At 37.1% G+C, this 841209-nt stretch overlaps 40 protein-coding genes across 82 annotated transcripts; 26 read left to right on the forward strand and 14 right to left on the reverse strand.

Moving 5' to 3' along the window:
- Positions 1-9416: 9416 nt before the first annotated feature.
- LOC117156897 (uncharacterized) lies at positions 9417-13751 on the reverse strand. 5 transcript variants are annotated; one of them, XM_076617988.1, is made up of 7 exons: positions 12906-13751; positions 11918-12546; positions 11677-11825; positions 11394-11601; positions 11130-11321; positions 10913-11042; positions 9417-10841 (listed from the first exon to the last, which is right to left on the reverse strand). In XM_076617988.1, exons 1-7 carry the CDS (start codon positions 13075-13077, stop codon positions 9913-9915), a joined length of 2409 nt encoding a protein of 802 aa, XP_076474103.1. In that variant the 5' UTR covers positions 13078-13751; the 3' UTR covers positions 9417-9912. The 5 variants fall into 5 exon arrangements, with proteins under 5 accessions (XP_076474103.1, XP_076474102.1, XP_033190265.2 ...); XM_076617987.1 differs by having other exon boundaries at positions 10913-11045; positions 12906-13736; XM_033334374.2 differs by having other exon boundaries at positions 10913-11045; positions 11918-12587; positions 12906-13032.
- Positions 13752-13880: 129 nt separating this feature from the next.
- On the forward strand, positions 13881-19156 carry pins (G-protein-signaling modulator pins). The gene is made up of 8 exons (XM_033334377.2): positions 13881-14260; positions 14837-15202; positions 15271-15413; positions 15484-15723; positions 15799-16270; positions 16349-16566; positions 16641-16785; positions 16861-19156. The coding sequence occupies exons 1-8, from the start codon at positions 14216-14218 to the stop codon at positions 17062-17064; spliced, it is 1833 nt and encodes a 610-aa protein (XP_033190268.1). The 5' UTR covers positions 13881-14215; the 3' UTR covers positions 17065-19156.
- Positions 19157-22106: 2950 nt separating this feature from the next.
- Positions 22107-25490, forward strand: LOC117156730 (androglobin). Its single transcript, XM_033334023.2, has 2 exons — positions 22107-24518; positions 24801-25490. The coding sequence occupies exons 1-2, from the start codon at positions 22107-22109 to the stop codon at positions 25437-25439; spliced, it is 3051 nt and encodes a 1016-aa protein (XP_033189914.2). The 3' UTR covers positions 25440-25490.
- Positions 25491-31498: 6008 nt separating this feature from the next.
- LOC117156727 (fibrillin-2) lies at positions 31499-62368 on the forward strand. The gene is made up of 42 exons (XM_033334019.2): positions 31499-31938; positions 34054-34642; positions 45465-45547; positions 46109-46216; positions 46369-46503; positions 46593-46695; positions 46772-46956; positions 47556-47804; positions 48053-48208; positions 48370-48654; positions 48924-49046; positions 49137-49385; positions 49465-49584; positions 49665-49880; positions 50208-50407; positions 50512-50692; positions 51042-51347; positions 51506-51847; positions 52108-52233; positions 52349-52682; positions 52912-53078; positions 53153-53481; positions 53865-54291; positions 54517-54870; positions 54953-55066; positions 55142-55300; positions 55457-55671; positions 55921-56278; positions 56351-56496; positions 56601-56709; positions 56782-57066; positions 57250-57675; positions 57902-58150; positions 58219-58422; positions 58505-58630; positions 58825-59064; positions 59132-59304; positions 59688-59882; positions 59958-60062; positions 60277-60429; positions 60517-60720; positions 60956-62368. The coding sequence occupies exons 2-42, from the start codon at positions 34488-34490 to the stop codon at positions 61175-61177; spliced, it is 8616 nt and encodes a 2871-aa protein (XP_033189910.2). The 5' UTR covers positions 31499-31938; positions 34054-34487; the 3' UTR covers positions 61178-62368.
- Positions 62369-62752: 384 nt separating this feature from the next.
- LOC117156731 (galactose mutarotase) lies at positions 62753-65408 on the reverse strand. Its single transcript, XM_076617653.1, is given in 7 exon segments — positions 62753-63027; positions 63065-63203; positions 63636-63877; positions 64445-64618; positions 64683-64876; positions 64974-65104; positions 65311-65408. Coding segments are annotated over 7 exon segments (1236 nt in total). The 3' UTR covers positions 62753-62769.
- A 7903-nt stretch (positions 65409-73311) lies between these two features.
- Positions 73312-75936, forward strand: LOC117156729 (uncharacterized). The gene has a single exon (XM_033334022.2). The coding sequence runs from the start codon at positions 73578-73580 to the stop codon at positions 74514-74516; it is 939 nt and encodes a 312-aa protein (XP_033189913.1). The 5' UTR covers positions 73312-73577; the 3' UTR covers positions 74517-75936.
- A 34682-nt stretch (positions 75937-110618) lies between these two features.
- On the reverse strand, positions 110619-111179 carry LOC117156919 (uncharacterized). The gene has a single exon (XM_033334435.2). It carries the CDS (start codon positions 111177-111179, stop codon positions 110619-110621), a length of 561 nt encoding a protein of 186 aa, XP_033190326.2.
- Positions 111180-183757: 72578 nt separating this feature from the next.
- On the forward strand, positions 183758-219258 carry LOC117156728 (uncharacterized). 2 transcript variants are annotated; one of them, XR_013058212.1, is made up of 6 exons: positions 183758-184180; positions 187937-188202; positions 203096-203290; positions 210764-210921; positions 215792-216426; positions 216584-219258. XR_013058212.1 is itself a non-coding variant. In XM_033334021.2 (5 exons), the coding sequence occupies exons 1-5, from the start codon at positions 184176-184178 to the stop codon at positions 216335-216337; spliced, it is 1170 nt and encodes a 389-aa protein (XP_033189912.1). In that variant the 5' UTR covers positions 183758-184175; the 3' UTR covers positions 216338-219258. The 2 variants fall into 2 exon arrangements, 1 of the variants encoding a protein (XP_033189912.1); XM_033334021.2 differs by having other exon boundaries at positions 215792-219258.
- An 84603-nt stretch (positions 219259-303861) lies between these two features.
- On the forward strand, positions 303862-314133 carry LOC117156835 (uncharacterized). Its single transcript, XM_033334216.2, has 2 exons — positions 303862-304730; positions 311433-314133. Exons 1-2 carry the CDS (start codon positions 304528-304530, stop codon positions 312208-312210), a joined length of 981 nt encoding a protein of 326 aa, XP_033190107.1. The 5' UTR covers positions 303862-304527; the 3' UTR covers positions 312211-314133.
- A 16809-nt stretch (positions 314134-330942) lies between these two features.
- Pex1 (peroxisomal biogenesis factor 1) lies at positions 330943-340401 on the reverse strand. Of its 2 annotated transcripts, XM_033333972.2 has the most exons (15): positions 340265-340401; positions 338399-338614; positions 338215-338329; positions 336936-337914; positions 336402-336616; positions 335624-335780; positions 335394-335556; positions 334916-335075; positions 334173-334489; positions 334017-334081; positions 333789-333848; positions 333524-333710; positions 333149-333322; positions 331538-331650; positions 330943-331206 (listed from the first exon to the last, which is right to left on the reverse strand). In XM_033333972.2, the coding sequence occupies exons 1-15, from the start codon at positions 340355-340357 to the stop codon at positions 331134-331136; spliced, it is 3087 nt and encodes a 1028-aa protein (XP_033189863.2). In that variant the 5' UTR covers positions 340358-340401; the 3' UTR covers positions 330943-331133. The 2 variants fall into 2 exon arrangements, with proteins under 2 accessions (XP_033189863.2, XP_076474326.1); XM_076618211.1 differs by lacking the exons at positions 330943-331206; positions 331538-331650 and having other exon boundaries at positions 333161-333322; positions 333520-333710.
- On the forward strand, positions 340316-344667 carry CycB3 (cyclin B3). Its single transcript, XM_033333975.2, has 8 exons — positions 340316-340455; positions 341021-341239; positions 341937-342195; positions 342285-342623; positions 342711-343160; positions 343643-343798; positions 343868-344175; positions 344278-344667. The coding sequence occupies exons 3-8, from the start codon at positions 341974-341976 to the stop codon at positions 344327-344329; spliced, it is 1527 nt and encodes a 508-aa protein (XP_033189866.1). The 5' UTR covers positions 340316-340455; positions 341021-341239; positions 341937-341973; the 3' UTR covers positions 344330-344667.
- An 18-nt stretch (positions 344668-344685) lies between these two features.
- Rubicon (run domain Beclin-1-interacting and cysteine-rich domain-containing protein rubicon) lies at positions 344686-351278 on the reverse strand. Of its 3 annotated transcripts, XM_033333973.2 has the most exons (9): positions 350861-351274; positions 350506-350711; positions 350000-350151; positions 349715-349898; positions 348010-349607; positions 347753-347935; positions 347494-347676; positions 347266-347419; positions 344749-347168 (listed from the first exon to the last, which is right to left on the reverse strand). In XM_033333973.2, the coding sequence occupies exons 2-9, from the start codon at positions 350683-350685 to the stop codon at positions 346971-346973; spliced, it is 2832 nt and encodes a 943-aa protein (XP_033189864.1). In that variant the 5' UTR covers positions 350686-350711; positions 350861-351274; the 3' UTR covers positions 344749-346970. The 3 variants fall into 3 exon arrangements, with proteins under 3 accessions (XP_076474327.1, XP_033189864.1, XP_033189865.1); XM_076618212.1 differs by lacking the exon at positions 350861-351274 and having other exon boundaries at positions 344686-347168; positions 350000-350120; positions 350506-350631; XM_033333974.2 differs by having other exon boundaries at positions 347073-347186; positions 350506-351278.
- A 125-nt stretch (positions 351279-351403) lies between these two features.
- Positions 351404-360905, reverse strand: TfIIS (RNA polymerase II elongation factor). 6 transcript variants are annotated; one of them, XM_076618219.1, is made up of 5 exons: positions 360396-360901; positions 355114-355284; positions 352777-352954; positions 352323-352678; positions 351404-352246 (listed from the first exon to the last, which is right to left on the reverse strand). In XM_076618219.1, exons 3-5 carry the CDS (start codon positions 352868-352870, stop codon positions 351911-351913), a joined length of 786 nt encoding a protein of 261 aa, XP_076474334.1. In that variant the 5' UTR covers positions 352871-352954; positions 355114-355284; positions 360396-360901; the 3' UTR covers positions 351404-351910. The 6 variants fall into 6 exon arrangements, with proteins under 6 accessions (XP_076474334.1, XP_076474333.1, XP_076474332.1 ...); XM_076618218.1 differs by lacking the exon at positions 360396-360901 and adding an exon at positions 359396-359497; XM_076618217.1 differs by lacking the exon at positions 355114-355284 and having other exon boundaries at positions 360396-360905.
- LOC117156710 (putative odorant receptor 71a) lies at positions 358037-360073 on the forward strand. The gene is made up of 6 exons (XM_076618220.1): positions 358037-358418; positions 359055-359156; positions 359243-359333; positions 359407-359543; positions 359623-359755; positions 359835-360073. The coding sequence occupies exons 1-6, from the start codon at positions 358132-358134 to the stop codon at positions 359886-359888; spliced, it is 804 nt and encodes a 267-aa protein (XP_076474335.1). The 5' UTR covers positions 358037-358131; the 3' UTR covers positions 359889-360073.
- Positions 360906-360997: 92 nt separating the features above from the next.
- LOC117156707 (uncharacterized) lies at positions 360998-369975 on the forward strand. The gene is made up of 18 exons (XM_033333977.2): positions 360998-362902; positions 363015-363184; positions 363319-363444; positions 363512-363629; positions 363738-363999; positions 364217-364318; positions 364432-364522; positions 364596-364732; positions 364812-364944; positions 365035-365086; positions 367459-367619; positions 367753-367878; positions 367960-368077; positions 368187-368451; positions 368859-368975; positions 369065-369155; positions 369232-369368; positions 369717-369975. Coding segments are annotated over exons 1-18 (2358 nt in total). The 5' UTR covers positions 360998-362901; the 3' UTR covers positions 369868-369975.
- Positions 369976-370264: 289 nt separating this feature from the next.
- On the reverse strand, positions 370265-377642 carry LOC143302627 (uncharacterized). Of its 2 annotated transcripts, XM_076618224.1 has the most exons (6): positions 377552-377642; positions 376869-376962; positions 376481-376590; positions 370954-371047; positions 370566-370675; positions 370265-370339 (listed from the first exon to the last, which is right to left on the reverse strand). In XM_076618224.1, the coding sequence occupies exons 1-6, from the start codon at positions 377596-377598 to the stop codon at positions 370300-370302; spliced, it is 495 nt and encodes a 164-aa protein (XP_076474339.1). In that variant the 5' UTR covers positions 377599-377642; the 3' UTR covers positions 370265-370299. The 2 variants fall into 2 exon arrangements, with proteins under 2 accessions (XP_076474339.1, XP_076474338.1); XM_076618223.1 differs by having other exon boundaries at positions 370265-370675.
- Positions 372764-376485, forward strand: LOC117156709 (uncharacterized). 2 transcript variants are annotated; one of them, XM_076618214.1, is made up of 9 exons: positions 372764-372929; positions 373369-373532; positions 373667-373792; positions 373874-373991; positions 374101-374365; positions 374783-374899; positions 374989-375079; positions 375164-375300; positions 375630-376485. In XM_076618214.1, the coding sequence occupies exons 1-9, from the start codon at positions 372779-372781 to the stop codon at positions 375778-375780; spliced, it is 1320 nt and encodes a 439-aa protein (XP_076474329.1). In that variant the 5' UTR covers positions 372764-372778; the 3' UTR covers positions 375781-376485. The 2 variants fall into 2 exon arrangements, with proteins under 2 accessions (XP_076474329.1, XP_076474330.1); XM_076618215.1 differs by lacking the exon at positions 372764-372929 and adding an exon at positions 373139-373200.
- Positions 377643-380420: 2778 nt separating the features above from the next.
- On the forward strand, positions 380421-381372 carry LOC143302628 (uncharacterized). Its single transcript, XM_076618225.1, has 3 exons — positions 380421-380785; positions 380867-380984; positions 381096-381372. The coding sequence occupies exons 1-3, from the start codon at positions 380705-380707 to the stop codon at positions 381362-381364; spliced, it is 468 nt and encodes a 155-aa protein (XP_076474340.1). The 5' UTR covers positions 380421-380704; the 3' UTR covers positions 381365-381372.
- Positions 381373-381719: 347 nt separating this feature from the next.
- Positions 381720-383015, forward strand: LOC143302626 (uncharacterized). Its single transcript, XM_076618222.1, has 4 exons — positions 381720-381922; positions 382012-382102; positions 382179-382315; positions 382656-383015. The coding sequence occupies exons 1-4, from the start codon at positions 381720-381722 to the stop codon at positions 382804-382806; spliced, it is 582 nt and encodes a 193-aa protein (XP_076474337.1). The 3' UTR covers positions 382807-383015.
- Positions 383016-385083: 2068 nt separating this feature from the next.
- LOC117156922 (uncharacterized) lies at positions 385084-388960 on the forward strand. The gene is made up of 8 exons (XM_033334438.2): positions 385084-385181; positions 385260-385377; positions 385500-385764; positions 385895-386011; positions 386081-386171; positions 386251-386387; positions 386469-386601; positions 387757-388960. Exons 1-8 carry the CDS (start codon positions 385092-385094, stop codon positions 387808-387810), a joined length of 1005 nt encoding a protein of 334 aa, XP_033190329.2. The 5' UTR covers positions 385084-385091; the 3' UTR covers positions 387811-388960.
- Positions 388959-391369, forward strand: LOC117156923 (odorant receptor 82a-like; the record flags this gene model as incomplete). Its single annotated transcript, XM_076617811.1, has 9 exons — positions 388959-389147; positions 389281-389406; positions 389476-389593; positions 389717-389981; positions 390107-390223; positions 390323-390413; positions 390495-390631; positions 390710-390842; positions 391175-391369. Coding segments are annotated over 9 exons (1230 nt in total), but the record flags the coding sequence as incomplete, so codon positions are not given.
- Positions 391370-392804: 1435 nt separating this feature from the next.
- Positions 392805-394037, forward strand: LOC143302571 (uncharacterized). The gene is made up of 5 exons (XM_076617812.1): positions 392805-392855; positions 392989-393114; positions 393186-393303; positions 393427-393691; positions 393815-394037. Exons 1-5 carry the CDS (start codon positions 392805-392807, stop codon positions 393990-393992), a joined length of 738 nt encoding a protein of 245 aa, XP_076473927.1. The 3' UTR covers positions 393993-394037.
- Positions 394038-394061: 24 nt separating this feature from the next.
- Positions 394062-399378, forward strand: LOC117156925 (uncharacterized). The gene is made up of 11 exons (XM_076617813.1): positions 394062-394091; positions 394167-394303; positions 394385-394517; positions 397015-397170; positions 397501-397618; positions 397746-398010; positions 398136-398252; positions 398352-398442; positions 398524-398660; positions 398734-398866; positions 399197-399378. Exons 1-11 carry the CDS (start codon positions 394062-394064, stop codon positions 399248-399250), a joined length of 1371 nt encoding a protein of 456 aa, XP_076473928.1. The 3' UTR covers positions 399251-399378.
- Positions 399379-400556: 1178 nt separating this feature from the next.
- Positions 400557-402866, forward strand: LOC117156926 (uncharacterized). The gene is made up of 9 exons (XM_076618216.1): positions 400557-400699; positions 400770-400862; positions 400933-401050; positions 401175-401439; positions 401563-401679; positions 401749-401839; positions 401919-402055; positions 402133-402265; positions 402574-402866. The coding sequence occupies exons 1-9, from the start codon at positions 400673-400675 to the stop codon at positions 402625-402627; spliced, it is 1035 nt and encodes a 344-aa protein (XP_076474331.1). The 5' UTR covers positions 400557-400672; the 3' UTR covers positions 402628-402866.
- Positions 402867-403471: 605 nt separating this feature from the next.
- Positions 403472-406845, forward strand: LOC117156927 (uncharacterized). Its single transcript, XM_076617814.1, has 10 exons — positions 403472-403478; positions 403785-403969; positions 404104-404229; positions 404306-404423; positions 404507-404771; positions 404926-405036; positions 405301-405391; positions 405457-405593; positions 406526-406658; positions 406725-406845. Exons 1-10 carry the CDS (start codon positions 403472-403474, stop codon positions 406773-406775), a joined length of 1224 nt encoding a protein of 407 aa, XP_076473929.1. The 3' UTR covers positions 406776-406845.
- Positions 406846-407497: 652 nt separating this feature from the next.
- On the forward strand, positions 407498-411134 carry LOC117156928 (uncharacterized). The gene is made up of 10 exons (XM_033334443.2): positions 407498-407513; positions 409001-409170; positions 409344-409469; positions 409552-409669; positions 409774-410038; positions 410244-410360; positions 410450-410540; positions 410617-410753; positions 410834-410966; positions 411043-411134. Exons 1-10 carry the CDS (start codon positions 407498-407500, stop codon positions 411094-411096), a joined length of 1227 nt encoding a protein of 408 aa, XP_033190334.2. The 3' UTR covers positions 411097-411134.
- On the reverse strand, positions 411043-418931 carry mus81 (mus81 structure-specific endonuclease subunit). 4 transcript variants are annotated; one of them, XM_076618213.1, is made up of 9 exons: positions 418033-418929; positions 417847-417952; positions 417638-417758; positions 417127-417552; positions 416841-417057; positions 416551-416763; positions 416346-416459; positions 416138-416276; positions 411043-411148 (listed from the first exon to the last, which is right to left on the reverse strand). In XM_076618213.1, exons 1-9 carry the CDS (start codon positions 418396-418398, stop codon positions 411123-411125), a joined length of 1728 nt encoding a protein of 575 aa, XP_076474328.1. In that variant the 5' UTR covers positions 418399-418929; the 3' UTR covers positions 411043-411122. The 4 variants fall into 4 exon arrangements, with proteins under 4 accessions (XP_076474328.1, XP_033189984.1, XP_033189981.1 ...); XM_033334093.2 differs by lacking the exon at positions 411043-411148 and adding an exon at positions 411786-415819; XM_033334090.2 differs by lacking the exon at positions 411043-411148 and having other exon boundaries at positions 415934-416276; positions 418033-418928.
- Positions 413562-415805, forward strand: LOC117156766 (odorant receptor 13a-like). 2 transcript variants are annotated; one of them, XM_033334096.2, is made up of 9 exons: positions 413562-413676; positions 413808-413933; positions 413994-414111; positions 414201-414465; positions 414588-414704; positions 414805-414895; positions 415104-415240; positions 415308-415440; positions 415524-415805. In XM_033334096.2, exons 1-9 carry the CDS (start codon positions 413644-413646, stop codon positions 415575-415577), a joined length of 1074 nt encoding a protein of 357 aa, XP_033189987.1. In that variant the 5' UTR covers positions 413562-413643; the 3' UTR covers positions 415578-415805. The 2 variants fall into 2 exon arrangements, with proteins under 2 accessions (XP_033189987.1, XP_033189989.1); XM_033334098.2 differs by having other exon boundaries at positions 414201-414354.
- Positions 418932-419358: 427 nt separating the features above from the next.
- On the forward strand, positions 419359-423110 carry Shc (SHC-adaptor protein). 4 transcript variants are annotated; one of them, XM_033334183.2, is made up of 11 exons: positions 419359-419612; positions 420002-420129; positions 420222-420292; positions 420410-420470; positions 420538-420711; positions 420808-420971; positions 421058-421296; positions 421375-421524; positions 421589-421716; positions 421781-421891; positions 421970-423110. In XM_033334183.2, the coding sequence occupies exons 2-11, from the start codon at positions 420031-420033 to the stop codon at positions 422102-422104; spliced, it is 1332 nt and encodes a 443-aa protein (XP_033190074.1). In that variant the 5' UTR covers positions 419359-419612; positions 420002-420030; the 3' UTR covers positions 422105-423110. The 4 variants fall into 4 exon arrangements, with proteins under 4 accessions (XP_033190074.1, XP_033190076.1, XP_033190075.1 ...); XM_033334185.2 differs by having other exon boundaries at positions 420022-420129; XM_033334184.2 differs by lacking the exon at positions 419359-419612 and adding an exon at positions 419621-419825.
- A 1977-nt stretch (positions 423111-425087) lies between these two features.
- Positions 425088-426654, forward strand: FRG1 (FSHD region gene 1). Its single transcript, XM_033334324.2, has 5 exons — positions 425088-425408; positions 425498-425574; positions 425647-425939; positions 426125-426324; positions 426401-426654. The coding sequence occupies exons 1-5, from the start codon at positions 425350-425352 to the stop codon at positions 426546-426548; spliced, it is 777 nt and encodes a 258-aa protein (XP_033190215.1). The 5' UTR covers positions 425088-425349; the 3' UTR covers positions 426549-426654.
- Positions 426655-427678: 1024 nt separating this feature from the next.
- Positions 427679-463077, reverse strand: unc-104 (kinesin family member unc-104). Of its 11 annotated transcripts, none has more exons than XM_076618061.1 (29): positions 462779-463077; positions 448424-448597; positions 447051-447133; positions 446601-446679; positions 445615-445960; positions 445178-445433; positions 444548-444705; positions 444092-444231; positions 443482-443520; positions 441490-441624; positions 440875-441321; positions 440279-440481; positions 440080-440197; positions 439195-439346; positions 438436-438614; positions 437821-437958; positions 436562-436699; positions 436104-436222; positions 435096-435465; positions 434917-435007; positions 434673-434788; positions 433985-434525; positions 433652-433841; positions 433067-433314; positions 432676-432941; positions 431765-432005; positions 431547-431683; positions 431369-431470; positions 427679-431186 (listed from the first exon to the last, which is right to left on the reverse strand). In XM_076618061.1, exons 2-29 carry the CDS (start codon positions 448521-448523, stop codon positions 431087-431089), a joined length of 5232 nt encoding a protein of 1743 aa, XP_076474176.1. In that variant the 5' UTR covers positions 448524-448597; positions 462779-463077; the 3' UTR covers positions 427679-431086. The 11 variants fall into 11 exon arrangements, with proteins under 11 accessions (XP_076474176.1, XP_076474172.1, XP_076474174.1 ...); XM_076618057.1 differs by having other exon boundaries at positions 439195-439367; XM_076618059.1 differs by having other exon boundaries at positions 435096-435462; positions 439195-439367; positions 462779-463076.
- Positions 463078-463311: 234 nt separating this feature from the next.
- Positions 463312-465263, reverse strand: Sod2 (superoxide dismutase 2). Its single transcript, XM_033334325.2, has 3 exons — positions 465073-465263; positions 463904-464193; positions 463312-463824 (listed from the first exon to the last, which is right to left on the reverse strand). Exons 1-3 carry the CDS (start codon positions 465108-465110, stop codon positions 463496-463498), a joined length of 657 nt encoding a protein of 218 aa, XP_033190216.1. The 5' UTR covers positions 465111-465263; the 3' UTR covers positions 463312-463495.
- A 340-nt stretch (positions 465264-465603) lies between these two features.
- On the reverse strand, positions 465604-471261 carry fl(2)d (Pre-mRNA-splicing regulator female-lethal(2)D). 2 transcript variants are annotated; one of them, XM_033334320.2, is made up of 6 exons: positions 471243-471261; positions 470402-470762; positions 468079-468203; positions 467804-467982; positions 467563-467717; positions 465604-467481 (listed from the first exon to the last, which is right to left on the reverse strand). In XM_033334320.2, the coding sequence occupies exons 2-6, from the start codon at positions 470631-470633 to the stop codon at positions 466763-466765; spliced, it is 1410 nt and encodes a 469-aa protein (XP_033190211.1). In that variant the 5' UTR covers positions 470634-470762; positions 471243-471261; the 3' UTR covers positions 465604-466762. The 2 variants fall into 2 exon arrangements, with proteins under 2 accessions (XP_033190211.1, XP_033190212.1); XM_033334321.2 differs by lacking the exon at positions 471243-471261 and adding an exon at positions 469031-470094 and having other exon boundaries at positions 470402-470416.
- A 3092-nt stretch (positions 471262-474353) lies between these two features.
- On the reverse strand, positions 474354-475419 carry LOC117156878 (uncharacterized). The gene has a single exon (XM_076618070.1). It carries the CDS (start codon positions 475417-475419, stop codon positions 474976-474978), a length of 444 nt encoding a protein of 147 aa, XP_076474185.1. The 3' UTR covers positions 474354-474975.
- On the reverse strand, positions 475248-484512 carry LOC117156759 (uncharacterized). Of its 3 annotated transcripts, XM_076618068.1 has the most exons (10): positions 484139-484511; positions 483838-483925; positions 483590-483759; positions 483153-483494; positions 479349-483090; positions 478756-479072; positions 478546-478575; positions 478113-478415; positions 477736-477787; positions 475248-475369 (listed from the first exon to the last, which is right to left on the reverse strand). In XM_076618068.1, the coding sequence occupies exons 1-9, from the start codon at positions 484223-484225 to the stop codon at positions 477764-477766; spliced, it is 5103 nt and encodes a 1700-aa protein (XP_076474183.1). In that variant the 5' UTR covers positions 484226-484511; the 3' UTR covers positions 475248-475369; positions 477736-477763. The 3 variants fall into 3 exon arrangements, with proteins under 3 accessions (XP_076474183.1, XP_033189965.2, XP_033189966.2); XM_033334074.2 differs by lacking the exon at positions 475248-475369 and having other exon boundaries at positions 477227-477787; XM_033334075.2 differs by lacking the exons at positions 475248-475369; positions 478546-478575 and having other exon boundaries at positions 477227-477787; positions 484139-484512.
- On the forward strand, positions 475370-477225 carry LOC117156875 (transmembrane protein 177). 2 transcript variants are annotated; one of them, XM_033334322.2, is made up of 3 exons: positions 475370-475505; positions 476170-476297; positions 476365-477225. In XM_033334322.2, exons 2-3 carry the CDS (start codon positions 476194-476196, stop codon positions 477161-477163), a joined length of 903 nt encoding a protein of 300 aa, XP_033190213.1. In that variant the 5' UTR covers positions 475370-475505; positions 476170-476193; the 3' UTR covers positions 477164-477225. The 2 variants fall into 2 exon arrangements, with proteins under 2 accessions (XP_033190213.1, XP_033190214.1); XM_033334323.2 differs by lacking the exon at positions 475370-475505 and adding an exon at positions 475797-475862.
- Positions 484513-484910: 398 nt separating the features above from the next.
- Positions 484911-488458, forward strand: Prp40 (pre-mRNA processing factor 40). The gene is made up of 8 exons (XM_033334179.2): positions 484911-485068; positions 485390-485618; positions 485699-486092; positions 486193-486630; positions 486710-487178; positions 487251-487886; positions 487953-488099; positions 488186-488458. Exons 1-8 carry the CDS (start codon positions 485066-485068, stop codon positions 488381-488383), a joined length of 2514 nt encoding a protein of 837 aa, XP_033190070.1. The 5' UTR covers positions 484911-485065; the 3' UTR covers positions 488384-488458.
- A 1288-nt stretch (positions 488459-489746) lies between these two features.
- P5CDh1 (delta-1-Pyrroline-5-carboxylate dehydrogenase 1) lies at positions 489747-660908 on the forward strand. Of its 5 annotated transcripts, XR_013058305.1 has the most exons (9): positions 489747-489982; positions 491769-491982; positions 492075-492509; positions 492638-493048; positions 493112-493290; positions 493365-493553; positions 493619-493855; positions 571703-571958; positions 659862-660908. XR_013058305.1 is itself a non-coding variant. In XM_033334277.2 (8 exons), exons 1-7 carry the CDS (start codon positions 489939-489941, stop codon positions 493851-493853), a joined length of 1707 nt encoding a protein of 568 aa, XP_033190168.1. In that variant the 5' UTR covers positions 489747-489938; the 3' UTR covers positions 493854-493855; positions 547599-548511. The 5 variants fall into 5 exon arrangements, 4 of the variants coding, with proteins under 4 accessions (XP_033190168.1, XP_076474449.1, XP_033190167.1 ...); XM_033334277.2 differs by lacking the exons at positions 571703-571958; positions 659862-660908 and adding an exon at positions 547599-548511; XM_076618334.1 differs by lacking the exons at positions 571703-571958; positions 659862-660908 and adding an exon at positions 535418-536144.
- On the forward strand, positions 501772-507228 carry LOC117156867 (uncharacterized). Its single transcript, XM_033334285.2, has 2 exons — positions 501772-501846; positions 502406-507228. Exons 1-2 carry the CDS (start codon positions 501772-501774, stop codon positions 503201-503203), a joined length of 873 nt encoding a protein of 290 aa, XP_033190176.2. The 3' UTR covers positions 503204-507228.
- Positions 601529-827824, reverse strand: CARPA (Carbonic anhydrase-related protein A). Of its 3 annotated transcripts, none has more exons than XM_033334284.2 (10): positions 826724-827824; positions 705851-705898; positions 674931-675067; positions 654393-654584; positions 629435-629530; positions 623348-623414; positions 606414-606568; positions 605166-605291; positions 604318-604366; positions 601529-604214 (listed from the first exon to the last, which is right to left on the reverse strand). In XM_033334284.2, exons 1-10 carry the CDS (start codon positions 826776-826778, stop codon positions 604165-604167), a joined length of 975 nt encoding a protein of 324 aa, XP_033190175.1. In that variant the 5' UTR covers positions 826779-827824; the 3' UTR covers positions 601529-604164. The 3 variants fall into 3 exon arrangements, with proteins under 3 accessions (XP_033190175.1, XP_033190174.1, XP_033190173.1); XM_033334283.2 differs by having other exon boundaries at positions 601529-604232; XM_033334282.2 differs by lacking the exon at positions 604318-604366.
- Positions 827825-841209: the final 13385 nt, after the last annotated feature.

Consider the following 841209-nt stretch of genomic DNA (forward strand, 5'->3'; position numbering starts at 1 on the left):
ACACAAAGAAATCCTCTGATTCTTCGTTCAAATAGGAGTTCACATTTATAAAAGATTCAATCGATAACAATTCGTTTAATCGTTCATTGAGTAAGATTTCGTTTAAATAAATAGACTTCACGTAAACGAAATTCCATTGTACCTTATCCACAAAGCACGCTTCCGTTTCCGAGAACATCATACTAACATTTTAATCAAAAGAGTACATATGCTTTTTTTTATTCCGGAAATGAATAAAGTCAAACAAATGCAATTGTTATTATCATATGCAATATTAATACGAAATTCGTATCGGGTGAAATTTCGTTCATTTCGAAAGGTGAATGAGAATTCTTTACTTAGCTTCCATTTCTTTAGTTGTATTCATAACGGTATGAATTCCATAAAAATCCACCATCTATACATAATTGTATAATCCACCATCACGTATAACACACAATCCTTTACACATCCAGGATATTCGATTAAATTACCACTTCCTGTTTGAGTGAGGATTTCAGTCAGTCCGGAAAGACAGACGCCCTTCCTCGCCGTGTATGCATTGTGTGCGACCGTGAAAACTGTTGCCGGTTCTGAGCGGAAGTTAACGCGGACACGAGTCGGTCGACCTTATCGCGGTTAATTCGTCGAGGGTGGCCGATGTTCCGGTCGCGTGACGTTCGATCGTTCCCGAGCAAGTCTGCGAATGCGATCACACCGATATCTCTCGATACGGAAACATACCGGACGCGTTACGTTGCCGCTGGCAATTCAAGTTAATTACTTTAATTGATACTAAACGTTGACGTTAACTACGTGATCGGGGGAAGGGAAAACGAGAGTACGTTAACGAGCTGCGTCGACGGAAGTAATCGTGTCACGCGACGCGACGATTAATTTCTTCGACGCGATCACGTATATATACATGTTATATACATACACATATATATACATATATATTATACACATACGCACGCACACGGACACACATACATGAAAAACAATATAACATACGAGGACATCGTTATACAATGAACGAATACACGAATAATATACATACAAAGAGAAACAGATACCTATTATTGATAACATATTATGATATTCGATGGATTGTTTCGTAATATATTATTAATTTTCGGCGCGGTAATGACGCGTTGTTAAGTTGTCCATGCATTCGACGTGCAGAGATTCGTTCTATCCGACGTGATCAATCCCGATGTTGTTCAGACCTCAGTGAAACGAACATACAGCGACGACGTTATACACGTAGCGAGGATAAAGTGGAGAAAAACGAGGTGAGAGAGCGAAAGGAAAGAAGATAGTAACGATAAGATTGTACGATCAACACGCAGGGAAAAATTAGAGGAACTGCGAAGATCGAGATTTTTGGGGGCAGACGGGATGGAAAATCTCGAAGGAGAAGGAAACGACGAAGAAGAGATGCAAAGAGCGGATCGATTGGATGAAAGGGAAAAGGGTCACGTAGCTCTCTAGACAGTTACTTCAAGTTGAAGAAAAAAAACGCGCACATATTCATTCACACATATATATACACTCGTGAAAGAACAAAAGCTAGTTCCTTAATCAACGATGGAAGAAAAGAAGGCTTATTCTCTGCCCTCAGAAATAGTCGAGCGTTCATTCCCGCGATAAATGTTGGGACCTGGTTTGTCTTGTCCTTCATTGTTTCATTTCGAAAGCGTTGTTTCGCGGCCACTACGAAACGCGAAACGGGACCAAAGAAAAAAAAGACACAATTGTCACAAAACGTTCTCATTCCCCTTCTATCTTCTATCCTCTTCTCTGGCTGCCTCCATTTAATCTCTCTCTGTCTCTCTAACTTCTACGATTCTCTCTTCTTAGCCAATTCTCTGTTATCCATTATAAAAGTATACCCCTCTATCTGTCTCTTACCTCCATATCTCTCCCTTTCTCCTAATTCCGCGCCCCCCCCCCATCTCTCTCTCTCTTTCTTTCTCTATATTTCTCTGTCGCGGCTCAACGTACTGGACACGACAACTCCACACGATATTTTTATATAGATTTCTTAAAAGTGCATTATAGTGCCAGGAAGACCACGCCAAGTTAACAAAATAATAAAAAAAAAAGTAAAATAAAAAAAACACACACGTAACGTGCAGTCTCAATATTGATTCATTAGGCGATAGGAGATTGATTCTATAAGTATTATAATGTATAAATTACGGGCTCTCGTGTAGCTGAATGATCGTCGAAGTGATCGACGAAGCGGCGCATTGGTCATGAGGGACACGATCGAGGCGGCTTCATACAAAAAGAGAAAAAAGGGGAATGAAAATTGAAACCGTTAAAAAAATCAACGTATGCTTAATTATAGCGATTTATATCGCGATTTTACGAAGCACGGAAGTGATCAGAATTTTATTCGACCAAAACGTACACGCCAACCGTTTGTACGACGTTCAGAATTTTCGAGTGTTCCAGGCTGCGTCGTTCGCTAATAACCGAAAACAAGATTATCGACGAATAAAATTAGACTGACGAGCGCAACATCGTTGCTTTGAATCGTAAACTAGTCTCCCACGTAGACAGCGAGCAGCTAGGATCAAGGGAACTTGTCGTTTCCGGTCAACGATCGAGATAAGTTGAAGATTCCGCGTGAGATTTCCGCTGACGAAGGTGAGAAACATCGATGGAAAGATTTATGACTGGATCGTTTTGAAAGAAACGGTATTCTTTAAATGCAAAGTTAAACAACGGCAACGATCGTTTTTTAAAAGACAGCTGATAACAGAATAACAGGAAATACAAGAGAGGAAAATAAGCTACTTGTTGCTTCGTTCACATTGCAGACGTTGATATCGTTTCGAAAAATAAGTTGCGCCCTTTATCGACGAATAAAACAGTGAATATCGATTACAGAATCCTTCCACGATTTTATTTCAACGAGAAAATACTCTAAAAATCGACCTAACTTCCGAAATAATAACATCATCGAGTTAGCAGAAGGTTAATAAAAGGAGAACAGAGAGGAAAACGAAAGGAAAATTATGGAAATGAATTCCTTGCCAGAAGCATGTAAACATATCTTCACAGGAAAGGTTTGTTTTCGCAGGAGGATGAACGGAAATGGAGGGAAAAGGGGAATCGACTCAATGTGATAACCCGTGAAAAGGACCTTAACCGGCGATCTATATATATATATATTGCCCGAGTGAAATTGTTTCATTGATAACTCTTCCTCACACGTTCATACACACAAATAATTATATCGCGTGTGCATATGGGACGAAGCGCCTTTGTCCACTCGAAATATTTTCGTTATTTTGAACAATGCTGACATAAATATTTCCAACGACTCTATCAAATAAGTACGCAAAGATTGAAAGAATCTAGTCTTTGTTTCGCTCTAAACGAACAAATTTTTAATCACTACCAAATATACTTTTTATTAAGGTTAATTACAGAGTAACTAATTAATTATATATTATAATTAATTATATAGAGTAATTAACGACTATTCGATCGTGTTGGTCAGAATAACAGAAATATTTTCAAAAGACAAAGCTCCTACCCCGTCGCAGATATGCCGAGATTGATTTGTATGTTTATACCTGTACATATGTGTATACTATATTATGTAATATACACGATATTATAGTATATAGTGTATATATATATATATATCGAAACATGTATTATGGCCTTTGTTTCAAGCAGAGTTTATATACGTATGTTTAAGGAAGCAAAGGAGGACGCTTTTGTGTTCAGGGGCACAAGTTCCGACATACACGCACTTACGATCGCCATACTTCTGCGCCCGTCGAGTGTTTCGTGAATGTTTAAATGTTGTACTTTACATGTGTACATATGTATTTTGTACGTTCGATGAGCTCGAGACTACTGGGCGCAAAGCGTGGACGAACACCCTGCTGTCGAAAATAAGGGTGGTCTCCCCTTGTTGCGCGACGCACGGCGGTGTACTATGTTGATGTTAATTCGTTCGAGGTCTAAATTTATGGTCGTCGATAGTGAGAATAATGCAAACGCTAGTCCCACAAACGGAATGTTATAAATATTAGATATTTCTATATATTAAATAATTATTTATATCTAATATAGAATATCTTCTTTAAAAAAAAAAAAATTGTACCTAATCTCTTGCACCGATCGATATCTAAATAAAATTTTGTAGACTCCTCTTCGCAGAAGATTATCTAAAGAAGATAAATCTAATTCTTTTACGTTAAACTCCAATCTCAATTTCGATGTTTATTCGTATGAATGTAGATCTACTCTGTCAAAATTTTAGAATTCAAGAGGAAATTTTCAAATTCGTTGGATATGAATGAACAAACTTTCCAAGGTATGTAAACGTTTGTGTTATTCGAACCGATCGACGTAGCGCTTCGTTTTCTGTATTACCATAAAGATATAAAGATAAAGTATCCGATTCATGTCTAAGTGGATGCGATATGGGAAAAGAACAAGAACGTTGCATAAGAGCATCTTTTGTCCTTGTCTAATCAGGCATGCATAATGACGCTACTCGTTGATCGGTATTATAACTTACATGTTTACTGTACGAATGTGCATACGTTATTAGATAAGGACACGAGAGACCCTTATGCAGCGTTCACTTTCTACTCCTATATCGCTTTCTCAGCTCGCTCATGCACTCTGTTTTCATATCTCTATGCGTGTTACGGAACATGCGATTGTGTCAAGTTTAAAACGCTGCGCACCGTGTTACACAGCGGCACAATGAAGCGCGTTCTTGTGTTTCTCGAGAAGCATGAAAGCGACGTGCTACGCAATATGCACGGGGGCCGCGTAACTGCCGCCTTCATTCCATGAATCGTTCGTGCCACCGGTCGTCAGTGCTGTCAGTCATGAGAATGCGTCGTAATTCGAAAAAAAGAAGGTAGAATGAGAAAGAAGAAAAATATAACAGAAGATTATGTTGCAATGAGCGAAGAAAAAACGCGCACACGAACACCAGAAACTAGATAAAACACGCGAATCGCGCTGTGGACGAAAGTAGAATAAACGAACGAACGGTCGAGCGTAACGTGAAACGTAGGCTAAATCGGACTATCTTTGTACATAAACGTAGTTGAACAGAGACACGTTGTTTCCACGTTGATCCTCGTATACTTTCTTCCTTCCTGTTGCGATTAATTAGCGAATTTTTGGATCGACGGGCTGACACAGCGATTATGCGATACTTGAAGAAGTAAGAGGAGAAAAACGAAGAAAGAAGTTTTTAAAAAAACTTGTATAGGATCGTAGAGGGATAGTAAGACGTAAAAGATACTTAACACGCGAAAGAGAGTAAAATAACGCGGACGATCGCTTTGAAATGGCGAACGGTTGCGATTGATCATCTTCGGGCGCGGTTAATCGATGATGATTCGTACGAAAGGTGAATGAAAAAAGTAACGAAAATAAAGAAAACGGGGAAAAAGAGGGAAACGATGGATGGCGAAAAAATATCGAAAAGAATATCGGAGAAAACCGGCTTCTCCGAGCGATTTATACAAAAATTACCACGTTATTACTACATATTGGTCATTTATTATTGTTATTATTATTACGGATCATTACTATGATTATTACGGATTATGATGATTATTATGATGAATAACGGTAGTGTTTAAACGGTTTTAACTCTCAAATACTTTATTAAGATCTTTACCAATAATTAACTAGCGGGCTGTCGCCGTCTAACTGTTACGTAAAATGACCAAAAAATTACTAAGTAATGTACTATCTATTAATCTATATAGGGTGATTTAGCGACCACGAGTTAAGGGGAAACAGTCTTTTTTAATGAGCTCTCTCTATCTCCCAATTTCTCCATTTTTCTTACTATTTATCATTGACAGGAGACACACAAGATGAAGCAAGGTAGAATCGCTTGTTGTTATTTCTCGAAATTGTTATTATCGTTCTTAACACGTCATCGCGCTCATTTATCATATAATCATCGTGTCGTCGAGTCTTTATACGAATGAATTCAGTCTGGTTGCATCTGTGCCTGATACATGGTCGACTCATACTACTGAAAATTACGTTTCAGTACTTGTCTCGTCATGATTGATAAATGAGTCGTATGGAAGTAGTTTTATTTAGTCTAAACGATCAACGTTGATCATCGTTAAGCTCTAACAAATGAACATTATTAATAGATGGAGCGTTGAACGAGTGGTGCATTGAAAGAGGTTTATACTATCGCTCAATTGCTTACAACGAATCGATTTTATGAACTAGCTTCACAATAACTTTGTCACTTGTAATCAATTTCAGTCATTTCATTCTATCATCTGTGACTTTATTCAATATTTCTTTACTTACTTTCGTTTTTAACGTAAAACAAAAACAATGGAAGGGTCATTGTGGCTCTCCTAGTCGTTTTGCATTATAAAGATATCAAATAAAATAAAGTTGAAAAATTGTTAATAGAAAGAATATAATACAAAGCGAAGTGAACAAAGTTTAATATATTTGGAAACTTTCTACTTTTTTCCAAGCAAATAATATTAGTATTGCCAGGAAGTTTCGCTTGCTACGTACAACTTATCGAACCATGTTGCATAATTTAGAATATTCTTTGGCGTACCTCGTTATTCACGTCTTCAGAAACATCTAAAGTAACTTCGTTCCACAACAGCTGGATCGATGATTTAATAACGACTAGTCAGCGTACAACATTTTTGTTCACGATACGATTCGATTACTTTCATCTACATAAATCCATCGCGAGTGCCGTTGACATTGCAATTGATTACGTAAGTCCAGAGAGTTTTGTTCGCAGACAACCTGCACGGAACATGGAAATCGTTGAAACAAATCGTCGAAAGGGTCTCAGTTTCTGGCGACAGTTGCAAATTCAATCAGATGGAAAACACATAAAGCTACTTTGTAAGATTCTACTTGCTAGTGAACTATTCGTGGAATAGTGTATGTAGCTGCAACGCGTACAAATTTCACGATATAATATCGAATGAAAATCTGCAAAGTTTTTCACGTACTTTGGAAAGAATTTTATAAAACTCCAACAACTATTTAGAGAAACTAAAATAATGATACTTAAACATTCTTTTCTCTTTTTTACAGATATTGTAAAAAGCATAAAAACGCTGTAATTTATTAAAAAAAAAAAATTCAACTTAAGAATAGACAAATTTATATACGAAATTTTTCATGGCACAAATAAGAATTTGTTCATCCAATCTTCCTCGATCATCCTTTTCATGTTCGATAGCACGTGAAGAGATATCGTACATCGCTTTTACGGTTTCCGGTCTCATGAATGAGGAGGAGCTTTTCAAAGTAGAACTCCTATCGTGTACAGGCTGCATCTTCTGTGTGTCCTTTCAGTGTGACAGCCCATCGAAAGAGGTCTAGATTACGAACGAGTAACCCACAGGGTGCCACGTTAGCACTTGTACATTGCTGAACGATTACTGGCGATGAAAAAGCACATGATGCTTGCTCAACTGCGAAAAAATTGTAAATCTTTGGGTCGTTCATTTCCCAAACGTTCAGTGTATCCACTGAATTTAGAGGAACTGAGAGAAATCTATATTTCTTGCTAATTTTCTATCGAAAACCGTTCACAAAATACCGTTGTTACTTGAACTATCGATTGTAAAAAAGAAAAAACGAAAAAAAGCGAACAATCGGCAGGAGAATAAAAAGTGAAACTAGATAGAAACTTTTTAGAAGAGAAAATAAATTAGCGACGATACTTGAAAGGGCCAGTGAATTTTTAGCCAAATATAATTATAATATCGAGTTTATCGAGTGAATGAGAATCGATTAAAAATTAAACAAACAACCGCACCACCTGTACGTTGGACAGAAATCTAGGCTTTCGTTTCGAACTTTGTTTTTTCCACGTTCAATTGCCCTATTGTGTTTCATAGGATTCTTTATACCTAGTACCATGATTGATCGTGAATAAACTTTAGAAGCTTTACCATTGGAAAATGGACGATTCACATATAGAATGTAAACACCGTGGTGAATGGAACCATGATTGAACAAAAAAATATGGTACCTCTGTATTCCATAGGCGTGAAGCGTACGATGACGCAAAGTTAATTTCGATAAATATTGGATTGGTGATTCGAGGACTAATTAGAATCCTGTAGAATTTTGTTCACTAGAATCGAAACATTTTAATTCAATTTTGCAGTGATTAATGGTAAATGTATTTATGTGATAATATTTAAGTAAAAAAGATTTACCTTGCAATTTTATGATTGGACTGCGAAATTGGATACTCATTCGATTTATTACTGTTCACTGTTTTTATTTTTATATGACTCGATTATTCTTCTGTTAATTGCTAAATGTATTGTATATTTATAACTTCATGTACAATTCTAGCAAGCTCGTTTCCCTGATCACCGATCCAATGAACACGGATGATAGCGTTCGTTTTACAAAGGGAATCGTAAGCAAGAATAAAGATAGGAAGAAGGAATTTATAATTTTATCTAATCGAAGGAAATTTGCAATGTGATCTTGTTAATGCGAGAGTGAACGAACGCTATCGTCGTGCAACGAATAAATTTAAAAAAGAAAAAAACAATTCCCACGCAACGAATCTTGAAAGTAGTCAATATCTAATCAATTCCGAAGATACCGTAGCGGTAGACGATTTAAGAAAACAAGAAAAAAAAAGCGGAAAAAATGAGAAACCAGTGTAAAAAGAGTAATGCCAATAACGTTGAATGAGTAAAGAAAGGAAAGAGACAAGGCATAACACGCTTGTAAAGTGAACGATATTCGAGCGAATGATGAAGAATCTTTCATAAGATTGAATATCATTGTCGAGCATCGATTGTAAAACTAAAAAGGAAAAATAAAGCAAACCGGTGTTATTATTCCGAAACATACGAGTGGCGATGCAAGGTGTATATATATATATGTATTATATATATACATACATATTATTATATAATTAAATATAGCGATGAGAAGACAAACAAACAAAAAATGTAGCACATATTTTTAAAGAGAAAAAGATGAAGAAATGAACAAAAACCGTGTTTTGAGAAAGCGATACGTCGAGCGGATACGCACGTGCGGTGCTAATCACGGCACTAATAAGTTAGAGAATGAAAGAAAATAAAACCGATGAATTTCGATGATCTTTGTTAATCATAGGCGATTTAATTAATATCAAGCGAAGCACCAGTCGATAAATCTCTAATCGTAGCGTGTATCTCCGAAGAACGCTGCTAAGAAAAAAAAAATGATCTTCGATCCTTTACGAAAGGATAGGAGTATAATGACTAACAATGTTTATGAACCAATGCATTTTCATGCCGAAAAACAAATAAAATTTGCAAGTCGAATTTCAATGTCTTTTACTTTGATGCACCCTGTATCTTTTCCGAAAAGAAACTAAAGAGATGAAGTCTGGTTTACGTAACAATAAAGAGTATTCCAAAATGTACATATATTTGGATCAATAAACAATTTACCAAAATAGACATCAATGTACTACTACACTTGGGATGGTTCAACAGATATTTAATACGTCGATGTCACAGGTTTATTTTCAATCTTGAGATAAAAATGCATATTTTAGCAATCTTTGTCATTCATGATATATGTACAATACACATTCAAAATTCAAACATCCATAGGATTAGAACGTTAACAATACTTTGCACGTACATATATAAGTGATGCACTTAAATATCGTCTCTCGTATATATTGCTATATATATGGAATCCTTTAAAACTAGGAAGAGCTAGCACATGAATAAAAATATATATCCTCTTTTGTCAAAGAAATACTATAAACTTGAATATACACAATTAGGATTACGCACTCACGGATTTCTTACAGATTTTGTACAAAGAGTTAGCTATACGCTTTTCTTACGCTGGAGCATCGAAGACACAATGTGGAAGAATGGTCTTCGATTCTTGTCAATCAGAAGTTATATTTTCCAAATGAAAGGTTTGTGGCGCTCCTTTATTTGCAGTTTCTTGCTCCATTATATTTGTCGATTGAACAGTGTCCATTTTATTGCTCACAGCTTCTGCCCCTTTTGACCAAGAACAGCTTCTTCTGCCAGGTGATTTAGGCATAGACCAGGTACTACTACGCGATCTTCTTTTAGGCGACGTACTACGAGATTTAGCTCTTGTAATTTTCACCTTCGATACTGATCTTTCTCGCCTGCGCCTATAAGGATGTTTACTGTTGTTTCGAGAATTAGAGTGACTCTTCGAACGAGATTTTTTCTTAGATCTCGATCGTCGCGATCGAGACCTCATTCTAGTGTCGGATTTCGATCTTGATCTCGATCTTCCTCGTCGCCTTTTCGAACGGGATCTACTTCTGCTTTGTCTTCTACTACGAGATCTCGATCCAGACCTCAATTTTGATTGTGAACGTGATTTCGACCTCGATTTGCCGCGTGATATAGATCTCGATTTCGAGCAAGACCTCGATCTTGATCTTGATCTTGACCTCGATCGTGACTTTGACCTCGATCTAGACCTCGATCTCGATATTGATCTAGATCTCGATCTAGATCTGCTGAACGATCTTTTACGACTACGTGACCGTGAGCTTCTGTAGTCGAAAGAATGATAGTCCTGGCCTACTAAATGAGCAAAGTATTTGTAGTACTGTTCGTTATACAGATGAGGATTAAATGTATGTAACGTATGAGGATTTCCAGCATTACGCCATGAAAATCCCCTACCCCGTCCTCGTGGAAAACGACCACCTCTGGATATACCTCTCGGTAAACTGGGGTAAATCACAGGCAGGGGCGCATCATAATACCATGGTTGTGGGAAACGTGGATAAAGGGTGGGATAAGAAAGAGGTTCTAAAGTTGACGGTGCTGAAAGAAAAAATACAATTAATTAGTATTTTTGGTGACACATATTGATTATTGTTATTATTCGTGTTTACCTGTTGACGATGATGGATATGTAACATTTTGATTCAGAACACTTTTTAATTTTTTTGTTTGCTCTTCTGCGCCTGATTCCTCGCTTAGGCTTGCAGAATTTTCAGAATCCTTACCACCCTTCTTCCGTTTCTTCTGAAAAAAATTAGATTGCTCAATATAAAAATTAAAAAAAAGAAAGGAAGAAAACGATAGAAATATAAAAAATACATTTGTTACCTTTTTCTTTTTTTCTTTCTTAGATTTTCTCTTCTTTGATTTTTTTACTTTCTTATCTTTCTTTTCATCCTTAGAATCTTCTTCTGAACTCAATATTTCAATGGTACCAGCTACTTTATTACTTCTCTTGTCTTCCCTTTTTGCATCGTTTGAGAATTCATCTATTTTAATCTCATTGTTTTCTACTTTTATCTTAATATGGAAAATTAATTTTAGTCAATTTTATTCTTACCAAGATATAATGACAATTTCACAGAATTTTACCTTTATTCTATCAAATAATTCATCTAACAAACGAATGCTTTCAAGTTGCCTTTGTGCTTTTATTAATTTTTGGCCTTCTCTGGCAATCTTCATGGACACCTTATCCTCTTCCTTCTTTCGAAATATAGTTATAGCTTTACGTTTTCGTTTCTCTTCCCGTTTTTTCCGTCTATTTTCTTTAGCTACTGCATCAGCTTCTTCTTTCTTCCTAGAGGAGATAATGTACGAAATGTTACATGATGTTTTATTTACAGTTGTCACTATAAATATTACTGCTAATTACTTTAGTTCTTCTCGACGTTTTTCTTCAGCTTCTTCTTTCCTACGAAGTCGTTCTGCTGCTAATGTATCCTGGGCTATAAGACGTTTTCTTTCAAATTCTCTATGTGCAACAGAACTATCGCTCATGTGTTTTGTTTTATCAAAAGTAATCTATATAAAATAACAAATATAAAAAACGACTTTTTTATTTTATAATTACAGTTGATGCAACTTATGTATGTATGCCTACATTGCAAACGCACCTTAATAGAGGCTGTAAATGCTTTTTCTTCTTCTTTTTTAAGAAGTTTCATACCACGCAATGCATCCATAGCTCTAACAAAATCCATATATTCAATATATTGAATATACGCATCAAAAAATATGCCATCTTCATAACTAAACTTATTTATATTTGTGCCAAGACGCATTCTAGACCTATAAGGATCAGCAGCAGGTACATCTATTCTTCTAAGTACTCCCCATTTCTTGAAGATCTTATTGATCAAGGATTCACTGGGCATAGTTGCACCATCTTCAGTGAACCATTTAACAGGTAAGCCTGTTATGTGTATAGTATCAGGCCTTTCTCCAGGTTTTAGTTCATTCATATGCTTGGCATCTCTAAAATAAGAATTCCAACTATGCCTCGTTGGAAAATCATCCTTTGTTTCTGCTGCACGGACTTTTAGCACATTGGGGAATCCAGACAAGTTCAAACGCTGGGAATCCAATCTTGCAAGCACACGCTGTAGTCTGCATCTGTCTTGCAAATCTCCTTCCAATCTGATAAATTCCAATGTACTCTTGGCTACTTTCAGAGATGCAAACTGGTCCGGTAATATAAGGGCACGGATCTTCTCCATTACTTCCCATGTTGATATTGTCTTTCCTATTTATATCGCAGTTAATTTTCTGTAAAAACCTACTATGCTAAAAATATTACATATAATTATAAATATACATAGAATTTGAAACAATAAAGTTGTTTCCTGTCACAAAATTTCAACATAGTTAATCGGTGCGTTTATTAAATTCATTTTATAAACCTAGAAGAATCATGATTAAAATATGCACAAATATGTTTTTAATAACATAAATAGTGATTGACATGAATAAAAAGTCATTTGATAAAGTTCTCAGTAATAAGAAATGACAAACATAAGTTTAAACGAAAACGTAAATGTGATCTTTCTCAATAAGTAAAAATGCAGATGAAGATAAAATACATATCATTCATGACCGTTTTACCTGCTACTTTTAGTTGAGGAAGATTAACAGAAACATTTATCTTTGCGACTGGTTTTAAGTAAAGCGCGCGTTGCGTATACAGAGGCACGATATCACTAAGATCCCTACAGCTTCGAAATTGGTTAACAACCTCAGTACTGGAATTTTCACCTACTTTCTTACCATCGCTCATTATTAATATAACGAATACTTTCTATACGGTAGAAGAACGCGATATAAAGTTACGGAATACAAGAGGAAAAGCTACAATTATTGTTAAATATCTATCTTACGACAAAGTAAACCCAGTGAGATGAAAACTATTCAGTAGAGAGGTTGTGTATCCATTCGAAATTAATAACTCTTCCTCAGACCCAAAAAGATTCTCCTCCTTCACTTCACCGTTTAATATCGTTCCGTTCACCGCGCGACTCGACTCACTTCTCACAGATTTACTTCTCCGTTTACCGACTTAAACATCATTCAAAAAAAACAGAATCATATATGAACTCCATGTTCTGTCAAACTCTACCGATCGAACACTGTAAATACGAAGAGAACTTCAGAATATCAAAGATGAGTAGCATGAACGAGAAGATGTACACATGAGACACATCGTGTGCGATTACACATTTGCGGTTGAGTCCAAAATCGGTGTATATATTGTGAATTGGTGTAGGCCTGTTGTGCCCTCTAGCGTGGATATCTTATATTATAATAGGTTAAATTCTAGAGCCGCATATTCAATTGTATAGTATTTCAATTGTACGTAGCCGAGACAACAAACTATATATGCTAAGTTCCAACTAAAGAGAGCAGATCCCTAATTTTCTTGTACATATTAATGTCAATTAAACTCAGCACTTGGCCGCATGGTGCAGCACCGTAATGTACTGTGAAACAACTAGAACTATGGGTGTGAGTAATCTCTGATACCATGTGTTGCATCTTAGAGAATTTTGTTTTGTTACCAAATGGAACGCGATTGGACGTTGCACCAGGGACATAGATCCAGCGCCATTTGTTTGGACGCTCAATTTTCGGTCAGTTGCATTTGGAAACTGCGGCGAGTGGTTACGGGGTTGGAGGGAAAAGTGATGCGCGTTTTACTCGCGAGAAGCACGCGAATGTGATTATTGCAAAGAAATAATAAAATCGCAGTATCAAAAACAGCAATAGCACGATGCGTGAGAAATTGTGCACGTCGAATTACTGTCGTAACCCGAATAATCGCTTACCGCGTACGTAAGACTCGCTGTTATTTACGGTCGTGGAACTTCAAGGATCGATTGTTAATTTACAAGGGGAGAACGAAAACGAAAGGGAGCACAATGTCTCTGAGTGCGAGTGCGGAAAATTTAACATCAGAAGGGCAAGTAAGTGAACCATACTAATTAATACGCTTTTACATGAATCGCGTGACTCATACTGGTCTATCATCTCGTTACTGTGCACGATTAATTCGCTTTTATTCGTTTCACTTTTTACTATTTATTAGCAGCATATAATTTCTTGAAGCTTTCTACAAACAACAAAAAATATATCACGCCAAAAATAAAGAAGTGGTGGATATTATGTATAAGTACTTACTCAAGTTGTCATATATACCTATCAATTAATGAATTAATTATCTTTACGATTATGCAAACATTCTATGAATTTATTATCCGTCTTAAATAACTAATAAGAATAAATTTAAGCTTTCAGTATAAATACTCTATCTCTAATCAATTTATTGCAATTGCATGATCAGCCACTCCCATGATCATTCCAATATTCTTTCCTTTCTTTTCTACTTTTCTTTTTTCACATTGTAATTATGCATTAGAAATTATGTTATTATCCTTCCTGCTAAATTGACATATGTTTCTAATATATTTGAAGTAATGAAAACATAAATTGGAGGAATGATAAACAAGTATATGATGGATGAAATTTTTTACATTTGACAGAATAGTGAAAGGTGGAATATGTGCCTTGAATTGGCGCTTGAGGGTGAACGTCTGTGTAAGGCTGGAGATTGTAAATCTGGGGTAGCATTCTTTCAAGCTGCAATTCAAGCTGGTACAGATGACTTAAGGATCTTAAGTGCAATTTACAGCCAATTAGGAAATGCTTATTTTTACCTTGGAGACTATGTGAAAGCAATGCAATATCATAAATTGGATTTGACATTAGCACGTAACATGGGAGACAAATTAGGAGAAGCAAAGTCTAGTGGAAACTTGGGAAATACATTGAAAGTCATGGGAAAGTTTGATGAGGCTATGATTTGTTGCAAGAGACACTTGGAAATTTCAAGAGAAATTGGAGACAAGGTGTGTATATGATAAAAAAATCATATTTGGTTCCTATTAGTTATTAAAAACAATAATTTCTTACATAGCTAAGCGAAGGAAGAGCTTTATACAATTTGGGGAATGTCTATCATGCTAAAGGTAAACAGGCGGGTAGAGTAGGTCATCAAGATCCTGGGGAATTTTCTGAGGATGTCAGACAATGTTTACAACAAGCTGTACACTATTATGAGTAAGAAAATTGAAGCTCTTAAGCTGGAATATAGACTTATACACATAAATCATATAAATTCCTTTTATAGAGAAAACTTAGAATTAATGAAGGAATTGGAAGATTCTGCTGCTCAAGGTAGAGCTTGTGGAAATTTAGGAAATACATTTTATCTTCTTGGCGATTTTCAACAAGCAATTTATTATCACAATGAAAGATTAAAGATTGCCAGAGAATTCGGTGATAAAGCTGCTGAGAGGAGGGCAAACAGTAATCTAGGAAATTCACATATATTTCTTGGTGAATTTGAGAAAGCTGCACAACATTATAAGTATGTATTTAGATTACATTTTCTCTTCAAAGCAATAAATCAATATGTAGATAAACATTAATTATTCTACTCTAGGAGAACTCTCGTCCTTGCACAAGAGTTAGGAGATAGAGAAGTAGAAGCACAGGCATGCTATTCCCTAGGAAATACGTATACTCTATTGCGAGATTATCCAACTGCAATAGAATACCATTTGTGGCACCTTGAAATAGCACAACAGCTTAAAGATCGTGTAGGTGAAGGCCGTGCCTGCTGGTCTTTGGGAAACGCATATGCTGCAATGGGTAACCATGAAAAAGCACTACATTATGCCAATCTACATCTAACCATTTCCAAAGAATTGGAAGATCCAATGGGACAAGCTACTGCACAAATGAATGTCGATGATTTACAAAAGATTCTGGGTTTGGAAAAAGGGCAGCAAGAGAACAATAAAGAAAATATTGCACAAAAACTATCGACCAATACTGGTGCAAATGTTAATATATCTTCACCATGTAGATATAGGCTTAGACGACAAAGCATGGATAATCTCGATCTCATTAAGGTAATTTGATTATTTAATATAATTTTATTTTACAATATTGAGTTGGAGATTTCTAACGAAATTATCATTTTTATTTAGCTCACACCGGACGCAAAACTAAAAGAGCAAGCTGAATCTCAAATAGATAAAAGTAATAACACAACACCACAACTTACTCAAAAAGAAGAAGATAGTTTCTTTGATCTTCTATCTCGTTTTCAATCCGGTAGAATGGATGATCAACGTTGTGCATTGAATATAAATCGCAATCCGAAGTTTAGAACGATAACACCTGAGGTTTGCGAGTCGGAAGATAAGTACGTCTCTTTTGCAAAAATCATTATTTTATTTACTAATAGTATGTATTAAAATACATTGATTTTATTTTCAGGGATGGAGAAGATTTACTAGAACTGATTGCTGGAATGCAAAGTAAAAGAATGGATGAGCAACGAGTGACGCTGCCTTACTTACCTGGCCTAAACAGTAATCAAGATTCCGACGATTCCTTTATCGAGATGTTGGTTAGGTGCCAGGTACATATCACACACTCATGTACTTTTTTTCTATTAAACTCGTCAGATCAAATGTTAAATAAATTGCGTATATAGGGTTCGCGTTTAGAAGATCAGCGGAGCCCTTTACCAGCAGCATCAACGGTGCACGATGCTGAAGAGGAACACAACCAAAGATCTAATGGGACTACTCAAGCAGGGTCGACAGTGCCTGAGGAGGATCTTTTCGCTTTAATACAAAGACTTCAGGCCGGACGAATGGAAGATCAAAGAGCCTCTGGTCCTGGCAAAACCTGTTAAAGCATTAATATATATAATTGTGGGAAATCTCATGGTAATGAACCTGCTTGAAATTCTACGATTCGTTCCACGCAATTTCTCGTTGTCTTCTTTTATGATTTACGAAACAATCAATGCTTAATTTATGGATTCCGCTCATAGCCTATGAAATCATTGTACAAGTATGATTCAGACTTTAGGAAACTGCAAGGTACTATTATACCGTCCACTGACATTGGTTCTTCACTTTATACGTAGAACAACGTAACGATACCGTATTGTTACGATCATAGCATACTGATTTTGCTAAGCTGAAAAGACTTTTTTTAGCTGCTTGAGTATCCATAGTATGGTGCCAAATTCTGTATATACGAACCTATGTTGTTCGTGTAACCAATCAGGAAATGTTGCACGACATTAAATAGAAAATAACTTTGTATTAATATTTTTGAGATGCAAGAGTATTTGTTTTTTAGCTGCGATTAGAAAGTGACTAAATAATTCACGATAAAAAAATTAAATTGATAACATTATAAACACTGCCAGGTTGAGTGTTTGAGTCATGCATTTCTTCAAAGAACTTAAAATGTTAGTCATGAGCACGGAACGATGAAGATTTATCAATCCTGGCATTATTTTTTCCATATTCAGTATTGTATAATTAGATATCAATTATTTTCGTGAATTGCGAGGTACTACGTGATAAAATTGGTGCCAAAAAGAATTGATCTGTTGGAATCTGAATATATAGTATAAAAAAGAAAGAAGAAATTGTTGGTCTTCGTTGTTTGTCTATTTTTCTGTATTCACTGTTTTCCCTATTATATATTGATAAATGCATGTGAATTAATCGAAGTTTGTAACACGTATAATTATAATAATTTATAACCAATGTTACCACTTCTATTAATTATATGATGTTGTAACCAGCTTCCGTCTTTCATCTATACTCTGCACATTCCAATTAGATGGAGTGTTAATGGTGTATCTGTGGATAGACTGGATCGACCATGATCATCTTTAATTCCAATAGTACCTAACTACAAAACTCTATATGGATATTCCATCTTAAAACTTTCAAACAGACTTAATTATGCATAAGAGAATTCAATTTATAAGGATTCTCAAACTTACAATTTGATACGATCCACTGTATCATCCTGATCTCGTTGTGTTCTAAGAACTTTGAAAAGACAAATACTTGGATAATACATTTATTAAAAGAGGAACGTATTGAACATTCCATTAAATATTCCATATTATATTTATAACCTTTAAAGATATCTTACCGATAAATAACCTAATGTAAATCCTACGCGTTGTTTGTTTCTGGATATGCGGTAGGAAGATTATTAGAAATAAAACGCTTCAAGGATCTAGAGGAGAAAACAAGGAGAAGATTGGAACAATGCCTTAATAAGTTTATGTAATTCTATCGACCTACTATGCGTGTATGTGTACTTTGAGGCTAAACCGTTTCATGCCTACTTATTATACATGTGTACTAAAATCTAAACTTAACTATGAAAGCGAATATAAAATTAAGCCGAGCCTGGTCAAGCGACTATAAAACTATGTTCGAGTATTGTTGGAGAAGAAAATTATTAGTGTCATGTAAAAGGAAGGACGAGAACTAATTGTAATTCCTGTATGTATGAATTATAGTATTATTTTTCTTGTTGTTAAGAAAATTGTGTAACTATATGAACTTGAAACGAAAAGTGAGTTAAAGAACAAAAAAAAAAAAGAAAAAAAGAAGAAATTCGTTTTAATGGTGTAAACGTACAAGCTCATCGTTCATAACTGTTATCATTGAAAGAATCGAAGTAACTATTGATTCGTTATTGAGTTTATATAATAACGAAAGATCAGTAATACTATTTTTTTGCAGATGTTACATTTGTAGTACATTCAATATTTTTAATACATTTAGTTTCTTAAGGTTCGCGATGGCATCATAGCGGACTAGGTACTAATGAGATAATATAGTTTCTTTAAATTGTACTATTTTTTTATGGAGTCTGTCTTTGACGTAGATTTACATCTCACTCTCATATAGTTATGTATAATATAGAGATTCAATAAATATATATATATATACTTTTTCCACAAATTTGAATATTTAATTATTGTTTGTTCTCAATGAACATTTTTATTTTTCACATAAGGACGATCGTCTTTTACTAAAAGAAAGATGTTTCAAATATGTCTGTAATGTCCAAAAAGCCTTCAGAATCTGTATTTGAAGCTTCTTCCACAGATGATTCAACGTTGTGGCCAGAATGGTCCGATGCAGCGTTAAACAAGGAAAATTGGGCTCATCCCAAAAGTAATTAATAAGAAAAATTGTTCTTTCATAATTTTGTTCATTGCAATTTTATACTGATTCTAGATGGACCGGATGGTTTGTTTCTCGACACACAGCTCGTTCAATTACCCCCATCTTTAGTACCTCGTAAGTGGATAAGAGCAAAGAATTTAGACAATCTAAATGTATGTACGCTCCCTTAAAAAATTAATTTCTATTCATGTGATTGTCTAAAAAATCAACTTTACTTAACTTATTTATAATTGTATAACTTGAATTTAGGGACAACTGACAGTATTTGTCGCTAATTCAAAGAGTCCAGACTATATCGCGAATAACAAACACTTATTACACAGTCAGGTAATCTATATTAATTCAGATATGCCCGCACTTTCTAACAAAATCTTTCAAAGTATTATCATTTTCATCCCTATTTGCGGTTTGAATTGGATGCATGCTAGAATATTTCCAAAAATAACGTATTTTAATTTATCGGATTGATCAGCTTGGTTTCTGAGCGACTTCGAAATATTAAACAACAGGAAAGAAAAAATTACTAATTAAAAAGTAAAGTGTCCATTCAGAAAGAGTCGCAAAGCGATCCACGATTGTTCGGGATCGCGTCACAATTGATCGGAGCGTACACACCGATCAAGAAGCAACCTGCTCGCAATTGAACGTGGTTCAATGAAGGGACGACTTTCAGTTCGCACGGTGGTTCATTTCCGCGCTAATAAATCTCCAGTACTGCGGTCGAGATGGATTGGAAATTAGTAGCGAGAGCAGCAATTTTATTTGGAATGGTCGGTACCAATCTTGGCAGGGCTGGATGAATGTGTATTCGATGAACAAGGCCGGCAAGGGTGTGCTACATCGGCCCGTTATAAATCCAAACGGTATACTCTCAACATTTTATTAATCATCCATTTCTTTATTTCATTTTTTTACATCAGACGCAAATTATCCGCGATGCGTTGCGATTTAATTAAATCGATCATCGGGAATGTTGCTCGTTCCTTACCTCTCCAAATAAATTAGAACACTCCAGCGTCTACTATTACCATTTTATCGTCATTAACGAGACAGCTTGTTGGCTTTCTAACGCGTGATGTTCGTTAATGCGTATATCCTGAGTCTGAGTAAAGAAGATCTAGAGATCTCTTATTATATATTATATTTTGATACGCTTAGAGATTTCTTGAAACCTAATTTCTTAGATTCGCGAATTCGATACCTTGTGCGTTTCGAAGGGGTTTTTTAATTTCTTAGGATTTAGTGTCCCATTCCATGAAAATTATATTTTTCCTTCGTGAAGAAACTTTATTCCTGTGTATAAAGATTTTTGAAAAATTTCTATTACGTCGAAGGCAAATACGTCGTAAGATTATATTTCTTGGGAGCTTGGCGCCGGATTCTCGTGGATGATATGATACCAGTGAATGAAGAGAAAGTACCACTTTTACCTCGAACTACTAATAATTTTGAATTATGGCCCATGCTTCTTTCAAAGGCCCTATTGAAATTGTGCTCTTTGACCTGGACAGACTATTACGAGATCGTAGATTTCCATCCTGTCACGTGTTTAACAGGTAATGTAATAACTAAACTATTTAATTTATGCATCTATGGTATATTTGGTACTATGGTATATTTATGCACTTATGGAAAATTTAAAAGTGCAGAAATATTCAAAATATGTAAGAAACATGTAAAATATCTATTTAATTAGAGACATAAAAGTATATTTCTCTTCCTCTACTATATATTGTTTCTCTTCAATTAAATGCAGGATGGGTTTGTTTGCGATTAGAAGTGGAGTATCTCTCACCCCAAGATAAATGGGACTTTTTGAGACAGTACGCAGACCATTTCGAATGGGAAGCGGAAGTTACGGAGCAGGAAAGTCAGGGTTAGTCGCGTGTCTCCTGTATTTATCATTCTTACAATCCGTATATAGTTTTAACGCTTTGTAAATAGAAGCTTCGAGGTCTAAGAAAAGTAAAGAGGAGAGAAAGTCTAGGGAAACGACGAGGACGAAAAAATCCAAGGATACGAATCTTACGAGAAGATCCACCAACACTGCTGATACGAAAAAGTCCAAGAAAACCGATCGATCGAGAAAATCGAAAAATAATCAGAAGCTCAGCGCTTTGATTAAGCCACAACCAGTTACTCTGTTTCTCGGTTTGAAAGACATGAACGAAGTATCTTCAGAAATTGTGCCGGAAATAGCACCATGTTGGGGCCATTTTATTTATGTAGCTCAGTCACGCAATATTCCTTTGGATCCCAAAGATGTATGTTAAATAATTTTTGGAACTTAGTACGGCGAATATTGTGTACACGATCGTGAGTGAAATTTTATCCCATTTGAATTTTATTTTAATATTATCGTGCTGTGTAATATTGTAGCAATGTTATAATTCGTAACCACTGAAAATAATGATTTCTCTAAAAATGATTACTTTTTATGATTGAATAACAATAAGACATTCTTTTCCGTTTGTTTAACTGTATTAATTTTTTAATTTAAACCAGATATATTGCGGTAAACTTTCGCCCATGATAGGATATCGAAATAAATGAAAAAAATAAATGATATAAATAATAGGTGAAGCCTCCGTTAGCAAGATGGAAATTTTATCGTTGGTTAAAATGGGCGATCAACGAAGGAATAATCGATCCAGTTGAATATTTTGTACCGATTCGATCCCTGAAAATAGTCAGCCCTTTGAGGAAATGCGAGGATAGCGTGATGAACAAATACATTACGACAACTACAGAGAAAGATCTTCAAGATGAAACTGTCAATGATAAGTCGAAAACAGACGAAACAAGTCAGAAAGATAGGGCTCGTGAAATGTCGAAGGAGGAGAAGAAAATTTCGCCAGATTTTTCAGAGGACATCAGCTTCTGGGCAGATTTTAACAAAATGGAACCCTACGTGAAAGACGTACATTTTTTCTATAAACTAGATTACTTTCAATACAGTATGAAACTGTCAGATCGATTTGCACCGAAACAACCAAACGATGAAAAATCTGAAACTAAAAAAGAGAGTAAGAAAGGTAGCAGGAGAAGTTCACCGTCTAAAACAACGTTCAAAAACTCTGAATTCATCGACACTTATAGTTGGCCTCAAAAAATGTCAAAAACCAGAAACGAGCCGCTATATGTCTTCACCGATTCGTTGGAAGAGAAATTCTTTCTCATCGACTTTGCAACGTTCCAAGTTTCCATCGAAATTGTCGAAGACGCCGACGATGAAACTTCAATTCCCAGAACCAAATTAAAGGGAAATAAAGATTGTCTAAGTATAGAAGAGCATTGTTGGTTTCGTAAGCCAGAAAAATCCATCTTCTTCGTCTCCGTTTTAACTGCTGGAACAAAATCAACCGTGATGGAAATAGATCGAGGGAGACACCTTTTACGAGTTTACTGTCACTCAGAATCCAATTGCCTTATATCTATCTCATCGGATACGGTTTTCCACGTGGGGGACAGGCGAAGGATGTATCAACTAATGTGCACAGAATCTGAAACGGTCGATCAGATGGCGAGGCACATCAGCAACTCCGTCTGTAGCGTCTATCAAGCGTTTGGCACTGAAAGATACTCGGAAGCCTTGAAGATTTACTACAAAAGCTACTTGCCACCGGTTGAAGATCGAGAGATGAGGGACAAGTTGTTCTATAATCAGATACACGACTACTTTATCGAGGAACAAGTACAATTAATTAGAAAAATCATGCCTGAAGACGAGGTTCCAGGTGTTTTACGAGCTCTGAGAATATTTTTTCTGAATCATACTGTTGGCTTAGAATGCTTCAAAAACGCAACGATCGTGTTGAAGAACTTGCTGAACAAGACGAGAAGCTTGATTGAGAATAGAAGATACGCTAGTCAGCATCCCACGGAAAAAATTATTGTACAAAATAAGGCTGCAGCTGTTATTCAAGCGTTTTTCAAAACGATTACCATTAGGAGATATTTGAAAATACATAATCCTCGTCACGAACAGCATAATCAAGTTTTACAGAATCTATTGAAAGTTGCAGAATTGTATAATTATAATAAGCGAGAATCCTTAGCTAATCAGGTACTGAGGAATATATTAAAGCATCATGATAAATTACGTGACATTTACTATTGTTCTAAAGACTTCGAGTACACCTTGCAAGCGCAAGAATTGAAAGGGACGGTGACAAATATCACGCCAAACCAATGGCTCCCTATTATAAGACTCGTGGTGAATCCTCAACCCTCAGAGACAGTGTTTGCCAGTATAGATTTATTTGTTAACCTACCAAAGTATAGTGTACGCATGTTTAAAAATGAGACAGGTGAAGAAATACAACGAGTGGTAAACAATGTGGTTCCAACTCGGTACCAGCATACGAAACTAGGTTACACTATCTTCTGCTATGGTTGGAGCGAAGATCAAACGTTGAAAGAGTTACCTTGGTCCTTAAATATAATTACAATGAAAGGACAACCTGTGTTTTATTTTCTAATTGACGAAGTATCGTTTCTCACGATTAACATGCCTCCTATATTAACTATAGAAGAATTGTCCAACAGTTATATTCCTAATTCGAGAAATTATATTTCCAAGTGGATCGTTCGAGTGGTGAAACCTAGTTTGGTCTCGTTTAGATTAAGAGTATCGTATGAGAAAGTAAGAATGAGATTGAGAGTCATCGATGAGGAAGGTCAAGTGTTGTCGCAAATAAAAGGTACTTGTGTAGTTATTTTGCCGATGGTGTATTTGGAATTTCGAAGAAGTTCTACTGAAATTACACTTGAAAGGGATAATTCTGATAACATCGATGAAGAGAATTCTGGCGAAGAGAAAGTTGATAGCAACGAAAGTAGAAGTAAGGATGATGTGATAGCTCACACGATTTATCACGTAGAAGCGTCAGTGCTTGGAAACAGCTGGCCATTGACTGATACAGAATGGAGTCTTGTGTCAGAATTTAAAGTGAAACCGACAGGCTCTGTTATTAAAAAGAAACTACCACCTTTTTCGAATACAGGAAGACTGTCAAAGAGTGAGTCGTTAAGGTCGAGGAGAGTTTCGAAGCAGTCTGTTGAAAGTGTTCCGGCTGTCGAGTCGCCTTATTGGATTCTTCAAGTAGTTACTGATTCTGGAAGCGGATTAAAGGTATATACCATACTTACACAACGTTTTAAGATTTTACAAACATTTCATATATGTAGCCACTGTTTATCTTTATTGCATATGTTTTAAATCAGATAATAGTTCTTCAAGATTTATAGCTTAACTTCAAATTAAATAATAATTCCTAAACACTTTAATAACTTTCTAATGATTTTTCAAAACTTAAGTTCTCCTATGTGTGCTAAATTTATGAGAATGTATATGTGTATTTATAATATGGTTACATTATAAATCATCTATGACGATTATATTTCCGATCAATAGATATCCCAAGATAGGACGAAGGAAAGGGAGATAGCGAGGATGAAGGAAGCCTGGGCGAAAGAGAATCCTGACAGCTTGCAGCGTGGTAGAGAACTCCGTGAAGCTTTCATAAAGAAACACGAGATCAAGTCGAAATGCTCAGCGGATTCGTTCGAAAAGAAACCTTCGAGTCATTCCGAGAAATCGTTGACGAAAAGGGAGAGCCATCGTTTGTCGCACATCGAGACATCCAGGATTTCAATGGCTCATTTGGAGAAGAGGACGTTGAAGCCACCTCCGTCCCTTCGTAGACTTCCACCCTTGGATTTGACTATCTACGAGGTCAAAGAGGACGAGGAGGACGAAGCATGGGTAAAGATGGAGTCGGATGAAGAAATGATGCGAAATATTCGTATAATGAATATCTTGTACGCTCAGGAAGACTACGCGTATTTTCTCGAAGATCTGAACAAGCTATATAAAAGACAGAAGTACCAATACGAAACATTGTATGGAAGATATATAGATGCATTTTTTGATAGAAGAGGAATGTTGGAAGACGTGTACGAAGCTCGAAAAGGATATATAGCTAGTACGAAGCCTGTAGCTGCTTCGAGCACCAAGTCTACTAAGAGAAGCAAGAAATCTAAGAAAACTTAGACCAATTAATTTTAGAATAATTTACATTAATTTTAATTCAGTAATTTACTATCACAAGTAAATATTTGGTTAATGTAGTTATGCTAGATTAAATAGTCAGAACAAATCGTGTTGTATTTAATAAGAAGATGAGAATAGGAAGAAGACACTTCACCAGTGTGAACCTGTTATTTACTATACTTGAAATAATCTTCCAAATTTCTAGCTCTCTTCTCATTACATAGTCAAATTACTTGAATTCCAGTAAATGAATTAACCCGAACAAGATTTAAGATGTTTAAACGCTATTTATGTTAAGTTGCATCCTTTAAGTTCTGCCTCTTAAAAACTTAAGAAATACACACGAAGGCCAATATACCTTAGCATTTACATATTCACGACACCCGGTTCACAAGAAAAGTATCTTTAATTGCTGCATGAACCTTGCGCTTACTAATCGTTGTAACCGCCAGCGTCATGTATATTCCGGTGCAGCGACATTCCTGGCGCCGCGGATTCCACCAGCTTCGAGTCCTCCTCGAAGCGAATAATCTGCGTATTACGTTCTAAACGATAACGATCGATGATTCAGCGGGACCCTTTAAACAGCCACGATTTTTCATCGCCACTTATCTAGATCGGTGGTCGGTCAGGGACACATTAAACGATACCTACTCACGGTAGGTGGAAGCGATACAGTGAATTTGCAAAATCGGTCATAGATTAAAGATTACAGCTTTTGATGACCGTAACAAGCAATTAGAAACGTAATGGGGTTTATAAGGATCTAGAACTTCGTTCAAGGCTGCACGGTATCAACTCGCAAGAAATATAACAAAGTAGAGTTATTTGAGTCACGTAAGCTTCAACATCTTAAAGTTCGGTTTTGAACAGAGTAATCAAATCTAAATAATTCTATGGTAACCTTATTTCAGTCAACGAGATGGTATTATATACATATGAAGAGTTTGCAGAAGATCCTGCCATACGATTATTCGTACCACTTTTTTGTTTTTTGTAATATTTTTATGCTGGATGTAAAGCGCATGACATTTTCTCATTCTTTCTTTATTATATTCGAGACTAATGGTGTCTCATAACATACAACGACTTTGATTATTTCGTATAAAAATTGAATTTTCAGATATTGAAGCTTAGGTGACTCGAATAACTCTACCTTTCTATGTATACCAGATAGGATTCAAAATGTTTCAGATCTCATCGCTACTTAATACGGTGGAGAACGTGCGACATAGGTGGAACTCGAAAAGAAGTCGATGTTTGCATACTGGCGACCGGTAGCCTGCGGTGCATCGCGAAGAGATGACCGTCGACGGGGCACCTTTTAATGACGTGCTCCCCGCTCGCCTCTGGAAAAGAAAAGCACGCTGATCCGTTCCGTTCATTTTTCATCCAGGACCAGTCCCCGTCGTCTAGCAAGATTATTACAAAACTGCGCGGGGAAGAGGTCTAGGTTAAGCGCAAGAACAGGTACAGCGTCAGCGAGCAACGTGCAGAGCTGTTTTATCCTCCGTGTGCTTAATGTGTAGTTCCTTCCTTTTCTATATTTATTTTTTATCCTTTACTATTTTTTTTTTTTTTATGTCATAGCCAGTTGCTTTCGTTTGATCGATTTGTTTTTATTGAAGAAATTGATTGAAAGGAGATATAATGAAGAGGTAAGTTGGAAGTGTTCTGCATGGTTGTATGTAGAGCAGGTTTTTATTGGTAATATAGTAAAAAGGTGGTGGATGATGAATATGTGTATATAGGTTTATTTCTTGTTGACTTGTACTGGTTTATCTAACAAGATAAAGTTTAGATATATGAGCTATCTTCGCTCAGTTAACGCTAGTGGAATTATCGAATCTGTTAAAATAACAAGTTTTACATCTTTTGCTTTTGCAATTACTAAAACTTGAAATATTTGCAGTGCGGTGCAGGGAAAACGAAGATAATCATTTGATTCATTATCGAGAGAAAATGGGTTACACTATACCAATTAACGCTAGAAATATTAAACTGATCAAAGTGACAAGTTTTTCTACTATTTATTCCTATAACGAGATGTTGAGTATCACTAGATAATACTCAATGACGGAGTCAATGAAGAATTTCTATAAATACCGACAATACTAAGAGCACAATCTAATTAATTGAAGTAGTCAAGTGATATGCACTTCACAGTATCACGCGTAGAATTCCATTTAAACTTCGATTATAATTCTATTAAGATATCACTTGAGAAATATCAAACGATTCATTAAACTCGGCTCATTGACGGAATACGGCACTTAAGCTACAAAGTTTCATTGAAACATTTACAAAACACGCTGTACGTTGCTGCAACATGCGCGTTGATTACAGGTGCATCCACGTTGCAGACTATCCGCTGGTGTTCAACATTCGAAGGCAGCAGTGCATCGCCTCGTCGGCAATCCTGTGATCAGTGTCGATCGTGTTTGTTGCTCGATCTCGCGTGTCGCCGAACAAATTAACGATCATGGTGGTACAGTGGCTTCTGCAAACTACGGACGCCGATTCACCTGGCAAATATCCAACTCACGTGCGTACTATAGCTTACATCGCAGCTCTGATGAGATAAGATCGAGATTTATGAACACGAGTTTGATAATTTTAGTTTGTACGTGGATCGACCTAATAACAATATTGGCGAATAATTAACGACATTTATGATTTAATAAAAATATTGGCGTGTAACCATTGCCTGTGATTTAATAGAAATAGCATTGAAGATAAATTTGAGAGATAGAAATCGATTTTCTCAAGGAAGAATTCAAAGAATTCAATTGAATTTTTCGAAAGTGTACTTATACTTTCTATACGGCAAGGACGAAGAGGAGGTAGAGTTTAGTCGTGGATTATTCCACGTCATCGTGACTTTTAGTTCAGAATCTACTTGTCATTCGCGACCATCGCCAGAGCTTTCATGAATTCCTTCCTTGTCCGAGAATTCCTCATGTGGTGTCTTTAACTCGTAAAGAAATCGTAGTCATTCTAACTTGATTCTACCTTGCGAAGAATTTGTTTCGTATATATCGATTGCTATTAAAAAAACAAAAGGCTTCTATTGTAATTGGAAAGATATTCTCACAAAGATACAAATATGATAATTCCAAAGTGGAAATACGAAATCACAGATATCAATAATAATTCTTCCATTTTATTTACAAGCATAATGAACTATCGACAACGATTCAAAGAGCGTATAGCAGGATTAAAAGTATTCTTGTCAGTGAATTGCAATTTCAATTTCCTTTTTCACGAAGCTATTAGGACGTTTCCGCTCATAAAACGGAGTATGGTGACGTTAGTTTAACGCTTTCGCGATAAACGAAGCCGCCTTACAATCAGTAAAACTTCCCCGTGTGCGTACGATCGTTCGTTTCTCGTTTTATAGCTGTTAAACGGGCCACTGGCTAGTTAGAAAAGAAAAAGAAAAGGCAAGAGAATGAACACGGCCGTCGTTAATCATCGTTGATCTGGCTGGAGAGTCGCGATTCGCATTAGGGACGGTCGACAATTTTCACCGTCGTCACTCAAAATCGTGGCCGCCGATCGGAAAATCGCGTTTTACGAGCCGTTGTTATCGGGAATATCTCGCTGGTAGAAGCCGCAAAGGCTCGCCCTGCGTGTTACGCGTCCCCGTTAGCTCTCTGTACCATTTCTCGCCTATTCATTTCCTCACGAACGCGCAGACTACCTTCAACTTTTTACACATTTACAATTTAGGATGGAACATAAAGTTGCGCGATTTTCACTTTGTACTGAATTATACGTAAGTCGTAACATTTGTCCATTGGTACTGTGTTGCGCGTCAATCCACAACTCTTTCTTATCTATTGAAATAGACAAAATTTTATGTCAGATCTTACAACGCACGTTTAACAAAAACTTTGTGAAACCTTTTGAACGGAAAGTATATACTTCTAGCTTTTGCTTCCACAAATTTTATCGGGTTTAATATTTATTAAAATTTAATCAATATATTATTACATTCTTTTTTCCTTTTTTTTCTTTTCTTTTAATACGATTAAAATTGAGAATTTGACGTCTTAAGTAGCTTAAAATCGTAAGTTCGTAATAGAATAATGTTGCAATGACGAAAATAAGGAAGTTATGTTTCATGCGTGAAGTTAACTTTTAACCTCGATGTCAAGGAAACTCGGTGGTTCTGCATCTCATTGTTATTATCGCCACCCGCATATAATTCCATTCGAATGAGGTTACGTAATGACAATAAAAAGGACGGCTGTAAGAACGATGATGTCAGGAAGATTAGATTTTTTTGTGTGCTGTAGATTAGTTGATAAAAGAATACATTGATAGTTATGTATTGGATTTTTCATTGCATTGCAAGCGATAAATCGTCCTGTAATAAAAATAGCTATTTGACGTGCCCTATTTTATTCTTTTTGTCTTCGTTCGAATATCGCACATGACTCGTCAGCTAACAATGGATGTTTTTAATCGAAGTGGCCGGAAGTGATGGCTTCTTAACACGCTTATTAGTTCAGAACGCAGAGGCCAATGTCGTTGGTATTTCTCAATCGTAGCTCGAGCTTTGCCTGATAACGTCTACACTTTGTTGCGAAAGTTCTATTAATTAGAACGTTTCGAACCTTCAATATCCATAATCTTCATTAATGCTCATTATATCTTTAAAATGAGATTTTATCTGTATCGATAAAATTAGAAAATAAAATCTTCGTTTAAAAATAAAACGAAGAAAACTTCAAAACTTGTAAAACTTTCTACTATTCTAAAACTTCATCTACATCTAATCTTCCTATTTTTATTTTCTTCAGAAATTTAATTTTAAAATATTTCTTCGAAAACATTGTTCACTACATATAGCTCAAATATCTACGAAATTTTCTCCAGTTCGAAGATCCTCCTAACTTCTTCTTTCTTCATTTCCCTAAGAAATCTAATTATACTACTTTCGCAAAAGTATTAAAACGAAAGGAATATCTGAACTTCGTGTTTTAAGATCTTCTTAGCGGCACCTATAGCTTGCCTTCTACAATTTTACTTCCTTCGGTCCCCCTGAGAATCCAATTATGAAACACTGTCACACGTTGCCTCAAAAAAAAAGACAGTCAAAGAAACGTTTAACTTCTGAAGATCTTGCTACCCTGTTCTCGAACCTTCCTTCAAATTTTCCCTCTCTCTATCCCACACAAAATCCAATTGACACACGATATCCATGTAAGTTCGTCATTCCATCCGAGCCCAAAATAAAAATCGCCCCGTCTCTACGTAATCTTCTCTAGTAGAAAATAGAAAGCAATGGCGAAAGGAAGACACGAATAATCGTCGTATTCTGAAGATAACTTACCTACGTTGTTTTGCCTAATGCGTATGAATTGAAACATCGGATTTCGATTAAATTGCACGACCTTTTTGAACGTATTCAATTTCTATTCATTCTATATTATTATTATATATTCCTATATATTATAATATATATTACATATTATTATACATTCTATATATTATTATATCCTATAATTTAACGACCGTGTAAATTCGAATTTTTAAAAATTATGAAGTGCGGCGTTTTTTCTTTGCAATCACAGGTATAAGTAAACACATAGCTGACCTTAAGTATACCATCTACATGGTAAGTGTTTCAATACTTTCGCAAACCTCTGTCTTATAACATAAAATATTAAGTGAAATATAATTTGATATAGAATTTTCGAATAAATGCAATGAGTAGTAGATGTTCTAATATAATACACATATTTACATCTCAGATATCGATGTACACGCATTTCTCAAACATTTCCCAGTATATTCGGAGTCGCTTCACGCGTGTCATGGTGTAGCACACATTCGTGAACGTGTTGACAGGGACGAGAAAGAAAAAGACGGGGTGGGACTATCGGTGGTTCTCTTCTTGGTGTTTTCTCCCGGCCGTCAGCTGGACGTGGCCGCGAGCAGGGCGAGGAGGGAAAGGACGCTCGTGGAGGGAACGAGAGACGAGAAGACGAGGGAAGAGAGCCTCTTCTCTCCGGATGAGCCCTCTCTCGGTACGGCTCGTTCACAATCTGCTGCTCCAGTCTCGCGTCGAGTCCCGTCGCCGCATCTTTTCGGGGCTCCTTTCCTTCGTTGCTCCTCTTCGGCTTCCCATTCGCGGAAACGACGTTCAACATCAACGTGAAGTGCAATCCAACTTTTTTTTCTTACTATTTCTCTTATTCTTTGTTAACAAATTTATATCTATCGAAGAATACGTATAAATTCGTGTAATTGGCCAACGATAACTATCTTTCTTTCACCCGATCAGTCTGGCACTCGAATTACTCGATTAAGGAAATTCTTAGGGGGGTGAGCTTAAAATTGTCGGGGCGAATGCTGGAGAATTGGTGATTGGATATTATCCGAGGAATTATACGAAGCAGATGGTTGAGACTAAGCTCGAAGCCTGAGAGTGAATTTGTTGGAGGATCGGTTGCTCGTGGTGGAGTAATGTTGATGATTTCGTTGACAGGTATGGCGCGAAGTTGAGACTAATTTCGAGAGTAATAAAGTTGTTAGGAAGGTACGTTTATTGTTGTTGGAAGTTTCTTGCATCCATTTCGTGACATTGCTCGTTTCGTACACGATCCAGTTTATCATTATCTTTTGGATTAGTAGTTGAGAACGTAAGATACTTTGAAGCTGCTAGGTCTGAAGCCATTAAGCATGTTAATTTAAGCGTGTTAATTCCGCCGAGAGGTTCGTGAGGATGTTCTTTGATATTCTGATAGTCTTCTATGGAGAAGTTGATCTTCGGTGAAATTTTTCACAGAAAATAATTGTTCCATTACTGTTAGCTAATTCATTAAATATCGATTGGAAGCTCTTTCTTACCTTATGCAAACACGGTGATTAACCAAAGAAGAAAACGAATCACAGGATAGATAGTTTATTTCGTTTATTTAAGCTTGTACTCTTAACTTTACGCAACTAACTTTTCACTGAAAACTTGTAAAATAGACCATCTTCTTAGCTCGTGCAAACACAACGATCAATCACTAAAGATCCACAACACAAAGTGAATCGTTCGTTTCGTTTATTCCATAAATATAGTGACTAATTGCTAGAGAATTCGTCGAAAAAAAAGGTTACCGATATTGACTTGTTATTCCGTTTTCCTCGGGCAAGTAAACGATTAATAGACGCATTTATCAATCCGCTTGCCCCGTTCTCGACATAATAGAACGTGCGAACCAGACTGATCTCTTTTTATGCGAGTTTTGCACGAGCATACCAGGCTTTATGGAACTTTAATGATAGCCTCTGCTCGGTCCGCTTTTACGTTATGATAACGAGTGAAAGCGGGAGTGTGTATCTCGCTACGGCGAATTTCCGAGGAACGTGGCGTCGACTCGAATCGCCTGTTTCCCTTTTTTCCACCAGGAATAGGGTCCTTCCTGGCTAGAACGAGATCTCGATTAATAAATGGACGCTGTAAGCGTGGAATTCCAGCTGGAAATTCTGTAGTTTCCTTTTAAAGATAGGTATAAAGATGATAAATTGTACGACATTCTAAAGTATAATCTTTCTAATGTACGTCTAATGCATAAGAGATTGGTTTCCTAAGAAACGCATAGCTTGAAAAGTTCAAACGGTTATTGGAATGAAAAATAATCAGTATGGATAAATAATTTGCTAGCGGGATTCATTTTTGTTAGCAAAAATTGTAGGACAAATAGTTTAACTTTTTCCGCTTTAAACCTTTCTAGACTCATACATACAATACGTATGGAAGTAATTTTTAGAGATTATTGTTAGATTGCTAGAATTAGACAGTGGACAGTTTATACAATTTGAAAAATTACGGTTAACCTATTTTTGTCAGATTTGGATGAATTATATCGTCTGTGTCGTCATATTGCTATTTCTCTGAATGAAAAATTCATCCCAAATGAGTTAAATTATGTTTAGTTGCGTTCGTTTCTAGAATATTGAATGACCTGAAAATGAATTTCGTAGTTCCAGCTCCGTTTTCACGAAGGAACAGCTATTGTGAATATTTATATCAAAAGATAGTTCCATCTATCTCATCGTACTAATTTGGTGCTTCCGGAAAGGCGTCATAGTCAGCGCGGAATCGCGACAATTATCGCACATTGTCTCCTCGCTTGGTTTACGTGGTGAGGTTTTCGCTGTTCTCGCGAGATCGAAAACGAAACATAATTTCCACGAGTGTGACTAGTTTCCTTCTCCCCGTTAATCTGGGTATCGTTATGATTCTTCCGGAAATATCGTTGCAAACTAATTTTATTTCCTCATTTTTGGCAGGACTATTCGCACTATCCGATTCTTCCGGGAAGGTGTCTATATCTTTGAAAAGAAAAATACGAAAATTCATTCGATGTATTAACTTCAAATAGATGGGAAATTACCTAATTTTGAAAAACGATAAAGCGATATATTTTCACAATGCAAGCGACTTCCAACAAACAATAATTCCTTCGCTTCTAAACTTTGCTTAATGGTTAAGTAACCGCGGCATTAAACTTGTCAAATACAATCGTCGAAAACTGAGACGAGCTAGAATTCACTTGCATTAATTTTCTAAACTTTCGATGTTATTGATATCCCATAATAAATTCCACAGATTTTCAGGAAGAATCTGAAAGAAAATTGCGCGCAGGAGACTTGTTTTCTACCCCAAAGATTCCCGACGAATCGAATCAGAAAATCTCCCCTCTGGAACGGAGACGCGTCTATTACAGAATTCCAAGCGCGTCAGATTACCCAGCATCCAGTCGATCGGGAACCATGATCGTGGAACCGATCGTGGTGTCGATCGCGAGCCAGCGTTGAAATCGTTCGAGCCCTCCAGTGAGAGAGAGAGAGAGAGAGAGAGAGGGAGAGAGGGAGAGAGACAAACAGACAGATAGACAGACAGACAGACAGACAGATAGACAGACAGAGGAGAGAGACTTCATTTCCGCGTGTGATCGTCGATTGATCATGAGACGAGCATACGAATAACACGCAAGACGGATCGTTGAACAGTTTTCTCGTTTCGACGAGACGTGAGAATCGATGACGCCACCCGCCAAAATGCCGAACGTGGCGTTGATCCTTGCTACCTGGTTACTGCTGATCGTTCCTCGAGATGTGTCGAGCACGGGACAACGATACACCACCAGCCCGACCCAAGATCTGGATAACACTTTGCAATCGGTGCCGCCTGTCGGGTGAGTATCCAGTTATAGAGCATCCCTAAAACCATGAAACGCGAACCGGCCAATCTGCGGGCATCGCGATCCGAGATATCGCGCTCGCGAACGATCGATCACAATCGCGGGGCACAGTAATTTTCGTGAAGTGTCTGAGGTGTGATCACTAAGGATATGCCGCGTGTATCTTGAAATTTTGGGGTAGATAATCGAGAAATATTTTTATGGTTTGTTGGCTCCTTTTTTTATTTATTGGTTTGTTCTAGAGCGGAGGGAAGAGAATTCTTGTTGAAACTGTTTATTCGTTTTATTCATATTCACGAAATTTTTTCGCGCAGATGTGACCATGCGATAGACAATATTTACGTAGATTCATTTTATCTTCTGGATGAATCCAATAAAATTGTAGATGAAAATGTAATTGGGAATTGCAGTCAAAAGTATCGTAATTATCGAAGTAATAAGGAGGGTTCATGACCGAATTCTCAGGCGGCAAGTGATAGACGTTTGACACGTCCCCGAGTTCCAAAGATGACAATGCCAGTGATAAGACTCTTCTTCAGCTCGTTTCTATTTTTACTTGCCGTGGACCAGGAACATAATGAAATAGCTTCGGCAAGGAACTGTACGTTCTAGTTTCTTTTTTCATTCGAATTACGTAATATCGCGCGTCTTCGGGCCAGCATAATGTTTATCACGTTTCCCCTGTTTCTTTTTATTCGCATCGAGGACACGATATAGAAACATTTTAAACATTCCTCTGTGAAAAAAAATGTAGTTCCTCCACATTCGTCTTAAGCATCATATAATAAATTTTTCGCCAATAAATATATTTCGTAAATTTGCATAATAGCAATATCGCGAAAATGATTCGTAATGATTTTGTTAAATTAGAAACTTCACCCCGAGATCAAGGAAAGTGCAAAGATCACTCAGTTGGTGCCAAAGAGACCGATTGAAAGAAACCTAGCAAACGATAAAAGACCATTGCGGCTCGTTATCAATCATAAACGCTCGATCTTGATGCAATCTCAAAATATAATGTGGCAAACATGCAATTGTGCAACTAAACACTTGTGACACCGCTATTGTCCTTGGAATTAATTGCTTCAAGCAGAACAGTTGAACAAAAATTTGACTCTAGCAACGATGAAGATTCGCAATCTAAAATTTATGGTAAAAATCGAAAGGAAATATTACATCAACTGAAACTTAACTGTAATAGAAACCTATTTACGATAAAAATGATAAAAAAAAAACAAAATACTTGACAAAGCAATTAAATAAAAGATACGAAATTGAAATTAATATAAACCAATTTACACCTCAAATCCGATTATACGTCGAGAAAATTTGTCACTTCTGATTTCGTGCTTTCAATTTTCGAATAGAAAGTTAAAGCGAATCAGCCAGTCTATTAGAACGACGACAAATGCTGTATCAAACATAAACGATCAGGGCATAAAATTTACTTTTAGCTGTAAGTTCCAGGGTTAACTCGAAGTCACTTTCATTTCTAAACGACTTCACGCGACCCACGATTATAAAATACGGAATAACGATCGCGACGTAGCGGATCGACCAGGTTTCCTGGATTAACCGGTGAAAAGCCTGACTAATTACACACGACGAATTAAGCTTGTCTACTCGAAGGTCGTGTTCAGCGAGAAGCTGAAGTTAAATCGCCGCGTGACGAAACTCGGTGCAAGACGTATTCTCAGGCGGATCCGTGAAAAGCGTTTCCGGCTTGAAACACTCTATGGTCAATTAGGCCTAATGGATGGATAATAATGGTCCATCATCCGTTTGGATTCGCTTGGAATTGACGCGGAACGCGGGAAATCGCGCGAACGCATGAAACCTTGCCTTCTGATAGTGCGAGCAAGAGGCGAGGGAAAAAACGGAGAGGAAAAATGGGGATTAAACTGCGAATGCGTAATGTAATGCGTAGATAACCCAATTAGAAGAGTTATCGCAAGCGGTTCGTCGCGACGCGTCGCTATGCCCAGAACGAGATTCTGGATCTGACAAAATCTGCGATTTCGCAAAATCGCTTGATATACATTGGCTCATGAAAGTGCTCGAACGCTTACCTCAGAAAACTTTTATGTCCACATTGTACGTGTTATGTAAAATATTTTAAAACCATTAGTGACGAACTAAACTGAATGTTTTTGATGAAAGAGGCAATTTGCTTGTGAAAGATGCCCGGTTGATATATTTCGATACGATACCAAGGTGTATAATTTTTATTAGAAATATCTTTATAGACATGACGCGAAGAAATGGAATCTAAGTAAAGGTTTGTTACGTCTAAATAATATAGCAAGTACTTTTCACATTTGTAGGCATTTTCTACATCATATACTCGTACATTTTAAGTTGCATTTAAGTTTCCTCTCATCTGATGATCATATTTTTACGTAAATAAAATTCAAGATTGACTTTGACAAAATCACATACGTATTTTCATCAAGCAAGAAAACAAAGAAACATCTCAATCGTTTTGACAGATTCGATACTTCTAGTGTTAACCAATCTTATTTTGCTTCCACAAAGAAGCAAGAAGAACAGCCGTCAACCGCGATTCTTGCACGTTCTTGAAAAATGGAACGTCTTCCTGATTCCTCGATACACGATTCTATCTAGAAGAAACGAGAGGCACGAAAAAACGAAGGTATTGATCGGTGATCGGAATGCTGGCGCAAATAGATAGAGAAAAAGAGAGAGAGAGAGAGAGAAAGAGAGAGCCTGTGACGGTTTATTATACAAAAGCTTCCAACTGACGGTATTAGCCAGGCCCCTGCGGAAAAGTATTGGACATTAGCGAGGGTATCGTATAGCTGGCAGCAGAGGAACTAGTTTGTTACGGTAAAAGATTCTTGGCAGCTCATTGCACGCGATAGTGGCACCGCACAGGATCTTTGCCGCGGCGCCGCAGCCGGTGGATCTCGAATGCGAGAAATAAGTAAAATCGGAATAACCAGCGAGTCTCGTGATTTCACTTAATACGGGACATTAGCCGAGGCGATAACGTCAATTCAATCGGTGGTTTTACGGACGAGGTTGTTGCCATTCACAGCCGCGAAAAAGTTCCTCTAATTGTCACCGTTTGAATTTCCCGACCATTTAATTCCTTACGGAAATAAGTATCAACGTTATTTAAGATAATCGAAGAACTTTCTGAAAAACGACTTACAGATCTATGATAAATATTGGATTGCACATTCGTTCTGTTCTTATATCGATTACATAAACAGAGAAATTTAGACAAATATATGGTACATGTATCTTAAAAATGTTACGATTCAAAATTATTCAGAACGATAAATGGACGAAATTTTATAGGAAGAAAACGAAACGGTTTAAATATTCGAAATACGTATTTAATCTCATAATCGATCGCAAGAAGGTTTATAGTATCATGGAATTAATTATTGAATTTTAAAATTGCTTATCATGTTCTTTGTCTGTGATTTTCACGTGATTACTACCCACAGATAAGGCAAGGCAAGAAACACAGACCTAATGATCGGTCATAAAACATCCTCCACGTCGAATTATTCGACTGAATTTGTCGGGCAAATTCGCGTCTATCAGCGTTGATCGCACGATGATCGACCCTGAGAGGGAAGGCCACCGAAAATCGAGCGAATCGGTTAGCTTAGGCGGCAGAGCGTCACGCTCGAGCAACTTTTTCATTAATAAACACGTATTAGCCGGTATCTTGTCACGGCCAATTAGAAGCATGTTTCACGTGACTCCACCTAACCATTGACGTTCAACTGCGCGATTAATACCGTCACATCAATTATCATTCCTCGTATGAAACATTTCTCGAGCACTCGATTAAGGCGTAAGAAGAAACAGGAATCGCCGATAGGATAACATTCAATATACTTTCGATTTTGATTCTCGTTTTACCTGTTTATCGATCGATTCTTCGTCGAAACGTACGAATTCCTAATAATCTATCCTCTTTTAGAAAACAGTAGAATGAATTGTTTTTCGATACGATGTGATACGTGGCACATGTTTAGTTATATATTTTATATTGTCATATTAATCACAAGACATATGAGAATTGTAAATTTCTGTGTAAATATGAGTAGCAGCACTACTACACTAGAACCTCGATTATCAGGGCACCAATTAATGGAACAATCAATTATTAGAACATGAATTAATGGGAATAGATAATAATAATAAATTATAAATAAGTATATAGCACAAAATAAATGACGCATTTGCATATGAAAACGAAGTTACGAGATTATAAGAACAATGCCATTGTCGGAACAATGTATGTCACGACTAGATTATCAAAGTTCTATTGTATTTGAAAATAGCAACTATGATTCTAGCCTCGTAGAAAAATCACGATGAGAATACAGAAGAGGCTGCCTAGTTGGAAGCATCCGTAATCAGTCAAGCTAGATAGATAACTCGTGCCCTACAATCGATGAACTTTGTTATTTATCGGTTGTTCTTCAAACGCGATGATAACAATGTTCTAGAGCGAATTAATAAAGCAGGCCGAGTTACACGTAACGTTTCGACAAACTGTTTAACCTCTTTGGTATGGCACTCATCCGCTGTGTAGTGTCACTTAACGGCCGCGAACAAGAACGATTGCGTATATCTATTATTAACTTTAGTCGATGATCGGTCGTGGCCATGCATTTGGTGATTGTCGACTATACACGACACTCGTACCCAGTAGGTTAAAGGTTGACCCGAATGCCGCCTCTTTTAATCTGCGTTCAATGGATTCGAAGACGATGCTCGACAGTTAATGGGTTGCTTGTGAGTGTATGACATTCGTAATTGGAATTGGACATCGCGAATTCGGGTACGAATAATGAACCACGTTGAATTTGGACACGTTTATGTTTTGTGAAACACAGATTATGTTTTGTTTCTTATACTTTTGTACGATAGAATGGCTGATGAAAATATTTGAACTTTGAACACTTACCATAAAACACTGTAATGTGTTTGTTGCGTGCGTTATAAAGGACATTTTGCAATTTCATTAACACTTTAATGGGACGTGATTGTCATGATCGTATTGATAACATTTGAGACCAGTCTGAGGTATTTGTTACGGCGATCAAAAGATGAATGCTGACTGATTTTAAGGACGTATAGAAACATTCGAGTGTTTCAAGAGGCCATGTTTCACTGTGCTCTGGTTTTTTCATGTAACAGACGCTTTATCGATAGCGCTGATACAAACGCTAGTTTTTGTTGCTGCAGTAATTAATTAACAGGAAAGAATGTCGAACGAGTGGAAAACAGATAAAAATATTATTCTTTCTATAAATAGAAATTCGTGAACAAATTTTTAACGATCTTCAAAGTGGGACGTTATGATAGTTCTGTTTGACAAAAGTTGTTTGAATTATTTGGAGAAAAACGAAGGAATGTGTGCGTGTGTTTGGAAATGAAATTAGCTAAAGCAAGAAGAAAACGATTCAACGGGTGGCTCACTTTCTTATCGCCTCTCTGCCCACTACGTGGACAACCTTCCTCAGTGACAGATTCATTACTTCATCTCTTTAACATCATTTCCTGTACAATCCTCAGAGAATATAACTACCGATTACTCTTGTCGCACTAAATAAGTATCTTGAATATAAAAAGTTCGTTAGACATTTATCCATTTGCAAAAATGGATGGTAATTGAAATCTGTGAATGAATGTTATTTTGAAATACTCGATATCGTGTAGTATTATGTAAGCCTTCTAAAAAAAGATGTTTACACACGAAAAGATGTAACACGAAAGTGATCCGAACTTTTGTGTGAGATCACGCATTCCCAGATATCGTACTATTTACATGCTTTTAGCTTTAATCTCTTAGAGTTAAGACGGACGAATGCATTTATTAAAGCCAAAAATCATATCTGATTAATTACTAGAGTATTTATTATTATTTCTTTCTCCTATTAGGGATTTTTCTGGTAAATATCTTTTTATAATAAGATTCATTGTATTCTTTGGATCCGTATCTTTGAATTAAAGAAACACTAAATAAACGCACATATATTTATGTATGTACGTGTATGTCAGTATAAAGATATCTTTTAAGACATCTTCTTTTTACTTGAGGAATTTCCCATTGAATAATCTATTCATAGTGATGCCTATTGTAACATTCGGGATAGTCCTTGAATTAAACAAGAATTAAATAAACCTATGCATACGTACGTATTAGTATTCCCCAAGAGATTAATTATCAATTGCTAGGATATCTCTTTTTTTATTGAGAATTTTCCCAGTGAATATCTTCTCGTAATAATGTCTATTGTATCTTTTGGAATTATTCTTGAATTAATGGAAAACCAAGTGTACACGTGTGTACTTTGTATCAATATCTGATTATCAAGTATTCAAGGATATTTCATTTTTTATTCAAGAGCTTCCCAGTGAATCTATCTATACCAATATTCATTTTATCTTATAGAAGTTTAATACTTTAGTATAAAACTGATTCTTTAGTATAAAAATTACAAGAAAAATATCATTTAATATTAGTCACCATTAATGAACTCTCAACTATCTTTAAGTTCATTCATCTTTTGCACGCACGCATCGATTCAGTAAGATTGGCGCGTCTGACTTTGTAATTATTAATGAAACTTCTCACGAAACAAGTGTCGTTGACTGTTATTCTCACGCCGTATTGGCTTTATTCATCGCGAAGCAACTTTCGAACTGACATCATATCTATCGGTCCATCACGGTTTTATCTGACCGAATTGCGATTTCTCCGAATCCAAGTTACGTCCGACCCCATTCTCCGAACCGATCCTAATTGGCGAACAATTCTCGTCGACGGCGATTTTAACTAAAACGTGTCGGTATGCAACGAAGAGATGCCACTTTTCCTCCCTCCACGGTTCCTCTTTCACTTCCTCCCTCGTGCGTTACGTAAAGGTCCACTTAAGATCCAGCTAATCCAGCCAGCCTAACCGTGAATAATTATGTAAGTGATGATCCCATTAGGCGTGAAATAGGTCCTATCCTATTTTCGGCCAAGTCCTGACGTTCACGGTCTGTCAGAAAAGCCGGTCATCCCTCGTTGTCCTTTTTAAATTCGAAGAATTTGAGGTTTTTAAGTGCTTATAGAGCTATAGTAGCTAATATTTCTCGAGGGTAAAAGGATTGTTTCTATATATTCTTACAAGCCTGGAAAATTCGAAAGAAATGGAAGCACTTTTTATAATGACGAACGTAGGAAATTGGACGGATGAATGATGATCACACTTATCGATTATCTATATGTATATTGGTAATTAGAAAATGAAAATTTTGAAATCCAGCTTTGGTAGTTCTAGCGCTGAGCAAGTATCGCTGTAAATATGATTCTATCGCTGTTTATGAAATAACTGCCTGCAATTTCATTTGCGTAATATTAATGTTAATGGCCATTAAAAATCTTTGCAAATTTTTCAAACTCCTCGCCGAGTTCTAAGCGTAATATAAGCATTTCCATAACTTGTATTGCAACATTCTCTCGCTAAATTGCCATATCTTTTATCGAAAGAAGTGTCAATTGCGGCAATTAACAAGCGGTCACCGATTCTTCGTCGAAGGAACTCCTTAATCCCCTTCGTAATTATCAGTGGCAGAGGATAATAAGCGGCACGATAAATTTCTATCATAACCCGTTGATATTATCCCCGTTGGTTTCGTAATACAGACTGGCCTCAATAGGCTCCTTTAATCTCTCGATGTAGTTTTAAGAGATCGTAAATAATGCTCGATGTTTGCCCTACCTAATTCTCCGTCCACGCGTTTTTACTCCAGCCTCCTATATCCATTTTTATTTCTTCTATCTTAGGACGCGTGTATGTGTGTGAACGAAGCACGACCTTAAACGCAACGCAGTCGCGTTTTGATCGCTTTAATTTTAATGGACTATAATCCATCATCTGGAGAGTCATTCCAGCGGCCGTTTCAGATCCATTAAGCGCACTTTCCAATTGAACTTTTAAGCCCACACCCACCGCTGAAGCTGTTTAGACACGCATCAGGGTTTGTGCAGTTAGTTTATTGGATTATTGCGCGAGCACGCGAACGCGCGCGCTTCGTTACCGCCAACCATTTTGCGAATTAAAGCGATGCCATGGACAACGTTGGAGGTTACGTTGCAACGGGCGCAACATTTTTCCTCCTGGTTTTATTTCTGTGCTCTCTTTGTTTCGTTGATTGGAATGATTGAATGCACTTGTGCCTCGACGAAATGATCGGTATTTTCGAAGCGATTGATCGAAGGTCTACGCTTTCAGCTGTTTCCATTTAAAGATTATAGGAAAATTTACTAAAATTTTATGGCCGTTGATTTGATTAATTTAGAAATTCTCTACAAGATAAAATTGCAATACACGTGTAATACATAATATTCGTATCTTATAATTTGAATGTTATTTCATAAACTATTAATAATAATTGATATATTTATGTCAGTTGATATAAACTACATTTAACCAAATATAGCTCAAAATCATTATGAAACTACCCAGGGAGAGACTTCTTACTTTATCCTTTTCTCATCAACGAAATTTATAGTTAAACGAATATCGAAACGATAAATCATCCAGGTAACTGGATCCTGAGTATCGTGAAAAGAGAAAATCACGAAAGGTGTGGTTATCGCGAGACCGACAATGATTAATTTTTATCGCGTGATTTAATTGGAAAATTACAGTTTACCAGAACTCGTTGGTTCGTTGAGAATTACGCGATGGATGTGAAAATTACTGTCGTGAGAATGTTTCAGCCAATCTGTATGCAGATCAGCGACCCCTTCCGAAATCTCTTCATTATCTCGCGAATCAAGCGTGTCGATCGTCGCGTACAATTACCTGTGAAGTGTAATATTTAACAGCTGCCCCTAATGATACCCTTCCTTAACGAATTACTGACTGAGATAAATGATCCTAGTTTTTCTGCGGATTTCGTGAATTTTTCAAATCTGTTATTTTAAATCCTTGATAAGTTGTTAATGCTAGATACATAGTCAATGTTATTATTAGATCTCAAATGATCACTTTTTTATGGCAAATTCAAGAGAGCAGGAACGTGCAACATTTTGTATGAAAACGCCTTCAAAGAATTACTATTCCTCTTTCACTATTCAAGTCATACATAATTGATTCCTCATTTTCATTACTTTCATAAGAAGTTTCTAAAAGGATTCCGGAGGCTTTCGAAAATTATCGGAACAATTATGCACAGTAGTATATATAACAAAACAATCTCCAAAATTATCTTCTTTTTTTCACCGCTACAAACGGATAAAAATTATCCCAGCTTCCATTATTTCCATGCGAAGTACATAAAAGCTGCGCGTGCTCACGCATAGAATCACTCGAACGATTGTTATAATAATGTAGATGATGTAATATATTCATATAATAGGGAAATATCAAACAACCTGAAATATCCCCCCTTTCTCGCCGCTAAAATCGTACAAAAATTATTCTTCACTTTCATTTCGTTACTTTTATACGAAGTAGGTATCTAAAACGGGTCCATTGAAAAAACGAAAATTTCGCCTTGATATCCACGATTCCGGCGATAAAGCGTCGAAACGGGGTCGCGTGACGCTATCAGAAGGCGGAAACGGAATTTTTGCAGGAAACGCGCGAGCTCGCTGACGAAGGAACAAACTCCGGTGAACACGTTGTCGTGGCACGCGTTCGGCTTGCAAGCGACGTCACGGAAAAGAAAAAAATGGGAAGAGAACGCGGTGTGCCACCTCGGAACAAGGCGGCCATTCACATCGAGCCGCCTGTAATTAACGTCAGCTGCTATAGGCGGCCTTTGAGTACTTCCACTTACGCGCCTCGGCGCCGCGGCTCACTTCGCGTCGGCGTATTTACACGCCTGTAAACACGACCCCCTTTTTTTGTCCTTTTTCCATATTTCCATAGGCTAGCTGGTTCGCGGTTTTATTCAATCGTGACGACAGCTTCGATCCATGAGATCATCTTGAGCTCAGACGTAAAGAACCAAGAGGAGGGGGTTCAAAGAGGTTCGAAGTCCGTTTATTGGCAGCCGTGAGATTGATTATTCGAACGTGTCGAGGGTTAATGATTAGTCGACGATTCTGCAGCTATTTTACGGGTTCAAAGGTGGAAAGCGGGATAATACCCCCCTTAATTTCACTTTGTCTCTCGCTTGTTTATTAGAGCTTTGGATAAATTTTGTTTCTGAATGAGAATTGATAAACATTCATCTACAGGCAAGCGATGCAACATCGTTACAATTGCATAGTGATGACGGTGTATACTTAGACAGATTTATATTGTCAGTGATGCAATGTACACGAGTGTTCGATCTTGCTACCGAAAATATGAGACTACTAAATAAATCATGCAACGTCACTCTTAGCGTATCACAAAATCACTATGACCGTTTATATAATAAAATATCTACCATAGTATCTACGAGTTAATCCTTGATTGGATAATTAAGTTGCCGCTGACAATTTAAATTATTTAATAATTTTAATACGCTAACAAATTATCTGCTATTTAATAATGTAACGAGTTACTTAATTTTTAAGTATTTCAACTCCGTTTGTGTATTCTGTATTTTCTGTGATAAACACCATCGGTGGAAATGAACATGTGAAATACGAAATATAGAGTTAAGATATAATAATCTAAAATTATGTAATTTAAATCACATCTAATTCAAACCGTTGTAATCGCCTACAATTCAATGATATCAACTGAGAGTAACGAAGAGAAAAGAATCTTCCCAGAGTAGCTATTACCAGCCAGCTTTCACCACCCATTACACTTATGCTCGTTTAATTTTCCAGGCCGAACGTGTGCAGGTCAAGATACAAGAATTACTGTTGCCCCGGTTGGTCAAAGAAGCCTGAGACCGGCCTCTGCGTAATTCGTAAGTACGGAGACCGTAGCTCGTATCTGGAATCGAGGCTCGATCATAATCGAATCTCTACGTCCCGTAATTGGACGTGATCTCACGAGCTCGAGTACATTCAATTTTAGCGTTCATTATCGAAACCGCCAAGCTGAAAGGAGCATCGCGATCATCGAGAGGCGCGCATTCGCGACGAATAATTGCATCCATTGCGCAACCGGCAAATGAGTGTTCATGCGACACGACCGATCGACTTCTCCAACGAAATTACTTTAATGGCCTGTTACACGCTTCCTGTTGATCGCATTGTCTCCACAATGCTTCTATATAGCATGGTTGCGCGCGAATGCGGTCGCGATACCGATCTCGAGTTCAAATTTCAAATGGCTTCGTGTCTTGTAATGAAATATGTGACTTTCCTCTTTCGATAAAGATTTCTTTCGTATTACGGCAATGTAAAATATTATATAATTTCTCTTAAATAATTTGTGTTTGAAAATCTGAAATTTACTAATGAAATAATATCTCTTGATTTATGAAATATGGAGCATGGAAAGAAAAATATCGATATCTTTTTAGCTATATGCGTTAGACGATGCGGCCCACTGGGCAGATGCATCAGGCCGAATATTTGCTTGTGCGATGGTGGCACAGTATCTTCGTCTTGCAGCAGCAGTCAAACCAAAGGTGAGAGAATATTTCTTTGGAATTTTAGAAAAACTAAAATGTTCACAGCGACAAATAGGCAGCTGCAATATTTAAATTGTATTTATTAAAAGTGAACGAAAGCTACTTATATTGTAATTTTCTAAAAATAATCCATGTGTCTACTCTCGTAGTTACTACACACGAAACTGGCAACGCGTTAGATAGGGGTGAATCTGGAAGATGCAGGGTGCATTGTATAAATGGCAACTGCGTGGATGGCAAATGTCAATGTCGTAATGGATATCAAGGCGAATTTTGTAACGAACGTGAGTCATCGAAACTTATCGTTTCGCCTAATTCCTTACAATAATTTATGCTAGACACAATTCGTGATTTTATCGTCTATTTAAAATAGCAATTTGTCGAGAGCCATGCTTGAACCAAGGAAGATGTATTGGTCCAGATCGTTGTGCATGTATCTACGGTTATACCGGTAGACGATGTGAAACAGATTATAGGTATGCGACTATTTAAGGCCCTCATATTTCGATTGGTTCGAGAGCAGTGATTTCGTTAATCTTCCTTTCCCTTTAGAACTGGACCGTGTTATACGAAAGTGAAAAATGGACAGTGTTTGGCAAATCTGCAGGGTGTCGTTTGCACGCGACAGTTGTGCTGCGCCACCGTGGGCAAGGGCTGGGGTCACCCTTGCGAAAGGTGTCCCGCCCGACTCGACTGCGAGCTGGGTCACTTGAAGACTAACCAAGGCCAGTGTGTTGGTGAGTGATTACTGGATTGCAATTTTGACAATTTATGGAGTTTTATATTTTCATAAACACGAAGAAAGAATGATAAATAAATACGAAGAATTCTATGTTATAAGGAGTATTTCGCTTTTTTCGGTTATACTTATACGTATGCTTCATTTTTGTATTATGTTATTCTGAAAGTTTCTTTCGTTTTATAAGGAAATAATAGATGCACAACATTTTTTGTATTATATTATTTTATTGAATTACGTATGATCCATTTTGTAGTAATGGAACAAATTTTGTAGCAACAGAACAAAATGGATCATACGTAATTCAATAAATAATATAAAACAATGTCGTGCATCTATTATTTCCTTATAAAACGAAAGGAACTTTTGGAACAATCTAATATATTAACATGTAATTGACACAAATGAGTCGAATGATTACAATTATGATATTGATGGAATTTATTTAGAATTAAAGTTATCGAATTGTTCTTGTGATAATTTTTCGTTTCGAACAATTCGAAGATAGTACTTGATTTTATATATATAAAATTTCAACTTGTGGTGTCTGTAAATTTAAGATTCGTTGAGGTTTAATTTTATATCATCATTGATTAGATATCAATGAATGTGAGGCGATACCAGGCTTATGCGAGGGTGGCAAGTGCGTGAACACACCGGGTTCATTTACCTGCGAGTGTCCCGATGGTCAGGCCAGAGATCCCGAGACCAACTCTTGCAAAGATAGAGACGAATGTCAAGAAGAAGGAATCTGCGCAGATGGACGATGCATAAACACGAACGGTGGCTATTATTGCCTTTGTAATCCAGGATTTATCCAGAGCCAAGACCGAAGATTCTGTATCGGTGAGAACTATAAGCGATTGCAAACGAATTACAAACAACTTACTTGTGCATTCATGAAAATCATCATAGAAAATTAATCGATGAGAATCAATCATGAATATCTTCGTACGATCTATAACCAGGCTATTTTTATATATCTATACCTTTCATAAAAATACGAAAACTTTTGTGAATGACCGTATGTATTGAACAAAATTATCGACAAAAATGATTCGCCAATAACGATATCGCCATTGACAAAATCATAGATGGAAGACAAGGTCTGTGTTACACGTCCGTGAACAGAAACGGGCAATGCAAGAATCGGCTTTCAATGAGGCTGAGCAAGAAGGATTGTTGCTGCGGCAAGAACATGGGACGTGGCTGGGGTGACGAGTGCTACATCTGTCCGAATCACGGAAGTGGTATGTAGAACGGCAAAAATGCTAAACGATACGAAAATAGCAGGCTTACGACAAATAATGAACGTTCAAGTGGAACGAACGAAAATAAAGTCACCCAGAAAGCGCAGATAATGCTGATAGTAATGGCGAGTAACGGGATCCGTGTTATTACTCAATTATAGACGATTACAACAGGCTTTGCTTGCAACAACTGCAGCCGATCATCGCGATAAACGAGTGCGCGCTGAGACCGGACATTTGCGGAAACGGGAAGTGTATAGACACAAAGGACGGATACGAGTGCGCCTGTTATCCTGGATTCACGAAGAAGGCTGGCAGATGCGAGGACGTTGACGAGTGTCTGTTGGGATATTGCCAAGGTGGTACTTGTCAGAATTACGAAGGAAGCTTCACGTGTGAGTGCCCGCCGGGATTCGTCGTTTCTGGTGAAGGCAGATATTGCACGGGTAAGAAATTCGAAGAAAACAAATAAGAAAAAGAGAGGAAAATTATAAATAAAAAATAGATTAAAAAGATAGTATCGTCTGTGTCTATAGGTAGCTGATACTTTATAAAATTTATGTAAATTTGTGGAATATCATCAGAAACACATATTTCGATGGCCTTAACATCTTGATATCGAACAAATACGCTTAAAGTTAATCAAAATCAGATGTCTCCAGAAAACCAATTATCTCGTATTGAATGAATTTTTGTTTGACTTCTTTTTCTATAGATCACGATGAATGTCAGGACACCGGAATGTGCAATAATGGGCATTGCATCAACATGAACGGATCTTTCAAATGCAAGTGCAACGATGGTTACACTTTATCTCCTACAAAAAATACTTGCATCGGTAAACACAGTTTATTTTCCCTTTCCTATATGGAATTAATAATTCATGATTTTCTTAGATTTAATTAACCAATCAATCGTACATTTGCAGATATCAACGAATGTGCCGACAATCCAAGAATTTGTTTAAACGGTCGATGTGAAAACACACCAGGATCGTATCATTGTATTTGTCAATCTGGATTTACAGCCTCTCGAGATAATACGTTCTGCGTAGACATGGATGAGTGTTCAACAAGTGGAATGTGTGAGAATGGAAAATGCGTGAATATGGAGGGATCCTTCAAATGTGTCTGCGATTCTGGCTTCCGAATTGGACCGGACCAGAGTCACTGCATCGGTGTGTATTCCTATTTCTTCGTAAATGAAATTTTTTCCAACTCTGATATTGGAAAAGTAAAGATTTTATCGTTGACTAGACATCGACGAATGCTTGAGTGGCCCGTGCCAAAATGGTCGCTGCACCAATACTCCTGGTAGCTTCCGATGTGAGTGTTATTCTGGATTGAATCTGGGACCAGATGGAAGATCTTGTTTAGGTTAGTCTTGATTTATTTTCTATTTTTTAATTAAAAAAGGTTTCGGCTAATTTACATGGAAATATTCTAATTAATATCAGATACGAGGAGAGACCTATGCTATTCCCAGTACAGAGACGGACAATGCTCGAATCCTACATCGACAGCAGTAACAAAATCAAGTTGCTGCTGTTGTACTGTAATACTAGGACAACCTATGGGCTGGGGAAGCACATGTCAACCCTGTCCACTCCCGGGTACCAGCGAATTTGACGCTTTGTGTCCACATGGCGCAGGAATGACTTACAATGGAGATGGTAATTACCGAAATTAATAAGAAAAACATTCTTCTTGTACTTACGGAAAATTTTTTTGTTAAAATACAAATAACTATAAAGCATAGAAATAAAAATGTATATCTGCAGAAGTATATAAACTGACAAAAGTAAATTACTAGTTACAATATTTAGCAGAAGAGATAAATTCCTATTTAGGTTCAATTCTTCATATTTATAAGAATATCAAATTACATAAATACTAATTATAGATAGAACGTAGACAGCATTGAGATATATCTTCTAAATTAATAGCAATAATTTAATAAATTATGATTAGTCAACCTACTCTCTTGTCCCTTAAAATAGATATCAACGAGTGCGCACAGAATCCGAATATCTGTGTGAACGGTGGCTGCGAGAATCTTATGGGAACCTATCGTTGCATCTGCGACAGTGGCTACGAGGTAGATGCTACAGGAAAAGTTTGCAGCGATATAAACGAATGTGAATTGGAGGAGTCATTGTGCAGTGGTGGTCAATGTCGAAACATCCCTGGGAGCTTCCAGGCAAGTAAATACTCGCGTGTTAAACCAATCTTTGATTAGGTGTAACGATTCGTCGGAAGATACGCTCTGACCAATTGAAACATTTAAGCATGATATTCGAACAGTGTGTTTGCCCGACTGGCACGAGATTCAACACGGGCAACCATATGTGTGAGGACATCGACGAGTGCGAGGAACTTGGACCAGATGTTTGTTTGAACGGAATCTGTGTAAATGTTCCGGGTTCCTACGAGTGCGAGTGTTCTCCTGGATACATTCTGGATCACACTGGCCACATTTGCATGGGTATAATATTTAACATATATATTAAATAATTAGCAAAAAATTGAAAGTATGGAAACTTATGAGTGGATTGATATGTCTATGAGATTTTATGTTTTCATAAGGATAATTGAAGAAGTAAACTCTAAGTAGAGATTTTTTATTTACATTTAGTACTGAAAGGAGTGAAATGGTATTATGCAAAAGTGATACAATATATCGAAACTAAGAGACTGATTGAACTTTAGAAAATACTTTGCAGCCTCTTTGTAAATCAGATTAGATATCTGTTTATTATTATTTCCTTTCAATAAATTTCAATTGAATTTTTGAGAAAATAAAAGAACGAAAATACAATTAAAATTCCTCTCAGACAACAGGAGAGGTTCCTGCTGGACCAAGATGATAGATGGTCGATGCGAGTACAATTTGCCCAGACTGGCACTGAAATCTGAGTGCTGCTGCTCGGTGGGTGTAGCCTGGGGAAGCCCGTGCGAACTCTGCGACCGTTCAATCTGCGAATGTTCTAAGGGTTACGCGAAATTCGGCGGGAAAGACTGCGTGGACGTAAACGAATGCGAATTAAACAGTGGTATCTGCAAAGGTGGAGGCACGTGCGTGAACACCGATGGATCTTATCGTTGCGAATGCCCTCCTGGTTTAACTTTAGATGCAACGCGTGAGTTCTAAAAAATAAAATTGAAAGAAATATTCTTGTCTTCTTACTTAGATATGAAAAAATGTACGTTTTCTAACATAATATTTATTTTCTATTGATATATTTATTTTTTTTAATATATTTTTCTACCAGTAACCGTTGATCTATTTTTCGTACAGATATCACTTGCATAGACACGAGGCAAGAGACTTGTTATTTGGACTATCGCCATGGACAGTGCACAAATGCGATAGAAGGACAATTTTCTAAGAGTCTGTGTTGCTGTTCTGTGGGTCGTGCATGGGGTAGCGAAAGATGCGAATCCTGTCCAAAACCAGGCACCCACGCGCATCAAGAACTATGCCCAAGAGGAGACGGTTTTACAGACAAACAGGACATCAACGAATGTATCGAGTTTCCTGGAATGTGTCTAAACGGAAGATGCAAGAACACGGTTGGCAGTTTCAGTTGCAAGTGTAACCAAGGTTTTGCATTGGACGAACATGGAATTAAATGTAACGGTGAGTTAGATATTTATACACTGCTGAAGATATCACACTGCTGAAAATGATACTATATTTGTTCATTCGTGTGTTTGGAGTTTACTAACTTTCAATCGTGTTACAGAGTTATAATGTATATTATCTTCGTTGAAAATTTAGATTACCGAGTGTTTAAGGCGTTTATCTAAATTTAATTATTGTTTGACTTCTTATATTAACGTTAAATAAAATTGTATAAAAATGTATTGTATAATGTTTGAATCTCGTTACTTGTACAGACATCGATGAATGCGAGATCATGCATGGAGTGTGCGGAAACGGGACCTGCAGAAATACGCCTGGCAATTTTCAATGTGATTGCAATCCTGGATATCGCAGCAGCGATATAATGAAAATTTGCATGGGTATGTAACGTGAAATTAATCTCTTAACACTCTCGTACTAAGAAGATTTAATTTCTCAAACCAAGTGTTCAAAATACGACTCATCGTATTGATCCACAAACATGACGAATTTCAGATATAAACGAATGCGAGGAGATACCAGGACTGTGTCGAGGAGGAACCTGCATCAACACCGAGGGCAGCTTCAAATGTCAATGCCCGCCTGGTCACGAGTTGAGTCCTGACAAGCAGTCCTGCAAGGATATCGACGAGTGCTCGAGAACCAGTGGGATCTGTTCGAACGGCGTTTGCGAGAACATGATGGGCACTTATCAGTGCATATGCGACGATGGTTATCAGCAAACTGGATTGAAGTCTCACTGCGAAGACATAAATGAATGCGCTACCAACAACGGTGGCTGCGAGGACATCTGCCTGAACATGCCTGGAAGCTTTTCTTGTTCTTGCAGGTGAATTTTCTTTAATCAGAAATTTCTATCGTTATGGAAATGAGAATTGGTTAAGATAAGATTTTAATTCTTGCGATTGTAAATATAATTCTCTTATAATAGAAATAATATGGCGGATTAAAAAATGGGTGAAATTAGGAATGAAGTTAAAATTCTAAAAATTAATTTAGACATCTAAACGAATATAAGCATATTCTAATACATAGTAAATCATCTTTCATTTAAACAGCACTGGATTCGCGTTGAATCTCGATGGTCGATCGTGCGTGGACATCGACGAATGTAAAGAAAACCCGCGAATCTGTAACGGAGGAAAATGCACTAATATAGCTGGCGGCTACATATGTACTTGCACCGATGGATTAATTCCTGGCAAGGATAGTGCCTCTTGCATTGGTAAGTGTAGTCTTGAGATTAATCAACTTTCAAAATCTCCAACATTTAATTACCCAGATGTTATAACTGTTCAGATGTCGACGAGTGTACCACGCGGCCAAACATTTGTGGCTATGGTGAATGTTACAATACCATTGGTTCTTACAATTGTCGATGCGAAGAAGGATATTCGGTGAAGCCAGACCAAGGTCCAGGATGCACCGACGATGACGAATGTCTCTTAAACGCGTATTCCTGTAGCGAATTCGCGGAATGTCAGAACACACAAGGTTCATATGAGTGCACGTGTCATGAAGGTTTTGTAGGGAATGGAGTTGAATGCAGAGATATCAATGAGTGTCTAACGAATAACGGGGGATGCGATTCTAATGCGCAGTGTATAAATACCGAGGGATCCTTTAAGGTAAGCATTATATAAATCAAATAAAATACAGTGAAATAATATTTATCTATTAATATTATTATTATAACTAATAATAATATTATATTAACTAATAATATTAACTAATGATATTAACTAATAATAATGATATAGAATTTTATCAATTCTTCACACATATATGATTTTTTATTTAAATAATATAAGTTCAAGAATTGGATCAGTCAGTAGCAATTCATTTAATCAAGCAATACGTAACATTTTCAATAAATAGAGTTCAAGCAAATAGAATTCTCGTATTCAATATTATACGTACATGTTCGAAACAATTAGAAGATCGCTATTATAATCAATTTTATTGCATAAGCAAATAAAAGAAATTAGAAAATGATTCCTAATTGTTTTAGTGCGTCTGTGACGCTGGCTTTAGAGGCGATGGCTATGCCTGCAAGGACATCGACGAATGCGCCAATGACAATACTCTCTGTGAAAATGGACACTGTCTCAATTACCCTGGATCATTTCGATGTGAATGTGAAATGGGCTTCATGCATCCTGACGAAAATAACGAGCAAACTTGTGTGGATATAAACGAGTGCGAGATGTTCAGTAATCTCTGTGTATTTGGGCGGTGTGAGAATATATTCGGTATGTTCCGCTGCGAGTGCAACGAAGGCTACAAGTTGGATGGTTCAGGTGGAAATTGTACAGATATCGATGAATGTGAGAATCCACAGTCATGTCAGTATGGCACGTGCATAAATACTCAGGGGAAATATATTTGCAAGTGTCCGCCTTATTACGAGTTAGTCGAAGCTGGAAACGCCTGTGTAGGTAAGTGACTCTTTTTACATTGATTTTTCTAAGAATTAATTTCTTAAATCAGTGCATTCAGTGCAGTAAAAGAAATGGAAATAAGTGGAAATTCTGGTGATGGAAACTGATATTCGTATAAAATTTATCCATTTGTACTAATTGTAATATTTTACAATATTTAAAGAAAGAATCATTTTTCATTTAATATTAATATAATATTTAATAAACAATTTAATATTACAGATAGACGAAAATCGATGTGTTTCACCGGCTTCGAACACGGTACCGGAAAACCGCAGTGCATCTTCGACGTAGCTTCTTCAGTTACCAAAGCGACCTGTTGCTGCAGTATTGGCAACGCTTGGGGAAATCGCTGCGAGGAGTGTCCTCGCGCTGGAACCAAAGAATTCGAGGAATTATGTCCCGGTGGTTCCGGGTACAGACCCAATCAGGAGACTGTCATTTTAGAGGACATCAACGAATGCGAGGAACACGAGAATATTTGTCAGAATGGTCATTGTACTAATACTTTTGGTAGCTTTATGTGCTCCTGCAACGAGGGCTTTATTTTGGATGACACTAAAACCAGTTGTATAGGTATCATTGAATTTAATTATTTTAATTATTAAGTACTTTGGATCTGAAGAAACTCATGGCTTAATTATTCGCATCTGTATAGACATAGATGAATGTGCTTTGCATCCACAAATATGCGGAGTAGGTCGCTGCATCAACGATCAAGGAAAATATCATTGCGAATGTCCAGAAGGATATATGGCAATGCCAGGAGGAAGTAAGCAAATATCATTCGTGTTATTATATGCGTAACAAAGTTTCCGACATTTAATAAACTTGAATGTTTTCCCAGAGGAATGTGTCGATATGCGAAAGGAATCGTGTTACCTAAATTACGAGGATGGTCAATGTTTCAATTCCATGATGCAACCACAAACGAAAATGTTGTGCTGTTGTTCCATGGGAGCTGCTTGGGGAAGTCCTTGTGAGAAATGTCCAGCTGATAGAACTCGTAAGATCCGAGAAACTTTTTAATAAGATACCCATTATAGAGATTAATAAAATACCGATGTTCTGCTTTTTTAATCTCTGTCACTTCTTGCTTAATAATAATTGTCATATTAATACGAATTAACCTCTAATTATTAAGATTAAATGTATCGTTTAGGAGAGCACGACATTCTATGTGGCATGGTACCAGGTCAAATAATGAATCCCATAACGAATCATACGGAAGAAATCGACGAGTGCGCCCTTATGCCAACAATGTGCACTCACGGTCGTTGCATGAATACTCCTGGCAGTTTTGAGTGCCAGTGTGATCGAGGATACGTGTATGATCAGGATTCGCATCAGTGCATCGATGAAAACGAATGTTTGCAGGTAAAACAACGTAACATAATCTTTCAAATAATTTTCGACCTATAAGTACTATTGCCTTAAATGTAAAAGGTTAGCAATCAAGTGATAACAAAAATTCAATTATATCTTTATTATTATATTATATAACATATATCACATTTTAGTTATACGTATATTTTTCAGTGTTGATTTCTTTCGTTGGATGGCTATTTTTATTTAGGTATATTTCTCAAAATATTTTTATTCAATTATTTTATTTTTTCATTCAAGATTCCAAATCCTTGCAGTGGCAACGCGCAATGTATAAACAAGCAAGGTTACTTCGAATGCGTTTGCCCAGCAGGATACAAACTAGGCCTCAGCCAACGAGACTGTGTGGACATCGACGAGTGCTACGAACGACCCGGAATTTGCAACAATGGTGCATGTAACAACTTGCAAGGTAGCTTCCAGTGCGTCTGCCGTCTTGGTTTCGCATTAACGAGAGATAGAGATAACTGCGTGGACATCGACGAGTGTCAACGCAATCCGAATATTTGCAACAATGGAACTTGCGTAAATACACTTGGATCGTACAAATGCATCTGCTATCAAGGATTCAAGCTAAGCCCTAATAATGATTGCGCTGGTAAATTCTATTTTATCCACAAAATTCTTCTGCTTTTATTTCACGAATAAAATGTCTAAACTTTTTGAACAGACATCGACGAGTGTCGAATAATGCCATTCCTATGTCGCAATGGAAGATGTCGAAATACAATTGGCGCTTTCAACTGTGAATGTGCTGATGGCTATGTGTTGGCCCAAGATGGTCAGCACTGTAGAGACATCGACGAGTGTCACGAAGTAAGTTGTTCGTAGGAACAAAACTTTTCACGATTCTAACTAATCCAATACCGTAACTGACTGAAATCTTGTCGAAAATATCACAAAACGAATAATTGCATCAGATTCCTGGACTCTGTCCGTCACCAGGAAAATGTCAGAACTTGATGGGATCGTACATATGCAACTGCCCTCCGGGTTACGAGTTGGATCACACGAGAAAGAAGTGCGTCGGTGAGTAAAATATTCAACAGACTACGTAACGTGATTTGAATATTTCAATTATAATTGAAATTTATATATCAGATGTGGACGAATGCGAGGAGACGCAAGGAATTTGTGAAAACGGTCGCTGCATTAATACAGAAGGAGGAGTGATCTGTGAATGTCCTGTTGGATACAAACTAAGCGACAAACCAAATTCGATGCGGTGCATCGATGTCAGAGAAGAACTCTGTTACGATCGGTATATAAGACACGGTGCACGATGTTCTTCTCCTCGAACAGGCGCCATGACGAAAAAACATTGTTGCTGCACTATGGGAAAAGCGTGGGGGAAATACTGCGAAGAGTGTCCTCCAGAAGACAGCGGTAAGTACTTCTTCTATTATAAATAATTTTTAAGAATAACAATAAGTAGAAAATACCTCAAAATCTTAATAAACGGTGATAAAAATCATTGATTAAACAATAGAACTAAATACATAGGACGATACTATATCTACGATAGATAATTTAGTCTAATTAAATTTTTGTGTACATTTTTTTATACAGAGGAATTCAAAAGGCTATGTCCGGAGGGACCAGGCAGAGATGACACAGGGATCGACTTGAACGAGTGTCTGTTCATGCCAGACGCCTGTGTCGGTGGCGAGTGTATCAACACTGATGGTTCCTTCCGGTGTGAGTGTCCCTCTGGATACGTATTAGATGCAAGTGGCAGGCGTTGCATTGATAATAACGAATGCTTGTCCCAACAAAATATCTGTGGCAATGGAACGTGCACGAATATTGACGGTGGTTTCGAGTGTTCCTGTAACGAAGGATTCACTCCTGGAGTAAATCAAGTTTGCGAAGATGTGAACGAGTGTCTGGAAATCGGCAACCAGTGCGCGTTCCGGTGTCACAATGCGCCTGGTTCTTTCAGATGCATTTGTCCTTATGGTTACACTTTGGCTCCCGATGGACGACATTGTATAGGTATGAACATTTAAAACATTTTGTGGAATATAAAGCTTGTTTTTCTCTTTGCATTATACATTTTCTCGCACGCATCTTATTTTCATTTCATTGATACTTATACTTTACTCGCGCCTAAGTATGTAGTTATAGTGTTAAAAAATAATGCGAGAAACATTGTCACTGGTTTTCTGAGATTTCTGACAATTAAATCACCGGATTAAACGCTGTACAATTATCTTTTCAGACGTGGACGAGTGCGCAACACCAGCGAACAGTTGCAAATATCAATGCAAGAATCTTATTGGTTCCTTTATGTGCATCTGTCCACCTGGATATCAACAAATCGGTATGGCTGACGAGTGTAAGGATATCGACGAATGTGCGATTAATTCAGGCCTATGTCGAAATGGTCGATGCGTCAATCTAGAGGCTAGTTATCAATGTCTCTGCTATGATGGCTTTGAACAGAGTCCCGATGGAAAATCTTGCATAGGTATTAAAAATTAAAAAAAGGAAACAAGTATCAAACTACTCGATATTAAGTTCCAACATTGTTTTCAGATCGCAGAATAGGTTATTGTTTCTTGCAAACGATCGCTGGCAGATGCACCACAAGAGCTTCCGACGTAAAGACAGTGACAAAAGCAGACTGTTGTTGCACAATGGGCGCAGCTTGGGGCCCGTATTGTGAGATTTGTCCATCCAAAGATTCTGACAATTATAACGAACTCTGTTTGGACAAAGGTTTTTCAATAGACGGTCAAGGTACTTGAATTTTCCTTCAAGTGGAACAATTTTCAATTATAACTCAACTTATATATAATCCGAAAACGAAAATTTCTTTCAGATATCGATGAATGTAAAACGATTCCTGACTTGTGCAGAAACGGGTTGTGTATCAATACGCTTGGTTCTTATAGATGTGTATGTAATAAGGGTTACAAGGCTGATAAATCTGGAACCCAATGCGTTGGTAGGTATTCGTTAGATTAATGGTAATTAGAAATTTGAAAATACAAAAATTCACAGATTGCACATAGCGTTCAATAGGATATACAAAGATATAAGATTCCTTCAAATACATCCAATGACATTACGATATACTCATATTATCATCAACAATTATCTATCAATAAAATTGACTTCACGAAATATGTCCAATTCCAGACATAAACGAGTGCGAGCTAACGCCAAGGCCATGCAAATATAATTGCCAGAACACGGAAGGAAGTTTCATCTGTTCCTGTCCTGCCGGTTTCATCTTAAATCCTGATGGCGTCAGTTGTAGAGATCTGGACGAATGTGCGACTGGAAATCATCTGTGCCAACAGAATTGTATCAACACTCAAGGCAGTTACACTTGTGGCTGCCAGGAAGGTTATACGCAAGATGGAGATGCTTGTCATGGTTCGTAGAAAGTTAAACAACTTTTAATCCAGCTTTATCGGAAATTACGTAATTCGATATCTTTTAGATATAAACGAGTGCGAGCAGGCTGGAACTTGTCCGAAACCGGGTACTTGTGTCAATACTCTTGGCAGTTTCCGTTGTATTTGTCCGAGAGGATTCAAGCTCGATCAATCTGGACGAATCTGCGTGGATCAGAACGAGTGCGCTGACGATACCACGTGCGAACACGGTTGCCAGGTAAACGAAATAGAAAAATGATTCTTACTCGTCGTTTGAATATCTAAATACCTACGATAGTCTTCGCTTAAATTCTAATTCTAAGTAACGAGACTGCATCATTTAAATTTAACACCGCTGCACTTTTGTATTTTTCTGGTATCGAAAAATATCTGAAATTTGAGAAAAATACGATGGAATTTTTATTGATACATATGACTACTCGAAAGATATTTCTTAGAATATTAAGAACCTTTTTATTTGTTAAAATTAAAGCAAGATTGAAATGTAAAAATTCCAAGATCATAGTAAGATTACACAATTCTGTTGGAATTTTATGGAGTATTATATACTATATGTTTACTGGGATTAGCAAATTTTTAATTACTTGATTACACTCGTAGAACTTTATGGGAAGCTACCGTTGCGGATGTCCCGAAGGATTCGTTCAACATCTTTACTATAATCAGTGTATTGACGAAAACGAATGCAACACATCTCCATGTGGGGACAACACTTGCATCAACACGATTGGTAGCTATAAATGTGGCTGTCCGGATGGTTACCAGTTCGATAGTAGTTTGCAAATATGTGTTCAGGTAAGTGTCTGTGTTCAGGAACAATCACAATTTGAAGTACTATGGATGTTAAAGAAGAGATGCTGGTGGGTTTAGGTTAGCGCCGGGTGCATCGGAAGTCCTTGCGCCTTTGGATGCACTCCCAATGGAGCTAACGGTTTCATATGTGGATGTCCCACTGGATATCAACGAATTGGACAGGTTCGTTTTATTTAAACAAAAATAGATTATACAAAAGAAGAATTTCGCATTTGTAAAATAATGTAGTTGTAATATTTAAACTACGTATTTTAAATTTCAATATTTGAATTTTGCATCTTTAACCTCGTAATCTAATTTTAATACACGGATTTTGCATTTTTTAATTGAAACTTCAATTTTATTTGAATTTGGCATCTTTCATTTCGACGACCAGGGTCATTGTCTGTCGACGATAAACCCACTATCGCAAGGACATTACGGCGAGGATATTAGCAACGCGCCCACCTTCGTGATAAATCCAGATCCTTATCACATACCACCTGCGGATGATAAAACTATATCGACAGAAGGTTGCTTCTCTTGCAAGGTATCTCAAAGCTCGATCTTAAAACTGAATCATTTTACTTCGATCAAACGAACAGGTGAAAAGAGTCGATCGCTGTTTTTCAAACAGGTCAATGGCAAAGGAAGACACAGAAGAGACTCACGATCGAAATCGATGGACCAAGAATTGAGTTCACGAAGAAACGAAATTATAAAGAGGCGGTTCGCCAGATCAGCGAAAAGGCACCATCATGGCGAGGAACATGTTCTTAAAATCAGTCTGAGGCAGACCCGGCACCGAATGAGAATCATTAAATTGCAGCCGGCTGTCAAGGTTCGTTCAAAATTTTTGTATCGTCGATTTGTTAGAAGAGTGACAAAATTGGGAAAAGCGTATTTTTCGAGAAACCGATTTCAAACAAGAAACTTCATGATCTTTCATTTCGCGAAAATGTATTTTCAACAGAAATACTTTTAAGAATTCTAATTTCTATCAACGTTAACTTCAAAAGTAATTATTTCTAAAATTATTCCTCTTGCAATTTATAATTTTCTGTATCTATTTGCAGGACGAAGACATGGAATACACGATAGTTAAAGGAAACAACGACAACCACTTTGAGATAGTGAACGAGCACGGGATATCGGCTCTTCACTTCCGCAATCGATTAAAGGAACCTGGTCAATTCCGATTGGTAATCCATGGACGTCCACGAAACGGCATCAGCGAGGAGAACGAGGTCTGGGAAAGGCCTCTGACCTTTAGAGTACACTTAATAGTAACCGAGTAATTCTTAGGGAAACGTTGCTCGATGTTTCGGTTCTTTTAGTCAATTTTTACGTTGCCACTCAGAATACCGAAACGGAAGCTAATCCGAGCGGGAACGAGAGATTGCCGGGCTGAGTATTATACAGGCACGATTCCATTCTCGAATTAGACGCTTTGAAATTTGTGTTCATTTGCAGCCTGACTCGCGTCGTCTCACTGCCAAATAATTATTCTTATTCTTTCTTTTTACGTTGCTATGTAAAATGATTCTTTAACACTGCCTCTGCTTTTACGTATTTTCGTTCATTTTTATTTTTTACGATAGATATGTTGTTTTTTTTTTAAACATTTGATATTTAACGATTGAAATAATCGAGTAAATAATCGAGAATGCAAATGTTTTGTAGAAAAATATTAAAAGGAATAGGTTAATGTTAAAAATACACATGGAAACACGAAACTGCCCTCAGAATCTCTGCCGTATGTTTTAACTGCCCGCAGTAACATGTTACACGTAGAAATAACACTCTAGGGATGTACAAAACGGAAATGAATTTTTCTATTAAACCTAAGTAAATGAAAAAGATGTATACATATACAGACATAGCTTTATATATTTATAAACGTTTATAGTCTACTAGCAGGTAACAAAACGAATTAGCGCGAACTGATGTAGAAATCGTAGATTAAATTAACCCTAGCATCGGCAATTCTTTTGATAAACTTTTTATTTTCTAGCGAAAATACCCGAAAATCGCTCTGAATTCATTCGATCATTCGATATTTTTACGTCAAAACTTATGCAAAAATTTTAAATAGCAAAAATTCACAGCATTTTGATTGTCTACATATAGGGTTAATCGAGATTATCAACACACAAATAACGAGATCGGTAATTTTATACCAAAATTGTAGATGGTTCTCGATAAATGTCTATATTTCTCTCATACAGTTGCACAAAGTGCCTTCAGGACAATTAAAAGAGAATTATATAAGGAAGGTAATGTTAATCGACCCGATAATATGTACAATTTAATTAATAGCGATCACTGTGTAACCTTAATTGTGTCATTAAGGCGAACACACTCGATCGTTCTTACGATAAATATGTGAATAATTTTCTGAGACTATGACGGATAATTTTGTACAATCGGCGCGGACAAGAAGATTATTCCAGCCGAGATGGTTCACAAATATATGTATTATAAATCTACGTTCTTTTTACTAATATTCATTGATCTACCCTTTAATTTATTCAAGACCAAATAATGAAATAATTGATCAAAGTTGCGCAAACGCAACATTATCGATACATGTAGATAAATTAACTCACTGTATGTATTTGGATTTAAAGAAAAACTCCTATAATTCGGATAAAAATACCACCACCGTGGTATAAATATTTCAATTTCTATAAATTAAAATTATTAAATTGTAGGAGATAGGCGGAGCAAGAAATAGTGATTCAGAAAAATATTAAGCAAAACATTGTTTCACAAGCACAATGTTAAAACAAAATTTTGACAATATATATAAACCGAAAGAAAGTTGCAAATGAGATGTTGCGTAAAGACGATGTTGTCATGAGTTGGTTCATAGTTCATTAGTAAATATTCAAGTGGGCATATCTAAATTTTCTGACAATAAACCAAACTTATATGTTACATCGTGTGTGTAAACCTGGCCAGGATAAAGTATGCAAGGAGGAAAATTGCTTATATTGACCGCATCGGGGTAGTTTTGTGGTGACAAAATGAACCCACCGTGCCTCTGATATCGTACACCATCCTTCCCCCAAATTTCTTTTTGTTGCTCTTTTATTTTCGGCTCCTGTAATGATGATGTTCAATATTCCATAGATTTATGATGATTTTGATTATGAACATTCAAAAGTAAGTTATCTAACATTATCCGTGCAATCGCAGTAATCCTCAAAATCAGGTGGATAATTACAATCAGGATCTGGCAAATCGTTTCCGGTGGAAAATTGCAGTCCTGGATGATTCGAATATACTTCTAAAGTTCTTCCTGAACCAGGGTGAATTATTCTTTGAGAAAAAAAGAGGAAAAAGGGGGTTACATTAATGGAAAGTAACCGAGAGTTAATATAAAGCATCTGTATTATCAAACGTCTGCAAATTTCAAATGTCTATATTTCTATCATACGGTTATATGACTTTAGTACACTTTGGGGTAGTTTTATATTACGGCTGTGTAATAACGTTGACACGTGAAAAAGCTATAAATTCGTATATCGTGAATAAAGTATTCTATTGATTTATAATTATAGATTTATAATTATACCTGAAATAATATTATAGGACAATGGTAATAGTATTAAACTATGAAGTAGCTACATAGTATAATAAAATTAAAAAAAAAAAAAACAGGTAAATCGCTATAAAAAGAAATTGATCGTAAAACTAAGGGTAAAGTTTACTCTGCGATTGTGTATGTAAGTTGACTGTTTCTACACTTACCTAGCGTGAAATCGGTAAGACCAACTGCTGGGACTATTTATGCAGAGATTTTGATTGTAACCACCCCCTGGTACGATGTAAAGCCGCCTCTTGGTTAACTGAGTCGGTAAACGTAGGTCGAACACTGTACGATCAACTGGATATATAGCATCTGTCGGCAAATTGTTCCTAATATCCGCAGGTGTCCAGCTATCTGCGTTCAACGAAATTAGATGTTTCTTCAATTCGCGTGAACCAGCAGCCTGTAGCAAAAACAGAAAGAAATAATTTGATTAACAATTGTCCTTTGATAACTGTGATTTTATTTTTTACTATATATATCGGGTCGCTGCAGAAAGTCCGTTCCAATTTCTAAGAAATTTGGTTGACATGAAAGATCATACTGAAATGTTTTCCGTCGTAAAACGTGACAACTTCTGGAAGGATGGAATATCCAATTTGCGTGAAAGGTGGAGAAAAGGTGTGGAACAAAATACCACCTATATAATTCGATAAATTATCGAATCGAAATGTAAATCGGAACGAACTTTCAAATGAACGAATCATTTTTACTTTCAAACCAAATTCAGAGAAGCTTTCTGGAAAAAGGGATTCAATAAATAAAATAGTGACTTAAACATGCAGAACATACATTCAGCTCTTACATATTTACCATATACACCTATAGATCCATTTTGTAAAAAAGTTCTTCAATTATAATAAAGCATGAAATTAAAACCATGCTACATAAGCAGAAAATAGGATAATGTTGTATAAATAGAATTGAACGAGTTGAAGAGCATAGTAGGTAATGTTAATATCAACTTTACATGACCAGCGAGATTCATCAAACAATTAGAAGCAATGTTAACAGGAGTTGGTTGCGTAGCAGTAGCACGAATATTCATAAGAAGTTGATTATCGTCGGTCCAAGAATATTTAATCTGCGTTAACATATCTCCTGGGTATCCTTCGTATTTTGCTGGACTTACGTGAGACATAACCTGTTGCATTAAATAGATAGGAATAAAAACTGATAACTGAAAGGATAATTATGAAAATATTCACCACATGCTTCTTCATTATGCAAGAATTCCAATTAACATTATCAAATCCAACGAAGCCACCGTTAAAATGGTCAAAGCCATTTTCATCATTCGCAGATAAACAGTAAATCTTGTTTTCAATCCTCATTTTGGCACAAGAAATGCGATTCACCACTCGTCCGATTATACTTCCTATGTACCTGTTCTTCAAATAACCTGATTATATTTTTCACGAATGAATTCTCGAAAACGATAATCAAATTGTTTGTTCATTTTTGACACTTAAAGAATTTTTGACGAATTTTTCTTTTACCCTCCATATCGTCGAATCCTAAAACAACATCACCTAAAATTCCTGATTGATTTGGAACTTTAATAGCTTGAATACCAGCGCCCCAAGATATCAACTGCACCGATGCTTTGTGTTTGTTCGTCATTGTGTATCTGACGGAGCAAATAATGGAAGAATAAAGTAGGGAAACAGGAAATATCGAATGCACTGCCGGAAATAAGGTTTCATATTAGAACGTTTGCTGTCTAGAAAGAAATATTCAGTAGAAATTTTCATTTTTTAATTATCTTATACTTTCGTGAACCATAGTACAACGAGCATAAAAGTCCTCATGGCCGGCAGCATATGTGTGATTTACCTTCTAACAATTTCGAATGGTTTATTATATTTATTACGATCTGGCCTGGGAACGAGCCCAAAACCATCTTCCTCGATAAATGTTTCCGCTACGGACATGATGCAATGTGAACACGAATTTACTCTCTTTTCCGAACGATTTAATCCTCAACGGACAATTTAGCCCGCTTGCATCTCCACTTTTTCAATTTCCCGGTTAAAAAGCCATTCAGCCGACCTGTTTTCACGGACAATTTTGACCGTCGATCATTCAACGAGGTTACGAAACCGAAATACCTGTTCGAAAGAGCAGCAACTTCGCGTCGAGAAAGAGGAAGAAGAAAGCGAGTGTCACTCGTACACAATGATGCATCAAAGAAAAGAATCCACGATTTATTCTTACACGAAGACATTTTCCGAAAGGAAATTCCTTGCTCCGAGAAATGCATTTTCAAACATTTAGACGGCGTGTCAGAAACGAAGAGTTCGTGAATTCATCAGCGTCGACACCCTCTTTCCGCGATTCTTATAGCTCCTCGCCGGAACTCCTCAAAGGGAAGTGTTTTCTCGAAAGCGCTCCGAGAAGAAACGAGGCGTGTGTATACGCGAACACCGCACAAAGTGTCATCAGTTCCACAAAAGAATTCGCGATTTTCAGGTGGAATACGAAGAAGAGACAGACAGATAGAAGGCGGAGAGAGGAAGAGAGAGGGAAAAAGGGAGAGAGAGAGAGAGAATCAGAAAGCGACAAACTACGAGCAAAACCCATTACGCGAAATCAGGGTATTATCGTGGTTGCAAGCGAGCGACACAAATCCGACAAGCGCGTCTCGTTTTAACGCTTCGTCACCGCTCTGACGAGTCATCCATCCCTCCGGTTGTCACGAAGGACCGAACGCGTAAGCGTTACGGGGGTGGGAGGGAGACACAGAGTGTCGAGAGCGGAAAGGCCCCGAGGTGTCGCAGAGAAACAGGGCGCAGGGACGTGAAAAATGGAAGAAGGAAAATGGAGAGCCGCGAAGGCATTCGCATCCCCGAGGAAAGCGCGGATTCTTTCTCGGTGCAGCAGCCGACTGATCAGTCTCAATTCCCGCGAAGCGTTTCGAGGCTGCGGGAACACTCGGTGGAAATAATTACATTAATGGCGTCGGGCCTGGAGAAAGCTGTTGGATACATCGGCAGATGCCCACCCCTCTTGGCGTTTGGCTCTTCCTCGAGAAACAGAAAGCAGAAACTCGCCTCCTTCTCCAAGCCCCCTCCCCTCTCGTGCTAGTTTCAATGGCGAAACATGGAACTGACGGAATAATGCTCCACCCACGGGCTAAGGTATACCAACGGTATATAAAGATATATAAGGTATAGGAGTGTACCTTCTACCCTTCTGCTCTCCTCTTGCACTACCTCGCGCCCCCGTTCACCCTCCTTCTAGCCACGCACTCCCTCACTTTCTTCTTGACAATGCATAATGCCATTCTGCCGCGGTAACGGCAACAATGAACGCGCACGTCCTGCTGGAAAGTAATTATCTTAATGTCGACGAGCCCAGCGCCAACGAATGGAGTACACTCGCAAGCGAACGCTTGCCTTGTGTGAGGAATCTCTTGGCTTGGTTACTCCGCTTGCTTTTGCCCTCCCACCGTGTCACTCCCTTTCCTTTTGCCTTCCATACTTCCTTCCTTCCTTCCTTCCTTCCTTCCTTTTCACCTTCCTCTTCCTACCTTACCCATTCGCCCGCCTTGTCTCGTTGTTTCACTCTTGGATGCGGATTGTGCGCGGCACAATATCGATGCCGTGAACCGTTCCCGCGATATCGTGACAAATCGCATCGCAACACGCGCCGGAATTGTCTCGCCGCTTGATGAATACGCTTTGGAAGCAACCGGGACGCATTACCGGGTTCGTTGGTTCCGGTAAGATGGACTTCGACGTCGTTCAACCCCTTTGAACCGCGGGGTAAGATGTTGGATCATTTACTTCGTTTCATGCATCTCCTACGTGTATATATACGGGATTTCTTTCGCGATTTTCCTGCTTATTTTATTCCTTCTCCTCTTTGACAATAGGCAGCAATTTAATAGGGAAAGTTTACTATGGTGAGGTAGAGTTATTTAAGTCACCTAAGCTTCGACACTTTACAATTCAATCTTGAACTTTGGTTCAAAAATAACGAATAAGAATGAGAAAAGTACTTTTAGATTCGGTAAGAAAAAATATGAAAAACAAGGAAACGATTCGAGTAAGTGATAAAATAAACGACATTAATATTAGTTAATACTCGAACAAATTTTCCTTTTGATAAATAGAAGTTACATCCAAATAGGTAACTATTGCCATCGAGTTGTCAAGTACACGATATACTTGCCTATTTATCGTAGCAGTATCGTACCATGCAAATTACTTAGTTCGTCGCAAATATCTCCTTCTGATTCAAATAATCCCATTTTACCTTATCGTATACCTAATCGTACGAACAATACGAGCTATACAGAGTAAACGTTATATATCGAGATGAATATTCAGTAACCGAAAAACGAGCGGAAGAAATTTATAAATCGGTATACTCGAGATACTTAAGAGCGGGCCGATAAATCGATCGTATTAAAATTGTGACGGAGATCGGGGCTCTGCGAGGTACGCGACAGCGTAGTTCGTAATTCCATTGGTGTGCCTGCAGGCGAGAGATCCTTTGTAATCGACACGAGGGAGAGGAGTGAGGGCCAGAGAAAAGGGAGAAGGGAACGAAAGGATAAAGGAGGAAAGAGAAAGAAAGAAGAAAAAAAAGTGCGTTTTACCGTGACCAGCCGGATCGTATTATTCCCTTCTCTCTTCCAATCTCAATTAGTCATTACGTCTCACGGCGTGGCATAGCTTCGATGCCCTCCTCGAATCTCCCCCAACGTCCGCGGCTGGTTTCTCTGCATTAATTGCGTCTACGTCGGTCTACGCCACCCCCTTGGTTCTCCATTCGTTGCCCCCTCACTCCTATTTTCTTGGCTGGTGCCAGGGGCTGTTTCGACAAGGATTAGTGTCGACGCCACGAACCGCATAATTCGCCCCTCTCCACGAGGAAAATCAGATCTGCGGCCGACTAACACGAGAATCGCTCCCTCCAAGACGTTATTTACGTAGTAAAATCCGCTGTCGCTTTGGCGATATATAATGATTCCCAGTCTAGCGTTATGCCCGATAATTGATCGTTACGAGCCGTTTGTGCGTGAGGCTTCCTCGGAGCAGCTACGAGGCGTCACCGTTAATTTCCATACAGGTTGGACGCGATCGAATCGCATATTTGTGAGCGAAAGGTACAATCATACGGCGCCGACTGGATACGATATGTATTTACTAATCTTCGATATGAACAACCGACGCTAAAACTTATTACGAATAAAAGTTGCTTTTATCAAATGAAAATCAGATTGTACCGTTAGTGGTACTCGATGTTATAAAGTAAGAGGTTAAATTGACTCAGACTTCGATAGAATCATTATCACCTCTTCAAAAATATCTAACTATAACCCGGTATACGCAATAACATACCCAATGTTAAAACGTTACGATGTTACAAACAACTATCAGAGTGAATCAACGACAAATCATACACTAATAAAAACGATTCTCGAAAAGCTTCACATCTTATACGAAGAACCACCCTGTAGATCGCACGTGTGTTCGCTACTGCTCATGCACGCGGTGGGCTTCAGCCGATCGCCAGTTACTCGAACGCGTTCTCGGGGAGTGCCCCAATCCCGATGCACGGTAACGGTGCGCCCACTTCACCCTCGCCATCCAAGCCGTCCAACAACCCCCTCACCCACCCACAAAACCGGAGAGGCAGTCGCTAATTACGCAACGCGTTCGAGCGTGTACGTCGGGGTGGCGACGTAGCACCGTCATGGGCCCGTGTATCCCTCGTCCTCGCCCCGTCTCCACCTTCCTTTCTTCCGTCCTACCCCTCTCTCCGTATGCCAACCCCTCTTCCTCTGTCTTGTTCCCTCTTACAAGCCGCTTTCTGGTACTTTTACGATTGCCTATAATCACCCAAAGTACGCTGCGATTACGTTCCCGTTCTGCCCCACCTGTTTCCAGGACCAACCCCTCTTTACCATCCCTTAGCCATCCTCCGCCACCCTTCGGATCCCCCTTCACGGTGACGAGGTTGCTTCTAACAGCTTGGCCGAGTCGAGCAGTCGACTTAATTTGCAGGATCAACGTTGAAACGTCGCGCGGATAATTCAGCGCATCCGAATTACATGCTCGGCGTCCTGTCTAGATAGGATGAGCACCTGCGGATTTAACGGAGGCGGAGAACGATTACTAATTAGCCGGGATTTCGCTACCTCAGTGAGAACTACCCCCGCTCAATGCACGTGATCTCCGGAAGGATGGAGGTTTGTAGACGTTTCTATTCGATTTGCGACTAGAAGAGCATTCTTTGAATGGGAATAGTGATGCTTAATACGTTAGCGGATTGTAGTAAATGTGTACTACAGATAGTGGAGTCAATTGCTTGTTCAGCCGTTTTTAATGTAAGATTTAATTGCTTACAAGTTGAAAAATAAGTCTCAATTGATATGTATTAAACTAACACGTAGAACTTGCAAAGTCCTACTTTATGGTTCTGAGTATGGAAGGAGAAAGTTTGTCAAAGTTGAGTCAGGGTTGCTCGATCGTTTCATAGTAAGCTAATTTCATTACTTCCCATCATATTCACATTGATTTCACACATCCGACCAATTATTCTAACCATAATTAATCGATCATTCGACTTCGAACTTATGCTACATATAGCGAATAACTTAAGCGAATAACTTAATCAAAGATGAAATCAATATAATTGTTTTGGTTTCCCCACAGTGGGTGCTCCAGTAACACAATCAAATCGCGGTTATAGGTAGACCAAACGGGGTAAAAGAGAAGAATAGATGAGTAGATGGAAGAAAGAGTAGGAAAGAGAAATATATCAGTAGCGAGGCGAAATTCATTCGCGAGCTTGCACTCTCGAAATCGTAATCTCTGGTGAGACAAAAGCCAGGGATTGTTCGGGTCCTGCGATTCTCGCGGCGCTACCATTCAGATCGACCTTGGCAATAGGGTACAGAAAGATTAACGCGCAGTCCCCAGACGGATCTTAGACTCATTCGAAATTCACAGCACCCGAAGAAACGAAGAGCCTCTGCTTATCTAACTGAAAAATAGTGGAAAAGAGACAGAGAAGAAGGAAGACGAGAGAGAGGAAAGTGGTGTGGGCTGCGAAAAGATTTTGTTCCTAATGGCAATCATTAAACGAGGACAACGGGTTTTCATACGTGCACGCCTAAAGATATGCAGCTTCCTCGAATGGTTGAAGGTGGATGACGTAAAGCGATGAAAAGAGTGGGTGACGCGGTTGGGGTGTATTGGGTGGATGAAGAAGAGGGAGGAGGCTATACTTAAATTACCTAGGAAGCATCGCTGGCATTCATACGTGGGATAAGCATTGTCATCCCGGGGGATTGTCTCATAGACACCTCACTGGCACATGCTTTATGTCGTAGAGGGTAGCGGAGAACCGGTGCAGAGGGTGGTGGTTCGGTGAGACAGGGGCCACGAGGTGGAGAAAGAGGAGGATAAGCGGGGGGTGGCAGTCGAACCTTTATTAGGTAGATAACCGAGATGCGAGCTGCGTTATATAGATGCCCATCCACGCTGAGCTGCCTCGTTTTATTCACTTCAATGCTTAATGGAATTGAATTCTTGTAAGCGCTCTCAGCCCCTCCGCTAGTCACCTCGTTCGCCCACCGCCCAACCCGTTGCACCCCTCGGGGGCGGCGGTGGAGGGAATCGAAGGGACAGGCAGAGGCGGAGGACATGAGATAATTGGTATTTTGTCTCGCCAAATCCTTTGTATCTCGAGTTTTAATTGACTTCGAGATTTTTCAATACCAATTTGCACCTAACTGCATAGAGAAAGATAGGACGTGTATTGGTAGCCTGGCCGACTTGTGTGAGTCCACGGGGGACCGTGCACGTATTTCCCAGAATCCGGACCGACGGAATGGCGACCATCCGCCGACGGATTTTTTTCCTCCCCCGGAAGAGTCCGGCTCCTCTCTTTTCCTCGCTCTCCTTCCTCTTTTTTTTGCGCTATAATCGCTTCCTCCCTCTGTTTACCGTTCTCTTATTGGCGCTACGTCATCCTCCCGTTCCACGTCGCTTCGGCGAGCGCCATCGACGATTTTTTTAAATAGCAGCAGATTTTGATAGCAGTTTTATTCGGCAGATTCTCGCTATTATACGACCAGACAATAGATACGCAGCAATATTCTCTACGGTCGTACGAATAAATTCCGAAAACTCTTTAAAATAATATTCCCTGGAAAACATTCCTAGAAACTTCTCCGCAGATACGAAATTATATACCGAGAAAAATTGTCCTGTTCGATCTCATTGTTATAACTGGAATAACTCTTGAAGTAATAATCGTTAAGTCGATACGATACTGCTCGGTCGACCGCCACTTCGTTCCAAAATGCCGGAGGAAGCTTAATCGATTATTTGAAAATCGAAGTAAGGAGACACCGCAGCGAGGCGTACGCGCCTCCGCGACACAAAAGCACAAACGACTAATGCAGTTCACCGATAGAGAGAGACGGAAAGGATGGAAAGGAGAGAGGGGGGGAGAGCACAGGAGCTTTTATTCGTTCGCATTGCTGAATGTCCTTTGGGAGCGGAGGGCGCGGTGAGTCGAGATTGGGAAAGGGGCACCGCTCGCTCCTTTCGCCGCTGTTGCTTTCCATTCTAATCCAAGTGCCTGTCGTCGAGAGATTTTTTTCATTGTTCCTCAGATTTCCCACAGGAAAGGAACCGGCAGATTTCTGCCTTTCATTGTTTCTGCGGGGCGAAAGAAGGACACCAACATACGAATTCTGATTAATTACTCGACAAAACGACGACCCTGAATTAGTCGCCTGGCAAAGAAACGACGCTGATCATTCGTCTTCGCAATTGTGTTAGACTATTGGCCTCGTAACGCGATTAATTTCATTAGATAGGATGAAAGAGAAGTAATAACGTTTATGACTGTTGATTAACGAAAATAATTAGCATCATGGATATTTCGTCATTGAAAAATATAGAACAGGAAGGATTTTTAATACCCGCTGCGCAAAATGAAAATTTAAAAAATAGTTTGTGTATGTATCTCCAGAAGAGTAAAAATAATTCTGCTAAAAATCCTCGCTCAAAAAATAAAAAGGTCGGTACCTCCTTGTTACTCCGCTAGACATTACCTGCGAACCAGCCATAAGTAAAGCACAAAAATTAAAATTTCAAATAATGAAACAAATGAAATGAAAATGCCAACGTAACAAGATTCCAGACTCTAATCACGAGAATCATATAAATGCCGGTCGAGATTCGCTTCTTTCGAGGTCAGACGGAGGAGAATGCACGATGATCGAAGCGAAAGACCTAATCCACTCGAAAGTGCTCGAGCTCGTTGACCAAGAATACTCCATGTCGTCGTCGTGGTGGGCCGGCAGGGATGAACGGGGGTGGGAATAAGCATAACCAATTATCGCGCGATATCGCGTCGCCGTTGGCGTGCAAAGCAGTACACGAACAGAGGTAGTCAATAACGGGCAGCCTATACGCTATTTGTACTTCATCGTATCGAGGTAATCGATAATAATAATTGCAGCTCGCGGTCTCCGAGGCAGCAGCAGCCCTCCTCGGTTCAGCTACGGCTCAGAGGGGTTGCTGCTGTTCCTCGTTTGGTGTGTCGGTGTCGTTTACTAGGGAGAAAGGGTAGAACACGTACGTGTGCACCGAAGCAACTTCGACGAATAGCGTGAAGAGGGTCGGTTCGTGGGCGCGGCGTACGACGCTCTGCGTCGGTTCCGCCCTCGAAATCCAGGTGGACAGAGAAACATCTATCAGAGAAAAGAGAGAGAAACAGAGAGGAAGAATGGATTCCCCCAGCAGGTCACAAACCGGTCGCTCGTCAGTCGACGTTCAGTCGACATTGGCAGTCGAGACGCGCACGTTCAACTGTTTAGTTCGTTTACCTACGCCTAGGAGGTTTGTCCTTTCCGTTCTTCGTGTATTTCTTTTCTTCTTGCCAGTTGTATACAGTGTCTTCAAACTTACGAGAAACAACAGAAAATTCCGTTAGTGGTTTGGTGTGTAAACAAAGACCGTCAGTGAGTTTGATGAATATCGCAACTGTGTGAAGTTAAAGAGACATTCGAAAGGTTCGATTCGAGTTGGCAACACATCGATCTATTACATTTATAATAACGGCGGTTGACTATGATAAGCTCTCACCAACAGCATCCCAGCTATGGGTTCCTCCCCGGCATGGACCTCCATTCCATCCATCGTGTGAGCCAGGATATGAACCAGCAGACACCAACCCTGCAGGAGCAACATATCAAGAGGCCTATGAACGCGTTTATGGTATGGTCTCGGATTCAAAGAAAAAAGATCGCATTAGATAACCCTAAGATGCATAATTCAGAAATATCTAAACGACTTGGTGCGGAATGGAAGCTTCTCTCTGATACGGAAAAACGACCCTTCATCGACGAGGCAAAACGCCTGCGTGCCGTGCATATGAAGCAACATCCGGACTACAAATACCGTCCACGAAGAAAACCAAAGATTCCAGTAGCCATCGGCAATGGTAAAGCAGTGTCAATAAATTCAGGTGCTTTCGCCAATTTTCCGCTACCTCCATACTTTGCTGCACCTGCCACATCAGTCTCTCATCACCATCCACATCCTCTCGATTATCCGCCCTTGCCGCCCTACTTTGGGTCGGCCTTCGACCCCGTCCACTTGAGCAAGCTGGTAGCTGGTAGTGGGACAGGATCACCATCGACGAACGCGGCAGCAGATGCGGCCAACAATAACGCAGCTTCTGCGGCAGCAGTAGTCAGTAGCTTCTACACGGGATTCTATTCCACACCTACGTCAGGAGCTAAGCCGTATCCGACGACGGCGTCTCATCTGGGACCACTATTTCCAACTGGGCACCACAGCGTATCTGCGTCTACGCCTCACCCACCTTTAATGTTCCAATCTTCGGCGGCAACTGATCCTGGAAGCATTGCAACAACAACCAGCAGTCCTGGAAGTAGTCCGGGATCTACTCCTATACCATCGTCCCATCAGCATGCCCCTACATCGGTTACACCTACCACGTTGGATATGGAACAACTACGTCGACCAGTCCCCGTGATATATTAAACCCATCGATTTAAACAAAAAGGAAGATTAGAAGGGACGGAAAACTTGCATACATTCCAGGAGCAAGAAGATATTAACGAATGAAAATGAATAAAAATTGGAAAGACAAAAAAAAGCAGAAAAACAGATGAAACACAAAATTTGAGATTCGTTCGCGATCAATTATGATGTAACTCTAGCAGAATAGGTAGGATCGTGCAAATTTAGTTTTTCAAAATCGTATATCGTGATCACATTCAGTTCATATCATATTTCTGATCTCCCGCGCGGAAACACGGCGTAATATACTTATATCGGCAGCGCTCGAGAGCTGAAACACGAGATACATACGAGAAACATCGATGAACTGAACACACACAAGGGGACACAACCGTGGGAATCTTTTTACCGATTACGAATTAGTTTACTGATCGTAGGTGGAAGGGGGAACGGAGGCGTGATTTTCAAGGTCGATCGATTCGGGGGTCGGGAAAGGCTTGTTGGCAACCACGCGGATAATTGAATTAGCATATTAATGCGATGGAACAAAAGAGCCGTTTAGGCTCGGGATTCGTTTTACTTTATTGAATGTGCTTCATTGTATACTCAAATTTTACATGAATAGACGGTGTCCTCTCGTAAGATGAACTGTATTGTTTTCAAATAATGTTTTTTAATTGCAGATATGCCTTTTACGGTCATCAATACCAAAAGAGATCTTGACCTGCGTGAATGATATCGAGAAAATGCTTTCAAACACCCGCGGCGCGGCGCTCTTGAAATCACTTCTGGCGTACCACCTTTCTCCGAGCTCTAGGCCTTACGATCTATTGTTCTACTCCTTTGATTTCGAACAGGCACCGACTTATCTACGTCGATGGAAATGGCTTGGTCCGTCCACGCTTTACGCCCCACTACTCGTTCTTGACTCTCGAGCGTTACCATATATCGTTTTAATATATCGTTTCTACGATTGTAAATAGCCCGTAAAATACACGAATCGCGTAGGTTAAGTGTACGAGCCGTTTTCGCTTATGGTTTTTAGAAATTAGATATTTTGTAAAACAGCGCGTCCTGTGTATCCGTCAGATCTTATTTTGCTCAATAACTACTCATTCGCATTCGGCTAAGCAAGTAGACAGATTGAAACTTTTTACTCAAAATTCCAAAAAACTCTTCTGTATAAACGTGTACAAGTAAGAACTGTATGAAAAAAACAGGTAATGACTAACGTAGAGCGAGATCTACGGACAGCGGGCTCGTTTTAAGCAAACGATCGTATCATCTACCTTGAAGACCTAAAACGACGAATTCGTGAAAAGCAAACGATATTCCTATTCTGTTATGGGGTTTAACTTATATTAGTTAATATTAGAAGAATTATATATTATGTTATATTATATATTTACCATTACCCCCGGAAATGGTGTTTCCAACGACAAACGAGGAAAAATTCTTGGATTTTAAGTATTCTTATTGTGCTATTAGCATATATAATCATATCTGGACGATAATTACTTTTAACGAATTAATCAAACAATTTTTTCGTAAAAGTACGTACAGGTACGACAGTAAGGATATGTATTGTCTTCGAGTCGTTTCTTGTTAGTTGTTCGCAGCATCATTTTATTAGATTCATCTTGAAAGCATTTTGACTATGGTCCAAATGTAGATGGACCAATCGTTAACTGTGATTTTATTGAGAGTTTTCACGTATACTTGTATTTCTAACGGGTACTTATGACAAATCCACGCGTATGTGTTTTTTCGTAGTTTTAAGTAGTTGATATTTGTGTACCACTTGTTCTGACTAAAGCACGCACACGTAAGATATTGTTGTATCGTAATTAAAGTTATTTAAAGGGGGGAAATGAGAGAGATTGTGTCTGAAAAATACATTCGTGTATTATAATAAATTTTTATCCCTTAATCTTTATCTTCATTCTTTTACTCCTAGATTTGTTTATGTATGGAATATATGTATAATACTAGCTATATGTCTAATGTTGCGTACACACGTTTTAATATTGTAGTGTATAAGTGCGAGAGCGAAAACCAAAATTGTCGACGTGATCGATAAGAGTGTATATATGTACATATATAAGTTCGTCCATCATACGTGTATACATGTGTTAAGTCCAGGTACAATTTGTGTTTCGTTATAAATAAATTGTTATTATTTGTCCGAAGCACGGCTGTGTAAAATACATTTAATGTGAATGATGTTCGTTGAGCGATCGATCGAAATTCACACGAGCTGGTTTCATTTTTAACAGTGATTTATCGAACAGAGAGAATTTTATCATCGACAACGATCAACGACGGGGGTCGATGAAAAAAAGGAACAAAGTCTTTTATCATATATGTGGTTTTATTTATTATTACTTAGACATCAAAGTAATAAATGACTCTATGAATTTCAGTAATCAACTTCTTTCTGTTATTTCTACCTTCAATCTGAGCTGCTATCAAACGAGTCGTATTACGATTGAATTAAACAAAAGAATATCCTCAAGCAGAATTAAAATTCTTATGAAGAAAAAAATTTCAAGAAACTCGAGAATGACACGAATATTTTCAATTGTTTGAAAATTAGAAGTAAAATGCATTGGAATCAATCGAAAAAATCGGGTGCACCAGTGATTGTCCCTAAAAACTCATTTCAACCCCAACCACTGTCAAAGCATTAAAATGGATATTTGATCGAAAAGATTCGAGGTCGTCGAACAGATCGATCGAGTGTGTCAGGTATCGTACGGATCCAAAGCGATTTGGAATCAAGATCGAAATCCTTGGAACGAAGGTTTCGCACAGCGCAACGCCGCGCCAGCTGCGGGACAATGGCGAGAGTCGTCGAACAAAATTCGTAACCTCGAATTTCCTTGCGACATTGAAGAGGCTGGAGCGGCTATTCAAAGCCACCAGCTAGCCTTAGGGAAAAGAGAATGAAAATATAAAAGCGGGAAGAAAGCAGAGAGACGTCAGGTTCTCGTCAAACGGCACCTCTCGTCGTACTCCCTTTCCTATACACCTATACTTATTACATACACGTATGCATATATATATAATATATATAAAATTTTTTCTCTCTGCTCGTTCGGTCGGTGCATTGAAAAGTTTCGCCCCGATTCGGTCGAAGGTGGCCACCCTTTGCTTTTATGGGACACAAGTAGGAAAGAGGAAGAAGGAGAATCGGTCGGTTTTCGTCTTCAGTGTCGCCCCAATGGGCATTGCGTTTCGGTATAACTACCCTCTGTTTAGAGGTCAATTGTATTGGCACGGGGATCTTTTTACTTCTTTCACCCTAAGAAACCCCGCTGGCTCTGTTGGCCCGTTTCCTCAGTAGGGTGCGTACTTTCCTCTCTCCTTTTCTTTCTTTTTCTCTACGGGTTGATCCTGTGTGTACATTATATATACTCTTATGCGTTCTCGCGTATCGATAACGGGGCGCAAGTTCCTTTTTCCCTGCTACTTGCAGCCAAACTTCTTGACCACCCTTTAGTCACAGCTCGCATTTCAAACTTTTTATTCGATACTGTTAATGTGTTTTCCGCACCACGAGAAATTTGAACGACAGCTTTCGTCGTTGATTTTAGGGGTTGTTATTATTGTTAATTCAATTTTTTCGAATGCTTAATGACGTGAAACAGTTATTATAGAAATTATGAATGCGAGAGTATGAAAGGGACTAGTGGCACCTTTTGCGAAATAAACTGTAATTAAATTTTAAAAACAGCTTTTTATAATTTCAACTCTTCTGATATAAAGGGCGTACAGTGGCAAGCGCATAAATAGGGAAATGAAGAAAATTCAACTAAACCAAGTGAAGTAAATTCAACTAATTACGTATTATGAAAAATGTTCTTCCTATACTTCTTTTCCTATAGGATCTTTAAACATTTTTTTAAAGTTTCTTATAGTTTGAAGCACTATAAGTATAGAATGGCCTAATTATACTCCTGGATAAATAACATCAAAAAATTTGGAGTCAATCAGTACGACGTTTGACAGACTCATATTTTTCTCGTATTACACAAAAACTGTTTATGTATATCCGTACGTATCTATATCATATTCCTCAAAATTTGAATACTCTTCACGATCATGATAATGAAAACACAAATACACAGACCATATTGAAAAAATAAATAGAGCGAGAATTACGGCGAAATAATCCCGAGAGGTCACAGTTGCAGCGGAACTTCAACCCTCGTCGACCGACATCCGTTGCGAGACCCACTCGGTGCCGAAAAAGTCAAAAGAAGAAACTGACACAGCCTGGAGACTCTACTCACCGCGAAACAAAGGTGTCAACGATCGAGAGAGTAGGGTGAAAAGAGGTTGAAAAGAAAAGCATTATCGGATCCAAAGTGGGCCGGTCAGGCCTCTTTAACGAGATCATTGTCGGCGCTGACTGCTAGGCAAAAGTGTTTCAACGTACAAGCACTCAACTCCTATGCCATTGTTTTCGTCGAACGAATTGAAACAATGTCCACTTTGAATCGAGAACTCTGTCCTACGGATAATATAATGCGCCTAACTGTTTTCGCAATGCCTGGACCCGAGGTGCTCGACGTCGCTGTCATAAATGAAAAAGTGGCATCCTCGAGGATCGAACAGCGTCGAAGAAAAGGCCCCTTCACCGAGAGGGGGTGGAATGAGGAGAATTCGTTTCCTCTTGACTCGGTTGCATTATTAAAGCGTCGTTCTTTGTGCCACCTTGTCGATCCATCTTGAAAGCGCTCGATAATGTTCCTGGACATTTGGCCCGAATGCAAAACAGTAAAATCGTATTCGAAGCATCGTTGGGATCCACTAGAATCACTGATGGCAACATATGCCACGAGTTATCACGGTAACTCATATAATTTAGTTGAAAAATAGAAAGAAAGATTGTAACGAATCGAACTGATTCTGGCTTCGTACAGCGTGAATGATTAGTTAATTAAATATAATTGAAACGATACCGAGGTGGATACGCAATCCGTTCGGGTTATATACAAAAGCAAGAACGTTTGTAGGGAAAACCGGAAGCCTTTCTGATGCTAGCTGAGGCTGATTGAAAAAGACGATGCCACGTGCTTGCTCTTTCCGCCACCCCTTTTTCACCGCTAATGGATGTATTCAACCTTTCGCAGTGCGCGATAGAACGGAGCAATATTGTGTGACGACTCGATAATCGTAGCAGAGGGAATTTGCAATGTTCGTCGGTAGATTTCTTGCAAAAAGAATAATATTAATTGACCTGACTTCCTGAATAGCGAAGGACACAAATAATTTAAAGTAAAAAGTTGGCCATCGAAAGTGTGAAGAGCGTGTCGCATCAGATGTCTCTTCGAATAAAGTTTTGAAAGCTCCTTCTTTCCATTCAGAACAAAATTCCCACCGAAGGAACAAGAACTTCCGAACTAAATAATTAAGAAAACCACTTAGGTGGCCCTCTGTGACGACCCTGATAAAGGGTTGGACATTTATCAAGCAGCAGACCGTTTTGCCATCGACGCGATTGTCTCGCGGCGCGTTCCAACGGAGTCGTCGAATACCGCGCGGAAAGTCTTTCGCTGAACGAGTTTTTGGCCGAGGTCGCCACGAAAAACAAGCCTTTCCCATTTCGAACAATGCCCAGCGCCTTATTCGCGCGTGAATTTCACCCGCTGAACTTCTTCCTCGCCACTGTTCGCCAGCTACGACAATTATTTTCGTGCGCCGTGTCACTCGAAACGACAATCGAATTTGCTCCGTGGCAAGAAGTTTTCTCCAGTGAAAAGTCAGAAGGGGACAAACACAGAATAATATCGGGGCAGATTTCTTCCTTCGAAGAATCGCTTCCACCAGCGAAAAACGCGCGAAACACAATCTGAAGAATCGCTTGGATAAACGCAGGTGAATTGCATTCAGTTTGTGTCAATGCAATGCAAGACGCCATTCTTATCGAGGCAACGTTCCAGCGGAACCCCGGCCACAAATCCGCGGAAAAACGGTAACACTCAGAGGCCTGAGACGCGGGAACAATCGTCGAAATTCACCGAGACGTTTCCACCCCAGTTTTTATGGTGCATACAAAATCCCGGGAACAAACGATTAAAGACTTTTTCGTGCTTTTACTCCATAGAAACGAAAATACTATTGTATCGTTTCGATATTTTCACGCTCATTCGTAACATGCCAACATTGCACCAAGGAAATCTCCAAGGTAACAACAGAAACTTCTTATTATAACTTTTTAACAATTAAGAAGAAAACCATTATGGAAGAATAGGAGAAAAAGCGAACATATTTAAATGTATATACTACCGTGGAAAGGTATTCGGACATTTTACTTTTGACGTAACGTATTCTATGTATTTTATGTATTTTAATTTTATGTATTTTATATTCTATGTATTTTAAAGTTAAAGATAAAATACATTTCAAACTAATCGTTTCTCCAAAATAATTCAAAATATATTTAGTTTTATAGAAAGTAAAGAAGTACATCTAAAAGATATATAGATAGCCTCACTTAAAAAAATACCGACGAGCTTAAAAGCTCGAAAAAAAAAAAAAATAGTGAAATTTAAAAAGAAGAAAATTACGGTTCGTAATGTTCCGAACCACTTAAGATTGTTCTGATATGATTTCCTGTAACTGTAACTGTAAGAAACTATGATATCAAAGTATCCAAAATAAACGAAATTTCCATTATTATAACCAATATAACATCATTTCGAATAACGAATGATATCCTCGAAGGAACGCACAATTAAAAAACATAATACTCGACATGCTGTATACAGTTGTAACACAATGAGACCACCATAATAAACGTGCCCCCGCTTGATCGCAGCGGCTTCGTCAAGATTTCGCGAGCGTTTACGCGGCACAGAACGATGTTTTTTCCTTCCTCACTAATTTCTTTCCAGCGCAGGGGAACCCGCCGACATTCGTCCCTCGCCCGGCAATCCGCTTTTCCCTGCACGAGGGCCCTCGTACGACCATTTACGGGATATCTGCCGCGTATCAAGGAGGGCCTTTCAGAGCGGGATGTCGCAACGAGGTTGCTGCACGAAAGTCGGGCGATGCAATGGTCGCATCAAGTGCGCCGGATGAATGCACGCCATTCCTACTGCGTTTCCTCCCGACAATCAAACGCAGGATGATAATTTTCAGCGGTGTGTACCGCGATGCATGCGAACGAGCCAGCGGCCAGAACGAGACCGACGCACGAGCCGATTCGAGAGGAAGACGAAGATGCTTCGGGGGGTGAATGAGGGTCGCGCGATTGCGGAGAGAAAAAAGAGGAAGGATGGGGAGGAGAACGGAGGAATGGCACTCTCTCTCTGTGGACACTCGCGGCTCTTGCTCTTTCGGGAAACGCATCATCCCTTGACCCTCGACCGCGGGGGCAGAGAAAGGAGGTCGTGAATGTAAACCTTTTAATGGCCTGTGCGCCGGGACCCTTTTGAGAATCCCATTTTTTTGAGATGAATAACTCGCGACTGAAGCCGCCGGTTACGCATATCCACGTATGTGTCGCGGGTACAGTATAAGAGTTCGACGATAAGGATGATAGTACGAGAGAATGTAAATTGTATCGCCTTTGAGTTTGAATGGAACATTCTCTGTTTGATATGGATGGAAGATATGTATATTTATCATCAAACGCAGTTGTTATTTAGAAGAAGTTTTAAAGCATGGTTCTTTATCGATCACGAGATAATTTTGAAAAAATACAGAAAATACGCAAGGAGTGTGTTATGAAATTTAATATAGATTCGATAGTCGAATGCAATTAATGCGAGACGTATTATGGAAAACGAACGTTCAGCTCGTGAAAGCGGCACCATCGACGAACACCACTGTGCCGAATCGCCCTTTACTCGTATAAAGCTTTGGAAAAACATTCGAGGGTTCGCGCATAAATGTTTCTTTCAGCATTATCGGTGCTCAGTGAAGGAAGGGGAGAGCCGGGAGAGCTTGGTTTCTCGGCACTTGAAAAATATCGTCGCGAGTCAAGATTCTGCCCGGGCTTTGGCATAATATGACCGAGGTTTTCGAGTGGGCCGTGGATTCTTGCCCTCTTTCTCGCTCCTCTTTTCACCCCCCCCCCCTGCCCGACTCCTACCGCCCCTCACCCTCCTCCTCCTTCTTTTCTGATTCCTTCCTCTTTTTCGAACGCCATTATGCCTCGTTCTTACGTTTCGCGATGTCGAGTGCGTGCAGGCATTGACCTTTGGCCCCCACGAATGAAAACGCGAGGGGGTCCTTTTTCTCCTCTCGAGTGGGTCATACTCTATAGAGAGGCACCGTGTTCCATCGCTGTTGATACCACGCTTTTGTCAGTACATCGAACTTTTTTTCCAACGCTAAAAGGAGCCCATGAATTGCGGGGAAACGTTTTCGAACCGGTTTCACGGCGGTTCGCTATTTTGTATCACGATTGCCGAATATAAACTAAATACACCCGCGCTTGGAGGTAAGGTTGCCACAACTTACTTTCGTTAATGAGTCGCTAGTACGAGCTATTTTCGTTTTTGCGTCTTTGATTGATATTCAATAATAATCGAAAATTGTATGTTTAACATTGCAATTATCAAACCAGTTACGATCATTGGTATCGGATTTAGTATTTTTGCAATTACTAAAAACATACAAGTATTCTTGATAATATTGACTTTTAATTTCATTGAAATGAAAACATGTTTACATTTACTTACTCAGTTTCGTTATACTGGTTTAATTCTAATTAATTATGTACAATATCTTTGGATGTATATTACAAATCGATAGTACTAATGTTAACCACCTTAAGGGAGCATGCACATTACATATTACATATTAAAAATAGGATAGTATGATCTAGTAATACGTACGTTCATTTCTAGGCAATACACTCTCCCTGCTACAATTTCTTGTTAGTAAATCGCAGATTTTTCTTTTTGTGGTGCTTCAGCATTTCTGTACATAAAAACATAAATAAATAACGCATACATTTACATGAAATAATATGATCTTATTCATTACACTATATTTTATACAAAGAATGAAACAAAAAATTATCAAAGTTGAGATTTTCAGATCTTCTTTTCATACAGAATATTGTAACTCCTCACAATCATTACACGTAGCGCCATTAGAAGTCGAATAACACATCGATGTATATATAGCAGTATGGTTTATGTAACCTCAATTCTGATAATTACGTAATTCCAATATAAAAATCTCAAATCTATCTTATTTAAAAAAGAAACACTGTTTCGAAATTCAATGACGTGTCGGTGACATAAAATTAACTGAAAAGTATTCGAATAGACGCAAAACTGATGTAATCACGACGCTTGTATTGTGATTGTTTCGTATCGTGGTGCTATAACCATTCGTCGCTATTCCTTCTTATGGTCTCGAGTGATTCAGACGTAAACATTACAGTGCGGTTTACAGTGTAAAGTTCGTGAAATATTATACGTATCTAGATATATATATTTATATATATTCTATCGTTATAAATATTATACGCGTAACGGTTAAAAATCATACGAAGTTTTCTCTGCTTATTTTCAACCAAAAGGTTAACTACGCGGATCGTTCGCCATAGAATAATAAGTCAAAATTAACATTAACCTGTCACAGCCAAGCAATCTCTAGCCGTCATTCAGCACCCACAAGCCTTCTTTGTCATACAATCTTCACACGTTTTAATGTTCATACAACCGGACAATTAATCACTCACGTAACAACAATCTAAAATCTAAACGAAAACACCTGCTCGAGAGAGCGCGAATGGACGCTCGTGCAACTTCACTGCGGTCGATTCGCTCGTTCGATACTCTCGTTCGATTCGTTAACAAGAAGAAGCATCGCGGTGTTGTTTCCGCCAAGCGCTCAGAGCGATTCGCGAAAGTCATTAGTCTGGTGAAAGCGAACACGGAAAGAGTGTTACTTCTCTAACGCGAGAGCGGGTGACAATAATGATTAGAAGTGGCTCTCACGGCGGCAGCCTCTCTCTCTCGAACAATAACGACGGGACGCCAGTGAATAAAGAGGGAACCCCTATGCTTGCAGCACCGATTTATCCATTGCGGTTAAAATCAACGTTCCGCCTCCGAGATTGCGGGAGGGCAATGGACACGTACGGGTAAGTACTATTACACGCATATAATCGTACGTGTATTCTTTCGCACCCGGCGGCATTGTTGCGTGCAACATAACCACCGAAGCTACGCAAACCTACATTTATTTAGCAGCTGCTAGTTCAAAATGCGTCACAATAATAATGTCGCCTGGTGAGAAGGCACGAACTTTACTATAACTCTTTTGTGGTTTTCGAAACGACAGAGCACGAACGACTTTTGAACGAGTATTCTTTTCTTAAGTTAATATGTGAATGTAATAGAATAATTCGTTGTAAATTCGAGGCATATGAAAGATTGAAATCGATGCAACATGCTGACATTTTCGCTCGGGCGGGGGGGGGGGGGAGTAATCTCTGTTGTACAAATATGGCGTACCACTTGAAGATATTAAAACAATTCGTTTTAAATTTGAGATATAGGGAAAATTGAAATCAATGCAATCTTTTTGTTCCCCTTTATAGTTTTTGAAGCGAAACGAAATAACCTAAATAAGCACCGCATGATTTGAAAATATTTGAATGATTTCTTAGATAAATCGTTTCTAGACACGATAATATGAGAATGCATCAATTTAATATATGTATAATGAAATGACAGAATATGCAGAATTAAAGTCGACTTAATTCGTAGTTTTCGAGTTACTTCCATTACGTACTCTCATTTCTATTGACTGTATTTAGACACGATTTAGTAACTCAAATACTCATATTGAGTAGTAAGAATAGGTATTACAAAGTATGTATCGTCATTGTAACAATGTACAATCTCAAAAATGGGAGTTCCTTTTATCCTCTCGAATGACTCAAAGTGTAAAACCAACGCCATACCTTACGTGCACGACCTACAACCAAATGCTCTCTAACTCCCCTCGATTCCAAATTATATAATTTAAATTATTGTTTAACGTCGATCAACCGTTAAAAAAAATTCTCGAAACAAAGAATCCAATCAACGGTTGTATATAGGAAAACGGCGTTCCGAAAATTCGAAGTGGGGAAAGTGGTCGAGCGACGACGCGATTATTAATGGCGCCACGATAGGCGATTAATAAAGCCGGCGGGGGAAAAAAAAGTATTAGGCTGGGAGGAAAAGCGATGGCGAACGGCGGGAAAAACGGCCGGTGTATTTGGCGACTAGTTGTCCATAAGCCTACACAATTTACAATAGCATTGTCCGCGGTCGGCCAGGGCCAGCGATGATTTATCGAAAATCGTCATTCTGCTCTGGCGAAAATTCCTGACCCCCACTGGTGGGGATGGCTAACAATGAGTTGCTTGTCAACGTCGGACAAATTAATCGAATCAGTGCGCGGATTTACTGCCGTCTACCCCCTGCCCGTACCCCCTCCCCTCTTCACCCCTTGCGTACGTTCTACCGTGCCCCTTCCCTCCCTCTAACCGCCAAAAAAATGTATATGACAGTGTGTCTCCTCGCTCGTTTGAATGCGAATAAATGGCGCTGTATGATGACGATGGGTATGGTGGTTACGCTGAATGGCTTCGACTAGAATGAGAGTGAGAGAGAAAGAGCGAAGTATACAGGGATGAGAGGCAGAGGGTAGAGGCAAAGAGAAGGAGGGAAACAGGCGGAGAACGTAAAAGCGTATGTTTTGTCTCCGATTGTGCGGCGATGATTGATGATGCGGTTAATGGTATTTTATTAGAGACACTTTGGAGGGTCAATAGACAACGGGCCGGATGAATAATAACTCTGTTACGGCGTTACTTATTAGGATTACTCGACGACGTTGTTTCTCCCGGTGCGATCATTAGGATGCTCGAGCCACGTCTCGGTCTGCGTCTTTATTTGTTGCTGGATCGGATGGATATTGTTCGTTGTCCCGTCCCGTATGAATAATTAACGCGTGTTCCGAGTCGTCGTTGAGTTTACGGTATCGCGGATGTGAGAAAGTTTGCTGTTCTATGGTGATGGTTCGAATTAGTGAATGGAGAATGGTCTATCTTAGATTTAATGGAAATGTAGAAGATATCCAACGAAAGAAATTTCGTTTATATTTACGTCATTCTTGATGAAATGTATCCATCGATAACGATTCTTATTTTGTTTCGACTAAATTACCAAAAGTATTTATCTAAGATCAAGGGAAAAGTCAACTAATCGTCCATAAAGTATAGTTAAGATTATGATTTGCAGCGATGCGGCCTTTAATATAATGTCCATTTACGGCTGTTTGGCTTATTACAAGCGCGTGCGGTTTATTGGCCATTTCTTCTGAAATGATCGGATTAGTTTGTGCGATTCTCCCCTCGGATTAGCTGGCGAAGAAAGAATGGCACGAATTCTCATAAAATTGTCCGCTTTTATTATTATATTGATAACGTTTCAGCTAACATTTTCTTTAACATGAAAACGAAAAAGGAAATTCTATTTGAATTTTATTTTATCATTAAGTTACATCATTTTTAGTTACAAGGAACATATTCTAATGAGACAAAATGGAAGGTAAATTTAAGCATTGATTATACCTAACAGCTTAAAAAAATCTCCTACATAGTTGAAATGATAGCCTTGATTGTTATGACAAAGTTGGTTTTCTTCCACGATTAATTTTCATTAGATTCTGTAGGCGTGATGAGCTAATAAAAAAAAATATTCATTATCAAGTGAATTACAGCAACTGTATCGAATGAGAATCGATACACATCGGAAAAATCATTTTTCGAGTTCCCTGCTACATGTAGTTACTTCACAACACCGAGGAACAGGTAGAAAAGCTTGAAGCGAAGACAGTAAAATCACCACCAGGGTTTCCCCGATGTTTGCATTGCCATGTGACTGTTATCTGCGAATAATCTCATTACTCGAGGAATTGTTATACGATCTGACAATCCATCGTCATATAATCCTCGAGTTAGTAAAGTTCTGTGAGAGCAAACAATGTCAGTACCGTTCCTTTTTCCTAGCTTGTCAGTGAGATTGAAAAAACGACAAGAATCGTTAAACATTGCTCAAGGTCGGAAGTAATAACTCGTCTGTCACTAAATTGTTCTTAGCTCTTGACATTACAAAGGCTGAAATGGTCGTTCATCAAAGGGAGTCGTTTCTAAAAACCTGTGCCACTGTGAGAAAGTTTCAGAAAATTTATAGCGCTGTCAATGTCTTTCGTTCGATTTTTTATAGATATAAAAAAAAATTCCGTAGGCGTTAAAAAAGAGTAAAAAGTAGAGAAAGGAAGATCGAACAGATAGATAACAAATCTGTGAAGTTCACACGTTATATTTAAAAAATTATACGCAGATATTTAAAACTCATTAACTATTTTATTAGAAGAAGTTAGAACAAGCCATCGATAAAAATATTAGGAGATAAAAGTCACAGCGTAGGCCGTAATTAACGAGGAAGACGGTGCTTTCATTGCAAAGATCTTGCTTCTCATAATTACAAGAAATAAATTTATCAAAGAGGAATCATTAAAACGCGAATTTCTCCCAACCGCCCAACCTCTCGTCTCTTTTCCAACTGTGGCCACCATCGTGACGCTATACAACGGAGACTTTATTTCTCGTAATTACCCCTCCCTTACTGCCCTGAACTCTGACGTATCGCGAATTTTAATCAACGAATTATTCAGCATCCCGGTGGTAACCGATCAAACGTGTCTGCTTCCTGTACAATAAGGACTCCTTGGCTGGAGTCAAATTATTAACGCCCTTGCTCGCGATCGAACGAAACTAAATCGTACGAGATAAATCGTGAAGGGGGACGGGGAAAAAAAATTAAAAAAACGTGCATCACGTATGCACGCATGCGGTTGCGTAATTTGAGGGAAAAAGGGAGTAGGAAAAGGTAATCGGATGCTTTAAAGTATCAGATAGGGTAACAGATAATCAACTATCAGAGGCTTCCGAGCATGAAAGGACCACTCGAATCGCGTCGAGGGAATGATATCGGCAATATTTCAACCGGTGCCACTAATTAGAAAGAGGTCAGTAATTAATGCTAATTGGACGTCGTAATTATCTGCGGATTGTACACGCCGGGTTCGTCTGCCGCAATGGCGGCTTCCACGTTTTATTTCGCGCCGTGGGTACGACTTTCTGCGACAAAGTCGACGTTTGATCCGTGGTTTCAAAGCGGAGGGAGGCGAGAAAGGGCGACGAGGAAAAAACGACTGAGAAGAGAAGGAAAGAGAGAAAACAAGGAAAAGAGAGAGAGAGAGAGAGAGAGAAAGATGAAAAGAGAACGACAAAAAAATGGCAAAAGCTAACGCGAAATAATGAACGATATCGTTCGGCTAATATGGCGGTCGCGCGTCGGCTCGGAAAATCGCTGCTTTCTACCCTCTCCCGAATTGGCTTTGACGCGCGAATTAATTTAATTAGCTGATTCTGACGACGATTTTCCGACGTTCGTTCCTCGCGTTAATATTTATTTTATGTCCGTTAGTGTTGTTCCCAACTTCAATTTTCTTTTTCCTCATTTTTTATGGTTTTAGTAAGAGTCATGTTACGATAAATGTAGTTTGCGGTAAATCAACGAGAATGGTTCTCAATTTTCCTGTTCAATTGTTACGTATTAATAGATCGACGTTTCGAAAATGAAGATATATTCGCATTCAGTCCCGCATTCTACACTTTTGATACAATAATAGAGATAATCACAGGACCACATATTGCAATAATTATCGTATGCCATTATCTACGGTTTTTTCATCATCGGTATTTCCGTCATTGTCAGGATGTTTGACGTTTTCATTATATCGAGCAACGTTGATACTAATATGCATAATACCCAATATTTGTAAAACAATGCTATTAATACTTGCAACAATTAATCTATACTCTCGGAATGTATGTCTTATTGTAGTGTCTTTCGTATGTTATTTGTTTCGAATTAATTGGATATTATACTGCTCCAAATAATATAATAATATAATAATTCTGATGAGAGAAATAAAATAAACGGCGAAGATTAGGGATTCATAAGAGAAAACACATATTGCATTGAAATAATTATCGAAATAGATACAATGCTGTGTTAGCTGTCTTGTTCTTTCGTTTGTGGCGGATGAAAAGAAAGTTTTGCATTTCGTCCCGGGACTACCGGTGGACTCGTCAGTAAGGCTATGCCCGGTAGTCCCTGCCTTAGACGCAAAGGGAGTCTCGCTAGGTGCGGTATTTGTATCAATCGCTCGTATATTCGACCGCTAGCGAGTTAGACAGACTCGTTGTCGTCGTAGCCCTCTAGTGTTGGCGGTTGGTACCAGCGGATCGTCCGGGAGATGTTGCGCCGCGTTGATGCCTCGACCTGTCGGCGTCCTATTGATACCGATCCGTCACACGTTATTTGAATAAAAATATTCTGTGTTATTATTTTTATTAAAAATATTTCTATATTCGTATTATTTTCTTCGTCCCATAAAGAACTGTAACAAATTGCTATTATTCTATCTATACACAAAGTGTAGGCATTGTCTATTTTTATTCTGTTTCTTCATACTTCTCTTAATAATATTTAAGGTACATATATAATCCATCGTTCCATCGTTTATGTCAAAAAATAAAAAAGAAGAAAAGGGGAAAAAAATTCAACTTTCAATTGGTAGTTAAAGATGGAATTGTTACGGGTCATCAAAATTCTTTCGAACTGTTTCATTGACATGGTGCTAAGTGTAAATGCAGGTATCTGGCTCTATTTGTTTGTCTAGGCGTTCACCAGTTAGACTGGCATTGTTTGCGCACGCACACGCACACCCTATGGAAAAACTGTTGGCTCAGATGGTGTGTATTTTTTTATTAAAACTGGCACCACAAAGTTTCCTGACAGATGACAAATGTTATCCTCTGCTACCGTTTCTTCGAAAGCAGTTTGTACTTTCTACCAGGAACGAGAGGACACAATGTTAACGAGATAAGTGCTTGATAATCAACGTTAACCAATAAAATTTGCACTTTCGATTTACGTCGATTTAATCTTTTGTCAATTTGAGAATCGTAAATTTTTCCTAAGAAAAGCAATTATATTATTTTAACCCTTTTGGGATGTAACTGTCTAAAACTATGGTTACAACGGATTCGTGTTCTATTCTGACGAATGAGATATTGGAGGGGTGAAATGCATGCGATGTAGCTAAGAATTTGTATACCATAAAATCTCGATTATCAATGTACAGATTAAGCGATCGATTATGGAAACGAAAACTAATGAAAAATGTTGGAATGAGATGCAAGAAATTATTACAGTTTTATTTAAAAACTTTTGTACTTGTCTAATGTTATATAATATTCATGAAGTTCAAGAAACGAATGATCTTCTCTCATATGCAAACAAAGCATTAAACGTTTTATCGTGAGCAAGTTGATTTTACTCTATTTGCCTTGACAGTGGTTGACTTGTTGAATGATACGCTCCTAGCATGTTTGCTTTTATTCGCAATCGAATTCGCCACGCGTATTATATGGTAACATAGTATTAAATTTCGACAACAATCCGTGAGATTAATTTGTTCGACTATATTAAGAAAAGCATAGTTGGCCATTGTACCGGGGAAATAGAGTAACTTCAGAGGGAAATCACGAGGCGTATCGTCGGCAGATTACGGAAACAAACGTTCCAGGGTATTATCCGAGTATAATGGCCCGTATGACATATGTACGGTGTGTAACTGTTTATGACTTTGGACCTCCGTGTGCTACGGGATTTATAAATCTAAATACTCTTGGATACAAGCTCAATCTCATAAACATTTCTGTCATTCAGTTGGAACATAAGTCATTAAAACCAAAGTGACTCTCTCTCTCTCTCTTTAAGAAAAAAATATTAACTGTGGTATCCGCGATTCAAAATACAACGTTTTAATTCTATATAATTGAATTAACTAACTAATTGAATAGAGTACCATATATGATGGTAACCATATAGTTTTCTAAGAATTTTACTATTTCATCTAAATTCTAAGAATTTAAAGTTTTAAAATATGTACTATAGATAAATAAATAACATCGCGAAAAGAACATCTGAACATTCGTTTCTGTATAACAGTATGTGGAAAAATGTGTCTTTAATTTGTATTTATAAAACCACTGTTATAAATAGCCTAAGAAATACCACAATATTATATTTCTACTTATTCATCGACACAACAAATATGTACATACATATTTTTCAATAAACACAGACTAAAATCTAACGAACGAACGGAATTACTTGTATCGCGATGATATCTATGGACCATTTTAATATTGACATAATACTTATACCGATGCTATTATATTTTATTCCTTAAGCTCGTCAACCGAATGCATGCTTGCGTGAATCATACTGTACCTCGAATGCAAATCGATTTATAACAAATAAAATAACTTATTCTATGGTAACGATCGATACTTTACTCCCGAGACTGGTTGCTCGGCGCTTATCACCGGGCAACGAGATATTACATCCTTACTCGAATGACGAAACGAACAGTCCGCAAAACCTAATGGAACCTGTGTAATTCCAAGCCAGCCGTTTGCCAAAGCGATAAAGCCAAGCCGATGAGGACGCAACCGGGAATGGATAAGCAATCTTCTTAGCTGTCGTTTTGAACAGCCATGACTGTCAGTCTGGCCCACGCTCGGTTGCCTCGTAAAGTATTAACGGACAATGCGTGACTGATTTCCGTGGCGTACTCTTTGTCAGAGACACAAGCCTCATTAAGTCTTTAACAAACCGGCCTGGTAAACTTTTCGCGTGAATCGAGCCGCTTTATATCGCTCGCTAATAGACGATCACTCATCTTTCGTAACAGCGACCTTATCATCCAGCGTGTAATTACGGGAAACATTGTTGCGAGTTTCTCTATCGATCGGTATCTTCGACGAAAAGTAGGTACATAGTTACGAGTACATAGTAGTACACAGTACAAGTTATGATTGATCGAACGATGCTTGTTAATTCTGTGTCTATGTTTCGTTCGAATCGAGTTGAAAGTTTCAAAATTACACAGTTTGTTTCTTAGATTAGGAGCGTTAAAAACTTAAATTCGTGTTGAAGTCTAACTGTTTTCATTGTTCTGAATTTTATGAACACTATATTTAGAGGTCGTTCACTAAATTAAACGAATGCATATAATACCTTTACGTAATTGGGCAAATTTAAGAATGAAAATTCAAAATGGACAATAACCTGCTGTTTTAGGTTCGATTATTAAATAATTCTTCATATCAAATAATTCTACTCATTGATTAATAAAAATTCGAAGTCAATCAAGCATAGGCCCTTTCTGTACGAGCGCCAAAACTCGAAGGCGTCCCCTTTGTCTTCGAGCAAACACAAGACAGGAGCTCTTCGCATCCGCCGATCGCTAAGTGGAAGAATCATCGCGGCAAAAAGAAACCTTCTACGCTGCCGGTCAAGACGTTCTAATAGTCATTATCATTTACAAACATCACGGTGTGGCTGGTCCAATAGCACAGAATACGCCACTTGTTTGCATAGGTTGCAAGTGTAGAGGCTCTTCCAATGGTTAGTGCTTTGTAAACCTATCCTAGCTAACTAGGCCTGTGTGTACCTAGCGAGTGTTCCTTCAGTGTTGAGAGAGGAACTCGCGTATATTGCGAGTGTTTATTGATTCCTGGCACCTTCCGTTGGTTTTGGTGACAAACACTGTCGATCGTCGATGATCGTTTCGAAAGAAGAAAACTACTAAGGAATCTAAGAAGAAGTTAAGCTTCTTTTCCTATTTTTGTATGGTAGCTGTTTAAGATGAACCAGTGAAACTGCTTCTAGGGACTCAACGTACGATGTATTAATTTTTATTCGGTAGCGTACTATTGAAGAGCGTATCGTAACTAAAGAGAGGACGAAATTCTTCGAATTTTTCTATCTATCCGGTTTTTCATGGAGGGGATTCGATGTTTGGTAGTCGGACACACCAGATTCTCAACTCGGTGTCGCTTCGCCGTCGGTATGTGACGAATTTTACACGTTGGTGTGAATTACATTAGAACGAATGACATTTCCCTTCTCGTGGCCACTAAAGGACATTTTTCGGGTAGCGAAAAGAGTAAGCTTGTCGATTCTCCGCGATTGAATCGACTGTCGCCTCATTGACCATGCTAAAACCAAATTATATCTGTGTGAAAACGTACTTAAGTTTATTGCCAGCTTTATTTTCTTTTACACATTCATTTATTTTAACAAACCAATCCAGTCTATTCTATTGCCAGAGAAGCTACTGCTATTGCGATTTTCCTTTATAATTTCTTTGAAGTGAAATACATCCTTCAGAAACGATTTAATAGTTGTATTTAGAAGAATGAAACTAAACGTAGTACAATTCTTCTTAAGACAAATTTCTAAGGAAATAGTAATTAAATAATAACAAATAAATAAAAATAAATAATTTATCCCCGGACTATTTACTAGTCTCTAACATACAAATCAGATAGGAAATGACTTTTTATTCTAATTCGAGCAATTATATTGAAACCAATAAATATTGTAAGACCATGATAAATATATATTTCGTTTGATTAGCATATCATTAATTTATACATTTTATCACCTGTTTACGTTATACCTGGCTTAAAAATTCTAAAGTTCTCGCAACTTGACAAAACCGTAAAATCTATCGTATGTATCGATCGTTTACGAAAATTCATCGTCTTCAGATGCTGTTTACATTTTTCCAATTCCACCAGAAACCACTGAACGATAGAAATCACAGTGGGCGAGCGCGTCCACCGAAATTGAAACGGACTGACTCAAAGAACTTGGAACGATCGCGTTGGCAAAAAAGAAAAGGGGAAACGAGACAGGGAATCGCGGTTTAGGACGTAAACCACGAACGTCTTCTTCGCCATAGGCGGATCAATAGACCCTTAATATGAAATTTCGCGCGGACGTGCGGCAACTAATCCCCACCCTTTTTCCCATCTTCTGGTCGCCCTCGTCCAGCTTCCTCTCTTTCTTCGATGTTTTATTTTCTTTGTCTCTCCTGCTGGCCGGCGCGGAGAGGCCTGAAATATTCGCGAATGCATAAAGACGTGAAATATGGCCGCATGAATCAGCTGGTCTTCCTGCGGAGTGAACGGGTCCACAGGAGGGTTTGACAATATCCTCGCGGCGGCATTCTGCGCGGATTAGCGCCTCCAGGTTTTATGGGCCATTTTGTTTATGCACAGACAGGGCAAGGTTGCCCTTCCATACACCGGCGATGCGGACGCGTGTGTGCTCGTGTCGGTGCGCGCGACCGTCTTTGTGCGGCCACGCACGACACCGAGCTGAATTCTTTTGGAATTGGATAGGTTCGATACTATGTTTGCCACGAGGTGATTTGCCTCGCCGCTTCGGCTCGATGACTTTCGCCTCTACGTTGTTTGAGAGATATTTCTACTCAGGAGTGGAAACTGAGAGTCTCTGCGAGGAAATTATGTATCTAGGATATGACGCATTGTTCGTAATGACAATTCGTTCTTTTAGAGAGAGACTTGTGAGATTTAACACGGATGCCTGACTAGTGCAAGTTTCTCTTTCAATATCTGCAATGAAATTTTTAGTTTAGTTTAGTTTCATTTAGATTTCACGACGAGCGCGAGTGGTTTATGATATTTTTAGATCTTTGACGAAAGCTTTGTAATTCGATTTGTTAAACGAAAATTTAACGCGATTTAAATAATTCTCAAACAATTATCAAGTATCGAATCAGTTACCAGTCTCACTGTATTCATTTTTACATATGTTAATTCTTTATAAACGGTACTTTTTTAAAATTATATATTGTATTGAATTGCAATTCTCCCATTCGAATTTAAAATTTCTCGGTATATTTCATTTTTATCTGAACAACATAAGATTTCTTTACTCAGTTTATCTTCACACAAGTGTCTTAAAATTAGATATTCTTACGTAAGCTTTCTCACTTTTTCATCGAATGCTCGTTGCATTCGATTTAACACACGTCAATTCCACGCACAAATATTACTATTATTACTAATAATTTTTCTGAATTAAATATTCCAAAGTAACCTTACTATCTGGTCTTAAAATTACTCCAAATATGCTACCATTGTTGAAACACAGATACGTATCAAGACAACGTTTATTCATTGTGTCGAATCTTACACATGTTCAGCATGTTCAGAATAATTAGAAACCGATCGCACTCCAGCTCGTTGAACAGGGCATTGTATCGCTGTCGAGGAAAAAACCATCGTTCGCTGGACCCCTCCTGTTGGATTTCCAGTCGATTGAATCGCGCTGTCTTATCCCGTCGTTAGGAATCAGCGGGAAATCGCGGGGGGTGCGTTGTCGTGAGTTTACAAAGGGGGGCATGTGTCGCACGGTGCATCCGTACCATTGTGCACAATTCGGAACGATTAGGAGCCACTAAACAGTCCTGGCTGATCCACTCAGTTCGAGACGAGTCGTTCGTTTAGGATCGGGAACACCTCTGGCTAATCCCACGAGCGTGGATGCAGCAGGATAAATGAAAGAGACAGAACGGGCAGGCGAACCAAATGAATAGATCGCCCGATAGATTAAACCTTTGTTTGTCGGAGTTAAAAGGAGCCGAGCAGCTCAAGAATCTTTTTATTGTTGTATCGAGGAATGATTTTTTGTTTGCGCGCACCCATGTGCCTCAAGTATATCATCGTGGAAATGTTAAAAGTGCATGGTCATTTTTAAATTGTTGTTTAGGCTGGGAATATAAATTTCGAGAAATTAAAATAAAAAAGGAACTGATGAGATGCTATAGCTATCCTGATGATCGCATCGGTATACTTCTTTTATATGATTTATAGTATATTTCTTTCGCCATTTATTTTATTCTTTCCATTTCAATTGCTTTCTTTCGAATTCTCTCAACGTTTGTTAAACTGCAATATTTTTCACTAAGAAATAAAATATAGAGAATGAAAAAGTAGATCTGAAATCTTCTAAAAAGAATCTGAAACAGACAGAAATTTCCCGCGGACGAAAAAATTAAACAGAAACAAATAGAAAATACAGCAGGAGGGAAAGAGAAAATGAGTGATACGGAGCCAGATAGGAAACTCGTGTATACGCGCGTAGATGCGTGGCTCAACGCAATGGCGCAGGACTTCGGTGTTAGTAGGTGTACACAATCTGCGAATAATGGACGCCGAATGCGGAACAATGAAGTATACAAGCGACGTCACAATGCAGGGATCAGCGAAACAACGAGCGGTCTCACTACGGATTACAGGCAGATGCGCTTCAGTCCGCGCCAAATCCGCGCTCTGCCTACTGCACGCGATCATCCTCGTGTTTTCTCCTCTCGTTCTATCCCTTCGACACGAGGCGCTCGTGAACCGCAGTTACCGTCGGCGATTTCCGGTCTCGTTTCAGAACTTCTCCATTAATCCTCAAAACTAAATTTTTCTCTTGCCATTAAATACATTTTTCCATTGTGTTAATCTTCTTGTTGTTGTACTCTTGGAATTGTAACCATCTTTTATATACAGATGTAAGCAATTTTTATTTAGTAAAAAAATATATACAAAATATATAAATACCTTATATAATTAATTATAGCATCTACGTATGTCTTTAGTTAAACATCACTTGTTAGAGGATTAATTATATTATATATTACTACTAATTTTTTTCGTTCTGCGTCAATCGGTTTTCTGTGAAAGTCCACAAAAACGGAACTTTTATTATCTGGCATTCTGAACGACACTTACTTGATGTATTGATTCGCTTTTTGTTATTTAAGATATGGATTAGTCACTAGAGGCAATATTTCTATTATTTATTTTCTTTCTGTTTTATTTACTTTTTATGAAAGTCCAGGAAAATGAAAGATTTTAATTATTTTCAAACAACTTCTATTTCATCCTTTGTAGTTAACGCTAATTGTCTTTCTTCCGTGTTAATCTTTTATAAAAATTCAGCAGAATGTCTATTTCACGAGCACCTCCCATACTCATAGCAGGTGATCCTCTCGAGCAAACACATTTCTTTCAGCTTCCCCAAAACCAACCTATCTCTCAGAAAAATCGTAACAATTCGGAACTCATGTTCCTGAAATTTTTTTTCCTCGTCTAGGGATCGCGTTACCAATCATGGTGGCGCACAACAGCGGGACAATGGGTATCCTTCAAATCGGATATAATGTCGAATAAGACGGGCCGACGGCAAACAGCAACCGGACGAAACCGTGCCGAATACTGTAAATACAGCGGGTGGGCGTTATTCCCACTGTATCGAGAGGCGACAATGGGGGACAAACTGCATGCTTGTTCGGTCGGTAATACCTCGTTGGGTCGCCGAACAGACCCACTCCCATTGTCGATGCATCACGAGCGTATATACCCATAGACTTGCGCGCCCGTACATTTCGAGTAGATACACGCGAACAATGGCATTAATCCATGATTGTTGCTGGTGTGGATATTACCGGGCGGAGACCGAGGGCTGGCTCGTTCGTGCTGGTAATGGTGGTAGCACTGGCCAACGTTGGTACTGCTTGCCGACGCTGATTCCGTAGGGAGTACTGGCCACCCGCGATTCCCGATCATATTCTCCTCTACCCCTGTGTCTCTTATTTTTCCTATAGAATCATATATACATATACTTGTACCTTGCACCGAAAACTATTTGCCAACATTTTTACTTCAGAACGTTTCCCTCGTTTTTCCTATTCGAAGGGTGAAAACATTTTGACAAACCATTCGGTTTTCGACAAACCATTCATTCACGTAGCGAGTCTCCTGAGGAAAGGAAATAGATTTCGAAGGAAGACGCGTAAGAACAGGTGCGTTCACGTGTTCAGAAACATTGTTCGTGAATAGTGCTCGCAAAATATTCGCAAACATTTTACGTCCATTTTATGGGATACCACTATGAACTATAAGATACATCCTTAGTGGTATTCGCGAACAGTTTACGAATAGTCGTTCGTTTGTTATCTGTTTGCATATTGTTCGCGAATATGTGCGTGAAACATTGTTCTCGAGCATCTACGGCATCATGGATGAAGAAAATATATTTGTCGTTGTCGGTAAGATGTCTGATAGCTGTTCGTCCACTTAACGTTCACGGTGTTCTTCGATTCTCGCGTTAGAAACGTGTGCGTTTGTAAATGAACCATTTGCGAGGACACACCTCACGATAAATCAGGACAATTCGACTAAGCTAAGGTGGATTCGAACAAAGTGAAATTAAATAGCACTTGGTTAGAACGAAAAGCAGTGCGAATAGAGGGAAGGTACATTTGTACCGGGGGCATAATGACGAGCGTCGGGGATGTCGATTTCAGGCTGTGCGGATCGAATGACTGTACCGCGCAATTTCCCGCGGCTGCTGGCACAGGCAGCCGGATTGTGATCGCCCGTTGAGCAAGAGAGAAACAGGAGAAAAATGCGAGAGTCATCGATAGAATCGGCAGACTGGCGCAGCGATATCGTGCGCTGCTCTCGCATAGGAACAGTGAAAAGAGGACAGATATCATCGTTTCCATAAAAATCCCCAGACGTAGCGGTGACACGTAGGAAATTAAGAGATAGGATTTTAAATTGGAAAAATACAGTGGACGGAGAATGAGGGCCTAGGATACAGCAGAGGGGGTGGTAGAGATAGTAACGAAAAGGGAGAGAATGTACCAGGGTGAGGACGGATGGGTGGTCGGACACAAGCGGGTGGAATTGATGGGTGGGGGCAGTCTCTGTGGTAATTAACGGTTTAAATTGGATCTCAGTTGGCGGCTTATTGCCGATTGTCGGGGCCGAAGACGACGTAGAACAAAATTGAGAACAAAATTGCGCCGGGAGTGGAGAGGACCGATTGTACGCGAGAACGATAGAGACGGATAAGTGGTGGTACGTTATGTCGAAAATAGAGAGGAGAACAGGGGAAAGAGACGCTGCGAGATGGAGCGTACGTGGAAGAGCGTAAGAGGAGCCGAGCCGATGGAAGAGGTAAGGGAGGCGTTACTGTGTCCAGGGAGAGCTCATTGTCGAACTGTCTTGAGGGCTGTCTTTGTGGACAGGACCAACAAAGAACTTCATTTAAAGAGAAAAAGACGGGGCAATGCGACTACGTCGTACGTTAACAGTCGAGAATATCGATTCTATCGATAAACTTCGCGGGAATTTCAGAAAACAATTTTTACAACGCGGCGCTTAGAAACTCGCGACAACCATGATTCTTGGACATCATAGTGGTGACTCGTGAATCTTGATGTAAATCCTTTGTCCAACCATAGCCGACGATAATTTAATCGGCAAGGCGAAGTCATTCTTACGTTGCATAAACTTACCTGTGCGACTCTCTCCTTAAAAATGTCGTAATCTTATAGTTAGACAGGTATATCTGCGTGACGATCGATTGTACTTGAACGTTTCGGAAACACGAAACGTTAAAAAATTGACGCGACACAAAGAGGAAACTTTTCCAACGTTGAAACGTAAAACATTCTTTTTCAAAGGTACAAGATGACCACCCACGACCGCGTTAAACGTCCGAAAAGAGCCTGAATGACCGTACTCCTTGCAAACACGAGACAACGGTTTTCTAATTACCAGTTTATCGGGAGCAGTTCGATAGAACCTCCATTGCTTCCATTCCACCCTACCCGAACTCTATCCTCCACCAGGCCTATTCTGTTCTTTCTTCCTTTTGCTCTCCGGGCCACAGTCGACTCCGGTTCCGAGTCCGTTTCGTTCGAGCTTCCGCCAACTCTGGTTTGCGACGATGACGGTGGCGAATACCACCTAGAAGGGGTCGTGGCTGTACGAGAGGCGGAGACAGGGGACGAAGAAGAGGCGAGGGGACGAAAGCGGGATCGGAGGCCGGGCTCTATAGGATGGATGGGTCACAATTAAACTCAATCCTATACAAGTTGTTTTTCTTTTGATTCGCCTCGCTCTCCCTCACATGACAATTCCAATTTAACCCGGACAAGCCTCTGGCCTCTCCTCTCTCGAATCTCGATCTCTCCACTGTCCTACCGACGGTCTTTTCTCTCTTACCAACGAAACAACAACGGCAACAACAACAACAGGAGGGGAACAAACGGGAGAAGAGAGAGGAGGGCCGAGGGAGGGCTCGGAGGAAGAGGAGAAATGGACTTTTCGACATTTCAATCAGACATGACCGTCGTTCGTACTCCAACCGAACCTGATACCACCCCTGGTCCAGAAGCGGCCGCGGAGTAGTTTGGGATGGGTTTCGGTCCGGTCCGGCTCTCTCGGTTTCAGCCAATTCGTCGGCTCTCTCGAATTCAATGCATGTTTTAATGAAACACTGCTGGCCCGCTGCCCATTGTCAGCTGCATTGTTGCCTAGATGACTGGTCGATCGAAGGCCTCCAAGCTTTTGTAATGCCACCACCCTGTTCCGACTCTTCCACCCTCTTCCTCTCACTGGCCGGCCACCGGCTCGTTTCGAATCTCCGGCATCGTCATCCACGTGCGCCGGATGCGCGGCGAAGGGGCGGCCGAGGCCTATATCAGCATGTTGGAGAACGTCCAAAACAACGTCCAAGAACCAGCGTTCGCTTCTTTCAACGGTGTACACCGGGAGTCGGCTACGCTCACCCCCTCTTTCTGTACCTCGCGTACCTCTCGGCCAGAGAGGCTGCCTCGTTTCACCCGACAAAAGAAACGAGAGCGTTCGTCCTACTCCTCGTTATTCCTGTCGATAGTTTCAGTTTCGAATTTATCGCGACCTAAGCCCAGGCTCGTGGCTTCCGCTCGTGTACGCGTCGATTGTTCCCTGAAATCACTGTGGGGTCGTCCATGGACCAATGACTGAACCGGGGCTTGAACCTGTTCCCAGTTTTGGTATACCCCTTGCTGTCTGTCTTTTGATAATTTACATCACTTCGATGCAAACTTACCGGACATGCACATTTCTCCAGCGTTCTTTCTGTTTTTGATTACGAACCATTGAAATTCTACGTCGACGTAACGAAATCCGTCAATCAGCACCCTTCGGTCGCTTTCGACCGAGTCAAACGGACGGATGTCGCATCGCTGTCCCCTCCGACCCAGAATCGAACAATATACACGCGAGATTCGCGAAACCGCGATAATTCGAGAACCTGATCGTGCCATACAATCAGCCAAGTATTTTCAGAAAAATCATCGGCAAATTTTGATCCAGTGTCTCTTCTCCCTTCTTCGCACGCTTTTCTCTTTCCAGCTGGTATTCATGGAACGAACAGAGAATCCGGGAATATCGTGGTACATTTAATTACCCCGGTTTGTCCGCACGTATCCAGCCGTCGTGTCGGATTGTCCGCCGCTTTTTTCCCTCCCTCCTCCCTGCTGCAACCCGATAGAATAGTCGACGCTGAATGCCTTCGTGCGCGGATTGACGACGATAAGATACGTGGCTTTTCAGCCGTGCACGGTTAGCAGCATTCACGTATAGCGGCCGCGACTTTTTTCCGTTTATGAACGCTGCAGCCGTCGCGGCGGCACACCAACGGACAGAGGGGTGGTTAGACGGCAGTCATTGTATGGCATTATCGGCTTCGGCCCTCTCTCCTTCGGTGTGTACAGGACAGGAGAACCATCACGAAAGGGATGCACGCCGCGCGCGGAAAAAGAGGGTGGACGGCCAAGCGGTTGTTTCACCGTCGCTCTGACGTCGGCTACGTCGGTGGTGGCTCGTGTTCTTTTCTGCCGGGGAATTTGTATTCATTGTCCACCGGACACCCGTGTACTACGTGGCATAATAAAAATTCCTGCTACTGGAGTTCGATCCGAGCGGAGAAATATTCTTGCGGCTCACGTGCCTCGCGAAATCGCGCTTGTCGTTGAGATTATTCTCTGCTGTCGCTTCGACGTTTTCCTTCTGTTAGCTCGATGTACCTACATATACGCTTGTTCGTAAGAATTTAGGTGAGACGCTTTCTGGCATCCTGTAAGATGTGTTAATTTGTTTAAATTATCAAGCGAATGATTAATCCATGACCTTGTATTCTTGCAAGATAATACTGTAATTATAAACTGCAATTATAAACATACTGTAATTTATAAAATCTAGTTGTACTCGTAAGAGATACAAGAGGAACGTAATGGATTAAAAGTGTGAACATGTTTTATAATTTGGTCAAACATTTTCAGTTCCTACATCGGGCACCTTTCTATTCGATGTGAGTCACATTTCAAACTGTACAGTTTTGGATTTTAACTGTCGTAATAATGGTATAGGAACACTAAATTTACGCTTAGAATTTATATCAGAAAGGTTAATTTTTATTTGATAAACTATTTCAAAGGTGTTCATCGATACACACTCGCACGCGTCTCACTTTTTTCCATACCAGACTGTTAACCCCTTAACCTACGATTTACGTTCGAGAATTTTGGACCGAAAACGTAAACAAGCTATTATGCCCGTAATATTTACGTTTAGTCTGTTCATTTACTACGGGCTGTGCCCGTAGTTGTAGGTTAAAGGATTAACCAACTGAACAGTTTACATTGCTTTGTTTTCAAGACACGGCACACACACATACTTCCACACACTCATATTCACATACATGTATCACTACTACGCTATCAATCTAGTCTAGCACATAAATTATACATATCTCAATACAAAGAAATTGAGTTTTTTTTTTAGTCGTAAAAGTCAATTACCTCAATTCACTCGTTTACGATAGGAAATTTACATTGCCGAAACAGTAGATAAAGTTGTATACTTTTCTTTGGGTAATTGGACCTTTGGCCTAAACCGTCGTATAACACCATTATTGTATGACTACAATACAAAAATACTTGACAAGTTACTTCTATGGTCTTAAGTAATATTAATAGGCGTAAATTCGCCAACTGACTTTGTGTAATAAACTTCGTATTAATGTTCCAACAGGCTTTGTAAATATAATTAGGAGCTTTCTTCGGTCCTTCACAGCTTATCTTGTATATACATACAATATATACATAGACATAGAATATATATACAATATATAAGTAAATTCCTAACAACAAAATTGTTTAGATTAAGAGTAAATATTTCCCATTCAGGATAACGAACTCATGATTTACAAGGATAATCTAACAATGTCACATATTGTTTTCAATGTGTTCTATGGACACATGATAAACTAATGAAACATGAAGCGCGATAATGATCTAAAATCAAACATAGTATTTAACTATTTCAAATATTTCACAGCAACGTCTCGAAAAATTCCTATTCCCAAAATCTGTCGTATTTTGTCGTACCCCAAAGATACACATTTCTGAATCACTAAGCTTCTATATTCGCCTGATCTGCATTATGCACGCTCATGGTCATCCCAAGGATGTTTAGGGTGTACCCAAACTAAAGTGGAATTCCTAAGAGTTCGATCATTTCCGGCGAGAATGGTTTTCCACGAGAGAAGGCAAGAATTATCCTCCCGTTCGATGCACGTTCCACGATAGTTCGTGGAACAAGGGAGTGAGGTGGAGTTAGAGGAGAAAGAAAAGGTCACCGGTGGATGGATGCTGTCTCGAGGCTCCAGCGAAGTGTCCGCTTACAATGGCGAAACGAGTCCTAGGTCCCGTGAAGGGATAAAGGGACATTATCCCCGGCAATAAAGAAGGTCCAGAAAAGGAGAGTACGCGAGTTGTGCGAAGCCATGTTTTTCATCCATTGTCACCAAATATAATGCCGCGCAGTCTCGGTGGCGGAATCTCTGCCAGGTGCTCTGCTGCTGCCCCTTTCCACTTTTTTCCTCTTCTCTCCTCTCGTCTTCACGTCCTCTTTGTTCTTTTTTCGTTGAAGCAGCAGAGACAGCAATACAGAACGCTATCGTGGCCGATGTCCACTCGCTGCGGGCGTCGAAAACTCCGCTCTGTCGGTATTCGTAATGCATTGTTACGAAGCGACAAACAAACGACCGAGAAAAGACCTAAGCTAACAGATCAATGCGAGGATGTTCTTTGAAGCGGTTCGCAACGGGCCGGTTTAAAAGGGAAACTGAAACTTTCTTACCGAGTCGTTCGAGGGTAGATTTAGAACTAACTGGTGTCTTCAAGCCGGTTAATTGATCGTTTTACTATACACGTTTTCATTTAAACCAGAAGATTTAAATATCTACCGGCAAATAGATTCCAAGTAGAAAGGATCATGGTGTAAATTGCTATTTATAAACGTGCAGACGTTAAAGTTGAAAAGAATCAGGATTTATATTCAAAGGTACGTGTACCAAGTAACGATCCAGGAATAATAAGCATCCCCGTCTTAAAGGCACAAAATAATCTCAACCGTGGTCCACGGAATTGTCCTTCAAACGCAATGGTAGAGCCGTGGCTCACAAAAACGAGAAGCGCCGCGACGCGCATCTTTTCTCGTTCTTTCTTCCCTCCGGCGTTTTTCTCACCCTCTAAACGACAGACGTATATACGGTTTGGCCTCTAATTAAGTAAATGCCTGGCAGCTTGCATACGCTGCGGTGAAGAGACAATGTTTCGCAGTTTCGCGCCACTCCCTCGCCGATGTGGTTGCTCTCGCACCCTACGGTGAGAGACACGTCACGCACACACGCCCGCAGTCATCGTCGTCTTTCTCTCTCTCTCTCTCTCTTTCCCTTTCTCCCCCACTCACTCTGCTGCCTATCTTTCTTCGTTATCTCGTTCCTTATTCGACTCTCAGATACGGATCCTCTCCCTTCTCAGTTTTGCGAAGCGTCGTTCTCACCCCCGGGAGCCCAGTTTTCCCTGTTCCATCAGCGCGGGTAGCTCGCTTTAATTAAATGCTTTCAACAGGGCGATTTTAGAGCCCAGCGAGCTGCACGAGGCGAACGAGTGAAAGCTGCGTAAGAATTGCAAGGTGTCAACCTAGAAAGAGAGTTTGAAGCCCAGTGTGCGAGGCATACAAGCCGGAAAAGAACGAAAAGAAACGAACCGCGCCGACGCTCGCAGAGACACAAGGGACGAGTTGCAGGAAGAGAGAGAGAGCGAGACAGAGAGAGAAAGAGAGAAGATTCATGGAAAAAGATCACAGAGAGAACGCGGATTCCTGACGCGTCTGCCTTTTTTCACCTTCTTTTCCCGTGCTAACCCCTTCCTTTTTATCTTCACGCCTCCGACTCGCTAGTCGACTCTTTTCCGTCACTTCAAGCGGCTGCCTCTGTTTTAAGACGTCAAAAAGCAGGCGAGAACCGTGTAACTCTAATTGTACGCGATCTGCCACTTTGTCGCCTGCCTCCACTACGAGCGACCACCCTCGTCCTTTCTTTTACCAACGCCTAGCGAACTCTGTCTTCTTCCTGCTGCGAAACTATCTCGCTTGGCACTATAATACCCGGTCCTGCTTCGTGGAGAAACCACCCTTGCGCATTTAGGCGTGATTATTAATCGGGTAGAATTCGTGGCTCGGCTTAATTATGGTGAGAAGTCGGTCGACTATGAATGGTCCTTTGCCTATGAAATGGTTATTGTAATACAGAAATGTTACCGCTTTATCAGATAGTTCTCTTCTGATGGAAATTTTGTGTTGTTTGATTTGGAATTATTATATAGTTGGAATTACTTATTGGGCTATGGATGTTTATACAGATTCATGTCTTCATGGACAATACTACAGACAAATATATTTCTATAGATAATACAACAGCGAGAATTGTATATTTTTTATTATTATATATGTATATTTGCATTTCCAAGTTCATTCTTATAACTCTTTACATATTAACACTTATCATAAATGTGTAAACACGCGCCATCTGGTTATTAATATTTGAGATGACTTGGGAGAGTGAAAGTTTTTCTTACCTCTTGTGCAAAATACAGGATGCTCTTGTAAAGATACTGGTTGTGGGCAGCTTCCTATTCGTTCTTCCAGCCACTAATGACTAATTTTCGCTCATCCAGAAATCGCCTTAACGCATTAAAAACCTTTTCTCTCTGGATGACCGAAAGCAGAATAAGCCCCTCGTGACTTCCAACGCAATCCAATCATCGAGCCCCGCTTTTAATTCGCCTGCTAAAAACGAAGGGTCGCTAATTTCTCTAATTTGATTGCGGTGGCCGACCCTCGAGCTTGACGCGCGTTGATACGCGAGCGCGTTATCAAGGGCCGTGATTTTCGCGATTTGAAACGCGCGAACCCTCTTCTGGCGCGGATTTTTAAATTCCGCCTGGCGTACGTGCGCCGTCGCGTAATCGTGACACCCGGCAACAAAAAAGGAAGGAAAAGAATTGGTGTGCTGGTCGTGCGCGCATGGAGAAGAGTTGAAAACAGGAGCGCCAGACTTCAAAGGGTTCAACGCCAATTACCATGGAGGGAGAAAGAGAGTGGCAGGTCGGAATTTCGCGGCGAACCCTTCTTCGACGAGCCATAAAACCGTTTCGCGCGACCAAAAGGAAGCCTTGACGCGAGCCAGCATTCGCGTTTACTCGCGCGAACGCCTGCGCTTGCGCGATGCGACTTATTAACTTGTTAAACGGTCCTCGTTCTCTCCTGGATCGTTTGTTTCCTGAGAAACACGCTGTACGTAGGAGCGGGTAAATGAATTTTGAAAATACACGAATTTCCTGGTTCCTGTGTTATGGATGGGTACTTTCGTTTTGATGTATTTGTGTATGTATAAACTTATTTGTATGAACTAAAATTATTAGAAATCTATTGGGAAATATACAGGGTGGTTGGTAACTGGTGGTACAAGCGGAAAGGGGGTGATTCTACGCGAAAAAAGAAGTCGAAAATATAGAATAAAAATTTTTCGTTTGAGGCTTTGTTTTCGAGAAAATCGACTTTGAATTTTCGCTCGGTACGCGTGCACTCTATCACGTCTCGTTATAACGGATCTCACTGTAGATCGTTGTCTCGATAGAAAAATAAAAAAAAAATTAAAAAAAAAATTTTTATTCTATATTTTCGACTTCTTTTTTCGCGTAGAATCCCTTTGTACTACCAGTTACTAACCACCCTGTATAATACAGCTTTTAGTGGAGCCTATCTATTCTTGTTGAAGAATAAGTTTCCATTGATTATCTATTGGTTTATTAGTTCATGTATTGATTCTATCTAATCCAATAGGTTCTACTTGAAGAACTGTTCCTTAAAGTGTACATCAATATCACCAATTTACGACTTATATTATGGGTGTTTCTCCCAGGAAACTCCGCAATTAAAATTAAAGTACCGATAATACATCTTTAATGTCTTGAATCAATCAATATAATTAGTTCTCTCAGGTCCGCGTATCACTATCTTCTTTCCCTTGTGAAACGTGTGCACTACCTCCATTAAGCGTGTAGAAATTCATCGCGTCACAGCAATCTTTGATGACTGGGTCTCTGCGACCCTTGGTACCGCGGCGTGCACTGATGTTAGAAAGGGCGTGCGTTCACAAGCCAGTCACGAGAGGTTTGCGCGTATGTGAGTTCGTAGCCACCGTTCACCGCCATAATTCGTCGTTATCGCTGAGGAACAAAGTGACGGGTTGTTCTACAGGGCGGAAGTGGCGGTCCTTTCTCTGAATGGCCTTCTGCTGCTTCTCGCCCTTTTACCTTTATTTTTTTTTTCTTTCCCTCCTCTACCTTCCTTCTTCTCTGGGGATTACGCGCAGTCAGACCAATTGGAGCGTAGGCGACGCTAATTGGCATTGAAAAAAGGTGGTGACGATAGCTAAGTACCCGACCAAGGGACGACCCTCTGTAAATACCTGGCCGTTTAACGCTCATGTTCACGCCCACCAACCCTTCGTGCCCTGCTCGCGCGCACTTTCTTCTTCTTCGTGAAGAGAGCGGCTGCTACCGGGTTTCTGAAGGTTTGCATCGACGATCCGCGCGAGTCAGTATGGACCTCAAAGCACGACAGCAGCGAGAAAGTCTCGCGCACAAAACTAGCGAGTAATTAATTAAAACGACCCGGTGGAAGAAGGGCTGCAGTTTCCCGTGCCACGTGAGGTTGACTGCACCAACAGACGCGTTACGCATCGACCGTCACTCGTCGTCCAGTTCAAAGACTTCTGACAAGAAAAATCGTAAATGGGAGGGAAAGATGTGTTTTCCATCTTTAGACACTTAGAGTTTTATAAGATTCACGTGCAATGATCATCTTTCCTGATAACATTTACTTTTAGATATCCATTTCTATATTTCTCTTGACAATTTTTTTATTTTCTAATGAAAATATTCTTTCGATATTTTTTCACTGAATTTATTACTACATTATGGTTGTCTAGATAAGCGTTAAAATGATTAGAAACAACCTTTAATTCTCTATCAATGAAGTATTGCGAATATTTTGAGTAACCGTTCCATCGTCCCCTGGATAAATAATTATACTAGCCAAGTCTAAAATTTAGTTAATTTCAATCATTGTATCTTGTTCGCGATGTGTTATTTTTGAAAACGTAAAATTAGACCAAAGGTATAACGAACTCATTTTATTCGCGCGTCTTTTGTCTCTCGAGATTTTAACAGGAAAATTAAAATATAATTCCATCGTGATGTACAAATAATTACCACGGAAATACGGAGGGGTTCTGAGCGCCGTCAAAGGAATATAAACACCGTGAACGCGAGGGTTGTTTTGTTGCGTGCCGCAATTGCCTACCGGTCTTACGCGAGAGAAACGGTCGAAGCTCTTGGGTCCTTCGTCTGTTACACCCGAACAACGGACCGTAGCGAAAACACGCGGAATTTCTACAACGCCTCAACTAATACCCTCTTTAAGCTCGAGTGGTATAAAACGCTGTAATTAGCGCGAATCAACGGTGACCGGGTTGGAAGGCCTGTCTTTTTATCTCGGCACCCACACCCCTGTATCCTTTCTTCTTCTCGTTCTTTCTCACTGCCTATCCAATCTTTCTTTTTAGTCAGGATTTATACGCATTACCGAGCCATTCGTATTTAATCAGCAAATCTTCCTCCCAAATTTTGTTCTCACTCCTTTCGGCAAAATTTAGGTGTTTATTTAACGTGTTCTCTACTAATCTGATCACTCTTCGTAATATTAGGTTGTGAAATATGTATCTGAACTCGTCCTGTTCTTTATATATTACATCTTATATATATTAACCTTTTCACAACGGGCAACTTCGCCGTGGCACATCCGTTGACCGAGCCGCCGCGCGAAAACAGTGCAAATGTTCTCATTGTTTTCTCCAGCTAATTCCTCGGCTAAACAAAATATGAATTCCTTTCTGGATATTTTCGATCTGGTGCGCTCTTTATATAATATCCACGTGTTTAACGAATCCAAATCGCTGACAAATCCAAAATATTGAAAAAAACTTGAAGGGGCCATCGGAAACTCCCTGCTTTCACACTATATTTGCGTGCCATTTGGTCAACGACGTCCACACCAAACTTTGTTTTATTGTAAAAAGCAATGGTTTCTGGAACACGTTTATAACTATCTTCTATTCGGTGCTTAGGAGGAGGACTTTTACGTTAGGCTTACTTTCATACACAGTAAGCGTGCAGTTTTCTTTATAAGCGTACAGATTTATATTGTGGCGGATCGGTATCAACAGGACGCCGACAGGTCGAGGCATCAACGCGGCGTAACACCTCCCGGACGATCCGCTGGTACCAATCGCCAACACTAAAGGGCTACGACGACAACGAGTCTGTCTAACTCACTAGCGGTCGAATATACGAGCGATTGATACAAATACCGCACCTAGCGAGACTCCCTCTACGTCTAAGGCAGGGACTACCCAGCATAGCCTTACTGACGAGTCCACCGGTAGTCCCGAGACTAAACGCAAAACTCTCTTTTCATCCGCCACAATATAAATTTGAAGAAAACAAAGTCATCTTGTCCTTTTTTCCCCTGAGCATAGAGTTTCATCTTTCCCCACATGAGGGAAATCATCCAAAATATATTTTGTTTGGACGTCAACTGCAAACCAAAACTTAATGCTAAATTTATGAAGCTTATTCGGCATATATTGCGTAAACCTGCATCGGGCTTTCGTTGGAAATAATTGTTCATCTATTGAGATATTTTCATATGACTTATAACAAGCCTGGCTATTACTTATGAATCTGTTCTATATTTCGGATATCAGCGCAAATTTATCTGTTTTTAATCTTTCGGAGGCTTTCAATGATCTCGCTTCATATGCGCTTCATATAGAATTCTTAGAAAACTACGTAACTCATCAACTGTGATTGTCCGTCTTTTTTCAAAGCTCCATACGTCTCGGTTTCAGTGTAATCTTTTATGTGTTCCATTATGTGTCTGTCAATTATCAATTCGAAAGCACTAGTTACACAACCCGACATAATATTTCTCTTAGCATAGCCAGTAAGCCCTGCGATATCCTTGAATATCATAAGAGCGGGCGTCCTACCCCTAGATCCGCCTGCTTTTAGTTTTATCCACTGTATCCCGTCAATTGCAATTTCAATTTCACCCGTTACATTTTGGGATGTGCCTGGAATACTCGTCCTTTCGTCCTCGAAGTTAGAACTAGAAAAAATACGCATCCTTTTCTTGTTATGGCACACTTTCAAGAAGTTTTCCTCTTCACTATCCGAATGTCCTTCCGTCTCTCCACTTTCAGTGTATTCAGAACTTTCACTATCAACTTCGCTTTGGCCTAATTCATAGCGATTTTCTTCGAAGGTATCCTCAGAACAATCTCCATTGATGTCGACAATTATGTTCAATATCTTATTATATCTCCTGGATTTACTCATAATTGCTAAACGTGAAGCCTAATATTGTTCCTTTCAGACTTAATTTGAATAAATCGATTTTTTAAAGAAAAATGCGTATTTTCGTATACCCGTCAATTTGACGGGTGCTCGTAGAAATAGATATATACGAAACGCCCGTAAACCTAGTGATAATAATATGATATAATATAATATAATTGTACGATACTAATAGCTTTTAATAATAATATTGTGTGTGGTATTTTTCGAGACATGGTGTTATACATAGGTCAGTATCGCAAATCTAGCACTGGTATCGCGATTCGCAATCGATTATAATTGACAACACACTTTGGATTTTTAATCATTTTTTTGCGTGCGATAATGACGTTTCGTGTCAACATATTCTTCATTGTGAAAAGAGGACAACATATACATTTCCCTCTTGTTACACCATTTTATTGTTAATAAAAGGCTTAAGGATGTACAATACTCGTTCTATGTAGAATAGGTGGCATCTTACGCAGAGCGACTGTAGTCGCCCGCAGTAGCGAAAGGTTATACTATATTCTATTTTTAGAATATTTTCAACTTTCCAGAACCTTCTATATCGTCCGTATTGAATTAGAAATTTCAGGTAAACTTTAGATTACCTAATCAGTCGTCACAATGGAAATACCTAACGGTACCTAATTATTGGCAAGAACATTTCACGAGACAAAACTTTAATAGTTAATAAAAGTTTGATCCTAAAGCAAGAAGCCAACGATAAGTCAAGAAGTCAACGAATGAAAATGCGTCCGCTTCACACATGAAAAGCGGATTTGCACGAATGTTTATTCCTGAATGTGACGGAGAAAAGATGCTTAGGTACAGGAGAGTTAAAACCAGGGACTAGGTGTTTACGACGGTTAAGAAATTGTTTACTACTTGAAAATCGTCCAGATTTACCATTTCGTTTTACAACGCAAGCAAGTAAAACGAAATAGCCTCATAACCGATGCAATATTTTCATTTTAATTACGGGAACGATGGTAAATGTTCGACTTTTTGTCTTCACATAGTTGTCCCATGGTCGTCACCACCATAAATTTACAAGACATCTTATCGCTTTTTCTGCTTCCTGCCACAGTTGTACACTAATAGTTGTCCTTTCTCCTTTGCTTTGTTCTTCGCGTTAACAGGTTGTATTTCGTGTTGACAGACCATCGATGAATGACAAGGGACATTTTATTTCTCTTTCTCCGACTTAGTTAAACTGTAAAGAGATATTTTTGTAAGTAATAGCATAGGACGATTCAACTATTATGTAGGAAACCTTAGTTACAGATACTTATAAATAACGGTATAATGGAATTATATTATATTGAGAGGTAATGGATTAAATTGTTTGTTCTCTGATTATCTTGTATTAGGGTATCTCCTTCATTTATTTTATTCAAAATTTATAGTTTAATTTTTGTTACGGGTGTGCGCTATATACGTTAGTACATCGAAATTTTGATATATTTAATACTTTTATATATTTAATACTATTTTATATATTTAATACTTCGAAATTTTTATGTTTATCCGAAAATACCTTTATATTTATGTTCATAATGCTTAGATCATTTATTATAAATATTGAAATGTCTTAAGAATGACATATCAATAATACGTCTATTGACATAACACCTTCGTTCAATGGTCTAATAAAAGATAAACAATATAAGGAATATTTCCATAAAAACTTAAGCAAACAACTCATCGGTAATAACTCGAAGATTAAAAATTCATTCAAATGCCCTTAGAATTTTTTCCATTCTTCAAAAACGCGTGTAACTCGCAGATTATTATCCATGACATGAATCGCGTAATCCTGGCTCTTTTATAGCGAACAGTAGCGAACGAATAGAACGACTTAACGGATAAAAGCGATAGGTTCTTCGGTCATCTGGCGGCGAAGCGTTTTCTTTCATCGTTGGAAGACGTTTCCCGAGACAGGCGGTGATACGACTCACGTTAAGATCCATAGGGCACACATCCGGGTATTTGTAGCACGCTGGTGTGCAACATGTAGGCACTTAGATCGTTCCTTTGTCCACCATTGTACGGACCAAACATACGTTTCTTCGAATGTCCATTGTCGCCGCCCATGCCCCCGGTTGGTTATGGACACTTTTCCACGCAGTCATTGTCAAGGCGACTCGTATAGCGGTGGGTGTGCTTTTTAACGGCAGATTTTTGACCCTCGCCCACCCCCTTCTCTTTCGTTTCTCGCCGGCGCTCGAGTTTTGTCTCGGGTGTCGTTGAAACTGATGATATTCCGCATCTTTTGTTGAACGTGTCGACCTGGCAGGTACATGCTCGGTGTCGTCGTTTCCAGACGCATCAACGTGCATGCTGCTCCTTTTTACCATTTTCTTTCGTCGACACTACCGCGAATCGTAAATAGAACTCCTTTGTGTTCGATTTTTACAAGGGAAACTATACTTCCTCGACACAATTGCTGCTTAAGCGTCTTAGATACTCTATACTGTTCTAATTACTAAACCATATAAGGAAATTCGGACGAAGTGTACAAATTATTAGGAACTTTTCGAAAGCTTTATCTTCGCATGAATATACATTATACGATTCGCACAGGGAAATAAGCGTTAAATTATATTTCAAAGTATCATTTACCTGTAAGTTCGCCCTCCGCTTGAAAGATGTAAATTTGCGTGCAGCTTTCGGCTCGTAAATTTCCAGTCGCGTCGTGTTGCACGCGAAGGTTCGCGCCATGCCGATCTTCCGTCCAGCAAGTCTGTGATCCGATGGAATTGTCGAGCGGTCGCGAGTCCCATTAATCACCCTCTTCCGGAATTCGAAACGGCGCAATTTCAAGATTGATGGAACGTCTAACTCTTGAGCGCCGCCCAGTATCGAAAGAGCCAGGCCGCCATTGTGCGTGTAACGGTCGCGTAAAAAAGTCAAAAGAAATTTTCCCTATTTCATATTACCAGCTTTCTTTCTCTCCTATTCGTTCTCTCTTACTCTCGCAGCATCGCGGAGGGGGAGCCGTGAACGAATTGTTTACAACGACGTCAGGTCCTACTCAGGCCGTATTGCTTTCCGTGGGATTGAAGTGCTCGTAAAACAAACCCCCCTTGAAATTAGAGCAGTCCTTGCGGCTCCATAGAGGCGCACACGTACGCGCGTACACGTTCTGCGTGCCCTTCCTCGCGCTCGATACAATGTCTCCCCTCCTCCCCCTCCCCCTCCCCGCCGCCATCCGTGAAACTAACACTGTGCATTACCATCACAATGGCTAGATTAAAAAAGAAGAGGAGTGGATACGCACCCCTGATCCCTTCTAGGGGTAAAACGACGTGTCTGACACGTATGGGCGAACGATGGAAACAGAACGTTTTCAGAAGCGGTCGAACCTTTCAGCAGGGTGCACCGTGCCAATCCTTTCCTCTTTCAGGTGAACTGATTGCGCGCGTAATTCGCCCTTGTTACTAGCTACAACGCTACGAGAACGCTTATCTGTCTTCCTTCGTTTCTCTCGGTACTGCATCGATAGACTTTTGTAAGGAGTATCGATTGATAGCCCTTTGATTAGCTCGAGTCCTTTAAAATACAATCCGGTTAATATATTTGCTTTCGGTTATGGATTCTTTACCCGACGGATCGAGGAATTGGAGAGAAATGTTAATAATTCTAGATGGATGTATAAAAGTTGGTAATTGACACGATACTTTAGATAGAGTACATTAATCCAGTCTACATTGATCATTTTCATGGTTGCAACGTAGGTAAAGGTAATGTTAACCTTTCTTTAGAAGTAGTTTAACAAAGGATAATTTTTTTTAATTCAGGAAAATTCAATCATGCGTTTCTTAGTTATTAGTATGTACGTTATTTAAACTCTGCTGCAAGGATTTCTATTTCTTAGACTCTGCTTCAATTGTAAAATTTGTACTGTGCAGTCACTTTATGACCTGTTGCTACCCTAACGTGTCTGGTATTTAGGGATTGGACCATCTCCTTCCTTGGAATAGCATTTGTTTTTGTTGAGGTTATTCGATGTGTAAACAGAGAAAACACGTGGATAAATTGTAAGGCAGAAAATATATTTAAATAGAAGTGTAATAAGTAAGAATACAATTTGAGCTTGTCCAGGTCCGCACGCCAGCTGTGTTACCCAATAACTGAAAACCCCGAAGCCAACGTCGCCTGTCTACTGTTTATGGCCTGACTTCGTCGCAGTCTTTTGTCTACGAGCTGTCAATGGCTTCAATGCTTGAGAAAACTAAAAAGACCAGATGTAGAGTTTTCTTAGAGGTGGTAACCACTTCAACAGTTTTGCCAAGTATACTCGCCTATTCCTGGTTTCTTGCAAACTGTCCTCAAGTTTTAACGCCACTCGATTGCAGTTAAGTTGTGCTTCGTGACAGTTGAGTGAAACATATTTCTTTTAGAACGATATAATAGCCTTATTATATCCTGTGAAATATCTTTCCAAATACTTACTAACTTACCTCGTAAGTGCTCATCCGAATACGGGCGACGCGGCAGTCAACGTATTAAGAATACGATGTCAACCAGCTAAGCTACCTTTGTACAGAGTGGCAAACAAGTGGAAACCGATATGTTGGATTGGGCATCTTAATCCCCTGATGGAAATTCAGTTGAGAATGTATGGTCCGTAATCTAGTTTATCTTATTCGAGAAATATAGAGCTATATCGCTAATGGTGAAGATCGGTAATATTTATTGTTAGATGTATTTGTAGCGGCGCAGGAGTCAAAGGACCACGCGAATCGAGAGCGATTTATGTTGTTGTTTTGCCTCGAGACACAGCCTTACGTAACACGCTTAATATGCTTCAGTAGAACATGATTAAGTAAACGTTTCTTGTATCGCCTATCTCTGACATTTTACGAATTGTCGTTAAGATTTGTGGCGGCACTCGACAGTAAGCATAGTTACGCCTTACGGTTAGCGCCTTAGGTTACGAACGTTCGGGAACTCGGGTTCAAATCCCGGCGACTGTAGTCTGATCTTTCTTCCAAAAATGAGAAGAAAAGCAGCAGTACCCCAGCAGCGACATCTACACCAGCAGCAGAACCCATCCTCTACACCAGCAGGTAGCATTATCACCACAACAATCACAATTGCTATCTCCACCTCAGATTCGATTGGACTCGGTTGCATTAAGTTGCACTTTGAGACAGCCGGGTAAAAGTTCGCGTGAGCGATCTCTCGAACTGCTACATTCGTATAGATACGATGTTTCGTTTAACGAGATTTCGTTCAGATTGAACAAATTAAATTAAAATTATAAACTTGCTCCAAACAAATTTTTTATTGTCTCGAATCGTTGAACTATAAGTAGATAATCGAATGATAGGAGTAACCATTTTGGTCAATAGTAAAAATACGTGTGCATTATTTTTAAGAGCATGTCATAGAATGTAGCTTGAATATATTATGTCCACAAATCGGATCTAACCTCTTCCACTAGCCGCTTTTCCAACCACGAACAATAAAGAATAGACATGATAATTTGAAGTAAAAGAATTTGTTCGACGAATCTTCAATCTTTTATCCCCTCGAAAATACTCTGAAACTAATTCCAAGTGCAATTCGACGAATTCTGAGGTCGAGGAAGGAAACATGGTTCGATCAATTTGTTCAGAAATGTTGTGACTGCCCGGGACCGTTTTATTTAGGGGAAACGACGAGAGAGAAACGCTTGAATGCCGGGCAGGTTGACCCCACAGTCAACAGTTAACGATTTTCAATGGCGATTGGATGTCAGCATCACTCTCCGCCAATCAGAGAGTGATGCTGACATCCGGACAAACGGACAATGGGAAAGCGCTAAATGCTCACGGTGCGCGTTCAATCCGGTGAATACGAGCGGCGTCTATTGGGGGTTCCACCCCGCTATTACAGTCAATGACGGAACATACGAAACACTATTCATCCGTCGCGTTTGTTCCTTACACAGATCGTGTAAGTATAGTGTAGCCCGGCTGGATGGAGCTCACGGTTTTGCCATGGGGATGCGAATGACGCCTGTCTATGAACTGGAGTAATATTTAATAGCTAAAATAAATATCGATAACAATGCAATGGAGAAAAATAAAAATCGACGAACCTTAAGCTTCGTCTTCTAGTTTTCATCACTACTCAACGTAGTGAGACGTTAAATGTAAATCTCGTCTGAGAAATTCTATTGCGGATTTATTATATCTACATCAATGATTAAAACAAAGAAATTTACACATTCTCCGATGTCCTCATAGTAAAATTATTAATAAAACTATCTGATCTTTCTCTCATAAAAAATTCATTAGAAAATTAAACGAACAGAACGTCCATCAGAAGTTTAATTACCAAAATCAGAGAATTCAAGCGTTCTCAAAAACGTTGTGAATCTCGTTTCCAGTTGTCGCAAAGCTGGCGCTAGGTCCTTCAAGTGAAATCTCCCGGAAATCCCCAAGCAGAGGCAGGAAAGGATTCCTGGGAGATCGCGGTCGCCGCTCGAAATTGTCGTGGTCCTGGGCCAGGGAATCAGCACTGCGTGAAATTCAATTATGTCATTCATTGCTCCTGCTGGCTTTCGTTTCCCCGTCCGTGACCCTAAAAAACCCTCGATGATCCCCATCCATCGGTTCGTCGGATCATCCGCAGATGCGTAACACACGAATGCTCTCGCGTCGACGTCCTTGCGGTTCATCGTCGATCGTTTCACGAACGCGTATCACCTTTCAAAAGGTCACCACGATCACTGTCTCCCCGAATTAGTCCAATCTTCCCTCCGTTCCGCTTCTGCTCACCCATTCTACGACGTTTCGAGTGTCTCTGTTCGCTTCGTCGTAGTTGCCTCCTACCACTAACACGATCGTTTGATTCGAGAAGAGGCGATCCTTGCACGCGCCGCTGCGTCGTGGCGACGTCAAAGAACCCGGTGTACCGTCTGTCTCTTCTTTAGAGAATTTGTTTGATTCCTTAGACCTTAGGCAGAAGGAGCATCCTCGTACGCGACGTTTAATTGACCGATTTTACGGATTATTTCGTCGATGGTGAAGTTAAAAGGTAATGGGATGACTACCGGTTCGATTTGAGTTGGTATTGTGGAGAAGCGTGTGTTGAGAATGGCAGCCTGATTTGGAATAGTTCTTGAATTGAGGGATAGTTTTCTAGTTAGTATTTAAGATTTTATAGGGAAAACTCGTTGTTACAGCGATATAAAAATGGAAAGGTAAGGTATCGAAGTTACGTCTATGATTTGAAGTTTTGCTTAAAAATGTACAATTTATGATTTGCAGCTTTAGGTACACACATACTCTGATGAAGATTGAAAGGTGATAAGATAGCTGCTAGTTCGATTTCTGTCGGAATTCTAGACAAACATGTCGTGGAGAATGGCAGAATTCTGACTTCCATTCTTAGCTATAGATTCTGGTGGATAGAGGAATGATAATACGATGAACGTTTGAATCTTGTCAGAGGAAATTCATTGATAGAACAAAGCGAATGAAAGGAACATCGAGGCTATGTTTATGATTTGAAGTTTTAATTAAAGATACAGTATTACAGTATTCAATGTACGATATTCCCTTGGGTAGTGTATTTGACTTTTTCTAAAACGGTTTACTTGGTGGATTAAGCGTGAACGACAAGGAGGGAAGTCATTGGTAAAACTCTTCGAAAGAGCGAATGGATTGGCAATTAGTCGAAGTGAGTTTGTTTTCCCACGCAATCAGAGACCACGAGGAAGTGTTACTCGTAACGGTACACCATTGATCGCAACAGTATCTGTGAATGGATGACTATTGTGTCATGAATGGACGATAGTTCCGCTTGGGAAGTAGGTGGGTCTGGCCTTGGCGGGTCTGTTGTTCGGTCGTGCGACAGATTCGCACGCTATAATTTGTCACCCTGCTCAACTACCTGATTCTTTCTAAAAGTTCAGTACAATCGACGTCAGTTCCCTCCTAATAACAGTAATTTTCTTGAAACTGATCCAGTCGTGTTAATTAGTAACGTTTTAACATATCCCGTTACGTTTCATTTCGATTATAAATCGTGTTGAAAAGTGTAATTTATCATTATAATGCGCGCATAAGTAGGTATATCTGTACTTTGCCTTTCATGTACTGGTATAATAAAATTAAGAAATTAGTAAAAAGTGGAGTTGATCAGCGTAGTTCCGAGACGTTCGTCTTATGCCACGTTTGTACACGTTGTACACATTAAGTGATTAAAAGGATTCTTACATTATTTAGCTTTTGATCAAAGTAGTTTGCTCCATCGATTCTTGCTATTTGTCGCGTTAAAAACACAGATTTTCAATTTTCTACTCGATCGTAAAAGAGTAACGAACGAAGAAATGTTACGTAACAAGGACGTATCAAGCAACGTCCCCGAAATCAAAACGGTTCTCCAGCGGTCCTTTTCCCCGTGTACGGGGCGTGACGCGATAGACGTCGGCGTCCCGAAATTATGGGGCCATTATCGATACCCTTCCCCGTTACTGCCAGCCTTTTCCTTCCACTTCCCTTTCGATGTAAGGCGCTGCGTGCAGCACCGCGGCGAAGGGTAATTATTCCCTGAGCCGCGACAACCAAGGAAACACATGTTCCGCCGGTGCGAAACCCACCACCACGTGGACCGGCGATATAATAAATCCGGACCCTCGTTGTAACGCAATTTCGTCTCATTGTGCCCGCGTGGCCCGGTTATGAAACTCAATTCTCATTGTGAATTTCGGTTCCGCCGCAGACCCCCTCGTTTTTGGCCTTTCGAGTTTCCAAAGGTAACCCATTGGCTTCGCTGGAACGTAGGAAAAAGGAACGCCAAAGGAAAGAGGGAAAAGAGAAAAAAAAGCAAAGAAGAACCAGAAGGGAAAAGAGGGATGAAACCAGTTTCTCGGTGGTATCTCTGGTAGGAGCGCCCTGGCTTCTCTATCGTAATCTCCATCCCTCTCGAGCTTATCGTTTTCACCCTTTAGCCTGTCTCTCTCGTTTTCTCAGGGAGAACGCATCACTTTGTTTCGGTGAATATAACGTGGAGCACCGCAACTTCGGACCCCAACGACAGGGCTTCTGGCCATGAATATTCCTCGGTTGCAGAGCACGAGGACATCTCGGGGTGACCAGGGACAGAGGGCTATGAATGTCATTCGCAAACGTTAATCGACGAAATACAAAACCCATTAGACGCCACCGAGGCCCGACCACGGTTTAAGTGAAGCTCACGCCCATGTCATTTTCGCTATTGTCCAGGTTGCACAATTAGAGGCGACTTGACTTCACGCTTTCCACTGATTGGTACCCATTGTCGGAGACAGAGGATCGTAGCCTGAACAACCTGGATGATCGTCGATCTTGCGATAAAGTCACCACAATGTATTTCCGTGTCTTTTTTGCTTTCTTCTCTTAGGGGCAACTCGCTCTCTTTAATTCTGTGGCTAGTTTTTATGTTTATGCAAAAATTAAATATCATTCACGATTCTATGGTTACTGTAAATGGAATTTTATTCGTAGATTCTTTTAGCGCACAATGGCTTGTCACTCAACCAGTTATTTAAAGTTAGAATTGATATATAATCTTACCACCTCTCTACTTGTTAATATCTAAAAATAGGAATTAATTTCTATTTTTTTAATATGCCGTAGAATCAAACAAAGCCACGTTGATCGATAAAGGTAGTATTTCTACTAAATAGGACATAATTCCCGTTGAATTTATATTTAATGTTTCCATATTTAATATTACTCTACTAGTAAGTATTACTCAAACGTGAATAGATGGACTCCTTGCTACTCCTGTAACAATTCTCCCCACCTCTCCGATTATATCAACTGACATATCCTACCATATGTCATGATGTACATGACACGCCAGCAATTGATCTAACCACGCTACAAATTTAATAAAATCTTAAATCGCTACGAATTAATATTACTTTCATAATTCCACGTCGTTTGCGGCATTACGTAATCACATGGTGTAGGGGAAGTGGCAGCATGTCATATTGTCTGCCGACACCTCGGAGACGGTTCAACAAAACGGTCTCGCGCGCCGTGAAACTTTTATTCCGGCGAAATGGATGATGGCCGTGGAGCTTCGCACCGGGTGGCTCGCCCCTGTACCGCTGCTGCTGCTGCTGCTGTTCGCCGCTGAAAAGATCCTATCTAACACGAGGTGGGCGTATGATGCTTCCCGACAGAACAGGCTCTATCTCCCTAAGAGAGGAAGAAAGAGAAAGGTGCACGGAAGGAGCTTTTACCGAATACAAATATGTATATGCCACCTGTGTGAAATAAGGGCTTCGAGAGGCCCCTCTTCGAGAGCTAGATCAAGGAACGAATGGTGTCTCCGAGTTGAGCAATAGATACGACGTAAAACTCGTTTGAAATAGTAGGTATTCTCTTGTTGCTGCATGCTAGGTTCACAGTTTCGTGATTTGTCGAGAAGACGGAGGCGGCTAGGTAGTTTGAAACGTTTATAATTTACAATAATATTCAACATTCTGCCTTTATACCGATCTTCCTCGCTTGCTTTAAGGAACTAGATTTCCAAGCGTTTGTTCTGTTTAAATTATCTATTTAAGCGGTTCTATATCACATTTACGAAGGAAAGATGGATTACAGAAAAAAATAGATATTAAAGGAATTACACAGAATCTGGACAATGATAATGACACAAATATATGTAAATATAGTTGCTAAAAGGATCGTACAAATTCCGAATTTGCGACATTTATCTTCGTATCTTTTATCCATCCTTTTCTGCATCTACTTTTGCTGAAAAAGGTCAAGGAAGAGGCTGGCAAAGATTTTAAAGCACATTTAAATCAACATCGGGACATTCTTACGTCTTCCAACGCGAGATAGTTAAATGACGCGAAGGTATATACGCAAACGTTTGATTTCCTCGTCCAGTGAGGCGCTTCCTCGGCTAAAACGAAGGTGTGTCCTTGGCGGTGAATCGCTCACCACCGGTCATTTTAGCATTTTAAAAGCATTCCAGAGGCTGTTGATTTTTTCGCGAGCCGTTCTTCGATCGGTCGATGGAAATCTAGTGGCGCGGTCCCAACGCGAGCCCCTTATCCTACGATCTCGAGAGATGTCTAAAGTGCAACTCTCGCGCCTACTATTTCGACGATGAAACAGATTTAATAATAAAAGGGGACGTGGGGCGATCGATTTCGCGCCCACACTCGATGATCTGCCGCTCGATGAAAGTCCCTTCGATGCACCACAATTCCATCCTTCTGTCATTTTTATTTTTCTCTTCTCCCCCTGTAAGGAAGACCGCACGGAAAATGGCTGGCGCGTAATGTTAAAATAAATTCTGCCAAAAATCATGTCTGATTTCCATACAAAGAGTTCTGTGATCCTTTATGACCGGGACTTGTATTTTCTCGTTAGATCCTGCACGCTGTTTCTGATATTGAAATTGTTTATGGTTTGATGCCGTGTCGCTAAACAGTTTGCGGTTGTGTTCTTTATATTTTTACTGAATTTCTACTTGCCAAGCTGAAGAATTCATCCCTTGCGAGATGTTTGATTTTTCTTGCGATTAGAAAGACACGGTCGACACGGAAAACGAGAACACGGCGATAATTAATTCCTTTATCAATTTTTATATATCCCTCGATACACATAACTATCTACTATTCTCCATCAAACCCTTTCTACGGTATCATTGCATTGGGAAAGAATTCGATTTAAAATTTTTACCGTGCACGATCATTCTTCCTTCCTCGATATGTCAAAAATTTCCACCGAAAAGCTCGAGATCAATCGCCCGTAATCAAAGCACCGTGTAGCCGCGACATTTTTAAAGATCGACCCATAAAGAAAATACTGGTCTCTGGTGCTATTTAATTTGCAAATTTCACCGGGGACGCGGCAATAATTAATCCCTTTCCCTTTCACCCGCGCCCGTGTGCTCGTGCACAGCTTTTCCCTTTATTATTGCGCGCTGAAAGTACGACGAGTAGAGCGCGGCTCGAGCCGGCATTCGTGTGCACGTGTGCGCACCTGAAATGCATCTAACTAGACGCGTTGCACCGTGGTGCATACAAGAAGGAGGGGTGCACCTACTTGTTCCGCGGCGGCGGTGCATGAGGTACACGCTCTCTCGCGGTATAATATATAATGAACATATCAGATGGCCGCCAGCGATGTCTGGGATTACATATTTGGATCCTATGTTAATGCCGAGTCGCGCTGCTATACATCACGGTGCTGTTATTGTGATTCAAAGATTGAATGGTTAAGGTACGAAGCCACGATTCTACGAGGCAACGCTACACGGCCAAGCAGTACGAGAGAGACGGAGAGAGAGAGTGAGTGAGAGAGAGAGAGAGAGACAGAACAGAAGGGCAAAGGGAGGAGGCGAGAGAAAGGGAGAGAATGAGGGAACGGATCGATGCGCTCTCGCACTTGGAGATAATATTGCAAAATGCAGCCGCAGGATGCGACATCACGTCGGGATGAACCGATAGAATCGCGAGCCGATAGCCGACGTTTGAGATCGGGAATTTTCTAAAATTTCGTTTTGCTCCCCACCGTGTCGGAAATCAGTGCATCTACTCGGATCAAATCGGTCGCGAGCTCGCATCTATACAGTCAGATAGAAATTGAAGGGAAATTTATCTTTACTATCCGTGTAATATAAGGTAGCAACGATGGTATTGAGGTCTGTTCGTCCGACGATGGATCAGATGGTTGGTACATACTGTATCACTTGATTGCTTTCGACGTGGGGCTTGTGTTTTTACGGTCTGATAATAGAAGTCCATTGGTATTTAACTTCCTAGCCGAGTCATCAGAATCTTCTACGATCATGGAATTACAAAACTGATGAAGACAAATTAATTCTGGTTAGATCAGTTAGATATAATGAAATATAATTCAGAAATGAAATAGCGTAACATGTACGATCTTGTCTACCTAGATGAACAGGTTTAAAGAAATAGCAATGGTACCAAAACCGTGATCTTCTAAGTAACAAAAAAACAGGCAACATGATCTCGTTGGACGACCTAATGTCTATCAAACTTTCGATTTCATCTTGACTAATGGAACATTCGAGTCTTGATTTCAATCTGAACTCTACCAACGATCAACCCAGGCTTTTATGTACCCGTACTCGAATGCCTGAATAAAGATACTCGTCTCAAATAATAATCGGAAAGAAAATCGTAGCACAGAGATACGCTCATTTGTTACACCTTACTGATGGTCCACGAAGAATCTCTGCCGCGAAAACTGGTTACCATACCTGTGTAACTGTCTTCAGGCCTGTCGAGGCTTCTTTCGATTATTCTCTTCGTCGTGCATATACACGCGAACGCTGACATTTCTCGTGTGCGAGCATATATCAATCGTGTTTGACAAGAAAGGAGAAGCACACACCGTCACGAACGATGCGTTCACGTTCTAATGTTCATTAATTGTCCGTGCAGACAACGTAATTATTTTGTCAATCACCCACGAGGAAAAATGATGATCGGGACTCTGTGTCAATTGTCTTCTCGTTATTCTCGCTTGCACAACGGCCACGCCGACCCAGTGGTAGTCCTCGATCACCGTTCTTTATATTCGCACGGCTTATTAGTCGGGTCACGCGGGGTCGTATCCATCAAACACCATCAGCTTCTATTGTTTCGTTTCACCTGTGAAACGCGATAGACTTCATTCATTTTTTTTCCGTGCAATCCTCGTCACGCGTTCCTGTATAGACGACTGGTTCGTGCTTCGTCCTGCTCGATGAAGTTTTCATTAGAAATAGTTTCAAGTATATTAATTGATAACTTGGATCTGATTGTTTGGTAAAATTTGTTATCCTAAGCTATGGTATTCCTATGATTTTTTGAGGTAAATACTTTTCTAACTACTTGCATAATACTGTCCTTATAACAGTATGCTGAATATGCTTTGTGCGTGAATTTATTTGGACTCGACGTTAAACGAAGCTTGCTTTCATTTCACGAAGACAATGGTTGATTTATCTGCACCTGTGATATCTAATCCTGCTTTTCGTTTGTTAGACTTTATTTTTTATTGTAATCTGTAGTACTTGTACGACTGTCTACGATGATTATTTCTTACGCCACTTCATAATACCGTCCTCGTCCTTTCGCTGTACTCATCTCGATCACTCCTCCCGTTAACGTTAGTCTTCCAAATATAATCGCAAGTAATCCACGAGTTATCCAAATAAAAATCAATTCCTTCCAGAAAAACAGTGTCTATTCACTCAGAGAGAAGCTTCGATAATAATATACAGACGATGTACAACGCGAGACGCGCGGTCAAGCACCATCAACATGTTCATTCGGCGAAAATAAAATTAATGATCCTCTCGTCAGTCTTTGAGCAAGAGGAGGCGAAGGGACGAAAACTCTCGACTGGTCAATTCCGCGGCGGGGAATCGGTGGCGTATCCCGGCAGCCGATTTTTCGTAGCCACGTCGAAAAAGAGAATTCAATTACTCGTCGAATCGGTTGGTCGTAACAGAAATGACGTGCCATTCGGCACAAAGGCTCACCTGCCAAGGTGCATAATACTGGAACAATCCCGTGGGCGTCCGGCCGAGTAATGCTCGCTGCCGTTGTTGTTGTTGCTCTTTTTTCTCGTTTCTTCCTCGGAGGCTGGCCGCCGGTCGCTTTTCTTTTTCTCGGCTCGGCCGCAGCTCGCTCGGCCCACCCGTGGCGAGTCGATCACCGTGTAGCTCGTTCGCCCGACGATTTCGTTGCATTTCTAAGCGACTTCGTTGCCCCAGCCCCGGGACAACCACGCTTTCCATCGCGAGTAATCGCCTCGCGAACCAGCACGAGCTAGCGTAAAGGTGGTAAGGTTGGATCGATGGTTTAGCAACCCGCCGAGAGGTTTTCTATAACAGATCTCTAGTTTCCTGGTTCCTTTTAATTTAACATTCCTATAGATCTCTAGGATGTGAAAAGATTTTTTCGTTATTTGGTTCCAGTTTATTTGATATCGATTAGTTTCCTAGTTCCCTAAGCCTTCTCACTCATTCAATTCTGGCTCTGTAATTTAGCGATTTCATTATCTCTGAGATCTACGATTTAACTTGATAACTTCACGATTAGCTTAACTTCTCGTTCTAGGTCTTTCTGGACTCATCGTCATAATTGGTATTTTTATCTTTTCTCACTGAGCCCAAAGTAGTATAGTTTCTCATTCTTTCGTCATTCCATTAAAGACTAACATGCTGTACAAAGCACAAGATTTAATTTGAAGCTTAGGTGACTCATATATATAACTCTACTTTACTATATTGCAGCAGTTGAATTTTCTTATTCATAGTTTATCGAACATGCTAAATAGAAGCAAAGAAAATTACACAGGCGGGTAAGTAGCCAGCCGATCTGCATCCGTAGCACGCAAACGATTAACATTTAACGAATATATCTTTTCGAGGCCCCCGCATCCAACACTGGCCAGACAATGGCAACGAAATGTCGGACAAAAGGCGTCGGCGGACAATACAGTCCGGTCGACGGTGAATCGATGTAATTTCGAACGTATCGGCAGGAAGTGACTGCGCGCAAATCATTCCGAAAACAAAAATATAGTCCGCGTTCTACACGCAGCCAGTGCCAGAAGAAAAAACAGCCGGTGCTTCTGGCTTCTCTTTTAATTCACACATTGTGGGCCACGTTTGCCCATTACAAAGACGTTCCCACGAGCGGCCAATGAGTTGGCAGATATAACAAAAACATTGGCTCCGACACTATGCTCCTTTCGTTCTTTCCTTTCTTTAATCTCGGCCTTCACCGAATACTCTCGGCCTCCGAATTTACGCTTATTGATGTCGGTAGCGTTGTTGCTTTTCTAGCTTTAGAAAGCGAAATAACCGCGTTGCCTCGATATCGAATAGAATCAACGAGTTGAAATGGTAAATGATGTAAGTGGCCGAAGCGGAGATTTCCAACAGGAAAGAAAGGTATTTCGTTAATTTCGATACTTTCGTCATTTATCATAATTTGAACGCTATAGACTTTGAATGTGTATCAGTTTTACAGATTTTCACATTTTTAATAGATTCTCCAGAATAATAAATACTCGTGATTACGTTATTTTATTACAGTATACCGCGTTAAATTTACATTCATAAAATTCTACTAATCGTTTTTTATTTTCTATTTTTCTTTTTCTTCACTTATATCGTTTATCATTTCAACTTCGTAATTCGCATGATCCAATCTTTTACAATGTTTCTAGACATTTTTTTTATTATATATTTGATGGATTATTCTGCAATTGCTATTAAATGTTTCAACACAGGATAAGAGAAGATAACGAATTCATTCTTGAATCTTTTAGTTTGAATACTTAAGATTGATTTCGTTCGATATCGTTGATTGAAAAACGATGCGGAAGGAAGCGATTATTCACCTTTAGTAGAACTGTGCCGGCAACAGGGACGTCCGGTAATCGATTTCAATCGAAAACGCTGCAACGACGCGGTTTTGTCTCTAGTGTCCCGTGAACAATCGCACGGCCTCGACCCACCTCATCCGTTCGGTTTTATTAGGTGTGGAATTCCGCGAGCACGAGCCACAACGAACCGTTCCCTCGCCGATCTTCACAATTTCTACGTTTACCAGAATCAACTGCATCGTTTAACCAATCTAGAATCATTACGATGCTTTACATACTACGTATACTTATTCTTATATCGCGTAATACAGTTAAAAGAATAGAAACGATGAATTATATACATTTAACTTTATTTAAGATATCTTGGATTTTAATTAATCATGGTTTTAACTAGTCTGTTCAATTATTTTCTTAAACCATTCAATGTAATTTTATAATTTTTATAATTTTAATACTAGCACTACTAGTGCAATTATGCCACAGAGAAAGTATATTATCTACACTTTCAACAAACACTAACTTGATCTCTAGTTACGAATACACATTTCTTGGGCGAGTTTCTTTTTTACTCGGTAAATTGTAACACAATTTAATTTACGCGCACAAAGAATATATTTTCCTAGAAGTTTAAAAAGTAACAAGCGTACACAGTAACTTATTCGGCGATGTTGAAAGGCGCCAGTGTTGTATGAGATAAGGATAAAAATACATTACGTTGTGCTAATCATCATATTTTTTCTTTTATACCGGCAAATTTTATTTACGCGATTTTCATTCACGTAAAACGAATCCACGTGGAAACTCCGCGTAAATTAAGTGGCGGTTGTACACTGTTCCTGATAAAAAGGCAAAATCCTAATTAATCACATTTGCCTTTTCTACTCACTGAATCCACAAATAAAAAGTCGATCGCGCAACAAGCGATTCGTACGATCAAAAACGTCACCTGCACACCGATCACATCATATGTCGTGGCAAAGTATCGCGCCCTTTCACTTTTGTCCGCTTCCAAAATGCTACATAATCTCGGCCATTGGTGGGAGTCAAAATAACGTTTTCAAACCGCGGTCACGTTTTTAAGCCGAGTCGACCACCGGTCGAATAGAATGAAAGATAGCCGCGCGCCTACTATTCTGGGAAAGCCGAGGAATTCGGCCCGTTCCGAGAATCTTTATGGGACCCCATACCGTAGGGCCCATGGGGCGCTAGCATTGTTCGATGGTGCCAAACAGTCTGGTCAGGCGGACTTTCGCCGCGTGTGCACCGGCTCGCCTCCGCTCCTGCATCGTTTCCAGCCTCACGGTGAATGATTTCACCGTTTCCGGAATTTTAAATTGACCGTATTATTTCGTTATTTATGGAGATTAACGCTTGGTCACTTTTATCATTTTTACATGGGAATGTATTGTTCGAGAACGCGGGTAATTTATTTTTTTTAGACGTAGGAGTGAGGAATATGGTTATATATTCTCGTCGAAATCAGAAAGCTGTGATTTACGGACCCCGCTCCTACTAAAATTAAATGGCGAAGACTTCTTCGAGATTGCGAAGGTTGAAAGCGAAATTTCGCGTTCTTCTGAATTTCTATCAATATTATCAAATTCTATTAAAATATAATAGTTAAGAAACGCAAGTGGCTATCAAATATTAAAAGGAGATATTAATCCTGATAATCAACTTAATTTTCAACGACGATCCATTTTCATTGTAAAATCATCATCGTTGAAACTTTCTAAAATCGCTATAATATTCTAAAGTAATTCGATTTACGATCTTCTTTGTTTTTTATTATAAAAATGTTTGCCAAAGTAGATTGCCAAAATAACCATAACTCGCTAAAAGAATTTAATTTCCAATTTTTTCAATTCATGCTTTATAATTTTCCAAAGTGATCGTAATTCTTCAAAATAAGTTTCCGAGTTTCTCAATTTATCGATGACATTGCGTTCGTCGTCGAGCAATTCCTATGCTCCGAATCTTCGAATTTCAACTTTCAACACTAGAGGTTCCGTCTTTACGAAGCTCATGCACGTGTTTCCTCGAGGAAATAGCTCGCTCTCTTTTCTTCGGCGAGTGTTTCCTATCACGTGTGTGCGTGGGTATCGTGAATCACGTGTCACAGTCGATCTCGAATCCATTCGTCGTTTCTAACAATAGCACGATGCTAGTTGATGTTCACTACATAAACGGTGACTGGTCTCTTCGAAGAACGCTAATATGACTCGGTTTCATCGTCGTTTGCTATTCTTCGTTGCACGGTGTCTTCGTTCAAAACGGGCTGCTCGTAAATTTCGATGGAAACCCAGAAGAATGGGGGAGGCTTCCAAGAAGCGCAATTTCGTATAAACACCCGTTATTTACGAGCAATCTTCTTATATTTCTTTCTTCTCGCACGTCGCATCGAAGACACGCTGGATGGAAAGGTGGACTGAAAGACCGGCTAATTTGCGTCCCATCTTCTCACGTTTGTGGTCTCGTTAGATTGAACTGCGGTTATGGAAAGTTGGACAATTTTCACACGTGGAACGCTGTTTAAAGGTAAAACTAAAATTTGATTTATGATATTATCAGAGACGCAAAATGAAACGACACTGTATGATAAAACTATAGAATTGGAGAAATCTTTAATCGTATAAATGTTCTAACGATTGCTTTGCTTTGAATATTTTATACTTACATTACTGCACATTAATTTTAATAAATACACAAACATTCGCGATGTAAGTGTATTATATGGCCGACAAGTATTTGAAAAACTGTTATTTAAAAATTCGTCTTCCATTTAGTACAGTTGAAATATTATAATTAATATGAGAAGTAAGGGTTGGAGGAACAATCTACGAGTTGTAAAATATTGCTAATTCAATTCATATTAAATCATTCTTTATTCTAATATCGTACTACGTATCTAGTCACAAGATGCAGCAGAAATATTCCTTCTCATTGTCGCGTACTTTCGCCATTGTTTCTTGAACGTGACCAACAGCCCCATAACACGAACGTCGAAACAGAAAAGGTCGATCGACTTGGGATTAAAACCGGGCACAGAAAAATGTTATTAAGATCTTGATCTGAGACGCGAATAGAGTAGAACAAACTCGACTCCTCGTACAATGGCCGAGTTCCTCGGAGAGCCAGGACCGTACAAATGGACAAAGCTGTTCTCGATTTCTATTAACCGAGCCGGAGCGCCTGCTACCACTCGACTTCTCGATCTTACGTTCCTCCTCTCTCCCTCCTCCTCGCCGAATAATGAAATAACGTGCAATATGCTCGATTTCACAGAGCCTTCTCGCGAGTCATTAACGTATTCGGCGCCCTTCTATTTAAATGATATAACAATACCCTTATTTACCGGGACAATGGAGCATACACGTGAAATTTGGCCAGTGAGAAAGGAATAAAGGAAAAGAGCTTCAACGATACTGATCTTTTCGCAGACCTCTTTCATTTTATTCTCACTGCCATAGTAATCAGTGACGAAAGAATCGTAAGAAATAGGTGGTATGATTCGTGGTTTGATAAAATCGTTCTTGAAATTATTCGCTCGTTATTGGAACCCGGTCGACGAATAGAAGCGACGATAAAGCCATTGTAGCTTCACTAGCATCGACTCTACCAGTGTCGGATGAAAGCCTGCTAATTGCATAATGTAGGTCTCGCGAACAAAGTTCACTTTGTACCTTTCAACACCTCAAAACGCTGACTCCTTGACAATCAATATTTCTAAATCTGTGAACAAAACTCATCTCACGGATCTTGTTAACGTTAGACCAACTTCGGTTTCGAAGGAAGGAGACAGGATGCAGATTAATTATTTACCACGAAATTCTATTAACAATTTTGCGTATTTGTAGTATCTATTATATAAAACTTATAACTCACTTTTATATATTGGAAGCTTCGATTTTATGGCTCATCGTTGAACTGCTGACGATGATAAAAATTGATTTCAACGAAGTGACGCGAATACCTACGTAACGCGCATGACCCTAGCTGTGCCTAGATCGGTTGGTCATCCTACTTAAGCTTTTGTCAAAAATCGTAAACTTTAGTTACTCGGATTTTACAGTCTCGTTATGTATGTGCACATCGTTTCCATCTGTTATACGTGTATTGTACGCGTTATATATGTAAAGGGGTTTAATCAACTTGCTTCCAACCAACCAACAACCGCCCCCTCGTGTCGGAGCTCACGAAGCTACGTACAACGAAAGGAATAAAAAAAGATCGTAGATGGAACAGCGAGTCTTATCGGGAATCGAAGCGATCGAGCCGAGGATAATTCGCACGGCTGAACAAAAGCTCGCGATATTCGAGCGTGGCATAGGTGAGCGTAATTATATCCTTTGAAATCGGGTACAATGGATCCGGGGGCAGTCATTGAAAGTCGAGTACCTGTGCCTCTTGTGAAGTTCCACCGGTGCGGCCGCTTCTGTGTAAGGCGGCTTCAGGCCAGCCAGCCAGGAAAATAGAGACAGAACGAAACAGACGGGGGTGAAAAAGGGGGTAAGAGAGGGCGCGTTTAATGCGTAATTAAATTCTGTTCGACACGGGTTCGCGTAGAATCGAGGATCTTCGTTTTGTTTCCTTCGCGATCGCGGCGTATCGTCGCGCGCGTGTACGCGCCAAGTGTTACTTCTCGTTTTTTGGCGAATGATCGCCGGCTCTTTGGTGAAAAATAGACGGAACAGGGGATGGAACGTAGATCGATCCGGCATCAAGTGAAGTTTTCACGAGCGAACGACCATTCTCGCCTGTCTTCGCTCCGATCGTTCGAGTTTTAATTAAAAGCGTGACTTCAAAATTTTTAATTAACATCACGGCAAGAAACGCGCCCCTGTAGAATCAGATTTTTATAGACGTTTATTTGGCAAGTCGAAAATTGCTTTACCTTCGCGCCAGAATGGCGATGCAAATTGTTGGACTGATTCTTGTGATTAATTAAATTCTACTCGCGCATTACTGTGGTAGTTTATGGTTAAAGGATAATTTTATAGTATCGTCGAGATAGGCAGTTTTTAAAGATAAAAATTCGAGATCAAATATGGTAGATACTTATAATAAATCTTAAAGTTAAGATAAATAATCTGTGGAAGACACAATGTTTATGTTGAAATAATATTAGGTGATATTTATTAAACAAAATTACAGAACCAAATGTATTTAAAATATAAGTGATTGTTGACAGTTGGCTAGTTACTCTCAAATTGACTGTACGTAGTGACCCATGGTCCCTTAAAAGATTTTCAACCCCACTCTCTATACAGTAGTGAGTATGACCTGTGTAAGTGTCCTGTTCAAATGCCTGTGTAGGTGTCTGTATAAGATTAATATCGTTGTATTCCAACAAACATTCGTCGTTCCAGTTAATTAAAGAATATTATCTCGATATAACATACCGTATAATTTGGTAGCTTCTGCGTATATCATCGTTTTAATGCACCTTGTTGCGATGAAAAAATTGGTTTGCAAAATAGTCAACGATGGAAAGTCTACAACGAGCACTATTCTATGTTCCATGCAAATTCCGACGGAGAAGAAAACACAAGAAAACGATCAATCGCGGTAATACCGGCAGCAAGATAGCTCAGAATGCCCTCGAAAATTACCTAACAAGGTTCCACGTCTCGTTGCTTACTTAAGATACACAGGCTGCAGTTTACATCCGTCATGTTTGTGAACATCCTGTTTACAGGAGCTCCTCCATACGGATCGTATACGTTCTTTTGTTGCGAATAAATTATTATTTGCCCTGAATATTCCGCAGAAAGGAAAGGGAGAAGACAGCCACAGATAGGCAGGGACCTAGAATACCTTACACAGTAATGTTTGCGTGCATTCTTTACGCTCAATTGAGCGGGCATAAGTTTTCGAGAGAGCCACCGCTCTGCAACACACAGGATGAATCCGATGGAACAAGGGATGGAATATCTGTACGAGGCGAGGCCAACATCTGTCGGCCCTCACAAATCATTCCACTGTCCTTTACAGATCGCAAACTAGGCACGAGCATGGGGTGACCGCCGATTATTTTCAACTAAAAACTCGTCGGATCGGTCAAGCAGGCCTCGTGATCGTGTCCCTCGACACAGAGACAGTTCTTCTCTCTTTCATCATTCGCTCTCTGTATCTCTTTGTCTCCTCGCGTGTGACCGGTAGGCACGCCGGCCATTAAGTTCGCAAAGTGAGCGCCGTAATAAACGAGGATTCTTTTAATAGGAGTATAAGTGTCGGCTCGAGGGCGCGAACGAGTTCTGTGAAGAAGACTCTACCACAGGACGAGTTCAACCACCGGGAAATCTGGTAGTAATGAATTTCCAAACAGACTACGGTGTCTACGGTGGTCGTTATACACTGTGTTTCGTAGCTACAAAACCACCCTAAAATGTTTCATTCTTATACAAGTAGGAGGTAAACGATACAACACGACAACACGATATTCAAACATGACATATCTCGTTCCTCATGCACATTCTTTTACATCGACCACAACGTGATAAATATTGGGAAGTTCTGGATAGTTTCATAGGTAAGAAACGAAGAGTATAATGACGTTGTTTAGGCTGGCTGGCTGAGTAAAGAGACCCATCCAGCTTTCTTAGAAACGAAGATATCCTGAGTAAACAGCTCGGCCGATTGGCTATGAGGCAGCTTGTCTTCGTGCTTAGAAGTCTTCGACGATTTTTGCGACTAGAGGAAAAGTGATCCATCGTCGGAGTGTGGCAATTTTGTCAGGACGTGAGAGAAGAGATTTTACTTTCTTATAAATATTACTTTGTTATAAATTTGTCACTCCATTCGCATCATATATTTGATATTATGTAATATGTAAAATGTTAAACAACGTAGAGCAAATACAACGAATCGATATCCTAGTCACTTATGGTGGACGGTATACATTCGTAGAAGCTAATATCGTTCTAAAATGATTCACAAACAAAACTGATAAATCAGAGACATTCGTATTCATCGAAACACCTCGCTCTATAATACCAATAATATACCATCCTTTGAGATAACATCGATATAAAATATGAAAAGATAATATCTTGAGAGATAGGATCAGGTATACACGATGGACCGGGTGCTGGATCATTCGAATTCCCAAAGTCCCAGCGCCGCTTCTCGACGCTAGAACCTGTCGTCCCCTTGGAGGCAATAGATTCGAGCAGAAGGTCAACATAATCCTCGTACAAATCTGAAGGCTTGTCAAGGGGTTGTTCGTTGAACGTTCGTAGAAGAACGCGAATGGATAGGGTAGTAGCGTGGAAAGAGAAAAAATAAACTAGAATCGCGGGAAGATGAGCGCAAGGGAAAATAGAGTGAGGTAAAATATAGAGGTGAAAGGAGGGAGAGGAATTGAAGAGGACCATCGTCCAGGCGATGCTGATAAACAACGTCCGTGGTTTAAAGAGAACCTGATCCGGACAGCGGTCGTTCATTGTCCTGGCGCGGGCTGCACGATGTATTTGGACAGTCAGTTGTTAACGGCAATGAAATCCGCCATTGTGGCACCATTCGCCAGGGACAATTGCCCATTATGGCAGTGACTACCTTCCGTGCTTCGTGTACCATAATTACATTACGCGAGTTGCGCCACTGGCCCCTGTGTGTTAACCTATTGTTGCCACGGATGCGTTCATGGGTGTGCCGCCAGTTTCGATCCCGTGTCTTCGTTGGCTTAATCGATAGGCGGCAGTGGATACATATATGCGTCTCTTTCCACGGAATGCCGAAGATTCGAGATGCTCCATTAAATTTAGGTTAAGTTGAAATGTCGAGAGAAATTTCCTTGGGTTGGGTTTCTTCCTGAGAAATTTAGCGAGGACTGTTTCGAAAGTTGGGTTCTGTTTGTACAATAGCTTTTACTGCGGCAATTTATGCCGAACGTGATACTAAAAGGAAGACAATTTTTTTTAATTTGGGTTCTTTTTACGAGTGAAAGTTTGTACGTCGAAAGTTAGGTAGTAGGATACTCGGTTTAGTATGGTATTACATAATATTCGTTGAAAAGTACTACTTCCTGAAAATTCCTCCAGATATTTCCCTAGTGAAAGTTAATAGTATTAAAATTAATTCCTAAAACAACAAGCCTGAAACAATGCACACAGAAGCTCCTAACAGAACGTCGTTAATAATTAACAGATTTAAGAGAAAAGCTAGTCAACAAATATTAAACAAACAGGGGCATAACGTTCTGCATGAAAGGGTTAATGCTTTTTGTTCCGATTAATTCCCTGGAGACGAGAATCAAGGGAAATCGACACTTTCACTCTGTGAAAGAGGAGAATATCGAAAATGATGGCCAGGATGAAAAACTTGAATAGTCTACGCCTATGTAAAATGCTGGTGCCAGTCTGTCTGGTCGAGACAGCCTCCCACTCTTCTCGAAAACGCTTTCCGCTCGAAGCAAAGGAAACGTAACGAAGGCCATTTTAAAAATTCCTGGCACCCCGTCGAGAACGACTCCACCCCCAACACGTCTCAGAGACCCCCTTTATTCCCGCCATTTCCCACCGCTCCGACACCTCGACCAGAACTATCAATGAACACTAGGTTTTTATTTTTCTATTCCTCCTGCATTCCGAAAGGATTGCTTCGATCGCTATCTACGATCTGTTTGAAAACACTTCCTCTAATAGCCTGTAAAACACTTCTTATAATATTTGGTTTCAGAAATATTTTCTATATTTGTTATATTTTCTTATATTTTTATTTATTACATTGTATTACACGAAAGCTACAAACCTTTTCACGCTCGTGCAGTTTCATCCTCTTCGTAATTAAAAAAAATTTTAGCAATTATTTACTATACATATTTATTATAGCATAATTGTTTCAGCTTTAATTACCCTCACTATTGATATTTTTGTTCGAAGATATTTGTTTGAAAATGTATGTTAGGATATGAATTTACATATTTATTATAGCATAATTGTTTTAGCTTTAATTACCCTCATTATTGGTATTTCATTCTACCAAATGTCCAAATCGGACAAATTGTGAATGTAAACAACTAAATAAAAAAAAAAAATTATTGGTATTTTTGTTTGAAGATATTTGTTTGAAAATGTATGTTAGGATTTGAATGTATTTGTAGGAGTAAAAAAATATAAAATAAAGTTCGTTCTTTGGGATTCGTAGATTTTAGATGATGTAGAATGTAGAGTTTGACAATGTTTCGGAAAATAAGAGAATTCATTGAGAAACTCTTCACGGAAGACGAAATCCAGGAACAGGAAAATCAGGAAGAGTGGTCCGCAAGTTTCCCACAAACGGTGCGTCGTTTGTGAGAAACGCCGCTGGTAACCGTACTTCCTATGCCATTCGTAGGTTTTTCCTTTGTATGACCGTGTGGACAATGGACCAACATTTTCAGTATTCGCAACGCTGAATCGGCCATTGTTCAACGTGGACAGGTCAACGTGAGTCCGGAACAGCTAGAAACTCTCCTGTGGCAACTCGAAAGCAACTGGACCTGATCCATCTTCTCAATGGAAACTTATTATACGGAATTTGTCTTAAAAGTAATACTAAAGTAATGAAAAGTATAACTAGAAATACTAAACATTCATAGAAAATTATATTAGACTGTCACATGTGAAATTCTCGATTCTATTGTAGCAATTTTCTACATATTTTTTTCGAAAAATATTCTTTTCACTGTATGTTATTTCAAAGCATTTTAGAATTCTCTCTCTCTCTCTCTCTCTCTCTCTCTCTCTCTCTCTCTCTCTTTCATATATAATTTTAACTCTTTAATAGAATTATAGAGACTCGAACATTTCATATATTACAACCTATTGTTTAAATAACAATGTATATCATATTTCATAACATCCCTAAAAATTTAAATTTCAATTCCCCATTTTATAGGAACATGCTTCCCGTCTCAAACATTCACAGTTATGATAATGTGGCTACAAAAGATGCTGTCATCCATTCTTCCATTTGTAGATAGTGGACGTTGGTGAAATAAAAAATTATGTCATTTGAAATCTCAATTTCAAACGTTAATGATTGTAACAGCGCAGTCACAAAAGATGTGTTCGTCTACTTTTCGAGGTACTATAACCACAACCCCCGGACAAACGTTTAAGCCCAACGCATATGTGTCCCCATAAAGTCAAGGGGGTAAGTGCACGCAGCATACGTTCTTATTCACGGTTCGACCGGGCGATTCGCGGTCGGCCAGTTTTCGAAGGGTCCGCAAATTGTTGGTTAGGGCTGAAAGCCAATCGAGGGAGGAGAGAACGAAGTCTCTGGGCGAACCGCGATAAGTGACATTAGTCCGTGATCGTTCGACCAGCGACGAACACGCTGTTTCACCCCTCGTCAGGTCCAGACCGAAAACTTGAAGTATCGATCGTATTTGCTAGTTAAAATACAAAATTCAAATATTTTATAGATGTACCTTATAATGGTCATCGGTAATAATGCCTTCGTGTATAAATTTTAAGATGAAAACTTTCTATTTGTTGTGTCCCACGTGGAGGATTATATTGCACAAAATCCTTGTACACGTCCACTTTGTTGACAGTAGATAAAAAAGGAAATAATCATAAATCTTTCACAAATACAAGGTTTAAAGTGAAACTTCTTGCCTCTATGGCTCCTAAATATCAGCTAGTTCCGTTAAAGAATACCTGGTACCCTACTTAAGACGTACTGTACCTTCAAGAATAAATATAATAAACAATACTGAAGGATTATTGTCGTTTCCCTTTGTCGAGGCGCAAGAGCCACGTGCTATGAAGATTCTGTGTTCTTTATTTCGTTTCAGCATAGCGATTATAAACACGAAGAAACAATGTAATAAGAGTACACGAGTCAGGGTCGAGGTCTTCTACGGCAATTGCCGATAAACAATTCGTGCCTCGTGGGAGGTATACGGGACTCGAACCCACCGCAACGCCTCTTTCGAAAGCTAGTTTCGACAAACACCCTTTTGCTCGCGTTCTGTCTCTCTTTTCGTCCTCGCTGTTTCCATCCTGAGCCACGGTTTACGTATGCTGCCAGCGGGGAGTCCCCCAAGGACATCAGCTCCTGCTCCTTCGGCCAACAAGGAACCGCAACGATCGTAGTAAACTCGCCAAGCAACAAACGAAACTACGATTCCTCCTGTTACCTCCTCTATACTCGTCGTAGAATGTTTCTGACACCCTTCCCCTGCTCTCCGCGTATGTACACGTGTGTACGAACATAGTTTCGAGAGATGATAAGTTACTCATGGATGATGAAGGGAACGAGTTCGGACCACGAGGTACTTGAGCCTGACTCTAGGAGAGTAGACTGAACCGAATACTAGTTAGGTGGTAGTTTTGTCGAGTGCTGCAAAGGGAAGTTTATTAATCTTTGCGAGGAAAGAAAAAGAGGAGGAATTGTTGAACTCTATTCTGTGACAATGCAAAGTTTCGAGACTTGCTTTTGGTTGTGTAACTTTTTATCTATTTCTCCATTTAGGGATAGTACACGTTCATAAAACAGAAAATTGCGTCGTCTAAATAATAAACTATATCGTTGCCATAAATTTCAATTTCATTTTATATTTTGTAGCTTTAAATCTTCCACGAATGGTGTGGTTATTTCTTGGAAAGTGACTAAAAGTAATGCAAAAGTTCAATCTGAAAAGTATCATAAAAAGAATGCGTGCATATTTCGGTTAATTCTCTGACGAAAGAAAAGTATAACTGTAAGAGAAGAAAGTTAGATTTCTGCAATAGAACCCTGCAAGAAGCTACAACAACCTGTACCATTTTTTCCCTTTCCAATCACAGTTTGATCTCGCTTGCAAGTTTGTCAACCAAGAAGAAAACAAAGAAGAAGAGAAACGAACAGGTGGCCTTAATCGGCTTACCCTTATCCTTCGGATAAAAGGATCGTTTAAAAAGTTATTACATCCGTAGATCGCAGGACATGTTTGCATAAAAGCAGGGACATTAACCGAGTTTGTGGAATTCACGGATGTGAGGGCAATTTTGATGCGAGGCGGTGCTTCAACTAGCCTTTCTTCAGGAATTCTAGCAACCAGCCGTTCCACCAATTACTTCATAATGTCGACACTGGAACAGGAAGAATTTGCAAGGAAAAAATGCACGCGCACTTCGCGAGGTAGCAGTACCACGCCCCTATTTTTCCCGCACCCGCCACGAATACGAAGAACGATCCGCTTCCTCCGTTTCGTGCTCGTTCGAGTTTCAAGTTTTTTGACGTTTCGACACCTGCCTTCCAGTTGTACCGGAAAGACGCGTGAAATGCTGTTTCTTCTATCCTAGTAAGGATTGGAGTGGATAAAGGACGCGTTTTGTCCGTGGAATATTCGAATTCTTAAGAAGCCACACACGATCGATTTCACAAATCGAAAAGAAAAGAAAAATAACGATTAGACTATGTTCTATTGTTTTCTTTTTTCGTCATTCTTGCATAAAAGAACGAGCAAAACGAAATTGCTAAAGTATCTTGATCGATCACTGAATTCTATTATCCAATTACGATCAAGCTACACGCACCTTTAGGACGCGTCATGGACGCGTGATCCGACCTAAACGCGTATCAAACGCATTTCACTCCGCGGAGCTGCTTTATTTATATTAAGTCGTCCATTGTGAGCGTCGCTTTCATTGAATAAATGCCATTGAATCGTAATCTTGGTAGCGGGCGATACGGAATGGAAATAGAAGGAGGATCGTTCCTAAGCCTCGTGTGGAGCTGTCGGGCAGACAATGCGATCTACGCACAAATCGATCGCCACGGATGAAAGATACATCGATCCCCGGCCGATCTGTCCTTTTCCATTCTCTCAATGGGCCTCCTAGCATAGCTCAAAGGTCGAAAATAAAAGACTGTCGCGGAACACTTTGAAAAGAAGCGCCGCCACATAAATGTATTATATATTTATGCCACGTCCCCGTGGATACCTGGCATTGTGCCTTGACTGTTTCTAACCTTCTCCCTTTATTCCCTTTCTCTCTCTCTTTCTCTCTCTCTCTCTCTCTCTCTCTACCTTCTCTCTGAACGATCTCCACCATTCCTGACACCCTGTCGCCCCTTTTGTTTCGTGGATGATTTCACTCGTGTGGGACACCTTCGTAAGATAAGCCAGACAATGGCTGGTTTCTCGTCTAAGGAAGACAGTATCGCGATCTCATCTCATCCGATCGGAAAGCCCAGAAAGAAATCTCCACGACGCGTTCGTCGCGCTCTAGTCTCTTATTTTTTAGGATTATTCTAACCCAATGAACGTTGAGATCGCTAGCGCGACGATCTAACGTTTCGCGGTGATTTTCAAGCCGATCGAAAGTCTCGGGTACTTTGCAGCTGGATCATGTTTCAATTTCTAGAATTCTTATATGAAATTTCAATTAACAATTTTTTTTTAACAAAGTCTATATTCGGAGCCCTTGCAAATTTGCCCTCCTCCCCAAAGACAGTTAGGTGAGAATTTTTTACCCTAGTCATATAGAATTCTAATTTTCAAATCTTCGCGAGGTCTACAATTTAATTTCCACACCATGTATAGAAAATTCTAATTTCCAGAGGCTGAAAATGGGGTATAAGGGTTATATAGCTACGTATGTATTTAAAATCAATCCGTCTCAAATTCAATGACCGTACTCGAAATCTCGCGCAACCACTTGCACATCCCATAAAGTACACCCATTTACGCTCGAACGGAAGAAGCTCCACCATCCAGAAGATACGTGGCTCTCGAGTTCGTTATTAGCTGGTCCCTGGGCCGTTAATCCTTTCGAGCGTCCTACGCTCGCCTAGCAACGCTTTCACGCTCGAGCCGCCGCGCGAGAGTTTCCGAACGGTGCAAACGCTCGAACGACGAAGAAGCGTCCGTGGCGCAACGTGAAGAGGACACATCCTCGATGTAACAATCTGTATATGAATACGCCATTTTTTGCCGTCGATACATGATACTTTCTTGAATCAGAAGGGCTTCGTAAAAAAAGAGAAGATGAAGAGGAAGAGGCGAGATCGAGGCCAGTGGACCATAGATCCCACGAGAGTGGCAACGCTTGGAAACCAAAGGAGGGCCGCTTGCAACCGCGTATACTTCCTTTTGAAACTGATTGGAATGGAAAAGGACACGGACGAAGGGTTGTTTGGCTCGTTACCAGACTCGGGGAAGGGGTTGGATGTACCCTTCCTACGATCAAAGCCAGATAACATCTACCCGATACATTGTACCGGCTCATCAGCTACCTACGGCGCTTCCATCGCGCCTTCCGATCCTCCTATTTGTGAATCAAACTAGTCCATGAACCTATTAAATATTATACTTCTTCCAGAAGTATAATAAGTAGAGTTATAAGTTGTAAGGAAAGTAGTTATTTAGGTCAGTTAAGCTTCACCGTCTTACAACTCCATCTTAAAGTTTGCACCGAATGATTAAATTTGTTGTGTTTTATGAGGCATTGTTATTTTGTAATGTAATAACGAAAGAACAGGAAAATATCGTGCACTTTAGGATCCAACAAAAAAAAAAAAAAAATATGAAAAACGACCAAACTTTTCAAACGATCCTGTGCAACTGTAGCTCGTAACACCAAATATAAACTAACAAATGTAGCTCGTATAAACATTGTTCACAATCGAATGTAGCGAATTAACTCGGCTGAGATAATCCTATCATATCCTAGTGGAAGATATTTCGTCCTGACCACCGTGAGAATTTCGACGTCTAAGATGAAGATAATACCTAATGGCTTCTATGATCTTTGATCGTAGATAGATTTAGGGTACTCGGATGTTGAGTCTTTATCTTGTCAGATTTATGCCTTCTTGCACTTTTTTTGTAATTTTATACTTTTGTATATGAGTTATTGTTAGATCGCCCTAATATTCTTTTAAAAGATCTATATAATATGTATCACCCTAATATTCTTTTAAAAGATTTATGTAATATATATCGCCCTAATATTCTTCTAAGAACGAAAGATGCAAATTTGCTACTCGAGATAGTCCTCGAGTGTATCAAAAAACTCATCGAGTGCTTCAAGTACCTGAAGAGACCCGAGGGGTCACTATAACCGTGATTCACAATCCGGCAACTGACCCCGAGGATCCACTTGGATCTAGATACATCGGAAAAAAGGAGAAAAGGAGACGGAAGAATAGGAAGATCAGGTTAGATTTTAATTACAAATCCGGCTACAAAGAGACCAGCGTTTTTTGCCGGACACCGGAGAAAAGCTAGGATTCTTCAGGAGGATAGTTCGCAAGAATATCGCGACTATCGAAGCGTGGTTCCTTCTAGACCAGGAGCCAGATGGCGATCTACGATGGGGCTCACTTTAGGCTTCGCTCACGCGTGATCTTTCGATGTATATACATATCACGAATCTTCTTTTCTTTTTTCATCCCCCGGGATCATCGAAGTAGACTGGTCCATAGACAAGCGGAGGATCAGAAAGGTAGCTTCCCGCTCTCACCCTTCCACGTTATGTTTCCAAAACATCTAATATCTCGCGCTCGAGCGGCTCGCTTGAATACCAAAGATACGGTTCCACTCGCTTTTCTTCTTCTCGGGAGCCGTATAATCGGCGCATCCCTCTTGCAACGATACAGTTTACTTCTTTTCTCTCTCCGTCTTTCTTCGTCCTCTTTCTTCGAGTCTCGATTTAGGATTACGGTTAGGTTCGCGGATGTTACGCGTGCATGCGACTCAAGGCCCATCGGCGAGGCCGATTGGCAGGCGTGAAGAATTCCATACAATGCTACCCCGAAAAATACTGTCGATCGGCTCGCGTCCATAATGGACGACAAACGAGATCCTGCTGAATCAGCCATTAAGCCGCGGCGAATGCGCGGACCCGATTTTTACTGCGCCATTTATGGCCCTGGTCGGCAATTTTTGAAACGTACGCCACGTCCGCCAAATGAAGATGAAAATAGAGTTCCCTCTTGGCCCTCTAAGCTCTGAAACGGTCTGACCCTCGTCCCCATGCGGCTCTCTTCTCTCGTTATTCGCCGACAGACTCTACAGAACTGAATAAAGATCTTCGACCCAAGGAGCGCTCGATGCGAATTGATATTGCCAATAGTTCTCGCGTTGGCTGATTAAAAATCGTTAGTTCGGATTTGGTTCCACTTTTTTACGCTTTACGATGTGTTTAATCCTTTACACTATGAACATTTTTATCATACAATGTTGAAACTTTATGAAATTATAACTCCTCCTTCGACAAAGAATAATAGATATCTGTAAATTAATACACAATAAGATTTTTCATTTTCTCGCTCTTTCTTATCGATGAAATCAGCGCAAGAAATAATTATACCAAATCACAGATTGGTCTGAAATTAATACGATGCGATATACCTTGATTCAAATAATCAAACTCTATCAATTTAACACCCGAGACCTCGGTAACCCTTCCAAGAAACCGTCGAAAATCCCGCCAAGCGAAAACCCTCAACGAGTCTCGAATCCACTTAGCTGGTCGCCTAATCCCGCGTTCCACTTGTTCGCCCACCATGATCCCAGGCCCAAATACGAATCAATCGCTACCGTTTTGCTTTCGTTACACTCCTCCTCTTTCTCTCATCCGCTATTCACGTCGTATATGACAGAGAAGAGAACGTAAGAAAAAATAATAATATAAAGATACAAAGAGTAAAAAGACACATTCCGAAGGAGGACCACGGTCGAGCAGGAGGGCGTAAAACACACGCGCGTTCCTACGTGCACCGGTCACAGGGCTGTGCATTCCGATGTCCGAAGTAATATGCAGTTGGACGGGTTCCCGCGTTGGCTTTTCTATTTTTACACCGGCACGCAGACCGTCGACGCTCGTCGAGGTAGGTGCCTCCACTCTCACCTCTCTTCACGATGGGTGTATATGGGTGTCCACGGACACGTGAACGCCCAGAGATGGTCACGGCTGGACCGTGTTTCGAGGCAGACAGCCTGGTGCCTGCGTTCCCCTGCTGGGCCACGGCCACGGAGGGCTGGCCGAGCTCTCGCGGCCCTTCCAACCCTCTGGCTCCCATGCAACCTTGTGTACCGAGTTGTACGCACTGTCGAGCTTGATATCGAGATTGTTTAACCAGCTGGAAAACTCAATTTGGAAAATCCTTGATGAATCCTCGCGATAAGATTCGTTGCCTCACCTTTTTCTTCCTTTTTGATTGAGCAGAAGCGATACAGGTATTAAGAGGAGGGTAGCAGGAATATTCTTTTGTTAATTTATAGAGAAGGTTCTTAGTGGAACTTTTGATTAATACGTGAAGTAGGTGTAGTTAAAATAAATGTTGCGGTTAACAGAAAGATGGATGCATACTTGTGTCAAAAATTTGAATCGGATGGATATTGTGCAATAATGATTCAGATAGTAGACAATTTTCAAGCAAAGCTTGAATCGATTAATGTAAGAATCAATATAGGTGTTGAAAATTTATAGAGAAATTATGAAATTTGTGAAAAAGAATATATAACGACTATTGTGATATGATAATGCAGCAAAAGATTTTTAAATAAATATTACGATAAACTAGTAACACAACGTACAAGGAAACTCTAGCTGATTAATATAAATGTTGAAAGAATTTAAAAAATTTAATATAAATGCTGTAGATATATGCATGGGAAGCATTAAGGTAAATGCTACAATGAATTAAAGGGATAGTATACTCAAAACTTGGGTCTCGTTTCCTGTATATACTACAGTCAACTTGTTCGCATCTATGGTGGGTTAAACCATACAATTCCGACAGTTCGACAGAGGAATCAGTGAGCTACCGGTCACTCTGTTGTTGCTCGTCCCTCTTGATGCCATTATAATAACAGTGTTCCACCCTCGACGGCCGAGAATGGTAAAAGAAAACGATAAAGCGGGACTCGATGTCCTGCGCCAGACTACGTAAACATTCCCTTTCTTCGATCGAACATATACGAAGAATCAGAGGAAAAAGGTATTGAGGTAAGAATGTAACGAGCAGGATCATCGAAGTGGTCGAACCAACTCGTGCAAGCATTTTAAGAAGTCAACAAATGGACAGAAAAATATTTTGTGTCTCCTCTCTCCCTTTTAGTATAAACGTCCTGTGTAACGAGGAAACACACGTGCAGAAACACAGCGGTCTACTTCGTTTATTTATACATATTTTTTTAAATATATAATATCGAATATCCTATTCAGAGAAACATGAATATCGCGAAACAGCATTATCGACTTAATTCGCTCCAATCTAATTCCTTCTCCATAGATAGATAACGTAGCGAAACCAGTACACAGAAACTCCTATCGAACAATATTCCTATACACAGGAACGGGCGTGTAATGCTTTCTGAATGGACTTAAAGATAAGCACCGGCCATTGTGGAATTAATACAAAATAATATCAAAGTACAGCAGCTCGTGAAAGTATTTGGACACCTGTAGACAATTTTATCTATTGCGTGTGTTATATAAAGAATTTTTAATGCACTATAATAACAATTGATCGATATGATTACATTGGTAAAATTTGAAATCAATCCGGAAATGTTGAAATATTGAAATTATATTTTTATAGAGGTATTTATTGCAAACTTATATTTAGTAAACAATTAGTTTGCAGTATCAACAACAATCTTAAGCAGATGATAAAAGTTATATATGATCCTATTGAATATTTATGCTCTTTGATATGATCACGATATGATCACGTGACAGTCAAGCGTCATTAGACGTTACAATGAAATTTCAAAACGTTCCGTACAACGCTCATAATATATTTATGAAAAGCGTCAAATGGTACAAACGTCTAAATACTTTTGTGAGCCACTGTACACAAATAAAGTACAAAAATAACTAATCTATCAACTTCTTCAGAAGCACGACACACAAAGACAAACGATATTTCTCTATTTCCAAAGAAATTCATACGATCACCCCTTTCGCGCGGGGGAATCGTTGAAAAGAGACAACAAAGCTCGAAACTCGCACTTTCGAGTGGCACAATGCGTTTCAAACAGATGCTAGCACGGTTTAATTATCGAATCACGCGGTTAGTATCTTGAAGCATTCCCCTCAGGACCAAAGGTCAGGTACGCGTCCGGCCTCTCTTCACCACGGAAAAGGATCATAGACAATGATAACCGTTCCGATGGCCGGCTATAACGTGCATCCGTATAATAATACGTTAACCGTTAAGCCGACTGTCCTCTCAATTCCGGGGTCTGTGTGGTCCGCCATTGAGTCTTAACTCTTTGATGCATCGTGCGCGCATATTCATTCGCTCTCGCTTCGCACAATACCCATAGTGTCCATACACGGCATTGTATGACCCGTGCGCCGAGCGTTAAACTCTCTGACACACACGTACACAATCGTACAGTACCTACATACACACTTAGAGAAAAGCGTACTGATACGTTTATAGAGAAAGAAAAGTAAAGAGAGACAGAGATACGTGTAAGGGTCTTCGTGCCTTTAGAATGCTTCGAATAATTCATTCTGATTGACTCGGGCTCGTCCGTAAGGGGCCAAAGTTTGTTTAATTTTTTAGGAAATCGGTTTTCTGTGGATGAGGATGGTATGAAAAGCTGGAAGCACGGTTGGATTTAGTGACAAATGCGTATTTCTTTATTCCTTTTGGCATTCTTAATAATAGATATATTTCACTAGAGAAGCAAGTAATCACGTATGCTTCTCTGATGAATAGATATACTTTTTTGGATAATTTATTTTCTTGTTTCGAATATATGAAAAATATCTTCTTATAATATTTCAACAAATATTATTTCCCTCCGTTGATAGGATTAGAGATTTAAAAACTAGTTCTACATTCACCATGAAAATTCATCCCGAAACAATTCTGTCAAATATACCAAATACACTTTGCTCTTTTCTTCATATAAATTGACGAAGAATGGTGGGCGACGACTCGACCAAAGGAATCGTAACAGTTTCCGAGGATGCAATTTCACGATGATTGAAAGGCGTTCGGAGACACGTAATAAGCGGCACTATCGATAATGAAATCCCAGCTAGACGGTCGTCGACACTATTCCGTCGACATTATTCCATTCCGCGTAACGTGAATTAACGAGACGTCATTGTCGCCTAGCATTTTCTCGGTCGACGATGAAAAATGAGATGCGTCTTCGGCCACTGAGAGCAACGTAGCTGCTTTCCGAGGCCGACGACGGACCACCGGACATGATTTTCCGGATATTAATGATGCGAGGTTCCGGGCCATCGAGCACCAGCGACGCTCCTGCAAATCGTTCACCCTCCTCGTACATTGCTGTTTCCAATTTGCTGGAACTTAGCCGGATAATGACATGTTTCCACCAGTCATTTCCGTTACGGTTGCCGCGTCTCGTGCTTCGTCGACGATGTTCTTTGTACCTCGTTTTTTCCGCCACATTGATGAAACGTTAGTTGAAAGAGAAAATAGAAAATTTACATGGGGGGATGCTTGTAAGATATTCGTTTAATAGATTCTTTCCTTTTTATTCGAAGATGTGCGAGATGTTTATGCAGCTGGTGATGATTATTGGTTTTGGTGATCGTTCGAAAAATTGGAAAATTAGTTCTTTTTTAATTTTTCGTATTAAAGTCGATTTTAAAGCTACCTAAGTCAATCTTAGCTACTTGTCATTGTGACAGTATACTGAAATTTAAATTCACTTTAAAATCTGTTACAGGTACAATCTGTCTTTGATGAATTCATACCAGGTGTTGATATCGCGTCGACGGCTCAAAGGTAATTTACTTCAAACGATTTTAACTTTAGTCTTAGTCTTTAGTCTTTATTCTATTAAAATGATTAATTAACCTAAATTGAAACTTTAATTTATATTTATTATCGTTGCTATGAGCACTAGTCTTGGTATAATTTTTTTCCGTTGAGAAGGAAAAATGAAATTTCGTATTTACCGCAAAATTATAGCTCCTTTAAAAATTCTTCTACGTCGTTAACACGTTCGGAAATATGTCTTCGCGTGTTGTCTTTATTATCCACTTTCCATTTCCCTGAGAATTGATTTGTTAGACTAGACGTAAAAGCTATCTTATCTCCAAAGACTTCCAGCAGACAGCGCCGTATTAGACCCTTATCTCCTTCGTTAGCTGAAAGCATTTTACAACATGTTTTCAACGTTTTACGACCGAATCGATATTCGAAATTAGTCGCTTCCGTCGATTCACAGAAACCATAAAATCTCCGCCGATTAAATCTCATTTTAGACACGTTAGTTATATTATCAATCCCATTCAGCTGCCTACATTCCATCTCATCCCACAACACCATAAAATTCTCTTTTAAACCTAATAGTAAGAACCCTTTTCATCAGATTAATCATCTTACTACTAAAATGAAATAAAGCGAGAATATTTCTGACGTTGATACAACAACCAGTGATATTTACATAAAAAACAATGAAATATATTATTGCTATGTTTTCTAATAGATGATTTATATTTATAGCCTGGTGATTCTATTATATAAAAGAGTATGTACTACACTATATTGCCAAGACACGTGTTGCTAAATACGAATTTATCGTCAATTTGCACACTTTGACAATGCTATATATCGTTACTCTAGAATCTATCAAAATATCCAAATGTCTATGGACGGTGTGAATTGTTGTACACAACAATGGCCACCTGTTCCAACACGAACCTCCACTTCCTTTTTCCTCCATTCATTGTGAAAGATCAATGCTCGCGAACCAACAAATAATATCACCTTCACTCGTATAATCCTCACTTTACACGTTCGGTTAACCAAGTCGGCAACCGACTTCTTCACCAGGTTGTATCGATGCCGTGGAGTCTTTCGCGAGCACTTGGCCCTGAATAGCAGTTACAGGGAAACAATGTCCTCCGGAGTACGATTACGAAGGGGTTGCGCGATCTTCCCTTCCGAACGAGTAATTTTTCTCTATGGCATAGCACGAGGTGGATCTTAGTCCTGGCGAAAAGCGTACGAAAGAAAACGAGATTCGTAGAGTGAGGGTAACAGGATGGGAGAGGGGGGGGGACTTAAAACTTCAAACCGGACACCGGTGGATGTGTTTCGGACAACACGTATACGGTTTGGCGCGTTCTGAAAGCCGGCGCGTCGCAGCCTCGCGTCCCTTCGCGATTTCACCCCGATTCTAATGCAAATCGGGGTCAGTTATGGCGATACCCCGAAGTCCCCATTGAAATAACATTAATCTAGTGTGGCAGCGAACGCGCCGCACGGTTGCCACGTTCGATTATGCCTGGATCTAGCTACCTTCTCTTCTCGTTGCCTTCAGACGAAAGTCTTCGTCAATGGATCGAACCCCTCTCTTTCTCTGTGTATTTTTTTACTTCTTTTTCTTTCTTCCTCTCCTCCGACGTCATTGTCACTCGGGTGCGAGCCCCTAGCATACATTATTTCTTCCGTTCTTCCGTCGCGGAAAATGGACCGACGTTAGACTTTGTTTTTTTTTCCTTTTTTTCTTTTTTCTTTCTTAGATAGCAGAGGGTTCGAGAAGAGGGAGAATGCTCGATGAGAAGTTTAGAGATGCCTCTGACGAGTTCTAGTCTCTTGACGTTCAATGGGGCCTTGCATAGTGAATGACAGGTTTGTGGAGTTATGAAGTTACGTTCAGTGGTGGTAGGAGGTGGGATCGTGCATAGAATCGTGGAGCGATTCTTCTGTCGCCGTGGTGTTCACCGTTTTATGCAGACTTGTGTTTTCATTTTGCATAGTTCTTTCATCTTGTCGTAGTCTGTGATTCTAATATCGTATTACATGTGAAGAAGGATCCATAATAAGCCAGAAACTGATGAAATTAGTAATAACCAACGTTATCGATAAGAACCTACGTTATGTTTCTTCCGCCAAACCTGACAGCTTCCACGTTTTGATACTTTTCCATTCTTATCGCGTCTTTTTCGCAACGCTGCGTGTTTTCAAAAACAGGCGCGTGCAAATGCAACTCGTACGTATCGGACCTCAACCACGTGCTTACTTCCCGCGCGTTCAATAGACGCAATACGTTGAAAGACGATCACCGAATTCGCGGCGCCGCGTTGTCAGGCGCACGCGCGCGCACGTCGAAACACTAACGCGGCAAAAACGGCTAAGTGGAATTTATTGCGGTCTCGACAGGTCGCGGCACTGCCAGTGTTATGTTATGCACGGCCGGACACGTGTAACGTGTATGCGTGTGGTGCAGGTATGTGTCCACGCGCATCCCATACAGACACACGTGGGCGTCGGACGCGGCTTCGTGTTCCCGTGTGATTTACACGGTTTCCGTCGTAACTCTTAGCGGACCATAAAACCGAATTAATCGTTCGAAAACGGCCCGCGGCTACGAGGGCCTCCCGCGAATAAAATCGACCCGAGTGCGCACCATCGTCGTACAATTCCTTTCCACCTTCTTTCGTTCGCTCGTTCGCAATTCCCGCTTCACATCGTGTTCGATCTCCTTTTTCCTCTGCCGTCCACCTCTCCCCCCCTGTCGTCTTCCATCCACGCGAGAATATTTATGCGGGCCCCGTTCACCTTTCCCTCCACGACGTCTCTCATTTTCTGCCTTTTCTCGCGGGTGAATAGCGCGAACGGTTCATTTCTCCGGCTGCGTTCGCTTTTTCTTCCTATTCCTTCCCTTCCCTTCTTGCTCGCTCGAGAACGTGGAGCCACGCACAGAAAAGAATACATTATCGCTCGTGTCGCGTTTTAACGTTCGCCAGGATTCCTTCTGTCAGCCCATTCGAGCAAGATCGAGTTAACGAAGCGGGTTTTCTTCGTCGTTTCCAACGACCGAGCTGATTTTGTTTGATCGAAACACTAAAGGGGTTGCGGAATGAAAAAAGAAAGAATAACGTGTATCGAGAAGGGTTAGCTAAGCTGAAAGTTTCACACGGATCGGGAAAAAAGGGGTAACGATTTCTTCACCTGCTCCTGGTCTTCGAGTGACCGTTGTTAAGGGGCTTTTCTGCGTGGAAACGAAGGGGTCCCGCGCATGGATCGCGATTCCAAAGGGCTGACGCCACGTCGAACCCTTTAACCCTCGCGAGAATACACGCGTGCGGCCGACCTTCGGCTGGATTTCGTTTCGAAGGAAATTTGGGAAAAGCTTCTGTTAAACGACAGATGCATACGGGGATTATTGTCGAAACCCGGTTAACGGATACCGAGTTTTTTTTTAGCTACGACGTTCGCGTCGTTCTTTTCGTTGGGTTATAGTTGTATATGTGTTTGAATTCTATGCTAACGGTCGCGCTTTCTTGGCTGAATGATATATCGAAGAATGATCGGAATTTAGATCGAAATAAAAGTCTCTTGAAATTTCACGCAACGCGGTTTCAAAATAAAATCGTTCGTGTATTATAGTTTGATAATTCGAAAATATAACTCACAAAGTAATAAATAACTGAGTGAATCAGAATCAATCTAACCTTCGCCGTTCAAGTTTTGAATTAGATGAAAGGAATCCTAGGAGAATCATCGACCTAAAACATACAACTACGATCGGATGCCTCGAGTTCTCCGGAAGTGAAGACGTGAGAAGTTCGCCACGTTTTCCTCGCGTTCCAAGGCGTATAATACCAGTCACCTTCAACGAAGTCTGGTGTTCTTTCTCAGCCTCTACACGGCCGTAAACCCTCGAACGCGTCGAAAGTTGAAAGTGAAATAGTTTAGTGGCGCGCGAGCCAAAGGGCCCTGACAAAGCAACGTTCCTCTATATTCTATCGGGTGTCCCGGCGAAAAAGCGAGATCACCGACGTGCTGGCTCGTAAACTATGCGCCGGGGTCCCCATTGAAAGCAGTCGAGCCGTGATATTTCAGGCCCACGACGCTCGTCCGCGCGCGTATGTCCCGCGTACGATTCGTATTATGCAAAACAGACGCGGAACGTATCGTCTGTTGCGAATCGCTCACGTCTCCGAGCTCATGCTCGGCTATTTATCCATGTGGTCGCTCGAAACACATATATTCTCCGTCTAATTGCCGTGGCGTTGGTACCGCCGGCTTTCCTTTCTCCTCGGCCGCTTCGGTTCACCGGGAAAATGTAACGCAGGTAGAAATCGTTGCGTGAACTTTATGGTAGACACGTTTGAAAGATCCTCGGCGAAGAAGCGAGAAGAAGCGAGTTGCGTGTGAGTTTAACCGGTAGTGTAAGAATACGTGTTAGACGCGGAAGACGAAAATTCTAAAATAGAATTCAAAAGTCATCGTTTCATACTTTGCTTAAATAAAACACTGCGAAATTTCATTGTAGGAATAACTGTATCTCGCAATTATAACAGATTACGTTGTAACATGTACATCATGTTATATTAACCAAGATTTATCTACATCCGAATCTGTGTAGATCTTAACCTCTTGTTTCCTGATTTTCTTAACGGATACTCAACCAAGTATTTATAACCTATTCACATTCATAATTATAGTCATAAATGTATTATAAAAGAACGAAATAAAAATGAAGCTTTCCGTGATACAATTAGTCAAATTTGTGACTAAGCAACTTTATATGCTCACCGCTACATCTACATATATCAATTTCAAGCTACTTCCTCCGCATCAATTCGGCAAAAAAGAAAATCTGCCTGAACGCGACTCAAACTATTCCATACATCCCCCGATTCGGTTCGCGGAATCGTGCGTACGCACAGTCGCCGAAAAAAATAAGTTATCTGGTCGGAGAGAGCTAGCTCGCGACGGAATAATGGAGCAGCACCCTCGAATCGCGCGGGGCACTACCCGGCCCCTTTGATAAGGAGTACAATCGGGGATTCCATTAGAAGGTATTGGGTACACGGGGAAAAAGATAGAGACAGGGTGCGGGGGTGGGAAATGGAGGAGCGAGAGGAACGATAGAGAGTCCGGAGTATCGGTGAATTCGGACACGGGCTATCCATTACGAATCCACCAACAGAATTCCGTCCTATCAATCTTTGCAAACGCCATGCTCACCCTTGCTGCTCGTCTTTTTCTATCCGCTGCAACCACCCACTCTATCTGCCCTATTCCCTCTCTAGCAGTGGCTATCTATAGGTATTGAGTATTCGTCGGATGTTCGATGTCCGAAGGCACGAATCAGTCCGTTAATGCATACCATCGACGGCCAAGTGCCACTACGAAATTAATAGTCATCCACGTACGCCTTCTTTCTCACGTTTTTCAATCGCCACCCCCTTCGGGTTTCCAGATGCCACGAAAAAATAACGTCCGTGGTCGAAATGGACCGGTGTGATGTAAGCAGAGGGTGGTGGTGGAAGCTTTTCTTTGGAAATCGAACGCTGTATGGGGAACAGTCACTTTGCATCACGATGCTTGATTCGAGGGTGATAACGAATCGCGCTGGCGCGCTCGTGTTGCCCTGCCAAGTTCGGCCAGGGGTGGCTTGGTAGTGGATGTTTCACTGGACGACGATCTTTTAATAATTTTACGTGCGACGTAGTGAAATCTTTGCTAGTGAAGATTTACAACGATGATCTTTACCGTGTGGATAATATCCGTGAGCATAGGATGGGGAAATTAATAGTCATCCCTATCACCATTTTCGTCGTTGCGAGTCTTGTAACGAATTAGATACGTTGGTCGACTAGTGGGAAAGTATCATGTGAATGGAGATTCCGTGGAATGCGAGGAAAATAGAGATGAGATTGCATAATACGTTGGTGGGCCAATATCGAGTTCTACGTCCCAATGGACAAGACTTGTCGAGATCAACGATGAAATTACATTGATTCCTAGATAACCCACAAACCCATAAATAGATAGGCCACCTACCAAATCATACAGATATTCCAATATTCCTCTGAAAGCTTCTTCGATTCCATTGGATCTTGTTACCAAGTACGTATGTCAAACATTTCTCAAAATAATAAGCATGTAAAATAAAAAAAAAAACATCCGCAAGAATATTTTCAAATATGTACGAAGGACACGAAATTTCGGTGCATCGATTGTCAACGTAGCGACGAATCGTTCGAGACATTCGGTTGGTTTGAAACGAGTAAGAGATCGCATCAACCCTCTCATCGGTGGGAGGAGGGTGAGGTAGACGTAGACGGGCAATAAGGACAGAGACATAAGCTCGCTTGGGTGGGCACACGAGGCGGAGTAAAGGGTGGGAAGTAGAAATGGGTTGAAACTTTTGCGAGGAATAGGAAAGATATTCAGGGAGCCGCGGTCTAATTATGAGTTCGTGGGATAAAGCTGGCATTATAAGGGAGCGTTCGTGCAGCAGGCATTCGACGTCAGCGCGAAGCTATACGAGGCTGGGTGTGAAAGAGAGCGAGACAGAGCTTGAAACAGACGCGAAGCTTTTGCCTGATGCCGCGCATAGAAACCGGCAGACTTGGAATTTCTGCGTATCCAGTCGTATGGATAGACGGGATGCAGGCACGCTCGGATGGATGGTTAGGAAGAGGCGTCGAATATATACGCGGCATTGTATCAGCATATATGAGCGGTTAGGCGCGTTTCTGGCTGTCAGAGAGGCAGCCAGATAGAGGGTGGGCGGTGGTGGGCGGAAAAGAAAAGGTAGCAACGCGCACAAAACCAAAATGTTATTCGTAATATTCATCAGGCAGCCGGCTGCATAGGTGCGAGTATAATACGCCGCGTATATACGTCGTTGCAGCGTTAATACGATAATGCCGGTAATACCCGTATATATCGTAATTATAGCGAAGTCTCCAAGCCGCTATAGGTCGTTCAAACCGTCGAATACCAACCCCGTTCCTTTCTTCGCTCTTCTTCGTTACTCCTCTGTGTCTCTCCCTTCTCTGGCCCCTTTTTCTTTCGTACGTCTCTTTCCCTCTCTATCTTTTTCATTCGTTTCCTTTCTCCATCGGTTGCTTCGTTGCACGTTTGTTCGCTTCTTTCTCGCCCGGTTCACGACTATGCCCTCGCAGCCGCGATCCGACGATACGCTTTGGCTCGCGCGGAACGCGCGTCATCTCTGACGCCACGCCAGACAAAAGCCACAGACTCGCTTGCCGACATAACACCTCTGTCTTCCTCTCGCCAGGTTCCCTGTGTTCCGACCGCGACTAACGAGAGCAGGGGCGGAGAAAGGCACACGACACCACTGACAGACCAATAGAAACGTTAGATTCGTTTCAATATTTCCTTTGTCCTTTCATTCCGCACCCCTTTCCTTTTCTTCCTTCGTTTGCCGTCTCTCTTTCTTTATTTTGTCCTACCGCGCGTACCACGAAAGAGAAAGAGAGGTTTTCTCTTCTGATTTCTCGCGAATTCTTTCGCAACTCTTTTCCCGCCACCTTTACCTTTCTTTTCCTTTTTACCTCGCTGTAGCTGCACCACTGGCTTGTATGCTAATTTTTCTCGCGTCGAAAGGGCGGTTCGAAGAAGATCCACGCTTCCCTCATTGACGATTTGCGATTATTTATAATAAACGACTGCTTTCACCGCGGCTGTCTGTTGACGATTTTGCCACGGGTTTCATCGTAATTACGGACAATCTCTTTCGCGACGCTTCTGACGCTTGTTTTTTATCACCGCTGAATTTGCGGTGAAAACCGATTCGTGGGTTTTACTCGCTCGTCCTGAATTCACGACACTGTCGCGGAATTAAAGCTACGACCAGAGAAAGGGGTTGCTCTGTGACATGGTGCGGTTGACGCCAACGTTGCAAGGATTCGTGGAATCTTTTTGATCAGTGGCTGGTTTTCGAGGACAAAGGGGCTTTCGCTGATCCAGACCGAAATTTTACAAATATTATTGTTCGCTCTAGGTAGAAATTTACGTATTTATTATACAATTATTTCTCTATAGAGTCTAAAATATGTTTTTTAAGGTATTCTTTCAATTGGCAGTTTGTTATTTCAAATTGTTAGAAGAATTACAACGTGATCTTTAGAACTATTGTTCTGTTGAAGTATACCCTATAACTTAAATTTCAAGAACTAGATACTATATCTAATATATTCAAGATCGATAAACCGATATGCGGATATTTAATATCAGTTCGATTGAATTCCTCGATCCTTAGACTAAGAAAGCATAACGCAAACCGTCAAAGCGAATTTCCTACGACGGTAATTAACGTATCAATTCTAAAATGCAGAAATTAACCAAAAAATTAATCCAAGTCCAGCAAACCTCAACAACTTCTATGTTCTCCGTTCCATAAATCGAAACAAAATCCAACAAACCAATTCCAATGTAAAATCAAAAGGAAGACGAAACAATGTAGCCAGTGAAAAGGAAAAACGTCAAGTTCAAAGTAGTGGCAAGGAACAATTTCCAATCACCAGGCAAATAGTGGCGGGTCCGTTCATAAATTACCTGTTCGTTATCGATAACCCGATCCACGGGCAATCGTGATTCCTTCAACGGTGATTACCACTCTGGTCGAACGCGATGACGCGGATCCAAAGGGGCCACACAGAGTCCCGAAGGTGTCGGCTCGACACGTTTCGGAACTGTTGCCACGCTAACGAACGCCCATAAATAATAACGTTCCACGGGGTTCGCGTAGCTACGTGGAAAGGTGCCGGTTGATTTATTGCGCCGAGCACTCGTCCGACGACGTAGCTGATTGGTGCTCACAGGTGTTGCGAGCCGAGCACACGAACATCTTCTCTCCTCGTGTTGTTGCCGCTCAAACGATGCCAGGCACCGTCACGTCAACCGTGCGCCTTGCCTGTCATCCGAATCATCGATTGCCCCCCGCGATATTTTCTCATTCGGCCGTCTCGAGGCCCGCACAACGCGCCGTTGGCCATCCCTGAATCTCATCTTCCGTGATACGCGAATCAGTTCTCAGGGATATTCTATTCGTGCTCGACCCAAAAACTTTGATCGATGTTGAAATTTTATAAAGTTCTTTTTAAATATCGTATACAGAAATTTATTTATACGATTCGTGCAGCTATTTTTCTGTACAGAATGTAAGAATGAATGTAAAGAAAAGCCCAGAATGTAACTGAACGCCCACTGGACTTAAATTTCATTGTACGCATATTGTTTATTCCCCGATAATTGGATTCCCAAGAATCTTATATTTATATTATTTTAAAAATTTCGTAAAATCCAAAGCCTCGTTTTCATTTAATACCACCAACTTTGTTCGGAACAAAGATGAAAAACCCACGACAAATGAAACTTTCCTGATCTCAACCCGAAAGGACCTTTCAAATTTTAAAGGCTTCAAAATATCCAAATATCCAAAATTGTGATGTATTAGAAATTTCGAAATTTTCCAAATTTTCCTCTCTCCCTTCGACTTTACCATCTATCACTCAACCTTTTCCTTCCCCGTCCTACCAAGCGTTAGCAACAGAAATCCATCGCCTTTCACTTACCCAACCTGAACCTGCAGGCATCGTTTGAGAAAACCTGCGAAAGTACGCACGATCTGGTGTTCGTTTAGAAGAAATCGTCGAAAAGTCCCGTTGGAAGAGTCGAGCCTCGCGTACACCGTGAGCGGATCCTCTGGCTAAGGTCCGTTCAGGGTCAGTTTGATGGCTCGTCCAACTGTCAGATACGTCAGGATAGTGCCAGATCGGATCTGTGTTGGCGGAGAAACGATAGCTGCTAATGTACGTCGCGGTGAACAAGAGGTGCCACCCAACGTGGCCCGATAGGAAGCGTGTTGCTTTGATCCGGGCACCGGGAGTGCGCGAGCAGAGCGACCGTTTCACGACGATCCACGTCTATCTAGTTAAAGCAACTCGACACGGAGATTTCTGTCCAGCTGTCCGTCCATCGACGAGACGCGAACGACTTCTCCATATAATCACGATGATTAGCAGGACGCAACATCGGGCAACGATGGTTACCCGTGTTTGCATTGTATTTCGAATAGATAACCGACCTGGTCGATCGAGGCAAGGGATAAACGGATTTCTTGGATATGAGAAAGTTGCCGTTTGCTTTCCTCGTCTTGATTAATCAGACGTTGATGTTGGAGTTTGAAGTATAAATGCATAATATCGTATGTATTTTATCAAAGTGTACGAATTATATATACGTTGTATATATAATATATACGTCGAGCCCGCACTGGAGTTAGGGGCGTTTAACGAACTTAGTCACTCGATGAATATAACAATAAATTCCCAAGGTGATTATATGACTATTACAGAACTTGACAATTAACCGTGATAATTGGATACTCGAGATGTTAATGACAATAATCTTAGGTTCAATGACGAATACACGGTCAACATGATAGCAAGTGCGTTTATTTACTTGTCCAAAGTCCAAGTCAAAACTGAACTCATATACTTTTCCATGTACCTCTCTGTACCCTTTGGGTCAACTCTCTTTTAAGAAGAGCTATATAACTATGTCGTAACTCTCTTTGACAAAAACGTCCATCCCGTGACCTTGGCTACGTTTAGCGACCAGATGTGTCACTTCGAACCCAAGTTTACTGTCATAAATCTCGGGCACGCATAATTCTGACTAAACCATAAACAACTACTTGTAAATTTCATTATTTAAGTACAGCTATAACAAAAAGTCTAGACTGAAATATTGGGGAGTTTTCCAAAAATTCCAAAGGAAAGGCCCCGATGTTCTTTCACCTCCGACACATGTGTATACGTCGTATTTTTCTATAAAGGTGTTGTTCAGTATATTTCGATTATTTTGAAGAAAATATTCATCGTATTGCACAATTGGTGTAAGTGTATCTATAATTAATTGCATCGTAGAAGAACTGCGTTTAATTGAATCTTCAAGTTGCGAAACTGTGATAGAGGTTGCTTTCGGAGAATTAATTTTTACGTTTATACTTTTCACCCGTGATTTTCATCTGTGAATCGTTAAATTACGTTATACTAGAATTACCTATATTTCATTGATTATTTTCCTACTTCTTGCATGAAGTTGCAAAGGAAAACGTCTTTGAGAATCTAATTTCATTCATTGCGATAGGTATATCACTGCACCGGAGAATTCTCACAGTAACATTCCCTCGACCAATAAGGAAATAAATTATACTAATTTGCCGGAGATCCTCGACTCGAATCTCGAGCACAGCTTCTCGGTTCATTCTTCTCGCGTCAATTTCGAAAACCGTATCGATTTCCATTCGCTTCGATCCCGTTAATAATTCCAACATCCCTCATATACGATTCTTGCTCGTTGTCGAGTAGCCTGGCCGGATTTCGTTCTATCTAACGATACTCGTGTAACATTTCTTCTTCGCCATCGATCGCGTTCGTCTTTCAACGAGAAGCAACCCCTGGCTCCCGATGTCCTTTTCTTCTGATACGCGTACACGTGATTGAAATAACATCGAATACGATGGGGAACCGGATCGACCTATCGATAACCCAGCCGATCACGACCACCAAGAACGAAGAAAAGGACCGTACGAAAGGTTTAGATACGGATTCGCCAATAGGAATTGCATACAATGCTAATTAAGGAAAGGGTTTATTCCCAGCCAAAGAGCACGAATGGGAATTTGTAACACACGTGGATCACAATGAGACAGTTTACGAGACACAATGTCGATCCGTGGAAGGGCTCTTCCTTTCTCGACTTTCTCCCCTTTGGGTTACCTTCTTTTCGATCGTAGATCGTCCACGAGCCGTCGAATTTTACAACCGGAGCAACGTATCTACTCGACAATGCGATTTCTTCGTTGGTTCATTGTCGCCTAGTGATCTAGTCTCGAAGTCGCAACGGATCCCTTTCTCCGCGTGTACAATGCACCTGAGTCGATTTGCTGATTATTAAAAAATATTATTTCTGCATAATCGATCGACGATCGTTGCTAGGACAGATGTCGATATACGCTTGAAAATCGTGTCCAAAAGGAAAGCTAAGAAAGGGAAGATGTTATGGGAGGGCAACGGTGTTGTGTTACGAACGCGTTTCCCATGAGAACGATAACGAAACTCGATTGGAAATGGCATCGGGAATCGAACGATTCAGTTGTTAATTGATATTCATCGTACGATATTCGATTCATATTCATCGATCCCTATCTTAATTGTAATGAGAACGAGAATATTAACGCAGGCTGACTCCAGGTTGATTCGTGTGAACGTTCAAGTATTCTTCCGTAGAGCAAAATATCAAATATCACTTTAGCTATTGACTACTAAGACTACTAGAGATCCTATCAAGATCGTACGAAGACTAAAAATTATCCAAGGCTATCCGAAAATTGTACAACGAAATTACAAAAAGAAGTGGAGCCTTATAAAACCTTCAAGCAACTTTTCTGATCGTAAAACTTGTCGAACCGAGGATGTCGACTGCTAACGTTTCGAGTATTGTGCGCGATTCGAAGCCGATTTCCAACGATTTCGAGAGAAAAAGAGAGAGATGAACACGTCTGTCAGGGGCATTGGCGTCTCGAAGAAAGCAGGGTGAAAACCACGGTGAAATAAGGGTGTCGAAAGTCTCGGAGCGAAAGTTTCGACCAACCCCCATGCCAATCCTCGCGCGTATATGAGTACGTGGAGCAGGGTACACCACAGTATACAAGTGTCAGGAACACATGTCACCGTGGTGCTCCTGTACTCGAGCGCTACTTTAAAGATGTCACTGCATCGAAATTGGTCGAGATACATGCGTTTTATAATCCTGAATGCCCCATTATCCACTCGCCAATCGTGGCTTTCGCAAAAAAGCAGGATAATTTTACAAAACGGAATTATACTTGACTGGGGCCATAGATAGACAGGATGTCCTAGCAGGTTCAAGTTAAACTTTAGAAATACGTAGCAGGTATTCATCAAGACAAATAAAAGAAATTCTTAACAAATATTTTTTTTTTATTTATTTATTTACATTTTACAATTTGTCCAGTAGGACATCTTAACAAATATGAACCCAAGTATCGTTAGCTTTTAATTATTTCAGTGAATAAGGTCTCACATGTTTCTAAAGTTACACGTCAACTTTGTAGAATTCCTATATACTCTACACTGAAAAATATTACATATTAAGGCGGTAAAAAGTATTTGATACAAAAGTTGCTAATATGCAATATGCTCTCATATAAACAAATACCAATCTTAAACCTTCCTTTATCAGTCCCTTCTCTTATCAAGCGTCCGTATAACGCTTGCTCGTCATTCGAACCATACGATAAATCTCAATCTCTGAAACCGCCCTAAACAAATTCTTGTTTCCACCACCATTCGTATTACCACCATAATCACGGTATGATGGTAGAAAATCGAACCCCCACTCTAATTCTCCCTATCTTTGTCGATTGTTCAAGGACAGAAGGTATCGTCGAATCGAATCTTGGAGAAGCAGCAATCTCGATCCAATCCGGTAATCGGTGTCGCGCTCGAGGACACCTCGAAGGTAAATTAAACGTCGAATTTAGGCGATTTACGTCGCGGCAGCCCTCTCGTCGCGTTAAAAAGAAGCGGAAGGAGGCGCCATCAACGAAAGAAGACGAAGAAGAAGCTCGATCCCAATCCTCTTCTTCTTTCTTCGCGCAGGGTTCAATCAATTCGCTATGCAAATTCGCGGTGGCAACGAGCACGTCGAACAATCACGGAAGATGGCGCGAGGGAAAATAAACCGGCATATCGAGGGTGGGTAGGACGACGAAGTCGAGCCACGAATATCTTAATCAATGCCACGGAGTTTTCCCTTACCCGGTGATCGTTGGTCGATCCAATCCCCCGTCGAATAAAAGTGATCCAAGAGAAAGAGGGTGTAGAGAAGTGGCCGACAAACAGATCACGGGCTGGAAAAACGGATAATTATCCGAGCCGGTTTAGTCGTCTATTTACATATCAGTGGCGTCGACAATGGCGAACGCGGATCGGCCACCGAGCGGGGATTCTAAATTAAAATGTTGTTTGCGCCGATACTTAAATCGCGCGCACACTTTGTCTTTGCTCCATCGCGTTGCTTTCGTTCCATCTCGTTCGCGACGATCGGCGCCGATTCGACGGGACGCTCGAAAGAAACGCGCGGCGGGAAAGATTAAAGAGGATCGGTGGACGTCGAGCAGCCAGGAACGACGAGAGATTTCGAGGTTGGTCGATACGATCGGCTGGATGAATTGTATCGGACCGTAGTTGCGAGTGGTTGTTTCGCAACTTTTATTTCATTAAGAACGTTTGGTGATTAGGAAATGTAACAAGTTGAAACGTTTCGCAAGTTCTATTTAGATTTTAATTCTTCGAACGTGTTCGTAAAGGTAGAAATTTACGCGAAAGAATGCGCAGTCTACTTAGAACGAATATTTCTATAATGTGATAATTTTTAATTGTACGTAGCAAAGCGTAGCTACGTACGACGTTCGTTAAAAGCCATGATGGTCACGCGGTCGAATGTTTCGCGTTAAATTTAACAAACGAATTATAATTCCTAGTTATCGCGTACGACAAAACGAGGTTGACAAACGGGCCGAACAGCCGGGGGAATTTATGATAAAACTCGGTCGAACAGGCATGCAGGGGTGCATAAAACGGGCCGCGGCGAATCCGTCGGGCAAAAGTGCGCGCGATGCGAGCGCTAATTGAAACGTTTGTTTGCCTCGTTTGACGAGCCGCGCTTTTCAGAGAAATTTAATGGCCAGTGACAAAAACAACGTCGCACCGACGCTCGATACACGCCACAATGGCCGCGTCGTCCATGTGCAATTGCATTTTGAAAATTGGAGTTCGGTAACACGCCACAGGTTCCGCCGAGTTAAGGCAGATTGCGCGGGATCGAACAATGAAAGAACCCGGCTACGTTCTGTCCGTTGATGAAGTTAAATAATAAAAAGTATAACGAGCTGTTTTGTCCCTGTGCATAGATGGTACAGCTATATTGTTGCACCATAGAGCGGAACAAAATATGCATTTGATAATTGACGCGTGAACACGGATTTGGATAAATGCCATAAAAATATTTTGTAAAAAAGAATCTTTTTAGCTTGGGGATCAACTGAATTATAGCAAGTAAAATATCAGGAAAATTATTTATTCTTTTTTATGTATTCTGATAATAGGAAAATACATTTCGTTTCTAATGTAGATACAAGATAATACAGTTCTTTTTAAAAATCTTATCTTATCAATCAAATATCTTATCTATGACATGTTTCTACTGTCTGTTGCTAATAACATTACGTTTCGATAAAATATTTGCAATATTTATGTTGCTTAATATTCGAATTATCCGTTTGTTATATACTATAATAAAGATATGTTCATTTTACCAGAAACATTTGCATATTTTTCTTCAAAACAAGGTTTCGAAAGCTGTTATTTTAACAATTCGAATAACTTCGAGGCTTAACCAAAAATACACATATCGCAACGAAAGTATTTTCAAACAGGGGTTCACTGAAATTTAAATTCGAGAATTCGAGTCGAGCCGTGCTCGCATCTATTGACACGAAGATTTCGGGAAAATGTAGAAGAAAAATTTGCATGTCGTCGAGCCGTGCACGTGTTATGTTAGAAGCGTGGTTGGACGAAGGTGCGGTGCTTGGTCATCCTTCGAAGGGACGAAAAGCTGGTCCCTCCCATGGGGACGTGTCCTTTAATAAGCTGTCCGCCATTCATCGGCGATCTCCCTTTTTCAATTTTCATTGACGACCGCGTAGAACGTGTCACGGACCATTAGCATCGTAAATCCATTGATAGATTTTCCGTCTTGAAGAAAGAAACAGTGATCATGATCGCACAGCACCTGCGCTTTTCGCATACTCTTTATTCGCTTGACCTGAAATTACATTTTCAAGCAATGATAGTGATCACTATAAATTTGTAGATATGAAAAATTAATTATATATTCTATCTCGTATGGCGATTCGTAATACACGCGAATTATTCTCCTTTTTTAAATATTTTTTTAAATTTTCTGTGTAACATATTCTCGCAAACGAGGAATTTAAAAAGACAACAATATGACATTCAAGACGATGCAATAACTTTGAAGAATCTTTCATCAAATCCAATCTCTGTTAACATTATTTACAAAAAATAAAAACTCGATAACAAATTTTCGCTTCCCTGCCCTCCTATAATTCCGAAACTTTTGAACTCTATAAACTCGCTAACCTACACAATCCCTCATTCTCTCCATTCCATTTCCAACGTAAGACAACCAGTATATATCTTCGACCGATTTGCCCATTCAATTCTCGCTACTCCATAATCCGCGCGCCCTTCGCCCGAATCTCAAGTATTCATAAATTCCCAGCTAAGAGACAAACCCTCCGTAGAATCCGAGAAAGATCTCTGTCCCCTCTGTTCCTCGCTGTGAAGGCAATCTCTTCGTGGCTTCCTGACAAAAACGATATTAAGGAACTTGCCTCGAAAGGACTAAGCAACAGCTCGAAAACGACGAACGGTGAAAAATACGAAATTATTACCAGTGTCCTGTTCCAATTCTGCCTTTTTCCATTCACCATTTCCCGCCTGTGGCTTCATGAATGGAGGAACCAGAACGATTTTGTCGCCGATGGCCTCTCGTTCTGCCCATTCTTGTCTATTTCGTTCATCTTTCTGCTCGTTCCTTTCTGGCATTCTCTCTCTCTCTCTCCCTATCTCTCTCTCACACACACACGCACATTAGAAACGAAGTTACACAGCTCTCCATCTTTTCTCATCGTGCTCTGGCGACTGTTTAAGGTCGTCGTGGACTTCTCTTCCGGTATTGTCGACTTGATCGCAACAAGACGCGCGACGATCTCGTCGCTCCTTCAGGCACAATAAGCTTTCGTTTTCGGGAATTCGTCTCGGCCACCATGGTGCCGCGCAATGGTACAATGTGTTGAACGACCGACCCGGAGAAACAGCGTTTTGTCACGCGTATACCTCGTTATCCAAGCGAAAAGGGACCGTCAAGGTTTTTCTGGAATGATGGACGTTGGTCGGTTACCGGAAAATTTCGAAAGTCAAGTAGTGGGCGACGTTTTAGGGGTTGGGAAACTGAGAGAAAGTTGTAAGAAAGACGGGTGTATGGCTGTTGGAATGATTTGAAAACCGGATTTGAAAGAGAATAATGTTATTTACGATACTGCTGTTGAGCAAAGAACGTTCTTAAATAATTGTAGAATTTTATCCGTGAAATATAAACGATAATTGCAGGGTTGATATCTTTTCAGGTATTTCATTCTCGAATTTCATTTCATATATAACGTTAATATCGTCTCAACTAAAGACTTCTAGCCGTTTCTTCTTACTATATAAGAAGTTTCCAATCACCGTAGGGTTCTAGTCTCGTCTCAACCGATACAAATTAAATTTTATTCCCTCTTAATTTAACCGTTCAACGAAAGGAGAAAAAAAAAACGATCGTCTGTATAACGCATTCGCCTCTCTACCCAAAGTCCCAAACATCAAACTATATCACATTTTACCATTCTCTAACGCCATTCGTACAACGATCCGAATTTTGCGTCACATTGCTCTCCTAACGTTACAAAGGCCAATTCACAACAACGAAGATAACCGTTCGTTCGTAAGGAAAATTGCTTTCTATTGAGATTCAAAATTCGTTCGCCGTTTGCGCGACTTATTATTGGTGACGAAGCTCGCGCCGTTGGTAAAGGAGAAAGGAGAAAAAGAGGAATTACCATCCGAATTCAGTGGGGCAACGGTAGTAGCTTAGCTCGATGGGCGGCGATCCGACCAAGCGATTTATTAACCGACGAACGAATGCGAAATCAATCCCCGGCGTCTCGTCGCATCGCGTGTACCACCGATATGTCGGGTTTTTGTACTGCTTCGCGATCGAGGCGTGGCCCGTAAAACCCGCCTGAGAAACGACCGATCTCTCGAGTCGCCGACGAGGTAATAAACGATTATTTATCGGTAGGCGTGTTTCGCGGCTCGACCGAGGGAGATCGATTGAGTCGTTGCCTTTCGTATCGTTTAACGAACCCTATCCGCGCCTCGACATTCCCCGCGAACCAGATCCCGAGGTTATGAATTTTATATCGCGCTGCTTTATATCCGCGTACGCATCGTCGATCGAGAGAACAGATGTCGCCGAGACGAATACCGATTCTTCTTTTTCACTGTGCGAAAGATATTACGATCGTTCGATTTATCGAGGGGTTGATTCGTTATTATATTTCGTTTGGATGGAATTAATTCATGGGGTGCGATTGGATTTGATAGGAGTGTGATGATTCGGCTGGCAGGTTTTCATTAATTGTAAGCATCTAATAATTTCGTTTCGTTCGATATATAGGTGTTTGAGGGAGGATTTTTATAAATTTTAACGTAGAAGAAATATTAATCTTCAAGTTGACAGTTTTATTTTATAACGTAAAGAAGAAACCTGGGTATGTTGAGTACAAGTTATGTTTGATAGTAGAGTGTCGATCGAGTCTTTCCTAAGTCAGAAATTCTTTTTCTTATTTAGAAAGAAAGAATTTAGACGACGCACAATTTCAATAGTGAATATAGAAATAAAATATAAAAATAAATATGTATGTAATTATGCCATGGAATGAAATGTTATGAAATGATTTCAGTCAAATAGACAGAAATTCTTTCACCTATTTATATTTTCATCGCTATATCAGTTCGAATACCAAACTTCTTAACAAGCTAACAAATGTCCAGAGGTAAATACAATTTATATTCAAATTTCAATCGAGACAATAAAATAATCGTATGGTACAATGACGCTACACGGTATGCAACGTAGTCGAACAGATCTTTAAATGCATCTTTCACAACGATTAACCATATGTCCATAACCAGAGGCGGCTAATCGCTAATCCGAGCAGGCGAAAACCAGCAAAGCTTCGCGGCGGCGAACAGTGGCGAACAATGATCCCTGGCCGGGAGTGTAAAATCAGCGCGAAATTGGCGCGGTTCGAGCGATTTGACATCGTCTATTCTAACGATTGGCGCAGCGTGTGCCATTTCGATGTGGCTTACACGGGGCCCGGTCCACTGTCATGCAAAACCGCGACACAAATCTCGAATCCCCGATTCGATTGCCATTCATCGAGAAATGGGGATGGTGACTGTGGCCTGGCGGGACGCGAAATCGAATCGAGTCGAATCGATGTTTCCAGCCGCACTCCTCCGATGCAAATGCATCGATCCAGCCTTTTCTTTCTCTTTTCTTCCTCGCCTTTTCTATTCTCCATGCCTTCTCACTCGCGCTTTATCTCTTTCTCTGTCGATCATTCGATTTTTTCTTTTCTAACTACCTTCTCTGTCGGTGAATCCTATCCGTGTCTGTCTACCTATACGCCACTTAGCCTATCCACAGCACAGAAGGTCGTGAAAAGGAAAAAAAAAGGGAGGTCGATGTTCGAGCAGGTAACGCGCACGCTTACGACCGATGCCGTACGAGGATCCTGCTGACGGTATGAATAATTTCTAATCGGCCGTTAACGTTCTCCCCCGACGGTAATTCGACACGTATTTTCTGCGTACCAGGGCTGGATCGAACGGTTGTTCGATTCCATTCGGTGACATTTTACCTTTCTACACCACCGTTGCTCTTTTGTGGATCGACTGGTGAATTTTGATTATTCGTCGAGTTATCGAGTCTAGACGAAGTTGGAACTATGTTCGGTCGAGGTTGGAAAAGCGACGTGTTGCGGAAATAAAGTCTACTGGTAGCGTTTGACATTTTATGGATGTTGTTCGATAAAATAGTTTGGTTACGTGTTGCGAATAACTCTATGAACCCGGTAGATGTAGAATTATAGATATAGTTGATAGGCAATGTAGTTATTAGTAGAAGCATATTATATCTTTTTCTGATTTGGGAAAGGTATATATGTGAACGTGAAATTATAGAACACGAATCAAGATTACGCATGTAGAATTTTACTAGCAGATTTACATATAGATTCGTTAGGCGTACGATATTATGCTTGTACTTATGTATCGTAGCATGTTTATGTATTTTTTAATAATTGAATATCTTTACTAGGAATACTAGACGTTTTCACAGTTAATCGATACTTTCGCTAAAATCTTTCTATCCTATCGTATCAGAAGAAATATAGCCAATATTTCGCTTAGCTTGATCAAGATTGATGCTAATACTTTTGCTACTTATAACTAATACTTATATAGATAATATCCTTTTAAAATTATTACAATTACTTACAGTAGCAAACATATAAATAGGGAACGTTCGTATACTAAATTTAATTAAATTAGTCAATTTCGGTAAAAGTACACAGAATGCATATAATATACAAAATATGAAAAGTAAAGTACCTGTCATTGAAAGAATAAAACAAATCTCTATCTAGGTATTTTCGTAATTCTATTCACGAAAACTCATACATATATCCCGTAACTATAAAGAAACTCCAACTTCTCTTTCAACAACCCCTATCCATAGACCAATGCTCGATATACGTTATATACAATGTACGTTACACCTGTTCTACATTTATCCACAAACAGATCGAGTCCACGTTCACGCAATTAAAATCCGGTTTACCGGACAAAGAGGGTGACGAAAGGAGGAAGGTGTTCCCCATTCGGTTAACAACGAGGCAACGGGGGCGATAAAAACGGGGAACGAAGAAGGAGGACGAAGCTCCGGCAATCGCCTTGGCCGCGCACGAATGGGGCAAGGACGGAGATTTAGTTTCGTCTAACAGGGCAACAATAAATTCGTCGTGCTGTTAATAAATCCCATTGCCGGTGAGACGAGAGATCCCGAAGCCGGTGTACAAAAGCGCGGATGAACGAGAGGATACAGAGGGCGGCCCCTTTGCAGCATTTATTGTAGGAAGCCAGCTTAAGCATTGTTACCTGCTGCTACTGGCATTGTCACTCCCTCTAGTATTCCACGTTTTCCTCCTCTAGCGTCTGCACCCTCTGTGTCTCTTTCCTCCTCCTTCACCACTTTTTCGATTTCGGAAAAGTCTGCTCTATTGTCGACGAACCATGTCGAGAAATTTGCTAGGAATAAAGTCACAGGTCGGTTTCGATGGATGCGAGTGTTCGATGTCGCGTGAGAATGTTTAAGATGTTGACTGAGTCGATGTATATCGAAGGGTGCCGTCGAACAAGAAGCAGTATGGATGATTCTTTGACTTTTCAAGCGTCAGTCATTGATCGTGATTGATCGAAAGTTTCTGGGATTCTTGCAGTATTTAGGAGTTTGAAGGTGTTTGATGGTTTCGGTGGAAATTAATTAATGGTGAAAAATTTGATTTCTATTTCATATGATGAGAATTTCAGCGAGAAATCACGATTTATGTATTCTGTTTCTATAGTGTTTTTTTTTTTTTTATTTGGAGGAATTTTGGAGGTATAATAGGTAATTATCGTATGTTTGATTCTAGCTGAATCTAACGTGTTTCTTTAAAGTAGCATTTAAAGACATTTGGTACATTTCAAGGCACTATAAATATAGAAATTATGCAGAATATTTCAACGTTTGGATTTGAATATGAAGACTGGAAATAAACAAAAAGAATTATACAAAAATTTACAGTTAAGACATTCGCGACTGAGAACTATATATCCCTCGATACGTTCAAATATACCACGTTCTTTCGTTCTAAAAGGTTCCAACGAAACCTATGACGGTGTCTAAGAATTCCATATCGAACGAGTTTTTTTCAAAATCAAACCTGAAACACCAAGAATTAATCGTTGGAACGCGTTCGGGCGTGGTTTCCATGCGAGGGCGCCGTTTCATGGGCTGACACCTGCCCTCTCGACGTGACACGAATCGCCCTTTCACTCTGTTCAATTTCTCTGAACTACCTGCGTGCGTAGTCTCACCTTCTTCTCGTCCTTTCTTTCTCGAACATCCCTGAGCCACATGTTTTCCACGCGTTTTCGTCCGAGCAACAAAGAGAGCATAGAAGGCGTCAGGTTTCATTGAGAGTTGTTGGTTGAACTAAACCAGTCTATGGGTAGAAACAGCCTAATGGCCTGAAAATCCAAGTCCACGTGCATTCCGGATGCCATCGGTCAGACCGCTGGGCGCCTTTAAGCTTCCTTCACGTTTTTGGCGGGAACCAACGCCATTCAGTCGACCGAGTCGATTATTAACCTCTCGATGGAGCAGAGGTATTTCTATGTTCCACAGAAACGTTAAGAGATTGCAGAAACGAAAATGTTTTTCAGTTCTCTCAGGCATTGGTATTTATATTAGTTATATAAAATTATATGAATTAGTTATGTATTATGTTGTCCGAAAAGTGTCTAACAACGCATGTTTATACAAACATGAAACCTAATCTGTCGGACGATGTGATACGTCGGACGTAATTCAATAAAATAATGTAAAACAAAAAATGTTGTGCATCCATTATTTCCTTGTAAAACGAAAGAAACTTTTCGGACGACCTAATATTATATTTATATAAAGTTACAACAGACTGAAAAAAATGATTAAATCGTTAAATTAAATTTTCGATATTTATCGATCGACCATAATTTATATTGAAAATAATTCACCTGATATATAACAAAAGTTAGCAATACACGAAAAAAGTACGAGTCTCTGATTATTATAATAGTAGAGACAGTCAAAGATTACAAAACATTTTAAAATATCGAAAGAATGAAATACCGACAATCTTTTCTATATTTACCTTATCACAAGAAGAAAGGAAACTTTGATATCTCTAAGGTTAATTTACGATCTCGCTATATCGGCCTTGTAAAGTACACGCAACTTCAAATCGACCCATGCGACGAGTAAAATTAGCAATCCCACGAGCGAACGAGTCGACCGATCCTCCCAGCAAATAAGATTAGAAAAGCGAAAAAATAGGAGGAAGAGAAAAAAGATCGACGCAGGGGTCGAAGCGGGGAGCCACAAAGAGCCGCTGCAAAAGAGAAGACTTTACCGGGTCGTTGCACGCTTTTCCGCAAGGATCGAAGCAGATAAGAGATCTACGAGAATATAACCTACCCTTTGTGGCGAGTCGAGCGACCGTGCTCCTGCTTATGCTCCCGTCCCACGATTTAAAGTTACACGTACGCGCGAAACGTATGTACGCGCCGGATAATCCGATCGCGAGCCCATTGTTGCAGATCGGCTCGACGCCCACCGTTCTCCGCGCAAAACTTTACCGAGCACGTCTCGCTTTCTCTCTGTCCCGACCTTCTTTTTTCTCTTCTTTTCCTCGCGGTTTAATCGGTAGCCATCCGCTCCCGGGGTTAACATTCAAAGTTTTTCGATCGTAATCCCGTTACTTCCGCGGATGTGAGCTCGGTCGATTCGTGATACGTCGTTTCGAACGTTATTCTCGAGGGTAAATTAAGCGCGAATGGTATTTCTCTGCGATGGAATCGGCGGGCCAAGATTCTGTCCTTTTTTAAAGTTAAAATATCCTATCTATCATTGTAGCTATCATTGAAACCGAAGAAACTGAAATGTTACTTTATTTGTGCCATCTTTGCTTTTCCTCGTTTACAATTTTACGTGAAAGATGGAAGAGTACGAGGAACTTCAGATATTTTAACATATCTTAAAACATATGAAAAAGTACTAGACATTTTAACTAATGCGGGCAGAGTTTATGATATAAATATAACAAATATAGAATATAGTATAAAGTATAACTGGACAGAAAGATATAGCAATTATTACGCGATACAATAACCACCCTCTTTTACCAAGCTACTCACGTTCAAACCGAAATAGCTCTCAAAAACCAATCTCCATTTCATCCCAACTACCACAAGAACCTCTCTCAATCTACCCTCTCTTCGGAACACTTCACGAAAAACTTCTTACCAGGACTCTCCTTCAACCAGCCTCCCCATAGCTTCGAATTACTAGAAGAACCAATACATATCCCTATTCCGAAAGAATAATGGATCAGAATGTACTATGCCCGTATAGAACGTTCCTTCTCCTAAGCGATCTTCCTAATCTGGAAGATGGGCCGATAACGTCAGTCAATTGGCGATCGACTGACTCGGTTTGACTCTCACCCCGCCCTTCTTTCTCGCTCGTGCACAACCCTCGCCGCTTCCTCTTTTGTGGGAAAAAATGTAGCCAAACAATCGGATAGCAGACGGCCTGTTCATTGTGCCGGGACTAAATGACAGTAGAGAAGATCCTTCAGAGCGTAGAGCGCCGCGATGCGGATCTCTCGGTGGCTTCGACTTCCTTTCTTCGGGCGTAATGAGATGTCCCGAGATGCGTCGTGCAACACACACGTATACGTGGTACAGTATATACGTAAATGCGTTGTACTGCGCACACGTTCAAACACACGCATACAACGCACCACATGTACATAGCATGGTGTATATGTAAATGCGTCTTGCACTCACGTTCAAACACACACGCGTACGACGCACCACGTATACGTAGCTGTGTTTATGTGCGTGTCTACGTGTGTATAGGCGCGTACGCGTGTATAGAATACAGAGAGACGTTACATAGGTGGGATAGAAATACAGAAGCACCCTCTGAATCGGATTTTCCTCCGATGCAGGGGAAAAAAATAGGAGATGTACGTGGACGGTAAACGCGGTGAAAGCGCCGCCGGGACGTTTTGTTGTCGTGCACCGGTTCGCGTTCTACGGTTTTCCGCGTTCGGCGTCGCATCGACTAGGATAGGCCGGGGAAACGCGCGGAGAAGCAGCCTGGGTCCGAAACACCGTTTGCTGCCTGCCATTTGCATTTTCGTTCGCTTCGCCGTAGAGGCGAAATAAGAGGAAGGGAGGGAGAGATATAGTGTACTGGGCTTGGATATTTTCGGAATCGGCATTGTGCGTGGAAAAAAATTGGCATTTTCAATTCGGAGCGCAACCACTCTCGTTGTATTTATTTTTAGCGTTTCCCGGTGAAACGCAACTGATTCGTTGCAGCAGATTTTCAGAGCATGTTTTAGCAAGATCGTCCTGTTCCACCGATCGTTCAGCAATCTCGTGGGATCTGCTTGATTGCTGGAATTTTTGCGAATCCGCATAGATTAATGAGAACGTGAAAGATTGGCTGGTTAAAGTATTTAGAACGTTATTCGAGCAAAGAAAATGAAGTTTTTATTTATCGATAGTAAGAAGAGTGTTGAAAATGGTCATTTTTAATATTCACTGGCTTGAAGATATTGTTTCTTATTCTTACGAAGACCATAATCAACATGTATACATATAAATATACATCACACAATGAAGATACAATACTTCGTCAATCTATGATCGATCGAGTGGAACAGGGGGGTCCGAAATATAATTACGTTACAATAAAAGACAATTATAAATGGTTATAATATGTTGGATTATAATTACAGTTACATTCCTGTACGTCTGTTGCATCATTTCTTAAGCAAATTATAATTTCATCCGTTTAAATCTCTACGCGATCAGCATCGCTTAAATTTACCTTGATAAAACACCATCGTCGTACTGTATCTAATTTTTCTATAAAACTTAAATCTCTCAGATCGTTTCAAGGAATATCGGTCGCTACATTCGAATACAAAAGAAATTCGCGCTTGAATCTTTCTGTCATTTCCATCTTGTCGCAAAATGAGCATTATCACGATTCTCGAGAGATATCCTCTTCAACTCTAGCAATTGGACAAAGAATACGCGAACAGGAGCAAGGAGCCGCGAGAAACCAGAACGAAAAGGTGGTTAGAAATAGCCGCGACGATTCGATAATATCGTAAGCGGATCTTGTCGGATACGAGCTTAATTTCGCTCGAAAATCCGGATCGTTGAAAGTCTGTAGCCGCACGAAAAGGACGGACACACCACGACCGACGTTTTACGTATTACGTAGCCGAGTGACCGACGAAGAGAAGCCATCCCACGAGTCCCGAATTCGGCTTATCCGGGATTTCTTTCTTGGTTCGCGCGTGTTCGCCTTTCGACGATACATCTGCACACGAACAGATGTGAATTTCCCTATCTTTCAGAACTAACGACGCATAGAGTGCTATTATTTGAGGAAGTTGTATCTTTTCTCCTCGGTTGTTTGACAATCAGTTCGAAAGCATGGAGAGCAACCGCAAAGAAGTATTTTCACATACAGCGATAAGAGAAAGTTACAAATTGACACACTATGGATTTTACGAATTTTGTATTAAAAATTGTTTACTATACTCGTATTTATTCTATGGTATATACGTATTATATGTATTCGTTACTCCTATTAAAATAATCATCTACTTCGTACAATGAAGATATCTTCTTATATTTCTTATTTTGTAATCTTCCTTTCGGCCACCGCAGTACCCTTATTTTCCGGTGAAGCATTTCTTTTGTCAGATTTTACATTTCGACCTGCTCCAACTAACCATTCGATACAACGGTACAAGTGTATTTCAGCGAACACAGTGAGGTTTTTCGACCGAAAATTCGATGGACTGGGAACTGGATGGATGCCGTATAGCGCGGCATACACAAATGTGGAATTCTTCTCGAGTAGGCAGCACACGTCAGCGCCGTAAGGTGTCACAACTCGTGGAGGTGGGCGCGAAGGGGGTCGAAAGAAAGGAAGCCCGACGACAACGTGAAAAGAGAGAGCGAGAAAGGAGGTTATAAGGAAGGGATGGTGGAAGAATCGAAGAGAAGAGAGACGAGAATTTATCCACGAACGTCGCCTCCGTGCAACCCGCGATTTATTTGCCTGGGCTAAAAGCTTGAGAGCCGTCGTGTATTCCGCGCTGGGAATACCAACCGGCGGTGTATTCTGTATTCGTGTCGTCGTATTCTCATCCATCAATTCCACGTATCACGAAAGAGTGCGGCCGACGACGAGGAAGAAGAGAGGCTACGCTGGCTGGTGCGCGGCTCCAGGGGCGGGAGAGTCGAAGATTTTTTTCCTCATTGTTGGCGTGGTTGTCGTCGTCGTCGCCGCCATTCGTCTGGTTTATTCGCCGCTGCATTGTGTTTCTCGCGGATGCAAGCACGGCCCTTTTCTTCGCGCACCGTGCCGCGAAAATAGGTGAACTTGCCTCCCTCTCTCTCTTCTTTCTTCGTCTTCCCGCCCCTCGGCAACCTCTTCCTCGACCGCCTCCTGCTTTCACCAAGCTCGTCGAAACGCGACATCGAGGAAAATGGAACCGATAAGGGGAAAGATCCTTGCTTAGAGCCAGGCTGTGCTCGTTAACCCGTTAAAAATCAGATTTTCATTTGACTCTCTGATAAATGGAAGTGGTAATGCGTTATTGGCTTGTTGGACTGAATTAAAAGAGTGCGTGAATCTTTGCAAACCTATAGGTTCTTGAAGATCGGTATTTCAACTTCAAAATGTAATGTAGGATTGAAATAATCTGCACAGTATTCTCTGCGTAGATCACAGAAACCTTTAAGTAAACGTCTTTGATACATAATCCATCAGACTAAGCAAACTATACCCGTGCGTTTTCATTGGGAACGGATGAGACCACACTGTAGCAACCATTGTATAGAACACAAAGTAATCAGTACGGACAATAAACAGAAGCAAAAATATACATTGAATCCGCAATGGTCTCGGTAAACAACGATCTCGTTCACCGAAACCACGGAATATTCTCATAACCCTTCGAATTCTTTTCAATACTCCAAACCGGCCAGCTAAATCTCTCTTACCAATTCAACATTCAACCTAAACATAACAACGTACTTCTAAACTCTGAAAAGACAGGGTATCATCCCTGTCATCCACCCATTTTCAATTCTGTCGCGAAAAAAAAGAGAAAAAGAACCAAAAACGAACCGATGCTCGTTCGTTGGGAAACCAGCAACCATTATGCGGAATTAATCGAACAGACTGCGAAGAATGGCGACAGCTTCTCTTCCGGTTGATCGAGTCGCTTTAACGACTCCTCTTGTCCGATATAATGGCGAAGAAAAACACGCGAACCTCCGTCCCTTGACTACCGGGAAGCGGATAGAACCTTTTGTAGGTGCAAATTCGCATGTAAGTAGGTGACAGAACGATCCCAACGGATCCAGGGCTACCGTCGGACGCTTTTAAAGGGTTTAAGCGCAAGCATTAGCCGGTCATTAGCCCTCCTGTTCGCCTTTGTTCCAGCTTAATGCATACATGCCACCGCTTCCGGGATTTGTCGCTTGACTGTTATTAATTATTTGAAGCGGGCCATGATCCCTGGAACACCTGTAGGCCACGAACGAACCGGGCCACACAATCGCCTTTGAAGGGACAATCGAGTGATTTTCGACGAACAATACGACGCGGATGTTCGGACTTTCGTGTTACATTACGTCAATGTCCGAGGCCCGTAGCTGGAGACGATCCTGAACGACGTGCAGTGAAACTGACGAAGGTTTCATTATTCAGACTTTAGTCACGTCCCAGGATGAGGTTACTTGAAACTTAAGAGCGGAACTCTTATAATTTTCCTTAAGAATTTCATGGATTTATAGAAATATCTGTTCAGTTTTGGAAACTCAAATGATATTTTTGTAAAATGTACGGATAATGACGTTATTTTTCATTCTGACCGTATCGATGCAAGCTTTACTTATGATATATTTGTCGGTAGTTCTAGTCTTGGATGGCTCGAAAATCAAACTCGTTAGTCCAAGCTTTCCACTGGATCATCACATTAAATCGTGTAATTAGTAAAATTTAGTATCCCTAAAAGGACAGAAAGTGTAAGAATCTCAAGCATCACACAGTAGCCAAAGCCATAATCCTTAAACATTAACCTCCATTCTTCCACTATCCCATTAAACCAATATTTTCATCCCAATTCTCAAACGACAAGATTCCTCAAACCTCGAACATCATTCTCTTCTTCCTACCGTGCTGTCTGTAAAAGGCAGAGAAGCGGCACATTTTTATTAAATCGTCAGAGGCAAGTTATTCATTTGTCGGAAAGGAGCAAAAGGAGGAAACAAGCAAGCCACCAGGCGAGTAATACGGCAAAAAGGACGGCACGCTGCGCGTCGACAATTCACCGTTGCCTTTTGGACGAGCTAAGTTTCAGCAGCGGCCATCTATTGTCACCATTGTGCTTATCTCTCACGTCACCTGCTGTTCTGCCAAAGAGAAAAACAATACCGTAAAAGGCAAGGCCAACTTCTCAGTATCTGCGCCGATCCTAAGGTCAGTCGGCGACGAAACCAAAGCTGGAATCTCGTTCCGCGGGTAGTTACTTCCGGTTAGGCAGGCCTAGCAGTCCGTTTCATCTTTTTAACCTCGATGTGCGAAGGTTCCCTAATGAAATTTCTCTCGTTTTCGTTAAACATTGCCTCTTTCTCCAACGACCAGTTCTGCTTAAAAAGATGACACAAGGGATCGGAGCCGTGCATGCTGCAAGGACTGGTGGCCGTCTTTTGTCCTCGCAGTAGGCTGTCGTTTACAATCCGACTTATCACCGCAAAACTGCAGGATTCGCTCGAGACAATGTGACAGTTGTTCCCACCTACGGACCGTTTCGACAATTGATGGAACTTTCGAGCAACACGCTCCATGATCCTCGGCCTGGACACGATTGGTGGCTCAAAGATGTTGGAGGTATTTTGGCTGGTGGTCTATTGCTATTCCATGTTCGAAGTAAAGGATGCTTGGCAGTTGTATTGTTGAATATTCTTGTCTCCGTTCTTAATAAATGGAGTTGACATTGTAGGAAGAAGAGAAAGTTTTACTCGAGTAAACGAGATACAGATAAGCTATGGTATTCTTGGTATTTCTGGGTCTAGTTTTAAGGAAACTGACGCGTTCTAAGTGGGAATAATAGGGGATAATTGATATGTTTGCTCGGAGTAGACAGGTTGCGATTTGTAACAGGTTTGACATCGATCTTAACTTCCTGTGGCTTATAGTGTGAAACGTGTATCTAACGGTTCTTCCACATTTAATAACTACGGTTCGTTTAACGTGTATTTATTGAATAATTTTTATGCCATCCTACCTATAGGTCTAAATTTACTTTCTACAATATTCTAAATTAGATATATCCAAAATCATTCATCAATCTTAAAGCGAGGAAAATACGTTCTCTTATCCAATCTTCGTCAACGATCTCTTCTCTCCATTAAGAAAAATCTATCTATTTACACATATAATAACATAGAATCTGTCTATAATTTATTATGTCGTCCGAAAAGGTTCTTTCATTTTATAAGGAAATAATGGGTGCACAATATTTTTCGTTTTATATTATTTTATCGAATTACGTATGATCCATGTTGTTCTATCAAAATAAAGATTACAACGTTCGACAGATCAGGTTTCATGTTTGTATAATGATGCGTCGTTGTGAAAGACGTGCCTGTAAAACAAAAGACACTTTTCGTACAACCTAATAATTATAGTATATTTCTAATATACGTTCGTTATGTACAATATAATATACAAATTCATCTCCCGCAAATTTCACATATACAGGGTGGTTGATAACTAGTGGCACAAGCGGAAAGGGGGTTATTCTACGCGAAAAAAGAAGTCGAAAATATAGAATAAAAATTTTTTTTTATTTTTTTTTTAATTTTTCCATCGAGACAACGATCTACAGTGAGATCCGTTATGACGGATCGCACGCGTACCGAGCGAAAATTCAAAGTCGATTTTCTCGAAAACAAAGCCTCAAACGAAAGATTTTTATTCTATATCTTCGACTTCTTTTTTCGCGTAGAATCATCCCCTTCCCGTTTGTACCACCAGTTACCAACTACCCTGTATATCTATTTTCAAAGTTGTTCGTCGACCTTAAGACAACGAAATCACGTCGATTTTTATCAATTTTCATCGAACACTTTCTCATCTAGAATCCTTATCCTGATTAAATTACGTCCTCTAACCATACTCAACCGTACCATTAATAAGATCCATCCTCTGCAATGATCACGAACGATCATCCGTCGACAAGTTAAATTTCAGTGGAGCGCGGACAATTTGGAGAGGCTGCGGTCTGGCGCGATTTGCCCGAAAGTTATTATCGCCTCTCGTCGTATCGGCGTGTACAGCGTGAGATTTACACTTGGGGCGTTATTCAACGATGGTGGATCCCGAAGGGAAAGGTCCCTGATTCACAGCCGAGACCCCTCCGGTTTCTCGAGGGTGGTGGCCCCTCTCGAAACAAAACATATTGTCCGAATTTAATTGTGGATGGGGTGCATTAGATATTCATACGTTACATGTTCCACGACGCGTACAACAATATCGGCGCGACCCTGAACCGTGCACGGGGAGTCAGCACGTGCTACGCCGCAGAGGGGAAATAAATCTTCCTCGTGATAAACACTGGCGCGAATCACGAGTCTCTTCATCCTCGTGATTTTGCCTCGATTGTTTAGCAGGATATTAGGATTTTTTCAATTGATTCCATCCTAAGAGCGGGTAATAGGATGCTTGTTAAAAGGTTTCAGAAGGCGAGTATGTCGCGGAAAAATCCTTAATAGCTTCCCGCTAATTTTGTAGGAAAATAGTAGGATTTTTTGGGTCAGTCTGAAATTCGTAACGTGTTGGATAGTGGAGTTGAATTTGAGAAATGTTTATCGAAGTTATTTATACAAAAAGGGATGCAACGGGAATGGGATGTTCATTGCTCTCTTTCGAAATACAAAGGTAAGTATCTTTGAAACATTTTATTGCATCTTTAAATATTAATATATAACTTTAGTAGCATTTTGCAAATCGATGAAGAACTATGTTTAAACATAAAAGGATTCTATTTTGTGTCTTCCAACGAAAGAAACATTAGTTCGAGGCAGACACGGTTTGCAAGTAAAATCATTCGCTGAATATCAGAAAGTTCAATTTTCCAAGAAATTTATCGAACGTTTTCTATACGTGACGCGATCGTTTCTAAAGAAGAAAAAAGCAGAAATGAAATTCGCTTGTTCACCGGGCTCAATTATATTCTCGCGCGGACAAATCAATGGCTACCGCTAATGTTGTTCCTAACAACGAACCGTGCAACAATTTTCCACGGAAATTACGGGCAAATTATGTTTTACACGCGAAAAGAGTCGAACGAGCACGCTGTTGCTCCTACAAAACTGTTCATTGGCTGAGTCACGCGACTCATCGCGTTTAATGCGGCGAAATCCGCGATGAACTCGTTCCCGGATCGAATATAATTTCTGTTTACGAGATCGCTCGGATCATCGAGTTGAACGAACGTCGATCGTACAGAAAATGACCAGTGTCGATGAAATTATCAGATTAGCGAGCAGAATGGGGTCTCGAAACACGTTGGTCCCCTCTTTTCGTCGCTTCTCACCCTCTCGCGCCACTTGGGAATAAACAAGAGGCGATCGATGGACGCGAGGGATGGCGGAATCGAGTGTCTATAGAGAAAACGGACGGTCTATAAATTCTTTTGTAATCGACGCCACTTCGCGCCGTCAGTTAGGAACCTTTTCACCGCTATGTGGAAACGATGAAATCGCTTGATTGTGCCTGCCTGTCACGAGGACGATCTGCCCATTCGTTACTCCACCGCGGATCTCGTTTGAGATCCTCGAATTGACCAGCTTTTATTCGAAACGTTCTGTGCTTGTTAAAAATATTGTCCTAAATAGCGACCATGGAGTGATTAAATGTATATCGCAAATTATTAATCGTGTCAGTTAACACGTTGACTGCCACGTGTGTTTTCAAAGAAATCTTCGTCAAATGCTCCCATCGATATTTTCGTAACGCGTGTCGTTCAAGTAGTGATCTCAAGAATGATCTTTCGTTTCGTTTGTTCGCAACATTAAAACCACTAGCTGTTGTTGAATATAATGAAGGAAAGTGTGGTATAGATTTTTCTTATGCCATCACAATTAGAAAAGGAATCAAATGGTACAGAGAACTTGGCATTCGATTCCTTCTGGGAATTTCTGTTGTAAACGCTTCGACGGTTTAGAAAATTGCAACACGGAAAAATATAAATATTAGAATATTTAGACAATTATTAGTTGCAAAATTATTAGGGTTGTCTGAAAATACAAAAAATCCTCGTGTTCGACGGAGTCAGCATAATATCGCCGTCCGGAAAAACGATTCCGGAAGAAGCATTAGACGCGCATGCAAACTATGTTATGCGAATAAAAGACGTCAAATGGACCGAAGAAAGGCACAAAAGAATTTGAAGAAAACAACAACTAATTGTCCAAATTATCCCTACCAACCTCAGCTATGTACAGAATGCTTTAAAGTTTTACATTCTAAATAATTTTTTTAATAAATCATTTTCGTATTTTTATTTTATAACAATTCAACAGTTTTATTATTATGGAATATCTTTTCAAATACCTACGACGATCCCTCGCAAGTAGTCAAATAAGCGACACCCGAATATGGGTTACGCGGCCTGACCAGAAACTTTGCTGACACCCGAATACGGGTGTCGTGGCAGTCAACGTGTTAATCAATTTTATTTCTATATCTCAGCTGAATGTAAAATCTCGAAACAAACAACCATCCTACATATCATTTCGACGTGAAATCGCGTGTCAAATACGTATTCCCAAAATATGTGACGTAATAACAGTCTCAGCAAAATTAAGCGCACAGTTTCATTGGTAAGGATGTCGTATCGATGCAAGTCATTTTCTGTCCACATTTCACCTAAAAGTTACACACTCTCGAAGCAATCACCCCGAATTTACCCATTTACGCGCAAAAGCACGTATCTACCCTTCGTCACGCGGGCCAAATATTCCCTTGCGACGGAAATATCAGCCACGGAAGAATTAATCGCACGTCGCAGATTCTCGATTCGCAAAGTTGTCCTACAAGTAATTTTCTATTGATATTTCACCTAAGAGCTACAGACTCTGAAAACAATAACCCTAAATGCTATTTCCCCTCGAAACCACGAGCTCATTCTTCGTAACACGTGCCAAATACCGGAGTTTCCGCGAACTATCGCTGCTCGTGGCTCACCTATCGACATCGTCCCGGTGCGCACCGGGGGTGAAGTGCGTGGAAACCCCCCGCTATCCAGCCGTTTAAAAGAGCAAAACGCCATAAGCTACCATTTTGTAGGAGAGTGGGCCGCCTCGTAGATCGAAGTATAATGTCCTCCCCTTTAGTCGAAGCGAGAGGAACACAGCTAAGAGAGGAAAGAGCCACTTATATACAGGGCTGCCGCCAGAACGAGGTCTACCGGGCCAACCAAGGGGGTGGTGGGGCTGGTGTTGCTAAGAGAGGGAGAGGAACACGGTGAGTGGTATCGAAGAGAGAAGTCACCTTCTTATTTCTATTCTCAGCAGCGTTCTTTCGAATTCGACTTGGCAATACCAACGGCCACCATCTCGAAATCGTCCCACCTTCTTCCACGATGTCCCCACCACGCATGGGCTGGATCGGTTGGTACCCGTGGTCGGTGCTCGTGGAGGTGGTGGCGGTAGCTACTTTACCTGACTCCACGTTCTAACTCGCCCCTCGATTTCTCCTCCCTCTCTCTCTTTCTTTCTCTCTCTCTCTCTCTCTCTTTTCCAACGTGTCTCGGTCTTCCTATGAGTTTCTTTCTCTGTTTCTTGCAAAGGTTTGACCCACCCATCCCTTAGGACGCTACACGCAGCATTACGCGGACGTAAACAGGTCGGACTCCATTATTACGTAGATCAAAAATTATTGTTGAAACGTTTAGCGCGTGATACTTACAGGTGAGTTTTGGTGGAAGATTTTACGCGTTAGATAGTTTAAACGTTCTTGATACGCGAGTAGCTCTACACATCTTGATGTTTATGTCTATTTTCTTCGATTTATTTGATTGTTACGAGGAAAGCTAGAAAAGTATCTACGTAACATTATTTCCTGGGCTGTGGCGAAATTGAATACCAGGTACATATCGATCTACTCTGAATGTCGTATTCTCTAATAACCCATTGCTACAAATGGAACAAATCTCTGTTTCCTTCTCCTCGTTTCTATAGTTCTATTCGCGAAAGCTAATTCCTCGAACTCCGCTCGTAGAAAAATATGAACTCTCTTAAACATTCGTGCTCTCCTAACAACCCTATCGCCTCTAACCGCCGCCGAAAAGCATCCACTTCCCAAACCCCAATTCCCCGGCCTTACCACAAACTTCACCCCTACAAAAAAACATTTACTCCATAGTAGTCAAAATTTTTGTAGAAAAAGACGGGTGACCAGCGGTTTGGGAAAGAAATTTCGCGTGGCTGTTGCGAGGTCCTGGAAAGAAAGGCGAGAAACAAGGAGAACGCGACAGGGTGAGTCGCCGAGGTAAACGAGGAGAGAAAATTGAAGTCACGGAAGAGGAGTGCGAAGTGGCTAATGGAGGGGACGATGGATGAACGCAGGACGGTTCGTTATCGACGACCTCGAAGGTTTCGACCAATCGAAGGGCTCAGCGATACCACGATCATCCTTTTTGGACCGCCCATAGTCTCGTGCCATTGGTTACTGCGCTGTTTCCCGTTTAAACCTCGATGGTGGGGAAAGGCTGGCGCGCGGAGTTCGTGGATCGCCGGCAAGAGTCGAGACGTGCGTGCACATTCCCAAAACTATCGTCCGCGAAGGCAGATTGAACGTCGTGCACGTCGTGATCGTCCTCGTGCGTCGCTACCGAACGCGACGAGCCGCCTCTCGAACACGGTTCCCGTGTATTTTACGCGACCGACGCTTGCTCACACTTGTTTTGCTCGCGAAGGATGTCGTTGGACCGTGTCCAGTGTCGCGACGCGGATATCTGATCGGTAAACGGGAAGGAAAAGTGTTGAACCGTGTAGCATAGTGATATTGAGACTCGAGTGGATGGCCTGACATGACAGTGTAGTGACTTACTTTTGCTTGTTTGTTGTTGATATCCGTTGCTGATATATTTCCTTTGGAAACTAGACGAGACGAGAGTCTCAACCACGGCAGCAAAATTGAGCTGGACTTGCACCAACGGGCCGCCGGCCACTTTATGAGGTGAGTTTCCTCTTACAAAGTGATTATATCGTACGTCTGACGAGAGTGTAAGAATGATCGAAGCATCGTAAAGGGAGTTTATAAGTTCGTTTGAATTTGAATATCATGGTATATCGACAGTGATATCGGTTTCAGTCGGAATTGCGATTGAAGTGCAGATTGAAAACTTCGTTAGCTGTCTGCGAATAGAAGGAATTTATTGAATACGAAGATAAATGTATAGATGGTTTCTTCTATCGTAACGAATCAATCAGTTTTCAATAGCTACTTATTACCAACTGAAGTCCGTCCTCTGAATTCTTATCAAAGATTATTATCAAACCAGATTACAGAATTATTCTAATGTCGCAATTACAAAACGAATCTTCCATAGTCTTCGTTTAGATATAATTTCCATTGCGTTGACTCGGAACGTTTACTCATAGTAACATACATTGATGATCAATATTCGAACACGCAAATACAAGCTGTATCTCTTAACACGCGCGACAAGCTTGAAAAATATCTCCAGCGAAGTGAACGATAAAAACGAACCGAACAAACTGCGCCATGTAAACAATCTGTTTGTCAATAGAGTCACCTTTGCTTGCCACACATTCAAATATCCGACGGCTGTCGTGGCTCTCGATACGCTCGAAACTACTTTACCCTTCATTAGAATTCAAATCGACTTTTCCACGATAATTTTCACCCGTTTCTATTTCAAGTATCCGCGAGAGGCCACTTCATAAACGCACTTCCGTTTTTACGCGATGAAGACGGAGCCGGCCTCGAGGCAATAAATCGCCGCGTGCACACTATCGTTGTCCGTTGCCTAAACATTCAATTAGCACTTCCTAATCCCCCGTCGCAGCTTGTCAACAGCCATTACTTCCAGCATCTTCTCTCTCTTCGTTGAACCACCCCGGAGTACCCTTGGGGCCTCTCTACAGCAGCCACGCTGCTTCGTTTCACCCCCGTTTCTCGCCACACCCCCCTACCGCCGAACGTCTCTCTAACCAACGTATCTATTAATCCGGCCTGAATGACACTCGAGGGTGGCCCCGGACCCGAGGGTGATTCTAACCCTACAAAATCGTAACTACCGCCCCCGGGGTTAACTCCCTCAACCACTACAGGTTTTTTTTTTCTTAATGAATGCTCAAGGAGATCCGCGTAATTGTGTTAGTTCGAGAGGAGAGAACACGTTAAGGGAAAATGAGAGAGAGAGAAAGAGAGATTTTGATGCCGACTGTAAGAGGGTTTTGGTAAGGAAAGAGAGAAAAGGATAAGAGGGAGAACACACCCAGAACGAAGGGTGACATTTAGGGTAAAAAGACGGGAGGAGAGGCAACAACGCGGCGAGATTGGTTAATGGCTTTGATACGAGAAAAGGATAAGATTAATTTGCTTATGAATCAAAGAGCAAACGAATAAGCAATTACCGGGACCGTGAGGAGTGGCTGCACGAGTGCCCTCGCTTGCTTCTTCTGCGTGTCGCTGGCGCACAATTAAAATCCACGAATACCATTGGAATCCGTGTACGTAGGGCTTCATGCGCGCATGTGTTTGTCTTTGGTGCGGTTGGTTCTACTTCCTCAAGTTGTTATACCTGTAACGAGTGTAAATTCTATTGTGTTTAGGTAATTGTATTAGCTAGCAGTTTTTCGGTTTGACCAATCATACACTCGTACAATATGATAGAATAACGAAGAATATAGAAAGTTATTACGAATAGAAGGGAATATCCAGTGGAATGATCGACGATACTTGTGATTACTTTTAATAACTTTGATTTGATATGGATTATTATTGAGATGTTCATTAATTAAGATGCTTCCTGCGTGGAAACCTATTGGTCTGTGGTATATTTTCTAGTCGAATAAGTAGTTCAATCATTATGAAATTTGTTTTGTACATATAAAAGGTACAGAATTCTTTTATGGCAATTATAATTATCAGATCAATTGTAACTAATATTAAAATCTAGTACTAAAACTTCCATCGCAATTTATTCAGTTCATCGTAACTTTATCTTACAGCACCTTCTTCCAAGAAGCTCCTCGGTATACATATAATTTCTATTGTTTCTTAAACCTTTTATGCGAAGGAACATTGTTTTTCTTTTGCATACTGTTCCTTTTTGGAATTTTTGTTTTGCGACCGGTTGTGAAAGGTGGATGTTTGTGAGTTTGGTCAAGTAACTTGTTGCGTCGGGATGAATGAAACGATGATTGATGTAACGAGTCTGTCAATTTGGAAGGTTATTCAGCACTTTCTTAATGAGTTTAATCTCCTTCTGACAGGCTGCGACGTTAGGATTCGCGGCTCCTTAGTGTCGGTAAAAAGAAAATTGTCAGTGAGTCATTTGAAAGATTGTTTGCTACTCTCGTGGCGATACTAATTTCGCTGATAGCTCGTACAATTCGAAATTTATGTCCAACGACGCAAAAAAAAAAAAGAGAAAAAAGGAAGAATGAGTACAGGGTAGTAAATTGCATCAGAGAAGACTGATATGTTCATCGTTCAAAATTACATTACACGTCGTGTGTTATTCAAATAATTTTACAAACTTCGTAACGTTAGAAAGTTGCACTCAGATTTAATTTAACGCGCAAAAAGGCAGTATTTATGCTTTCTTCGTTACCGTTTTAAAACTACCTCACGTTTTTGATCATTTCTTCAAAACGAGTTTTGAGTAATCTCTCGTTACAAACTACATGAAACGTATTCAAAAGAAATCCTCAAATTTATCCGAACAGCAAAAAGGTTCTCGGTTCTTTTAAACCACGTCCCACTTCAAACCCTTTTATTCATTTCAAAAATACCACCAATTTATTTCAAATTTCAACCGAGTTTATCGCAAACTTTGTAACATTCAAAAGAAACACTCAAATTGCCGTTATTCTATAACATCAAATGTTTTAAAGAAACACTTTCACCCATCAACTCTCAAACCTCTCTAATTTATACATTCTATTCTATTCTAATCTGTTTATACGTTAATAAACATCGCTAAATTCTAACCACTTCGACCCAGACATCAGCAATTTTCTTCTCAAACCAAATTTCATCTGACTTTATAAATAACTCATAAACGCCACAACATTCAAATCACTGATATTTACTAACGTTAAGCACTCATACATCCAGGACAACAGCTTCTCCCATTAACCCTTTTCAAAATCTCATCGACTTTCTTCAAACTTCAATTAATCTGCAATTTTATCGTAAATTCCACGACGTCTAGCAAATTTCCTAAACTCATTCGAACGTCCAGAGAAACAACTTCAGCCGACAAATCTTCCAAACTGCTCCTCATCGCTCATCACTTGAAACCTTCCTGTAACACTACAAATTTACTCTTGAATCCAGATATTTAGAAACTCTATCACTCTCCATAAACCGTCCTTATCAAACGAACCATCTCTAGGAACCATCTTCCCACCAAAGATGTGTCCTAAACAACTCAGTGAGAGACTCTAAATGACCGAAATAACGTCGCGCAGATCGTAAATCACCGAGAGTAGCCAAGGTTCGTCTCCGACGGTGCACGTCCGGGTCCTTTCTAGACAATAGACACGCAGTGTCACGCACTTGTATGTTTGTGCGCGTGTGTGTGTTTGTGTGTATACATGGAGACAGATACGTGGAGGAGTTCCTGGAGGTCTGGTCGGTCAGTCGGACTGTTGGTCGTCGTGGCTGTTTTCGCGTGGGCGTGTCCCCCTATTAACGTGGTCGCTGGGCTTACTAATTGGTGGCTGCGTTTAATTACAGAGCCGGCGGCAACATGTGCGACGGCTCGTTCACCGAGACCCTGCGCGGTATGCAGGGCATGTCGGGTACGTCGCCACCCGGTGGAGCGGGGGTCGGCCCCATGGGGGTTGGCCTCGGCAGCCCTCTTGGGCCGACCGCGAAGAAGGCGCAGGTGGAACACATTAAGAGGCCGATGAACGCATTCATGGTATGGTCACGATTACAACGACGGAAGATCGCGCAGGAGAACCCGAAGATGCACAACTCTGAGATATCCAAGAGGCTCGGTGAGTGTAGAAATTTTGTATTCTAATTTTTTCTACGAGTCGTTACGTTGTAAGACTTCCGTTCGTGACTGTAAGGACACCTGCTAATTTTATAAGAAATTTAGTATTTTTGATTTGAATTATGTAAGCAATGGTTAATTAATTGGAATTATGTATTCGTTTCGAGTTGAAGAATATTTACTTTGAAAGATTTCGGAGAAGAAATGGATGATTTACGAATTAGAAAATTCAGTGAAGTCTGCGAAAGTTTTCGTCTGATTTGTGGAACCGTTTATAGAACACACGACGGGATCAAACAAAGTTCTATTAGACTGCAAATATAGCTTTCTTATCAAATATACGAAAACTTTTGCGGATAATCGAGGAAAATATTCCTGCGATCTGGAATAATTCGAGCAAATAAATTCGTGTCGACGTAAGCATATATCATGATTTTCATTATGCGAAAACCAACTGCTATATATATACGAACCCCTTACCTCCGTCTCGCGAATGCAATTAGTGAAACTGAAGGTGCCGCTGTGTAAAAAGACATTAAAAAACTACCACCTCTTTTACTCCAAACAAAAAAGAAGAAAAACTTCGAAAAAGAAGTTGAGTAAAAATCAGACAACCAAACAACTGTCTATCACTGCAACATACTCGCATTCTAAAGTCTAAACGATCTAACTATATTGTAATTTCTCCAGTACATATACACACATATATATATATATTTACAGTTTTCACCGAACACAAGGCCGCGAGAACGACATCTTCAGCATTCGTTCCTTTGAAAATCGGTTGATCGCGGTCGGTTCGGCGGAGTCTCGACACACGCTCGAATTATTCGTTGCTGACGGTACAGAGAGAAAACGCGAGAGAGGGACAGAGAAGGATAAGCAGAGGATGGGGGGCGGCGAAGCCGTGAGGGAAAAGAAAAGGAGATAAAGACGAACGGGGACGAAGGTATTCCGGTTGGTATTTCCGTTAAATACCCGGGAATCGACAAAGCCTGTTCCCGCAGCTACCCCTCGAAGCTTCTTTATCCGTCATTTTCTTCCTCGCCTTGGATCTTCTACCCCCGGTTTCTCTCCGGCGTTCCCCCGGCGACGACGAATAAGGGAAGTGCCTGCTCCTCGGCAAAAATGATGCGCGCACGCTCGAACCACCTCCCTCTGCCGCGGGATTCCACCCTCTCCGTTTTCTCTACCTCTCTCTTTATCCTCTTCCTCGACCATTTCGAGTCTCCTCTCTCTTTTTCTCCTTCCATCCCTCACTCCCACCCCCCTTTTCTCTTCTCCAGCTTACACCCTTTGTCGAAGCGACACTTTTTCGTCGCTCTTTTACCGCCATATCCCTGGCACCGCGCGCATTTCTACTTGATATACAACTCTCTGCTACCCCGTACTCACCGCCCCTCCACCCTCCAGTTCCTCGTAGCTGGCTTGTCGGAGCATTTGCAAATTTCATCCTACAACCACCCTCTTGTACCCTTCCACCTCCGTTTCCACGACCCCGCGTCTCCTTCTTCGGCCCGGCTTGTCCTCTTTCCACTGTACCATTCACTTTTCCTCCTTCTTCTCTTCGTATGCCGTACTAGAAGTCGACAAAAGATTCGAGGAACCGATGTACTCGGTGGAGGGAAAGGCTGTGGTTCGGTCGCTGGAATCTCGCGTGGAATGTTGCCGTGATCCACTTTCCTCCTCCAGCTTTCTCGCGGTTTCCGGGGAAAATGTTAACTCGCGAGCTGACTTGCTGACGCCTCAGGGGTGCAGCGATTTCGACGGTTCATGACGCGAATGTATGTCGCGGATGAGTGGAATTTCGATCGTGCTACGAAGGAGATTGTTCCCCAGCTAAATTTTTCACTACTTTTGGGAAGATTCGGCTGTTTTTAAATTTATCTACCGTCGAGGTTAAGCGCACTTCTCGCTGTTCGATGGTCAGAAATTTGGAACCTGTTTTTACAATTTTATCTAAGTATACTTTTAATTCTGTAGACAGATTTGAGAAACGGAGAAGACATTAATTCTTTCCGCTCGTAAATTTCATAGTGTGTTCTACGATATTCTCTTAAGGTTCCTTATACGCAGGTAGGTTTAATCGAATCATTTACTAATTAATAATGTAGCGTTTGTCCAAGTTTTGAATTTATTAAATTATTAAAATTCTCTACTATAATAAAAGTAGTGTAATTTGTACTTAAATTGTTTATTTATTGCGTGACAAGCAAATCTTTCCATTTACAAAACATTCTATTCTACGCCGCAATTGAGTAAATCGATTGGTGTAATACAAAGCGAAAAATAAGGGATGCAACGAGGAGACGCGCGAAGTGGTCAGTTATTTACTCGTTGCCATAAGCGCGTTCGAACGCGAAAGCTGTGCCGCAGTTGACCAACCGTTTAGGTGGCTGCGGCTTGCAACGGAGTGCAAACTTTTTAGTTGCCCAACTAACTAGTTGAATGCACACGCGGTTTCACACACACACATACATACACACACACGCGCGCTCTCTCTCTCTCTCTCTCTTTCCCTCTATTCTCGAACCAACTGAACAGTTAACCAACTAAAAGTTGATGGTGTTTGCCAAGCCTGAGCAAACGCGCGCGCTCGTCCAACGCCTGGAAATAGCTTCTAAATGGAAATTTCGATTCGAGATAAAAATCAACTTTCTTGCTCAGCATCAAGATTCGATATGGGATTTTATCGTCGCATTAGATTATCGTCGATTTTCTTGTGGATTATAAAATAAGAGTCTTATTACTTGCAACCATTGCTACAAATATAAGTTGGGAAAGATTAAATTTGTTTGAAAGACGTTTTTGAAAGTTTGTGCATACCGATAGAGACAGCTCTTTGTACATGTAAGAGACAGCTATATGTAAACGTTGAAACTCAGGATGATGAAACTTATGAATACAAATATGAATTTATGTATAAAGATGCAGAACACCTGTGTGTTAGAACAGCAATAATACCATTTAATAGTATACGATACACTTCCCTCTAGATCATTGTTAGTAAATATCTTTTGAATCTAATAATATTTAATAACTATAATGATTCGTAAATGGTAAACCAAGTAGGAATTTAACATTAGAACTGCCGATAGTTAACACGAAGTTATTTCTACTAAAATCAGTTAAAATGACTGGTCTTTAAAAAATACGCAATAATAGAATATTTTTATATTTATTAATTTGTTACTTTCTTACAGAAGGAGTTCCATGTTATGTAGTACATTTTTATTAACGATGATCCGTAAAATGATCCCTAAACGAGGGTCGACACATTTATAAAATTGTAGAACCAGCCATTTTCATTGGTGTGGTATTTCTAGTGTTAGCATCTTGCGATCTAGCGATCGATCCGGAGTTTTCCTGATAACTGATATCATCATATTGAATGATACGCAGAAAAATTTGAAAAACGTGTGGGAAGTTGCACAAAACGTGGAAACTGGTTAATTGGGCCCTTTTACACTTTGACAAGTACCAATCATTTTGACTGGTATTGGTATAAGTAGCTTTGATACAAAATTATTTTCAATTTGAATACATAAAAAACAAAATAAAATTTATTGTATTCTTTTAGTTATCGTTGCGAAAAAAATATAACATAAAGTAGGAATTTTAAAATAAAGTTGTAAAACCAGTCAATGTGACTGGTGTGGTAGTTTTAGCGTTAAAAACGCAACATTTTGTTGCAAAACGCAAACATTTACGCAAAAACGCAGAAAATTTATAACATCGAAACATCGATCAATTCCATTTAATATCTTATCATATTGCAATATGCTTCAGCAAACAAAAAGCTAGAAAATGACAACTTCTCGCAATTTATCGTAATAATATCGTCACAGTTATTATTCGATTTCAATGAGAAGAGAGCCAAAACAAAGCAAGATTTAAAACACCAAATAATCATCCCATAAACGCAGCTTCAAACTATCAACACTCCCCAAGCGGACGGATTTAATCAAATCCTAGGACTCGCGACGAAACGCCATCCGCATCTCCGTGAAGAACCAATGAAACGCGACGTTCGTGATTAACGTAACGAACAAGCTGTCGCGTTTTCTCATGCTCGCGCGAAACGTTTCGCGCGATGTACACGCAATTACGATCACATCTGCGCGGCGTGTAGACGTTCGATGAAACGTCATCGACAGGCAACGTCGGTTTTACGACGTCGATTAGCGGATAAACGTCCGCGTTTATCTTCCAGCCGTTCAACCGGACACGTACTCGCGATTCTCCAGCGAAAACTATGGCGGAAGTGAGATTGAGCCCTGTATCGAACACGTGAATCCAACTAGGAGAAGCTAATCTGGTTATTGCACGTTCCTGTAACCCGCTGTTCCTCCACCAAAACTTTTCCATCCTTTCTCTGTCTGTTTGGACCATGTCCTTTTTCTATTCCATGGAAGATTCTACTTTGGTTCGAGTAAGTTAGAAAGGGATAGCGTGGAAGGGGTTGGTTCTTCGATCGTATTTCCTGAGAGGCGAGTTAGGGTGGATGTTAATTGAATGAGAATCGATTAGACCCAATGGGGATGGCGATGGGAAGTTTCTTAAGGGTTTCGTACTCTGATTAGGGAGGGGGTGTGTGGTGTCAAGGAAATTGAAATGGATATTTTGTATCGATTAAATGAACTAATAAATTTTTTTTGTTTTTTTTTTAAATTTAGACCATCAAGAAGCAGTGGCAATGAAACGTTTCTCAAAGACTTGGTGTTCTAATGTGGCATTGAGAAGATTAAAATGAATATTTTATCTTGGGATATTGAACTTCAAGATCTTTTTATTGTCACGCAAATTATATCGACAGGGGATGACGATTCCTCGAGTGTTTCGAGTTTTATTTAGTGACGGAGAATATTGAGAAAATTAAAGTGGATATTGCTTATTCGATTTTAAGATCTTTCAATTCTTACGTAAATTCTTCAGAAAGAAAAGTACAAAACAATCATCATGTAAATTCTATTACACAAATTCCATGAAACTGTCTACAGTATCGTATCCTGAACGAGTAAAGTAATTCACTGGACGCGATCGTCCCATTCGTAGCAGACTCAATTACTCAGAGGTGATCACCGAGCGAGTCTCCACTCGTGCCTGCATCGATCGTCGTAATTCCCCTTCTCGTCTCCTCCGGCTGTTCCTCTTCTCTTCCTCTCTAAAATACCCCGGTCCGTATTGTCGTTGCATAAAAACGTGACGAGAACGCGCCACGCAACTCGCACAATACGCGAAACGCATTTTCACGTGCTGGTGTACGTCGAAAACGAAAACGAAGAACTTGGAGGAACGAGATGGTGGGCGAGAGGAAGGTTGGACACAAGGGGAGGGGGCGAGAAGGAAAGTTGACAAAGAGGTGGTGGATGTAGGTACGTGCAAACACGAAAACAGGGAGATTGTGAAACACATGGTCGGTGAAGATAGAAAGAGAGGGCGAGGAAAGGGGTTGGGAAGAGGAGACTTGAGAAGGCAGGAGCAAAGCTTTCATCGTAATGAAGTATTTCTGCCGGTTCCCGTAGCCTCTATTTTTCTCTTTTGCTATCTACCTAGCTCTCTTATTCTTTTCTCTCTCTCTTTCTCTCTCTCTCTTCCTCGTTTCTCTTCGTCCTTCGAGTTCTTTGACGTGCGTTAAAGAAACGACTTGGTTTTGCGCACTCATCGACGTTGAAGCGAGCCAAGCAGAAGAGAGGGACAGTCAGAGAGGAGGAATATTCATCCTCTCCCGCGCTTGGCGAAGGACAACCCTATTTAACCCTTGAAGGCCGTGGAACGAGCGTTTTCTACGCTTCCCTCCGGCGAGCGCCGATCCCTTACCCTTCGCCGCCGAGGAATCCACTGACGAGCTCAAATTGCTTCGGCATTTTGCGGCTTATCTGGTTAAACGAGGAAAATGGGGGCTTCTTTACTTTGTTTCATATTTTCTTTTTTTTTTTTTTCGTTTTATCTTCGCAATGTGGATGGAAATTGGAGAAAAATTGAGGTTTCCTTTGGGGGATGAAATCAACGCGCGATAATGAACAGAGTTTGAGAAGAAATTGAGAATCTTTTAATGTTTCTGTCATAAGGTTTTCACAAATAGCTCTGTAATAGCTCTATTCGTGTATCTTTGAATCTATTCTAATTCCCTTTTGGAGATGTTCGATATTATTTCGATAATGCTCACTTAACACCGTATTAACGTTTACTTCGGCTGCCAGAAGAAATCATGAAACAAGGGGTTAAATTCTACTCTGCGTCAACTATTCTGTTACGTAATTCCTACTCGTTTTGACTATGAACAATACAACAGACATACAACACGAACTTCCTGTACCTACCTACAATTCTCTCTTACATGAAAATTTACAAGACCTTCGAGAGAGATACGCGTGTATAACGAAAGGGCCACGAAAACTCTATTTCTCAAAGGCGAGGCACCGTAATCCCCAGGAAAGTGGACGTAATCGTGTCTAGGACATACACAGAGATAGAGAGAAAGCTTGTACAGGATTCGCGAAGAAAACAATTCGCGGAGGACCCCGACACTGCGATCCTATAGAATCGTGAGAACAATGCCGCCCTTGCGACAAAGGAGGGAGCACAAAACGCCTGCACACAGGTACACGCGCCGCTACTCTCCCGTTCTTTCCTCCCTCTATCTAGCCCTCCGTCTCCGCGTGATTAAAAATGATCGTCCCCAAGCAAGCTTAAAGCTCTCGAGGCTGAAAGCTCGACTTCTACTCTCTCTCTCTCTCTCTCTCTGTCGCTACTCGAACCGAATATACGCATCTCCGCGAATGATTTCGCGTCGATCTTCCGCGTCCAACAAGGATCTTCCTCTTAGCAGTGAGAAATTTTGTGGACGAGTTGTACGTCCATGTGAAATGCAGGTAATGGCAGATTTGATAGGTAATTTGTAGACTTGATGGAAATTTGTTTGAAATTCGATGAAAATTTGATTTTACGAAGACTAGGAATCTGCTTGCAGTAAAAAAAGGAATAACTAAAGATAAATAAAGATATTAAAGGAAAAGGGAAAGTGCAGAATCTCAAAGGAGGAATTTGAACGTTAAGGAACTATTTCTAGCGATACCAGAGGAAAGAATTGTACTGATAAAGGAAAGAGGCGTGTAAACGGACCAGACCAGAAGTTACAACGTAAAATAAAATACAAGAATATCAAAGAAGGAATAGAAACGCTAAACGGGGCTAATACAGTGAAACTTAAGAAAGTTGTATGCATGATCAGCGGGAATAATGAAAAGAGACACGCCATAAAAGAAAAACCGACGGAAGAGTGAAATTTCCACAAGAATGTTCTAAGAACATATGCTATTACTACGTCGATCTTTGAAAATTTCCAATGTAAAACCATGTCAAGATAGATGCGATAATATACATACATTATTATATACACGAATTATACACGAGTATTAGTCAAGTAAATTCTACAGTAAAAAAAAAAAAATAATATCGTAATTCACCTAATAAAAGGATTTTTCATAAAGTTGCACTGCCGAGGAAAATAATGTGATTACGCCACTCGCACCATGAAAAAGCCAGTGATCAATTAAATCTCGTTACACCTGGAATTTCCCTTTCAAATAAGAAATCACACCACCTGGCACAGCTATAATCTGAATTTTTCCCTCGTAAAATACGCAACGTTTGCTTCGCACAATACCGTTCGCGCGTCACACGTCTAGAGTCGCATATTTGCCAACGGAAGACGGGCAATTTGTTGGAATTAGATTCTTTGTACGACGAAAAAGAAGCGCCTTGTTGCACGGATAATAACGCGGCCTATTAATCTACAATGTGTACGGCTCATTAATACGTCCAGTAGTCTTCCACGTCGAATAATAGATCGTTAAGGTCGATAAACAGACCATTGTTTCTCGTTGACGACCACGTGGACCTATCATCGAGATAACGTTGCTCCAGGCGTTAATTTATACGGTGCAACATTTCTGACGTGGATCACGCATAAATTACTTTGACTTCGAAACAGGGAGAGCAGAAGATGATCGTTGAAATAAAGAACAAGGTTGCAAAATACAAATAACCTTTTTTATATTTGTTTTGTTTTTTTTCTTTTTTATTTGTATAATTGGTCGATTTTACAGCTGTATTGGATATCATTAACACGTTAATTGTCAACAGACGTCAATGGAGGCCGATATTGCTGGAATTAATTAAGGTGTTTAAATTAGAGAAAGAACCATTATTCGTCAAATTTATGTTGACATACTTTTATTGCAGTTATGATGTAAAGTATTGAATTAACCATAAAGCGTTTAAACAATGTTAACAAGATTTTTTTTGCATTATATTTGCAGTCGCCCACAAAAGTTTTTGTACACTGCGTGAAAAGATTATTTTTCTTCAGGTAAGACGTTGCAAGATTTCACTGAAGATATACAAATTTTTCGAAATGTCGTTTCGATTGTAAGAAACGTTCAGTTCCAGAAAATTACCGCACGTTCGTGTCTCGATATTTTTTATCGTGAAATAAGTTTGTTTCTCCTAGGCGCGACGTCGCGTCTCCGCGCAGACAGGAAATGCAGGAAACGTTTTCCAATTTCCACGTTTCATCGTCGGGAACAGGCTCCTACGTAGAATGGGTCTGTGGATCGATCGACAATGCAGCAACTGCTCTGCCAACGAGCTTTGCACCCCCTGTTTTTTTCACTCGTTGGAGGAACTACTCGTAAGAAATATTCTTTTAAGAGGTCACTGTCTTTTGCGAAAAGATTCGCGACATTTAGATCGGGAACGAAAGAACCGTGTTCCTCTGTGTAGAATTTTCTCTTTCGAAAAGTTTTTTCTTCCTTGGCACGTGTGTTCCTTGAAAGACGCGTATGAATAAAATTCTCTTGCAGAAATTTGACCAAAGAAATTAGTCTTTCAAACATAGAATTTCTTCGTTTGGTGCCCTCTAAGGAATTACGCCTCCCTTGAAGCTTTTTCACATAAAAATTCACGTTTCGTGCAAAAGTTTCTTCAATTACTTACGTTTGTCAAATTGGAACAAAATGTAAATTACTATCTACATTTTGCCCTGCCACACGGAACTAACGGAGCGACGTCACGACACGAAATCTCCGTAAGAAACTTCTAAATAATCACACAATACGTTATTTCAAACGTTGAAACATTCACAATGCCTATTCTACATTTTCCATTTACAATTCACAAGAAATGCAAACATTCGCCAGGATAAAACACGATAATAAAACAATTCTAACAATACCGCTACCATTACAACGGATAAGTTCTAGAATATCGTAACCCAGCCAAGAAACGAGCAAGAAGAACGAAGCTGCCTTTTAACGGAGTAATTAATTAACTAAAAAACCGCTGTTCTCCGACCGATTCACCAACGAACACGGAAAGGCCAAACAGTATTCGCGCTCGCGCACACAGCACCCTCTGTTCATTGCACAACGAAGACTCGCGAGAGAACAAGGGGAGAGGAACAAAAAGAAGAAAGGAGAGAGAGAGAGAGAAAAAAAAGAGTACAGAAAAGGGAGAATCAGGAAAAGAATCGGTGGAAAGAAGACACTGAACGAAAGTGGAGGAGAGAGAAAGCGTGGTAGTAGCAGCGGTAGTAGCCTAGTTTTGCCCGTGACAATGAAGATGAGCAAAAGAAGAATGAAAGAAGGGTGAGGGAGTGAAAAAAGGAAGAAAAGAAAGAGAGAGAAAGAATGAAGAAGAGAAGGAAGCGGAGAAGCTGTGCCTTGGTAGCTCTCGCTGGACTAATAGCAGCTGCCTTCAGAAATAGCAATGCCGAGGCAATAGCGCGACGTTGGTGTGGTAAAAGCCGCTCTAGCAATGGCTCCCCGTCGCCATGGATGTCCTCCCCTCGCCCTCCTACGTTCGAGTTCCTCTTCCCTTGGCTTCCACGTCTCTCTTCTTCGACCCCGTCCATTAATTAACAGGCTTTGTACTTTTAAACGATGTTAAATAAACGGTATTGTTCACCAGCGAAAGGACTGAAAAGCAGGCGCCATTGTGCTTTAAACCCGGTCTTCATCGTCGTCGGCGTCGTCGTCGACGACGACGAGAAGGACGAGAACCAGTAGTCGGTGTTCTCTGGTTCGCCGTGGCCCTCTCCGAAAGCACGGAAAGAGGTGGAAGGAGTGGTGGCCGAGAATACCTACCTACTAATACCAACGGGTGCCGGGAACCCTTTGTTCTAAACAAATACGCCGGCCCACCCCCAAGCACAGTCCGTTCGCCACCCCTGTCCTACCCTTCCACCTTGTTCGTCCGTGCCACCTGCCTTTCAGACCGGGCAAACGTGTATCGATTGGTATGGGCTATAATGTAAATAGCGTCGCTGGAAGAAACCATTCTTTTCTGATGGTGCACTTGTCATTGGACGTATTTAAACATCGGTCGGATATGATTGGAAGATTCTTCTTTTTCCTTTAAGATTTCGAGGAAGATTAGGGGTCGTGGTTGGCTTTTTGTTTCGAGTATCGTTAGTGGCTGCTAATTTTTACTGTGTAACGAAATATATGCTATTTATTTCTAAATTACGTCACACTGGGATCTTCTAGGTTTGACGTATTTTTAAAAAAAGAACGCACAGAAAAATCCGCAAGAATCGACTAAAATACCTATAGATAGGTGGGGTAAGGTTATACGATTCAAATGTTCGAAAGAAAGTATTCAACAATCCTGAAAGAGGTACATCGAAATCGTGTAGCATCCTTACGAGCAATATTTCAATAAGCTGGAAACAGAGAGCCAAACAGCGGTCCATTGAACTATTATTTCGAAACACTATATTTCCTTTCCCGTTCCCTGAACGCATTCTGGGAACGGGCTATGGAACAAGGATTAAGAATGGCTCGACACCAGTCGAGCTCGGCTCGAATGCGTTATCAGCGCTGCACATTGTGCCGGAAGACAAAAATCTCGTATTCCCCGTTCCGTTTCTCTCTTTCTCGCAACTGTTCCTCGAAGGTTCATTGTGAACCACCACGTGTCTGTATTGTTTAGCCTGCTCTCACTCTCTTTTGCTCTGTCTATCTTTCTTCTATCGTGTGCTCCGCTATACAACAAGCAACTCTTTCCATTGTCGTTGCCTGCTGTCAGCAACAATAACGAGGAGAGTAAAAGATCCATCGGGCAACGCGAATCCCATCCTCTCTTCGCTACCGTATCTGCTCCGGTGCGTCTCGAATTTCCGCCAGTGTATCTCGTCTCTGTATCGAGAACTTTCATCCCCCTTGAGCGATTCGTTGTATGCCCGGCCGGAACGTGCTCGTTCTTGATATTGCTGTCGGAACTCACCGAGCCTCTCTCCTTGGCCCCGTTTCTTCTCTGCCTTCTTCTTCTACTTTCAGATTTACGTTTTTCATACCGTTGTCTTTCGTCGATTACATGTCGTTTGAATGCTTCGAGAAAGGAGCAGGTGATTTGGAAGATATCGTTCTTTCCTTGGATCATGTACGCTAGGAATGATTTAGGACAAGAATATCTAGGTTGTGATAAAATTTACTACATATCGTGGAGTTCTGGAAGTTTGGTATTTAGAAATAACTCTAATCTTCAGAATCTTTTACCCAATTTCATAACAGAGACTCGATATGGGATTAATTGGAGTACAATAATCTTACTGAATTAGCGTTTCATTTTCATTGCTGCAGCTTATTATAGAAAGTTGCAGTTTGAATCTAAGAAGCGAAACTTAAATTGAGTATTCTTTATTCGTTTATCCATCGCTCATTACGTAAAATAAATGCCAAATGCCTATGTTAGTGATTATCAGATTAGGCCAAATACTTTCATTCGCACATCTGTCATCTTACTCTATATCCTACGATTTCAACGTTACAAACCATCAATTTCTACTATGATTTCATTAAAATGGTAATAATGATTACCTAATCGCGTTAAAATCTAAGCCAATTCTAGAAATCAAATCACTTCAAACGAAATGAAACATCGCTCGATCTTCGTGCAACCTAACAACATCGTAGAAGATCGACGTGCGAAGACGGCAACCGTCTCAACTTCGGCGGCCATTATCGTCACGATACTGGCAGCCTTTGTTTCGCGGGTAGAACCGCGGAGTGCAAACCTCGCGCGACGCCGTGCGTCGTTTTCTCGTTTGAGCATTTTACCTTCGTTTGCCAGAACGTCGCGCCGCGCCACGCCGGGGCTTCGCGCTTTGTCTACACAGCAGCAGCCAGCACCCCGACAACAAGTGGTAATTAATTCTCGGCGAAACAATCGGCTCGCTACCGCCGAAGGAACAACCAAAGCGCCAAACAGAGGGCGACAGGACGGAGATGGCGGCTGCTGGAATCGTTTCACCGCGAAAACATCGGTTGTTTCGGGCAAACGACTGCCTGTTCTTTGCCATCGTTCTCCCCGCGAGCACGTAAAACAGTCCAAACGCGAAAATCACCCGTTTCAAACGCGCCAACGCCGTTGTTTCACGCCCCCGACAGTGTCGAGTACTTTTGATCGAAACGACAAGCGAATGGGAACAGGAAATGGCGTAGAGTCGAGTTTTTACGGAACGAAAGTGAATTTTACCGTTTAGTTAGAATATATTTTAATTGTTTATGTCGAGTAAACCAGGGTTTAATAATATGACGAGAGATTTGGCACGAACGACTTGCGAAATAATTATTTCTTCATCACTATGATCTTTGGTATTTCCAACGTTGGATACGAAAATACGTACCTTTCGTACTCTTTAAAATTGTGCTGTTCATAAGAGAACAGAAAATTTGAAATTTGTACAGTATTATATTTGAAGATTTGTCACTGTGTTTGTTAAGCTCCGCTCTGACAAGGTAAATACGGTAGATATATGAAAAGTGAATAGAAAGATAAATATAACGAACAAGGTTTATAAGAAACGAGTTTCTCGAATTTCTCCCGATGTTGTTCGAAAATGTCTCACGGAGCGACATTTCGTGTCGAAGTCCAGTTAATTAAACGATATTTACAGACCGACCGGATACTGACATAAGAAATACATGATATTTCAATGTTGGAAACATGCAAGTTCATGCTTCAATGAATCTGTTCGTAGTTTCGCAAAAGGCTATGATAAATTAAGAGTTTCTTTATTCCTAATCTTTCATTCGAAGCTACTATCGCTACCATTGCGTGACTTCGACGTTTGAAAAAATTCGCGATAAAAAAAAACGACACGGTCTATGTCCATTATTTAATCACGAGTAGGCTTGTCCTTTCATCCGTCATGTTTGTTCCTAACTACAACGCGAAATATCACGAAATTTTTTATCAAACCAACCATTTTGAAACTAATTTCTGAATAATCAATTTTTAACTATATCAGAACGCTCTCCTTCTGTATTATCGTTCAAAAAGAAAACGGATCATGAAAAAATATACCACAATAAACAGAAGGAGGAAAAAAAAGAGAGAAAAATAGAAAAATTTTATTGGAAAAAATGAATACGCAATTTTCCACACAAACAATCGCGAACGAGATGAATTTAAATGAGACGCGATTACGAGCTCGTCGATAATTCAGCCATAACGGCTGGTTCTGCCGCTGGTGGCACACAACACGACCGTTTCATCGGGTAAACACAGCGTCCAAATACCTTTTATACTCATTGATCGGACGCGTTATCCAAGTGCCTATCGTTCGTTTACAAACTGCTTTATACGAACCGCAAACAAGCATTCGCGAGAGAGAACCAGCCACGATACAGACTCCCTTCTTTCGAATTATTCGTGACAGATTTATTACTTAAATTTCTACTTTATTTTCCACAGAAAACGTTTAAAGTTAATATTCCATTTCGGAATATATCATATGATAATTGGAATGTCTACAGTTAATTTACGAATTGTAGGGAATTGATTTACTTCCACAATGGTAACTGCCTAACATGAAGTACGAAAACGTTAAGTATTAACTCATAAATATAACGCACCTTTTTATTTAATAAAAAATGTCACGCTTCGTATCAATCTACAATTAAATACATTTTGGTTGGTAGCAGCATACGTGGTTGTAGAAAAATTGAATGACATGAAATTTATTACTTGCAAATATTTACTACTTCTCACATAATTAATTATAAGTACATATTATTCTGGAAATCTTAAAATGCAAAAGTATGTTATTCGCAATCTAAAGTATGTTAGTAAAAGTATGTCATTTGCAAGAATGAAAAATATCCTCGTATTTATCTTGTAGATTTTTGTTTAAACTCTTCATTAGTGAAAGTGTAAATATGTACCCAGTTTTACCGTATCGAACATCGATTAGACACGATCCAATTTGCAAGTGAAATGTTCGCTGAATTACACATTCGTTTTCATTTATTTTATAATCCGGTTTTTGTTTTAGAATTTTTGTACAAAATTGTCGATGATGTGACTTCTAAGGTAGCAGAGAGGAATTTTACTATGAATCATTGTTTGGTTTCCCTATGGACGAGATATGGAAAAATTAATGTTTACTGACATTTACGAGCGGACGAAAGATAGGTCTTCTTGGAACAATATTTTCCACTGACGAACGCGATAATTATTTTTCGTAACGTCGAATGTAATTGCTAGAATTACTAGTTTCTCCTCGATTGTTTGACGCGCGAGAAATATCGCGTAAAAAAATCGCAAAACTCTTCGCATGTTCGTACTTCAATAAGTTTTTAAAAAATCTAAAGAATATTTGAACTTGAAAATTGATTACAGTGTTATTAGGGAACTTTTCCAAAGGAAATTTTCTCGCAAAGGTTTCATTTCAACAAGCGTATTTCGATTGTTTAAACTTTTTTCCCTATGCTCTAGTTATTTTTCCATCGTATTCGATAGAACTTCTTCAAGTATAGGCACTTGAAACAGACGTTGAGACTCGTTAATTCACCGATTCTAATTATCGAAATGTTACATTGTTTCAGGTGCCGAATGGAAACTCTTAACTGAGGACGAGAAACGACCCTTCATCGATCAGGCGAAAAGGTTACGAGCACAGCACATGAAGGAACACCCCGATTACAAGTACAGACCTAGAAGAAAGCCGAAAACCTTACGAAAGGAAGGTTATCCTTACAGTATTCCATATCCTAGTGTGCCCATGGATGCGCTTCGAGCTGGTAAGATAATATTTTTGACAAATATATAAAATCTGAACGTAGAAAATATGAATATAAAAATGTCAAAAAATTGAAATACGAAAAGAATTACAATTCGTAAGAGGAGAAAAGGGAGTCGCTAGGTTCTGAATGAAAATCTTTTCTCATAGTAAATAGATAATTAGTTACATTACTCTAAAACTATGATAGATTCATAGTTTGAATTTTCCTCGGGGTATCCGACTATAAAAACATAAACTTGTGAAACATAGAATTCCTACCTATTTTTCGCGAATCTATCGCTTCGTCAAATATCAAAGTCCTTCTTGATTTAATTTAAAAAAAGAAAAATAAAATAGAAAACATCTTAGAGTAGAAACAATCTCTTCTTAATTTACACAAGAAAATAGAAGAAATACAACACGGAGCAATGAAAAGAAGCTTCACAATCGCACGCAATTATCCGACTGAAAACGCTTGAGCCTGATAGCGAGGAAACAATGCAATTACGATGGCCAAAAGACAAGAACGGAATCGATTCTCGAAGTAAAAATCTCGCAATTCTCTGGTGTGTTGCGGCGGGCTACAATAGAAAAAAGAACAGTTTCGTCTGTTGGGGCTTTGATATTCTTATCTTTTCGGCTCGCGTTTCAGCCGTATTGTTGCCGGCGATGCCCCCGGGTTCCGTGATCGGAAGTCTTATAATGGCGATTTTTTAGAGGTTCGACCGACCCTCGTTTCCTTCATGCCATTTTCTCCAGCGTCTCGCTAATGGTTCACACGTTGCCCGCTTTTAGAGCCAGTGAAGTTCATCCCTTCATGGTCATCGGTGTCTGTTATCAACGAATACCAAAGATAAAATTCTAGAAAAACTACAACGTGCTTGACATTCTAGTCCGAGCCATTGGTACCGTATCTAATCACTTTCCTCGTGGAAGTATTATTTTGTGACGCTTCTATTATTTTCTTTGTGTTCGATATGAATAACGAGGTAAGCGATCGGATGAAATCGCATGGATCGCGTAATTATATCTGGTGAAATGGAAGGAGGTATGGAAATACGGCTGGGTAGACTGGTAGATAAGTTGGAGATAAAAGTAAATTAGCGTAATTAGTAAATTAAGTGGGATAAATTGTGACGATACTGGTGATTCATTTTTTTCTGCCATTATTATATTTTATGTGTAAAATGTAACGAGTGTAAAAATTGATTAATTATGTAAAATACTGTATTAAGAGTTAGAACCAGTGAGACCGTGAACATTTCCTCTTCATCACATTTATATACAGGGTGGTTGGTAAGCGGAAAGGGGGTGATTCTACGCGAAAAAAGAAGTCGAAAATATAAAAATTTTCTTTTTTAATTTCTTTTTTAATTTTTCCATCGAGACAACGATCTACAGTGAGATCCGTTATAACGTATCGCACGCGTACCGAGCGAAAATTCAAAGTCGATTTTCTCGAAAACAAAGCCTCAAATGAACAATTTTTATTCTATATTTTCGACTTCTTTTTTCGCGTAGAATCACCCCCTTTCCGCTTGTACCACCAGTTACCAACCACCCTGTAGATGAAATTTTAAACGCACTATTACTAACCACAGATCTATCAACCCTTAACAATTTTTATAGCTCATCCTGTTTCTTAACTTCTATGTTTCAAAATTTAAAAACTGTTCTAAATTAAATACAAAACTCGCATCCCTTCTCATTATCTAAATTCAACAAACTATGTATAATCAACATATAATTCTTATTACTCAACACATTATCCCTTTCGCAATAATTTTCAAGGATATTCTACCATCACAATCATATATCGATCTCTAAACAAAGTCCAAAAGAACAGAATTTGAAAGGATCATTCTAAGAATCTCGATAAATTCGTCCAACTTAAAATATTCGGTATCATCGATCCTCGCGTAAACCGTTCATTGTCCAGTCCGACAGTCGAATGAAAATTTAGTGCACCGAATAATTCGTTCACCCTCGTCGGCATTCACGATCATAATTTCACGGTCGATTGTGTCCCGAGGCTGAATCCCGTTTTTTCTTTGACTCGCCGTGGAAAAATTCAAAATTACGTAATCTGCTATGAAGTGGGAAACAATGGGTACAATGGAGACGGTCGGGATGTCAAACAAATCTGTGTAAACCTCGAAGCGAACCGGGGGAAGGCCGCCGTGTGTACGCGAGTCCGATTCATCGAACATCTGTTCCCCGGCGATTTCGCGGGGATGCTTCGTAGTCGGAGATAAGGCAGGAACCGATCGAAATCGACAGATGCCGATCTCGTAATTGAACGCAACCTTCTACCATTGTCGTGGCAACGAAACGAGTGAAAGCACAGCCGAGTTGGATTGTTGCGTTTCGAGGAGCGACGGGTAGACATTCTTGTGAATGAAACGGGGTAGTGTTTGATAGGGGTTGGAAGTAAGAGTTGATGAGCTTGGAGTTAATTATGATTGGTTTAAACTACGTAAATTGATGTTTTCCTCTCTCTACTTACTGCTTTGTGTTTTTTAAACGAAAGTCTTCCTGGATGCAGGTGAAAAGAATATTCTATTTTGCATTTTATCATATTTTGTTAATAGCAAAACGAGTGTTGCCTGTTTATCTTATTCGCGAAAGATAAATTATTGAAAATTGACCTTTACAAATATAATCAATGTAAAGAAAATGATGTGCGCATACATATTGAATTAAAAGTAATATAGAAACGTACGAAATATATACAAAATATGACTCGTACGTACTGTGCGATTTTTTGTCGACAGAAATGAATGTAGCAAACGGGTTAAAAGCCGTTTCTACTTCACGTAAAAAGCCAATGTTCGGAAAAAAGAAGAAGCAGATAAATAAGTTAAGTAGTCACGCGATGTCCCCCGCGTTTATTTTCCAAAACATGGGTCAAAAGTTAGCACTGGTATCTTGGGGATCTGTGGCTCAAAGGGCATGAAATAAATCGTCGAATAATTCCCTTCGGCGCGGAAGGGCTGTGGTCCGCCCGAACGATTCATTGGCTTTATGCACGCGAGAGCATAAACATGTCGCTGGCTCATTATTTATCGAATTGTTTTAACCCCTGTGCGTACGATTGCGCCTCCAGACATTTGGCGGAAGCACGTGACTTAGCCAACCGAATTATAAATTCGTTAAGGGATTTCAAAGAAAAAAAAACGCGTGGGGTGATGTGTATAGAGATTTGAGGAATTTACGTGCTTCACCCCATCGCGTTTCTTTAATATTGCTACTTTAAAAAATAGACATTTTTCAATAAATACGAAATGATTGCCTCTTCTTTAGTTCTTCATTCTCTTTCTGGTATTTGCTATTTTCGCAAATAAATAATATTTTAGATATAACTCGCAGTTTACCTTGTCAGACGTTCGTCAAAGTAAAATGTTTTAGATTGGCCGATGAGAATGTCGAGTAGAGAATTGCTGAATAATCGAAGGATACGAGTTATACGCAAGATTTATAGCGTGTAAAAATCATTTTATTGAATCGAATTGAATACCAATTGTTAGTTACTGAAGTAGTAGTTCGAGTAGCTTTATAAAAATTTTAGTAGCTTGATTGGTCGAGCGATAATGGTTGGATTATTCGGATACCTTTAAAAGATTTAGTGCAGATCGAACGAAAATAGCTCGAGTTAAAGGGAAGAATTTTTACAAAATTGTTATGATTTCATTTATTTTATGATTTAACCCTTATTTTTTAAAATTATATTTTACATTTGAAGAACACCCTCTTACACAGTACAACTTACAAACCCTCCCATTTACCGTAAAGAATATATTACATTGTCAATGATTATAAAAACATTGTAAAATATCTATAAAAGATGAAATGCGTAATATTATAAATCATAAATCGTACGAACGTTTTTGTTTAGAGGTACATGAAATAATTTTCTAATTTATCATTTCCAGTAGTAGCTTATAATAAATGTATTAGTGAGATTTTAAATATTTCGTGACCTCGATAGATAATTTTATTTTCCTCGATATCGTTGGACTGTTAAAAAAACGTAGCGCGAATTTCCGGCTAGAGAGGTTCCCCTTAACTTACGGTCTTAAGTCGTTGCTCGCTATCTGCGAACGGAAACCCTGGCCAGAAATTCCAGCCTAAGCCGATAATTTATCCCAGCCACCCACGCACTTGTCTTATACGCGTGCCACTGTACAGGGACGTGTTCGCCAACAGCCGACGGAGGTTAAAAAGAGAAACGAAAAAAAGTAGTTGTGCTATACTAGTGGAAGAAAATGACAGAAAAAAGGGAGCAGGATCGGTAGCTTTTGCCGATATCCTTTACGATCGTGTTTTCTAAGTAGAATCATTTATTTAAATAAACTGCACAGCATTTACATACTACCATTTCGATTTCAGACTTTATTCGAAAGGAATCACAGACTGCCAAAAATCGTATAATGTAATCTTGGTAATTTCAATAATTTCGTAGAAGAAGAAACGAGAAAAGGAGCTATATAAGTAGACCGGAGATTTTTATTGATTATTTTTACAATTTTGCTTTTCACGTAGAATCTAGCAAAATTTGAGAATATTCATTGATATTTCAAATTAAAAGTCTAAAGAAAATCACAAAGTTTACGAATATTTAAATATAATCTTTGCGATTCAAGCATCGTTGAATCGAAGCAATTGAATCGATTGAATAGGCAGCTTTTACCGATTCATTCACTTTACAATCGTTCTTTCCAAATAGAATTTTGTATCTTGAGAAACTCGAAAGTATTTATGGTCATTTAATATTATACCAAAAATCATTTAATTCTCACGATTTAAATAATTTAACATCTTAAGCAACTTTGATATATCGTTATACAAACTGCGAAAGGAATTTACAAGCGCTTCAATTGCTAAAAATGTTTTCGATCATTAAAAGCACCGATAATCTCGAAGATAGGATACTAAACATGTCGTTTGAAAACCTTTTTCTATTCCAAGGAAATATTAGAAAATATCTGTATATCTCAGGATATCTACTAGTTTCATGTACCTTTCCTCCATTTCTAGAAAATTGATGTGGTAAAGCATCCTGTAACTTAAGGGAAAAAGGTTGGTTCACGAAAGAGGGGGGATGGAAATAAAGGAGGTAAAAAGATAAGAAAAGAGAAGCGTGGTGTACGACCGATAAATCGGGGATTACCGATCGCGTTTCGAAGTCGCGTGGGCGGTGGGATAAATTCCGGCCTTAATCGGTCCGTTGCCATTGCTGGAATTAATAATTTTGTTCGGTTATCCTGTAAGATCACGGGAACGTGAATGAAGCGGGGGAATCTCGTTCCTTTGGGTACTGTGGACGCGTTCACAGAAACTTGGGACAAGTTATGACTGTTACGAGTTACCTGGGGCTAGCGATTCGAGAAGAGGTTGTGGAGAATCACGATAAAATCATGACAATTTTGAGTGTTTATTTTAAAACGATCGACGAGAATCATGATTAGTCGATTGATTAAATCGAATGTTTTAAATGAGCACAACTACGTAATTTCTTTTAATAAAAGGAATTTGTATAACTTGAAAGTTATAGCGCAACCAGCGAATTAAAATAAAATCATTGGATTTTATAGAAAAGTTAATATAGTGGATTCATACGTGGTTAATTTTTTGAAACGACTTGGAAGATGTACGATTATTTTACATTTATCGTAACTTAACAGATTGTTAAAAGGGATAGCTGACGGTTAAAGAACTAGAGTGTATACCTACGTGTTAATGAGAAGCCATTATCCTTTAGCAAATCGTCGTAACCATATTCGCAAATTAAACTCTTGTTTATCACAATATTCTTCAACAATTAACCTCACGTTCTCCCTCACCTTTCACATTTTTATCCAATGATTAATATCACTGTTCATTCCCCATGTACGTACACGCTTAACCACTCATTCTTCTTAAAAAGTCATAAATCATTATTCAATCAAGATTGTACTTAATTTGCATTGAACTAAATAAACTGGAATTAAGATTAGAGTGCAATTCTATGCTGTAAGTTTCATTCGTTTATAAAGTAACAAACAAATAAATGAGATGTCAACACTGTAAATATGAAGAAACGACTCATTATCTCATGAAAATACATCTTCCGCAATCTTATCGGTCTTTGACTAAGTATATTGTGTGTCGTTCTTCTATTCCATTGATCAATCAACGATCACCCGACAAATACAGCAACAAAAGATCCACAAAAGTCAAAGTTCATACCATCCCAAAGTAACGAAAATGAATTCCCCATTATCACGATTATTGTGCACACTTTTTTGAGAAAGGCGTTGCAAAAAACCTTCGACGACAAGGTACAGCGTGTTCCAAAGGAAAGACAGTCTCTGATATTTTTCAACTACCGGTGTCCCGTATTCTTCGACGAAATATTCTATCGGCATCGACGAAGGCCGGCCGGTTACAAAATCGCGATTAATAATCGACTGGCCCGTGAATTCTTCGTTGTCGGCCATAAATCTCGCCGCCAATCATCCCTGCTTCTATCCCGGCTTCTTTCCAGACGTTTCTTCGTCGTCGTGGAGGTTCACGGCACGTCGACAATGAGCCTTCGTTGGCATAGCCATTCTTTCGCCGCGTTTCCGTCGTTCGGCGACGATGATCGATAAGCCCTGAAGCGGGAACGCGAACAACCTCCCCCCCGATATTAATCTCGACGAAAAACTTACGGGCCTGTTCGGTTAATCATTGGCATTGTCGATCGACGAAAGGCGAGGATCGAAGCCGATCGTCGAGTTCGATTGCCGTATTGTAAATCGTGCACTGCGTTTTGGGAAAAAAGTTTTGTCTCGCGCTAGCTGTACAATGAAGATTCTTTTCGGACGATCGAAACCTGAAAATGAAAATCTGTTCGTACTGACTTGGGTGTTTTGTTTCGTTTTCGGAATCGTATAAAGGCGAAGATATGTAGGAAGTGTTGGAAATATATTCTATAGATTTTTATAGATATTTTATAGATATGGAAATATAATTTTATGTTTTTTTTTCGTTATATTACTTTAATTGGAATTATATGTGTAGAGTATATTAGAGTACGATAGTTACAGTGTTAATGCGTATAATTGTGCAATTAATGTGTGCAAAGGATTGATAAGAGAGAGTTAAGATTTTTAAACGAAGGATTAATCTGTAACTGATAATATGGTTATCACTTTGTCACGTAAATGTCGCGTAGCATTCACACGACTCAGAGAAATATAAAAAAAATAGATAATTAGAGAAGAGGGTAATATGGTAGATTACACTCCTAATTTATTTAGATGTTAATTAAGTTCCATATTTCAGTCATTTATAGTTCTCGTGTTGGTAACGCAATGCTGTACGACTCTGCTATTAATTCTCTCAGAACCGAATGTAACGCTCTACTTGCAACAAATTCCATCTAACATTTATATCGTGGAAAAAGCGCCCGACTTTCGAATTGCTGGATTATCAAGATTTTTTACACGCTATAAACTATCTGTTGCAGGAATGGCTGGCGGAATGGGACAGGCAGGAATGGGATCGTATTATGGTCCCGCTGCCGCTTATGGTTCACTATCTGCAGCCAGCATGGCCGCAGCCGCTGCTGCAGCAGCACAGCAGTCCGCAGCGGCGATGTCTGCGGGTCTAGCAGCACCTGCTCAGGTGAGTCGATGCATCTTGTAAACAAACAATCGTTTCCTGTCTCAAAACCCGTTTATCGTGTTCCCGATGTTGTTTCCGTGTCAAGCCACTTATCTTCCTCGTTCGGAACTAATCTATGTCGTTCACGAATCGCAACGTGCGATCCTGAAACAATTCCAACGCTATTTCCGGGTTAATTTTCAGTCTTTGATATAACGGTGGTGTGTAATGCTCGGTACAAACGAGCAAATTTATCGTCGTCACACCCAGGTGCGGAACAGCAATGTGACGTCTTTGAAACTTTGTACGCATAACACTGCACGATTTGACAGATTTATGTTTCTAATGATATAAGGCACGCGAGTGTGCGATTGTATTATTAGAAGTATAATACACATCGAGCTACCGAATTACGGATCAGGTCGAAACAAGATCGTGATGACGTCGCATGAATTTTCCCTTTCGTATAGATGCGAGTGATTTAGAGCGATAAGAAACAGCGTTGTAAAAAATTGCAACAGTATAGTTGAGTGGAATCATAATTGCGTATTGGTAGGCAGAGGAGACATTGGTCCGAGTTTTGACCGGATTCCATGCACGTTGCTCTTGCTTTCGTGAAAGAAGGTGCGCCTGATTGTACAATCGTATGGTACCGTTATATTGCGGAAAATGGATTTGCTTCGATGTTTGTTGTATTATGAGATAGTAGTAGGCGATGGATTTTATTCGATAATCTAAGAATCTTAAATTTCTTTTGACTTGATTTGTCGATATATAAATAATAGATTAGATCAAAAAGTCTGACCGATATTAATGTTTTATTTATAAATTGAAAAATATTAAATCGAATGCTGCAAGTTAGGAGGAAGGGGTTTGATTCCGCCGAGAAGGGGAGCATCGGCGATTACGATTTGTCAGGGACGAAAAATGCGTAAGACACGGTCGCAGGGACCGAGCGTTATCGAGATGCCGGCGGAAAAGAGCCACCCACGCGGTTATTTCTTGCGCGTCCCTATTCAATGGAATTTGACGTGGAGAGACTCGATCGGGGAATCTCGAGATTTATCGCTGCATTCACGCGCCCCTTTCCTCGGCAAACAAGCGAAATTCTATTAATCGTTGCAAAACGTATATCTTACCTTTTGCTTCGAACAAATCTCCAAATATTCGTCGAGATTGTACCAAATAAGTAATCTTAAGATACGGACAATCTAATTTCAAATACGAGCAATTTACAAATACAACGTGGCAATTACTCGTCATATTATACACTATACCATAAAGACCAAACTGTTCCTTCGACTGAAAGTTTTGTTAACGAAAAACTTTTAACGAGAAACTGACTTACACTGATTGGTTTCTGGGTCAGCTCATACATCAATTATTAACAAAATTATTCTCAAAAGATCATTTCAACCCCCGCCCACAACAAGCTCAGCCGATCCACTCGAGACTCGCTCAAATCTCCATGAACCCTTGATCGAACCTCGACTCCCTTAACTGAAAAAGTGAAACAATCGCCGAAGAAGATCGTCGACCAGCGATCCACGCGTAACAGAAGGAAACGTCGCGGAAAGGGAGAGATAGATCGCTGATGAGAGAAGGCAGCAGGAGCAACGCGAACATCGTCGAGCGAGAGAGGCCGCAGGAAGAGAAGAAAGAAGAGGAGGTACGAGGCGGAGGACGAGCGTAGTAGGTACGTTTCATTCGTTGTCGCAACAAAGGGGCCCCCGGGTGGCTTCGCAAACAGAAACCGGAGACCGTGGTCTGTGTATGAATTTCCGCAGCTGGGTACGGGAGACAAACAGATAGCTAGTTATTTCTGCATTCAACGGCTGAATGGCCGACGCGTCTGGAACGACGCAGCGGTGCGATACAGACCGACTATTATTGGCGAACCGACGAGCACGAGCGAAGAATTCCAACGCGCGGTCGCGCCGCCGTGTGTTATCGTGCTCGCGGACGAAACGGCACCGTCATCGCCGTCACCGTGCCCGTCATTGCTGGCTTTACCATTTAGGAAGATCTCGCCAGGCCTACGATGCGTCCCAATGAACGTTTTTTCCAAGTCAGACTTCTTCGCCGCTACTTCGTCAAAGAAGAAACCTTGAGTTAAGAAAAACTAAGAGAAGTCGAAAGAAACAGGGTGACGATCATCGGAGGATAATGCGAGGGTTTCTGGTTTGTGGAGAATTAAGGGGATGGCTTAGTAAATTATGCGAGAAATTCTTAGTCAGAGATGGTTGGTGGAGTAAGATTAGAGGTTGGTAAGGAGAAGACTGTTTATATGGTATTGTATGGTGGATGATGACTCGTGGAGATTTTTAAATCGAAGACTACGCACTGTTTTGATTTTCTATGGATAAATGAAAATGGAAATACACTGTTTCACAAGCTAGTATAGACACGAGTAAATATGTTCGTATAGAATGTTATTTTTTCAAAGTAGTAGTATTATTATTCTTTCTTTCCAATTTATTCAAAAACGTGTTACTATTACCAGTAATTAATAAAAGAAAAAAACATTTTTCTAATTGAAAAAGAATTTGATCTTAAAAGGGGTAATAAAGTATTCGTTATAACATTCAGAGGGCTGATATGACAATGCTGATCAGAAATTTACTTCACAAACTTTCGAACTAGCTCTCAGCAAGATTACACCCCAAGTTTCTTCTAACTACCCTTGATAGTCTACTTCACGTAGAATGTACATAAATCTAAAGAACAGAATCGAGCTTCCGATTGAAAGTCCATTCTCGACGTTGCTCCGAGGTCTCGAATCCACGAGGGCACGATGTGGGTGAAATATCGACGAACCGGCAGCAACAATGCTTCTCGGTTGACTTTCTCGCTTTGGCCAACCTTTCTGACCCGGGAATGGAGAAGAGCCATTTGGAAAATAAAGTGCTCTGCTAGCAAAAGACATTCCACTCTCTTCCTCTGTCTTTATTCTATTCACACACCGTGTTTGCGTTTCTTTCTCTGTCACTTCTGCGCTCTTCCCTTCGTCGCTTTCCATCCTTGACGACACATGGCAGTGCGGCGAATAAGCGCCTTTGTGAATGAAAACAGAAGAATAACGGTACGACATTGTGTTATACGCTCGAACGGCGACACCATGCTGCTGCACAGTAATTAAGTCTTGTCAGAACGACAACTACTGCGACGAAGGTGGCGTCGAGCCCAAGTGGAATTTTATTTGGTCGACGCTTGAGTAGGCGTGCAGTTTTAAATTTTTCACTGTTAACGTTGAAAATTAAATACACTGTATCTCATGAGTATATAATCATCAAAAACTTGTCGATTATTACGTATACGAAGATCAAAAGAAGAAAAGAAAAACACAATGTGTAAATGATATAATAATAGATATTTGTTGATTTTGATATCACGTTATGATAAAACAGGGGATTTTTTAATATGAAACAAAAACATATTAGGCACGAAGATTTTCCTCAGATCCCTTAGTCCTTTGATCCCTTTTCACTTCCATCTCTATTAGAATAATTTAATGTTATAAAATAAATAAAAGGTATCGAACGTTGAATCTGTTAGTGTCTATCGGAATATGGTTAAATTCCGCAACATTTGCAGTCCTGTTATAACAAATACTTTACTTTCACTTCATTCTGTACATCGTTACACTCTGAAACTTCCGATAAATGCATAAACAACCATAGTCTACAGGTAGGAAAAGTCATTACGACTCATCCACGATTCTAACTCGTTATTCGTTGCGAATGGGTTAATTTCCGGAGTCCATGTGATGGAGTCGACGTCGTTTTAACCGATGGAGAACCTCAGGATTCGCAAGGACCATTCGCGAAGGATTTTGAGTCGAGCAAAGAAGAGGAACCGAGCGGTAATCAATTGGACGTAGCTGGGAGAGGAGAGACGAGCGAAGCGGCTAAGACTGGATGTAAATCATCCGGACAAAGCCGCTTAACGATCCGACAAAGGGTCCGGCGTGGTCCTCGTCCACGAATTATAGAATCGGGAATAATCGCGCGCTTCTCCTGGTTCCCTCTATTTTTTTTTACTTTTTAAGAAACCCGTCGCAGTTTCACGCGGTGGACCATCCACCGCCTCGTGCGGCCGATCTTTTAACCCTTGGAACGGTTATGAAATTTATAGCCATTGGTAGCTTTGTCCTGCGAATAGAACAAATCTCTTTCGAGTCTGTCCGACGTGTCCTCGTCGCGGATCCGGCGATTTCGCGATTTGCACTCGGACCGAGTCGAATGCTGCACCTTGAAACCGTTTCTTTCTTCGTCCCAGGTTTCGGTTAGGAGGGTGGTAGATATTCTTATGGAATGTTCATTTATTTTTTCTTTGGGAGCTTCCAATGCGATTTTGATCCTTTTGTTATGTGGATTTATTGGAATTGATAAGTTTGGGAGGAATACATAATGTCGTTGGTAGCTTTAGTTCAGGTTAAGTTTGGAATTCAAGGTGCGGAGATACGATGATCATTTTGATTTTTAATTATTTTATGATGTATATACTTGTGTAAGTTGAAGTAATATAAATCAATTATCTTTTTACTTTATTTCTGAAGTCTAGTAAAACTATAAACTTCATACTGCAAACTATACAATTCAAATCATAGAACCTCGTTTCCTCATAGATGTATCATAGTTTTATGACATTTGTTCTTTCCCCTCGTTCATCAATCTCCCTCTCGATAACCACCAATCTTCTTGGCAAAATCAATTCCTTGAATATAATCCATTTAAGAAGCCATAATCTCAGCAATACCCGGTTAACTTCAAATTTGCCAATTTGTCCATTCAGCCCAGACCAGAAGTTACCACTAACTAACCAATAGTAATAGTAATTATAGTAATTAGTAATAACTAACCAATGTCCAATCTTCTCTTCTGTGTTCCAGGTGGTGAGCTCAATGGACGCCATGAAGTACTCGATGGAGGCCGACAAGTACCGAGCTGCATACATGCCGCCGAGCACTCTGGCGATGAGCATGTACTCCGACCCCAAGTACCTGGACTCGAGTCCAAAATCGTACCTGGACCGGAGCTATTTAGACTCCGCGAAGGCGTATTTCGAACAATCAAAGCTCTACATGGATCAGAAACCTACGATCACCGACTATAATCGGCCCAGTTACGAGCACAACAAGCTTTACGAAGAGTCCAGCCCTGGTAGTATCGTCGGGGGTGGTCCAACAAGGTCACCAGCCGCAGAGTCTCCGGACATGAGCAAACAGCACGAGAGGACCGAACAAGGTTCGTCTAGCGCGAGTTCTACGTCTACCTCGTCGGCTGCGAGTCCTGGTGCCAGTCTGCCAGCCTATTATCCAGGCTCGGTGCAAACCAGCGGTCTATTAGGACCCCAGATGAGCCAATACAGCGGTTATCAAACAGCTCCAGCGCCTGGAAACGAATCGTTCAGACGACCCCTCACTGTCATCTTCTGACCCGATAGAACGTAGCTCTGATCCATCTTCGAGGAGCAGTTGCCCTGAGTTCGGTCCACCGTTTCCAGAGGTTTATACATGTGACATAGGTAATGGATAGACTGTGGGTGTTTGTGTATATGGTATACAAATTATAGCAAATATACAGAATAAAATTTACAAAATGTCCAAGTTGAAGTTAATATTTGTTATAGTGCTTGGTAGATGATACAAGTCTCTATTTAGGTTCGTTTCTTTTGATTTTAGTTATCGAAGTACGTCCGAATTTTCATAAACATCCGCAGTCTAGTAATGGATATTGATCTGGCTTCAGAGTGATTTCTTGCTTTTGGAAGCTGGTTCTTCAAGTTTTTAAGAAGGGAGGAATTATAAAATCACGGAGTTATGTCTTGATGACTGGCATTGTTCCTGTTTTTAATGAGAAAGAGCAAAGTAGTGGTTTAACTTTTTGCGCTACTAGGTATCTTTGGCATCATAATATATTTTTCTTTTGTCTTCGAGATGGTTAACACAAGAGTTTTATCGAAATTGTTATATGTAATTAATTAAATGAATGAGTCAGTAATGATGTGAAACATATAACGATATTTTGTTCTGTTTTAATTTACATATCCGTTTATATCCTATTGTTATACTTTGTTAATATGCCATTCTACTTATCTCTCTATAAGAACTTCAGAGAAAGAACAGATACTTTCTATAAAATTATTTTTCTCAGCTATCATTTTTAAATGCGAGAGTTAAAATGAAAATTTATAGAATTCTTTGTTTATCGCCTATAATTATATTCAATTTTTCGAAATTTGTTAGAAGGTAGCTAGTTTTAGGAACATTAATTATTGGTTCATCCTCATAATTTTTATTTTTGGTATACACAATATAAGTTGATACATTGAATTCAGAATAGTCGAAATGTAAAGCATCTACAATATCTATATCTGGTATAAAGAACAATGATTAAATAATGCAAGTAACATATAGAGAATCGTCTTTTGACACAAAAATTCAGAGACCTGTGCAGTAATTTCAATCAACAAAGCAATTGTTGAATCTCAAGATGAAATATCAAATGAACCTCCTAGAGTCATCTTAATTCTCAAGAATGATCTCTGAAGCTGTAACAAGAGAAAACTCGTCCAAAGGAATATCTAACGTCTTGGACCAACGAATATATTCACGAAGAATATCATAGTGAAATCAGGGCTATCAACGATGAAGATCGCTGAAAGCAACAACGAAGTCGATACTCTCCGTGTTCTAGCCATCCCCAAGCGTCAGGTTCGACGCGTGACGATTATTTATCGCAAAAATAGGGTTTCCATCCTCGAAATGGAATTATAAAGAGATTGTACATAGTCCCCGTGTAAATAGTGTAGCGAGGATTATTATCGCGCACGACGCTCGAAAACGGTTTTCCTTCACTCCCTGTTCCCAGTGTTTTCTTTTTAATCGACAGAAGCACCTGCATTTTCGTTCAGGTTATTTCGAAAGTTTCGCAGTATAAAGCTATCAATTAATATTCTTTCGAGTCTGTCACCTTGTCCTTTTTAATCAAGTTATTTGATTTAAAATAGTTTGAAACATTTTATAGATATACTTTCACGAGATATACTTTTAAGTTCTAAACGTATCAACTTTTCAATCGTCCTTTGATTTTCTTTAATATCACTTTCTGATTCTTTTCAGTTGTTTTTTCAGTGTTTTTCATATTATTTCCCGCAGAATATCTACTTGAACTGAAACGATTTGAATCCAAATACATAAACTGGACTAATCTGAACGAAGTTTATTTAGCACACATATAAGTATACATGTACGCAGAATCCCAAGGATCTTTCCTTTTCCTTTACATCCTGCTTCGACTATCGAACATCGAACTCCAAAACGGAATCGACATATCCCTTCTAATCACCAGTAGCATTAGGTAATTACCAATTCCACGGTATTTCGTTTCGAACGAACTTACACAGAAACAGAGAGCAGGATGAGCAGAAAGTTTCGTGCAACGGTACCGTTAAAAGGAGAACGTGATTTTCGTGCGGTCGTTTGATTCGTAATCGCTGTACATAGACCCCTTCGATTTGTTAGAAAAAAGTGCGTCGTCACTTCCTCTTCCCACATTTTCTTGCTTTTTCCCCATTTTTCAATCGAGAAAAGGCCAAGAAAATTTCCTTCGCCTTTCGTTCGTCGTTTAGTATTAAAAAGATTTACAGATGACGACGTGATAAAAATTTGTTGTTCGTTTTCGAATGAGAACTGATATAACTATCCTTTCGTTCCAATTTTTAGCTATTTATTAATCGTCAGAATTCTATTATAATAATAATTATTTTTTTACTTAATATGTTGACCATTGAATGAATATAAATCACCTTGTATGTCCAACGTGCATAATGTTCGATAACCGGTGAAGCAGATGATAGAAAATCGCCAGAGAATCTGTTAAATATCATCGCTTCTTTCTTGGTTGTTCTCTTTTCTTTTAGTTTTGTGTTTGTTTAATTCTCCAACGAAAATACCTATCTAGTACTTTCTTCAGCTCATTTTTTCCTTGTTTTCTTTCAAACATCTCAGTTGTTTTTAATGTAACCGTTCGGTTGAACGATTTCACGAGAGAAAGAGTGAGAGTGAAAAAGGGAGAGAGAAAGAGAGAGAGAGAGAGAAAGAGCTTTTATAGACGTTTCGCGAACGGAAGAGAATAGAAATGTTAGAGATGACGAAGAAGAAGAATGATAGAATGAGATACGCTTTCGTGAAACGTCCATGACCCGCTGTAATCTTTGTACTTGTATCGTTACGATAAACCTCTTAAACTATACCGATTATTCGAGTATTACGACTTTTAAGCGGCAGAAGTAATCTATAAATATTGTATTGTAAGTGAGAAAAACAGAAATAAACGTTAAGTATTATCCTTCGAATACGGTCTCGGACTACGTCTTATAATCGTTTGTCCCATCATCTCGTTTTCGGCCTAATCCGTCCAATAGAATCCATTTTCTCTCCGATTTATTCCGTTCTTATTTTGTTCCCTGGCATAGACCATTTTTCTGGACTTTCTCCCTTTTCTTTGTCGTTTTTAATATATATCACTCTCTATTTAATATTTTTTATTCCCTTGCTATCTTTATTCACAATAGACAGTTCATTCCTTATGTATTCTCTGAATGGTTACTTTACTTTTAAAGACTTAATATCTTCAAGGACAAGAAAAAGGTATTTCATAAAGGGAACTCATAATTGGAAATTGAAATTCCATACGCTCGAAACCTAGAAAAAACAAGAAGCTGTTCTATAAAACGAGTTCATAAAAAATGGTATGAAAGATTGAAAAATTAATAATCCAAGACAAAACTCGGGGAAAGAAAAAGTCAAGCTTCTTTCTATAAGCAAGAGCGTCAAATTAATTCGAAAAATCTCATTATCTCGCAACAAAGTTTCTGATGGTATCTCCATCAACAAGACGTGGAAATTTTCGCGTAGCAGAATGGGAATCGATTGAATGGATCCAAGAGACCCGGAAGGCTCGTCTGGTGTCCGATTCTCCGGGGCCCGAACAATGGTATTCGGTCGCGAAATCCAAGGACCGTGTGTCTGAAAAGAGTCCGGGTCTCGAAAATCCCCGAAAACAAAGAACACGTTTCACCGTTCGACCAAGTAGCTCTGCCGTCTATCGAAATCCGACACGCTGCTGCTCGAGGTGCGATGGAAAACGCTGGAAGAAGCTTTCGAGCGGTGTTTTATTGTCGAAGTTCGACAGCTGCGATCGCCATTCGAAGATCCGTGCCATTCTTTCGGTTCGCACCTATGCGTCACCCCTGAAATCGTGAAAACACTTCGCTCAACTATGAACGAGCCAACCTTGCGAGCGTGATTTTATGGCCGATAAAAGGAACTTCCAGTTCCTGAGAAAGTTTTCCACGAAAAATCGCCTGCACTGACTGAAACACCGGTCAAGCGAGTTACATGGAATATGGAACAAAAATGAGAAATTTGATGGTAACACTGTCGTTTTAAATGCTGGATAAAGTTTGATGATGTTTTAACACTCGGAATTTTCGAATAGTTTGTTGCAGCTTGATATGGAATAAGGGATACATTAGATAATTCGGCTTTTTTGGATGTATGACGCAGAATGTATTTATTATAAGTGTCAAAGGAACAATGATATTGGTAGATCAATGAAGATAAGATACTGTAATTTAAAATCTTTGTCTTGTTTAGAAAAATTGGAGTTGTACGAAGGAGTCTCTGTACTAGTAACGTATACTTCTTAATATAATAAACGATTCTTCAGGACAGTTATAAGATAAGAAATATATCAAGTTTAAAATACAACAGTTGAATCTCATTATTGGTCTTCGTCAGCTTCAAACTTCGTCAAACACCGAAAAAAGCAATATATTCTTCCAATGATCTTGCGAAACATTTCCTCATATACAAAAAGCGAAGTAAAAATAACAGCAAATTAAAGATATACCTGTCGAACCTCATCATTATTCTCCATCAGTCTCAAACTCCATCGAACTCCAAAAGAAACAAGATCTCTTAAACAACCCACCAATTGCTCAAGAAAACGTTCTCGCAGCAATCAAGTAATCACGGTCACCCATCATTATAACACCTCATTCTTCTCTCATCACACAGGCAGGTGTCGAAACTGCAGCTCCCGGTGTTTCAGAGGTGCCATGATTAAAACAAACTCCGAATATAAAACCAGATAACGAACACTGAAAAGACGGGCTGACCGTATATTTACACGATGAGTGCATCACGACGAAAAAGTATCGTGACCAGTAGCTCTTTCTCGTCCAAGCAAGACGATAGCTCAACTAGTCGTGAGAACGGTGATTACCAACTTGCGTATATCTTTTTGCCATGACAAACTGACAATTTTCACCGTCATTATCCTCTCGAATGACCACCGCCATTGTTTCTGTCTCTCAGGGAGCCATCGCGCGCTCACGCGCGTAAAGGACACGCGGAGGAGGAACGACAGTTCAGCAAGAGGTGGCTACCTCCTCATTAAATCCATTATAGCGAGTGAACAGCGACGAACTCGAGGCGGGCTGACGGGCCTCTCCTCGGTTAGACAGATCGTTTAGGTGGAATCTAAATCATCCGCAGGGGCCCTGGCTCTTCCAGCGGACGTTCAACCGTTTGGACGCGCACGGTGCACCGTTCCTGGCAACCTCTCACGACTTCATTAGTACCTGCTGACTTTGGAATGCTTAGAGGACCCGTTTTGGTCTTACAAGCGGCCTGATCAAGCGTTGCCCGGTTACGCTCGGTTTCACGCGATGTTTTTTGTGGCTTTCCTGATTCCTCATCTTGGGATCGGTGGCGGAGGATCACCGAGCACCTGATAGGGATTTCATCGAACCCGTTCCGCCGTCTTTTGTTCGCCATGCCTTTTTAAACGGACCGTGTAAGGTGTAGTTAAGAGGGAAGAGAATGCACGAGGTTTTATTTTCATATTTGGTTGTGATAGGTGGCTAGCGTTGGGTTCGAGGTGCGAGATGGTTTCAGGGTTTGACCAGAGTGTGGATCGTTAATAGAGGTCTTCATTTAGTGTAGGACGTTGTGTGGTTTAGTTTGAGCAGAATGTTAGATGATTCTTATGAAGAGAGGATATACGGAACTTGGATTTGAGAACTTGGTGAACGTATAACTCGTTATCTAGGAGCCTTTAGATGTTATTTTGTTCACATTAGAAATAAATGATAATTGTGTATTTATATTTGTCAGGGATCAAAATAATGTAAATGAAATTCATTTGTCCTTACAAGGCTTTAACGCGATTACACAAGCTTCTTTATGTTCTGTTTGTTATATTTAAAAGACAAGTTTCATTATATGTTAAATAAATAATCTGTTCCTTAAACGATGTTTCACGTTAACGTGTAAATTATTCTCAAACCTGACGTTTAATACTTTGAAATATAATCCATTCTCTCTTCGAGTTAGGAAACATAAAACACGACATACAATAAAGTACCCGTGTCAAGATTTTTCTAAAAGTCATCAATGAGAAAATAAGTCGTTTGATGTCCGATCAACGTCCGTTTGATTATCTAAAATTCGGCTACCAGATCCGTGGTCCGACAGATAGATAATTTAATTATTAATTATACGTCCTGTCAGTCGTTGGATCGAAACGAAGCGATAGGAGGTCGCGTTTCCTGCGCCGTTTCAAAAGACGACTACAGACGTTTTCTCATTAAATTTATTATAGAGCGACGAGCAATCTACAGGCTGAACGAGTGGCTTTCGTTGCCTTAAATCACTTAACCGGAATGTAAATCGTTCGCTGAAGCTGCTCGTCCACCACCTCGCGGCTTCATTAGCGTGGCTTCGACGTTGGAATTTCGAGCCTTGATGCCGGAGCTCTCTTCGTGTTCCCTTCAACGTAGCCAAGTCGACGCACGATCTACTTCCGGTCGACGATTTTCCTTGACGCTCGATGTGTCTCAAAAAAAAAAGACCGACATGCCCGTCGAACGTTTTACTTTTCTAAAGGATTAATTACTTTCGAGATCGCGTTCCACTTAAGGGAGAAACGTTTCGTTGGTTACCAAGGTTCGAGTAGTATCAAGGTTCACGGAAATCCGTAATCGCAATCGCGTCGAATTGAATTACCTTACCTTCCTATTCTTCCATGTGGAAAATGTAAGAAATATACGAGCGAAGGTAATTAGAGAAATATTTAAACGTATTAAATATTTAATGATATTTTATCTTTTTTTATTATTATGCACTATTTTCAGTAAGATGTTTCATAACGATTTAAATTGTACAATCGCTTTACCCACTTCCACAAATCTCAATTATAATATTATGACGAAATTGAATATTTACACTTGATAACGTAATGGATAATTTATTGTTTAAATACTTTCTTGGTCTCTAAAATCCTATATACTTTCACTAAATGTCATAGAGCTTCTGCAAACATTTCCACATCCATTCTAAACTTCACCGATACAATGACGATAGTGTGACGTACATAACATATCCACAAAGGATATCTACAAGTGTTGGAATACCTTCATAAGTAACTATACATACATAAACCCATACAAACGGATCTTTTAACCACCCCCTTTTCATCACGCCATCAGACCAAATCAATCTCCTTGGTAGGAGATCCGAAGGAACCTGACCTACGTCGACGCAGCGTTTCTCGTTGGAGAACAGAGACTGGCAGCCCATTGGCAAAGTATTTTCAATCACGCTTCAGAAGCAAGGCAGCCCGCGATTAACAAAGCGGCGGGCAAACCGGGCGTCCCCTTTTGCTCGCGTAATTCCTTGATTGGCGCTTCGCGGTGGCTCGAGTGCGCGCGTTTTACACGACCGATCACGATCCCGTGCCGCTATAATTAATCGTTGATCATTGTTCGCGGAAAGACCTGGCGGCAGGCTCGTCGCTCGATTCCGAACCCGACACTCGAGGATCGGCTCGATACCTCGTCTTCCTTCTCCCTCCCCTTTTACCCCTTTCTTTTTCCTCTCTTTCTCCTCGTCGTCTGTTGTGCGCTTGCTCGACTTCTTTCATCGTTCAACGCGACACGCACCGACAGAAATTACATCGACGATATTACAGGTTGAGGAGGCGACGTAAATAAGGTGGAGTAGGTCGGGTTTTTGCATACGATTTCCCCTTTGCCTCTTTCTCTCTCTCTCTCTCTCTCTCTCTCTTTCTTCTTTTCTTTGGTTTTTTGATCGATCGATGTGGCAGGGGAGAGTGTAAGTAGGTGAAGTCCTTAATTGGGTGGAGGATTTCTTGTAAGAAAAGTCTTGAAAGATTTGCTGGTAATTAAGCGATGTTTCTTAGTATCTGTTAAGAGTTGGAAACGGTGTACCAGTGTATGAGAAAGTTTGGACGGTTCGAGGGTAGAAGCTGATCTTGGAAAATGCAGGTTGGGACTTTCTATAGGTGCTTAGCGTTTGGAGATACGTAGAAAGGATGGAAGAGTTAAAAATATTTATCTTAGAAGAGCTCGTTTTTTATATCATAGGCTGAAGCTTCTTCCTCGCTGTTGGAAGATATCCATCTTTCACGTATTTAAATTTACGCTCGGGGGAAACTTGCTCGTGTTGCCCATTCAGTCTAGTCAAATATCTCTGCCCTTTTACAAACTATATCCCGCGAAATGATATAGCAAACCCTGTATATATAGCGAAACATTTAAATTTGTACGTCTTTCACACGGGAGACAATTTTTGTTAGAAGAATAGCATTTATCCTGAACTATTCTATAGCTATTACTATTAGACAGAAACAAAACCTTTGAATTAAGATATAACAATTTGTCTGAGTAGGGACCTACGTTCTTGCTTCTTGCAGATTTACAAATTCACGATTCTTTTTACTGATCACTGATTCAAAAAGTCATTTCCTTGAAATATTGAACACGCATGTTCTACCTATGTTATTCATTTTCTTCAATTCTACACATGTTGCCAGCCTTCTTTATTTTTTCTTACTCGTGTATTTCTTAGTCCGATACATTCATAATTACCTCCTTCTTGAACATCCATAATATTACACCGTATTTTGCACGAACGAATAAATCTACATAATGCACGGGAACACAATTAAGCTACTTCAAACTAGTACTGTTCGTTTCATTTGCTTGTCGGTGCATCTAACCAGTACACCGCGCGTCACCACTTAATTCTCCCAAACAAGCAGACGGCAAACAGCGTCATACGGTGTCGCAATAATTCCCTAGGCATACTCAACGAATTATCGCCTAATCTCGGCCAAAGCAAGCCGGCCGGCCGGTTGTTTGCGGTGCAATTATTTCGAGCAGCCAGCACACGATGCTAGCAATCCTTCTCTTCAGTTGTTTATGCGAGTCAATCGTTGCTGTTGCCAGCAACGCCAGTGCTCGTCGCTGCGCAAACATTTGCCATAAGCGCGGTTCGCTGTCCATATCTGAGGCTAATGCAAAGTATGGAATTCGTAGTTAAAGGTGTTTGTTGGTCTATAGCAGATATTTGTAGGGAAAATTGTTTCTTTAAACGGAATGAGAAAGATCTGCGAGAAATCTTAAATACTTAAGTCAAATACTTGAGTATTGGTATCTCGAATTTCTCAAGTCTTTAAATATAAGAATTTTTAGGTGTCTGAGTTTTTGAGTCTTTGAATTTTCTAATAATTAAAGTTTCAAATCTCTGAATTGTTTCACTTCCGAACATTTCACACTTGCAATTTCTCAATCACCCAATTTTTTAACTTCTCAATTGTTACATTCTCCGTGCTCTTATCGAAGATAAATAAAGGATTCTCAGACCCGTGCGTGACGGTTGAAATTCAGCAAGAGGCGTGAATAATCCACGTAAAAGAAAATGTCAATGGCCGCGAGTTTCAACGTTCACCTGATTTAGAAAAAAAAACTAGCATTCATCGCTTCAAGGGAATTCTATCCAGTCGAAACTCGTTGTCTCATTTACCATACAATACTTGCTTTTAACAAGGCGCACGTTCTACCTTTTCACAGCTGCGCAAAATCCTCACTTTTATCTCAGTATAAAAAACTATGTCTTCTTTCTTGAATATAACATAAACGACACTCCATTAAAATCCTTTCATTAATTCAACCTAACAATAGAATGAAAAAATCTAAATTAACGAATACCTTAATTTCACGGAAGATTTCATTGATAAAATTAATTTTCACGCACGTATCAGCACATTCATACGTTTCTTAAGTATAATTTGCTGAAAATAAGAATTTGATACAAGGAGAAGATGTTTTCCGCGGTGCATTCTCATCGAAGCTAACAGGTAGTGAATTTCTTCTTTTCGAAGCGGCGAAGATACACCCGCCGGATAAAACGGAGGACCTTTGTTGCCGGGAATTCCAGGTCATCGAGAAGGCTGCACGTCGGTTTAGGTGTATGTAAATTAGCCGGTTGTCTATTCACACCCGTACACCTGGTCGCGGCCTCCTGCCGTACGAATGTTCATACGTGAACGCCTTCAACATCGAGGCCGAGCCTTCCTTCGTTCTCTCGCTTTTCTTTATTGCGCGCTACGATTTTCCAACTCGCGAATATGTCTTGCCTTTCTCTTGAAGAACTTCAGAAGACTTTCGACATTTTGTAAATACATAAGACTTTTAGTACAAGACTCAGTTACATATAACTTGGAAAAGATCCTTCAAGCGATGATTTTATATATTAACATTCGTTTGAATGTCTAAAATCGATACTTCAAAAATACAAAACATGTCCCACATGTTCCTTAACGCCCTAAACGTAATTCCAGGATCTCAGCAAGTATATTGAAAAATATTCAATTCCAATTATTAACTGGAAATTATTAAGTGGAATTTATGGTAGATTTACCACGCGGTTTGAAGATTGTATCTGAAATAACTGTAGACGTTAACCGTAGATGATAACTGTACGTGGTTTTGAGGTAGCTGTGTCACAAAACATCCAATTAGAGTGAAATTCGATAATAGACCTTAGAAAGCGGTATTTTAGACTGACAATAAAATACTATTGAAGATTCAATAAATTATTGTCAAGAGATTTCGAAGGAATTGTGAATTTTTAATAACTGAAAAGATCGCATGGAAATCAAATGACAGTTAACAATTGATATTATGGAGAACAAAAATTTAATGAAATAAAATTATACGAGAAATTCTGATCACAGAGAATCACAGAGATCACAGAGAATTCGAAGGAATTGTGAATTTTTAATAACTGAAAAGATCGCATGGAAATCAAATGACAGTTAACAATTGATATTATGGAGAACAAAAATTTAATGAAATGAAATTATACGAGAAATTCTGATCACAGAGAATCGACGAGCATCGTTCTCGAGCAACGAGAATTAATTCTATCGATGGTATCATACGAAATCTATCGCCGACTAGGTAGGTCCCACACATGGATCACATTGATACAAATCCAAGATTGTATGCACGCGTCGGTGTAAGAGCTGTTGCATTGTGGCAGCTGCATTCCATACGAGCGAAGGTCTCTTCGCGTTAGTCTCTATTCTCCTGTTTCCTTTGGTACTTTCGGCCCCCGTGCCACCTCCGTATCTTAATTCGGTGTCCATTTAGATGGAAATTAATGCTTGGAAAAAAAATTCGGTCGCTGGATTTACGAGCCGATTAGATCCCTTTTCATCGTTGTAGAAGCTGAATCTTGTGTTATTTTAACGGGCGGGTTAACACGTGGAAAATAGGATTAATAAAATAACCAGCAGTGGATCCTCCCCTAATAATTTAACGAGAAAACTTCGAATAGTCGAAACGTCATTCCGCGATCAAAATTTTCTCCTTACTCTTCATATATTTGGATTAAGTTAGAAATTAATTAATCTTAAATATACGGATTGGAAAATCTTTAAAATTTCGTTTCAAATTTATTCGCTCGAAAATAGCGTCTTTTACCTTGTCCTCTGATTGTCTATTATTTTATAGATAATATGTTAGTGGAACAAATTTTCTTTCATTTTTATTCAAACCGTGTATGCCAATATCAATTTTCCACACTTGATTGCGATAACTGTAAAGTTCGCCCTTTTATATTTTCTCGTGGAACTTTTTAAAATGTCAAGTCGATTATTGATCGTCGTTCGGTTGTATAAACGATCGATTGTCGAGTCGATTACCGGCGGCAACGGTGAATCGACATCGCGACGCAGTGACTCATCTTCGAAGGATCGGTCACCGGGGGATGAAGGATTGGAAAGAGGGATCGAGATGGCTTGCACGTTGCACCGACCAATGAACTGACTCGATTAATTCAGAGTAATTCGTGACACTGAGATTCCTTCGTAAATTATTTTTCTAAATAAATCTAATGTACAAATTAGCAAGCCAGTAATTGGAAAGTTTCACAAAAATAATGAAAAACACATAATCCATTGCGAGGATATTTTTCAAGAATATTTTACAAGCCTCTTTTCTTTCGATTAAGCAGTTCCTCTTACGTAAAGAACATCATATATATTCTCGTTTTGTTCCGTTATATCCGACCACACGTATCGAGCATATCAACAGACTGAGTGCGCAATCTGCGGGATCCAGATAACAGTTATGAATCGCCATTCATTGAATTGCGAGCAAACCTTTTCCTTTATACTTTCAGTCTTATCATCCCTTAACACACGAAAGCTACTATTTTGCCGATACAATACCTGATGATCAGTATTTTCCAACGTATCGCAAAAATAAAAAATATATATGAAATCTGATAAGTTACACTTTACCAGTTACGAGTGTAATTAAAATAAGACAAATTAATCGTTATTGATTATTTTACCGAATGTTAATTTCTTGCGGTGATACGTCGTTACTACACGCGTGATACGCTATTGGCCGTACAGGTGGTCCAGCAGGCCAATTTCGAGACCGGAATCCTCGACAATCGAGTATCGTTAAACGCTGTATTCGATCGTCATCCTACGAGTTTCGTTTCTTTAGCGCGGCCTCGTTTTGTGCTCTCCCTTCGCCTATAATGACAGCCACCCCCAGTCTTTCTCCGTCCATCTTACTCTTTCTCTCTCCTTCTTTTCTCTACTTCCATCAAGCGTTCCTTTTCTACGTCCGTTCATTTTCTCCGCGCCTTTCCACCAGCCACTTCGAGGCGATCGTGACTCTGCGCTACGATTGTTCGATGTTCGATCGCTCCCAGGTGGCCGACGACTACAAAACGATACGCGTTTACGCGATTACATCGCTCGAAAGAAAGAGACACCGAAACGGAGAAAGTTTCCATTCGTGTTCATTCTGTACTCCTTCTGTTCTTCACGAGAACCTTTTCCCAGCCGCTAATGAAACGAGGCTACCGAGAAAATGGTGGATGGTGGAACATCTCAAAGCGAGAAACATTTTCTTCGGAGAAACTAATTTGCTGGGTCCTTGGATTTCTTGGATTCTTGCTCTTTTTTTGTTTCTTGCTGTTTGATTTCATGGCCTTTTGATTACTTGATTACTTGGTTTTTTTTAATTCCTTGGTACCTTGGTATCTTGATTCCTCGGTTTCTTGGTTACTTAGTTTCTTAGTCCTACGATTCCATGGTTCCTCGGTTTTTGGCATAGCTACACATTGATTTTTGATCACTGGTTCTGCCAAATAAAAATCGGTAACAAAGCTACCTGCAGAAGCATTTCCAATGAAAAGAATTTACAGTTCCTGAAGATAGAAAACGAAAGCTTACCCGCAACAAAGGTGGAAGTTAAACGAGATTCGACAAAAGCTAACGTATCCACTTGCTCGATAAACATTTTCACCAATAAACAAATATGTAGATACTATAAATGCACAAGAACGTGTTATCGCTTTAATCTTTCGATTTGAACATGTCGATCATCTCTTTTTAAAACGATCACGGGTTAAACAATCGTGGATCGTGCTTCCAGCGGCGATCGCTCGTCCGTTCATTTAGCAAATGTTATTCCACAGTTGATCGGCTATCGACGGCAGCGAGCCGATTACGTTTGCCCGTGGACCAGAAACAGAAGCTCATTTTCGCGGGCCGACAAAAGGCCACAGGCAACGTGACCAGCGAGACTTGGTAGAACGATTCGTCTGTGTTTCATCGATCGCCGCCGTCGAATTATCAGGCCCGACGAATTTGATTACGGCTTCTGAAGGTGCCGTGGAGATGGGTGACGCGGCAACAAGCATTGTAGATCGTTTAATAACTCCCAGTGGGTGTCTAGCGAAGGCCACCGGTGTTATTCGGTCAGCCAGGGCTTTCATTTCACCCGTCGAATCCGAAAATCGACGGCACCGCATCAAAGGATCGACTTTACCGATCGATCAATCGATCGGTCGTTGATTCTATGCTGGTTCGATTTGAGTGGAATTGATGTGCTTGCTTGGTGCGAGGAAGTGTAGCGCCGCTTTCAATCGTAATTAATATTCGTTCTCTTTTTGGTGATTGTTTCGTGAAGTTAAGAAGGAGGTTTGAGCAATGAAAGAGTTCGAAGGATTACGAGCGAAGCGCGTTGAACGATTCGATGATTAGAGAGAAATTCGCTGACAGATACTTTAAATTTGTTGATATATCTTTGTAATAGGAACAAATATCTTAACATTTTTGGAGTATTTGAAGTGGCATACTTAACGGTTTGTTTAGAGGCGAACGTTATTCCAGTATATCATTTGCAGTTCTATAATCAGTTTTCATTATTATATTTTGATTCTTTAACATGCAGTTGTGTAAGGGAATTCCAAAGATTCGTTTAAAATCATCGCTATTTCTCACTATTTCCCACCTACGTTCCACAGTTTTGTGAAGTTTGGACAAATCGAAGTACTTTATTATACATAGTAAGAGACTGTATGTATAACATAGTAAGAGACTGATTTCACTGCTTGGTTTCTTCAATAAATTAAATCGTCGAGAATTTCGTGATAATGAAGATTTTAGGACAGTTTCGAAACATCGAAATTTCTAAACGCCTTAATTAAATCCATTGACCGCTACGTAATCAAAAACTACAATCATCTATGCCAAAACCGTAATTCGAACAACCATAAGCGTCGCTTAACCATTTGAAGTCGAAGAACCACGTCGTCGGACGTCGGACACAAACGGCGCTAATTACAATTAATTCGAGGCCGAGACACACGAGGAAAAAGAGCAAAACGTGTAAAAAAAGAAAAAGATAGGAGAGTGGCCGGGCCTGGGCGAAGGACGAAGGATCCAGGACGAAGTCGCATATTATATCAGGTCGATGGGGTACGGCGTGGCGTCGTTTGTCATCCGGCTCGGTGTTGCGGGCCATTCGTGTTTTCTAAGCGCGAGAAAAAGAGAGGAAAAGGAGAGAGCCCCGTCCCGCATTGTCGTGGCTCACAAAGCCCACAAAGGAGGACGTGTGAATCAGCAGTAATGGGGATAATGCAAAACTACGGACACGGAGGCAAGGAGAGGGGACATCCAGCCGATTCGCGGAGAACCGTCCAGAGAAGATTGTCCTGCCACTTCTGCGATCGATGAGCGCCCGTCTTCGATCGAGCACACTGTCAGGCCTTGTAACCCTTTTCACCAAGAATAGCATTTTTCTGAAGGATTTTCATCGCGTTCCTGTCTTTTGTTCCAGGCTTTCGTTGGAAAAGCTCGAGTCGAGTTGTTTAATTCTTATTAGAATTGAAAAATAGAAGCGGATTTCAGATCAAAGTGAGGAGGGTACAGGATAAAAATTAAGGAATACAGAAGAAGAATGAGTAAGAAGAAATGCAAGAAAATAGCATTTCACATTCAATTCTATTAGTTGTCCAAAGTTTTTCATATAGAAAAATACGATAAAATCAGTGGATCTTGGAGTATTTATTTTTCTCTCACTTCGAATGGTCTTTGTCATTTATACACACGGTGTTGTAACACCTGAGTATTACAACTAAGCAGACCAGCGGTACGTTAATTTTCATCGTCGATTCTACCTGTCAAAAAATTGTCAAGTCTACAAAAGTCTGTAAAAGTCTTCTAAAAACATAAACGTTAATTTTTGCCTTGAAAATGACAGAGAGATCCAGGAAAAACTATAATAAAAAAAGCCTGTAACTTGAAAAATTCGACGTCTCTGTATTCACCGACGGTACGCAGTTAATTTTCATCGTCGATCCCTTCGGCCAGTGTAATCGGCGAGTTTTACGCGTCGACGTGGCGCGCGGATTCCTGCACGGCCTGACGAGTGTTAATGACGTTTATTGGAAATCCGGCGCACAGTCGACGAGCTCGAGGTGCTTCTAGGCGGACTAAGTAGCTGTATAGAGCCCGTTGAACCGAGGCAATCGATATCTCTATGGCACTGGCGGATGCAAAAGGGGCTTTCCTGATTAATGAACGCAGCCAGCAAACCTATTCGCACGCGCTACATCCATCTTCGATTCGTTCGTTCTTCGCGTTCCGCTAAACAATCTTTCGATCGGTTCACCCTGTCCTGCCCCGATCTGAGATCCTCTTCCTCCCTCCTCTACCTCCAACATTCCATTCTCTTTTTTCTATTTGTTCCTTCCTAATTGTTCCGTGTAACAATGCTAACGCCTCGTTCAAACGCTTACGACATTTCTGAATGAGTTTTGAAAATGTTTATTCCGAAACTTAATTCTTAAAAACTTTGAATTGATGACATTTTTAAAGTATTTTGAAGTTTGGTGGCCGTTCATTCGAAGGAAGACATTATTTAAGGGAACATTTTTCAAAGAACAATGGTTTAGAGTTTCATCGTGCAAGATTCTGATAGAAAGTTAATCAGGAAAGATCATAGAGATTGAAGTTTATTAGTAAAAGATTAGTAAAAGAATTTTGTTGTTCGTGCTTTTATCTATAGAGATTGATAACGTTAACAGTTATACAGCCGTTTAACGTTTCAAACGCCTGTTGAACGATTCAGTAGAATTGGACGTTCCTGGTCAGCCTTTCGAGAAGAATATTTTCCACCGTTTATTCCTAGCTTAGACGGATTAAATTCTTCCTTTCCTTGGAAAATATTCATTTTTATATGACGATGTTCGTATCGTCCCCTTTCATCGTGAAATAATTATCTGTATAATGTGTTTTCTTGATTGTAGCGGACGATTGATTGTCGCCGATCCGAAGCTGTGCTGTTAATTGAACGACGTTATTTATCGTTTCCATTGGATTCCAATCAAACGAATTTCTACAGCACAGTAATAATGAAGTATCTTACATTCTACCAGTCCACGTTCTAAACAACAACATTTATCTTATATCAAACCGAATGATTTCACCGAATTGAATCAATCATGCTATCGTTACTGGAGTAAAATTCATCGACAGAATTCGATCACGTATGTCGAGCATGCTGTAAGCCAAGTTGCTATAGCTGCTTTTCGCACAAAAAGGAAATAAGTCCCGAAGTGAGCGGAGAGCAGATTGTTTATCTCGAGAATCGGGTTCCCTCGCGCCCCGGAAAGGGTTCTCCGGTGGAAAAAGGTGAAAAAAAGAAGGAGAAGGAAATCACATTTCGTCCCCTCTGAGCCCCCTGTTTGTCGTTTCTCGAGCTTGATACGTGTATTCAGGGCAATGAATGAGAAAAAAGAAACTCAATCGATCGTGGCCAGGGGGTCCCCGACGTGTTACTGATCGAAACGGAATCATCGAGCGTATTTCTAGGGTGGCAACAATGAGATTCGACTCACAAAAGAGCACCCAATGCATGCAGGTAGTTCCATATTCGGTTTTCTTGTGGACAAGGATACCGGAATCGAAATCTGTTTTCTTTCTTTCGAATTTTGATTCCTTTTTTTAATGTGTAATGACCTTAAACGTCTTCAACGTGTTGATCATTTAGCAAAAAAAGGAATTGAGACGGTTGTTGGATAGCTCGCTGATATTATTCTATCAAAAAGATGTATTATATCTTTAAAAAAAACTACCCAATTCACTTAGATTACTGAAACAAATTCATCTTTAAACTGGATTGAAATAACAATTTAAAAAGCATTAATTAAAAAAATGTACAAACACAACGAAACACGAGACACCGTTAAAAAGTTGCGTGTCTCGTTTTCAGACACTATTTTCCGAACATCACACCTTTACTCCGTTAACAATAAGTTGGAGCTCGAACGCTGCCAAAGCGAAGGATCGATAATTGCTTCAAAGGAACGCGACACGGTGTAATTGCATCGCGTTGTATTTACGATTTACAATTACCTAATTTGCACCTTGAAACTCGCCGACTACCTTTCCCTCCTTCTCTTTCTCTACCCTCCCTCGTCTTTGCCCCTTTTAGCGAAGCGAATGACCGCGAGCGTGTTGACACCTTTGCCGGTGAGTGAAACACCGTGGATTATTTCCCTCTCTGGCACGCTGCCGCCCCTTTAGCCAGCCGGCTCTTTCTCCGTTTCTCACTTATAAACAATTTTCAAGCAGCGAAACGGCGAACATTCAAAGGAAACACGCCGAGTGGAGCGTGCACGAGTTCCCTTAGCTTCGTGCTAATGCACGTGTGACGCGCGATAACGAGCGCAAGCGCGTTATTAGCTGGAAATTCTAGTGAAACCTTGTCGAACACGGGGTTAACAGGCGGAGAAACGGACGAAGGGAGGTGGTGAGACCGGGCAGGAATGGGAGGAGAGCTGCCAGGTAAGAATAACGCTGGCAACAATTCTCCAGCTCCCAGACACAGGCCGATTCCGCTCACTGGGTATTGATTTTAATGAAATGATTATTGGAACCAGGGGTTAGCGTACACAGTCTACAAGAAGCAGAGAGTAGAAAAATTACTGAATAGCTGTTTAACCCATTCACTGCCAGGCAAATTTAGTACGTCTTGTCCTGGATGCTAAGATTTTATTTTAAGGAATACACGGAATTTCACAAAATTTACATATTATTATATACAATTTTCGTTCATAGTTTCTAATAATTCCTAACTCAAACTTATTCCCTGACCAATTGCGATCAATTTAAACTTGTAGCGCAAAGTATGGGATATCTCGTGGTCCGCAGTCTTGGTACATGCGCTTACTACGAGATATCTCGTAGTTGACAGAGAATCGGTTAATTGTATAGTTAGGGGTTTTCTGATGAATGAAAATCTTTTCTTTCACTTAGATGCTGATTCTAGTAAAATGATTATTAGAAGGGGTTGTCGGTACACAAAGTCGAAAGAAGAAAAAATACAAAGTAGTTATTTAATTGTTGATTGAATCAAAAGTTGAACTACAACTTCTCGTCAAGTATAAAATGAGAAATAGGTCTATAACTACATCCAACTATTACATCTTTGATATCTATTATATTTATCAGAACATACCGTAACAATACTTTTTTTAAAAAAATACAATGAAGGATGATAAAACAGAGTTAGAATTTTCCCCGTACATGAGTACAAGTATAATCGATAGAATCGAAACGTCGATTCTTCCTATTCCAGAAGGAAAGAATCACGCTGTTCCCTCTAATCCGCGTTTTTATCGAATGGACGTAGCGCGCAGCGTGCGTGTACAGACCCGCGGCAAGCACAATGTGTTCTTTAATTCTACACTTTCGTGGTCGACGCTGGAATCCCATAAATCGGCCGAAAATTCCCACCGGGGGCATCCGTGGCCGCCTCATGGACGTAAATTACCGGCTTATTTCCGCGGACGCACCACCACCAACTCCGCCATCACACCACCATATACCACCATGCACCGCTAGACATCGTACAGTCTGGCCCACGGATAAATAAAAATATTTATACCGAGGCCGCATGCACTCGGACACTAAATTAAACCTCCTTCGCTCTCCCTTATTTTTCCATGGCTCTCCGCTTCCCCCTTTCGATCCTCCTTCCCCTCGTTTTACCCCTTCTCTCGTTGCTCGATCTTTAATTTTGTCCTCTCACCTTTCCCACCGACCTTTAATTTTCTCTTTTCTAATTCGACTTTGTCATACAGCGTGTATTGCGAGTTTTCAAACGTTGCATCTATTCCTCTTTTTTTCTCTTTCTCTTTCTAAAGCACCATGGTTGGGTTGATTTTTAATTTTCAGCCAGCTACGTTATGTTCCTTTTTCTTTCCTCGCCTCAACGTGGCTCGACTTTTTGCGTTTCAACAGTGTTACGTTGTTTCCGGTATTAACGCCTGTCGGATGTTGTTTGACGTTGCGATCGTTTCCTTTTTACCAGCTTGATTTTTCGTTTCCCCTTGAACCGTGTAGATCACGTTTTCTATTATTCCATTGTTCCTTTCGCAAACACGGATTTGAGCTAGCCGCATGTATTCGAGTTTGTTTTTCGAGAATATGGTACATTGTTTCTTCTTACGAAGCTTTTAATTTCTTTGTGAAATCTTGATTACTTTCTACGAGCTTCTTCGATTCTTTTTTATAGTTTTCATATTAGTTTGGTGCTGGTAAATTTTTTCAAATTAAACTTCAACTTCAAGTAGTTTCTTCGGAACATCATGTACATTTTTCAGTGCGCTTCTTTATGTAGTTTTCTTCAATTTGTTATTTTCTTTGTCTTTGCGAGCTTGGTCTTTAATTGACTTCGTATGTCTTCTTTCTCTGAACTCATAAACAACGCTAGTATTGTAATTTTCTTCGCTGTTTCTCTGCCACGCATCTCATTTCCTTTTCCTTCTCGCTATTTTCCGTACTCCGCTTCGCGTGGAACGAAGAGCGCGTGCAGTCACTTTGTTAGCTTGCACCTGTGTCCAGCGACGCGAAGTTTATACTGCTGACTGATTATAAATCTTTCGCGCGTTGATGAAAGTTACGAACGGTGAGCACGACAAGGTGCAACCAGCTTTTTGCAATATAAATCGAGAAAATGAAATACTAAGTAACATTTGCGTATTATAATTCCAGCTATATGCTAAGTAGATATAGCAAGTAATAAAAAATGTATACCATCACACTACCTACACCTTCGACTCAAAACAAATTTCGTAATTCGATTCAGCTACGAAGAAGTTCATAAATAACATCTATTAAAGTGGCTATTCATTTGTATGTCCCTTTCTGTTGTATGTACAATAATTACATAATAGCTACGTAACATTTAAAGTAGTAACGAAACAGCCTTTAATTATTTTCACATCGAAGACTCTATCTATACAATGAAATTTTCTATCATTTTATTTTCATCGACTTATTCTGAACTGCCTTCTTACATGATGTACGAACAGTTTTGTGGATGATTGTGTAAATATAATTGAAAAAATGATTCCAATTTTTTTCGAAACTAATAATGTATAATATATTGAAGTATTAGGTTTCTTTCGTTTTATAAGGAAATAATAAACGCACAATGTTTTTTGTTTTATATTAGTTTATTGAATTATGCACGAACGTAATAATAGAAATAAAATGAAATGAATCACACCTAATTTAATAAAATAATATAAAACAAAAATTATTGTTCATCCATTATCACCTTATGAAACGAAAGAAACTTTTCGGACAACCTAATGCAACTCCAAATTTGAAATAGTGGCAACAAAGAATATTAGCTATCGCCAAAGGATTAACAAATCCCTTTCCCAATTTCAAGCTATTATTTCCCAAATTCGACGGACATAATAATAGAAATAGAACGAAATGAATCACACCTAATTTAATAAAATAATATAAAACAAAAATTATTGTTCATCTATTATCATCTTATGAAACGAAAGAAACTTTTCGGACAACCTAATGTAACTCCAAATTTGAAATAGTGGCAACAAAGAATATTAGCTATCGCCAAAGGATTAACAAATCCCTTTCCCAATTTCAAGCTAGTATTTCCCAAATTCCTGCTTCCAATGATCATACGTCCGTAACACATAGATGATCGCGATTCAACACGCAAAAACGCAGTCAACTGCTGAGTATATCGTGCAAAGAAGGTGGAGATGGGACAGTGGGAAGCACCTGTAGCCTGTAATGGTCACTCCGGAAGAATTATATAGAGACGGTGATAAGGGTGACCGCGTCACGCCGAGTTAATTCTCGACGAGCGCGCGAGCAGCGTGTATATTACTCGTGCCCAGGGACCGTTCGATAGATTTCGTGGATTCCTGGAAGCCCGGAGTACCGGACCGGCCGCGGGATACGCGATAAATTAGCGTTATTTCAATAAATTAGGTGCGCGGTCGCCTGGTGCAGCCACGCAGCCTGTTGAACCCTTTTTGGGACCCGTGGCTCGTTCGACGACTTTGCCTACGCTTTCTGTTCTGCATATTGGACATTTCAGAGTATAGTATGATCAAGCAACAGTGGAATATCTGTTAGGATTAAAGTAAGGAATAAAGGAATTTACAAGATATTTTTAATTAATGTCGATCGGTCTATTGCATCCGAAGAATATCACTGGGAAAAATGGAGAATGTCGGGAATTAGCGTTTCTCAAAAAACGAAAATTTATTTTCCAACATATAATGTCGTAACTTCGTTATTTTCTCCTATATCGAAATAAAGCATCATTTTATTCTTCGTTTTATTCTGCATGATTCTCAACTTTTATTTCTGATTTCGAATAACACGTAACACAGTGAAGTCTAAAAGTCGAGAACCTCGTTGTACACCACAATTTTTTATAACTACGTTTTCCCGTGCACCTTTCATTTACGATCGCGATTCTGTACGTTCACGAAGTCATTCAAACGAGACAATAGTTTTTTAAAGTTTCAATAATTTCCTCTCGATATTTGAGGCTTAATTATCTGCAAATATCCTATTATTATAAACAGGGCTGTATGTAGGTATATTTCTTCTTCATGTGAGAATAATTTTATATTTATTATGAAGGACTTTGCATATCTTATACTGTCTGTTAAACGTGTAACAGGGCAGCTTATAGTTATCGCATAGCACGAGCATGTCTATCATATTCACTTCGAAGTACCTTAAAAAAAGTTCGATCTATTCCACCAAAAGTTCAACTTGCGTTTTCTCGGGTAACGCGGTTTACAGCGGAGGAACGCGAAAACAGAATCGTGCAACAAGAAAGGGAAAAGCGAGAAGAAGGCAGGATGGAAGGAAGAAGGGAAACAACGGGCTGGAAAAACGGGGAGAACAGAGAATTCTGCACAGCTTAGAGAAAAAGGGGTGGAAGAAAGGGAGAATCGGCTAGAAGGGCGACAGAAATTCTCGTCGTCTCGGAAAAACGCGCATTATGTACACGCACCACTGCAACTTTCCCCCGTTCCTCGCGTTCCACGCGGCTCTGCGCCTCGAGACGACTTGGAGTGGGCGAAAATTCCGAATTTTCGCTGGCGCTTTTTTCACCGTGCGCCTGTCGTATACTCGACGACTGTCGACGAACGAGAAACTTACATACATACATGCCGCGCGGCAAACAATGGAGCTGCACTCCTCACGGAGAATCGTGGAACGTTTCGAGGCGAATTAAAAGAACGTTTGGGAGGAGAAGGTTGTTGGAATTAACAGAGAGTGTTTGCAATAATAGTTTCTAGGGTGATCTTTTTGGCGCTTTTTTAGGCGCCCGTTTAACGAGAATTTGAATCAGAGTGGAAGTTCGTTCTTTGCTTATTCGAAGCTGAGTTATTATTATTAAGTGTAATTATTCGGTACAGGGGATCAAATAACATTGACTTGACATACACAGGAAATACTTTTCATAAATATAGACTGAGTCACGAAAGTATTTGGACACTTATCAGAGTGACTGTTTATGCTGCACCTATATTTCTTACTAAATATATATTTGCAATAAGTCTCTTGCATTTCCTATATACATTCGCAGATTGATTTCTGACTTTACCAATGTAATTATAACAATCGTGTCTCATTACAGTATTAATGAAATTTCAGAAAGTTTTGTACAATATACACAATACGTTCGTACAAATTTTCTACAGTAGATATTCAAATACTTTCGCGAGTCACTATTGGCAATATAATAAATTAAAAAAGTTAACGAATTAATTAATCGTAAATCTAAAAACATTGCGAATCGAATCTCGCCGTAAAACGCATATCAGATGATCAATGCGACTATTTTCTTGTCGCATTCGCCAATCCGTTTCAACAAGCGTTTCGTTGTTAATCGTAAACTACACCGTTAACAATCCTGGAGCGAACGTATTTCCATAATAAATCATGAATTCTAGAACCACAATGCCAGTCGATACAATATGCGTCGAAGGGCGGCAACATTCGTGCAACCTGAACGCGGCCCATTGTTCGCACTCGTTTTAATTATTATATTCCAACGAAAATACTTTCTGCCCTGCCCTCCTCCCACGCCACCCCGTCATATCCATCTCATCCTCCTTCCACGGATATTTCAAACGGGAACTGCACACCGTAACGTCTGTTTCCTTCCGAATGGTGAAACCTTCCTTAAATAATATCATAATACACCGCCGGTAGAAAATAAACGGAATTGTTTCCCTAATTGCATTCTATACTCGCGTTTTCTTTTACCCCTCTACAATACCTCATTATTACACATTGAATATTATACGCTTATTCAAGCCGTTTCGCCATTGGGATTTCGCCATTGTCCACGTCCTACTCCTACACTCTCGCCGTCGATATAACCGCGATAACAACCGAACCAACAAAACCTACCAACGAATGGATAAAAAGAAATAAAGGACAAAAAGATCAAGCAACCAAAGGAAAGCAGAAAATAAATATATAAATAATTCGAACGGTGTTCGCGACATTGCTATTTGACTCGTGTCGGCCAGAAGTATCGTGGTTTCTAATAACACGAACCATCGCGGGGGTTCAGCGCGAAAGTTATCAGCCATACTCTTACGAATAGTTGATATTCCTAACACTTCATCTTCGTAATTACTTTGTCTATCAAACAATACAAAATCCGCACACTCGTAAGTGGGCTGTGGATGTTGATGAAAATTTATATTTTCATTAACAAACAAAGTTTATTAACAATAAAACACAGAAATCGAACCTAAGTAAAGATCTATTTCCTTCGCGAAATTTTATGATGATCGGGAATATTCTAAACATTTGATGTATTGTACACATTGTGTGTATTCTATGCATCTTTACACATTTCAATTTCCCATAAAATGCATAAAAATCCGCGGTCTACTTATAACAAACAATCCCATCGTTTCCCATCGCTTATCTAACCCGCTTCCCAAATCACCCGCTTCGTAATCTCTCATCAAACTTCTGTACTCCTTAATTTTTCTATCATACAACCACCCCCTCATCGTCCCCTTAATACATAGCAAGAAGTACATAAACTACGTTTCCCTCGAAAAAAGCAGGCAGCAAAGGAATCGTCGTCGTTGTCTGGCTGTCCTTTTCGTCCACGAGACGATTCACGTTCCAGCTGGGAGCGTTGCGCAAGGGGAGGAAAAATATCGGTCGTGGCCACATCGGTGAGCAACGAAGGAACGTCTCTATATAAAGGTGAACGTCGCCACGGTAGTCAGCCACTTGGCATCCGTTCGCGTACCACGAAATGCTTTTTTATTAACTCGCACCTGAATGACTTTCGTTCTCTCTTCCGTTCTCCTTGTCCCTTTCTCTAACGACGATTCACCCGCCAGCTGAATACATTCTTCGGCTCAATAAGGCGAGCTGCCGCGCTCACCGTTATTCGAAGAACGAACGACGAGAGAGGAGACGTCGTCGTCGCCGTCGCTCTCTTGTCGGTAATTATTTGCCGAGTGGTAATAAATTGAAAGCGAAGCAGCGATAAGACGACGAAACCGAGGAGGAGAGAAGAGAGGGTTCACCAGCCCCCGTTAACTCTGAGAAGGGGAAAGGGGGTGTGACGCGCAACTTTTCGACTTAATAAGTCAGCCCGCGGTGTTCTTTTTGCTTGTGGCGAGGTGTCGAGCCTTGCCGCTATCCTGGATGCTCCTCTTGTTCCCTCGTTTTCCATCCACTCTTCGGGAAAATCCGGCGTGTAAGCTGAAAGAAGATATTTCGAATCGTCTTTAAGTGTCTCGTTGAATAAACGATGAAGATAATGGCCAGTGAAATATTAGTTTTATGGGTTAATTAGTTGGAGTACAGGATGGATAGATGGAATGAATATTTTTTATCACGAAGTGAGCATAGAAAAAGTTACTAGACAAACTAATCTCCTATTCATATGTTTTGAATGCTTTCGAAGTTTGCCTCCATAATACATCGGAAATATTTCATTTTCTATGTCGTTTTATCATAAATATATAATCTCCAACTTAATTAACATGAATCAAACAAACAATACTACATTTAAGTATGACCACTAACAGTACTATGCCATTTTAAGTTGCATCAATAGAACGAGATAATATGACAAAAACAAGGGTAGTCGTATTTAAGATACAACAGACACGGTAACCATTCGGAAGCCACGGGAATCATACGAATTTTCCATACTTCCCATTGCCTTAAAACGGATCTGGCATCCCTTTGACTTGCGGTCGGTCAGTCGGAAAATTCGCTGAATGGAATTATTCTCTATCGAGCACGCGACAAACTTCATCCCTTGCACACGATGCTCGGCTGAGTGCGTCAACGAAAAGGAGAGAAGCCCACCACCGCGTTATGCGAATCGTACTCGGCATCGCAGGCATCCAAGGGAGACGTGGTTTTGGCATGCAGATTCGATCCGGACCTGTCTATCGTCCACCACCCCTTGCATTCTCCTCGTAACCCTCTACGGACCTCATTCTTCTCGCGACCGCCCCTTGTACGCAAGGTGTCTTGCTTTTCGATAAAGAAAAAAAATATACTTACTTCTTTCATACGTATAATCTCGTTTATAAGTATTAGGACATATCCTGATTTTATACGAGACGATAATTAGAAATTATTCAATTAAAAATTATCCTATTATAGATTCCCCATTATTAGACATTTCCCATAATAGGACATTTAGTTTTTTTTATTTTCGATGAAAATTTAAATCGATTAACGAGAGAACGATTGATCGATCAAAATTTCATTTGATTCTTAAGGGAACGATTAATCAAGCAAAATCTGTTATTCATACAAGATAACGACTTAAGAACCTATAAAACTTATTTACAAAAAAGGTAAGAGAGAAACATAACGAATTAAGAGTTGCACGTTCTTTTCCATAATCTTATAATCTGGACTGAAACAATTTTAAATGAATTACAAATCGCAAACCGCCACAAACATCCTTCACACTAAGCCCACAGAAAGCATTGAAAAAATAAATGAATCAAAACCGTCAACAATTAATCCCCGCCTTCCATCCGCGTTCCCTAAACCATCGTGTCGAATGCGGCGAAGACAGAGAGCGAGCGAAAGAACAACGCGGGAAAAATGCTTGAATCCGGTTGGCGAATCCGAGCGATGTAATTTTTCAATGTAACACAAGCCGGCCCTGTTCCGGGGACATTGCGTTCTTATTTCAATAGCTTTGTTCGTGTCGCCCGTTTTTTCAGCATTGTTCCCACCCCCTCCCCCTTGTATATTTCGCGCGCGTGGTGTACATGCATGCGCGAAACCCGAAGCCGATTGTATAAAATAACATAAAATGTATGTCGTGCATCGAACGAACAATTCGTCGGCGACAAAACCGGGTATTGTCTCGACGAGCATTATGTCGCGTTTGTCGTACGGTATTCACCGCGTCGACGTTGGCGGCGCGTCGACGAAACGCACCCTTCCATCTTACACGTTGCTCTTACCCTCGCATCCCCCTCCGCCCAAGATTCATTTACCGCAAAACAGAATCACAGGGAACAATGCATCGTCGCGTTATCACGGGGCCCCGGTGTTAACGCAAACGAACCCATTTTCGTCGAACAAAATGTTCCGAGGAGAATGGGCGCACACATTCGGTAGCGAAGAATCGTCGGACAATCGCGATGGAGGAAAAGAAACCCCGAGACTGAACTGCCTTTCCTCTTGGCCCTTTTCCTTTCCTTATTTCCATATACATCGCGTTGGTACGATGTGCCAAAGGCTTGTCTTCGTCCCGTCGCTTTCATCCCTTTAGCGGCTAAAGTTCAGCCTTCATTCCCATTACGTTGCTTCCGTGCGGTGGAACGCCGAGCTTGATGTATGGCTTTATAAACGTCTGATTTACATATTTTCCGGATTTAAATGGCACCATCGTTGCTGACGACGAAAACTGGCACGTGCATAGCGTTTCGCTTTAGCTAGGTAGGTCTCAGGAGACGCATAATTATCATTATCCCTGACTCCGACTATCGTCTCTGTCATTTATCCTGGAAAGGGAAACTTTCTTCCATCTCTGGTACTTCTGAGTTCGTCTTCTCCACGTTTTCCATGCTCGAGCTTTGTAGCGATGTATTTAAGACGCAAGATTGGCAAGAGAATTTTCGGAGAATTTCTCTAATTATCCTGTAATTATCCTTTGCCGCCTTGCTCACCATTGTTCAGCCATTCTCGCGGCGCATTCGAAGAACTGAGGGAAGAATGTTGTTCTTGAGATGCTTATTTTCAGTATTTGATCTCTACTTTGGAATAATTGTTCGGCCTGCGTAATCAATATATTTTTCTTTAGAACAGAGATTATGAAAACACGTAAAACCTCATAGTTTATATTATCTTTACTTGTGATTATGTTGTTATAATTATAAATTATGCTTTTATCTTCCAACCTTTTATGAATTTCCTATTAGGATCCCAAGACATCCCTCAGATTTCTAACCTAATCTGATATAATCTAACAGAATCTCATCTCAATCATTGCTTGCTTCTTTCATAAAACAAACTCTTCCTTTTATACTGCCATAAGTAGATCATTTAAATTTTTAAATCAGAAATAGGAATTGTAATTCTCGAAAAATAATATTTCGACTTCTCTTACTCATTATTTTACCAAAAAGCATCACTAAAATTCTCTCTGTCTCGTAAACAAGGAGAAGAAAAGATTCATAAAACTTCTAACAACAAGCAACTCAATATCCAAGAATTTCTATCTTACCGTACTTTTCCAGCGTCCTTTCTATTCCCGAAATTACGGTTAAAGCCACTCGATTAAGCTATTTACGAGGCATTGCGGACTAGAGCGCGATTTTTCTCGAAGAGAACGCTCAATTCGCGTCGTACTATCCCCGCCAGCGAGTCGACGAGCGGAAAGTTGTAGCGGCTCGTTCGCATAACGACCGACAGAAGCTCTTCGAGATTCGAGGATCCCAGCTTCCGGATCATTTCCGTGAGTTAACAGCGAACGAGTGGTTCGGCTTGCGAGAGGTCCAAGTTGGCTTTCAGCCCTGCATACCTTTCAGCCGGACAAACGGACTGAAACTGTTTCCACGACTTACGCGTATCCTCCACGGGAAGTTTGTTGAAAATTGCAGCCATTGTAGCGACAAGTTTCTCGGTACCTTTTTTTTTTACAGACTCGATGCGAGGGACTCGACTGTTTGATGATTCCGTCTATGTTGGCGGCTTCTCGAAATAAAATAGGGCAGAATTTTGTTAGCGGAAATTTGTTATTTGAATTATTCGGAGCTTCTTGGCTACGCAGCGAAACGTGTTTTCTGTTTTCTTAATGCTGCCAAAAGGTTTTAGTTGCGAAGATCGGCTCTATTGACGATTAAAATGTAAAAGTTGTATGTAAGAGATAAAGATCAGCAGAAATCATTCAAATCTATAAAAATACATAAATAGAATTTTATGAAAAATTATGATACGTTTTATATAGGTATACACTTTTTATGAAAAGTTATGAATTGGTCGTTCTCTCGTACTAAAAAGTTAATCGAAATTACCATATTTTATAGAAAAACAAATTTTTGTAATTATTTAATTAGATTACGGAATTGAAACATTATTGTAAATATTGTTATTTATTGTGTGATAATTATAAGCATGTAATTATGTTATTACTAATGTTGCATCATTGTTGGAAATATAATTAAAGTTGTTGTGTCATAAATTGAAATGCAATTATAAACACGATAATGAGTAGTAGGACAAAGTGTTCACCAAAGATAATTACATGTTAATTTTCGACGCATTCAATGGATCGACTCTATCAGTGACCATGCATGGAAACTAAAAACTCGCTTCTTTTTATTCGATTCTAATTAAAATTCTCCAAAGCAACGAGCCAACAATAAACATATTGCTACTTCTCTCTCATTCATGTGTCCAAGCTATTTCCAATTAATTCTCTTAAAATCGAAAATAGATTTCTTATTGCTACTACACTGGAATGGATTCAAAATTAACTTCACGTACAACTTTCTTAAACTTCACTGCAATTTATTCTTTTGTCTATAGCTAAATTAATTTGTTTGAAGTTTATTAAAAATATTTTAAACGAAATAATATTGTTAATTACAATATTTTTCCAATAACAGCGTTGCAAATTGCCTCACTATTACGATTGACTTTTCCTTTTGTTTCACATCTCGCAATTAGTTTACCATGATATTAAAAATTCTCCTCTTCTGGTCGAACCATCTATTGTATTGTTCTGACAGTCTCATATATTTGTTCATTATTATTAATTATTTTTCATTGTGTTTATTAAATACTCTATTCTATATAGAACCATCCATCTTCCGTGAATTCTCTGACAGGCTTGTATACTGTATACTAACTCGATACGAACGTATCTTACATGATTATTACAATACTAATTACAAGAATTCAATAGTTACATATTCACTGTCCAATTAAGAGTGTTCCCTGATATATTTCCTTAATTATCACAGTCCTTTAAGTATTTTTTATTATAAAGATATTGAAAAACGATCTCACATAAAGGATACATAGCAAATCCAGAAACAGAACTACACCAAACAGAAACACTTCATAACTCATTCCATCAGTCTTTCGCTTATAATTACAATATTCAAATTTCCACTTCTCTCTCCATTAATTTTTATTTTTTACAAATTTCTGCAATTCACATGAAACCTCCCGCTACTTATTTTAACTGCACTATCGAAACTATTTTTTCTATTTGATATCATTCCTAAAAAGAACGCGACACATTTCGCCAGTGATTCCAGAGCCGCAAGGGTCGTTTGGAAGTAAGTCGACGCGCGCGACGATTTATGTCGGTTGTCGTAGATATAGCTCGCGATGGGACTAGGCATAAAAGTCCTGGAGCAGGACCCGGCACGCTGTGCCGAGGATTAGGAGCTGCGTGAATGGGAGAAAATGCGAATTGATACGGTCGTTAAGAAGAATCTTCTTTGAACCGTAGATCCGTATAAAAGCACGCGTGCTAAGCAACAGAATGTTCAGAGTGGAACCACTTCGATCCTTTATTTATTTCCTTTATATTCTTTCTAGCGCATTTTCGTCTTTAGAACGTTACCGTTGTACAATTTATCCCTCGATGTACTAATGTGCATCTATTTTACGAATATTCGGCACAGGTGAATCTACCGATAAGGAATTTCGTTATTTTCTCTTGTTAGGAATTCTATCTTATATATTTTCCATGGGTACACAGACCAAGAAACTTATTAAGAAACTACTGACACAAAGAATACTTTTTTTAAATACTCATATATCTAATACCTACATTAATGATACAGGTATTTATCATACAATTACGAAATAAAAATGGTAGGAAAATTCTACCAGTGTATCCAAAAGACTCACTGATTTGGATCGTGTTTGGAATCTGTCTGCAGGTTTTCTACCTATTGCATGACAGATATAAATAGATCAAACGTGCCAAATCAAACCAATAGCATCGAATATCTCCGCAATTACTCACCAGGCACAACTTCAGGCAAACGAAAGATCAGTCTACCCCAATTTCAAAAACTTATCGGTCAGATCAAACAGAGATCGCAAATACGAAATCAAGCTGCTGTGCATCTTCCGTAAAATGGGGGATAGTGAAAGGGGGTGGGTGGAAGAAGAAAGGTGGAGTGCGGGACAGAGGAGAAAAGAAAAGAAAGAACGCTGAGAAAGGAGAGAAAAGAAAGAAAGGAACGGTGGGGGAATAGGAAAGGAAACAAACTCAGAAAGCTATTCAGACTCGGTTTATTCTCGTTCGTCTCGGCGGAGTGCATAATGCTCCGTGTTCCGCGTTTTCTTGCGAGGCGCGGCCATTATGAGCGGACGAAACAAAGAAAGAGCATATCTATTATGCTGGCCGAGTTGCCGCCGCGACGCCGCCGCTAGGATTAATCCGTTCTGTGTCATTATATAATGTAACGCCGACGACGCCGCCGTTACGCGTCTTTCTCCCTTTCTTCTCTCTTTCTCGCTATTCGCCGTTTGTCTTCGACTCTGTCTTCGTTTCCGCTTATGTACCTGATACACCGTGTACGCTAACTGCGCTCATTGTCGACTTATACTGGCGCGATTACATTCATCCGGATCGGACTCGATGTATGACCGCGTTCCCTGGAACCGAAGAAAGCCAGAAATGGGAGACGGTATCGACGTTTGACGTCGCGACGCCGACGAACGATTAGTCGCTGAACTGGCATTGGTTTTGTATGTAGCGTATGTTCGCTGATGTAATTGGTTTGGGATTGTTGGATTGATGGAGCTATACTTTATGTTAGATATTTTATTGTCTATTAATTATATAGTATGACGATAGTACAAGTGTTCTTAATAAAACAGAATACAGAGTAGAAATGATAAAACAAAAAGGAATGTGGTATATAATAAGTGATTATAGCATGAGCTATTTAAGATATCAAAGTGATCAATTCTATTGATACCAATTGTCTGATCCCTAAAAGATGAAATACTAGTCATATATTCTACTAACTTCTACATCTCAATAAGCATAAATAGGAACGTATTAAAAAATTGATACCATTTTTTATTCCCCCAGCTGCAAATAGTCGAAGCGCACATGCGTAATTGGTAATCGAAGTCTCTTCGACGACGTCATGCCGGTAAACGATGTTTTTCCGGAAGACCGGTTGCAGGAACCAGCGAGTCTGTCTTCTTTTTGTCATGGCTGAAACAACCAGAGAGATCATTAATTATATTGACGTGCCGTGACCTTTTTTTTTCGTGGCCGATTTTCTAGAAAGGATGCCGCGTACCGCAGAATCATGCGGAATCGACGTTTCCTATCCTCCTGACCCCTTGACAAATTATTCTGCATGAAATGACGTAATCTACGATAACTATAATTTAGAACAATATAATACTAGCCTCATTCATGAAATTTTAATACAAATTCCAAATTTTAAATGATTATTAAATACAGTTTCAACTGAAAAGGAATTACATACATATTTGCGATGTACATTTATTTCCACTTACAAAAACACGAATTTACATGAACAGTCTACATATTAGTAAGCAGTATAAGAATCAGAAATAGAAGGCGCCAAACTTCAGCATCTTTCGGATATCCAGAGCACCTTAAATACCTCCACCGATAGAGCACTTTAGTTACTCTTCCAAATAGTCCTGCGTCTGCCCTCCGTTTCCGGAAACAGGGAGCAGCTCAGTGTACCAAAAAGAAGAGAAGCTTGCCTCGTAACGGAATAATGAAACTACAAAAACACCCGAAAACTTCTGGAGAGGCAGAAGAACCTGACGCCTGAAAAATTCGAACACCAGTTACGCCTCCTAAAAAGTCCACCCCCGCGGCACCTTTGCTCGTGCACACGCTCAACTTGCTGGTGAGCGAGCGCGCACAACCGGCTGGTTGGTTTACAGACAGCGGGACGAGAGAGTGGAATAGGAAGGGCAGGGTTGAAGGAGAGCAAGACGTAGAGAAACGGGGGAAGACACAACGGAAAGGGTAAGAGATACTCTAAAAGCAAGACAGAGAGAGAAATAGAAGAAACTGGAGGGAGAGAGAAAGAGGCTGTTTACAGGGTGAGTTGATACAACATTAACAACAAGTCGTTAGAGAGATGAGGTACACACGGTGGGGTTGCTGGATCGGTTGTTGGGTGGCTAAGAGGGGGGCGGGAACGGTGGCGCTGTAGTCGCTGGCAGGAGAGGGGGAAAGGTTCGTTGGTGGAGGCGCTGTGTTGGAGCTTGACGAGTGAGTAGGTGGAGGAAGTAGAGGGGGGCCCGAGAAGGTGGAGTGAAGGTGGAGGTGGAAGAGAGTGTGGCACAATGGTCGTCATGGCAACACCATACGGCTTCCAACACGAGCAACGCGAGCAAAAGAGAGAGACGGAGGTTCGTAGGTGGAGGAGAAGAAGTTGGATAGACAGAGAGGGCTCGATCTAAAGAGAGAGAACTCTGTCTCCGACTCAGGGACTCTATTTCCATAATCTGCCGCTTTGTCGATTCTGAATTATGCGACTACGCTCCTCCTCCTCCTCCTACTTCTTCTTCTTCCTCCACCGTTTTCTCCCCGTACCGAACTCAGAGACTTCTCTTCTTCCTCCAACCTTCTCCGCTGCCACCCACTCACCCACCACTCCACCTTCTTTCACGTATATGTGTATATATGTATGTATAGGTATGTATATACGCGTGTACATGTACATAGTGAGGTACAAGCAAGCGCATACATAGATGCAAAGCGTACTCTCGTAGCCGCCCCTGAACCGAGTATCCGATTATTTGCTTGAAATCGATTTCACGTGTTCGCCTGCCTGCCTTTGCATTTGTACAAACGCGCCCGTACAACGAACACACATCGTGCGTCGCTTTGTGCGATGTCACGGGGTGGCCCGGGTCCTCTCTCGTCGTCTTCCTGTCGGCATTGTCGCGGCTTTGTCGTTCACGACATCGCGTTGTCGTTGTCGTTGTCGTTGTCGTCGTCGCCGTAACGCAGTAGTCTTCGCCGTTGCGGTGGACTGATCTCTGATTAGGAACCACGAGGGGTAGTGCTCCCTTTTGCCTGAGACCTTCGATTTTTGTGTTTGAAGTAACGAGACCGCGGTTGATTTCGGAACACGCTTTCTTCAATTCGATTCCCCGGGGATGCTCGTCGTTATTCTCGTCAGCTTCCAACAGAATTCTACCAGGAGAAGGGGTTGACAGGCTCGTGTTCGCTTGGCAGACTGAGGCTGATCATTTCGACGCCCTCTTGCGATAAAGAAGCTATTGAAAAAGATTTTGGGGAAATTATTAACCCTAATGTATAAATCTTTCCTTGTTTTACGCAAGATATTTATGTACTTATTTTAGCGAAGGATATTGTATGCTAACTTTGAACAATAATAGTTGCGTTTAAACTACCATTAATATAAATGGTGTTTTCACAAACCAAAATAAGACGAAAATAAAGAATATAAAGATTGACGCTTTGTTTAACAATGATTAACATTTAGAAATTAACCAAAATATAATCTTGACAGCCAAACTATGATATGACATAAATCGAGACACGAGGTTAAAACAACAACTACTTACGAGTAAGCTGTAAGACCTATATGAAACAAAATAAAAGAAATAAAATCGGAAAGTTTACCTACTAAGAACAAAAAAAGCAATACAAAAGAAAGAAACTTTTGCTTGTATATTTCACCAAAAATCATCCAAATCCTCCAAAATTCAATATGTATATATAAAATGCTATCGCAACAGAAAACTACAAATTACTCTAGTAGTGTTAGCATCTCGCAAATAAAATTTTCAAACTCAAACACCAACACATGGTCGAATACCAAAACTGAATCATCTTGACTTTCGGGGTTGATTTATCCCGAACGTTTACTAAAAAAAAAAAGAGTAGACGAACAAAGGTACCCAGCACCTAACGCTTCTGAGCTCGTACATTCACACGGCTATGTATGATTTTTTCAGGTGGAAGTTGGTGGAGGTTTGACAGTTTTTATCGGACTGACTCGGACCAGCCGGTACAGGAGCAACGCGGGGGTATGCTCTCGAGTTCCGGTTCGGCGGGCAACTTTGCCACGCGTATCCTCCTTCCTTCATCCGCGCTCTCCCTCTGTCTCTGCGGACCCTCTCGCCCGAGCCCTCTCATAAACACTCGATCTCCATTAAACTGACTCTTTTCAAGGGACTGACCGGCTACCGATACTCGACTATCGTAACATCCGGTTTGACTGTCTGTTTATTTTTTTCTTTCTCTTTCTCTCTCTCTCTCTCCCTTTCCTCCACTTTTTCTCGTTCCCCGTTCGAATCCGGGAATAAATTCACCTTTTCAAAGAAAAAGTTCTGCGATCGTATGACGAGAGTAGAGAATTCACGCCTTGTTTGCGTTCAACGATGATTTTTCTGCAGTATAGGACCAGGTGTTAGTTTTTGTTAATTTCATCCACGTGTTTTTAGGATACGTTTCGTCAGATATAAATAATTATTGTTTGGTACGAGACGATTGGTTTGTAGATCTAGCTGGCAGCATGATAATGTAGACGGCGATTAAAAATAGTATCTGTATATTATATGGACCTACTTATTTTCCAGTGAAGCGTTTCTTAATAAACATTTAGATACATTTCATTTTCCTAACATTAAATTTCTATAATCGTGAAAATGCATACTATTAAATGATATGAAATTTAATATATCTCGTATTAACCGAACATATCAGATAATTTAATCGACGCAACATGTGCGTCTGTATCAAAATCATTATAGAATTCTTTCATAGAAAATACTCAAATATTGCCATCGATACAAATAGAATCCTATTCGAATTCTAAAATTGAATTACTTTCAACTCTCCGTTATAACTCACAATTCCCATCTCAAGAAAAAAGGAGAGTAGAAAAGAATTCGTTATAAAAATCCACGGCAGAAAACAATCGTGTGTTTGGTTTGAAAATAATGGCCAAGGGCTGCGCGATAAATTCGCCCTTTAACGATCGGCACGCGCGAACCGCGTTCATCCGGCGGGGACCTATTAGTTCCTCGGACTAATTAATTCGGGTTGGAAGAGGAAAAAAAGCGCGCGACGAGACAGGCGAAAGAGGGGTTCGCGACGAAAAGAAAGCGAGCATTATCGAGCGGGGACAGGGCTCGATGGAAAATAGTTGGCTGAACGACGAAGGGGGGACACTTTCGATCATCGGTTAAATTTCCAGCATCGGCCCATTGTTTGCCCTCCATTGTTCTAGTATCTCGAGGGCGGCGCTTCCCTTTGTCTCCACCCTTTGTACGTTTCCGTGGCCGGATCTCTCGCCTCTTCGCGCGGGCGCGAGACGGCATCTGCCGAAGAGGGAAAGAAGAGGAAAAACCGGAGAAGATAAAGGGATAAACGGGACAGCCGGTGCACACGCTCCCGGATCGAATGAAAAGTTATGCCCACCGCCCTCTAATTCTTTCGCGCTCTTTGTCCCTGAGTAATGCGTCGCGCTAATGTACGGGAGAAACTGATAATTAAATCGATGGAAGTTCTTGGAATGATTTGGATTAGGTGTCCTGTGTGGAATGGTAACAGGTAATTTGATGACAATCGTAAGTTTCATGATAAACCAATTAATTTTTAGGATATCATTTTTACAATTTTTCAATCTTTTCATTACAATTTTATAGTTGCGATTTTCCAATCTTACGCACTATTTTTCATGGAAACGTGCTTGAAATGTCTACATAATAATGTTTTAATATGAATGTTCTTCATAATATAATATGAACATTATTGCTCACTATTTTATTCGGTACCTAAACCATTTTACTAAAACGTATAAAAATAAAGACGCAATATTACTTATTAGACGCATTACTCATTAGAGTCTAATAACTAATGTATTTATAATTAATTATATATATTACATAAATCGACGCAACATGTACGTCAGTAGTCGAGTATATAAAAACTTCGAAATAACCTCTGAAAAGAAATTAAAATTTCTATGCCATAAGTGGTGTGGTAGTTCTATCCCAAGCAAATCCGAGGCATCAATTTCCTTTGGTTGAGCGTTTATTCGCGGCAGGACGCGGTCGAATGCATCGACGATCTTCATCGTGCGTATCTGCTCACCGGCACAATGTTACATTATCAATGCAACGCAATATTCACATATACGGCCGGTATCGAGTTCGCAATCTCTTCCAACAAACCCTTCTCACGGGCAGCTGTGTAACAGAGAGAAAATGTTCGTGCACGCATACAGTGACGATTCACACACAGAGTCGATTAAGTCGGGGAATCGACGTGGGAGGACATTACCATATTGCTAGGACGTCTATTGTCGTGATCCACCGTAGAATTTGCATCGGATTCACATTCGGCCAGGAAAGTAGATCGCCGCACTTTGTTCTACGAAGACGAATGGCTAGCTCCTCCTGTTCCTTTCTCGGTTCAGGGCGGAACCAGGGGTTAGTCGAAGTTGGCCCAAGATTCCTCTAGTCCCGTCAGCTAGATCGAAGAAGAATCGCAGGATGTAGTGGCAGTATTTATTCGAATCCTTGAATCGTGAGGAGGAATGAATTTTAATAGCGCAATATGTAGATGTTTATCCTGGATCTGCTTAAAGCGCATGGATGGCTTTCATTTTCTTGGTAGAAGGGGAGGATTTTTTTTGCAGAAAGATGTTTTTTAGATTGTTTTACTAAACTTATTCGCTTATTTACTTGTTAGCTGTGTTCTTCTATCATTACAAAGTTTCTCAAGTTCGAAAAGATATGAAAGGATGGTTGTTAATATGCCTTATTTACTGTTTCAATTTTACATTAATATCTTTACTGAAATATTAAATCATGTTTCCCTTGTTTGGTTATTTGTAAACTAACTTGTTAGAAATGGATTTGATCAGTTAAGTTTCAAAGGAGGTCGTCTAAAAATCACCAATGGACATGAAAATACAATTTTCCATTAGAAACTTGTAATCTATCATAGACTAAAATACATTGCTCCGATAATTCTATTTACCTATGAACCATCAACAGGCGTACCTCCGAAACCACCCCCAATATCTTATGAAAATACCAAGTGTCTTAAATACCCCACTCATCCCACTATTCACGTCAACCTTACAAAAGCTGCACATTAACCCACCTCCCTAACAACTCGCAATTCCTGCAACCCACAACGACATTCTCCTACCCATGGATCTTAGTAGAATCAAAGCAATGTCCTGTGACGTTATACGGTTATCAGAATATTATGCAGTAAACGGACCAGTTATACCACCTACAAACATAAACGTGCACCCTCGCTGCCACTCCCTTTACATACGTATTCGAATATCACGAACGGATATATCTGAATGTAGCACGGCCACAGGATTAGGGGTTGCCTGGTCGAAGGGAAGGAGGCGACGTGCAGTGGCGGACCTGCATCGAGGAGTCGGGAAGCAAGAAGCCAGCGACGCGAGTGAAAGCGTCGATGTTTGGGTGAATGTGTGCCGGGTGGATAGAGGCAGAGAGGCACGAGGAAAGGCCGATACAATGCTGGCCTCTCCCGCGAGTCGACTTTCCTTGATACATCGCCATTGAGCCATTGTCCGCCTCCCAATGCCCGAACGAAAGACTCCGAGGACGAAAAATTCAATTCAGCTTTTAAATTATTTCTCCCCTCTCCGATCCTCGTCTCGCCATGCCCTGTGTCGCGCCACCCCTACGCGACCGATCTCTTCTTGTCCCTGCCGCCTCTGTCAGTACTAACAGGAGGAGGGGGGAAAAAAGGAAGAAGAAAAAATAACGTTGGTTACGTCGCTCGTCGTCCATTCTGTTGACGGGCAACCGACGACGATTTCGCTCTCGCCCCTTGCCTCCGTAATCGTAACGAGATCCATTCGTCTCGCCGCGCGTAATGAGACGTTCCTCGGAGAGAAATGCCACCCCCGGATGCTTGACGCGAGATCCGCCAGCCACGGAGTGGTTTTCAAGATTTTCTGGACACTCGAAGCTCTGTCTGATGATCCGCGTCGAATGCACCACGTGGATCGCTTTGGTGAACGGGGGTGCGTTCTGGTTTGTCTTTAGGCTATTGATTCAGGTGACGAAAAGGTGGAGGGGGATTGGAAGTCTTTTAATGGCTCGCATTATGAAAAATATTTTCTGTAATAGGAGTTGGATAGAATTTGGGCAGAATTTGAGATGTTGGACGTTTTATTCGTTTGAATGATGAAAAATATGTTCTATGATAGATGGAAGAATTACGTAAAGTTTCACGTGAAACGATGAAATGTTGTACAAGATATGATAATTGCAGACATCAGTTTTATTATCGCATATTGGCTTTTGAAAATAAATTTGCAGATATATTTATCTCTAATTTTGAAATTACGAGAAATTACATCTTCTTAAAACTAAACAAGCTTGAAAGGTTCAATTAAAATTTTTAATAATGCATGAAAATTAAAAAATTATAAATTCGGAGATTGCTTAAGAGAGAATTTGTGCCAGTTTCTTATTCAAAAAATTATTCAATATTTTATAACGTTAATTCTGTATGTTTTATTTGCATTACATTCGATGCTCAGTAGAATCTGTAGGTCGATTAAGAAAAGAAGAAGGTTTTTGTTCGTTATAAATAATTAATATAATCCTCTTAACGAACCAACGCGCTTTCACAGATTATATCAGTGAATTTCAGGGTGTCGAATTTAATCTATTTACGACCTTCGCGCTAGTTGGTTTTCGCAGTCATATTACGAGATTCATCCATCGCACCGAACGTAATGAGACTTTCCACGAGAGAAATGGCTCGGGAATACCTACTCGTCGCGTGTACTCGAGGGGACGACGAAAAAACCCACGATCGCATCTACAGACTCGCTGGCGAAAGTTTGTTGAGATCTTTAATTACGCGGTTATTGCGGAAAGCTTCGAAATTATTCAGAAAAATCTCAACTATGCTTTCATTCGACAATCAAACGTACATTACATCGCACAAAACATTTCCAAGAATTTAAAATTTAAATTTAAGAGTACCATTTCGCGGAAAATTTTACAGTATCGCGGATAATATTACAGTATAAAGATGTACAAATCATATTGCATATAATATTTCACTTATTGAAAATGTCAAGAAGCGTCTCCAGATTTTCCAACCAACTATGTCCTCTACATCATCTACTTCTTTAAAGAAGAACTCCTCCCTTCTCAAAATTATTCTTACATAAAAAATCCACGCTCACGCTACTACCTTGAACAACGATTCAAGAAACATCCTTATATCCTTCAGCCAACTATATCTTCTACGTAATCTATCTCTTAAGAAAGAATCCCTCCTCGAACCTACCCTTACACAAAATAAGTCCACGTATACACTAGTATCTCAAGCTAACCATTCCAAATATTAAGAAATATCCCCATATCCGTCTTAAGAAAAATTCTTCTTCAAAACTACCCTTACACAAAAAAAAATCCAATGGAAACCATCCCCTACGCCTCTAAGACTTTCCAACGGCAGTTTCAGGCCCACAGCAAGATGACCATTGATACCGGCGGTATCATCCTCCTTATCCATCCTCTCCAGCCGTGAGTCTAGCCAAGGGGATTGAGGAGAGGGGTGATGGAGGTTTAGAGTCGGTGCAAGGGCGTCAATTGATGTTGTGCTCGCCAGTACGAGGTACCACCGACAGGGGCGTCGGGCGCCACATTGTTTCAGCACAATATCACCACCGCCCCCTCCGCCCGTTTCCATCACCACCTCGATTCGCAACGCGACTCACCCCCGTCACCCCCTCAGCCACCCGCCAGTCAGTGACTAGCAGGGGATCTCTAGAGGACACCCTCCTCGCAGCCTCGTTATTTTAATCATCCCCCATTTTATACCCGTAACACGCGGACTATATAGCAACCCCCTGAACGCGGGGGTTAGCTATACAGAACGAATCTCGTGGTCGACGTCGTCGCGCGATTTCAGCCCGCTTTTATAGTTGCCCCGATTTCCATCGACGATCGAGAACACAGAGGCGGAGGGTTGGCTAAGGTGGATCATTAATGGCCGCTACCAACCACTGGCAACCTCTTATCGGTCTTCGACAGAGAGGGTGGTTTACCTACGACAATGACAATTAGATAGGTGCTCTAGTAGAGATTCTAATACAAAAATATTATAATACGAAAGACGTGGTGACGCTTTTGCTGAGATATTTCGGTGTATGTCGCGGAATTCTTAGAGTAACAGGTTAGAGGTTTAGAGGAACAAATTGCAGGGAAAATTAGATATTATAATAGATGCAGGTAAAGACAGACTGTATGTAGGAATTCTATGTTTGCACATTTTGATGGAATATAGTGGAACAATTTCGTAGAAGATTGATAAAAATGCATATTTATCCAAAAAACGGCATAAATATAGCAAATAATACATATACAGATATCTCATTTATCTATAACGCATCCAAAAGTATTATATTCATTATTAATTATTGTATTATTGTACTTATTACATATCTATTATTAACGAATATCGCATAATTTTGCTATTAACAAATTTCCAGTTCATTAAACATTGAAAGGCAAACGATAAAGATCGTGAAATTACCGTGGTATATTCGAAGGGTTGGTTCCCTTAGGCTCGAGGCGAGGACGAGTGTTCTCAATCATGGATAGTTAACGAAACTCGGTTTTTCCAGCCCTGAAGAACTTCACCCTCCCTTTTTTCTCTCGCAACCCTTTTTCTCCACTTCGGTTATTCTTGCGAGAACCTACCGCTCTCTCATTTCATCTTTTTGTCTCTCCTTCTCTCTCTCTTCTTCTCTCCTTCTCTGCCTTTCTCTTTCTCTCTCCTGCCCCTCTCCCTCGCTCCTTCTCTCTGCACTGTTCTTGGTGGGTCCTGGCGGGCGCCCCGCTCCATTATGACATTATGTTCCCGGTATTGTCTACCGCTGAATGCCTGAACGTTGGCTACATTGTCGTGGCACATTGAAGCCAACCATACAACACTACGAACGCTAACTCGTTATCGGGCTGATAGGGACGTGGGGTAGCTGGCTCTCTCTCGTAACAGCAGTCCGATGTCTACCATTACTGATATTCCTCATCCCCCTACCTACTGCCTGTCCTGTAAACTTATCTTTTATATCGGAATGATCGATTACGCGTGTTGTGCCTTCTATATGGGACCATTACTTCATAGAGACAAATGGTCCGGCTTGTCTGATTTCGGTTTTTAAAAGTAATCGATGGAATGTAATGTAACTGTTGAAAGAGTTGGAACTAGATGTCTTAGATATGTTTAGTATTCGAGGGTTGAAAAACGGTGATTGAAAAGTTGTTGAAGTAAGGGTTGAATAGTTTGAAGGTCGTTATATATACATCTTAAAAGTTGAAATAGTTCCAGAATAGCATTACAAAAGGTTAAAGGGAATAATTGGTTCCATTAGTGAATTCTCTTTAAAGACATAAATATTAATATTCACAGAAATATCATAAAGAGTACTATACTTTGGATATTCTCTATATAATTACCTTTTCAATTCTATGCATTGTTACATCTTCGAATTCTTCATAAATACATAAAAGTCCACGGTATATTAATCACAAGCTGCTCAAAAATAACAATTCCATTAAAATTCCTAAAAATCAACCTAACCCTGTGTTCTCTGAATAACGTCGTTCACCAACAAGCGAAGCAAATCAGCAAGGGAGCAACGCCCTGTCGAACGTAGTTCTGGACGAGAAGAAAAAGCGGAGGCGGAAGTAACTGGTAGAAAATAGGCTGGTTCGATGAGCAGTACTGGAGTTGGTGGCTGGAAAGAGGAGAGAGGGTATGATAAAGGAAGGATGAAGACGGTGCAGTGGAGAAAAAACAAAGACGGCTTGTTACGCGAAGCAGGACCTTTGTGGATCGGCTTTGTCTTCGCGCTTTATCGTGCGACAATGTCGCGACAATGGCGAGACAATGCCGGCATTACGACGGCTACCAGGCGGCACAGAGAATGGCTTCTCTCTCTCTCTCTCTCTCTCTCTCTGTCTTATTCTCTGTTCGTTCAGTTTTCCTCTTCGAGAACGAGCAGGAAGGACGCCAGGCGAAAAAATGGGCGTAACAATGGATTTATAATTAGTGGCTTGTACCGCCGCGCTGGCTGCCATTGTTCTACGTCTTTTCTGGCCGTTCTCCTGGCGGCGCGGAGGCCTCCGACCGTCGAACTTGGTTGAAACGAGCCGAAACTCTTTCGTGCTGCGCCTTTCGTCGCCGCTTCGTTAATTGACACCAGCCAAGAAGCCTTTTTCTCGTCATTGTCGCTTGGTCATTAGATCGCGGATAGACATCCCTTGCTTCCGGGTGACAAGCTTCACTCGCTTTTTCCTCTTGTTTTGCGTCTTTCTACTTTGTTTTTGTGAATTTAAAGCTAGAAGAATGTAGAGTGTCGACGTAGAATCGGATATTTAATCTTATTGCTAGATTTTAGAATCGTATTCATATACTGTTGATAAGCAAGAGTATTGCCATAGGCCAGTTTTCTCCTTCTTATTTTCTTTTTTTGGAAAATTCGATATAAATCTGTAAAAATCAATTTTCGTGTTCATATCTTTTCTGTTTGTCAGAGAGTATCCAATATTTTGCAAAAAAAATGTTATATCAAGATGCTAGTTATTTTCATTGAAAATCCATTCGATCTACTTGCAAAAAAATGCCTTGAATATTCCAGCGATGGGTGATTACTAAAACATCAACGGTCTGATTTTCACAAATTAGCCAGTCCCCCACCCTCTTTCCCTTTCCATTCTCCTGGTGGTCGAACAATGGCGAGATAATGCCATTACGTCCACGTTAACAGCCATAATATCGAGCGACAACGATGCCAACGGTGCCGTGTAGTCTCGAATGATAAATGTCAGCGTTCGAGGTGGAGCAGCTTGTTCACAGGGTGAACCATAGAAAGAGAAGAGAAGAGATTTTTAGTCGTAACGAGACGAAACGAAAAGGGACAACGTATAGCAACGAGGAGGAGAGGGGAAAAAAATAAATACAAGCCAGTGGAGCGAACTAAATGCCACTAAACGGGGGAAAACTGGGGTAAAACATACGTTTCCGCTTTTCTCCCGTAATACGTCATAAGCGTGCGCGAAAACCAGTCCCCATTGTACGGGCCATTGTGCAAGGATAACGAATGGTTGTTCGTGATCCCACCGAGCCACTGACACCACCGCCCCACGCGTCCCTCTCTCGAGTGTGTGTTTTGATCCCGTGATTTTTATGCGTTTCAAGGGGCCCCCTTTTCTTTCGTTCTCTCGCTCGAAAATTAAATTTCACGGGGGAATTGTGAGAAGGCGTTTAGAAATCAACGGTGTCTCGCTTTCTTTTCTTAATTATGCAGAATAGTATGGCACATCGCTATATTTTCAGAGAACTAATAATAAAATAACGCGATGCAAAAACAAAACACTTTGACAAAGTCGTCCCTTTCGTGAACTTGATTTTTATTCGTTGAAATTATCCTTGAGTCAAGTTAATTGATAGAAAAATTGTCGAAAACTTGGCAGGAAGATTAGTAGAGGAATTAGGAAGTTCACATTGGATCGAGTGGAATAGATCGATAGAAGTTTATTTGACCAGGTATTAATTAAAGCTTCATTTAAATAAATGGAGTTCATATAAACGTACCTAGCTACTGTGTATTACTGCGGTGCTAGTGATTAAGTAGAATGACCCGTGCATAAACTGACACAATGAACGTTTACGGAAGCCGAGCGTGTCTGACTAAGCAGGCTCATTCTCCTGAGCACACAAGATTCTATAACAACGTAACTTTCAGAGAAATGAAATTACTAGAACATAGATTTTAAGCAATTTTTAACACTTCTATTGTGTTCATCAAAGCATACGTTTGCTATGTAAGGATCATATATTTCCTCTGAAGAAACACATTTATAATATTGTAAGCTGCATAATAATACATACGATATTGTGACATAAGGGCGCAATAATTACACTGCTGGCCATTGTTATAACTATTTTTATAGGAAAACTCGGTACTTGAAGACGAATAAATTGATTAAAAGACCAAAGGTAATAATATAATAGCTTTAATAGAATTCCTAATCTAATGGAATTCTTCGAAGTATGATATCTAGTGCTAAGATAGTATAACCAATTAACGCTTAATTAATCAAACGTTCTACAACCAGCTTAAATACCTCTGCATTCTAATTAGAACATGTCAGACGAAGAAACAGGCTAAGTAAACCGAGTCCATTAACGTTTTGTACCGTTTGACCAAATAATTTTCGTTCGTCGTAGCACGAGAAAGGGGATACACGTTATCAGAAAGGATCGTTTTGTCCACCGACAAAATCAGCAGCGGAGGAAGGCAAAAGGAGGAAGGAACAAGGGGATGTGAATCGAACGGAACAGGTATAGGATTCCGGCGCAAAAAGAAATTGAAGCAACGGAGTAACACATTGTGCTTCGTACAATGGCTGTTTACTGTCTCCACTCCGCGACCTACAATGGCCGCTCGTTCCGCCGTCAGTTTTTGTCGATTGTCGTCCATCGTGTATATATATGGATAGAGACAACGAAGGAGTGAGGGGACGTAGCTGTCCGGGGAGAGCTTTCGCATAATTTATCAGGTTTGTTTAATCGATCGACCGAAAGGAGCGACTCGACTACGCGTCTCTTGTTTTTTATCGAGCTTCTTCGATCTTCGTTCCGATTTAATCCCCTCTGCCCCGCTGATTCTGTGCTTCATTTTATTTTATATTCATGAAAATATTGTTCGGGGTATTTTAGTTATTGCGTTACTGGGAGATTGGGAGAAAGAAATTTGAGAAAATTGAATTTAATTTCCATCGTTATTCGTTAATTAAACGATAGATATATTTGTTTTTGGTAAAACTGCATTATATTTTCCTCACAAAACCATTCGAAGAATGTGTTCCTTTTATACGCATTTAATAAAAGGAACAATTTCATCCCCAAGCAAAAAGGATTCTGTCTTGGAATAGTTGAGGGTACTCGGTAATAAAATCTTTCTTATTAAATCAGCTTTAATCTAATACCTATGAAATTCGACTCCTTGAACGAAGTTCTTTAAATAAATTAAATCACAGCAAGTACACAATGCTTCCATCAATACACATATCTGGTAGCATTTGTATTTCTTGTGAGCACCATTTGCAGCGCGTCGAAGGCATCAACGTTGCTAGTATTTTTCCCTCTTTCCCGTTTCCCTCCTTCTTTCATTCGTTCCTTTCTTTTTTTGCTGAAAAACCGCGTGATATTAACAAATGTTAATCCCATGAAACCCGTGACAACCGCATTGTCGGAGAAAGCCGATTCGTCGTTTACCGGATCGTTGTCGAAAAGGGGTTCTCTCGACGTACACTTTTGTCGGCGATCAGTGAGCAGGAAACCATGCTGTTACCTTGACGATGCCTCGACGAAAAGGAACGAGGGGAATACATATCCCCGAGCTTGAAAATCGCGTTTGCTGCGAGAGACCGGAAAATGGAAACGGAAGATTTCATATAATAATAAACCGTAAGCAATAAACCTAGCTTCGATAACGTCCAACTAAGAACGCCATCGTCTTTCGACAGCCCTCGTTAATTGCCAAGCCCTCCTAATACTTTCTTTCAGAGAACGAACTCGATTTAAAATATTTTGTACCATCTACAAATTTATATTTTCTTCGGATGTTGTAGTTATTTAAAATGAAGCTTAAAGTTCCAAGATTCGGCAAAATTTTAAAGTTAAAAAGATTATATTCCTGTCTGAAAAATACCAATACCAATCGATAACAATTTAAAACAATACCAATTTTTTCAAAAATAATCATTTAAAAGATCTCCAATTGCCTTGAATGATATAATCCCTCAAAAGTGAATCTAGAAGAAGGGAAAATAGATAATAATAGTAAGAGACGAAGAAGATGATTGAAACAACACTGTGCATCATAGATGCGTTTAGGAATTCAATTTAACTAGCGTTGAACCCCGTCAGAATTAGCCGGGACAATGAATAATCCAGATTGGGCATGATGAATCGCGGTCTGGGTGGACTGTTCGCTTCCAAGTGGGGGGATCAGTATAAAGATGTTGCATCCGCATTCTTCACGGCTGCTCCGTGTAATTCATATCGCGATTGTACCACGGACAACAAACGGATTCTATGCGTACGGTCACGTGCACGTGTCTAATGTCCCTATTCCGGCCCATATGTATAATATCCGTATACCGATTAGTGTGCACGTGTAATATGGGCGCAGCGTGTCGCTCTGCGTGGGTGTGGATTGTAATCACCTGAATACCTGCTCTATCGGAGGATCTTCGTTCGGTGGACGCATCTGGATCGTGATACGTAACAACGTCCCCTTTCCTTTCTTATCGATAAGTACCTTTAAAATGTCATAAATTTTTTCATTCTGCTCATTTTTATCTTTTTCCGTAAGTGAATGAAATACGTATTTTTTGTAGATGAATGGATATTGTTACTGAGAGTAAGTAGAAAAGGATACTTTTAACCCGAAGAACTAGAAGCTTCATTTTGTGATATTGGACTATATTTAGATACCATAGACATCCATTGGGGAATTTGGGTTCAATTCGCATGCCGTTAAAATTTCTTTTTCTCCACTGTAAGAATCGATAACAATGTATATTTTAATATGGTAGTAATATGATATATAATATAATATTATAATATTCCATGTATATCTGAAAGTATAAAAAAAATATAAGAAACTTTGAAAATTAGCTTCCTAAGTAATACTAACATTTAGTAACATATACAATACGTATTATTTTCGCTTAAAAAGTACAATGTACATATGTATACATGATACACATATGTAAGTATATACTATTTCTCGCGAACATTCCAGAACATTTTCCATAATATTATTCCGTTGAATACCCATATATTTCAAATGAATAGAAATAAAAACTAGGAAAGAAATTCATCTCTAAAGATTTTAAAGAATATTCCTTTTCTTTTAGAGGGTTTTGAGATTTCTCGCGAATGCTTAATGAAATTAATAAAACGGTATAAGGACAATGTTACAATTTTTCGCCCCAATATTCTTCAAGGATATACATTTATATCTCGAACAAGAAGCACAGCAAACTGCCACAAGTTCGATACCAGTCACCCTTTACCATTCTTTTCATCGATGACACAGATCTTTCAATAAATCACAAGCGTGCACGATCGAGGATTTCTCGACTCGCAACGAAATGCACGCGAAACTACTCGGCCACGTGGCGACGAGTGACTTCTGGCCCCATTAGCGCGATCGTCTTGCAATGAGCCACGACGTGCGCCCGCTAATACACGACAACGCGCTGTCATCCGTGAAACGTTGGATCGCTGTTAACCTTCTTGTGGTAAGTGGCGAGGGTGAGCCCCATTGGCGTTTCGCGTAATAGATGACGAGGGAACCGGAAGGGTGGACCAGCAATATGATCCGAGCTGTCAACGCGCTTGCAACCTTCCTGCTAAACTGTTCTTTCTGTGCTAAGATAGATATTCGGTAATTCTGAACGATGACAGTGCCGCTTTAGGTTTAAATGGAAGATTTATGTATTTTTTAGCTTTATCGAGGGATTAAAGAATATTATTCAAATATATGGTAATTATTTCGGATAGAGACATCTTACTGATTTTTATGAGTTTGAGATATGTACGTAATAAATAATTTTCCCTGTGTATAAATTCTGCTAAAGACGTTTTCTACATTGGGCATATTAACTTCGAATGGCTATAAATGCTGACAAGAGAATATCGAATAATCTTCAACGATCCTTGGTTACCTTAAATGATTCCAAAATTATTTCAATTAATTTTAGTACAACCTTAAATTTTAATTAATAAATTTAATCTGTAACAACTCAAAATCGATACGACTATCAAAGATCTCTAGTAAATTCTAATTCGACCTCATAATATCTGGAACAATACAAATCTACAATTTTATAATAAATGCCACAAACTGATCACAGATTACCATCACCAAGAACAGGCTCATTCAGAAATTCAATTCTATTGCAATAACACCTTCGAATCCCATAGAGAGGCGCGTACCACAAACATATCACATTAATGGAGACATCTCATCCTCTCAAGCTAAAGTAGGGATGAGACTGTAAAGGTTTTAGAAGGGCCTCGTTTCTACTGCGTGAGAGAACGAGCTTTTTAATTCGATTGATAATAAATGTTTGCATTTAACATGTAACCGAGCGTGCTGGATGCGTGGCATGTGGCAAAGCCAGTATTTGTTCAGGCACGAATGGCAAATAGAAAGCCTGGGTTCCCCCGGTTTTTGTCGCGCGTATCCGTCCATATTGTATTTTCGTATGCCGCATAGTGACGTAAGAACGTCGCCTGTTTTAAAGGGTGGCTTGGTCGGAATACTGACATATTTCTTTTTGCCTCGAAGTGCTCGCCATAAGAGCCTATCATGAGTGCGATTCGGACAAAGGGTAAAAAGGGTGCTGTGATTAAGTTTACTTTCTGAACCGTTTACTGTAATGTGAGATAGCTGTGTTTGATGATAAATTTATTCCGAATTTTTGTTCCTTTAAACACATTTTTGAATTAAATTCAGAAACACGATACAATTAACTAATAACGATACAATTTCTAATTTCGCCTGCCATTTACAATTTATACCTAACTCTTATGGTGCTTAAAACTTTTGGTGTTGCATTGTATCAAAAGTACATAGAGATACGGAATAAAAAGAAAAATAAATTTCCACACCTTCGCCATGCAGATAGCATTCGCAATAATACTGCGACGTTATACTACAACAATATCTATTTAGATAAGGAAGAAGAAAGACGTAAAAAGGACAAAGGAACAAAAATAAAAATTCCACAATCTTTCAAATTTAAACATTATTGCGTTTATTTTCAAAGAAATTCGTTTCGATAGGATCAGGTACATAGAATCAATCTTCAAACATTTTTAAACCTGCCAATTCCCAAATATCAAAAACAGAAATACAACGCTATCTTCGTCCAATTCTTCATTTTAAAATGTCCCTTAACATCCCCCATAAGCAGCCCTCAAAGCCCTCCTTTCTATCACAGATCCTCGAAGGTGCAAACGTTGCATATTGGAGCACGATAGTCACGCGAGGAGAGATAGGAGTAGCAAGCCATAGAGCACCCTTGAGTAGGCAGGCTGGAACTCGCGTAAACTCGCCGAAATGTACTCATTCATTTCTATACATGCCAGCAACACGCGCTTCTCCGTGTAATCCGCGTAGCGGGCGCATTCAGTGCTCTCGAACGCGTTTCTGTAACTTCTCCGTGCGACGTCTCGTCGCGGCTCGGCCTTCCAGATCCTCCAGGAATCCTATGGGATCACTCAAGAGACAACCCAGTACGCTGTGATGTCAACAAAAGCCCGCAGAAGCATAGAACAGAGTCCTCTGTTCCGAATGTAACGATACCTCGAACTGTTTCCGATTTTGTCGCACCTGTTTACGCTCGAAACGCATCCGATTGCAAAGGGATGATCGTTGTTGGATCTGGTTTCGTTGATCGATGGTTGCTAGATTTAGAATGGGCTCCATGAAGTCTTCGATTCGGACGCAACGGACCGTTTTCTGTTTTACGAAGAGACGAATTCGTCGATACACTGATCCGCTGTTTGTAGCCTGATGTCAGATAGGATTTACGCTCGCCAATAGCTCCCGGCTGATATTACCGTCATTCGAATTGTAAATGCACTGATACAGTTACGGGATACTGTGAGAAGTTCGGTGTTTGCGTAGAAACTCCGGTTGACTGCATTTAAGCACTGCGGTACAATGGGAATTTAGGGTCGCGAATGAAATTAAAATGCACGGTGAGTTTCAGCATGATTCTAATTCAGGTTTTTTTGATAGAATATTTTGATACTCAGATTTATAACATTATTGTTAATCGTAGAGTTGTCAGTATTTTCGAGTACATTTATCAGTTTGTCACTACCACGTAGAACCTCCGGTTGAGTTCTAATTTTGTAGCTTCTTGCAGATAGAATTTTTTGGTATTTAATAACTGTAGAGTGTGAATAAGATAATAATACAATAAAGCCGGTTCAAAAAGTAGAACATCCTTAAACAAGCACAGTACAGAGATTGTAAACCAAAAAGAGAACGACAGATTACTAAGTTTAACGGAGAATATCTCTCATTTGACAGCCAGGATGAAATACTGTTCCATCAATATCATTCGAAAGCGTGCTCAAAACCAAGCCTTCCACTCCTTACAGCATCTGTCACTAAACGTCACAAAAACAATGCCCACTCTAACCTGAACATCTTCGCGATTCATCATTTAACGAGCTCAATATTCTCGCGACTACATCTCTAAAAATAAGTCTCTAGAAAGAAGAAAGATCGACTACACACGATCCTCTGCACGGCTTCACATCGTGACAATTCACGACCAAAGACTGCAAACGACATTTACGTGTGACGACTCGCGAAAAGGCAACTCGTACGTTTCTTCTTCCCATTCTTCGCCTCGTTTCTATTTTTTCCAATAACATCCGTCGTCGAGTGGTGGAACAGAACAATTGCTACGCATCTATACCGATTTCCTTTCGGGAAACCGAGGCTAAGAGGAAGAACGCGGGGGAGAGACGCGGATAAAGGGCGTGGAAAAGCGGGACACACGCTTTCTGTTCAGTGAAATTAGAAGTGCGCCCCGTCCTCATCTGAAAGCAAATAGCACTCGAGCCACGCTCCTTTTCAGGAACAATGGAAATGTTAAGCTAACAGCGACCGGCAATTGACACAAGTGCCGCCCGCGACTCGCTCTCTTTATCCATGGAAAAACTTTTTCCAGTGCCTGTGTTTTTTCCTCACTCCCTCTCCCTTTTTCTCTCTTCCTCTTCTTTTGTCCGTACCACCCACTCTTCATTTTCCTACTGCTCTTCCCTCCCCTCCTCCCTCCCTCCTCTTCCTCCTTGACAGCCCTCTTTCACCTGTGCAGAGTCGAGTCTTGCGTTTTCCCTCTCTCCCCTCTCCAGTCGAGTTGGTTCGTTCGTTCGCTCCTGCTTCTCTCCTGCTTGAATTCTTTTTGTCTTTTGTCTCCCCCTTTTCTTCTCTCTCCATTCATCCTTTGTTTCTCCCCGCCCTTCTCGTTCTGTTTCCAGCGTTCCCTGTGTTCCTCTGCCTCCCCCCCCTTATTCGCTCTCTTTCTCTGTCTCTCAACCGTCCACCTACACACCATGCCGTTTCGTTTCTCTTGTCCCCGCTCTTTTCTTTCTCTTTTTTCTCTTTTCTTCTTTTTTTCTGTCTGTGCACGCTCGTGCGTGCACGCGAGTTCGATGCACTTTGCGTGCAAACCGCTCTCTCTCCCGCAAGCCGTTATTATCGCAGGTGTGCTCGAAGCTGGACTCCCTTCCGCCTCCCGGGTGGACAGTCCGTGTCTTTGACTCAACGTCGATAGTGATACCAGAAGTTATTCTTGGAAGAAGAACTTGGAAGTTAAGGATGGCTGTGTTAGAGAATTTTTAACAGGTTGACTGCAACGATGGTCATCGACAACCCGCGTTACTGAATCTTTTAATAATTAAATAAGACGAATTTTATAAATATTTTTATACCGTGGATGTTGATTCATCTATTTGAAATTTAACTGTGTAAAATATAGAGATAGGTAAAATATTCAAAATAAAACATTCATTGGATATAATTACGTTTTTAAGGAGGATGATCTCTAGTTAGTTTCTATTCTCTCATTTGCATTCATAAAAATTCGAATTCGCGTAAACGTCCGCATTCTATCTACGATCACTCGCTATTCTTGATCCATCGGCCTTTAATTAACGTTTCGTGGCGAACGTATCCCCAATTTCCACTACCACAATGTATCTAAACCGAACAATGGTCACGAGTAACAACACATGAAACGAAGTCTCGGTTAATACGTCGAGCAATTTCGCGGCAAGAAAGCGATCAAGACAAGGGCCTTTGAGATAAAGGATCAGTCTGGAACACAACGGAAGAGAAGATGGTTGGAAAGACAAGGAAGTGGAAAGAAGAATCGAGGAAGAGAAGAAAAGTCTAGGAAGAAAGAATCTTCTCAATTCGAAGAAGACATTAGGTCCGAGTTTTTTAACGACGTTCCAGCTTCTGCAAGTTTTCGCGACAAAAGATGGGGCCGGAAACGCACGGCGCTACGGATATAACTGCGATCTTCGAAGTCGAGAAACGGTGTTACGAGATTAAGTGGACTGTAGCCTTTGATGTCGCAAACGATTACGAAACACGAACGCGTAAGAAGTAACGAAGAAGAAGAAGAAGCAGAAGAAGGATGGAAATTGTCCCTTATCGGGAGGCGTTTTCTTGATTCTCTTTAGAAGGATGTTCGGCAAAAAGTGATTTAATTTGACGTTATTACTTGTCAAGCGACGACTCGAGACTGTAACTTCTGTTTTATGCTTGTTGTAAATTAAAGAACTTCCGACGACTAGTCGAAAGGGATGCGTTCATTCTTCACGGATGTAATTCATTGGAAGTAAAAAAATTCTTTCACGAAAATTAGTGAAAACAATTAATAACGAGAACTTTTATATTCACCAAAATTACAATGAAATACTACGATGATCGTGTTTGTTAAAAGTTATGTAACAGAAATTTTCTAGCTTATTCTGTAACACAAGTTACGTTAGTGTTGATCTTTTTACAAATCAATCAATACAAATGCAATACAAACACGATCGAGTTATGCGACTCAAAATTTTTCGTTTCTCCCATAGAAAAGTTTATTTCCCTTTGCAGTGTCATAGAACCTGGCCCCTCGTTGCTCCACAAAGCGGCCCCATATTTATGACATATCTGAGGCGAATAGAGACCTCAACGTCGCGAATGTCGATTGTACATCAGGAGGGCATGATCGGAAGCGCATAAAAGAACAAGAAAAAGAAAGAAAACTCGTAAATCGAGCACAGACAATGAATCGAACGTGTCGTTGCACCGACTGCCTCATCCGCGACCGCTTGGCCCATTTTCACCCCGTTTCCTACAAGACTACGGACATCTTTACGATGTGAATTTATAACCTACGATTGTCTACACTATGATACCTCCCCTAAAAGAAAAAAGAAAGTCACTGAGGTCTACGGGTCGTTCGATCCGGTTCGATCATTGCTGGTGGAACCGCCCCGAGCGTCACGGCCGATTTATAGGCCAAACGGAAAAGGGGTTCGAGAATCTAACGAGAATCGTATGCACGCTTTATTACCATATTATTGCATCGCATTAAAGCGTCTCGCACGCGTGTTCTGTATAGTTTGTGAATAGGGGTATGAAGCATCTGCCTGCAGAGCCTCCATTTCCGTTCTTCTTCTGAGGAATAATGTTCAATTGATTATTGATAATGGAACCGTTACATTCTTTTCATATGAATCGGAAAAGCATATTATAAAATTTATAGAATATTACAAAAATTTACAAAAATATTTAAAAATACTCTATAGCTTGAACAGCTTTGAAGTCTTCTTACAAGGAACACCAACACCCAAAAATCCTAATCTCCACGCCTACAGTCAACATTTGCATCAATTGATCCTGAAATTCTCTTTTCCAATCTCTACCAGCAGCCTCTCGGGAATCACCCTTGTCGCGTTAAAATAAAAATCAATCTGCAGATCGGTCTCTGATGGCGTCTCTCGTCGATTTCGAATTATCCCGTCGACATTAAACAGCTCTTAACGGTTCCTACGTGGCTGCTGGAAAATCCCCGGGTCCGTTCGCTCGAAAAGGAGGACCGGTAAAAGGTGTATACTCCGAAATCGAGCCAATATTTATGTAACAGAATCGCGTCGCCTCGCGACACCGATGCTTTTCCTCTTCTACTTTGCTTCAAAGGTAAACAGAAGCGTAGATTCGGTCTCCGCGAGTCAGAGCCAGAGGTAAAAAAGAAGAACAGGGGCGAGGAGGGGTAACGGGGAGTGCAAACTGGTGCATTATGGCAACGACAAAGAGTGAGAAGGGACTCAAGACTGGTGCATTTCGCCAAGGGACCAAGAAGTAAGAAGATGGTGTCGGTGTTGGTCACAATACCGCGTTCAAATTAAATTTAAAGTGTCATCCCCTTGCCGTCATACGAGGTGGCCATTGTGTCCCTTCGAAGACGCCTAGATTGGGGAAGATCTTTGGGGTGGTTGACGTCGAACCGCTCGCGAATCGTGATTTAAGAATATGAGACTCGATTCCAGTACTTCCCACGAAGAAACATCTAAATGGAAATGCGCGTATTCGTTCTGAGGTGGTTTGAGGGGCGCGATGATAAATCGAGACGTCGATGGGGCGCTGAGCTGTTAATGATTTCTTGATGGGGATCGTATCAGGTTTTATAAGGAAAGTACGAAAAGCTAAGTGTTTTTGAACTTTCTACTTTATTTTTGTATTTATTGAAGACTATAATAACGCTTTATTACAACGTACCTTCTGCACGAAAGACGTTTATTTTCATATTTCTATCAGATCACGGAATAATAAACAGGAATAAATCTGATGAAGGGGTTGATTCTAATCATTGAGTGAACCACGTATAATAAACTATACTCGGTAAATGGAGAATTCAATGATAAGAGGATGCAGTGGCAAATTTTGAAATATTCAGCCTGTAAACTTGTCCGCTAAGGCTCATCAGTGTCATCGTTTTCGCGTAAATGCTCGTTAATTAGAATTAGGGGAAATGAACGACAGTCGCGTTGTAAATCCTCATTAAATCCGTAATAATTTCCAGAAACTCTGTTCCCGGCGTTCCTCCCGATCGCTTTAAGCCAGCCACGATTCTTAGGAACAATCGCACCAATCACAGCGCCCCCTGCTATCACCCACCCTTACCTCACGCATTACCCTTTGCCTTTTGTCACCCTCCTAACAATATTTCTCGGGTAATCACATCCGCGATTCACTTATGGCCGCGTTTACGTCCTCGTAATCAGCCATCAGACCAACCGCAGTCTCAAGCTCTCCATCTATTTCTCTCCTTCCCCTTTTTCTTCCTTCATCTTCCCTGCCTTTTTATACCTTGACTTATTCGTTTCTTCACTTTTATCAAATAATTCACCGATTCACTTAATACTAATCTTTCCATACATTTTGTCTTCTTTTCCTTTTTCACTTTTAGAATACGTTTCATTCGACTTTTACGATTCACTTTTCGCTCTTATAAAATTACAATGCAAACCTTTCATTCGTTTCCTTTAATCAACCCTTTCCTCTTTCTGGTTCTATCGCACGCGAACGTAGTTATCAGCTTAGTAGCTATAAATTACATGCCTTTTTCTTTTGACAAATTGCCTCACTCAACTCTCACTTATCTGTTTTTCTCGCAGGCTGAATTATTATCTAGATCGACTCTACTATACATCAAGTTATTATCGCGACTAGCTATATCGTAAATTTATGTGTATAAACAGTTTGTACAGTACCGTGAAAAAGTCACAGGCTAATTACTCAATAGAAATATCTTATTTTCATGATGTATATGAAAGCATTACTAAAATATTTGTGAACCAAGAATTTTGAACGAATCTTCATTTGTGAATACACTGAATTCATTAAGTACAATTAAATATATCATTAAATAATTGTTGTGTGTATATATATATATTCCACTTTATCACTTATCATGAATATCGTCGAATAAAAAACTCGTAGACGAACCGATGCTGAACATGTAACGAGATTATCGCCCGAAGTGGCTGTTTCTCGCACTGGCCAGCATTCATCCGTAATATTACCCATAATATACTTCCACCCTCTTAAGCGGCCACGGTTAAAGCTACAAAGCGGCTTACCCGCGGCTTTGCCTTTCAGCTTGGAATCTCGAGAGCGCCTACATTCCGGGGATATCCGTGTACAGTACCGTTCCACTTTTCAAAAGGGTCCACTCGCGTGCTCGGGTCAGTGTTTGGTGCACGGCCGCTAATCGAGAGTCGGCCTTTCAGGCTGTTCGCATCACCGATACCCTACGCGAAAGGAAAAAAACTGATGTTAAGAAGAAGTGTCCCTTTACAAACAGAAATTATCCATATTGTAACGTACAGTTTGTCCCTTTCAGCGTTTACCTTCGCTCGTTGATCATTTTTCCTTCATAAAGGCCAACATTTTCATACTTGTGATATTCATTGAAAAATAAATGAACATGCATTCGGTTCAGTATCTTTGTAAAAAATAAGTATCTACGATAGCAATATAGTAGTGGGAAATTAAATATCATTATATACATTGAGAATGTTTTTTTGTGAATTGTAAAAATTGAAAATACTATGAAATTGTGTGGATCAATGACCGACTAAAATATTTTTTTTATACAATGAACACATGTATACCTGTAAATCTAATCGTTCACTGGTGAGTGTACGTATTGTACCTCTGTATTTTAAATAATCGCTAAAACTTCTAAAAATTCTAAAAATTCAATAACATAAATGATTAGATCTAATAATGATTTTCATCATTTTTCCATTTAAGTTCGAGATAACTGATCTCATAAATACTACGATCCACCATTCTATTACTGAGCCCCGATCTACGTAGAATTAAATTTTGAAAAATTACAAATGGACGTTTGTCGATTAATTGTGATAGTTAATGAATAATGTATCGCTCAATTGTAATTCTTAACGAGAAGAATATAAGTAGAAGATTCCAGGTATGCTGGTCTTCAAAGAATGAAGTTTTTTATAGATGTCAGAATCCATTATCCAAGATTAGTAGGTTTTATTCGCTGGAGGCAATAACACAGGACACTCATATACGTTGAATTATCATCTTAAGTCGTATTACCTAAGCCACCGACTATAACTTACGCTATAAACTCAGCTCAGCTGATCATCCTCCCTCTATTACCAACTAAGACGTGTCGCAGTACTAATAAATCGCCAATAATACACCTGTTCCATTATGTTCGTGAAACGGTTCTCAAACATCCAGTTGAAGCATTTATAACATCAACTCTCTAAATAATACTCAGTTTCATCCTCCACTACTATTTGTTTGAAACATCCATTTACCATAAAGATACAAAACTAAATCCATTTCTATCGTTGAATTTCCTAAATATTACATTAATAAATAATACGATTTAAATATACAAAAATAATATGATTTGACGATATTTCTCTCTTTAACTGATAAATCATTTTCTTCAAACCCCATTAAATATGTAACACATAAAATATAATAAAATAAGATCGACTATCGTAACGTAATAAATTTCCCAACCAACCCAATATTCCAGAGATACCAACTCGTTAGAGTCGAACACCAGAAAGACCAACGAAACTCGATAAGAAAGAGTACCGTAAGGGTTAACTGGAGCCCTCGAACGCCTCTCAGGTGCAATTAAAGGGAACAGAGAAATAAAATCCTCCTTTGCCGTGGTCCCCATTAGAAACACACGAACGATCAGAGCACAATGCACGGGAAGCCCGGGGGTTGTAACCCCCGTAAGTGGCTGTTCACCGCTGCTCACGTTGGCCAAGAAGCTCGCCCTCCTCGTGAGGGTTGGGTAGGATGAGGACACGAAATCGCGAAAAATCGTCCACCGTGTCTAAAAGCCAGTAGTACCCACCCCCTCTCCGTAACGGCACGATCCACGCGCGTATTCTCGAGCAGTCGAGTCTCGAACAGTCGAAAGTCAGAGTGGCGCGTGCTGCCACCGCCCCGTAATGTGTATATTATGTTAACAAATAAGTGGTCGCGGTAATAAAAGCTCGAAGGGGCCTTTCACCCTTCCCCGCTAGTAATGTATGCGCGGGACGTCTTGAACAATATTCCAGCGACTCTCTGGCTGATATATAATGCCGCGTATAAATAATAACGTCTTTACTCCGCCACCCTCTGCCACGTCCCTCGTCCCAGATTTCCACTTCCCGCCCTCCCTTTTCCCCTGATTCTCCCACCCCTTTCTCGTGTCTTTGTCCCCCTGGCTGACGTTTTCTTTGTCCGGAATACGAAAGGAGAGAAAAGGGTGACTGTGGAAGGAGAACAGGAAGGAGAACGAGGGGGGTTGACAGAGGAGGTGGAGGTGGATGCGAGACTGAAATATGTACAAACTTGCGGCTTCTTGTTATGAGCGGTGATAAATTACTGCGCTGAGAGGAAGGGGAAGATTGGCAAGAAAGAGGAGGAAAGGAGATGGGGAAGATGGGTATGGTGGAGAGAGAAAGAGGAGCACAGAAGGAGTGGAAGACGGGAACAAGCGCAGAAAAAGATGGAAAAAATGTGGCCGGTGGATTGGGGGATGAGTTCCGTTATAAGTACGCGGATATAGCGGTTCCAGGACAGAAGAATGGGGCTGTGTCGCGTGTTTCGGTAATTTTTCATGGACAATGCGTACGGCTTGCGTACGATGATTTTATGCAGATCAAGGATGCCGCGTATAAAAGCCCGATTATCCGTGGAACGAATAAGTTTATTCGTGGCAGTCGATTGAATCGATTGTTGGTTGTTGGGGAATAATAATCGTGTTTGACTCCTTGTCGTTCTTTGAATTGTACGTTGATTCTTTAATTTCTTCTTCCCTCCGTACATTATTATCAAGTAACTATAATCAAAATAGGGCATGTATTAGAATGTATTAGAATAATAGATGCTTTATAAAAACATCTTATACAGACCAGAGACACAAAGACAATTTTTATAATTTAAAAATATGTGTTATTATACTAATTATAAACTTTAACACTTTAATCTTAACTATTCAATTTTACAAATTTAAAATACAAATTCAAAAAATGTATTCTCAAAATCCAAGATCACAGCTGATTGTCCACGAAGGAGGTATATTCGAGAAATAGGACAACAATCAGAAAGCTGTCGCAATACGTAATTACCAGCGGCAATATGCAGCCATTATGCTTAGCCATGTTAATCAGGTTTCAGCCCTGGCGGAAGGCAAGCCGACCCCGATGATTAGATCGATTCAGGGATAAATCGATTCAGTGATTCTTTGATCAGCACCTGGCCTGCCAGGAGTGCGCCGAATTCTTCATTAAGCCGGCTTTCCCTCTCGTCATCGTCTCTTCATCCTCTCGTCGCGATCGCTTCTGCACGGTCATCCTACTCGTCCCTGGCCGCTGCTTTTCTATTCGCTTGAACGAGTCGCGTCTTAAATCATATTCTCGTGTCTCCCGCGACACGCTTCGTTGCTTCCAATCAGAGATCCGTGAGAAAGAATGCCAGGATAGAGAGGGTGGCATGGAAGAACCAGCAAAGCATTTGTTCGACTATTGCCATTGGTTAAATCGATAGATTGAATTGGCCTTTCTGATGTTTTTAGGAAAATGTATGCCCGTTGTGCGTTGCTTTGTATAGTACTCTCTGCGGTGTGAGCAAGTCGATGTGTATAGTGTTTGATTAGAAGGATTTTGATTTGGTTGAAGGGTTATGCGTTTGAATATGTTGCAAGCGAAGAAGATGTAGTATTTGATAAATATCACGCGAATAGATTCTTCAATAAGTAAATGGTTGTTTCTGATTCTCATTAATAAAATCATTGTACTTAACAAGACACTTCATCGAGCAAGATTATTTCTGTCTACGGGAATTGATCAAATTATTACCACCAACTTGAATCCTGTGTTGTATATGATAATCGTATATTGTCATAAAAATATCGATTTGCATAAACATTAGCGGTTCAAATGTAATTTTGCTTTAAAAAACACATCAAGTAAACATCAAATATTTCGATATATCTTGAAAAACGAAGAAATGCTAGGATACTTTAACTACTAAGGATAGAAGAACATCGAAGCTCCACTTTTAAATACTACTCTCAAATACTCGGTATTCCTGGTATCAGAATCCAGGATCGGTGTTGACGTTTGTTTCCCCCGTTTCTTTTTTGTTCGCGGTTCGCTTTTCTTCCCGTCGCCGAAACTTCGCAATTAATTCGCCTGGGATTCCGCCGCGTGATTATACGCGACGACACCGGTTTCGGTTCACGATTGGATGGCCTCTGACCTCGGAAGAATTCCCTGCGGAGGACAGCGGAAAAATCGCGGGAACGGTTGAATGAGGCCTTTTCTACCGGAGCTGAGGATTCAATGCGCATTCTGGCCGGGCGCATATGTGAAACGAGGCTGCGGATGATAATGGCAAAGTAGCGAGTTCGCGCGCGCGCCAAGCGACGAATGTGATGCGAAAACAAAAAATGAAAAAGGGAAGAAAAAAGGAAAGAGCTGCTTTCCTATTGCTGTATAGTATATATGGATATGTATACCCGTATTTTGTTTTTTTCTTTGTTCGCACGCGAACGTACGCGTTCGTCACCAGCAGAATTCATGGTGGAACGGTGAACAGGGCAATAGAGTAATTGAAAGTTACTGCTAAGGTTTCGCCATTCGGTTTTCTCCACCGATGTGAATTAGAATCCCTTATCCTTTATCCGTATTACGTGAATAGCTCCCTCGATTTTATTGAGAACTTTGATGGATTAGATTTTTTTTTTCGGTAAATTTGAGAATTGAAGACTGATCGAAAATTAGGAGACTATTTGGGACTTAATGGTTGTTTCTTAATAATTTAATTAGTATGTTAAAACATTATAAGGAGGTTACATTTTTTAATGGGAGTTTAACCCTACTGTATCTTCTATGTTATTTTGTATCCGATAGTGTTTCTTTATCATTAAAAAGTTTCTTAATTAGAAGGGGAATATTTATTAAGAAGAACTATCGTTGATATGTGTGATTTCTCATTTTAATTCTATATCATAGCTTAAATTCATTATGATCAATATCTATGTATATATGTATGTACTTGTATAATACGTATGTGCATGTATCCATATATGATACTTGCACAATATTTTTGATTTTATATATGCTTGTTCTTAGCGTTGGCATCTATTAGAATTTTCATGACGCGGAAAAAAAGCGTTCAAATCTTTCATCGAATGTTAGATTAATTTTCGTACGTAAAAAGCTCTTTACGAATATTCGAATGATAAATGAGAGGAAAATATTCCATGATAGTATACATTGTATCAAGTGTGAACAGAACGGATAAATATCCCCTAAAACCGAGCCAGGAGTCGATCAACCGTGAGTATCGATTTGTATCGATACCCATCGACCCCCCTCGCGTCTAGCCAGGTATTAACAATGGCTCGAGCTAATGACTACCGGAGACAAGGGGTGACATCGTCCGAAACTCCCCATCTGTTTCAGCCACTAAATCTTCCCATGGTCATACGCGCGCGTCCTAATCGATTATAGGCTCCTGTTTATGGGGTAAGTGCCGGGAATAGGAGTCGAAACATCCCCTTCGTGAAGCTGCGCCCGATCGCTTCCTATTTCCGGTGGAAATACATTTTACTTATAGGATTAAAGCTCACGCCGTTCTTCTTTTTAAAGGATTCTTTCTATTATAACTGCACTAATACCTTTATCAGCACATAACTCAAATAATATCGGAAATTTTTCAATCCTATCGCTCGATATCTATTTTTTCAAAACAATTTCAACCTCTTTCTTCGATCATCCCTAATATTCTTATAATAATTTAACGTAGAACAATTCCAGCCTACGATCATTTAGGAAGACCCTGAACTATATGAATCTTTTTATTGACACACAACTCGATAAATATTCAAATTCCTCAATCGTATTATCTTTAATATTCGTTTCTTTTGATACAAGCAAGATCAAGAGAAGACAGTCTCACAGACAGTCAGAACGAGAAAAGAAGCTGAGTAGAAGGGGCACGCCGGTGTCTTGGAGGCCTTTGGACAACGACTGCCGTAATAAGAATAGATGGCTTCTCTCGATTCCTGAATGGTCGACTATTAGCAACGAGCCGTACGGGCGACAATGAGGCCCGACAAACTGATAAATTATACCACGGGCGTATCCGCCGGTGCACCGGCCGCAGGTAAATAGAATTAATCACGCTATAGAAGCTGTGCGACGCGGCCTACGACGCGAGCCAGCGCGAGCTACCAGCCAATATAACAACGTGACTACACATTTTCACCCGGGGAGACAGAACTCTTTTCGTTCCTTCATCCGATCTTTGCTTTCGTCTTTCGCGTAAGAGACAAGAATATAAGAAGATCGACGAGACTCGACAATTGACACGAAATCGAAATAACACGAATGATCGTTTCCACACTACTATCTGTCGAAATTTGGGATAAAAAATTATTATAAAATTGTAGACTGAGGGATTTAATATTTTATATATACGTTCGGTTATGCCTTGCGAAAACATAGATTTTTATGCAGCTATTTTTATTCAGATAATTTGCTAACATAGTGTCACTTTGAATAGTTGTTCTGCTTATGTATGGAGAAAGACAGTCTGTTAAGAAATCAATTCCTAAATACAAATACGAAGTTTCGCAGCTTCAGCCATTAACATTTTTAAATCCAAAGATTAACATACGTCACAGAATTGGTAGATTTATCCGATCTCGTCAAACACTCAAAACGAACATTCAAAGTCCTTTTTACCAACAGTCACACGTTCTGACAATAAGTACTTTCGATTGATTTCCAATGACACTGCACACGTTTCTTACACGCCTTGACAATTCTTAAAACTTCCTCACGATTGCATTAAGCACATACAGCACATATGTACTACTCGTTCGACTCGACTCCATCGAAATCCTCGCTAACAACACAGCGTACAATCATTTCAACCGTCAACGCGACGCAATCCGCGTGCAAAATCCAATCGCTGTCTGCTCGAAGCTCTGACACTCAGAAAGTAAATCCTGGCTTTCCGAGCGCGTGAACGCCTCGTCATTCCACCAATTAACTCTTCACGGTGGATTCGAGCGTCGCCAGCCATTATCAGAGAATTCCAACGCGGAAAGAACAACGACGAGGTGTGTCGACCGCGTTACGCGACAAAATTACACTGCAATTGTACCTTACTTACGCGTTTTCTTCGCTTTATTCTGCTAGAAACGGTAACCACATATCCCCAGGCTACATATATCCAAACACTTATAAATATCCTTTATACATATGTTATGTGTGCTATAGGAAATTTTTTGAAATATTGTTAGCATTAAGTAAAATTTGTGACAAATGCACAATACGAGTAAATATATGTCGGGTTAATTTTGGGCCTTTGACGAACTTTCACTCGAATTTGCCATCGTGGTTATAGCTGATATTTATTGGTACAAATGTGTTTATTACAAGAGGCTACAAGTAATAGCGGCGATCGAATGGTCGAGATGTCGATGACAATGAATTCAGCTTCGATAACGAATCCACGGCCAACAGGACGACGAATGCGATGTGATACACGATCCTGATGTCACTCAACGTGCAAGTAGTACTCCTCTAAATAGACTCTATAGACTCAATCGCAGTCCAAGTAGAACTGCCCTTATATAGTCCTCTTACCATCTCTCGGGTCAATCTTTGTTTTTAAGGAGAGTCATATAATTATTCCATACCTTTGTTAGATACACGTCCCTCCCGTGATCGTGGCTACGTTCAGTGACCCGTTATGTCACTTCGAGCCCGAGCACATCGTCATAAAATCGGATTAGAACATTACGACTATTTCTTAGTTTTATTAATTAAGTGTAGCTATAGTAACAGTCTGGACTAGGGTATTGGGGTTTTCCCCAACATTTCAAAAAGGAAGTCCCGATGTCCTTTCATCTCCGACATATATATATGTACAAGCATCGTAAGATTCGTCGGATATTTAACAATTCAAGTAGTGTTATACGAGACTAAAAGTAATATTCTCAAATTTAAAAGTTTTACTCGTTCGCTCATAATAACTTGGAACTTCACATTTTCTGTTGAATACGAAGTTACAAATATTTTCAAATCGAATTCTAAAAACAACTCTGGAGCACAGATAGCATTCTTACAAAAAGGAAACCCTAAGAGACGGCGATGCAACAGGGAAACCGATGAGCCATGAAAGGTTCGAAATACCTTTGTACGCGTTGGATAAAGAACACACCGTGAAAAACAATTTATTAGCCATTGGTGGGAACAATGTCAATTTGTTGAGAACCCAGTGTCTCCCTCCTCTCCATAGACGCGTCTTTTATCATTTGTCGAGGACCACGGATGAAAGATAGAGGGAGAAGGTAATTCACGGTGATTCGGGACCGTATTGAACCGGTATCGGTCGACTTTCGATTCGATTTTATGCGATTAGCCACGGTACACGTCGTTCTAAGCGTAGCCACAGGGAAAAGTTCCTTTTTACCGGTGGCATCGTCGAAACTTTCGGATTCATGACACTTTTTTCCCCTCCTCTTCACGTCGATCAAGTTCATGGCGCAACACGGAAGGGCCGATGACAAAAAAGATGCACGTTGCAATGAAGGGAAGGTTCGTTCCTTTCTTTCCTTCTTTTTTTTGTTTGGAGGCAGGGTACAATTTGGGGATTGTGGAAAATAAAGTGCGTCAGAGTGTTAGTATTTACCTGCGCCTATCTCTAATTTGATATTAAACGAATATCTTCACAAACATTTACGTTATTTAATGTTAAGGTTATTAAAACCAATAAAATTGTAGACATTCAGGTATTTTGGAAACAAAATCTGAGAATTTATAAATATAGAGATTATATTGAAGATATTGCGTAAAGTATGATTCGATTGCATTAAGAATACCTTTCGTTTTATTTGCTCTATGTTCATTCTCGTTCAGTGTGTCTCAAATATGTATGTTCCTGATTATATTGATAAAATTCGAGACCAATTTGAAAATGTACATAGAAATTACGAGATATTTATTTCATACACTTCGAAGAAATTAGCAGATTGTGTAGGCAATCATATTTATAATATAAATAAGGTAAAATACTTAGTGAGATTATTTTTACCAATTAGATATACATACATAACTACTCGTGAACTTTCGGATTGGCTTTAGATGCAATCCAACGCCACTCAATAATCGTGTCTGATTTGCAGCATTAATGAGACTTGAGAAAATTTTATATAATATATTCATAAAAAATTTCTATAGTAAATATTCGAATACATTCATCAGCCACTGTATACAGTTAGCTTTCTAACATTAAATAGAAACACCTTTTAGAAACGCCGATTTCTATAACACGTCAAGCAAATCTCAGCAAACCGCCGTCCGATCCCCGAATCTCACGTGGAATCTTCAACTAAAAAACACCGTACCCCATCATCCCCGTTGGGTTTACTTTCTATTTGTACACGCCGCCATTGTGGCCGCGTTTGTCGCCTGGTTCCCCGGTTTGCTCCTTGGCACACGAGTGTGTGCCCGGGAAAGGCGAAAGGAGAATGAAAATATTATTGCTCGATCCGCGCGCGCGTCATGCATAAATGCATCGATCGCGAAGGTTTCTCCTCTCTCTTGCACTTTCTCTCGCCTCCTTGTCGCCTCTCGCGGCAGCCAGCAGGCGGCTGTACAAACAACGATATCCACAATGTTCGAGTTACAAGCAACGGATTAGTAATCGTGCTCTGTCTTGCATATACGCTTATGCGTATTCTTTCTCATCATTTTGTTATCCGTTCCGGTGGATGTCTCGTTCTTTGAGCGAGCTTGCCAATTGGAAATCGGGAACGTCGAAGAGAAGCTGCGTTTAAAGAAGCAGAAAATTCAACTGGAAAGTTTATAATTGCCAGGAACAATTGTCTACAAATATATGGATAATTAGAAGATTTCGTATCCTTAGAAATACAAGAAAGTTAGCATTTCCTACTGTACCGATCAAACTCATTCGAAGCGAAGTTCTAAATGCCACAAGTCAGCGAAGAATTACCCAACCGATCAACTAACCGTTTCCAACAGAAAGCACGAATAACGGCTTGCCACTATCGATATCGAAACCTTCCCAAAATTTCCAACAGCTCACGAAGCAAGTGGAAGCGAAATAGCGTGGCATTAACGAAACAGAAGCAACAAAAGCGAGCGAATAAACTCGTCGTTCTAAGTTGACGATCAATAACAAAGGAAGAAAGGGAAGAATAACGACGACACGTGAATCCTTGAATCTGTACGGAATCCGAAAGCAGAACTAGACGAGACGAGAAAGAGGAGAAGAAAGGAAGAGAATGAAGAAAGATCAAAAATGGTATGAACCGAAAGGGACGAAGAAAGGTTGGCGGAGACACGGAGAGAGGGATGCATTACCAGGGATGCGAAGGACGAAAGAAAGAAAGAATATAACAGGTCGAGCCCAGAAGCCTTCTCTGGAGGAAGACAAAGGGGGAGCAGAGAATTAAAAGTATCGTGGACAAAGCCGCGGGACAAGACGCAGGAGCTCATTTGGTGTCTCCCGGTGAATGGGCGTTCATTATGATGCCTCCCGGACTAACAATCGGGTTCATTTTGTCTCTCCTGCTCGTGGCAACAATGCTGCCCGGCTTGGAGGAGGTGAAGGTTACTAGGAAGAGGGACAGAGAAGAAAGACAGTCGAGCATGAGGTGCCGTCTCTCCGCCGCTATACCATCAGAGATCTGTCCCTCTCTTCTATCCCGCCATCTTGACTCTGGCCGCGATGTTCTTTTGTCGAGTTCTCTTGAAGCAGCCCCGGGAAAGAAAAAGACGCCGGCCTCCGTCGACGAAAGGGAGGAAGTCACCGGCGAACCGGTGGTAGAAAGAGCCGGACCGATTCGAAGCTGCAAGAACCAGAGGCGGAGTGAACAGGAGGAATGGGAGTGGAACGGAAAACTGGGTATGGGAAGGAACGAAGAATATAAGGGACAGAAGAAGAGGAAACGTCCGGGAAGTGTAACGCGAAAAAATCGAAGAAGGAGGAATATATATATTGGATTCGTCGAGTTGAGGAAGACAGAAAGGTAGAAAATTTCGGACAGAGGAAGTAGGAGGAGTAAGAAAAAAATATCATAAGTTTTCGTCGTTGTTCTGATAATAGACTGGAATTATTTGATACAGAAAATACAGCATAAGAATGATACTCAGATGCTCCTACATCTCTTCCTTCGCCAATTTCAAAAAATTTCAAAAAATGCCAGAATTAATTGAAATTTCTATTTGTTTATTGGAAGACGTCGACAGTAGAAACACATTTTTCCGATGTTTTTTTAAAGAGAATATAATGCTCTAAAATTTGCTATCAATTTTACCGAAAATAAGTACGTTTATTGTCTCGTACGCTCGATCCATAACTTAACGAAGTACCTACGATATTGCAATTCCAAACAATTAACATCAAGCGTGGAAGAGTCAAAATGTCCATAACATGGTTACATTTAATGTAACTAGATGTCCTAATGACTGAGGCAAGAATGAGTCTATTTTTATACATTTAGCGAACATGGAAAGAAAAGTGAAAATTACGCCATGCAACGGTTTCATGGTCGAATGAACTGACACTAACAAGCAAGTAAGCGTTTCTTTTAATCAGTCGAAGATTATGCTATAAGAGACCAATATGGCGACTGGCGGCCACGTGCAAGAAGAATCACTTTGGCGCACGTCGTTTGGCCGCGCTGGGCGGTCGGCATCGGCCAGTTTTCTTTTTGTTTCCGTCAGCTGCGCCGTCCAATCGGAGACCTGGCTCGAACTGGCCCCTGGAATCGCGTTCCTCACAACCGAGAGACAAAAACTACCGTTCCAGGGCCGCTCGTTTGGAACAGAATGGTGGACAACCGACGTCGACACTGGAAAAAAAAAAAACACGTGCTGCCGCGTCATGTCGGTTTTAATAACGTTCCGCTAATTAAGAGCGAGAATTGGACGCGATTCCTGCGGTTCGTCGCTCGAAATCGAACGAAAGCCCCTGTATTCTTGTTAGTGTGTCCGAGAATGAGCAGCCTTTTTTATTTCGAATGGTACCTTCTGCCTGCTTTTGTGTAATCCTTTTGTTATTACTGCAAAAATAAGGTACAAGTAACGAAGTATGAAAATTATATATAGTATTAATAGGAGAATGAATTACTATTGTTCTATCGAATTTTATGTAACACAATCTCCGCGACCACGCGCATCTAATAGAATCTTAGAATGTACGAACTTGACAAATCTGTCGGAATCGTATCAGAATTCGATAATTTCTATCATTTTAAGAAATTTTATTTACAAATATTTCTACGATCGTGTCAATCGCGTAACACAGTGCGAACGTACCGAACGCCATTGCCACTGACTATAAATCGTACAGTAGAAAGTACAATAGTGGCAACGAGGAGTAAAAAATGAAGGATTCCTCGGAAGTTTCAAAATCCAATAAACTCAATTGTCCCAACGAATTTCATCCTATTATTATTCTCATAATCACATCAATGCCAGATCACAACGTCAGAATAAGTAAACTCAAATACATCGTAAAGATAACGTCGAATCATCCCTAAACAAATGTCACCGTAAGTTATCTATAGGGAGGCGAAACTTGACCCGGTATCAAAGATTTACGAGCTGTTCCAACGAAAAGATCCATCATAAGACAGAGACAATCTGGCAACGGACCCACGGGGCGACCTTTGCCCAGGCTGACTGCGACTTTTTCCCGCATCTGGCCGAGGCGCATCGCCATTTTTCTCCCTTTTCGCCCCGCGGATTGTTCAATGGAGCGACAATGCGCGCGGCCGGTCCGCCGGTGGTCAATTTGTTTGAATGGACAACGACACAGGCCAGCCGCGCACAATGGCCGCGTCGGCTGTCAGGGGCATAAATCAATTTCGAGAAAACGCTCGAAGGTGGCACGTTGCATTGAGAGAGAACGCCGGCGCGCCGCGGTTTTCGCAGTTCACGCGCGTTCACGTTCCTCCCTAGCCCCATGCGTTTCCACGATAGTTCGGCATTCGAGCCCGGGGAAAATACGATTCACACTTCGACGCGTTGTAAAACAGAATATCGGAGAATTTTGGCCAGGATCCTATGATACGGAAGTTTGTTGTAAGGTCATTGTTACAATGCATGTGCATTCTGAATCTGACGAGTCGTCATTTTCACGAATACATCAGAGCGATGGAAATAGTTTACGTACACTGTCGAAATGTAAAGCACTGTAATAAGAATGTTCTACGAACGTTTTCTGCCACATTGTGATACTATAGACACAGATATGAAAGTATAAGTAATTTTACGACAAAAAGGGATAGAATTTTTCAAGAGTGGGACAATTTTTACAAGACTGGGTATTTTTCGCGTGATGTTACTGTCTTTGTTTCTTTTCACCAATCGTCACCAATCTCGGATTCGTTTTTCATTTTCGTATCTTCCTTTGTCTCTTCGTTCCCGCGAAACGATATACAGGGTGGTTGGTAACTGGTGGTACAAGCGGAAAGGGGGTGGTTCTACGCGAAAAAAGAAGTCGAAAATATAGAATAAAAATTTTTTTTTTTCCATCGAGACAACGATCTACAGTGAGATCCGTTATAACGAGACGCGATAACGTGCACGCGTACCGAGCGAAAATTCAAAGTCGATTTTCTCGAAAACAAAGCCTCAAATGAACAATTTTTATTCTATATTTTCGACTTCTTTTTTCGCGTAGAATCACCCCCTTTCCGCTTGTACCACCAGTTATCAACCACCCTGTATATCAAGCACGCATACATACATCGTTCGCCTCTGTACACATTCATATCATTTCCTCATACATAGTTATATATGTATTGATTTTCACGAACGTATTTATGCATTTTGGTCGTCGGATTTTTTCTTCTTTAGGACGACAGCTCAGAACAAGCATTACACACATAAATGTTTAATTCATATAACACTCTTTAAGAGTACACGAAACACAAAGACACATCCTGACATTAAGTATCAGAAATTTGATCAGTAATCGCGTATACTTTATAACATCATCTTACGTTAATAAAAGTGAAACGCAGTATGTATATACACCAACACATTATTATACACCAGTACACGTTAAAACCGAGCGAAAAGAGCGAGAGTGTCAGCGTCAACGGGCAAATCGAAACGATTGCACCATCGGCGATCCGTATCCTGGTCATGGTGTTCGAAATCGTTTTTAATTAGCGGCTGAATCTCGACGTGAAATCCCGCAGGCGAAACGTTGTTTCGGTCGGCAAAATATTTTCAGAGCAATCTGCGCTGTTTTATACCGGTTGAATTATCTGCGTTTTTTGAATCGTCGCGTCGACAAACGGCCGTGAAACGTTTTCGGCGTCCGTTCGTGCGTGCGTGCGTGCGTACGTGCATGCGTACGCGAGCGAGTTCGCGCGAGCGTCCGTTTAATCCGACGTTAGTCGGACCAACGCCGAGTGATTGTCTGCCGGGCGTATAATGAAATTCAATTAATATAACGAGCCAATTAAGCACGTCGGCACACTGACACGGTGGTCTGGCCCGTTCGAAACGGAAAAAAGGAAAAATAAAATACGCGGCATTCGACTTTCGAACAGGCGACTCCATCATGCGCACCCTTTAATTCGTGCAATTTGTGAAACGCAGCCGACTCGTTATGTCGTAAATTGACGCGATTGTGGTATTACAATTAATGCGCGAACGATGTCGCGAGTTTCGATCCGCTCTTTTTAGCTTTTCTTCCTTCTTTTTTTTATTATTCGCGATCGCGTCGCGCTCGTGCTTGCGTTTTTATCGACGTTGTATCTTTGTTTTAACTTTTAACCCCCGATGCTTTTACCTTTATCCCTTTGCTTGTTCGTACTGTTTTGCTTTGATACGGAGTTTATTCAGCATAACAATTTTCTTTTTTTATAAGCTGGACGGAATTTTTGGCATTTGAATGGAATTTTTTTAATCCCTTTGAATAGTGTATCTATTTATTGTTATCCGCTGTTTTTTAAACGATATTGTTATTTGAAAATTGATTTATTTATATATATTTTTCATTTAGCTATAATTCAAAGGGATACCGTTCTTTTCTTGATGTTTTTATTTGCTGTTGATAAGCGTGGATTTACTAGATCTGTCGATAATAGTAGGTGACGGTCCGTAAAGAAGATTCCTATAGTAGAAAATGGCAATTTATAAAAATATTAGATCTGTTATTTTAATGTAAGCATTGAATAAATGCAGGAAAGATATTGATATTATATATGTATGAAATGTTGTATCTCATATTTTAAAACATCAATTTCACAAAGGTCAAAGTGTTCCTTACGCCCTCTGTGATTTGCTGCGGCAAACATTGGAATTATATTCAACTCAATTGTCGAAGTGATAAAAACCTGGCATTTTATGGGGTACCTTAGCACATGTTCTGTAATACCATTCAGAAATTTTATTACGCCCTCTACAATTTATAACGTCACGTCGAATGTAATTATTCTGTCTGAACGTGCATTATTTATTTAAACAAAACTTTAGGAAGTGCCCGATTAAATAAAATTGTGGCGATTGCATTATCATTGACCTGAACGTGGGCTATTATTATGTAGGCGAGAAATCGTAAGTATAAAGGAAATTTGTAAGTTCTTATTATATGAATATCAGATTAGATGTATTAGTTGTTTCGCGATGTTCAAATAAACGAAATTCTATCGTATATTCAATTCGAACCATAGATTAATAAATAAAAGAACGTAGGTAATTAAATTAATAATTGAATTATAACAATACTTTAACATAATTCTATATTAGAAAATAAAACAGAGCATGAAAACATGTTAGATTTATGTATTCAATAAATAATCATTGGAAAATACTATACGGTTAGAATTAAGTTAACCAAGTTTACGAACATCTATAAGATATTATGGTGGTTACTAAAAATGCAAAATCTCATAAAAGAATTCCGGAAAATCTTTAATTTTTACAACTGGGAATATTATATATGTATGTAAATGATCGGTGAAAATTTATGATCACTGGTCAACTTGATGTTTGGATGTTATAATCTAATTATTTTTACCATAAATAGGCATTTAATATTAGTTCAACATAATTCTAAGCCAAAAACTAGTACCAGAGAAAAATAAACTTAGTCTTAGCTAGTAAAAAATATAAAATTTATAAAAGTCATTATCGTAATAAATTGTTGTAGGTGTAAATTTATAATAAAAATTACAGAATTATTAAATTTGATTGTATTATAAGGAAAAAATCGTTCTTTATGACATTGACAAAGATCGTTATCTTACAACTAATCTTGTCAAGGGTATATTGCTTTGTATACATATACATATAAGGAACACCCAGCGCGTGCGCGAGCTCATAATATAGACTTGAACCTTCGTACTTACATATGTCGGTAATTTTACGTTTGTCGGTATTATACAGGCTTTCCAGTCAATAAGGCCAATTTCTGTCAGAAAACTGCACAGCATTGATTACAGAAAAAGAACGCAACATTACAGAAATATGTACTTCTGAGTAACAGAAGAATAAGGTAACAGGAAGAACAGGAGCTTGATTCTCTCTAAAAGGCTGATCGTTTACATTTCATTGTATTTTAAGTTATCAAGAAATTATTAATTAACTAAATGATGTAAATATTTATCTCCTTCATACATCCAAAAAGGGTGCTGTTTCCATCATTAATAATTAACAGAAAAATATTTATTCTGTAGCTTAAAAATAATTTGATCCTCATAAAGTTAAAGAAACGAAACCTAAACAGAAATTTGTTTCATCTACTGTTCTACTATTCTACGTAACTAAAATATACTTTTCTTAGATGTTTCATATAATTTTACATATTATGTACATTTTTAAACATTTAAATTTTAAATACACGTACGAATACTCAGAGTTCAGAAATCGCTATCAGAATATACATAAAAAAGATATAGTTCTCTAATCAAGAGACGTAAAATGTTTACGACAAAGCAACTAATTTCCAAAACGAAGAGCAATCACTCGTAAGAGCATAGCAACCATAAATGAGTATCTAGTAATTTCTGAAGGTCCGCTTCTAGATAACGACTCTAATGTTCCTGCATCGTATCTAGCGATTTGCTTCATTTCCGCATTCGGCTACGCGGCTGCCATAGTCGCGATCCATCCAGACATTTATGCACAAATAGTTCCACCTATTCGATGTGGCAACTTTATCTACCATCGTAGTAGCAGTCACCGTGTCTTTCTTCGCGCCTTCAACACATTCTTCCCTTTTTTTTTCTCCGTTATTTCCCAAGCTCGATTCAAATGGTCCTCGTCAATTTGGCAAAATAAGAATGGATGGAAAAACAGTTCTGGCTCTTATCAACAATTCTGTTTTGTTCGAGTCAGTTTGTTTCACCTACTTCCTTACGCGTAATATTTTCGAACGTCAATTTAGAGAGAATTTTGACGCGTTCAATTTAAACAAACACCATTATTAAATAATATACATTAGCTGGGAAAAATTTGAAATCATCGTCTCAGTGTTAATTATACGTACACTAAATTTCCCGTGTAAGTTTTAGTATTAGGTTGTCCGAGAAGTTTCTTTCGTTTTATAAGGAAATAATAGACGCACAATGTTTTTTGTTTTATATTAATTTATTGAATTTTCTACGAACATAATAATAGAAATAGAACGAAATGGATTACACCTAATTTAATAAAATAATATAAAACAGAAATTATCACCTTATGAAACGAAAGAAACTTTTCGGGCAACCTAATATTAATTTAAGATTAACGCTACAGATAGAAAGAGCTTTTCAAAGTAATAGAATTCTAAGCTGATTTCTTTCTTAAAATTTGTTAATTCTACAGCTAGCGTATCCATCATGTGGCCACGCAACGAAATGGAGAAATATACGAAAAGTAGGAATCGATTTGGTTTTCGAGAGGCTGAGATTTCGATGTCTGTGATAATTGAAACACTTGAAAATTATAACGTCCCATCCACAATTCTTCTATCAAGAGAGTAGTATCACGGATTTGAAATTTACCCTCGTTCTCGTCGTCTTCATTTATTCTTTTCCATTCTATCCTCTGTGTCGGTCTAGTTCCCGTCACGTCAATTCGGCAAATCTTTCGGCAAATCTTCTTTGCTCGATTCTCGTCGGAATCCCGTGCCTTTCATTCTTCGAGAATAACGCGTTCCTTTGCCCCGGCGGTAAGCCGGCCGCGTTATCCGCGGGACTTCCTTTTTCCAGAATACGCGGAGACAATTTTATATTATTGCATTATATTCCACGGAGCTCAGTGAAAATTGGCTCTTCCGAAGATTATCGTATTATCTGCCGTACAAGTGGCCCTTCTAGTAAAGATACTGCTTCAAAGACGTCTACTTAAGAGTTCATTTACAGGTTAACGTTGATTAAGAAGTGGCCGTTGAATGGTAAATGGACTTTAATTATTATTCGAATCAGACAATTTCTTCTGCCGGAAAAACGAACGAAGATTCCTAACATAATATGAAATGAATAAAGTGTATCGATTCAGATTGTTTCTACTTTGCTCGATAATTTTCATTTTCAAATAAACCGTGTCTGTTGATATTATTTATCTGGAAACAATAAATTTAATACAATTCGATTTGAATAAAAACCTTTCATTTCGAAAGAAGTTTCAGTTAAGGAACAGAGCATTCATTTCGTAAAAATATTCTAACGAAAATAAGGCTATCATCAATCGTGATATGGTTATTACACGATTTACGTGCAATATATAGAGTTTAGGTGATAACGTCGCGCGATAATTTACAGCAATCGATGAGGCTGATTTTGATCACGACAGAATTATAAATGCGTTTAACGCAGTTCTACCAGTGATTATAGAATAGTGACGATTTTATAGGCAATTATAACGGGGATTATTTCCATAATTTACACGATGAATTCGAAAAATGAAAATTGTATTCATGAATCGTTCAGCAATCTGCGGAATAAGGCGGCCCGCAATTAACTACCGAAGAACGCGCGAAAGCGAACGTCTACGACAGCTCCATTTCCGTTATCCCCGGGAGACCTTAACTTACGATAATGCTTAAGCTAAAGTAGTAGAATCTGTCTTATTACAATCTATGATCGCGATAATTGCATCCGGAAGTCTCTGAAACCTTCTGAGAGGAGAATTCTTTGTTTATAATTATCATAAATGAAACAAATAATGACCACATATGAAAGAGATAAATCACATTTCGAGTCTTTTACAGAAGGACAATTTTACACTTCAATATATCAAACTTTGGCCGATCCCACATCGATTTGATCTTGAAACCGAAACTCTATGATAGGATCATGCGAGTCAAACACGAGGGTATTATACAGATACGTATGAGAATAATAAAATAAACAATAAAATAAACAACAGAATAACTTCCAGTAATATACACGAATTACGATAATTACGATTGAGAATATTAACATTGTCGAATACGTTTCATTGTTTATCAGGTCGCTAACGACCAGTCAAGCTGTCTATTTTCAAATATAAACCACTTGAAAATTGTTTCGCCAATTACAAGGCGATTAATTTACTTTATCGTATTACAAAACAGAGTAATTACGCGTAATCTTCACAAGGATACTAATCGCGAACATTGACATTAAACAAGCGCAAAATTCATTTTCTAGCTCGATAGATAACATCAACCATACCTATGATAAATTCGATATTATCGTTAAAGAGAATCATCGCATTAAAAAAAGAAAAACAAATTAACAATTTCATCTTACATGAATATATCTAATCACCTAATCTTAAACTGCTCGAGGTAAAAACGAGTAAAATAAGATACGGAATAGCACAGCGTGGAAAGCGTAGCAAAATGTTGACTGCGTTCATTTGCGCTCCACCCCACTATTTCATCCCCGGCTTGCACGCGTTTAAGAGTCACTACTTTTATGTAACTTTCATTTTTCGATTGTCAGACTGACGAAGGATAACGGATAGTTCTGACAGGAAGAAGGTGCGCACGCTTTTTCACCCTTTCACACGTTGGCTGAACTCGATCACGATCGGCGGTCGAACTACGGTTGTTAAATCGATTGTTTACCCTTCCGCTTCTACTAACTAATATTAAAGATCTTTCTCGTTTGCGAGCATTCAGGATCCGTTACCGTGTTCGCCGCTATTAACAATGCCCTTGGCTGACGAATCAAAAATCCACCTTTCGAACCTTTCGAAGGTTATTTGAAACTAATAGCCCTAATGAACGGTCACGTTTCGTTTAATGAAGTTCTAATAATCGAGAAAGTCGGTAATTCGATCGTACGAGTGATGTTGGGAACGAAAGCAAGCTACGACCACTTTATCATGCAACATTACCACGATGATCAATTATTTCCTTCTTCAATTATATCTAGGATTCTTGTTTAAATGTGAAAACAAGCTGCCTGAGATGCAATTGTTCATCCTTCATTTGGTTCTTTTATTTGAACAAATTGAGGATCATTGAGATGATAAAATACCATCACGAAATTAAATGAAGTTCTTACTACGTTTTATATCACTTGATATAATCTACTAATTCCATGAAATATAAGAAAGTCTCCTATTCGAAAGATCATTATTAATTGTTCTACGAATACTTTGTATAATTGAATTATAATGCAAATTGTATTAGAATCGTAAAACGTTTTCTTAGGCAAAGTATAGGAATTATTACTGAAGTATAGGAAGTTTTAATTAGAAAATTCGTAATTAAATTGTCTACAAATTATACATTCGTAATTTTAAGATTATTTATCAGTATTAATTTCAAATATTAATTGATTAATATTCTATATAAGAAACCGAATAGATCGGTATTATTTTAAAAACAAGAAGCAGAAATTCTAAAGTCTCTTAGAAAATGAGTCTGTTCGAAAAACATTATAAGTTTATATAAAGAACGCGATCGAAACGTGTTCACGGAAATAACGCCATGGTTCGTCGATCGTCCTTTACCTCGGTTCTTTTTATAAGAAAGAAAGACAAGCTGGTCGACCGTTTATCTTTCCCACAGAAGGACTCGCGATAACGTTTTACTTATCGGCACTTCCGCAAATCGATTACACAAGACCAAGCCGAAGGGAAGAAATGACGATTATGGGACAGAGAACGCGGATGGAAGAATTTTCAAAAGTTCCTACGTGATCATCATTATTCGCGTTGCTTCGAATAGTTTGAAATTTTCACATGAAAACAGTGTTTATTTCAATGAGAAACAATTGTAAAAAATTCCTATATTCATACATTTTCTATACTTTCCCTATAAAAATGGAAATATTCCATTTGCTCCAAATGATTTGAGATTTCATAAGAAAAGTTTATTTATTAAAAAACAATGAAAAAATATTCCAATGCATTTTCTATATTTCTCTTCGCGTAACAGTAGAAGTATTTCTTCTTTATAAAATCTCTTGTTCGTACGAAAGTAATGTTCAAATCTTCTTACCAGAGTCAGTAGTTCTTGCAATATTCTCTTACTGTTGCCAAGTAATTTTTGTAATATTTTATAAAGCTTCAAAAAAAAAAAAAAAGAAAAAGAGGGAGAAAAATAGTAATCAAAATAAGTCATAAACGCTTGGAAACGCTCGAATCGAATGAAAAAGGAACGCCACAGAAAGAAATGTCAGTGTTTCGACCGAAATGCCGAGTTTTTTTTCGATTTAATTGGCCATTCAACCACCCTCCCATTGAATTCCTCCAATCGCGGAAAATGCGTATCGTTTTAAACCGGGGACAATGTATCACGGGTTTAATTTCGATTTTATTGTGCGGTGGCTAACCAAGGGACGATCCGCGTGAATGTAATGTACATTTTCGGGTATTGTGGATCCTTTTTTAACTGTGCACAGAAGTCAGAAAGGAAAGGGCCGATTCGAATCGATAATTGGAAAAAGGGCCGTTGTCGCGACAAACCAGTCACAGACAACCACTTCTGCCTGGCACATAATGTGTGTACAGGGTCACGTAGATAAAGGGCTTATTCACACGCCCCTGCAAAAAGATTTGCATCGAACAATTATTCGCAACCCGCGGATATCTATATACTCAAACATTGGCAATAGAGCCAATCAATCGATCAGTTTTAAACGAACAGGGTGGAATTAACGAAAGCAGATTAATATTACGCTACAAGTATCCTAAAAATTTATGGATTACAATTTTGAGATTTAATTAATTTATGCAAATTTTGTTCACTCGGTCTATCGCGGAATTCTTCGTCGGTTTTCCCTTGTTCTTCTGTTGTAGCATACACAAATCTAGTTTAATTGTTACAATAATCGTGTCTATGAAAAATGTGTATTTCACTTATAGTCGAGAACAAATAGATATACATATAAGACTAGATATAAACAGAAAACAGTAAAATTAATACTTTCATAATTATAATAACGTTTTGCTTATGTATAATTTTAAGTTCGACTATACCGTACTATTATACATTTGTTGAGAATTAAACAGTAATCGTGTAACCACCCAGATAACGAAACTGAAGAATTTACAAAAAGTGAATTGATCAATTTCGCTTTCAAAACATACAAATGTACAAACGATTCCACTTTAACAATCAGTCAAGAAAAAAAAAAAAAGAAAATAATACAACGAAAATAAAAAATACTTTTCATTATCCACCAAACCAACCAAAGAAACTTACCATTAGAAACATTAATCGGAAAAACCTTTACTTTCAATTTCCACAAAAGTACCAAATCTTTTACCAACCGCCAAGAAACATGCTTTCTTGACAAGAAAATCATCCTCTCGAGAAACAAGTTCGTTCTTTTACCAAGCAACCGAGGCTGCATCTCTAGCCTTGGCAAAAGGGGCGAGACACGAAAAGGAAAGGAGGGGGCGGGGGTTTGGGGGTAGAGATGGCCACGATATTGCAGCTTGTATACCCGAGGCAACAGGGCTCATATCAAGCCCACGACAATGTCCCCCATAATGCCGACAGTCCAGCATTGTCCGGTATTGGCGCACGGATATCTTTGCCGGTCGCGTGCAAAACCTTCGCCAATCTCGTCGAACGTCTCCGTGGGCCCCGCGTCGATATTGATGGACATCGGACGGACGTTTAATCGTTCCCTCGTCCGCGTTGTGTCGTTTATTTTCCAAGCTAGCGGCCCTCCTTGCCGCGTTGTCGCCCACCAAGCTCACAATGGCGTGAGCGCGTGGCCGCCGGCGTTCCTCGACACACGTTCCTCGACACACGTTCCTCGACACACCTCGACCAAGAGCAAAGAATTCGATTCTGCCGATGGATTCTACCAGGATTCGAGTCGCGGTAACGAGACGTTATTGTAGGCTGCGACAGCCGAGGAGCGCAGAGTTTCGACGTTTCGCGGAGGATGTTGATGGAAGGAGACGTGGAAGATGGTAATGTTTGGAGAAGGCTGATGGAACGTGTAGAGGATTAATTGTGAATGGTGTGGCGAGTGACGGGATAGTTTTGATTTTAGAAGGAATAATTAGGTACAGGAGGGAGGGGAAAGGAAGATTTGGTGTGAAAGAACTCGAGACAATTATATGCTGAGGATTGATTGGAAGTTTTGATTGGAACTATCATAAGGAAATGGAAATACATGTGTAGATTAATAGTTGAAGTAGGAGATAAGTTGGATTTAGAGATAATCTAATAATAGATTATATCGGTGTGAGAAGCGACAGCTTGGTTGTAGTTGTAGAAAAAAGGTAACAGTAAAATATCTACTTCGAAACGTAACAGTATCACCAAACCTATTTGTAATTAAAAATTCCGCGACATTAAACAATTCATCCGAAGCAACTTAAAAATATTTAATACAAAACAGGAGTGAATATAAAATGTCACGATAGTTGAACATAAAATGTCCAAGGAACTGAATAGTCATCGAGACGATTTTTAACGAAAAATTCTTCGCTATTTAACATTTCAAATTTCTCAATTATAAAATGATCAGGCTTCTCCACATTTTCCCACATTCTACGCATCTGGCTTGCATCGTATCGTGCGAAGCTCGCAAAGTATCGGCTTCGAGGAGCATCTTCTCAATGTCTAATGTCGAACCAGCTTACCCGAAGCGCGTGCACACACGTATATATCGTCTGTCGAATCAGTGATCGGCACCGCTCGACGCGGGACCATTCCTCACAATTAGCGGCGATTCAGGTGCCGTTTTACCGCCCGGACAAGCCGGCCTTCCATTCGTCCAACTAGCACGGAACTCGTCGGCCGCGGATAATTATTTTCCGATTATGATTGATAATCCACCGGCACGATACGCGTTCCGTTTCACGTATCCCGCCGGTTATCTATCACCCGTGAACGTTGCCAGCAGAAGTGTTAGTCAGTGAAACCGGGTGAGGTCTGCGTGAATAGAATTTTGTGACTCGTGGAATCACCTTGAAAAAGGGACGCGCAGTTGGCCCTGAAGATAAGACGGCTGTGAGCGTGAAGCTTCTTTTAAAGAAAAACGGAATTATGCTTTCTTCTTTCACTGGTATAACGTAATGCGAAGAAGAAACTGATAGCGATGGTTAAATTTGTCTGTAGGTATAGAGGACAGGTGAGCTAGATTTTCAGGTAAGCGATACATATACATAGGTAGGTTGAGGTAGGCGATGGTGTATTAATAGTGGAGTCGATAAAGGTACGGATGAGGATTGAAAGGCATCGAGATAGGAATTTTTATGTTTTCTTTGTGATAAGGTAAGCTAGTCGAATCTAAAATACAAATATCAAGAACCTTAAATCTAGTATTTCCGAAAGACAGTAGCCAAAGACAGAATATGAACTTTTACCACATACGTAGACTTTGCATTAGTTGGTTCTTATATCTATACGTAATTTTCATATATAATTAATTAAGAGGCTCAATGGGAACAAGTGCATTTTTTCACAGAAAAAATTGGTACAGAAGTACAGAAAATAATACTCGAACAATTGTACGGATATATTCTAACAATAATAACTACATATACTGTTCTAACATTTGAAAGCATACAGATCTCCTTTGTTAAACGCTACTTAATTTTACCCATAACATTTCTCAAATTAAACATTCCGTCAATTGTATACAACCTAAAATCATATTTTTATGAGTCCTCAATCTGCAAGCAACACATGACGAAGTCGATCTGCTTTAAAGAGGACCTCCCAAGAGGACTCGCACTCAACGAACACAAATAACTAACCATTGTCATCGGTGGTCAAAATGGTAAGAAATAAGACTCGATGTACGAACGTGTAGGATATCCGAAGATCCTGCAAGAATCGGTTCTAAACCAAACTGCTGAGATTAGTATACGTGAGAATCGACGTACGGGGGTGGCTCACCCCTTAGCCGCGTTTATGATACATTCGAGTCACATACGACGAGGCCGGTGCCCGCCACCGGTCGATGTATTCATCGTATGTAACTCGAACGGGACTCCATAAAATACTACCCTTCCACAGGATTTTGTTCGGCCGAATAAGTTATTGTAGCGCGCTCTATTTTGATACGGCGACGCCTGGCCGAGCGGCCGCTCGCTGAATACCGAATGCCGCGTATATATTCGGCCAAACAAAGTGGAATTCGATTTTACGGGGCCTCGAGGAACGTTCGTACGCGCGATACGGACAATCGAGTCTCGTTTACGGGGAACGCCCTTTCGCGGCTCTCTCTTTTATCTTTTCGATTCTTGCGACACTGGCTAACCTGAACGAAGCACAGTTCTTCTTCATCGGTCAGGAAACGATACCTCCCACCCTTAGAAAATATTAGGCTCTTGCAGAAATTTCATCCAGGTCTTTGTTCATGAAAACAAAAGTAATAATAATAATGTATTTACTATGTGCATTAATATAACATTGCTATGCAAAGTGTTTCGTTTATCTTGCATTGCTAAGTATTTTAATCAGCGTTATCGATAGAACAAATTGTAGCAACCTAATACGTCGACTATCTGTTTAATTTCTAGTGTAATTTGGTATTTCGCAACGAAGGAAAGATTTGGAATTATGGATGGAAATTGGTGGTAATAGGGGCGAAGAGATTGTACGGGCTTGGAGTGAGTTTAAGTTGAATAGAAGGGTAAAAATGGAAGGGGGTTGATGAATTAAAGGTACGCGTGATGCGGTAAAACTGAAAACCTTCGTAAGGGAAGGTTAAGCTATAATACACGCAGAATCATAAATACTCTACAACTTTGAGTGTTTTAACTATGATATTCCTTTAATATCCTCTAACTATTTTGAACGGTGTAATTACTGCAGTACCATTATGAAACCTGTACCGATACGTCATTGCCCGCTAGATGTACAAATATCAAACGATTCTCGTAGTTTCTTAAAATACGTACTCTTAAAATAGCATAAAACACTAAATCACTCGAACAGAACCACAATGAGAAGCACAAAAATGAATGTATTAATGTTGTTTCAACCTTTATGCATATTTTTTCTTTCTATTTTTAACCGTCAACCTTTACCAAACTATAGTTGCAAGGTGGCGACTCGTTAAAGAATTTCCCGACGTCTCGCATCTTCGTTTCCTTGAATTCCAGGATGCACCCCTTCGTGTATCCGGGTGGGTGCAGCTGGCAACTGGTCGGCAGAACGGTGCGATAAAAGGACAACAAAACGCCACGAGGCGTGGCGATTAACTGAAACAACCGGTCCGACAATGGAGTAATCAGCGAGCTTTTCGACGCACCCATGCCTCCGCCCCGCCGTTCGCACACCCCACCGTGTCTCTTACCATTCGACGTCGCGGGCCACCGTTTTGTTGTCGCTTCAGCAATCGCAACGATGATGCCTCGCGAGCTCTTTGTCCCGTCACACGTTCTTTTCCACGCTATGCACCAGTCAAGAACAATTTGCTCAGACTAGCTAAATATGTGTTGGATTAATTTGTGAAAGCATATCTGGAACGAAGTTTCGATTTAATGAATTTCGGCGTTTATTATGGTGAATGGACAGTGGCAGAGTGATCGAAAATTCTATGGATTGATCTTTTTATAGATTAATTGACACGTGGGATATGGATACGAATTTGGAAGACTTTTATAGCGAATGAATAATTTAAGAACATTTCAAGTAAAGTATAAAAGTATTTGATGAACCACGCTGGTTACAGGATCGATAAACTGCGAGCTTCTATGCGTTTTTTAAATAGTTGAGACTACAAAAATGCACATTATATACGTGATACTTAAAAATATCCTATAAAGTAATCAACGTAAAGTAGACTGAATAATAGTAAAAAGTAGAATACTAAAGTATTATAAAATGATAGTAAAATAGCGATACCATCTGATGGGTGGAACAAATGTCTATTTAATTCTTTATTCATAAAAATACGAATTTGCATAAATGTCCGCAGTCCTGTTTTAGTCCAATCATCCACTAAAATAGTCGAAATCAACAAAATGACGGAAACAAACACAAACACTTGATAATTGATCGAAAATGTAGAAGAAGATTTCGTTGGAAAGGGAGACGCGGTATCCCGAAATTAAGAAGCCGTCGGCGACGGGGCGCCGGAAAGCCGGATTGTTTCATTGATGAGGGAGCATTCAGGGCCGTAGTAGTCGCCGGGACCAAAGTGGGCACACGGTTGAAAGGGGGAGAAACAAGGGGTAGAACGGTGCTACGACGTTTACGAGTCCGCCAGCAACCCTCTTTCGGACTACGGTGCGCGATGAATGGTATAATCAGTGGTCGCGTGCCACCCCACAGCACGGAAGAGCGACCGAGACGATAACGGAAGGTGAGACGAATGGAGAGAGAACGTGTACTGATAGAGAAATTCCCTCCCCCGATTGTCGTGCCTTTGCTATCATCGAAATCGAGACAGAAGCGAACATGGAAAAGTCACTTAACAACCCCATACCATCGTACACTTTCTCTCCCTTTTTTGGGATGTGCAATCCCAAATCCTTCTTCGAGGTTCGTTCAATTCTTTTGCAGGAAAAAATCAGATTTTTGGGCAAGTGACGCTAACCCAGATATACTTTTTATGAAATTTTTCAAGATATCACTTTCTTCTTCATCTGGGATTTGTTGGAAAATTATTATATCATTGTTATATTAAAATTAATAAAAAGGAAAACATTTACTTCAAACGATATTAGTTGAAATTATTAGTGTCATAAAAATTGCGAAATATAATAAAACAAAATTATCATATGATTACTCTTTTGGAAAGATGGTAGGGATATCTGGCGTAGAATTTTTGGTACTTTATTGAAGAAGATATTTTGATAAAAATATGAGAAGGGTAAGGAAAAATAATTATTATTACCTGATATTCGGTACACGATACTTTTGAATTTCCTAACATTGTGATGGAACATCCCACAAAAAGAGAAGCGTGATGTTTGCCAGCGATACGGACTAATTGAAAGTGTCAGAGTACAGATAAGGGTTTCGTACAACTTCGTGTATGAAAAGGGACACGGTTCCCCTTTTCGAGATCCTTTCTTCTCGTCGATGACCGATAAAAATCGCGTTCACGCCCTGCGAATAACGGAGAATGTGTAACGAGGGGTGATAAAGGAACGCCGGCAGAACGACAGCCGAGCGTGGCGATTCATTCACCATCGTGTAGTGAATTTATGATCGAGTTAATAACAGAACAAACAGCTGATTGCCTTCGATAATTTCAACCCTCGCTCGTGCGTCCTCTTTTCCACTGCCATCCGATTCGCCTACATCTGTTCATAGCAAAATTTTACTGCGAATTCCTTTCTAATCTCTCATTATCCCTATTACTAGCAAAAGGAAATTATATAGTATTCTATCAATTTATCAAGAAAGACGATAATAAAAATAATAAGTTTCAGAGGAAATATGAGATGAATAATGAATCTAATTTTTGTTCTGTTATTCTTACTAATAAATTTCGGATTTTAATGTAAGCAGCGATATTTAAATGGCAAATATATGTCATAATATATATAATAAATAGTAAAATATTATTGCTATATTTTTAATAGTCACACATATTGGATTTGTTGTCTGGTGATTCCATTATTATTTTTCCATGAACTTGTACATTTTGATAAAATTCGCATATACTATCGTACTAACCTACTTAGGAATAATATTAAATATAATAAGCAGAATATTGGATGTGAACAGAATCTCGAAGTAAAAGGAAGATAACGAAGATAGTTAAATTAACGTTTAGAAATCGACCATTTTTCTTCTATCTTTCTCATTATTTCATTTTCTCGTCGACTTTTTTCCTGCCTGACACAAATACACCCCTGCTTCAGCCCAGTCAGATGAATATTTCGGAACCTTCCGGAAATTCGATGACACCGACCGTACAGCCGTTTCTTTATAAAAGTTGGAATTCGCTGAAATGTTACCACTAACACACAGCCCTCTTGTCTCGTTTTATACCTCCTCTCTTTATCGCCTTATCACTAGAGAGACGTCTTCAGCTCCGCGTTCCCCCTCGACCGTTTCTTCCAGCAAGACATTGCCGACACTGATAACATTTATTTGGAGAAATGGCCCGCTCGCTCTTCGCCTCTACAACGGCCGAACAAAGCAAAGAAAAAATTCTCCGTTCATGGTGTGATCACTGCAATACACGTGATGGTGTATTAATGAGGTTCGTCGATGACGGTGGAAAAATTTCTGGGCGAAGTATCGTCCGTTTCGTGGATGATTGATGGTGTATTGTCACATTTACTCGATAGATTTATTTAAAACTAGATATGCATTTTTATCGCAGGAAACAATATCTATCGTTACTGGATATCTAATTCCTATTATATGAAACAACTGTTCTTTTTAATTTAAAATTGAATAACAAATTGTTATGATGATATATCAGATATATAAATGTCATTACATTTTATTATGCGATATTTGATAGATACGATATATATAAATTTAATTTGTCCAATAATTGCGTAAATGTTATCCAACTGTTCAGTCACTATTTAATATGCATATAAATAACAACTTTTCACATAATAGAAAGTATAAATATTAAAACAATAGAATACCAAATAAGATAAAATACTAATGTCTATAAAATGAAATGTCAAATAATATAAAATACCGATATAGCAAAGTATCGAATCTATGAAAGGTTCATTCATTACTTTATTCATTACTAGTTACGGGAAATTTAGAAGTGTAAAAATGCATAGAATAATAGATAATACACAAATCCTCCTTAGATCCTTCAGACACCACGAATCTCATCGTCAGAGATGCGCGTAACGCGTTACGTCTGACTTGTGACGGTCCTGTTCTACTTACGACCGTAAAAATCAATTCAGCTCGCGATTATTTAAAAGAGTCGATGTCGACCGGATGCAAGCTGACCATCGACGTCGACCAAAGAGGTCAGAAAAGCGGTAGTACGATAATCTGCGTGACAGACACACAGCGAGAATCATGGCCCGGCTGGCTGGCTGGCTGGCAACGTGTACAACGAGGAAACGTAGCTAAAAAACGAAGAGAGAAGAAGCACACCTCCACCTGTTGAACGCGCCTGTATCCTCCGTCCGCCATGTCGACGAAGGAGCCAATCGTGCTTGTCCATTAGCCGTGGACCATGGTGGGAGAGTAGAAACATCCCTGGTTGGCCGATCCTTGTCTCCTCCGCGTCCCACGGGACTCCAGCTACTCCACTCGGTCCCGATTCCTCCCTGGCTCATCCCAGACTCGATGTCAGAGAGGTCCTGACGGATTCTTACCAGTCCTCGTCACGGTATCAATCACACAGCTTCCCTACGGTTAACTTGGTGTCGGTGCGCTGTTTCTCTCCTTATGAGCAATCGAGAAGAAACCAGTTTTAATTGAATCGAACAAGGATAGATCGAATGGAGAGGATTCAAGGAGCTGGCCTTAACAAGACATATTCGTATAACATTGAAGAATGAATCTCTCTGTGAGTGACTGCTGGAACGACGATCAGATTCGAAGAACATCTTTCGTGTGAATTTTGAGATTCGGTTAGAGGGGGTGAGTGTAAAAAGAGAAAGATTCTGGCTCGAAGATTCATAAGAAGATTGAAAGAGAAAGTTGATGACAGTTTGAGACAGCAGAGTTTTGTTGCGAGAATTTTGATTGGAATTGTGGTTTGAAGACTGAAATCGAGTCGTCGTTGAGCATGTGGAAATTGTTAGCTTTGACGACCACGTAATCGAAAGTTGTAGAAAGGTGCAGTGTACAATATTTGTCAAGATCGATACTCATCGAGCAATGATGAAGGACAAGAATAGTGAAGAAAAAAATTGTTTATCGATAAAGAGATGTGAAAGAATGATATCGATAGAAGATAGGAATTGAATTTGTAGAAGGAATTGATCGAAAATAATTGTAGATCGTAAATCAGAATAACGGTCGAGATGTCATCGAAAACGCTTCACAACGAGCATATCAAACGTCCGATGAACGCGTTTATGGTGTGGTCACGGGGACAGCGACGGAAAATGGCCCAGGAAAATCCGAAGATGCACAATTCTGAGATATCGAAGAGGCTTGGCGCCGAATGGAAACTGCTCAGCGAAAGTGAAAAGCGACCTTTCATCGACGAAGCTAAAAGATTAAGGTGAGTATCAAAATTTTATTAAATATTCCACAAAAAAGTAACGTCTGTATCTGTAAATTTCGAGATCCTGAAAGGAAATCACGAAATTGATCAAATATTATTTTATTTATTTATTAAAATACAAAATTTACTCAACCATGCTGTGCATTATAAATGTAGAATGGAATCTTAAAATAAGAATCCGATATGTTTTTTACATAATAATAAAATTAATGCTTAATAATATAATGTAGAGATTGGGAAAATACAAGAGTGCCCGTCGCGTGATGTTCGCTACTTTTTACACGCTTCTGAAGACTCGACACGCACAACACACATTCTTGCCATATGTGCAACTCCAAATTTCCACGTGGGGTCACGCATCTGAGTCAACGTGTATATTTTCCGAATCAATCCTTGCTCACTATCGATAATTTAAACATCTACATAATTCGCCATCACTTTGCACAAATTTTTTTACACAAGTTCACAAAAATACGTACATTGTATCATTCCCTGATAAATATTACGAAATTTCTTATAAAAAGATCAAACATTATAATTTTTCTATGTACTATTCGAACTATTTTATTTACCAAAGTTACAAAATCTACTAGATTATAATACGCATCATAAATGTTATAAAATTTATCATTAAAATACAAAAATTTTTTCTTAATAAAGCAAAAATTGTAAAAATCTTCCTAAGTTCTCTAAAAGTATTTACAAAAATATCGATCAGTTTCTATAAACACCAATTTTTGTGGTTTGTGAATCGAAATGTTTTTTTGAAAGAATATGAAATAGAAAGTTCGTTTCGTATCATCTTCAATCAATATCGAAGATTTTTCTTTTGCGCGCTAATTGCTCTTTAGTCACGAGTGGCCGAACAAAATTATCGCATCGAGGCGTATCTGCAATAACTGTGAAGAGGATGAAAAACGAGGAAGGGGGATCTCGTAGTTCATAATACGGTACATTGTTGCTAAAGCTAAGGGTGTGCTGCGCTAAGCCAAGGGGTGGAATAGGGTGAACGAAGTGGTATTTATGGAGGTGGAGGGGACGGCCTCTTTATTACCGACCCTGAATATTTAATCATTGTTATGAGTTTATTTAGCTCGCCGTACGATGAACAGGTCGGAGAGATTTCACGATCGAACGACATTTTTATCATTTCTGTTTCATTCTTCACGCTATCGAGGGGAATTAATGGGGGAATAATTGCTACTTTAAACATAATATTCTATATAGTCAGCTATAACTTATTCAATCCCTTAGAGAAATATTGGATACTATTTTGTGTATTTCGAATGTGTTACGTTAAATTTTAACTTTCCTTATTTTCTTTCGGTTACTACTGGTTTTAAAAAAAGCATGAAGTAATCGTTCTTCAAAAGAGAAATTCTTTTGGGCATTTCTAAAAGAAAAGGAAACGAAGGAACTCAGACAAAGAACAACAAGACAATAAATATAGCGGAGATCGAGAGAACACGACGAAAGGAAGATTAATTTAAAAGTACGATGCGCGAACTGTCGATGACAGAATCGAGGTCTGTCAGGGTTTTTCAAAGCAAAAATTGCCGGGACAGCGAATTGATAGGAGGCGGCTGGGGTTGAATATAACCGGCGCGGCGATGATGCTCGTAAAATAAATAATAGAATAATAAAGTCGGTTCTTCCTAAATTGTCGATTCACTTTCAATTGCCAAGTATTCACTTTTCCCCTCTTTTTTCGTTCGGGATAGATCGGTTTTGAAAAGAAAGAAAAATAAAAAATATATAGAAAGGGTAGAAGAAAGAAGAATCAATCGACTCGGTAGTGAATTCTATCAACGGAATGTAACATGGAATCCGCTTTTCTGTCGATGACCATGATCGAGTCCAACAAAAGGAATTATGAAGTTTCGCACTGACGCACAGTCCGTGTCAGTTGTGATTCGATTCCTTTTTTCACGGTATCGAATATTGCCTTTTTCAATTGCCGAATGAAAAATATTGTCCCGCCTAACAGACGCTACTGAAATTTTTTTCAAAAGTGGACAAATGTGTCTTCATTGTTTTGCAATCATCTTTTATTCGCAAACAATCCGTTTGAGTTTTCAAAGAGATGTGCGCATAAAATTTTCAAACTGGAAACTATATGTATTATATATATTTCAGAAAAATTCTATTCCACATAATATGATCCTAAAACATAAAACATCAAAACAAGACCTATATATTCATTAACTAGTATTTGTTACCAAGCATGCTGTCTTTTTATTTATTCTCAACGCAATCCTATTTTCCTATCATTGAAAAATTACTCGAGTTTAAAAAAATGTGATGGAATTATTATTGAGGTATGTGTTTTTCAGGAGCATTAAAACATTAACGCTTGATGTTTATGATGGGTTCTTCTCTACTATGGACTCTTCATCTAGTGTTCAATAATAACAAAATATTTAATTCCAATTGCTTAGCTTTATCAGTTTCCTAATTAAAAACAAAAGCATATTGTGATAAATTTTCGCTCATGATAGTCTTTAAGGGTTAAAAGTTCTTTTGATTGTTGAGATGAGAATGAGATTGAGAAACAAAAATTTGGGGATAAGTATGACTCTTCTGCAACGATTGAGTTGGTATTGTTAGCGAAATTTTGCAAGCCATCTCACAAGTTTGATGACAAAACAAATTAATTTTGATCGTTCTGTTCAACATGAAAACCACTTATACAATGCAAGCCTATAACCTATATTTTTTACTTACCAATTTTGTAATATTACTACTTAGATCGTAAGTAAATTATTCGTAGAGATTACCATATATTCTTCCACCACATCCCATCTCAAAAAGAAACAAATCCACTGAAACAAACTAACAACCATCCCCACTGGAAGTCTGTAAAATCGACTTGAGGGAGCCTCAATATTCATTCTACCCGCGAAAACATTTCTCAGGTAAAGATACAGAGAGTCAGGGGAGGAAAATTTCGAGCAGAGACGTGTAACGGCGAATCCGCTTTTCTGGCGGATGACGGCGTCGCTGACGATTCTGGTAACGATAGTGTGCAAAAACGAGAGGGGTTGGCCCGCGGGGGAGGGTTGCCAAGAGAGGGAGGAACGGTCGTAAAATAAAGAGGAGAGGGCCCGATAAAAGTCGTTCCCCTGGAGCCAGGTTCCTGGTAGGAACGGGTTCCCCTGGAGCCAAGCCGTCACTGGCCCGACGTAATCTGTCCGTTCGTTCACGGCGACTCACAATGTGGCCCCCGAGATAACAAATAAAGCCCCATTGTCGCAATTGTGTGGATTTAAAAGGATTTGCGCGGCTCCTCTGCCGGCCCCTACCCTCTCCGCCGCCCCTGGTCTCACCCCCTCGCTTGCTGTTCGTTGGCTGTGCCGTGCTGCCACTGCTGCTGCCTGTCCTACGATACCCTCCTCCTCAACCCTCTTTTCTCCCAGCTCCTACAGACGCTCTGTCTACCCCGTTCTCGGTCGCGCACCGAGGAAACCGAGAAGGAAAGCGGCGAGAGTGAAAATGCTGCATCGAAACGGTGGTAAAGAATTGGTGAGTTAGAGTCAGTTGCGTCGATCAACGATGTAAGGTGAAATGGGGAAGGTTAGGGGATAGGCGATAGGCAACGAGATTTTGAAGATTTTTTATATGGTTGGTGGGTTTTCTGCGAACGATGTTAGAGTTAATTATAAAAACTGACGTAGATAGAATGGAGACTAAAGGAGAAGAATACGAGAAACAAATTTCCAATTTTTTACAAAGAAGCTGTTTTAAAATTCAATATATCGTCGATCAATCCTGTTTTATCAAAATTGTTTTCGTATTATCTGGTTTCCGAGCTAAACACGCGTTTCTTTGCCATATCCAACATTTTGAAAATATGTCGATGCAAATTCGTATATTGTTGAACTTAATTCAAGAGATGAAATGTTTCTTTACCATGCAAATATAATAATGAATACTTCAGCTCGAATATTTGGTACACTTTTCCATATTTAGTTTTCTATATACGAAAAGGTCAGTGTAAATAAACTCAACCTTCCTAATTCGCCTCGCTATCGCTATCATAATCAAAACCATCCCCCTTTAGGATAGACGTAACCGAGAAATATGGAAAACAAGATCAAACAACTTTTTACATATTGCAATAATTATCAAAAGGTATATAACATGGACCAATTTATCCAACAATAATCGGTCACATCGACGACCAATATTCAGTTACACGGGTCACGAGAAGACCGTCACGAGGGCATCGAGAAAGTCCGTCGATCGTTGGCAGCACAATGACATTTATGACGAATCGTTACACTAACGACATTCGCTAGGCCACCAGAGGACAATCGTGACTAATTGTTATTGTTTCTTGTTGCGGCAGCCGCGAGCGCAACTACCGCGCGGCTTATGTCCACCGATATGATATAACGCGTTGTTTATCGCACGGTTGGAAGTGGTGTGTGGTCACACCCTCTCCCTGCTAGCTCTGGCGGTGTGCTATTTTCCCTGTGTGATGGTGGTGGTAGAGGGCTCCAAGCGAATTGTAAAGATTACGCCCGATGTTTATGCATTTATGCTGAATTATTGTCGGCGGGGCTTTACCGATGTTTATGCTGATTTACGCTTTGTGCTATCTGCCGGGACACATTGTCCCGGAATTATTATTCCGCTGCGTCACTCTCGCCGCGAGGAACCGAAATTTCGGATTTCGTTCGCGAGTTGGAAAATTCTCCACCGTTATACACCTCGTGGTTCGTTTTCGACCACGCCGATACGAACCATCGGTTTTGCCAATGTGCAGCCTGACTTCCCTCGTTATTCCTATCGTTCGATCCCGAGAATCGATGATACACTCGAAATATAGAAAATATAGAAATATGACGACACTTGTCTTGCAAAAATAAGATGAATTTGGATTTATTTCCAGTATTGTATTAATATATCATTGAATTGGAAAGTTAAAAATTTCATCATTTTATTTATTTCCTTTATTACAATCATTTTATTCGTCTATTTAGTAAAGAAATGCTAGGAGAGGAAGATCGATGTCGAAATTGTGTAAAATGTCCTGATAAATTCATCACATACTACAGTACCTAAAGATTTATATATTCGTAGATTTAAAACAAATATTTTACGTAATATATAAATGATATGAGATTAATTTTCTACCAAGCTTATATTTACAGTAAATCCATGTAACTGATGCATATATCTGCGTTCCTAGATACCTTCCAAATTTTACCATGACAGTCGTATCTCATCACGGTATTCATGATATTTCAAAATATTTTATATAACACACACAATATATTCATAAAAGGTGTCTATATGTGTTCAAATATTTTCGCCAGACACTGTATAGAAAATAGAACATATCGATGCTGAAAAGTACTAAAAACCCCTGGCGAGATGGTCGAAGTAATTCGAGTGGTTGTGATTGTGCGCGCGTTTTCCGGCAGGATTCCCCAACGCGAAACTCTAGGCACGTAAAAAAGAGTTCCCGCCCGTGAAACACCTATCTCGCTCGCTTTCTTTTATCTCCGTGAGGCGAAGCATAAATAAGGACTGCGTTTGTGCGCCTCTTGGGTACATAATGGAGTATTATGTGACGGAGATACCACGGGGTTCTGACTCTTCCCTTCCCCCCTCACTTTTACCAGCCTGTCGACACAAACGTGGCGTCGACTGCGCCTTCAGCCGGGGTGTGTGTACAAGATATTAGCTGCAAATACCCATGGTGTCCCGTATCGTGTTCTAGTACCACGATAATACGTTCCTTTGTACGGATAACGGTGTCGAGAGCAAAGTTTACCGAATTCTCGAGTGTCTCATCTCGTCTCGCGCGATTCTTCCAGCGATAACGCGACACCTTGGATTATCGAAGATTGATAGAGGGCAACATCATTGTTTAAAACTGTACAGACTGATTTTTCTTGATAAACTTGGAAAATAATCTGTATTTTATCGAGATATGATGCACTTACTTATATTATTTATATATATTTTTAAATATACATTAGAAAAATACTTGTCGAAAGTGCTTTTGCTCAAATTAATATCGACTTCGATTAATTAAATCTACGTTATTTGAACGAATGTTTCTGTTACGTTTTAAACGCGTTTCTTCGTTATGAAAGATTCGTGAAAATTCCTAGAATCTTGCAAGCGTTTTCGTTCAACCAGCGGTGCCAGAGATTATGCCTTCGACCCTTCGAAGAACTATCGCGTTCGCCGTGGCAAAACTATTCAATTAGGCCACCCCTGAAACGCTCGAACACAAGCCTCCCTTACAACCTAGCGATAGCAGGTTTAGCGGTAGATTTACGATAGCTAGAAATATCTTAAAATTTCATGTAACGAAAAAATCAAATGAACGTTTCATTCTTCTCGCCTTAATCATCGTTAATAAATCATAACAAATTATCAATAAATACTAAGTTAAATAATTATTACTTATCATTAATTAGTAAATTGTTGTGTAGGTTGACTTAGATCTTGTATTAATGTTCCTTAATCAGACATTAAATCTATCATTCCTAAAAAAAAACACATGGTCACTTCAATAAAGAAACAGACATTCTTCAAATATATCGTGGATATCGCGATAAATATATCGTGGATACCTGTCTATTCTGTATTTAATTATAATATTCTATTGAAACTTCGTTTTAATTATAATCTTCTATCAAACGTTTAATATTGTAACACAGAAAAACATTTTCCTTGCAGAGCCCTCCACATGAAAGAGCACCCAGACTACAAGTACCGGCCACGCAGGAAGCCGAAATCTTTAGTAAAGAAAGAGAACAAATTCGGTTTCTCGATATCACCCCTGATGTCCTCGGGTGAGACCTTAGGCAATATATCGAGAAGCCTCTTGCCACCTTTGGCACCACCATCGCACCACACGTTGATGAGCCACGAGGATCTCAAGATCCCCCGTTTCTTCCCGCCATTTCCATACCCCCTATATCCTATACAACACAAACTTGGAGAAGAGTTCAACGGTGGCAAATTGGCCGCAGATTTGGCGCTTCAAGCACTCTACGGAGGCAGCACCTTTTATTCGAGCCATCAAACCATGTCCTGGCCGGGATTATCAACAGCGACCTGTCTCCAACCCAATTGTGGCTGTCCAAGTCCACCTAAAGATCCAAAGAGGCCGTACTTGCCCACCAAATTAGAAGAAAGGCCTTTTCCTAGTCCAGGTAAGCCAGAAGAGGATGGATTTCCTTCGGACAGAGACTCTAGCAGGGAAGAAGCTCGATATAGAAAACTTGAAGAAGATACGTACTTGTCTTCGGTCGACAGGCACCAAGAAGACAGGTCTCAAGATAGATTTTCTTCGTCTTCTTCTTCGTCACCTACTGATCAGACAGAAAAAGCTGTTAATAGTGTTCCAACGACGACGTCGACCGCAACGACAAAAGTGGAGAGCGCGTTTTCGGTTCAAAATCTGACGTCGTCCAGTTCAAATTTGGGAAGTCATCGCGGCCACGTCATATGAAGACCGCTTCCGGTTCTCCCGGACCTAAACTTCCGGGGGAACCTGGTACCACCTGGATGGCCAAGCACTGACTGGTGGAGGGTACCACCAATGTTATCACCCATTCCTCAGACCACGGTGACGAATTTAAACGTACCACCAAAGGACGACGAGGTTCAATTACAAGAAGAACAGAGAAACTCCGTGATGGCCAGGTCGAGGGGCATTCATATTGGAAATGTACAGTGATCATTGATGCCCAGGGAGATGAATAGCTTCTAAAATGATTCGATTGAAAACTGTCGATCGAAGGTCCATAATCTGTTATGTAAACGATGACGAAAGAAAGTTATCAATTGTGTATATGATGTAAACGGGACTTTTCATTGGAAAAGTGACTCTTTTACGAATCGGAGATTTACATTTATAGAATCTTATACTCTCCTCCTTAGTTAAAATGTCTTATCTGCCACCTTGAAACTGAAGAAAACTGAAGTTGAATAGTGTACTTTGTTCTATCATTAGTTTTCTTCGTTCAATCGAAAATACTTAGTCACTATTTCGTAAGAGCATGTGTAATATAACATATTGTTAAAAGATAAAAACATATGGAAATACTAATTGGGTTCATATTTGAACCTAATTAATTGTTATGTAAATGCTATAATAAATACGATGACATGTAAATACCTTCCGTATCCGCTGCATATCTTCAAAAATACTAGATAGGATATTTTGACGAAGGAGGGCTGTATAGAAAAAGGTATGAAAGATGAACCACGAAGGTCGTCGATCGTTCGTAACCTGTTGCGTTGTGTGATAATTCCAACAGCCTACTTAACCTGTTTTTTACGATTGTATATATGATATCTCGTTGAGAGGAAATCCTAAAACCTGGTTGGAGACCTCGAGAAATACCACATCATCCCAGTGATGTTCCACAATGTCCACGAGTGATCTTACTCTTGGGAGTTGCAGCTTTTTCGCTAGGGAGACGGAACGAGTCGAACTTTTCGATGAGAATTCGTTATGCGACTCGACGGTGGATACCAAAGCCGAATCGATAACTCGCCACGGCCAAAATCCTACAAAGAGAGAAGCGAAAGGGTCCTTTCTGGCAAAGCGTGTACAGGGATGCCAGAGAAGAGTCCAATTTTGATGAGATAACCAACCCTCTCGGTGGCACATATTACCGCACACGCGAGCCCAAAGCGCCACGGGAGGACAGAAAAGAGCCCCCATACGAGCGAAGAGAGGTAGGAAAAAAATAAAACCCTCTTCGAGCAGAGGCAAATCTCTTCTTTAGGGCGCGGCCATGCGAAATAAGCCAAACATTCTGAATGCTAACGTAGATGCGACACAGCGGACCTGTATACGCGTTATACCACCCCCCCCCCCGTCTCCTCACGAGATGATTTTATTGCGTCGCGCATTGATACTGCAACTCCCTGATATTTTCCCTGTGTCTTTCTCATTTTCCTTTTCTGTTTCTGTTATTCGTTAATTTCCTTTTTTAGCAACCTTGTAATTGCTAGATCGCAGGTTGGTGGTGATTGTGAGGGAGAGATTGGTAAGTGAATCGACGATATGAATTTATTTTTACGTCTTCTTTTAGCTATCATAAAGATTTTGAAATCTTGTGATCCTTTCGAGATCCTTTTGCACAATTAAATTGATATTATTAGCGAAATTGCATAAATCACAAGATGTCGGTGTCAATATATATTCCTGTGCAATACTAACACGTTTATTAATAAAGCAAATGGAATTTGAGGAGGTATACGTTATCTAATTGTTCTATTTAATGTAAAATTTTAGAAAGGAAATTATTGACTCATAACTTATAACTTGTTGATTTACTAATATTTATTGTGCAAGAGGATCCTGGTTATTACTGTTGTATTTCTTATGTTATTCGTAGTTCTATTGTTGTTTTGTTTGTTTCGTTTAGAAAATATTGACGAAAGAGTTTATAATAAATAGACTATGGATATTTATGCATATATATGTAGAATACACATAATATAAAAAGATATATAAAATATCCAAAGTACTCATTATACTACCTTAAAGGTAAATCTTTTATTTTTTAAATTGTGTGCATAAAAATTCGCAGTCCAGTAATGTGCAGCATACAAACTGTACAACTAACAGTTTAGTATTTATCAATTAATTTTGTACTATAGAAAGTTTCGAAGCTAAAAAAGTATTTAAAAAAAACTTGTTTAAAGAACGAAGTTCATACGTAATCTAGTATCGTTTATCATATCTCTCTCATAATCCTACTGAAAAGAAACTACATAAAAGCAGGACGCAAAAGTGTCGAACATTCTTTTTCGAATGGCATAGAAATATACGAAGCTGTAATTTATTACTGTGAAGCTTTAAACAATTGGCCAGTAATAATAAAACGTTCAATTCGAGCAAATTGTTTGCAGATGTGCCATTCTGTCCGCGAATTGCTCAATTCGTTGTTGGTCCCCTTTGACCTCTTCCCCCTGTTCACGCAGTTTTATTGCAGCTGATTTTTCGCGATCGACGCGCACCCGTATATTCAAAATTTTATACGCTTGTTTTGCCGCGCGAGACACGTATTTTTCGGTGAAAAATTTCGACCATGACGATCGAGCCTCACTACTGACCAGAATGGAAACTAATTTCCACGCACACTTCCCCCACATCTAGAAATTGTATACAGTTAACAAAAAAAAAAAAAAGAAGAAAAAAGAAAATCGTAACGATCATAGAGAATCGACGATACAAAAAAAAGAGTACATATAATGTAAAGCGTATTGTAAACAAATAGAAACATATCTTCTCGATATTTACATAAGTTCCTCGGCTACCGTTCATTTTCAACGTTAAACGAGAGAAAAGACGAGAAATATAGAGGATCATGTAGGGGTTTTCCATTAATCACAAAAAATGGCTGCGTTAACGCCCCAGGCGATATGCACGTAATCATTGTTAATTATTTGCTGTAATATAACGCGACGTTTGTAAATAAATTGGATCTTAACCGAAGCATTTGACTTGCCTGTGCTATATCCTAATTGCGTAAAAGGTTCTTTGATAGCAGTAACATCACGTTTTGCATGTTTCCTTTAAGCATTTTTATAATACAAGAAATTAATTTAACTTTTCCCGTACTATCATTTTATGGAATACTCAAATTTCTAATACAATAGAACTTTGATTATTCGAACTAATCATGACACGTTGCTCAAGGTAATCGAATATTTTACCACCAATTATTTCGAGTTACTTTATAAAAATTAATATTAGATAGAAAGAAAAGCTTGTAAATAAAAATGTAACTATTTCTTTCGATTTTTTTTTCTTGTTTCACGATGTTTCTTTCAAGAAACCATCCTTAAGTTTCTCATTAATTAATATCCCTATAATCATGCGTTTTGTTAATCAATATTCCAATAATCAAACTTCTACTACATTTCAAGGTCTTAAAATACCTATTCAATGAACAGTACACTTCTTATCACACACTTTTTAATTGACAACACGTTTCATGATTACCACATTTCACCAAAATATTACAGATGGTTACGTGTATGCTTGAGAACTGGTCCTTGACACAGAAGGTGAAAAGTAACCAGGATCGATCAAGAAACCATCGACACGTATCTCCCACGTATTTGTAGAACTAATCGGAGGTTATGTGAAGGAGGAATCGTCGTAGGGGAAAATCTAAAGGACGAGAAGGAGGAACTTTCACGCCTCCCCTTCGACCCTCGATCCTCCCCTCCGTTGCGTCGTGTTTTATTTCTGATAGCGACGCCTCCGTCGTCGCCGCGAGGACATTATCGCCACCGCGAAGGACCTTTTCTTCCCCCATAAAGGCAATCACGCTTTCTTCGTGGCGAGATAACAGCAGAATGGAGAGCCAGAGACGTCTCCGTTCGCGCCAACGAATTCAACCACGATTCCATAATTCTTCGTACGACCATGAAGCGAGCAAAGCGATTCTTTCCACTTTCTTTCTTATTGTGAATAGAATTCTGTGAAATCTACGAGCATATTGTTTTCTATGTCGGTTTTCAATTAAGTAATACATGAAATTATTCGTGGTAATTATATGTTGAAAATGTTCAAGTCTTGAAATTATTTTTTAATTGCTGCTTAGTGTATTATTAATCGTAATTTTGATCTGATGCAACACATAACGCGAAGTATTCTGTTAATCTTCGTTTTGATCAATTTAGTCAATATAACTATAGGACTGTAATCGTACTCCTCTTGTGTCCGTATTTTCGAAGATTTATAAAATTGTGAATTTTTCTAGGAATTAGTACTAATGAAAGAATAATCTTTAATTACAATGAAATGAAAACATGTTACAATTCTTTGGACAATAGACATTTGAGACACTATTTTACATTTTACGCTATTTTTACTTAATTACATTTAATGATAAATTAAAACCTGAGCTTATAAGTTATAGTTATAGTATATTATACAATACATATCTCAAATTATATTTCAGTAACTATAACAAGATTATACTTTAAACGTGTGTTCCTTTATAACTGTAACTTACAAGTTCTGATATCACAATACCTTACCAAGTAATCAACATATGTATTTCCAATTCATCAATAGTTAGTATCATTTCTCCGTTATCGAAATAATTCTTAGAGAAATTCATGACTTTGTAGCTTCGAAAGGACACGAACACGAATAGAAGTAGTTCGATCGAAAATGTGGACGTTTAAAATCTGAAGGAGGGCACGAGGAACGACCGGAAGCCCGAAGAACCGACGTAGACTCGAAATGCACGGTGGGTGTTCCGATTCGAAAGTGATTACATTTGACTTGGATTCGTGCCTCCTTACGGCAAAGGCAGCCTCTGCCGGTACAGAGCCTCGGCAACGAGGACATTCTTCCCCGACAATACCTCCCACAATCGAGCGAGCAGCACTTCCGCGCATACTAATGGAGAGGCGCCTAGACTCCTTTGGCCAGCCAGTAGTCGACGCCCCAATCCACCCTTTCCCCCTTTTCACCCCTTTGCACGCCGCCGTGGAAAACTTCTCCTAGCGGAGAAGACGTCCTCCTCTAGTTTCTAGCAGAGAAACACCAGACCACGATGGATTTTTCCAAGGAAGTCGATTTTACGTTCTTCGACCACTTTTGTAAAATGGCAAAAAATTAGAGATGAAATGGTTGTTTTAATGATGAAAAGAGGTAAGGGATTAGGTAGGAAGTGTGTTATACCGAATAAGCTTTAATACTAGTGTTAGTATCCAGTTTCTAACGTGTACTTAAATATACTATATAAAAATAATTACAATAAAATGGAAAATGAAAAACATGGAAAACATGTTAATAAAGGGCTGTTTCAAAGTTAGAACTGCTAAATTTATGAAAGTAACGGATTTTAATTTTCTTGTTTATATGTAAATTATATTTTGATCTTAACAAAAGTTAACATTAATTTTATTAAAAGTATCCACTCTTTGTTAGTGTACGAAAATAATCTTCAAAAAATTCACAAACACAAAGCCCACACATGATGCTATTACAAAGTATTTAGACAAATGAAGATCCACGCTGAAGGAGAAGATTAAAATATTCAAGCAACTTCTTACAGATTCATAAATAAATTATGGACAGTTATTTATGCAAATATTTGTACGAATATGATTAAAGAAATAATATCAGGAAAAGAAGCAAATAGAGATTTGTTTTATCCCATTAAATATTATAAAGTATACTTTGGATATTTTACCTTTAAATCCATAAATACATGGACACCATCGTTTTCTCATAAATCTGGCTTACCTTATACCTGCCATAACCAGTTCACAACGGAAAAGACAGCGAGCTCACTGTCTATAAGAGAAATTAGAAATGTTTAACTTTCATCCTTCAGTGTGTAAAGACTACTCCGTGATGCCACACCTTTTTCCAAAACTCTCTTAGCTCCAAAAAATTCGGACGACATTTGAACGTGAAGAAAACAAATTAAAGAATACGAAGGAGACGACACGCGACTCGATAGACATTTTAATTGCAAATTATATAAGCGCTTTTGTAAGCACCGCGTGAGTGGGAGCTCGAGCGCATCGCACGAATCGTTTGATTGCGGAAAATGACGGGCGGCGATGGCGCGAGTGGAAGTTTTGAGTGGGCGTCGGTCCTGGCAGACAATGAGGCATTCAGGGGTGGCATTGTCGGGCCGACAACTGCGTTACCGTAGACAAACCCGAAATCACCGGCGCTATCGCCGTCCCAGATCCGATTATGCGAATAATAAAATGCAGCGAAACAGAGGAGGAGGAAGAGAGAGAAAGGGATGCAACGTGGTAAAGCAATGGATGCAGGGGTAGCGGTGAGAAGTTTGTTAATAGCGTCAGGGTCGCATCTTTTTCTTCGTTCCAACCTCGCCCTGTTCTCCCTTTTTATAGGGCGACGATAATCCTGTGAATTCTGATAGTGGGTTAACATAAAAGATGACTCGAAGCTCTGAACATGGTCGCGATTCTTTTAGGCGAAGTATTTTTATATTATATTCTTAATCTATTTTAATTCTTTATATTATTTAAAGATTATCCGTTTTTTATGAGAATAGAGGTGAAATTTATTAAATTGCAAATATTTTTATGAACAATGTTTCATAACTCCTAAAATGTTCATTACTATATACCTTATTTCAATTATATAACTCGCATTTACCTTTGTAAAACAAAATTACTTATTAATAAATGTTAAAATCCAACAAGAATCAATTTTACAAATATTACACGTAGAACATCGAAGTCGAAGAACGAATTCAGAGCAAGAATACACGATGTCTTCGACAGAGGATCAATTGGCAAAGTGGGTCGTGCGAATATTCGTCTGGAAACTAGGTAACAGGGACGTTGATCGGTCGTAAGGGACACAAACGTGGCCAAGAATCGTCGTAGAAACGATATTCTCCCAAGCAGCGGCTATAATTATGCATCAAGGGTCGTCAAGTCCGGCCCAAGTTGGGGAACTTGGTTAATTAGGGACGGTAGTCAGACGCCGCCCGGTATTGTCCGGCACTGTTGACTTCCGGCCTCTTCTCGCCGCCACGAAAGCCCCGCAGAGAGGTAGTACGGGGTTGATTGTTTCATTGTTTCCGACCCCACTGTCAAATGCCACCACGCTGAATAGCGTTATTGTTATTTCAGGCCATGGCGCAGACAATCCAAGGGTTTTCGGGATCCCCACCCGCTTCGCGGTTTAATGTCGAGGTATGTCGACTTCGGGTGCGTCAACAATCGCGTTGCCTTCTTCTGCTATTGAGCTTGAAACTTTGCCAGAGAAAATGAACGGAGAACTGGACAAGAGTTTAATAAGTACCTCGATATATCGGCAATAAATTAGTAAGGCTCGTAACAAAAATGACCATCGTCCATGTCTATCTCTTTCCCGAAAGACGAAGGAATATTGTAGCATTTTTGAATTTCTTTAATTTCTGAACATGAAACTGTATTTAATTGAATCATGAAGTTATGAAACTTTGATAAAGATTGCTTTGTAAAACCATAATCTAATTTCTATTTGGTAATAAATTATGACGTGGATCATTTTTTATAATACTGATAAAATTGATCATATCACAAACATTACCTTTTGTAATCTAAGAGATTAAGTTAATTTGACTTAATTTGAGAAAATTGGAATTTATAGTACCTATATCTGGTTTCTAATAACATGATAGTTGAAAGCAAACTTTTCACATTCTTATCGTTATCACATTACAGAAGATCGTAGTTTCAATTTTTATAAAATGACTAGCTAAAAATGATATTACCAAAAAAAAAAATCCAATTTATATCGAAGATGATGATTTCCTTGCAAAAAGAAATTAAATTCTAAAATATCGATAACGCTTCTGTTACGATCTCCGATAACGTCCTTCGTCGATTTATCGATTTTTCCGCAAGAATCGTGTGACCCTCGATGGCCCGCCTTCGTGTCGACCGGAAGTCCGTCCAAGCAGCGCCCACTGGCCGCTTTCGGTTTTTCAATTTCGCATAATGTCTGGGCATGGTCTATCGGCGTCTTGGAAAAGCGCGCACGTGATAAGATAGCCGTGGCCAATACCAGGGAATTTACGTTCGGCATAAGTTTGCCTTATATATGAGCGTCCACGGGAAATGCGACGATCCTATCGGTAGCGGCTGGGTCATGAAGATCCGTCCGTGAAATGTTGCCCTGGCTAGTATTTTACTAGTCGTGGGGGATGCGACGTGTTCGAAAAGCGACCGCGAAACCGTTCAGAACGAACGAAGATAAACTGAACCCTGTGGTCAAGTGCTGTCTTTTAAAAAGGTAATCTGTTACCCGGAAGTCGATCGATGATCGTGCCACTACTATCGAGTGAACATATATCTTTGTTCATAAATATTAGAATACCTAAAAAAATTTAGGTAGATCTGAGAAATGATTACGAAATTATTTAAACCTGTAAGAACTGTTGTCTCGTTAGACTTTCAATGTTTCAGGAAATATTTTTTAACATAGGATTGAAACAAGAAGTCATACATATCAACAATGATTTCTTCGTGTTTAGAAATCGTTTAAGAAATCGTTTAAGAAAATAAAAGCTCAATTATTCCAACTCAATGATCCCAAAAAAATGCAATAGGATTAACTTGGAGGATTTTAATTTCAGTATGAACGTTCAATAAATACTAAAAGTGGACTTCGAACAGAGTAAAGTGCACATTCAATAATAATAACACCCAAGGAAGAGAGTAAATCTGGGAAAGATCATTTCCGACGAAGCGTCCCATGCTTCAAGCTTCGAGAAAGAATCGCGTGTAGGTCTGCCGAAGGAAGGAAGAGAGGAAAGAAAAAAAAGGTTGGCAGAAGGGGCCATTCCGGGGATACTTCATCACGATTTAACGCCATAAAAGTCGCATAAGGCCCGACGCCGGTGATGCCCCGACACCTTCTACCGCGGATTGGAAACAAAATGTCGTAAAATATCGGGTGGGAAGCTTCGGCCAATGATTCCCTCCTTTCCTCACCCCTTTCACCCCTGCCTGTTTCCAACAGTATTCCGGCTTTCCCTCTCGTTTCCGCGCCGTACCGACTGACCCGAGAACGACGGATATAAAATCGCGGCTGGTAGGGGCTGGCAGGCCACGCGGCGGTAAATATAAATAAAAATGGAAAGCCGACCATAATGGTCGATGGAAAGTATGACGCATACCTATACCCGTGGCTGTTTCAAATTGATATTTCGAAAGTGCCCCCGATGCAGGCGAACGTACATTTTTTCTCCACACGTTCTGCTCTATTTTCTCATTCCTACCTTCTTCTACCCTGTGTAACATTGTCGAGCGTGGTTCTTCCGGTTTCAATGGTCCTCCAACTGACTGTTAAGCCCTGTTGCAGTCCTGGAATTTTTATAGCTATTCTCGTTCTCCTTCTCGTTCTAGTTCCCGTTTCAATAAACGCAAAGGTTTTTAACGTTGTATCGATAATTCTTTCATATTTCTGTCAATCCTGTGATAATCCTCGAATTTTTGTTTTTTAATTTCGCTCGGGAGACAAACGAAAGACTCCTAATATTCTGTTAATGATTCCACCTTTTAAACTTTTCGTAGCCCTTTATGTCATATGACTATTAGCTTGATTACTCATACATAAACAACAGATCAGTATTGCTATACAAAATTCTGTCAAAATGTTAATGTTCTTTTATCGCGTTATACAAATCCACGTTATACAGGATACGTTGTACTTTATCTTCGTTTTCCTTACTCCTCAACAGTATTTCTATCTATGGCATATAGAATTGATTTTATTTCCTTTCAACAGTTCTCAGCAGACACGGCATATCATGACATCTCAAGTCCTACTTGGCGATCCTTTCCTTCGATCGCGTAAAAATTGGACCACTGTTCTGCACGCCATTTCTGGAATCCCTTGACCATTGGATCAGCCGCTGAGAGGAAGATTCGATTTTAGCAAAAGAAAATTCTATCTGCTGGCAAATCTTGGTTTTTGGTTTCGTGTACTTATATGGTGAATATAGAAGATACTACGTCACTCTGTTTCATTTGAAAGAATTTACTGGAAATGTAAGGAATTTAAAGGAATTCATTTGAAGATTTTTTAATTTTTTTATTAAAATTCATAGAGAAAATTTGATTATCGATAAAAGGTTCGTTTAGATATGGAATAAAATTGAGAGTATTCGTGCGATATTCGTTTCGTTTCAAAATAGTTGGTATACCGCTAGTGGCTTTAGACGGTGGTTCTAATCGATTTCAAAGGTTATAACGTCTTCAACTTATCCATACGACGCCTGACATCGACTGCAATGCACCAATAACGCGAATAAATCGCTTGATAAATACGTAAGGCCGCCTAGACTCGCCAGTCATTATCGTTCCTCCGACGATTCACTTTAAATAATTCAATCATAGATATGCAAATGGGTAAAACGGTACCAATATACTAGCTTCCTAACTATATCACTGGCGATTTCTTCAAATGTTCAGAATTATTATACGTGTTGCACATTGCTGAAATATAATAACGAAACACTGTATTCTATAAACTCGTCAAATTTCAAATAACCAAATAAATAATTAAAGAATGACGCGTTTGTATTAAAAAAAAACATTAACAGATAGGCATTTTTATTTTTATAAAAATTCATTTTATTAGATTCTTATTTTTGTAAAATACGTTTATTTATCTTATTAATATTATCTTCTTTATCTAAGAAGAAAAAAGGATGGTTTACAATCTGTAAAATAGATGAAAGAAGAAGAAATTTTCAGTGGATCGGTGGAACGAAGGAAATCGACGAAGGGTGAATGGAAGAGAAAAAGAACGGTGCTCGCGGAGACGCGACGCGAGCGCAAATTATTTTTCACGGTGACAACCATCCCCGATAGAGGCTCAGGAATCCATGCACCAATGGATATGCAGCGGAGGCAAAATATAATGCAACGTTCGCTTCTCTCTTCTCTCCGCTCTTCTATTTCCCCGTAACCAACAAAGGAAGGATTTGTCGCGAAGCGAAGCTCCGCCGCCGACAAAACCTTACCCTCTCCTCTCCACACCCCTCCTTCACCTATCTATTCGTACGCTTTGTAAAGCTTTTAGCCCATTACAAGAGCGTGTGTAGCGCGTTCGGCTCGTCGATTGATGTAATGCTATTCTTGTTGCTATATTTATGCTTAATGCATATTCCTTCGACGCGACGCCGTTGAATTATATGTATATATATTATACGTATTTGCCAGTGTATTTCAATGTTCTATACAAGGAACGGGAATGTCACATGTACTCTGTGTGTTTTATTATTCCTATTGATCTGATTCTTTTACATTTACGAGGATGGTGTGTAGTTGCCTGCACGACACTGTATGGTAAAGTCGGTCAAATGTCAAAGTTCGCATGTGCATAGCATGTTGAAGGGAAAATTGAATGAGGTTTATTCTTAGTTGTGGTTTATCCCATTCATGAATAGTTGCTATTATTTGATGATACAGTAGAAGTCCCTGTATATGATCTTTCCGAAAGACAAATAGATCGTGTAATTAGAGTTCATATTATAGTTTACCAATATTGTCCACTACTTGTTAGTTCACATAATAAGAATTCGCATTCAGATAAATAGATTCAATCGACAGGAGTTCGTTTAATCAGAAACCAACTGAAATTTCGTTGCTACAAAAGGAATTCTATTTGTGCTTCATTTAACGTTCTTATGTAACGATAATAATATCATCGTGACTTCTTTCTACTTTTTAATTATATTAATGCAATTTAATGTATCCTAATTTTTAATGTATTTAATGTGATATTAAGTCAGTGAGCCCTCTGAACAACTAATACGTGGTTACTACATTTATTAAATCAAATATTGAATTATGCAGAAAGCATGTTGAAATTGCCGTTTGCTCATACTTTGGTAACTAGTCCAAGAGAAAATTCGTTTGATAAAAAAAAAGGACTTGGTGTAACTAATATCATCGACGACGGGCATAATTTCTGTTTTTAAATCTCGACCCACCCTTTACCATCCCCCAACACTCTTCGGTAATTGAATTCTTGGCCGAGATTACTTTAGCTTTCGCCATTTACTTCAGCTGGAGCATCTTGCAGCGAAGCTCGAACGATGAAGACTCCTTCAACGACGCTTGAACCCCGCAGGTTATTTAAGATAGATTATTATTCTCCGAGCCGTGGCAGCAAGGCATCAGCGAAAATGAAAACGCTATCATTTACAGGCGAATTAATTGCCGCGAATCACTTTATCCGCCATTCCTCTCTCCGCGGCTCCTTTCTCCTTGCTGTTCCCTGCGTCGAATGTTTAATAGAATCTTGTTGTTGCACCACGTTCCTGTCGTTGCTGGTTACCCGTTGTCCGGATACAATGTTTGTGAAATTGATAATATCGTGAGATAAATGTGTTTGTGTTTAACGATTTACAAAGAGTGAACTGAGTACTACACTTACACAAGTCAACATTTTGAGACTTTAGTCACTAACTTTGAAAAATCAATCTTAAAACCTGATCAGCAGTCGAACATTCCCTTGACCACAAGGTTCAACTACATAATGGCCTATCTTTCTTTAATGACCAACATACTGTAAGCCAAAATGATCCAGTTAAAAATTCAGAAACTTACTGCCTTCTAAGAATCGAACCCCAATAATTAATCAAGCGTCAAATCGTTTCGTTACCACTAAAACAACCTTTTATCTTTTGCTAATAATGAAAAATACAGTGACTGAAAACGATCCAGTTGAAAATATTTTCAAAATCACTGCCCTTAAAGTATCCAATCTTAAGTACTGCTCAAAAGTCAAATTTCCTTCTGGTCGCAAGAACCATCAATTATAAAACGCTCTATCTTTCTTTGATAACCAAAACTACCATAAACCAGGATGATCCAGTTAAAAATTTATTCAAAGTCACCGCCTCCGAAGAATCGAACCTAGACTATAGATCAAGAATGAAATTGTCCGGAGACCACGAGGGCCAGCGTCACGTTACCAGAGGTCCGATTCTTGATCCTCGATCGTCTCCCATGGAAAGGGGTTGGAGGGCCTGGATTGGAATAGGATCGGAGCGAAGCGTGAAGAGGCCGTTATTGTGGGCGCTGGCGCGCGTCATTTGATCGCGCACAGTGGAAGCCGAGGCCTCTCTGTGTGCACCATTTCCCTCCTGCCAGGCTTGTCGGCCGATCCGCCACCCCCGTTTTCCCTCCACTCTCCCCTTCGCCATCGGTCGTCTGTCGTTTCGCCCCGCGCCGCCGTCGAAGTTGCGCAACCCAGCCTGCAGGAAGGGTAGGTGGGCCTGTGAGGGTGGAATTTAGCCCGCAGGCCGGCCAACCTAATGGAAACAAGAAATTGCGGCAAACAGCGTTACCCACGCCTCGACGCCCCGTAAATATCGCGGCCGAGAGAGACAGCGTGGCCGAGAGCGGCGCCCACAACAGCGTCGACTGTCCTTGTCAAAAGATCCTCTGGATCGGCTACCCTGTAAGGGGGGGCCGCTGCAAAGGGTGCCAAGCGACGTGAAACGTCATCATGAACATCTTTCTACTCAGTTGTTCGATGCTATTTAATGTTTGGATTGTTTTCTTTGTTGGGGGTGAACCGCGATAGGCAGTTGGACAGAAAAGTACATATGTAGTTTGGAAAACTGGATGAGCATTCGGATGATTTGTTTGAATGATTGGAGAGGTTGAAGGATGATTTATTTCGGGGATTGGAATGAGGGTAATTGTTTGGCAGAATTGGTTAGGGGTTTTCGAAGATCTGCCGATTATTTTATATTGGAAGTTTTCAGTGTAGATGTTAACACATACAACACGTGATTACAACTCCAACTACTCCAACTATTGGCTGGTGATCGGTAGTTAATTGCTGCTATTAAAAAACGAGTTTCTTTTGTTTACTGTGCGTTAGCCAGGTATAATCACGAGAATTAGATTATACTATTAGACTAGTATAGTCATATGGAATTAGCATAGCCATATAAGGTTTCGGTAAAAGTAACTTAACTTCAACTAGTTACATCCCGAAATTAAGTCTCGAAACTGTAATAGATTCAACTATGATAAACTATGACAAATTCAATCCTATCACACGCAAATAATCAGCATATGAATTAGTTTAAAATTACTGATTTAATTCATTCTTCAGATTATAGACGAACTTAACTAAAGAAATTTTCAGAAATTTTTCTATCTAAGGGAAATTAATTCAATTGCCATTTCCAAAAGACAGTAGAAGTGGTTCGGCGCGATAAAACGTTGGTAACAATAGAAACGGAAACCGTAGACATTCTTGTAATGCAGCTTCCGGACATTGGACGCGTTCGAGTGGTAGTACTCGTTCCTGGTAAAAGCGCATTGGCCATCGTCTATTTATCTGGGTCTCTGATAATCGAGTTATCGCTGCTTTCTTTTCATTCGATTCGACCGACACCGAGAGATATCGGTGACACTTTCGAGGGATCGGCCACGTTTCGAGTGCAATTTATTAGAGAAACTCTCGTGTACAACGTTCCGACGATTTCACCCCACCAACAGAATCTCCCGTGTTTGCCAAGAACGTTTGTTCTCCAAGCACAACTTTACATCATGCCATTTTTCCTCCGTGACATTCACATCGTTGTATCCATTTTTAAATTGTTCAATAATAATTTTATCTCTTTATCTTTAAACATTTTTGCTTTATGCATTAATCTGTACATTTATGAAAAATTAAAAAATATAATAATATAAAATATATAACATTTAACATATGTACATACAATACATAACGAATCCAAAGTATAGTTCTCGTTATAATATTTAAATTGACGAAACGAATCTTTGCTCATATTCCATTTTTTCCTTCGACAGAATAAAGCTAGACTAGTATTCTTTATAGAAATATGAATTTATATAAAAATCCGCAATCTAATTATTACGATATATATAAGTATATTGAATAATTATGACATAAAATATAGTAATAATAACAACCATACTTTTAAAAATCACAAACCCCACAAAATATGCGACCCAAACTACAAATCGAAGTATACTCGAAGTAGCGACGGGGTGCGAAAGAAAATAGTATGAAGGAAAGACGGTCACGACTTTGAAAAAAGGCGAGAACGCAACGGAAAGGGGGTACGCTGAATGTCGAGTTTTCAATCTGCCATTCTATCATTGACAATTTCGCGCAAATGGGATCGCGGTGCAAGGGCGTTGAGGCGTGCTCTCGGCGCACATTGGCGTTAAATAAGAGTAACCCAGCCAGCACGCCGTCACGACATAATTGCCTGTGAAATCACTAGATGGATTTTGCCTCCTTGTTCTGCATTTCCATCCTGTATTTTTGCAACACCACCCACGCCTAGTCCAGCCTCCAGCTGTGCCGGCCGCGTAATTCCGGGATCGAATCGCAACCGCGAAATTGTTTCATATCACAGCCGCGAATGTGATTCGTCTGCACACCCGAGAGCCAACCATGACACGAAATTTCAATCTTCTTTGGATGGATTCCTTTAATTTCGAAATTCTATCATAAGCGGGGATAGAAAATGAAATTTCATAAAAACAGAGCTTTCACGGGAGATTGAAAGGGAATATGATAATCCTTGGGATTTTTATTGCACAGAGAAATCGTTTACTGTGCTTGTTATTTTTCAACTGAGAATATTTGTACGTTTATGGAGAAAAAATTGTAATGTGTGCGGAATACATACATATTTAAAATATCCAGAGTAAAACAATCGTTATAATTAGACTTCGAAGTTGTATGGAAAATATAAAGGTATAATAAAACACACAAAAATTGGTATAAAAATGAAGTTCGTTCCGGGAATACGTTTCGTTCCAGTCCAATTTCGCTTTGTAGAAGGGGAACAATCGTTGCAGTTGGAGGACGGTGAATCTTTTCCTTTCGCGACTTCTACCACAAAGGTGCACTGGTACTTTGACCAGAGAAATGTATTTCCGCGATTCGGTAATCGCCTTACCGCGGCACAGACCGCCGTTACAGCCTTATCTTGTAGCAACCGCGAGATAGAGAGAAAGGAGACCGACGCTATAAAGAAAGAGCACGTGAATCGGAATGTACGACCAACCCAAAACTGAATTCTCTTTTTGAAAATTATTCTAGATAATAAATTGGAAGTTTGCGAGCTCCGTGAAGAAATGAACTTCCCGGTACGAAAGTTATCGATTTGTTAGCGATGAGGATATTCTTTTCGTCCTTGGAGATGTTTACTATTTCTTTATCGAATTCTTTTCTGCAAGAAAATACAACGTAGTTATCGATTAATACGAATAAAGGTTTCTCATAAATAATGTTTGCCATATAGTATTCCATTAAAAAGTGAATTCCTCAACCACATTAATAGAATGTTTCTCGATGCATATTAACTACATATCCTAGGATAGTTACACAGCTTCCACAAAAGACGAAACTTTTGAACATTTGAATTTATGCGAGGAACGCTGTCGTCTTTTTAAAATTCCAACTTTTTAAAAAGACCATTTCTCTCAGGAGTGGAAAGACAAAACCATAGGACGATCAAACGGAGGTAAGAGCGACTAGAAGAAAAGCGGAAACGAGAATGCGAGGTAGCGTAACAGCCACGGGTCTGCTTAGCATAAAAATGGCCAATTATCCGGCTAACAAGCCGGCCGAGCGACGAAAACCCCGTGGAAACGCGGAGGCTGGCTGGTCCTAACTCCGTTAGCGCCTCCTCGCCTCTTGAAGCAGATTAGTTAGCGTAAATGCCGTCGGTCCTAGCATTTTTATTCCTGATTACCGTTTCTCGTCGTACTAATCTCGTTACCTTGACATTCGAAAACTTAACTCCCTCTCTCTCTCTCTCTCTCTCTCTCTCTTTTCCTCCACCTCCTTTTTCCTCTACTTTTCATCGACAAGAAGGGCGTCTTGAAGCGAAGAAGACGTTACGAAGAAGAGGTGAGAGAAGCTACAGAAACGTAGAGGCACCCAGCCAGTTCGAAGGACACGCGACAATGCCGTCATGATTTCCAAGAGGACTGAATGCCATCCTAATTCTTCGCGGAATAATCGCGAGTGCAAGTTTGTTTGCCTCCGCGTTCACCGGTACTATGTGTTGCGTAATGGCTTCTGATGGTTGCGGAAAACTCACCACCGGAAACGCCTTTCACTTGGACTTTAACTGAGACGCTTAGTTTTTTAATTTTGTTATTTAAGTAGCAGTGGCAGCGATGAAAAGTCGATAGAAAAGTTTTTCTTTTCGTAATACACTAGCCGCTCGTACATATCCAGATATTTCTGTCAATTTGTAGTAACAGTTCGTGAATGTTGATAAAATGTATAAATTAATGGGAAGCTAATGGCTGAAAGTGGTACTTATTGTCACACACGTATTTCAAAAGTGCCAGAAAATAACTCAGTCCCGTGTTAGAATGTCAAAAAGAGATCTTTCTTAAATACTTGACCTTCAGATATTTCGTAGGATCTATCTTTTTTGTCAACATTACGCGTTTAATGTGCGTGTATAAATAATTCTTTTGTAAGTTTTTAAATAGTTCTTTGCTTTTTCCAATGAACTTATTCGAATTGAAATACTGTATTTGCAACGATATAACTGTATAACGATATAATTTTATTTCCATTTTCCTTCCAATAAAACATACACACCTATGAAAGGAACTCGTCGAGAGACTAGCGAACAAATCGGAACCGGAAACGAAGATTCCCGACGTTATTTCAACGAGCGCGTAATTTCTTTGGAATCCGCTTATCCCAGCCTCGCAAAACTATAAACACATGTCGACGTAGAGAGGGTTGGGTGGTCGTGGGGTAGATGCTGGTTAACCAGGCTGAAGTAGGAGGCAGCTGAAAGCTAGAGGCGGATGTCGCACCGGGGCAAAGTTAAATTAAATCACGGGCGAAGGCAGCTAATATTGTAGTTTATCTGGCGGGACATTAGCGCGGTGAAATATGCGCCTCCTTCGCCTGAACTTAAAATCAAGATTCACCGAAGTTCCCAGAGCCTCGTTCTCACTCTCTCACTCTCTCACTCTCTCTCTCTCTCTCTCTATCTCTCTCTCTCTCTCTTTCTCCTTCTCACTGTGTTTCACTTCTGAAACTCGTTCTCTGTCTTACATGCGGCCACATCCTTCCTGCTAAGTCGCGCATGAAAATACTAATTATTATACCGATTATTAATACGAAAAGTTCCGTGGCGTGCTATGCCCGTGCTGTTAAGCTTCAGCATGGCGTGCAACGACGCCGCCGGAGGCTGAGTTTCTTGAGAGACGCAGGCATCCGGATTACGCTTATGCTCGGCTAAACGAGGAAAACTGGGCCCCCGTCTACGCGAACGGCTTCGCGGATCTGCAGAACCGTATATACGCGATAAAACGAAAATTAGAACGCGTTCTTCTTTGCGTCAGGCGATTTCGGTTTGCCAGAATTGTTCGAGCACAGTCTGTCTTGACGGAGAATTCGATAATATTGTTACAGAATAGGGCTCCGTCTTCACTCGTATACTTCATGTTATACTGTGTTATATATTGCATATTATATGTATATTATACGTATATTATATATTACACAAAATGTGCCAGAATGTAACTTTGCGAGTGTACTTTATAGATCAAGTAAAAAATATCATATAATCATAAATCGTTTAAAGGCTTATTAAAATGTTGTGTTACAAAACACGAAACACGAAAGAAACAGTAATAAGCGTACAGTTATTATGTTATAAGATAAAAATATGAATAATTATTAAACTTTGGTTTATTGGAAATCACTTTATACAAGTCGATTGTACTCTTGCAAAATTCAATGTATAAGTAATCAATATAAATGTATAAGAATAAAGATATAAACATATTTCTTACAATGAAACATTGTACATTGAAAATATATTCTTAATTACACCAAAAAGAAGATCCATCCTGATCTTGCGTTCATGCCAAAGTAGCTTTCTGATTTTGCAACATATCTTCCACGAAATTATCATTCTTCGCAAATTTGGCATAACTGCGGTAAAAAAAATATAAAAATTACCAGGGATGAAACACTCGAAACCTCAAAATCCCACGAAATTCAGAAAGTTTTGTGTTTTCGAATACAGGAAGCTTTGACTAAACAATTTGATCTTCTAAAAAAGAATCATTAAGATTTTAATTCCTAGCAAAAGATATGTATATTCTTTAGAAAAAAAGGAAAGAAATAAACATTCCTGGTTTCGAGAGTTTCGAGGCTTCACAAAATTTTGAATTCGATCCATTGTCACAGATCTAGAAATCAGGTTTCGACCCACTTCTAAAAATCGGCTAAGTCGTATGGATCGGTTTAAGGAAATACTTACATCCTTTTATATTTCTCCTTTTCGACACGGGATAAAGAAGGATGAGTAGATTTGATGGAATCGATTAAATGCGTCTGAGAAACCTTAATGTCCTCCGCTTCGATCTTTCCGTCCTGAAGTCAGGGTAAGAAGACAAGGCTATTAATTGGTAGGTTAAGCGAGAAACGGCCTGTAAGTCTGCCTATATGCGTTATCGTTTATCAGTAAGACGCGTTCCTCTCGAAACGTGTCGCGCTCAGGAAACTCGCTCGCTAATTAGACGTACAGTTTGGATATTCGTGTTCTTCCGGTAGGTAAGTGCCGGCGTAACTTCGTTTTCTCACTAGGAAGTTAATTAATGACTCTACCACCTTCAGCGTATTAGACACACAACACTCACACCTCTTACACGTTACACGTGAAACGCGAATACTGACACGTATACCGCTTCACTTTTTATGTTTACTTTACCGCTTATAAGTACGTGGATACTGGTATTTAAGTTAGTATTAACAACGCACGAATACTATTAAAATATATAATAGCATGATGCCAAAATATGTATATCATATACGCCGTGGTCCCTTAAACTCGCGATACGATTGAAGTCAGGAAGGTTTTATGATTCAAAATAGAACGAAACTCAAGAATAAGAAAATTACGTCGAGAACTTTATTCACGAGAAAATTTGATATGACATGAGGTATATGTTCTATAAAAAATATAAATTACATTACCTATATGTTGTATAAATAACTTTTCTGCTTGAGATAGTGGAGAAGCATTGAAGATCAGGTTAATAATGTAATTTAGAATTAGTGTCCTTTTAGAATTGAATCGACGCAGAATAAGCGTCAATAGCAACGAGTGTAGTAATTCTTAAACTGAAGACTACTCTCATAAGTCGCTGTATTTTTAATAAAGCATCGAAGAAAGTGATCTCGTGGTTCAATCGCAAAATCCGAACTCTTGGAAGCAAGGTGGCAACCGAGGGTGTGGGTGGTGTCTGCCTTTCGATTTTACAGGACCGCTGCAGGCCCTAAACCGTGTATCATTATAACGCATAAGATAATAACCCCCTCGACGTTCAGTGAGGCGTAGGCCAGGATGAAGTGGAGCGAAATGGGGGATGGCTGGTGCTCTCGGCAGCGTGCGCTAATAAACCTGGTCTACGTTTCCTCAGTTATATCGCACCATACCTACCCACCTAGCCAGCTCGACACTCTATATACATAGGACATAAGCAGAGAGGGGTGGGAGAGGAGTATACACCTAACGATATTATCATCATTACGCACTATCTTACTTCGGAAGCCCCCTACAAATGATTCTCGGCCGGAGTCGCGCTAAAATGCTTTTCATTATTACAGAAGAGAGATACAACGGGCCGTGTAACAAAACGGCGCGATCGTTAGGAACAGAGGAACAATTCTTTGGTCCGTAATATGTACAATTCGTTTTCGTTACTTAAACATTGCCTTCATATTGCGCAACTTATATTCATGCTAGCGTTTAAGTGGGGTTCGTTGATAAAGGGTTCGTTGCCTGACATTTTATTATACGTAACGTGGCTAATGTGGTGTACATATATATATTTTGTACGTAGTCCTAAATCAATTTAGACATACTTACAGGAGCATTCGCAACAGCATCTTCGAAAGCTGATAGTCTGGCCTGTGTTACCACAGCATTTAAATCTGCACCCGTAAATCCTGAAGTAAGTACTGCCAGTTCTTTCAAATCTAACCCCGTCGTATCTATATTTTGTGTTTTACACAGGGCAATTAAGATTTCCTCCCTGTCCACCTATGTAATTCGAGAAATAATTTTATTCGACTGACATTCTTATCAGGGAAACTATTACATAATTTTATTGTACCTATATAGAATCTTTTTCTGTATATAAACTTTCATTTCGAGTTATAAAAATATAGAATTCTTATTAGAATTTATTAGAATATATTACTTTTATTTGGAATTATAAGGATAAAATCAAAAACTACCTGCCTCATTCGGAAGTGGACAATATAAAGCTTTATCGAGACGTCCAGGTCTTAACAGTGCTGGATCCAATAAATCTGGTCTTGAAGACGCTGCCACGACTGCAACACCTTCTCTGTCCTCTACCCCATCCATTTGCGTTAATAATTGGTTCACCACTCTGTCAGTAACGCCAGTACTATCGTGACCTCGTCTGAAATAAGTTCGGTAATAAATGGTGTAGTTTAAAACGGTCCATAAACGAACATTAGTAAAAAATAAATAAATTTACCTTGGAGCAAGACTGTCAAATTCATCGAAAAATAATACACACGGTTTGGCACGAAGCGCTCTGTAAATTTCACCAATTTTTATCGTTAATCTTGAAACGAGAAATCACGCATATTTGCAGATAAGAGTTTTTCTCATTTTTTTTTTTTTTTGACTTAAAATATTTTTTAACGTTCGAAAATTAGGTCAAAATTGACTGAAAGAACATAATACAGTTAAAAACTCTTACCTTTCGAATACGTTTCTAACAGACTCCTCGCTAACACCAACATATTTTGATAATAATTCTGGACCCTGCAATACACATTTATATATGTAATAATTAAATTGCTAAGTTGAATAAAAGGAAAAATAGAGAAGAAAGTAAAAATGTATTTGTTCGTACTTTAACACTGATTAAATTAACACCGCATTCGTTGGCAATCGCTTTGGCGAGCATCGTTTTTCCCGTGCCAGGCATGCCGTACAATAAAACCCCATTTTGCAACTTAATCGGGGCATTCTTGAATATTTCAGGATATTTTAATGGCCACTGCAGAATCTCTACGAGAGATCTTTTCACTTCAGCCAGACCGCCAATATCGGACCAAACGTGGCCCGCCCCTTTGTACAATTGTACACCTTGCAAAGATATCGGCGTGCAATTCTTCAGGGCGACCGCTACATCCTCTTCTGCGATCTCGACTGGAGGCTTGACCGTACCTTTTGTGTAAAAATCAACATTACAAATATTTATCTTATGATCAGAAATGGTACTAGTTATTCTTACTTCGCACAAAACATTAGAAAACTTGTAACTTTGTACCTTTTGTGTAAAAATTAACATTATAAATATTTATATTAAAAATTATGCCATAATTTCTTCCAATCTTACAGATGAAATTATCTATAATTTTTATTTTCCATGAGTATCAATTATTTAAAACCAATTCTATCATCTCATAACAATAAAATAATAATATACAATAGAATGTACAATAGTTGGTCATTATACGAGTACATACTAATTATATGTTCATTACGATAAAAAAGAATTGTTTGATGTTAGATAAATTAATAAACGATAAAAATGAAAATGATATAATATCTTAATGTAATATTTGTTTTAAACGAAGGTAACTGTAGTACCGTGACGCTTCCAAGCGGCAAATGCAGCTTTCTCAGCCATATCCACGAGATCCTGAACCATCCATCCCTCGGTCTTGTTTCCATAGTAATCCCAATTCACGTCTCCAGGCACGTACAACTTGTCCCCAAGCATTAATTGCAAAATATCGATTCTATCCGCCTAATTAGAGAGTATACGTTATATCCCAAACGGAAACACTGATCACGATCTGAGTTATTTAAACACGATAACTTTCTAATACATAGTTCGATCACCACGTACACGTTCTCCTTCCTCTCTTTCTCAAGTTATAACTCTTAATTTAGATAACTTTCATTTTAACTAACTTGGCCCTTAATAATTGATCTATTTCTAATTAATTTATGCACTTGTAAATAAGCGTATTATGAATTATAAATGTTTGAGACTCACATTGTGTCTTCTTATATTGCAACCGAATATCTAATTAACAAATAATATACAATCAAAATAAAATACCTTCTCTAGATTAGGAACAGCTAAAACGGTCCTAAAAAAGTGACAACCCCTAGCCGGTCTCAGTTTTTGACCTATCGTGCTAACACTCGCACACGTAGCAATTACTGATACTTGACAACTTTCTTGATATTGTGTCACTGTATCAATCAATATATCTGTGATCCTGATAACAAGAAATTAGAAAATAAGAATAAATTTTTACAATTTTATTTCAAATTAGACGGAAATACCTAGCAGCGTTTATGCTATCGGGAGTGTTCCCCTCGTCATTCAGGGACGCACTAGTAATGGACTCTAAATCGTCCAAAAATAATACCGAAGGCTGATAATAAATACATTCAGTTAGTGCGGTCATAATAATTTTTTGTAACGTTTCAGCCTTCTTTCCTAAAAATTAACAAGTCCCATAAATCGAGAAATTCTTTAAGGAAATAGGATTAAATATAATATTATATGTATAATTATATACAGGGTGGTTGGTAACTGGTGGTACAAGCGGAAAGGGGGTGATTATACGCGAAAAAAGCAGTCAAAAATATAGAATAAAAATTTTCTTTTTTTAATTCTTTTTTTTAAATTTTTTTAAAAATCTACAGTGAGATCCGTTATAACGAGACGTGATAAAGTGCAGGCGTACCGGGCGAAAATTCAAAGTCGATTTTCTCGAAAACAAAGCCTCAAACGAAAAATTTTTATTCTATATTTTCGATTTCTTTTTTCGCGTAGAATCACCCCCTTTCCGCTTGTACCAGCAGTTACCAACCATCCTGTATAAATAGATTGAGAATGCAATTTTATATCTTTATGAATATAACCAAAGAAATAACTTTTAAGTAGAGATATATTTCATTGGTTAAATATTTTATTATATGTTTTATTTTTTTATTTCGTATATTCTGAATATTATGTGTATTTTGTTCATTTCTCCACCTTCAAATTTTCCATAAATGAGCTATTTTCCATAAATGGCTAAACGATCGCAGTTTACTTATAGATCTATAGATCTACCTTTTAAAGATCTACAATCCATCATGTGAGTATGTACAAAATACGGTGGATTCTGTAATTTTTCTATAAGTATCTTGCAGATAGTGGTTTTGCCTGAACCAATTGCTCCAGAAATTAAGATGTTTTCAGGCTCGTATTCGAATGGTAGTTGTGTTTTTAAGCCTAGACCAAGATCTAACGCGAGTTCGCATTCTGATAGAATTTTGTTTAAGTATCTAGAACAAACAATATTTGAAGTAGAAGAAAAATTATCAAACAACAGATAAAAGCAAAACACATGTTGCTATTTAAAAAATTACTCCGATTTCTTTTTAGTTAGAAAAATAATACTTTTGAAATTATTTGTTACATCAATAAATTCTTCATTTAATGACAATAAAATTTTACTCGAAACCTTCGTTTTATTAAGTTATCAAGATTAGCTTAAATATTGTGGTGATGAATTCATAAACCATTCTGTATATTTTGAATAATTTTCAAATGTAAAAAGAAAAAGCTAATAATTTGAATGCATACAGAGAAGAAAAACAATACCTCGTGAATGTCTTTCCTAGCAAAGGAGTTTCTTGATCCAAGTGTTCAGATATTCTCAGTTGACTTTCCTCTTCAACATCCCTCACATGCACCCTCACGTTTCCTAAATTGTTCTCCGTGATCATGGCAAACTTACAATTCTCCGGTGAGATATTCACTATACAACGACAACCATTATCCATATCGATAACAGCACGTGCGTTGATTAACAATTCTTTATGAAAGGAATGCGTTTTAACGAAATTCTCGAAATCTCTCATAGACACAGAATTTCTCCACGAGAACAGCTCGATGGAAGATGGTGAAGATGTTTCAAATGTATCTACCAAACACAAACTTACTTTCGCGCCAACTTTTAAGCTCAAACTGCTTCTCAAACTAGTCGAAACGTATACGCCTTTATGACGAAAATTTACGTTAAAATGGTTCCTGTCCAACGTAGAGGATTTCTCTAATAAATCTTCCAATATAAACACCCTCGTTATCAATTCCGTAGAGAGCTTTGGAACCGGGGATTCGTCTTCCTGGAGAAAATTCGTGTTTGTTATGTTCAAGTGTTGCTTGTCCTCTGGAACCTTCTTTATACGACAGATAGCAAAATCGTTTGTTTGTGAGAATTCTGGCGCTTGAATTCTTGGAATAAACACGTGATAGGGGCAACGCGCAATCTCGTCGTATTCATTTCCTTCGATTGCATCCACACTGGGCATCGGATAGACACGGTACACCGTCGGTATTTTCCTATCGCGAAAACTCTGCAAAAGTTCGTAATTCTTTGCTGCTCGGTCTTCTTCTGAATTTCGATCGTTTATGCTTGGTAAGAATTTTTTGAGAGCGGAGAGCAGATTGTTCGCCATACTGGACGACTGTTTGGAATTTTCGTCTGACTCGTTCTTTTTTGTACTTGCTATTGTATCAGAAACGTGAACCTCGGAAAATTGCTCGAGCCTTCCGTATTTCATTGCTGGCTCTAGCGATTCTGTAAAAAAGGAACGACTCTAGATATGTATATATTTCTATTCGCAAAATAATAAAGACTTATCGACTCTGTAACCTTAATTAACCACAGCTGGTAACTAAGCAAACTTTAATTATTTTTAATGGCCATTCCTATGAACAATAGTCATTTTAATTACGATATGAATTCTTACACTATAACTTCTTTCACATTATGTCCATCTGATCTTTGTTTGTTGTAGCGTTCTAATTTTGTTGGTAATAAACGATCGTCGTAGGGAACATAGGGTGTCTCATTATACAGGGAATTTTAATTACTTGCCTACGATTAGCGTAATGGATGTATGTTTCGAAACCCACGCGACGATTGGCTGTCCAGCAGCTACCACGTGAATTTGGCTTAACAGTGTCGATTGCACCTTTTCCATTTGTATTTCCTAAAAGTAATACAATTTTATATCCAGTCGAGTATACGACAATGCTACCTGAAATTTTATAGGACATACCAAAATTTCCCTATCAGGCGCAGTGAGAGGTGCAACGTTAATTTTTGTTGAAATTGGAACATCCTTCAAGAGGGATACAAATACTTCGTCACCTTCTTCAATGTTCAAACTTCTTGCAAAAATTGTGCCAAGGCACAGTGTTCCACTGGGATTCGGTCTTACGTTATAGGACATGTAATATGTTTCATCCTTATGCATTATTTGAATTACATTCTCCTATAATTTATAATAAAGGATATTGAATTATTAAAAAAAGAAAAAAAAACAGGATGATTATATATTAATACAATTGCAGAGCCTATAACAGAAACGTGTCAAATTTGTTATATCTTTCATAATAATTTACTCTAATAGCTAAGAAGTTAAATTCACAAGATACAATTGATATTATAAGAAACGATTTATATCTTGTCGAAGAATAATTCATCTCTATTTAGGTTCCACTGATTTACTTCAACTTTAAATTTTATTCATATATTTTATTAAAAATTAAAATATTTCAACGCCTGCAATGGGCATTTTTGAAGCGAAGATATACATCATGCATTTGGAATCACATAATTTTGCCTAAACTGTTGTCTACCTTTTATCATTTTGAAGTTATATATACCCTGTGTAGCAGTAGGCAAAATCAGAAGGGAATTACTATTCCTCATTCGATAACACCCAATAACGGCATCAAACAATGTATAAGAATGTCAGGCAATAGGCGTGGATAACTTTTTGGGATTAAATTTAATAAACTGATAACAAATTTAGTGTAATGCGACTTAAACCGTCTAACCGATAGGTATAAAGGTCACAAAAGTAAAAAAAAGTTAAGAGATATCTGACGTAGTGCACTCTGAATGCCTGATTTTCACAATACTGATTTTAGATTACACAGGTATAAAAACCCGCATAACTGCTTACAATAAGAGCGGGTAACGCAAATCGGACTATTTTATTTTACCAGCCGATCTCTACCATCAGTTAAACATAAATTTATTTAGGAAAGTATTGCGTTAGCAATTAGAAATGTCATATAATTCTTCAACTTATTGTATACCATTAAAATATCTTCTGACCCGCCTCTATTTTTACGACCCTAACTTTATTGAAACGACGGAATAAAATGTTTCATTGCTTTGATTTAATGCTTATATTAACAATTTTAAACAAAGGTAGAATAACAATGTTTAAGAAAAATATGAGAAAAATAAATGATTCCTAATATAATTTTTACATAGGTTTATATTTTTTGCTTGCAGAAAACTGCTGGTGTAATTAAATTTTTTGTTAAAAAAATACACAATATTTTTCAGATCCAATAGTTTTTGAAGTGTTAAAAAAAATTCCTTTTTTCCTCCCTAATTTTGAGAACCGTTTTCTATCCTTACCTATATATTAGTAAATACAAAAAAATACGTGTCAAATACTTTTCCAAAAATTGGCTGATCTTTAAATTTTAAGGAATTAACCTTTTTAAATAATTACTTTAGAAAAACTTTTTTGTGTATGCACATGTTCTCCTTTTATCATATAATGGTAACAGAAATGAACAAAATCATTTATTACGAAATCAATATAAAAATTTAAATTATTACTTGTAATAAAGCGGTAATACTTAAAACTATTACGATTAATGAATAATATATAGATCTGTAATCATCGAAATATCTTCAATGCCTACGAGAACTTTCTTATCCACTTAACCGAAGAAAAAATTAATCTCGACATCTAGCGAGACGATAGGATATTACCGCATTCAAAATCGACTCGTTGAGTTCCAATTGGTGTATCAGATATTCTATCTACCACTATATGTGTGATATATGTTTCACAATCTATACGTTTCCTAGTTGATTATAAGAACAAAGCACCAACCTTAGTTTCCAATTTACGTAGCCAGGTGTCCGGCAAATAAGCAAAACAGTTGTTCACTGTTATATACTTAACTATAAAACGTTCACTTTGCATTCTTTTGGTTCATAAAATCAAAGACCAATAAAAACGAAAATCCGGAGCACGGCACGCGAAGGTACACACGTATGAAGAGAATATATGATAAATATTCGGTATGTGACAAAACTTTCACAATATCCAAACGAAAACCATGTTTAGTTAGGTTAGCGAACATCAAAGAAACGAAATACTCTTTATAATTGCTCAAATAGAATTTATGTATCTACCCGAAGTTTCAAGCATGCTAGTGTTTTACTCTAAATCGAACGATTAAATACAGGTCAAAGGTTAATTATTTATTACAAATATTAAGTTCAAACTATTCACATGAGACCAATTATTTGCAGTAAAAATGTATTGTAGTATTCAACAGAACAAACAAGAGGAAGATAAACATAAATGTTCTGTATATATATATTAATGTATATGTAATGGACAATTTTTTATACATATTGTTTCGTTTTACATTATAGACAATCATAAATTGAGTATACCAAATTGTTAATCAATTGGTATATTTTTCTACTTAAAGTTCAGTAATGTGATGCACACGTTATATTAAAGATTAATTAAAATTATACTTGTACAATATAAGCCATTGATTATATAAAGTATAAAAAACGGATGTATACGTTTTGAATAAACGGAACAGTATTGAATTGTATATTTTGTCGATAGGTGGCGGTCGGATTAATTTCGTCTCTGATTGGCTGGCGTAAACCGAAGTGGTCCAATAACAGGAAGAGTTAACAATAACTGTGATAATTTGAACAGCGTCAACTTCAGTTGCTCTCATGAGATAAATGGACACATAGCAATCTGTTAGTAGCATAAGAATTTGATAAATGAAAAACATTATTAAACCAGAACACACTAAATCATAATTCATACTTACAAGTAAGTTAGAATAATTCATATATTGTCAGAAAATAACCTTTTAAGTGAATAGTCAATTTTCCTTGTGTATACAAATTACTAGTTTTGGGCCGTTTTTGCGATCGCCTGTCTTTATAGCAGTCATGATGAATTTATTAAACTTATTTTCATTCTTCTTTGACATTACTTTTAAAGATTGTGTATCGTAATTTTGAAACGATAAAACTTGTGCTTTCGTATCTCATCTAACGACGTATTCTTGGTGTATATTCCCGCGCTTTTCTCTCATTCTGAATAGACCGTTTCATGAATTAAGTCAACAATCGAAATTTGGGTACAAGAAATGTAGAAAAATTTCTCGATTTATAACAGAAAGTGATTCCAATTTTTTAATAAACTGGTTAGATATTGATCAGAGTGCTATAAAATTGTGCCAATGAACAAATAAACGATCGAATTTATTGATCATCGAGCTTTGCTTTCTTCATAATTTAGTCCACGTTTATTTAACATATTGCTATTGAAAGTCTTATATTGCGTTAAAAAATATTGCTGTAATATTTATTTATATTTAGATATTTTTAAGTAAAAACTTTAATTTAAAACTTAAAGTTAAAATCTTTTATTTAATAATGGATTTAAATAGTCGTTGATTGTATTTTTGTTACTGTAAAATTATACATTAAATTTAATATATTAATACTTGATTCCTATATAGGGGAAAATCTGAATTTTAATCTTAAGTAATTATAAGGATGGCTCCATCAAAAATTTTAAATATACAAAATAAACAAAGTGGTACTAATGTGACAAATACAAGAAAAAGAATAGCCACGAGAAGTCAAAATTCTGCACTAAACAATGTTTTAGTTAAGCCACCTGTTCTCGGTAAAGATCCCCGTGTCAAAAGAAAAGCAGAAGCATCCCCACCAAAAGAAAAGACAACAAAGAGATCTGCACTGGGAAATATTACTAATGTATGTTATTTAATCTTTCATTTTTCTCCTTTTATATTTTGTTGATAAAAGTCCCATGAAATATAATAATAGAACATATAAAATTAAAGGCAATTGGAAAAACATTGGGGACACATCAAACACAAGAACCAAAGAAAACAGTAAAAAAGACAGCTGTTACTCAAGTAAAACCCTTCACACAGACAAGTTCTATTAGAACGCTTGAAAAAGTTGTGACTAAGCCAGAGGTAATACCTCAGAAACCAAAGCCAGTGCCACGTGTGAAACCAGTAAAAAAGGATGATGGAAAAGTTGAAATACCTAGTAAAATTGTAAAGGTTAGACGTAGTTTAGATTTAGAAAAATCAGAGGACAGTTCTTTGTATGTAAGTGCATTAGATGATATTGGAGATGACAGTACGAAGAAATTCAGAAAAAGCAATGTACAGGCAAGCAATTTTTGTTATTATATATCTTTACCTATATCGTGTACTTTTATGTGAATTTTAAGTGTTCAAATAAATATTTAAAAACAGCCTGAAGAAATCGAGGAAACAGATGAAAAAAATGAACCAAGTGAGCCCCAAGTACCTGCGGAAGTTGAAGAAAAATTAGTAACGAATCAACTGGATGCTGTTCCTGAAAGAACATTACCTGAGGGTGTTCAATGGGATTTTGATGTAGAAAATTGGTTGGATCCATTTCAAGTTTCTCACTATGCCATGGATATTTTCGATTATTTAAAAGAAAGGGAACATCTATTTTCAATTGGAGATTATATGGAAAAACAAGTATGCCTCTCACGATGGATGAGAGCTTTATTAGTTGACTGGATGGTAGAAGTTCAAGAATCCTTTGAACTCAATCATGAAACTCTATATCTGGCTGTGAAACTAGTTGACCTATACTTGACGAAAGTAATTGTTGGAAAAGAAACATTACAATTATTGGGAGCAGCAAGTCTTTTCATAGCAAGTAAATATGATGTTAGTATTGAAATTAATTGTATTATTTTTATTTAACCCTTTGTGGACTACCGCCGCATATATGCGTTCTGCGTAAACCATCAGTTTAGCTGAGGAACTCATATATTCAGTTGGCGAAAACAACTGATAAAGCCGAAAGACTCATATCTGTGTCCCACATAAACGCTTCGCTATGGTCGAGAAACTCGTGTATCTCATATATGCGTATATATAAAAGACTCATACGTGTGTCATTTTATTTATCCTATGGAGAAACTGTGCGTGTACATATGTTTAGAATTTGACATCTTGGAGTGCTATGAACGAAAATCGCGTCTAAGCAGAAATGTGTGCTAGCAATTTTAAATGACTATTGTGGCAGCAGCCCGGCCTCATGGTACGGTTGACTTCGAACCGTCCTGTCCGCAAAGGGTTAATTTCTAAACAAACTTAACGTCTCTCATTATTGTTCTCGTTGTTATTGTAATTGTATAATTTTAAAGGAAAGAATACCTCCAATGGTGGAAGATTTTTTGTATATATGTGACGGTGCTTACACACAAAGAGAATTAATTAGAATGGAAATGAGCATATTGAAAGTAGTCGATTTTGATCTTGGTATACCACTTTCTTATCGATTTCTTCGACGATATGCTAGGGTGAGTTACGTTAATAACACTTTTTTTTATCATAATGTAACAAATTATAATTATGTCGTTTTCGAACAGTGTGCAAAAGTGTCGATGCCGACATTAACTTTAGCTCGATATATTCTTGAATACTCATTAATGGATTATTCGACAATAATGTTCAGCGATAGTAAAATGGCTGCATCTGCACTCCTCCTAGCATTACAAATGAAAGATTTAGGAGGGTGGACTCCTACTCTAAAATATTATAGCGGTTATAGTGTTGATGACATACGAGACATCGTAAATATTATGAACCAAGGGTTACATCGGAATCTTAAAGAAGATGGACTACATCGGAAACATAAAGAAACTCTCACCACTATACACAACAAATACAGTCACAAGTAAGTATATCAATATGCTTCATATATATCTCTAATATATAATTAGAAAAACTAAATGGAGATTAAAATAACAATGAAATTTACAAATAATTTTTATTTTAGGATATTTTTTGAAGTAGCAACGCTGCCATTAAAAGATACTTTAAATATATAATTAGTTTAAGTAAAGATGTGTAGTTGCCAATAATATATAGGATTGCCTAATTATTGCTAGGTAATCTGTAATGACATTTATAAAAAAATTGAGATGGTCACTGAGCATTAACTTATAAATTAAAGTGATTGCTAATTTATGTAATAATGAAATTCCTATATGAAAATTTTCAAGTTATCTATGCACCATAAAAAAATCAAATAAATTACGCTCAGTATAAATTTAACATGTCCAAAAGAATCGGTAAATACACGGTTTCTCTCCTTTATATTTTTTTCTTTTTTTTATTATTATTAGTATTTATACAATATTAGTAATTTCTATCTACAATCTCAGTATTTGTAAGTTAATTTTTTCTTTTTTTTTTTTTTTTTTTTTTCTTTTTTTTTTTTTTTTTTTTTTTTGTTGAGAAATTTATTTTAGCGCCACACTTTTATACTTCATTGAAATTCTGATAAAAATTAATATTTTTAAATCCGTTTTTTAGCATGTTAAGATTGAAATGAATCTTTTACTCCTTTTTTTTATTTATATATAATGCTATTATATGATGTCTTACTAAAGATTTGGTTGGTACACATATTCAAATGTCAGTAAATAGAAAATTAAGTAGTACTCATATTTTATGGAGAGTGGCGTATTGTTATGCATTGTTGTTGCACTTTATAGACTGATAATAAATTGTATGCTCCTAAGGATAGTTACATGAAATACCGACGAATATATATTTTTACGCATTACACTCGTTATCAAAAGTAAGAGATTATTTCCTCCTTTATAAAGAAATTTAGGAATTTAAAAAATTTAGATATTTTCGATTGATACATTGCACGAAATTAATAAATTTCAGTATATATATATAAATATGTAGTTTATAGAGGAAATAATTTCTCATTATTTGCTATTATACATAAAATTGTATTCTTCACTACTTTAGTTAGTTGCATACATATTATAAGTGTAACAAAGAGGTCTATTTTTCGAATTTTACTCATAGTCACTAGTTGTGTCTGTAAGGCATGTTCTTTACAAAATACCACCTGTGATATATATGTATTCAAAACTTTGGTACAGTCAAATTCATCACGATTTTCTCATAAACAATATTTATGCAAGGCATGTGCCTATCAATTAGAACATGTTGGATCAGGAGGGTAGTTGTACATAGTAAACACAATTAACGATGTGTATATATTTTTAACACTTATTAAATCAAATTTAGAGTGATCTTTTTATAATAAAAATTTATCATATAGAAATACTACATAGTAAGACTTATTGACATTAGGTGGTGTACATAATATCATATTTTTGTACCAGCAGTGAATGTATTACCTATTATTTTATAAGATGTGTGTATGTGAACCATTGTAAACGAGATGTAATTTAATAAAAAATAATGATTTTTCATTTTTTGTACATATCATTCTTGTATATAATCTTCCAATACAATTTATTAAGACAATGAAACATACAGAATAGACGGACATTAAATGGGATTCCGTGTCTCATAACCTGATCTATATTTTATTTATAATTTCGTACGTACAAAGCTTTATTTAGTTTTAATTCAAACCAGTACTATATACTGAATCGATAACGTCACATATAGTACGAAAGTGGTAAGGGAATATCAGATAATCCCCAAAACGTAGGACACGAAAGAGCATTGCATATCACACCTATTCTGTACCTTATTTGTAATACATATATTACAAATACTTCCGGAAAATAAAACATCTTATTAGATTTTAATATTTTATTATAAACTTCGACCATATTAACAACTTTTATAAATAAACAATGCATACTTTCAATCATGATAGGAACCAGGTACAGCATTTATGACTATTATATTTTTTCAGTATAAAGATAATATTTTTATAAACCATTGTACTAAAAATATTATTACCACTTTATAATCAATATTTATAACATGTAATAATTTATTTTTATTTTATTTTTAATCATATTAAACGTCTATCAAATTAATTCATAGTTAAAAAAATAAAAGCAAGCTATAAATACATATTTAGAATAATACATTTTGCAAATACGTAATATTTACACTACCTTTTGTCACATTGAAATAATTTATATTATTTAAGTCGAAAACTTATAAATAAATTATATATATCGCTATTTTCGTGTTGACTGGTAACAGTATACGTACTACAGCATGAGTAATTATATAATATAAAAAAAAATAAATAGAAAAAATACTTCAAGAATAAAGTTACAATTACTTTAAATATCACATTTTCTCAGTCTTTACTACATTTGTAATGTACACATAATTATATTAAGTAAATTTTTTTATAAAATGCTATACTTTAGGCGTTTCAAGCAATAGAATGTTTCAATTCGTGAAATTTGCAAATATATTAAATTTTTTAAATTAAAATATAACTTTTACATTTTAACACATCTATGTAACTAATAATATAATGGAGATTTTTGGTAGTTTGAATTTACTTGTTGCTACTTGACAATTTCAATTTTGTATTAAATATGATAAATAGAAACCAAAGCACAATTTGGGAATATCTTTTTTTTACAAATAATAATTTAAATGAAATTTATAAATTACTAATTCGATACCTATATCTAAAAATATGACACAAGATAATCTTACCGTATGTCAAAATTGTTCTCTAGATATTTGTCTATCATGTAAACGAATGCAGCGTGGACAATCTACTTTATTAAAATTCTGCTTGCATTCATTATGAAAACATGCACCACACATTTCACATCTACTAACTTTTGTGAATTCCCACGGAAATATGACATCTTTGGAACGACATAGCTCACATACAAATCCCCTAGCTTGGCATAGCTAAAAACAAGATTGGATCTTATTAAAAGTACAAATATATAACATACATAACTCGGCTTTCATTAAAAATATAAATATTTACTATAAAAAACACTACCTCACAGCCCATAATATGCATATTACACATTTCAACTAATTCTTGCAATCTCATTGGCAAGATACCATATTTAACATGCATCAGATCTTGAATGGAATATACATGGGGTTCACTTATTATATAATTTGGTTCCTTCTTCAGTATATCTTGAACACTAAAAGAAGTAACACAAATTTCAGAATATTATCTTTTTCATAATAAAAAAGAAAAAATATTTGAAATGCATACCTTGTCGCAAATCGACATGTAAATAGAAAATCTTTAAAGAAAAATAATTGTAAACGTAATAATCTTGTTCTGGCTAATTGTTTTATTCGTCTATATAATGATGGATTTAAGTCATTTATTTGAAATAATGGATCTGATGTCATTTGATCCAACAGTCTATATGAAAAGTTTGATACAGAATACCTAAATGGACAAATAAATGAATATATAGTATCATTTTATAAATTATAAATGTATGTTGTCTTATTAATTGTTATACCTGTTAAAATCCCACTTAGTTAAAATTTTTCCTGGTATTAATGCTACCTGATTGGTATGGCATCCAGTACAGAAGTATCTACCTAAATACTCACAGTAACGAAATTTATTTGCATATTTTATTGCAACCTTCATTCCACATCCTGCGCACCTGTAATTCTGTTTGGCTATAAGAGTCCGTCGCCTATGTATAAAAAATATCATGTTTAAGTGAATAATGAAATTATATATATGTATCTGCTAAATTCATAAACATACACTGGTGGAGGATGTGATGTAAAAATAATTTGAGGTCTTGGTGGAGCCCATTCTGTTGTTCCACGCAGAGGAATTGACTGTGAATTTTCTGCATCATCTGGATTTATTGGCCAACTTTTTGGTAATGGTAACAATCTTTGTGGTACATCCTTTTCAGAGACCAGCCATTGTAATTCACTCGCTCTCGGTAATTGTTTCTCACTAAATTTACTAAGAAGTGACAAAGCTACCCCTTCCGCGGACATACTACTCTCAGTTAAAGTTGATTCTGTTCCATGTGCAGGGGATGATTGATACAAATCTGCATCTGAATATAAAGATGCCATGGATATGGAAATTCCAGCATTTTTAAGTTTTACTGCATTTCGCTCGTCATCCACTTCTAAATCTTCTATGTCATCTGTAGATATATTTTCTGAGGGAGCATCAGACGAAGTTGATAATGGACTAACACTTTGATCAGTGGTTGTAGTATCAGTTTTGCCATCACTCAGTAGTTCGCGATTCCACGTCCTTCCTTTGTACCGCTCTTCCTGTCGCTGACGCCGTCTTAATCGTATCCTCTGTTTTAAGCTATTTATTTCTTCGTCGCTTTCTTCAGTTGCTTCTTCCATAAGACGCCATTGCCTATTACATTTTACTTGTTCTATGGCAGCTATCATTGCTTCGGAAACACTGAAATGTGCGTTTTCTCTGTCCAATTCAGCATTTGCTCTAGAAAATTGTGCAGAAGCTAAAAAATTTGTTAAACTTTGACCTTCTGTTGGACGCGGAAAATAACCTATTGCCATAGGTTGAACACTGCTTCCTCCATCTTCCATGAAACTCTTCTTTGTTGTTCTTATATCTTTTTGCCCCTCAATTTCTAAATTCCATGGACTAGTGAATTCAGGCGCTGAACCTGATAAAAGAGAAGTTTTTCTTCTTGGCGTTTGAGAAATTCTAATTTCTGTAGAATTTGTGTTATATGCATTTGGATTTCCTTCATTTGGTATAAAAGAAGGAATCCGGTATTCTTCTACTGCATTTATTGATGTATCCTCAGAATTTAACACATCAGAATCTTCGCTAGATTTCTTCATACTTTGATTCTGTTTCGCTTTAGTTTTGTTTTGTACTTTCCTTACAGGAGTCCTTGGCTTTACAAGTTGTTTATTATCCACATTTGATGTTGAATGTTTTAATTCGGCATAATTTACATTAATTATTTTTGATAATTCAACAGGAGATGTTTGAGGATCATTACTTTTATGTGAACTACTCTTTGCAACGCATGATGAAGATGCAGAAGCACTTTTTTCTACAGATGTACAATTTTTAGTCAGTACTGAAAGACTACTCCAACTTTTCAAAGGTATATCATTAATTTCTTTAGAATCTAATGATTTATCTTCATATTTTTCATTAGATTTAACATCATCATGTTGCATAATTTTGTTGTCTGAAGCTATTTTTAATGATTCTAATTGACAATTCTCAATATGTATTACTTTATCTCTTGCAACACTAAGATTTATTGTTGAGAAATTAATTGGATATGAAGAAGATCGACGATGTCTCTTTGGACTTGTTTTAGGAGAAATCCAACAAGGTAAAAACTAAAAACAAAAATACTAAGTGAACGATTAGATTAAAATGTGTATCAATCATACAAATACAATGATATACACATTACAATAAATAAAATTGTTTTTGGACAACTTACCAAGGATGGATCAATTTCTGTAAGCAATGTAGGTTGGTTTCTTTCAACTGCTCTTAAACATAAGAGTGTGGCTTCAGCTAAGTTTTCTTGACACAAAAATGCCCATGGTTCAAAACAAGAAAGTAAATGTTCCTTATCAGACAAAAGCCATGGAAGCTTATGTGACAAAGAATGACTTTCCAAACTATGTCATAATAATTATTAAATTATGTTATGTAAATTTAAGTATCTGATATATATATAAACACTAATAGATTAAATCAACATGTTTCTTTTGGTAATTACCTCTTGTACAGCCATAACATATCTTTGTGTGAGACAATTCGAGTTGGTAAATTTGAAAGATAATCTTCTGTTTCAGGAACAACAGGTGACAATGCTACAGAGGGCTGCAGCCAATTTAATCCTTGAATAAAAATCCAACAATCCGGTTCTCCCTTATAATAAATTTTATTAAATTCTTTTCAACATTAAGTTTATATTAAGTATTTCTCTATGTAAATAATATAAAAATATATTGACCATAAGTAAAAATAGTAAAATTATTCTAAATATAAAAGAAGATGACATCTTCAATGAAAGTAAAAAAAAACCAATGTCACTGTCAATGTAAACAAACAATTATAACATAGTACAATTTCATATTACATTGCAATCAAAAATTTAATTGTATTAAACAATAAAGAGGCAAAAATAAAATATGGCCAAGTATAATTACAAATACAAGTAAATTATATCATATTAATAACTATGCATGTCAAGCAAAAACAAGTTAAAGGATTTAATCTTACATTTCGATTAAATATTCGACAGCCATGTTTGAATATCCTTTCCATTACATTGTGAAGACGATTTAAACCACCGTAAACATCCCATACGTTTAAAACACCATCGACCAATAAACCTTCTACCGTAGATCGAAGGTTTTGCAAAAGTTGCCATTGCTCTTTGATGTGGGCGTCTCCGCACATAGTGATGATCAGGAATCATTCACTTTCTATTTTAATATATTCTTTAATTATTTTTCGTTGTGTCATCAAATATTTCAGAAAAGTTAACGATCGTTACATATTATATAAACATTATGTATAGCTATTGAAAAACGTTACTTATGCTTTCCTGGATATTTATTAAATTTTCTATTACCTTCAAAAAACTTCATTTTAAATGTTACATCATTACGATCAATTTTACTATAATACTCATATGCTATCTTTTAACGTAAACAGAATCACGTAATTTCATTCTTTTACATGATCTGTTAATAAACCGTAAAAGATTTAGAAACCATTCGAAAAGTACATACTGATGGACATACTTTAATAGTTACACAAATGACATTGATATTAGGTTAGAAATTAGCGTACGCGTTGAAGTACGTAAACCCTTAAATCTAAATTGCTAGAAACATCGAGTGCAGTGGCGGCCCCCAACGGTGATTCATAAAAACTATCAAGTTTATGGTAAAGTCAATCGACAAAAAGAAAAATTATACCCGTGTGTGGTTGTACGGTAACATATGTACAATTGTTACTTAACCAATCCAATTTTTTCAGATGATATAATAAAAATTCTTTAATTTAAATAAAAATGAAACTTTTACATTCGCAATCATATATCATATCTATTTTTAAATATGAAATTTTTAACTACTACATTGTCAAAAAGGGTTCCAAAAATACTACAATGTAATTACATACATGTATTTCAGAACTGTACCCACAATTTCTAATTTTTCACAGATAAAATACGACGTAACCTCGTGCAATATAAAACAAAATATTTTTATTTTAATGTTAGTCGCATATCCGATCTTTTTTACAGCGACAATGCTATATATACACAAAATAAAAACATGTATCATTCAATTTGTTTAATCTAATGAATTCTTTGTTAATATGTTTTAGGTCCTATAAAGCTTCTATGAGTCTCTAATTTTTAAATCCTATGAGACCTCTGGTAAATCAATCAAATATGAGTATATACAATTCAATGAAAACTGACATACTTTTTGAACTCGTGGAAAAATTAAAAACATCATTAAGCATCCAATGTAATCTGTGAATTGTAAATATGCAATATATTTGCACTGAGTTTCTTTAATTCTAATAATAATGATTAATAATAGGTAGGACTTGAACGAAATACATTTTCCTGTCCATTGCAATCAGAAAAAACTGTGGAAGGTAAGGATATTTAGCAAAACTTCCATCGATTTCCACATTCGTTGCATAGCACAAAAGTAGTCATAGGTTCATCAGCTGAACGTGTCTGTACTTGATTATAAGTACAATTACGTTTTTTGCACTTTCCACATTTTAATAGATCAGTTTTCGTTCCTTGTACTGTAGCAAGTTGTGCATCATTAATTGCTTCCTTTTTAAACTGTTCCCTTAATTGTTTTATTTCATCGCTTGCCATCTCTTCTGCAGTCATAACAGCAAGCCTAGCAGGTGTTATAGCACCAGCAATAAAATTTGTTCGAAGATTAGGATTTTTTGCGTCACGTAAATTAGCGACTCTGCTTCGCACCTAAATAATTAGATATATATAATTAGGTTTCGCATTTACAGCAAAATATAAAAATATAAAGGAATTAGGACCTTACTCTATTCTTATATCTATTATCAGTATTTTTAAATTCTGCATAAATTGCTTCTTCGAGTTCTTCTGCTAATTCTTCTGGAGTAGCACAGCCATCAATTGTATTTCCATCTACTCTTAAAGCTGCTGCCAGTAGCTCTCTACATTTAAGCCGTACAGCATCTGTGGTTGTAGGAGCAGGAAACGTAGACTGTTTTCTTTGAATATCTTTATGAGGTTTCTCCTCCTTCATTTTAACATCACTTCCATCTGCATTATCCTTTTCTTTTTTCTGTTCTCCATCATCTTTACTTTTCTCTGATTTATCGTCTTTCTTCTTTGAACTGCTTGAAGAAGTAGAATCTTTTTCTTTATTGGACCCTATGGGAAAGATATAGAATTTTAATTTATCTAAGAGAAATTTTACTTTTATGTTTACTTTTTTATTTTTAATTTTATATTTAAATTTATTTTCTTACCAGATAAAAATTTCTTCCAATTTTTAATAAGAGTTTTTGATAACGATATAACTTCTTCGTCTCTGCTTGATTTTCTCAATGCATTCACTGTCATTCCAATGCGTGTCTTGGTCAGAAGTTCCAAATCCACAGGTAACTTTTGTAATATTTTAAGTAATTCCAGTGCTTGTTCTTGCCCCTGTAATATGAACACACTTTTATTATAAAAGGTAAATCTAAGTATACATAATCCATTTATATTTCTTTAATGTAGATTACACATATAGGCATACATGATATTTATATAATCTACTGAAGACATTGTTATTATGTATCTTTATCATCAAAACATGCATTGTAACCAATTTTATATAAGGATATAATTTGTGTATGTAACAGATAATTTTTTTTAAAGCGACGTTAAATGTAAACAGTTGAACTATACAAATAATATATATATATAATATATATACATAAATATATACAAATAATAATTATAGCATAAACAAAAAGTCTATACTAATGAGCTTTGAATTAGTGCGACTACAGACTTTAACAACGACTTCAATACTTATGTGTATAGAAAATTTTATAAGCTGCATTTTCGAAAACTCTACAACGAAAATAACATGACTCGCCTTTCTCAAGTTTCATGAATGCATTAAAATTATCGTGCCAAATATTAAAGTTCCATAAATACGTTTTGTTGCTTTAACACCATCGAATTACTGTGTATACAAAAATTTATACGAATAAACATTTATTTCTGGAGAAAAGTTTCAAACAATATTTGTATTTGTTATATTTCTTTGTATTTGTTAAACATTTACGATGATGTATTAGAGTAATCACAATTTATATTGGAAAAGAGCTTTGCTTAACGAACAGCCTCCAATATGCCGAGCAGGGTACACAACTATATTTTACTCACTTACTCACCGTCCCGTCTCCGCTCGACATCTTATTTAATTTTTTCTGAATCCGTAGCACTTCTTCCTCAGCACTCATTATGAAAATTTTGTACTTTTTACACAATAAACCAATATAAACACATACAACACACCAATCAAATGAATAACAAACTCCGAGTATGCTTATAACCGTAACTTGCGATGCAGAGTTCGATACTGGATAGGTAACTTGCAACACGCTAAGGTTGCGGTCATTACGTGGTATTATAGTGCCATCTTTTGTAGAGGAAATAAGTTAAAAAATGGCGGGAATATTTAAAAATTCTATATGAAGAACATTTCTCATTGTCAGAGGAGGAATGCATAATAAATACACTTGGTGAATTTGCCAAATAGTTACCTCCTTGTCGATTTTGATATCCTTGAAATATTTTGTCAAGATCATCATTCTGAACAATTTTTTCCTATACATATGTGGAGTGGTCGATTTTAGTTTTCGCGTTATACACAAACATATATTTGGTATCATATATGCACTTTCTTCCTATATTTTGTACAAAATTGTCGATTAGATATTATTATTATTGCCTGTATATGCGTGTATGTGTCCATATTATAATTATGTTAATGTAGCCGCATTATTATTGGTATTGCCCTCACGACTTGCGCGGGACCGCCACTATTTAAATAGCTTAACCCTATCTATTCCTGTGCATTTGAAATTCAGTGACTGGACTTCTAATTATTTCTTTCATTGTTCGTACATCTCTATAAAGATATAAAAAAAATTCCGTTAAATTCATTAGAAGGTAACACATCGACAGCTTCACGCGCCATATATGATACTAAACATACTTTTGTATGCAACTTGCAACCTACCGATCCCTATTATATGCATAGGAAAAAGTTGTTCAAAATGATGACCTTGATTCCAAGGCCATCGAAATTGGCGAGGAAGTAACAGAATAACTATTCGGCAATTTGATTGTGCATTTTTGTTAATATTTTGATTTTATTATAATTAAGTAGGAGGATTTTGATATGATATAACTGAAGATGAAATTGATCTGTTGATTCCAAACATGTAAGCAAATTTTAAAATTTTGGAAGGGATGAAAAAACATATGATTAGCACCGAAATGAAATATGAAGATAATTTTGGCGATATGAGACTGATTGATAATGTACTGAATCTTACAATTACTTCCCTGTAAAAAATAGGAAATGTGACTTATCGTGTTCCTCCCTCCGGTCTTCATGTAGAATTTGTAATAAAATAATATTTAAACAAATTTTAGAAATGTTGAGATAATGCATCCGTCTTAATCTAATGTTAGTAAAACATTGGTGTTTAATCAATAAAACTTACGCTTGATTTGAAAATAGTTATACCATAGAATCTATATCATATTATGTAAATAATAAAAGTTTATTTTGAAATATTTACCGTTCTTCTTTGTAATTATTTCTCCAACAAACTTGATTACTAGTTCCAGCACTACCGGTCTCAGTAAATATCATCATTCCCAGTAGTAATAATAGTAGTAATAGTAAGCAGAATTACAAAATACACTATTCAAAATCCGTAGAGTATTACTCGACAGTCTGTAATATTTTTCTGCAAAGAATGGAATGGAATAAGGCACTCCGAAACATTACAAATACTATTGCTATTAAATTTTTATACGGAGAATTAATTTATAAAAAAAACCTATTAATAATTAAGATTTTTCATATTTATTTACTTAAACTAATTAAACAATGAACAGTTCATACAATAAAAATTCTGATTCTTGATATCGTCTATAATTTTTCGAATAACTGAAATCGACTACAATGCTATTTCAATACATTCTGATAAGCGCAGTTTATCTTTTTTGAACGAGTAATTTTAGAAGCAATTTTTCGTCTATTACGGAGTCGCAAACAGATTGAAAAAAAGAAAGATGAAATTGAATGAACCTAATTTTCTTATAGACAGTAATAACTATAACATTAATCATACGTATATACTTATCCGATATCAAATAACTTGTGCTACCTATAATAGTGAAAATAACATAAATTGTTGCAGTACTGAGTATACAGTATTGAGTATAAAAGATTCATCCAATCATCTTACTAACATTTCTTATTTCCGGTCTATAAAGAATAGATTCATGCTTCAGCAACGATATTGTAGAAACCTTCGTGGCCACGTATCTACCTTACGTATCACGAAACATACGTATAATCGTTCAAGACATTTGAAAACATATTCCAGAAATTTAGGCAGTAAGGTTGTGTGCGCATTAGCGACAAAACTGTTACTTTAGCATTTATATTATATAATAGAGGAACGTAGGGTGTAACCGGGTATGTAAGACAAACTTGTATTGTCTGGTATGGTATTACATTTGGGCTAACCTTAAGTTATTATGAGATCATAAGAGTAGAGCAGAAAACATCATAGTGTTTCATCCAGTGAAGTTAAAAAATTTCAGGTTGGGAAGTATTAGTGTTGTGTTGGTAAATTAATAATTTTTTATCGCTTGAATTTAAAACATTATTACGATAAATACTGAATTATATTTTGCAGTTTTTACACGGCATTTTCACATTTCACTCGATTTCTTATCGCATGCTGAAGTGTAAATATCTAATATAAATTATAAGATTGGGTATTTGATTGTGTGGTAAAATCGGTAACCAGTGCTGCTTTGCTGTGCTTGCTTTCTATCTATAGTGTAAATGTGTTTCAGTATTCATTCCTTTTTGCTATAATCGGAACAATATAAAAACCAGCTCGAACAAGAAATTGTTCGGATTCGGAAAAAGATCATACGAAAAAAGAATTTCTAAATAATTGAAAAAAGTTAATGCAAGCTAAAATAAGTTAATATAAACTGAAATAAGCCAATATTTGTCAAAATCATATAAAATAACTTTCCTTTGCAAGATTTCCTTATTACTTTTGTCGAAAAGCTGCCTACCTCCGATTTCAATGGTTTTCAATGCCAGTTTTTCGCGAATATCTCAGAAACTAAGCGAATGCATCCTTTCTGCGTATAGGAAAGAGTTGTTTAAAATATCGATTTCTACAACACATCCAAAAATCATCAAAATTTAAGGGTAGGTAGTGTTTCTACAGTTTCACCGTTTTATAATAATAGAAATAAAGATTTTATAATTATATCATATTTTATGTGTTTTTAATAGGTACCCGATATTAGCGTCACCTATAGAATAAATATTTGCACACTTCCAAACAATCTTGATTTTCTATATTCTAAATAGCTTTTTCAAAGACGGTCTCTCATTTCCTGATTCCGTACGGTCGAATTAAGATTTTCAACGGTATACAAGGTTCTTTTTGCCATTTGACCTTTGCTAGCAGGAAAAATATATTAAGTACCCGGTTATGCCCCTATGGCATTATTAGCAGAAGCAAATATTGAATTTTTTTTTTATGTGAACGAAAGGAAAAAATGAGTCGTTCTCTGGTCGCGTTGTCAAATGTGTACATGCCTATATTTCATATAAAAATGTCCTTTCCGTAAACGATAAAATTGTCGCTAATGCGCGGGGGCTTCAAAAGGAAGAATATGCAATACACACATATCACGATTAAAATATTTTCCATGTCGTTCATTACTATATTGTTATATCAAATATATATATATTGTTTAATGCTATTGTTTATATGTATGTTTGTACAATGTAAACTGAAGGTCATTACAAAACCGAAATGCAAGCGGAAATAACAAAATAAAAATATATTATTTAGTGTTTCAGAAGAATGAAAGACGCACAAGCACTGTATTTGATATTTCTTATTACAAAGTATTTAAAAAGTATCTACTATTCTTGGGACAGTTTCCAAATCAATCGCGCTGGAGTAAGAAACTTAATCTAACCGTGATGATAGGCAGTCTATTGACATTACATTATCCAGGTGTAAGTAAAATTATTATAGATATGTTAAACATGTGAAAAATATTTATGTTGTTAAATAAATATTGTGAAGACTAGTTACATGAAATTGATAAAAAGATATTGGATACAATATAATTAGAGATTTTACTTAACAGTTTGTACAAATTTATACGTCATTATACGCAAAAGATGTGGCAAAGTTCTTGGAAGCCATACCTGTAATAACTACGTTAACAGCTGTCTTAATAAAATTGCTAAATCATGTAATTTACAAGGAAAATGTATATAAATTTATAAAAATAAATCCAATGATGAAATTAAAGATTATAAAATGTAACTATTTTCTAGTTTGAAAAGATGTTCCATATCATAAAGAAAGACTGGGAATTGTTAAACGATAAGAGCGAAGCGCAAATTCTTAAGGAAATTACTAAAGAAGGAAAGAAGCTTGGTGAAATATATAGAAGTAATTGTTGTGGCTTATTTTTTGATAAATTTTACACATTGACTATGTTTTTATATACCAACATTTTTCATAATTTTTATACAAATGATGTTATTAATATTATTTTCAGCTTTTATGTTATCATGTATGTCAGGATTTATAATTATTCCATTGTCCCCTGTGATCTTGGATATCATCTCACCGCTCAATGAAACTCGTCATCGAGAACAAATGTTTAGAGTAACATACTTTCTAGATGACGATCAGTACTTTTATGCTATATATTTTCATTCACTTTGGTGTGCATTCATAATAACGATGATTGCAGTCACTATCGATTCATTATACATACAAATTGTTCATCATGATAGCGCCTTATTTGCCATATGTGGGTAAGTATGTAATAATATGTACAAGTATAGATATAGCGGAAGGATATCTAGTGATTTCCTTCATTCGCTACAGTATTTGTGAAAAATAATAAAAATGATATTTTCTATTGAGATACTGGTGAATTTGTAAAACTGTTAAGTCCTCTCTGATTTAGATGATTTTTTAATATGTTATGAAACTCAAGAAATTGAACAGCTTTTTCTTTTATATGTAACTATCATGTAACTTTAACTAAAATCTAAACTAACACGTTGATGATATTCACTTTTAAATCGAGCTATAAGTTATACGTATACAACAGGCACCGTTTGCAACCTCGGGTATGCAGTTATTATACAAGTTATCATTAATTATTATTATTGATAACAGAGTTATTATACAAGCCCGTTACATAATTAGCAACCAATGATAACACGTACGCTGTTACGGACGTACAATTATATTATAGAAGGAATTCACTGTCGTGATATCGTTGGATTTTTGCTAATATCTTGGAAATTATGGTCCACTGACTGTTACATGTAAAGGAAAAAGTTGCTTAAAATGTTGAGTTTTATAACATATTTAAAAATCATCGAAATCAGACAGGATGTAACAGTTTTACAGTTTCACTGAGATATTTGACAATGATGTAGGCAGGCCCTCATAACAGCACGAAAATCTACTGATGTTGACACAAATAAAACTTACACTGAATGGCTCAGGCAGTGCTTGACTATGCATAACGATGCCCTCCAGTTAGTAACGATGGAATTATAATTATATAACGATATAATTAAGAAGTTATAATAAAAGTTGACTTATTCTTTCGTTGTATTTTAAGATTATTCGAGATGCTAGATGACAGCAGCCGTAGAAGCTACTTTTTTCAAATTTTACTGACTATGATCGGCATGACCGTAACAGCCGTACAAGTAAGAATTATTTTGCAATTATAGAAAATATTAATAAACCAAACACTGAAACCTATTAATACCTTTTAATTAGGCCGTTATGAATCTCCATCAACCTGAAGAAGCTCTCAGAATTGGTCTGTTCCTTGTAGCTCAACAATTCCACTTGCTTATTATTACCCTACCTGGTCAAGTAATCACGGATCATAGTTTCGAGTTGACTAATGATATGTATGTTAACAAATATGTTTTAAACGTTAGAAAAATCATCAGTTCGGTATAACATCTGTATTAATCTTATATCTAATAGATACCGCTCAATGTGGTACAACATGCCAATAAATGTTCAAAGAGTACTTCACATGATGCAAATGAGATCTAGTAAACCATGTAAGTTGACAGCAGGAGGGATATACGAAATGAACATAGAGAATTTTGGAACGGTACGTACTTTGCAGTGTTAGGTTTATAATTATTTTGTTGTACTTTAAATAATGATATAATAATATTTTTTATTTTAAGACATTTAAAACATGCGTATCGTATTTTACGGTTCTCCTATCCTTGGGTGACTGATTCGTTTTCAAAATGAATTCGACTTGTTCCGTATGTTCAATTTATAAGATTCTCCGGAAACTAACCATTGGTATTGATGTGGTAATGTGTATCTATTATACTTTTTATGGTGTTATTAATATTAAATGTGTACAAGGCGTACAATGAAATAGTGTTTACATAGAATACTAGCATCGAATAATTATAAGCACACATAAATAAAATCACTATATACCTCATTTCTTCTTTCATATTATTGCTTGAACATGACAACAATATTGTTTCTCTTTTTAAATAAATTTTGATCACTTCAATATCATCAAATGAAGATGACATTTCGTATTTCACGTTCATAGCTATATTTTTGCGTGTAAAGGCACAGTGTTTAGAACAAAACGATGTTTAAACAGTGTTTAGAACTCTAACATGATACCGAAAGAAAGGATTTGAACTAATCACGAAAACAAACAAGACGAGCATAACACAGCAAGAAAGATTATTGTAAGAATTAAATTAAATTAAACTCACACAAAATCCACTAAACTGAACTTGATGTAATTTAACAGCGGCGATGAAATAAATATGAGCACGTACAATTATTTCGATTAAGAATATTAAAGCGAGCACGATCATTTAACTTGGTTTCATGCGACGCAAAGCCTGTATCCTGCGGCTACTAACACCTCGTAATGAAAGATATTGCATCGTTCTTTCTACGTCTGTCGCCTGTTCTTGCCAAGCGTGAACTGGTGGTATAAGTACTACTTTGTTTCTGTCTGAATCGAATCGTTCCGCAACGTTGCGTACTTGTACGGATAACATAACTCAAACTACACACTACAAAAGCGAAGCACCACCGATGAACACATTGATATTACCCGATCTGTGGTCTATGACCCATGAACGTGATAAAAGAACAGTTCGCGACGATTTGGACGGTTTGACCCTAACTTAAGCCAACGCTGTCCAAAATTGTCTCCCGGGTGATAAACGCTGTTCCCACCATCGTGTCGTTTTAACGAATACGTCGCACGTTTCATCTGTTAAGACGTTATGGCTAACTGCTTAAGGTAAAAGGTGTAAAAATACGTTACTATCACGTCATAGCACGTGATTTCACATAACATTCGAAAAGCGTAATCCGATACATTCGACATGCGTCATGCTGTTTATATGCAATACGCTATGTGATAGTATGTGATTTCACGTGATGCGATAGTAATGTATTTCTACCTTTAGTGTCATGCGGTTTCTCTGAACAACGCAAAAGAATGGTGGAAAGCAGGCAAGTGAAGAATCTCTATATTGCACAAATAAAAAACCTAGCATTGGTCGAAGTAATTCAGCGTTATTTAAAAAATGGGAAGCTCAAACTGTTCGTAACACACAGTATCTCATCTATTCTTATGAATTCAAATATCTTCAATTACTGGGAAGTCAATCTGTCACTGAATATTCCATGAAACGTTCTAATCACCGTCTACAATACTTCATCTCACTGAAATCGATGATTGTCTGAAAAAATTGGACAATTTTGTCCACCATTGATTTCTTTGTCCACTACACATAATTGCCACAGAATGGTTTGACTTGAGCATAGCATAACACATATCTGTCTCGTCTGCATCATATTTCACCTTGAATTTACATATGAAAGAAATCTTCAAATATTGGAGAATTAGTGCATATGAAAACCACTACTGTTATTGTACGTTTTCGATAGCTGAATCCTCGAATAGTAAACATTTTATAACTAACACTTAATTTTAGATATTCAATTATTCCTCGTCTTAGAGTCTTTCTATACAGAGTGGAAGTCAGTTAGTAGACTCTAGATTATTAGAAATCAATGTTTTTGATGCTTCCTTATCCTTTGCTTAGTAAATCCTTAAAAACACACAGCCGAACTTATCACGGTAGGACTCACAGAAAAACGTTATTGCCTTCCCTTTAGTTTAGGTACTCTATAAGTATAGTCGTAAAAGGAGACGACAATTCTTGTTACAGAGTCTTAAAAAGCACTTCGATAACATTAATAAACATTCTTTTTGAAAAAGTAATTACGTTATTTACGTAGAGCCCACACCACAATGTCGCTGAAAAATTCGTAAGAGTCGTATTTTACTTTCTTTTCTGACGAGAAGTAAAGGATAACATTAATATGAAGAAAATCCGAATGACAGTATTAATACTTGATATATATTAATATATGTTAATTGAGATAAATTACTTTGACAAATTATTTTTTTCCCCAAAATTGTTAATTGTAGTCAAAATAGTTAATTGTAGTTAAATACTGTACATGTACGATAGTATGACATATTTCAGAAAAAGTTAAAGAAATATTCCATATGTAAGTTATAAAATAAATTAAAGAGGTGATTCTTACCAAGATTATTTGAAGAACAGGAGCAAAAATCGATACCCTGTAAAATGAACGCAATGGCATTTATGCAAAGCATGAAACTTGCACTAAGATTTTTACAGACTTGCTACTAAGATGCTTTCATTTACCTAAATCTACGGAGAAACAAACGATACATATGGTAAAGATTCTGATTCTCGCTATTATTTTCGAATAATCGGAATTTGAATAAGAGAATTCAAACGAAAGGAGTTCACTTCATCGGTTAATATCGTTTCAATTACAATGTCGTTTCAATTCGTCGAAATAGACATAGTATAAATGAAATCCTATAATAATTTTTGTTCAACGATTCAGAAGTCTCTAACGATCAATTTTCCGTTTATCACAGAGTCATTCAACAAACAGATTGAAAAAAAGAAAGATAAGTACATCATTTTCTTATAGACTAATAGCTATCTCATAAATTTTAATGTACACATACTCTACCTGTAATAATGAAAATAACATGATGTCACTGAATGTAAAAGATATCCATATCTTATCTGATCAACAAAATGTTTTTTATTCTAAAGAGTAGATTCGTACTTCGTGTCCAGCAGTATTGTTGAAACGTTCGTACCACGCTACGTTTCCATAGTATTACTCCAGAAATTTTGAAACACCGGCAGTAAGAGAAAGAGATACAATATACATATATCACAATTAAAATATTTACCATTTCGTTCACTAATAACATTAATGTTATGTCAACTATACGTGTATATATATATATTATTTAGTGTTTCAGAAGAATGAAAGACGCACAAGCACTGTATTTGATATTTCTTATTACAAAGTATTTAAAAAGTATTTACTATTCTTGGGACAGTTTCCAAATCAATCGCGATGGAGCAGCAAATTTAATGTAACCGTGATGACAGGCAGTCTATTGACATTCTATTTTCCAGCGGTAAGTAAAAATGCTACAGATGAATTAAATACGTTAAAAATACTTATGTTATTAAAAAAATATTGTGAATATTGGTTACATGAAATTGATGAAAGGATATTGGATGCAATATAATTAGAGATTTTACTCAACAGTTTGCACAAATTTTTACGTCATTATACGAAAATGATCTGGGAGGGATGTTGGAAGGCATGCCTGTAGTGGCTTCGGTATCAGCTGTTTTAATAAAATTGCTAAATCATGAAATTTACAAGAAAAATGTATATAAATTTATGAAAACGAATTCTGCGGTAAAAATAAAAATCACTATATACAATTATTTTCTAGTTTGAAAAGATGTTCGATGTTATAAAGAAAGACTGGAAATTGTTAAACGATAAGAGTCAAACACATATTCTTGAGGAAATTACTAAGCAAGGAAATAAGATTGGTGAAATATATAGAAGTAACTGTTGCAACTTATCTTTCGATAAATTTTATACATTGAATATGTTTTTATATATTAATATTTTTAATAATTTCTATACGAATGACAAGTTTCTGATATTTTCAGCTTTTGTATTGTCATGTATGTCAGGATTTATAGTTATTCCGTTATACCCTGCATTCTTAGATATCATCATACCGCTCAATGAAACTCGCCAAAGACATCAAATGTTCAGACTGACGTACTTTCTAGATGAAAATCGGTACTTTTATCCTATATATTTTCATTCACTTTGGTGTTCATTCGTAACAGTGATGATTGCAGTCACTATCGATTCATTGTATATACAGATCGTTCATCACGATTGTGCCATATTTGCTATATGTGGGTAAGTATATAATAATATTTTAGAAACGTTTCTACATAAAATCGCAGGCTGCAAGGAATGATATCATGAGATTTTCTTTGTTCGCTACAGTATTTGTAAAAAATAATAAAAATAACATTTTTTCGAAATTACTTCTATCTTGAATTCAATTTATCTAGTTTCTTTTAATATAAAGAAAAATGGACTTCCTTTATTCAGATACTTATCAATGATATAGGCAGAACATTATAACAGCAACAGGATCTACTGGTGTTCGTATAAATGAAACTTACACTGAACGGTTTAGACAATGCTTGACCATGCATAAGAATGCCCTACAGTTAGTAATGATAAAGTTATAATTAACGTTATAATAATAAAAATGTTATAATAGAAAAAGTAGCAAAAGAGTTTACAGATTACGGTTGACTTTTTCTTTGGTTGTATTTTAAGATTATTCGAGATGTTAGATGACAGCAGCCGCAGGAGTTTCTTTTTCCAAATTTTGCTAACTATGGTCGGCATGACCATAACAGCCGTACAAGTAAGAATTATTTTGCAATTATAGAAAATATTAATGAATCAAATATTAAACTATATTGATACCTTTTAATTAGGCAGTAATAAATCTGCATCGACCCGAGGAAGCTCTCAGAATTGGACTGTTTCTTGTGGGCCAACAATTCCATTTGCTTATTATTACCCTACCTGGTCAAGTAATCACGGATCATAGTTTCGAGTTGACTAATGATATGTATGTTAACAAATATGTTTTAAACATTCGAAAAGTCATCAGTTCGGTATAACATCTGTATTAATCTTATATCTAATAGATACCGCTCAATGTGGTACAACATGCCAATAAATGTTCAAAGAGTACTTCACATGATGCAAATGAGATCTAGTAAACCATGTAAGTTGACAGCAGGAGGGATATACGAAATGAACATAGAGAATTTTGGAATAGTACGTACATGATTGTATAAAACGGGTATAATCATTTTTCGTCATGATGTAAGTAACGAAGTAGTAATTGATATTTTTTCATATCTTAAGACATTTAAGACATGCATATCATACTTCATGGTGCTCCTATCATTGAAAGACTAATTCGTTCTCGGAAGAAGTTCATCCTGCCAATCCTGTTTTTGATGTAAAAGAATACCGAACAATGATCAACTATTGATACGAATATGGCAATGTGTATCTACATAGTAGCTAGTTAGATATGTATAATAAAAAGGTGTAAATCAATGTATGGTACAATAAATAAACGTACTCATAAACAAGGCGCTTATTTCGGTATTACTGTTTAAGCATGAAAACAATATTGTCTTGCCTTTTTACTTTGTTCTTTCATTAATTTCAATAAAATAGCACAAAACGCTAATACTATTTTCTAAGTAAAATACATAACGATACTTGTATTATGATCTCATGTTTGTCAGTTTTTATAATTTCAAATTCAATGCTCATAAGCCCAAAATAAATTGGGGGAACGAAACTTAGCAAGATCATTTTTTGTGAAGAAACAAACATTTTAAACTTGTGAATTTCAGCAATACACGCTACGTAAAATGAAAATCAGTGTCATTTATGCAAAGTATGAGATTTGCAACTAAGAGCATACAGAGATTTATAATATTGAAATATTTAGAGAAGGGTATGAATATGGAATATCCATTTTATTTTTTAGTGCAGAGTGTCTCAGAAGAGATATAAATAGAAAAAACACACGAAGAAGTTTGGGAAATGTTATGTGAAATGTGCTGTATAAACATAGATCTCGTGGATCTTATAGAACTCCAGATCTTTTTGGGGCTTTCGAACGTTTTTTTTTTTTTAAATGAAGGTAAAATCGAACTATTAAAGATTATGGTAGTAGTACAGTATAGTGCAAGTTTTTTGCTAATTCTGTGCAAGCTACATATATTCTCAGCACTAATATCTTACAGTCTATCGTCACACGTTATAATAACTTCACTGCTCTAATGTAGTCAAATTTCTTTAGTTAAACAGCTTTAATAGCTTGTATCATATTTTTTTCGAAATAATTATTTCTTAAATTTTTTTATTTTTTTTTATCTAGCTTTATCCGTGGCATTTGAAGGAAAGATCGACATCCATTTGATTATTTACTGTATAAACTATATAGGCGGTCATATAGCAATAAAGTATTTCTCATATTTCTGCCAATTCGTTCGTTTTACTTTTTCTTATTATGTCATAATCAAAACCAGAAACACTTCATTGATTTACTACATCTCGATTATAGTAGTATAACTTCCCGTTTTTGTTTTTTTTTTTTTTCAAAATCACAGAGTAAACCAACGTGAATTTCACTTCAATAAGGACGTATAGACACTTCCTACTGCGCCTGGAACGTAAAATGTACATCAAATAAAAGAACGATAACTATCAGCAATGGTTACTAGGAGAGAGTGTTCTAGTCGTCATAACGCGTGATGTACAAAATTCATATCGATCGACATTATCAAAACTGTCAGAACTGTACTGTAACCGTACCTCTAAGTACTATACACAGAATACAATTTTGTTCTCTCATATTTCTACCCTATCTCATATTCGTAATCTCTCCTCTGTCTATATCTCAACATTTATCTTCGAGGTATCTATGTTCTTCAACAATGGGGGATCAATTCTTTGTCTTCCAACGAATATCCAACAAGCGACAGTTTTAGAAAGAGATGATTTATATTTTATGATGTGCATCCTAACTGAAATTGGTAGTCCCTTAACAGAACGATTACGTCATTTTCTTATAGGTATGTACATATGTAACTACCGTATAAACTGCTAATACAATAACACCGGCAATCAAACAGTTTTGCCTCGATACAATAAATGAAATAATATGAAAATACTGTCATTAAGTTTCTCTATACTTTACCGAATCAATTTACTACAAAGAATCGCTTCATGCATTTGACACGGCATGCCAGTTTTATTGAGTTTGTGGTTCCGTGCGTTGCGTTTCTTTAAAAGTCGATGTTTCAAGAATTTGGAAACATGGACGGTAAGAGGAAGGGACGCAATATACTTATATGATACCGCGATCAAAATATCTAACGTTTTGTTTATTAATAATATTAACGATATCTGAATTATATTTCTGTATACAGGATGGTTGGTAACTGGTCGTACACGCGGAAAGGGGGCGATTCTACGTGAAAAAAAGAAGTCGAAAATATAGAATAAAAATTTTTTGTTTGAGGTTTTGTTTTCGAGAAAATCGACTTTGAATTTTCGCTCGGTACGCGTGCATTTTATCACGTCTCGTTATAACGGATCTCAATGTAGATCGTTGTCTCGATGGAAAAATTAAAACAAAAAAATTTTTTTCTATACTTTCGACTTCTTTTTTCGTGTAGAATCACCCCCTTTCTGCTTGTACCAATAGTTACCAACCACCCTGTATAATTCATTCAAATAATTTTATTCAATTTTCGAAATATTTAGTATTTCAAACCGGGGAACACTATCCTAATATATATGACATTCCATATTATAACACAATCAAGAAGTATTTAAGATTTTTGGGCTTAGATCCACACCAAAAATATGGATTGATCATTGTAATTATAATGGTGATTAGTATGACAAGCGGACTTATTCCAATGGTAAGGTAGCATATCGGGGATGCAAGTTATAGAAATAGTACTATAGTTAAAATGTGTAAAGTGATTGAATTCTGCGTAATAAATTAAACAGTCAAATAATGTCATTAAACAACTGGAACTTATAATTCAATAGTCAATCGTATTGTACGGATCATTATACACCAAGAATCTGGACATGGTGCTCGAGTGTCTGCCACATTTAGGTGCACTTTTGACCAGTGTCGTTAAAATATTGAATGTTCATCTAAACAGAGAAAACGTACGCAAATTTATTACTATTGAACAATCTTTTCGGAAGAAAGCATGTAATAAAGTTATGACAACACGTGTTATGTTCTAGTTTAGAAAATTGTTCGATTCTATAACGAAAGAATGGCAGCAGCTGAAATTAAGTCAAGATTTGTACATTCTGGAAGAAGTCACCATACGGGGCAGCAAAATGGCGAAATTGTATCGAAGTAAGTTATCGTGGCTTAATTTTGCAATCGGCATAATTCTAGTACACGTAAAAACGAATTCATACCACTAACTATTTCGCACATAAATGATCAATTCTAATCTTTTCAGATACTTTACTGATATGTATGGTACTTTTTTTACTCGTTCCACTGCTTCCTCCTATGTTGGATATCGTTCTTCCACTAAACGAAACTCGACCACGACAACAAATACTTAATGTTAATTACGTGATTTTTGACAGCAATAACTATTTTTTCTACGTGTACTTACAGTTATCTTGGACGTCAGTAGTAGTTTCAATAATCATAGTTACCGTAGATTCTTTATTGATGCTTATAGTTCACCACAATAGTGGACTATTTATAGTATGTGGGTAAATATGATTTACTCAATACAATTATATTACATATAATTATGTATATTCACTACCGCTTGAACATATTTGCACATATTTTAATTCGTTGCAACATAACTATAAAATTGTAGATGTTCAAGTTTTTCAGATGTTTATTACAGTGGGTCACGAAAGGACTTGAGCATCAAAATACTTTAATCTTTTACTTGTTTTTGTAGGAAATGTTTTATAGCTTTTATATTCGTTTATATACGTTTATATACAATAATGACAGATGTGTCGTATTAGTGTTAGTAAAATTTCAAAACGTTTTATGAAACATATGTAATAGATGTATACATGAAACAACATATATACTTTTGTCAGCCACTGTATGTACCAATAGACATTATGATAATTTTTTTTAATTCTCGATATATATACAGGCACCAAATCCAGAAAAATACAAGGCACTTAAATTCGTTCACTAATGAAGTTATGTCGGAACGTTATACATACAAACAGATCAGAAATTGCGTGATCATGCACAATAAAGCCATAGAGTTGGTATTTAACAAATAACGATAAAATACAATAAATTATCAAATTGTTATTGAACGACATTAATCATTTTTGTTCGTTGCATTTTTAGCTTTTACGATATATTAGATGAAAACAACCGAATTAGCTATATGATTCAAATTGGACTAAATATGATTGGTATAACCACGACAGCTGTTCAAGTAAAGATATTCATACAGTGAAAATCTACCATAACTTTAAAAATCATTAATCTAATCAATTGTTTTATATTTGCAGACAGTGATTAACTTCGATAGACCGGGAGAATCAATTAGAAGCGCTGTGCTTTGTGGTGCAAATCAGTTTCATTTGTTTATGCTCAGTTTACCTGGACAAATACTTATAGATCATTGCACCGAGCTAACGAAACAACTGTAGGTGTTTAGTGTTTTCAAAGCGTAAGTGCGGTAAAATCTCGAATATCACATCACAGATTAATGAACATTTGTGGATGATCCTGTATATCAAAGATTGAAAAATAAGAATAGGAATTGATGAAAATCTTTACATTTTTATCCAAAAATGTTTATTCCCTTTTGATATTGGTATTTTAAAATACTTCAAAGTAAATGACGTTTTCCTATGTCCAAACAAAACTATTCGATTAACCGGACAGCGTATACCATGGTTAGATCGGATAATCAAGGTTCTACTGTAATTATTATCATGTTATTATTATGTTACTAATCATAGAATGTAATGTTTTACTGACATCGAAACAGATACAATTCTACATGGTATGGGGCACCAGTAAAAGTTCAAAGAATGCTTTACATGATGCAAATAAGAACTAGGAAGCCATGTACATTAACTGCGTGTGGATTATACCAAATGAACATTGAGAACTTTGGAACTGTATGTAACACAGCATAAGTCGATCGTAATTGTTGCACTATATCAACCATTATTTACAATCGTTTTCATTGTAAGACCTTCAAAACCTGCATGTCGTATATTACGATGATAATGTCATTGAAAGGATGAAGTTCACTGTTACCTCTATATCCGTTGCATTTTATAATGGACTGAGTAAGCAGGAAGATGGTATAATAACCGATATAATAGTTTGTCATTATATCGAACGTGCAAATAGTGTTAATAAATCACGATGATTAGTTGATATTCTTTAATTCGCAAGTAATACTGTGTACCTTCCCAAAAATTACTGTACTGGTCCTTTTTAAATATCGCCAGAAAGAACAATGTGTGTATGTATACACGATTACTAACGTCATCCAGGTAAACAGATATGATACAAGTACTCAATTAATCAATCGAGAAATAATTGTTATTTATTTTTTTGCATCATATACATAACATCGTTGCACAGTTATATCGGAAAACACTGCAAACGAAAACATAATAGCTCTGGTAGAAATTCGAACGACTTCACTGAGTAGTTACACGTTTATCAGCGTACGCGTTAGTTGTGCAATGTGTAATCAATGTTTCAGAACAATTACAGCTCTTGATTTTTCAAGACAGGTGGCACGACAATGGCGTACGTGTCATTTTATACCTACTATACGATTTTTACCGTAATTTGAACCTGCTTTAAAAGGAATACATACCTCTCCAATAAACAAAATGATTCGCAGCCATATTTAAGGATTTCAATTTCATACTTCATGTAATGCCGTGTATTAGTACAACTGTGTTTAACAGATATTGTCCACCAGTTCTGGAAATGGATAGGTACATTTATATACTTCACGAACATTAAATAGTTACAAACAGAGTTACGCTTGCATGTGGTTTCATTAACTACCATGACGCTATTCTAAAAATCTGGTCTCATGCACAGTAAGGTACAAAGGTACAACGAGATAATATTTACATCGCGATTGAAATATTTAAAATGACTCGCAAATGTATTATATTTAGTATTTCAGGGAAACGTAAACCAGTATCGTGATACGTCCGAAATCTAGTACCATAAAGTACTCAAGAATTACTTACAATTAGTAAGACATCACCGGCGTCAAAAACAAGGATTCCGGAAATACTAGCGTAATTGTAGTGATGATTAGCATCACAATCATATTTATGCCATCTGTAAGGAGAAGAATATTTTTTAAAAAATTATTATGGATAAAAAGAAGAAACTGAAGGGTGAATTACACGTAATAAATTAAATAATCAGGTAAGATTGATAAACAGTCGGAATTCGAATCGTTAGTTATTAGAAATATACCCAGGAATCTGTACAAACAATGTGTACGCCGTGCTTGAATGTCTACCGAATGTAGCTGCTTGTATGTCCAGTATTGTTAAATTATCGTATATACATATATACATATATACATATGTATAGAAAGGGCGTATGTCAATTATTCATTATACAAAGAAGATTTCAGGCAACAGCGAAATGTTGAAAGGACATGCTATTTTATATATTGTATTTTAACAAGATGTTCGATTTTGCGTCGAAAGAGTGGCAGTAGTTGTAATTGAATAATGAATTGTCCGTTCTAGAAAAAATAGTCCTGCAAGGCAATGAAATGACCCAATTGTATGGAAGTAAGATTAGTGTACAAAGTGATTCACGAAATCGAATCAATTTTTAAAGGTTGGACCAAACAACTTGAGTTTTTGATTCAAGGCGTTAGAGACAGTTGTTTACTCATATGTTTCAGAAAGTCGTTAATTTTGATATACCAGTAGCTCTTAAATGTGGTGTATTTTGTGGAGCCATTCAGATCCATTAGTTTGTGCTCAGTTTATCTGGACAATACTTCTAGACTATTATGCTGACTTAGTGAAACAATAGTACGTGTTTAGTGTCGTATTTAGTGTGGCCATCATATGCAAATTATGATACTAATCCGCAATATAACGTTTGACCGAACTGAAATAGATACAATTCCGCATGGTACAACATATCGGTAAAAATTCAAAAAATGTTTTACGTGACGCAAATAAGGTGGAAGGAGCCATGTGTCTCAACAGCAGATGGATTCTACGAAATGAATATGGAAAACTTCGGTATATTGTGTACTTGTACAAGGCTGACATAGTTATTTATATGTACTTGTATGTGTATACTGTAATTGTATATTATCTACTCTCCGATTATTTTAAATTTTAAGACCTTCAAAACATACATGTCGTCTTTCACAATGATAACGTCGGCAAAATAATGCTTTCACGTCAGCTGTGGGAAATATGGTATCGTAGTCATTATGTTCTGACATTGAATTTTTACTAAGCAAGAATGCAGATAACAGAAAAAATAATCGACATATATTATTAATTTTATATTATTTAAATCACCCTATTGAATATGCAAATAAAATTATTGTGTAAGAAAATTACATGTCTAAATTAATGATTAACCATTATTAGTTCTTACTAGATTTCTTCCTCTACATATATATTATTCTTCTGTTACATGTACACAGTAGGTTTCATCTTATAGTTCATCTTATAGTAGTATAACTTCCCGTTTTTGTTTTGTATTAAAATCACACAGTAAACCAACGTGAGTTTCACTTCAATAAGAACATGAAGACACTTCCTACTGCGACTGGAACGTAAAATGTATATCAAATAAAAGAACGATAACTATCGGCAATGGTTACTAGGAGAGAGTGTTCTAGTCGTCATAACGCGTGATGTACAAAATTCATATCGATCGACATTATCAAAACTGTCAGAACTGTACTGTAACCGTACCTCTAAGTACTATACACAGAATACAATTTTGTTCTCTCATATTTCTACCCTATCTCATATTCGTAATCTCTCCTCTGTCTATATCTCAACAGTTATCTTCGAGGTTTCTATGCTCTTCAACAATAGGGGATCAATCCTTTATCTTCCAACGAATATCCAACAAGCGACAGTTTTAGAAAGAGAAGATTTATATTTTATGATGTGCATCCTAACTGAAATTGGTAGTCCCTTAACAGAACGATTACGTCATTTTCTTATAGGTATGTACATATGTAACTACCGTATAAACTGCTAATACAATAACACCAACAATCAAACAGTTTTGCCGCGATACAATAAATGAAATAATATGAAAATACTGTCATTAAGTTTCTCTACACTTAACCGAATCAATTTACTACCACTTGATACTTTGGATCTATAAAGAATCACATCATGCATTCGGCACGGCATGTCAGTTTTATTGAGTTTGTGGTTCCGTGCGTTGCGTTTCTTTACAAGTCGTTGTTTCGAAATTTGGAAACATGGACGGTAAGAGGAAGGGATATAATATATTATACCGTGATCAAAATATCTAACGTTTCGTTTACTAATAATATTAACGGTATCTGAATTATATTTCTGTACATATTCTATATCGATAATTTTATTCAAATATAATTCATTCAAATAATTTTATTCAATTTTCGAAATATGTAGTATTTCAGAAAACCGGAGAACAGTATCCCAATATATATGACATTCCTTATTATAACATGATCAAGAAGTATTTGAGATTTTTGGGCCTAGATCCACACCAAAAAAATGGATTGATTATTGTAATTATAATGGTGACTAGTATGACAAGTGTACTTATTCCAATGGTAAGGTAAACATATCGTACGAACATGTTATACAAATAGTACTATAGTTAAAATGTGATAATTGATTGAATTCTGCGTAATAAATTAAATAGTCAGATACTGTCATTAAACAACTGCAACTTATAATTCATTAGTCAATCGTATTGTATGGATCATTATACACCAAGAATCTCGACATGGTGCTCGAGTGTTTGCCACATTTAGGTGCACTTTTGACCAGTTTCGTCAAAGTATTGAATGTTCATCTCAACAGAGAAAATGTACGCAAATTTATTACTATTGAATAATCTTTTCGGACGAAAGCATGTTATAAATATATGACAACACGCGTTATGTTGTAGTTTAGAAAATTGTTCGATTCTATAACGAAAGAATGGCAGCAGCTGAAGTTAAGTCAAGATTTGTACATTTTGGAAGAAGTCACCATACGGGGCAGCAAAATGGCGAAATTGTATCGAAGTAAGTTATCGTGCCTTAATTTTGCAATCGGCATACATCTAGTACACGCAAAAACGGTTTTGTACTACTTAATATTTCGCACATAAATGATCAATTATAATCTTTTCAGATACTTTATTAATATGTATGGTACTTTTTTTACTCATTCCACTGATTTCTCCAATATTGGATATCGTTCTTCCACTAAACGAAACTCGACCACGACAACAACTTGTTAATGTTAATTACGTGCTTTTTGACAGCGATAACTATTTTTTCTATGTGTACTTACAGTTATCTTGGGCATCAGTAGTAGTTTCGATAAGCATAGTTACCGTAGATTCTTTATTGATGCTTATAGTTCACCACAATAGTGGACTATTTATAGTATGTGGGTAAATATGATTTACTCAATACAATTATATTACATATAATTATGTATATTCACTACCGCTTGAACATATTTGCACATATTTTAATTCGTTGCAACATAACTATAAAATTGTAGATGTTCAAGTTTTTCAGATGTTTATTACAGTGGGTCACGAAAGTACTTGAGCATCAAAATACTTTAATCTTTTACTTGTTTTTGTAGGAAATGTTTTATAGCTTTTATATTCGTTTACATTCGTTTATATACGTTTATATACAATAATGACAGATGTGTCGTATTAGTGTTAGTAAAATTTCAAAACGTTTTATGAAACATATGTAATAGATGTATACATGAAACAACATATATACTTTTGTCAGCCGCTGTATGCACCAATAGACATTAATATAATTTCTGTTAATTCTCGATATATATACAGACACCAAATCCAGAAAAATACAAGGAACTTAAATTCGTTCACTAATGAAGTTATGTCGGAACGTTACACATACAAACAGATCAGAAATTGCGTGATCATGCACAATAAAGCCATAGAGTTGGTATTTAACAAATAACGATAAAATACAATAAATTATCAAATTGTTATTGAACGACATTAATCATTTTTGCTCATTGCATTTTTAGGTTTTACGATATATTAGATGAAAACAATCGAATTAGCTATATGATTCAAACTGGACTAAATATGATTGGTATAACCACGACAGCTGTTCAAGTAAAGATATTCTTATGTATTCTTAGTGAAAATCTAGCAAAGCTTGAAAAATTGTTAACCTAATCAATTGTTTTATATCTGCAGACAGTCATTAACTTAGATAGACCGGGAGAATCAATTAAAAGCGCTGTGCTATGCGGTGCTAATCAGTTTCATTTGTTTATGCTTAGTTTACCTGGACAAATACTTGTAGATCATTGCACCGAACTAACGAAACAACTGTAGGTTTTTAGTGTTTTCAAAGCATAAGTGCGGCAGAATCTCGATTATCAGATCACAGATTATTGAAAATTTGTGGGTGGTTCTGTATATGAAAGATTGAAGAATAAGAATGGGAAGTGATGGAAATTGTTACTTTTTTATCCAAACATTTTTATTCCTTTCCGATATTGGTATTTATAAAATAATTCGAAGTAAATGATGTTTTCCTATGTCCAAACAAAGCTATTCGATTAACCAAACAGCGCTTACCATGGTTAGATCGGATAATCAAGATTCTACTATAATCTTCTAAACCATAGAATGTAATGTTTTACTGACATTGAAACAGATACGATTCTACATGGTATGGAGCACCAGTAGGAGTTCAAAAAATGCTTTACATGATGCAAATAAGGACTATAAGGCCATGTACATTAACTGCGTGTGGATTGTACCAAATGAACATTGAGAACTTTGGAACTGTATGTAACACAGCATAAGTCGATCGCAATTGTTGTACTATATCAACCATTATTTATAATCGTTTTCATTGTAAGACCTTCAAAACCTGCATGTCGTATATTACGATGATAATGTCATTGAAAGGGTGAAGTTCACTGTTACCTCTATATCCGTTGCATTTTATACTTGGACTGAGTAAACATGAAGATGGTATAATAACCGATATAATAGTTTGTCATTATATCGAACGTACAAATAAAATTAATAAATCACGATGATTAGTTGATATTCGTTAATTCGCAAGTAATACTGTGTACCTTCCCAAAAATTACTGTACTGGACCTTTTTAAATATCGCCAGAAAGAACAATGTGTGTATGTATACACGATTATTAACGTCATCCAGGTAAACAGATATGATACAAGTATTCAATTAATCAATCGAGAAATAATTGTTTTTTTATTTTTTTGCATCACATACATAACATCGTTGCACAGTTATATGGGAAAACACTGCAAACGAAAACATAATAGCTCTGGTAGAAATTCGAACGACTTCACTGAGTAGTTACATGTTTATCAGCGAACGCGTTAGCAGTGCAATGTGTAATCAATGTTTCAGAACAATTACAGCTCTTGATTTTTCAAGACAGGTGGCACGACAATGGCGTACGTGTCATTTTATACCTACTATACGATTTTTACCGTAATTTGAACCTGCTTTAAAAGGAATACATACCTCTCCAATAAACAAAATGATTCGCAACCATATTTAATGATTTCATTTTCATACTTTATGTAATGCCGTGTATTAGTACAACTGTGTTTAGCAGATATTGTCCACCAGTTCTGGAAATGGATAGGTACATTTATATACTTCACGAACATTAAATAGTTACAAACAGAGTTACGCTTGCATGTGGTTTCATTAACTACCATAACGCTATTCTAAAAATCTGGTCTCATGCACAGTAAGGTACAAAGGTACAAGGAGATAATATTTACATCGCGATTGAAATATTTAAAATGGCTCGCAAATGTATTATATTTAGTATTTCAGGGAAACGTAAACCAGTATCGTGATACGTCCGAAATCTAGTACTATAAAGTACACAAGAATTACTTACAATTAGTAAGACAACACTGGTGTGAAAAACAAGGATTTCGGAAATACTGGCGCTATTGTAGTGATTATTAATATCACAAGCATCCTTCTGCCACCTGTAAGGAGAAGAATATTTTTTAAAAAATTATTATGGATAAAAAGAAGAAACTGAAGAGTGAATTACACGTAATGAATTAAATAATCAGGTAAGATTGATAAACAGTCGGAATTCGAATCGTTAGTTATTAGAAATATACACAGGAATCTGTACAAACAATGTGTACGCCGTGCTTGAATGTCTACCGAATGTAGCTGCTTGTATGCCCAGTATTGTTAAATTATCGTATATACATATGTATAGAAAGGGCGTATGTCAATTATTCATTATACAAAGAAGATTTCAGGCAACAGCGAAATGTTGAAAGGACATGCTATTTTATATATTGTATTTTAACAAGATGTTCGATTTTGCGTCGAAAGAGTGGCAGTAGTTGTAATTGAATAATGAATTGTCCGTTCTAGAAAAAATAGTCCTGCAAGGCAATGAAATGACCCAATTGTATGGAAGTAAGATTAGTGTACAAAGTGATTCACGAAATCGAATCAATTTTTAAAGGTTGGACCAAACAACTTGAGTTTTTGTTTCAAGGCGTTAGAGACAGTTGTTTACCCATATGTTTCAGAAAATCGTTAATTTTGATATACCAGTAGCTCTTAAATGTGGTGTATTTTGTGGAGCCATTCAGATCCATTAGTTTGTGCTCAGTTTATCTGGACAATACTTCTAGACTATTATGCTGACTTAATGAAACAATAGTACGTGTTTAGTGTCGTATTTAGTGTGACCATCATATGCAAATTATGATACTAATCCGCAATATAACGTTTGACCGAACTGAAATAGATACAATTCCGCATGGTACAACATATCGGTAAAAATTCAAAAAATGTTTTACGTGACGCAAATAAGGTGGAAGGAGCCATGTGTCTTAACAGCAGATGGATTCTACAAAATGAATATGGAAAACTTCGGTATATTGTGTACTTGTACAAGGCTGACATAGTTATTTATATGTACTTGTATGTGTATACTGTAATTGTATATTATCTACTCTCCGATTATTTTAAATTTTAAGACCTTCAAAACGTACATGTCGTCTTTCACAATGATAACGTCGGCAAAATAATGCTTTCACGTCAGCTGTGGGAAATATGGTATCATAGTCATTATGTTCTGACATTGAATTTGGACTAAGCAAGAATGCAGGTAATAGAAAAAATAATCGACATATATTATTAATTTTATATTATTTAAATCACCCTATCTAATATGCAAATAAAATTATTGTGTAAGAAAATTACATGTCTAAATTAATGATTAACTATTATTAATACTTACTAGATTTCTTCCTCTATATATATATATATATATATAATTATATTATATATATTATTATATTATATTATATATATATTATTATATTATATATATAATAATATATATATTATATATATATATATTATATATATATATTATTCAGAAGAATAATATACGTAATAGAAATTACATGTACACAGTAGGTTTCACCTTCGTCTTACAAAATAAGGAGTAGAATAAAGCGACTATAATTTTAGTTAAAATTATGATATCTGCATCTTTGACGATAAGTAACTGACATGATTATATACCTACCGAATGAAATGATTTTGTCGAAAATGCAAATAAGGTTATAAAACATCATTTGTCATATATTGGTTTTGTTTTTACTCGAAACTTGTGTCTTTGAACTTTACGGAAATGATTAATAGTACCCTATTCCACTGAATTCCTTGTATATTATCTTAGAAAAAGTTTATATTTTGTATTGTGTGTAATAAGGTTTTCCATTGTTCAACTATAATACTATAGGAAATAAAATTTCAGAAATACTCATGCCTTGTAAGTAACATTATAACCTTGACTTTTCTTAATCGTAGAAGAACCCATAATTGGCTATAATATCTAAAATAGCAAAATAAATTCACAGTACTTTTTTAAGGAATTAAATAATTTCAATTATGTGTACAGCATCCTCTGTTAAGAATCACAATCAACATTTCATTTTGAACTTTTTACAAATGCAGGTAAAATTGGACTATTAAAAATTACGATAGTAACGTGAAACAGTGTTACTTTTGAGAGAAGTAAGTTGATCCACACAATAGACACTGAATGTATAATTCGCCTTTAAAATCTTCGGAAAATTTTATTTTTGTCACAAATAATTCTGTTTGGACATCTCATTTTGTCGAATGGAATTTAAATCAATTCGTTTACTACAATTTGCGGCCTTACTAATTTTGTTTTACTAGAGAGTGCAGGTTCTTTGCTAATTGTATGCAAGTTACATACATTCTCAGCAGAAATAGCTTTATTAATTTTGCCGCACATATAGGCCAAATATATACAACTAGCAATATAGTATTTCTCATATTTCTACCAATTCGTTATTTCAGTTTTCCTTATTATATCACAAAAAAAACCATAAACACTTCACATCTTCATTGATTCACTAGATCTCTATTATAGTAGTATAACTTCCCGTTTTTGTTTTGTTTTAAAATCACACAGTAAACCAACGAGAGTTTCACTTCAATAAGAACATGAAGACACTTCCTACTGCGACTGGAACGTAAAATGTACATCAAATAAAAGAACGATAACTATCAGCAATGGTTACTAGGAGAGAGTGTTCTAGTCGTTATAACGCGTGATGTACAAAATTCATATCGATCGACATTATCAAAACTGTCGGAACTGTACTGTAACCGTAATTGTAAGTACTATACACAGAATACAATTTTGTTCTCTCATATTTCTACCCTATCTCATATTCGTAATCTCTCCTCTGTCTATATCTCAACAGTTATCTTCGAGGTATCTATATTCTTCAACAATAGGGGATCAATCCTTTATCTTCCAACGAATATCCAACAAGCGACAGTTTTAGAAAGAGATGATTTATATTTTATGATGTGCATCCTAACTGAAATTGGTAGTCCCTTAACAGAACGATTACGTCATTTTCTTATAGGTATGTACATATGTAACTACCGTATAAACTGCTAATACAATAACACCAGCAATCAAACAGTTTTGCCGCGATACAATAAATGAAATAATATGAAAATACTGTCATTAAGTTTCTCTACACTTTACCGGATCAATTACCAAACTACCACTTGATACTTTGGATCTATAAAGAATCACTTCATGCATTCGGCACGGTATGTCAGTTTTATTGAGTTTGTGGTTCCGTGCGTTGCGTTTCTTTACAAGTCGTTGTTTCGAAATTTGGAAACATGGACGGTAAGAGGAAGGGATACGATATACTTATATTATACCGTGATCAAAATATCTAACGTTTCGTTTACTAATAATATTAACGGTATCTGAGTTATATTTTTGTACATATTCTATATCGATAATTTTATTCAAATATAATTCATGCAAATAATTTTATTCAATTTTCGAAATATGTAGTATTTCAGAAAACCGGGGAACAGTATCCCAATATATATGACATTCCTTATTATAACATGATCAAGAAGTATTTGAGATTTGTGGGCCTAGATCCACACCAAAAAAATGGATTGATCACTGTAATTATAATGATGACTAGTATAACAACCGTACTTATTCCAATGGTAAGGTAATCATACCGTAGGTGAAAATTATAGAAATAGTTAATGTGAGGCAATTGATTGAATTCTGCGTAATAAATTAAATAGTCAGGTAATGTCATTAAACATCTGGAACTTATAATTCATTAGTCAATCGCATTGTACGAATCATTATACACCAAGAATCTGGATGTGATGCTGGAGTGTTTGCCACATTTAGCTGCAATTGTGACCAGTTTCGTTAAAATAATGAATGTCTATCTCAACAGAGAAAATGTACGCGTATTTATTATTATTGAATAATCTTTCCGGAAGAAAGCATCTTATAAAGTTATGACAACACGTGTTATGTTCTAGTTTAGAAAATTGTTCGATTCTATAACGAAAGAATGGCAGCAGCTGAAATTAAGTCAAGATTTGTACATTTTGGAAGAAGTCACCATACGAGGCAGCAAAATGGCGAAATTGTACCGAAGTAAGTTAGCATGTCTTGATTTTTTAATCGGCTTACTTCTAGTACACGTAAAAATGGGGATTCGTACCACTTAATATTTCGCACTTGAATGATCAATTCTAATCTTTTCAGATACATTAATGATATTTATGGTACTCTTTTTACTCGTTCCACTGATTTCTCCTATGATGGATATCCTTCTTCCACTAAACGAAACTCGACCACGACAACAACTACTTAATGTTAATTACGTGCTTTTTGATAGCCATAACTATTTTTTCTGCGTGTACTTACAGTTATCTTGGGCGGCTATAGTAGTTTCAATAAGCATAGTTACCGTAGATTCTTTATTGATGCTTATAGTTCACCACAATAGTGGACTATTTATAGTATGTGGGTGAATATAATTTACTCAATACAATTATATTACATATAATTATGTATATTCACTACCGCTTGAACATATTTGCACAGTTTTAATACGTTGCAACATAATTATAAAATTACAGATGTTCAAGTTTTTCAGATGTTTGTTACAGTGGGTCACGAAAGTACTTGAGCATCTAAATACTAATCTTTTACTTCTTTGATAGTAAATGTCTTACAGCTTTTATATCCATTTATATACGTTTATATACATTTATATACAATTTTACATTGGTTTGAAACTTTACTAGTACAATAATGACAGATGTGTCGCATTAGTGTTAATAAAATTTCAAAACGTTTTATAAAACAGATGTAATAGATGTATACATGAAACAACATATATACTTTTGTCAGCCACTGTATGTACCAATAGATATTATGATAATTTCTTTTAATTCTTGTTATATATCCAGGCATCAAATCCAGAAAAAAACAAGGCACTTAAATTCATTCACTAATGAAGCAATGTCGGAACATTACACATATAAAGAGATCAGAAATTGCGTGATCATGCACACTAAAGCCATAGAGTGTGTATTTAACAAATGACGATATAGTATAATAAATTTTCAAATTGTTATTGAACGACGTTAATCATTTTTGTTCGTTGCATTTTTAGCTTTTATGATATATTAGATGAAAACAATCGACTTAGCTATATGATTCAAATTGGACTAACTATGATTGGTATAACCACAACTGCCGTTCAAGTAAAAATACTCATACAGTGAAAATCTACTAAAACTTGAAAAATCATTAACCTAATCAATTGTTTTATATTTACAGACAGTCATTAATTTAGATAGACCGGGAATATCAATTAAAAGTGCTGTATTGTGCGGAGCTAATCAGTTTCATTTATTTATGCTCAGTTTACCTGGACAGATACTTGTAGATCATTGCACCGAACTAACGAAACAATTGTACGTGTTTAGTGCTTTCAAAACATAACTGCCTCGATTATAACATAGAACCTCGATTATCAGATCACAGATTAATGAAAATTTATGGGTAGTTCTGTATTTGAAAGATTGGAAAATAAGAATAGGAACTGATGAAAATTGTTACATTTTTATCCAAAAATTTTTGTTCGTTTCTGATATTAATATTTACAAAGTAATTCAAAGTAAATGATGCTTTTCTATGTTCAAACAAAGCTATTCGTTTAACCGAATAGCGCATACCATGGTTAGATCGGATAATCAAGATTCTGCTGTAATCTTATTAATCATAGAATGTAATATTTTACTGACATCGAAACAGATACGGTTCTACATGGTATGGAGTACCAGTAAAAACTCAAAAAATGCTTTACATGATGCAAATAAGAACTAGAAGCCCATGTACATTAACTGCGTGTGGATTGTACCAAATGAACATTGAGAACTTTGGAACTGTATGTAACACAGCATAAGTCGATTGTAATTGTTGTACTATATCAACCATTATTTATAATCGTTTTCATTGTAAGACCTTCAAAACCTGCATATCGTACATTACGATGATGTTGTCATTGAAAGGATGAAGTTCACTGTTACCTCTATATCCGTTGCATTTTATACTTGGACTGAGTAAGCATGAAGATGGTATAATAACCGATATAATAGTTTGTCATTATATCGAACGTACAAATAAAATTAATAAATCACGATGATTAGTTGATATACTTTAATTCGCAAGTAATACTGTGTACCTTCCTAAAAATTACTTTACTGGTCCTTTTTAAATATCGCCCGAAAGTACAATGCATGTGTGTATACACATTTACTAACATCATCAAGGTAAACAAATAATACGGGTCCTAATTGAACTAGCACTAATAAAACTAGCACTATTATATGTAGTTACAGAAGTGCACAAAAATTTCTAATTATTCATTTCACATTGTTAAAGCGATAATTTAAAGAACATTACGAAGTACATACTACACTGTGGGCATAAACCAATTAAGATTTGTGCTACTGTATCTTTTTCCTTGTTATGCTGTCATGTTCAGTATTGCACAAGATTCTTTTAAATATCGTTTTTACAATATAATGTGAAGAACCTGGCTGAGAACTTGCCAACCACAATAGTTACGTATATTATATTACCTACTATTTACGAATATTTTAATCTTCAGACTGTCAAAGTGTACATGTGCTATATAACAACGTTAATATCAGTGAAATATTGAATCCGCACTACCTGGCGAATGTAATCATATCTACACGTGTATGTTCTACACAGTTTTATCTGACATAAAAATAAATAGCCGATATGTCATATTGAATAAATTAAACGATTTCAATGAATCTGCAAATAATGATATACAACCACACATTTCAAATACAGTGTTAATACTTTAGTACATAAATCGAAACTAAATAATATACATTCACTATTATTTCACTGAATCTTCCTTACATTTCCTTCAAAAATAACTTGACAATCTTAAGAAGTTAAAATAAATGCCACTTCTATTGTTACAATATTCATGTGTTGCAAACAGTGATAGTCTTCACTGAGACTTTTCAATTGAAAGTCAGAGGAAGTGCTACAACTAGGATACGCTGTGCATAAAAAGAAATGTTTTCAAGCAGTCAGCGCTATGAATGCTCTGCTAGCACTCACGATCAATTATTTAGTTGGTATACCATAATTAATTATAATAACAGCTGTACCATGTCCCGCAGAGCGATGTAACATGTCTCACAGGAACGTCGGAAAACCATTATTATGATGTCAAAGATGATACCACAACTTTAAAAATGATATCGTAGTGATGTACTTGGCAACAAATCGATTTACTATAATATTTAATGACGAAAATTATGCATTTCCAGCAACATTGAATGTCCAGTATAACTACATATGAAGCATATTGATTTCTACGAGAAGGGAATCTAATACTCCATACGACACTTCTTATACACACGATTTCTTTTAAAGCGATTGCACAAGTTAAGAAGGCCGATGTTTGAAACCTGAAGCAACAGCCAGTAAGGGAAAGAGATTTACACTAAAACTAAAATATTTAGTTCTCTTTAAACTAATAATTGGGCTGCTTCTATTTATGTAAATCCCACTTTGTGTGAATAGATTTGAAAAATCGAACCCAAGAAAAAGATGTTTTTACCTGTTACATATTGTATTTTGAATATTTTATATATTTTTGCATATGATATGATCGTTGATGATCGTCTTATTTCGGTTTCAAGAATCACCCCCTAAATTTCCTGACACCTGTAGCCAAACATCCTGTATATTTTTAAATATTATATGCATTCATTACACTTCTTTTCCTTGCAACTTCACATAAATGTATAGAAACACGTAGTGACTAGTGGTATTAATCCTATATTGATGTTATTTCTATGCTATTTGATATAACACGATAGCGTAATTAATGTGGGTTTTGAGTATTCAGTGCTTCAGATAACCGGAGGCCCCGAAATATTTCAAGTGCCTTACTACAGCAAACTCGAGCGATATATCCAACTTTTGGGACAAGATCCGCGCCATAAAAGTAGCACTAGAAATATTATTGTAGTAATAGTAGTGACTAGTATCATAAGCATTACTATCCCAGCGGTAAGAAAAACAAGATAATCATTATATAGAAAAGTAATAAAGCTAACGATAAGGTAATGTCATTAAACAATTGGGACTTGCTATCGATAGACCGCAGAGTTATTTGCGTCATTGCATAACAAGGACATGGATGGAGTCATCGAGTGTCTGCCACACTTTGTCACATCTTCCGCCAGTGCTGTTAAAATATTAAATATGCATTTCAACAGGCGAAGTGTGCGCTAATTTCTTTTTATATAAAGAGATTGTCAACTACACACGTTGTTAAATGGACAAATACTTATCTTTTTCAAGTTTAACAAACTGTTCCAACTTGTGGCAAAACAATGGGAACAACTGAAATTAAATGGCGAATTGCACGTTCTGGAGGAAGTCGTCAAGCAAGGCAACAGAATGGCGCACTTTTATCGTAGTAAGTGAAGTTATCTCAATTCTCATCATAATTTTCAATATTTTCAATTTTTAACCAAACCAGTCCTTCCTAACATACAAAAAATTATTTATACGTAAACAATCAATTGTGTTGATTTTCAGACACTTTACTATCTTTTATGGGATTATTCTTGCTGGTGCCACTAATTTCTCCCATTCTTGATATTGTCCATCCAATAAACGGAACTCGAACACGCCAACAACTGCTAAGAGTTAATTACATATTTTTTAACGACGACGACTATTTCTTTTACATATATTTACAATTATTTTGGAGCTCCGTCGTTATAGTGTTCACTATAATTAGTGCAGACTGGTTGTACATGCTAATAATTCATCATAGTAGTGGATTATTTGCAGTTTGTGGGTAAATGTCATAATGTTATCCAAGACTTGGTTATTAGTCGCCATTCATTCATGCAGTAAATAGTAAATATTGTAATCGTTATATTTATACTAAGTATATACATGCTCATTATTTGTTATCATAACCGTAGGCATCGAGTCCAAAAGGCAACTGTGAATGCAAACAACTTTACCGGTGAATCTGTTTCTGAGAATTACTCGTATGAAAAGATCAGGAATTGCGCGATAATGCACAATGAAGCCATACGGTCTGTATTTATTACAATAATCAAAAAATTACGAAATGTCACTAATATACATCTTCATTAATTTTAAAGATTTTCAGATATATTGAAAGAAAGCAGTCGGGGTAGTTACTTAATTCAGGTTGGATTGAATATGTTGGGTATCAGCGCGACAGCTGTTCAAGTACAGACAATTTTAAAAAGATAACAGATACAAATGAAAAATAATTCTTGGTAAATAATTATCTAATGTTATTCTTCAGACAGTGATAAACTTAGACAGACCGGAAGAAGCAATACGAAGTGCGGTATTTTGTGGGGCTTGTCAATTTCATTTGCTTTTACTTAGTTTACCTGGCCAGGTGCTATTGGATCATTGTTCTGATTTAGCAGATAATATGTATGTGTTGAGAAATTATTCATATAAACTATATATATTAATCACAGGCTCGAATAAAATTAAATTCTCGTATCAAAATAGTTACAGCTCCAAATGGTACATGGCACCCGTGCAGATTCAAAAAGTACTATACGTGATGCAAATAAGATGCAAAAGATTTTGTTCATTGACGGCAGGTGGATTGTACGAAATGAATATAGAAAACTTCGGAATAGTATGTATAAATTTAACAATGTTATATATACGTACAATGGTGTATAAAAATTTCTGATTTTTCATTACATATCGCAAATGCGATATTTTAAAGAGCCTTTCGAAGTACATAGTATAGTATGACCATAAAGCAAGTATCATTTGTTATACTGTCTTTTCCTACCTGTTATGCCTTTATATTCAATATCAGATAAAATTCTTTCAAATATAATTTTACTACTATAAACTACTGCATACTACTATACAGAGTGTTTAGCTATAGGTATATAAGAATTTAAGGGGTGATTCTAGAAGCTAAAATAAAATGAAAATCAAGAATAAAAAATTTTCTGATTTGTTTGTTGATTATTGCCAATTAAAGATTAGTTGAAATATCCCTGTATGCGAGCAAGAACCCTTACAGGAACGAAATTAGATCAACCTAAACAGCGGGATATACAGTGATCTTCAATTCGAACGGTACATGGGCAGCAGCTTCCCTCGCACAAGCCGTAGAGAAGAAGATAATGACTTTCGAAAACCTAAATGATCCTGCGCAATGTTTTCTAAGAAAAATCGTAGATTACACATTATACTTGTCTACTTATTAAAGTACATAACAGCGTATCGAAAATCGCCTCGTGGAATTTTCAAATAGAGAGGATTAATGTTTCCTCTAGCTCTCTGTCTCTATAAATAAATAATAAATAATGACGTACATAAACAATGTTTATACAAATTTCTCACACCTACAGCCATGGTCCTGTCCGTGGTTGGCCGATATTTCTTAGAAGACGTTGTGCAGGATAATTTGCGACTTTGATTGTCATTATTTTCTTCTCTACAGCTTTTCTTTTTCTTTTTTCTCTACATTTGTGCGAAGGAAGCTGCTGCCCACGTATCGTTCGATTTGAGGATTCTTGTGCACTCCATTGCTTAGGCTGATCTAAATATCTTTCGTTCGTATAAGGAGGCTTGCTCGAGCACAGGGATATTTCGGACAATTTTTAATTGACAATGACTGAAAAACAAATCAGAAAACGAAATCTTTTTAATTTTGATTTTCATCTTCTTTTAGCTTCGGGAATCATCCCTTAAATCTTTTTACGCTTACAGCCGAACATCCAGTATATACGTGTATGTATTATCCACTACTTACGAATATTTTAATTTCCAGACCTTCAAAACGTGCATGTCCTATATTACAATGATGATGTCAGTGAAAAATTAAATCAGCACTATCTGTCGAATGTAATCGTTCATACATCCACTGTGTGTTATATAAAGTTTTACCAAATATACAAATGATATGATAGATAATTTACATGTAATGCTGGATATATTAGACTGCTCTGACGAATAGAAATATAAAACCACACACTTCAGATACCGTGTTAATATTTCAGTACATAATTCGTACCTAAATAACACATTTGCTACCATTTCACTGAATTCTTTCGACACCACTTCAAGAATAATTATACAGATTTAGGCAGATAAAATTGGTTCAAGCACAAATACAACAGTGCTGTTGTTAGAATATTCGCGTGTTGCAAACGGTGATAAACATATCGGTGAAGAATTCTTAATTGAAAATCGAAGAAAGTATCTGAACTCGAATAGACCGTGCACATAAAGAAATGTTTTCAAGTAGTCAGCGCTATGAAGAACTTCCTACCACTTATAATCAATACTCAGTTGGTATACCAATGGTCAATTATAATAACTGCTCATCCATGTCCTGCCGAGCGCCGTAACATGTGTTACAAGAACTTCGAAAAGCCATCATTTTCGTATCAAAGACGATGTCACAACGTTAAAAGTGATACCATAGTAGACTACCTGGCAACCAATCGATAAGCTATAATATGTAATGACAAAATTGTCGCATTTCCAGCAACATTGAATATACATCATAACTACATATGAGCATATTGATTTTTGCGACTTCAGAATGAGACCTCATACTCCGCACGACACTTCTTAAACGCGCGATTCCTCCAAAAGCGGTTGCACAAGATAAAGAAGCCGACGTTTGAAACCTGAGGCTACACAACCAGTAAGGGAAAGAGATTTACACCACATCAAAATAAGTGGTTCTTTTTAAACTAATAATAAACCTGTGGATATTTATGCAAACCTATATTTGCAGGAATATGATTTAAAAAATCGTACTCACACAGAACATGGTTTTATCTATTACACTCTATGAAAAATATTATATTTTGAACATTTTATATATTTTTGTATATCATGTGCATTCTTTGCGTTTCTTTACTGAAATATCCTATAAACGCATAAAAATCCGCAGCGTCCAGTGATATTGATGTTATGTTGATTTTATGATTTCTACGGTACTTAATATAACCTCGTGGGGTAATTAATCTGAGTTTGGAGTATTTAGTGCGTCAGAAAACTGGGAGTCCCGAAATACTTCATGTGGCATACTACAATAAACTCGAACGATACATCCAACTTTTGGGGCAAGATCCGCGTCATAAAAGTAGCACTAGAAACATGATTGTAATAATAGTGGTAACTAGTATCGCATGCATCACAATCCCAACGGTAAGAAAAACACGTCAATCGTTATATAGAAAAGTAGAAAGGATAAAATGAGGAAACTAGATTGAGTGAATGCTACGTAATAAAGCTAATAATCAGGTAATGTGATTAAACAATTGGGACCTGCAACCGATAGACAATAGAGTTATTTGCGTCCTTGCATAGAAAGGATATGGATGGAGTCATCGAGTGTCTGTCATATTTTGTCACATCTTCCACCAGTGCTGTTAAAGTATTAAATATGCATTTCAACAAACGAAATGTGCGCAAATATTTTCTTGCATAAGAAAGTTTTGCATACAAGAGGTATAAAAACTTATCCTTTTTCTAGTTTAGCAAAATGTACCAACTTGTGGCAAAACAATGGGAGCATCTGAAATTAAACAACGAATTGCACGTTCTAGAGAAAGTCGTCATGCAAGGCAACAGGATGGCGCACTTTTATCGTAGTAAGTAAAGAATTTTAATTCTCAACATGATTTTCAATATTTTTAATGTTTCAAGTAAAAGATCCTCCCTAACATATACATAGAATTATTTACACGTATATAATTAATTATACTAACTTTCAGACACTTTAGTATCTTTTATGGTATTGTTCTTACTGGTGCCACTAACTTCTCCAATTCTTGATATTGTTCATCCAATAAACGGAACTCGAAAACGCCAACAACTACTAAGAGTTAATTACATATTTTTCAACAGTGACGACTATTTCTTTTACATTTATTTACAATTATTTTGGAGCACTGTCGTTGTGGTGCTCACCATAGTAGGTGCAGATTGGTTATACATGCTAATAATTCATCACAGTAGTGGATTATTTGCAGTTTGTGGGTAAATGTCATGATGTTATGCAAAAGTTGGTATTAGTCGCCGTACTTGCATGTACTAGTTAATATTATAATCATTATATTCATATTAAGTACACACATTTTCATTATTTCTTTTCATAACTATAGATATCAAATTCAAAAAGCAACTGCGAATCTAAATTACTTTTCTGGTGAAAAAGATTCTGATAATTCTACGTATGAAAAATTCCGAAATTGTGTGATCATGCATAAGGAAGCTATACAGTATGTATACATTAGTCAACAACAAAGCATAATAAAAGTCGACTAAATAATTAAAATATTACGAAATATGACTAATATACATCTCCATTAAATATAAAGGTTTTACAATATATTGGACGAAAGCAGCCAAAGTAGTTATTTAATCCAGGTTGGATTAAACATATTGAGTATAAGCACAGCAGCAGTTCAAGTAAAGAACAATCTTGAGAATGATAACGGATACAAATTAAAGATAGATGTCGGTAATTAAATATCTCATTTTATTTTTCAGACCGTGGTAAACTTGGACAGACCAGAAGAAGCAATACGAAGTGCTGTATTTTGTGGCGCTTGTCAATTTCATTTGTTTCTACTTAGTTTACCTGGCCAAGTGCTTCTGGATCATTCTTCTGATTTAGCAGATAATATGTATGTGTTTAGAAAATATCCATATAAGCTATAGATATCAATAAGGCTCGAATAAAATTAAATGTCCATATCAAATAGTTACAGCTCCAAATGGTACAAGGCACCCGTGCAAATTCAAAAAGTACTATACATGATGCAAATAAGATGCAGAAGGTTTTGTTCATTGACGGCAGGTGGATTGTATGAAATGAATATAGAAAATTTCGGAATAGTATGTATAAATTTAACAATATTATATGTATATAGGTACAGTAGTGTATAAAAATTTCTGATTTTTCATTACATACCGCAAAGGCGATATTTTAAGATACCTTACGAGGTATACAATATATATTAGATTTATACTATAACCATAAAGTAATTATCAATTGTTCTACTGTTTTGAATTACCTGTTATGTCCCCATATTTAAAATTAGATAAAATTTTATCAAATGCCGATTTCACAATGTAAAATTCGAAAACCATCTGGCTGAAAAAGTTTCCAAACCAATATGTTTACTCATAGTATATTAAGTACTATTTACGAATATTTTAATCTTCAGACCTTCAAAACGTGCATATCCTATATTACAATGTTGATGTCCATGAAAGATTGAATATGCATTAGCTGTCGGGTGTAATTTCATCCACTGTATGTTATACACAGCTTTACCAAGTATAAGACTAGTATAATAAGTAGCTGACATGTAATACTGGACATATTGGATGACATTGGCGAATAAAGATATAAAAACACACCCTTCACATACAGGGTGGTTGGTAACTGGTGATACAAGCGGAAAGGGGGTGGTTCTACGCAAAAAAAGAAGTCGAAAATATAGAATAAAAATTTTTTTTTAATTTTTCCATCGAGACAACGATCTACAGTGAGATCCTTTATAACGAGACGTGATAAAGTGCACGCGTATCGAGCGAAAATTCAAAGTCGATTTTCTCGAAAACAAAGCCTCAAACGAAAAATTTTTATTCTATATTTTCGACTTCTTTTTTCGCGTAGAATCACTACCTTTCCGCTTGTACCACCAGTTACCAACCACCCTGTATAGTATTAACGTCTTAACACCTAAATCGTACCTAAATAACACACATTCACTACCATTGCAATGAATTCTCTTTACGTTACTTCAAAAACAATTTCCGAACTTTAAAAGGATGAAATTGATGCCACATAATGGGAAGTATAAGAATAAGATATATCTATTATTACAATATTCGCGTGTGGCAAACAGTGATAAACATATCGATGAAGAATTCTTAATTGAAAATCGAAGAAAGAATCTGAACTTTAATACACCGTGCACAAAAGAAATGTTTTCAAGTAGTCAGCGCTACGAAGAACTTCCTACCACTTATAATCAATACTCAGTTGGTATACCAAAGCTCAATTATAATAACTGCTCATCCATGTCCTGCCGAGCGCCGTAACATGTGTTACAAGAACTTCGAAAAGCCATCATTTTCATATCAAAGACGATGTCACAACGTTAAAAGTGATACCGTAGTAGACTACCTGGCAACCAATCGATAAGCTATAATATGTAATGACAAAATTGACACAATTCCAGCAACATTGAATATACATCATAACTACATATGAGCATATTGATTTTTGCGACTTCAGAATGAGACTTCATATTCCACACGACACTTCTTAAACGCGCGATTCCTCCAAAAGCGGTTGCACAAGATAAAGAAGCCGACGTTTGAAACCTGAGACTGCACAACCAGTAAGGGAAAGAGATTTACACCACATCAATATAAGTGGTTCTTTTTAAACTAATAATAAACCTGTGGATATTTATGCAAACCTATATTTGTAGGAATATGATTTAAAAAATCGTACTTACACAGAACATGGTTTTGTCTATTACATTCTATGAAGAATATTATAGTTTGAACATTTTATATATTTTTGCATATCATGTGCATTCTTTGCGTTTCTTTATAAACGCATAAATATCCGCAGCGTCCAATGATATTGATGTTATGTTGATTTTATGATTTCTACGGTACTTAATATAACCTCATGGGGTAATTAATCTGAGTTTGGAGTATTTAGTGCATCAGAAAACTGGGAGCGTCGAAATACTTCATGTGACATACTACAATAAACTCGAACGATACATCCAACTTTTGGGGCAAGATCCGCGTCATAAAAGTAGTACTAGAAATATGATTGTAATAATAGTGGTGACCAGTATCGTAAGCATCACTATCCCAACGGTAAGAACAACATGTCAATCATTATATAGAAAAGTAGGAAGGATAAAATGAGGAAACTGAATTGAGTAAATGCTACGTAATAAAGCTAATAATCAGGCAATGTCATTAAACAATTGGGACTTGCAATCGATAGACAATAGAGTTATTTGCGTCGTTGCATAAAAAGGATATGGATGGAGTCATCGAGTGTTTGCCACATTTTGTTGCATCTTCCATCAGCGCTGTTAAAGTATTAAATATACATTTCAACAAACGAAATGTGAGTAAATATTCTCTTACATAAGAATATTTTGAACTATACAAGAGGCATAAAAAATCATGTTTCTCTAGTTCAGCAAACTGTTCCAACTTGTGGCAAGACAATGGCAGCAGCTGAAATTCAACGACGAACTGCACGTTCTAGAGGAAGTCGTCATGCAAGGCAACAGAATGGCGCACTTTTATCGTAGTAAGTACAGAACTTAAATTCTCAACACGATTTCCAATATTTTTAGTGTTTAATTTAATAGATCCTCCCTGACGTATACACAGAATTATTTACACGTAAATAATCAATTGTCCTAACTTTCAGACACTTTAGTATCATTTATGGTATTGTTCTTGCTGGTGCCACTAAGTTCTCCAATGCTTGATATTGTCCATCCAATAAACGGAACTCGAACACGCCAACAACTGCTAAGAGTTAATTACATATTTTTTAACGATGCCGACTATTTCTTTTACATATATTTACAATTATTTTGGAGCTCTGTCGTCGTAGTGTTCACCATAATAGGTGCTGATTGGTTATACATGCTAATAATTCATCACAGTAGTGGATTATTTGCGGTTTGTGGGTAAATACCCTGATATTATGCAAGATTTGGTTGTTAGTCGCCATTCTCGCATGCACTTGAAAATATTGCAATCACTAAATTTATAATTCGTACACATGTTCATTTTTGTTGTCATAACCGTAGACATCGAGTCCAAAAAGCAACTGTGAATCCAAACAACTCTACTGGCACAGCTATTTCTGAGAATTACACGTATGAAAGGATCCGGAATTGCACGATAATGCACAATGAAGCCATACGGTCTGTATTTATTACAATAATCAAAAAATTGCGAAATCTCACTAATATACATCTTCATTAACTTTAAAGATTTTCAAATATATTGAAAGAAAGCAGTCAAGCAAGTTACTTAATTCAGGTTGGATTGAATATGTTGAGCATAAGCGCGACAGCTGTTCAAGTAAAAACAATCTTCAAAATGATAACAAACATTAAAAATAGTTTCAGACAAATAATTGTTTATATTATTCTTCAGACAGTGATAAACTTAGACAGACCGGAAGAAGCAATACGAAGTGCGGTATTTTGTGGGGCTTGTCTATTTCATTTGCTTTTACTTAGTTTACCTGGCCAGGTGCTATTGGATCATTGTTCTGATTTAGCAGATAATATGTATGTGTTTAGAAAGTATTCATATAAACTATATATATTAATCACAGGCTCGAATAAAATTAAATGCTCGTATCAAAATAGTTACAGCTCCAAATGGTACAAGGTACCCGTACAGATTCAAAAAGTACTATACGTGATGCAAATAAGATGCAGAAGGTTTTGTTCATTGACGGCAGGTGGATTGTATGAAATGAATATAGAAAATTTCGGAATAGTATGTATAAATTTAACAATGTTATATGTACGTACAATAGTATATAAAAATTTCTGATTTTTCATTACATATCGCAAATACGATATTTTAAAGAGCCTTTCGAAGTACATAGTATAGTATGACCATAAAGCAAGTATCATTTGTTATACTGTCTTTTCCTACCTGTTATGCCTTTATATTCAATATCAGATAAAATTCTTTCAAATATAATTTTACTACTATAAACTACTGCATACTACTATACAGAGTGTTTAGCTATAGGTATATAAGAATTTAAGGGGTGATTCTTGAAGCTAAAATAAAATGAAAATCAAGAATAAAAAATTTGCGTTTTCTGATTTGTTTGTTGATTATTGCCAATTAAAGATTAGTTGAAATATCCCTGTATGCGAGCAAGAACCCTTACAGGAACGAAATTAGATCAACCTAAACAGCGGGATATACAGTGATCTTCAATTCGAACGGTACATGGGCAGCAGCTTCCCTCGCACAAGCCGTAGAGAAGAAGATAATGACTTTCGAAAACCTAAATGATCCTGCGCAATGTTTTCTAAGAAAAATCGTAGATTACACATTATACTTGTCTACTTATTAAAGTACATAACAGCGTATCGAAAATCGCCTCGTGGAATTTTCAAATAGAGAGGATTAATGTTTCCTCTAGCTTTCTGTCTCCATAAATAAATAATAAATAATGACGTACATAAACAATATTTATACAAATTTCACATGCCTACAGCCATGGCCCTGTCCGTGATTGGCCGATATTTCTTAGAAGACGTTGTGCAGGATAATTTGCGACTTTGATTGTCATTATTTTCTTCTCTACAGCTTTTCTTTTTCTTTTTTCTCTACATTTGTGCGAAGGAAGCTGCTGCCCATGTATCGTTCGAGGATTCTTGTGCACTCCATTGCTTAGGCTGATCTAAATATTCGTGTAAGGAGGCTTGCTCGAGCACAGAGATATTTCGGGCAATTTTTAATTGACAATGACTGAAAAACAAATCAGAAAACGAAATCTTTTTAATTTTGATTTCCATCTTATTTTAGTGTCAAAAATATGGAAAAAAATATAGAATATAGAATAGAATAGAATATAGAAAAAGCTTAAATTTTTTTACGCTTACAACCGAACATCCTGTATATACGTGTATGTATTATCCACTACTTACGAATATTTTAATTTCCAGACCTTCAAAACGTGCATGTCCTATATTACAATGATGATGTCAGTGAAAAATTAAATCAGCACTATCTGTCGAATGTAATCGTTCATACATCCACTGTGTGTTATATAAAGTTTTACCAAGTATAAGACTAGTATAATAAATAGCTGACATGTAATACTGGACATTTTATATGATATTGGCGAATAAAGATATAACAATCACCCCTCTTATACAGTGTTAATATTTTAGCACATAAATCATACCTGAATAAAACACATAACACACATTCACTACCATTTCAGTGAATTCCATTTACATTACTTCAAAAACAATTTCGCAATTTTAGAAGAATGAAATTGATGCCGGCAATGGTAAGTCTAACGATAACATAGATCCATTGGTTCCAATGTTCGTGTGTGGCAAACAGTGACAATCTTCTCAGTCAAGAATCTTCAATTAGAAGTCCGAAGAAGTAGTGCCAAAGTATTAGAGACTAGAATACACTGTGCATAAAAAGAACACTGTCTTTCAAGATCAATGTCACAGTTTCGAAAACTCTGGTAGCATTTACTATTAAAATTTAACTGGCATGTCGTACGAGACGGTATCAATATTTCAGGATAATTATACATAATAATAAGCCTTTCATGTTCCGTGGAATATTTTAATGGGAGCCAGAAGAACATCAGAAAATCATAATACTCTTAACCAGGATGATGTAATAAATTTAAAATGATATCAAATTGCACAGCTGTTCGACAAGAAACTGAATCAGTATAATATATAATGACCAAAATTATACATTCTCAGTAACATCTAACGCCTGGTACAACTACATATGAACCATATTGATTTCCACGATCCTCAGATGGGAACTTGTATTCCATACGACACTTGTTACATACGCGATTTCTCCTAAAGCACTCGCGCCAGTTAAAAACACCAGCGTTAGAAATCTCGAGCTATAGCCAGTAACGAAAAGACATTTACACTGAAACTATAAATAATATTTAGTTCTTCTTAAACTAATGATAACACTGCGGGTGTTTATGCAAACCTATATCTCTATGAATATAATTGACAAAATCGGACCCAGGCAGGAAATGTGTTTAGCTGTTACATATTATAGACAATATTATATATTGATTATTTTATACATTTTTGCATATAATATACACTTTTTGCATCTCTTTCCCTTAAAATTTTTCATAAATGCATAAAAACTCGCAGTGACTAGTGAAATTAATGTTATGTTGTCGTTATTTCTATCGTCTTCAATATAACACGAATGTGTAATTAATGTGACCTTCGAGTATTCAGTGCTTCAGATAAACGAAGGTTCTGAAATATTTCACGTGCCTTACTACAATGAACTCGAACGATACATCCAACTTTTGGGGCAAGATCCACGTCATAAAAGTAGCACTAGAAATATTATTGTAATGATAGTGGTGATCAATATCGCAAGCATCATTTTCCCAACGGTAAGCGAAACACATAAATCATTATGTAGAAGATTAACGAGGGTAAAGTGAGGAAACTGATTTGTGTGAATGCTACGTAATAAAGCTAATAATCAGGTAATATCATTAAACAATTGGAACTTGCAATCGATAGACAATAGAGTTGTTTGCGTCGTTGTATAACAAGGACATGGATGGAGTCATCGAGTGTCTGCCACATTTTATCGCATCTTCCATCAGTGCTGTTAAAATATTAAATATGCATTTCAACAGGCGAAGTGTGCGCTAATTTCTTTTTATATAAAAAAGTCCTGAACGATGCAAGAGGCATAAAAACTTATTTTTTTCTAGTTTCACAAATTGTTCCAACTTGTGGCAAAACAATGGCAGGAGCTGAAATTAAACGACGAACTGCACATTCTAGAGGAAACCGTCATGCAAGGCAACAGAATGGCGCAATTTTACCATAGTAAGTCATGGTGGTATCACAATCCTCATCATGATTTCCAATATTTCTAATTTTTAACAAAAATGGTTCTCCCTGACATACACGTAGAATTATTTACATGTAAAAAATCAACTGTACTAATTTTCAGACACTTTAGTATCTTTTATGGGATTGTTCTTGCTGGTGCCACTAACTTCTCCAATTCTCGATATTGTTCATCCAATAAACGGGACTCGAACACGCCAACAACTACTAAGGGTTAATTACATATTTTTTAACGGTGGTGATTATTTTTTCTACATATACGTGCAATTATTTTGTGCAGCAGCTGTTGTTGTGTTCACCATAATTAGTGCAGACTGGTTATACATGCTAATAATTCATCACGCCAGTGGATTATTTGCAGTCTGTGGGTAAATATCATATTGTGATGCAAGATTTAGTTATTGGTCGCCATTCTCGCATGCACTTGTAAATATTGCAATCACAATATTTATACTAAGTACACACATGTTCATTTTTGTTATCATAACCGTAGACACCGAGTTCAAAAAGCAACTGTAAATCCAAACAACTCTACTGGTACAGCTGTTTCTGAGAATTACACGTATGAAAAGATCCGGAATTGTGCGATAATGCACAGTGAAGCCATACTGTATGTATTTATTAATTGACGATAAGGCATGACAGAAAATGATAAGGTAAATAAAAGATTACGAAATGTTACTAATATACATTTTCATTAATTTTAAAGATTTTACAATATATTGAACGGAAGCAGTCAAGGTAGTTACTTAATTCAGGTTGGATTGAATATGTTGGGAATAAGCGTGACAGCTGTCCAAGTAAAGTATAATCTTGAAAATGGCAACAAATACAAACTGAAAATAATTCTATATAAATAATTGTTTTACTTAATATTTCAGATAATAGTAAACTTAGATAGACCGGAGGAAGCAATGCGAAGTGCAGCATTTTGTGGGGCTAGTCAATTTCATTTGTTTCTACTCAGCTTACCTGGCCAGGTTCTCCTGGATCATTGCTCTGATTTAGCAGATAATATGTGTGTTAAAAGTATTCATATAGACTACATTAGTTACAGTCTCCAATAAAATTAATTACTCGTATCAAAATAGTTACAGCTCCACATGGTACGAAACACCCGTGCAGATTCAAAAAGTAATATACGTGATGCAAATAAGATGCAAAAGATTTTGTTCATTGACGGCAGGTGGATTGTACGAAATGAATATAGAAAACTTCGGAATAGTATGTATCAGTCTAGCGCTATTATATATACGTACAGTGGTGTACAAAAATTTCTCATTTTTCATGTCATATAACACACGCGATATTTTAAAGAATCTTACGTAGTATTACTGTACTATAACGATAAAACAATTATTATTAGTTCCATTGTGTCCTTTTATTTATTATACTCTTTATTAGTATTACATATTACATATTAGATAAAACTCTATCAAATACGGCTTTTACAATATAAGATGGAAAACCTGGGAATCTGGCTGGGAATTTTTGCATACCACTATATTTATATATACTATATTATCTTCTATTTATGAATATTTTAATCTTCAGACTTTCAAAACTTGCATGTCCTACATTACAATGTTGATGTCTCTGAAGGACTGAACCTGCATTACTAGTCAAATGTAATATCATCTACCGTTTACTATACACAGTTTTACCAACCGTACAACTAATATAATAGATAGCTGACATGTAATACTGAACATATTGGATGACTTTGGCGAATAAAGATATAAAAACATCCCTCAGATAAAGTATTAATATTTTTGTATAGAAATCATACCTAAGTAACACACATTCCGCACTATTTCACAGAATTCATTTCCTATATTACTTCAAGCATCATTATACGACTTTAGATACATGAAATTGGTGATAGTATAAAGATAATGCAATCCTATTGTTACAATATTCGCTTGTTGTGAACAGTGATAAGCTTGTCAGTAGAGAATCTTCAATCGAATGTCAGAGGAAGTAGTATTACAACTATAATACACTATTCATACAATAGTGTCTTTCAAGATCAATGTCACTCTCGACATTTACAATTCATATATAACTGGGACGCCGTACGACACGATATCAATATTTAAGAGACTAGCTATAATGACAGGTGTTGCATATACTGCAGAACGTTTTGACAGGCTACAGTAGAACCTTGGAAATCATAATTTTCTCTCCAAGTATGATGTCACAGATTAAAAATTATACCATAGTTCATATTCGTGTGACAGCAAATCGAAAAAGTTCACATTAACAATTAGTGGAAAAATTGCAAATGTCCAGTAATATCAAACGTCGAGTAAAGTCACATACGTACGTACCGTATTAATCTTTATGATCCTGAGAAGGGAACTCATACCCCGTACGATACTTGTTACACGAGATTTCGCTTAAAGCAATTGCACGAGTTAAGATCACCGGCGTTTAAAACCCAAAGTTATAGCTAGTAAGGAAAAGAGATTATACACAAAAACTAAAATATTTAGTTCTTTTTAAACTAACGATTACACTGCGGATATTTATGCAGACCTATATTTATACGAATGTAATTGAAAACCCCGCAACAAGACAGAAAAATTTTTTACCTGTTATATATTATAAATAATATTATACTTCGAATATTTTATGTATTTTGCATATGATATACATTCTATGCATCTATTTTCCTTGAAATTTTCCCACAAATGTATAAAAATCCGCAGCGTCCAGTTATATTGACATTACGTTAATGTTACTTCTATGATATTTAATATAACTCGTATAATTAACGTAAGCTTGGAGTATTCAGTGTTTCAGAAAACTGGCGACCCCGAAATATTTCACGTGCCTTACTATAATAAGCTCGAACGATACATCCAACTTTTAGGACAAGATCCGCGTCATAAAAATAGCATTAGAAATATGATTGTAATAATAGTGGTGACTAGTATCGCAAGCATCACTATTCCAACGGTAAGAAAAATACGTCAATCATTAGATAGAAAAGTAGCAAGGATATAATGAGGAAACTGGATTGAGTGAATGCTACGTAATAAAGCTAGTAATCAGGTAATATCATTAAACAATTGGAACTTGCAATCGATAGACAATAGAGTTATTTGCGTCGTTGCATAACAAGGACATGGATGGAGTCATCGAGTGTCTGCCACATTTTATCGCATCTTCCATCAGCGCTGTTAAAATATTAAATATGCATTTCAACAGGCAAAATGTGCGCTAATTTCTTTTTATATAAAAAGTTCTGAACGACGCAAGAGGCATAAAAACTTATTTTTTTCTAGTTTCACAAATTGTTCCAACTTGTGGCAAAACAATGGCAGGAACTGACATTAAACGGCGAACTGCACGTTCTAGAGGAAATCGTCATGCAAGGCAATAGAATGGCGCTATTTTATCGTAGTAAGTAAAGATATCCCAATTCTCGTCATGATTTCCAATATTTCTAACGTTTAACAAAAAAAGTTCTCCCTGACATATACGTAGAATTATTTACATGTAAAAAATCAACTGTACTAATTTTCAGGCACTTTACTATCTTTTATGGGATTATTCTTGCTGGTGCCACTAATTTCTCCCATTCTTGATATTGTCCATCCAATAAATGGAACTCGAACACGCCAACAGCTACTAAGAGTTAATTATATATTTTTTGACGATGATGACTATTTTTTCTATATATACTTACAATTATTTTGTGGAGCAGCTGTTGTTGTGTACACCATAATTGGTGCAGACTGGTTATACATGCTAATAATTCATCACAGTAGTGGATTATTTGCGGTTTGTGGGTAAATACCCTGATATTATGCAAGATTTGGTTGTTAGTCGCCATTCTCGCATGCACTTGAAAATATTGCAATCACTACATTTATAACTCGTACACATGTTCATTTTTGTTGTCATAACCGTAGACATCGAGTCCAAAAAGCAACTGTGAATCCAAACAACTCTACTGGCACAGCTATTTCTGAGAATTACACGTATGAAAGGATCCGGAATTGCGCGATAATGCACAATGAAGCCATACGGTCTGTATTTATTACAATAATGAAAAAATTACGAAATGTCACTAATATACATCTTCATTAATTTTAAAGATTTTCAGATATATTGAAAGAAAGCAGTCGGGGTAGTTACTTAATTCAGGTTGGATTGAATATGTTGGGTATCAGCGCGACAGCTGTTCAAGTACAGACAATTTTAAAAAGATAACAGATACAAATGAAAAATAATTCTTGGTAAATAATTACCTAATGTTATTCTTCAGACCGTGGTAAACTTAGACAGGCCGGAAGAAGCAATGCGAAGTGCTGTGTTTTGTGGGGCTAATCAATTTCATTTGTTTTTACTCAGCTTACCAGGCCAGGTGCTCCTGGATCATTGTTCTGATTTAGCAGATAATATGTATGTGTTAAGAAAGTATTCATATAGACTACATTAGTTACAGTCTCCAATAAAATTAATTACTCGTATCAAAATAGTTACAGCTCCACATGGTACGAAACACCCGTGCAGATTCAAAAAGTAATATACGTGATGCAAATAAGATGCAAAAGATTTTGTTCATTGACGGCAGGTGGATTGTACGAAATGAATATAGAAAACTTTGGAATAGTATGTATCAGTCTAGCACTATTATAAATGTGTGTGAAGTACTGTGCAAATATGTATGTTTCAGATAGATTTCGTACTTTACATTCTAGAACTGACATTTTAAAGTTTTATTTAGCATTAATAGCGGCCCTTATTTGTTCTACTGTTTACTTTTACTTGTTATGCCGCTGTAGTCAATATTAGTTAAAATTTCGTTAAACATCTATTTTGGACTACAAAGTAAAGAATCTATTTGTCCACAAACCGTTGCACTGTACTTATATATTGATATTACGTTACTTACTATTTTCGAGAATTTACATTTTCAGACCTTCAAGACGTGTATGTCCTATATCACAATGTTGATGTCATTAAAAAACTGAATCTGCGATACCTGAAATATGTAATTGTATCCACTGCGGTTTTTACCCAGTTTAGCCAGAAGTACAAATAGTATGTTAAATAGCCGTTATAATGTAATACTTGACATTTTTGATGACTTCGACGAATGCGCAAATAAAGACATAAAGTCACATAATTTTCATACGATATTGATATTTTAGTACATGAATCGTACCTAAATAACACACATTCCGTACTACTTCACAGAATTCATTTCCTACATTACACTAGCATAATTATACAACTTTAGGCACATGAAATTGATGATAGTATAAAGATAACGCAATCCTATTGTTACAATATTCGCGTGTTGTGAACAGTGATAAGAGCTTATCGGTAGAGAATCTTCAATCGCATGTCGAAGAAAGTATTACAACTAGAATACGCTACTCATAAAAAGAACAATGTCTTTCAGAATCAATGACACTGTTTCAAAAAATCTCTCGACACTTACAATTAATATTTAACTGGGACGCTCTACGAAACGATATCAATATTTAAGAGACTAGCTATAATGACAGGTGTTGCATATACTGCAGAACGTTTTGACAGGCTACAGTAGAACCTCGGAAATCATAATTTTCTCTCCAAGTATGATGTCACAAATTAAAAATTATACCATAGTTCATATTTGTGTGACAGCAAATCGAAAAAATTCACATTAACGCTTGATGGAAAAACTGCAGATGTCTAATAGTATCGAATGTCGTGTAAACTTACATACGTATATCATATTGATTTCTACGATCCTGAGAAACAGAACTTTCATACTCTCCACATGACAGTCTTTCTTCTGAAGCGGTTACTCTAGTTAAAAAAGGAGATATGGCTAGTAAGCGAAATAGGTTTACACAAAAATCGAAATAGTTACCACTTTTTGAAGTATGATTAGATCGCGGATGTTTGTGCAAATTAGTATTTTTATAAATAATTAATAAAATGGAAGCTAAGAAGAGAGCTTTTTTACCTGCTATACTTTCAATGTCTTGTATATTTTTGCATATGAATGTACCTTGTACATTTTTTACCTTGAGATTTCCCATAAATGCATAAAAGTCCGCGGTCTACTAGTGATAGTTATAATTTTATGTTGTTCTTTTATGGTTCTTAATGTAAATTATCGGGAAATTAATTTAAGCTTGGAGCATTTTAGCGTTTCAGGAAACTGAGAGACAATCTCCTGATATATTTGATGTTCCTCACTATAAAATGCTGAAAAACTACTTGCAACTTTTGGGGCAAGATCCACGTCAAAAAAATGGATTTAAGAATTTTATAGTAACTGCTGTAGTGATCAGTATTACAGGCAACATTATACCAACGGTAAGGAAGGATCTAGTAAACCTCTCGTAGAAAAATGTTATAGATAAATTGAGAATACTAAAGTAAATGAATTCCTCGCAAGAAAGTAAATAATTAGGTAATGTTATTAAACAATTGGAACCTGCAATCATTAGTCACTAGAATTGTATACCTCGTTATGTGACAAGAATATGGACGCAGTAATCAACGTTTTCCCACATTTTATGGCAGCTACGATCAGTGCTATTAAAATATTAAATATCCAGATCAACAGACAAAATGTAAGTGAATTTATTATTAGATAAAGAGTTTCTTATATAAATAATATAATAAATATTCGTAATATATTATTTATAGTTTAACAAATTGCTTCAATTTGTGGCAAAGCAATGGGAACAACTGAAATTAAACAATGAATTGTACGTTTTGAATCGAACCGTTATGCAAGGCAACAAGATGGCTCAATTGTATCGAAGTATATTATCGTATTACTATTATCTAACAAAAATACTTTCTTTCAGTATTTTGCAGGTAAGTTATCGAGTTTATTCTTTTCAGGATCTTTATTGACCGCTTTGATATTATTTCTACTGGTCCCACTAGTTTCTCCCATTCTCGATGTCGTTCTCCCACTAAATGAAACTCGACCACGTCAGCAACTGCTTAAAATTAATTACATTATTTTTGACGACGCCAACTATTTTTTCTACGTATATATGCAGTTAGCTTGGGGATCAATTATGGTTGTGGTAACCATAATTTCCGTAGATTCATTGTACATCCTTATAATTCATCACAACAGCGGATTGTTTGCCGTGTGTGGGTAAATATGGTGCTGTCAGAAACATATAGACATATATCATAATTATAATATATTTACAAAAGATATGCATAAGTATTCAAATGCTTTGACACGGCACTACAATGAATTTTAAAAGATGTTACAATTATTTTTTCTATCTGTTGTTAAAATACAGGAACCAAGTGCAAAGGGCAACAAAAAATTTAAACACCAATCAAATTATTTCGGAGAATTACACGTACAAACAGATTAGGAATTGCGTGATCACGCACAACGAAGCCATCCAGTTTGTATCTGTCGAGTAACAATAAATTCTAAATAGGCTGTGAATATTTACATAAAATATTTTTATAAACACGACTAAAATAATAACTAAATATCATAGTGAATACTATACTTTGAATATTTTATATATTTTTGCGTATTATATTCATTTTGTATTATTTTGCATCTCTGAATTTCCCATAAACGTATAAACATTTGCAATCTAACAGTAGTTTATCAAAATATTATTAAACGCAACTAATTTTTTCTCTTATTATATTTTAAGGTTTTATAATATTCTAAACGAAAGCAGTCGAACTAGTTATTTGATCCAAGTTGGATTAAATATGTTGATAATCAGCGCAACAGCCTTGCAAGTAAGGAGAAAAGCCGAATAAAATTAAAAAGAAACATGTATTTAACTGATAGCTTTATTTTTCAGGCAGTAATAAATTTAGATAAACCGGAAGAAGCAATTAGAAGCGTGGTATTTTGTGGGGCCAATCAATTTCATTTATTTGTGCTTAGTCTACCCGGACAGGTGCTTCTGGATCATTGTACTGAGCTAGGAAATAATATGTACATATATGTCTAATATACGCGTGCAATATGTAAACCGTACGAGGCAAACATGATAATTCCATTTATTGTTGATTTCTTCTCCAGTTTTGGTATCTATATTATTTATATACATATATAATATAGTATAATATATAATATATGATATAAATTTAATAACGACTCTAAAATAGGTAACAGTGCAATATTTAAAAAATGAAACAATTCATATAATTAAGTTACTTTTTAAATTAGATTTTGAACTTCTACGATGCTGAGATGTCGTGATATCGGATTTTCGGGAAAAATCGTGTAGCTATTGCACTTGCACTTTGCACTTTACACTTTACACTTTGCGCAGTTTCGTAAACGTTACAGTCTACTTCCTGAAGGCAAATCTGAAACTGAGGGTTTCGAGCCCCGTTGTCGCTATTTATACTGAGCGATGTTCCGCTTGGCTGATCAAATTAATGGCTCAACTTGGAAGTTCTAACCGGGCGAATGAAGATCTTCCTAGTTGAGTCATCGGTTTGATCAACCAATCGGAATATCGCTCAATATAGATTGAGACAATGAGACCCAAAACCCTCAATTTCAGATCTGCCTTGAAGAAGCAGACTGCAACATTTACGAAATGTTGGCGCAAAGTGCAAGTGCGAAGTGCAAAGTACAAATGCAAAGTGCAAGTGCAAAGCGCAAGTGCAATAGCTACGCGATTATTCCCGAAAAAGTAATATCATGCTGATACGATTAATATTATGATAATGAATCAGAGATTTGGTATTAGGAAATCGGCTGACAATTAATATAAAATTAAAAAATTTCTTAATTAATAAAATATAAAAAAATCTACCTTATCATGTTTTTCTCTGTAGTCTTCATATGCAATTAATAATTAGTCTCAATCAAGAATCGATTGATTCGAATGTTGTGTTTTCTCGATGTTATAATAGATACGGTGCCATGTGGTACAAAACACCCGTGCAAATTCAAAAAGTACTTTACATGATGCAGATAAGAAGTGGGAAACTATGCAGCTTAACGGCAGGCGGACTGTACGAAATGAATATAGAAAATTTCGGAGTGGTATGTATCACTATATGATTCTAATAATTTCTCGTCTTATATTAACTGCTTACAATTTCTTTCAAGACCTTCAAAACGTGCATGTCCTACTTCACGATGTTATTGTCGCTAAAATAACGATTCTACCTTATCTGTTGAAATTATTTAGTCAAATTCACTGTGCTGTGATACAAGATTAACCAGGAATGCGAATACTAAGATCATATAGCCAAGATATGTACTGTTAATATTAAATCGTTTAAATTACTATATTAAACACGTAAATAGAATTATTGAACCATCTTTCAATATTATTTGATATTTCAGAGTGTATTTTCGACCAACCGCGGCGAAACGCAATCGCGAGGAAACACGTCAACGGGAGTCGTAAATTCCCGTTACGATTATAATAATCGACGCCGCGAATAGGTCGATCCCTTGATTTCCGTTGAGATAATAGGGGTGGTTGAGGTGGTATAACGCTGCGATTAACAGGGTTATAAACTTTATATTTCCAACACTTGTACACTCAAGAGTTACACCGTTTCGTATGATATAAGTCGTAGACGTTGATTTGGCGTACACACACAATATTATTCGGTAATGGAGCAAGGCCCTTACAGTTGAGATTCTTGTTGTAGTTGAAGGAGACTAAGTATAGATATGAAGTGACTGCTCTGTAGTCTAGAGAATCAGTTTAGAGAGATGACGTGATTAAGACTGACTTGTCGTTCCTATGTTATTACGGAAGAAAGTTCAGTGTGAGTGTGCCCTTTGAATGAAAAACGCGGATTCGTTGTTCACACTTTTCATTAGGAAAAGTGAGGATAACGATCCGCGATGTCGACTGGTTATGACCCATGTTAATGCCAAAAGGTATGAGGAGGAAGCTTCCTACCAACGTGGTTTGTGGGTGACCTTGTTCATGGAAAAAACCAGCTTGTTTTGTTAGACAAATATTCGGTTTTCCCAATAGGTGAATACCCGCTTTTTCCGTGTTTTCAAGAGCGCCTAATAAACCCAAGGACTTTTCTAAAAACCAGCCGTGAACCGAAAAAATTTCTAGGATTAAAAAATCCTTCAGGACAAACAGATTGACTGAAAAACATGTATTGACACAATGAAGTTAAAAGTTAAAGGTTTATGGTGAATCCTTAGATTAGATTGAGGGTTGAAATAACGATACGTAGACAGTGCAGATGTCTTACGCGACATAACACAGAGTGTAAAACATGTTATATACCTTACCGAAATAATGAATTGACCACTATTTCACAGATTTCTTTCAGTTCGTTCCATCGAGCCACAGAGAAAATTTACATTTGTGTACTAATTTTAGCAAGATACGTATAATGAAACTCCAACGGTTGAATCTATTAACTAACTGGATCCACCACTTTTTTAAGTTTCATTTACATCTCGCAAATAACACCGTTGCACTTTTTTCCGTGTCAAAGCTTCAGCTAGAGGTCGAAGGAAATATTATCACGTCAACACTGCGAATAGAGGTACGATACTTTTCTGAGAATTCAAGACTTTTCAGTGTATAATTAATTCTACAATTATTTATACATCACTGAGTACTTAGTTAATACCATATTGTCAGTGGCTCGATCAATATCTCACTGTAATCATAGATCTTCGATTTTCAGTTTAAATGACAGGCATCGCTATAACCCTTGATTCGTTATGTTCCTATCTATAATGCACTTGTCATTCAGCAATAGCTAACTTAGACATTATGCTATATACTGCATACCTGTCCGGCAAAGAAGTCGATTCATAGTCATACTTGATAACCGTAATTACAAGCTCAGTAATATTGAATATCGAGTATAACTGCATTCGCAGATTGACTTTCGCAATTTTAAGAACAGAAACATTTATTCAATCGGCACGACGATAGTCCGAACGTTAACCGAAGTCAATTAATTGAAAATCTGGAAATATGGATAGTAAGAAATAGAAATGAGCCATTTAGAAGTCACGTTGATCAACTCTATAAATTGAAGAGCACACGAAAATGTTGATATTACAACTATTATTGTTTTTAAATTTATCTTAGAATTTACCATCATTTACGTCACCTTCTTACGATAAGAAAAATTTATGGAAGCAAATTTGTTTCTGGAGAATTGAATATTAATCGTGTGCATGTGTAATGAAATTTAAAAATTAATAAAAAGTGCGGTTGGATCAGTACCTGTCTTCTGAATGACTCAAATGCAATTTATGTTATGACTATAATATAAATTATAAATAATTAAAATAGTTCTTTGTCAATATATAATTTTTATGATACTTAAAGTAAACTAGCCGGGGATAATTCTTTCATGAAATTAATTTAAACTTAGAACATTCAGCATTTCAGAAAGTCAGAACACAGTCTACCGATATGTTCGACATTCCTTACTATAAAATGCTCGAGAAATATTTGCAAATTGTAGGACAAGATCCACGCCAGAGAGATATATTCAGAAGTATTATTGTGACTATAATGGTGACTAGTATCACAGGCATTCTCGTTCCAACGGTAAGGGAAACATATCGTATAGTACATTTTATAGAAATGTATTCTTTATTTATAGAGATACATTTCTATAAAATGTATTATAATCGAAATGAGAAAACTTAGTTGAATAAATTCCTCGCAAGAAAGTAAATAACCAGATAACGTTATTGACAATTGGAACCTACAATCACTAGTTATTAGAAGTATATAGATCCTTATATGACAAGGATATGGACGGAGTGATCGAGTGTATGCCGCATTTAATCGCAGCTATAACTAGTATCGTTAAAATATTAAATGTCCACTTCAACAGAGAAAATGTACGTGAATTTATTGTTACCCGATTAAGCTTTGGGAATGAAAACATATTATAAAGTCGTAAAAATACATGTTATATCATAGTTTAGAAAATTGTTCGAATTTGTGAGGAAACAATGGAAGGAATTGAAGTTAACCGATGATTTACGCGTTCTGGAGGATGTCACCATTCAAGGCAGCAAAATGGCACAACTGTACCGAAGTAGGTTATCATGTCTTAATTTTTCAATTACAGTGCTTCTATGTGTATAAAGGATTTGTTCTATTAATATTTTGAACATAAGCGATCAATTGTGATCATTTCAGATACTTTATTGATCTTCATGGTACTGTTCTTGCTGGTTCCATTACTTTTTCCTATTCTGGATGTCGTCCTTCCATTAAATGAAACTCGACCGCGACAACAATTATTTAGAGTTAATTACATATTTTTTGATCATGAAGAGTACTTCTTTTACATATATTTACAGCTTGCATGGGGATCTGTTATTGTTGTGATGATAATAGTTACCGTAGATTCGTTATATATCCTTATAATCCATCACAGTAGTGGATTATTTGCGGTGTGTGGGTAAATATGATATTGCAAAAAGCATAAGGTCGCGTTAATCCGTAAAGGCTATCATGCGTGAAATTTCCCCCTTGATAACATAGACGTGATATTCTTTGATGATAGCTTTTAAGGATCAATAACCATATGTCTCTTTTTGTACTAATAAGAATAAGAAGATAAAACTAATAAGATTTCATTTTTTATAATTATATTCAAAATATAGGCATCAAGTCCATAAAGCAACTAGTAGTTCAATCATATTCTCTACAGAAGCTATGACGGAGACTTACACGTACGAACAGATAAAAAATTGTGTGATCACTCACGATAAAGCGATCGAGTTTGTATTTATTAAATGACGATAAAATACAATACGGTGCGAGATGATTATTGATCGCAATTAATGTGCTTTTTTCGTTATATTTTGAGGTTTTACAATATTCTAAATGAAAACAGTCGAAGTAGTTATTTACTTCAAGTTGGATTAAATATGATGGGTATAAGCATGACAGCTGTTCAAGTAAAGAGAATCTAATAATTAAAAACGAATGAAAATTCTGGAAGCATTTTCCTAATTGAAAGTTTGTATCTTTCAGACAGTCGCTAACTTAGAAAGACCGGCGGAAGCAATTAGAACCGGCATATTTCTTGGAGCTGAACAATTTCATTTGTTTGTGATCAGTCTGCCTGGGCAGGTACTTCTGGATCATTGTTCTGATTTAGCAAATAATATGTATGTATCTAGTGCAATCGTATAAAATGCAAATATTCAATCGTAGAAAAAAATATAATTTATTACTCGTATCAAAACAGATATGGGTCCACCTGGTATAAAATACCAGTAAAAATTCAAAAAATGCTTCTCATGATGCAAATACGGAGTAAAAAACTGTGTACATTAACGGCAGGTGGATTGTACGAAATGAATATGGAAAATTTTGCAATTGTATGTAATATTATGGGACAGTTATAGTTACTTTATATTATTAACTAGTAGGTACTTACGTCATTTCTCTTTTAAGACTTTCAAAACATGTATGTCATACTTCACGATGTTAATGTCACTGAGAGGATGAGTTGACTCATAGACATTTACTCATATTCATTGCATTTTATACCTGGATGGACCTACAATGAGGATAATAAGATAAATAGTCACTATGCATTGTTAATGTTGAATAGTTTAAACAACGTTATCGATGTAAATAAAATTATTAAACTATATCTTTCACAGAATATTTTTAAATATTTTTAAACATAGATTGATCTATCTTAATAATGTAAATCACTGTTACTTAATCATTTTTATAAGCTAATGATAATATCTTGAAAATGAGATGGACATTTCGCCATCTTTTGTAAGACTTCCTGAAGGAATCATTTTGGCTTCTTTATTTCTCCATATAAGGTTATTTAAACTCTTCTATAATAATTATTTGTGCAAAATTTCATTTCGCTGAAGTATTGCTTAATAATTCCTAAACAAATAAATGGGTAAATATAATAGTTCCTATAGGAATTGTATCAAAACTGTGCAAAAATAATATCACATGGTACAAGGCATACATATTTCTTTCATGAATGTCCATTTATTTGGGTTTCAATTATTGACGTATACAGATCTCAATTGCAGAAAATAATTCTGCCGAAAAGAAATGACGCTAACATTAAGAGCATTGGGTACGAAGAGTTTAAAGAATATGTGATGTTGCATTATAGATCTCTTCTAAACTAATAATCAATAAGAAATTAATATAACTAGATCTGAGTTTGGTTCTTTTATTATATTTCTACTAAAATTACGTTGTTACCAAGCATTTTAACAAGATTAGTAGTTAGTTTTGAGGCCGTGATAGTTGTAGTTGCTGGCTGTAGATGTCGCTGCTGGGGCAGATACTGCTCTATTTTCTTCTCATTTAAGAATCGTGGAAAGAAAAATCGGACTCCGGTCGCCGGGGATTTGAACCTGGGTCCCGAACGTTCGTAACCTAAGGCGCTAACCACTGCGCTGGCGTTGTCCGACACTAGTTATCTTCCGGTGGTATTTGCTGTCGAGTGCCGCCACAGTTTCATAACTATTGTTCGCGTAAGATATCATTTCGCCAATATACATATACAGATTTTCAATATGCTGGATTTTATATATGGATTTTACTTAGTAGGCATAATGAATTACGTTTTCGAATGTTATAATCTTCTTCCCTACGGCCTGTACGAGATAAGCTGCTATCCATCTATCGTTCGATTTAAGGAACCCTGTGTACCCCGCTGCTTAGACTCACCTACTTTCGTTCCTGTAAAGGAGGTTGCTCGGCACAGAGGTATTTTGGATAATATTTAATTCTCAATAACTAAAAAAGGAAACCGAAAACACAATCTTTTTATTCTAGATTTTCATCATATTTTAACTTCAAGTATCGCCCCTTAAATATTTTTATACCTGTAGCCGAATACACTATATAGCAGCTTATTGATTAATATAATATGCGTATAAAACTTTGGACGATGCGTTACAAATATACAACGCAACAAGTAATTGGGTGTCACTGCAATGTCGATCGCACACATATGCATGCTTCTTGCTCGTAACATATTAACCACCAAAGAATTTTCGAGGAATAAATTGATTGAAAACCTGCTGCTATCGCCGATCGTCATCGACTAAGGTTGTGTCACAACCAGTGAGGTCGATATTTCAGGGTAACCACAGGTTTTCAATTCCCAACGCAAATGATTGACATTCCAGCAACCGATGGCCTATTATTTTCACATCTACGACATGATTATTATTTGATGTCGTGCTACCCAACATTGTGCTATAATGCATACTTGCCGGTAAGCAAACCGTCAAACTAATTCGATGGTAAAAATTACATGCTTTCACAGACATCGGGTGAAGGGATATAAGTGCATCCGTGGGATCCATTTCAATTTCTCGGTGTACAATATAAAGAACAACTTTCATACTTCATACTTCATACAACTTTGTTAAATCACTTTCGCCGCCTCGTTTGCTAATAAGTCGACTGTATTAGACAGATCTAAGAAATTTAAATAGTAAGAGAAAACTGAATATATTCTATATTGCTGACTGTGGATTCTTTTGCAATTATACGAAATTTAAAAATGCAAAATTTCATAGATTTCTCATAATATAATATACCAAAATATATTAATTTTAATCGGTAAAGCGAATCTCTATATAAGTTCCATTTCATTACTTGTGTCCATAAAGGTACAAATTTGTACAAAAATTTGATATCAAATTATGATTATTGCGGTAACTCGATGTTATAATTCACTGACTATAAATGTTTCAAATACCAAAAAATAGATGTCGAAATAAATTTCTTATTTTAGCATATCATATCATTTTCTCTTTTTCTTCTTCATTCTACCATATTTTACATTACGATATCAAATTCAACGTTGAGTCACATTTTTCAATAAAAGACTTGAATTGTTAGTTTAAACGGCAATGTTCAGTGTTTCAGGCAAACAACAAGCAAGATTTTAATGTGTTCGATATTAGCTACCATAAGCCGCTTAAACAGTATCTGTCAATTTGTGGGATAAATCCGTATCAAGAAGATCGTACCAGTAATATTATAGTAATTGCAATAATGTGCGGTTTTATAAGCTTCTTTGGTCCAACGGTAAGAGGAACGTATGCTATGTCGTTTTCATGATTATTATTATTAATCGATGAATATAATGAAAAATAAATAAATAGCAGAGTAAGTAATCAGGTAATATTATTACATGATTGGGATTCACGATTCCATAGTCTATGCAGCTATACGATGCCATACGTAACAAAGATTTCGATAACGTCATCCTGAATTTACCGCACATACTTACAGTACTTATCAGTGTTGCAAAAATACTAAACATCTATTCCAACAAAACGCTGGTACGTATGTATTTAATATCTCCTTCACATACAAAGTCATAATAATCAAGATATCATTAGTTTAGAAAATTATTTAATTCCCTGGAAGAAGATTGGAAATTACTGGAATCAAAAAATGAATTACAAATGCTAGATAAATTTACCAAACACGGCTATAAACTTGCATGTCTGTACAGAAGTAAGTGATCATCTTATGATTTTTATTATATACTTCCACAACAAGTGTTGGATATAAAAATAATTTTTAATTAAAAATAATTCTTCCAGGAACGTTATTAATAGCTCTCGTAATATTTCTGTCCCTTCCATTATATAATCCCGTCCTAGATATTATTATACCATTAAACGAAACCCGACAACGAAATAATGTATTTCAAGTTCACTATGGTGTCCTAGATAACGAAGAACACTTCTACATCGTGTATGTGCATTTATCTCTTTGTGCGATTATTATCGTGGTAACGATAATCTCGGTAGATTCGTTATACATTACTATTATTTATCACGCTTGCGGATTATTTGCAGTATGTGGGTAAATACAATGGTTTAAATAAAAATTCTGTTAAAACAATGCAAAAATTGTATTACGCGGTAAAGAGTATACTTCATTTATATATGTTTACTTATTTGGACTTCAATTATTCACATGTACAGATCCCAGATTCAGAAAACTGCAGAAAATAATTTTGTCGAGAAAAATGGTACTAACATACGCAACATTGGATACGATGCTTTCAAAGAATGCGTGATGATGCACTATAAATGTCTTCAGTCTGTATAGTTTTAAGTCCGACTAGTTAATAGTAAACTAATAATCGATAAGAAATTAATACAACTTGAACTGACTTTGGTTCATTTGTCATATTTTAAGACTTTATGACGTCCTCGAGAAATGTTGCCGGAATTTGTACTTGATTACGATGGTGTTGAATGCAATCATTCTCAGCGTAACAGCTGTTGAAGTAAGAACATCTTTTATACACCTTAGAAATTACTAGATTGTTCATTTTTTCTGCATTTCTTGAAAATACAAATGTTGACATATGTAAAACAATTTTTTATGTAACTACCATGTTTTTTTAATTCTCTTCATAAAAGTTTGAATTAGGAGGAACATCCTGAGTCGAATAAGTATTGAGAAAGAACGAAACCGATGCTTTTACCTTCTAGGTAATTGTGTTCTTGGACCGACCGGCAGAAGCCATCAGGGCTATTGTCTACCTCATAGCAGAACAATTTCATTTGTACATGTTTAGTCTACCAGGGCAAACATTACTGGATCAAAGTGTAGAATTGGCTAATAAAATGTAAGTTTTCAACGCATATAAAATACAGAAAGCCGCAAATAGTCTAAACTTATGGATTTCGGGGCAGATATGACTCGGATTGGTATAAAATACCGACAAAAGCTCAAAAGGTATTTTACCTAATGCAAGTGAGGTCCAACAAACCGTGTATATTGACAGCAGCGGGGATATACGAGATGAACATTGAAAGTTTTGGAATAGTACGTAATAATGGAAATTAATAAAAGTATCATGTTATAATAATTTAAGCGGATGTTAGTAATAATAATTCTTTAATTTCAAGACTGTTAAAGCTTGTATGTCGTATTTCACCATGTTCTTGTCACTGAGAGAATAATCGTTCGTACCTACTCGAAAATATTCGTTTCTAGTAATTTTATGGTTTAATGACAACCCAATCTTACATTTTCTAAGAGTTATGTCAATGTTATATGATTATGACTATTCTGAATGGAAGAAAGGCATAAATTATTGAAATAAAATGATATACTTTACCAAGTACTTTACCAAGTACGTCAATAAATTGTTATATACTGGTTCAATAAAATTTTTTATCAATTTGTCACTGATGCTGTTATTCTGAAATTTGTGGCATGTACTCATTGAGGTATTATTGCTAAATGTTTTGAAAATAGTAACTAGTAGTGATCATGAGCCCAATACCATATATATAATAAAAGGTTTTACAAAGAGTATGAATATTCTCTATATTATTATTGTATAAAATTTTGTTCATTTTTTTGTACATATAATATTCATTTATGTCTTTATTCGTATAAAATTTCAGTTATCAGTTTAGATCTTTTTTCATATACAATTGATAAATTGTTTTACTAATTACTGATCCTATAAGACGTTTTTTATCACCAAATTCAATAGCAGCTAATAATAACTCACCATTGCAACCAGACTTCTGAAAAGCTTCAACTAATAATCGGGGAGTTGGATAATGTTCTACAATTGCTAAAGCTTTATCTATGGACATTCCTTTTAACTGTAGTAGTTGGCGGACAAACATTTGATTTACTTTAAAAACCTAAAAAATGTATTAACACCTAAAAATGTAAACATTAAATCAATGATCAGTGATAAATAGCTTAAATACCTTTTGTTTAGAAGCTGCTTTATTAAATTCTTCAAATACCATGAGACTACAGGTATTATTTGAAATATTTGTTCGTGTAATAACTTCTTTTTTACAACCTATCAGGTTTTTTTCCTAGAAAAATATATTTGCTATAAAATACGATTTAAACTAAATTACATAACTACACAAAAATATAAAAATTTGTTGTAAAAAGATTACGTGCTTTGAACATTTTTATTAAAATTCTAGTTAATGATGACAAATAAAACATAGAATCTTTATGATTCTTAGTATATTTTACAGAGAAACCATCTTGTATCAAAGTATTAATGGAAGCTTGCATCAATGATGAATGTGGTATTGTCAATCTTTGACCCTTCTCATAATCTTCAATTATGTACATAAGATTTGTAATTCCAGATTGCTTTAATCTAAACTATATAAAATAATATTCTATTTAACCATATAAAAATATATAAATATGAATTATGTATACATATGTCATATATATACCTTTTGTTCATGAAATCTTCCATCTGTAATACTTGCACTTAAATCATCTATTCGTTTCCTTTCTACTATAAAGGGTAAGATTAGTTCATTATTTTTATTTTTTCTACACCTAGCAATCCATGCAAAATCACCAACTTTTAAATGACGTATCTCAAATGATACACCAAACTCTGTTAGTCCTGTGATAGTAGCATCATGTTGAGGTTCTGTCCTACCACTATATGAAAATTATTTACAGATACATGATAAAATTTTAACATTATAATTTAACAAAATGTAAACATACCCAGCAGTCTCTTGTGTATCTACTAATAATATTATATCAAAATTTCTTGATTCTAAATAATAGTTTCTTTGAAAATCATCTGTAAAATCTGTTTCATTATTTTCTAAATTATGTACATGATTCATATCTTTTACTTCTTTCATTTTTTCTTGCACTCTTTTTGGGTAGACAATATTTTCCTTCGATTTTCGTTTTTCAAAATTCTCATCAGGTTGTTGGCAGTGATTTTCAATAGTAATAGTTTCCTCATTCCTATTATTAAGATCGGCTGAATCTTTTATTAACTTAGACTTTTGTGTAATCAATGGTTTTAATGAGTTTTGAATTTTATTTAATACTTCAAAAGAATTTAATGATATTACATCAGTAGTTGTAATTTCACATATCTTCTTTGAAATACTTATACCATGCTCTGTAAGATTATACCTATACAAGTTATACTACATTTAATACTACAGAAATGTCAAATTCACATATAATTTTAAAAATTGTTATTAATAAATATTATTACCTAATTGGTCTACCTATCATAGAAATTAATCCACTTTCAAACAAATCTAAGACTGAAGTCTTTGCTCCATGCCCACACAACTGTTTCATTTCCAACAGTAGATCTGTTTCTGTAGTATATCCTAATAAATTATAGTATTCATTAGTGATATAATAATTTAATAATAGAATACACTTACACAAAAATAAAAAATATTCTTTGAAATATACCTAAATAACATGAGTCTAGTGTTTTCTTATATAATATCAATAAGGCAGCATAATTTTCTACATTCCAAGATGATAAATTTAAGTCGTCAAATGTTGTTAGTTCTGTCTTGAAACAATATATTTATTAAATTTATTTCTTTGATATGTTATTACATCTGTATATAAGAAATATATAAATATATTTACTCTTTCAGGTACGAAATCTGCGTCCACAATAATTTGTTGTGATCTGCGTTTCCTTTTAAATACAGGTTGTTCATTAAAACTGCAGTGCTTGCAAACATTCTTCACACTTACTGAGTCATTATTTTGAACTTTATATTCTTTGAGTTTTCTATCTAACATGGAGCATAATTTTGTGCCAAAGTGTTGCAATATTATACAATCCTTCCCAGATTTTAACGGCAAGGGATATTTTTTTAATGCAGCGAGTGCTTTCGAAAAATGATATTGCAAGTCGGAATTTCTCGATGCAGCCTCTTTTCTCCATTCTTCTAACCAGAGCTCAAATAGTGGGTTTGGATTCTTAGGCTTAAGTTTTATTCTTTTCATAGTATTTTTATATCACGGTATGCAAAAGATTATATCATGTATGTTATTAAGTTTAATAAATTATGAAATTAATACTTCAACCAAACACAAAATATTTTTAAGGTTGAAATCTGTATGTATATCAATTTTAAGTGTAGAACTTCAAATCTTCACGATCTATACATATATTTATATACATATCCTCTTTTAAATGGAAAATCATTACTTTTATAAACATATGAATAAATACATTAAACAATGAACATTTTAAAATTATTCTTAAGAAATTTTCTTAAGGGCAGATTCACACAATATAGGATGTTAAGTCAAGGTAGCTCTGACATTTCTGACAGTATTAATCATGATCTTCTAAAAAATTCTTGACTCTTGACACTCATATAATACTGAAGTTTAAGGAAAATCGAGTATGACTACCTGTGAAAAATCAGCATGGAAGACAAGAAGTCTGTCTGTCTTACAAGAACTTGGATTTTATTGAGCTTCCATGATGATTTTTCACAACTAGACACGACTCAATTTTCGAACGGTTTTCTCTAGCGAGTGTCGAAACCTCTTTATATGATCGCAGTAGTGATACAAAAATTTCAATATTACTAGACATCTTAAGAAAATATTAATTCATATAGAATTATATAAAATATCATAAATATAATTCATATATATTAATTCATATTACTAACTAACCAAAAATAAGTAAAATTTATATGTGTAGTATAAATATGTATTTTGATCTCTTTTGTATAAAAATTAATATATATTTAATTCTCTTTTTCGTAAAATAAAATTATTACCGATGGAGCAATATTAATAAATTATTTATATTTAAATACAATTTATTTTAATATGCTTTTATCTTTTAATAATGAATAATAGAAAAGTTGTGTTGTACATAGTGTGAAATGTGTAATACGAAAATTGATTACAAATCATGGTATACTAAATATGCATTTTAAAATAGACAAAGCATACTGGTTCAGTCGGTGATAAAGGGAACATAATAAATTGTCGATAATTTTTGTTTGGCATTTATGGAATTTTCTACAAGATAATAAATGTGTCTCCTAACTTGGGTGTAGCAGAAAATGCAGACCAATACGAATTTATTATAGTACTACATTTTATATAGTGACCGAAAACAATTTCTATGAAATGATTAGTGTACCAAATGAGTATAATTGTATCGTAGACGTGTGATTCCAGTAACCGTCTGCGAGGTATGATCTCATTTCCTGATAAATCATGTATTTGTGTGTTAATCGAAATTTTCTTGTTCGCAATTTACGGAATATCTTAGTTATTCGCATTCGGTTGTCACTGCCAGAAATGTATTTCAATTGAAGTATAATGTCAAGTAACGTTGTCTGCATTATGTAATAATCATTGTCGACTTACCATCATAACTATAATTACAAAGTGTCAAAGACATTGTAAGCGATACTGTATTTATACATATTTAATTGGAAAAATGAATGATTATTAGTTTCAAGTTTGAACAAAAATTACAAACATAATATGCCTACAAAACATTCTGAATGATATTTTTTCTTATCTTATTGTACAAAATTTTATATTTTGTATAATATTTAAAATGCTTATGTTGTAGTTGTATACTTATGTGCGTAGAATTTAGAAATGGCAACTGGAGGTAGTAGTTTTATAAGTAAACCAGCCAGAGGATGGTTACACCCTGATCATTTAGTGAGCAAAGAAGGAATTACCTATACTGTTAAAGTAAGTTTCTATTTTTCTATTATCAATATGTAGCATTAAAATAATTTTTTACAAATTATAAGTGTTTAATTATTATATTATATGATTTTCAGTATATAGGATGTCTTGAAGTATACACATCTATGAAAAGCTTAGATTTTGAAACAAGATCATGTGTTGCCAAGTAAGCTTTTTAATAAATTTTTAAAACACATTTATATGTAGAATTTATTTTACATGTAAAGAAACACTAAAAGTATAAATGTATGTTCTTAATATATTATGAACAAATTTTTTTTAGAGAATGTATAAACAGAGTTTGTGAAGCAGCTGGTTTAAAATCTGCAGATAAAAAGAGAAGGGTATGTATATTATTAATTTTTACTTTTATAATTGCAGCTTTACATTTATAATAATTTATATTTGAAGGTGGATAGGAAAGTGTTAAGAGCAATAGCAGATAAACCTCGCATGGAGCATACAGGTGCTACGATAAATTTAACTATTAGTAGCTGTAGCTTAGCTTTGACTAACATAGAGACTGGACATACTATTGCCAAACATGAAATGCCACGTATATCTTTTGCTTCAGGTGGAGATACGGTAAATTATATGTTATGAAATATTAGTTTTTATTACCATTTGTATTATACAATAATTGCCAGACATATGAACTGGTTAATATATTTTTTTTTATAGGAAATATTAGACTTTGTAGCATATGTTGCTAAAAATATGCAAGAATGGCGTGCTTGTTATGTATTAGAGTGTGGAGGAGGACTTGCACAAGATGTCATATCTACTATTGGACAAGCTTTTGAATTACGATTTAAAGAATTTCTTACAAAACCAGCTTCATTACAGTAATTATAGATATTAAAACAAATTTTATTTATTATAAAATTAATCTTTAATATGTTATTTAATATATATCTTTTTTATAATACAGCCCTATGTTAAATGGCATGCGAGAAGCAGATAGAGATTATTATAATGATCTACCAGGGAAAGTACCACCTGATATTGGCCCTCCACCAGTTCCACCATTACCAATTTCGGCATCAACACTACCTAATTTAAAACATCATCATTCTACTCAAAATCATGTGTCACGTAGCAATGTACAAAATTCTGCTTTACATGACACATTTTCCATAAATTCTGATAGACATCATCAACAATGGCCAGGTAACATTCCTTTAAAATTTTATTATAATTCGTAATTTCATTTAATAACGAAAACTAACTTCATTTCTGTTATTGTAGAAAGTGATAACTTAATTGACTTGAATTCTGATGGAACATCAACGAATTTCAATATTCCTCCTGAACATAACTATGTAAATGACAGTGTCATAGCAGCTACAAGAGAAAGTCATCGTGACCAAACATCACTTTTTGATGTGTTTGATATGCGTAAGTAATTTAATGTTGATATAGCATTTAAAATTCCAGCATATAATATAATATAATTTTATAGAGCCATTTAGTTCTGCGATATCAGATTTGAATAGATTAAGCCCCCATTCTCAAAAGCAACAATTAAAACAAGAGATATGGTTCCATGGTAGTGTTAGTCGTGCTGAAGCAGAATCAATGTTAACGAGGGTAAGTATTGCCATTAATATTTATATATAAGTTGTGTATATTTTCAATATAACATATTTGACAGGATGGTGACTTTTTGGTTCGAGAATCTCAAGGCTCGCCTGGACAATATGTCCTTACTGGTATGAACAATGGTACTCCTAAACATTTACTGTTAATTGATCCGGAAGGCGTAGTAAGTATTTTAGAACATAACATTGGAAGAAATCTACATACATTAAAAAGGCAAATTTATGATTTATTATAATTCCAGGTTCGCACAAAAGACCGCGTTTTCGATAGCGTTAGCCATTTAGTAAATCATCATTGTGACAATGTGTTACCAATTATATCAGCAGACAGTGTTTTAGTACTTCGGTATCCAATCCCCAGACGTGCAAATAATTGATTTTTACAAACTTATAATAGTGCACAAAGTAACGAATGAGATTCACATTTGGTATCGATCAATCTCACTAGTATTTACTAAAAAAATTCGATACTGAATATGCTTTTCATAGCAAAAATTTCATGCCATGAATACTTTTCTTTGAAAGAGGAGAGGGTTTATCCTAATTTTACGTTCTATTCTTATCAAAAGAAAGACTTAATATTTCACGAAATATAATCCTATAATTATTAGTAATATCACCATGCAGAGAGGTGTTGAATCATACTCAAAATTAAAGAAGTTATTATTAGATGTTAAATTATGATGATTAGTGTGTAAAAGATTTTATCAAAGTATTTTTATGTATCAATTTTTTTGTAAAAAGAGGTATATGTATAAAAAATGGTAGTATTTACAGTATTCCTTTTTTAATTTATTAAATTGAATTTTTGAGATACTGTCTCATACATAATTTTTAAATAGTACCAGTATACTTCCATTAAATATGAACATAACATACGTATCTTTAATTGTTTACAAATACTTATAAGTTTATAGTTGCAAAACTATATTAATTTCTCTTTTCATTAAATATTCAACTTAAAATATATAAAAAGATAACATTAAATGATATTGACGAATATTAAAAGATAACTTTCAACTTAAAATATATCAATGTTACATCTGTTAAATATTAGACAAAGATTTTTTTAAATTGACTAAAATCAATTATTAGATATAACTCAATATTAAATCAAATATAGTTTTTTTACTCAATTTACATCTAATTAATTCAATTTTTGTGTAAGACTCAAAATAGTATCTTACATATGCCATTACTACACCTCAAAGTGTGCCACAATTTAATTTTTTAGTGGAGATTTGGTACCGACTACTGAATACAATAAAACTATACATTTTTAATTTTATATATAACTTTACCATATAGATTATGGCTTTCATAAAAAAATGTTTTGTAATTTTAGTCATTTCATGTTATAAAACTCGCAAAATAGTTATGTGCATAGAATATATATATATATATATATATATATATATATATATATATATATATATATATTACAAATTTTGTAATATCCTGATAGTATAACATTTTGATTCCATATTTGTGAGGTAATTTTCATTTGTAATCCCAATTTTAATAGAGAATTGTATATTTATATTTTATCTAAATATATAATAATCAAAGTGAATTTTGTATTCTGCATATTTATTTGCAGAAATATTTGAACTGAGTCCTGCGAAGGACCTCGCGTTTGCACTTTTATATTATGCATATATTAAAATATTTATTGCGCTTAAATATGGCCTATATTGTAATGTTTTTAGTATTAAAATATACAAATTATAATATTTAATATTTTTACCTTTCATGATTTTAAAATAGATATATATGATAATAGTACATACAATATGAATTATTGATTATACGCTACAAGACTATAACATTAAATCGTATCTGATAATTTATTGCTTATATAGTTTCTTTGAGAATAATATCGTATATACACAACAAATTTAAATATTTGTGAAAATATTAGTGAATAATCACTAATATTTATATTTTTGCTTAAAAATTTCGATACATGCATGTATGTGTAAGTATATACGTATATTATTATTTTCTAGCTCTTTCAGAGATATAATAATGATATAAAATAAATATTCATATAAAAATTTTATATAGCTTATGATTGATCCTAACTCTAATTCAAATACGTAACTTTGTGTAGAAAGAAATATTTTCTTGTTTTTTATGTTTAATCATATTCTTAACCACATATGTGAAAATCAAGAATAGTGTAGTGTCTCATAATCTAAATAATTAGCATTTGTCTATGCTTGGTATATACGCCTTCCATTTCATTCGTATAAACAGAATTAGTTTACTCATCTCTGATATAAGCTTTATGCTCTAGACAGAAATACAATAAGAAAATAAATATGATACACGATTGATCACGATTGAAACTAGGAAATTAGGGAACTATACCGAAACCTAAGGAAAACGATTCGAAAATTGAGTCGTGATTAGTTATGAAAAATCAACATGGAAGACAAGAAGGTTCTCGTTTGGCCCATGTGTAACATGCTATGAATGTCTCAGACAAGAACAGAGACACTCTTCTCATCTCTGTCTGTCTCGCAAGAACGCGAACTTTGTTGTCTTCAGAACTTTTCACAAGTCACGACTCAATTTTTGGACGGTTTTCCCTAGCGCATGTCAAGGTCGAGACCTATTATGTTATAGTTGTGTGATTAATCGTGCACTAGTGCTGTTCAAGAACTGGGGGAATTTCAGGCTGGGTTATTACCTGGGGAATGCTAAAGCACTCTGTTCGTGTTTAGGAATTTTTAATTAAACAAATGAGGAATTAACGAATGGTTTAGAAAGAATACAGAAAGAATTAAACTTGAAACAAATAACTATATTTTGATAAACCAATTACAAATTGAAAAATCTTTAATCTATCATGATTTCCGCATTTTTAGAATAGTATCCGGATGTTGGGATTAGCTTTACAATTCTGTCTTTCGTACTTTCGTCCGGTATACTTGTGTCTTCGGTTGTTACATAAAAAATGCAATGTGTTTACGATCAAATAAGAACAATTGTTTGTGCCTTGACAATGTTCTTTTCCATAGTAACTTAGATAAATATGCAAATCAGAAAGTGATTAGAATTATCAGTGGCAAATAATTTGACTGTTAAGTATTATATTTTTATATGGTTATCTTACGATTATCTTCTTTGATTATATATTTTATATATGATTATATATTACCAAAATCATATTAAAATAAAATATTTACTTAGATAAATTGTCTCTGTTCATTGCTTCAATTACGATCTTTTACAATTTGAATTTGGCGCAAGTTAGTTTACACAGAGCTTAATAGAGGGCGTACATGACGGTACTGATATTAATTAATACAACCAGTTTCCTCTCTAATACAATTTTAGGAAATATAAGAAATACAACTAGTAAAGAGTAACTACATCGTAGATGTTTATTTCTCTTGTAGTCTATAAGAATAAGTGTAAAACATGACAATGTTATTGATATAATCTTTATTATTCAAAATATTAATAATAATTGTTAATCTTTTCATCTATATATTTACGTACGTGACAAAAAAAATATTTTTCTGTAATTCACAAGAATATTTTATTGTATTAAATACAATAATCAAAATTACAGAATAAATATATAAGAATTAATATATAAAGAAACGTGAAAATGTCGGAATATGATAAAGTGAGAACTGGAAAACTTGTTTTGAAAGGTGAAAAAAAAAGGTATACAAGTTGTTCCCATGCATAATATGTTCATTTCAATGCATATATATTTTAAGAAATAATGAATTATTTTCTTTTGTTTTTTACAGAACGAAAAAGAGGAAGTTGAAAAAACAAGAGAAAGGACATATTATAACCTCAGAAGATAAAGATACTATAAGTCATGGTATTTTATTTTAATATATATGTACTTTCTCATATCGATTATCAAAGTAATTGTACTGTATGTTATTCATAGGTGGTTGGTGGAAAGCTACACAAGTATCAGAAGTTACAGGAACAGTAGCGATTGAATTTGGAAATCATATCTACATGAAAGCATTAGATAATGGATTATTTACCTTAGGTGCACCTCATAATGAAGGTGAAGGGCCTTTACCAGAAGAGATTCTAACAGCTTTTCCAATAAGTGAAACTAAAGTTGCATTGAAATCTGGTTATGGAAAATACTTAGGTATTGATAAAAAAGGCGTTGTCATTGGAAGAAGTGATGCAGTAGGCATGATTGAACAGTGGGAACCAATATTTCAGGTAAATATATTATTCATTGCAATTTTTGATTACTGAGTCATTTCATTAAGATTATCATTTTTATTAGTTTGTATAAAGGAATGAGATTATTTATTTAATTTTACTATCATTAATTTAACACTACAAGTGTAAAAAAATATAACTATTTATATATATTTTATAAAAAAAAACTATGATTTTTTTAGGATAACAAGCTTGCTATTTTAAATAGCAACGATTGTTTCATATCAGTTACAGATGAAGATGACATTATTTGTCAGAAAAGGACCGCTGGATCTTCTGAGTTTTGTACTATAAGAAGTATAACTCAAAAAGCTCAAGATCCAAATAAGGATATTCCCAAAGAGGAACAGGGTTCTCTTCATGATGTTGAAGTGAATTATGTGTAAGTAGTATAGATTTTATATGAAAAGTTGTTTTCAATATAATATAAGAAACATAATATATTGGCAATATTATAGGAGAAAGTTCCAGAAATTCCAGGACAAAAAATTAAGAATAAGTAAAGAGGATAGTTCTAAACTAGAGAAAGCAAAACGAGAAGGAACTTTACATGAAGCTTTATTGGATAGAAGAAGCAAGATGAAGGCAGATCGATATTGTAAATAATTTTATACAAAATTGCATTATGTATTTAAACATGTATTTAGACAATTACTGACTTCTAAAACGTATAAATCTTTAATAAAAATATGAAAAAAGTATATGATCACAAGCTTGAGATAAAAAAATTCTTTATACATATCATATTTATTATGTACATTCATTATATTACATAATTTAACTTTCAAATTCATTATCTTAAATCATCATAATCTTCATTTGCAATCATTAAAAAGGTATTCTTTTTGTTCTTTTCTTTGCACTGCAATGCACTTTGTAAATGCACTGCAATTTTATTAACATTTTACAATATACTGATTGATTTTTATGTCATTAGTCAGTTTACATACAATTATTGTATAAATTTATTTAAATTGTGTTTTTAATTTGTGTTTACCATTAGTAAGTAAGTTACCATTATTTATTATTGTATCAAAATCATTGTGAAACTATTCTAATTAAATGAAAATACATTTTGTAAGGATAATCTTCAAGAAGTGCTTGATTTACCGCCCGACAATCACTTTTAATATCGATAGAATTGGGTTTATTCTCATTTAGTCATGATGTATTTATGTTGTGTTGTAATATGATCGAAATTTTAATAACAGATTTTTTAAAATATGCAAAACGGCCGTCCAAAAAGTGAAATAATGGCACCATTCTTAAATGTAACCTATTTTTCAAAGTAATATTACAATTAAGTTATATATAATTTTGTTCTAATTAATGTCTCTTTTTCAGTTAGTAATTACTGTTATTTTAACACGTCAAGTTGACTCATATTTTATATAGAAAGTGTGCATATCTATTTATTATTTGATATGTTGTTATCAAGACAAATATAACCAGATTGTACAAAATCTTCTACCTACTCAATCAAATGAACAAGTTGCGCAGAGATTAGCCAACGCTTTTAAAAAGTTGACTGAACATATAAATTTTCTCTGGAAATATGTTTGTAGAGATAAAGAAAGATTTAAAAATTCTTTTGATGAATTCGTTGCTAATTACAGGAATTTTTAATGATTAAATAATATTTTATTGATTTTTTTTGTGTCCATTTAAGGAACGAAAAAGCAAATTTTACCTTTAATGTCAAATTTAACATAAGGATATGTCACAAAAGGAATTCATTAAGCATGTAAGCTTTTTATTGACCGATTTATTACACGTTACCACTTACAGTGAGTCTAGCGAAAATCGAATAATTATAATAATAATAAATACAAGTTACAGCATCGATGCATGTCTTTTTCCATAGCAAACGATCAAAAACGAAAACGTTTTTGCAATAGAGTTTTTAGTTACCTTACAAACAAGTAAGTACATGAACTTACATACTTGGTACAGATCAAATCATTGTTAGCCTTTTTATCGTATGCCTCCAGATGGTCTTTGACATTTGACAAAATGCTTATGTTAATATTAAATTTATTTATATATTTATATAATATACTTTATATATAAGGTATATATATATATATACCTTATATATATAAGCAAACATGTCTTTCGCGCTATCTCTTTCGCACTCACTCTCTCTCGCGCACACGCGCTTCTCCATTCTCTCCCCTTTAGTTCTTCCCTTTCTCTTCTCTCGTCTCCCTTTAATTCCGCATTTTGTCTTTTAATAACAACAATGATTATTAATCTTATCGACAGCGTTCCTGTATTTTTATTCACAACGCTCGTATCATTTTTCTTTCTGCTCACTTGTCCTATTTTCCTTTAATTAATTTTTTATTTGTCTACTCCATGCTTAATATTCAATTTCTTTTCCTTCTTTACGTAGTAATAAATTACGTCTTTAACCCCCTGAAGCAATACTTTTCTTTTCGTTTTATTTACTTACATGCACAGTTGTTTGTCATATATAGTATAACAAATAAATTATGCGTAAATAACACGATTAAAATATAAATGCTACGTATCGTAGGTAATATTCATAAATACATTATGCATACATATACGTATTATGCTCTTGTACAATTCATAGATGTCTTCTTACATGTTAAAAAAAAATGAATGAATATCTGAATTATGCATTGTTTATTTTTTATTTTGTTGTGTAAAAGCGCATGTCGTAAACCTTTATTTTAATCCTAAGTCTGTAAGTACAGTTATTCTGTAGATATACAATAAACATCTTAGAAAATAGCAATAGAGAGAGAGAGTACACTTTTTGCATTCTCCAGTTCAGATTTTTAATGTGCTTGCTTTCAAGAATTAATATTATGAATATTACATTTCTTATATTTATTTTCTATATTTATGTTACATGGATTCTACCATTCCCATTTTAAACAGGATTTGGAGTCTCTTTGATATATTATTAGACACAAGCAACAATCTAACAATACTAAATATCACCTTTTGATAAAAAAGAAGGATAATTAAAAAACTTTATTATTGTACAGTGTTTTTCATACATTTTGAAGGATGAAAAATCATTTAACTTTAAGAATTAACCAACATTGCACTCCTATTGTTATACTAGGGAAAATGAAATATAATTTTTTGGGGATGTACTGAAACACGACGTAATCAAATAATTAATTTTATCGCGGTAATTCTGCCCATCAATTCGTTCATTTTATTGTATGGTTTAATTTAAATTTCTACTAATAAATAAATAATCGAAATTGATTACTTACTAAATTCTCGTATTTGAGGCTGTTTCATAACTACACACAAATTTTCAATTGTGAAATATATATATATTATATACTTGGCAATATTAATTAAATACATTTACAATTTCAATTAAAAAGTAATAAATAATCAGTCTATCCCTTAAATTGGGGTGTGTAATTGCAATTTGATTACTACTATATGGTTGTAAAAGTATAACATAAATTAAAATAAATAATTAAAGCTAATATGTACTGAGCAATAAAATTCATGTATATAAAAGAAAAATGATTAATGTCGATACTATCGGTTCGTTTCACCTAAATTTTTGCTTCAAAGGGTTAAAAAAGCTGAGTGCGTATATAACTTATTAAAGTACGGTTTCTCGTTCTTCATCGACACGTACGTCCTCGTTAACAAAATAAAACTATCAGACTCTACAACAGTATAGTAAGCAAAAACGGTAACAGAAGCGGGGCTCACTTTTGTGTAAACCTCCGCGTACAAACAACCGAGAAAATAATCCGCTTACAAATTTCCCATTTTATCTGCCGTTCAACAGAATATGTTGGTAATCGCTTTTCACTGATAACTCGGTTAGGTAAGTTTGATAGAAAAATTGGAATATAACTGAAATCAACGAAGAAAAATATTTCTTAAATGATAATAAGGATTATGCCAGTAACTAACACTGACATAAAAGTTTTAACGAACGTTTGTACTGAATTAAAAATATACCTGACTCGACGTTTCGTCTAAATAATACTGCAAATTATCCGTATTGTTATTACGAAGTTTCTCTGTTGAGACAGAAAAATGTTTCCCTCGATCTTTATGTTTGAATACTGGTCTATACAGTAAGAGTACAAATTTGAGTGAAATTTGTTGTGACCTCGATATTCTACTTATGACTCAAGTATTCGTTATTCGAGGTGTAAAATGGTTAATACTACAGCAACACGAAACAAGAGGAAAAAGGATTATTTCGATAACGGTCATAATAGACAAACAGAATTACATAAACGAATTACTAACAATGAATTGTTCAACGATTACCGTTTAGAATTCGCGTTCGAAATCATCTGCACCCTTCTTGGTGTAGAATCTCTTATTTCTCTCTTTCCTTAATTCCTGTTCTCTTCTTCCTTTCGTTCTCTTTTTCTCTCTTTCTTTCAGACATAAACACTCAAAAATTCATAATTTCACTACATCGCCTTTTCCCTACTTCTCTCTCTCTCGTTCTCTCCCTCTCTTTCTTGCTTCCTCTCGCGCCACATCTTCTCTTTAATGAGTATACCTACAATGTGTATTCTCTTGCCTCGTTTTCTATGATCGTCTTAGGAATGTTTTATTTAGGCATAAATACGTTGCTCTTCACTGTATGCGTTCCACGCTTAAAAGAGAATCGCTTCGTACGACCGACTAATATCGAGAAATTCGAATATATTATAAGATAGGTATCGCGAGCTCGTGGTGATGTCTCATCAACGTTATTGTACATTTTGATCGTGTATCAAAATGAACGGAGAGACCATTGAAGGAGTATTTGCGATTCCGAAAGTAATAATGTCAATAATTCGAACACGTATAACCATTTTTTCTTTTTTTGTCAAAGGATAAACATGCCCTTGCATTTAAGAGTCGTTCCGATTTTCATTTCTCTATTCGGTCGCCAGGAGTAAAAGGGCTGACGGGTAGTTAAATCAGATGTCACGAGATATTAATCGGCGGCTACCGAAGCTGGTAGTCAATCGTTAGTACGCATTTTTCGAGGCGTTTTAATAATCGAAAACTACCGAAAATCGAAAGCTACAGAGATCATGAGACTCGAAGGCCGAGTGCGACCAGCAAAGCACCTTTTCGGAGGCTTTTGCAATGACGCTCGTTACCTCGGCCAACGTGTCGGCCACTCACTTATTTTGGTTCGACTGTTGATCTATGGGCGGGACTAGACCAACAGGCGAAGCGTTATTCAGATTTGTAGCTGGCCCCTTGCGTGCTAGTTTTGACCTGTAACAATTGAAAGTATATTTCGTTAGTGAAATTTATTAACGTTATAAATAAATTTTTATGAATTATATGTTGTGATACAAATTTATAAATACTCTCAAAACCTAAAATCTTTATTTGTTCATATAAACGTATCGGATTATAGACATTTTTGAAATATAATTTCAAATGAACAACCTTACCTGATTTGACCAGCAAGAAGAGGATTAATAGCGTACAGCCAGTCATAAACCTCCTTATCTCCTAAAGTTTGCAATAAATATCCTCGATGTTTTGTAACGACGCTGTAAAATAAAGAATGCCGATTTGAGATGTCTAAAACGGATTACATCCACACGTAAATAACTTTATATAACTCACCTGAAAGTATTTGGTACTTTCACCATAGCCAATTGATCTTCAGAATATTCAACTTGAGCAGTAGCTAAATTAATGAGAGCTCTCTCCACTGGGTCCTTTTCTTCCCGAAAGATTAAAACGTATGGTCGTCGTACAGCCTAATAACCAATGATATTTTTAGTATATCAAACAATTCTAGAAACGGAGAAATAAAAATACTGTATTCAAGATATACATACCACCCAACGTTTCTTCCAACCATTAGTCTTGTGTTCGAGAACATTTAGGTATCCTTTTCTGGCAATAACCGGACTGATGCGAATTTCTTCGACTTCCGGCACGTAGAGTACCAAATTCTCCTTCGATGGGGAAGATGAACCCAATGGAGCCGGTGCGATTGTACACGGTTGATTAGCGGATTCACTGGCTAATATACTCTCCTGCAGTTCCTGCAGTCTAGCTCTCTCCGGTGAACTTAACCTAAGGATGCACGACTTAGATCTGCTCCATACTATTATACCAGCAGCCTGCAAGTAACACTCCAGCATCACCCTGACCGTGTCCAGTTTTACTTGCGGTTGTCTTTGACTCGAAAATCTCGAGTCATCGTCTACCAATTGTTGTGTTTCAAAGTAGACAGAAAGCGATTCTTAGAAGCTGATTGCGCTAAAAGCGCGACTTTCACTCAGCGAAGCTACTCGAAACGTTGCGTAACAAACGATTATTGATCGTTCTTAAAAGCGAACGTGAATCGAACTTCGATCTGATACAATAATTTCATTGAGTTTGTTGCAAGCTCGTATGTGGAAGAGACAAGTCGACCTTCAAATTGAATCGAATCCTCGCAATCTTCACTCATAATTGTTAAGAAATATTTTTGTTTTTCATTTCGAGATATTAGTTATCCAGTTTTTAATTTTACACTTTTAATTTACATTTTATTGGCATTAAATTATGACCGATGATAATGTGAATGAAGAAAGAGAGTATCGTTTTTCTTTGAATCTCGAAAAACAAATATCTATTTTTGCCATCGAGATAAAAATACGATGATGCGACGAAGCGTGGACAACCGCTACTAGCAGGAGCACTCAGGCATGCGGGGAGGGTTACCTGCTCTAAGTAATCACTAGCTCTCTCGTATACTGACTCTTGGGACGAGGATGATATCACCGAAGATATCATAGATGCCGTCATATCGGCCATAGTGTCTTCTCCGGGTGAAACGTCGGACAATAGAATGGGTTCTTTGCTTGGAATGCGACCTTGAATAAGTTTGATATACTTTGTGGCTAGTTCTTTTTCTCTTTCGGTCATCTCCCAAGGCTCGTAAACGTCTTTACTAGTTGAACGCTTCAATTTCACCGGGCTGGCATGCGTTTCATTCGTCGCTTTCGCCATCATGTTGCAGACCTCCTGTATTGAATAAACATAATGGATGTATCTCGTTTGTTTAACTTTTCTTCACCTCTACTCAAATGCTTAAATATTATATAAAGATTCTTAGATCTTTATAAGACTAAAAATATAAGATACTTTACCTTCTCACTCTTTGTGAAATCATGAGATATTTTATTGCAGAATGACACTTTGTCGATACCGAGCTTTTCTCGTAATAATAGCGTGTGTCTTACTCTTTCCACCTCTTCCAATCTTGTCAATTTTTCTAACTCCCATTGGTGATCGAATATTAAGCTATCTCCCCGTGGTCTCCATCCATGAAGATTTTCCTCTCCTCTAACATACGTAGAGCTGGTGTCCAATACACGCCGTTGTCTCCTCTGAACGCCTGCAAAAGACAATTGCAAAAGTGGGGTGGGTACTGAATGTGGGAAAAGCGAAATGTTAAAAAGAAGTATGAATATGTTTCGTCTTGGCCAAGATTGGAAATTTCTTTGTCGAAATAATTTAAGAAGGAATAAAACATAACGAAGAAAATTGCCAATTCGTTAATAACATGATATAATAGTCATCGTGATTGTCACCGCAGCTTATTATTATATAATCTAATAATGTAGTAACATCTTTCTAACAAAATATCCCCTTTTTCTAAATTTGTGCGACTATTATATCGACAAGGAGGGAAAGGATCAAGAGGGGTCTACGCTAAGGGTAGCAAGACAAACCTGGGCTACCTGCTTCCGAAGAACGACGCAAGACCAGCTCGTAAACACCACTGAGTCTGTTTGCTTCTTGATTGCGGTAGCTTCCGCTGAATAGGTGCTTCAGAGAACGTGGCCCTACTCTGGCGTCTCTGCCATAAATGATCATACTCAAGTCTTTCGTGATGATCGCTGGTCTTCCACAATTCTCCAACTAAAAGAAATGATATAAAGAAATAAATCAGAGAACGAATCTTATGGAGGCATTTAATCTCTATTAAGTATACAACGCATAATCTATGATTAAATCTCTAATAAATATATAATACAAAACATTCAAATAAAGAGTAAGCGTACCTCAAGGTAAGCAGAAATTGTCATGAAGATTTGTTCTCCGTAAGCTGTAACTCTATTGAGCAAGGCCGAATTATGAAGAGAACTATCCCACGCTGCCTCGAATCTGAACATGCATCTATCATCACCAGGTACTTCTAGATATTCGCCAGGGAAAAGCCCTAACGAAAGCACCGACGAATCATTGTCCTCTTCCTCTGGTTCTGGCGTGTTTCTAATACGTCCGACGACCAACTCTCTCACATCTTTCCATCGCAGCTCAGACGCTGGTTCGTGTACAATGGTAATTCGAATCCGACGCTGGATTCCCTGATGGAGCAAAAACAATCCACGACACGGTAGATCGTCGCTATGGTCGACCACGGATGGTACGTATTCACCGTTCGGCGCTAACTCGCAAATCTCAAACCAAACTAATACATCGTATTTCGCGTGCACGTGTGACGTGCTCGGAGATGGTAAAACACTGCCGAATTTCGGTGAACGTACGGGTTGACTGATAGGTATAGATGGCGGAAGCATTCTCTTCGGTGGTTGTCTTACGCTATGAAATACAATGCAACTGAGTTTATTCGTGATTTAAGAAAGACAATAATATCTTACCAAATCGTTATAACTAATCATCTTAAAGATTAAAGAAGACAATATCTTGTCGAACTGATAGATTTCATAGAAATTATTTAATGCTTACTATTCCAGTTTTGCATCTTTATGCAGAGGATGTTGCTGATAGTGTCCAAAAACTTCGAAAACGATTGGCTGAGTTTTTAGATATTCCAAGAATGATTTTGTTACCGTCACCGTGATCTGAACAGTATACGAGAAAAAAGAATAAAGAAATACATAATCGAAGTTGATCATATATAAATTATTTCTTTTTTTTTATTTAATGCAAATTATTTGTTATTTCTTATTTTAATGTAAATGTAGCTTACATTTTGTACGTGATAAAATCCAGGAGGACATCCTTTTCCTGTATTTTTTACTGGCTCAGTTGAAAATGCTTCATCGTGTCGGTGCAAGAAACTAGATGTAACGTATCATAATCATACATTAACTATCAATTTCTTACATAAAATATCTTTATTATTGTATTATATCAAACTAAACGTACTTGAATTGGCAAAAAATGTCAGCATATTCGGTGGAAATGCCCATGGCCTGTAACACGGTAACCCTGAATGTGAATTCAGAGCCAAGTTGCAAATGATCCGGTAGATCCTCTTCCTTCATGTCGCTGGAAACTGAGCTATCCCCTCTGCCACTGTCTGCATCGCCGATATCGTCTTCGTCTTTCACCTCCTTTTGCTCGTTGTGGCCCTCCACGACGCGTTCCTCGTGTAACAGAATTTGACGGTTCTTCTCAAGAGTCTGGGTTAACAGAGTGTTGCGTTTGTTCTGCTTTTGATTTCCAAACAAGTCGTCCTCGAAAGAAATTCTAGCTGACTGTCTGACGCCACTTGAGTATTCACTGTTTTCCTCTTCTGGAACAAGGGTTCGTTACGAAAATCCTACGCCAGAATACTTTTTCCACAAAATATAACGCGTTTCGTGTTCTTATCGATCGCGTGCAATAAATTTCTCATTATGACTGATATAAACTGACGTAAAGACTTCTGATATTTAATACAAGCAGTGATATCCAAGTAATAAGCGTATGTATTGAATAGTATGTAAAATATATTATGTATATATATTTACTTATTTAAATGTGTATATGTGGCGAATAGTAAAATATATTATTGCAACATCTTTTAAATACTAAATTTAAATTTATATGAACAATAGTGAACGCGTATAAATATTTTAATCCACAGAGCAAGGAAACGATACAACAGTAAAATTATATGACGATAACATAATTTTAATTACTTCTTTAATTACTTCTGAAATAATTGGTGGAACTGTTGTCTAATTTCATTGTATCGACATTGTTTCGCAATGAATTGTATTACTGGTAATATACATGTAGGTATACGCATTTCAACGATGCGGTTAACTTAAGATCGCCTAATCAGTCACATAATATGTATTTAATTTCCCCCATCAGAGGAAATAAAGGAGTTAAATAAACTTAAGGTAGGAGATAATAAAAGAAAATATACAGACACTGACTACGTACCAACAACAGCTTGCACAGCTACACGCAAGTAGCCTTTTACGTCTCCCTTTTCGTTTACTATCGCTACTTTGTGGATCAATGGTACGGGATACATAAGATTGCTTAGATATACGAAAGACCTATGGCAACAAACAAATTGTACATTTATTACCAACGTTTTTTTATAGGGCCATAAACGTCAAAATACTTCGACACTACAAATACAACTCAAAATATTTAATATTAATAAAACAAAGTTCATTAAAATATTTGGTTCATTTATCAACTAGGTCGTTAAATATTTATAAAATACAATTTTTGGTAATGGTTATTTTGTAAAATGTACTCTTCACTGTCTCAAAAAAAAGTTTATGAAGATTCGTTTCATCTGTCAGGTAGATTGTTAAACATTTATAAAAAAGATAATCTAAAGCATAGATTTTGGAAATGTCTGATGTTTAAAAAGGTTTCTTACGAACCTGCCAACCATTCGGAACCAGGGAAAACGGTCGTAGAATGGATCACCTCCAGTGATGGACTCGATATTAAAATCCGGGGATGTCGGCGACAATTCTGCCTCGTTGTGATACATTTCTCGCATCAGTTCAAGTCTTTGTCTGCACAAAAGCGAAAACGTCGAATCTCCGTTGTTAATCGGTTCATATTTTTCTTAGCCATAAGATAAAAACGTAATCAAACATTGTCGAGAAGCACAGTGAAGGACACTCTGTACATAATACTACACCGTATGCGTGGTGTTGTGTTCGGATGTATTCGAAAGTGGTATGACAGATATTGTAGATGTTCAAATAAAGGGACATAACATGAGAATTTTAGTGTCTTTTATTTTTCTTAAACGGTGACTGAAATTTTCGTAAAAATGCAAGTTCTATTTCATCTAAGTAATAAAGTTGATATATTAAGGACAACATTTTACATACTTCTGCTGTCCCTGTATTTTCATAGTAAGAAAGAGTTACGTTACGAGTTACGATGATATAGAACAGCTAGAATATTCTATATGATTTTTGTCAAAATTGTTCGATCATAGTTGTTTAATCATAGTTTCGTGTAATTCGCAGTGACACGTGCACGGTGAAGTCACGAAGCGATAATGTGAGAAAACTTCAGCAGCAAGGAGCGCACGTGTTCAGCGGGACGCAATTGAAACGTGTACAGGAGTTAAACCCTTCGACTAATTTTCAGTTAATGCCAATCTAATAAATTTGATTATAGATTTCTTTAGTCAATATGTAGAATATACAGACTATTTCTCTCATTTCATTCTAATCGTTGAAACTGGTACAACGAAACTCTAGACTGCCTAAAGAGGAAATAAAAGAGAAAAATGTAAATATACTAAAAAATAAGATGCAAAATAAGATAAAAGAATTTTGTAAAATATACGGAGGGGTTAATTCCGCTCCGATTGTTAATATCAAACAGACTAAACACGCTTGGCCATGCAGAGATCCTTGATCAATGTACATTTTCGTTGAATTTAGCACAATTGCAAAGCGAAAGTATATTTCGTTGGTAGGGAAGAGAGGAAGAATAGAGAAACTGTTTAAATCAAACAGACAGTGTACTGAGACGTAGCAGAAATACGGTGATAAGACGAGATTAAGACCGACATTTTGCACATATTCGTATATATAAAAAATTTAACAGAGTTAGAGGATGGGCGTGAAGCGTGTGACGATAAAGAGGAAAGAGTCTCACGCGTTCGAGCACCAACCTCGAAGGCAAAAGATTTGCGAGCGAGAACTTCGGATTAGAGTAGGCGGTTAGACATTGGAAAATATCCTCTTTGGCCTCCGGAGTGCTGGGGCTCGAGTCCTCGTTGTACACGTGTCGCATCAACTCCAAGCGCTGTCTATAAGTTAACACGTATTACTTGCGTGAGTGTCCCTGTGCGGTTTCATCCAAGCACGCATCTAATTAAAAGCGATGGTAGATCTTGATCCGCGAATCCGCACTCTTATCAGTTCTTTAATCGACTCACTATTCGATCGTACGACGAATTTAAAGTGCTGCCAACACACCGATTCTGATCGTGTGGCCGAGAATAAAGAAATCGATAAAGGAACGATATTTTATTTTTTTCGCATTTGATACTGATATTAGAAAAAAGAAATGAGATTGTAAAATAGCTGGTAGCTATCATATTCGGTACAAATAATGGCAATAAGAAGAAAGGTGGCAATAAGAAAGCTTTCTGATATCTCGTTTTACTCGAGAGATATGTACTAGAGTTTGAAATAAATTATGTGACTCACCCTGTATATATAAACATAAAATGATAAGGTAAAGCATGTTCAAGAAATGAAATGTCAAATAAAATGTAACACACCTAAGTTTATCGAGTGTCCAGTAATGTGTCGCGCCATTCTTCGTGTCTTGAACTTCTACAGCAACTATAGTACGCGGGAATGGCCTTTCTTCTTCTTCCTCGTCGTCAATGACAGGTAAGAGATCCGAAGGAAGCGGCGAGTAAAGCGTATCCGTGAGCAAAGTAAACTGGAATTGTACCTAAAAAGGATATATATGATATTTTTGAAGCAAAAGTAGAAAAAGCTTTTATCGCCTGGAATAAACATAAAGATGTACCGTTGTGAAAAAATGAAACGACCAATGAAATGTTAAATTATAAAAGTGATGGTGAGGTATGAAACAAGCGGATGGAATTAATAAAACAAAATATCAGTGATGAATAAAAGATTAAACAATTAGATCAACAAAGGGATCGATATGGGAATGTAAACATTCCCATTACTTGCGAATACAAAGTATTTTTTTGACTATTAGAACGTCAAAAAGGGGGTACGCAAAAGTGCATTAATTGTGAAATTTGAAAATCTCTTAAGTTTCAGTAATTCAGGCTTAAATTAATATTATGACCGATGACTGATTAACAAAAAGCTTTTTTCGAATAATTTATTTTGAAATATTTGATTATCTTTGTGAAACTGATCAAATGTTCATGATGGCTCTTGCAAGAATGTCAAAAGATATGATGAAAGATATGAATGTTGATGATTCATAATTAAGAAAGAGCCGTATAAAGGTTTGAGTTTTCGTTAGTTCATCGAAGAATGAACCACGGATGTACCTTCTTTTTGAGTTCGACAGAAATAGCGTTAGCTTCTTTGAGGAATATAGCGTTGCCCCATAGATCATCCCGAAGACTTGTGAATTGATGATATTTCCACTTGCGGAAGGCCCAAGCGGCCAGTTGGAACTCTCTCTCGGTCCAGTTGCTCTCTGCGTCAAACAAGGGGTTGACTGAAATGCAAGCCATTACCAGGCAAAACAGTCAGAGAAGCCAAGCATTTCGTGGATACTGGTTCCTTCGTTAAAAGAAGCGACTGGCGTTCTGTCCACGATCAGATGATACACCATTTCATTTTGCGACAAGCGATCTTTCTAAGAAACATACCTCGAGACTGCCAACAACTTTTTAATAATGGGGAAAAAGTAAAAATTTCAGGAGCACAAAAGAAATATAGTGATGTCATACCGGTTAACTACATGCGTGCATCGCAAGTTAATTGAAAGACAAAATCGAACAATCAACGTACATTCAGAGAACATATTATTAACAATTCGTTACGTACCACCATCTGATCGTCTCACAGATCCGTACAATGATAAAATTTGTAATGGAATGAAACTGAAATTATATGACCGACAACGGTGTATGCCCCTTTAGTTAGACTTTTCTAAAAAAGTTTACGATATAAACTATAGGTGAGTCCATTACAAATTCAAACCTTTTAACGAAAGGAATATAACGATCTATTACATATGTGATCATTCCTCATTCGTATACAGAACTGTGAAAAATGTTTGATCAAAGATCACTGGCTTGAAATTATGATAGTTCAAGCCATAATTGTTGATCTTATACTATCTTGCTTACGTGAATTTCAATAATTGTAAAAAGTCAGAATATGCTATATCATAACTTTAAAAACCATTCAATATGTGTACTCACCGAAAATATCTTCCTCGATATTGTTAAAGTCTTCGGGGGTATAACTGCTGTACATTGACATCGTCATGCTTTGTTCCTCAACCTGTCGTTGCAGTGCGTCTATTCGGGCCTCGTAGTTCTACGTAAAAATACAAGAAACCATATGTATGAATATTCACATTGAGTATCCATTAGTTTATAAAATATTAGTTGTACTTACCTTTCTTTGCTCTTCGAACAATTGGTCCGCCTCTTCCTTCTCTTTACGGAATTGTTCTTCCAAAGCTAATAATCTCTTCTCCATCTCAGCTTTTAGATCAATTCCTTGTTTTTCCAGTAATTCAATCTGTGCAAAGTTCCAGTCGACTGTTTCTCCATTTCCAGGAGTTTCTGCTGGAGATCCCTTCTCTCTTCGTTCACGGACTGCGCAGTCAACAAAATATCTTTTTTCACATAATATCATTGTAGACATGTTGGGTTATAGGCGGGTCTCTCCTCATTAAATATAAGATAACGTAGATAAAGCTATATTTAGTAATAAGATAGAAATAAAGAATGTAATAAGAATAACTCTTAGAACAACTTTTTCAGTTCTGAATCTTTCAACAGTTCACACATAACTTCCATCTGCCAATCATATCGCACTCTTAAAGATTACACACGCACAATACACATTCTTGCCGTACGTAGTCAAATTTAAATTTAATGCCCAGTCTTCCATGCTTGTACGAAGCTTATTCTTACTGGAGGCATTTAGGTATAAATGGTATCGAGTGTAAGGGGTTAAGCATAGAACAAAGTATATACACTACTTACCCTGATCAGGATGATTGAATCTGAACACATGATTCTTTCCTAAGATGACGCGAGATCCGGTCTTCAGAACGATCGGTTCAGTGACCTCACGTCCATTGACGTAAATTAAAGCTCCTTTCTTCGGAATCAGGGTAATAATACCCTCGTGATTCTCGAAGACGCAGTGCTCGCTCAGTATGTGAGGACCACATAACTGTATATCTTGCGGTATGTTAGCTTCGGCGCTACCGATACGTGTGAAGCCATCCTTGATGTAGTAAATCAAACACTCGGACATGAGCGGATCCTCATTCAGATTCACCAAGTGAGGAGTCTTTTTTGGAGAGAATACACCAACCGTGACTCCATCCTCTTTCACAGCAACCCCCATTTCGGCGAACACCGCCTCGCGTTGTAAACGAATTATCTCGGTTCGTTTCAGCTTCTCTTCCCATGTTTCATTCAATTCTGAGAAGTAAATGACAGCAAATTTTGTATGCTCCTAATTTTTAAGTGTTACATATATACACAATTGTTTCCAATAGCGTTCTTTTTTAACTTTGAAAGAATATTTATCTAACCATAGAATTTATTTTCGTGTATGTAGTTTGTTAAAAAAATGAATATTTTATTTACCGGCTATAAGTTTTTCTGAAGCTTGCAATTGATCCACTGCTTCTTCAGCGATAGTCGATGTGGTGTGAGATGGGATTCTGGGTCGACTTTCCTTCACGTCGTCCTCGCGTTTGGTTGCTCGGACGATTTCATCCCCTGTGAGATAAATAGAATCGAATAAAAATACAGAAAGTATAAGGGGTTGAATTTAGAATGGCGAGTCTCAGCCAGGGGTATAACACGCGTCTCGGAAACATCAAAAGCCATAACTAAAGCAGTGGCGTAAGTGAAAGAGAAAATTTTTGCCAAGATCTGTCCCATGATCCGTATCACAATGAAAAATGTTCTTTAGAAAAAACAGGAAATAGAACATGTAATTTAGACATTCTCCTTCATGAATAAAAGCTGTTATTATATTATTTCATTGAACAGAGAACTTCTTTGAATAATAATATATATTGTATATAAAAGAAAGTTGTTTCAAAGTTATTCACGTACATGAAAATTAACACATTAAAACTTATATCTTTTTTCTTATAAAATACCAAAGGATTAAATTTTACAAAATATTAAAAATTCATTTTCTTATTTTGATTATCGCATATAAAGCAACGTTCTATCTTAAAAGAAATTAGGGATGAAATTCAATGTGAAATCTCTGATTATAAAATTGAGATTGCATACTTCACAAATTTTTGAGAATAAAAAATATCTTCGTGGCATATAATACTGTAAAGATGACAAATACAAACGATCCGTATATATTTATGCAAATCAAGCGCAGCGCTCAATCAAATATTGCTATCCAGCTACAATGTTCATTAAACTTTGGTTGAAGTCTAGTAAACGGTGCTCGTGTCACTGCGTCCGAGATGCGTTCGAGATGTTCATTGTCGAGTGCCATGCAATACCTTTAGGCTGGTTCGGGAACAAAGTGATGGATCTAAGTGGATAATAAGCGAGGCAAACAACACGTGTTTACTGGAGAGGAATTCTGACACAATGGAAAACTATAAAGCCTGAATTCATATGTGGCCGCTCGACGCGAAATGAATTGTAATTACATGTTTACATATCATTTAAGATTCTCTCGAAGACGCTAACAAGATTTTTCTAAAGAATGATATTATGATGACGATGATACATTGATCTCAATCAAATTGTTCGGCTCATAACACAATCAGTTACATTTTATATGACTACTTTTTCCTTATAACTATACTACAGATGTTTATATATTTAAAAGTGCAAAAATATACAGAATGTATATAATATACAAAAATCCTCATTTAATTTTTATTTCTTTATTTGTGTTTATAAAAATATGAATTTCCATCAACATCCACAATCTACTTAGAAGTTTATATTAGAGGAAATGCTACCTTTCTGAATTTCCGATCAATATCGAATTACTTGTAACGATTCGTTTTTATCGGTTAGTTACAACAATCTATTGTAATCCAAAAAATATGGTAATATCGTAACGAATGATTAATTGTAACAAGGATCAAGGTATCCGCTTATCCTCATATGCTGCTTACTAAAATACTGTACCGAAAAATCCATCTGAGTGACTCGATTGTACATTGGTTTAATTTAACGTTGGTTTATAAAATACACAAGAATGTTGCGTTCTATGCAACCATACGATGTGTCCTTTCTCTATTATTCATGTTCATTCTTATATATTTTTTAACGAGGAACGCTAAAAGCCGCTAATTATGCAGCCTACGAGAGGCAGGAACAATGATAATCATTAGGCACTGGTTATCACAGGGTTGTATATATATGTTAAAGGAAAAAACAGAATGCGTATCGCGAAGCATATGTAAAGAGAATTTTGTCGGAAAATCGACAAAAACACAGAGAGATAGAAATAGATAGATAGATGACACGCATTATGCACTTGGCCGTGAATGAAGCGGACGTTCAAAGAACAGGCGCAGAAGAGTGATCGATTGTCTGGCTTTTATAAGACTTTTCGTTGTGTGGATTGTCGGTTATTTTACTTACTAGATTCTTTCTTTTCATATGTGACTTTACCATCTGGCCCTACGTCAAGCACAGGGGAAACAAAGAAAAAAAATGTACTATGTAAATGGTGGCTTGTCTACCGCGCACTACTTTTTTACAATTTGTCTCTCCTTATTTTTTTATTTCTCTCTATATCTTTTTGTTTATCATCGTTTGTCCTTTCCATCAGCTTGATATATTTTTACAGTAATATTTCTTTTCTTTTTTACACGAGCAAGTTTACTAAAACGCGTAGAACACTGCGAAAAATTATTTTTGCAACCTATTAAATCATTTATAGCATATTTTCTTTTTTTACACGGGAGGAATATCAATGATCAAGAAAGAGTATCGTCTAATGGAAGAAATACCATATTTCGTTTACAGTTTAACCAGTGTTCAAATATTACTCTTCCGTAAAAAGTATTTTCATTATAGAATTATTAGAAAACGTAACAAACCAACCCTGACAGATTATCAGGCACACGCAAATGTGCTCAGATTACTAGACTTTCAATTTCAAATGTCATAAAATGCCTGTATGCCTGTATAGAGAAAGAGGGCATCACTCTTTAAAATTCGGGTATTATATGGTGAAAAGCCAACTTACCTTCTTGAACATCAATACCCTCTTGTTTCAGCAATTCCCGCAATTTTTGAATCTCTTCTTTGAGTTCTCTGATAAGCTTCGCGTTCGCGTCTTCGTTGACGACGGCTTTGCAAACTATTTGTTTCGCTCTGTCTGCATATCTGTAGTTTACCAAAGTAAAAATAATAAAAATAATTATTCACAAAAGTAGATATGATAGTAACGGGAACAATTACAAAAAAACATGCTGTCTATTACAAGTTATTTTATATAGTTAGCTATTTTATATAAATAAACTATGGAAGAAAGGAGATTTATTCATATCCATTAAATTTTTTGATGCCAAAGTTCTTACAACTCTAAATAACTATGCACTGGAATCGTCGTGAGACTCTTGAGAAAACAAAAATGCTTGAAAAAAAGATCAGTTAATAAAGGTGAAAATAGCAAAATTACAAGAGTGATGAGTAACTATACCGTAAGGTGGAGAGGGTTTCATCGTAATTGATGTCCGCTGGACTCACTGCCGCAATCATTGCTGTTTTAGAATTACCTCCTAGATTTTCTCTCAAAAGCCACGTTAGAACAGAATCTCTATAGGGGATGAAATCAGCCTTTTTCTTCTTTTTAGTCGCCTAGATGACCAAAACAAGGACTCATTCACTGCCCATCTTGTATACAAAAATTTAGCAGACTAACATTCAATGTATTTCAAAGTATAAGTAATTATCACATATTTGACGAATTAAAAATATTACGATACATTTGTTTTGTAATATTGTTAAATTAAATAAGAGAGTTAAAAGATCATGGATACACGAACTTACCGCCTAAAAATCCATAAACGACAGTAGAGTAAACAGAAGACATGGGTTTCGTTAATGCGAAATTTAGGCAACATCTACGTAACTTTGAAAGGATAAAATTGTGCAACTTCTGTACAATCAATTGTACAACGTATCCATTTTTTATATGACTTGTGTCAATAAAATAAAAAAGCAATTTCATCGTAATGTTACGTTCCCTCATACGAGAAATATAAATTTCAAATCGTCTTCCTACTATGCATTATACATTATTTTCTTATAGGTAAAAAATATTGCTTACAATTTCAGCAAGGGCACTGATAACCTTTCCAAGGGTCGTCAAGCTTTTGTTAATATTGGCACCTTCTTTCAACCTCGTACCCTTTGCACCAGTAGAATCAGCCCTTTCAGAACCCGCCAAATCGACCAGGGAGATTTTGCTGACTTTTTCTGTCACTAATCCTGTTGCAGAATCCTGCTTTTGTTGCGTGAAGAATATCGTAAATACGGCATGAGATCTGCTAGACGTTTCGTTCATATTTGTGGCTGCTACCGTCCTAAAAAAAGAAAATAAGATATATGAAATAAAATATTTTGAAATAAAATATCAAATATATTTTATATCAATTTTTATAATATATTATATATTAAAGGTATAATACTAGTCTTTCAATTAATTAGATGTTTTAATCAATTTGAATTATTAAATTTCATTAATTTTGTATTTAATGTACATACCTTGCCTTGTTCCCTTCATCGATAAGATCATGAATATCTTGATACGACATCACCGCCAATTTGGACAGGTCCTCAACGTACGGTCCAAGCAGAGGATGCTCCCGTACACGAAGGTTTCCTTTGTTCTTGGGATTTAAGAGATCCCGCACCCTTTCGCAGTATATTTCCATATAACTCACTTCAACAGAATACTTCAGGCACTCATTTGAATTGCGACTGATTTTTCTAAAGAGGTCCTTGCAAATTTGAGGTATTATTCCCTCTTGACCTTCTTCTTGTTTACCCATCATGGTGTACGATTTGCCAGCACCGGTCTGTCCATAAGCGAATATACAGACGTTGTAACCTACGTGTTAACAAAGTCATTGTTCAAATTAATTATTAATTAAATTTTCAAATAATTAAAATTAGTAGCTAAAACTATATCGTGTCGTACATATACTGTTGGTCATAAGTAGTAAAACTCCTGCTGATATTTGATGCAAATTGAATAATTACTGAATAATTGAATAATTGAATAATTGATAATACATATTAAATAATAAATTTTCACTATCTTTATTTTTTAATTATTTTATTACAAATTTCTCCAAACTTAGTTCAATAAATGTAACGAGTGGATATCCCTAATATTCATAAATGGTAATGCGTCTACATATTTCTAAAAATTGCGAGTATTGTAAAAGGTATAACAAGATATCCTTCCAATAGTCATTTCTTATAAGAAATTCAAAAGAACAGTAAAATAATGTTTTCAAATTTTTTAACGGTAGCATATATTCGTATGTCGTGAATATATGCCAAGATCGTATGAGAATTCGAACGACTAAATTCCTATCCGGATGGTATGTGGGTCCACATGTTCGGTTCCTCGACGTAAATTCCGCGGTATGCGACAATTCGAGTACACGATGCCTAAAGTATTACGAAATTGTTCCATCAATCTGTGCAGACGTTCAGAAATTTTCCATTTGGTATATGCTCACCTTCGAAAGCATGCTCCAACATCTCTTCGCCGATATCCTTGTAGACCATTAGTTGTGAAGAATAATTTGCGTCGTTTGGCTATAAAGAATATAGTCCATTTATTATGTTTTTATACTATCTGTTCCCGATATCGGTTTTACGATAATGCGATAAATTATCGAATACATGTTTAACTTGTGTCCTTTTATTAACTTCTTCTTGGTCTTAATCTCAGTAGGAGTTATTGTAAGTACTTATATAATTTAGACTCTCTTTAAATAGTTCGATTCTTGTTATTGGTTCGTAATTTTAATTAAGAGTAACGTGGCAAAAACAATTCACTTTATTAATAATGAACGAATTTATGCTATATTTATAATAGATCTTTAGAGCAATGAAATGAAAGGAACACCAATACAAATGATTGATTTTTACGGAAATTCAATAAAACGAAAAAGGTATATACTTACGTCCATGGAAAAATAGGAATAATCGTAATTGAAGCTCTTGAGCGCATCTTTGCTGCCCGGTGGTGCTTTGGGATTCAATATCGCTGGAACACGCAAAACAGCAAATTAGTAATACAAAAGGAAGTCATAACTTATTACTCGTTCTTATTTCATTTCCAACTTTTTCTGCGTTGTATATTAAACATGATTCTCGGATAAGACCCATAAAAAATGAATAGAAAGTTTCCAAATATAAACTTTTCTCATTCATACGTACTGATCAAAAGCTATATAAACATGTAGCATATATTATGCACACACAAATCGATAGACAAATAAATAATTAGATTAATACGCGTGTCACGGGCGAATAAGGTCAGCTGCAGGTGATTATATAAAAGAAAAAATAAATATATAAAACACAAAATCCGGGAACGTGGGATTACATGTCCATGTAAAAATATTGATTAACTATATCGAAATTTCACAACGAAATCATTACACACCAATGAACTGACGTCAATGTGTTCTCTCAACTTTATCTAATATTAAACTTGCCCCGTGATCCATTTGCATTTTACGAGACTTAAGGAACCGAAGTTCTTCGTTCAATTCGTGACGCAACATTAAAGTTGCACGAGAAATTGCATGAAATATCGAGTAAAAAACTTTTACAAGAGAGAACCAGAATTTTCACCTCGACATTTAAGTAGATTTTCCCTTCAACAAACAACGCGTGTATACAAGGCACGCTATTAGCCAAGTTTGTTGAGTTCAAGTTGTTTAAACTGAAGATTTCAAATGAATGAAAAGGATCGAAGGACGTGGTTATGCATGTATGCAAAATGTTAACCCAAGTGTAATATCCCACTTACATAATATGTGTGTGCCCCAATTATTACGTAATATTTTTCAAAATAATGTCAATTTTTCCTTCATCTGAGATTCAAGTTGAATCAATGTTAAATTTGTTAATGTATAAAAACTACCTTTTCATTTCAAAGAATATTGGTTCATGAAACAGTAGGAAAGACATACTTCAAATCAGATGAAATAACAGGCTTACACTTGTGAAAAACAATTGTCTAATCAGAAGGAGTTTCGTTCTATATGTTCTATACAAACACAATTACGATAATTGAACGACAAATCAATGGCGAAAAAACGAACATGCATCTATGTCTTGATAGTTAGAAGCAATTGTTCTCGTGGTAAACGCGGCAACTGTTTTGATTTGTAGAAGACAATTTTTTTATTTAAAAAAAGAAGAAAGGTAGAGAATAAATAATAATCAGATCACAATACAAAGACGAAAGAAACGAAACGGAGGACGAAATACGAGCGGACAACAGCGTGAAAGTACGGACAATGTACGGGAATTAAATTATACTCACAAGTAGTATTGCCGGACATTTCGATGATACATTGTGCCTCACGGGAGATCTCTCGATTGTTGAAGGGCCGTACCCTCACCGCCACCTTTACCGACGACATTTTCCGTCTGTTTTTAATTCAGCGTCGGATCACGACGGCGGCGGTGCTGGCGATTGACTTTTTCCTCGTTTTCTCTGTGGAAATAAGAAGGCATCGTTAGCGAAACTGGCATCGCGGAAGAAAGACACGATCGTAGGCTTCCATTCAGTAGCGGTCACGCGCTTCTTGATTAATTGTAACGATACGTTCTTTCGAGATGATCTTATTTGATATTATATCGCTAAATATTTCAGAAGGGACAGCTGAAGAGGAATGAAACGACGAGAGTTTGTAATTAAAATTTTTTTTTAATAAATGTATAAATTCTGGCTGTGGGATATTTCGCGTAGAAATAGAAACAAAAGTATCATTTATTTTTTCATGAAGCAGTTTTATTATTTTATTCGTGTTATTCTATGCAACTCTTTGCGCGTATTTAAGAAGCACAACTTGTTTTTATTAAAATTCTTCACCATCATATCCCTTTTTAACTACACATTATAAAATGTTTAAAGATCTAAGAATATCATCAAACAAAACTATTTAGAGAAAAGATAAATAATGTGTAAGTTGAATTCTATTAATACAATTCGGACAAGGATAAGAACGAAGTTGAAGACATATTTGTCTTATCAAGTAAACGTCTTTTCACAACGTCGTATGTGCATGATCTCCTTCGATTCATAAGGTTTGGAACAAAGCTTTAAATATTGATGAAATGATATCAGAATAAAGGATGATAGACGTGTCAACGTCAAAACAATTTGATTGAATTTATTATGGTATATTTCATTAGGTCCTAATCGAATCTTGACGCTATAAAGTCCGTGGCGTCAATTATCCACCAACAAGAGTAACTAGTACCTACATAGTGCATGGCGTCGAAAATCGATATTCACCGACAAAAGGTTCGTCTATCGGTGGGTAATTATCCCTCCATACACAGAACAGTCGGCCAATAAACATGAAACGAATCAGCGCAGGAACAAAAGAAGAGAACAGATTATCATTTATCCATAAATCCGATTAACTTTTGTAATTGCTGAAAAAGAAGCTCAGTATGAATATCCATGATACCAAATAAAGTTTCAAGACTCTACTTAAAATAAGAAATATTTAATACTTGCTTTTGTTCAGTAAATTTAATAGCAAGTTTGAAGTCTATTGGTGTACATTGATGTCTAATGTCAAATTCGTCTGTATCACAATGCATACTATGCCAATTTTAGACATAACTAACTATGTTGGATAGCTTGAATTTTTACTAGAAACACTGCTTTTGACTTTTTTTTACTAGAAACATTGCAAAACAAACTTTTCACTTCACACTTAAAATACAAAATATGTTCAAATAATATATAATAACTTTCATAATGCATATGATTCTTATCAATATTAAAGTATTTAGATATCAATGACGTAAATGTATCATAAATTATAAATTTCTTTCTATATAAAAATACGTAAAAACCGATAATTTAAGCAATTGTTAAGCGCGTTTGTTAATTTCATTAATTGATATTTCTGATGTTTTTTTTATGTAATATATTTTATTAGTTTGTGCAATGAGGAATAAAATGTGTTCAAAACCAGGGAAAGCATATTTTTAGCTAACTATAAGATGTAGTATGTACATATAGTCCCTCATCAATGGCTGACCCATTCTACTGCGAACGTATCGATATTCTCTTGTCTATTCAGCTGCACAGAAAAATCCATATTAGGTACAAGATTAGTTTTCGAAATCATTGGAATCTATATAACCAGTTTTATCTTCCTGATCGACTATCCGTGGAAATTAAGTGAACGTGTAACTTCTACCTCAAGGGCACGAACATAAGCTATATTTATAACTACATCATTAAGATTAAATTCCAACCCTATGCTTATCATAGCGAGGATGATAAAACTAATTTTCAAGGGTATTAAAATTTAAACGGCTAATAAATTTCACTCAAAGATGTGAAGATAATTTTAATGTTGGATATAAATTCTATTAAATATTGTACACTGCGATTTTAATGTATGATTTAGAAATAAAAATTCGTGTACTGTATTCCTCGTTATTCCAACAATAGACCAATAGTCAGGCTAGGTTCCTTTCTTTATGAAACGAAGCGGAACAACAGTTAGAATCATTGTATCCAAGGATCGATACGATACATTCAAAGCAAAGAAATTGCAGAAGTTGCTCCTGAGCAAAGTGCCTTCTCCTGTAATTCAATCACGACGAATGGTAGATACAATTATCGTCGCCAGTAAACGTATTATTACCACTCGATGCGACATCAAAGATGCTTACTTTATGGTCTTCCCACGAGAAAATGAAAGGTCGATCAGATGAATTGGAAAAACAAGGAAAGGAGATGGTCTTGATACAAGCGTAGTACTAACGACTGAATATTGTGATCCATTTTTAAAATATCCTCTCTGAGTAATTGGTTTGCTTTAAAGCAAGAAGTTACTTCTTTGAAGTCCGTACAGTAAAGTTAATCAATCTAGTGAACTCTTAATCTATCTAGTAAAACACAATAAAGAAAAATAATCTTTAATGCGCTGTTTAAATTATTCTAGCCTTCTTGTTTTTAGGTGAGATGATATGAAATAAAAATAAACTTTATTCGTAAGAAAGAAATTACACACTATCAGAGGAGCAAAAAACGTCGAAGAATTTTTTCAAGAAAATTTTCCTACGCGGGTTCCAATGGAAATCCTTCTGGTGTTATCTCGCGCGAAGGATAAACGATAGTGACGTTTCAATCGAAGAAAAATCTCTCCGAGGTGACGCAATTCCATGTAAGGTTTTAAATTACGTCAGTGATACATGATGGTAATTCGTTTTTGTAAACAGAAAAATTTCGACATTTATATATCAGTTAATGAAATATATACGTTACCTATCAGTTCTCAATTTTAAAAATTCTAAATTCGTACGTTGAAATTAAAAGAACTCGGATTTAAAAAATCTCAATGTTTAATTCCAGGTTTCAAGGGTTTTATTTTTCTAAGCGTATTTAAATCTCGTGACGCACCTTGACTTCGATAATTACTGCGCCATTTAGAAATTCAAACAAGCAGCTATGCTGGTTCGAGCTTAAAGCATCGCTTAAATGAAACGGGTACACCGCGCCGCTGTAAGCGCGACATGATGATTTAGAAAAATGATTTCTTACATCTGAATGCTTATAATAAAATGGATCAAATATCTGATAACACGAGTATCCTTGATACGAGAATAACAATATCATCGCTATCGATCAACCGATAGTCACGGCCGAGTATTGAAAAAGACTGCAACCGTTGACTGACTACGCAGTGACACGAATCACTTGCGGAGTCTGAACAAGTACTGATCTCATCCATTCGATTTTATGAGCTACGATTTAAATCGTCGTACTTGCCGCAGGAGCACGTTTCTTTGTAAATTTTATGGGTTTAATTGCACGACTAAAAATCAGAGAAAGATTAAACGTCCTAAAAATCATGAAAATATTAATGTTTAACTTCTTGAAGGATACTGTCACATATTATGCATATACGAACAAATATTGTTAATAAGAAGTATATCTTATACGAAATGTTTCTGGTTAAACTGAAATAGTTAACCTTTGCATATAATGGCATATGTATATGTATTAGCTTCCTTAGTTAAGGACGTTCTATCAGTTGGGAACGGAAGAAAATAGAATATTACTTTCATAGTACCATCTTTATTACTCTTTATTCGACTAAAAATATATGTAAATAGCCTGCATAATATAACTTTATTTGATAGATAAAAACTATGGAGAAATTCAAATATTTCACATCTTGAAAAATGGAGAAATGCTAGGTAGGACACTTTAACTACAAAAAGACAATGTATATTACCTTTTTCTGAAAAACAAAAAGTTTCTCTGACTTTAATAAATTTATAAAATTCATTCTCAAAGAGATAAAATTATCCTTAAAACCTACCATCTTATTTAATTACAAAATCACCCATCTATTTATAAAAGTGTATCTTATTCACCGCGTAAAATACAAATATTAATTTATATAAGGCATTTTAATTTCTTTATTTTATTTGTTAAGAATCCAAGTTACTTGAATAAACGGACCGGTAATTATTCTGTGCAGCGTATAGCGCCACTGGTGAAAAAAAATCCGTCGCTATCAGTTCAATATTCCACTGAATATTCTCCGTTATTGCAACATACAATAAGGCAGATCTTTTTGTTAAAGGAATATCAATAATATCTGAAAGGTAGAAGTATATATATTGCACGTCCGTAAATAGGTAATTTCGGTACAATCGTATTGTGGTGTTCCGTATGGATGTAAAAGTTGATGGAAGATATCAGCAAGAAAATTTCACCTCCGCTCATAGACTGAAACGCAACAGTCAGCAGGTTAGTAATTAACATTACGCTTCTTTGCTTGGTTATCGATTGACACGTTATAACACAAAAATAGATCTAAATCTATATTATTGTAGATTTACTCGACTAAATTTAGATTAAACTGAAATAAGAAAAAATAAAATAAATACAATAGCTATTTTTAAAACTAACATGTATTCATTTAATGTCAATAATTCGTCCTTAATTTTATCTGAGATCGCTTGACTTTGTATTATCCTTCTTAACCTTTTTTAGGGTTAACTTTATACATATATGTATATTATTAGGCTGGAAGTCTTTTCTTATATTCATTTTCTATTTAATTTATAATTTTATGATTAGAGAAGAAAAAATCGAAAAAGAATATAAAAACCGAATTGAATGATATGTATAGCAGGAAATGGAGTACATACTGCGATTTCATGGAAACGTATACCGCTGCGTGTGCAAGTACATTCTTGAGATGAACGTAAAAACATAGCCACCACGTAATCGATAACAGCAACCGAGTTCGAGTTACACGGTGACTCTAACCAACTAAATTTCAATTTTCTATTAATTTATTCTTAAATCTCTTATAACTCGATCTATCATCGATTCGAATGTAATTGACGCAATATCCATTTTCAATATCTATTTCGATTTCCAATTGGATAAATATCGTTCCCCACCCAACGTAACCTCAATAATCTATACAAGTATAACTGAATTTTTCCATTTTCAATATGTTTAGTCAATATCTAAGATTGATGTTTTGACGTATTTAGTGAAATATCGTGTAATTTATTTGTGATAATCGAATGTATTTCGATTCGTGCTACAGTGATGATTATCGATATTATGACCTACCATTCGATTCGAGTGCACAGTCGTTGCACCATGTAACATACGTATAGGGGTTTAAATGTACAAATTACCGTTGGATTGCTAAAAGCGTAACAAATTAAAAAAGATTGTTACTTTTGGAGTATTTGGAAAAATGAATTTTAAGAGTGAGCTATTTACCAGAATAAAAATATCAAAAATTTTCTAATAGAATTATTTGGCAAGAGAAATATTATGATTCAAAGGGGGATTTAACATTTTTTTAGAGTAATGAGCAATAAAAACAATATTTTCTTAGAAGCCTGAAAATCTATAGATTAGTAACTAAATTGTAAAAGAAAAAAATAATCTTCTGGACAAATAATTGAGTAATTAATAATTTTCCACTGCAAATTATTCTGGAAAATATATATATTTTTCCTATTTATGCCACAATTCAAGTAAACCACCGATACGTATGCACGGTCTGAAGGGTATACTGTGAGCGATGTATACAAAATGTCGTCGAGCGACTGTTGACAGGAGTCATTTACCAAAACCAAGTATAATGTGTAACCTCTTTTACCAGCGAATATTCTCAATATATTCCCCGCATATCTTTGATGTGCGAGTTCAAACTGACACGGCATAATCGATAAAACAGTAGTAGAAAAGCGTCGCGAGAAGCGAGACGGGCGTAGGTGAAAGAACATCCATCGCGTATACATAGATTTTCGCGATCGATCGTTGTAGCGAAGACGTTTCTACGGTTCTTACCTTCGACTCCCTGTTCAAGAACCAAGCTCAATCTGTCGTTCGTTTTCTCAAAATGAATTCGGGCGTTAAGCGTTCACGTTCACCGTTGATTCGGACGATAGCGATGATGACAGTCGCTGATGCGACACAGGACATGAAACCTTGAGAAACGATGGGAAACGATGAAACAACACTCAACGAGCCTCACAGTCGACGGTCACTATTATGTCGGTGCACTGGTTATGATTGGATGATCCTCAAAACTCTTAACGGACACGTACGCGGACATTATAATGTATTCATCCACGTATCGCTCACGGCTGAGCGTGTACGCGCGCACACCCACACACACACATACACTCACTTTACTATTTGAACCACCCTGCTGCACGACAACGAGTAACTACGACACCTCCGGTCGGCGGTCGGTCGTCGAGTGACGAACTGATTCGGAGCGCTTGCGCACTTACCCCCGCGGCGTCCATTAGCCGATGGCCGAGTTACCGCGTCGGCGCCATCTGCCGGTCACCTGATAGTTACCCCTACCCATGTGTCCTTTAAGCCCTTCGGGTCGCTTCGATTCTAATTTATTTCTTTTCATTAACTTTTTTTAGTCTTTCTTCTCTTCTCCGGGCAATGGCTCGAATTTTAAGCCGTTCTATTTAATAAGATGACTTTTGCAACAGAAAACTTCCAGATCTCTTGAGTACCTGAGTCTTTTAGGCAGTGGTACTTCTAAGAACTTCACGTGCAATTACCACTTTGGTTCACCTTTTCCCGTTTTAATTTATACGTAGGATGAGTCATACACGATTAAGATGAAATGGTTTTGGTGATCGTAACGATGATATCTGATTTTTTGTGATCTCACTTTTTTTCGTGCCTGCAACGATGCGGCTGTAGAATGTAATTGCATTTCTCTGGAGTAAAATCGTAGTCTATTTTTATGAGCAAATGCTTCGTACGTGGTTTTGGAGTTCTTAGCAAATACTTTCGAGTGCCTCATAGAAACAAATATAGGGTACGGTCCACGTACATACATGGGATTATTCGTTGCAATTGCGCTCTAAATTATTTAATATTAATAAAATAATAAAAAGAAATTCGTATTTCCTTTATCTCAACTAAAAACTATTTACTCGGCTGTACAGCAATAACAAAGTACTAAGAAATCTGTACACTACTGTAAAACTACAAAATTAAAAAGACAAATTATACAACTACACTTTATAACTATTTCTCGTCCCCTTTTTCCTTTCTATATATAAATTCTATTTCTCTTTATGGAAATACTTACACATAAATACTCACACACCAACAACGATATGTTTTAACAAAAGACGTCTGCGCAACAGTTCTAATTGAAACTATCGATCATAGCTTTATTCGAGCTGGCATTCATTGTTACAAATTCGTCGTCCATTTTGGAAAACGCTCTCATCTCATCGGTGTTTATATAAGTTCTTATCGATTCGATAAATTTGCTCGCTTCTACGCTTATTCTGTTCGGATCGTCGGCGAGCCAATATTTTTCAACGATCACCTGGCCACGCGAAAGGGTTCAGGACTGAGCTTTCCCCATAGACGTGCTTGGGGTAGTCCGGATACAACCGAAGACCCTGCTGACGTAAAATTGCAATCTCCGTGCCTTAATGCGATTTTTAAATTGGAAATGAAGCTTTGTTGACGCATCCAATATCCATCCTGGGTATTATAAATACCTAGTAGTAGTATTACAAATTTACTCTTACTACAAAATTATAGAATTACAGTCAGAACAATTATGTAATATGATGAATGTTTTCTTTGAAATAACTAAAGCGTATTAAATACATATTATATATGTTGGACTTTATTGGTTTCTGAAAAAGAACAAGCATAAACAAAGGTGGTTTTGTTATGAGTTAAGTGGCATAATAAGATAAAAGAAGCTATTATCCTAGAAATTAACTCGAATCAAGTAGTATTGGTCAACAATTAAACCGTGTGCGGTTTAGAGACAAGTACAAGTTAGAGAAGCCACATCTAACGAGTCTCATAAAATGATTACAGGGGCTCGATCAGACGTTACGTAAAATTGACTCAATGGTTCTTTTACAACTAATGCTGTAAAGAATTAATACATCGGAGACCTAAATTTTTAGCAGAAGTAAAATCAGGGAGATTCAATGAATCGAAATAAGACGAAAATCAAGAATAACAAAAACACGTTTCAAGTCACGTGCAATTCGATGATATTCGATTCGATGATATATTTAACAATCCGTAGCAGAAACTTGTAAAACATGACGCTTTACAGCAATGCTCATTAAATGACATCAAGAAAACGCCATTGGCCATTTTTTCAAGAACGTCCTCGGAGAAACTTTTTACGTCTTCAGATTTATTGCGTAGGCTGAGTGTAAGAGATATACAGATAATAGAACCGTAAGTGTAAAATATGAAGTGGAATGTAAATTCAATTGGTGAAAAAATAAATTAACGATATCGCTTTGAGGGCGGTGAAACATTTAATTCTCATCATGTTAAGCTTCTTGTTCGAAGAAGATCATATTGTGCTTTTTATAAACTAACTAAGTTTTAATTAAGTTACGGTAGATAACAGATTATAACATTTCAATGGGAAATATACGAGATGCAGTGTATTCTGCGCAATAAATCTCAAGATGTATTGAAAGATTCGAAATGACTAGTCTGATTCTATCTTTCCTATTATTCACAAATCGATGCATGTCGTGTTTTACATAATACCTGCTTGCTAAATATGGTCATTCCGTTCGAGTAGGCGAAAGATTCTGTCCGGCTGTTTACTACATGTATACTATACACTAAAGATGCGACAGGTATAGGGGTTGCTCGGAGAAACAAAGGTCGCACACCCATCCCTCGTTAGGATATCTGTGGTGTCTACATATACAACAGATTGTGTAAACAGAGATGTTAACAGACTACAGAAAATCTGTCAATATTTCCCAATAAGATTAAATCTATTTCCAATGGAATGCAATAGTTGATATTTCACATGTATCGATAGATTATGCTACCGGGTACATATGTGCATTATCTTTTTTTTATAAATATCTCTACCAGTTCATGCAAAAGTTGATAAAAGATTTTGTCTATCAAAGTTTGCATATTTATTTTTCTTTTTTTATTTCTAAAGTTAGAAGCACTAATCTCGCGTTGAATGCGAGATATACCATAGGAAGTGAGAATGTTTTCATGAAATAGAATTCTTCGCCAAATGAGTCATACACATCAATGACGTCAGGATACGTGCGTAGTCAACAGCCCAAACCCACGCTTTTATAAACTGCTCGTCAGATTTCCGTTCCGTTCGGCGTTGAACTGATCCTTAGTCGTTATATTTTACGTAGTTTTTCTAGCCCTGTCATAATCTTCGAATTTTTGTGCCTGAATCACGTCCCTCGTTTTAACAAAAAATAAAGAAAAAAGTTTGGTGTTGTAACAAAATCTCTAGCAAAAAATTGAAATAAAAGATCATACAACGATTATTTTATCTACTCTTCAAACTTAAGAAATTTATTAAGGATAGAAACACATAATGGAAAATAGCTCAAAGAACGCAGCAGGGTCACAAGAAATATTATACGTAAGCAAGAATTTTAAAGATTTTGCTAAAAAAAATAGTAGAATTAAAAAGGTCATCTCTAGATATTACATATACGCAACATTGTACTTTAATCAATTATTACTTAACTAAATAATAAATGTACCTATTTTCTATTATCTATATTGTACCATGTCTTCTTTACAGAACAAATCCAGAAAATTATGTGTAAATAATTAATAGATAAATAATTTTTTTGCAAGGCACGTACAAAAAAAATTCATTGCTAAAACGGCTAGACAAATCAAATTTTCTGACATCACTTTAAATTATTCCACTGGGCCTGCACACCAATTTCCTTCTAAATTGCACTTCTGCGCAGCAAAGTTCCCTCGCAATTTATTTAACGTAATGATAGGTTCGCCAGATAATTTTCCATAATTTATTGCCAGGAAGAACCGTGCAACTATTCATACTAATTACTCGTTACGACACTGCGTTACCCAAAGATATAGGATAATTATGAATATGAATTAATACCGAAATAAAATGGAAAATAATAAGTCCACGGTGACACATTCTTTTCAATGCAATTGCCCTAATTTTTCCCGTGTATAATCCCACGCCTATTGTGAGGGACAGCTCTTGTAATTAAGATAAATTGATCGTAAAAGCATCAGTCCTGATTATCAGTAGCGACACGAATTGTTTGGTTTCAAAGAATTACTGCGATGCCGTATCAGGTGTGAGTTACTTTCAAGTGATTAGAGTAAACCATATTCCCAACGATGCAAAATTCCATTTAACATCATTTTTCCATCAAAAACGGAGTAAACCAAAAGCTGATTTCAATCTGAAATCTTCATTTTGTAATAAATATATACGTATTATTATTTAATTATCATTTGGTAAGCTTTTTTTGTATTATGCTTTAAACTATTTTTGTAGCTGCTGGTTAAACTATTTCACTGGAGTGTTATACGTTATTCTTCTCGTTAAATTTATATCATAAAAGCACGACATGGGAACGTTTTTCAAATGTATCACAGAAGCCTGTTTTTGTCCAAACCAACAAATCAAATTTAAAGTAGAAATCCTATATATTCCTCTTATTTTTTATGCCAAAATAGGCAGATAAAATCGAGGAAGTGAAGCGACTATTTGATGAAAAGCATTTCAGGGAAATGCTTCATTTATCAAAAGAAGCAGGCGATAAATCCCATTCGTAAACGAAAAACGGCTGCAAGAAATTGTCAAGAGACCTATCCCGGTGCACCTTATTCCAAATTTAGCGTGTCTTACATACATTTATGTAAAATAATTTTTCCACGAAAAGTAAGAAATAGTTAGATCATTCGAATTTTCTGGATAAACTTTCAAGGATGTGACAACGAATCTATGATTAAAAATATTTTCGGATGATCGATCTAAGTCGACGAAGGTATGCGCACATGGTTGCTGGATAGGAATTTGCCCTCGAAAGTGAAGTAGTATCGAAACCGGTGATACACGGTAGTAGGTGGTTGGAAGCAATATGGCGACCCTTAGTTAGCGATGTAGAGTGCGCGGGCGCCGATCGACATCGTGGTCCAGGGTCGTGCATGCCCGCTTTCTCCGTTTATGGACCAATCACATCGCGCCTAGAGGAGAAAATCAATAGGCGTAGAGGCACGGATGACGTCAGCCTGCAACCCGACGATCGACCGATGCGACGCGGGCGGCGCCGGCCAATTTCTACGGAGCAATCAATAAGTAAAGATATCCAACGATGTCGGCAATAGCACCCACGTATCTTTATTTCAACCATGTACGAATACGTGTCTAACCGCCTGTTATTGCTCACTCAAAAATCTAATCCAACTTTTGTTACAAACCCCTAATCACGAAAGCCACCCCTAAAGGCAGTAACCGTTTCGTCAATATAGTAACCAAATTATCAATATTGTTAAAAGTTAAAGACTCTCGGTTATTGCATATCTATTATTGTGTTTACTCATTCATAATTTTAGATTATAACTACACCACGAAAGTTACTTCCCAAAGCATAATAGTTTCGCTGTTATAATAGCTGAAGCGTTAATATTATTAGAAAAATTTAGAAATATTCATTTATGTTCTTAAATTATATAATTGCAATTCCTAACTATAGAAGCCACTTCTGAAACTGTAATAGTTTCATAAATGCCGTAGATGAATTATTAATGTTATTGGAAAATTTGAGAAACCCGGTTATCGTATACTTAGTGTTGTGTATAATTATTCATGATTTTAGATTATAACTGCACATCCTAATTAGGAATCCACCTCTAAAAAGGGGTAATACTTTTATGGATAAAGTAGGCAAATTATTTATTTGCCCTTCTTATCTAAAATGTTCTGTCTATCATATTTTCGTCTTTTAACATATATTTAAATATTTGAAATTATTTGTGAATAAAGAAAAACAAAAATGATACAACTAGTGGCTACTGACATGAGTTATTTGCCAAAATGATAAAATTGAAAAGATATTAGATAAATATCTTGATGAATACATATATCTTAATCGAAAACAAATGCTATCTTACGTTAACAGGCTATATTGAATCAAATATTACAATATTTCGATAAAATTGTTTTTCCGCAACGTTGCATCGTGAGTAAGTTATATATAAGTAGTATCATTGACGCATGTTCATATTTCATGAGATTTCGTTCCAGAAACGTGACTGGGACATTTGGCCACTGTCACAAAAATGATAAATTTTCCTCTAAATTTCCTAATATTATGTCACGTATAATTATAATTTGAATGTTCATCGTTTATAATTTATTATATTTTGCATTTTATTTTATATCATGAAAAATAGATGGTTTAATAATGTTATATAATAAGTAATATAATAATTATGAAATATATTCTACCAAATTCGTAATATCAATTTTGATAAATATATGTTGTTTCATTTTTAATATCATAATTTTTTGATTTACGATATTCTAAACACTATTAACTTTATAATAAATATCATTTAACATTTTTATATTAATATATATTAAGATTAATAGAAGAATAAATTATAACACATAGATGTCATGTTCAACGAAAGTTCATAATTAGTATTCTATTAAAATTATACATGTCAAGATTTACTGAAACGTGCAAAGTTCCGAGAAAAGAAGAATAACTTTCAAAGATATTGAATCAAAGTAGATACTTGGCACTTCTATTCATAGTACCACTTTTAATCAGCTATCGATACACAAATAATTTCCATCGAACATATTCAACTTATTAAACTATTACTTATTTAAACAAATGAAGGGCAAAAACATTACACTTTTCAAATACATATCAGAAACATTTCTTTATTTTTTCTCTTTTCCTACATTAAATATAAGTCCTTCCATTATCTTGGAGTATATAATATTTTTAACTGCTAAAAAAATTAAAATAATTTCAAAAAATATAAAGATTTCTATTTAAAAATTTGTTTAAATTTGTTAAGTTCGTATTGGCCCGATCGCTGAATCAAAACAGCGTTCTTATTCACAACAAATCTGATAGTCAATTTCTATTAACGTATCCCTAATGAACTTAAATCAGCACAAAGACTTAGTTTGTGCCCCGGTCTTTTCAGCATCAACCTTCCGCGACGTTGCACCTGCATACCCTAATTTTGAAAAAATCCTAATCCTAGAAGCGCGGTATAATTTTCTTCAGTAACGATCCGCGACTCGAACGTATTTGTGTAAATGTGTACCATCGGGTGGCTTCGTATTTTACCAGCAAAAGCCTTGTGGCAGGAACGAGTCGATTCCACGCGCGTTCACTAAGACGAAAGCGCCCCCTTCGATCATAATTAACACTTCTAATATGCACTAACATACTGAATCATTCGAAACATGCTGCGAACGTACTCCTCGATTCATTGATCTTAGAATCAACTACATAGATACGATACATACATGCACTTATCTTTATACATCGCATATCGTTCAATCTTTATGCAAATACACGTACGAGCACACGTTAAAAGCCAATATAGATGAGAACTTTCTTTTTTCAAACCCTCCTTGACATAACAGAGAAATAGATTATAGAACGTGTAAAAAAAAATGTCAAGTATCGATCAAAATCATTTATTCAGATACTCATTTGCAAGGAAATATTTCGAAAAAAATTATACTTGAAATGTTCGAATTACTTACATTTAAGCCCTAGTCTTCGAATTTTTATGTCCTAATTTAACGCTCGTTTTGACAAACAAAAAGATTTTTGAAGTTTTAAGAAATCACGCGTATTAACAATGATTCTTTCATATTTTCCTCAAATTAAAATTTTTTAACAATGGGAAACCCCGATTATGTCGAAAATGACCCAAAGAACGTAGAATTTTTATCTCTAATAATAATCGATCAAAATTCTTCGGACGATTTTTTATATTTTATACATGTAGTGTATTTACGAACTGTCATCGTATAAAGTCAAACTAACCATGCTAATGAACTAACTATGAAACAGAATAAAGGAATACAATGTCGCGATGGTTTAAAACTGATCTGTCTGACTAAAGTTGTACGTATCTACTGTGTACTCTAGATTGACAAAGCAAACAGGAAATTAATTTGCGGCGCAAACGGCATTCGAGGATTTATAATAGACGATGTATTGTACACAAACGAGTTTACGATAACTACAATGATAGCAACGCGTTCGTGCATTCATAACGAATGTGCTATTAGTACAAGTGGTTAAAATGACAAGAATGTTTTCGACTCACCAGATACGTAGGCAGTGACGTGAAAACAGCTGAGGACCTCCGGCCATACTGGTTCTAGTTCCGCGATGTTCCTCGAGACACGGCGTGGACGCGTCGCGACGCGACGCAAAGTAATTCAACTCTAACCGATCGATTATCAAAGGCGCGAGTTAGGCGTCTTTTTCTTCTTTCTCGACACTCGCTTGTGCAGCTTATTAACCATGTGGCGCTGATGTCTGTTTTCTCCTAGCGAAATAACGCGACGTTTCATGCGAAATTTCCAATTCACACTGCCCATTGATATTATGCCAGATGAAAACGGAAATGACCGCGATGGTTATCGATATATGATAACTTAAATAGCGCGCTTCGATTTGAGCGCGAAAGTTTTTCAAATCGTTCTTGATGTGTAAAAGATGATTCTTTTATTAATTTAAGAATATCGATTTAACATTTGAAAATATATTTTATATTTTTAAGAAAGAAAAATAATCTTTATGAAATAATATAACTAGTAAGATATTTCTTTTATCTGATTTTAAACCAACAATAACTTCTCTGGCAAATTTCATTACCATTTATTATTATATGTGTACAATATATATGAAACAGGTTTATATAAAATCATAAATGTCTTCTGAAGACAAATAAGAAGAGAGAGAATACGAAATTGATTCTCGAAAAAGGTTCATACTATGTAAAAATCATTTTAGATACTATCATATTTTCCTTCACTCTCTAACATTTCAGAGCATTGTTGTAACGGCTATTCACGTCATTCCAGTTCACTATGTCGAAGATAGCTTTAACGTAATCAGGTCGAACATTCTTATATTGTAAATAGTACGCATGTTCCCAAACATCGATACCAAAAAGTGGTATCAGACCAGTTGTAGCTTGGAGAGGATCTTGGTTAGCGCAAGTAGCTATCCTTAAAGATTTTGCTTTTGGACAATATCCAAGCCAACCCCAACCAGAACCTTGGATTGCAACAGTACTCTCAGATAACCGCTTTTTCATCTCTTCCATACTACCAAAGTCCTTCTCAATCTGTTTGAGGAGTGCAGCTGAAAGAAAAGATATTTGATTAATTTATATTTGATTCTATTACAGAATATCTATCTTGTGTAGTAAAACAATATTTACCATCTGGTTTACCGCCATTTGGTGAAAGATTACACCAGAAAATTGAGTGATTTAAGTGACCTCCTCCATTGAATTTAATAGCTGGACCCAATGCAATTTGCGTATTAACATCACCTTTAGCGACAGCTTCTTTCATTTTCTCTTCAGCAACATTTAAATTGTTAACATATGTCGCATGATGCTTTGAATGATGAAGTTGCATAATTTCAGCGCAGATGATAGGTTCCAAAGCCTTGTAATCATAGGGTAATTCAGGTAGTGAATGTTTTGTTCTCACAAATGTGTCTTTGCTAAAAGTGAAAGATACATAATAGAATTTTTATTTTATCTAGAAATTTGCATAATATATATTGTAAAGTTAAGAATAATATGTATTAGTTAAAAAAAATAGAGTATAAATTATATACTTAACTTTTATGTTTAAAAATATCATATCTACAAAATATCAACCTTGTTTTCATTGATAATATGAATATTATCTTGTCATACGTTGTTTATTTTTTGTTATTATTTTTTATCATGTATATTCTTTTTATTTTTTACATTTCAAATTCAAATAAAATTTACTTTATACATATATGATGTATATGGACTACAAATATAATGATATTTATATATCACATTGACAAAGTATTTATCTAACATGTATCTACATGCCAAAGGTCAAACCAAATTGATATTGATTTTTTGTATATACAGTTAATTTCAGCACTTTGACAATATGTCTAAATATATCTTTTTAAAATATACATTTGCCTTTTGTAATTTGGTTCAATATTTTTAAATTTGATAGATGCATCCAATACATATGGCTGAATATCAGTGATAATTTGTCATTTAACTATTAATTATTGTAAAATAAATTTCAATTTGGAACTTAAATTATATAAATGATCATGTATAAATTATATATTTAATTAAGTGAAAAGAAATCAATTTATATTAAATATAGTTCATTCCGAATTTTGATACTGTTTTCGTAATTATATTTTAAAGTACAAATGTTAATCTTTTATACAATTATGTATATATACAATATCAATAAACGCAATTCTTACGAATAAAATGTCTAATACTAATGACAAAAAGTAGAAAGAATGACAGGTTAGAAATTATATAATATCAACTATGCAAATGTCAATTATAAATAAAAAGTAAGATAGACTTACATTGTGTTGGAAAACAGAGCACGTCTTGCTGCGAACATTATTGAAACTGTGACGAATCAACTTGTTTATATAAACTAATATCAGAAAATGTGAAGTGCAGAAGTAACCGTTGATCGCAGACTCGCCGCAATAGTTGCAAAAATCTTAATGCCGGAGTATGCCGGGAATGGCTCGAACTCTACTACCACTACCAGCTATACGAATATCAGATATTACGTCACAAGTTTTTTCCACTGATAGTAACCACATTACTAATTTTCCCCTAATTAGACAATATCTACATATTTAGATGATATAATATTATAATTCAAAAATGACTAACCTTTAGAAAATATTTTTTTCATTTTGATAAACATTACATCTTCTCGAAGTTTATATTAATTATTTAAAAATATTTCGTATAAAATTAGGAACAAATACAACTTTTGTGTTACAAGGCTACAGGCTTTGTGGTTTCAATTTTATTTTAATTAAATGTTTTTAATTTCCAATTTTCATAACTGTAGAAGTTGATGAATAAAAGAAATGACGTTTCACTTTACGATTATCATAAATAATTATTTTTGTGTTGAAAGGTAATCTTTAATTGGTAAATTACATATTATACAATAATAATCGTTTTTGTTATAGATATATTTGAATTGAATTATCCACAAATTATATTTTAATTAATTAAATATAATAATATTTTAATTTTAATCCCAAAAATTATACTCCAAATACAATAGATATACCTATTCAAAATCCAAACTGAACATTACATACCAAAATTACAAATGAATTAGAAAACAAAATATTTATGTAAGAAATACGATAAAAAATATGTGCTTTTATACAAGATAGTATAAAATAGCAATGTAAATATTTTGTATATTTGTCCTCAAAAAAAATAAAAAATATGCAACTGTGATGTTCTGTGATCTACAAGATCAGTTGCACGTTTTACTGAAATTAATATCATTTAATATTTCATATAATTTACAGGTATTCAATAAATCTAACAAATAGACCTTAATTTTATTATACACAATTAAAAGCATATTTTATGCATGAATAACGAATGTTGACACGCGTGTCTCACAATGAAAAAAACGATACATACATACAAATTATTGCGCACACAATCGTGTATAAATCTATGTATGTGCGTCGTTGTGTACCAGATATTAACATTTGTGTATTTACATAATAAAAAAGGCATAGCCCTGATTATTATTCTATTGTTATTTATATTTTTTATGATTGCTCTGCAAAATCTAACAAGAGAAGCTACTATCAATGTTTTAACGAATTTACAAAAAGCCATTTAAAAACGTTGAAGCATTTGTTCGTAATAACGAATACTTATTAGAAAATTTAATGCGATTTTATTGCGAAAGAAAAAATAGTTTTAACTATCTACCCCTTTATTCCAACGCCACGTTATTTTTGTGAAGATATAATCATACGTAATCAAGTGCTGTTATCTTGGCATTAACGTGACTTTAAAACAATTGAAATAAAAGATATATTTACGGATACACGTTATGAAAAATTACAAAACCATCAGAAATAATATTTATCATAATATGTCTCCATATTATTCTTAAATATAAAATATTAGATTCAACTTATGTTAGGTATTAAGTCACGCTAAGCTTTGTTCATATATAACAAGTGTTATGTGTATAAAATCATTCTAGAAAACTGTTCATTCTGGATCGCTTTGAAGAGTCTCACCATTAGTTAGAACTAACGCGTCATCATCAGCTTCATTATAATCAAGAGAAAGGATACTCTCTCTTCTCTTTTTTTTATATGTCCTTTCGTCGTCACTACCTGGTGCACTTTTGTCCCTTTTGGTCCTATCCCTACCCCTAGTTATTCTAGTTAGCACCTCTTCCCCATTAGTTTTATTGTTATTTCTATTATGACTTTTGCTCCTTAGTATCCTTTTATTATTTCGATTTTCTTCATGTTCTTCTTCCCTATCACTTAATTCCTCATTCTCCACTTTAATGATCAAAGCAGCCGAATCACTTGAGCTTTCGTCATTATGATCTGCTTGATTAGGTTTTCGTTCGACCCGTTCTGTTCTTTCAGTATTAGAAAACTCACACTGTGGCGATCGCTGTGATGATAACGGTGGAGTCCTAGCACCTTTGCACACATCACTATCTTCCATTGATTTTGAAGTCTTTGTTTCCGAAATTGAATTTTCTTCAGATTCTTCCTTCTTTATTGGTGGTGTGTGAGGTGACAAACCATTCGTTAAATTATTTTCGCTTGAATTTGCTTTCAACGCTGCATTTTCTTGCTGTAACAATGTAACCGATTCGCGAGCTTTACGTAGCTCCTGTTGTAAGAAGTAAATTGTGCTCTGCATTCCTTCAACATCCTCGTCCAAGTCTTGCAAGAATTCATCCAACTCTGTAACATAGACATTACCAAAAGATATTAGCTACTTTGATCTATAACATATTAAAAAAATATCCATAACAAAAATAATACCTGATTGTGATTTCTTCATTTCTTCACTGAAACTTCTTTGAAGAGCAAGGTCTCCCTCCAACTTAGCAATTCGTCCACTAGCAATCATGCGACCTAATTCTTCATTTTCTTGATATAACAATCTGCATTTTGCCATTAGTCTTTTACCTGTATTGCTATAGATAAAAAAAAACATACAGAGTGTCATTGGAAATACAAATTTGTTATTTAGTTTTATCAAAAGACGTAAATTATTATTTACCTATCTGGTGTAAATTTCCAGGCACTAAGTTCGTTCTGGGTGTCCTCTAATTTAGCTTTAGTTGTAACAAGTTCTTGCCTTAATTTTTGAATTAAAATATTAACAGCTGGATCTAACAAAGCAGATCTTAAAGCCACAGCAGATGGAGCATGAGCAGCTTTCATTTCAGCAATTTGACTCTAAAAGAGAGACGAAAGAAGAAGAAGAGTTATGTGCTATGAAATTTTTTAATTAGTTCTATATTTCTTCTATTAAAAAATGTAAAATCTACATACAATATATTCTTGTAATTCTTGTTCTTTAGAAGCAAGTCTCCTGACTAAAATCTTCTCTCTATGAGATGCTTCTGCATGTTGCTGTCTGTACTTGCTTTCAGAGTCCCTCAATGAGGATAGCTCACCTACAAAAAAAAATTATATCATTTCCTCTTTTAATTAAGACTTCACTGTTTAAAGCTATCTATGTGTTTCGTCAATTTGTTTTATGTTTATTATATAATCATTTTAAAATTAAACAGAGTATGAGCATATATATATATAATATGTAATATAATGGGTAATATAATATATATACACACAATATATATTCACACAATATATATATATACACGCATATGTATATATATCATGTAATGTACATTTTTTATTATATTTTAAAAGGTTATGATTTTTTCAACTTTATTTCAATTAGATATAAAAATACTATACTTCAAATACATTTCAAATATAAAAATCATTAAAGAAGTTATTAATTGATAATACAAATTTAAAGAGAAAGCTGTATTAACATTTATTTAATTTAAAATACAATATGAAAAAAGATGTATTTCCATGTCTTTCATAATTTTACCTATATCTTTATGATGTATAATTTTTATTCATACACTTTGAATAAAATTATATTTTCATAACTAGAGTTGGGGATTATTTTATAATATTCTTTTTGATTATTTTCTCCATCTCTGGTAATAATTTGGTAAGTCATATAAATTTATGAGACACATAGAGAGCTAAAAACCTTAAAATATATATGCATATAATATAATGGTACAGAGTATTCTGTACAGTCTCTTTTGATATTTCATATCTGTATATCTTTGGTGAAAGAAAGCATAGTGGTGAAAATCTACTACATACTGTTTTGCCCTAAGTGCGCATAAACAAAATATGTTTTCATATGTATGTGACATTGATTGCCTGACAACTGACATTTTTAATTAGCGCATACTTTGAGTTTGGAGTCGTTGCATCGTGCCATTTGTGAGATTCTCTGTGCTTCCACCGAGACCAAGAGTGGACGTTACTTTTCTTCCATGAAAATAGATAGACTACTTGTTGCAGACACAGATGTTGTCACAAGATGACCTCCCGGCCTTATTTGATCAGGATTGTATTTTTTTCAGATTGGTACTTGGACATCAGGAAGTTATGGTGCAGGTACAAATGCATGCATGAATTGCGTTCATAATGGGAATAGACAGGGATGTTTGTCTAGGAACATAATTAAAATTGTTCAGTTTTATCAGACGTATCTATATATAAGATGATATTAAAGATTGTAGATTGGGATAAGAATTGTTAGGATTGGAAAAAGCAGCTGGAATTTCAGATCATAACTGCATCAATTAAAGGTTTCGTACTTCACCAAGACTTAGGTTCACGCATCCCTGGCACAGAGTTTTGTGGGCCAAAGGATGACATAGGGCCTCTGTTTTTACTCTTCTGAGTGGTATATTCAGAGCCAGCGAGGATGTTGTATTTCATTCAATCCTCGCAAAGTGGAAACTCGATATCCAATGTACACACAAACACACACGCACTGTCCTGCTTCTGGCAGTGTGTTTTACTACACTGTAGAATTATACGTGGCACACTGCACGATCACTTAAGAGCTCATACCAAAAGTAAGCTATGTGTGTTTATTACAGTGAAAGAAATGATTCATAGTGAACACATTCGAAAAAACCTTTTCATCTCTTCTTGTCACACAATATCACTTTTTTTGATATACACTTTGCTTTTAGCATTAAGTGACTTTTAATATCAATAGCAGCGCAACTTAACACCAGATGATAAAATTATGCATACATGCATAATATTGTATTAGATTTTCTGTACATGCAATGTATATGACTGTCACATCACTTCTGCTCACCAAAAAAATTTCGAACACTGTACATATTGGCATTAATTTAATTGCCCGCACTACACATCACAAATGTAGTTTTCAAAATATTACAATATTACTGTATCACTAGCCTTTATCTAAAGTCTATTACCCAATTGATCTATCTAGTGTTTCATATGAATACATAAATTTTCTACAATTGTAATTTGTTTGTCGATGTCGTAAGAGATGTTAAGAATTTTATCTATCTTATTACGATACTTATTTATTCAAAATTTTTTCGACTTTAGGATTTATAAAAACTTAGCATTATTATTATCCTAAGCACAGTACTAATAATATGCTTAATCCCTAATCTTAGCGTCCCTATAAGAGTCTTGTCTCATACAAGAGACCGTTGTGTTCTGGCATTCATAAATTCGCTTAAGAAATGTGGTGAGTGAGGTGGTCTCACTCAAGTGATCTCAGTACCTTCCTGGGCTGCCGCCTGGGCCTCTAGACACTCCACATACAAGTCCTGTTCATGCCACTTGGCTGCTAGCTCGTCCTTTGTCATGCTGTCCAATTGTTGCTGTGTTAGCTTCATACGCCTTGGTTGTCTAGGAGAATGAGGACTGCTTGGTTTTCCTCCCATACTATTATTCTGTGGACTTCTTGGTGAAGATGGACCGGCAGACTTAACATCGTTACACTCTTCTGCCATTTTATATTAGAAGTTATTAAAACCACACCCAGGCCTGTAAGTCTGTTTCGAACTCTGCCTCTTCTTTTTTAACTGTTTAACTGCAACGAGTGCGTTGATGATATGCTATTAGTGCTAGCACACATTTGTCTGAAAAAAATAAAAATATTTTTTCAGTATAACATATGTATATAACATAAATAAATTTAACAATTATATAAACTTTAATAGTATGCTAAATTGTAATTTTATTGCCTGTAAGTTGACTGTCTTACTGTTCTACATTTACAATAATATTATTATTACTACAAATATATTTATTGTTATTTAACAACCATTATTAATTTTTAATACATTTTTAAAATTTCTATAATGTAATATCAATAGATAGTATATAATGTAATATCAATATATAGTATAGATAGTATATGGTATATTCTAGAACATATTCTTATGACTAAGGTTATATAGTTACAATACATTAAATAGTAAAATAAAATACAAGAATCTTGTTGTAGATAATAAATTATCTATAGAGTTATATTTACAAACTCTTTAAATTACAATTTTTAATTTATTTTTGAACAGCGTATTAATATCTAATATAGCATCGAAAAAACATATACATACAATGCAGAGTTACTATGTATTATTGGAACTATAATTGTAAACTTGTACGACAGTACTATACACATACGCGTTATATTTACTACTTCATTTTCATAGATATTACATGCACTTGTCATGTACTAGGATAAAACTTTTTCAGGGCGCAGGTTCGGACCCGGCTTTTAGAACATACCGCGTGATTGAAGAAGGTCACGTGGCACGTTTAATGTTTTATTGCGACATGCAAGGTAGGGAATGTAGGATCCAGTTATCTATAGTTGAAGGGAACATTGACGCCATTATGTCGACATGTCTGCCATGAACGAGAATTTCGCGATATAAGATTACAAATTTATAATTTATCTTCTTTCGAAGGTCATTGAAATTACTTGCATATATGAATTATAAAAAAGATTTAAAAATATTTCTGTAAAACAGTGCACTTATAATCACATAGCCGTCCAGATGTTTGATACAACTTTAACAATTATAACACTTTTCTAACATAGATCGTCATGAACTTATTACTATGTAATATTATCTAACGATATAACATGATTCTTGTTCACTTCACATACCTGGTATAGTGACACGCCTATCATTCCATTGAAAAATGTTTGTATCCAGTATTCGGTATAACGTGAAACGATGAAACACGACACCATGTATGTGTATATCCACGTACATGTATATACATATATACCTGTATATATGTGTGTGTGTGTGTGTGTATACAAATGTAATTTCGTAGTCTGTATAAGCAAGCTTTCGTTAGTGAGTTCTTCAATTGATCAATTGACGAATGGAATAAATGTGATATACAGGACTTGTCTCAATGTACCGCGCATTCCAAATACAACATCAATACCAGCGCATGATACACGTATCGCGTAAATACTTGAAAACCATGCCACTACAGGCTAACACAGTAATGTAACTAATCACGAACAATGATTACTGCCGACATCACGAGTGCCTAAGAAACGAATGTCAGGCGCATGCTCCAATCATAATCGTCCAAATACAAGTGCTGATATAGAAATGTACCAAATGTTTTTCGAATAAATACAATATAAAGAATATCAAAATTAAAAAAAAACAATATTTAAAAAAATTATCACCAATCAAAATGGTCACAACTTCTTTATATGTTTCCTGTAATTATTTGGTATTGATGTTACGGTTTATTAATTTATAGTCATATTAAGCACAACATAGTAAAGTATATTTCGAATATCGAATCATAAATTTCACAACACTAACTACATTACTGCGAAGTTCTAACTGATCTAAAACATTTCAAGATGGCATGTTAAGCCCGCCATTTTCAAAACGTACAATAATACGAACTTCCGATAACTATCAGTCTGTATAGAGAGTACGAATTCTTTTTTTAAGAATGAAGTCTATTAATTATTTGAAACAACATATATATTTTTTTAGGCATTACAAAATAATTAAATACTATAACAGTAAAATACCTGGGTAAATCTCCGTTTAAAATGACGTAATAAACGTAAAGTTAAATTATGCTTATTAATTAAATAATATAAATGAAGATAAAAATAATAATTTATCGCTTTAAAAGATTAGCTTTTTATTTCTTCAATATTCCTGGACTCATCTTGATAGTAGATTTCATTGATTTCACTTTAATGGGTATTGTTTTTGAGACTTTTGTAGGTGGTTTAATCATTGACATACGAGTATTCGGTGTATTAAGTGCTCCCAAGTTTGGTGATGCCTGTTGTTCTGAAGATACAACCCTTTTTGTTGTCGATAAACCTCTGCAATTTTAGGAATAGCTTAATTTAAACATTTACATATATAATATTAATTAATAAGATTCAATTATACCTGTTCGACAGGTCGGAATTGATCGTGAGATTTGTTTTACTTGTGCTGTACTTTTTACTCGCCAAAAATTTTTGTCCTGTATCCGAAGATTTTAACAACGAGATATTAGAATTAGCAGTCGAAGGAATGTGAAAGCTACTGCGACGAAGCGTCGGTTTTACATTTTCTTGCTCAGGTTTTAAGTTCCTTCGTGTCGTAGATTTAGGAAGCATTGGTTCGATACTACGACGTGCTCTCGGCGTTAACGTTAAATATGCGTTTGCTCGCGTCTGTTGTTCATTCGTCGATTTTGATAAAGGTTTGTTGATTGTACATGTACTTGATCGATTTGATTTATAGGGACTAAGAATAATAGCAGGTGCTGATCTTACGGATGCACTGTCATCTATTATGAAGATAAACAGATCTTAATAATTTCCAGTAGAATATTACTATTTTCAAATAATATTCATCTATCTAAATAAGATAATTGCCTTGAATAAGAGAAGTATCATTCGCAATCTCTGGTTTCTTCATCAGTAACACCTTAAGAGCTTTTTCTAAGTTTTGATATGCCCCTAAAACATATGCAGTTACAATCCTAGGATTTTCAATTTCGCTCTGTAAAGAAATTTGCCCTAAGGAATTGGATAATTCAGAAACTACAGAGGGAGAACTAGTAAGCTTTGGAGGTGACGGCCGTGGTTCTTCGTTTGAACTTTCGGTTTCGATGTCCCATGTTTTCTGACGTTGTAAAACAGGTTTAACTGATTGTATTGGAGACATAACACGACTTGCAGATGGGTCGGAATTTACACTCCTACTTTTCTTCTCAGGAACACACTAACAATGCGTAATCAAATTAGTTAAAGTATAAATAATAAAAATATCAGTATTATTTTTATATTATATAATATTATATAAATATTATATAAATTATATTATAATAGTACAATATTATATAAATGAAGTACCCACTTTTAAACTCATATCATCTGTACGAAGAAACATTTCCGGTTCTGTATGACTTCGCGTAACTCCAATATCTCCTGTTAAATTATTCTGCGCGGTTTTACAAGACGTATTACTTGTTTGTGAAGCGTTTAAAATGTCCATATATCGATTGACATCCGGTTCGCATACGATTGTGTCGAATAGTTTATATGATACATCACGCAAAAGTCTAACAACATCTTTTGGTAAACAAGGTAATAAAGTACTACCAGTTTCTTCGATCTTTTGTGATATATTGTCCTGAAAATAAATACAATATTACAATAATCTTACTGTACACTTCTTACTGTACTTTTCATGATTTTTAGCTAAAATCGTAAACTTGTACTAATTTTTTTCTGAGGAAAATAAAGAAGATATGTTTAAATCGATATACTCGATATATTTATTAATGTTTTGCTATCAAATTGTCAAATTTCAGTTTTGGACGTTGTCGTATTTCAGATAAATATTGAATTGCATAATAGAGGTATATCTTTACTTTCATTTGCGCAAGTTATACATTATTTAGTTACTTGAGCTATTTACATACGTAGTAAATGATGCTTAAATTTAGAAATATTACTACACGTAAAATAAAAATTATTCCATCTCAAATATAATATTAAACGCTATAAGCATTAGATAATTTATTTTAACTATTAATGCTTTCATAAAACCCAAGTTCACGTGACTGAGAAGCTCTCAATTTAAGCATTTCGATACATTTTACATTATTTATTGCCCCTCCCCAAATTTGTAAATGTTGGAAGTCAATAAACTCCAAATGATAAACGATGTAAATGCTAAAATTAATACAAATTTAAATTTTTGAATTCGCGCGATCACCTCAGTAACAGCTCAGCATAATTTCACTTTAATACTTAGATAAAGTCAGGTTTAATAGAAATTATGAAAGAAATTATTAATTTTTGCATACGGTGCTTCCAACAGGTCCGGTACCACTAATAGTCCAAAAGGACGCGTCCTTAATATGATCAGAATTGGGACATTTACATATGACTCCTCCTAATTCTAACACTGCCCTCATATTGGAACTATCGCATTCAAGTGCAACTCTAAGAACTCCTTGATCAGGTGTTTCAACATTATTATCATTCTTTCCTGAGGCATGTGAATCATTGTCCCTTTCAAACGAGAGTAGTTTAAATCCGATCGCTTGTAAAAAACTGGCTAACGTTGCTACGTCCGGTTTTGTTGAATGTCGAATGTCGCGCATTTCCTCATTGTTCCAGTCAGTATGCGCATGTACACCAGTTATCCATTTGAGTACCCACTGATAAAACTTTCGTTGTGCACTAGATTGAGGAGCATTTTGACTGTTAGGAACACACGTACTGGTATCCATCCTGAGAACTTGTAAACTGAGTGTCACAAGAAACAAACTGTTCTCGGGATTTATGTTTAAATTTTTTTTTACCGGCAACCGAAAGTGTTAGTAATGAACCTACGTACATATACTAGTATTAAACATATAACAGTCCTTGCTATTGGATTATAAACATTCAAAATGATACGGATAACGATAAACGAAAATATATACAAATTTCAAATATCTATATAGATTTAATCTTATCGCAAATAAATTGTAATATATGATATATAATATACATTTTTTTTTAAAATATCATGTAAATGTAGTATTGAATTAGAGCTTAATTATTTAATGGTACATAAAAAATATATATAGGCTAACACTGTATAAATTATAAATATTTATTTAGTATACATAGTATCTGTTTGATGATGTAATAGTAATCGTATATATAATCCGTAAAATACATACTTTATGTGGGTATTTAATTTTTGTTTACATTGTTACATGAACATTATTTGGTAACAATGTAATTCAAACTGTATTTGAATTATTTTAATAGCATGAAAGTTATATTGCAGATTTTATAGATATTTAATTATAATGTCAATTAATATGTTACTATATTGTGTTTCATATTTTTAGGTTATAGTTAGATACAAATAAAATAAGTGGAACTATGAATGTCTTTTTATTGACCTCTATAAATTATCATTTATCTCGATTCATTTTGTTATATTTCTTTATTGTAAATCATTATTTATCTCATCTTCTTTATTTCAGAATTTGTAAAAAAGTGCTTTTACAATGGTACTTGTGAGAGTTACTTTGGCAGCTGGTGCTGTAGCCGTACAATTATTTCCACAAACTTTCTTATTGCAACAATATAGGAAAATTAGAGCCAGATATGAGTAAGTATAAAAAAGTATGAGGAGATATTAAGAATTTTATAAAGCAATTTTAAAATTTTATAAATAGCTTTGAGAATAATGAATTACCAATACGAAAAGGTATTGAAAGAAGACTTAAAGAAGCACTAGATGATGTAAATCTAGTATATAGACCAATGATACCAGAAGAACGTATTAAATTTTTTAACGTTCATGATATAGAAATGTTTCATGCTGGATCAACGTACTCAAAGTATGGTGGCTTAGTTGGAATTCCAGTGAATTTTGAATATAATGATATTAGTCATATAAATAATGGAAACATATCAATTCAATATGCACCACTTCAATGGGATGCAGAAGCTATCGAGGAATTTCATAAGTCTTTAGTACTCTCAGAAAATGCCCAAAAATTTGCTATAGCTCAACAAATTTTAAAAGTCGCAACTTTTGATCCAATAATTAAAGGTATCAATATATTGGCAGATGCAGTAATAGGAATGGGAGCTTATGAGTTACTTCATTCAAAATTAAAAGTTACCAAACAGCAAAGGGGTAAAAATGCTTTATGTATGAGTATTGCTGCAATTGGAACTTTAATTTTTACCTCATTAACAAATAATGCATTAGATTATTATAGAGAGACAGAAGTCAATGAAATAATATCTAAATTTGGTGATAAATATATTCAAGGTGGTGTGGAATATTATGAAAAATTATCACAGAAAAATAGGGCCTTAAGAATACTATTGGGAAGTAAGGGTAGATATATGTATACACCTGTTGGAAATCAGATTACTTGGTTTACTCAAAAAAGCATTCCAATATCTGAACAAATAGATTATTTTAAACAAAAAATGCAAAATATCCAGTCACAATTAGTGTAGTATGTATTTGTATGATTTTATGTAAATAAAACAATCATAATAAAATTAATGACAAATTCAGAGTTAATAGTACTTCCATTCTAAATTAACTTTATTTATTAGTATATATTAATTACATAATTTATATACAATAGAAATATTATTTTTAAAATACTTATCTATATGAAATAAAATTTAATTTTTCAAGTTAAACTATTTATAACATATATAATGTTGACAATTTTACACTTCGTTATATAAAAAATTACAAGAAAGCAAATACATCTGTGACAACTTTATAACAGTAAATTTTTATTCTATTAATAAATTTATAAACGGTTATAAAAGTGGCATGCTTATAGATGAACAGCTAATATTTATAATTTTTCTATCATAGAATATTTATATATATTAGGAAGCAAGGTAATCACATCTAAAATTGTTTCTACCTGTAAATTGTGTCAAGCTTTTTACAGTATGTATTTTCTACATATTATATATCATATATTGGCAGAATAATAGTCATCTTTTTAAAATACATATTCCATAAATAAATACAAGATACTTACAATCTAATATACAAAAGTACTTACACAATTTTTAAATATACAGAATTTTGCACTATGTGAGACCTAGAGAACCAAGCTGAAACATCAAAAAATTAAGATTTAAAGTAGAAACACTTTTAATATATGCAATACATATAATAAAAGTTAAGTTGTAATATATATCAAAATAAATAAAACATTCGAAAAAAGCTAATTTTATTTCTGTTTATTAACAGGTATTTGCTTTTTATGTGTTATAAATTAATGTCATTAATGTTAATGTTATGTTAATGTCATTAATTAATGTTTGGAAAACGTTGATAAGTTATTTAAGATAACTTATCAATGTTTTTCAAACATTAATTAAATAAATATTAATTAAAAATATAAATATTCTTTCAAAAAATTTAAAAACTTTTTACCAGTGTCATTTTATCTTCTTCTTTCTTAAGTACTTTTGCTGTTTGTTCTTGATCAAATTTGACAACTGCAGCGATCACTCTAGCAAGCACCATTGTTTCTCTTCCCATCATGTATTCAAATAAAATGTTTCTAAGATATTCAATCTCTGTTGAATCTTCTAGTGTATCATGCCTCAACTTCATTAATTTTCTAAGTTCAGCTAATTCTCGCCTCTGTGCTGTTAGGGTTTGTTGAAGAGTGTGAAAAGAACCAGTATTTGATTGTACAGCTGCCATTGCAACTCGTGAAGTGCTCTCTAATTCCTAAGTAAATTAATAAAAATTAGTAAATTCTATTTTACTTATACTGCTTATTTTTATGTTTATGTTAAAAAATAATGATAAAATTGCAATTAGTAAAATTGGTGTATTTACAAATTTGAAAGAACTTTACCTTGTTAATTAAATCAGTTTGCATATCAGGCTGAAAGAGACAAAAGTATAAATAAAATTATAAAAAATGAAAAAATAATTACATGAAATTAAAATAAGTAATATAAATATAACAAAATCTTAAAAGTAAATAAAAAAAGAAATATAAAATAAAACATCATTTTGTAAATTATGAGGTATTACTATTTTTTATAACTTTGTTGTAACCAACCCTTCTTTCATTTCGCCATTCCTGTGTTAATTCATTAATCTCTTCTTCGTGTTTTGCTTCCAACTTGTCAGTTTTCTGTTGCACAATTGATTTCCATTTTTTTTCTATTTCTTTAATTTCATCTGCATGTTCTTTCTTCATTATTGTAATTTTTTCCACTAACTGGTTTATATCTTTTGCTTTTTGTGACATTAAATTTTTATTTTCTAAAATTAGATTCTCAATTTGCTCAGATTTGGCTGTTAATTCTATTTGGAAATCTTTTAATTGCTCTTTATATTGTTGAATAAGATTTGATTCATAATTTTGCTGACGATCTAAACAGGGAAATGTAATAATATATTTACAATATATTACTATAATATTTTTGTATATTTATTATCATCATATACAAGGTGATTTTTTCACTTTGCATATGGGTTGGGGTTCGTTAATTTAAAAACAATCTCGACGAGATGATAACACCGTATTGGTATATATAATCTGTTATTAGAAGCCGAAATATCATCTCTGTTAAATATATATAAATATATATAAATATGCATAAATATATGTAAAATGGAAACAATATTATAAGAAGAATTCTAATTTACCGAATCGTCTTTCTAATGCAGCATGTAACTCTTCTTCCTTATCATGTAACTGTGCTTGAAATTCCTTAACTAGTTGTTTTAATCTCATGCTTTGCTCCTCCTCGTTTGTTTTTAATTCTTGCTTCAAAGTATCTACTTGATTTTTTAATTCATTACTAACGAAATGCATTTCCAGTTCTTTTGCTTGGAATGTTATTAATGCTTCATCTAGTTGTGCTTCTAATTTTTTATTTTCTTCTTCCAATTTGTCATTATTTTTAGTAGAAAACTCATGTACTATTTCACTACTACTTATACTTTTTACTTTTTCATTTAGTGCAGTATTTGTTTCTCTAAGAACCTTTATTTCATTTTGTAATTTTTTAAAATCTTCAACAGTAGTTGTTGATTTGTTTGTTTCTATTGCTACTTCCTCTTCTACTGATGAAGACTTTAACCTTTCAATTTCTTTCAACAATTCCATATTTTTAGTATCTAGTAATTTTAACTCTGCTACTTTTTCATCTACTATAAGTTTTAATTCATATACTTCCGTTGTTAATTGTTCTTCTACTACATCTTTATTCTTTATTTGAGATAATAATTCCATATTTGTAGATTTTAATGTATCAACTTCATTTTTTAATTCAATATTCTTACATTCTATTTGATCTAAACTGGAAACCTTAGATTCTAAATTATTTACATAAGATTGAAATTTCGTATTTGTATTTTCTAATTCTATAATTCTACTTTTTAAAGATAAATTTTCAGTAATTAATTCACTGTTTTGTAATTCCTTTTTTTCTAAATCACTTTTTGCTTTATTTAAGCCATTTATTTCTAATTTTAAGCTATTAATTTCCTCTTCAATATTTTTTAATCTTGCAACTTCCTTGTCCAAAAGTTCTAAATTCATTAGTAGTTCTTTATTTTTTTCTTCCATGTTATTATTATTCTCTAACAATAAATTTAATTTATCTACTTCATTATGTAAACTTGCATTTTCCTTTGTAAGATGTTCTTCAATTTCTTCTACTTTTTTCTTAGATGAAGTTAATTCTTTAAGTTGGAAATTCAGTTCCTGATTGTTAAACTGTAATTCCGTATTTAATAATATACTTTCATTTAACCGATTTTTATATGATTCAATTTCTTTTCCTAATTGTGTATTTTCAGTTAGTAATTGTTGATTGTGTTTGTCATAATTTACAACCTTTTGTTTTAAGTTTTCATTAGATTCATTTAATTCTTGATTATGTTTCAGAAATTCGTTTTGCTTATCTTTTAGATTCTTATTTTCCAAATTGGTTTCATTATGAATTAATTTTAGCTTTTCTAATTCAGTAATGATTGCTGCATTATTATCTTTTAATGTTACTATTTGACAGTTTTCAGATTTTAATATATTTACTTCATTTTCCGATGTTTTTAACTGTTCTAATAATTCTGCATTTAAAGTTTTTACTTCATTAATTTCGTCATTTAATTTTTGAATAGTGGCATCTTGTTTTTGTTTAATAGTTTTTAACTTCGTTAATTGCTGGATTTTTGTTTGTACTTTTTGCTGTAGAGTTTCATTTGACTTTGTAAGCTCAATGATTTCATTTTCATATTTTTCATTTCTGACTTTTAAATCAACTAAAAAACTTTCTTTACTTCCTAATTCTTCGTTTAAGGTATTTATTTTTTTATCTTTTTCAGACAAATTTTCATTTAAAATTTTTATTTCTGATTCTAAAGTGTTTATTTTTTCTTCTAATTTATTGGAATTAAGGTTTTCAGATTTTAGTAACGTAGCAATTTTTGTTGCTTCTACATATTTCTGTTCTAATTCCTGTAATTTTTTTGTGTTACTATTTGCTTCTTCAAGTTGTACTTTCAAATCAGATATTTCATTTGAAAGTAATTGATTCATATCATTAACATTGTTAAGTTCTTCCTGCAAAGATTTAGATTCTATCATTAATAATTTCACTTGTTCAGGTAAATTTCGTAAGTCATATAATTTGAAATTGAGATTATCTATCTCAGCTATAAGTTTACGATTTTTTGTATCAACTTCGCATTGTTGCTCCAATTTCATGGACATCTCATTTAGTTGTTTGTTATAATTTTCCAAACTTATTTCCAAATTAGATTTAAGATATATAGTATCTTTTAATTCGGTTCGTAATTGATTATATTTTTGTTTAAGTTCTTCAAATTCCTGTAATTTAGTTTGGAAATTTTTAATTTGCACATTTACACTATTCTGAATAATATTATTCGCTTTTAGAAAAGCGTCAAATCCATTCTTTAAGACAGAAATTTCATTGTTAATCTCCATGAAGCATTTCACTGTATTGCTTTTAATATAGATATTATCTTCCTTTAATTTTTTAGTAGAAATTTTATAATTTAAAATATTTTTAATTAAATTATTTTTCTCTTCGTGAAGTGAAGTAATATTAGAACTATCTGTTTGAAGTCTATTTTTAAGATCGGAGATAGTAGATTTACAGGTTTGAAGTTGTGTGCATACTCCTAATAACTCGGTATTTTTAATTTCTAACTCATTGTTCAATGTAATTATCTCTGTATTGTCTTGTACTTTTTCTTTAAGAATTTTCATTTCCGCTTCCTGACTCAATAATCTTTCTTTCATGTTTTCAAGCATTGTTTTATATTCATTAACTTTAGCATTGTAATTTTCACATACTTTATCTCTATCAATTAGAGCATTTCTCATATTTTCTAATTCTTTATCAAGACTTTGTATGGTAGCTTGTAATTTTTCAATTGTTGCTTCTGCTTCTTTCCTTTTTTCTTCAGCAACAATTTTATGTGCATTTTGTTCATTTTGAAGCTCTGTGTATTTTAATTTGTAATTTGAAAATTCCATATATAGTTCTTCTTTATGTATTTGATATTCTTTAGTAATCTTTTGCAATTCTTCTAATTTATTTTTTGTCTCTTGAAGTTCAATTTCCTTTTCATTTAATTTAGACTTTATATTTTGACATATTTCAGTATCATGCACTTTTGTAGTTTTTTCTATGTTTTCTTTATTACAATCTTCTCCATGATGTTTTGAGTCCATTTTTTCATCTAGATCATTTAATAATTGCTGCATTTCTTGCTGTACTGGTTTTAAAGCTTCTGATTTTTCATTTGTTATATCTTGTACAATTTCTTTTTTTTCTGAATCTGAATTTTGAGTACTATGTGATAATTTTAGTTCTTCCACTTCAGCTTTATATTTATTAACAATTCCACTTAGATTCTCTTTGGATTCTGTCACATGCTTCAAATCCAATTGTAGTTTTTTGATTTGTTCTTCTTTATCTTCTAATTCTCTGTGTATCGAAAGTTTATTTTCAGCTAAGGATATTACAGACTCCTCCTCGCGTTTTTTAAAAATAATCATTTGATCTGTTAAACTTTTAATTTCTGTAGATGCATAACTTAACTCCTTTTCCTTTTCTGTATAGGAATTTTTTAATGTTTCATACTGAGATTCTAATATATTTTTTTCTGTTAATATTTCAGAAAATTTTTCTTTATTTCGTTTCAAAGATTCTTTATACTTCAAAACAACATTTTCCAATTTCTTTAGTTTATCTTTTAATTGTGTATTTTCCATTACCAAAGCATTTTCTTCAGAACTAATTGACGATCCAGTACTTAGGTCAATGAGATTATCTTTTAAATTTCCTTTATCATTAGTAGTATCTGGTAAAGTAGATTCTAAGTTTGGTCCAGTCGTTTGTAAAAGTTTAATCTGCAATGCATATAACATTAAAATCTGATATAATACAATAATAGTAAATTTTTTAATATTACCTTTGTATTTAATGTATTTATTATGTGATCTTTTTCTTCAATGTCATTTCTCAATGCTTCTTCCAAATGAGCTTTGGCCTGTTGTTCTAACTGACACTGTTCTTTTAAGTCAGCTATTCTTCTTAATACTTTATCTTGGGTTTCTACTAAGACTGATTCTAATTTGCCTTTTACCCTTTCCAATTCTTTATAATGTGTTGCTAAATCTGTATATCTTCCACGATATTTGTGGTATTTTGCTTGCACTTTCCGATATGCTGAATATATTTGATCTTTTGAAATTTTATCTAATTGTGGATTTATATTTTCATCTATCTCACTAGCAGATTGATCCATATCAGACTAAAAAGGAAATGAAAATGGACAGTTAATTACATTCAAATATTAATAATTTTTTAAAAATATTATATCTCTTGATGATAAATGTTCTGTAATACCTGTAAATGATACAAATTAGCAGGACTTTCATAAATTGGAAAAAGAGATGAAGTATCACTAGTAATACTGCTAACTGATGATCTTCTTGAAACACCTATAGAATTTGACGTAGGTGACATTAAATCTACATTTTGAAAACCATGTTTTGCAGGACTATTTTTGGGAGTTTCTGTAAATAATCACTTTTATACTTAAATTCTTCTTAATTTAAAATAATAAAGCGATATATAAAAAAAGAAAGGCTTACCATCTCCTTCTTCCGTTAAACTAAAATTGTCATTAGATACAGATAATTCTTGTACTGAACTGTTAGACAAAGCAGGAGATACTACCGCCTAAATTAAACCAAGTTATTAATATATAAGATAGATAGATATTTAAATTTTATTTCAATTATATTAGTAAATCAACATATATTTAATCATCAGATATGACAAATGTATTTTTGTAAAAGTAATAATTTTTTTATAAGTACACAACAATTTTATTTTATTAAGCAGATTACAAAATACATAATTTATGTCTTAATTTTATATAAAATGTCAAACCTGTGCTAGTTGTTGCATGCTTGCCTGTAACCTGGCAGGCGATTGTTTCATTTCTTCCGCGAGTTTATCTTTAAATTTTTTAAACATTTTGACAAAATTTGTATGATATTGTAGTTTTTTATTAAATTATATAAATTTCCATAGATTTTTATTTACATCAAAATTAGGTTGGGATCGAAGACAAATGTCAAAATTTAAACACAAGTACAAGCATTATCCTACATTGTTTGAGAAAATAATTTCAGAAAATATGCAAATCATTGATTATCAAACACGATATTTAATCCTTTGATGTAATATATTTTTACTGCAATATTAAAACTTTCACGTGAGAACTATGTATACGTAGCACAGTTATTGCCATTGATGTTGATAATAGTAGATTGAACTGAAACTATTTTTGAATGAACGTAGATAAACTGGTTCATTATATGATTTTTGTGTATTGTATATAATTTTATTTCTTTCGATGCATATAATTCTTCTAAGTAATTAATTAGAAGGAATAAATAAATAAATAAATATAGTCGGAAATAAAAATTATTTCAATTAGAATTGAAATATAATATACTATAGGGTGATCATATAGTTATTTATCAAAAAATATTTCAGTTTCTTATAATATTTTTAGAAATTTGAAATATAAATTGAAACGAAATATTGGATTAAAACATTAATATAATTGTCTTATTTTAGCGTAGCTTTATATACCAACTTTTAATCTATATAATGTTCACTCATTTCTTATAATCATCATATACATAAAATCTAGTTACTTTCACGCATTGGTTGAGTATAAATACAACGTGATATAGTTTACATGTGAAATAGAATACTGTTGCTTATATCATTTAATTTGTAAGGAATTACAATAATTCTACTTTCAATGATTTGATTTAAAAGGAAAACATTTTCATTCTGTAGGAAATGGTATGGTATTATTGAACGTAAAATGAATGAATAAGTGACTAATAACCTTACATATTAGTTCTGTAGTTAATAAGTTTATACTTATTTATTAAACTATCTTTAAAGAGAATTTTTATAATTTAATTTACATACTCAAAATTTTAATTTTTTTTCTATTTTGTTTTGATAATATTTGAGAAAAGTACACTTAAATTAAATCTTCTGAGAATAAATTTAGAAAATAATTTTTTATAATGTATTACACATGTGTGTGATTCTATATATAGAAACATTTAATTTAATTATTTGTAAGTTTAACTTGTACATAATATGATGTTACAGGCTTCAAATGATAGTATACCTCCACCTACTGCGGTACCAGGGTTTCCACCAGCGACTCCAAATATTGCTTCCACTTTTGTGCCACCTATTATGCCTACTGCACCTTTTATACCTCCTCCCAGTTTACCACCTGGTCCACCCGGTATAATGCCTCCACAGTTTTCTATACCTCCACCAGGTTTTAGTTTTCCAATTACTGCTGCTCCTCCACCTGATGCTGGAGTCATAGGTTAATACCTTTTTTGATTAAAGGATATTTTTCATTTTTTATAAGTAATGTGCTTTATTTAAATATCATTTATATTTTAGCTGCACCTCCTCAAATAACGGCACCAGGTATTCCTCCACCTGCACCTATAGCAAGTGAAGCCACATCAGGTGTTCAACCTATTGCAACAACAGAAAAAAAGACTGATTGGACTGAACATAAAGCTCCTGATGGAAGGACGTATTATTATAATAGTGCTACAAAACAATCTTTGTGGGAGAAACCAGATGAGCTAAAAACACCCAGTGAATTGCTTTTATCACAATGCCCTTGGAAAGAATATAAATCAGAGAATGGAAAAGTATATTATCATAATGTGACAACTAAGGAATCTAGGTGGACTATTCCTACAGAGCTAGAAGAACTAAAAGCAAGAATCGCAGCTGAAGAGGCTGCAGCTGCAGCTGCAGCAGTTGTTGCAAGTGCTACGAATACGTTAGTAAAAATTATATTTATTATAATTCACATATGTACATACATATGATAAAGAAGCTTTAAGGTTGTAAATGTAATTATCAATATTTTGTCTTTTCAGTATAGTTCCTGCAGGTATTCAACATTTATCTCCAAATGTTGCAATTGCGAATACATCTCAAACTAGTACACCAGAACCAGGTGGAAAATCTGCAATTGAACAAGCCATGGCTGCAACTCTTGCAGCAATAAACATTCCTACTCCACCTGCAAAGCCAGATGAAGATAGCAATTCTGCAAAAGGATCAGCAAATGATAGTCGTACCAGTACTCCTGAACCAAAAATGCAATTTAAAGATAAGAAGGAAGCAATTGAAGCATTTAAAGAATTGTTAAGAGAAAGAGATGTTCCATCAAATGCTACATGGGAACAGGCAGTGAAATTAATCCAAAGTGATCCTAGATATCCACAAATGAAAAAATTAAATGAACGTAAACAAGCATTCAACGCATATAAGACACAGAAACTTAAAGAAGAACGTGAGCAAGAAAGATTAAGGTAAGTATCATTGTGTAATATTATATAAAACTAGCATATTTTAAATAAAAAATATAAAAACAGATGTCATTTCAAACAGATTGAAGAAAGCTAAGGAAGATTTAGAACAATTTTTATTAGAAAATGATAGAATGACAAGTACAACAAAGTATTATAAATGTGAAGAAATGTTTGGTAATTTGGAAGTGTGGAGGGCTGTTGGTGATTCAGATCGCCGGGATATTTATGAGGATGTTATTTTTAATTTAGCCAAACGTGAAAAAGAAGAAGCAAAACAGTTAAAAAAGAGAAATACTAAAAGACTAGCTCAAGTTTTAGATACTATGACTGATGTTACATATAGAACTACTTGGCAAGAAGCACAAGCATTACTTTTACAACACGCAGCTTTTGCAGAAGATGCAGACTTACTAGAAATGGATAAAGAGGATGCATTACTTGTTTTTGAAAATCATATACGTCAACTAGAAAAGGATGAAGAAGAAGAGAAAGAACACGAGAAAAAACGTAGAAAAAGACAAGAACGAAAGAACAGAGACGCATTTATAGTAAGTTTTACAAAATTATGAAATTTTATATCACTTTTACTAATGTTTTCAATAAGAACAATTATTTCACAGAGTTTGTTGGATGAGCTTCATGAACAAGGAAAATTAACATCCATGTCATTGTGGGTAGAACTTTACCCAATGTTATCTGCTGATTTAAGATTTTCAGCTATGCTTGGACAATCCGGATCAACTCCACTAGATTTGTTTAAATTTTACGTTGAAGATTTGAAATCTAGATTTCATGACGAAAAGAAAATTATCAGAGAAATTCTGAAAGATAAAAATTTTGAAGTGCAAGTTAATACTACTTTTGAAGAGTTTGCTACAGTCGTATGTGAGGATCGAAAATCTGCAACATTAGATGCGGGCAATGTAAAATTAACGTACAATTTATTACTTGAAAAAGCTGAAGCCCGAGAGAAAGAACGTGTAAAGGAAGAAACCAGAAAGTTTAAGAAATTAGAAACTGGCTTTAAAAATTTACTAAAAACTCTTAATGTTGATTATCAAATGACGTGGGACGATGTAAGAAGTAAGATTGAAGAAGAACCAGATTTTAAAGCAATAACATTAGAAAGCGAGAGAGTTAGAATTTTCAAGGAATATCAACATGAACTTGAAGAAAGCTGTAGTCATCATCACATTAGAAGTAAAAAAAAGAAAACAAAAAAGGTGAAACGGAAGTCACGGTCGCGATCACATAGTGTAAGTATATTATACAATTTTAGAGTCTAAATATTTATTTTAAACAAACGTTTTATTCTATATTAGGAGTCTGAAGGTAGTGATAAAGGTTTGAAGAAAAAAAGACATAAATCAAGATCACCAAGTGTTCCTAGCAAATCGGATAGTTCCGAGTCTGATACTAGAAAATCAAAAAAGAAGAAGAGTAAAAAGAAGAGAGGTCGTAGTCATTCCGTAAGTTCAATTAATATTGTAATATAATTAACAATTTTCTAAGTTTGTTTAGATTTAAGTTTAATAATTGCACATGGTTGGTGTAGCGATCACATTCGAGACTTCCGTCTTCTGAAGAATCACCAGAAAGAAAACGAAAGGAAGAAAAACATAGAAGACCTTCTGCACATAGTGAAGGGTCTGTTACTGAAAATGCTGAACATCATGAACTTTCAGAGGATGAGTTGGAAAAACAAAGGGCACAACTATTACGTGAATTACAAATGCAACAAGAAGACAATTGAAAAAAGTCCGCTTGCTAATAACATCTTCTGTAATTTTAGATAATTGCAATATTAAATTAAACGTGATTTGTACAAGTTGAATTATTCATTTATTTCTTTATTATATATATATATATATAATAAAAGATATATATATATATTATATATATATTATATAGATAATATATATATTATATATATCATATATATTATATATATATATATATATATATATATATATATATTATATATATTGATAAAATTTCTTTATAATTCATAGTAGACAAAAAGAACAAACAAAGTATGATCAGACAGAGAATCCTATGATATACAATAAATCATAAATCTATAAAAGTATAATGTACCCGAAGTGAACATTTTGATTATATATTTTTTGAAAATTAAATTTTTTAATACATTGCCTTAAGACCTTGTATCTATCTTTGTGCATTTGATAAAGTATACATTAATAAAATTGTTTCGGAAACAATATATAGTAACAATGAAAATATTTTATTACATTCATTTGGTTTACATTTTGTTTAAATTTCATCAATTTCATTGATGTTACTTTGTATTGATACTATACTATATTCCATAAAAAAGAAACAAGATGTAAACCAAATGAATGTAATAAAATAATTATATATATATATATATATATATTATATATATATATATATATAATTATTTTGGACTATTTTGATCCTGCTTAAGGAGGTATATTTGGATTCATATCTAAATTAATCTATTAATATCTATATCCATATATACATATAAATAATTATTTTATTACATTATTATAATGTATATAATAAAAATATTATTAACTCTCTATTAATAACTATAAATATCGAGAAAAAAATAATTTGGACTATCTTGATCCTGCTTAAGGAGGTATATTTGGATTCATATTTAAATTAATCTATTTATATCTGTATAATATCTATATAATGTAATAAAATAATTATATATATATATATAGATAGATAGATAGATAGATATTAATAGATTAATTTAAATATGAATCCAAATATATCTTCTTAAGCAGGATCAAAATAGTCCAAATTGTTTTTTTCTCGATATTTACAGTTATTAATAGAGAGTTAATAATATTTTATATTTCGACATTTTAATACCGAAATATTTGACGATTCTTTCAATACTTTATGTATTAAATAATCTGTTACAAATTTTATGAAATATCTTTTCGGATAAAATATCTTATAAATGACAATTAATCTATAATTGTATATTTACCTATTTTTGCTGTTATACATATTTTTATTCAAGAATTAACCAACGCCCTACTTTTCGGAATCTTATTACGGCCCTGTTTCATAGTCGAATTGATGGAGGGTGGGGTATACATGGGGGGAGGTTTGGCTCACTATTTGCTCGATGGTTGCCACTGTCGAGTTTCGTAGTTTCGACAGTTCAGCATCCTAATCAGTCTTTACAGTGATTATAGAGAGACAGGTTTATTCATACCTTTGCAAAATTTTACGACGAACGTGAAGGTGTTCATGTAAAAAGTTCTAAAGGGAATATAAATCAAAAGAACCAAAAAAAGACAATGTTGAGTCTTTGCCGTCAAGCGTTAATAATTAACAGTCAAAAGTGAGTAGCCAAACGCGAAATTACTAACTAAAATTGCACGTATAAACAAAACTAAAGCTTTCGTATTCTGTGTCTTGTGTATTTTATCAGATATGTTAAATCCCACTATGATATATTGATTACTTTCGCGCATTAACACACATACTATGTAATAACGATCATAAACGAAGGGGCGCGTTTATATGTAGATGTCAGCTCATTGGTGTGTTATTGGTCCTCTGATTCATTTTCTTTGTCTAAACTTCTCTGTTCACATACCTCTTCGTCTACGGAAAGGATAGACTACTTTGTGGGCTCCATCGGAATTTTCCACTATAATATGGACGTGAAAGGTGTTTTTTGGTAGTTTACCGACTATCATACTTTCGTCAATGTATTTTTGTATTTTTTTCTATTTAATTATTTTTGCGGGTCACTTTTCAATGTCCATTTTAATGCATTACTCTTGCGCTTTTTTTGTAAACCTATATTATAATATATAGAACATATTTGTAAAATTTAATAATAGCCAGATTTGTAGTATTGACTGTAAATGTGAACATAGGTACGAGGATGCGTGTAGGAAGCATGAACTTTATTATATTTATTATATATGAACGTGTCATATCACTTGTGTATATATATATATATATTAAATATATTGCGAAATGCATATATATATATATATATATGTACGTTTTTCGATTTTAATTTGCTTTGTTGAATGATTCTTATAAAATTATTCATAAATATTCATACTTTGAGATAATCAGATTACGTGTTAACATTACTTTGAAATAATATTTTTATTCATTGTATATATGTGAGCGCCCTTGAAACATATTTTTACAGACCAATACATATGGATAGAGCAGATGGTAACATCTGCTATAACGGACGTTTGTAAATGTATAAAATACACAGCAAAATTTTATGCGGTAGCGCCAATATTCGCTTATTGATACGTAACATTTTTTAGATTACAACTATTTCTTTCCGATTTGTTTGAATTCAAAATTTTACACACAATGTATGTCATGTAATGTTTCGCGATATTTTGGAAAGGAATGTATTACTGAAAATAGTGAATCTTTTACAAGGCCGCTTTGTATAGTTAAAACGAGCGTACCTTTATATCGATTCATTCACTTCACCCATTTAACTTATCCGCAACTTCATTGATTTAATTCAATTGGGATAATTTTCGTTATCAAATTAATGTGTAATTAGTAATGCAGCGATAACTGTAATGACATGGGTCATTGAATTTCTGTTATGTAATAATCTGACCATGAATGTCGGCTTGATACATGTAAGCAAGTTTAAAATAACATTCTTCCCTGAAAATAATTTCTCTCTCCTTTTTATTTATGTAAGATATATTTTTGATTTTATTTTAGACTTTAAATAAATAAAAATATTGCTTTTGTGTTATAATGCATATAGAAATAAATAATAATTTTTTATTTTTATAATTTTTGTATTATTTTCTATTACCTTTATCATTTATTAAAATAAAAGATTGATTAGAGAAAATCTTGTGCTGAAGATAACATCATGAGTTTAACTCTTACTACAAAGTACATAGATAAATATTGACAGATGGTATCAAGAAGTTAATATGTATTCTCTCTTTTAATCTTATTATGTTCTATATCAGTAAATTTAGATACGAGTACATTTATAAACATTATGAATGTATAAAAGGATATGAAAATACTTGAAAAAAATGCTAAAATTGAAATATGTTTGATTTCTTAGATTTTTATTACTTGTAATTATATATATTTCATACTTTTCTAAACAGAGTTGGTACAAGATGTTTAGGAACAATAATACCATTACCAAATCCTGCTGAATTTCCTTTGGAAAATGAACCTGTCCTTAATTATAAAAAAGGTAGCCCTGAGAGGGCAGAATTGGAAAGAGCTTTGGATAAAATGGCCAGTGATTGTGAGGAAGTACCCCTGGTTATTGGAAATGAAGAAATTAAAACAGATTTATGTAGATATCAAGTTATGGTAAGTTAACAAGTACAATAGTAAAGAACTAACATACAGTAAAAAACTAACAATAGATTATATATTAGTGACAGTTATGATATATATTTCAGCCACATAATCATAAAGCAAAGGTTGCAAAATATTATTGGGCAACACCTGATCTAGTCAAAAAGGCAATAGATGTTGCCGTAAAGGCTCAGCGTGAATGGGAAAAATGTCCATTTGAACAACGTTTAGAAATCTGGTTGAGGGCAGCTGATTTGATGGCAACAAAATACAGACAGCAATTAAATGCTGCTACAATGCTCGGACAGAGCAAATCTGTTATTCAAGCAGAAATTGATAGTGCAGCAGAATTAATTGATTTTTTTAGAATGCATGCATATTTTGCCAAAGAGGCTTTAAAATATCAACCAGTTTCAACCAATCCTAAAGTAACATTAAATTCAATGAGATATAGAGGAATGGATGGTTTTGTTGCAGCAGTATCACCATTCAACTTTACTGCCATTGGTGGTAATCTTAGCTATACACCTGCTTTAATGGTTTGCATTTTTTTTATTATTTCATTTTTATGTATCTTACTATACAAATGATTTATACACTGCAAATTCAAGTGCAGTACATGTTATACAATAAATGTATATTACAAACGTTGTATCACACATTTTAGGGTAATGCAGTACTCTGGAAGCCATCTGATACAGCTGTACTTTCTAACTGGTGGATTTTTAAGATATGTAAAGAAGCTGGTGTACCACCAGGTGTAGTCAATTTTGTTCCATGTGAAGGACCTGTTTTTGGTGACACTATAACTGCTTCACCTTATCTATCCGGGATTAATTTTACCGGATCAGTTCCCACGTTTAATCGTTTGTGGGTGCAAATTGGTAAAAATCTGGGAAAGTATAGGAACTACCCCAAATTAGTAGGCGAATGTGGCGGAAAAAATTATCATTTCGTACACGCGAGTGCTGATGTAGAGTCAGTTATTAATGGGACCATACGAAGCGCTTTCGAATTTAATGGTCAAAAATGTTCAGCTTGCAGTAGAATGTATGTTCCAGAATCATTGTGGCCAAAGGTAGATTTCACACATAGTTTTGATTTCAGTCTTTTCCTATTTCAAACACTGTTATGTATATAGATAAAGGAAGGCCTTTTATCGCTTCGTGACGCACTTAAGATTGGCGACATCAGAGATTTTACCGTGTTCACCGGAGCCGTTATAGATGCTACTGCATTTAAAAGAATTTCTGGTTACATCAAACATGCCAAACAATCGCCTAATTTAGAAATTATCGGCGGTGGGAAATACGATGATTCGTACGTTTCATTTTACATAGAATCTGTTAAATATGTATTTTCTTATTATTTTTAATTCCTTTTCTTTCCATTAGGGTTGGATACTTCATTGACCCGACAATAGTAGAAACAAAAGACCCTACAGATAAGATAATAACAGAGGAAATATTTGGCCCTGTATTAACAATATACGTTTATAAAGATTCAAACCTCGATGAAACGATGAAATTGGTAGAATCCTCGACACCTTATGCTTTAACTGGATCGATATTCTCGCAAGACGAGTAAGCATTTCATTTCGTTTTTAACATATTTGTACTTTATCTCATTATATAATGTTACCCTTCAGAAAATGGGCGAGAAGAGCTCTCGAAGAATTTAAATATACAGCTGGCAATTTCTATGTTAATGATAAATCGACAGGCTCGGTCGTTGGTCAGCAACCGTTCGGTGGTAGTAGAATGTCTGGAACAAATGATAAGGCTGGCGGACCTCATTACGTTCTTCGTTGGGCATCGCCACAGTCAATCAAAGAAACATTTGTTCCTTTGCGTGAATACGATTATCCATATATGAGGTCTTAGATGTAAGTATTATTAACAGCTTGCAGTTATAACGTGAAGATACATATACTGATGCGACAGCATCTTATATTACAAATTGAAAAAGAGCAGATTTTCGGGTTGTTCGATAAGAAATAATGAAATATCTTCATGCATTTCTCTATGTGAATTCATGAAATTTGCGTATAAGGCGCTATTTGCACTCACAATGCAAGTGACATGGGCTTTGTAGGAATTTATACTATAAAGCAAACTGCTTAAACACAAAGTAATTCACGATAAAGATAGTCGACTTTAAAAAAAAGATTCAAGTATTCAGTGGTTGTTAATACATTTACCAATTGAACAGTATTTTTTTGTTTTTAATAAATGTGTTTATCGATTTGATGTTACATAGCGTACAAGGAAGACGAACATATGAATAAGTACATATTTCTAAACTACTTACAAAGTAGTCTCGACATAAGCAACATAAACGCAAGTCCACCTTAATACATATTTGCTGCCAATAGATAACACTAATGTTCTGCAAGTTGCAGCGTGTAGAGTCTATATTATTAAGATCAAATGTTTTAGTACAATAATATTTTAATATCTCAGGAATTACTATATGTGGTTGCAAACAAAGAGGCATTTTTTTTGGTCTTACATTACAGTGATACAAGAAATTTTATAACAATATTATTCAAGTATGGTGATCGAGATAAATAACATCTGACGGTGTGTTTGAAGATTGTGATGAATGCGTACTAGTTAGAAAACCATCTGCTGTGTTTTTCTGACCTTACTTTTTTATATTCTTATATAGATCATTTACAATGGTTGATATTACATTATAAACGCGCAGCAAAGAAAACATTCATTTTACTGTGTAACTTACAAGACAATATGTAGACGCGGGACGAACACAGTAAAATGCAAAAGTTACCCTTAAATCCTTACATTGTGTTGTCAAGCCTGATCGTCGATCGTTTAGGCATGTTATTGTTAATAGTGTGATTGAGATAAAGTATCTTGCAAATCGAACAATTATTAATTATTATTAATTAAATATACAATAATATGTTAGATGTTGTGGCTGATGTTACGATGTAATTTAATTTAAGTGTACCATAGCAATAAAAACACTATATAATTAGATATTTTTAATATAAATTTTTCAATTGACTCATCAGTCATCTTGATTTATCGTTGCGATCGATAGCTTTCGTTAAAAGTAATTTTACATTCCTAAAATTCCGAAATTAAAGATATGTACATAATTATTATTAGCAGTACACTTAATCATTGAATAATCTAAGGACCGCAAATAAATGCCACAGCAGGTAAATAGAATGTTCGTCTACTCCTGTATTGTCAGTTACCCTGTAATGATAATGTTGACAATAATATTGCATTCTCAAAAAATGATGATTCCACTTTTATGAATCGACGATTACGTGAATCGTTATTACAATTTAAATTATTATTATTATATTATTATAATTGCACAGATGGTAATAATTAGATATGGCCATATACTGAAATATCGACCGATTATTTCGAACTCACGTCAACAGAGTTCGCAATGACGTCAATTAACATTCACTAATATTTTCTTTGCATAAAATTTAGCTGTAATTTTAAAAACAGAATATCTTTAAAAATCTTTTTCAAAAGTTTCATTCAAACATTTCTAATGCTCCTTAAAAATATTAAATAGTCATAAGACATCTGTTATACTCTGTTCTTTACTTATTCTATTTTATCAACTCTTGATAGATAGACTTATATCGAGATATTTAAAGCTACAAAAGATATCAATTTTAAAGATGCACATTTAAATTCGTATTTCTTTATATAGCTGCGTTTTTATTTTGAGCTATATAATCGACAAAATTATATTTTTCAAATATTAACAATTTTAAGCATTTTCTTCGATCTGTAATTGTAGATAAGGAAGGAACTTTATGTCTTTTAATCCCTATGCAGTTCCTGGCCATCAAATTAGGATCACTTAAAACTTTTAATTTTCTTTCCTGTTTTTAGTGATATTGAGAAGCGTGAACGAATTCTAACATTAAAGTTTATTACTTATTACGCTGTTATACATATACATGCTAGTGATTTGTATTTCTCCCCTTTATCTTCGTTATAGGCCTATAGCTCATATGCTTTCCCGTATGATCCATATGCACTGTCTTTGTGTCTGCACTATTGTGTTAAATTTCTGCGTTTTTATCCACAGATTGAACATAAGTAAGTAGAACGTAGCATTTAAAGATGGGTATATAGATGATTTGATCATGGCCCAGACAGTTTTAATGGCATTCAAATTGACAGAATTATTCAATCATGAGTGCTTTTTAGCTTAGTATCCTCGTGCCACTTTCATTACTAAGATTTCGTATTAGTATTTATGAATTGTTTCTTATTGTTGAAATTAAGAACAATTCGTCATTTATTTGATACAATATATGAGTATATGATATACATATTATAACCAGAAAAGGTTTCTACATGTAACCCGAATTCGATGACCTGGAATGTCTAAAGCAAATTTCGTATTTTTTGTGTAGACTTATCAGCTGGAGGACAAATTACCTCCTCTTCCTTCTCCTCCTCCTGCCCCCTCCCCCTCTCACGTCCTGATCGTACCATTTGCATTTTTCACAGTTCCTCGTTTCCCTTCGTTACTTGGTCGCTGGAACTTTACCTTCCGTCATTTCCACTCGACTCTCTTCGCTCCTCCCGTTCATTCCTTCTTTTTTCTCTTTCTATTTCTTTCTCTTTCACGGCACGTCGATGGCGCCGCTTTGACGAGCCCTGGAATGGGGTTGACATTGGAAGACATCGACGGAAGAAGTGGGATTCGATGGCTTAGGAGAAATCGTCGTTAATGGCTTTGCCGAAGGATTTCCTGGCGTTCTCGGTGCTTTTTTACGAGTTTTCCGGGCGCGACGATCTAAAGCGCTCACTCAAATCAAGATTTTCACCTTTTCAACGGCAGATGAGGCGGATGGCCAACCGTCCTCGCCTTGACGCGACGCCGTTTTTTCTTCATCCATCTTTCGCCGCTTTTCGTCCTCCACGATCCATCCTTTCTTTCCTTTCTCTAGTTGAGCCCTTTCAGGCCCTCTCCCCATCCCTCCTTTTTTCCGTGCTCGACTAAATGACTTGTTTTTTCGAGTTCTGCTTGGATCATCTTGTAGTGGGAGGATGAAGGTCCCGTCTTCTGCCCGGTAATCTGAAATTGACGTAATGATGATGGATGCACGGTCACGAAATTAATCGCTCCGTTTTCAATATCCTTGGCTACGGGTCCTACGTTCATCATAAGAGAGAACCGATAGTATTACTCGAAGATATCGTAGAAACGTTGAATTGCAAATGCGTGGAAATTATTGAGTAACGCGGATAAATGTATAAAATGTAAATTGAAACGGTCACTTAAATAATTATTTCGTTCGTAACAGAATCTCTTTGCTTTTATCCTTTCAAGCATATCTTTTCGTTCGATAGTAGATGTAAAATCGAAAGAGTTTCCATTCCACTCGCTCATTACCGCATATACATTGTTAAAGTTCATTCTCGAAAGCAATTGTTTGTCGGAAACAGAATGTCGTTATTATCGGCAAATATCCAACAGTGAACGAACAACGAAACCAAAGATTTAAAAAGAACAAAAGAAAATACGTTGCAAATTTATTAATTAGCGTGCAACCGACTGGTTCATTAACGGCCTCTAATGGAACACGTGTATTTGAAATTTAAGGATTTCATTGGCAACGGATACAATAGTAAATCAAGAGAATTGGATTTTTTTAAAAATCTCATCACGTAATGGTTTCAAGGTTTCAAGAATAGAAATATTTTAAACGTAAATCGTTCGAATGAAAAATACAATGAATTTTTATTTTAATTAACGACAGTTAACGCTTGCTCAAATGAAGGAGTATGTTTCGAAAATGATGATATAAGTGATCTGGAAACGACTGAGTGATTATTTGGATAATATAATTCTCGGCAAGACGTTGAGATTGGATAAAGAAAAAGCACTTGAGTTTCGGTATCAGTTCGCAGACGATGCTTATATTCTGCTCTCACGCAATATTAATCGTAGAGGAGCAACGTTTAAACATTTCATTCTACTGTTTCATACACGAAATAAAATTACCGCTCTTCCATTTTGTCTTGCATGGCTTCCTACATAATTTTCCTTTATGCAACGTCCGAGTAAACAGACAGATTTCTAACGGAAGAGTTGGTCGTTCATCCTACAGAACACTTGTTAATTGTTACATGAAGTCACATACATATAACATTTATTATCTTATATTACGTAATTATTTTATATTACAGAAAGCAAATGAAGAGAAACTTCATTTAAAAACACTTATTTAAATTTTGAAAACAAGACATTCTCTAACGAAAGCAAATTAACGCGAGAGTGACATGTCCATATGCACTCGTATTATACTAGTCTTATCTACTAGGTATACTATAGTTTAGAGATTTCATACGTAAACTAAGCAAAGTGGAAACGGTTATAATGAAATTTAAAGATAGTTTTACTTCCTATAAAATATCACACGATATACCGATCTATAAATTTATCGTTCGCTATACAAACGTTAAAATAACAAGTTTAAATTTGCCACAAACTTAACAACTCGCCAAAACATCAAACTTAAAACAAAGCGTATCGACAACGATGCTACGAAATACTTGGAAATAGATGGTCCGACGTTTCGTCTCACGACGAAGACTCTCGTGTCAATATCCCGGCGAAATTCAATGATATCCGAACAAGGCGTGCTCGTCTTGCGTTGCAAGAATACAAGCAACCAGAAGATCAGGGTACGAGAGTAAGAGAGAGAGAGAGAGAGAGAGAGAGAGAGAGAAAGAGGGAGAGAGAGCAAAGGCGATACTACGGTGGCACTCGTGGGGTGGCGTTGGGTTTTAAAGGGTGGGAAGGATACAATATTTCAGAGTGGCGACAAGGAGCAAGCCTGCTTGCCACTGGCAAATTAATTAAATTCCTAGAGGCTGGCTGGAAAGGCTAAGGGGTTGGTTGGCGAACCGGGCAAGAGTCCTGTGTTCAGCTCGTGGGAATATTGTAATTAAGATATGCACTTCCACCCTCCCATTTTACCCATTGCAGTTTCCACACTCTATCCTCTCACTCTTGCCGCGGTGGATGATTTACGCTTCGAAGGACGCGGTATTGTCTGTTTCGACCGTTTCTAAATTGCATCCTATTATGGTTTGGGGCTCGAGGTTGACGCGCCACCGAGATTCTACTTCCTCTTACGGCTCGCTGCTTCAAATTACTCCATTCTGATTGACGCTTAATGCTTCTGTTTATATTGTGCGGTGTATACATATGGAAATGGGTTGAGCGTGCACGCGAAATAAGGGTCGAAACACGCCGGGGGTTTCGTAGATTTGTAAAATGGAACGATGGCCGAACCAGATGTTCTCGTATTGTCCCTACATTGCTGGAATTCCTATTTCTTTCTTCTTTTTTTGCTGTCGTTGCGATGCTCTTTTCATTGTCGCGATGTATTTTTTTTTTTTTTTTGGTCTCCTTATCCTTTGCTTTCTTTCTGAACCGAAATCTCATTTTCGGTACGTGTACTTTGTTTGTTCTTTTTATTATTGGAATATTTAGCTCAGCGTCGTCGTGCTATTTTCGCGTCAACATCTTTAAATCGTTTTTTTACTGTTGAAACTTCTCCTACGTGTTCTCGTATCGTATCTTTATCGCTGAAATCAATTTTACTTGTTTATGTATTCCCGAGCTGTATTTTTGCTACTGCAGTTCACCGTTTCGAAAGTTGTATTCCTCCCTTGTTGCATCCGCGAGTGTGGAAAATTTTTCAAAGTTTCAATTTCATCATGCTAGAGTACCGTACGAAGGTATTGCTGAAAGAAAAAAGCTTGCGGGATTGATGGATTATTTTCCACACTGAGCTGGATTGGACACTCTCCGCGCAAGTAGTTGGAATCGGAACTGGTCAAGAATGATTTCACAGAAAATGTTCATACATTAGCGATCACGTTACCATTGATCGATCACAGGGTAAACGTTAGCAGTATAAAGCAGCTTTGAGTAATCGCATAAGAACAAAAAAAAAAAGGTTTAGGGAATTAGTTTTACCTAAAATTAGGATCACTTAAAGTAGGATGATTTAGGATCACAGCAAGTAGTAGTTCTGTATTGGATTTTATTAATAAATTGGAAAAGTTCGAAACTCAGAAGCATCTTTGTACGTGTTTGTCAAAACACATCGGTCGGATACTCGACTGTTTTTTTACAAAATAAACGGTGGTGTTTTTTCAAAGTTTAATCCTACAAAGCAATATTAAAACGTGGCAGATTAGCATAGTGTATACAGTCTACGCGACGAAAAAAACGAAAAAGAAAAAATATTCGTTCTCTCCCCTTGCGTATGGAAATGCGATGAAATTTTCCTCCGTGAATCACCGAGACCGGCGTGATCACTGTTTTTCAATATTACCAGAACATCGCTGTTATTCACTTTGTGTTTTCAGTGAAATTTCAATCTGCGTCGCTCCTTTTTTTCTATGTATATTCCCCATATCTTACCACGTTTCCCTTTATTTTGCTGCTTTGCAAATATTTATTTAGACATCGATATACAGCAGCCCATAAAAATATTCGTACACTGGTAGAAATTTTCTGCCAGTATATAGTGCGCTCTACGATGTTTCATCATTTTGACGATCATTACACGACGTTATTGTTCATAGAAGGTACGAAATATTTAACGCAATATTTAGCGCAATGATTAGAAAAGAATTTAAGCTGTGAATTATTCGTTACATTAATAAGCCTCGATATTCAACGAGATCTTATTTTTGAAATATTCAAGGAAATGAGAGAAATGTATATTTAATCCCAAAATTAAACAGGAGAAGAATTTTGTTTACATGGGATTGATTGTTAAGGTCCTTTTTGAAGTAATTACTTCAAGAAAAACTCTACACCTTTTCTCGTGTATATCCGTGACCTGGAGACCGCTGTTACGAAGAGAATAGAATTTTGAAAAACATTCAAAATAAGGAGAGATCCATATTATTGTGTCTTTGAATACAAATTTTGTTTTGTATTACAAGGTTCAGAAACAAAAGAGCTTTCTATTGCTGTTTCTTGCAGCTTTCAGCTAGAGCTACACACCAAGATTAACTTGTGTTGTCGTTTGCTATAAATATAGGAACATGCTCCCTATCATACCTTCTTGCTATTGTATTGTAATACTGTAAGAGTGATCTGGATCAGCATACACTATACCTATGCTTATTTCAATATATTTTTCTATTACAAATTCTTCCATTCGTTCCTCTATCAGCCAACCTCAACAGCCCTAACTCTCCAAGTTGCTTTAAAAAAACCACTTACTATGTTTTTGCCCTATGATCTTTGTACTTAAGACGACTATCCATTTTTACAGGAAATATCTTCCAACTTCTATATTATATTTTGAAATCGATTTCAAATTTTATCGATGTAATCACGACGTGTATGTAAAAAGTTTCCTATGCTAAGTATTCAAATACTTTCAGCGAGCGACTGTATATTTTTACGTAAAACGAGACTCTATCACGGATACGTATTAAATGTAGAAATGTCAACGAAACGTCCAGATAGGTTACAAAATTCTTCGTTTTGACCGCGCGTATTTCCATAAACAAATGACAGGTTTCTGTAGTCTCGTGTCGTGTCGTAAAAAATCGATCCACAAGCCGTGGTGTCCGATGGGACCCGGTGTCCGACCGATTTTTATAGAATTAAAGAACGAAAAAGAAAAGCTCGATTAAACGATGTCTTCTGTCGATATCGTGAGCCACAGAGCGACGAAGATGTCCAGGCCTGAGAAACCGGTCGAGATTTTAGCCTTTTCATAGAGCGAAAACGAGATTCATTAAGTTTACCATGGCGAGCATCTACGCTCTGTTTCTCACTTTGATCCTTGTGTTTTCTATCGTCGTTCAGCTCCAAATGTTAATCGTATGTAATTAATATAAATATATTAATTAATATGAATATACGAAGTATCTTTTTGTAATATCGCAAAGAAGATTTCTAGTCTGAAAAACTTCTTAGAGGTTATCACGTTTTTTTTTTTCTTTAAATTGAACGTTTTTAACGAATTATTTAATACGTTGTTATTTTACGAATTATATTTTCATAATTTATTTGAATTTCATTTATTGGGATGAAATTGTATTTGTCCTTTCGTTAAATTAACTCCTTTTTGATCGAATTAAATCATCCAGTTGTGAACTCGTTATTTGCATCGGCAGTGTTATATCGCTTACTGGCCACGATAATGGCAATTCTCGCGGGGAATAAATTCGTATATTCTGTAGCTATAAATCAGAATTAGCAAACTGCATCGTTTGCCGAGCGTCCAAGCTAACCCACTTTTGCCCTCAATGTCTCGCGTGTATTTACATTTCACTTTCTTAGTTACGTATGTTAGAGCATATACGTTTAACGATTGTATAGAGCTTCGTAAATTCAAATCACAGGAGTCACGATAAAACCATAATACCTTGCTCCATAGGCAGATCCAAAGAAGCTATGCACGATTTTCCATTACTACGCGACCAACGCGGAAGATTCCAACAAATCATCCGTCCGTAACATACTGCAACACTATTCCAAAGAACCTAACGTCTTCAGCGTTCCCAGCTCCGATTCCAAGATATCGTTGACCAACCTGAGAACTGTTTCATCTTGGCCAGTGATACCGAACCAAACGCTATCGATTCTTAACCCAACGGTCAAGACAGAAGCTATAAATTCGATGAAAACTGAGCCGAACGTGGTCGCAAAATATTCGTCCACGTTCGTGAAAACCGATCAGGTTTTACCTGTCGTTGACATCACATGGGATTACAATTCGTATCGATTCAAAACGTTTGAGTCGTGCTTACGGAATTGTTACGGGGATAGGTATCCACCAGGTGAGGTGGTGTTGAACTCGATGCAGCTGAATCTGTTGGATTCTCACACGAACGTCCCGATGAACGTTGCCGGTCTATTCGATTTCATGAAAGAAGAGAGCGAACCGCGTTTGAACACCGTGTCGAGGAAGCTGGAAATTGAGTATCTTAATCCGTTGGATCACTTTGTGACGAAACAACCCGGTAGACCGGAGACTATGGAGAGATTCACGGAAACGGATGAGCAGGATCGGTGGTACAATACAGCCAAGAGCCAACAGGAGAACGATATCGGGCCCGTAATCACCGGCCGAGAAAAGAATCAGCCGAATCGAAGATCCTCCAGGAAGATCGAGGCCCCTTGCAAATGCTATTTGTCCTCGTCTCGGCGTGTTTGCGGGACGAATGACTCTTGATCGGGAAGAAACCCTCTAGAAACGATTGGAGAACACGGTCGCTGGCTGTTGCCGGGGCATCGATTAGGGCAACTAGCTTGATTGAGAAGAAAAGGTGGCGAGAAATATTTGTCGCGAAATTATCGCTGCTTCTTTTTTATTCTACGAAGGATTCTATGGGTTTCTTCCTTTTTTTATATTTTATTCTGACCCGTGGATGAGAGAGAAGGTTCAAGGGATTTTTGAGATCTCGCCGAGGGAATTTTATAATTTACGGTTTATACTTTAGCGCGTGCAGGATACTTGTTTCATGGTACTAGTATTTTTATACACGGCTTTGTTTAAAGATTTTTCTCTGGAAATATTAGTCTAAGTAACTTAGACGAATAAATTTCTGGCTACAGAATGCGATTTTTCTGGCGCTTCTTTCGAGTTCTATCGATTCTCTAAGCGTTACACGTAGGTAATCAGGATAAGTTAATCCTTATTTATGGATCATTGTCGTTTCCAGTGTCAAATATTTTATTCGGTGTAAAGCCTGTTTATTTCTAGGCGACAGCTAAAACTTAAAAGATAAAATTTGATAGAGTAGTAACGCAAGGATGACAGTCATACGTATTCAAGTAAGTTAACGATTCAGATTCTATATATACGAAAAAAGAAGTCGAAAATATAGAATAAAAATTTTAAAATTTAAAAATTTTAAAAATGAAAAAAATAACGTCAATCTAGACAACGATCTACAGTGAGATCCGTTATATCGAGGCGTGATAAAGTGCACGTGTACCGAGCGAAAATACAAAGTCGATTTTCTCGAAAACAAAGCCTCGAACGAAAAAGTTTTATTCTATATTTTCGACTTCTTTTTTCGCGTAGAATCACCCCTTTTCCGCTTGTACCAACCACCCTGTATATAATAGAAATTAGAAGTAAATATCTGAAATCAAATTATGAAATAATCTAATAACTATCTAACAACCAAAGATATCAGTTCAAGGTTAATTAGATTGTTATACATCTGTTCAATCAACGTGATTAAATCATACAGTATCGGGGTTGATATCATTTTAGCGCTGGCGGAGTACGAGGTTTGGCTGTAGCCGGAATCAACGTCAACCGTGACAATGATGTTTGTATTCGCTATTGACAGATATACAAGGGTCACGTGTGTATGTATTTCGGTCTTGCAGAAGCTCCGTTTTAAATAGAAATCGATAATGGGTAATAAGGATTGGATAGGGAGGGAGCTACCACAGGATAGCTTCCTAGGAATTGCGTCTATTTATTGATCGTCCGCTGTATCGGAATATTCAGACGAACCATGGCCTCTATCCACTTTTGGCTCGTCTTACCCTTATTCCTTGTTTCTCTTGTCGTCCTTGAACGCGAGTGTCTCTATACTCTCGTAACCAATAATTTCAAGGAATTCAGTAATACCGAAATAACAATAAAATATATGATTATTGACGGTCTAAAAATTGTATAGTATAGGACAGAATTGTGAGAATTCAATTTTAATGCTGGAAGCACCGATGATATTGTATTGGGTTGTAACATAAATTCGTATACATACATGTACTATATAATTACACATATATTAAATATATTCATATATTAGTTGGTATACATATATTATCTATACATATATTCTAATAAATAGTAGTAGTAGTGAATTTATTCATTTCAGATTATTAGCCCAGAAAGTGGACTTGGTTACATAGGTTGCTACTGTAACTCGTACTATTATCGAACCTGCTTTAGATAATTATTTCTTTGGTTTCTATTCTAAAACCGTTTCTGCTTCGCTATAAAGCATTATCGTTCTTTAAAACTACCTTAAACTATTTCATTGGCTTCACACTTTGCGCAGCTTCCTTTGCTCATCTCCTCTCCGCCTCTTTTCCTCCTTTTTATCTTTTTTGGCCATTCCGCTTTTCGCTCCTCCATTAGTATTTCTTCCACGCTTACGTTTGTTCTATCAATTCTTTTGCATATCCTCCATATGTTCAAATGCCTTTTCGCTGGTTTTACAAAATAAGCATCTCTTTTCCTTTTTACTCACCCAAAATCTACATGCATTCTCCAAGTTGTTATACCTTGTTCTTCTCAGCAACTTTTGCTCCCTAGCTTTCGTCTCTACCTTAAATATTTTGGTACACTTCCTATGGCTATTCTCCCATTTTCGTATTTCCTGTTATGTCTACATCCTTGTATTCTAATCCACCGCTTCTCTCTTTGTACATCTTCTTCGCTACTCCTTAGAACCTCATCTTCATCTTCTATTTCTCCATCTCTTCCTCTCTCTCTTTTTCTTTCTTCTATAAGTTCTCTACTCCTTCTTGTCTTTATCCACATTCTTTGAAGTATTCTAACCTTTCATATTGCAGTAAATATAAGAACAGGATGAATTTATGTTACGACTGAATAGTACGAAGTTTGTGTATACTTGTACATGTTATATATGCAGAAATTGAAATGAATGTCATATGAGAAAATATTAGGGTTGTAACATACGCAAGTCCCCGTTTCTTCGTTTAGAATAATAAATAGAAGCACAGGACGAATTTATGTTACAACCCAACACTTTTATCGATCAAGCTGTCAGGTTTGGATGATTCGTTCCAACTGTTTCACGATGGCAAGCCGTTGGTCGAAGATGAGAATTAATTGCGTCGGGAGAACGATCATCTGTCAAGAAATCGAAAGGAAAAGGCCGGGAGATAGATCAGTTGTAAGATGGAAAAGCGTAGCTTTCCTAGCTGTGCTATTAGCTCTTAAGCTAAGCCGGAAATTCCAGACCGGAAACCGGCAGTCGCAGCTTGGCTGGATACAGTGAGGCAAAACAAAAAGATCAAAGAGAGACAGAGATAGAGAGAGAGGTGCAAAGAAGAAGGAGAGAGAGAGGCTGAAGGATGGAAAGTTGAGTTGCGCGAGGAAAGAAGAGGATTTATCGTGGATCCAGCATCGAACGCGTACTCTCACGTGGCCGAAATGTCGATAGTTTGTTTAACGCCTCCTATGCACTTTTTGAGAAGGATTCAATTAAAGCCAGCCTTTACTATTGTCGCTCTAAGAAACCTACCTTCTTCTGCATCGTTGATTACGTTATCGTCATTTTTTTATTCTGAGCAAATGACAGAAATTTTTCTTGTCGCGATTGAAGGAATAAAAAATAGGGAATGATACGCTTCAAAGTAAAAAGGTATTAGTGGACTGCGAATATTTACGCAAGTTCATACTTTTTATAAATACAATTCAAGTGATCGAATCTAAACAGATAGTATCCTGCTTGTTTACGTTGGAAATAATTGTTTATTGGGAAGTTGTTATAATCTGCGAAATTACACGTGACGTGTAAAAACGAGGGAAGATAACAGTACTGTAACAAAGAAAGGAATATATAATGGAAAAACCATTAATTTTTTGCCGGAGTACTTTGACCGACACTGTATGCAAAATAATCACGTTGTGAAATACGTGTAAATATTGAAACTTTGGCTTTTTGTATAAGTATCGATAATGTATCAAAATATCTACATTTGTTTTATTTTTCAATTTAATTCACTTTTATTCCTTCGTATCTTTGTCCCATCTTAATACGTTGATCCTTTTATTTCATTATTCTTCATAAATCATGAATACTAGAAATAATTCCAAACGTTTGAACGATAACGATAAGGGGGATGGTTTTTATCGTTAATCATCTGATAAGAAATTCTACGCAGTTTGTACATTATTTTTCATTATTTGCAACTGTTACAGTAACATAACAGTTCCTTTTAGTTTGTCTGACGACTTGGCCTCACGACAGCTTCACGGGAATTTGAATTTTAAAGCGCATTCTTTCGCGATACCTGTGCACCGTGTACAAAGGAAAAAAGTCACGTTCCTTCTTTAACCCTTTTTGCTTGCAGCGTCGTTTCGCGCGTCACGCGTTGCATCGTGTCTCAGACACGTAACGCAGATTCCACCCACCCGCACCCCTATGAATTTTCATCACGATACTTCATGAAAACCCATTTGGATCTGTCTACTTTTTACTGAACCGTGCACGCAAAACATCGTAAATGGAACTCAGATTACGCGAATCTACAGCAGTTTTATCTAAACGTAAATCAACAATTTTACATTGTGATTCTTTATTCCTCTTCGAATCTTATAAGACTTACAAGAATTTGCTATATCTTCTATGAATTAATCGGTTGATCCAGTAAGATGAAAAGTGAATAATAATTTTTTGTTAGAAAAATCAAAGGATAGATAAACTAACATTCTTCTAATTCCATTTTCATCATCTTCTTCGTGCTACATGAGCGTGACACTTACGAATTGAGCACGTAAGAGGTAAATGGCTCAACTTTATCTTCCACTTACACGAAGAATAGAATTTCCTTTGAGAAATAAAAAAAATCAATATACCTCATATATATTACGAACGAAAGTTTTTGTTGTTACTATTTTTAATCTCTATTAGCCCTTTATATTCCTTTAGTGAGAATTATTTTTAAATTTACAAATTTAGATTCACGAACTTATAATATTCTCCTCCTCGAAGACGAATTCCTCATTTTTAAAAAGTTTCGCTATAAAAGCGTGGGAGAGAGGGTACGAAAAATATCGTCGACATGCAAAGGATTAACGTTTCTATCAAACCTATCCAGAATGAATCGAATACAATCGACATTTTATGCGCGTAACGAAACGCATGGGGCAAGAAATAATCATCGCAAGCAAAGGTGAATACGTCGCGGAAAATCGGATTTCGGGCGAGCATCATGGAGCTAAGCGTCTCGAAAATTTGAGCACGCCGTCGAACGAGGTTTTATCGGGTTTCACGACAGGGAGGTGAGGAGGATGAGAAGGTGGAAAACGAGAAGAACGCTGGAAACATGCAGGAGGCGGCAATAGGATTTCGTGACAAGTCGATTTGCCGCGAAGCAAAGTTCTCGGATTCGTCGGCGTCTTCGTCTTTTACGCGTGCTTTCATGCTTTCCAACAATGTCTGCGGGAAAATTCGTGCCATTCGATCGTCGGCGAATGGAATTGCGATAATCGGACGCGAACCCATGTGTTTCGTTCTCTAACTTTTCTCTCTGAACAACATAATGATAAACTAAGTTCAGCTTAGTGGGATTTGGTGAATGAATGAAATATGTGTTGTTATCTCTGGCAGATATACGATATTGATCGCAAATTTGGCATGCTTTTTGGGAAGTTTCTGTTGTTCGTCTGAAATTAATTCGCTACAGATATAGATACTTATTTTCTTTAGATTTTTGAGTAGAAATTATACGAGCCTAAAGGAATTCTAAATTGGCGTTTTGAATATCTACCGAATATTCAATTTATGGATTTAAGCTAATTTGCGAGTGATTGAATTATTCGTTTGTCGCTCGTATAAGACGTAGTACTATATTTTAAGTATTCCATCCAAGTCTATAATCTTTCCACGTATGATCGTCGAAGAACATTTTGACGTTACCAGTACGAACATTTTACCTGCTATGTCTTGTATTTTATATTTCGAAAAATTGGGAAAGATAGAAAAATCAGAAAAGATTTGCTGTACTTTAAAATACGCTTACTTACGTTAGTAATACACCGATAATAATTGTTCACTGTGACTGTAACACAGCGACTGTAAAATAGAATTAGTACGAAAAATTGGTAGATGCTATCACTCTAAAGAGCTAAACATTGAGAATGTAGCGTGTAGCTATTCGAAGCTCTTGATCGCTGACGTATTTATAGCAGCTGTTCGAAGGAAGTGGGATCGAGCGGAGCGCAATTAAACCAGCGGGCTCGAGCAGGTTCACGGGAACTCGGACGTTACGCGTGCAAGTACGATTTCGAAGGAGGTCGGTTCGAAGGCCGGGGAACTCATTTCGCGGGCGCAACTTTATGGAGATCGATGCTTCGGGAAATAAAAGCTCGGCTATAACTTCGAGTGCCTCGCGGACGGCCGATTCTCGTAGCCATCAAAGGATGGAGTGCCGCGAGGATTTGCCTATTCCATTACGACTCCACCTTTCTCCGTTTCCGATTCCGATATCTTCTTTCGAGGTTGCCCTCGTTCGTGGAAAGCCATTCTGTGGCGTACAGTCAAACTTGCCGATGAATATAAATGCCAAGGGCAACGTGGGGCCGACTTAATGCCACTGAAACGGGCCGGGCCGGTAGAGACTTCCGGTCGAACCATCAATCTCGCTTCTTGCCGTTTGCCTCTCCGTTCGTATCACGCGGATCGTTGCGCAGACGTGGTTGTCGAAGGGGGATGGATAAGTCGATCCGGGTGTTCCATTGTCGGGTAAGTTGTATCCTTAGCCTCGTGTGTTTGTATTTATAAGTTGTTTCTGAACGCTCGTTTATAGAGTGTTTGGGTAAAAAGGTGATAAGACGAAATGGTTATGAGTTTGGTAGAGGTTTTAGAATGTTTATTGTTATCTCTGACGTTAGGTTGAGACCTTAAATGGGGTTTTTACGAACGCAGTTTAAAGGGACTTTTATTAGTATTGGGAATATTGATATTGGGATATATATTTTAATATTGGGTATAGTTTTATGAAAAAACTTACGAAATGTCTGAAAAAGTATTCCCTGTTTTTCTGTTCAGATTCAACTTTTTTATTCGTACTTATGAAGATACGAATTTGCATCAACATTCGCAGTTTAATTATTAATATAGGACACGACGTGTGATTCTCATTGTTAGGTAAATCGTATTGTAGGCTGTTCATGAAGGACCTTCATCATATCATATATTTATTGTTACTATACGTATACTATACGTATGGTATAGTATACTATATATATAGTATATGGTATAGTATACTATACGTATACTATACGTAACAAATAATCATTATTCGTTATCGTATACGTATATGCGCATTGTATTTGTTTGAAAGATTGCCTAATTAGTTTGTGTACTTTTTTTTAACCTATTTTAAAAGGAGAAGATAGAAGTTGTTAAGATACTAATCTTCTTATCGCTCCTTCGTATTTATTTTTACCTGACGTTTTGCACGTATCTCTCGTTTGATACTTCCATGATCGACGTTTCAAAAATCGGAAGGCCGGGGTAAGAATGTACAAAGGTTAAAGAAGGTGCGCATGTTTTGCTAACGTATGACGTTTAGTAAACTGAATATGAAAAAGGGACTGAGAGAGTACGATGTACAAAAAGGAGAGGGAGATGAAGAGGGACACGTGTTTTCTTGCTGGACATACCTATGGACATGTCGGTAAAGCTATCTTGCTGATGTTGCTTTAGACACGAGAAACGTACGGCGATAGTACGGAAGGTCTATGTATATGAAGGGATCGATGGCTAACCGAGAACTTGCGGAAATAGGGATTGATGGATGGTCATCTACCAGCGAGTGCGAAAGGTGTTACGTATGCTTCACCGAAGCGACTTTTCAAACACTCAACTTCGTAAAAACTTTTCCCAATATCAATAAATATGTATCAATAAATTACGAATAATTTAAGGTGGTCCAATTATGTGACTCACGTTTGTGTGATAGTATTTTATATAATATTCACAAATTCTCTATATTTTTAATATCATTATGTTTATCTTCTGATACGAGGAAACTGTAAGTGAAGTTATGTTCTAACGTAGAAATCTGTAGATTGTAAACATCGAAGTAGGTCATCATACATGGCCACAAAGGCTGAAGATTCATAACTAGATCCTCCAGATAAATATTTTATGTTGTATTTTTGAATTATTTCTTTTTTTGGGAAAAGTGCATTTATACTTCTGTAGCGTTTCTCTACTGAGTTTTTCATGTATAGATGCAGCATTTTTTCTGTAATATTATTATACGCAATATCATGCATAATAATAAACCTCTTATAAACCTTTCGTCATCCTCTTCAAGAGGACCCATCATTTCAAAAAAAGCTATACTTGTACCACTTTTCCATTAAATGTAAGTCCCTCATAGAGTGCAAAGTTAAATTATTTACGATTTCGAAGATAAGTTTCAACTAAAATTTTCGTACGCGAATTCTTGGGCGACTAAAATTGCATCCTATAAATGTTACCTATATATTTCTTAATACCTCGTATATGTGTCACTACTGCGTAATATTACTACGTATGATTATTTATCTATATTATTTGTCTAAATGTTTCTATAAAAATCATTCAACTGCTGTCACTCTTTTCAAGGGGAGGCAACTCCCGAAGGAACAGTCGACTAACGCGGTATTTACGATTCGATCTTTGGTCTCAGCATGCTGGTCCGCTACTTCACGGGTCGGATCTGTATTTTTCTCCCGATCTAACGCCCGGAGACATTCCGTTTCACACGGCGTCTCATTCCTTTCCTTTCTGCCCGTTCGTCGGCATCCATCGGTGTCCTTTTAATCTTTCTAGCCAGCTTTCCACGGCAGATTTATTCCCAAAGATTCGTTGACCGTCTCGAGGCAGCCGTGTTGGTCGCTTGACACGTTTAAATGGCTCGAGAATCACCGACTTCAAGGGAAAGAGCTCTATCAACTGCCCAGACAAAGGCGCGCTCCCGAACGAGACAGACCCTGTTTCTCCTTCAATTCTGTCTTGTTCCGTTTCAATTTCTCTTCCGTCTTACTTCTTTGCCTTTCCACACAGGAGACTTTGACGTATATCTCGACGCTCGCGATCATATGGTACTTTGTGAACTGTGTGATGTTAGGAGGCGATGGGTGCAACAAGTTCTTGAGAAGGGAATTTGAATTAAAATTTGTCTTAATCGACGAAGATATCGCGGGAATAACGATAAGCGGAACAGAGGTAGTTTTTGATAATTAAAAAATTCACGCATTAAATATCGTAACGAGTACTGTACTTCGGATATATTTCATATTTGTGTGTCGTGTGTAGACTGTGCATTTTTTAAATTAAACAATTTTTCATGAACACATAAATATCCACAATTGATTAATTATTCGTATTTTAAAGTCGAGATGTATATAGTGTAAATGTAGATAATTTTCTTAGAATATAAATCTTCGTAAAAGATTGTGAACACGGATTTTATAGCGTCGATCGTCGACCATTTTTATCGAGACTCTCGAAGAATGTCTTCTTCGTAGATTTTCGAGGAAAGACGGCGTCGAAATCAAATCGCCCGAGGCGCTCAAGTCTGCCAAACTTTACGATCGATCGTTATTAAGCTAACTCGTTTTACCATTAACGACGGCGTAAACCTGATCATTGAGCAAATTTATATAGATTTTCGAATTGTTTCGCGTGAGCAACCATCGTTCTCGCCACTTCTGGCCTTTAGAATCCGGAGAACTACGCGAATTTCGCAGAAAATCGACGATAATGGCGGCGACGAGGCTAGGGTACGATGGAAACGAAGTGCTTGAAAATGTGTTCCCGGTTTCTCGAATTGTATTACATAATTACTTCGAAGAAATATCCTATAGAAAGTTTGTGTTTTCGGAAGAGCGATACTTTTCGTTTAATTTTTTAACGCTCTAAACTTCCATGATCAGAACTATCAAGTCTGAGAGTTCTTTTTTGCTTTGATGTTTCCTATCTTAGCCTATCTTTTTAGAAGCTTTTTTTTTTAGAAACGTGACACTTTGAAATATTCCTATTTTTCAAGCTGATTGTAATCCACAATTAACTCTTTATAATTCGCAAGTCATGTACTTAATTGCTTATATATACGCTTTTCAATCTTCATTTTATTTATCAATCATTTGCTATATCATCGATCGCTGATTTATTCTCTGATATCGATAATCTATAATCAATTAGAATTTCTTTTTTTTTCTGTATAATCTTACATTTTAGTCTACAATCTATAATATCGAAATCTTATTGTACGCAGTATTTCGACTTTGAAAAATTTCATTCGACATGTGAGAAAGTATCTCGTTTCGGAATGCGAAAATCCGGCAGAGGGAAGGATCACAGAGAAACAAAAGAAAATATTCAATTTTATCCTTATTCTTCGTTTAAAAATCGACATGCGAGTGGATGACAGTGTCGTGAAAGAGGTAAAGGGTCGAATTCCGTACTAGATCGAAGATAATGGCAGCGATGAGACGGAAGAGAGTCGATCACAGAAGTCACTTATCGACCGAAGGAAGTCGTTTAACGCTTCGTTACGAACGGAATTCCTTCTTATTTTATCTATCGCCTCCTCCTTCTTACCGAGCAAGGAGAATGACATTTCAGGGAAACAGAACGAAATTGGCATATTGGCAGGTCCTTTTTTTTATCATTATTATTATTGGCTCTTCGTCACTGTTTAACTTCATATATAACCGACATGTACCTAGTGGGTAAATTGCAATATCTGTAGATATTTGGAATTTTTGTATGTATGTCAAAATATTTTTCCATAACGTATATCAGAGAAAACTATTTGCAAAAATACTCCAAACGAATTTATATTAATAACTTTCGTCGACGTCCAAACTCTTCGAAAATTAATCATTTTCCCCTTTTATATGCAACGATATATTTAAGAAGATAATTTTCGAGTAAAAAAATATACGTGTGTATAGTACGCGTGACTATCCTACATCGACACAGTATAAAATAAATGTACTATTATTCTAAAATTGCCGTCTTCACCTTCCATTCGGCGGATTTGATCAAATCTTAGCTTTTTCTCTTTCCAGCCCAAATCAATCGTTCTAGTTCCTAATTCCTCATATTCAGAGAGAATAAAAGCTTTGGAAATATCCTGAACAACCGAATCCACTCTTTCATTTGACGTAAATCGTTCCAACATAGGGAACCGCGAAGAGAAGAGAGGAACGTAAAACGAAAAAGATCGAGGTCGTGGAAACAGGATCAAAATGGTTAAGTCGATGGAGGTTCTTCATTTCGCTGGACTTTCAATCTGCTCGCGTAAGTCCTGGCTGCTGTTATCTTATCGATTGACTTTATTACCTAAGTATACTTGGTACGTGAGTAGCTCGAGGGGAATCGGTCGATTCTGTGCCAGACATTGGATCGACCATTGCTGCAGTGTCTAGTCATAGCGCGCTAAATGAATGGCACTTTATGACGCCATCCTCGTTCCAGTTGCACGTCCCGTACATTTGCCATTCTATGAATAATTGTTTCTCCATGGAAACTTTCCATTACGCGCATTTCAGTCTTGCATTCTTGTTCACGTCAATATCCCGTGAAAGTACACGGGATATTGTGCAGAGTTGTATGGAAGTTGGTTTAAACAGCTGGTATTTGAGTAATTACAGTGATGTACGAATACATATTTATTTGGAATCGTCAGTTTGATACGTTCACGAAAGTGTACGAACGCTAGTCATATGGAAAATTTGTTATGTATCATATCGTGTGTGTTATTTATATAAAACATTTTAAGATTTCATTAGTGTTGTAACAAGGCACGGTTATCGTGATTATATCGATGAATATAATAATATACAAGAGTACATAGATAAGATAAAGAAAAAAATAAGAAGGAAGATAAAAAAAGAAAGAAGATAACTATTTGAAACCAACGATGAAAATGCGTATAAAAGTTACAAAATATTTGAAGTGGTTTATTATACGTGTTGGTAGAGACGAGTGATAAAAATTGTAATAGTCAATTATATTAAAATCACTTTAAGTACAAGCACAGAGGTAGTGTATGCTGGTCGTAATCGTCGCTCGCTCAATGCTACTGTTCAATTCTACGCTCGCTATTCCACTGTATCACTCGCTATAATCATTGTCCTAGAGAGCATGTTCGTCTATTTGTATCGAGCGGTGGAATTACAAAAAGCTCAAATGCAACTCCGGTTGACGATTAGAAACAACGGTGATAATGTTTTGTCCGGAGTTTGTTTACCTTTGAATCTAGCAGACCAAAACAACGTTGGTACTCCAAGGCACAACAATACGAGTCTCTCCCGATTTGAATCTTCTGTTGACTCATGTGCAAATATTTATATATGTGACATATTTGTCGCAAATGTATATGTATTTAATAAAAAATTAGTATACTACATGAACTAGTCATCTGAGGCATATGCATAGTAAGGGTTGAATATGGTCTCAATGAATATTGAGGTTTATTCATACGAATAATCGATTGTTTAAATACTTTCGTGACGATGATGGTCAAGAAAATACCGTAAATTGAAGTGAAGTAACAGAAGTTGAAAGAAATTTATAATGATTAATTTTGGAAATTTAAAACCAGTACTTTGACGCAAATCTAACTTTTTAACATTAAGAATTCGAATAGGATATTATAAAAGATTTTATTTCTCTGTAAGAGACGACATATTTCTTATCGAGTGTTTAAATTTAAAAGTGCCGATTTCCGAGATACCTTATCTTCAAATTACATTTTTTAATTTCAAACTCTGAGAATTCATGGAAACTGGAAGCCAATTTATCCACGAATAATTAAAAAATAAAAAGAAACCAGGAAAATCCATGCATTTACGCGAAGAAGTGGTGTTGTAAGGAAAAAAGGATCGCAGTGAAATCGGCGAGAAAGAAAGGCTCTTGAGCGTTTCGCCTCGGGAATCGCTCGTTTTAATCGCGGACGACGATGCAACGAATTAGTCGTCGTTCCGTTTTAAACCCTTTCTTCGCCACATGGCTCGAGTCAACGAGCTTTCAGAGGGTCGAGAAAGCTTGGAAGCTGGTCGCAAGGTGCGAAAGCGTGCTTGAAGTATAGAGAAGGTGGTTCTGGTCGAAGAAAGAACGAAGGCAGACCGGAAGCGGGATGAAGATTGATACGAAACAGTGAAAGGGAAGAGACTAGTCACTGATGGAGGTGGGCAAGAGAGTTTTCTCAGGGAAAAACATGTCTTCGTCTATTTCCCGAGCGAAGGAAATTCTTTGTGTTTTTAAATTAAGTTAGCCCACGGAAAAGCCATGCATTCGAACTTTATCCTCGTCCCTTGCTTTCTTCGAACGCTTTTTCACCCTTCCACTATTCTTATTTCGGGTTCTCCAGTAACGCTTATCGCGATTATTTAACGCAAATTGCTTCTCTGATTTTTATTGCTCATTATACAATAGTAGTGTGAGATAAATATTTACGATTAGAATAAAAAAGAAAAGTAAACTTCATGCAGATAAAAATTCTTTCGTGACAGTAATTTCTATAAAATGTTGTCAAAATTGGTAACTTTGTAGCTCTTTATTTCAATAACTTTGGCTTTATCAATCATAAGCGTTAAGATGAGGTTTCAAAAAAAGCTTTAGCGTTACGTTTTTCAGATAAACGTTAAGATAGAGAGTATTTTTTGTTTATAGCTGACACGGTGTAAAGGAAAGGACGCATGTGACGTGAGGATACCAGATTCCAAGCTCTTAGGTGCACGTTTATATTCAAAGGTCCATTAGCGGAGCAGCGTTAATTAATATTTAACTTCCTGTCTGAAGCAAAGGGTATTTATTACGCTTTGTATCAGGTGTCTGTAAACTATACTCGGGACGTGGTTATGATAGCTTACTTTGGTTAATTTCCAATGTATACATAAACAAAGTCGGTCGCCACTCTCTCTTGTTTTTAGTGAGTTACTTGATTTTCTATCGATAGTTTCGATAAACAGGCTCAGGTCGGCTGAAATTGCCTACGGTGCACCTGGTTGCATTCATAAATAAATGCATCTTCCTTTTAAGGGTACCAAAAGTAAATTTCTCTACCATCAATTTTCATAACATCAAATTTCCACGTTTTGAAGTTCAAAATTTTATGTCCACGAGAGAAAGTTTCATATTTTCGTAATTATTTATATCGTAATTTCCAAATATGATACTATGACTTTCTTGAACTCTTCAATTCAAACTTTACCATCTTTTAGGATATCGTCTATACTTCGAATTCTTATATATTCCATTATTCGAATTTCAAAAACTTGATTTCATCGCTCCGTTGAAGTCCCATCTCTCCAATAACATCGTCATACTATCAAGTTTCTAAAGTCAAAAATTTTATATTCAAGGAGAAAAGCAAGTTTTCTTGTCGTATACATATTTTACAAAAGATCATTCAAATCTTAAAACATGTATCGTTGTCAGTCTATAAAATGTTTAATCTAAAAGTCACACGAATGGAACACTTTAATGCTTTTAGTGTTACGAAAGTTAAATCGATGTTAAGGAAATTGATTTTTTCCTAGCAAAACAAAGATTCATAATCGCAACAATCTCGACTAAGGTTCCTCGCATCGTGAAATCGTTTTGAAATCACTTTATCCTTTGTCTGGTTGTCCTGACTTGTTAACGCGATGGATTAATAGTCGTCACTCAGTCTAGATGAAAATTCTTGTTTACTTAATTAATTAAATTTGCGAATTCGATGTGTGTCCTGCTAATGAAAGGATGTAACGTCACCGACTTGGCGCAAAGGTCCCACGCTCTGTTGAATATAATTTCAGCCAGGGCGGCGGAAATGCACTGCCAATTTTCCAACATCGTTCGAGTGTTTGTCCGGCGGCTTCACCACGGACATCCAAACTACATCCACACGGAAACGCTTGTTCCCTCTACGCGACGAATACAGCCCGATTTCCGAATTACACGCTCGCACTTTCCAAATATCTAGCAAACAGTAATTGAAACACGACTGACCCCTAGATCTCCCTGCATGTCAACTTTCTATACTTCCTCCAGCCCTATAATTACTTCTTCCCCGCGAAGAACTTTCTAATAACTTTCATCTTATCTCCCTTTGATATTCTTATGGCGTATGCATAAAAGGATGGTGGAAAATTAAACGCTGTAGAGCGCGAAGAGCAGCCATTTTGTACGTGATGTTTACGGGAGTTTGTGAAGCGGTCATGCCTCGCTTTTAGTTGATACTTTCTGGGTACTTAGTTAATGAAGTATAAGAAGTAGCTGAGATTAAAAATCGTCGCTGTGTTTGTGGTTTTAGAATATTCTCAAAGGTGAGTGTGATTACAGAATTTTGTTTTTAGGAAATAAAACACGCCGCTTGCGTTTGAAAATGGCACCTTCAGTTACTTTAGAAATGGAATAGCGACATAAATATAGTAGCAGATTGATAACTTGCGAGTTTAGTAAAGGGTGGAGTTGATTAGTTCGAGAGGATCGATTCTCAACAGTCCAACATTCTTACATTAATTCCTGTTGTTTTAAAAAATTCAAAGTATTCCATAGTTCATGAAAGGTTCAAATAATTCCATCTTGTTGTTTAAGAGTAAGTAACTTTTTCTGTACTAGATGGAAATTTGTGTCGTTAGGAGGAAAGTTTCATACGGAACGGATTTCAGGTAAATGTGTATCTATGTCGTGTTCGAAGCTTTGGATGCCATTCTCTCCTTCGCAAGATTAAATCTCGCGCGCGCTGTACACAATGTAATGCCGCGCGGAAAAATACTCCGGTCGAGGGTTTCATCTTGGAAAGATAAAAGCGTCTCGAGGATTCTTGGAAATCGACCGGAGTTCTATCGAAGGAATTTAAGAAAATCCACTGGAATCATTGCGAGAAACAATATATGAAAAACAAAAGAAGGAGATGAGTTTCGAACAAATTACCATCGAACGTATATTTTTGGCTGGTTTCTTCGAGTAAGAAAACCAAACCTAAGATACGAAAATATAAAAAGATAGAAGAAACATAACTTTGCAGATTGTATTCATTCGTGTTATTAGTATCATGTTATTAATTTATATTTTATATGAATCACACTGTAAAATAGATCTTTTTAAATTTATATTCTCTACGTTTGCAAACATATATGTACGAGCCAAACAAAACGAATATAATGATATATATTAATATTTCAAAATACGTATACATTATCCTACTAAAATCTAATTTAAACCCCATCTAACTTTAACAAATTAAAAAATATTGTCATTTTCCAAACTATTCGGTCGATAGAGACAAGTACGTATATAATGAGATACCAAATATCCGATCAAAATATCGCAAATATTTGAATATTTCAAAGTACGCAGATTATATTGCTAAAATCTAACTTTTACTCCATCCAACTTTCACAAGTGAACAAATTTCATTTCATTTTTTCTTCAAATCATTCTATCTGTCGATATAAAGCAATAATTAATCGCAATAGGTTCACAATAAAATAGCAAATCACCGATCTTCCTGAACACTTAGCCACTTTTGCTAGCGTCGCAGGTTGTCGCGAGTCAACAAAGAAGCGCGTCGTTGCTTTTCACAGAGACGGAAGCAGCAATGACCCATGGAAAGCGACGAGACATTCGTACGGCAATCAGGACGAAGCACGAAGAACCATTCAAGTTGTGGGCTTTCATCGTCGCCTTACAAGTTCCACCACTTTCCGTCCCCATCGCGGCTTTCTCGTCGTATATCTGGTTCGCCGCTCTTTTCCGCCCTTTCCTTCGCTCCCTTCCAACCTTTCTTTCGCATTGGACACCCCTTTTACCCACGTACCACTCTTCCATCCTCTGTTTGAGCCTTGCCGAACTGTATATAAAGTGGTGCTACTAAATTGGAAACCGCAGCTTTGTCGATGCTATTGCCATCCTCTTCTCTTTACCTTGCTCGTTTCTCTTCCTCCCCATTGAGCCCACTACCCCCTTCCTCTTCGCTTCTTTTCTCGTTCAAACCGGTCCTGGTCAGGATGGATCGTTGTTAGAGTTGACATTGGGGCTGGATTTATTGGCCTGGCCCGTTTTTCGAACTTCTTTCGGGGTTGGTCGACCAAGCTTCGAGGGTCGCTGGATCTCACGGCTGGAAAATTCGTCTGTCCTGACGCTTTGATAACTTTTTCTCGCGCCTCGCTGGCCTCGACCTCCTCACTGGTTTTCCACGTCCGAGCCGCGGTTTTCTAATTTCTTCAGCTCCCTTCCTTCTAGCTCCCAGGTGTTTTTCGTTTCTTTCTCTCTCTCTTTCTTTCTTCTGTTTCTTCTTCTTTTCCTTCTTTTTTAATACTGTAATGGATGCTGAGGAGATAAGAGAGAGGAAGCGAAGCGAGAGCGTTTAGGTAGATTTCGCGTTACGTTTAAGGACGATAATGGTGACTTGAGTTTATTAAGCGAAGAGCTGCCAGAGTTGAGTAATTGCCATTTACGGTTCGCTGTTTAACATGAAAATATTGACCGGAACAATTTGGCCTTTGACAAAGACCAAGTTCGAAACTTTTGTCACTCGTTACGAAGAATAATGTTTTAAGATGGAATTTGAATTTAATTACTTTTAGACTTTCCTCTGCTTCTTGCAGGATGAAAAGTTGCCGCTACAAGAAACTAGAGACAACTTTCAGGCTTGTTATAGCTCACTATATAAACAATTCCTCTGAATATTTTTTAGATTAAAATGGTAATTATAATTCCATTATTTTTTAAATATCCAGCAACGTAGAAATTTCAAGGGAAATTTAATAAGAATTGGTCTCTACACATTAAAATTCATTACGTTCTAGTAATCTATCATGGTCTAATTATTATCACGAAAGCATTGGCTTCTACTTCGATCGGATTACAAAGCTCGGTACGGATAGTAGATCATGGAGACCGTCGATTTCTACCACGGATGAGTGCAGATAGATATCAAACCGATGAATTTAATATATGAGAAGGTCGACTTACACGGAATTAATTAGAACTATTCTGCATTCGGCAAGTACCATCGCGTGAAAATGTCCGGCAGATATTACCCGACCCCTTGCTGTTCTACTACGTATAATATCACGAAATTTACCGATCTACGTTTGCTAAGAAATAAAAGTGCAGTATTTATGGGATCATTTACGTTATTATAATTTTCACATTTTGCACGAGATAATAATAAAGATTAATTGTAAGACAACTATGTAACTACGTTTTAACAGATCTGACTTATCAAGTTCTCGACTTGATCTCATCGGTCATAACCAACGGGTCACTTAACCAAACATCAACTTAATCTTGACTTCAATTCAAACCTAGACTTCAATTAAAATTTCCAATTAAATTAAAATCGACCTTGACCTGGTTTTGACTTGATCTTTAGCTGACATTAATCTCAGTTTGTAGTCAAATTGACCTCCACTTGATTCCATTATCGAAAGCAATATATTTTAGCATTGTTTTAAAGCAATATAATAATCGATATATTTTATCGAAAGAAAGAAAGGAAAGTTTCGCTTATATTTTAGTTCATACTTTAACGTGTATCCAATCGAAACCTCTATGGTTCCTTCATCGTGTAATCTTCATACGTTAGCGTGTATTTTTTTAAAAACATGGCGTAGAAACGTCTCGAAGGACGCTCGAACAAGAACTCATTCAACTTTCTTGCTTTCTTTCTATGTATATACTTGGCGGTAATCTCTCCTCGCTCGTTGACCTCGACGACTGAGCAAAATTTCGCGATATCTTGAGAAAAGAAAAAAAAAGCACACATCTGTCCTCGAGACTTTCTTCGCGGATTTCATCCGACGATATTATAACTCTCGAGGAAAGGGACCACGCGCTCGAGTCGTTGGAAGAATGGCGGGTATCGACGTCTTCGGATTAAAGTTAATCCGGTTGAATCGGCATTCTCGTGGAAACCACGGACGCGGTGCACTTTAGCTGATTGCTTGATTTAACGTAAACGGAGGCACAGCCCACGAAGGAGAGAGGCTGCAAGGCGAGTCGGAAAATGCGCTTTGCTTTGTCTGCCCGTCGCGATATCGCCCATGGTCTTTCGTTTTCCTCTCGACTTTCGCACGCTAACCTGCGCTCCTTGTAGAACATTCGTTTCCACCAGATGCTCGACGATGATTATCATCGAAGGTAGAATAGAACTGCAATATTACGTGGAATAATGTGATTTACTGTTAAGTGGTATATGTCTACGTCCTTCCATTTTAACTTTCTCTTTTTTACAACGAAGCTGGAAAGTTTACGAAGAGTTAACACGTTGACTGCTACGTGAATCTCATATGCATTGTATATTGAGTTGGCTAATAATTTTGTCGGTCTTTTATTTAGTGTATAATATCTCGAAGAACGTTGTAAAAATTATTCAAAGAAAGTAAAGACATTTTTTCATGAGAAATATACATTTTGTAGGGCAATAGCGCAGATATCTTACTTTGCGATTAGGTAGACTTTATATGAAAGCCATAAACACTTGACGTGCACTTTGAAGAAAATATAAATAAACGTATTACTCAATCTAATATCGTAGGGATGATAGAGTGGATGACTATTACGACAGGTTGAACTATTATTTTATTGCTAGGTAAAAAGAGAGTACGCTCACACTCGCTGGCGAAGAATCTCTTGTCTTCACGCAGGCACTCGTTGCAAGCGCACATACACACCACAGCACATATTTTTTGGCTTAAATCTGCGTGTCTTACAAGGATTGCCCGTAGCCACCAGCCCATCATCGCTTGTTGATTTTAAGACTGAACAGAAAACTATGGATATTTAAACTATCTACAATATAACATTTATCCTAACTTGTACACTAACACTACAACAGTTTGTTCTGTATAAAATATTCAAATTGTTGAATATTTCTTAATCTATGAAATTTATCTTATTTTCATTATTCTGAAAAATTTAGCAACATCTGATTGAATCACCGATGATTACCAATGATCACCATGACACTCAACGTGTTAATCAGTGGTTTCCGAAAGATTCAACATTGCGCCACGCGTCTCTCTTTCCACTAAAAACTTGAGATATAGTTGCAAGTCGATATTTCCTTTTTGGAATATAGAGATACGAAGATGCAGGATTAATTTACGATCGATAAGTCGGAGTTTAAGTAAATGCTCGGGCTGTACCGGGAACAGTAACGAACTGAGACGCGGAATAAGTGTTTCCCATGTTCGTGGCAATCTCCGAGAGTGAAAGGTGTCTCGAGAATGGATAGAATTTATTCCGTAGAAGTTCCGAAGGTACAGGGCTGTCTTGTTGGAAAAATTTCTCCCCGGATAGGTTCCGCGCCGTTCATAGAATACTTGAAGACGGTTGCTCTCTTTGTAACAGAAGAAGATACGATCAAAACAGAGCTTGCCGCAGTATCCCTTTGAACGTTTCGAATTCTTCACCGACATGATTTTCACCAAGTCGTGAAGACGTTTTTAGAGGCAAATGAAACCAATTTTCTGTGGAAATGATAGTGAAAATGGAAATATATATCTGGTATTTATAGAAGATAGTCTTGTTCATCTTAATTCTGTTGCATGAACAGAGATACCTATCGATATTCCGATTTCTCTTTTATTGAGGCAATTTGAGTTTCTACGAAGAGACTATTTTACGGTACATTGCACATTCTAACGTTATAGCAAAGTTTCAATTATAGTTATATGATACTCGTTTTTATTTTATTAATACAGTGTAAGAGAAAATTCTTTTCAATCTCAGAGTCCCGAAGAATCAGAAAGGTGGCTTCTGATAGCTAGGAGACATATTGGAATTCTGGAAAATTTAGTCGTTGGATTTCTCCCCTTCTTCGGTTTTATGAATCATGCGAACAAACCGCCTGATACCAGTAGCCAGCAACTAGAGTAACGACGAAAATGTTGTCGTTCTACGTGATTGAATATCGATTATGTGTCGAAACTTCTTCTTGCTTGCTAGTGTCACGTAAACTTGAGGGTTGGATGATAAAATAAAATAGCTGAGTCGTAACGCAACTATTAATTTTGTTTTAATTAAACTTTATTATCAATTCAGCAATCACGATGGAATACACACTGAATTAATATAAGTCACAATTCACTTCAACCACGTTATGTAAAACTTAGTTACAATGATACATTAAGTACGCGACTGTTATAAGAGTAGAGACCAGTAGAGATATGTTGACTATCCTTAGGATACAGAATAAATAAAATTTTACTGACGATACTGTGTCTGAGGAAAGCTAGGGGTGGGTGTGTCTAAGGACACGGGACTATCGGATTTGTTGATGACAATTTTGGTTAAGGAAGTGAGGGCAATAGATACCGTCTCCGATTGGATAATAAGGCGGTTGGTGGACCAGGAAGGGTTTCAGCCGCTCTCGTGAGAATGTTCCTAACGGAACATACTAGACGGGAGGAAAACCAACTTTCCGTGTAAACAATAAACGTAAACGGAAATCTAAGACAAGAGATACTCGCTTGGTCCGAAGGACCTTAACTATGAAAATTCCAAGACCCCTGGTGGGTGCTTAAGACTATTGAGAGTACGCGCCAAGGATGTGTAGATCATCTGGGTGCCATCCTGCTCGCGGTGTGTGGCCTGGTCTCTGATGTGAATTGACGTTACACTAGCAGAGTCAGCAAGGGACGCATCACCGGATACCAACATCCCAATTTTTTTTTTTATTTATTCTTGTTTTATCATCTAACCCTCAAGTTTACGTGACAGCCACGTGTTTAACCATCTGTGAATCTCTCGATTTTTTAACTAGCGTAATCGACTTTCTCTTCGACAGTTGATTATGTTTCGATATAGGGTACGAAAGGAATTCGATTGATAAGTTTTTTTATCTTATCTAAAATCTTTTAATTGACGGTTATCACTTGTTGATTTTCACTTTTGGTTAGAATTAATAGAATAGAGATGTCTCCTTTTGTATTGGATTTTAATTGTACAAATGTAACATAATGGAAGTAAGTGTTTCTTTTTTTTTCTACGAAGAAAGATATTCTTCCGTGTATTATTCAAATTAGGTAAATGTCAGAGAAGATCGAGATAGAATTTAAAATTTGATTCTACTCCAAAGCTTTCGTATTAATATGCTGCTCAACAGTTGCGTTGAAATTAGGTTTAAACTTCTAAGAATTTTTGATAAATGTCGAGAAACGATATAGAAATCATGTAAGGGTTATTTAAATTGCATAATAAAAATTTGTATAATAAATATTTATTATATACTGGGTAATAATGAAATAAACTTGCATTATGCCAAAATCAACGTGCAAGTCTTCAATCTTCGCATAAATTACACGCACAGGCGACCGGAAGGTTCCTCAATTTCGTACTTTTGGAACAAAATTCCGCTGGAATTATAAGGAAGCAGCAGAAGATTATAATTGAAAGAAGAAGATACAATCAAATTGATTCATAATTGTTAGATAACTTACTAAACAATTACAGGTTCTTCGAAGTAGACTGGCATTAATGAGGATTGAGTTTACAGGTTGTTAAACTCTGAATCTCCTTCCGGTTCTTCGATATAGAATTTCCAAAGAATGTTCTTCACGGTGTTCACGTTCGCGATAGAAAATTTAAATTCTTAAGATATATTGAAATACTAAAATTTCATGATATCGATTCGTTTTCTATTGCGAAACGAAGAACATTTATAATCAATGAATGTGATTTACGTTAATTACTAATTATATCTGGCATCAACATAATTTGACGTTCATGCTCTCTGCTGATTTTCTTATCAAATCGTAAAGATCCAGGGAATTTTGTATAATACTTATGGCACATATCTGGTTTCCTTGTGTAAGTATGTGCGCGCATGTAGTAGAAAATTGATACTAAGTGGAGATATCGCGAGTTAGCGAACCTTTCTAAAATATTTACCGAATACTCAGTACCAGGTGTTTAACTTTCGACGCTGTCATCTATTGTAGAACTTAAACATCACACTTAACCCTCTGTTTGCGAACTATTCTTGGTCCACTTTCTACAAGATTTGTGTTTGTAACCTTTATTAACGTTATTTGTAGAACTGTATATCGCTTGATTGTCTAGTGAATTTCAGTGAATCACAATTTGAAGCGGATCAATTGTTTATTTAAGCTTTGAGCAAGTTTAGATCTTCTCAAGGATCAGATTAAATCCCTGAACAGCTCTTTATTTTCTAAAGAAAACTACTCGGCTCAAGAAACTTATTTCAACATTCAAAGACCAAATGGATCAATTTCAACATGTTATGCTTCGAATCAGAACATTCTCGAAGATTAACTCAAGCTCACAACAAACAAATTGCAAATCAAACTGTCAATGAAACGTACATTCGTCATAGCCGTTGTTTTTTAATGATTCTTTGCTTTGTACAAGAGTATACTCAATATACTATATTTAAAATTTTAATAAACCCTACGACAAGAACTAAATTCTCTAACAAAAATTTCATAAACTATAACAGAAGATTAATTTGAGATTAATTTAAGAAGAATATTTTAATATTCAAATGCTTGAAATTAGAACGTCCACGATCATCAATTATCTATTTACGTATACGTTTGACGATACAAGTACTCGTTCTTTAAATCAGTAGTCAGATACTAATCAATTTTCACTTTGCACAGCTAGGTCTAATAGATTCACCGTTGGTATCAGATCGCAGCCGGTCGTATTTCCCCGTCTCGAGCCGCAAGTCTAACGGCCGGTTACTCGACGATCCCTTCGAGTTCTCGAAGAACGTTAGGATCCCTTGTGAGAATGGAAGTGAATTCGATTCCTCGAAGAATCCAGTTTCTGTCTGATGCCCTTTCTTTTTCGCTCGTACCGGGCGAAGATTCAAATCTCGAGTCGATCGACTCGAGACCACTTTGGCGTCGATCGAGTCTCTCCTTTGGTAGATTCCACCTCTTCCACTTATCCGACTGGACGATAACATCGAGAAATAATCCGGTGGTTTCTTACCAGGCGCAAGTTTTCGGGGAGAACCGTCTTATTATACCCGACGACCGGGATTACCGTGACCGGTTCAAGGTCGCTGCATCGATCTTACTGGAAAGCTTTTCCTACAATTTCGTGGTTATCACTTTCGCTGAAGGCTGCTTCATCGTCGTTCGATGCTTCTACCTTTTTTACATTAAGTTGGATCGAATTAATTTTCTATGAATTTTAGATTATTATTTTAGAACGTACATTGTTGTTTCGTTGGAATATCTTCAATTCTGAGATATCTGTAAAGATTCGATTTAAGATTGAATTATTAGATCGTAATGTATGAAATGTTCGATTTTGAACGAACAATACTTCACTGAATATTAAATGATATTCCTGTGTTTCGGAATATTTGTGAACTATATGTGAAGATACACGTTAAGTTAACATAGGAAGATTATAAGTTGTTTTTTACAGAAGTTACAGGTCTTTTGGTACTAGCTTTAACTTTTATCTAGAAGAATTTTACAAGTATAAATAATTATATGTCGGAGATGGATGTTGAAAAAAACCCCAATACCCTAGTCCAGACTTTTACTATAGCTACACTTAAGTAATAAAACCAAGAAATAGTTTTAATGTTCTAATCTGATTTTATGACGATGGGCTTGGGCTCGAAGTGACATAACGGGTCACTGAACGTAGCCAAGGTCGCGGGAGGGACGTGTAGCTGACAGAGGTATGGAATAATTATATAGCTCTCCTTAAAAACAAAGATTGACCCGAGAGGTGGGGAGAAGAATATATAAGGGCAGTTCCACTTGCACTGCGGGTGAGTTCATGCAACATCTCGACCATCCGGTCGCCGCTATTACTTATAGCCTCTTGTAGTGACCAATAAATATCAGCTATAACCGCGATGGTAAATTTGAGCGAAGGTTCATCAAACGCCCAAAATTCCAACCTTAACCCGACATATAAATATGTCGGAGATGAAAGGAAACCTGGAGCCTTCCCTTTGCAATTTTGAGGAAGCCTTTTAATGTTTTAGCCTAGATTTTATCATAACTGCAATTATGCAATTGTCATTTGTAATTGTTTGATATTTGTGAAAAGCGAAAGTGGGTTCAAGGTGACAACTGGTCGCCGAACGTAGCCACGGTCACGGGATAAACGTTTTGTCTAACGAAGGTGTGGATCGGTTGTATTGTTCTCCCTAGAAATCACATAGAATTGTACTTTAGAGATGTCGATATAATGGGACACACGTTGTATTAGGAATCAATCTTCAGACAGAAACTGCCTAGTAACAGCGTTTGGATCTTTCTCGATGTTTCCAAAGAGTATACAACAAACTTTTGACAGAAATTGCCTAGCAACAACGATTGGAACCTTCTCGATGTCTCCAGCGAGCATATAACAAACAAATGCAGTCGTATTGCGAAATCAGATATTCATTCGAGTGATCGCCTTGGAAAGTGATACATCGAGCAATTTACCGGGTGTCTCAGCAATCGTATTTTTGTGTTTAAAATTATTCTACGCATAGTAAAGAGTTATCCCGTTGACCGTAGATTCGTTTGAACCCCGGAACATTGTTAATAGCGTTAATTAAATTCATTATTCGTAAAACCTATCAATCGTTAATCTCATTATTCGTTAAATTCATTATTCGTAAGACATATTATTCGTTCCTTTTATTGTTCGTTAAACTTATTATTCTTTAATCTAATTATTAGTTAAACTTATCGTTTGTTAATCTTATCATTTATTAAACTCATTATTCATAATATTTTGTAAAATCTTGTTTATTCGCGTAAATATATTCTCTGTTTTGTAAAACTATGGCTAATTCAAACGAAGAATCATTACGCGTCTTAAATCCTAATGATAACCCGACAAATATAAATAATACCAGTAGCTTATTACATGTGTAGATATTGTGATAAGCGTTAACCGGGTGCTAATTCTTTTATCAACAGTTATTGACTGAACAAATATACTTTTGATAAGCCTCTGAAGAGATTTCTGATGTTTTGTTAATTTACATTCGAATAGAATGGCAAACACAAGATACAAGATATAATATGTCTCGTGATTTACTAACGCATATTGCAAGTAATATGTCACTTTCGAATACGTACGTATGCACTTCACGTTTAAAATCGGTCGTTCAACCTGTCATTTTGTATTTTTCTATGTCGCGCTCCATTATATGAACGCGTTACATGCGATTTTTCTCTTTTCATTACCTTTTTCACGCCGTACAGGCCCGTTCGAAGGAGGCCGAGATAAAACACGATTTGGGGCGCGCGGTGGCTGAAGGTAGGCGCAACTCTCAAGGAAAATATTGACCTTTCCGCGAAAGTTGTTCAGAAATCTCCGCAAACTATACCTGGAGCACCACCTGGAAGAGGGCTTCGGCCTGTTTTCACAGTTGGCGGCGCTTTCGTTAAAATCGATTCCGCGTCTGTCGTGTCTGACTCGCGAACACGCGGCTGCTACGAATTTTTCTCCTTTCCTCTAGTGCCGTTAAATCTTAGATTTTTCGTATTTATCAATATTACGACTAACAATCCTATCAAGTAAAAATTTGTAATCAACATCGATAATTTTCAGCATTTTCAACACGTTTGTTGTCACTCTGTTTTACGACATTCTTGATCTTCCTACGTTTCACGCAAATTATCTTTCTAAACGGTTCGTCGATGCGCAGATTAATAAATTCGCGTGACATTGAATGGTTCAAGGTTCTTATCTTTCATCTAAGTTACATCCAGCATTATCGAACCGATAACTAGAGTGTCAAGGATCTACGAAATTAACCGACACGTGGGACGTCTGAGATTAGATCGATTGTGACTGGAGCGATTAAAACCGTAGGTATTAAACCGTCTGACAGGTTCGTTTTACTAATTTACGACAGTAGAACTTAAGTAGAAATCTGTTTGGTACCTTATCTTGAATATTTTACATACTTCTGTATATTCTATGCGTTTTTGAATTGGACCTTCGAGTTCGCACTTGTAAATCGTATGTACCAATAAACGTATAAACATTCACAGCATATGAATTACGAATTATGTTTTCAATTAATACATTTTTCGATATAAAAATACAATATTTCTAGGGAATTTGTTTTTACAATGCACAAATTTGATTTATAGATATGTTATGTCGCTTCGATATTTACGAAACAAAATGTATTTTCGACTTTAAACACTCTTTTTATTACAAACACAGCGATGAAGCAATATTTATGATACGAAAACTGGCGACATATATTTATAAAGAGGGCTGCTATTATCACAAGAACAGCAATGAAACAATCGGTAAAATTGAACAATACGCTTTACGAACAATTTAAATCCAAGGTGTCTTTATGCGCATTATACGTATATTCGACTGTTTGGTCAATTATATGAAAACTTTTCATGGTTTGTACCTCTCGTTATTCATGCTCGAACAAAATCTCATCCTTCTTTCTTTCTTCTTTCTTTCTTTCTTCCTCTTCCTTAAATATTGTTTGCATAATACCGAGGCTAGGAGCCAGTTGCTTAATGATCCGGCCTCATCAACTTCCGTCTTTCGTTTTAATCTCGATTCCTTTCGTACAAAGGTCATCTACGACGCTCTTAATCTGCATCCCTGTCCATCCTTTTCCACGATTTCTTTTTCGTCCGCAATCTTCCTCCCTTCTTTCGCGTACCTAGCCATTTCAACTCTTCGTATTTATGTCTCCGTTTAAGACGATTTCTACTCTTCACCTCTCCTTCATTCCCCTTTTCTATACTATCTGAATTTTCCGTCATTTAATCAGTCACTGTCTCAAAGAAGTTCACCGTCTAATTACCGCTATTGCCGCACCGCTGTTTTACGTGAGCAATTATCGTCACGCGATTTCGCTCCCCGCGAGAAGACAATGGAACGTGACAATGGGAAAGAAACGAATACAATTTTTGGTTATTTAAAGCTTCGAGAAGCGATTGTTTGTTGAGACATTGATAAGTGTCCAGCAAACAGAATAATCGGCATAGTAGCTGTAATTTATACAATTTTCTTTTATTTCGTGGCTGAAACTGTTATTGAAGACGCGAACATGTTTATTATTATTAGACTGCGGATCTCTGTATATCCATGGAGAAATTTAAAAATTGCAGAAACGCGAACAATTCGAGTAATATGCAAAGGTACATAAAATACGCAAAGTTTAGCATCTATTATAATATTTGGTAGCAGTATAATATTTCGTAAAACAAATTTCTATCCCTTTATTTGTCTTTGTAGAAATTCGCATAACGAGCCGCAGTATAATTATCACTGGTGAAGTTTGTAATCCCGTGACATGCAAAATTAGTTCGATCGTGAAAGGGAGTCTAGAAGATGTTATTTTCATATTTTTCCATTGTTTTATCGATACAAATTGCTGCGGTCTCTCTCTCTAAAAAAAAAAAAAAAAAAAAAATTCCCAGCGATCACGTTTGTCCGCCGAACGGCGCGCGGCGAATTGCATCGAGTTTCCGTATCGGCTTTTAGCCGTGTCCCCGAAGGCTCCCTCCATCTTTATTCTCGGCGGGAACCTCGGCGCAACTTGTCGCTATTCATTTACCCTTTTTCCCTCGTTCCCAAGGGAGACGATCTTCCTCCGTTCTCTTGCGGGACACTTTCAGCCTCCGGCTCCGGACCGGAGACGTTTTGAGAAAGTGCGAACGATTGGGATTGTCTCGTCTTTTACACCGTGAAAGGACAGCCACGGCCTCGATGCACTTGAGACTCCGGTGAACAAAGGATCGGGCGATATTTTTTGCCCGAGGGAACGGACCAACCCGACAATTACGACGATCGATACCATCTTCTCCCTGCGATCATTAAAATGCTTTATTTTTATTTTTTCTTCTTTTATTCTCCGCCGTTTTATTAAATTCTTCTTTTTGTCTTTCTCTCTTTAGAATATTTTTCTCTTACCGTGTTGACTGCTGCGAGGCAGACGCCGATGATCGCCACTTGACTTGCTAATGGCGCGATAGGGAAATTTTCTGATGGACCTGGGATTAATTAAAATACTCGATTCGAATAAACGATATTGTTTTTGGAACCTTTAATACTGTCGATGTCATTACACCAGTCGATGTTAAGTACCGCGTGTACTATAAAGCAGGAAGTCTTGTTTTACGATCAGATGTAGAGCAAGATTGTGCTATGTCAGAAGAATTCATTCTTAATGATTCACATTTCACTAAATCGTAAAAGAGATACGTTTACACCGCTGACCATATGTATCACAGTATTATTGACCAATTCTTAATGTTTCTCTTACTTTCTATCTTGTACCGTCCAATTCCTATACTTCTCTATAGTTGGCACATTTGGTACCCTAATGAGAAACAGTTTACTTATTTGTTATTTACTTGTCATTTGCTTATTTGTCAAACACGTAACACATAAACGTAAGTTTATGTGAATTATCAGGATTTATAGAAACTTGCGTAACAGATCAGCTGATATTTGAGGATAATCGTTGGCTATATTTACAAACGAGAGTTTGCAAGTTAACTTTTTCTCTTTCTTTTTTCAAAGACATTGATCGATTGGTCAGCGATAAGAAAAACGAGGGAGAGTTACTTGAAATTTCGCAGCGTCTTATACGAAATTCAGTCTCAGTAATCCAGCCTCGTAGTTCCGTAATCAGGTGAAGTAGGGCGCTATAATTACAGACGCAATTTGTTTCGAGCGTCGATGCACGACTGCTTGGAAGTAGCTCAAGGATCATCGTCTTCACTCCGCCTCTCCTGTTCCGCCTTCGTGAATGCCGGGGAAACCGACAGAGAGAGTAGTAAATGCCCCTGAAGTGAAACGCTGTCGAAATAAACGGTGAATCTCGATCGGTCAGTACTCGTGAGTACTATACTGACGTATCGTCAGTATTAGAACGTTTCACGGCTCTAGTTAACGACTAGATTGTTCCCTTCTATCGATTTTTTTTCGAGTCTCGAATATTGTTACCTGCTCGCTTCCAATTGGCATATTTCTTATCAGAACGAGGAATATATTTAATTGATTAGAATTAAAATGACACGACGAAAATAAATAATTCTGTGTAATCAGATTTCTATCCTCGTCAAATTATATATTAATATTACCAGGAGCATTTTTTTTCATCATTTCCTTGATCGAACTATTTTATCAAATATCGAATCAAATTCACAACTTAACATTTCTTTCGTTGAACTGATTGTGCTGTTTAGTTCATTTCACAATTTCATTGTGATCGTAAGCAACTCAGGTTATTAAGATAGCAATAATTCAATAAATTATTAATAATACAAATACGTGAATAAATTATCGTAATACGAAATATAATATTTATATCTCATTAATTTGTAATATTTATAAGACTGTGAATTATTATTTATCCAGTAATTATTGTCGAAGCTTAAAATCTATTATTTATCGTTGATGCACCAACGGTTATACGGTTATAGAATCAAAATCGTTGATATTATTTACACATAAACACGTGACTGTATGAGGCCAGCGTACCTATATGTCGCATGCGGAACTTAACAGTAATGCGACTCTGTTCGGGGGATAGTAACTTCCGGCTACATCCGCTGGAACCGGAAACATCGTTAATCAACGAATGATATATAAAGTTTGGGGGCAAATAAAGTAGCCGAGCAAACGTCCCGGCGTAGAAAATTACTTTCACGATGACGATGAAGAGACGGAGAAGGAAGAAAGAAGGAAAGAAAGAAAGTATAAGACGAGGTGTCGACGGGAATCCAAGAAACGGCTGGAAATAAGAAATGTCATTAAAGTTCCTCCATAGGCCACGTGTCGATTCCTTTCCTATCACGGTACCACCCTTCGAGATCTCCACTTTTTTCCTATCCCTCGCTTCTTTGATTATTCCTCATTTTCATCCACCACCACAGCACCTGATATTTGCATTGGAAATTTCTGATGGAGTGGGGATGGTCACAGGAACCAGACCGCGACAACTCTTTCTTTACTTCTTCCGTTTTCTTCGTCCTCTTTTACTTTTTCTCGGGACGGCTTTCTTTGATTCCTTCTATCTCTTTCACTTCTGGCGTTTATCGGTCACGAAGTTTTTAATTGCGAGTCCTTGAATTCTTATCCTGAGAATGGAGAATAAATGTTAGATACGTTTAATATCAATATTGTTGAGAAATAATTCATATAAAATTATCATTCTATTTATTTATATTGTCGTACACGTGTTACAAAGATTCATCAGGTGAAAATAAATTTCATATAAATCTATATGAAACAATGTGTAATACAAGCAGAAAAAGTCGAAAATTCTTAAAAATTGTTGTTATTTGACCATTTTCGTGTTAACACTACAATTCATTTATTTCATGTTCATTCGTTAGTTATTTATTCTTAAAGCATAGAATATAGTCAAATGATCTAAAAATGAAGTAACTCGATTCAAACCAAAACTTAATCACTGTATCAACAATGCTAATAAAAATCTAAATTCCATCAATATCCAAAGCTAACGATAATCCCGGTTCCAGTACCGAGCCAGGCTAAAATTTCTTCCACAAACTACTCTTTTCGTCTGTCACATGACACATCATACTCACTGCGTCGCATTATCACACGTTCTCCTACAAATACGAGTCTTGTCTCGCGAAATGAAACTTTCCGGGCCGTGGCATTTGCAAATCACGCGCGAAACGTCAACCGTGTACGTCAGCCGAGTAAGAAGATCGGCTGTGATTTGATTTTTTACTCATTACCAGCCAGACAAGAAATTTTATTTCGCCACGGTTGTCTTAGGTTCCTCATTTACTTCTTCTTTATTCGTTTCATTCCATTTTACCGCCGCGTTTTACAGGATGTCATAAAAAAAGAGTCAGCGCATATGTAAAATACGATATTGATCAAATGGCCACTTGCACTTCTTTTACAAATGTGTGCCAGTTCAAATGTCATTTTTCATAACATTTTCTCCTAGTATTTGTTCAATTTCTTGTCGAATAATATCGTTGAATGGCTCGATTGTGGTCGATTTATTTGCATAGGCGTCTTCCTTTTTAGTGTCACTACCGTTGAACATAATCCCGGTGATCGATATCGATAATAACTTTCTATTATGATAAAATCGAACGAATACAGCACGGTGTGTAATACATCAGCCGAGAAATGGAATGACGATAAAACAAAAATGTAACATCTCTTTCATGACACGGTGTATAATCTTCCTTATCCGCTGACGTAAATACGCTGATAGGATTTCGTGACGCCCGTGTACACCCCATAGAAATACGTTTCATCGTAATACGATACGCGGCCATGAATAATAATATTTACCCACGAACGTTTCGTCAGGAAGCGACGATAGTGAATAGCCGGAAGGATATCTCCCTATCTATAACAAGCGAATTCGATCGTCGATCTCCCACGAAAGTCCACGATTTCCCCTTGATGCACGTTGTTATTCATTTGCCCATGGTGGATTTAATTAGTTTTCGACCGATTCTCGGCCTTGGCACTAATTAAACTCGCTCTCGCTCCTCTTTCTCCCTCGGTTTTATCGCTTGTGCCGCCTTGTGGGCGGTGTAGGCGGTGTGAAAGGGTTGCACGAATTTGTTTTAATTGTTAATTGGTGAAAAAAGGAACCACGTCTCGGGGGAATGTTCAAAATAACGAGTATAAAGATGCAAATTGGGGAACAACCGTATAACGTTGTCCAATTTTTTTCTGTTCATTAGGTTCCGAGAGGCACGCGGATTTTTGTGAGGGATTCCATGGCGCCTTTTTTTAACGCTGATGAAATTGAAAGGGATCGCGATTGTATTCACGTTTACTGACCAATTGTTGATAAAATTAATACGCCCAAGTTTAAGGTAAATTATCATGATATCACGATATCACGATAATTTTATTTATTATATAATTTGATGTTATTATCACGATATCACGTACTTGGTAAATGTAAAATATCGAATTCATAGTTCTGGTTACAGTTACATAACATACATATTACATATCTATACAATGTATACATAGGTACACGTATAAACCAATAATGGAACACCGTAATATCAGAACATTAATAAGTCATTGTATGTACTTTTTTTTTTTTAAATAATGTTTATTACACCAAGATACATTTTAATACATTTGGGTATTCACAATAAACTATGAATTTTGGTAGTGATGTGTTAGGCAAAGGTACCGATACGCGACGGTACGACTTATGTGTCGGCGCTTTACATTTTTTGTGTTTAATACAATCTTTGGGTTTAAGCCGCGATTTTGTTTTTCTTTGGTTTTTTCTGTCCTGAAAACTTGGTCGCAAAACAGGACGCTTCGGTAGTCTATTTTTTGGGTGCTGTGTAACTTTGGGGAGGTCATTTGGGGTCATTGTATGTACATATGTACGTATATGACATTTTTTGTAAATATTTTTAAGCAAATATATTTCTATTATTCGAATTATTTCTATTCTATTCTACACACACTATTCACGTTTACTAGTACATGTCTGTTTTCGTGCATTCTCTACTGTTTTACAACGATGTAACCGGCACTTCGAGACTTTCCCACGTGCCTTCGACCAAGCTACGTCTTTGACGATGGTCTTTGAAGGTGGCCTCTTCGTGAATTCCATCGTCGAACGCGACCTAATTGCTCCGAACTACGTTTCGCGCAATCGAATTTCCGACGATTCCGCCACCCTCGCGTATCGATTTCCTGTTCGCTGGCTAGTGCGATTAATTTCGCTCGAACGGCAACTCACTCGCGGTATGATAATTAAAATTTGTTGTCGAATCGCGATATTATATACCGATTTTGGTCGCGATACCAATGAAACAGGCTGATTCAAGGAGAAACGGAGACGGAGAGGTGTTGTGTTGTCGGTACGTACACTACGTGTCGAAAATTTAGTATCATCATAGGTATATACATCACAGGTAGAATTGAAAGAAATTGTTCATTTAAAGTCCGTATTTATTTTAGAAAATTCTTTAGCCAAAAATCTATCCAAGTTAAAAAAGTTAATATTGACATATATATACAGGGTGGTTGGTAACTGGTGGTATAAGCAGAAAGGGGGCGATTCTACGCGAAAAAGGAAGTCGAAAATATAGAATAAAAATTTTTCGTTCGAGGCTTTGTTTTCGAGAAAATCGACTTTGAATTTTCGCTCGGTACGCGTGCACTTTATCGCGTCTCGTTATAACGGATCTCACTGTAGATTTTTAAAAAAATTAAAAAAGAAATTTGAAAAATGTTTATTCTACATTTTCGACTTCTTTTTTCGCGTAGAATCACCCCCTTTCCGCTTGTACCACCAATCACCAACCACCCTGTATGTAAGTATATTAATAATAATTTAGTAATAGGTTTGTATGTGTACAGAAAATTTGTACTGTGAAAATGAAATATAAAATCGGATTAAAAAAATACTTCACGGGAATATAGGGGTATGCGCAAGTACTTTTTTTTAACTACCATAAAGCAATTAGTATATACAAAAATTATTAACTCTTTTAAAATACTTCAAATTCATACTGACCTATCATCCCACATGATTTTTCCATTCCTTTTATGTCTATGTTTCCTTTACGTTGCTAATAGCCCATACAATCATTTAGTACGATTACAAGCAACTGATGAAAAAAGAAAAAAAAAACAGAAAAGAACAAACAAAGACGAAATTCCAATAAAGAGCGTTCGATTGAGCGAACGTGAAAGAAGTTCAAAGAGTAATTTAATGAACCAACAAATTCGAAAATTAAATCGATTTGAAAGAAGCTAACATAAGTAGTTTAAATAAAACGTTCTAATAAAAACTGAAATAATCTAAAAAAAAAAGAAACGAAAATCGGGGATGGTTCGAGAGCAACGATAATGGTGAAGCGAGAAGGTTGGGATAAACATGAAGGGGTGGAAGGAAACAAAACTACGGAGAGCGAGAGACGGGCTGGAACGAGGGATAAGCGAACGGCTATTCCGTTTCGTTAAGCAATTCCGACGCGTTTCGTCCGATAACGTCCGGCCACGAGGTTCTCTCATAACAAATGAATTTATTCGTGCGCGAGTTTACGCGGCGGGCCTGGTCACGCGGATAATTTACAAGGAAACGGGCCACGCGCGTAGATACCGGAACACATCGACTCTATAGTGTTTCCGCCGCTTTTTAACCGGAGGGTCGCGGCTTTGTTTGGCCGCTTTAAAAGGCACAGCCAAGTCGCAGCGATTTTTCACTTTTAATCTCGGCCAACCCAACTCTCCTCTCTCCGTCTCTCTCTTTTTTTCTGGCCGAGTCCCGTGGCCAGGCTCAACAGCTCGTTCGAAGAGCTCTTTTTCTCCCGCTTCTGTTTTTTGTACACGTCTGCGTTCTCCCTTTTATTTTTTTCGTTTGTTTGTAAAGGGATGATCCTTTATTTGATAAAATTTTTGCACACGTAAAAGGCGAGTGTTTCCCCCCCCCCCCGTAAAGATTCGCTTTTTATTTCTCCGTTTAATATTTCTGACCACGCGTGCAAGTAATGCAAGCATCAGTTGCTCGGTTGCTGTATTTTTAATTTGTTTTCGTTAAGTAGGTTTCGATGGAATATGAAATACGTGGAAGATATTGTACGTTGTAAATAGGAAGCTTAATGGTCGTCTGGGAGTTTTATTGAGAGATTTAGGAAAGTAAATTCATCCTTTTTTCTTGTGCGATAGTAGTTTTTAAAGTTTATTACGCATGGAATAACATAGAAGAACATTTGTTTTTATTATGCGGAAGATACGAAAGGGGTGAAATATGTAGAAAATATTGAAATTTGTGAAAAAGTCGTAAGAGTTGTTTGAAATCCTGATTGAGCGATTCGCTGGTATAAATTGTTTTATATTTTATGCAATAATAAGTTTTAAACAGCGCAATAACGTATTTCTAATATTGTGAAAATAAATATCCGTACCGTAATTGATTTAATTAACTCCGTGTTAATCCAAAACGAATGTTCGACCTTCTTTAGAGTTCTATTAAATTCCGCAACTAATAATTACAATGGACATTCGAATTATTAATGTTCATTAATATTGCTGATGTGGCTGCTATCTGTCCATTGGGCATTTATTAATTTCAATAATGCCGAGTAATTGTTTTTGCGAATTCCGTGCTTCGAAATCGTGACAACGTTGAACTTCAATTGCGATATTGCCGCCATTCAATTCCATGCTTATGCAGCGCTTCTATTGAACAATATTACGTATATCGCAATGGAAACTTTTGGAAATTATTTTCAACCTTCATCATCGTGTATTCCAAAATAATATTTCATTCAAGTCTTAATTATCTCTTATTCATTTGTTCTGGAAGCAATAATAGACGACGATTAACGTAGATGCATTCATTATGGATTCATTCAATCATTTCATCATTTTGGAAAATTTTCGATCGTGCTACTGTCGATTCTGTTGCAAAGATATTTTGTAGGAAGTCATGGAAGGAAAGAGGCCATGTAAACTCTATTCCAGTCGTCTCTGTCTTTTGATATTCTACGCGCGTTCTTTGCAAACGAGATTCCGACCAAAGCTAGAGGCGAAAACGGGAAAAATTTTCAGCTGGCTCGTGAAACGTCGTAAGAACGGACGTTACACGTACTGCAAACTATCTTAGGATGTTCCGACCGGTACGTGTCACTAGATCCTTTCCGATTTGCATTAATATCGGACGTACTTTTAACACTAGGGATGAAATCGCCCTTCAGATCTACAGAAACAATCACAGTAAACGTTCTTGGCAAATTTTTTAAGCATCTTTGCCTTTTTTCTTTTTAGCTTACTCGGGGAATTAAGAATTTCCATGTTTCCTACTTTTGTAAGTTTGAGAATTATATCAGATTTTCCTGTAAGTTAAATGAAAAAAATCTTCCTTGTTTATTAAGCGTAAGCTTATGACACTATTGCGATGTTTAAAGATATTTTTTTCAGTTGTGTACTTTAGTTCAAGAAATAAGTCTTTGTTTAATAATTTAGTAATGAATAATTTCATATACTTGAACCTAATTAATTAATATGTAAATGCTACAATATATACGATTATTATAATTAACCGATCCCGTCATTTAACATAAATATTCTTTAAATGACGTTGCCACAATACTAAAGAATAGCGTTAATTATAAAATATAGTCAATAATAATTATTATTATAAAATGTGTAATAGGTTGAACAAGACGAAGAATATAATGGAATTAAAATGAAATGCACGGAAGGGTAAAGAGTGGAATTTATTTTAACGTGTAATAAATACAGGCATCTCGCAGTTCATAATTATTATCACTCACGACAATGTTCGTTTCGTTTTGCGAAACAAAAGTGCCTCGGTGGCGTACGAAGAGCATTGTGTGCGCACGGAGGTTTAACCGGGGGAAACGCTTGGCGACCAGCGTCATCCGGTGTTAATACTTCTCTCGGTGAACAGGAAAAACAAGATTGTAAAGTGTGTATTCAGCGTGGTGCGCGTGTGCGCTGTTTAAAAGGCGTGCACTTTAGTCAGTAAACAGCGAGTTTTGTTAATCCCGTGTAACAGAAATCTGCAGGTAATACTATGAAATATCGGGCAATCTGCCGTAGAAACCATAAATTGAATATGATGTTTTATTCACGTACGTTTTAATCATTTTAAGTCGATCTCACTTATTTTTCATTGTTTATCTTTCATAATAATTTGATCGTGTCATCGGAGCGATATAACCCTCCGAATCGGGAACACTTTTTACGTTTTATCATTTAATCTCTTTCCATCGTTTCCTCGCGAAATAAATGGCTAGAATGTCGTTAAAAGATAATTAGCCGCCCATCAAAAGCTTTCTTGTAATTAATAGCTGCAGCGCGGGAAGAGTATAGAAATATACAGTGTGGAATCTTTATTCAACTTGCTTTTGGTAATCATGGTTATGCAGAAATACAATTTCTCAAGTCGATACTCGTCATAAACATCGCCAGAAACCAACTAAAATTTCAAGAAACTTCCCAATCTCTCCAACAATTATCTTTTCACAGTCTTTCAGAAGCCAAATTGACCGACTTCTTCCAATAAAATTTTCAATTTTATTATCCAGATAAGTCAGATGTGTGGCTCTCCTTCCTATAATTTTATTCATAGCAAGAAGATAGCATATGTAAATCCTTTTACATTTACATTTACATTACAGATACATTTCTAACATTCTTGCGTTTTTCTACCTTTCTACTTATAAAGTAGACTACTATTCTTTCAAGTATTGATAACTGAAATACTTTCAGCCTCATATTTAAATTTCCAAATTCTCATCCCTCTCGACTGCTCTAAAAACTCGGTACCCCAAGTTATATCACACTGACGTTACATAGTTGTCTAGGTGGCAGGAAAAAGCGCTAATAGTACATCAAAAGTGGAGTGTAAAAATGAGGAAATCGGGAGGCGTCAGACACTGGGTGGATGTCGCGTCGAGACAGGAAAAAGGCAACATTAAGAGGCGCTGAGCTGGCGACACGGCAATCTCAGGAACTGGCAGGAAAAAATCCGCCCTCCCTGACGCGCGGACCGCCTTCAAAAAAGGAACTGGCTAAAAGGTCGTTAAGGTTAATGTGGCGCGAGAAGACGAGGACAGAGAGTGAATCCCCTGAAGGCGGTGGCTCGCTTCCTGCTTCGTTTCGACGTTTGGCACCCTTTGAAGTGTGACTTGTTCCCAGTGACAACCTCACGACGTCATCGAGAGATCTCGTTCTTGCGTTATATTCGTCCGATTCGAGTTTCTACACGCAGCAAAGGAATGGTTTAGTAGCTAGGGAATGGACCAGAAGAGAGATATACTAGATGGATTCCAGGCGTCGGGGAGCATTAAGGGTTTAGGAGCTTCGAGTTTCGAGAGGGAATGTCTCTTGACTTGTACGTGGATCTCGTTGGTCGCGGAGATTTCGGGAGACTGGATTTTTCCGAGGAGAAAGTTTCGAGATTTCTTAGATGCATGTTGGGATTTGCTTCTTTCTCTTGCTTTCCTTTTTTCCCTTCTTCCTGATATATGAGGTTGTGTGTTCGGCAGATTGAACGGTATATAGTGTATAAAATATAATTTGATTTATAAAGTGTGGACTGAAAGTGTGATGTTTTGATATAGCAGACGAAGGTCAACACTGTCCATTCAAGCTTTTCTCTATTGTTAATTACTTTCAAGAGGAGATCAGAGAGGGAGAATGCTGCTATAGGTCACGTGTATCAATGTTAGGAAGATTTATAATAAATATTCGGAGCAATGATCAGAATATTCTTGTAATTTTCTTATGTGAGACGAAACTTGGAAAAAAGTTGGTGAAAACATAGATTGAGTATTTGAGGAAATAAATTTTATTTCATAGCTTTGATTTATTTCTGTACAAGAAATTATATAAAATACTAAATAACTTTTGGTCGTATCTTGTATAATAATATTCGCACTATAATAGTCAAGTATAAGTTGGTTTTTGGAATGGGGAGAAGGAGATGTAGTAGAATGGAACAGGAGAAAATTCTTCTTTACCATCTCTTTCCCTCATTACAAAAGTATCTGAACTCTCACGGTTATGCAAGAAGAAGGGGAGACTGAAGTAGAGAAGCAAGTGAAAACGGATCGTTTGTAGCCAGACGCGCTACATTACTTCATAACTCGGAACTCTCGCATTCTTTTAACAGTCTTATCTCACATTCTTTTATAAACTGGCAGAAGGAAAAGGAGTAAAATATAAAACGAAATAAAACCGTGGAAGTAAGAGTTCGCGCGTGATTAATAATTAAGAATTGAGTAGATATAACTAATACAGTAAACGTGTTAATAAAGAATTTCTATAGCTACAATATGAAAGATTAATAAAAACCAATAAAAAGAAGAGCAAATACATTGACATGGATGTCACATTTGTACAAATATATGAATTATTTTGTGTCCTTTACTGCGTGTATCGGCTATTTCTCGAATCGTTTCGTGTACTTTATTTTATTATTTTTTGACAATTTTTAAGGTTTTAATTACAATATCTTTTTTTCAACAATCGATTGTTAATTTTTTATCGAATAAAAATGTAATCCTTCCTCGTTTTGTGTTACGTTTTTCGTAAAATTTGTAATAGAAGCATTTACTCTGCGGTCGACGTGTATACTTTCCATTGCTTGATTTTACCTGCGCTCCTCGTAAGGGATTTTTGAAACTAAACTTCGCAGTTAACAGGCTAAACGTTCCGACGAAATTCATCTTTCACGAGTCAAATCATTCTGTACGGTTAACAGGTCGAACGATAGAAGCTTCAAAACGAAAAATGAAAACGATACAATCGTCTGGACCCGGTTATCGTCAAAGTTCGCGTCACATCTTCTCTTCGTGGCCACCAGCTATTTATTTTCACGGACAAATTTTATTATCAAGCGACGGTTGAAGTTAGCAGAACGGCGGGAGGAATTTTCATTGCATATAAAAAGAGAGAATCGCGGGTTCATAGGGCGACGGGGGGCACGTTTCACGCCTTCAGAGAAATCCTTAAAGCCGTTTAAGCCCTGCGGTGACGCCGGATCTCACGTAGCCACGGTAGAGGCGGAGCCAGGAGTTGCGGCGTTCAACGACGGATGAATGGAGCTTAACTCTGCGGCTGTTACGATTTGTACGCGTATTCGTTCCCGTAGATTCGAATGGTTAATTCACCTATAATCGCCGCGTTTCTCCTGCGTGTCGCATTTTCTTATTACACATCACGTTCGCCGGCTTAAAACGCGAGAATGGAACAACGAAAGGGACAATTATTAAGTTTTATACGTGTTTCTTATTACCTTTCCGCATTATTACTCTTTATTATTTATTTTCTGAGGATATTGGATTGTTTGTATATGATATAGGATACAAGGAACTATATTTAGTGACAAAACAATAACGATTGTTCTTAAAATTCTTCCTCTCTTCCTTATGAAACAGGAAAAGGGAAAGGAGAGGAAGAAAAAGTGCACTTTGTTTGGGAATTATCAGTGGATTTATCATTAAGGCCTTTTCAACATCCTTAGGCATTAGGATGGTGTAGGACACGTTGAAGGATGTCTATGAGATAAACAAATAATAACTATAACTAGTGCAGTACGGTCTTCATAGTATTTTACTTCTTTCACTCCCAAAACTTCTTTTAACGTGTTAACATCTGTTTGCAATAAAGAAGTTAGAAAGAACACTCATTTGGAAAATCATAGAGCGTGACAATTTCGTATTTTATTTAAACTTAGCTCCGCGTTCTAAACGTTATAGCGAGCGCTTTGTTTCAGATATTTTGCGTATTTATGCATATTATGTACATTTGCACGTTTTGAAATTCTTCATAAATGCATAAACATGTGCAGTTTACATACAGTAACGAGAAGAAAGAAAAGAAATGAAAGCACGGAGAAGCCATTGTTTCGCTGCATATACATTTTAATTTGCCGGGACGTCATTGTCAAGTAAAAGCCTCTTGGTACGAAGATATTACTACGCTAGGAGAGGACGATGGGGTGAATGCGGGATCATCCGATCCATGCCGCCGCCATGATATATCATAAGTTCCATTATCCGGCTCCCGTGTTACATTATCGCGGCACGTTTCGGTTTAAAGGCATCCCTCAGGTGAAATAGCCATTGCCTTTCTTGCCCTCTTCTGTATACGACGTCGTGTAAATTCAATTTAACTGGTTCGAAGGATGAAAGACGTGTCGAGACTCTTCAACGCCCCCTCCTTCCTTTTACTTCTTCTTCGGCTCGACCGATTTAACGGGGTAATTACCTACGTAGCGTCTATTTAGACCAGTAATGGAACTACCACCATGGTGTATTTCTTCGATTGAATTTTATGGTGGATTTTCCGCTGGAAGATGTAGAAGCTCGTTACCGGCTTCACCGGGATTCGCTGTTCAGATTTATTTTGGTTTTCCAAGAGTGTCTTTGAAGAGAGACTAATCACAAATCGAATAGAAATTCGAGTATTTGTATTTTCAATCATATTAATACAATTTTTATACTTTTATATCCTGGCACGATGGCTAAAAGCCTCTTTCGTTGCAATTTCCTGTGGGCGAAAGTAGCTCGTTATTGGCTTCATTGAAATTTGTTGTACGAACTTATATCAATTTTCGAGGAATATCCTGGAGAGAAGTAATCACGAAAGTATCGTAATATTTGTATTTTTCATTTAATTACACAGTTCCGTATTTTTATATTTTTATATCTTCGCGCGAAGCATAAACAAATTTTTCTATACGTATAAAATAGAATTCCATCTTCGATAGATTCATAAATAGGATATTACTGTATAGCGCTATAAATTGTGTTTATTATATGATATTTCAAATTCCCTGTTTCTATTTTCTATTCGCTCAAAAAAAGATATATTAGAGAATGCAAAGAAACAAGTAGCAGCAAATTGAATCGATACGTACCGAGTCACCCGTTATGATAACGGCTATGTAGATATTAAATTATATTCAGCATGTTTGCAGCAGCTATGGCGAGGAGGAAGTGACTTTGTATTAGAGGTCTTCCAATATGGGACCATTTCCTGGCCCTCGACCTCTGTCTCGTTCCAACCTCTTTTTTCTCTCCGACATCGACCCTTTCCTACCGAGTGCTCCCGTCATGCTGCGGTGTTACGGTATTATGAGCTTAGAAATATCATAATATCGGCGACGTGTTTTCCGGAATATTGAATTTTGAACAGGAGAGAATCGGACGAGAAGTCGAGCGCTATTCTCCACGAGGAATTTAACACCCGGTTCGTCTTTTTGAAACGCCAATGTGTTCTACGGTATTAAATATTTAAAGGGTACCTTTACTTGCTTTTAAGCTCTGTTCCCAACGAATTCGATCTCTCGAATTGAAAGGGATTTCGAGTGAGAAAAATTGCAGGATCTTTTGCAATTTGTATATTGTATGAGACTCTATAGAAGGAATACAAATTTGAAAGCATGAAAAGATATTCTTTTCTGTAAAGACTAATTTTCAGATTAATTAAATGACTGACTCGTTTCGAGAAGCGCGTGTCGGTAAGAAACGATCATTTGAAATAATCTTCAACTAAAAAATATCAAAAGATCAATTCTTGTCCCAACTTACCTGCACAAATATACTTTAATTAGCAACAGGATTTATTCAATTCTTTTATTTAATAATTATATGAAAGAAATATTCCAGTAAACTGAGACACTATTGTTTTTCCATATTCCTAAATTAACCTTTGAATATTCCATAGAAAACTATCGCAAAGCGTACCGTAACTCTACGAAAGAAACTTACATTCCGCTGTCGAGCCATCGAACGGAAAGTTGCTCGATATCGCGGCATTCCACTCCTCTTAAAAAACAAGTAACTCGTACACATCCGGGAACATTCCCCCCGGAGAATCCGTTAAACGAGAGGAGGAATTATCGAGGAATCGTCGAACCGTCGTCTTTCAGCGACTCCATCCGAGCGGGAGCATAATCTCGCCTCGTTTCGTGTCAATATAAGGCGAAACTTCGATGAACCGTCACCCCCCGTGGGAGGGTTGCCACCGCCGTCACTCTGCCGACTTTTTAATTGCGAATCTTCCGCGAAGAGATATCGTAACTATCGTCCAGGGAGAGAGACAGGGTACCGCGATAAAATTCCACGTCCGAGAACCGAATGAAAAAAGACTCCGATTTCTTCGACGATTTTTTTCATTTCTTCTCTCCCCTGTCGAACAACTTGTCCGCGAAAATTCAAGAAGATATTCCGCGTCGAGAGTCGCTCATCAGATACACCCTTCCTGCCCATTTCTTTTTTTACTTTCCTGAAAGACGGCTGCCTTTGAGCAAAACGCGGAGAAAAGTTGCAAAAAAGTTGAAAAGCTTCCATCTTTTTTCTATTCTCTTTTTATTTTCCTCGTCTGCATGCCCCAACCAGCAAGCGCGGGCGGAATCGTCCAGATCAACTTTTATATAAAATTCCCTCTCTACCGAGAGGCGCGTGTAAATCAAAGGACGCAATTAATCGGAGGTTGATTGCAATACTTCGCGGACTTTCAATATCCAATTTCGAGCCGGCAAAGGACCGCGATGGTGGACGACCGATGCGAGCTTCCGCCCACTCTTACAGTTCCGTCGCGAGCCGTCGCGGCTATCTCCTTGCCGGACACCGAATCAAGTCCGTTCTACGTTTGTGCGGGTCGTTTCTGGGATCTATCAACTTTCCATCGAGTCAATTTCCACAAGGCGAATCGAAAAATTGTTTTCGTTTTGCTTCTGATTCGTTTGAGGATTTACTTAACGCTCTCTCGTTAGAGTTCTGTTGCTACGGTAAATTGCAGGCTTTTCGTAGATTGGGTGCCTTTGATGTATTAGTGTATGATGGCGAAGAAATAGAATTTATGGTAGGAATAGAATTCTACAATAAGGAAATGGAAACTTAAAATATAAATAAAGAAGTTTGTACTTTTCTATCAACGAGCAAGATACATCTGTATTTTCTGTAATTTTTTTATATTTTTTATATGTATTTTTTTAGATATAAAGAATCTTTTCCTTTCATAACACATACCTTTTTTGAAAATTCATTGGTTTAATAATTCTGGTATAATATTAGGAGCTCGTATTCTTTTCATTCTATTGCACACTATGTTGTATTCTGTATCACGTAAAACAAGAAACATATTTGAAAACAAGAGAAGAAAAATTATAAGAGATCGTCCTAGACGTATTTCCTAAAAATTTTGCCAAATTTCTCACATCATTGTACTGTAATAATTCGACCAACTCTTATGTATAAAATCCATTATTCAGAATAATCTTGAGTTAATTATAATCAATTAGCACGCACGAAATAAATTACTCATCATAAAATAACTTTTAATTAACCAACGTGAGTTTATCTATACGTTATAACACGATATAAAATTCCTTATCGTTCACAGGATTCACATGCAACTAACTAACGTCCGCCTTCGTCTTCGTTCCGTCGAAGAACGTTGCATAGTAGACGAACGATTATACAGGCCAAGTGAAGAGCAGCAAAAACTTGGCAAAAGAAGCGAACGCGGAACGCTAGAGCAAGAAGATAATTCCCGCTGATCGTAGGAAGGATACCCGGTCTTTCCGGATCCATGGAAAAAAAAGGATCGAAGAGATTTCCAACCGGGGAACCGTGGCCAAGGAACCGAGCCTAATGGGGAATGGAGGCTTAATTACAGGCTCTGGCGGATATTAAGGGTATGCACGGCAGCTCAGTATAAACGTTGAAGCTGTCGTGTGCGTCTATCGGCTGAAATTGACTACGATAGGAGCAAACGCGGTGCAACCACAGGAAAGGAGACAGATAGACGGAAAGGGAGAAAATCGAGGAAAATAAGGTGAAACGAGGGGTTTGGGAGTTTGAAGAGGATAACGCAGATAGATTGACAGATAAGTACCACCGGGTAAAAAGCTGAGTGGTGTCTAACGAGTGACGAGCAAAGTGAGAGATAAAGAGGCGCGTGATAACAGAGATGGAAAGAAAGAAGACAAAATGGTGTCTGGTTATTTGCATTGCTTGAAAATCGACGATGTGCACGATGTAGAAACATTAAATGGTCATAATTCAAGCACGTTGACAGCTCTAGAATATACCAATTAAGGTAGCTGCACGGTGGCGGATATTAAGATCGAGCCTGGATACACGCGACACCGATGTTATCGTCTTTCGCCGCCTCCGCGCATCAATGGCTTCGCCGTGTGTGGTTTTACACACGTGCCACTTGTCACGTGGCATACAGGATCGTACGTATGTGTGTAGGTAGACGTACCACAGGGACGTACACGAGCAGACGTGGCAAACATTATTGCGATATTGGACACATAGTGGCAGCGGGCTACCAACGCGGTAAGCAAACCTCTTTAGCACAAAGCAAATGGGAACTCTGATTTAACACGACTCAGTAGTTGGGCCGAAACTCTCTGAATATACTGATTGTGGTATCATCGTGGTAGCAATCTACGATTCGTTTGGTGGACATAGTGATTAAAATGTTTTGGATATAGTTTCTCCTTTAGGTGGTTTTTTTTTTAGGGTGAATGTGTGTGTGTGTGTAGTAGTAGTATAAATATACAGTGAATCACGAAAGTATTCGAAGATTTACGATACATTTTTATGAATACATATGCGCGTTATACGAGCCTTTTTGAATTACCATTTTTATTTAGCAAATTATTTAAATACTGTTCGACGCTATTATAATTGAAGAATATACAGGAAGAATACGATAAGAATTTCCTATTTTCTACAGGCAAGCAGTTTTAAAATTGAATATATTGCTAAATTGATAGCATATTTTTTTTTATTTATTAAAATTTACAATCAATTCTCGCATTGAGAATTTTCAGTAATTTTTTCTGGCGTGGCGCAGTGGCTAATTATTTATAATAAGTTAATACTTATTATAGATAAGTGTAATTTATAAGTAAGCGTTATAAATAAGTAAATATTACTTAATATAAATATCTAATTAAATCTAATGTTTAGGTCTAACGGGTAGTGTCTCTTCAGCCTGCGGATCTGGTCCGGCGTATCAAGTAATCCAGTAATTAGGGGGTTTCGATGTTTGTTGACTCTTTTGCTATATCTGTCGCTATATTTTGCTAGTTCCTCTTTGACTGTGGGTATCTTGAGGTCGCGATGTATTAGTTCGTTGGTGACATACCAGGGTGCATTTGTAATAGATCTTAGCGTCTTCGATTGGAAGCGTTGAAGTATTTCAATGTTGAAATTACTTGCTGTTCCTCATAGTTGGATTCCGTAGGTCCAGACAGGTTTTATTACGGTCTTATAGAGGGTAATTTTATTCTGTGTGTTTAGTTTGGATCGTCGGCCAGTGAGCCAATAGAATTTTTTGAGTTTGTCCTTTAGTTGCTTTGTTTTGTCTGTGATGTGGTTTTTCCAGGTTAATCTCCTGTCCAGGGTCATGCCCAGGTATCTGACTGTGTCCTTGCTAGGAATTGTTGTATTGTTGACAGTGACCTGGGGGCAGGTTTGTTTTCGGAGCGTGAAGGTTACATGTGTGCATATTAGCAAAAATTACCTTTGGCTTTAGAGTTAGGGTATTGTTCACAATATTAAAATATTGTTTGTCTTAATAATTACATCTTTAGCTTTGATAACATTTCTTCAACTTACTATCAATAAAGACTATCTTTGAACCTAATAGACTGTTTCCATTTTAAATTGTTATATTAAAATTCTTCTGTTTCATAGTAAAATGATTACTAAAATTTAGTGATCTTCTATGATGTTGAATTATCACCAAACGATCCTTCACCTTCATTTTACACAGCTAGATACTTCTTACATGTTATTCTCATTATCCAAACAGCGATAATCACCATGTCATCACGTACCCTAAGAGCCTATAATAACCCCTCGAACCATTCACCTCATCTTCAGATAATCCCTAAACCTTTTTCCTTCGGCAGTTATCTACCCCCTTTGCGACGATGTTTCACCAATATCGAGCAACGACATCGACAACAATGATATCAAAAGTTATTCAAGCCTGTGATCGATATTTTCGAAGCTTTTAGACCCTCGGCTGACCTAGTTTCTCCGTAATCTAAGGCCGTAACGAAGACATTAGCGTGTTGAAATTCGAGGGTAATGACCAGGATGGTGACATTTATACAAATGAACATTTTTATGAATATAATTTAAAAAATCGTACCTAGATCTAGAGATTTGTTTTACCTACTTACATATCATAACTGGACTGGCCATTCGACATATTTATAAGAAATTTAAATGGTGAAAAATGTACACAATGTAAATAATCGATAAAAATGTATAAAATATCCAGGATAAAGTGTAATAGTAATAAAAAGTACAGTATAATAATAGAAGTATAGTATACGTAGAAAGCATAGTAATAAAATAAAAGTATAGTATGATAAAGTCCCTATAATATTTTTCATAGGTGAAACAGTTTTCTATCTCGGTACCATTTTTTAAATTATATTCATAAAAATGTGAATTTGCATACATATTCGCAGTCTAATTATAAGAAACACCACGTTTTAAATATTTCATAGATTTATTTATTACGTGTAATCTGTGCGTTTTTCAACCTTCAAATTACCCATAAATGCATAAAAACCCGCAGTGCAGTAATTTGGCCTGACCGATATGGAAGTAATATAATACAAATCAGCATTGTCGTCGTCGATTAAGATATCTTGCCAAGGTATTTCCAAGAAGTTTCTACGATCGAACGGTCTCTATGAATGCCAATGGCAAATCCGATCGACTCGGTCACGCGAAAATCTCTTCGTCCATTACGCTAACGCGAGTCCGAGTCGAGAAGCAAAGTACGGTGTCCGTTTTATATTGGACGCAAGAAGATGGAAGCATAATCGTTTCTCGTGCGATCATACGTTCGTCATACTGGCCGGTTGCGTGGACTTCGTTTGAAATTCTATGCATTCGGGAAAGGGGATGAATATTCACGCGGAGCTCAAAGACGCGGAGTACGCGCGCGCCTGTTTCGCTCTGTTCGTCCGCTTGTAAAAGTACTAATTAATGGTAAATACCGGCGATGCGCGTGGAAATCTGATGAGATTGTTATTTTCATAACGTGAGTCCTTCCATTCTTTTTTCCTTGACCAGAGAATAATTTTGAATATTTCTAGAATTCTCCATGAACCTCCGTGGCTGGGATTAATTTGATTGGAATTGAATATGAATTTTCTTTTTATGCGCGGTTTATTACGTCTGAAAGCTTGTATTTGTCTTGGTGACGGATAAAAGTATTGATTTATAAAGAGATCAATATTTTTTGTATGATTAAATACATTCAAATGTATCTAATTGTAGACAGCTATACAAAACTGAATTTAATCCCAAGAAAAGATCTTAGTAAAATTTTGAATAAAATTGAAAATTTAGTATTATCCATACCACCTCCCTTTTAAATACCCTTTTAAATAAATAATTTAAATAAACCACGCTTTTAAATAAAAGATTTAATAAATCTTGCTTAATCCAGACATATCTGCCGAATTATTTTTTTAGAACAATGATCGTAAAATAATTCTCTTTTGCGATTTCATATTTTACATTATGCTTTTGTCTGGAATATTGCTATCACAGTTAGTATTTCAGATAACAATAATACTATAATTTAATTAGTAGATTTAATCTAAAGAAAAGATATTACTTTTTAAAATATTAAAACAAATTCAGACGTGTCTGAACAAAAATATTAAATTGCGAAAAGTTTAATTTAAAACGAAAGAAACGTAGTATCTCTAAAACATAAAGTGTCATGTTAATATTTTAATATCCTTTAGAGACAATGAATTGTTACATTTTAAAAAATCTCAAAGGTAATTTTAATCAATCTTTATTACGCAGCAATAAGTGTATCGCGCCTTACGATCTATAAATTTCGATATTGTGTTATATATGGGTTTTATGTTACGTTGACGTTATATTAACGTTAATTTAGACGCCCCGACGTCTCTTCGTTTTTTCCTAGACTCTATTTTATTTGCAGTAAATAGCCGGGATATGATGCTGTAACGTTGTTGCGGAAATTGTGTATGAAACGATGATGCCGTTATAAAAGTTTTATCGGATAATATTATTTACTGTTTTATCCAGATTTTTATCCCAGCTCCGAGGTATATTATCTATTATGTAATTTCATCGTATAATATTGCTGGATTAAAACTTATGAAGAAATTATGCACGTCAGCAAATTATATTCGTGATGATAAATTAATACAAATGGCTCTACAATTTTCACACATTTATTGTTATATTTATAATAATTTTTTAGTACATACAAAATGGTACGTTTTTCAAATAAAACTTTAACAGGTAGTTCCTTTAAAATACTACATATATTTAATCAAATATGATTCAACGCTCTTTTTTCGAAACTTGTATGAATATTTTTATTATTCGTACCAAACAATAATTTTTAGTATAAACCTTCTCATGACCAAATATACTGGATTTCTAGAAAATTTCTTCTGTCTCTAATGTAGTTGACAATTGACGCATTGAGAATTTTCAGTAATTTTTTCTGGCGTGGCGCAGTGACATGGCTAATTATTTATAACAAGTTAATACTTATTATAGATAAGTGTAATTTATAAGTAAGCGTTATAAATAAGTAAATATTACTTAATATAAATATCTAATTAAATCTAGTGTTTAGGTCTAACGGGTAGTGTCTCTTCAGCCTACGGATCAGGTCCGACGTATCAAGTAATCCAGTAATTAGGGGGTTTCGATGTTTGTTGACTCTTTTGCTATATCTGTCGCTATATTTTGCTAGTTCCTCTTTGACCGTGGTTATCTTGAGGTCGCGATGTATTAGTTCGTTGGTGACATACCAGGGTGCATTTATAATGGATTTTAGCGTTTTCGATTGTTTCGATTCGATAGTCAACATGTCAGTTCTTTTCCCCTATTGCTACGTCAACTGTAACAAACAGATCTCATAAAAGATATAACTTAACAAACACGAAGATGGTACTCCGCTGGGGATAGCCACCCACATGATAATCAAACAGCCAAAAAATTCTACCAAATGTCCAAATCGGACAAATTGTGAATGTAAACGACTAAATAAAAAAAAAACTATAACAAAACCTCTGAGAGCCTTGCTCGATCACCAACGAATATTGTGCCAGTGTATCGCATCTCTATACGCTAAATCATTGTCGACGATGTATATCATAAGCAACGGTGTAACTTAAGTGTTAAAAATATATAGTTTATAACCCTGTTAACCGCAGTGTTATACCCTCTCAACCACCCCTATCATCTTAACGGAAATCGGGGGATCGATGAACTCGTGGTGTCGATTATTATAATCGTAACGGGAATTTACGCTCCCGTTGACGTGTTTCTTCGCGATTGCGTCTCCCCACGATTGGTCGAAAATACAGACGATATGATAAACTTTGATGAGTAGTATTGACCTGTCAAGTTCGAATTTTGAAAAAACAAGACATATTTTACAAACATGTAATATAATAATTGGACATTTTTAGAAACATTTAAATCGTAACTAAAAGTAAATCTATTGGACTGAGACATAAGACGATAGTAGCACGAAAGAAACGACAAGGAAAATAGATCTCGGTGGCGTCAGAAGATAAGAATACGGACACGGAATAAAAATTACAGATCCAAGTCATATATTTACCGTGAAGATGCTCTGCCACTGACTTCTCCTGCTAAGCTTGCCAACACCTTTCATATATAATGGCCGTATAAGTCTGCCAGCTCTATATGAAACACTTACGAATCTCTCGCCCGTGTGCAGGCGAGTTCTGCCTCTAGAAAACACGATTGTCTTACTGTCATTTACAGGCTACGTTTGCTAAGTAACTAATGCTCTTCGAATCTCAACCGGATATGTGTAAGTAGAAGCGTGTTAAAGTACGATTGCAATGGAAAAACAAAAAATTTTATATTTCGGAAGCACATACAGTGCCTTAGGAAAGTATTTGAACGCATACCATAGAAAACTTGTATGTCTTTATCGCTCGACACATAAATCGTTCTAAAGTATCATTAACATTGTAATAAAATAGAAAAATCATGGTTATATAGAGAATGTTGGAAACAAAATTGAAAATGTATACGGAATATCGAATATGCCGTAGTCTTCTTATTTTGATCCTTACAAAATATGATATTATACGAAATTAGATACTTTGCAAGTCTGTGAACACTACGCGAAGACATTCGTTACCGAAAAAGTCGAACAGTTTTTCAAGAAAAGGCTCGTGAAGTTACAAACGGCAAGAAGTCAAATTATAATTAAATTTTTCTTAACTCTCGCTACGAATTTTCTCTACAACCTAATATCTATATCGTTTTCCTATTTTTCAATCTACGAAGTTGATCGGGCTTCTCAATGGCTCGTATATCTCTCACTTTCGATCGATGTTCCGTAATACAAGCGATAGTTCCGATCGCACGAAAGTCTCGCGATGGTCCCCAACGCAAACACACACCGTACGAAGTAAAACTTTTCTAGTGGCAGGAAAGGAATCCTCAGGAACGCCCTCCGATAAGGGTGGCGAGTAATGAGTAATAGGCTGCTTATTTTCAAAGTTCCTTTTGCGGGCTGGAGGTTTGAAAGGAGGGTTGGGTCGCGAGGAAACGAAGAGACGTCTCGACCCCAAGCTGGGTTAGGTGGCAAGGGTGGCGCAGGTAAGACGTAGAGGGGACTGCGGTACTGGCAGATAATACTATTAATTTACTTCCAAGAATCGTAAAATTACGATGAAACTTTAAATTGGATATTTTATCTGAGAATCTTACTGGATGTGCTCGGCCGGCACTCTTTCACCCCCTTTTCGTTCTCCACCCTGCAGGTATCCGGAGTTCCTTTCTTTTCTCTTCGTCCACGATTTCGAGCGCCGTCTCCTTTCACCGTGGCTCTCGCATACCATTCAACGGAACAACGTTTCCATCGAACGAGCTGTCTAATCGGTCTTATCGCAGGAATATCCCTTCCGCGAGCTTTTTAATGGCGGCCTATCAAAACGGCGGCTACGGAAGAGCGTAATCAAGAGCCGGGGCTATTAAGAGACTTCCCGATGAGAAATTCAAGGTACCAACTTCTTTGAACATCGTGTGGTTTTCGAAGTCGTGACCTAACAATTCGCGTGAGAATTGTAACAAATTGACTTTCAACGTCTCGAACTACGGAGAATTGGTAATGATCTTCGTCTACTTATTTAGGGGACGCGATGTAAATTCAATTGGCGGATCTTGAGTTTGCCTGCGAGCAAGTTTATAGGCATTGAATATTGTTAGCAGGAAATAATTTAGAGAAATATTTTCAATTATATATGATATATGATTTTTCTGTTAAACAGGTTATGATCGACTTATTTAAGATTTGATTCGAGTGAAAGAATGGAATGCATTTTTAGCGCTTCGTATATATTTCACAAGAGAAATATGCGTTAAGAATAATTAAGCCGAGGATGTTTATGCAATTGATATTTTCCAGCAAATAATCGTTGGAATAAAATCTAAATAGAGATTAGTTTTATCATTTTTGCATCGAAGATATGTAATTAAGTAGCTACGTATTTATTTAGACTAATATGAACTTGGTCTAAAAAGTATACGTGTCATATGTGATTTAGCCATAGCTGTCTACAATTTACTGTGTCAGCATTAACACTAGAAGTGTCACCACCAGTCAAATTGTTGACTGATTTTAGAATTTTATTTTAAAATTTCTACTTCATGTTATATTTCTTTCCCGCAATGATGTAGTGACTTAATGACTAAAGAGAATAATATAATGAATTTTATTTTGATTTTCATATATTCGAACTCAAAATAATTTTGTATCAAGGCTGCTTATATCAATACCAGTCAAAATAACTGGTGCTTGTCAAAGTATAAAGGACTCGTGCAATCTGTTTATCGAACCCCAATTCACCAGTTTCCTCGTTTTGTACAACTTTCCACACTTTTTTAAAATTTGTACTGTGTATCATTCAATATGATTTTTTTTTTATTTATTAATATTTACAATCAATTCTCGAATTGAGAATTTTCAATAATTTTTTCTGGCGTGGCGCAGTAACATGGCTAATTATTTATAATAAATTTATAATTTATAATAATTTATAAGTAAGTGTTATTCATTCAATATGATGATATCAGTTATCAGGAAAATTCCGGACCGAACAATTCCGGATCGATTTCCGGTTCTACAATTTTATAAATGTCAACCCTCGTTTAGGGATCATGGTCCCAGATGGATAACATGGAATTCCATGGAAAGTAATAAACCAATAAATATAAAAATACTCTATTATTACGTATTTTTTAAATCCCAGTCATTTTTACTGGTCTTGGTAGAAATAGTTTCGTGTTAACTACCGGTAGTTCTACTGTTAAGTAACTTTGGAATTATAGCGTCGATTTCTACTACATATCTCATTTAACTATTCATTGAAATAACGTGTTATCATCTTCAGCTCTCATTACGAAAATCAATTCTCATCTTTCATTTCAATGTACACAAAACTTCAGCAACCTAAATGATCGACGTTCGTTCAGACTCGTAGATGTTTGGTAAAGCGATAGCAAACAGGGTACTCCGAGTAATAGTTCTCGGTGGGATCGTGCGATCGTTAATTTGCCCAGTGTGACTTGACCGATGCAACTGATAACCCATCTTCTATCCTCGAAGTTTCACGGCTGGCCAAACTTCCTTTTCCGCGCAGGAAGTTCAACGATCTCGTGGATGTCGCTATTGGACGACAATGAGCCTAAGGTAACCAGCCTCACCATAGTTGTTGTTGCTGTACGAGTTGGATGATGTCTGACCTCGGTTTCCGTCGTTACTCCGCCACTTCCTCAACCGTGAACTTGCCTTTGAAGGGAAGCTTCTAGCTTGAGTATTTCTACTTACGCATTGCCCGCACCGTCCCACCAAATTTCGTCTACGTTATATTCGGGTAGACTTGAAGATGTTCGTTGAAAATATTCGTAAAATGTAAACAGCAATTAGATATCGTGAATATATTTCGGAATCATTGATAACTGGTATAAACGTAAGAAATTTTGGGTTAATTACGAAGGACATTTTTTGTGAAACATGTTTACATTTACAAGAATTGTAAAAAATTTTATGATATAATTTTTTTATCAGAATACCTTTAGAAATCGAAATTAGGGAACATAGTCGTGCATGCAATCACGAAATGTTTTCAGTCGACGAAGAAAGAGAAGAATGGGTAAATACATAAAACGGAAGAAAATTAAAAAAAAATTTAACAATGTATTTAAATGTAAAAATGTAACAATAATTAGTTTCTAAGTGTAAGAAACTGAAATACCAAAAATTTCTAATCGATATTTGTAATTCTTTTTCTCATAATTAAAAAGACATTTCAGCTATAGACAGATTAAATACCACTTGCACGTTCGATAGTATTTTGTAATTACATAAAAAATTATATTTTACATGAAAAAATCATCTGGAATGTTTCCATTCTTTCATCCCTTAAAGAGTCTACCGTTTCACCAGTATATACTGATATTGTGTATCGGTGTCGACTCCCTTCTGATGAAGTAAACTACGGTGTTTACGAAAGGTAGGCGACAAACCCCACGTATAGCCGAAAACTAACAGCGATGCGGGTCGTGAAAGCTTAAAATACTCCGGCTTGAAATTTTCGTCGGCACTGCTGCGCCTGAAAATATTTTGTGCCTTGCGGCACTCAAGATTCACTCGTTTTCATTACGTTCCTTTTTTCTGCTCTTTCTTTTTCTTTCTTTTTCTCCATTTTACTACTTCTCCCTCAGTTTCTCTGTTTGCTTTTAAGCACTTTCCCTTATTTCTCTTTTCTATCTGCTTCCCCTATAGCATCTTTTCTTCTTATTCCTTTTTTTAACAACTTTCATCGTTCCATCCATTTCTACCTCTGTTTCTTCTTTTGCTTAAGATACATTTCGAAGTCTCTTCAACGATGCGATCAAGTTATTATTCTTTGAAAATAAGACTGAAAGATCTTTCCAAATTTCCCACTTTAACGTTACAAACGAAATCGAAATGACTAATTCACGATTTCTTCTAGAAATTTTAAACAACGATGCACATCCAAGATTTTTTTAACAAAATACGATATAGATAAATGCTTTGCTTTTCTTTTGCATTAGTTCTAGCACCGAACGACACAACTTTTCTCTAAAATATATTTCTCCATAGTACAAAATATAGCGTCCTTTTTCCGTTATCCAAAAGTTACCTCCGCTAGAATTATTCCTTCGATAACTCTAAACCACGGAAACCTTAATCATCGAAACTGCGCGGTCGCAAATAATCCTTCGCAGTTGCAACGTGTACAGGTTTTCCGGCACGAAGAGCTGGCCGTATCCTTTTCTAGGTGGACGATCGCCATGGGAGAGTGTGCGCGCGGTTGTGTACAAAAATACACGAAGAAATTCCTGGTCCACGACACGGCTTGAAAAGGGTTTGAAAACGTTGGAGGAAGAGAGGGTTGGGTACATCGGGGGTTAGATGGGTATTTTACGTTTGAGGGGTCGGTAAGCTTCTGATGTATTACTGGCTGAGCCTGCGGAGTCAGCGCTGCCGGTCCAACAAACTGGACAATCCGATTTTTTCCTCCTCTCTCGCTCGTCTCTTCTTCCCCGAGACGGAATGAAAAAGGTCCACGACGAAACTACCGATTCCGACGAACGCCGACTAGCGCCGCGACGCTCTTGTGCCCGCGCCAAGATTCTCATGGCAAGATACAAATTGTAATCCGACGTGATTGGATCGCGAAATTAGCGGTGCGTTAGTTGAACGTGGACGTTTCGCTGTACCAAGGAAAATTGAAGCGTTTCAGTGAGATTGGATCGTGTGCGATCTCTCTTTCCTTTTTTCTACCTATCTTTTTTGCATATAATATCGCGTGCAATTTGTCATAGATCCTCGGTTTGCTGAAAAGAAGAAGACGCGAATATAGAAATGGAAAATAGAAATAGAAGTAAGAAAGTGATTAATTATCGGAGAATATATAAATAAATAAGTATTTAACTAACAATCTTTGAGTTTGGGAGATTTCTCATAGAAATACGCAACTGTAAGACAGTTTTATATAAAAATGAAGACTCGAATAATTTTCATTCTCAATTTTATAGAATTACTATTCCGCTCACAGATATTGCACATAATATATGTAAACCGAGACGTTTTATATGTACATTCGATCACGTCAATGTAAAATTTTGATGTGAAAATTTAATTTTTGATATTTAACTCTTTCTCGTAGTATCAAATATTTATTTTCACATTATACTAAAATGTGTGCAAGAAAATGTATTCAAAATGGGCAGCTAAATTATTGAAACTTTAGAAAGTATCTACCATTTAAATATCTTTGCCCATTTCACATTATAAGTAGATTCATTATTGTAAGTAGAAATAGAATTTATTGTAGACGCATAAAATTGTTATTTGCAAGCCAGGAATTGATTTCAGAATATGGTACTTAATATATGTATATATATATATGTATTTTTATAGCGTATAAATGAAGAAATATATTGAAAATTTTGCGCAGATTTTTCATCATTCTTTCTGATTTTTGTGCAATGTATATCTACATTGTTCAATGAAGATTCGATATATCATATGATCCCTCGAAGAGAATCGACCGTCTGTGTTTCATACTGGCCAGAAATGTATTTCGAAACGGGGTTGCTGGATTTTGATTGACTCTTTAGCGGACGGCGCTCCAGTTTCGATGGATTATTTCATTTCCGCCAGTGAGATCGACTCGTTGCGTGCTTTACGTGTTTCGAGGCGTACGAATTTTTGCATTTAGTCGTCTGTTCTTTGTGGTAGCCCTGTTGGCCGCGTTTTATGTCTACACTGAACGAGCAAATTTAATTCCATTTTTCTTCCTGGCTGACAACTTAACGATAACGAAAAACGATTCACACATATATCTTTTTCATCTCGTATGTATATAATAAATACTGTTTCGTTCACGTTAACAGCCTTTTTTGAAGAGACCAAAAAGAAGTATTTGAAAATTCATGTTTTAACGAAATTTAATACACGTGGCAAGACGTTATAATTAATCCTGTCATATTCAACGTTCAACTTTAAAAAAACATTGCATTTTAAAAAATGGCTATCTAACTGTATATGTGCAAATGCAGCAAATGTGAATTTGAAGACAGAGGTATAATTATTATGACACGCTATATTTTAATACTATGATGAGCGATATTTGTCAAATTTTGCAGAATGTATATACTTATCACACTTCTATAATCGACTAAAATAACTTTCATCTACCTCTGTCTAGCGAAAAACATATTTTCGTTTCGAATTTCTCACACGTCGAACTTTTGTAGAAACCACCGTAGCTGGAGGATCTTCTTCGGAAATGGAAACTTCCTCTCATAAGTACGCTTTGAGCGTGTATCTCGATCGACAATAATAGTTTCGATCCAGTAAATCGCGACGACAGATCTCCGACTAATTATCTTCAAGTGGTGTCACTCGTCGTTAAAACTAACTGGAACAACCGAAGGGGTGTGCTTCCTGGAACTGGTTCCGGTTATGTTTCCGCGATACCATGCGCATCTGCATCTGAACGCGGCCTACTTATTTCGCAAATTGACATGTACACATTAAAACAGATAGCATCTGTTTCAGGGGCTCGCAGTTTCGGGATTACAATTTTGTTGCGCAGCTCTATTGTTAAATAACGGATGATTGTTGGAAATTTGTATTTTTACCACTGCGAGCAGAGATTTATTTCATACGTTACGTAGCATAACGAGTGCCCCTTTTTAACTGTTTCGTTTAAATTTCCATATTATTTACACAACACAGCGTTTATTAATTTTTTATAAGCGCATGTAGATGCGCAGTCCAATTTTTTTTATTGTTACAAACGACATAGAAGAGTTACGAAATTTTAGAATATCGACAATTAAAAAATCTTCGAGCGAAAGGGTTCTCGATCCGACATTTCGCTATCTCAAGGTAAACGTATTGCTTGAAGGTGTCTTACAAGGAGAATTTGGGAACCTCTGTTCCAACTCGTTCCCTCCCCGTCTTGTTATCTTTAAGCTTCTTGCTTTTCCACCCCTCCCGTCCATTCTCGCATTGCGCTTTCTTTCATTTCGCCTCAGACTGATAAATTCCGTTCTTCTTCCTCGGTTTCTCGGCCCGAACGCTCTTATTCCTCCCTTCCAACCTTATTCCATTCGGCCTTTTGTTTCCTTATTTTCCACCCCCTTCTTCCTTCTATGGTTTCTTCCGTTTTTCGAGGTGCTCCTTTTCTTCCGTTTAGTCGGGCGCAAAGATACGCACAAACGGTATCATAGTTTTCCTCCGTGCTTTCGTTCCTCTGTTTCCATTTATTCGCATTCGTGCGTTATGCTATTTCTGTTCGCCTCTACTCTTTTCTCTCTTTCACTGTTTTTTTCTTCCTCTTCTTCTTTATTTTTACCTTCGCTTTCTTGCCTTTTTGAACAATGGCGAATACGCGTGCAAATTTTACCGGCACAACTACCGTCCTTTCTCTCGTTTCGTCTTGTCGTTAGCCACGTAATCTTTTATTCATTCGCCAACCGTTTTAGATTCCTTTCTTCCGTTTATTTTATCGCGAGCATGATAGACGTTGTCTGTTTGCTGTTCTCCACTTTCTTGCCGTTTCTCTAACCTATTTTCCATATTTCTTGTCTGGGATTTCTTCTTCATCGATTTCCCTGGTCAATTCATTCTAGGTCATAATTTTTTTATTCGTTATATCGTTCCAAGTGTGTAAATTTTGTTCCCTTTTTTTTTCTTTTGGATCTTCTCTGTTATTTGTTCTTTTCTTTCTCCTCAATTTTCTCCGTTGAATTCCTTCAGCCATATCTCGTTATTCTTTCGAAAGCTCCTTTCTCTTCTCTGTATTATTTTCTTCGCTAACCCCCTAGCCTTCTCCTAAATCTTCTTATGGCACCACTCGTTACATTTTCTTTTCACAGCCGCACGCTTTTTGTGAAAATACACTCGCGAGTTCACCCACGGTCTACATATACACGTTCGCGTCCCGGCACACCTTTCCGTTTAAGTCTTTTTGTTAATACCATCTTCGCTAGGATATTTATAATTCGATCTATATTACGAGAATAAAAAGAATCTCTTATTTTCTTTACCACTTTATACCTCGTAATTTATCACAATTCCTCGTGTGCTAAAATGTATTTATACATGTCGTGAAGAAATCTAAGAACTTTCAAAAATATCCTCAGCTTTCCTAAAATTTTGTAATCTTAATCATGATAGAAACCCTGCTCTTCGACTCTCAATCAATTTATAATTTTTCCACTCGCAAATTCAATTCTAAATTCAGAACTCATCCCTTCTAAACGTACCTCTTATCGAAGTTTTACGAACGTAATTAAAGAAAGAAAAATATTCTCAACTCTCTTAAACCTTCGTAACTAAAATTTTAATTATTTACAATGAAAACTTGCCGCTCTATTTCGGAATTCGAAACACGCGACACACGCATTGCCCATCAGTATCTCGGAAATGTAACCAGAAAATGAGGCCCCGATCCTTGCGCATTTAAACGAAAGCTGGGAAACCTGTTTAATAAAGCAGCCTGAAACTTCGTAATCTCAATCACAATAAAGTGCTCATTCTTCAATTCTGAATTCAGAGCTCGTCGTTTATAATTCTTTCAGCTCATGACCAGCCCTTTCTACGTATATTCTCCATCAACGTTTCAGGAATTTAAAAAGATGGATGCCGGAGTCTTTTCTCTGCTTTGCACTCGCTTCTCCATCTTCCAACCCCTCGTTCTCCGGTCACGCTCGTTTCGCGTTTCCGCGGACGCGCGGAAAGCCACGCGACGAGCAAGGCTGGAAAAGAATATTAAAGGAAACGAGAGGGTACGCGTTTTCATATTTCGACGGCGTCTTAGGGGCGCGTGCGCCACCAGTGACGGGCCTGGGTTTCGATTCAGACAGAGAACGTCGTGTATTCCCATGAGAAGATATAGAAGCGCGAGATGCGTTTGAAGAATGCTGGTGACGAGCTTCTTTTTCTGGTATCTTCTTCTTTTTCGACTTGGATATAATTGAAACGAACCAAGCGTATGGACAATGCTTCCTGTTTCCTCTGTTTCGACATTCGGTTGTGTAATACTGGCAAGAAACGTGTATAGGATACGAGACTAATGAAGTTAATTTTGAAAATTTATTTGCATGATCGCTGTGGAATTGGTGGATTTGGCGTATTTCATTTGCAATTCTTCTCAGTTAGTTTTAATTTTATTTGTTTTAAAATTGTGAAGATTTTCCAAGGTTTAGGTCACTTCTGTCGCCACTTTTTTTTCTGTCACCTAAATATTAGAGTTTTAAAAGATTTGAAGAAATTAAATAAGAGATTAAGATTTTCAAGAAACTAGGAAATTAAATCATGAAAATTTGTTGTATGTCTGTGGTTTATGTAGTCGGCTTTCGAGAAATCTCCTCCGCAATGTATATGTCTTTTCTCTTTTAACTGTACGTAAATTTGTTCAAGTTTCTCGCAGTCGATGTAAGAGGATGTTCATACTATAATTAAGTTCTGATACGAGATATCAATTATTTTTAACATAGGAATTATTAAATAATCGTTTGTTCGAGCATGGCGGACGAAATGATACATTATCGCGATAGACTTTTGCTCGAAGCTGTCACATAAATTTCTCTATTCACAGAGAATCGCGAATAGTTCTCCGTTTAAACACCGGAGCGGTTCACGATAAGAAGTTCAAAGATTAATTTCGAGGGAACGAATTACTTCCGGGCAAATGGTAATCGGGTTAAAAGTTTAATCAAGGCATTGATTACCGGTAAGAAATGAAGCTCAAACGGTTTGTTAAGTCACTCTTCCAAGGAAGGTAAATCGTAAAAAGGTATGCGATAATTATAGTTTTATAATTATTTTCTCAAAATACAAATCTTAAATATACATATGTACATGTATATTCGTAACTCTTTTAAATTAGCTACAACATACAATATAGTGACAATTTTCTCACGAATATGATCTTTTTATTTTATTACCAACATTCCTACGAAATGGAATTTTCAATTTGACCTTCAGCTTCCAAGGTTAAATGTTTATTTAGCCTTCCCACAAAAAGGAGATTTCGGTTTGACCTCAAACTTCACAGGTTAAACATTCGTTCACCAACCACACGAACATTTACGGTCAAATATTTATTCAGCATTTATCGAGTATTCAAGATCAAATATTTATTCAACATCTCCACTACGATGGAGCTTCCAGTTTGACCTAGGTAAAATGTAAAACGTCCCGAAAATGTCGATTGTGTAAAGTGAATCCTACCAGCGTCGCAGAAGTGGAAATCAGTTGCCCATCTTTTCTCCGGGAAAAATATTCCCGTTTCGGTGGAATGCTGGCTCGCAGGCAACTCAACGCGCGCCTTATGTCTTCCGTGGCATTGATTGAAGTATGTCTTCCGTCAGAGCAGCAGGATCGTCACGACATTTCCGTCTTGGTAGCGCCGTTATTTCATTACGTATATCGGATATCAACTGTCGAATAAAAACCAAACGAAAAGAGCAACGCTTCCTGTAATATGTAGCTGGAAAATCGTCTTTTAAATGCAGTTTATTGCGATGAATTTGCTGTGTCCAAAAATTTGCAAAAGATGAAAGCGTCGAGTCGATCGAAAAATTCGTAGCGTTTCTGCCAGCAAGTTTTGTCAAACAATGAAATGTTCGATCAAAGTTAGTTGGATATTAACCAGTTAGCTGTTTTTGACATTCTTTTGAGTTATGAAAAAATGGCAATAATTCGTGTTGTGACGACACCTGTCAGTAATAAAATTAAAAAATAAAATTGTCGGTTCAATTAATTTTTAATTCTGTATTATAACAGCCACACACAGTATGTGTTTCACGAGTATACTCGTCGTCGTTTACTTTCTGCGACACATTTTACGTACCCGCTTTTCAAAGAGGTCGCAACAGCTAACTAGTTAAGAAGAAACTCAATCATCTACAGAAATGATCTATGCCGCAATACGAAAATCACGAGACTGCTTAATCGTTGGCGAAAAATGTTAACGGAAATGATATTCGTGCGAGACAACACTGTCGGGTTATAACGTTGATTAGTTTAATGGCTTTTGATTTAATGGTCGGTGGATGGTGCAGGTCGGCGCGCTCGCGTGCGTTCGCCTGTCGCATTGCATGCGACGCGCGGAACGACGTGCGTTTTCGTTAACGTTCCACGCCGACCGGGGCTTCGTTTATAATTACGCCACCGCGAATGGTAATCGGTTTATTTAAAAAGCCTTTCAACGTGTCTCGGTAGACCGTGGCGGCAGCCTCCATCCCTCGTTACACCTCGAAATGCGCAAGGCGTGAGGCGTGGAATTTTTCCCGCGTGCATCAACGTAAATCAATCGGCTTCCAGTCTTACTGAGAATTCTGTCTTGATCTCCTCTCTTCCTTCAATGTGGTTTAATTTCTCTCCCTTACGGTCAAATATCCTACATGATTAAGAAAGACGTATTGGCACTGAAAGAAATGTAAGGCAAATGTGAGGAAATTATTTGTATAATTATACTGCGCCGATCATTCGATAATTTAACGCAAAAGTTGTATAATTTTTTGATATATATGTGGGATGGTGTGACGTCAGGGAGGGACGTCAAGATATGTTGACGTTGTCAAAGAGTGTCGTGAGCGTTGCCAAGGTATGTTTGGAAAAAAGTGAGCGTGGAAAACATTGTAACGAGAGTTGAGAGAGTCAGAGTTGAATTTACCGTCGTTGTGTGAAGATCGTTGTGTCGTTGTGTCGTAGAAGTAGTGAGTAACGAATACGTGAAACGGGGTTTTATATTCGATTACGTGCGAGTGCAAACGATATTGTATTAATCATACTGTTACCTACAATCTAATAATATAGCATTTCTACATATATTATAAAGACTGTATACCGGTTAATCAATAATTCACCTCCAATTAACGACAGCTGAGAGTTCTGCTCTAAATTTTTAATTTTAAATGCAAAATAAATGATTACTGATGAAGATCGAATACTGGAAAATGTAGAATATCGACAGTAATATTCTAGCAAAAAGAATCACAAATTCTCAACAAAGAGAATGTAACATTACAGTAAACAACAAAGTTAAACACGAAATTTCTACATCTTTTGTGCAGCACATAAATCCGTCGGACGCAGAGTTAAAATCTTAAAGAAGAAATAGAATTTTAATTTCCAACAAGCAAAAGAAAGGGCACGTCGAAAACGCAAAGCGCAATCGAAGACGATTGCCTCGAATCGGCTTTTTCGAAAGCCGATTTCTCTGTGACAAGGCCGCGTTGGTTGCGTCTGGCCTTCTTGCAAGACATCCACGTAGCAAAGGAGGTTGAAGGAAATACCCTTATGGGTGGAGAAAAAGAGGAGGTTAAACGCAGGACGTTTCCGAAGCTCGATCGGCTGGAAAGCGAGGAATCACGTGTCACAACGGCTGACATCTTCATGAAAATCGGCACGTGTCACGAGATTTTCGCGACTGCCTACCAAACTAGCTCATGTTTTCCGCTTCCTTCTCTATTTTCTGCACAGATGTACAACGAATTTTTGATCTAAACGAGACGCGATCAGACGTTTTATTATTTGACAGAAACTCATAAGAAAAATGCTACGAAATTTTCTAATGGCTGGATACTTTTATCTTTTCCAATTATAATTTCGTTGTACGATCAGGATTATATTTTGTGATAATCCAAAGAGTTGGAATAAATTACTTTAAAGTTATTGATATATGTATATTAAAAATATTATTTATATTTCTAATAACAACTTTCACTGTATTTTTATCCATTGTAATTTTAACAAGGATTTTATTCTAGTAGTTGTGTAAAATGGGTAAGGATTTCATATTCGTGAGAACCAAGACGACAAAGTGAAATGAATTTACTTGCAAGAGATTCCAGGTTTTAAATCCGCAGAATTATGGGGATTTGCTATGTGTGTGCCACCTGCGAGTCTTTGTCTCGTTAAGTACATCGACAATGAAGCAACACCGCTTTAAAATGTTGTGAAACAGAAAAATCTCTCGATCAACAACCAACTAAATCGAACAACCTAAATAAATAAAAAATCTTCTAAAAAAAAAAGAAACCATTTTTATCAAATGCTATTATTATTCATCTAATTCTATTACAGTTCTTAAATTTCTTCTTTTTTAACGATAAGAAGACACGAGTAAATTAAGAATAATCCAAAGAAGAGATAAACGAAACACGCACTCCTCTAACGACGAATATAATAAAATAAAATCGAACGTACAATAAAACTGGAGAATTCTCAAAACCTTTAAAAAACGCCTCAAGAAAAGGAACACTCTGCAAAAACAATAATGGTCTTGAAAATCGCATTACCAGACTACCGTCATTCTTCTTTCGAGCTCTTCTTTCGTACCTGTCTCGAACCTCTCTAGTACCAACGAGACAGGCCAGAAAAGAATACTTCCTTATATTCCACGAGTGACTAGAACGGACAATCTCAGCTGATCGAACGAGGAGGAACAGTCTTAATAGACAGCTAAAGAAGATCCTCCATACACATTCTCGTTATATGATAAGAAAAATATAATTTGCCGTAAACAAGTAAATTATTCGCAAAAAATTCATAAAAGCGATAAAAATAATCTTTGAGTATCTTGCGGCACATTGAAAAATTTATTGGTTAGATTAGAACTTTAATAACTTAATTACAACTATGGAAGGCAATTTTTAATCACTATTAATAGCCATGAATAGCGCAAACAAATTTTCTCCTATATTTTGCACTATTTTAGTGTACATCTTCGGCCCTGCAGAGGGAGAGATGTAACAAAATATAATTTATAAAACAACGCAATTTACTGAAAACAAGAAGTAAATTACTCACGAAAAATTCATGAAAACGATAAAAATCATTTTCCAGTATCTCGTCGCGTTCCAAAAAATGTATTGGTTCGATTCAGATTTTAACTGAAATACCCCCATAGAAGGCAATTTTTAATCACTATCAGTGGTGATGAATAACACGGAAAGATTTGCTTCTATATTCGTTATATACACTCTAGCGTACGTCTTCAATCCCGAAGAGAGAGAGGCGGATAAAAAGAAACAAAAGCAGGAGGAACAGAGAAAGTATAGATGGAAGATGGTACAAAGGTGTATAAGGGGGTTGTATCAAGCTTCTCTCAGCTATCGTCGAAGGTATTTGCCGCGAGGTACATCGGCATCATTAGAATCTACCCCCAGGTAGCCTCGCGGCTCTTTGTATCCTGCTCGTCGCCAGTTTTTTGCCTTCTACCCCTCGATTCACCCCATAGATCGTCTTTCCGCTGTACCTAGCATCCCTCTTCCGTTACAGGAACACAGGATGAATAGCGTTTTCTTTATCAATGCTTTGAAATCTCGATGCGGCAACGGATAAGACCGTGGAGAGATGATATCGCGAGAAAACTGTCCTAAGTGCGGCGACGGAGGGGCGAAGCGTGGCCCTGGCGTCTCAAGAAACGGAATTAGATTTGTTAAGAGGCTGTCCTGCCACCGGGAGTTCCAGGATGAAAGACGCGACGATGGCGTGCACCTGCATCCACTCGGCGAATAATAATGTCGTAGCTACGTCCACTGGCGATTTGCTTAATTTATTCTTAACGAGTCGCGCGAAACCAGTCTCCGGTCTTTGTGAGAAGGCTCGTTGATTGTTAGAGAGATGGACCTGATCGTGATGATAATTATCGATCGACGATTCCTACTGATCGTACGGCGAATGGAAATCGGAATTTCTCTGTCGCGGGTAAAGGGATGGATGTCTCGGAGAAGGGATAGGGGTAGCTGAGAAGTTTGAAGTTCGTCGTAGGGCGAATTGAATAATCTTAGCCGGGCCTTTGTCCTTTGGTAATTATGTTACATTTGAATTAATCGAGATGCATATTATGGACAGTTCGACTGTTTGAATTTCTTCTTAATCCTTTGCGGCTCGATGATCAGTTTGCCCGGACATCGATTTCATTCTGGTAGGTTCAATGTCCAGTCTGTTTGGACAACGATTTTATTCTGGTAGATGCGATGTCCAGTGTTACTGAACGATGATATTTTTTCTGGTAAGTCCAATGTTCAGTCTGATGTGTATTTGAAATGTGATTTGAAGTATATCGTGTTTGGTCTCGTGTTAATTAGAAACAACTCACAAATACTAATAGTAAACGTGTAATTAAAAAAGGTGAAAAATAAAGAAGTTTCATCATTATCTCATAAATACATTAGTATCGTTCCATGGACGATTGAATTCGGATCAAGTTGCGTTGCTTAGCCGTCGAGCTTCGCGCTTCACTCGATTTCAGTGTATCTGGTTTTTTCTTCCGGCTGATAAGTCCGAACAATTCTTGGAACACTTGTCTTCCTCGATCTTGTTCGCCACGTGAGTCCAAACTTAGGACGTTAGTTTCAGCTAGCAATTGCTGATGTCGGACCTGCCGGTGTCGTCTATGTAAATACCTGGTACAGATCTGGCGAATAGTACTTTGAAAGTAATCGCGGACCGCAAAGTGTTAACAGCAGTGTATCGCTGTGAGAAAGAATTAATACAATGCAAGTAATATACAAGAATGAGGGAAATTATAAATCGAGCAAATTCCTATATTTATGTAAAATAACGGTTCAGGAAATACGGCGAGGATACGTGAAAATGAGGAAGAAATTAAACGAGGAAGAGACACAAGTAACGAAGTCTTTCAACGTTCCCAAATATACGAAATAGTAAGACGACTAGCAATTGTGCGTTTGCGTTGCAGAAAGTTGAATAATTAGCGGGATGTAACGAGCGCATATATTTTCCAAGGCAATGGTTTTCGTTTTTAGAAAAGCGCTAATTAAAGGCGAGTGGGAACTGCCGTTACGCGAAGAAGAATACACATGTGTGGCATTTTTACATCTTCGTTTCACCGTGAATTCATTTTGCAACTCCCGACTTTCGTTCCTTTTCCAACTTGTTTTTTATTTCTCTTTCTTCAACAGACCTAGCGTAAAAGCGCAAATAATTTTATGCCGCTACCACGCGTATTCATTTATATCGCTATTAAGAAAATAAGCGAACAAACCGAGCAACCCCGTTCGTAATTTCGAATTTTGCCAGCGGCGAAATTCTTGTCCATTCGACGATCATTAACATCTGTTCCTAGTTAACCGGATTGGGGAAGGTTGTTGGGTGGCCAAATTATTTGTTATCTGGAAAATTGTTTAGAAAATGACCTACACACTTTTCCTCAGAACTTTCTAGTCTAATTAGAAATTTATTGGCAAATGATAATTAATAATATCAATTAGATTGCTGTTTGTGAAATGTCGTTTCTTCGAAGTTTGAATTTGTTGCATTTATCGTGAATTATCAACGACAGTAAAAAAGTAGAAATTTGTTATAGATAAATAGACTTATAATAGAGATATCAGAACTTTGTTATTTATTATTGTTATTTATTCGTATGATCTTCTTGTACGAGCTCAAAAGAGAAAATAACGTAAATGTTGGAGATAAGATAAATTTATTACAATTTTTAATGCACTAAGTATACATTAAATGGAACCATAAACGAAAAAGTCGTAACAGAGCCATTGCAAGAATTTTTCAATTATAGAATTTAAAATTTTTTATACAATCGTAATAATGAAACCAGCTAATCATTAAAAAAGCCTATTTCATTATGTGAAAATTATTTTCATCCATAACGTTCTGAGCGAAAAGTTGTGATAAAGTTCGGATTCCTCTGTATTTTTTTGGCAAAATTGTTGACACTGACGACCATTGAATACGAGGTTTGAACATTGTTTGATTTTAGTTACTGTCATGTCTGGCACAGAGTGAACAGACGTCTCCAACCCCCACGAGCTCCATTAATTCCTGTTGTGTGCGCACGCCAGTGTCTATCTCCAGACTTTGTCACTTGTCAGATAAAAAATGATGGATTTTCCATCGCAGCTTCGACTAATTACGGTAGACAAAGTCCCTTCTCTTTTCTCATATATTTTCGTACTCTTATCCATTTTAAAATTTAAATACGTTAACAACGTAATATATATTGCGCTTTGTATGCCCTTCGTGATATTCTTTTCCATCTCTTCCCCTTAGTTTTAAAATTAACTCAAATCTAACTTTCTCGTAAACTTCTCAATTTTGTTTCCATGACCTACTAAAATTTGACTCAAACTCTCTTAATAAATTTGAGCAACTCTTTGAGTCTCTAAACTTAACTTAAATCTACCCCAAACTATGTCACAAACCAAATTGCTTTTTTCACGAATCCGAAACGTTCGTTAGAAATTGTTTAAACTATTATTCGTTTCTCTCTCATCCGACACACTCACTTGATGATACACATTACCAATTTTTGACCAAACTTCGACAAGTTTAACCAACAAATTAATGCAATAATTTCATGATAAATTTTCTGTTTCCAGGAAACAATCTTCAAAATTCGTTGCTTACGTAAATTCAAGTCCACAAATCGGTCTTCGCATCAACTCTGTGCGCCACCCCACGGAATCAAGTTCTTCTTCACGTAACGCGATGACATTGCGAGCCACGCGAAGAGAGATCGCGAGAGAGGAGAGGAGAGAGCGGCCGAACGGTCGAAAAACAGTCGGTCACGTGGCTGTACGTGCACAAGAGCGGAAGGAATACCCTTTTGCTTACTAGTGGTGGAGGTAACGGAGGGTAAGTATTCCAACGTGTTTAGTATTCCGGCGCCATTTGATTCCTCGGCTTCGGTACGTGGGCCGCATTGTTTTCGAGGCTGACATCTCACTAAGGCGAATAAGGAGGGTCGAGTTTCGTGGGAATTCGCCCGAGGAATATTATCGTGCCACCACCGTCTTCGTTTTTCCAATGTCCGTCTAACCCTCCCTCAACCCATTCGTTTCTTTATTTCACGTGTTTGTTAAGGATAGCTCGTTCCACGCGTTAATTCTTTCGATTCTTCGTTGATTTGGTTCGTTTTCGCTGAGAGAAGTTCTGTTAAGAGTTCTTAACGTTTTATCAAAAGCGTCGTTTTTACGATGAACGAAAACGAGGAGAAAGATTAATCGTGTTGCTTAAACTTTCTTTATGGAGCTTGATGTGTTACTCATAAATTGCACTATGATTATTTAAATTATTTAGAATATTGTTGAGATTATTTGAAACACTATGTAAATTATTTAGAATATTATTTAAATTACTTACAATACTATTACTTTCTCTGGATATTTTTACACAGATTTATATACAAAGGTTCCAAGTACTATTAACATTCCAAACTCATTTCAACAGCAACAACATTTCGGTTTTCTACTCGCCGAAAATCTATGAACAACAATGTCAATAGAAACTCGAAGAAGACAAGCTTCACCGAGAAAAACACCCCTCAAATAAAGTAAAATCAGCCAGTGACCTTTCAGTCAGCTTCTCATTTACCACGCTCGATGTTCCATTCCCTCGGTTTATTATGCTAATTCTAGGGTCGTGTAACTTCCATGTCTTCTCGACATTAGTATAAACCAGCCAGGGTCGCCTGAAACACTAAATTTCGCCGCGCGAGTACGTGCAACCCTTCGAAGCCTTAACGCGAGACAAACCTAGCCTCTTCGACGTGAATTCACGTTCCAAGTTGCGTACCGTGTGTGTTTTCACCGCGACTGCTTTCGCTTCGAAAGTTGTCGCGGCAACTTCCTAAACACCGCCGCCACCCTTCATCCTCTTGCTAGCTTCTCGTTCACCCGGTTGCCTCTGCTCGCCGATTAAATGGAAGATTAACCTTGCGACACGAGCACACGATACCCCCACGTTCCTTGATACTTTAATCTTCGACGCGCGCCAGTCCTTTACTTTTACACGTAGTCAACGCTGGGAATCAGGGGTTGCGTCCTTGGGGATTAGATCGATCAGCGTCGAATGCAGCCAGCTACCGGGTGTATGTTGGATAGATAAGGGATGGACGCTGAATCGAATGCAAACTGAACTATTTACTATGATTTCTTGCCGAGGATTAATGGCTATTTCGATATTTTGCGGGTGAAATTTTGGATTTAGGGAGCATTGATTTCAGCGTTTAAAATATTTGTAATTAACTGGGGTATGTTGGGATATATAATGATTGGACGCTGGATCGAATGTAAACCGAACTATTTACTATGATTTCTCACCGAAATTAATTGGTATTTTGTTATTTTCTGCTTTTGAGAGAATTGATTCCGATGTTTGAAATATTCATAATTAAGGGGTGATTCGCTAAGCTGCAAGTATTTCATTGATTTTGGGGCTGTTGTCGTTTTGCTCTAGATTACTCCATGCTCGATGGTTTCTTATCTTACACGATTTATAGAGATATTATAATTTTTAAATGTTTTATGTAGGGTGGTTGGTAAATTGGTGGTACAAGCGGAAAGGGGGTGATTCTACGCGAAAAAAGAAGTCGGAAATATAGAATAAAAATTTTTCGTTTGAGGCTTCGTTTTCGAGAAAATCGACTTTGAATTTTCGCTCGGTACGCGTGCACTTTATCGCGTCTCGTTAGAACGGATCTCACTGTAGATTGTTGTCTCGATGGAAAAATTAAAAAATAAATTTTTATCCTATATTTTCGACTTCTTTTTTCGCGTAGAATCACCCCCTTTCCGCTTGTACCACCAGTTACCAACCACCCTGTATATTTTCTAAATAAACATGTTAAGATACATGTGTCGAATAATTTATAATCCGTTCTGACGCGTTACATAACTCGTTAATACGCTGCGGATTTTTATGCAACGCTGCAGAAATGTATATAATTCACACGATACACAAAGGCGAATAAAATATGCAAAGTGTACCGATCATTGGAAATTAGGAATAAATGGAAATGCTTTTAGGTAGAAGATATAATATATGCAAATCCGCCAAGCCAATAAATAAACATGAAGCTCAACCAGGAGTAACATATAAATATTTTTCCTGTCCCATAATAAAAAATATTCCCCATATGACAATCGATAATCCAACCCTTTATATTCTACAAACCCAATCCATCTCCCTCTGCTATACAAAGCGCTTCTGGCAAAAAAATGTCCTACGAAAACTACAAATAACATCTTCATCCATGCAGACCGCAAGAGGAGTTACCGCCCCGAGACAAGGGTGGCCAGCCTCCCTGTTACGTTCCAAATATTATTCTCCCAAGAGATTCGAATTCATCGTGGCCTGATACGAAGAAACTTGGCATGAGAAACTGCCAGGCGAGAGAAAGCAGCACGGATCGAACGAAGCTGGGGGTGGCTTCTCCGACCACCGTTTGAGAAAGTAGCAGCAGTCGAGACGGGGAAGAGACGTCGGTGGTTGGACCACAACGACGACGATCCCGGCCGTGCTTTCACGTACAGGGAATATTTCCTTCTGGCCGGCGCCACGGCGCGCGAAATTCGGGTAAACAGATTCTCCGTGTGGAATTCGTTCGATCGATAGGAGACGCGACCCTTTCCCTTCCTGCCAAACCAGTCGAATACCGAAGGGAGACGAGTTAGTCTGTTGTGATAAGGATGCTGGGCAGAGAGGAGAGATGGCAAGGTTGCAAGAAAAGGAGAAGAAAAAAGGGAATTGGGATAGAAGAAGGATGATATAGGAATGTGGGGATCATAGGTTCAACGAATCGAGGAATAAGATCAGCGTTGTTTTTGCGAGGTTTCAGGGGCAAGGAGGTTTCGTTACGGATCGCAGGATAATTTTGGAAGGATATTTTTGTCGTTTATAATAGAGATATTTAGAGATTTCGTTTAGAATTTTGTTATTATATCTTAATAATACTGTGTAAAATTACGATAGATACTTTGTTTCTAACTCGAAGTTTGTATATTTGAGAATTTAATCTTTTTAAACGAGCGATGGCTCTGTGAGAAATTTACAGAGCAAATCTCACCGAGCTATTTTTGCCATTTACGTATGTTTCCTGTATAACGCAGAGCTTTGTTTACCCGAACCAATCGACCAACAAAATACAATAATCGATGACTTTGGATAATAGAGGCTCGTTTACTACCCCCATCAGACACTGCTATGAGTTTCGATAATGGAAGTTGACGTTCGTACAACCGAGGTTTAACAACAATTTCGACACAACTTGTGTTCAATTATATATCAGATTAGACAAAACACACGTACGACTTCAGAGTGCGTGTTCGTATAACTGAAAGTACGCTGGAGCGCGCTTCGAATAATAGAGGCTCAGTTACGAGTTCATATAACTGACGGTAAACAAAAACTGGTTCGTATAAACGAGCTTCGGATAAACGAACTTCTGCTCTATCTAATAATCTCTTTTCCTAAAAGTCGTTCCTGCAGAACTCGTTTGGATAAGAAAACACTAGTCAAACAAGAGGAGGGCGATTCCGGAATAAGGAAAGGAGGACGGAAGGAGCTTGGAACTGTGGAGCTTTGGCTAGATGTCCCGACGGGGGTTGGGTGCGAACCTCCGATCCATGGAGAGTCCGATTGGCGCCGGTTACAGCGAGACGCAGACGAGAAGGCGCCGCGTGTCGTTATTCTGGCGCCAGATACGCCATATCCCCTTGACTGTTCTCCCGTTTTGCAGACCTGGACGCGTTTCTCTTCGTCGATCTCGTACCATTAGCTTTTGTCCTAAAGGTCTGGACGAGAGACTCGTCGTTCTGTGCAATAATTCCTAGAAGCTATAGTCGCAGAAATTGAAGTTGACCAATGGTTTATTCCATTAGGGGATGAAAAATATATCGGTGATAAATTCTTTAACAGTCATATGTATCAGACTGTAATTATTTGGCTATTTTATAACAAATTGATAGTTATTATAATAGATGTGTAAGGATTGTTTCGAGACGCGTGAATTAAACAAAGATGCAAAAGAAATGAAACATTATTATTTATCAAAATAGTAGACAGGCGTGATACAATGGAAGATACATAATGAATACAATGGGAGATATATAGCGTTATGAACCATTTATTCGCTAAGAATTAAAGAGATAGGATATTATCTCGTCGAAATGCGAAAGTAGACGTCTTCGTGAAATGTCTCTGTATTTTCCAGCACCGAAGCGATTATCTTAATGAAGAAAAATAAACGTAGAAAATGCCGCTGCGTATTCTGACGTTCGCTTTAATTAATTATGAGTGACCATCGTTGCCGTAGGGAAAAAATCAAACAATTATAAGATACCACTTTATAGCACGGAGGCGTTTTGTATTTTAAAACGACCTATTTAACTCGCTCCCTCGAATTCCTCACTTCCAAATGCCACTCTCATTATACAGGAAGAGTCACTTTGTTTAATTCTCTAATGTCACAATACTGAAACGTCACTTTTCGCGATATTGAGAATACTAGAATGTCCCCTAAGTAAGAAATTAACTATTTAGAGACACGTATCTTGTAAGTTAGCAAAATTTCTGTATCTCGTCTATCTACACGGAAATCGAAAGATAATTTATATCGTCAACGTTTCAGGTATTCGATCTATACAAAAAATTACATGGTATCACGTTCACGATATAATACGATGTTATTTGAAAAATGGTACCTTCACTAGTTTTCGCTTTGTCGCAACAAGACTCGGGTTCTCAATCCTCGAGTATCGCTTCTGGGGCACTGATGTAGATTTAATAAAGAGTCACGCGGTACTGGTATACGCGCTCCATGGGTAGCATTTGGGAAAGATCGAGTGGAAAAGAAGGGAGCATGTCGTAAACGTGGCGCCAGATACTTTATATCCAGCTCTTTACACTCAGTGCGCAAGGACGGTACAGTGCGTCGCGAAAATTTCATCGGCCAACCATTCGTTTGAAAAACGTAGAAACGTACTCGATCTGCAGTTCCATTTCGATTCGATTGGTTCACTTCAGTGATCGAAGGATCGTTTAATTTTACATTCCTTATTTTTCTACATTCGAGAATAATATAGGAAACTAGTTGGATCGTTTCAGCGTAATTAATAGTAGAATCATTAAATTTCAGATTTTTTCATTTTTGCAACTACGAAAAATTTGTAGGTACTTTTGATGAAATTCGTGCTGGTTTTTAATGAGATGTTAGGTTGTCCGAAAAGTTTCTTTCGTTTCATAAGGTGATAATAGATGAACAACAATTTCTGTTTTATATTATTTTATTGCATTAGGTATGATCCATTTCGTTATATTTCTATTATTATGTTCGTGCATAATTCAATAAACTAATATAAAACAAAAAAAAAATTGTACTTCTATTATTTGCTTATAAAACGAAAGAAACTTTTCGGGCAACCTAATGGAAATGCATTTGTCACGTGAACTTTATGAATTTGAAGAAACTAATTTTGTACGATAACGCATTATCTATCGATTCCATGAGCGCTATTGTATAAAAGTATTTGATACAAAGATACATAAGCGTCAGTTACAAAAAATCGTTTGTTCATTGCAATCACAGAAACAGCGAATCTGAAAGTCCATTCTTCGATTTTATAAATCCTTTATGCAACACTATGTATGTAATACAAACAACAATGATATTTAGAAAAAAATATTTCAATCGCTGGAATCGCAGTGAAATAGCAACAACCACATTGTGACAACAAAACATGTCAAAAGCAAATCTGAAAATCCTCCATGCTCGGTACTACAGAAAAATATGGTATACATATCATAGAAATACAAACAACACTTATAAAAAATCTTTCATTGTCTGTAAACATTGCGAAACAATATCATTCACGATATAACAATGAAACCTAACAGCAACGAATTTAAAAATCCATCTACAACCAATTTAATTCCACGCAATACTATGAAATCGTTTCGTAAGTTCTACCGTGTTTTCGTTATTATATATTGCTCTTTAATTGTTTATTTTCACCATTGGTATTTTTAATCGCTGTTCCCATCAGTACATATTTAATAGTAACAGCGTGTTTCTTCTACTTTTTTTAATTGTGTTCACAAAAATATTAAACTTAGTGAATAGAATGTACCAGAAATGTAGAAATATATAAAATACCCAAAGTATGACAGTGTACAATATTCTACAAACACTATCATATTTGATAGAACAAATCTTCGCTTAAGTCCTATATCTGAATCACAAAGCCAGAGTGTATCAGCGTAAAGTGCACTTTTTTTAAAAAGTCACATTTTACGTATTTTCAATATCAAACTTTTACTCTTCCCGATGGTAAAAATATCTCCTTTCCAAGTCGTTTTGTTTTTAATACAACGGTATAAAAGTAATACGAAATCCGTATCTTGTTACAACGTTTTTGCAACTTTCATTTGCTCTCTAAACTTTGAAAATTCTGACTTACTACACTGTGTCTCTGGGGTTTAGATAACTTTGACAAAAACATTCATAAAAATAGCAATTTACGTCAGTGGTCTATGAAACAATGCACCAACGACAAATTCGTACAAAAATCCATATTCTTCTTCACAAGCCTGCAATCGTAACTGAATGGCGTAATCATCAAGACCGGTAAAAATCATAGCCACCCCATCAACGTATTAAACATTCATCCGAACGCATCGCCCATTAAGCTTCGACGTGTTGGTCCATACAATAACGTGTCGATCGTTCCATCTTCGCTAGTCGATTCACGGGTACGATTTCTCGATAAGTGGCAGTGGACTCTATGGGAACACGTTCGCATTGTATTTCGTGGGCAACAATCGTCCTGGCATTAGGACGTCTGTCCTGCACGTTCGTACACAGAATGGTACACGGCTGAACGGCGTCCATAATTCAGAAATATCCGCTGGACTGGGCGACGAGCGAAGGGTTGGGGCTTAGAAGCGAGGGAGGCTCGTGTATCATTCACGAGAGAGACGTCACGAGGAGTTGGGCAACGTCAACGGGAAAAGAATACACGGGACACTGGCTGAAAGCTGGTCCAAGTATCGGTTAATTTATTTAATGCGTAGCTGCTGCACCAAGACGCGGAAAAAGCATGCTGGTTAACCCGCTGCTACGTTTTTCGAATTTTTATATCGCAATCTCACTTTTGTTTCCGCCATCGAGCAAAGCTTTTAAATTTTGTATGGGAAACATCGTTCGTCAGATTGAAGCGAGAGGTAACCCTTAAAGGTATACCTTTACTAAACTAGAAAATTGATAAAGTTACTTACGTTTTATTGTTATTCAATGTCAAACGAAGAGCAGAAAAGTTATATAGTTTGGCCAGTGGTTATAAATAACGGCATTGCGATGACATATTACAGGATGATAATATAAAAATGAAATTCGCGTGGGAAATTTTAAGAATCGACGACGATTCCTTCGTATTTTCCTTAACCTGTTTCAGGATTAAAACGTTGCTGGATTTTGACAAAAATTTGTTACATCAATTATTATTATATAGATATAAATTTTGAATTTAGCTGGTTATTTTAGTCAGTCGAGGCATCCAAGGTACATATTTATATTTTCCAATATAATATATCATCTGCAAGCATCGAATAAAGCTGGATATATAGGGGTCGCGAAAGTAATTGACCAGAATTTGCCTTAATAAATCAAGAACGTGTTTGCCAGGTATAAGAGAAAGAGTAGTTTAAGAAAACGTTAAAAGATAAGCGAATTAACCGTGGACGAAGCGGGCGCAGGGAAGGCCGTCTTTCCTGCACCATCCCCAGACGTTAATCCCGTGAAACCTAATAGAAGGATCAAGCCTTCGTTCGCTTAAAGCGTCACTAATAACGCCAAGCGAAGGAAGAGCGCGGGGTCAAAATCGTTTACGAGTAGCTTCATAATTATTTCGAACAACACTCGCCGCCACAATTAAGCGTACGGCGTAATAAGCGGCGCTTCGTTATCCATCCGGAAACGTGACTTTTTGGATTTTCGAAACTACGCGCTCAGGTCGAGTCGAAGTTTCGGCTGGCTCGTCGGCAAATGAACGGCGGGAACGGTTGCTGTGACGAGAATAAAAGAGCTAGCGGAAATAAGGAAGAAAGAGAAATATATACAGGATGTTTCATAATAAGTGGGCAACATCTAAAGGACGGATTCTACACCTAAAGGTAATGAGAAATGCTCGTATCAACGTATATTCTATTTGATATCGTTCACGAGATATAACGAGTTTTGCGTTCTGTCATTTCGTATCTGATTACCTTCATAGGAGACACGCAAAATCATCTTCTTGCATTTCAATGGATGCATGCAGACGTCTACAGATGTGGCGACTCCTTCAATAGCTATCGATATTCCTTGAATTTATTGAAACCCTTGTTCAATTTTATGGCGAAGTATCTGAACGCTGTCGGTAGACGTTGAGTATACAATGGGTTTCAAGTACATATTTCTGCAAATAAAAATCCAATGGATGCATGCACCGAGATGCAAGACAGTCATTTTGAGTATCTCCTATAATGTTATTTAGATATGAAGCGACAGAGCTCGCCATATCTGAACATTTTTCTAACTTCTGTGTTGCGAACTGTTTCTTCCCTTTAGATGCTGAATGTGTTTTTTAAATATTTCCCATTTATTATGAAATACCCTGTATAAGGACAGAGAAAATAAACGAGGAAGAAAAACAGAGAAAGAGAGAGAGAGAGAGAGAGAGAGAGAGATAAATATAAAAGGGAGAAAGGGGGAAGGGTAACGAGGGTTAAAAAGCGAGTACTCGTCAATTATGAAACGCTTCTCTCCCCATCGGTGGAGAAAATTGCGACCCATTAAGGGAAACGCTACGTGTCCAGACGAAATTTTCGGATGGTCGTCGGTCGCGACGCGTTACGTCGCGAAAACAACCAGGGCGGTCGAAATTCGCGCAATTCGCGTGAGCTAAAAAATTCTAATCTGTGCTCGGGAATTTTGACAGATTTTGTAAAGCTATCGTTGCACTGCCGGGACGATTTTCAATTTATTATCGACTACCACGTAGTGACCAGGAATCATGCGATTGAAACTTTTGTCCTCTCTTTCGATTGATTTTGAAACTTTAAACGTCGATGTGTCCCATTATTGTTTCAATTTTTGCTTCGTTTGTTATGTAATCGACCTGAATATTTTCATGTACACTTTCATAATTTATCCGAACATTTGGCAAATCTTAAACGAAATACACCATAAATTGCAAATGATAAAAAGGACGAATTTATCACTTTTTGTAGCAATATTATTGACTTGCGACAGTGTATTTTTGGTGACTCGAATAATTGTCATACATATAGACTGCGTCCTTTTTTATTATTACATATATTTTCATATACCTTTCATCTTTATTCCTTTTCATACTAATCTCACACTTTGTTCATTGACGGTTCTACTGTTTCCACTCATTTGTACCCACGTGTAAGTAAACAATACCTTTGTAATTAACAAGCTACAAAGCGTTCATCAACCGAATTTCCTTTTCTCCTTACTTTCTCTCGAATAATATTTCCGCGACCCACCGTATATTCCCGTGGAGATCGTTATTTTTTCCCGAGGAATTGATCGTAAGAATGCTGGAAATTTATAGGAACGATTTTGTCATAGCAGCGGCGGTTTTTTTTCGAAAAGAATTTTATAAAGAATCCGAGTCCAATAAATCGGCCAGCACGATAATAATTGTCGCTTCGGTTTTATCGATTATTTCGTTAGATCGTAGTGGCGACAACAAATTAATAGTTGCCATTATTTCTTCGAGCTGAGGATGGCAAAACCGGTTCGCGAATCGAGCTTAGCAAGCGAAGTTTTTGTCAAACAATCGCCGATTTCCAACGTACAAGCTGAACAAACGTACCGTGTTTCATTGTTTTTAGCTTCGTCCCGTCTGGTCTCGTCGTGCCACTAACCGATAGAAATACTACGAATATACTGCCACAACTATAGCGAAATATACAAAAGCTAGGGCCTATCGATAAATCAATATATATATATATACATATATATTTATACATTGTCATATCAGTGTCAACAACGAGAGTTTATTAATGGGAGTGAATTACTACTCAAAATAAATATAGGATACTTTGCAGTATGAATTCATACTTCACGTTACTGTTTGCAGTCTAGGGTGTTAAATCGAGTTGACATGATTTAAAAATAAAATTGTTTATCGTACTTCACAACTTGTGCAAACTTCATAAACTTCTACCTTCTAAGTAGAAAAATTAACTAATCAATAGCTACTTTAAAAATGGTATTTCATCTTATTTCTTTTTTCAAATATCGTATTGTATATACCGTTTCATTTAGCTGAATGATTCTAAACTTATTTAATATAAATTCTATCGTTACACAATTATTATAAATTCACAAAATTATTGTAAATTCCATCGTTTCCGTAAAATTATTCTTTCTTTCATGCCAACGTTAAAGATAAGTAGTAGAAAAATAATTGGAAGATATTTAATATTCCTTTCATCTTTTCTGCAATTGCACTCTTTTTTTCTTTCAAGTATCACCGAGATATAAAGCTGCATCGACGTTTGCTCGACGATCGTTGGACGATTCTTTCCGCAAGATGTTTCAGAGATTTCGAATGCCTGGATCACGCGACGGTGAACGGAACCGAAGGATCGCTGACATAGCGTGCATGTCAATACCGAGTACGGTTCGAATGCCCTGAACGACCTGAATGCCTGTACCTAGATCGCTTGGCGCAATCATAGAACGATTGCAACGGCGATCTAGCCGAACTTCGTCGACCATGATAGCGAATTTCCTTTTAGAACGTAACCGTAAACGTCGCGGAAACAACTGTTTATGGAACCACTGTTCCCTTTAGACGCAATACCATTTTGACAGGTAAACAATTGGCAAAGTTTCTGAAAGCCAGTGAAACTGCCTTACAATACTGTGTCGATAGAAAACCGTGATCGAGATAAAAATTTCTATTGTAGGATCTTTTTTATTTTCTCTCGAAAATAAACGATTCACTGAGAAAGTGAATATCGAAACCTCTATATATTATATTTTATGCCAGTTCTATCATTTCTTGAATGTTATTTACCAAGAAACCGGACAAGAAGGAAGATAATTTGCAAGATAGAAAATTATATCGACGTTTTAAGGAGTTCTCTTCTTATACTTTTTAGTGAGAGGAAATAAGAAAAAGAGATAGCGCGTGTAAGATCTGGACAGGTCCGTAAAAATATCCAAGCACTTACCAATGAAACAATTCGTCCCACTGGTGCAAGCAGCGAAGTGTGATAACACTATGAAACTTTTATGGGTAAATAAAGACCACTGCGCGAAATGACGTGGACATCGTAAAATTTTTACAACCCAGAAAGGAAGCATTCCCACTTTCTTTTCTTTATTCTATAAACTTTTAACGCGGTTATTTGTAAATTTCAATATGTCGCAAGGCCATTGATCCTCTCTTACCTTTCCAAGCGTCGTTAATTATTAATCGTCAATCAATTCATCATTTAGAGATTCATAGATTGATGATGTGAAAACATTGTTCGTGATTTTTTCTAGATTCCAAGAAGTTTCTGAACGGAGAGCCCGCAAGCTTCTGATTCATTGTAAATTTAAGACTTGCCTGAAGAATCTACTGCAGAATTTAAGACTTACCTGTAGAATGTTGAATCTGATGCTTGAGTTTACAGGATTTAATAATTTGTTAAATTGTGCATGCGCTTATCTGAAATTCACCAACGTGCGAACCTGCAATTTTCAAGGAATTCTTAACTTGATATTGTATGCTTGCCGATTTATTTTCGATTTCTGGCTTAAATCTTAGGCTCGTTCGAGTTCGAGTTTCTGATTCCAAGATTCAAGCTTCCCAGTTTGCATTAGATTCGGAATTTACGCAATCAAAAATCGAGCTTGCAAGTTTTTCTGTTTATTTTATTTATTCTACATTTAAATTTGCATGCTGTGAAATCCAAGCTTGCAGGATTTCAGTGTAAAATTTCTACGCTCGTATTTAAACGTGTACAATTTATCAATTTTATTATAACTTGTTTCTAAAAATCAAACGTCCCGTACAATAATCTCTCGTGTGTGTATAAATATAATACTTATTCCGTACACGTTCATTCTGGCAGAGCCGCAGCTTCGAGCGTTAAAAGTAAATTTCTCTACGTTCGAAATATCACCGTATCGCGTTTCAGCTCGTTAATTAACTCATATCCCGGGCTTCTATTAAATTTACATAATTTATATAACTCGCGCTTTTTCGCGCGGCTGTTTCAAGTTGCCGCAGGATGGTGTTAATTTATGCTCCATTTTAATTGGTCGGTGCTCATTTAATATAATACAATATCAATTTTTAGGATCATTATACGGAATAGAACATCCCACATTTTTTATTTTATTATATCAATTCGTTATTTGAATGATATTCTTACGACGATGCAAAATATCCAAACCCTCGTTTCTCTTAAAATCGTGATCTTTTGTTTATGTCGTCGTTGCTGCGGATAAGCGATATATTTATTAAATATATCCTATCAACACAAATAAACTTAACTTCTTCGTTGAGTTCGATGAAGCGTATGGAATCTTTAATAATCGCGCGACATTATTTAATGTTATTTTCGAGTTCGTTGGCTGTTGTTTTCACCTATTAAAGTTACCACGTCTGTTAGCTCACTGAAATACGAAACGGAAATGGCTAGCAGAACGGGCCAGTTCGCTTCGATTGAAATGTAAAATTCACGGATAGCCTCTCCATGAATATTGGCCGTTCTGTTTGTTAGCTGGAAGTCTCAATTCTTTATACGTTGATCAAAAAGCAAGAGGTTTCACTGCGAAACGACCGGCTAAGAAATAGCAAACAAGTTGCGTTTATGACGAGCACGCGAGATTAAAGTATACGAGTTGAGAAACCGTTGCAACATTGGAAAATTCTATTTCTTTTCCTTTCTTTTCAGTAAAACTCTCCTCTGAATAAATTTTCTACCGGAATAGTTTATCTTATCGTGAGAAGTAGTTAACTTCCTTATAAACGATCTACGTATTTGTACCAGTTTCTGCAACTTTCTTACGATGAAATATAATGAGAAATCATTTGCATTTGTAAGCCAAGGCGATGAGAAATCTCTACATTGTATAGGGCATCGTGAAATGGAAATTATCATCGATTAGGTATAGGTGTTGAGTTAGCCGTAAGAGATTGTCGATATCTGTTTATCGATTTTCAAATTAACGTAGCTTTTTATCGAAATGGCAAATAACGATTACGTTCAGAAAAGAGGTCTAAGGCCCGATACGAGCAAACGATTTGTTGATTTTGTATAGAAGATACGTTGAGATTCAAGAGAATCTTATACAGAATTATTTAACGTACATATATTTTCAAAAATTATATCATTGTTAAAATTACCTTCTACGCTCTAACCTAATGTGAACGCGACATTCAAAATCCCCGAAAAATCACAAATCTCTGAAAAAAACGATTTCCCATTAAAGAAAGCTCCGTAACATCACCGCTTATCGTGTAAAGAGAACGCGTAACGACGTCGTGGCATTTATCTGAAGGAAAAAATAGCTCGCGAGGAGCTTAATAAGAGGCTGGAGGAGAATCGCGAAGATAAAGTAGAGAACGTTAGAGGATGGTTTGGTCGACGCGTCGAAGGAATCAGCGGCGTCGCGCATAAATTACGCAAGCGAACTCGTTGATTTGCTTGCGTTTAACGCGGTTAATGGAAATTTAATGCACGTCCCAACCGTGGTAATAATAAATAACCTGGTAAGGGAGATAAGGCGGCCGATAACCGCCGCCAATGAGTCGTCGAAGAGTTTCCATTTTGCTCAGGTTAAAGGATGAAGGGACAGAAAAATAGCGGCCCGATAGAGGAGGACTTTCGGAGGAGCGACGGTTTTTCCCGCTTTCTTGCCTTCCCAGCGAACACCACAAACGAAGATAACTCGAATAAATGTAAAAGGGAAGAACGGCTGACTTTTCTCTAAGTGAAAATCGATGGAGTTTTATTGTGTGTCGAGGCATCGCGAAAACTTGCCCCTCATCCTCCTCGCTGTTCGCTGCTTTCTCTCCGTGTTTGTCCTTTTCCCTCTTTCTTTTCTTATTCGGTTAGAGGCACAGTTTCGTCGCGAGAACGATCGAAACTCGATAACAGTCTGCGACTGAATAATTTTCCGCTATTAGACCTGGTACAGACGAGGGATGCGATATTGTTCATTTTATAAAGTATATATGTTGTAGTGTATATTGATGGTATATATATCTTGGAAAGATCATATTTTCGAGAAGTATACGCATTAGAGTGTGTTGTTAAAAGCAAAGAATGCGTTATTTGATATTATTACAAATATTGTCATGTCATAAAGAAAAATGGAGTAAAGTAAATCGGCATGACGTTAACATTTTGTGACGATTCTTGAAACTACAATTTTAATCCATTTTAATATTCGTTTGTAACTTACGTTCGCAAATTTTCGCCGAGGCAAATCGATCAATCGAGATACTCCTTCTTTAACATTGTGCTAAGAATATCAATCGAGGGAAAGTTTAAAAGTGTGTTTCCCGACTACGCGAATTTATATCTAGACAATTTGTCATTTTTCCATCTACATTCGACGTTTCAGCAGGCGAAATAATGCGCGATAGTGATGCAAACTTCACCACAAATGGCGATTCATAAATTCAGAAGAGCTTGTGAAACGTTCTTTCTGTCTCGAATTGAAATTTTCGTTGCTCGATGCCATCCCTATTTCGTTCTCCTCGCTCCGACTACTCCGGCTGCATCCTCGCTTATTAATCCACCCCTCATTATTTCATAATGAAGAGTAAATGGATTTCGTCCTCCCAGGGGCCGAGAGAAGAAACCTGCAGCGCTAAAGTTGCTGCAGAGTAAATAGCAATATATCGAATACAGTTGGAAAAGGGTGTATTCTCTCTCTTTGTTTGTACTTTTCTCTAATATTAATGTTATCGTTAGTATTGTCGTTAAATTACTGTCGGCATTATTGCGAATGCTCCTGTTGTACTATACTATTATTCAAATTTATTGGAAATACAATTGATGAATGAAATTGTTATTGTCGAAAATAATTATTGAAAAACATTTATCGAGAATGGAGATTTTATTATTCAACTAGATTGTTACTGGGAATGTTATCAAAAAATTTATTTATCGATTTAATACGTTGTGGAAATTCCAGCATAAAAAATTTCGTAACTACAATTGTACTTTTTAAAGAACTGTGAAAAGATTCTATATGAATTCTAATTCGTATGAAGAATGAAAGGGAAACAAATAAACAAAGATATTTTGTTTATACGTTTTATCGAGACAAGTTCGCTTTGTAATTATTTAAAATAATCGATTATTTCTGCGATTTGATATTATATGTATTATATCCATTTTATATGGAATTCTGAATTTTATTGATTTTCTATATTTTCATGAGTATAGACGTACCCACTTATTGGGTATACACACGTGCAACGCCTCAATCAAAGGTAATTAATCGATTATGAGATTAATGGAAAACGTTACTGAATATGATTCGACGAAATAATATTTAACAGCAACACGCAAGGAATGAAGAAAATGACATGTAATAAAAATGACCGCTAATAGGGTTTCAAATGGGATAAAATTCCCAAAGGTTTGACATTTTATTAACATGTCTTGCGTTGATCACGCAAAAGCACGTCTTTTCCATACCATCATTTAATCATTGCATACATAGCAATGTATCTCCTGTTTCATAAATTTCTTGTATTTTTATTTAAAATTTTTATGTTGATTTAAATTCTTATATTTTTATTTGAAACTTCAATTTTGATGTAAATTTAATTTTGATATTTGATTGATCAAAATCTGTTAGAACATCAATCTATTCATGCAAAAAGCATATTTTTATAACGTATTAACCACTTTAAATTATATCAAATATTTTCCTCTAAATTTCCAAAATTCAAATGCTCTTGCTCGATCACGAAGATCCGACTTCAAATCTCTTCCGGATGTTTGGCCAAGGAAATTCTCAGACGACTTTCTAGTGGTCGTGCGTTATTTTCATCGGGGATGCCCCCGGTAACGCGGTTATGGAAATTACGAAGCTTCAAAACGTTTTCAACGACGAGAAACGGGGCGAACTGCTTACAGACCGGAGTTCGTGTTTTACTAAACTTTGGTATTCTTCTTCGTCATGAAAACAGGAAACTGGCGTATAGTTAATGAACAGTTACAGCGTTCAAGAAAGCTCGATTGCAGCAGTATGACGTGCTTTCGGTATTTAAAATGTTGTCTCTGATTCTTGGCTAGAACTTCTGTGTGTCGGATTTCGAATAAAATTGATTTTATTTCGTTGAAGATAACACGATTTTCGGAATAGAAATCAATGCTGTATGATTTTTAATAATTCTAGTTGTTACGACCGGTTCGCGGAGAGACGCGGTCGCGAGGAAAACGCGTCAGCGAAAGACGTAAATTCTCGCTACGATTCGGATAATCGACGCCGCGAATTAAGTTTCGCCGCGACGTTTCGATTAAGATAACAGAGGTGGTTAGAATGAGTTTAACACCGAATTAACCCGTATTCGTATGTATATGTCGCCGAGTACCGCCACATCTTTATCTCCATCATCGGATTTGAAGTGTGCCGATCGTGACACGAGTACGATTCTATACAAATATATGTAATGCACAATGGCTTATGTTATCTCGTATACAATTTTATCATATTTTTTAAATCAAAATTTTGTTTAATAATACACATGGAAGTTCTAATATTAAAAGTTAAAAAAGAAAAACATTTTTACGACAGTCTACTTATACACATACTTACAATGTGCATGGTCATTATACCTTGTACCAGGTCGAACAGTCAGATTTTCATGAACTACACAGATATTTTGGCGCATTCACAGAAAAAAAAAGAAATTATTTCCAATGCTAGGCTCGCTGTCACGCGAAATATTCGCGATTCCGTCAATAGTACAAAGAACTTCAATTGCCGATCTTCTCCCACCACATTTTTTTCTTTCTCTCTTTTTCCCAAACGCTTTTCACTTCGGAAGGAATTCCACCGAGTCAAATATTTCGCATCGTAACGGCCGAACGATTTCAACGTTTAGCGAATTAATTATTGGAAGTGCAGCACGCGTTCCATGGGGCTGTCAGTCGTTACAAATTTACCGCGATTTGTTGGTTAAAAGCACTGGAGACGTCTGTATGAAAATTCACGTCAACATTCAGTTGTACACGCTAACGATCTGTAAATTCCCCGGAAATTAGTTCTCTACCCTTCCTCCCCTCCTCTTTCCCCACGCCGCTTGCCAGCAGCTCTCGTGCACCCTTTATTGTCGAATGCGTGAAATTGTTGATCGACGATTCGTTAAGGTATGCAGCCTTCTGCTGGCTACGTTCGAAACGTTTCTGCAATATTATTTCATCGCGTTGCATCCTTTGTGACGCACCAAATCAAACGAGGTATGTATATTTAATCGTCCACCTGATTGCGTTTTATCCCACGCGTTATCTTTATCGTATCACCGTCAATCGAGAAAATTTAACGGGAATTAAGATAGTGAGATATTTCTTTGGTATGCGATCTTTGCGACTTTTTCGATGCTTTATTGCTTTGCTTTATTGTTTAAAGGACTTTCCATGACAAGCGTGAAAATGTCTGACTATGTACGGCCTATTGCTCCTTGTCCTTTTCCAAGATGTTATATTGCCTGGCCATGGACGATTTAGTACTACTTACTTTACTACTCACTTACTTAGAGATATTACAGTCATCCGACTGTTAACGATCTACTTCTGTTTGTCTTATTTTCTTCCGATGTTACAATGTCTGACTATAAACGGTTTACTACTACTTATTTTCCTCAAGCCGTTATATCGTTTGATTACACAAGGTCTACTGCTACTTGGCCTGTTTTTTTCTTCTGACGTTAAAATATCCGACTACGAACGATCTACTATCGTTTGTTTTATTTTCTTCTGATTTCACAGTATCTGACTATGAATGCTCTTCCGCTACTTATTTTCTGGACGTATGAAGAAACAAATGTATGTAAAATATTTTGCCACATAAAAGATCAGTGTTTTCCATTTTCCGGAATATCCATTCAACGAAGAATATCAGGTACAATAGGAGCTTCTAAAATTTCAGAAATACGAGCGACGAAAGATTGAAAACTGTGCCATCGAGTCCTCCAGGGATCGCGTTTTAAGGATCGACGGTGTTTCGAACAAAATTACACAGCACGTGCTCACAGTAATCGTTGTTCTTCGGAAAATATTCAAGAAGCTACAAGCTGGCCCGGAAACACGACAGTTTCGAAAGTTTCGACGATAAGAAAAAGAAGGGAGTCGGAAAAGAGGACGTCCTTTGTCGATCGCAAGTGGCGAAGTGAATTGAAAACTTTCCTCCTAAGCTTCTTCGTCGTTTTCTTCTCCGTCTTCTTCCTTTTCCATACTGTCGTCCTTTCGTTTTTCTCCTCTACGTCCTGCATTTTCCACGTTCCCTTCACGATGCAAGTTCTGTTTTGTGCAACTTCCAAGTATTTTCGGAGGAACCGCCACGAGAATGTTCACCTAGAGCACCTCTTATGATCGTTTAATCTTTTTTTGCTTCACTGTTGTTCCGCTCTTTGCTCCATAACTTAGTACTTCAAAAAATGTTTTACTCTATTGATCGATCGAACTTCCAATTCAACAATCTTTACGTAACATACAGTTCTCGGTTGATTTTGATTTATTTCCACTCAAGTTACGTGTTTCTAATTGGTTAATAATCTTCTTCTAATAATATCGACATCATTCAGAAATAAAAATAGGTTATAAGGAAGCTTACCAGATACGGGAGCGTTGTAATAAAATCGTATTAACAAACAGAGAAAGTAATTAAAATAACTGGAATAATAGCGGTACGAAACGACGACGGGAGCGGATTTCTACATGCCTGAAATTCATTTGTTTGGCGGATTAATACGAAGTTAAAATTAATTTAATCGTATCCGTTAAACCGTGCTTAACCCGCGCTATAGAAAATTCTGCGCGATTTTCGAGCCCGATATACGCGAAAATCAGAACAGTTAATTTTTTTCTATAATCGTCGATTTTATCAAAATTTTTTATTCGTTCGACGAAGCAAAATTTCATACTGCAAATGGAACTATTAATATTTTATTTTGTAATCTCGCGCATACACGCCGCCCCATACACGCACGCATACACATATACATAGAGGTACTTATATATGTTACACAATTAGAAATAATCTTATAGATAAAGTATTAACCAGTTCTTTAGGTATTCAGGGAAATCTGAAATTTTCAATTCGATTGGTTCGATTTGGCCTCGAATCAACGACGGAATATTTTAAAGCGAGTTACGTCCCTTGAATCGGTGTTTTCAAGCGAAATAAAACGAGCTCGATTCTTTTAAAAGCAGAAATAAAAACTTTATCGCCGATCCTTTAATACGGAAGAAATACCGACGGGTATTTCATTTAGTTTCTTTTTATGTTTACAATTTTATATCCATTTAAATTGCATTATATATATGTTGTATTTATTTTTGGGATACGTTGTATACGTTTAATGAATATTGAATATCGTTGCAAATGATATTTTTAAGGATCTAATTCAATTAATGGCATTTGATACGTAATTTGAAGCAGTACGTTTTTCAATTCAGCATTTTTCGTTATTTGACAGGATTCCATAATAAATAACCCCGTTCCAATTTCAGCGAATATACGGTGGAATATGTCAATCCTAAAAAATACCACAAAGTTCGCAATAATTCAATCTCATAAAAAATGCGCCATAAATATATGAAAAAATAGGATAAATAACGCAACAAGATATTCGAATTCTGCCTTATAAATATATAAATTCATTTTTCCGTTCTTTATATTCTATAAATTCACGATTTGACGGCAGCACGCCGTAATTCTATTAACTTAATAATAATCCAGCGCAGTAACAATCCTATCCGCTGAAATCCAATACTCAGCATTGCGTCATTTCTTCATCCTTCCCCCGTCGATTTGTATCAAATCATTCTTCGTAATAAAGCAATCCGATTAGACTGCGGACGTTTATCCATTTTATGGAAAATTCGGAGGTGTAAAAATGCAAATAATATCTACTCATAATACGCAAGTATTATGTGTAGCATAATTATATACGTATATTATGTGAAACATACCTACAGGGAAAATAAATCGAGAATAAGATATAACATTTTCTCAAACGAGTTCACTTTTTTAAAAACGTACTTTCGATATTTGGCTATTTCGCCTATAATTAACTAATGATTATTCACTGATACTTATCCACTTTCGTTTCCATCCCTTTACATTTATTAATTTTCCCCACCTCTTCTTCCCTTTATTTCTTCCTTCTATTATTTTTTTTTTTTATTTCGTTGGGATACACGTTTTGGAAAAAGCACTTTCTCGATCATTTTTGCTCGATTGATAACCGTGCTCCATATTATTTCGAAATTGGTATCCAACATTTTTTCCATTTCGCCATGGGAGAGGAATGGAAGGTGAGAGCTTCCGGCAATTTATTTAATTGGCCCGACGTCCATCGCGAATGGAGATGGACGGTTTAATTGATGTACGAACGAAAATGGATTAAAGATATACATTGATAGAGACACTGTTAATGGGAATGGCGTAAATAATTGATCGCCAGTTTTTCGATTACCCCATGGCGCTCGCATCATCAACACCCTTTAAATGGGAAAAGTATTTCAACTAGTTTCCCCAACTAATTTCCCTGTAATTCAGATCCTTCGTTGTAATTATGAGATTCTAAAAATACGTTACGATTATTCGAGTTGAGATTTTCTTGATTCTATTCATTTTTGAAAGTTTTTTTTTTGTATTTCGATAGGTTTTACTCAGTTTTCAACGAATGGCTAATCGACGTATGTTCTTAAAATATCAAACGTATATGTTTACTTTGATATACTTTCTCGAGCCAAAAACAAATACCCATTCGAAAACTAGGTTTTTGGAAATTTATAAAAATTTCCATTTACGATTCCTATATGAAGACCATGGTAAATAATAGTTAAAAGCTCTGTTAATATTTTTATACGAAATCGCATCTGATAGAATATTTCGGTGAATCGATTTGCAATTTCTCCTGGCGATTAAATTTAATTTTTGGAAATTCGCACACCATTTTACCGGTAAGATTCATGCGTTGTGGCTGAAGATTATTGAAAAAATGATGAGTCATACGACGTGGAGTGAATATCTAGCGAAACTCACGGCCTTAATGCACTTGCCAGGACAGAGTCGGAGTTTCATGAAAGTTAATAGAAGTTTAACGGCGAACTATCGGAGCTCTCAGCCCACGACCAACAGTTGTTTTCGTAATAAAAGTGTCGTAAATATGAGGAAGCACAGTGCTTTTTCATCAAGCGTAATAAAGTGGCAAGATCGTTGTAACGGACCGAAACTTCACAATGTTCTTACGCGATGGCGTATCTTTCGCCATTTTCTTGCAACTTCTCATACGTATATCGATCAAAAACTAGCGTAAACTTCATCGCTCGAAGAAATCTTTCATTTGTTCCAACAAACAACATGTATATATGTTATTATTATTTGTTAATATAGTTGTTGTTCGTATTTCTCTGAAGTGACTCAAGTAGTTTCTGCCTATGTCGAGTACAGACCAAGTCATAACGTGGTTTATGCGAATTCTCCTAGTTACCGGAACCAGTTCTAACTATGTTGCTCTCAGACTGTTCCCAGTCTGATTGCTTTCTGTATCACATATGGTATTATCGGATTCTGACCAAGTTGTTTTCAGTTGGCGACGAAAGTGTGCGACATTATTCAGGTGACTGACCAAGTATACCTCTATTCACAACTCTATTCACAAATCAAAGATTTTTCTTCTAAAGAAATTTAACTTTTTCGAGATAAAGAAATCTACCATTTACAAATTTCTAAGAATTGAAAAATACGATATTTTTCATCCTCGATCGATACGATAAAATTCTGTGCCTGGTACCAAACAATTTACCTAATATCTGTAATATATTCTAATATTTGAGAACGCGGATTTCCTATAAAATTTCCCTATTAAAATCGAGCTTCGTCTCAACAATTCTGTCAAATTGAAAGTTTCTTTCGCGCATAACTCTTTCGTATAAGAATAAAAAAAAAAGAAAGTCATTTGATATTTAAAAAGCAACACCATCCATATCAATTTCCAAAAAATGAGAAATCATTATTTTAATAGCCGGATATCACGCTATTACAAAATCGTCGAGTTCGTAGCGATCGATTCACCGGTGATTAATTAATCAATTCAGTGTGGCAGCGGGTTCTTTGAGCGGCCGGAAGTCCGGCTGGTGCCGGCGTCGAATGCACACGGAGCACGTTGAAATGGTAGTATAAAGCTTTTCAGCGCGACGGGGTCGAATTGTTCGAACGTGGTAAGTCTGTTATGGAGGTTTGGTCCTTTTCAGGGCCGGTGGAAAATCGTTTTCCAAGCGGCCATTGTGGTAGGTAAGCCGATTCCTCGTTGTCGAATAGAAACGATTTGGTATCTCGATGTATACGTAGCGTCGCAGTATCCTGGCGAACTCGACGAGATCTAAATCACGTTCCTGTATTATGCCACGTTATCAATAAGAGCTGGAAAAAAGGCAACGTCTTTGTTCTCTTTCGTTCTTTCAGCCGAATCCAGACGCTTTCCCTCTTTTTCGAAACAGCTTTCAACAGGATTGAAAGCTGACGAACGAAAATAAAAAACGTGTGTATAGTTTCCTTTCCAAGATATTCTCGTCTCGCTCGCCTTTTTTTCTTCGTCAATTATCCTGTTATTGGATTTTAAGCGGCATTGTGTGTTATTGCGAAGGTTTTGCTGTCGGTACTTAGCGATTGTAAAAAGGAATTTTTTTTTCTAAAGGAAAGTCTTTCGGTCGAAGATCGCAGATTTTGGTATTCATCAAGAAATTCTTAGTACCGCGAGGATTCCTTTTCTATAATTCTTTCATTAAAATTATAATATCCCAGTGTTTCACTTAAAAGGGAAAATTTTATTTCGGAAAAAACGAGAAGTTACAAGATCTTGAAAAATCCCAAACCATAAACTACCGAATTTCGGAAACATTCAAATATCAAATAATCATATCCGAAATATTAAATTTTGAAGATTTAAAACAACCGAAAGACAAAATTGCCAAGCGTCAAACATCCCAAATATCAAATTCCTAGATTCCCAGAAATCTCAGACGGTAGATTCGCGAGTGCCTAAAAATCTCACATACTAAATTCCCAAGAATCTCAAATTCCAAATTCTCAACAATCTGAAACGCTGAGTTCACAAATCCTGTAGAAAGTGTTCGCCAAAAGCAGTGTCGTCTACGTCTCTCCACCAAAACCTTATTCTTCCATCAATCTCCTTTGAAAAAAGTGCGCATCAAAAGCACGATGGCTCCGAAGCGTTCACGAAAATAGCTACATCGAGCAGAAGGTTAACATCCACCATCATGATGGTTTATGTCGAATAGAGGTGAAAAGATGAACGAGGATCAGAACCGGAAGGGGGTTGGAACCGATCGCGACTTCGCAACGCAACGCGGCCAGGAATTATGGATACCATTATAAGGAGAAAGATTAGAAGGTCGTCGTAATATTTTTATTACCTCATTTCACACGTACGAGGCTCGCACACCGATTCGATCGGGCACAAATCGCGTCGTTGGAGCAGATCGTATCGAATGGCGTTAAGGAACGAGAATAAGAGGAGCTCCGCGAGACGAAAAATCCAATTCCTCTGGCAAAAACGTGGCCCGATTAACCACGGGCCTCGTTGATCATCGCGGATTACCTTCAACTACGTTAATCGATTATCGACTGCTTTGCTGATCGGTGGACGCGGCTGATGAAAGTTGTTGCCGGTGTTCGGTGATCCCGTTGAAAGATATCCGAAGCTGATTCGTGCGATTTTGGACATTGTTTATGATTAATGGGGTTAGGAAGAGACCGTGGTTTTAGATCGGATGATAATTTGTTGATTTCGATTGATAATTGGTTGAATTAGTATTGTGGGAATTTGATTTGGTAGCAAGCAAATATGCTTTATATATCTATTTTGGGATAAATTGAATTCACAGTGTGTTGTTTATGTAGAATAGTTGCGGATATTGTTTATAATTCATGGTTTTGTTAAGAGACGTTTAATTTTATTTGGATATTTAATTGTTATTCAGTCGGTGTTTTGGTATTTTAATTAGAGAGAATGTGAAAAAAATGTATACACACAGATACACACGTATCTTAAAAGCTGATGCTTTCTTGTACAAAGCAAAGAAATACTTGACGATGTATCTTGTTTTGCAACTTTTCACGAGTTGTTCACAAAATTTGTTATATACATTTTCATGGAAGTTCAATGTTCGTAATTCATTCTTTCGCTAATTTCCAAAGAAATACCGTCTAATTGTAAGTTTATTCTCAACAAAGATTCTAACCAACATATATTCTCTAAATTTAGAAACAATAAATATACGACTGGCGAGGATGCGTCCTTAAACTCATCCAATAATTTCCTGAAATTCTCCATGTTCAAAGAACACCTGAAAGAAGCAATTCGCAGAGAACAGAATAATCAAAGAAGCTGCGACCATGATCGAATGTAACCGCGTCTCGAGCTGCTGTCTAGAAGAAATCCAGCTGGGAAAAGGATAAGAGGGAAATCAATTTACAATTTGCCGCATCGAAGCGACGAGAGTGCTCTATAAAAAATGGCGAGCCGCGGGGCCACGAACAGGCCTCAAAGGACAGGGTCGAAAGCAGAAAGCGAGTGAGTTTGAAGCTTGTTCTCACGGGAACCGAAATCACATCCTTAATTTCCATAAAAGAGTGCGATGGGCCTCTTTCCTCTCACTTCGATCGAGTGCCTTCCTCGCCTCTTATTTTCTTCATCTCTTTTTTTATCTTCTTCCTCTAGCCTTTTACTTTTGCCTCTTCTTTTCCCCTTTACCCGATCCTCCCACGGGTAAGAAGATGTCTCTGTCTTTCGAGGAACTTGAAGCTTCGTAAGCATATCTCGTTCATCCTCTTACCTCGTTCGCGACTTTGCCACTCAGCACACCCTCCGCTCTTCTCTCTGTCTCTTTTGGTGACGCTTGCCTTGTGTCAGACCAGGTCAACGTAATTACCGGCGAGGGACCTCGTTGCTCATTGCCTTGTTCGTTTTTTGAGCGACACTCGTGTACTTGATGTATCGGTACATCCTTTAGATTTTTAATCGCTCGTTGTTTTTTAATTCTCTTGTTCCTGATAAGGGAGGTGTAAGCGTTTGAGAATTCGACGATTTGTGAAGGACAAGCTTGACAAAGGCGTGGATGGCGTATAATAAGCATTATACTTGAGACGAAAAATTATTAGAATACTCACAAAGTTTGGTGTCCCTCGAGATCTCACAGCAGCGTTGGGGTAAAAATTGATTTACAAATAGGAAATTCTGGTCCGTGTCTCGATTAGTTTCATTAATTGAATTGCAATGTAGCAAAGTTACATAGAATTTGGGAATCTTTCTTTTTATCTATCAACTAACTTCGTTATATTTTCCCTATTTTTCCTATTCCTCACATTCTATCTTCAATTGTCTATCGTTCACATTCTATCGTTTTATCTTATCCTTAACTAGCTCGGTAATTAGTATCCATAATTAAAGGCCTATAATCAAGCAAATCGTAATTTCCAACAATAAATAAAAATCCTTCTCATACCAAACATACTAAAACACACACACAAACCATGAAAAAAGAAAAAGTATATTTTCACTCGATTTTCTTTTACATTTTTGTACGTTATAACCTCAGCGTTGAATTTCTAATATTAAAGATATCAGGTCTGAATTATTCTATCAACCAAACTCGACCCAATTCACTCAAAAGCTAGAGCAACCCCTACTCTAAAGAATACATCTTTTTCCAAGTTGATATCTCAGTCGGTTTGCAAGATACAGCGATTCGAAGGACGTTATAGGACAGCGCGCGCAAAGCTGAATGGCGGTCGAATTCCCGGAAGCGGCGTGACCCACTTTTCCTTCGTGAAAATACGCACGCAGCGTAGTAGTGATAGTAAAGAAAAAAACGTCGATTCAGCGTCCGCCGGTGGGCAGCTAGTGTGGGGTAGGTCAGTGAGTGCGTGCGAGGAAGAGGCCCGAGTGTGCGAGAAAGAGGACGACAGGGAAATATTCAAAATTATGGCCATCTTTAAACGGCCATATCTCCGAAACGGGAAGTCGTAGGAAGATGAGACAAAAAACATTTTAAAGAGGAAGTTTAGAACTCTATAGTCGTGTAATTGATGAGATGGTTCGATGAAACGCAAGAAGGTTACAGAAAAGAGTATTATAGGTAGAAAAGGGAGAAATTTGATGAGTTTTCATGGTATCGATAGCGAATAACAATTGACAATATAAATATGTCGTGTGAAGAATGGTGCATGTTCGTAAAATACAACAAAAGATTAGTGTTAACGAGGAGTAAAAATTATAACGTTGTATTGAAAGGTGGTTTAAGAACTATGAATTTTGGAAAAATCTGCTTTTATTCAGGATATACAGGATGTGGTCGAATAACATGTACAAGCGGACGTGAGGTGATTCCTTATGGAAAGAAAAGAAGATGTAGAATGAAACCCTTTTTGTCCGAGGCTTTGTTTTAGAGAAAATCGTATTTGAAAATTTATCAAGTGCACTTGAATATCATTAATTATCGGCTAGGTATGAATAAACAATTAGTAGGAAATTATTCTATATATTAGGCTGTCTGAAAAGTTTATTTCGTTTCATAAGGCGATAATAGATGAACAACAATTTCTGTTTTATATTATTTTATTGAATTAGGTATGATCCATTTCGTTCCATTCCTATTATTATGTTCGTGCATAATTCAATAAACTAATATAATGCAAGGAACATTGTGCGTCTATTATTTCTTCATAAAACGAAAGAAACTTTTCGGACAACCCAATACAAACTTCAAATACTTCTTTTTTTATGAATCTGTTAAAATACATACAAATTCGATATAGTGACAAAATAATTTTCACATAACTTCATATTCAATGAGTTGATGGTTAGTGTAAATCAATTTATTTATAACATAAACGAGGATTAAACGGGAAGTATATTATAATCTTAGTGCGTATAGATTTGAATTGTTGAATTTTTAATTCTAGAGGTATTAAGTATGAATTGTACAATCAATTGAACTTAAAGATCGAGATCGGTCAAAATCCTATCAATCATCGATTGTGTAAGACGTCAATTTGAAAGCTTCAGTATCAAAAGATCGGCGATTCTAAAAGACAAACCTAGTGAATTTCAGAAGACAAACATAGTGACATAGAGGAAGATTAACTAAAAATATAAGGCTTCGTGATATTTAAAAGAGCTACCGATAATCACAGGTACCAATATAATTCAATCAATATGAAAGAACCGAAATTGAAGTCATAGAAATAATTTTTCGTTCATCAAAAATGCTTCAACTTTTCATATTTAGACCTCAACGATTTGTCTATCATTAAAACACTGAAAGACTGGAACCATAACATTCCATGGAAAATCCACGGTTCAGATTTCCCAATCTGGTACAATTAGCCGACACCGGAAACGGCTAATTGACAGGCGAGAGATAAAACAGCTCGATCGAATCGTAATCGAGGCTTCCACGGCCTCGAGCACGTCAATAGCCCTCGTCAGACGTCGTCCACGTTCTGATAAGTCTGTCTGGTTTGTATGACGCGAGCTATTCTCCGCGGAATGGTTCCAAAGCCTGTCGTGCAAATTGAATATTTGGCTGTTTCGTTTGTCATAACTGTCGTCCAATGTCCTCTCCTCGAGAGAGAAAGAGAGAGAGAGAGAGAGAGAACGTCGGCATCACGTCGTCTATACTGCTACTTATCATGACAGACACATTTGAGCGGTCATTCCCTTGTCGATGCGTTTCCTGTTTCTCCTCTAATGATAATGTCATGATTTATTAAGTTTGCGTAGTTATTTCTCGAATAAAGGAATCGTTAACTAACGTTGCAATATTCCATTTGTAATATATACAATTTTTATATAAATTTTACATTATATATATTTGTAATATATATAAATACTAAATATTATTCTTTGTTATTTTTCTCCCATTTAGATTTTACAGTTTCATAAAGTTTGTGAAAATGGAAAAATTAATTTTTTACAATCATTAAAAATATGCAGATACTTTCGTCTTTTAACAAAATTAATCTTGACTTTTATTCAGATAAGAGGACAATTACACGAATATTTATAGGATATGTGGGTCAACACAAATAACAGACGAGTGGTTCTAATGCTAATAAAAGTCATTTTAAATTATGTCATACTTAATAATCGACCCTAATATAAACTCAAATAGCACACATTGTCGTTGATGATCGATCGGTCCAAAAACAGCAGCAACTAGCAATGGGCGCGAAAATTTCACGTCGGAAATTCGCAAAATGAAATTCACTTACCTCTGGCTGGTCCCGGCGGAGCATCGTCGTCGAAAGTTGCCACGACAAGGAGATAATTAATGAAGGATGAGACGCAGCCTCGCAGCGCGAACTTTGCCCGTCGTTCGACCCAATTTCCACCCAGACAATTTGTCAATGTACCGGGATTTTTCGATCGTCTACTCGCAAGATTGTCGCGAGACCCACGGGGCTTCGTCCTCCATAAAGAAACTTCCGCTAGATCGTCCGTTTCTTCGAATAATTATTCAAAGCTTCGCCCAACTGATAAAAATTGCGGTTACATGGTCAAACTAAATAGATCCATCGACTGCAATTAATCTTAATTGATCGTGGTTAACGCATAATATAATTTATTGTAATTATTTGTTTCGTGAAGTATTTACATGAAATTATTTGAAGATATAGGAAATAAATATGATTAGTATGTATCTATATCTTTGTTGATTTTCTGATTTCAGTGTCATTATAGGAGTACCATTTTAATACAACATAATAATTTCTTAAATCCAAAGATATAAACCATTTAAAAATATGTAGTTTATAATTCTTTTCTTCTAGTAGTTCTTTTAACGATTCTTTCTACAACTGTTCTCATGATATATCCAATGATAAATTAATATGCATACCGACATATGACATGTTATAGTTCATATAAATTAAAAATTTATTAGATAATGTTACGATTCGTTAAATTAAGAAATTCTTTGTTTAACTTTAAATTCAAAGTTCCAATTATGCCTCAGGAATAAACGCGAATTGTTATTCCCCATTAGTCCGACAGTAATTATTCGAAGAAACCTTAGACGAAGCTAAAAGAAAAGGGTGAATGAAGAAATTAAAAAATCCGCAGGGAACACACGTGATCTACAATATAACGTTGCGTTTATTGTTATCGTTATTCATTAACCACAATCGTTAAACGTTCACTTTCGTATGATACAACGTTAGGTTTCTATACACATCCTCCTCCAGCCTCCCTCTAAGTGTCCTCTTAATCTGCTTACACCTATTTTTAATAGTAGTTCCTTTTCTTACGGTTTCTTAGTATCTGTATTTATATACAAAAGCGCTGGATCATTCGTCCATTCGGCTAAGCTATGAACAATCCAATTTTTATTCCTCTCGCGATTGCGGTTGGTCTAGCACGCGACTCTAATTTCATATCACTCCTCTTTCTCCTCTTTTTATCGTTCTTTAAGTTTCCACTCTCATCCTCCAAACATCCAAACCTATTTTTTTATTCGTCGAATCGCTCGTTCCGCTCAGAGAAATCGTGAACATTCGATCGTTTTATCATCCTCTTCATCTATTTCGAAATTTTCTTACTTTGACACGTTTCTATTCGTCGTACGTTTAGCGTCACGTTTACGTATATTGGTTATAAAATAATTGACAAAAACCTGTCAAGTAAGTCAACAATTCCATCCCCTCGTTTTCAAGTGTCGTTTGGTGCCCGGCCAATGGCCGGATTATAATTATTATTTTTGTTCTCTGTCCCTTTTTTCCCTTCTGTTTCTTTTCTAGAGGGTGGTTTTTATTCGAGAGCGGAACGAGCACGATTCTTCTGTTAGCAGCGACAGGCACACGATTGTTCTCTGGTTTAGTAAATAAAAAAATATCGCAGAAAGGACAATGGTCACTCTTTGGCGAAGTTTTACGATCACTTACATTATACAAATTACGAATAAAATTTGTTCTTCTCGACAATTTACGAAATGATGTTTGCTTTAGACATACAATTATGGCGAGTGTTTTTATTTGTAGTTCAACGTATCGACTACCATGAGATTTCTTTCAATCAATTCCTAGAACTCTCTATTGAATATTCCAGTGAAATTTTATTCGATGTGTAAATTAGTTTGATGCTTTAACTCTATTGACTTTTTCAATTAAATACTTTGATCAAATATTCGTTCGTTTTGTGATACTTTCTACGAAAATATCATCTACACGACTCTTGCGTTTTTCTTTTTTTTTTTTCGCTTTAACGAAACACCTGGAAAGATATAAAATGTTAATGGACAGTGTATCGGGAGAAACATTACTTAAAGCAGTTTCGTTTCACGAGAACGCACGACTTAGGCTCTCTTGCGCAATACTTGTGCAACAACTATTTCGACGATTTTAAAAAATACACCGAATCAATTTACACACCTGACAAATTTCGCGTCGACTTCCACAACGAATTATTACAAAGCGATCGCGTTTACATACAAACCTGCTATCATTCTTCTACACGTACAAACTTCTCCAAATTTCCCTTATTTTTAATAATTCATCCTGAATTCCCAGAATCGTAATGAATTTGCAATTTCACCTCAAATCATACATCTTCGTCGTGAATTATTAAATCGTCAATTATTGATTCACAATCATGAACAGAGAGATATTTCCTAATTAACTCGCTATTTTCGAAATTCACGAGAAACACGATCAATTAGGGCATTGGACACTGGTTCAGGCGAACGTTCCACGAAATATTCCCATCTCTTGGTACGTTCGCCTCGATTTCGAGCGCTTGCCTCCCCTTTTTCGCCAACGAACGACAGGAACGATTTCCGGAAGGTGTTCAGGCGACAAATACAAATTCCAGCCGCGCTCCAACACACTTATCATCCCCGTCAAAATCGGTTCGGCCGCGATAACTCGAGGAACCCCCGTGCCCGTCCCCGATAGCTCGTGAATCTTCTTCCACACCTTCGAATTGTGGATGCAGCTGCTCGGAATCGACGAAAATCGGTGCCACGTCGAAATACAGTAAATCTTTATCGATCGTTTCTTCGTTTTAATTATCGCATCTGTTGGCGATTATCAGCGCGTAAATTTAGCTTCCAAGTATCAAACTGGTTTGCGATTTCGTTTCTCTTAGGGAGAGATCCCACCAAACGTGTACTATCATTGGACGAATCAATTTTCAATGAAATTAATCGAAATTCACGTAGTTCGTTAGTTCCTGCAGCAATACTTTTAGTTAGAATATCTATTCAGTTAAGATGTCAACATGTCATTCTGACGTACAAGTTAGAACGACCGATTCTTCTGCAATCTTCTTTTCGAAATTTGACTTTTGACATTTTTGAATGTCACGTCTATCGATTGAATTGAATCGCTTTAAAGCTTCCGGAAAGAAATCTTTTATCGGTTCGTTAAATAGATTTCCAAAGAAGATCTTCGAGTTCAAATGGAAAAGATTCGAATATTTGACATTTCTTTCAATAACACAGAAATGGAATTAAAAAATGTTCGATTCTCAAATTATAACAAATGCAATGAAATGGAAGTTTCTCGATGATCTTTTTTCATTTGTTCGTTTCGTAACGAAAATAAGAAAGATCTGCAGAGTTTTGTCTGCCATTTGGACGAATCGAGTTCCCTGAACCGTGACCTTGTCAAGCCTGTACACAGTGGTCTTTTTCTTTTTGCATGCCTATTACGAAATGTTCGCGTGAACCTGTCGCATTGAAAGCCGAAAACGTCTCTGGTTTGTATGACGGCCGCGATTCAGACGACGCCGTTGTGCGAGAGGGAGCCATCGTCCTGCCACGTGTTCGCTGGAAAGAAAAAGTCATCTTTTCAGATTCTCATCGAGACGATCCCTTCGCTAGATGGTAAGAAGTTTGGGGCCGCTCGAGCCTGGATATTATCCTGGGTTACCTCTATAGTGCATGTCCTGAGCCATCGATGGACACTTCGCATCCGGTCGCTGCCGAAAGAAAAATACAAAACTTGGTTTTCGTTAATCGTTTCTCGTCGGAACGTATTATTAGCGCCTCTAAAGTATTAATAGAGTAAGATGAAATATAAGAGTAATATTGTTCTCTGTTATTCGATAATTAAATATAATAATAATAATTAAAAATAATGACCAAATAATATAAATAATAATCCTGCTGCGATTTTTCAACTCTGGGATTGAACTCTTCTTGGACTCTGAATTTCTACATTTCCATCTCATTCTTGTTTCAAAGAGCGAAACGACGCGTAGTATTTTACGAAGAAATTTAGCACAAAATTGAGATAAGAAATCATGCCTGTTAGCATCTTTCATATTTTTCTCAAACTTAAGAAGTTTCTTAACAACAAAAGAATCTATTGAATCGGTAATGGCCCAGAGAGCGTAGCAGGATTAAACTGTTAAAAGTTAATTTTGATCAATAAATTTCCTTTAGATGGCGCGACCTGGTCGGAAATTATTTTCACCGATTTTACGAATTTTTCGTGATCCAGAAAATGAATACAAACCCTATCCTTAAATTATTCTGTTAAAAACGTACTCAATCGCCATTAACACAAAACAAATCATGATATCGCTTTCTCTCGATTTACACGCTTTATATTTCAACTTCGAATTAACATTCATAACGATGAAATCGGACTTATTCTACACGCTTGTAGCCAAGCTTCCACATCGGTTAATGCGATTAGTCGATGAAAAATTAACAGAAGCGCCCAAGTAAATGGATGGAGGGAGAGACGATGGAAAATAGAATAGAGCAATTCACCTTGTGAAAATCGATGTTTGTCCGTATAGTCCTGTAATGAAGATCCTGCAGCGGCCTCGAATTGTTTCCCAGGGGTGCTTTCGGGGTGGTCGACGGACCTTGCATTAGTTGCCTTAGTGCGTAAAGCTGGAAATGGGATTAGGATTACGATGTAACGATGCCGTTCCCTCGTTCAATATTTAACCATAAAGCAGAGCTTGTTAAGTAATGGCGTGGTCGTGGAAGGGAGAAGGATTGAAATAAGGGTGGTGGAAGCGTAAGAATAGCCCCGGGAAAACGGGAGTTGAATCTCGAAAGTAATGTACTTTAAGGTATTGGTGTTGGTGCGCCTGACACCTTATTAAATTATTTATTGTCCCGCGATTAATTTTGCAACGGTGCAAGGAGATTAATAACGCGGACCAACGATTTACGCGAATTTCATCGTAAAATTTAGCGTACTTCGTTTCTCTCTAGTAGCCTTTTTAGTAAAAATAGATATCCTCTTGGACGGTGAATAATTAAACGAAATTGCTGTATATGTATATATGTACTTCATTTGGTGTGCCGGTGTTGGAGTAACGATCGTATAAATTCTTCCTCGCCGTGTTACGAGGACAATTTCGCAGGATCTTGAGTTAACTCATAGGTGATATGCCGTGTTAATCCAAGTACGCGTATTTGGTCAAAATGTAATTTTGTGAAAAATGACTTTTAGCGTTTAACAACTGGTCACAGATTTCAAATACGTTCGAAATATAAACTGTTACATGTGCAGTTTCAACGCAGAGACGTTTCTCTTATTTAATATTTTATATAGATAAACTAAAGAAAGTTGCTGGTACGCTCGTTCGACCTAACACGGCAGGGGTGTAATATTTGTAATATTACTGATATATAAGAAAACGACAAATTGCTTACAAATTGGTTATTTAACAAATACGGTTTTTCCCATAATTTGTAACTGAACAAATGTTTGAATGTTTCTAATAATGGGATAAATGTTTCTGAATGGAATTGCAACTTTCTTCGATCCTTTCAGTCCTATTAAGAAGTTTCTCAAACTACTGTCGTGGATACGGATGCGTGTACATGTATTCAAAATTAGTATCGTGTTACGTTTATATTATATACACGCGTTTACACAGAACGAAAGATAGAAGATTGACTAATTGTCCATTCTACACACGAAAAGGGTAATAAAAAAAGCTCGAGGGAGGAATACAAATTGAGGTAGATAGGGAGAAGGTAAAGAGGATCAACACTTACCTCTCGCGCTGTTACGTAAATAGGTTTGTTGAGGATCAGCCATACTGCTGTTTCCCAACAGCCTGGGTGAGTCGTGCTGCCCTCGTAAGTCATGTAATCGTTCGTGTTTGGAAGGAGGCTCTTCAAAGACAGATGACGTACGGGCGCAAAATCGCCTGCACAGAAACACCAAAACTATATGAGGACAACGGGACATTTAAACCACCATCGCATTGTTGATTTCGAGATTGTTGCAAAAATACGCGCTTTCGATGTTTCCTGATTTTTTACGAAAACTATCCTAAAAAAAAAAAAAGAATTAGAAGTTATCCGATATTTGAGGAAAAATACTGGAAAAAACAGTGCATACGTTAATCGTTAAAATGATACATTCTTTTTCTAAAATTTAGCTGTGAATGTTCGAACTAATCTCCATAATCTAATAATAATTTGGATTATCAAGAGAAATTTACCATTTATTTGACATATTCTGTGCGTATGACGTATAAAGATTAGAGGAGTAAAGTTTCAACAAGGATACCAAAACGTAAGACGTAAAATTTTCGATCTTAAACAATGTAACGCGCTGTGTAAATCGTTGGCGTGATTATTAAACTGATCGAAGGAAATCAATGTTGCCGATTCTGTATGAGCAGAAAAATCGCCTCTACCTTGAGCAAACAGAATAAAGGCTAAACTTTTCAAACTCTCTTTGTGCGGCATAACGAAAGCGCATCGGTAAAGAGCGGAGCCTGTCGTCTAAATTCCAGAGTATTTGCATGCTAAACGATCAAAATTCGGCGGGTTCTCTTATTCTATCGGTAGAACCGCTGCGTTGCATATTCAGCGACGTTATTTCGAACGCGACAAAATTACTCGATATTCGTCCGAGGCCACTCTTTGAACTTCAACTCGCGAAACAGACAGCCTGGAAAAAAGAGCAGGAGACTGGCTCGCCGGCGCCAAGAGAAAGGAACTTTGTATACTGTATATATTATTTATTTATTTATTTATTTATTCGTGGTAAATGGAGGTAGGGGACTATAGTAGCTTCCACGATACAACGAGGTCGTAAAATCGACTGTTGTTTCTACTGGTAACCTTATATTGTCCTTTTTATTACTGGAATATCCTTTTACGCCTGTTTTTGCACTGCTTTTTTTCTACATATTACTAGAATTCGTTCTACGACTATTCGTGTAATCCTTTTTGTTATTCTTCTCATTTTGTCTTAGTATTTTTATAGGCACTGTCTTTAACGACTTCCTTTCTTCGTCCGCCGCTTTTTTAATTATTCAAATTCTATTTTTACTTCGTTTATTTCTTTTACGTATCGAAATTCTTCCTTTGGTGTTTGTTATTTTGCGCTTTTTATTTGTTATATCATAGACATTCTTTTCATAGAAGACCTCACGCTCTTATTTTTATGATCGAAATTGCTTTCTTAGTACAACACGATATATTCATTCTTAATGATTTTATTAAACACTTCAAACCTCGATGTATATTTTTCCGTATTAATAGATGAGCTAATAAATAGGAAATAGCTAGTTCACTCGACTATACAAATTAAGATCGAGCACTGTAGAAAAATCACGATTTCTTTCCTCCATCAAAGCATTCTGTCTGTTCATAACTGACAAGACTGCTTATGGATGATTTGCGCATAGTTGGTAAGTAGGAACGAGCTCGTAATTCTGCAGCGCATATAAATCTGCGCGCAAGAGAAGCAATAACAAATTGATGCCGGTCGTCGAACGATCGTAAAGAGAAATCGTGGTTATTCCGTCGACTTAACGATTCGACGTGGCGCGTTCACTCGTAAAAGGGGTGACCCGTGTGTGTATCGTGTATCACGTTGTCGTCGTCGTCGTCGTCGTCGTCTCGCAACGATACGAATAATCGATAGGGTGTGACCAGGACCCGAAGAAATTCACTTCACAGCGGCGATTTCGATTCTTGAACGAGGCTCGCTCGGCCGTGAGCGAATCGCAAGCGAACTGGAAAACCAATGAAACACGACTAATCGTCGAATAATCGTCGAATTATACGATAGAATGGTTTATCGAACCGAAAATTTCACAATTAAAATAACTTTAAAGAAGAGTGTTTGTTATATATTTGTTTGTTTTTAATTTTTAAGAAATGTTGAAATATTCAGTTTGATATAGGAAGTGGATATTAATTATTTAGGAAGCTGATGTACTACTTGCTAAATTATTATGGGGTAGGGTTTCTTGATATGGATTTATCGATTATGTTAATTACATTTGAACACAGGAAGATACTTGTTTCTATAAAAATTATCAAACCCCTGATACCAGATTTTTAAACTGGTAATTTTTAGCAATCGTTAGTATAATTAATGGTAAAATATTTTGCATAATGAAGCTTGCCATATTTTTCTTTTTCTAAAGGTTGTGATAATCAAAATTACTTATGAAGATTAAATTATTTTAATCATAAACAGGCTGCGGATGTTTATGTAGAAACATGTTCTTGTTCATTAAGAAACAAAATGTTACGTATTTAATAACTGAGAAACAAAACGAGAAACAAATCATTCCGTTTCTTACTATAAGCAAACGCTACAAAATCTCTTTCATTAAAAACCTCCTCTTTCAAACATACTGCAAACGAAAAACCTCAGCGCAACATAAAATCTGATCAAAAACCCTAAACCCTGGCAAAACCGAGTTCCACTGGAAACTTTACTAATCATCCTCATAAACTATCATACGATCCACCAACTGAATCCCATAGCTCGATTCAGTGGTCTCCGCCCTTTTTCCCGTTCCGTTCTGTAAATTAATCCCAGGGATGATTAATCTGAAAGTCGGACACCGTTTCGTAAAAAGGAACTCTCTATCCTTTTCCCATCTCTCGACAAGCTTCTTCCGGCGTCATTAATCGAGCTTTAATAAAAATCATCGTCGAATGGCCAACGCTCGAATAGGAGAGTCGTGGCGAGTTGAAAAGCTTCTTGTTGCGGTGTCGCGACGTCGCGACTGCGAGCCAGCTATTCCCCTCGTATCGAGGCACGTGACACTAAGGAGGAGCGAGCGTATGTCGGGGCAAATGGTGAGCTGACACAACGGATAAATGTGGCGACCCTCAGCCATCCGGCTTGTTCTCGTCTTCCGCGGCGAGGAAACATTTTTAGGACAGTATTCAGCCCGCTTAGAGGGCAGAAAGTGGCGGACTCTCTTTTTCTCTTTCTTCACGACCCTCGTTTCTATCCACAAACCCTCTCTCCCATCTCTTACCTCACCTTAGACGCTCCTTTCCATTCGTTTTCTCGACGTCGGACGCGCAGTGAAGACGCGTGTCCCCGCGCTTTATTTTTATTTATCGCGCGGCCCCGATTCTCTTTCTTCGAGGCGTCACACGCGAAAGCGCTGTGATAAATAATAAGGAGGACGCCCCGAGACGGAGAAATATCAAGCGTGTCCGAGGATCGAAGGGAAGGAGGGTGCTGCTGGAAGGATTCTCTTTGTGTGATTAATGGGCTGTTGTGTTGGAATGGGGAGAATGGGGCTGCAGCGAGAACGTTGTATTGTGGGAGTGTTAATGGCTTGATGAGTCGAGATGTGGATTAATTGAGGATGATTGGTGGCCGATTTTCAATGTTGCAAATGGGTGGTTGGCTTTGAGTACGAGGCTAGGAAGATGTTTTAGTTATTGGGATAAATCGTATTTATTTGTAGAGTATATAATATGGAGGATAAATTATGCAAAATAACGTAACTCTATAGAGAAACGTTTTCTGACACAACTTTTTATCCGTCGCTCAGTCTGCCTATTTTAATATATAAGTATACAGACGTATAATTTAATACATATTTCAAAGAATATTTTTTCAAGGTATGTCATGTACGTACATTGGCGCTCTAAAGTTTAGATTATATTAGAATTTGCTTCAATCAAACAGATAACTTCATTAAGGAATTAAATATTTTATCTATGATATTACTGTTTCATATTAAAATAGTAATTAATTATATTTAGAAACAATGCTTGTAGTATTCTTATTTCCTTGTAAAATGTACGGAAGAGTTTGTTCCACCGGAAAAGCAAAGGGTGTTTCAAATTCCAATTTATTTGTATCTTAATTTTTCTCTTGTTTTAACAATCGCGAAAAGACATCTAATGCCTTAAAAAGAATTTTCGCGTGAAATGGAAAAGAGGACTGATATAGTAAAAAGAAAAGAGGAAGTAAGAAAGGAGGAGAAGGAAAAGTAGAGAAGCATCGAAGCAGGTGACAAATAATAATAAAGATGTGGAAAGGATGGAAATGAGGGTGAGGCCAGGTATCACAGCAGGGATGGAACCAGTTCTGAAATTCAGATGGAAAGAAGAGAAGACCAGAGGGTCGTCCGGTGATTAATGAAATGCATTAACTCTTGCACAGAGGTCGCGAGAAAAAAGCGTGAAGAAATTGAGAAACGTGTCACACGTCGCTTCGTTCTATCCGATTTCGGAGAGCGCTTCAACGCGGAGGCAATGATTTCTCGAATTTCTGCTACGTGGCGCAGAAGGTTCGCGTGCACGCGTCCACGAACGACGCACAGATTATAAAAAATGGGGAAAAAGGTGATGAAAATAAAAAAGTTATAACGTTTTTCAATGTCCCGTGACGTCAAACTGCCGCGGTTTACAATTTTCGTGAAATTGATATTTTCAATTTTATTCTGCTAGGGCACTGATTTGGTTAATTTAATAACTTGAAATGTAAAATGGTAAAGTATAGATATTTATTATGGAAGGAAATGTACTGTAGAACACGTGTACACTTTTGTTAAATATAAAATAAAGAAATCTATATAAAATGAAGAATCAACGGAAATTTTCACTTAAAAGGACAAAAATATGATTTCGGTACAAAGAAAATGATTCCTCATGAAACATTTAAGATAAAATTGTGGAATATCTTTCATTGCACGCGTGTATTGCTGGCCTAGAAATAAAAAGATATCTATTTCGTTGGTTTTAGACACGTTCAGATTTTATAAAACAGGAATTTCATTCGATATGGATGAAGTTTTTTGATTTTTACCATTTCTCTCCCTCCCCGCCTCCCTCTCTTTTTACGATGAAACTATATCACGAGGAAGAATGGTTAATATTTGCATGAGGAAAATATTTCATCGATTTCGAGTGAGCTGGCGCCGTTTGAAAATGACCGATTTTGGAATGTTAACCTCTTGTAGAATTTTTCGTACTAAATAACGTCACGGAACGAAAAAAGATTCAATTGAAAATATGGTTGAAAGTGGCGAGAACAAAGGAATATTTGCTTCGTTCTAAATCTAACAAGAGCAAGCGGGAAGGCAGAGCGTGTTCCAAATTAGAGAAGCGGTATAAGGCGGATTTATAACCGCGTAACGTGAGGTCGAGGCGTCACGCTGAATACTAATAATATAAAATGAACTTTCAAGATAAAGCCAACGTCATTTAAAATACCGGCTGAACATACTTTTTATCCATGTCCACTTATTGTATTATTTTATCCTTGGTTATATCTCAGCTTGAAAGGGTTCAATCTCCTTCCTGAATATAACTATATCATAAACTAATTTACTAAACTAAATATACAGTATAAACTGAACACATACAATGATTTATTCAAACTTCGTACAATCGTGGACTCCATATGGTATGAAAGATAGTGATCCGAAAATACGAAGTAAGGTTTTCATAATCTTAATGTTAAAGACAAAACTCAATAATGTAAGTCGATGAAAAATTTCAAATAAGATGTTGTATCAACGCAACGTTCGTTTTTAACAGATCAACAAATTAAATTTGAATTAATCAAATTAATAAATTTTAAGTATCTTTTGTTTCATAAGGTAAAGATTATTAATAGTTGTTCGTGTAAAATTAACATAATATTAAACAAATTAAAAATCAAGTAAACCAACTCGTGATTAATGTATTTTTCACTGACTCTAACGATACCAATTCGAAGAATTTCAATATCTTTTAAAGCTGAACGTTATTGGGAATAGAGCGATCCCTTACAAATACCCGTGAACGCAAATATTTGACATAAACAACAAACGTTCGATAATGTCATGCAGGTTCATCCTCGCCGCATATAGTGATTACGTTTTAATCTTTAGTTTGACACAGCAGAGGACACAGGTTATGATGGCGTGCTCCATCGCTGTTCTTATATCGCGATTATCGCCACTGTCATCATCATTATCCCCGGATGTGTGGTCGACCCATTAAGGTCGGTCAATTTTCCTAAGAGCCCTTTGCCCTCAACTTCCACGCAACGACAGCCACACGTGTGTTTCTCGAAGAACATTTGACGCAATAGAAGCATCGCCGATAGTCACTGGGTCTGTCCGATAATAGATAACAGAACGAGTGTATATTTGTCTCGATAAGCCTCTTAAACGGGCTAATGCGCTCGATTAGGATAATTGGCAATGTTTGTAGTTTCATGTAGCTTCTAATGAATCGGCGACTGAATCGGGCAAGAGTTATAACAGCTATCGTTAGATTTTTATGCATTCACGTGATATTTGAAGGTGTGAAAATAAACAGAACCTACAAAATTGAAGTATATAGAAAAGTATGTAGAATTTTACCGCGCAAAAGCTTAAACGATATTCTAAAATGTTGTGTCAGGTAGCAGGAATAAATGATTTGAACGAAATATTATTGCGAAGTTAATTAACATAATTAATAGAAACCACGAGATACGGTATAAGCTTATATCTTATAATTACTATGAATTTTGGACGAAAATGAGGATTTGTTTTGTTGTGATGGGAACAAGAGAAACAGTGAAGAAGTGGGATGAAACAATGAGCTCCATTTAATTGATACAAGATTAATTATTTTCGATCGGTCGTCTCATTAATGGGATGTTACGCGTGCGTTTAATTTCATTTATACAAACGTGATATCTTTCGAGGTCACTCATTTCATTACACACTCAGTTTTCCAAATTAATTCTGTATTTACCGGTATGATTAAATCAAACTCTGGCAACCATTTACCAACCTAATTGCATAAAAGCCCGACCTATAGACTTGCTCTGTTGTTTCATAACTTGAAATCAGAAACAATGGGTCTGATGTACAAATCCTTCCGAATCTTTGATGAGAAAACCAAAGAACAGAGATTAAAGAGGAATCCAAGCAAGATTTCCAAAAGTATGTAGATTGCTCCGTGTGTAATGTGACACCCAGTTCCATCGGTGTTTAATAACAAACGAAAACGATGCACAGAATGTACATATTACACGAAAATATCGAAAATACAGTAGCTGTTAAAATATTCAATCGTTGAAGCAGATTTCTGCTTAGATGCCACTTTTATATTATTTTCATAAAAATACGAATTTGCACCAAAAAAATCGTTGTATCATTCAAATCATTACTACAACTTGAAGTTAGCAAAGAATAGCTCACACAAAATTTCTTATTTCCCGACTCACTCTTCGAAACAAGACTATTTTGACCAATAACTAATTTCGTAAAACGTCACGATCGCTGCTGCTCGTATTAAAACTTGTAATCGCATGAAAAAAAAGAAAGAAGAAAGGAAAAGGGGGCCACTAAACGTCCAATCGTTTAGTTCTCTCCCTAATTAACCGAGGGGTGCTATTATTTCGCTTCGAGCTGTTTGACCTAAAAGCAGAACACGTCGGATCGCTTTCGTAGGGGAAAAATGGCTTTATCGCGTGGCATGCCAAAAGAGAAAAGTCAGGAGCGAGGCTGGAACAACGGATTACACCGAAAGGGTGGCATCACATTCCCGTTTCCGTCTGTCTTTTAAAATATGCACGTCGGTTTCCCGGGAGCATTCGCGCCGGCTGTCAAGGAATTTTACCGTGTCAAGGCCAGAATCCGTGGAAAGAATGAAATTTCCGTTCTTTCATCCGCGTTGCGCACAAGCGTTCCCAATGATTCATGGTACATTCACCGTGTTCATTACCCGGCATCGCTTGTTCGTGCGCGCACGCGAGCTCTCGCGGGACCACGCCGTCAAATCGCGTATTCAAAATCGTTTTCAAATTTATGCGCCGGCCTGCGCTCCTTCCCACGGCTTCCTGGATGTCTGCCACGCGGAAACCGGAGCTCACTGTTGTTTGCTTAACCGAGGTTCGAATCATTCTTTTGTCCCGCTTGATGGACATTGGTTTTTGTGTGTTCGCCGCGTTGTAGTTGAATGATTTAATTAGACGATTGTGTTTGCGTTCCGGTGTGTGCATTGATAGGTATTTGGTATCGTCGATAAAGAGTTTGTAGAGTAAGGTGTTATTGCATGGATACAATACAAATTCTCGGATTATCAGTATGAGTGATAAAGATGGCAAAATTAAAAATGGAAAATGGTAAATAAGGGGAAATTGCCCGGAGTTACTATAATCCGATTAAATCAATTACGAATTTTGTATTTGTATTTTTCTTTATATTATATATTTCATATTACGAATTTTTCAAGTTGTCCGAAAGTTTGTATGAAAGAATTTGCAATTTACGTTTCTGCCATTTCTTGCAGCACCTCGATATCTGCCAATACTTTCGGAGACGCTTAATTTATAATACAGGGTGTATTTCGATACCATGTTGCCTTTTCGCTCCTAAATTCGCGTAAGTTTTTGAAATTATTTGATTTATTGGTAATACAGCCATGTGACCAACAGCTATATATTCGTATCACGATAAAAGCAAGAAAATTAGTGAAAAATACGAGTTACAAAGCGTCACGAAATTCCTCAATTCGAGCACAAAGGTAAAGCCCTTAGCTGCCAGCACGTATTGCAATCGTGCTAATTTCCAGCCGACAGCTTGCACGCGCGGATCAGTTTCTTGTACGCGGCCCTCTGTAGTAGAACAAAGCCGTGCAAACGGACCAACCGCGCCCCTTTCGTTGTCCTGGCTATCAACAATGACCGCTCTATGCTTTCAGAAATGCCGTCGCCCAACATAGAAGGAATCTACGCGTCAAACTGCTCCCGGCTAGATACCGATCGAATATATTTGATGGATGACTCGTTTATAACACATACATATTCATATGCATACCAAATATTCCTGATATTAAGGTCCTGTACCTTAATTTTAGATTTGTTTGTAAGATTAATTACCTAAGACGATCTTTACTGTTGTCTTATAGAAATCGCGATATTTCTTAAGAAAAGATAATATTTGTTGGACTTGTAGAATAATTGAGCCACTCAGAAGCCAAATTATTCAGCTTTATTTTCTGAAGATTTCTCAATTTTGCGCAAAATATGTTTATGTTTGCCTGTTTAAAGTAATTCTTGCCTCTCATCTTTTATATTAATTCAAAATTTACGTTCGGCGGAATTATTTCGCCATTTTTTGTCTCAGATAAGTATCAGATATTAAAGAAGTATCTTCATAACTGTGTGAACTAGAAGATTTGTTTCGTATAACGGGTTCCATCTTTACTAATTTTCTGACGTGTTCATTAATTTCCTCAATCTCCAGGGTAACTTCTTGATCGACACAGTGAAGCGGGTGTCAAACCTCCCTTAATCCATCAAAAACCTGCCGAAAATTCGGTCCTTGAAGTCGCTACCATCTTGCCGGTTCTTACACCCTGAACGAACTGTCGAAAAAAAAAAGAATTGTTCACGAGAGCGATCCGTCACCCTGGTAAATCCTCCTTTTTGTCTTTCCTAGCCGTGGAAAATATTTTCATCGACTGAGGAAAGTTTCGTCGACGAAATAAGCAAGAACGAAGCAAGACATTTTTTTCATACAAATATCTCACATTCTTGTATAATCTCTTGCAAAATATTTTCTAACATTATATTACCATTTATTAATAATGACAATTATTAAATTAATAATTAATAAATAACACAATTAGTCGATAAATAAAATTAGTCAAATTAAATAGCTAAGTTAATAAATGACAATATTCTAGAAAATATTAAACGTGAATTTCAACTAAATTACTAACAATAAATAATTCAATTACATACAGAACACAATTAACAATTATTTAAAAATTATCTCGGATATTTAATTCTACAAAAAAATTGAAATTCATACAGAAACAAACAATCTTAATCGCAGCTGAATCGACGTAACGTTTTATTTATTCGTTGGTTGTTCTCATATGAAGGAACGTGTGACGATTCTCAGAGGACGCGGGTAAGATATCGTGGGATGAAAAGGTCGCGACGAAAGCTCGCCATTAGTTAAGCGAAACAAAGTGGAAATACGCGATGCATGCATGCTGCACATGGCATCCCTCGAGCCGCGTTCGAAGATAATAGAACATGGACCTTTTCAACGTAAAGTGGCTTGGAAAGACAGCGTACGGATTTTTCTGGTTCAAATCCTTCTGGTTGCTTCGAATATCGTACGGTCTACTGTACGATCGTATTTTCTGTATTGTTTCTCGTGGTATGTGCCAGCCATTACAAGAGATTCATACGTATTATATACACGTAGATATAATGAACATGGGCGGTTGTAATTTACCGACACAGTAAATTAGGTGGATTTGTCTTACGAGTAATTAACAAATTTTCAGATGAATGATATTTAGAAAAGCGCAGAATGCCGCTTAATTGTTATGAACGTTAAATTGTAATTTTATATAAGCCATTCAGAGGTCAAAGTAATAAGCAGACTATGGATGTTTATGCAAATTTATATCTTTATCGTAACAAATAGAAAAAATGCCTAGTAGGAATTTTAAGACGATTTTATTATTTAATTTTAAGAAATCCGATATTCAGAATGACACCAACCCTTAAATGTGTTGTCTATTTGTTTTTATAGTCACGTTAAACAACGTTATATTTTACAGTGACTTCATTCTCTTCCAATATCTGTTTCCAAAAAATATTAATATTCTGAATACGTCAGACGGTATTTTTAAAACAGTAGTTGATAAATATCAATAAGCCAAGGATTTAACCGAACAAAATTCATAAACCACAATGAAAACAATTGGTAAAATGTGAAATCTATTACTAATACGATTAATCAGAAAATATTCTTAATTTATTCTGCAAAATCTCCAATTAAGGCGAATTTGCTCCAATGTAAGCATCGAATCGCTTATTCTACTTATATTTCCTCGTCGTGTCTCGCGTTTCTATCGTACTGTACGAACGTAGTTCTCTTCAATTTCATTGGTAACATCGAAATTGGAAAGATCGTAACGGCAAGTATTTTTCGTTCCGCGTGTCATTCCGTATATCACGAGTAGATGGAAGTTAATATAAATGCTTACATTACGACGCAGTGGATTCATCGTTGGCACGCGAACGAAGCAGGAAGCTATAAAGAATTTTATATTTGCTCGCTGCGTCGGCGAGTAATGCGTCGCATTTTTCATCTCACTTTGGAAAATGCCCTGCATAGACACGTAGCTATATTCATATTCAGGAAAGTTGCCCGTTCTTGTCTTATTTCGTCTCTCTGTGTTTTATTGTTTCCATATATTACCGGGGCCGTTTACGATGAAAGACAACGGAAGATGTAGCCGACCTTCTTGCAACGTATAAGACGTTCCGATTCGCCATCAACTCCATTCTGTTATTCGAAGCTTCCGTTTCACGAATACATGCAGTATTTTCTTTCGCACTAGGAACTTGTAAATCTGTCAGAATAGCAATTTTATCATTCTTATTTTTGTTTCTGGAAACGTTATAGACGTACAGATGCTTTTGACAAAATTGTTAGTTTGTTAATACCTCCGAGAAGGATCGAAAGTGAGTTGGCTTTATGTCTGAGTTTTGAGGAGTTTGCAGTTCTTAAGAAATTTCTTTTCACGAGTAGTTTGAACACTGTGTCTTATATTTCAGTTTTGAAAAGTTCTACGATGTAAAGGATTTAGTTCTGAAGATCGATGGCTCTTCTTCATATTGCATAATAAATCGCTTTTCTTCAGTCTTTCTCCACTCATTTTAATACCGCAAAACATCTAACAACGAGTAACACAGAGTTTATCAATTACGCCTGCCCTTTTCGTAATTCTTAATTTGTTTCTACACTTTTGAACCATTGAATTCTGCATATTGACTTCCATTCGCTCGATGGCTGTGTTCGTGTAAACTAAATTCTATTAGTTTTGATAATCAATAATTAAATGTACATATAAATTAACAAGTGATAACAGGACAACATGTAGCATTAATCGTTATTACTACATCTACAACTATACACTAAATCTATAATGTGATTCGATAGGTTTTCACATGAGGGCTAAACTAGAATCATATATTATACAAATCCTGTAATGTAATTCAAATTTAAGCTGGCGTTTAATTAAATTTCTTTTTCAAATTTCACAATTAAATTTTTCTTCTACAATTCTTTTACTTCACTTTCGTCGCACACGTTTACATACGAACCTCAATTATAAGGACTCTGCTACATTTATTAACAAATTTTTATCAAATTTTCCAAAAGTTCTAAATTTCATAAAATTCGAACATAACAGTCGAACATACACAAAACTGTGCAAAATAAAAAATTTCTCAAAGATTCGAAACCTCTCAAACGTTAAACATAATTTTATCTTGCAACGTGTATTATGTAATGACCCATATAAGACCCTAATTTCCATCATATTCTACATGCTCGACATCGATAAACGCACATGATCGCGTTACAAGAGTTAACAACTGATTCTGATGAACCAATCGAACCGGGTCATGCGTTTCCCGCGCATAGAATTTCGCATACGTACACAACGTTTGAATTAAACTGATTCATAAATATTAACGATATTTACGATGCGGTGCGCGATACACGGGGAACGCTTACATTTGATTCGTAAAGCGCGAACGTGTGCATCATGGGCGCACGACACAATCTCTCGACAATGATGAAAAGTTACAATTACGAGTATTCCTGGTAATCCATCATCAGCAAAATATTTTCTTAATTTTAAGTATCGTCAAATGGTATCGTTAATTTCATTTAGATAAGCGGTAAAGTTTTCATTTGTCATTTCCATTGCGTCGAAACGATAGAATAAAATGGCAGGTAATGGGATTAGATCGTGGCCCTGGGTTCTGTTCCTCTTCCATTTACGAGCATTGATTAAATTTTGCTATAGTCGTTTCGTTCGCAAGCAGTGTACTTGGTATCGCTTAAGAAAACAAATCAAACGTTTATTGTAGATACTATCTTACAATCTTCTTTGTATCAAGAAAAATAAATAAACAGTTTAAAAAAATTTAACTATCTGCCTAAATTAAATTGATACACTAAAGTATCACGAAAATTCCAATAAAATAGATTTAATTTACAATGTTATATAAAATGTATTATCCATTCTACAACATTCATTTCTCTGCAGAATTTAAAGGCATATAAACAAAAAATTCAATTATCTTCGGAAATTATTAGCAAAAGTCCAACAAAATATGTATAACTTATTACACAAAACTTATCTATACTTTCCTGTCTGCAAATTTCTCAAGCCCATTACTCCAATATCTGTAACATTGTAACCAACCATCCCAAAACTCACCCCTTCGTCTCGTTAGAATCTCCAAAATAGCGGTACGTTCTGCAGAATCATGCCTGAGCCGTAAGGCAGGCTGTCGACGACCGGTTGTTCGGCCGGAAGTCAAGTGGTGCGATACAATCTTGCTTTCTCGCGAAATTTCGCAATAAATACCTGGAAACTTTTCGAGGAGCGATGGCGTGCGCGCGTTCGTGGGTCCCCATTGTTATCGCGGATGGCGTACATGCACACATCGACGGTACAGGAGCCGACGGTACACGACAATGGAATACTTAGATCCACCCCTGTTGGTCCACCCCCCACGGCATTTCTCCATTGTCTCATGATTTATGTGCCGTGGTCGCAGTGTCAACAGGGTATTGATTAAAATACACACACAACGGCACACGTACACGCGGCGCACACTAGAATATGACGCTACGGTGTATAGAGGAATTTATGCACACACAAGCTAGCTGGACGCTGAGCATCGTTGTCCCTCGTTGTAAATCGACCGGTTGTCGTGTAGATCGTGTCCACCGCGTAAAAAGCTGCGCAACCGAGCTTCCATCGACGAATCGTTTAACGTCGAGTACCCTTACCGTGGAGGGATCACCCTTTGGGAACATCGACGCATCTCGTCGTTCCATCGAATTCATTCTTCGGGTTTAAACCTTCTCCCGTTTACTTTCGTTCGTATATTTTTTTGAGAAATTCCTGTGACGTGTTTTCTTTTACAGACTACACTCTTTTACGACGTTATAAGTTTGGTTCTTATATGAGGTTTCTTGTTATTGTTGTTGATTATAGACTCTTTTATTGGCTGTTTTATTCGCTGCTTTTATCGATTGTCGATTGAGAAAGTAATTCTGGATAAGGTCTGTTTTTGTTGATCGATGATCAAAGGGAGCAATCTCTTGCATCGATTGACAAGATACAAAGAGACGAGTTTCGGAAATATATAGCATCTTTTATGATATAACGTCAATTACTTTTCGCAGATAAAATCCTTCTAACAGCGTTATCTGATCTTGCGAAGTTATTTTCGATTTCATCCTAAATACAGATAATAATCATTGATATTAAATAATTCGTGAATGAAAGTGTTAAGAGATACTCGTCAAAAAACAAGAAATCGTCCGAAAAAAAGGATCTCCTAAAACTTACCAAATAAACAACCCCCAAATCTAACCTCTATTTTATTCCACCTAACGGCACTCCAAAACCATAATCATATATCTCCATCCTCTCATAAAACTCTCAAAAAATGCCATTCATCTCATCACCGGCAATAATCCCGAAAACGTACCCCACGCTTTAAACGTCTAATCGTAGCCCGTTACCCTTCAATTCTTCCTCTCATTCAAGCCACGAACAACCCCACAATATCGACTCTCACGACGAGATAAAGTCGCCCTTTCGAGAAACCTGGATATCTGCCGCGGTGAAGTGACTCGTTACCTTAAGAGAGTCATTTTCCATCCCCCCTTCTCTCTCTCCTTTTTTCCGTCCCTCGACTTTTCACCCTCTCGAGTCAGCGAGTCCCGCGCCACCCCTACGTAGCCTGGAGCGTCGGCACACTCCCTTTCCTGGCACCATTTTATTTATTATCCGGGGTTATCCCAGCGACAGAGTGCGCGGCCAACTTTCCACCGCGGCTCGCTGAAGCGGTCCACGGTGGTATTTGGTGCGTGAACCGCGCATTCATCGTCGCGCGTTCTCTTTACCTCACCCCGTCGGTCTACCAAGCTACTCTCCGTTTCGTTTCCGCTTTCAAACCAGAACCCGGGGTCCTGGGTTTCATCTGTGGCTCTTCCACGTGCCTTACGCGACACCTTTTGACGGTCCACTAATTGCAGTCGCGAATGAAAGACACGGACACGCAACGATGAATCGCCTGTTATGTGTATTTCATCAAGATAGTGGATGACACGGGTGAGCGTTTTTTGACTTTCGAATGGTCGTACGAGACAGAATTAGCGATGTTTATTCAGGTTACAGACATACATCCAATACGTACGTCCATCTTATACAACCAAGTTATCCGAATGACGTGGTGAGCGAGCGAGAAAAGATAGAGCCGGATTTTTGTAAAGGGAGCTCATTCAGCGGAAGAAGCTTGGAAGTGTCGGAAAGTGTTTCACGAGGAAATATGTGGCAATGAGTCGGTTTAGAATAGGCTGAGATATGAAATATTTTCTTGAAAGAATTTTCTATAGAGTTGAAAGGGTACTTGTACAGTTTCTAATAATATTATTGTTCGCGCTTTTCACTCATAATTGCTGCAATAGTTATTTTATCACATGGATGGTGTGCTCAAGTCCACAGAATTCTATAGAAATATTCAGAAATAGGGCAATTCACTTTTTTTCTAGCGAGAATTCATTCATAAAGTTCTATTCATAAAATTAACGTTTAGTAGAGTTCAAAAGTAAGACAGATTTTATATGTAGGATTTTCACTATACCTTAGCTCAAACATCTTCAGCAACAAGGAAATGTTATCCGGCGATTTCTCAAGTAAATGCCTCATAAATTGTCAAGAATTCAAACGTGAAATATAGAATTTAGAAACTTGAAATAAACGTAAGGACAAGGTTTAAACATTAAAGTTCTTACTGTTAATGAGATTGCAAGCTTTGGAATTTCGGCAAATGTGAGAGGTCGGAAATACCTAATAGGATGGTGAAGTAACAGGGGATAAATCGTGATCATTATACGGCGCGGCACGAACGAAACTATTAATATCCCATCGCAAAAGCAAACGGTAGCGGAGCTTGCCAGCGAGTTGAAAGCCTATAACACCATCAGATAGTCTGCGGCAGTATTAGTGCGTAAATGCGTATTGATAGTGTACGCTAGCGGCAGAGACGAAAGGCGTTCGCATTATACGTGAAATTACAATAGATCATGGTCTGCAAACCTCATGAATTTACGTTCTATGTTCTAGAAATTTCTGCTTCGTAAACCGATCAAACGTACTTTTCTGGATTAGATAGAATTTATATTGTTTATGTTTTCAATACTAGTTTGCATTATTCAGAACTACGAATTTATTTCATTCAAGATTAAACAAAATTCGTTCGATGCAAAATTCTACGGTTACTGAATTAATAATTCGACGACGATACCTGAAATTTTGAAAACAGCCTATTCAGAATAAAGAAAAAAGAAACGAGAAAGATCTATGAAAGAATAAATCAATGTTTCATCCGTATACTGTACAAAAATTGTCAAAATACTCAAATTTCTCATATACTTATATGACGTAGACTGACATATGTAAATCTATAAAATTTCTATGAATTACAAATTATTCGATTTCACTATACCGTTGGTACCACCGTTACGGTCTCATAGATTAGAAAATATTCAGCTTATTTGCATTACACTAAATTATTATTATGTCCTATACAGTTTCCAGCAAAATCTTTCCGAAACACGCAATCCCTATACACTGATCTAACAGAGAAGAAATTTACTTACCGCGGTACTTAACTTTGTTGAACACGCTCGTTATGATCTGAAGCTCTGGGTGCAGCGTCTCGCCGATCTAAAACATGCGAAGAACAGATTTCATTTTTAGCATCGACTATGAATGATCCTGTATTAATGTCGCGAAGATATGCACAATAACCATGTATCTTGCCTTGCAACACACCTCGTTCATTCTATGTCCTAATGCCCTAATACGTTTTCCATCGATTTCCCATGAAATGGGAGGCTCGACGCTGCTAAGTGCATCGCATAAAGAGGCAAAGGCGAACAGTCGTTTCGAAACTTCCACACTGGCCGGCTATTAAACGTAACCGTAAAAGCTAAACCGGCTAAAACCGACCAGGCAACTCTCTAAAGTAAGAGATAAATAATAAAAGTTCATCTGGCCATCGAGGCTGGATCAAGAGTTTCGTCGTTTCCCCTGGTGATGGGACAGGGCCCTAGTCTACCGATCATACGCGTCATAGCTTTTCCCCGTACTCTTTCCTCCGTCTCTATTTATCTTCGTTCACAGTCCATCCTTATCTTCGTTTCGACTTAAGAGTCTCGTTACCGGCAAGTTCGAGGCCATCGTGACTTTACGAGTATCATTGTTGCCGCGACAACGACGCTTGGAAATTCATGGCGTTTTACGGGGTATTCGTTATTCAAGGTGGCGTCACTATGTGGATGGGAGTGGTGTTAATGTCAGAAAGATGGTAGGTAATGATTTGGGTTTGGTACGGTTCGAACAATTGAATATATATTGTTCTTGATTTTCTTGGGAAGAGGATCGATATAGATAAGTATAGAGATTCATAAAGGTTTGTTTAAGGTTAATTTTGCCAATCAAAGCATTCATGTTCGATAAGAAAGGTAAGGTACTTTTACGTAGGTCAGATACGGAATGACAATTTCATTTCATATTTCCTCGAAATTTTCAGTTTCTCAATTTTATAATCCACGTATAAAGTACTACTTTAAACGATTTATGCGAAAATGCTATATAAAACTATAATACAACATGGACTGATATTACAGTGTATTGTTATATGCATTGGCTTACGAAACTATTTGAACATTCACCATGGAAAACTTTTATGTTGGTATCTTATGTATTATATAAAAAGTTTGGAAATTTCATGAGCATTGTAACGAGACATGACTAAGGGAAGATATTGTTAAATATTCTTTCGAATACATAAGTATACCGAGGAGGAAGCGAATCTCAAGTATATGTTCTGACAATATCCGGCATAATTATCGCGTCTTCATCCGGCAGACAAAATAGAGGCAAGCTGGATTATTAGCTTCCGAGCTCGATAACTTATTAACTGATAATAAAATTTTCAGCTCGCTGTAATAAAGCAAATTCAATGGTTACGTTACTGCGTTATACGGGTCGTTCGGTCTAATAATATAACGTGCGATTATTACGTTCGCTTTGCACTTCTTGTTACGCGGTTTAATAAGGGAACGATAATATTTATTTTCCTTGGTAAAATATTATACATATTAGAGTTACTTCCAATGACGTGTATAAAATATTTAGTAATTAATGATACAGTGAGATATTATTACGCAGTAAAAATTACCAACTATAAGACAGTAAAGTCAAATTTCAATTAAATCAAAGATTTACGAAAATCAAGATTTACGATTAAATTAGTACGATGTATAATTACTAAATATTTTCATGGAAACGTAAATACGGAAATTAAACATTAAACGGTCACTTTACTTTCAATATTTTCTACATCTTCGCGTATTACGTACATTCCGTATATTCTTGCAGCATTAAATTTGTTACGAATGTCTTTATTGCTGAAACCAAACGTACGAAAATAAATACGATATTCTACGAAATAAATATTCCTTTAATTTCTCTTTGCTTTCTATTCTCAAGCAGAAAATAGTTTGCAATGAATAAAATTTATTGCTCTCGAGAAGGAAGAAAAATCTGCCTACAAAACTTTAAAAAGCAAACGAAAAAATCGTGTAAGTAAATCCAGCAGAAAATGTAGAAAAGGGAACCACGTCGTTTTCATTACCAACCCCCTCCTACGTCGCTTTCAATCAACGCAAACATTGTCCAATAATTTCACCTCGCCCCGGATTCATTAAAACCCAGTGTCGTAATTCCCACCAAGCATCAAGGATCCAGAACAAACGACTAAAATTCCAGTCGATAAATCCATCCCGGTGAAAACGGGTGACACGAGTGTCCCACGAAAGGTACACGTGGAATGGGGTAGGAACGCGCGAGTGAAAATATCCGGGAGCTCATTTAGACCCTTCGGATTGTTCAAGCGTTGACAGGGAATGCTGCCACCGACTCATTTGGATCTTATCCCTCAGACACCCCCAGGGTATAATCCGTTTGAATTACACCCGTCAACACGACGCCCCTCTGCCACGACACACTTTTACGAGCTACCACCGTATCCTGTCGAGAGATCGAGCACCTGTTAAAGATTGGCCCGCGACACGGCAGCCGCTTTGGGGATGGTTCTAAAATATTTTCGTCGTTGCCGTGACTATGTTATCAAGGAAATGATCGTAATCTGAACAATGTGAATTGGTGCACGTGTGAGTTATTAACGTAGATCTATTCCAAATTTCATTCAAATATACTTTAAATCTAAAGACTCGAGCAAGTTCGTAATTTAAACGTAATCCAAATTTAACTGAAATCTATTTTAATTTATTAATTAAAAACTAGCTTGAATGTAACTCAAATCGGATTCAAATCTATTTCAAACCTAACTCAGTCCTAATTCAAGCTTGATTCAAACTGAGAAAGATTGAGGAAGTTTGCAGTTTGATAAATTACATTCAGTAAAAAATAATTAACCGTCGAATACTTAACCGAGAATAATAAATGAAACAATGCAAGTAAAATTGCGTGACGTGTTATGAAAAAATGATATAAGAAGGTATGATGAAATCTAAGAGAGAGAAGCATCTACTACTTTCACACATAGAAAATTCCAACCAACGTATAAACTCATTCACGCCACATAAATTCTCAATCTCTTTTTTATCTTTTTACTTTTTTACCTGTCCAACAAATTTTAAAGAACTCTCAAGAAACACGATATCTCCCTAAAACCATGGACATATAAGAAATACGTAAGAGTGAAAAATCAGGTACCTCGTCTCTATAATATCATGGTCTTTTTAAAATATTGTAAACTTTCCAAATAAGTGGTTTACATTCAGGTTACCTCCGTCACGCCGCGTCCTTAATGCATCCTAAAGGACTCTTTTCCCTCCTCGTCGTTTTTTTGCTGTTCTCTCTGTTTCACGGTCGCGCGTTTCAGCCGCTAAAGACCGTGAAAGGTAAGGGAAAAGGAAGATGGGGGCCGGCTGGCTGCTGGAACTTTGAAAATTTATTCCGCAAGTAAACGGCGCGGCCGCGCAAAACGAGGGAAAATCCCTGTCAACCGACGTACCACGCTTTTTCGCGAGAATACGCTCTCGCCTTTTCTTCTCTCCCCTCTGGTCTCGCGTCGTTAATTCCTCGGCTGACGACCACTGATTTTGGGTAATGATTTGGAAACGAGCCGCGCGTGGATTTTTGTGTCATTAGCGGCTGGGAACCGCTGCTAAAGGCAGATGAAAATTACGCTTGCACGCGAAAAACACCACTTTGGGTTTTGATGGTGCGTGACTGCTGATGGATGTTGGCAAAGAGGATGTTAACTACCAGAGTTGAATAATATTATGAGAATTTTTCAAGCTACAGCGTTTTTCAAGTAATTATTTTCAGTAGTAACGCTGTATGATTATGAACGTTTAATTTGGAACTGTTTGATTTCTTGAATTTTGTTGCAATTCGTTTGAAGATCATATCGTTTTGACCAGGGAAATATTAGCTATTATCGTTGACTAATTTTATGGGAATTTTTCAAATTAGAGGGTACTGGCTTTTAATAATAATATTACACAATTGCAGAAATCCGATTCGATAGTGTGCGCATTTGTTTGAATAACAGAATCTTAACCCCAAGGGGATGATACAATAATTACGAGAATTGACTAATTTTTTGGTAAATCTTCCAGTTAAAATATAGTTTTTTTATTCGCCACTTATAAATGAGTAATATGGAATAATTGTTTGATTTAGAAATTTAATTCAGAGATCGAAGGAAAGAAGCGAAGATTTCTGAGGCGGAGTTACAGGAATTTGATCTAATTTGTAGAATTATTCATAAAAATTTACAGAAGATGTATTCTGCTCAACGTATCATTAGATTAGCACTCGTTCAATAAATCCTCGAAATGATAACATTAGAATGCATAAACTTATTGCAAGAACATTTCTAACAATCATGATATATATAGAAGAGCGAAACGGGAATGGTAATCAGAAAAGGAAATAGAACGAGCTAGAAACGAGTCGATGTTTCGATAAACAGTCTGAGTGAAGCGGCAGCAGCCGATTCTGTTGAACTATCGTGCCAGAAATCAGAAGCATAAACGCTTGTTTCCTGGCGTTTGTTGCCTCAGAATCGCAGGCTTTCCAGTTTCTTCTAGCGGAACACCGGTTCTAGAAGGGGTGAAAGAGCAAGAGAGAGAACATAGACGATCGTCGACGTGAGAGAAAATGTGAGGGTATAAGAACGAGGTGGAACGAGCTGGCGAAAGCAGAACGTTTCCTTCGAAACTTTGGAATTTATTCTCGGAGCAAGCGGCACGCAGCCCCGGGAAGCCTGCCGGGTGTTTGTCTGCGAGACTTCGAAATAATTGTTCACCAATAAGAACGTCGCAAATAAAATCTTTCTACCTCTTCCTCGTACATTTTCCTTCCTTCTTTTTTTCTATTTTACTCATCTCGATTTTTTTTAAATACATCTTGCTCTGTTTTTATATAATAAAATGATTTGGTCCAAATCCGAGAAGAAAGAAAGGGAAAAAAATATTCGAGAATCTAGAAAGCTATTTTTTTATTTATTTATTTATATTATACACAAGAAATATCTATGAAACAAATGTCTATTTAAGTAGCATTTCTTAAATTTGCATTTAGAAAAATATGAATTTGCAGAGGTAATCTGTTTGGGAATAAAAATTTGTGAATTACAAATATTTAGAATTTCATTTTCGTTAATAACAAATTCGTAGTTTCTATAATTTTCTTAATTATGATTTTTAACGGCGGAGTAAATTATATCGATCGAAAGAATACGGTAAACACGCGATACCTAGTTTACAAATTCGGGAACAAATTCCAGGGTTGCTAAACTACCCCTCGTCGACATATAGAATTCTATGATTACTATCCTTATTTTTCAATCCCTTCTGTCTCGTTACCATGATCCATTTGGGAATTCATATTTGTGTTTTTAATAGATTATTATATAGATTGATTAATATAGATTATAACTAATAGATTGATTAATCGTCATTAAAATAAATTTAATCGGAGCGTCTACAAAATTCTACGATAGTATCAATAGTATAGATATTTTTTGGTACTTATTTCATTGCTATTTTACCAATGCGTTCATTTTTTTTACAATCTCGCCAATGTTTATTTATTTATCTTTTTTCGAAATGAAAGGAATTATAAATGTTTTTTGATATCAAAATAACTGTCGCGTACGTATATATTCTCTTTGTTCAAACACCATTCATATATCTCATGCATATTCATTTATCTAGTAATTCCACGATGGCAGAGTGGAACGTTTGTTACAAAATTGATGCGAAACAGATGGAACGCACACTTTATTTAGCAATGTAAATACGCTCATAATACGAAGCGTTAACATGTAACAAAAAAAAAAAAATGGCGATATAAAGTCTCCAGTAACAAATCGTGCAACCCGAAATAACGATAAGTATTCGGCAATATTCAAGTTCAAAGATTCGATCATCTAGATTCCCAAAATTGAAAACACAACCAACATATCAAAGTTCTGCTCTTTCATAAAACCATATAAATCAAATCATACCAAATTCACTTCTGTGCCCACACACACACAAACACACATAAATCTAAATATCCCGCCATACAAAGCTCCTAAATCACCGCGAAACTTCCTCGTTTTAATCATTTCGTAGAAACTACAATATTCTACATTCGCTTACCTGTACCATCAACGAGATCGCGACCAGGCCTTGACTTTTGTGTTGCGCCTCGCTCATATTGTGATACAGTTCCGCGTTGAACCCGTACACTTGTATCTGAAACACAGAGAGAGGAAGAACGTCAGAAAGTAGGCAGACTGGGATTTATTTGGCCGCGTAATCGCAACGCGTCTCCGTATTTCCCCTTGCTGTAATTACACCGACAAATTTCGCGTTTCACACGAACCAACCAGCGGGATCGTGGCCGCTTTGTGGCCCGACGATACACGTGTACATAGAAAACGCCCGCCACGGAATCGTCTTGCCAAAATTGCACGCGCCGCTGCAGCCGCTTCGTTTCGTGAGCCTTGTTCCGCACCGCTTTCGAATGAATTAATCGCCGAAAGATTTCAAAGGGATCTTGCCGGCCCTTCGCCCCTCTATCTCCACTGATTTCCTGTACATCACGAGAATTAATCCTTCGTGCACGAGCATACCTCGTACCTTTGCCACGCCGCCCTGCCATTGTTTCCCTCGATTCACCCTCGTTCGGGTAAATACACGCGGTGCCCTTTCATTTTACCATCTATGTACGTTTAACTGTGTTTGAGTTTTCAGTATGTGGAACTTTTGGAAAATTTCTGCTCTTCGGAAGTTCGTGTATTCTGGCGGTACGATCGAATTTTCTTCAGCTTAGATCCTCGCACATTTTTTCCGTAGTTTCGATTCCACTTTTGAATTTTGAGAAATTTGCGATTTCTATGAGATTCCTTTACTCGGGAAGATAAAATGCTTCGCTTCGATGGTCGTGCTTTGAGAAAGTTGAAATTCTATGGAAAATTTCTTTAGTCTAGATTATTTTTTATTTATCTTTATTTCTCTATTATTTATTTAAATGAATTTTACTTGTACAGTGGATAAATGTCAATTATTATCAACGTATCATTTCAGTCAGATCAAGGCATTTGTTGGAATGTTTCTCGAAACCAAGAAAGTTTTCATAATTTTATAGTTACATTTTATATATTCAAAGTATTTAGATGTTATAATCTAGACCTTAAATCATGCTGGAAGTTAAGCCAAAAATAATAGAAGTAGCCAAGAAAAAAGTTTTACAAAAACAAAGAAGAAAATCTAGTGGAAAGAACAAAAGATTATTACAGCAATTAATTATTCACAAATAATAGTAACAAACATTTAAGTTAATTACGAGACTATCCAATGCGTTACTAACATATCAGACATGAAAATCAGTTTGAAAAGCTATATAATGCCATTTTTGGAAATAAAATTTCACCTCAGAGATAGGTTTTTAATAATTAAACAAGATTCTGACGCGGCGTGGATGAACTTTGCTAACCCTGCTTAACTCGGCTCGACTAAATTAATCAAGCGTTAGATATTAACCCGTGAAATTGCTTAAGCTGTTTGACCACTGTCGCGACGATTTATGTTTCATTCGGTCAAATGGAATCACGTGAATAATTTCGTTCTCGATGAAAATTCATCTCGCACCTTCAATATTTCTTCCGACGTTATTCAAATCAATGAACCAACGATCTGTATACGTTTCACGTATTTTCAGAAGGTTATATGTATTTTATATAGACAGAAAAAAAATCATTATTCGGAATATTCTGACAACGTATCGTCAGGTAATAATAAAAAATTTTTGAGGCTATCGAGTCGGTTGATACCTTTTCCCACGCCATGTCGGTGCACTTTATTAAGAAATTTTATTTCGATAAAACAGAAACGGCTCTATGAGCATCGCATTTTTCCCTTGTAAATAACTGGTCGATAGAGATTCCTCTATGCATTCTTGATACTGGCCTGTATTTTTTTTTCTATCCTTCGTAAAACGAAAGGAAGTCAATGGTTCTCGTTGCTCGTTTTGCCAAGGAAAATTCACGGTAACGAGATCAAGAAATTTTTCGATAAAACGGCCAAGTAAAGGAAATACTGTAATTTCGTATAATCAGTGAAACACTCTTGGATATTCGTTTCTCAGGATCGCGGAATTTTTCTATTATTTTTTTGTGGAATTATCCGCTCTCCAACTTCCATATTAATTTAACGTCGGTGATTTTAAAAGTATTTCACTGTGAAATCATAAATTCTTTCGTAAGCAACGCACAGATTTCACAATTAACGGGAATTACAAAGAGTAATCGATTTGTATGAATCTTATGAAAATTGTTCGATTAAGGAATTTATTAAGAATATCTAGAAACGAATTTCATAAAGATTCTGTAACTAGAAAAACTGTATAAAGACTACTTAGAAAAAAATTTCATAAATGTTACATAAATTTAGAAATCTATAAAAACACACGTAGAACTGAAACTAGCAAGATAATTAAAGTTAAGCTGAATTGAAATATACACGAGTCATGTGAAATGAGGGCAAATTTAGAGAAAATTGTTGAAACAGAGAAAAATATCGACGAATCTTTATCGTTATCGTTTCAAGCTGAATGAAAGAGGAGGCAGCTAAGAAAATAGAACGAACGTGCGACGCTTTGCAGGTATCGTCTATCTTCTCTCAATTCCCTTTGTTGTTTTTCCTAAATCGCATCTCAAAGGTGTTCTCAATCACGCTCGGGGCTGTTTCAAGCATCTACGTTCCTTCTACGCTGATGTTAAGATCGAAACGGATATTCGACGATCGTGTAAATTACAGTTGTAAATTTACCGACGCGACAAACTGCTACGTCTCCCTAAACCCTATCCCGTATTCTTTTTTCTCCCTACAGAAACGACCATTCGCGTTCATCGTCATAAATTTCGACCAGTCTTTCGGAAAGCACCGATTCGTCTCATTTTGTTTCGATTCTCTTTGTGCTTCTTTATTGATAATGCAATTTGTTGATTAGAATTTCCCAACAAGCTACATGTTGAATTAGTAGATATCTGGCAAATTGTTTAACCTCCTTGTTTTAAGTGAAATTTTCTAATGTAATTCGTCGATTATAATTCGATGGATGAAGAAGAAATTGTTGATAATTTTGGATCTTAATTGCCGAAATAATGGCAGAGGAATACTAAGTTTACATTTAGAATTTATATTAAAATAGTTATAGATTTATTTGATAAACGATTTCAAGGATATTCGTCGATACACATTTACACGCGTCTCAGCACTTTCTTTGTCTCACCTTCTTCCATACCAGACTGTTAACTAAACAGTTTACATTCCTTTGTTTTCGAGACGCCGCGCACACACATACTTCCGCACGCTCATATTCACACACATGTATCACTACTACGCGGTCAATTCAGTCTAGCACACAAAATTATACATATCTCGGTAGAAATAAATGTTGATTTATATAATCTGTTGATCGTAAGAGAAAAACGAAGAAGGAATTAATGGAGGATAAAATTTATCAATCACTTTACAAAACTAATCCTGAAACACCTATAGAATATTTTGTAAATGTAATTGAGGAATCGTAGCATACTTGCAAAGAAGAAATAATCCTATACAGCACTTTGTAAACAGATTTCAAAAACAGACTCATCTGCTCAAAGAACTCAATTGGCTAAATTATTAGTCTGCTATAATGAAAACTCCCAATATCAAAACACCGTAGTATTTAAAAACATAACATACTCTTCTTAAATAGCGATACACTCGACCAACCTACAATTCGTATTACAAATTAACCATTACAAATACCAACTTCAGGGTAATTGCTTCGATCTGACATAGCAGGCGACACGCTCAAACAGAGAAAGAGCAGCAGAGACTGGTAGAAAATCAAACGCTGACTTTTAACCACCGATCCAGCTTTCTTCGTTCTTTCATGCAGGCAGCGCACTCGTTTCTTTCTGTCGATAATGGCATTGCCGCGGCACTTCCGCCGCCGCTTCGACCTCGTTGAAAGGCCTACGATGCGACGAGTCTTCAAAGACGTCGCTGACGCTGTTGCAACACGATGAACCTTCCGAAGAGAGATAAGCGACGACACTTGTGATAGAAGAGATAGATAGATAGATGGATAGAGAGAGAGAAAGCCAAGGATGAGCATAAATCCAGCGCGTCTGATCAAAGTACGACTAGCACTACTTGCAAAAGGGGAAGATTCACCGCGTCCTACACGAATTCACTTCCCTTAGACTTTCCCGCGTTTCACTTCATGCTACACTCTTAAAGTTATCCTTTTGTTTTTCCAGAGGCTCATCGCGCGGAATGTAAGAAGAAACGTAGACTTTTCTCCTGAAAATATAGTCCAACTGTTGATACCGCGAGACGGATGGGAAATTAAGTGTACTGCGTAGATTCTGGTTCAGTTTTGCTATCTTTTTTGATGTCCATGTAAACAGTGGTTTTCTTTCGCTTAGAATTTCGGCAAGGTAAATTATGGTAAGAGACGCTGAAGTCATTAAGCGTTCACGAGGCAAAGAAAGTGGAATAAGCTTATTTTTTGAAATGGTTTTTGAAACGTTTATTTTCATTGATTCCGGTTTACTTAAAAGGGTTGCAGTTGATGTTTTACAGGTAATTTTGCTCAACTCGTTCGTGGTAAATATTGAGATTCGTTGGAAAAGTATTAGAGACGTGATTAAATAGTATCAAGTCAGATATCGCAGTCTTGCTTCGAACGTGACGTAATTCAAGAACAGAATTTAAGAAAATGTAACGAACTCATTATTCCGTTACATTATTTTGTTTATTAAATTTTTCAGTAAGAGAAATGATACTTCTAAAACAGGATCAAATGTCGCTTTTGTCACCTTTAGTTTACGATTCAATTTAAGCAATTCAACAAATTGAAGCAAGTTCTGGGAAATTTTTCACAGTGATAATTCGAAAAACATGTTTACATAATATATTGGTTTACACAAGGAGGTGTAGAGTACGGGTCGATGAAATATTTTCTCGTTAAGTTTCATGATTGCATTCGCGTCGCCAATATTTCGCCAGGGGAATACACCTAAAAAATTATAGCAGTCAATGATCGAGACAAATTGAATCCAGCCGGATGTAAATTAAATTTTACAATTTTCACGATGCGATCTGGTAAATGACGGTGCGAAAAGCGTACCTGTGCGCGAAGGGGTTCGCCGTGTGTCGATTTAATTAAATTTTAGGCAGCCCGTGTAATCGAATCCTAGTACAACTGCGATTACGAAAGTCGTTCTATGTTTAATGCCCTGCAGGGAAATAGTAAATGCAATTTAGAATGTCCTGCGGCGCAGTTAATTTATTGATATCGAGAGCGCCACCGTAATTTTCCACCGGTGCTAATAATGTACAATAAAGTTTTAACGAACCCTACGTCCGCCGAATAAAACGCCATAGAAACGCACAGAAATGAAAGAAAAGAAGAAACGAGGATTACACGTTTTGCCAGAAGCGAAAAGAGGATACTCTTTTTTCGGTACAGTTACTCGCCGAACAAATTACTCATCGAAATTTGGGGAATTCAATCTCTACACGAATCTCCAATTGAATTCGACTGGAAAATTATTTAGAACGTAGCATGAAATTTACAGCGGGAATTAGTTTCTAAAGAGACTATCAAACACTATAAAACACCTACTGATTATTTAAAAGAAAAATCTCTAATCTTTCATCGTCGACATTCGTCAAACCAAACCAACAAAATTACCAACTTCTCAATCTTTCTATAACACAAACGCAAATTTCTATGACATGGAAAATCTCTAACCTTTCATCCTGAAAGATGAAGAGGTCGTAAATGTAAAATATATAGCTCTGATTCGTGTTATAGTAGGAAAAATACCTAATTTGAAATAATTTAAAAGTAGCAAAAAGAACGAAATCTGACAAACTTTCCAATCTTCCTATAACACGAATCAAAGAACAAGCAATAATCCGTGAAGATTCAACATCGACCGAAAGTTCAAAGGTCGACGGAGGAATCCACTTCGTTCATACTCTTATTCCGAATATCGGTAGCTACGAGCTGCCTGTTTTTCCTACGGCTCGTTAGATCGATCGACTTCACCATGGTCCACTAGCTGACATCGAGATTCGTTATCGTCTCGGCTCTCGGCGATCTTAGGGTCGGGGGTGGTTTGCCGGAAATTCAGGATTCAGCCCGTCTACGAGCGCAAACACAGACATACTCTTTCAAGTATCTTCGCTTTATCCGATGGTTCGTTGGATGGATCTTCGCGCTCCATCCGCATTCTGCCTCTTACCACCCTTCGCCCATACTACCTTTATGCTTTGGCCGATACTTTGTTACCACCACTGCATAATCACCGGGTCGAAACACTGGAAATCCGCAAGCGAAGCCAGAATTACGTATTAGAACGCTTTAAACACTCGCTTTGAAGGATGGAAACCGCGTTCACACGTGTACGTGTCACATATCTCTGCTCAATTGGTCTACTAGTTCTTTGGAAAAAGCTGTTTCAGCGATTTCGTTTCCGACGACGATGTCGTGATGGGACAGATTGAGCTTTTGTACGGGCATTACGTATCTGCTTTGCTCGAATACTTTTGCAGATACTCGCGTGGAGTATGGAATCATACGATAGTCTTGTTCTTTCAGAAATGATCAACGTTAGAACCATCGAACGACTAAAGTATGAAACATCAAATTATTTTCTTACGATCAATTTATTATTATATTATTTATAAGTGAGACTCGACGTGGTTATTTTGATCAAATTTGAAACAAATTTAAAAGTATATACATAAGATGGTATTGTAAGCCTAAATGATAAATTGAGATTCATTGGAGTATCAGTCAGAGTTAAGAATTAAGATCTGAGAATTGAGAAAGTTTTATATATCTTCGTATAAATAGTTAATGTGATTGTCGTTTCATTGTTAGATATACCTTTTATTATTTATTGTTTAAAGAAATGACGAATGAAAAGCCTGTGTAAAACACAGTAAATCCCTAAAACATCGTAGCTGAAATTAATTTTTGTATGTATATTAAAGGGTAAGAACATAACATTATACTTGAATTATATGGTAATTTGGTTGTATGATTACTTGAGTAACGTGAATTTGATTGTGGGTTAGAACGAGGTATAAATTGCAGGAAATCGTGTAGAAATATATTATAATTTAGGTTGTATTATGGTGTTTTGCGTAGTAGGTGAGACATAGGTCGGTCCCTTGTATAGCAACTTGGATCACGCCATGAGTTATGGCATAGTGACCTGGATCGCAACATGTTCTGCTATGTAATGTTTTGGATTACGTTATGAATTATAGGATAGTGATCTGAACTATCCCACAAGCCACGTTATCGTAAGTTAGATCCTTGCAATTTTACAATTTGGTATAAGGAAATTCAATGTATGTTATAACTAAACTGCGATTTTTTACGCAAATTCATATTTTTATGGATATAATTAAAAAAGTAGAACCTCGATGGAAAATTAGTTTGCCTATCAAATATTACAGAAAGCACTATACTTCGGATGTTTTATATATTTTCTCATGTTATATACATTCTATACAATTTTGCACGTGCACATTCTTTATAAATACATCAGAATACGAGATCTAGTTATAATTTAACACATTCCATTTTATTGTGAATTATGAACAACATATTTCATGAACACATTTACTTTTTACGGAATTTATTTCACGAAGTAATTTGTGTATTAGTAAGAATTAGTAATAAAAAAATGTTTTGAAAGGGAATAATTTGTTTATGATCATTATGTGAATATGCGTGGCAATTAATGCGTCTATGGCATAATGGAAACTATTTTCAATTTCTCCAAGTTTCACCTCAAAAAAAAAGAAGAGAAAAGAAAGCAAATGATAATAGAAAACAGATACCTCCAACTCTTAAACCTCCGATTCTTTCTGAAAAGAAACTAATTTCAAATGTAAAGAAAAGAAACACTTGAAAGAAACAATTTAGAAAAAATCTCCAATAAATATAAATATAAATATAAATATCCAATTTCTCAAAATAGAAAAGAACAAATTCTCTAACCTTTATTAAAAAAAAACACTAGTAGTAGTTAAGACGATACGTAAAATCGCTGGCAAATTTCTTAACGTTTGGATTTCGCGGAAAATTCTCAACCGTGTCTACTGGAGGAAATTCGCGACGGCTTGAGGTTTGAAGGATAATTCGTGCGTTAGAGACGCGGCGTCGTCGCGTCACGACGTTCCTGCGGCCTATGGGCATGCCATCAGGATTTCTGGCACAATGCTGTATTCCAGCGTGATAGATATACAGCTGTAATCCCACGCGTTCATCCCCTTCGTCTCTCTCTCTCCCTCTCTCACCCTCTCTCACCCTTCTCTCCCTAGCTATATTAACTCACGAGTACTGCGTACACGAACGGCACTCGCGTACCACCCTATACATCTACCAAAGCGACAATGCATAGCGAGCTCGAGGGTGCGCGTGCATTAATATGTAGATGCGCGTGTACGTGTACCCGTTGGGATTTCCACATTCATATGTAGATGCGTACAAGTAAACCGGTTTAATTTGTGAAAAAAGTCGGAACAAGCTTATTATCGACGTCAAATCGTATTAACAATTTCATTTGATCGTAATATATGGCAGTTAAGTTTTTACTACAATTGTGGTTTATCGGTTTTGATAGAGATATCGGCGGTTTATGATGGAATAGGAAATGGTTTCTAACAATTTGTATCGATTGGAATGATTAGCATCGAGCGTGATGGGCTATAGTACGAGATGATGAATTAAACGTAGGTCATATCAAATTTCTATAAAAAATGATCAAATTGAAATCGTATTTCTGGTTTATGGGTCGCGACAAATATCGAGTTAACGATTTATCATTTCTACAACGAGCCAACGTTAAGTGCGACGTTTAAAGCAACTCTTTTACACGAATTTTACTGCAATTCTTTTTTCCCTGCAGAATAATATGATAATGTAAAACTTGCTGGAGCCTTCGTGCTTTTTTTCACGAAGACATCCCCTTTTCACCAAGCACAATCGACAACCAACGAAATTCACGATAACAACGACTCTCCATTCGTATCGACTGAAATAGGGAGAAGTTACGACAACAAAGGGCCCTTCAAAGGGCGGCTTTCGGTAAACTGTTTCGATGGACGAACTCGTTAAACAACGATTCAACCGAGGAACACGGAGGCGTCGATTCATTAGTCAATTTCTTCCGGGTAAACTTGGCGAAAGAAAAACGGAGATAAGAGAAAAAAGGAAGAGAAGGAGAGAAGGAGAGAAAAAACGAGAAGAAAATATTACCTAAGGACGTAGAATTGAAGGGAGAAGTTGATTTCCCCGCAAGTTCACCGTGAACTTCGGTTGGTTTGCGTCGGTGAGGAGGAAAAAATCGAGGTGTTCTCGAGTTGACGGCCTTTTAACACCGGCCGGAAGTAAGAGTGCCACTTCTGACAACAGACAATTGCAACGCGACGAGAGTCGTTCAACTATAAACGACCACTACAATTACGAGGAACGCGCAGCCACGCTCTCTCGACTGGTTAACGTTCTGCGCGGAATAATTAAGCAAATTTGCGCCGACGTTTCTGATTTAACTTCTACCGGCGGTCGCGTGGGCGAATTTGTCCGTGCTTTCCGCTCTCTAGTGTCGCGAGAAGAATCGCGGAAATAGTCTGGAGCACGTGGTTTCCCGAGTACATGCCTGCTAGACTAACGAGTCGAGTTTCCCACGAAGCGACAAACAATCGATAATAGAATTGTATGAAATTACAACGTGTTGATGGCTTCCTGCAAATAGAGCTATTTATCATAAAACCAATGACGTAATTTTATAATTACTACAAGATATTTCATATTACTGCCAGATTTATAAATACTGCAAGATTTATAAATACTACAAGATACGATGAACGTTATATAAAAATACGATTGAATTAACTTTCCTAGGAATATCAAATAAAAAACTTTCAGAATTGTTAGACAACTGATGGGTCGATTAAATATTTCGGGAATAAAGGCTTAATTTGATAACGAAAGTTACGAATATTTTTCGTGGAAGTTTGATATTCGTATTTTTCGTGAACAAGAGTGGCTCTAGTTAATTATAAACCGATGACACGATTTCCAGTAATAATACCGCGATAGTTGGTTACTTTCGACGATAATCCTCTCTTACGTTATTATCTGGCATTTGCATCGGAAAGATTAAACCGTGAAGTTAAATTACATACTGTGTGAGAGATAGGAGGTGAGAGGTAAAGAGCGAGAGCAGTAAAATCAGAATACTCTCGATAACGGGCTCGCGTGCGATAACGCATATTGTGCTGATGAATTGCTCGCATACCTTTATCTACACACAGAGAATACCTTTCTACAAATCGTTGATTATTCGACAAAACATTTGGCGCAGGCGTCATGGTTGTTGGGATCATTACTGGAGTGTAAATCGAGAAGTATTCGCAGTAATTTATGCAATATGCTGGATAGAGCCACACTGATTTTGTGTTTCGAGATAGATTTATCCGTAAATACCAGAAATTATTGCATACTGGATTATGTAATAAGGTTACATTTTTTTAAAAGATCATTTTTTTTAAAAGAACATTGTTATTTTCATATAAGATCATTTAATTAACGATGTAAGAAAATGACACAAGTATTTCTATTTATAAGTTGAGAATAAAACTACCTTAAAATTATAAACGTTTGTCTACAATATAACAAACATTCAATTAATAAAATATTCAGTTAATACAAATGATCTTAAGTAATTGATGTGTATAAATTATTCCATTATTTCATTATTCTGTTCTTTTCTGCTAGTGTATTAAATAGATACTATAAGATTGTCTGCACTACCTTTATAACTATAGTACTTTGTGTATAAATTGAACTAATTATATCAATTAATTGATCTTAATTTAGTTATTTATTTGGACTTAACTAATTTCCAGTAATAGGCGACTGTTTCTATAATGACAAGTCGAGGAAGATTCAGAAAACTTTTAAACAACGAATTAATCAGATTTCTTCTCTTTCTAAAAATTCGTTAAAATACTCGAGATTTGGTCCAATTAATTTCCCAACAATATAATTGTAATACGTATGTTGAAGAAGAAGATTCAGAAAATCTCTGAACGACAAATTAATCAACTTTTCCAGTAAAATACTGGGCAGTTGAACGATTTTTACGAGATTCCCAGTTGTACGTTCGCGTAGAAATTAAACCAATTATGCCTGTCAATTTGCGTCCTCCGCGGTACCATAATAATAGCACTCGAATCCCGTCGCACGCTGTTTGACCATTACGGAGGCATGCCGGCTGTCATGCTTCTCGTAAATACCTACGGTCATCAAAAGGGTCCTCAGAATCCCGCAGCGCCGATTTCCATAGCCATTGATCTATTCTGAACCCAATGCTAGAATTAACCGATCGATTGGCCACCCTGCATTTCGAATCCGCGACTGCCATCGACTGGAACGCGACTAATTACATTCGCGATTCACGTTAAACCCCTTTGTTGTTCGTTTTCGATCTAATCGCCTCGCGGATTCTGTTTGATTTTTGTCTAATTCTTGTTCAATATCATTTTTATAATTCTTTCGTGCATATCCTTGTTGATTTGATTCGATTAGCAAATTAATGGGTAGATTGTTTTATGGTAAGAAATTTCGGATAGCGGAGTATTCTAATATTTCATTTAATATCACTAGTTTTGTTGGGTTAACTTGGATTCCAGCTGGGTTATTTAATTTTAAGCTTAAATTTTGTTGTATTTCATGTCCTATATCTTATGTAATTTTGCATGTGGTTTAGTTTACTTTGGCTTGATTAATCATTTGACGAATAGATTCTTTCGTAGTGAAAAATTTCGAATTGTGGAGTATTACAAGATTTAACAAAGAAGAAGAATTTAGAGATTCGCTTAAGTTATCTGATATTAGGGAAAATAGTGTTTATATTCGTGTGTATTTTATCATCAAAATACGTATCGTATATGTTATGTAATAACGTAAAAGTAAATTTAATAACTAAAAGAAGTTGATATTTTATAACGTTAATTTTCACATCAACCGAATGGTACAGCACGCATCATGGATCACTTTGAATCATTCAATTTAATCACGATAAGAAAAAAAAGACGTCGGGCGTACACCAGGTTCAAAGAGGTGGAATTTAACGACAAAATCGAGTTCCTTGGAGCATCTTGAGCCGAGGATTTCGTGTGTCTGATGGAATTTCCTCGAGAATGGCCAGGGAAGCTTCCCATTCGTGCCCAACCATACACAGCCATGGTCTGACTCAGGTTCTCTGACCTACTTGCGTGCCCGAAAGAGGCGATTTTCGGATTCTATGGCACGTCTTACTTTTTCCACGCAAAAGATACACCGTAGAAAACCGTATGGGGAACCATTTCTCCGACGAAAAATGTTACCATGCGATAGAGCCCCGTCTTCTTATTGCACGCAGCACTGCCACGAAGTTTCAGCTCAATCTTCGACGAAAAATTGAATGCCGATACGAACGAAAGTCCGAATGAAATACATTTTCCTCGTGTGATCCTTCAATGCAGAAACTTTCTCGCATTCCGTGAAAATTCTTCGCTATATATAGAATGCGAGCGTTTTTCTAGAGGAATTTATTGTACTGCCTGTATTACGCGAAGATTACAGCAGAAGAATATGATAAACTGATGTTACATTTGTCAATTAATAATTTTCTTTAACTCAGTGCATTTCTATCGAATGTATTTCAGTATTTCGAAATACCAAATTTCTGGTCAGCAGTGTATATCTTAAATTTATTTAGATTAAGTTTATTTATTACGATAATTATTGTAATCAAAAACAAGGAAGCATGGTATTTAATGTAATACTTAAAAAGCTGATACTTCAAAATTCCAGAGAATCGTATACAAAACATTGTCAGTGAATCCTTGACATCATTTGCTACAAATATATTTATCACATTTTATAATTTCCAATCTAGTTTTCAAACGTTCTCTGAACTTACTAATCAACTCGTAATCGTAATCGTATGATGGAAAAAGTTTATTAAAAATGGAAACATTCCTCTGCTGATAATACAATCCAAAATTCATAAAAACCGATCGTACATCTTTTTCATGATTTCATAGTGGCCTGAAGATGAAACGAACAGTATGGAAGTACAGGTGACGAATGGAGGGAGATCACGTCGAGCCGTGAAGTAATGAAAAGGTTGAAGTGCGGCCAACAATTATAGCTGAGCATTCTCGATGAGCAGCATCGGGTGCTTTCAATGCGCCATGAATCAACGCCAGTCAACGGCATTTACCACCGACCGCATTCCTCCGCGTTAAGCACATCCCCATCCACTTTTATCATTCATTTCTCGTTGCAACTATTTACGCTTTTCCTTTTAGCGTTTCACTTATCTTCTACCGTATTGCTTTTTACTTCGCGTGAATTTATAACCATCCTTTCCTCTCTACGTTTTTCCCTTTTATTATATAAAAATATCATTTTAGCGAGTCGAAGCTGAAAAAGGATAAACTATTTTTGACAAACTCGATTTCATAGTGCAGATTGACGGTCGCTAATGAGAGAAAAGCCTTTTCAAAAAGGTGATGCTAGTGAAAAGTTTTATTTTACGGATGTTATTGCGAACGTAACAGTAGGAGGTTTTACTTTAAAAATGTTCTTTCGGATTGCTTTGGACTCCATATTTTAATAATTTTAATGAACGTAATTCATCTCATAGGATGTAAAATTTGAAAAACCTTTTTGAATAATTTTGATATTTTCTACAATTATAATTACTGATGTAGGTACATTAGTAATTAAGTGGACAAAATATTCTGAAATTAGATTTAATATTTTGTTCATTAATATTTTGGTATTCTATTTCAATAGCGTATTAATCAAACACCACATTTTAATAATTGTAATAAACGTAATTCATCTCATAGGGTGTAAAATTTGAATGAAAAAACATTTTGAATAATTTTGATATTTTCTACAGTTATAATTACTGACGTAGGTACATTAGTAATTAAGTGGACAAAATATTTTGAAATTAGATTTAATATTTTGTTCATGAATATTTTAGTATTTTATTTCAATAGCGTGTTAATCAAACCTACAACCTATGATTTTAATAATTAAAAGATATAAACTATTACTAACCTATAAATTAAACTAATGCAAATAATAACGAATAACTATTCGAAATGTTCGGTCTACGATGCAGCTTAATTTTCCTGAAACGATCACTGCTTTCCATAATTGGATCGAGGTTTAATTCGATATCAAAGCCACGGATCGTCCACGCTCTGATTTTACGATGACTCGAAGGAAATTAATTTCACGATATTAGACGCGAACGAAACGTGCGGTTACGGAAACCGAATTTCGTTCGAACGCGTTATACACGACGTCGTCCAATTTAACGATCGTATTCTTTTACGAGATCGCTCCGTCGCGAACCGTATAGCTCGCGGTATGTAAATAACGTTTACGGTGAACGAGTATCCGCCACGTTTCCGGATATTACGTCGGGAGGAACGACTTTGAATTGCGATTCGACGTGACCACGCTTCGTCACTCCAGACAACGGAAACGGTTTATTTTATTGGGACATTTTGCTCGTATCAAGAGTTATAAAAGTTTATCCGTACTGATCGCCTATATAAAAAAATAACATTTACATAATGATTTATCAAACGATAATATTAGTAAATCGGGAAATTAGAAAATAATTTAGGTCATAGAGTGGACGTCTATTTATTAAAACGTGTGAACATTTTGTAAGTAATTAAATATTTTCATACAATAATGAAACACTTGATCTTTCATGCTACGAATGAAAAATAAGAAATAGTAGAGAAAACAAGCAAACTCCAATTGTACAAACTGTTTGTCTCTCGATAAGTTCAGATAACTGCGATTCTACTGTAAATTTTTGTTTTGCTATTTTATCATATTGTTAATTCTAATTCAGATTATAATTGTTCTTTACCAGTTATATTCTAAATAGATACAGATTGATAAATAAACTAACGTTTTATACTTATACTTAGTCATAATTTGGTTTATTCACGTTTAATATTAGTTGTTAAAAGCTATAATTAATATTGCAGCTGCTTTCTGTCATAAGCTACAGAGAATTAAAACGTGATGTTCTTTGAATTGTAAAATATCAGCTGTGAATAAAAATATATATACGATAGCTATTATTTCCATGCAAATTTTTAATCGAAAAGTTCCTCTTTGGATAAGTCTCGCTAGATTGATTGATAATGTTCCGAAATGTTATATAGTAAGTATCGATGTCGATGAATTTCGAAGATCGACAATCGCAGAATATTTACATGCGGATATATATCATATTATAACTGTGTATGTCGATACCAGTATATCGTAAAAAGAACTGGAGTTTGTTCACAGACGGATTTCGAAATCCTATGTGTGTACAACGGACTCATAAATCTTGAAAAACTCTAAACGGATATAGTTTATGAATACAGTGTATTTATAATAAAATATACACCCATTTTACAATTGTTTTAAAAGTAAAGAATCAAACGAATTAAACGAATCACAATTATTCCATCTACTTTGCATATATAATACGTATGTTAGAAATAACGAACTAAGAGAAACGAATGAAAATGAAATAAATCGATCAAAACACTTTGTCCAATGAAATATTCGTTTTGTAAGAATATATTTATTTAAGTTTTCTTTATTTCCGTTAAAATGGAAACGAAAACAAATGTAGACACGAACTACCGTCGCGAAAAATGTGAAAACATTACGAGAATCTGCAAAAAGCGAGGTGTTCTGCATACGTGGATTCTGTATGTACCGTCGAACGTTATCGAATGTTGCGAAAACGCTCGAAATGTTTGCAGAGGCACGAATGTACTGGATGATATTCACCCGTGCAAAATACACGATTCGATATCAACCATGCATTCGATCTTTCGTCGTTGTTGGTACGATAAATTGTCTCACTTTCTTTTTGATAATCTGTCGAGATTTCCTGTATTTTCTCCATCTTGTTACAACGAGTATTATTTTATGGGAGAATAAATTCTACAGGAACAATTTATCGAGTAGTATAAATTTGCATTATAGTTTTCGAACTAATGTCAGGAAGGATCTTCGTTCTAGAATTTAGTTTTAAGCCAATTTCATTGAAAGGAAGAAAGCACGTGTATCTCTACAGAGGTTTTCTAGATAGAAGAAGTCCTGTGGTCTGAGAATTTTTGAGATCGTAAGATAATCACCTTAACAATTCTAATAACTCTAGAACTTGCGCAACTCTCCTACAACGCTAATCTAACACTAAAAATGAAAATAGTGCAAACTCTAGCAAAGAATTTGCCAACTTTGATAACATCGAAATTGTTAAATTCCCGAATTCTCCAAAAATCCACCAACTAACTTCGCAATTCGAGTAATCTGAAAGTTTCTCTAGCTGCACAACTTCTCTTCAAACAGTTCCCAGAACTATTTCCCCCCCGATACAGAAGTAATAGAGAGATTTCAAAAATTCCTCCGCGCTGCTAGCATAGTGGATCAATTTTTCCAAAGTTTAGAGTAGAAACGAATCTCGTCGTGTTTCTCTATTCTGCGATGGAAACAAAAAGACAATGGCTGCTGTATAGTGCAACGTTCGTAGAATGATAATGAAAGACCGATTAGGATGATCCCTGGCGCGCATTTCTTTTTATTTTTTTCAATTCCAATCGGCGAGCTTTTGATCGAACCGTTCGCGATTTAAAGCAAACAGAGACGGTAATCGGTCTAACCGATACAAACGGGACACGTCTGTATGGGCATCAACCGCAGCTACGGCCAATTTGTACGAGACTGTAAACAAGAACGGCACAAAGCAAATTCCGTGCACCGGATACTACGAATCCCGGGAAATGATACAGCACCGATCATGCTGATAACTTGAGCGAAAATTACCGTCTCACCAGATACATCGTTTAATAAGAACATACAAACGTGTAGCAGGTATTTTTCTTAAACACTGTTATAACATAATTTGTATATGAGTGAAAATAGGAAAAGGAATGTTATATCATCATCCTAATCGTTAAAAACTTTTAACCGTACGATAATACAGAGAGTACAGTTACCGATAATAAAACTGAGAGATGGGCGATTCTTCAAGAAATTATAAATCGAAAATATGGAACAATTTTTTTTTTTTTTACTTATGAGCCTTCAGTCTCGGGAAAGACGACTTTGAAAATTTGTTTCAAAGTTTCAACTTCACATTGTACATTAATCTAAGTACAATATGAATTACTTAGGTCTTGTGAAACTTTTCATACCTAAATACCTAACGTAAATACTGTAAATCGGAAAATTCCTAAAAGTCTGCCCTCTAGGAATTTTTCAAATAATCAAATATTATTTCATAATCGTCGATTAAAATAAATGATTTATCCCAATTAAAATAATTCAATTTAATTCAAGTATACCTTTGAGTACTTTTTAATGGATATTATCCTTCGTTATGGAACGTCGTTGTATATGTAGAGTGTATCCACAAAGTGATCAAAAGTAAAGAACAGATTACGAGATAAAATGTAATGGATAGAGGGTCAAAGAGCGAGGTGGAGATAACAGAACGGGTTAACCGGGTTTATTGGGACGCTATGGGAACGGAGAGGTGGGATCGCTTTGCTCTATGAGAACCGAAACCAGGTTAGAGCTCAAGTTATAATCTCAGAATTTCGTGATAGAGTATATAGTCCGTCCGCCTGCGGCGAGAATGTCTGTTAACGTATTTACGAAATCCGTCTTCACTGATTTAATCGTCAAACGGCCATTTACTTTCGTCCCCAGATGCGGCAAATGAAAGTAGTTTCAATTTCAATTTAAATCGCTTTATCATTAAAATCTTCTTCAAACAACTGTAACTACGATTTAATTCACGATGTTACAGAAATATCCAGCTTAACATTTTCTCCCTTCGTACAGAACGAAATTTTATATCGTAAATTTTTATTTAAAATTGAAAAACCAATTTACGATTGTATATTAAAGATGCTAGTCCTTTCTATGTGTAGAATTAGAGACAACGAATTTGAATATCTCATTAAGATGAATCTTTAATTCGCGAAAAAGAATTTTTCAATCGAAAACAGAATTTCTCTACCTACAAAATTACCGCCTTTGTTAGATATCAACGATGTTTCGTTAACTATCTTTCGTTTACACAAAAATGTTATTTCAATTATTTACTAAATAATCTATTTATTATGAGAATATATAATAAATAAGTATATAACGATAATATTAGTTCGATTAAATTTTACCTTTTACTATTACCTGTCCGTATCCTTATTTTTGTCTCCGACTGTATACGAAACCTTGTGGTACAAAAATATCGAAGCAAATCCGTGCGAGACAGCGTCGTGTCGTCTTGTCCGTCGAAAAACGGAAATAGGAGAATAGAACGTGAGGAAGGGAGACAGCGAGAAGAAGCACGGGTCACGGAGAAGGGCGAAGGGTCTGCTTGAAAGGGCTGGCAGGAGGACAAGGGGATTCCCAGAGCCACGGCACTCGAGCGAGTCTGAACCATTACCGGCATGTTTGAGCGACGAGCCGCTTTGATGCCGAAAGCCTACTCGAGAAGGAGCTGATGGAGTGGCTCGAGTGGCTCCTCGAATGGTCCCTCCTTGTCTCAGCACCTGAACCGGATGTCCACACAGGCGTTCCCGGTTTGAGAGTCACGAATTTATGGCCGGCGTGCTAGACTGAATTAGCCTAGCGCATCGTATTGTCGATTAATTATTGATCCGACTCGTTCGATAGATGAATGGTTTAGACGATGATGATACCGAGTTAATGATTTTTAAGACTGATTTCGATAAATTTTGGAATTTTTTTACAGAGTGTTTTTAGCAAATGTTTAATACGATCTCTTTTGTGGCGCTGATGAAGTAAGAAGAAATGTTTGCTGTGATATTTGGCACTGAAATACAGTGGCTACCAAAATTATTTGTAGGTAGCATTGTTCTTCAACGAAGAAACGTTTTACAAGTTTTTACGTTTCATTTTCATTTCTGTAATTATATGAAAATGCTGCTAAATCAAACGAAATTTAATGTTCTTGGGCATAATTAATTAATATGTAAATATCAACGAGAATGATCTATTATATAACAATGAAGAAGCAAATTGAAACTTTCACGATCGGATCCAGCCTTTCGAAAATTTCAGCTTTCTATCTCTATTAGGACGTCAACGAGCCAGAATGTCGAAAGATAGACGCATCATTCATTCCTTTTTTCTCGGTCGTTTACGAATTCGAACGGCAATCGATTTGCGTGCAGATATGCACAGAGTCCCGGTCGAATAAAAATGGAAATCGCGGAGGCAGTTTACGCCGGGAATCAATGCAATCCCTTTCCAGATTAAAATTTTATTTGCAATTAAACGACGATGGACCAGCTGTGTTTGCCGTCGCAATGATCTACCTTTCTGATAAAACGAGAAACAACAAACGTAAAATGAAATGAAAAAACAGACAGAAAAAAGAAAAGCACATACGACTGGAACAGGTCATGAAGCATGTAATGGTCGATTCATTCGACTTTGTTTCTCGTGATTATTAAAAACAATCAGTGATTCGTTGAGACCGAAGAATCGCGTGTAACTAAATAAATAATTGCGACATGAAGAATCGGAATGATCTTAATAGAACTGTAAAATCGGCCTGTCCTTGTTCCCATTGCTAAATGAATCTACGTGAATATTTTTGAGAACACGCACGTCGAACAGTTACGAATAACAGTTAACGTAAAAGGTAGCTCGGGAACAAGAGTAATTTTTAATCATAATTGCCTTGCGGCTAGCATGATCTTCCGCCATTATTATTGAGCGTAATTACCACTACTTTTCAATATATTAGTTCCGGCCATTAGTGTTTCAAGGTCTTTTCTATTTCCTTAATAAATGGTTTAGCGAGCTTGTTCTTTGTACGGAGTTATTTTACGATTTCTTTAATTCTTTTGTATATAGATAAAAAACATTTAAAATTACTGAAATAAATTTTTGTTTTATTTCCAACATTATAATATTCTATCATATTAGATAGTCTATTTATAATATTTATATTAATTATTATCGTACAGTTGTAGGACAAAAGTTGTACAAAAAAACATTACTATAATCGAAAGAGTTAATTAAAATATGTAGATAAAATGAGGAAACGTAGAGGTACATACATAGATCAATGTTTGTAGATGGTAGCTTTGGAATTATTATGCCAGACCACGCATCCAGTTATGATATGTACTCTCACTGATAGTTAATGATTCAAGGCTGACTCTTGCCACTGGAATTGTTAATGATTCAATATTTATTGACTCGCACTGCCGATGATTCATTGATATATGCTAAGCTGCATCGTTGTAAAATTTATCGTGGAACGTTTGTTTATGTCAACAGAAGCAGCCTGGCCGTTTATGATTGATTTGTACTACTGAGCGCGCAGTTGACTTATGCTACTGGGAGTAAAAGAACCGTTCATATAATACGTATGCGATACAGGAATACGAATATATTCAAGAATCTTGGGATTCGAAATATACAATTGGAAAATTAATTGATTCGAATATGTAGCTTTCAAGATTAGCATCAATTTCTCAATGTCAAAAGTAACAAAACTCATAATGTTACACGAAATTAGTTTCATGTAATTTCCGCGGAATTTCAATTACAGCTAACGTTGATACGTTTAAAGAGAGTGATATATTGACACTCAGATTGATAAATTTAATTCGAAATTATTACGAGTTATCTTATATTTAGAAAATCATGTTTAAAACGAGGATATATGAGGATTCCGTTTAGAATTTCGGAGAATTTCCTGCTTTTGTGCCAAAATTAATATTCCTTCGCACATTTCTTTCCCTACAGAACGAATTACAATTTTCTTACATATTTAAAGCACTTATGAATACGAAATTACATCATGCTTTTAAGAAATCTTAATTAAGTATTCTTTACTCTCCTTGGTTAATCTACATGTTCATAACCTTTTCACAGGAGAAGGAAATTATTTCTCCCAGCAATTAAAGTCGCGTGTATGCACAAAATGAAAATACGTTTCCATTTCTGAAGTTCTATTTAGACAACAATGGGAAACATAATATTCAATGCTATTAAACGTTAATTTCACGAAATATGTACGATATTGTTACAAGAAATAAATTAATCCATTAATTTTGTCCCTTGCACGGCATTGCAATAATAATATTATTGAATTTTTACAACATGCAACTTACAAATTATCAACGCTCTAATAATTTTCTTGCGTAATAGCATCAAGTTCAACAACGAAACAAATATGAGCGCTGCAGAAAATTTTGCGAATTACAAATCGTTCAAGTCTTAAAATTATAAACTAGAAGTTCATAATCTACAACTTTTGACTTGGCAATTCATTAAGATTATTAGTAGATAAATTATTAGAGGTTCCTGCTGAGAATTAAACGTTTTGACAATTCTCTAATAATTTCTCAGGTTAACTTGAGTTTCCCCAAGTGTCTTAATACTTATGAATGGGAATGTACACAGCCGTACATACGCGTACACAGATCTGGAAACGCGACGAGTTGAGGATTTATCATTCAACGCAGTGGTAGTTCGCCAGTTCATTCGTCAGCGAGAGTTACACGGTCGGCGCGGCGGAAAACAGGTCGGAAAAAGCGCGAAAGAAGGACGCGGTGAAAATGGATGCGGCTGCGGGCCACAAGCACGGCCGCTGATTGCGCCGCGTCCCGCTCGCACCTGCTCGCGTGTGGATTTCGGATTTGCTGCGTGCAAACACGCAGCGTTGCCGCTGAATTATGTGCTCGATTAACCTCGAATCGATTTCAACCGCGTCGCAGCCGCGTTGATTCGAAAATAATTGTTTTCCGGCTTATGATCCATTCGGGCAACTTCTTTCTGTGTGGTTTGACGTCGTTTGATCCGGTTTGTTCATGTCAAATGTGGGAATTCTAAGAGTTATATCGATAGTGAAAGAGTTAGTTGCAAGTTTGAATTACGTTTGAAGAGGTATGGACAAGTGTAAGATAGTTTGAAGGGCAGTTGAAGTGGAAAATAGTTTCTTTCTACTTCTTTTTATTTTTTTGGTGATTCAGAAAGACGGTGTTGCAATATTGGTATTGATATTTCTTTGATTTTCATATGTGTTTTTGTATTTGATAGTAGAAAGATTAGTTGAATTATTTTAACCAATTAATAAGATTGATCATTTTTACCAACGAGTATATTGATTCGCAAACTTTTGGCTTGTGAAGGAAGATGAATGGTTTTATGCGTTTCATTAAAAATAGTAATAGATTATTTGTATAAGACACAATAAAAATATGTTTAAGTGGAATAAAGGAAAAAGAAAGAAGAAATTACCATTGACTACTTATGTTAGACGAATATGGTTTCGTATGGTATAAATGAATTCGTTAGTGAATACAATGAATGACGGAGATAAAGTGTTATCAAATTTTTGGATATTTGCATGGAGATTATTTGGATATTTCCATTTGATCATGCGGCGCTGTATTTACTTTCGTTGGAATTTTATCGAGAATCCGATATTAATTTCATCGAAATAGGTAGTGAGACGCGAAATATCAATCGGTAGAATACTGTGTGCGCATATTAATACTGCACCGTATTTATATCATCTCTACAATTTTAGGATAGCATCGAGTGAGATAATTACTGGTTTTTAAAGATACCCAGCTCATGAAATTATAAGTGCTACAAGTTGGTTCCTCAAAAGCCAATGAAGTTATTTAATTATTTTTTTCTTTAATTAAATGGTTCTGAGTGCGAGACGATCTTTTCTCCCTCGTATTTTTAAGATGGATCTTTGTCATTCAAATAATTTTCTTTCTACTTTCGTTCTTTTATTATTGAAAGCAAAATCAACTGACATCTGTCACGTTGTCATTGTCCGTTCGTTACTTTGTTTCATTTTTTAAAAATGATACTTAACAGTTTAAGAAAATAATATACGTGTAATTCGTGTTTTGTGATGTAAAATAGTGTATGTGATGGAATAATGTATAATATGTTGCATTTCTCAATAAAAAAAAATTATCATCGTCGATGTATCAGTAAAAAAGGAATTCCAAAATCATATGGAAAATATACGTCTACGAGTAAAATATCAAATACATTAATTCCTCCAACATCATAGCCTAATTTGGAAGTCCAAGGTGACTCCCAGGAAAAGTAACTTTTATATTTTTCCGCCACGGGGAACAAAATCGTGGAAACGAGCGTGTTGCCTTCTACACTAATTAAAATCGAGAAGTCGTGGAGGACGGGCAACGTAGCTCGACGATATTCTTTCGCGGTTCGCCGACCGTCCAGGAGACGAGAATTGGGTCGCACGTGGAGAGGGTCTGCTTGCCGGCAGGATGAGCAGGTCGCAGTTAATTGGGTCATCGTCACGTCGCGTTTAACGAATGTTTAATTTGTCTCGTTACGAAGTCGGCTCCGTGATTAATTTCGATTAACTACGCTGTCAGGTTCCTGCGTCCTGGTTGCACCCTTAACCTTGTCCATGATTCGTTGATGATTCTCGTTACGAATATCAGAGATCTAACTAATATTTTTTAGGCTGTTTTGTACTTTCAACCTAGTGTAGCTAGCATTTTATCGATCGAGGAGTGTTCATTTTAATATTGGAAATATTAAAATTAATAATTGGTACAAAATATGATTGTTCAATTTTAATATAATGGCGTGTTAATTAAATCTAGCAATACAGCGTCGAACAGATAGAATAAAATTTGACAAAATTAGTTTATGGATTTTATCGTACATCGTTTCAATTATTTTCGTAGATCTCTCGGTGCCTACGTGTCCTGCACACTTTAATTACACTTTCTCGAATTCTAAAGTGGTCCGACCATATGTCACTTGATAATTTACTACCTCGTGTCTTTCTTCATCCCATAGCTCCGACACGCTGTGTGATTTTGAATTTCGTCAGAATGCAATTTTTAGGCAATAAGCAAGAACGACCATGGGACCAGCAACGCGTAAAAAAAAGTGGACAGACAAAAATTGCCTACCATTTGTTCTGTTGGAACGGCACAGTAAAAAAAAAAAAAAAAGATGAAAACAGGAAACAACTGAATTTACTTTTTCAACGTTAAACTGAAAGTGGGAAGAGAGACACGAAAGAGATTCGTTTCGATGATTTCGATTTCCACATTGAAACGAAGACTCGTGATAATATATAATTAAAGGCAGAGGCACTGACAGATTTTCAACGAGAACCATCAATATTGAGTCGAGAATGATCAATATGGTCAATGTCGGTGAAAAATTCAATGACTTTAAAATTTTTCGCTTAACAAATAATTTCCCATCGTACGTTAAATACGTTGTTCCTAATTTATATTTTATTTTCGTTCGAATGAATTTCCTCTATTTTTCTATTCCATAGTTTTATTTTGTACAGAATAAAACAGTGATATTGTTTGAAATTAGATTCGTTTCGTAGCTTAAGTGATATGAAATCGTTTCTTTCTCTGTTCTGTTATTTTTACCTGTTTCTTTTCCCAATTTCATGACCGGATTTTATCAAGTTTCACCGGACTGCAGATATTAAATTCCGCGTACGACCGAAGTCTCTGGAATTTCGACTTTTCAACCGGCGGCCATAAAATTGTTAACGAATTTCGCTACGTTTTGCGCGACATTCTTTCTCGGTTTGTCAAGCGATCATTTTTGATTTTTATCATTTCAATCGTTTTTACAAAATAGAAATAGATTTCAACGATTTTTGTGCACGAAGAATATGTGTTTGCCTGTGTAATATTTAGCTACGGTTTAGGAATATAACATTCTCTCTTCATAATTTTGTACCTTGCATATTTTAATAAATTCTCATAATCACTTTTTAATGGACAATCTTATAATTCCTCTTTTCTGGTAAGCTTTCAGCTAAATTTCACTTATAATAAATATTCTTCTAACGGCAATCGTTTTCGCGAAATGGAACACGTTCGCGTTTAATTTCTTAAACCTTTTACTCACCTCTGCAGGAAAAGCGTAGTTGTTAATGCGATGCTCCGATCCGTAATCGTTATCCATTCCATAGTGTATGTAGATCTCCTCGAATTGATAATGATAGGCGAGTGGGCCACCTGTTATATTGACTCGCACTTTCGCTTCCCGATCCGCTCTGAATACCAGGAACTGACCGGTGTTGTATAAATGCCCGGAAACCTGAAAACGAAATCAATTCGAAATCATACTCGTTGGCGTAATCGATCTACCATTCTATCATTAGCCAACTTGTTGTTAAAGTTCTACTTTAAACTGGATTAAATGTGAAAAAGTCTTGTCTCGACTAGAATGGTCTTATAATGGCAATTCATTATATTTCCAATAAATATTTTAAAATATTCCATTTCTGAAATTCCAAATTTCAAATATGATTCAAACAGAATTTAAATAATTACAAACGAACAAAAATGGAAAAAACTAAAGCTACTGTAAACGAATCTGTATGATAAATTATCATCGTTAATTATTCATACTATGAATTTATTAAAACGTATTAGGCAGAAAATTATTCAAAAAATGATTATGCTGTGTAGATATAAAGTAACATCAACGTAGTTATATCCACAACGTAAAACTAACGTAACATTTTTGTAATCTAGTTGTATCTATAGCGTAAAATAAACGCAAAACGACGGATTTTATCAAGCAGGAAAAGCAAACACGGTTCCTGACAAATGAAAATATACTAAAACCGTTGGAAATGATAGTCGCGTTTGCCATCGATCGAAATCTCGAAAAGGAACGTTTCTTCCATCACTTTCATAACTTTACTGCCTGATAAATTTCTTGTAACTTCGATTTTCCCTCTCTCGTTTCCATATTGTCGACTGGAAACTTCCCCACTCCGCAGCCACGGTTCTCTCGCCCCGTTCCATTTGCTTTTCAACCTAAATATTTTCTACAGTTTGAAATTCGATAAATCCATTTCCACAAGGATACGGTAATTTACGTAAATTTCCATGAAAAATTCCTCGCGATATTTTAACGGAAAATATAAGTATAAACGTCAAACGAGCACGTTTCCTCTTTCTTCCTGGTTTCGCGTTATAAACCGTAATTACGAATGGCGTTTTCCTTTCATCGAAACTGAATAAAAGTCGCGATGGTAACGCGATGAAAAACCGGGGGCCCGAAGAATACGCCACAGAGGAAAACACGATCCGACGCGAGATGTATAATTAAAATGGCGTAACTCCATTAAGTCCCGCACGAAACGCAATTATCCCATATTACGCGTGCCGCGCAAATCATTTTCATTTAAATCACCGCTACTCCGGGGGAAATTTTCAATCCAGCCGGCGTCCATTGAATTACTAATCGGCGATCTGCGTAAAATTTCGACCAGCTTGTAGCGGATGTGTTCTACAATTCAAGCAAGAATTAACGACCGATTAAACTGTCTTCAATAAACCTTCTTCGATCGGTTTTGTCCAGCACGCTTTAACGCCCGAAACCGTTCATCATGACTCTACTAATTGTTGCATCGATAACTGCTGCTCTCTCATCATTTGTTTATTGATATCTGGTCATTGTGTTTCTGTGGTACTGACACACCATATACAATTATTTTCCTGTGTTCACGTATTGCTTTGTTTCGTGTAACCTTTATCTAAAGACAATGATGCTTTCATATTAGGATAGCATCAGATATATGTCAAATTTATTTATTTTGTTTTCATGCTATCAATGTACGCCAAACAAGTGCATTTCCTCTTCCTGGTTCCGTGCTATAAAACCGCAATTACGATTTGCGTTTACCTTTCATCGAAATTGAATAAATGTTATCGAATAATTGTTTAAATATAATTGAACAATTATATTTCGTATGATCGTGTATTTAATTGGTTGCAATAGTTTTTATATAATGACTTTTTTGAGAATGATGTAGGCAATGCAAGTTGTTATATCACGATACGAGATATACATATGTCAAATATTATATGAGCACGCTTTGAACGGAAAATAAAGAAATAGAAAGCTTTGTATCTGTTTCAATAAAATCTCTTTTATCAAGATCACTTGTAGACAGCGTATCGAATTCGCCTTTTTCTTTGTCATTATATAGAAACAAAAATATGGTTTATTTCAAAAACACAATCTAACTTTATATAAATCTCTCTAGATTTCTAGGAAGCATAATAATTAATTTTCATGCAAGGATATTAAAGATTTATAGAGAAAAATTACAGGATGATTATATGCAAGATAAACGAAGAATACATGTGTGATACGGAGCAAAGCAGTGGAAGTAGTAATGAACCGTCTTTAGCCAGACATATTACTGTGAATTCATTATGCATGGACGTTTCATTCTGAAAATCATTTCAATAGTCCTTTTATTTCTTACGCGTGCATGTATCTTAAAATTTATTACAAATAAATAACATTGTGGAATTAATGTGATCTTTCATTATAATCGTACAACACAATCAAAGTACCGTAAATATAATCGCTCTACATCAGCTATGTATGTATATGGTTATTTTATTGAACAATTTAATTTATAATGATAAATTAATATTAATTTATAATTTATAATTTGTATTAAACACATGATAAAATATTCATTACGAAATATTAATAAAATAACAAATATAAAGTATTAATTTATGTAAAATATTGTAATGTCCAATGTAAAAGCGTTCCATAACAAGGCTCCATAAATTTTCATTTACAAATTTAATGTCGCTTCCCTTCCAAATTATTTACCATGTAAATTCGTTTTACAATATTCATTAAAATTCTCAATAAATTATCTTCTCTTATTTATCTACCATTTCCCTTGACACTTCTCAAACTATTTACTCACCACAAACGTATTGTCATTTCCTATCTAAATTATTTACTATACACATTCATACTACAGTTTCATTAAAAATTCTCCAATTATTTTCCTACATGAATTCCTTACAATTTTTCCTGAAAATTCTTAAGCTATTTTCCCCAAAATGAAAAGAAAACATATTGTCACCTCTTCCCAATGATTCTCCCGTAATTCCTAATGATAATTGTTCTTCATTGAGAGATCTTTTTTTGTCAAAACGACGCTCGGAGGAAAAGTTGTAGAAGTTACAGATTTTACCAAGATCGCCAAGATGTTAACTGATACCACGAATACATATGCGCAACAGAGGCGAGAGGAGAAAGGGAAGAGTTCTTTGTAACGAAGTTAATGAAGCGGCCTTTTATACACCGGCGTTATTTCGCGGTGTTTCGCAGTTTCGAAGCCGTGTACAAAGCGTTAATTTCGCGTCGGGTTCGTAAGACCGGCAGATGAGCCCTGTGCACGGTCAAGGCTTTACTAAATTTCCTCCCTCCCAAATTCCTAAATTACCTCCCACGCGACTCTATCTTGAACTCTGTGGCTCTCATCTTCGGTCTTTTCCACCACGGGAACGTTTCCCTTGCTGGCGACCTTCTAATTAGTACGCCATCAGCAAAACGAAACGTTGGTCGAATTCTCAGATCTGTGAAATCACGTGTAATTCTCATCTCGTTCTTGTTAATAGTCGTGTGCCGAATATACATACGTGAGCCGAAACGATGGAAAATAACATAGTGGAGTCTTGTGAGTCATTTCGTTTCAGTTTCATTATTCGTTATCTATTATATAGATCAAATATAGATTCGATTCCTTTATTCATTAAGAATAATACCATGTGGATTAAACATAGATTAAATATTCGGTTTCTCTATTCATTAAATGCTACTGATCAAAGTACAGATTATTTAATAAAGTAGTCTCTGTTCTTTTTCTTTTTTCCAAAGAAATTTCAGACAAAAATAGAAAAGTATTAACATGGACTACGTTTAGGTACAAGATAATTCTGGATTGCGTTTACGGTTATAATTAGATAGCTGAGTTTTACGTATTCATGTGAAACGTAATGCCGAATCTTTTGATTATTTTTAAATACCCAATCGTACCTTTCTAATGTTATACCAATCTCGAACAAAATATGAGAAAATTCTCATTGGCACGCGTGACTTCTCGTCTCAATCTTACGTTAAACGTCCTCTTCCAACGTTACAGAACGTTTTCCTTTGCTGGAACGAGAGATCCAGGTTAGATTGAAACATAAAAATCCAAAGATTACAGTAGTTTCAAAGATACAGAGATACGTAGATTGTGTGAAACGATTTATTCAAGTCAGAGAAATGTCATATCTTTCTCTAAAATCCCCATCTCAATTAACCACGACACAGCTACGTTATACCAGTTCCATAAATCAAACTTAATCGAGTGAAACGTTCTTCAAATCACGACGCGACAATTAAACGCCACTAAACATAAATCTTTCACAAAATACTCATCACGAAATCCCAAAGCAGGCTGCGCTGCCCGAAGGACGAACAATGTTGTTTGACAGGTTCGCGACACGAATTCAGGCTTGCACGAATTCCGGCAAGTTGGGTAGGCCAATTATCGAGGCGGCAGAAACACGGGGGTGGTCAGGGGTGATCCCCTTGATACCTTGGTAATTTCTTCGCGGCAGGGCGGCTGACGGGACAAGGAGAACGTGTTTCGGGAGCTACGAGCAAGAAAGGGCGTGAACTCGTCCCTCTACTGGCGGATAATTGATTAGGCATTTAATTGGACGGAATAGCAAGGCCAGACACTGTGCGCCGTTGTCGCCGTTCTCTCTCTCTCTCTCTCTCTCTCTCTTTCTCTCACTCACTCTCTCTCACATACACACTTACTGGTTGAGCGAAGAACCAAGGGAAGAGACGAGAGTTAGAGGTTCCGACGAAGTGCAAGACGAGGCCGGGAAGTCCATTTTCTTGTACGTCGCGAGAAGCTGAATTATAGCGTCATCAGTTAGAAATAATGAGGTAACCTCGGGGAGAAAGCAGCCGCGGACGACACGTCGGCAAAAGTCGCCGGCAGATAACTTATTATTTTGCAATAGATTTCCGCGCCTGGCCCTGGCCGAGCTCTATTCCGGCCAACTTCATACGCTGTGCCCTGACTCTCTTCCACTCTCTTCCATTAAACATGTCGCCGTTTCCGCTTCGTCGCGCCCGTTTTTCTTTCGCTTCGTTCCCTTCTTTAACCGGTTTATTAAGTTTCCTTCGATTGCCGATGTTTCCTCTAGTAAATTGTATTTAATGTGCGTTAGGTTTCTCTGCTATTTTCTTTCCCTACGTTTCCCTTATTTCTCTTATTTTCTCAACTTCGTCCCTTTCAAGAATTTGCTATTTATAAAACTTTATATTTTTCGCTTTCGATAATTCTGTACGCTGAATTTCTTAATGAATATACCGGTTCTATCTCGTTGCCACTTTGACTCTGCTTAATTATGAAATTTTTAATTTCTAATTTTTAATTTGCCTTTTAATAAACAAAGACTGCTAGTCTTGCGAGACAAATTTTCACACAAAATACGAACAAAGATATCGCACGTATTAATGACGATTCTTTCATATCTGTTTCAGATCGAAGAAGCTCTATAACGATAAAAAGCACCAATAAATGAAAAATGATCGAAAACCATCAGCCGAATATTAGAATAAAAATTCGGAATGAGAGCCGGAATAAATCTTAGCTCTTCGTCGAGTCTTTTCGACTTGAGCGAATATAAATCCAACGACGCCAAGAAGTAGCATAACTCACCCAAAAGAACATAACTCATTATCCCTCCGATGGATCTCCACCTTTCCGATTCTAATTCGCGGATAATCCTCCCTCTTTCTCCCTCTTCTTTTTCATCCCCCTTTCCATTCTCGGCAACTTCGAACTCGGATCAATGAGGCCGTCGCCGGAAGAAGACTCGCGAGAAGCAGTTCTACGAGGCCGAATCTGCACAAAGACCGTCCCCTTGGTTCTTTCCACAAGACCTCCAAGTTCAAACCGTCTTCACGAGCCTTTTCGACGCGTTCCACCCTTTTCCTTCACGAAGGCAACGAACGATAGAAGCAGGAAGTCGTTCAGCCGCTGAACGAACAATCGTCATCGCGAATTCTCCTGAATCGCCGTGTGGCCTCGTGGTTTTGTTCCCCGTGGCGGCGGCTGGAAAATTCACGAGACGAAGAACCGCCACACCATTGCGGTATAATCTTCTTCGTTTCCTTTCGTTCGTCCGCCGGTGAACGAACTTCATCGGCGCATCGGTGATTAGTGCGGCTGGCGAGTTTCTTTTAGCTGAGTTTCGAACATCAAAGGAAAGTTTCGCGCTTTCCATCGATCGAAAGGGTTCGCGGATTCACGCAGAAAGGATTCTTCGCTCTGACGGAGCTGGAATTGTCTCGAGTGTCTCACGGGATTTTGATAGGGTGATGGGTGGTTCTAATGTTACCTTTCCTCCTGATATCGTCAATTTTACTACCTGGAATTTTGACCTTTCGGTGGGTTGGCGAGAAAGTTATTCGTGGAATTATTGGCTCGGAGAAATGTGCGTTTATTCTTACCATAAAATTTATAGATACTTTTAGCCATTTGGATACTTCATTTCCATGTAGCTTGTGACGTGTGACTTGTATTTAACATTGTGTTTATTTGCATTCAAATGTAATACAATTATAACACGTACAAGGAGGAAACGAGTTGTACATAAAATATCAATTAATTCTTAATAAAATGTCAAAATAGGTATATCTGTATATGTGCATAGGTATCACTGACAATATTTTCTTCTTGTTAGGTTAGGATGATACATTTACACTGTACATGTGAATGCGTGTGTAAGCGCCAGGTCTCAGTTGAGACAAAGGACGATTGGAAGCTGTTAGAAGTCAGAAGTTGTCAGAGTGTAATATACAAGGTGGTTGGTAACTGGTGGTACAAGCGGAAAGGGGGCGATTCTACGCGAAAAAAGGAGTCGAAAATATAGAATAAAAATTTTTCGTTTGAGGCTTTGTTTTCGAGAAAATCGACTTTGAATTTTCGCTCGGTACGCGTGCACTTTATCGCGTCTCGTTATAACGGATCTCACTGTAGATCGTTGTCTCGATGGAAAAATTAAAAAAAAAAAAGAAAAAATTTCACTCTATATTTTCGACTTCTTTTTTCGCGTAGAATCACCGCCTTTCCGCTTGTACCACCAGTTACCAACCACCCTGTATATGCATAACTGTTGTGTGTGAATAAAGTAAACTATTTGTATTTCCGAATCCTCTCGATACCTTAACACCTCTGTTCGTAAAAGCAATATCATCATTTCATCTCGTAAATTTACGTCTCTCACTCGATTAAATAAAACCATCCGATCAACAGAGATCCATTGTACGTAAAATCAAATCAACAGAATTTGAAACGCTTCGCGACTATCCTTGAAAATCTGCTTAAAGCGTGGCGAAATGCAAATGTTATTTAACGATTATACCTGAGCATCGACAACCAAGATGGTATCGCGCCGAGTGAAAAGGAGCCAACGCGGCGCCGGGAATCCCAACTCTTATGGAACAATAGTCTGATCGCGAGTTAATTAACAACCAGCCGCTGTTTATACGACAGTTACGACGATTTATATACCGGCCACGTTTCTGGTTTCTCCTGTTGGACTAGAACGCCAAGAGCTCCGATTATTCTCGATGGATAAAGAACGAGGAATTCCGTTCGACTCGAGGGACGCTGACACGCTTATTGCTCTCGCCTGATATGGCAATCGCTGGTTTTTTTGTGGACGATACTATATACGAAAGCATTTTATGCATGATGCTATATACCACAGTATTTTTACTCGCATTTGCAAAAATAATTGTTTTGCACATTGTTGGAATTGGAGAATATATAGAATTTTTGTAAAAGTATTAGGATTGACAATATATTAACTGGAACGATAATTGTTAAACTGCAGATATTTATGGAAATTCATAGTTTTCGTATAGCTGGAATGTCTACGAATCGAGTTCCTTCTATCGAAATTCCGAGTGCTGGAAACAAGAAATAACAGAATGAAATCAAGCCTAAAACGCTACTGATTATATCGACAGGAGATATTCGCACAGAGGCGTGGGAATGATAATTAACTGTAATAACTCTGTCTCACTTCTGTGCACAGTTGATTTCGAGGAGAAGATGCAAGCAGCGAAACTGACGGACGAGGCCGAGTATTTGCTTGGTCGCGGATAGTTGGCGGTTTATTCGCGAACAATGGCCGTGTCGAAGGGAATTCTCTTTCGCGAGGAAAAAGTAACAATGGCACCTCTTTATTCAGAAAGCCGTTGCCCTGAGTAAACGAGCTCCAGTTCGCGAACGAACGTTTACAGAGTCACGGTATTATCTTGGCGAATACATTCAAATATTCGTTGCTACTCCGTCACGATTTCGCTTATCTGTATGCTTACAAATGAATATCGAACGAAACGAAACGAGTGTCGTGTTTCTTTCTTTTTCTATTGCGTCGGGGTGCCGTCGTATTTTGTATGGATTTGTCGTGGCTGCTATTGATAAAGTTAGGGGCCAAGAGGCGGAGGAAGTGGAGCGGGTTTGCGTAAGTTCAAACGGATGCCCAGTAGAACAGCACCGCATATGGTCAGACATAAGGGGAATAGGATGGTCTCGTGTATTTCCACGCGAGCGAGTAGAATGGATCCGTGTACGGTCGGACGGGGACTGAAATAGAATAGGACAGGGCATAACCCGACGAGGATACAAAAGGATATGGATGGAGCTTTCAAATAAATTGTAAGTAACAATTCCTCCCCTCTGCCACCAAGCAGCCCGTGTTCCGGCAAATATTACGCTGTCGTGTTATCGATCATACGACTATCTTTCTGTGAAAATAGCTAAAATTGCATGCTTCCAGTGATCACGCGAGTAACGTGAGTTACAGAAATTAAGCACGGCGTAGATTTCTTACGGATTCTATTTCTGACTCGTCACTTTGATTCGTTAAATCCTTATAGGTAGAATTTTAGAATTCGTTTACGAGGCTGAAGATTGTAGTTGATTGGAAATTTCTATTCATTTCGATTTCAGTATTAAAGATCGATAAATGAAAGATTCGCGATAAAAGTGATTCTTCTCTTTTCCTCGAGTTTTTAGATAATAACGCATTCTAGTCGTTGGAACAGTCTGACGATATAGTGGAATTGATATCGTAAAAATAATCTATATCTTGATTTATTGTTCAATGAAGATTAATGGATTCTATAAAAACAGTCTTTATCGCGAGCTCCACAATTTCGCGATTCAATTGGATGCCGCTCAAGATTTTTAATACTCATTCGTTTGATGGCTACGTTACTGGGTCAAATAAAAATAGTCATATTGTATTCGAAATGATTTTCCTATTACAAAGAGAAAGTAGCGCGTTATTCAATAATCACAAAAGACGTTACACGGTTCGAAAAAGATTGAAATATACTGCTGCGTACACCGAAGCCAGTTAAAACAACAAAAACATTTCACTGAAATATCTTGAACGTATCTTTACCCCATCCAATCTGCCCAACCAATAAACTCGCCAGTAACACCGGAACTGAAAAATACAGGCAGGAGAATCCCTATAAAACGTTCCTCTGGCCGGTTCACAAATTCCACCTCTCGAACGCGTTTCTGCCGTCACTTCGGTTCATCGAATTTTTGTCAGGGCCGGGAAAGAGTCGAGGGTGGAAAGTCAATAAACTCTGAATTCCGTTTCTCCAACCGAACAGAAATATTTCAAAACGTTCCCGGCTAACACAACCATCCTGGGTCACATACGAAACGAGTCACGATGATCGGAAGTCCAGACGTTCGTGGCTCGTGTCCCAATCCGCGGAGAATTAGGATTCTCGCCGAATCGGTTCGGTTTCGATCGCGAAATTACGCTGTCTGACAATTTTGGGATCGCCTAGCGAACGACGAATCCAGTTGAAACTGGCGGAAACGTGCACATGGGCGAAGATCAGAACTAGGACTGCATGTAGGGTGGTTGAAGAGGGATGAAAAAGGGCAGAGGGGATGGAATCGAGAGAAAAGCACGGAGGAACCTCGGTCGAAGACGTACGTTCGACTCGGCAAGTCGGTGGTTCGGTGGTTCGCCCTATTGTTTAATTTAAGTGCCAAAGTTTAAACCAGGTTAAACGCCGTATAAATTCACGAGGTACATGAAACCACCCTTCGACTGTTCCTTTTGCCCTTCGCGTATACCTTTCGTGTCCTAGGAATAGTGGGTGTTGTAAGGGGGATTGGTGAGGATACGAAATGGACCGAGGGATGTATTTAAATAGCGCTGAAACTAGATGTGACGTCACTGCGGCTTCTGGCTCGGGTAGTTAAGGCTGACGATAGTTAAGGCTTTTATCCGGTTTTTCACTTTGCTATTCGCTATTGGATTATCCTCTGCCGACTACGGACATTTTAAGTCGTTGCTGAATCGGGAGAAGGTTTAGGTTTCCTCGGGATAAAGTTTTCAGTTTCTAAGGCGAAGCGAATTGTTTTACGAAGCTAGCGTGATTATGTAGTTGATTATGTTTCATATACCGTCTGGAGAACAGGAGATGGGATATAGTTATATAGAAGAGACGCTTTATAATTTATAATTGTCGATACCGTACTACAACTGGTACCGGAAATCAAATCTATTAAAATACCAGGTTTCAGGGATTTTGTTCTGGCAATTTCATAAATGTATTATGAAAGTACAAATAAATTAATTAATATGTAAATATAATGAACGCAATGGTACGACGATACTTTTTGTAGCAACTGTATCTACGTATAAAATATAGTAGTTTATGTTCAAATTTTCCAAACGTTACGTTGGTGTACAGTATTCGGTATCCGCGAGAGATGGCAAATTATCCTTGGATTATTAATGCGACAAGTCTCGCGTGTCCGCGGAATTAATGGGCTGTTTAGAATATTAATTTCTAAGGAAGTACCGCGAAACAGGCCCAAATGGATCTGGCCTGACGCATCCCTGTAATGTAACTATTAATCTTCCGGGTAGAAACGTGCATGTGCAGTCGGGAACCGCGTGACAAAGGGCAAAACCTTGATACCCATAACTTGTCTCGGTGTATTTCGTCCTGTTCTGTTCCCACTCTGAATTACGGTTACAACAACTAAGAGATAATCGTATCGGACTATGTACGAGAGTAAATTGTTCGACAAAAATATCGATTCGAGACTTTATTTAAAGTCAGACAAATTTACTCTAGTTTACGTAAAATATACGCGATTTGTTTTCATTCATATAGCTCCGTAAGACATCGAATGATTTTATGATTTTTCGATATACTCAATGTTTCTGATATGTATTAATAATATGCAATAACATATATATACATATACAGTGGTGAATAAAGGTATCGTTGCACAACAATAATTTTTCTATAAAATCTTTTCCTATATAAATCTAATACAAAAGGTACGAGGTGAAATGTCTTACCCTTAAAGGCGTATTATAATTGAGAATGGTATGACGTAGATTAACTCTTAACTACTATTATGAGGTGTTACAATATCGCAAACGTCGTAAACACTGGCATAATTTCCCTTTCAAGTAGCATGTGACACTAAATGTCTCAGTTATCTCGAATAACATCGAGCCTTGTAATGATACGATATGACTGTTTATGGCAATTTGGGTTACAATTGTTCTATTCGAGTATTTCAAAGTTTCACCAAGAATTAGCTTTATAGTAAGTAGGCTGTTTCTCCAAGTTAGAAGTCGAATAAAACTCTAACACAGTTGCTAAAGTTCTAAAAGACTCCAAGGCTAATGTTTATACAACATTCCGCAATACCTTAGTATCCTACACTGACAATTAATAATTCTCTCCTGACAATATGAAAATTTCCATGTTACCATGTTACTTAAAGAAAAACAATAACTTTCGTCTCAGCAACCCAAACTTCATCTCGCATTAGTATTCACGATACAATTTCAAACGCAATTCGAAACCCGCTGAACTCTGGAAACAGTAGTTTCAGAAAAATCCACGCAATATTTAGAAGTTCTTGGTTGCGACTTCGTTGTCGAAGGGTCGAACGAAATTTCTCGTGGAATTTCCACGAGCTACGTTTCATCTTTATGCAGAGTGTTTCGGTAGGTTGAAGAGTCCGAGGGGGATGGGTGGTTTGCGAGGGGTTGGCACGAAAAGAAACGCGCATAGTTCGAATTTGTCGGGCAGGACACAAAGTGCCTTCCACGGAAATGCCCGTGAAAAGGTTTAAACGCGCACCCGAGGGATCGTTTGCTCTTCCTCTCTCTTCCCATCTTCTTTCCAACCCCTCGAATCTAACCCAACCCCCCGATGCCAACTTCCCGGAGCCGGAGTCAATCTTCTCAGGCGCAAGTAGCCGCGTTCTCACGAGGCAAGCTCATCGGATGCATTCTACGCTTTGAAACGAACCATGGTTTGGGTTCTGTTCATTGTTTGGTCCACCCTCGAATCATCCCCTCCAACGTCCAATCGCTATCCTCCGAAGGCACAAAAGCGCCTAAAGGGAACAGGTTTCCAGCGTTCTTCCTCACCTCCCGACTCGCATCGGTTAGCCGGCGTCACACGCGTTGTTTAAGTCAAACAATCGACCATTCGCGAAAAAGGAATACCTTTCGTTTCGTTATTATCAGGAATTCGTGCTCCTTGATTTATGTCTTTCTTTTTTTTTTTTTTTTTTTCTTTGGAAGTGAAGATAATTTGATAAGGCGTTTCTATTGTGTTTGAAGAATGATTTGGTTAGCTGTTTTTTTAATTTCAAATCGACGGATAATTTTCAGAGGCGTTGCTATCGGGCGAATGAGTTAGTTGATTTGTAATTGTTAGTGGGTTTGTAAATTTACGTGTTAATAAAAATATTAAAGAACGTCTTTCCGTTATTAATGACAAATTATGCCTGATTTCTGCTTAGAATTATGTTTTATTCATAAAAACGTTAAAGGACGAGTTTCTATCATAAACGAGTAACAAAATCAAATTTTTATCATGCTTTAATAAAACTCGGTCCCCATAGAATCAAATGTTTAAAATACAATCAGTAGTAGGTAAATATGTCTATCAATTTTTAAAAAGGAGACAACTTTTACAAAGGAAATTAAAACCAGAACCAGAAACATTGTGATAACCAAAAACATTCATAATTATAGAATTCGAAATTACCATAGACAAATTTAATTCCAACTAGCTCGATTCTACTCCTTACGGGTATAAATATGATATAATTTATCTTCGACAGATACGATACGACTCTAAATACGTCGAAGCTCTATAAGTAAACAGACGGTTTTATCCAAAAAATTAGGAACCCGAGTGGCAAGTCATGTAACTCGTTTTTCCTAAATAACGTTAAACATTTTCTCAACGAGTTAAGATTCTTCCATCGAAAATCAAAACTTAAAGCAGCGGAACATACCGCGGAACTATTCGATGCGCGATTCGAAATCCTACGAAGAAACGCTTCAATTATTTCATTAACGGGTGGCTGACCCGCCAAGAAACAAAAGTCTCGAACGTTTCGCAGTTCTCGGGAAGAAGTATCGCAACACCGTGGATGATGGAGCTGTAGGCGGAAGCGAAACTCAACCGCGGCCAGAAAGGAAAAGAAACGAAGGGAAAAAGAAAAGGGAGGAAATACAAACGACTCTCGGCTAGGGCTTTAAGGCTCGCGACGAGTGTTTGCACGAAAGCTACTTCGCCAAGAGTGTTATTGTTTGATAAACTCAAAAATGACGCGCCTCTGGTTCGTTTGAAGTCCCGCGGTTCGCGAACTGCCCGGAACAATGAAGTCCCTCAGAAGAGGAAACCAACGAAGTCGTTTAATCATCGAGCTACCAAGTACCTTGGCTTTGCGTTATTTTTATTGGCTGCTGTTTGCTGTTTATGTAAGAAACTTTTTCGTGCCCTTTCATTTCTCTGTTTCCTTTAGATGCATTACTCTGCGAACTGCAGTTGAGTTTGTTACATTTTGCGCGGTTTTAATCACAAAACTTCGATTCTCTCCTTTCTGTTTCGTCTTTGTCTCATGCATACATACGTACATTTATACAAATTTATATTCTTGTGGATATAATTGAAAGAAATTAAATCCAGGTAGAAAATTGGTTTGCAAGTGTATATTTATAGCAATCAGAAAATTATTTAAACAATCAGTTATCCACTACATTGATAAACCCTAATATTTCACGGGACATTTAACGCTAATTATATGTATTAATTTTTTACTTAATAGTCTATTTGTAGTAAATGTGCTGTAACTTTATATACATTTTTCGATTGGTGTAAAATTTTACCAGTATAATCATGATACTCGTGTTTCATTACAGTACCAATGAAATATCAAAAAGTCTTAATATAATATATTGATAAAAATAGTATCTACATCAATAGTATCTACATCAAACTAAATTGCTATTCATTGTTGCTATAGGTCTACATGTATACCTAAAATTATCAAAATTTCCAACTAATTCCATTTCCAAGAAATTATAAAATCTGAGAAAAGGAGAAGCAATACGAGCTCGGCTCATGAGCCAACGAGCCATTTCTCGCTGAGAAATAGACAGTCTAAAGGAAGTTCCAGTCATGTTCGGGCTGAGCTTCGAATCGGGACTTCTGCTCACGTGCCGGCAATCACCGTGTCAGCTGAGGCGGCCACGTGATTCGTTTCTATCGTATCCACGGTGCGATTAGAGTTAGCACGTTTCGCGTAACAAACGAAAGGTTTCGCCTTTGAGACCGTAGCCAGCACAGCTTTCGCGAAAATCGGACAAAGCGCACGTGGTCAGTGTTTCGCGCTTTTCACACGATGGAACCATCACCACGACGCTCAAACGGTCATGGAACTTTCTTTGAATAGCAGCGAACTCTGGTGAAAAATGGAAAGTCTTTTATTTCATAAAACTAGTACTTTTTAACGTACAGTTGTCGGAATGGTCAAAATCAGTAATTTGTAATTTTTTGTTATTTCGCATACTTTTTACAGTCTAGTTGTTGAATATTTTGTATGTTAGAAATATGTAGATACTAGAAGATTTTAATTTGTAGCGTTTTAAGAACATGTTTTACTACGATATATCGCAATTTGTGTATTGAATAGGAATAATATATTAAATTAATCAACGTTCAGCTATCCATGTGTTAATTTTTCAGGAAAATTTTCGAAAAATAATTGCAGCGTTAACAGCAATTATTTCCGAATTACGATAGAATTGTCGATACTTTGTCACGAAGATGCACGTAAAAACGACCAAGGGAACTACGATTAATTTTAGAAAGGTTTCGGCAAAATCGAATTATCTCCGTAAATTGCTCGTTCCAGTTCTGTTTCAAATTATCGGTCTTCGCCTCGATTCGCTAGATTTATACACCGTCAAAGTTTCTTACCTACTTTTTAATTCAATTCTTCGCTCGATTCAGTTTTACGACTCCCAATCGAAATTACGTATTAATTACTTTGGCAACTTTCGCATGCTTTTTCAACGTCATTGTAATCAACAAGCAACTCGATATTTTTCGAACAAATCGCTATCGATCTGGCATATATTGTTACGTGAACAACGATGCATTTGTATGTTAATATGAATTCGGCGATTTTATTTCGGCGTTGTTCAGACGAAATTGACGATCGTAATTAAAAAATATATTAATACGCTCTATGTTAATTACGTCTGCTGCAATGGAAGATGGGTGTATTAACACCATCGCGAACGATACCGAAGCTGGCTATCGATGCGCATCGAGTATTGAAAAGTTGGATGAAATTAAAAATTCACATTGGACGTGGACAAATTTATCAGCACATTTATATCTCTAACCTTGACTCCTTTAACCATCGACGTTATCGTCCAGTCGTTTAATTCAAGACGAGGAAACTTACCAACTGTTTCGTATGAAATTGTCTACACTACAAATAACAAGTTATAGTAAATGAAAAGATCAATTTTAAAATTCTTTGGAAAATATATAAAAAGATTTTTTATCCTACACATAGGACGACAACACTCACGAACTTCTTCCTGTACATAAAATTATTTATACTACAAGCACAATAATAAGTTATAGAAAATGAAACAATTGCGCAATTTCAAAAATTTACTATAATTATATTTAAATCATCACGATCAAGCAATTTGCAAGAACGAGCCCATTACGAACTTGTTAACAAAGGAGTGAAATTCCTTTCGATTGTGATAAATATTTTATAGCGTTACGTCGGTCAGTAAATTTTCTCCAATTTAACCAAACTGCTTTCGTGGAAATCAGTAATAGAACGCGTCAGTCTCTCCTAAATATTCTTTGGCTCGTGTCGAAGTGTATCGACGTTTATTCCACGGTGGATACAAGCAGCCTTCGCCAAGCGATTTCCATAAAACAATTTCCGCAACTGCACTTTCGCGTCCTAGACGAGTAGACGTGGAATTCTCGTGTCGCGTTACGTCACGCGAATACGCGATAAAGCCATGCATCCAAGAGGGAAACTACAAGAAATAACGTTGTTCGACGAAAGCAACGTTAATCGATCGATCCTGCAAATAAAAGATCTTCGAAAGGTCTTCTATTCTATGAATACTTTATTTGATAAAGAATTATATTCCAAGTTTGATAAATTCGAGAAATGATAGTGAATTACGGTCCCTTGGGGATCAACCGGAAATTTATCGCGACGACGTGGCCTTCTTGCGAAAAATTATAGCAAACGTCACTTGGTGGAATTCTATGTGTAAATATAAGTGCTTCATACCGTTTTATTATTTTCAAATTTATTTACGAAATTAACGATTTAAATAAAGAATTTGTCATTTTTATAATTATTAAAACATTCGTTAGTAAGTCGATTTAACGGCTCGCTAATTAAATTGAATGGCCTGTTGAGAGATTTTAGAGCTGAGATCTGGAGATAGAGATGTCGAGGCTAGCAGGATTAATAACGATAACGAGTTAATATTATTATAAGGCGATCCTGGATTTGGCTGTTTTCTATGAAAGCTTCGACCGCAGTACGTTTCATCTTTTGGCGTAGTATCTTGGCATAACAATACATATATCTATTTCGATACTATTAGTAATATACTAAATCGTTACATGTGTGTATCTTTTTTTTACATATTAATATGGGAAGAATATATTGCACAGCAAGTAGAATAAATAATCGCTATGGTCAGACACAGTATGTGTAATATACAATGAATCGAATGAACGAAATAATCATAATAAATATATACACTGCAGTATAAATATTTCACATCAAGTGGAATAGTCGTTTTCTGGTCAGACAAGCCGTACCTTATTGTCTATAAAATTTAATTTAAAATTTAATGCTAATATACCCTTATCTTCGATATATTTATTACATTACTTTCGAAATATTCTATTAACAAACAAAAATCTCTTTTTCTATAAACTACAGAAACTTCCCTTCTGAAAAATTTGATTACTCGATTCTCATTATTCACTATATTAATCTTACAAGTAAAACCCTTTCCCCTCTAGAAAACCAATATCTATTCGATCTTTCCAAGCGTATCGACAGTGTCTACGACATACAATCGCACAACAGTGTGTCGTCGAGCCGTTAAACAAATTGCTTCGCCATCTGAAGGGAGAAGAGATACATCAGCTCGACCGTTGCAAGGATTCTTGCAAATTCCAGCTCGCGTTTGAAAAGTGGAACTGCAATCTTTCCCTCGATGAATATTCACCTGGCAAAGCAAACAATCGCCTTTCCCTCTTTCTCTTACTTTTTCTTTTTGATCCTGCCGCGTTCTTTCGATCATTTGAAAAAGTTCCGTGCAATGCACGTAACACATTCATAAAAATGTTTTATGACAAACGTTCAAATATTTCCCAAAGCCATTGAAAGCCGATGAATAGGAAAATATTTCGAGAACAAAATTCCACCCTCACCGTCCTCGATGCCTGTGTCCTCTCATTAATTATGGTTCGACGATTAATCAAGCAGTGGCTCGTCGTTGTTCGCAAGTCGCATCGGCGAGATTTACAATATTTACGTGACTCGTCACGGCGCCGCAGCGCGCATCAATTTCACAGCGGAAAATGGGCCCCGCGTAAATCGGCCGCCGCGTTAATTTCCACACATGCAATCCACGCGGCGGCTGCTCGATAAAACCAGCCCGACGTAGCGAACAAAAAGCGGAAGGGAAACGAATGACGGCGAAACCGAGCCCCCATAGCCCGGCGCACCGTTGTTATCCTCGCATCTGCGAAACCAATGACCGCTTTTTTTCCATTTACCTCGCGGTTGCTACTGCTATCGCTTGATATGCCTGGATGAAGTTTGTTTCGAAGCGAATCTTTAGGATAAAATTAAGCCGCGATTGTGATGTAAATTGTAACAGCGAAATATGCCACCTTCTTGCAAAATAGAATTAACGTTTACTAGTGACATTTTGTAAGTCGCGATTTTCGAGTCATTGGTACTAATACATTCTCTTGTATGCGGTATTAACAGATTTGCTAATAAAAGAAATTAAATTTCTTAGATGAACTTGATAAGTTACAGATCGTTGTATTTAACGTAAAATTGTACGATTGTAAAGTAGAAGGTCCACAATCTACGAATTGTGACGCTGGGAAAATATGGGGAATTTTAGAATTTTTTAAGATATTTCCGTAGCCTTAAGAAACTAGTGGCACGTTGTAATATGTGATCGTTTGATTGATCAAGCGAGGTTGAGATTCAGATGAACATCCTATGGATGAATCTCAGCTTGGATTGCGGTTAGGTAAATTGAGTAACGAGGGGTTTGAGAGAACTTTCATGTGGAATTCGAAGTCAGAATTTTCTTTTGCTACTGTTTCTCAATGTTCCTCTATCCATAATTGAATTCATAAAATTGATATCGTTCTCCCGATATTGCGAAATATACATGAGTCAGAATAATGTTAATAACTGTATTACGTTTTTATTTCAATTATTATTAAAATCAAAGACTATTTTAAGAGCAAAGAGATTTAAATTAGATTGTCAAATGACAATTATTTCCATTTTAAAGTCATACTATCTATGATATAAGATTGTCAAAGAAGTCTAACGCTGCATATTAAAATCAGTGATTACTTTTAGGGTAAAAGAGAATTAGCATGATTTCACGCGTAGGGGAACTGAAGAACGAATAAACGTTTAATTATTATTTCCGTGGTTTTAAGGTATCACGAACCAATAAGACGAACGTTAAACAGCCACATTGGTAATTAATGGATATATTATCGAACTAACGAACTCCCTGGCGTGGTGAAAAATGGATAGAGAGAAAGTGGAGAACGGTCCAGAGTGAATTCAAAATCCATTACTAGCCGGCGACAGCTCTGGGAATAGCCGCGGCGTAGCTACTCACGTTCAACTGAATGCGTCTCCCCGTGATATCAGTCTACCCAGTCAAATAAATCATCCGAAAAATGTTAATTTTCACTTGAATCTACTTCACGTATCTGCGACGCGTCGAACCAATCGCTGTCTGATGTGTTTTATTTTTTAACCTGAGATGGTATTTGTGAGTTTCGATTAAGACGAACGCCATTCTTTTTTAGAAATTTTCCTACGTCTTTTTTTTTATTCATACATACTCTGTTCCTATATTTTTCATTACTTGTTATTATTTCCATTTCCATTAGTCTTTCGTGTTTTATCTTATTTAAGATAGTATCGCTTATTTACCATTTTGCTTCGAAATTTTCAGATAAATTTATTTTATAATTTAAATTTAAATCCATTTATGAGTTAACGTTTAATCGCTTTTTTGTTGGATTTAACTAAAGTATTTTTAAAGTATGAAATATTTAGGAAGAATCCCCTGCTGGGGATACCAATCGATACTATGAAATTTATAACTTATTTAATATACGAGATCCCCAAATGGGGACTGTGAAAGCTAATATTATTTTGTTTCTATACGTGTCATTATTATTAATTTTATTATTATTCCGTGGTATTTTAATTATACTGTTCCTCTTTGAAACGCTGTTGTAATTAATGTATTCTTTCCTAGATTAATATGCTCATACAATATATTCCATTTTTGTATTAACGTTCCCGTTCCTTTTATTCTTTCCTAAAGCTCAGATTAAAATTATTTCTACGGTGTTAAGGGGTAAAACTAGATATCTTATGACAGTTAATAAAATGTAAAATGTTTGATCCGAAGAAACATTTCAATTAACTTTTTCACATACATACAAATAACAGAAATAAAATGAACGAAAATTAATGAAAATAAATGAAATGAAATGATTTGATATTACAAGACAACTAATAATACATCTTAAGTTCGAAATTATTAAATACTAATAATATATATATATAGTATAAGAAATGATATAATATATAAATAATATCATTTTAATAATATTAATTTTAATAATAATACAGATGCCAATTTTGACGTTAGATATAAATTATATCAAAACGTATAATACTAAATAAAGTAAATATCACGAAGAGAGCATCATCTTCATTGAAACAAAGGCGTGACGATAGAAATTTCTGTCACGAATCGACTCGGTATACAATCCTCCTTTACTTTTGAATACACGAGCTTACTCAAAAGTCGAAGCACCGCCAACGAGGAATAAAAAGAGAAGAAATAAAGGGACATTGAAGAACACTGGATAAATTACCTTGTGTTTGTCGACCGACACTGGTCTCAAGTGGCGGTCGAAGAGAAGCTTGTCAGGCTCGATGTTGATAGGACTCTGTCGTCTTCCTTTGCTGCACAAATACCACTGGGGGTTTATCAGACCCCAAAACGAAGGTCCTGCAAACAAAGTGAAAACATGCATACATTAACGATTTTCCCTAATTTTCTTTTACAAGCAATTTTTTTTATTTTTACCGTGTCATATAAATTAAATCGTTCTTTTGCAATCTTAAAATTATTTTCAGAATTACTACGGTCGCTAGTTTTCAGAAATAACGAGCATGTTATTTTATCAAATACACCACTGTTATTTGAGGAATGTTACAACTGGCTCTCTTACAAAGTTCCACAAAGGTATAATGTAAATTCACGTTTCATTTACGTACCGACGTTTAAAATTTCAAAAATTTCTAATTAAAATTAATTAATCGTTCCAGCCAAGAAAATAGATCGAAATGATTTACGATCATCGAATTATTACAATCAGTGACAGACAAGCGATTTTTCCCCATAAGTTGCTTTATCGCAAACAAATGATACAAGAAGTCATAAATTCTAAAGTAAATTTAAGAACGTATTGTTCGTAGATAATTTTCCTCTACTTTCCCATTTGTAGATTAATACTGACTTCTGACTGGTCGTAAATAAAGAGATTATAACATCCAAGAGATTGGTAATCCAATCAATCAGTTAATTCCCACGACTAACAAATTGGACGTAAAATATTTTCCAAACGAAGACTATCATTCGTATCAAACGTCCCCTCCTGAATCTTCTTTCTGGAAAAAAAAACACAGTCTTTTGAAACCATCGCAACTGCAGTTATCAACGCGTTATCAGGTGATGTTGAAATTGGGAAAGCGTTTCGATAACGCCGCGTGGGCATCGACGAAACAATTTTTTTCCGGCGGTTTCCAATTTTCCCCGGTTGCAAGTTCGGCGAAGTTTACGGGTCGAAAAACCGCGACAGTGGCTATCCCAGGCGACCGCGAATCGTCGTCTTGTCGTCTGTCAGCCGTTTGGAAATTTGAAATTTTTATAATTTCAACTTTTCCGCGTGGCCTGCGCCGGCGTAGCCCGCCTTCGGAACCTTAGCAGTTCGCGTCAACTTTTATTCGGTAAAAGGGCTTTCGAACTCGTTTCGTAGGGCGACACGAACCAACAGGGAGCTCTCCCTCTTCCTTCTCTTCATCTTCAGCCCGTTTCCGCTCGCATTTCCCGCCGTCTCCTCTGAGAAATTTAACTTTCTTTTCGCGTGGATCGCGAGGATCGATATACCAAGAACGTTCCAACTAACGAATCCTTCCTTCGTGAATCTGTGGGTTAACCAAGAGGAATGATCTCGTTTCTCATCTGCATCAAGCTCTTTTGCTGAACTTCTGAACAAGAAGCAGCGAGAACTGTTCATTGTTATAGGCTTTTCATTATGTAAGATACGATGCAAATTATTTAATTTTAGGGAAATACGTCATCTTTTGTTCGCATATAATTGCAATAGGCGCCGTGTTAAAGGTCAGTAACAATTACACGATAGAAAACATTTACAAGATTATACGCTATGCAACAACAAATGAGAAAAAGATTCTTTTCTTTTTTCAATTTAAGGATACATTCTCGATATGATGCAAATTTAGTTGATATTAATAGATTTTTCAATACTGATTCGTAAATATCAATTTTTGGAACTGTTGCACGAATTCTCGTCTCCTCTTCAATCAGAATAAGTAGAAACTTCAAAGAGCTAAATATCCCCTTTAGATTATAGCTCGTACTTTTCCCATCATTTCACCAAACATTTTGAACTTTTGCCTTCAAAAGTATGTCGTTCAGGGACGAGTACATAAATGATTTAAGCGATATAAGCTTTCAAGTCAGAGAAATTGCTTCGCTGCGAAAATGTACTTTCCTGGAAAAAACTCTGCTATGGACTTTTCTCTGTAGCATTACAGAGTAATAAATTAATTGCCATATACACGACCATTTACGCATTCACTAATAATTTGAACAGCCACGGACAATATGTCATTTATGATACAGCAAGTCTTATAATTAGAACAATGAAATTTCTACAAGTGATCGTAATTCGACGAGTACTATAAAATTAAAAAATAACTATAAAAGAAGCAATACAAAGAACAATACAAAGATAGCGAATCTTAATATAGGGAAAATTGATATGAACGACGCCGAATCTCTCGTTAGTAGTCGTTAACATGGGAGCTAAAACGACCATAGTCGCGGTTGAAGTATCGCGCGTCTTTTCGTTTAAAGCACGATACAATTCCGCCGCGTTCTCCATCTTCCATAGTTCTGACGTCTATGATATTAACGATCCGACGCGTCGTAAGGGTAAGTAATAAATTATTGCTCGTATAAACAACTCGTATAACCGACGCCCCAGGCACGTCAGCACGGGAATTTGCCACCGTGACGGCACGCGACGTTGCACACAAAGAGAATCTTATACAACGATCCATACACGCCGCGCGGTTTTCCAGCAAAGTGTTCCGTGATACTTTCTCATCTTCATTTAATGCATAATAATTCAGAATATTCGCGGCGACATTGTTGGCCGATCCATAGTGAAAATTTCGTCCCTAACTAAAGATCCCTCGTGCATTCGGACGGTACACAATAGCAATTAATAATAAAGCTTTAGCAAAAGATAGTTTTAAGTCGGTTTTACGACGGGAACGTGATTTCCCTGCTGCTTCTCAGTTTCAGATTTTCCATAACATATTTCGTTCTAGCTTCGTTTATAGCCAATAGAACATTTCATTTTGGAAAATTCGGTGTTCCTTCTTGCACCTCGATAACAATTGCCAATTTGGATTTTGTCTAAGCTAGGTGACGCTTCAATATCTCGTGGACATATTTTAATTGTAATTTTAATTAAATTTCTTCGAAAATCCATTTTTTCGAGTCTTTTTCCTTCTGATCGTGAATTTAATAAACTCCAACATATATTCCTATCTCACGCTAACAATTCTTCGACAATCATTCTTATTCAAACACAACTACGTGGTTAATTTCCCTATTAATTAATCTCCGATTGCCACGTTCACCCCTTTCGAAATCGTGGAAAACCTCTTAACAGCAGCCCTATCATAGCCTGCTCGTTAAAAGAAACATTTCCGAAAACGATTCACCAACGATCGTTGTGCAACGTTTCACGGACGATTCTTTTTGCCGTGTTAATGAGAGGGGTGCGATAACGATAGCGAGACACGCGAGTGCAATTAAAAATTACGGGGTCAATGCCGATACACACAGTCGCGTTTTTACCGCGATGCGATTGTTAGTCGTGTGTTCTCGCCTTTATCATCGACATATCGACGCAATTAACCCCTTTTGTTCCACGATTCTCACCCTCGAATGGCCCGTTACAAACCCTCTTCTTCCACGATCGGGTTTCTCTTTGTTCCTCTTTCACAGGGTGAAAACAGAAAAAATCACTGGTATTTTTTTTCTAGTTTATCTGGACTCGTTGGGAATATTTTTGGGGGAAGAACATAGCCGTAAATTTCGCGAATGATAACAAACGACTCGTTGAACGCGTCGCTGCGTGTTATAGTTTGTTGGAAGGGAAATGCGCATTTAACGATTTTGTTGGTAGAGTGCTTGTAAATGTTCCCGTTTCAGCAATCTCGCGCACTTTTTTTTTAAAGGTTTCTCGTCGAAACAGGATTTTCAGTTAATTTAGTACCGGTGCTTTTCAAGTTGTTAACATTTTCCAAGCTCAACCGGTTTTTTATACGCTCGTATCAAGTATCATCATCGTTAAATCGGTGGAAAAGTTCATCTCTTTCGCCTTTCAAGTTGAACCCAGGAATTAAAAGTGAACAACTAGTGAAATGATAAAATAAATACTCAAACCTGCATACTACGTGTTAAAGTTAAGTAAATTAATTGTATATTATTTTTTCGGTATTTTTTCTTTTTTTTTTTTTCTTATTTCAATCTCTAAATACATTTAGATACGTACCACAGTGTATAGATACGCTGGGACAAATCGATGTTTATGATGAAGAAAGATCTATTTCATAGAAAGGAAGATCAATTGCATAGTTTTTTCTAGCATATCCTATTGTATGAATGAAGTGTATGGCCAAGCACGCTTATTTTGCTGATAATACAAATGCAAGTAGCTAGTCTATTGGATAATGTTTAATTTATTAGAAATGCTGGTCCATATGGAAAATATGTAAAGCGAAATATTAATTCGTCTCGTGCTCCAATTCTTCGTTCGTACGTGTCGACCATTAAAATGTAAAATTATTATGAGCCAGAGGGACGAAATAGCGTGCCGGTGAGTAGAGAGGACAGATCTCTCTACAATGTACATATTCATAGGTAAGTAAACAGATATACGAAACGAAACACATCGTGCGATAGAACAGTCGAGTAATTTGCAATAAGGATGTTGATCCTGTATTGCGAGCTAGTTTCAAATTCCCAGCATTTGGTACAGATCTCCGTTTGTTCTGCGTTGTGTAAATGAGAACTTCGATTTGGAAAATTTTTACATTCGCGTGGAAAGTAACCAATTTTCTTGGAAATTATGCTTTATTATGCGAGATGAAAACGAAAGAAACGATACGATATTCGCCAATATCTGTTACCACCGTATCTGTATCTGTTCTATAATTATACAGAATATATTCCAACTTTTACGAAGCAAAATTTTCAAGATTCGATATTAGTTACTTTAGTACTGTTCTATCTTTATTTACTATTTCCCTTATTGATTTTTATGTTCGTACAACCTTTTTTGTCGTATTCATATGTATAGAATATCCTAATAAAATTTTACTTTAAAAACTAGAACACTCTGTATATAATGTAAAATCTGCATACATAATATATACGTTTCGATGTGATAGGATATCGAACGTTTTATCGGTCGAAATATGAAAACTGAAGGTAATAATGAAAAAAATATCAGATAACGTATCGATACCTGTATTAGATGAACTTGCCTCGGAGAAAACTAGTTTACACAGTCGATTTTCACGCGTGTTTCGTAATACCTGACATTCAACGCTTCGTTGTATAATGCATGCATTTTCGATACTCTGTTGCTTCCGCAGCGCAGTTTTTACATGTTAAATATTAAAATTTCCTTTTAAATACCTAGCGCTACGTTATCGACGAGAACCTGTGTTTCCGCTATTACTCTTCGATATTATTTGGAAAGTGGAAGAGATTTTACGATTTTATTCGGTAATTTTGTCTAAATGTTTATTCCAATTATTAAATTAGTGAGAATATAGCAATTAATTTTGTCAGGCTTCGAAATATTTGTATACCATTTCAATTTGTCAATAAAATATATCTATGTATACAACGTGTTTTTTTAATGTCATATGACTCAAAAAGTTAATTTTAGAAAATTCGCAGAATATTTGATACGAAATGTATCTTGTATAATATTAAATATAAGTTAATAAATATATGAAATATAGTAAAATATTAAATATAATATTAAAAAACTAATATGGCAACAATTTATTGATTATATTATATTCTCATTATGTGTGTTCAATCAAGCTCTTCTCTTCATAATAAGACTAAGGCAAAATGGAAACCAATAGAAACCACAAACAACACAAGCCCTTGACTACTACTACATCGCAAGCTCTTGACTATTATTACATTGCAAATCTAAACACAAACACTATTACTGATCAAACTTGCTCTATCGTCAAAAAAACACACGCCTATTACAGAACTTGGATTCTCTTCGATTAAAAAATCCCCTTTCCTTTAAAAATCATAATAATTATCTTCGATCAAAAGCCAATGTATAAGCCACGTAGCTGACATACAGGTCCTAAAACGCTGAAAACACCAGCTTGGTACCCGGTCCACACGACCAACCAACACCGTCAGGATTTATAGTATCTCGCTTGAGCGTATCGCGTCCAGGCGTCGGCTATTTGTCAAGCGACGCAACATTAACCCGATATTTATAACATCGCCTAGCCCACTCGCCGAGGAATTTCATTTTCGAACAGCGAGCGACCGAGCCTCGCCCCCTAACCAACGATATAATTGCATAATTAGCAGCCTGACGGATCCAGCCAGTCTCTCCAACGCCGTTTTCGCGGAAACTCCGATCCAGATGGGGGTTGGCCAGTGGTCGGGGTGAACCTTCGAGTTAATGAAATAACGGTGGCCAGATGGAATGATTACTTTCTTATCACCCGAAGGCAGGTAGACTATTATGGCATTCATCAGGTACCTGGAGGAAGCAGCCATTGGAGAGGGGTTGCAAAACGGGGTTGCTTCTGGAGGAAAGGGAAACGTGGCCTCGGAACGAGGTAAGGTAAGAGGCGGTAGATAACAGGAGAAAGGGTGATAACTGGAGAGCCTTACTCCAGTGTACAACCAGTTGCGAGACTGCTCCTTCTCTCTCTCTCTCTCTCTCTTTCTCGAAGGGAGGTGTAACAACCCCATTATTGAAACTTCAAGCGCGGAGCAATCATTCTGCAATTAGCAAAAGTGATTAAGTGTAGAAGCTAACGCAGCCTCGTTCGAGTCCTCTGCCTCGCGTTTGCCCTCCTCCAACCTTTCTTCCATCCTCTGTACCCTTTGCTTCATCTTCCTTGCTCACCGTTACCTGTTCAGCAAACCTCTCCCCACCCTATCCCTTCCTTCTACACACCTACAGCTTTCCCTACAGTACGAGAAGCAACACAACTCGTAGTTACATCGCGGTCGTTGTTGATCCCCTTTGCGGTCTGGATTCCACCCTTATTCTATCCCAGCTTCCCCATCCCGGTGTCAACTGCTTCACTGACACCTGTTTTAATTATCCACGTGTCCTTCCTGCGGGGAAGAAAGGACGGGCGTCTGATAATTCGTAATGAACGGACAAGGACAAGTGGATACACACCCTCTGAAGGGTGAGACCTGTTAACTGACGTAATTACAGGCTAGCCACCGCTGCGGATAATTGTTGGGGATTTTTTCCCTCCGCCTGTTCTAAGAAAGAAGGGCGAAATTATCCTTTCTGGATTCCTGTCTTAAACTGTCCGTCAGTGAGCTTAAATATAGAGGTAACGAAGAGGTTCGTCAGATTCCACTCGATAAGGAGCACCGACTTGGCTAGATGGAATTAATCAAGGGCGGATTAGCCCCGCCGGGATTTCTCGATAAAAACAATTAATCGGTGGATGGAACGGCTTGAAAATTGCCACGGGGGCTGTTCTTACTTGGATCGATGGGTGAAAGAAGGATCGTAAGGTTTTCCAGGATTCTGAGGTTTCTGTAGTTGAAAGATTGATTTATTTCATGATCGAGGACTTCTTTGTAAATTTTTTCCACAGTAAGAATTATAGGGGTTCGATTGGTTTTTAAATCATCCCTAGTTTCGTTGACACGATCACATTTGTGATGTGCCCACGTATGTCGTCATGGGCATTTTCTATTCTAAGTCTAATGACGTATTTGTACGAGTCATCGACCTGTTTTCCAAGAAATTTTCAACTAAAATTAAACAAATTTTTTAGTTAAAATGTTTTGGTTTTGTTCAGAAAAGCGTGTCTCTTTTTTCTTTGTTTAAAATGTTATGGTACATAAACAACTGTTTGAAATGTTTTTGATCGAAATAAAAATATCTTATTCTTTACCCAAGTGCAACGGTGTTAATAACATTTTCCATTTATTATAATACGAGATAAAATATATGATAGAATCTACTGCAATATGCAGACAGTGTTAATTGTACGAGGTCAGTGGAATAGTTTCGATACCAGACATATGTCATTCGAGATTGTCACTAGCCGGAGAATTCGAACAATATATCTATTTCGAAGATTTCCTAACCATCTCTGTAGGCATTTCCTGATCATAAATCCTTGCCACCTCCGACGCTTAAAGCATTGCTCGGCTACAATGAAATGTCAATTCTTGGCTAACAGTGGCGTTCCCGACCAACCATTGAAATTCTTCAAATGTCCAAGAAATGTCCAAAGTGCAAACAAAAGTCAAGGTTCAAGATAACAGCGACTTGAAATATTTATACTGCTCATCTATACAAAAAGATAATTGTTTGAAAATGTAACACGAATATTTTTGTATTTCTGAATAGTTGTAACGTGGCCATTTTATATCCTAAAAGTAATATAGGAAGATAGTAAAACATAATATCCATCTAAAAAGTGTAAAAATTAATGGCTTTCTTTTAATTTGGTTGTTTGTTATATAACCGCTTAATGCAAAGAGATCTAATGCACGAAGTCAGGTTCTTATCGCATCGCTTTGATCAAATGAATCCCTTGCTAAAAGAATTTTAATTTTCTCGAGTAGCGATGAATAATGAAACAAAAGCACGGATGTATCGGGGCGCTATGGCCGTAATTCAAGGTTTCTTTTCCCCCTCTTAGGTTCATATCGTGCATTCAGAAAATCACGCGCAAATTGCATACAATTATCAAGCCTATCAGCTATCAAACGTAGCGGTAATTTAGAAAATAAACGAAAGACCAAAAGAATTCCGAGAAAACGCTAATCACCGACCGTTCAAGGTGGCGAAGAAACTTTTCGACCTCGTGCAATTACCACCACGATCTTCCCGAGTTAAGCATCGATTCCACGAAACTGTCTCCAATTTCATGGTTATAAAAATACCTCGAAACCTTTGTCGGCATCGATGGACGACCCTGAACATTACTCGATCGTAATTTCTAAATTCCTCTTATTAATTTGAAGAATCACCCGAGTATAAACGAAAGCTTGGAATGACGAACCAGAAACGATGACAAATTGCTCTGTGTACCATCTTATCGAACTGTGTTTAAAAGTTCTGCGACTAGCGCCGACAAGTGTTGCCACACAGATGGCAGAAACGTTAAATTTCTCGAGAACAATAAACCCGAACAATATTGAATCATCCATCCCAGACAATATTTTCACTTCTCAAGCCGTATCTCCATTTTGACCAATTCGACCACCGTAACTCGGATCGGTCTATAAACACCCCCATCCATCAATCTTGTCGCTCTTGGAACTCGGAAAGCTCACGATGAGTCGCGATATCTCGGCTCGAGTTCCAAGAGAGCTCGTAAAAAAGCAGCGAGATCCATCGTAGAAAAAGCTTAATTACGAAACGGTGGATTACAGGTGGAGTAGTGGGGGTAGCCTTCATTAGCGTGTGGATTTTCTGCCATCTAAAAACCGTCAGCCACCCCCATACGCGTCCGTGGAGGGGGGGGGGGGCATTCGCGACGGCAACCTCGGAAAAGGATAGTTGATTGGGCGAAATGTATTCATGTATGCATATGAATTCAGAAGCCAGGAGGAGGCCGAGGCGTCGCGACGCCTCGATGTCTGCTACGGGCTAAAAGCTGGCTGCTTGAAAAACATCTTAATTGGACTTGGCGCGCTGTCGCGATCCCAATGGACCCCTATTTCTCCCATCCTTTAAGGGGTGAACAGGCTGCCTTCGATGCTGCACCTTCCCTCTCCGTCACCCCCTCCCTTTTATATCTGGCCTTCTTCGGCATTTTGGAATCGAGATTGCCCGATAGAGCCAGACGACTGGAGACGCTTTCTTCCACGTCGGGATCGACGCGAATGTAAAATGAGAGAACCTCTTTTCGCGGCGTAAGAGGATCTTGTTACGAGTGAGGACATTTTGAAGGGTTCTCTTCTTTCTGCTTTTTGCTTTCTTTCTTTTCCCGTTCGTTTTTAGGGAGTTCTGGCAGAAAGAATGGGGCGATTCGAATTGTCCTTGGAATACGAGGTGCAATAATTGACGGGTCGAGGGTCCAGCGATGGGAAGTCGTTCAGTGTTTCAGTGTTAAGCGCGTCTGTTGACTTCTAAAGGTATACTCAAAGAATAATCTACCAGCTAATGATATTACCGAATTGACAAATTACAGGATACGGGTTGTAAACTTTTACTTTGCAAATTTGCAATTTGATTGTCAACTTGTTGCTGTTACGTGAGAGTATTTGTCGATATTGGTAACTAAAAGCTTTTAACTGACAGTTTGTGATATTTTTCTAATAATATTAGTTCGATTGTGTAAATAAACATGATTTGAATTGAAAATGGAAAATCTTCAATATGATCATTTTGTGGATGTTGAGTAAGACAAGAAAGGAAAGTGGTTGATTATAGAGATCAGGTGTTAAAGTTAACATTTCGTTTTATGGACAAAGAAAGTGCCTTAGGAATCAAATGATAAAGTCGTCGCTTCACGCGCGAAACCTGTTCTACGTGTAAAGAATCTTTTTGAGGAATCAGGTGTTAAAGTTAAACATTGCGCGTGTGAAATCTGATTTATAGGTAAGAGGAAGTTTTCGAAGAAGAATGGAAAGTTAGATAATATCTATATTTAAGTAGAGCTATATATAAATACAGTGGCCATAACACAATGTTCCATGACTTTTCAATTTGATTTTAAAATAAAGCTCTATCGATAACCAGACAGCGGCCAATATCTCTCCATGGATGAGATGGCCACGAATATCTTGAGAAAGAAAATACTTTTCTTAAAGCAGATAAAACCAGTGAAGTTCCTTTTTCGATATCGACACTGGGGGGAATTCTTACGATCTGTCTATTGTGATAACAAACATCAAAATTGCCTCAACGCGAAAGATCAATAATATACGTGACATCGTATAAAAGCAAGCGTGACAGTACCGTATATTAAATCCAATGGAAATAAAATTTCCTTTTGCGCGATAGAGGAAAGTCCTATAATAATAAATAAGATATACGATTGATTAAATCTACCATCTCTCCTGAGAAAAAGTTACACAAACAGAGGACCACGTATGCATTTGGTATAACGTTTATTAAATATAGAAGATAAACATCGTAGCGAAAAATCAGCATCAACATCGAATATATGAAATGAATAATTTGCTACGAGAGAAAGTCATTATAAATTCTCTGAAACGATAGAATGAAGTAAATTACAAGATTAATAAATTTCTTGTAGCGATTAAGATATTAACAAATTCGTTAAAAGATTTTATTATAGAAAAGGAATTTACGAAAAGATTAATACGTTTGAAGATTGAGAAATTATATTATAAATCAAATTATAATAAAATGTAAATACCGCCTACTAAATATTTAAGACATAAAGAAGATTACATCATTGTTCCCTAATAAAAGAAATATCTCCATGCTACAAAGTTTATACCTCTTATCTATATAATTCCCCTTTTTACATCTGCAGATAGAGCCTTATAAAGCATGGAAGAGAGGAAGGAGGAAAAAGGGAAAGGTCGGAAACGCGTGGCAGCATTCCGGATACGCAGAGGGAATGTATGCAAATACGACGGCGGAAGGATTACTTACGTTAAAGCACGGTGGAGCGACAGGAAGAAAAGGGGGTTGGAGAAAGTTTGGAAGGGGCAGAAAAGGGGAAAGAAAGAAGAGCTATTTCCATAAAAATTCCCGATCCCTACCGGATCAATCTCGATATGCATGAAATATTCAAAAACAAAATGATTACAGCCTTAAAAGCGGCGCGATGCACTCGGAAATACCGGATGAAGGCACGGAAGAAAAATAACGAGCGTTGTAGGAAGTAGACGCGAAACAAAAGCATGAATATAAGATGGTTAAAAGGTCCATGAGGGAGAGAAAATATTTTCTCGAATAACATTTTACGATGGGATCATCGACGACGATCATGGGACCGTTTTGACTTTGTGTCCGTTCAACCTAACTTTATGATCGTAATTAGCGTTTGTTGATTTCCCCTTCGTCGATATCGTAAGGGATGAAACCCACCAACGATACTCGTTTTTATTGTAATTCGTATTGGGTAGAAGGAAGTACAGTGGATAACAAAAAGTTCAGACCCGAATGTAGTTTTACACTCGTCCATAAAATTAAAGAACCACTAAATTTCGATCGAGAAATTGTCGCTCTTTGAACTGCTATAAATAACTTCGTGAGAAAATATCATACGTGAGTCTATCTGGGCTTATTTTAAAGATGAAATCTTTACGTTTCCATCCCTCGATTTTCAAAAGGATTTTCTCATTTTAAAAGATAATTTAGAATCCGATCGATTATTTCCGAATGATAAAAAGTACGAAAATAATAAAATTATTAAAACGCTTCGAACAGAAGGAACAAACAGTAATGATAAAATATCGAACGAAGAAAATACTCGACTTATAGATTACTAGATTTATCGTTTCAAAAAGTACCACCGTAAGCGAAGAAGGACCAAGCGAAAGGAAAATAAGAGAACCGCAGAAAGGCAAGGACACAACATTCGATATTCCCGATTATGGCGTTCAATTTCAGGAAAGCTTCTTAATTGTTTTAATAATAAATAAACGTCCGTTAAATCAACCTTCGGCGTGACCGGTCGCGAACCTTAATTAAATTGTTCCGTCTGTTAATAAATTCCACCCTCTCCATCTCTTTGCATCGCTTCAGTTTGCCTCATTAATATCCCCGATTAATTTGTTTTGACAGGCAAGCTCGCTGCAAACAGCAATCTTAAGAGGGGTCTCGTCGCAAAAAAAGAGATAACCTGGTTCGACGATCGATGAGTTCAGAAAAAAGTCCTTCGACCCTTTTATACCCGCGCCCCCCGCCTACTTACCCCTGATTCAGCCAGGTTGAACGAGAGGCTCGTTGGCTGGCTGCGACACTTTTCGTGTTCTCACGGAGCCGATAAATCTCTTTCTCTCGTCCCGTGAAAACGAGAGTTTGCCGTGGAAATCGAGGGGCGACCAATGAAAGCCGCGAATGTACGCTCGGTGTCTAGAATTTTTCTTTCTATCCTTGTTGCTTCCCTTTCTGACCCTTCTCTTTTGTTCGATGAGGTTTGTTCCGTTTCTGTTCTATTTAAATATTTTTCGTTCCTTTTCGAAAGATTCTAGGTACACTGACGGTGGAAATGATTCAAGTGGATGGGTAGGGGGATTGAAATTTTTTATTAGACAAGTGGATTTTCTGAAAAGATAAAAATGTAAATGGGATTAAGTGTTTTATAGATAGGCCGCGCTCTTCGAATATTTTTTCTATTAATCTTTTGAGAGTGTAGCAAAATGTCGAAAAACTCACAATGGGCCATTCAGAAGGTACTTATTTTACTTAGTTTGTAATGTAGGTCCCTCCATTCTCTCTCTCTCTCTCTCTCTGACTTCAAACTCACAGTTTCCAAATTTCAGTCGCGAGTTCGTAAATTACGTCAGAAAGAGCAGTTATAAAACTGGTAAAAAATAACTGGAAACGATTACGCGTTCTTTAATTTCTTTTCTTGAACGATTCGAGGACAGGCCGAAAGTTTTAAAATCATCTGGATTTGTGAAATTTTTGAGACCGTCAGAAGCCACGAAAGTTTCGGTAACACATTCAAAGCTTTCAAGATTTGCAGCACTCCGGAGACTTTCGAGCTTCCGTGCCCATCACGGTTCGGATAACATTCGAAATAATTTTAAACTTCACGCTACTCCGATCTGGACGAAACTTTCCGCGAAACTTGTCACGGACCTCTTAGAATGTGTCCGCGGGACAAAACTCCATTTTAAGGAAAAAATGTTTCGACCAAGATAGCTCTACCATCGTGATCCGTTCATTTCTCTGTTTAAAAGTTCTTGACCGCTAATATAGCGGTTTAAGAATAATATCGTTCATTGCTAGCAATTCATCAATTATTTTCTCATATCTTTAGACTTTTTATACTTTCGCTGCCATTAACGCACACGGTGCGTCGCTCTGTTTATCCAATTATTAAAAAAAAAGAAATGTATAGTGCGTTTGGAATATATATTTATTATGGCTCAAGATAAATATATTTCTAATGCAAAAATAATTCCAGAGATGAAGTCGTACAATGAATATCAATCTTGATAAAATTTGTTCAACTCTGTTTAGTAACAAGCAGGAGCAAGACTGTTATTTTAGTGGAATTAAAAACGAAATAAAATTTATCACCGTCACAATTCTCAAACAAGATCCGCGATCCCTAACTCTGAAGCAACACTCTGAAATTCTTACCATTCTTAAAATAATCCCAGTGATCCGGGCCGATTTTATCGCTCGATAAAACGTTCGATTCCTCTCTGAAGTGGAAGCAACGCACCGTGAAAGTTCCGACGACATTCGTAAGTAACAAGTAACGAGCGACAAGTCAAACGATCGACGATCGGCCCCCGCCCCCGTCTGCTCGGTTACGGAGCACAGAGGAAGGCTGGTAAGGATAAAGAAAAAGTTTGGCAACAGGAAGGAAAATCCCATTCGTCTCGGACTTCTAGTTCGAGTTCGGAAAAATTCCAGGGTTTCTAATAAAACTTTCACGGCTGCTCCAACTAAAAATAAAGTCTTCGAGTTCCGATAGTTAAATTCGAGATTATCAGCGACAGATAACGGGGTGAAATGAAATATACTTAGAGGGAATGGCGCGTGCGCAGGTGGATTACGTCTAAAGTCTTCGTCACACCTTAGTCTGTCGAGTTTCGAATTAATTACCGTGGTCCAATTAATCAACGTCGTTTCATCGGGTGCGTTCAAATCTAGATGTAACCCCGCATCCACCATCCCTAAACGATGATATCATTGAATGGCTGATTTTCCACGCGGTCAGGATTCCCTAGCGAGTACTCGCTTTGTTCGTTAAAGGAAATCGATCGAGGTAATTGGTTCTGTTTTACGAGCAAACGATATGAAGTCTCGTGCTTGTGTTCGCTACCTCTTAGAATTATCCAGCCGTTTGCTTAGTTTTCGTAAGATGTACATTGATTTGTTTGAAAAGTTATGGATATTGAGATATGTATAATTTTATGTGCTAACTAGATTGGCTGCGTAGTAGTGACACACGTATATGAATATAAGTGTGTGGAAGTATGTGTGTAAGCGGCGTCTTGAAAAACAGATGAATGTAACTGTTTCGTTGGCAGTTTGGTATGGAAGATGGCGAGACAAAGAAAGTGCTGAGACGCGTGCAAATGTGTATCGACGAAGATCCTGGAAATCGTTTATTAAATGTTAGAATTTAATCTTGAAGTTAAGATTAATAATCTGTGGAAGACACAATGTTTATGTTGAAATAATATTGTGTGATATTTATTAGACAAAATTACAGAACCAAATGTATTTGAAATATAAGTGAATGTTATGGATTGTTGACAGTTGGCCAGTTACTCTCAGACTGACTGTACGTAGTGACCCATGGTCCTTTAAAAGATTTTGTACCCCAATCTCTATACAGTAGTGAGTATGACCTGTGTAAGTGTCCTGTTCAAATGCCTGTGTAGGTGTTTGTATAAGATTAATATCGTTGTATTCCAACATTAAATAACTATTTTAATTTGAATTCTAAGTGTAAGCTTAGTGTTCCTTTACTTTTATTTCGGCAATTAAGATCCACAATTCTCAACAATGGAAGTAGCGGGATTTCAGAAAAATGTTAGGTCAATTTGTTTCCATATATTCATATTTGACTATACTGTAACATATGATTTTCTCCGACGACTTCTGTCACGTAATGTTACTTCTTATTCTGTGACTTTTATGACGTAAAGTTTTCTTTTAGAAGAGTATTCTCTTTTGTCAATATGTTCATTCACGTAGCTATGAGAGTTACACGCTTCTAGTATTAGTACAGCTACATACTAATACTTGTACGACTACTGAATTTCTACAATTTGATAAAATTTCAATATTGTTACTACAAATTAATACGACTGAAGTAGGCGTATACTTATGAGCGTACATTGGATATGTTTTAGATGATACTTAAGCTTGAAAAGGTTGTTGAAATTCGATTAAGTTTTGCGGGTTTTATGGAAACTATGCGACATCTTCTATTCTGCTTGGATATATGTGTTTTATCGAATGGCTATTGTTGGATTAGATCGGTTGGACATTATATCTGGGGTTTTCTTTGGCGAAGAAAAGAAATTATCTTTTATTGCAGTTTTTTGTTGTAACAGAAGAATTGACATTTCGTCTGAATCCCCTAGGGACGTATTAATCTTCCATAGAAATTCCAGAAACGTTTTCCACTTGCCTTAAAACCATCCAAACAATCAAAGCTAAAGCTATTCGAATCTGATACTCGAAATACGTAGATAGTACGGTAACTCGAAAATGATGCATCGGTCATCAAAAACACAATATCGTCAGACACAGCCACACCTGTTCGTGTAGTTCGCAGAAGATACAAATTTCTGACACAGGACACGCGATAGATCTCGTATCTTCAACCGAATCATCATCCTAAATCCGAAACGCGATCGTAGCTTTTCACTCGGAGAACAGCGTGCATCCACGCAACAATCTATACACGTAACTTTCCAAATTGAAATTTCCATGTAAAAGCCTGGATACGCGAGTCATTTCTACAGCGGAAAAAAAACTCGCTTCGAAAATTAGATACGAGTTGCAAGCCCGTGACGAAAACAGAGAAAAAAGAACAGATACAAAACAAAATGAAAAAAAAAGATAGCAAGATAAAAAATAAAATTGTAGGCAGGGATGGACGGGGGACAAAAGCGCGAAAAGGGATAAAACGCCGCAGAGAGGCAATTACGAGTAACGGCCGGAATTACGAGCAATTCGAAAAGCTGTATACAAACAACGGGAACGAGCTTTCGAAGCTTACACGCATCGCGACCGATAACGATATCGGCCGGTTCGCAATTCGCGACGCCGCGCCGGTCCCGCCGTACAACAGACCGATTTACACACCGTCGCTGTCGCTGTTGTAAATTCGTTAATTAACTAAGGTAATTGCACCTGTAGCCCGGTAATGCATTCACCCAGCAACCCCTGAATACGCTCGAACACGTATCATACGGAGCCAGAAACAGCCGATCCGACGAGTTCAATTTGAATATAAGCAGTTCACTCGTTGTCGACTGCTTCGCTAGAAGCTCTCTTCCCATTCTATAAGAATTTCGTTTTCCAACTGCTATCCAGAGATGACAGTGTTTAGAAGTAAGCGCTGAGTTACGATTATTTTTGAAGAAATTTTTAACGTTATAGTGTAGGATTTTTTTATTCATTTAGAATGCATTAAACAGGAAACGATGGTTATTTAATGTGAACTAAATACAGTAATGTGCTATAACTAAGACAACTAAATAGTTAATTCACAACTCTCGTCACCACGGTTCCAACGCTCTCTTTCACGCGGATCACCCTCCTTGACATCGCTGACCGCACTCTGATTTCTCAACTAACTACTGCCTGTTCATCGCCCAGCGTGATTCGGCTAAGTTTCCTGCGGGGCCCAAATCCAACCGCCAGTATGCAAAACGTAAATAGAGCGACAAGAGGGAATTCGTTGTTTATCGCCTTCGATTTATTGTAAAGAAAAGATTATTTAGTTCTGAAATGGAGAAAGCGATAAGCTTTCCAGTTAGAGTATTCCGAGGGATCTCATGGCAGATATCTCGGATCTTCCATTTAGTCGAGAAGCACACTTGTGAGACGTACATCAGCGATTGTTTCATCCTCAAAATGTTCGGTAAACAGTGTGAAAATATATTTGAAAGCGAGGAGAGTAGTGATGATGGAGTCTACAACTATTGTTCGAAGTGCCCAAAATCACGCCAAATGTGTTTGGAATGTGTTAGCAAATACCATGCGATATAGAATAATGTAATATATCATCCAGAATATAAATGAATAAAAAGTATGGTATAATGTGTTTTTCCTATATATAATATCCTACATTTAATTAAGTCGAATAAGAAGAGCGTCGCCCATACTTTGGTGACGGGGCCCCCACGAGAATATACCTATCACATAGATACGTGTGACGTGGCGACGAACGTGTTAAGCATCCTTTTGTCTTTTCCCATAGTCCCACCACGTACGTGTTCCGCAACCGTCCGTGGCCTTTTTTCCGCGTAACTATTCGACTGAAGGTCCGACGACACATTGATAGGCCTGTCGGCACTTAGGCTTTCTCGCAATATTGTTTATGGTTCACCCGATATTTCTTAGACAATCTGTCCACGATATTACACTAGTAATGTTCGAATCTGATCAAAAGTAGTGATATTAACGAGAGAGATAGATGGCTTCGATATTTGTAAATGAACGATGAGCGACTATAAAGGAAGACACAGCGTCGTCGTTGTATGAAGCAAGACGATGCACTGCACGTCGGAGCATCTCCTTCGTAAAGTTTCACTTTCCTAAGTGGCTAATGGATTAACGCGTTATAAGCGCCCAAAATATAATCAAACTGGTTTATAGGTTGTCCGAAAAGTTTCTTTCGTTTCATAAGCGGATAATAGATGAAAAATAAATTCTGTTTTGTATTATTTTATTGAATTGGGTATGATCAATTTCGTTCTATTTCTATTATTACATTCGTGCATGATTCAATAAATTAATATAAAACAAAAAACATCGCGCGTCTATTATTTTCTTATGAAACGAAAGAAGCTTTTCGAACAAGCTAATACGTTAGAGTTTTGTAACTTTGCAAGCATATGCGATTTATATAAAGAACGTAATTTCCATTTACTAAAATTCGAAAATTTTCGGAGCGAGTTTGAATTTAATTCGAAAAAAGAAGGGGGTGCGCATGAATGAGTGATAAGGTCGAGATTATACAGAGGTAAAAGTTTGCTGCAAAGAGATTTTCTTCTGCTTAAGGAGGGTCCTAATTACTTCTACTTTGGTCCTTAAAAGAACGGAATTCCATCCTCAACAGGGAATTAAATAGAATTTACCTCTTCTTCCCTGTGAACCGAGAGCGCAAAGTGTTGCTCCGCTTATCAACCGTTCCACTAAACACGAAAACAGTACAAAAGCTGCAACAACTTCGCGGCTGTCGAACGAATCAACGAAGCCCACGTCCCCGTGAATTAAATTACTTCACTCGAAGGGATCTCTTCGACCATTTTCGCGTCCAATTAAACGCAAAAACTTCGAAAGGGGAGACAGATGTCTCTAACTAAATTCTACTTCTCTCCCTTAACGGGGAACTCGCACGATCGTGCTCGCTGTGTTTCTTTTTTTCCATTTTCTCGATCGAACGAACGAACGAAAAGGAAAACGAGTCGGTGGAAACCGCGGCAGCCATAAAAGAAAATTTACAGCGGCAGCGTACGAAGTTGAAGAAGAAAATATCGATCGTAAAGTTAGAGATGGGAGGGGAAAGCCGGTCAAAATGGGTCGTGAATTATTAATTAATAGAGCGATGCTAAGAAACGTGCCGCAAACTTCCGACGAAGAAAGGGAAGCGAACAGCAGGGAATTCAGTTCTTCCAAGTTTCGATGAAAAATAGACTCGCCAGGCGATTAATCGTCGGATTGATCGCGCCAACTACCCAACCTTCGTCTCTGTATTGAATTCTTCGGCCTCGAATTTCCCGCTCAACTTTTATCGACGTCCAAATGGTGTCGGATCACGAACCGAACGAAAATCGGCCAAGAATCGTTTCGTTTCACCTTTGTTAGGCAGTGTTTCAACGTTTAATGCCCCGACCGTTGCAACAATTGTTAAATGGGTGGAAAAAGAATAGGGTTAGGTCTAAGTTTGGAAATGGCACCGTTTCAGTTAAGTTCGTGTTGCGTGCGAGGAAACGAAAATTAGCGGGTTCAAAGTAACAAAAATGAAAGAGTCCAAGTTGATATCGATTGGTATAGATACGTGATATATATTACTATGGCGCTGTGGAGAAAGAATAAAGAGAAAGACAAAAGAAAAGAGAAAAAAGAGAACGTTTTATTCGGAGCTTGCTAGTGAGCTCATTAGTGAAACAACTTAACACACCAGTGTCTTAGATATTGAAACAGTTGTCGGATAAAAGTTGTATAAGCAGGAAAATAAAAATAGTCGGACAAGTATTTTTGAGAATTGTTTTCGGTGGAAACTGCTTTAATTTAGTGAATGTATTATGCAAGAAACGATGAAATAGCTAGGCAAAGGAATGCGGGTCTGATTGGTTATTTCTGATAGAGTCGATGCAATCATACGAATCAGCACGCATATTGACCGCAAGTTTCATACATACAAATAGAAGCATATAGCGACCTGTATGTTAAATATTATTATTTAGAATAAAGTTCTCTTTTTCCTAATAGAAAAAAATTGACTGTAAATTTTCTTCGCGAAATGAAATATCTCGAACTATTGTCTCATAAATGTTCGCTAAAAATCCTCGCTATTTCATCATCTATCGCGTCAGACATTTTTTCCTTCCTGTTTTCGCCGCAGGCTCGTTAATTTTCACGCGAGAGAAAACGGAAAGCGAGCGTAATATACGCGTATAAATTTTGGGGAAGCTTGCTAGGCAAGGCAGATGGCGCGCAAGCTTCGAAAAAGGCAAGAAAAAAACTAGCGAATCGGCGAAGAAAAGAGAGGCTGGTGAAACAGACCTTTTCTTTTCTCTTGTTCCTTCCTACGTATTTTCCGGATGGAAACGGCGGCGCTAGTCGACTCGCGTCGAGAGGATAGCTGGAATTAAAGAAGCGGAATAAACATGCAAATGCCCGGCCACTTTCCATCTTTATCAGTGGTCGGAGGATGCGGTCGTGCTGACTTAAGGCTCGACAAAGTTCTCGTCAGTGGAGGAAAGTAGAACGAAGCCGACCGTGGCCGGATCAGCCAGAGATTTTTAAATATACTCGATCCGCGCCGGTGTTTTCGAGTGACGCGAGATAGAAGAGAGATAACGATACTTCGGAGGGGAAGATTAAGAGAGAATTATTCAGCTCAGAGAGATCAGCTGCGCGATGATCGGATGAAAGATGCGAATTGAAGAAATGGGATTTTTAAGTAGACATTCTTCGTTTCTTAGATGTTTACTGTTGACTTTGGACGATTGGTTCGTTCAGATTCCATTAATCTCTCATAACTGAGATTTTGTTTTCTCGCAAGGCAAGAAATTGTAATTCGCGTCTTATTTTATACGTTAATCCCTAAATGCATTATTTTTTCAAATATGCGCAAATTTTATATAATAATAATAATGTAATAATATAACTGTGAAATCTATTTCAAGTTTCTTGTACCTTCCAGTTGAAAAGAGAGTTTAGCGATACATAACGAACAATTATTTTAAAAACGCAATAAATTATTTGGTGTATCGATCGTATGCCATTTCTATAATTTTCGTTATACAATATAACAACTGTTCGCTATGTTAAGAAATATAGCATCTTAAACATTCAATAAGTAAATAACTTTAAATATATGAGAACCTCTGCCCATACAAATATTGCAAATAATCCATAGATATAGCTAGAAATAAAAATATATCCAAGTACCTTGAAGTTTTCAAAATTTCCTGCATTCCGTCGACGATAGTCGAGATTATCTACAAACGTAAAACGATCCGAGAACGATATCAATGTTTCGTGGGTTTTGGCTGTTCGTCGCCAGGGAAAATCGTTTCACCGAGCTCTGATCCCTGTGAAACGAAACAGGCTGTAACGAGAATGTGGAAGGCGTTTCCGGTGGCCGGTCGGTGGCCGTGCCAGTTCCCGCGGTTATTTCGGCGGTCCGCGAAATTACACGAGAAAATATTTCGGCCGTCGAACCAGGAATCGCAAGGACGTGGTGCGCGGAAGGGCCGCAGGGGAGCGAGAGCCTGGTCCGTGCGCAAAGATTAAATGAAATTATTTAAATGCCGTAATTTAACATCCTGCCTGGCCGGACCGGGCTTCGCAGGTGTTGAACATGCATGTATGCATAGAATACGTTTCCGGAAAACCAACTCTCCTGGTGCCGGTTCATCCAGCAGCCGGCTGGATTGCACGCATACATTACCACCGCTCGAGAGGGCAAATATGCACCCGCGCAGATTTCAAACCGGTCGGCAAACGACTTTTCTAAGTTCGTCTTGTTTCTCATGTTTTTTTTTCTGTTTCCGTATTTCTGATGAATTAATACGACCAAGTGTTTGAAACGAAGAGATAAGGAAATAAGTTTGGTACGGTTTCTTGTTTGATGCGGTTTGATAAGATTAGTTGACACTGGTGAAAAGGAAGGAACAATGTTATGTTTCATGAACAATGATATGTTTCAGGATTTTTCTTTGTGTTTTCTTGGATGCATAAACAATTGAGAATGAGAATATTACGAAATGCATTTTCGATTGACTTGTTTTAAAATCTTTACCTGATAATGCGAGGAGTATAATTCACTATATGTTTCAGTAATTTTTGAAATGTTCACATCTAAATCGATCATCTATATTTATAGGTCTGTACGTTCTATTTGGACGAGTAGTATTTGATACGATTTTTGTGTATTTGTTGTTGAAGAAATTGAGAAGATGATACGGCTGGTAGAGTGGAGTAACCTGGTACGTGGTCAGAATAGTCGAAGTATGTCCAGAAAGATGGTAGAGGATTATTTGAAATGATCTTAAATACATAGCGTTTGTTGGTTAAGTGGAATAAGCCAATGCATGATCAGGCTATTAAATAGAAGTGTTATTCTTTATTGGGGCCATTGTTGTTTCTTTTATGATTACTGACTTCTTTCTTTCATTCTGCTATCTAATGTAAACAAGTGTATTTTAATTAACAATCTTTTTGGTTTTTTAATTTCGAACGAGTAAAATAATAATTTATCATGTTTGACGTTCATACCATTGACAATGTTAATTTTTCATACGCAAAACCCAGTTCTGAATGTTAATGAGACATGAATAGATATACAGATGTGCAACACACGTCGAAGAAACGTCAACGGAACTGAAATTTACGCGTCTCTCTGCCGCAAAGGTATTCTATTTTCGCAAAGCACTTACGCGAATTCCATGAAACCTTTCACAGAAAACACATAATTCTTACTTTTAAAAAGTAATGTCGCCCCCTAAAATAATATTCTACTGCAGCAATCTGACCGAATGAACCCAGCACCTTAGTCTCCGAATCGAATTAGAAAATACGTTCCGTTCAGATTCGCGAGATTATTCGAAAACGTTCACCTTACTTCATACATTCCGGCTACGAATATTCCCGGTTGCTCGAATATTCATTCGTTTCTATTATTCATAGACTCGTCCTACTTTCTCGTTTTTCGCAACTCTTGATGCATCTAGCTGTGGGAAAATACTACGAGGCCGCCTCGAAAGCAACTGCGATTCGTCCTCTTCGTCTTCGAACGGTGAACGCGATGTCTATCGGATGCTGGTGAAGTATGAAAACATTATGTTCTTTCTATAAAAACGTCAGATAGAATGTTTCGTTTATTCAATGACGAGTTATCATTCAATAATTGACTGTTGAGGTTATTAGATGTACAAACAGAGAAACACGTGGATAAATTGTAAAGTAGAAAATATATTTTAATGCAGAAGTGTAAGTACAAGTAGGAATATAACTTGAGCTGGTCCAGATCCGCACGCTAGCAGTGTTGCCGTATAACTGAAAATCCCGAGGCCATCGTCGCCTGTCTACTGTCTATGGTCTGCCTTCGTCCCAGTCTATTGTCTATACGCTGTCGATAGCTTCAGTGCTTGAGGAAACTAAAAAGACCAGATGTAGAGTTTTCTCAGAAGTGGTGACCACTTCAACATTGACAAAGATCAAATTTTTTTCCACGGTCCAAAAACAGTCCCGTCTCGAAAAAATAAGTGATTCGTGTATATTCTCTTATGACAATTTACACAGATGTGAATTCCCCTTCTAAAGTAATATCTTTACGTTCGGCGATTCACGGAAACAAGAACGCTCTATGTCAGTTCATAATGCAACCATAATCCGCGGATTAAAGTACGCTTAATTGAGCAGGTTCGCGATCGCATTAAAGATATGGTAATGAATTCGATTATTTATCAGCGGAACGTCGACAAAGCTAAGCGGAACTGCGGTCAGTCTTCATTGTGTTTGTTGAATTACAGAAATTCTCCACATTCTGCCGCGAAACGACGTTTTGGTGTGCATATTTCGCGTAATATTGTCACGGTCACTAGTATTCGTAGCGTCATGGGATAAATCTTGCTAAAAGGGGTATTTATCTTTCATGGTTACAGATGACCATAATGCCGATTGTTACGAATTACAAACAAAAAAAGAGAATGGACAGATAGAAATCACAAAAAGGAAATTGATCAACGCCATTTGTGTCAACAGGTTCATTTTTGAAGAATTAAATAAGGAAAAAAAAGGTTCATCGTATATATTTTGATATATGTATATGTATATATGAGCATAATCATATGTGTATAAGTATAATTTAATTTCCCTGATACATAAAATCACACGACAACGATATAAATATCGCGTCAACCGAATTGTTCTCGAGTTCGTTAAAAATACGCAACAGTCGATACATTTCAGAACTTACTTGAGAAACGAATTATTTATTTATCTGTGACGTTGTTGCTTTCCAAAGGAGATTATCCAGGAACTGCACGGACGAAAGGCCTAATGTCACCACAGCGATGGAATACGCGGCATAAAACATTCATAATGCCGCGATCGTAGGAGAAAAGAATAGATGCTGCACAACCGCTGTCAAATGTCATTGAAATGTTAACCTGATCTCACAATTCTCACAATTCCCTTTAAGATATTGATACATTCTTACAGAAGCCATATGAAATTCCTTACTTACAGTTCTTTATATTCTTGAAAATTCTCTCGCGGATACTAAAATACACATCAACGGTTCAAAAATATAACGGTATATACGTCATTTACACGGAGAACTTCAAACCAGGACGAACTGTCATCCGTAAAAATGTTCGTTTCGCAATTCTTACAATTTTTAAAATCGATATTAGAGTTTATTAATTTTCAAAGTTTTGTTCCAGTCACTTCTCTCCAAACAAACGCGATTCGTTGAAAAATTCAATCGGTCGAAAATTCTCATACGTCTCCGAGCTTTATTGTCAGAATAGAATAGAAATTAACGCGACACCGCGATTAAAATTTATTAATCCGCGAACAGCGAGACGACGACTGGCAGTGTTATCGTACCGTCGCTCAGGCAATCTTGTCATCGAAACCAGGCCAACGCAAATTTATCTGTTTCGTTGGATAACAGGGATGCGATTGTTGCCTTTCATTCGGATTTATAAAATAAACCACGGCCGCTTCCACTTTCAATGCGGACCTGGTTTTCACCTTAACGAAGCCCGTTTCATAAAGAGCTCGCTTAATAAGTTCCAAAAGGCCGCCTACGAGCTTAGATGTTCGTGGTTCGTCGCTTTGGAATAACTTGAAAATGGGGAAAAAACAGAGAAGGAAAATAAAAGGGAAAAAGAAAAAATTCATTTTCGGTGAATAAGGGTAGTGACACGAACCAAACGATCTGCCATTATGATGGTAAAATTTCATTTTGTTCCAAGGATCTCCTCTTCTTCTGTTTCTTCTTATTTTGAAGGGATATTGTAACGCGAAGTAACGACAGGTCAACTGAAAATCATTCAGGTAAACCATGTAGATCATCGAATAAACTAACAAGCGTAAAAACAGGGATGAATATTTTGATTAATCGATCGATTGCAAAAATTTGATTAACCACTGCGATATACTAAAATATATATTCACAATAATATGCACAATTACTGATTCAACTCTAGATTGTTATTTAATTATTTAATTATTAATTTTAGATTATTAATTATTTAAAATTATTAATTTTAGGTAATTAGTTGTAGATTGTTACAGCAAGCAAATCAATTTCGGTAAATGAATTCCAAAGTGACTGATGTTTGTTTGAATTTTAAGAGGTTTTTGACTCGGTTTATTAATATTTTTTATCAATGCTGATATAACATTATTATTATTATTGAAATAATGCTTTCATGGAATTCTTATCGTATTTTCTAATTCATCGTTTTACAGTATTTTACGACTATATCGTTTGGATCGTTTCATAGACAGAAGAGAAATGTATCGTTTGTTATCTGGAACTTCATCTTTGTGACGGTTAATACAATTTTATGATAATAATCTTTTGCGATAACAATAGAATTCAGCGTCGAAACTGTAAGTCGATCTGTAGCGTCTACCACGTGTAATTATCAAAATCTGCTAAAAATATATATTCAAGGTCTGAGGAAATATTAATTACGTTTATCACGTTAATTCCACGTGGTAGATAAAAAAGCGATGAAATCGAAGAGAACGTATAACGCGTGGCCTCGTACTGAATCTCCACGCGACGATATTGGAATAGATGAAAAAGTGAAAATTACGAGCTACTACGACGTTATTTATGTGCAATTATCTTTATTTACTTCACGCTCTTCGTATAATGTTCGTTTGATTCAATAAAGAGATTGGAGATTCCTATCCTTTTCCCTTGCTTTGATTATTTACCGTAAATTTTCATATCGTTAGACATTTAATAGATATCAATATGTTACAATCTACAACGAAATTATTACTACATTATTTTATTTTAATATTAAACACTTTGATATTAATTAAGAAGTTGTTTGAGGCCAGCATTCCTAGTACCTGTTCCAAATATCCTATAAATCCTTGTAGGATTTGCACTTTGGTATTTCAACGTTTCGCTTGAAAGTGGCCATTTGTGTGGATTCATTTGCAAACGGAAGGATTGTTCTATCGAGGTTCGTCAAGGTCAACCGTACTCTCCACGTCAAGTAGCTACGGAAAATTCGATGAAAGGAATCCGCCTCTGCGACGACCCTTTGTGTCGGATTGCCTTCCCCAGTGCATTGTCGAACGCACGACTTCAAGTCTGGGTCAAAGGGCAGCCCTGTTAGCCTTGTACGACCCTGCGGTGAACACAGAACTGGTTTCGACACGACAGCGAATTCAGACATAATGGTAGATACCTCGCTTTCTTTTCGTGAAACGTCAATGAAACAAACGAGGAGGATAGATATATTCGTTTCTGTTTTACGCGGTTTTTTAGAGTCCTCGACCTACTATCCCATCGACCTCCTTCATCAATGAATGTAAAGGGTGTGATGAAATACGTACTACCTTGAAATCGCTCGAAATTACAGATATTTTTCACTGTGAAATTTTATCGGGGTTTTTCTCTTCCTCCGAATATATGTATTTGTGTGCATCGATGTTACGACCAAAATTGATTGTATCGATATTCACTTTGGAAATTGCAACTTTTCAATTTTTGTTTCACAGCTTTGAATTTAATTAGTTTCGATGCAATTCTTTTTCGCGGATGTAGTATGCTTTTTCACAGATTTGTTGAAAAATTGATTCTTGACTCGAATTTTTATTTCCGATGAATAGGATAAAATTCGGGTGATAGGAGTGATCGAACATTTCCGAAATTTTATGTAAAAGTATCGGTTCAAACAATGTATTTATTGTGAGTTTAAGTTTATACTAATCTACACAAATAACGAGCTGAAAATTTGACTTTAATCACGTTCATCTCAACTTGAAAAATACCATCCTTCATCTTTATAATAAATTAAATTATACCTTTATAACGATATAAGCGATACGTTCTCGCGACTTAAAGAAATACAGTGGATATTTTATAATAATTATTGAGATATGTATAATTTTGTATCTTGGACTGGGTTAAATGCGTAGTAGAGATACTTGCATGTGGGTGTCAGTGTGTGGCGTTTCGAAAACAGATGAATGTAAACTATTCAGTGGGTTAACAGTCGAGTATAGAAGAAAGTGCTGAGACGCGTGCAAGTGTGTATCGATGAATATCTCAGAAATCGTCCATAAAATAAACATATAACTATTTTAATATTAATTCCAAGTATAAATTTAGTGTTCCTATAACATTATTTCGGCTATCAAGATCCACAATTCTCAACAATAATAAATATAAAAGTCTTTATTTTGTGAAAATTAGACTGACTTACATCGCTATAATTCTCAACTTTTCAAACGCGTAGTCAAACACTAATAACAATGTTTCAAGATAAACGTGTTCCTAGTTCTCAAAGCCATTGGCGTTTAGTGAGAGATTCTTAATTAACTCCCTTATGCTCGCGGATTAAGCAAGATATGCTCTCTCTGGTGCACCGTCTGAGCATTTTAACAAGTGTATCATTAAGTCCCTTACCGGCATACGTCATAGTGTAAATGAAGGCAGTCTCGTCTCGCGGTAGAAATTTCATTTTCACTTCGAAATAGTACTTCCAAGGGCCGGAAAAGTGCTCTTCAAATGTTGCACAAGGCTTGCCAACGGTTACCAGTTGCGTATCAACGCGACCACGATGGGGGCCGACTTAATCCCAAGCCACCTGGAGGAGTTTCATAGCATTGAAAATTTTTCATTCCCTAGCGCATTCCACGTCGAATATCTGTCCGGAAGTTCGTTTGTCATTCTCCTTTTTCGCGCTTTCTCAAAAAATTCTTCTGTATTTCCAAGCTCTGTCACATATCCTGATACTTGAAAAAAATGTTTTATTTGGTATTACAAAATCTTAATATTTAGCGGGTCTATTTTTAACTTCGTTGTTGCTGTGTTTTGTTATTTAAAGTCGCATCATTTGTCAGGATTACTGTCTTCTGCTATATTCTTTTATTATACTTTCAACTCATGTTGTATTATACTTGTTATTTCAAAATGTTTTATACAACGCGTACAATATACATACATATATATATATAAAAGTTTTCTATGATGAGTGTTGAAATAGGTTTCGTGGGCCATTTTACATCCAACGTTGTATCCACTGAGTACACGCAGCGAAGAGAAACGACAAAGTAGAGTCTACATATGGCGATATTTTTCTCCACAGTCGGGATGAAATCAAAGATATGTTGAACGTATAGATAGACGAGTGTAAGATGGTACAGGTATATATCTACGGAGGGAGTCCGTTATTGGTTGTAAAAACGGCCGAACCATCTGTCCGCAATATGAGACCTCGGTGCACCCTAAAAATCCACTCCTGAGCCATCAATGACGGTAATAAGTCACACAGAGTCCCCTGCTCTGATCTTGTAGTGGTCTGATCGTGCCTGCCAGTGAAATTCAATGACAGAATCCAGCGGTATGGATTCTTTGTTTCTCGAGGCAAACATTGTAGACGACAGTTGTCCAGGCTCAAGAAAGACGATAGCGGGGGACAAACCGAATTTTCTGAGCCTGGAAAATTTAATAGTCGAGGACCTACTGTAAGCAGAGGGAGTAGTTGGGTAAGTTGGGTCTCTAGCAAACATAAGCGCCAATATTTTAGAAGAGCTAGTCCAAAGAACCCTATCAACAATATTTTTTGAAACGAATTACATCCACCCACCCAAGAACTACTTCTCAATCGAACTTGAGAATTACAAAACAATCTTTCCATGCTTGCAGGAAATTGAATTTCTTCCTAATGACTTGACTTAACACTTACCATTCGAGCGATATATTGATTTTTATTGAACCAACAAAATGGAGTTCTGCAAAGTTTGATTGAACAGCATAAAGCTTCACCGCAAGCGAAATGAACGCTAGCTTCAAGCACAAAAAATATAATATTCCAAAATCAGGAGAAAGAACAGCAAATAAGTAGAAGCGTAAATCAGGTTGCATTTGTGCCAGAATTCTCACTTTAGCCATACTTTGAAGTATCAGAGCGCGAATGAAAGCTCTAAATATATATATATATATACACAGTGAGACGAAGGTCGAACGTGAGAAAGTTCACGCGATAAAAAGGAATTCGACCGAGAAGCGAAGCGAAAATTTTGCGGAAAGGGGCAGGTCGAGGCTTTATAGGAACCGTGCCTTAACCCAGGTTATACAGCACTGTATCTCTTGTGGCAGCTGGCTCACATGGCGGAACAACACTAAACTCGAGGCTCTCGTGCCTCGCACGACCCTATCGGGTGGCCGTCTTATTTTTAATAAAAACTCGGCGGCGCGGCGAGATTAAAAAATTCGTGCCGGCGCCACGAGCCACTCGATGGCGTCGTAACTTAAAATTAAGAAAATTAGGGGACCTTCGCGTTGCCACCAACCCCGTATATCACGGAAACTGATCAATTTTTCTTGTCTCCGACAACTTAAATCCCGAAACCTTCTTGTTACCTCGAGAATGATCGAAATTAGGTATGAATTAATTGGATGATGAATTTTTAACAACGCACAAGTGGATTATATTACCTGTGTTGTATGTTAATGAACAAGCGAGTCGAATAATTTATTTCTCTGCAGTAGAATTTTGAAAATAATTTGAAGACACATAAAGGGCAAAGCATAATATTTAGCTTATAAAAAAAGAAGATGCTACAGTTCATGTGCAAACTTTGAATTACCAACATATATACATCGAATTATTCGGAAGTTCATACATGATAAAGATAAGAGAGGAAGACAAACTTTCACATAAAAAGAAATTGAAACAAAGAAAATAAGTATGTAAGCTTCTGCATAGAAACAAAACGTCGATTTATCGTAACATAGCTTCTTAATATAGTCCCGGAGGTATCAGCTCGTCAGAGAACTTTTTCAATATTAGCCTTACCGTAGACAACCGGAGAAAGAGTGATTTTTAACGCGGAATCTTTCCGATATCTCATTATTCTGTCGAGTTCTCGAAAGACCGGAACGTTGCTCGACGAACTTGACGCAATCGATTGTGAAATCCTCGAATATTAATGGAAATTAATTCGTGCCGATTAATTTCTCTTTCTGAGCAGCCCGGTATCGGTATCGATTCGCAATTACACAGGCGATTACTTTATCCGGCAACTCGGAAAATTGATGGAAATTCCTTTGGAAATCAGATCTTCCAAAATCAAGAGAGTCAGCGCGATGTAATATTAGTTACTAGGAGGAGGAGAGGGGGGGGCGTGGAAATTCTCATCAAAGAGATACTACATTTCCTTTTTACTTCCATTTTACTCGTTACTTATGAAAATTAACTATATCGTGATATTTGTTTAACGCGAAGATTAAAAATAAGGATATATTTATATCGTTTAAATCTTTGGTCTTAATATTTTGAGATCTTATGAGTTTGCACTCTGGAAGTCTTTCCCTGTTAGTTGAATTACCGACGGATTTAGGTGGATTAAAGACTTACCTGAAATTCCGTCGTAGGTCCACCATTCGTCCCAACTGGCCTCGGATTCTGTAAAGCAATGAAACACAACTATTATCGAAGTGTTTGGAACTCGGCAACACGCTATGTATTACTTAACTGTTATGTACGATCCATTTATATACAACAAATAATAGAATACTAGAATAATATATTGATGTTCTAATTGGAAAATAATAAACCTGATTTGTTATTTGTTAAACTTGTTATTAGAATAGCGATGATAGTGAAATTAAAAATATAAATTAATAGATCTGTATATCCGAAGCGTGAGAAAGGATATATTTTACAGTTGTACAGTGAATTAATGCATGGTATTTGCCAGTTTCTTAACCCGTATATCTTTAGAAACTTCTGCTACACCGGTGAGAACTTTAAAGTTCCATCAAGCAACGAAGAGCATCGATCAATTGAACTTCTTAGCGTCGAGAAATGATCGATCAATCGATTGATAATAGTGATTCAGAATTGAAACTGAAGCATGCGATCAACAGTAAGACTGTAACTCTTGAAACGAGATATTTTCTTTCAAAAGTTTCTTTCAAGGAATTATACAGCTATGTAATAATTCTATGTTACTTCGTTGCAAGCTGACATTGACGTACTACGTTTCAGTTTATTATCTTTTTCAATTAATTTACATATACAATTAGATTCTTACTTCTTCAAAACTGTGATTGTAGAAAAAAATTGCAAGGGTTCGGTCGTGAATTTGTCAATATTTCATGAAATTTGAAGAAACTGATGCGTTTGTGATACTGTGATAACAATATATTTGTTGAAGCCCGGGAAATTTTTCAATGTCTCTACGTTCACGCAAAACTTAAATATAAGGAAAGGAAGCCAGGTCACAGTTTCAAAACTCCGTAAAACATTTAATCTCTGGGCTCGATAATCACAGAGAAAGCACCATAAAACCAGACTAACCAGCGTCCGTTTTCGAAGCCTATGAAATTTCAAACGCCTTCTGAGAAAGCAACATAGGATTCCTAAACGTAACAGCACGAGATCGTTGATTCCATCGTAAAAACCTTCTTCAAATTTCCATTCAAAAAACAGAAAAAAGTGCCCGATACTCTTCGCATCCAGCCATATACACTCCATACAGAGAAAAGAAAAACAAAAAAGAAAAAAAAAAGAAATGCTGGAAATCTGCAAACGCGATGAGAGATCGGATCGGAAACGGTAATCGTTAAATCGCTTAAAATTCAGCGAGCGAGAGTGTCTCGTCTCGGAGCACTCAACGTCCTCATAATTGAATTCTCATTCCACGAGGAACACTTTATCTTCCGCATTACCGCGTCCCTTTCCATATTCATTACTTTTTCCGCCTCGAAACAGCCGGCCGGTGCTGTCGGGAGCCAGGGCTCGTCGTTTTTTCTATATGCAAATCATCCGGCGTTCCATCCGTGGCGAACGTTTTAATGCCCTAAGCGTATCGAATAGTTCGAGATTCTCCCTCGAACAATTATTGCTTGGAGCTCCGGTTTTCTAGTCGACCCTCGTCCACGTGCGCACGTCAAACCTTCTCTCTTCTCCTCCATCGTTTCTCTTCGCTCTATTACTCTATGTCCTTCTCCAACATTCTCTCTATCTAGCTTTCCGCTCTTGCCACCACAGTCGTCAGACTCTCGGCCTGACCAAAGCGCGACTCATTCCACTTCCGACGGTGACCCATATTCGATTATCTGGATGCATGCCATCCAACCCCGCACGGGCAAACTAATTGCCTCAAATTGGAAAACTTTCTCGGCCTGTCCTGATCTCCGCCCTCTCCTCTCGCCATTGTCAATCTCCCATGCTTCTCTGTACCGTGTCCTATCTCGATGCGAGCCATGATCGTTTCACATCCTTGTTCTCTTAATTCGCGATAGAGTTCATCGGGTTTGTTACGGATACAGTGCGGATAATTACGCAAATTTATATTTTTACGAATGTAATTGAAAAAAACTGAACGCAGATGTAAATTTGTTTTACCTACTAAATATCGTAACAAATACTACGGTAAAGCTATCTCATACGTTTTTGCGTATTATGTGCACTTTGTGCATTTTCCAACGAACGCTACGAAGGTGTATGCACCAACAAATTTTCTGCTTCAAAAAGTGTTTGATGGGAAGAAAATGAAACCGTAATTCATCAATAAATATATAACTCTTCATCGATAAATCTTGGAAATAAATTATTTTCACCAATGAGAAAACAAGTGCGCTTGAACAATTTTCCATTGAGTTCTGTTTTTTCAATTAGTTCCTAAAATAAAGGAAACGTCGTGTCGTTCCTTTAAACGATCGAATGGTCAAAGGTTCGAAAAATAAGAGTTCGTATAGTGCCAGGACAAAAAAGAAAGTTATTTAATTGCGTCGAATTGCGCAACGAGGGACGAACCGCTTTTGCCGTCGTTTACGTAGCAGCGTAACGAGCGCTGTTAAACATCGAAGGAGAAATGAACCGTGGTCCGTTTGGCGGAAGGCAAGAAGGAACCGCTTGTCGATGAAACGTTTCTACAGAATGCACAGACTAGACGGTTGGCGCGTGTACGAGGACACGAGCAACCAAAGGGAGAAGAAGTAAAACGAAAGGACGAAGAATTTAAACGAAACAGCGGAACGAGGATGGCTTCTTTTCTATTTCGCCCGCGGTAATTTCACTTTAATTATGCTTTTTACATCTTCGCAAAACCTGTTTGCAATTTCCTCCTCGGCTACCGTTTCAAAATATTTCTCGTATGTTCCGAAGATCGAACTTGAAACTTTCCTTTTTTCAGTTTTTCATTCTCTTCTCTTTTATTATCCAGCTGAATTGACTTTATAGTAACTGTTAACATGTTCAGCCTGTCATTCTGTCATGAATAGTCGAATTTAATTTAATCGAGTCTAATTATACTATAATATCTTCGATTTTTTCCCACACTATTTCTGATATAGAACGTTTCGTGAAATGGACGTTTTAGGAAATAGCGAAGCTAGTTTTAAACTATCGATATGATGTTTAAAATTTCTGAAATAGGTTTGAAAGATACCCGTATGTTTATTAATTGGTTTTGAAACATGAATACGAAAGTATATTGCAAGTAATATATTGTTAACTTACTGAAATTTAATAATTACGTATTTAAATAACATTTTAACAGTTTGTAATCTTAGATATTCCAGTTACGATTTTATATTAGCTCTTGCAAGACTTGCTCGAGGGCAGAATTAATTTTAGATTGAAGCAAGATCGAATTAATTTCTTACTAACTATCGCAAAGGCTTAGTTCATGCAATATTGCACTACTGTGAACTTCTATCGCAAGTGGCCTGGGACAGCGCTTCGGGGAATTCGAAGTGTATTATCCCATAGAAATAAGTTTAGTATCCAGTTTCTACCAGGTCTAAGTATTATCTCTTGCCTATCTCTCACGTCAACTATTTTATTTGAAAAACCACTTTCTCAAAAATTGCACTACCAAATTACTCCATCGATACTCCATATATCATATTACCAGTAACTTAGAAAATCATGTTAATATTGCACACATTAATGGAAATGAATAGCGATAGGAAAACTAAAAATACTATAATATTCGAAATGTTGAACAAAGTCAAACTTTCTCATGTTCGTCATAAATTCCTTCGCGCGATGTAAATTTTATAACAGTACCTATTTCTTAATAAGAGAAAATAATACAGAACTCCATAAAACGATAATTACTATGAGAAACACAAACTCAGAAAAGTAAACACTGTGTAAGATTTCAACAAGTTTCGCACGTAATATATTCATAAACATTTCCGATAGTAAGTGTTCGAATACTTTCGCGAGTCGCTGTACCTTCTGGACTAAAATCCTGCACATCAAACATTCAAAAACCTAAATTGTACCGTGCTCGATAAACAGCCATCCCACTATTCCACGATTCGTTTTCCACTTTCCATGCTCCTCCTGCTCCCCCATGTCACTCCTTCCTCAAGCAATTGTAACAGCAACCGTGTCGTCGTCCAATTTTCAGCGAGCGAATCCCGGGCTCCATCGACTCCATCGAAAGGAAACGTAAATACGCTTAAAAGTCACTCGAACGAACCGAGGATGGAAAGCCTGGAAAGCAGGTTAATCGCGTGGCCTCGGGCCTTCACGGGACTTCCGACGTCGTTCGTGTATCTCTTCCGGCATTCGGTCCGCGTAGCAAATCTCGACGAAAATAAGCGCCTACGGAAGGATGAGCGAGGGCTCGAGAGAGAAGGAATTAATAATTTCCGCGCCGCGGAGGATCGTCAGCGCGACCCCAACTCTCCAGTCGCGCCGTTATAATTATGGTTAACCGAAATTTCTATATTCAACGACGGCCAACCGAGTGGAGGAGCCGCGTAACTGCCTGGGACCTGGAGACGTTGTTAACTTTAATGGCGAAATTATGGTCGGATTAAACGGGGCTCGCTCCCAGCCCAGATAGCTGCCGAGACCTACGTTTTCGCACTTTCTCACCAACAATCAACGTTCCACCGCAAATAACACTTTTTGTTGTCCCGCGGACCCTCGCACGAGTAGCTCGGTATTTGCGACTTTTAACAAAGCAAAGTAATGATAATACTTCTTCGTATCTCTGAGCGCTTTACATTCACGACAAATATAAGATTTTCGACCGAACATGTAAGGCAATAAGAATTAGAAGAATATAAGATCACATAAGTAGAATAGTTACTTACTTGTCAAACGCGTTATTCTTAACTGTCTATTCGCAGCAAATGTAACTATCCTAAGATTTTTAGTCAAAGATGCAAGCCAATAACAAGAATTAAGACGCTGTAAGATCAAATAAGTAGAATAATCGTATACTGATTAGACACGTTACTCTTTTATTCGATTATCAAAATACATGAGACGTATCCTATTCTAAACAATTACCCTAAAACGAAGTATGTTAAAAGTGTCGACAAAAAATCTAGAACTAAAAAATGGCTGAGAAATTACATCCGTATCACAGGCCCGGTTGAAAAGTAACTATTTCTAACGCCCTGACACACTTTTTATTAAAACCAATTCCATGACAGCACGCGAGATCAAGTTTCTGCTCGTCTCACACCTTTCCTCGCCCTTCGTCACCAGCAGTAAAGAGGTTTATTAGCCGCGTGGCACTCGCTTCTTCCCGTAACTTCCGTGCCCGGTTTTAGCGCTTCCCGCTGTCTGTTTTTAACACCGTAGGTGCTCTCGCTCAGCGGCATTGTAATTCCAGTATTATTCGTTCAGCCACGATAAGAAAGGTAATTGCGAAATTGCCACACCTGTTGTCACATTCTAGCCTAGTGTGTTCAAGTGTTGGTTAATGGGAACAGCAAGACACTTTGCCGACTGTGTGGAACGACGCTCTTCACTCTCATTTGACGGATATTTTCCGACATATCATGAGAAGAGAAGTTTCTATTGGAAGTTAGTTCGTTGGTGTTTGACGGATAAATTGTTCAAGTCGTTGAAATTGTTGAGTGAGGTCTATTATCGGATAACTAGATTTCAATATTTTAAGCATGAAATTATTCTTTTGGATCAGATTGTCGAATATCTTTTGATAACTGTTGGGTTGCTACGTAGCAATAGATATCGGTTTTCAGATAAATGGTTTCAAAAATTATATTGTAATTTGTTTCAAGAATGTAAATTTTTTATGAAAGCAACAATCGTCTTGACCCTTCTTTTTTATTGAGAACGATATTACAAAATTGTTGTTTAACGTTCTTGTTGTTTCGATCACAATTTTAACGGGATTATATTCGTAAAGAAAAATGAGTCAGAGAATGGCGTTTTGAAAGAAATAAATTACATAAAGAACACGAGAGGCAAAAACTGACGGCGTGTACTCCTTAGAAAAGTGCTGGCTTTTCCACAAAATCGTGAACATCGGCTAATTATTTCGGTGCTTGAAATTCGAGAATGTAACCGCAACTTCGAGAAGCGGAAACACGCAACTGGGCAAACTAACGCATCGAACCTGTTAACTAGAGGTTTCGTTTCAACTCGGCCCGTTCGTGCGTTCGATCGCGTGACTTTTCCACGTTTTAACCGCTGAATCGTTGAAGTAGCTTCGCCGCTAGGGCTGTTTCATCAATACTACCAATGATAATAACGTATCTACCAGCAATAATTACGGTCAGAACAGAACATTCTCCGCAACATATCGAATAGATACTGTGATTTCGTTGTCGATGAAATTGTCGTTGAAATATCAAGGCAACTTCTGTCTCCTTTGCCTCCTTTCCATTTTTTTATCGGCGCTGTATCGCAGTCATAAAGCGGAGATTTCTACGCATGAATCGTGGAAGAAATTGCCTGTGTAACTCGAAGTTATTGTGCCCACGGGGTTTCCTTGACTTTAGAGAACTTTACCTAGCGGATGTAGGTCAGTATGTATGTACTACTTTCATCAACAGATTGTGACGGTAATGAATGAACGAATGAAGCATTGAAGATTTTGGAGATTTAAAAAACCAAAGCGACTGATCGAGTAATTTACGAAGGATATCGAAAAGTTTTGCGAATAATTTGTAGATTATAGATATATGTGTTAAATATATGGTACACTTATACTGTACGCGTGAAAGTGTATGTGAGCGTTGAAGGATGTCCAGGTATCAGTTGAGGCAAAAGCGATTAAAAGCGGTTAGAAGTTATTAACCCCTTAACCTACAATTTACGTTCGAGAATACCCGTATTATTTACGTTTGGCCCGATCATCGTACTACGGGCTATGCCCGTATACTATGTTGTAGGTTAAAGGGTTAAAAGCCGTTAGAAGTGATCAGAAGTAATCAGAAGAAAAAAAAACAAAACGAGTAGGTTATCGAGTCCTTCAGAGAGTAACGTACATGCAGAGTTGAATAATCTGCAAATAAATTTTAAACTATTTGTTTTTCCAAATCCTCTCTATATCTTAACAATATGTATACCTATAGTTATTTTAGTCAGTTTCGATATAATCGTGACCAACGTAACCGTAAATCGTCTCATAACAACGCTAATCAAATTTCCAAATTTTTCGTAAAACAGTATAAAATATTTAAAACTTGTTACGATTATTGAAAAATTATAGTAGACTGTACTTTATTTAGTATCTTACACTATAAACATAACAATAAAAATCATAAAGCGTATGAAGCAAGATAACCAGAATGCAAAACCAGACAAGAGTATTCAATTTATAACGAATATCAACAGTTATCCTAATACTTATGACGAACAGTGTAAATATCTCTTAGCTCGCTAGAAAACAACTTGTATTAGGTTGTCCGAAAAGTTTCTTTCGTTTCACAAAGTGATAACAGATGAACAACAATTTCTCTTTTATATTATTTTATTGAACTAGGTGTGATCCATTTCGTCTATTTCTATTATTATGTTCGTGCATAATTCAATAAACTAATATAAAACAAAAAACACTGTGCGTCTATTATTTCCTTATAAAACAAAAGAAACTTTTCGGACAACCTAATACATACAAGAACGTCAGCTCGTTACTTTCATCTGCAGATCCGTCTACGTCCTTTCGTGAACACACATCAAGTCCCGTTCGTGGATGCATTAAAATATTTCACGCAATATTTCTGCTTTGCACGAGCCTCTTGCGGCACACGGCTATTCATTTTCCCGTCGGCTTGGACGAATTGTCGGTTGTTTAATTATGATAGCCGGGCCGTATCAAGCACACGAGTCGAAAGAAAAGTTGGCTGAAACGAGGAAATGAAACGAGACGGGAAAAGAGGGTGAAAGAGATGGCGTGATCCGTAGTTCCGTCTCGCCTTCCGCACCCACCGTAATATGATTTCCCTTTCCGCGCTCGCGTTTTTCGCATTTCGCTTAAACGAACGCCTCTGAATGGCGATGCTGACCCTCCGCCACCACTTAATGTGCCCGTTGCCTCTTTAGCGGCCGACGACGTGGAAACGTAATCAACAGGAAGCTCGTACACGTTGCCTTCTGGATATTTCGTCTGAAATTTTCTGGACGTTCGTCCGCGCCGTTTCTGTCTCAGATGACCTCCATTCGATCATTTTCCTGGTTACGAAGCTTCGTTTCCCTTTTCTCGTTTTGTTTGTATGTACGTGTTTTCTTTAAATTTTATTCTGTATTGTTGTAATGACGAAGAAAGAGAATCGTAACGACAAAGAAGGAGAGAAAAAAGGGAAACGCGTTTCGAGATCAGCTAATAGATTCGTCAGAAAGGCTTTTTAAAAGGAATACTTTCTTTTACGTCCTGTAAGGGAAGTACAAAACCTTTGAGTTACCCTAGTATTTACTTGAAGCTTCGTACATTGGTAGATTTCTCTGTTCTGTTGATGAATATAACTTAATACGAGGTAAGTTACTTAAAAATTATCTTTCCACCACTTTGGAATACGTAAATTGGCAATTTTACAGTGTTCTGCCATTTTTACAAAAATTATATATTTAAGTATAATAATAATTTAATATAAATAATTAGTATAATAATAATATACTAATTTAAATATAGTAATAGTTTACAGTAAAAACGCTGCTTCATATGCATTGAATGCATTGATAAAATGTTGAAACAGTGAATTAATTCCTGTCGTAGTATAACAACATCCCTGCTACTTAACTACTATCGATTCCTGCAAGAACGAACTAAAGGATACGAAAATCGTGTACGAAGATTCATTCGTGGACAATAATAATGTAAAAAAAAAAAGAAAACGGCGCATGGGATTAAACGGTACGGGGAAAACGACGGCAGAAGAACGTAGCTGCATCGTGGCGGGAAAAATGAATATAATTTCAGGACGAGCAACTCGCATATTACCCTTGCAATATCCGGAGAGTTTTCTTAATCTGGACTTCGCCATGATGCGAATACGAATTAAACTCTGCCACTGTCCACGGCTTGAGCCCTTTATAAGCTTTGGTTCCTCTCTATGCGCCACCGTTACAAGAAAAAGAGGATTTAGAGAAAGATCACGACATGTAATACGACCTCTCCCTCCTTTTTTCTTTCATCTTAAGCCTTCAAGGGAAGACGATACGCAGTGCGAGAAAGGATAATGCGCGGTTTACACACGAAAAAGATCTAAGCAACGCTGTATAAAACTGCTACCTTCCTCGATCCGTATACTTCCGCCAGCCGAAACAGGATTAATCCAAGAAGCGCGAGCGTATAATATATTACGCTTTTAATTGCCGTCTTAGCTCGCCAACTTACATCTCGTGCTGTTCCTTGTACGTTTTAATATTTTCTATTTTCCCTTCTTCATCATCCGCTTTTCACCTCGTGCATCCTTCTTTTCTATTCTACGCCTTTATTGCCCTCTCCCGTTAGCAGGTCCTTGAATACGGTGGCTGTAGGAGCTCTAATTTTATAAGAAGCATGAAACTTCATGTTTTCAGGTGAAATTATATTTTTCGTTTAATCCTTTTGTTCCATAGGTATAAACGTTCGTATGACTATTACGCGACAAGTACAAATTATTCACACGATCATTTCAAGATTTGAAAACGTTATGCTCATCGTTCTACAAGTTCAACAGCTACAAATATCTGTCTGTTTGACTTTTCTGTCAACTACTTCCTCGATGTTACACTTCTTCAGCTTGAGCAATAGAACTTGGCACGAGTTCTCAGAACATTATACGTATACGTAAGCGAATGCTAATTCACAATTTAGTTTTGCCATGTGCACAATTTTTGTTAAATATAATTTAAAAATTGTACTCGTGCTTCGATAAAGTACTATGACGAAGTTATATTCGATGAATGCCATAAGAAAACTGTTCCTACTCCACGTAACAACATCTCCAAACATTATGCTAATCGTAAATTCCATACCACAAAAGCTCACAAAAAGGTCTATCATAATCAACTCACGAACACTCACTGAAACAACTCGAACGAGTCGCTCGCTGTTCGAACGCGTATCCTCAAAGGCTGCAATTCACGAGCAACTGTTCGAGAAATCGAAAGTGTACACAGTGGATGAATACAGTCGCGTAATCACCGGATCTACACCTTTCTCGATCGGCAAATTGTCGGGCTTGTTACACGAGCAATTGGTGGAAACCGTTTCGCCTTCGTCGCCCATTATCCCGCTTTTCTCGAACGCTTTTTCCCTAAGGGAGAGACCTCTTCTCGCGCACTCGCCCTTTCACCACTCGCGTACTCCAACACACGCGCGACCGTAAATTGCCCTTAGGTCGGCAGGAATAATTTTCCAGTGAGTTTTTAATAATTCATGGTAAGCGCGGACCCCGAGGTGTCGGATTATTAGGGCAGAAGAGAATCGCAGGATACGGGGGAACGTTCACTTGATGGTTTACCGCTTAATAATTCGACGGGTGGCGAGTTCTGCTTAGGGTGATCGAAGGGTAGCTTCAAACGGAGGGCTTGCGATGTATGGAAGAAAGAATTAAGAGCCTATAGGTAGATGGTGACAACGTTGTTTTGCAAAATTTAATAAAATATTAGAACACCGTTGCTGATTCGTTTGGAATTGGATGGAAGTAACGTTTGAGGATGTGGAAGATTCGTTTACGAATTTTTCTATCTTTCAGATTATCTTCGCTTGGTCGTTGTGTAATTATAATTGATTTGGAGTATTTATTCAGATATTTTGGGGCTGCTTGTTCATTTATTTATGACTGAGTAGAAATAATATTTAAAAATTCGAAAGGCTGACTTTCGTCGAATTTTATATTTTCTAGAGAATATTTTTCAAATGACACAACTCAAGTTTTTGATACAAAGCTTTATATACTAAACACATAATATATACGTCGAGGATACGATAACTCGTCTACGATTCGATACTTTAAATCGTAAAGCGAGAAAAATTGCAATAAAAAGGGCAAAAAAACCTAGGGAACTTGACTGATGAAATTCGAATCGAGGCTGCCACTATGCGAAAATTAATTCAACGCGAGGGAAAGTGAACACGTGGTGCCTACTTTGAACGAGAGAGCAGGATCGAATAGAAAGTCGAGGATTAAGGAAAAACGTAGCAACTGTTCACCCACCGGACGTCGGATGCCAGACGAATTAAAAGCCGTGGTCCTTCGATAATTTAAGTAAATATCACGTGATACAAATGAAAAGCACGTGAGCCTGATACCGATTAAACACGATATCGATCGTCGAGGCCGTACCGAAATTACAGTCCACGGGACCCGGCTGGTTTCTCTCTTCCTCTGTGTTTCGGCCAGATAAGACTGGGCAAATAACGGTGTAGATACTATCGGTTCTGCCTTTCTTTTATCAACGGGCATATCAAATAAGTCTATAACTAACCGTGCAGACCGTATCTCTGTGCCGGGATGCCTGTAACCACGCTCAGACTTACGGTGCACGAAACATTTTCGTGTTATTAATTGGAGCCTGGTATACGACTGATCTCGAGCAGAAAATTACCGACATTGTTCCCAGCATTTCGATAGTACGGACGGTCGTTTACTTGTGCGACGATAAACAGATCTGGGATTTATGAAAATGTTCGTTCTTCGATACGAAAGTCGAGTTTCTATGAATAAGGGGAATTGAATCGAACGGAAATTTTCGAAGGAATTAGATTCTTAGAAAAAGGAATCTTCCGAAAATAGTCTGCTTCTGAATGAAATCCACTTTTTATAAATTTCTTAATTTTGGTGAGCGAATACACGATTAGCGGTTAATTGCTGACATTCAAATGATTTATCTTGATGGAGCTGATCTGACTTGTACGTGGTTCAATTGTGATCGATTAAGGTGTAATTAGGGTTTGGAGAATCTCGTGAGCTGCCTGATGTTGTTGAAGAGTAAATCCAGAAGAAGAGGTAGAAGTTAAATACCAATCACTTCACGGTTCTACTGACGATCATAACTTCGAAACGAAGTAACTGCTAGAATTTCGGGCAGAAAACGAAATATCGTAGATAAATAGCAAATTTTTATACAGATTTATATTTCCATGGATATAACGAAGAAATGGGGATATAAATAAATATCTATTTGAGTTTCTAAATATTGCCTGCTCGATATAATATATACATATATAATATCAATTCAATGGAAGAAACAAGAGTCATATCTTTAAACTAATTTAATACACTTTGAAATTTATCTTAAATACAATTTTAATACATCTAAAAAACAATTGTTAAGGAGTAACCTGTTCTCATCCTTCCAAAAAAAAAAAAGAACAAGAGAAACCACTAATTTTGCTTTAAGAGACAAAATATATTGCTGATAGAAGTAATAATATTTCTCAATTGAAAACTACTTCACTGATCTTTCCAAGTATTAATCATCCATTCCTCCAGCCCTATTTCCGCCGAAAGTAATCCTAATTCCAGGAGAGAAATAAAATACGAAACTGAAACTGCCACGGGAAGTGCCACCAAACAAATTCTCTCCGTGGGCGTAAAATGAAAGAGCTGCACGTACAAGAAAGAAGCGGAGAAGGAAAGAACAAACGAGCGTACGGAAGAAGGGAGAGAGTAGGAGAACAAAGAGGGTGCCCAAACGAGTGGTCAAATGTAATTTAAAGAAGGAAGCCTCTCCCACTCGACCCTCCATCCCATCCTCGGGCAACGACCAGAAAAGAAGGCAGAAAGTTCAGGCTAGTTTACAATTCAGCCCGCATAGAGCAACTCTTCCGTACCCATTCTGACTAACCCTCTATCACCTTGCCTCCGCAACACTACGTCACAACCCCTCCTGTTTGGCTTCGTGAACTTAGGCGTGGTACGCGTTCTATCAGCCTCGCGAGCGCACACGTACACGTGGCCACGCTTTACAACTTTCATAACGATGCATCGATCTACGAATATTACACGTACGCGCTGTTTCTGCGCGGAACAAACATATTCAGATACAGTGGCTATAAAAATTATTCCTATCATCGTATTTGTCATAGCGTTTATATGAGAATTAATTAAGTACAAGTATATTAACTTTTATATCATTTCGTAGTAATACTTTCGTACGACTATGTAGATTTGATACCATGAAAACGAAATGTGGAATCTTATGACCTAAAGTTCTATTGGAAACTAAGATTACGTATAGATGTCTTTTTATAGCCACCGTACAAGTATTTTAAATTTATAATAAATAATAAAAAGAATTTGTAAATCTGTTTGAAGAATACAGGTGACCTTAAAATCGTTAAAGTGTCACCGTTATCAGTATGGATATACGTCATTATACATCAGATTATGTATATTATTTGAAAATATTTTAATTTTCATTAACGAAATCTTTTTCTATCTTTTATTGTTTCAGAGCTCCGGCCTGTCCCGCTTATCGTCGAGAACGGGAAGGATTTCACTTGGGACGGCACAAAGGAAACAGGGATCTGTCTTCGTTCACGCGATCGGATTAATTTGTGTGACCGTCTCGGCAAATAGTATGCTGTCGTCGAAAAATACGTGTGAGATGGAACGTGTTCCTTGCTGTCCGATCACTTAGATCCTCATTCCCTCTAAGCGAAATCTTTTCAGCCCCTTATTGTACGTAAAACACAGATGTATATAATTTTTATAATAAAATATAATTAATTTTAATGTATATAATTTGTATGTATATAATAATGTGTATATTTCAAATAAAAACGGATAAATGAAAACAATTTCGAAAGTTTTTATTTAAAGTACCGGACGCTAAAATAAAATAACGATGCACAAGTAAAAAAAGTAGAACTTGTCAAACAGCAGCTGTCTTTTAAAAACAGTGAACTCAGCAAAAAAAAAAAAAAAAAGAAAAGAGAGAAAGCAGAACAGTTCTTCGACCACTTATAACGCAAGATTAATAGAGGCGTCTTGCACGGTGTTTCGCATCGTAACTCGAACAAGAACGGCTGAATGTCTCCTCGCGTGAAAACTTTCGCAGCGAACATTTTTCTCGCCCTGAGCCGTATGTAGGAAAAAGAAGCAGCGTCGACGAGAGTACTTCAGAAAGAAAAAAGAGAAAGAAACGACGAGAGTAGCGCAGCTGACCTCGCGATTATGCTACGTAGTATAATCATGCGGACGTGTTTCATCTTGCGGCGTGGAATACAATTGTTTCAAATATGAGGCGCGCGTCATGAATTAAACGATATTCATTAAGCGGATAATCGCGCCAGCTAACTATTCAGAGACCGAGTGCCACGGATCCGCCGCTAAAAGTTAGCCGAACCGCTTCCGGCGCACCGTCATTTTACCCCTTTCAACTTTTGTCTCGCTAGTCTTTGAATCAAAGTGCAATTCGAGGTTGGACCTTTGACAAATGTCGACTCTTTCTTCGAATGGTTCTAGTAAAAATCAGGTCTCGAAGATATGGTTCAAGAATTTCTTTGTTGCAGTAAAAGTGATTAACTTTTAGTAGGAATCATTGGATCACGATTCGTGATGATATACGATAGTTTAAATTATGTTTAAGTTGGGCTACATAATTTTAGAATGTTTAGAACGTTTAGTGTGTATATATATGTAGTGGAGTATAAATAAAATTAATTGTCGTAATTACTTAGTAAAAGAGAACGTTTAGTGGGAAAGGAAAAAATTATAGTTAAGTGCGATTTCCAATTTCTATTTCAGTTTAGATGCGAAAAGTTATTTTCAGATTATAATTTTATCTCGAACAATAAAGGACACAAATGAAGTTAATATATAATATTTTATCCTCAAGCGCAAAATAGTTTTCATTCTACCGGCATGGTTCTTCTTTGTGTGCTCGATCTTTGCGAAACTAGTTAAAACAACGAAGTTTGTTGTAGCAAAGTAAAGCTTCCTTGATTTCCTATCTTGAATCTCTAAAAGCCGCGAACTCGAGAAGAACTGAACAGCGCGAAAACACAGGTATCCAATACACTGTTGCAGTAAGTAATTCGAGTAACGTGTCGTGAAGTTTGTGTAAATAGATCAATCAGTTCGAAGGCGAAGTAAGAAGAAAGAGGAAAAATGCGGAAAGTTCTCCATCCATCTTAATATCGTTCATGTACAGGAGTGAAGATACTTTTTAGACGTTGAATTAAAGAAATTTTCTGTTCATTTATATAACGTTTCACATACGAATTTTCTATTCGTATGAAGATTTAACTCACCCCCTGTCAATTCTGATCAAGATTCTGAGACTAATACAACAAATGTCTAATTTACAACTTCATTCAAAATTTTGCATGCACAACTTATAACATAAGAACCTTTTCGTTTGGAGGATCGCCAATACAATGACATACAAAATTCTTACTAAGAATCTCCTGTTTTCATTTTAAAGCTATACATGTAATATCGTAGATTTCTGTAAATCTCAGTATCGAATAAAAGAAAATTTCTACTTATTCCTTAAAAAAAAAGTGTAATAATCGATCGAAACGCAGAAACTAATCGTACGAACGCGCAGCTTACGGCGAGAATGCTTTACTCAAGATTCTCGATAAAATACTTTTCGTGAGATTCCTATAAACCTGCAGTCATCATGCACAATTTACAGTATGCGAAATTTTCCACGCCCATTCTTCCGATTCTCATCTTAAGCAACGGGTGCTGCGAACGTAGCAGTTCGCACTCACCATAGAAAATTGGTGGCGCGGCAGGGGTGTTCGCGGGTTAGGTGGAGGATAGGTCGTAGGATAAAAGGTCTGAGCTGGGTTTACGCCGCGTCATCAGCGTAATTGTATGCGAGGGAATAAACAAAACTATAAAGCTCGCGGTTCGGATTACTTTTCCGCAACTTTCCACCCCTTCCCCTAACTAACAACCATCCCCTTCCTTTTTTTTCTATCTCTTTCCAACGCGGACAGAAGGCTATCGTTGCCGGTTACTCCTCTCTGCTCCTCTTTTCCACGGTTCTCCCCTTTCTCAGCCGCTTCTTAGCCCCCTTTCTTTCTCTCTTTTTCTCGAGTGGAGGCCCGGTCTGGTGCATCGTGGAAGTTTATGTCTGAGAGTCGCGTGTGTGTGGACGAACCGTACGCTCTCGCCAGTTTGCTTTCCTTAATGTACGAACCCGGGTACGTGGGAGAGCAAAAGATAGAAAGAGAGAGAGAGAGAGAGAGAGTTAGGAAGGAACGTGCACACAGGCAAGCTCTCAACGAATCTCAACGTCCTCTCTCGACGGTTGCTTTTTATTTACTCCATTTCCTCCTTTGTTTACTCAACGGCTCGTCCCCTTTTGAACCCAGGTTTCTTCTTTCATTTCTCTTTCTCTCCGGTTCACCATCGCCGGCGTTTTCTTCGAGCATCGCCGGCGGCGGTGGCGCACAGGGCCGAATCAAACGATCTCGACACCCCAGCCGGAACAGACCAACCACCCATCCCCGGGGGCCGGCCAATGGGATTAGAGGACGATCGGGAGTGAAAATACTCTGCCGGGTCAGAAAAGCCCTCGATTCCACTAGTCTCGCTGCTTTAAACAGGTCGCCGAGAGAAAGATGCCTCGCGATAAGCCCAGATTCTCTGCTTTAGAGCAGATCTCGCTCCCTCCTTTAGACGATATCTCGGTGAATCGTCGCGAAGATTTCGACACGTGGCGAGAGCTTCGTGCCTCTAATAAAGGTGCAAGATCTTCGCAGTACGATTTGGTAATTGATGACATTAGAGACTGAAAAAGTGGATTTTTGTGAGAGGGATCTCGCACCGGTAATAGAAAGACGAATTCTTTCGTGCAAAGAGCCAGGAAGTGATAGAAATGTTTGTATCATTGGTTTTACAAATATGCTAAGATCTTTGCTTGATATAATATATCATCCTTGAAGTAATCCTTGAAGAACGTGGTTGTTCGGATCTGTGATATTCAAAGTGCAAATTATTTCGGTAATACGGCGGTATTGGGATTACTAGAATAAATAGAACGATCGATTATTTGGAAATTTAGGAGGATGCTATGTAAAATAAATTGACAAGAAAGTCTGAATCTTTTCCCTAGATAATCATTCTCGACTCAAGGTACTCATTGATATAAATTTGATTGAAAAGGAATTATTCGGTATAACGTCAAGGAAAACGCGAATGTTTCTACAGTCCTCGTCAAAGATACTGTGTTATAGCTCATAACATAGCTTGTGATATGATCCACGCCACTGTGCTCTAATCCATGATGTGGTCTGAGCGACTGTGTCGTATCTCATCATGCGGTTTAGCTCACCGCATAGGATACCGTATGATTATACTACAGTCCATAATACAATCAAGATCATGTTACCAGAAACCACGATTTCTTTCTTAATACTCGTCTCCTAACTTATTCATTGTCCTTTCTTATTCAACAAAATAAATTCACATAAGTACGATACAAAGTTCTCACAATATTATTTTAAACATTGCGTCAAAAACGAATACAATAATTAAAAACAGCCAATGGAATCTTTGAAAAATCTCTGTTGACAAAGAACGTGGGACAAATTTCATCTAGAATATTTAAAACAATTATTATACATGAAATATTTTCTTACTCGGTATATTATTTCTAGCGTATCCAATATTATTATTCCAGAGAATCAGAACAAGTGTTTATCATGGCTTGGTTCCGTTCTCGTTGGCCATTGGGAGACCGATAGTGGAAACCACGGTTCGATTCAGACTCTGGATCAGAATGCGTAAAGTTAGAGAGGTCAAACCGCAGTCGCAAGTGGTCTTGTCTAACGCGCGAGCCACAGTGCACAACTTCTATCGTGTTCACACGATTATATGTTTGCACACATTGCATTGCGCAAACAAAAATCATATCGTAACTTATCGCTTGTTTCGTTCCACTACGAAGACATTACTACTTGGAAAATTAAACAATTCGACTTTCAAATTCGTGCATTTTCTCAGAATCTGATTTTATGAGAATCATTCTCCTACGAAACTTTTACAATTTTTTAAAAGCTTTTAATCTTATAACGTTATACGTATCTAATTATCGCAGATATGAAAATAAGTAAAAATTTTTTAGCTGATTAAATAACATTACGAATAAACTAAAATGACAAGAGCAAAGAATGAATGCTGTTTCTCTCTACAATATCCCACGGATAATTAAAATCTGTCTATTCTGTTTTGCTAATTTGATTTCATATATTTTCTCCGTATGGATATAGGAATAGAAAGGAGGAAAATAATAAAAGGAATGATAACGGTATAATGGGGAAGAATAAAGGATAATTGGGGAAGAATACGAGACGATAAAATAGCAATAAGAGTGATTTTTCTGACGGTAAGAGAGTAATAGCTTAAGACTAACTAAGAGAGCAAACTTCCGTTCATCGTCAAATGACAGTTGAGGAAAGTTGCTTAAACGCATTAAGGAACTTCCACATCTTGGAAACTTCAAAAACGCGATTGTAAGGGATTCTTGTACACGGACGGGTTATTCGAAGCAGTAAACTCGGATGATTCATTTGCACAGGAAGGGCGAACGCTGCATTCACCGAGAAGGGATAAGTTTCAGCCTCAGAAACGAAACTTGCACGCATACGAAATTTATTTATTATTCTTCTTCGAACTTCAAAGCTGCCTCGAAACTTATAAATCATTCGCTGATACGTACAAGAATTCTTACGATTCAGAAAGACAGAAAGAAAAAAAAAGAAAGAAAATCCTTGTACCACGTTCGTACGTACAGCGGCTAGAAATATTTAAACATTTGCCATAGAAAACCTTTATGTCGCACCTGTTGTGCAAAACATTCTGAAATTTCATCGACAGTGTCAGACGCTGTCTGACCAATAAGCGACTATTCTACTTATCTAACTCCAATTTTTTTTTTTTAGTTCTTCCTCCATCTTCGATTAAAAGACTTATAATATATTCATAAAGAGTTTCTATAAGAATTCGAATATTTTCGTGAATTACCGTACAGAAAACACGTTCGGTTTACCCTGATATTTATTTCTATCATTAAAATTTTCAAACGCGTTCATCGGTCCTGATCGAGAAAGCTAGCGAGGCGCAATAAAATTGACACAATCGATACCAAGTTTTTCATGGAAAGCTAACTTGCGAACGCTTTGAAAGGGGCGCGATCATGAAATTTCAAATCGCGTCGCACGTGCCCTTTCTTCCTTGGTAAGCAGTCACAGGCAGAATATCGAAAGCTAACTGTAAAATGCTTCTCGTCAATAAGCTTGTACGTCACGATAACCGACACTCTGCGTCGGTGCAAATAAATCGTCACAGCAACTGGAAACACGCGTTCGATATTTACATCGCGTTGAGTTTGATCATTTCCAAATAGGTTTCATTAGAATTTATAGTGGATTTCCAGTATGCAAGTAACCTAAATTAACTCCGAGCACGATTTATTCTACACATTGGAGAATACACTGATAAAATTATTATTTGTAGTCTGAAATCTAATACCTAATCGTTTATAGGTAACAGATAAATAAATAGCTCATCATATCGTTTAGTAGCACTTTTAAGTGACTGCAAGATGGACTTCATTGGAAAATAATTATAAACGCTCTCTTAGTTTTTATAGCTAGTGTAAATGAAAGAAATATACTTTCCAGCTAATCAAACGTTTCTTTAATACTTAGAACATGCAAATAGTAAAATGTTTCTATAATGAAGATTCTATCAGAATGAGATTTGTACTATCGATTCGTTGCGTTCTAGCTACGTAGAATTTTTAATTATTTAAAAACTTCATGCATTTTGCAGATTAATCGACCAAAATTTCGCGTAAAAAAAAGCATGTTTATCGGCGGTGGCAGTGAAGTTGCGGGTTGTTTAATCCTAAATTAAAAAGTTCTAAATTAACAAAAAAATTTTGGGGCGATGAAAAAAACGGTCGGACAAAATTCTTGTTAGATAATATCAGTTCAAGATAATTGCTCGATAATAAAATTTAATTACTTCGTTCGTAACAAGATCTGGTAAACTTTCATGCGGCATAAAAAAATTAATAACCACCTGTCGTTGAAGAATATATCAAAGGTTTAGCGTACGAGTGGAAATGATTTTAAAAGTTAATTCGCTTGTCACCGGGATTGCATAACACGGTATTACTTTATGAATAATTTCGGTGAGTCATAGTATAGCGTGATGTCTGCCCGCGTGAAAATAATCGCCCATATATTTGCCCACGGTCTCACTATTCGAGAGAAATGAAACAGTGGCGTAACATCGCACATTCTTCGCAATAAGTTCTGCAAGATGTATTTTGACGATTCTACTAAATTTTCCGGATGTTTACCCTAGCTCTTTGAATTTTTAAGGGCAGCGCAAATTTGTCGACGAGATTTACGTAACTCATACGTAAAACTTACAGGCTATGAATGTTGCGTAATTTCAAATACCACTAAAACCTATATTTTATTTTTATCCCACACCTGAAATAAATTTTACTTTTGTAACATCTCAATGTTTTACTTGAAACAAGAAAATTGTCTAGATTTCATCGACAATTAAATGTTAAAAGGTAATAAATTCAGAGCTTCACGAAGTCAAGATAATTGTTGGGTAATCAATTATTCGATGTATCGGCAAATAAAATTGTTTGGCTTCTATTAATCGTAAACTATCAAAAAATTATAAAAATAAAAGTTCATTAAGTCAACTGCAATTCTTAAACGAAATTATTTAGCTTTTATAATATTGATAAATAAATATCGAAGAAATAATAGAAATTTTTAGATCGATTATTATGAACAAAGACTAAAAGTATACTAAAAGATAATTGCTCCTAAGTTCTAAAAAGTTTGTACGAAGGACCGGAATATGTTTCCATAAAGAGTCATTAAAATTAAGTCAAAGTACTTACGTTACTCAAAACGCTTCATCTATTTCGTGGAAACTGGATCATTCCTGGTCAACCCGCTTGTTCTACGCCATTGAGTTAGGTTTGCACGGACGGGAGTGAAAATGAGGATCAGGTCAGAATGGTATGCAGTGTATACTCGTAAATATAGCCTCGTAAACACGTGCTAGTGCGGTGACATTAGGACACGAAAATGAACTAATATCGTGTCCCGTCTCACCCTCTCAGCGACAAGTGCTTTCTAGGCGCCGCTCTAATTACAGCTGTATAATGAACCCCTAAGCCACAACCCTAACCCCACCATCGTTTTATTTCGACTTACAAAGTAACATTGAAATAACCAGTTCCTCCTTGATCTATATAATCCAAGAAGGAAAAACGACGTCTCAATGAATTTTCCTTATTTTCGTGATAATGTTATGGAAACAATTGATTTTGATAGAAATTATGATATGTACAGGATTTTAAGGATTGTATATTTTTTATACATATTTTAGTTTGAGTTAGAATTGATAGAGTGCGAGAGTCAAGACGAATTTGAACTTTATGAACTTCGAGTGGACTTTTATAATTGATTTCGCATTGTGAATTTTCATTACCGTTTACGACATGCGAATTTCTTATTTCTGTAAATATAAACGGCACCACAATGTGTTTGAGGCTAACGCATTATATTTTCTTTCGTTAAATTCTGACTGAATCTTCCTCATTTTTATTCGATTCTAAAACTGTATTTGCTGAACGAAGACGTCAATTAACCAATTTCACACATTTCGTTACATTTTCCAATATTTCGTACGTGCAAATAAAGTGGAACAAAGTTGCGCAATACGAAAGCCGAATGCATTGGTAGAACATTCGATTGACCGAAAATTTCCATGAAGGAATTGCCGCGTTCGTTCAACCCCGGAATGGAAACTTTCCGGTTGCTACAATTCCTACATTCGCGAGGCTTACCATTGGATTCGTAATTAACTCCACTCCGGAACTCTTAAACATTGTCAACAATTCGCTCGACTGACCCGCACAACTTTCGTCAACTTCAGTTTCACCCAGCCGGACCTCGTCCTTACGCTCCGCATCAGCTTCAACCAACTTCATATTTGTTCAGTCGTATGCATTGGATTAAGCGTAACCTTCTGATTAACGTGTGCGTCCAAAGTCATTAAAATCCAAAGGAAGAAACGAAGAAAAAATCGATTTTTTTATTTAGTGATCAAAACATTTTCTCTATCAGCTGTGACCCAAATTTGAATTTTTGATTGCAAGGTTTGGTAGCGCAATCACAGCGATTATCAGATTGACGACAGCAGATAAATTGTACAATATTAAATTTATTTACCCAAAATTTCTCCCTTCCAACAACATAAATACTATGTTATAAAATAACTAAGATTCTCATATAACTAAAATACAAAAGTTCTCAAATGAAACTTAAAAACTTCGAAAATATACATGAACTTTCTACACTTTTGCATTCAGTGGTAGATATGTACATTAAAATATACCTATCTGTTTGCAAGAGCTAAATCAAACAAAAGTACCAATACCAAAGAAGTAACTGTAGAACGCAACTAAAATATACTGGCAGAAACTGCACAAACTAAATATAATTCGTATCTATATCTGACCTGTTAAATATATATCCAACTTCAGCCACATAAATTGATCATCCTTTTTAAAAATAATTCTATCGTGGCTTAACACTTCGCCATGGTACCGTAGCAAGCATTCAGTTCAAAGGTTAATGTCTCTGTTCGAGGTTGTCGACCCCGTGTCATGCTTTCCGGTGTTATGTACTTGTCTTTTTTAGCTCTGAGTCGTTCTAAGTGACCGACGGGTGGTGGTGAAACTCAGTTTGCCCACTCACTGGACGAATGTCGATCGTAGATCATCGTCTCGAATCGGTAGAAAGAGCTATCGGTAGAAATTGCGGTGTATGCGTTCGAATGGCGTCGATTGGATATCCCGCGTATCAGATCAAAAATTGGATTTTAATTTCTTCGTCGTCTGTACGGTATGCGGCGGTCATTTGTATTTCCCGATGTCGTTCTATTCGTACGTGAAATTGCGAAAGAAGTTTAACGAGGCGAGCGAAACGAGTCACGAAACGCGCGCTGATGTATTCGATGTTCCATGAACGCTGATGAGTTTGAATCATGCCTGGCCGACTTAATAGGCTATTTAATATTCCCCTATTTTGTGCTCGTACCTGGTGTCGTAAAACCAAACGATATACAGCGTTGTATAGCGTTTTTTTTTTAAATAGCAATTTGAAATACGTCACATATACGTACATAGACTGAATTAATTTCGTGTGAGCGACTTTAGTCCGGTTGATCGAGAGCTGTTGAGTCGTACGTTACAAAATTGCGTTGTGAATGCTATCGATCGTGAGCGTGAAGAACCAGCAGATTTTTGTACGATTTTCGATAGCTGTATTTTCGTTGGTATAGCCAATTAACCAAGCAACGCCAAAGTGTCATCAAAATCAACTTCATCACACGTATGTAATATTTCCTTATAGCTCTCGAAACACTATGCCCACGTTCATATTAAAATTATAAATTCACTGTCTTCCATCACTCTGTCATATCAGTTGCAAATATACAACTTTCAATTTCTCTTGGTTTTCCTAAATTTCCCTTAGTTCTCTAATAACGCGCAACGTCCAATCGTAGGATAAAATCATTACGCGTTTTTATAATTTTTCATGATTTCCTTTTCATTATCGCTCTATTAATGGCTGGAAAAACTGTATTTGAAGCTAACGGTAGTTTTAATAAATGAGAAAAAGTATTAGAGAGCAGGAATATGCTTACAGCCGCAATCTGTGAGAGCAGAACGTAACAAGGGATCGAATAGCGAGCGTCGCGACTAAGCTGCTTAGAATTTACGAGTTGCCAAGCGAATGGCATCTCTCTTCCTCTCATTTCTCTCTTCCTTCGTGAACTATGCTTGGCTACTCAGCCAGCGTCTCATAAATTTCCATCCCATTAAGAATCGCTAGGTGGATTATCGTTTGAATTGTAATCGAAGACGCAAGAATAAATGAATAACAATTGTGAAAATGTTTGATAACAGAAATATCTTTATTTTTCGTGGTGAAGAAATTATTTACACTACCGAAAGATTTTCTCTTTTATTACATATTCCATAGAATCCAAGAATCAAAGAAAAAAGTCACGTTGGAATTGTTATCTCGAAAAACGTTTTTAGTGGAAGATCTAACGAGACAGAATATTAGTTATATTATTGTTACATAATATTTGCTATTTATTAATACGATAAGAAGATATAATAAATCTTTGAAAGTTAATTGATCTGATAATTGATTTCCTGAATTAATTTACTAAATTATTGATACTGATTAGATGAAATACCGCTGCAGTTTCATGGTTTCGCTCGACATTTCCATAATTGTAATAACCACAAATCGGAGTTGTAAAATATAGCGTGCTCTAGCGAGAATGATTGATAGGAACGAGGAGGATAAACTCTCGTTCGTGCAATCAACAATTTGATATATATATACGATCCAAAAATTTTGGATCAGTTTCCCAATTATATCTATACTGATTCTACTATTCATTCGAAATTAATTCCGTACATATAAATACATAATAATTTCTTACGCTTCGATCATATTTCAAGCCAAAAATGTCCTAAAATAAATAAATTCTAAGCTAATACTTTCTCTTACATTCTTAAATTTTATAAAGCATCTAACGGCCTTAAAGTTTTGAAAATTTGCAGAAAATGACATCAACGTTTAATTCATCGAATATCTGCATTAAATTCTCCAAACAAAATTATTCAATTTTCTCTAATTACAAGGATAACTTTCTCAACTTATATTTCAATTTGTAACCACATCCTTAAAAACTGCATCTAAGAATCATTGGTAGATTAAACACGTAATCCCTTCAATTCACATGAAATAATAAACTTCGTGGATCTACTTTATAATAAAGAGAAAAAAAAATTAGGTTAGTTTTTCCCCGGAAGGGAACGAAAAGGCTAAGTTTTTACGAGAGAACTCTTCATGGATAAAGTCTTCTTTAATTTTCGTGGATCGCCCGGCAAGGAGAACATAATTCCGTTTGGGTTAGGGGCTATTCGATTTATTCAGACAACCAGCAGGGTCAAGTGTGCGCTGTCCGTTGCAAGCTGGGATGGCAATATGTAATCCGTTTTAGCTGGCCACTCCTCTCGCTGTAGGCCCGAAAGAACCACCTGCGAGAAGTTTCATTTATAACGCTGGATCAACTGGAAAGGTTGCTATATCTCTGACAGTCCATTCTTAATCCGGGCGACACGGAATAATTGCCACGAAATTTGTCCTCTTTTCTTTCGACCAACTTCCCTGCCTTCTATGAAATTAGGAAAAATAGTCGTTTTTAATTAATATTTGCTGCAGTCGTAAGATACAGTTGACCTGGTTTTAATAGTTAGAAATTTGTAAAAAGTTCGGACGAGATAGAGTTTGTTTCAAAGTTTTCATCGAATTATGGCAATACACATTTTGATATTTTCTCCTTTTTTTCATCTATTTTTTTTTTTTTTTTTGCCTTTGTTCTCGTTCCTCCCTTAGTTTCATCTTTTCTCAACTTATTTTCTTTGTCTTTCCTCTTTACATAATCATATTCCTCTCTTCCTTTCATCTCTGTGCTTCTTATTTTCTTACTCTTCTTTCCTTATTTCCTTTTTTTCGCTTCTTCTTTATCTTGCTTTGTCCCCTCCTAGCTTCCTTGTATCCTCTCACTCACCTTTCATATCTTCATTTTCATCTCCAGTTCCATCAACAAGTTTCCCAGTTTTTATTACTTTATTCTTCTATTCATATCGTATACTAATCTTTTACTGCTATGATACAACATAGCCATGCATTAAAGTTTTCCATGGTAAGTATTCAAATATTTTTGTGATGGAAAACGAAAACTGCACTCGTCATATTTTTTCCGCCTGGTCTTCACGTTTATCGAAAGTATTCGTTGGTGTGCTACTATATTCGAGACGTAATTTTCCTACAGATTTCATAGTTCTTCCTTTTCTCTCTCCACGGATTTTCCTAATTGCATCACGCGCGGAGTTTGCTAAGACCGCTTTATTAAATACTACAGCGTTTACGCTGTTCCTTTTTCTTTCGCCAGGATTTTGTTCCCATAGTCTTGCGTCGCTACCGCGCCAAAAGGTTCCAACACATTGAGCGAATTCGAAAATGCGGCGGAATACAACAGCGCGATGAAAATTTCGATCACGTGCCAGTCTTACGCGTTTCCAAAACTACGTAGCAGCTACTGCAGCAATACCAATTGTCCGTAATGCCGGTATCTCGAATCTGGACCACGCCGAGATTTAAAGTAAACGCCGAGCGTGAAAGGTTAATAGAAATACGCGTAAGTATTACGAATTTCTAGGCGAAACTACTTAATTATAACTTCCAGAACATTCCACTGTAAAAAAAGAGCCAGATTGCTACAGTCGAATAGCATTATTAAAAAAAAAAGAAAAAAAATGGTCAAACGAAATTTCTTACACATTCGCTTAAATTCTCATTTTTTTAATTCTTTCATTTTACGTATAAACAACGTGATACTGTAATATATGATGATATCATATGATGATACACACCTTAATGTATTGTATCATCATCTAACTAAACGATATATATATCTGTTTTCGACAAAACTGTTTGTAATTGTAACTTGTTAGTATTTCTATAATAACATCAATAATAAACAATGAAGATTGTGATTATATAAAAAATTTCATATGATACAATACGAAGAGAAACGGATAGGGCATCTGACAAAATCTATCTAAAAGGCTTGCTGGATAGCAAAAGTGTCGCGTGCAACGTGTCACGCGTTGAAAACCCCAAATTACGTATAGACGAAATCGACAATAAGAATCAGCTTCAGATATAAAACAACATCATCCGCCGACAAACAGTCCTTCCCATTTTTCCTTCCCGCCTCTTGACACCATAATGCATGTACGACTGGCAATCACCCCTAGAAACCCTCCACCCATCGTCAACATCATCTTCCCCTTTAATCTTTCATCCCCTACACTCCAATTTCGTGGAAATCAATTTCCAGCCGGGGTAATACGAGAAAACTGGAGAATGGCGCCCGATGCTTAAGCCTTGTCGAGGATCAACAGAGAGGTCAGAGGCTGGAGATAAAAGAGAACCAGCCAGGGTAGAAACGTAGCGACGTACACGTGGACCAGCCGAGAGCCAAGAGGAGTAGAAGGGCGAGACAGCGTGTGCGGTTAAAGTGGATTACATATTGCTGTCCCGGCTTGCAACGTGTTGTACACTTGGCCTGTTGGCCTTCCAGGTAAATCGAATCACCGCTAACCCCGAACGAAGTTAGCCCCGTCGTTCTGGCAATCTCTGGCCACGAGGAGGCAAGCCACTCGTGTTTTCCGCGTACCCGCCAAGAAAACCGAGCGTATGCGCCATCTTTATGGGTCGTGAGCCCGACCAACCTGCCCCATCTCGCGAATCCATATTCCGGTTGTTAACCTTTCGCGAACTGACACCCTTGCTCCTTCGCAACTTTGAATTTTATGGCCAGTCCGTGGATGTCAGAGGGTGGCTCGTTCGATCCGGAGGTACCGAGGTGTTCCTGCAGCGGAATTGGAGCGGAGAGTTAAACAGCGGTTTGGCGAATATGAAATTTGTCATTAGGTATGATAAGGGATTGTTTAAATGGGTTTATTTTTAATGGGTTTCTTTGGAGAATTTTTGGAATGAAGAAGAATGTATTGCTATTTGATATATTACAAACAAATGATGAGATATTCGACTGTTGACTTTAGATTGAATATTTTGAATTCAAGTGAATGGCGGGTGAATGTGGAAGATCAGGAAGCGAATGAAAGCAACTAATGGCCTATCTTCTTGCGTAAAGTCTTATGATACGGACACAAATGTAAATCTTGTGACGCAGTCCGCACTAAATATAAAACAATCGCGTCTTTTTATTTCGTTTGAACAAGTTTTTCATCTATTTTTATGCTAACGTATTATATCAACTATTATTCCAAAGCCCTATTAAATAAGGAATGCACTTGGTTAATTGGGATCATCACAAATTGTTAAAATATACGATCTATTGGAGAATGTAAATATTCTTCGTCAACGTTCTTTGATTCAGAATTCTTCGTCAATACCTGGTCGCTTTCACACGAATAGTTGTATCCTTGTAACGCTCGGAAAGTACCATTCGTATTTTCTATCCTTTGCATCTGATAACGAGTTTAACGAGAAGGAAATTAAAATGAAAAGTGAGGCATGAAAGAGAGCACATCTCAGAGAGGATTATGCATTTTTGAAAAATACCTTTGAGAAACGGAGAACCCAGCGGAAGAATTCTGGTGTCGCATTCACCAAGAGAATTTCAAATTCCGGCCTCAAAGCTTAACCAGTTGGTATTTAGGTCAACGGTATCGAAAGGTTGCAGAAGCTGAATAAAATAAATGCAAATGACGTCAGCCAGATTGAGTTTAGTAGAAATTAACGAATAAAGCATAGACAATTACACTCTGTAATTAAAATCGGAATACGACGATAACGAGGGTGCAGCATGGCAGCTGTAAATCGAGGCAGCATTAACGATTTACGGAACAATCGTTGTTTTATACTTCTCGTGAACAATTTTTACACAATTTTTCGAATATTTATTCTATGTTTTTTCACATCCGCATTAATTAACAACTCTACGTGATCCAGCTCGATATTAATTCGGTCGACAGCGATAATTCGTGGTTAAACGAGCTCCAACAAGCATAACGAATATCAGAGAGAGTAAAAGTTTCGTCCGATCGGAAACTTCGTTTCCTCTTTGATATTACACTTGATCGGCAAACCGGAAGCTCACCGGCGGTGCATCGAAACCGCCGACTGGCACGCCCGGTGACCGGCCAATTAACGCCTTCTGCCCTCGTGAAAATCGACCGACCAAAACCGTCCCACTGTCCAGGACCGTATTTAGGATTACACTTGAATCACTCGTATCATCCAAAAGCATTGCGTCGCCTTTTCTGTCTCTGCCTTAAATACATCGTATCCGATTCGAAACTTTCCAACTTTTGTTCTAAATCTAAACCTTGCAATATTTCTCGCATTTTTAGTAAAATTGAAGAACGCCAACGAATTATAATAACACAATTCGCTATACATTATTAAAGCATTATGAAAACATAAGAAAGTGTTCGAATACTTCTAAACACCTTCCATGAGTATATCGTGTGCATTACACGAAATATTTTGATATTTCAGTTGCACCATTAAGTTTCGATTATCTCGATTATATTGGGAAAGTTCAAAACAAATCTGGGAAGATATATATTAGGTTGTCCGAAAAGTTTCTTTCGTTCTATGAAGAAATAATAGACGCACAACGTTTTTTTGTTTTATATTATTTTGTCGAATTACGTACGATCTATTTTGTTCTGTTGAGATAAACACATTTCAATGACTTGGTTTCACGTTTGTAAGGAGATGCATTGTTGTAAAAAACACGTTTGCGAAAGAAAGACACTTTCCGGACAACCTAATAGAAAGTACAAGATATTTAGTACAAGTATATATTTCGCAGAAATCACAAAAATAATTAGACTATCCATTATATTAGTAAATCAGAATATCCAGTGAAACTATATTTAGTAGTTATTGTCAAGTTTCTATATGTAAGGTATATTCTATATGATTCTAATTCGATAGTCAGAGACTGTAAATATCGTGAGATACGAAGAGGGAGCCAAGAGAGGCATATAGAAGGAGAGAAAGAGAATAAGAGAGAGGGAGAAAGAGTGAGAGTGGGATCGACGCGTGGCGAATGTTAATTAACCAACGTCGAGACGGTCGGCCGTAACCCTTTTACTGGCTGTTCCGTGAAACAGACTGTCGTGCACACCCTTAACTATCTCCGTTTACGTTCTCGATTCAACCGCTTATCTTAATTGTTCGTGGCGAATTTGCCTCGTACACGGACAGGTTTTTGTCTCAGAATTATTATGTCGTTTTGTGCGCAGATGTTTCCGGTGAAGTTGCTCTTTTCGCTGGGGATCTTGACGAAACTATTGCGCCCCAATAGAGGCGGTAGCTAGAAGGTCGGAAAACGTTACCGTTATTTTCTGACGGCCTCCTATTCAGGTCTGAGTTATAAAAATACCGCCGTGTTTTATCGTAGTATCTTGCTATTGGTAATGTGTATGATACCTCAATTATTAAACTTTCTAAGAAAATATGGGATGAAAAGAATATAGATGATGAAACAAGGGAAGAGCATTAGCTACAACTTCCAGGTGTATTATTATTAACAAATTATTAAAAACGTACAGCTGCTTTTTTGAATAAATTAATGTTGAATTTTATTCGAATATACACAATTAGTCTAAAGAAGCAGCTGCATACTTTGTGTGTGTGTATGCATATCGTAGCAAAAAATATATCAACGCACTTTTATCATTTATAAAATCTTTTTTAATTGGATCAACTAACTTTTATTTATTTTTTAACTAATCGTAACATTTCAATAATAGATTGTACAACTAGTACGAAGCATATCCGAAGACTTATCGCACTAAAAGTAAATTAATTTTTTCATTGTATTGCTTAACAAATTACCAAACTGTCCCTGTTAATTACTAAGAAAATTAGGTTAGTTTAAAATTAGGTTAGCTTATTGGAAGAGAATATTGCAACGATAGTTTCGATAGCCAATCCTAAAGATTCTTCCGCGAAAGCTTCAATAATCCATATAGGAACATTATCGCAGTTTCCAAAGCACGAGCGTGCTTCGACGATGAATTTCGTCATGTGAGACTCGAGTGTGCTTCGCCTTCAGCTTGTCACAGTGTTTGAGTTATCATGACAACCAGGGTCGCGTGACTATTTGCGGATGACAAACCCCATTTCAACAAGAAGCGTTAGCGTTTGTCGTCTACATGATCGGTTACTCGAGTGCATTTAATCCAATAATCCCGACAGGAACTACGATGATTCTATTGCTGACGTACGCCTTAACACAATCGTGTCTCCGTTCTGCACATAGTACAACGTGTAACTCGAGAACCTAAGAATAACATCCAAGTTGAATGGCGTGCTAGTGGAATGACTCCGTATATGGTCAGACAGTACGTTAATATGGATGGTAAGAAGAATATCGAATACCAAATTCATTTCCCGATGCATTATTTTTTCTATTTGATTCTTCATTTTCTGTAAGAATATATTCTCTTATTTTTAAGACAGTACATATATTGCCAAATATATGTATATTATAGGATATGTTTGTTCGCTTTAGTCGTAGAATTAAATTTGCCGTCAATCAATTCCTGAGTATATAACATACCTAACATTTATACCATTTTTAAGTAATACATATTTTACAATACTGAGAAATTACATGATTTTTCGAAACAAAATTCTCTCGATATACAGTCAGAAAGTTATATCTTAAACGTAGCGTGTATCGCAGCAAGCATTAAGAAAACATTAGTCTTCTGCAACATCCAATATGCTGACTAAATAAACAGAAGGCAATACTGAGCATACACGTCGGAACTATATATTAAACTATGTAGTATATCCTCAAATTACACAGTGACATAACAAGTAAAGAATATGAATGAAGAAGACAGCTACAATACCAACTTATGGTAGACTGTACTCTAAATTCCGCCAACCAAAATTAATGATACAAAAAATGTACCTCTTTACCATTGAATCCCTGATTTGCTAAAACATTAGAATAACAAAGCACGACACGACTAACTCGCGAATCCAACGCGAATTTCGCAACTCCAAATCTATGACAATGAGGATCCGGCGATTATTTGCGGATAATAATCGTCCCTATACATTTCACATCTCTTCTGGTCGACGATCGGCTGTGTGTACTTAATCCGATAAACATTTTGACGCGTGCACGTGAACGACAAAAGCGTCAGTTGCAACGGCCGCCTGTAAATTCGTCGTGCGTTGCACGCTCGTCGCTCGACGAGTACCGGCTTGTTCAAAATTTCACCCCGAACCGCACATCGCACTTCTAATTACATGGAAACGAATTCGCCGGCCACAAAGGCTACTCCCCCTTCCCCCTTGCGCTCTCATACCCCGTGAAATCCCGTTCCACCAGCGATTTAATGTAATTCCCACGGAGCCCGTCTAGCGCACGCTGAATAACGGGATTACGGTTTGTGTTTGTGTTTTTAACATTCGTCGTAACGCGTACACACCGGCCCGAGCTTTGTCATCCTGGTCATTTGCGCGAATTACCGGATCTGTAATTGCTCGTTTGCGGTATGCCAAACTCGTTGGTCTAATTTTCTATTTTCCTGCGATTATCCGTTGATATAGCTTTCGTCAGAAATGAAACGTTCGGGCATCGAGAGTGATGTATAAATATAGAGGGTTTTTAGAAGATCCGCTAGCATATTTGAATAGTTTGTTCGAGTATTGTTTGTTTCGAACGTAAAAAGACGTTCACGCGTCGATTCTTCAAAAGGCGAGTACATTGTTTTTTCTATCGAAATTAATGTCTTGTTTCTCATTCTATTGTAAATTTTGTAGTACCTAGAGCGAGATATTTATATGATTTTTGTTTTACAAGCTTCGATACCATTACATAGATACGCTTTATATAATAATAATTAGGCAATTTAATTAACGTGTGTGTAGTGCGTTAGTAATTTCCGACTGTTTACTAAACACCCATATTGTGTACAAATGTATACTGTACATATATTTTATCATTCCCATAGGAAATCACGACTAAAATATTTCAATTTCCAATGAAATCGTTACTTTCGTATATCCAAGTTACCAAAAGTAGCTAGCAAATATTCGAAATAACGGAAACGTATCACTGCAACCTATCTATGATAATATGACTGGAACCGAAACAAAACATTCAAAGATCACAGTATACTTACGTACATTATGAGCAGGTAGCAGAACCGAAAGGCGGAGATTTTCAAGGCAATTTTCACTCGGCATCACGCTCACAGTAACCTGTACTGCTCTCGCGAATTGTCCGTAATTCGAGCTACAGCGAGGTTCATCCTGTAAAACAAGCCAACCTTTTTCCTCTCTAGTATCCTCCTTCTGTATCGAGGGCCTGCGCACGTTCCCCATCACAAAGCGAATACGTTTACAGATGGTCGCGAGAAGGTAGCACGCGGTAATAACAAAGACGCGTGACTGTTCGCGTAACGAATACGATTTTCGAGCGGCTGCTTGTCCGCCTGATGGCTTATTCGAGTGTACAGAATCCAATAACGTTAACGGGGCCCGATAGCCAGCAACAATTCCCCCGCCGACGACACGTACGTGCTCGACTTCGAACCGCGTTCTCGATTCGAGTCGCGTTTCATCGGTGTTTAACAATGCTCTCACGAACCGTGACTATTCATACGGTGCGTTATGTTTTTCTATATACTGCAATGATGTAGCGTCCCGTTACGAAACACCATTGTAGAAAACCTGGCTTCCGCCAGAATTTTACCAGAGACTAACACTGCTTTCCAGTCTACATGAAAGGGTAAGGGGAAAACACGAGAACGGTGGAAACGGCTCGAATAACAATTTTTTCGTGGCAGATTTTTCACCTGATATTCCGCCCGTTAAGAGCCAAGGGATTGACGACGGGTAGTAGCTGTGTGGTGATCAAGCGTTCGCTATGGTTTATTGTGTTCTGTACAGGTTATTCTTTGGCCATGTGATTTCATTGAATGGCGAGTGATGAAATATGGTGTTCGGTTATTTTGAAGAAATATTGAGAAAGATGTTGAAAAGTAGAGAATGTCGCGTAAATATGTTTAGAATACTTCTAAGGTGTGAACGAAGATCTTTCGTTTCTTGTATGTTTTCAGAAGGTCATAGTTTTTAAGAAAATTTAAGAAATAACCTTAAGGTTAACGCTGTGATTAGGGTGAACGTTTGAGTGTTGAAAGTGAGATTAGAGTGTGAAAACTCGATGGCTACAAAAGGATTAACCAACATGTATTCACGTATTAAGCATATTATCCAATACATTTTAAATCGTGCGAGAAAATAAAATAAAATCAATCTATCCAACTCAACAACTCTAATAACTAAACTTTCCAAACAGATTGCCTAGAAACCTAGAAACTACGTGGAGAACCGGGGGAACGGCACTTAGGATGTGCAAGCAATTTCAGTTGGAAGACCGAGGATTCGGAAGAAAAGACAAGAGGTAAAAAACTAACAAAAAAGAAATCAAAAGAAAAAGAAAGTGAAGTTTACCGTATCGAGAAGGATGTACGTTTCGAATGCTATCGAACGTGTGGATCGCGTGACCACAGACAACAATCGCAGATCCATTTAGACGTCCGTCTGCATTAGAGAGTGTATTTAATCCAATAATGCCAATTGAACCAACGGGCAATTCCCTCGTTTGCACGCATATGCATCCATTTCTGGGGAAACGCGCGCTCGCGAGAGCTCGCCACTACGCTTGAGACACGCACAGCTGTTTGGGATGAGTTTACGTATTCAACGCGTGTTTATGTACAAACGCGACCGGCGCTCCCGAGCGTACATGTATATTTGCACATTGGCGGCTGTGCAACGCGAGCAAATCCTTACAGCGGTGCACGTTCGCTTGTCGTGGGGAAATCTTGCAAAATATTATAATACGCGGCAGGTCCCCAGCATGTACCGCGTACTTTATTTAGAACTCAACTGGAATTTGGGAATTGAACCGATGAAAGTATCGCGAAAGTGCTGAAGAGAAATCCTATATGTTCAGAAATACCGAGGAATTTGTAAGAACAAATAGATAACGTTTACGCTTTGAATTCTCGTAATTTGAGAATAAGGGATTGGTGAAAATTAATAGAATTTGAGTATCGGATGGAAACGTTGGGAAGATGCTGAGAAGAAATGGACTACGTATCGTGGTGGATTGTTGAGATTTAGACGAGAAAGAATAATCTTGTTTTGTGAAGATATTAGGGAGGAAAACTTGAAATCTTTTTCGTTTAGCTTGTTGAAGTTTGAGAATGTTAGAATTTAAATCAGAAATGATTAAATATAAAGGTATCAAATTTATCTTTGCAACTAGTAATATACAGCCATTTGATAGAAATTATTCGAAAATATAAAACGAGAAACAAAGACAAAATGCTATATATTTCTGTCTGCTTCCAAAAAATTTAACAAGAAACATCGAAATTACGGTACTAATGATATTTCAACACGTAACACAGATAATATTCATCGCATGTTCATCGTATGGTGAACTTACTGTCAACTGTATGTAAACCTGATGCATGAATTGAGCTTAGTACGCGAATCTGTATGTCTGACGCATGCCTGCATATACTACTTAATCGCATACGTAGATGCATATATACGGTCTAATATGAAATTCACATACGCATTAATCGGGCGAGTAATTTCCAATTACCTTACAATTTTCTATCAAATATTCTGTCGCTACTCGAAGCGATCAATCGATAATTTATAAAAGAAATCGATCATCATAGTTGTACGACTGTAGGGGATTAAACATAATCACTTTAATTAATACGTAAATCTTAATCACACGCCACTAAGCCCTTTACCATTTCAACCATGACATTTCAGATACGTAGTGCAGGTACAGTTGTAACTAAGATTGTACGTAATTCAATCCTCTTAGCTAATAACGGCAACAACAACAACAACAACAACAACAACAATAACAATAACAGTAACGACGACAACAATAACATCAACAACGATGTCAGTATTTACTAATCTACCTGAACACAATTCACGATATTTGAAAGAAGAAATATGAAATAACTTATTTTTACGTATACATATAAAATATCCAAAAGTAAATTCGATATCAGATTAATTATCTATTTATACAACCAGAACTTTGAATTTCTCTATAATTTTTATACAGCATTCATAAATATTCCTTGCCAGAGAAAAAAAAAAATATTGGATGCTTTCTATGTATCTTCGTATAAAAAAATTTCCATATTTGGCTAATTATTTACTTATACCACTAGACACTATTTCTCTATACTATCAATTTTTCTATATACACTCATGAATTCTTCCTGACGCAGGAATATCTATTATATATTCTTTATTTATATCTGTGAAAAAGTCTCGAAGAAACATCTTCTACGCCTGACTCATTATTTAATTATTCCACAGAAGCCATTAATTTAATATATATAATAAATAATATATAATATATAAATAAATGTAATAGTTCCCAGTCGCCATATTAATAAAATTTTAATATCTGTCTTCAAAAATTCAATGATAATCCTAAACACGTCGACGGATAAAAGTCAATCAATTGGCTGAACCGAATTACAACAAGCCAACCGGAAATGATCCCTGCTCATCGAGCCAATTACGAATGACAAGCGCGGTTTCGTTGTGGCCGGTCGTTTGTCTCAACGATCGGATACTCGAGTGTATTTAATCCAATAATGCCAACGGGACCGGCGACAATACCCTCGTTGACGGCATACGTTTGCATATGCCTCTATTTCCGTTTCCCCTCCGCTGGTGTGCGCTTACGAGTGCGTACGAGTGGTTCCGTCTGCCGCGTTTGCGCGTTCAATCCCTGCCTCTGTGTACGTTCTCACTTATACCACCCTGTTTCATCCCCATCTACAGAGTGTCCGAATTTTAATCATCTCGTTATTTTATAGACGCTCGAAATGGAAAAAAATATATTTATTTTTGCGATTATATCGATTATCTAATTATGTATGGCTGTGAATGTTTCAAACATGAAGATAAAAGTAAAAACTGGTTTTTTGCAATTAAATTGCTGGGAATATTCTTCTGAGCCACATTACATATATTATACTCTGAATTTGTCATATATTTAAATTCAAAATATTACTGTGATAATATTATAATATATATTATAAGCTCAGCTTTCTTTTATCAATCCTATCACTGCATTCATAAAAGTTAATACCAGTAATGTAAAAATTATCATAGTGTATCTTTTAATTCCTAGAGGTGATTAACGCTGCTCCTGAAAGGATCAATCAACGTTCTACTTTCAATATATCTCCGATATTTCCATTATCCTACATTATCTATCACTCTTACAAATAAATCAAACGCCGAAGGTAACTACTACACCCTAGATACCTATTTTCTGCAGCTCTTCAAAGAAATCAATAAAGCGTTTCCCATTTAAAATCGCGTCACTTATACCAAGCATCAACTTCATCCACACGCTGTCGAATTTTCAGTCACCCTATGTAGACTCATGCACGTACACAGAAGCCATTTCTCTCATCGGACTGAACGCGAGCTCCTGCGTTGCAACCCGTTCGCGTGTACTCCCTTCTGTTTCCTCTTTGCACACAGGCAACCCTACACGCATACACACGATTTTCAATTCGCGCAACATATAGCCCCTATCTATCTGTAGGAAGATGCGCCCGTGTATCGTTGCCGTATGAATGTGTATATATGTGTGTGTGTGTATCCATAACCCCCACAGGATGTTTCAGGTTAGGATTTCTCCGGAATGTTAGCACGCGCGGGAGGTCTGGTAATCCGCTCGGGAATGGTGAGGCTTGAATTTGGGTCGCGCGATAAGGGTAATCCAAGGGTTTCGAAATGCCGGATAATTTCTACCAGGACCTTGTCCCGCCTTGCGCGCAACACAGTATTTCGCGGCGATCGCGGCCCAGAATGCAGGCAATCTCGTATCGCGCGTAGTTTCCAACGGATGAAACTACGTTTCTGATTCGGTTGTTGGCTGCGTTTTCGACTCCCGGATAATTATTATCGCACTAGCAATGAAACCAAACGCCCGGCAGGATTATGGGCGAACCTCGCGGTAGTGGTCAATCGAATAAACCGGAAATTTACGAGTCGACCTTCTGCTGCAACTCTCGAAACACACGTTAGGAACGCGTTTCCGGTCGACTTCGTGTGTTTATGGATCAAGAATTGGGTCGGTGGACACGGAGATTTCTCGCGAACGTTCCCCGCCCGACACGTCAAATAAATCTTCCTCTAATTTCTTGGACCGGCTGTGAGATTTTCGTTTCTCTAGCGTACTGTGCTACTTGTACAACGTAGAAAATACGGTGCACGTCGTATCTACGCGCGAGACTTTTCAAATTTTTTGAGACTCTACTACTTGACTCTTTGCGATCTTTGATGTATCCTCGGTGATTTATCAAATATTTCACTTTCCTCCAGCTCCTTCTTTTTGATTTCAATGACGCCACGTCAGCGATATTTGTTTTTATTTGTTATAGTTAGGATATTAACACTAAATAACCACATCGCAACTTTTAAACGCGAGATGTAAATTTTTCGAAAAATATCTGGTTTCTAGAACAATACGATTTTTTAATATATTTTTGAATTATTATATCGATATGCAGTAGAACATATCGACGATTAAATTCATAACGCTTTTCTACAATTTCGCATCAAACTTTTAATAAGAGCCAACCAAACGTATAAAACGACCTGACATAACGCAACTGTACAAATGTACAATAGCAAAAATCGCGAAAGCACCTTACGATCTAGCAGCAAGAAATTCCAGAAATACGAAATCGAAGTCGATTCCTTCGATGTTCCTGTTACAATCGCCTCAACTCTGTTCGAGCCACGCAACCAGACCGAACCATGAACCACCCTCTAGCCCAACGCAATTCCCTCGTTTCCGCCAATTCCACGAGCAGCAATAAAACCGAGCACAGAGAACCACCGTTACAGAGAATCTAGCCGGAAGAGGGCGACCTTATCCTCTCGCGAAACCAGTAATTTAAAAGCGGCAACTTTGAAGAGTTAGCCTATACGATATCGTACGTAACGGCATCGCGACGTTGAAAGATAATTCCTAGTAGCCTGCACTATACCATACTCAACGTGCGTTAGTCGTGGTGGGGACAGGTTATACACACCACGGTGTGACCGTACGTGGAACGCAATCTTTTTCCACCCTTCCTCTGGACTTCCGGCTACGGCTTCGTTTCTCCATGGCAGAAATACCTACGAGCTCATGCAAATACCTCGTCGAAATAAGGTCGCGTACCGTTATTTCGTACTTCTCCTTTTTCTCGCCAACTCGGCCCCGTTTCTCCGTTCGGTATTTTGGCCCCGATAAATTCCTTCCAGATTCCCGAGAATCCACCAGGAAAAGATCTCGGCGACGGTGCTCTGCTTAGAAAAGATAATAACAACGATAATAACGACGATAACGGTTGTATCATCGAGTTCAAAATCCGCGAAACGCGGGTGAGACGGTGAGACAGTGAGACAGTCTGTTACAGCCTGTTCGACATGCGAGTACGATAAATTAGAATACAATGAATTATGGAAGTGTACATAAAAATGTAAACGATACATGATTGTATTATTATTATGTTTCTCGTGTAATATTTGTACTAAGATTGTCGTATGTTTTGGGATATCTACGGAATCAGTATAGAAAAACGTTTGACTGTCTGGCGCCAGGAATTGATTTTGTGTCTGACCCGCAAGTGATTGTTCCACTTATTTCGTTCTACACTCTTTTAATTGCCTCTACCAACTGACAGCTTTGGCGCCTGGCCAGTAAGAGGCCATTCTACTTATTTTTGGTTGCATCCTTAGCTGTTCTTCCTCTTACAGTAGATATGTCGTAATTTCTATAAACACTTGCAGATTGGTTTCGAATTTCAGAAATATAATCATTGTTACCCCTAGTTACGTGTAATGTCTGATTACAGTGCTGAAGAAATTTTAAAATGTTTTTACATAATACATACAATAAAATTCTCTTTCGCAAGTCACTATATATTATATTGATAGAGAAAAGACCTGATTTGAACATGGCCATCGATGGTACGAAATCTATACACATAAATTTCTTTTTATGATGTGTAAATAGGGACGATAGCAGCTAATGGGTTCGCTTCGTTCGACGCGAGAATGGTTACAGGAGAATCGAAGAGAATATTTCTGAAAGGGGTGCATACAACTTTGAAGTCGGTTATTTCTCGCTGAATTCTTCGAGTCAGCGGAGGCTGGAAATATTATTTCGTCTCCGCGATCCTTCCAAATCCTTCCTATCGTTCTCTCTCTTATTGTTACTCGATCTTTCGCCCTCCTTCGTTCTGTCTCCTTTTCCTTTCTCCCTCTCCTTCGACTTCTCGTTAATCGAGACTTCGAACTTTAGATTACACTGCCGCCTTCTGCGTGGTGACTGCCGAGAATTCAAAGGGCATTGTGTCGAAAGTTGGAAACGAGAGAACCACCGACACGAGGAAAGGGAAAAAATAAAGGAAACTCGGTCGAGTTACTCCAGCGGCGAGGGAGAAGAAGGACGACTTGCAGATCTCGAAGCGAACTTTATGCGTTCCCGGCATTCTGAAAAATGGATCCTCGGCTAGGGGAACCTAAGCCGCGTGGCTTCTAGCGGTAGAAACAGTTACGCGTGTCACGAGACCGGCAATACGATTCTCCAGCTCCCTCCGCGAAGCGGGAAACGCGTATGGTTATTTGACTTGGAGATGGAGCAACTACAATGCTATGAAATGATTCACGACGATTGAACGTCACAACTTTTGGCCCTGCTCTGCAGACGATGTAAATGCATTAGGTTTCGCATCGTTCATTCCACGAAGTTACTTAACTGTGTAATTTTATGAGATAGCAAGATTAGAATACGAGGAGTGAAAGTTACGAAGGGTACAAATACCTTTGTGGTGTAACTTTGTCTAAATTGTAATCATGTTACAAATTTTTTAATGGAAGAAGAAATTTGTATTTTAACAATGATTGAAGCTATTCTATGAAATAGGGATCATAGTAGTTTTAATGTGTCGTAACGTAGTATCGGTGTATAAGTTAGGGTAAGTTTTACATTGTAGATAGTTTAAGGGAACAAGGCTATCGGTAATGAGAACCCATCTGTTAAATCTTTTTTTGGCCTAGACTAAAGAGGATCTACATGGATGTGTGTGTACAGTTGCAACGAGTGTCTGCGTAAAGACAAGAAACTCTTTTTACATAGCAATAAAATGATAGTCCCGTAATAGTCATTCGTTCTATCGTCCCTACAATAATATAAGATTACAATGTAACAAATAGTTTTCATCTGATGTGATCCGACGTGAACAAATGTACGTTAAATAAAAATTTTGCGTAATTGTAGGTGGGATTGATAAAAATTTGTATATACTCATACTTCGTAATTACGAATGTAAGATAAAGAATTAAATTGGTAATATCCTGAATGGAAGAACAAAATTGTATTTTAACAAGGCTTGAAAGTATTCTATGAAATACAGGCTATGTGCGGAAACGAATCATAAAACCATGCGATTCTGAAAAGCACAGAACACGAAAACAAATCTGCACTCTGTTACACGCTCTGGAGACCTACTATCTCTCAACGCAATAAATTGGAGCTCTATCTCGGCAAGCAGATACCCAGGTGTAAAGAAAAACAAATTTCTTGAGTCGATGCTTTGCATTTTTAATATTAACCGCCCAGCCTCATGTTTTTTAAGACTTCTGTTCCCCAGCTTATATCCAAGTTGAGATTTGCTTTACACCGTTGCAATTATTCTGGCAACAATTTTAATTTAGAAACCTCTTTTATTAGCTTAATATAGTTAATTCTTAATGTATTTGTGGAGAAACAGTTTGCTCCAGGTAAATAAAAAGCTTGAATTGCAACTGGAGCCGAGTATAATATAATCAATTTTCGCATTAACTCGATTGAACAGCTGAGATAAATAAAACAAAATTTCGTTTCTCCGTTTGCATGGAATATTCCATAAAATTATTTAATCTTGCTATGCTCTTCGGACGTGTATTTCCAAAACTCTCTTGCGTTCTAGCGAACAAGCTTTTAATGCTTTAAAGAGAACTTTGATTAAAAGAAATCAGAAAAAATTATCCAAATAGATCAATAAACATCGATTAAAAACCATTCTTAAGTTTCTCTTTAAATCTGAGAACTTTTTTAAGATTAAAAAAGAAACTATCAACTCAAACATAACTTCAAAAACATAGACCTTCGACCAGAAATACTGAGACACCTGCTCACATTCAATAAAAATTGTACGCTTTCCACTGTTCTTACTTTCGCCCATTTATTTTATTTTTTTATTATATATTTCGTTATTCGCATGATACCTGGCTTGTAGTACAAGGCATTAGATAAAATAGAAGTTGTTCGAGTTTTCCAATAAATAAAACGAATAGGAATCCTAATACTTACGGCCAACAGTGTAAATTAAAATTCTCTCAATCCATCAACCTTTTCATGCTCGAAACAGAAACCCGATGATTGAAACAAATCAAGAAGAATTACTCAGATAGAATGATCAATAAACATCAATTGGACCGTACGAATGGACCGATCAATTGATTCTGGCTAACACGATCAACCAATTACAGACTAGGAACCAACCACAGGTTATGAGGACAAATCGGTTGGTCCACAATATTACTTGATCGATTTATTCGATTAACTATTAACCATCCGGCTAATCAGCTTCATCGATTACGCGAATCCGGTCGATGCGAAGTGCATAACGCGTGAACCGTTGCGTTGACGAGTTAGTTAGTTACAGTTTGACCGGCTGAATAATTGAAGGCAATTGGTTAAGGGACTGGGACGTCTGTGATAAGTTAATCGATTTGCAATGGTTTCACAACCCGTTTGCACGTGTACGCTATACGAGTAGTCACTCGAAAGCAACATTGGACGTAGAAATCTGCTGTCACTAAGGAATTCGCTAGCGGCCATGTTAATTACGCGGTCACTTGTATCACTTCGCATCGTTGTTTTCATTAACAACAGGGCCCGGATTAATTTCTCGTTATTACACGCTTTTGGCATCGCACTTGTATAAACATCGAATCCTATCGAGAGTATCACCCTTCGTTTCTGAAGTTCCCTTCATTTGGATACTGTCATCGATAGAAAATTTGATTCTTTCGATTCATAGAAATGTGAAATCGTATCGGATATGAATTATACATACGTAATTTGGACGGAAAGTCTTATATAATTGGATGAATTGATATTCCTGTTAGATCTATGGAATTTTTAGAAATTGAATTTTACTAATGTGTTCCTTTTTTCTGTTTCTATAGTGTGGTCCTCAAGTAGTTAAAGTTAAATTAAAAATTAAATATAACGATTCTAGAATATAGAATATCAAAAATGAAGAGACTTGCCTAAAGCTCTTTCACTCTTCGATAATCATCCCACGATTGAATATCAAGCAATCATGTCGGAACAAAAACAAATGACATACGAACAAGCCCCTATAAATTTCAAAAAAGAAGAATTTAGAAAATTCTCCTTCCAACATGATTTAAGCGATCATATTTCAAGAAACTTGCAAAGAATATCCATAAATCAAACGGAACAGAGTGAAACCTGACACGGTTGTACATTTTTGGCGCAGCAATGAGAACATTCGGGTTTTATTCAATGTATAAACGCATAAATTCTCTAAGTTCGTTGTTCGGCGTCATTAAATTTCGCTGGTCGCACGAAACCTTTTAACCTGTGTCGTTCTTTCTTTTCTTTTTCCAATCGGCCGACAAGAGAAAGCCACGAGAAAGCACGCAATGCGGACCGGATAGCACGTACTACATGGCGATTCTCGTAGAACGACGTAAAATACTGAGCAAAATTGTTGGCCAAACTATTCGTGAACGTTCCGCGAACTATGTCGCGTCAACGTGTCTGAACCGACCATGTAACCAATGCTATATCGGATTATACTAGCCGTGATGTTACATTTTCCCATCTTTATACTAATCCTTATGCCATGCTTATACATACCATCTTTGTACTTCGTTTTTACACCACCTGCTCTAGGTGTTTGCGCGCGTGTTTTAATCGAGTCCTCTTATACTATAATTTACCAATTAACAGTATTAATAAATTATCGAGTTACAAATTACAAACTACGAACTCCTCTTTTACAACTTTGCGATGATTGTTCCATCTGACTTAACATTCTGGGCCACTTCTTCAGGATTGCAACAGTTTCAGATCTGTCCTGAGAAAGTAGATTGGAGTGTTCACGAAACGAAAGGAATATCAGAAATCTGGCATCTAATAAACATCGCTAAATCGTACACACATGAAAGAAAGATCCTGTCTGTCTGAAAAACGATGCCCTCTTAAGCATCGAACGATTTCGACGGAATCGTGGAAACAGGCTGCACAAGAACGTAGAGTAACAGAGACAACGAATGGTGGACGAAGAAGAAGAGATGAAACAGGGGGAGAGAGAGAAGGTTCAAGCCCGAGCTATCGACTGATGGTATGTAGTAGGATAGGATTAGTCGACCGCAGACTAAATTGGGTTTCTGTACAGTCGCCTGCAAATACTTCCTCGACAGCCGGTCCACGGTTAGCAAAGAGCCCGAGAAACGTGTAGGGGCATCGTACGATTAGGGGAAGGCTGGCTTTAGAGATCGAAAAGAGAAATTATCCTTCGACCTCTGTTTTTCAATTAGGCCGTTATCCTTTGCACGAGCTTAGCTAACTCACGATTAGTCAATGCTACCTACGAGCGAAGATTCTCACGTGTTTTATCAGTCTTACATTATATAGAAAATAGAATGTAGAAAGAGATCCATAGATCTATGTTATAGACGTAAAGATAGAGTTAATCTAGGGATGAGTATACTTAAGAGTAAACTCACTATAAAAAAAGAAAAAAATAGGTAAAAAGTACATATTCCGGTGCATTATGGAGAAACGGTAATAAATGCAAACAAGCATAAAAGGAATTTTATTTCTTTGCACCTTTGAATAGATTCTACATGAGAAATCGTAAAAACGTAGACCATAAAATACAAAGATATGCGTAAAAAGAGGGAAATGCAAGAAAATGTAATTGACTGTCTATGATCATTAGATATTAATCTAGTATATAACTTTCCTCCATTTCTGTTTTAGAATTCTCATAAAAAAAAGGAGAGAAGAAATCGACACATAAGAAATAAAAAGAAAATATTCTAGCAGCGTCGTAAGGCTTGAACACCTCCGATCTTCACTATCTTTTCAAACAAATTCAACGAGGATATCTAGTTACATACATGCACAAGATAAAATAAAACGGACCTTGTAATGTTAATCAGCCTATTATCAAATGTATTCAATTCAGTTGCTGCAATTAATTCTTCGATAATCTTACGGCGAAATATTTTGATTAGACAGTCTCTAGAACAAACGCCAGTGGAATGGCGCTTGTATTCATAGTACAAAGACCGCTTTGGGTTAATCTTTGAGGGAAATTAGGATTCAATCAGAGAATACAGGTGAAGGTTCTTTCAACGTCGACGAATTTATGGTAATTTTTGAGAAACCTTTGAGGCGGACGCGCACAAAAGTTTCCACGAGTTTCAAAGGGAGGAAGAGGGTGAAAAATTACGGAATTTCAGTCGTTAGAGAAATTGGTTGCTCGCGAAACAGCTAAAATTCCAAGTAGCCCGTGGTCTGCTAGCAGCTTCGGCTAGGAACGAATGGAATTAATCGTTTTAACGAACCTATCGATTTTTACACACTCACCTACTATTGTATGTGTGATAGTTCCTCTCATCAACGACGCATGATTACATATTTGACCGTGGTTAGTGTAATATTGGTTATACCATTGCTGCATATTACGTATTCTCCATAAAATCAGTACACCAAATTTTTTTTTTAAATCTGTATATAATTCTACACTTTCTAACTCCAACTCCAATTCTTCTAATTTCTACGTAATAATAATTTCTAATTTCTGATTCCAATTATTTTCAAATTATTCTAATTCTAATTAATACATTATTGTAATACAAAAGGAAACCTTGTTTGAAAATAATAATCGATGCTAGGAAAATACAAATTAAATAAAGTCTTAATATTGTTAATTGTTAATGTTGTTAATATTGTTCATTCGTGTCATTTCTTTCGGAAATATTAAAATGACCGCCCCCTTAATATAGTTGGAAAGTGTCGGACAAGTTGAGACGTGTCTCATCGCAAATCGCAGCAAAGAGGATTAGTTCAAATTTGAAAATGCTTCTAAAACATAATAGACACGGCATATCATCGGATCTGTTAGAAATTTCAGTTTTATAGGCGTCGAATGAGCCGGATGTACAGAGATCCGTTTTCTATAACCGGATTTTTCAATTCGGAGATATTGCGCCCCGTTTCGAATCAATCAGCTGTTATCGCGATAGGAATTCTGACGCGACGAGAGAATCTCTCGCAGACTCGCAATTGCGAAGGAAGAACGATATATCCGGCACCGTGTATAAAGCCAAACTATATCAGCTACGGCCGTAGGATTTATGCGCGTATAGAATTGCAGTTGAGCATCTGGCAACGGTGATTTAGTTTGCATTGCAATGGGATTTACAGTGTGCTCGAGATACCTATTTTCCAAATTGACCTTCAGATTGAACTTCGACGCGTGTATGCTGATTGACATGCAACGATCTTGCTGCAAATATGTACGTGATTTCTAAATTGTAGACAAGATATTTACTTAAAAAGTAAGATTTTGTTCGGTTCGACATGTATACTTGAAACCTTTATGATTATTATTCCCATCGGAACTACGTAGACTGTGAAGAATCCATATATTCGATGTTGTAATAAAAATCTTATAAATAATAGAATTTAATTTTTCGTCCATAAAGATTTTTCTGAATCTTTTCTGAACATTTCTCATTATTAGATTTCCCATTCTGTAATTCTCTAATTAATTCATCTAAAATTTACTCTACGGATCAAATCAAAAAATCGAAGATACGTTGCACTCTTCGAAATTGCACAATTATCTAAAAGTACTGTAATTATTTACAATAAGAAAGTTTAGAATGCTGTAATAGCATGGATAATAGAAATGGTGATTTATTAAGAGATAAATTTTTGAATCACCTGCGATTAATTAAAATTAACTAGTATTTCCCTCTATGTGGTAACTAACGAATCTACTTGAAAGCGATATAACCTGCAACAAAGGAGGTAATTAACTCTCGTTCGGACAATGTTTGACAACGGAATGAAAGTCCGACTCTCGACAGGAATTCCGGCAAAACGAGTGTTAAGTAGAAATTACTCGGCTGTTAATTATGCTAATGACGTGCTAAACTGCGCGTTCGTCGAGATTAGATCAGAGAAAGTGAGGTCATTCTTTCGCCGAAAGAAATTACTGTCAATATTTTAATCGAATCTCAAGATCGCCACCAACTAAATACACAAATAGACTTAGGATAGGCCCACAAAAATTGACCACCTCCCACAGAGAAAATAAATTTTAAAAAGAAGAAAATATTGAACAAACAATAAAACAAATTACAAATTCGTTTTTAATAGCGAAAAAACAAAATTGTTCGACCGTGATTGCAGTTTACCTACAAATAAAAAAAAAAAGAAAGACAGAAAAACACACATACACAACTATGTGCTCGTATACAATTTAGTCGGCAAACCTCGGTCATTTGTTACGAGAATAAATTTTAGAAATCATCGGTCGTTTTATAAAATACCCTGAATCGTTTTTATTTCTTCCTTTTAATTTTTTTTTATCCAACGTCGGATTCGCGCCATGATTCGGACCGCTTTTTTTCTCCCTAGAATAATTCACAAGTTTATCGATTTTCTCAGCTACAAAAGCAATATCGGGGGCTTATTTATTCGCGTGCAGCGTTGAATGGCTGATTCAATTTTTTCCTCCTCCCACCCCCCTCCGCTACCATTTTTAATTCTCCTGTTTTTGTTTTTGTTTCTTTTGCGTAAAATAAACGGGTACACGGTATTTAGTTAGTCACTGTAACGCCACTTCTAGATCGTTATTTGCAAATCGACCCTTTCACCGTCATAACAATCCGCCGAAACGAACGATTTAATTTATACACACTATGCTTCTCGTTTCAATTTATAATCGGATATATGGAAGGGTGGTAGAGCTGTTAGTGTGTACGTCGGAATATATGTCACCAGTGAATGGAAAAACTCGAACATGTGGAGGCATCGGTTAAATTTCACACAGGATGATCAGTAGATGGTTTTATAAATACATCTATCAAAACAAGCGGGACAGTATATCCAATTCGGCTGGAAATAATTTTTCAGTAAAGCCTTTCAGAAATAAATAAACAGAATTGATCGTTCATTTTGTCAGAATATTGATTCTATCGTTAATCCTTCGAAATTCTATATTGAGTTAAATTCCTTTCTCGTCCCTTTATTATGTGATTTTGCGAGAAATATCTTCTTACACTGAAATTTCATATAGAAATTTCGTTGTAAATTATATCGAACCAATCAGAATGATAAATTATATAAATTTTCCACTTAACTATCCATTATCTTCTGTCTCGAGAGGGATATTTTCTTATATACACGAGTCTCGTCCAGATGAAGATGCTTCTGAGATTTTAAGAAAATATTTATTTTATTTATTATCATATTTTCGTTTCATTCGAAACGTGTAGCTTATTTCGCAAAGAATTCGTTGATCCACGATACGTTGTTTCTTTTTTATAGTAAAATAACACATTTTATTTTGACGAATATTATCACAATATAAAACAGGAATAACGTTGAAACAAAGTTTTAATAGACTTGGTAAAAAAGAACTTGTTTATGTCCAAATAAAATTATTGCAAATTGCAGACTCTTTTGAACATCGTATACTTCTTCCATTAATCTATCAGACGGAACCGGATAATTCACTGCGTTATCACGCACAAATCATCGAGAATAGTAGTTCGCGATACGATTTTTACCAGGAACATTTCACATCGAGTCTGCTGTTAATTTCCGAGAACAATTCGCGCGATCTAGCGACCGAGCCAGACGAACGAATCACGCTATTCCCTATCAAATCCCCACAACAGACCCTCCTTCCACTTTCGTGTTTCATTAAAATCACAAATAAATTACACGATAGTGTAGCACGATCGACGAGGAAAAAACGAGGCTCGATAGTCAGCCACGCAACAGTCGTGTTTTTTTTTTTTTTCTCCGGACCAAATCGAATCGTAACGCTCTCGAATCGCGCCTTCCAGCGAACTGAAACATCGGACCAAGATAAAACGATGGAAAGGGGATCTGGAATCGATTTCGCTGAACTACACGTGGACGTGAATCGATGTAAGAAAAAAAAAAAAAGAATCCGCAGTAAGAAGTAGAAAAGAAAATACAATACAGAAGGATGAAGGCCTTTCCAATATCTTTCACGTGATCTTGAATTTCACGAACTCGAATAACGATTCCTGGATTTTTCGATTCGAGACCGTGGATTTACAGAATCCGTGAAGACGAAGAAATCGTTATAAATTCTTGAAAAGGGTAAAATCGTGAGTCTTTATCTAGGAAAATTTTCTTGCATCCGAACGTAGATACGAAGAATAGAATAACTCGGTTCGTGGAAATGATTACACGATTATTCTCTTTAGCTCGAAACACCGGTATCGATTGCAAGTCGGTGCTGCTGCTGTTGCCGCCGTGGTTCACCAAGTGTCAAGCGCGTCGATAAATCAAACAAATTGTCACCGCGACACTCGATCGCGTGTCTCGAAATACGTGACGCGCATCCGAGATACGCGCTTTCATACGATCTTAGAAGTGTACGGTTGATGATTAGTTTTCTGGTTCCGAGGGTATTTATTTAACCTTCCCAAGCAATTTTCTTTTCCAAATGGTTCCAGAGGTAGTTATTAAATTCTTCATAATTGCAATTTTCTTGTTTACGAGGAAATAGAAAAGCTTTTCTTATTTGTTTGCTAATAAACAAAGTACCCACACGATTTTCCTCCTATGAATATCGCACACCTATATTTTACCGCCCTGTATACAGAATTAGCCCTGTATGCTATCCCAGTTCATGTCCATTAAATTTCATTTCTTTCTTTTTCTTTCCTATAAAGATTTCATTGATATTAACACTTTAAATTGCCATTTTGTAATAAAATGTCTGCTTTTCTTGCGCATATTAAAACAAATATTATGTTATCATCGTCGTTATTAATTTTAGGAAGACAACATATTATATCAACACGGTATTATTATTTTTTATTAGTATTGTGCCAACTCTTTCTTTAATTAGAAAATTTAATAAACTCCAATTGCTTGGGACAAAGAATTTTTTCTGCTTAAAAGATTATATTAAGTTTTGAAGAAACGAATAGTTCCGAGAATATTTAAAGCATATTTCATTTGCTAAATAAAGTATAAGATCATATTTGTATTTTTGCGAAATAAATATCATGAAAATGATTTACACGTAACAGAGTTTAAGAAAGTACCTAATAATGATGAAGAAATGGATTGCTTTGGATACAATAGAGATTTGTCAATTATGATCTAAATCGATTTGAAAAAATTTATGATGAAAATAGTGAACGAATGGATGCAACTATCTAATTCACTGTACGAATGGATTTTTTTATACCTTTCTTTTTTCATTTTTCTCCTATTCATTTGTACGAATTCACCATTTCGGGACTGAATATCACCGGTATCCCGGCTTTTTTTTAAGTCAAACAAAAATTTGTTCGAAAATACACATGTTTTTGTTTTCTGTACACGAGAAATTGACAGGGAAGTACATTGTCCACCTCGATGATAGAAGATCCATTTGTCAACCAACGGACAGACAAAATATTTTCAAATATAGTGATTCGTGATAAAGGAAGACCGCTGTTTTTGCAATGTAGTTTGATGTCTATTAAAAAACAGATGACGAAAAAATATACCGCTAACAACCAAAATAAAAGAAAAACAAGCTTCCAAAAAGTTTTAAAAAAGATACCTTCTTTTGAATGAATATTCAATCCGCACGAAAAGCTGCGGATCTTAAATTACCTTTTCTTAAATTGAAAGCAGCGGTCTTAAATTATCTAAATATACAATTACAACGAAACTCGAGATTTTCAAACCGTTAATTCACCTTCATTAGGAATTCAACTAACTCTAAATTCAGAAGCAGATCACCCAATATAAAACCATAGACATATTCATCCACTTTCGCTTGCGGCGTATAAGCTCGCCCAATTAAATCTCGAGCGATGCACGATCGATTCGAAATCGGCTAGCCACGATGGGATCGTCGGAACCGAGATTTTTAATTAATCTTCCATCATTTTTCGATCGACCGGTATTATTCCGGCTTCCACGGTGGATTATTAGCTTCCGGCCAAACACAGCGGGACCTGGAGCACGCCGTTGGAACAAATGGGGCCGAGGCTATTCCGTCGAGTGAACGTCGATCGGTTCCCCACGAGCAATTATCGATATTCCTTTCCAGCGCATTTTTCCGTAGCCAGTATCTTGCTGTTCGAATGCCGTGAGTCGATATATCGCGCGGCGGGGAATTTCACGTGCGTGGCGCGCCCTGACCCGTGAAATTGAACCGTGTGATTTCGTTCTAAGCGATGGACGACCACCGCCTTCATGCGAAAGTGCGCCGTGCTAGAAGCGCCGGGTATCTTACGTATGAAAGATCGCGCACGTTTGACCTCGTTCGCTACCGAGGACGTTGGACACAGTTACGTGACGCGATATCGATGATGCAAAATAAACACGAATGTGTTTGTGTGATTATTGACGAAAAGAAATCCATTAGTAAAAAAATTACATATGGGTAAAGATACAGAGAGTTTATAACCAAAACAGTGTAAATACACAAAAATCTCAAGTGAGATACAAGTTTATAAGTGTTTAAGTAACAAAAAAAAAAAAAAGAAAAAAATCAGTTTATCGAAACAAAATTGGCAAAGATCCATTAGACCTTTTACATATCGTACATAATTACATATTGTCGATTATACGTATTGTTTATCTCTTTAATGAAGGTTGTTTCAAAAGACTGATTTCTTTCTTTCATATTCTTATTATGTATGTCGTGCAGATATTCATTTTACCATGTTTATCTACGTATCTACTAAAGATTGAAAGAACTAAACTGTAAACTGTAAAACAACTAGAGATTAAAGTAAATTGGCTTTGAGATAGTATCATGGGAATTTGTAGAACAATCTTTAGTAATGTACCTTTCATTTCATTTCAAACTATCTGCTACAAAATTGATTTCTCAATACATATTCATTATTAGATGCTTCTTTTCTAACCTTACTATAGAACTGCTTATGTTCCTGACTCTTCTACCGGTATACAAGAAACTTTTATGCAATATATCTATAATTCAACGTCTGAGTTTAGAAGAAAGTTATACTTCATACTCCTTTACTAAGCACATATATATAATATGTTAATCTATACTTTCGAAAAGGTACCTACAATTTATAAAAATAAACTACAATGTGTCACAATGAAGGAGTAAGTTTAGTAAATGTATATACACTGATTAGTCAATCTACTCACAGGGCATTTATATTGAAAATATGAACAAATATAAATAAATATACCTTTAGAAAATATACTCCTTTATTGGATAGTGGAATATGTATACTACCATCAATAAAAGTTCCAATTTTATCGCTTATGAATATTTAAAATCATCCCATTCATATATCTATACTTTGATTAATAATTTACGATTCTGTTTCCTACCACTGTATACTAAAAAACGAGCTTACACGCCAGTAAAAGACAAATATGAAAATATTTTGTCATAAAGATTTTACAATTTTCTTACCTTGTACCGGAATGCCTCGTAACAGTAGCCGGCAACACCGAAAATTATTTACCAGCTTCCCGTAATGCAACACGAACGTGGCACCAACCTCATAACTTATCAATAGCTCGGCGGCAAGGCACGAAACGCAACATCACCGCACCACACGAATGACTGAGCGAATAAAACGCGATGTAAAACGTCACTGTACCGGCCGAATAATTCATTACGACGTTAGAACACGACGAACGGACGCATGATCCACGTTGCTCCGCCGGCTCTGAATCAACACGGAAAACTATAAACATTGTGTGGAACACGAAACGCCAACGATATTATTACCACGACGCGCGAACTACGACTGACTTCGTTCGGGTCTCGACACGAAACATTATTTACATGAAACTATTTCTCCTATACTAATTTAGAGATCAAACACGCCGTTTCTTCGAAATCATTCACAAGATTCTCCAGCTTAAAAGAAAATACGAGTATTTCGACGCGTGACTATTTATCGCAGATTACTGCGCTGTAATAGATGTCGCTGATAGCGAGGTTAGGTTGGCGCGTGAATTTGGCGCGCTAATTTGACACGCGAATGTTTAATTTCGTATCGTTTTACTTAATACGTACTATGTTACTGGTTAAACAACGCGCGGTGAATATAAATAATTATGAATGTCGTTGAAACTAAATGCGGTGAGATATTCTTACACTTTGTACTTTCTTCTTGAATTTTGTATTTTTTACTTTTAATGTATTAGTTATGAAGTTGTAGAAATTTTAAAATTAAGTCCGCCTTTTTATTACTAATTATTAAAACTTCATAAGCATAAAATGCGAACTTTTAACTGTTAGTTATATTATTTACCGTTAGTTAAAAATATGTAAAACAAATGTATGAAATTTTGTGAAGTAGATAACAATTGCAGATAAGAAGTTTATTGTAACGTATATTTGTATTGTTGTCTCAACTTTATGGGACTTTTAACTTCTCTCGCGGATACTAGGGTTTTATCATCGAAATTTTAATTAAATCGAATTAAGGATACAAAGGATTTTGGTCACGAAAAATGCACACTGCCGACCGGGAACGAAAGGAACTGCAAACAACATACGTTATCAGCTGGTCGAATTGGGTCTTATAACCGGTATAGTTAACCGCGTTCTTATGAACTAACAACAAACGTTTTCTACTCAAATATGAAGATCAAAATGAAAGTTTTCATCGACTACGAATGAATTTACCTGGCTGCGCATTATATTTGCTGCCTTTCTACTTCCAAATTATTCCATGTTCCTAAAGAGACGCATTAAATCGATGAGAATCGTATGCAAATTTCGTCGTTTATCTCGAACGACTGTACCGCAACGGAAGCTATCAAATTCTTTCGAAACTTATTCTATTCAGAATGAGTTCTAATTTCGAACGGAAAAGGAAAAAAGGGGATATATACACAAGTGAAATTCGTAAATTTGAGAAAATCTATAAGATATTATATTTCTATTATTCGTCGATTACTGTAATTTTGTCTGAATGCAGAATCCAAAGATTTAAAAAATCTTAGATTATAATTTTGTATGCACAGGCAGTTCTTTAATGAAAAGTGTATCAAAATAAATAAAATTATTATTAAGGAAGAATATGGAATATAAACAAAGAAAATTCACATCTCTATAACATTGATTCCAAATTACAGAGTGAGAAAATTCGCGGAAGATTCACTATAGCTGCAATTGATACGAGAGTTATTTTAAATTTTTGGTAATAATTCGTTGCAATGTTTGTTCGAAAATATGGTATACGCGTAAATATCTACTGCAGAAAGCTATTTAATTTAAAGTATTGTGTTCCAAAAGCGTTTTATTGTCATAGTGTTCTGATTAATTTCTTAGAAATTTCGCAGCCGTTCTTCTTATAAAATGTCAAATACTACAATTTAATATTACGTCTGTTGAAACAGGTGGTATATACCACTACGAGAGTAGTAAAGGTACTTTCATTAAAAGGATATAAATAACGTTAAACCGCTTTAAAATGAAAGATTGAAAATCTCTGGAAAATCTCGCTCCCAAGACGTTAAATTATGTCCCGATCAATATCAAAGTAGCGTATTCAGGTGGGAAATAACTCAGAATGAAGAGACGCTTTTACAAAATCTGCTTTCAGTCCTGATTTTCTGGTTCACCAACGGAAAATAATTTCGTAACTCCGGACAAATAAACTTTGCCTTACACGATGGTCACAGCGTTTGCCAAACTTTCTAACTTCCTTGTGCAACTATATGCGTATGAATGCCGCGCTATCATATGTAATTTAGACAAAATTTAGTGTGTCGATAGTCGAAATTTCATGTGTACGAGTAATGCGATATACTTCGTTTACTCTATCACATACATTTTTATCGTATTGATCATTTCCTTAGTAATTGGGTAAGTTTTAATTACCAGTTTTCTAAAGAAATGTTCATGCTCACTGAAGTCCAATCTGAATCTAATCTAATTTCGGATTTCACATTGCAATAAGATTACAGTTATTGACGAATACGATCTTTTATAATTTTCTCCAAATTCACTAATTTTATCATTAGACTACGGATTTCTATGTATTTGTAGAAAATTTAAGGATGCAACATTGTACAGAACGCACGTAATATGCAAAAATATATAAAATATTATTTGTTCAAATATTTAATACGTGGGAGACACCTCTGCTAGGATACTATTCTTTTAACTGGGTTCATAAAAATATGAATTTACGTAAATATCCGCAGTCTATTTATAACATTTTCAGAGTTATTAGAAAAATATCTGAAAAATCTGTCGATTCGCACAGAATTGCCGACGTGCACACAATTTTCACGACTAGCAGATATTTCTGACGACGCGAAGGAAATAGTACATATACAAATAGTACATCAAGAACATGAAACGTTGTCGGCAAATACTGTCGCTTCCTTGTGAAATGTGCAAACACTTCAGAATTTTGTTGGAGAAAAATTGCGACAGCGAATCACGGTTGGTGCAGTTAATTATGTTACCATGTGCCTTGTAATATTTGTATAATTCATCAATTTTTCCCGTAATATTTTTACAAATTCTTTTTAGTTCGATTGACTTTACTTGTCTTTATTTTGTTTGCAATTTGTAATCATTGTTTCACTGTTTGTAATTATTCGTAAACAAATAAATAAAAAATTCTCAAAAATAAATTACTAATGTGCAAACTTCAATGTATAAAATATTGTTAAATGTAAGTAAATCATTAATTAAATTGAGACACTTCTCTTTTCGTTCTGTCAAGATATTTCACTTCAAAATCAACTTGGATGGATTCTTAACGATCTAACTTAATTGTCCATTAAGAAATCGTACCTTAGGATAGTATCTGATCGATAGCAACAGCGGATTCCTTTCCAATCGAGAGCCAATAATCGTACTCGTCGGAAGAAATAAAGCGCAGCAAATAGTCGTTCTACCAGTTTGTTTGAATTTAATCGAATTTTATTTTTCCAAATAATTCTGTGCTTTATAAAATGTTTATTTCAACTACGTACGAAATACGCAATCGTAAAGACTCATCGAAATTCTCACTAGACCAAGGACTATACAAATTCACATCTTAATAAACATAATTCAAGGAATAAAATCTAGATCAAGATTTATCTTGCTCTTTAGATATCATAACGAGTCTATTGTCGTATCTTGTACATCGTTGCGCATTTAAATTTCCCATAAATGTACTTACAAACATTTGCAATCTATTGATCACTAAGAAATACCTTCATCAACAGCGAAGACTGGCTACTCTTACAATAACCGACAACTGTATTACATTATACATTTTTAATTATGGAAATCGAGTCGTTTTTTCATTCCAAAAGAATTATACGCAATTTGATAAAATATAAACTTCGTAACTGATAGATCGAAAAGCAGTAAGGAATTTTCGTAATCGAATGTAAGATAAATATTCTCTTAAACATCTCGTTAACTTTGACATGCGAATCTTTCATGAATTAATGACGCCATCTGTCCCATCTGTTTCCCGGAGATCGTATTGCAAAATTCATCGGAGCTCGATTGAATTTGCATCCAAATACATAGACTGGCTACACGCCAGAAAGTACGGCAGCCTTTCGTTGGACCTTTACTAGGGCGCACCCACCCTTTTCGCGTTCAACAAACTTCGTTCGACACAAAGAACAATCGACGATGCTATTATATGTCCACTGCAACCCCCCTTCAACCCTCCATCTTCCTGCTCTTTGGCATAGCGAACGCGTTTAAAAACACGCTACGAACAAAAAGTTCCCTTTCATTTTCAGCAAGCTTGTGCATCCAATAGGCAATTTTAACATGTTATAACTTCATTATAAAATTCGATGAACATACAAGTACACGGGATGACGAGCGTGACGAGCTTCAGAATTTATTTATTGTTTGGAGTATCTCTTTGGGGTATGTAAATGCTGCTTGTCTCGATCGACAGTATTTCTGTACTATCATAATGAAAATATATTGCTCAAAGTATTGTATAAATCGGTAGTCGTAAATGCCAAGTAAAATTTCTGTCTTCGAACAAAGTCAAAATACTATAACTTTCGAGCAAATAACTATCCTGATATTTTATGGAACAACACATCCTTCATGCAATAACTAAATAGAGCTTAAAGTTTCAGGTGTAATCGATATAAGAGCGGAATTAATGAGGCTTAATAGGACTGATGGAATTTACAAGGAACACATTTCAGGAAATTATTACGTAATTGGCGTGTAGAATTATTTGCAAGCGGGTAATATTAGTTCCCTGAAATATCTGCGGAATAACAGTCCCGTGAATTTTCGTGGCTGCTTTCACGCCACCTAGATAACATAATATTTCTCTTGCATAGCTGAAAAGTAGCAACTTCGTTTACATCGATTATTATGCAGCGAAAATATTGCAAATTAAACGTGCCGCCGACAGGGTTCCGCTTCAATATCCTGTCTGTTCCGTTACGTCAACCTAGTCTCAACTAATCTACGTTCGTTTCACCCTTACGAATAGCAATTAACACCTTCGACGCTTCATGAAATTAAGCAAAAAGATATTTACCCATTTTTTTATTTAATTCAATTATTTAAATAACTATTAATTATATAGATCAATTTTACGTGTAGTGTAGTCTTAGTGTAGTCTTAGTGTAGTCAACTTATGTTGTGAAATTTCATCCAGAATCACACACAAATGTGCGTTTTACGCGACAGTAAATATAAGAGAAGACATTACGGGAATGAAATTTTCAAGCAAGAGATCTTGTAGACTACCGAGGCGATATTATTAGTGAAATTTGACAAGTTACAAGCTATTAATATTAACAAATTCTCTCGAATAAGAAATTTGATGGTAAATAAAACGATACTTTATTTCCCTTTTCGCGTATAATTATAAATTGTGAAAATAGAAAGGCTTTAACTTATAAATCGCAACGTATAAGTTCACCTGCATTAATACTTGATAAATTATTATTACATAAGGAAGCCTGGTCGGTGAGATCGTTCACTGCTTTAAAACCTCTTTCGCGTACTGAATCTCTCCGAGGCTAATTAACTTTTTCTAAATTTCTTAAGTCTAAATGTACCAAAAAGTTGGATAGACTTTTCAAGTTATTTCTCTGCATTCTCTGATTTTATCACACGTAAATCGACAATTTCAAAGAATTCTATCGCATTCAGCAAGATTATGTATTTAAGGATCAAATGGGTGACAACATTTGCTTATTGTGAAATTCAATTTTTTCTGATGGTACAGATAAGCGACAAGAAAACTTTCATCAATGGACGGTCCAGTGGCAGTTCCATCGATGACGAGGTGAAATAGTAAAAAGGGCCCTTGTGTTGCGGCAGGAAATGGACTCGCTTAAAAATTTACAGTTACGGTGGTTAAAACCCTTGGTGTCACGTGAACTAGTGGAACGCATGCCGGGGAATGCGAGAAATGCATTTAAGTAAAACTTTTACGAGAGTTTTTCGAGTACTTCCGAAAGAATTCTTCGTCGCTTTTATCCGGATTCCTCGGTCGTCTTTTTTCCCTTCTCTACGCCTTTTAAGTTCCTTGCCTGTGCTTCTTTTTCTTGGGAATTTTTGGTTTTAATAAGATTAGATCGCGCTTAATGAGAGCCGCGTAAAAATGCTAATGTACTGTTGCGGTTCTAGCAGATGGTCTCAGTGTGTAAAAACACGACTACCAAACGATAGAATATGCTGCTGTTGTAAAATTATTCTGCGGCAAAGTAGTTAGTAAATCGAACAGAAAAATGAAGTATGTACACCCTAAGTACTTTTGTCAAATCACAAATTTCTTTCTAATATCAAGAAGCCATATTGATCGACGATCTTTAAATTAAAACGTAGAGAAAAGTAACGATGTTACGAACATCATTCCTTAAATTTTTCTTATTTATCCTGTAATAAATCAATTTATAAAAATAAGACTAGCATCGTGATACACGTATCGTGATTTTATTAAATATTTGTATTAATGTTTCTTCCTTCATACGAAAAATATCGTTGCCAAGCTACACAGAATAATACAAGTTCAGTATCTGTTACAAGCGTATCTCAGTGTGGAACTGGTCTAAGTCATCTGTTCTTGAGAATCAGACATTAATCGTGTACCTATATATGCAATGAAATGAAGAAATTAATAAAAGGTGGAGATGGTAACTTTTCATACATAACTTCCTTTCCTTAATTAACAGAAGTTCAAAGGCAAATTCCACGCGATTAAGAAGTTCGAATCGGCAAACCGGAGAGTAGTTTCGTTAAATTCTGACCGTGGCGCGGATCGCTTTATATTGTAAATAGGAGCGCGAACGACCGTGTTTGCAGCATCAAATATTGATCGATCCCGATACGAAAGTGATTGGCGCGAGCATGATCGATGAGATATGTATTTCGTGCTTCCGCCCATTGAATTTCGGGCTTCGATACACGTAGCTGGCTGTGTTTCACGCAGTGAAATTTCGAAATTTCATTCGCAAGAGGGGAAAGTTTTTCGACCACCGTCCCTCGGAGCCACATCGATTCTCATTTGTCATCGTTCATTAGAGGAAACAGCCCGGTGTCCTTAATTAATTAACAGCAAACGTTGAACAAAACTTTTTTCTCATCGGCCCGAAACTCTTTCGACGCCGCGGCCGTGTAATGGGCCACAAATAACGCGATCGGCTATGCAATTTCGTTTTGTAGAACTTAATTCGCCGCTGCTCGAGAACCAAGCTGCCCGGCCGAAGTGTCGTGGCTCAGCACTTTCGTCGCAACAGAGATGATGCTCTTGAATTTTGAAATTACTCCCACGTACAGAAAGAACAATGTAATTTATCATGTTTCCTCTTGTGGTTTTTATTTATGAAAAATGGTAATGTAGGATTTCCACACTAAAAGAAAAAAAAAACGCTTTCCACCGAATCGTCGTTGATTCACTGTACCAGATATTGTAGTTCAGACATGCACGAGTATTGCTTGTTATAATATTCAATTAAAAAAGATGATATATTGGAAGATCAGCATAATTGCCATATTCCTATAAATTAGATTAAACATTCTTCCAATGAATCACACATTTGAGATGACTGAACTAACATTTTGTCAAGATAGAACGTCACGTTTTTCCAGTCACAGTACGTATTGGCAGAACTATAGCGAAAACGATGAGATATTAGGTAAATTTAAATGGCCTTTCTCCTTCGCTACAATATTCAGGAAATACCTGAAAGTTTGACATCCAACGTTTCTATCCCTACAACGTTAAACAGATTCCAATTCCAGATAGCGAACATCTCGAACATTTGTCTTAAAGAGAAGGGATTTGTCGACGGTCTGGACAGTCCAATTGGCAGACCAGTTAGATCCCAGTCCAGTGGTCCTCTTTCTCCCTAGATAATCAAAGACACGCGCCACAGAGGGCTACGTCAAAACCACAGAAGTTTCCATGGGAGGGAACAGATAGCGAGAGATTACTTCCGCTTTAAGCGTTCATCGACCAAAATATCGTAGACGATGATTGACCTAGCAACGTATCTTTCACTGGCCATGTAACACTTCAGACACGTCATGGTATTTTCGATAACGTCGAATCGACCTTTAGCTTTAAAAACGATGCAATTTTAACAAAATATTTCGTATAACGCATATAGTATATGTCTCTACAAATGTTCAAATACTTTTGTTGGCCTGTATATATCAAAATATGTATGGAAAAATTTACTACAGTAAGAAGTTGGTGTGTATTCACCGCGGTGATGCTCGAATTCGAATTCAAGTTAAAATCTATTCGATGGCAGAGCATAGGTTTCAAATGACACAGCAAAGGCAGAGACAATTTAGAAAGAATAGTTGAAAATTGAGGATAGAAGAGCTTGAAGCGCATCGCATTGTTCATTTCGACAGAGGATTGCTCGTGCGAATAATAATCCGGCAAATGCGGCGAGACAGGTCGACAATTCGCGTTTATCCACGAATTCGCGGCGTCGCAATAAGCCACGGTTTTTCGCGCAGCGAAATTTCGACTGGGAATTGACCGGCGTTAATTAACGCGACCAGACAAAATCCACGAAATTATGAAAGCAGCCTGCAGAGTTTATACGAGTCGATTGACTACGCATCGATAATCGCTCGATTTCTCTATGATTAAACTAACTTTTTATCAAATGTCGAACGAACGACGAGAAAAAAGAAGAAAGAGATTCATTGAATGAACAAAATTCGAAGAAACCAAAAGGAATCGTTCTGTGCTTCTAAAGGAAGATTTATAGGATGGTGTTAATTATTGTTTCAATAAATATCAAATAACTCAATGAATATGAAACTTCAACGAAAGTATAATTTATAGTAATATATTAAAGCATATAAAGTTTAATTTGAATCGTGAATACTTTCAGATGCATGAACTGCTACAATTTACAAAGAGCTATTTGTGACAATTAAAGGTATGCGATATTCAAAACGCTTAAATTCATTTTCCTGTGTTTCTTATATATCATACAATGAAATACTAGGGTGATAGCAAAAATACAGGGACTTAGTTGCTAAGGATGAAAATTTAAGTTCTCTGCTTCTGTAAAGTAAAATCATCTATTCTAGGCTGCGTTCACAAAGTGTTCATTTTCCCGCAAACTTGTGATCGTTAGCGTGCGCTGTTTGTGTTTATGATACTTGGCTAACCATTAGACAAACACCATAAGCTTATTTTCAGTAAAACAAGACGAGGTTAATCGCGTCTAACAACACAGAATTTCTTCCGTGAGAAAACCAGATGGAGCAAACGTTATATATTAATCTGGCATAACTCGTCGTGATTCTTACACATGAATTTTGAACACAAGGATTAATAAATTCGTCGATTTCATATAGCTTCTTCTTTGATCATTAATGAAACTCGAATCCTGATGAATTAATAACTATGTTAACAGCAGGAAAGAACCGATTTGAGGAAAAAAAGATAGGGAAGAATTCCTAGTTTTCTAGAAACATCTGTTTGCCAGTTTTCATTTCACCGACTTCAGCTCGCGTTCAAAAATATTTTGCACTTTCGGGAGCCGTGAGGAATAGACGAGTCGCGAACTTCCTGTCCCATGGGAGTAACCGCGTGAAAAGCTCGAAACCCGCTTCAACGTCTTCACGAAGCTTGACGCCTGCGTTTCACGTTCTTTTCACATTTTGCGTTGAATCGCTACAACGACGTTCTCGATCGTTCGATAAAATAGTGTTTTTCTTGGTATTCTTTTTCTTCAAACCTCTGCAGGTAAACTGGGTCGTTGACGATCTAAGCGAAGTTTCCCCCTCGCGTTTCTTTGAAAAGAATTTTATTTCTATTAAAATGCTTGAAATACTTTTGTATTATATTTTCCTAGGAATAGACTTGAGATATGTGACTGACGATCAGTAAGTGTAAAATTTAACAGTCGAATTACGAATTTTAATCTACAGAATTACGATTCCACTCGGAGTTTGCCCATAATTGAGGAAATAACGTAACTGGATAAGATCAGATAATTTCGGAAAATATATCATGATGTTTGACAAAGTTGAATCGATTCACCTAATGGATTACATTAGATTAATCAGCAGCAATTCGGAACAATAGGTACCTGAATTGACTTGTAAGATTGGAACGTTCAAGATGGTCTAGCACGATGCGATTAATCAGCACCCTTTACCGGCCTTTACCAAAGGAATTTAAATTAGGACTGGTGTTATTAACGTTAACCACAGAGAGGCATTGAACCCATCTGTCTAACTACTCTTCCAACTGTAAATTGCATCTTCAGAAGGATCTGGGCGATTTGATTTCTTTGTGAGTTCAATAGGGTTTCGGGACATTTTTCTAAAACTTAGAAATCGTCTGAACATATTAAAATCAGAAAGTGAATAAAGGTCCTTAGATAGATGAAATCTTGCAAATAGCAGTGTACCAACGATGAAACGTTACAATGAAAATTCAATATTATTTACAGAAATTTTAAGAACGCAACAATATTTCCATCTTCGATCCATTTAAAATTCATTTCGTTTTCGAAACACACTGGAAATTATTGACATTTCGATTTACCTCAATTTCTTGCCAAATAAAAAATTCTATCGTTGAATTATAAAAGAATCACCAGCTTCTACCACTACAATGAATTTTTATGAAACAGAAAGCTCCATACTTCGATATCCCATTTTCACATAATCGGTACCTTTACCGGCTCTAGACTTCTACAAAACGAATATCCACCCTTAATTTAAATAACAGTTTATGAAAACAATTTCTAAACACCTATTCTGTAAAATATAAAATTTAAAAAGATCTTCTCTTGAACATTTCTTCACAGTGAAGCGAAGAAAAGTAAGAGTTTCACGGGCGAAAAATCCGCAAACAGGGATAGACTGGGACCGTGTAACCGCGATTTAAAGCGCAAATTACGTCCAAGTCTCTGTGGATGGGTTTGATTATCAATTAAGGGGAAGATTATGAGCGTGAGCATCGTTCGAGGTCATTAGGCTTCTAGTCCCTAATTAGCCGGCTAACCTCCACGGATATTAGGTTTGTACGTCATCACTGTCTGACGAGAAACTGTCAGCCGAAAGAAGGAAAGAGAAAACTCTACTGAACGAACAACCAAGAAACACGCTATAATTGACATGCGTCGAACCTGCAACTGTGAACCTTTCGATTGTTTTCCGATACGAGTTCTCTCTTCTTTTCTCTCGCTTCACTTACCAACATAGTGTATCAATTCCTTCTTTTCAACTTAAAATATTTCTTTCTTTATGTCTGCAATCTGTCCGTTCTTTGTGAGTCTCTTAGTTTTCACTTCTCTATGTGATTCCTCGTATGGGCAACATTTCTTTCGTTCTTAATTCGTAAAATTAGCATAAATTTGAAAATACTATTAGGAACACATATTTTATCGATGTAACTTGTAATTTTTATTCAAACTAGACAATCATTGTCCATCTTGAATAATCGGTCTTTTATCTGTATTGGATAAGATTAGTTGTATGATTAGTGGACAAAACTCAAAGCCAAAAATAAAAAAAGTGTATGCTTCATATAGAAGCGTACAAATATCTATGAAGAGTAGTGTAAGTTGTGAGAAAATTTTAATAAATTTCCACTAAAAACGATTGTAGCACCATCACACCTTGGTTCGCTCTTAACACGATTGGCAAAAATCTCATCGTTTCCTGATTCATAACCACGACTAAAAAAATGAACTCTGGCACAGAGATTTTTTCCATCCAATAATAAATATCCCATTCGAGTATTATACCTGATATATCACTACGTATTTTTGCGTATATTGCGTGAATCCTTGCACCTTCAGATTTCTCACGCAAATGTATAAAACCTCCTACGCATATAAAACTCTGAGCAAAATATCGTGCAAGAATCGTTAATCAAGTTAGCCGATGTAAAAATCAGATTCTTTCAAACTTTGTCTTCTTATTGTATCGAAAGTAAAGTCTTGGGACGTTTCAATATAAATCAACAGCATCTCGGAGGAAAATTACTTCATCGCGTCGTCGTCCGTTCCAGCCAGCTATTTTCTTCGGCGAACCAGACCAACGGGTAGCTATTTAGGAGCTTAACACCTCGCCAGGAGGTCCGGGTGGGGTGCGAGTGTAGCTGGTGGCGTTAGGTGGCTGCTAGCAGGCTTGCAACCACTGTGTCACCTTTATCACCTTTATCACCTACTGCAAATTGCCGCCATTTGGATGCTAAACCCCGAAGTCTCGCCTCGCTGACGACTATTTGTAGAAACGCATCGGGCTACGAGAGCGTTGGAAATAGTCTTGGAGACAGAAAGGGGATGGAAATAGGTTGCATTCGAGTGTTTACATAAGTTTGATCGAAAGAAACAGCATGAAACGCGGAGAAAGATGAAAGTGAGAAAAGAAGAGAACGAAGGAGGTGGGAAATGAGTTGCAGATATGAAAAGGTTCAAGTACATAGTGAAGTTATTTGAGAGAAAAGGTTGGAGAGAGAGAAAAATGTAGGGACGAAAGTGGAAGGTGTATAGAAGGAAATAAAAGAGGAGAATTAGAGAGGAAAAGGATAGGAAAGGAAAGAATACGTCCTGAGAGGGAAATGAAAGAGAATTCCGGACCTATACGACTGGCATTCGTTTCCGGAACGGTCTAATCGGTTTGAGAATACCATGTATCGCGAATTTTTGCTCGCGCTTTGGGAAAATCGAGTCGTTTACGTATTAGAACGACTTTCAATTCGATACGAATGTAAATGTAAACTAAATATTATGGTATCTATTTGTCTTACTTGGAACAACATTAAAATAATTTATCTGTGTCTTTCGAGATTAAATGTATATTTAATTTATCGCTTACACGTACAAATGACATAGAAATGAGTAATTGATGACGATTGATATAAGCGAAATATAGCGTCAACATTAGAAGACATAGTATAAAAAGAATGATAGAAATTCCCGCGCATTCCGATACCGTCTTCAAATTAATATCCTCAACGATATAATGATAACAAGAGAAAAAGGACAAGAACACTTTGTGTAATACTTGTTACTCAGCCGGTTGACTCGCATCCGCGAGTGTATGCTCAAAATTTCCCTCTACGACGAATAAAACCTCACCGAAGTTTTCGTGCTTCTACGAAGTCGGCCAGCTTATATAATGTGCTTTGAATTTCTTTTTCCGCGCTTTTATAACGTCCGCCACGTTCCTGCTCGTTGCACCTATACATTTTGATCTTTCAGCAGCTGTGGCTCTCTCGCGAATCCTCCTTTCTCTCGTAATGATTCTTCTCGCCCCTTTCAAGCTGACAGATTGTTAAGAATACTTCATAGTGAGTAATGCTACGCTCCCTACCCCTTCAAGAAATAAACACATTCGACGTTATATCTCTGCGTAATATCACGTAATTTCCCACTGCTATCGATTATCGCTAAAGTGCAGATTTGTATGCAAATTCATACTTTTTGTAGGTAATAGAGAATTGTGGATAACAAAGGAACCGAACTAAAATAGAGAGTTGTTTTATCTATCAAAAATTTCAACGAACAATCTGCTCCGGATATTTTATATTTTGTTGTATGTTACGTGCTATTCCGTGCATTTTTGGTGTGCCGGGATTTCGCAAAAATGCATAAAAATTTGCAGTATAATCACTGCTTTTTACGCTAGCATTGCTTGGATGAAGAGGAAAGTTTAAAGTTCGATGGTTATCCAATGTCATCGGCGATTTCCATAATACGAAACGAGATAACTTTTATGAAAGATCAATGGATCAAAAGTTTGGAGGAAAAATGTGAAATGATCAGAGGAACAAGGCACAAGGACCGGTTAAAAGGATAAATTTTAAAGGAATTATAGCACGAACGCGTATGGCCTCGCGTGATTACAGGTTTTCGTAGAGTTCGCTTCGTTTTAACGTTCCGGGCAATTAGTTGTCGGATTCCTCGTGTCCCCTGTATACACGCGTTCGCCAACTTTGCTATTACCGTGCCGACGAAATTTGGGAAACCTTCGAGCCGTAAAGTTTCGAAAATCCCACGAAATTGGCCGACGCTACCGCTTGAAAAATAACCAACCGGTAGCGCGAAACTCACGTAGCTTCGTTATTGTCTCTTTTTGCTGTATTCTCGATTGAAAATCTCGATTGTGAAAAATATCTCGATTGTATAAAAATATTATACTTTTTTGATTTCTGGAAATTCAAATGGAAGATAATTCAACGGTGTTACCATAAATTGAAAACGGTAAAATTCGACAAAGAAAAATTAGATGAAGTAATTTAGATAATAAAGAAATAGGAACGGACGATGTTAAGAAGAGATAAAAATAAGATAAAAAAGACCTTATACTTAATAAAAATCCTAATAAAAAAATGTCGATCAAGATATACAAGTACATAAAATATCCCAAATTTAGTTAATTATTACAAGTTTCTTACTCGACGAAGGATAAAAAATGGGATGAAGTACTCGACCAAGTAACTGGGTCCAAAGGGTAGAAATCTCCTAAGATTTTCCGAGGCTAAGGCGGATAAAAGACAGAAACGCAAAGGACGACGACGAAAAAGACGAAGAGGAGGGGAGCGGAGAGATTATGTATTCGGTTGCTAGACAGGATAAGTGGATCTCTACAGCGACAGTGAATTAAGTTTTCACTGAAAGATAATGTACTACTTAAACCGACCTCTCTGATCAGTTAATTCTTAAAAATTCACGAAAGGACAAACCCATTTGAATATCCTTTTCTTCGACCTCGAATTAGATTTGTGTTATGATTCGTGCAATTTCCTTCGACGTTGTAGCAACATTTTGCAAAATACGAGTGGGAATTTGAAATTATAACTAGTCCGAGACACAGCAGTGGAACGAATAAACGATGTGTATCAAGTATTATATGGTTTAATAGCGAATAAATGATACCAAGTCATTTATAAATGTTTTGAACGAAGTAGGTAATGACACAATCGCGATGAAAGGCTATTTTTAACATACATATTTTATCGTATACATGTATCGCGTACATTTTGCCGGATGAAATTAGAATTTGGTTTAAGTAAATTCTTAGAACCTGGAAAAACTCATCAAAAACTCATTTTACTCGCCTCCCTCAATGACCTTATCTTCAGGCCTAGTCTATCCTATTATTTTCAATGTATTAATCAGAATCGGCTTCACCGTGACTAACGCGTTAATGATAACTGACATTTCAACAACCTACATACTTCAAATACCTACATTACTGCAAACAACGCTTCTACAACGCGAAAATACCACAGGAAAACTTTGAAGAGTATCGCGATACAAACCTTTTCGTTAGAATTCCTTCGCTTAAACAAACAAGTTAGAATAAACCAGCTGCGATCAAGAGGAAACGAAGTTTCAGAAAAAGTATACGTAAAAACGAAGGAGTTTAATGTTGGGCAAACAAAAAAGCTTTTTCGGGAAATTAACAGGACGACGAAAAAACAAAATTAGTCACGTCTGGAGGAAAGATCATAAAGTTAGAAGAATTTGTGAAAGAAGAATGGGAGTTCGTGATTAATTGTACGAAGCCAGACAAAGGTTCTAACGCTCTCTGTTCTGTCACACAACGCGTCGATATTCTTACGCGAAAATACGCCATGGAAGCCGAGATTTCCACGGGCGTTGCAAAGTGCCTGGAAAATATTGTACGAGGGAAAAGAAGCAGCAAGCTTCTTTGTGGTAACGAAGTTAGAGAAATACGACTAGTCGGTCGAGAGGTTGGAACTCGCGCAGCTGCGCGAAACTTACAGCCTCCGTATACTCGCACGATCTCTATAAAACATGACACAGGGTATTAAGAACGTTATTCGCTAATTTCGACGAATCGTGGATATACTTTGTCGCGGCAAACTTGACTCTCACCCAAGAAATATAACGATTGACGGATGAAGATTTGAACCCTGTGGTATGCTGCAGATCGACATACATTTTTTGAGACGTGTTTTTTAAAAAAAATGTTCCAGTTTGAAAAGAATATGAGAATATGAGGTTGTTGTCGATATCTGTGATGTTTAGTGATTTTCAAGTTTAAGCTGATATTTTTCTTAATACAAGTCAGTGTTTATATGTCTCTTCTATGATCTGCGAATAAACTGTGGACTGAGTCCTACGATGATGACGAGTTTTCTACCGATCCCGTTGATTTTGTCGTGGAAGAACAATGTTCGAGCATATAATTCGACGTTCTTAACTAGATTCGTTTCGATTTCACAAGATTCTTCCGTTCTTATTTCGAGTTTATAATTGTCGCGCCGAAAAATCGTGTAAGCAAATATCGACAATTTCTGGATAACTTGTAACAAATTTCATTATTTCTTGCTATTTCGTAACAAACCTCTCGGCTTTTGGATGAGCAAGTTCTACAACCGCCGGATGGTCTGCAATAAATCCCGCAACCCTCGGTTTGTCCGTTGTAGCTCCTACAACTTGCAGGTGGTTTATGACAGGACCGATGACCACTATATTCAGCAACTCGGATTCTCACGTCCTTCTCAGGATCCCACAGCTCAATTAATTCGAAATATTAGGCTTGAAATATCTTCTACACTGTAGCATCGATTAACAAATTAATAATTCAATCGTTATATAAATCAATATATTAATAACTAACGCATCACATATATCAATATAGATACAGTTAGAAAAACGCAAGTTTCTGACAATAAACGTTCTAATGTACTACAGAACATCCTGACATCTGCACGTGCTCTCTTTCTCTATTTTATCATCTTCACGCGCACAATCAATAACTACCCCCATATCTGCCATACACACACGCTCTTCCTTTACACGCTAATCTCAAACACTCTAATCCTTAAACCTCACACACTCGCAATAAACAAGCAGCCACAATTTCCATTTCCACAAATATTAACTTCTCGAGCGACTTGCGTACTTCAGCTCGCATGTAGAGAGGATCTCGAGGAAAATAGGGGTTTCCTTTCTGAGAGGACTTAGAGAGTGTATATTTCACAAAGAAAGAGGTTCTAAAGCTACTGGAGGCTCTTTTGCCTCTTGCCACGCCGGATATAGCGGAGAAGCGGCCCTGTGGTAGGGATAAACGTTGAACGGAGGATAGGAACGCCAGGGGTTGACTCATCGTGGATGGGTGGGCCACTTCCTATGACGATAAGTTAGGAAGGCGTTTCGCGGATGTTCGCGCCATTTGCGACGAGCGCTGCCCGAGATAATATGAAGCCGATAGACGATACTGGCTCGCCGCTTCGCCGCTATTGCTGATGTATAACGTCAGGGACATCGTTTTATCTCATCTCTTCGAGCGATACGCTCGCGTTTTCGGGCATCGTCGTGTTATATATCGCGATCGAACAGCCTGTCTCGACTCTTTGACTCCGCGTATCGCGTCGGCTTGAAGAGAATCAAGAGATTACTCGCGTGTGACGAAGAGAATAGTCGAAGAAAATAGTCTGTAGTCAAAGATGTGAACGTATTCTGTTTCAAGATGTTTTATTCAGGGAGTCTGCTTTCTTTTCATATCCATTAATTGATTTCCGTTTAAGAGAAATTACGTTGTACATGGTTATATTTCGCAGTAAAATTGATTCGTTATTAAATTCAATTTTCATTCGATGATTATAGAAATTCCTAATACAAGGAGGCTAACGGGTTAGGTATTAGAGATGCACAGAAGGTGGAGAATGTTGGAAGTAATAGGTCTTGATGATGCTCTTAACCCTTTAAGTGCTCGCCAAAATAATTTAACAGGGTTGAAAATGGGGATTCGCCTTTTTTACGACTTCAATATACATACGTACGTATCTCTCGTATAGTTCGGTTTCTCTTATTATTATTTTCAATGTATGGATTCAAAATTTATTTACAAAAGGCGAAAAGTAAAAAACGATACGATGATAACGACCAATCGCGAGAAAGTAATAACGCGAGATAGATCAAAGAACCAGGTACATTGCAAATCAAACTATGATCGTTTAATTCAAACTCTAATTCTCTATTTCCAAGTCACAGAAAGGTAAAACAGAAAAATACGATAACAAAGAAAGATCATTTTACGAGAGATAGAAATCCAAGATCTCACAAACAGTAAAAAACCACTGGCCAATTACAAACCGTAACTTGAACTCAACTCGTTTCCCGTTCCCATAGTGTGTACCCGCGAGTTAAATATCGCAGCGTAGTTATTTCTAGTGCCGAACAAGACCGGAAATAGACCCCCCGGCAGGAAGTCGGCGAATAATGAAACAAGCCGGATCCGTGACAGGAACGCACGCGGCAGGGTGCCGGATATTTCCAGGTGTGCACAGGGTTTCATCGGTATGCGCACGCATCGTGGCTACGCCTCGGGGAACCTGTTTGAGCCGACTGGCAAATTGAAATCGTGCTTCCGTCGTATCTGGCGTCGAGCCCGGAATTTCTCATCGAACGTATTAATTCGACTGAAACGAGTCAAAGGGGAGGGAAGCATCGTGCGAATCTGCTTGCCCGTCTTGCGCGTTCCTACACCGCGATTTCTAGATTTCTCGTGATCTTGCGTGAGATTGAGAATGCCAGCGTGGAATGCTGCATCGTGGATGTTACGCTGAGCGTTGCGGATCTCGTCTAAATGCGGTTGAGGAAGTCGAGACACGAGGAACACGGTTCACTGATGGACGAATGGAGGTTTAAGAATCCTTGGAATTTGATGCGATGGTGTTAGCGAGGCGAAGTATGAATGTTCAAGTTGTATGCAGAGATTGTACGCGTGCGATAGAAGCTCGTTTATAAGAACAAATTAATTGATTAAATAGCTCGAGGTACTTACACGAACTTAAGTCTCGGCCTTTATTAACCGAGTTACGACGCGCTGCACGAATATGTATTTTCATAATGAATATACGCGATCATTTGCTTGTGTTTGCGACAGAAATTCCGTGTATCACAGAAGGAACAATTGAACGGTATAAATATTAACACACTTTATACTTATTTATCAAGAAATCTTTGCGCGGTTCTCTAATTAAACTTCATCTTATTAAAAACAAATCGATCGATACTTGTGAGTATACATCAAAGTGCAATAAAGGGGCAAATTACTCAACACAAAATTCTCTATCATTAAATAAACGAACGCACGTCTATCAAACTAAAGAGACTTCAAACAATTAGCGAAAATGTACAAGGTACGAAAGAATCGAATAGAGTTAGCTATGCTTGCAATTTATCTCGAGCAGCTAATGTATCGCGCGACGAACATGCACGCTGAGCGTTGGCGCTGATTCGAGAAAAAAGCAGGCCAATAAACGTCATTCCGAATTATCAAAGTTCAATAGCCCTAAGAACAGCGTCGCAGACAGCAAGAGTAGTTGTCGTCCACTGGGAAACAGAAGCACCAGAAGAAAGACCGTCTGGTGTCGGCCACGAAAAAGCGCTGGCTACATAATGGCGGTGGCGGGGGGAGGAGGGGGGTGTCGACGAAAATAAACAAGAAGAACACACTAACGGGACATCGGGTGGTAGAAAGGGGTTCGCTGATGTTGTGATAAGGGGTTGAGAAAGGTATTGGAATAGGACGCCGGAGCGTATCGCCGCTAATGCATGTACAACGTGCCAGGAGAAAGAATTGGTAACCGAGCGGCGGATACCGGCGAGGTAATTTAAAATCTACCCTCTCACTCTGTAGAAATAGCGAGTGATCCTATCCTGGAATACCTAAAAATCTACCTTGCCCTTTCCTGCCTTTCGTAGACTTCTTATGTTTCTGCAACCCATTTTTGAAGTTTCTTGGATCTTTAATTCTGTGTAAAAAAATTTCAGGGATTTTTCTGAACACTAAGTTCGAAGGAAGGATTAATAAGGGAAGGTTTGTAGAGCTGACTGGTACTGAATGTATAATAAGCGAAAGCGATTCATTTATGCAAGTGGTATTAGATATGTAATTTCGTGCAACGTGTAACACGTCTAATTTTAATTTCTGAATCTTTAAACATACAGTTCTGAACGGTTGTTTGAACCGCGGTACGTATAGCATGACACGTAGAATTGCGCCGTAAATTTTAATTCAAGTCATACTTCTACAACAATTTCCCGTGTTAGATAATTTTTAATATGTACGACTATTTTACATGAACAACTACTTGTCGAAAATTTATAGTCTCAGTATGATATTGCACCATAATTTGATATGTTTCTTCCATTTAAAATGTATTCGTACAAATGTGTTTTATATCCGAGGGAAAACTGTCCATCAAGAATTAAAAATTCAAAATAGAGATCAGAAATATCAAATAGCGGACAGAAGATAAAAGGATAGAATGTACTTTTCTACAAAGGAACGAAATCGTTTAATCAAACTCTAAAACCAGCGTCTGCGTTTCATCCACATAAACACGAATAATGGAGAATAACAATTTCCTCGTAGCACGTTATATGACTCCATATCCATTATCAGTTTAGTAACCCTTTACCACTTCCTATATAGCCAACCTAAAACACCAACAGCTAGCATCGCAATTAAAAATTACACCGCTCTTAACATCCTGTACAAAGAGAAGCTCATCAGGCTTTGCCAATTGAATTTTACATCTACGAATTCGTTCGAATGAAATTTCAAAGAAAGTTCGCGTTAAACGTGGCCCTTCCTCCAACTACCTTGGCCGTGGTTTCCGGCAACAAAGATTTTACTACACAGGAATAAAAAGGAGAATACGAGGAGAGTTCAGTTCCGCGAAGATACGAGTTCGCGTTTCGAAGCAGATGCTAACAACGCGTTGCTGAATTTCCAGATTAGCATCGCGTTAAAACCAACTACGCCATGGCCGTGTTATAAACCGCCACGGTTTCGTGTCCTCGTAAAAACTTGCTCGCTGCAGCATCAAAGATTTGACAAACTTGTTTCACCGAGTGAAATTTTTACTGCCGCATCAGCTCAAAAATCTACATTCATCTCGACAATAGGATGCTGAGTTTATTACGATTCTTTATTTTATTTGATCTTATCGCGACGAAGTTGCAACATTTTATTACGAAACGTGATTGGTTTTATGAGCTTCGTTGTTTGTTGAGGGAGGTCGTTTTTTATTTTCTCTTAGGAAGATTGTGTTAGAGTAACGTTGGTTTAGATATGGTAACCGTAATTTTTTTTTATAAAGGAATGATTGCAATATCGCTGATTTTATTTCGTAAATTTCCAGTAAGTATCGTATCTAGTGTATCCTTTTGGAAAGCTAATCGTGTTTCGCAAGATCACCCAACAATAATTAATAAGGATAATTATGAATTTATATGAAATTTAAATGTGCAAAAATATACAGAGCGCACATAATATGTAGAATTATACGAAACGTCCAAAGCATAATGTTTATTATATTTTAATTTCTTTTAATGTAAAAATTCAAGAAAAAGTAATACAATTAAAGGATTTTCAATTCCAAAATCCAATTTTCCTATTTCCATAAAAATATACTTCCCTACCGCCTATATTAATGTTAAACTACATCGAAATTAAATGATTCGACTCTACTAAAAATCTCCAATTACAATTTCAACGCAGGTGCTTTTATTATTAACGCGGATGAACCTGCGGTGATAATAAAAATCACATTATACGATCGGAACGAGTCTTTTCATCGACTTCTCTTAAAAGAAGCAAGAGAAATGATAAAACGTAACGTGAAACGTTTCTCTATGTCCTCGATATCGTTGTCCAATATTCCTCCATAAATTCATGACGCCTTATATTCGTACGGGACTTCGATTCCCAGTTAAAATCGGGTATTAATTATCCGTCAGCCGGACACTCGTTCAGTTCTCGTTCTACTGCCGTTCGACGCCGGCACAACTCGTTTGGTTTCATCTGAGCTTCTTTTATTCACCAACGCGACTTGCCTTTATTCGATCTCTCGTTCCGGGACACTCCATGCGCCTTCCAGCTATCATCTTTCAACGATGCCATCGGATCGTTTCGTTTTTCGCGTGAAAACTCCTCCTCCCTCTGTCCACCACATTTTTCTCTCGTTCTTCTGGCCCGGTTGCTTTTTCCATCCCGATAAACGACACAAGGATGTTACGTAAACGACGAAACATCGAGTCGCCAGTCGTACTAGCTACGAATACTACTGTAGTTAAATGTGTTAATATGTGATAGAGGATTCATGCTGGATTGTTGAAAATTTGGATCGATTATACGCCATAAATTAAATTTTTAAAAACGCTTTAAAAATCAATGCTTTGACCAGTATGTGAATTTTCATTTTTATTTTGTTATGTGCTAGGAAATAATATTGATATATCTTGTATTGAATTCTCCTCGGCTTTTGATTCATCAAATTCTTTTTGTATCGAATTTTTTTATACGAATATCGAATCGCTATGACATCGTTGAATGTTTGATGAAATTGCGGTAGTTTCGATACCCTTAGCTTTCGTGAATCAACGTTTTTGTCGCAGAAAAAATATTCGTTGATTCTGCATGGCTATCTTTAATAAATCGTCAATTCTATGATAATTAATTGAATCAAAGTATAGAATTGCAGAATTAGATAAATAATTCATCAGTATCAAATATAAAAAAGAAACAGTTAAAAATTGTTTATTCTATGATTCCGCAATTCCTACTATTACTCTGTCTGGTTATATATGTGTGTATTCTACTGTGCCACGTGTTATTTAATTGAAGTGATACTACGCGATCGTCTGATCACGAATGCACTCGTACTACTTCCTCGACATCGACCATGCCTTTAAATTACTTTTAATATATTGTAATATTTAAGAAATCATTAATTACAACTAATTCCATTGAAGGCGCTTTTCGTATACTTTGACAAACAAGAGCAACAGCAACGAGCAAAGTTGATTAGAAAATCTTCACGTCCGCATACAAATGACACCCCTGCCTCTTTGACCAGTAGCGCGTTCAAGATTCTTGCCTTTGGTGACAAAAGATCCAAGCAAAGCATGGAATAATTCGCAAGGAATTCCTGTGGTAAATAGATGAAAGATATTCTGACGACGATGATCTCTAACCGATATCTCTTTCAGAGAAGAAAGAGAGAGACTATCCCTGTTTTATGATTCAAATGTAATAAAACGCAAAGGTAGCTTCTAAAATCGAACGAGGATTTATAAAATATTCCACATCCTTCTAATAATCTCGTAAAAAATTTAAACGTGAACTACTTTTCACAATTTTTTTATATGGGCAATTAATCCACTAAGGGACAACGTTGAAATAAAGCAACGTTCCATTTCCAGCTTTTTTCAGTGCATTTCCGTTATAAAATTCTCCTATTTTTAACATAGCGAATACGAAAAGATATTCTGAAAATTTGATACGTTTTTCTGTACGAAATATCGAAACATATATTTAAAAAACTTTACACATTTTATAAAGAAGATTCTACAATTTCCACAATCTCTCAACACTCGATAGATTTTTATTTTCGACACATGACACTCCCTAACTGATGACTAAACTAACCGACTCGCCAAATTCAACGCCAGAAACTGCCTTCAAAAAAAGCAAAAGGAAATAAAACTATTCGCACCCTGTTTCCAAGCATTCGGTGCAATCTCGCCCGAACGAATCGATTAAAGGGTCGAAAGCCGATCAAAAGAAATCTTGCCAAGGATATCGGGATTCTTCTAGATCCCCTTGTTTGGCAAGCCGCTGGTCGTCGTGAAAGGGGTACAATTCCATTTCGTCTCGTTGGCCTTCCATAAAAGCGGACGAATGCGAACCTTTTAACGGACCGAGTGTAAACCTACACCCGTGCTCCGTAAGCTCGGCCGTTTCTTCACCCCTTTTCGACCCCTCACCCCGTTCTAGCATTGCCAACCCATTGCTCCGCGGGACACAGCATTCCTGCCCCTTTTGCGACGCCTCCTTACTTTCTGTCACACGTTTTCCGGTAAACGATGCTCGTAGTTTGCTGCCGCGATGAAACTTGTTCCTGGATTCCGTCATCTTTTCCACCGTAACCCCTTTCAACCCCTTGGGCAACTTCGTTCGTGGCTGTAGATCATCTGCGTTATTCGTCAGCCGAGCACGAGAGAGCAAAGAATATTCAGAAGGATTTTAAGGGGTGAATGCATTAAGTTATGGTTGCTTTCGGTGTAAACAGAGGAAGATACAGGGATGGTTCTGCCATTTATTTATCTCTTTTATTTTTTCTTTTTCCTATTTTTTTTTTTTTTTTGAATATTGATGTTTTCAAAAGTACAGTTGAAAGGACAGCGAATTTTCAATATACGATTTTTCTTACAGATTGTAGAGAACATAAAATTTGATTTGATTGCTCGTAATTTGGTTTAAAAGATTTAATGGATGGGCATATTGGTTTTGTTTTTATGAACGAAATAAGTTGCTCGGAAAGTATCCTACTTTTTCATTTGCGAAAGATACAGTGCACTGGATTGAATTCAAATGGGAATTTTTTAAACGATCGAAGCACGTTAGATTAAATGAAATCCTGTAAAGAGAGAATTGGATCTGAAATAAAAATGTAAAAGTAGTACCAGATATATCGGGGTTTAGCCAGACATTTTATGATTACTGATACGCGTAATAAATTATTACTCGAGATAATAGAACATAACTGACGACTGATTTTGTTCCATAAAATGCTAATAGAATTTTAGTAGAATTTTATGGAAATAGAAATTGAAGAATGTTACAGTAATACGATTTACCTCCATAACCGAAATCAAATAAAAAGGAATGTAACGTTATAATAAATAAAATTTATTTCAAGATTAAATACCATAGTTAAAAGAAGAATCTTAAACTGAATTAATGTTAACGCGTCGACAGACGCATATCGAGATCATCTTCCACGAATATTCCGACGATTCGGACGATTTACGTTTCACGGTGACGCTTTATTAACGAGATTCTGGCAATGCGGATATATTTATTGCAGAAGAACATCCATATATACGTGTATCGGTGAAACAAGTTCCGAAATAACTGGCCGCGGGCAAACAGAAATAAAAGTGATCGAACAGCGCTGGCCTGGCTCCGGCTTAACAAACAGCCAGCGTCAAACTACAAATACTTCAGCTATTTTCGTCCGTGGAAATTACAAAACTCCATCGACCATTTCCTCTTTTTAATCTCCAAAATGAAATTCCCATAAAGATGCCTTGCTACCAATCGTTCTTTCAGTATGTCACAATATACTTGCACTCGATTGCAAAGCTACCATTGATTTTATTCAATAAGCTATTTCTCTTTTTTATAAATTTCTATTTTTTATTTGTTATCATACCGCCTCTATACATAGTTGTGTGTTTATTTTGTTTCAAGTTATTACTTTTTTCTAGTTTATTTGAATTGCAATCGCTTGTATGATCACATATGTCTCTATAATACTGTGCACGTTCAATATCTAGTTTTACTACTGCGCCAGACTATGAATATGGTTATTCCACTGCGTCTATTCAGTTAAAAATATAAATGTCAATTATTGTACTGAGGTGTCATTCAAGAAACGTGGGATTAATAGATTGCAATATGAAGCAATTTTTACACTTTTAATGAGTCTGACCACGAATGTCCTTATATACTTATGCTATTGCATCTATCTAATGGAAGACATAAATATAAATTGTTGTAACAAAGTATCATCTAAAAATTAAAATTAGCGATACTTGGTCTAATATGAAGCAATTTTTGAATAATATACTTTGATCTCTAATCGCACACCTAGAAATCTTCAGAGAACGCTTCTTCGACATTTTGTTCAGTGTTATATAATAGAATCGAAATAGTAATTCAAACCGTTTGTATCCACGATAATGGACAGTGAAATATTATCAAATTTCGAAGCCCTGCGTCTCGTCGACGATCAAAGTAAACAACGAGCACTCTTTTGCATGAACAACGAAAATGTTTCTAAAAATCTATCGAGTATTGAGTTGCCCTTAATTTGTTGTAGCATCTGTCGTAGTCTTAAATAACAGTAAACACTGTAAAGAAGCAATGGAAAATTGTTCAAATGAAAAAACGAAAAATTTGTATAGAGAAAAAATTAACGAATTATTATGAAGACGATAATCGTATATGTATAATAACTGCTATTAAACAGCAGGTTAACAAAGAGAATTAATATGACAAATATGGGGATATATATCTACTAATATATCAAGATTTTCCATTTTTGTACACTTAAGTTTCTATTGGAAATATAGTAGACAGTTTAACATTAGTGGAGTGGATTCGTCGGTGTCATACCTAATTCATTAATATTATACTTAATTATGTCAGTATTTATATTATACATTTTTATCATAAATAGAGAATAGAAAAGAATAAATATCGAGTATCAATTACCTACATAGAGATATTTCATAGCAACGACTATTAGAGCTAGCGTTTTGAACTGAACCTCTGAGATAACCGGGTATAAAAAAATTACCCGGCTAACCAGGTATATATCATGTCATAACCAGGTTTCATATCATGAAACACTCAAATACATGAAATAATTGAGTTTTGATACCTTCTGAGGTTAGGTTACTACACCATATAATACAAAGCAGACGTTGGTACTCAATTTTAAGTACTACAAAATAGAACCTGTCTTCGATTCGATCATTGTATGTGTATATCATCTTGATATTTTAATAATGTCCGATCAGCGGCTTCTCCTTTGGGACTTCCAGCGTGTTTCGGGTATTTCACGAATAACCCGCGTACCCAGGTATCTCGCAAGTCAGAGGCTTAGTAACTATAACTTCAGAGATCGAGAAGGATCGAGAAAACTTCGAAACTCCTATAAACAAGATCGATACAGCGAACAATCTCTTCGTCAATTAACGCGCAAACCGTTGCATTCTTTCGTGCTAGTTCGATAGCCCTTAACCGCTTGGACATCTTGGCGTGACTCTCGAAAATATCCAATTGGAATCAGGTAAACAGAGAATTACAGGGACAACGATGAATCGTGCCGGGCAGCCGCTATTAGCCGCCGATTATCAGAGTAATTGCGGCCTCGAGCAATCTCGAAAAAGTTAAACAACGGCCAGTTTATCCGGCTTTATTGTATCGATTTACGCCTCGTTATTTTCACTGCTCCCTAACGTGGCTACCAACTCCGGGTATTAACGAGTGAAACCCTATTTTCCCTGCACGACCTCCATCCTTATCCGACCCTTCGTTTCGCGTCTCTCACATCCCCTCTTACGCTTCGCCGTCGTAATTATATCTCTCGCTCCCTTACGAAGCGCGACCGAGACTTCGTCGAGGATCCATAAATTTCCTGCAAGAATTCGCGGCACGTTGCATCGTCGAATTCCCGAAATTTTCTTGCCAAAAATATCTCAGAAATTCGTCGTCGACTTTCGTTTCGTCGACACCTTCCAACATCCTGCCTGCCTTCCTTTTTGTCCTTTTACTTTTACGTACATGTGTATCTTCTCTGTATCTTCCTTTTGTCGGTTGGAAGCTGAAAATTCGAAATTCTCCTCTCTTTTCTTTTTCACGTGTGTATTCTGTGGTAACGGTTTGTATTTATTCAGCGTGCGCAAGTGCATGGGAGGGTGTAGCGGGAAAATTTGAAAAGATAGGGGATGGGATGTGCGGAGTTGCTGGAATTTTTGCAGACATGTAACTCAAGTGAGAGAGGTATTTTTAGGTCGGTTAATTGAGGCTACTGGTAAAACCGGGCGCTAGATCGTTGAATTGGAAAGTTTGAAATTAAAGTTAGCCAGTATGCTTTTCTCCTTTTACGTATAGTACTTCCAGATTAGATCCCGTATCATCAATTTATTATTACGACATGATGAAATTGATTTTGAAAGTCCGATAGATATACCATGGAATATTGGCATCTGCAAGAGTGGAATAAATTCTGGCACAATTTTTCATCAACATTTATAACAACATATTCTAGTAAAGTTCTTTATACGGAGACTATCCATCAGTTTCTCAGATTTCTACAGTTAAGATAAGGAAGGTTCTCTTAAGCTCGTAAAAAGACTCATCTCTTTGATAAGCGACAATTAAAGCGATCATCTGGTCGTATAGACGATCGATCAGTCCTCATAGTTCCGCCATTTCCTTTCTCTTTTTCATCGCGAATGTTCCGGAAACCATCAAGAGAAAGTAATGGAAAATGCGGTCGTAGAAAGGCACGGCATTATCGGAAATATTATTTTCCTAATTTCCATGGGAAGCGACAAATTCAAGCATGCTAATTAAAACTGCCGCGCTCGACGGCATCGATGCATCGCCTGGTAATTAAAAATGCATCGTTTTGCGCGTGAATCGCGTTCGCGGCCCGTTCGAACCGTACCATCTTATCATTTTCACCTGTACGATATTAGATTCCATCGCATCCGTGCTTGCGAATTTCGTTCGGGTCGCTTGAACGGATTTTGGGTATTAAAAAATCAATTAACCCGTGATATCGACTATAATCTAAATGGTTCGTGTAATTGTAAGCTTTCTGGGAATTCAGTTAATATGTGTTTTTAACTAAATTCGTGTAAGAGTCGAGGGAGTGGTATTAAATCGTTAATAAATTATCATGGAATTCTGTAATTTGTCTTGCACTGTATATAACAGTAATTATAATGATAATTTATTTATCTCGTCTGTTCTGACATTCAAGATAATTTTCTTGTAAAGATATAGTATACTTTTACCGACATATGTAAAACATTGCAACAAAAGCATAAGATTTAGCAAATGTAAATACGCATTGACTAGTCGATGCATGAATTTACATAAGCTTTTATCGTATCGAATAACAATAAGTGAGAAATCATTATGATACACACAAATGTACGCTTCTCTAGAGTCGCGTCACACAAATTCAGTCATATCGACAGAGATACGTCGATCGTGTAACAAATTGCATCTCGAGTATACGTAACACAAATTCAACGCATTCCTCTCAACTAAGCAAAGTCTGATCAATATCGAATTTATCGGAACTCATTAATTTAGTTCGTTCGGAACGTACATGATTATTAATTTCGATCGATGTTGTTCTTTTAACCAGGTTCATCGATCAGCAATTTCCATTCACGTTAACGAGAGAAAACATATAAAACGCACAAAATCAATGGCGTCCTCGTTTTTTCTCTACGAGCAAATTACAGTGTCATTTTCGTCCAAAATGTTCATCAACGAATCGTATCGAGCCTTCCTTTTTGACGCGGAGCGTAAAAAGCTTGTCAAACTGTTTAATTGACGATGCCATATGCAGATACAAATAGACCTACTTCCAATCTTCTGTATCTTCAACATTTTATATTTATAGAATACAAATTATTCAAAAATTCCTAAAAATATTTCACCAAACAGACCATGACTCTATTAAAAAAGATCAGTAAACATAAAAGATAGGGAATAAATTCCACGCCATCGTTTTAATCACAGATGGCATCACAAACGCGACAAATAGATAAATAACGTGCGAAAATGTTGATACGAGCCTGGCGCAGTTCGCATATACGCGAAAATAGATTTCCATGCGAATAATGGCGTTTGAGCACGGTTTAACGTGCTTCTATCTAAACACGTGGCTAAACAATTTTTCAACGAGCCATATACCGTGGCAATTATTAATCACGCGTGCGGCACTATCCACGAATAGCTGTCCCCGGCGTGTACGTGACGTTCCAGACTGGACTATAACCGGACTCGTGTGTTTGTTACATTAAAGAGAGATTAGGAAACCCGCATAGACGCGTGTGTGCATTGTATACGTTTGACAAGACGAACGTCAACCGACGATTGCGAGTGGTGGCTGTAATTGTCTTGCAGAATGAAACTTCTGAAACGCACACAGTATAGACATTCACACGCATTCAGACATTTTGATCGATTTGTAGTAACAGTACGTACGTTTTATCAAGGTGTACAAATCAATGATAAACTGGTATTTCTGCGAAGATAAACAAGATGCGAGCGCAAATTTACCAAAAGCCGAACGAATTCTATATTCAAGCAGAAACAGTAACGAAGTTGTTAGCGAGCTTCTGTTGTCACTCGGAAGTAACTCAATCTTAACCCAACGATTACGAGGGAACTTTGTTGCAAACACCTCGATCCTTTGCAACAAACTTTAATTGAGAAGAGACCCTTAGCCGCGAACCGAATGGGTGTCATTTTCCATCGGAGATAATGTGAAATCTTGTAACACGAGATACCATCCGGGAAATAGTTGCAAAAAAATCTCAATTAAAACCCACCGTTTCGTCCCTCCGCTGCTTCGCGGAGGAAACTGTTATAATATCGAAAATCGAAGACCAACGGATCCAAAGTTTCGTAATAATATTCTTGCCGCTGGATACAATGTCAGTTCTCACGGGTATACTCGACAATTAAGAAATATAAAGAACTACGAAATCATCTGAAGACGATTTTTCGTCAAGTTTGTAGCATTTTTCGGTACATAGCATTAATATGTAGCATGTATGTAATATTATGACAAATGGAATAAATCAAAGAAAACTGGAACACTACTACAGAGATCATTTTCCAGTAACGTGGAGATACGATGTAAATTGAAACTCGAATCACAGCGAGATAAACAGAACAGGATTTACAATTTGTACATCCTTTACGAAATCAAGGAAACGAGGTAGCAGAATCGTAGAAGAAGACTTCGTTACAGTCGGAACGAGAGTGAATAAAAATGTAAAAGGCTTATTAAAACAATCATTCGTCCGCAACATGGAACACCGTGGAGGGCGTACCTTTTTAAAACGGCGCACAAAGGGAGTCTCTCTTTTTCTTTCTCTCTCTTTCTCTCTCTCTCTCTTTTTCGAGTTCGAAACGAAAATGAACAATCAGAGGGAAGGGGTTAGGGAAAACTTCCGAAGACGATAAAAACCGTGGAAGCTCGCGGAAAGGACAGATAGCAAGCAGGCAAAAAGATGGGGGCGTAAGAAAAACTTTAATTGCGGTTTATTCTGTCTTTTGTCTAGGAAAGACAATTAACAATTATACGTTTTTCCCGACGGTTTCTTCTCTCGTGGTCCGGGTTTATAGCTTTCGGCGCAGGCTTGTGCAAATTCTGCGCCTCGCAAAAAAGATTCTCATCAGAGAACGGAATGAAATCCCACCCACTTTTCTATAATACTATCTACGTTCCTTCTCTTTTCATCTCTGTCTTTTTCTTCTCTTTTTCTGGTTTTTATATATAAGGTGTCACCAAACATGAACAACATATTTTTGCTGTCGATTCTAAACGTTAAAAACGCTTTATGCACGCAATTTTCGCCTGTGACTTACTTTTCAAATTGGGAAGAATTCTATTTTACGCTAGAAATACACTGGCATTAACGAGTCAGCTGACGAACCTCTTTATCTCCTGGTCTTTGTGATACCTATCTGGAATCCTGCTGTTTCAGTTGGTTCTGCCTCTTGGAATATCTGTCAGCTGTCGTTTATCCGTGGCGCGGATGACACGCGACACACGTGTTTCCTAATCTGTCTTTGTGACGTGATGTACGCACGCGTGCACTCTCGATTCGCGTACGCGACGACGACAAGGGTTGAAACCCGGAGGTGCGCCTCCTCTCCCCTCCTCTGATGAAAATCTTCGACGACACGACCTGGGGAACTTGGCTCGTAATTAGAATCTAGGACTCATTTCTCGCGTTCCATATTCGCCTGATGCTATGAATTTCATTGGTGTAAGTGTGATTTCTTTTCGGTTGAATTTTCACTGACAACTGCAGGATCAATTTATTTACAAATTTGGAAATAGGCAAGGAACGATGGATAGAAAAATATCTAAATTACTTGCGATCCAATTATACATTTCGTAACTGTGTATCCCAATAAAGTATAAGCGCGTTATGACGTAAACGATGATACGATACAGAATACAAACTTTAAAAAAACACAAAATATCGATACGTTCAAGTCCATTTCAATGGACCAGAATACAACTGACGCGAGTTACTGTACATAGACTATGAAACCTTACGATTATTTTATTTCGTAAAATGAAGGAATTTAAAACAAGAAAATTTCCTTAGAATTCTTTACTGCTTCGGAGAATTTATTTCTACAAGAAAGGTATTATCGATATCCAGACTACAAATATTTCGAAAGATGCATTTCGAAAGATTTCACTTCTTTATGTTCGCACAAATTGAAATTTCCTTATACACCCGCAGTCTGTTGATATCTGTAGCGTTTATTTCGAATTAACACAACTTTGTTACAGATTCAGTATATTTATGAAAATGATCAATGGTGTATATTTTGCTTAGAAGTAGCATGAGAAAACGCAATTCGCGAAGAGCTCTTCGGATGGTGACATGGGTAGAGGAGCCGGTTGGCAGATTTCTCTTCGCGGTCAGACGCGTCGTTTGCGCGAGAGAACAGAAAGCAACGCGAGGATTGTAAGAGGAATGAAGAGCCGGTGCTGGACCGGCCAACAGATAACGCGAGTGAAATGTGCGCGAGCATTATTTTTCCTGGGTAAATGTCCCGTAATAGAAAAAAGGAAGATCCTGGAGGACGCAGCTGCACGCTCATACAATCAGTCTCTGCGTCCCAGGGAGGTTGCTTTTTGGTGGTGGAGCGGAGAAAAAGGAGGAAATGAAGAGATTTTTCTTTTGACATTTAAATGCATGATTTTTTCAGGTGAAATAAAATATTTTGAGAAATTACTTCTTTATATGTTGTTCGGACAGAAATAATTTAAGAAATTTATATTCTTCTTTTGTTGTTCAATACCTTTTCGTTTAGAAAGGAGATTTATTATCATCGTAATTCTATAAAACTGTATTATATAAAACAATGTTTGAAGTATTTTAGTGTAACCACGCTTCAAGTGTTCATGGAAATAGTAGCTACGCCGAAAAGTTCGAGTTATAGTTTACTTATAAATTTATCCGCTTGTGACGATAATTTATTCCCCGATAGTATAAAAATGTAATCGAATATAGAAAGGAACAAAAATGTAGAAATATATTGAGGAAAATATATTGAGATGTATTTTGGAAATATAACTATGTTACCAAGTAACAAGAATGCGTTTAAAAGTAAAAAGAAAGAAATCGATTTAATAAACATTGGTGTACATTGTGATTGTGATGATTGTGTACGTAGCACGAATTGATTATATTAATAAAACCGTTATTAAAAGCATTGTTAAAATTGTCACGTGTTTTTCTTTGACTTTATGTTACGTATAATCAGTGAACTTTTTAATATAACTCGTGCTTTTTGAATTATTACAGTCACGATGCAGCACAGAAGTACCCAGATACTTGTTTATTTTGGACGTAATTTAATTACAAAATATACATACACAGGTAAAAGAACAACCATTTTATTCTTTGTTATCAACATGATAATGTATGGTGGACTATAATAACGAGATGAAATTGATTATTAAAGGCGATGTTCAACAATGAAGATAGTATCCGCGAGGAATGAGCCTAATTTCTGAATTATACGAAAAGTTCATTTAAACTTCGAAGCAAAAGACAAAACTATTATAGTAATTGAATTACGTTGTACCTCTTTTTTTCTTTTAACGAGAACGTGGTAAAGAATTTTTAATTTTTTAATAAGCTCTACCAACACGATTTGTTATCCCACGTGCGAGAAAATCTTACGGTTAGATAGTAGGACTCGTTAAACCAAGCAAAATTTTCCTCTACAATTCCTTTTTATTCTGTCGTTTAACTTACTCCGATTACCCATCTTATTATTTCTAAATTTTAAGTACAACTTTTTCAATCTTCTCCACATAAAATTTCCATTATTGATTTCTTTCTTTCTTCTTTATTTTTGTACATTTTATAACATTTCCTAACAAGCTAAAAGTCTAGAGAAACAATAAAAAAATAACTTCGAGCGTAAGTAGAATGAGTCTCGGTAAGATCAGCCTTAACATACGCCTTTGCCAAATAAAAAGTCGAGAGAGCTTTAATTTATTAATCGCGTAATAGAAATGGTTTATCGATAAGGATAAAAGATTTTGCGAGTCTGGAAGATGGTTGCAGAGATGATCTCGTGCACTTTCTTCATTTTCCGCCACTTTGGCTGACCAGCGGTTTCAGAGTCGGTCAATCGGTCCAACTCGGCTCGGTCAACCGATATCAGTGATCTTGAAAGGGCGCCGCTTTGCGAAACTCAAGCACGACCACTCGAGAGATCGTTTGCCTTCGATAAAACTTCGCCTTCTTCGTATAAGGGGTGGACCATTCGAAAGCGAGTATATTTTTCGGATACAGGTATTTGTTGTGGTGAAGAAGAAGTTCCAAAAGAAGATATGAAATAAACATAGAATGAATCAAACGTATTTTTTTCGTTGCAGAGAAAACTATTTTCAAGATTAATCGATTGCTAGTAAAGATTTATTATTCAAACTACCAGTTTGATCGGTAGTGATTACCAATGACTAAAATATAAAACTTGCATAGGAAGCAAAAAAAGAAAAAAGCTTTTATCCATATATTTCATGAAAAAATCATTTTAAAAATATACAGTTGTAAATCTACAAAAATTCTATGATAAATTTCGAATTGGTACTTTCAACAGTTTTGGTAGTTCTAGTATTATAAATGTAAAATGTTGGGAGAGAACAAGAGATGGTAGAGATAAATTGGATATAATAAAGTACTATCATTAGCATACCGTTAAATTAATGCCAAAGGACCGTAGATTAGGTAAGAAATGAAATTAGTAAACTTCTCCCCGTATTTACAAAGATTGCAATCGTAACCACGAACAACTTCGTTTACACGAAGTTCAATTACAACCCCACAATGCCGGTTTGCAAAGCTGCGACTTCCTTACCTTTGTACTTTAAAGTTTCAGGTATTGATTTCATCTCACCACTCTCGGAGCAGGCAAACCTTCATTTTCATGATACAATTCGGTAACGCCGCTTTGAAATTAAATAGAATCTTTCAATTAAAATGTAGACAAAGGAAGAACATCAATTAACACGTTATAGTAATGCGTGATACACGTATCTTTATTTTTATAATTTTATTTCGCTCGTTCAACTCTGTATAATTGCATTCTACTAATTAGAGAATGTTCCTTCCTATCTTAAACTCTTAGTTTATCTTTAAATAGATTAAAACAAAATTAGATTAAAACAAAAGATTTTAATAAATTGTAATATTCATCCATCAAACCATAGAAAGATTTTTCACACTCCAAAAAAAATCTGATCAGAAAAGCTCTGTCCTGTGTATAGATAACGTGCGACAAATACACAGGATTTCATTTAATCTATGTTTCGTAATTTCCTTTTCAATCCTTTTTTACATTCTTCTCCCAACTTGCACATTTTCGTAAACGTTAATTATAGCTGTAGAGATAGTTGTGAGAACACCCGTTATATAGTTAGCCACCAAGCAGTCCACGTTTCCCTGCTAAACGCTCTTTCACAATACCGTGCATTGATTCCGGCAACGCCGATACCAACGACCGCCTCGAACTAACTTCCATTCCGACGTTCCGTCCTCACGACTTTACGCTTGCCACTGCTATGCGCCGTTGCAACTTGAAATTATCACTCTCGAGGATGATACACAGCTAAGTGGAACGTCTTTCGCTGAATATATAGCTCGAATCCAGCAAATCTATCGCGAGTGCTGTCCATTTAGAAACGGGACAAGCTTTGGATTTATAGTATCAATGAAATACTTAGCCTCCCTTAAGCTCCACGATATAATCATTGGTGATAAATTATCGTTAGGTGTATAATTGACTTCGGTGGAATTTTGATTAGAATTTTTTAATGAAGCTTTACTTATAAATCGTACAATGTAAATTTAATCGCTGTTCGACTATTTGGTGCAACATTGTGTATGCATAGATGGTATTTCTTTGAAAGAGCATAAATTGAAAGAATAACTGAATTTGAGATAATTATTAGAGATGAATCAATCTAAAGAGATGAAATTGTTCGTCCGTCATAGGATAATTATTATTAGAAGATACATTTAAAATGATACTGAATTAGTTATAGTTGGAAAATGAAATTAACACAAACGTTGAACTTTTATATCAGAAGGGAATGTGAGTTATTAGCGTGTTTCTAAAATTTGATTTGAAAAGATTCTTTAATCGAAAAGAGAGTACCTGTGGAATTTCATCTGTGTGAATTTTGAAAACAAATATTGATACTTATACCAGGTTCAGATAAATAACTAATAATGAAAAAGGAAGTATGGACTTCGACATTAATTAAGTTTCAAAGTTGCGGCCCAATCGTGTACGACTGCAAACCTAACTTCGGGTAGGTCTGGATTCCGTCTGGATTAAGATCCGCGTTAGATTACTCTAACAAGGTTAAACTTATCTAACCTAGATTAGACTTATACTGGCATATATCTAATCAAGGCTTGGCAACTGTATCTTTTCGATTCTACTATCTAAAATCATACAACGATCGAATTTCTCCAGTCCGTACTCTCGCATAACGCACAAAGTATAAATGTAACAAACAACAGAATGCGACAAATATTTCGTGTATTGTTTGTATATTTTATATTTTGAGTTTATAGCATTAAATTATTCCAATAAACCGTAGTTCAATAAACTGGAAATCATACAAAATTGGAGGAATTCGCTTTTTTCCAAATCGAACCCAAGTAATATAAATAAAAGCCGTTGTTGCATTGAATATTTCGTTCTCACATTTATTTCAACAACTAAATTACTCGGTTCGTCCATTCCTTGTCAGAGTTCAATTTCGCTCTTAATGCCTCGTATTATCCATTCACAAATACAAAAACACGTTTTTTTAAGATCCTCGAGAAAAATCGACAAACTCGCACTTTCGACGGAAATAGACTCCAATCGATGCGAATGAAAAACGATATCTTCGCGACTCATTGATGAAAAACTGCGAAACTTGGTGAACCATCGAGAGCTCAGAGAGTCTTCTAACGAAAGCACGAAAGATTAACAAACGGAAGGAAAATCTTCGAGCCATCTTTTTACTAGCAACATCAACTACCATCGTCGCGATGCTTGTGCTCCCTTTTACGCAACTGACTGGCGGTTGGTTCGCAATAAAGACAGGCCAATTCACTCGCTATAATTTCACCACGTAAACGTAAAACGACTCGTAATTTTGCCAACGACGGTAACAGCCATTTGAGTCGGCGTTTTTAGACGTTTCGCCGGGCTCGTAATTAAAATCGAACGCGAGACAGGGTTATGCTTCGGGGGTGGAAAGTGCGCGAAACCGACCCGCGCTACCTGAATCGAATTAAAAAAAGAAATAAAACAGAAATGAAACAATGGAAATACAGGGAGAGGGGAAGGAACAGGAAGAAAATTGGAAAAAACAAAAGAGTTGGTTAAATAAAGGCGAAAGGGAACGGAACAAGCACATCGTTTCCAACGAAACCGTACGTAATTTCTCGACTGCATTCGCGATCCTGCGTTCGACTGGTCCGCGGGAAAACGCTCGAAATATTGCGATCGCAATTGCATTATTCCGCGGCCGTACCACCCGGTGTTTCGACGCAGAGAAAGTTTAATTGAAAAGGCTCGTATAAATATATGTATATGTAATACGTATACATATATGCCATGTTATCGATAGTTCATCGATCGAATTGTACCGTACGATTTTAATAAGTTTATTTCAATCGGACTAGTACTGATTGAACGAGCCACGAATATCAAATACTTTTCGAATTTCGTGAGTATTGCCGATTCGACGCGTCCATCCGGAGCTTCTGGTCCAACGTTCGCCTCAGTTATCGTTCGATCCGTTCCGCGGATTATATTTTGTCCCATTAACTTCGTACATCCGAACGAACCGCTGCTGATGTCATCAGTTCGCGTCCAGTTGCCAATTTCGCAGTTTTCTCCGACGACCTGCCGAATGAACACGAACCACGCACCATCGACTACATTAATATCGTTCGGTCGGTTACTGGGTTGTAATTCGTATAATTGGAGGCAGACTCTTTTGTTAGAATTTAGTTCGTTTCGCTGTGTCACTTACTAACGAATTCATAAATTTATTGTAAGCTTAGAGGAAAGCAGCATAGAAAGCTCTAATGAGAAAATTATTAATTCATCGCAGAAGCAATTTTTCACGAGTCAGTAGGATATCGTATGTATTAAGTTGATGTAAAGATAAATGGGCAGATAATGGAAATAGATATCAATCCAAAAATAATACTCAAGTATACAACACTGGTACTAATTCGGTACTAATTTCATTGATACCTTACTTTCACTGCCTCTTCTCTTATTTTTTTCTCTGACTGTATTACGTACACGATCCACTGTCCTTTAAAAAGCAAAAAAAAAAAATCCTTAAAAAATCCTGTCCTTAAAAAATCTTGTTGCATGTTTAGACTCCAAACACAAAGATGAATGTGATTCTTGTCTGTGAACCTATTAAGATATTCCATTTAATAATATACAAATTGCACGTTTATATATACAAGCACACTTGGCGTATAATTTTCAGCATTTAAGATTGTTCTTCGAACATATCCCGCGCGTGTTAGGAAACGCCGTGCATACATGCAGGTGTGTTTGTCCTCGCGATTACTCGAGAGGGTAGACTCGTAAATTTCGCGAGCCGATAAGAAGGAAATTTATAGAGTTCACCAAGTTCGATACCGGGATAATATTGGTTTTATCAAGGGATTTCAAGCGTTCACGAAATCCGAGTTTCTTAAACGATCAGTATCGTGAACCGACGTTGGGTAAATAACACGATTTTAATGGCTGTCCTACGGCCGATTGCAGGCCCCTTACGGTAATTATAGTTTATGTCCACATAACACTAAAACTACCATATCAGTCAAATTGACTGGTTTTACAATTTTATTTTAAAATTCCTACTTCATGTTATACTTTTTTTCCCGCGATGATCTAATGACTTTCGTAACGATAACTAAAGGAATAATATAATGAATTTTATTTTCTTCTTTATGTATTCAAACTGAAAATAATTTTGTATCAAGGCTACTTATACCAATAGCAGTGAAAATGACTGGTACTTGTGAAAGTGTAAAAGGGTCCTGCAATCTGTTTATCGAACCTCAATTAACCAGTTTCCTCGTTTTGTACAACTTGCCACACGTTTGTAAAATTTGTACTGCGTATCATTCGATATGACGATATCAGATATCAGGAAAATTCCGGATCGATCGCTAGATGCTAACACTAGAAGTACCACAGCAGTCAAAATGACTGGTTCTACAATTTTATAAATGTGTCAACCGTCGTTTAGGGATCATCGTCCCAGATGGATTAATAATACCAAAAATGTACTGCATAACATGGAATTATTTCTATAAGAAAGTAACAAATAAATAAATATAAAAATATTCTGTTATTACGTATTTTTTAAAGACCAATCATTTTGACTGGTTTTGGTAGAAATAGCTTCGTGTTAACTATCGGTAGTTCTAGTGTCAACGAAACAATATCCACTTTCCCAATAATTTATATAGCGAATTTGGTTTCTAATAATCGCGGGATTAAAATACAGAAAATTCATTAAACAAGCGTAGCAATATATAGTAATTAATAAATTAACTTGGAAAAAATTGAATAACGTGATATTAACGTAATAATTGTATAATAATATTTAACACAAATTTATATAAGATTCTTCATTCTTTTAATGTGCTTGATTAAATCAATAGTTGGTAATAATATCGATTATTTAAACAACCATTGTTGATAACGAAGAAAAGTCAAAGGATACGAATTAATCAGAGTGAGGCGTTTCTTTTGAAAGGTATTATTTCACAAAGAAATGACTCGATACAGAAGAAGAATGTGTTCGTTCCGTCTACTATTGGAACGTTGGCGTTCTTCGCGAAGCAATGCACAGGCGAACCGATTGAGCGGGCAAAAATAATTGGAAAATAATTCTGTCGATCGGAAATCTTTCCTTGGTCGCGCAACGGGCAATGTTCCTCGTTACTTTTTTCTATGGAAAACGTTGCGTACCCTGTAAAACCTGCCATTGCTTAATAAAAGACTTTGTTTCAAAGGATCATTTACCGACGTGTAACATGATAAATTGTACTCAGACTGTTTAAAATATTTAATCGATCGATCATAGAACTCATACGACCAAATATGTCATCATACTGAAGTTATAAGAACGTTTGACTTTCAGAATACATCGTATAATTAATCTAACAAATATTACACACAAGAAAAGATATTCTCCCCTTATCTTAACATATTCAAATTTAATAAATTCCAAATTCGTAATATTGAAAAATAAAATAAGCAAGCTAAATGTATTCCATCTTCGACTGACTCAAATTCAACCATGATTAATCATCGTTTAAACTAACTCATACCAAATCTCTTAACCGGTCCTCCACTATCATCAAACTTATTCGCAGCAGTCTAATCTATCCAAACTTGTTCAAACCAATCCAAATCGAAATCAACCACAAGAAATATCCCCTCCAATGCTAATCGTTCGAAAAGTACGACTGCAATGAGTCATGAATCAAGAAGATCATAAGTAGACTAACTGTGCAAATTGAAATAAACGGGAACTTATATGCATCGTGTCGCATTCCCGCGCTTTTACTGTCGGCTCATTTCATTTCCGACTGGCAGCAGTATGGTTTTATTGGTGTTACGACGTTATGGTCTTTCGCCGTTATTGTCACTTCCATCCCTCGTTCCCTTCCATCGCTCGTTCTAACCGTTGACGAACCGACGAGGACGAAGACCCGACATCGTCCACCAAATCCTTCGTTGAGTTCGACCAAGTGGCCACTTTGTGACTCGTTTTTTCTTCACTGAAATTAAACCGACCTCTGTTCAACAATTTCGACGAGCTTCTTTTACACTGCACGCACCTTACACGTTTTGAAAAGTTTTGCTCTTAAGGGAGTCGTACTCTTTTCTTTCTTTCTTCTACAAGCCCATGGCGGTTAAAAAAAGAGAGCTTGACTATAGGGAAAGTTGAGCTAATAACGGAAAATTGATACGAGAGATTGTAGCAATGTTTGATTTGGCTGATTTCGTTTTGATTATATCCCCGTTTAAAAGTCTTGGAACAGTTAATATGTTGGTTCTAAAATTAGAGAAAATGAACCTAATGAAGACTTAAAAATAAATGGCATTTAATTTAAAGTACGTACTATTAATATACTTACAATTTGGTTGAAACACAATTCAGAAATCCGATTAAAAGTACATATCATAAGACTTTCGTACGTATCGTATGTGATACAATTATATTGTAAACAAATATATAAATTTACGTATTAATATATAAATTAATGTTGGATTTAATTGTTTACAAAGTAACAATTTTGTTTTGTATCGATAAAAGCACGCTAGTCAACGTTCCTAACTCTCTTTTTTTTTCAAAAAGATCCGAACTTAGGAAGTGTGAAACACGTTCTATATAAAGCAATTTTATTTCGATTTTGATTTTACAATTTCCATAGCAAGGGAATTCTACGCGAAATATAGAAGGCGTTTTTGAACGAGGTGCTAGGACGAGCGTCGTTTGAATTTAACTAGCAATATCGTCGATATATCGATGTCATACCGTCTCGTATCAAATATATCATAAATTTTTAGTACCCGATTGCGTCACACTCGATACGAACGACGATGGCCAACAAATGAACGTTATTTATACATTCACAACCACGTAGAAGAAATCTTAACTTTATTGTTATTACGAAATAAAATCCTTCACGAAAATTTTACACATAAACAAAGAAAAGATATTTTACTTCTACACGTCAACTATGTAATTAATTTAGTTAATAATCTTTTGGTGTTATGAAAATCCACCAAAACATCATGTATTATCAGAAAACAATTAAAACAACTCTATCATTCTATTCCGTTATTCTATTTTCGTAAAAGGCTTATTTAAACAGAGTCAACAATTCCTACCGAAACATATCTCAAAATTGACGATTTTCTAAGTATATCTCAATCCGCTAGACTGTATGAAATACGTTACTCTACACGGAAACTTAAATAATTTGCGGCAATAGCAAGTTTTGATTGGAAAAGCAATTGAAACGATGAAACCCTTCGGTTCTCTTCGTTTCATTTTCTTCCCATACTTTCATCAGTCTAAACGGGACCTCCGTTCGCGTGTGAGAACAAGCCATAACTCAGGAATTCTATTGCCGAACTTAGGTTATAACCGCAAACTTCCTTTTAAAGGTCTATCGATTCTAAAAGTTCTTTGGTTAATCCCACCCTCGTTTCCCGGATCCCATTAACGGATGCTGCCAGCGATCACGAACTGACACATTGTCGATCGTAAACTCCTTTTCGATTATTATTTTACTCCCAGTATCCTACAGTTTCGCTGAATGTCAATAATTATGGAAAAACAATGCGATTTTGAACTTTATTCTTATAATGAGCTATTAAGCTATTAAATATTGTTAAACTATAGTAAATACGAGTTTTTATAATCGATAGCATCCGTGTTACATTAAATTCTATATCACAGTGATTTAATAAATATAATTATCGATTGTAATCTGAATTACACGCCTGTGGTAACAAGAAAGATGTTGCCGTAAAACTATTTGATCTATGGTTAATTGTTAAATACAAAACATACGATATCATCGAAGAATGTTTAGTATTTAGAAAAGTTTATTGTATGGGATGTTTGCTTTCCTTGTTATTCGATTTCCACATAAAGAATTTTGGCAAAGTTAATTAATGAACCCGTTGTCGGAGAAAAATAAGTCGACTAATTAGGCAGGGAGGCAAGTCTCAACTGTTTTAAATTGAGCAAATACGAACATTTTTTCGTTGCATTATTCAGAAAACTACATTAACCCAGACTTCGTAATTCATTTATATCTCGGAGATCTCTGTTCAACCGAGCCTGTTTCGCAAACCGAATATAACTTAAAAATCCCCGAGCGTGGTATAACTTCGGAATAAAATTATTAATACCGTAAAAAGCATCATTCCTCGGTCTCCGTGTCTTAACTTGCCCATTGTACAACCGAGTCTTAATTAGCGAGAGTGAATTTTACCAAAATTAGCTCCACCGGGTAAACTTCGCTAACTAAGTAAATTTAAAGCAAATTCCCCTAACCGAGTTATTCGCTAAAAGCAAATTGCACCAAAATCAACCAACATCGCGACAAATTCCAGTTCGTTCAAATTCTCCTCGTTCGGCCGTACGTTTAGGAAAAAAGCTAGTGTCCAAAATAAGGGAAAATTATTCCAGGAAGTATCTTCGAATAAACGAGGACTACTTATTCCAATGGTTGAATGAAATTGTTCGACCAAAAAATAATCACAAATAGGTACGAAGAATTGAATCAAAGAATTGACCGAAAGAATTCGGAGAAAATTATAATTATGAATAATTATTATAATTATTTAAAATAATTATTAATGAAAATGATCAAAATCTCTGCAATTTTATCTCTATAACTTATTTAGAAAATTTAAAAAAATGTATTTGTAATAGCTCATGCGTCACTCGTCTGATTAGACACGTTCCTCGTTCTACTTATTTACTTATGAAATTTTTTTATCATATATTAAGGCACAAAATATTTTATGTTTCATATTTATTTAGAGATTTAAATATGCTTTGTGACAATTATCGAGCCAATAATTCACAGATGTAAGTATTAGAGAAAGAAAGAGAAGAAGTTGGGAGAAGAAAATTCAACCACGAGAATTGAAAGTTCCAGGAGACATGGCGGCATGCGTTTCTTGAGACATTCACGATGCTCTCGATTTACGCTTTACGAACGTGTTCCCGTGCTCGTTGTTATTATTACGATAAATCTCATGAGCTTCATGAAAGTCGATAATTTCTCGCTCGGCCTTTTGTTGCAACTTCTATACTCATCCTCCGCTGCAGCCGCCAACCACCTCCCTTCATTTCCTCATTCCCTGTTAGTCGACTTACGACTTATCCCCCAAATCCCATTTCTCCCCATTCAGCAGGAAACAGGAAAAGCTACAGTTTCACAGACATTCATGGCCGGATGTTCGTATCACAGGAAGTAGGCGAATAAAGTTTCAAGGCAAGATTCTGCTGATCTAACCTAACCAAACCTGGTGAAACGTTTCCGACCAATGGGAATAATCGTTATATTTTAATTGACCATTTCGTGGAAAATTTTGATCGAAATGAAATAATGAAAATTTGATTGATCCTTTACGATAATCGTACAATACCGAATAACGCGTAGTGGCAAATTTCCTCAAAATCGCGAATGAAATTACAGTATTTTTATTTTTTTCCATTTATTTAGTCCCTGTTATTCAACTTCAGAACAACTTTTCCCCTTTCATTAAATTCCATGTACGTTATAAATCACTTCTTTTGAAATTCTATCTATTTTCTATCATAAACCTGGTGGTCTATTCTACTTCGTCTATTCTAGTCCAAATTAAAGTAAAAAAAATATAGAGTGATCGATGCAGCATGACCTGCCTCTATGCTATTGGTAAAAAATTTGAAATCACTTTTCCAGTCGTACCCACCATGAGACTCTTATACTGGCTTTTTCTAATAATTCCTAGTTTTTGATTAAAAATTTTTCCAAAGTAACAAAACCAGAACGAACAACGTGACTTCTTCAAATTCGTGAATTTTATAGAACACGTAGCGATCCTGCAATTTGTCCCAATAATGTATATTCAAATACAAATGATATCGATGTTATTTTTACAAATATATAACTCGAAATTCTAGCAAGCAAGAAATTCCAAAAAACTGATGAATATCTAGGGGTAACTGCGTGGGAATTTTTGCTGACAAAATACATGTGAAATATCTAGATATTAGGAAATCTTGTTATTGCACCTTCCGAGACTTATTTATCGAATTCTGGCCATGCGAAAAATTCCCCTGACGATGGCTGAACCCATCACATCGACGAAAGAGGCGTCTTTCTGCTTTCTTATAAAACAGACAGAAAGCGGGATCACGGGGCCAGAATGTAAATCAAACGGGAAGAGGATCTTTACTTTTAAGGGAAAAGATACGAGCGAGAATGAAAGTGGAACAGCGTTCGATAATCTTTCGGGTCAGCGACTTAATAGCTATCGATTTTTCGGCAAACATTATCGAGCTTCGTTTTCCTCGAAGCCAGGGAAATCCAGGAATAGACAGAAAAAAACGATTTCTACGACGTGAATCGTGATTACCTAGGCATAAGATGTTTTCTGATCGAAGGTAGAAAATGTTACGTTATTTGAACGTTTTATGAAAGCTTTCGATGGTTCCTGATAAATCTGCAACTTTTCAATCAGTGCTCGAATAAATTCGTTACGTATGTTACTAACGAACCATTAACGCAGCTTTAGGAAAATTATAGTGAAATTTCAATGATTTATTTTTACAGTGTAATAATTGACAATAAGAGTTGAATGTCATAATCTATAATACCTTCAATCGTTGGCATAATTTTGAATTTTGAATTTAACAATGTTTGCAATTTTTATTTATTTCTGTCATTGTTTCATACTACATACTCTTGTATCGGAGGCATTGATTTCTTCAGGAAATAAACCAGATTTTAATTTTATATTCTAGACACGTATTAATTATATAAAAAACATTAGAGCTTGTGAAATGGGTAATAAATAACGAAATTATATAGAAGAAAATTCCGGGATATGTAACGTAATATATTGACGTAATTTTTCTGTATTATGATAATTCTACATTGATGAATACAATTTAACAGAAACATGGGCTCCCGGTACAATGGCGAAAACGTCTACCATAATATTACAAAATATAACGAAAGGATCACAAGTAAAATATTTTAAACATATTAATTTCTATTGTTATTGCCATTTTCATTTTATTTTTCTTTTCCTTTACTTACTCTATCGATTTGAATGTTATTTGAAGTAGAATAACATTGTAATGTATTTGATGGCTAGAATTAAAGTTATGAGTAGTAAAAGTTACTGGCTCTTTGAAAAAATGTATTAGATTGTACCAAAAGCTCCTTTCTATTACAACAAAATGGATCATACATAATTCAATAAAATAATATAAAAGAAAAAATGTTGTGCATCTATTATTTTCATATAAAGCGAAAGAAACTTTTGGGACAACCTAATAGATTGATACGAGTATAGTGACAGAGTGTTGCAATGAGACAGGAAAACCACAATAAGAAACACGATAAGACCATTTTTGTAGATATTCTAATTTTGATATTTTCTCGTAATTCAAATGGAGTATTTTAATATGATACATTTGAGAAAAGGAACACCTTGGTAGAATAAATAATAATAAGATACAGAAAAAACTTATGTCAATTTATGAATTATGCGAATTGATTAATAGTAAATTTTCAAATTGCTATCCTATAAAAGATAAGGGATATAATTCATCATGCTTTTCCGATATCCTTCGGTTTTTCTTCCAGTCAGTCTGCTTCTTGTCGGCTTCTTGCGTGACGTATTTTCAAATTTGCCTCAAACTTTACCACCACGATTATGACAGTCGATTTTCACAGCAGTACTAATGACATTCCAAAATTCATTACTTGTTACTTCGATACATTTCGTACAACACACATAATACGTTCATAAAACGCATCTACAACTATTCGAATACTTTCGTGAGCCTGTTATCCGCTCCGTGACGAGATCTCGTGTTACCGTGAGAAGATCTCGCGTATCTCGTGGCACGTCGATAATTCTTCCAGCCGACGCGTTAAAAGCCGTCCCGTGGGAACGTCGCGACCCAGCTTCCCGTTGTCGAAACGTACGTATGTAAGTTTTAAGAGGCGGCCATATCGTCGTCGCAACTTTTCCCGCCGAAAACTTCTTCCGTTACGGGGAACAACGAGGAAATCCTTGCGTCTCAACCATCTCGAGGAATCGTCCGACTGTCTGACGCCGATATCGAGTTTACATCCACGCGATAGTTCCATCGATTCTCTTACTTTTATTCGAAAGAACGCTCTCTCTACCTCGTAGTATCCTCGCCGTAACTCTTCCCAGAAGCTTGCCGCGTTTTGTCGACCGACTTACGACTCCTGCTTGGGACTTACTCGTCGTCGGAAATCCAGCTTCTCTCTGCCCAGACACCGGTGGATCTTCGACCCGGAAGTCGATATCAATTCGACGAGCCGGATATAATTTCCACTGACTGCGAGGATATCGAGCGAGTTCGATCTTCTGCGAAGCGAAACAGCGTTTCTGAATAGTTTCTATTCGAAAAAGCCCGAAAGTTTTTAGGTGGAAACTTCTTATTTTAGATGTGGTTTCAGATGTGATGGCTAGGTCGAAGGTGTTCATACATTTATGAGAATATTTAGAGGGCTGAGAATTAGAGCGATCCAACCTTGCTGAATTCTTTCGGTTATTTTTAACCAGATTATATTTTTCTAATATTAAAAGATAGTTTGATGAAAATATAAAAAGCGTTATGTTAAACATATTCTTGAATAATTACACGTTCCTTTCGTTTGCTAAAGCGAGAGCAAGATTGAAATACAAAAATTTCAGGACAGTAGAGTTAAGGTCACTATTTTCATAAAATAGTGTTTTGCATTTATTGTTATAAAAGGTCGATCACGTATTTTACGTATTTTACGTATGAAAACGTATCGTGGAAGATAATAGATTGTAATATGCATCGAATTAATATATTTTGCCTAATCTGAAGAGTTTATTCTAGTTTAGACTATGGCGAATTAAAGTTGATAGTACGCCATCCAACACCTGCTTAGTCTACTAATTTCCTCATTCTACTTTCAAACATTCTGACTGTCACAGAGAGATCTTTACTGTAAGTATTATGGTCCGTATTATTCTGATCTGAAATTCTAAAACTAACGCGATGCATCTCGAAAGAGCCAATTTTCCCTTCTCTCGTGGTCTTAGCGCATTTTCCCTGGAGAAAGAAGTAATAAGATTGTCCTTGTCTCACAGAATGCGGTTGCAGCCTTGGTGAAATTTTTACGGGAATAAGAATCATAATTTTAATAAGTGTCATCGCTCTTTGGGAAACCATGAGATCCAAATTATGCTCGATATTCGTAATATCAAAGAAACATTCTACTTTCTTAATATTGAAACTTTTATAACAACTTTTGTATTTCTAGTAGTTATAAAAATTAGTGTGTAAACATTCTATAGATTATGTAGAGGATATTAAAAAAGATGTTTATATAGAATCAGGAGCATAGAGTACGAGTAAAATACATTTTTTTATAGGAAACTTCTTGATTGTCTTGATATTTATATAATCATTTTTTATAAACATCACTTATCCTTTTTAACAGATTGTAAGCGTATGATGAATGTGTGTAGCTTACAAATGGAAATTGTAGAGAAAACACCAGATGAATTATAATTTTAGATTTTAGTATAAGAGCGATTTTGAAGTTGAGAGTGCTTTCAACTAACCTCATGTTATCAAAATCGTATTTTACATTTTGAATCTGCATGTAACTTTCAAAATCGATTCAAACTTTTCCAAACAAATTATTCTCTATGTATATATTAATGTATTAATATACCCTCTTTTAATTTCCAGTTAACATAATTGTATAATATGGTTATACGAAATGCTCGGTATACGTAATTACGTTAATAACGTTTATTTATCCGTTTATATCTTAAATCATTTAATTAAATATACAAAAAGGCACATCTGTTTTCAGACGTGTATAAATATGTACATTTATACGTTCGTTAATTCCTCGATATAAAAATATAAAAGCAGCCATAATGGATTCACTTTCAATCAATTTTAATTTATCGTACATGCTTCTAAATAAAAGAGAAACAAATTAATGACCCGCAAAACGAAATGTTGCAAATATTTAAATCTACCGATAAAATGAAACATTAATTCAATAAACCTAGCTATTAACGTAACCCGATATACGAACTAGTAAATATCATTTAGCTACTTTTTCCAGGACATTGTAACTGTTCTCGCGTTCCATACTGTCATTCCAGCTTTAACAAAGTTAAAGACTTTCGTTCCGACTTTTAGTTACGTTTTACCCTATCGAACACGACAGGAAAATTTGTAACCTGTAGAGCATCCCGTACGTTATACGTAAAGAACTTTTATTCCTCAAACTACATATATTCTGAGAAATGAAAGAAGTAAAAGAAAGCTGTGGATGAAGGGAAGAGGACAAGGGAAAATTCAATTGAAAATTTCTATACTTTAAAGGCTAAAAATTATTTCCACTGTAACGCCAGTGTAGTCTTCGAAAAATAACGATGAATGAAAACTTCGACTAATCTACGAAACTCGGGTTATGGGTTTTCACAGCACATTTAGAAACGAAAATTCGTTGCTCGTGGCAGCTTGATACGTCGATGTTATAAAACACGTCGGCCACCCAAATGGCCCGACTTTCAGGCGTTTATGGTAGCTTTCGTTTTAACGGATAGCGCTTTACTTCCGAACTATCTCAAAAAAGTGTCACGTGACTATAACGTTGTACTGTAAAGTACTATATCAAGACCTAGAGCTCGGAGCCATCGTATGCCACCATTAAGTCAAAAAATGATCGAGAGCCGAAACGACCAACTCAGAAAATCACGATAGAAGACAAACAGTTGTAACAAAGAGTAATACTTTCTTGACAGCACGTAGAGCTTTTGTCGTCTACTTGTAACCAGGTCGATGCAACATTTGGAAAAAATCGACACGAGAAATGAGACAGGGAAAACATTGTTCGTAGAACGAAGTAGAAACAGAGAAAGAGAAAGCAAGAGGAAGCACGTATGACGGCGAAGTTTGTCAAAGTAATTCGAGTTTTCTTCGAGCTCCGATTCCCGTCACGTACGTTCAAGTTCTCGTCTTTACCACCTCGAATCCTTATTACCCTATATCCGTGACTATAATCCCGCTGCTTACCGAATAACCTCGACCGAGCCGTGAAATCGTCGTAATAACGGGCCGGCGGTTTAATCATCTTTGACGGTCGGAAACGTCGGGATGACTCCGCGCCCTTTAGAATGCGAGAAAATTAATTATGGTGATGGATCCAACGATCGCTAGATACTGTACTCAGTTTGCTGACTCCATTGCGAATTTCTGTATGAATCGAAGAACAATTTAAAACTTTGAGTAGTAGTCTTAAAATAATAAAGATATTCGTTCGTTCACGTTTTAGGTTGTGTAGATATTTGCAACACATTATAGCTTAGTTCAATCATAAATTTGTTTTTGATAAAAATACGTTCAAATTATAGTGAACTACGCACTTTTTTTAAAAAAATGAAAAAAAATGAATGTCTTTCTATAGCTAATATTCCATTTATCTAACCATCCTCATTCTACTTACGAATGAAAATGATCAACATCCTTCAAATCTTAACGCGCTATGTGTCTTTTTACAACAAGGGAAAAGATGTGTTTCTAATGAGCAATATCTTACTTGTCTGGACAGATACGGTCCTTATTCTACTTACTGCAATGCCTAGCCTTTGCCATAAAATATAAAGAAGATCTAAATCTCTGTTCCACACAGACTTTATTTATTATCGTTTTACATATTTAAATATGCTTTATGACAATTACGGAGCCGATAATTCACAAATATAAGCAAATTTCATTTTAATTTCTCTCTTAAGCTTCCCACGCTAGATTTTACGGCCCAATTTCAATACATAATACTGTACTTTAACAAAGTTAATAACTAAACGATAAATTCACCTGTAGTTTCATCGTGTAATATTCTTAGCCATTTTCAAAAATTATCTCGCATATATCAAACACCCAACACAACAAGTCTCTAATTTCAGCTTCTTCGAGTCAACAATTTCTCATCGATTAAAATTCTTTCTAAACTTCGTTTAAATATTTTCCCCTAAGCGAAGTTACCCCCTCGATCTGTCATCAATCAAGTATTCCTCTTCGAATAGAACTCACCCTTATTTACACCCTCTGATTTCACGTTCCTAAAACACGTATAAACCTAAACACACACTATCGTCGTTAAATTACTGCTAAGTGTAGCTAGTTCCTCGACGTTAATCGCCACGACAATGCTTGTGTAAACTAGACCAAGGGGCACGTATCAAGGGGGTTGAATTGAATGGACGAGTAAGAGGAAGAAGTAGAAAGAACCCATGCTTTTTCCACCGGTACGTGCACAACTGCCCCAAGGAATTCAGTTAATCGTTTCGAACGCGAGGAATCTCGGGAGAAACGACGTGTACTTGGTGTCCGGGAAACGAGGAACGATATAGACAATCTGTGGCAGGCAAGTGACTTTCCCTTCGTCAATTCCTGTAATTTAATGAATCTTCAAGAAATCCTCGCCACTCGAACACTCTTTCAACTCGATGGAATTTAGATCGAGGGGGGACCAAGTTCGAAGATTCGTTCATCTTGAAAGGAATTTGGAAAGTTTAATTATTTTAAACTGGTGCCTGGGAAGGGCTGGAAATTATTTTTAAACAGGTTCCGGCTGATCCTGTAGGAAACAAGATCTGAGATGCTTTGAAAAATATCATTAAAAGATTGCGGATATATATCTTACTTAAATAATAATACGTTGATAGTTTGAATATACCTAAACCCCGTAGAATCATAATGAGAAACGATTTACTGCTCCAATTAAGAAATCAGTACTTCGAACATCGATAAAGTCCAATTATCGTCTTGATTGCAACACGAGTGATCATTGATACTCTCCTTAGCGATGATAACAGTACTTTATTTGAAGAACCGTTCCCCATTTCAAAATAATTAGTGACCTTTACCTTTGTGATGAAGTTATTATGATAAGGAAATGGTCGTTAAGAATTCAACGATCATCTAAAAAGCTACCAAATTAATGGTGGAATTGAATTAATATGTAATATTTTAAATTTATTTGTGTATCTTCGATAAAATATTTAAAGCAGAACATTTTTTCAACCAATTACGGAATTACGTTTGCATCGAAAATTTGTATTTAATTAGATAAAATGAAACACCAGGAGAGTATTACAGCATTTTCGTGCAATTGTAAATGGCTAGCCGTAGGCACTCTCGCTTAGACGATAAATTAGAGAAATTTTTAGTTATGTCGTCTATCATTTATTCGAAACGACTGATTTCGAACGTTCCGTGGTCAAAACTACAGGGCCATGACTATTATTAACAACAACAGCAAAATGCGAAACCAGGCGCAACGATGATAGCGAAACGAAGATGAACAACAAGGCTGCGTACGAACTTTAACCGCAAATTGCAACCACAATACAGGTCGTTATAGCGTGACAGGAAATTAATGCTATAGCAAAACGCGGTGTCACTTGCATTATAATTCACGACAACATACTTTTCCCATCTTCTTCGTAATTTCATCGGCCTTGCCAATAGGATTTTTACCAGCTCAGAACGCAATTTCGCTATTTCCGTTCTACAGGAAATTCTAATAAGAAAGATGTACAGGATATTCTGGATAGAATATACGAAAGACAGGTTGGAAAATATTTTAGGTATTAATATTAGAAAGGGAAGGTTTTAGGGGATAAATTACAGTTATAACTGTTTTTATGAAGTAATTTGGTAAAAATATAATATAATATAAAGTTACGAAACAGATGTAATAAAAATATAAAATATGCTTCGCAATGGTATTGAAAGTAAAAATAATAATTCAAATTAATTTTTTCATTTGATACTATACTGATAGTAAGTATAAAATCATAACCTTGGTAGAGTTGTCCTCTTGTTTTAATTATATTTTCTTGTCTCCAACGTCAACAAGAATGAAATGAAATTCAAGTGTTAATTATATCGTATAAAAATTCGTTATGAAGAGATATTCTTTATGTTTGAATAAATATCAAACTCTCTAGATAAATCAATTTTGCGAGGATTCAACATTTTCCAAATCTGGAAGTAACCACGAAGGAACACTGGAAAATCTGATCACGTCAACAACGATAATTAGCCACCGTATAAAACATCAATGATCAATCAATCTCACTAGAGAAACCCATTGCTATTGAATCAACAAACCTTTACCAGTGCGAAACATTACACGATTCGCTCCCTCTGATAGACACACACAATACGATTACGCTCCTAATTAGCACGTTGTTCTCGCGTTTCAACCATACCAAACGCTCCAACACTCGACTATATGCACGATACTTCGCAATAAGCCTCTTCTCTGCATCCTGATATTTTCCAGCTCGGCTTAATGCATTTTTCACCTCTTCTCACTCCTTCTCCCTCTCTCTCTCTCTCTCTCTCTCTCTCTCCTTCTCTTGGAAATTCTCCGTTTTCACGCGTATCGATTCTGAACGAGAGCCTTAGCTTCTAAAATATGTGTGAAAACAATCATATGGTAAATAAAAATGTTTGGCAAATATTACTATTGATTTTTATATGGGAGGCAGTGAAAAGCTTGTGGATGGATGGAATAAAGAACAAGTTAGCCAGGTAGTTCAAAATTAAAGGAGAAGATAATTTGAACGATTATCTTTGGAACACACACTGGTCTGAGAATAACCCAAAGTAAGGCCGAAAAGTATGATTAAGTTACCCCAGTTGTTATCAAGTGGAGAATGTCGATTTTAATTACCGATGTCATTTCCGACTACGTAAAAATGACAAGTATTAAAAATCCAAATCCTCAATTGCGAAATTCAAGCAGAAGTCCTCCATAATAGCGTACATTAGAGCAATTTACATTAATTTTAACTAGGGTAATTGATATTAGGGTCTATTAGTGTATTATAACGTCGTGTAAATTTAGGCTGACTATTTTAATAGTTGTCCGAGCTATCTTAGAATAATCATACTTAATCCATTACTCTAAACGAACAGACAAGACATCAAGAAAAAAGGAAAAACGAAGGAAAATTTGTACCGCGTTTAAACGATCGCCGAGCTGGCTTATAATGCTCGACTGCGTCTCTAAATAACGCGATGCGTCGAAAAAAGATGGCGCACGGTATTTGTTATCGCATCGCTCCTCGCCTCGATCCTGAAAAACCTCCTTCGTCCCCAGGGAAGCTCGACGTTGCAACGGTTCCATGTCCCGCGGCACGTTCCGTCGCGATAATCTCGCTTTTTTCGCGGCTGGAAAAACCGAGCTCGCGACCGAAGCGCCGTGCGTGCATTTTGAGCTCGTTAAATCGCGACTCGCAAGTGCGACAAACATGTCTATGCTGGAATACTATAGATTTTTATGGCAATTTAGGCAATTTTTTCGCCTGAATTATTAGAATGAACCGAGTAAAGGAAAGACGACAGATGAGATTTCATTTTTGTGCTTCAAGTATTTGTCTAGTTTAAATTAACGAACATGTTTGTGATTATTAAAAATTATTGACGAATATTAGTTAATTTTGATAAGGAATATCGTGATCGGGTAGTAGAAAGTATAATGGACGATGTGTAATTGTAAACTGATATTGAACATTAAATATTAGCAGTAAATTTTTGGAAAATTTTAATATTCCATTTTTAGTGATTTCATGTGTCAATTTATGCAAAAGAAGGTACATAGTTGTACCTAGTAAGTATAGTTCTGAGCTGCTTAAATAGAAATAGTCGAGTAAAATGACAGACAAATTTTTCTATCTTCTACGTTTGAACCAAGGTTGAACTTCATGTAGTTGCACAATTATCATGTATGGTGGTGTGTGTGCAGTGTACTTCTAGTTCGCTTATGGAATATGATATGCTTGCAATACGACACTCATACGATACTATACAATAGTATACAGAGCAAGGTATCCAACAATAAATTCCCCATAAACAAATTATTTTATGAGAAAATGTTCTAAATAAAAGTTGAATAGATTCAAGAGGAACTTAATTTGATGTTATCCCTTTCCTTTTGCAGATGCACGTACAAAAGACATATAATGACAGTACAATCAAATTTCTCTTTCAACACAGAATCATATATTTTTCAATGTATTTATTGATCAATGTATTTATGCGGAATGCATAATTTGTAACAAAGCAATAATCTTACTTAATAGAGATGTAAAGGACCAATTATCATTACCTATTTTCAAGTATGAAAGGTTAAGTTCCTTTTGTCGCTACATAATTGGTTTCTATAACATTGCGTATTATATAATTGCGTACACTAGACAAGTAAATGGATTAATTAACCCTGCAATTAGTTATTAACGATTAATAACATTAATTTGATAATACTACGATAATTCATAGCCGTGGGATCTGCAGTCGAAATCGTAATTTCTAATTCAGAGGACATTGTACGATGAAAATACCGATTTAGATAATGCTTCTACCACGTAATTTGGTTTCAAATTAAATTGTGCACACAGTAGTCAGCATTAACGTTATTAACGGCAGTACAAGAGATACTTGTTCATACGGACCGATTTAATGCAATTTTAGATCGCGATTACGTTCTAGCTTTCTGCTTACACCTCGGGCACCTCGTCGTATCGATAATTCTAGGACAACCATTTTGATGTAAATAAACCACAGAAATAGTAACAGTAGTGTGAATAATTTGGAAGTATATGAATTTTAGCATTTTTTTGTATATTTTGAACAAACAATTCTTTTCTCTCTTTTTTTTTTTTTTTTTTTTGTTCTCTAGATAAATTAGTATTTTGCTCTTTGATGTAGAATGATAACTGTTCGTGATATGTGATACAGGTATAAGTTGAAGTGGTAACTGGTTAATTAAAGTTTCATCGAGATGAATAGATAATAGAGAAGTTAATATAGTACGAGCAACGAGGATTAAAATATATTTATAAATTAATTTATAAAATCCTTGATGTATTAGTAATTCGCTCCGGTAATCCTACGCTCCAGTAATTTGCTTGCATTTGAATTAAAAATTTCCATTACGTTACATTACTAAATCTAATCTATATAAAACGCCAGAGTAAAAGGTTCCACTGTAGAAACAGAAATTACCAATGAGTTATTAAACGTAAATTGCGTGGATTTATAAACGGAAAGATTGTAAAAATTGCATGAAATTCGTAAAAAAAAAAAAAAGTAAAATGTAGTAACAAATCTGACATAATGGTAGTAAAAAAACAAAAATCACATTGAAACACCGGTCATTCAGTTTTAAAGAGAAATAAATAAAATAGAATGTGTGAAACATAATACATATTAAACACAATAAAATACACAATGATCCATTCATATAATATACGTTTTAGTTGTTTAAATAGCGTAATTTAATACATCGTATCACATATAATATCAAAAATATTAATTAACGTATGAATATCCAATTAAAGGAAACCTAGCAATACACAAATATTCATACATAAATACTGTTAATAATTTACTAATTCAATATCACCATCGGCACAAATAAAACCAATTACGTACAATAATTAAGATAATTTAACTACCGTCTTTAGGCTTAACGAACGGACAAATCTTTCTTTTTCACGTGTTCTAATCGTTTTTCGCTCGTCCACTATTTCTTGTACAGAACATTTTGCCCGTCGTTGAATTCGCCATTTCGAATCTCATCGCGTTAAATTAGGAATGAGAAAGCCCTTCCAACTCCATTTGGTCGGCAGCGATGCATATTGCACACAACAGCATATTACATGCCGAGCATTACAGCGAAGGTGTCTCGTAGTTGAAAAGAATTCGTTCTGAACCCCCTTGCTTATGAAACCCCCCGCAGTCGGGGGAGATTTCCCTCATTTCCGTTTCTTCTGCTTCGTAATTCTGTCTTGAATTAAAGTTGACCCGTGAATTCGACTCTTCCGTTTCTCTTAAACCTGTCCCTTGCAATTACTTCCGAGCATTTTCAATGGTTATAGAATTAATAGAATGATCACTTAGCCAATTTTGTTCATCGATAAAAGCTAAATTTTCTAATATATTCGATGGCATTTATTTTAATCTCAACATCATAATTTCATGTTAGATCATTTTAATTCGTTATAGTTTGTTTATCACCTAAATAGAGATTTTAATACAACCCGTTTCTGTATCTTCATCTTCTTAAATCCATTCATCAAAAGATATTTGAACCTGCTGCTCTTTACGTTCGTACAGTTAAGTATACGATTGACCTGTATCGTCGTATGTACAGCAATTTGCTTTAAGTATTAAATAAATTTATTTCCTGCAAGCTTGTTAATCCTCCTTAACAAAATTATATCTCGCGTCTGTGATATAGGTTTTGTGTTTCTTGTGTATGTTTTTTATTAAATACTAAATAACCTCATTATCTAAAAACATGCATTAACACCCTATAAGAAAGTTACAATACAAGTATGCAATCATGTTAGGGAACTAGGTATTTTTATCAGACGCATTTTCATCGAATTGAATCATAAGTAATCTCTCATTCGTCGAGAAATATACAATACAATCATGACGTTATATAAAGTAATGAAATAAGAATGTCACACATATGGAATAGATAACGTACGATCGATCCGACTAATCGCGTAACAGACTCGACTGCTTGCAACTTGACAGTCTGTCACGGAAACGTCTGCAGACCGACGCGACGTGGCAGCGGCGCGTTTCCGCCTGGCGAGCTATAAGCGTGGCCATCCGCGCGGAAACGCACGCGAAACACGGGATACGTTCGTTGGATATCGTATGTGCGCCACGATGAGTATTTCATACGAGAAACGCGGTGTAAGACGACGAGGACAACGAGTCACCCATGCACAAATACAGATGCACCCAGCCAGTTTCCTCTACGTCGAACGAGAGGGCTGAAATTTTACTTGCTTCTATTATCGTCGCGTGTTTGCAGTGAAATGACGAATCGATAAACGTTAACTTATTCATTTATAGTAAATCAAGTTTTATGACAAATTAATTTATGAGAAACTTAATGGGGAAAGTCTCAAGTGTCAAGATTTAAAATTGGAGGTATTTAAGTCGATGATGTCACGGGCCTCTTTATCTCGTGTTTGTTCAGTAAACGATACAGTTAGTATAAGAAAGAAAAACTAAGCGAACACAAATTCACCATACACACAGTATGTGATAAATCTTCTTCAGCTGTAACATTGTTCTGAATGGAATCATTTCGGATCGATGAAATAAAAAATACAGGCGCATACAAATACCTACTCTTCGAATAACTTATGCATCCTCGAAGTACCATTTTGCAGAGTCCATATTTGGAGAGACCTTTCAAAAATAAAATCCCTCTTGCCTATTGATTCATTCGTGACATCTCTAGGTGAAAACATCGATGCTAAAATCGGTTCTCGACTACCATTGACAAGAACAGAACGTCCAGAAAGTCTTATTTCTAGACTTTGCGCGTTTATATCTTGAACCGCCGAGTTACTTACGAGTTTCCGCCACGCTAACCACGCAAAACTAATAGAGTCAGGATCGAAAAAGTTTGCCTGTACCTTGCAACTAGTTTGTCAAGTATAAAAACAGAGTCAGAGCCAGAGACAAAATGAATGGAAAATTTTTATCGATTCCAAGGTCTTCGATAACATTTTTCTTTTTTTAAATAATACATGTAAAGCGGTTTTCAATGAGCTACAATATAAAGTAATATAAAGATTTGAATAAAGGAGAAAAGCAAGTAATCGTACAGTATAAAAAAAGATCGCGTTAATCGAAAAATCTAAGTTTCTCTGTTTAATTATTTCAATGGTCCGCCATCAACAGCCATTATCGTCATAATCAAGGATCTTCATCGAAAGTCTACGCCAATCTCTACGCGTCACGAAGGCCTGAGAATGGCAACGCGGTACCTCGAGTGTCCTCGAGTGGCTTGCAAGGCCCTCAAACCGGAAGAAGAACGCTGATGCAACTGCTATTTATCTCGAGCCAGACCTCGAGCATTATCATTTCAAATTGGTAAGCCTGGTCGATCCTGTGCGAGGCAGTTTCGAGCCGCGAAGAAAACTCGAGAAAATAATCTCAACATCCTTCCGTCAGGATGATAAACTCCTCGTCGAAAGTGTGAGTGGACTTTCGTTTCATGGTATTTCATCCTCTTCTTGCAGTTGCGTGTTTCGTATCATCGAATAGAAGAAAGAAAAGGTACGCCTTTTAAAGACGAACTTCTTAATGCAATTAAGTTCGTTATTTTAATTTTCAACTTTTATTCTTACATATTTCGCATCAACGACATGAATAAGTAACAAGTTAATGAGTAAATCATCTTTTTAGAGTATGATAAATAATCTCGTAAGAAATTTGAATACAACATTGTCATCCAAGATGAAATATATTCCTGCACTATGTATTCTTTAAGTTCACTGCTTATATTTAACGTGTATAAAGTAGATTACGAATGATTAAATATAATTAGAAAGATACGGTGATATTTCACAAATTATACTTTCAAACAATAAAAAACAATTTCACCGCAATAATATTACACGTTAAGGACCAAACGCTGAAAGATATAGAAACATGTAATGGAACAACATTCTGAACACAAAATAATAACCTAAAACGCGAATCGTCTCAGAAGCTACAGTACAAGCTAAATACAAACCATCCTCCCACACGCTTCGATATTCCATCTATTTCTCCGTGGAAGTTTCGCAGGAAACCCCACTTCTGTATTCATTCGCGAACTTTTGACCCATCAGCCTGGTTCGAACTTGGAAAGAACCTTCAGACGTCTTTGCGTAGAAGCAATTAACGTGGTCGAAGGGATATAGTTGTTTCGAAACGGGTGAATAATTCAGAAGGAGGGCGGAAAAAAGGGGCGGAATCGCGCACGAACAGGGCGTAGGACGCCTCTGACGACGCTGAGCGCCGCGACGCGCCGTCAATCACGTTGATTGACGCTTCGAGCCGACGGCGAATAACAATTTGCTCGAAATAACTGACAACCGTACTCGTCGGGCCACGGCCGATAATGAATCAGGACAAACACTCTGCCAACTATCGCTTTCATCCTCTTTTTCACCTTCGCTAACGATCTTTTACCTTGTCATATTCCAATAGTTTTACAGCACCGATTATGAATGTTTTCTTTGTCTTTCCTGTTGCTTTGTTTGCTACATCGGAGATTAATTTGTCTTTACGTATTAGAGGGAGGATTGACAGTGACGAAGATATTTTAATTGTTTGGTGAAGTGATTAATTTTAGGTGAGGAGGTAACGACATTCAATTTGACGAAAATAATATTTTTAGTAGGTAGTTAAAATAAAATCGTTTAAGACGCGGTATTAAACGAATAATAAATTTATCCATATTTTTCTGAAATTTATAAATCTAGGATTCCGCATTATATGGAAAGTACTAAGTGTACCAGGAATATTAATTTCAATTTGTTCTAAAAATCGGTAATTTCCAAACTCTACAAACTCTAAGCGTGAAATATCAACAAACAGTCTGAAACTTTCTGAAACAAAATCGTATGAAGTCTTATCACGTCCCTTTCTATTTTCCTATTATCAGTTCCTCTAGAAAATACCAACTGAGAATTTAGTTAATTAAATCGACTATTCTCTGAACAAAGACATCGAGCAAAGTACTAATAATCCCGACGCGACACGTATATTCGAAATATTTAGACTAGTCACTTCAAGCCCGCCTCGAGTCTCGTTTTATCGAGGTTCTCGCATAATTATGAGCTGGTTGCTGTCAATAACGACGATAACAGTCGACGAGGTTCAATCGAGATAGCACGTTTATGCGATAATGTGAACGATTAGACGCAGGCTAAAGCTGCACTGTTCCGAAGCTACCAAGATCCAGATTGAAAATTACGACACTTCTCTAAGCTATTATCTCGATCTTACGACTCATTTGTGTCGTGCCTTGAGAATCAGAGACGTTCAAAATTTTCATATCGGAATTATTGCTACTTCTTTCTGCAAAGTTAATGAGAGGAATCCAGGTATAATTTATATATAGTGCACTAGGACTATTTTCAGCGATAATCGATCTCAAAAAGAGGACGCAGATATTTTTATCATTGACGGAAATGTTTTAGACAGATCGAAAAAGAAGAGAGTACGTCTTTTGCAATTGTACTATCCCACATACTTTGGCGAACTTCCCATTTACACATAGTACAATGACTCTACTGAGCTAACTACCTAGATTAACATCGCCAAATAGATAAATAAATAACAACTAATTAATAAATAATTATTGTCAACCCCTAACCCGGGGATGGTTGCAGAACCAGCATTCAGAACAAAGAAAAGGAAGAATATTGTAACGAACGAAATTCTCGAATGCACCCCTCGTTCACGTAGATTACGTGAGAGCAAAATCGCGAGACAAAGCTATTACGCTGCAGACGGCGCATCGTTCGGTTGTTTGTTTGATTGCGTTTCAATGTATAACGCTGACACGCGTTTCCTTTCACCGAAAAGGACGACGGAGGCGAATGAGGGACTCCAGCCACGTTTCCGTACTCCGGTTTTAACTTCCAAGTAGCCAGAAGCGGGGCTCGAGTTTAACGTAACAATAGTAGTTTCAACTTCACTTCCATTATACTTGCTCTTTTACATAATGGAGACATAAGGCAGTTTCACATAATTGTGGGTATTTTGACATTGTTATAGAGCGACTAATTAATCCCAAACATCTACACGTTAATCAATTAGATTCAAAAATATCATTGGTTTGTTCTTCTTTAAAATAGGAACATGAAGTATCTTTATGCTTTGATATTGTTATATAGCGATTAAGTGCAAATAAGATAATTAAACTTTGCGTTATGTTTAAGCGAATTACGTCTACGCCTGCACAAAATGTCGTCGTAAAAATTTCTGTTGCCGATTGTTGTACTCTGAGACAAAGTGCGACATTCTAAATCGGGAACGTAATCGTCGAAGTTATTTCGTTGAGCGTTAAAATAATTGGAGAATTTCCACAGGTCACTTGAAAGTAACGAAGGATCATTAAAGTCGAAGATCGCTTAAAGACCACAAGAGTTCATCGATATCGTATTACTAAGATTGAAGATCAATTATAGGTCATAAATTGTGAAGTTAAACTTGAAAAAATTAGATGAAAGTCATAGATCATAAAAATCTCGACGCTGCTATAATCACTTGAATTATAATCGATGTAGCGTCATTGATACTAAAAATATTCTAAAGAAAATACTTTAAATAAAAATAAATAACTTCTATTTGCAAAATCATCCGACACTTTCTGGGTATAGTACAACCTGATTGCGCAACAATTTTCAAAGAAATTATGTGGCACAAAAAGAATTTCCAAGCCAGTTGTATAACATTTTTGACGACAATTATCGCCGCTATGGTTAAAAGTCCTAAAATGTGCGTGGGAAGTCAGTCACAGTTAATCTCCGCTAGATTAACGTCTGATTCCGCGTAATGTATTAACGGGACAAGTGCGAGCAAGTGAAATGAAAGAACGTAATCACATTAACGGGGAAGTTAGTGTCGGTTTAGGTGGCATGAAAAGTGGTAAAAGATTACAGATAGCGCTCTCTAAGTATCCGTATGCTGTACACCGCTGAGGGACCTTTACTTTTTTAAATGCAAATACTACATCCTAAATATTAATGTGCTTAGCGTAACGCTTTTGAAACGACCGTGTCCTCACCATGGAAAATCGCCAGCATTTTTTATACGACAGCTCTCTTTAAATTACTAAAATTCGCTGGAAACTGCATTTTGCTGCGCGACTCACTGATGGTTATAGCCATTTTATGTATCTTATCATATTCATGATTTAATTCCATTTAAACGCATGTAACGACGATAATTCCGACAATAATATGAAATTGAAAAGTCTAGAAACGTAGACGTAAAATAACAAAATCTTCTTTCTACAGATAAAATTGCACTCTGATCGAAAACGTTCTGCTAACTTATTGTAATAGAAAACGAATCGTGTGAAATAAATTTTCTATCATAAATTCCACCTGAATTTCGTCGAAATTCTTTAGAAACCGACTTACAGTAAAGAAACTCGATACTTTAAATCAAAATAGTCGATCCGACGTAAGCACAAAGGAATAAAGGAGGAAAAAATGGAACAAAGAAAAGAGAAACGGTATTAATTTCTTCGCAGAAAATTGACGAATAAACAATTATGTTCGATTCGAGAAGCTCGTGAACGATTAAAGTCCTGTTGAATCTTTGAGGGGTTCGGGCGAAAGAGGAAATGGGCGTACGCTCGGCTCGATGCCGGGGAATAGAGAAAAATTTACTTCCTCATTTCGACCGAATACACGATACAGTTTTAGAGCTCCCTATAAATATTTGCTCGCTACGAAATATTTGAAAACGCCGTAATGGCCGCAATATTTCGGTAAATTTCGCCGACAAATATTCGCAGTTCGGTTGGCAACCGGGTCGATCAACCGGGATTAATAAAAGTAAATCTGAAGATTACCGTGCACCACCGTCTCGCCCTATGCCTAGATTGATTTCTGTCGCGGTTACCTGTTCGTCTATCTCTTTTCGTTCCACCTGCTCGAGGCTCACGCGATAAATGAACCGGCGCTTTTAACTGACGTCTCAGCATGCCGGATACGCGCTACATTTGAAAAGAATAAATCGCCGACGTTTGGAAAGAATAAATTACCTTATTGGGTATTACGAATTAATCGAGAAACTTTTAAGACAAATAATTTCATAAGATAAAATGAACCGAATGGTAGAAGTTTCGGTTTTAATGTTTTTAATGATAGCATTATAATTTTATAATGATTCGTAAAGAACTGAAACTTGAAATAAAAGATACACTCAGCATATACATATAGATGTTTATCATAAAGCTGTAGGTTCTTTTTTCAGGAAGTTAGTCGATTATATAATAAAATAAAATAAGATTGTATTATGGAAATAAACTGTGGCTGCTTGCCAGAATGGATATGTTTTGCGAAATGTATGAAAGCCAACTTGCTGGTAAACCGATATTTTTGAAAAGAACGAGCCAACGAGCTTTTGAATGAAATAAATTACATTGTTCAGTACAGTATATAATAATTAGATAATAAATTGAAAATAGAATTATATTCTAGAGATAAAATATGTCTGTTTGTCAGAATGAATATCTTTCACAAATTCAAAATGGAATAAAATGTCAGATGTATAAATATTCCACAGATGTTATACATTTATATGTACATATAGATGTATCTGCAAAAAATTTATATATGTACATTAAATATCATATATAATTTATATATGTATATTAGATATCATATATTTGATGTTTATATGTTTAAAGTATAATATTTTTACACGTAAAGCAAAGAAAAAGAATAAACGAAACAAAGTAGTACAAGACACTACTTGATCAGCCACCTCAGATAACTACAAACACATCGATTTGATTCATCCTTGCGACACTACGACACACTTTTCGCTTCACTTATACCCTGTACAAAATATTACCAACACATTAGCCAATATACCAACAACATAATTTCTTTCGTTTCTAACGTTGCGAACGTGCTAATCCTGCGATTATTTCAAGCAACCGTACGATCCTCAAGTGACACAGCGATTTGTCCATCCGCTTGTAGCAGAGTCGTTTAACTTTAAAGCCTGCATGTAAACGAATATAACTTAATTCCAAACAATAAACGAACCGTTTCTTCATGGAAACGATAGCAATAAAAGCTAGGGTTGAGAAACAGAGGGAGCGAACCGGTGAATTGCAGCGGTGAACACTCGAACGAGCAAATGAAATTAAACGGGTCGAGGCGAGTACATATTTCATTAGACGCGTAATCTTGTTTATTGCAAGGTACACTGGTAAGTAATTGAATGTAAACAGTGCAATTTTCCGGCGTTCGTTTGCTCGATTTCCCTAGAAAACCGATCGATCCGTGCTAAACGAATCTTTCGCGCGTCAGAGTTCCGCGAAAGAGGAAGAAGAACGAGAGAAACGAGCACGAACCAGAAAAAAAAATGAAAGAATTATCAGGCAAACGGAGAGAATAGCTGTGTACAAGCGGGCAGAAAAGCAGCTGGGAAAACGAACTCATAAAACGCCACGCATTTTCATTCATTCATTTCCCCGTTCTAAAGCGAATCGACATCGACTATTTCCCCTCTTGACAAAGATACAAGGCTAAAAGGGAGAAGAAGAATAGAGAGGGAAAAAAGGTACAAAACAGGCGAGGAAAAAAGGCAGGAACAACGCGTTTTGATTCACTTTCACGGCCTCGTACTCTTTCACCTTGCAGGATTTTTTTCTATTTTTATTTTTCTTTTTTTTTATGGTCGACACGAAAATCCACCGTCCATCCATGCATATCGTTTTTTATTTCCCCCGACGAAAGCTCTGTTAATGCGCGCGTTAACACCCCACGATCCGCGGTGGCTTTTTTTACAATCCCCCTTTTCTTCGTCCATTGCTAGCTCGCCTTCCTCTCTCGCTTTCTCTCATTTTCTTTTCTATATCTCTTCTCTCTCTCTCTCTCTCTCTCCGTTTAGCTTCTCTTCTTTCCCTCACTGTTGTGTATCCGACCGTTTCTCTCTGTCTCTCGCTCTGCGTAGATTACGAGGGCTGGCACGCCGTAAAATCTGCCGACACGTGTAAAAACGACACGCGTTAGCCCGCGGGGTTGTTCCCTGTTTTATTTTCCTTGCAACTATTTGCTGTAAACCGGCAACTCCGAAAAATCTCTTTGGGAACGGGCACACGGCTGCTTTAACGTCCACTCGACGACTTAACGTCCGTAATCTAGCTTCACTTAACTCTACCGTGACGTTCCGTAACCCGTCCTACCCCATCTACTTTAGGCTCGTTCCTGCGAGGATTAAGAATCCTCTCTCGCTCTTCGTCTTTTTCGCAGGATGAGACTCCGATGGTTTATGGATTTCCGCTTTCTGCGCCCATTGGGGATAAATTGGGATACAGTCGACTACCAATTTTTTTTCTTTTCCGGTCTTCGTGTTTGGTCGAACAATTGGAATATTTAATTACGTAGAAATTAATAGAGTTGATCATTCGAAAATTGGGGATAAAATCGAATTCTGAGGCGATTAAGATCACTCGTAATAAATCCCTGCGATGAAAATCGATTGGTATCATCTTAGGATTTATATTAAAAATTATACATTAACGTTAGACAATATTTTTCGAAAGATTGGAAACTAATTTATCGTAAGGAAGAATAATAGTATTAGTGAAATAAAAATGTTATACACGACGAAGTTGAAAATTTGAAAGATAAATGATAGATTCAGTAAAATAATATCCTTACAAAAAAAGAGCAATTATTACAACACGGCAATTTAATTTGGAGGTAAAAGTTACGTCTAAAACCAACCATGATACAGTTAAAGCTAGGTTTTGCTCTTTAACAAGTTGACAATTAATTTAGAGTAACAAAGTAAAACACTATCAGTATTCATATTGGAAATTAAAATTCTTCCTTTCTTTTTGAAAGTTTGTTAAGTCGTCGCTACATAAATGGTACAAAGTTCGAATGTCCTCGAGCGTCAACAGCTCGAGGATTAACCGTATTCCACTCGTTTAAAACCAGATTAAACGAGCTTCCTTTCTTTTTTCTCCGACTTTATTAACTAATTTAGAGCGAAGCGCGGAGGCAGGAAGGAAAAAAAAAAGAATAGTTGGCAAAAAGTTTCGGTCAGGTGGTGGTTAGCTGCAAACTTGTCTGGCGCTTTACGACACTTCCGAGTTCGCGTTCCTTCGTCATACGGGACAAAAACGGCTCCTGTACGACCTCCTTCGAGGAAATCCACGTGAACAATCCTATCAACCTACAATGTACGCGTCAACGAACCCAACTCCTTTTGGGAGGATAAAAACAACTTCTACAATTGCTACATTCAGACAGTTCAATTCAACAGCACAGTTTTCTGACCGTTTTAAACCAAATCAAGACTGGTCATAAAATGTTTACATAGCGATTTTCTCGATAAATCGCGATGCATGAAACTAACAAAACAGAGCAGCTATTTAGCTGTTTTTTCAAAAAATTTTGCAGCCCAATTTATCAGCGAGCGGTAGATATGTAAATTGATCATATTTACGGCGGTGATACAAAAGTTTCTGGTCAGATACATGTCCAGCTAAAAGCGATATTTTATACAAAGAATTTATACTATTATTATATAATAAGTATACGACAGTGTTCATTTCAGTGTATTATTTTTTTATTAAACAAAGTGGTATTAGATATCTCTTTTAGATTGTGGCGTGGAGAATCTATTTGGCCGAAAATGTTTGCACACTGTATACTATTTGCCTCGACTATTATTTTGATTCTCATTCAATTTCTTTCGTGTATTATTTACGTTGATTTCATATATTATCGTCTCCGGATATTTATACATATTCATATTTTTATGAATATACTATCATCTACTATCTTTATCTACTATTTATTGCGAAGAGTAATTTAATTTGGATATTTTATATAATAATAATAATAATATGAATATGATTTCTTGTCTTTACACCCATTCATAATTTACTGAACATTTGATAACAAGATTTAACTTTTAAAAGAAATACCTATCCAAATAAGTTCCTAATAGGATTGTAGAAATATTGTATAATCTAGTTTTGTTCTTTGTAATGCAGACAGTTCATAACTGTCAATTTTAATTGGTATGTAAAACATTAATTTATCACTGTCCTAAATCTGCTAACGGTCTCTGTAAGGACTTATGAATAGCAGTGCACATATCATATAATATTACCATACAACACTCTGTAATACTATGTATACGATATTATACTACATCGATTGTGCATTATATATGTAATGGCCAAACGCCATTCATTTGACACTATTATTAGTATGAATTCTCTGCACTGCGAAAATATTTTTCACACGATCATACGCCAACTTCAAAATATTTTTATGGTAGAATTTGTTGAAACCAAAAGTTTTCGTATGTAACTGTGTAAAAACGTTTTTCTTCAATTTTCATCGGTTAAAATAATATCAGAAACAATATTCACATTATTAACGTCTGCAGCATCAATGGAGCGCAAAGGACTGAGAATAATAATCATTATTTATATGGAATGTTTTTGAAACCATGGTAAAATCGAAGAAAGCTTCGTTACTCGTCCAACAGAAGGACACGTACGTACTCGTATATATTTTTCAAAAAAATCATGTTCAGATATTCGTTAAATACACGTGCACACTTAATTAGTCATAATCTGCTTGGTTAACCAATCTAGGTAGCTATCCCAGCAATCGTAAACTATAGTGTCAGAATCGGAGTTTGGTTTATAGTTTAAATTAACACGAAAAGATTCGACGTTGTAATGTTTTACGGATAAAAAGTTTTAAAAAATTTGGGTGTCACGAAAAAATTCATGCTCGATAAATTGAACGAGTTTAAAGAAATGTTACACTTTATTCTGAGAATAATCAAAATTGTCTTCAATTAACAAATAAGACAGATATAATCGAGCTAGTGACGAATTTCACCACATCATCATTTTCATTAACTCGAACATCTGTTTGCATATCGACGTTATTTTTAAAATAAAATCTTTTCGATGCAACTAAAATACACGTGTCTTTGATAAATATTCCAATTAATCCTCGTTGAAAACAGATCTTTACACGAAAACGTTTCGTACTAAGTTCCCAATACACTGTTACACGAATCATCGCTCTTTTCTATGATATCACCAGATTTCAATGACATCCAGCGTTACCAATCCCTTTCGTTGAAAGTCAGGGAAGCTCTTCCTACAAAGAAACGAGACAAAAGCTCACCGTTGACGATGACGATGACGCCCAACAGGCAGAGCAGCAAGTGTCGCAGGCACATCTTCTTCCGTCGAGTAGAGATTACCGAAAAAAGGGGGGACACGCAAAAAAAGGGATCCTCACTTGCTTCTGTCGGACATCGTTTTTCAATCTAGTTGATGGAAAAAGCCTCGTCTCCCTCTTTCTCGAACTGTCTCTGGCGATCAGTCGACCAGGGACAGGCGGACGTTCATCGCGATCCTGACACTTGTTATCATCTTGCACGAGAACTCCGTGGGAGTTCTATAGATGTTCACGCCGTTACTATCCAAATGGAAAATATCAGCAATCAACTCGGATTGATTTCAACTCGATGATCGAGAGGAGAGTCAAAACGAACAATTACAGTTAATTAGAAAAAAAAAACTTTAAATCATCATCGAATAGAACGAAGCTCCGACAGGAATTCAGACTTCTCCAGATGAAATCTCTCTTCTTTTCTGTCTCCTCCGTACGTTTCTAGCAACTGATATTCCCTTTTCTGATTTTCCCTCTGTTGGGACAACGACTCCTAGGCGGCTCTTTGTCTCTCAACACAGATATATAATATCTCTCTTCCTGCGGATCTTCGATCTGCTTGTTTGTTCTTGATGACGTCAGCTAACCACAAACTGTCCCGCGATCCTTTGCAAGCTTGCCGCAAGGAGCGAGGGATGAGAGACCGAATCGTCTCTCGAGACACACTGCTCCCGACTCAGGGACCTCTTAACGTAATTGCTTTTACCGTGTGTCGAATTTCTACGGATCTTAACAGACAAAGCAACCAGTCTGGTCACGACTGTTTCTTCCTTTGCGCACCATCCGGAACGAAATCCTTTTGTATCACCAAGGAACCAGACCTCGTTCAACTTTCTTACACGAAACGCGACTCGACTCTTGCACTAAACTTTGATATATCGCAGTTCGATCTGTTAGCAATTTCCAGCGTGTTACATGTATCGAAGGTATTCGAATGATAAACAACGATATTTCTAAGCTCGACGTACGCACTCGTAGGAGCGACAGAGTCGAGAAGTGGCGCGTCAGAGGCCGAAAGCCATGAAACACGAACAAGAACGCCACGATAGATTTCCGGCCACGGCGAACTCGCGGCGCTTACTGAGTCTCTCGAGGCGCTCTTCGAGGGTGACGAGCACGTTTCTCACCCCCACCATCGGCAGCCAGGCCGCCACACGACAGGCCGCGCGGCGATCGGTCGCGCAAACGCACTACCAGCCCACGGTGGTTACGCGTGACTCGCCGTTCGACTCGCGAGCGTCGCGGCGCTTTTCAAGGAGCGAACTGACTGTGAGCAGCGGCTAAGGCGGACGTCTGGTGGGGTGCAACAGAGAGAAAGTCGCGCACGTAAAGCGCAGACACACGTATGCACGCGCGCACGTAACAAGATCGCGTAACGTGAGCGTGTCAACGTGAGCGTGTCAGCGTGAGCGCGCGGGAATCCAACTTACGGCACAAGTTATGACCTCAAAGGGATCGTTAACGAGCACCCGCCAAATTAGTATAACGGCCACTCGTCTCACTCTACGCTTTTCAAAAACATCACCGGTCTCTTTTGACTTCTTCTTGTGTTTCTTGGAATCGGGATATCGTCGGTGGCAATATCGTTCGGTTATTTTCTCGCAGATTTTTGAAAAATGATTCTGTTCTTTAAAAAATGGTTCTGAAGGGTTGTTAAAAATAAAAGAAATTTGGTTTCGTTAACACTAAAGATACTAAAGTTTTAAATATATATTTTTGTTTTCTCTTAGACTATGGAGAATCGTCTGATATTAATTCAATATCTATTCAATCAATATCGATAATTTTAATACCAATAATCAATTTAATTAATTTAATTAATTTAAGTAGATTAAGTAGATTATGGTAATTCGGTATTCACGAAATTTTATTTCTTTATCGCTGGAAATATCAGAGTTTTAAGTATATGTTTTTATGATTTTGATTAAAAACAACTGTTGAAATGAGTGAGAACTTTCATCTGTGCATTCGACATTAATATTAACGGTAAGATTGATATGCGATACTTGTGGCACGATACGAAGCACAAAGAGACTCTGCAAACTGAAATCTGCATGAAAATTTGCACAGTGTTCCCTTGACGCACTCGTACGCTTTCGATTTATGCATCATTCGTAGATGAAATTAAAACCATGTTACATCGAATACTAAAAAGGAATTCCAAGAGCAATATAAACCTACAATTTCTAATGTACTAAAAAGTTTTTCCTCGTAATAACTTTAGGATTTCATCTTTAGAATGTCATAATTCTACTATTGGTTGGTCACAATAATACAAGAGACAATACAACACACTCGAACATCATTAACATCGTATCCCGTTGATTTTCAATACGTTATATCGAACACGAGAATACTCGACACCTCGGGAAGTTTTTACGAGAAAATTCCACTGGCATCGATACTCATCGGCGATCGTTAATTAATCTCTACAACACGATCGGGTATATCGGAAGTAATGCAAGCTACCGATGCACTAACGAGCTACGCGTCATACACGATCGATGTAATTATTAATTAGTTTCTCCGTATCAAAGCAGTGCCGTGAACTCTGCTGCCTCTACAGAGACGTAAATAATTATCCAATAGCGGTGACAGTGTAATCTGTAATAAACAACGCGTTGATCTATAGCTCGTTTAACACAGGACAACTTTAAATATCGATCGATGCATCCGTATCGAAGGCAAGCAGACTATCATTTCGTATTCAGTTCTGACTCTTTTATACGTATAGATCTTCGAATTATAAACATCTGTCTCAAGAGAAATTTTGTAAGCATCGTTTATTGTTTCAGGAGGATCTTTAAAAATTAATATTGTTCGAGGAGAATGTTTAAAAATTAAGAGCATTAAAGTATCTCTTCTTTTTTATGAAATGACTCACATTGAAAGATTACAGAACCCTTTATACGCTAGATAAATAACAACTTAAATCGCGATACTTTACACCTGGAGACTTCGATTAGTTCAGCTTGTTCGCGGTCAATCGAGGAAAAAGGACTCGTTCAGGAGAATCGAAAAAACGTTCATGGAATAGGCTAACGCGGTGAATTCTTAGTCGATCCTTTCAAGAGATGGGCAGATTTTCGCTCGGCGATTTAGCAAATTTCAATAATAACCGAGCAGAAACAGGGCGGAAATGAATTCGTCGAGTGATAAAAAAGAAGTTTTTGGCTGCCAGGTCGTGCTTTGATCGGCGGTTCTTCAAAGGACCATCAGCCCCCTGTCTCATTTCGATTCTGTTTTACTTTACCCGCATATCGATATTCTCACCGTCGCCTTTTTTTTTTTGTCCACCCGTCTTTCGCTTTATTCGCGTCTTTTGTCGACCAATTTTCGGCTTCGCGTAGAACGGCTTTCGTGAAGGTAGAAAGGAGAAAAAAAGAGAATAGCTGTCCCTCATTAACCGCTGCTGGTACCTCTATGGGGAGGAGTTTAATGCCTAAAAGAGAATAAAATTTCCCTGTCCAAGCTGGAACGGATTTCACTGCGCACAATAAATCTATTCCGTGGACGATCCGATTGAAAATTTTACCTTTTAAATGTTATTACCGTTAAATCTCCTATCATTGGTACATTTTTTCCTCTTTCTTTCATTTAGGAGATGATAACGATCCTTTGTTTCGTTTGCTGATTATATGAAAAAGACATCGTAAAAGATTCGTACGATTTTAAGATGAGAAAATGGCAAATGAATGGAATTATCCGACTACACACAAACTAATACAAATTTGTTACTATTATAATACATGTGCAAGTTATTGGTGTACTCTTCCTTCTTTCCTCTTCAAAATCTCGTCGTGATAACGATCTTTAAAACTTTGCTTTACTTATAAAAAAATTGTATAATTTTATAGAAAAGTACTGAAAGATTACTTCGCTTCTATTATGATCTGGGCATATTATTGGCTTATTATTTTCCACTTTTTATTTTACACAATTCAAAGCGACAATCCTTTGTTGTAGTTTGTTGATTATATTAAAAATGCGCCGTAAAAGATTCGTAGAATTCTGTGGAGAAATACCGAATGATCGCACGGCTGGCCATGTGCCAGGTAATACTACTTGATTCCTATTGCAACACACATCTTATTGGAATATGTTATTTTTTATTCTGAGTTATATTAGAAAGTTTCTATACATGATTTATATCATTTTACGATTAAGCAGTGACGAATGAATTGATTGGCCACCCGTCTGACCATATAACACAAAATACTACTTCGTTCGTATTTTACTCTCCACTTCTTCGTTTAAAATACATCGCGAGTCTAGATCAGATACTTCTCCGAATAATATACAGTGAAATGAATTCGTCGCCCCGTAAGAAATATTTAAAATCGAATAAAATATGTATCGTGTCAGTATTGGCTGATATTTGTAAAACCTGAACGGGAAACGTATTTTCACATCCATAAAGTGCACGTATTTATCGCGTGACGTTCATTTGCATGCATATTGACGGAATAAATTACAAAATTACAGTACAAAACCGATCCCCCGTCCGTCACAAATGATATTCCCTCAACCAAAATAAAATCCACTAAAAACCCGTCTGCGAAACGGAATCATCTATTAAAATCTACCGATGAAAGTACTTAATTTTAACTCATCGTGATTTTATTCGGCCGATGCATCTTTAATCGCACGAATTTTATTTAAACGATCGCATGATTGACGAGTAAAACTAACATTCGTGACAACACGTATGATGTAATAACTTGCCGACTAAACCAAGAACCGTCCATTTAATGGTTGTAATAAAGAAGAAAACGCGGCCGTGAATTATTGAATCCCGCGTGGAATTCGCCCCGGGGGGTGAAAGAGGTTGTTCGAAAGCGCGGCCGTTAATAATGAACGCGGCGCGTTGCCGGTGTTTCGAGTCTCGCGGACGAAATTAATGTTTTAACGGGGCCGAACGTCGCCGTTGTCCGCGACTTTCGTGCCAACGAGCGCGTTTTTCGACGGAGACCACCGACATAATTAAAAAATATACACGTACGTGTCGGATAACCGAACCGACCGATAAATATGCAAATGGACGACGTGAAACCGAAATTCCAACGATATGGAGATTCGAACGAAGCTGAGGATGAAACAAAAATTGCGAGATAAAGAAAGTTCAGAAGAAAATACATTGAAAAGTAGAAATAAAAAGTATTGTATACAAGAAGAAAATGAATGAAACGTGAGAGAGTTTGTGAGGAACCACGAGGAAATTTTAAAACTCCGAGAAACGTCGAGTACTTGGGAGACACGTGAAACGCGATTGTTAAAAATTACAAAGGGACACGGTTTTTCCTGTGGAAGAACCGAAGTCAAATTTTTAAATTAAGCTTAATGATTAATTAACGTGTTCCAAATGAATATCATGCTGTTGGAATAATTTCCACGCAACGTGAATTCGTTCGAATAATTTCCGCGTGTACCCGCTTACTCGGTTATTTGATTCGTTACTTTGTTCCTTAATGCGTTAATCGATATATCAATTGGGCTATTCGATTTGTTATTCGATTTTGATCGGCGCCAATTTTCTGCGTCAATCCTTTCGCTATTAACGGGACCTACATATACACGTACGTATGGTTTACGCAAGCTACTAATGAACAAAGTGTCAATTGTCCAATATAAATCACGTGACCAATATAACCTGCTGATATATCAACTAGGGGTAGATTTTATAATGTGACGATCGGAAAATATTTTTTTAAAGAATCAATCAGAGTAATTCTAATTAAAAAGTAAAAATATTTCAATCATGACGAAAGAATTAAATCGACTCCAAGTCACTGATTCAAAAAGAATCAACACGCCAAGAATCCGATTTTAAAATCCTCTAGAAAATGACAAATTACTTCTACCTTGGAATAATTCCTAAACATTCCCTTGCCCGACCGAAGAAAAGGAAAATCCAATAAAACAAACTTCACGATCTATTAATTTATTATTCGTTTTTTATCTCGTTATCCAATCGATCGAGCCCCGTTTGGCCGCCTAATTTATTATTTAATTTTAATTATTCGTCGATTCAACCCGGTTTAAGCAAACATCGCGCGCGTTCTCCATCGACATTATACCGGCCCTCTCCCCCAGATGCGAAACTCCTGCTCGCGCGAATTACAGCGCTGGACTATACCGGGATAAACTGACCACCGCGTATAGCTGTCCAAGTTTATCCAGCCGCGGCGTATACCGTTCGCCAACGATTATTGTGACAATTTCATTTCGCATTATCCAGTCGAACGGCCAATGACTCTATCGGCGAAAACTACCTCGTTCACCCTCCATCCCCTTTCCTCTAACCCCCAACCCCCAACCCCCTTCGAAACCGTGTTGCGTTGCGTTCAGTTCCCCGACGAAGCAGCTACTGGCCGGCCCCGGCTACAGCGTTCGCTAAATTTCCCTTCGGGACATGTTTCGCGCATATCGAAATCCCATTTAATCGAAATTTCGAATGAGCCGCGTTCACCGTCCCCTGTCCCTCGTCTCCCCATACCCTCCCCGATTACAGACACCCCTCGCGCACACCCCCGGGTCGCGTCCTTGCATTTGCAAGAAGCGAGAATAAAAGAAAAAAAGGAGAAAAGCGGGTGGGAAGTGAATTGGGAATTTATTCGAAGAGAAAGCGGGGAATGGCGAGTCTGTCTGGATTGTACGCAGCGACCGGATTTGGCGGTTTTAGTGGTGAATGTAAGGATGTTGGGTTGTGGACTGGTCTTTGCTAGTGAGAATTAAATGCTACAGAAAAAGTATCTTTCATGATGAATTGATGATAATGGAATAAAGTAATTTGACGGTATGAGGATTCTTATTCGGAAGGATTGTCGATAGTCTTGAAACTCTTTTCTCTCGATTTTGACTACTTTCTTTCTTTCGTGACTCTTCGCAAAAAGTTCAAAATCATTTCCATTTTTTCAACTACATATATATCTTTCATACTCTAATTGATACGCTATTTCTGCTATTCATATAAAAGTATTGAGGTATTTATTTCTGAAAATGCGTCTCTTAAAAGGTATTTTAACTGTTTAGTGTTTAAAAAGAAAGAGAAACGTAAACACAAGAGTACTGTCTTGTATTTTACCAGTTTTACCCCAGTTCTATGGAACATCCTGTATTTCCGTATATAATTTGCGTGTACTTTGTACCTTCAAATTTTCCACAAAATCATAAACATTCATAATATAGTAATTAACAGTTAACAATTTTCTATTCCAAGCCGATTTCTTAAAAAATATCTACTTTTCCTGATTCTATCACTTCTATAATAAAACCAACGGCATAGTATGGAAAATTAGTGCAACAAACAACAGATGTAGACATACAGCTACCGTCGATACATGTTTATGTACGTTTAATTCGATATTTCGATCAACGGTTAATTGACATTCCGCGAGCAAACCGATCGTTGCTGCGCGATCATTAAAATACAGACCGAGCGTGGCTATCCAACAAAGAAATTAGATTTCGCTTGACGCACGCGGATGAATTTGTAGCACCGCTTCTCGTGCAATTAACAATATACCGTTTAAAGGTGAACGTCAGGCTAAGGTATCAGTCAGACTGGCAGGTCTCTACGGTCTGATCGTGTCAGTTTTCGAAATTCTAACTGAGAGAACTAATTGGAGCCAGAAATATCGGATTAAATAAGTGAACTCGAATAAAACCGTTCGTCGAAACAAAATAATTACCTGGTAGACACGTTTATTTCGCGTGTTCCTTTTGTTATTTCGTGAAAATTTCCCGGTCCCGAACCTTTGACCCCGGTGATCTAGTAAATAAAATGCACCACCATGAAAAATAAAAGCAGAATGAAAAATTATTTATAGTAATAACTGCTTATGAATGTCACTGTTTAAAATGTTGTGCTAATATTGTAATATTAGCACATAATATTATGCGTTACGATTTTGTGTTATTATTGCATAATTAGTATGTAAATATGTACCAGTATTGAAATACGTTATGTATGAAAATATTTTGAGAAATTAATAAAAATGATCAACTTCTTAGCCTTTGCATCTTAGCGTCAAATCATAACTATGACGTGCTATTCACTTCTTGTGCCATACAGTGATAATGAAAATCAGAATCATCGTTTGCTACTAAAGAGTTAACGTATTGTACAAAGTTATTTTATGTATGAAATTATCTCTTTGTTTTACAAAATTACTTCATCTTGAAAATAATATAAACTGTTTCCTATTGGGTCACTGCGTACATGGAGATTCGAACAAAATGAAACGGCATTTAACCAGGAAATTCCTCGAAATTTAATGGTACACCAAGAAGTTAAATATATTACAAACCATCTTGAAAGAGTAATTAAATGCGTTACAAATGTTTGACGTAACAGCTCTCAGACCGCTAAATATTTTCATAGCTTTTATCATTTCAACGAAGAAGCACAAACATCTAACTTCTCATCTTTCAACCTCCAATTTCGCGATATCTACGGTATTCAAAATAAGTATCTAACATATACAGAGTGTTCTTCGTACACAAGTGAATATCAGTTATCATAAATCATCCTCTAACTTCCCCGGTAAAATATCTTCTACGTACTTGCAACTACACGCTTGCAATTACAAACAAATCTATCCTTACGAGCATAAACATAAAATTGTGGGACACATATTAGAAACGATTCTTGTCAAAGTTTCCCACCTCTTACACGATAATGCTTTCTAGCAATCAAAATGAAGTAAAATTCACATAGCGGTATGGGCGTGACGAAAAGTGGTCCATGTCCTGATTTATCGTTGAGTGAAACTTAAACAAAAATTGAAATAAAAATTAAACAACAAGGAAAAAATGTTCAAAAACAAGCTTTAACCCTGTTCAACATATTTATAATTCAATCAAACACTTTTTTTATAATATACGAGTATACGATCGATAGACTGAAAATCATGGTAATAATATCAAGACTTTGAGAACTTGAGTCTAGTTTAGTACTGCAATTTTTAAAAGCATCATGCCTTTAGTTGGATAACAAATAAATGTATCTGTTATCCCGTGTTATGATCGACGTTTTAAGGACTTGAACAAATATCACCAATGTTTTAAAACAGTAAATGTAAAACACCATTTTATAAGAGTTAACAATGAACTGACTTATACCGCTATATATTCTGAAGCTTCCAATTGTCATGAACAGTCACATAATAACAACCTAAAATCTTTTCAGAACGAAAATCCGGATATCCGTAGTCACATGGACGATCAGTGATTCGATAGAAAATGAGGAAGAAAAATACAGCATGCACGTTCAACGTGTATAGATACACATACACATCTACGTATACAGACTGTTCGTCGATCGTTGGAAAAAGTTGATTGCCTATCAGCGGCGGGCCGCGATAACAGGTGGACTGTTATGAGAATAAATTCGCGAAGCGTGGAAATCGTCAATCGGCCGATTTTTCAACGCTCGTTACGCGGCAAGATTTCACGAATAAGCAAACTGCTCCGTGTACGATTGTTCCCTTCGATGATCGATTCGGCCCCGATTATATCCTCGGCAGAAAAAAGGTGCAAAAAAGAAAGTGCAAACATCCCCGGCCAACACCAACCCTTTTCCCTGGAACAGTTTCCCCGATCGACTGGTCCATTTTTTTCATCTTTCAGCCAAGAATTTTTCAATATTCGCTACACTTCCCTCGGGATGTTCCCGCGTATCGATATTCCATTTCGTCGGGCGGAATCGAGCGACCATGGCGACGCTGCACAGATCACCGAGCCTAGCGAACAAGAGGGTCGAGGGGGTTGAAAGGGCGGAAGGAAAAAAAAAGAAAAAAAATAAAGGAGCGGGCCCGGGAACGCGTTGAAAGATGTGACGAGACCGTCGTTTACCTTTATCGTCGCCCTTACCAGCCGAGTCGCGTCGTTATATGAACTGCCACGGTCGCACCCTTAACGCCTCGCACCCACCCCGTGGGAATTTATTCGGCCACCGAAATGACGGTACTTACGGGACTCCGTCGATTGAAACGGGGCCTTGCGCGTTCCAAAGGTATTAAACGTGGATAATCTCCTCTTCGTGACTTTCGGATATTGTCTTTACTTCGTTCATACCCACCGGCTTTTTATGCTAACAGTGTTTCGTGTATTCAGCATTACGAAAAATGGGATTTTTATTTATTTACAGAAATTCTTTGTAACTTTGGGATGTTGAAATTCTCCATAGTATTGGATCATTGATGTAGATATTAATTTCAATAGAGATAAGTTGTAAAAATGTTTCTACAGAAGAAAGTCATAAAAGATGACAATCGTACAAATGAAACGCAGCATTAATTCTTCATTCTGAATCTAAGAGCATTTCCTACTTTTTAGTTCTAGTTATATTCGTTCGATAAAGTAATAGTGTTTCAAGCGCAAAAGTAAGTCTGCTTTTACCATTTTCGACGTTACTGGCTAAGTGGTGTGGGTGTAGGTTTTTCAGGTTTCGTTTATCGATACCGGCGCGGAAGGGACAATTCGAATGAATAATTCGAATATTTGTTGTTTGCCGAGGGATTCGTATTCAAATGCACGCCTGTCCCGGTGAAATTTTTGACGGGGAGAAGTCGTAAAATTTCCGTCATTCTGCTCGATAGATAGTCGACATTCCGCAGGGAGTGAGGGAAATTTTTAAAATTTAAAGCTCTCAGAAATGAATAAAAAGGAAAACGAATTATTATTAAAAGTCTCATAAGTATTGCAAGTATTTTATGATAATTATCGATAAGTTTAAAATGGAAATATAGATATTCTGAGACTTTATGCGTCTCTGATATTTTAATATTTTGTCTGCACAATTGCTCGTACTGTTTTGAATATTGTAAATATCTGTTTCTTGCAAAGAGATTAATAAAATTATACTGCATTGGTACAGCATCAAATTTGTTGGTCTCTGTGGAAAATTCAAAGGGAACAGACACATAGTACATTGATTAGTGCAAATGTTATCCAATAAATACTAACTTTTTAAGAAATTACCTAACTGCAGCGTAATCTTTTCACTGTGAAATTTGCCATATATAGAAAAAAGTAAAGATGCAAATAAATTTATAACGTACAAATTCTATGTAAAGGAAATCTACAAGATAGCGACACGAATACTTTTAATTCACATTATTTTATATAGTGCTGTCTACAAGATTTTCATAGTATTTTGCAAGAGAAAAGTTAATTTGAGACATTACAATGTTAAAATCGTTATTTATATGTTGTATGCAAATCATTCAGAATGAATGTAAAACATTCATAAATAATTAACATAGGAAGAAACCAATCGAGTTAATCAAATTTAAAATTGAATCAATTTAACGATGGCCTCGCTAATTATCACATACGATATTTACGAATATATGACAAATATTTGTTTCATTCGAGCTTGTAATTCACGTATAATCTTCCGTCTATGTGTGCTTTGGAGAGTTAATTGAATTTTAGTCGCATTCATTCTGCGGTAAATAACAATGTGCGATCGCAAGTATGGCTAAACTTTCCGTAAGAAAAACGAAGGAAAATTATGACAGACAATGAAGTATATCTACATCTACATTACTCGAAAGAGAAATAAGGATAAAATTAATATTTATAATAATATATTTGTAGCAAATATCGAATAAAAATATACCTATATAAAATAATTTGATACGCAATTATTTATTATATAAGAAAACGAGTAGGTGTACTAAATACAAAAATGACAGGTAAAAGCCAAATTATATGAAGATAGATCATTTTTGTAATTACACGTATAATAAAAAAAGAATGCATAATATATAAAAAAAAACTCCAGTAACATCGCTAAAAATCTGAACGTAGCCAAAAGCAGACTATACAAAAAATATATCGTTGCACGAGATGAGAAGAATTTTACGAATGATCGTATAATAGAATAAAGAAGAAAACGCATAAAGTATACATTGAAAACTGAACACCACGAAAACAGAAGCACCATGACGGAAGTTGGTGACTTGCTCGTATAATCGAGGACAATGGAATCAGCGGTGGTATCGAAGAAACGGGAGGCAGAAAATTCGTGGTAGGAGAACAAGTGGCTGAAACTTGCCGCGAAAAGGCCAGGCATATCCGGCAACGCGTTTTATCGACGCGTAGACCGGCGAAATCCCGAGGGAACGTCCTCGTGCGCAGCTAAAAAGACCCGGATGAAGGTGGATGAAGAGAGCGGGGCAGAGGATGGCGAAGGATTTTTCTTCGCGGCACGCAAAGCGTGCAAATTAGAGTGGCGAAACGGTAAAGGGAAGTTCTCCGCGGCCTTTCTAAATTCGGAGGCTCGCGCCAGCTGAAATATTAAATTATCGCGCGGCGAACTTTCAATTTAATTAATGCCAATGGAAGTCCGGTGACCCAAAACTTCACCACTTCGCCACTGCAGCCAGGAGATTCCTTTTTTACTCCACCTCCTCCCCCTCCTTCTTCTTCTCCTTTCTCTTTCTCCGTCGTCGGTTTATACTTTGGTCTTGGTATGTATTCACACTTCTATGAGAGGATAAATAGAAGCGAGGGAAAGCACGAGCGGAAATTCTGATGATTTCTATGGATGGTTGCAATTGAGAGCTTGGGGGATGGAAAGACGGTGAGTTTGAGAAGATAAATTCTTGTTATGAATAAAATATATAGAGTGCTTTGAGCAAGCGAGACAAGCTGTATTTTTTAAATGGTTAGGCGCGAAAAGATAAACCGAAGTATATACTTTAAAATTAATTTTATACATTTCTATGCACTATGGATGTACCTTAACTACAATTTGTATAAAATACAAGTAACCCAGTTACTACTCCAGATACCTGTACTCAATTTCCTCGCTTTTTTCTTCCACTTTTACCTGATAATCGATGTCCACCCTATTATTTGCCTGACGATTGTTTCAGTGACCTTCAAATGCCAACAACTGGCAAAAAATATTCAAAGCAACGTGACAGCGTGAAAACATTCACCAGTGGCAATCGAAAAATCGACGAGTTTCGATATCAACGGCGTCCGTTTCGCAAAACAGCCGCGAAGAGAACACCAATGGAAAATGTGGAAAAAGAGAGAAATTCGAATGAGAGGAGGGACAGGATGGGAGGAAGCTTGCAAACTGGCTTGCGGTAGTGATTCAATTTAAAATGGACCGTGGAAGAGACGCGCGTATAGACACGCAGATGTCTCGTGCGTATGAACACGAGCTTGCAGATGGCACACGCCTCGTTTCCATCCGTATTATATTACTTTCTATTGGCCCTCGTCACCCCAATGCGACAGAAGGAACGCGAGAATGCACAGAGAAGCACACGGGGGTGGTTGAAACGCGAGGGAAAGAAGCAAGAGAAAAAAAAAGGCTGGCAACCTTGCACCGTGAATCCGCACTCATAAAAGCTCCATTTTACACGTTTCGATGGCACCAGGGAATAACGTCCGTTACGCGATATTTTTTCCATCCTTTTTCCTTTGCGTTTCTACTCTCGCGTCTCTTTTCTCCCTTTTCCACCTCTGTGCGCCCTTTTTTTGGTTTCGTTTTTGCGACCAACGACACACGCGATATGAAATTAAGGGAAGGCAAGAGAAGGAGAGAGACACGAATGAGTTTCACAACGACGCTGTTTGCGTTGAATTGCTTCGAACGTTCGGTTCTCGGATTCAGACGTATCCTTCGCCAAATATCGAGCAGATGGAATTTTGAGAAATTTAATCATCGTGTAAGAGATTGAAAAATGACGACTGGAAGTGAAGGTTTAAGAAAGTTCACAGTTTCGTGAAGATTATTAGAGGAATGAAATCTACAGAAATTTGTTTTGCCCATTAAGTATCGTATTATACTTTAAATGCTACTCTACAGTAACTACCGCAAATATTTGTACTATTATCATTAAAAATTTGTTTGTCTATGTTGCATATGTTATATAAAATATTTTGGCCCTATCTCTTCCTGTTTGTATCGCCAATTACAGAACACTCGATATTTAGGAAACGACCATGATTAACATTCATGATCGATCATTGAGCGTTAGAACGTACAACGAAATTTACACGTAACGTGAAAATTTTTCAAAGATCAACCTCGTTACGCAAAGATGTAGAAAACACTTTGTAGAACCTCAAAAAGTAAAATTGAGAAGATCAGGCAATAAATTCCCTAAAGTTTTGAGAAATAATAATGTGTACTCTAGCGGCTTACAGTAAAGGCCCGATAAACAAAAATCCCTCGATCTCCATTCTGCCGTTTTTTTCTTCACGCTAGTTACACAATGCGAAATACAGTTTCGATCGGATTAACTAGAAATCACGACGCGCCACCTCGATGGTATAGCGGTGCAGCAAAAGGAAGAACCATAAAAAAAAAGGGCAGAAAATAGAGAGGAAGATGGAAAAGCAAAAAAGAAAGGGAAGATAAAGGATTCAGCGCAGTTTCCACATTTTTCCTGATCATTTTCCACGCA

Source organism: Bombus vancouverensis, chromosome 4, assembly GCF_051014615.1.
Source record: "Bombus vancouverensis nearcticus chromosome 4, iyBomVanc1_principal, whole genome shotgun sequence".
In the NCBI taxonomy this organism is placed as follows: domain Eukaryota; kingdom Metazoa; phylum Arthropoda; class Insecta; order Hymenoptera; family Apidae; genus Bombus; species Bombus vancouverensis.

What these genes read in the sequence shown, in the direction of transcription:
- P5CDh1 (XM_033334277.2), top strand. Translation starts at nt 489,939, where the DNA reads ATGTTGAGTCTTTGCCGTCAAGCGTTAATAATTAACAGTCAAAA. An exon ending in CAGAATCATTGTGGCCAAAG is followed by an intron (nt 493,049 to 493,111) that starts GTAGATTTCACA and finishes TTATGTATATAG; the next exon opens with ATAAAGGAAGGCCTTTTATC. An exon ending in GGTGGGAAATACGATGATTC is followed by an intron (nt 493,291 to 493,364) that starts GTACGTTTCATT and finishes TCTTTCCATTAG; the next exon opens with GGTTGGATACTTCATTGACC.
- Pex1 (XM_033333972.2), bottom strand. Translation starts at nt 340,357, where the DNA reads ATGCAAAGTGAACGTTTTATAGTTAAGTATATAACAGTGAACAACTGT. An exon ending in ATCCATTACGCTAATCGTAG is followed by an intron (nt 337,915 to 338,214) that starts GCAAGTAATTAA and finishes CCTTTTTTACAG; the next exon opens with AATCGCTAGAGCCAGCAATG. An exon ending in CTGTTCCTAATCTAGAGAAG is followed by an intron (nt 335,076 to 335,393) that starts GTATTTTATTTT and finishes CTCTCTAATTAG; the next exon opens with GCGGATAGAATCGATATTTT.
- LOC117156878 (XM_076618070.1), bottom strand. Translation starts at nt 475,419, where the DNA reads ATGGATACCAGTACGTGTGTTCCTAACAGTCAAAATGCTCCTCAATCT.
- LOC143302571 (XM_076617812.1), top strand. Translation starts at nt 392,805, where the DNA reads ATGATTGTAATAATAGTGGTGACCAGTATCGTAAGCATCACTATCCCA. An exon ending in TACATTTCAACAAACGAAAT is followed by an intron (nt 393,115 to 393,185) that starts GTGAGTAAATAT and finishes ATGTTTCTCTAG; the next exon opens with TTCAGCAAACTGTTCCAACT. An exon ending in AATGGCGCACTTTTATCGTA is followed by an intron (nt 393,304 to 393,426) that starts GTAAGTACAGAA and finishes CCTAACTTTCAG; the next exon opens with ACACTTTAGTATCATTTATG.
- LOC117156919 (XM_033334435.2), bottom strand. Translation starts at nt 111,179, where the DNA reads ATGAGTAAATCCAGGAGATATAATAAGATATTGAACATAATTGTCGAC.
- LOC117156926 (XM_076618216.1), top strand. Translation starts at nt 400,673, where the DNA reads ATGCTACGTAATAAAGCTAGTAATCAG. An exon ending in ATGCACAATGAAGCCATACG is followed by an intron (nt 401,680 to 401,748) that starts GTCTGTATTTAT and finishes TTAATTTTAAAG; the next exon opens with ATTTTCAGATATATTGAAAG. An exon ending in ATATAGAAAACTTTGGAATA is followed by an intron (nt 402,266 to 402,573) that starts GTATGTATCAGT and finishes TTACATTTTCAG; the next exon opens with ACCTTCAAGACGTGTATGTC.
- LOC143302628 (XM_076618225.1), top strand. Translation starts at nt 380,705, where the DNA reads ATGCTGGAGTGTTTGCCACATTTAGCTGCAATTGTGACCAGTTTCGTT. An exon ending in TCTATCTCAACAGAGAAAAT is followed by an intron (nt 380,786 to 380,866) that starts GTACGCGTATTT and finishes GTTATGTTCTAG; the next exon opens with TTTAGAAAATTGTTCGATTC. An exon ending in AATGGCGAAATTGTACCGAA is followed by an intron (nt 380,985 to 381,095) that starts GTAAGTTAGCAT and finishes TAATCTTTTCAG; the next exon opens with ATACATTAATGATATTTATG.
- LOC117156928 (XM_033334443.2), top strand. An exon ending in GGATTATTTGCGGTGTGTGG is followed by an intron (nt 410,039 to 410,243) that starts GTAAATATGATA and finishes TTCAAAATATAG; the next exon opens with GCATCAAGTCCATAAAGCAA. An exon ending in ATATGGAAAATTTTGCAATT is followed by an intron (nt 410,967 to 411,042) that starts GTATGTAATATT and finishes TTCTCTTTTAAG; the next exon opens with ACTTTCAAAACATGTATGTC.
- Sod2 (XM_033334325.2), bottom strand. Translation starts at nt 465,110, where the DNA reads ATGTTCGCAGCAAGACGTGCTCTGTTTTCCAACACAAT. An exon ending in GCTCTGTTTTCCAACACAAT is followed by an intron (nt 464,194 to 465,072) that starts GTAAGTCTATCT and finishes TTTCACTTTTAG; the next exon opens with CAAAGACACATTTGTGAGAA. An exon ending in AAATGGCGGTAAACCAGATG is followed by an intron (nt 463,825 to 463,903) that starts GTAAATATTGTT and finishes CTTTTCTTTCAG; the next exon opens with CTGCACTCCTCAAACAGATT.
- LOC117156897 (XM_076617987.1), bottom strand. Translation starts at nt 13,077, where the DNA reads ATGAGCGATGGTAAGAAAGTAGGTGAAAATTCCAGTACTGAGGTTGTT. An exon ending in AATTATTTGATAGAATAAAG is followed by an intron (nt 11,322 to 11,393) that starts GTAAAATTCTGT and finishes TTCCATATTAAG; the next exon opens with ATAAAAGTAGAAAACAATGA. An exon ending in ATATCCATCATCGTCAACAG is followed by an intron (nt 10,842 to 10,912) that starts GTAAACACGAAT and finishes TTTTTCTTTCAG; the next exon opens with CACCGTCAACTTTAGAACCT.
- LOC117156867 (XM_033334285.2), top strand. Translation starts at nt 501,772, where the DNA reads ATGGCGAGCATCTACGCTCTGTTTCTCACTTTGATCCTTGTGTTTTCT. An exon ending in TTCAGCTCCAAATGTTAATC is followed by an intron (nt 501,847 to 502,405) that starts GTATGTAATTAA and finishes CTTGCTCCATAG; the next exon opens with GCAGATCCAAAGAAGCTATG.
- CycB3 (XM_033333975.2), top strand. Translation starts at nt 341,974, where the DNA reads ATGGCTCCATCAAAAATTTTAAATATACAAAATAAACAAAGTGGTACT. An exon ending in TCATAGCAAGTAAATATGAT is followed by an intron (nt 343,161 to 343,642) that starts GTTAGTATTGAA and finishes ATAATTTTAAAG; the next exon opens with GAAAGAATACCTCCAATGGT. An exon ending in CACAACAAATACAGTCACAA is followed by an intron (nt 344,176 to 344,277) that starts GTAAGTATATCA and finishes TTTTTATTTTAG; the next exon opens with GATATTTTTTGAAGTAGCAA.
- LOC117156922 (XM_033334438.2), top strand. Translation starts at nt 385,092, where the DNA reads ATGGATGGAGTCATCGAGTGTCTGCCACACTTTGTCACATCTTCCGCC. An exon ending in ATGCACAATGAAGCCATACG is followed by an intron (nt 386,012 to 386,080) that starts GTCTGTATTTAT and finishes TTAATTTTAAAG; the next exon opens with ATTTTCAGATATATTGAAAG. An exon ending in TCAGCGCGACAGCTGTTCAA is followed by an intron (nt 386,172 to 386,250) that starts GTACAGACAATT and finishes GTTATTCTTCAG; the next exon opens with ACAGTGATAAACTTAGACAG.
- LOC117156709 (XM_076618214.1), top strand. Translation starts at nt 372,779, where the DNA reads ATGCTCTTCAACAATAGGGGATCAATCCTTTATCTTCCAACGAATATC. An exon ending in ATTACGTCATTTTCTTATAG is followed by an intron (nt 372,930 to 373,368) that starts GTATGTACATAT and finishes CGAAATATGTAG; the next exon opens with TATTTCAGAAAACCGGAGAA. An exon ending in ATGCACAATAAAGCCATAGA is followed by an intron (nt 374,900 to 374,988) that starts GTTGGTATTTAA and finishes TTGCATTTTTAG; the next exon opens with GTTTTACGATATATTAGATG.
- LOC117156730 (XM_033334023.2), top strand. Translation starts at nt 22,107, where the DNA reads ATGAACAAATACATTACGACAACTACAGAGAAAGATCTTCAAGATGAA. An exon ending in ATTCTGGAAGCGGATTAAAG is followed by an intron (nt 24,519 to 24,800) that starts GTATATACCATA and finishes TCCGATCAATAG; the next exon opens with ATATCCCAAGATAGGACGAA.
- LOC117156729 (XM_033334022.2), top strand. Translation starts at nt 73,578, where the DNA reads ATGATAAGCTCTCACCAACAGCATCCCAGCTATGGGTTCCTCCCCGGC.
- LOC117156927 (XM_076617814.1), top strand. An exon ending in TCAGCGCAACAGCCTTGCAA is followed by an intron (nt 405,392 to 405,456) that starts GTAAGGAGAAAA and finishes TTTATTTTTCAG; the next exon opens with GCAGTAATAAATTTAGATAA. An exon ending in ACTGAGCTAGGAAATAATAT is followed by an intron (nt 405,594 to 406,525) that starts GTACATATATGT and finishes ATGTTATAATAG; the next exon opens with ATACGGTGCCATGTGGTACA.
- LOC117156727 (XM_033334019.2), top strand. Translation starts at nt 34,488, where the DNA reads ATGACGCCACCCGCCAAAATGCCGAACGTGGCGTTGATCCTTGCTACC. An exon ending in TATGGCAATGCCAGGAGGAA is followed by an intron (nt 55,067 to 55,141) that starts GTAAGCAAATAT and finishes ATGTTTTCCCAG; the next exon opens with AGGAATGTGTCGATATGCGA. An exon ending in AATTGCAGCCGGCTGTCAAG is followed by an intron (nt 60,721 to 60,955) that starts GTTCGTTCAAAA and finishes ATCTATTTGCAG; the next exon opens with GACGAAGACATGGAATACAC.
- Rubicon (XM_033333973.2), bottom strand. Translation starts at nt 350,685, where the DNA reads ATGTGCGGAGACGCCCACATCAAAGAGCAATGGCAACTTTTGCAAAAC. An exon ending in ATGTTATGGCTGTACAAGAG is followed by an intron (nt 349,899 to 349,999) that starts GTAATTACCAAA and finishes ATTATGACATAG; the next exon opens with TTTGGAAAGTCATTCTTTGT. An exon ending in CAGAAATTGATCCATCCTTG is followed by an intron (nt 349,608 to 349,714) that starts GTAAGTTGTCCA and finishes TTTTGTTTTTAG; the next exon opens with TTTTTACCTTGTTGGATTTC.
- LOC117156766 (XM_033334096.2), top strand. Translation starts at nt 413,644, where the DNA reads ATGTGCGGTTTTATAAGCTTCTTTGGTCCAACG. An exon ending in TCAGCGTAACAGCTGTTGAA is followed by an intron (nt 414,896 to 415,103) that starts GTAAGAACATCT and finishes TTTACCTTCTAG; the next exon opens with GTAATTGTGTTCTTGGACCG. An exon ending in ACATTGAAAGTTTTGGAATA is followed by an intron (nt 415,441 to 415,523) that starts GTACGTAATAAT and finishes TTTAATTTCAAG; the next exon opens with ACTGTTAAAGCTTGTATGTC.
- LOC117156835 (XM_033334216.2), top strand. Translation starts at nt 304,528, where the DNA reads ATGTCATCGAAAACGCTTCACAACGAGCATATCAAACGTCCGATGAAC. An exon ending in GACGAAGCTAAAAGATTAAG is followed by an intron (nt 304,731 to 311,432) that starts GTGAGTATCAAA and finishes TTTTCCTTGCAG; the next exon opens with AGCCCTCCACATGAAAGAGC.
- LOC117156925 (XM_076617813.1), top strand. Translation starts at nt 394,062, where the DNA reads ATGTTGAGCATAAGCGCGACAGCTGTTCAA. An exon ending in GGATTATTTGCAGTCTGTGG is followed by an intron (nt 398,011 to 398,135) that starts GTAAATATCATA and finishes TCATAACCGTAG; the next exon opens with ACACCGAGTTCAAAAAGCAA. An exon ending in ATATAGAAAACTTCGGAATA is followed by an intron (nt 398,867 to 399,196) that starts GTATGTATCAGT and finishes TTTAATCTTCAG; the next exon opens with ACTTTCAAAACTTGCATGTC.
- CARPA (XM_033334282.2), bottom strand. Translation starts at nt 826,778, where the DNA reads ATGTGCCTGCGACACTTGCTGCTCTGCCTGTTGGGCGTCATCGTCATC. An exon ending in TGTCGGTCGACAAACACAAG is followed by an intron (nt 654,585 to 674,930) that starts GTAATTTATCCA and finishes TTTCGTTTTCAG; the next exon opens with GTTTCCGGGCATTTATACAA. An exon ending in CGATCTCGTTGATGGTACAG is followed by an intron (nt 623,415 to 629,434) that starts GTAAGCGAATGT and finishes CGCATGTTTTAG; the next exon opens with ATCGGCGAGACGCTGCACCC.
- Shc (XM_033334183.2), top strand. Translation starts at nt 420,031, where the DNA reads ATGGCAACTGGAGGTAGTAGTTTTATAAGTAAACCAGCCAGAGGATGG. An exon ending in ACAAGATCATGTGTTGCCAA is followed by an intron (nt 420,293 to 420,409) that starts GTAAGCTTTTTA and finishes AATTTTTTTTAG; the next exon opens with AGAATGTATAAACAGAGTTT. An exon ending in CTGCAGATAAAAAGAGAAGG is followed by an intron (nt 420,471 to 420,537) that starts GTATGTATATTA and finishes TTATATTTGAAG; the next exon opens with GTGGATAGGAAAGTGTTAAG.
- LOC117156728 (XM_033334021.2), top strand. An exon ending in CATGGATGCGCTTCGAGCTG is followed by an intron (nt 203,291 to 210,763) that starts GTAAGATAATAT and finishes TATCTGTTGCAG; the next exon opens with GAATGGCTGGCGGAATGGGA. An exon ending in GTCTAGCAGCACCTGCTCAG is followed by an intron (nt 210,922 to 215,791) that starts GTGAGTCGATGC and finishes TCTGTGTTCCAG; the next exon opens with GTGGTGAGCTCAATGGACGC.
- unc-104 (XM_076618057.1), bottom strand. Translation starts at nt 448,523, where the DNA reads ATGTCGTCGGTAAAGGTGGCGGTGAGGGTACGGCCCTTCAACAATCGA. An exon ending in GTTGGAGCATGCTTTCGAAG is followed by an intron (nt 445,961 to 446,600) that starts GTGAGCATATAC and finishes GTTAACACGTAG; the next exon opens with GTTACAACGTCTGTATATTC. An exon ending in AAAGTACCAAATACTTTCAG is followed by an intron (nt 431,471 to 431,546) that starts GTGAGTTATATA and finishes TTTATTTTACAG; the next exon opens with CGTCGTTACAAAACATCGAG.
- FRG1 (XM_033334324.2), top strand. Translation starts at nt 425,350, where the DNA reads ATGTCGGAATATGATAAAGTGAGAACTGGAAAACTTGTTTTGAAAGGT. An exon ending in AGTGGGAACCAATATTTCAG is followed by an intron (nt 425,940 to 426,124) that starts GTAAATATATTA and finishes TGATTTTTTTAG; the next exon opens with GATAACAAGCTTGCTATTTT. An exon ending in GATGTTGAAGTGAATTATGT is followed by an intron (nt 426,325 to 426,400) that starts GTAAGTAGTATA and finishes GCAATATTATAG; the next exon opens with GAGAAAGTTCCAGAAATTCC.
- LOC117156710 (XM_076618220.1), top strand. Translation starts at nt 358,132, where the DNA reads ATGATGTTATTAATATTATTTTCAGCTTTTATGTTATCATGTATGTCA. An exon ending in ATGCATAACGATGCCCTCCA is followed by an intron (nt 359,157 to 359,242) that starts GTTAGTAACGAT and finishes TTGTATTTTAAG; the next exon opens with ATTATTCGAGATGCTAGATG. An exon ending in TGACCGTAACAGCCGTACAA is followed by an intron (nt 359,334 to 359,406) that starts GTAAGAATTATT and finishes CCTTTTAATTAG; the next exon opens with GCCGTTATGAATCTCCATCA.
- LOC117156875 (XM_033334322.2), top strand. Translation starts at nt 476,194, where the DNA reads ATGGTACTTGTGAGAGTTACTTTGGCAGCTGGTGCTGTAGCCGTACAA. An exon ending in AAAATTAGAGCCAGATATGA is followed by an intron (nt 476,298 to 476,364) that starts GTAAGTATAAAA and finishes TTTTATAAATAG; the next exon opens with CTTTGAGAATAATGAATTAC.
- LOC117156759 (XM_076618068.1), bottom strand. Translation starts at nt 484,225, where the DNA reads ATGTTTAAAAAATTTAAAGATAAACTCGCGGAAGAAATGAAACAATCG. An exon ending in TGCATTAGAAAGACGATTCG is followed by an intron (nt 479,073 to 479,348) that starts GTAAATTAGAAT and finishes TTCCCTGTTTAG; the next exon opens with ATCGTCAGCAAAATTATGAA. An exon ending in AAGAAGATAAAATGACACTG is followed by an intron (nt 477,788 to 478,112) that starts GTAAAAAGTTTT and finishes TTGATGTTTCAG; the next exon opens with CTTGGTTCTCTAGGTCTCAC.
- LOC117156707 (XM_033333977.2), top strand. An exon ending in ATGCACAATAAAGCCATAGA is followed by an intron (nt 368,976 to 369,064) that starts GTTGGTATTTAA and finishes TTGCATTTTTAG; the next exon opens with CTTTTACGATATATTAGATG. An exon ending in TAACCACGACAGCTGTTCAA is followed by an intron (nt 369,156 to 369,231) that starts GTAAAGATATTC and finishes TTATATTTGCAG; the next exon opens with ACAGTGATTAACTTCGATAG.
- mus81 (XM_033334090.2), bottom strand. Translation starts at nt 418,398, where the DNA reads ATGAAAAGAATAAAACTTAAGCCTAAGAATCCAAACCCACTATTTGAG. An exon ending in ACTAGACTCATGTTATTTAG is followed by an intron (nt 417,759 to 417,846) that starts GTATATTTCAAA and finishes ATAATTTATTAG; the next exon opens with GATATACTACAGAAACAGAT. An exon ending in TTTTAATAAAAATGTTCAAA is followed by an intron (nt 416,460 to 416,550) that starts GCACGTAATCTT and finishes ATATTTTTCTAG; the next exon opens with GAAAAAAACCTGATAGGTTG.
- LOC143302627 (XM_076618223.1), bottom strand. Translation starts at nt 377,598, where the DNA reads ATGGATCTGAATGGCTCCACAAAATACACCACATTTAAGAGCTACTG. An exon ending in CCAGTGTTGTCTTACTAATT is followed by an intron (nt 376,591 to 376,868) that starts GTAAGTAATTCT and finishes ATCCATTTCCAG; the next exon opens with AACTGGTGGACAATATCTGC. An exon ending in TCATTTTGTTTATTGGAGAG is followed by an intron (nt 371,048 to 376,480) that starts GTATGTATTCCT and finishes TTCTCCTTACAG; the next exon opens with ATGGCATAAATATGATTGTG.
- Prp40 (XM_033334179.2), top strand. An exon ending in CGTGAGCAAGAAAGATTAAG is followed by an intron (nt 486,631 to 486,709) that starts GTAAGTATCATT and finishes CATTTCAAACAG; the next exon opens with ATTGAAGAAAGCTAAGGAAG. An exon ending in CACGGTCGCGATCACATAGT is followed by an intron (nt 487,887 to 487,952) that starts GTAAGTATATTA and finishes ATTCTATATTAG; the next exon opens with GAGTCTGAAGGTAGTGATAA.
- pins (XM_033334377.2), top strand. Translation starts at nt 14,216, where the DNA reads ATGTCTCTGAGTGCGAGTGCGGAAAATTTAACATCAGAAGGGCAA. An exon ending in CAAGCTGTACACTATTATGA is followed by an intron (nt 15,414 to 15,483) that starts GTAAGAAAATTG and finishes TTCCTTTTATAG; the next exon opens with AGAAAACTTAGAATTAATGA. An exon ending in AGATGTTGGTTAGGTGCCAG is followed by an intron (nt 16,786 to 16,860) that starts GTACATATCACA and finishes TTGCGTATATAG; the next exon opens with GGTTCGCGTTTAGAAGATCA.
- LOC143302626 (XM_076618222.1), top strand. Translation starts at nt 381,720, where the DNA reads ATGAAACAACATATATACTTTTGTCAGCCACTGTATGTACCAATAGAT. An exon ending in TAACCACAACTGCCGTTCAA is followed by an intron (nt 382,103 to 382,178) that starts GTAAAAATACTC and finishes TTATATTTACAG; the next exon opens with ACAGTCATTAATTTAGATAG. An exon ending in ACCGAACTAACGAAACAATT is followed by an intron (nt 382,316 to 382,655) that starts GTACGTGTTTAG and finishes ACATCGAAACAG; the next exon opens with ATACGGTTCTACATGGTATG.
- TfIIS (XM_076618217.1), bottom strand. Translation starts at nt 360,500, where the DNA reads ATGATCGTGCTCGCTTTAATATTCTTAATCGAAATAATTGTACGTGCT. An exon ending in TTCAGTTTAGTGGATTTTGT is followed by an intron (nt 352,955 to 360,395) that starts GTGAGTTTAATT and finishes TTCATATTACAG; the next exon opens with GGGCAAGAACAAGCACTGGA. An exon ending in ATAATAGATATAAGAATAGA is followed by an intron (nt 352,247 to 352,322) that starts GTAAGGTCCTAA and finishes CTAATTATTTAG; the next exon opens with GTGCGAAGCAGAGTCGCTAA.